The sequence below is a fragment of the Crotalus tigris genome, unplaced genomic scaffold, assembly GCF_016545835.1.
Source record: "Crotalus tigris isolate CLP2741 ecotype Arizona unplaced genomic scaffold, ASM1654583v1 scf7180000024281.4978605, whole genome shotgun sequence".
NCBI lineage: Eukaryota > Metazoa > Chordata > Lepidosauria > Squamata > Viperidae > Crotalus > Crotalus tigris.
In genome coordinates this window covers 3,236,267-4,287,282 of record NW_024100453.1, presented here as the reverse complement: position 1 = coordinate 4,287,282, position 1,051,016 = coordinate 3,236,267, and the positions used below count along the sequence as shown (strand labels likewise).

At 37.7% G+C, this 1,051,016-nt stretch overlaps 14 protein-coding genes across 40 annotated transcripts; 8 read left to right on the top strand and 6 right to left on the bottom strand.

The window, feature by feature from the left end:
- The first annotated feature begins 19,793 nt into the window (after window positions 1–19,793).
- On the top strand, window positions 19,794–63,295 carry LOC120299189 (agouti signaling protein). The gene is made up of 4 exons (XM_039323736.1): window positions 19,794–19,822; window positions 55,354–55,561; window positions 61,628–61,689; window positions 62,169–63,295. Exons 2-4 carry the CDS (start codon window positions 55,402–55,404, stop codon window positions 62,343–62,345), a joined length of 399 nt encoding a protein of 132 aa, XP_039179670.1. The 5' UTR covers window positions 19,794–19,822; window positions 55,354–55,401; the 3' UTR covers window positions 62,346–63,295.
- A 19,533-nt stretch (window positions 63,296–82,828) lies between these two features.
- On the bottom strand, window positions 82,829–132,934 carry AHCY (adenosylhomocysteinase). Of its 2 annotated transcripts, none has more exons than XM_039323735.1 (10): window positions 132,821–132,934; window positions 117,196–117,386; window positions 115,956–116,031; window positions 114,706–114,858; window positions 102,137–102,249; window positions 100,862–101,069; window positions 98,181–98,268; window positions 97,464–97,581; window positions 86,149–86,343; window positions 82,829–84,003 (listed from the first exon to the last, which is right to left on the bottom strand). In XM_039323735.1, exons 2-10 carry the CDS (start codon window positions 117,328–117,330, stop codon window positions 83,872–83,874), a joined length of 1,218 nt encoding a protein of 405 aa, XP_039179669.1. In that variant the 5' UTR covers window positions 117,331–117,386; window positions 132,821–132,934; the 3' UTR covers window positions 82,829–83,871. The 2 variants fall into 2 exon arrangements, with proteins under 2 accessions (XP_039179669.1, XP_039179667.1); XM_039323733.1 differs by lacking the exon at window positions 132,821–132,934 and adding an exon at window positions 120,905–121,088 and having other exon boundaries at window positions 83,285–84,003.
- On the top strand, window positions 121,219–195,038 carry ITCH (itchy E3 ubiquitin protein ligase). Of its 4 annotated transcripts, XM_039323732.1 has the most exons (25): window positions 121,219–121,493; window positions 138,987–139,044; window positions 161,978–162,068; window positions 164,582–164,723; window positions 167,640–167,764; window positions 168,905–169,042; window positions 171,640–171,682; window positions 172,466–172,629; window positions 173,477–173,702; window positions 175,259–175,354; window positions 176,007–176,181; window positions 176,859–176,919; window positions 177,727–177,811; window positions 178,902–179,030; window positions 180,681–180,753; window positions 182,315–182,386; window positions 182,558–182,646; window positions 183,911–184,070; window positions 185,010–185,143; window positions 185,910–186,050; window positions 186,783–186,903; window positions 187,862–187,966; window positions 188,926–189,022; window positions 191,615–191,687; window positions 192,409–195,038. In XM_039323732.1, exons 3-25 carry the CDS (start codon window positions 161,999–162,001, stop codon window positions 192,506–192,508), a joined length of 2,619 nt encoding a protein of 872 aa, XP_039179666.1. In that variant the 5' UTR covers window positions 121,219–121,493; window positions 138,987–139,044; window positions 161,978–161,998; the 3' UTR covers window positions 192,509–195,038. The 4 variants fall into 4 exon arrangements, with proteins under 4 accessions (XP_039179666.1, XP_039179665.1, XP_039179663.1 ...); XM_039323731.1 differs by lacking the exon at window positions 138,987–139,044; XM_039323729.1 differs by lacking the exons at window positions 121,219–121,493; window positions 138,987–139,044 and adding an exon at window positions 143,268–143,956.
- Window positions 195,039–197,429: 2,391 nt separating this feature from the next.
- On the top strand, window positions 197,430–204,668 carry DYNLRB1 (dynein light chain roadblock-type 1). 2 transcript variants are annotated; one of them, XM_039323750.1, is made up of 4 exons: window positions 197,430–197,539; window positions 200,951–201,026; window positions 202,840–203,007; window positions 204,252–204,668. In XM_039323750.1, the coding sequence occupies exons 1-4, from the start codon at window positions 197,465–197,467 to the stop codon at window positions 204,293–204,295; spliced, it is 363 nt and encodes a 120-aa protein (XP_039179684.1). In that variant the 5' UTR covers window positions 197,430–197,464; the 3' UTR covers window positions 204,296–204,668. The 2 variants fall into 2 exon arrangements, with proteins under 2 accessions (XP_039179684.1, XP_039179685.1); XM_039323751.1 differs by lacking the exon at window positions 197,430–197,539 and adding an exon at window positions 197,914–198,040.
- A 2,108-nt stretch (window positions 204,669–206,776) lies between these two features.
- On the top strand, window positions 206,777–233,120 carry MAP1LC3A (microtubule associated protein 1 light chain 3 alpha). Of its 2 annotated transcripts, XM_039323657.1 has the most exons (5): window positions 206,777–207,219; window positions 221,095–221,150; window positions 230,516–230,622; window positions 231,031–231,069; window positions 231,965–233,120. In XM_039323657.1, exons 1-5 carry the CDS (start codon window positions 207,180–207,182, stop codon window positions 232,125–232,127), a joined length of 405 nt encoding a protein of 134 aa, XP_039179591.1. In that variant the 5' UTR covers window positions 206,777–207,179; the 3' UTR covers window positions 232,128–233,120. The 2 variants fall into 2 exon arrangements, with proteins under 2 accessions (XP_039179591.1, XP_039179592.1); XM_039323658.1 differs by lacking the exon at window positions 231,031–231,069 and having other exon boundaries at window positions 206,793–207,219.
- A 2,679-nt stretch (window positions 233,121–235,799) lies between these two features.
- Window positions 235,800–336,089, bottom strand: PIGU (phosphatidylinositol glycan anchor biosynthesis class U). Of its 4 annotated transcripts, XM_039323738.1 has the most exons (18): window positions 335,963–336,089; window positions 335,466–335,532; window positions 309,120–309,152; window positions 307,824–307,919; window positions 306,932–307,177; window positions 290,537–290,640; window positions 257,338–260,255; window positions 256,444–256,508; window positions 254,638–254,697; window positions 253,536–253,598; window positions 251,823–251,932; window positions 250,266–250,366; window positions 248,767–248,864; window positions 247,599–247,753; window positions 245,319–245,462; window positions 243,651–243,775; window positions 242,563–242,705; window positions 237,950–239,774 (listed from the first exon to the last, which is right to left on the bottom strand). In XM_039323738.1, exons 7-18 carry the CDS (start codon window positions 257,465–257,467, stop codon window positions 239,661–239,663), a joined length of 1,308 nt encoding a protein of 435 aa, XP_039179672.1. In that variant the 5' UTR covers window positions 257,468–260,255; window positions 290,537–290,640; window positions 306,932–307,177; window positions 307,824–307,919; window positions 309,120–309,152; window positions 335,466–335,532; window positions 335,963–336,089; the 3' UTR covers window positions 237,950–239,660. The 4 variants fall into 4 exon arrangements, 3 of the variants coding, with proteins under 3 accessions (XP_039179672.1, XP_039179673.1, XP_039179671.1); XR_005554360.1 differs by lacking the exons at window positions 306,932–307,177; window positions 307,824–307,919; window positions 309,120–309,152 and adding an exon at window positions 235,800–236,459 and having other exon boundaries at window positions 239,333–239,774; XM_039323739.1 differs by lacking the exons at window positions 307,824–307,919; window positions 309,120–309,152.
- LOC120299191 (adenosine receptor A3-like) lies at window positions 277,102–282,218 on the top strand. Its single transcript, XM_039323740.1, has one exon. It carries the CDS (start codon window positions 280,462–280,464, stop codon window positions 281,548–281,550), a length of 1,089 nt encoding a protein of 362 aa, XP_039179674.1. The 5' UTR covers window positions 277,102–280,461; the 3' UTR covers window positions 281,551–282,218.
- A 93-nt stretch (window positions 336,090–336,182) lies between the features above and the next one.
- On the top strand, window positions 336,183–372,194 carry TP53INP2 (tumor protein p53 inducible nuclear protein 2). Of its 5 annotated transcripts, XM_039323744.1 has the most exons (5): window positions 336,190–336,525; window positions 356,643–357,014; window positions 363,787–363,825; window positions 363,997–364,135; window positions 365,222–372,194. In XM_039323744.1, the coding sequence occupies exons 2-5, from the start codon at window positions 356,891–356,893 to the stop codon at window positions 365,469–365,471; spliced, it is 552 nt and encodes a 183-aa protein (XP_039179678.1). In that variant the 5' UTR covers window positions 336,190–336,525; window positions 356,643–356,890; the 3' UTR covers window positions 365,472–372,194. The 5 variants fall into 5 exon arrangements, with proteins under 5 accessions (XP_039179675.1, XP_039179678.1, XP_039179680.1 ...); XM_039323741.1 differs by having other exon boundaries at window positions 336,183–336,525; window positions 363,787–364,135; XM_039323746.1 differs by lacking the exon at window positions 363,787–363,825 and having other exon boundaries at window positions 336,192–336,525; window positions 364,000–364,135.
- Window positions 372,195–376,698: 4,504 nt separating this feature from the next.
- Window positions 376,699–427,991, bottom strand: NCOA6 (nuclear receptor coactivator 6). 5 transcript variants are annotated; one of them, XM_039323638.1, is made up of 17 exons: window positions 427,221–427,990; window positions 426,324–426,380; window positions 415,218–415,348; window positions 407,318–407,453; window positions 406,642–406,925; window positions 405,441–405,596; window positions 404,485–404,607; window positions 403,327–403,455; window positions 401,373–402,233; window positions 397,717–397,863; window positions 396,171–397,290; window positions 389,178–389,299; window positions 384,936–387,911; window positions 382,669–382,722; window positions 380,499–380,535; window positions 379,506–379,654; window positions 376,699–377,289 (listed from the first exon to the last, which is right to left on the bottom strand). In XM_039323638.1, the coding sequence occupies exons 5-17, from the start codon at window positions 406,874–406,876 to the stop codon at window positions 377,243–377,245; spliced, it is 6,156 nt and encodes a 2,051-aa protein (XP_039179572.1). In that variant the 5' UTR covers window positions 406,877–406,925; window positions 407,318–407,453; window positions 415,218–415,348; window positions 426,324–426,380; window positions 427,221–427,990; the 3' UTR covers window positions 376,699–377,242. The 5 variants fall into 5 exon arrangements, with proteins under 5 accessions (XP_039179572.1, XP_039179573.1, XP_039179571.1 ...); XM_039323639.1 differs by lacking the exon at window positions 426,324–426,380 and adding an exon at window positions 423,491–423,567; XM_039323637.1 differs by lacking the exon at window positions 426,324–426,380.
- Window positions 427,992–445,869: 17,878 nt separating this feature from the next.
- GGT7 (gamma-glutamyltransferase 7) lies at window positions 445,870–478,126 on the bottom strand. Of its 3 annotated transcripts, none has more exons than XM_039323726.1 (15): window positions 477,841–478,126; window positions 469,070–469,296; window positions 467,490–467,641; window positions 465,537–465,654; window positions 464,995–465,062; window positions 463,689–463,762; window positions 456,980–457,176; window positions 456,270–456,357; window positions 455,421–455,548; window positions 452,709–452,797; window positions 450,753–450,902; window positions 449,495–449,651; window positions 448,505–448,642; window positions 448,132–448,231; window positions 445,870–446,681 (listed from the first exon to the last, which is right to left on the bottom strand). In XM_039323726.1, the coding sequence occupies exons 1-15, from the start codon at window positions 478,043–478,045 to the stop codon at window positions 446,518–446,520; spliced, it is 2,055 nt and encodes a 684-aa protein (XP_039179660.1). In that variant the 5' UTR covers window positions 478,046–478,126; the 3' UTR covers window positions 445,870–446,517. The 3 variants fall into 3 exon arrangements, with proteins under 3 accessions (XP_039179660.1, XP_039179662.1, XP_039179661.1); XM_039323728.1 differs by lacking the exon at window positions 477,841–478,126 and adding an exon at window positions 469,395–469,443; XM_039323727.1 differs by having other exon boundaries at window positions 446,518–446,681; window positions 449,534–449,651; window positions 477,841–478,125.
- Window positions 478,127–482,438: 4,312 nt separating this feature from the next.
- Window positions 482,439–492,035, bottom strand: RAB5IF (RAB5 interacting factor). The gene is made up of 4 exons (XM_039323709.1): window positions 491,787–492,035; window positions 489,028–489,131; window positions 487,029–487,158; window positions 482,439–484,040 (listed from the first exon to the last, which is right to left on the bottom strand). The coding sequence occupies exons 1-4, from the start codon at window positions 491,925–491,927 to the stop codon at window positions 483,999–484,001; spliced, it is 417 nt and encodes a 138-aa protein (XP_039179643.1). The 5' UTR covers window positions 491,928–492,035; the 3' UTR covers window positions 482,439–483,998.
- Window positions 492,036–497,047: 5,012 nt separating this feature from the next.
- MYL9 (myosin light chain 9) lies at window positions 497,048–515,604 on the top strand. Its single transcript, XM_039323688.1, has 4 exons — window positions 497,048–497,198; window positions 507,719–507,923; window positions 513,278–513,439; window positions 514,192–515,604. Exons 2-4 carry the CDS (start codon window positions 507,740–507,742, stop codon window positions 514,362–514,364), a joined length of 519 nt encoding a protein of 172 aa, XP_039179622.1. The 5' UTR covers window positions 497,048–497,198; window positions 507,719–507,739; the 3' UTR covers window positions 514,365–515,604.
- Window positions 515,605–534,637: 19,033 nt separating this feature from the next.
- TGIF2 (TGFB induced factor homeobox 2) lies at window positions 534,638–568,959 on the top strand. Of its 3 annotated transcripts, none has more exons than XM_039323724.1 (3): window positions 534,638–535,020; window positions 537,952–538,190; window positions 557,801–568,959. In XM_039323724.1, exons 1-3 carry the CDS (start codon window positions 535,002–535,004, stop codon window positions 558,380–558,382), a joined length of 840 nt encoding a protein of 279 aa, XP_039179658.1. In that variant the 5' UTR covers window positions 534,638–535,001; the 3' UTR covers window positions 558,383–568,959. The 3 variants fall into 3 exon arrangements, with proteins under 3 accessions (XP_039179658.1, XP_039179656.1, XP_039179657.1); XM_039323722.1 differs by lacking the exon at window positions 534,638–535,020 and adding an exon at window positions 535,380–535,527; XM_039323723.1 differs by lacking the exon at window positions 534,638–535,020 and adding an exon at window positions 535,914–536,109.
- DLGAP4 (DLG associated protein 4) lies at window positions 566,893–959,795 on the bottom strand. Of its 6 annotated transcripts, XM_039323717.1 has the most exons (14): window positions 959,564–959,795; window positions 891,824–891,881; window positions 873,900–874,062; window positions 688,012–689,061; window positions 653,993–654,210; window positions 649,417–649,531; window positions 642,737–642,787; window positions 640,509–640,755; window positions 580,942–581,303; window positions 578,005–578,096; window positions 577,119–577,528; window positions 575,999–576,090; window positions 573,987–574,139; window positions 568,679–570,767 (listed from the first exon to the last, which is right to left on the bottom strand). In XM_039323717.1, exons 4-14 carry the CDS (start codon window positions 688,963–688,965, stop codon window positions 570,549–570,551), a joined length of 2,913 nt encoding a protein of 970 aa, XP_039179651.1. In that variant the 5' UTR covers window positions 688,966–689,061; window positions 873,900–874,062; window positions 891,824–891,881; window positions 959,564–959,795; the 3' UTR covers window positions 568,679–570,548. The 6 variants fall into 6 exon arrangements, with proteins under 6 accessions (XP_039179654.1, XP_039179653.1, XP_039179652.1 ...); XM_039323716.1 differs by lacking the exon at window positions 891,824–891,881; XM_039323720.1 differs by lacking the exons at window positions 640,509–640,755; window positions 642,737–642,787; window positions 649,417–649,531; ... (3 more) ...; window positions 891,824–891,881; window positions 959,564–959,795 and adding exons at window positions 621,132–621,451; window positions 621,570–621,676 and having other exon boundaries at window positions 566,893–570,767.
- Between the last annotated feature and the right edge of the window lie 91,221 nt (window positions 959,796–1,051,016).

Here is a 1,051,016-nt window from a genome sequence, read left to right as displayed (position 1 = left end):
ATAGTAAAATTCTCCTCTGGTGATTATAGTTATATCTACATTGGTTTCTTTTTAGTATAATTTTATTAAGATTTTAATAAACATGAAAACTAAATTGCAATATTTATAATAAAAGAAGAAATAACTTCCTTTTTTCCATATTTTTTTGTAATCTTTAAAACCATGGGTTATAATGTCACTTTTTCTATTTCATGCAAAGTCTGTAGGAGGTTTCTTGTCAGCAATAAACTTTAATAATGTCTTTTTTCTATCAAAGATGTCAATTTGGCCACTTCGACAAGTTCCATTACCTTCACTAATATTGAATATTTCCATCTTTGTGCATATCTTGATGCAGTTGTATATAGAAAAACAGTTCCATGACTTGTTCCAACTGTTTATTGATCAATCCAACGGAAAACCTGATTTCAATTGTATATTAGTCTTTAAAATCATCTGAATTAGTATATGTATTTGAGTCCATTTTTTAAGCTTTTTTGTACATCCACCAAGCATGATAAAATGTCCCCTCTTCACATTTCCCAATACCCAGAGCTTTGCTTTAAGGCCCACCATGATGGCCTTCCTACTTGTCACAGTCTACCTTTGGGGCACGCTTCACCGGCAAAATGGGCAGCAAATACATTTAATAAATAAACAACTAGTTATAGTAAAGTGGTACCTGGAAAAATACTGATGGTCCGACAAAGGATGTGTATAAAAAGCAGATGGCCCAACAAAAATGTGGGTAAAAGAGAGGTTTGTTTTGCTTACAAGACAACTTTTAAATTTAGGATGGCCAGACATCCTGTTCCCAGCTCTGCACATGATATATTACTAACTGCCTGTCACATGGTATATCTAAATTGCTTAACACTTGATATATTGCTGATTGCTAAAAACATTCCAATGTAAACGAGGAGCTATCGATTATAGATCTGTCTAGTAGTTTTTCTATGTTAGAATAAGGACCTATAGAATGTAATGACCTGAAAATAACCCCCGCCAGAAAGGGTTATAAAAATGGTCATCAAGGTACAATCTGAGTTCAGACTGTTTAAGCCAGGATGGCTCTCTGAACCTGCGTGCAATAAACTTCCCTTTCCTGAAAGAGCTAATTCAAGTCTTTGATTTCTACTACATTTTCTGGTGCATTGGCCGGGAAAAGCTTGAGTGAGGCGATATTTCGCTGAGGACGGCTGGACCCTTCGGACCTGCTGGTAAGCCATCTCTGAACAATTCTCCAGGCGCCATGGGGGTGTGTTTCCTCCAGGAGACAGCTGTGGCTTCGCAGCAGAGCCGACAGTACTGAAGGCCAGTCCAAGAACCCTTTGGGAAAGGAAAGGAAGTCTGAACCAACTCCTGGCCAGGATGGGTGTAACTACAAGGCAGGCGAGTATGTGTTTAAAGTATGGTACCTATCTCATTTTGAAGATAGAAGAGGGGGCCTGATCACTCCCCTGGACTCGGACGGCGATCCTAATGAAGTCCGTGTTAGGTTGTGTGGGTGGTTAAGCCAGTGCATTCCCTACTAGTGACCGCCGGCGCTGTAGGTCATTGGCAGTGTGTTAGGATGGGGGGGGCGTAGTATGGATGTGGGGTGGCCCCCAGAGGGAACTTTTAAGAAAACTATCCTAACCAATTTCAGTATATAGATCAATGGGGGGATGCTGTTGCAGGACAGGCAGAGGATTTGTTGCAATGTCAGGCTGAAATGGTTCGTTTGTGTGTGGCTAGATCTAAGGGAAAAAAGCTTCAACTACAAACTAAAAGAGTGAAAGATATGAAGATTTCAGAAACTAAGGTGTCAGATGCTAAGAAGGAGATAAGGATGGAGGTAGAGGAGTTGATTCTCAGACCTCCTCCCTACGTTCCACCTTTCTCCCCCTCCCCCCCCAGTGCCGGCTCTGCCGGAGGAAGGGCTGATTGCCCCTGCTGTGTCCGAAGAAAGGCAGCCAGCTGTGAGACGAAAACAGAAAGGGGGAGGCTGTCAGCCCCCAAGGAGGAAGGGGATTTGGAAGGTCTCTCTGTAAATGTGAGGGGAGAAGCAAGTAAAGAGGAGCAATTGTTGAATATTTTGTTGACTCCCAAGGAAAGGGAGAAGGGGAAGGCTGCTGTTAGGCAGTGTTTGAAGGATAGGTTGCCGGCTGTATGAGATACACAGCCAGAGATGGAAGCCAGGGCACCAGAAAAGGACCCTGAATGGAATACACAAAACCCAGCACACATGACTTTGTTAAAGGAATATCAGAATTTAGTAGTAGAGGCTCTTTGCAAGGCTGGAAAGCCTTCAGTGAATGTGTTAAAGCCGTCTTTTGTGATGCAGGAGGCAGATGAAAGTCCGGAAAGTTTTTTTTTTGCAAAGGCTGATTGAGGCTTATGAGCTTTATACACAGGTTGATCCAAGGAGTGCAGACAAGGTGCGAATGTTGAATGAGAGGTTCATAGCACAGAGTTATGAAGATATAAGAAAGAAGTTGTAGAGGTTAGAAAGAGCATTAGGAAAGAACACTACAGAATTGTTGGAGGTGGCTAGGAAAGTGTTTGTTAATAGGGATAAGGTGGAAAAACAGGAAAGAGATGCTAGAATGCATAAGAAAATTGAGTTGTTGGCGGTGGCATTACAAGGAGGGATCATGCTGGGACCCAACCAGTGTGCTAATTGCAAGGAGGGAGGTCATTAACAAAAAGAATGTCCAAGAAGGCAGATGTGAGGTAGAGGTTGGAGAGGAAGAGAAGGCAGAGGATGTGGAGGTGTTGGCAGTGGGCCCCCCATGCACTCCCCCTTCATGGGTAGAGGGCAGAGAGGGGCTCCAGGGATGGTAAGAGATGGTCTGAGGAATGTAGGAGATGGTTTGAGGAATGTGACAGATGAAAATAGAAATAGGGAGATTGAAGGAATTGGATTGGCAGGAACTAACTGGTCGGATTGACGGGGACCTGGCTTGGAGAAAGCCCCCCCTGAGCCATTGGTTACTTTAAATATAGGGGGCAAACAGACAACGTTTTTGGTGGATACTGGAGCAGGAAGATCAGTTGTGGATTTGAAAGCAGAGTCTTTGTGTGTGAAGTAAATATGACTGTTACTAACCTCAAGAGAAAAGAAAAATATATATATATATAACCTCACTCTGTTTGTCTGGCCAATAAACAAGGTGAAGAAAGATGTGTTTGTTTATTTATTTATTTTTTTCTCTCCCTCTTAAGAACAGCCCAAAGTTACCTGCTCAGGCAGGAAATCCTATACCATTTTCTTGCCCATTCTGCTCTCTCCCTTTTGCAAATGTTAGTGTGTTAATGCCCTTTTCAAACTCTATCTGCAGACACAACCCCTAACCCCCCTGTTTTTTTTTCTGGCTGTGTTGCTTTGAGAGGGAGAGAGATAGAGAGAGAAAGGAGAAAGGGGGGGGGTTGATCTTTTTAACTTTTTCTCTGCTTAGAATTCAGGTTTGAGAAAGGTTGGGTGGCTGTGAAAATTTAATGCCCACTTTTGCAATTTTTTTTATTCAAAAGAGGAGTCAGTAATTGTTGGACAACTTTTTTGGGAAATTTTTGAGTTTAAATTGTTTAATATCAACCAAAAGAGTTTGCTTAGATTTGTAAATGTTCTCCCTATTTAATGGAAATTTAATGGAAATCTGTTTCCATCTGAATGGAATTTGATTAAATTGGGATTTGACTAACTTTATATTAAAAGCAATACTAGAGTTTAGAAAAAAAAAACTTTCAGTAACTCAGAATATCTTATTAAACTTGTTTATTTTTTTTGTGTGAAGTTAGAACGAAGTTGAGAAAAATTTTGGGATTATAAATAGCTATGCTGTTTTGAGTAAAGATTTGTATGCAAAACTGTTAGAAAAAAAGCTTGTGTTAATAAATGCAAACAGGGTTTGGTGAGCTCTCCTTTGTTGGTTCTTTGCTAGGTAATTTATTTATAAACAAGGACAAAGGTTGGAGGAGGTTTTGGCCCAGAAGTGTGTGCGTGGGGGGGGGGAAAGGCAGCCAGTGGCATTTTTATCTAAAATTGACATTTGGGGACATCTTGGTGGTTAGCATTTCTTATCAAGTGTGGACAATTTTAATCAGGAAGCCTAAAGGAGGTATACACTTGTTCGTAGCAAAGTGGTTTTCAGTTGTGGATTTGAAAGATGCTTTTTTCACGATTCCTATTCACAAGGCTAGCCAGCCGTTGTTTGCTTTTGAGTGGGAAAATCCAAATACAGGGCAAAAAGCACAGTGTACCTGGACCAGGCTGCCACAGGGCTTTAAAAATTCACCTACCCTGTTTGGAACAGCCTTAGCAGAAGATTTACAGCATTTTGTGCATTAGTCAGACGGAAAGTGAAGTATTTGGGGTATGAGATTGAGGAGGGGCATAGGGCTTTAGGCTGGGAGAGGAAACAAGCTATGCTAGCTATTGCTGAACCCCTTAATAGGCGGCAACTGAGGGGCTTTTTGAGTTTGGCAGGGTTTTGCAGGATATGGATACCAAATTTTGCTCTATTATCAACACCTCTTTATTCAGCTACAAAAGGAGGTGATAGAGAACCTTTTGAATGGGAGGGAGAACAAAAGAATGCCTTTAGGGCAGCTCCAGCTTTAGCCTTGCCTAACTTAGAAAAGCCTTTCAATTTGTATATTGATACCAGGAAGAATGTTGCCTTGGGGGTGTTAACTCAACAATTAGGACAGTGGCAATGCCTGGTGGCTTACTTATCTAAGCAATTAGATGGGGTTGCCCAAGGCTGGCCACATTGCCTGAAGGTTCTTGCTGCTATAGCAGTCCTTTTACAGGACTGTAATAAATTGACCTTCTCATGTCCCATAAGTGTCCACCCCCTCATGCAGTTCATTCTATCTTGGATAATAAAGGGCATTTGTGGATCAGCAGTCAAAGGTTTTTTAAGTATCAGGCGATGATGATTGAAAATCCTCAAGTGAAATTAGTGGTGTCTAACCGGCTAAACCCTGCCACCCTATTGCCCACAGAAGTGGATTCAGAACACAACTGCTTGCAAGTTTTGGAAACTGTATATTCAAGCCATCCGGATTTATCTGATATTCCTCTTCAGGATGCTGCCCTAAATTGGTATACAGACGGCTCGAGTTACATGCAGGATGGGAGGAGGGTTTCTGGATATGCGATTGTGAATGATGAGGAAGTGGTGGAAAGTAGTCCGCTAGGAGCAAACTGCAGTGCTCAAGTGGCAGAATTGTGGGCATTAATTAGAGCATTGGAAAGAGCTGAAGGGGAAACTTTAAATGTCTGGACAGATAGTAAATATGCTTTTCTAACTCTGCATGCTCATGGTGCTGTGTATAAGGAGAGGGGATTCAGGGATTCGGCTGGCAAACATGGGTTACATGGACACTTGATAAAGCATCTTCTCGATGCAGTACAAAAGCCAGCAAAGGTTTCAGTTATGCATTGTAAAGGGCCATCAGGGGGGAGTATGGGGGAACTGAATAAGCAAGTGGAAAAACTTAGGAATTATGTTGTTGAACAAACACCTCCTAAACTAATAACAAGATGTCATCCCTTTAAACCAGGGGATAAGGTGTGGGTAAAACATTGGAAACATGAACAACTGGAGGGGAGATGGGAAGGACCTTATGGAGTAATAATGGCCTCTCCTTTAGCAATAAAGATTGCAGAATCTAAATCTTGGATTCACTGGACCAGAGTTAAAGCAGCTGCAGAACCTCTGTGGACAGTGAACAGGGACCCCAAGGTTCCCACCAAACTCACTCTTAAACGTGTTTAGTATGTTTAATGAATATTTTATTGTTTGTAAACCAGATATTGTATTAGCACAAGTGTATCCTGCACATATATCTACGGCTGTCTGGCTGAAATTCAACCCCCTGCTAAGCCACACCCGGAAGCTGGCTTTCTACGCACGGGAGAAGAAAGGATGAAAGGCTTCCTTCTGCTTTTATATAGTACTGTTGTTGCATGTAATAATGTTTGTCTTTCTAATTTAGGCCAATGGAGCAAGCCAGAAGAAGCTCCACGCCTTATCCAATCTTATGCTATAGGCACGGGCACTTGTAAAGGTCACCCCCCTATTGGATTTTCCCCAGAATGCTGGAATGGTAGCTGGCCTCATCCTTGTCAATTTCCCCAAGCATTTGACAGAATAGTTAAAGAAGCCTGTATTACAAGACCACCTGTCAATCCCGAAGCCTGTCAGTATGTTGGGTATATTCTTAGGAAAGGCATATGTGTAAAGGCCCCATATAAGAAGCCTCCTCCTCCTGTTACTCTGGAGTGTGGGCCTCCCTTATTCTGGGGATGGGAGCGGGTCACCCTAGTCTCGCAGTTGAAGACGGGATGGAAGGGGACTTGCATCGTACATGTTATCCCGGTGGAATTTGGAGTAACTATCCAAAGACCCCCGAGGAAGCGCCCAGAGAGAAAACGAAGCAGAAGGTCCCATCAGAATAAGGATATGCCCCATCCATTGGAGTCAAGGATGCAATACAATTTGTGGGTCCAACTGGCTCAACTAGCCAACACAACTGATTTTTGCCTTTCTGAAGCATATGACATGGAGAATCTGCTGTCCACATGTTTAATACCCGTATGTGTTCCTGTCACAGCAGCCAAGGAGTTCAGTCATCACGAGTTTAAAGAACATATAGGCTATGAAACAATGTACAGCTGGGGTCACATTTCCAAGTTTCTACCCACTGATGCTTTAGCTTTACATACTCCTAATGTAGCCATTCCAGAAGACTTACAATGTGCACATATCACGGGGTGTGAGCAGAATACACCTTCACCTCATTGCCTGAAAGTGAGCCAAGAAAGGCTAAATTGCACATCTTTCCAAACAGTGTCTTTTGGGTATGCAAACATATGGTTACCTAAAGGGTGGTTCTTCACATGTTGGAATTCCAGAGACAAGAGTATAACAACATACATACATCAGACCCAAGTGTTATGGAATGAAACTTATCTGCATAGATGAGATAAGTCTCATCAGGGGGGAATAAAGTGGTACCTGGAAAAATACTGATGGTCCGACAAAGGATGTGTATAAAAAGCAGATGGCCCAACAAAAATGTGGGTAAAAGAGAGGTTTGTTTTGCTTACAAGACAACTCTTAAATTTAGGATGGCCAGACATCCTGTTCCCAGCTCTGCACATGATATATTACTAACTGCCTGTCACATGGTATATCTAAATTGCTTAACACTTGATATATTGCTGATTGCTAAAAACATTCCAATGTAAACGAGGAGCTATCGATTATAGATCTGTCTAGTAGTTTTTCTATGTTAGAATAAGGACCTATAGAATGTAATGACCTGAAAATAACCCCCGCCAGAAAGGGTTATAAAAATGGTCATCAAGGTACAATCTGAGTTCAGACTGTTTAAGCCAGGATGGCTCTCTGAACCTGCGTGCAATAAACTTCCCTTTCCTGAAAGAGCTGATTCAAGTCTTTGATTTCTACTACAATAGGACTGATGCTCCCATGGTACTCATTTTCAGGCCAGTTGGCAAGTGATCTGCTACACACTTCTTAACAGATAGATTTTCATGGCCACCTTTTTTACATTTCCATGTTTGTTTCTTGGCAAGTACTAGGCAATACATTTTTCAATTTCCCACTTCAGTCTGTGGTTCCTAGATTATTGGAATCTGAATAATAATATTATTATTAAATGTGCAAGCCACTTAACTCGGAGCAACTGAATGCTGATCAAATCTAGTCTGTGAGCTTTTCAAGGTAATGCGCAGTTAGCTGGTGTCACTTCAAGTAAAGCCTCCTTTGAATCAAGCTCAACTCTGGGACATATTCACAGAGTTTTCTTAGGCAAAGGCAAACCACTTGCTGTTGTATATCCTACATCCTCATTCAGAAATTAACTAGACCCAACCTTGCTTAATTTCAAAGCCCAAAGGAGATCAAGCAGGTGCTGCCATTTGCTGAGACACTGGTTTCTTTAGCCTTTCATTAAATACATTTCAGCCTTAGTATATAGCCAGCATCAAGCTTGTTCAAATCCTAATAAAAATATACCTAACTTAAAAATGGCTGGCTTGAGTGCTTCAGTGCATGGTAGGAAAATCACATGTAATTAATTATACTAAATGCCATTCATTTCTAAAAATATTTCCAAACTAAACGAGATTTGGGCCAAACCACCAAAAAAGTTGTGGTCAGTACCGTCAATTCAATACTGGATCAGGCATATATACTACAATGTTGCATATTTTCCTCAGTTCCTTTCTTCCCCTCTCAACACTTGATGCTTCCAGGAAAAAAGTATTGAAATTAAAAAGAAATTGCCTTTTACTGTAAATAATTATAATTTGGATGAATTAACAGTTTTGACACCATATGAGAACTTCCTTCTTTAAAACGTAGTTGGCAAGTCACCCAATTCCCAGTCTTGCACAATAACGGTGACAGGCTCGGTTGTCACTTCTAGATCTCACACATACTCTGTTCCATAGGGGGAAACTCCACAAGGCGTGCCACGTTGTTCATAAAGGTAAAAGAGATCCAAGCTATGGTTTGTGTTTCAACTAAACAGAAAATTACTCATCTGCTCAATAAATGTGTGGGAAAATATTTGTGATACAGGGAGAGGAAGGGGTTGGATTTGGCTTTTAGGACTTGTTTACTAGTCTGAAGAAATTTGATTCATTAATTCATTGCATCTTTTTAGGGCTAGTTTCACCCATTGTGCTAAGTCAAAACCAAACAATCCACATTATCTCCTACATAAAATATGAACCCAACTTTTAATATGAATAACTATATGCATTTAGAAATTTTTCTGTGAAATGGAACTAACAACTACAAAATCTTTATTTGCCAAACCAAATCTCATTCAATACAACCTTTGCAAACAAAAATCTAATTCATTTTTCATTGCTTCCTTTATCTACTGGTTTGGGGTGCTTTTACAAATCTTTCTGAAATTCCCTGAACATAAAGTTGAATGCAAATCTATCCTCCATGATCAATTATCCATATCTGTGTTCTCTTTTTAGAATACTTAGAAGTTATGAGACTAAAGTAACTTCTAAGTAGAATCTTAGAAGTTTAGTCTCATAACTTCTAAATAGAATAAAAGAGAACACAGATATGGATAATTGTATGCATGGCTGGGGAATTCTGGCAGTCAAAGTCCACACATTTCAAAGTTTCCAAGATTGGGAAACATTGCACCAAAGATATCTTTTCCACTACATCTCTCAGCTGTCTGGAACTACTGAATTTTTTTTATTTATTTATTATGTATATAGCCACCCATCTGGACAGCTTACAAAGGTTAAAACAGAAAACTCGCCCATAATACATCTTGGTAGATGAGCAATGTCTGAACAGCCACTGCTGCTGCAGGGAGATGTTTCTAATCTCTTCTGTGTACATGCTTGTGGAATTGTACTAGATTTGTACCAATAGCAGACAAAGGACTTGCTGAGTAGCTGAGATTGTGCAGTTGTTGAAAGCAGAATTGCCCCATTTAGAAATAAGACATTTTGTAACAAAATCTTTATGACAAGTGCAGATGAAAAAAAAATGTGTATTCTCAGCAAGATAAATCTACTTGGAGGATAATTTTTCAGAAGCATGGTGGGGAATACTGTCAATTTTCTTTGAAGTACCTCAGCATTTTACTTCTGAACATTCTGTTTGCTTGTTTTTGAAAAATTTAATGGAGTATAAAAATCTGTATGTGTGGTGTGTCTTCGTGCACATGCATCTTTTGCAATTTGCTGCCTTCCAGATTTTGTATTATTTTACAAATTATATTTTATACTAGCTGTACGCAGCCACGCGTTGCTGTGGCTCAGTCTGGTTAAATGGAAAAGAAAGAAAAGAGAAAGTGCACATTTGTAATATGTTTAATTTCACAATGCTTGTGGGTATATGGTATTTTTTGTTGTTCCATTGTCTGTGCAGATATAGAGATTGTCTGAAATCATAGGGAGTGTTGCTTTTACGTCCAACAGATGGTGCTGTTTTTCAAAAAAGCATGTTTTTACCTGTCACAGGTATGACATCTATATAATAGTAGGTATATAAAAACATAAAAACATGTATGTATTCAAATTCAACGTTGTGTCAAAATTTCAAAACAATTAATGAAGAACTTTCAGAGATTTAAGATTTTGAACAAACGAACATTTACATTTTTATTTATATAGATTGATTATGCTATAATACTATATGGTATTTATTGGTAAACCAGTAACTACTAATAAATTTAATATATAAGGTAGTGGGGAAAGGGGATTTCTTAGTTTACTTGGGTTTTCTTATCTTTTTCTTTTCTTTTCTTTTGGTTTCCATTATTTTCCAATATTTTTCTTTACATTTGAAACTTTTGTTTTATTGTGTTTTTTAGTGTATTTTGGTCAATATTTCACATTTTGAAAAAAAAGTCTATATATGTTTTCCTTGAGTTTATATCTCCACTCTGCTTTTTATAATGTTATTATTACTTTATAATATTATTAAATATTATCATATTGCTTACTATAACACACAGGATAGTGGATGTGTTATTGCAATGCAAGTTCTATCCCTTTTGTATGTGCACTGATATCATACGCATGTTTAAAAGGATGAGGCTTCCAAAACAGGACTACATTTGCCATTTTGCTGACATTGAGTCTCTCTCTCTCTCTCTCTCTCTCTCTTTCTCTCTCTCTCTCTCTCTCTCACACACACACACACACACACACACACACACACACACACACACAGACAAACACAGTGTAGACACTGCTGCTTCTTATACTAATGTTTGGCTTCTTCATTGGCAGCTTTATAACACCATTCATTTTTAGCTCTTGCTGAAGCTGCTACTAATATGTTAATATGCTCTAAGCAAGTATCCCCAGATGAACAGTTGTAAGGAGAATGCTAAAATGATCAATATTAATATTAATAAATGAAACCTCACTAAAACCATTTTAAATAGTTATAAATTTGGCGGGGGAGAACAGTTTATTCCTTCTGGAAAAAATATTCCATATTTGGGGGGGTGATCGTTGTTAGTATTGCCAGATGTTTAACACATATGACAAAACTGGAATATGACATTCTGAAAACCCACATCAGTTTTGGATAAAGACTGCAACAACATTTTCCATCAATGGATTTAATTTCTCTTGCACCAATTATCCCCTTGTTTTTATTCATGGTGGTCTAAGTATTGTAAAAATTAACGGTCCCTATGGCATTGATTTAAATGGGCATCTCTCAAGTTGCTTTCAGTGTCTCTAGGAAAAAAACAAAAACATTTGTTGGGCGGGGGGGGAATACAGCAAATTGCAAGAAGTCACAAGAGATCTACAGTTATTTAAGAGATCCAGCTGTTTCTCAAGGATGTCTCTCATCTGTCTGCTATCACTGTCCTTAGATCTGAGTTTCTTTCTCTTTTTCTTTCTTTTTTTTCTTTCCTTCTTTCCTTCTTTCCTTCTTTCTTTTCTTTTTTTTTTGGTGGGAGAAATGAATACAGTTTTTATTTGCAAATAAAAAGATTAACCAGAAGCAAGTTTCAAAATGGTCATACCCCTGCTTTCTTAATTTCTGATTATTTCCATACAGAACTTTTAATATGCATTACTCATTGTTTCATGAAGAATTCAGAAGACACCTCATCCTTTAGTAATTAATCTATTTTAACAACAATAACAATAATAATAATAATAAAGTTGGAATGTACTTTGAAGGTCTTCTAGTCCAACCCCCTGCTCAGGCAGGAAACCCTATACCATTTCAGACAAATGGCTGTCCAGTCTCTTCTTAAAAACTTCCAATATTGGAGCATTCACAACTTCTGGAGGCAGGTTGTTCCACTGATTAATTGTTCTAACTGTCAGGAAATTTCTTCTTGGTTCTAAGTTGCTTCTCTCTTTGATTAGTTTCCATCCATTGCTTCTTGTCTTGCTTTCAGGTGCTTTGGAGAGTAGTTTGACTCTCTCTTCCTTGTGGCAACCCCTGAGATATTGGGACACTGCTATCATGTCAACCCTAGTTCTTCTCTTCATTAAACTAGACATAGCCAATTCCAGCAACCATTCTTTATATGTTTTAGCCTCCAGTGCCCTAATCATCTTTGTTGCTCTTCTCTGTACTCTTTCTAGAGTTGCAACATCTTTTTTACATTGTGGTGACCAAAACTGGATGCAGTATTCCAAGTGTGGCCTTACCAAGGCATTGTAAAGTGGTATTAATACTTCACGTGATCTTGATTCTATCCTCTGTTAATGCAGCCTAGCACTGTATTGGCTTTTTTGACAGCTGCAGCACACTGCTGGTTCATATTTAATTGATTGTCCACTAGGACTCTGAGATCCCTCTCACAGTTACTACTACTGAGCAAAATAGCACCTATACTGTACCTGTGCATTTGATTTTCTTGCCTAAATCTAGAACCTTACTTTTTTCACCATTGACTTTCATTTTGTTAGATAGTGCTCAATGTTCAAGTCTATCAAGATCCTCCTGTATCTTAAGCCTATCTTCTGGAGTGTTGGTGTCATCTACAAATTTGATGAGTTCCCCATCTATTCCATCATCCAAATCATTGATGAAGATGTTGAAAAGCACTGGGTCCATAACAGAGTCTTGGGGCACCCCACTACACGCTTCCCTCCATGTAGATGCAGTTCCACTGGGGACCACACACTGAGTATGGCCGGTCAGCCAGCTATGAATCCATCTGGTGGTGATACTATTTAACCTACATTTTTCTATCTTATCAAGTAATAGGTCGTGGTCTACTTTATCAAATGCATTACTGAAGTCCAAGTAAATTATATCCACAACATTCTTCTGGTCCACTAATTTTGTCAAAGAATGCAATAAGATTTGTCTGGCATGATCTGTTTTTGACAAACCCGTGTTGGTTTTTGGTAATGACTTTGTTTGCCTTTAGGTGTTCGCTGATCTTGAAAGTTTGAAAAACAAATCCTAAATATAGTAGCAGTATATGAGTTCTAATCCTCATTCCCACAACCGATATCCTAATATTGTCAGTTTAATCAATGGTAGTTAGCAAAAATGGCCAACTCTTTACCACACAGACAAAGTACATTCTGAAACTATTTTTTAACTATTTAATCTATTTGGGAGAAATGTGTTCCAATTTGTATTATACTATACTGTACTATACAAATTTTAAAAAATGTGTAGTTTGCTTAAATTCAGTATGATTATCCTGGGTTTTTTTTCCTTCCACCACCAGCATATAATCACAATCCAACTATTTCAGACCCATACTTATAATCCTTTCCAAGCAAATAGTATCTCCAATACAAGCACAGTGTTATTATTATGTGTCCTTATATATTTGTGAAAGTATTCAGACATTTAGAATCAGTGGTACCTAGTAGTTCTTAAAGAATTTCACCATTTATAGCTAAACATGGTACAAACATGTCCTATGAATCTTTTTTTCTGCCCTGTCTCTGTGAAGTTGCCTCCATCTCATCCGCAGCTCATGAACAAGCTTACATTAACCTTAGCTAGATCCGTGTTCAAGAAGAATTCTCTCCTTGAAAATTCCACTGTCTGCTGCAGTATCTGTAAAATTCAATTCCCTTCACTGTCCATTCGGTTGGCAGAAAAGGTAGATTACCCAAGTAAGTGGATTCATTCTGGCGCTTACTGGTCATTTCAGGCTGATTCAAGCATGTGTTGAGCCATATTCTCCTACAATAGTGTGTTAGACCCAGTTTCAGACCAAGTGAGGAGCTTACAATCAGCATTTTTATGCTTTCGGTTTTACTGTTGCTTCTAATCCTGTGAACTTCTGTCTCGGGCTTTATGCAATGCTGTATTTGCACAATGTGGAAAATACTCTCTTGACCCCCAAGCTAGGAGAAATCAATATGTGTATACATTGGACATTCATGGGATTGTGCACATGCTTGTGTGATTTAGCTTCCTTTATGATTCTCACTTTATGAGATGTGAGAAAGGGTAAAAACACCCAAAAATGTCAAGCTTGATATGTCACCTCTGCCCCATTCCTGGATCACTATTATGATTGTGATATGATATGATTGTGACCCTGAGTAGACAGACTGAATTATTAGCTCCAGACTACACAGCTCTTTTACTCTTGGTGGAGTTCAGGCTTTAATCCAGAAAAAGGCTATTGTGTGCTCAGCTTGATTTGGAGCATGTGATCCCAGTAGCACACAGAACAAGGATTGCAAAGCAACAGAAATTTGTAAAACATTTTATGACACTAAGACAGAACTGGTTCCTATTTCACCCACAGCATTAACGCATGTCAAGTGCACTCTTGCTGGATAGATTTGTTATAAACCTTCGTTTGAAGATTTTAGAACTTATGTGATATTTTGCCTGTAATCGTTTACATAGAAATGGTTAGAGTTAAAGTTAGTGAGGAATGAAGCAATGCTGAAATATCTGTGCATAACAGAATACATACACCTCGTTCATTATGTAGTAGTAAGATTTGGGTATGTCAGGAAAAATATAAAAGTCAGCTGAATGCAATGGAAATGGGCTACTTAAGAAGAGTGTGGGATAAAATAAGAATATATAGGGTTGCAAATGAATGATACTGAATATATAATTGAAAACATAATGGAAAATCAGCAAAACAAATATGTTGAGAGGGATTGGACATAAAGGGTAAATTAACAGGGAATGAGTCACAAAATATGATTGGAAAAATCGAGAAAATCAAGATTCAATGAGGTCCTAAAAAAGCAAGAGTTGAGATATTGAGAGCTATGATGGTGCAGTGGTTAGAATGCAGTATTGCAGACTCATTCTGCTGACTTCCAGCAGTTCAATCCTGACTGGCTCAAGGTTGACGCAGGTTTCCATCCTTCTGAGATCAGTGAAATAAGAGCCCAGATTGTTGGGGGCCATAGACTGATTCTGAAAACAAATTAGAGAGGGTTATAAAACCCTATGAAGCAGTATATAAGGCTATTGTTACTGCCATTTACAAAAGAAAGGACAATATATGAAGTATTGCATAACATAAAAGTAACACATGGTTGTAAGCAATAGAAAGTTATGGAGAGATATGTTGAATGATATTAGTATAAATGAAATTTTATCAGATTTTCTTTTCTCTTATTTCTAGCCTTTAGTTTGTTTTGCTTTCTACTTCTGTATTAATCCATCTTTTACTAGTGACATGTTTATTAGTAAAATATAATAGTGAAATAAATAAAGACATAATGACATAATCTTTCAACGCATAATAGTAACTCAAATAAAATCTACAATACAGCTACATAAGTTAGAATGAGCAAATCTAACATATTTGTGTTTTGATTAGTTTCTTGTTTTTCCAACATTTCATTTATTTGTGCCCTATTTCTGCACCTGATGATGATGACGATGATGATTATATCATTAACATGCTGCTGTATGTTTTCTAGGTATTTCTCCTAAGATGATAATTTTTACTCACTTTTCCCTAACCCAGTGGTAGCGAACCTATGGCACGTGTGCCAAAGGCGGCACTCAGAGCCCTCTCTGTGGGCACACAAGCCATGCCCGGGAGATGGCAACCATCCCTCTTCAACCAGCCACCCACTAACTCGCTGAAGTCCCACATGGCCGGATGCATCCCAGCACCCATGAGCTCGCTGGCCTCTGTGTGCAGAGGTCAATGGTGTCAGGCAGCAGCTGCCCATGCCCCACCTTGTCCTGTGATGGCATCCCCACCCTGCCTCGCCTTGCCTTGCCTCACCCCGCAGAATGAACCTCCTGCCCACCGCCCCACCTGGCAGAGACCCCCTGGATCTCCCCCAACCCTGCCCGGCCCCCACAGGCGTCCCTCCCCACGAGCAACATCGAGGTGATCACACCCACATTGGTCACACCCACCCAATCTGCCATAACCACCACAGCCATGCCCACCTGGCACCCAGCGATAAATAAGTGGGTTTTGGGTTGCAGTTTGGGCACTCGGTCTCTAAAAGTTTCACTATCACGGCCCTAACCTAACTTTAATTTAGTGTGCAGATAGGACTGAAAAATCAAAAATTGGTTATTTAAAAAAAATCCTACTTCTACATTGGCTCCCTTTCCCCCAATTTTTTGCAGCTAAGTTCCATTCTGAAAGAAAAGAAATACCAGAAGAGATAACATGTAGAAATTTTATTTCAAAATTTTCTTTTTCTTTTCAAAACTGGATTCTTTTTTTCCCCTTTTCTCTACACAACTAGGGCAGATCTTTAGAAACATATGGATTATAGCCACCTTGTGTAATTCTCAAACTAACTCGATATACTCAGTTTTTAAGAAACCAAAAATTCTGGAATGCCTTTTCCAACCATTTAATGGCATTCCTACTAGCTACCTGACTATTTCCTTTATAGACAAGCATGGGAATAATTTTTCTAGATTTTTTTCCCCTCTACATACCTAAAGAAGGTCCTACTTATTGTTAAACTTTAGTTTTCTTTAGTTGGCATCTCCCTTCATTCCAAGTTTTATTATTCTCTGATTTCAGGTATTTATCTTACTATCAGTGAACATATGAACAGAATGCTAATACCCTGTACAAAAATTATTAGCAACATTACTTTGGATTACAACGAATGAAAATTGTATTGCAGAATACAATGGTATCAATCTCTATGGAGATTCTCAGTCATTCAGGCCATGGTTGTCCCAAAAGTGCTTTTTCAAAAAGCAGCTGGATGTTTGTTTTTTCTTGGAGACATTTCTCTTCTTATCCAAGAAGCTTCTTCAGAACTGACAATGGAACAATGGAATCAAAATTTTATATGCTGTGTATTCATATTAAAATCTGGCAGATAGAAACTGAATAGTTGATAATATATATCACTTGAACATTGTTTTGCTGTTTTACTAAGTGAATATAACTAGTTTTATTGGGATATAAATAAAATAAAATTCTTACATAAGGGTGTATATCTCCTGATGCTTACAAATCTATTCATCTTTTTGCTCATAAATTACATTTGGAGCCAATTTTGTGTAGTAGTGTTTGTTGTTCTGCAACTTTGATTCTGCAGTAAAGTGTAAATATTTCCAAATGTATGTGCAATTATCTCAAGAGCATCTATTCTTTTTCCTAACATTAAAGGATATTATTAATGAAAAATGACCAAATTATTTCTAATATCAAGAAATTATAAAAATTCAATTAACTGAGTTTTCTATTGGGCCTTTGCATGAATATTAATGATGTAAAAATAAGCACAAAAAGTTTCTTAATAACTCAGTGTCTCTATATGTAGCCTCTTTGTCCTAATTTGGAAAGCTGCTCCCAGAGACAAGTTTCTCTACATCCAATTTAGGATTTTTCCTTAGTTCTCAAAGTATTACAAGTAAATATGCAAGAAAATTATTTGGCTATCATTAGATGTATAGTTAGAGAGATAGGAAGATAGAGTTTTACTCGCAATATCTTGAAATTATTCAAATTTTGTGAGATTGTAGGGAATTGGCAGCAGAAATTACTTGGTGGTAGAATGTCAAAAATGTATTTCTTAAAACAGTATTTTCTAGAGGGAGCCCAGGACAGGTATCCATAAAGAATTGTAATCCTATGGTTTCTGAAAACACTGCTGTTGCTGACATTGGTGAATAGAGAAGAAGCAGAATATATAAACTAAAAATCCTTTCATACTGCTTCTTGGGCTAAATTTCTTTTTACCTTCCTTTCAGATATAACGTTTGTAGGTCCCTTTATTCTCCCTTAGCACAGGGGTCCTCAACCTTGGCAACTTTAAGACTTGTGGACTTCAACTCCCAGAATTCCTCAGCCACCTTTGAGTTGAAGTCCACAAGTCTTAAAGTTGCCAAGGTTGAGGACCCCTGCCTTAGCAAACTCCAAAATGCTTTGATCTGTTTTTATACATCTGATGGCAGCATATTTTGTGGCTAAGCTATGTGTTGAGTAAGGAAAACTAAAATCTAATAGACATAATTCCTTTTTGAAACCTAGAGAGATTTCCCATTGTTTTCTACTTTCTAATTAGGATTGATAAATAGTTTGAGGAGGTAAAGATGGTTTTCTATGTTTGTTTGTTTTTTGCAGTCATATAAATGCATGTCCAGAAGCCTATTTAAATTATTTTCTACTGTATGTGATGCAAAATCTTTTACTTTCCAACTATTCATCAGAATTATATAAAGCAGATCTTTACACATAGGCACCCAACAATATTCTCCCATTTCAAGTTACTTTTCCCAAAAGATAAGCATCTGTATTGAGCACTACATTTCCTAAAATTAAGGTCACATTAAAGCTTATAAATTTGACTACAATCCTGTTATTTGGTAACTGGAAGGAAGGTATGAGGGATTTGTCCAAAAGCAATCAATATTTTAGATGAAAGATGCTTCAAAATAACATCATAATATTCTTACATTGCTGACTGGGCTATTTTTCCAGATTTATAAGAAATAAGATGTGGGAGCAATTTTGACATTGGGAGATAGTGTTTTGGTCCCAAATCAAATGATTTCATATGTTTAAATCATATTGTTTTAGAATGCAGTTTGTTTGCATTGCTGGGTAGCATAGACAACTTGCTGCTCTTTACCTTGTTTTATATAATTGTTTGCCTAGTTACCAGAGCCTTTTGCAATCTGTCATCTTTCTTGACAAATACTTTAGGCAGAAAGAAGGAGAGAGCTCTGTGGAGGGAGGTGGGAAGAAAGAGGAAGACACAGGTTAAAGAATTGCTGAGAGAAAGGGAGGATATGTTCCTGAAAGTATCTCTTCATAATTATCTCATATTAGAGCGGTTATGGCTTTCCCATAGATGATACTTATGACATGCCAATACTTGTTTATTGCCACTTATTATTTATATAGTAATCTTCTTCTCTTCATCACCCCAACCATTTTAATGATTAGTGTATTGGATTCAGGATTATTTCATGGTTGGTCACTTCAAAGAATACTATTTAAAATGACTGCAGCCTTCTTGTTGCCCATATAACTAGAAAGTTCATGCAAGACTGGTTGATGGATCTCTCAGGCTGAACAGTTCCAGCACAAATTGGGTAGCACACCTAGAAATTGCTTAAAAATTTGGGTAACAGATGCCAGAAGAGGGATAGGACATTTGGCCAAAGATTTACTTGACCACTAATACCCAGACTGCTGTATGACACTACTTCATCATTGCCTGGCAAAAACTCCTAGTCAGAAGGAGCCAAAGAGAATGGGAGATAGACGAATTAGTGCTGCCAATCTGTTTCAGTGTCAGAGGTGAGACCCATGAGCCAGATCTCGCTTGCTGACTGCTAAGCTTGCCTACTAGATATCCTTCCCAGGATGAACTGAGGTAAGAGGTAAGACAGAGGTGCTAATTTGCCCACTACTCACCTAATCCATCCGATGCCTGCTGGCAAAAGATTATGCACACCTGCTTGCCTTTTGTCAAGACTGCCTCTAAAGAATGCTCTGCTGATGAGGAAAAGATGATGTGTCTTCCAGACCAGGACCCATAAAGACTGGGGAGTCTTGTTAGGAAAAAGTTGAAGATGAGCACTTCTCTAGAAGCAGAAAAACTAGAGAGTTTTTAAAGCTCACATCCCTTTCCAAGAAGCTAAGAGAATGAAGATTATTTAAGCTACCAGAGTTGAGACACACTGAGCAGAAGAGGCTAAATACTGGCAAGAGCAGGACTGCCCTCTCATCACTTCTGGGAAGATGCCTAGATGAGCAGACTTAGCAGACTCACTCTTTACTTTCATGACTGATTGCATCAAAAACCCTTGCTCTGTGCTTTGTGCTTTATGTTTCCTGAACTTTGGACCATTCTCTGCTTCTTCACTCTGAATCTGACTGATCAGAGAGACAGCTCAACTACAGTACAGGATATGTAAGTTGTTTACTTTCTTCAAACTCCTTATTTTTCTCTAGGTGGCCATCTCTCTGCCAAAGGAATGTGTAATTGTAGCAGCTTTAAAAGAGGACACCTTCTCCAGGTGGTGCAAGTAGTGAGGGATTTTGGCACAATTTTAGGCACAATCCACTTGCTTCTCCTGCCAACATGTATTTTAGATTAGCTAGTTGGTCAGAAATTTTTGACTAACAGTGCCAAAAAGAAATTGGTAGGTGATGCATTGTCTAGCCTTCCAATAGATGATATGATAAGTTTCGTACATTTCCTGTGCATTTATACACATCTATTGCATCTATACAGCAATCTTTCAGACACGGTTTTGTGTCTAAGGTGGGATTAGAACTCAATCTTCCAAATTCTAGCATAGTTCCTTAACCATGACACCAACTGGCTCTCCCTAAGTCACAAGAACTGGTAAAATTCTTTTTGCAGATTTTAAAAGATCAAGTTTTATCTTGAAATAGATGCTGAAAAGTTATTAAATATCAGAAAAGCTATTGTGGATTTAAGTCTCCAGATTCTCTGTTTAATTCTCTGCTATTTTGCTGCTGTTTGTAAATGTATAGTATCACATTCAACAGGTCTATAAAAAGACTTGCCTGCTTTTTGCAATCAATAATGGGGAATATGAACAAGTGGAAACTAGATAGCAGAATAAGATTACATCCACTCTATTTCCCAAATTACCTTAACATCTGTATGGGTGAGTTTAATTATGGTTGTGAATTATTGGATTTGAAATCTAACAGATATGGGATATACTAGCTTGGGAAAACTTGATTTAATTCAACATACTTTTTAAATAGCATTATAAAAACTGAGTAAAATACAATGAAATATCAATCACCTATATAAATCCCATCCTAATTAGAAGTTTACTTAATAAAATCAATTGATCAGTTTTCCAATCTCAACCAATCAATGCAACTGAACTGGTTTCTCTAGACTGATGATGTTCTGGGCTATTTTGTAATTTTAAAAAAATACACAAATATTTCCAAGATTTTTCAGAGATGGTCAATTATAAGCCACTTTCTACTTTCATAGTTGGATATATTGATTAAGAAAATAGTGTCTTCTCAGGTGGACTCACCTTAGAGGTAAGGAATTATTTTTATTCATTTCAAACTGGTTTACAACAGGCTGAGAGTCTCTCAATTTTCATGGTAGATCACGTTTGTCTGAGTCTGACAAAGCATGATTCTGGTTTCTTCCTTCTTGATCTCTCAGCAGCCTTTAGTACAACCAACAAGGATTCCTTCTGAAAAACTTGAAACGATTGGAAATAGAAAACATTACTGGGTATTAGATGGTGTCACTTAGAAATAGTTGTTCCTCAAAATGAGAGTGTGGCATGGTGTCCTTCAGGTTTCTATTCTGTCTCCAGAAATTTTTATCATCTACATGAAAGTATTGGGGATGAGCATCCTTAACAGAAAGAATAAGCAAGAATTTGAGTGGAAGATAATCTAAAGAAAGGGAAGAGACATAAGAAAGAGGAGGAAGAAGAGAGAGGAAGAAGAAAGGAAGTAGGGATTGCTGACTGTTTGTTGCTGCTGGCTTTTTTCTGACTGCTGATGAAAATCATCTGTGTGTCGAAATCCATCTGGATTTTGAGCCTTTCTTCTGTGGTGTTGGATATTTCTGCCAGTTTAGTGTCATCTAAATTGTTTATGAAGATTTTTATGAAGATGAAAACAATCATTTATGAAGATGAATTCTTTCAATTTAATTTCTGGCTTTGTAGCCAAGTACCACTATTCTGCTATTGGTTTGTTTTGAGGGCATTTATATACTTTAATCCCTCCCCTTGGCTTTCCCCTGTTTTAAGATGCTATTTGTCTATGGAAATTCTCAGTCAATCAGGTCATGGTTGTCCCAAAGGTGCTTTTTCATGAGGCAACTGCATTTTCTTTTTCTTTTTGAAGACTGTCCAGCCTCTTCTTGAAAACCTCCAGTGATGGAGCACCCACAATTTCTGAAGGCAAGCTGTTCCATTGGTTAATTGTCCTCACTGTCAGGAAATTTCTCCTTAATTCCAGGTTGTTTTTCTCTTTGATCCAACTATTGTTTCTTGTCCTTCCCTCTGGTGCTTTGGTAAATAACATGATCGCCTCGTCCCCGCTGCCCGGCATATCCCGCGTCCCGCATGGCAGCGACCCACAGCCTGACTTTCTGCCGCTGGAGAGTGTCAGCCTGCTCCACCAGCAGCCACAGCCCCCCCCCCGTGGCGGCAGGCCTCGCCGCAGCAGCCCGCCTGGGCAATCCGGCCCGGCGCTCAGCCAACCCTCGCTGCCCCGTGTGTGGCTTCCTTTTCCTTCTCCTCTATCATCGCCGCCGCCGCCTCGTCGTTTTCCTCAGGTTCCGCGGCGGGGCCTTCTCCAGTGACCTGGGTCCCCCGCGTGACTTCGCCCATTGCCTTGGCAGCAATTGCCGCTGTTGCGGCGACGGCCAGTAACAACCTGGAGAAGTTGACCCAGCTCTTTGAGGAGCATAAGGCCAAGTACGGTCTGCCCCAAGACAAGTACTTAATGATCATCTAGCCGGCCACATTGGACCAGCCTGGGACACAGAGGGGCAATACTATTTTTTAGAGAATGTTTGTTGTGGGTGTGAGTATGCATGTAGATGAATGGTGGCCCTGTTATATATAAATTTATTATTGTATTTAGGGTGTATGAATGCGAAAATTTTTTACTTTTTATGTATATAAATTGAGTGTGAATGTGTACTGAGTGTTTGGGGTATGAGAATGGTGGAGTCGGGTGTGGAGCCTGGTACCCCCTCTGCTGAGTGCAATAGCAAAAGTAGGGGGGCGCAGGACTTACCCTTGGGCTTGGTTTGTATGGAAAGCGAGTCCGGTCAGGAAGGGAGAAGGCTGGTGAGGGTGGAGGTATTCTGGGGAGGGGAGAAGGTTGGAGCATCCCGGTCATGACTGGGATGGGCAGATATGGCGGGAGCTGAGGGGCAGGCCATCTTTGGGGAACGAGGACTCGCTATGTTAGAGCGATTCCTTGTTCCGGCCCCTCAAAAGGCTCATCCTGTAGTACTGGTGACAGGGGAGTACAGGGCCCTGATTGCAGGCTGCTGTTGCTTAATGACAGGTCCATTGTCAGCAAAGCCCTCCTTGTCCGTGATTTAATATTGGACAGCGGGGCGGACCTGGCATGTATAACCGAAACCTGGCTGGGCCCTGAGGGGGGTGTTTCCCTCTCGGAGATGTGCCCGGACGGGTTTGTGGTGCTTCATCAGCCTCGACATCAGGGCAGGGGTGGGGGAGTGGCAGTCATCGCTCGGAAGTCCTTGAGCCCTCATGGGATTCCTGCCCCGGAGGTTGTTGGGTGTGAGTCCCTCCTATTGAAGTTGGGTTCACGGGTTCAGTTGGGCTTGCTGCTTACGTACCTACCTCCCAGCTACGTTGCAACAGCCCTGCCTGCGTTGCTGGAGTCAGTAGCCGGGTTGGCGGTGGAGTTCCCCAGACTTATAGTACTGGGGGACTTTAATCTGCCATCACTCGGCGATCGCTCAGAGGCGGCGCAGGAGTTCATGGCTTCCATGGCAACCATGGACCTGACCCAGGTAATTCAGGATCCAACTCATAGGGGTGGTCACACACTCGACCTTGTGTTTCTCTCGGGGCAATGGAGACATGATCTGGAATTAAGGGGAATAGAGATCTCGCCCTTGTCATGGACAGATCATTTCCTATTGAGGCTGGACTTCAGAGCATCACTCCCCCATCGCAGGGAGAGGGAGCCGACAAGGTGGTTCCGCCCCAGGCGCCTAATGGACCCAGATCGGTTCCAGGAGGAGCTTGGGGAAATACCTGACTCCCTTGTCCACAACTCGTCCGGGTCCCTGGTTGCGGCCTGGAATGAGGCGGCGTCCAGGGCCCTGGATCGAATTGCGCCTTTGCGACCTCTCTGTGGTGGTGGTCCCCGGAGGGCTCCTTGGTTTACAGAGGAGCTCCGGGAGATGAAGTGCCACAAGAGACGTCTAGAGTGACGTTGGAGGGCCAGTAACTCTGAATCTGACCAATCACTATTAAGAGCCTATCTTAGGACTTATTTAGTGGCGATAAGGGTGGCAAAAGTGTTCACTTTTCCGCACTTATTGCGTCCGCAGAATCTCGCCCGGCCGCCTTGTTTAGGGTGACCCGCTCCCTTCTTAAAGTGGAGGAGGCGGAGGAACCCTTGCAGGGGAGAGCTGAGGAGTTTGTTCAGTTTCTGTCGGACAAAATCACTCAGATACAGAGAGACCTGGACTCCGACTGGGCAGTGCCAGCCGAGTTGCCAGGGGCTGGTCTTAGTCATGTTCTCTGGAGCGAGTTTGAGCCTGTGACCCCTGATGAAGTGGACAAGGCCGTGAGGGCAATGAATGCCGCCACCTGTTTATTGGACCCGTGCCCCTCCTGGCTGGTTTCTGCCAGTAGGGAGGTGACACGAGGCTGGCTCCAGGCGATAATCAACGCCTCCTTGATGGAGGGGTCTTTCCCGCAACCTTTAAAGGAAGCGGTGGTGAGGCCCCTCCTCAAGAAGCCTTCCCTGGACCCAGCTGTTTTGAAGAACTTTCGTCCCGTCTCCAACCTCCCCTTTGTGGGGAAGGTTGTAGAGAAGGTGGTGGCGTCTCAACTCTTGCGATCCTTGGAGGAAACCAATTATCTGGACCCTTTTCAATCTGGTTTCAGGCCCAGCTACAGCACTGAGACTGCTTTGGTTGCACTGACCAATGACCTCTGGCAAGCCCGGGATAGGGGTTATTCCTCTATCCTGGTGCTTCTTGACCTCTCAGCGGCTTTCGATACCATCGACCATGGTATCCTTCTGTGTCGTCTCGGAGAGGTGGGGGTGGGCGGCACCGTATTGCGGTGGTTCTCCTCCTACCTCTCTGACAGGTCGCAGTCGGTGTTGGTGGGCAGACAGAGATCGACCCCTAGGCGCCTCGATTATGGGGTGCCTCAGGGCTCGGTCCTGTCCCCCCTCCTTTTTAACATCTACATGAAACCGCTGGGTGAGATCATTCGGCGACACGGGGTGAGGTATCATCAGTACGCGGATGATACCCAATTATATATCTCCACCCCGTGTCCTTTCAGTGAAGCAGTCGACGTGATGTGCCAGTGCCTGGAAGATGTGAGGGTCTGGATGGGGGTGAACAGGCTTAGACTCAACCCTGACAAGACCGAGTGGCTCTGGGTCTTGCCTCCCAAAGGCCAACTGGATGGTCCATCTTTAGTCCTGGGGGGGGCAAATTTACCTCCCTCAGTGCAGGCACGCAACTTGGGTGTCCTCCTGGACTCACAGCTAAATTTGGAACAACATCTATCGGCTGTGGCCAGGGGGACCTTTGCACAGGTTCGCCTAGTGCACCAGTTGCGGCCTTATTTGGACCGGGAGGCTTTACTCACAGTCACTCATGCCCTTGTCACCTCAAGACTGGATTACTGTAACGCGCTCTACATGGGGCTACCCTTGAAGGGCGTTCGGAGGCTGCAGTTGGTTCAGAACGCAGCCGCGAGAGCGATTGTGGGCGCGCCAAGGTACGCCCACGTGTCACCTATCCTCCGCGAGCTGCACTGGCTTCCTGTGGGTCTCCGGACGCAATTCAAGGTGTTGGTTATCACCTTCAAAGCCCTTCATGGCATAGGGCCAGGTTACTTACAGGACCGCATTCTGCCACACAGCTCCCAGAGACCGGTGAGGTCCCATAGATTGGGCCTCCTTCAGGTCCCATCGGCCAGACAATGTCGGCTGGCGGGCCCTCGGGGAAAGGCCTTTTCTGTGGTGGCTCCAACCTGGTGGAATCAACTTCCCCCCGAGGTTCGAACTACTCCCACCCTGCCGGCCTTTAAGAAAGCCGTTAAAACTCTCCTGTTCCGGCAGGCCTGGGGCTGATGTCCCCGGGGGGCCGGGATATGATCGGACTCGCGGTATGACTGGATTATTTTATTGTTTTATGACTGTTTTTAACCTTGTATGCCGCCCTGAGTCCTTTGGGATTGGGCGGCATATAAATATTTGTAAATAAATAAATAAATGATCCCCTTTTCTTTGTGGCAGCCCCTCAAATATTAGAATACTGCTATCATGTCTCCCCTATTTCTTCTTTTCTATAGACTAGCTAGACCCAAGTCCTGAAGCCGTTCTTCATACGTTTTAGTCTCCAGCCTTTGATCATCTTAGTTACTCTTCTCTGAATTTTTTCCAGACAATTATATTAGCTTTTTTGGCTGCTGCTGCACACTGCTGGCTCCTAGTCAAGTGATTGCCCACTAGGACTCTGAGGTCCCTCTCACAGTTATTGTTTTAAGCCAGGTCTCGCCTAATCTGTACTTGTACCTTTGATTTTTCCTGCCTAAATGTAAGACTTTTCTTTTTTCCACATTGAAACTCATTTTGTTGAATAAGACCCATTGTTCAAGTTTGTCAAGATCTTTTTGGATCCTGAGCTTGTCTTTTGGGATTTGGCTACTCCTGCCAGTTTGGTGTCATCTGCAAATTTGATCAGTTCCCCTTCAATTCCTTCATCTAAGTCATTTATGAAGATATTGGAGAGTACTGGGCCTAAGATGGAAACTTGTGATACCCCACTGCTTACTTCTCTCCATGTGGATGTAGTTCCATTGAGGACTACTCACTGAGTACAGTTTTCCAGCCAGCTACAGATCCATCTGGTGGTGATGTTGTCTATTCCACCTTTTTCTAGCTTATCAAGGAGTAGGCTGTGGTTTACTTTATCAATGCCTTACTGAAGTCTAAGTATACTACATCCATAGAATATTGCTGGTCTACTAGTTTAGTCACTTTATCAAAGAATGAAATAAAATTGGTTTGGCATGATCTGTTTTTAACAAACCTGTGCTGGCTACTAGTTATAACTTTGTTTGCTTCTAGTTGTTTTTTGATTATTTTTTCTAGGATCTTCCCAGGTATTGATGTTAAACTGATTGATCTGTAATTTCCTGGGTCTGTTTTTTCCCCTTTCTTGAAGATGGGAACCAATCCGCCCTTTTCCAGTCCTCAGGTACTTCCCCGGTGCTCCAGGATTTTTGAAAGATACAGTGCAATGGTTCTGAGATAGCATCTGCCAGCTCCTTCAGAAATCTGGGGTGTGATCTGTCAGGTCCCGGCAATTTATATTCATCATGGTTGGATAGGTGTTCCCTTACCATTTTCTTGCTTATTTTAAATTTTGTTTCTAGTTTGTCTTTTGCAGTGGTTTTTTTGATATGTTGGACTATAGTTTCTTTTTGTGTGAAGACTGATGCAAAGAATGAGTTAAACAGCTCTGCTTTCTCCCTGTTGCCTGTTATTTACTTGCCATCTTCTCTCTTTAGTGGGCATACAGTTTCCTTGACTTTTTTCTTGTTGTTAATATGTTGGAAGAAACTTTTTTTTTTATTATTCTTGATTTCTGTTGCAAGTCTTTATTTGTTCTGAACCTTTGCTTTCCTGACTTCATCTTTTCATGATGAAAAGATTTCTGGCTGTCTGTTGGTAATTGATCTTAGTTATGTGCCCCTCTTTCCATTTTTTGTATTTGTCCTTTTTGTATTTTAATTTGTCAGAGAGATATTTGTGCAGCCATGCTGGTTTCTTCTTGAACTTCTTGTTTTTCTTTTTCAGTGGTATTGTGCTAGTCTGGGCTTTTATGATTGCATTTTTCAGAGTTTCCCATGCTTCTTGTGTTGTTTTTCCCTTTAGGATTTTCATCCATGGGATCTTTCCTAGGTTCTCTCTGAGTTTGCTAAAGTAAGTTATTTTGAAGTTTAAGACACTGGGTGAATTGTTTTCTTTTGCTAGTGTTTGCATTATATTAAATTCCAGTATGATGTGGTCACTTTCACCGAAGGTTCCAGCAACTTCAACTCCCTCTATCACTTCTTCTCTGTTAGTAATAATTAGGTCCAGTATAGCTTTAGTTCTAATTCCCTCCTCCACCTTTTGGATGATAAAGTTAGTCATAGTCCTTTCAAAGAAAAGGTAATTTATAATTATCTAAAAAAAAAAAGTGGCTGTCTACATTGTCTGTTCCCATTTCTGTTGTGTTTCCTTAACTTGAGTTTTTTGGACTTGTGTGTGTAGCTATTATTACAGACAAGTTGATTACTTTTGTGCCCCATCAGTATTGTTGGTCACCTTCAGCACATCATGAACTAGCAAGAAAATATCCATAATCTAACTCCTATAGTATGAATGTATGAGCTTATCATGATTGTGTATTCCAGCATAGCCCAATCTTTCAAAATCTTTAAAACAACAATTATAAATTGACTCATGTAATGTATTGATTCTTTAGGGACACATCCTCAGCATTTTAAACATTTTTTACTGTGTTTGCATGTATAAATTCACGTTGCCAACAAAAGACTTGAAAAATTAATAGTCCTGGGATAATTTTTTCCTCTCAAAGTATTAAATGTGTGCACAAGAGGGCAGTGTTGTCTAAAAACCTGGAATAATCTGCATAGGCTACTGGAACAACTACTTGATAAATTTGATAAATAACTTGATAAATTATAAATCATAATATTATAAGAATTAATGAATGGGAATATACATAAAGTTATTATGAGTTAGATACTGAATGTATATAGTGTATATATTGTATAGAATGTTGGTCCGATGTATATAAAAATGACACAGTTTGCTGAATATGTATTAGAGTTGTATAAAAGAAAATGGTAATAAAAATTATTTTTTAAAAAAAGAATTAATGAAAAATAAACATCATAATTCAGGCTATATAATATTAATAATATTAATTACTTTGTGAACAAATTACTAATCCACATGTGACTAAGTTTAATATCTTTATTGCAGTTCCTATTACTACTCAGTCTATTAGTCTACTAGGTCTGTTACTACTATAGTCTTTAGCCCATCACATTTAATCACATTTCAAATTTGTGACATGTTAGCTCAGTAAAACTGTGCAGTACAGTCAATATTCCTTCCCTATTATTTTAGACGGTAGAAATTTATCCTGCAGCAGAAGGTCAGATTGATGCTGTATGACGGTTTTGATTAATCATGGTGCATAATATAAAGGCCACAATTGATTGAATTCACATAACTTAATTTACAGACTGAGAACATATTGTGCATTCTGCAAAATGACTCCTGGAAGTGAGTTTGCTCATTCACAAATTGGGAAACATAGTGTTCATGGGACAACATAACAAAATAATTTGAATTCTCCTTGTTATGTTCTCCAGCCCCTTCCCTATTCTATACAAGAATATCTACTGGCTTTTGTATTTTTCTCTGGACAGTTGAGCACACTTCCTACTAAATCACTCAGACGTACCCTCTGTTTTGTTTCCTAAAAAAAACTTTTTCAGACTTCACTTTGAGTTTAGAATCCTTCTTGGAATGATCATTAATGATAAAAGAAAATTTTTGTAGCTCAGGGTTGAAATGAGGGGTCCTTGGTGCTCTCTGAGTTTGGTTATTTTCTTGCAGATGTTGCATAACCAAAACTAGGTAACATATGTCAGTGTTCAGTGATGTTGCTACCTCGATTGGGTAATAAAACGTCTGCAAGAAAACAACAAAGTTCAGAGAGTACCAAGGGCCCCTCACAACTGTTAATGTTGGATGCTGACATTTTGTTTTGCAACCCACTAAAATCCCTTTCAAAAATGAATTAGGTAGGGAAGAGAGCCCAGTCAGAATGTGATTTGACATCTAGTTAAACGAGGATTTGGCACAGCCATGAATTAAGCTTGAGAATTCTTGGCATCCTTCTGAACTCCCTACTGTATAAGGATTGTGAGTTGGAGACATGGTGTTACAGCAGTTCTACTCCTGGTGGCAAGTCTAAATGGTAGTGCTTCCCCAATAAAAGCAGGCTTGCAGTCTGGGGGTCCTTCTGGATTCAAAATTCCTGCTTCAAGGAGCAGGTAGAGACTCTGGTCAGGAGGGTTTTTCACAGGTTCATCTTGTGGACTTGTTTCAACCTTTTCTGCACTTTGTCATGGCTGCATCTCACCTATCCAAGCTTCATGAGCTGACACCCTGACATTAGCACGGTGGGGGAGGGGAGAGAGGGGAAAGATTGGAATGTAAGGAAGAAGGGAGGGATGGAAGCTAGTATTGGTAAAATAAGAAGTCATTCCTTGATTTCAAGAAACAACTAGAAAGCCTACCTCTTGCCCTGTCATACTAGGCCATACTGGCCCATGTGAGAAGCTACAGCCAACTAAGGTCAAATAATGAGGTGCAGAGCTAGGAACCAAGCACCTGTTTCCTAAACAATATACAAGCCCCTGATGGGACATTTCCAGATAATGAGGGGATGGCGGGGGGGGAGGGGAGGGAACTTTCCTTTGTGTTGTTTGCACAGGAAAACCTCAGATTCAGCTTACGTTACTTCCGCAACCATTTAAGCTTCAGTAAAGTATATAATAATAATAATAATAATAATAATAATAATAATAATAACCCCCAGTGAGGCACTACCTTGACGTGGTTGTGGGGCTTGTGTACTCTGAGGAAGATGAGAGCTATGCCAGAGGTTCAACCATACTGGACAGGTCTCATCAGAGGAGTCAGACAAAGAGTGTCTCTCCCATAAAAAATATGGTGAGACGTAAATTTCAGAATGCCATACCGGCTCGGACGTCGCCCGGGTTAACAAGGTCCGCACTAGATATTGGAGTTCCTGGATATCTGGTGAAAAATGGGTTACAGGACTCAGGACTGTTGGCTGAGCAACCAGGGCCAGCAGCTGCAGAACTACTGGAAGAAAAGGTGTTTACCCGTCGCAGATACACAGTGATGGAAAACAAAGAAATAATGATCTGTTACTACAGATCAAGTCCAACAAGACGAGGATATCTAAAACGAATGCACCAATTCTGGAAAGAACAGCATCCAGAATCAGAAATAACAGAACAGAGACTAGCAGATCAATGTCGATTTATAACACGAAATAAAGTATTTACAGAAAAAGAATTGGACGAACTGCAAAGGTTTACCCAGGGCAAAGAAATCAAAGCCTTACAAGAAGTAATTCAGAATGTAGAGGCAAACCAGGGGGAGTTGGCAGTGGCAGTGAAAGAATCCAGTAGAGATATACAACTGTTCTCATTTGGAAACCAGGCACCTCTTCCTCAGGAAGAACAAAACCCTCTAACTAAAGAAATAAAAGAATTGAAACAAAGAATAATTGAGCATCTAGAACAGCACAAAAACAACAGAATAAGGCTGCCTGCATTGAAGCTTGTTCCAAAGAAACAGCTAGCACAAGCATTAAAAGATGCAAATACTGCAATAGCAAGTATAAGCACCAATTCACTGCAAGAAACAAACCAACTAATGTACAGCACAGCTGCAGTTATAACAGAATACCTGGGATGTAAAATCAACAAAAAAGAAAAACAAACAAACAGTGCACCAGAAAAATGGAAGGTTAGACTAGAAAATAAGATCAGCAAGTTAAGATCACATGCAAGCAAGCTAGAACAGATGAAAGAAAAGAAGCTGAAGAACAAGAAGACCAAAGAATACCTAATCAAGAAATACCACTTAGAAACAAGGAAGATCAAGGAAGCACTGGAAATAATAAAGCAACAAATAACAGCTATAGCCAGGAAAATCAGTAGATATGAAGCTCGAATTGCAAACTATAGGCAGAACCTCCAATTTCAATCCAATCAGAAACGTTTCTACCAATCCATCAATGGAGAAACTGCAAGGAATCAGTCAGTACCTGACAAGGAAGAAACAGTGCAGTTCTGGAAGCAGATATGGGATAACCCAAAGAAATACAACAAGGATGCGGCTTGGTTAAAAGAGGTGGATGCAAATAAAACAGAAGTTGAAATGAAAGAACTAGTAATAACAACAAAAATGGTAGAAAAAAGAGCAAAGAAAATCAAAAATTGGTCAGCACCAGGTGAAGATGAACTGCATGGGTTTTGGTTGAAACATCTAACTGTTATACACCCACTCATTGCCAAGCAGTTCAACAATATACTACAAGGAGGAGAAATTGAAAAGTGGCTAACAACTGGGAAAACCTACCTAATAATGAAAAATCCAGCAAAAGGGGCAACACCAGGTAACTACAGGCCAATTACCTGCTTACCAACAACTTTCAAATTACTAACTGGTGTGGTAGCTGATGCAGTACAACAGCATCTAGTTGAAAACAATCTCTTTCCACCTGAGCAGAAAGGAAACCGCCCCAATAGCAGAGGAACAAAAGATCAACTCCTAATAGACAAAATGATCTTGGAAAACTGCAAGAGAAGGAAGACCAACCTGAATGTGGCATGGATTGACTACAAAAAGGCATTTGACTCTCTGCCACATGATTGGATAATCAAGTGCCTAGAAATAACAGGAGTAAGTAGAAACATCAGAAAATTTGTGCAAAAATCGATGGCACAATGGAAGACACAGTTGCAGATCAATGGTGAAAAGCTGGGAGAGGTTAATATCAAGAGAGGAATATTTCAAGGAGATTCATTATCACCATTACTATTTGTTATTGCACTGTTTCCTCTGTCAACAATACTGAATAACTCAGGACATGGCTATCAAACATCAAAAACATCTGCAGACTATCCCACCTCCTTTACATGGATGATCTGAAGCTGTATGGAAAAACATCATCTGAAATAGAATCGCTGCTCAACACTGTCCGTATATATAGCCAAGATATTGTAATGGAGTTTGGCTTGGACAAATGTGCCACACTTACTATCAAACAAGGAAAAATAGTGAAAACTGAAGGAATCAAGATGCCCCACGAAAATAACATTAAGAGTCTGGATGAGGAAGAGTACTACAAATACTTGGGTATCCTTCAAGCTGACAACATCAAGCACACTGAAGCCAAGAAAAAGATTAGAGGTGAATACATCAAGAGAGTGAAGAAGATCTTAAAATCCAAACTCAATGGAGGAAATACCATAAAGGCAATCAACACCTGGGCAATCCCAGTCATTAGGTACACAGCTGGAATAGTGGACTGGACTCAAGCAGAACTAAAAGCAATGGATAGGCAGACCAGAAAAATAATGACAATGAATCATGCCCTTCATCCACGCAGTGACATTGACAGACTTTATCTACCAAGGCAAATAGGTGGGCGTGGAATGCTACAAGTACATCAGATGGTTGAAGAAGAAAAAATGGCTTTGGAAGAATATCTGAAGAACAATGATGAAGATGCACTGAAATTAGTATATCAGGAAGGCTTACTAACTACTGGAGAGACCAAACTGGCCTACAAGAAAGACCAAATGAAGAACAGAATAGAGGCATGGGAAGACAAAGCACTACATGGCCAATACATGAAAAAAATAGCTGGGAAAGCAGATAATAATAAAACCTGGCAATGGCTAAGAGCAGGAAAATTGAAGAAAGAGACCGAGGGACTAATTCTGGCTGCACAAGACCAAGCCTTAAGGACAAATGCATACAAAGTCAAAATTGAGAAGACAGCAACAGACAGTAAGTGCCGCCTATGCAAAGAAGCTGAAGAAACAGTGGACCACTTGGTAAGCTGTTGCAAGAAGATTGCACAGACTGATTACAAGCAGCGGCATGACAAAGTAGCAACAATGGTGCATTGGAAGATCTGCAAAAAATATCATTTGCCTGTAAGCAAAAACTGGTGGGATCATAAAATAGAGAAAGTCATAGAAAATGATAAAATTAAACTGCTCTGGGACTTCAGAATTCAAACAGACAAGCACCTGCAACATAACACCCCAGACTTAACAATTGTCGATAAGAAAGACAAAAAAGTCTGGATAGTGGACGTGGCAGTGCCTGGAGACAGCAGAATAGACGAGAAAGAACTGGAGAAGATAACAAAATACAAAGACCTACAAATAGAAATAGAAAGACTGTGGCAAAAGCAAGCAAGGGTAGTACCAATAGTCATAGGCTCCTTGGGTGCAATCCCAAAACAACTGGAGCACCACTTGAACACCATTGGCATTGACAAATTCGCTATTAGTCAATTGCAAAAGGCGGCCTTATTAGGAACTGCTTCCATCCTGCGACGATATCTGTAATACCATCAAACATCCACATCTGCCTATCCCAGGTCCTGGGTAAGGACTCGATAGGTAGACAAAATGCCAAATCCAGTCTGAACATCTGGCTGACTGTGCGATGATTGATAATAATAATAATAATAAAGTTGGAAGGGACCTTGGAAGTCATCGAGTCCAACCCCCTGCTCAGGCAGGAAACCCTATACCATTTCGGACAAATCGCTGTCTAGTTTTTTCCTAAAAGCCTCCACTGTTGGAGCATTCACCGCTTCTGGAGGCAGGTTGTTCCACTGGTTAATTGTTCTAACTGTCAGGAAATTTCTCCTTAGTTCTAGGCTGCTTCTCTCCTTGCTTAGTTTCCACCCATTGTTTCTTGTCCTGCCTTCAGGCGCCTTGGAAAATAGCTTGATTCCCTCTTCTTTGTGGCAGCCCCTGAGATATTGGAACATTGCTATCATGTCCCCTCTCGTCCTTCTCTTCATTAAACTAGACATACCCAGTTCCATCAGCCGTTCCTTATATGCTTTAGCCTGCAGTCCCCTAATCATCTTTGTTGCTCTTCTCTGTATTCTTTCTAGAGTCTCAACATCTTTTTTACATCGCGGTGACCAAAACTGGATGCAGTATTCCATATTCTTGGCAAAATAAATGGCCAGGAGTCTTTCTTTGCTAGATGACTGAGTGGGATGGTTGCATGCAATCCCCCCTACCCACTTATGATTGCTTATGCCTCGGTCACTTCACTGATGAATTGTAAAATGTGCTTTTCACAGGGCTGCATTTAAGACCATTCAGATGAGCAGTGCTGGACAGGTTGCACTATGCCCATTTAATTCCTAACCTGTGTACCAATTTACTTCAGCAATTCAATACAGGTTTGAGAAACAGCATCTTTTAATTCTAGTATGACAGAGCAAGAGACACGTAGGCGTTCTACTTGATCCTTGAAACCAAGGAATGATTTCTTATTTTACCAATACTAAATCTTGTTAATTAAGGAAGAACTATTTCTCACAAAAAATATTTTCATGGCATGGGAAATGCACACCATTAAAGGTTTTTGAGTTCCATAACAAAGGCACAGCCAAGTGAAGAATAGTAAGGCTTGTATGAGAATTGGTAGAGTTGGAATAGATGCTTAACTATCAAGACATAAAAAGGATTAAACTCAAAACTTTAAATTGTATCTGAAAACACAAAATCAGAAGACACAACATGAAACTAGTTCTGGTTAATTTCTTTCTTTTTTTCTTTTATTTATAAAAGAAAAAAGCAAAAAAAATGATTAAGAAATAAATAACCTAAAACAAAATAAAGCTTTAAAAAGAAGGACATATTCACAGATTCATCACAGATCAGATGCATATATTAAAGTACAAATTTCAATTATTTTAATTTAATTTAATTTAACTAATTTACTTACCTTTAGTGACCAGGACAAACTTATAAATAAGTGATGAAATATAAGAAGAAGAGACCATTTGTTGTATTTTAAGAGAAGATAAGTTACTAAAATTGTTTATATTTGTTGTGTGAAAGGTGAACTTAATTTTTTATATCTTTTCTTTTTCTTTACTATATGCTGTACTTATTTTTTCTCCTTTTTTATTTTTTTTCTTTACTGTGCTTTCTATTTTTTCTTTTTATTCATTTATATTTTTGTTTGTATTCACTTTTAAATTTTTAATTGTAACATTTTATATAATTACTTTAAGACGAATGTATTCTGGGCATGCAATATTTTTATGCTGTTTTTATGCGACTAGCCTAAATGATGAAACCACATTTTTCCCCAACTCCTGTTTGCTGTTTATTTGGACATTTCAAAACCTGATGGCAAATTAGAAACAAAACAACTACTTGGAAATGTCATTTAGGAGAGATGTCATGTACCTCCAGCTTTTTATGTCAACATTTGACAATCAACAATGGGCTAATTGCAACCAGGGAAAGTGAACTGAGGAAGAAAGAGAAACAACTCTAAACAAAAAAAGGACTAGGGGCATGGATACAAATTTTTTTAGAGTTCTGAAAGAGTCCTTTCCATTTAGTAGCATGATATAACTGCAAGTGCATATGTGCGCCACGCGCGCATACGCACACACATACACACAAGCACATAAAGGAGGAGCACAATCTCCCGTTAAAAGGGGCTTTGAGAAAAAGAATGGAGTTCTCTGTTTATTCAAATCAGTCAAGTGAAAAATTAAGTGAATAATTATTCCTTCAAAGTATAGTCTGTTGGTTGTTCTTTTCCTTCAAAGTATTAACTTGTATTGAAAGTGATAATGTATCTCACAAGACTAGTCCTATGAATACACAGAAAAAAAGTGGCTGAGGGATCAGCTCTGCCACTTTCCCTGAGTACCCTCAACTAGTCTGCTACTGTCTGCTCCAATGAAAAAAAGCTATCTCTTCATCAGGGATGAAACTAAATGCAGTGAAATTGGTTTGGATTCTGTTTCTGAAAGAGATAAGGATACAGAAGGGATGCAATCTTGCCCTTTCTGTCAGGGGCACAAGCCTTGGGCTGATCTATACTTAATGATCTGAGAAATTACCCTCTTTTGAACATCAGTTCAATAGGTTGCCTTATATCACCATTTCCTTTCCCTCCATACTTCCTGATTTGCTCCTGCAAAGCAAATGGAACATTCTAAAATTTAATAGGACAAATCTTTCCAAATATCATGTGACACAACCAGAAACCCTGTAGTAAGTATTGAATTTAAGAAGTGGGTAAAATAATGTATGAGGTGTGGCACCCAAACCTCCCCCTCCCTCACTGACACTATAAACAGGGCCACAATCATTTTTAAATCACAGCTTAATGCTTAGCTGCCAACCTGCAAGAAGAAAAAGGGGAAACAGAGCATTCAAACCATCTAATATCCAACACAACACAAAGGTATGTGGCAGCTCTGAGATATTTATTGCAGCCAGATGTAGTCCTTGTGTACATAGAATTTATTTTCATCTTTCAGTCTTTAATGACAAATAAAATAAATGCTTGTATTTGCTGTTATTCTTCATTTTTTAACTAGGCTCAAATAAAAAGATGCTAAATTTAAAAATGGCATGTCTTTTTACCTCAAGTTATACTGTTACCTCAAGTGATATATATATATATACACACACACATACATACACACACGTATATACGTATACATATACATATACATATGTACATATATATACATATACATGTAAATATACACACACACACACACAAACCTAATAATTTTAAAAATGCGAATCCCAGCCATGTTTACGTTAAAGATAATGAAAATTCTCAAACTCTGGGATAGATAAAATCAGCTGTCTAAAAAAGCAACTGAGGCAAAAAACAATAAAAGTCAACCATTCATACATATATCTCACAAAAATCTTATTAAAAAAATCTTATTAAAAAAATTAAAATTCATTCATTTTGAATAGATTAAAAAGACATAAATATATAATGCTAGAAATCAACAGAAATTAACCAGAAAACTTTTATAAACATGTAACATACAGTTCTTAATCAGGGTAATATTTGAATTTTGATAGAAAAGTTATATTTATTTGGCAAACCTGAAAATTTGCATTGATCTAATTTTCTATTTTATGTAAAATATTCAGAATCAGGGATTTAGATGGTTTGTGAAAATTAATCTATTATTAAAATAAGAGTATTTTAGTGAAATTATATATCAAACTATATGATTCCTGTTTTGATTTTAAATATTATGACTTTTTCATTTAAACTGATTATTTGATAACATTTATCATTTATTATAAGAAAAAGAAACATTTGCCAGTAGGACTAATAGATTATCAATCAGTCAGAATCTAATTACTTTAATTAATTGTATATTACTAGATAATTTTCTGAACATTTTGAAATACTGGTAACTGTATTTTGCCATTTTAAGTGGTTTATAAATATTGGTAATTTTCAACATAGATTTCTTCTTCTTGTGCCATATCCGTTATTGGACTTTGGCGATCATGTTGGCAATCATGTTTTTATCAGCAGCCGCACGAAAAAGTGCTGCTGAGTTTTGTCCAAACCAGTCCCTTAGATTTTGAAGCCATGATGTTCTTCTTCTGCCTGGACCTCGTTTGCCTTCAATCTTTCCCTGGAGGATTAAATGGAGTATGCTGTGTTTTGCTGGGTGTCCGAAATAATCTAATTTTCGTTTTTTAATTGTTTTGATGATTTCCCTTGGCTTTCCCTGGCGGCTTATCACCTCCTCATTTCTCATCTTGTCAACCCAGCTTATACATAACAACCGCCTGTACATCCACATTTCAAATGCTTCTAGTCTCTTCAGGTGGCCTTCTGTCAGAGACCAACTCTCTACTCCATAGAGCAGGTTAGAAAAAATATAGCATCTGACAAGCCTGATTTTCAGTCTTAGGTATATGTCGTGACTGCAGAAGATCTTTTTCATTTTGAAGAATATTGTTCGAGCTTTCTCTATCCTTGTCTTTACTTCAATGGTCATGTCCCAGCTTTCATGTAAATTAGAACTGAAGTGTGTGATCCTTTCAACTTTTTCTAGTGGTGTTCCTTCTGAATTTATTGGTGGTAAATTAATGGGTTGTTTGCTGACGACCATGATCTTGGTTTTTGAGGTGTTAAGCTTCAAGCTGTATTTTTCAGATATTTCTGTGACTCTGTTGATGAGGAGCTGAAGGTCTTCACGCTTACTGGCAAGCAGAACTGTATCATCAGCAACATAGACACAGTTTTTAATTATGACTAAACTATTATTTTCTATAGATATCTTTTCAGAAGTAATTCACACTGAATTTATTATTGCTTACTTTCAAGGAAAAGAGAGTAGCTTGCAGCATACCATTATAATTCTATACTAACCTGTGTGAAAGTAAATTTCATTAAATTTAATGGGACTTCTATCCTGTTGGATATATATATATATATATATATATATATATATATATATATATATATATATATATATATTTGTGTTGGCAGTTATATATATGTAGGTCTTTGGTTATTATTCGGGTTTTCTCCCGCGTCAAATTGGAAGTGTCTTGGCGACATTTCGACGAAGTCTCATTCGTCATCTTCAGGCTGGTGTTTTCGGCTTCATGCTTCTAGGAGCAATATTAATTGATTGGCTGGGGGGGTTGGCTGTGCTCTGATTGGCTGGGGGAGTGTTCTGTTTGGGTGGGGGCTTTGTTGTGCTCAGGTTAGTCTGAGTTGCAGGTGGGTTTAAGGTGGTGGGCTGCCTTGCTATTTTTTGGCTTCGCGTTCGTGGTCGTGCCTCATCTTCATGAGGGTGTCAGTTTGCTTCATGTATGGATTGGAGGGGTTTAAAGTGGCTAGTGATGCAGCTGTGGTCTGGCTTCTGGTTTGTGATCGTGCCTCATCATCGGTGTAGCTTTGGGTTTGCTTTTTGCGTGGATGTGTGGTGGTGACATCCTGTGTGGTTTTTGTGAGTGTGGGTCTGGTGTCAGACCCACACTCACAAGTTAGTCTGCAACTCAGACTAACCTGAGCACAACAAAGCCCCCACCCAAACAGAACACTCCCCCAGCCAATCAGAGCACAGCCAACCCTCCAGCCAATCAGAGCACAGCCAACCCCCAGCCAATCAGAGCACAGCCAAGCCCCTAACCAATCAGAACACACCTCCACCCAATCAGAACATAGCCAAGCTCCCATTCAATCAGTTCATACCCCCACTGGCAGTTAAAAGGAAGAAACAGCTAAGACCACACATTGCTCCTTGAAGCACGAAGCTGAAAACACCAGCCTGAAGATGACGAATGGGACTTCGTTGAAACGTCGCCAAGACACTTCCAATTTTACGCGGGAGAAAACCCGAACAACCAAAGACCTACATACAAATACCCGCGAAAACCTCAGAATATATATATATATATATATATATATATATATATATATATATATATATATATATATATATATATATATATATATGGAATTTAAGATGATTCCACTAAAAATGGGAAAGTAGACAAAATAAATCAAAATCCTTAGCAATGTCCATTTTCCCTACCTGAGCAGTCTAGATTGTCAAGTCTAGTTGAAGCCAATCCAGATTTCCCCCACTCACCAATAAATGTTGACATGTGACACAAACTACAAAATAAATGACAGGACCAGTATTAGAAATAAATGAAATAAATGGATATTAATTGATAAAAATAAATAAATAAAATATATCATGTTTTCATATGACTTCCAAATGAGCCTTACAATTACTACAGTGATCTTTAATAAAGCAATCTCTATTGAGTCACATCCGAAATAAATAACACAAATTTGATTATTTCTCATTGACTGATTGGCTATTCAAGAGCATGAATGAGTACTGGGTATGTGGATCTTGAGTTGTTTCCAGCTACAATTACCAATGTAATTGAAAATATATTAAACTTGTGTCTGCCAGTAGTTTAACAATTTTTTGGAGAACAGGATATAAATACATTTACAATTTGTTTAACAAGCCTAGATGCAAGCACAGTTTAGATTGGGCCTGCTGGTTTAAAAGCTCACACGGCATTAGAGGTATTTGAATAATAGGTATTATTTTCTTCTTCACTTACATGTAAGATATTTTCTATTTCTTTCACCAGGACATGGAAAATTAAATATGTGCAATATGTTTGTGTGGTTCATAAATCACTTATATAATTCAGCCCTTTGTTTTGAAATGCTTTTGATGGTGGGATTGATTTCTTCATATCTCTTTGCAATTTTGTATAATACAAATTTTTTATAAAATAATCTTCCCTTTATTTGCATTTGTTGATAAACTGCATTGTGAAATTTGAAAAGCTTTACAAAAGCTATTAAATAAGTTTTTATTTGCATGTATTGGTCCAAAAATATGAAATTAAAAAAATTTATATTCAAACACAAACTAAATATTTTTTGTGCATTCACAATGTATGTGGCCAAAATATTTTAATTATCTTTTGGATCTTCCATTACAAGATATTTCAATAGAATTTATTCAAGTTGTTCTTCCTTTCAATTATATGTTATGTGGACATAACTAATTGCAATAAAATGTTAGTCACAGGCCAACTTCAGTCATTAGATGACTTTGAATGCAAAGTTTCTAATAAAGACCAAGTGTCTCCTTCTTCAGATAGATAGATTTACTTTTTAGGTGACAGGAAGAAGAAACAGTTGAATAGTAGAATATTTATATCTTAAAAAGATAAAATAGCAAGATGTGATATACCTTGATGTCCCCATGAAATCATTTTTTACTTTACTAAGTAATAATTGAGGCTGTGTTTTCCCATTCTAAAAAGTAAGGTGAAATTGCTTCTGTCCTTTTTTTAACAATAAACTTTTGATCCCATCTGGTATCCCATTCAGTAACATAGAGCAACCATCCTAAATTAGAAAATATTTGGGAAGGAATACAAAGGCAGGTTGAAAATATACAAATAGTTATTTTTTTTCTTTAAATGGTAAATTGCTATCTTGCATGGTGAAATTTTAATAAAGATGAAATCAAAATTGACACAGAAAGTATGAGTTAAGGCAAAAGAAAAAATATCTTCTTGACATATTAAAGGAACTATCATAATATTCTTCCAGTCCCTTGCAGAATAAAATATGACCAAAATAATAAATTGTGTTAAAATTAAAAGTGCAGTAATTTACCTGAATCTCATTTGACTCATTTAATGTGAGGAAAGCTACAACTATATTTTTTTCCATTTGCAGATTTGACCATCTTTTTAAATATGCATCCTTTTTTCCTAGTTACGAAGAACATAATTCTCAAAGAAGTAAAATTGCAGAGCTGATTAGAAAATCTTTCTAATGTTCTTACCGTATATACTGTATATACCACATAACATTCTCTTGGCCCTTTTATTATTGTTAATAAATAAATAGATATTGTTAATTATTTTTAATTATTATTGCAAATATTAATTGAAATATTTAATATTTTAATATTGTCAATAGAATATAATCCAGAATTGAAGTCCAATTCACTTCCTTGGTAATCTAGATTTTACTTATAATTTTGACTGAAAACATTTAAAGCCAGGAGAGCATTCGTATGCCACGATGTCTGGGGAAAGCATTTAGACCAGCCCCCATAAGCCTTGTGAGGATCGCCATGGCTGTAATATTTCAAAGAGAGTTGCCATCTATTGTCTTCCCATACAATATTAAATGCAATCTAATTTCAACCTAACCAATTATAAAATTAGCTAATGGGTGTCATAACAAAATAGCAATAGCACTTAGACTTATATACCACTTCATGGTGCTTTACAGCCTTCTCTAAGAAGTTTAGAGAGTCAGCATATTGCTCCCAACAATCTGGGTCCTTATTTTATTGACTTAGGAAGGGTGAAAGGCTGAATCAGTCTTGAGTCAGTCAGGATCGAACTTCTGACAATGGGCAGAATTAGCCTGCAATAGTGCATTCTAACCACTGCACTACCATGGAATGAATAAACAGGACATCCCATAATCATTATGATTGCCCAGACAAAGGGTAATCTCCATGTATCTTCTTGCAGCCATTGTGTCTATATAGATTGATATATAAAAAAATTAAAATAAATAATTGTGGTATTGTAGGCAGAAGGTGAGAGAGTAAGGAGAGCATACTTTAGCCAATCTAGACAGAAACTGTATGAGGTCCTTCTGCAGTTGAAAGGGTTGAATGATGCTACAACTTCAATAGGTGGGAAAATACAGGTAAGGAATTTTATTGACCGAACTGGACATTGTTGGATCAACCTTGAAATAATAACATATAATAACAGTAGATCATATACTCAGCTTGTGCCAGAAAATTACACAAATTAATTATAAACAGTGATATAACACAGTTGCCAAAATTATTCACTAAAATACCTCTAAAAGTTGTCATGTGCTACTAATGAAAAATTGGTGGAAATATTGAGTTGAAAAAATAGCTGAAAAAAAGCAGGTTAAAATATTGTGGATTTCCAAATACAGATTGATAAAATCTTGGTTCATAACACCAGATATAAATGTGATTGAAAAGAAGAAAGTGTGGATAATTGATTTGATAATATCAGGAGATAGTAAGAATGTATGGTTAAATGGGCACAAAATTTTGATGAACCGGTTCTATTAGATACTTGGGAAATTATTTGGGTGAGGAATGTTAAATTTACACAAGCCAAAAATTTAAGGGAAAATTTTTACAAAATGTTTTATAGATGGCACCTTGATCCACAAAAAATGTCTCGTATGTATCCTGACTTACAGCCTAAATGTTGGAGATGTGGATGTTTGGATGCTACTTATTATCATATCTGGTGGTCATGTAAAAATATAAAAGCTTTTGGGATTAAGATATGGTGGAATATTCAAAGAATTTTTAGAAGAAGGGTAAAATTTACTCCACAACTGTTTTTGTTAGGTATTGTTTCTGATTGTGATACTAAGGAGACTATATTGATGTTAAATTTAATCACAGCGGCAAGATTGTTAGTAGGGCAATGTTGGAAGAAGGAATCTTTGCCTACCTTGCAAGAGTGGTTTTTTAAAGTTTCTTATTTGGCGGAAATGGCAAAGATTTCGGCTTTCTTGAAAGACCAATCGCAAGAGAAGTATTTTTTGGTATAGAAAAAATGGATAGACTTTATACAATATAAGTTGGATATAAAAAAATATTATTTAGCTTTTCAATAACTTATACTTAAAATTTAAGATATTTTATAGACTTTTTTCCTTTTTCTTTCTTCCTATTTTCTCGTATTTCCTGGTATTTTTGTTTTTTTTATACATATATTATTGTTAACTAGTTTACAATTTCTTTAATTAATGTATTTAGATTTGTTTATGGTTTATATTTGTTTTAAGACTTTTTGAAAAAATATTAATTAAGCCTGTATTCAGCTCTGGGAAGGTCGGGGGAGGGCATGGGAGGGTTGGGGTGGTTTGGGGAAGGGAACCGTATTGTTTTGCAAAATTTAAAAATTTTTAATAAAAAAAAAAATCAGGAGATAGTAAAACAGAAGATAAAGAATTGGAGAAGATCACAAAGTATCAAGATATGAAAATCAAAATTGAAAAATCATGGCATAGACCAGCCATGGTGGTCACAATGGGTGCCATATCAAAAAATCTTGGATGGCTCTTACAAAATATGTGCATTGACAAAATTTTCATCTGTCACACTGCTGGGATCCACACATATATTATGTCGATACATTACAATGTCCTAGATTCTTGAGAAAAACTCAATGCATATGAAGACCAACATCAGCTAAAGAACTGGCAGCTGTGATTTCACATTTTTATGTATGTAACAATAATAACAGGTATGCTAAAAAAAAAAAACTAGCAGACAAAGCTGATAATAAAAAGACTAAAAGGAGAAAAGTTGAAGAAAGAGGCAGAGGGACTAATTTTGGCTGCCCAAGTGTAAAGAACAAATGGATACAAAGACAGAATTGAGAAGAAAGCAACAGTGATGTCTCTGGAAAGAAGCTCAGGAAACAACAGATGATCTAGTTAGCTGTTGCAAGAAGGTCTCACAGGCTAATTACAAACAACTGCCTGACAAAGTAACAACAATTATGCATTGGAATATCTGTAAGAAATATCACTTGCCTGCAAGCAAGAACTGGTGGGATCAAAAACTATATGAAATAAACAACAACAACAACAACAACAACAATAATAATAATAATAATAAAGTTGGAAGGGTCCTTGGAGGTCATCTAGTCCAACCCCCTGCTCTGGCAGGTAACCATATATCATTTCAGACAAATGGCTGTCCAGTCTCTTCTTAAAAACTTCCAGTGTTGGAGCATTCACAGCTTCTGGAGGCAGGTTGTTCCACTGGTTAATTGTTCTAACTCTCAGGAAATTTCTCCTTAGTTCTAGGTTGCTTCTCTCTTTGGTTAGTTTCCATCCATTGCTTCGTGTACTGCCTTCAGGTGCTTTGGAGAATAGTTTGACTTCCTAGTAGACAATCACCTAAATATGAGCCAGCAGTGTGCTGCAGCTGCCAAAAAGGCCAACACAGTGCTAGGCTGCATTAACAGAGGGATAGAATCAAGATCACGTGATGTATTAATACCACTCTTCAATGCCTTGGTAAGGCCACACTTGGAATATTGCATCCAGTTTTGGTCACCATGATGTAAAAAAGATGTTGAGACTCTAGAAAGAGTACAGAGAAGAGCAACCAAGATGATTAGGGGACTGGAGGCTAAAACATATAAGGAACAGTTGCTAGAATTGGGTATGTCTAGTTTAACGAAGAGAAGGACAAGGGGGGACATGATAGCAGTATTCCAATATCTCAGGGGCTGCCATAAAGAAGAGGGAATTAAGCTATTTTCCAAAACACCTGAAGGCAGGACAAGAAGCAACGGGTGGAAACTAATCAAGGAGAGAAGCAACCTAGAACTAAGGAGAAACTTCCTGACAGTGAGAACAATTAATCAGTGGAACAGCCTGCCTCCAGAAGCAGTAAATGCTCCAACACTGGAAGTTTTTAAGAAGAGACTGACAGCCACTTGTCCGAAATGGTGTAGGGTTTCCTGCCCGAGCAGGGGGTTGGACTAGATGACCTCCAAGGTCCCTTCCAACTTTACTACTATTATTATTATTATCTTCTTTGTGGCAGCCCCTGAGATATTGGAACATTGCTATCATGTCCCCCCTTGTCCTTCTCTTCGTTAAACTAGACATACCCAATTCCAGCAACCGTTCCTTATATGTTTTAGCCTCCAGTCCCCTAATCATCTTTGTTGCTCTTTTCTGTATTCTTTCTAGAGTCTCAACATCTTTTTTACATCGTGGTAATCAAAACTGGGTGCAGTATTCCAAATCTGGCCTTACCAAGACATTGTAAAGTGGTATTAATAATAGAAGGTGAAGAAGCTAAAATGCTCTGGGACTTTAGAATTCAAACAGTCAAGCACACCAGACTTAACACTTATTGATAAGAAAGACAAAAAGTCTGGATAGTGGTACATTGCAATACTTGAAGACAATAGAATAGAAAGAACTGGAGAAAAATGCAAAATATAAAGATCTGAGAACAGAAGCAGAATGATTATGGCAAAAGAAATCAAAGACAGTAATATCAACAGTAATAGGCACCTTAAGTACAATTCTAAAGTATCTGGAATACTACTTGAGCACCATAAGCATTGACAACATCGGCCAATTGCAAAAGGCAACTTTACTTGGAACAACCGACAACCTGCAACAATACCTTTAATATTATTAAAGAACATCTGCCTATCTCAGGTTCTTGGGAAGGACTTGGTCAGTGGTTAAAAATGCCAAATCCAGTCCAAACATCTGGCTTATTCTGTGACCAACTATAATAATAAAAATGGCAGCTATGAAACAGCTGGTAATGTAGCAGCCCAGGACCTCAGGATAAAATAGTTGCACAGGACACAGTATTTCTTTCCTATAAATATTTTGTGGGTTTTTTTGAATCACTCTCTTGCTAAAGTAACTAGCCTCCTTTGTGCTTCTCTTAGCACCATATGAATGTGATGTAATTAGAATTTTCCAGCCTTGTAAACATGATAAAAAGGTGAGAAAGAATGCATACTAAAATTAACTTCAATTTTATTTAAGACAATTGCAGTTTGCAGCATTGAAATTATCAAGCATCACTAAGGTGACAAGCAACAAGGAGAAAGCAGAACTATTTAACTTGCTTTGTGCATCCATCTTTACACAAAGGGAAAATAGAGTCCAACCTTTCAAAAACAGTACCGTAAAAAACAGATTAGAAGCACGAGTTAAGATAAGCAAGAAAATGGTAAGTGAGCACCTGTCTACCCTAGGTGAGTTCAAATCACCAGGACCAGATGGACTACACCCCAGAGTTCTCAAGGAACTGGCAGATGTGATCTCAGAAACACTGAACTATATCTTTCAAAGATCCTGGAGCACTGGGGAACTACCAGAGGACTGGAAAAGAGCTGATGTAGTTCCCATCTTCAGAAAAGGAAAAAAAATGGATCCAGGAAACTACAGACTATCAACCTGACCTCAATACCTGGGAAGATTCTGGAAAAAAATAATCAAGCAATGACTCAGCGAACACCTAGAAGCAAACAAAGTCATTACCCAAAGCCAAGATGGGTTTGTCAAAAACAGATTATGCCAGACAAATCTTATTGCATTTTTTGACCAGGTGACAAAATTAGTGGATCAGAGGAATGCTGTGGATATAATTTACTTGGACTTCAGTAAGGCATTTGATAAAGTAGACCACAACCTACTATTTGATAAGATAAAAAAAATGTGGGTTAAAACAGCATCACTACCACATGGACTCACAGATCCTGATCGGCCCTACTCAGCGTGTGGTCCCTAATGGAACCACATCTACATGAAGGGAAGTGTGTAGTGGGGTGCCCCAGGGCTCTGTTCTGCACCCAATGCTCTTCAACATTTTCATCAATGATTTGGATGAGGGGATAGATGGGGAACTCATCAAATTTGCAGATGACACCAAACTGGCATGAATAGCCAACACTCCAGAAGACAGGCTTAAGATACAGGAGGATCTGGACAGACTTGAATATTGGGCACTATCTAACAAAATGAAATTCAATGGTGAAAAAAGCAAGGTTCTACATTTAGGGAAAGAAAAGTCAAATGCACAGGTATAGTATAGGGGGTACCTTGCTCAACAGTAGTAACAGTGAGAGGGATCTCGGAGTCCTAGTGGACAATCACTTAAATATGAGCCAGCAGTGTGCTGCAGGTGCCAAAAAGGCCAACACAGTGCTGGGCTGCATTAACTGCGGGATAGAATCAAGATCACGTGAAGTGTTAATACCACTTTACAATGCCTTGGTAAGGCCACACTTGGAATACTGCATCCAGTTTTGGTCACCACGATGTAAAAAAGGTCAGAAATATTTGCTGATGTTGCCAATCCATCTTGTTTTAGGTCTCTTTTGTGGGATCCATTCTATGACTGCCTTGGTCCACCTGCCATCAGTTCTTCTTCTTGCTATGTGACCAGCCATTTCCATTTCAGTTCTTTTACTCTCTTGATGATATTGTATATACTTTTGCTTGTTCTCTGATCCATGTACAGGTCTTTCAATCTTGTCTTGTAATGCCGAGCATGCATCTTTCCATGGCTCTTTGCGCCACTCGTAGCTTTTGTATTGATTGTTGAGCTTAGAGTCCATGTTTCACCGTCATATATTAGAGAAGGTAGCACACAGAGATCAAAACATTTTCCCTTCAGGCATAGGAGGAGCTTGTTCTTGAAAATTACGCTTAGCTTGCCGAATGCCTGACAACCACATTTAGCACGCTGTTCAATTTCCTTTATTGTATCACCTTCTATTGAGATCCGTTGGCCAAGATATATGTCTACTATGTCTAGTTCTTCTCCAGATATAATTGGTTTTTTCTTTCTTTGGTGAATGTATTAAACATAACCTGGCTCTTTTTCAGGTTTATTTTTTAGCCATATGGTTCTCCTGCTTTGTGCAGCTCCTGTAGCTCTTCTGGGTCTTGTGACAACCAGATTCTATTGATCATTTGAGCGCATTTATCCCCCATGTATCCATGCAACCATATTTATGTCAGTATCATTTCTCTGTAAGTTGGCAATTATAAGTATAATTGTACAAATAATAATGTGAAGAAGAAATTCTGCATAAAACTTTACCTAAGAAGGTGGTGTCTGTAGAATTTCTATCTATCTATCTATCATCTATCATCTATCTATATCTATCCATTCACACGGGCATAGTCAGAACTTAAAAGTATTGTTTGTGATTATAATTACTGTAATGTGTATTACAATACATTAATACTGTAGTACTGTTATTGAGAAGTAAAATAGTGATATTGTTGGGCCAAGAAATCTTGGTATATTGGCAATAAGCAAAATGAAATTATTCCTTTCTTCCACTAATTTATACAGGCAAAAGAACTGACATATACAACCAAGACAATTATTTGTATCTCTGGAATTCTCAATTGATCAAGTTTGCTCTCAGCTACTGTAGCAATTTTTGAAGGAGTATTTTAATTAGAAATTTGATTTCTGACTACCATCTTGGTAGTCTTGGTGCTGTTCGTTCAAATACATACAGCTGCTACTGTTTCAGATATTCCAAAAAGGTCTCTCTCTCTCTCTCTCTCTCTCTCTCTCTCTCTCTGTGAGTGTTGCATCCAATAAGATTTGCTATAAATAAAGAAGTGTTATATATTTAAAGATGTATACGTATCTGAATTAAAGATGCACAAGATTCAAATAAAATGAATGCATGAGGAACTTACAATAGCTTGGGAGCAATACCCATGGCCTCCTTTAAGATGTTCTGAAAATTGTTGTAGGATTAGTTATTAAGAATAATTTCAGCTGAACTGTAACCCCATCACAAGGCTTTCCTTGAGCAAGAAACAATTAAATCAAGAAACAATTAAATCAACTGCAGTGTCTGATGTTGACTGTAAATATGATATATGGAGTCAGAAGATGAAAGAAAAGGCATCTGTTTTCAATGTATGTATTTTAGAAAGGGATATTCAGAAGTGAAAGGTTATTCTGGAATGAAAAATCTTAACTGAATGGTAGAATGCATGTGTCAAATGCAAAAGGTCCAAATTAAAATTGCAGTATCTCCAGTTACATTTACAGTGCATGGATACCTAACAAATATCCAAAGAACTACTACTTGTAAATAAAAATCGCAATAGTCTCATTGAAATCACATATTTCAAAATGTGCTTTCCAAAAGAACAAATAAAAAATTGTGAAACTAGATTGAAGATCTCTAAAGTGTTCACAATATCTATGTATGTTTGTAGTATTAAAAGATTTGGGTGCATCCTCCTATCAGTGAGAACCCTTTCTCGGAGACCACAGCATTGTAGACCAAAATAATTTAATTGAAATCATGCTGCAGTGCAATCTTACACTGATTTCCTTGAGTCAGAGTCTCATGACTTTTGATGATTTTGGAAACATGCATAGAACTGCACTCTATATTTGATTTTATTTTGGCTTCTTTATAAGAGCAATGTATCTTGCAAGGCATAATAGAAAGCTTTAACAGAAATGATACAAATAAATGAATAGATAAGATTTGTAAATGAAAGGGAAAATGTATTCATAATGATGATATTCTATATACACAATGGACTGCTGTACATTGAATGCAGAAAAATGAATGATAGTAGCTTTTGAATTTATGGTTTCCTTGATAAAAATTTCCAATAAGCCCAGGGGTTCCTACCAAATTACATTTCAAATTACATTCTACTCTTTTCCTGCAATAATTAGCTGCTCATTCTACCCTAAATCCCCCACCTTTGATTATGCTCATATTTTTTTCTTTTCCTTCCTCACTACATAGGTCCCTAATTCTCCACATTTCGGTTCAATCTGAGAAAAATTTATCATGAGGGAACTTCTCTTGTGGATTCTTTAGACCAGGTTGGCTACAGAGTCGATGGAGAATTGTGCAACTATGAGGGAGCAGGAAGAGAAAGAGCACAAAATAGAAAAAACAGCACCAAGGCTTTCTGCCATCTGACAATAATATAAGTTCAAAAATATTCCCTCCCAGAGAAATTTTAGAAAACTTTTTTTACAAATTTTATTTATAATACAGTTAAAAACAAACAAACATTGGATTTAATGTGACATTCCAGTATATACATTCTTATCAGATTATTCCACTTTTTACAATCAATTCTTCATCTCTACATATACATCTAAGTTTTATATACAATACTTGTTCTAAAATAACATGTATTTCTATCTTAACATTCATCTTTAATCCTGACCGTCCTCTTCAAATTCCTCCGTTGGTAAAATTTATCCCAGGTTTCATAATAAACTGATCCACATTTGTCTTTTAATATCATTGTGAGCCTGTCCATTTCCGCACATGCTAATATTTTATGTATTAACTCTTCCTCTGTGGGAATTTCCTTGCTCTTCCATTTTTGCAATAAAGCAAGCCTAGCTGCAGTCAGGATGTGTAGCAGCAGGTAGATTGTTCCCTTGTCGTATTTTAATTTTAGAAAACTTTTGAATAATTGGAAGACAAATGTCAGTACAATGTTAAAATAAAGAAGGGTAAGAGGAGCAGCAATGGCCTTGTCATGACCCATCAGCACTTAGCTGCTGGAAAATCTCAATTGCAATGAAATTCCTTGTATTTTCAAATAATTAGCACCATATTTGCACTGAACTTGGTTTTGAAAGCTTGCACACTTTTTAAAAGCAGTAGAATTTAAACTTGGCTTAAATATTTATTACCATACACCAATACTATACAAATATGAGTTCTCATTAATCCTCTTTGGGGATAATGCATATACAAGTCTCACATCATGTGGGCCTGGCCATTGGTAAGTGGTGAGGTTTGAGCTCAGACCTTAGAAAAAGATGTGCACTCATCTCAGCCAGGTACCAGGCAGAACGGCTGTTTCTTCTGTTGCTGCTTGTTAAACTTCAGTCTAGAGAAAATATGGATAAGGTGATGACTGTAGTTAGAGAAGGACCAACAGGGCTGGGCAGCTGAAGCAATTGACATTGACAAAAGAACAGACATTAGTATTGCCTTGAAGGTATCAGTGACACTGGCCCTGGATACATTTTTAAGACAAGAATCACATTCCTATCGTGTATAGGATTACAATTGGAATGCTGCAAACCTGGGAGAGAATGATCATCTGCAGGTAAGTGAAGGTGGTCAATGAAGCAAGTGATGAAGAGGACCCTAGAGGAAGTTTATATTTGATCCTATATGCTCTTTACACTTTGGGATAAGGAAACATGGGCCTTTTCCACTTCAGGTAGTTCATCACCATTTCAAGTGTGGGGTTTTTTATTTCTTTGTTTACTTTGAGTAGAAACATACAACATAAGTTAAAATAATAAATAGTATCATGCAACAGAATGAAGATAAAAATAGGGGAAAGCGCTGCCATTGTCAATATCCAGGAATCCCAAACCTAAACATTTCCAAAATTCTCCTCCTAGAATTATTTTCTGGAAAATTAAAGACTCCATTTATATTCATTAATAATCCATACAGTGACATTCAAGAATCGGAAGCATTATGACAGCTTGCTTGCTATCCAAAACAGAGAGAGAAATCCAGGCTTAGAATGAAGGCATATATACAAATCCCAGGATAATGTTGCAGGATCCCATCAGATGTTTAGTCTTCCAAGCTTTCGGACCATGATGGAGCCTATCCTCAGGGAAATTTTCTCTCTCTCTAGAATATAGCATTTATGTGGTTCCTTATGGTATGTTGCTTTTAGTTGTTAATTAGGGTGTTGATGGCCATCAACATTACATCATTGGTTATTGTTTCCTTGTGCTGCCTCTGTTCCAGGTACTTAACAGAATGCTCAAATGTCTCCTACTAATAGAACTATAGCATATTATTTTAACTTGGTGCTAAACATTTTCTATTTACTGAAACAAAAATTGTTAAGAGTGTATTTATGAAAATTATTCCTAGACATGGGAAATTATTTTTAAAAAGTGCTGTTAAAACAGTTTTATAATATATTAAAATATTGAAATTTATCTTGCTGACCATTATTAGAAAAAAGACTTTTAAAGTAAATGTTTCAGGTAATTTGCTTTTTCTGTTGTAGCTAATTACTAATTTATAATTTCTTTTTCAAATTAATACAAGAAAAAGTCTGAAAAATACTGATAATTTTGTTTATTTTGCACAGTAATTTTCTTCTTAGGCAGCAGACAGCCTTAGTCCTTATTAAAAGAAACCAGGGCTGAAAGTATTAGCAAATATTTTTCAATTATTTAAAATTATTTGTATCTGAAATGCATCTGGTGACATTGTCCTTAAAGTTAATAGAAGTCTCTCTTGATTAACATTACATCAAATCAATTCAAATTTGCTCTGCAAAGTACTTTAAAATAATACACACACACATCATACATATACATCTGTATGTAAGCATGTATGTATGCATTTGTGCATTATGTGTATACACACCCACACATATACAAACACATACAAAGCATCATCAGTAAAACACATTACCATATGCAGCAAATTAAATTGTGGGCCATAATAAGAGCAAGCCAGCCCAGGTATACTACAAACAGATGCTGGATGGTTTGTGTGGATTACAGGATTCCTGGGGGAAAAAAGGAGGGGTCTCTACCTAATATCTAGGAGCATCGCCCATATTCTTCTAGAGGCAAGAAGACAAGATAGAGAAAAGCTGCTCTAATTTTTGCTAGTAAGTAGTGAGTATAATAGTATTTTGCCAATTAAGCAGGATAAATCTATCAGAACTTCCTTAACTCATAAAAATTTCCTGGGAATCTTCTTAAGGTAACTATGAAAAATTTAATTAAGAACCATCCAGACACCATTTGGAATCATTTTTCTATCCATCTTTTCATTTTTCTTTTCTTTTTTACATTTAAAACCAATATTTTAAGCAGTGGCTTGTTTTATTGAAAAAAATGTTACTTTTTATTTTTAATTTCCCATTTGGGGCTTTTTTGAACATATTACGATGTAAATGTGGGTTAACATAAACGAATGCATTTAATATCTCTTAAGAAATTCTGCATTTTTTAATTTCTTTTTTGGTGCTTTTTGCCATTTGGTTGTATTTTCTGCAAAATAGATTGCATATATTTAATATTTTTGAAATGTCAGTTGAAGGTAAGAGTAATTGTTTCCCCTACCCTGTGCATTGTTCTTTTGTTTTTCGATATAATCATAACATTTTTAAAGGCTGTGATTAACACATTTCTGAAAAAAATGAAATCTAAACATGCCATAAATGATTTGCACTTTGGTTTTTGTATCAGCAAAATTCAAAATTTTATCATCTTTTAATTGGTTGGTTTCAGCCTTGTTACACAATTTTGTTCTATGGATAAAAAAAAACCTTTCTCATTTTTAGTGATACTTCTGCAATTCCATGCATCTTTAATTCTATGGATGTTGAATATCTAAATTTTATTCTAGAACTTCTATTTTTTTAAGGAATCTAGAATTATTATATTGGTGTTTGGATATTTACATAAACAAAATAAAGTAATTATTTGCATCAATAGATGTAGTGTTTGGTTTGAGTTATTTGATGTTAAATGAAGAGAAAATACTAGCATTTCAAAATAGTCTGCAAATATTGTCAAATTTGTCTGTTATTCTAATAGATTAAGATGACATTTTGTTTATTTTTTATCATAAATAATTTTATCCCCCTTCCTTTGTAACTGAATATTATTAGACAAAAAAGAAAATAAAGGTTCAGATATATAATAAGTATGAACTATAATTTCTAGACATTCAACATGTTATCTTAGTTGTTGACTAACAAACACATTTTGTCTATTTTGTTTATTTATATGTGAGTGCATATATGTTAAACTTTTACCAAATGGTTGAAAGTATTTTGAAGGAAATGGATTCCAGAGGTGAAATTAGCTTACTTTCCAGATAGACAAATGAACAGTTTATTAGATACTAGAATGAACATTGTAACATTACCTATTGAACAGATTTTTTTCTGATGATATGTTTCATTTTGCCAGGTTTTTAAATTAAGAAATAATTGTGCAATTTGAAATTGTTTTAATGTCACATACCTAAAATGTAATTGCTATATAAATAAATTTAACATTGCCCCAAACAGGAATCCTCCCTCATCTGTGACCCTATTGTCTCCTTCCCCATATTTTAACTGTAATTTTGCTTTTGATTGTAATTCTATTTTATTGTTTTTAGAAATATTTAAGTTTTACAGTTTTATAGTTTTTAATTTTGTAAGCCACCCAGAGTTGCTTCAAGACAAGATGGCCACAAATTAATTAATTAATAAATAATAAAAATAGAAATAAATAAACACCCAATTGTGAATTTCTGTATTTGACCCATATATATTTTACCAAACCAACCTGATCATTTTTATCAATGGATATATCACTTTTTGCAGGCATTATCTCTAAGCATAAACTAGAGAGTTCAATTTTGTTCCTGACTTTAACTGTTATGCAGAATTATCTAATTGAAATTTTATTGCAGATCATTTCATAACTGTAATATAACATGTCACAGATGTGACATTATGGAGACCACAATCAAATATGGAAAAGGTGCTTATATTGGTTTTTGAACTTCAGTGTTCTCAGAGGTATTTATTGGATTATTCAGAATTGCTTCTTGCAGGGATACATATACACTCGGCACATTGGGACATTCAAGAAAGGATGAAAAAGGATTTAAAACTGCTTCTTTATGCAATGATTATTTAACTTGGTTGATCAAATATGTTCTCATCTCATTTTAATGAATTATGAATGTGCCTTTTCTGTTTTGTACACTTTTCTGTTTTGTTGTATCAGATTAAAACTGGAATTGTCCATTCTGGCAAAGAAATGATAAATGGGAAGGGAGGATAAAGAAACATTGATGCTGTTTTAAAAAGGCTATATTTTTGACACATGACCTATCTTTTTTCCCTTAGGTATCTGAGAACTTTAGCAAAAACATATTTTCTTTTTTGCCTTCCGGAATGGAATACAAGAACTTTCTCCTGAGCTTCCTTCTTTGCTCCATGTTGCTTACAGCCAGCTATTGTTACATGATATTTGAGGAAAAGCAAAACTCGGACAACTATGCAATAAATAATAACAAAATCAAGATCCCGGATCTCCCTCCCATCTCTATAGTAGGTTGGTAAAAATGGATCCTGTTTTGAATCTTAAGGCCAGAAATGAACATAGATTCCTTGCTTTTCCTCCTATCTCTCTTCCTTTTCAGTACTGTATTATGAAATGAAATCTATGAAGCACATTGTCGTATGCCTATACTTTTCTTCTGACAATGGAATTGTCAATAAAATGGAATAGGGTCATCTAAATGGTATTTAAATGCTGAGGATGTTTCAAAAGTAATGATAGCACATCTGTGCTTTTCTTTCACTTCCTATTTGTAGATAGAACAAATGAAGGGATAAGGAGTTTTTCAGCTATTGCTCAAAACTCTCTTTTTGAAAACCGCCACACTTATCTCTCTAAGTGACAAAATTACTAAGTCTTCAAAAACCCCAGGTATAAATTCTCAATATATGTTAATAGTCTAATTTAATCATTTAATCTAGTTTAATAATCCTGAAGAAAATCTATCATGTAGTTAGTAGCAGTTGACACTACCTTCATGGCACAAATCATTTTAATTATATTTGAATGGTAAAGTATGATTTCTCTATACCTGTATCCATGTGCGACCAACAATGTGATTATGTTTGGCCATACAATTTAAACTGGATTTGGCATTTTTATCCATCTGTCAAATCTCTTCCAAGCCCCTGAGATAAGCAGGTATTGTTGTTGGTGATGTTAGAGGTATTCAGCTGAAGCTCCAGATATTTTGGGATTGTACCCAAGGCAGCTATTACTATTGGTACTGCTGCTGCTGCTGCTGCTGCTGCTACTACTACTACTACTACTACTACTACTACTACTACTACTACTATTATTATTATTATTATTATTATTATTATTATTATTACTATTACTATTGTCGTCATCATCATCATTAACTCTGGAACAACTCTGACTGACTTGCATTTAAAAAAAATAAAAACGATAAAAACAAGGGCTCCACAAATGTAAATCGCAAGACCTGGGAGAACAGATAAGTTTTAAAGATTTCAGGAACATCTTCAGGTTGGGAGCAATATACATGTCTGGGACAATATCATTCCAGAGGCCAGAAGCCAGGATGAATGTTTCGTTTGCTTTTCAATAAAAAAGCAGAGTACAAACATTGCAATGAAAGTATATACAGATATCAAATTTAACCAGTTACATATGGACACTGTTCTCTCTCACCATAATATAATATGACACATATAATTAAAGTGGCAGCCAGGGGTCAGGGGGCTGACCAGGACCCCTAGAAAATTGAATTTACAATTTAGGCACAGTTGGACCCTAGGCAGCATACTATAAACCAACAGAATAAAATAGAATATTTATGGACAAATTATAACAAGAAATAAACAAAAGAACATAATCCCATAACATTGCTGAAATATTTCAGGACCTTGAATTTTTGTGACAGCTAAATGGTTGACTAAAAATATATTTAAACTTGCATGTAAGATAAGTGAGCCCTTATCTTTAAGGGCTCACTTATCTTACATAATCATTTTAAATAAATAAACATAACAGAAAGTACTACTTTAAATTTACAAGTATAAAATATGATATAAGTTAATTTTAATTTAGTTATTCCATTATTTTATTTTGTTCTAGGAGAAATAGAAAATCAAGTTCTGAATGTCTCAAATCAAAATCTATATTCAGGATTAGATACTAAGCAATTTAGATCTCACCTATATTTGCAAACCTCATCTTCACAGTCTTACTCATGACTCTTTTCATTTTTAAAAAGAAACAAACTGAACCCATACGAAAATCACCACATCACAGATTTATGAAATGAGCCGACTCAAACATCAAGGCCAATTTATAGAAAGGTACTTCACAGACTTACTGGAATTAATAGGAACATTTTTGCCATTAGCCATCTGCTCATATACTGTTAATTAAATCATTATGGCTTTCATGATCACTTAAAATTAATATTATATCAGAATTCATTCTAGTGATATTAAGAATCATTAGACCTTCCAAAACCTTGAAAATAAGTTATATAACTTTGTATGGGACAATACAGAATCTAAAAAGTAAGAATAAACCATTTTCCTCTGTCTAACTTAAGAAGTTAAAGATACAGATAGATTTTGTAATATCCAAATTTCCTTGGTATATTAACAGAAAGTAAAATATTATTCATGAATTAATAAATTAATCTCAGTAGTCTGTTTGCCTACTAAAATCAACTTCTTCAATTCTGAAGTAATTTAACAATAAAATAAAATCTTCTATGAGACTTCATGGATGGCATGTTCTCACATTTCATATTTAACTGATCTTTAGGACCAGAAATATATTTATTTAGGAAAAATGAATAAAAGATGCAGGGAAATGCAGAATTTGGCTTTCTGTGAAACACTTATTTGGGGAATATTAACTGTTATGAGGTCACGAAGAATTAGAAAAGATTTCTGAGGAACAGATAAGAACAACAGTGAATGATCTGCTATAGGTTATGTTATTATTAGAAAATGGAAGTAAATGGCTGCCCTTCAAGATGCAGATGAGATAAAAGATGGAGCTTTCCTGGCCATTTGTCCGTCTTCTATGGAGTTATTTTCTGATGTGAAAACTGTTGGGAGGAATGGTTTCAGGAGAACATGGTTAGAAAAAGATTGACATCCCCTTCTGTTTGGCCCTAATCTCTCTCTCTCTCTCTCTCTCTCTCTCTCTCTCTCTCTCTCTCACACACACACACACACACACACACACACACACCTCATAGAATTTCACCATACTCCCAGCATTAAAGTATTATTTACAGGTAGTCCTTGACTTATAACCATTCATTTAGTGACTATCTGAAGTTACAACATCCCTGAAAAAGTGACTTATGACCATTTTTTACATTTACAACCATTGCAGCATCTCCATGGTCTTGTGATCAAAATCTGGATGTTTGGTAACTGGCATGTATTTATGATGGCTGCAGTGTTCCAGGTCATGCAATCACCTTTTGCAATCTTTTGACAAGCAAAGTCAATGGGGAAGCCAGATTCACTTAACAACTGTGTTACTAACTTAACAATGCAGTGATTCAGTTAATACCTATAGCAAGAAAGATATTAAAATGGGGCAAAACTTACTTAACAAACTGTTTTCATAGCAACAGAAATTTGGGCCTCAGTTGTGGTTATAGGTCAGTGGTGGCGAACCTATGGCACGGGTGCCAAAGGCGGCACTCAGAGCCTTCTCTGTGAGCACGCGAGCCATCGCCCCAGTCCTAGGCCTTCGGCTGGGTTTTATAAAACCTTTTTGCTTTAGGCCTCCGCCGCCAGGTGCAAAAAAAAAAAAAAAAAGTCCAATCAGTCAATTTCAACTTCTCACGGGAAAAAAAAGATCTTGCAAAGTTGGAATTGATTGATTGAACTTTTTAGTCCCACCCAGTCTGCCATTACCACTGCAGCCACCCCCACCCAATTGGCAACACCCAGCCAATGGGCAACACCCAGCCAATGGGCCACACCTACCCGGCACTCGACGATGCATAAGTGGGTTTTGGGTTGCAGTTTGGGCATTCAGTCTCTAAAAGGTTCGCCATCACTGTATCAAAGTATGTATTATTTATTCACTTTGCTAGCCATCTGGGGCATCAAAACAATATTCAGCTTAAAGAATAATAATACATCTTGAAACAGTTGTTTGTCTTAAAGATCTTCCTAACTAGCATTTTGTATTGGTTCAGTTGCTACTAGCCCTAATTTTTCACCCTTATATTCTCATTGACAAAATTGACATTGACAAAAATTAACTTTGTTCCGTTACATATCTCCATTAGACAACAGCATCTCTTTCTCCCATGGCATCTCTTGATTTAAGGCTAAAGTTAGTAAATAGATCATGCTACATTCAGAAGAGGAGGTAAAAAATGGAGGAGGTGGAGGAAACAAATAATGTTCAAAGGAAAAAGCAGAAACTTGGACTGATTACTTTCTCCTTAACCGTTTTTGTCTCAGGTGAAGTCAAGGAAAGGAAGAATGTTGTACAACAAAGCTTTTTAGCTATATAATGTCCTTCAAAATAAACCAATAGAATACAAATGAATTCAAAGCCAGCAAAGGTTTATGTGATGAAATTTAGAAACATCTGAAAATGCTCAATAGAGAGGGAACCATCTTGATTGCACACCATAGCTAAGGTGTTTCCCTCCTTAGTCATAAGAAGTCTTACTTTGTGTACTCATCAATTGAGCTCCTGTGATGAAGGGACATAAAACATGTGTTTTCCTGCATTACATATGGTTTGACTTTGAATCACATCTGGCTATAATGGTGAAAATTTGGAAGTTATGTGGAACGTAAACGTTAAACTAAGGCTGTAACTCACATATATGGTCATTTTTTTCAAAACTGGGAAAAATCAGAGCAGTTTATAGGTGAGAGCAACTAATTCTGACAATATTTTATTTAAGAATTTATTGAGGAAAATTAAAGGAGAGGCACAGAGTGATGGTGCATTCAGTTAGAGATTAAAAATTCACGGACATTGAAAGAGTTGTTTGACCCATATGTTTGTTTTATCTGTCTTAGAATAACACTAGCTATTAATAAGGCAGTGAAACACTGTTAGAAGAGAATACTAAAGGCCTGAATCTGCCTGTAGACATTCCAACCTGTCAAGAGAACAACATTTTATTTGTACTTTAAATAAGAGTTTAAGCTGCTTTCCAGTTCTTAAGATTTCCTCCCTGCTATCAGTTAGCCATCAATTGCCCTTTCTGCAAAAATAAAAAGAATAATGGCTACATGGCTTCCTCTATTTCATAATTTTTATTTATTCAATTTAATTTATTTAAATGTCAATTATTCAAATATTATAATTTATTTAATTTTGATTTTTGTTTATTAGTTTTGTCAGAAGAATAATTTGGGGTGCCAGCTAGAGCCGCAGTTGCATAAGAATAAATAAAAATGAGATCCAGACAGCAATGAGGAAAGAAGAAATGTTTATTCCTAAAAGCAAAACAGCTTGCTTTTGGATGCAGGCTACAGAGTGGAGAGGGATTAAAGAGTCTACCTCCCCCCCTTCTCTCTCTCTCTCTCTCTCTCTCTCTCTCTCTCTCTCTCTCTCTCTCTCTCTCTCTCTCTCTGCCTCCAGCTTTTACTTGGAGGCTAGTAAATGCAGGAAAAGTAAAGAAACAGAAAGAAATATATTGCCTTCTATGGGTTATTTTCATAGATCATCAAAAGAGTATAATTAAGTCATCTTTTAAACTTTCCTTACTTTAAACATAAAATTACAATATGCATATCTATACAATGCCGTAAAGTAGTCTCTTTCAATTTAAACTTATAAGAACATTTGTATACACAATAACAATTTATTTTTTTAAGAAAATAGTTCTTTTAAGACTTTTTTCTTTATTTTTTATTACAATTGAAAGTACCTTTGTTTTGCCAAATTAAATTAAATTATTAGTCTCATCTCATATCTTAGTCCTTTTTTTTTTTTTTTTACATAAATCCTGTGCATTTCACTTTTTCATTCCCTCCTAAACCAGGCATCCAGCAACCTTCCTAATGGAGAGGTTGGGGAAACATGCGAAGCCGAACTTCCCTTTTCCTTGTCCCTACCTAACACACATGTCCCTATCAGTACCCATATGGAAGACCTCCTAAGCGAGGTACATAGCTCCCCTATCTTTACTCACCATTCAGTTTTCTAATTGCTTTTAAATGAGACTGGCAATCACCCAGATAAAATGTGTGCATCCATTCCATTTTTTCACAAACAACATGAGAATTTTTTTCAGTACTCTATTTGGGCATTCTGATACTCATTCTTATTTCATTCTATTTTCAAGAACCTGGGACCAGCAATGAGATGTGAGACCATTTATATAAGCTGGGAGTAAAATGTAATTGTGATTTCTTTCAAGCAGAAGCAAAAGTATTTCATCTCTACTATTCCAAAAATAATAGAAAGATATTCATGCTTATGTAGATGAAATGCATGGGTTGGTCACTACAATTGAAATGTCCAGTTCATGCATTCTATATTATTCTACCCGTTGCAGTTAAAAATGCATATTATACAAGTTTCTGAAATCTTTCTGGGTTTTTTTCCCCCCTAAAGATTTAACCAAAACTTCCTTGAAGCTAAGCAGGAAAGAAGCTGAGAAAAAAAAATCTATGAAGGTGGGTAATTGTTCTTAGCATATTTATAAAGATAAATAAACTATCAATTTATATTCTTTTCTGGACTGTCATGGCTTCCTTAAATAGTGTTGGGAATTATACTTTGCTGAGGTTGTTACAAATTTGGGCTTGGAAATCCACAAACAATTAGAGACAAAGTTAAGATTTTAAGATTGGATATTGTAGATAAATAATAAACAACATTTTTATTCTTATGTGAAGTATGAAGAAGACACCTGGTTTGACCAATGGATAAATCTGCACTTGTCTGTACTTTAAATCTGCAGCAGGATAAAATACAATGAAAAATTCAATACAATAAAGTAACTTAAAATGTGCTCAAAATGATGAGCACAGATTTACTTCAGTTAGAGCAACTGAAGTAAGACTCATTTAGCCTCTTAGGCAGCAAAGGCTACTGAAAGGCTTTTCAAAAGCTTTATTTGTATGCTTTGCTTTGTTTTGTTTTCTCTCCTCAGAGAATGGGGCAACAAAAAAAGCCTTCTAGACCCAAACCGTCTCCCCCTCCAAACTGTGTTGCTACTTGGGCAAGCTGCAAGCCACCATCTCATCCCTGCTGTGATTTCTGTGCCTTCTGCCACTGCCGACTTTTTCAGACAGTCTGCTACTGTCGTATGGGAAATCCACACTGCTAAATCAAAGTCAAGAGTGCTCTCAGTAACTCAGTATATCTTCCAGCATGATTGTCTTGTATCAATTTTCAAAAGAGGCCAAGAGCCTTGTTTTCTTCCAAGCGTCACATTCATTGTGGGATCTGTCTCAAAGAGTAATGCTACCAGAAACAAGCTAGTCCCTGCCATGGTAATTATGGTAGAGAAGGGGTGAAATGAGATAAAGACTGACCACTTGAAAAGTGAAGGGACGGTGAGAGAATGAAAGTTACACATTAAAAATACATTACAGGTAACATATTTCCCTGAAAATAAGATATGGTCTTATATTTTTTTGGCACCAAAAAACACATTAGGGCTTATTTTCAGGGAAATATAGTATCAGGGGGATCAGCCCGGCTGGGCACCCCACCCTCCAATGTACGCATAAGAGGTGGTAAGCATGCAGGGACCGACAATGTCCAGTAGCAGCTACAGCCCGCCGGCCCCTTGGTGCAGTGCAGGTAAGTCCAAGTGCAGAGGCAGATGTGGGGGGGAGGCAGGTGATCTGAACATGGCCCTCCCAGTGCCTCTCTTCTGCCTGCTGCCGGTGCAGCCACCTGGCTCACAGGGGGCTCACATGGCAGCACTGGAGCAGGCAGAAGCACGGCTGCGCTGAGGCAGGCAATCTTAATGCGCCACCCACTCTGACCCACTGTCTTTCGGCTTCCCCGAAGCCACATCAGGGCAGGTGATCCCAATGCACCGTGAGACCACCTGTCCCAATAAGGCCACAGGCAAGCTGAGAGATGGTGTGATGGAGTGAGTGGTGCATCGGGATTACCTAGCTCCCCCTCCCCCCCCTGTGCTCGGACTTACCTGCACTGCGCGGGCTGCTGCCAGACATCTTTGACCCAGTGTGTTCACCTCCTCCTTTGCTGGCCACGCCCATCTATCCCTGGGTTATTTTGGGGATAGCTAGGGCTTATTTTCTGGGTGGGTCTTATTTTCAGGGAAACACAGTAGTCCTCGAGTTATGACCAGAATTGAGCCCAAAATTTATGTTGCTAAGTGAAACATTTGTTACATGAGTTTTGCCCCATTTTATGACTTTTCTTGCCAGAATTGTTAAGTAAATAATTGCATTTGTTAAGTTAGTAATACGATTGTTAAGTGAATCTGGCTTCCCCATTGACTTTGCTTGTCAAAAGGTCACAAAAGCTGGTCACGTGACCCCAGGACATCGCAACCGTCATAAATATGAACCAGTTGCCAAACATCTGAATTTTGATCATGCATGTGACCGTGGGGATGCTGTGATGGTCATAAGTATGAAAAATGGTCATAAGTCACTTTTTTCAGTGCCATTGTAACTTTGAACGGTCACTAAATGAACTGTTATAAGTTGAGGACTACCTGTATATTTTCTCCTGAAGAATTGCATTTATTATACTTCAGAGATGTAAAAAGGTGCCCTCTAGGACAATAATCATGTGGATTTCTAGCAAAATGAGAGAGGTGAAAAAAGTTATTGCTCAGTGATTTACAGTTAGTTTTCTGTAACAGGGTTTGGTAACATTTAGCATTCCAGGTGTTGCTTAAGGATTGGCCCCAACCATTGATGGGAACTATGATTAACAATCAGTCTTTGAGGACTGCAGATGTCCATAAAAGGGAGTGTGGAATCAGTTTCAGTCCAAGGATTCATTCACTTCTCTAATATTTTTTTTCTTTAACATATTTAAGGACTATCCACCAGTGATGGGTATAGCCAAAGCTAAAATATTTTCTTTTTACTTTCTTGTTTTATTTTTGCTTGTCCTTTCTATTACCCCTTCTCCTTTCCTCTGTTCTTCCTAGTTTACTCTAAATAAATCATGATGCTTTGATTCTCTCTTCTGGAGAGAGCAATGTGAGTCAATGATGCAGGAATCCAACATAGAAGCAAAACATCTGGTAATAGAAAGAGAGAATGATTCTTCTGTGCATTGTCATTATACTTAGATTTTATGCTATTTGGTGAGAAAAAGAGGTTTTAATCCTAGACTACCCAGATGGAAAACAATTGTGAAATAGGGTAAATGAAAGCACGGGGAGCAGAATCAAGGAAAGTTGATGGAGCCTGGTAATTAGCTAGCAAACCAAACAGAAAGGGTTGGAAAACTACACTGTTCCATGGGTCACATGTTTCCCATTATATGCATAATTATAAAGCATGCTCTTCCATTTCTTAAAAGAAGTCAATATATTAACTTTAACAAAACTATTCTCCATCTTCAGTTTTAAACTGGCTTATGTTTCAATTCAGCAGTTTTGATTATATTAGTGTGTATAATATATAAATTAAAAGGGAGTATATAAAACTCCCTTTTAATTTGGAATAGAATTGGGGTGACTGGATGGAGCTGAGAGTTTATTGGTCAGATGCACTTCCTTCCCAATACCATGTGGAGTTCACAGCAGATACTTTTTCTTTGCGCCCTTAGAGAGAAACATCTACCACTACCTAGGACTGAACTCTCAACCTTCTGAGTGGGAGGTGAGTGAGAGAATTAAATGAACACATTTTCATTACTACCCTTAATTTGTAAGTACTGACTTTGTTTAACTTCAGCTTTTGGAGCTGCCAAAGCTTTCCCAATCCATCTAGGCTTCTACAGATTTTATGTCACAACCATCATCTTGAGCACGCATGGCCACTTTGATGCTTAAGCTAAATATGGATATCTTTGACTTCTTCATATTTGTGCTGATTGATTCATCACACCTATGTAGGCTATAAATACACCCATAAATCTATCTGTTGCACAAACGTTTAGCATTTTAGAAGCTCCCTCCTCTTTTTTTTTTTTTTTTTTTTGGTCTCTTGAAATATTTCATGCACTGACTGCATAAGTCTTTAACAGTATTATAATGCTGCTTTACTGAGTTAACTGGCATTCTAGAGAATGTTAGGAGCTAAGGATATGCTGCAAAATTGTGTTGCAAGCCTCCCATTGTTATAATAGTTAATAGCTAAAATAGTGACCCATGGCAGTTAGAAGAAAGGTCAAACAAGACCTCCAAACAGAATCATATCATAGGCTCAGGGAGTCTTTATTCATTTGCAACTAATCATGAGGTTAACATGCCCTGGCAGCTTCTTATCTTTTGCCCCATGAATAGATGGGAAAGAAATGGAGGTAGTGACAGATTTTATTTTTCTGGGCTCCAAGATCACCTCAGATGGGGACTGCAGCCAAGAAATTAAAAGATGCTTGCTCCTGGGGAGGAAAGCTATGGCAAATCTAGACAGCATACTGAAAAGCAGAGACATCACCCTGCCAACAAAAGTGCGTATAGTCCAGGCCGTGGTTTTCCCAGTTGCAATGTATGGCTGTGAAAGTTGGACCATAAGAAAAGCTGAGCGCCAAAGAATTGAGGCCTTTGAACTATGGTGCTGGAGAAGACTCCTGCGAGTCCCTTGGACTGAAGGCGTTCAAACTGGTCAGTCCTAGAAGAGATCAATCCCGACTGCTCTTTAGAAGGCCAGATCCTGAAGTTGAAACTCAAATTCTTTGGCCACCTAATGAGAAGGAAGGACTCACTGGAGAAGGGCCTAATGCTGGGAAAGATTGAGGCAATAGAAGAAGGGGACGACAGAGAATGAGATGACTGGATGGAGTCACTGAAGCAGTAGGTGTGAACTTAAATGGACTCCAGAAGATGGTAGAGGAACGTTGTCCATGGGGTCATGATGGGTCGGACACGACTTTGCAATTAACAACAACAACAAGATAAGCTTATACCATCCTTAGCTCTACTGATATTAATTTTCCTTCTACAATCCAAGGGCACCCTCAAGATGTATATATAAAATCTATTAAGCTTCATTACTCATTATCTTTGAAGGAAGTCCACTGACTACAGTGACTTGAAGTAGATACAGCATACAGATCTGAAATGGGAATAGGATATTTCATGCTAGTACCATTTACTGCCAAATCACTGGTGAAAGTACTTCATTTTAGCAGTGAGGAAAGTTGAAAGTTGAAAGAAACCATTTAGTCCATTCTCCAATCCTCTCTTCAGTGCAGAAATATAAATAAAAGTTTCCCCATCTGACAGCTATCTATCATTTATCAGAACATGTGCAATGATGTCACCTCCTTAGCAACTGATTTCATTACTAAACTTCTGTTATGTGTTGCGTCCTTGGCGGGAAAACAGACACGAGAAGCAGCTGGAGTTCTCAGGTTCTTTTATTCAGCGTTCAGCTTACAGGAAGATGGCTTCAGCTTAGCCCAAACGCCTCGCAGCCCCTTATATAGGCAACTCCCGGGTAAATGGGTTACTTTTCCCGCGCCAGCACCCGCGCATGCGCACGGCGCTGGCGACAGCCTGTCTGGTCCCGGGCAGCTTTGCACCTGCCCGGGACTGCCTGCAAACGCCCGAGCCGTTTGCAAAGGCTCGGGACATAACACCCCTTTCCCCCGGGCTAAAACTACTACCAACATACAGCATTTATTTTATATAACATTTTGCTCCCCAGTGCTCCCACTGTTTACTGGCCTTTGCCTTGCCAGCAATGTTATGTAGTCTTCTAGGTACTTGGGAGATTTCTTTGCTCTCTGTGACCTTCTTAGCTGTGGGTTACTGGCATAAGTCCCCTGACTGGAGGGAGGCGTGAGCCTATTCTCTCTATTGTGCCCTGGTGTCTTCCAAGGACTGTGCCCCGATGCCTGGCCTGCTTGCTTGCCCACCGGGCTCGTCAGGCCAGGGCTTCTGTTGCTTTGTGACCTGGTTGACCTGCCTAGCTGTAGACCCTCAGGCCCCTTGAAGTGATAGCCGCTGCTGGGCGTCTCTGTAGGACCTCCTAGGTCAGTCCAAGACCTGTCAGGGGGCTGTCCATTCCCTGAACCCCATTCTGTGTTTGGGCTCATGTGGGTTTCTGTACTCTCCCAAAACTCAGGTGTCCCCTGATTTGTGCTAGGGGTGTTGTAGTCGGGACTTGGTTCCTCGACTAGCTCTGTGTATGTTTGACCCTCTGTAGGATTTGGGGTAAGGTCAGGCCAACTTTGGGGATTGTGTGCCAGCTCTCTTGCGGGGAATGATTTGTTGGGATGCCCCCGGGTATCCTCCGTGACTGGAGTGCTGTGTGATATGTGTGGAAGTGAGTATGCCCCCGGGGTGACTCCCTGGCTGGAGTAGGCGTGGATGCCTGTTGTGTGGGTAAGCTCCATGACTTCCTTTTCGGAGCAATTGCAGAATCTTGGGACGGGCCGTCTGTGGCTCCCTCAGTGGAGATGGGCAGTAACTCTTGCCCTTCCCTTTGCTCCAAAGGGTCCCCCTCCCCCCCTGGAAAAGACCCAGGAGTTTCAGCAGAAAAGTCCCGCCTAGAGCGGAGTTGGTCGATGTGCCGACGCAGGACACGACCGTTGTCCAGGGCAACCTCGTAGGAGAGAGGACCTGTGATCCTGGACACAGAAGCGGGGACCCATGTATGACCAGGCCGTAATTGCGAGCCCAAACCGGGGCACCCACAAGTAGTTGTCTAGGTGCCCTAGGATGTGAGGTAGATGAAGGCAGTCTGTCCGGATGCAACCGGTCAAGTCTCGTAGTAAGTTGGCGCCCCCAACGAAGTTCAGCTGGACTTTTCCCTGTAGAAGTGGACGGTGTGGTGCGATAAGAAAGGAGAAAGTCAGCCAACCTGTGATGCCAGTCCCCGTAGGTGAGTCTCTTCAAGGCGTCCTTTGCGATGCGCACCATGCGTTCAGCCATACCGTTGGTGGAAGGGTGACAGGGCGCAGATGTGGCATGACGAATCAGGTTTGCCTGTAAGAAAGCTTGGAATTCGGAGGAGGTGAATTGAGGGCCGTTGTCAGACACAATGACATCTGGCAGCCCGTGTGCAGCAAAAATCCCCCTCAGTACCTGAATAGTCTTTGCAGTGGGGGTGGACGAGACAGGCACAACCTCAAGCCATTTTGAATGGCTGTCAACAAGGACCAAGAAGAACTGGCCCTGAAAGGGCCCAGCGTAGTCAATGTGCACCCTAGACCATGGGGACTGTGTTTCCTCCCAATTATGCACAGGAGCTTGGGGCATCTCTGGGCGAGATCGTTGGCACATGTGGCATGCGTGTACCTTAGCCTCAATATCTTTATCTAAAGCAGGCCACCACAAGTGGCTGCGTGCAAGAGCCTTCATCCGAACAATGCCAGGATGACCCTCGTGGAGGGATTCTAAGACCCTAGCCCTCATTGAGGTGGGAATGACAACTCTGTTTCCCCAAAGCAAACAACCCTGAGAAAGGGACAATTCGTTCCTTTTGGACCAGAAACTCTGAAACTCAGGACTAGGGCAGTGCTCCGGCCACCCGGACAGGACCCAGGAGCGGACACGTGAAAGTGTGTGATCTGTACCTGTTTCAGCGGTAACATCCCTGGCACTAAGAGGAAGCTCGGGCAAGGCTTGGATTGATAGAATGTTGACAGCTGGCGCTGGGTCAGCTTCTACTACTGGCAGAGGCAACCTACTGAGGCCATCAGCATGGCCCATTTCTTTCCCAGGCTTGTGGAGTAATGAAAAATCATATGCAGACAAGAAAATAGACCACCTAAGCATTCTAGGGGAAATGATGTGGGGAGTATGCTTACGTGTGGTAAACAGTCCCAGCAGAGGCTTATGGTCAGTGAAGACCGTGAAATGCCTGCCATATAGAAAATTGTGGAATTTTTTAATTCCAGCAACAACAGCCAGAGCCTCCCTGTCTATGAGCGTAGTTGCGCTCGGCAGAAGACAGTGTTCTGGAATAGTATGCAATAGGAAACTGAGTTCCATCAGACATGAGGTGACTCAGGACAGCTCCAACCCCGTAGGGGGATGCATCACAAGCGATGCACACAGGAAGAGACCTCGTTTGAATGTGCAAGAAACTGTTAGAAGTGAGCAAGGCCTTGACTTCTTTAAAGCCAAGCTCATTGCTTGTGATGACCACAGCACACAGCGTTGTTTGTCTATAGCCTGTGAGAGGCTCAGCTACACTAGCTTTATGTGGAAGAAAAGAATTGTAGAAATTCAAGAGGCCTAGGAAGGCCTGAAGTTCGGCCTTAGACTTTGGCCTGGGTGCTTCTAAAATAGCAGTTAGTTTGGATTCAGCAGGATGAATCCCAGCAGCATCAATTTTGAATCCCAGACATTCAGTAGAAGGCACCCCGATCTTGCATTTGTCTTTTCTGAGCTTGAGGCCTGATTCCCTGAATCTTAACAGGACAGCCCTAAGTCTTTCAGCTAGAATGTGTGTGGAGTCTCCTGCAATCAAGACATCGTCAAAGTAGGTGCAGACCCCTGGTATACCTCGTAGTGTGTTTTCCATTACGCTTTGGAAAATCCCAGGAGCGACATTCACTCCACACTGCAGCCTTTTTACCTTAAAGGCTCCCCTGTGGGTCACAATAGTCTGAGCTATGGCAGCATCATTATCAACAGGCAGCTGTTGATATGCTTGAGCTAGGTCAAGCTTTGAAAAAACACGCCCCCCCTTGAGAGAGGCCAGGATGTGACTGACCACAGGAACAGGATAGGCATGTTGCTGCAATGCCTTATTGAGTGTGCATTTGTAATCAGCACAAATGCGAATGTCCCCATTTTCCTTTAGAGGCGTGACAATGGGGGTCTCCCATGGGCTGGAATCAACAGGTTCTAGGATTCCTTGTTGGATTAGTTTGTCTAATTCAGTGTCAATCTTACTTTTTAAAGCCAAAGGGACCCTTCTTGCTTTAATCCTAATGGGAGTGACAGTGGGGTCTAGCTTTAAGGACACAGGTGGTCCTTTGAATGTGCCCAGCTGGGGGCTGAAAACATCTGCAAATTCCTTGCAGACTTCCTGTAGGTCGAGTGTTTGGAAGCTGTTGAGTCCTGTGACGTGTATCCCCAGGGCCTCAAACCAATCGAGTCCTATGAGACTCGTTCTTTCACCCCCTACTACTAACAAGTCTAGTGGACCTTCAAAACTCTTGTATTGCACGTTAAGGGTGGCCTCCCCCTTAACACACACTCTTGAGTTCTGAAAATCTGTTAATACAATATCAGAAGGCCTTAACGTTGGCCTTAGTCCCACTACTGGAACAAATCTTCCTAAATGTATGCAATGAAATGATGGAAAGGGCAGACCCTGTGTCTAGTTCCATAGATAATGGAACCCCTTGTAGCTTCACGTTGAGTGACAGCTTTTTCTTCATGGGCTTGTGTGTGCCTGTCCTACAAATGTTTCTACGCGAAGCGCAAAAACCTACCCTATTCGGGCTGGGGACTCTGGTACCCTTCAGGCGTTCTTCTTGAGGTTGTGCCTTTCGTCGGCCCAGACACACAGCTGCAATGTGCCCTTGTTTGCCGCATGCCCGGCAGGTAGCGGAGCGGAACTTGCAGTCGGTTCTCCTGTGGCGACCTCCACAGCCGATGCACTTGAGCGGAGCTGAAGAGCTTTCCTTCTGATTTTCTCCCTTCGCGGGGTGTAGACGGTCGACTTCTTCGTCCGGATCCTCCTCGGAGTTTCGTCGGACGTCTTCTTGGTGCACGGACGCACCCTCTGCACTGCTTCTGATCGGCCGCATGTTCTTGACGGCGACGCCTGCTGCTTCTTCCGCGGTGGCTTCCCTTAAAGCGTCTTGGAAGGATAATTCTTCCTTAGCGAAAAGTCTCTGTTGTAGCTCTCGCTGCCTCAACCCGCACACGAATCGGTCCCTCAGTCGTTCCTCGAGGTCCTTGAACTCGCAGGGCTTGGCGGCCTTCCGTAACGCGGCGATGTATTCCTGGACTGACTCACCGGACCGTTGATCCCTCTGCTCGAAGGTGTGGCGCCATGAGATAACGGACACCTTGGGGTGAAAGTGGTCCTTCAGCAGCTTCGTCAGGTCTGCGTAGCTTACAGACTCTACTGGAACAGGTGCTGCAAGGTTTTCTGCGATTTCGAAGGCGTCTTGGCCGCAAGCGCAAAGCAGGGTGGCAGCCTTCAAGCTATCTTCCCTCACTTGGTTTGCCTTGAAGTAGTTCTCCATTCTGGATACGTAGGACTCCCACCGCTCTGGATGTGAGACGTCGAATTCCGCAAGCCTTCCGATTTTCGCCATCTTCGGATCTTCAGGAGACGGGTCTATCAGCCAGCCTACCCCCGAATGCGCACTGGATTGGCGGGCAGCTGCTGAGTCAACACCGTTCCTCTTCCGCCGCTCAGGACTCCTTGGGTAAGCTTACACTTTTTCCTTTCCAGGTAGTGCAAGGCATCCCACCTTCGTCGCCAGTGTTGCGTCCTTGGCGGGAAAACAGACACGAGAAGCAGCTGGAGTTCTCAGGTTCTTTTATTCAGCGTTCAGCTTACAGGAAGATGGCTTCAGCTTAGCCCAAACGCCTCGCAGCCCCTTATATAGGCAACTCCCGGGTAAATGGGTTACTTTTCCCGCGCCAGCACCCGCGCATGCGCACGGCGCTGGCGACAGCCTGTCTGGTCCCGGGCAGCTTTGCACCTGCCCGGGACTGCCTGCAAACGCCCGAGCCGTTTGCAAAGGCTCGGGACATAACATTATGTTTATAAAGTTTTTCTTAATCAAAGCCTGCCTTTCTTTAATTTAAGTTGATTAGACTTTGTTCTGAAGTCTGGAACGAATAAACAACAGATCGGAGCATTTGCTGGGGGAAAGAGTTGAGGAATGAGGAATAATATTACTTTGAAGGGGAAAATAATGGGGGGGAGAGTGATAACATGAGAAAAGTAAAGTGCATATTTACATTATTTTCCCAGGCAAATTAATGTACAAAAAAATGTTAGCATTATTTTATCATGAATAAACAATATTGATCTGAAAGTTGTAATGCTTTGTTGAGCTTTTTTGGGGCATGGCAGTGATTAAACATTTCCTTCTTAATTTGCTTTTTCATACTTTTAACTTAATTTTTATTTTAGAGGCAAATATTAACATTACACAGTTAGGAATCCAGTGGTAGAAAATGTATGTAGCTTAAGTTAAATTGTTGCTTTCTCGTTCTCTAAGCTTGGTGTTTTTCTGCAGACGTTTTATTACAATGAGAAAATACTAAGATCCCAGTAAGAAAGAATGTATCATAATCACAATATATGACTAATTCATAACCACCTTCTTTAAGCCTTCCATTTCAAAATGATTATTGGGTGGAAAGAATGTGAAAAGTAAAGGCCAAAGTGGTCCCAGGAGTAGTACGCTCAGGGCTGTGACTCCTAAGATGGTAGAGTGGTTCCAAAAGATCGTAGGAACAACATCAGAGCTTTCTTTCCAGAGGGATTCAGTGCTAGGAACAATTAAGATACCATGCAGAACCCTCAAATTCCCAGGCTTGTTGCAGACAGGAGAAAACACAGACCACCCGTAGGGCTGAGAAAGAAATTTTTATATATAAATGTTTTAACTAACTCACACAGAATTAGCCGCAATACTGATAATGCTAGTATTAAAATCAGAAAGTAGAAGCTTTATATAATCAGAATTTGTTCTTTCTGGCTACAGTCATAGTATAATAAGAGAATTCCTTATGTCTCTGTAGAAATTGCAGAATGGCAATACAATAGGCAATGATTTCAATCTTTTTTGAAGTAAAAGTGTGAATTTGTGCAGACAAAAGGATTCTGTGGTATCTTTCCTTCAGGAATGCTGATGGTAAAGTATACGATATCCAAAAGAATTCCTTAACTGGGGGAAAATGTCTCTTAATTGATGAATTTTTAGCAAAGTGAATAAAATCTTTTCAAATTAGAAATTATTTTTAATAATTGAGAGGACTAAACGAAAACCAGTGGTTAAAACAACAGACTAGAAACCGGGAGACCATGAGTTCTAGTCCTACATTAGGCATGAAAGCCAACTGCATGACTTTGGACCATTTACTCTCTCTTGTTCTGCGATGTCAGGCTCGGGAGATAAGCCAATTCCTTTTGCAACTAATGGATCAATGCTTGGTGATGAGTGTTGCCCTTCTCTGGGTAAGTTTTCACCAATACCGTATGCCAGTGTATTCCGATGTTGTCACATCCCTTCCACCAAACTTTGATATAGTTCTCAATTTTTCTGCTAAAAAATAGATTATGATATCATTGGTGTATTAAATTCTGGATGAGATGGGTGGCCCGTAAATTAAACAAACAAATAAATAAAATTCTGTGACTGATCCCTAATGCTTTCAGAGACAGATCTTAATGTTTTATGCCATTAGAAAGTGCTCCACTTTTTATCTCTAATATTTTTCATAACTGTTTCCATAAATATTTTAAAAACTGTATACATTTTTGACACTGCATCTTTGGTAGTCTTTCTATATTAAGAATTACTCTTTAAAGTCAATGATAAAGTGTAAAATTATTTCCTTTACATCTTTGTCTTTAGGGAATGATAAAACGTATGCATATTGTATCCAATTTAGTCCTAGAATATTAGATCACCAACTTTTAACCATATTAGATATTGTCCCTCCATCTGTAAAACATTCCTTTCATCCATATATTGTAGATTTGTCTGTTCCCATTTCTGGGTCTGTAGTAACTTTAAATTCCCTGCAAAAAGATTACTATTCTATGAGAAGTATTATCAGGGTAGGTTACGCTGCCACAGCTTTTACTAAGATACTTATACTAATATACTCCAAACAAACAAAGTTTCACTTCATTTCCTTTTAAATCTGTATTCTCATTAAATAGGATTGTGTTCAGGACTTGAAATGAAGAAATTATTCTATTTTTGAAAAAAATATCTTTCAATATAAGCAGTAATGTTAAAAAGCTATAAAATATTATATTTTATTATAAAATCTCCATTTCTTTTCTGAGATTAAAGGTAAAATAGTGGTCTATTTATGCATGCTTTTTAATACAAATTTTGTAAATATTTCTTGCTGTGAATCTTTTAGTAAAAAAGACAGATGTTTGAAAAAATAATTTAAGGACAGAGTACTAATTATTTTAAGGATATAACCCTGACATAGCTTTAATTAGTGCCATGACTATTGCTAGCTTTGGCGTTGTAATTTAGAACCGTTTGGAGGAGTTAGAATTTCATTTTATTTTCTTTGTTTACACAAATCTTAGAGGTACCCCTAAGCTCATTGTACAATTTGGGAAGTTCTTTAGTCCTCAATTCTTTAAAATTTGTTTTTAATCATGCTATCATACATCGTATATTAATCTTTTATTTAAAATCAAATAAAAAAATTTGGTTGGTTTAGGATGCATATCAGCATTTTAATCTGCAAACACATTCACAAGATGTTTACCTATGGAGCTGCTACTGCCACAATGTTTGAGTTATTCAGTGATCTTACTAAAAGGAACTTTAGTAATCTATAAAAAAGGGGAGAGGGTGAGCAACCATGATTTGCTTTAATAATTTAATTTAAAAGATAATTTCGACTACACTGTACTTACAAATTTAATTCCTAATTTATATTTTTCCTGCATCTTGAATAAAAGTAGCCATTCTAATATATCAAAGACTGCAGCAAATCAGCAAATATTTATTTTTTCTTTATTCTAGGGTATCATGTTAAGAAGCTTTCTAATTGGAATCTGTTTGGGCTTGATGAATCTATACTGATCTAAATTACTGCAGTACTAATTAAAGCTATTAGAAAGTATTGATGTTAATATTTTAGCATGTTGGTTCAATAATGAAAGATGCCTATAATTTAAAACATCCATCAGATTCTTCTGATCTTTGGGAAAGGCTACTATTCTAGATTTGCAAGCACACAATAAGGAATACACATTGAAAGGAATGATTTGGCACCAGCAAGCTTAATGTGCTCCTAGCCTGTCTGCTTAAGATACAGAAGGAAGCCTTTGCGATCAAATTGATTAGGATCATGCCAATTTCAGATAGCAGTTCAAGCTGAGCCAGGTTTAGGAAGCAGTTCAAGCTGAGCCAGGTTTCTTTCATGCAGCCTGTGCACAAAGAAAACCAGTTTAGGAAGAGACGCTGTTGTTTAAGCAACCTCTCCCCCAGTGGTGGCGAACCTGTGGCATGTGTGCCAGAGTAAGCACTCGGAGCCCTCTCTGTGGGCACATGTGCCATTGCCCCAGCCTTGCCTCCCCCGACCCCCTCACCAGCAGCCCCCCTGGAGGAGAGTTGCCCCTGAGTGTGGCCCACGCAGAGCAGCATAGCCAAGGGCATGGCAGCCAGGCAGTGTAGACAAGACTCTGCCCTTATGCCCCATCACACGCAGTTGATGCTGTGGGACGCGGACAGAGGGTGTGGCCGCCATGGCGCTGTTGGGCTGCCTGGGTGATCTAAAGTGGGTCCTGGAGGCAGTGAGTAGCCCTGTGGGCAGGCAGGGTGGGGGCGGGGCAGGGGGTGGAATGGGAGCAGGGCCAGTTTTTGGGCACTCGGTCTCTGAAAGGTTCGCCATCACTGCTCTCCCCTCTGCAAAAGAGGAAATTCTGGAAAGAAAGAAAAAGGGGGAAAATACAAAAAAATACATGTTAGAAACTCAAGCATAGGACACAAGCATATACCAGAAATAGCCTGTCCCCTGCTTAATTAACATAAATCACTTGGCATTAGTCACACTTTTACAATGCTTGAAGCATCCCACAGTCATCTGACTGTAATCTTCACAGCTGGATTCCCAGAAGCAAAGTCACCGGGGAAGTCAACAATAAGTTGCAAATCTCAATCACATGACATTGTGCTTAACAACCTGTGGTCATTGACTTAATGTTCTGCAACTAGAATTGATGGATGTGTTTTTGTAAGTCAGTGCAATCACATGACATAACCCTTAATAACTGCAGAGTCCCTACTGTAGTCAATAAATGAGAACTAGCTGTAAAAGTATAGCTAGAGCAAAAATGTACCATATTGATCCCACACTAAGTGAGCTGCTGATCTTCATTTTGCATAAAAGTAGCAATTTCACACAGTGCCACAATCTTCTTTTCAAAATAGCATTTTGTAAGGATATCATGTAAAGAGTGTGTTCTTACTATCTCTTCTGAAATTTTAAGCAGTGTTAAGTCCTTGAAACTTTCAAAATAGTAGTTAAATCAGGGGGGAAAGTTTATCTGTACCTGCCACCCACCCTTCTTTCTGCCCAGTTTGCTTGCAGATCTCCATAATGAAAAATGAATATGATCCCACCCAACACATCTACTGTTATTCAACACGTGAACAAACATAAAACACTACCTTTGGGTCTTTTCTTTCTTCAGAAGCACTTTCCTCTGTGTATTATTATTTTCTACTGAAGTTTAATAAGGTAAATACAATAAAATAATTTTCTGCTGTTTCATTCGAGAGCTGCTTATTTCCATACCTATATTCCTATAATATTTTGGTTTCTAATATAATTCTAAATATTAAACAAAACACAATGAATTTAAATCAGTGGGCACACCAGGGATTTCTGACAGTTAACTAACACCTTTTCAGATTTACCCATTTTCAAGGAAAAGAGCCCCTTATAATAATAAGGCCTGACATTATACATAAGCCAGAGGGGCATAAACTTTGTGGGCTGGGAAGTGGATTTGATTTTTGAATTGCATTCCAAATGTAAACGTGGTCATAGGAAACAAACATGGAGCTATTTCTAAAACTAAATTTGACCTTAATTTATGTTTACATTTAAATAAAATTGAATCAATTATTGCTAATATGATTAACACATATTAAATGTTATACTTTTACAATAACGTTTGAACAAAATATGCTGAATCCTAATTCTAACTCTTTTATTTGACACAAAATTCTCTGAAAAGCCCTCCTCCAATTTCTAGTGTGTTTTCCAGATGTTAAAGAGATATAAAACGAGAAAGTACTTTGATGGGATTAAGTTAGATTGACATTTCATTCCACTGCCAAGGAAACAAGCTTCAAAACTATCAGAAAAAAAATATATAAAAACCTGTAAAAAAGCTACAAGCTATCAATCAAAAGCCTAGCGTCATCTATTATTTCATTACCAGGAACAGATATTAAGGCATTTAAACCATAGACCAAATGCTATAATGTCAGAAGAAAAGCATAATTATGTCTAGTAGAAAAAACAATTTAATGACTTTTATTGTTCAGGGACTTAGCAATATATACCTTATATAGTTCTTTGATGCATATTTCATTTCATGTCTTGCTTGTTACTGGTTCTTAATTTCATATATGTGTATATAGTAATTCATATATAGATATAGTAGGACCAATGCACAATATAGATTCAGATGCATTTAAAGTCCTTAGTGACTGAAATGTACTTCCTCAATACTGGTAGCCTCACTAGGCCATAAATTGTCTCCCACACTGAAAAAATCTGAAAAAGCATTCACAGGCCAGAATCATCTTTTGATCTTGATTTTCCTTTTGAACTTGAAAGAAAGCTGGTCAATTCTGCCATCCTACATATGGAAACAGTTTATAAAACATGGAAGGATATCTTTCACAATAACATGACAGCATAACTACCGGCAGGGCTATTTCTCAGGCAACAAACACAGACTCCACTATGGTACTTTAAATACATTGCATGTGGCCGAGCTGTCACTTTTTTTCTTCATGGTTTACAGCAGTGCTTCTCAATCTTGGCAACTTTAGTTTGTCGGGACTTCAGCTCCCAGAATTCTCCAGCCAGCATAGAACAGGGGTGTCAAACTGCCAGCCCACAGGCCAGACTTGTCATCTGGAAGCCGCGCCCACCCCATTCCTGGCAATGGCAAAACGGTCGCGATACGTTGTGCGATGTCATGTGACATCGCGAGTTTGATATGTCTGGTCTAGAATAATATGAATGGTTTCCAGTATCCTTCAGAATAGGGGTCCCCAACCCCCAGTCCCTGGACCGGCACCGGGCCGCAGCATACCAGCAACCAGGTCGAACAAACAAGTGAAGCCCCATCTGTGGGATGCAGGCAGCACACGAAACCACACCCCCTCTGGCCCATGGAAAAATCTTTCTCCACAAAACCGGTCCCCAGTGCCCAAAGGTTTGGGGGCCTTTGCTTTAGAATCATCACATACCTGGAAAAAGCTTACACTACTGTTTGCTTCCTGAAATTTAATTCTCTGCAGCCAGTTAAGTTTAAGACCAATGGAAATTTTTGTTCATCCTCCATATTAAAACACCAATCTTATTTCCACAAGATTTAGCCATTTAGAAAAAGTGCTAGGTGTTTTAAGGGTTACATGTAACTGATACGTGTGAAGACCTGAAAGGGCCAGGCAAATTATTATGATTTCTCATTATCAGAATTGAGGCAATGGTAATCCTTTCCACTGGCAATAAATGTAACAAGGCTGCAGACCCAGCACCATCTAGTTAGGGGTGGCTAAGTCTTGATCGCAACAGCCATTTTTTCAATCCTCCCAGCTGCTGGAAAACATATTAACTTTATGCATGTTTGAGTTTGTTTATAACCACAGCAAATAATCTATCAGATCTAACCCAGCAGGCAGGACTGGAACCAGTTAGGCAAATTCATACAGCACTTTTAACTTCTGGTAAGCAATGTTTATAAAGGAAAAGTTAGGAAGCCATAAGGTTAAAAAAATAAATGTAATGTATCACAAGACTGATTTTTAAAAACAATATTCAGTCCCTCTGGGGCTTCTTTTTCATTCCTGATCTAAATAATGGCTGCCTGGCTTCTTCTTTTGTATGGGAGGATTGGTTGCCAATTTGTTTTCAGTTTATTTTTCATGGATAGAGAATATACATCACCTAGAAATTGGATGCTGGATCGGTTTCTTTATTGTAGTTTCTATAACACATTACAAAGAGAATATTGACATAAGGACGTGTTCTCAATCAAGTCTTAGTTTCTATAGTTGCTGGAACCTCTAGTAAGAAATAAATACAGTTAAGTATAGGAGTCACAGCTCTTTAATCTATGATTTTGAACTCTTAATTAGGGGTAGACAAGCAATGAGGCTGAGAGCAACTTTAGGATAGTGATGTGATAGATGGAAGACTTACCTTTAAAAATATGGCAGCCATGGTGGCAAAGCCAGTCAAAAAACATTGGGAAAAGCCAATAAACATGCCCCTTGCTGTCTACCTTAGTAGAATTACTATATCTGGGTGCAAAATTTTACCCTGACTGTACAGGAATGAGCAGTCTCTCCCAACCACCACACAAACCCAAATCATAGGGAAACATTTGCAGGCTCCCCTCCCCATCCATCTCCTTTACGATTAGCACTTCTGAGTACAATAAAAATCACCTTGTCACCTGCCCACAACGTGGCTTAATGAAAAATGACAGCAGTGGGCAAAACGCGTCATGTCATGTCATGTCAGAAGTAAGTTCCCCGAGCTCCAGCACAAAATCTTAGAAGACTAAAACTCTGGTCCCAGAGACCCACACAGATTGGATCCTGCAATGAGATTTCTTGTTTTTCTAAATATCAAGCTTTTAGAATTCCTTATTCTAAAGCAATTATGAAAGGGAACACTCAGCCACATGGAATCAATTTAATTTACCCCAATTGTTAAATCTAACCATTCATTGAATGTTCTTGCCCTATTTTCTGAATTGGCACTTTGTCTTTCATAAACACTCTTCTTTTGTATTTTCTTATTTTAGCCAGACATTTTATTACTGTATTTTATCTGCATTTTTGAATGAAACTCTGATCTTCCTCTATCCCCTGACTAACCTAACACTATTTGAATAAATTAAAATGCGGATGTACACTGGGCCAAGATCACTCAAGAATCTTCATAATTGCCTGATATTTGACCCAAGTTTCTCCAAGTCATGCTACATTTCCATTAAGTATTAGCATTAGGCAGTAAATATAATCAAATAATGTGACTTATGACCAGCCACTATTTTCCAGTCCCCTTCTAGCCAGCAAGCATGACAAAGCAAAAAGAGCCACACAATAAGATTTCTTAGAATTTAGAAGTTCTATGCATGGAACAGAGAAGTCCAAGTGTCTCCTCACCCCTTTGTATGTTAAATTCACCATTTGTGATGTGAGGAAGGCAATAAGGAAACAAAGAATTATGAAAGTGCATAGGTAGGAATGCTTTGAATTGCAGTCAGTTCTGTAAGTGAGAAACAAAGGGAAGATTTAGCCAGCTAACCTATCCAAGAATGTACAATTAAGGTGACTTCACTCATTTATAGTTATTATAATTAAGGTGCTCCATTATAACAAATATAATTGTTACTCTATATTGTCAGATTGCTTGCATCCAGTTCTGAGTAACCCACTTCAGCAAGGACTTTGATAGACTAGAGCACATCTAGAAGAGAGAAAGCAATAAGTTTAGGAAAAAAAAAACATTACCAGGAATAATTGGAAGCACTGAATATGTTTAGCGAAGAAAGAGAAACCAAAGGAAATATGATAGCTGCTTTCAGGGATCTGAAAGGCTGTTATATAGAAAATGGAGTTTTACTGTTGGAGTGGTGGCTCAGTGGTTAAGACACTGGGCTTTTTGGCTGGAAAGCTAGCAGTCAGGTATGAGACCTGAGCGCCACACAATGGGGTAAGCTCCTGTCCTCAACCCAGCACCTGCCACCCTAGCAGTTTGAAAGCATGCAAATGCAAATAGATAAATAGGTATCACTTCAGTGAGAAGGTAACAGCACTCCATGATGCTGGCCGTATAACCACGGAAATGTCTTCAGACAACACTGGCTCAATGGCCTTGAAACAGAGAAGAGCATCCTATAAACAGCAATGAGTAGCAGAATAAAATCTGCAGGGACTCCTTTACCTTTTATTGTTCAGTCATCCTTGATGTCAGGACAAGAAACAATGGGTTTAAATTATAAGGGAGATTACTTTGATTGGGCATCAAAAAAGTCTCTTAATCCTAAGAGCTGCTTAACACAGACTGGTGTGGGAGGCTGTGGGCTTTTTTTATTGTTAAGGGTTTAAAGGTTGCTGAATAATTATTTCACAGATGTTGTAAGCAGTGAGTTCCTGCTCTGGATAGAAGTTGGATTAAATGTTCATAAGATCTCTTCCAATTCTTAAATTGGATGATTTAATTATTCTATTGATCCTGACTGCATGGAAGGAAACCATTTTCATTTAAGGGCACACAATAAAGGATATTTTTAAAGAAAAATATGGGATAAAAGAATACTAATTAAAGGGACCGCTGCAGGAAGGTTTTTTTTTTTTTTTGCTAACCATAATTTATTCTCAACGTAAGGTTGCTTATTGCCTATAGTACAGACACTGCTGTATTTTCATGGGGAACAAAAACCCTAATCTGGTAAATTCCAGTTTAAAAATAATACATTTGCATAATTCAAAAGCTGTGCTCAATATGAATGAGTAGTTTTATAATTTGTAGCATTGACTTAGTAGCAACAGTAACTAACTTGGACTTACATTGCTATCAATCTAATATACTTTTTCTCTACAGAAAGGGATTTTCTATTTATTAACTGCACCCAAGATGAGTTGAAAAGTACTGTCACCAATCTCAAGTATGTATAAAATGCATTTTCTAACATTTCCTGAATTTACGATTGAATGTAATGTTTTACAAAATCACTCCCAGACTTGGATTCTCTTTACTTGGTTAAGATCAGGGGTCCACAACATTTTGGGCACCAGGGACCAGTTATGTGGAGAGGTTTTTCCATGGACCGGAGGGGGCGTAGTTTCATGTACTGTCTGCATCCCACAGATAGGGCTTTGCTTGTTTGTGTGGACCGGCTGCTGATATGCCGCAGCCCAGTATTGGTCCATGGACCGCGAGTCGGGGACCCGTGGTTTAGATTGCCTCCAAGAAAGAATTAAAGCTGGAACAAAATGCTCAATCAAGTCTTGGAACATGATGAAGATGTACTGCTTTAAAAAACAGAGGCTATAATGAATTTTGTAAAATATTAAAATCAGAAGAAAGTTTTGAAGTACTCAGAAAAGAAACTTATTTTTCTTTGCTTATTAGGGTCAGATTAGCCTTAATGAAATAAATGCAAGCATTACATTAGTTTTCAGACATATACTAAGCTAGGTTATTTTTCCACTAAGTTGTAGAATTCCATGTCTCTTCAACCAGATATTGTATGTACATGGCCACTATTGGTCATCAGTAATAATCACTTCTAAAAGAGGAAGCAGCAGGCAAAAAAGGAATTGCATTAAATATTCTCATGGTCTAATAGAGCAAATTTGGGAATTTGTCTATTATATTAACATCTGTATCACTCTGCATATTTCAACCAACTGTAGCTCTTGGTAAATTCAGTTACTGCAACACTTTACATTATAAGATGATATCACCCTTTTATGAACACTGGAGAGTTAAGAAAAAATTGTTTTTAAGGTCATTTTATATACCTGTTTATGATCAAATATGAGAACCCTGATATAGGGTATTGCCTATGTGTAAATGGACTCTATATGCCAGCACTAATGCATATTAACTTAACTTAATTAAGTTAAAGGGATCTAATGATTATGTATAAATTTTATCCAGTAGATTAGAATTCTTACATGTTTATTCCAAGCAAGAAATTAATATATTTAATCTCAACTAGATTAATTTTTTAATTTGTATTAGATTATCAATTTCAGTACTTTATTTTATTCCACTTTTTGAACAATGTGTGAATTCAATGGATATTATTCTTTCAATTAAAGTATACATTAAGCTCTGCATTTCAAAAAAAATCAAAAGAACTGTGTCTTAACAGAATCTATCCACATTTTTAACTGCCAATAATCAGATGGAAAGATATTAGGCTTTTGGTGCTTCCTCTTATTCACTGCCAAAATATATTTAGATTTCCATTCAATATATAATTTTTGGAACTCATTGCCACAGGATGAGGACCTACAACTCTCTGCCACTGGACAGTAAGTAGTAACTATTTTGAGCAATAAACTGTTACATTCATAAATGACTCATAATATGCCAGAATCATATTTTTAAAATGTGCCTTTAAATTACAGCACAATCTAGGTATTACTAGATAAAATAACAGCAACTGTCTTCCTAACCCACATAATTAAAGTGAAAGCAAGACCACTTTCCAGATGTTTAATAAAATTGTTTTAGACACAAGAACAGAACAGACTTGAGCAGATATTTCCTGATAGCCTTTTTGGAGAAATGAATGCTCCCCTTACCCATAGTCAGGTTTTCAGAATCAGTTATACTACATAGTAAATAAATTGCTTTCAGACATTTCCTTCTGAAGTATTTTCCCGGCTTGCATGTATGCAAGATCAAACTGGCATCTGAGGCTGGATGCAAACATTAAATTATAGTGTATCATTTCATATCCCAAGCCTGAAGCAATAATGTGAAGTCTCCTCCCTGCCCCCCCAGTTTATTTTTAATCAGTATATTCAAAAATTCAAAAGGCTTAGGCCATGAAGAGAACAGAATTTGCAAAGCACATTTTGATTCTTCAGCATCATCACTCCTTGGTTGAAGCATCAGACACCTGCTTGAAAGACTCTTGGAAGTTTCTTTGGAAGAGCAGATGTGCTGGAGGTGGAGAAGACAAGAGGCAGATGTGGAAAAGTATAGAAGACAGGTGATGTGGCTGTTGATCAAATCGCAGTACAGGACTTGCATTTTGAGCCTGTTGGGCTTTGCCAGCTGCTCAGTATCTGTAATGATCTGGTTTGAAGGGACCATCTTTGGATAGTCCTAGGTACTTGGCCTGCTTATCATTCAGCTTGGTTAACTTCACACCGAGTTTATCCAGATGAGCAGCAGCTACTGCTTCATCCAGCTGAAAGAAAAATGTGGAAAGTTACAAATATAGGAAGCTGCATCTTGATATGGGCTGAAAACATGTAGCCGTCTGTATGCTAATGATAGCTCCAGATGTCCAACTGTAAAAGATATTAGAGAGCTGAAGCTCAGCAATATGTGAATGCTAGAAATATGTGCAAATCATTTCATCAAGCAATGTTTCCACACAAATGGAGAGCAAACATGCTAGAGCTAAATTTTTCAACCTCAGCAGCTTTACAATGGGTGGACTTCAACTCCCAGAATTCCCCAGCCAGCCTTGCTGGGAAGTTGGAGTCCACACATCTTAAAGCTGTCAAGGCACTAAAGACTCAGACTGGGTTCTTTTTCCAGCCCTATCTGGAATATACCCAATCAGCAAGTTAATGATTGTAATGATTTGGAACTCACTGTAGATAAGCTCTACAGAGATTTGGACTTTTTGCTTTGAGCATGTGTTTCACACCCATTCTGTCTGCTGCTGCTTGAATTTGCTAAATCCTAAATAAAACTTCTTGCAAACCACCCCTGAGTGGATATGCGTATCTGCTGGGTGTATATACTGGGAGAGAATAGTTCATTACTTAGAAAATCTGCTAATGCCAATAGATTGCTTTGATGATTTTACCACATTCTCTCAATCTATCTCAGTGTTCCATGTCTGGGCATCCTTTTTAAAATGTCATCCTCTGAATTCTGCAGGCTAATAATTAAATATTGTTACTGCAGTGAACAGGAGAATTTCCCCGCCCCCCTCTACTCTTTTTTTAAGAAGTGCTTTTAAGGACAGATAGCACATATCAATGTGCTTTGGGGCTACCAAAATTAGGCTGCAGAATTGAATATGCCTCTTAAGTTATCCAGCCTAATATATCATCATAGCTCCTTTCCTGAAAATTATATAAAAACTGATATAGGCCAATGGAAAATGAGCATGAATTAACCCAACTTTGTTGTGTTCACTTAAAACATTTAGGTCTTAATGGAAGAGTCTCTGATTTACATTCCATAGTTTGATTGTCTACTGGTAGTCCATTATCGCTGTCTTGATCAGGAAAGTGTTAGAATCTCACAGGTACAATCTTTTTGAATTTATAACTCTTTGTTTTGGTGTTGGGGGGAAATTGAATCCATTTGATTTTTTTAAAAAAAAAGTTTGAACAACAGTTCTTAAATGGCATCTCACTCTAGAAAAAAAAATTCACCCATAATTTTCATAATTAAGGAGAAACCTAATCGAATTAAAAATGGCACCACACAGTTCAAGTTAAATACTCTGAAGAACTATTCTAAGCACTTGCCAGAAACATGTTGCAAATGACTTTGCTCAGAAGCTCAAGGAGAGATATAAGCCATCTTTCCATTATGATTGACAAGGGAACAATTAGATACCTGGAATTCCTCAAAAGAAACCTTGAGCGATGTCATTCATATGTGAAATATGCTTCAGTGCATGAAATTTCAGAATATATAAAAATGTATATACAGTGTTTTATGTTCCATGCAGAGAGGCATATTATCAAGTACACAAATTAAATATATAACCAAATTGAACATCCAACCTTTTAATTTTGTTATGTGAGCCAGATGTTGAGAAGCTTGTACAGAACAATTTCTACAATACTACAAATGTATAAATCATAATTTATGCTGCATTCTCATAACATGGTAAATCAAAATAAGCAGCCATAAAATAATGGCTTAACATTGTATTTATCTGATTCAAACAATATGCTAAGACAAAATTTGGTTTAGTTTAGCTATTATATTTTATGGATTATAGCTTATGGATTAGCAACTTATGCTAACATTGCCACAGATATTTAAAATATAAATAAAATACAGTATTTTGATGATTTTCTGAAGAAGTCTAGAATGGTATGCAAGAGGACAACTATCAGCAAGATGGATGGACTCAATTATAATGGTGTACAGTACTAATGGAGGCTCTGAAGCACCAGATTGGGGACAGATTATCCTACATATCCTATATATTGACCAGGAATAATTGACAGAAGCTCTACGGAATATAATAAGTTCTGTAAATAAGGTTGGCTTATCCTCCCCACATTTATTTTGGATACTAAAAATTGTATATTTCAATTAAAACATATTATTCCTTTTTTTTAATGTACACACTTACCTTCTTTGGCAGAAAATGGACTCCTACAGTATATTTACCAGGATTTGTCCAAAGCTCTATTTGTGCCAACACCTGATTGGTAAAAGAATTGCTCATAACAAAACTGGGATGTCCCATGGCACATCCCAAATTCACCAGCCTGCCCTCTGCCAGAAGTATAATATGACGTCCACTTTTCAGTGTGTAACGATCCACCTGAATGAAAATAGGAAAGGAGAAAGGCATTATTAGACTTCCAAATGATGCAACATCACAACAAAATTTTTGTGGCCAATTAAAGTAATTAATATACTGAATCTTTATAAGGAATTTTGCAAAACAAAGAAAAGGCAATTGATCATTCAGTCTCCTGATAATCTTTTTCAATGCATTTCCTGTAAAAAATAATATGTTAAAAACAATGAGATAAAATATACATCCCTTAAGCATATCAAGGCAGCTAAGTTCTTGGACAACTTCTCAGTTCTTGTAGGAGAAAAGCAGGCAGAGCTGTGGGGCGGAGTTAAGCATGCCATCATCTTAGAATCTTTACACTGCCACAAATGGTCCAAATACAACCCCTCCTGAATTCCACTGAACCTTACCTGGCAGCAATTTAGTACTGAACTTTAGTTGACTAAATTCTTGTGCATAGGCTTCATCAATAAATTCTTGAATTGCAACTTAACAAATAGTCCTGATGCTGCCTGACAGTTCTACTCATAGATACCACCAATTTATGTGTTTTTATTGCTGAATACAGTGTCTGAGTAAAAGAAGCTAAAGCTTTTTCTATGTACATACATCCTACACTGGAGATTTTTCCTCAAAGTCCATTTTTCACAAAATTATTCTAAAGCTATCAGCTTTCCAGAAAATTCTGAATCAGAAAATGTTCCTATGCAAAAATTTCCCTATGAGATGAACAGGATTTTATATGCAGAAAAAAATCTGGTCTATAAATTTGAATGTTCAAGGATCTAAAATCTCTGACATGAGTAAAAATATTCTTAAGTGAAATATTGGAAACAATGATGGACAAGAAGAATAAAATAATATGCAATTACAATATATTTTTAAGTTTCTCTCTTTCTTTAGATTAATATATGAAAAGTAAATATCACATCACCTTGAAATTGGTAAATTTGCTGAAATAGAAAATGTTGACCTTGCCAACTTTCCTTGTCCATATCTCTTGAGTTACAGCGAATTATAAAGCCAACAGAAGCCTATTCACAGTAATGAAATACAGCATAACATCCAATCATTTCTCAGATAGCAAGGAAAGTCTTAGACTGATTCACCAAGGAATTCTATTTATGCCTAATTAAATGTAGATGTTAAAACGCAAGATCTTGATTGGAACCTGTAAAGCTTTTCCTGGCATGGGGCCAGATTATTTGAGAGATCGCTTCTCTCTGATTATGCCTACCCATCTCATTAGATTTGACAGAAGAGGCAGGCTCCAAGGAATGGTACCTAACCTAGTGGGGTCCTGGAAGAGAGGCTTTTCTGTTGTGATGCTGAGACATGAGTGAACAGAAGAAAAAAATTGGCCTTTTGAAATATCATACTCCCCTCTGGGAGATCTGATGGTCCTTAACTTTGTTGGCCTTTCAGACTTAGGTCTTGGTGGGGAGGGAAGGGTGCATCCATACAATGGTTATATGTTAACATCTGACTGATGAGTCTGTTTTTACTCCAACTGCTCTTTATGTTTTTCTGTTTTTTTCAATCTTTTTATTTTTAACAGTTACCCACCCAGAATAATGAATTTGAGATGAAAAAAATAAAATAAATAAAATAAAAAGTATTTTTGGAAGACATTCTGCTATATCAAAACTGTATCAATGGGAAGCCCGCACTAACGTCCCCACATATGTAATTGTATTTAAATACTTGAGTTTTTCCATATGGCAGTTTGGGAGAAAGCCAACAATAAAAATATAAAATTTCTGCAGAAAATAAATTAGTAAATTCTGGTGGAAAAAAAGAGCTCTTAAATGTGGGGGAGCCAGAACTCAGCAGAAATGGTTACATAATAAAACCATTTTTTTGTTAGGAAGCATTACTTTCAAACCCACACATATTTACATATTAGCTTATATTCACTAACAGAACTCGAGGCAGTACTATGTTTAGTATAAAGCAATGGTTCTCAACTTGTGGGTCGGGACCCCATTTGGGGTCGAACGACCATTTCACGGGGGTCGCCAAACAACGCAGTCCGCCATTTTTCCCCCCTTTTTCCTTAGCTGTGCTACTCCCTTTTATTCTATTGGCTTTTGAAAGCCAATAGAATAGACTCTCTTGAACAGAGTGTAATTCTATTGGCTTTCAAAAGCCAATAGGAATTGTCCAGGCTGTCTCTGCCCTGCTGAGCCCTCCAAAAGTCCCATTCTGCAAACGATGCTGCACCAGTTGAGTAGTCCTCGACTTACGACCGGTTGAGTAGTCCTTGACTTACGACCAGTTGGGGGTCGCGGCATTAAACAGGTTGAGAACCACTGGTATAAAGGGATGAAACCTTTGGCTATACATTTCATCAGATCACAGTTTTTAGTTTATTCCTCTACAAGAACTTCTATTTCTTGGCATAACCCAATAATGTGTTATAGGCAAGTGTAACTCTGTAATAGAATTTGATTACTATCATTTCATCTGACCAATTTAAGATATTCCTTGAAATTCTATTCATTTCTAAGCAATGAGCCAAGAGGCCAATATGAAAATAATGGGGATTTAACATAAAACATAATGTGTATTTTGCAGTTGTGTGTTTGCTAAAAGATGAAATGCAGAAATGTAAATTTGGGGAAAGGAACAGATGAAAAAAATAGTATAGAACAAATGATCTATTCTGAAAAGCAATGCTTATATTTAAATGGATATTTTAAGAAAAAAATTGCAAAATTATAAACAGATGTCATGACAGATTGAAATGAATTAAAATTTCCAAAAATGAATGCTGAATGAGTTGTGAAGAACAGCAAAATTATTTTCTCATGATGCGGCACTGTAACTATATATGAGTATTCTGTGGGAAAGTATTTAATCAAATTGAACAGAAGACAAAATATATTGCTCATTTCTGAGTTATAATTTATCCTATTAAACAAGACTTGGAAACAGATGGTAGCTAAATAAAAATATGCAATTGTTTTAAAATAGCTAAAATATGCATTGTTTAGAATTAGTTGAAGTAACAAATGTTCTTGCTAAGTAGGCTTAAAGCATGTTAAACTTTCACATCAAAAATAATGAAATCAGATTTTCATAGCCAAAAGCTTGGGGGGGGGGAAACCACATAAATCAACTGTTTATTCAGGTGAAGATGCAACAGCTCTCCACAGCTTTTATATAAGATAAGATGATAAGATAAGATAAGATAAGATAAGATAAGATAAGATAAGATAAGATAAGATAAGCTTTATTGTCATTTTTTTTTACTGTGGGCACAACGGCACACATCAAAAATGAAATTTAGTTACCCACTCTCAAAGTGAAACACATACATGACACACACCTAAACATACTATGTGCAACGTATGTATAGACCAGGGGTAGTCAACCCAAAACACTCAAAAAGCCACTTGGACCCATTTCCCACCGAAAGCAAAACACTGAGAGCTGCAAAACCCTTTTGATATCTAAAATGAAGATAACACTGCATATATCCTTTTTTACCTTTAATACACACACACACACACACACACACACACACACACACACACACATCATAAAGGTAAAACAGGATATATGCAATGTTATCTTCATTTTAGATGTCAAAAGGGTCTCTCTGTCTCTCTCTCTCCCTTCCTCCTTCTCTCTCTATCTCCCTCCCTCTCTCCCCCCCCTCTCTCCATCTCTCCGGTCTTCTGCTCCCCTGGCAAGCTGGCTTCAAGCTGTTCTCCAACAAGCTCAGAGGTAGGCAACCTCGGCTCTTTTATGACTCATGGACTTCAACTCCCAGAATTCCTGAGTCAGCATAGCTGGGCTAGCTAGCTCTCTCCTGCTCTTCCTGCTTCCTGCAGAGACGCAGCAAAGGGAGGAGCCCCACCCAAAAAGCTTTTCAGCTTGTCGGAGAACACCGTGAGTCCACTCTCTTTTACATACACACACACAAACACAGAGAGAGAGACAGAGAGAAGCAGGGAAGCGCAAGTGCCTCTCTCTGTCTCTGTCTGCAAATGGCAGAGGAGGCTGGGAGCCACAGGGGAAGGCTCAAAGAGCCGCATGCGGCTCCAGAGCTGCAGGTTGCCAACCTGTGGTATAGGCCCACACCCCTACATATACATAACAAATAAATATGATATACTGTCCATCTTGAATATATAATGGAAGGAGGAAGCTTGAGAGTTCACAAGCTTAATGCTGTATGGAATGAAACTATGGCTGAATCTGGATGTTCTGCTACAGATACCACGAAGCCTCCTCCCAGAAGGTAACAAGGAGAACAGGTCATGAAGAGGATGTGTAGTGTCCTAGATAATCTTACGGACCCTGCTCAAGCAACGCTTCTGTGCTATGTCCTGGATGGGAGGAAGGGAACTGCCAATGATCTTTTCAGCCATCCTCACCACTCTCTGCACTGCCTTCCTGTCTGAAGCAGTGATGCTTCCAAACCAGACTGGGATGCTGTGTGACAGGATGCTCTCGATCGTCCCTCTGTAGAAAGTGATCAGGACAGGGGAAAGAAGATGTGCTTTTCTGATGCGACGCAGAAAATGCAGGCGCTGCTGAGCCTGCTTTTATAACTTCAATGAGATAAACCTGCAGTTATGTGTCTCTGAAATCTTAATCTAATGTTGTAGCTGACACTTAATCTAATGTAGTAAATTCTACAGTAAGGGAGAATTTATTGAGGTCTAGGAATGTTATTACCGGTAACCTAAAAAACACTTTTAAAAATGCATCTGTTTAAATTCTTTGTCCAAATCTGTACTATTTTAATATACTAGGAATCTCATAATAAAAAGTTTGACAATTTCTATAACAAGAGACCTGCAGAGATAGGTCTTGTCAAGAATGCACAGTGAAGAGTATCACTTTGCATAATAATGTTTATGTTTAATACTACCCTATTCTGTGTAAGCAACTAACCAACAACTTCCACAATGCATTGCCTAACCTACAATTCCCAACCTATAGGATAGAAACTTGGAATTATCCCATCCATCTAGAAAGCACTACATTAGGAAGGTTGGGATATAGCATTATGAATTTCAGAAATGAATGCTGCTATTTCATCAGGACATGATAAAGTTATAACAAAGTTCCTCTCATAGGACCAATTTTCAAAGCAATTAATATTCACGTAATCACGTAAAAACAGAGCTTTTAGAATTAAGATTTTTAATATTGTTTAGAAATTTATTGTATTGACATTTTAAAGTTCTTCTCAAATTTTCATCAGATTGTATCTCACTTTAGGATATTTATGAAAGATGCAAAGAAATTATATAACTAAATATTATCAAATTAATATGTTCATTATAAAATTACTGTCTGTGGCCTTATAATGAAACACGCTATGGTTAAGAACTGGCCAAATCACTCATAACTGCTGAGATACAGGACAGAATTACCAGACTTTATCTTGGATATCTGCTTAATATCAAATAGCAGGGGAGATGTATTTGATTCCAAGTAAAAAAACAACTATAAATGTATTTGCTTCAAAAAACCAAAGTGGAAAAAAAAACTTGTGAAAGGCTATTTCTGATGAGAAAGCACCTTGGAATAAAGCTCAAAGAACAAATCTTAACAGAATAACATTTTCCTTAGGAAAGCCATGGTGCTGGTTCTTATCAAAATCATACTTTCCTTTAATCGCAGAATTTTTATGGGACATCTTCCTTGCATAAGATGTTCAGGAATTTTAGGGAAAATGGAGAGAGCTTTAAAACTAGACCACATGAAGAGATAAGAAATGTTTTTGATGTGCTCCTATTGAATTAATTATCTTAGCAGCTGAAATGTTTCAAAACTGCTCTGGAAAATGTCTTCATTTAAAAAAAAATAGTAATATTAAAGCACGTGTTTCTGAAAGACACCAGGTTTCCAGTTACCTATGAATAAATGAAAAACAGTAATTCAATATAATTCAGAAGGACAAGGTGGAAATGTAGATTTGCCATTTGATACATAGAAGCGTTCACCACAGCAGGAGATGGCAACCCTGGCTAGGAGATTTCACTAGAAGAATACAAAACAACACCAAGCAGTGACAGCAATGAAATGAACTTGTGCCAAATGGGTTTTAGACAGATTAAACTAGCAAAAGATGCATCCTCAACTGGCTGTGATGCAACTAAGTTAGATTTTTATAAGGTTAGATCACTTTGCCCAAAAAAATTGAATTGATTTGATGTTTTGTGATGCCTGGGAATCAGAATTTTCAATCACAGCACAGTAACCCATTAGTGTCAAACCCCACATAGCTGGGCAAGCTCAGGGAAGCAAGAATAAGCCAGATTTCAGTACAATAATTTTCATGCTAGCCTTGGATAAATATAGAATCTTAGAAACTTCAACAGGATCCAATAGAAGAGAATCTGTTTAGCTCAGGGTTAAACTGTGGAGATCGCTGAGCTTGGTTGTTTGCTTGCAGAGATTTCATTACCTGACTAGATAGCAACATCACTGCAAAAAGAATTTCCTAGGTTTATTTATTTTTTTTTAAAATATATTTTATTGGTTTTATAGTTTTAACAAAAAGTGTTTGAGACACACCGTGGTGTTTGGGTAAACAAAGATTCCCAACATAAAATCACAGAATAACAGCTCAACTTAATACATTCGCTATCATCTCTCTATTTCCCTCAAGTAACATAATACATTTAATATATTTCATTTCTATCCTAAATTTTAATTACTACTAAACCTGTTTATTAAAACTTTATCAATTTCAATTACAATAATCAAATAATGTTTTACATCAACATATTACCCCTTCAAATATCTCTTGCAAATAAATTCAAGTTCTTAATCTCTCTCATCCCTTTTTATCACCAATCTTATTTATTTCTTCTTCCAATAATAGCTAATTTAGTTTAAAAAAGACAATATTATCATATCTTATCAAATCGTATTATTATACACAAATATCTCTTAATTAATTAAACATTACACACATATATAGTTATAATTTTCTTACTTCTAAATCTAGATCATTATCTTTAACCTTTCAGCCAGTAAGTCCATTTTTGCTGCTTATCGTAATCATTGACTTAATTCATTTCCATTCATTAAACAAACCAAATTCCATCCATTTAATTACCATATCGAAACATATTATTATACACAAAAATCTCCTAATTAATTAAACATTTCAAAATTCCAATCTAAATCAATCTATTACTCCAAGAAATGCATTCTTAGTTTTTGTAAAGCCAAGTTTCTTTTTTCATTCCACATTTAACTTTCATATTTCTATACCAAACAAACTTCCATAAAACAAAAAAGTCATCAAACTAAATTAAACACACATGTATATTTCTTACTTCTAAGTCTAAATCATTATCCTTAAAACAATCCATAGAACCAACATTGCCTTTTAATCCATTCAACAATTTTTCAGCTCTAACTCATTATCCTTAAGCAATCCATGAAATCAACATTGCCTTTTATGCCATTAAACATTTTTAAATTTGTTTTTGAGTCTAGTTCTGGGTTTCTTTCTCTGCCACACTGGCTTCCATGAAGATGCTTCCCTTTCAACCAGTAAATCCATTCTCAATGCTTGTAGTAATCTTTGAGCAAATGTATGTCCCTTTCTCTGTAGTAAGCATCTTTTTTCTCTTTCAACCAATAGATCAATTCTTATTGCTTGTAATAATCTTTGAGAGAGTATAACTCTCTTCCTCTGCAGTAAACGTCTTTTTCTGTTCTCTTTGCAATGTAGTTGCTTTGTATTTTGAAGTCTTAGTCTTTGCTTCTTCTGGTTCTCTAAGTTGCTGGAGAAGGGATTGTCAGATGAAATAAATTCCACTTCTATCTCTGTAAATTCCTCTTCTGGCACATTTTGATTTATGTCATAATCAGTTGTAACCTGGACATCAGTTTGGGCAAATATAGTAGAGTCTCTAGAGCTTGATTCTAAAGTACAGTTTTTAAATGTAGCACAAATTTCCACAGTGGCCTCATAACTCTTTTCCAATATAAGTGCAATATAAGTTGTATCTGAGGTTTCTCCATTTTAATACTAATGCTTAAAAGGAGATCTCTTTTTCTTTTTTGTAGAGGCTTTGTTTAATGTAGAAACATCCACCCCCACATCTTCACAGGTGCAGAGCTTATCTTTAGTGTTTTAAAGTTCATAAGAAAAAATAAGCAAAGTTGCAGTATTAAATTTTTGCCAATAGATGTCCTCAGTAAGTTAAGAGAGTCCAAAAATCAATTCTTTTTTTCCCTGTCTTTTAAGGTAATGAATATATATAAAAAAGTAGAAATAGTAAATCTTAAAAAGAAAGGAGAGAGAAACCTTTTCCTTTTTTTTTTCCTTTTTAGTGTCCCAATAAAAATAGATTATAGCCTTTCAGTGTTTATGAAATGCCTTTCTTCCCATAAAAAAGCAGAAGCCGCCTTTCCAAGCCAGGGAAATAATTTCAAAAGCTCTTTACAGGCACACAATCGAAAAAATAAACGGAAAAGAGAGAAAAATAAAAAGAAATTCTCACCCGGATTCACCACAGGGGCACTAAAAGCTTAGATGTTGTTCGACTTACGGTCTGAAGCGGCAGGGCGATCCGCCATTTTCATGGCCTATCTTCTTCTCCGTAGGTCCTCAGAGTTTCGTCCGGACAGCTGGAGGAGCCACCGCTCCTCCGCAGCCGGACTGCAGCCTCCTCGACAGAAGTCGCACCCTCCAAGGCAACTTTGGACCCTATAAGGGTCCACCGATGGAGGGAAACCTAGTCGACGAGAAGTCTCCCCGTGCAACTAGTGACGCCGCGAACCGGAACCTAGGTTTATTTATAACAGTGGTTCTCAACCTTCCTAATGCCGCGACCCTTTAATACAGTTCCTCATATTGTTGTGACCCCAAACCATAAAATTATTTTCATTGCTACTTCATAGCTGTAATTTTGCTACTGTTATGAATCGTAATGTAAATATCTGATATGCAGGGTGTATTTTCATTGTTACGAATTGAACATAATTAAAGCGTAGTGATTAATCACAAAAATAATATAGTAATGCTTGATGGAAAAGCTTACTCTTCCTTGCTCAAAAATGTTGGGAGGGAGGGAAGGAAAAGGAAGGAAGATTGAAGGGGAAGGGATGGAGATGGAGATGGAAGGAAGGAAGATTGAAGGGAAAGAAAGAAGATGGAGAAAGAAGGAGATTGAAGTGGAAAGGAAGGAAGATTGAAGGGGAAAGGAAGGAGATGGAGAAGGAAGGAGATTGAAGGGGGAAGGCGCTCCCAAGGATGCACAAGCAGCTCCGCACAATTGCCCGGAGAGGGGGGGAGGCTCTGGTGGAGAGCCAAGCGGTGGCACCTCCGGGGCCTTGGAAGTCGCATGGAGGATCCGCATGCCTCGAAGCCGCTGACCGCCCTCTCACACCCGCCAACCTGGAGCCCCCATCCCAGCAGCTCTTACCCTCTCCCAGCCACCCCCGGGACCTGCCCGCCCCTCCAGCCATCGCAGCAGCAGGTTCGCGGAAGGCCCTTTCCACGCCACGCAGCCCATCGCACGCGAGAGGAGTGCAGCCGGAGCGCCAGCTCCCGCTCAGAAGGTGCCGCTTCTCCCCTCCCAGCCAGGCCGGGTGTCCTCCAGCGCACATGCGGGCATCGCCACCGCCTTGCCCTCTTTCCCGCCCCCTGGCTGCTTCCGAGGCCTGGAGCCCGGCAAGCTGGGAAGGAGCTGCTCCTGTCCGGCAGCCCCATGGCCACGCCGGGTGCCAGAGGGCTGAGGCGGCCTTCGACAGCGAGGGAGGCGGGCTGGGCGGCATGGGGGAGACTACCGCATGGTGCTGAGGGCAGCCGAGGGCGGAGCGCGGCTGGGCAACCAGGAGGCATGGAGACCAGCTTTGCACTGCAGCTCAGCTCAGCCGGCAGCGGCGGCAGCAGTTTTCTCCCCCTTCTCCTCTCCTTCCTCCTGCTGACCCCAAAGCAGCTTGGGAGGGAGCCGGGTGGAAGAGGGGTGCCTGGGGGGAGCAGCTGGGCTGGCGGGCCGCATGGCACCAGCCCCCACCGCGGCTCCATTGATGGATGGAGGACCAGGCCGGGCAGCGTGGGGGCGGCGGGGACGGCAGCAGCTGCTGCATCATCAGGGGTCCCCGCCGCCCCCGCACTGCCCAGCCTGGTCCTCCATCAATGGAGCCACAGTGGGGGCTGGTGCCATGCAGCCCACCAGCCTAGTTGCTCCCCCCCAGGCACCCACCCGAGCCATCTTGGGGGCACCAGGAAGGAGAGGAGAAGGGCGAGAAAACCGCTGCTGCTGCCCCCCCACTGCCCGGCCTCGCCCTCCGCCCATCCGATAGAGCTGCGGTGGGGGCTGGTGCCATGTGGCCCACCAGCCCCTCATCCAGCCTGGCTGCTCCCCCCCAGGCACCCCTCTTGCCCCGGCGCCAGCCCAAGCCTCCTTGGGGACAGTAGGAGGAAGAAGGGGAGGAGGAAGAGGATGGCAAGGAAGCCACCACCAGCGCTGGGCCCCAGGAGGCGGCTCTCCTCTCCTACCTTTGCTGAATCTCCTTCTTCCTTCCCAGAAGCCTGGACTCTGGCGTGCCTTCCCAGCCAGCGGGTCCAATGGTCGGGCTGGCTGGGGATCGCAGGGGTTGGTCTTCCTTGGGCCGCGGTTTGCGGGAGGGCTGGTCCACTCAGCGGAGCCTCCAGCAGGCCGCTCCCAACAGGGATCCCGGGGCTTCCAAGGCCACGAGGCCCTGGTTGCGCTTCTCCCAGGGGGTGGGGCACCCGGGCACAGGACTAATCAGGAGCCTTGCAGGAGGTAAGTCCGCCTGAGAGAGAGAGAGAAGGGAAGCGAAAGTGCCTCTCTCTCTCTCTGTGCAAATGGCGGAGGACATGCGGAGACGGATGCGGAGCGGTGTCTCGTTTCCTAAGACCATCAGAAATATTTCCGGTCGTTCGACCCCCAAAAGGGTTGCGACCCACAGGTTGAGAACCGCTGATTTATAATGTGTTCATTAAGATGGAGTCTCTTTGAATGCTTTAAAATTACTCTTTCCACCAGGATTAAATCACCATTTATGATGTAAGCTGTTCTATGTTCTCATTCATTCTTTTCTCAACCTCTCTACAATCTGTCATGGCTATTAACACGTATACTTTTCTGGGTAGCTTAAAAATAGGAAGTAGAATTAGATATACTAACCTGGGGTTTGATATTTACAGTCTTCATAGCATTTTGATTCAGCCATTTCACGTCAATTTCCACATCAAAGTGCCCAATATTGCATACAATGGAATCATCTTTCATTTGTTCAAAATGCCTGAAATGAAACAGAGAAATCTTTTTCATGGACAGTAACTAGGACTTTGAAGGTTTCCAGATGTGTGGCAATAAGATATTCTACCAAAGTTAGCATGATGGATGTCTCTACCATTAGTTGTTGCAAACATCTGTGTGAGTGTCTCAACTCTAAGCTATGAAAGAGGAAACAAAGTTTATAAACAAATCCATATTTTAATACACCGGTAGTCCTTGTTTAACAACCAGTTAGGTACTGGCAACTTGGTTTTAAGCAAAGCAATCACTAAGTAAAACTGCAAATGTGCTTATGATCTTACTTCAGCATTACTTTACACACCTGCAAAGGCTGTAATGCAAGGATTGATCATACACTTATTTTTTAATCACTGTCATAACTGCAAATGGTCACTAAACAAAGACTACCTGTGTGCAGAATGATAGAAATCGGTTTCAAAATTCATCAACTAACATCTAAAGATTTGTATCGGGAGTAAATAGCACTGAGAATAAGATTAAACTATCAAAGAAAGTATGTCAGTAATTCAATTTCCACAATTTTCTGTATTTCTGTTTAATACCACATGGAACCATACCAGGCATAACTAAAGCGATAAATACCTCCCCTGTACAATATCTGAACATCCAGTTGTAGTAACAAAGATGTTGCCTTCTTTGCAGGCTTCTTCCATTGTTGTAACTTCATAACCTGAAAATATAGAAAAAGAAAAATGTTTCTTGTGTTATAGCCAAAAGCATGCATTTAAGAAGTTTAGCCATACCTCTAAAAACATAAAGTATCATAAAGCTAATAAAGATTCAATCTTCCTTATGTAATGTGTGAAATTATAATTTTAAAATATATTTGTTATGCATCATTAGTGGATTTTGATGGACCATCACCAAACAAGCAAAGCTTGTGAATACAGCATTAAAAACTCTGTTAATTCATATGGTTCTTCCTATTCCTACAAGAAGCTTAAGCAGGAATATATACAGGTATATTACTTTATCTGTTTTCAGCCACAATAAAGATAGTCCTCATTTAGCAACCGTAACTAAGTAACTGACTGAAGCAGTCACTAAGTGGGAAATCACTGCAATTTTGCTTTCTGGCTCAAAACAGGCAAAAATAATCAGTTTCACACCTTTAGTTTTTGTTTACCTCCTAACCACCATAGCCTTTGGAATGCTCACTCCAATGCTGGAAAGGCAATTAATGTTTGCATTCATTTTGGAGAGAGAGGGATTAAAAGACAGTAATCATATTGAAAGCAATGTGCCAGTGTCAACAGTCACTTGTGTCTGCTTAGTGTACTCTCTTCTAATACCTTCATCTCCAATTTCTCTACTCTGTTAGCGGAGGAGACTACTTACAAAAAAAAAATCACTTGGCAGGACCCTTCTTTTCTGGAGTGGGCATGAGGGAAGAAAGATTGCAGTTGGCATAAGGGTGGAGCACAGGAATCACTTGGACATCAATAGGGGCCTCTATTCAGGCAGGAGAGAGAGGCACAATAGTGTTTCCTTTCTCTTGTTTACAGACTTGGGCAGAGGTCAAAGGTTATTTAGATGGTAAGGGATTGGCAAGGAGGAAAGTTGCCTTGGAAAGTTGCCTATCAGTTCTGGCCTGCAAAGAGACCCAAAGGGCCATCTTCCCTTCATGTCCTTCATTCCCAGTTGCACATGTCTGGAGACTCCACCCCAGTGCATCTGAAAAGGGAAGGCTGGCTTAGGTAGTGCAGGCTTACAACCCCTTTTTCATTTGGCAGGGTGGAAGCTGCAGGGGAAAGTTAATTAGCCTTGGCAAAAATATGGAGTCCTCATAGTGGTTGCTGCTGTCATGGTTCCGACAGATGAAACTCTTCAAAAGAACTTCGAGGCACTGTTTACTTTAAAGAATCTTTTATTCGAGAAGCATATCAGCACTACATAATTGAAGCCAAAAACTGAATTCCCCTCCTCTTGGCACACAGTAGCAAAGCACAGTTCCTTCCTCCAACTAACAGCCATAAATCACATTCCCCAATTAGCTTGAAACGCTGGCTCTCTCCACAACTCTCCAGCCTCCAAATCGTTATCAGCTCTGGGCTCAGTAACCTTGAATTCCCACACTTGAAACTGTTGTTATGACTAACTAGACTCTCATCCACATCCCCCCTCCCAGCATCAATCACCTCTAAAAGCGAAGAGAAAAATGAACGCATTTCCATCTGTTGTCAAAGAAATAACATCCTATGTTAGCAGCATTGCCGGCTGCTTTGATGTGAAGAAAAGTTTGACTAAAAGGAGAGTACAATGGGGCCAGGACTTGGCAAGTGGCTTCAGAACTATCTCTCACTCTGCCCAGTGTCACCCAGCTTTGGCAGATGGCTACCAATCATTTCTCTAATAGGATGCTGTGCTACAGAATAACCAGGGATTAGAAGAGAATAAGCAGCCACAATAACAGAAAGAAGTAGAGAAAAATATTTAGTGCAAAGACCTGTAAATAGAAGTAGCAAAATAAAGCAAGGACAGTACCAATGCTATGACAATTTTTTTATTATTATAGTTGATTGTACTGTCAGCTGCTTGTTTACACTGAATTTGGCATTTTTATGTACCTATGGAGTCCTTCCCAAAGACCTGGGATAGGCAGATGTTGTTTGATGGTGTTAAACATATTGTTGCAAGATATAAGCTACTCTGAGTAAAGCTGCATTTGGCAATTGACTGACGGTGATTTTGTCAATGCTAATGGTTCTTAAATAGTGCTTCAGATGTTTTGGAATTGCACCCAAGATACCTTGTACTATTGGTACTATCTTTGCTTTCTTTTGCTACAGTTATTCCACTTCTATTTGCAGATCTTTGCACTAAATAATTTTCCCTACTTCTTTGTTATTGTGATATCTCCAGGTACCACAGTGTCCAATATTCATTTTTTTTTCTTTCTTATCAGCAACTGTTAAATCTGGGAATACGCCTGCTTACTGAGTTTGGTTGCAGCTGCTGGCACCAGCAAATTGTGTACCTGCTTATTCTCTTCTAATTTCTTCTCCAATTGCTCCATCATACAAGGAGAGAGAGAGAGAAAAGAACAAGTCAGCTCCAGGGCATTGCATACTGAATATAATGGCAATCATGTGGCTAAAGGGAGGTTTTTCTGACAGTATAATAGTGGCTTGGATCAGTTTTTCTAGCCAAATACTGGATGCCAGAAAAGCAATGCAGTATCAGATTACAGTCAATGTACAGCTACCAAATTATTACATAACCAAGGTAATACCACCTTCTAACATAACCAGGTTGCTTCTCACCTTCCATAGCAGCTTGCAATGCATTGATGGGGTCAACTTCTGTGATGATGACTCTCGCACCAAAATTTCTCAAGGCTTGAGCACAGCCTTTGCCAACATCACCATAGCCTGCTACAACAGCCACTTTCCCTGCAATCATGACATCAGTGGCACGCTTTATTCCATCAATGAGGGATTCTCGGCAGCCATAGAGGTTGTCAAATTTACTCTAGGAAAGAAAACAGCATTGAAGAAAACTGCATGTAAGAGCAAATTAAAAAACAGCTGTTATTTATTATTGTATGAAACTAAATTCTACTGGAAAGAAAACAGAGATTATTAAATATCTCCTGGGTGGCTCTTGTTGCTCATGGACACTCTATTCCAATGTGGTTAAGAAAACAAACCTATAACTATGGGAATTGTAGGCTAGGTTCTGGGGTCAATGGTCATTCTCTTCCTCCCACAAGCAATTATCTACATAATTGCACTACATGTAGCTGCCCTTACTTTATCTCATTCAGCAGTGAAGTATAGTTTTCACATTCCAAAATGTAAAATACCTTCATTGGGGAGACTGATATACTGCTGGTGGAAGGTATTGCTCCATTTTCTGCTATATGGCTCATGCTGGCTTCTCCATTGTACATTTATATTTCAGTCTTGATGAGAGAGACCATCCCAAGTGGCTGCACTGGATGCTGTTGCTGCTTGCAGTTTACTTGTTGCAACTGGAGTAAGCTGCAGATAGTGTGCAAGCAGCACTAGTATCCAGTGGTGCAATGGAGAGATCATTGCGAGCAATTTGCATCTACTGCTCATGGCAATTTCTCAATTATTTTGCAGGGCATTTATACTACCCACAGATCACTTGCAGAAGAAGAAGCAGCTACAAGCATTTAGCACAGATAATGTAATCCTTAAGTACCTTTTACAAGTCCATCTGCCATTTTGCACATGGATAAAGCAATACAAATATTAATAATAACAATATTATTAGAATCCAATAAAAATATAAAATATAAAAGAAAAGACCATTCTACATGGGCAATTTATTGACAAAAGGATGGCAGAGAACATTTTGCAGTTTTTAAGCATTTCCAAACGCAAGAAAGGCCCAACATTTTAATTTTGATGCCAAGTAGACATCATTCCCTGTTTAGATGCTTCAGCAGGAAGTAGTCATACACACATAAAGGGGGATAAGGAAACAAGATCTTCATGTAAAATATGAAGAAACAGTAAATTGTCAGCTAATAAGGGAAAAAGGCAGAACACAAGAATACTGGTTGTTACCTTAGTGACAGAGTCATTAACATTAATAGCTGGCAACTTCAGGGTTCCATTGGCATGCATTTTGTAAAGAGTATGGACGCCAGTGGTCGTCTCCTCAGATATTCCTTTGATTCCTGCAAGGAAAAATCCAACATAATTTACTGCACTACTTACGGGAGGAAATCTTAGATAGTAATGGACAGACATCTTTTTCAAATAAAAAGGGATATAACTTATTTTTTGACCATCTATTTATTTCCCTTCAGGGTAAACTTTTTAAACAGTGAAGACTTCAGAATTAATGTCCAGTGCATGGGCAGAAAAAAACAATATGTATGGTCAAGAAGGGCTTCAAGGTTAACCCAGGAAGAAGGATCTTCTCTCAGTGACAAACAACAATATAACATTCTCAGAAATCGTGAAGCTGTTAGGAATATCACCTGAATATCAAATAGCTGATATAAAATAATCTTATGTTTACTTCAAACTGTTAAAGTTAGAACTCAATTCTGTTTTATGGAGGGATTCAATCATCATTCATGGATGCACTGCTGAAGCAGCATCCCTTTGCACGCTTACATTTAGACATCCACATTGTGGACAAAATCATCTGAAAGTTGCATAACTGACCAGAGGTAATCCTCGACTTATGATCACATTTTATCACCTTTCATGCCACAGTTGTTAAGTAAATCACGGCAGTTGTTAAATTAGTAACACAATTATTATGTGAATCTGGCTTACCCATTGACTTTGCTTGTTAGAAGATTACAAAAGGTAATCACATGACCGCAGAACACTGCAAATGTCATAAATACAAGTTAGTTACCAGGTGTCTGAATTTTGATCGTGGCAATGACCATGGCGATGTCACAACCATCATAAATGTGAAAAACAGTCATCAGTCACCCTTTTTAATGCTGTTGTAACTTCAAGCAGTCACTGAATGAACTATTGTATGTTGAGGATTATCTGTATTGCAAGGCTTGCATCTTCACAGAAATACATACATTTATCAAATTTAATACGGAGTATAAGAGTTAAATGGACAGATGTTGATGTAACATCTGACAATTCCATGGTTACGGGTGGGGAAGAGTGGGAAAGAAAGTGTATAAGTCCCATTTAACAAGAAAGCTTCTCACCAATAATGGAGGGAACTGCTTTGCAAACAGTGATTAGGCAAGCAATAAATATGTCTTTCACCGAGGTATGGTTTCCATTTTCCTTTGGTTTTAGAAATATAGATATGTCCCACTACTGTAGCTATTACATATTTTATCGTAACTTCATCTGCAGTGGATATGTTATAATAACAAGAATTGAGAACAGTATTTGGCCTAACTGAAGGTGACATAACATTTATTGTTTTACTTTATTTTTTTCTTTATATATTTTATTTTATTCAAGACAAAGTCAAAATACAAAACTCCAAACAAAAAATCCCAAAGAATACAAAAAAGAAAACACAAAAATACAAAACAATCAAAACATCAAAAAAGTACATCAAAAAGAAAGAACAACACATATACGTGTATTATCCCCTCTAGATGAATGCTGATAATACATTGCTACATTTAGTTTCCCACCCCTTGAGAAACAGGCCCTTTCTAATTTTTTAAACCACTAAATCTATTTGCAAATTATTGAACTGTCTTCTATATGTTATATTAGTAACAAAGTAGTTAACAAGAAGAATGATAATGCTAAAAAAAAAAATAGAACTTCAAAACTCTCTGTTAAAAAAACCTGTTATTATAATCCCCTCATAAAAAGTTCACCACAGCATCTTATCTATCCGAAATCAACTCAAAAGCTATAAATAGTTCGTCCTGGATCAAATATCCATGTTTGTTTCTTTCTTCTCTTATCAATTGTTGTTTAATTAAATATAATAGATTCAGTCTCCAAAATAAGTCTATCTTCTGATCAAAGTCCAAAGAGAAGTGGTTACCAGTTAACTGTATTAAATCCATCCAGTCTCCCTCAAAAATTGTTTTACTTTCTTGTATGTGTATCTCTTTCTGAGAATAACATTAAATGTGTCCTGTACATGTTATATTGTTGAAATAAAATTAGAAATCAATATTTATGCCTGTTCATATTCAAGAAAATACCAGTATAAGTGTGTGACTACAATATCAACATCTGATTGCTTATAGAACAACAATGTTACATTAGCTTTTCATCTATGCTACATTAGTAGAAAAGCAATAGAAAAAAAAGTTCATAAATACCTCACACTGGAAGCAAATTGTAAATCTTTAGAAGAATAAGGCAGGAGATAACCAAATATATTCCCATTTGCACTTATCATTAGTGAAATGGAAAGAAAAAAAAGGTGAACACTAATTACTTCTGGATGTACAATAGACAATTCTGCTCTCTATCTCTCCTGAAATATAACTGATGAATAAATAGTCTTTGCAACATATTGTTTGTTAATATTAAGAATGACTAGGACAATAGCTTGATAGAGTAGAAAGTGCATGGCCTCCCTCTAGTGGGCATTTTACAAAATCTTGTTTGCATAACTTTATATCTCAATTATTAATTATCCTTTTAGTGCGTAGTTTTAATAAACCACTGTTGCATTTGCAATTTTATGCATTAAAATTTATAACCTACCATTACAGCTTAAGAAATCCTTACAGAACCTATCTACTAGTAATTCTACCTTCTCCTTTGTCCATGAAAGCTTCAGTACTTCTGGTTTCTACATAATGATATATATATATCTTTTAAAATACTAAAAATGTGAATCCTGGGCATTATGCTAACAAATAAAAGAAAAAACGAACACCAGGATATAATAAACCAGCCTGTTTAATATAAACAAGCCTGTGGTTAAGAAGAGTCACTAAGCTTTCGTCCAGCCAAAAAACTGCTGGCGTCATCAGAGTTAGAATAGCAGATCAGGAAGGCAGCTCATATAGCCTCCTGCCTCTGCGCCCGGCTCCTTGAGCGCGTCATCAGCCTGTTGATTGTATTAATTCGTATCGCACAGAGTTGTTCCGCATCAGGCAAACTGTCTTTGACTCCACTGGTTGTTTTATGATCCTCAAGTGCTCTTTTAGAGCGTGTGCAAGCACTTGGAGGGCGGCTGTCAATCCGTCCCTTTGCCCAGTCCCCCTCCCTCCCAGGGCCATTATCCTCCCCCACCCCCAAGGTCGTTGTCGTAATCCCGTCAAAAGACGAGATAGCGCCAAATTCTTAGAGGAACTGAACTCGGTATATCCAGACATCTGCTTCACTGCAGAAGAAGAGATCCAAGGCAGTCTTGCCTTTCTGGATGTACTGATCAGCCGACGCCCTAATGGCACATTGTGCACGTTTGTATACCGTAAACCCACCCATACAGACAGAATGCTATATTATAATAGCAACCACCCGGTAGCACATAAAATCAGCTGCATCCGGATGCTATTTAAACGGGTTAATTCCCATTGTTGCACGGGCACAGTTAAAACCGAGGAGAAAAAACATCTTCATCACATCTTCATGCGCAATGGCTATCCCATGGGGTTTGTGAGACAGCATAGTAGACCACATCAAAATCATAGAGACTCACGCTCCAATGTGACAGCAATGCCGGCCACACGAACAACCCTCCCTTACATTCATGGTGTCTCCGAGGTCACGGCACGGCTGTTGGCCCCCTACAATGTGAGTGTTGCCCACAGGCCCGAGCACACCCTTAGGTCCAAGGTCATGCATCCAAAAGAACCGCTCCCCAATGGTCAAAGATCATCTGTGGTTTACAGAATTAATTGCAAGGACTGTGCAAGCAATTACGTTGGGGAAACTACTAAAAGACTGAGGACCAGGGTTCATGAACATGAACTGGCTATTAGAAGGCAGAAGCAACGCTCACAAGTGTGGGCCCATATGTCCAGCTCTGGCCACACTTTCGATCTAGCTAACACAGAGGTTATAGCTCGTGAGACTACCAAGGGTGGCCGCCTACTCAAGGAAGCCTGGCTCTCTAATGAAAATTCCATCAACTGGCATATAGATCTTTTGCCGGCCTATCAGACGCTTAGGAGATGGGAAAAACAACACCACGGCCTGCTGAGAAGACATTTAACTCTTCCTTGGCAGGATTGGGGTGGTAGAATGATGGATGAGACAGGCACGATCTCTAAGGAAGAAGATGACAGTGTTTTACATAATTGGGACAATGGCTCTATAGATGGGACGACCACGACTCCCATGGACTGAGATGATGGACCAAATGGCCCTAAGCCAGGGACTGAAGCTCTGAGGCGATCTGGAAAGAGGGGGAGGGAGGGGGAAGACAGAGAGCAGGAATGCCGGAATAGTTGCTTGTTGCAGGACTGTGACAACGGCCTTGGGGTTGGGGGAGGATAATGGCCCTGGGAGGGAGGGGGACTGGGTGCAGGGACAGATTGACAGCCGTCCTCCAAGTGCTTGCACACGCTCTAAAAGAGCACTTGAGGATCGTAAAACAATCAGTGGAATCAAAGACAGTTTGCCTGATGTGGAACAACTCGGTGCGATAAGGATTAACACAATCAACGGGCCGATGACACGCTCAAGGAGCCGGGCGCAGAGGCAGGAGGCTATATGAGCTGCCTTCCTGATTTCCTGCTATTCTAACTCTGATGATGCCGGCAGTATTTTGGCCGGATGAAAGCTTAGTGACTCTTCTTAACCACAGGCTTGTTTATATTAAACAGGCTGGTTTATTATATCTTGGTGTTCATTTTTTCTTTTATTTGTCAGTATATACCGTAAATGCCAGTGTATAAGGCGACTTCCGCAAGCGTTAAAATCGGCACCAAAGACGGGGGTCATCTTATACGCCAAGTCGTCTTATACGCCGGAAATACTGGTAGTTTTCGGCATATAAGACGACGTTCTAGGAATGCGACTCGGCGACAAAGACGGGGGTCGTCTTATACGCTGGGTCGCCTTGTACGCCGGCATATACGTATATGTATATATGTATATATATACTGCTCAAAAAAATAAAGGGAACACATCCTATAAGAAATCCTATAGGATGTGTTCCCTTTATTTTTTTTAGCTATGTGTGTGTGTGTGTGTGTGTGTGTGTGTGTGTGTGTGTGTGTGTGTTTTCTGAGGTTTTCGCGGGTGTTTGTATGTAGGTCTTTGGTTATTCGGGTTTTCTCCCACATAAAATTGGAAGTGTCTTGGCGACGTTTCGAACAATTGCTCCTCGAAGCACGAAGCTGAAAACACCAGCCTGAAGATGACGAATGGGACTTTGTCGAAACGTCGCCAAGACACTTCCAACGTCGCCAAGACACTTCCAATTTTACGCGGGAGAAAACCCGAATAACCAAAGACCTATATATATATATGTCTGGTTGAAAAGAGCTAAAGAGTTCGAAATAGCTATTCCAGTTCTCCCTTAATTCTTTGCTAGCAATCCAAATTTTAGAAATGTATATGATGTCACAGTTGTGACTGCTGCCTGTGGATGGCTCTAGTTTGAGCTGATACAAAGCAAAAGATTTCTCTCTCCCATATTTGGGCAACAGGGTGTAACATACAGCATTCTAGATAACTCCTCCCCTGTTTCTTCCCTCCCTAACACAGCTGGCAAAAGTGAGACAGAGCCTGTGGCCTAGAGGTTAATACATCTGCCTAACATGCAGACAGCCCAGGTTTGAATCTCAGAAGGGTATGTCTGGTTGAAAAGAGCTAAAGAGTTTGAAATAGCTATTCCAGTTCTCCCTTAATTCTTTGCTAGCAATCCAAATTTTATATATATATATACATATATATATAATTTTATAACTATATATAACTTTATAAATATATATATATAATTTTATAACTATATATATACACATACATACATATATATATATATATATATATATATATATAGTTATAGTTATAGTTATAGTTATAGCATACATAAGTGACCATATTAATTGTACTTTGTTGATTTATAATTAACTGTCATTTAAATTACAGTTAGTCTTGAACCTGCCTATTTTGTGTAACCCCTTCCATATTACCAAAATGTCAAGGGCAGCACTGACTGAAAATTGCTCTCATTTTTGCTTAAATGATTACAAAATGTCCAAAGGTACACAAGCCTAGAAACTAATTATATAATGTAGCATGATGGAATAATGCCTGGGTAATATTGATGGACCTGTTAAACCAGCAGGATTTTTGCACTATAAGAACCAATGCTGGAAGGTCTTGGTTTGCTTCCTTATCATTGTCTGCTGTTAAAAATAATGTACAGGATATTAGAGGCTTAACCTGCATTGCAGGTTAACTGCATCACTACTGCACTAGAAAACAGCCTTCTTCAAGTCTGTAAATTAATTTGTAGATTAATTCTTGTTTTTCCAATATTTATGGTATCTATTTACCATCCTTATTAACTGCAATATATTTATATATGCAGTCTGCTAATTAGGTGGATTGCCACTTGAAACAGTGTAGATTTGTATTATGCTGGAACTACTTGACTTTCGACCAGTTGCTTAATGATCATTCAAAATTATAATAGACACTCTCAAAAGCTACTTGTAACCTGATTTTGAAAAATAATAATAATAATAATAATAATAATAATAATAATAATAATAATAATAATAATAATAGGCATTTGACTCTCTGCCACATGATTGGATAATCAAGTGCCTAGAAATAACAGGAGTAAGTAGAAACATCAGAAAATTTGTACAAAAATCGATGGCACAATGGAAGACACAGTTGCAGATCAATGGTGAAAAGCTGGGAGAGGTTAATATCAAGAGAGGAATATTTCAAGGAGATTCATTATCACCATTACTATTTGTTATTGCACTGTTTCCTCTGTCAACAATACTGAATAACTCAGGACATGGCTATCAAACATCAAAAACATCTGCTAGACTATCCCACCTCCTTTACATGGATGATCTGAAGCTGTATGGAAAAACATCATCTGAAATAGAATCGCTGCTCAACACTGTCCGTATATATAGCCAAGATATTGTAATGGAGTTTGGCTTGGACAAATGTGCCACACTTACTATCAAACAAGGAAAAATAGTGAAAACTGAAGGAATCAAGATGCCCCACGAAAATAACATTAAGAGTCTGGATGAGGAAGAATACTACAAATACTTGGGTATCCTTCAAGCTGACAACATCAAGCACACTGAAGTCAAGAAAAAGATTAGAGGTAAATACATCAAGAGAGTGAAGAAGATCTTAAAGTCCAAACTCAATGGAGGAAATACCATAAAGGCAATCAACACCTGGGCAATCCCAGTCATTAGGTACACAGCTGGAATAGTGGACTGGACTCAAGCAGAACTAAAAGCAATGGATAGGCAGACCAGAAAAATAATGACAATGAATCATGCCCTTCATCCACGCAGTGACATTGATAGACTTTATCTACCAAGGCAAATAGGTGGGCGTGGAATGCTACAAGTACATCAGATGGTTGAAGAAGAAAAAATGGCTTTGGAAGAATATCTGAAGAACAATGATGAAGATGCACTGAAATTAGTATATCAGGAAGGCTTACTAACTACTGGAGAGACCAAACTGGCCTACAAGAAAGACCAAATGAAGAACAGAATAGAGGCATGGGAAGACAAAGCACTACATGGCCAATACATGAAAAAAATAGCTGGGAAAGCAGATAATAATAAAACCTGGCAATGGCTAAGAGCAGGAAAATTGAAGAAAGAGACCGAGGGACTAATTCTGGCTGCACAAGACCAAGCCTTAAGGACAAATGCATACAAAGTCAAAATTGAGAAGACAGCAACAGACAGTAAGTGCCGCCTATGCAAAGAAGCTGAAGAAACAGTGGACCACTTGGTAAGCTGTTGCAAGAAGATTGCACAGACTGATTACAAGCAGCGGCATGACAAAGTAGCAACAATGGTGCATTGGAAGATCTGCAAAAAATATCATTTGCCTGTAAGCAAAAACTGGTGGGATCATAAAATAGAGAAAGTCATAGAAAATGATAAAATTAAACTGCTCTGGGACTTCAGAATTCAAACAGACAAGCACCTGCAACATAACACCCCAGACTTAACAATTGTCGATAAGAAAGACAAAAAAGTCTGGATAGTGGACGTGGCAGTGCCTGGAGATAGCAGAATAGAAGAGAAAGAACTGGAGAAGATAACAAAATACAAAGACCTACAAATAGAAATAGAAAGACTGTGGCAAAAGCAAGCAAGGGTAGTACCAATAGTCATAGGCTCCTTGGGTGCAATCCCAAAACAACTGGAGCACCACTTGAACACCATTGGCATTGACAAATTCGCTATTAGTCAATTGCAAAAGGCGGCCTTATTAGGAACTGCTTCCATCCTGCGACGATACCTGTAATACCATCAAACATCCACATCTGCCTATCCCAGGTCCTGGGTAAGGACTCGATAGGTAGACAAAATGCCAAATCCAGTCTGAACATCTGGCTGACTGTGCGATGATTGATAATAATAATAATAATAATAAGAATAAGAAGAAGAAGAAGAAGAAGAAGAAGAAGAAGAAGAAGAAGAAGAAGAAGAAGAAGAAGAAGAAGAAGAAGAAGAAGAAGAAGAAGAAGAAGAAGAAGTTGGAAGGGTCCTTGGAGGTCATCTAGTCCAACCCCATCCTCAGGCAGGAAACCCTATATCATTTCAGACAAATGGCTGTCCAGTCTCTTCTTTAAAACTTCCAGTGTTGGAGCATTCACAACTTCTGGAGGCAGGTTGTTCCACTGGTTAATTGTTCTAACTGTCAGGAAATTTCTCCTTAGTTCTAGGTTGCTTCTCTCTTTGGTTAGTTTCCATCCATTGCTTCGTGTACTGCCTTCAGGTGCTTTGGAGAATAGTTTGACTTCGTCTTCTTTGTGGCAGCCCCTGAGATATTGGAACACTGCTATCATGTCCCCCCTCATCCTTCTCTTCGTTAAACTAGACATACCCAATTCCAGCAGCCGTTCCTTATATGTTTTAGCCTCCAGTCCCCTAATCATCTTTGTTGCTCTTCTCTGTACTCTTTATACAGTCTCGACATCTTTTTTACACCGTGGTGACCAAAACTGGATGCAGTATTCCAAGTGTGGCCTTACGAAGGCATTGTAAAGTGGTATTAACATGTCATGTGATCTTGGTTCTATCCCTCTGTTAATGCAGCCTAGGATTGTGTTGGCTTTTTTGGCAGCTGCAGCACACTGCTGGCTCATATTTAAGTGATTGTCCATTAGGACTCTGAGATCCCTATCACATTTGCTACTATTGAGCAAGGTACCCCCTATACTATACCTGTGCATTTGGTTTTTCTTGCCTAAATGTACAACCTTACTTTTTTCACCATTGAATTTCATTTTGTTAGATAGTGCCCAATGTTCAAGTCTGTCAAGATCCTTCTGTATCTTAACCCTGTCTTCTGGACTGTTGGCTATTCCTGCCAGCTTGGTGTTAGTTATGATGGCCCTACCCTCCTCTGGTCACATGATCTCATTTTGGGTATTTGGCAACCAGCTCACTTATATGATTATTTGCAATGTCCCATGGTTACATTACCATGAACCATTTGGCCTGTTCCCGATGTTTACTTCCAGTTTCTTGCAAAAATAGCCCACTACATAAAATAGGTTTGTTTAACAATTGTGGTGTTTGCTTAACAACCAGTTCAAAAAGGGTCATAAAACCAAGCATAGTCATATGGTAACTGCTTAATGATCACAATTTACAACAATAATTCTGAGCTCAATTATAGTATAAATCAAAGACTATCTGTAGATGTTGATGATAAAGCCTTGAGTTCTGATTCTGAAAGACAATCCTGTTCTTGACAGGCATAGTTTCAAAGCTATAAGTGAATACCTATTTATTGAGGGGATAAAGGCATTATAGTACTAAGTTGTTTTTACATGTCTTCAAAGCTCAATTAAGAGAAATTAATACTGCCTATACGGCTGATTCTGCCGTGCAAACAACAGATACCATTCTTGAAATTAAACCTACCATCACATCTAGGAATGCTAAGAAGATGATCTCTCATCCAAGTAATTTTTCTTCACAAAAAAAAAAAAAAAACCCAAAGCAATCTGCTCCTAATAACTGATTTGAATTATCTGAATTTGGGAGTGTTATATATTTTACATTCTGTGAAACAGGTTGGTAAATTATGTAAAAACCAAAAGCACTGATTATTTTATCTTTCTCACTGGAAGGTGAAATTATTTTTATTTAGGTTGGTTTTGATGTATAAGCAAGCTTTAGCTGCTAAAGAAGATAGATTTGGGCACTTTCTCATCCATTGTACAAGATTTTCATTTGTGGGATTAATTACTTTACTAGTTTATATTAGTTATCTTGAATGCCATTTGTTTATTGGAAAAACAGAATGCAAAGCTAAACAAAAATGAATAGGGAAGATGTGAACAGGAAGCCAGAAACACTGCATTAACTATTAAGTTAATGTGCCTTTCAAGCAATAAAACATGACGAGGCAGAACCATGTGCTATCACAGAAGTGCACATTCTTCTGAACAATTTATTTTTTAAAAAAACAACATTATTTTGGCAGCCATGTTCAAAATGCTCCTCCTCAAGTTCCAGGGTTTTACTGACGTTTTACATATTCTATTCAAATTCCTAATCTAGTACATAGAGTCCAAGAAAATATCATATTAACACAGCAGAGCAGCCACCGAAACATTTTCTGTCTTTCCTTAAATTTTCCACTTTATTATGTAATTCATAACAACAGAACCTGGGATATTCCTGAACAATTTAAGATTTAGAGGATTGAAAAACAGGGAAAAACTTTCAAGGGGATCTTTGAAATTAAAAGGATAGTGTTGGTTTGACTATGTTCCAAAAAGTTTGTCGTGTATTTGTTGCAACTGTGGAACATATTCAGTCTATAAGCAATAAATATATGACATTTCTTCTTATTACTGTAGATTAATCTGGCAATAATACACTAATTAATACAAAAAAGTTCTATATACTACAAAAATCGTCATTATCAGGATTTTTAACTAGGTGAAATGCTGTATCACAGGACAACAATGTTTGTGCCTCAAATGGATAGCTTATAGAATGTGTCCAAAAACCAGGAACCGTAACTCCCAAAGGAATGAAATTTGAGAAAGTTATGGCTGCTTCAGTGCAATCACATGGTCTTCATTTTCACCATGACAAAATGTCTATGGAGATTCTCAATCATCCAGATCATGTTGATCCCAAAGGTGCTTTTTCTAAAAGACAACTGGATTTTGCTTTTTTTCTTCCCCTTTGAAAATGTTTCACTTCTCTTCTAAGAGAAGCTTCTTCAGCTCTCATGGGGTTTCAACATGACAGTTTCCCAGCCAATCTCACAATCCCTCACATCCTCGGCTACCAGTATCAGCCATTTACCTGCCTGCTGGGCTGGGCAGATTTCTGATGCTCCCTGCCAGCTTTCCTTACGGAAACTCAATGAGGAAGCTGGCAGGAAATAGGAAATTACTCCCACTCACACTGCTTTTTTGCCCACTCAGAAATCATGACCCAACAGGGTTATCTAATACAGAGTTCCCCAAAATTTTTAGCTTTCCGGACCGGGGGGGGGAGGGGATGGTTCTGCACAAGCAGCCGGCGTGTGCGCGCAGCTCCATTTGTATGAGCAGTGGGCATACCCGCCTGCCACTTGTGCAAATGGAGCATATGTGCACTCTTGCCCACTGCTCATGCAAATGGGGATGCACGCATGCCCACCTGCAACTTCTGCAGCCTGGTTTCAAACAGCCCAGCAGCCTGGGGACGACTGGTCTAATATATTCTAAAGTTGAAGCCACATTGTTACTGCAGCTGCAAAAAAGTCTGAGCATAGCACTGTAAATACTAAGAAAATTACACAGAGAAAGGGTCAGAAAATGACTCCTATTTATAAAATCAATTTCATTTAAAACTTATGGAATTTCACATTCATGCTAACCATGCTACTATATAGGTCAGGTTTTTTTTTTTAATGGAACAATCGTAACAACTTTAAAAGGCCTCAAAATTAAAATGTACATCTCATTTATAGAGTATGAATACTTAAGTAGGTTTATCCAGCTTCTTGGGGAAATTCAGATATTTACCAAAGGAGGGATTTTTATTTCATCTTTTAAATAATTTTTTGTTAATATAAAGTAAAAATACAGGGACATGTTACACAAAAGCATATATACGTAATACCCCAAACTGTTCAATGTTTCCCTCATATGAAGGGTAATCAAGGCTGGGTAACCTGATGCCTTCCATTTAGTTTGTGCACTAAATGAGAATAAGGGGGAAACTTGGGAAAAGAGTCCAAATCAATCTTCACATCTAAGGTGGTCATTCTGCATTACTGAAGGTTGCAGAGCATTACTGGGGGGAAAAGTTTAATGCAAATAAATCCTCCTTTACTAAATGCTAAAGTCAATTGGGGCTTACAACATACTTACCATACAAGTACAGTAAGATGCACTGTTTTGGGTGACCGTGAGTTTTGCCTACCCTGCCATCCCTTTAAAAATGAAACTATTACTTCTTTCCCAGTGACTTTGAATGTACAATATATTAGAGAATTCTCAGTGTTTTGGAAGACTACACAATTACCTTTCAGGAGCTGAGGATATTTAGTGTGAACCAAGCTGGTGAGGTCTCCACCATCATCAAGAATCATGTTCAGAGGTTGTCCATCCTTGAAGTAGAGGGTCTGTTCAATACACCATATATATTCTTCATCTGTTTCTCCTTTCCAGGCATACACTAGACCCAAATCAAACATAAATCATGGGGCTTATAATTTCTCCAGCAGCGCTATTATAACCAATTGCGTTAAGTTTCAGAGCTTAAGGACAGGAAATGCTATCCTAATATAAACATTTTCCTTGGGTCAATAAAACATATTCTGTGTAGAAAACTAATTATCCCCCTATAAAGATTGGGATCAGAGTTCATCTGTTTCTCATATAACCTAAGACACTGACCTATAAGCCTCTCAGTAGAGAAAGGCAAAACAAGATGCAGTGTAAATGTAAATATTACAAATGTATCTGTGAAAAGGCAAGAACATTTTTGTAGAGTAACTTAGCTTTATTGAGAGGGGGGGGGGAAGCAGATTACTCACATTTCCTTGCTCTCAAGCCAATATATACTTAATAGTTTTTTTTTAAAATAAAGAGCTATCAAAATCCCACAATTTTCAATTTCCTTCCTCCAATCAAATTGCTAATCAATGTATATGTCAGTGTATCCCCCAGAGGAATTAGCTACATAATAAGCATAGTTGCCTCCTAAGTGTTTTAAGGAAAAATGTGGCTCCATGGTTTTGTAAAAAAAAGATTTAAATATGTAAACATTTTGTAAATGAAATATGAAGAAAGTCCAAGATATTCTTAAATACTGTGAAATAACTTAAGATTTACTAGTCTATAACAAGCAAACCAACAATATAAGGTGAGCTGTAGGCGTTCTTCTGCATTGAGTTCACTTAGAAGTGAGAAGACTCATTATACTGGATCCAATATTTTGAAAAAGGAAATGTAACCTTTTTTCAAAATACTGAATCCAGTATGATACAAATAGTACAGAATCATCAAGATCACATATCTGCCTATTTCAAGATCAAAAGCTTTCCGATTAAAGTCTTCCACAGTACCAGATTTTTATTTTCATTTAGTTTTTTATTAATGATAAAGCAACATTCTAGTCTTTTATTCACTAGGAAAAAGGTTACCCTGATAGCACAGAATAACTTTCTTCCTAGGAATCCCCAATATTTTTGTCCTGTTCTCCCCTATTTTACTTTACACTCATAAGACTAAAAAGGTCAGAGCATAACTGTTAACAATGCAAAGCATTACCAGGAATTCCAGTTTTGGCAATAGCTGCAGCAGCATGATCTTGTGTGGAAAAAATATTGCAACTGGACCACTGGACCTGAAAAATAATTCAAAATGCCATCAGCATTATATTTAATAACTACGATATATAGAATAAGAAATCCCCAAAGCTTACTACTTTCACAGAATTTGATGGGACGAGGAATGCTTTAAAAGCAAATAGTTTGAAAAATTGGGAGATCAATTATTTCCCAGTGAAAGCTGAGTCAGAGTTCAAAACTTTGTACCAGATTAAACTAAAAGCTTTCCAAAACTCAGTAACTAAAAATCAGAATGCTAATGGATCTTGAAGTGACTGCTTACTTAGGTTTCTTTTTCTAGCTTCAGTCAAAATTTGTGATAGCTCTTGTTTCGTAACAATTTAATCATTACATTGTAATGAAACGTAATAGATAGCTAGTTTGCAGCTAGTCAGATACTGTTTTAAAGAATGCCATTGTTTCTTTGGTTCTGCTGCAAACTCATTTCAGCTTTATAGTCTGGCACAAAAAAACAACCCATTGCACTTATTCAATAAACTACAGTTTTGCAAAACTTAGCAGTATCAATCCGGGATTAAGGAAATTGCTGTTCAAACTAATTTGCATGCAGAGGATCAGTATTCCAACCGTATTTTCAGATGAGCAAATAATAGTCTGGGTCCATGCACAATGTTAAGTATAACTGTTGGGTTTACAAATGCAAACAAATCACAGTATAGCATGTGGATATAAAAGGATATAATCCTTTTCATTAGTGCCAGAATACAAATAAGATGCAGAGTCATCTACAGCCATCAGTACATCATGCCTAACCAGCTATAATTACTATGAAGCACTAAGCCATAATTTTATCAACCATGTTTTATAGATTAAAACTTAATTGAGTTTGCACATGATATGCCAAATTATTTGCAAGCCACAATGAATAGGTTCATATAAACACACTGTAACTGTAGCATCTTTACAAGATTAGACTGGAAAGACTAGTATAAACTATAACTATCATGTAGTGAAATGTTCAGTATGGCCTGGAGAAATACTGTAGTCCCCATAGTTTTGAGATAAATATAAGTAAACAATTAAACCTTCCCAATACTGTGTTACTTTTAACTACTTCTATCAACTGACAGTGTTAAATAGCCATACATAGCCCATCTGGTGTCATCCTAATATATCACAACCATTCAGGTGAGTGCAGCTTAACCCAAATGCAGCTTTACCTCTGCCCCCAGAGCTATCAGAGTCTCAATAAGAACTGCAGTCTGCACAGTCATGTGTAAGCAACCAGCAATTCGAGCTCCTTTCAGTGGTTTTGTGGGACTGTACATCTCACGCATCTTCATCAACCCCGGCATCTCATTTTCAGCAATGTCCAGAGCCTTGCGTCCCCATTCAGCAAGGCTAATGTCAGCTGCCGGTTAAGGAAATAATAGAAATTTAAATACAGCATTCATAAAACTATAATCCAGTCTTTTCCAAACTTCCAGAATAAAATGTTAAGAAAGGAAACAGGAGTCTCATGTGCTAACGTAAAAGCATTTGCTAGTTTAACATTTAAACAAATACTATTGACAAGAGCACTAATTTGACGTAGTAGGCATCAAGTTAGAAATTAGGAGATTGTGAGCTGTAGTTTTGTGTTAGCTACAAAATAAGCTGAATGACCTAGGGCCAGTCAATCCCTCTCAGCCCTAGGAAGGAAGCAATGGCAAAACACTTCGGAAAAACCTTGCCAAGAAAACTGGAGAACATCTTGTCCAGGCAGTATCAGAAAATTGGACACAACTGAATGGAAAAAAAAATTGACAAGAAGGAATTATAATCTTCAAGAATTTAAAGTCTTTGAATTTAAGTGCTCTTAGAATAACTGTCAATATGCAAGTATTTTATGGAGTGGCTGAGTTAAAAAAAAAATACTAACTAAGGTCATTCATCAGCCTTTCAAGAACTAGAGGGGAATTCCCCACCACCATCATACAAACTCTATATAACTGTCATTTATCAAGCACTTGGGTCTATATTACATCAACCATTTTTTTAAAAAATATAGGAAACTTCTTTCTAGACCAATAACTCCATCTTCAAAAGATAAAACAGTGTTCAGAAAGCAGTTATTTGCTTACAAACATCTGCCTCTCTATTATAAAAAAAAACAATATTGGCCTTGATAAATCTTTGTCCAGACTCAGAAAAACAATTAGGATATGCTTCTCAATGTATTTTTTCCCTAAAGTACCACAGCTCAAATTGATTTCATCAATTCCTAAACTTCTAATATTGAAACAGACAAATTATAACAAAAGCAATGGAAATGTGCAAAGATTTCTTTTCTGCCATCTTGCTTCAGGATTTCTAGATTAGTTGGATTATGAAAGCAGCAAATCACTTTTATACCCTAATGAAAAGAACATTCATGAGGAGCCATCAGTTTACTTAGATTTAGCAAAAATACAATCATAAAGATGAATCTAAAAGTTTTCTATACTACATCAGTACTTAAGAAACTAGGAGACAATGAAATCTAATCACACCTTAGGCATGAAAAACTGACTGGTAACTTTGGGCCAGTCACTCTCAGCACAAATCATCACAACATTGGGAAAAATTGAAAGAATATTGATGTTTGCTGCCTTGAATTATCTGAAAATGGTGAATAAAAATCTAAACAAGAAGCAACAACAATAGTCAAATACCAAGAAAATACAGTGTTGGTTGGGGAATTCTGGTAGTTGAAGTCCATGTCTTAAAGTTGCATAGTTGAGAAACACTGTACAAGTCTTGGAAACAGGAAGAGCAAGAACAGCTGACATACATTTAATACCACTTGCAATTTTTATTTTTTTTAAAAAAAAAACACCTTATAACAGCAGTTGGTAATATTAAAATCTTTTGTGATCTTCTTGCAAACTTCACGAATATCCATTAATCTAAATAATGTTGGTATGTCTAATCTAGAGAAAAGGATTAGGGGGTGATATGATAATAGTGTTCCAATATTTGAGGGGCTGCCACAAAGGAGTCAACTTATTTTCCAAAACACCAGAATGGCAAGACAAGAAGCAATGGATGAAAACTGAATAAAGAGAAAAGCAACCTAGAACTAACAAAAAATTTGACAGTGAGAACCATAAACCAGTGGAATGGCTTGCCTTCAGATTTTGTGGGTATTCCATCACTGGAGACTTTTAAATGGTATAGGGTCTCCTGCTTGAGCAAAGACCTCCAAGGTCCCTTCCAACTCTGTTATTCTGTTTGTTATTCTGCATTTGCTGTACTTTACTGTTAGGGGACTTCTAATAGTGGTCATTTGGGGGATTCAAATACAAAAGAGAACACAAATATCCTAAGACTGGAGACCTATTCAGTTAAATAATAGATGTTTAACTGGAAATAAACACAAGAGAGGGAACAGATATTGCTCCAGGCAAAGCATATAAAAATGTTGAAATGATAGAGAAGCAAAAAAAAAAAAAAATGCTGATGCAAAGCATGTAATAAATAATTGACTTTAGTCAACTTTACCCTAGAACAAAACTTAGGTGATTGCGTGTACATACATGTCTGACTTCAGAGAAGTTATATATTGAAAGGACAGAGGGAGAGAAAGAAGAGTGTTATACAACGAACAGTCGAGTCTTTTGTTAAGATATCTAAATTGCCTTAGGAAATATCAGGATCTTCTGATACAAAATAACCTTTTGGAATTGACAACACTGATTTGTATACTCTCAGACACAGAAGTTCAGATTAGCTGTATCAAACCTGGCATTCTGTGGATGTTCACAGGTTGTAAATGACCAAAGGCTGAGACCTATGGAAGCTACAGCTCAATACACTGGTGGAGCTGGCCTAAAGATTTCCCCACATTGTCCAGTATATATACATAATTGCACTTTCTAATTCTGATCTCTTAAAAGGAATGGCAAATTTTCAATTACTTCATTAAGGTATTCTTACATTGTCTATGGAATGCTTAAGGACCTCAGAAGAGGGTCCAAATTCAGCAAAATAATATTGCAATAGTGAAAAAAGCTCGGATTCTAAACCTTAGGGACAACAGCCATGACTGAAAATCTCCATAGACACTCTATCTTATGCTTGCCCACAAATGCTTCCATTATAATCACAATTCTTTTAGAATATGAAAAGTTAATAAGTCTTGATTCTGTATAACATTTAATTTTATGCAGCTGGAGAAACAACGTGTCTTTTAAAAATATATTTCTTATTCCGGATTGAATTTCAAATAACAGCCTTTTCTTTTGTAGGAATAATTACTACACATCGTGAATGGATTTAGGAGTCAGAAGGCAGCGGTTCCTTGACAGCATGGTCACCAGAAGCATGACGGGAAATGTAGTAATTTCAATTAAAAGACTCTAATATCGTCCTGCTGGTGAGCAGTAAGAAGAACTATATTTCCCAAAGCCCCTTTTTTCCTCCGGAGCCACATGGCGTTTGCTCAGATATTGCATAGAAACGATCTAGCAGTCAATCTGAAATCCATTTTGACTGCAGAAAAAAAACCCATAAGCCTTCCAACATTATACAGGCAGCACTAGCGAGGCTCTCTCCTTTAATTTTCCGATCAATTTTCAGTTAAGGACAATCGGTTGCATTTAAATCCTCCTCCGGAAGAAAGAATGATGTATCATCCTTTCAAGATCCTTTTAAGGTGTATAAAATAGCTTCTCTTTCAGTTTCAAAAAGAGCTAAGGCACAGAAGAAAAAAAGGAGGCATCGCGTGTTCCTTTGCTAAATGTTTCCGAGAAAAATCCGAGTCCTTAGCCATTGCTTGTTCTTTTTTTTTTCTTTTTGCAATAAACCTCTATACTGTGTTCAGAAAGGAAACAGAACTGCCTCTATCAGGCATCGTCCGGGGGCCGCTTGTGGTACAAAAAAGAAAGAATAGGAGAATTAACTACTTACCAACTTTGTACGGCAGCTTGTCAGACATTTTGGTGCTTTTACAGTGCAAAAGAGAAGGGAGAAAAAGGCAGCCGTTTGGATGGGCAAAGAAAAGTAAGCGGCGCCCCAAACAGGCTTTAAATAGACTCGCCTAGTTTTGCAAATCCCCGAGACCCCGTCCACCAATCCCCGTCTGCGGCACGATGTGGGCGTGGTCATCGAATGCTTGTGCAGAGGAAGAAGGCACTGTTCAGGCAGGGCGAAGTGGAAGAGGGTTGAAGACCGCGGCGTGACTGGGGCTGGGAGGGGAGGAGAAAAACACCTTCTTTTGCTAACGTCACAGCGCAGTTACGTTGTTTACGTTTGCTTTTGTATTTGTACTACATCGAGGGCCGCTATAGTACAGCTATGGTAATCCGGACGACCGTTAGGTGGTAAAAAGATCGTTTTCCGTCTATTTGTTGCCAACTAATGATGGAGAGACCAGGACAATGACTGTGTGGTTGAAGACGCTGAACTTATCAGCCGCTGACGGCCCGGTTTCTAGATCCAAGAGACTCGCTTCCCCACCTCTGCTCCTGACCACCGAGTAGTTCAAAAAAATGCAAGTGTGAGTAGATAAACAGGTACCACCTCACACGATTGGACGGAAGGGGGAACTTCACCTTTAACTTAATGATTGTCCAAATCTTAGCTGACCAGATCTGCCAGCTCTAAATAATGACAGCCTTAACTGTTAAAATTGTTTAATTTTGTAATCCTATTTATCAGTAAAGCCATCCTGTTGGATCAAAGGTTTCCTGCTAAATATAACATTCTGATAACTTTTTTTTAACTTTAACAAAGCAAGCCTAATATTATACTTTGAATTACCAAAGTCCAGGTTTTTGCAATTTTGATAAGAACGTTTATGGCAATTTCAAGGATTTGCCTTTTCTTGTTCTTTTATTGCAGTATGTAGCAGAAATTGAGCTAGTTGGATTCTTTGTATGGACACATTCACCTGAAAGTAAATGGTTTAGGATGCAGCAGCTTTGAGTTCTCCAGACTGCAGGAAATTATCAGGGTGGTTAGCCATAAAATTATGCAGACTAGAAAAGGATGAACTCAAGAACGATAAGAAATTGGGTAGTACTGTAGTTTCCAGTCTTTGTGCCAAACTTCACAACCAAGATTAATAGTAAATTGCCTATGAAAACTCAGTTATGTGTACTGAACCAAACAAGGATTGCTTGATTGCGATTCAGGCGCCTTCTGTAAACTTAAGTCATTCTGGTCTTGCATATGTGTAGCTTATTTAATCAGCTTATTAAACAAGTCGTGGTATACAGTACCATATTCTGCCAACACAGTTTATGTATCCCAACCATAAACACAAAGCTTTCGCTATGTCCCTGCACAACAGTTACAGTGCCCTTGCTGACCTTAATAGGGACATTAAGGAGACAGGTAAAGGTATTTATGAAGATAACTCAAATAAGCAGGAGATTATGATCCGAGATGAAGAACTAAATTTCGACAGAGAGAAGTGTGAATCAGGTATTACACATCAGTCATGCAAGAACAGGAAGGCACCCAAAAAGAAGCTACCTTCTGGTAGGTGATTCAATTATAAGGGATGTAAATTTAGGAAAGGACACAGAGGCTTTGAAAGAGGTCAGGTGTCTTCCAGGTGCTAATGCCAATAGGGACAAGAAGCGTATTTCTAAAATAATCAAGAATGGCAGCAAGAACTGTGATGTGGAGGCTATTGTATATCTCGGCATTAACGATCTGTCCTAAAAAGATGTACTCTCTGTGCAGAACAATTTCCAGAGCTTGGGGAAGGAACTTAGAAGAATAGGCTGTAGGCTTACTTTCTCAGAGGTTTTACCAGTGTATAAGGAGCAAAATGGAAAAGGCCAGCGCATAGTACAATTCAATATGTGGCTAAAGGAGTCGTGTAAAGGGGAAGGCTTTGGATATATTAGTCACGATGTCTGTAGCTGGTCCAATGAAAAGATGTACAAAAGAGATGGTTTGCATCCATCAAAAAAGGGGACTGAGTTACTCGGCTATAAATTCACAGATTTTCTGGAGGAAAATTTAAACTAAACAGCGGGGACAGTGAGTTAATTGATACAGAACAACCCTGTCCCCGGCAATCTAAAAATTATAGGGCTATCAGTGCATGTAGCATAGATGTGTGTGTGGACAAGAATAACAACCTTGCTGTCAAGCAAAATGAAGCCTCTAATAGTGAGTGCCACACAAACTGCACTAACCAAATAGGTGGTAAGACAATAGGGGAACTCAGGCACCACACAGGTTATGTAGAAAGTAAACACAGGGCCAGTCACAAAGGACTCAAATGTCTATACACCAATGAACAGCAAACAGGGTGAACTAGAAATTCAGGTTAATGAGGGCAGATATGATATTGTTGCCATTACGGAAACATGGTGGGATGAAACCCACACATGGAACACACAGCTAGAGGGATTTAAATTTAAAAGAAACAGACCAAATAAAAGAGGAGATGGAGTTGCTCTCTATATAAGAAATAACTACATCTCTACAGAAATAGAGCACACCAATGATAAAAACTGTCTTGAATGCATTTGGGTCAATATAAAAGGGGGGGGGGGAAAATGACATTGCCATGGGTGTATACTACAGACCACCCAACCAAACAGAGGAAATAGATGAACTTTTTGGTAGTCAGCTAACTAAGGTATGTAGGAAGCACATTACAATAGTAATGGGGGACTTTAACTACCCTGACATCAACTGGGAGACAAACTCTGCACCAAGTGGAAGATCAAACAGGTTCCTGGCAAACCTAGCAGACAACTTTATCTCCCAAAAAGTAGAGAAGGGGACTAGGGGATTAGACATTTTGGATTTAATTCTCACTAACAGAGATGAAATGATAGAAGGTGTTGAAGCCATAGTAACCCTGGGAGGAAGCGATTATGCAATATTAGAATTCAACATTATGGAAGCACAAGCAATAGAACACAGTCATACCAGAATCTTGGACTTCAAGAAAGCTAATTTCAATAAACTTAGAGAGGGCTTGGGAAGGATTCCATGGATGAGAATCCTCAAGGGGAAAACAACTCAAGAAGCTTGGGAAATTTTGAAAAATGAGATACTAAAAGCCCAGTCTAGCACAATACTAACAAAGAGGAAAAATAACAGCTCTCAAAAGAAACCAGCGTGGCTGCATAAAGAACTCTCTGACAAATTGAAAGATAAAAAGGACAAGTATAGAAAGTGGAAAGAGGGGCACATAACTAAGTCAGAATATCAGCAAATAGCCCGAGCCTGCAAAGATGAAGTGAGGAAAGCCAAGGCTCAGAATGAACTAAGGCTTGTGACCAAAGTCAAAAATAACAAAAAAAAGCTTCTTTCAACATGTAAAAAACAAGAAAAAAAGTGAAGGAAATGATTGGTCCATTAGTGGGGAAAGTGGCAAGAAGGTGACAAGCAACAGGGAGAAAGCAGAACTATTTAACTCATTTTTTGCATCTGTTTTTACACAAAGCAGACCAACCTATCAAAAATAGTGCCATAAAAAACAGAATAGAAACACAAGTTAAGATAGGCAAGAAAATGGTAAGTGAGCACCTGTCCAGCTTAGATGAGTTCAAATCGCCAGGACCAGATGGATTACACCCCAAGGTTCTCAAGGAACTGGCAGATGTGATCTCGGAACCACTGAACTATATTTTTCAAAGATCCTGAAGCACAGGGGAACTACCAGAGGACTGGAAAAGAGCTGATGTAGTTCCCATCCTCAAAAAAGGAAAAAAAATGGACCCAGGAAATTACAGACCTATCAGCCTGACCTCAATACCTGGGAAGATCCTGGAAAAGATAATCAACGAATCAACAAACACCTAGAGGCAAACAAAGTCATTACTAAAAGCCAACATGGGTTTGTCAAAAATAGATCATGCCAGACAAATCTTATTGCATTCTTTGACCAAGTGACAAAATAAGTGGATCAGAGGAATGCTGTGGACATCATTTACTTGGACTTCAGTAAGGCATTTGATAAAGTAGATCACAACCTACTACTTGATAAGATAGAAAAATGTGGGCTAGACAGCATCATCACCAGATAGATCCGTAGTTGGCTGACCAGCTATCTCAGTAAGTGGTCCTCAATGGAACCGCATCTACATGGAGGGAAGTGTTAGTGGGGTGCACCAGGGCTCTGTTCTGGGCCCAGTGCTCTTCAACATCTTCATCAACGATTTGGACGAGGGGATAGATGGGGAACTCATCAGATTTGCAGACAACACCAAGCTGGCAGGAATAGCCAACACTCCAGAAGACAGGCTTAAGATACAGAAGGATCTGGACAGACTTGAACACTGGGCACTGTCTAACAAAATGAAATTCAATGATGAAAAAAGCAAGGTTCTACATTTAGGCAAGAAAAAACAAATGCACAAGTACAGCATAGGTGGCACCTTGCTCAATAGTAGTAACTGTGAGAGGGACCTCAGAGTCCTAGTGGACAATCACCTAAATATGAGCCAGCAGTGTGCTGCAGCTGCCAAAAAGGCCAACACAGTGCTAGGCTGCATTAACAGAGGAATAGAATCAAGATCACGTGAAGTGTTAATACCACTTTACAATGCCTTAGTAAGGCTACACTTGGAATACTGCATCCAGTTTTGGTCACCGCGATGTAAAAAAGATGTCGAGACTCTAGAAAGAGTACAGAGAAGAGCAACAAAGATGATTGGAGACTAAAGCATATAAGGAACGGCTGCTGGAATTGGGTATGTCTAGTTTAATGAAGAAAAGGACGAGGGGGGACATGATAGCAGTGTTCCAATATCTCAGGGGCTGCCACAAAGAAGAGGGAGTCAAGCTATTTTCCAAAGCGCCTGAAGGCAGGACAAGAAGCAATGGATGGAAACTAATCAAGGAGAGAAGCAACCTAGAACTAAGGAGAAACTTCCTGACAGTGAGAACAATTAACCAGTGGAACAACTGCCTCCAGAAGTGGTGAATGCTCCAACACTGGAAGTTTTTAAGAAGAGACTGGACAGCCATTTGTCCAAAATGGTATAGGTTTCCTGCCTGAGCAGGGGGTTGGACTAGATGACCTCCAAGTTCCCTAATAATATTATTATTAACTTAAGTAAAAGTTGTAATTTGTGCAAAACATTGCTATGAATAGAAGACTCTCCGATTCAAAATAATTATTACCTTCCATCAAAGTTATTACTTTTCTATACTAGGTATTAATATATGTTAACTAGAAAGCCAGTCTGGTATAGTGCCTAAAGTGCTGGATGAAAAACTAGAAGGCCGTGAGCATTAGTTCTCCTTCAGGTGCAGAACTTTCCTAGTGATTTTGAGCCAGTCATGCTCTGTCAGTCCAAATCATGTCACTGGGTGATGATTATTGTCATGAAAATGGAGCATTAAATAAGTGAAAGACCTTAAGTTAAACAAACAATGAAGGAGACTGCAGGTCAAAATGGCAGCAGTGTCTGTAATCAAAGTCATGCCTTTTTTAATGCGAGTTCCATATGTAAGGCTAGGGCACAGGTCGGCAACCTGTGGCTCCGGAGCCGCATGCGGCTCTTTGAGCCTTCCCCTGTGGCTCCCAGCCTCCTCTGCCTTTGCAGAGAGAGACAGAGACAGAGAGAGGCAATTGCACTTCCCTGCTTCTCTGTGTGTGTGTGTCTGTGTGTGTGTGTGTGTGTGTGTCTGTGTGTGTGTTTTGTGTGTGTGTGTAAAAGAGAGTGCACTCACAGTGTTCTCCGAGGAGCTGAAAAGCTTTCTGGGCAGAGCTCCTCCCTTTGCTGCGTCTCTGAAGGAAGCAGGAAGGGCAGGAGAGAGCTAGCTAGCCCAGCTAGGCTGACTCAGGAATTCTGGGAGTTGAAGTCCATGAGTCATAAAAGAGATGAGGTTGCCTACCCCGGAGGTTGTTGGACAACAGCTTGAAGCTTGCCAGGTGAGCAGCAGTTAGGAGGGGGGGGGAGAAAGAGAGAGAGAGGGAGAGAGAGAGAGTGGGGGAAGAGGAGTGGCAGACCAAGGGCAGATAGAGAGGGAGGGAGAGAGAGACCCTTTTGACATCTAAAATGAAGATAACACTGCATATATCCTTTTTTTACCTGTGTGTGTATGTAATTTTATTCTCTTAAAGCATTCTCTTGGTGATCATTGTTTTAATAGTATGGATATTCCCAAGAGTCATATTTTTACTTTTATTTTTAATGTGTATATGTGTGTGTGTGTGTGTGTGTGTGTGTGTGTATACACACACATATACACTACACACACACACACACACACACACACACACACACCTATAATAAAGGTAAAAAAGGATATATGCAATGTTATCTTCATTTTAGATATAAAAAGGGTTTTGCGGCTCCCAGTGTTTTGTTTTTGGTGGGAAATGGGTCCAAGTGGCTCTTTGAGTGTTTTGGGTTGCCTACCCCTGGGCTAGGGCTTTAACCACATAGTCATGGCCAACCTATTGACTGTTTTGACCCATGCAGACTTTCCTAAACTGTAAGGAATCTTGCAATAATGAAGTCCTCCTCTCGAGGAGATGAGATTCCAAATATTACTCTTTTAGGCCTTCTGAGCATCTTCCGAATCTACTTTCCAGTAAACCATTTTCTCAGGCCAACTTGACAGCTGTTCCCAGCAGGCAAGGTGGCTTTTGAAAGGTTTTCTCTAATGATGGTTCTATGGGTGTGCTACTGTCTTGGTTATTTTGTAGCAGCAGATATGTACAGATGTCATCTCAGACTACATCATTTCTTTGCACATGGCTTGACTTTATGTATCTAAATTGAAAATGGTATAAATTGGCATTAGCTAACTCAGTACCAAATAAGTAAATCAATGTAACTAAAGCATTTGCACTTTTACTTTTTTAAAAAAATATGTTTTATTATTTTTTTTAACATAATCACCTTAATATTTGGTAAACAGTGTGTTGTCTGGGTTTACCTTCAAAAAACATTCACTGTTGATTTCTATAATCCATAATCCACATAATAACTTTACTTGATTTCCTCTTTTTCCCATAATGTTCTCTTTTACCAACCTTAAGTTAATAAAATTCTTGTTGTTTTAATGAATAATGATTGAGTATAAAAGTTTTTTAATATTTCTACAGATAATAATCACATCAATATAATATTCTTTTTCTATCTAGTCATTCTGGTTGTCTCATCATAGATCCTGTTTACAGTTCTTGTTTTCATTTGTTTTTCCCACAATGTTCAAAACTTTCTTACTGGTTAAGATTTTCTCAAAATTAATTACATTTAAATATTTAAATCTATTTTTTCTCATGTAAGCCAACCCAATACTTTTACATTTCTTAAGGAATAAAGAAGACTAAAAAAATAAATAAGAATAAAATAAAAATATAGTATGCTACTTAAAACCCCTATTTCCTATAAGCTAATACATATTTATTTCCAAACTTTTTCATTTTTTACCATAATTAAAAATATGTTTAATCTTTAAATATTCTGTTTAATAAATCTAGTCCTCTAGTCTTTTAACTCTTATTCAAAACATTTTTTAATCCATTGTAATTTTCTTAAAGTGAATCACCTTTAAATATCTAAAACATTTCCTCTATATAAGCCATTCCAACTCTTTTATATTACTCATATCAAGAAATAAAATAAAAAAAGAAGAAAAATAAAGTGCTATGTTACTTGAGGGGCTCTTCCCTCTTAAAGTCAAATTCACATCCAAATTTTTTCTATTTCTTTAACCATATTTGAACAGGTGTTTCTTTTTAAATATTCTCTCTGATAGGCCCCATCATCTATTTTCTTAATTTTCACTTTAGCCTTTTTCTTTTGCCCAGTATCTTTCTTAATCAATATGTTCTGCTGAGTCAAAGAATCTTTCCATATTCTTGTAGGTGTTAACTGTAGATATAAAAGGTAAGTCAAGTATAATATCTTTGTGAGAGGCATTTGTCCATTCATTTTTTTAAAATCTTTTTCTTTCTTTTTCTCTCTGCTTCTCTTATCATTTTTTGTCTCTCCAGTTCTAGTGTTTTTCCTGGCATCTCTCTAGTCCATTTTGTCCAATCTTTTTTCTTATCCTCAAATTTGTTTTGTGATGTTAAAGTATAAGTTGTCTTTTCCAAATCCAGTATTTCTTGTAAAAAAATTTCCACTTGGGTTAAATCATACTTCTTTGTTTGTTAGGTTCCATCTTTAAGTCTCTATCCTCAAATTTGTATTTAGTTGTCTGTTTTATCTATTCCTTCTATGTTGTTGTTTCCTGGGATTTTTTTTATTGTAAAGTTAAATTGGAGATGAATTGGTTTATATTTTCAAAGTTATTTTGGATTTCTTTGTGGTTTGAAATCATTGTTATTCGAATTAGTTGCAACGTATCGTATGTCTCCTTTTGAAAAGTATTTATTTTTTTCTTGATAGGTTCTATAAATCTCTGATTTTTCATGATGACCAAGAATCCAAATTTTCTTTTCTCTGCAAATAGCTTTGGAGTCAGAGTTAAATAGATACTTGTAATCCAGAAAGTTCAAAAAAGTTTTTTTTTTGTTCCCTGAAGTTTGTAAGTCTCACTTTGTCTGCAGCCCAGATTGTTTTCTTTTTTGTCACAGCTGTTCTCTATTATAAGAGCTTTGAAGGTCACAAGTAGAGATTAGTTTTTTCCAGATTCTGCCAAGTCTTGCATGAAAGCCATAGCTGTTGTAGTCTTCATCCACCACTAGATGTCAGCACTGGTTTATTTTTCAAATTTTCAAAATGAACAAATTGCCTTTAAAATGAGAATCTTAACCATACAGTAACTTTAAATTTATCCAAATTTAGGTTTTATAGTCATTTCATTTCAATACGTTTTGGTCCTCCATAAAAGGTTTAATTCGCTGCTTCCGTTAGTAAAAGGGTGGGGCAAAAATCCCCCTCTTTCACTTTCAGAGCTTTTTGCTTCTTGGGATTTTTTTTTCCTTCAGGAAAGTTGATAAGTAAGATAGAGAAAATTGATGTTCTTACCCAGATTCAAACACTCTGTTTACAATCAGATTAAAATAGTGCTTTTGACTTTGGTTGTTTGCAGCTTGGGCTAGACTCTGAAGTTAGGTTTCTGGAAGGCTTCTCCTGGACCGATTGGGTTGACCGCCATCTCTCCGAGGTCCCTGGGACTTCCTTCTTTGCCACCTCTTCAGGGCGGCTTCTGGCCCATTTAGGGTCTCCTAACAGGAAGAAACTCAGCCAAAGGACATGGAGTCCCGAACCCCTCGACTGCTGCGGAGGACCGGAAATCTAAAGCATTTGCACTTTTAGTCTATTCTTGCCTTTCTGCCATATTAGTGCTGTTTCCAAAAGACTTTTTTTTAATCTCCCTTCCAATGTTGTCCTTTAGGCTTGGTACACTTCAAATGGATTTTTAAAGTATCAATTATACCAACTTCAAATAATCTGAAAGGAAGTATGCATGAAATATCTTCACTAAAAAAAAGTATTTGTGCAGGCAATGATATTGGATTAACTATTAGTGATTGTATAGTAGGGAAGGGTTAAATTCCTGTCTATACTGTACTGATTTAAAAACCACAGTCTGACATGTGTGATAAAGATGGATATAGCCTGTATTCAATTAATTTCTACAAATTACCTCCCCAGCAGAGGGCAGATATGATTTAGTTCCTCTGTAACTTTAGAAAAAGAAGTCTCTTCCATTTGTTGCTTTTCTCTGTGCTCTTTCTAGAATCTCAACATCTTTTTTACATTGTGATGACCAAAACTGGATACAGTATTCCAAGTGTAGTCTTACCAAGGCATTATAGAGTGGTATTAATACTTCACATGATGTTGATTCTATCCCTCTGTTAATATAACTTAAGATTGCACTGGCTTTTTTGGCAGCTACAGCACACTGTTGGCTCATATTTAAGTGATTGTCCACTAGGACTGCGAAATCCGTCTCACAGTTACTACTACTGAGCAAGGTACCCCCTATACCGTAACTGTGCATTTGGTTTTTCTTGCGTAAATGTAGAACCTTACTTTTTTCACTAATTATCATATTAAAAAAAACTACAGATCAGTGGCAGCTTTTGGAAAGGCTCCCGTTATTATATACACAAAGGTGTTCTTTGTGTATATAATAATTTGAGAGGTCCCATTATTATATACACAAAGGTGTTCTGTTCTTTAGGTTGTAATTCAAGTCCCTGCTGCTGTGGACTTAATTTTTTATCTTTCTGGATAATTCAGATTTCAGAAATTTCCTGAAATGTTTTTCTTTAAAGCACTTAGCCTCTGCCTAAACCACAGGTCGGCAACCTGTGGCTCCTGAGCCGCATGTGGCTCTTTGAGCCTTCCCCTGCGGCTCCCAGCCTCCTCTGCCATTTTGCAGAGACAGAGACAGGCACTTCACTTGCACTTGCACTTGCACTTGCACTTCCCTTCTCTCTCTCTCTCTCTCTCTCTCTCTCTCTCTCTCTCTCTCTCTCTCTGTGTGTGTTTGTGTGTGTGTGTGTGTAAAAAAGAGAGTGGACTCACGGTGTTCTCCAAGAGCTGAAAAGCTTACTGGGCGGAGCTCCTCCCTTTGCTACATCTCTGCAGGAAGCAGGAAGGGCAGGAGAGAGCTAGCTAGCCCAGCTATGCTGGCTCAGGAATTCTGGGAGTTGAAGTCCATGAGTCATAAAAGAGCTAGGATTGCCTACCCCTGAGCTTGTTGGAGAACAGTTTGAAGCCAGCTTGCCAGGTAAGCAGAAGATTGGAGAGAGGGAGGGAGGAGAGAAAGAGAGAGAGAAAGAGAGAGAGAAAGAAAGAGAGTGGGGGAAGAGGACTGGCAGACCAAGGGCAGAAAGAGAGAGAGAGAGAGAGAGAGAGAGAAGAGGAAGAGGAAAGAAAGAAGGAGAAAGGGGGGGAGAGACACAGAGAGAGACCCTTTTGACATCTAAAATGAAGATAACACTATGTATACCCTTTTTTACCTTTATGATATATGTGTGTGTGTGTGTGTATGTATATGTGTGTATGTATATGTATGTATATGTGTCTATGTATGTATGTATATATGTATGTATAATGGTAAAAAAAGGATATATGCAGTGTTATCTTCATTTTAGATATCAAAAGGGTTTTGCGGCTCCCAGTGTTTTGTTTTCACCCAAATGATAGTAATAGTAGTAAAGTTGGAAGGGACCTTGGAGGTCATCTAGTCCAACCCCCTGCTCGGGCAGGAAACCCTACACCATTTCGGACAAATGGCTGTCCAGTCTCTTCTTAAAAACTTCCAGTGTTGGAGCATTTACTGCTTCTGGAGGCAAGCTGTTCCACTGATTAATTGTTCTCACTGTCAGGAAGTTTCTCCTTAGTTCTAGGTTGCTTCTCTCCTTGATGAGTTTCCACCCGTTGCTTCTTGTCCTGCCTTCAGGTGCTTTGGAAAATAGCTTAATTCCCTCTTCTTTATGGCAGCCCCTGAGATATTGGAATACTGCTATCATGTCCCCCCTTGTCCTTCTCTTCGTTAAACTAGACATACCCAATTCTCGCAACGGGTCCAAGTGGCTCTTTGAGTGTTTTGGGTTGCCTACCCCTGGCCTAAACCTTCAGAATATGGTTGAAATAGTTTGCACTTCAGAGAACAAAGAGAGAAAAGTTTTGATGCACCCTAAACTGCTGCACATATCCTGAAATGACAACAATTTCTTCATTATAGTTTATTCAAAAAGGAAAAAGAAAAAAAAACTTGCTTTGCAAGCAAGTTTACACTCTGCTGAAGAAAATGTGAAAACTCACAAAATGAGTTCAATTTTATTCCTGCTTGGACTCCTGGAAGGAGTTGCAAAGTTCAGGAGTCAGAAGTTGTACTTCTTGTTTTGCAAGTGAAGAAATTCAAAACACAACTTAGCTTTGACATTAGTTTCAATGCAGCTGAGCAGAAAATAAATTCACTCACCTTTCCAATACTGCCAGAATCTTGAGAAAATAGAAAGTTGGAATTATTTACAGATTGACACAGAATCTTATTAAGCAGCCCACTACCAGGCCTTGACCCATTTGGAACTGGGCTGCGGAAGTGGGTGAGTGTGTATATGCCACATCCCCACTTGCGCGAGCAATGGGAGAACGTGTTCATGCACACTCCATTCACATGCTCAGACCCATCCCCTTTCTCCTCCCTGCTGGTCCGCAAAGTTGAAAGATTGGGAACTCTGCTGTTGAGGAAGTGCCAATGGCAGTACATTGATTTTTTTTAGTCCCTGATGTGTTTATATATTTTAGCAATTGATTTATCTTATTTGTGGTGGTGGGGTGTTTTTTTTTTTAAGAAAAAAAATAGTCATAAATTCACCTACACTTCTCTTACTTTTATGAAAATGTTCTACCTTTAAAAGGATTTTATGAAACACCTATTGGAGTAGGCTTGCTAGTAAGCAAGATCATTTTTGTCCCTTTGGGGTGAATTTGGGGAACCATAGAAATGCAAAATACAAAAGATTCACTGTGCACTGTGAATTCCAAACAGTGCAAATAATATGAGATTCTGTTGGATTTAGTGGTGTTTGCTAGGTTAAGATGAACTTAGAGATGACCTGTCTAGCTTGTAATGCAAGGTAACAGAAGTAAAGGATGGTAGATAATACAATAAAAAGATCAAAATGGATAAGATCACAAAAGCAAGTTATGAAGGTCAGAGCTGAGTTACTATCTGCAAACAGTGCAGGAACCGTTTCCTGAAAAAGTGCATTTGTTTTACTGTTCTTGTTTAATTTGTTGGAAGAGAATTTGCTTACAGTTGTTGTTTTAAAAAGCACATTCTGTGAAAATTACAATGCATACACTATAGTTCTTGCATTTATTTTAGTAAGGAGGTGCCAAGAACCCATGTGTGAATGTCTTGATTCACAATTACCTCTGTAGTTATTCTGACTTCTTCACATATTTAAGTTACATCTGAAGGAACACAACACAAAGGATTTTTTCCCATGAGTATCTCCTTACATATCCCCTAATCTATCCAGCTGGGGTGTTCCTAGCCCTCCTACCAAGGTTTTTTCAATTCAGTCCAGCTTTTGAAAAATACAGTGGAATAAACCGGCCAAAGAGTAGCTTTATATTTGTGTAATCCTGCAAGTGTCAATATTTTTAATGAGGAATTTCCTTATTAAGACAATTAAATTGAATCTCTAGATATAAAAAGGAATTTATTGCAAAAAGAGAAATATAAGGGCAAGATCAAAGGAAGATAAAATTAAATTCAGATCATTCCAAAAAAATCAGCAAACTCAGTCTAGTTGAGTAGTTACTATTTATTTCCTCCAATAAGATCTTAGATTTCAGCACATGATCAATAGTTATTTCAAAACTTTTAGCTGGAGAGAGATCATCTGGATCACATGCTATGTGATCATCCTTCTGGATGGTTCTCTTCCTGTTTTCAGTTTTCCTTTTGAGCACTTTAAAGAGTGTAGCTTTGAAATTATAGAAAATACTTGTAGCTCGGATTTTAGATTTTGGCAGTGGTTTGCTCTCCAAGCTTGCCGTTTAGCTTCAGAATGGCTAGATAACATCAGCAGTGGGACTTAGGTTGAAATGTTTTGTTCTATTCCTCTTTAGTTTATATATGTCTTATGTGCAGATGTGATCAGTTGGTCGCATGATTGGTTGTTTGGTGCTATATTTAATTTCTGAGGAGCTGATCACGGTTCCATTATTGACTGGTCGTTCAAATGATCCAGTTTTTTAAGTGTTCATATGATGGATCTAAATCAATATGCTTGTTAATTGCCTCTTTTGTAGAATATCGGGCTTCAATAAATTCACATGTGTGGCGAGTGTTGGCATGGTCAATGTTTCTCGTTCCTTCCCAATCAAACTGGTGTTGTTCATTGTCGATGTGGTTTGAGATCAGGGACTTTGGGTCTTGTTGGACTGCTAGTTGATGTTCATGAATTCTTGTTTTCAGTTGTCTTGTTTGTCCAACATAGATCTGGTTACAATTGTTGCAATTGATTTTGTATACTATGTTGCTGTTGACTTCCATCTGTATCTTGTCTTTGACCTTAGGTAGCTCCTGTTGGAGTGTAAATATGCGTTTGTGAGCTATCATTATTCCTAGAGGCTGCAGTATTCTGGCAGCCATTTCCGATGTTCCTTTGATGTATGGCAGTACTCGTTTCCATGTTGCGGTTGGCTGTGTATTTTGTCAAGGTTTGGATGACAAGCATCATATTAGGAAGTTTTTTGGATAGCCATTGAGGAGAAAAACATCAAAAATGTGTTTCTCTTCTGCTTTTCTTAATGGATTGGTGCTGCAGTGTATTTTGGCTCTTATTAAAGAGGGTCTGGATAAAGCTCCTTTTCTGGGTGGTGTGGTGGTTGCTTGTGAAATTTAGAATTTGGTTTGTGTGTGTATGGATTTTCAGAATACGCAGGTTGTTAATTTGCTGTTACCATGTCTCCCTATCTCAATATCTAGGAAGGGGAGTCATTGTTCTTTTTCTTCCTTTCGTGTAAAACTGGTCCCAGTGAATACGTTACTGAATAGATGGTATGATCCCATAGGTGTGGCTTGTAGCTATTGATAGATTTTGCCATTGAATTTGAAGTGTGTTATGAGGCATAACTCTAGAACAGCGGTTCTCAACCTATGGGTCGCGACCCCATTTGGGGTCGATCGACCTCTTTTTGGGGGTCGCCAAAGGCGGCGATCTGCCATTTTGTCCCCTCCGGGGGCGCGCTGCGCCTCCAGGGGGGCGGTGCCACGCACGCATACCGTGCGTGGGGGCGGCGCCGCGCCTCCGGGGGCGGGGCCGCGCACGCACGCCCGCGCATGGGGGCGGCGGTGCGCCTCCAGGGGCAGCGCCGCACATGCGCGCCGCGCATGCGTGCCGTGCACGGGGGGGCACCCCATGCGCGTCACGTGTGGGGGCGCCGCCGCACATGCACGCCGCGCGCAGGGGGCCCGCCCCATGCGCGCCGCGCATGCGCATAACGTTTGTGTGACGGGGGTCGCCGTCACACAAACGTTGAGAACCGCTGCTCTAGAAGATTCATGAGAGCATCAGTGGACGGGGAGTGTTTTTTAGATATGTTTTCCTTATTGCTTTGATTTTCTGTGAATAGATTATAGATGGTTTCTTTGGCCAGGTCAATGTTGATAGATGTGAATATTGCAGTGACGTCAAATGCGACCATTATTTCTTTGTCATTTATTTTGATGTTTTTAATTAATGGGACCTAAATGGCAAGCTCAGAGAGCAAACCACTGCCAAGACTGTAACTTTTTCTAATCAGGATAATACTGCATCACCAGTACTCTGGATCTAACCATCAAATTAGTTATCTTGCAATTGACCCCATCTCCCTAACAACCCTTGGTGGACTTGTTTTCATTAGCTGTGCCAGTATATAACTGTAAAGCAGGGGTGTCAAACTGCTGGCCCACGGGCCAGATGCCTCATAGCGAAATCACGCCCACCCCATTGCCGGCAATGGCAAAAAAGTCACATGGCGTTGCGAGTTTGACATCCCTGCTGTAAAGGCTTCGAGTGAGGGGCATGGGAAGTTGTATTCTCTCTGCTTAGCAGTCAGTTTATCAGATCATTTACAGAACATTGTTGTACCATACCTAAAACATGTGATTTGTTACTTTCTGTGATTTGGAGGACAGATTTTGGCACAGTTAATTTTTGGTACAGTTAATGTAGTAAAAGTCTTGCTATGTTACTACTTCCCTAAAATGAAAGTCTTTAAGCAGACAATGATAGCTGATTAAAATAACTATATTTATTAACTTTGATCTTTCAAATATTTTTATATCACTCTTCATCTTCTGAAATCAGAACAAATGTAAAGATATAAGAACACAATTCTAACAACAATGTAATGAAATATTGCATGAACAATCTAATTCCATACAATAATTTTAAAATATTAAATGCCTAAGCAGTAACAAAAGGTTTGATCATCAAATGAAAGAACTATGTCAACACCAATCACATATTTATAGTGAGAGTATTTCACAATAGGTTGCTACTACACATAATACTGGAATTTCTCCTTTGATGTAATATATCATTAAATATATGTATGGAAAAGTTTTCTGATAATCTTAAAACATGGGCAGGCTGGTATCAGAGATCATGGCTTCGGATATTTTTAAGTCCAAGACTGATTCTGGCTGAAGTGGCAAGCATCAGCATCTTGAAATGAGTTCCAACTGCTGGAGAAGATTATAGATTGAGAAGTCTAAGATTTCAAGCCAAGTTAAAAATAAACAGACTATTGAGATGAAAGCTTAGTAGAATATTTTCCTTGCAGGATTTTAAAGGACACAGAAAATAAGCAGGAATTATTATATCACAGCGATTTATGCCCTGTTATAGTTCTATTTTTCTAAAACTTGAAGCACGTTTACTAGATATACACATTATGCGGTTTGTTTGGTTTTATCATATTGTGTTATATAAACCCAGTATCATAATTTGTCAATAATATACTGAGTTTTCACGAAAATAAGACCCAGCCTGAAAATAAGTCCTAACCTGATTTTCTGGGGTGGAACTAATATAAGCACTACCCCAAAAATAAGCCTGGAGGGATGGGCGTGGCCAGCATAAGTGGCAACAAACCCATGGCAGCAAACACAGCCCCCCCCCCTCCGGCTTTTGGCACAACAAAGGTAAATCTGAGCATAGAGGCAGAGGCAGGGGGGACAAAGGCAATCTGGATGCACTGCGCACTTTTCACCTAGAGGGAGACTGGAACTTTGTCTGCTTGCAAATGGGGCGCTTGAGAATAGAGCGATTTTCACCCAGATGGAGAAATATCAGTGACTGGAAGCTTGCAAATGGGGCACTTGGGAAAGGAAGCAATTAGCCCCATCTCAAGCAACCCATTTGTAAGCAGACAAAGCTTCCAATCTCTGTCATTTCTCCCTCTGGGCAAAAAGTGTTTGGGTGCTTATGGGGCATTTAGAAATGGAGCGCTCCACCCCCTCTCCTAACTGCCTCGCCTTGTGGCGGTGGCACGGCGCAGCGGGCCACACAGCCTCTTATCGTAAGCAGCCACAAAAGTGGGCCAGTGGCCACGCAGGTTCCAGTCGATGCCACCACCAGAGGTGAGGCAGGTGTCGGAAAAATAAGACATCCCCCAAAAATAAGACCTATGGCCTCTTTTGGAGGCAAAATAAATATACGGTCTTATTTTCAGGGAAACACAGTAGGAAAATATAGCTTAGTTAAAATCAGCCAGTTATGATTTATTAAACAAATCATGAATACACAAACATGCATTAAAGTGAAGTGTAAATACAATCATTGAATAAACGTTTTTCCAAGATAGAGGATCCAGTAAGAATTTAAATTGGAGAACCATTTATACAAGCTTTGATAGTAATTTTGTGAAGTACGAGTAATTCTGTTGAGGTTGAATTCAACATAGGCTAATATGGTATTGGGTAGTTTGTTATCCAATGTGTTGGAGAAATCAGCCATTGCTTTTGTATGTTTCATGAACCAGACCAATGTTTGTAGCTATTATATAAGTAGTTGGGAGCATAATATGTGAAGACAAGAATTATATTTTTGTAAAGTAGTTTTAACATGATTACAAGCATTTGACTTAATATCTCTACTGTCTCCTGAGATAAACATAATATATTAGAGGAGCTACTATTATCCTGTTCCCTAACTTTAAATATACCGTGCAGTTATCTCTTCCTTATAATACACTGAAGAGAATTTTAGTACTACTGAAGGTTGCAGCAGTGCAAGTCCTGCTTAGGAATCCCAGAGTTATAGTGAGATCTTCCATGGAGATTCAGTATACAGATTTTAGCCATCAATATAGATCAATAAACGTTAGACAAGAATCAGGTAGGCTTGGCTTAATGGGTTCCTGATACATCCATGATGACTCCAGCCAAGCACTTCATTATTTTTAAATGCTTACAAACAATTGCTTAATAAACTATTCCAGAGTTTTGCACAATATCAGTATCAAGTTAATTAGTATATGGTTACCTAAATCTTCTTTCCTCCCTTTTGTGAAGATAGGAACATTTGTCCTTTTTGAATTTTCTAGCACTATACATACAGTACTCTCCATTTTTTGTCTAGGGTGGCAGTAAAGAAACCTATATAATTGCAAACTGCCTGGAATCTTGGGGAATCAGAGGTATGTAAAGAGATCAAACACTTGCTTTCCTACCGTCTTCAATCCAAACTGGAAATTTGAATTGATGTATTTCTGAATTGAAAGGACAATATACAAAACATCTCTTCCACTCCAATAAGATGATTTTTCTTATGCAGCATTTGCTTAATTCAACCTCCCTCAAACTGATATCTTCTAGATTCAAACTTCACACTAGGCATGGTAATATATCTTGATTCTTCAGATACTTCATTTCAAATTTCAGAAGTAATTTACCTCAGACATTTGTAGGCAAGACATGGTTAGCCAAATTACTTTTTTTACAGATAAGATGTTTTATTTCAAAGAAAGTATAAACCATAAATACACAGAAGATCTTCCTATTACAGAAAAAAGAACAAGAAAAGGAGACAGGTTTGCTGTAGGGTTTAAGTTCTTAAGACTTTTCTTCCCACCTTTTTGAGTCAACAGAGACTTGACTATTGGGAGTGGAAGACCAGAGCAGAATGGAATACCACAGCAGAATTTTTCTCATAGTAGTTTTCAAATTAGACAATCTATTAGTTCTAGCCTTACTACAAGTAGTGCTTACTTAATGACCAGTCATTTTACAATTGGTCAAAATTACAACAGCCATGGAATGAGTGCTTTATGGCCCACCATAAAGGGTAATGCTGCCCCCCCACTCATGGTCACATGACCATGTTAGGCTGGTCAACTTTTGGCCAGTTGTGTTTTTCCGCAATCACATGGCCTGGATTCATGATGTTTTTTGCCAGTCTCCAGCAAAAAAAGCCCATTCAAACGAATGAGCTCATTTAACAACCATGGTTTTCACTTAATGATCATGGTGTTCACTTAATGACCTATATGAGAAAGACTGGAAAATTACTTCCAGTCATGTGGATGCCTTGACAAACGATTATAATGACAGCTGTAATTTGGGATTCAATTACAGTCATTGGTCAAGGACCTGATTATAATCTCTTGCTACTGAGATAAGCCATAAAATCCATCAAAGTTCCATAGAATTATGGTTCCTGCCTCTGATGTCCCATTAATTCAACATTGTAATTTTTTTCTAATATAGTAATTGAAGAGGCCTTATTAAGTTGTAATTCAGTCAAATCATTAAATTTAATCTGCATATCTGGAATTTTAAATAAAGATTAAATAAATAATTCTTTATTTAAAATTCTTTGTTTTTAAAGTTATGATTGGGTCCTTTAAATAAATGCAGTAAGCCTAGCCATGTAATTCTTTATTTTTTTATTAGTGATGGTGTTTCCCCTCCTCCCCCCAAAATAAAATATATACTTTTTAGATGGTGTCATTTCCTTTTTAAGACACCAGAAAATTATCTGTTACCTACTAGTAGTTGATTGGAGAATCAGACATTACATTACTGACATATTTCCAATTGCCAGATTAATTAGCTATGCTTCTCTTCATTGTACTTGTTCTTCAGGAAGTGATCATTACCTCCATCCTGAACAGAAGACTTAGGTGTTTTGTTTTTTTTAATTAGGAATAGAAGATCTATTATTTTTTTCCTTTTGATTCACCTGAAAGTGGGAAGAGTAGCTAAAATGGAATGTAAAATATGCTTATTAATTATCATTTTCCAACTTTTCTGGCTGACAGCATATTCTCATGGGTATGAACCAGGCTTGTTTGGACTAAGGAAAAAAACAACACCAGCAAGTCTCATTCCAACTATATTCTCTGTTAAACAATTATCTTACATTTGTAATCATAACTTCATTTGTTTTTATAACAGTTCAGTAACTGAGTATACCTAACAAAGGCAAATCAAACAAATAACATTTATATACATACAAACACACAATTTATATTCTGCCTTTCAGCCCATAGAACATTCAAAGCAGCCAACAACACATTTTTAAACAAGTACTAAAATAAAAGAAAAACAGCTAAAATTGTTATGTACTTATTCTATCTGAAAAGATCTGGTTGAATAGAAAGAGAGGCGACAGGGCATATTCCAAAAGGAAAACAATTGAGATGTATCAAGGTTGACTCTTGGATGCTGTATTCTTCAACATTTTTATTACTTAGATGAAGAGATGAAGTGAAATTGAAAATGTTGCCAAATTTGCAAGTGACATAAAATTTTGCTCTGGAAGACAAATAAAATTCAAAATTATCTCAATGGGGTAGCAAAATGAACTGAAAGTAGCAGAATGAAATTTAACTGAGACAGGTGTAAAACACTTCACTTAGAAAAAAAAACAGGAAATGAATTGATATAGTTTGGGGGATACTTGTGAACTCAGTCATAGAATAGTTGATTTCAAACTAAATGTAATTCAGCAATGTAATATGGCTATAAAAAAGAGAAATGCAGTTTTATGTTGCATTGGCAGAAATATAGTTATCGAATCATGAGAAGTAATATTTATTTTAATTATGAATTAAATCCCTCTGAATATTCTATCCAATTCTAGGCACCATACTTTAAGACAGATTCAGACAAATTGGAATGGGTGCACAGAAGGTGAATAAGTTGATCTGGAAATGTTTATGAGGAACAATTGGAGGGATGGGGATTCTCTACCCTTGAGAAGAAGTGAGTGAGATGAGCCAGGGCACTGATTTGGTCAAAAGTGGCATAATTTTTTAAGTTTAATAAACAACGTTGTGTTATTGTGTTTATAATTTATATACCTTTTCAGTCAATTGAAATTCTGAAAAACAAATTGTTGTTTATTCTTTGTACTGTACAAATGGCTGCATGAATGCCAATGTTCTAACTACTTGGTCATGTTCTGGTTCCTCAGTACCATAATTTCTAAAGTTTCCTAAAAATCTTATTAGATTCTGGGAATTTAAGGTACAATTCGAATATATAGCATTTACTATTCTAGAGTAAACCTGAAATGTAATTACTGAGTCTAAGTAGAAAAGTTGCAGATTCACCCCATAAGTGGTAAATAATTGATAGCTGTAGTTTCTTTTAAGATTATTTCAGCATCATCCATCAGAACAATCACCTTTCATCTGTTTTATTGAAAATTTTAATATGTAAAAATGAAATATAAATAATGTTTGTTCATGTGAACTTGGTGTTTTAGCCAGATTGAGTTTTTCTTCTCTGTTGAGTTAAAATGGTTTCTACCTTACTTCATTCATAAAATTTACCGTCTACTGCAAATTCCTATCCTGCCTTTATTGCCTCTGTTCTTTATCACTGCCAGTGGCCTGGTTGCCCTCTAAGTTAACGCTTGATAAATTCTAACAGATTTTATACATCTTCTGGGTTGTACCCCATAACAAGGAGGAAATGCTATTTCAGCACTAATGCAGCTAAGGACAACGTAAAGCTGTCTCATGTATGAACTAGGGATGAGATGGGCAAAAAATTGCCAGGGCATGTGCTGTGATTAGACACAAATGGGGAAGACTTTAAGAGAAGGTTTGGACTTTATGCTACTGTACTCTAGAATTTAAAATCCTGACATATTTCATAATTTCATTCTTAGTTTTACATTTCATTACATACATTTAGTGCTAACCAAAAATAGTGGTTCCCTGGATCAGAAAAATCAGTCAAACCTAAATAAGCAAGGCAAATAAATTAAGGATAAAATATTTATCTAAGAAAGTTATGCAAACTTTATGCAAAGATCTGCACAATAAAAACAAAGAAAAATCTATCAAAGGAGGAAGATATAAATAAGAGATATCATGAATGCATATAGAGCAGCTGTACAAAATGATTACAAAATCAATGTTCATTATAGTGATTTAATCAATGAACTAAAGATAGGCATTCTGGAAAGAGAAATTAAACAGGAACAGAAATATATTGCTATTATCAAAATTGCAGGGATTAGTTAAATATCAGCAGAATTGTTTAAAACCTTTCAAGAATTTGTATTCAAAGTGCTACATGGGGTTTTCAAGCAGTGGTAAAAAAATTGAAAAAAATCAATTTACATTCTAGTGTCAAAAAAGGAAATGTCAAAGAATTTTTAAATTACTAAACAACTGCATTAAACTCATATGTTAGTAAACCAACCCTCAAGATGTTGTAATCCAAACTTCAATTATATATAGAACAAGAACTGTCAGTTATACAGGATGCATTCATAGGATGCAAGTGTACCTGAGATCACAGTGCTAATTTCTGGTTGACAATAAAAAAGGTAAGGGAGCTCCCCCCTTTTTATTGATTACACAAGATTTTTTTAATGAGTCAATGACAAATTGTAGTCCTTAAAAAAAAGTGGACCAGGCTGTTTCATTTGCTATTGAAGAATCTGTATGATGTCCGGCAATATTATATGTAAGTATACTCCTTTTACAGATGGAAGTGAGGAAGACATAAAAGAACCTCTGGCTGAACATAGAGAAATAGAGTACCAAAGCTGATCTGCTGCTGAATATGAAACAAACTAAGATTATATTGATAGGCAGCACAAAATTATACAAATAAGTCGAGAAAAAGTTGAAGTAGTAAAAATGTCTTCCTAGAGTCAAAACTTTCTATAACTATGGCCATGTAATAATAGCAAAAAGTCTGCAGATCTAGAAAAATCTTTAGTGAGAAACACCACTAAAGAAATATATTGTCAAGGCCATGATTCTTATTATTTTCCCAAGAACAAAAGCCACAACCATGAAAACAGTAAGAAAATAAAAAACAGAAACCAGACGTTCGCGTGCGATTCAAAGTCACCTCCTGTGTCAAAGACGGTTCAACCCGGGAACCTATTATAGCACGATGACGCTCTCCAACAGCTTCCTGGGAATTGTAGTCCTGTTCGGCATCGTGTGACCATACACACTCACAGAAATCCTATTCTCTCTCGGAGCATGCGTCATTGGGTCCCGGCTTTGGGAGTCGCTCTTTAAGCTTGGACTTGGACTGGGTGCCATCTTAGTTGAGGTGTCGTCGCCTTCAGGGCTGGTAAGAAATCCGTTGTGCTGCTCGAGTAGGCTGACGAAGTGGATTGTGAGGGACGGCTGTTTTTCCGGCTGGGTAAATGTTCCTCTGGATTTCTCAGGAGAGGGGCGAGGAAAAGCGTGAAATAGGGCCTGTCTTTGGCGGCGGGGGGGGGGATGCGGAAGAAGGAAAGCTTGGTAGCAGGTGGTTCTTCCAGGGAAGGCGGGGGGGGGCGTCTCGTCTCTCCTCTGCTGAGAAGGACCAGGGTCGTCCTTTATCCCCCTGGGCCTCCGAGCGTGGCTTTTTCCTGGGTGTCCGTGAACTTGTGCCTCTACTCCCGAGTGGAGTAAGGATTTACTTCCTCAGCCTTTGCCCCTCCTCTGCCACTTTCGCGGCGTTCGGAATTGGTGCATTGTTTCCCCGCCGAAGTGCCTGGGTTGTCCAGAGGAATATCTAAAATAAGTTCAAAGTCGATTAGATGATCGCTTGGCGCACTTTTAGGACCCGAGGGTGCCTATCATCAGGCTGACAAGCCCTGCGATAGAGTTGATAAGACCATATTATGGCTCTTGATTACATGGCTAGGTCATTGGGATGGTTGGAAGGGCTGGTAAGGGCTTCTTGAGTGCACTAATGTATTGTCTGCAGATACTGTACCTTGAACCGTTTTTTTTTCTTCTTGACCTTGTCTATTTTCAATTGGCTGCTAATAGTTGTTAGTTGAATGTTTTCCCTGTGCTCTTTTGGATTAGATTTGTAGTGGACGTTAGCTCAAAATGTGGCTGGGTAGTTGGTGATGGATTGTATTGTATGAAACTAGGCAATTGGGTTAACTCAGTGTCCATAGGTTACTGTATGGGAAAACATTGCCTCTGACCTCTGTCAGTGTATGTCTTTGTAATTGATAAATACACCAAACTTATGTATGGTACAATACTGCAAATCCATCACCTGCCCTCTCCCACTCCATTGGAAGGCAGAAAATGGTTCGATGATTAGGTTGACAGTGCAGTGAACTTTGATTCAATTTTCTTCCTATCATTAAGGTATTTTAGAAGGTTTACTGGAGCTATGCTCAGATGTAAGTCCCTTGGCACATGTCTTATGTTTAATTTGCCTTTGACTTAAGATGTTAACCATTCCAAATATATCTGCTGCCTAAAGGATGAATCTTGGTGCAAAGCTAAAATGCTTATCTGAGCTTTTTAAAAAAAGTTGTGAGATAAATATTAAATTCAGTGAATAATTAGCAATGAAGTCATTATTTTGAAAGTAAAGTTTGCAACTGCTGCATTTTGAGGGTGATATTACTGTATAACTGAAAATGGATTCTTTTAGTTTAGATTCAGTTCAGATAATCCAAAACATTGAATTGCACAAAAAGAACAATTAGCAAATTATTTAAAATATTAATAGGATGGATTTTGAAAACTTTATATCCTCAATATTGTCATTGAAGCAAACTTTTTTGTATGTGAACTATTGTATATTTTTCCACATATTGTAATGTGACAAATACCAGAAAAAAATCATAAAGCTATTTTAAGTCTGTTGATTAAAGGACTTTGTTGAGATTTTTATTCACACAGCTGAATATGTTATTTTGTCTAAAGCACCTGTCATATAATTAAACCATTTTTTGCAAGTAATAGACTTTGACAGTTGACATGTCATACATCCTTACTTAGAATAATATCTGAATATACTTCCATAGGAATGGGGTAATGAAAGCCTTCTAATTCAATGAAATTTGTTTATTTTATTCCTTACCTCAGTGAATATCTAACTGTGATTGAAGGAGTTTCTTGCTATATGGATATCATGGACTGAATATTAGACTGAATCTGTTGAAGAATAGGGTCATTTGTCTTGTAACACTTGAGAACATATACTAAATCAGTGATGGTGAACCTTTTAGAGACTGAGTGCCCAAAAACCACCTTGCCCCTGTCCCGTCCCGCCTCTCCTGCCGACAGGGCCATCCACCACCTCCATGGCCCGCCACAGCAGATCACCCAGGCAGCCCAGCAGCATCATGGCAGCCACACCCTCTGTCCGCTCCCCGCAGCATCATCTATACGTGATGGGATGCGAGGGTGGAGTCTTCTCCCCGTTGCCCGGCTGTTCTGTGCAGGCTGCGCCTGGAGCGACTCTCCGGGGGGGGCTGCTGGAGAGGAGGGGGCCACGATGGGTAGCGGGGTTGGGGTGACAGTATGCATGCCCACAAAGAGGGCTCTGAGTGCTGCCTCTGGCACCCATGCCATAGGTTCACCACCACTGTGCTAAGTGTTCAAAAATAAATAACAATATTTGGATTCACTAATTTAAACATATTTTAAAATATTAGAATTGTCAAGCAATGGTGTTAACACTGTTAACATTAGTATTACATGATTTTTTAAAAAAATGGATATGCAATCTCAAATCTACAGCTCTTATTATCCCTTATAATTGTTCTATCTGGAATAGAAGAAGTTGAACAACATTCCAAGGAGGATAATATTAGTCACATTAAAACAATTTATGAGAATTATCCATTGCAGTTTTGTTTGTATGTATGCTGAGAGCCACTTTGTCAGATAAGCAAAAATAAGTTGTTCTTTCCTATTCTATAGCACAATATACTTGTGGGAACAGATATATTAAAAGAACTCCAACTTGGCCAGCTTAGAAATATAATTAATGATAAATATTTTAGTTTCTTCAGGAGTGTTTACATTCTAAAGAGATTTTAAGTTTGTATTTATATATTTGAAAGTGTGAATCAGTTGGAACAGAAATGATACAGTGGAAATTGACTGGGAAATCAGTACTGGCAGATAAGAAATTTCAGAGTTAAATGGGGAGAGTTGTAGATTTTTTGGATTTTTTATTTTATTGTTACAAATTCCCCCTTAATCAGGATTAGCAGTTTCTACCTCCTAATTCTAAGAGGAGGAATGGGAAAATTTTAGATCCTATGGATTCAAACATTAAATGTCACAAAATAACTCCTTTTTGCTTCTTGTTTCACAAAGATGAGATATATGGCAAGTTTGCAGATATAGAAGATCACAAGGTTGGATTTCCATTTCCAGAGATGGATTTCTTTCCTAGAAAGGAGTGGAAGTTATGATGATAAAGATTAAGCAAAGTTTGCCTGTTGGACTTCAGTTTATATGTATGGGTCAACATGATAAACCTCTTCAAAGATAGAGCAACTTATTATCATTACTTAATAAATTAAAGCTTGTACTTTGCTATTTTTTAGGTATATAAACACCTTTCAAGTTGAGTTTCTTCTGTGTATATAAATTCTCAAAATATGCACTTTTGTGTTGATTATTTTTAAGTGTTTCAGATACGTTTTTAAATGTGTTTCTTTTTGAAGTCTCACTAATGCAGGCAAACCTAAAGTGATGTTGCTAGGTGTTAATAATTTAAATACACTTACCACATTTCACAAAACCCGTGATTTTTTTAAATGTTCTTCTTTAGAATGAATTGCAATTATCGTTAATATAATGTACAAGTTATAAATTTTTACAGATTTTTATTCCAGTGCTTCTGCTTTTTCTTAGCACAGCAATAAACATTTTATGTTAATATCAAATCAGCAAGGATAACACTTTAATTGACCAAATAATCATGATATTGTGATATGCCAAAAACTTAATGTTTCATTGTCTAGATTTATTTGGCAGTGAACACGTAGATATTTTAAATAATGGATCGATGCTAACACCTTGGTGGTCCTATAGCCCAAAGATGTTTTATAATGAAGCTGTTGAATTGTTAACCAAAACCATATTGCATAGTAATTACAACAAGTGAAATTCAAATAAATAAAACCATCTTTATGTAATGGAGAAAATTTAAAGTAATACTTACTTAATAGAGGAAATAGCCAAGTGTCATCAGTGGTGATTTAAAAACTAGCTGTAAAGATTGCCTATCCAAGTCTTCTCACTTTCTATAATGGCTAGATAAATTCATATGGCCTTGGAAGCCTTGCCAGGGATGTCCCATTACTTTCTTTGAAAATAACCACAGTCATCATTTCTTTGAAAATATCCACAGTCAATTTTTTTTCTTAATGTTTAAATAAAATTCAAATGAACTTGAGTTCCTTTAATTGGGCAATATGTTTGGCATAATTTTTGGTATAATGTTCTGATTAAGATTGAAATGCTCTTTGTATTGTTATTTAGGATGTTCACCTGTATCTTTTTTTCAGCAAATAATAATTTTATTAGGTAGAAGTTTCAATAACTTGAGCAGTATTGTATCAAGACCAGACTAATTGATATGCTACAAAAAGTCTAGCACTCCACTGTAACAGAATTTTGGGAAAAAAGAAAACCCTAAGCATCCTCTGAAAACTGCATTGACTCCATCAGTATGGGGTTTGGTATCATCAGTATGCTGACGATACCCAATTATACAGTGTATCTCCACACTTAGCCGGACAAGTGATGTGGTGGCCTGGTTGTTGAGGAACCCCATCTTCGACTTAACCCTAGCAAGACTGAGTAGCTATTAGCTTCTAGATCCCAAGACCAGATGATTCTTCATCTTTGATTCTGACTGGGGTAGCATTTCCTGGACTGAGCTGTACACTATTCGGGGGCCCTCCTGGACACAAACTACTGCTTGAGAAGCAGGTGGAAGCTGAGGCTAAAGAGATCTTTGTGCAAATTTGTCTGGTGTACCAGTTGTGCCCTTCCTGAACCAGGAGGCCCTGCTCAGGGTCTATTACATCTTAATCTGAATGCATTACTGTAATGCATTCTACATGGGACTGCCCTTGAAGTCACCTGGAAACTTCACCTAGTCCAGAATGCAGAAGCACACCAACTAATGGGGAACTCTAGGTTTGCCCATGTAACACCATTGTTGTGTGACTTCCAACTTCTTTCTGGGTGCAATTAAGGTATCAGTTATTACCTTTAAAGCCCTATATGTCACAGGGCCATGTTATCTGCATGCCTTTTCTGTGGCAGTCCCTGCCCTATGGAACACTCTGCCCCCTGAAGTTTGGCCAGCCTCCACTTTTAGCCTTGTTTAAGGCTTTGAAGACTTGGTTTTTCCCAAAGCATTGGAATAAGACTAGATTACATATTAAAACTGATCTAGCACCAGTTTTTTTATTTTAATTGGTTGAGTTTTATAGCTTTAATATGATTTTATGTATCTTCTAATTTTTGATTGTGAGAATTCCCAGAGTTGGTTGAAAGATGGGCGATTATATAAATGTTATAAATAGTAAAATAAAATAAAAAGAACCCTATAATCCAACAGTCCACTATTATTCAGAAGGTCCTTAGAAGCCCTTTAAATAATGAGAATTGTAGTGTTCTTAGCATTGGTTTGTGGCTTATTAAAACTCAAGGGATGTTTTTGATAATGCATTTAATAATCTCTGATAAGTAAACTTCCCATTAATTTATGTAAACTCATAATATTTAATAAAGTTGTTCATTATTTTGCCTTGTTACAGCAAAATCTTTAAGATAATTGTGCTAAACATTTTCCTTTTTATCTGTGTTAAGACAAAAAGGAACCAGTAATATGGTTAGTGAACCTTCTGTTTTTCCAAAAATACATTAATTTCATGATCTGCTAATTTTACAAATAGACGTTATAAGCAGGGACATTTTATAAGGAAAGTCTCAGTTGTTACAGGGAGTCTTCCTGTAGTGTTATTCCAATAGCATATTTTATTCTGCTAACAGAATAAATTCTTACTTAGCTCTTTTTTGCTCCCAAATATGCCACGGATTTCAAGCATGGAGTTGGCATACATAATGGGATGAGAGAAGGAAACTAAAGGGTAATTAATGGATGCACAAGTAATCTATAAATAGAAGTCTAAGAATGTAGTATTGGATGCAGCTTATTATTACAAAAATCTCTTGCAACTATCTAACATTTGCATTAAACACTTTAAACATTGAAATTCACTGTATATATGAAGAGAACTATAAGTTAATAGAACATATTTGTTGCCACATATTCAACCTCAAGTTCTAGTCAAGAACTCTCAATTAAAGGAAAATTATCTGAAACCTGGTTTGCTGGTTACTTGTGCTACTGTATATATCTAAAGATAACTTTGATAAAGTAATACAAGAGTTGAAAAAATAAATGACAGTTCGGGGAAAGTGAGAAGAGTGGAAGCATAAGAAAGAGACTCAAAATAACCCCTCAATTCTACTCATTGTAAGTGGGAATGGAGGGAAATGCTGGTAAGCTTTGAAGATTCTGTAATATCCTACAACAATAAAGTAGTGTTCCTTATGCTTGTTTCCTGACATGGCCTGTTTTGAAAGGGTGGCATTAGAATACTCTCTTATATCTCTTTTAAGAATGAGGACTCAGATTGTTGGGGGCAATATGCTGACATAGTAAACCGCCCAAAGGTCCCCAATCTTTCCGGCTCTGTGGACTGGCAATGGCAGCGGGGGGGGGGGAGAGGGGATGGACCTTCATGTGCTCACCCGCTGCTTGCACTGCCAGGTTCCTAATGGGCCATGGACCAGGTCCGGGCTGCGAACTAGGGGTTGCTGTAAAGCACTATTGGGAGGTATATAAGTGTAAGTGCTTTTGCTAATTAAAATATAGGTACAGATAGTCATTGACTAACAACCATTCATTTAGCGACCATTCAGATTTACAGTCACTTATGACTGGTCCTCGTTTTTACAACTGTTCAACATCTCCACGGTCACATAATAAAAATTAGGGCACTTGCCCACTAGCATGTATTTATGATGGGTGCAGCATTCTGTGGTCGTGTGATTGCTGATGGCAATCTTCCCAACTGGCTTCTGACAAGTAAAGTCATTGGGGAAGCCAGATTTGCTTAATGACCACACGATTCACTTAACAACTGGAGTGATTTGTTTAATAACTATGGCAACAAAGAATGTAAAACCGGGTGCATCTCACTTAACAACCACCTTGCTTAGTACTGGAAATTCTGGTCCTAATTGTAGTTGTAAATCAATGATTACCTGTACATCTCATTTAGTAGAAAAGGATGTTGTTAGCTGAATTTCATTACATAGCTACTTGACTTTTATATCATCTGCATATATTGTCACACAAATGATGTAAATTACTGCAAATAGCATAAAATATTAATGTAATTTTGCTAGCAATACACATGCCATAAATGTGTGTGAATTGTTTGGAGTAATTTGGATTCATTGCATTTAATCTGTTGTTTTGAAGTAATGAAGAAGAAATTATTGTTTCTTCTATACAAAATCTGAAGTTTTGTTTCAGATTCTATGAAGAAACATCAACAAAATTCTTCAATGCTTTTTGGATGAATGTTGGGATTTCCCAGTTTGGTATGTTCAAAGGTTTGAGCTCTCATTCTAGAAATACTGATCTATATTGTCACAATATTTTTATACATAGAATATTACCGATTGGTAACCAGTTGTTAGACATCTGTTTCAAATAGATGAAGAAAGATGTCCAGACTCTCCCCAGTTCCCCCACCTTCAGTCAAACCAGGAATGGACATCCTCACTGAGAACAATGTTCATAAGGCTATTTGCAAAACTCCACAAAGATTTATGCTTTGGTGGATCCAAGACCTCCTTTTTTCCTTCCAGAGAAAATTGGTTTGTTAACCAAGAGATCTGGAGTTTTCTGAGCTCAGCTTCTTACCCCTGAGGATATTGGTCATTATGACTTGGACTAAGTGTAGTAAAGTATAGATTTTATATGAGTCCAGGTTTTATATTCTTAAGGGTGTTGGTCTGAAACATGAACTTGATATATCATAGCTCAGTGATGGCGAACCTTTTAGAGACCGAGTGCCCAACTGCAACCCAAAACCTATTTATGCATCGTCGGGTGCTGGGTGGGTGTGGCCCATTGGGGTGGGTGTGCCCATTGGGTGGGCGTGGCTGCAGTGGTAACAGCAGACTGGGTGGGACTAAAAAGTTCAATCAATCAATTCCAACTTTGCAAGATCTTTTTTTTCCCCGCAAGAAGTTGAAATTGACTGATTGATTGAAACTTTTTTTTGTACACGGCAGCGGAGGCCTAAAGCGAAAAGATTTTCTAAACCCAGATGAAGGCCTAGGACTGGGGCGATGGCACACGTGCTCACAGAGAGGGCTCTTGAGTGCTGCCTCTGGCACCCATTCCATAGGTACTCCACCACTGTCATAGCTGTTGATTAACTCAGGGCTTTTCAACCAGTGTACGGGTACCACCTGTGGTACATTGGCACCTGGCAGGTGGTACGCGACCATCCTAAAAAGTGGTAGTGGGGGAGGAGAATGAGCTGAACCGGTGGCAGCACCGCACAAGCCTGAGCGAGAGATGACTGGAGCTGCAGGGCTGTCAGGGCTCAGCAGAAGCGCCAGGATCAGTGCCGCTTTCTAGCTGATCGGCGCTTCTTCAGGAATGTCAGGGCTCAGTGAAAGCACCAGGATCAGCGCCAGGCTGAGCCCAGAAGAAGCACCAATCAGCTGGAATATTACAACATCTTGTTATTTACATTCAGATGCTTGGCAACTGATCTTGTTATTTACATTCAGATGCTTGGCAACTGATTCGTATTTATGACGGCCACATTGTCCCAGGGTCATGTGAAGTGATCAAAACCTGCTGCAACCACCCAGCAGACGGGGGGAATAAAAACCAAATATCACCCCACCCCCGCTGCCAATCCTCAACAGAAATGCTCACAACAATGAAAACCTCGGACAAGAGGAAGAGCATCACCGGGTGGGCAGGCAGGTGACTTGCTCGGCTGTGCCTTGGGGGGCACTTTTTTCAGTGCCATTGTAAGCAAACTGTTGTAAGTCGAGGATTACCTGTACTTTATCACTTTTGTAAGGGTGCAAGAATATATCAGAAGCGTTGTAGGAGTCCGGGGTACAGAAAAGGTTGGGTACCGCTGTTCTAGCACCACTATACAAATTTGGAGGCATATTGTGGATGTTCTCTCAAAATGTCTCTCTGGTAGTCATTTTATGAATAGGCAGACGAGTGGTGGTGTTGTCTATTCATATAGGGCATACTAGTGTAGAGTAAGATGCTCATCTCAGTCCAGATAATTTCACAAGATCATGTTCCAAGCACTTCAATGGAACCTGCTCATTTGGAATCCAGACCTGAATAAATCCAAGTATCTATCCATCAGATAGCAAGAAACTTCCTCTAGAGATGTTCCTGTGGCCCATCCTTCCCCAGCAAGGTACAGATAACCCTAAAAGGTCCACTGGGCATCTATCGACAGACATAATAATGGCAGAGAAATAATGGTTTCAACACATTTGTCACCATAGTGTATTCCATAATATTAGTTCTTAACTGATGTTTGATTGGACTTATAGTACACTTTATTTTTCTCCAGTGACATTCCAGGCATCTTTTCTTACTTCCAGAGCTCCTTAGAAATCCAAGGCACCCCTAGTTTATTGCCCAAAGAGAAACTGCATAGGAGCAATGTGATCCAAGACTTCTGTCACATGCCTGTTCCAGCTTGCGACCAAGGCCTTAGCCAAATTGCCCACTAGACCTTCAGCTAAAACCCTGTGAAAGGCAGACAATAAGTCTTAAGTACTGTGTATAATACAGAACTAAGCCTGTATTCTGTGGGCAGTGTGGGAGCATTAGAAGCTATTTGTCTCCTGTTTTCTGTCAGCTTGAAGTTCAGGGAATGGGTGAGTATTCTGAGTAGAATATTTTTTTTAGTGCCACTTCTCCCAGTACCAGAAAGATTGGCTTCACCCCACACATAGGGGAAAGAGCATTTGGGTGGCTCTTTAGCTGACGTCCCTGCAGTAAAGTTGTTTCAGCTACCAAATAAAACACACACACACACACACACACACACACACACACACACACACACACACCAACTGGCTGTTCCTGCTGTCCATAGATAGCTTTATCATGATGTGTGGTAGCTAGAGAATTACTGCTTCTCTCTTTCCTTCCTTCCCCCAAACATGGTCATGGGACAGGAGAAGCAATGAGTGCTTTTTGCTTGCCCTCCCTCCTAGTCCTTTCAGCCTGGGGTTATGTTGCTAGGTTTGGCTGGATTCATAAACTTTATCGTTTCCTAACACTCTATGAAGTATAATTTGGTTTTTTCCTTTAAAGATATTAGATTATTTTGTTAAATAAAATATTTGGTTTAGATTTCTGAAAATTGTAGGAGTTACACATTTGCTCTGAACAAGTACCTAGTGAGAATTAAATCATTGCAAAACTGATGTTAGTCATTGTCATTGTGAACCGATAGGATGCAAACTGATGTCATGTTAAAAGTCCTCCAAAGTATACTGTTTGTATAAGTTAAACACAAACATTTATTGTAAAGTTTATATAAAGGTTTATATATGCTTTATAAAAAAAATGTATAAAATTTTCTCCCTACAGAGAATCCCTACTCTTTAACTAGCTATTCTCTAATAGCACTTGTTTTTATTTTCTGAGATAATCGTAATTCATTTTATAGATTAAGATGGATCTGTATGTGCTGATTTTGTATATCTATATATTTATGATTTGTATTATTTAAGATTAGATTAGATTAGATTAGATTAGATTAGATTAGAGGTTGCCACAAAGAAGGAGTCAAGCTATTCTCCAAAGCGCTGAAGGCAAGACAAGAAGCAACAGATGGAAACTAGCCAAAGAGAGAAGCAACCTAGAACTAAGGAGAAATTTCCTGACAGTTAGAACAATTAATCAATGGAACAACCTGCCTCCAGAAGCTGTGAATGCTCCAACACTGGAAGTCTTTAAGAAGAGACTGGACAGCCATTTATCTGAAATGGTATAGGGTTTCCTTCCTGAGCAGGGGGTTGGACTAGATGACCTCCAAGGTCCCTTTCAACTTTATTATTATTCTTATTGTTTTCTTTTACTAATTGTTATAATTATCTTTAAGTCTAGGTAAGATACTAGATTATTAATGTAAATATTGATATTTTTAAAGATGGAAGCTTTACTGTGGAAGAAAGCATAGAAAGTTGTAACATATGAATTCCTCTGAAATTGCATTCCATTTCTGCATTAGAAATGATTGCATAATCTATCATATTTTATTTCTTTTCTTTAGGAGTGGATACTTAGAGTACTCTATTGCTTTTTCCCAAATTAGCAGGATCTAGGCCAATGGTGGCGAACCTATGGCACAGGTGCCAGAGATGGCACTCAGAGCCTTCTCTGTGGGCACACGTGCCGTCGCCCCAGTCCTAGGCCTTCAGCTGGGTTTTATAAAACCTTTTCGCTTTAGGCCTCCGCCACCATGTGCAAAAAAAAAAAAAAAGGTTCAATCAGTCAATTTCAACTTCTCGTAGGAAAAAAAAAGATCTTGCAAAGTTGGAATTGATTGATTGAACTTTTTAGTCCCACCCAGTCTGCTGTTACCACCGCAGCCACACCCAGCCAATGGGCTACACCCACCTGGCACTCGACAATGCATAAGTGAGTTTTGGGTTGCAGTTTGGTCACTCAGTCTCTAAAAGGTTTGCCATCACCGATCTAGGCATACTATCTTAGAATTTCAGAGGCAGAAGAGCATCAAAGAATCTAAATAAGAGTGATAGGAAATGATTGGAAAACATCAGAAGAAAATATCCATTAAATGTCAATTTACAATTTTTAAAAACATATTACTAAATTTATATTTTGCCTTTCGTATAAGAGCTCAAATTTCCATACAGAGTGCTACCTCCTTTTATTCCACATAATAACAACACTGTGAGATAGATTTGCCTAAGAGAGCACATCTGGCATAAGTCATCCAGTGAACTTCCATTGCTGAAGATAGACTAAAGTAGGAACTTCACACTCCTATTCTGATAGCTTAACCTCTGTATATTGGTTCTCATTTTGAAAGAGGAATCATGATCAAGTTATCCCAAAGATGCTTTTTCATGAGGCAACTGGACTTTACTTTTCATTTAAAAGTTTTATTTTCCATTTATCAATTACATAAATATAAAAATTCACATTTAACAAAATAAAATAAATTCATACCCATAACCATAGGTGTTGCTTGCCCACCTCCCCCCAAACTGCATCCACCCTCTCTAACACTCTCCCTTACTTCCCTCCTCTTTCTCACCTCCCCTCACCTCTCTCTCCCCTCCCCCTCTCCTCTTACCATCCTACTTCCTCCCTACCCTTCCTCCTCCACTCTCATCCGTCTTCGGATACAGTACCGGGGAAATGCCCAAGCAACACCTCTCTCATAAATTACCCTATCTATATCTTACTTTAATTCTATTATCTAACCTACTTACCCCCCCAATCCCCCTCACTTCCCAGAGCAGAATACAGGGTTATTAATAACAAAATAAACAAAATCAACATAACTTTAAAAATATTATATAATAAACAAATTCATACTTAACCCTTAACTGCCTTTAAACTTTAACATCATAATAGTATAAACAAATCTCTTATAAAACATTTGTTATAAAATTTTAATCATAAAATAAATGGAACTTTTGAGTTCCATATTTATTCTGAATATAATCTATCCATCTTCTCCATACCATAATATATCTTTCTTGTGTATGATCCTTTAAATAAGCAGAAATTTTAGCCATTTCTGCTAAATTAGAAACCTTAAGTATCCATTCTTCTAAGACTTTACTTTTCTTTGAAGACATTTCGCTTCTCATCCAAGAAGCTTCTTCAGCTCTGACTAGATGGTGGGGAATGAAAAGATTTATATTCCTGCAGACAGCTGGTCATTTGCATTCTTTTAGCAAATCATTAAAGCTACCTGGAGGCTTATCTGTGTCTCCTGTGTCACCTAAGTAGTGGAAATGGATGTGGGGCCATCTTAGAACTGTTGAAAGGACTGTGTTGTAGACTGGAGATAGATGATATCAGATCCCTCCCCCTCTGTTGAGAGAGGGCTGTTCAGTTTTGACATAGATGGCCTCTTTGATCCCTCTTTCAAATTTGAAACACAGTCCTTTCAACAGTTCCAAGAAGGCTCCACACCCATTTGCACTTCTCAGGTGACGCAGGAGATACAGGTAATCCTCCAGGTAGCTTAAATGACTTGCTAAAAGAATGCAAATAAACAGCTGTCTGCAGGAGTATAAATCTTTCCATTCCCCACCATCCAGTTAAGAGCTGAAGAAGCTTCTTGGATGAGAAGTGAAATGTCTTCAAAAAAAAAACCAAGAAAGTCCAGTTGCCTCCTGAAAAAACATTTTTGGGATAACTATGACCTGGATGTCTGAGAATCTCCATAGACATCATGATCAAGTATTTCTGATAAATTGAAAATATAAGAATTCTACTCTAATTCTATCAAAACTACTAAATTATTCCTACTCCCCTAAGTACACATCAGTTGTTTAGATTATGACCCAGAAATCATAAACAATACATCTTTATGAATTACAATCATTAAACTATTTATACTTATTAATCTACATAGTTAACACTAGTACTTAGGAACTATAATTAATGTTACAAACAGTATGATTTTTATTTGTTCAAAATAATAAGATTTTTAAGAGCTCAAAATTTAGGCTGTACAGTACTGAAGAATGAAGTCTTCAGTGAACAAAAGAATCATTCATTGTTATAATATGTATAATAGTGATGAATATAAGCTATTAAAGGGAAGGGAAATTATACTATTTATTGTGCCATGATCAGTTTTAATTGATTCTTAGCCTCCAGAAGCATCCCTTGTAGTGAGATGCCCAGTGTTTCTGTGGAGCTGTGTTCAAATCTCAGATATTTTTACAGTTTGAGACCAATTAGGAATTTGCTATGCAGTTTTTCTATATGTGTTTAAGTCTACATGATCACCAACATTATAAGTTATTGTGCTGTTTTTTATTTTAATTTCAAGTTTTAATTGATGGGAATTTCATCTCCCAATACTCTTGAGTAATAAAAACTTAGACTTTCTGTGCCTTATTTCTAAAATAAGATTACATAATTCTAATTGTGAGATTTGAGAAACATGCTGTTGTACTTGTAAATGTGGATTTTCTGGTAATGTTCAGTTTACGTAAAAAACACTTTGATGTTATCATGAAGATCTCAACTTTCTTAAAAAAGCAGATTCTGTTATCTATACAAGATACTATTTTGTTTTTAAATCACAGAAAAAGCAGTGGTACCATGTTTCCCCGAAAGTAAGACCTACCCTGAAAATAAGCCCTAGCTTGATTTTGGGGGTGAGCCTAATATAAGCCCTACCCCCTAAATAATCCCTAGTTTTGGGGCAAGGCGCTCTCTTAAAAATCAAGCTATGGTGGGAAGGGCGGAGCTTATCATTGCAGCCAGGCCTCCCATGGATCTACACTTGCCTCGCCGGTCCACTTCTTCTGTGGCTGAAGGTGCAGCTTCATTCTGCAGCTGAGAATGGAGCTCTGCCTTGCATTTTGAGAAAAGCCTCTGATTACAAAATGCAGGCTGGAGCTCCATTCTCAGCAGCAGAATGAAGCTGCTCCTTTGGCTGCAGATGTGGGCCGGCTGGGCAGAGCTGTCGGAGCTGTTTCCGCAAGGTGAATGGAAAAGACACCCCCCCCCAAAAAACAAGACCTGGTGCCTCTTTTGGAGGCAATAATAATAATAATACAGATCTTATTCTGGGGAAAACACAGTAGCTGTTTTTTTCTTTAATGAAGTCAGGACTTTTGAATAATATATTGGACAAGTGGTAATTAAAATAGAAACCTGGAGACTATGAATTCTAATCCTGCTTTAGGCATGAAAACCGCTGGTTGGTTTAGCCCAGCCCACAGGATTGTTGTGGGGGAAATAGGAAGAAAGAGAATTAGTTATGTTTGCTGCCTTGAGTTATTTATAAAAATAATAATGGCAGGATATATACAAATAAATATCTCAAATATCTTTGCAAGCACATTAGGAGGTCGCAGTAGAGGATAGGGGAGCACAACCCTTAGGCTTTCTGCAGTGTGCTTCCAACAAGAAAGTAAAGACTCCTGATTAAATAATCTCACTTAACAGGTTAGAAAATCAGATTATTGTTAATTTTTATTTCTTGAAGTTTACTTATTCCTATCCTTGTAGTGCTGATTGAATATGTATTGTGACTTTACAATAAGGCATTGCTTCATGTGATTGAAATTAATGGAAAGGAAAACCATAATGTTCAATTGTTTTAATAAGATAACATTTTCAGAAGGAAGGCAGATTAGAGAGATATGTATTCCTGGGTATGCATACAAATTTGTGGTGATAACACCAATGTTATGTTGAAACTGAATTACTGTGTCAAAGTTAGTTGACATAAGATGAAGCAGAATTCCTGAGCAGAATATTAGTTACTATAATTTGGAATTTGGTGGCTAATAAATTTAATATATCATCATTATTACTATATGTGGGTAATTGACAGTTAGATTCATACTCTAGGACTGGTGGAAACTTAACAATTCAAGTCCTAATTAAAGGTTTATTATGATTCATCATATAGCCAGACATTTACACTGGATTTAGCTTTTTGGCCCCTCTACTGAATCCTTTCCTTCAACATGGGATAGGCTGATGTTGTTAAACATATCATGACAGGATATGTTCCAAGCAAAGCTATCTTTTGCAATTGACTGGTGATGATTTTGTCAATTCCAGTATTATTATGTACATAAAAATGTAAAATCAGAGCTGCCCCTTCGTTAGCTAGTGGTGGCCTTCATACACATCGAGTTATCCCCAAGGGATATTATAGGAAATTGTAATGTATCAGTGTAATATATGTGTGGGTCCAAGCAATGTGGCCTTTTGTAATTGACAGATACAAATTTTGTCAATGTGCATATTTTCTAAGAACTTTAAAAGATTTTTTGGTATGGCACCCAGTGTGCCAATAACCTCTGGGACCACCAAGACTGGTTTATGCAGAAACCTTTTAATTATTATTATGCTTTAAAATATTCAAACAATCTTAAGCACATTGTCTTTAATTGTTACATCACTGCCTTAAGGATCTCCATGTTGCAGCTGGAGACTGAGGGCAGAATAACCAGCCAACTTTTATCTAATATTGGAAAGAATACAAAGAAGACTCCACCTTTAAGAATAGTCATTCACATGCTTATGCCTGCATTTTTTTCTGTAAAAACAAAAACCCAAAGCCCCACTGTGAGTCAGTTCTGTTTTCTTGGGAAAGGGTACGTATTTATTCCATTTATCATACTATAAATCTGTTACAAGCAAAACCAGACTTGTTCTTTGCAAAATTAACGAATTAAAGAAGGTTTTATTTATTTATTGTTTCACCATCAGAAATATTTGCTTTGGGGAAGTAGAAATTAAGAATTGATTGCAGGAAGAATGAAGGATATATGAGGTTTTGGCTTCTCTATCCTCTACAGTTATGTTCATTTGTATGAATTATTCATGGGTCCTTTTTGTGTAAACAAAGCAAATGTTAATGGGTCACTTTGCCAGAGTACGCCTTCTCCCTGGTAGAAAGTCATAGTAGTTAAGAAGAAGAATATCTCCATTGTTTTCTTTGTGCATTTCCAAAAATTTGAAGGGGTGGGTGACATAAAGATCGGAAAATTAACTAAAGGAAAATCCACACATGAGCATAAGGATTTGGAAGTGGAACTTTAGATTCTTCTCTCAGCTCCTTTGGGATCTGCTATTAAGTTTTGTGCTAGCCATGCAAGTTTAAAAATCATAGGCTTTTCACAAGAAAGAAAAATGAAGACAATTTTGAGCTTCTCCACATAATGTAGGAGCTATGAAGATTAATATTTTGCCTTGCAGATAACCGTGCAAAGCAAAAGCAACCAATCTGTCAGTTTCACAGTCTAGACCAGTGATGGCGAACTTTTTAGAGACCGAGTGCCCAAAAACTGGTCCTGCCCCATTCCACCCCCTGCCCTGCCCCCACCCTGCCTGCCTGCAGGGCCACTCACCGCCTCCAGGACCAACTGCAGATCACCCAGGCAGCCCAACAGTGCCATGGCGGCCATGCCCTCTGCCCGCATCTCGCAGCATCAACTGCGTGCGATGGGGTGTGAGGGCAGAGTCTTGTCTACACTGCCTGGCTGCCATGTCCTTGGCTGTGCTGCTCCGCGTGGGCCACGCTCAGAGACAACTCTCCTCCAGGGGGGCTGCTGGTGGGGTTGCAAGGGGAGGCAAGACTGGGGCAACGGCACGTGTGCCTACAGAGAGGGCTCCAAGTGCCAGCTCTGGCACGTGAACCATAGGTTCGCCACCACTGGTCTAGATTCTAGGCAAATACTGGAATGGGGGAAATAGTTACTTAAATACATGTTATTAATATCTCAGATAAAATGTTTGAATAATTAATTATTTGGCTGTTGTGAAGGGTTGCTTACTATTAATTTCTGTGGGATATCTTTCAAGTCCTATGTTTAACCACTGTAAGAAGTTGATGAATTTGAAAATGGAAGAAATGCCACCTACTTTAACTCCTAAAACAACCAAAAAACAATTTATACGGAGCATCATAGCAGTCTTTCATTTACATAAATTTATGTCTGACCATCCTAACATTATTTTTAAGAGATGTAGTGGCTATCTAAACTTTAGGTCAAGTATAAGACTGTTATAAAATACAATATGTGGAATTAGGTGACATGGAAGTTGTAAAAATAATCTAAGCTATACCTTCTTGGCTATATAGTAATTATTCTAGTTTATAATTTGCATATCTTTACTTTGTCCCTTGTTAGTGCATATTTCTTTCTATTTTATTTTATTTCATGTTTCTAGGCCGCCCATCTCACTCCTTTCCTTGCTTCTGATTGTTTTGCCAACAATTACCTGTCTGGGATAGGACAAAAGGAGATCGTTTTTATTATTTACTCTATCAAATACTCAGAGCTGTTGATAATAATTGTGTTAATAGTCTTAATTACTTTCAATTAATATTGCTACATCATTTCTGTGGTTTATCCGCACATATTCTTCATTGACTATATGTGCCTATGGTATTCCTTGATTTAACCAGTTTATATATATACTTGGCTGTCCTACCATGTTGTTAAGGAGTGCAGCATTTGTTTTTAAAATAGTATTTTTATTGAATTCTTTACTTAGGTTCATGTTCCTTCCTATGATATGGCTGGGAATGGGTCAAAATCAGAGAATATCAGTGGACTAACTATGAAATCACAGCTTCAGGTAACTGGTAAGTCTGTCTATCAGTCCTGTGGTTTGATTCAGATACTGTCACTTCGACAGCATCGCCAAATATATTCTGTTTCTTTTTTTATTGTGTTTGAAAATGTTACATGTTTTATTATATAAAGTGTTAGGCAGCTAACAAACAAACTGATTAATTGATTATGTACTATCAAATCACTTCTTATCCACATAATAAAAATGCAAGATTAAATGCAAGGAAGATACAGCTTTCTCTATCTCACATTTGTATCTACCCTGTTCCATACAGGGAACTGTTTTGTTTAACAATCAAGTTGCCAGTCCCAAATCTCTTTGCTAAATGAGGACTACCTGTATGGATTGTGATACATTAATTGAACTGTCCTCAAATACATTTTCTAGCTTTTAATGTTTTTTATATACAGTAGTTTTATTTTGTTTACTGTTTCTTGTTTTAATCTGAGATTGTTCAGCTATATAAATTTAAACAAATAAATAAATGTTTAACATTTCTAAAAAGAAAGTTATGCTATGTTGAGTATTAATCTTGTGGCATAAGCTCATTTTTTTCCTGCTTGGCCTAAATCACTACTTAGCAGCAGTGTTCTAAATTTGGCAGGGATGACAAAAACGAATGTTCTCTTGCATTTTTGTAATTGAAGTGAGAGACTTTGACACTTTTTTAATCAAATTGAGCTCTTATAGTAATGTTAATATCAAAATAAAATGACTAGGGGGAATGTTAGCTGTTAGCCCAATTCTATCACTATTATTTTTTATATTTTTTATATGTAGAGTCATGTGAAAAAGTAAATACACCCTTAGATCTAATACTAGTGTTGCCCTGTTTGGCAGAAACAACATGAAGTAGGTGTTTCTTATAACTAGCAACTGGTCTCTGACATTGACTGCAAAGATTTTTTTCCCCATTTCTCCATATAGAATTTTTTTCAGCAATGTTTCAGGGCTTTCTTCAGATCACCCCAAGCCTCTCAATGGGATTTATATCCATACTTTGACTTTGGCCATTCCAGAATCTTACCTTACCTTACCTTACCTTTCTTCCTTCCTTCCTTCCTTCCTTCCTTCCTTCCTTCCTTCCTTCCTTCCTTCCTTCCTTCCTTCCTTCCTTCCTTCCTTCCTTCCTTTGTCAACTCGTGGTGAGGTGGGCAGCAAACAAATTTAATAAATAAATAAAAAGGCCCTGATGCAGCAAAACAACCCCTAACCATAACATTTCCACCAATATGCTTTATAGTTGGTATGGGGTTCTAATGAAATGCTTTCTTTGATTTTCATTAAACAAATGTTCTGGTACTGTGACCAAATAAATATCTTTGACTCATTTGTCCAGAGCACATTTTTCTAGAAATCCTGGTTTTTGCCTAGATGTTCAGGAGCCCTGGTGTTTTTCCTGGATAGCAGTTGTTTCCTCCTGGCATATCTTCTATGTAGATCTAATTGGTACAGGTTCCTTCTAATGGTAGATTCATGCATTGTGACATCAGTAGTGGTAAGAGCTGCCTGTAGGTCAAGTAATACAATTCTGGGAATCTTAAAGATTTCTTTCAGTATCTTACATTCTGCTATTCTGCTGAACTTGCTTGGACAGACTGGCCTCAGTAGTGATTTGAAATCTCCATGTCATGTCCACCTGAGCTGAGCTAGCGATAAATATAGAAATGTGCTTACTTTTTCCTCCATGCAGAATTTTCGTCTATGTTTATTTAAATTATACAATGGATTATAAAATGTAAATGCTGCATGGTATTCATTGTATTATATCCCCTTTATCAATATGGTTGAAATGAAGATCAAATATATGTATGTTGAAATGTATTGAAAAACTCCAAGATTTTAATGGGCTGTAGATTTTTCACATGACTATGCTTATTGATATCACTATATATTTTGGGCCTCACAGTCTCTCTACCCCAACTAACCTCAAGAGTTGTTGTTGTGGGGACAATAAGAGGAGGAAGTTATGTTGAATATATTCACTGCCTTGAGTTGTTTGTAAAACACATAAATAAATACATACATACATACATACATACAATTAATTTATACTTACATTTAAGCTTCTAAGCACCTAAAAATAAGCACAGAACAATTTTAAAATGAAAATAATAGCCTTCAAAAACTCCATAAAAATCAAAAATTGTTCTGTACAGAATACAAGTTTGACTAATAAGCAACCTATAAATGTCAGAAATTAAACGTATGTGTGTGAGTCAGATGAATATAAACATATATAATATTCTCATGTTTAGCTTATTCAAATAACATGCAAACCTCAGGAGCTGTAAAATACTTTCCAGCCTCTATTGTAAATAAAGTGTTTATAATCTATAGTATGATGCTGCTACCTGTTTCAAAAATTGGACGTCTTTCCAGTCTTTTCAGTTAAATGGTTTGATCTATTTCTGCTGTAATAAATGCTTCATTTCTTGACTTAAAGGAACTGAATAATATGAAACAATGTGATATCTATCCTCAAGTCATTTTTGACCATGTTGTTCTCTCTTATTTTTCAAGTTATATCTGCAAAGTTGAAAGAAAACAAAAACAAGTGGTTTGGACCCAGCCCATACGTTGAAGTTTCAGTTGATGGTCAGTCAAAGAAAACAGAAAAATGCAACAATACCAACAGTCCAAAATGGAAACAGCATCTTACAATGTAAATTTAGAAATATTTCATTCTAAGAAAAATAGAAATGCAATCAGATAATATTATGGGATGAATATTAATAATGGAAAAATGCAGTGCTTATAAGGAAAGAGTATGAATGTTCATGGGTATACAGAATTTTGCTTAGTTTGTTAAATTTATTGGATACATTTAAACACATTCTCTAGCATGACCGATGGAGAATCCAGACTAGATGGGTTGATCCTTGTCTTCCTGCCCAGAGACCAAGTCAATCAACCCTTTGTCACGCCTCTTCCCTTGGACCAGGAGACTCAGTCTTGACTTGGTCTTCGCCGGTAGGAGACATGGTTAAGTCTGGCTCAGTCTTTAGGCACAACGATCAGGTAGTATTTTTTCTTTTTTTAACCTTCTTTTCCATCTATTGCAGCTTCTCGGGTGGCTGTGTGGCTGTGTTTTAAGGTGCAGCAGCATCGTCTTTTTAGAGGGATTTTAAGCTTCTTTTGTGTCCTTTGTTAGGCAGATGCCGGCTGACTCCATGTGGAGGCTCACTCATTTCTCTGGCTCCTTCTTGCCATTTAAATTGTTTTGAACTGTTTGGGAGCGTGTGTGTATGTGTGTGTTGTTTTTGCAGGCTTTCAGGAAATTTTAGCCTCCTTTTTTTCCCAGGCGCCGGCTGGAGCAGCTCCTTTAGTCCCGCAGGCAGCGGTCACCATTTTGGACACCTCGTGTGTCCGTGCTGCACAGAGGCAGCGATTTTTTATTTATTTATTTATTTTGTCTGAATTAGCTCGATTGCTCATTTAGAGGCAGAATAACCTGCCTTGCCCACTTGGACTCACGAGCCTAGCTTTGCATTACAGCTGCATGCAATGACTGCAAGCTCATTACCTTTGTTCTTGGGACTAATACTGCTTAGGTGCTTGATTCAATCTCATTGTTCCTCATTCACTAAATTTATCAGGCCTTAGGTGGACTAGGCCTGCAAGCAGAGACAAGCTGCCATTCTTTGGATCCACACAAGACCCAGTATATTTCCTGACCATTGCATTGATCTGGCCGCCACTAAGTGAAGCACATGTGATCTGGCTATTACCAGTGAATCAGCCTTACCATCACTAAACGAACCATATGTGACTGAATGTTACCATACTACATGTGACTGAACACTACCATTGAATTGGTCTTGTTGTCACTAAGTGAATCACATGTGCGCTGACGGTTACATTGAGTTGGTCTTGCTGTCACTAAGTGAACTACATGTGCATTGGCTGTTACCATTGACTTGGTCTTGCCATCACTAAGTGAGACATTTCCGTCACTAAGTGAGACTCATGTAAGTTGGCTTTTATCCATTTTTCATAACCTATCAGATATCTTAGAAGTTCCTACTTTTATTAGTCTGAGAGGAAGAACATAAATATTTGCTGCCTAAAATCTATATTGGTCCCCAAATAAATGGAGAAAAAGTCTCCATTTGGGCAGCCTTCTAAACCCAATAAATGCTGGAGTTCTCAGGCTATGTGATGCCATGACTATCTAAAATAATAAATGAATTTATTTGAGCCCCAAAGAATAAAATAAATGATTAAAGTGGGAAAGCAATATGTGTGTGTGTGTGCGTGTGTGTATCAGTGTTAATTACTAAATGTTAATGAATTTGTCAAAACAATGACAACCATTACAACTTTATAAAAGAATACTGTTCGATTGGAAATGAAATTAGTCATTATTAATAGGGAGCTTGCTAACTTTTCTATAACTCCTGAAATCCAAGTTTCATTTTTAGGGTAGCTACTTTCAGTTCTCATTTCACATTTACTTTTGATTGGTCTTTATTTTTTCTAACTACAATTGTGGAAAAACCTTGACTAACTGTTGTAAATGGAATCAGTATGGTCATAGCTTTCTTTTTAAATTCTTGGCACTTATAGTGCACACCAATCCAAAATTCAGGGAGAGATACATTTCAAGAAAAGGCAAATCCAGGAATGATCAATACTGTAATGGTTTGTTGCATGATCTGTAGGCAGGGCTTTTTTTTTTTCAGAGTTCCACCACCTTTTTTGGATGGAACCTTGTAGAGTAGGCAAGGCAGGTTGTATGACGTGTGAGTTCCAGCACCTTTTTTTTTTTTTTTTTAGAAAAAAAGCACTGTCTGTAGGTATCAGACATTATAGTTTGCAGAAATTTATGCCTTTTCAGTTCAGCTAAAGATCAAAATTGACAAAGCACATTACAGTTAAAGCAAAGCAGATGTAAAAATGTTAACAGCTTTTTTGATGTAATATTATTGGCTGCTAAGAAGAAGAAGCAGGTGAAAAAACAAATAGCAAGCTTAGTAATACTCAAAAATCTGATTTGGCCACCATGGGTAAGATGAAATGTTTTTAAAGCTTTTTCTGCTTTTCTCTCTTGGTTGCTTGTGATCCTTCTGGAAGTTGCAACACACAGTATGAAGGCCCTTGATGTAAACTAAAGAATAATTAGATATTTTCTTCTATCTGTAGCTGCTTATACTTTGCCAGTCATAAAACTAATGGGATCCATCGGAATGACTTCTGGAGTATGGTAAATAGTTGTAGGAAGGAAGAACTCAAAATTGCTCATTATATTCTTTTGAAATAACTAAAAAGATTTGTATGTTGGATAATATCCCACACTGAATATTCCCACAGTTGTTTAATATTTTCTTGCAGAAAATGCTTGATCAGCATCTGGAAATATAATCTGACTAATTTGTGTTAAAAAAAACATTAAAAAGAAAGTTAACATAGTAAAGTGACTAGTACTGTGATTAGAGTTCATATTTCACCTAAAAACTCCAGCCTTCAAAATTTTGAACTATTAGTAACTTCTTTCAAAGTAGATCTCTCTGTGGTATATTGATACATAATTTAAATGAAGGAAAGAAAAGTATGTTTGATATTTCTTCTGCTTCTTTAGAATTGTCTCCCCTGTTAGCAAGCTACATTTTCGTGTATGGAGTCACCAGACACTGAAGTCAGATCTCTTACTTGGAAGTGCCACTTTAGATATTCAGGAGACACTAAAAGCAAATAATATGAAACGTAAGTATGTAGCAACAAATTTCTGAAAATTATATACTTTTACATATATGGAGTCTTCTTTTTTTAAAAAAAATCAATTAACAGCATAGCTATGTCTGATACAGGCATGCCGATAATTTCAAAATTAAAACAGTTGAATTCAAAATAATCTGGAGATAAAAACAGTGATTTCAAGTTCAAATTGGATTATCTATACATTCTGAAAGTTTTTGAACTTGAACCAATTATGTTCCGAGTTCTAAATTAGATTTAAGCAGGGCCAATTCACAAGGAGCAATTGTCTGAAGAACTTGTGAGCAATCTCAAGTTCTCTCCTTGCTTGGAGAGGAACTATGATGAGCCAGTCTATCTCTTGGCTCTTCAATTGGGGTCATCAGCTTCATTTTTAGCAGAGCCATCTTTAGTTTGCCATTTCTTCCCTGGAAATATGTTCCCAATTTTATAATGTTTATATATATTTGAACCTGTTGGTCTGACATCAATCAAATTATCCAAGCTTTCTCTGTTGCATTATTTCTGCAGAATAGTGATTAATCATTTCTTAAATATTAGTGCTTTAAACAATGTCATTCTAATTCATTCTTGACACTTTGAAATGCACATTACTGTATGGTGATGTTTCCAAGGGGTGTTGAGACTTAAAATTATGCAGAAATAAATGAGTTGAAATAAGAAAAGTATTTGCAAAGAACTCTGAATTTTTTATTACCCAAATGATTTGAGTGGAAATCTTATTTTAAAATACAATAGCAAAAACGTTTGCAGGAACCTTTGCTATTGACTTGCCATTCAGGTAAAAATCTGCTGTACCTCATCTGAAAAACATTTGTGGTCCTTTTGATGAATGTCAAAATATCTAAGCCTTTTTCAGTTGGTGCAATAATGGAACAATTGTAAGAGCTTATTTCATCAATGAGATTTACTTCCATAGACTGTTGAAGAATGTGTGGCACAATAAGGACTAACATAAAGATAAATGTGAAAAAATAGGAAAGGAGCATTGAATTACAGTTAACACTATCAGCAACCCTTTAAAATGCACATGTGGGGGATTTAAATATGTTGTTTACAATTCTAACCTATTTACTTGTCTTTAAGCAATTAAAACATTTTAATAGACTATTTCTGTTTTTTATATAGTTGAGGAAGTGATTGTGAACATGGATCTTATTGGTGACAGAGAAACACTTGATGGAATTGGAGAGTTGTCTGTCTGTCTAGATGGTATGCAGGTGGATTCTGAGCTTCTGACTAATGGTGATGCCTCAAGCATAACAAGTGAGTAATATTTTCTTATAGATATCTATGCTACATAAACAAAGCCCTCAATCTTTGTTCAGACCTCTATGAGGTATTTCCTATGAGAAAATTTGTTGAAATCATAGATACTCTGCCTTATGCTCTCAATTTGACACCCCTGAGCTAGATGACATCTTCCATCATGTTCATATAATTATTACATAAGATAGAGTGAGTGCTGCACCCTATACTGCAGTGGCCATGAATTGAACACTCTTCTCCCATTAATATTAATTGGAACTGCCGATTTAGGAAGGATCAGAACCACCAGCAACATATCCAGATTAACCTTTGGTATAGAGGAATATTGGGATTGCCTTGAATAAGGTGTTTGGCAGCTGTCAGGAAAACAACTTAGCCAGAAAGATAAGAGAGAGTAAGGAAGAAACTCAAGATTACTCTGCTTTTACTTTTTGGTATAAGAGGGAGAAAAAGAAAAATTTTGCTAGGCTTTCAAGATTCTGTTGTTAATCTTTATAAACAATAAAATAGAGTTCCAGTATTTCATTCAGTTTCTGTTTCCTGATGTGGCTGACCTCAGATGATTGATACTGGGATTCTAGTCTTAAGTATAGATTCTTGTATTCAGTCATCTATAGGGCAGGGAGCCATAGTGTCGCAAATGATCAGCAACATCCTCTCTTCCAACTTTTGATTTGTGACCACTGAAGCATGAAAAAAATGGCCCAGATACTTTATATATATGTTAATACAAGCTCTTTTTTAATAGCAGAAGAGTAGTGACAGTAATTCAGTTTGTTAGTTAATACTTCTACATATTTTTCTCAAATTGCTGTATACTGCATACGTCCATATTTTGCTGGCATTGTAAAGCTCCATCTGCTCTGCGCTGGGTTAATAAGATTCAGTCTTCATTGTTATCAGCTTAATTGATTTTATCTCATCAAAGTTTTCTTGTCTGAACCAATTTATTTTCCTTTGAACTTTTATTTTTCTACTTTAAGTCTTTGATAAGGTTTTTAATAATTCCATGCCCATTTTTACTTTTACTGTTAGACTGTTTTTCTTCCTGTGACCCTTTAGAACTGTTAAGCTATATGACCTATAATTTTCAATTTGCATAGACCAGTGGTGGCGAACCTATGGCACCTGCGCCATGCCCCAGAGATGGCAACTGTCCCTCTTCAACCAGCCACCCGCTAACTCGCTGAGATCCCACGTGGCTGGATGCATTCCAGCATGGCTGGTTTCCCTCCCTCCTGGCTTCACATGCTCTCCTCTTCCCGGGCACGACCCACTGCATCACCTCCTCAGCTGTCGTCTGGCCGTCCAGCTCAGAGGCGGCTTCTCTGAACTGCTGGCGGCAGGCTGTGGAGCCCCAGAGTGCGCTGGTCGAGGGGCTGGCAGGCTGTGGCTGCTGATGGATACTGTCAGCCCCCATTGTCGCTGGCCTCACCTCGCCCTGCGACAATGGCACCCCACTCTGCCTCCCCTCACCCCCACAGGATGAGCCTCCTGCCCACTGCCCCACCTGCCAGAGACCCCTTGGATCTCCCCCAACAGGTGTCCATCCCCATGAGCAACATAGAGGTGACCACGCCCACCTTGGCCACACCCACCCAGTCTGTCATGACCACAACAGCCACACCCACCCAGTGGGCCATGCCCACCTGGCACCCGGCAATAAATAAGTGGGTTTTGGGTTGCAGTTTGGGCACTTGGTCTCTAAAAGGTTCGCCATCACTGGCATAGACTGTAGGCACATGAACTAGGAATTAAAAGAACTTAATCCAAGATACCTGAAGGCAACAGTTTGGGGAAAACTGCATTAGACCTTATATAGCAGTTTGCCATTCACTGAATTCTTTCTCAAAAATAATTTTTGATTCTGTCTTAGAAACATCACATTATCATTTCTCTTTATCAACAAATTGATATTTATTTATCTCTCAAGATTTTATTTTTATGTATGAAGCCCAAAATAGCTAACTAAAAAATCTAGGCAAATAAAAGTTGTATTTTGATCCAAAGAGATATCATGGACAGGTGACCTCCCTGGGGAGTTGATTTCAAAAATATTGCTTCATCAAAAAAGACACTAAAATGGATCACCATTGTTCCATTTTTTTTCCATTTGAGAAATAACTTTCTATACTGTGTTATTCATAGCCTTTAATCTTCCTGCAAATGTCAGTTGTTTATTTCAGGCATCATCAATGTATATTTTAACCAAAGTCAAGCAATGGTGTCTACAAACTTCCTGCCTTTTCTGATTTTAATTTATATAAAATCACAGAATTCTCTTTCCCTCTTCTCAGCTCCCTAAAAAGCTTACCTGGTTTTGGGGGATTCTCCAGAACAACACTGAAGGGATAATGAGGGCTGAAGTGAAAGGAAATTGCTGAAAATTACCAGCCTCTTCTGTTGCTTAGCTAAGAATTGTTTCCTGGATCCTGGTTCTGGGTTCTTCTATTTTGGTGGGACAACTATGGTCCCACTTTATCATATATTTAGTGTCAATATTTAGGTGCATAAAATTGCCCGGTATAATTATGTAATATTTATATCTTTTTAGTGTGATAAATGTTGTAAATTTGTATTGCTTTGTGCTTAAGGTCCTGTGCAAAATGATGGCTCCAAAGCAAGAAATGAAACAAGGTAAGATGGTTCCAATTGTGTCTTAGTATGAGTTCCAGATGATTATTGGCTTAGCTATAATTAACTCAGCATAAATACATTTAAAATTTATATTTAAATATTTATTTAAAGTAAATAGAGTAATTCAGAAAGACTAAGCAGAGAGTAGATGATTCAGTGACATGCTTAATATGGTGAATTGTATTTGTATTCTAATGTCAAAAAATCCTTTCTAGTCAGAATTATTCATGTCACTCTGGCTATATGAAGGCCAGCCTATACTGACTTCCTGCCTATTCTAGTGCAGACAGCTCATCCAAACTTCTGCATGGTGTTGTCCCACTTGTGTTTTTGATGACATGCCATTATTTCTTATAACATCCATTCTACTATCTCAGGCAAAATGAAATACATTTTCCAGACACCATTTTGTATCTTTTCCCTTTGATATCTTTTATGTCAAGGATTGCTTTGAGGAATAATACATGTCAAATAACTTGCCCTTATTGAAATTTCACCTTTTCATGAAGTTTTTAGAACATACCTGCACATTTTTTATCTATTTTTCTCTCTCTCTTTTTCAAAGCAAAATAATAAGAGTGCTTACCATCTTCATTAGAGGGACCGTGGGCATTGTCAAAAGGGAACACTGGAGGTCAGCATATAACTCTGCAATAACTTCAGTGATCCTTTGCTCTGATATAGCACAATATATAGCATTTGATTTGGAAATTTAACTTACTCTTTTTATCTAGATGCCAACTTCAGGTTTCAAGGATAAATTGTATTTTCCTTTCTATTAAGGTATAGCAGTATTGACAGTTATGAGACTGCTGTTTCCAATGAAAATAAGGGGGCTAATACCAGTGACTCTCCATTAATTGCAAATGGTGGCTTCAAACCTTCTAGACCTCCCAGACCCTCTCGACCACCTCCACCCACCCCACGTAGGCCTTCAGCTCCAGTTGGTATGTGAATATCAATATGAAATGAGTTTTCAAACTCTCTTGAGTTCAGAGTTTATTTTACTTATGAATGTTGCCATGAGTTTGATCCTGACCGGCTCAACGTTGACTCAGCTTTCGATCCTTCTGAAGTTGGTAAAATGAGGACCCAGATTTTTGGGGACAATATGCTGATGTTTGTAAATTGCTCAAAGAGTGCTGTAAAACACTATGGAGCAGTATATAAGTCTAAGTGCTATTGCTATTGTCTGCCCACTGTACTATTTTATTGAAAGTGTAGCTTTCTGACTTCAGGAAAACATTCTCAAACTATGTAAAGAGAAGTTTACAATGGTAAGACATGGGTGATTAAAATTTGAAGATTTCACCATATTTATGTAATAAATTTTTCATACTGAAATGGCTTTATTTGTTTGTTTGTTTGTTCATTCATTTACATGAACCTTCCCAAACCTGGCTATGCAAATTTATATATTTATATATTCTCTGAAATCTGGGAATATTCTCTTTAAAGACTTTCAAATTTTTGTGATCAAGAGGACAAGAACTTTTATCCCGAATTGTTTGTCTTAATTTTCTGAAACTCACTCTACAGTTTCCCTGAAATGGAATTGGTTAAAATTTAACTGGGAGCTACTTTTTCAAAACAATTGATCCTTAATTTTTAATGTAGTGTTATAAATGAATTTTGATATCTAAATATTTTAAAGGGCTTTTTTACTTGACTATTCTTAATCAAAAATCTAATAATGGTACTATTATCATGTCCCATGTAGAAACCTACAGGCTTTCTCTGATGTATCAGAATAAAAGTAATCATTGCCTTCTTTCCAATCTGTATTCTCTGCAGCATATGTCAATGGCCCTTCTTCCATAGAATCAGAAGGGGCTAATAAAGAAACTGTGCCAACCGCAAGCACGTCAGCAGCAGAATCAAGTTCTGATGGAGGAACTGCAGGGACAGCTCTTCCTGCAGCAGCTCCTTTAGCTACACCACCCATATGCAGACAAGTTCAGCCAGCAACTCCCATTACACAGCCCCAACATACAGTTAGCCAAGGTCCTCTTCCACCTGGGCAAGTGTTTGATGTTATTATATTCTGTATTATAAGTATTTTTGTAGCTTAGCATCTTTTCCTCTGAAAGACAGCCCTTTCTTTCATCTCTTTCATGTCTGAAACCACCCAAAATATGGTTCGTATACTAAGAAATATAATTCTGCCACTTATAAACCAGTTTTTAAAATTCTTTATGAAATCTGATCTGATGACACAAATATCAAAATTCCTATAGCAAGGAAGTCAAACTCAATTTCATTGAGGGCCGCATCAGCATTGCGGTTGCCTTCGGGGCCGGGTGGGTGTGGCCAGGGTCAGTGCGGCCTACTGGGTAGGTGTGGATGGGGTGGGTATGGCCTGCTGGATGGGTTTGGCCAGCTCTACATCATTCGTGACAAGGGTGCCTATGGGGACCTGGACAGGAGTGGGATAGATCTGAGGGTCTCTGGCAGAAGTGGGTGGGACCAGGACAAGTGCCAAGGCATGGTGCACTGGAGGAGCCTCACTGTTCCTCTCAGGCCATGCGGGGGGGGGCTTATGGAACTAAGATTGAATATGTTTCAGCATAGATAGCCACCACAAAATTGTACATTGGTTCCCAGCTGGCCTGGGCCATGGCCAAGGCAGAGGGGCCGTTCCCTCACTGTTTCCAGGATGGCTTCACGGGCCACATGAAACCACTTTGTGGGCCGCATCTGGCCCCCAGGCCTTGTGTTTGACATGTCTGTCCTATAGCAACAAATGTTGAATGCAGCACCAAAGCAAAACAGCTGATATAAGTCCAGCTAAGCAGGTACAGTTGGATAGCTTTCTTCAATACTAATGGAAAAATATGATTTATGATTAAAATGATAGTTTCCAACATATAATTAGAAATTATTGGGTAATATGAACTAGTGTGGCTATTTTCCAAGTGGTGCAGCACCTTTAGTTCATCATAAATTCTTGTTCTCAAGTTAGTGTGATATAGTAGAGGTAAAACTGTCTAGATCTGAATGGTCTGCTTCTTATTAGAAGGATTGTAGTCCAACACTGAATTGAAAATATATTGCAGAAATATGAATAGAATGCAATGAGCAATTCATTGGAATGACAAGCAGGTTTTGTTCTGCTTTTCGCAAAATGTGATAGGTAATGAGTACTGTCAGAGCACTAAATCACAGAGAGTGATTTAGATCCTAACTGCCAAATTAAAATGGTAGTTGATCCAAAACTTTTAGCCTGCAATGTTTGCAGAATTACTGTGAGGTTAAAATGAGAAATTCCATGTTTGCCACCCTAAATGTTTGAGTTAAAAAACAGACAATGCAAACATGACAAAATACTTTTAGCTTAGGAAATTTGTGAAATTGCAAATTGTTTAAGTTTTTTTTATCAAGGATTGCATTATAGTAATAGCAGACTTACAAATGTGAAATGAAAGCAAGGCTTTGGTTTGTATAATGTCTATATATGAAGAAAATGCACTTATTATATATTGCATTTGTAGAGGGGTTAAGAAACAAACTAAAAATAAGCAACAAGGTGAAGGTATTTGAACAAATTCACATGTGACAGTTTGTGTTTTTTTCCAGGTGGGAACAAAGAGTGGATCAGCATGGCCGAGTGTACTATGTAGATCATATAGAAAAAAGAACAACATGGGATAGGCCAGAGCCTCTTCCTCCAGGGTGAGCAATTCTTAACTCATCGATTGTTTTTTACTAGGTTGATGTTGCTTTGGGAGTTAAGTGTTTTATTACTTTTGAATGTTGTTGCTGCTGTAGATTTAGAAATTTGGAACATTCCCAAGCAATTGTAAAAGAACCTGTAGGTATGACTTCAGCATTGTTAGGTTTGCCATACTACCCCTACCTTCTTTCTGGTTCAGTAGACAAGAATCAAATCTCATTTTTCATATACTAATATGTTTATTATTAAATAATTTAAAAAGAAAAGCCCTATTGTTTTTGCTATTACAAACAAAGTAGGCATACATAAATAAAGTATAGATGCTTTAATCAAATGCTGGAATTGAAAAACAGAATGGTATAGTGATAGAATTAAAGATAAATTAATCTTTCCTCACTGTTCAAGTAAAATTGAAGAATTATTTTGCTTGACCCATTTTATTTGTTTGTTTGTGTGTAGATTTATATCCTGGCTTTCATTCAGGACCCCCAAGTGACAAACATAAAGCTCCCTGTGTGTGTGTGTGTGTGTGTGTGTGTGTGTCCCCTTTATACTGCATGCGTTCTCCGTTTTCTTTCTTCCTTTCTCTGTTTGCTATGTTCTTGGAGGTCTGTGCTGCTTTCATTTAAATATATCATCCTTGTTCTTTAGTTGGGAGCGCCGAGTAGACAACATGGGACGGATTTATTATGTTGACCATTTCACCAGAACAACCACTTGGCAACGACCAACTCTAGAATCTGTCCGTAATTATGAGCAATGGCAACTTCAGCGTAGCCAGCTTCAAGGAGCTATGCAGCAATTTAACCAGAGGTTCATATATGGGGTGAGAACACTGAAGAATGGTTAGCAAATCTAACAGATACATTAGCACAACCCCATCTAATGAAACTTAAGAATTGAGAGAACACTATATTAATTTCTAGTGAGACTCCATTAAGTTTCCAAAAACAGAGCAGTACAATACAATTTAAATGTAATTTGCTTGATATACATAGAAATTACTGTTTTTCCTTCTTTTACAGTTTTGAAAATTACTTCTGCTTACAATATTATTTTGAATAATGCTTTACTTCAGAGAATTATGACTTAGACATTTCAGACTGTTTTATGCCTTTCTTGGAACAAAACAACTAATATTTAGCCCAGTATATAGATTATGAGCATAATTTATTCAAGAAAGAGACTTACATTGGCAATATTTCATTGCATTTGCAGAATTTCACCAGAATTCAAGTCTTGTTTTGTAAAGTATCCCTTAAATCTTAAACCCTAGCACTTATATTGTATTAATTTTGTTTATAAAGACAGCTAAAGATTGCCTTGATAAATTTCTTATTTCCTGCTAGAAAATCTTAGCCAGCATTGGGCCTTTTAATTCTTAATTAACACAGCCTCTAAACTTATGGTCTTGAAAGAGAAATCTTGCTTTAAAATGATATATGTATAGCACTAGGACAGTTTAATTAGTGGTTATTAAGATGTGCCTTCTTGTGATTGTAGAATCAAGACTTTACACAGAATAAAGAATTTGATCCTCTTGGTCCCTTGCCACATGGGTGGGGTAAGATATTTTTAAGTTCTAGTTTCTAGTATCACTTATTTGGAATTTATTCTTACTTGTTTTATTTAGTAATCACCAGGATTATTTTTTTCTTATCTGACATTCATGACCCCAAAGTTTACATGCCTTGGCACTTAGATTCATAAGCCATACAAAAAAAAAATATTTATGGAGTTAATGCATAATGTCAGTTTTATTTTTACTATTTTGCATGCAGAACTGCATATTTTTTAAAAATCTGGAATCAGGATTTGACTTTTGTTTCTTAAGAGATAAACAATGAGCAGAATATTTTCTGCTGAAGGGGCATTACACATAAAAAAATGAGGCCTATTTTTTTTCTGAGAGTAGATTTACTCTTTGTTGTTCTTCAGTGATATCTTATAAAAAGGGATTAAGCTTGTAGATCAATTTAAATACTTCACCTATATAACTATTACAAAAGATCAGATTTTCAAGTAAAGTGTTTAAGATTAAAACCAACAAGTAATTTCAGACCTGCCATAATGCATTTGGGTGGTGTCAAAATAAATGCTTTCTCAATGAGATTTTCCATACTTGCAATTCCTTACATCCTCTGAAAGGTTCCATTTGAACAAGTTCATCTGTTCATTATCTCCCAATTTCATCTCCTATTTCACATTCTAAGCTTTTCCTTAGAGGGCCCTTCCTTAGAGGGGAGGGGCATCCAGATTGGTATAGTGCATAACTGGGGTAAGATATTTTCCATGAACAAACATGCCCACATAAATATTACTTAGGTATGACTTATATCAAAACTAACAATGTATTATTTTATTTTCTCAGAAAAGAGAACAGACAGCAATGGCAGAGTATATTTTGTCAATCATAATACTCGCATCACACAGTGGGAAGATCCCAGGAGTCAGGGGTAAGATCCAGCATTGTTCAATCATGTTCCAAAAAGTATGATTTTTTTTCCCCTTACAAGCAGGGAAAGAAACATTGAGTATTAAAACAGTGATCTCCAAGCATTCCAGCTTGGTGGCCCAGCCCCCGGGGGGGGGGGGAGAGATGTGAGTGGTAGGTACGTACACACAACCCCATTTGTGCAAACAGCGTGTGTGCATGAAGCTCCACTTGCACAAGCAGAGGGCACTTGAGTGGAGAGCACTTGTGCTCATGCACAAAGCTCCACTTGTGCGAGCACTCTCCCTCGATGAGTGGAACTTAACATATGCGTCCTTGCCCATCTCTACCATAGCCCAGTTTCGAACAGGCTGCAGCCTGGGGATTGGGGAGCCCTATACTAAAAGATTTGTAATTCATAAAGGTATGGAAAACCTTTTAACTTAGATTGTTTCTTACTAAAACAAGCAGCTGTACTGCAATAATAACTGAAAAATGCACATGCATTGAGTAAAGCGAAGGTATCACATTTGCCTCTTTGGATCCTCTTTGGACCCTGTGTAAAATATTACAAAGTTTAAATGTTAATATTCTGTTAAGATGCTGTATAATTGCATGTGACATACAGAATGCTTGCAGCATCAGTGTTTGAAGTATGAGTTCAAAGAATGATTATTTGTCTTGTCCATTTTGTTGAATATTTAAATGGTAAAAATGAAAAACAGCATGAAATTTAAGTTGTAACAAGTGTCTACTACCTTATGAAATGTTCACATGTCAAGACATATTTTGAGTTTAACAAATCTTTACAAGAAAGAATGGCAAAGACAAACCAGCTGTAAGGAAAACAGTGTTATTTGTTCTCTTTGATAATCTAATAAGGAAACATTGATCACTGAGCAGGAATAGCAGGATTTTTTTAATGTTCTCTTAATAAATGTCTCTTCCCCTCCTTTTAATGACGTAGTCCTTTTGAGTGGCTGGTAAATGGTAGTGGACAATTAAAATTCTGCTCAAATAATTGCTAGTTTGGATTTAAGATGCAGATATGATTTGCATAGTCTATCAGTTTTGTAACATGCAGTTCATATCTTTTGTATCTGTTTTTATAGTCAATTAAATGAAAAACCTTTACCAGAGGGCTGGGAAATGAGATTCACTGTGGATGGAATTCCATATTTTGTGGATCACAACAGAAGGACAACAACATATATCGATCCTCGTACTGGAAAGTCTGCTTTGTATGTTTTTTCCTCCTAAAATACCAGTAGTGTTTAGGTAGCCTGTAAAAAGGGGCAGGGTTAACACAAAAGTGGTTGGGTCATCTTTCATATTAACTAAATTACATTGCTACTTTCTGACAAAATATTATTTGATAATATTGATTAATATGCCAGTCTGAATATAGTGCTTTTATTCTTCTAAGTACCCTTCATTCTCAAGGCAGGTCAAATGTATTTCTGCTTTTGCACAAATTTCTAAAACAAAACAAGATAATGCGTAAAGGGCATTATTTTTCAGTGTTTAATGTGAACACTGTTTAATGTAAATGCTACACTGCTAAATCCATTTAAAATTAAAAGGGGGGTGACACTGAAGATTAGAGATATTGGCAAATATATTTTTCTGTCCTTTTGTTTTATCATTTGTGCTTATTCTCCTTGCTTTCAGTAAAATTAGAATGGAAAGAAGACTTCCAATTTATCTTTCTTCATCACCTTCTTCCCCTCCACTTTTTTGGATCTTTCGGTTTAATTTGCACTTGCTGGTTGTATGTTAGGAACACCTGAAATAGCAACAATCAGTTGAAATGAGAGAAAAGGAACGGATGAAGTAGACCAGGGTTTCTCAACCTTGGCAATTTGCAGATGTGTCGGCTTCAACTCCCAGAATTCTGAGTGATGAAATCCATACATTTCCAAGCTACCAAGACTAAGAAACACTGAAATTTCTTTATTCTGGTTCTGATGCCAGGATGAAAGCTCTCCTTTTCTGGGATAAACTGACTTCCCATGGATCATCAGGACCTTTTTTTTTTAAGTGTTATCAGGGAGGAAACAAGATGCCCCTTGACTTCTTTTACAGTTGGGCAGTGCTCCCTAGGCTCCCTGGGAAGACTGATAAAAAGGAACAAGAGTTAAGAATCAAGCTTAGCTGGAAGATTACTTAAAAGACAGGAGGCAGGAAATAGATGACTGGCTGAGAAAACAAGTTAAGCTACTTTCAACTCTTTGTGAAATAGTCCTTCTATTTCCAAGGTTTATATTTAACACAAGATAGGAAATTGCTGTTTTAAGTAATGGTTTTTTATGGAGAAATATTTTTATTGTGAGGAGGGATTTTATTTTATTTTATTTATTATTTTATCAATCAGTCAAATTTAGTTGGTGCCCACCTCGCAGTTCAGACTACTCTGAGCAGCTTACATCCAGATAAAACAAACATTCAAAGATTATAAATATAAAAAAATGGATTAAAATTACAAAAATTAAAATAAGCTAAAAAACAAGAGTTTGAAGGGCAGAGATGAGTTGCCTTCTCTGTTAGTGTACCAACCACCTCTAGCCAGCTTCTCTTTCAGGACAACATGCCAGTTGGCATAGCCAGGTTTTAAGGCTTTTTCTGAAGTCTAAAAGAGAGGAAGCAGATCTTATGTCCTGGAGCCCTGGAAGAAAAGGCTCTTCTCCTGGATCCCACCAGCCAGAATTTCTTGGCTGATGAGATCCGCAGTAGGCTGTTTCTGCCAGCACAAGTGGGGTGGGCCAATTCGATTGGGGAAAGATGGTATGCATTCTGATAGCATATTTTTCTGTTCAACTTTACTTAGTTATTTAGGCTTAATTGAATATACATTTGTGCTCAATCAGTGTCACCTTGCTTTTTGTTTCCAGAGACAATGGACCTCAAATAGCCTATGTTCGTGATTTCAAAGCAAAGGTCCAATATTTCCGATTTTGGTGTCAGGTGAGAGATACTTCCCTTTGGAAATGTAATCATGAAACTCTTGCTATCATCTGCAAAACATTTAACCTTGCCTGAAATCATGCAATTTGTTACGCCATATTGTGATTTGTGTAAGTTAGCATGTTATAAAACGTGGTTTATGAGTGAGTATTCCTTTTAATTCAGTCATTATGACTTATTCAAAAATCATGATTAAGCAAATCAGAGCTTATAATTGTCTCTTACTCTGAACAGAGTAAAAAATATTCATATAATGCTTTCAAGCCCTACAACTAGGTTTCTATGTCTTCGATTTTCTGAAGCTGATGTATATTAAAACAGCTCCACAAACATTAGGGTTGAAGGGGGGGGGAAGAGTTGGGTTCTTCTCACTCTGCAATGATTTTTCATTTTTAAAAATTGTCTTGATCTGTAATGCCATGCAGACCCGAAACAAACGAACCGCTCCTTCCTGCCCCATAACATTTGTTGGTGACTCATTAAAGTAGCCTGTTGGTCACTATTAAAACAGCCTTGTCTTTTTCTGGGTTTGTAGAGTTGCTATGAAGAGGCATCCATATTTGGCAATCAGTTTTGAAGTATTCACAGTGCTAATTACTCCTGAATTTATTAATATTATAAAAATAGAATAGAATAGAATAACTTTATTGTTACTTTGAATGTACACTAATCGGCATACATTAAAATGAAATTTCATTGCATACAGCTCTCAAAGGGTCACCACCTCCGATATACACTACATAAATATGACAAAAATAAATAAATACAAAATTATGCATATACGCACATATATGACACAGAGAAAACAACAGTCTAGTTTGGGTTATGTAAACATGTGCATTGCGAGAAAAACAAAATCTTGCGAGTTTACCAGACAGATGGCATAGGGAACAAAGCTATTACAGAATCGGATAGTCCTGCTAGAAATACTTCAAAACCTCGTCCCAGAGAGGACCAACAGAAACAAAAATACCAACATAATTAACATTTATATTTGATTATAAAAGTATGCTAATGGGGAAATTACAAAATTTGCATATCACCTTTTTCCAAAATATTGCACAGTAATACTTTGTTTTCAGATCATTTGACCATGAAGATAGCATTGTTTCTTTATAGTGAGTTCACCATTTGTCCTTTGTATTATAAATTTGCTTTGTTGGAGAGTAACCCTTATGCATGAAGATATATTTCTTCTGTGACTCTGTAGACCAACTTGCCACATCTTTCCCTGCACATATAAATTATAATTTTGTTTACAATTAAGATTTTCTTGATTGTAAACAATCAAGTATTGTTTTACTTGACTTTTCATATATCAGACATTGCCTGTATCCGTATTTTATCAGATGTGCTACATGAATACAAAATAAATGCAAGAAGCTTTCTTGTTTTGTAATAAGAAAATTGTTGGGTATGAACATAAAGTGCCTCCTATTCAGGATAAGTAATTTGTCCACAGTTCCTGCCGAGAGTGTTTGAGAGAGTGCTGAGAGTACAATATGTTTGTAATTATGATTATCTAATATGTGTGTTTTTCAAATGTATTCTTACATTTCAGCAACTGTCTATGCCCCAGCATATAAAAATAACAGTGAGCAGGAAAACACTGTTTGAAGATTCATTTCAGCAGGTAAATAAGCTGAAATTTTAAAACTAAGTAGTATATTTTTTTTCTAAAATTATTTGATTAGCATTTTTTCTAATTTCAGCTTGTGTCTCTGCCTTACATGTGCTTTAATCTGAATAGCTATGTAAATAACTACTAACATTCTAAGTAACGTTCAATTTTTTTCCTGTGAAGATAATGAGCCTTAGTGCTGTGGATCTACGAAGACGCTTGTGGGTCATTTTCCCAGGAGAAGAAGGCTTAGACTATGGAGGTGTTGCACGGTAGGTATGACTTAATTCATAAAACAAACCCATAAAGCTGTAAAATTATGCTGTAGAACAGTGTTTCCCAAACTTGACAATTTTAAGGCATGAGGACTTCAACTTCCAGAATTCCACAGCCAGCAACGCTGGCTGTGGAATTCTGGGAGTTCAAGTCCACATGCCTTAAAATTGTCAAGTTTGGGAAACACTGCTGTAGAAAGTTGTTTAAGAAATCTGAGGTTTTACTTTTTTCATTATTGCCCCACTATGTTAAAAGGCTTTTTTTAATGCCCTCTGTAAAATATAGGTGAAGTATATACAGTGAGGTTCAAATGTAGTTATATTTTCTATAAATTAAAAACAAATTTGAGAACAGTTGGAATTGTTGCTAATTTAAAAAGCTGCTAGCATGCAAACGTTTATTTCAGTGCAGTATTCATCCATAGTTCTCTATGTACTGCGCATTCAAGCATCCTTGCCTATTCCTCAGATCATAAAAGATTTCTTGTACAGCCAAATACATAAGAATATTACCTATTTGTATGAACTTCAATCTCGGAACTAAACACCTTGAAAAATCAACATCAGGAATGTGATTTTGTAAACTAAAATATGTTAGATATTATACAACAATTTGGATAGCGGTAATTTTGCTCAATACTCTTAAGCAGTACAGTTCTTAATAGAAATACATGGAGATTTCAAGAGTAGTGATTGGCTTATAAAAATAAAACTTTGTGTTGTCATAGAAATAAATACAATAAAAAGAATTTGTCAGGCCCGAAAGACCTGGACCACATGTTGAAATTCCAGTTAAATTGATTTATTATGTATGCCTGTGTATAGGAATCTAAGCACTGGATAAGGTTCAACAGAATTCAAGAGGGGTTGAATTTAGTCCATTTGTGACTATATAGAGACTCTAGGTTGATTCTTATTTTGACTCTGCCCTTAGTTTCTGCCATTCCTTCTCCTACAAATTTCATCCAAAAGCTGAACATTGTAAATTATTTGTTATTGATGTCTGACGTGCAGGTAGACATCACTGAATAACTCTAAAGTTTCTTTGTTATAAACTTGTGTGAGGTTGTCTAGCAGATGCGATATTTGTTGAAATTCATGGCACAGATGTAAAAACAAAGGCATATTTCAAACTTGTTAGTTTTTTTAGGTATTAACACCAAAGAAATGTATACACATTGTCTTGAATTTTATGTTTGTTGTGTGTGTATGTGTGTTTTTTTTTTCTGGTGTTGACTGTGAGTTCTTTATGTGGTTTCAGGGAATGGTTCTTTCTATTGTCGCATGAAGTGCTGAATCCAATGTATTGCCTGTTTGAATATGCAGGGAAGGATAACTACTGCCTACAGATAAACCCAGCTTCTTACATCAATCCAGATCATCTGAAATACTTCCGCTTTATTGGTAGATTTATTGCTATGGTGAGTTCAGTGCATGGAATAATACTCATAACACATTTAAAATATTATAAAAACCACATAGCAAATCTGAAAACAGTTAATTCTAGAAGACAAGAATTTCTGTCCATTTTCTTACTTTTAAAATAGGAAGCAAACCTTATGTAAATATATAATTGGATATTACCAAATTGATATCCTTGACAGCAGTGATCTTTCTTGTATTCTATCCAGTGTTTTATATTTGAATGCTCAATATAGTTAAAAGCCTGCCAAGCTTTTAATTTTGCTATTCCTCTTAATACCTGGTAAGAAGAAAACATTGCCTTGATAAAAATATATCATATATCTTGAATAAGAGTGCTATTAGAATAATCCTTTTTTCTGAATTTATTCTGAAATGTTGTAAAAAATTGAAGTTATTTTAGGCTGCCATATGTTTTGTTAAAATAGGCTATCTACATGAAATTGTAGAGATGTTTTCAGTACTTTATAATTAAATGTATCTAAATTATATTGAATTGCATGTTCTAATAACTTGCAAATAAAAGTTAAATTATTCAGCATTGTTCACTGGGTTATATAGAGCAGATCATAAACTACCTGTGTACAAGTTTCAAATCAAGTTACAGCAGAAGAACAAAGTCAACCAGTTTCCACAATATGATCTTACGCTTTTAGCATTCATTGTCAAGGAAAACATACAGAATCTCTTTGACATCTTGACTTCATTAATTGGAAAATAGAAGAATTATTCAATGAGATGTTAGGATAATATGAAAACACTGCTAAAGGGGGGGGGAACAAACGAAAGAAAATTGAGACTATCATTGTAGCATATATTCTATTGTGGGATTCCTTTCGTGAAATTTTCTTGCAAAGTGATAGGAATAGCATAGATTTCAAATCAGATAAGCAGAGTGCAACGAATATAAGATAAGTAATACTTTCTATCCTTTTCAGGCATTATTCCATGGAAAATTTATAGACACAGGGTTCTCCCTACCTTTCTATAAACGTATCCTCAACAAGCCAGTTGGATTAAAAGATTTGGAATCTGTAGATCCTGAGTTCTATAATTCCCTCATCTGGGTTAAGTGAGTTTATTTCCACTTTTTGAATATTAACTTTATCCAAATAAATGTCTACAAATTAGACCAAATTAGTAAATATTTAAGTCTCACTGAAAAGTTACTTTGCTATTCATATTTGAATTTACATTTTAATGAAATATTTATTAATTTTTTATTAATATTCAATTTATGTAGCCATCCATCTCACATGTGACCCTGGGTGGCTCACTAGCTATATACCTCCATGGGATTCCCAGGCCTAATTATAGAACCATGTCTTTGGGGTCCTCCAAAAGGCAAATAATATATGAAGTTCAAGTATTTAGAGAGATTGATATTTCTAATTTTGATAGCCTGTAGATTTTTAAATAAGACGATAAGTTGTAAAACAGGATACGCCATTCTGTGCCAAATAAAGCCTCAACATTTTTTTGGGGGGGGGGTCTTTTGTGACAGTGTATCATTGATTTCATAGTTTGAAAGATTTAGGGGTTAGATGCATTGACCCTCCATTGGGCTCAACACAACTGGTTTCTATTTTTTTTTTTTAATTAACCTTGTCAAAATGTTGACTCCATTAACTGTTGTAATGGCATTATGCCAGTGTCACTCCACTGGTAACTTTCAGAGAATAATATAAAAAGGAAGCATGGCTGACAGCTTCAGAAAAAGAGTGCTGATTTTAAAAGCTATGAACTATATTCTTAAGCCTGATATTGTTTATTGTCAGACTATCCATAGTAAAAAATATTTTAGTAATTAATCACACTATACGATATTGACTTTGTAGGGAAAACAATATTGAAGAATGCGGCCTAGAAATGTATTTCTCAGTTGATAAAGAAATTCTAGGTGAAATAAAGAGCCATGACTTGAAACTCAATGGTAGCAACATCCTTGTTACCGAAGAAAACAAAGAAGAATATATTAAGTAAGTTCAAAATTATTTTAAGTATTTTTAACCATAATTTTTATTGGATTCAAGTTGCTATTCTCTGATTAGGTCTCTTTTCATTCATACATACAACTTGGACAGAGTAAAACTACTGCTGGGCAGGGGGGAGAAGGAGATTTTTTCATCAATTTCATTTTTCTCCTCCATGCTATTCTGCAGCGTTATTATGGAGAACTTCTGTCTTTAAACTACAATTTCCATCAACCATCACCATTGGCCATGCTATCTGGAATTGTAGAACTGTAGTTGGCCATTTCTAGAGCACCACAAGTTTCCCACTCTTGCTTCAGAGCCCTGATCAGCTAATTTGTGAGAGAAAGTGAGCCAAGCTTCCTGTATTCTTAGATTACATTTCCATATGTGTGAGTGTCCAAGGGCTGTGTGTGTAATGCAGTTTGCCCATATGTGCCTTAATCTTCTTGTCCAAATTGCAATTCACTAGAACTGTATAACTGAATATAGCAGACCATGTGTCCTGGTTGAAGTGCACAAGGCTGGAAGTTAATCGTGTCTTTTTGCTATGGTGGTAACACTTCAGCTATATGTTCTGCAAGATTTTATGTTCCTTTGTTCTTCTGTGCTACCTTTTCAAACAGTGAATGACTTCAGTATTTCAAATTCCTATAATTTTTCATTAATTAATATTATAATTCATCTGAATCAAGGTGCACTGGCTGTTGTCATATGAGTGTATATTTTCTTTTCAAGGCTGGTAGCAGAATGGAGGCTTTCCCGGGGTGTTGAAGAGCAGACACAAGCTTTCTTTGAAGGATTCAATGAGATTCTATCACAGCAGTACTTACAATACTTTGATGCCAAAGAACTGGAGGTAGACCTTTAAATCTATAATTTGGACGAAAACTTCTGTTCAAGGGAACTGATGAATTGAGGGACAGTTTATTTATTTATTAAATTTATATGCCACCCATCTCACTATCCAAAGTGATTCTGGACAGCTATTGTTGCTACTGTTAAAGGCTACTGTATTTTAATCTTATGGGCTACCAAATTTTAGCAAAAGTTTTAGTTACCTTATTACTGCTGGAATGGGGAAAGTATAAGACAACTATTGCAATTAGTTTTAACCAGACAAGATGCAGATTCACTGCCATCGCTTTTATTCTCCCATCTCTCAAAAGCAGTTTGAAGCTAATCCATCTACCTTGAAAAGGACACAATGATTTCTCCCCTGTTTACCAGCTATACAGTGTAAAAATAGCTTTCAAAAATTTCTTCTGATTTATTCCTCACATCCATGGTTTTATTTTGTATTGCGTGGCTGGCTGCCAGATAATTTCTTAAATAAATAGAATAGCTGAAAAGCCATTTAAGTAGTACTTTTTTTTTTTTTGCATGTTTTCCTTTTTAAGTACTGTAATAGCAAATTGGATAGACCTTTAGTGGCTGAAAGTTAGAGGGGGAAGGAAAAGACTGAGTTAACCTGAGACAGGGCAGTGCAGAAATCGTCATCATTGTGAAATCTACCTTGCCTCTAGGCTCTCCAGAGCTTCCCCACTTTAAGGAAGAACTAGTATTAAAAGTCACTTGGAATGAACTGCAGCAGAGCTGGAAATAAATAGATTTGGCTGTATGAGATTTGATCCATAAACAGCATAAGACTCTTTGTTTTGCAGCCTCTTTTCATTTGCGAAAAGAGTTGGCTTAAAACTGTCACCGTGGCTTAAGTGATGTTTTCCCTTGCATTGCAAATCATGGAAAATAAATATGTTATTCAGGTGTTCACTTGTGTTGTGCTTCTCCACCCTCTTCCTCCCCCCCCCCCCCAGGTACTTTTATGTGGAATGCAAGAGATTGACCTGACTGATTGGCAAAGACATACGATCTACCGGCATTATACCAGGACAAGCAAGCAAATAGTGTGGTTTTGGCAGGTTTGTAATGCTTCAATACACATCATTTATCTATGCTGTCTGTCTGTCTATCTATTTATCTATCCTGCTTTATTATTTTTATAAATAATTCATGGTGGCAAACATTCCCCGTACTTCCTCCTCCTATTTTCCCAATAACCCTGTGATGTGTTCATTCCTAAGGCGGGACTAGAACTTAGTTTCTCAGTTTCTGATGTGATAATTTTACTGATGGCTATACTGAGAAAGTAAAACCCATTTCAAATGAATTTTTGAATAATATTCCTCTTAAGCTAAATTATATTGTCTTTACTATTTCCAGATATGAAGGCAAGATTGTCTTTTGAAACAATATTTTTATATTCTTTTATTATGCCATAAATTTAAGATCATGTTATCTGAACATCAGGTAATATGTTTATTCAGACAAACATTTCAAATTTTCTTAGGGTCTAATAATTTTGCTAGTTCTTTTCCTACTGTTCCATTACCAAAAAGTAAAATATCAAAGTGAAAATTTATACAGATGCAACTTTTTCATCTAAATAAAAATATAGTATTTTCTTTTTTAAAATTTTGAATTTTTATACATTTTTGCCTCAGTCTTGATTCCTGACAAATACATGGATAAGTCCTTATAGCATTTTTTGGGAGTGGTTTACCATCGCTGCCTTCTTAACACTAAGCGAGAATGACTGGCCCACAGTCACCCAGTGGCTTCTTTCCTAGGGCAGAACTAGAACTCATGAACTCCTAGTTTTTAGCTCAGTGCCTTTAAGTGCTACTCCTAACTAGATCTCAAATTTTAGATCATAATGAAATTATAAAAATATTTAATACTTCAATGTAAATGTTTCAGCTTATAGAGGCTGCAAATGTATTAAAAATAATTTGTTGATTTAAGACAGCTATGGCTGTCAACACTTTGTGAATTGGCAGTAGATATTGCAAATTGTTTTAAATGATCTATTTTATTTCAGTTTGTGAAGGAAATAGATAATGAGAAGAGAATGAGATTACTACAGTTTGTTACTGGAACATGTCGATTGCCAGTTGGAGGATTTTCTGACCTCATGGGTAAGCAAAATTATGTGAGCTGGATTAGCATACTTTGGGCATAAGCTCAAGTCATTGGGCATTCATATATGAATTTGGAAACATTAACATCTGTTTACCAGCTTCCTTTTCACAGGTAATAGCTTAACTAATTATCTTGGACAAGAAATGAGCTCCCAGTATAATCATTTTTAAAGTGGGGTACATTGCACATGGTTCATGGATAATAGAGGTGTGAATGAAATGAAAAAATAAGTTTTGCTTCAATTCAAATAGCGCATGCTGGAAATTCTGTTTCATATTAGCCACAGTAAGGGCAAAATAAAATCCAGAATGATTTACCTATTCTAGATTCAGATAAACCAAACCCTGAAACAGTTGTGGATATTCTGACTATATAAAACAGTGGGATTCGGACTTGGAAGAATCTTCTATTTAGATGACTATTAAATTGGAGCAATAAGTTTTCTGTATTTATTGGCCACTTTAGACTGTACCTAACATGCTGTCTCGTCACTGGGAACTTCCCTCCATGGTCATTTTGGCTTGAGCTGTAGATGAGACTGGACAGCTGCCTGCCACAGCGACAACTGCTTATATTATCAACCAGGCTATTTTTGTACCCAAATTTAGCACTGTTTGGGAAGAGTGCTAGATCTGTGTTGAGAAATAGCCTGACTGATCACAAGGCTGGTGCATTTCAGTATCTGCAGTCTGTCAGTTGGGCAAATTATCAATCTCCCATTAAGGAAGCTACACACATTCATTCATATGAAGTTCAGCTTCCCCACACAAATCTTTACAAAACCACCAACCTGGCCCAGATAGAAATTGGATACTCCATTCACAAGAAGCAATATCCAGGTAAAATAGAACACAAAGTATTTTTTAATATGTAGATAAGGCACATTCTGAATTCTGTCCAGGGCAAAACATCTAAAATGTATGTCATTCTATGCAAGGAATGGGTTGTGAAAGAATATTGTGCACATCTTCAAAGGGTAAGTTTTACAGTATTGTTGAACAATGGCATACCTTACTTTAATGGGGAAAGTATTTTTATTTTACTTGAGCTTCTTAAGGATTGATTCTAAGGATGGTTATTTTTAAGCCTTGATAATTCTGGCAACTTAACAGATAATTTCTGCCTCTTCCTCTTCTGTTATTGCAAAAGAAAGGTTGGGATTTCTCCAGAACAAAGTGCTGAGTATTGTAGGAGAAATAGGAATAGGAAAAAGTATTTACCCTGCCTTATTCTGTATCTTTGCATCATTTCACTCTTTGTTGGCAGTAAAATAACTGAATAAAATCCCATTTCTTCAGCATTTTGAAGAAACATACTTCCTTCAAGTATATACCCTTGTACTATTGGAGGCATGGTTGTTTATGATGCAGAATGAATCACTTTAGAAATATTAGAAGACTGTACTGATCTATTGTGGTTGTGCAGTGCTTCTAAAACATCCAGAAACATGAATACAACATCTGTCTATGGCTCATTAAAGCATCCAGAACTGTTTCTGGATCCCAACCATTGCACATGTATATGGCTCATATTATTTTGTAATTAAATTGACCTTTATCATAATTAATGGTAACTCTCTATGTTTCCTTATGCAACTCAAAATACTATTTGGTTAGCCAGCCTAATGATGTATAGAAGTTGGTATGTTCTACCTTTGTTCTTTACAAACTTCTACAAAGTCTTTGCATGAGGGATCTGGTACTCCCATGCAGACACAATATGCAGAGTTACTGTTAAGCAAACTCCATATGTAAAGGAGATGACCTTGATATGAAAAGCCAAAAAGGATTTTAACACGCTATTATATAGCCCAAATACTGAAGAAAACATGGGAAAGAAACTTAGAATAACTCACTTTGACTAGGAGGGAGAGAAATTTTAAAAAGGTCATGTTCAGGTTTGGTGGCTGATGTTCCAAAAAATTGGCACTATCACAGAGAAGGCCCTCCTATGATCCACTAAGATTTTACTATCTGAGGAAACAAGACCTTGAACAGGCATTCACTCAATGATCTGATAAAAATGGGGGAAAACATTTTGGAGAAGCAGTCCCTAATTCAAGTTTGGAGACCACTGTAAAAGGCTTTATAAATGACAAACAGAACTTTCAGTTGGACCAAGGAGATTACCAGCAATTAGTTTAGTGACCAAGGGTATTATACTTCAGTGGTAGGCTTGACTACCAATAGTCTGGCTGTCGCATTCTTACCTGTTGCAGCTTCTGAGTCATCTTTAGATGTAGCCCTATGTAATGTGTGTTACAGTAGTTGAATTGCATGCTGATGGATATAGATCACTGTCACCAAGACTCCCTGGTTTGTGGAACTGGAAATGAATTTCAGGTGCTATGTAAGTCAACACAAATGGAAGAACTTTACATGGAATTGTTTTAATACATTGTCCATGATGGCACAGCTATTTATCAGAAATTAATATGACTACCACTTAATAGTGAAACAAGCACAAAAGATCTTACTACTTACTTCTTAACAAAAAATATCTGATCCTCAGCAGCTTTGATTTTTACTGTATTTACTTAATACAACTTAATATCTCTCATATCTTAATTTTTAAAAAAAATATTTTAGGGAGTAATGGGCCCCAAAAATTCTGCATTGAAAAAGTTGGTAAAGAAAACTGGTTGCCTAGAAGCCATACATGGTAAGTAATTAGATCACTGTTGTGATTCAAGTTACTATTTCCATTATGTAACAATTAGGGCTACTTTTATATTTTTTGTAAATAAACAGCTAAAATGTTTTAAATCACACAGTTGCATACCATTGTGGTCTTGGCACAAAAGTTAAATTTTTCATTTAAAAATAGGGATACAAAAATTGTTGGATAATTACACTAAAACTGTTCCTATTTTTCCTTGTCTACTCAGAAGCAGATCTGAATTACACAGCATATCATTAAAATCATAAATATGTAGTAAAAGAGTTAATTGTATAATATATAGGTAGTTCATACGGTATATAGTTAAGCTCAAGAAATAGACTGAAGTGGATTAATGCACAATGTAGATATGTGAAAATACATAGTACCGTATATGCCGGCGTATTAGGTGACCCGGCGTATAAGACGACCCCCGTCTTTATCGCCGAGTCGCCTTCCTAGAACGTCGTCTTATACGCCGGAAACTACCAGTATTTCCGGCGTATAAGACGACTTGGCGTATAAGACGACCCCCATCTTTGGCGCCGAGTTTAGCGCTTCTGGAAGTCGTCTTATACGCCGGCATATACGGTATGTTGCTGTAACTCAACATCAAAGCAACAAAAAGGCAGAAAAAGTCATTTGTTGAGCTAATGCTCTTATTTTTCTTCTGCATCATTTTGTTAAAATGTTCAATGTTATTAAGCTTGCTGCTTATTTTCAGTTTCAATCGCTTGGATTTGCCACCATACAAGAGTTATGAACAGCTAAAGGAAAAGTTATTGTTTGCAATTGAAGAAACGGAAGGATTTGGACAAGAGTAACTTTTAATGGAATTTGGATCAGAAGAACATAAATTCATATAGGGTGTGAGTTCTTCACTGCCTCTGCTAGTTGCACTTCTTACTGTAAACAGGACTTGATCATTTATTTAAACAAATGTTAGTATGTAAGTAAATGGATGTTGCTCTGTCATTTTATTCCTTCTGTTTTTAGATTTCTTCCAAGTCTTTACAGAAATCCAAAATGATAAACTATAAATGAAATCTTCCTCAACCAGAGGTTATTGTACTTCTGGAGCTATGTCTTGCATCATGTTTATTAACTGGAGTGCATTTTCTTTTCTTTCTTTTCTTTTTCCTTTCCTTTCCTTCCCTTCCCTTCCCTTTCCCTTCTTCTCTTTTCTTTTTTTAAAATGACTCCTTTCTCTTCCTGTTTTAGTAACAAAGTATTACTGCTGAGGAACTGGGAAGTCCACTGGTAGCTGCAGCATTGTAGCAAACTTTTTCTAACAGCACTTGCTTGCATTCAGATTCTGGCGGTGCTAAAAGCATTTCCATTGCTTGCATTATGTGTTCTTTACCCACTGAGGCTTGACTGTTTCCACTCTCACAAAACATATCCCAAAGCCATCTCTGTTCAAACAGAGTCGACGGATATGTAGACCTTAATGCACGCATCCATAGCATAGCACTTTTATTTATTTTTACCACTATGATCGCATTCCTCAGGTTATTTCTCCATCTGAAGGTGCCTCTTCACATTTGCAGGAATTTTAACCCATTTTCAGCTAAGTGAGTACTTAGTTTTGATGATGGTACTTTAATAGTAAATTTGAAAGATAATTCTTTCAGGTGGAAACAACTGGAAATTATTTCCAGTCCTTTTTGTAGGTTGAATTTAAAACTATACAAATGGCCATTAACTATCAATTCTAGTTCTCCTCTAGATGCAGGAGTATTGCTTCCTATTTCCCAGTAGTGGTCTAACTATTGCAACAAAACTGCCTCATGAATATATCTGGACATGCAATCCTGTGCATGTGTATTTGTAAGTAAATCTTATTGAACAGAGTGAAACTTACTTCTGAACAAACAGGCATAGAATTCTGTTGTAAGAAACTGAGGCACAAAAATTACATTCCTGCATACTTCCAAATACTGTTTTAAATAATTCATTAACTTTTTTTAGAGGGTGGAAATTGTGTGTTATGATTTTAGACTGTTGATCAGCTCTTATTAACAACTTAGGCAGCACTGGGTTTTAAATCTAATTTCAATTTCAATTATTATATTTTTATATTGTCCATTAAAGTTGACAATAGTAGTTAAACTATACTCCCAAGTTTTTAACAAAAGCACTTAGTTCTTTTGCCCAGCATTGCTACCTTGCATCTTTTCCTCCAAGTTGTTAAAATTCTGTGATCTGCATGCTGCTCTGGAACTCAGTAGAAGAGGTGATGACATTTTCAGAAATCAGTAATGCATGTTGATAGTTACATACTTGTATTGTCCTACTGCGTGAGAAGAGCAAAATCCTTTGAGAACTAGCTAGCATAGTCAAAGATCAAACCAATTGACCAGTAAGACAAGTGTTACATACAGTATCTACCCATCCAGACTCTAAGAATGAATTAATTCAGGGCTATTGAACGCTTATGGGCTTAACCAGTTTTATAACTGACTTTTTTTAAGAATTCTCCTTAGAAACAATATAAATAGCCCATTGTTCTTCCATTTTCATTTCTAAAAATTATGAACAGAATTTAATTTTCCTCCCTTTCATTGTACATTCAAAGGAATATACACAGAATTTTTTCTTACACAAATGATATTTTACTTGGATCGAGAAGTCATACATTATTCTGGAGAGAGATCTATCTGTGGCGTTTATCAGAATATCTGAAGTATATATTAAAAATCAAGATTTTGGAGGAGAAAAAGCCTTAGAATTCTTTGCTTATTTGTTTTAATAGCATTTAATTATTGAACATTTACAATTCAGAAATAAAATGGAGGTAACAAATAAGTATGGAATACTGATGATGCTCTACATAATGTTACATTATTCATCTAGTGACCTAGAAATATTGTTAATGTATAAATATACAAAAGGCTTTCTGCCCTATATTTTTAAAATAAAGGATAGCTCTAATTAAAATAGCTGAGGCCCTAGTTCTATAGGGCATGGCTGTTTAATATTTTTATGGCTCAGATGATTAGATCAGGAAAAAGCAAATGCTTGTATATATTTTTGCAGTCTGGAGAAGTGTAGCTTATTCATACTTTTAATTTAAATAGCTTTTTGTTTGTCTTTACTGCTGCATTACAAGGCGAAGTGGGGCTGGATATTCCAAGCACAAAAAAAGTATTTTAAACAGTCAAAACTGAGAATACTCAACAAACAGAGTCTTGACCATGAAATATTTGTTAAAACATTTATTGTAAGCATTATGCTAGCAATATTTCTAAAATCAGAATGGAAAATCACTTTTGAGGTCCCTTTGCATTGTAATTTTTAAATTTTGTTCTTATGCCTTGTTATGTTGCAATAATAAAAATCATTTGAGCAGTTTGAATCTCTCTTCATTGTGGGAACCTGAAGGCTTGTGGAAGTATGGTATTGTTGCTGGGTGGAATGGCTTGAACTGTGACAAGATTTTTTTGCTGCAAAGAGTAGGATTTTTTCATTATAAACTAATTCAAAAGTATGTGGCCAGCAGTCAACAGTTCTTCCACATGAATATAAGAACATAGCACTATCTCTAACAGGATACATGAAATGTATATTTCCAATTTTTACTGGATGAAATTTCATCATCAATTATTTTCATTGTGATGTTTACCAGATCACATTAACAAATTCTCCAACAGAATTCAAATTGAAGCTGAAGATTAAATTGAATCCATTTGGTATCTTCAGCTCTGATTTTGAGAAGAAACTGTTCCACATTTCTTTCCCAGAATTGCAAGAGAAATCAGAAGCACTAGATTGTAAAATGCTATACTGCAAGCCCGATATTAAATTGTTGTCAAAGTATAAATTCATATACTCAGGTAATTGTAACAATAAAAATTGCTCAAGAACTCAAATTTCTAAAAAGTATTTTAAAAAATTATGGTCTCATTCTTTGCATGTTGTGACTTTCTCTTCCTGAAAGTTTCTCTACTGTTCAAAAAGTGACAAATGAATACATTTGAGGGGAGGGTTGGAAACCAAACACTAAAAGGAGTGCTTAAAGGATCTGCATATTCAGTCTACGTAAAAGGTGAGTGGAAGACATGAAGCAGTGAGTTCTTCACCAGAGATTTTCAAAAAGATATGGAATAGGTGTCACCTGGCTCAATAGCAATTTATGAGAGGGACCAAAGTGTTCTTGAAGACCACTGTTTTAGTATGAACCAGCAGTGTGCTGCAGCTGCCCAAAAAGCTAATGCAGTCCTAGGTTGCATCAACAGAACGACAGTTTCAAGATCATGAGAAGTGATAGTACCACTTTTATACAAGACCATATTTGCAATACTGCATCAATTCTGGTTGTCATGATAAAAAAAAGATGTTGAGACCCTAGAAAGAGTGTAGAGAAGAGCAACAAAGATGATAAGGGGTCTGGAGGCTAAACCATATGATAAATAATTAAGGGAACAAAGTGTGCCTAGTCCAGTGCTTCTCAATTATTTTCTGTCATGCCCCCCTAGGAAGAAGAAAACATTTCGCGCCCCCCGCGCGACTGTAAAAAATTTTTTTTCTGTACAGAGGACTGATTTCCAGGTCTAAAAGTCACACGGGCGGGTTTGGCCAATCAGGATAGAGCATCATGTCTATCCAATTGGGTCTTTGCATGTGTCACGTGCGTTGGCGGTCATGTTGTCCTCCGCGTCGGGCTGCCGCTTGCGAGTGAGTCGGATGATCCGATCTAGAAATCCAATATGACAGTATTTGCCGAGGTCAAATGAGCCCCCCTTTACGGAGCCTCGTGCCGCCCCTGGAGGGCGCACCCCACTATTTGAGAAGCACTGGCCTAGTCTAACAAAGAAGGGCTAGGAGTGATCTTCCAGTATGTAAAGGGTTGTCATAGAAAAGAAGGAATCGGAACTACTCCAAACTACATGAGGGCAGGACAAAAAGTAATGAGTAGAATATCATTAAAGAGAGATCCAAACTAGAACTAGGGACACGTTTCCTGACAGAACAATTAACCGAACAGCTTTCCCCTGGAAGTTGCAGGTGCTCTATCACTGCAGGTTTTCAAGACGAGACTGGACAGCCATTTGTCTCAAATGGTAGGGACTCCTGCTTGAGCAGGGGATTGGACTGGAAGACCTTCAAGGCTGCTTCCCACTCTATGCCCTATGTGTCACAGATACATTCTGCATTGAGCTCTATAATTTATATTCTATAGATGGGAAGTTTTGAACAGATAGAGAAGTACTTCATAAAGTCTATAGCTGAATTAAGAAACTACTGAATATGACAGCTACTAGTCTGTATTTATTAAAAGATTTTAAAACTTACAGAAGAAATATTACTAACATATATCAGCATATATCACAATTACATATTATCTCCAGTTTGCCTTGAATGCCAGTGGGTAAACAAAAACAGGAGGTGCTTTTATGCTACTAAACTGCTTTTCACAGGCACTAGTTGGTCACTATAGGAACAGAATACTGGATTTCACAGAACCCTGTTTTTCATCCAGTGAGGATGTACTTCTATTGCTGTCATAGTATGAAGATTTGGATTTGAAGCATTTTTAGAAAAAAAATCTCATTGGAACTCCCATTTATAAAGCATCTGTCATGAAAACTGGAGCATTTGTCTCTACTTGAATCCATAGAGGGCAAAAGGAGACTTTCACAGAAATAATGCATGTCGTCTAACCTTGGCAACTTTAAGAACGTGGACTTCAACTCTGCCGGCTGTGGAATTCTGGGAGTTGAAGTCCATACATCTTAAAGTTGTCACATTTGAGAGAGAGAGAGAGAGGTTCCCTTAGGATGGGCTCCAGCACGAGTCCGAAATCGTGGAAGAATAAACCTCTGGTCTCGGTGACCGACAGATTGGATCCTACAGTAAGTATATCTTTCCCTTGACTGACGGAGAGGCGTCCTCATTGTATTTTCTCATCAAGACATTCTTGTCCCAAAGCCATTCAGCTTCACTCCCGGGACTTTGAACCTGGCTCTGCTAGCTATGATTTCAAAACACCATTGATACATCTGTTTATTCTGAATTTATCGTTTTGCTTTCTCCTTTTATATCAAGCTTTGCCCTGTTTAACAGCAAGCATGCCTAACTAACCTTCAGTTCTATCTTTGCTGCGTGCCTTTCAAACGACGGCCCCTAACCTCTCTCTTTGTGAACCTTTCGATACAAGAAGGGGGGGGCTACGAAAATTATTCTTGATCCCAACCCTTCAGAACCCGCCTTCCGCCTGCGTCGATTGGTTGAATTAGGTCTCAGCCCTAAAACAGTCTGAGAATGGCGCGCAGGCGCGCAGGCTTTCAGGGGTTCGGCTGCGGAATCAGCTGGCGATCCTTGGCTTAAGTCTTTGCTTTCTTTTTTGCAAAATGGTAAGGAAAGGCGGAGTGAGGTCGATGGATTGGTGTAGTTCACCGACTTTGCTTCGCCCTTTAAAATTCTGAGTGGGGAGGGAGTGGGATCGAGACTCGGGCAGAGTCTTCCGGAATGCGATGGGATGACCAAGGAAGGCTGAGGACCCCACCACCTCTACCTTGGGACGCAAATGTCACCCTTTGCTCCTCTCTAGCTTTGCGGCGTGTCTTTCAAACCACGGCTCCCCGATTCCTCAGCCCATGGTCTCGTGGGATGAGGCGAGGCGTGTCTTGTCATTGCTTTGCCCAGCATACAATCGCTTTCATGTGTTCTGAAATATGCCTTTTAGCTGGCCTTTTCACTTCTGGTTGCTTACCCAATAATTTAACTATGATTTTCTCAACCCAGTTTTCCGGTTTACGCTGTAAATTACGCGCTAGGGCTGGTTTTTCACAGCACACGAAGGAATTGTAATGTGACTGGCTAGTTCGTGATGCATTGTGTCCCGAAAGAGCGGCTGTGATGGGTCCCATGTATATATGTCCAGCTGTCATGTAGGAACCGGTACCCTGTTTAATATGCAGTAATCACCTTTACTTGACAGCTGAATCTTGTGAATGTGCCAAAATAAAATGTAGTTGGGGATGCTTTGTGGTCTTGAATGTTGGACACGTCCAATTGTTGTGTTATTGTGTTGTGTGATCCTAGCCATTATGCTGAGTCATAATATGGATTGTTTATTTGGACCTTACATATATTCTGTTAATTCAGCAACAGTAGCAAGTGACACAGACTTGTGTATCTTGCTCAACAAACCAGCCCTTTGATCAGTTTTGTGATCTTTTCTAGCAACATTTCCCATTATAGGCCCCTTTTGCTGAAAAGCAACCAGATCTACATACAGTTCTCCAAGAATGGTTAGTTTGTCAGTTTCTCTTAAAACCAGTACAGTATGTTGACTCTTGTTATCATATCAATATTGCTAATCAAATTTTAAAAAAGAGGAACTTGTTGACATAGGTGAGCCTATTATAATGTTTGCAGAAGAAGGTCTCTTCAAAGATTTCTTTGAGAAAACCAAAACTCAAAGATTTCAGTGAGAATGAATTGTGATCAATATCTGTAAATAGTGTTTCCAGAGAAATAAATCCTCACACTATCAGAAAGATATCATGGCACTATTCTGGTTTCCATTATTTAATCATTTATTGTCAGAAAGAAAAAAAAGCTGTTCTAACAGATTCTAATGGAAAACAGTGTCAGTTACAGGAAGTAAAATTTCATGAATTAGACAAAGTAATGGCACAATTAAAAAAACATCTTCACATACTACTTATGTAATGTCTTGATTATCTAGTTGAAGTGAAGCATTCTTTTTAGAAGGAGGATATGTTTCCTGTGATATTTTCCCACAGATTTCAGTTGCTCTTATATATGTTCAAAATGACTTTAGCTTCTATGCCTGCAGAGTCCCAGTCTAGTAGATTTGCTTCTCTTCATCTCTCTGTCCTGGTGCAAGCTAAACTCAATTTTATGCTTGATTCACCACTACATTTTAACCTGAAGTAGAAAACAGAAACAGGAATCTTACAATGCATTAACAAGCATTGTCTTTAGCTGCATGTTTTCTTATTAAAAATGAGTTTATTTGCAAAGTATATATCCTGCTTTTTCAAGTGCATTTATATGATATAGCAACTGGTATGTCCTTCATTGAACATTTCTGAAGATGTCTTTTTTAAAAATGTTCTTAGCATCCATCCCAAACCTCAGCTCACTCTTTTGCTTTCCAGATACTTTTTCTAATTTGGAGCTACTTTTTCCTTCTGGCCTTCCTTCTTTATTTCCTCTTCCTACATATGTCCATTTTGGTTTTCAAATCTTCCCCAAGCCATTTTTGTAGTTGCATGAGTTGGTTCTTCCTTTTTACTTCATTGGAATTGTGGGCAATCATGTTTTTAGTTATTTCCTTTTTTAAAAAATAAATTCATGTTTACCTTGTTTACCTCTAACTTTTTGTTTAATTATATTTATCATTTGCTCTGAATCTAAATTTGCTTTCTTGAAGTTTAGAGTATATAATGTTTGATTATTTTAGCTTTAATTTCTGTAAATATAAAGAATTAAAAGCATTACATTTTATTTCAACCAACGTTTTCTGCTGCTTCTATTTGTCTCCAAGCTGGGTTCCTGGTGTTGTCTTAATCTGGTTGTTTTTCTGCAGATGTTTCATTACCAGGCTAGCACCATCAGTACTTGAGATCTCGGGCACTGATGATGTTACCTAATCTCAGAGAACATCAAGAACCCAATCATTCAACCCTGAGCTTTGTGTGTATATATATATATAGTCTCTACTACTGTCTCTAAGTATAATTTCATCCCTCTAAGGTTTTTAGGTTTCATCTGTGTCAGCATGTCATTGCCCCTAAAGGAGGGATGCTCCACATGCTGACTTTGCAATTATGTGTTCCAATCAGCATTTAAATATTTGCATTGCATTTTCAAGATGAATCCTGCAAATCCTTTCTTAGATAGAAATTATCCCCATATAGAAGACTGTGTGTGAAAAGACCCTTATATTCAGAAGGAAATTGAGCAAGCAAGATTTTACCACTATATATATCCTGTAGGTGCGAAGCTTTGAGTGCAATTTTTTTTTTTTTTTTTTTTTAAAAAACCTACTAGAAAACTAGAGGAAACAAATGTCTGGCATCCAAAGCTTATTTCCAAATGATGGGAGGAAAATTATGGGTTTAAGAAAAGCAGGCATTGATAGGACTGTTCCCAAAATAGCTGTGCTTTTGGCTTAATATTTAAGAAGTGTCTCTTTGAATCCTTTTAGGCTTCTTCTGTATCTATATGGCTTAGCACAGACTTTGATCCAGAAACTAAATTGCTATTGTTATTTTTTTTTCCCCTCCCAGGCTGAGGTAGAGGAAACACTGAAGCGAATCCAGAGTCAAAAGGGAGTCCAAGGGATCATTATTGTGAATTCAGAAGGTGCTGTGACAGCTAAGTTGATGTGAATGGAATCTGCCCTTTGGTAGCACATAAGCAGCGTGGTTTGGGATTAGGAAGCACTTGGGGACTCAGACATGCATTATGAAACCAAGGCTGAAATTACATTGCTGTTGGGGAGGAAGTGAATCGCATTGTATCAAAAGCCTTTGACATTATTTTGAGATTGTGCTATCTCTGATTATTAAAATGGAACAGTGTGCATTCATTTAGTATCTTCTTTTAGAAATTGTGACAAACTTTCTGATTTAAATTTATTTAAAAACATTTATTGAAGTCTTTTCAAACAGCCTCCTCAATATAGATATAAAGCAGCATTTTAAAATCAATGTAGTAGTGTACAAACCCAAGTTATAAAAGCAGCCCAATATAAAATAACTATAATAAAGTGTAATGTAAGATTGGCTTCTGTTAATTTAAGAGCATATAAACCAAATAAATTATTATTTGATTAAAATAGGTTGCCAAACAGATTTTGCTTAATAAATATTTATTAAGCAAGAAATATATAGCAAGCAAGGAATCTGGAACATTTAGCTCTTCAAAATCTTTTTAAAATAGCCAACAAGTGATATATGTGTATACCCTGTGTAGAACTTTAAATATTCTTCCTCCCTCTGTGATAAGTTTACAGTGCATTGCATTGTATGGTTTGGCCCTCGTTAATATAATAAGGCAATTGTGTCTATACATCTTTATTAAAGAAATGCATACTGAATCTGAAATGAAAGGTTTACATACAGTATGTACTTGCTATACGCCACTTGTTTTATAACAGCAATAGGCAAAGTAGATTGGGATTTAAAACTTCTTAAATTAAAAGCTTATTTTAGAAATTTAAGATACCATTTTTGACTATTTCAAATAAAACTTGTAGAACATACTGTCGTTTTGTTCTACCTTTCACTTTTTTTAGGGATAGATTTAGTTGAGGCTGAAAGAGAAAACATCTCCATACAATCACTCAATCAATACTGAGCCATGTTAGCCAATGTGTGCAAAAGGACTATTGACTGCTATCATATTTGTAGAACAGGCATGTATGTTTATCTGTTTATCTCAATTTTTTTGGCCACTGATCTCAACCTCAGTTTTCTGGGTGCTGAATGGCAATTAAGAACATAAATCAGCAACCAAAGTAAAAACCATCCCATTGGTTGTGTAAGATTGATCTAAATCTTACTAACATATAAAGAGGTTCTTGTTAAATTATCAGTACTAAAAACAGTGCACTGTGTCATATCTTACATCCTTGGATGTTAAGTTGCATAGAGTCATCTGGGAGTTGGGCAGCCTGCAGATCTAATGAACCAAATTAAAAAAAAACACATCTGAGTGTTTGGTTCTACTCTTTATGACACAGGATAATGGAAGTGAATCATGTCTCAATTAAAAGCAATCTTTCTAAATCTCAGATATAAGGTTGTTGCTGTTCATTAGGCTGGAAGGGACTATCAAACTGTTGCCACAGTAAGACTGATAGTGTGGAAATGGAGGAAATGCAACACCAGTTGTTCCTTTTCCCAGGAACGCTCATTCAATGAAAATCACCCCATCATCAGGCTTATGATACTTTGAGAGGTCATAAAGAATCTCAGAGTAGTAGCAGAGGAATGTATAAGAAAAACAGTGAACGGGAATTCTGTGCGAATTCCAAATTGTTGAGATAAAGCGGTCATATGAAAAAAACAGGATTTTATATCAAAACTGTTCCGTAAAAAATGGAGATCTTAGGATTTTCTGATCAAGTAATGTCTTAAATAATTTATCCCGAGAATCCTTTTGCATTCTGCAGGTATCCCCATCAAAAGCACCATGGACAACTCCTCCACAGTACAGTACGCAGGCTTAATGCATAACTTAATAATGAAGGCAAGGGGCACTGTCAGAGACATTGATCCCCAGAATGATCTTACATTCCTGCGGATTCGCTCCAAGAAAAATGAGATCATGGTTGCACCAGGTAAAATTAAAAAGGGGAAAAAGCTCTTTTTGAGCCTCTGGTAGAGTTGTCTCCAAATGTAACAGCAATAGGCAATCTATCTCTGTACCAGTTTTTCTTATAAGATTCAGATAAGAATGGGTTTTAAATCAGGGGTCCCCAAACCCTGGTCAACAGTCTGTTCAGAACCGGTCCATGGAAGTAGTGGGCCAGTGCGCTTATACATGCAACTCCATTTGTAGTGCAGCAGGCGAGTGCACACACATACATCTCCATTTGCACGAGCAACAGGCACATGGAGCTGTGCGCTCACACAGAACCATCCCCTTCCCCCTCCACCAATCCTCAAAGCTCAAAAGATTGGAGACTACTGTTCTAAATGTATCAGCCTAACTATGCTTCATTTTAAGAAACAATGATGCAGTAGATGGCTTTTGGCCTGATCTGTTTTAACAACTCTAATGTTTGTAATTGAGTGAATTTTCTATGTAGTTTATTGACTTAACTTGTTTCTTTATGTTCAGCCTTTTCTTGTGCCTTTATTTCTTTGGGTTACTATATCGTATTCTCTTTCTGTATTTCGTATAACTGTGCTTCCAAAAAGGAAATAGCATGAGGAATGTGTATTTATTTATAATCTTTGTCTAGTATTGTTTTTTCCAGCTAGTATAGGTAGTTCCCAACTTACAACCAGTTACTCAGTGACCATTCAAAGTTATGACAGATTTACCTTGGATTCAAAGTTCCAGTTGTTGCCTCCCCCTATGGTCACAGGACTGACCTTCGGGCATTTGGCAATCCGGCCACATTCATGGCTGTTTGCAGCATTCTTCAGTCAAATGACTGAATTTTATGAAAGTTTTGCTGAAAATCAGCACTTCCATTTTTTAGCAAATCTATGCCCATTGTGAACCATTCTTCTCTTAATGACCTTGGCATTCACTTTATCACTGCCATAATTGCTCAATGACCCGTACAAAACAGATTATAAACTCAACTGTCATAAACAGCACTTATTACCATGATAGGCGGGCTCCATTACAGTCGTAAGTCAAGGACTATGTATATTATATTTGCAAAACCTCATGAAGAAGTCCTTTTCAGCATGTGCCACTAACCACATTTCTTTGTAACTGATAATGCCTGGAAGGCACATAATCTCTGTCTACAAAGCAGTTGAAATAGTGTAACATGACACAAAAGAGTTACTATGAGTTAACAGTAACAACCAAATATTGAAATATAATTGCTTTATATTTTTGCAGATAAGGACTATTTCCTGATTGTCATTCAGAGTCCAACAGAATGAAAACTTCCACAACTGGCCTGCATTCCTTCTACTTTTTTATATATTTTTATTTAACATTGATAATTATTGTCCATGATAATGTCTGAAAGAGGTTCCTTTCTTAAAATATTAAAAATTTAAGGAGTCTGTTCAAGTTACTCAAGGGTTATCCCGTGGAGAAAACGAAACATGAAATAAAAAAGATAATGAAAGATGGAAGTTTTCTTTAGCAAATTATAACTAAATAACTTTGTTGAAAATACTTTTAATAACTGTAAATCATTCTTCCTTTTTGTCTTCATTTTATTTTGCACTTGTTTTTTTTAAAGCAAATTAAAATAATCAAGCAAACCTTTGTTGAGTTCAATAAAGTTTTTTCATGCTTTTCGAAGTATTTTCCTTGAAATTCATGCCATTTCAATAATTCTCAGTCTATAATATTTGGTGTATCCTTTCAATCACATCCTTCTATTACTGGTGTCAGTAATATAGAAAACAATTGGTCACTTAATCAACCTATTGTGAAGTAAATCCTTTCTGTACAAGATACTGTACATACACCTGCCCTAAAAGCAAAGTGCCTACTATATCTTTCCAGGTTTATCTTTCAACCAGTGATAATGCTATACAATCACTAGGTGGCTCCCTCCCCAAACAAGAGGGTTGCCAGCTTTCTAATTTCAGACAAAGTAGCAAACCCCTTCTATAATTTTGCCAACAATTACCAGCAGTACAGGAAAAACAGCGGAAAAAGTCAAATCTCCTTGAAGTCAAACTTAACTCCTTGTGACCTCATGAACATAGTTTTCTTGAGAAAAGTTCTTAAAAGATTTGTCTCTGACAGCATTTAAAATGTTTTTGAAAATGTCCAGTGTAGTACAGTCTGGGTGTTTCCTAGAGAATTCCCATTCAAATATTCACCAGTTCCAGCTTGCTTAGCTTTCCAAGCTTCCTTGGAAAAACAACCTTGATGACTTTTGCAGCTGAAAACTTTGCTAAGTCAATGACTGTCTTTTTCAACAAGGCTAATTCTTTTCCTGGAAGACATAATTCAGCTGTTGAAAAACTGAAGCCAAAATGGTAAATGGCACTGGTTTGATTGAATCGTTTTAAAATGTCCATCTAATCCAGGGGTGTCAAACTGCTGGCCCACAGGCCAGATGTGTCATGGTGAAACCGCACCCACCCCATTGCCTGCAATGGGAAAAAAGTCGCAATACGTCGTGACATGTCACGTGATGTTGCAAGTTTGACACCCCTGATCTAATCCATCAGACAAAGTCATAATTGCCACATTTCAAGTTACTACAATAGTCCTTGGTTAGTGACCATAATTGGGACTGGCAAGTTGGTCACTAAGGGAAAATCACATGCCTACAACTTCAACTTTACTAAAGGGTTGGAAATTCAACTTAACTGATATGCAGCACCAATGAGCTGTTGGACTGACCAGTTGAAAAGGCAGAAAAGATTACAGCTTTTATAAACAAGTGAAAAACTAATTATATAAGGCAGTTGAAAGACCTACACATTCCAAGCTCATACACTGGTAGATGTTGTTTATAGGAACTCAGCAAAGATTAATGTTTAATTTCTAAGCTATTAAGTGTTCTTGGCATAGCTACTTAGCTTAACCTACCTCAGGTTCTTAGAATAAAGTGGGGAGTAGCCTTCTCAGTAGCTAGAAGCTATAAATATACTAAGTGCATGTGAGAAGCTTCTCCAAATTCTTCTCATCCAGAAGCCTGAACTAAAGTTCCACTTTGTCTTCTAATCACAAATATAAATAACTGTTCCTCAAAAGTCATTCTATGTTGAGACCCCAAAGTTGTTTTTCCAAAAGGCAACTGTACTTTCTTGGGCTTTTTCCTTGACAACTTTTCGCTTCTCATCCAAGAAGTTTCTTTGGTTCAGACTGGGAATCTCCATAGACATTCTGTGATCAGAATATTCTCCCCATGTTCAATGTCATTTCCTGGGTGTTGGGGTAGGGGAGATATATGGCTAAGCATCAAGCATCAATGTAGAAACAAAATGTGAGAGCATTTGGATTCCTCCAAGTCTGACTTGGAAGGTCATCTTGGATTTAATTCAGCAAATCTGCAGCATTTTCAGTTAATCATAACAAAGACAGCCTTATATATCAAATGCATGTGATCCACCAAAGCTTATACTTATGTTAATTTATATGTATATAAATGTGTTGATTTTTAAGATGACACTTCTTCCAGTTTTTCCAGTTGTGCTGCAGTTGAGTAACATCCAGCATGAAACTGTTCAGGACTGGTTCAAAGAGAAGTATTAATTATAATAAATTGCTATTAATTAAACGAATAAACAATGTCGTTTCAGGGATTATTTCTAGATGAACTCCTGGCAATGTTTTTTAATAGGGGTGTGTGTGTGTGTGTGTGTGTGTGCGTGCGTGTGTGTGTCTGTGTGTGTTGCCCATTATCTGCGGACATCTGCCCTTCATGCATATTCTATAACACCCTTCGGGATTCGGCTTAATTCTTTCTCCTGGGGAAGCGAGTCTGCTGCCCGAGGGCGGCAGCAAGATCGCCGAAGGCAGCCTGGGGCTGAGGCCGGTGCGCCCCTGGCAACGAGGCCGCACTGCAGAAGGGGCGGGATCGCGCGCCTCCCCTTTAAGGAGGTTGTGGGATGAAGTCACCGCTGCGCTGCCACCTTCGGGGATCTGTGTGGCTCAGCTATCTAATCGGGAGCAGGCGGCGGCGGCGGCCGATCGAGGAAGAGGAGGCGCGCGTCGCGGCGTAGCTGCAGTTGCTTTCGGGGGCTCCGGAGACATCCCCTGCCCTCCCGAAGCGGTTTTTTTTTTAGTCTAACGACGACCTTCTCGTCCGTGCTAAGGCGCGGTGGTCTCGGTAGTGCCCGGTTCTCGGCCGCGATGCCTTCGGAGCGGCCTTTCAAGCAGCGGCGGAGCTTTTGTAAGTCCTGACTGGATTTTTTCCGGGGGGGGGCGGGGAGGGGGAAAGTCCTAGCTCTCTGGAGAAGGCCCAGCGGCTGGGAAAGAGGCTAAATGGCTGGTGTCCAGGATCATCTCCCAGCCATCCCCGCCCTCTTGGGAAGAGTACTGGAGGGCCGAGTCCTGGGAGGCCGGGGTAATTTGGAGACAGGTGCCCAGCGGTGCCGTCGTCGCCGCTGCAAAATTTGGGCACAGAGGATTCTTCTTTGCTTCTCTATTTTACCCGGAGATGCTCCATTCCCCCCCCCTTCCCACACCCATCCTGGAGGGTTTGGCGACCCGGGTTGGAGGGAAACGCGGCGGGATTTGAAACGAGGGGATACGTGTGTGTTCGCCTTCACGGCGCCCTCTCTCCAAATTTACCTTCAGCCTGTCACTTCGATGGGAAACCCTCGACCAGCGGGACGTGTCCGATGGGGGAATGAGGGGCCTTGTAGTCCTACACATTCAGAGGGCACCTCCTTGGAGAAGACCAGTGGAAAGAAGAATCTGCCGCCATTTATTTGCACCTTTAGACTTCGCTGCTAGCCAAGAAATGCTTTATTTATTTATTTTGTCAGATCGAAATACATTCGGCCGTGCTTTTAATAATTATCTCCTCGGTTCGGCGCTTTGTCTTGGTTACAAGAATGCACAGTGCTGCTTAGCTCTTGCACTTGCTCCTTCGGGGGTGGGAAACTGGAGCACCCTCTGAATGCCTGCCTAGCTTTGGCCGTGCCAGACCCTGATACAGTAGTATCGTGACATTCTCTCTGTTTTCATGATTTATTCTTGGTTAATTTAACCCTGATTTCCTCAACTCGGGGTTGAGGTGCCAGTCTACTCCGGGTTGGGTCGTGCAAACCGGCCCTTGCTGCACGTTCAGGCCTTTGGAGATGACGAGGGGGGTACCCAAAATACTTCTTTAGTTGCTGGTTGCCCAGTCCCGGAAGATCGATTAACTTGAGAGAATCTCAAGCGGCCAGCAGCTCGCTGACTGACTGTTTAGCTCAGCTCCAAGTTTCTTACTGGGGAGCCAGGGAAGCACGAAAGAAGGCAAAGGTAATTAGCAGCCGACGAGGACGTCGTGCCCTGCTGTGATGTAATGCCTGCCAATGGGATTCGGGGAACGTCCCTGCGTCTCGGCGATAGGCTTGGGCTGGAAAATAGGCCCGGCTTGGAAGAAGCCAAGCTGGGGGACGGGGGGGGGAGCGAGGTAGGCCTTTAGAAAGAAACGTTGGTGAAGAGACACTTTGCTCCCCTTCTGGTGGAAAACTTTCTTGGGTCCAACACGGCAGGCGTGGCCTTTCCTGCATTATTGAAAGTCTAGTGTTTATGTTCTTAGTACAGTATTCCCACATCTTGTTGCGTCAAGTATGTAGGACCTTGTGTAATGATAACTTGGAGGCAGTCTTCACTGTTATTGTTTTCTTTTCACTGTAAAATAATATTTTTTTAAAAAAAAAAATCAGGAACCATAAGTTCTTGACTTCCTTCCCTCCCAGCCCCCAAGGATCAGAATAAACAGAGGAAATTATGGTGCAGAATGTGGGTGCAGTTTTGCCTCTATGCAAAACTAGAATCCTCAAAGCTACCAAGGAGTTTTTAATCCAACTGCCTTAAAACTTGCCTCAGGCATTGAAAACACATTTTACAGCACTCTTTTACACCCTCTTGAGTATTGGTCATTTTAAACTACAGTAGTAATTTAACTTAGATTTTTATTATTTAGTTTTTATATGCTGCCACTGACTTTTCGAGTGACAGTACTTTAAATATGATGCTGACCATCTCTTGGTCTCTCTCTCTCTGGACAAGTCCCTGCTCTTTTCTTGGCAAGATTTCTGAAATGGTTTGTCATTGCCTACATCCTAGAGCAGTGATGGCGAACCTTTTAGAGACCGAGTGCCCAAACCGCAACCCAAAACCCACTTATTTATCGCTGGATGCCAGGTGGGTGTGGTCCCCTTGGTGGGCATGGCTGTGGTGGTCATGGCAGATTGGGTGGGTGTGACCAAGGTGGACATGATCACCTCAATGTTGCTCGTGGGGAGGGACGCCAGTAGGGGCCAGGCAGGGTTGGAAATCCAGGGGGTCTCTGGCAGGTGGGGTGGTGGGCAGGAGGCTCGTCCTGTGGGGTGAAGCGAGGCAAGGCGAGGCAGGGTGGGGGTTCCATTGTCACAGGGCAAGGTGAGGCGGGCCGGGGCAGCTGTTGCCTGACACCATCAGCCCCTGCACACAGAGGCCAGCGAGCGCCCGGGTGTTGGGATGCATCCGGCCATGTGGGATCTCGGTAAATTAGCGGGCAGCTGGTTGAAGAGGGTTGCCATCTCCAGGGCACGGCGCGCGTGCCCACAGAGAGGGCTCTGAGTGCCGCCTCTGGCACGCGTGCCATAGGTTCGCCACCACTATCCTAGAGCATGTCCAACCTTTTGGCTTACATGGGCAGCACTGAGTGAAGAGGAATTGTCTTGGGCCACAAATAAACTACTATATATGACATAGTTAATTATATAAATAATAAACATTACTTTTTTAGTATTTTTTGTATCTTATGGGACCACATTACTAACTGTCCAGGGCCACATGTGGCCTGTGAGTAGTGGGTTGGACATGCCTATCCTTGAATTTAAAAAAATTAGAATATCACCCAGTTGACTTTTTGCTTAAGGCAAACTGGAATTTGCTAGTGCCTTAAACACTACACCAAATTGGCCTTCATTTTCTTGGTCATAGCTATCTATAATTTCTGATTTGTAAAGAAAGACTGCTAGTAATCCTTAAGAACATAATATAGACCTGGATTTGGGGAATCAGTTTAAGTAATGAAGGCGAAGTGTTTACGAGCAGGCCTTGTAACTGAATATGTATGTAGCACACATTAAATCTTTCTTGCAGTTGAATCCTCTTCCTTTCTTCAGGTTAAATGATTTTGACTCTTATTTCCAACTATCTGATTTCCCTACCCCCCAAATGTTCTATTTTGGCCATCAGGTGGTATGAAAGGTGACCAAAAGGAAATACATTACATGCAATAAGAATGCACACTTGATTGTTTTTCCCCCCCCCTGTGCATAGGATTTATGTAGTAGGGAGGTGGGTTTTTTTAGCAGTTGCCCCTTAAGAGTCTACTGAGATAAAGTGGAATGCTGCAAGAGATTACATTGTATGTTTTCATCTTTGGCAGATGAATAGATTTGTGAGAGTTTGCAACAATACTTATCAGCTTTGCATTTAATAAAAATGCCAGTGAGTAATAAGAGTTTTCTTGTATTTTGAATTCTAGATTATTACTATGTTTGTGTAGGACAAAACAACCATCTGTGTCCTCTACTGCAGAGGTCCCCAACCCCCAGTCCATGGACCAGTACTGGGACGCGGCATGCAAGCAACTGGCTGCACAGACAGGCAAAGCCCCATCTGCAGGATAAGGCAGCACACAAAACCAGGTCCCCTCCGGTCCGTGGAAAAATCTCTCCATGGAACTGGTCCCTGGTGCCCAAAAGGTTGGGGACCTCTGCTCTACTGCTATACAGTATTGCTGTTTCTGTTTTTGTTCTAACTCTCCTTTGTGACACTTCTAATCCAGCTCAATAAGAGTTTTCACAGCTGGTTGATAGGCTTAGATAGTCTTTTTTAAAAAAATTCCATTACATCAACCCCCCCCCCCTTTTTGAAAATCTATTTGTTATTAAAAATCAGTTTGTTATTCATTTAAGTAAGCTTTAGGATTGCAGTGGAAAACCTCCTGAAACTTGGAAAATTAAACAATAATACAACTATTAAAACAAAAGCGTATGTTTATTTCAAGTACCAAATTTAGAGGTATTGTATGATATCAGAGGTAAAATTTAAACAAGGAGATTTTTATATTCTGTAGCAGTAGAGAATATTGTGCCTTCTAAATGTTTTGAATTGTAGCTCCTTGCATTCTTCATGGGATTATATTTAAAATAATAAAAAGTTCCATTGTAAAGTCTTAACAAATTTATAACCCTATTAGTTTTTCTGGTTCACTGTCCAGGGAAGAGTATTTTACATGTACTTCTATTGTTGGAAAAGATGAAGGAATAATAAAACAAGGAATAATAAAATAAGATCAAAGGAAGAGGAAATGTGTAAAAATTACCTTTAGATAGTGAGCATTCACAATCCAGTTATTGGACATCATCCTATGGGCACTTTGTCACCTGTATTAGGATAAATACTTTGGTCAGTTTAATTCAATGCAAAATAGTTTAAAGATTTACAGTTAATTGAGATTAGCCATTGTAATTCATTTCTTCACGCCCTGGGGATAGAAGTTGCAATACAGTGTGTAGAGAGTACCAGAGCGCTCTTATGGATGAATTATAATTGTGTGCCACTGAATTTGCATGATTGTAATTCCATTGTTTTGGCATTAAAAGTCCTTTTAATTATTCATTTTATGATGTACTGTATGAATACATTTTGGAGGCCTTGAATCTCTAGTACTCAAAATGTCCTTGAGAGGATTATAATTCATGGGAAAGGAGCTTCATTTATTTCATTCCTACTTTGCATTCTACCCTGGAAACCACTCAAGACATTAGCTTTTTTTCTTGATATTCAGAAGCTTATCTTCCAAGTTGCCCTAGGTCACAGGTCGGCAACCTGCGGCTCCGGAGCCGCATGCGGCTCTTTGAGCCTTCCCCTGTGGCTCCCAGCCTCCTCTGCCTTTGCAGAGAGAGACAGAGACAGAGAGAGGCAATTGCGCTTCCCTGCTTCTCTCTCTCTCTCTCTCTCTCTCTCTCTCTCTTTCTCTTTCTCTTTCTCTCTCTCTCTGTGTGTGTGTGTGTGTGTGTGTGTGGTGTTTTTTGTGTGTGTGTGTGTGTGTGTGTATGTGTAAAAGAGAGTGCACTCACAGTGTTCTCCGAGGAGCTGAAAAGCTTACTGGACAGAGCTCCTCCCTTTGCTGAGTCTCTGCAGGAAGCAGAAAGCAGGAAGGGCAGGAGAGAGCTAGCTAGGCTGACTCAGGAATTCTGGGAGTTGAAGTCCATGAGTCATAAAAGAGACGAGGTTGCTTACCCCTGAGCTTGTGGGAGAACAGCTTGAAGCTTGCCAGGTGAGCAGCAGATAGGAGAGGGGGAGAAAGAGAGGGAGAGAAAGAGAGAGAGAGGAGGGAGGGAGAGGGAGAGAGAGGGGGGGGGAAGAGGAGTGGCAGACCAAGGGCAGATAGAGAGGGAGGGAGAGAGAGAACAGAGAGAGGAGAGAGACCCTTTTGACATCTAAAATGAAGATAACACTGCATATATCCTTTTTTTACCTGTGTGTGTATGTAATTTTATTCTCTTAAAGCATTCTCTTGGTGATCATTGTTTTAATAGTATGGATATTCCCAAGAGTCATATTTTTACTTTTATTTTTAATGTGTGTGTACACACACACACACACATACATATATATACACACACACACACACACACACACCACTATAATAAAGGTAAAAAAGCATATATGCAATGTTATCTTCATTTTAGTTATCAAAAGGGTTTTGTGGCTCCCGGTGTTTTGTTTTTGGTGGGAAACGGGTCCAAGTGGCTCTTTGAGTGTTTTGGGTTACCTACCCCTGCCCTAGGTAAATTTTATCATTGCAAATAGGCAGATAAGACTTAAAGCATTTTCAGCCTCAAATGTATTATGTGGAATATATTGGTATCATTTGCTTTTTGTAGATGGAGAATTTGGGGGCAAGGAGGGATGAATGGAATTGAACTGCTTACTTGATGACATCATGAAATGCAACTGAAAACTGCTTAGGGAAAAGATGCTGCTTGCCTTTTGTTATCTGAGGTCAGGAGCAAAAGAGATACTGCCAATGTGTGACCAGATTCCATGACTGATTGGCGGCAGGGCTGATGTTGAACTCTGATGTAAGGCTTCAATTTTGTATAGAGTTGCCACTCTTGGAATTTAGGTTCTGCATTGCTAAAGGCAAGCCACAGCTGAAAATTCATAGTGGCCAAGGAAATTGGGTAGCATTAAGTAGGACACTACAAAGTACAGTTACTTTGTATTTACTTGGACCAGTTGAAGATTTGATCAATTCTCCCATGTTGCTTTACTCCACATAAGCAATTATGTAATCTCATTCTTGATAAAGTTTTATCAAGAAAGTATACTGTATACCTTGCATACTAATTGTTTTGGCCTTTAGCCTACCTACTAACACTGATAATGTTCTAGTCTGCTAAATGCTGTGTCTTTATTCATTCATATATTTATATTTATATCCTGCCTTTCGTTCAGAAGCTGAAGGCAGCTTATATAGAAAACTCTTATTTTATTAGCATTTCAGAGTCTTGTGACTTTTTAAAAGACAACATATCTATTATTGCATAAGGTTACATATAAAGCTAAATGTGTTGGTTTTTCAGAAGCTTTAAAACTGCCACTGCAAGTGTCTGCAACCTTGACATCCTCTAAAATCCAGTTATGCAGACTTAAACCTGCAGAATTCCCAGCTGTGTCAGTGCAGGCTGGGAAATATTAATTGTCGACATTCTCACATCTTGAGTGCCTAGGTTGGGAGGGAGAGTTTCTTCTGTATAGAGAAGATAACTCAAGGAAATCAATTTTGCTCTCCTGTTGTGGGCTGTCCTCTTTATAACCCTGACCCTTCCACATGCCACAACTGTGAGTGCACCTCAGTTTGTTGTTGTTACACTCTGACTCACCCCAACATTGACAAATACTCTGTATCAAGAGTGAATAACAAATCCAGAGAAAACACGTGCCATGCCCTGTGCTGATTTTCCTCACCATTTCGGCTTCTACTGCCCTCTATGGAGCAGTGGACCTCCTTGAGGAACAAAAATAACAGGTCTTCTCCCAGCCGGGTTTGCTTGCAGCAACTGCTTGGATGCCACTGGGTGGAGTAGGCCGATGGTGCTTGGTCTGCCTCCAGTTGCTCGCCCTGACTGTCCCAGCTCAAAAGCAAAACAGGATGAAAATAGCTCAAAAGCAGCAGGGGGGGTGGGATGTGAGCGCAGGCAGCTGCAACTGTTGAGTGCCTTTCAGTTTATTTTCCATATATCTTTTTTTGCTTCCTCAACTGACTGGCTTTCTCTGTTTTCTGGGATGAAAGGCAGAGGGAAAGAGGGTCAGCCAGAGAGCTGTATAGAGCCACAATTATGAGCAAGGGGGAAAAAGGGGGGAAGATCTTTAAAAAGCTGTAATATTCATTAAAGGAAATGCCTCTGGATCAAGTGTCCTCTGAGCTTCAGCATTTTTCAGGATGCAAAATTTGTAGCATTAGACTAGCCCAGGGGCAGGCAACCTTGGCTCTTTCATGACTCGCGGACTTCAACTCCCAGAATTCCTGAGTCAGCCTGACTCAGGAATTCTGGGAGTTGAAGTCTGCAAGTCATAAAAGAGCCAAGGTTGCCTACCCCTGGACTAGCCTGAACAATATAAGCCTGGCTGTGACATAACTGAATGTTTACAAAACACTTGAAAAACACTTACCTGCCCTTAGGGGCACTGCATTTAAAACTTGTTGACAATGAGTTTCTAGAAAGAATTGCCATTTTTTAAAAAGTGCCTTTTAGTATTTTGTATCATTGCTTTCAACAGTTAATTTTTAAAGTCAATCAGATGTGTTTCTTTCATATTTTTCTGATTTTTTTTTAAATACATAAATAAGATTTGTTTATTTAAATGTAGTCTGGCTTGATTTGAGGGTGGGGCATTGGTCAGATTCTCATTGTTCTTGTACTTCAGAAATATTGCTGACGTTTGTTTTTGCTGTCTAGAAGAGAGTCCCCAGGGTGGCATTTTTCTTTTTCATAATGTCACATGGCACTGTTGTTGCCACTGTTGTCTGTGAAATGCTTTAGAAAACTTCAAATGAAAGCATTTCCTTGGTAGAAATACAACCATGCACACTTGACCCCCAAAATAAAAAAAAATGAAGCAAAAGACTCCTTCCTTCCTTCCTTCCTTCCTTCCTTCCTTCCTTCCTTCCTTCCTTCCTTCCTTCCTTCCTTCCTTCCTTCTTTCTCTCTTTTTTTCTTTTTTTCTTTTCTTCCTTCCTTTCTCTCTTTCCCCCCCTCCCTCTGTTCCCCTTTCTTCCTTCTTTTGGCTTCCAAATCCAGGTTGTAGTCAGTCACAATGATTTACAGAAGTCTGGATGCAACAGTACTGTATATGCATTGCTGTATCCAGGATTACAGATCAAGTAAATATTATTATAGGAAAAATGTGGGAAGCCTGAAGTATTTTCAAAACTCAAAGTCTAGCAGTCTTTATGGCTAGATTAGCACAATATACTGAAGTAAACTAAAATCAATCATCCAGCATGTTGTGAGGACCTACCATAAATATTGCCTTACCTTGTTATAAGATCACAGTAATCTTGTTTGTGAATTAAGGTTTAGCTTGTGCAGTAAATAAAGTCACTGAGTAATAAGCTTTGGGGCACGCTAGTACTATCCATTTATAAAATATTTCAGTAGACCTCAGACATTCTGATTTGTTATTAAATTAGTCCTTCACAAATGCAGTCAGTCTTAATGTATGTTAACTTTCTAATACAATTCAGCCTGATACCTCCATATGTGGTTTCCTCCCTTTGACTTGCTTTACAAAGCAAGTTTAGCATTTGTAAGCATTCTCCTACCAAATATACCTGACTTTCAAGAATGTGCCAATTTTCCTCTTAAAACCAGGTATAACAATGCCTATCAAGTTAGCTGGTACATCCTCTAAGTCAGCCCATGATGGGGTCAGTGGATTTTATTATATTTTATTTACTAGGGTATATTAGGAAATAAATCACATTCAGCTTTATTTGTGGCAGCTGGCAGAATCCAACATGGCTCCTTTCAGACCCTCATTTATAGGCTGTTGGTACACATGAGTAAGCATTTGCCCTAACAAATATATGACTCAATTATGTCAAATGCTTACTTATATGAAGTGCTTTTTTTGGAAGAAAAAAAAAAAGGTGCCAGAACTCACAAACGTCATACAACCCGTCTTGCCTACCCTACAAGGTTCCATCCAAAAAAGGTGCTGGAACTCCGTTCTGAGCATTCTATGACAAAAAAAGCCCTGCTTATATGTGCATATGCACTATTAAAGATATAGAAATTATGGGACAGAACAATGGTTGTACCTCATTTCCCTTTCCAGATCTTCAATTGTGGGCATAGCTGGATATCTGAACAGCATTTCCTTATCCCTTATGTTTATATTTACACACCAATTCTCTCTCTTTTTCAAAGCTTTTATACAATCAGTTTGCAGAAATTTTGAGAGAGAACACAGGTTTCCAAGATATCCTACCCCCAACCTGGTGTTATCTTGGCTTACTAGCAGGTCACTGTGTTCCTTTAGGAACTGTGAGAACTGTGAGCATGAGATAAGATTATCTACTCTCAGCTTTTTTCCTGATGGCTAGCTGTGGGCTGAGAACCTAAGATAGCTCTGTTCTTGCTAGTAGTTGTTGTTGACATTTCAATTTCTCTTCTCCCCTTGAACATGTGAGCAAATTGGAGACTGACATTGCTTGTCTCATGATAAGTAATCATGAAACTAGAGCTTTCCAAATGCCTTTGACTAGAGTACTTCTTGGAAACCACAAATGCTATGACAAAAAGAACTTCATCAGCAAAATCTCATTGTTTTCACCTATATTTTTGTATAAGTCTACATAGTAGCTACTTTAAGTAGCTACTTTAAGTAGCTACTTAAAAGCAAGCTGAGTAAGCCTGGGAATAAAATAAGCTTTTCTCAGATTTGGACTTAATTTTCTTATTGGACACCTTAACAGAAATATGCTCTCCCTGTTAGCCAGTAATAAACTCCCGTCTTGAGGCTACATAATCAGATTTAATAAATCACAACCTCATTCTCAAATATAAAAATGTTGGCTTCATTGCGGATGATCTTTATACATCAATAAATTAACTAATAAATAGTTTCTTCTGTTTTTTGTTGGTCGAAGAATCTGTGAATCTTGATAGGATGAAAACAGTTTTTATAATTTGATCTTTCCAAAACGAAGGATTTATAAACATTTTATTACTACCATTGCTTTGGGAAGTCCTTATTGTTAGTGTCAAGAGTCAAACTGCAGATTTGACAGCTCCCTAACATATTATTGCACAATATAAGGTTGTAGAAAGGCCTCCATAATTGTCTCTTTTTTCTTGATTTCCATTTGTTTAAAAAAAAATTGCCTAAGGAAAAGTTTATGAAACTTAAATCTGCAATTATTGTTTACAACTTCAGTTCACTAATACAGTAAAAATATTCCCCCCTCTTATCTATCCATCTGTCTGTCTGTCTCTGTCTGTCTATCTGTCTAACTATCTAACTAACTATCTCTATTTATCTATTTATCTATCTATCATAACTAACAGAGCTGCTATTGTTCTTATACTTTATAATAAACATTAGAGAATCCACAGGTTGGTCACAGGTAAATATATTTTTAGTAGACATGTTAAAAATCAGTGATTTGATTCTGGAACATGACTGGCCACTTCCTGTTCTGGATAAAGGCAGAAGCCAATTCTTAGAATGTGTAGAATGGGCTGTTCTAGGTGAAGGCACTCCCAGAATCAGATTAGGCACATGTCTGTCTTTTAGGCAGCTTCCAGGCAATGACTCACAAATTCCAAAGGCTCTTTGGAAGCATCTGAGGCAATCAATTGTATGTTAAGATGGTAAATAAGTAATTTAATATTAATATTTACAGACAGGATATCAACTTTTAAATCATACTACATTAGATACCAGAAATGAGTGCTTCTAGGAATTCCTAGTTCTGTTTTCTAATTGTTGATTGGGAGCCATCAAGAGTTTGATCAAAGATGGGCAATTATATAAATGTTTCAAATAAACAAACTGTAGAGTCCTTGGTACTCTCTGGGCTTGGTTGTTTTCTTGCAAATGTGGCAACATCAGACTTGTTTGTCATCAAACAAACTGCATTTCTTTCCCTGTTGCATGTGAAATGAGCAACCTACCTAGTTGCTTAGAATATTTGTTTCAATAATTAATATGTTTGCAATCTAGATGTTACTGTAATATTCATATTGCATTTGTGCTAATTAGCACATATGTGCTAGTTACTCCTTCCCCATGTTAATATCTTTTTTAAAATTGGCATCCTTCTCTGGTACCAAAATATAAGGCTCACAAGAAACTCTGAAGCCAGTTCTAACTTTGTTCTTCAATAACCTTTATAATAATTTACAATTTACAATAATTATATTGTGGAAAAAAGGAAGATCCAGCATTTAATACTTGCATTAACCGAATAACTTGGCTAGCATTCATTCAGTTAAATGCTTGAATGTATTTAAGATTTCAAATTTATTTTAATCTCACTACTTTGGCTATAAATATTGTGCTGGCTAATGCTAATTGCATCTCACCCAGCCCCCCCCCCCTTTTAAGATAGCTTCTTGCAAAAATATTCTATTCACGTGATGCTTTGGGAGTAAACAAGCCACCTACAAGTCCTTAACATTGGCTTGTTGGTCATGAGTTAAGGTGATGGCATTGTTTTGTTTCCTGGAAATGAAACTGTTCTTGCATGTGAACAAGTGGAATAATATCTGACACTGAGCAAAGTTAATAAGTTATCTTCACTGCTGTTAATAATGAAATTTCATGTAAACATAGCTTTGAGTTCTCTGCTTTCTATCAGCTCTCCCAGGAAATAAGGTAACCAGAGTCCCTTTATTATAGGTGATAATTTTGTTTTGTTAGCATTGGCCTTTCTGTACTTCCCAGGCCTCTGCCTAGTCTACAGTATTGTGCTATCCTCTTAGTAGAATCTTAATACCTCTAAAAACTAGCTTAACCAGAAATATGTTTTGCAACAAAACAGAAAATAGAAGTCATTTTTACTGTGTAGCTCATTGACAATGACATTCCTCGTCCTGGTTCAGGGGGCTGAGTCAAATATCACCTATGAAATATACACAAATATATATGTGATTTAGGAATTTTAACAAATAAATAAGCTTCAAGAGCTGAAAATGAATTTGGTCAAAATAAGTTAGTGTTCCTTTTTTGCAGAATTAGAAATCCTTAGAGATCTGCTGGAAAGAATTCAATAGATCTGAGATAGTAGATCATATCTTACTTTCTGCTTACTTATGAGGTATAAGACTGAAAGATAGGAAAATTAAGAACAAGACTATCTTTGGGTATTGTGGTCCACAAACCCTCCAGAAGGGACAAGATTGAAAATAGTGCATTTTTATTGTTTGCTTGATTCATTTTTCAAGACTTACAGAATAGTATAGTACCCATAGCATCCTTTTAAATAAGGCAAAACAAAAACTAAAAAAAAATGGGCCAGTTCCTGTGTTTTGTGCTGATAGAAGCTGCTTAGAAAGCTCTCTTTTTGAAACAAGACAGGCTGCATAATCCTTAAAATACATAATCTGATATTAAAATTATTGCTGCTCAAGTAAATATCTGTACAGAATGCAGGCCCTAATTCAATTTACATTGCACAATGTCAGATACTTCAGGTATTATTGCAGAATTTGTTTCTACTTTTCTTGGTAGATTAAAAGGTATTGGGTACATTGTATACAAGGTACAGATCGAGTGGCCTAGTGGTGAAGACACTTGCCCTCCCACTTATGAGATTGAGAGTTCAATCCTAGGTAGTTGCAGATGTTTCTCTCCCAGGGCACAAAGAAAAAAACATTTGCTGTGAACTCTGCATAGATGTTAGGAAGGGCATCTGGCTAGTAAACGCTCAGCTCCATCTAGTCTCCCTGACTTCCCAGAATTAAGGAATTACAGGGTCATAAAAAGGAAGTTGTTTTTTATTGTGAGGTGCAAACGGGGAGGGAATAATAAATTCACATCCTTGGTGAACAGTTCAAAAGGACCTGTATTCAGATGGCTTAAACCAGTGATGGCGAACCTTTTAGAAACTGAGTGCCCAAACTGCAACCCAAAACCCACTTATTTATCGCTGGGTGCCAGGTGGACGTGGCCCACTGGGTGGGCGTAGCTGTGATGGTCATGACAGATTGGGTGGGTGTGGCCAAGGTGGACGTGGTCACCTTATGTTGGTTGCAGGGAGGGACGCCTGTGAGGGCTGGGCAGAGTTGGAGATCCAGAGGGTCTCTGGCAGGTGGGGTAGTGGGCAGGAGGCTCGTCCTGCAGGGTGAGGCAAGGCGAGGCAGGGCAGGGGTGCCATTTTCACAGGGCAAGGCGAGGCAGGGGCCGGGGCGGCTGCTGCCTGACACCATTGGCCCCCACACACAGAGGCCAGCAAGCACATGGGGTGATAGTGGATAGAGGCACAGCCTGCCGGCCCCTCGACCAGCACACTCTGGGGCTCTGCAGCCCACCGCTAGCAGTTCAGAGAAGCCACCTCTGAGCTTGGCAGCCGGCCGACAGCTGAGGAGGCAATGCAGTGGGTTGTGCCCAGGAAAAGGAGCACATGCGGGAAGGATGGAACGGGAAACCAGCTGTGCTGGGATACAGCCGGCCACGTGGGACCTCAGCGAGTTAGCGGGTAGCTGGTTGAAGAGGGACAGTTGCCATCTCTGGGGCATGGCACGAGTGCCCACAGAGAGGGCTCTGAGTGCCGCCTCTGGCACGTGTGCCATAGGTTCGCCACCATTGGCTTAAACAATTGAACAATGATGTTATGGGAATATTAAATATTCTTCTTTATAAATATTACTATATTTGGATTGGTATGATTCATGATTTTTCTAGTTTAAAAAACTGCTTAGATTCACCATTCCCTCTTCCATAATTTTTTCTGAAGTTTACATAACTGTTCAATATACAGTAGGCTAGAAAATTATTTCAATTTCTTAAAATCATTTATGCTTCACTTTCACAGCGGATCGTTGTAAAGAGGTACAGCAGATCCGCGAACAGCATCCAAACAAAATTCCAGTAAGTAAAGAAGATTATCTATGCTTTTAAATCAATTTATATAAATCCATGAAACATAATAGGTGTCTTGTAGGTCATATGCCAGGATCATGAAACATTTTCCTGTTTTTTCCACGCTGAACAGTTGATTGTATATATTGCTAAGTTTAGGGAGTAGTTTTATAAAAGTTATTTTCTTTTTAACTGAGACTTTCTGCAAACTTGTTCAATCAGAGTCACAGTACAATTGAATTCAGGCTTTGGGGACAGAAGAATGTTACCCCTGCAAGTCCCTGAAATATCTTGTAGTGATTGGGATGGTGTCAAGCTGTGACATTTGTCTCCTCTTACCAAGACATATCTCATGCCAAGTTAAGAACGAAAAGGAAGATGTTGCTTTTGGCCAGTCTCCTAATGGGAGTAAGAGGTTTAGGCCAACTTTACTAACTCCTGTAATAAATCAACTCTTGTGATGATAGGGAGAAAAAAGCAAAGCTGCTATCTATTTATTACATGAGATGAACAGAAATGTTTGGCTCTCATAAGTTCTCTTGCATCATATTTAATTTTTCTTTTGAGTACATCCCTCCAAAAATTGTCTTTGGGACTGAACTTTTTACTGCATTATTATTCATATGTGAATATTCCATTGCTATAGTAATAACTGATTACGTGAAAGGAAATACAGTGTTTTGCTTATTACATTATGTTAATATATAAACATGCTGGAAAGCACTAGATCTGCATAGTAGAGGCTTGCCACTAATTATCCTCTTTTTTTTTTTCTTATTTTCCTTTATCCTTTTTAGGTAATCAAATTATTTAAGCTCCTCTTTCTTTTTTCACTAGTCATACCCCAAAAGGCAGAAAATTTCACAGGCAGGTTCTGCATTTTTTATTAATCAATAATTCAATTACGGGAATATTAATCAAAAACTTGGTCATATCAATATTGCACAGATATCATGTAGAATGTGAGTCAAAATAAGCATCCCAGATTCATTTCGGGGCAAAAAGGGAAAAAGAAATTAATTTAAAGAGATTGTCATCTGAATATTTAATTTTAATGCTATGCCTTAGTTTAAAATTGATGATGAAATAATTAAATGTAATGATGAACTTCTCTGTATCAATTGCATGTTGAATACAGCATTTGTGTTTCAGCCAATATATTAGATAGGTGGGCCTTTGTTAATAGTACAAATCCTTCCCCAAAAAATTGCTTGGGAATATACAGTAGCTCTTCTCTCAAATGGTTCAAATAACCCTCCCCCCCAGCTCTCACAAACTTCAGAAGCTGTTTCTGGTTGTCTTTGAAGTGCAGAGCTAAAGGGCTGTTCATGCTCATGCATGTACAGTAGAAATAGCTGGGAGCAATTCTGAAACAGCTGTGCCAGCTTAAAAAAAGATGCACCTGCTTTAACAATTCAAAAAGAGATACTGTTCAATCTGACAGCTGTCTTTCAAAAAATTTGTCAGCCTTATTGGACAAGTGGTAACTGGTTCATAAATTATTATAGAAGTATGCTTATTTATTTACTTACTTACTTATTTACTTACTTACTTACTTACTTACCTACCTATTTATTTATTCTAACCTTTATTATTTTTTATAAATAACCCATAGCTGCGAACACACCTAATGCCCCTTCCTCCTCTTATTTTCCCCAAACAACAGCCCTATGCCCCAAACAACAACCCTGTGAAGTGGATTGGGCTGAGAGAGAGTAACTGTCCCAAAGTCACCCATTTGGCTTTCATGTCTAAGCTGGGACTAGAACTCACAGTCTTACAGTTTCTAGTGCAGTGGTTCTCAAGCTTTTTAATGCCGCGACCCCCAACCAGTCGTACGTCGAGGACTACTCAACCGGTCGTAAGTCAAGGATTACTCGACTGGTGCAGCACCGTTTGCAGAATGGGACTTTTGGTGGGCTCAGCAGGGCAGAGACAGCCTGAACAATTCCTATTGGCTTTTGAAAGCCAATAGAATTAGACTCTATTCAAGAGAGTCTATTCTATTGGCTTTCAAAAGCCAATAGAATAAAAGGGAGTAGCACAGCTAAGGAAAAGGGGGGAAAATGGCAGACTGCGTTGTTTGGCGACCCCCGTGAAATGGTCATTCGACCCCAAATGGGGTCCCGACCCACAGGTTGAAAATCACTGTTCTAGTGTGATGTTTTAACCCCTAGAATTATTGGCTCTTTTCTTTATTTTTGCCACTCATTTTCAGTACACTGTTTATATGTTTTTTAATTTTAAATATATAAATATATGATTTAATTGTAAGCTGCTTTTAGTGTACCATGGGCAGTATACAGTGGTAGCTCAGTACCCATCGGTAATTTATTCTGGAAGAGACGACAAATACTAAAACTGATGAGTACCAAAAAAACCGTATGACCTACCATATGATCCACTGTTTTGGCCAGAAGAAATAGCGAGTTACGAGGCAGCCAATGTCAGCAAGTTCTTCCTTGCACATTGACTACCAGGAGAAAAATGAGTGGATAGGACAAGATTTCTGCTTCAAAATTCATTAAATACCGAAGTTGATGAGCTTGGAAGCAGTTGAATGCCAAGATATGACTGTACCAGTTAGGAAAAATAAAACAAAATAAAATCTCCAAACAACATGATTTATGTTCGGGCTGAATTGCAGATCATGGTCCGCATATCAGGCATTAGAGTTTACTGATTTAGCACTCGGTTTAACTGTTTTGAAATAGTTTTAATGCTTTACCTCTTTAAGTGATTTGAAACACATTAAGGAATCATAGGCTTTTCAAACATGTCTCTCTCACTATAACCCTTAGCATTCCTATCAACCTCTCCAATGCAAGATGAATAGGAAAAGCTAAATTTATGCCTTTGTTAAAATTTGAATTGCTCTGTCTGAATGCATCCCTGGAGCATCTACTTCACTACCTTACAACCAGCTGATAGAGCCAGCTTTATCCAATTTTTTTTCTTCCAATTTAGATAAAGAATACGTTATAAGCATAGGCAATGCTGGGGAGAGACAAGCAAGAGGGCAAGGAGGGGAAAATGACTTGCACAATGATACCATCATCTGATACTAAGAAGCTGACTTCCATGCAAAAAAGCAATGAAAATTTCTGGAAAACAAAATAGGTTAAGGCCCTCTAGTACTATTTGTAGGATTTTAGATCCTGATTCAAGAGCAGATATGCTGGTGTTAAACATTTATGAGAGAATTTAGGATGAGATCCTTTTCAGCAGCTGATCTATCATACGTTTGCTGTCTTTTCTGTCCAAGTGTCAGATGTCATATATCTGATACTGAATCCAAGAAACCTGCCAATTCACATGTGAATCAGATGTGAAAAACTTGGAGGAAAATAGGTGAAAGTTTTTCCTTCTTTTGATTAAAATATTAGTCAATTTGTGCCATTTTTATTAGTAATATTACTTCTACCAAGTAATAATAAACAAAGTAAATAAACTTCCGTCCTGGAGAAGGGAAAGGAGGTGAACACTGTTGGTATAATTCTAGTCCAGCTTTCTTGCTAGCAAATAGACTAAAGACTGGGAATTCATTTTTAAGATTTTCTGGATGCTAAACTTGATCTCAAATTCACAGTTCCAGAGGAGGTGACACCAAAGCTTCTGCTGTACTTTAATCTTCTTTAATGCCTGAAGTGATTCAGCACTATCATTTCTCTCTCCAAAGCTATTTTCTCCTTCTCTATATTCTCTATATAGCAAGTAGTTTCCCCACTTGCCAATTCTTTTGTTCTTGCGTGTCTCATGACCTAAATATAATATATGTTGGTGGATGGTTGATTTTAGAAGAATTACAGACATCTTATGCTGCCTAAAATGAGCAATGGGGAGAAAGATATTTTAAAACATCATAAATTCAAAATATGTCTTTTGCAGGCCTTTAAAGTCATTCACATAGTTTTTAGTTTTTTAATTGCTTGAAAGAAATATATCTACTTTAAGTATTAAAAAGGAATAAAAATAACTGTTCTTATTCAGTTTTGCACATTTCTGGGGTGGACAATTCACAAACATCAAAATACAAACACAGAGGACTGAAGGTTAACCCTGTTGAGTCAAGTTGGTTAAAAAGCTGTAGCTGCTTATAGCAGGGACCTCTCTGGCTACAAGCCACATATGCATAAAATTCAGTGGATCCCTTTTTTTTTTTTTTTTTGGCCCTACGATTTGTTGCTATGTATTTTTTTCTGTTTTGGACCATAGGGGGCAAAGGATTGGGTCTCACACTCTCATACTTTGATTCTACTTCAGAGTACATATTCTATGGTTTCTTTTGAGAAAAGAGCAACGTCATGCAGCAATATGCTGCTGCTGCTGCGGCGGCGGCGGCTGCTGCTGCTGCTACTACTACTACTACTACTACCACCAATAATAATAATAATAATAATAATAATAATGATAATGATAAAGTTGGAAGGGACCTTGGAGGTCCAACCCCCTGCTCAGGCAGGAAATCCTATACCCGTGCTGTCAAACCTATGGCACACGTGCCACAGGCGGCACGCAGAGCCCTCTCTGTGGGCATGCACGCTATCGCCCGAGGCCTAGGCCTTGAGTCCCGTCCATGAGCAACCTACATCAATACCCATGCAGGGTGAGGTTGCTGCGCCCGTGCCTGCCTCCCCAACCATTCATTTACTAACCTGCCTTTCAGCTGCATTCCATTTCTCTGTTCGCTTCTCAGCCTTCGCTGCGTGTTTGTGGGACTCAGTAAAAAAAAAAAGTTCCACCAGACTTTCTAACTTCTTGCAAGATCTCAAGAAGTTAAGTCTGATGGAACTTTTTTTTTTTTTACCGATAGTCCCACAAACATGCGGCGAAGGCTAAGAAGTGAACGGACAAATGGAATGCAGCTGAAAGGCAGGTTAGTAAAAAAACGCTTGGGGGAGGTAAGGGCATCTGGGTGAGGGTGGGCATGGCAACCTTACTCTGCATGGTGGCAGGAAGGTGGGGTGTGTGCCCTTCCTATGCCAGACCAGCCCCTGCAGCCCCGGGGCAGCCATGCTGGGCAGCGGTGGGCAGGGTGTTGAGGTGGGGGCTGGCAGGCCAACCAAAGCAGCAGGTGGAGCGCCGGAGGCTCAGGCCATTGGCAAGAGCAATACGTCTGAGTGGAAAGCAGCCTCGGAACAAGTGGGGCAGGTAAGGAAAGAAATCCTCGCTTTCCCCAAAAATTGCCTTTCTTTCCTTACCTAACTTCCATCCCTGTGCCATTCCTCCTTTGCAATCCCCTGCCGCCGTATGAAAGAAAACAAAGGAAGTTTTTTTTGGGGGGGGAAGGTCAATCAATCAATTCTAACTTCTCGTGAAAGATCGTGATTTCCTCACTTCATTGTGCTGATATTCTGCCTTAGTTATGTGCCCCTCTATACTTATCCTTTTTTGTCTTTCAATTTATCAGAGAGTTCTTTATGCAGCCATGCTGGTTTCTTTTGACAACTGTTATTTTTCTTCCTCATTGGTGTTGTGCTAGACTGGACTTTTATAATCTCACTTTTCCCCTTGAAGATTCTCATCCATGGAATCCTTCCCAAGCTCTCTATTGCTTGTGCTTACATAATGTTGAATTCCAGTACTGCATGATCAGTCCCCCCCAAAGTTCCTGTAGCTTCAACACCTTCTATCATTTCATCTCTGTTAATGAAAATTAAGTCCAATATGGCTGATCTCCTAGTTCCCTTAACTACTTTTTGGGAGACAAAGTTGTCTGCTAGGTTTGTCAGGAACATGTTTGATCAGTTGATGTCAGGGCAGTTAAAGTCCTCCATTACTATTGTGATGTGCTTCCTACATACTGACTAGCAAAAAGTTCATCTGTTTCCTCTGTTTGGTTGGGTGGCCTATAGTATATACCTATGACAATGTCACCCCCCCTTTTATATAGACCCAAATTTATTCAAGACAGTTTTCATCATTGTTGTGCTCTATTTCTGCAGAGATGTAGTTATTTCTTATATATAGTGCAACTCCACCTCCTCTTTTATTTGGTCTGTTTCTTTTAAATAATTTAAATCCCTCTAGTTCAGGCATGTCAAACTCGCGATGTCACGTGACGTTGCACAACATATCGGGACTTTTTCCCTATTGCCAGCAATGAGGTGGGTGCGGTTTTGGCATGACGCATCTGGCCTGCAGGCCGGCAGTTTGACATGCCTGCTCTAGTTGTATATTCCATTTGTGGGTTACATCCCACCAAGTTTCCATAATGGCAAAAATATCATATCTGCCCTCATTGACTTGAATTTCTAATTCACCCTGTTTATTCTTCATGCTCTGTGCATTGGTATATAAACATTTGAATCCTTTTTGACTGACCCTATGTTTACTTTCTACATAACCTATTTCCTGCATGAGTTCCCCTACTTTCTTACTACCTGTTTGATTAGTGCATGGTACAGTACACTCTATCAAAAGCTTTATTTTCCTTAATAGCAAAGTTGATATTCTTACCCACAATTTTGACTCCTATGTATTGTTGAAGAGACCCACAGTTGCCTAATATTGTGTTTAGACATGCTAAGTCATCATTCATGGACATCCAAACACAGCAGCTAGTTCTGCTAAGCCGGAATTAAACAAGTCACACTATGTGTTTGTGTGGGTACGTGCACACATACATGCATACTTTCAAATCAGGTTGACTCTTAGCAATTGCCTGGACTAGTCCTTGCAGTTTTATTGGCAAGACTTCAGAAGTAGTTTGCCATTGCCTCCTTCCTATGGCTAAGAGTGAGTGACTGGCCCAAGGCCACCAGCTGGTTTTGTGCCTAAGGATGGACTAGAGCTCACAGTCTCCCAATTTCTAGCCTGATGCTTTAACCACTACACCAAACTAACCAAGGCAGTGGAAAAGATCAATATATATTCCAATATGAAAAACTGAATACCAAATAATTGTTTCTATCTCACATCCTATTAAATTAATGCTCCAAGTATTGAAATCCAGGCTTTGTGAGGGAGGGTGTTAAGGTTGTATATTGTCTCTTTATTGTTTTAATTTATATGCAGAATATATTATGAGAAATATTATTTAAGAATAAATAAAAATCGAAGACAAGGTTGCTAAAGTTTCAACAACTTTAAATATGCTGATGACCTCAGTTGAGAGCTAGATATTAGGAAGTTTTAAGAAAAGTTGATAATAAAAAGATAAAGGTTTCCTGTCCAGCTGTGTCTGACTGTTTCTTGGGTGATGGAGCCAGTATTGTCTGAAAACAATTCCCATGTCATGTGATCAGCATGGCCATATGCAAAGGTGCACAGAATGCTGTTACCTTCCCACCAAAGTGGCACCTATTAATTTATTTTTATTTGTATTTGCATGCTTTTGAACTCCTAAGTGGGCAGGAGCTGGGGCAAGTAACAGGAGTTCACCCCATTGCACGGCACTTGGGTCTCAAGCATGGGCTTTCAGCTTTCCAGCTGACAAGCTCAGCCTCTTTAACCACCGAGCCATCACTCCAAAAGCAGTTTTCTTGCCAACATTAAAACAAAAACCCCTCTAAGATTATCATGTCAATAGGCTGGCAGGTCAGTGCAGACAAATGAAGATGGAATTAGTAGCAGGCCCTATTTCTTCCCAAGCAAAAAAAAAAAATATGCACAGCAATGGTGATTATACAATAGCCACTGGGCCAAAGAGAGATCTGCTTCTTAGATGAAAAGTGAGACATCAAGACAAAATATTAACATGTGACATCACACAAACAACAGCACATATTGTCGAGGCCATTGTTTTCCCAGTTTTGATTTATAGCTGTGAAAATGTGAACAAAGAAAAATTGATGCCTCTGATATTTGATATTGAAAATAGCTTAGATTACACAAAAATAAATAATTCAATATTAGATGAAGTAAAATTATATTGCCCAATGAAAGCATTAAAATTGAAGCTAAAGCTTAATCCTTTTGGATACATAATGGGAAGGCAAGTGTCACTGGAGATAAGGGCCAACTCAAAAGCTGACAGAAAGAAAAGAAAGACTTGTGAAAACAACAGGATTAGCAAACAACTTAGCTGGTAACATATAATAATAATAACTGAATATGAAGAACTAAGATATCAGTGGGAAAATAAGGCTTAAGCTTAGCTTTCCACCATGAGTGCTATTGAACATGTATCTGTCATTCCAAAGTGAGAAAGTCCTTTCTATTTTTGTGTCATATTCCATGTGTTACTGTCATGGAATACAGTTTCTGCCCCCCAATGTCATGTTGCTGGGATTCTTCTTTGAAAAAGAATTCCTAAATGCAAGCAGTTTACATAATTAGGACCTATGAATAGCCATTAAGATTACACAGAAGTTCTCTGGGTGAGCATCTGCTTTCATGTAGGGATTCTTCAGCCATCTATATTCAAAGGTAAAGTTTGTTTAATGATCATATGCTCTCAGGGTATGTCTAGAAGTCACACTTTTAAGTAAGAAAAGAGAACATGCAGTTGCTTATTGCATAATTTTAATTGGGTCTTAAATATCTTTTACTGTACGAGAAACAGTTTTCTGGGGTTTAGTTTTATTTAGATCATCACGGACGTTTTTATTTCCATTATCACACAATAAGGAAGTAGTAATAACAATAAAACAAAATTATGATATACAGATAAACAGATAAACCTCCAAATGACCTCAACCACTCTAAAAAAAAATGCAAACGACCAGTTGTCTGCAAGGAATATAAATCCTGCATTCCCCACCATCCAGTCAGAGCTGAAGAAGCTTTCCCGGATGAGAAGCAAAACATCTTCAAAGAAAAACAAGAAAGGCCAGTTGCCTCCTAAAAAAGCACCTTTGGGAGAGTCATGATCTGGATGATTGAGAATCTCCATAGATAATTATAAGGATATGGCATTCTTTTTGACTAATCAATTTTCATAGTACACCATCTTTCTCAAGTGATTGAATACCATGATTGAACACCATTTTTATTGCTTATTTTATACTAATGTAAAACAGTGATTCCCTGCTTTCCTTTTAACAGACTGTACATCATTATTAAAGAAAGATTTTACAAACTTGCTGCAATAATCAGCTCAGTAATATAGCACCTACCCCTCCTTCAAAGCACCTCTTGGGACCCTTAGATTTTTTAAAAAAATGTAAACTATCAAAACATTTCAAATATCATGAGACCACTGGATTTTGCTTATTTTGTGTTCTCATTTGAAATTTAAATTGGATTTTGAGTGAGAACTCCAACATCTCACAAGATAATTTGGAAGAAATCCGTAAAAAAGGACCCAATTCTCTGTCTTAATTGTCTGGATCCTAATGCTCATCAATAATGTTTAGTGCCTTAAAAGGATTGTCTTTTTGATTTTGCTGGGCAAGAAAGAAACTGACAGCACCAAATTTCTTCCTCACTAGGTCATTATTGAGAGATACAAAGGGGAGAAGCAGCTACCTGTTCTGGATAAGACCAAATTTCTAGTTCCTGATCATGTCAATATGAGTGAATTGGTAAAAATAATCCGGTAAGTGAAATACTTCAAAGCAGCTGTGATTTGCTTCTGGATATCAAATGACCAAGGAGCAACTTTCCTAATGAGTAGAATAGTGCTGACAATTTGGTTGCCTATGGCAGGGATCTCCAAGCTTGGCAACTTTTAAGACTTGTGGACATCAACTCCCAGAATTCCTTAGCCAGCCAAGTCTTAAAGTTGCCACGTTTGGAGACCCCTGGTCTATGGTATGAAAGCAACTTCTCTTTCAATGTAGAGCATCTTGCCTTTTAACTATCTCGTCATTCACTCAGAAGAAAGGAACCCTGCTCAAGTCATGGAAAGGTTTGGGGACAGAAATTTAGCGTGCCAAGGATTAGAATGACTAAGAGTGTTACCATAATTTGAAGTCAGCAAAGTAATATACATTCTCTGTTACAGATGGGAATCCTCCATAATCCTTTGCCTTCTGCTGTATAGGTAACCACACAAGCCAACTCCAGTTGGTCCTCAAAAAAATATTATAGGGATTATAATGGCAGTTCTGCCTTCCATGAAGATGGGTAATAGACTTGAAGATTAGATAACCCTGTATTAAGGATACAGATTTGTACTAACTCTTATCTGCATTTTGACTAATTCACTGGCCTACAGTTACCAAGATGTAGTTATCAAATCAGAAGTGTATTAAATTTCTGCCTCTTCCCTAAAACTGCACTTTCTTGAGAATTATTAAAAGAGCTTCGTAGCTCCAGTCATTATTTGGCTTAGCTCTTGTGGTTTGCAACTGTGCAAACCACACAGAAAGACACTTTGGAGACCCTCTAAGATGATTAATGTGTGTAGCAGACACACATTACGAGTAAAGCAAGGCAGCTGACATTTTGCAAGGCTTCCATCATTATGTGTGATAGAAATTTGAGTGCTTGAAACTGTCAGTGTCCAACCTCACCAATGCCACTCCCCCCTCCCATCTCTGGGAATGGCAGTCCGACACATTCTGAAGGTAGCATGATTTGGATCAATTGCAAATAAGCATTCTGTCTTCAGGATATGTGGGACTGCAATTCCCATTTAAATATCTTGTTAAGATGCTCTTGTTACCATTAATACTGGCCTGCTGTGTAGCCTACATTATGAAAAAAAAGTATTTTTTTAAAAAGCAAATTAGAAAAGAAAAACTTTGCAGAGCAGATTTATTAAAAGGATGATAGAACATGTAATAAAACAGCACTGAAACTCTTATTAGTTTTTAGACATTTTTGGTATTGGTGCCCTGTATCTTGTTCATTTATTGAACTGGAATTAGCTGTGCATGCTTTATTATGCTCCTATTTTGACTCAGGCTCAATAATTATCTTCTGCACTGCCTCAGGCGCCGGCTACAGCTGAATCCTACCCAGGCTTTCTTCCTATTGGTGAACCAGCACAGCATGGTGAGCGTTTCTACTCCAATCTCTGAGATCTATGAGCAAGAGAAGGATGAAGATGGCTTCCTTTACATGGTCTATGCCTCACAGGAAACCTTTGGGTATTGAGTGTCACTACCAGAGGACTAATTCCAAACTGTTGCAGCAACATCTCTGCCTCCCCACTGCTCCCCACATTGGCAAGCCCTATGCAGAGAGAAGCTTTTGGTCCAGGAGCAGCCTGGAAGCAACTGTGTTCCTCCAATCTCATAGCACATCAGACCAAGATAATTCAGTGTGTAGGTGTGTGAGAGACCCATAAATCTCTGTTTGCATTGCCTCTGTCTTTTATGATTGCTATACATTGTCTCCCATCTTGTTCACGCGGGTGTGTTTGCAGATGTATGCACTCTTTCATATTATGTCTTCTTTCTTACTCCAATGCCAAATTGATGGAGCCCCTGGCTGTCTGGCAAATAAACTGTTTTCCTCACTTATTAAAACAAGGGATGTATTTGTTTGCTATTAAAGAGCAGAAAATCATAAAACAAAAATAAATTACTATAACTTTTATTGGGATTTTATTGGGAGTTTTCAGTTGTTGATTCTTGGTGCTACACAATAGATGTAGGCATCTTTTCCAGTATGTTCCCAAAACTATATCTTCTAAGTTTATTACCTTTAAGCACGAGGGGGATTACAATTTGCTTGTATGATGTAGCCTTTTTAAAAAAAACAAAAACAAGTTTTTTTGCACTTTAAATTGTTGTAAAAGTGAGGATGAAAGTAGCTTAATTTTCACAAAGGTGTCGTATTTTGCGCTGTTTCTGACAATGTTTCTATTTGCCTTTTACAAGGTTTATTTTTCAAAAGCCAGTCTTTTTTTCCTTTTTTGCTCTTAATGCATGCATGGATTTTTTTAAAATCTATTTTTAATCCCATTATGGCAAACAGGCCATTTGGCTCAAGGAATGTACTGATTTATATTGCTACTTTACCTGGTTATTTTATAAAAATATGATACCAAAAAGTGTGTATGACAGAGGAAAAAGATCTGCCCAGTCAAACCTATATAATTATCTATATAAATAAAGATAAATTAAAATTCTCTTCTGATGGAAACTAGTTTCCCTGTCCTGAACTCATCACATTAGCATATCTCTGAAGTTAAGGGACTGGTCCTGAAAAAAAAAATGTGGTCTGTATATCAGGTTTTCTTATCACTTTGAATTTACTGCTATGATGCAGACAGACTATCCTTATTCTACTGATGTTATCCTACTGCAGCAGGGATTGCCATCGCTAAGCAATGTAGTCACGCTTTATGACCATACTGTTTAGCAATAGAAATTCCAGTTCCAACTGCCATCATCAGTGAAGGACTACCTGCACTTCCAGGACACTTCCCCCCCTCCAAAAAAAAAAACCTGCTTCAGAAAGTTAGGTGGGGATGATTCGGTTACTGAGATGAAGGTCACCCAGATGGTGACTGACTGGTAGACTTTCAATGATTTGACTTTGAGTCAATATAGTGTGCTCCATCTGGTGTCCTCTGTAAGATGGTAACTTTACAACATATTGGAAGAGCATCAGGTAGAAGTTGAGCTGCAACATATCTTTAAAACTGATTCTAGACAGCAGGGCTACGTGCCAGACACTGCCCTGCATGTGAGTTCCACTCTCTACAGTCAAGACAAAATGCTGCTCAATAATTCTGTTTCTTTGTGAGTGAAGTGGCGCCTTTTTATTTTAATTTTCCCAATCTTGCCTGGCCAGCAATCAACTTATATGCAAGGCAGTCTGCAAATGGAGTCTCTGGATGTTTTTCAGCCACATCAAAAATTAGTAATGCCACAACAACTATACAGTGTCAGAATACTGAGGTTACAGGGCTTCTGCATGCCAATCCAGATAAGTATTTACAATATGGGGATGGGCAAGTATTAGTTAGGACATAGCAAGATAAAAAGGATTACATTTGGTTGAACAGATTTTATAAGTGTTCAGTAAACATTTAGGAATATGCAACTAACCACTACATAGGTATACAATCCACATTTGGTGTTCTTTGTTCAATAATTATACCAAAATATGCAGTTCTCTGCATATTTTCCCCTTCTCATTCAATTTACCTCCTTCATAAACAATCTAATTTATCTAACGCATTGACTCACTCAAGTTGGGATTGGTTGGTGGTAATCATAACATACAAAATCAGCATTTCTTTTCCAGTTCACAAAGAGAATACAAACTAGAGAAAATGCCATTGAGTGGAAAAGCCATTCAACAAAAGGGCAAATGAGTTGTATTTTGTCGTTCAAGAGAATCTCATCAGCATATTACTTTCTATGACACCAAAACCTCAGAAAAGGCAACTATTTTGTGAAGCAAAATGCATTTGATAATACTAAAACTTTAAGTTTAGTTCATATCAAGTGCTTGCCTGCAGGAATCTCATAAAAAAAGACATGATTTCTGGAAAAACTTCCTGCAACTCAGCAATAATATACTCAGTCATTTCAACTGTTACAAAAAATAGACCTTATGGAGCTTTGAAGATAGTGAGAATGGGCTCATTAAGCTCCACAGAGCCCAGCCCAGATAGTCTCTGCATCAGGAAGAAACCAAGAAAAGAATTCTACATTACACCAGAAAATACTTCAGACTTTAATCCTAAGTAATGTGATCTGATTTCAAGGGAATGCACAACACACTGATTAACCTCTGTAACACATTAGGAAGGTTACTGCCCATGGTTGTACATATTCTCTGAACCTATCATGGTAAATTACTGCTGAAAGATCCATATTCCCATGAATCTCTCTAATTTCTCTTTAACTCCATCTAATTTAATGGCCACTATGTAGTTCCAGGTTGAAAAATATGTTATCCTCCAAATTATTATTTATTTGGATCCTGTCTTATTATTTTTACAAATATCTCAAGGTATCACCACATTTTCCATCTTCACCATTAACTATGTTGACTGGTGCTGCTGCATTTTAATTAAAAATATCTGGAAGGCCAAATGACAACTTCCCGTGAAGAGATATGTGCTCATGGTCCAGAAAACCATAGGATTGCTTTATGACCATGCTCCTTAGACATTACTTCCTCTGGCTGCCATTTCCTCCCAATCTTTTTTTTTTATTGAAAAGTTTTATACAAGTTTTTAACAATATCCCCCCTAAAATAACCCCCTCCCTCCCTCCCCCCCTCACTTCCCAGAGCTGGTTACAAGGTTACAAATAAACAAACAAATTCTAAATAAACTTATCCAACTATACAAATAACAAAATCAATAATGTACTTTAACTCGAATACAAAACAAATTTAAGCAAATAAAATATATAAAAAAATAACAATATAAGCAATTCCAAATTAAAAAACTAAAAATTATTCATAATCTAAATAATACTTTTTAATCCCATATCAACTCTATTTACTCTATATGTAATTTATCCATCTTCTCCACGCTGAGGTGTATATTTCTTTTAAACAACCATTCATCCATAATAAACACAAAATTTTCCTTCCAATATAACCCAACCAACAAACTTACATTCGATAAACTTGGCTATTTGCTTTTTTTCCCACCCCTAAGTAAATCTATTAATACCCTCCTGCTTAAGAAGTTTCAACAAACCATTCATCTTAATCACTAAAATTCTCACCAACAGAGATCACTAGAATTTAAATTCTTTTACACATTTACCCATAATATCTCATAATTATTTTTATACACTTTAAATTAAAATTTTTATATGTATACTTCCAAATATTTAAACTTTTCCACTAAATCATCACCTTCTATTATTCTTTTTCTTTACATCTACGTACTACACAAATCATTCACTATTCCTTTAAAACATACTATTTATTGTTCTTTTTCTTTACATCCTCATATTACACAAATCATTCACTATTCATTCATTCCAATACAGCTCTCACTACTACTAATCTTTTATTAGTTACTTCAGTAAATGTATGTAATGAAAACAGAACACTGTAATGTTCTTTGAAGGTGCACACCCCAAGTATCTTAGATCTTGTGTTCCCAGCAAGTAGAGAAACATTTTCAAATTAGACTCTATTGATACCTGGGCATCTCAGATGCTTTGCTCTAATAACTAGCCATTATCTCCTTCCTCCCCTATCCCTCAATACCAAAGAAGGAAATTTCTTCCTCCATGCCACTTTAAAAAGTGTTTTATAATTTTGAGGAACCATGCTGCAGTGAAACCTATTTTTTCAGTTAAACAAATTCAAATGTTCTAGAAATCTGGAAGGCTCTTTCATACAACAAAAGATCAGGTTCACCATTCAACCATCAAAGATTGACATTGCTTTACCATTTATTTCTTCTGTTTGACCCAGTTTCTTTTTCATTTCCACAGTTATATATGCAAACCTGACTCAACTGCTTCCTTTTTCCTGGTAATATTCCTCTGCTCCCTTAACCTAAAAAAGAAAAGTCACTCTTTCAGGTCAAGCACAACTCCTGATGGCTTCAAATGACTGTTCTCTCAGTCCCAAGCCTTCTTTTCCCCTCTTTCGTCATCATCTGCCTGAAATCTTCCCTACTACCATAGCTTTTGTTGAAGAAGTCCCACGGTATCTTTACTTGGTCTATATCTGTCCCTTTATGGCAAGTTTGCTTTGTGAGATTTGACTTTTCAGGAATGTCACATTCATAATGCGCAAGAATAAGTATAAATAAGCAGACACTGTAATTATGTAATATTTAGTATGTAACTGACACTTTTAAATTTTTGACAGCAATATATTTACAGAGCTGACTAAGGTAAGGCTAAACAGGCACTAGTCTAGGCACACCAAATTTTAAGATATGCAAAAATAAAAAAGACTTCCAAAAAACACAATAGAAAAATGCAAAATAGTAATGACATTCTCCGTGAGGCAGCATGTCCACTTGAGGGTTAAATATAATTTCACAGTGTAAACAGGGTGAAAATATCCCAGAAAAATAATATCTGGGGCTGAAAATCATAAATGGAAAGCTCAAAGAAGAAAAAAACAGAAAGAGGACGCCTTTTAAAAATCCTTACAAAAAATGTACAAACTATACACCTAGGGCAGGGGTAGGCAATCTTGGCTCTTTTATGACTTGTGGACTTCAACTCCCAGAATTCCTGAGCCAGCCATGTTGGCTCAGGAATCCTGGGAGTTGAAGTCCACAAGTCATAAAAGAGCCAAGGTTGCCTACCCCTGACCTAGGGCAGCAAAATATCCTGCATATATACCGTATAATTATCTCCTATTCCTGCCATCACCTTATTGTTAATGTTCACAGTTTTAAAAAGTGAACTACTGAAAGACCTTGAGAAAAACTAGCAGAACAAAAAATCAATATTCAGACAATTGTTTATTAGGCCAACACAGTTTTATAAAATAAGTATGCAATGCTAATTTATTCCTGGCCATTTTAATTGTTTAATTAAAAACTCAAAAGCTTTCATACTATTTTACAAATCTGAAATTGGCCTAAAAAAGATACCAACATGAGTTTCATGTATATAATACTGATATTATTTCCATATTGGTTTGAAAGTAGAAAACTGAATTGTTCTTGATTCTTAAATTCTGGAGAAGGTACGAAAACAGCAGAATTCTAGAATGAGTTAGAGTTAGACAAACAGAGATTGTGTCAGTTGGAAACACAGCCACTCCTGTCTTTCTTATACCTATATAAAATCACATATTAAAAAGGTTTTCTTCTTATCAACGTAAGTCAGCTTGCAACAGCCTTGAATTTGTCATAAGCTGCCAAAAGAAGGCCCCTCAACGAGAGACAAAACAATGGACTCTCTAGCAATGTATCAATTTCATTTCTTATTACTAAATTATTGTATCCAGATTCATTGGAATTTATATCAGATTATATCTCTTATCAAGAAGATTATCAATTTGCATGAAATAAACAATTTTGATTTGATGAATGTATGGATAATTGATTTATTATTATAACTGGGTTTCAAATGTATTGATTGTATCAATTAATTGAGGCAGCTGGAATGTCTCTGTTTTATAGTCATGCACACTGTTCACAATCTTGGGATTGGACAATATAATTTTTTTGGGTAATACAATACAATGTAGAGTCTTTTCTAGACACAGCTACAGCATTCTTCATATAATACACTCTGTAGTTTAATAAGGCAAGAAGTTTCTTTATTTTTAATTCCTGTTGAAAGAGCACTTATTAAGAAATACATTTAAAAGAGTATGTGTGACCTGCAGAGTGGCTTTGCAAAAAGTAACAGATGGCATATTTAATACTAAATTCAGTGCCTCCCAATCTTATCATTTCTGCTCACAGGTAAAAAAGTGGAGTATCCTTTTTCTGGGAACTGGGAGCTTGGTTAAATTCTGCTTAGCTTTCCTATTTTACTCACATACCATGAGTAAAATAATAGAGAAAGATACCATGTACAGCTATATTAAGTTGGAAAAGTTTAAAATAGCAGCAAGTACCATACGTACAAACCTACGTACATATGTACGTACATACATACATACATACATCTTACAGAAGAAATCTGCCCGGACAACACTGAAGGTAGATGAGAAGGGACTGCCCTTTTTGCATAGCCTCTTTTCTAACACCCTCACATCTGATTGCTTGTCCTGTCAAGAACTAACACTTTGGGTGGAATATATAATGGTCTGAGTAGCATCATATGAAAAACATCACTTTATTTTGAAGATAAGTTAAAAGGTTTGTGCTTTCTGATTTTTTTGCACAAAATCTAAAAAATAAAAATACATATTACGCTCTCAAAATTGAGTCAAGGTGGAGGAAATAATTTATGCATCTCTTAAAAAATGAATTACACAGCTCACCCATGACCATGTAGATCCATGTGCATTCCACGGGGGGAGGGGGGAGGGAAAGTTTTCTGTATCATGCTATGTTAATCTCTCTTCCTTAAAACTAATTGCCAAATAACACAGCAGAGAAACACTATTTTCCCTTAAAGAAAAGTGAGCAAATTCTACCCACCTAACTCTAATCCTAATCCTGACCACTGTCTTTTAAAATCTGAGATTTAGCTCTCCATGTCTGCCAGACTGGTTGAGGATCCACCTTCTGTCTAGAGCACCGTGGCGTTACCAGGCCTCCTAGCTTCTAGTATTAGGACGTTTCATATAGCTGCCCTTTCTCCAAAGACGTCTGTAAAATTAGGCAGGTAAATGAACAATTACAGCAAAGGAAGCACAGCAGTAAGAACCAAAATAATGCATATTATTTGTTTCCTGAAAAAAACTTCTCAAAAGTGTTCCCAGAAATCATCATTATCACCAACACCTACCACTTTGCTTCTAGGTACAAAAGCTCATTTTGGTTGTAAGTCCCAATGCAGTTTACCCGAAGAATCTCAAGGATTGTTGAACAGGGTTCACAGCAATGCTATGGCTGGAGGAAACAGCTTTAAATAGGGATACAGGATATAAATGCAGTCTCTTCCACCTTGTTCACAAGTTCTTAGTACCAACTCTGCATCAGGATTAATGTATTCCCATATCGCGGCCCATTCTCCAAATGCAAAACAGTTTCTTCCGAAAAATCAGGTCCCCACCCACTTTAGTATCATTTTTTTCCATAAATGTCTATTCCTCAAGTCACATCAAATGCCAGGATTATTTAAGAACCAACATAGGATCTGTCCTATCTTTTCTTATTAAATGGATTCCGTGAATGAGATAGTATTCCCTCTGCAGGAAGGCATAAAAATAATCTGAGATGAGAAAAATCTGCAAAAGAAAGGAGAGAGAGAAAAAAAGTTGACATATAACTTCCTTTAAAACAAAATAGTTGCACTCAAGAGATATTATAAACATTAAAATATACCCCTATATGCACTTAGCAACATAGACAACATCAGATTGATTTATAGAGATATGGATTTACTTTATGGATTTACTTTATTTAAAGCCAGCTGACTGGATGATAATAATAATAATAATAATAATAATAATAATAATAATAATAATACAATCAGGAAATCCCAAATTCTCAAGTTCAAATCATACTCAGATCTGCAGCTCAATGTATATCAGTGTTTCTCAAACTTGACAACCAAAGATGTGCGGATTTCAACTATCAGAAATCCCCAGCTAGCTGGGGAATTCTGGGAGTTAAAGTCTACACATTTTAATGTTATTAAAGATTAATAACACTTAAGATTAAGAAACGCTGATCTATATTACAGACAGAGCTGGCACCAAATTTGTTCTCATTAAAATTCTCCCTGGAATTCCTTTGGCATCAGCAGTTTTCTCCTTCCTGAGAGAAAGAGTGATTATGGGAAAATGCAGTCATTCATAGCTAAATGCCACTGGCAAAGGATATAAAGGAAAATAGATATGAGTGTCTTGAATCCTGTATTTCTTTGCACACTGAAGAGCAATATTATCTTTTGCCAAAAGAACAGCACCTGTTTTAGTGGTTCTAATACAATCAATATTCCAAAAGAATACTGACTCCCTTATGTTTGACTAGGAAATCTGAAAGTGCATTGGACCTCTGGTTTTAAGGATCCTGATAAAGCACTGAATCTAAATTAAAAAAAAAAAAACCATAATACACAACTTCTAAACTATTCAGAATATAATGCCTTGGTTTAAAGTTGATTTATGAATAATCATTCATTGGGAAGCTATGAATTACTGTTTTGGATTTGAATATTACAAGAATACATGATTAACTATGACTACTATCTTCTTTACTTCCTTGTGCAAACAAAATGAGTATCTTAAATCCATGTATAGAAAATCTTGTCCAGTTCTTCATAGAAGAATATGACTTTGTATAGCTCAATCATGTTAGTTTGTATACTACAGAGTGACATATGGAACAGAGATAAACCATATTTGTCTATAGTATAGATGCCAAAATAAAATACTTATTTTTAAAAATGGCCAACATTTTGCCATATTGTCAAATGTTCTGAGATTTTATTAGTCTAGGTTAAATTCATGTGATAATTTGGTATTGTCACTCAATCTTCAAAAATGTTGATGTTCCCATGATTTGGGACATTTTCAAGTTATACTTTTAAATTAATTTTATTAATAGAAGCCAGCTAAAACATGTGATGTAATACCTGTGAGGGCCACCCTGAGTAATATAGTGGTTCAGACAAAATCTGATGACAATATAGTGGTTTGCCTAATGAAAAGTTCGAGAACCATTGCAATGGACTATTTTTGTAAGATATCAGGATTTTTTTTCCCTTGCAAGCCCAACAAAACTTATTGCCAATGACAACCTGAGCCTTAGAGTAATGCTTCCATTATGATACATGCTGAAATGTACCAGTCAATATTGTAAATTTTTTTCAACAAAAAAATAAAGGTTCAAATTCTGGATTTATAGAACTAAAACAATATATGAAGATAAATTTGGAGGAACAAAATACTAAAGATCCTTAAAGTGAACAGATGGAGTAGATACGAACAGCTGATCTAATCTCTGAGCTAACATTTCCACTAAAACTATAGATTAATGCTTTGAAATATTCAGCATCAGAGGAACAAAACAAGATACATAGCTGCATCACAGTCAACAGTATTATGCACTTCAAAATTGCATAACTTAGGTCCAATCCAATACAGCCACATCTGTAATTTTTAGCTATAGCAGAAAACAGATTTTGTATAGCAACACACTTCATCACACTCAGATTTAGTAGTATATAACTTGCAGGAATACCACTTCCTTTTTCTGATGATCAATCATTAAAGAATAGGAGAGCACTATAAAGAGGACTAACTGCACACTGATGATTACTAATCAACTAAAAGCAGATGGGTCTAGGAAATTGGCAAGGCAGTCATGAAATTCCAGCTATGACAGAGAAAGCAGCTGTCATTCCAACCTACCAAGCTGAACCAAGTTCTCATGCAAATAATATTCATATAAGAGAATACTGTATTTTCCTTTCCCATTTTCCCCACAACTCTAATAAAATGTATTTGTATTTGAAGCAGCAAATTTTGCAGAAAATGGTAGGTTGCCAAAATTACACCATGTATATGATGACAAAATCATGCAAATACTGTGATTATATATTTCAGTCAAGACAACTGTTAAATCTATAATTCATGGCCTTTGTGTAATCATATACATCATCACTTGGACACAGACCCTCGTTCATCACTGCTGATGCTCATAATTTGGAAACAAAGCAGTACCAAAAAGACCAATTCAACAACCCTGACAAATGTTGTGATACCACATTCGAAAGATGGATATTAACTAGACAAATTGTATTAAAAAAACTTGCCCTAGAAAAACAGTTATACAGACATAAAAACTTATTAAATTTGGGATCTACATGAAGCCCTTGTCTACTGGATTCCTATTTATCTCCACTATGGAAAGATTTACAATACTTTTTCTTTTGGATATAAAAGAAAGCCAAGAGTCCAAAAATATATGTTTTTATGTTTAGTACCATAGTACTTTCAAATATGTCTGGAATGTCTAGTACCTTAAGGTTTTATACTTAAACCAAACACAATATTTTGTTTCACTAACCTGGCCTACATTGAATGTCAATGTGATTGCATAATAAAAATTGGAGTTTGCACTTCCTGCATAAATCCACAGATGCCATAAAACCGGGAACAGCAGGGAACAGACAATGAGTACACAGGAAAGTATGAAGACATTCCGCAAAACTGCAACAAAAAGCAGAGACATCATTAAAGCTGGTTAATTGATACACTGAGGCATTGTTGGCTTGTCCTATCTTAGTTACAATGGGTGGCACATACTAATTTAGAGGGTGGATTCAGAGACAGCTGCTACAGAGGTCCCTTTCTTAGAATCAGTAATTAACCATAGTTCCTGTGGAGGAGGAAAACTTTGACAGGTTTATTTGTGCAGACTTCCCAACTACACAGGCCCAGATTCCACTTCCTGAATTGAAGCAGGTGCAAACTACAAAATACAAGGATATCAAAATACAATAAGGGTGGATACTGGGTAGAAAGCTAATTCTGGACTGAATTCTTCCTGTTCTAAAATAAAATTCTAAACATTCTAAAATCTAATATTTTATAGAACACTGTTTCCCACACCCTTTTAAGATGCATTACTTAAGTCGATGCCTTATAATTAAATATATATATTTAACATCAATAAAGTACTTTAATTCACTGATTTATTTTTAGTTTTATATTTTATAACAACAACAAGACTCCCAAGATGATTCAACAATACACTGAACCCATAAAGCCACACACTATTCTCTGAAAAATCTTATGTGACCGAGGGATTTCAGATAAATACATCAGAAGAAAAAATAAGTAGAGAATATTGCTCAGTTTTCATGAACCAACTAGTCATATTTTTTAACTTCCATTTCATGAAATTAACAGTTCATTGTATATCTGCTTCATTCAGAAATGTATTAAAATATTTGGAGAAACCACCCATTGGAAGCAGATTTTGGAGCTCCTTAGTATAGTGAAAATGGCCAAAACCCAAATATTTTTAAACTACAGATCCCACTTATGAAAAATAATGATATCCTATTAGATATTCTATATTTCTTCCTGGCTCATTGTCAAGGTAAGGACCGTTATGCACAATTTCCACATTAATAACAATACAGAACTTACACTGATATAGGTGGCTCCAGAGAGGAAGGAAGGCCATGTAGAGAGCAATATCACCTACAGTTGGGTAGGACTTAAAGATGGAAATAATGGCCAACTGAACAAACATGAAGAACATGGGATGTTCCCTAGAAAAGAATAAAAAAAGACGGTAAGTAACTGGGTGAGTGAGTTGCTGCTGTTCTTCCAATTTACATATTCAATATTACCACAATTAATTAGCTTTAATGCACAACATTCAGAATAATGAAATAAAAGGTACTTTAGACTTGTAACACTCTACTAAACAACTCTACTATATCTAGCTTCTGTTATTTCTATAGCAAATTTGAGCTACAAATTCTTTATCCCAGGTGACACTCTGAAGACATGTGGAATTGTTACTTGGGAATTCTCCTGTCTAAAAATTCTGGAAGTTGCATTCACAACAGATCTGGAATATGCTAAGTGGGAAAGACAGGGCTACATGAAGCAAAAAGTAAAATAAAACAGTAAGGCCAGTTCTTTCACTCAGATAGTCTGCAGTTTAAAGTATTCTAAAATAGACTAAGTAAACTAAATGTATTTGTTGGTGAGAGATGTCATTTGTGTCATTGTATCGATTGCTCTCCCAGTATTAAAAAATTCAGAAGCCATCTGATTTATTTCATGTACGGGTTATGTATACAGGCATTTTAGTTTGAGACAGAACAGAAATTTAGAAACATGACAAAGCTGGAGAGTAGCTTTGAATTATTTCATTAAAAGTCCATTAAAACCAATTGCTTGGTATTATCTCATGCGTGGAGATGATCAAACCCTCAATATGGGTAACTTTTCTTCTAGCAATGCATTATTTGCCTTCGAAATGAAAAGTGCTGCTATATATTAAAATGCTGCCACATCCTCTTTCAAAACAGATTCTGAAAATACTCAAATGAATATTTCGTTACTCTCCAAGGTGGCTTCTGCCATGGAGGAGCTATTTTTCTAACAAGGGAAAGCTCCCCCAGTCTCCTGCCGTAACACTTAATCTAAAAAGACTCTCTCTCTCATGAGATACTTATCATAGGTAGTCCTCAGCTTACAGCCATTCATGTAGTGATCATTCCAAGTTACAACAGCACTAAAAAAAGTGATTTATGAACATTTTTCATGCTTATGACCGTTGCAGCATCCCATGCTTATGTGATCAATATTCAGATGGTTGGCAACTGGCATGTATTTATGATGGCTGCAGTGTCCCAGGCTTATGTGATCACCTTTTGCAACCTTCCGACAAGCAAAGTCAATTAGAAAGCCAGATTCACTTAAAAACCCTACTACTAACTTAAGAACCACACTGATTCACTTAATAGCGATGGCAAAAAAGATCATAAAATGGGGCAAAATTCATTTAACAACTGTCTAGCTTAGTAATGGAAATGTTCTGCTCAATTATGGTCGTACGTCAAGGACTACCTGTAGTGTGTATAAGACTAAGGAAAAAATAACTATCACTATATAATGCCAGTAGCCTATATGAGTGTAAATTCTTAGTAGGAAAAACTAAACTGTTTAAATCATTTTGAATTGATTCTTGAAAGTTTAATTTTTAGTCAAACTAAAGTAATAGAAAATATGACCAACAATTAATCTGAATTAATGTTATGATTATGCAAATAAATGAATAAATGTCAAGAAATTGCTTACTTTAATTTTAGCGCTAATGGAATAGTGTAGAAGAAGACATTGATTTGAAAAACACACACAAAAAAGAGACTGAAGTGTTCAAACATTTCAGCAAAGAAGTACCAGAAAAGGCCAACATTGGGTGTCAGGTCTGGAACAGAAAGGCTGAAATTGACAGAACAATATCATCATTAGTGAATTATCTGTATCTATAAAATTATACTCAGGTTCATAATTAACTTCCAAAAGATGACTGGGTTAGTATGTTGCAGAAAACACTACAAACAGGAAGTGTTTCTGTTCACTATGACGACATATGAAAATAAACGCAGGATTTTTAAAGATATTTTTAAGATTTTTTTTGTTTGTTAGATTTATATTCAACCTTTTCTTCAGGAGTAAAAGTTAATGAGCACAGGGCTCATTCTTTCTATCTTCCCCCAGATAGGTTAGCTCAAAAGAGAGTGATTTACTGAAGAAATATCCCTAAAGCTGGAAGGAAGGATCATATACTTGTTTCTTTTTAAATCTGATATAGAATGTCAATTGTCCAGAAACATATTAAGCCTAAGCATGACAGATCACAGTGATTTCCAAGCTCCAGTTTGGTTTAGTTGTTAAGGCAACAGGATAGAAACCAGAAGACTGAATTCTAATCCTGCCTTAGGCATAAAAGGACTTTGGCCCATTCATTCTCTCTCAGCCCAACTCAGGTCACAGGACTGTTGATGTGGGGAAAATAGGAGGAAAGAATTACTGTCTGAACCACTTTGAGTTATTTAAATAAACAGGTGGGATATAAATAAATACATAAAATAAAAATAAATAAAATTTACTGTATTCTGAACTACGGTAGTTCATTGCCGGAGAGATGAAGTAACTGAGCCCTGACTCTCCAGCCTAGTTAACTATAATTGCTCTTATCAGTGCAAAATGCAGTGTATTTTACCAATCTTTCTATCATATCCAACAGAAATAAGGTATTAGCATTCATCTGAAAATATTTTTTGCTTTTTATTCAAGAAACTTAAGCCCACTACTGCTTGCCTTTTCACAGCAGCAAGTTTCATTTCTTTTAACAATTTTATTTTGGGTTTTGGAGGGGTATTTATTACTTTAAAAAAAATATTAAAACCCCTCAATAATAAAAGAGCAGAAAATAAACATCTATTTTCAGTACTTCTACTAAAAAGACAATTGTAAAGATAATACAGAGTCACTTGGTTGAGTGGAGTGGAGAAAGAAATTGAATAAATGAATAAAATAAAAATAAATAATATATTTGAACTTTATCATTTAATACATTTCTCCTGTGTAGCTCATATATAATGTAAGATCATGCTGATCTTTTTCAATGGAGTGAAACAAATCCCAAGACAAATGTCAGCAACTATCATCCAAAACAAGTAACAGCAATTTGAAAATCATAATATTCCTTTTTTTACTACCATTTTTACAGTCATTTCTGGGGAAGTCAGTGCTTGGAAACAACAACAAAAAAAATCAAAGACGCTAAATGGACAATGTAGTCCAAAGCACAGCATTACACAGGCTTTCCTATAAAATAATCCTGGCAAGTGTCTATGGAGATTTTCAGCCATCCAGGCCACGGTTGTCCCAAAAGTGCTTTTCAAAAGGCAGCAGGACTTTCTTTGTTTTTTCTTTGAAAATATTTCACCTCATCTAAGAAGCTTCTTCAGTTCTTGAACAACTGAAGAACTGAAGAAGCTTCTTGGATGAGAAGTGAAACATTTTCAAAGAAAAAAACCAAAGTCCAGTTGCCTTTTGAAAAGTACCTTTGGGACAATCCTGCAAGTGCTGCTCTAACCTGCTTTCTAAAAGCCACTGAAGATTTTTCATCATGCCTAAGCAGGGGGTTGGACTAGATGACCTCCAAGGTCCCTTCCAACTTTATTATTATTGTTGTTATTTATATGCAGCTTTTTACATGCATTGTTGTATTAGTGAACATAGATTTTCTCATTCCACAGAATTTAAGCTGTGAATTTTTTAATCATGCAGTCCATACTTAAATGCCAATATAGCTTAATCACACTTCTGTTTTACTGAATGAATTAAACACTTCCCAGGTCACTCAGATAAACAAAGTTATATTATTTATTCAGGATGCTGAAATCGTCTAATTAATAAGACATTGGACAAAACAAATTGTTTTAAAAATAGAAGGTTTGATTCAATTATTTCTTTTGTTTTGTTTTATACTTAGAACTCACAAGGTAGGAGAGAGATCTTTGTCCTATATGTAGGTGGTTACAATGCAGACAAACAGGATCTACTTACATGAAACCATAAACAGATGGAATGAAATCCCATGAGTTGAGGAGGAAGAATGAGAGGCAAATTATCACTATCAGACTTCCCAAATATAGTCCCGCATATTGTATGGTGTAAAACCAGAACTCCTTGCTTTTCATTTTTACTGGTATGAACTGACGCTAGAGAGAGAAAAAGTGACCACAAAGTATAGTTTTGAAATGTCTGTATGTAATTTCTTGCCAGCAAAATACATGAAAAAGCTTTCTTTAAATTATTTAACACATTTACTTCTGATATTAAGTGAAGACATTAGAAGAAAAAAAACGCTATGGGACGATTCACTTTCAAGCTCCTATAAAAATCTGGAAACTATTGTGCATATGATTGCATAGTCTTTCCTCCATAGAAAGGAATTGATCTCAATGAAGAAAACTGTCTGGCTAGATCTAGAACATGAAAAGTCATCTTTGCAGGAAGGATAGTTACAGGATACAATGGAGATAATAGTAAATCCATTCTTGTTTCTTAATGATTTTTTACACACAATAGCATTGTCATTTTAAAATTGCTGCTTGCACATATAATTTTATTTATTTATTAATATTTTATGCTGCCTATCTCCCCTATAAGATGGCTTATAGTAATGCAAATTGTGTACTCCATTACAATTCGGCCTGATGAAGGCCTTGGTTGTCTTCATGACTGAGCTTAGTGGGAAGAGAAAAGGGTAAACCAACCCTTTGGATTTTCTTGCTCTAAAAGACTTTTGAAACTATCAATCATGGTCATCTTCTGGATTGATTCTGGATTATGAGTTGAGGGAACAGTATTACAGCAGAGCTTTTGGAAGTCTTTATTCAGAGAAGTGGGAGAGAGGTAAATGAAAGAGAACCACTACCAGCTGCAGTTCTTCCTCCAGATTTAATTGATTTCAGAGAAATAGCTGCCAACAGTAGTTTCCTTGCAGCAACGAGATCAGCACAGATAATACCCCAATAATTTTAATCATAAGAGTTAAGATCTCTGATCCTATGAAGATGATTTGCAAGCAATTTACAGTTTGCTAGCCGTCAGCCTACTAGCAATTTTGTAGGTAAAGTTATTCTTCTGCAGGACTAGCAATTCATGGTGCCTAATCTTTTTATTTACTGAAAATATTAAAAAGACTCATTTGCTCTCATGTAATAGATACCTGTAATAAATAGAGAAGGGCTGGTGCAAACAAGGTAAGAGGATACAAAGACTGATACGTTGCTAATGCCAGAAATATAGCACTCAGAAAAGTACTACCTGTAAAATAAAGAGAAAAGGTGTGAATAGCCAATAACAACAATAGGGAAACATAGTCTCTTAATATTTATAGCAAATCCATATAAAATGTGGGCTGGCACAACAATTCTGAGTAGAGACATTGTGCATTTTGAACTAAACTGTAAAATCTAAATAGCGCCTCAACTATAAGGCTGTAATGATCCCAAAAGGAATCTAGTTTTTAAAGGCATCTGCTGCACTGGTTCCTTTCATCAGTTAAGGACAATACTGTAACTCTAAACTAAGAGCAAGTAATCTTGGTGCCTGCATGTGATCTTATGCTCAACCTCATTAGGCTTAGCTGTTAGAAACGAATGAAGACATGACAGAAACCAGGAGGTTTGTAATGATATTTGTATTAATAACAATATTCCCTTTTCCCTGTCAGGAAACCATCAATAGCAGTATAATCAATATTCCCTTGTGTCCTTAGGAACATTAGTACAATTGTGTCACTTCTAAGGAAATCTAAGTGTACATGTCCTACATGCAAACACAGGGTTAGAGCAAGTATAATTATATTAACACACATTACATATTCTCACTGAGAGGAAATTATTTTAGAAGTCTATGCAGCCCAGGTTATTCTGCTGAGTTTTGCATTATTTTTCTATTAGCTTGCTTACCCAGATCTATATTTTTATACTGTAGGAGAACTATCATGAAATTTTAATTAAAATGGCTCTCAATATTCCATTATTGAAGACATGATGTGAACGAATACCTTGAAGGCAGATGCGGATCACTGTTTCGGATTTTATCTGATATAAGCCACAAAAATGCTACACAGAAACTTGAAAAAATTAAATATGTTAATAAAGTATGTTTATAAAAAGCACTGGTGGTTGCTTCAGTGGCTGTTCCCAATCTGGTCCATGCAATTATTAACACTGAGGCAAAGTTCCAATTTTACAAAAGTATTGTTTTGCCAACTTCAATGTCAGTGAAACATGAAAGATGACCTGGTAGCTGGCACAGAGACTAAATGTGTTCCATTAGCACTGCCTGTGAAAGACCCTGACATTACCTAACATGATTGTTGATCCTACAATCCAGATCCTACATGCTGAGATCCTACAAAAAAGCAACTCATGTGAATACAGGACATTGTGATACAAAAATGTGCTTCATGAGACAAGTTTCATATCTTCCAGATCAGCATCATGCCAAGACTGCAATCAGCTGGATAACACCCAGAGGAAAATGGAAGAGATGCCGATTCTATAAAACTTGGTGAAGAACATTCCATGAAATTTGTAAATCCCATTGGAACAACCAGAAACATCTGCAGATGATCAAAAAGTTTGGAAAGAATCTGCTGCTCAATATGCGCAATGTTACAAGAGGATCTATTACTACATGAAAAGCAAAGTACGTTACCTTTTATTGTTGCCAAAATGAAGAATGCAATTATAGCATTGTTGATGGCACAGGTGGATTTTGCCACACAAGACAACACAGTGTATGGATTCAACAGGTAACTGGAAAAAAAAGGCATCCAAGTTCACATACATTTTGTCAATTCCTTTTTTTCCTTTACTTGAAAAAACATAAGGATAGCCTTGGTAGATCAAGCCAAGGCCCATTTTAGCACAGATTTTTTTTTCCTCAAAATTGCCAAAGAGGTCCTCAAAATTGCCAAAACAGATGCTTCATGAGAGGTTTACAACTGGAATTGATATAGAAGAGATATACTCCTCTTTCATTTTTGTTATTCTTCAACTTAATCCAGATTGAATCCCAAGATTAATAATCCTTATTAATCTTGATGGATATGTCCTCCATGAATTTATCCAAATAATAAATTCCATAAATCAATTACGTACTATGTGGTTCTCTTTTGCCTCTATTGTCCAAAATCTCTTTCCAGTCAACGTAAATGGATTAACTCTAATTCTAGTATTTTAAGAGAGGGAGAAAAAAATCATTTCCTCCTTGATTTTAAACACCTTAATCATGTATCCCTGCAGTTGTCTTTTCTCCAAACTAAAGAATCCCAAACATTTCTGATTCTGCACTCAATCACAAAACCATTATGTGAAGGGAAAGTGAGTGGCTTGAAATGAAAGATAAGCAAGTTGTGGTTGGATAGAGGTGGTGGCCCTCAAAAAGAGAAAAGAGAGAACAAATGCAATGTATGAAGAATTATGCAAACATAATACAAGCAAGAATAGTTTTTAAAGTAAGGAAAGATATACTTAATGATGTTGGTGTAAACTAGGTTTCTTTTTTCTCATATTTCCTGTCTTTAATTTCATCTGCTTAGTACTGTACTTCTTACTCTTTTATGATACTTTACTTAATATTCGCTTTCCTGAAAGGCAATAGCATGTGGATATGTACATAATAACAAAAGAACTCACACACTCCAATCACTAAGAGACCTCTCCCCTTTGGCAAATAAAATGTAAGACCAATAATTACCTGTATAATAATGAAGTTTTCAGGAATAAATATGTTCTGGCTCTTTCATCAGACAACTGTATACCTAAATATTTGGTTGTTTGAACAACTCCAGTTGGGGTTTTTTGATGCCTTCAAATCAGTCATGATTCCTGGAGACTGCCTAGACACTTTCTTAAGGTTTCCTTGGCAAGAGTTTAGAAGTGGTTTGCTATTCCTTGCTTTCTAGGCTGAGAGTGAATGACTGGCCCAAAGTCACACAGTTGGCTTTGTGCCTAAGACAGGACTAGAACACAATCTTCCATTTTCTAGCCTGATGCCTTAATCACTTCACTAAACTGTGTTTCTTAATTGGGGTATAAATCTAATTTAAACAAATCTCAAATCCTAAGTTAGTAGCACACCTCAATAGACTTCTAAAAAAGCAAAATAAGAGGAACCATGTCTTCAAAAATAAAGTAAATGTTCTGATGCTCTCTGCATAAGGAAGATAAACCAACTAGTTTCCAATTTCTATTGAAAAACAATACTTACAACAGTGCTACTTTGAGAGGAACATAGTACATTTCTACAGGAGTCCGGATAAGCTCTGCAGCATCAGATGCATATTTATCCAATTCTATTAGCAGTTTTTGCTTTTTAAACTGAATACAAAGAAAAAAAATGTGTAAGTAAAAATAATGTATTTGTTTAGCAATTCTGCCTATTTTTATGATTCCTGCAATTAATACTTAACTCTGTGCCAGACTGTTATCCAGGTTTATAAATTCGACATTTACACCCGTTTGACTTATCACCATTACATAAGCTCTGACAATATGCAATATATAGTAAACTGCAGCATATTCAACTCCCAACAGGATAACTTAATCATGCCAGCTATCTTCAACATATTCCCTAACATGTATTTTAAACAGCTAGCGGCTTGCATTATTGTGTCCTCTGCTTATGACCATGTGTTCCTACCATTGTCTGAAACTTCTGTCTGCAGATAAACATACAAAATTATCCTAAAACAAGCTGTGGGATATTTCAGCTGGTTTCCCCAGTTGGTAACACTAGAAGTCACAAACAATACAGCAGAGGGAAGGGGAGGAGCTAGCTATTATTAAGAAACACATTCATGACCATTCATGGTTTATACTCATCATTAACTCATTATAGTTTGCTATCTAAACTGTAACACCAACTAATTAGCAATGACTCTGAGCACTGTACAGTAACATTTAGAAATGTCATAAAATATAAGATATAATAACAAAAGAAAGATTGAAGACTGACATTCAAATGAGTTTACCAATGGCCCAGGATCTGCCAAAAAACTCCCAAATTTTAACATTTTCCTGAAAGTGAAGTGGGCAAGTGCTGTTCCAGAGAGTAGGAGTAGCAACATGAAAAACATGCCTCCATTGCACTGATGCAGGGATGTCAAACTCGTAACGTCACGTGACATGTCGTGACGTATCGCGACTTTTTTGCCACTGCCAGAAATGGGGTGGGCACAGTTTCACTATGATGCATCTGGCTCACGGGCCAGCAGTTCGACACTCCTGCACTGCTGGGACCCAGACCATACTAACCCTGCCAGATCTTATGGGATGGGCAGAATATGCATAATTATATTTAAAGTAAGAATTTATTCATCTTGAAGACACATTTAATTAACTTTGCTCTGCAAAAATAAACAAAGAACTCTACTCCATCCCTTGTTCTTGATTTAAGCACAAACCCTTGCTTTAAATATAATTGTGTATATTCTGCCCATCCTATAAGATTTGACAGGGCTAGCATTAGCCCCATCAGTGCCATGGAGGCATGTTTCTTATGTTGCTATTCCTACTCCCTGAAACAGCATTCCCCTCTTCACCTTCAGGACAAAGTTAAAATTTTGAGATTTGGGGCAGATCCTGAGTCAATCTAAAACTAGAAGTGCTATATGTTCAATATGGATTGAGAATAGTTCTGCCAACAACTGACACATGAAATCATTCCAAGGTGTATGTTGAATGGAATCCAGTTCACTGCAAGGCAGTTTCAAGTCAAGGTTTCTGAATATACCAGCCTTCCTCAGCTGCATACTTTCCAAATGTCTTCTGATAACTCCCAGAATTCTCAGCCCAAATAAACAATATGTAAAATATTAAGAAAAAAACATTGCTGTATTTAGAAATAGAAGCTGAGAAGATAACAGTATGAAGAAAATGCACTGAAAGTAATATAAGTAAAAACTGGCACTTATCTACTCACCAAAACTTTGTTGTAATCCTGAACAGCTAAATAAAGTGCTATAGCCGTCAAAATATCTGTAAACTGAAGGGAAAACAAATCAAAGGAATACCAAAACACAAGTTACTTTCTTAATGCAAAGTTGTACTTTAGTGATTAAAAAAGTGATTTTCTAAATTAACATCAGTACTGTCTGAACAAAATAGTTCATATTACTAAATACTGTAATTAAACAATGCCCTGTTTATGTGGGTTAGAGCAGGGAAGCCATGGGTAGAATTTCACAAGATGGCATCAAGGAACCATCTCATTTTTATGAGGCATAAAAATTCCTTTGTCACAGAAAGTATTTCTGGTAGTATTTTAGTATTTTACTGTATTTTCGAGTTGCCTGCAATGGATTTTTTTAACACATCCCTATGGTTAAGTGATTGTTATTTTAGACATGGTAGTTATGAATGGGTGATTATGTATATAAACTTTGAGATGTCCTGGTCTCAATATAAACAATTGTGAAACTTGTTTTTACATACATGATTCAATAAATTAGTTAATGTACTCTGGGATGTTCAGTTTTATCAAAAAATACTTTTGGAAGAAGATTTGCAATAAATGCCAAGACATTATATTACAGTTTCTTAAACAATTTCCAATGCCTTGGATAATTATTCAGCAGTAGGACAGCTTGTTCTGAACAAAACTTGGGCAGCAAAGAGAGACAGAAAACTATCATCCAGATTTTAGCCATTCAGATGTGATGCCCTATCAAAAACTTTGAAAATATGGAAAGATACTCACACAAAGCATGAAGGTGAACAATGCTGCTGTACATGTAACACCAATCAATTTTTCCACATTTTTTTCTTTTAAAAATACATAATGTTATCCTAAACATGTTTCTTCAAGAATCCTACTAAGTTCCATAAATCTGGCGCACAGGCTGGCAGTTTGACACCCCTGCATAAGATCCTAATAAGTCCTTAGTGTGCTTAGACTTTCAGCCAGATTCAGGTCTTTAAAAAAGTGTATATCTTAAGTTAAAAAATGTGTTCTATATACAGAAAAAATCAAAGAATAAATTCGGAAAAGAGAGCCAATTATTTGATGGATGAAAATTACATACCATAAATACTAGTTCAGCATAATCAATCAGGAAATGAAAGAGGTATATTATAAATGGTGTCTAGAGGGGAAAAAAAGAAAAAAATATCTTAAACAACTTGTCTTTTGATCAAAGCTTATTTATTAATTGGTAGAAATGATTGCTATGTAGTATCTTCTAAGTATGGTTTTTACAGAGAATACCCAAAATCATTATTGCAGTAATTCACTGTGCTAGTCTAAATGATGCAATAGAAAAAATACTGAAGTAGGAAAAGGCAACATACAACCATTCATTTAGTGACCATTTGAAGTTACAACAGCACTGAAGAAAGTAACTTACAACCAGTTTTCACACTTATGACAGCATCACTTGGCCATATGATCAAGATTCAGCTGGCAACTGGCATGTGTTTGTGACAGTTGCACTGTCCCAGGATCATGGGATCATCATTGGTAACGTTCCTGGCCAGCTTTCAATAAGCAAAGTCAATTGAGGAAGTTAGATTTGCATATTGACCGCATGATTATTTAACAACTGCAGCGATTCACTTAACATCTGTGGCAAAAAAGTTATAAAAGGGGCAAAGCTCACTTAACAACTGCCTTGCTTAGCAACGAAATGTTTGGGCTCAATTGTGGTTGTATGTCACTACCTGTAGTCACAAGCCAGAGTCTGATATTTAGGGGCGCAAGCTTAGTTTGTACCATGGCGTACAAAAATTATATGCTTAAGTCTGCAAAAAAAGATTGCTTATATTTTTAGTTTTGATAATTCCAATGTTATAAAGGGGAAAATCTTACTTTTATACAATGTTAATATTTTAACAGCTGTGCTATTACAGCCAATAAAGTAAAAAAAAAACTACAGTATTAAAGTTACAGTAATAATGACTCATAGTATGAAACACTATTAACGTTTTTTATGATAAATGGAACTGGAGGACAACTTCATTTCCAAGCATAATGCTCCACTTTAGACGTCATTTTAATTTCATTTTTCCTTTATGCATAGCAATAGCAGTAGCATGTAGGCTTATATAATGCCCCATAGTACTTTACACCCTTTACTAATGTCTTTGTAACTGTGTCAATGGCCTGATTCATTACCCACATGAAATCATGTTAGCTTAATATGTTGTATGAACTGAATATTATGACTTGAAAAGCATGATTTATATCTTAGCATGTTGAGTGAAACTGGCCTACTGTTAGGATCAAACTCCAGGCTGTGGACAGTTTGCCTGCAATACTGCCCTTTAACCACTTTAACCATAATCAATAAGCCATCATTTAAGTTTCCTAAAACACTCTGAGAAAAATCTACAAATCTTTTTGCTACTGAACGGACACTGTAAAGATAAAATTTGGTATTTTAAAAATATTTTACTAATTATACATGTGGTAAGCAGGTTCCTGAGGGGGAAAGGACCTGTTCCTTTTCTCCTTATGTCAAGAATATGAGATATATTTTTACTTCCTGTAGTCACCAACTGCACTGTAGAATTATATCTATTTATTTCAATTAATATTTTATATATTTTTTCATTTTGTAAAAACATTCCTAAAGCAGGAAATAATAGACTTTAACAAGTAACTTGAGATGTCAGTTTTGAGTTATTTCTATTATCACAAAAATTAAAAATAAACATTCTCATGAATTGCTTTGTGTCCACCTCTGCACTCAACAGCTCAAGTGAGAAGGCAATATAATTCTATTAAGCCCTACAGACTCTTTTACATTATATTCTCATCTTTAATATAAAAAGCATTTTATAGGGGAGTAACGATATTGAAGCAGATCACAACAAAAATTGTATATACTTACTTCATGAAAGATATCCCCGGAATATGGAGATACACCCAAATCAAGTAAAGCTAGTCCTTCAACAACTGGAAAATAGAAAATAAATTCTTGTTCATCTAAATCCTTCTTAAACAGCATCACTCTGAACCGTTCACAATTCTGGGCATTATCAAGGACAAAAAGAGCATGACCAAGGGTAGACAGCACATAAGCTTCTTCACTGGCTATTAGCATTCTGTACATTTTGGTTATTAAGTTTCTTACAAAATTTCTAGATGACTACATCTCTTTATTACTGCAAAAGACATCACTTATGTTCTAACTTTTTGCATCACAGAGATCTGGGATGTCTTAAGTGTCAAAGAACGGGTCAGTACCTGGATTTGTAGAAATCAAAGAAATTCATCTAGAAGACAGCCTATTCATGATACTTAGATATAAAGTGTGATTTACTTGCAGCTTAGAATGTTATACGAACCCTACTCTTTTGGTTTGGAATGTATACAGTAGCTTGGTGAAATTCTGGAGCCTTTTTACATCTCAGGCCAAAAATTACAATGGCAAGATAACTTCTTGGACAAAGCCGTTAGAAAAGCAAAGCTCCTTGCAAAGAAACTGCTCGCAGTCCCAAATTTCTGCTGCTTTCCTTCTTCCTTTCCTATGTTTATTTAGCCCTTCTTTAGACTCAAACCTGCGATCCCAAGACTCAAGGCTTACAATACATCGTGCCAAGGCAGCCAAAGCATTCTTGACACCAACGCATCATTCCCAAGGTAAAAACCCGCTCGGTCACGACCACTCCAAGGCTCGCGGGGGCGGAAAGCGACGCCCCACGAAGGTCGACGAGGCGCGGCGCGTCCAGGTGCCCTTTGAGGACCACCAATCCCCAGCCCCGTCCCCATCCATAGGCCTCACCTCGTTTCCAGGCATTTAAAGGAGACGCCACCTCCACCCTCTCAGAGATAAGTCCGACCAGGCTGGAGCGGAATAAAGCGGCCCGAACCGTTACGGCTACCAAAAGCACCAACACTAAGGGAGCCGCCATTTTAGTGTAGAACACCGGCCTAAACTAGCAGTAGTTCCCTCGCTAGTCCGTTGCATTGGGGATCTACAGGGCAGGTTACAGGAAGAACACTACAACTCCCAGAAGCCATTGTGCAGCCTTTACTTCCCGAAGACGATGGCGAAAGAGTTAGGACAAACTACGGATGAATGAGCATAGCGAGATATGCTCTTCTTCGGGCTGTTTTTTATTGTATTGTATTGCATTTCTTGAAACGTTACCAAAAAGCTTTTTTAAAAAAAATATAGGAATGATTATTGATTCGGTGTTTCGCCCGGATCTTCTCCCTAAAACCAGAAAACATGCTATAATTTCTGAATAACAAGAAATGATACAACTTATTTTATTTATTTGTATCTCGCCTTTATTACTTTTACACATAACTTAAGGCAGTGAATATATCCAATACATCATCTTCCTGGTTTCCTTACAACAAAAACCCTGTGATGAGAGCTGGACACCCCTTCCCCACCCCAACGATCCCAGCTGGAAGAACCGAACGGGGGAGTTCCCCCCAACACCATGAAGATTATTTTGAAGTTTATTCTGTACTCTAGTGTATTAGCTATACCATCCACTTTTGTGTTGTCTGCAAATTTCTTAGGGATTCCCTGTATATATCCATGGAAATGATTAATGAAAATGTTGAACAATATAAAATCCTGGAATAATTTTTTGGCATTCAACTCAATGTTTCACTTCAGCTTGCTAAGGATCTGTTGATACATATTATCTGAGAACACTTTTATGGTCAACTATCTACAGTATCCACTTAATTTTCATGCCATCCATCCATGCTTCAGTGGAACTTGATGCTGAGTAAATATGTATAAATTATTTACTGTGAAAAAGTAAACCGAGCAATGCTGTTATTAGGGTAACTCAAGATCATTAAAAAATGTGACTTTGACTTTGAGGTAAAGATAAAGCCCTGATACAGATTTTAGACTGTCACATAGACACACTGACTCTCTCTCTTAAGAAATGTATTTAAATTTGTTAAAGGACAAATAACAAAAGACATGAATCCTTTGATCAGCAAAATTTGCAAATTCTGTGTGTGTATGTTACAAACAAAGGAAATCAAATTTAATTATTGGTGTACTGTCATATTTCTTAAATTTACCTACTCAGTGGCCTGGGGCTGGTAACAGACATAGTGCCTTACCTGCAGTCCAGATACTACAGTTTAAACAATCTGTCCTAAGAGCTGTCTAGATTCACAGAGTCTATAAGGCATGGACATTGTAGAAGAAATGTGTGCATTATTTTAAGATTGATGAAGATCCATCTGTATACTGTATGCAGACACAAACTACATGTATTTTTATATAAAAAGCCACTTTGTTAAAGCTAATTAGTTCTGATTAAAGTCAGGATGAAAGATGATTTAAAAACAGATGCCTGCTCATGTTGATTATAAACAACATCTCTCACTTAATGTAATAGTATTGCAGGCAATAAAGAATAACACGTGTTAGAGTATACATCTGTTAGATTGCAGTTTACTTCAGTTTCTTAAAAACCTCTCGGAGGAGATGTTTATCAACAATAATGAAAGATACATGAAAACCAAAATGCAGGTAGTAATTTTAAAAATTACTATTTTTAAAATTTAAAATGGTAAAGGGACACTCAGTCTAAGTAAATTTATGTTATATACTGTATGCATACATACATGTAATAAGTGCCCCAGTGTAGGTTCACAGGTGATGAAATTGAACACTATAGAAAGGATACGTTAAAAGTTTTATATTGCATCTTTATTCTAATATGGACACTTTAAACAATTTTAGAGTATACCAAGAGGTTGAATTTGGCTACCTTTTCTTCCTACACTGCCCACAGCAGATCAAGAGAAGTATGTATGGGGCTGAAATTGACAGTATTTTAATTTTGTGAAGTATACATTCTGAGGTGTACATTGATAATTAACTTTTTAAAATATACAATGTAAATTTTGGCATTTGTGTACTCTGCTATAGTGTACCTCATCAGACGTGCTTATTCATATTTGGCTCTGAATATAAGAAATTGCTTCACCATATTGAGTTATTCCACTAGTATGTCTTAATAGAACAAAGATGGAGACCTATGAAATTTATTGTGACCAATTCAAATATAAGGAGTTTAGAGATTGATTTTTTTCTCTTTATTTAGAGAAGCAGGTTGTGTATAATAAATTTCTTGCCTTGTTTTGGAGGAAATCTGCCAAGTAAATAGTTGTATGAACAATTTTTGTGATTTTATATAAAATTCCAACATGGGTGGTTTATCTTTTTCTGTTTAATATGAAGACTATTATAATAAAATAGTTCAATAGGTTTGGGTGGAAAAGAGGGAATTATCACTTCTCATATAATTCATGCTTTAAATGAATTATAGCAGATTCTAATTTTTAGGAATTATGTTGCCATTTTCCTTTGGTTAGAAAAGTGGTATTTGTTTATGAAAGAATGAGTTATTTGCTTGATATGGCTGAATTTCCATTGTAAACATTTCTAAAAAGGTAGATAGCCTTATTATTCTGCTGTAGCAAATAAATAATTAATTGAAGACTTGCTTTACTTGTAAGATTTCTTCTAACTGACCCCAATCTGGAACTCCATGTATGCCTTCTCTTGAATTTCATGTAGCAAGGATAGGATGTACTTTTAAATAAACCAAATGTGAAAATAATAAATTGAAATTTAATGTAGTGTTCTTCTTTCACTGAAGGTGGCATCATATATCCTCTTTCTGCAGTTCTAGTTGCAGAAGCAGAGTCTGTCTAGAAAATATAAAACATATTTCCTTAATTTTTTTTTTAAAAGTAATTCCATTTGCAGAAATATACTAAAATTCAGTATATATTTATTGAATACATAAATCACCATCTCTCTGGTATTAAATTAAAATGCCAATAGTTTACTTATTAGGTTTCTTTGCTAGATAAAGATTTAGTGATCTATAAAGAGCTACTTTCCTGCATCTGCAGACTGGATTAGAAAAATTATTCCTTGAAAATCCTGGCAAGTTGCTGCCAGTTAGCACTGAAATATCAATTTAAATGGTTCAATAATGTTACGTGATGAGAAGTATCTTCCTGATTAACCTGAGTTAATTTCTGCTGTTTATCTTCTGAATGTGGATATAACTTTAGAATCTTGTATACACAAAACATCACTTTGCTGTTGTTGTTAGTTGCAAAGTCGTGTCCGACTCATCACCCATGGACATCGTTCCTCCAGGCCTTCCTGTCCTCTACCATCTTCTGGAGTCCATTTAAGCTCACGCTTACTGCTTCAGTGACTCCATCCAGCCACCTCATTCTCTGTCGTCCCCTTCTTCTATTGCCCTCAATCTTTCTCAGCATTAGGCTCTTCTCCAATGAGTTCTTCCTTCTCATTAGGTGGCCAAAGTACTTGAGTTTCAACTTCAGGATCTGGCCTTCTAAAGAGCAGTCAGGGTTCATCTCCTTTAGGACTGACTGGTTTGATCGCCTTGCAGTCCAGCGGACTCGCAGGAGTCTTCTCCAGCACCATAGTTCAAAGGCTTCAATTCTTTTGCCCTCAGCCTTTCTTATGGTCTAACTTTCACAGCCACACATTGCAACTGGGAAAATCATGGCTTTGACTATATGCAGAGCTTTTTTCTCATAGAAAGCCCAGAACAGAGTTCTGGCACTTTTTTTAGATGGAACCTTGTAGGGTAGGCAAGACAGGTTGTATGACGTGTGTGAGTTCCAGCACCTTTTTTTTTTTTTTTTTTAGAAAAAAAGCACTGATTATATGTACTTTTGTTGGCAGGGTGATGTCTCTGCTTTTTAGTATGCTATATAGATTTGCCATAGCTTTCCTCCCCAGGAGCAAGCGTCTTTTAATTTCTTGGCTGCAGTCCCCATCTGTTGGTGATCTTGGAGCCCAGGAAGATAAAATCTGTCACTACCTCCATTTCTTCCCCATCTATTTGTCAGGAATTGAGAGGGCTGGATGCCTTACCATTTCTGATTGGCTGAGAGAAGTAGAGATGCTATATCTCACCATACTTTTCAAGGTTTCTTTCTCTGTACTTATATACATGTTACACAATTCTATTTTCTATGCAGTGATATTTGTGCAAATGAGTGAGAAAAAGTAATGCATAAAAATTAAGAAATGAGATTATAAAACAAAAATATAGCTAAAACTAGTTTACACCAACACAGGTCAGTGTACTTATCCATAATTTCCTATTCCTAAAGCAGAGGAATAAGTAGACTACAACAGAGGTCCCCAACCTTTTGGGCACCAGGCACCGGTTCCACAGAGAAAGTACCAGAGAGTGCGTGGTTTTGTGTGCTGCCTGCATCCCACAAATGGGGTTTTGCTTGTTTGTGCCTACCGCTTGCTGGCATGCTATGGCCCAGTACCGGTCCATGGACTCGGGGTTGGGAACCCCTGGACTACAGCATTAAATATTGCTGCTGAGTTATTGTCAGGTACTCTTATTTTAAGTACTCTGCATATTGAATTATATTTGTTCTCATATTGTGCAACTATAAAGATCTACAAAGAAGGTAGGAAGTAGGAATACTGTATCCAGGTTAGAACAAAATATATTAGAATTGAAAAAAAATCAAGAATAAGTTTTCTTTTGTATCTTGCTTTTTTATGTGCTAAAGATATCCAGAGGGAAGCACATTATTTTCGATAGGCTTTGCTGTGTCATCTTTGTGAATTATAATCACAAATGACATTCCCAGTAAAATGGACTGATTTCCCCTATATGTTTTTTTTAATGAGGCACATACCAAACAGACATAATTTCAGTGAAGTCATCATTAAGACATAGTTTACGTTGCTCTTAATTCAATCAGTACCAACATGCCAAATTGGTTAAGATCACAACTGGCAAAACTCAGGTTCAAGTTCTATTTGATCAGACAGCTGACATTGTGATTCTGAGTCTATCACATTCTCTTAACATAGACATTGTTTTGCAAGGATAAAATTACAGAAGATTTCTCTGTTGAGCCCTTAAAACATGGTTGTACAACTTCCTTCACTCAAGAGCCTCACTAGGCAATTGAAAAGGGGAAATTAAGGAGTGGGATGAAAGGCTAAAAATATCTACTTTGCACCACACACACACACACACACACACACACACACACACACACCAGTAAGAAAAAGGTCTAAGGTTTTAAGCCTATCCATCAAAAAAGCTGCAGAAGGAATGCTGGCAGGATGTATCTCATCCGAAACTGCACATCCCTGCATTTTATCTAAAGAAAGGCGGTGTATTTATGTAAGAATAACAAATAAATAAATAAAAACCATTACATTGGTACATTATGTGCCTTTGGTTTTGGTATAGAATTTGGTATAAGAAATCAGGGTCAATCAGCAAGTATCAATTGCACGCTAAATTCTACTTGATGAGCTTTGGAAACATTGGCAACAAATAAAGGAGGTAAGACTCTAAGCCCAGAGCATCCCTGGAGTGCAATTCCAAAATAAATATTTATGTAGTGCATTACATCCAAAGTTTCCAAAGCCTTTGAAAGGATTTGAAATAGCAGCTGGACAACTTTTTTAAAAAAAACCCCAGTGCTCAACTTTCTTTATTTTGATTACATGCATTCTTATTATGGCTGTTTTAGGCACTTCAGTAACTTTAGGCAATAAATAAATAATAAGGCTAATACCTTAAATTGGAATTATCATCTGTAAGTTAAATTGGAATTATCATCTGTAAATTTTCACTCCATAATTTGACAGCAAAAGGAACTCAGATTAGTGTATTAAGAACAATGTGTTTTGAAAAAAACAAGCACTTCATGCTTGCTATAAAAATAAATTCTTCTAAACCATTTTTAAAACTGAAGGTTAACTAATTTTAAATAATCAAGTTCTCTGATTTGATTGTTAGATCAATCTCTGTTTTACAGACTGAAGCAAATCTGTGTGATGATTGCTTTCAAACATTCTATTTCTATTCAACTCTTTCCTTCCATCAGCACTGTCACAAGACAGCAGAGTATGCCGGTCTTTGGGGAAAAATCTGCTTCATAACCAGAATGAGTTTTACATGTTTATAGGAAAATGATTAATTGAAGATAGTAACACTAACGATTTGAACAAATTTTGTCAGTGAACCTATTAGGAAGCATTGTCTTTTGAGGCAAAGAGAAACAATACTAACTAGGGAGATTCCATTTTTTAAAAAATGAAATAGACCACAATTGTGAAAACAGACAAGATTTATTTCTTTTTATTGCCATTATTGGTTAAGAGTGTTCCCCTTTATCTGAATAAAATTAACACAGATGGTATTCTAGCAGTAAGAAGTATAATATTACATGATTGGTGACAATAATGATTACAGAGAATTCAGTGCTTCTTCTGGAAATTGCAACTGAACAGTTAGCTAAAACAACTAAATAATTTTCCTCTCATTGATTAATAGGGGTGTCATTAAATCCTCATATTGGGTCACATGAAAGGGACAATGAAGTAGTATGTGTTCAATGGATCCTTTAATTTTATTTTGTTTTTCAATGCTGTCTAGGCCAACATAGTTTTTTCTCTGCCTAATCATGTAAAATTTGCTGTTTTAACTATATTTTAATTGTTTCTCATGTTTCACATGAGTTTTAGAAGGCACAAAGAGTCTTGTTTTATGTCTTAATACTAGTTCTTCAGCAAAACACATTGACATTATTGCCAAGGCATCTATACAGCCTTGTAGAAATCTTTCCTTGAGAGCCACAGATTAAAAACACTAAAGAAATTCCAGCAAATATGCAGTAGAAACATTTCAAAGAATCTATAGGTTCTGAAAAGTGTACAGAAGATTCAGGAGGTTCAAAAATTGGCAACTGAAACTCTTCCCTTGGCACAGAAAATATAATGATAGTGTCAGATAAGCTTGCCTAGGGAGGATATTTAAATACTTGATTAGCTGTTTCCCTTTGAGTACCGGTAAATACTCATTTGGTTGGGAGACAAGGCAAGAACAAGATGATCTCAGGGTCACCTTTCAGGATGCTACAGTATGATTTATTATTATTTTTTGCTTGTTTGCTTTTGGGGGGGGGGGTTGCAACCTGGAACTAAGGAGACATTTCCTGACAGTTAGAACAATTAATCAGTGGAACAACTTGCCTCCAGAAGTTGTGAATGCTCCAATACTGGAAGGAGAGATTGGACAGCTATTTGTTTGAAATGGTATAGGATTTCCTGCCTCAGCGGAGGGTTGGTCTAGAAGACCTCCAAGATGGCTTCAACTCTGATATTCTGATATTTTGGTATTCAAAATCAGTCTAAACCCCCACCCCCAAGTAGCAAATTGTAACATTTTGATTCTGCCTATGGATAGAAGGCAGCATATAAATGATAAAAACAAATGAACAGGAAGAATGCAAAATAAAAATCTATAAGATGAAAAAGAGAAATGAAATTACAGGACAAAAAACTGTTTATGCTGTAAAACCCAATCGAATAAATCTGTTTTGCTCAACCTTGATAAACAGAATGGTGGCTGAAGAATTCTGGAAGTTGAAGTCCATCTTAAAGTCACCAAAACTGAGGAACACTGAAATAAATCAATCCTCACTTGTTTAAGAACATTATGAAAGTCTGTTTGAAATTGGCTTCCTACAGGGAAATATTTCCAAGACAGTTTTTCTTCTAGAGTGAATAGTGTTCTCTGCAGTTAGAATTTTCCCTTGGAAAGCAGAGCTAAATTCTTCTTTTTTTGAAGACTGCAAATCTGATCACCCTCCTCAGTCTTACTACATATATTCTGATGCTGATAATTTGACCTTTAGAACTGGAATATTGTAGAACTATTGGCTTCTTTTATTATATTCTGTGGCTGCTAAGTAAAGGTTTGCTTCCCATGTCAGTGTTATGTTTAGATTTAGTTAAACAATGGGGAAAAGGCCCAACCCTCAAAGAGCAAAATGAAATACTATCTTTGACCAAGTGCTCTAACATAGCTGTTACAACAAAGCAATTTAGGAGGAAATAGAACCACCTTTACTTGTGTAAACAGAAAGGCAGGATATAAATCTAATAAGTAGATAACATAAATAAACAGGATTCATTCATTCACTGGAATTCTTGAAACAGAGACTAAATAGCCATCTATCTAAAAGCATCAGCAGTTCCTGCACTGAACAGGAACTTCAATTAGATTACCTCTGAGGTTGTTTTCAACTCTGTAGTTCCATAATAATGAAATACTCAAGTATTATTAGTGTTATAGAATAACCATGCATTAGCATTAGCCTTCTAGTTATATAAATCCAAGGAATATGGTCATACAAAGTCATGATTACAAATAGTCAGGGGCTTTTTACTTTGTTCTACTTCATGAAATAAGAGAGATATAGTTGGACTCCCTGGTTAATAAAATTTGGAGTTAATTAATTCAATCAAACAAAATTCATTTTTAAATATCTCTATTCCAAGTATTATTTTGACCTGGAAATACAGTGTGTTAAAATATGATTTGTTTAAAATAGTTTATTGAATAAACTTTATTGGTTGGCTTTGTATGGCAACCTAAACTATAAATCATTGTGTACAAGCTGTAAAGTCTGAGTTTATAACATAGTAAATTAACATCAAGCAAAACAAATTATAGCTTCATATGATATGTGAACTAAATTTGAATCTAGAACAAATATTATGCTTACGTGTGACCAAACCAAGATAAAAATCTGGAAAGGTTGTGCTTCATGGAACATAGTACTTGTATCACTTTGAGAAACCTTGAAACACACTATTGTCACTGCAAAGGTAGTGCCGAATGCATAATAAGGCAATTCCCATACCAGAAGAAAAGCTGTTGCTTAACAATAAAAGCATGAAGAGCATTTTTCCTTTTGCCATTTCCTCCAATTGTACAAAAGTTTCACAGCATATAAATTTTGTTGAATTTGTTACAAGAAATAGCAGTGTAGAATATTTCTAGAACAGCAAATACAGTATATCTAAGTTATTCACATGTGTTTTACTCAAGCTGTTTATTTAAAATAATAAGAATGAAAGCAATGTCCAAAAGAGCAACAACTAAAAACAGTTGAAAAATAGACTTGTTGTTAATCTCAAGAGAATGGACTTGTGTTATAAATTAATCAATTTTATTTTTGCATCTACGGAGTTTCAAGTGCAGATTGGTTTCAGTGATTTCCAATTTAACACCTGCAGTATGCTTAAGTATCATCAGAATAGTTATGTAAAGACCCACTTCAACTAACCACCCAAGAAAGCAGAGCTCTTGAAACAGGCATTGTCTCAAAAGGATACTTTTATTAGAGGTCAGTGACAGTAGGGGAGTCAAGGCAAGATCTGGGGAAAATCCTGCGCAAACAGTAGAATTAAGCAAGCAATATTCCTCCTCCCACAAAAATCATAATGTCCATTTGAAATTCAGCCAATCCACAGGTGGTATAATGTGCGGGTAACTGGAACAGTTGGCGCACATCTCAAGGTCTTCTCCAGCTTTCATTTCTCTGTAACCATCTCCCTGATAAGGGAGAAGCATTTTCTCAAGGATAGAGGCAGGAGAGGGAAAATAGAAAACAAAAGTTACCCCAAGCTCCCCTTCCCCCCAGCAGAATGGCAGGCCCCAAAAGTAGAATATATATGCAAGGGAATGCACAGGGGTTTTGGGGACCCAACAAGTCACAAGATAGGGTCAGCAAAGAAGATTGTGGACATATGGTATAATCAACCCTCTGCTTGTTGGAACTTTAATCTCACCATCATGGCTACCATTTTGACTTTTTTGACTGTATCTTGTGGACATCACAACAAGATTGTGCTCAGAGAAGAAAAGTCATGGCTTAGTATAAAACCCATTCTCCATCTACTAAAAATCTCCATCAAAAACCCTGCTCACAAGGCAGATGCAATACTACTACTATCCTACAGTCACTAGTGAATCTGGATCAATATAATGCAGAGGTCTTCAAACTTGGCCTTTTTATGACTTGTGGACTTCAATTCCCAGAATTCCTCAGCCAGCATGCCTGGCTGAGGAATTCTGGGAGTTGAAGTCCATAAGTCATAAAAGGGCCAAGTTTGAAGACCCCTGGTATAATGGGTCATGTGTGGCATTCCGGAGGGTTTGCTCACTTCCCTGCTGCTTCATTCTGGGCCAGCTGCAATTTCCACAACATTTTCAAAGGCTCCTCACAAAGAGCAATTGTTACAATTGTCTGCATATGACTCACCACAGGCCGAGCCTATTTCAGCAGTTGGTTTATCAACCAAAACGAGTAAAAGGCCTTTTTAATGTTACAAGGCTGCCCAGCAAGCATACATGCTTTATTCAGGAGGTCATCCAGACTGCAACTGTGATTCTTAGGAAAAGTGCAACCCCATCCTGAGGTCCAGTCCCATAACCATATTCTTATTTTACAGAGTTTATATAACATGCTTTAAAACCAAATAATGGACAGTCATAATGAATGATTGTTCCAAGGCATGTGGAAGAGAGTTAAATTCACATTAAGATTGGAAAGGGAGCCTCAGGCTTTAATCTTTTTGTAACTTTATCACTGGCCCAATTCATTACACACATGAAATCATGTTAGCTTTAATATGTTGTATGATCTGAATATTATGACTTGAAAAGCATGGTTTAAATCTTAACATGTTGAGTGAAACTGGCTTACTGCGGCACATTCATAAACAAGCCATGGCTTAGCACAAAAGGTGAATCCAATTATTAACTCTTATCCTAATCTTTCTAAGACAATAGTAAATAAAATATGGAGTGAGCATGCTAAACCCATCCCCTTGAGTACCTAAGGTAATCAGGACATAATATGTGAAAATAAAACATAACATTCTTGTTTCTTTTTTCCTTTTGGTTTGATCCCCTTTCTTTCCTAACAATGCTGTTGTATGAAAGGTTAAAAAACGGTCAAGAAAATTTAACTAAACTATTTCCTTTAATGATGTCTTTTATGTCTTTTTTGCTTCCTAGCAGGAAGCCAACAGGCATTTGTTACAATAAGGAATCTCAAGAAATTTGTATGATTGTCTTTATGCTGCAGTGGCTTCATTCTCTCAACACATTTAACTTGGATACTAAATTAAACATTTTCTGGATTTGGACAATATACTGAATTGTAAATTAACTAAATGGGTTGGTTCATAGCACATGCTGAGCCTTTAAAAATGAGCTATATTTATTAATTAGCATATTGTGTTCAAGCAGGCTCTAAATCCTTAAACCTTTGGTTACTATGTTCCTCAGTAAGCGTGCTGGTGGTTCTGTCTACTGTATTTGATATTCTCAACTCCCAGATACTGTTGACAAAGCTCTCCTCTCAGGTATCACTAGCAATGCTTTATCTGGGTTTTAATCATATTTCTCTGCCAATTCTTACCCCATTTCATTCCATGCTATTCCTTCTTTCAGTGGGCATCCCCCAAGTAGTTCTATTCTTTCTTCCTTCCTCTTGGTTGCCTACCTTTCAAGATAGGCTTTCATTGCTATATCTGTGCCAATGAAGCCAGGTTTATAGTTGCTTCTGAACTATTTCTCTTAGATGGCCAAATGTAACAACCCAACAATAAAGCAGCTTGATCTGAAAAGCTACTAAAAAAATGTGACAATTTCCACTTGTTTTCTAAGCAGGATTGCATGAGGCTGGTTCCTGCATTGCTAAACAAAATTTTACTAACTTATAGAAAAAGCTAAAAATTGGATATATCTATAAAGTTTGCACTTATAAAGAAGATAAAGAGGGAAACTGTAATAATGTGATAGAACAGGTGGTAATTGTGATAAGGAGGGCCTTTGTATAGCTTTGTGTTGTGAACCACGTGCACCTGTTCCTACATAGGAGGCTCTGCTCATGTCATCCACACCTTAGTCCCCTCCCATGGTCATGTGCTCTATGTGGCATTGCTCTTGAAGAGTATCTGGATGCTTCAGATGATGTAAAATGTAACAGTGTATGCCTCTAGAATGGTATATAATATATTATATTTCTGTTCCGTGAATTATATTGTTATCAATTTGTCTCTGGGTCCAATTCGAGGTGCTGTTTTTGACCTTTAGAGCCCTTCATGGCATGGGAACAAGTTATTTGAAGAACTGCCTCTCCCCAATTACATCTGCCTGTCCCAGCAGAAGAGGTACTGTGGGCCCAGTCTGTAGAGATTTATATTTGCAGGACCAGGAGATGGGGTATTTCTGCTATAGTGATCACTTTATGGACTCTCCTCCTCCTACCCCAGAGTGAGGCTGTTCCCGTCCCCATTGATTTCCTCAAAATCCATCAAAACCTGGGTCCCAGAGGACCAGGGAGCTACTAAGGTGTCATCTGCTGCTTTCTCTTAATCTTTAATCAATGATGTTTTAAATTTTTCTGAATAATAATGTTTATATATATTACTGTTATAGTTTTTACTATATGCTACCCAGAGTCACTTTTTCATGAGACAAGTGGCCACATGAACTGGATGGATGGATGGATGGATGGATGGATGGATGGATAAAACAAACAAACAAACAAACAAAAATAAATATCACATGATAAGCTAGTAAATCTATGTCAACTCTTGATGACCATATAGATAGATTTTCTTATGGATGAACTGTCTCCAGCTTGATCCTTCAGTTTTTCCAATGATGCTCCCATCATTGTTATAATTGCGTCTATCCACCACATTGCTGGTTATTCTGTTTTGGACCATTTAGATAAGCAGGGTTTAAAAATTGAATCTGTATTTCATTTCTGAAGCTTGGATGGTTCTATATTTCCTGTTTGAATTGGCTTCTTCATCCTAGCTAATCTTAGTTCACTGGAAATCACCCAATATACTAAAACTAAATTCTCTGAATCAAATATAGATCTCAGAGGAGGCTAACTTTCAGATTAAACACTATTATAACTCTAACTATGCATGCTTAAAATAGCTTCTGAATTATTTTAAGTAATTGTCCACATAAATAGCCCATATATCCTGCTCCCAATAAAGCTGTAATTAAATTCTTTTTGCCTCTCAGATATAGCAAATTCTTCCATTGAGTATATGTAAATTTCTCATTGTAGTATTAAAGTCAGAAAAGTATGTGGGCAGATAAAATAATGTGGTTTTTCTTTACATTTATCAAACATCTGATCAGATCAGAGATAGCCTTTGCCTGCAGCTGTTTTTTCCACTGTCATAGGAATTCTGAAAATTAGTCTGATAAATCTCAGGGCACTGGGTTTAGAAAGACTAAACTAAGGTAAGTCTTGATTGTAAGATGACATCAGAAATCCAGAAACAATAATTTGGGAAAGATGTGTTTCTTCAAAGCAAAAGCAACAATGAAATTATGTGTATTATGCTAATGTATGTATTTGCTTCAAAAGTACAGCTGCCCCCTAACATGATTATGCTTAAAGTTAATGGGATGCACATTAAATCTCTGTCCTGCTGATTTCAATAAACCTGATTAAGTTCTATAAAATCTTCCTTTGCCATTCCTCTCCCATAAGTGCCATTCCTCATCCCTTAAATGTAAGAATTTGAACCATGTATAATAAAACAGCAATAACTGATAATCCAATATCTGTTTAGTTGTTTTAATCTATATCATTCCACTACATTCTTATTAAATGAGTTTGATGGTAATCAAACATAACAAATATGATAGTATTTAAAATAAGCATGAATAATATAAAATCAGATCTTATTCAAAGAAATAATTTCATTTGTGGTTAAATGTAGCTATTTGCAAAATAATTCACTATAACACTAGGAATGGAGTAGGAACAGTACAATTGTTACACATCAGATGTCAGATAATGGATTCTCAAAAACAGAGTCTTTTTTGTGATATCATCACTATTGTGCAGTACTCTTCCCAAAAATATTCATTTAGCTCCTGCTTTATTCTTTTGTTTTCAAACCTAAGCAAAACTCTTTTTTTCTTAAGTTTTCAAAGACAATTTCATTGGCTGTTTTATGTAGTTAATATAATCAAGCCAGTGGTGGGATTCAAATATCTGAACAACCAGTTCTCTGCGTGGTTGCCACTTCCGGAAGTCCATTCTGGACCTGGGCAACAAAAAATTAGCTACCGATTCTGCCAAACTGGTGCGAACTGGCTGAATCCCACTACTGAAACAAGCCTTTGTTTTATTATGTGTATTTGCACCTTAATTATTATTTTGCAGACCACTGTGGAATATTATTGGAGGTTCTTATACTAGAAGAGAAAACCACAGTGGAAACAAAGAATATACTCATACACTGAACTAATGCAAAAAGTTGTAGCTTAAGGCTATTTCACAAGGATCATGCTGTTTCTTTTCAAATGGACCATTTATATAGTAGCTAAACTCCTTCTTAGGAATTTCTGAGACAATAAACATATGCTTGATAGATGGTCATTCAATAAAATCAAATGAAGATTTTGCTTCTTTAAGAGTCATGGCCAAGGGCATCATTTAGGGAAGTTGCTTCAAGAGTGACATATTATTATTGCAAAGCTTGTTTATGACAGATAGTTTATGAAGCATTTGGAGATCATTAACACATTTTAGTCACATTAGAAAATGAATTTGTTCTGCAAGAACATAATAAAGCAAGGCTTAGTCTTTGTCTTATGTGGCTTCTTGTGGGTTGAAAGATAAGATAAACAATCAGAGGTTTTGGCTTTCATACCATGGGCCTGTTATCATTCTGGAGAAGGTCTGGCTTATTTCAACAGTGTACTGTACTAAAGAAATAATTTAACTGCCCAGAATACTGAATATTTGCCATCATTATAGAAGTTTGAGCTATGTAATTCCAGTACATGCTGCTCTACTAAATTAGACCTCTCCTGTCTAGTGTCCAATTTTGAGTCAAAATGCATTGCCTTCCAAAATGCTTTCAGTAAATGTGGACAATTAAGGAAATATACAGTAGATTAAATAGCCTCAAGATTAAAAAAAATCTATGCTATATGCAAACCTTATTTATGCTTGCAGTCTAGCAGAAAAAATAGACTAGCCATTTTTTGCAATATGGGAAAGGGGAGATATCTCTTTGGGCAGAGGTACAAAGATTTCCATCCTCATTTTTGCCTTTCTGGCAGCAGCCAACAAATGTAGAGAATTGGAACATTCAGAATTCACTTCATACAATCTATCCATCTGATGTAGTGAGCTGTTATCAGACTCCTCATGATTTTTATGGGACACCAAATATCACCCTCAGGTGTGATGACCCAAGTGCAGTTTTTTTCTGTATTTATAGTGCCACATGTTCATGAGCATGTTTTTTTTTAATTCACTCCTTACATTTTCAGTACTCTCATTGAACAAAATGTCTAGGTAAACATTGGCACTTCACTTGAATGCCGAGAAATGGATGGAGCACCTTTTGGAAATAGCCTGGCACAGTTCTGATAGCCAATTTTTAATATTGAAATTTTGCAAAATTTAGCACTAGTTATGGTTTGTGTGAAAACAAAGATGATAGTTTAGGAGTTTTAAGCATTTTTTTTTCATTTATCTTTCTGCTTATAAAACACTCAAATTTGATTATTATTAAAATTCCTGACCAGCTTTATGGGAATTGCAGATAACTTATCAAATTTTCATATCCTGAAAGCATCAAAGTCTTTGGCTCTCTTGCACGGCTTTTTAAAAATTATGAGTAGGAAGTTCAACATCAAATTAGTTTCTTTAACATCCAAATCTACAATAATACCCAACAAAAATAATTGCGGAGTAAACTTTATCTTTTTCTTAAAAATCTTTTGAATATTCCACCAAATCTTAATCCAAAAAGCTTTAATATCTTTACAAGTCTACCAAATATGAAAATAAGTTGCATCTAAATTTCCACATCTCCAACATTTGGGCTGTAATTTCGGATACATGCGGGACAACTTTTGGGGATCCAAATGCCATCTATAAAACATTTTATAAAAATTTTCTCTTAAATTTTGTGCTTAAGTAAATTTTACATTTCCAACCCAAATTGTCTCCCATGTATCCAGTAAATTGGCTCTTGGATATTTTGTGCCCATTTAATCATACAATCTTTAACTAACTCCGTTTCAGAGTCCAATTCTATTAAAGCATTATAAATTCTTTTTATATGAAATCGACTTTGATCTTTAATCTGTTTTACCAAATTCACATCCTCTAAAGTAATACCAACCTTTTTATCTATATTCCACCTCAATAACAATTGATTATAATAAAACCAAGAATATACAATATTTTCTTGCTTCAACTCAGTTAAAGGCTTTAATTGCCAATGCTGCCCAACCAAACTAAGTATTTCCTTATAAGAAATCTTATCCAAATTTACTTACCTAGATACTCCCTCTATCACATGTCCTGGAACCCCCCAAATTGGAATTTTATAATTTAACCTATAGTAATACTTTTTCCAGACACGCAACAAGGCACTTCTCAAAATATGGGTTTTAAAAACCTGATCCACTTTTTTGTCATAAATTAAATATGCGTGCCATCCATATAATAAATCCCATCCCTCAAGAGATAGGATATTCTTATTTGTTAAGTTGAGCCAATCACTAATCAAGGTTAAAGCCACTGCATCATAATACAATTTTAAATTCGGTGCCTTTAATCCTCCTCTTTCCCGTATATCCTGCATAATTTTAAATTTAACTCTTGGCTTTTTCCCTGCCCAAATAAATTTATTAATCCCCTTCTGCCATTCTTCCAAATTGGCATCTTTTTTCAAAATAGGTATCATCTGAAAATGATACCTATTTGATGTTGAACTTCATAACTGCTGCAAGATTATTGGTGGGGCAATATTGGAAGAAAAACTTATTGCCTACTTTGGAAGAATGGATACTTAAAGTGTCTAATTTAGCAGAAATGGCGAATATCTCCGTCTATTTGAAGGATCATTCACAAGAAAAATATATTTTGGTTTGGAGAAGATGGATTGATTATATTCAGAAGAAGTATGAAACTGAAAAGTATTATCTTGCTTTTGAATAGATTTTAGATAATTATTAATAGTATTATTATTTTTGTCTTAATTTGTTAATATTTGTTTTGAGAAGGAGTTAAAGTGTATTATGGTTTTGATTGATAGTTTAGTTGGTTTATGTTAGCTAGACTATGTTTGTTTATTTGTTACCCTGTAATCAGCTCTGGGAAGTGGGGGAGGGGGGGAGGGGATGGGTGGGTTTATATTATAATTTGTAAAACTTTTAATTAAAAAAAAAATTATTAGTAGGACAGAATCCTCTTTCTAAAAGTTAACAATATGTGGCAGTCTTTTTCCAGGCAGATTTTGGAAGCTGTCTCCAGGAGACATCTGCACCAAAAAAATTTAGCAAAATAAATGGTTATGTGCCTTTCAGTTGTTGTTAGCTCTTCGATAGATAGATTTTCCCCATGGCAATTAATAATAATAATAAAGTTGGAAGGAACCTTGGAGGTCATCTAGTCCAACCTCTGCTCAGGCAGGAAACCCTATACCATTTTGGACAAATGGCTGTCCAGTTTCTTCTTAAAAACTTTTAGTGTTGGAGCATTCACCGCTTCTGGAGGCAGGTTGTTCCACTGGTTAATTGTTCTAACTGTCAGGAAGTTTCTCCTTAGTTCTAGATTGCTTCTCTCCTTGATTAGTTTCCATCTGTTGCTTCTTGTCCTGCCTTCAGGCGCTTTGGAAAATAGCTTGACTCCTTCTTTGTGGCAGCCTCTGAGATATTGGAACACTACTATCATGTCCCCCTTCGTCTTCTCTTCATTAAACTAGACATACCCAATTCCAACAACCGTTCCTTATATGTTTTAGCCTCCAGTCCCCAGTTCCTAACTCGTCTGCATTAGTGGTTGAAAAATAACCTGGGTAATTGTCATACTAAAGAGTTACCCAAAATGTCTAACTGGTATTATTCAGTCATATTGCATTGTATCTAAGTACTGTCTTGCTATAGCCTTCATAAGTGTAAAAGCAATATTGTTTCTTGTTTTCCATGCCCAGAGTAATAAACAGTGTAATCTTCTAATTGAAAGTGTCTAATTGCAATACATCTAAATTAGCTTATCACTAAAGTTGTTTCATTTCATCTTTCACAGTGTTATATATTTCCATGTTTATGTTTCTTACTTCCACATTCTTACTGTGATTCTTTTTTGCAATCTTGAGTTTGTTTTTTTCTTGTATGGCAATATCAACAATTAGAAGCCTGAAGGCCTTAATCCAACCATGGCAAAGACACCATTAGTACACCAAACAGTCCACAATACTATGTTGAGTGCAATATGACCTGAAGGGCTCATCATCTGGTGTCAAGAGAATGATTTAGAAGCTAACCAGCTTGTATAATGTGAGATGAATGATGCAATGTTAGGAATGACTCAGCAGGAATCTGTATCCTTTTAAGAGCTTGAGTATAAAACGGAAGGCCTTGCTGGAGTGTTTCTGTCTGGTTCCTTTCCTGCTGTAATTGCTGTGTATTGGAGTTTGCTGAATTATCACTATGTGAATGTATTTTGTTCCTAGTGTATATTTGTAGATAGTGTGTAATATAAACCACATTTAATACAAACCACTGTTTACTGTATTTACTCCTGGGTTACCTCAATGCAATAAGATTGTGCATGCTGACAGCTGGCTATATTTATTTATTAAATGTATATGCTGCCCATCTCACTGTAACACAACTCTGGATGACTATAACATTATTTTATATTTTCCATTCATATGAGTTTTCCTGGTAAAGGCACAGGAGTCATACTATCGCTTTCTCCTACGCGATATGGATTAGTGTTTTTGCCATTGTCACTAAAGTGATCATCTGCCCCTAACATCTTCCTATATCTCTGCTGCTGAATATAAGTATCTGGTTGGTTTAGCTGGGCAGATGGGTTCACTGTCATGTCTTAGAAGATGACCCTGTGGGAATATATACTCTTGGTATTCACCTCATCTCATCTCCCCAGGAACCTTTATTTATTTGATTTTTATCCCCCTTTTATTACTCTAAATAACCCAAGGTGATGTACATACATAATTCTCCTTCCTTCTCCTTTTTTCCCCACATTTTTTTGGGGGGGGAGGGGGGAAGACAACGCTCTTTATTTATTTGTAGATTTGATGTTTTATTGTTTTGTTGCAAGAAGTCTCAACTTATTAACATAAAACATCATCATATAATAAGAATAAATTCAGGGGTAAAAGTAGTGGAAGCAGAAACTTGACACTTAAATTTTATGCAAATGTAGAAGAATTACATTCACCAAATCCAATGGGAATTACTTCCATCCCCAATTATGCAAATAGGTTGAAAACAAATAAAGAAAGGCATGCCTCATTGAACATTATGAGACATCCAAAGTGGAAAAATCAGAGGTTTACTCTATAACAGTGATGGCGAACCTTTTAGAGACTGAGTGCCCAAACTGCAACCCAAAACCCATTTATGCATCGTTGGGTGCTGGGTGGGTGTGGCCATTGGGTGGGTGTGGCCCATTGGGTGGGCGTGGCTGCGGTGGTAATGGCAGACTGGATGGGACTAAAAGGTTTAATCAATCAATTCCAACTTTGCAAGATCTTTTTTTTTCCTGCAAAAAGTTGAAATTGACTGATTGATTGAACCGTTTTTGGGTTTTTTTTGCACACAGCGGCGGAGGCCTAAAGTGAAAAGGTTTTATAAAACCCAGCTGAAGGCCTAGGACTGGGGCAACGGCGCATGTGCCCACAGAGAGGGCTCTGAGTGCCGCCTCTGGCACGCGTGCCATAGGTTCACCACCACTCTCTATAATTATTAGCAGCCTCATAAAATTAGAGAGAACAATAGAATTTCAGAGTGCCTAAATCTAATGAAAATGCTACTAATTTAGGTACTACCAAAGTTAAGATCCTTTCCGGGTTATCCTCTGCCTAATCTCAGCAGCTGTGAGGCCTGGGGAGAGAAAAATCCTTTACAAATTGCTCCCCTCTCAGCTGCCCCCACTATGAATGCCAAAAACTCACCCCATTCCAGAAATGTTCCTGGCTTACTGTATATATTTTTCTTTACTGGTAGAATACTGGTTGGGAAAACATTCCCCTCTAGTAAGATCACTCCCTTCCTTTTGAAACACAAATTGACTTTATTTCGCTACTAGAAATTATTTTATTACTTTATTTCACTACTAGAAGCTAAGAGGTAAACCTTTAAAAGTGTGGGAATGCAACCACCTTATATAGATTTATGCAAATCATGGAATACATGTAACTTGTGGAATCTGGAATAATGAAGGTAGAACTAGAAAGACAATGGCTGGTACAAACAAAGACTATGTGTTTTAGAAAAAAAACTTTAAACAGTAACCTTTAGTGTGTTGCTTCCCCTTAAGTACTACCTTCCTTGGCCTTGCTTTCAATAAGCTTGTCCCAGTTTCAAGTAACTTTCTTTTGCCAATAAAGGAGAATATTTGTAGCTCAAGGCTGAAATATGGGGTCCTTGGGGCTCTCTGAGCTTTTTTTCTTGCAGACATTTAATTTCCTAAACTAGGTAACATCATTAGTGCTGGCCCCAGCTTTCTTTTGATTTCTGTTTTGTGGCTGAATTGACATTTTATTACTTCCCTAAGGGTCCCTAGAAAAGAATGGGGGAGGGTGTTCTGCCTGTTCTGCCTATCCATTTTTCTCCTTCAATAAAGAACCTGAAGCTTTTGACTGTAAACAGAGAGAACATATGTCTGGCAAACTATACAATTTTGAAAATAGACTAGAGTTCTCGAGAAGAGGGAATGGCATTTTTGCATTTATTTGATTAAAAGTGGAGACTCAATAATAGCCTCTTCTTTCTCTTGCTATTTTCTCTCCATTGCCTTCCCATGCTTCAGCTCAGTTTTTGCTTCAATTTCTATTCCTCCCATGAGGCTTTTGCTATTCTATGTCATAGCTAACAAGAAATTCTTCCCTTGAGAAATTGCTGGAGACTTTCTTCTTCTGGAGAAAATGTCCCCTGATTTTAAAAGCAATAGCCCTACCTCTACCCTCCGGGCAAAAGTGCCCAGTCAGTCCCCCCCACCCGTGTTGCCTGCTATTGATGAAAGCTGTTACCATCTGACCCACCTGAATAGGCACCCATATGGAGAAGGCTGGGCCATTTAGACCAGTGTTTCTCAATCTCAGCAAATTAAGACATGTGGGCTTCAGGTTTAAGTTAAAGCTCACCTATCTTAAAGTCGCACTGATTTGGACTAATGGTCGGCTCTACCCTAGAAGTCTTCTGTGCTTCTAAAGTAAATGGAATTAGCAACGTCTCCTGTTGTCAATTCCTCCTAATTCTGTTGAACTGAAGAAGGTAGTTGGATGAGTAGCGAAACGTCTTCAAGCAAATACAAAGTAAGTCCAGTTGCCTCTTGGGACAACCATGATTTGGATGAGTGAGCATCTCCATAGACATCTTCTGTTCGATGCTTAGTGGATAGGATACGGCTTCCCCAGGTGATGAGGCACCACGCCCGGAGCTCCTGGGGGCTCTTTGCCCACGAACCCGAGAAGGCAAAGAAACGCGCTGCGAAGATCGATTGTTTTCCCGCCTCCGAGCTCCTTCGGGCGTCCCATGCAAAGGTGCCGCCCCTGGGCAGACGCAGAAGCATCCCGACCGGGCTGGCGTTCTTTAGGGAGCGAAAATCCCTTCGCTTTGGCGGAGAGGTTCAGTTCCACGACTCGGGAGTCAGGAGCGCCTGAGCGGGCCCCGCCTGCCCCGCCTCCTCAGCAGGCGAGCCAGGCGATGCTACCTATCTGGGTAAGCACCGCCTGTGGCGAGCGGCGCTTTCAGCAGATCGCCGGGAGGCAGCGCGGGGATCTGGCAGAGGCGACGCGAGAGGGGCATGGGCGGCGGCGGAGCTTTTCCGAAGGGCAGGTTCTGACTTAAAGCGAAAGGCGGGGGGCGCCGCGCTAGAAGTGCGGGCTGGCCAGCCGGAGTTTGCATTTAAGCTGCGAGTAGGTGCTGGACGCTCTTGGCGCTGCAGGAAGGGTCTCGCTGGTAGCCGAGCTCCCTTCGGGGCCGGCCGAGGAGCTCAGCGAAGATCGTTGCGGAGACCAGCAATGCCCAGAAGCGCAGAATGTGCGCAGGGCCCGTAATTTCGTCGTGCGCTGGCTGCTGGTTTGCCCAGCTGATGTTGGACTTCACCCCTGTGCGTGGGTTATTTTGCGCTGCTGGAAGATGCCGGGCAGTTTCTATAGAACAAATTGGCCCAGTCTGAAGTGCTCTAGGATGCGTTTTTAAAAGCCACCTTATGTCTTGGGGTGGGGAGCGGGTGGCGGGTGATGGACAGCATAAACAGGTTTCGGTTTGAATGGGAGCTTTCGCTTTGGAAGAGCCTCCTCCAAAGGCGGAGAAGAGTTAAGATGCGCTCTTTGGTTGGCCGCTTTTTAGGAAGCCCTTCTGCATTTACTACAGGGAGGTAGCTTTAACGTGAGTTAGAAGCAGTGGTGCAGTTGGGTAATCATAGGCTCTGAAAAGCTGCCGTCCAGCTTACTTGCTTCCCCCACAAAGAGGTAGGGGAGGAGCCTGGATATTCCCTTGTATTCAGGAGCAAATAGCATCAAAATGCTTCAAGAATATTCACCACCATTTGTAGGAGTATATCAATTCACTATCTGTATTAGAGAGGAGGAGAGAAAATGCAGGGCTAATCGGATGTTTTTTGACGGATCACACACAGTGATTGAAAATATTGACTTACTCTTCGAATATTGACACAAGCCACACAGATCAGATTCCTTCCTAAAGATGTTGCTTCTCTGATTTTTGTTCCCTTTTTTAACATATGGAGAAGACTTGTTATTTCGGTTTGAATTTTGCTCAGGTGGTACCAGCTGATCTAAACTTCAATGACTGAACTTCAGTTTGTTGGCATGGACTTCCCTATGAATTGGTCATTTCTGAGCAAAGCATCCTGGAAAACTGCTGGCCTGTAGAGCCTCTTCCATGGCACTTTGAAGGTGGAGCTCCCTAGCTGGCTTCTTTCTGTTTTGTCCTGTGAAAGGAAGAGAGCCTGATCAATGTTGGGAAACAGCAGCAGCAGCAGCAGCAGGAGTGCCAATAGTACAGACTGCAGACTGGCCTTTGCTGGAGTGGTCTGCCAGCTGCTCTTCATGGTCCTCTTGATCATTGCCATCACCCTTGGAAATCTGGTGAGTCTTCTGGTTTTCTTCTGTGTAAGACCATTCCGGACACCCCAAAGCTACCTAAAAGCCTCTTTGGCCCTTGCTGATTTGGCTGTGGGGCTCATTGTAGTACCTTACTCAGTTTATCAGGAGATGAACACGTTGGCCTATGAGATGGAGCAAGAACGGAGTCCAGCTGGCTGGTCAGTCTGTTTGATCACTGGCCCTATCTTTGCAGGGTGCACTTTTGTCTCAATCAGCACCATATTTCTGCTTTCAGTGGAGAGGACCATCACTGTGCTGAGGCCCTTGCACAGGAAAGCTGTGATTACCAAGCGCAGGATCACTTGGCTCATTCTTGGTTCTTGGATACTGAGTTTCTCCTTGGCGGTGATACCTCTGCTCTCAATTCCAAATATCACCTTTGAGTACAATTCCTGCAGTAAGATGTGTATCTATGGCTTTTCACCAGGCAAGTTGCCAGAGTCCAATTGGAACGTCATGCTCCTGTACCCAATATTTGACTTCACCCTCTTAGGTGGCACTTTTGTTGTCAACACCATCACCTTCGCCACCCTCCGGCAGTACCACAAAATGAGGAAGCAACTGAGGGAAGAGCCACAAGGAACCCACAGGCTCTCTTACTCAGATGTCACTGCTGCCAGGACCATTGGCATCCTGACCTTTGCATTCTCTGTGTCTTTTGCTCCCATTGCTGTATTTGTTGTGGGCACTGTGGTAGGCTATGAATGGTGCCAATTCTCCTTCTATGCTTTCTGGATCCTTGCTTCCAACAGTTGTTGGAATGTGGCTATCTACAGTGTTTGGGACCCCAAGTTCCGGCAGGGGCTGCAGGAAATGTTCTGCAAGCAAATGCTGAAAGCTGATTTCCAGCAGCATTCCAGTCATTCACTGGAGGGGCACCGTTCTTCCCCTGCTTGTGTGATAGTCCTCAAGGAGATGCTCCGTCCAGAGACCAGCTAGTGGCAGAATTGGTACTTGCTGTTTTTAAAGAGATGACTGCTTCAGAGCAGGTCTGGGTATTTTAGCTGGAGATTCTGGATTTTTCAATAACTATTTTCCTCTTCAGTTGTTGCAGCTTAATGGAATGCCTCCCCCCTCCAAAGTATGTACTTTCTTGGTGCCAGATTTTTCTTTCCATTTACTGGATTGGAGCCTGTTGACCTTTGTATTGCAAATGTACAATGAATTTATGAGGATGCATTTCGGAGTGTTGGAAGCACATTGCACTTTTAAAAATTGCTGCTAGATAAATATCTTAATATAGAGCAGCTATTTATTAGTGACTCCTCGTCCATATAAAAATATCCCAGTTTTGATTTAACGGTAGAAAATATAAAAAAGAAGAGAAAGAGAGAGAAAGAAAGAGAAGAAAAAACTTTAAAATACATCACATCATGAATGAATCTCTAGGCATGATGAGGGCTGAAATAACATGTCCTCTGTGTTCTATTTTGCAAAAATAATCCTATGTAATGCCTTACAATGTACAGTTGAAAAACAATGACCTTTTAATTACTGTTAATCTCAAATATGGTTATAATAAGCAGTATATACTCTACAGCATTTATTCAGAAACGTATTTGCACAAAAATGCCTTTTTAAAAATGGTAAAATGGCACTTTTTACAACTGCTGACATTTTATTGACAATGATATTTGCATATTTATTTATATTTTCTGAACTCCAGACTTCTGGTTCTACACTCACAAATCACACGTTTTGCAAGAAATATGACATTAGTCTACAGCAGGGGTCTTCAAACTTGGCAACTTTAAGACTTGTGGACTTCAACTCCCAGAATTCCTCAGCCAGCCAGGAATTCTGGGAGTTGAAGTCCACAAGTCTTAAAGTTGCCAAGTTTGAAGACCCCTGGTCTACAGCAATGTAGAAAAAAATGGTTTCAGTTTTCCCAGCTTCAAGTCCAGAACTTCATTCAAAAGGATTCAAAATGCAGCATGTTTGTAATCAGTGTTCTTATGGGACTTGGTAGTGAAAGAATGGAAAAATGTAAAATCACAATAAGAAATAGGATGGATCACATGCCTTTCATTTGAAATCTGAAACAATTCTCATGCTCTTATTACTACTTTTCCTGTTTTGATTGGGTTGAAATAATTCAACTTTTACTGTATGTGGTTGTGTTGATAACAAACATTGTGAATGTGTTCTATAAGAGTAAATATCCTTGATCAAATATTGCCACAGAAATAATAATCTGTTAAAAGGCACCCAAAGTTTATTTGAAACAGTTGCCAATAGTAATACCTTTTCACAGGAAACACCTTTTAAGTAAAAGCTTTGTACTGATTGTATGGGAAGTAAATAGGCAAACACAACCTGTTATACTTTGAGGTTCAAGGTTTCTTCAGAATTGGAAGTAGCATGGCTTGTGTTGAGTTACCCGACCATCCTTTCAATGTGTACACTTATAAACAGTTTTTCTATAATACATACGCACACAGACACACATACACAAAGGACTGTCAAATATTTTATAACTCCTGAAATTTGCTAGTTTAAAAAAGAAAAGGACAGAAATACAGTACTAACTTGACTTCTCCAGCCCTAAAAAAAAAGTTCATTTAGACTGCAGTCTTATCCAAGTTCTTGGATGTCATGATGTGCATTGATTCATGGAGTAGAAAATCATGTTTGGAAAACAAATGGCTAATGCTCTTTGATACAGGCAAATCATTATTGTGTTTCTCCTTTGCTGAATTTCAGGCATGGCATTCAGCTTTATATTTCTAAAACAGACCACGTCTGAGGAGAGATAGAATGATTTTATGAAGTCACTCATTCCACGGAATCAGAATTGCACACAAATGGTTTTTATTTCAAACTTGAGGAACCAGTTTCTCCTGAACTCAAGTTAGTATCTGAATAAAATGCAGAGAATGCACTCAAAAACAAAGTGTGGGTGACTACAAATTATAAGTAAGTCTTGCAGCTTAACAACTAGCATAAATTTAATGAAGTCAAAATCTGTTTAGGTGAACTCATGGTGTATGGGGAATGGGGAAATAAAGCCAGGCCAAAAGTTAGGGCAACAGCAATTAGTACACTTACACTGCACATTGCCAGTCCTGAAGAAGTCAGTATCAATTCAAACAGTTTTTGCACAAGCAGTGAAGGACACAACAGCTGTCTCTTACTCTTACTTGAGCCCATGAAGTTAAGGAGAAATCAAATGTAGAAATCAGAGGCATTAACAGTGATTTCAAGAAGTTAGTGTTGTTAAAAAAATAAGCTTCATGGTGCCCAAATATTTTTTACAGCTGACTAATAATTCATTCCCACTGGAAAATGAAATTCTTCCTTGCTGGAGCAGGATTTGTTAGCAAAACGCCTCTCTCTGTTCTGAACATAATGTTCATTAACTACAGGAGACATGATTGATGCCTGTGTAAACTTTTCTTGAAATCATCTAAAAATGTGAATTACATGATGCTCCAAGGCTACTTTTTCCCATTGTTCATAGATTAAGTTAGAGAATTTTCCCCTAGCCTTTTGCAGTTTAAATTGACAGTAAACTGATATATTAAGCTATATCTGAACTCTTGAGCATAAATGTTTCATTTATTTTTGCCTTCTTTCATAACAATTCAGAGTGTTTGTACTTAGGCATAGAAAACCTGTGAACATGCTTGATCAAAAACTCCACTGAAATAGTAAATATTGGCTTATATAATATTACATTTATATCCCATTATTTCTCTGGGAACTGAGTGGTCTCATGAAAGTTTCTTTTCATTTTATTCCTGAGAGGTAGGTTGAGCTAAGTGTTTATGACTGGCTTATTTTCATCCAGTTAGTACTCTCTCTGTGTAAATTTTAACCAAAATTTCCTTTATTGTCTTCAACATCTTAATTACTATTCCCATGTCTGTTGCATGTTGCAAATTCTTGAGTTTTTCAGTAACTTTGCAATATGTCCAGATTATCTTATCTCTTGTAATTAAATTAATCTAATACACAGTATTTCATTGCATGTGAAATGATAGCACAAGGCCATTTTATTTGCACATGACCGGAAACAACCCACTCATCCTAGTGCCAATTCTGGAATGCCTATAGTTAGGGATTTCTGAGATTTAACATCCCAATACACTGAAGCCTACCAGGTTAGGAAAGTCCAGGAAATAATAGGCATTTTTCTACAGTATTTTTGCCTTCTGATTTTAGGACATTGTGATCTGAGAGTTGGATCAGTTAAGAACAAGATATTAGCAGATTGCATAATCTGCCAGGCTGGGATGGAAGTAAAATCAGCCTTGGTTAGTATTGGAAGAGTGACCATCTGGAAATACCAGGGCTATTGACTAGATTTTTTCCCCACTGCTGGCAACTTGACTGGACTAATTCCTGCAGTTTTCCTGACAAGGTTTTACAGAAGTGGTTTGCTATTGTCGCCTTCCTAGGCCTGAGAGAAATTAACTGGTCCAAAGTTATCTAACTGACTTTTGTGTCTAAGGTAGAACTAGAACTCAATAGTCCCCTGGTTTTAGCATGATGCCTTAACCACTACACCATATTGGCTCTCTGTTGATTAGACTGGGAAGCTGAAAAACATCATCCTGAAAAAAGTCAATAGCAAATCTCTGCTATATTACTCTTAAAGACTATTTGGAGGCAGCCACAATGAGATCAATCCAAGGAGAATCTTAATCCATGGGAAAAAGAAAAGAAAAAAAAGAAAAAAGAAAGGGGAACTCTTTTATTAAAGGTGATGGGATACTTCTATCCAGATACTCAGACTATATATATGGACAAGTTAAAGCTTTCCATGTAAGAAATGCACACAGAACAAGAATCATTTTCTTCGTAGGTTCAATCTAATGCAGTAACCACTGCATATGAATAATGGGTTCAAAAGTAGTGGCTGTATGTGAGTGGGGGGCTCAGAATTTTGGAAACTAGGCTGAATTTCCTCAGTTGTAGATTTGGCTCCTTGTTATGGGTAATAATAGAACAAGTCCTTGGTTATATCCAAACAAGGGAAGCATGACATTATTGGTATTTTTCAAAGGAGCCATACAAAATAATAACTGCAAAAAGAACATGAAAACTGGGCTCAAGACCAGACCAGGCCTATTGCTGTACTGTTTTGAAAAATGAGGACTATTCCTAAGGTCACATAATTGCCCAATAGGTTATGCTATATATTTAAAATTCTCTCTGTAGCTGTTGACTGCTGTAAAAGGCAACTAATGGCATTAGAAGCCCACAGGGGGAAAAATGCAATGAGGAAATAGAAAACTGCAGAGTTGTAGACTGAATTAAACATTTTGTGAAAAAAATACACAGCAGAGAGTTGTTTTTCTTAAGAAACATGTTGAGTGAATTATCTATTCAAGACCAGTTACTTGAAAGAATGTTTTGTGTTATTATTATTATAGGTCAAATAATTTTCTGTATTATATCCTGGACAAAGAGTTTGACTAAAACATAGTAGTAACCAAATGTTGTGTGATACAATTTCCAGATGTGGGGTTCTTTCACAGGAGACTCATATTCTGATAGTAGATGGTCCAGGAGACTGGTTAGATTTTTGCTTGGAGAAAGAAAAAGGAAGCACAATTGATCTTATTCCTCTCCATGTGTATTTTAGGTACCTCCATAGCATCAAAAACTTGGAAGTGGTCAATATTTGTTTAGGATTGGCCATACAGAGGAGTAACTCCATGCCAATGTTTATGTAAAAGCAACTCCATGCCCTGTTCCAAATTATTTGGTGGTGTATTTATTATGAAATGGTACAGGGTACTGGATGTAATTCTTTTTACTTTGGATACAAGCTTTATTTCTCTGTTCCTCCTTCTCATCCTGAAAAAAAGTCCCATGGGAGGAATTTTCTCATCAGATCTTTATTTTAATTTAATTAAACCCTAGGAAACCAGGCAGACTGCAAATTACTTACTGCTAGAAGGATGACGACACAATCTCTGGGAAAAACTAAACTTAATATCCTACTAAATATAATATGCTACTAAAACTCTTGGGTCTGCAACCTTTAAGTGATTGAAACAGTGCTTCAAGGGACAGCAGTTTTTGAGCCTAGGTACTTCAAATGGACTATCTTACAGAAGACATCCAAAATCCAAGACCCATGACTCCTATAGGATTGAAATTTGACTAATTTGTGGTGAGTTCAGTGCTGCCAGGCTGCCTGCCTTCTTTACAGGAATTGAATTACAGGAACTGTAACATGGTTATAGAAATCGGGTATGTCTAATCTAATGAAAAAAAGGACCTGGGGAGACATGATGGCAGTGTTCCAATATTTGAGGGCTCCTACAAAGACAAACAAGTCAAACTATTTTCCAAAACACCGAAAGGCAAGATGAGAAACAATGGATGGAAACTAACCAAGGAGAGAAGCAACCTAGAACTAAGGAGAAATTTCTTAATGGTAAGAACAAGCACCCAATGGAATACCTTGCCTTCGGAAGTTGTGGGTGCTCCATTACCAGAGGCTTTCAAAAAGAGACTGGACCATCCTATTCTATTCTATTCTATTCTATTCTATTCTATTCTATTCTATTCTATTCTATTCTATTCTATTCTATTCTATTCTATTATCCTATCCTATCCTATCCTATCCTATCCTATCCTATCCTATCCTATCCTATCCTATCCTATCCTTCCTCCAGAGGCTGAGCAGAGCAGCACCTCCTTCCACTGCTGGAGATCAGGCAGACTGGTCCAGCCCTAGCCCTCCAGAGGCTGGGTGACTAGTCACACCTTTGGCTGTTGGAAGGCAGTTAGTTGCAGTCAAGATGGCAGGAAGTCAAGAGTTGTTCCCACTCCCACTGTTTTGTTTTGTGTTTTTGCCCTCGGTCATTTTATTTCTCTATTTAGGTAAGGAAATATTTTTGAAACAATTACCGAATGGATCATAGGTTGTCTAGTTCTCATTGAGACAATCATTGTGATTTCAAAATATTTAAAAGCTCCCCAGCTAACCAGCAACATTTACAACTAGCCACTAGGCCACACCAAATTAAAATCACCTTTAATTTGCTACGCAGGCAAAGAAGGATTAACGACCTGTGGTAACTTGAAGGAAAACACCAATTCTGCTGTGGTTTACAGCAAGACAGTGAAAAGGTCAGATATACATTTTTTTCATTTTCTGCAGTAAACACACATATATATTGATGGGGCAAGAATCCCATCCTACAAGTGGGATTCCCTGCCCCATCAATAAGTACTTTTTATTTTTATAATTTTATTCATTTATAACATAAAATATGAAAATAACAAAAGCAAATAATAAGAGACAACAATAGGGAAATGGAAAACGAAAAAGCGGAGGAGGGGAGGGAAAGAAAGGGCGTTGACTTCCAACTCCCTCTGTTGCTGTAAAATAAGACATTAAGATTGAATCTCAACTTTTTACATTTTTATAGTAGTATGAACTAGCCATTTCTATATCAACAAATCTGTCTAATCAGTGAAACCCAAAATCATAATATCACTTTTCCACCTCAAGCACAAAGTCCAGAAGTAGAAAAGAAAGTACTTATATTCTTTTCTTTTATCAAAACAATCAATTTAGCCATCTCTATTAATTCCATCAGCTTTTGTAACCATTTGTCCATGGGGGGGGGGAATAGAAACATCCTTCCATTTTTGTGCATAGAGCAATCTTGCTGCGGTCACCATATATAAAATCAGAGTTCCAATTTTTTTTCCCAAGTCTTTTTCTATTAGACCTAGAAGGAAAGTTTCTGATTTAATCTTTATGTTCACTTTAAGAATTTTCTGCATTAATATATGAATCCTATTCCAGTATTTCTTTGCTTTATCACATGTCCACCATAAATGATAAAAAGTCATTTACATTTACATTTCCAACATTCACTTGAAATACTTTTATACATTCTAGATAACTTATCTGGTATTAAATACCAGTGATACCCAAAATTCATTGCCCACTGGTTCATAAAGTGTTTTACATGTTCACTTTCCAAATTCAATTTTGATAATATTTTATAGATCTTGGCAATAATATGATCATCACTACCAGATAGAAAAAATTTTCAATTCATTTTTAGCAAAATCAAACCCATCACTTTTTTTATCTAGTTTAAACCTTTCCTTCATTTGTAGGTATGTAAACTAATGGCAGACGTGACTTTCTAATTCTAGTTCTTCCTTCAACTTGAGGGTGGGGTTTCCAAAGTTGAAAGATAATATTTTACCATACGTCCACCAGTGCGTCTTCACCACCATTTTTTTTCTTAAAAAAAGCTTCTTGGGGGGACACCCAAAGAAACAACTTCGTAAAGAACCTTGTTTTATATTTATTCCAAACTCTTAATATGGCATGTCTAATAACATGATTATTAAAATCAACATTTACTTTAACGTTATCTTTCCATAAATACCCAAACCTTAATTCATGGCTTTCCAAATCAAGTAGCCTCTTATTCTGAAGGTTCATCCACTCTTTTAACCAGACCAAACAGCATGCATCAAAGTACAATTTCAAGTCTGGTAAACCCAAATCCCCTCTTTCCTTGGGTTAGATATACATTGAATTATTTCACCCAAACAAACAACATATTATAATGTGATTTATCAAATCCACAACCAATCAGTGGCCCCAAACAATGGTGGGATCTGCTATGAGATGTATCCCTTGCCCACTTTATAATTACAATAAATGAATATGCTAGAGCCCCACACTATCTTATGAGGATTACAGAGAAAATTAAGCTATTGATGAGTTTAACTTTTAAGGCCTAAGAATTATTTATACTCCATGAGTTGGGTGATGAATTATGAAGGTTCTGATGGTTTTCAGTTGCTGAATATTTTTTTGTTCATCTATTTTCTACAATGTATTGATATTTAATGAGCAAAACATGGAGTTTAATCTTGAAATCCATTGTACAAGAACCATTTTCCTGCCAAAAATTGGTGGGTGACTGTTGATAGTCCACAATCTCAAACTGTTCCACTTAGTGGAAGAAAGCATATTCTTTTAGGTAAAGGATTTCTCCGTGTGTCAGCAAACTTAGTATTTTTAAACTTTCCTGTTTACAATTCATAGTATCTGGTGTTTTGAAAATTAAAGTATTTTTTGTTCACAGTGTCATTCAGTTCCGCAAAACCAAACAAAAACCTCAACACTTTTTTTTTCTTCAAGGAAAGTTCTGGAAACTGATCTTGATGATAAAGAAGGGTCTGTTCTTTGTATTTTCCTGATTTGTTTGAGTTTCAGATTATTCACGTCAAGAAATATCTCCTGCCTGAGCCAAATCACAGCATGGTTCTCTCTCTCTCTCTCTCTCTCTCTCTCTCTCTCTCTCTCTCTCTCTCTCTCTCTCTCTCTCTCTCTCTGTGTGTGTGTGTGTGTGTGTGTGTTTTATGTGCTGTGGAGGCTTTTTCATTGAATCTGCATCTGAGATTGTTGGGAAAAAAACCCATCAACTCTTGGGTGCATGATATTATCCGGGTCTTGTTTGGCTCCTTTTTCTTGAGATAGATTTAAAACACAAACACACACACACACACACAAACAAACAAACAAACACACAAACACATAAGCTATGTTAATCACTGTTTAGTTCAATTAATACATAGCTTGTTTTTCTGTTAAAAAAACCTTTTAAAGAGAGCTTAAAAGATTGAAATAAGTCACATACAGATATTAAAGTGATAGCTGAAGATGACAAAACCAATAATAAAAACCCCATTAATTTCATAATTGCAGTCTACAATGGACAGTAAATATATAAGAAGAAAGGTGGGGTTGGGGTCTACAGTACAAAGACAGGCAGCACATGAAACCACGTCCCCTCTGGTCTGTGGGAAAACTTCTCTCCACAGAACCAGTCCCTGATGCCCAAAAGGTTGGGGGCCACTGATCTAGGCAGCCCTGGCAAGTTCATATTTTTCAAATATACAGTTGCTTTTTATTTATTTCATCACTTACTCTGCCTAATCCATCTAGTGTTCGTAACTGCTTATTTTCATCTTTATGTATGCTTGATATTGCTTCATGTTTTTCTTCATTCACACTGCTCCCATGTTTTGTTCCTAATGGGATAAAAATAAAATAAAATAAAAATAAAATAAAAGATTTTTGCCAAGTTTCCAAGAGCATGTGATGTCAGCCCCACTAGGAGAATCTCAAAGTAGGCTTGTTCAATGGCACCATCTAGTGCTCACTAAATAAACTGTAGTTTTACTGCTTTAAATAATTATTTTCAATTTTTAGTAATATTATATTAAGAATACATTTTTAGAGACTCCTGAAAACACTTGGATTTGTTCCCCGAAGCTGTAAAGCTCTACAGATGCTCATATACATTTATTCTCAATGCGTAATAAATATGTATTTGTATCTCGTCTTATGCAAGAAATCTTTCATTTGTATAACTACTAATATTATTTGGTATTATGCTGTACAATTTTTAATCAATTATGTAATGAATAATATAGTCAGTTTCTACAAAAGGTCTAGTTCTAGTATGAAGTGAATAAAGATAAAACCTGGCAATATCTTACAACTGGAACATTTAAAAAAGGAAATGGAAGGCTTGATCTTGGCTGCTCTAAAGCAAGCTGTTCAAATGAATGCAATCAAGGCTAGAACAAAAAAATCATCAAATGATTCAAAGTGCAGATTGTGCAAAGAGGAAGAAGAAACAGTAGATCACACACTCAGCTCATGCAAGAAGATTGCACAAACTGATTCTAAACAATATTACAGTCACCAAAATGATTCACTGGGACATCCATAAAAATTACCATATGCCACTAATAAACATAGAGTTGAAAAAGTAGTCTAAATGAGCCGGTTAAAATATTGTGGAATTTCTGAATACTGTCTGATAATGCCTGGGCCATAACACACCAGATGTAACTGTGATTGAAAAAAAATAAAGTAAACTACAGGAGATAATAGAATAGAAGACATTATCAAAATCCAAAAATCTAAATTGAAAGATTATGGCATAATCTTTCTGTTTATAAAATAATAATTTATTCCACATTTGAGTCATTCTTGTAAAATATTTATGATAGAATCCACCAGTATGAGTTTCAAATATTTACATAATGAAAGCTATGGTAAGACTACCTCATCTGGGCAGGAAAAATCCTAAACCATTGATGGTGGGAGTCAAGGAGACATCTCAAAGAAGACGTGTTCCTTTGGAAGGAACTCTACCTTACCTTCTCAGGCCTGAGAACACCTATCCACACTATCATCATCTTAGTCAGATTCAGCGTTAGCTGAATGGTCCTTCCACAGTCCACCATTATTGCCAAGCAATAGCTTCCAGCAAAAGGCAAAATAACAAAATATCAGTTGGAAGGGACCTTCGGAGGTCTTCTAGTCCAACCCCCTGCTCAGGCAGGAAATTGTATGTCATTTCAGACAAATAGTTGTACAAACTCTTCTTAAACCTGAAGCACCCACAACTTCTGGAGACAAGTTGTTTCACTGATTAATTGTTCTAATTCTCAGGAAATTTCTCCTTAGTTGTAGGTTAGCTCTCTCTCTGATTAGTTTCCATTCTTTGCTTCTTGTCCAGGTACTTTGGAGAATGGTTGATCTGCCCTCTTCTTTGTTGCAGTCCCTTAGATATTGGAACACTGCTATCATGTCATCCCTAGCCCGTCTTTTCATTAAACTAGACATAGCCAATCCTTGCAACTGTTCTTTGTATGTTTTAGCCTCCAGTTCCCTAATCATCTTTGTTGCTCTTCTCTGTACTTTTTATAAAATCTCAACATCTTTTTTACATCGTGGTGACCAAAACTGGATGCAGTATTCCAAGTGTGGCCTTACCAAGGCATTTTAAAGTGGTATTAACACTTCATGTTATCTTCATTATCCCTCTAGCCTAGCACTGTGTTGGCTTTTTGGCAGCTGCAGCGCACTGCTGGCTTATGTTTAAGTGATTGTCCACTAGGACTCCGAGATCCCTCTCATAGTTACTACTATTGAGCAAGGTACTATGTATTCTATATACCTGTGCATTTGGTTTTTCTTGAGATAAAGCTGAGTGCTACAAGCATATTGATGATACCATAATCGACATAAATTTTGAATAACAAAGTAGGTTTTCTTTTTAAAAACTGCATTGGCAGCTAGAGTTTGGACTGGGTGATGCCTAAAATTCTGCTTCCCAATCTCTCTTCTATATGTCAATGGAGAATGAAAATGGAGCTGGGAATAGTGGTGACACTGCTGGAGTGATCTTTTTATGACACCTTCTTCTTCCTATCTCTGTATCTGAAGGCTGGAAGATGTTTGCCATTCATTAACTCTCTAGCTTTGAAATTAAGATGACCCATGGAGCTATTATTGAGCTAAGTAAGACTGTCACAAAACACAATAATAAATTACAGTAAAGGCATTACTTCTTTAACCACAATGCAATATTTGGTCCAGATGTGTATGCATTTTTCCATGGTTTAATCTATCATACATATTAGATGACAGAATATATATTTTCAGGACAGAAAATGCATATCCATGTTTCTTTAAAGCCACCCTGATGTCCTTGAGATAAATCGAAGTGACATATCTTTGAATTCTGAAAACTGTAGTCCTAACACAGGAGAACATAATGTTTCCTAGGCTGGTTTCTAAAGCATCTGAAACATCAGAAGACAAAGATAAGAATCTTATTTGTAACTAGTTCTGGCAGGTTTCTTTCTCTCCCAGTATTATTCACATTTATTTACATACTGTAACATCCTACATTCTACAAAATGAAGCAGGGCACAAGCTAATAGAATTTTGTCAAGAGAATACGATGGTCATAACAAACACTCTTTTCCAACAACCCAAGAGACGGCTCTACACATGGACATCACCAGACGGTCAACATAGAAATCAGATTGACTATGTACTCTGCAGCCAAAGATGGAGAAGCTCTATACAGTCAGTAAAAACAAGACCAGGAGCTGACTGTGGCTCAGATCATGAGCTTCTCGTTGCAAAATTTAGGCTTAAATTGAAAAAAGTAGGGAAAAGCACTAGGCCACTCAGGTATGAACTAAATCATATTCCTGATGAATATACAGTAGAGGTGACAAATAGATTTAAGGAACTGGATCTGATAGACAGAGTGCCTGAAGAACTATGGATGGAAGTTCGCAACATTGTACAAGAGGTAGCAACTAAAACCATCCCAAAGAAAAAGAAATGCAAGAAAGCAAAATGGCTGTCTGAGGAAGCTTTGCAAATAGCTGAGGAAAGAAGGGAAGCGGAAGGCAAGGGAGAAAGAGAAAGATACACCCAATTGAATGCAGAATTCCAGAGAGTAGCTAGAAGAGATAAGAATGCCTTCTTAAATGAACAGTGCAAAGAAATAGAAGAAAACAACAAAATAGGGAGGACCAGAGATCTCTTCAAGAAAATTGGAGATATGAAGGGAATGTTTCATGCAAAGATGGGCATGATAAAGGACCAAAATGGCAGAGACCTAACAGAGGCAGAAGAGATTAAGAAGAGATGGCAAAACTACACAGAAGAACTATACAAGAATGAGCTTAACATCCCAGATAACCACAATGAGATGGTCATTGACCTCGAACCAGACATCCTAGAATGTGAAGTGAAATGGGCCTTAGAAAATCTGAGCAACAACAAAGCTAGTGGAGGTGACAGTATTCCAGCTGAGCTATTCAAAATCTTAAAAGACGATGCAGTAAAAGTGCTACACTCAATTTGCCAGCAAATTAGGAAAACTCAACAATGGCCACAGGATTGGAAAAGGTCAGTTTACATTCCAATTCCAAAGAAAGGCAATGCCAAAGAATGTTCAAACTATCGCACCATTGCACTCATTTCACATGCTAGTAAAGTTATGCTTAAAATCCTACAAGCTAGACTCCAGCAGTATGTAGATCGAGAACTACCAGAAGTACAGGCAGGATTTCGAAGAGGCAGAGGAACTAGAGATCAAATTGCCAACATACGCTGGATCATGGAGAAAGCTAGGGAGTTCCAGAAAAACATCTACTTCTGCTTCATTGACTATGCAAAAGCCTTTGATTGTGTGGATCACAACAAATTGTGGCAAGTTCTTAAAGAGATGGGAGTACCAGACCATCTCATTTGTCTCTTGAGAAACTATATGCGGGTCAAGAAGCAACAGTGAGAACTGGACACGGAACCACTGATTGGTTCAAAATTGGAAAAGGAGTCCGGCAAGGCTGTATACTGTCGCCCTGCCTATTTAACTTATATGCAGAGCACATCATGAGAAAGGCAGAGCTAGATGAATCAAAAGTTGGAATTAAGATTGCCGGGAGAAATATCAACAACCTAAGATATGCAGATGATACCACTCTAATGGCAGAAAGTGAAGAAGAACTAAAGAGCCTCTTGATGCGGGTGAAGAAGGAAAGTGCAAAAGTTGGCTTGAAACTCAACATTAAGAAAACCAAAATCATGGCATCCGGCCCACTCAATTCCTGGCAAATAGATGGGGAAGAAATGGAGGTAGTGACAGATTTTATTTTTCTGGGCTCAAAGATCACCTCAAATGGAGACTGCAGCCAAGAAATTAAAAGACGCCTGCTCCTGGGGAGGAAAGCTATGGCAAATCTAGACAGCATACTAAAAAGCAGAGACATCACCCTGCCAACAAAAGTGCGTATAGTCCAGGCCATGGTTTTCCCAGTTGCAATGTATGGCTGTGAAAGTTGGACCATAAGAAAGGCTGAGCGCCAAAGAATTGAGGCCTTTGAACTATGGTGCTGGAGAAGACTCCTGCGAGTCCCTTGGACTGCAAGGCATTCAAACCGGTCAGTCCTAGAAGAGATCAACCCTGACTGCTCTTTAGAAGGCCAGATCCTGAAGTTGAAACTCAAATACTTTGGCCACCTAATGAGAAGGAAGGACTCACTGGAGAAGGGCCTAATGCTGGGAAAGATTGAGGGCAATAGAAGAAGGGGACGACAGAGAATGAGATGGCTGGATGGAGTCACTGAAGCAGTAGGTGTGAACTTAAATGGACTCCAGAAGATGGTAGAGGACAGGAAGACCTGGAGGAACGTTGTCCATGGGGTCGCGATGGGTCGGACACGACTTCGCAATTAACAACAATAACAACATCCTACATTCTATACATACTGAGGGCTAAGAAAAACAAAATTTAGAGTCATTCTTCTCCCTTGAATTTGAGTGACTGTAGCATTTTGTCATCAAGAAAAATAGTCCTTGTTTATTGCTAAAACTGAAATGCACATAACAAAATATTAGTAGATTACATTTAATTTTCAAGGCAGGGCAACTTGTACAACCAGGATACATGAGTCTCATTTGAAATAAAAAGCATCTTTCTAGTTCTTTAGAATTAGGGTGGATAAGCTCAGCCTCAGACAGTATACTTAAGAAATGGCATTTTTCTCTGATGATTAAGTGGAATTCCCCAAAGGTAAGACAATATAAGATAATGATAAAGAACATATTGTGACAGGGAAGAATCAGTAATTCAAATAAAATTTGATAAACATGCTTGTGTCCAAATTGCCCCTGCTGCATTTAATCTCAAACCAAACTTGTGTTTGTAAAATTATATTGAAGTGACTTTTTTATATAATGGTAGGAAATTGTAAACTGATTTTTGGTGATCATAGTAGAAGGATGTTTGAGGATTGTGAAAAAAGGGACTTGCTGTTGTAAGTTGCCCTGTTTTCAGGCAATTAAAACAGTTTTGTTAAATGACCCTTTTTTAAAATATTTTTTCTATTCTTTTCTTGGATTTTAAAAACACATTTATTTGAGGACAACCAGGAGGGATTCCATAGTTGTTTTTTCCCAAGGCACTCACAGAAAAAAAGTATTTCAAATATAAAGTAGTAGGATTAGATGGAATGATCTTCTGAAATACTGGAATAAAATCAAATACTGGAGGGATGATCCACCACCTTTGTAAGAGGGTTTATTTTTTACGAATAATTAACTGATTTCTAAGGCTGTGCAGTATTTTGTATCCTCTTTAAAAGAGGTGTTCCTTGTGCATGGATGGGCAAACCTAGCATCTCTCTGCTATTCTTATCAGTGCCCTAGTCTTTTCTTTTTTTGGTATTACATGGCAATTACAGAAGACTACTATGGAATGAGGGAAAAAGATGGCCTCAGGAAAGTTCATAGGCTATGGGAAAAAATGTTAAGATGGTGACTACAATCATGCAACTGAAACTCTACCCTTTTTATGTGTGTCATGTGTAAAAAAAAAACTGGCAGAAATTTGATCACCTTTATATGTCTGCCATCTCGACTTTTTTTGCCCATGTCATGCAGTCACTTTAACAATTTGAGGAGGTGCTATGTGTGTGTTCTTATATACTACAAAATACCTTTACTGAATTACTTTCATAGTGTTGCATAACCCTATTGCCTTTTATAATGATAGCCTTCTGTGGATGTTGGAGGAGGAGGAGACAGACATTTTGAATAATATAATATAATATAATATAATATAATATAATATAATATAATATAATATAATATAATATAATATAATATAATATAATATATTGCTCCAGTACCAAAGAAAGCATCCCTCTGAATATCAGGTTTACTTTCCAAATAACATTAAAACTGAATTGTTCCTGAGGTCTTTTGGTGGCTGATGTTATCTTGTTGTTCTTGTCCAATTTCTAATTGTGTATGGATTTCTTCTATGTTATTATGTATGATGAGTGTGGTAAAGCTGATTATAACTTAATTGGTTTTTTATGGGTTGGTGTTTGTTCTGATCTTAAGCATTTTAATTTTTGATGTGTGGTGCTATTATTTTTTATTTATCACCCATATTTTATTATATGGATATTTATATTATATTGTAGGTGTTTTAATTTTATTGTAAGCAGCCATGAGTCTGCAGGGAATTGACACCATAGGTATCCAATAAATAAACAAATAAATGGTCTCTTTTCATTTCCTGTCAGCAGCATTTGCAGTGGCGATCAAAACAGGCAAGATGGTGTGTTTTGCTTCTTTGCATGTATATATGTCACAAATGTAAAAAGGACAGGACTTTGATCACTATGCCATAAACACCATCTTGCCTATTTTGACCCATGCTATGGATATACCCCTATTCCTGTGTTCATTTTTCTTTTTAGGTCCTCAAAGAGCTTTTTGTGTCGTTAGTTTAGCTTCTTATCCTATCCTCCATTTGTTTTATGTTTTTTTCCTAATTAACCTTCATACTGGTGCACTGTTAAAAGTTTCCTTTAGGAATTTCCATCCATCTTAAACTGCTTCTCACATTAGTTTCTCCTGCCATGAGATTCAGCTCATCATTACTGTAAGTTTTTCTAAAGTTTAAGATACATGTTTGATTCTGTCCAGTTCTATTATTACCTGATGACCTTCTTTTTATACCTTTCCTTCCACTTCTTCTCTATTGATTACTGTCAAGTTAAGAGCATTTTCCTCCACTGTGTGTAGGAGAAAGTTGTCAGCTAGTTGATCCAGTCAATTGAAATTAATTTAAATCACACATAGTATACATTTACTGTTGGACTAAGATTTCAGTTTTGATTATATAAACCAGAGAGTTGGAAGCAACGTTTGAGGTCTTCTAGTCTAACTCCCTGCTCCAGCAGGAGACCTGTACCATTCTGGGCAAATAGCTGTCCAATCTCTTCTTATAAACTCCAGTGATGGAGCACCCACAACTTCTGGAGGCAAGCCATTCCACTAATTAATTGTTCTCACCCTCAGGAAATTTCTCCTTAGTTCTAGACTGGATCTCCCTTGATAAGTTTTCATCAGTTACTTCTTGTTCTACCCTCAGATGCTTTGGAGAATAAATTGATTTCCCCTGATTTTGTGATTTATTTTTAAGTAAATGTGCTATAACTTTGCAATATCAACAGCAAGAACAATAAAACTAGATGGGTTTTGATCCTATGTATGACATTCTGACAAATTTGGCTATGAGCAAATCCAATGAATAGAGAGAACTGCTTTGACTGAGTATGATCATTTAAAAACAGTTCTAAAAATTGGCGAAGTAAACATTCTGTCAGCCTATCTTTTTGGTTTATTTCATTTGTAAAAGTAAACAATCTCAACATAAAGTTATATGATTCTGGACAATAGCTCTAAATGACAACTCAAATTTCAGAATTACTTTACTTTACCACCAATCCTTATTGTGTCCTAAGCACAATATTTCTCTAATTCCAATTTTAATCCTCACATCCCAAAGTCAAAAGTTGATTTTTCTCCTTGTCTTGAAAAAAATCTAACAGTGGTTTTCAAGTTACAAGGAATTTATTCAAGTTATTGTCTTTAAGTAAAGCAGACAATGAGTCTAGTCCAGTATAGTGGGGTCCATTTCTTTCAAAAGAAGATTCATCACCATTAGAACCCAGTCACATGATGCCTCTTGGGGTGGCTTTAGCAAGCGAGGCAGGGATGGGTCTAAAGAGCAGAGACTGAGCTCACCGTCCTAAGGGCCTTATCCATTTCCTTAGGTCCAGCAGGTTGAAACTATTTCCACATACTTTTTTTCTCTTTCAGGGTCACAGTCCAATTGAGTTACTGTATCAGCTTATCTACTGCCAATGTGATTTGATTGAACAGAGAGAAAAATGTTTATTCTGACAGCTATATTAAATTCTTCCTTGTTCCTTTTTTATTGTTCCTTATGTGTCACATTTATAATACTGTATTATATGCAGTCCCATTATTACTACATGAAAACAATATAGACAATGGGCAACCTTAAAGCTCCAAAGTCTCAGCATGATTCAGCTAGCTTCAAATGCTTAAATCCCTGTCCCCTTCAGTGGCAGTGGTTTAAGCAGGGGCTTGCAAATTGCAGTGTTAACTTTGCCTGGATTATTTCTGTTTGCAATCTTTAGGGGAAGGGCTGACAAAGTTTCTCATCAGCTCAAGGTATACGACTATACAGGAGTGGTATGTTGCTGTTGCAATATGAATATGCACTTGTGGTCAGCTTTTGGGGAAAAGTCAGAACTAAATAATATTATTCTCTTTCAACTCTATTCCTGATAAAATAAAGCATCCTTGAATTCTTAATGGATAGCCCACACACAATTCACTTTTTAAAACCCCCGCAATGTATTAAAAATACTTTAGTTATACACAGCAGTCTGTACTTAATTATTAAGAACCCCTTTTTAAGAGGATAATAAATAACAATTAGAAGCAAATGGAATTTCTTTTTTTAACTATCTACCACATCTTGGAGAGCCAAAACAATCAGACAGTTCCTTCTGTCCACAAAGGTGGCCTGATAAAGCTGATGGGAGTTGTAATCCAATACTTCTGGAGGTTGCCAAGTGGGAGTAGTTGTACAGTGGTCAATTAACTGAGACTGGGTCTGCTGGAAAAGTTGAATGGGCATTCATATAACTATTTCCATTCAATCAATTACACATTCCTACAGTCATTTTCTATGTTCATCAACTTTCAAGGCTTATTGTACGCTGGGACAAATGAAGAAGATACTTTCAGATTTTCTGTTGCCATGCAGGTCTGCTGCCTGGAACACACGTTCATTGTAGCCTGTGTGGTCTGCCCTATAGACATTGCTTTGTGTGCAGGGAGTAGACAGCTACAGTGTGAGCAATGGGGTGTTGGAATTGCAAAACTGCAAAAACTGCATAGAAGACACCAGTCTAATATCAGGGAGAGGGGTTTTCTTATTCCTGAGGAGGCAGCAGACTTGTCAAGTATCCTTCTAAATATGAATTGCTAGATACAGTTTCTTTAGAAAATGTACATATAGTCCTTGACTTACGACCACAATTGGCACCAGAATTTCATTGCTAAGCAAGGCACTGTTAAGTAACCCAGGCCCAATTTCATGACCTTTTGGGCCACAGTTGTTAAGTGAATCACTGTAGTTGTTAAGTGAATCACACAGTTGTTAAGCGAGTCTGGGCTTCACCCATTGACTTTGCTTGTTGCATGCTGGCTGGGAAGTTCACAAATGGTGATCACACAGTCCTGGGATGCTGCAGCTATCCTAAATACATGCTGGTGGCATCTGAATTTTGATCATGAGATCACAGGGATGCTGCAATGGTTGTTAAGTGCAAGAATCCCAATTCATTAAGAAAACAAAGCACCATATAATACCATATAACAATGGTGGCGAACCTATGGCATGTGTGCCAGAGGAGGCACTCAGAGCCCTCTCTGTGGGCAGGTGCGCCATGCCCTGGAGATGGCAACTGTCCTCTTCAACCAGCTTCCTGCTAACTTGCTAAGGTCCCACATGGCCAGATGCATCCCAGCACCCATGTGCTCGCTGGCCTCTTTGTGCAGGGGCTGATGGTGTCAGGCAGCAGCCACCCCGGCCCCTGCCTCGCCTTGCCCTGCAACAATGGCACCCCTGCCCTGCTTCACCTTGCCTCGCCTCACCCTGCAGGACGAGCCTCCTGCCCACCGCCCCACCAGCCAGAGACCCCCAGGATCTCCCCAACGCTGCCCAACTCCCACAGGCATCCCTCCCCAGGAGCAACATTGAGCTGGCCACGCCCACTCTTGCCATGCCCACCCATCTGCCATGACCATCATAACCACACCCACTCAGCGGTCCACGCCCACCTGGCGGTCCACGCCCACCTGGCACCCGGCAATACAAGTGGGTTTTGGGTTGCAGTTTTGGCACTTGGTCTCTAAAATGTTCGTCATCACTGCCATATAACAAACCCATCAACAAAAATATACTTTTGGCTGCCCTAATTGCCTGATCCTAATATTTGTGCGGGGGGGGGAGCCAGGTTTTAACAGCTTTCTGGAAGACCAAAGGGATTGGAGGAAGCTAATTCAGGACCTTTTGTGGGTGAGAGGCATCTACAAGATGGGAATAGTGATCTACACAGCATTTGGGCATGATTGAGCAAAATTCTTTATTTTAAGCCATGCTGGCATGGCAATATGATTTATGTCTCATAAAAGCAAGCACATTTTATGCCGTTTGAGTAGTTTCTTCCAAGATAGAATATGTGTGAATTAATATAATGATAAAATAAATCATTTTCTTCTCCTCTCTTTCTCTTATTGCCCTTTATTTCCATAATACACAGTCTGTAGATTATTACCAAAAGCCAGTTTGTATAGTGGTTAGGTTATAAGGCTAGAAACTGGGAGAACATGAATTGTAGTTGCGCCTTTGGCCCAAAGCCAGCTGGTTGACTTCAGGCCAATCACTTTATCTGAGCCCTAGAAAAGAGGCAATCACAAAACACTTCTGAAAAACCTTGCCAAGAAAACTGCAGGGACTTGTCCAGGCAGCCTTTAAGAATCAGATATAATTGAACAGAAGAAAAAATAATATTACTACAATAGAAGACTTCATATCAGCAGATCTGTAAACAACTATGATGACATCAAAATAAAAGATGCGTCATAAGGTACTTTGGCAAAGGATTCAACTTATTACTAGTGTCATAAGATGTGAGGCACGTACACAAGTTGTGTCAATTTCCCCACACAAATGATGATTCATTAATTATATGCTAGCATTGGTGAGGTTACCTAGTTGGGTAATGAAATGTCTGCAAGAAAACAACCATGCTTAGAGAGCACCAAGGACCTCACAGTTCAACCCTGAACTACACCTATTCTCATCTATTGGTATCATTAACTATAACTATATAGGAAATTTTGCAAAAAATATCTCTTGCAAATTTTCTACATTTATTTTGTCCATTTTTCAACCTCAAATAATCTTAGCACCAGAGAATTTGAAGAGGTTATTTAGATTATTAGCTTTAACCTTTCTTCTGTCTTGAGTCTAACCTGAACCCAGCGAGATGGTTGCCTAGTCTCTGCTTAAGCACATGAAAGTAAGCCCACCATTTTTCTGAGCAATTGATTCCACTGTCTATCATTAAGGATTTTTATAGACATTCAATCGTATCTCCCTTGCTGTAATTTAAGCTCCTTATTCCTTTTCCTGTATTTTGGTACAAGAGAAAACAGGTCCTACCCTTTTAATCTGAAGTTCTTTCTGGTATTTGAGGAGTGCTATCATACTTCCTCTCGTTCTCCTACTTATCATCTTTTCTAAAGGCCAAAAGTACCCAGCCCCTTCCATCTTTCTTCACAGATCTTAGTTTCAAATGCCCTGATTATTGCCTTTCTCTGAACTTGTTCTACTTTCCTCTGAATCCAGCTTAAAGGGTGATGCCCAGAACTGCATCCAGTGTTCAGTATGGGGCCTGATCAGTCAGGAGGAAGGGAAAGAATTATTCCCAGTGACTTGTAAATTACATTCTTGTGTATCTATTTTAAAACTGTATTGCCATAGCCCACTCCCAGCTCAAATTCAGTTTGCTATCATCTATTCCAAAACCTTTTTCACCAAGTACCCTTTTAAAGATGTATATATCCCAGCCAATAATTGCCATTTGATCTGTGTTTTGTAAGTGAAGAACTTTGCAGTTGTCTGTGTTAAATTTGGCTCTGCTATTTTCATCCCATTCCTCTAAAAAAAAATACATCTTTGAACTTATTTCAATAATCAATTACTGTTAAAATATAGCTATTAGCTATCTTAGCCAAACAGCAGTCTCTTCAAGGAGAGGAGAATAACAAAATCAGCCTTGTGCCACTGCAGTGCAAGCCCCAGCCCTTTGCACATGCATTATGACATTGCATATATGATCCAGAAGGGTGGAGATTGCACAGGAACAGCCTAACACTGCTTTCAACATTTTAAAGAAAGCAGGAAGTTCCCTTACGCATGCATCCAGATAATGTATAATCTACAAATTGCATTCTTTTCTTTGCCCAAATAACTAATGAAGTTATTAAAGAGGAGAGGCCCCATACTGGTTGTTGTGGCACCCTACCTGATTCTGCTCTCCAATTTGGTGGTGAATTACTGTTGAGCACTTTTTAAATAGATTTGTTGAGCTTGCTACAAATCCGCTTGTCACTGACATTCATCCCACACTTAATTAGCTGGTAATTTGCACATTATGGATTTCTTTGACCAATGTTTTCTGATGTTAAAATACAGTAGATCTACAGTATCTCAAACCTCTGTTAAGAACCATACCCTATCATACAAGATAGAGAATTAATCTCACAAAATATGTTTTTGACAAATCTGTAATAACTTCTGGTAATTAGCACATTTTCAGGTGTTTACAAATCAATCCATGTACAATAAATCATAAAGCCACAGAATTTTAATCTTGAAAACAATCATCCTGCTTCAGATTTCTCCCATCATTTCCTCCAATGAAATTTGAATTTTGCCCTGGTGTGAGATTGAAACAAGAATAAATAGCAAGATAAAAGGTACAGAATCATTTGATTTATTTTATGGTTGTTTCAATGTTTGAGTCAACCTTATAATTCTATAAATATTTTCAAGTGAAACTAGAATAAAATTTAATATAAATTATCATTCGATCTCTCAGAATAATATTGTAGAGATAATATGGTATACTTTTCCAGCCTTCCAAGCTTACACTTTTATTACAAAGGAAATTGGAAATTTCCCCAGGAACTGGGTTCATTGCTTTTCATAAGGCCTTATGGAATTAAATTGTGTGAATGTTAAGAGCGCTTCTTGAATAATGCCTCTAGTGTTGTAAATGGTAAATTAGTCATGTCACTTGTGAAAATTGTTGTCTTTACAATGGTTTGTAAAGCACAAAACCCATCTAGCAACTTAAAAGAAACTGAAATGAAGCTATAGTTCCTCCCCTTCCATTGCCATCTGGTTTCTAAATTTTTAGGATTTTTTAGTCAAAGTAGTTTTCCTATATATATATTCAACCTTTTCACACTGGTGCCATTTAGATATTTTGAGACTACAATCATACAACTTCCAGCAACATGTCTAACAAACCTGGATGGCACCAAGTTTGAGAGTGAGGGAGGGTCCATTTCATTTTGCCTTAATGTTGAATTTAGCAAGAAGGTAACACTAAAAAATAAACATAAACTTTTCATTGTTAGACTTGCTGAAGGGTTCCATGACTTTTAATATACACTGCAACTATCCTAATCCTTAAAGCAAACATTCTTTTAAAACATACCCAGAACTAAGTTTAAATATAAACTCAAAATCAAACTTGCAACAGGAGAGTGGTATTACGCAAATTAAGGCCTGGTTTCAGTTTCTTACTTAGTCATCTTGTAATACAGTACTGGACAAGTTGCTTAACAGCCACAGTTTGTGCAGTTACCTTGTGAAGTAATATATGTAGACAACCCATTTGTTACAAAACTTCTGAACAACATTTTCTTGGGTAAAATGACTTTCTCCTATCTGGAGTTCTATACTGGACTATAAACATCAGTATGTCATGGTTTCAATGTCATGTCTACTGTAATAATTTATAAAATATGAATTGTGCTAATGTGCAGATGTTTTCCATCCTTGGGTTGTATGAATTGTAAGGTCAGAGGCCACATGGGTATATACATGTTTACACATCAAGCATTCAATATATAAACCTCCTGAGTATGGGAAGCATTACATTTTGTGCTGAAGCTGTGTACAAATCATTCAAGGAATTTTAAACAGGATTTCTGAAAGGAGGCAAGGAAAGGAGTGTGAGCTGCTTCAAGAAGGTGTGGGAGATCCTGGGAAGCCCAATAGAGGGCATACATTAGTGTCTCTTCCTCAAGGGCTGAAAATTCTTGGATTTCAGTAGGATTTTCAACTCCCAAGCGGACCTTCTCAGAGTGTTCTGATTTTCCCTAAGAGGATTAATCACTCACAAAATTATTTAATGCCCACAACCAGGAGTGCCAGAGTTGTAATCATTGAGCGAAGCAATTATCTGACATCTCACTTAATGACTGCTTTGCTCAACGACCAAGATTCCCATCCCAATTGTGGTAATTAAGTGAGCACTACCTGTGGACAGACCAGACCAAGACATCAATTCTACAGAAAGACTAAAATGAATTTTATTGAGATTGACTATAACAGAATCTTGTAACATTGTGCTGTACCTTTTCATATATGTCTTGTGAATAGAGCCAGTGTACCCGTTAGTGCCATATCAAACCCACTGAAGAAGATCATCTACGATGGAGGAGAAGACTAGATAAAGGATATTAAGGGTTTCAAGGGAAGGTGTGTAGAAGCATCAATATACTAAGAATTAAAGGGTTAGAAGGGACTTTGGAGATCATCTGCTTGTGGGAGTAAGATTAAGTCAAAAATATTTTATGTCTTCTAATTCAGAAATAGCAAGCCAGATGATTGAGGAAATATTAAAAGGCCTGGGAATTGTATGAGATGCAAGTCTTCTCCTTATACTGACTACCACTGTGGGAACAGTTGTAGCAGCATCGATTTGTCCAGTATTACATGAAAAGCTTCACATGATTTCTAAGGAATGTACCTTGCAACTTTCCCCCTCTTCGTTGTTAGTCTTCCAGGAACTCAGAGAATATTGGCATGGGACAAAACCTTAGTAGAAGGATCTCTTACATGACCTGAGTTTATGGGAAACAATCGTGGTAACTCCCATATCACCATGATAATGGAAGAAGAATCTAGGATCACAGAATTTAAGACCAACATATCTTTTCATATATATCTTATTTTTCAAGTTGCTAAGAAGGTGTTCCATGCATCTTTCATAAACATGCTAGTTACCTGTCTCATCTTTGCTCATTTGGCCAGTAATCCAATACTTAATGAAACTCCCTCTGAACCTCTGTAGTTATAGTGGAAACCTGCCTGACAGCCCCGCCATATTCCTCAGCTATGGCTCTTATTTTAATTACAAGGTGCTCCAGCTGAAGAAAGAGGTGTGCCTCTGTCATGGTTGTGTAAGCTATGCTCTACTTTTAATGAAGTTTTAATAGAAACAAACAACATTGCATGAAAGAGAATTAGAATATATTATAGAAGTGTAGTCACAAAGACTGTCATCTTTGTAAGCCCAAGTTGTATTGCTATGCAATTTCAATTCAATTCATCTTGCACCCTTTGTAGCTTGTTCTCTGGTTTTCACTGGTAATATTAATGCAATATTATGGTCTTTTTCTATAAGCTCTCAAACTTACAAAAATATGCATCAAACAAATGTTAGTGACAAACAGACATTTTTAACAACTGTAGGAAAATGTAGTTGCACCATAATTCACATGTTCTCAAAAAAAATTCAGAGGAAACCTTTCCTGTGTATTTTACAGTTCTCATTTTTTAAACAAATTATGATCCTTTCATTCAGGAACAGCAGCATAGCTATTGTAGAAGGTGGTAATATATTGTTAATTTAAGGTTGCAATCTAATTACGCTTATGTAGCATTACATCACACTGAATACAGCAGAACTTGTTTCTGAAAAAAATATGTATCAGATCACAGAAAATTATAGTTACCGGTACCTTCATTTCCTCATAAAGACATTGAAATCATTTAAAGAACTTTCTTTCTTTCTTTCTTTCTTTCTTTCTTTCTTTCTTTCTTTCTTTCTTTCTTTCTTTCTTTCTCTTTCTTTTTTTCTTTCTTTCTTTCTTCTCTCTTTTTCTTTTCTTTTCCTTTAAATAAATATTGATTTCTGGAAACTGCCTAGACTAGTTCCTGCAGTTGTCCTGGCAAAATTTCAGAAGAGGATTGCCATTGCCTTTTTCCTAGGGTTGAGAAAAGATAAACTGATTCAGAGTCATTCAGCTGGCTTCATGCCTAAGGCAGGATTACAGTCACTTGGTTTTTAGCCTTATGCCTTAACCCCTACCATTTAAGATGAATAAAGAGAAACCCCAGATGGTCATATTAAGAAATAAATGAAAAATCTGTCAGTGAGTTGTTAAGATGTAAGATTAATATATTGATTTCCTGTAATTTAAACATTATTGATTTCTGCCATAGAACTCAATAAAAGGTGAACCTTTTTCATTTCAACCAAGCAAGGGAGACCTGAGGGGTTCTGCATATTAGGTAGATTATGATGCTTTATTCTTAGCTTCCTTGATGTATTAGTAGCTAATTTAAGTGCCTTATGTGTATATAAGAGTAAGTGCTAGTAATAGTTGAATCTATCCAAATTCATTAGTGGGTCAAGGGATAATCTAGGGCAAACATTGGTCTGAGCATGTGTTAAGAGGAATCTAAGAAAAGTCATTACCATGATTTTGCTGCAAGCTCCATTGAAGAAGTCCAATCTTGGATAATATGAGCTTAGTCTTCTGAAAAATTCTGAGTTAGACCCTTATTCTGTACTCTCTACTCCTCTTCTTCAACCTATCCTCTCTCTCCAATCCCACCCAGAGCACTTACCAGAGGAAGTATGGCCCTCCTAGCCAGAGAGGCCTAAAGAATCCAAGAGGATCTGCGGTATCAAGAATATGAATGAAAGGTTGTGGGGAGAAGTCCCTAAATGAACAGACCACAAAATATCAGCTGAGATGGATTTAAAAAAAAAATCAAGAGTTCAATTATGATAATAGTTAATACACAGCCTAATTTTCACTTAGAATGATAAAGGCAAAATTGGTAATAACAAATAAGAAATGGGGCCTGACCTTCCCTCTCCCTCTCTCTCTACCCTCACATGATCTTAGGTTGCGCTGAATGAAGTAATTTAGTTAGATAGCGTACTGGCTTGCAAGTCTCAGGAAATGGAATGGATCCTTTATAAATTTGCCAAGTTTTTTCTTTTCCTGGCAAAGTTTCTTCTTTTTTTTTTGCAAGTTATGTGGTAAGCAAAAACGAAGATGAAGCAGATGAAGTTTAATCAACTATTTCAATATTATGCTGGGAAAACTGATTACAACTCTTCTGGCTGTGAAGGAGGGGTTTCATAAACCAACACACTGCTTTGCTTTAAAGGTTATTGTTCAGATACTAAAGACTGAAACTGAACCTCAGAAAAATGGAAATACTGTTTGTAAATAAATACCTTTGTTTGATTCCAACTCCTACAATCACTCTGGATGGAGTCCCATTCAATCTCAAGGAAGTTTGCAATTAAGAGGTCTTGCCCAGATATAGCTGGTGCACAAATGGCAACCATTGTGGATCAGGAAACACTTGGACAACGACATGTGTCCTTATCATCTCTCTAACATGCTCAGCTGGAGCTTCTTTAGGGAACTACTTAGAAACTGTACTTGGCATAGATTTAAATGCTGTCTGTGGGTGGGGAACAGTTGGGACCACAGAATAACAGCAGTCCTTCAATTACTGCTTGATTAGACTTTGTAATGGGACAACAGGACAACATTTTGCTGGGTATATGGGAATTAGAGATCGGGCAACTGCTTTGAGGAACAAAAGGGTTTCCACTGTTTTACAAATAAGTTTGTTGTTAATTAGTTTATATGCTAACAATTTATAGTATTTTTTTATTTGATTGGTGTTGCTGTAAACCAGGGGTGTCAAACTGCCAGCCCGTGGGCCAGATGCAGAAGCTGCGCCCACCCCATTGCCGGCAATGGCAAAAGTGTCCCGATACATTGCATGATGTCACATGACATTGTGAGTTTGACGTGTCTGCTGTAAACTATACAGGGTCTCATAATGGGGCAATATGAAAGTTAATAGAATAAATAAAAGCATTTTAAAAACACTTACAATAAAAAAGCTTTGTCAGTTCCTTCAGTTTGTCTGTTGAAATAAAGAAAATGAAACTGGAAGCCAGGAGCAGATTATGATATGAAAGGGCAAAAAGCCTATTTTTTAATAATAAAAAAGATCTTGGAGCCGATCGCGTGCTTCAAGGAACTTCATTTCAATTGTATCTACTTCTCATATATCATTAACATATTTTTAACTGGCAGATTTCAACATTACATGAAGAAATATAAGTGAAGGACCTCTTGCTCAATGAGACAGTTAAGTGAATTTTGCCCCATTTTATAACTGGTAAGTGAATCTCTGCAGTTGTTAAGTTAGTAACACGGTTGTTAAGTGAATCTAATTTTCCCATTGACTCTGTTTGTCAGAAGGTTGCAAAAGATGATCACATGATCCCCGGACACTGCAACTGTCATAAATATGAACCAGTTGCCAAGCCTCCAAATTTTGATCGTGTGACCATGGGGATGCTGCAACGGTCGTGTGAAAAACTGTCATAAGTCACTTTTCTCAGCAACATTGTAACTTCAATCACCAAACGAACTGTGGTCAGTCAAGGACTACCTGTACAAATGAATGAGGCTTCAGTCTTGTGATTGTGGCAGCCACCTTGACTTTCTAAAATTCTTTTGCGGATGCCCCTGCCAGTGCTGACTATGAGTCACCTGGAAGAACTTTATTTCATTAATTCTTTAATACTGAGTTTAATTATTTAAAAGGTATCAAGATATCTTGCACAATATTTGAGAATGACATGTATTATGTGACCCAAGGGCTTGTTATTAAGAGTTCAAAAAGAAAGAAAGAAAAGAAAAGAAATAATGGGATCAGCTACCGGTAGGTTGCTGAGTCTGTTTACAGTTTTTGAATATAGAAAGCATTTGGGCAGGACGCAGTTTTGACTCATATGGAAATTTAGTGAACGTGGACAATGGAAATTTTTCTACCTTTTACCAATTTAAGTTCAGTGTCTGTATAACAGTCTTCTGCAGTAAAAGAGCTCTTTTCTCATTTGCATTCACAGCTTATGATTTACAATATCCCATGGACTCTTTGATGATAAAAATATGCCCTAGTCTTTTCCTGAACTGCTGAGCCAGCCTTTTTATAACTGTGTGTGCATAAAGAATGCAAGATAGCTGCGGTTTGCTTCCAAGTGACATTTAGCTATGTAAGTGAGGAAAGAAAGATATATGTAGCAGAATCCAGTTGGCTATATATATTGGCTATATATAGTGCATTCTCCAGATAGACAAGCCATTCTATAGTTACACTGGCTTCAATAACCTTGTTATACTGCAATATAAACATGCATTTGCTCTCTATCTGTACCATTATGATACTTTTCAAAATCTTTTTTTTTTTAATGTGATTGTACTAAGTTACAAATTAGATATAGCTTTTGTATCATAGCTGTACCAATGGCCAGGAGGAGATGGCAGAGATGGGGAAAATCTAATTTTTCCATGTTTTAAGTTCATCTGAACTTTATATCTACCTTTGCTCATTTTTTTACCTGTGGGCACTCCTATATAAATATTGATAGTCAGTTTTTGCATGCATGTTTTTGTGAACAATTCCCTTAATATATGCATGTTTTTATGCATGTGTTTCCCTTCAATGTGTCTTTTTTTTATAATTTTCCCTAAACCTTCTGAAGATGTTGCCCCATTTTGGAACCAATTCTAGACCATGTAAATGCAGAGATCTTTTTTTCTGGTTCTAATGTGGTTATTTGAAACAAAAACAAAGATGTGATTTCTTTGAAATGCTATAATTTGGAAGTGGAGGCGGATCAGTTTTTGATATGATGGGAACTCTTGCTCAAACTGCCTCCTGGACTATCGGTTCCTAAAGCCTGTTGGCATTGTTTAGGGCTTGTCTCCTTTGTTTGGTGCAAAACTGCTCTTATCACCCCATTTATCTGTCAGCAGAACAAAGGAATAGTGGCCAGATAGCTTGGAAGTTTCCATTTTCTTTCCCCATCCAACTCTGCCTTCATGCCTTCCTTCAAATAAGCACGGAGTTGGAAGTGGGAGGTGTCCAGTCACATGTCTCAGTTTTCCATAGCACGGGGAAGGACATTTTTGTTATTCTGGACTGGGAGCAAATTAGAAAATGTGGCACCAATTAAATCCCATGCTTTGTGGCCTCCCCCTGGGCAGCTGGTAGGCACACCAATTGGCTCATGAGGTTCTCTGAATATTCTCAATGTTTTGAGAATTTCAGAAATGAATCCAAGAACAAGTTGGCTTTGTTCAAATTGCTTTACAAAGGATCAGTGTGTGGAAAATGGTATGTTGTGGAAATAATTTTGAGTAGTGAATTGCATCATGAACTTCTCACATGCAATTGTGTTTATTTATATTTATGTTTTACATACACACACATATAGGCAGATAAGTTGAGTAAATTCATACACAAAAGACAAAATGAATTTTATTTCCATCCTTAAGTGTAAACAGTGAAAGATGTTATTTTTCAGTCTATCCCTACCCTCCATCTTTCAAGCAGCCAAATAAACAGACAGTGAACAAAAATCAGTGTCAGGAGACTCCAAGAACTGGCAGTGGAATTGCTGAAGGATGAACTTGAGCAATTGCTTATCAACAATCAGTGCCAGTCCTGTTTCTTTTTTATAACATAAAATTGTTTTAAACTTAATGATAAAATTAGCAGTGAGTGAAGCTGGGGGTCTCTACAGGGTATGATCAAAATAGTCAAGATGGTAGCCACATCTCTGGTAGTCTTTATTCCAAGTGGAAAAACAAAAATCAAAGAAAAGAAAATTGCTGAAAAGTTAGAGGTTGCCCTCCATCATGTCATCAGGCTATCTGAGCTTTCCAAAAGTGTTTGACAATAAATTTCACTGCCTCTCTTCAGAAATACAATCCTGTCCTGTACTTGGACTTCACGGTGTCTTTTGCCCTGAAGAGAAAATGGGAAAGCTATAATACAAGTTTTTTTATGCAGCACACTCACTCCTTCTCAAGCACTGTTTTTTTTTCAGAAAAAGAAATCAAATGTGAAACAAATCAATGTGAAACCATTATTTGCTCAACCAAAAAGTTTTGAGGAGACTAGAAAGAAGTAATGTAGATGGTTCATATACATTTTAAGCATTTTATTTTTTCAGAAAAATATTGTTCTGTTTTGCACCCTTCATAACCCTAATCACTTTATGACAATGTAGTTGTTGGGTAGGCACTTGAAAACACTACTTTGAAAAAAGCCCCCAGATTCATGTGGTCCTTCTAGGTTAACACTTTTATTAATATCTCCAGGAGAATTTTATTTCTCCAGTGTGTCCTCAATTGTCATATGGTGCTTAATACAACTGGATCTTTCTGATAAGAAAATACATTTATAATATATATCCACTGTTAATCAGCAGCATAAATAGTAAGTTAAAGAAGGGGGGGGGTCGCTAATAAAAAATACTCTGGAGACCCTATCAACTCTGTAGCAGCTGTGAACACAATCAGCAAACATATTAAGCAACTATGAGGCAATGCCATGGTAAATAATAGCACTTCTTTAATACTAAGTGGAAAGACTACCTTAAACAACCAAGAACTAAGGAGAAATTTCCTGACAGTTAGAACAATTAATGGGTGGAACAACTTGCCTCTAGAAGTTGTGGGTGCTCCAACACTGGAGGTTTTTAAGAAGAGATTGAACAACCATTTATCTGAAATGGTATAGGGCAGGGATCCCCAACACCCAGGCTGTGGCCCACTACGGGGCCTTGGCCCATTCAGAACCAGGTAAGAATGCACATGCATGCAGCTCCACATGCGTGTGCAGCTCCATTTTGCAAGTGGCAGGCACATGTGCCCATTGCTCATGCAAATGGAGCTGTGCGTGTGCGTGCTTGCCACCCCTTGCATGTAACCATTTCCTCTTCTTCCCCCCACCTATATTGGTCCACAAAGCCAGAATGGTTGGGGAATGCTGGTATAAGGTTTCCTGCTTAAGCAGGGGATTGGACTAGAACAGTGCTTCTCAACGTTTGTGTGACGGCGACCCCCGTCACACAAACGTTCTGCGCATGTGCGGTGCCGTGCGCATGGGGCGGGGCCCCATGCGCGACACGCATGTGCGGCACCGCTCCCATGCGCGACACGCATGCGCGGCGCCGTGAAAAATGGCGGATCGCCGCCTTTGGCGACTCCCGAAAAATGGTCGATCGACCCCAAATGGGGTCGCGACCCATAGGTTGAGAACCGCTGGACTAGAAGGTCCCTTCCAATTCTGTTAAATTAAGCTGATTATTTCCTGAACAGATTTCTTGACAACAACAAGAAAGGGATTTGCTATTGCCTCTTCTGGAATATTTTCCCAACTTCCCAATTTAGCCCAGAGTTTGATAGTTCTGATAGTCTCCTACCCAAATGCTTCCCTCACCGTGCCCTCAAGTCACTCAAGAGGAGCTATAAGTTGCTTATGCTGGGATTACTTTTCTCAAAGGGTTGTGATGGTGATGGAACTACCAAAACAGCTGGCTGCAACTGCCTTATTGTTTTCCCATGATAATTCTGGGGATTAAGGAACTATTACTGGAATGATAGCAAGGTCTTGGGGCACTGAAGCTATAGTGGATAGTAGATGCCACTTCTTGGGCATTTTTTCATTCAACACTGAGCCATAAGAATAACAAACTAAACTAAATGCCTGTTTGACTTAATTTTATAATTTATATATTAATTTTAATTACAGGGTAGAGTTGCATGGCATCCTATTGTCATGCTCTGCAAAAATGGGGTGTATTAAAAATATGGTATATATTTCATACTCTCCATTTCTCTCAACTGAAGGGTATTGTGTATTATTATTATACTCTCAAAACAAATAAGAGTCACATGAAAATTTGCACTAACTTAATACATTATTTAATGAATCACACAAAATTTCTTCAGATGTGGAATAGTCATACAATTAAGGATGAGAAATGCTTGCACAATTATTTCGTTACACATAGAGATGGTAAAGTAGGCACTATGTATTTCTATAGCTCATATTTTGCACGTGATGTGACTGCACATGATCCTGAATATCAATTTTAAGGGTTTAAAAGGTTTCTTCTCCATCAGAGAGAAAATTACTCTTTTAAAATAGGCAGCCAGTTCGGAGTAGTGGTTAAAACACTGAGTTAGGAAAAAAAGAAGATTGAGAGTTAACTGGGTAACTTTGGGCTAGTCTCTCAGCCCTAGGAAGAAGGTGGCAATGGCAAACTAAAAAAGCCTGCTAAAAAACTACACAAATTTGTCCAGGCATTATCCATGAGTCAAAACTGAAGGTACACATACAGAGATATATTTTTATTGTATATATAATTATACATTTTAATATTACATTTTTCTTTGCTTTTGTGGCTTGATGATAAACATATAGAGGAGTAATAGTAGTAGGAGTAGTAGTAGGAGTAGTAGTAATATAGGGGAACAATTGCAACTGTCAGTGTCCTTCAGCTGGCACCCACATGACTTTTCATTCATGTCTCCGCCCTAACGAACAGACTAGAGTTGTACAGAAATAATTTTCTTGCAACAGAATGGAATGGGCAAGGAAATTCTAATGGGGAATTTTTAAAAATTATTTTTTATTTGAAACTCCATAAGCTTAAAAAACAGCCAGACACATTGTTGTTAAGCAAAACAAAACAACATGAGTTGCCATGAGTTGTCCTGGCAAGCAAATATGTTTTTCCAAAGATTGGTCAACCAATGGCTACCCCCCATTTTCTGCTCCTTTATTTTCCAGTTTGCTGTGGCATTAGCCTTAGACAACTCCTGATCTTCAGCAGGCATTAGAATTAGTAAAAGACTAAAAGAAATTAGTATTTTGTGAATACTTTTTTGTTTGACTTGGTCTTGCATGACCTATTTAATACAGAGGTTTCTGAGTCAGCTACCAGAATCCATGTCACTAGATTGTATATTCTATGTTTAAGATTTCATAAAAGATATTTTAATTCACTAGATAGTTCTGGCTATTGAAAAATCATTTGAAATGGATATTTAACAAGCTTGCCTCTTCACAGCAAAAGAATGAAGGCCTAAATCAGGAAAATTTAACTTTTTTAGACTAATATCTACATTAAAATTCTGACAGAAAGTTATGGGCAACCTTATAGAACATTATGCCATACTGACAATGAGAACTAATTCCAAAATGGAAATGCAAGTTAATGAAGTTGCTACTTAGTAACAATGTTAAAGCATCTGGGAATACTTCCATTGTATTATTCAGTTATGCGACGGTGAGATTGGATCATGGACTATTCAAGGTCAGTATGTCACCTTTGAAAAACCTTCCTCTCTTCCATATATTATTAATTAACTGAAATAATCAGTAATAAGTGCTAATAAAAGTGAGGCATCTAAGCAGGAGAAAAGTCTACCAATCTGGGATAATCTAGAAAGAACTATGCAGAATGAGACCTGGTTAGTACTTAAGATGTCAATGTCCAACACACATAAAAATAGGTGAAACTTCAATTGCACCTTTTCATCGGCCAACTAGCCCTTTTTGACCATACCCCATGGACCAGTGGTTCTCAACCTGTGGGTCGGGACCCCATTTGGGGTCGAATGACCATTTCATGGGGGTCACCAAACCATGCTGTCCACCATTTTTTCCCTTTTCCCTAGCTGTCCTACTCCCTCTTATTGGTGGCCACACCCACTTGGGGGTCACCACAACATGGGGAACTGTATTATGGGGTCACAGCATTAGAAAGGTTGAGAATCACTGCCATGGACAATTCTGGAGACTTTTTAAAAAAAAATTCAGAACTGGGGAAGACTTCCAAAGTCCCTTCCAACTCTATTATTCTATGTTCTATGTTCTAATATATAACACAAGTTTATGTTACTCTCTTGCCTTGCTTATACACCGTTTTACCAGATTTTGATGCAAGCTTGTATCAAATTTTTTGTACATAGATAAGCCTTAAGGTCAACAGGACAATGCAAGGACAGGAAATAATAGAAACAATAGCACCTTCCTAGGCTTCAATGGTCAGAAGATTGTAGCAATTAAGGACAGAACCGGACATATTCAGTCACAATATTTATTGAATTAGAGCAGACATGTCAAACACAAGGCCCGGGGGCCGGATGCGGCCCACAAAATGGTTTCATGTGGCCCATGAAGCCATCCTGGAAACAGTAAGGGAACGGCCCCCGCTGCTTTGGCCCTGGCCCTGGCTGGCAGGGAGCCAATGTACAATTTTGTGGTGGCCATCTTGGCACTTGCCCCGGTGGACCATGCCTTGGCACTTGCCCTGATCCCACTCCCTTCTGCCAGAGACCCTCAGATCTGTCCCACTCCTGCCCAGGACGCCATAGGCACCGTTGACACAAATGATGTAGAACTGGCCACGCCCACCCAGTAGGCCACACCCACTCCATCCACACCCACCCAGTAGGCTGCACCCACTCTGGCTACACCCACCTGCCCCCCCCAGGACAACCGCAATGCTGATGTGGCCCTCAGTGAAATTGAGTTTGACACCCCTGAATTAGAGGCATTTAACCAAAGGCTTGAGAATGTAAAACAGGAAGAAATTTAAGTAATGCATATTTCTAATCAGGTAAAAGTAGTTGAGCTTCATGGAAGACATTTAATCTTTCAGTGGTAGGGGAAGATCCAGTAACAGAGAGGATGTATTGAAATAACAATGTAAAAACCAGGAAGGAAATTTAAGGAAAGTAGAAGGAGAAAGGAAAGCTAAGATGGCCGTGAGTAAAATAAGGAGAAATGAAGGTTCACACACACACACACACACACACACACCTAATTTACAGTAGCAACAACAAAAAGTGTCTAAATGTACCAGAATAAAAAAACCCAGAAATATAAAATATATATAAAACCCCAAAACATTACCAATCCCTCTTTTACAACTTCATTATAACAATGGGAAACATCAAATGGGAAACACCTTTCCTGCAAATACTTCTTCAGGTGTGACAGGTGAACTTGGTGAAATATGTTTGAATTAAGTAACTATTAGGAAAAATGAAAAATACAAAAATACTGTAACACATTTACATTTTACTTGATATTTTATGCATTTGTTTCATAGGATACAGTAGTTATTTTGAGCTTTGGATAATTCTAAGTGTTCGGAGCAGGTTTGTCTAAAATTTTTAATAAGCTAATGTCACCTTTAGTTCAAAGACTTTTGGATAACAAGGATGACAGAAATATTTGAAAAGAACAAAATTACATATATATACATGCATATATTATTGCCGGAGACAGGAGCCATATGAATTTAATGAATTATTATATTATAAACAATATTGTGAAATTATAGCTGCCAGTTCCTTAGCTGGTATTCGTCTTTATATGCATTAAGTTCTTCCCCAAAGCTAGGATGTTGTAGTGTATTGTGGAGTATATGTGCAGATCCAAACAGTGTAGTCTTTTTTATCTGACATATAGAAAATATGCTCATTGACAAAATTCCGAGTGCCAGCCAAGATTACTTAGATATGGCACCCAATGTGTTGATAACCATGCTGGTTTATGTCATAATCTTCCAACTTCAATTTTCAAATCTTGATACTTTGCGATTGTCTCCATTTCTTCATCTTCTATTCTGCTATCTCCTGGTATTGCCCCATCAATTATCCACACTTTCTTTTCAATCACAGTTAAATCTGGTGTACCGTGTGCCATGACATTATCAGTTTGTATTCAGAAATCCCACTGTATTTTATTCTTATATTATTCATTTGCTGCCATTATGAGATTTGCTAAAGCTGAATCCACACATCACTTATGTGCTTGTTAAATGATATGTTCTAATTTTTACAACTGTAATCCTATGCTACTTTTCTTGGGAGTAAGCTTTTTTAACTAAATTAGGCTATTTTTTACTAGATTGCAATAAGATTGCACTGCAAGCAGGGATGTGCAAACAGTGAAGGCAAGAGAGGCAGCTGACCTGGGACCTGCAGGAACAGGAAGTCCCATGCTCCCTCTTGTCTCAATTTTCAACAAATTTGCATGCATAAAGTCCCAATAAGAGGAGCAGGAGGAAGGGGTTTGCGGTTGCAACACTATCTTCTTCTCCACTGCTGTTGATGTCAGCTCTTGCCTTTGCTAACAGCAGTAACAAGAGCTGCAGCACCCAAGATAGCAGCCTCCTTTTCTTTCTCCGATCAGTTGGATTGTGGCAGCAGGAGGAATGAAGTGGCCCAGGGACCCTTTCTCCCACCCATCCTCAATTGTGGTAGCCCAGAGTGCTCAACAGGCAAATAATCTTAACCCATTTTGGGGCCCCATTTGAGAGGTTTGCCTAGGGGCCCAGGGAGCCCATTTATGGCCAATTGCAAAGCTAATACTGTTCAGTAAATTAGATAATAGGAGGTTATATCCTTTGACTGAACTCTGAAAATTGTTTACTGTTATGAAGACAGGAAAAAAGAGATAATGCTCTTCAGGGAACAGCCTTAAAGAAATTTTCACCTTGAAATGTCATGTAGCTTTCCAATTAATTCCAAAATGTGGTGAACACTTGTACACTAAATCCAAAATACTGATTCCAAAATAAAATGACACAGGTTGTGAATTTAATGCCAAGGACATAGACGAAAAAAGGATCATGTTCAGACACTTACAGCCATTATCAAATTCACTGAGCTGATGATTTTGTTCCCATTCCTATCCTGCTTCTATTTTGAGATGTAGAGCCTTTCGTATCAAAGCAGACCAGACTTTCCCTAGCTATTAAGGATCATACCCTTCTTCCTGCCTTATTTTTACAAGTGGGTGTGTAGAGTGTTACTGAGGAAACTGAAAATAAATAGGAACTTTAGCCATGTAACCCTCATCAAACTCTGATTATTTCCTACAAAAAAAAAATCTCCTAACCTCCACCTTCCGACTGTATGAGAACTCACTTGAAGCTAGGAAGTTCGCTCAATGCCCTAAGGAGACAAACCATAATCCAATGTTGGCCATTTTTGAAATCAGATTAAAGAAAGCACTGTGGAAGTACAGAATTCCTGGTAGCTATACATAAGCACTCTGAAATACCTTTCATCTTGACTTTTTCTCCCATCCTCCCCTCCCCCTGTCTTTAAATAACTCAGACTGTCACTCAATTTACCCATCTGGTCCTCCTTTCTCCAGGATGATTAACTTTCTAAAGTAGGACCATGGACATACCAACTGGGCATTTTGGATCAGCGAGACAAACAGCTGAGTTAAATGAAAGACAACAAGCAAGCATTGGCTGAAAGGAAATTCAATCCCTCTATGTGTGCAATCCAGCTGGGAATGCATTCATGAGACAGCAGGTGAAGTTCATGTGTGTGGGGTCAGCTAAAAACACTTTTAAGTTTAGAAACCAAAACTGTCCTTTTCCTTTTGCACTATTGAAAGTGAACCCCAAAGCTCTTCAAAAGCTTACCAGTGAATTGCAGGATTTACTGTGGCCCAAAGAGAAATCTGAGTAACTCATTAATTAATCACATTTTCAATCTAGTTTTAAACTTATTTTTGCCTTTTTTGTACCTGTTGTTTAGCCAAGAATAGACCTCAATCTAAAATCAGCTGTACATGTAACTCATAGTCAAATGCAGGCAACTCCAAATGAAAGAAAGCCACATTTTGTTGCCATGGTTTTCCGGGCTACTGATGGAGAATATGGTGGCTCCAAACTGAGACACAGAATCAGAGATGGAAGTCTTTAAATGTAATTCGTTGGGGAGTGTGGTGATTTTCAATCATGTCAACCAATAATCATCCATTTATTAGCAAAGATCTGCATGCTGGACAACTCTAGAATTATTCTAGGATTAATTTTCAGATTCAGATTCCATTAATGCTAGGACCATAATAGGATCCCTTCCCTCCCCCTCTCCCTCACCTCCCAAAGGGTCATACTTGATTCCTATAATAGGGATTTCCAATCCAAAGACTGCAGCATTCATCAAAAAATTGTAAACAACTTACATTACTTAAATATTAACTACATGAGACATAATCCTAATATTTGATACTTGGTTCACTTAATTTTATTTTAATTTCATTGAAGATGAAATAAGTTGAGTTTCCCAAGGCCAGATCAAAATTTAATATTTTAAGTTTTCAGATTTGCCCTTCTCTAGTTTCCACTAAGGGGGAGCAAAAATACACCTCAGTGGTGTAGGACATATGAAAACTCCCTAAATTTAATCCCATTTCTTAGTTAAAATTATCTTGCTAGTAGATGGAAAATATTTCTGTTTGAACCTTGAAGAGCCAACACCAGTCAATTAACATTGAGATACATGAGCAAATAAGCTGAGTTGATAAGAGTTTCCTTCAATTTAAGGTCAGCTTAACCCAGTGGTTCTCAACTTTCCTAATGCTGTGACCTTTAATACAGTTCCTCATGTTGTGGTGACCCCCAACCCCCCATCCAGCTGGCGGGGGGTATCAAAAACTTGACCAAAAAAAGGAAAAAATGGGAAAGTATAGGTAGTCCTCGACTTACAACAATTCGCTTAGTGACTGTTTGAAGTTACAACAGCACTGAAAAAGCAAATTATGATCATTTTTCACACTTATGATTGTTGCAGCATCTCCAGGGTCATGTGATTTACATTCGGATGCTTGACAACTGATTCATACTTATGTTGTTCACAGTGTCTCAGGGTCACGTGATCAATGGCCAGGAAGGGACAAGAGGAGGGGGATAGGCTGCCAGTGTGGCTGGGGGCTTTGCTGCCGGTGGCTATGGTGACATGCCAAACCTGCCTGTGCACAGGCAGAAGAGAGCTCTGCCCAGCTCACTTGCTCAGCTTCGCCAGAAGACATGCCGCTTGCTAAGTTAGCAGAAGCTCCAGGATCAGCGCCGGGCTACAGCTGATTCACGCTTCTGCTAAATTAGCAAGCGGCATGTTTTCTAGCAAAGCTCAAGCAAATTTGCTGGGCAGGAGCCAAGGAGAGCAGCTACAGCTGATCTGCGCTTCTGGACTGCTTTGCAGAAGCACGGATCAGCTGTAGAGGTTTGCCCCGATCCTGGACAAGATGGAAGGAAGGAAGGATGGAAGGGACAAGGGGAAAGAGGGAGGGAAGGAGGGACAAAGAGGGAGGTGAACGAAAGGAAAGAAGGAAGGAAGGAAGGAAGGAAGGAAGGAAGGAAGGAAGGAAGGAAGGAAGGAAGGGACAAGGGGAGAGAGAGAGGGAAGGAGGGACAAAGAGGGAGGCAAAAGAAAGGAAGGAAGGAAGGAAGGAAGGAAGGAAGGAAGGAAGGAAGGAAGGAAGGAAGGGACAATGGGAGAGGGAGGGAAGGAGGAAGAGATCAAGAGGGAGGGAAGAAAAGGAAGTTCCAGCTAGCAGAGGCTTGGCAGCCTGGCTGCCGAGGAACAGAAGAGCGCAAAGCCAAGGAGAAGAAGGTGGCGGTTTCCTCCCAAAGGGGGCTCCTTTTCTCCACCCCTTCCCTGGGTTTGTGGGGAATTTCCCATCACCAACGCTGACAGGTGCTCCTTCGTGTCCGCCGCAAGCTTTCTCACCCCCTTTGCTTCTCCCCTCCGCTTTCGTGAGGATTGTGGTGCCCTTGGGAAACCGATTGTGCTTTGAAGGAGGAGGAGGAGTCCCTTCCTCCTTCCCTCCCTCTCTCCCTGTCAAGCCCCGGCGGGCTCGACATGAACGGGCGGAGGAGGAAACGAGGACGGGTGGGGTGACAAAGGAGACTGGTGGCCATCACCAGACCTCCCGGCTGACAAGCACAAGTTCGGGGGTTGCCAGCTGATAGGCGCAGGAGTTCGGTGCTGCGGCGGCCTCCCCTTCGCTGACCTGTGTGCACGAGAAAAAGTTAATCCGGTTGCTGCACAATGAGTCTCTGGGGAGGGCGGGGCCTTGCTCTGCGCCTGCGCTCTTCATGTGCCCCCTGCAGGGAACATTTGGTAGAGTTCGTGCAGACTGGCGCCAAGCAGCATATTTTCCAAAAACAAGTGAGGTGGAGTGGGGGGGAGGGAGAGAAGGTGGTTGACAAGCCCTGCCTAAGACCATCGGAAATATGTCTTTTCCAATGGTCTTAGGCAATCCCTGTGAAAGGCTCGTGCGACCCCCAAAAGGGTCGCGAACCACAGGTTGAGAACCGCTGGCTTAACCCATAGCTAAACTAATTTATGTGGCCTTAGTGCAGTGTTTACAGGTGAACTATTTATAGGCCATGCTTTAGAAATTAAGTTTGACCTTCATAGATACTGCTAGCTGGGACAAAGAGCTGCTTGGGAAGAACTTTTAAACAGATAGAAACAGAAACAGATTATGACTCTCTGGTAAATCCTAAAATTCACAATGAAATCTCTATAGAGAAGGGATCTAGAAAAAGTCTTTGGACTTTCATGAGAAAAGACAGTTACATTGGTTTTCCCAAATCAGAGAGTCTCCGGATATATAATTGATTGATAATCCCTGATCAGTATGGGAAATGGTCCAAAACAATTTACAGATGAGGAAAGTTTAGTTACAAGTTTTTCTTTCACTTTTCCTGCCACATATCAAAGATTTTGTCATTTGCTCCCATAAACTCTTTGATGAGATTAAAAGATGAGAGCATATTTTGGTTTCTGGAAGTCAAGACTGCCTATACTCCTAATAGGCAGAGAAGATGGAGTTGGAGACTAATAAATTGATTGACAGTCTATTTGACAAATTCTTCAATGCTCAACAGGATAACCAATAATATTAATAAAAAATCTACCACAATCCTGGATTTCACCCTCAGCCCCTAAATTGAGCCAGAAAGATAACATGGTCAAAGCAATGGTGGAATTCAGCTGGTTCACACCAGCTCGGCAGAACCGGTAGCTAATTTTTTGTTGACCAGCCCCAGAATGGATTTCTGGAAGCGGCATCCACACAGAGAACCAGTTGTTCACATATTTGAATCCCACCACTGGGTCGAAGGAACTGAAGACTGGTGTAGAGGGCATAGGGAATGGCTTGAGGAATAGGAGGAAAGCAACAGTCAGATAAAAGAGGCCAGAGTCAGGGACAAGAACGCAATTTGAGTAAATGTTTCAGGCAAGTTCTTCCCTATTTCATATGAAGGTAAAGGGAGGAAGGAGGGAAGCTCATTCAGACTTGCAAGATTCTATTGCTATAGCTTTACAATAAAAGTAGTACTGACCTACATGGCATTGATTTATTTGTTTAATTTAATGTGAAGGGCTGACAGCTGGTAAACTTTGTGCCAGTCATTCTCTCTCAGCCCTAGGAAGAAAGCAAGGGCCAGCTACTTCTAAAAATGTTGCCAAGAAAATTGCGGTTCTTTATTGCCAGGGATCAAGACTGCTTTGTAGGCACACTCCCCCACATACACCCTACTCCCAAAGAAAAGGCCGACAAACAATATTAAGAAAATTGTCACCATCACTGATATCTCCCTAGAGCTTTCACAAATTTGTAAAATTTGGTTGGGCTTGTCAGCATTCTTATGCCAAGGATTCATGCTCATCATCTTTCAGGTAATCATTGCAAATCAATGCAGAGACCTTAGTGTTAAACATTTAACACTAAAGATGAGATCTACACCAGACCTAGGTATCTGAAGGGATTAGTAGAAGACTTACGTGTCCCCTCAAAAGAGTTCAAAGCAATATGAACCAAGACATGTAGCCAACCAGGTTTCCAGTATTGCTGAAATGATTTGCAACCTCTCTGCTCCCCCACCACACCATGGGATTACACAAGCATATTTGTCTAGCCAGTAACTGACCCAAGGACATCAACAAACAAAAATAGATGACAGCTTCTTCCTGTTCAGTGCTGTTTGGCAGTATCAAGAAAAGTATTCCTGCGTCCTGCTGCTTTGTACAAATTAAAAGGCATGCTTAAAAAAATAAATGAGTAAACTTTGGAATTTCAGTGCAACACTGGAGCCATAAGAGTTGAGGAAATGTCTAATAAAAGCAACTTTTCCACTGGTAAAAAGCATGAATGGCACCTTTGGTGTAAAATCTGTTACTTGGAGGAAGCCAGAAAGAATCTGTGTGCAATGTGAGTATTTCATTTCAGTGGATGACAGTGAACTGCAATATTGGATAGGAGGCATTTTTCTGCCTACATTTTCATGCCACGGCTTGGTATCATAACTGAAAGATCCTTATGTTTATTTTGCAATATTATGTAATAAAACAAAAGTACTATTGCCCTCAAACCAAGCTTGACTTCTGATGATTGTGTGCATGCAACAGCATGGTGATTGTTTGCTATTGCCTTCTTCTCAGATGTTTTTTTGCTTCTTAGTGTAGTCTACGGCCCTGGTATTACTGGTGGTATGTCATCCAAACATTCACCAAGCCCAGCTTAGCTTCCAATCCCAGAAAAAACTGGCCACTATTGCCACTCACCGAGATTCTAGGCAGTGTCCCCCAACCTTTTGGGCACCAGGGACTGGTTCCTTGGAGAGAGGTTTTTCCCCGTCTGGAGGGGGCTTGGTTTTGCATGCGCCCTGCATGCCACAGATGAGGCTTCACTGGTTTGCACAGACCAGTTTCTGGTGTGCCGTGGCCCAGTGCCAGTCCATGGCCCTGGGGTTGGGGACCCCTGTTCTAAGGAACACTTTCAGACTTGCAAGATTGATGTTAGCCCTTCAAGGTAGTCCAGACAAGACGTACAATGAATATCAGTTCTACCTTTATTGAAAGATTACACTAACAAACTCTTGCAAGTCTGAAAGTATTCCTCCTCTCCTTTCCTTTTACTCTCTGGAAAACTAGTGAGAGTCCCCTCTGAAATGCTTCCCACATCCTCTTTGTCTCTGTGGATTCTTTTTGTATGAGAGTTGTCTAGTCTAAGGCACTCCTGGTTCCCAAGGTCATTCCCTATACCAGTACAGTCTCAAAGTGCCTTTTTAGAAGAGTAGCTCTCTGTAATGTTGTCATCTTTGTCCCCTGATATTGCATTTCTCTTTCCCATCCTCATTTAAATTGGGATAGTGTGCACAATGCTGAGTTCCTTTACTATTTAGCAGTAAGGATTCAACTGAGAAATACTACAACACAAGGCATTGAAAATTGATAATGTAATAATCAATTAATGTGTGATTAAATGATATATGGTTTGATTGCAGATTAAAACAAAAGCCCTGAGTAATCAAACATGACCATCTGGCGTCTTCTAACTATCATAACTAGGAGACTATGCAAATACCAAGAAGAAACACATGTACACACAAATCATTCAGTTTCCACAACCTTTGTTTCCTTTACTACTCTTCAGGTCTTGTTGAGTTCTTTTTATAATTTTAGGTATTTGCTCAAGCAGTTTTAATTAGTTTCTGCTGCAGTCTATGAAGAATTGGAAATCATCTGTGGGGTTACTACAGCAGGGGGCACCTGGAATTAGGAAAAAACCCTTGGGAATAGTTTCACCCGCTGTTCCTGATTAAGAATTCTAAATAAGACACTTTTGTATCTTAGTGGCTCTAGGGCCATGGCTGAACCAGGAGCTCTTACTCTACAATTCAGTGGTTCAAGTTTTGAAAATTTCAAGTCTGTGTCCACTATTTTGAGGTAGACAAACAGACAAAACTGCAATATAAAATTTAAGGAAATTAGTGAAAAATATTCTAGGCCTGATAAAATCTATCCACTCTGAGTCTCAGCCTGCCAAAATGTTAATTGGGGACCTCAGTCATGAAAAATTATCTTCTACTTTAAATGAACTCAGTTGAGTTAAATCAACTCAAGAGGCTTGGGAAATTTTGAAAAGTGAGATAATAAAGGCCCAGTCTAGCACAATACCAACAAAGAGGAAAAATAACAGCTCTCAAAAGAAACCAGCATGGCTGCATAAAGAACTGTCTGATAAATTGAAAGATAAAAAGGACAAGTATAGAAAGTGGAAAGAGGGACACATAACTAAGTCAGAATATCAGCAAATAGCCCAAGCCTGCAAAGACGAAATGAGGAAAGCTAAGGCTCAAAATGAACTAAGGCTTGCAACCAAAGTCAAAAATAACAAAAAAAGCTTCTTTCAACATGTAAAGAACAAGAAAAAAGTGAAGGAAATGATTGGTTCATTAGTGGGTGAAAGTGGCAAGAAGGTGACAAGCAACAGGGAGAAAGCAGAAGTATTTAACTCGTTTTTCACATCTGTCTTTACACAAAGGGAAAAAAGAGACCAAACTATCAAAAATAGTGCCATAAAAAACAAAATAAAAATACAAGTTAAGATAGGCAAGAAAATGGTAAGTGAACTCCTGTCCAGCCTAGACGAGTTCAAATCACCAGGACCAGATGGATTACACCCCAAGGTTCTTAAGGAACTGGCAGATGTGATCTCAGAACCACTGAATTATATTTTTCAAAGATCCTGGAGCACTGGGGAACTACCAGAGGACTAGAAAAGAGCTGATGTAGTTCCCATCTTCAAAAAAGGGGGAAAAAAGGACCCAGGAAATTACAGACCTATCAGCCTGACCTCAATACCTGGGAAGATTCTGGAAAAGATAATCAAACAACGAATCAGCGAACACCTACAGGTAAACAAAGTCATTACTAAAAGCCAACGTGGGTTTGTCAAAAACAGATCATGCCAAACAAATCTTATTGCATTCTTTGACCAAGTGACAAAATTAGTGGAGCAGAGGAATGCTATGGATATAATTTACTTAGACTTCAGTAAGGCATTTGACAAAGTAGACCACAACCTACTACTTGAGAAGATAGAAAAATGCGGGTTAGACAGCATCACCACCAGATGGATCCGTAGCTGGATGACTGGCCGTACTAAGTGTGTGGTCCTCAATGGAATTGCATCTACATGGAGGGAAGTGGGCAGTGGGGTGCCCCAGGGCTCTGTTCTGGGCCCAGTGCTCTTCAACATCTTCATCAACGATCTGGACGAGGGGATAGATGAGGAACTTATCAAATTTGCAGACAACACCAAGCTGGCAGGAATAGCCAACACTCCAGAAGACAGGCTTAGGATACAGGAGGATCTGGACAGACTTGAACACTGGGCGCTATCTAACAAAATGAAATTCAATGGTGAAAAAAGTAAGGTTCTACATTTAGGCAAGAAAAACCAAATGTACAGGTATAGTATAGGGGGTACCTTGCTCAATAGTAGTAACTGTGAGAGGGATCTCGGAGTCCTAGTGGACAATCATTTAAATATGAGCCAGCAATGTGCTTTAGCTGCCAAAAAAGCCAACACTGTGCTAGGCTGCAATAACAGAGGGATAGAATCAAGATCACGTGAAGTATTAATACCACTTTACAATGCCTTCATAAGGCCACACTTGGAATACTTGCATCCAGTTTTGGTCACCGCGATGTAAAAAAAATGTTGAGACTCTAGAAAGAGTACAGAGAAGAGCAACAAAGATGATTAGGGGACTGGAGGCTAAAACATATAAGGAACGGTTGCTGGAATTGGGTATGTCTAGTTTAATGAAGAGAAGGACAAGGGGGGACATGATAGCAGTGTTCCAATATCTCAGGGGCTGCCACAAAGAAGAGGGAGTCAAGCTATTTCCAAAGCACCTGAAGGCAGGACAAGAAGCAATGGGTTGAAACTAACCAAGAGAGAAGCAACCTAGAACTAAGGAGAAACTTCCTGACAGTTAGAACAATTAACCAGTGGAACAACCTGCCTCCAGAAGCGGTGAATGCTCCAACACTGGAAGTTTTTAAGAATAAACTGGACAGCCTTTTGTCCAAAATGTATAGGGTTTCCTGCCTGAGCAGGGGGTTGGACTAGATGACTTCCAAGGTCCCTTCCAATTTTATCATTACTATTATTATTATTGTTGTTATTATTATTATTATTATTATTATTAATCATCGCACAGTCAGCCAGATGTTCAGACTACATTTGGCATTTTGTCTACCTATCGAGTCCTTACCCAGGACCTGGGATAGGCAGATGTGGATGTTTGATGGTATTACAGGTATTGTCGCAGGATGGAAGCAGTTCCTAGTAAGGCTGCCTTTTGCAATTGACTAATAGCGAATTTGTCAATGCCAATGGTGTTCAAGTGGTGCTCCAGTTGTTTTGGGATTGCACCCAAGGAGCCTATGACTATTGGTACTACCCTTGCTTGCTTTTGCCACAGTCTTTCTATTTCTATTTGTAGGTCTTTGTATTTTGTTATCTTCTCCAGTTCTTTCTCGTCTATTCTGCTGTCTCCAGGCACTGCCACGTCCACTAACCAGACTTTTTTGTCTTTCTTATCGACAATTGTTAAGTCTGGAGTGTTATGTTGCAGGTGCTTGTCTGTTTGAATTCTGAAGTCCCAGAGCAGTTTAATTTTATCATTTTCTATGACTTTCTCTATTTTATGATCCCACCAGTTTTTGCTTACAGGCAAATGATATTTTTTGCAGATCTTCCAATGCACCATTGTTGCTACTTTGTCATGCCGCTGCTTGTAGTCAGTCTGTGCAATCTTCTTGCAACAGCTTACCAGGTGGTCCACTGTTTCTTCAGCTTCTTTGCATAGGCGGCACTTACTGTCTGTTGCTGTCTTCTCAATTTTGACTTTATATGCATTTGTCCTTAAGGCTTGGTCTTGTGCAGCCAGAATTAGTCCCTCGGTCTCTTTCTTCAATTTTCCTGCTCTTAGCCATTGCCAGGTCTTGTTATTATCTGCTTTCCCAGCTATTTTTTTAATGTATTGGCCATGTAGTGCTTTGTCTTCCCATGCTTCTATTCTGTTCTTCATTTGGTCTTTCTTGTAGGCCAGTTTGGTCTCTCCAGTAGTCAGTAAGCCTTCCTGATATACTAATTTCAGTGCATCTTCATCATTGTTCTTCAGATATTCTTCCAAAGCCATTCCACGCCCACCTATTTGCCTTGGTAGATAAAGTCTGTCAATGTCACTGCGTGGATGAAGGGCATGATTCATTGTCATTATTTTTCTGGTCTTCCTATCCATTGCTTTTAGTTCTGCTTGAGTCCAGTCCACTATTCCAGCTGTGTACCTAATGACTGATTGCTGGATTTGCCCAGGTGTTGATTGCCTTTATGGTATTTCCTCCATTGAGTTTGGACTTTAAGATCTTCTTCACTCTCTTGATGTATTCACCTCTAATCTTTTTCTTGACTTCAGTGTGCTTGATGTTGTCAGCTTGAAGGATACCCAAGTATTTGTAGTATCTTCCTCATCCAGACTCTTAATGTTATTTTCGTGGGGCATCTTGATTCCTTCAGTTTTCACTATTTTTCCTTGTTTGATAGTAAGTGTGGCACATTTGTCCAAGCCAAACTCCATTACAATATCTTGGCTATATATACGGACAGTGTTGAGCAGCGATTCTATTTCAGATGATGTTTTTCCATACAGCTTCAGATCATCCATGTAAAGGAGATGGGATAGTCTGGTAGATGTTTTTGATGTTTGATAGCCATGTCCTGAGTTATTCAGTATTGTTGACAGAGGAAACAGTGCAATAACAAATAGTAATGGTGACAATGAATCTCCTTGAAATATTCCTCTCTTGATATTAACCTCTTCCAGTCTCTCACCATTGATCTGCAACTGTGTCTTCCATTGTGCCATCGATCTTTGCACAAATTTTCTGATGTTTCTACTGACTCCTGTTATTTCTAGGCACTTGATTATCCAGTCATGTGTATTATTATTATTATTATTATTATTTCATAATCATATTTATTATATTCAACTCTCTCTCTCTCTCTCTCTCTCTCTCTCTCTCTCTCACACACACACACACACACACACACAGACACAAACACATATTGATCATCTTCCATTTGCTTGGCTGTTGCCATAGCCATCCACTCTATCCCATTATTTTGGTGGCATTTTGTAATAGATGAAACTTGATGTTTTAACAAATAAAGACAGTCACATCAATTACTGTATTTTTACTACAGTATTTGTATTTCTCAGCTGCATGAACTTGTGACATTACCCAACAGAATAGATTGTGCAGGTCATGTGGTAGCAGGGACTGGAGACACAGCAGGGAGTGGCACTAAACTCTGCCACTCTGACAAGAAAAACTTACCCACCTGCTTTACAGCACTGCAACCACATTTGCATGACTCAGAAGAATTGGTACCAAACAATAAGGCTCACAATCCTAAAGAATCAGGGGGAGATGACACAGCATGCTAACTATGCTGTGCAGATGAAGCAAGTTGGACCTGTTGTTAGAAGCATCAGGAAACATAAAGAGAAAAAACATGGTCACAGAAAGCAGTTTTCTTACAAATGATATGTAACGGCTTTGCAATTAGCCTCTTCCTGCATTTTTTTTAAAATCCCTCTCTAGCCTGTAGCATGGGCTTTTTGCTACTGATGTTGTACTGTTTTTTTTATATCACTATGTTTTTTCACTTTGTTTTATTTTATTAAAAAGATAAAGGAAAACAATATAAAAATACCTTTTTTTCTAATGTTGGTCAACCTTAAACACCTGAATAGAAATTGTGGTGCACATTAACAAATAATACTGAAATAAGAGTTTGATTCTTAAAATAATCACTTGCTCCGCAATGTATTTGTACATATGCATTTTTATGTGCATGCTTTTTGTATATAGAATGTACACATAATATTGATGAAAAGAACTGCAGTTGCAAACTTCATTTCTTCAGTAAACTACCTACCTCTTTTTTTGCAGGTTAATCTTAATTGGGCTATTATTTGCTGCACAGAAATAAATGTTATCATAATGAGTTTTCTCATTCAGAGTAACCCAGGCAGGAGTCTTTTTTCCATCTCCCCCACAAAAAAAGCTATGTGTATCAGCATGTCAACACCTACTATTTTTGCCAATGCACTATTAATAGAGTGATTTGAAAGTGTGCTGTGGATGGCTACAAAATGATTGATAGCACATCAAACTAGGGTAGGTTCTGAGCCAAGCCGTTCACAAGCATGTGATTGGTGTCACTAATGGTGGGAGAAAAATTCCATCGTGTGAAATTCAAGTTTGTGTGCAGAAGACTTTAACATTGAACTGCAAAAAGACAAAATGCACAATGAGATCATAATACTGTAGAGATGACTCAGTGGTCAGGATAATAATACAAGTGATATCAAAGTGAATACACCTTGGAGGCTAACTGCATTCTGACCAAATGTGCTGCTGTATCTCCTTTAAAGAGAAGGCAGCCAAAAGCAGCTATTAGCTTTGCTTCTCCAAGTAATAAAACCGCTTCACATATATATGTATATATTCCTGAATTTGTGGCTCAGTTATTGGTATCACTACTAATATCCAGACATATAGACAGATTGTACTTTAGAAATGTTAGTGTATTAGCTCACATAATTACATTTTCCCCCCATACCTTTCTTCCAAAAGAGTTTGAAGTCACACACAGAATTCTTCCTTTCTCTCACACACACATATACAAACACACATTATGTTCACAATAATCCAGTTAGGAAGGTGCAATAATGAGCAAGTTCCTAGGCAAAGAACCCCTAGCTGAATAGATTAAATGTGGGTATCTTTCCTGAAATTTAGCACTTATAAATAAATGAAATAAACATTTTTTCCATTCTTAGTTATCTCCACGAGAGCAATATAACCTTAAGTCTATTAGGTTGTTAAATGTAGACTTGTTCTTAAGTTAACTTGAACGTGTTATTTCTCTGAAATCTCTGTAGGTAATGATCTTAACAGATGTTTGTCACAAAATTGGTTATAAGACCAATCTGAACCTTCTTTTTAGACTTGTTTTTCTTGTACTGTGTAGTGCGGGAGAAACTACATTTAGAACTCAAGTAGATGACCTATGACCAATTGGGTCATCCTTTCAGGGATATTTCCTTCTTATAACCAATTGCTTTAATTGGAAGGGAAGGATTGGCAGTTAAAATCGTTAGATGAATTAAGGCAAGATAATATTGTTTACTCTTGGTTTCAGTATAGACAATTGTTAGATAGATGGAGTTTAGACCAAAAAGTTGGTATTACTTTAGAACAGTGGTTCTCAACCTTTCTAATGCCACGACCCCATAATACAGTTCCCCATGTTGTGGTGACCCTCAACCACTTATACATCACCGGGTGCCAGGGGCGTGGCCAAAGAAAAGGGGGGAAAAATGGCGGACAGCCTTGTTTGACGACCCCCATGAAATGGTCGTTCGACCCCAAATGGGGTCCCGACCCACAGGTTGAGAACCACTGCTTTAGAAGATGACAATTTGATAAAATAAATTAGAGATCAAAGTTGAGCTCATATAAAAACAGTTTATAATGTATTAGTGGAATTGGATTCAGAGACGGAATTAGTCAAAGATTGTATGATAAAATGGGCCCAAAATTTTCAAGAGCCGATTTTACTAGATACATGGGAGGCAATTTGGGTTGGGAATGTGAAGTTTACTCAGGCTCAAAATTTACGAGAAAATTTTTATAAAATGTTTTATAGGTGGCATTTGGATCCACAAAAATTGTCTCGTATGTATCCTAACTTACAGCCTAAGTGTTGGAGATGTGGTTGCTTAGATGCAACCTATTATCATATTTGGTGGACGTGTAGAAATATAAAAGCTTTTTGGATTAAGATTTGGTGGAACATTCAGAAGATTTTTAATAGAAAGATAAAGTTTATACCACAATTGTTTTTGTTAGGTATTGTTGAAGATTGTGATGTTAAAGAAACTATTTTAATGTTGAATCTTATTATGGCGGCAAGATTATTGGTTGGGCAATATTGGTGGAAAGATTCTTTGCCTACCATAGAAGAATGGTTGTTTAAAGTTGCTAATTTAGCAGAAATGGCCAAAATTTCTGCCTATTTGAAGGATCATTCACAAGAAAGATACATCTCGGTGTGGAAAAGATGGATAAATTTTGTACAGAATAAATATGGGATTAGAAAGTATCATTTAGTTTTTGATTAACTTATAGTTTAAATTGGGATTTGTTTGTATTTGAGTTAAAGTATTTTAGGGATTTGGTTATTGGTATAGTTGGATAAGCTTAGTTAGAATTTGTTTACTTATTTTTAACCCTGTAATCAGCTCTGGGAAGTGAGGGGGGGAGGGTTGGGGTGGAGGGAGGGAGGGTTATTGTATTGTAATACTAAATTTGTATAAAACTTTTCAATAAAAAAAGAAGGTTCAGATTTATACAGCTGGATTGTCAAGTTCAGTAGCAATCTTTCCCCCTTCACAGATCCTTTCCCCACTGCTGAGTTGAAGTACTAGCCATTCATCCTTAAGCAGACATTAAAAGCTGCCCGCATAACATTATCTGTTCCTATTGCCAGTTCCCATCTGCTGCTGCTGCTTCAAATCATTTCAGTCACCCGACCTCTCTCCAAAATAAAGGTGACCAAGCCTAACAAATCTGCCCTTGGAGAGCACTGGAAGAAGAAGGAAAATATTAATCTGGAACATCTAAGGACAAGCGAAGGCCATCTCATTTATGGGCTGAGAATAAGATGAAGGCCTTGTTATGAGGACATAACAGAAAAAAAAAACTGCCAAGGGCATTTTTGTGCTGTAGTTAATGCAAGTGGGGGAAGATTTTTAGTCTCTGTGACATGGCAATTTATTCATTTAGTAATTCTTATACTATAATTTTAGCCAACAACTTAATTCTTTTTAGCTCTTCCTTTATTTTGTGTCTCCTCAACTGAAACACTTTCAGTATGATTATGATAAGAACCCGACTTCACCAGACAGGGCAGTTCCCAACATTTGGACATGCAGCTAGAATAATTTGCTACAACAAAAGCAATAAAGAGACTCTTAGGCACCTCAAAGGTTAAATGACTTGTGAAATAGAAGTTACTTTATCTAAATATGTCGCAATAAGTCTGCTGATCCCCTCCAGCCCTTTTAAAGAGCAGGTTATAAGCAAATGTTTGGGGCATGATTTGTTCGCATGATCATTAATATTTTGAAGTACAGCATGTCTCATTTTGTGGGAGAAGGTGATGGGGAGAACTAAGAGAGATTTACAATTTACCACTGCACAATGCAAATAAAGTCGAAGATTTGCAAAGCTGTGAAACCTGTTGGACCATGGAGTGGAGGTGAGGACCATAAGGCTCATGTAACAGAAAGATCACCATACAGAAAGAAAAATGCATTTGGCAATGCTTGATCTTTGAAGAATTCCACAACACAAAACACCCCTGGATTATTAAGTACAGGAAAAACTGAAACAAAATTTCAAGCATGGGTATGGAGGTATATTACGTGGATGACATGTAAACAGAAGTTCACGAGTACCACTGGGAATTCTTCCCTCCCTCTGCCTCCCAGATTCAAAGCAGCATCTTTGTTACTTCAGATTCTATTCATGAAGGTCTCTCACCTCTACCAATTGCTGCAGTAGCATATACCAAGCTGTTATTCACTATCCTAGCTTACAGAATCTGTTAAGTGCAGAAAGATCTCTGGGAAGCTTGTTGCTTCTATTCTTGCTAATGGTCATTTTTGTTATTTTTACAATCAACCGAACAAAAGCATGCAACTTGAACAGAAAGCATGATGGGACAGGTATATTAGCAATTTCTTCTCTTTCCATTTTGTATGGAGTTTGGGTTTGGGGGGGTTGGGTTTTTTTTTTAATTGTTGTTACTTTGGAAGTCATTCTGTCGAAGTATCAATAGTAAAACATTTTTTGAAGGCACACACTGATGCAAGACACAGTACTGACTAGCCTGGGGCGTTTTCTGCTTCTTCTGTGTTTTGAAATCAACGGAAGTGCAGATGGCCAAAGGTCAGCTCTGAGCTCCTTTGGATAGACTTAGGAGTCAAGAAGGCAAGAGTGTAAACATGTCCTTAAAAATGCCTCGAGAGAGGTTTTTAAACAAATATAGCATCTCCATATTTTAGTGATATGATGTAAGATTATAATGTAGGGTTATATAATTCTATTTCTTAGTATCTTATCTGATATGTTCAAAAGATATAGATGAAAGCAGAATTAATTCATTGTTGGAACTAAAGCTTTGGCTTCCTTTTAAAATATTGTTACAGTAGTCTTACCTAACCTAGTGTCCTACAATAGCTTATATAAATTTTAACATCACCATCTAGTAGCACAGTGAAAGGTACCAGGTTATGTTACAGATTCTTTTAAAAGTATCTGCTTATCCAAAGGTTTTGGAAAGAGAAGCCACTCAACAGTGCTTCTCACACATTTTTATAGGTACACACAGTACACATTTGCATAGTGTCCCTCAGCATTAGTATAAATACCTTTGTTTATGTTTAATTTGACGGGGTTGCCATCTTTAAACTAAAACTGTATTCTGGTCTGTGACCATAATTAAAGATTGATTGATTAAAATAAAACTGTAAAAAACTTGCTTATGTTTCAATTGAATGCCATTCTTCTTATGTAAAAAGAGAAAGATCTAAAATAAAGCATACTTTACCATAAACTTTTTAAAACAAGGGACTACTTCAAAATGGACAAAACTCCATCTCATTTGGCACAGACGTCTGGAGAAAAAGGAAAAAAACAATGATAGTGTTTAAGAATGGGAAGGAAATGCAGGATATGTAACCACACAATTCTTATGCAAAACAAGCGCAACGTTTACTGTGAATTCGTGTATGGTGGCAGCCAAACATTAGGTAACCTAACGTGATTTCTGAGCGTCATTACGAATATCACTTCCACGGGTCTATGTTTTTGGTTTTTTTAACAAGGCGATTCTTTGGAAATCTGAACGCGAACTGAGCAGCTTTTTTAGATCCTCACTAACTCAAGAGGCGAGGGGGCAGATACAGAAAAAGTTCTTTATTTCATCGGACTCTAAAGCGAACCCATGAGAGGGGTGCCCCCTATTTTCGGTTCTTCGTCCCGCCTCCCTCAGCAGATCCCTCGGACGAATTGACTACAGGGATCTATTTTGCGTTAGAGACTTACCTCTACCACTGCGTCGCAAGCCCAGCCCTTCTTTCCACCACGGGGCTCAACACTCACGTGGAGCCTCGAAACTCCCCCCACCAAGGCACAAAAAGGCCCGCCTTTCAGCCGTTGGCCGCCTCTTATTGGCTGCTGCGAGCGGTTACCATTCCGGCGGCGGGCGGGCTCCTTTGTGACGCCACAATCAGCTGTTTGAACGTTCCAATTCCTGAGCCAAGATCAACTGGGGATTCAGCAATAACCGAAAAATAATAATACGAAAACTACATTTGGGGAGGGAGAGCGTCCTGATGTAAGGGCATCTGCATGCATTTTGCAGTATTGCATATCTTCTGGGAAGATCAGAGACACAATTGACATTACCACCGCAACCATCTCCTTTTCTTGCATATGTTTTTTTGGTGGGGTGTCTTTTAAAAAACAGCCCTCAGTTCTATTATGAGCCTTAGTTGTTGATTTCAATTAAAACTACCTCACAGACTTCGCCTAAAGCTCGTGCTTTTAAAAAAAACTTGTAGGGTTTGATTTACAAAACAGTTGATGACATTAAAAGGCAAGTGAAGGTAAGTGATGCTCTCCCCTCTCTCGGACAGTTTATTTTTAAACTTGAGTATCCTCTCTTTGTGGGAAAGAAACCACCTGCGGTAGATATTGTATGCTGTAGAGTGTAGATATTGCTCGTGTCTTTGTTTCTTTGTTTTCTATTTCTTTGATTCAGTACTGTACTGCATATTTTCTTTTTTGCAGTAGCGTATGGCATTCAGTTTTGATGCCGGTTTTCTTTCTGAAGGGAGATTTTTAATTCTCCTTTATATTTGGCAGTACATCTGTGAGCCTTGGTGCTTCGTTGATTTCTTGGTATATTGTTATGGACGCGTTGTGTTTTCATCTTCTGGTTAGCAGGCAGAGACCAAAGCAGCCTTATTTGGCGGTAGCAGAATAGACCAAGATCTTTGTTTTGAGTTGAGAAACCAGACTCGCTTGGTATGGCGCGAGGGGGGGGGGCGATTGGTGGTATCTTGTTTACTTTAAACCACTTGCAGATGAAAACTGCTGTGTGCGTGCGTATATCATATTAGTGTAAGATTTATGAGACGAGGACATCCCAGGTTTAAAAACAGGTGCGCTGTAAAAAAAAAAGAAACCCCACTTCATAACTATTCGTAATGAATATTGTTAGTTCATTCGGGAAAGGAATCGGTATTAAACAAAAGACTGTCGGGAAAAAAATGTCAGAAGGCGCCCGCGAGGAGCTCAGGATTTGAGCCGTTGATTTGGCTTCCTCAACCGACGGTGCAAAAAGAGCCTTTTGTCTTGACTTTCTTTGGGAACCGTCAGGAAGAGACGCAGCCGACCCGCAGAAAGGACTAAAATTCAGGGAGAGACGAAGGAAAAATGTAGGGAGGAGGAAGGGAAGACGAAAACATCCTTTGCCTTGTGGGTGCGGAGGTTCGCTTCTCCTTCTCACTGAGGCCATAGCAGCTGCTTACGGGTTGGAAAAGGTTCCTCCTAATTAGCTGCAGATCACAGCGGGGACTTCAGTTGTAGCCTTGAGCGCCAGGTTACCGTAGCTCTGCCAGGGAGGGATTACGCACCGCAATCCGGCCGGCTCGCTCTGGCTGTGTGGGGTTGTGGGGTGGGTGGGTTCCTACAGTTGATGCCCAGCTAGATGTAGCGCGACTGTTGGCCCGGTTGCTCGGTCTCTTCCTTCCGTTTGTTTTGCTTCGCTGGCGATTTCACCCTTTGTGGAGCTAGGCGAAGGGGACTGATCTGGGTTTAGAAGTACAGTATAAACCTGGTTCAGGCGTGTCCTTGAATAGATTCGGGTGAGGCGGAGAGCTGGAAAGAAAGGAATCTGGAACTCCTTCTTTATCTGAACATTGTTATCCCTGGCAAGTAACGTTGGGTAAGACCAGGCAGGGCCTTGCGTTTTCTTAAAGGACTTAACTGTTGAGTGACATCAGCTTCTGAATTAAAGCCCACTATGTCAGATACAATGAAGTAGGATGGGTGTCTTTTCTCTTTAAAGACGAAACGGAGCTGGGGGGGGGGAGGAGAGAAGGGGAGCAATCATGTTAAAGACAACTTTCTAGATCCGATTCCGAAGAAAAAAAGAACACTTAATTTCGTTAATTTCACTGTGATTTCTCCTCTTCTTCAAATCTCCGTTGTCTTCTCTTGCTGTTTCTTTTGTTATTCGCTTCTTGGTTAACGGATTAAGATTAAAAACTGATTTCTGTTGCTATTGGCTGCCTGGGACTAAAAGCCTGTGTTGACGTTCTCATAATTTGCATATGACATTGTGACGTCACCAAGGCCAGCCCTTTCCAATCTCCCTCCTCCCGCTCCCCACCTACGCATGCTGAAGCTGTCCTCTTTTGACCTGGGTAGTTGGCCTGTCACGTTTTGGAGTGCTGGAGTTGGGCTCAGGCCTTTGATAATTTGATGGAAGGCCTGATGGGAGCAATGTCACCTTTTTATTTTGGTACTGATGGAAAAGGAGGTTTGGCAGTGGCATCAAGTAAAACACAAGTGAAAGGCTGAGGATTGACATCAAAATCAACTTATCTTCATTACGGATAGTTTTGCAGTGTAGTTCATATTTGATTTCATATTTTAGCAAGCATGATTTAATGATAGTGGCTGGCAAATCTTAGATGTGATACTAAAATGGGATTTGCAAATGTGGGATTTTCAGAAAGCTAATGGAAGGGGTGTGTAGGTGTGGAAATTTGGATATAATTATGGCTGTTTTAAAATGTGACATTGCGACAATATCAAAATGCAAATTATGCTTCTGCATGCCCTATGTGTGTCCTTCCAACTTAGCAGAAATAGAATTCTTTCAATAAAGTTGCCTATCCATGACAAGTCATGGTAAGTGGGTAATTTGAAATTTACACACACACACACACACACACACACACACACATTATAAAACTATAAACTAACCTGCTCTGAATAGGAAAATTACTTATGTTCTATTATTTGGCATACTTTCAATGGCACATAATAGAAATAGCTATGACTCTAAAATTCTATTCCACTGAACATCTTATTTCTCAGCCCTTTCAGTGTCTGAGATTTCCATGGGCATTCCCTAATCATACACTGCTACTATGTCTTTATCTTGATCAGGAATTTAAAAAGTTATTTTACATTTAAACAGCACTAGGCCTCAAACCATGATTCTTTCTCTGTGTGAGAGGAAGGCAGGGGAACAGGTGTATTTATTTTGAGATGCCATTGTTACACTAAATATTATTTAATCAGTAGGAATGCATTCCTGAACTGGAAGAACTTGTTTTCATCTCTGCATTGATTAAATAATCAAGCAGCATTTCCCAACTTGGTACATTCCAGATGTTTTTGATTTTGATATTCTGGCTGAGAATTATCGGAGTCAAATTCTAGCACATCTGGAAGATAACAGGTTGGGAAAGTCTGAAGAGTAATTTCTAAAATGCAGCCACATTCAAATAGTCCAGGTTTGCTGAAATGTCAACAGTTTCAACATATATACCAAGCATCATAAGCTCTATAGCAGGGGTGTCAAACTGCTGGCCCATGGCCTGATATGTCATGGCGAAACAGCACCAACCCCATTGCTGGCAATGGAAAAAAAGTCACGATACCTCGTGACACATCACAGAACGTTGCGAGTTTGACACCCCTGCTTTATAGTGTTCATCTGGTCTGGCTGCCATCTGTTTTTATAGCACATGATTACATATGATACCAAGATGTCTAAAAGATGAACTAATAATGCTATGTTAAATTAAACCACTTGTAAAATAAAATAAAAGTATAAACATTATTTCAAGCTTTTCTCTGCAGCTGTATGAACTAGGAAAGTACTCAGAAGTTCATCTATATCCATGAAATTACAAATAATGGATTTGGATACACCAAGTATCTCAAAGATGAAGTGCAATTGTAAAATGTAAATGTATAGTAGAATTTTTGTGATATTAGTCATGTTCTTCTAGCTGTCGAGCTCAGCTATCAGCTATGTTTGATAGCAGTCTCTTAAATCCCTCTTATTTTAAGAAAAATATTTATTTGCTATAGACAAGATTGTAAAGTCTATGTCTTGATATAAGAAATACAGTTGAGTAGAGACACCAAAGTGAGAGGTGAAGTTATTTTTTGCATAACTCTCCTATCTGAATAGAAGCTGGTGAACTCCACAAAGATCATAAACACAGTGTTTTTATACTGTGATGGTGACCTTATGAGATTCTTAGGTATGTTTTGTAATGTTTTCCTAGGCAACCATTAGTGGCCATTCTGCTGTGAGGTTTCTACTAAAAAATCTTCATTCTAAAAATATTTTTGTTTTAAAAACTCTGACTTGGTTGATTACAAAAACAAGACCTACCTGCTCCTTTTTGTATCATTCTTCTCCCCTCTTATGATCTTATCTAACAGGATAATTTTGGAAAGCTCAGGCTTCATAAAACAGAACTCAGAAAAAGAATTAAGCTGTTGCTTGAAATGTTCAAATCAATGTATTGAAGTGTTTCACTTAACAACTACAGTACAAAATGTCATAAAATGGGGCAAACCTCACTTAACATTTGTCTCACTTAGCAACAAAAATTTTGGGCTCAATTGTGATTGTAGTTTAATAACTACTTGTATGTCTAATGCATTTTCATAAAATTTAAAATAAGCCAAAAATGTTGCCTACTCAATAAATTTGTTTAAAATTAAAATGCTGAATGAGATCTTTTTCTTTGATGTAATTCATTTTTCCCTGTTTTTTCTCCCTCCCTCCCTCCCTCCTTGGTATCATGTAGTAACAACTTTGGAACACAGGAGGTTATCTTACCCTTTGTATCTCTTTGCCAAATATTCTTTCCTAGTTTTTTCCCCCAATTTTTCAAGGGCAAAAATATGGAAGTGCAATCAAAATGAAATAAGAAATTGATTTCCTGTCTAAATTATACACCAAACACCTTTCTGCAGCCTGAGAGCCTGCAAATATATTGGGATTCAATTAGGCTAGCTAGGAAATGTAAGAACTGCAGTCCCCACTTTTCTGAAGGAAATTGTGCTACATAGATTAGTTCTGCAATAGCCATTTCAGCTTTTGTCATTTTTTTGTTGCTTGTATAATAAGTACTGTAATAGATGTTTTCCTGAGTGAGATCAATTTTTGCATTCATATACTTTTAGTGAAATTGATGAAGTGAATGAGACTATATTTTGCATTTCCATTTTCTCACACACCAAGAAACTGCAGTATATATTGGTATTATATTTTAAACCTGGCCTGTTTATTGCCTCATACAATCAAGCAACATTAGAACATTTGTGTATAAATTAGTATCATCTTTCTGATAAACTTTAACATAGGATTTCAGGGTATATTGGTCATAAGCACCGACAGTCATTTGATTGTTCAGAATTATAGTTATCTGTTTTACATCTTTGCCCAAGCCAATGGATAACCTAATACGTTTAAAATTACCAGGGGTGAGGTAGGAAATTAAAGATTCTTACAGTAAAATAAAAATGAGAGAGGCAAATATATGAATATTGTAATTCCACAAAATTTCCCTCAAAAGAAAAAGTATTTGTATTGGCTGCAACTCTTTCTTTTTTTGGTCATAGATACAGATAATCCTCAACTTATGATCATTTGTTTAATAATCATTCAAAGTTATGGCATTGCTTTAAAAAAGGACTTGTGATGGGGGTTTCCCACTTATGACTGCTGCAGCATCCCCCACAGTCATGTGATCACCAACTAGGTGCTTGGCAACCAGTATGAATTTGTGACGGTGCAGCATCTTGGAGGGATGTGTGTGTGTGTGTGTGTGTGTGTGTCTGTGTCTGTGTGTGTGACATGATTACCATTTGCAACTTTCCCTGCCAGCTTTTGACAAAGACAACGGGAGGAGCCAGATTCATTTAACAACCATGTGATTACCGTAATCACAGCAAAAAATCATAAAACTGGGCATGATTCACATAATTACTACATTGCTTAATGCTGGAAGCTCCGGTCTCTGTTGTGGTCATAAGCCACAATTAGTATTGCCTACTAATTAGATACACTTTTTCAGTTAAAATTAAAAGAGGCACTCCACTCTTCTATCCAGAAAAGTTTACTTAGGATAAGTTTTTTCCCACCTCACTCACAAGTAGATCAGTTCCTGATTGGGGAGAGGGAAATGATGCTCACATAAATTTGTGACAAGGAGGAATAAAATTACCCCAATGTAAGAGATGCATATAGACATAGCAGAAATCAAACTGGAGGGAAGATCTAGAGCAGGGGTGTCAAACTGCCAGCACCAGATGCATCATAACGAAACCACCCCCACCCCATTGCCGGCAATGGCAAAAAAGTCACGATACATCGCGACACAGCACGTGATGTTGCGAGTTTGACACCCCTGATCTAGAAGCAGTGTATGGTTAAGTTGTATAAACATTAGAAAGGGAAAAGACAGGACAAGTTTTAAAGCATTTCTATTTTTATAGAAAGACAGACTTCAGTTGATGGTTTTCCATTTCTCAAGTGTATAATTGGGCTGATACAGCTGGCATTGTGCTTTGATGGTGATTCAAGGGGAGTGTCCCTTAGGCAAGCCTCCATGAAAATTGCTTTCAATCGATGAAGAGGCCATGCTGCTTTCCTTCCCTTGGGACAGTGGCTTTTGCATGCAGATAGAAATAGTTGTGATATGAATCAGTCACCTGAGGCTGATTGGCTTCACTTTGTCTCCATCAAGGAAGAATAAGATGCCTAATATAAAATTTAATTTTTTGAAAAAGGAAGAGCAATATGTCTCTTCAAGATGAACCATCTTGCTAAGGCAGATCTGTACCCACTACTGTTCAAACAGAGGCTGGTGGGTCTTTTGTCAAACAGAACACCCTCCTTGCTGGTCCTTCCTTAAAAAAAAGTTGGGCTAGATAGCCTGCAAAATTTTGGTTCTATGTTAAAACTATGATTCTAAGTTAATCTGGACAATACAGAGTTTAACAAGACACCAGTGTGGGCAGGCAGAAACTATCCAAATGCGTTGTTTCTGACTACATACTGAAGAGCTTCCTCTGGAAGGATGTTTTAGAAGGATTGGTTGTGTCTGAAAGGTTTGAGGTTGAGCAATTGGGTGAAGAAGATTACCCAGTGTATTTTAAGTTCCATACCAGAGCTTGGAAGGCTGTAACTGGTCCTTATGCTGGAAAGGGGAGGAAAGTCACTGTCTCCCATGAGTTTAATCTCCTCTCCCTGACAACAGATGGTATTAAGTTTACTGATCCATAATCCCAATGGTATCGTTTCCTTCTCCCCCCTTGAAAGGGAGAGGGGGATGCATATGTTTATCCCCCATCCAGCCTTATCCTGGGGCAGATGCTTTCAGAACTGGGTCACCTACAGATGTCTACTCAGCAGGTTTATTTTTCTCGTGCCCCCAGCATAGCCACATTTCTAATATTTCTGATCCTGAAGGTGCTTATGCATCTCTGTCTAGATGTTCACAAGTAAACCCTGCCATGTAATGCAGTTTAAGGGGATTCTTGGGGCCAGCATAAAACAAAGGTTATGGCTACTACCGATTTATGATTGGTTTTATTTTGAACAGATGGGACTTTCAGTTAAATTCAGCAGTTGTACAAGGCTCCTGTTAGTGTTTCAGCCAGCTCTGCTTTTTTCAGAGTACTCTGTTCCAAGGGATCTGTGGGGAAGGGTCAAAAAATCAAGATGGTTCCCATGACCTAGAAAAAGGGCATGGTGGTGCTTCAATTGCTTAGTTGTTGCCTTTTTCACACACACCTCACACTCAAATGTTAATGGTTTTTTTTTATTTTTCTTCTCTAATGCTGAAAATCAATGAGGCTTTTCCGTCTTTAGTGTACTATTTTGGAGGCTTTTTCCACTACTGATTTTTTTTTTAATATTCTGAGAACCTTTATTTTAATGGTTCTATTCTGAAAAAAGGATAACACTTTCTTTGAATCAAGCCTGATTTCTGCTCACTTCAAGAGCACACCCATGTAGTTGCTTTGGCAAGAATATTTTATGGATGTTTTTGCAGATATTTCCTGGTGGTCTTTCTAAGTGTTAACTGAGTTCACTGGTTAGCTTTTAAATAAATAAAGCTAGGTGCTGCTTGGTGAATGCCTTAGGTCTAGGACTAAATGTGGTACTCATCCACTGTGTATACAAATTAATTAATAGCATGTGTGTGTGTGTGTGTGTGTGTGTGTGTGTGAGTGTGTGTGTGTGTGTTTGTTTGTTGCCCTGGATCTTTGGTTCCCCCCAAGTCTAGGTCATGTGTCATCTTTGATTCTGGACAAGGAGGCCTTCTCCTGGACTAAGTTGGTGTGCAATTTGGGAGTCCTCTTGGACTCACAGCTCATGCTCAAGGTATTAGGTGGCAGCTCTGGCTAGCAGGGCCTGTGCTCAGTTGTTTCATGTGTGACAATTTAACCTTTCCTGGACCGGGAGGTCTTGCTCAGAGTCATTCATCTTTGGTCACTTCCCAGTTGCATTTCTGCAACACACACTACAAGGGGCTGCCAGTGAAGACCACTTGGAAGTTACAACTGATCTACAATGTAACAGCATATGCAGTGATTGATGATACCCCTAGGTTTACCCATGTTACATGCTTGTTACACAAGCTGCACTGGATTCCAGTTTCCTTCCAGATGGAATTCAAAGTGCTGTTTATTACCTTCAATGATATGGGGTCTGGTTATATGTGAAACTGCCTCTCCCTAAGAACATCTGCCAATTCTACCAAATTGAATAGGATGTCTAGTCTCTTCCCATTAGTGTTGCCATCTGTGGGATCTAGGAAGTGTGCCTTTTCCATGGCAACCCCTTCCCTATAGAGCACTCTTCCTCCCGAAATTTGGCAGGTCCCCACAATATTAAACTTCCCAAAAGGACTCACAACTTGGCTTTCCCAAGTTGAGTGAGTGCTAGGACAGAATGAGCTAAGATTAGTTCTGGTACCAGGGTTTATTATATTTATTATTTTTGTTTTAATATCATTGGTTTTAATAATTTTATTGTACAGATGTGGTTTTATCTCTTTAAATCTGCATTTTTCCCCATCCTCACTTTGAAGGGTCAACATAACAGTATTATCAGGATTAGCAGATGTTAATCATCTCCGTAAACCCTTTTCAATTGCAAGTATATTTTACTTCCAATTTAAGAGGGAACTTTGTAAGATCTCTTGATAAAAGCCTTGACACTGAAATAATGGTGAAATGGAAGGACTCATCTCACGAGTTAATGTGATTACAATCCAAATTAAATTTAAATACATCTCTCTGATCCAAATTAAACATAAACAGGATCAACCTCTGTGGGTCAAACTATGTGCATGTCCACCATTCCAAGTAAATGCAAGGTAGATAATATATTGTGTTTGTGATGTAAAATCTTTATAGTAGAATGCTCTCTTGAATTCTAGCACCTTGTATCAGGAGACCATGGATTTCAACCATATTCCATGTGCCCATCCATATGTTTTTCATTGTAATAAAAGCTAGTAGAAAGGCTGTGACTTTTGGCAAGTAACAGCTCCAGTTATTGTCCCATTTGTTGGTTTTATTTGCAAATATGCAACCGTTCCAATCAACACTGGACTATGAGCCAGCAGTGTGCTGCAACAGCCAAAACAAGCCAAAACAGTTCTAGGCTGCATTAACAGAGAGATAGAATCAAGATCATCTGAAGTGTCAATGCCACTTTATAATGCCTTGGTAAGACCATACTTGGAATAATGAATCCAGTTTTGGTCGCCACAAAAGTAAAAAATGTTGAAACTCTAGATCAGACATGTCAAACTCACGACGTCATCTGACATCACACGACGTATTGCGACTTTTTCCCCATTGCCAGCAATGGGGTGGGCATGCTTTCAGTATGATGCATCTGGCCCATGGGCTGGCAGTTTGACATGCCTGCTCTAGATAGAGTGCAGAGAAGAGCAACAAAGATGATTAGGGGGCTGGAGGCTAAAACATATAAAGAACAGTTGCTGGAATTAAGTATGTCTAGTTTAATGAAAAGAAGAACTAGGTGTGACATGATAGCAGTGTTCCAATATCTCAAGGGAGTCAAGCTATTCTCTAAAGCACCTGAAGGCAGGACAAGAAGCAAAAGATGGAAACTGATCAAGGAGAAAAGCTAGAACTAAGGAGAAATTTCCTGACAGTTACATTAATCAGTGGAACAACCTACCTCCAGAAGTTGTGAATGTTCCAACACTGCAAGTTTTTAAGAAGAGATTACACAACTATTTGTCTGAAATGGTATAGGATTTCCTGCCTCAGCAGGGGGTTGGACCAGAAGACCTCCAAGATCCCTATGAACTCTGTTATTTCTGTTATTTTGTTAACATCCTTCATTTCTTCACATCTGATGTAGATTTCTTAAAATTCTTTCCTGGCTCCAGTTCCTTTGAAAATATAACTCCCATTTGTGTGTGACTTAATATTTATTCACTTCTTTGAAATTTAATTAAAGAAGCAACTCTCCAGAGGTCGTATGGCAGATGGTTCACAGAACTATATTTTCTTTGCAGCAAGTATTTCCCCTTTTTAATGGAGAAAAAAATGATCAGGCAATTTTTAGATTCATCAGCTGAGTCAAATAATAAATGAGAGTATCAAGTGAATTTCAAAGCTTCATTACCAGGAATTTCTCTAATGAAATCCTGAGTTTTGTATGGTATCCTTCAGCCCATTTAATATTCTGGGTTTTTCAATGATGCTGGTTAGGGTATTCTGGGAATTGAAATCCACACAATTAAAAATTAGCAAGGTTAAGAAACATTACCATAGTAGAAGTCAGATTGCTATGTAGTGAGGAAGCCAACTAACAGAGTATGGAAAAAATAAACATATATTCCAGAGTTTCTCATTCAAAAAATGCAAGAGAAAAATCATCCAGGTGAGATAAATAACACAAGTCTGTCTGAAGCTACAAATATATATATATATGACTGTTTAGCACTTCCATGGGAGAGCATCAAGAAATACCAGGATTGAGGGCTTCACTGGAGTACTGATAAATTTCTCAGAAAACAATAATAGCAAACTTTTTCTGTACTGTAGCCAAGAAAGGTGTTTGTTTTTATGCAGTCACCATAGTATTTTTACTTTTATAGTCACCTAAAAAGCCTGACTTGTTCATTTTTAGTTGTTGCAAGCAATACAGAGAGAAGACTTTAGTGAAGCATCACTAACACAGATTGAGGATTGATGTGACGGTAATTACATAACAAAATGAATGAAAGAAAGACAAATTGGCTGCATTCACGCAACATGCTGAACCAGGTCTTCTCCAACATGACGAGTGGAGAATCCACCAATGGTTTTGCTTGTCTTCTGCCCGTAGACTAAGTCAGCCAATTTTGCTCTGCCTCTTCCTGGGTCCTCCCATTTCCCAGTCTCGACTTAGTCTACAGCCCGTTCAGACAGAATTATTTGGCTCCAGAATCAATCCTTTGAATCAGGTCGTATATTACCTTTATTTTAACTTCATTCGAAGGGGGGGAGGAGTAAAAGACAAATGGCTGTTCGTTTGTTTTTTCCCTTGTCTGGTTGAGTGCAAATGGCACACCTTAGAAGTTCACAGGGCCTTAAGGCAATACATTAAGTGAACTGCACCCTTCCGCAAATCAGAAGCCCTGTTCGTTTCCTTCCAATCACACGCAAGAGGTCAAATGGTCACAGCATCCACAATCAGTAGATGGATCAGGAAGTGCATAGCAATGGCATACCAGGGACAGTTGCTAGCAGTTCCCAGACAAATCATTGCACATTCCACTCGAAGCGCTGCCACTTCAGCAGTGGGGCGACTCACGCACCGACTGAGGAAATATGTAGGGCAGCGACGTGGGCCTCGCCTTCTCCCTTTATAAGACACTACAAGTTAGATAGGTTCGCATCTGTGGAGGCCTCATTTGGCAGGAGGGTCCTCCAGTGCATAGTATCAGAGAATGGCACACAGGCCCAGACTGCTTCCCACCCGCAGGGACAGTGAGGCTTTGGTATGTCCCATTGGTGGATTCTCCACTCCTCAGGCTGGAGAAGGGGTGTTGTCTTACCTGAACACCTTTTCTCAGCATGATAATGGAGAATCCACTCCCACCCTTAGGGCCAGTCAGGTCCTGTGCAGGGAAGAGGATTGAGCCAACAAACAGTAACATAGACAATGGCTTTCGCCTCAGTCGAGACTGGGAAATGGGAGGCCCCAGGAAGAGGCAGAGCAAAATTGGCTGACTTAGTCTGCGGGCAGAAGACAAGCAAAACCCATTGGTGGATTCTCCATCATCATGCTGAGAAAAGGCGTTCAGGTAAGACAATGCCCCGTTTCAAACATGCTTAAACTTGGTTATTATTACATCTTTTCTTTTTATTTTCTGCATTTTAACATGTTATAGACAGAGTCCATGTGGCTATTGTTCAGTACATTAGGGCTACCAGATCTGGCCTGTCAAAAGTTTTACCACTAACAGCAGCAATGAAATGCTTCTGTCTTGATGTCTGCAGCCCAAATATGGTAATCCTAGAGTTATGTCAAGCTAAAAAATGGGTTGAGTAACCAAGAGAGCTGGGTGAACAGAGCAACTTTGCATTACAAATATGAAACAATGTGATGTTTTGTTGTGTTCTGGGAAGTAAAATTTTGGGAGATTAGCTACTGAGGCTCTGAGAACTCAAAATGACTTTAGTGGCAAACAATGATCCTTTGAAACAGGACACATTTCATAGAAGTGGGGACAAACTGTTTCCTTGGAGAGCATTTTTTTTAAACCAAAAACTACATTGACCTTTGAGCACAGGCCAGAGGTTGCCTGCCTCCCTCCAAATGGCAGGATAATAAAGGTGAAATATATATAAATATATATTTATATAAATAACTAATGCCAAAAATTGGGTAAAGTCTATAAAAAAACTATGATAGGTTTGGAAAGTAATTAGAGCATTCATTAGTTGCTAATATGATTGTTTATCACATTCAAAGTTGCTGTTTCTTGGAACTCTAATGAGGGCTCGAAGTGCATACTCTAGGTTTCTCTGGAGCCACCTGAAGTCCTGAAACTTGTACACTTCTGCTTTATCTAAACACAAACATTTTACAAATCAGAGTCCTCTTGCACTTGATGTGGGAAGGATTGCAGTGGTCTCTGGCCACTTCGCAATTATTAAAGATATGCTCTGTTCAGGTACTCTTTTGTAAATGACTTTAAACAGAGAGTATGTGATCCCTGTCATTCCTCTGGCATCCCTTGTTTGGTCAAGCCCATGAAACACATGAGCTGGGAGCATGACTGTAAAAAAAAGGCCTTCTAAACACCCGATTATCGTGGAATCTGATTTGGAAGGAGCCATTTAAGGTCACAGAATCCCATATCCTGCTCAGTGCAGGAATTCATGAGTTTCTCCCTTATTATTTAGCCTAGCAGTTTGGTAACTACTTTTTCCACAAATGTACCATTCTTTTGAAGAAAAAGCAGTCTGGCCTTTTACCACTTACTATTGTGAAAATATGATGCAAGCAATGCTTTGTTATTAGCAAACATGCCAGGCTCTTGTTTTGGATAAACTTCTGCTTTAATACTCAGAATTCCAGCTAGCATGGCAGTCCCAGTGCTTGGGAAGCTCATGTGCCATGATCGTTTTTCACACTCCTCCTTCTCAGCCATCTCCCTGCTATGTGATGGAAATGGACCCTCATCCCCACCCAATACTAGTCTTGCCAGTTCTTTTTTCAGTGCCATTAATGGCACTAAATTACAAGACAATTTGCTGATGGAATGACTAAAGAAGATCCATCAACTTCCTTGCTGAACTTCTCTTTGAAGGATTCCATTCAAGACTGGAGCTCCTGGGGCTTTAAAGGAATCCTGGAAAAGTAACATTTAGGTACTTGATTATAAAACAAGGATTTGTGCAAACAACCTCTTCCCTAAAGATGATTGGGGGACTGGAGGATAAAACATACAAAGAACATTGCAGGAACTGGGTATGTTTAGTCTAGTGAAAAGAAGGACTATGGGTGATGTGATAGCAGTGTTCCAATATTTAAGGGGCTGCACCAAAGAAGAGGGGCTCAACCTATTCTCCAAAGCACCTGAAGGTAGGACAAGATGCAATGGATGGAAACTAATTAAGGAGAGAACCAACCAAAGAAAAAAATCCTGAGAGTTAGAACAATTAATTAGTAGAATAACTTGCCTCCAGAAATTGTTGCTCCAACACTGGAGGTTTTTAAGAAGAGATTGGACAACCATTTATCTGAAATGATATAAGGTTTCCTGCTTGAGCAGGGCGTTGGACTAGAAGACCTCCAAGGTCTCTTCCAACTCTATTCTTTATTCTATTATTTTCCTCTTAATTAGAATTCCTCCACAGTCAGAATTGAAAAAGAGTGACCTACTCATAAAAGGACCTTCATACTTGGCAGTAGCATATATCTAGAACCAACTTTTGAATCCTTTGCTGTTTGGCATTTTATATGAGTTCCATACATTGCTATTTTTTTAAAAAAAAAAATTACTGTGCTAGCACTATAACTAATTCCTATTAGTGCTAATACTTTTGCCCAGAACAACAGTCCTATGACAAAAATGCTTTCTTTTATCTTCCATCAACAAGGCTGCAAAAGACGTTTGCTTGCATCTTCTGCAGTACCCAAAGGCCATGGCTCTGAGTCAAACATGGTTATTTTAGTATGTAAGGCAAAGTAATTCCACAAGCACCTCCCCCACCTCCAGGCAGCATAATAATAACATTTTACTAGGCAATACGATGCTATCAAATTGGCTGCCCGAGACAGCTCTAAATGTATCTAACTAAAGCTGTATTGAATAAGCCTACCATCTGCTCAGAAATATAATTCAGGTTGTTCTGAGCCTGGAACATACAAGACCTCCACTAGATATGAATAACTAAGAATAGGCAATCACATTCCATTGACCACATGAGAAATAGCTTTTGCAAACCAATAGTATGATCCTAAACGTGTTTACTAGAAATATGATAGAGACACTGTAGATAGTTATTTGCTTATTTTATTTGTTTAAATATATGTCTGCCCATCTCACAGCAGTGACTCTGCCTAGGAATGTATATATGCTTAGGAATGTTCCTCTTAGAAGTCTGTTGAAATAAATTGACTTTGTTTTTAAGGGTAAACAAAACATAAGATTGGAGATATGAGTTAATGTCAATATACATACCATAAAAATAACAGATAAATGATTCCTGTGCCAAGTTGTTCATTGTCTTCTGGGATCTATCTTGTGCTGTTTACTCCTCTTACCGGATTCATTCAGGGATGTTAGCGTAGATACAGGTTTGCTGGCATCATAATGGCTTGCACTGAAGTTCCCTCCCTAGGTAATTGCTTCAGACCAAACTTGCCATGGATAGGTCCCAGAAGACAACAAACAATAGGCTTGAGATATTGGTAGAACAAATGTCATCATGGAAAGAAAGGCACCCATCTGTTGCTGAATGAAACCATCTTTTTGTGCAAATTTAACTGGATGAGACACATTGGGATGTAGAAAATGTACCTTCTGTAGATAGTAGAAGTGATGGAGGGAACTCTAGAAAAAAGGCCTCATTTCATTAAGATGTGATCCATATGTTCCCTCGTATGAACAACGTCTAGAGCAGGGGCAGGCAACCTTGGCTCTTTTATGGCTCATGGACTTCAACTCCCAGAATTCCTGAGCCAGCATGGCTCAGCTTGGAAACCTCTCCCTGTCCCCTCAGCGTGGCTGGCTCAGGAATTCTGGAAGTTGAAGTCCACGAGCCATAAAAGAGCCAAGATTGCCTACCCCTGGTCTAGAGTACATGAAGAACATTTTTGGTTGGGAAATCACATCCTACCAGTTCTGAGCCAGAATTTCCTTTCCTAAATTCTTCACTCCAGAATTCTCTCTAGGATAGGTTCTATATCATTGCATCTTCTAAATGGGTGAGATATGCATTCTTTGAGATAAATTAAGTGTAGTTTTAGAATTCTAATCTGCCAAAAGAGTTTGGCAATAACAACTGCAATCAGAAACATCTGGAGGACAACATTGGAGAAGAATGGGATATGAGAAAACCAGATTGAGCCTACAATCCTATCCTGTCTGCCAGAGTGTCCTATTCAATGGGATTTAGTATTGAGTATATAATCCTGGTTAAAGATAATAATAACCTTTTTACCAATGGAAAGTAGAAGTTGGAGATTAATAATGGATATAGCCTCAGGGAGGTGGAAAAGCTTTCTTTCTCCAAAGCCTTACCTTCTGATCCCAGAAAGGCACAATTCAGGTTGGCTGAAAGGTCACCCCAGGCTTTGCATGGCATTTACATGTAAGTAACTGGAGCCCAAGGAAATTTAGGTAGCTTGTTTCTGCAAAGTTTAAGTTCCTCTTTTGGGTTCTTAATCTGCCCCAAACCTCAAATGCATACATGCAGACAAAAATGATGAGAGGTTTTTTTGGTGGGGGAACCAACTGTGAGGGAAAGAAATAGAAATGCAAAATATATACTGTTAGACTACATATGGGGCCCGAGATACACTTTTTCTACCCTTTCCTTGGCTCTTCACGCCTTAGATAAGTGTCCAAATAATTACACTGTGTAATCCCTTTCTGCCACAGCATTTCAACTGTTTCCGGTACAGACCCACTTTATCATAAAATCATGCAGTTGCAAGGTAGAATAGGAACCATTGTGCAAGGTCTGTTAAAGCATTTAGAACAGATGAAGTTCTTTCTGGTATCTAAGCAACTATTAACAATGTTAGCAGTGAGATTTGCATTATTAAACCTGAGCTTTTCAAGTACTTCTACATTATATTATAGGCATTCACATACATACATATCACACACACACACACATAAGTATAACCATTCTACAAACTGTATTTATAGACTTCTCCCTTCAAGTGATTTTTTTTAATTGCATCCCTACATTTCTAGAAAATTGCCAATTGCTCTAGACAGTGTCAATTGATTTAATTTAATTTCTGGCCAGGTAGTCAGTAGGGCAACTGAATTTTTTCCTCTTTGTCTTATAGCTTGGCCATTCTGTCCATTTCAGGTTTTTTTTTTCCAGTTTCTTGTTTCTGTAAATATGGTAAGTGTGATTCATTGAAAATTTTTAATACTATAAATTCAGACTAAAATTTGTACTTTCAATACAAATTTCTCAAACTATTTAGCTTTTGCAAACGATTTTCCACCACATCTTTTTTTAAAAGCTTTTTTTTTCCTGAATGTGCATTTTAAAATTGGGTAATGAACTGTACTGACAATTGTAAAGAAATTTGGGGTGATTGGACAAAGTTTTAGGTTGTGTATCAGTTAAAATAAATAGGAAACTAAATAAGCTTGCATTCAAGAGTGAACTAAACATATTTCTTCCATCCTTACTATAATTTGAAGAAAATTATAATCCTGTTGGGATCTGTGTTACTAGTCATCTTACTACTAGGCAAATATTTGACAAAGATAATTTGATTGAGCCAATGTCAGAAAACCTGATTTACATAAAAGTAATCTATAAAAATGCTTCTGAAGATGTGTTACATTGAACTGGTAGGCTGATTTAAAAAAAAAATTTGTATGGTCAATATTAATGCACCTGGATTTTAAATTGTCTTTCTTAGTTGTTAAATTAATTGTAAATAATTTTAACTGCTGTTTCAAATAGAACTTTTGGCATTTTTAGTGTAGCTATATTTTCTTGGCAGAGCTTTAGCCAAAAAGGTGGCATAGATATATTTTTTGAAAATAAATAAATGTGTAATGAATGGACACAATTATTCATTAATTTCTCTGCTGTTAGTATGATAGACTGGACATAACTGAAAATCTGTAGTTTTGATGAAAATAAAAATGAGTATATTATTGTTTAATTAGTAATTAAGAAGTAAAATTGTTAATTCAGAATCTTTACTACATTCAGTTTGGAAGTGGAATTGAAACTTGGCAGTATCTGAGAGTGCTCTACCAAGTGAATTCCTGGATTTCTGATTCAAAGCCTTGGCTTAATGGTACCACTATAAAAAAACATTTCTAGCAAACAATTGCAAATGTTCCTATTATGAAATGGTAGCATAGTTCTGATCCATCCTTCTTTTGTAGCTAAGAGAGGAACCAGCTCTTGATGTTCTTCCATCAGTTTGGATGAATGCAATGCTTGCGTTCAAGTATTTGAAAAGATGGAAAGAAGCAAGCCTTTTGCTTTATTTACTAAGGGTGAAATAACTTTAGAGCCAATTCCACATAGCAATTAAGAATGCTGGACTTTTATTTTCAAATCTCTCTTCAGTAGAGGAAGTGACCTTCTGTGACTTCATCTCTTCAGTAGAGGAAGTGATCCCAGAGTCACTGTAAGGATAGCTGGCATACATTCTCTCAAAGTTGCTGTGAGGATAGCAAGCATGGAAATAATACTGGTCTTTTAGGTTTGGCTGGGAGAAAGTCAATGAATGTTAGCAGTAGAAGAAACTGTAGATTTAAATGATTGCTGTACCACAACATTCTCTGCATTAGTTTTCTACCAATCCTCATAAAATCTAGATCAGTGTTTCTCAACTTTTTTCAACCTTGACAACTTTAAGATGGGTGGACTTCAATTCTCAGAATTTCACAGCCAGAATGGACTTCAATCCCTTTTGCATGCTGTCTGGGAAATACTGACCTAGATAACAGAAAATTTGTTTGAGAATTATTTTCAACTAAGAAGAATGTGAATGAAATGTTCAAGGGTAGACTGCAGTGTTGCTTACATTAAGGGAAGGAGTCCCCCATTATCTGGCTTTTTCAAGATGTGAAAGCAGCCAGGAGGGCTTCATAATGATGGAAAGAAGGGTAACAATAAACCCTAATCCCAAAAACAGCCTTGCTGTTCACCAAAAGCAATAAGATAACATTTTAAAAATCAAGAAAAGTTTGAAATAAATTTTCAATTTTTCTGAAAATTAGATAGAAAAACATATTAGAAGAAAGCTGTTGAGGAACTGCAAGGCAGAAATGCATAACACTAGTTTAAATGTCAGATTGAAACCACAGACTGATTCTTTGGGGGGGGGTCTTGTAACAGTGGAAATATTTGCTGGGAGTGGGTGGGAGGATTTTTCCCCTTGAAGTTCTTTAATTGTAAAAGCAACCTATTTTCCCCAACCTAAAACCCACCAGTAAGTTGGATTACAAAGCTGATCATGTCCTATGGGCAAGATGACTGGGATGTCATTGGTTTTGTTGTCCAACTCATTTAGGGACATCCAGTAAAGAAGATTGGAATAGATTGACCACTGATTAACCTTTGTTAGTCTGTTTCTGGTATCTAGACTTAGCATAGCAAGCTGATAGTTAACAACAGCAACAATAAAATAATACTAACAATTATGCCTAGTGCTTTATAGCAATTGCAGGAAACCTTTTTGTGGGTGAGCAGATAGATTTGGGGGGAAAAGCAAAAACACAAATGCAAAAGAGCCTAGTGGTGGCACACTATGTCTGCAAGTAAAATAAGTGTGCTAAGTTGTTTTGTGTATTGTGTTAGTAAAAATGTCTGCCAAATTTCTGTTATAAAAGGATCCAATTCAGAAAACCACACAAAGAAACTTGGGGTTGTATATTATAAGACCTAATTATGGTAGAATGAAGTAATAAGTTAGTTGTATCACTGATCTACATAAAAGCTAGATTTTAAAGAAGGTAATAGATGAAGAAAAAGAGTCACTGGGTTAAGCAACAGCAACATGCTATAATTCCGTATTGTGGACAGTGATGATATTGGAATTGTTAATATCAGGTGTGAGGAGATAGTGAGGTAATCCCAACATTGTGTCTTACAGAGGGGTTGAAACAGCAGTGTCTAAAATCTCCAGCTAACATTGGTCAAATATGGGACATATAGCACACCTTATTGAATCTTGCCAGATCTCAAAAACTGAGGAGGGTGCTTGGGTGAGAGGTCATCAAGAAATCCCATAGATGTGATTAGACTGGGGTTAGCCAAATAAAATATCTCAGAAGGTGGCAATGATAAATGTGTGCTTTACTGATGGTAAGGAAAATTACATAGAGTTGAATGCAACTGAAGGGAGATTTTAAATTTTTAATCCCAAAAGATGGCCTCAGATCGGCAGGATTCATTGGAGTAGAAAAGTTCAAGGGTAGAATGAAAGTAAGGGCTAAGAAAACAGACAATTAATTGACTGATATCCTGAATTAGCAACTATTACTTGCAATATGAGTATTAAAAGAAATCCTGAATTTGTCCTCTTAACAAATCCAATTCAGGGTCTTAGAACAGGAAGCATCTTTGCATGTTTATGAGGGAAAACATATTCACATTAATACAACTAGGCTGGGCCTGTAGGTAAAGTCTTTTCCCAAGACTTGGGGATCTTCAAAGAGCTCAAGTCATTAGTGAAGAAAGGTTTTCAGTGAGAGTAAGAAGGAAGGCTACCTATAGAAATGAAATTAAAAGACATCAGGAAAAGATCAGAATCAGAGCAAATTTAAGTTTATGATCTATGCCAGGAATTCTCTTCCCCTTCTTTATCAGGATCATCTGAGTTCCTTGTGATTCAAAGCATTTTTGCTTTTTTTAAAAAAAAAAAAAAATTATATTCTCTCTCTCTCTCTCTCCACCCCACCCTTAATCTTTGTAGGCCTTTGCACTGAAACCAAGTGAAGAACCTTATGATTGCACTATAGAGAACACAAGTCAGATAAGACTTCAGAAGGGGGAAAATACCCCAGCATCAGATAGCTCCTGCGTTTTTGGAAGACTCATCCATCAATTTCTCCCCAAATTTACACCACCGAAGCATCTTCTGGCTACACGCATCGAAACAAGCATTTATAGCCGTGCTTCCATTTTTCTTTCAAAGTCTATATTAGAAATCCTTTTCCCACTATGTTCCAGCGTTTCACCAGCCTCTTCTTCAGCGATAGCAGCTCAGGTGAAGTCGTTGAAGAACCTAAGCCTTTTGTTTCTAAAGAGGAAGAAGAAGATGGATGGCTTATTATTGATCTGCCAGGTGAGAAACATTGGAGTAAATGATTGGATTCTCACATAACTATTCTCAAATTGTACAATGGAAGGAGTGTGACTAGTTGCACTTTTAAAAAGTGATATAGAGGAAAAAAGAAACAAGGAGAAATTGGAACAAAAGTAAAGTTAGGCAGCAATTCTTAAATTTATACATAGATAGTCCTTGATCACTGGTTATGTTAGCTATCTACAAGAGCTTTCTCCCATACCCATGTTTGAAACCATGTCTGGCAAGAATCCAAATAATCTGTTTACAACTACATTTTTAGCTTGAAATTCTCGGTGTTTTCCAGACTAGTTTTTCAGGCCAGCTAGACTTCTGCCTTGCTGTTGAGCAGAAATTATATGACTCAACCATTTTTAATGGCAATAATTTGCTTGCAAATTAAGTGAAGAAGCCAAGTCAACAATATTCTCCATACCTTAGTTTTTAACTTATTTCGCCTTACCAATCCTCTTTATTTTTATTAAGTGACATTTTAATATCTTTAATGCTTCCCTTTTTACTTTTCCCTGTATACTGGAGTGTACTTTAAAATAGGTTTCAGATTAAAAGTACTGTTGTTTCCTTAAGAAAATGATTGCATTTGATCTGTGTCTTCGGCTTTATGTGTTTCATGCAGTAAGAGCCTTTAACACTTCGGAACAGAAACTAGAGCATTAAGCAATGAGTGCTACAATCATGAATAAGGCATGGAGAATTAGCAGATGCAACATACTCTCCTAATGAATGACTGAGAAAATGGGGCAAGGCAGCATACAATCTTGTTTCTCCAATATTCCTTCCCAATGTTCAACTGTTTATCAATTATTTGTTGTGGAATACAGATGCATGAATTTAAACTTCTCCAATATAATTCAAATGAAAATGCCTCAAAGTTGTTTAGGTGAACTATGGGAAACAGTTGAGAGACAGGAATGAGGCAGCCAAACAATAGGGCTTAGGGGCCCCTTCTTGCCTTACCTCAGCTATTTCTTGAAAAAGACAGGGAGAGTCAACTCAGTATCTTCCAAATTTCTTTAAACCACAGTTCCCTTCCATACAACCATCAGATCATGCAATGAGCATTTGTAATAGTTATTCAAAACATTTTGGAGGACAGTGCATAACTTCTCCCTGGAGAAGAGACAAGAAGCACAAAAACCCTGAATGCATTGAATGGCAGGGATGGAAGCCAAATGAACTCCCAATAGAGGATGAGGATAATTTGTTCATTAACCAGCAGTTTTTGACTAAGGGGAAAATGTAGAGTTGCCTTTTTTTTTTCATGACAGATACAGGTCTTACAAACATGGCATTATGAGAGAAAGACATCTGGAGGAAAGAATATAGTTCCTTGCCTCAACTGTTTCCTGACCTGTGGCCCTCCAGAATTTATAGCTGGAGTTATAAGTCCCAATAGGCTTAGGCAAAATGGCCAATGTTAGGGAATGCTGACAGTTGCAATTTAGCAACATCTGAAGGCCATATATTTTCCCATCTTTTTACACATTGCAGTATGTGAGTTAACCCAGCCAACATTGGTGAGAATGATGGATGTTTCATAAAATTTCCGGAAACAAATAATAATAACAGTACATAAAGGTAAAAGGTTTCCCCTGTCCAGTTGTTTCCAACTCTAGGGGACAATGCTCATTTCTATTTCCTAGCCAAGGGAGTCAGCATTGTCCAAAAACATTTCTGTGGTCATATATACTCAGCATGACTACACGCCAAGGTGTACAGAATACCATTTACCTTCCCACCGAAATGATACCTATTTATCTACTCACATTTGCATGCTTTCAGACTGCTTGGTGGGCAAGAGCTGGAGCAAGTAATAGGAGCTTACTCTGTCATGTAGTGCTCAGGTCTTGAATCCAAGCTGTCAGCTTTCCAACTGACAAGCTTAGCATCTTTAATCGCTGAGCCATCACGCCAACCCCCATTACAATACATAATATTTTATTAAATTTATATGCTATCCAGTTTTGGTAACCTGGTGTTTCTTTCATTTCTATATTCCTAACCAACATAGCTACTATATTAGCTAGGGGGTATTGGAATTAAAACTAATTCTGTTTGGAGGGCATCAATTGGAGAAGATTGGTTTAAATCAAAATAATCACTATATGTAATGACTATATGAAAATAATCATGGTCTATATACATCTTAATTAAAATGCAATGCTGGTTGCTTGGGGGGGAAACAAAAACAAAAAACTAACCACATTCCTCTGGTTAATCAGGGATATAATTATGATCACCCTCTTCCTAGTACCAGAATTGCACAAGACTTATTAAGACATCAGATGCAGAGTATCCACCTTCAAATCCATCAGCTGTGATGAGTAGTCCAATAACATAGACATTATTTTTCTACAACAGAGGGAGGATGTCACCTGCTTAAGCATCAAGCTAATGTTTTTGTAAATAAATTGGATTATCATAAGAATTTAAAGTTTTCCTATTTTAATATTATGAGTAGTAGGCTAACAAAGAGAAAATGAGAGAATGAAGAAAAACAATTTTAAATAGAAACCAGAATCTTTTTCTATCAGAAGATCTCAGTTCACCTAGCACAGGGGTAGGCAACCTTGGCTCTTTTATGACTCGTGGACATGCTGGCTCAGGAATTCTGGGAGTTGAAGTCCATGAGTCATAAAAGAGCCAAGGTTGCCTACCCCTGACCTAGCAGAATAAATGATAATATTTAATTGTGAGATGATTTGGATTTCTAATTAAATCTAAGCGCCAGGGTTCTATGAATTACAATAGATCAAGGCCTTTTATTAAAATTCATTTTATTTTGGAAGTAGAAAGTAAGCACCATTTAGTTCAGTAAAGTTTCTTTCCAGGGCCAGATTGCAAACAATATATTTTGCAAGCTAATAAAATAATAAGCAACTGTTGTTCTTAGGCAGTTAGGATAATCACCTTCAAAATTTGCAGGGACATCTCTGGATTAAGTAATCATAATCTACATTAAATTCTATGAGATAATTGGATCAGTGTACTGGTACACAGTATGCAATTTGTTGTCTATGAGAATTCTAATTTAAATACTTTGAAAAAGAAGTTATACTTGATGCATGAAACACTTTATATTCCTGTATACTGTATACAAATACATGAGAATTCAGAATTGCTGCTGCTGTTTGAAATGGAAGCCAGGCAGGTGAGCTGCCATGATTTCTCCATTTAATTTTAGAAAAGCTGCAGGGAGTTTTGGTTTTGATCAGAATTCTGACAGAGACTGCACGGGATTCCATGTTTTCCCCTGTTTTAAATTGCCTGCTGACTTATTAATCCTTATAGGGGAGTGTGAGAATGGTGTGTAAGTAAGACTGTGTTGGTGTATTTGTGCAAGTGACCCTACAATTATGCATAGAACTTCAGAAGATGTGGTGAAAGCTATATGTTGGGAGCAAAATAATTTGCAGCTGCTGAGGTCATTGCCCAGATGTTAGCCCGGTGAAGTAGTTCAGATAAGAAACACATTCAGGAGTACTAGCTCTATCTTTATTATAAGGTTATATTAACAGAATTTTACAAGACTGAAAGTATTTCTTCCATACTTTCCTTTCTCTCTCTAGAAAACTACAGAGGGTCTTTTCTGAAATGTTTCCCACACTCTCCCTCTTTTGTGGGCTGAGATATGAGTTATATACTAGTTGTCCAGTCTGCAGCTCTCCCTCCTGTCTCTCAACGTCTTTCCCACATACCATTGCACCAGGGCAGAAATAACCAGCTTTCAAACCCAAGATCACATTAGAGGAGGCACTACTGAGCCTTGAGCCCTTTGAAACTGGGCTGCGGAAGTGATGGGAGACTGCACACATGCATCCCCATTTGCACAAACAGTGGCAAGTGCACATGCACATGTTCCATTTGCATGTGGCGGGCACGTGTGCCTGCTGCATGTGTGCGAATGGAACTATGCGTACTTGCCCACCACTCACATAGAACCATCACTCCCCCCACTCAGCCAATCCGCAGAGCTGGAAAGGTTGGTGAACTCTGCACCAGAAGGCAAATTCCCAAAAACAAGACAAGAACAAAAGTTAATATAATTTAAATTGAAACTTCCATTCAATGAGGTTAATCTTATTATCCCATATGCACTTAGTTATTTTCCCCCCTTTGTCATAGTAGCACATTATATTGCACTGGTACTTTTGGAGTGATTCTGGAGTTTCTGCTACCCTTTGGAAGAAACAAGTTTTGCTTCCCTATTATGGAGGATAAAATAAAACTTGTTACAGCAGCCAATGCTTTTTTCTTTCTGCAGTTAGAGATGCTTTGAGGAAGGGCGATTCAGAATTAGGTAAACAGCACAGGGAAAGAGCTCGCTTGTTTAATCAAAACAAGAGGCCAGTTCATTTTTCTTTCGATAATCCCCTCCCCGATTGTAGGAAGATCTAACCAGAGACTTGATTTGGGGTGTCCACAATGCCCCAGTAACTGAAGCAAATGTTTCCATGTGTAATCTTAGTGTTGTGCCCATGCGCTTGGGTAGTGATAGCCATACAAAAGTCCAGTTTGGTTCTAATAGAAACACTGTGAAAAGAAGACTTTTAAAATTTTCTATTTTCTGCAATGATCTGAGTTAGTAAAGATACTTCCAAGCCTTTCCTTCGAAACCAACAAATCAAGGAAAAAGGCATTGCAACATAAGTATTCTAATTTAGGTGGCAAAGTTTTCTGGAATATCACATTGGGAATGACTGCAGTAGAGAAGGAAATGGCAACGTGAAGGCAAATTAATACTGTGAGCATTGGCTTTGTGCAGAAATATAATGTAAGACGCAGCTCCAAATCTCTGTCAACCGCAGCTGCCTTTGTGTCCTGAAAATCCACACCCGAGGGCTCTCCACAAGTGATGTTTACATCAATTCTGACATAGCAACATGCTGCCATGTTCCCATGACATCACCCTCCTTAACAGCCAAAGACATTTTCTTCCAGCTCAGCTGTGGCACTGTTCAAATAGCAAAACGTCTGCTTTGCAGTTTGCGACAATAGACAATCTGGGGAATTAGACATGGCCTGCTTTCCTGTTTGTGAGAACTCTTAGCTAATTCTACTCCCAGTGCCTGAACTGGGAGCTCTCTAGTACGTAGATTTTAAGAAACAACCTATCAACAAGCCTTACCACTATCTTTTAAGTCAGTTTTATGGTGCTTATAAAAAAACTGTTCAGCTTGGTTTTCTCTGCTTACATAAATTGCCTGTAACAAACAGGCTTCATTTTCCTTCCCAGTCTCTGGGATAAAATGGGCCATTGTTCCTCCCCCCCCCCCAATCTCCTATGTAAAGGCTCTCTGCTGCAACATACAACTGGAAGAAAAATTGTCTGGCTGCATAACTAGGGTGCCACCATCCCAGCTTTCAATATGAGTTCATATGCAGGAAGGATGACATTTAGATAGTCAGGCCATTTTTTTTATTTGTACAGAGACCTCAAATGACATTTTTCAGGAGCTGGGAGAGAATCAGGTCATTGCAATGCAAACTTGATCATTCAGCTTGATAGACCTTTTAGCATTTGAGTTTTACATGCTTAATAGGAATGTGTAATACTTTACATTAATTCCAAAGAGATGTTTTGAAGCATGTGGGGTACAAACACAGTACCTGATGCAACTCTTTAAAACAATCCAATTTCCCCCCTGAAACTGGAGAAGTTAAGTAAAGCCAGTGAGGTTACTACATGAGCCTGAGAAAAGACAGAGCTGCTTCCAAGAGTTGCAAACAAGTGACAATTATATGATAAATTTTGGGGTAATATTTGTTAAAACTATGCAGCTGAGGCTGATAGGTCTCTCTAAAAATGTATAGGATTATTGCTTTAATTTTTTTTTAAAAAAATCTCTCTTCTGGTGTCTAGTGATTGGGTCAATTTTAGTAGGATAAGCTAGAAAGTATGTTTTATTGAGGGAGGCACTTTAAAAATAATCCTTGTCTGCTAGAAATGCCACTCATTTAATTTTAAATCATCCTTCCTGTTCCCAAGTTTCCTTCTGGAATCATTTTTTGTTCCTTTTTTCAAAAATAAAGTCTCACTGTAATCTCCTTGAATTTAGAACAGCACACATTTAAAGACATTAGCATCTATAGCTGATCAGTAATTGATTTTTACTCTTTGGGAGAGATTTAGGCATTCTTATTATTTACAAATACTCTTTTAACTCTTGTGTCTGTTTGGTTATTTAGTAACCTAGTAGCATAATCTACCACCTGATTTGGTTCAGGATATTTATCTCCCTCCTTTATGCAGCATGATAATTATTGGGATATTTACACAGGCAACTGAAGTAGACTTATTTTATGGCCACAAATAAAATAGCACACAGAGGTTTATACCAAATGGAACACCTGACAATGTGGCAAAGAATGTCAGAAAGCACACCACAAGTGACACATAACTGCAATCTCAAGTGATGCTGAATATTGGAGTCACAGGATAGAAAAACCTCCTTGGCCAGTCCTAAGCCCTCAGGGAAGACTTCAGGATGAGTCACACCAATGCCTTTGGGGTATCTTTTTCACTAACAATGCCCCTCCTTTCTCTTCTCCTTCCCTTCCCTCTTCCTTCCCATCCATTGAATATATTGAATGTGTGCATCGTTTTCCTTCCTGTATGCACCCTGCACTGCCATGCTTTCCTGTTGAATGGCTTTGCACTATGATGTTTCTTTTGAATGTTGTGTCATTGTTGCTGCTGTTCTGGCTGTCCTATTTTGTGTGGCCGGTGATTGCTGTCATCTCTTATTAGATAGTTCGGCTTCAAGTCTTGGCACTCAGCAGTGGGTAGGTGAGAAGGATTCTGTTTGCGCTTCCCGTTGCCGCCATGGGTCCCTTCCACCTACCACGTCTTCACCCTACTCCCTCAGTGATTGTGTCAGCAGGTCCATGCCCTCTCAGACTGACCCCTGCTTGATGGATGAGAGTTGGTTTGTTACCCCTCCCCCCTGTTTTACTGCAGAAGGTCCAGATCCTGTCAGTATGGAGAGCAGCCCTATGGAGGACCTCTTGATTGAGCATCCCAGCATGTCTGTATATGTCACCACCACCAGCAGCATCATTGTGGAAAGAGAGGATCCTGAGGATAACATCCAGGAGAAGTAAGTTCAGGATAGGGCCTAATAGTTCCAGAGCCTTCCAGGTTCCTTTTCACAAAATTCACAGTTAGGGAAAAATATACTGTAGCTCAATGTTTTCTGAGCTGGTGGGTTCTCAGTGTTTTAAGATTATATCTCCCAGCATTGCAAGCAGAATACTGTATGTATACATTTAAACTTATATAAAAGTACACCCAAAAGGAGCCAAAAGTTAGGAGAGGATTGCAACAACTTGGAAAAACTTCTTCCCTCCATTTTTTGAAGGCTCTGTGAAATCAATGGGACTTACTTCAAAGTATATGTGAGCAGGATCATATTTATTGTAAAAAGAATGCTTAAGGAATTTCATTCTTGCAAATGCTGCTAAGTTCTTATTTGACTATCACTTCCTATTTTATTAGGCTGGCTGGAATGTCACTCTCCCAGTTAAATGTTTTTTGTTTTCCAGATGGATTCTTTGATGTAGCAAAATAAAAGTATATTCAGATAGTCTCAACTTTCACAGAGTACTTTTCATACTTGTGAGCTCCAAATATGCCTACAAATATGATAGAATTCCTATTTGGACATTCAATTCCTCTCTGTGATTAGAATCATATAGACATGCAAGAAGCACTTACTAATGTTGTTTACATCGGTACATTTCCCTACTTGCTGGAATGATGTAACTCAGGAATTTTGCTACCTGTGGAGGATAGTGAATATACATTACAGTAGATCCATGCTCAAATATGCCCCCTGCTGCCAGGATGCATGAGACCATCAGCGATCCCCATTTGCTCTCCTTTGGTTTTCATTGCATAGCTGAACTGACTACCAGAACAGATCCATAGTTACATATACCCTGAAAAAAATAGGAGGGACACTTCATGAATTGTCTATACATACAGCTATTGCGCATTTTGTTGTATATTGTGGGAGTTGTAGCCTGTGTTCCTTACCATATTTATGGATGAGTTGCTTACATTAATTTTTATGAATTGCTCTTTTGCTATTTAGAGGAAATGATATGCCCTTTGTTCTTTGAAGTAGGGCCTTGCCATATCAAAAATGCTGTGTCCACCTCACTTTGTATGCCTTTTTCTACAGCGAAATACCTGAAAACTGTTTACAGCGCCGTCCCCCACATCACTCCACTTCTCTTGCTACTAAGACTGCCATCTTGGAGAAGGTTAATCAAGTGCGTCGGATTCAGAGGGCAAAGCAGTTGGCAGAGAAGCACAAGTTCAGTCAAAAAGTCATGAAGAGGCAGAATCGTGCCAGAGAGTGCCGCCCACAACGGGCCAAACCCCAAGGCCATTTTGTCTACCAACCATGCCAGCGCCAGTATAACTACTAAGCTACTTCAGGAAGTCTACACTGTGGGGCATTATCCTTTTAACTTTTAGCTTCACTAGCTCTTCACAATGCTTTTTCCATCCAAGAGGGTTGTCTTCATTCATTTTCTGAAATTAATTGTCCCTCCCTGTGAGAACTTCCTACATTCTCATGAACTTGCAACATTAAATGGTAGATCTTTTGTGGGCTTTTCTTGAGCTTTATTCCCCATTTTTAGCAAAAAGTACATTTTCTGATCAATGACTTTTTTGTGTTTAATGTCCCATCTCCTACTCTACATCCTTTTTCCAGATTTTGATTTGGATCTCATAGTGAATGAAACACAACATGCCTTGCTAGCATTAAGAAACAAGACAGCAAGTCAACTTTGAAACTCCAATATATAGGTTTTTTTAAGTGTTGGAAAAACATATATGTATGTTGGTTGTTAAGAGAGACCATGTTTTTTGTGTGAGTGTTTCTTGGTCCTTAGGTAGCATGAATTCACACACTGGCTATTGTAGCAGTTGCCAGTGTTACACTAATTTGGTGCTTCCAGTGAATATATCACCTTTATTTTAATTTAAATAAGTTACAGGAGGAACATGGTGCCCTGTCATTTTTCATCCCTTGTTATTGCACTAGAGAGCCTGTGACATCAGTGCCTTTCTTTTTGACATCATGCTCGTGACACAAAAAAATCCCTAACAGATTATGATGTCAACTGGAGATACCAGGTTTCTGTGCAAAATGGAACACAAAAAAACAAGAAAGAAACCTAATGGATCCCAAGTTAAAGATTAATGACATGTATTTTAACATACTTCCCTCCATGAAAAATAAATAATTTGTATATTTGTTTCTTTTGATGAGTTGATGTAATGGCTGCTCATAAATTATCAAGGAATATCCTTAATTGCCTTGAGGCTGCAAGGCAATACAATGAATATTTCTATGAATTTTGCCATTGACTTCAAATGGAATATAGATAGAACCTAATTCTCTGTTCAGGTTGTCCCATGATGCAAAACTACAACTTTGAGAGCCCATTTTGAGTAGATGCAATTAACACTAACAATTTACAAATACTACAGAGGATATGTGATTATGAAAAGGGCAAAGTGGTATGAGTACTTTTCCTGTCTGATTAGTTGCATGGTTATCAAGGAGTTTCTTACAATACTATTAATGACTCTATAATTTAATGATCAAGTGTTTAGAAAAAGATTTGAAGTGTTTAGAAACTTTTGAGGCTCAGAAGCACATTTGTAAGCTTTGGGGCACTTTTAGAAAATGGTGCACCTGGGAATGAAGGCACATGATAAATCCAAATAAGTCCCATAACATGTCCCAAAACTCCCATTTACCAGAAAGCCAACTGGAGAGATTGCTCCCCACTACCCCAGCTTACCTTTTTAGGCAGGAGGGCATTTTTCAATGTAAGCATTGCTGCAGCTACCTACCAATCCTTATTTCCTAAGGACTTTTAAAGGATGCCTATAAGGTCTAGGGGTATTCTTATTATAAGCTGGTATGCTTATTTTGCAGCATCCCAGCTTCTGGTTATTTTTAAATTAAAAATATCTAAATTAAAATCAAGTTGAGTGAAGAGCCTCATGTATGCATAAATAAATTTTAAAAGAAACATAAAGATTTACAGGCTTGCAGCTTTTTAAAACGTTTCCATGAGGCTGATTATGGACTCTCTTGCAAGGAAAATACACATAGCCTTCATAGGGAGCATTTCTAAAGTGTTTTCCTTTAATCTTGTGCCATTTAGATGTGTTGAAATCATAAGGCCCACACTGGGTGATAGAAACTGTAGTCCAGCATATTTGAAAGACACTATATATAGGGAAGAATATACTAAACAGAAAATGCTAGTGCATTAATGAATATATAATTTAAAATAGGGATAAGAAACCTACTTGGGTTAGAATTTTCAAAGCTTATCATTGGAGTACTCATAAAAGGATTTTCACAGCAGTGTGGCTGATCACAAAACACCCATTTATCAGAAGTCAATTTGGCAAAGTTGCTTTGTTACTCTCTGTAGCCATGCAGGATCCTTCCCATTTCCCAATACTTTTTTTCTGGTGGAGAAGGTCAATGAGGCTTTTGTTGCGACCACACCCAATTTTATAAGAATGGGACTCGGAGGATTTCTGATGAAATAAGTTGATGCTAGTGGCTGGGTCTTTACTTTGTACTGTTCCTATGTTTATTTAAATTCAAGGGGTCTTTTACAAGATGGGAGCAAGAATCTGAAGATAGGAAAGAGAATGTTTCCAGGCATACTAGGATCCATAGGCACCCCTTTGTCCACCTTGCTTTAAAAAAAATAATGTGCAACTAAATTTTGAAAGTTTGGACTCCCCTTTAAAGTTTATTTCAACACTGAATGGTATTATTCCTCATCTGTAGCATGGGGATTATCTCTTCAAATCAACATTATTTCTGAGTGAGCTAGATTTCTTTGAGGTTAAATTGGAAAAGTTGTTGCTCCATTAAAAATGAACACTTTTTAAAAGCCACAACAGAGATAGGGAAATTTTTTCATTTAATACTTTTCCTGTTTGTTGTTTTTTTTCCTTCTAATTAGGAAAATGAGAACATTCACATCCTGTTTTTCAGCTACATTTATTCTTAACAATACTTTTCCAGTATGATGCAGATACCATATTTAAATTCATTCCGTGTATTGATTTTAGGAACTTTTACCTCAGAACAATTTAAGGCTGTTTATATTTTTTAAAAAAGTAAAATATTAGAAATCCTCTTTTGAGTTTAGTTTAAAAGGGGAGATTTATTTGCACTACAGAAGTAATCCATGGTTTTGCCACACTTATTGACCAGATCTGGAAAAAAACACCATCCAAATCAATACATGAAGAGATAATATTGCCCTCCTAAAGTACAAGAGTTTCATATCAATATAACTGAACAAGTAGAAATGTGATAAATATATGACTATTTCTATTCTCTCCTCTGATATCTCTATATTTAAATCTAGAGAGTAATTTAGATGTATTTAAGAACACAGGTATCATGAGTTTTATACAGTTTTATTTTGAATGACAAATTCTCATGTTTTAATTATCTTTTGAAGAATCTTAACTACAAAGTAATTTGTCTTATATACCATTGGAAAATGTTATGATCCAAAAACAAAATCGTTGTGTTAAAAGAATTATGTAGTATAATGGATCTATGGATCCGGGTCTATATATCTAACATTTACAAGGGATGAACGAACAGAATGTTTTCTATCTAGAGGTAGACTTCAATTATCTTGATAATTTTCTAATAGTACCCATTCAGTTATGTTCTTGATGAACACTATCCTGCCAGAAATAAAGATGGTAACCCTAACACTTATCTCCAAAATTAAAGCAATTAATTTAAATGTTAGAAAAGTATAAAACTATGAAAAAGTGTTTGCAAAAAGAATAGAGATCCAAGTGATATTAAAAGATTTGCTTCTTTCCCCAGTACTGTCATTCCCACCTATTTGTTCTTTCCCCATCCATAATCAGATACTTGAACATAGTTTCTAAATCGCTCATTCTGATTATCAAGGAATTAGCTGGTGTTAATCCTTACTGTAATGAAATTGATGGCAAATTCATTCCTTACCTCCAATGGATTGGCCTTTCTGCCTTGAACAGTTGTTGGTGTTCACCAGTTACTGCTATGGAGACCTGGCAAGGAATCTTAATAGCAGCAGGCCAGAAGCTCAAAACTGCATCACTGGAAGTTCTTATCTTTTCCTTGGCACAACCTCTTGTGCTCTAGGATAGCAGCCAAGAATACCAACCCTGTCAGCATCTTGGTTGTTTCAGAATATAATATTTATATTTGTCAATATGTGCTAATGATCATGTTTTTCCAGGAAGCTATAGGACTTCTGACTTATGAGGTACAGATGATGTGAATTGCAAATATACTTAATTTGATATTGGTTTCAGAGCATTTATTTAAATAGGGCTGAAATAGACTATATTTCAAATAGTTAAAATAGACTATATTCCCAAATTGCATCTTCTGCTTCTCTTAAGACTTATTTAGAAAGCAATTCAGGTGGCAAATATGATTAGACAAATATAAGTCAGATGTACCAACATTATAGTAATCAAAGAACATTCCAGTTCCCTTCAAATGCAAATAAACCGAGTTATTCTAACTTCTTTTAATTTTATGTTTGCAACTTTTATCCTCTGATTAAATGACTTTGTAACAGCAGCTTCTTGGAAATTGGGAAATCAAGATGACTTATCATGTAAGTCAAACATAAATGTTTTAGATACCTTGATTTTCATGAAGGATTTATCATTTGAAAGATAGGGAATTACTAATGTGATATTTTAATATATAACTTTCTGAGAGAATTTAGAGGATAGAGTACACATTTTGGTGAGCCTATAAGGTGGCAAGAAGTGGGGAAGGTGGCAAGAAGTGATAAGTTATAGTCATGCGAGGTCCTTGCTTAATGACTGGTGAAGTCCTTACTTACAAATGACAGCAACCAGGACTGCTGGAACTGCTGTTGCTAAGCAGCATGGTCACATGGCATTGTGCTTTATTACTGCATCACTTAGCAATTCCTGTCCAAGTTGCCATTGTTAGCCAAGCTATACCTGTATATCTTAATATCAAATTTTGATGAGATATTTAAACGTAAAATTAGAAAGTTCAATTTCTACAGATCAACAGAGATGAATCCTTTGAATTTTTTTGCTTCCCAGCCTTCTTCTACTTAATACTTAAGAAAATGTAAATGCTTCAGAAAAATTAAAATCAATTCCATTGATGTAATAGTTACTATTACAAATGTTAAAGAAGATCTAACATTAGACACCTAATAATTGGGATTGTGAAGCCCAAAAATACCTCCAATGTTCCAGTGTGTTGATTCCTATTTTAAAAGTCACTAAAAATATGCATTATGTTTGACTATAGCCCTAGTTGTGCACTAGCAACTTTTCCTAAATGTTGACCTTCCACAGATAATATACATAACTAGGTGGTACTAAGTTGTGTATACTGTCACTTCCTTGAGTTTTACTAGAATGTTAAGTAGATGCAACTATGTTGTTTTCTTGTCAGTGGTTTGCTTCTGACTTTTTTCCAGTCTAGCTTAAAGCCATTGGATATGCTGGTAATTGCCCAAGCACTTTCCTGGCCTAAATGTGCATGGATTTTTTTAAGATCAGCCAAAATTTGATAAATGCTGTTGCTTCTCCCAGACCATTTATGTGAGATAATTAATAAAGCATTTTGGCAACTTCTTGCCAATAGGCCAGTCACTATCTATCACCCTAGGAAACAAGCAGCAGCAAACCACTTCTGAAATCTTGCCATAGTCTTACTTTAACCTGAAAGAGACTGAATGGCCAGTTGACAAATTTATATATTTATGGGTGTGTCTGTGCATGTGCACAAATATTTCTGACTTGAAGGTGTGCATGCATGTATACACACACATATGCCTTGGTCCTCACCAGTGATAATATTTATCTTACAATGATGCAATCTTATTCCAATTGAATTGAATGCTATAAAAACAACTGGGAAATCAACACACCAGATTCATGAAGCATGAGATGTCTTAAATATGTTTACAGCAGCAAGGTTCTGTCATATGCCTCTGATGGTCAGAGATGCTCAAAGCAAATTGCAGGAACATTATATCATGCCCTACCTACAACATCCCCCAATAATTCTGCCTGGCTATTGCTGGGGACAAATTACTTTACTATATTGTAGTAAGAAGCAGGATCATTGGTTAGGCCAACAAAATAATTTTTAGATCCCTGTAATATAGAAGAAATAAATCATGGAGCTAAACTTCCCAGAAACCCAAATTATTTAGATCAGTTTTACTCCTCTCCACAGCTCTCTACTTCAAAAATATTTTCCAGCAACATAGATTAAAATAAAGAAATGCTTTCTCCTTCTCATCTAGAATTAGATCCAACACCATTTGAAAGATAAGCAACAAAGCTTCCCAACATGCAAAAATATAACTAGAATTTTAACCTCTTTGAACAACATATGTAGACCCAATAAAAAAAACAAGCGTAACTGTTTATTCTTTTGCAGCTGAATCTATTAAAGAGAAATTCCAGCTATTTTTTCGTTGAAGGCTAAAATGAGGCCCCACATCCTGATTTTTTATAGGTAAAATGGAGATAGTAAAACACCATCTTTACATCTCATATTTGACTTCTGAAAATAAAATGAATCTGCACCAGTTATTGTATAAACACAAACATTCACAGTTACAAAGCAAATTCTAAACACTTAATAAAAGACTTTCAATTGTTGTGCAAACTGTCATTTAATACATTTATAAAATGCCTGCATTATTTCACTATGGCTGCAATTCAAAAATTGGTCCTCTCTTACAAAATGTGATTTATTGCAATACTATTGAAAATCACAACTATACACAAGTCTGTAATGTTCATCTGTAATATTAAGTCAACAGAAGGGTGCTTAAAAATAAAAACACCTTACAGTGCATTTGTATATAAATACATGTAAATGCATTATTAACATTCAACATTTAAAGCTGAGTTAGCTATGCAATGATTTTGAATCAGTAGGAGACTGTTATAATGACAGACTTGAAAGACTGGCTGAGTTCTAGGTTTTTTGTCTTTTTTGTAACTTGAAAATCTAAGGCATGGACTCAGGGACAAAACAAATTGTTGTTATCTTAAAAATACATGTTTTAAAAATGTTTGATTTGAATGGAAAATTTTAAATGTCTGTGTCTGTTACTAATCTTTGTCTCTTAAAGAAACATATGAATTTAGAAATAGTAAAATATATAGGTATAGATATAGACAGTTCTATGAAAAAGTCTTCATCTCTTTGAATTTTATAAATTTTGCACATCTTTGCCACTGTAGGTCATCAGAGCTTCATGTGGCTCCTATTTACACAGAAAGTCAGAGTGAGAAGATTACACCAAATCTTGGTGCTTTTTTCCTTTATTTCATAAACAAGCAATGTTCATCTGTGACATATTGCCTTCCTAGTTTAATCAATTCATTTACAGGACCAAGAAGGGTAAATTGTATGAATATTTTATTAAACTTGGTGATTTGGCCTGCCTACCCTATATACAGTAAGTCTCCCAAATCCCTCTCCCCCACTCCACCATTACAATGAGTTTCTCACCATATGGATTCTAGAAGCCCATCATACCTTGCTGAAAACCATTTTTACTTCTTTTTGAAGTAATTGGTGCTTGCCAGCCTGAAAAAGAACTACAAAATGATTTCTAAAGTTCTGGAGCTCTTGGTTTCAGAGTCAGAGACAAGGTCTTGAAATGAAAACAAATTGGGACAATAACATCTTTTCTAAAATTGCTAGCCTATCAAAATCAGTTAAAAAACATTGTGAAAAATCACAAAGAAGCCAAAACAAGAATCTGCAGTCTATTTACATTTGATCTCAGCCAGAAGATCCAAGTAGATCTGGTAGTCTCTTTCACCTTGGCTGTATCAAAAATGCACTTTGGTAACATGGGATACATGGAAGAGTATCCAGGCAGAAGGCAGAAGCCGTGGTTCACTAAAAACATCACTGATGTGTTTGTCAACAAACAAACCATCCTGTATATCCCTCCAGAATTTTGAAGAAAGGTTCTGCATACAAATGAATGAAAGGTGGAATGGTTTAGACTAGTGGTTCTCAACCTTCCTAATGCCGCAACCCCTACCATGTGGTCGTACATTGAGGACTACCTGTATTTCCCTGCAGGCGGGGCAGGAGGAGGCACACACGCTCCGCCTCCTCTCCTGCGGCTGCACGTGGGCCGTCGCCCAGCAACCGCCTCAGCCTGGGAGTGCCACACATACGTGGTGCTGCCCCCTGCGCCAGCCGAGGTGTAGGTGGCAAGCGGCAGCAATGGCGCAGACCGACCACCGGCTGGGCCACCAGCTGGCCCAGCCCAAGGGAGGTAAGCCACCCACCGGGCCCCACGCACGCCAGCAACCCTCTCTGCGCCCGCCGCTGCCCCGCTAGCCTTACCTTTGGCCACTGCACGTTCGGTGCGGCGGCAGGCAGGCCCAGGCACTCCTGGGCAGTCATGGCATGCGGCAGCAAGGGCGCAGGCCGACCACCGGCTGGGCCACCAGCTGGCCCAGCCCAAGGAAGGTAAGGCATCCGCCGGCCCCACACGCGCCAGCAACCCTCCCTGCACCTGCCGGCCTCCCACCTCCCACCCCTGGCCCTCTTTTACTTACTTTTAGTAATTGCTCAGCAGGGAGGGAAGCTTTCCAGAAAGTTCGCCTTATAGCACCGTTTTCAGACTGGGGCTTTTGGCGGGCTCAGCAGGGCAGAGACAGCCTGGACAATTCCTATTGGCTTTTGAAAGCCAATAGAATTAGACTCTATTCAAGAGAGTCTATTCTATTGGCTTTCAAAAGCCAATACAATAAGAGGGAGTAGCACAGCTAAAGAAAAGGGGAAAAAAATGGCAGACAGCCTTGTTTGGTGACCCCTGTGAAATGGTCGTTCAACCCCAAATGGGGTCGCGACCCATAGGTTGAGAACCGCTGGTTTAGACTATACGAATATCATAGAAGTCAAACACTTCAATTTATATGGCTGTCCAGTCACCAAGTGACTTGATGTGGCTAACAGAGTTCAAAATATCAAGGAAAATAAAAAGAATAAAAGAATGCCATATCGTAACTCACATCTGATGCATTGAAATGGGCTCGCACAGCATCCTAACCCAATACTTGAAGGAATGAATGAATCTGAACTTGCCACTCACTCTCTTAGTCCAATCTACTTCACAAGCTTAATATGTAGATAAAATGAAAGATTCTTCCGATCCCATTACAAGGGTCTCAGATCTATTCAGAGCTTACTGTTAAGTGCTCCAAAATCAAAATATTTCAAATTCAATTTTTTTTACCTTAATGCTTACCAGATCTATCTAATTACATTCAAGCAGCACAATAATTCATTTCTGCATGTAGTTACACTATTAACTTCTAAACCAGGGGTCTCCAACCGGTCCGTGGACCGATACCAGTCCGTGGCATGCCAGCAACCGGTCCGCACAAAGCAAAGCCCCATCCATGGGATGCAGGTAGCACACAAAACCACGCACTCTCTGGTCTGTGAAAAACCTTTCTCCACGGAACCAGTCCCTGGTGCCCCAAAGGTTGGGGACCTCTGTTCTAAACCATAGTGCAGGAATAACAGCATTTCTGACAGATGACCATCTAGCTTCTGTTTAAACACCATCTTCCCAAACAGTTTATTACTTTGTTGAATATCTCTTACTATTGGTATTAAAATCAACCCATCTTTTACTTCCATGTAATTTAATCCCAGTTTCTTGGCTAGAAGAGCTCTGAACCAATATGTCCTGTCATTTGCATTATAACTTTTCTAATATCTGAAAACAAATAATGTATCTCCTGATACTTTCTACTCTCCAGGCTAAACATACCATCTCTAGTTGATATTCATACATTTTTTTCCTTCATGACCCTTTATATTTCCTCTTTTCTAGACACAATCCAATATAACAATTTTTTTCTTTAAATATAATGTCCAGAAATGGACACATTTGCAATTAATGATGGCAAACCTATAGACATATGTCAAAGATGTCACACCACAAAGTTTTGGGTGACACACTGGCATTCACCAACACCCATCTTCTTCAATTCTCAAAAGCACGCTCCACGCTCACACAATTTTCAGAAGCTGTGGAGGCTGCGCGAGAATGGGATGTGTTCTTATGTAGCTTCAGGACCCTTTGAAAATTTCACACAATAATGAGGCATGCTTTCATGCAGTTTTTGGAGGCTGCAGAGGCCATGAAGAGCCTTCTTTGAATCTGCTTCAAGAATGAAGGCCTTTTGTGACCTAGAACAGCCTTGGGTAAGCCACAGGGACCTGTCAACAGAAAAAGTACAGCATCTGAAAGTAAGCGGCACTTGGCAGAAACTGGGGAGTGCTGGACTGTGGGGACAATGGCACCATTCCCCAATGTTTGCTCTCCTTGGGGATCGGTGTGACATTTTTTTGTGTGGCAGCAATGATGCTTAAGGCTGAAGTCGAGTCCTGGGCCTCAGGTTTAGGCCCAACCTCAGTACTGCTGCTGCTGAGTGCTGCTCTTCAGCATAACCTAGATGGGGGAGGAAGGGGAGACACAGAATAGTTTCTTTTTTGCTGGGGGGGGGGGGGAAATGACACATCAGCAGAATCAAGTTAAGCATTTTCTGAAGTTTTGACATACCAAGCTCAAATGGTTCATCATTACTGTTAGTCTGACCAAGGCAGAATAAAGAAGCACAAAAATGCACGGTATTTGCTCATGCTGTGTTGATTTGTGTGTCTTTTGCATCTCTGTCCTTTTTTTATTTATTTCAGTACATTAGTATTAACCAGCAAAAAAATTAAAAATCATGGCCAAGACAAACTTCCCTGTAGATTGTCATTGTAAACTATGCAAGAATAGTACTTACTATGCATCAGCAGTTGTGACAACATTTGCATACACAAGGGTTAAGCATATGTAGCCAGATAAATCCCTCCCTAGAATACAGACAGAATTATCTGCCCAATATTACAAAGCAGAAGGTTGGGATCAGGTGGTTAAGATACAGAGGTCCTTTGAGACCACCATTCTTCGAATTATGGGGTTAGTTAGTTCCATTACAAATATTGCCAATGAAAAGAGGTTGTCCAATATTTAGATGGCCTTACTTTTTCATCTGCAATTTGATGGCAGTAAAAAGGACACAATTGCTTCAAACTATTTTGTAGTGTGCTATGGTGTAATTGTAAAGATACCTGAAACTTTGAGTTTAACAAGAGCAGACCAACTTTCTTTGAAGTGTGGGTGTCCCCACTTGATGCTATACACTGGCCAGATTGCATAGCTTCCTGATTGTAAATATCTGGTCTTCTTCATGCAGAGGTAAAGATGTTTCTGTATAAATAGAGGGAAGAGTAACTATAGGAACCAAGGCTTCCTCTTTAAAAAAAAAAAAAACCTATTTGATGATGTATTTCACTTTGCAAAGAATATGGGAATGAGGATAATTTTTAAACTGGATTTAATGCTTTGTCCAGGTTTTCTTCAATGTTATAGTAGCAGCAACTGTAGATCAGAATCTGAAAGAAATGAAATGTTTCATGCTGTTCTGAAACTCCCCAATAACCTTATTCCTATACAGAAGGAGGTAGGGGCAAAATAATTTATCAAATGAAGTATAAGTCAATGACATTTATTTAGAGCACTAGGATAATCCACATTTCACAATCCTCCAATTTCATTTTGTTTCACTGGTCCTTTTCTACAACAATACATCAAACCTACTATATAATAAAACTATTTACATTTCCAAGACTGGGTCATATACAACCCTTTCAATTGCTATTCACATACAGTACTTGACAAACAGCACAATACAATATTTTAATGTCTAAAAAATGACAACCCTGTACTCTATTTATGCTATGAAAAGTGAAAACACAAAAATAAATTTACAATTATGAGATTTTTTTTTACAACACACTAGATTGGATGTGCTAAGCAAGACTTTACAAAACCAGAAAATTTAACAAATAGCTTGATATCTTCCCATTATTACATCTTTAGAGGAAAAAAGTTTGCATTTATTGAAAATGTATAATAATAAAATTAATTTCTGTACAGAATTTATTTTTTTATATTTAGCAAGAGATCGTAACTCTGAATTGCTAAGTAAAATTCATACATTTATACAGCTTGCATATCCATTCAGGAATTCATTTGGATTTTCTTCTTTTTGACTGCATAGCACCAGCATTTGTTTCTACAGGAGGGAAATTAGTTTGAAAAAAATTATTCACAAATAATTTACATAAAAACAGATACAGCAAATCATTTTCTGTTCTGTGTCCACCATGTTCTTTAGATAATTTAAGTTTATTTAATTCACTGAGTAGAAGTCTATACTAGAAAATTAAAATTCCACAAACAATGGTGTCTATCACAATATTTAAAAAAGGAGCAGGAGTAAATAATTATATCTGGACAAATTATTAACATAATCTGAACATCCCAACATCCCTATGGATGTTTAAGATGTTTACTCTGCTTAAATAGATCTTACAACATGCATAGTACTGTTACCAAAAACAGGATTACCAATTTTTCACATGAGATAGTTATACCAGGATTATATTTCCTCTTAAACATGCTGAAAATGTAGTTTTGAATAAAAGTTTCTTATACTTCAAAGCAATATTTCTATATTATGATGGGCATAATGTTAATGGAAGAGGAAGTGTACAGTGTAATGATCATTGGAAAATCTTTTCTTGAGTATCTCTTATTGGAGAATAGAATGTAATTTTATATCAAATGCCATATTTTATTTTCCATATGGGAATTATAGTATCTATTCATTTAAATCATTTTTTTTAAAAAAGCCCATATACTTCATTGTGTGTGGAGAGAGTGGGGATCTCATTTTCTGAAACAGCCAACAGCTGTCTATATCGCAGAATTAACATCTGAATGTCTTTGAATTGAACCTCTTGTACAATTGAACCTATAGATTTTATATTGGATTTTATTTAGTTTGGTTTCAATACCATAATAGAGCTTAGGATCTGCCTATTATATGTACAAGTAATTATATGTAAGCTTGAGAATTAAAATTAATTCAGACATTACGCAAAGCAAGACTTGCCCGATAGAGATACATTTTTGTGTATTAGAGACTATTTTAAGCCTTTTAATATCTAACAAAGATTTAGTGTAGGCACCCCTAGTAAAACTGTTGAAGTTTCAGTGACTTCCTAAATAAACTGACACAATCTCTATCAGAATAAAGTTAAACCAATATTTTTGAAAAAGTAAGAGCATGCTTAGGATTTACTGAACAGTTGTTTACAGATTCAAAATAATGAAAAGGGCAATATGGCAGGTGCAGAAGTCTGGGCACTCTGCCAGTGTGTCTCTCTAACACCTCCTTTGGCAAAAACAACCATCTTCCAAACATTTAATTCAGTCAGATTAAAGTCCTTGTATTTTTGCTTTTGGAATTCCCCCCCCCCCCCACACACACGCACACACTCTTTCTTGCAGAACTCTTCTAGGTCAAAAATATTAGTTCCTTGCACATATTGTGTATTTTGGATTTCCTCCAGAATTTTCAATATTCTATCTGTGGAACTTTGCCTTCGCTTAGTAACTGAGAGTCAGTTTGGTATACTGCAGGGATGTCAAACTTGCTGTGTCACGTGATGTCAAGTATCATGACTTTTTTCCCATTGCTAGAGCTGGGGTGAGTGTGGCTTCCATGTGATGCATCCGGCCCGCGGGCCAGCAGTTTAATACCCATGTTGTAGTGATTAAGGCATGAGGCTAGACACTGGAGATTGGGAATTCTTGTGCCACTGGAAGCACAAAACCAACTTGGTGATCTTGGGCCAGACACTCTCTCTCAACCCTAAGAAGTCAATAGCAAACCACTTCCAAAATCTTGCCAAGAAAACTGCAGGAAGTTATCCAGGCAATCCACAGGAATCAGCACTGATTTAAAAACAAACATATAACCTAACCATAGGCCTAACAAGTCAATCAACTTTGAGGGGCTCATTTCATCTTTATTCTAAAAAAAAGCTGAGTATCTAAATTTCTGCAATTGCCATATTCACATTTTCTTCTCTGGAACCTATATAAAGTGAGGAAAAAAGGCCTGGCACAACTTTGTATCATCAGAATTGTTTCCCTTTTTGTTCATTTAGGGATCTTTTGGAAAATATAATTTGATCAGGATGCCTATTTTTTTACATGCAACTTCATCAAGCCATTTGCTTTGTTTGCAAGTTCTGCATTCAACACTATAGAAGGGACTAGACAACAGAAAGCTAAAACTGGATAATTAATTTTAATTCATCTTTGTTCCCATTTCTGAAATTCAACACCATTTATAAAATAAAATGTACCAAGTGCAATTGTTACCTAGCTTCTTCTTCTTTTTTTATCTTTGCTTCTTTGCTCAAAGACTTTCTTCCCTACCTTTTGTAGTGCTGGATGCCGATGCTGGTCTTGATGATCTCTTGCGCTGACCATTCTCCATTGTCTCCTGTACTAGTGCAGGTTCCTCTGTCCTTGAATTTCTTCTACTTGAAGTTTTAGATTTTTCACAATTCTCCTTTGACTCATTACTGATAGAAGGGAGATAACAGTTGTATGTTTATAAACAATTTGAGGCATAAGAAAAGCAATACCTATAAGCAACACAGTATCAGCATTATCTTTTCAACTGTAAATGTTTCTAGAAACGTTAATAGGTGATAATATAACCAGAGATACTATTCCATATATTTCATAAACCCCAGGCTAATCTTTCAAGGTACACATAGTTTGCGTTTGGGGCATAAAATTAGATCTGGTAACCATTTCATTGCAGCAGAGTGAGACAAAACATTATTTCTTGCCTTCTGAGCAGAAATATAATGCATAAAAGGAAGGCCTTAAAGAGTTGGTTCTTTCCCAAGCATTAGATATGGGTAAGGCTGGAGCCCAGTAAGTCTAAGTGCTGATGTATGGAGGAGTTTTGTTTCTATAGTGTTAGGAGTTTTTGATGGTGGTTTTATTGCTTTTTATTGCTATTATTGTTATAAAACTACCATTTATAGTACATAAGATGGGTAGCCATATAACTTTTAAATAAAAATAAATTTAAAAAAGCACAGAAATTGGAGCTACGCTAAAAAAAGCTTTCACTTCATTCAGAGAAGGACTATCTGGTTTACAACTTTTAATTGCAAGACAAATTGTAGTAAGCTTTTTCCATAAATAGTTCTTAGAGAAGCGTCACCACTTTCTACATGAGTTATAGCCTATGCCAATAAACAGGATATCTTTGGAATGCAAAATCCACTTCACATGCAAATCTTTGTAAGAACCAAATCTTAATTTGCATTACCTCTTTGTCTAATATGGGGGGAAGAGATCAAGAATAAATATGCCCAAAAACTAAAACAAAGCATCAAATAAATTACTTACGAAAGGCCAGTGATAATGGCAGGATTTGCTTCCAGATCTGAAAAGAAAAAGAATTATTCCAATCTAAATTTGAAGTATATATATGTGTGTGTATGTGTTTATGAGTATGAAAATAATTTCTGGAATTATTACTTGAAATAAGTGATGGGTACAATACTAATTAATTTATAATATTCAGAAATATATATAAAACAGCATAGTCATGCACAATAGGGATTCTGATCCAAAAATAAAGGCCTTTTCAAATTATAATAATTATACTTAGTTCACTAGATTTCAGAATCCTCCCCTACTTGGCTATCTGTAAGTTAACTGGATATTTAAGCTGTGCCCTTGTAAACCTGTAATCAAAATTTGGTAATGTATTTTATTATATACCTGTTAGAATGTTTTTCCTCATTTCTGTCTGCCCTGACCTGAATAACAGTTATTAAAAGTTAAATCCCATTCCCAACCCACATTCTCAAGTTGTGCTTGTGATGCTGTAGTTTTGCTCAAGAATGCCTATGCACAATGCTAATGTTATCATTTTGTTAAATATTTCCAGCTCAGGGTCAGCTATGTTCTGAGCTATGTTCCTTCAGAATATATCAAACTGATATCTGAAGCAGAATAGAAGTATATTAATTCTCACATAATTCTTGCCCAGATAGTCTGTCTAGAAGAGAGCATCATACCAATTATCTTCAACATAGCAGGTACCAGAGTTTAACTTAATAAGGCATTAAATGCCTATGAGGTACTATTAGCTAAACTGAGAAAAGACTGTACCTACACTTGATGGGACTGATTCAAACAACTTGCCCACTTCCTTAGGTATAAAACCTGAAACAGATTGCAAAAAACCTGGCGTATGTGTATGACACAACTCCACTGATTAATGCCATAATAGAAGTGCCTATTGTAAATCCTTGTGGTTTCTAATAGGCTTATCATCACTAATCTGAAAAATTGTCACGGTAGACATTTAAGAATTCCAATTTAATTCTTGAACTCTGAATCCAGAAAACTTCACCACTTAGCTTCACCATCAGTCAGACAATTGCTCAAAGATGCAACATAGAGGGCAAACCAAAACTCTTTTCTTTCTTCTTTTACTTCCATAACAAACTTAAAAATATATTCTTGCCTGTGTTTGGTCAAGCTTCCTTTAACATTTGGTTATTATTTGCTTTAAAATAAATTGTAGCACTATGCATCACATTTGAGAGAGATGCTTGGGAGGGCACACTGCACTAATGATATATTCCTCATTAAAATATTAAAGCATGCACATGTGGTGCATACACATGTGGACATACAAGGATACTCAGAGAAAGTCTTTGAAGAACTGACACTGAGGTTTCTAGAGTGCAGAGGAATTTAGGAACACACTTTGCAAATGGCCTCTTTGTGCAGAAACCCCCAAACCAAATTCATCTGCAATAATCAAAGTATTTTACCTTGTAACTAAAGTCAAAATAAATTATTTTCAAAATTATTTTAAATGTATCCCTTTGTCTAAGGAACTGTCCAGTATAACATTCAATATAAGATCCAATATAACATAAAAATTAATTTTGCATATACAAGGGATTTTATTTTATTTATGTTTAAAGTGTATACATTCCCCCAACGTATCACAACAAAAGAATAAAAAAATGTAAAGGTACAGAATGTAAAAAAGGAAGAGCCAGGACATGAAATACTAACTGAAACTGGGTCCATTATCCACTCTGACCTAAAGCCTGGGGAAACAACCAGGTCATATTTAAATAAGGTCAAGGGAGGATGTCATATGAATCTCGGGGCAATGTTGTTTCAGAGAGTGTAAGGCCCAATTCCTGTAAGTTATATACAATTTTTCTAATGGATCTAATATATAAAGTACACCCTACTTAATTAATCATGTAGGGTGTACAAAAGTCAGACTCACCAACAATTTATTATATAAATTACATTAAATATTCAAAATGATTGTCTTTTTGTTCTAAGCATTTCCTTTCTCCTTTGATGCATGACCTTTGAGCATACAGTAACATTTTCTATGAAAATATACATTCATGAAATAAATATATTATGACTAGCCTATGGTGCCTGACTTTTAATACATCTTGTGTACACACACACACACACACACACACACACACACACTTCATGAAGCCCTCCATAAGTTATCTAAAAAACATACCTGTTCTTTGAATAGCACTCTCTGGTGTTGCACTTAAAGTCTGACATGAAGAGGCTAAAGCAAGAAATTTTTTTAAAAATCAATCTACTTTACAATCTTAAGAAACATTATCTATAACATTCATTTAGAGACTATGCAAGGGAAGGAAAAAGAGATTTATTTTATGTGTTTAAATTCCTGAAACAGAAAATATTGTTCTACAATGTTTTGGGAATACTATAAACCAGCTAAGGAAAACTCTATAAAAATAATATGCTAAATGTAAAAAAAAATATTAATTATAAAATGATAGCTAGTATATGAATTAATTGAATTTTAGTACATTAAAAGTTACTTTGTCAATTTCAAATACTGATATATCTACCACACTGTTACATTTAAAATCTATAAAAATATTGCTGCAAATTTCTATTTTTGTGTTTATTTATACACGTTCAATTGTACATTTATGACTGTATCCTTAGAAATACCTTAATTTCTGATAACTGCAAATTAGGAATTAAATCATCAAAAGGTATTATTTGTTTCACAGAGATTTTGGTTTCTATTCACTAGATAGCAACCCACATCTTCTTTTGGGGGGGCTGGGGAGGGGGCTCAGAATCAGTGTTGACTACTAGTGACTGCCTGGTTTAGGATTGTAATTTATATTGTACTTTTGTTGTTGTGCCTTCAAATTAGTCTTTAATCCTGGCAACTGTCTTGATTAGTTCCTGCAGCTTTCTCAGCAACATTTTTAGAAGTAGTTTGTCTTTGCCTTCTTCCTAGGGCTCAGAGAATCTCATGGTCTCCCAGTTTCTAGTCGGATATCTTAATTGCTGCAGCAAAATGGTTCCCAACCCATATCTACTTCTGACATTTTACAGCATTACAATGGCAAGTCAATGCTCTGATAGTTAGAAGATAACCATCAGTGACATTGTACTCACCGAAGTTCTTTTCATGTATTCAACACCACTCTGCCAAAAAAGCTCTCATTTTTAGAAAACTACCGTAAATATTTAGAGACATTTTTAGAGAACATTTTAGAGAACTAGTTTCATTCTCCCTTTTACCACTTTCTTTGCTTTTCATTAACATACACATAACCTTCTGCAATTATTTGAAAGATTATATCATACAAGAATTGAAAAAGTATCTTTTCTTCTTCCGCCAGCAACAATGTCCATTATATGAAACACTGCCACACATTTCAAAATCCAAACCAATGTCATTAATCTTCAGAGTACAACTTAATTCTCAAATAGCGTTATCCATTATTGCTACAACCTGGGCATATGCACTTGGCATCAGCCAATTAAATTTAAGAAGACTCATTTCAAAATATAGTTACAGAACTATAAAGGAGGAAGGGAACTTGTGGACCACTGAGTTGAACTCCTGCTCTGTGCAAGAATCCAAAGTAAAGCATTGCTGGCAGGTGGCTGCTTAGCTTTGGTTTGGGCATACTGAGTGAAAGGAAGTCCATCATGTTCCCCCAAATTTTATGTCAAGCTACTTTTGCAGCTAGGAGGCTTTTCTTAATATTACAATCTACAATCCTCAGAACTGTTTCCAATGTTTCAAATAAGATCTTATCAATTATGTATATATACCTGGATGTTTCCTATCCAAACCTTAATAACAATAAATACAGTGGGAAAGGAGAGAAACTCATTGGGGAATTCACCAGCCCTTGTCTTATATGCTGTAAATAAGTAAAGCACAAGTACAGATTGTGCTTTTGGTAAGATAAGAATGACCAAAGTAGAAAACAAATTTTACATCAATTCAGTTTTCTGTCAGCTGAAGGACTGGTGAAAAGCACTAACTCAGTCATTTAACCAAATCACAAACTAAAATTCTCTCAATTCTTTCACATTATTCTTCATTTGTATGGATTTTTAAATATTATTAGTATGTTCCACTTGATATCAACAATAAAAAACAAAGTATGAAATGTAAAAATATTTTCCCCAAATTCACTGTAATCATGCTGCTTGTTTAATAATCCAAACAATTAGCACTGCAGTGCTAGCATTAATATGAACTTTCAATTTTGGAGCCTGAAATTTTTTAAATCAGAAATTTAAACAATATTTCATCTGAACTATACATTTTTCATAAAATATCTTCCCTTGCCAATTTGTCCAAAGTTTCAGGTCTCAGACATATGCAAACACAATAGTCTCTTCCAAATGTTTCTAGTTAAAATGCCTGTATCAAGAATATTAATTAAATGCATTTGTTTTGGCAAGAAAGGCTGAACAAGTACATTGGATACATACCCATATTATGTGGCAATTCATGGTGGGTTTCCTTCTCATCTTCAGATGCAATTCCAACCTGTTCATCTGTTATACTACCAGGGTTACCATTAGTAGTCTGAATTGAAGATATTTCAGACATCACTGGAGTGGTTACTACTGAGAGTACAGTAGTGGAAGGAGTGCCACCTGGTAAACTTAGCGATACTGATGCAGGAACAGTAGCAGTATTACTAACATTTGAATTACTAGTTCCACAAGTGCTGTGTTTCAAAAGAGTGGAAGCCGGAGCTGCCACAATATTGTCCTCTATTTCTACAGACTGTTCTGCCTCCATGCTGCTAGGAATTGAAACATCTTGTTCCTGGCATTCTATTTCTCCCTCCACGGCATATTGCTCTTCCCCATTATCAAAGACATCTGTGACTTTCTGGCATGCTTTTGTCAGCAAAAACTGACCAATTCTGTCCACCTTGCCTTTTCCCTTAGCATTTGAAACTGGACTTCGCCTGTTGCTGGAAGACGCAGGGCTATGTGCATGAGATGGAGAAACCCCAGCAGCAGACTGTGAGACTGTTTCTGTGGATGGATCAACAGAGGCACAAGTTTGAGAATGAATCTCCTCTAAACCGAAATCTTTATTTAAGTGACTGGGAGGATGTGAAGAAGTGCTTGAAGGAATAGTTGACGAAGGAGAAGGAAGCTGAGTAGGAGCTGTTAAAGAATTAATAACCAATGGTCGGTTTGTTGACATACTTGTGACGGCAGTAATAGTCGAAGAGCTAGATGGAGAAGGCCCAGATGAAAACTTTATATTCTGGGATAAGTGTAAAGGACCAACAACTGTAACAGGCTGTGATATTAAACTAGAATTAGATGTCATTGGGGTTGTAGGAAGTGTACTTGTTTGAGAACCTTTCATAACCTGAATGATTGAGGATGAATTTATAAAAACAGGAGTAATAAATTGAGGCCGAGTGTTAGATTGAACTGCTGTCTGTTCTTCAGAAGTAAGAACTTTATTACCAGCATTAGGCATGGTGACAACAGTAGACATTAACGTGGGCTGCATATGAGAGGGCAGTGATACTGAAGTGTTAGATGATGATGTAATGGGATTGGAAGTTACAAATACTGTTATTTGATTGGGTGAAATTGATGTAGAAAGAGAAGTAGAACTAATAGGTCTCTGTACCGCTGGAGACATATTTTGGGAAACATTTGAATTTATGTCTCCCAACTCTTGTTGTACCGGAGTTGAACAAGATTCTGTATTTGCAGGTAAATTTAGGGAACAAATAGGATCTTTATTAGAAGAGGAATCTTGTGGAGGAGGGGGTATGCCAGAAACCTTTTTAAATTCATCTGCACACGTTACTGTGGGAGGCACTTCAAGGCCAGGGAGTCCAGAAGGTTTGATAGTAACATTAGGGGCTCCAGAATTGTCAAGGAGTTGACTTAAGGATGTTGGTGCTTCACGCATAGCTGGAGATAAAATAGTGTTATTTTCTTCTAGACTGGGAAGTTTAGAAGATTCTGCAAGAGGCACCTCTCTTTTCTGTTGCTCTTCACGTACCAATATTTTGATTTCTTGACTAGGAACTCCTTTTAATTCAATGTTCTGCTGATCTTTGTTCACTGGAATAACCTGCATATTTTGGCATATACCATCTTGAGGAACACTGAAGCTTTCCTTGCTATCTTCTGAAATACCAGCCATAACAGATATAGGAATTGCAGGGTTCTGAGCAGCTAACATACCATTATTTTGAAAACTTCCGGGAATAGCTGTTTGCAAAGGTGGGCCAACCATAATATTTCTCTGTAAATCCATGTTCTGCATAAGTGTGGGATTCTGTTGAGAAGTCAGAGCTAATTTAGCTGCTTTTGAATTTTGCCTTCCAGGACTTGGTGTGGTTTTCCTGCTGGATCCAGGACTAGATCTTCTGTTGTTACTTGGACTGGCTCGCTTTGCCCCACTTACATTTGTTTGTTTTCCTGGATTGATAGCCATTGGATCCAACTTGTGGGTCTGGGGGGAAACAAAACTGGATTGGCTATTCATTGCAAGATTTGAGGGTGCTTGTCCAATGGCTTTCAAAGTGGTTGGATTAAGACCCTGTTGATCAAATCCTCTGTTAAGATTAGGTCTGGGGGGCAAAGGAATATTTATCTGAGGAGGAAAGAGACCAGCAATAGAAGCATTGAGCCTCTCTGGAGATAAACTTATTTCTGATGGTTCTGTACTTGGTGGGCGATTATTGGGAGTCTGAGGATAATATGGTCTTGGACTTGCCCTGGTTGGTGTTTTAGGTCTTGATGTTTGTGACGTGGTAGCAATATTTTGAAAATGATGTGAATGTGGGCCTGGAAGAGAATTAGACTGCTGTTGGGGACTTGTTCCTTGGGGAGTTGACATCTGAGGCGGTCCAGGTTTTGGCCCAGCCATCATTAGTTGGTTTTGTGAAACTATTAAATGGGATGCTATAGTGTTTTGAGGACCTGAAACAGATGGCGCTTCAGGTCCATTTCCTTCAGAAACAGAGGAAACTGATGAAACATCTCCCAGTGGAGAGCTGGTAGGGTTCTGTGTATTATCAGTGTAAACCATCTTCCGTGTATTGTTCACTAGAGTTGGATTGTTTGACATTGGAATTCTTTGCTTATCAGGAGATGGAGGCACTATACCAGGACCTTGTAGACTAACCATAACTGGCATGTTGCCTCCCTGCTGCATTGCCATTCTTTGTGTTTCTACATTTAGAGAGCCCCGAGACTGATGGACACTTTGGGAAACAGGAAGCCTGACCGATTTAGAGTCCTGCTGCATCATGAGCATCATCATCATCTGTTGCTGCTGCTGCTGCTGCTGCTGCGACTGTGTCTGTTGAGATGTGAGTGCCTGCTGCTGCTGCTGCTGTTGTTGTTGACCATGTTGCAAAAGCTGAGGAGGTATTTGCTGAAGTGATCGTTGTTCAATTGACTGAGATGGGTAGCCTGTAAATGTGAAAGCAATCATTTGTCAAAATATACAAACTGTTTGTCAAATTCAGTCTCTTTGTTGCGGCATATAACATTTTTAAATAATAATCATGGGTTAGGCAGGAAGACAAGAAGTTACCATCTCTCGCGTTTAAATTGGCAGAAAAGATAATTAATAAACAGAATGTTAAATTTATATGAAGAGTGGAGAGAAGCTAACTGTGGATTCTTCTCCTTCCTCCAGTATCTCTGGACTGAATGAGGGCTGATGCTATTTAAATTAATTGAACAGAAAGAAAACCTCCTAAGTTCACCAAACCTGTCAATTATTTATGATGAAAAAAAATCTATGAATGCAGAAATCTCTAAAAGATTTCTGTCCATATGAATTAATTAACAGAAAGATAAATGAGGCTCAATGTAAAGAAATGCAAATAAAGGCAATATCCCATCTTACAACTTTTTATATACTGTGTACTGACCAATAACTTACAAATGGCTAACAAGGAAAGATTTTAAAGATACCGCACATAGTTCAATGAAAAACATTGTGTTGTTATATGTCAAAATGAAACAGGCAAATGTTCAATGATACAGTAATTACTGTTAATATCATACATAGCTTCTAATGTAACAACATTAGGAATGCAACTAGTGTAACTATTATGATATGAATAAGACTAAGAAAAGTAATTAAGATAACAAAGCAGCTGGAGCATCTTTTTAAACCTTACGGTGCTGTTTAGAAAGACTACAAAGAAAAATAATAAACATTTATTAAAATATCCATAATATTAAGAAACCTTTTTCTCACTCTTCCTCATACTATCAGTATTGAAATATGGAGTTAACCAATCACTTTAATTGGCACCTAAGTCTTAAAATATTTCTGTACTTGAGGCATATCTAACCTACAGAATGTGTTACTATGTGAACAGTCATTGACCAAAAGAGAATTAGATAGATTTTCAGAAAGCAGTAGCCTATAGGTTAATAATGAATGTTGATTGTAACAGTGAAATATATAATAGGAGAATTGATTTTTCCAATATTGTTACCTAATTCCAGCCAATATTTTTTTGAATTATCAGTTGTTTATGAGTGGGGACCATATTGCTGGAAGAAAACTTTTATTTTCTATTTGTTTACGGACTATTTTGCTGTGCAGCATTTGATCCAGTGTCTAAAAGGGTTTGAAATAGCAGGGAAATAAGATTTAGGATCTTTGCAAAATATATTATTGAATATACCAAATATATTTATTATAAAAATATTTATCACCTGTTGGCCTGTTTGTGAAGTCCGAAAGTTTATGTCCACTGTTATCCAAATTTAAAACTTGCTCTCCTGGCAATGGTAGCTGCTCCGCTTCTTCAAGGCCAACTGGGCGTGATTCTGAAGAACTAAGAACAGAAACATGCATGACTAATGCAAATTGAATACTTATTTTAACTTTATGAATATATTCTATGTTCATCAATATAGAAATATATCTGTTTAAATCTTGGCAAGAGCCAATTTGGTATAATAGTTTAAGGCACCAGGCTACAAACCATGACTGCTAGCCCCATCTTAGGCATGAAGCCAACTGGGTGACTAAGCCAATCACTCTTTCTCAGCCCTAGGAAGAAGGAAATGGCACTTCTGAAAACCTTTCCAAGAAACTACAGGGACTAGTTCAGGCCGTTGCCAGAAGTCAACACTAATTTGAAGGCACAACAATAAAAAAAAATTATACATTAATTTTAACTGATTTCTTATTAGATCTAAGTAATGTCATCTTTGCCTAATACAATTGTTAATACAAGTCAGCATATTCTCTTCATAACTTTGGTTCATTCAACATAAGATTACAAAAGTAATTTTTCACATGCTTCCCTTAAATCTCAACTGTATTGTTTCTTCTTCAAACCAAATTCCCTTTCTCCTAATTAACACAGCATCTATACTACTATGAGAGCCAGTTTAGTATAGTGATTAAGTCATTAGGCTAAAAACCATGAGACCATGAGTTCTAGTTCTGCTATAGGCAAGAAGCCAGCTGGGTAACCTTTAATCAATCTCAGTCCTAAGAAGACAACAATGAAAAACCACTTCCAAAAAAACTTCCCAAGAAAAATCTAGGGACTAGTCCAGGCAATTGCCAGGAGTGGCTAAAAGTACAAAATAAAAGTACAAAATGAACAAGCAAAGCAAAGCAAAGGCCACCCTATATATTAGGGTAGACAATCTCTTTATGAACAGTTCATGCTTTTTTTGTTTCTTTGTGGCTAAAGTCAATAGGCAGGACAGAGTCATCGTTTCTTCTGGGAGGATGACATCGATTTCTGAGCTGTTTGCTTTACTGCTATACCTTATAACTGCCCTTTTCAGATGGTCTTAGACCACAAGAGGTCACTAGGGGTTCTGTAAGAGCTCATGACTGATTTTTTTTTTTGTTGTTGTTGTTGTTTTTTGAACTTTCAGCACTTCACAATGCTAGCACTTAAAGTGGTGGAAATTTTTACAGGCCACAAATTCAGCTACTGCCTGTCAGTTTTTTGTTTAAAAAAATTGTAAAACATGGATTGCAGATTTGACATGAATTCTACTATGAAGTCTTTATATTTTTTGCTATTTTTACATTGAGGTTCCTTGAGAACTGAACTTTATTTCAAAGGTTGCTCCTGAGTAAAAAGGTTGAGAAAGACTGCTTTATAGCTATACTTGGACATTTGGGGCCAGGCATAGTTTTATATGTAAATGTTACTAAAAGGGTTAGCTGAATATAGTAGCTAGTTTAATGGACATATTAACTTTTGTGACACAGTACTCTTAAAACAGGTAGAAAATTAAATGTGAGTTGCGTGAGTTCTTCTAATATTTACTGCTAAAAACCAGCTATTGCATATATAAAATTAATAAATGGCACTCTGCATATAAGGCAATATATCTTTTACCCATTATTTTATTTTACACCATAACTTAGACTGCTAAATTAACCTGAGCTTTGAATAACATTGAAGCAACTGCTCTTCCTTCTTTTTTGACTTTTTTTAAAAAAAATCTCTATACGTGTTTATTATTAAGCCTTTGATTTCCAAAAATGGCCCTTTGGGAAGCTGCCATCTCTGAAATAGAGAAGAAAAACTGAGATAGAGCTATCCTAAGCAAATGCTAGCGTGTCAGGGGATGTAGAAAGCATCAGTAGGAGACTGGATCTTCCCTTCCCATGAGCTCTATTGACAGAGACGATTTTCTTCAGTGGAAACAATCTAAATAAAAATCTTCAACATGATGCATATGATGTAAAAAATGTGGGAAGAGGATAATAATCAAACTAATTAATAAAAAATAACTTTGGAATTATCACTTTTCTGTTTCTGTTTCTACCTGATCTGTAGTAATGATTCATTCCTTACCTAATTTTTTGTTAATTTTAATGTTAATATTTGTCATTTTCATGTTTTATATTGTTTTTAATCATGTTGTAATCTGTCAGGTTGCTTTTAGCAAAATGAGCAGCATATTAATTTAATTAATAAATAAACTCCATGTGATGTTTTTGTTATTATTTTTATGAACCAAGTGATTTGATTTGATGACATTTGAAAAGTATCAAACTGCATTTTTCTTTTGCTACCTTTTGTTTTTTAAGTAAAAGTATGTAAACTTTGTGTCAGAAAATTTTGTCTTTTTATGGTCGGAATGTTTATTGAGCAAATACAAGTCACACACACACACCCGCACATACACACATCACACACAGACATGTCTCCTGGTAGTCTTGCTCAGCGTAACGATAAATCATGTAAGGAGAATTTATTTTTGTTTTATTTGAATTTATTTGTTTTAGTGCATTTGCATCCTGTCTTTTTTTTTCCTATCAGAAACACAAGATGGCATACCTGGAGATCTCAGCTGCCCAGGTACTGGTGAGACCTAGTTCATCTTAGATTCCTTGGGAGGCTGCCTCAAGCAGTCTGGTTATTCTGCATTTTGTAATGGCAAAATGACAGTAATCCTTTCATTGTGAGATAACTATAATGCTACAGGAAGTCAATTCACAACTATAATAAAGTCTGAGATTACAGTTGTAAGTCACAGTGGTCATTAGGTGGATCACCATCTACCACACCAAATTTTACTTTTTTTTTTCCCTGCGGCAGTTGTTAAGTGAATGCAGCAATTATGAAACAAACCCATTTTAGCAAATGGGCAAGGATTTTTTTTTTTTTTTTTTTGCCAGAAACCAGACGTAAAGGCTGGTTTCTATTTAAAAAAATGCTGAAAATCAAGTTATGTGGCCGACAGAGGCTGTAATGGCTATAAATGAAAGCTGATTGTCAAGTGCCCAGAATGTGATCATGTGATTGTGGGAGGTATAACTGTCAGAACTTCGACATTGGATCATAAGCATCTCTGGGGAGGTCTGTCGTAATTTTGAACAGTTGCTAAGTGACTGCTCCTATGTTAAGGACCACATATAGTGGGTTTTGAATCCTATCTCTACAATACAATAGGAACCATTAACACTTCATCTTTTCTTCAAGCTTTTTCTTTAAAACTTCAGGACAATAACCCTTTTCATCTCTTCCAGCTGCTGCATACCAAACTTAGTACTCCCTTGTATGCATTTTCTTAATTCTGACTAAATAGAACAGCTTATGTATATTCTATACATCAATTTATGCTGAAATTCTATAACTAAGATCTTAAGTCACAATATTATTTTCTGATTAATGATGCCATGGTGGAACTATAATGGTAATATAGCTTCACATTTATTAATTCACCTGCAGCTAATGGATTGATCATATTATGAACATAATATGATCATCATCACATTAGGGGATTTTTATTCTTTCTTTTTTACTAGGTTACTATAAATCAGATAAGATGAAGTTTTTGTTGATAAATGCCCTGGAATAGTGTTTAGATTAATATGGCATTAAATTTCCCTTTAAAAATCAGGTATGAAGTCTGGGTATGCTCTTGAGTTCATGAAAATTTCTAGAGATATGAGAGATGTTAGTGAGTAGAAGACTTGATATAATAACTATAATCTTTTTGAACATATAATTTAATAGTAGTTATTCATTTTTTATGAATTATTGGATGGATGACTGCAATGCATTATATGAGGGACTATCTGTGAAACATGTTCTAAAACTTAAATTACTCCAAAATAACACCATCAAGTTAACAACTGTGACTGGCTAAATCCTGGCTGAAATCATTTTGTTATTTAATCACTAAAACTCTCATTTAAAAAGGCTCATTGAACAGCACAAATTGTTAAGTATAAAGATATTTTACTGAGGAACCTGAAGAACTACTCTGATGCCTCTGTGTGTATTACACTAGATTAAAATCTACAATTCTATGCAGTAAACCAATTGAGTTTAATGGCATTTTTGAATAAATGTATATCGGACTGTGCCTTGAATTGTTTCCTTCTTCTTACTGTAATCAGTACTTCAAAGTGTATAATTAGCCCATATAGGCATAGGATTGCTGGTGCTTTTCCACTAGAAGAATGCTTATTTATTTGCTTGTTTGTTAAATTTATTTGCTGCCTATCTCATCATAGGGCTACTCTAGGCACTTACAATAAAAAAGAAGAAAAATGAAAACGTAAATAGAACAGAAGTAAAATAATAAAACAATAAAGAAAACAATGACAGAGGAACACAACGAGAATAAATACATCAAAATGATAACCAAAAAGATGGATGGGTAGAGGGCAGAGAACAAGGGGTGGGGGGAGGTGGAATCTGCCATCAATCTAGCAGCCAGCTCCAATGTGGAACTTCTCATTTAATCCCCAGGCCAACTGGCAGAGCCACATCTTCAGACTCTTGCAGAAAGATAGGAGGGTGGGGATTGATCTCATCTTAGAAAGTAAGATGTTCCAAAGGGCAAGTGCTGCAGCAGAGAAGGCTCTTTTTCTGGATCCCGCTAGTCGAAGATCCAAAATAAGCCTTCTCTGCTGGTACAAGCGGGATGAGACGATTCATCAGATAGCCTGGACCTAGGAAATAAAAGGCTTTAAAAGTCATATACAACATCTTGAACTGCATTTGGAAGCAGCCCAGTAGCAAGTAAAGTTTGAAGAGAAAAGGGGTAATATGTGTCATCCTCTGGGGCTCAAAGACTGCTCTCACTGCTACATTTGCAGCAGATAAAGCTTCTGAATGGACTTCAAGGGTATTCCCATGAGAGAGCACTGCAGTAGTCCAGGTGAAAGATGACAATGGCTTGAGTAACTGAGCACGGAGAGTCATGATCCAGGAAAGCCGCAACTGGTGCATAAACTGGAGCTGTGCTAAAACTCTCCCGGTCACGCGTGTCACCTGCTATTTGAGCAGAAGAAGTGAGTCCAGAAGAACCCCCATGTTGCGAATTGGGTCGGAATAGGGTAGTGCAACCCCATCCAAAACTAAAGATGACAAACACATGAATCCTGAAGCTCCGTGCACCCAAAGCCACTCAGTTTTGCCATGTCTTTTTCAGTCTCAATCTGTTGTCCCTAACTTCCTAACCTTTCTCCATATTTCATAAATTGACTCTGGAGGTTTTGGGGGAACAAAGGAAAAAGACTGTATCGAAGCATAACTGGTTCCTTTTCTGATACAATTTGTATCTATGTATTTTCTTTTATACATTTAAACATTTTCCTGAGAAGGGTACAGTATGTTTCACCAGATTCTCAAACGTAACCATGGGACAAAAAGATTAAGAATTGCTGCCTCTAAGGACTGCTTTTTACAATTCTTCCCATTAAAAGAAATCAACCAACACATTACTTATAAAAAATACAATAGCCTTTCATATCAAAATTGCATAATCAATTTTTCCAATAATTCTTTTAAAAAAACTATTAGTTACCAATCTAACTTTTTTCTAATTATATTTTCAATTTTTATTTTCTATCTTCTTTCAACAAACATTTCCCCAGTTTTTCTGCAAGTTTTTATTCAGATAATAACAGCCAATATTTCTTTCCACACAGAGATCTTTGAAGTGAATCATTATAGTATGATATACTAAGTCTTCAAAAAGTATAGAGCAATGAGCAGGCCCAGGAATTTCATATAGATAATGGTGTAACCAAGTCAGCAGAATGGCCTTTCAGGTTTGCACACATAAAATTGTGGGTGGCCAACATATTAACAGGTATATAACGATATCTATGATTTGCCTAAACACATTTCCCCTTCTTTAGAAAATTAAACTTGTAGGAAATCAGCCAATTTGTCTAAACTCTGCCTCAAATTTAATTCCATTTGTCCATATATAGTTGGAAATTTGCATTGTACGATATGAGGGAATTATATACAATACAACTGCTGTGCCAACTAGATCCAAACTAACGCTTTGGATACAGTCAATATATGTGGATAAGAACAATTTTTGTATGGTAAATCTTAAATGAACATAGTAAATTATTAATCAAGAGAGAATAAATCTATTACTCAATGTAAATTGGCAGAAAATATAAAAAGAAAATGTTTACCTATTTCTGTTACTCTAATCCCAAAACACTAATATACAAGCAAACTATTACTTGTCCCATCAAAATTCCTATATGTATCATTATGCAGTTATTCCACTTTAATGCCACAATGCTGTGTTTAGTTAGCTTGACTTGGCCTACCAGCTTTTTTTCAGATCAAAAAGAAAATTCATTATTAATTAGGAAGATATTAATGCAAATATCTATTCTACCCCTCCAGAGGACTGACTTGTTTGCAGAACTGCATAATGTTTTCACTCCTATTTTCTGTAGTTTTACTTTAGTTTATAAACTACTCTTATTTTTAAATATTTTGATGGGGGTCATAATAATGATAATGAAATATTGAGGCAAAATTAAAAAAGAACACTGAATAGCTGCAATCTAATATTGGTGAGTGCATTTTGATTTAAATGTTTATAGTTATAATCCTATAGAAATAAAGTATCTCCATTATTAGGTTCAATTATCTTCTCTTATTGTCTGAAATACTGAACTGAAATCCTGAGTAATGAAGATGTTTGAAATAAAAACATGTATTAATTTTGGATGATAACTTAATACTTTTGTTAGCATTCCTTTCTGTGATTGCTTCTGAATCACTCTTATATCAATTTGCCTCTGGAATTATTATTATTATTTCTTCAATCCTTAAATATGTTTATCACAAAACTGTTATTGCTTTGATATTTAAAAATTCTTAAAACAGCCCAAACTGAATACTATGTTCAACTGAGAAATAAACTTTATGTAGGAAACAAAAATCTTAAACCTACTTAATTTGTTCTGCTTGCTGATTATTTTTCTTCTTTCTTGGAGGCTTTTTCTTCTTCGGTTTATTGGCATTTTGATTATTCTGTTTGTTGTTCACACCAAAATGTCCTGCAGATATATCACTCTGTAGCAAGTTTACCAACAATGGACTTGTTAATGTGACATCTTTGTTGACAGGAAAACCTGGATTTTGTGCACAGGAAATCTGATTCCCATTTTGGGTTCCACTAAAAGGGGCATTGAAAGGCATTCCATGTCCAGCAAATTGGTTTCCTGGTGTGTTGCTGTTTCCCTGCATCCCTTGCAAGTGCGGAGGTACTATGTTTCCTTGTTGCATAGAAACTTCAGGTAGCATTTGTGTCAAATTCACATCATTGTTGGCTGTAGTGGTGTTATCACCCAGCTGTTGAGACATATGAGGGACAGGTCCTGTAGGTCTCAAAACTTGTCCCTGAATCCCCATTACCTGAGAAGGATTACTATTTACAGAGCTCTGTTGAGTCATCATCTGCCCTGTGAACTGCACCATATTTCCCTGTAAATTGGGAGTTGGTCCTCTCATCATCTGAGCTGGCCCCGTCATAACATTAGACTGGCTTTGAGGATTGAAGGGCTGTTTATTTCCTTGCATTTGATTGGTCATCATCTGCTCCATCACTGAATTTTGCTGCAGCAGCACCTGACCTTGAGGTCCCATAATCTGATTATGTGCACCCATCATTTGTTGGCCTTGTTGGGGAATCATTTGTTTGGGTGGAGTCATCTTTTGCTGTGATGGACCATGATTTTGATTTTGAGAAGCTACCATCATCTGGCCCTGTGGCATGAGTTGAGCTCTAGAAAGTATCATCTGATTTTGAGGATTTAGAGACCCCTGAGGCTGTATGTTAACCATCTGTCCTTGAGAGGATATTATTTGTTGGTGCATCCCCATTAACTGAGATTGTGGTCCTTGTGGAGGTTGTCCCTGCATGTTGCTTATATTAACCTGTGGAACTCCATTAGTATTTGTCTGTTGACTGTTTACATTCCCATGAAGTCCAATTAAATTGGTCTGCATCATGTTTGATGGACCATGCTGAACTTGTAATTGATTCTGGGGAGGACCATTTCCTTGACCACCTTAAAAATATTTAAACTGAATTAATACAAATGCATATAACTTAAAAAACAATAACTCAATACAATCAAGATCTGAAATATATAGTAGGAAGGTTGAAATAAAATAGACTTCTAATATTTATTTTTTACTAATATTTGTGCTAATAACACAAAATGAAAATATGCAGCTTTCAAATGCAACAGATTGGTCGACTGGGGAAAACCAAATAACAGAATGCTAAAATTTCTGAAATCAATTATTTCTTTGCATTTATCTCCTTTACTTTATAAGTTGATAGTTATACATTATATAATACAAAATGTTGTTTTGTTTTCAACTATAAATGGCTGTTAGTCACAGACAATCATAGCCAAAACTACATCTCCATTACAGTAGCTGCCACGCTCTAGAAAAACAAATAAGTAATCCAACAAAATATAACAGACCTGTGTGCTGCACACTTTGAGTTGCTTGCAGTTGGGTTGTGCCACCATTTGCAGGTGTGCCTGGTGTTGCAGAAGGCACCTGACTTTGCATGAAACTTTGATTTGCTTGCCCTGTAGTAAAGCCAGTTGGAAGACGTTTGGGCATTCCTGGACAGAAAAAAAATGTTCATTTGAAGATTTTTATTAATATTAACCAATATATTCTAGTACTAAGAGAAGAAAAAGAATGGAAAGGGATCTGGAAGGTAACTTACGAAAAACAATATATGACTAAAAATTTAACAAGTAATATTAATTGCTTTTAATACTGAAAGAGGAACTAGGTAGTGGGTTCCACATATTAAGATATACAGAAAGAATGTGAATTATCACAATCTCACTAGAAAATATAACATTTATATATTATTTATATATTATATGTAAGGCACAAAGTATTGTGTCATATATAATACATGTAAAAAGCTTAAAAAGATGTGGGATCTTGTCCCCTGGAAAATTATAAAAAGTGGCCAGGGATCTGGTAGGAATGAAAATCAGACTTCTATGGTACTTAGTTACAGGGTAGCTTTTCTTAGAAGAGAAGCCAAAGCCCAGAAAAACCAAAATCTCAGACAGAAAAGAGTTTTAGAGAGATATTAGAAAAAGCGATATGTAGTATTACACAACATGTGTGAAGAGGCTGGAATGATGCAAAATAAAAAAATTCTTCTAAAATATCTCTGAACACAGAAAGGGTTCCAGTCTTAAGTACAGAAAATATTCCCTACTTACAACAACTTCTAATACTAGAAGATAATTAAACCAGCACTCTAATTGGAAGGTGACAAGAATTGATGAAAGAATCAGACATGATTCTAATTAAATTATGTCAGCAAAGCACACAGTGGTCAACAGTTTGGAAGAGTTCAAACTACATTCCAATTCCAAAAAAAGGAGGAGACTTAGCAGAGTGTCTAAATTATCATACAACATTCCAAATTTCACATGCCAGCAAAATAATGCCTAAAATCGTCCAAAACAAATCAGAGCCCTAAATGGAAAAGGAGATGCCAGATATTCAAGCTGGCTTTTAAAAAGACCAAGGAACATCTGATGTTATTACTGAGGCACAGTAGATAATTGAAAAAGTCAAAAAATATAAAAAAGTCAGTATGTACTTCATTACAGAAACACTTTTGTGTCAATCAGGTCAAGCTGTGGAATATACATAACAGATGGCTATGAAGAAAATCTATCTATGTGGCCAGTAAAGGTTGACACCAACTCGATGGCACACAATCAAGAAGTAGTTAAGGAAAACTAGTTTTTTTCTCAAAATAATTTACTTTAAAGTAGCAAAGACCCACATTCACGAAACAGATGCTCTTTTCTTTTCAAAAATAAAGAGCTCTAAAAAAATGCATATAAAGTCCATTGTGAAATGCAAATGAGACAAATTGGATGCATGTATGTAGATATTCTATTAATTATGCAACAGGTTGTTTTACAGGAAATTAATTTTAATAAGTATTTAATTCAATTAATATTAATTTATATGATTCATATAATTTTTGTCCTAATCCTGCATCTTTTTTGGCACAGGTTCTGATTAGCATGCATAGTGTGTACAGACGCACACGCACGTATACAGTACTATGCAAATGTAGGCAGTTGTGCAAAAATGCTGTAAATTAAGAATGCTTTCAGAAATAGAAGTATTATAGTTTATTTTTGTCAATTAACAAAATGGAAAGTAAATGAACACAAGTGAAATCCAAAACAAATCAATATTTGGTGTGACCAACCTTTGCCTTCAAAATAATATCAATTCTTCTAGGTACACTTGCACAGTTTTTGAAGAAATCCAGCAAGGTTCCTTCAAGGCTGTTCCAAACATCTTGGAGGAGTAACCACAGATCTTCTGTGGATGTAGGCTGCCTCAAATCCTTCTGTCTCTTCATACAATACCCAACAGACTAAACGATGTTGAGATCAGGGCTCTGCAGGGGCCAAACTATTAGTTACAGGACTTCTTCTTCTGTATGCTGAAGATAGTTCGCAATGACATTGGCTGTATGTTTGGGCCATGTCTTGCTGCAGAATAAATTTTTGGCCAATCACACACCTTCCTGATGGTATGGCATGATGGATAAGTATCTGCCTTTATTTCTCAGCATGAAAGACATTGTTGACCAAATCTCCAACTCCATTTGCAGAAATGCAGCCCCAAACGTGCAAGGAACCTTCACCATGCTTCAGTGTTGCCTGCAGGCACTCATTATTGTACCACTCTCCAGTCCTTTGGTGAACAAATTGCCTCCTGCTACAGCCAAATATTTCAAACTTTGACATCAGTCCCGAGCACGTCCTGCCATTTTTCTACACCCCAATTCCTATGTTTTCATGCATAGTTGAGTCACTTAGCCTTGTTTTCACATCAGAAGTATGGTTTTTGGTCTTCTTCTATGAAGACCACTTCTGGCCAGACACCTCTGGACAGTAGATAGGTGTACCTGGGTCACACTGGTTTCTGCTACTTGTGCTGATAGCACTGCTGGATATCTTCTGATGTCAAAGGGAGGTAAGCATGATGTGTCTTTAATCTGCTGCATTAAGTTGGCCAACTACTGCATCTACGGTCCTCAACGTTGTCCGTTTCTTTGTGCTATTTCAAAAGAGCTTGAACAGCACATCTTGAAATCCCAGTCTGCTTTGAAGTCTTTGCCTGGAGAGACCTTGCTAATGCAGTATCCTACCTTATGTCTTAGCCCTGTGCTCAGTATTGTCATGATGGATGACCTGTGACATGAAACTCTCTTCCACAACCTCATCTTAGTAACAGTTTGGTTATTCCTCACCCAGTTTGAAGCCTGCCAAACAGCTGTTTGTTTCAGTTACTGACTGTGTTTCAACCTACATACGAAATTATCATTAGCGCCTGCTTTGTATAATGTATAATGTATCATACACCTGCTTCTAATCCTACAAAATCTCTGAGTTTGTGCAAGTGTAAGAATTGATGCTATTTTGAAGGCAAAGGGTTACCACACACCAAATATTGATTTGGATTTCTCTTCTGTTCATTTATATTCCATTCTGCTAATTGATCAACTATTAACACTTCTATTTCTGAAAGGATTCTTAATTTTAGCCCAAATGCCTAACACTGGATAGGTGGGATTGTATTATATATATATATCTTGTTTTCCTCAAACACAGATGCACATTAGTTGTGAGAAAAAAAATGTCCAGCACTACTTTCAGCTGGAATTGGCTACTCTTAAGTTAATAAGGCATGGGAATTAGACATTGCACAGTATTCAGCAGTTTGTATCTTTTCAGGGGTGTGTCTTTACAGAATTTATATGGCCTCATATAATGGGTCTAGGTAGTTCACAACACGCCATAAAACCATGATTAAAAACAAAAGTACCCTTTTCTCCAAGCACAAGACTAAACATCTGCGCAGTTCAATCACAATTCATGTAATTTTTCTTTGGGGTAAAGATCATTTTAAATCCATTATCTATCTGTTGTGCAGATGCAAAACAACTTCTACAGGTATATTCTGGCATTTATTATCTCATATATAATGCTTTATGATGATTCAGATGAAGTTACAACATATAAATTTACTATAAAAATACACAAACATTTTTCCTAAATATGTAACTTACCACCAAGCCCAGGATGCAGACCCTGGGGACCCTGATTTTGCTGCTGCATCACCATGAAATTAGAAGGTACATTTCCCTGCTGTACCATAGGGTTACGACCAGGAGAATTTACAGATTGTTGGAATCCCTGGGGGAGAGTATTAGCTTGGGGGGGCCTTGGTCCCATCTGCTGCTGTGCTTGATTAACTGTTGGTGAAGAGGCAGGAGAACCCTGCTGAAAAGATGAGGGAGAGGATGCAGGAGACTTGCTGGACAGGTGGGACTGTTGTAGTGGAGTAGGAACCCGTGAGGGTCCTCCCTGAAGATTCTTCATTTGAGGGGCAGTAAATTGAGCAGAGTTGTTCATCTGAGAAAAGTTTGGATGTGGTTGAGAAGCTTGTTGGCTTCCAAAGGGATATGGGGGTGGAGGGTGAGCAGGTGTTTGTACTGTTGCTAATGAGGGTCTGGTTTGGATTTGCTGCTGCATTTGCCCAGGCAAAGGGGTCTTTTTCCAACCCTGGTTAACTGTCAAAGCACCTATTGTTCCTTGGGATGGAGGAAGTTGAGCTGTTCCAGAGGGTACCTGGTTCCAACCAGGAGGAGGAACTGTAACTTGAGCTGGGTTTGTAAATGAAGGTCGAATGCCCTGTTGTTGTTGTTGTTGTTGTTGTTGTTGTTGTTGTGGAGGAGGAGGAGGAGGGCGTGGATGCAGTTGTTGCTGTGGCTGAATCTGCTGCTGAGCTTGCATCTGCTGAAAATTGCCTGGATTTATTTGCCTATTCACAGGAACTGATTGTACAGAATGGAGCTGAGGCACCACAGAGCCAGATGGATGGTTCTGCTGTTGGATAGTAAGGCTTGATAAAAGTGGATCTGCTGTATCTATGAAAATAAAAATAAAAAAGGAAATTCATTGGTAACTAGTAGCAGCAGAACAAATGTATATCCCAATGATTATTCAGAAGAACAAGCAAAGTCCATCTTCTTTTATATAAATTGGCTTTACAGTAGCATTCTTCAGTAATTTTTCACTCAAATTTTATGAGATCAGAGGTTAGCAATGATATAAAATGTATACAAATATTTGAAAATTCAAAAGCAGATGCTCACTCTACTCATAAAATGTTTCTTCCAAATTGTTGGACCCATCATTTCTAGCAATGTTATCTAGAGATGACAGCAGATGTAGAACACTGCATTTGGGAAGAACATAAGAACAGCCCAAGACCAAGACCAATTTTAATCCAAATTTTGTTTTTCACAATAGCCAATTAGATACTCTGGGGTGCTCCCAAATAGCAAGGAGAGACATGTTTCTTTTGCTTTTACTCCATTGCAACTAATAATTGAAGGCATATTATCTCCAACTCAAAAGTTAATATTGAGTCTAAAAATTAATAGTCTTCATAGACATATCTTCTATTAATCTATCCTAAGATTGCTGTATGTAGAAATCTTTCTTTTGTCCATTCCAATCAATTCATTCTATAACTTCTGATCAATGTTTTGACACAGGAAGAAATGTTTCTTTTCTCCATGCATGCATGATTTTACATCTTGATCATATCCCCCTCTTCTCAAGCTAAGAATCTCTGATGTTCTTTTTTAAAGAATGTGTGTGAGCTTTCTGATTACTGAGTTTGCTACTTCTGTATTTTTTCTAACTTGGTTCCAGAATGGAATTTTGCTCAGGAAATGAGCTTTTCTTCCACCCATTCTATTAAATCATCTACCATGGCATTTCTGAATATCAAGCAGTAGTTTGAATAGCATGAGGTTGTTGTAATAGGATAACACAGTTGGAAAAATTCATTCGGGCTCTATTGCTCAAACAAAATTGCTTCTCTATACATGCAAAATAATTCTAAATTAATACAAACAGGAAAACGATTAAACACATATTTTTTTCTCATGGAGATATTCACCAATATGGAAAACAGCAGCATTTAGAATTCGCAGGGGTTAAATTAATTACCTGACTGAGATGCTGGATGAGATGTTCTGGGATGCAGTTCTGTGGTAGCTGTATTTGTCATCACAGAGGATGCTATACTCCCACTCTGTTGCATCATCACAGATGCAGGATTATTTATTCGAATTAAACCTATAAATGTATATTACATTAAAATATCAAATTATAAACATCTTAAAAGCACTGAGATGTTTAGTTACTGAAATATAGCTTAAACTCATTCCTTACTGAATCTAAATATGTATGTCCAACCTTTTGGCTTGCCTGAGCCGCATGAGTGAAGAGGAATTGTCTTGGGCCACATATAAGATATACAATATAGTTAATGTATATAAATTACATCATGGTAAAATAATAATCTTGTGATGTTGCATTACTAGCTGTGCAATACCACATGCGGTCCGTGGGTTGGACATCTCTGACTGAAGTAAACAAAAATAGAAAAAGAACACCCAAGCAGTTCCACAATTATATCTATTTGTTAGATCATGCACAGGGAAATACTGTATATCACAAACATAAATACCACATTCTACCATTAGTGTACGATTTTCCTGTTTTCTAGTATATTTCAGCTTAATTGCTGAATGTCAACGAAGAAAGAACAAGTCCATATCTCTTTTGTTCATAATGTAGTAAGTTGATTTTTGCCAGCAATAATACTGTATACATCTTCACCTATGTAATGATCTATGAATATTCTTCATTTACAATGAACAGAATTATGAAATACTTGCGTTATCAACATTATATGTGCTTCTGCTCCTACCAATGGTCCATATGTTTCCTAATGTAATTTAAGACCTATAGGATTTAAACATTTCAAAGGACATCTCTCTCTCTCCTATACATTTTTTATGAAGGGATCTTTTCCTGTATTTCTTTTAGAGAAGCTAAAATCCAGATTTTTACTCCTTCCTTATACTTTCTTCTGTAATCAAGCTGTGCTTGATTACAGAAATAAACTTGCATCAGTTTATTTATATCAAATGTTTATTTCACAGTTGACATCCATATCTGACTTACCCAAGTGCATTTGATTGTGCTTCCAATTTCAATTTTAAAGGAAATATCAAGCAGAAATAGTCTGGAGTTGTAAAATAAGATATGGTATTTGCAAATTTCCTGGAATATTATCTAAATTTTAAAAACTAAACTTGCCTTGACTTCCTGGCATAGGAAATCCTGTCTCCATCCGTACTGAGTTGCCTTGTCCAACAGGCCCATTGATCCTTAAATCTTGACTTTTGTTTTGAGTTAATGATAAATTGATGGCACCTTCACCTAGGAGCAATAGTTAGAGACTATAAATGTGGCTTGTGGCAGTAAGTTTAAAAAGCAGCTTTTTTAGAAGTTCAAAAATCTTATATGCAAGTTAAAAGAATATGAATTTGAAACAATTAGCTGGAGAAATTCACTTTAGGTCTGTAATCAATTCTTTTAACTGTTATGTGCAGATATTCTGCTGCAGAGGCAAACTTCCTAGAGATGCTTCTCCATTCAAATAATTGAAGGGAAAACATCATTTTTCCTTTCTTTCAGTAATGAATTGGTCTGCCCAATAATTCATGTATCACGCAAGGAGGGCAAATTGTGTACAAATTTCATTCTATTAACAATGGCATTGTGCTAAAAGCTATATATAAGTTCTATGCATGCATAATTGGATCTTTAAGCATTGATACTCTTATCACTTCTAAAAACAATTGCTAAATGTTTATTCCCAGAGTTACTCAAATGATGACTGAGATGGAAAAGGATATATAGCGTAGGGAGAGAAAGCTGTCACAGAAAGCAAGGTTACTACAGCATTACATTTCCTATTCCTGTTCTCAAGACAACAGTTTAATGAGTCATGTTCATTTTACCTGTTAGGTAATTTCTCCTAAAAATGACATGGAGCTGTCCTGTCATGTTTCATAGCTAGCATTCACATTAATCACACTAATAACAAAGATGTGGGTAAAGAAATGAACTTGGAGAGTGTAGCTCATCCCAAAAGATTATTTAGTCCTACTGTTTTGATCAAATTATTAAAAAAAACTATTAAAAGGAATTAAAAAATAGCTGCATTACTTTATATGGTTCAAACCCAGCCACAAAGTAGTTGCAATTACCTTCAATTTGAACAGACAGAATTCCCAAGTCACGAAGTTGTTGGTTGTTGTTCTGAGCTAGCATTCGTAGCCTCTCAGCTGCTTCACGAGGAATATTAAAAGTAACACGTACACTGTTCCAGGGCTCCACTTTTTTCAGTTTTAACTTGGTAGATTCTTGTTACAGAATAAAAAAGAAAACAGACTAGAAGATTTGCAATCCAACATACATGAGATTAGAAGCTGGTAAGCTTTATTCACTTTTGTTCATTGTTTGATACCAAAGTAGATTTTTTTTATAAAAACGATTATTAACAACAGGCTGAGAAACTACCTCAGCAACTCCAGGCTAGTTTATAAAAGAAACAATTTAACTAAACATAAAATTACTGTAGTTAACTCTCAAACTAAGGATAGCTGCCATCTTCATAAGAATCTACCTATATTATCAGAAAGGAAAAAACTTTGGTAGAACCAGTCTCAATAACTTGCTCTATTTGAAGCACAAAAATTATGGAAGTTTGACTCCAAGATTCGTATTTAATTGGCAGAAGATATTTATACCAGTATTATATTTAATGAATCTTAATAGGTTGTATGAGCTTGCATATGATATATCACATATATTTATTACATTTGATTTCTAAAAAATCCTGGTGTCAACAAAGTATTAGTTTATATAAAATTATGATTTCATTTCATGAATGATTTTTGAATGTGCCAGAGTGTTTCCTGCAAAACAAGAATAGCTTTCTTAATAAAATGAATCTATTTGGAGGCAGAAATACTGATTGCTTAACATGATTGTTATTATACAAGATCCTACATATAGATGGATTTTGTGTATACTTCAAATATAACATATATTGTTTGTTTCAAATAAAAAGGAATGAAATAAGAGAAATCATTAATGAAACATTATCTGTTTTCAGGTCTAAAAAAGAGAAAAAATAATTGATGCCTCCCATAGCAAATAAAATGTGTAATTGCTTTTCACAGCAGTAAACACATAGGCTAGTAAACACAAAGTATATATTTTTTTAAAATGGTTAATAGTAATTATACTTCTGATCTTCCCAATTGTTACAATATAGTATTGTTTTACCAAAAAAATATTCCAATGAAGTCTAATTTTCTACAGCAACCTGAACTCTAAATATACATTAGTTTTACATATAAAAAACCAATATAAAAATTGAAATTATAAAAAAAAATGAAGTACCCATGCGTAAAAGGCCAGGAACATTGTCCAAAATGACTCCCAATTTCTGCTTGAAGTCATCGTCATCTATATTGCCCTTAAAAGCTACGAAGATTATAGAATCATCAGAAGGGCTGTTAGGTTTTGTATCAGCTTCTTTCTGTACAGAATCAAGATCCACTTTCAATTCCTTCATGACTGAGGAGCACAATAAACTGTAATTATCTTTTAAATTGGATATGTCACCCCAAACCATGGTAATATAAGATCCCTGCGCTGGAAATTAATCAGGTACTAAGGAGAATCTATGAAAAAAAGGAAATATATTGTTTAACATATATAGAAATGCGTGTTATTTTGGTTAATATTTAGTTTTTACATGTTTAAATATAACAAATTATTGTATTCATGTTATTTATCTATAAGTTAAGACTGGAATTAAAAAGTTCTCCAAATTAATTATTCATTTGCTGATGCTGACTTTACAAAAATAGCTTTATCCAATCACTATATAGCATGCAAACCATTGAATACATAGTAAAAGGATTTGCAAAAACATTTTAAATTTCAGTGCAAAACAGCTCTTTTAATTGCAACCCCCTGGCCCCTGTAATATTAAAGTCAAGTATTTTTATTAATCAGAGAGATGAATATTATTTATAATATTAAACATGTTAATTAGAAAAAAATTGCCTACCAGAAGATCTTGCATCAGAAGCTTGATGAGAACTTAAAGAGGTCCATAACATTTGAGCCATAGCAGCATATAGGTTGCTGATTTGCTAGAACATATTATGGGAATCCAATCTTCTTTGTTCTTTACCGGGGCAAACCTATAAATGTATCCCATTAAAATTATCTTCTCAATTCTGAATCAATGTCATTCCCAGTAAAGCACATGCATAATTTTTCTAAAGATTTTATTGTTAAACCAAATAGAGAATTAAAGATACATTTCTGGAAGGAGCATACACGTCAGTTCCTAAATTTTATTTGAATTAAAGTTTAATTGATAAACTATATCTAGACCGTTCCTTGAATCTCCAAGTGCAAAGAAAACTCTCTTGGTATGGGATGAACTCCAGGAAGCAAAGATTATTAAACTAGCAAAGATTTCTTGATTTGAAGTTAAGACCTGAGAAATGTTGAATGGCAACAAAAGAGAATACATGTAGCTCAGGGTTGAACTGTGGGGTCGTAGGTGCTCTCTGAGCTTGGTTGTTTGCTTGCAAAGGGGCGTTGTCTTACCTGAACGCCTTTTCTCAGCAGGATGATGTAGAGTCCAATGGATGGGTTCTATGACAGCCTTCCTGCCCGGCAGACTGGGTAAAAACTTTGGCCACACCCCTTCCTTTGGGCGTGACCCCAGTTTTGACTTAGCCGAGAAACTTTGTTGGAATTGATATTGCAGCTCTTTCTTATATACCTGCCTAGACCTAACCCCTGGGTGGGCTTGGACTCTACATCATCCTGCTGAGAAAAGGCGTTCAGGTAAGACAACGCCCCTTCTCCAGCAGGATGGCTGTAGAGTCCAATGGATGGGACATACCAAAGCCCTCATGTCCCCTTGGGAGGGAATGTCTAGGCTACCGAATTCTGAACAGACACGACTTGCTGTAGCACTCTTCTACCAAAGGCGGCATCTGCTGCGGCAAGGGAGTCTAAACGGTAATGCCGAATGAAGACGGACGGTGAAGACCAAGTTGCTGCCTTGCAAATTTCTTCCACCGGCGCTTGTGTTAGCCATGCCGCAGATGTTGCTGCGCTCCGTGTTGAATGCGCAGTCACATGTGCGGGTACTGGCAGTCCCTGCGAAACGTAGGCTTGGGCTATGCAGGCCCTGATCCACCTACCTATGGTGGAAGAAGACACCTTCTTTCCCATAGTTGATGGTTGAAAGGAAACAAATAATGCTTCCGTCTTGCGGAAGGCCGAAGTGCGTTTCACGTAGAAACACAGCGCTCTACGCACGTCCAGCTTGTGCCATCTATGCTCTAGCCTATGTTTGGGTTTTGGGCAGAAATCAGGAAGGGTCAGTTCCTGAGATCTGTGAAAGACGCTGTTTACTTTCGGAATGAAGGCCGGATCTGGCCTAAGAACGACCTTGTCCTTGAAGAAGGTACACAGATCCTTTCTTACTGACAGTGCCGCTAGTTCTGAAATTCTCCTTGCTGAACTAATTGCAACAAGGAAGGCTACCTTCAGCGATAGGTGATGAAGGGAACATGATTCAAGAGGCTCAAAGGGTGCTGATGTCAAGGCTAGAAGGACTTTAGGCAAGTTCCAAGACGGGTACCTGTGTATGACTGGAGGCTTTGTGTTGGTCGCCCCTTTTAAAAAGGCGCTAATCACTGGATGTTGCGCTAGGGATGTTAAGTTGTCGCAGGAGAGTACAATTGAGAGAGCCGATATCTGTCTGCGAATAGTGTTGACTGATAGGCCCTTATTAAGACCCTCCAGGAGATAATCTAGAATGTTGGGGATAGATGCTGCAGCTGGATCTAGGTGCAGAGAGACGCACTACCTGCAAAAGCCTTTCCATGTAGCCTCGTAAATCCTGTTCGTGGACGCTCGTCGTGACGCTTGTATGATCGATATCACCCCTGCCGAGTAAGATTGCTTGGCTAAACTTTGCCGCTCAAATGCCAGGTGGCTAGTTGTAGCCACTGGGGGTCTGGGTGTACGAACTTGCCCTGGCTGAGTGTTACTCTGTCCGGGGGAATCCTCCACGGGGGTGATATCGAAAGGTCCACGAGGTCGGCAAACCACGGGCGCCGTGGCCAATGCGGGGCAACGCAGACTATCTCTGCGCTTTCCAGGATCAGCTTGCGTATGGTCTCCAGTATCAAGGGCAACGGTGGAAAGGCGTACAGGAGATGCGCCGGCCACCGACACCTGAGGGCATCCGTTCCCTCCGACCCCGGAGACGGGAATCTGGAGAAGAACCTGGGAAGTTGAGTGTTCTTGTGATTGGCAAATAGGTCCAGATGCGGTTGTCCGAATCTCCGGGAGATCTCCTCGAACAGAGCCAGATCCAGGCGCCATTCCGACTGGTCCACCTTGGCTCTGCTCAGGGAGTCTGTCTGGGTGTTTGCCTCCCCCGAGATGTGTTCTGCTCTGATAGAACTCACATTGGTTTCTGCCCACCGAGCCAGAGCTAATGCCTCCTTCATTAGTTCCACTGATCGCGTTCCCCCTTTCTTGTTTACATGGGCCTTGGCTGCTACATTGTCTGTTAACACGAGGACGTGCCTCCTTGTTACTAGGTATGAGAAATGACGTAGAGCCAGGTGGATGGGCCGGAGCTCTAGCCAATTGATACTGTGTGAAAGGTCCTTCTGGTCCCACTGGCCCTGTGCTATCTGGGTTCCCAAGTGGGCTCCCCATCCGAACAGGCTCGCGTCTGTCGTGAGCGTGACCCTGTCCGGCTCTTTGAATACGCTCCCCTTGAGTATCTTGGGAGATATCCACCATTTCAGTGATCTCATCACCTGTGCTGGTACCAAGACCTTCCTGTTGGAGGTGCTGAGATTCCTCCTCTGGTAGGGTAGGAGGAACCACTGCAACTCCCTCGAGTGGAGCCTTGCCCATGGTATAATGCCCATGCAAGATATCATCTTTCCCAGGAGTTTCGAGAGCTGTATCAAGGGCACTCTCCTGATTCTCTGAGTTTGGTGAATTAGCTTGGATATGCTGATTCGTCGTTCCTGGGAAAGGTATACCCTGCACTGTGACGAGTCTATTACTGCGCCTAGGTGTTGCAGTCTCCTTGAGGGAGTGAGATGACTCTTGGCCAGATTGACCGAGAATCCATGCCCCTGTAGGGTTCGGATTGTGGTCTTGAGATCTGTCTTTGCTTGTTCCTGAGATCTGGACTGGATCAAGATGTCGTCCAGATAAAACTGTACGCGAACCGGCATCATCCTGAGATGGGCCGCTATTACAGCTAGGATCTTGGTAAATACCCTTGGCGCTGAGGATAGCCCGAAGGGTAGGGCCCTGTATTGGTAATGTCGCCCCGCGTAGGTAAATCTGAGGAATTTCCGGTAACTGGGATGAATGGGAATGTGTAGGTACGCCTCTGTCAGGTCTATTGAGGATAGTAGATCGTCTTCCCTGACGCTGGCTAGGATGGATTTCAAGGAGTGCATCTTGAACCTCCTGTATTTTATGTAATAATTCAGGCCCTTCAGGTCCAATATTGCTCTCCATCCTCCTAATGACTTCGGGATAACGAAAAGGATGGAATAGAATCCTCTTCCTTCCTCTCCCTTTGGTACCCTCTCTATGGCTTGAATTGACAGGAGGTGAGCTATGGCCAAAGTTAACAACCTTGCCTTGTGTGCCTTTCTGGAGATGGGACATCTGATGAACCGGTTTGGTGGGGGAGAACAAAAGTCTAAGGTCAGACCATGTCTGATCGTCTCCAAGACCCAGGCGTCGGTAGTGGTCTGCTCCCAGACCTCGATGAAATTTCCTAACCGACCCCCGATGGGAGTGTCCCGTTTGGCGTCACTTGGTGCGCTTAAAGGATCTGCCTCCCGATCCCCTATATGGACGTCTGGACTGGAACTGGCCTCTGGCTCCTGTGCTTTGGCGATCCTGGGGTCGATCCTGTCTCGGGTAGAAGGATCGCGAGCCTCTGGGCCAGTGCCAGGATTGCCCTGACCGAAAGGGCTGCCTCCATTCCCAGGGGCTCCCTGGACAGGATCCCTGTCTCCGGAAGTCTTGGCTGCTTCTCCTATCAAACTTCTTTGATGGGTGCACTAAGATCTTCCTCTTGTCTCTGCCTTCACTGACATGCGGGTCCAGAATGGACCCAAATAGGGATGCCCCGCTGTATTTGGACGTCGAGAGACGCCACTTGGACCTCAGGTCTGTCTTCCAATTTTTGAGCCACAGTAGTCTACGTGAGGCCACTGTGGCCGCAATGGATCTTGCCACGTACTTTGTTGCGTACAGCGAAGCGTCAGCCATGAACTGAGAGGCCGCGAGGAGCTTGGCCAATGTCTGGTGTACTCTGACCTGATCTGGAGGCACCGTGCTTTGCAGTTCCCTCAACCACATGATGCAGGCCCTCGCGAAGAATGATGATGAAGTGGCTGCTTTGGCCGCCCAGGCTGCAGCCATGTGGGAACGACGGAGGGAGTGTTCAAATTTCTTTTCTTCAGGTTTCAAGGCCTCCGCCATGTCCCCTGGAATTGCGGAGGTAGAAAATAATGAGATCAAGGGGTTATCTACCGTGGGGACCTCTAACATGTTCGAGAAGGAGGGAGAGAGGTTAAAAAGCTTTCTTTCCACGCTATTGGGTATCGGTGGGCTTGCAAGTGAGGACCATTGTTCCTCTACCGTGGTCATGAAGACCTCCGGACATGGAATGTACTTATCCTGTGGAACCTTTCTGGCAAATAGAGGATTGGCCTCCTTGCTTGTAGAGGGCTTCTCCTCCTGTACTGATGTGAGGCTGACCGTGGAGACTGCCTTAATCAGGAGTGATTTTAGGAGTGCTGGGTTAAAGAGGCCAGAGCTTGCCGCCTGCTCAGGTGCGGTCTCCTCATCCTCCAAAAGGGGCATGTCTGACATATCGAGGTCTAATGAGTCACCCTCTCCTATTTGAGAGGAAGTCTCAGAAATGTTGGTAGGGGGCGGCCTAGTTCGTCCCTTATGGGGTGTATGAAAAGCCACTTGCCCCTTAGAAGCCATGAACTGGGAAAAGGCATCCTGCATGAATGCCTGAAATTGTGCCGACCATGTGTTCTCCTGCGCTTTGTCGCTGGAGTGGCGCACTGGAGTGTGGTCGGGTGAAGAGGCTGGTGAGGAGGGATTGGAGGAATCTAACTGTTCAGTTTCCCCAGGAGGAGACCAAGTTTTGAGAACCTCCTGGGCAGTAGGTTCCGAGCTGGGCGCCACCACTGGGACAGGGGAAACCACGCTTGTCCCATTGGAATTGGTTCTCTGCACCCTGCTAATTTGTCGTTCTAAAGCCAAATGTCTCCTCAAAGCCTCTCGCTCAGCCGTTTTAGATTGTCCCTTCTGAGTAAGGTGCTTTGTTTTAGCCTTCTTCTTCCCCCCCACCTCTGGTTCAGAAGATCTGCGTTTTTGTTGCTGCTGTGGGGGGGACAATTGAGGGACCTCGGTGACTGAATACGAGACATTGTCTGCCATTGCGCCAGGCACCCCGAGTAGGCAATGCCTGGAGTGGGGGAATAAGATACGCAGATCAGATGCAGATGCTTGGGGCTGTTGCCCTCTTCTGCTTATTCAAACAATGGCCGGACAGACAGGATTCTTTGGACAGGAGATCCTGCAAGGCAGTGACTAAAGGTCACTATAGGAACAGTTAGAGAAATTATTCCTCCTCACCTCCTCACCTAATCTGAGGAAGTTCCAGTCCTGACACGACACAATATAACTGGTGACTTTATCTCCCCCAAGCTGTGACTGTAAAAACAGACCACGTTCAAACTGATGGCAGTTTGATCTGTTTTCCCCTCTTCCCTCTTTGTGATGCGAGTAGATTCCTCCGGATGGCGAAAAACCCCACCCACAATGGAACGGCGGGTTAATCCGCTCGTTCAAAATGGCGAATTAGAGGAGGCCACTCCCCCCAACCAAAGCCTATGGAGACCACGAGGCTCGCAATGGCGGCTCTTAGTTGCCGGCTCTGAAATCTTCCTGTCCTCCCTGCGCGCCGGTAGGGGAGAAAAGGCAAGGAAGAAGGCGAACGCCAGTTAAAACAGCCCTTTCGGGCCTTAAAAGGGGGGGAGGGAAACTCTCCCCTGAAGTGGCGAATGGCGCCGCGGCTCCGCCGGCCGGTCCGGCCGCAATTATCCGCGCCGATCAGCTGCCGCGCCGATCAGCTGTTTGGCGCCGAGCCCAGCCCCGGCTCTATCGTCGATCGGGCTGTGAGCCCCGCGCCGTTCAGCTGATTAACCTGCTGGGGGTCGGTGAACGACCCGGTGAGCTCCCCAAACCCCTTGGCTAGCCACCCTAGCCCCTGGGGATACGCTCACCGCTCCGACGATCCTCCGGTGGATGGAGATCCGGTAATAGCTCGGGTCCAAGTCAGCTGTTAAAATTTTCCTTATCTGCCAATTTATTCTAGAAATTTAGTCTGGGAAGAGGGAGATTTTGTCTTTTTTTATGACTCTCTCAAGAGCTGATTCTCACACTGCTACCAGGCTTCGAGACTGAGTCAAAACTTGGGGTCACGCCCAAAGGAAGGGGTGTGGCCAAAGTTTTTACCCAGTCTGCCGGGCAGGAAGGCTGTCATAGAACCCATCCATTGGACTCTACAGCCATCCTGCTGGAGAATAACTCATTCCCGAACTAGGTAACATCATCAGCACACTGTTGAATTTGAATGGCCCCAGGCAGAGGAATTTTAATGATCCACACTGGATTTCACAAAGTTGACAATATCAGCACCACTAATTATCCCAGTAATTTAGGATAGATTTAAGTAATCTATGACTCTTTAGATATTATTGCCAGCATCCATCACAGCTCGCCTTAGTATTGAAAGGATTGGATTGTAATTTAGCAATGTCAGGAAGATACAGGATCCCTACTTCTGATTAGATGAATAAAACAGCAGTTATTCCTATTCTTTGTTTTTGGTGCATGGTTTTTAGGAGCTCCATTTTCATTAAATAAAGATTTGATAGAAACAAAAGGGTGTTTTAAAAATTAATCATTTTCTGATAATAAAAGCTATATTTCCCAATTCCCATTCTAAGAAGATCCTCTATCCCCACTATACATATTTTTATAAACAGATTATACACTGTAACCTATGAGTCGGTAGAATAAATTTCTAAACCTATTGTTATAGTTTGACAAAGATTTCTATCTTTAAATTGTTTAATATTAGTAAAAAAAATACACTTCTCTTCCCAAAACATATTAGAGATTTGTATGCATGTTATATAAAATAATGAGTTCTCTAATATGATAGGATGGTGAAATCTATTTTATTCTGAGGTTTGGGACCAAGCTTTATTAATTTAAAAGCTACCCTTTTGCATGAGGCTTTAATTAATGCATTTCAGGTTTTATAAAACCTATAAACTTAAAGCTATGTTCTATTGTGTAAGAAAAATCCTAAATTTCATCACTTTCTTAGGCCAGTGGCAGTTCAGGTCTCCCACCTTGACATTAACAATGACTAACTTAAAGTGTAATTTTATCTAAAGTACTGAAGAACAAGTTTCACTCACATTTATGGTACTTATTCTAGATGAGCTAGGTATACATAAATCTCTTCTAAATTGTAATTTCAAGCACATTAGGAGCTTAAGTCCCAATGACTAATGAATGCACTGTACAAAGTTAGGCAGTCAAATATATATTAACATTATGTCAGCATCTTGAATCATTGCAATAACTTCATTAATAAAGAATATTGGTATATAACACAATAAAATCTCACATTGTAAATATCAGTGGTTTGCTATTTGTTTAATATTATTAAATTTTAATATTTGTTAAATTGTTGCTTTTTTAAAACTCTTGTAGATCTCCTAGGGTAACTTTGGGAGATGGGAACCATATAAATTGTTTAAATAAATTAATTTTCTTTACATGAGGTTAGATACCTGTTAGTCATAAATCCACAATCATCTTAAATTGAGTAGCCATCACATTATCCACAAAACCACTCAGCATAGTTTAGAGCTGGATTAGATTCTGGATGAGGTCCTGTTATTCTTCTTGGATAAGAACAGACCTTTATAACCAAGAAAAGGAAACAATTAATTTCCCACAAATCTCTTTAAAAACAAAAAAAAGTAAACCAAATGATTACTAGGCTGTTTCTTACAGGTTATATCACATTACAGTTATTATATTACAGTTACAGGTAGTCCTTGACTTATGACAGCAATTCTAGAATTTCCATCGTTAAGTGATGCAGTAAAGCAGTCCCAAGTGGTGTTGTTGTGAACTGAATCCCATGATTGTTAGGTGAGGCAAATTGCAAGTCCCCAGCCTGCAGGCAGCTAAGTGGCTGCTGCTGGGTGGGACATGGAATGAGGGGGGTTTGCAAGAGTACAAGGGAGGGATAGCCTGCGCAAGAGGCATAAGAAAGGTGCATGAGGGGCATGGACTGAAGGTATGAGGAAGGATTGAGGAGGGTGCATAAGATGCCATGCGGGCCGGGGAGAATTCAGGAAGATGCACGAGAGACATTGTACAGGTTGAGGAAGGTGTGAGTGCAGAAGGGCTAGGGGAAGATGTATGGGTGGGCATGATTTACACCAGTGAGTTGTGATCTTTCCTGCCAAGTTCCCCATTGACATTTGGGGAAGTTGGCAAGAAAGTTACAAATGGTGCTAAGCACACAGATAACAGTCACATGACACAGGGATGCTGAGATGGTCAGAATTTTAGGACAGGTTGTGACCACCATTAGTTCAGCACCATCATAACTTGGAATGGTCACTGACTGAATGGTTGTGGGTCGAGGACTACTAATATTGTTGAATGACTAGAGCAGACATGTCAAACACAAGGCCCGGGGCCGGATGCAGCCCGCAAAGTGGTTTCATGTGGCCTGCGAAGCCATCCTGGAAACAGTAAGGGAACAGCCCCTGCTGCCTTGGCCCTGGCCCCTGGGTGCATGCTGGGGAGGTGTCATTCTTTGTGAGGAATGAAGAAATGCATCATCGCCTGGAAGTGGCCAGCAAATGGCCCTCATCTACTTAGCATATCCAGCTTGATGGGCTCTGGGGGAAGGGTTTCGGCAGGCATTGGGGTGCTCCGCCAAGAGCTGACCCGGGTGGCGCCAATCTGATGAGAAGTGCAAAGCTGCCTAGTCCCCAGCCTGCCCAGTTTCAGCAGGCAGCAAGGTGCAAAACTGGTGAGCTTTGCACCTCCCGGCTCAGCCTCTCAGCACTGTGAGGAGAGTGCCTCACTGCCTGCCAAAACCGGGCAGGCCGGGGGCTGGGCGGCATTGCGCAGGTAATGTTGACTCTCATGCTGCTCATGGCATCCCCTCCCCCAGAGCCCACCAAGCCAGATATGTGAAGTAGATGAGGGCCATCTGCTGGCCACTTCCAGGCAATGGTGCATTTCTTCATTCCTCACGAAGGGTGACACCTCCCCAGCTGCATTTCTTGCCTGTTTTTCTCCCTCCCTCATCTCAAATATTTTCCCACCACTCTGTAGTTAGGAAGCAAAGAAGGAAAGGAGAGGGAGAGCCTGAGGGAAGTCCTGCCTTAGTCCTGCCCTGCTGTCCTTTCACCATACCCTTGCCCCCTCCTCCTGGCCTATTCTGGGGGTCTACCATCCTATTGCTAAGGAAGCTTTGGATACAAAGCCGGGTCTCCTCCCATGAGAGGGAATGGGCCTCCCTCTGACTTTGCCCTCATGCCCACCATGAGCAACCTGGCTAAGGAGAGCAAGCACGGCAGCAGCAGCCTTTAAGAAGAGGTAAGTGCAGCTGGGTGCCCCCTTGGGAAAGTGGGGCTGGGCTTGGTGCCGTGGGTACTCGAGTCAGGCTGGGCGTTTGACCTCTGGTGCCCAGGGCTCCGGGCAGCCCACATCACCATCCAGCCCCCCCGCATGGCATGAGAGGAACAGTGAGGCTCAATCAGTGGACCATGCCTTGGCACTTGCCCTGGCCCCACCCACTTCTGCCAGAGACCCTCAGATCTGTCCCACTCCTGCCCAGACCCCCACAGGCACCCTTGACGCAAATGATGTAGAGTGGCCACGCCCCACCCAGTAGGCCACACCCACTCCATCCATGCCAGCCCAGTAGGCCACACCTACCCTGGCCACACCCATCCAGCCCCCCAAGGGCAACCGCAATGCTGATGCGGCCCTCAATGAAATTGAGTTTGACACCCCTGGACTAGAGAATGGTAGAAAACTTGTAAAATATGAATTCACATTCTAAGCCACTTCCTATCTATTATTGCTGACAAATAATAATAACAAATAAATGCCTAAAGCTTTTTAAAGAAGGCAAACCCTGATTAGGTAAAGCAATTGAAAAGGGGAAAGTAACTTCAAATTTGCTTACGTTTTCACAAAGTATCAAGCCATTGTCCGGACATAATACAAAATGCCACATATTTTAAGAAGAGAATAATGAGATATTCCCCTCCCCTTCAATGAATAAATGATAAATAGGATCCAGAAGCCTGAAAATCACTGCTATTACTAATGCATCCACAAGCTATACCTCCTAGTACATACTTGGTAACAAAGCAAAAGTGATTCTATGCTATTAGCAATGCTGATTTGCTGAAAATGTAATAGATTTTAATATTATTGGAACAAAGACCTCCAACATAGATACTATACCAATATAATGGTCCCTAAAAAAGAGAACTGAATAAAAAGATTCAGAGATACATGAAATACCTAGTAGTTCACCTACTCTTTCTTATTTTATTGATTTTCAGAATTTCTTTATTATGTATTTGTAAAATAATATTGATCAATTTTGGATAATAGTTTACAAAGTTCAAAGTTTTATTGCAAAAATATGCACATGCATAGACACAGAATATGTGTTACAATCTCTTTTGTCCAAGTATTATACTTTCAAACAAAAGCTTCTCTTAGAGTATAACTTTTTATAATTTTTCTTGAGTTATAAAAATTTTGTCATCTAAGCCAGTATTACACCCTCTGAATGTCACTAGCTTCAAAGCAGAAATAAAAATACCAGAAGCAGTTTTAAATTGGAGATGGAAACCAAACAACAGCAACTCAAATTATGAAATTATTTGTCTAGGAACTGAATAAGAATAGCCACATTACACATGGGATGTTCAGTTACAAATTTCATTAAGATTGTTCTATGCTTTCTTCATGTAACGGCTGACACAAGCAATTTATAGAATATTTCTTATATCAAGTTTTTTGTGTTATCACTACAAAACTTTTCCACACAGAAACAAAAACAAAAAGGGTTCATTTCATTTTCCAATAGATATACAAATCAATCCCAAGTGGTTTCCAACTGCCTGAATTTCAGAATTAGTACTAAGTTTCTTTTATCCAGAGATGGCAGGCTTTGCCTACCTTAAAAGTAAGGATTATATCAGCTTTCCCTTAATCAGAAAAATCCTGACAAACAAGCATATATGAAATTGCTGCACACAGAAAGATTGCACCTTCACATTTGTATTTAATATTTTTCATCTTGATCAATGTAGAATCACTTTGCTTCATTCTATGAGCTACTATAATAGTATATATTAAAATATTTAGAAGTATTTTTCTGAATGCATACAGAAATGTAGTCCTCATTTAATGACCATTCGTTCAGCAATCATTTGAAATTACAACAATGCTGAAAGAATAGTATTTATGACTGGTTCCCAAAGTTACAGCTGTTGCAGCATCTCCATGGTCTTGTAATCAAAATTCAGACATTTGGCAGCCCATCCAGATTTACAACCACAAGTTGCGCTTTAACTCTTTCCGTCCATCTCCCCTCATCTTGGTCCGTTTAGCCCCTGTACCCCACCACACTTGCCGCCCTGTCCTCTGCTCCTGCCTTATGAAGTGGTTCACAGGTGCTAGGCACACAGCAAGCACTAGTGCATAACTTTTGTTGAGTATTCCCCCTTGTCTTCCTGCTTATTCTCTTGTAATCCCTTCCTCTCCAATGTATGTAAATACAAATATTCCCTTCTTGCTAATTATCCCAGCATTAGGTAAGCATTCCAAATGGTAGGGGAGTGGGGAATAAGGGTTATAAGATTTGGCTGTTTACTCCAGCTTCTTTCTGAGTTGAGTTCCAGAAACCTTCTCCACTATTTAGGCTCACTTGACTGTTTGGAGTTGTATCCTTCTGACACTGTAAAAACCAAGGAAAGTTGAACTAAAAACATAAGCACAGTTATGTTCACAGGATTTTCACTTAGCAACTGCTTTGCTTAATGACTGCCAGCCCCAATTGCAATCACTAATATAATATAAAGCTGTGAAGGGATTGTAGAAATCGACCCACTGTCCAAGGCAAGATGCTAATATTACAGCCTCATCCACAAATGGTCATCCAACCTCCACCTAAATACTTCCATTGGAAGAAATATCTACTACTACCTGAGGCAATCTGTTTCATTATTGAACATTTTTTATGGATAGGACATTCTTTCTGCTGCCTAGTTAAAATCTGCTTCCTTGTAATTTTAAGCTGTTTTTTTGTTCTTTTACGGAACAATACTGAACAGGTTTACTCTACCCGCTAATGTCAATATTTCAGACACCTGAAGAAAGCTGTCAAGGCTCCCTGCAATTTCTCTATTTCAGGCTATAAATACTAAATAAAGTAAATAAATATTTCAGGGTTTTATTATGCCAAATCCACAAATAAACAAAACTGCTCATCACTAACAATTAGCTAACTATCACAAAAACCCTCTCAAAGTTTCAACTGATCCAGAATCCAGTGGCTGGGCAGTGATGGACAGGCTTCAGTATGCCTATATAACACTTCTGCTTCATAAGCTGCACTTCTGGGTACAATTCAAGGTGCTGGTCTATAAAGCCCTACATGGCAAACAGCTCAGCTACCTGAGGGGCTGACTCCCTTCCCTCGTATCTGCTATCTTCATTTCTTCTTTTATTGCTGTATTGCTTTATTGTTTCATAGTTTTATGATTTGTTAAACATCAGGTATCAGGTATTGCAGGAATGAAATTTTGAAAGTATCCGTAGTCCTAAATCGAAGCACTAAGTTTAGAAAATCGCCCGCTTCTGAGAGATAGAGAAAATTGCAGCTGCTTCCAAAAGGCCCTGATTTTAAAGACTTCTGTCTGAAACGCGCTTTCAAAATGGCACCCAGCATGCTTAGTTATTTTAATATCTTGCTCTATCCTATTAAGAAGCAGAATGAATTATTAATTATTAATTCATTCACTGTTATCCTTATTTTTCATTCTATACCTTGATCTAGCCAATTCTTGTTCTGTATTCCATATTAAAATTCCTGTTTCAGAGGATACAGGATAACTGGTTTCTCAATCAGCATTACCTATGTGTTGAAATGGGAAACAGATAAAACTATAGCATATGCCCTAAATAAACATACAATTAAAAAAAATCTAAAACTCAGAAGATGATTATCAAGAAATGCACAAATATTAAGACACAAATGGAAAAAAAAAGGATAAAGCCTCTGAATCCTCGGTAGCAAACACTATGAAAAAAGAAGAGAAAGACAAACAAAGCCAAGGGGCAAATTATATCTGGAAAACTGCAGATATGTTTATACTTTTTAAAACACAGCAATATATGTGTATAAAAATTCATGTAAACCATGGCATTGTAACATAGTTTCCATTTGTACTTTCTCTTCCTGCAGTTGTTTTACTTTCACTCTGTTTACTTCTTTTATTTTTTTCCACATGCATTTTCTCCCAAGATCAGTTCTTGAAAAAGATAGTTACAAATGACGACTCCAGAGAACAAGAAATCACTAAAAACCACTAAAAGAGGCAGAGAAAATGCAATTATTTTGATAGAATTAGTTTGTTAGTGAAGAGAGCTAAACAATTATCTCTAATATGATAGTATTACTTATAAATTTAATAAATGTAGTGAAATGATTTCAACTAAAACTGAAGTGAGGAAATGTATCTTAGAGATTTATGTAGGAATCATAATATGTTAAAGAAACTAAAATAATTGCTAAAAATGGCTGTGTGGCTTGTTTAATCTGTGTGAAGATCATATATCTGCTTGATTTAAAAAATGTCCTTAAAATTTCTTTATGCAAAGAGAAGGTAGCAAGAATGAATGAAAAATTAAGTGGGGTTTAGTTTATTAAAAGAGCCCATGAGGAAGTTGGTAAAAATCTGATTGAAAAGATGCACGAGGTCTACATGAGTAAAAATTAACGTGTGGCTTTATGCTAAGACAGAGGACATCCAGATGAGATTTTTGGTCTTTATCAACCTGCTGAAAATTATTTATTGAATTTGTACACTGCCAATGTTGAAGTAGCTAATGGTTTACATAGATAACAAAAGGTGCCAAAAAATAATAAAGCACAAAATAAAAACAATGAAAATAGTAAAATAACTATCATTAAGTGCCAAATAGTGAATCTTATCGATATGACATCATATTTTGAAAACCCCAAGAAAAAGTTCTGTTTTAATAGTTATATTGTAAGGATCGATGACATCTGGGAAAATTATTCCTTAAAGTTGTAACTCTCAGAGAAAAACACTTTCTCTGGGTCTTCACAATTTTGTTCTCTTTTATATAGGGAGTACCAAACATACCCGACTGGAACAAATAAATGAAATCGTTGGTTTGTTTGTCCCTGGAGGAGATGGAAACCAAGTCATGGGGACCTTAAAATGTCAAAAACAGCACTCTGCATTGTAACCAGAAACCTGTTGAAAACCAAGACAAGACTGCAATATGGTGTTATGTGACTATAGCAGATTTTATTTGCCAATGCATAAATAGTGCATACTGTAACAACTATAATTTCTAAGTACCTTAGTCTTCAAAGGCAGACCCATAAAAGGTAAAGGCTTTCTGGATTATGATTTGGTGGAACATTCAAAATATTTTTAAAAGGAAGATAAAGTTTACCCCTCAATTATTTTTATTGGGTATTTTTGTGGATTTAAATGACAAAGAAACTACTTTAATGTTGAATTTATTAACTGCAGCAAGGTTACTAGTAGGCTCATATTGGAAGAAAGATTAGTTGCCTACTTTAGAAGAATGGATATTTAAAGTTTCTAACTTTGCAGAAATGGCAAAAATTTCTGCTTATTTGAAGGATCATACACAAGAAAGATATATTATTCTATGGAGAAGATGGATAGATTATATTCAGAAAAAGTATGGGACTACAAAGTTTCATCTACTTTATGAGTAAATTTTATAGCAACTGTTGTAGAGATTTGTTTATATGACTTATAAGGGGAGTTAAAGGTTAAGTATGATGTTTTTTTCTTCTTTCCTTTTCTTTTTTCTTTTCCTTTTTTTATTATTGTTAACTTTCTTATTAATAACCTTGTGCTCTGCTCTGGGAAGTGAGGGGGGGAGGGTTGAGGGTGGGTGGGTGGATGGGTGAGTGGGTGGGTAATGATAATATAGTTATGGTAGTTTATGAATAAATGGAAAATAAAAAAAAATATTTTAAAAAAAAGGCAGACCCATATAAAGCACATTGTAGTGACTTAAACTGATATAAGGGCATGAGTTACCATAGCTTGGGCCTTCAACTCTACATAGGATCACAACTATCGGTAATTGTTGAATGGGATAAGAAAAGTGTACAATGGAAATAAAATATTTGTGAAAGTAAATGGAATCCTTAGTGAATAGCTTAATCATTATTTTGCTTACTTTTTTTTAAAGAGATTTACTTGGTTGCAAAATTTTGAAGCTTAATAGATTAGAATAGCCTTCTCAGTTTGGCAAAAAATCGAGAGTTTGACAGTATCTTTTCCAACTAACACATTTTCTTAAAAGGCAAAAGCTTTTGTGAGCTGCAGCTCATTTCATCAAATGCACAGAGTTAAACCAGACATTCAGGAGATAACTACCATTCGGTGAGATCAATAGACAATAGACAAATTGCCAGATCAATTCCCAGGAAGAACATATTAAAAAACAGAACATCACTGGTTGCCACTAAGAGCTCAAATTGCTCAAAAATATTGTCAATAAGCTACAGGACATAACAGAAATTACACTGTAATTTCTCAGGTTTATACCTGGCTACAAACAACCACCCAATCTGAAATATATTCTCTACAAGCAACAAGAAAGAACAGAAGAAGATAGCAGCATGGGAATCAAACCGTGCAATAAAACTAGATGACTACTTTGCCTCCATATCTACAAAACAGCACTATCACAGGGTCCAACAAGTACTCACAAGATTGAAGGAGGTGTGTGTAAAGGCACCCCTAATGAGATATATGCCATCATCTGCCAGCAATGGCCATCTGGATTCTATGAAAAACAAGTGGGATAAACTTTGTGCAAAATAATTAATGGATACAAAGTTTGACATCAGGACTCAAAACAAGTTAATATCAGAGCATTTCAATTTACCAAAATACTCCACAGCAGACTTAAAATTGACTGTTTTGGAAAAGCAGGACTTTAATACCAACTTTGAATAAGAAATTGTTGAACTCACATTCATAAGCCTGAACAAACAGAATGAATTTTAATATATTACAATTGTTATTTGATATGCATTTGCAATCTGTCTCACAAGAAGGTGCTACCAGACTTTTGATTTTTTGCCACCATAGACTATGCATAATATGTATAAAATAGCTATTCTATTCCAGTGGTGGATCTTCTCCTGTACTGTATTATCTTCTGAATATGGGCAATTGTACAAAACTAGGCAGTCTTTGGATGTATGAAGAGAAACGAACAGAAAATTCTTGAGATGAAGACTGTATATATGGAGGGCAGCAAACTTAAGGAAGTCTGGAATAGGGAGAAAATATGAAGATAATACATAAATGAGGGAGGACAGGAGAAGAAAAGAAAGGAAGAACTGTGAACTCTTGTTTATGTGGAAAGTTAAGGATGGAGAAGGTAATTTTATTCTCCTATACTAGATATTTGGAAAGAACTTCTAGAATGAAGAGAAGAGGAAGTCAAGCTATTCTCCAAAGCACCAGAAGGCAGAACAAGAAGCAATGGATGGAAACTAATCAAAAAGAGAAGCAAACTAGAATTAAGGAGAAATTTTCTGACAGTGAGAACAATTAATCAGTGGAACAGCCTGCCTCCAGAAGCTGTGAATGCTCCAACACTGGAAGTTTTTAAGAAGAGACTGGACAGCCATTTGTCTGAAATGGTATAGGGTTTCCTGCCTGAGCAGGGGGGTGGACTAGATGACCTCCAAGGTCCCTTCCAACTTTATTATTATTATTATTATTGTTGTTGTTATTGTTATTATTATTATTGATATAGGAGTCAAGATTTATTAAACTTGCTTGTCTTGCCCTTTTACTCAAAGAAGCAGCTGCTAAGTAAAGAGTTTCCATCAACTGAAATTTCAATAAGCATGAAACTTTTACATCATACCTCTAATTTTTGAGATGAAAAAGTAAGCATTGACTGAACCACTTTTAAAAATATAAAATCTATTAGTCAATTCTCACCATAATTAGTTGAAACAAAAGTTCTCTAATAGACGGAATTCTGAGAAAAACTAGTCAATATTTAGATTATATACAGAGATTATATATAGTGACTTATACAAAAACTCTGTAGAGAGCAACGAAGTTATTGATACTAAATTTTTTGGGAGTGTTTAGAACTAGATGCTCAAACATACAATTGTGCAAAACATTTGAATAAGGTGAACAAAGTGTTCTCTTTTTAGCATCCAAATAGCCCATCTTTTGCAAGGCTTGCAGTATTATTTCAAAAGCTGTTCCAAGTTGTGTTCATGAACAAATAACAGTTCTGCTGGGATCTCTTTGCATGCATGTGGTCTCATCAGCTACAGTCTTCAAAGAGACATGCTTCAATGTTTTGTAGGAAAGTATTTCATTTACACTAAGAAGTTCTGTGAAACATTTCTTTTGAATGCTTTTCATAGGCCTTTTAAATCACTCTATCGGCTCAGATTATTTAATGGATTGTATTTGCACCTTCCTCTTCAGCAGCAATTACATTAGGCATTGTTATTATTTAATATATTATTTAGAATTAATATAGCCTCTCACTCCAGTTCAAAACAACTCTCTGTTATGTGAAACTAGACAATTACTGCAAGCAAACCAAAATTAAAACTATATTAGCACATAGAGAAGTAGTGTATTTATACAATCCCTCCCAAATCCTAATATGGAATAGACCATTTCCAGAATTTGGCTGTATATTAAGAAATGTGAAAAATTAAGATTTGAAAGCTCATAATATAAAAATAAACAGTAATTATGTTATGACTTGCAATCAAAAAGAATATAGATTGCTTTATACTTTAACCGTATCTTTAAAATACATACTGTGGTTAAGGATTTTTTTTTTTTTTTTAGAAAACAAGGCATTAAAACACATTATTAAAATATACGGAATAAGCAAATAAAAAAGAACTGAAGATTTCAGGGTCTTAGTTCTCCTATCTTAGATTAAGGGTCATCGCAGGACAATGTATGTCCTGAAATTATGATACAAAATGTGGTTATGTAAACATATTTCCATATAAGCATTATAAGCTGTATCAAACTTCACAAATTTTCCTAATTTACTTGCCTTGTCATATTTCAAAACACCTTTTAAAATAAAGGCTGTATCACCTAACCAATTTTGATTTAAAAAAAAAATTAAGAAGATTAGACCTGCCTAGTACAATAATCAAATGGAACATCACCAGAATTCCCAGAGCAAACAAACAAAACCTGTCCAGAAAGAATGACAACACAGTACAAATATGTACATCTCATAATCAGAAACTGAATTAAGTTGAGACTTATTCAAACACCAAAGTATAAATCACAACCAATAGAATATCAGATTACTTTATTATTGAAATAACTAAACTACACTACTATATCCAGTATGACATCAGCAAAATCATCTAAGCTATCTAGATGTCAGATCAAGGGTCATTTTCTAATATCAACGGACAAAACAATAGGCAATTGATGCAATGTCCATATGCACCAATGTTCCAATTACTGCCTGAGAATGCAATCCTTTATGCATTTGATGTCAAATGAATTTGTGTGACTTACTTAATGGGAAAAAGTCAAGCATACAGAGAAATTATTTGGTTACTGTCCCTCTGGATTCTGAAAAACAGTATAAAGCCATTTTACATATATCACTTTGGATATCCTGTGGAGCCACCAATCAATTTCAAAATAAATGGCTAATTATTGCTGTATGATTTTACAACAAAAGGTGGAACAGAGCAAGGTAGATTAGCTTCACTGAAATGGAAGTCCACCCTTTTGGACTCCCAGTGCAAGCCCCAGCTCACGTGCTCATTTTGATACTACTACTACGTCCCTCAAAGGAAATCAAATGAGGCAACAGTACTTTGCACAGAGCAGTCAAGCAATCAAATCTAGATTGCCTAAGCTACTGGGCGTTGGGAGGGAAAAGGACAGCCATTGTGCTTTATTTTGGAGCCCCCGTTTCATCCAAGACTCCCTCTCTCTTACAAAATCCCCCCCCCAAAGGGGGGGAGCCAGCCAGGCCCAATGCCAGGATCTCTTAGCCTGGCCTAAAACTAACTCTCCTTTCAATAGAGCAGCTCCCCTCTTCTCTCACCTGGCCCAGGCAGACTCCGTCACCCGTTCGCCCCCAACTCCAGATGCGGGGTCTCCCCAGGAAGGCTTTCCAGCTCCCCTCCCTGTCTCCTCGCCCTTCCCCAGCCAGCCTGGCAGGCCCATCCGTCCGACTGCCTTCCCCTGATCCCGACAGCCCCTGACCAGGCCCACATTCCCGCTGCCCGTCCCTTGCAACGGCTGTCAGACCAGCCCCTCCCACAGCCGGCCTGCTCGCCGCTCGCCCGGTGGGGCTGCAGCTCAGGCGTCCCCCGCTCTCTCGCCCCCCTCTCCGCAGCCCACCCGTTCGGCCCCGCCTCGCGCAACACAACCGCCCTGAGCCTAGAGCCGCGCGCTCACCTGGTGGCGCTGCTGCTCCCGCCCAACGCGCCTGCAGAGCGCCTGAGCTGGCAGCCCTCCCCGCCACCGGACGCCCAGGCGAGGAAGGCCCGGAGGAGAGCGGGGGAGAACGGGGCGGGGAGGCGGTCGGTGTGGACCCGGACCTCCAGGACACCGACCCTCAAAGCCCGGCCCAGGCTCCTCCTCCTTCTCTTTGGGGAGGCCACGTGACAGGCCCGGCTGCGCGCGTCGCCTGTGACCGGGCGCGCGCCACCGGTCGGGAAGCGGCGGCGGCAGTGGCGCGTTCACGGCCGGGCTTCCGTGGCGGTGGCTTTCGTTGTCCTTCCTCGCTTTTCTTCCTCAGAAAGAGTCCTCGTGGAAATGGATCAGAAGCCCGCCGTGCCTCTCTTTCAAGCGTTTTTATTAAAATATGGTACCTCTCTTGGCGAAAGAATGCTCTTGATCCCGCATTGAGACAATTCCCGCGTCCACATGTTCAAGTCAACTTGCCTTGGGCGTGCGGAGGGAAACCGTTAGGATGCCTATCACGCCAGAACTGCCTGCAGCATAGCTTGAAAAGGGATTTCACTTCCATCCACAAGAGTCCGCGCCTCCTCAAGAAGGCCAGATATTGTTCTCAGAGGTCCCTCTCGCGATTCCTTCCTCCCTTGCGTCCTGTAACTCGCCTGCTGAAATTCAGTGGGCTTTTATCCTATCGGGGAATGACCTCTTTCCCCCATTCTTATTCTAAGAACACTGGTATTCGAATATGCATTTAACTTTATACACAACATTTATTTATTTATTATTATTATTATGCAAAATCACCATTATGTATACTGTTGTGGCATTATAAGATCAGGAAACTGCAGTAAGAAAGAAATTAATGAATAGAGGGTTTGAGTTCAGAAGTTAATCCTACTGTACTCTTGAGGATTGGAATGCTAACCAGATGATGCTTTAAAGGCCAAATTATGTTCATCCTTTTTGTTCTTCCATAATTCTTTCCCAAAAGTTCTTTTCTGGAATTCCAGCACCTAAGTTGGCTGATCTCAAAAAGCTAAGAAGGATCACACCTGATTAGTGTTGGGATGAACCATCAGGAAATCCAAGGATGGAGGTTAGACAGGGAAATTGAAAAAGCATCCCAGAAAAAAAGTAGTGGAGAAGTTGGATATGTCTGTGAGGTCACCAAGTTCCATTTGAAGGAGTTTCTTTTTAGAACCAAACAAAACTACCAATGTGCTGAATGCTTTTTGAATGGTAGTACTAGGAACCCACCATTTGAAAGCACTTCTCCTTTCTTTGGGAAATGGAGAGTTTCATTTCAGGAGTAAAACCTGGCCTTACTATCTCCCATTTGCAATCTTCCTATGTATTTTTAGCAAGTCTTTATTTTAACCAGAGAAAATCTGTTAAAATAGAATAAATGGAATTTTGATTTGTAGTGTATTGGTTGCCTGGAAGCTCCTCTGCCTTGTGTCTTCTTAGCAATGAGATTCTGAAGTGACTTTCCCTTAACACATCTTTTTTTCAGCTGATCACTAACTGAAACAGAACAATGAAGTAAGATGGACCATACCTGACTTAAGTAATGTGTATATTGTGGAAGCTATTACATTTACATATGTCACAATATGCTTGTTAATCTTTAAAATACCATAGGATTAGCTATTTCAACATTTTCACAATATTTGCTTATTTATAAACAGAATTGTCCTGCTGATTCAAACGATCATATGTCTAGAGATATAATGGTCATAGAGTCCTGAGTTCAAAACTCTATTTAACTATATTTCTACTTCCTTCCTATGGAATATTTTAAATTAATGAAATCATCTACATTTAGATATACATTTCTAGAAAGAGGTAGTCACATCTGTTTCAGCAAAAAAAAAATGAATACAAAGAAACCCCCTTAAAGAAGTATTAAAGCACAAACTTAAATACAAACATTATTTATTGAGTTGCATTCAAAGCCCTAATTTATAGAAGAGAATTCTATAAGATAATCTTGATTGATTTATCTTCTTTGCCTTCTTTTTTTATTGCCTTGTTGAATATGTATATGCTGATTTTAGTATGTTTGGTTCTGAATTTTTTATTGATGCTCATCATGTGATTATTTTACTTATTCATAAATGCCTAACAAGTTTTTATCAGACTGCAGATAACATTGGTCTTGCTGAAATAGGCAGCATAATTACTATATTAGAAACCTACTCAAAAATACAAGTAATATGGCCATATGTTTGATCTTGCCAACACTGAGGCCATATCTCGTGATGCCACCAAAGGTGGCCGACTGCTCAAGGAGGCCTGGCTATCTGACGAGGACTCAATTAATCGATGCATAGACCTACTACTTGCTTACCAGACACTCGGGTGGGAGGGACAGCGCTGTAACTCACGTCGAATGCAACCACCCCGTTCCTTGCAGGATCAGAACAGTGTGGCTATAGATGAAACAACCGCGACCCCCAGGGAGGACAATGAATCTGTAGCACGCCCTGAATTCAATTCTGGGACGGACGTTCAGGCTCGGTTAGAAGAAGGGGGGAGTGGAGCAAAGAGCAAAAGCGGCTGGATAATCAGCCTCTGGGCATTTGCACGCACGCTAAGGGAGTGACTGCGGACAGGGGAACAGCTTGTGAACTCGCCAATATGCTGATAAGTGTGGGACGACTAGGAGCATTACGGCCGATCAAAGCAAATGGACCGTTGGCTCACTTAAGGAGCAGGGCACAGAAGCAGCTGGTCATATAAGTAAACTCCCAGATCCTTTACTTTCACTTTGACGATATCAGCAGTTTGGCTGACAAAAGCTAAGTGGTTTTATATTAAACAGTTTTGTTTGTACTTTTATCCTGGTGCTCGATTTCTTTTGTTTTTCTAACATGCACACACCCAGGATTTGCGTTTTTAATGCAATTAAAGACTATGTATGTATGTATATATGTATGTATGTATGTATGTATACACACACACACACACACACACATACAAAAAAAGAAAAAGAAAGAACGTACCTTGTCCCTGGACAACAAGAAAATATAGAAATCAGCTTTTCTGCATTAAATGACCATCAGATTGTGATAATGAGATTTTTCAATAACCTGATATCTGCTAAAAATCTAACTCCACCAAGTCAGAAATTCAAAAATTGTTGCCCTTTCTTGTTGACAATTTCATTTGTCAGAAGGTAGAAGAAAGAACAAGAAAGTCTATTATCTTGGAACTGGTGTTCACTACCAGAAAGGAATTGATTAAAAAGTGAATGTAACTAGTAACAATCTGATTTTTTGATACCCAGAAAGAATTGACAAGAATCAGACCTGTATGTTGTATGTGCTGTGTGTAGGACTTCAGAAGAGTAGTTTTGGATGAATTTTGAGAGGAAGTACCTCCAGTGACTTTATACTTGAAAGAAAGAAACTTCAGTGTCCAGAAATGATATGATACTTTACAATATGAAATACTAAAAGCTCAATTACTAGCCATCCCTATAAGAAAGAAAAATTAGAGAAATATAATGAGGCCAGCATGCATTTATGCAAATTTCACTAAGATGATGAAAACAAAAAGTGACTTATACAGGAAATGGAAGAAGAGGACTCTGAAGAAAAATGCATGGCAATTGCCAGAAACTATAAAACTGTGTCAGAAAGGCTCAAATTCAGAATGTATAAACGTTCAGCTTGTATAGCAATTCCAAAAATAGCAAAAAAAGTGATTTTTAGATCTGATAGAAATAAAAGGATTGTAAAGAGAGAGTAGGTCCGTTGCAAAGAGAAATTGTGAATTGGTAATGTTTGATGCTGATCCTGTTTTGCATTTTTTTCTCTCAGAAGGAATATGGAACTCTAACTGGTTATCAGTATATCATTGAGAGAATAAAGGTACTACATTCTATGATAGAAAAGAAAGAATAAGCAAATTTAGCTAATTTAAATAAATTTCTGGGGCCAGATGGGTTTGCATCTGTCTTTACACAAAGAGAAAAAACAGTCCAACCTATCAAAAACAGTACTGTAAAAAACAGAAATGCAGATTAAGATAGGCAAGAAAATGTTAAGTGAGCACCTGTCCATCCTAGATGAGTTCAAATCACCAGGATCAGATGGATTACACCCCAATGTTCTGAAGGAACTGGCAGATGTGATCTCAGAACCACTGAACTATATATTTCAAATATTCTGAAGCACTGGGGAACTACCAGAGGACTGGAAAAGAGTTGATGTAGTTCCCATCTTCAAAAAAGGGGGAAAAAATGGATCCAGGAAACTATAGACCTATCAACCTGACCTCAATACCTGGGAAGATTCTGGAAAAGATAATCAAACAACGAATCAGTAAACACCTAAAGGCAAACAAAGTCATTACCAAAAGCCAACATGGGTTTGTCAAAAACAGATCATGCCAGACAAATCTTATTGCATTCTTTGACCAAGTGACAAAATTAGTGGACCAGAGGAATGCTGTGAATATAATTTACTTGGACTTCAGTAAGGCATTTGATAAAGTAGATCACAACCTACTACTTGATAAGATAGAAAAATGTGGGTTAGACAGCATCACCAGCAGATGGATTCATAGCTGGCTGACCAGCGTATGCAGTGTGTGGTCCTCAATGGAGGGAAGTGTGTAGTGGGGTGCCTCAGGGCTCTGTTCTGGGCCCAGTGCTCTTCAACATCTTCATCAATGATTTGGATGAGGGGGTAGATGGGGAACTCATTAAATTTGCAGATGACACCAAGCTGGCAGAAATAGCCAACACTTCAGAAGACCGACTTAAGATACAGAAGGATCTTGACAGACTTGAACACTGGTCGTTAACTAACAAAATGAAATTCAGTGGTGAAAAAAGTAAGATTCTACATTTAGGCAAGATAAACCAAATGCATAGTATAGTATAGGTCAGTGATAGTGAACCTTTTAGAGACTGAGTGCCCAAACTGCAACCCAAAACCCACTTATGTATCATTGGTTGCCGGATGGATGTGGCCCATTGGGTGGGCGTGGCTGCGGTGGTAATGGCAGACTAGGTGGGACTAAAAAGTTCAATCAATCAATCAAACTTTGCGAGATCTTTTTTTCCCCGTGAGAAATTGAAATTGATTAATTGAACCTTTTTTTTTTCACACGGCGGAGGACTAAAGTGAAAAGGTTTTATAAAACCCAGCTGAAGGCTTAGGACTGGGTGACGGTGCGCGTGCCCAGAGAGAGGGCTCTGTGTGCCACCTATGGCCCACGTGCCATAGGTTCACCACCACGGGTATAGGTGGTTCCTTGCTCAATAGTAGTAACTGTGAAAGGGATCTCGGAATCCTAGTGGACAATCACGTAAACATGAGCCAGCAGTGTGCTGCAGCTGCCAAAAAAGCCAACACTGTGCTAGGCTGCATTAACAGAGGGATAGAATCAAGATCACATGAAGTGGTAATACACTTTACAATGCCTTGATAAGGCCACACTTGGAATACTGCATCCAGTTTTGGTCACCTTCTTCTTGTGCCATATCCGTTATTGGATATTGGCAATCATGTTAGCGATCGTGTTTTTATCAGCAGCCGCACGAAAAAGTGCTGCTGAGTTTTGTCCAAACCACGATGTTTTGGTCACCATGATGTAAAAAAGATGTTGAGACTCTACAAAGAGTACAAAGAAGAGCAACAAAGATAATTAGGGGTCTGGAGGTTAAAACATATAAAAACAGTTGTTGGAATTGGGTATGTCTATTTAACGAAGAGAAGGACGAGAGGTGACATGATAGCAGTGTTTCAATATCTCAGGGGTTGCCACAAAGAGGGAGTCAAACTATTCTCCAAAGCACCTGAAGGCAAGACAAGCAACAGATGGAAACTGACCAAAGAGAGAAGCAATCTAGAACTAAGGAGAAACTTTCTGACAGTTAGAACAATTAATCAGGGAACAACCTGCCTCCAGAAGCTGTGAATGCTCCAACACTGGAAGTCTTAACAAGAGATTGGACAGCCATTTGTCTGAAATGGTATAGGGTTTCCTGCCTGAACAGGGGTTGGACAGATGACCTCCAAGGTCCCTTCCACCACCACCACCACCACCATCATCATCATCATTATTATTATTATTACATACTAAAGGAACTACGGTAGTAGTGATCAGAGAATATAGTTTAAGTGCTATCAACTATTGCTATATCTCGGGACCAAAAGAGAACATATGTTAATTATCTCTATCTTTAACAAGAGGAAGAATGACATCTACACTTGGAAATCCTTTGAAAGGATTGTCAAGCTCTGTGTTAATGAAGCATGCTACAGTTAGCAAGAACCAGGATAGATGTATCACAGACAGATTGTACTATACTGATCTTCTATAGAGTTGCTAGCATAGTAGATAAAAAGATGCCATAGATACAGCATTACTGGACCTCAGCCAAGCCTTAAGATAGAGTGCCTCATGATATTCTTCTTCATAAATGGGTAAAATATATAGTAAATTAGGGGGTCTCAAATACACAGTCGACAGACTGCATGTGGTTTGTTGAGGTTTGGTGTTTGGTTTGTTTTTGTTTTTTGTACTATCCAAACAGATCACTAACATTAACAAAAATTTAACATTGAGAAAAGTGATTGCAGAAGAAAAATGTCAAGATGAGTGAGAAAATTATATTTGGTTATAGGAGTAAAAGATCAAAGCAGTGTCTCATTTGTTTGCAACATTTTTTAGTTCTAAAGGTGACGCATCAAGAGAAGTGTGCAGCAATAACAGGCAAAATGTAAGACAAAACAGTTTAACAATTCAAGGCAGCTCTTGCAAAACAACAAATGTTTTCATAAATATCAATGAAGTTTCATCATGAAATGATTACAAAACCATGACCATTAACTGAAGGTCAATTTACAAAAGATTGCTTTAAATGCAAGTTAAATGCTTTGTCCCAATAAGAAAATTGTTTCCAACAGGTTTACTGACTTGACAATATGTATCAATACATTTCAAAGCATTTTCAATTGTACTTGATGAGTCTACCAGGGTAAGATCCCCTGCTTATTGTGCAGTATTTGTATGAGGAGTTGCCCAAAACCTAAGCATGACTGAAGAAGTATTGGATTTACTATCCACTAACAAATGGTATACTAACAGGAATTGGAAACATGCAAAAAAAAAAAAAAAACCTGCAGAGCTGCAGTGGGGTATAATTGATGTCAGTGGCCATGGATGGTCCACCTGAAATGTGTTTTGAAACACATTGTGTTATAGGAGTACTCAGAGCAAATGTTTATTGGCAAGAACAACATTCTTGAGGGTATGTAAAACAAAGCATAATTAAAAGATGCAGGAAGGAGACCATCGAGCAAGGAATAACATTAAAGGAGAATATGGCTGAAGGATCAGACCCCCGTTATACTATCTGAAGGATCCTAAGTAGGCTGAGAGTTGGAGTGTCTGAGTGTTAAGACCAATATGCTCAAGTTGAGCAGATAACAATACCCTGTGTAAATGCAGAGAGAGCCTGGCCCAACTGGTATGTTGGTTTCTATCAGAAAAATGTACCGACAATGACTTATTTTTGGTCAACAACAAAGCCAAGAAGGTGACTTTATTTGGGCAATGTAAAGTTAGATCTGGATACAGTAGAAGAACATTCAAAGCAAAACTAAATAATCTTGGTATGTCAAGTATCTTCATAGCTGTAAAGATGAAAGTACACAAATAGACTTTATTAAGATGTTAATTTTGTGTGTTCAAGAGGATCCAGTCATAGGCAATTTAGTTCTTTCCTAATCCACATGGTAGCAATATGGAGAATTGTTGCATAGTGAAAGTAGATAGCTACTTTAAGAGATTCTAGGCTCTAAGAGAAGCCAATGAAAAACAAAAATATTCTTCTCCTTGCTGATTAGACTATTATATCTACTTTGGTTTTTCTGATGTGTCACTTAGCACCTGAATACACTAACCTTTAAAGTCAGAATACAAAGCTGTTGATCACCCAATGTAAGCTCCCTGTCATGGTTCCTTTATGTTATGGGCAAAGCAGCTTGCAATTGGTAACTTGGTTAATTTGCCAGCTCAAGGTGATTAGGAATAACTGAATCATATTGTTTAAAAGAAATATGTAGATGTAATTAATAACTCACATAAACAGTTTGACTGACATTTTAAAGACTTTAAGGTTTTTGAAACACAATTTAAATTCTTTGCCCATATATTTGCTGTGGAAGTTGGAGTTTTTTAGAAGAATTCCAGGTGGAAATAGTGGAGCTTTAGCGTGATACTATCCTGAAATAGAAATATGTTAATGTTGTTATTCTGGATTTTTACAAATTTCCTTCAATAGAAATGTTTCTGAGATTGTCTCTGCATCTGCTAGAATCATGGCAATGTTTACTTTGCTTACATAAGTAGTGCCATTTTTCTTGTCAATGAAGATTAACAAATCAGCCTTATGGTCAGTACCCAGTGATGAACATTTGCAAGCAATTTTATGATAGGACACTTCACAATACTTCAGGATCAGTGTTGACATTCTGATCTCTGCAGAGCACTGTCAATGAAGTAGTCAGAATGAAGAAATTCAAAAATAACCACACATTATTTTCAGTACATTAAGCAATATTACCCAATATTTTCCAAATAAGCATTTCAATTTCAATTCAGCTTCAAAGTTTGTTGCATTTTTTGTATGTGTATGAATGCAAACCACAATTAGTACACTTTATGTAATATGACTCCCATTTTCGTTTGAGTTTGAAACCTTTGGACTAAGTGATATATTATTGTTATATGGATTCATGATTAACCAAATGATTGTACCCCAAAACTGCTCATTAATGGTTCCACTTCAACTTGAAAGGAAGTATCATGAGGAATGCCACAAGATCCTAGTTTTGTTCATACTAACTATAACAATATTGCCAATCCTATGTAATATATTGTCCCTCCTCTCCATCTTATCTGAATTAGGGGTGTGTGTACGTTTTGCATATTTTCTGCTTGCAGTGGATTTAAGATTTGGGTTCTTTTCCATCTAGCCTTTAATAACTGATCTTGCCTATTTTCACTGAGGTAATCTGCCTTACACTTCACAGATATTACCCATCTCCTGTTTAAAGTACCTTTTTCAAATAGCTGTATATCTCTAATAAAAACCTAGGTCTTTTGCCAAATTTTTAGTGGTACTTATTTAAGTGACAGGCTTTAATTTTGATTTAATTGCATTATTTTTATATACATTTTTGTTGTTGAAATCTGCTTTGAATGGTAAAATAAATGGAAGGGTGGGGTATAAATTCCAGATTATGCTGCAGTGCTTGGCATACTTGGGTAAAAGCTCCACTGAATTCAAATAGGTTTATGGAGGGTTGTGCTATTTATCTTGTTGGAATTAAACAAAGAAGAATTTACAATATCAGCATATTGCCCCCAACAATCTGGATCCTCATTTTACCCATCTTGGAAGGATGGAAGGCTGAGTCAACCTTGAGCCCTTTCAGGATCAAACTCCAGGTTGTGGGCAGAGTCAGCTTGCAGTACAGATAATCTGCAACTTACAACCACAATTGAGCCCAAAATTTCTATTGCTAAGTGAGACATTTGTTAAGTGAGCTTTGCCCCATTTTATGACCTTTCTTGTTACAGTTGTTAAGTGAATCTATGCAGTTGTTAAATTAGTAACATGATTGTTAAGTGAATCTGGCTTCCCCATTGAGTTTGCTTGTCAGAAGGTTACAAAAGGCTGTCTCTGCCCTGCTGAGCCCGCCAAAAGTCCCATTCTGCAAACGGTGCTGCAAGTTGTCTGCAGCGAAGGCGAGCTGTCGGGAGGCCGGCAGGCGCAGGGAGGGTTGCTGGCGCACGTGGGGCCCGGCAGGTGCCTTACCTCCCTTGGGCAGGGCCAGCTGGTGGCCCAGCCGGTGGTCGTCCTGCGCCGTCTCTGCCGCTTGCCAGCTACGCCTCGGCCGGTGCAGGGGCAGCACCACGCATGCGTGGCGCTCCCAGGCAGGGAAAGTCCTTGATTTACGACTGGTTGGGTAGTCCTTGACTTATGACTGGTTGGGGGTCGCGGCATAAAAAAGGTTGAGAACCACTGCTTTAAAGTAATGAATTTGGTGTTCATTTTGAGTTAATCTTTCACTCCCCATCCTATGCACATTGATTCATATGTTCCACTGAGTTCACCCAATTCTTTCTGCAAATAGCAGCTGTTAGTGGAAGAGTCCTGAATATGTATGCCTGGCCTGCAATTTTTACCCACATTATTTATTACCACAATACTTTTTCCAGTTTCTGCAATTATATTTTGCATTTGCATGGTAAATTAGAGTTTGGAATGCATGTATGCTTTGGATGCATTCTGTTGTTTTCTCAGAATAAATAAATGAATAGGTTAATTCAGGGTAACTTCTTTTTACTTGCTGAAGAAATCCATGCTATAGATAACAAAAACAACTCTAAGAGAAAGAATTGTAAAATTTTTGACTTCAGACCTTAGTTGGTTAGCATATAAAATCTGCCTTGTTGGAACAGATTAATGTATGAGACATATAGAAGTCCAAATGTCCTTATATTGATAATCATATATTGGATATTACAATTCTTTAAAGCATTACTCCCTATAATTTTCAATACTGTATCTAACTTGGTAAAATCTAGCAACTATTGGTAATAATTGCTATGTGCTTATTATTTTGCACACTGCTTATTAAATCCTCTAGTTATAGAGAGAGTTAAAATACTCAGGACTGTCAACCCATGATTAGATATCAAAAGGTATCAAAACTAAACATACGGCTACAGTACTGTGCATGTTTGGGCAAAGAATACTTACATGACAATTCAAAAAAACTATAATCATCTAATCCTAGTAATTGATCTAAAGTTCATGGTGTTTATTGTTTGTTGTTAAGAGATGGACAAACATTTTGGTTTCTGGAGGTCTCATTTAATGTTTGAGGGAGACCACATTTGGAGGAGACAATATGACAAGAAAAAAAAATGATTGCTTCTCGGTATTGGGGAGAATAGTTTGCATACATCCTGGGTGTTATGTTTTCTACCTCAAAATGACAGGAGATAATGCTTCTGATAAGAACACATTAACTTTTGGGGTATTTGACAGCTCATTGTTTCCTAACAGATTCTGCTGGGCCAGTTAGATAATTCTTCTTGAGGATTAGGCTGAACATCATTATATGCTATTTTGTGAAAGTGATTCAATTTCTTTCAAGCTCAGTTCACATCCCAAAGTGACCAATTGTGGTCCCTACTGGGATCCACAAACTCCTTCCCTAATTGAAAAACTGCATGGTTGATAGGAGAAGACTTAACTCTGGCTGAGTTTTTAAAAACTAATTCTGACTGATGTTTTTTTTTTAACCATCTCTAAATTCATCTCTCATGACCATTCTCTCTAGATCCCAGATCTATTGCAGTTCCAAACTTTAAGAAAGAAACTAGAAACACAACTAATTTCTGTCCAATTGTCCTTCTAAGTATTGTCAGCTGAATCAACAGGCACCTTTACTGGGAGCTGAATGATTAGTTGATCCAAGACAGCTTGGGTTCAGGAGCAAAACAGATTCAAGTCCAAATAATTTACATTAGATCTATTAGAAAAATATTCTCAATATCAAAGAGAGATTCAATAAGTTACTTTTATTAAAAATAGCTTTTAAGTAAATTCACAGAGATAAGTTCTAGGGAAAGCCTGCATATCCTTGATCCACTGAAGAGTTCTATTTGAAACTTCACAAAATCACTCAAATAATAATAATAATAATAATAATTGTTATTATTATTATTATCTCAATCATCGCACAGTCAGCCAGATGTTCAGACTGGATTTGGCATTTTGTCTACCTATCGAGTCCTTACCCAGGACCTGGGATAGGCAGATGTGGATGTTTGATGGTATTACAGGTATCGTCGCAGGATGGAAGCAGTTCCTAATAAGGCCGCCTTTTGCAATTGACTAATAGCAAATTTGTCAATGCCAATGGTGTTCAAGTGGTGCTCCAGTTGTTTTGGGATTGCACCCAAGGAGCCTATGACTATTGGTACTACCCTTGCTTGCTTTTGCCACAGTCTTTCTATTTCTATTTGTAGGTCTTTGTATTTTGTTATCTTCTCCAGTTCTTTCTCTTCTATTCTGCTGTCTCCAGGCACTGCCACGTCCACTATCCAGACTTTTTTGTCTTTCTTATCGACAATTGTTAAGTCTGGGGTGTTATGTTGCAGGTGCTTGTCTGTTTGAATTCTGAAGTCCCAGAGCAGTTTAATTTTATCATTTTCTATGACTTTCTCTATTTTATGATCCCACCAGTTTTTGCTTACAGGCAAATGATATTTTTTGCAGATCTTCCAATGCACCATTGTTGCTACTTTGTCATGCCGCTGCTTGTAATCAATTTGTGCAATCTTCTTGCAACAGCTTACCAAGTGGTCCACTGTTTCTTCAGCTTCTTTGCATAGGCGGCACTTACTGTCTGTTGCTGTCTTCTCAATTTTGACTTTGTATGCATTTGTCCTTAAGGCTTGGTCTTGTGCAGCCAGAATTAGTCTCTCGGTCTCTTTCTTCAATTTTCCTGCTCTTAGCCATTGCCAGGTTTTATTATTATCTGCTTTCCCAGCTATTTTTTTAATGTATTGGCCATGTAGTGCTTTGTCTTCCCATGCCTCTATTCTGTTCTTCATTTGGTCTTTCTTGTAGGCCAGTTTGGTCTCTCCAGTAGTCAGTAAGCCTTCCTGATATACTAATTTCAGTGCATCTTCATCATTGTTCTTCAGATATTCTTCCAAAGCCATTTTTTCTTCTTCAACCATCTGATGTACTTGTAGCATTCCACGCCCACCTATTTGCCTTGGTAGATAAAGTCTATCAATGTCACTGCGTGGATGAAGGGCATGATTCATTGTCATTATTTTTCTGGTCTGCCTATCCATTGCTTTTAGTTCTGCTTGAGTCCAGTCCACTATTCCAGCTGTGTACCTAATGACTGGGATTGCCCAGGTGTTGATTGCCTTTATGGTATTTCCTCCATTGAGTTTGGATTTTAAGATCTTCTTCACTCTCTTGATGTATTCACCTCTAATCTTTTTCTTGACTTCAGTGTGCTTGATGTTGTCAGCTTGAAGGATACCCAAGTATTTGTAGTACTCTTCCTCATCCAGACTCTTAATGTTATTTTCGTGGGGCATCTTGATTCCTTCAGTTTTCACTATTTTTCCTTGTTTGATAGTAAGTGTGGCACATTTGTCCAAGCCAAACTCCATTACAATATCTTGGCTATATATACGGACAGTGTTGAGCAGCGATTCTATTTCAGATGATGTTTTTCCATACAGCTTCAGATCATCCATATAAAGGAGGTGGGATAGTCTGGCAGATGTTTTTGATGTTTGATAGCCATGTCCTGAGTTATTCAGTATTGTTGACAGAGGAAACAGTGCAATAACAAATAGTAATGGTGATAATGAATCTCCTTGAAATATTCCTCTCTTGATATTAACCTCTCCCAGCCTCTCACCATTGATCTGCAACTGTGTCTTCCATTGTGCCATCGATCTTTGCACAAATTTTCTGATGTTTCTACTGACTCCTGTTATTTCTAGGCACTTTATTATCCAATCATGTGGCAGAGAGTCAAATGCCTTTTTGTAGTCAATCCATGCCACATTCAGGTTGGTCTTCCTTCTCTTGCAGTTTTCCAAGATCATTTTGTCTATTAGGAGTTGATCTTTTGTTCCTCTGCTATTGGGGCGGTTTCCTTTCTGCTCAGGTGGAAAGAGATTGTTTTCAACTAGATGCTGTTGTACTGCATCAGCTACTACACCAGTTAGTAATTTGAAAGTTGTTGGTAAGCAGGTAATTGGCCTGTAGTTACCTGGTGTTGCCCTTTTGCTGGATTTTTCATTATTAGGTAGGTTTTCCCAGTTGTTAGCCACTTTTCAATTTCTCCTCCTTGTAGTATATTGTTGAACTGCTTGGCAATGAGTGGGTGTATAACAGTTAGATGTTTCAACCAAAACCCATGCAGTTCATCTTCACCTGGTGCTGACCAATTTTTGATTTTCTTTGCTCTTTTTTCTACCATTTTTGTTGTTATTACTAGTTCTTTCATTTCAACTTCTGTTTTATTTGCATCCACCTCTTTTAACCAAGCCGCATCCTTGTTGTATTTCTTTGGGTTATCCCATATCTGCTTCCAGAACTGCACTGTTTCTTCCTTGTCAGGTACTGACTGATTCCTTGCAGTTTCTCCATTGATGGATTGGTAGAAACGTTTCTGATTGGATTGAAATTGGAGGTTCTGCCTATAGTTTGCAATTCGAGCTTCATATCTACTGATTTTCCTGGCTATAGCTGTTATTTGTTGCTTTATTATTTCCAGTGCTTCCTTGATCTTCCTTGTTTCTAAGTGGTATTTCTTGATTAGGTATTCTTTGGTCTTCTTGTTCTTCAGCTTCTTTTCTTTCATCTGTTCTAGCTTGCTTGCATGTGATCTTAACTTGCTGATCTTATTTTCTAGTCTAACCTTCCATTTTTCTGGTGCACTGTTTGTTTGTTTTTCTTTTTTTGTTGATTTTGCATCCCAGGTATTCTGTTATAACTGCAGCTGTGCTGTACATTAGTTGGTTTGTTTCTTGCAGTGAATTAGTGCTTATACTTGATATTGCAGTATTTGCATCTTTTAATGCTTGTGCTAGCTGTTTCTTTGGAACAAGCTTCAATGCAGGTAGACTTATTCTGTTGTTTTTATGCTGTTCTAGATGCTTAGTTATTCTTTGTTTCAATTCTTTTATTTCTTTAGTTAGAAGGTTTTGTTCTTCCTGAGGAAGAGGTGCCTGGTTTCCAAATGAGAACAGTTGTATATCGATGCTGGATTCCTTCACTGCCAACTCCCCCTGGTTTGCCTCTACATTCCGAATTACTTCTGGTAAGGCTTTGATTTCTTTGCCCTGGGTAAACCTTTGCAGTTCGTCCAATTCTGTTTCTGTGAATACTTTATTTCGTGTTATAAATCGGCGTTGATCTGCTAGTCTCTGTTCTGTTATTTCTGATTCTGGATGTTGTTCTTTCCAGAACTGGTGCATTCGTTTTAGATATCCTCTTCTTGTTGGACTTGATCTTAGTAACAGATCATTATTTCTTTGTTTTCCATCACTGTGTATCTGCGACGGGTAAACACCTTTTCTTCCAGTAGTTCTGCAGCTGCTGGCCCTGGTTGCTCAGCCAACAGTCCTGAGTCCTGTAACCCATTTTTCACCAGATATCCAGGAACTCCAATATCTAGTGCGGACCTTGTTAACCCGGGCGACGTCCGAGCCGGTATGGCATTCTGCAATTTACGTCTCACCATATTTTTTATGGGAGAGACACTCTTTGTCTGACTCCTCTGATGAGACCTGTCCAGTATGGTTGAACCTTTGGCATAGCTCTCATCTTATTATTATTATTATCATCATCATTATCATTATTATTGCTGCTTTGATCCTTTTCTTCTATTGCATTTATGAATGTTGATGGATTTTATGTGTATATTCTAATCTATGACCCTAATAAAAATTTTTCTAAGACAGAAAAAGCTTCTGGAGGAAGAAATGGTACTGAAGAGGGTACCACAAAAGGTGCAGTTAAGGACCATGAGGAAAAATGAAGAGTTGGTGAGTAGATGGGCTCTTTGAACCTCTATAGACAAAGAGGATGGGAGATTACTGCACAAGTGCTCCAGTCAGTTGTTCCTCATGTGGAAACCACAATACAGTGATATCTGTAGGTTTTGAACCCTGGTAGACAAGGAATAGCCATCTTGTTCAAACTGTGGTCAGTGCCTTTAAAAGGACACTAAGTTTGCATACTTTCTTCTTTAATTTAGAAATTGATTGTTAACTACTTTTTCAGAAGTTTTATATCACAAGACATAGAACTAGTTGACACTGAAAGTGAAACTACAAATGACAGGCTATAAGAATGAGATGGAAAAAGATGTCTTATTGGAAATACAAAAGAAATCATTTGATACTTTAAACATTAAAAGAAATCACAAATAATAAATCAAAATAGTGACCTGGATAATTCTTATATATTGGATTTACAAAAGTGGTTTTTAAAACTTGGATGAATATTGTGAGAATATGAATGAACAAATGATAAGAAATCAAGTACTATGATATTATTTGAATTGACTAAAGATTAAAATTGTTAGAAGCAAAAGGAAGAAATATAAAGTTGGTTTATTTGATCAAGATTAAAATTGATATGTTGTTATTTCTGGCAACCCTTAGATTTTTGCTGAAACTAGGACTGAAATTATGATACTTTATTGATTTCTTTATAGAGAAGAGTTGGGATATGGCATGAGATGATCATTGGTTATAAATTAAGAGAAAGTAAAAAGTTAGTAAAGTTATTTATATTATTGTGATAAACAATATTGTTTATATTGTTACTATATTTATAAAGAAATTGTTTCTTTCTCTACTTTTTTTGCACTTTTTACTCTTTTAGTTTGTATTAATTTTTTAGTGCTGCAATTATAATCTTTAATAAAATTATTTTAAGAAAAATAAAATATTCCAGACTGCATGGCAGCCAACAGTTTCAATGAAAAGCTCATCGGGGCAATAGCTGGGAAAAGCTGGAAGGTGAAATCCATACTTCTAAAAATTGCCACAGTTGAGAAACACTGTATATAGAAAAGTAGATAATTAAATAAGTTCCCATTGATAAGCATTACAATAAAATGAAATTATATAATTAAAAATATTCTCTAATGAATTAACAAATGTTTAAGGTACTCAGTGCAAGGAAATTGGGACTACTGATTTTTTTTCTTAATAGAATAGAAGGAATACTCTTCCAAGTGTTTTTGTAACTGTGTTTGAGTAAAATGAATTTCCTTTTGTCTTCAGAATAGCTCTTCAAACATTAAATGAACATGTGGAAATAGAATCACATCTATTGTCTACAGTATTTCCTTAAACTTTCCATTTTCAACTGAAGATAAACATAGAGTTGCATGTGAATAGAATCTGTTAATACCACTGTGGCCTGCATAAAGCAGGGGTTTTATTTATTTGCAGTGAAGTAATCCCTCTATCTTGTACTAAGGATATGGGGATGGGTCTATTTCTGTGCTTAAATTTCTGTTGCTGTGCATTCCACAAAGTATATTTTTTTCATTAAGAGAAATACTAATATGTACTTAACACTACCTAAACAGAAATAATTTACATATTTAAAAATGTTGCTATAATAAATTGAGAGCAGCAGCATAAATGTGAAGGAAAGAGTCTGTTTAGTGAATTTCCTTTAATTTTAACAAGTGTCTGTTTTTCTAATGATTGACAACAGAGACCAATAAAAACTAATTTGAAGGCAATTGTGGGATATACAGTATTTGTGAAAGAGAGACATATATCTGCTTGACTTGAAAAAATCTTGATATAGCCTTACTGAACCAATAGCATCGCTTCAGAGATTAATGGCTTTCCCATTCTGGATACTATCATGCATGAACTTTATTCTTATTAATTTTATTTAATTTTTCTCTTTTTAGCATTCCTGCTTTTTTCTGTATCTGTAGTTTATTTTTTAAAACATCAGAAATATTGAGAGTTTATTTCAGTGTTTTTAAGCAACGTTATTAATGATTTACATAAATAAAAAGTTTTATAAGAATTAATCTAGTGGGCATATCAGGAGGAAGATTGTTTAATTAGAACTCCAAGTTAATGAAAGATATCTTGGCAAGACATCAACTATAAAGTGTGTAACATTATAATTTGCTCATTGACTTTTTTTTTATCCTGCTGTAAAATCCTGCTTGTAATGTAAAATCATAGCATCTATATAGGAAGTGGCAGCCCCTTTTGCTGCTATTTTGGGCTTGTTTTGCTAACGCCCAATAAATACAAAATATGCTGAAAAGGACATGTAGGGCTAGTGAGAAACAGACCAACCATAAGTTTACAATTAAACTAATCAATGCGAAATGACAATGAATCTGCTTGAGTCCTTTCTGCACATGAAGTTATTTCACTATAAATAAAAACAATAGAGAGAACAATAGTAGAGACCAAGAAGAAAAAGGTCCAATTTTCTGCAGGATAGAAATAGCTTAGTTCATAATTTGGATCCAGAACCGAATGATATTACGTATTGTATCAAAACTTCAATGTGTTGAAGTTGCCACCCATCTACTATTGAGTTAATGCCATCAGGAAGATTATGGAAACCTGCCTTCTTTCCTCAGGGCAGAGAGGATGATAAAAATTAATATTACTTGAGATATGAGTAAGAGCAGTTGTGTGTTGGTACAAATTATTTCACTCAAAGGGGAAATTTGAGAATCTTAAAAGATATTATTTTCCATTTATGTATAGTAATTGAGAAAGGAGTGAGATCACTAAAGTACTAGAAATAATTATGTTATCACAAAATGTTTCCTATTTGATCCTCAAGATGCTGACATGAAGGCACTCTGCATTATCAAAGTACCATTTTCTTTCTTCACTGATTAATAGAAAAGTACAGTTAACAAGCACACTTAAATGATATGTATAAATCCACGTTATATTGAAATCAGATGTACATAGCAGGATGTCAGATGCTATGTTAGTTGCCTGATTTACCCTAAGAAGTTAGGCAAACAATCTACCTTAAAAGAAAAAAAGCACACACATCTTTATTTCAGTAAGTGTTTATCCATGTAAGGAAAACCATCAATAAAACATTCTTACAAACTGCAAAACTGTTCCAGAGATTGAAGATGAGGGAATTTATTAATTGCTATCAATATCAGCCAGTAGGCATCTTCCCTACATATATGTATTTTCCATGCAAATTCAAACTCATGGAACTGTGCTTGATTGTTGGGTTTTTTTAAATTAAGAACCTGGGTGAAAATAGAAGTATTCCTTGAACAGTGAATCTTCCATTGACACTGTCAAAATGGTAGATTTTCAGTACCAATTGTTTGTTTCTTAAATATTTGGTGTGCTCAATTTATAATTATTTTACTGTGGTGCATCAAATAGTTGGACTAGCTATCAAAATTAAACTTATTCCCTGTGCTGCTATTATAATAATGCCTGAGATTTTTATAACTTGAGATCATAATGAACAAAAATTCTAATGGCTGTGCTGTATCTTGATCAGGCTTCATTGTTTTAGTACAGAATTGCAGAGGGGACTATTTAGCAATGTAGAAACCCATAGAAACACCACTTGTTCCACATTATGGGGAATGATAAAGGAACTGTTTGGAAACATGCATAATGTATTTTGAGGGGAAAGCCTTTTTGGGGGAGGAAAAAACTCATCTGAGAGTTGCTATAATATTGTTGCTCCTGCTGCATCCACACTTCTTGGATCTTTCACACCAATTATGAAATTGTTTGTTCTTCTGGCTCCGTGAACTATAGACAGGACCTCAACTTTATTTACATGTTCACCTCTGGTTGTAAAATAGCTGATATCTTCTTCTGGAAACTCACCTAATAAGAAAGGTTTGAAAAAGTTATTTTCATTAGAGCAATAATGCCCCATTTGAGTTAACTTGAAACATTTTGTTTTCTCAGGTAACAAAACAGTACCTTTCTCCCATTTTGCATCTAGAAACCATGTGAACTGACAATTTATTTTGGAGGCACTTCCACACTGTGGCTTTATACCACTCCAAAATTAGCTCTAGATATATAATGCCATTCTCCATGACTGGTAGCCAAGTCAATTCATTTCCAGCTCACTGTAATGTATCTCAGACTGGCTACTGGACAGCTTTCCATTTGAGATTTTAAATTTGTTGATGGGCTTTTTTCTAACCAATAGGAACTCATGTCTTGGTCTTTATGTTCCAGACTCATGCTAACAACCCCAAACAGCAATCATTCTGTTTCATGACCATCAAATGCAAAAAGGGATGTTAATAAAACTTATTATGTGAGATGCAGATGAGGGAAAGTTTGCGGTTCTGGCACTGGCAGTTGCTCAGGGTTGAGCATTCATTTGAATGTTTTGTTTCGTTCTCTCCAATTGGCCAATTGGAGCAAATGAGTGTTTTCAACATTTTGAAGCCACTGTATTTGGGATGAGTTTCAAAATGTTTTAGGGAGATTAGAGAATAGAAAGAGTTCTGGAACAGAAGTGCCCTCACTATAACATGGCTACTAGGGCAATTTCTTTTGCTACACTTGCAAACACCAGTCAAATTAACAAAATAGTGGCATGCACAGCTATGTCCTTTCAAGCATTTTACCATTAATCCTTCTGCTTGAGAAAGTTGCCTTCCTTTACTTAAATGAAGGAAATACTGAAGTACTGTTGTGGAGGCATCTACTCACTGTCACTTAGGCCAAATGATCAGAAAAAATTGAGTAAATGCTATGTGCATCTGTTTCATCGTAAAAAGCCAAAACAGCTAACAAAGCCAAAGCTTTCATTCTTTCCCATGTATTGATGTTTCGGGGAAATAAACATAAAAATGTAGAAGAGAAATGTTTCTAATCTTGTTTTTTTTTTAATTATCAGGTTATTAACATGTGAAAAAATGCTTATGAAATTGTTCTTTTATTTCTCCAATATAAAACTTCAATTTCTAGTGATTTTAGGAAAAAAATCATCAAATTATATTGGCAAAAAAGACAAAAGTGATTTATCTTCTTTTTGGAGGGTGTTTTTTTTGGGGGGACTTCCTAGTCTAGCCTAAAGTGCTGGCCAAACTGATCTCTCATCTAAGTATTGGCCAAGTCTATCCCTGCTTAGCTTTTCAGCCTCAATCTCTTATGCAATCTATTGTAAAAGAATACCCTTTCTTTCTATACTTGCATGCTATAAAGTTTAACAGACAAGGTCTTGCAGAAAAGGATGCAGACTAGTTTTAGATACTTTGGAAAAAATTATTTGTGTCAGCATATTAAAGGAAACCTAGTAGAAGTTCATACTTACTGTCAACTTCTGTAATATTTGATTGTAGCTGAGGATGAAGCCGTCCAAGGGATAGACTCTCACTTAGATTTTTGTTATATACCAAAACATTTATTAAAATCTGTCAGAAAGAAATGAAATCAGTTATGAGTGAATTATTCTTTAATTTTACCTTAAATCTTGCCTACTATTCAAAGGCTGAGCAAGCAACAAACTCCCACCAGACAAACATACTTATAGTGACCTATGCATGGAGATCCTTGTGGATGCACAAATCTATTGTGTAATCTCTACACTTCATAGACTTGCCCCCCAATCCATGGAGATCAATGCCTGAAGAAGAAGTAGTTTCTACTCTCATAATGAAATTATTAATCATGTGTCCAGAATTTACCTGCACAATGCTGCTTAAAGCTTTATCTCCACCACTGGCTCCCAGGCACAGGTAAGTTCCGCACATCCCTTCCGATGGCCGAACAATAGTGGGTAGTAAGAAAGATAAAGGCCTTTTCCCAGGTTGAATAAAATTCCTCTGCAGAAAAAAGATGTTGTCCCCTAAAACACTGCTAAGCATATTATTAGGAGCTTACTTTGCTCTTCAAGGTTCAGTTTCCTTATGAATACTTTGTGCAAATATCATTTTTAAGGACTAGATCAGAGTTTCTCAGTCTTGACAATTATAAGTGGTTGAACTGTATCTAGATAGACTCAGGAATTTTCTCTTCTGCTTTTGTTTAGTAAAGTCTTGATTCTTTTGTTAACTAACTTGTATTATTTCTATGGAGTATATTCAAACTTGTCTAGTGCTCAGCTTCAATAATATAAGGACTCTAAATGAAAATTATCCTGGCTAAAACCTATCTACACATACATTTATATAGACAATCATATAGAAGATTACAACATGCAGTTTCCTGACATTGTTTTCTTTCAGGAACCATTGTTTAAATACCATATGATATAATAATATCCATGCAAGGAAAGCAGCAACTCCACAGAGATAACATTTGGGGGTGGGGGGAATCAGACTATATTTGTCTCGAACTAGAAGGAATAATTAAATAATTATATTTAATTTATTTGTTCTGGTGGTAGACTAAATAAACTTCTTAAATAGATCTGTTGAAATCAGTAAAAATAAGTTATCTATATTAGCCATATGAAATATTATAAAATTTACATTCCATCTGTATATTTATTAAATCAAGTTCATTTATTTAGTGAATTTATTTACTAAAATAAATCCAAGCCAATGATTCTTTAAAAATATAAGTAATCTAAAACTATAAACATAATAGAACATTGCCAAGGTTCTACTAATTAATTAAATTAATTATCTCAGATATATTTATATTTGAAAATACTAATATATAAGTATTCCTGCCTTCAGTCTTTGTCCTGGAATAATTTTATAATGTGTTACCATGCTGGAAGAGGAATGGTCCTCTGTTTCATTCATCCAAGAAAAATCCAACATCTGACTGTTTAGAAGGATTCCTGAAGAAGTCATTATTCCACTTCCAAATGGCCGATTCAAGGAACTGAAATAAAATAGAAAGAAGGTTGGTTAGAATTCAAGTCTTCCAAATCAATCAACTGTCCAGTATTGTACAACTGTATAAATCATTTTTAGCTTGTCTAGAATAAAGAGTTCTTATAGATCACACCTGAGTTCAGTCTTTAATATATTATATAGCTTGATCCATGTTATGATACAACACTCCATACATTTCAAGAAGTAGTACTTTGTTTGGTTCATCCTGAACCACCCAACAATCAATTACCCAGGAATTATCAGTACTCTAATATTATGAGAAAGGCAGGGATGGGATTCAGCCAGTTCGCACCACTTTGGCAGAACCAATAGCTAATTTTTTGTTGCCCAGGCCCAGAATGGACTTCAGGAAGTGGCATCCACACAGAGAACCGGTTGTTCACATATTCGAATCCCACTATTGGAGAAAGGGATAATAATAATCTGCTCCCTCTCAATTTTCTTTACCCAATGCAGTCTCTTATAGTTCTGTTTTAAGCATTTTCTTTCATTTTAACCAAAAGTTCTAATAACCTCTTTTTTGTATTATTTTTAGACTTTCCAGATTCTCCAGGCTAATTACAAAATCAGATCAATGCAATATTTCTAAATAATGATAGTGCTGCATTTAAAGTGCATGAGATTTTTCAGTTATATTTTTTCTATATGTTATAATATTTGTTTTAAATGAGAAACATACAGTTCTGTCTCAACTGGTGGCAGCACCTGGCTGATGTTGTCTGTGCTTAGAAGTTAAAGCAGGGATGGGTTTGGTTAATATCTGTATACAAGATTTCCAGAGAATATTAGACCTATTGCCTAGACTGGGGAGACAGAAAAAAACCACATCTTGTTTTTCCCAAGAAAACTACATGAATGTGCATTTGCAGAGACCTAATGCTGAGCTTTAAATTTAAACAGAACAGCACAGGACCTTGCCCCATCACAGACTGATACAAGGAGATTGTCATAGTGACAATTTTATTTTTAATCCATAAAATAGAGGTACCCTTTTTCACAGGTGCAGATATTATCAGTATTACCATCACAATCCAACACCCTTTTCCTAGTTGGAGGTTAATTGTTCAGAAATTAGGAATCCTTTTACCTTACAACTGCAACAATGTAATCATCAGGTCCCATGACAAGGACTTGGCTGGCCGAAGGGCCACTTTCAATAGAGAAATGTGGGATGTGAAGATCAGAGGGAAAAGCTTGAGAATCAATTTGCTGGTGCAGGAAATTGGCTTTAGATTTACTGCAAGGAGAAGCAAAATCAGGGAGGAATAATTATCTTGATCTTTGCTCATTGAATATATAGACATTTGGTCAAATAAGGATACTTTAAAAATAATGAAATTACAAATAAATAAAAATATAGAAACAATAAACAATAGCATTTGAAATGCATCTTGGTAGCCATCTTATTTTAGACTCTAAAAGCCTACATTTGGGTACCAGAGGCATCACCTTTTTTTCAAGAGTCCAGCCAGATTAAGCAGAATAGGCATGCTGCAGATCCTGTCAGCCAAAAAGTGTCGGCCGGCCGTGACCAGATGACAAGCTTTTTCTTCAGTGGCCCCTGCAATATAGAACATCCTCCCTTTGGAGATTAGAATGGCCCCAACCCTGTTAGCCTTTCATAAGTCCCTAAAAACGTTCCTATGTTCCTGAGTCTGGGGAGCTGAATGTGTTAAGAGCCCCATATCCTGGCTGTATTGCCAACTGCCAAATATTTTGGCTGATATGTACTGTATATTTAACCTATATGTTCTTTCAGGAGAATGCTAGATCCATATTCAAACAGAAAAGGTTGTCCTCAGCTTACAACCACAATTGAGCCCAACATTTTCATTGCTAAGCTAAGCAGTTATTGAGTTTTGCCCTATTTTATGACCTTCTTGCCACAGTTGTTAATCCTTGATGTTGGTAAATGAACCATGTGGTCGTTAAGCAAATCTAGCTTCCTCCATTGACTTTGCTTATCGGAAGCCAGCTGAGAAGGTTACAAATGACAAGCATGTGATCTTGGAACAGTGAAACTCATAAATACATGCCAGTTGCCAAGTGCCCGAATTATGCTCACATGACAACAGTGCTGCAATGATTGTAAGCGTGAAAAATGGTCATAAGTCACTTTTTTCAATGCCATTGTAACATCAAACAGTCAATAATTAAAGGTTGCAAGTTGAGGACTACTGTAGCCTTACTGAAAAGTGGCAGGTATGGGACACTTCTGTGTCTGTGACCTGGTAATTGGGCAACTTGACCAATGGTTAAACAGCTATTCAAGGCACCTTCCTACTTCAAGTTCCGTTACTGTTGTTTATATCAATAAAGTATTGTTTTAGTCAAACTTGGGGAGTTTGTTTCCAGACCTAGCCTTCTCAAAGGCCTGACATCATTCTTGGTGGCTTAAATAAATGCTAGTAGAAAGGTCATATATACTATGCTCTGTAGTAAGGTAAAAAATAATTATGAAGATAATTGAAATGGCTTCTACCCAGATTATTCACGGAAGTGGGAGTTACGTATATTGGGAAAAACATAAAATAATGTTGGATGCAGAGGGGCTAGGATACTTCAGAAATATTTGTGGTAGAACAGGAAGAAATAGTCTTTAATGAATGTGGATTGAATATAAAAGTAAATTATCAGAAATAAGTTGAAGAAGTACATTGAGGTGGTTTGATATGATTGAGGACTGAGTCAAAAAACAAATCTATAAATTAAGAGTGAATAGTTTAGAGCAATAAGAAAGCTAAGAAACATATTGTTGGAAGGAGTAAATGAAGTCCTTAAAAAAAGATGTTAAGAAGTTTAAAATCCCAAAACAACACGTGAACCAATAGATAGGCATGGTGGAAACAAGAATAGTTTGCAAGGATAAAAAAATTAGGGAGGTATAATGAATTTTGCTGGCTGAGACTTGTTTTAGCTATATTTCGTTTTTTCATTTCCTGCCTTAGTTCATTTGACTTAGTCTTTCTTATTCCTTTTCTGCATTTAGCATAAAGACAAAAATATCGGTATGAAGAATGATCATCAGAAAATTGAAACTCACCTCATCATATCTTCCACACTGTCAGAAATGGATGCATCATAGAAAGGATCTCCCAAACTGCTAGCTAATGCCAACACAACTTTTAAGGTCTACAAAATAGAAAGGAAAAAAAATAAAAATAATATGAAGATGGTCTTTGAAATCTCTCTTTCTCCAGGGAGACAGCTGCAAGCCAAGTCCAAGATATTTATGCTGCCTGAACAAGACAATGGTTTTTCTCATTCCCTTACAAAAGCCAATGGAGTAGCTTCTATCTGAGAAAGATGTCTTACTTTTCTTACAAGAACACCATAGTTGTTTGAAATAGTAAAGCAGGGATGGAAACTTAAATGTATGCATTATGTGGTGAGTCTCTGTTGCTCAGGTAGCCTGTTGTCCTTCAATATAGCAATAGCACTTAGACTCATATACTGCTCCATAGTGCTTTACAGCACTCTCTGCGCAATTTACAAATGTCAGCATATTGCCCCCAACAATCTGGGACCTCATTTTACTGGCCTTGGAAAGATGGAAGGCTGAGTCATCTTTGAGCCAATCAGGATCAGACTCCTGGGAGTGGGCAGAGTTAACCTGCAATACTGCATTCTGATCATTGCACCACCACAGTTCCTGGTAGAAGTTGCAGGCCCACTGTCAACTGTAGAAGTTGCAGTCCCACTGTTAAAAGAAGACTCAGCCACTAATCTTAAACCCTTTCCTATGTGGGATGTCAGGCCTTTCCTCAGATTACAACACTCAGGCCAGACCTGCAATTTTTATTGCCATAATTAAAACTTTTTGGTTCTTTGTTAAAAATTAATGGTGAGCGCACAATATAATTAATTTGTATTATGGGATGGGAGACAAGTTCTAAACCTCTTTTCTCTGCTTTCACTTTTCAACACTCTATAAGTGTTTGTGTGTGTGTGTGTGTGCACATGCATATGTGCACTTTCAACTCATTATTGACTCCTGGTGGCTGCCTAGACTAGTCCCTGCAGTTTTCTTGGCCACATTTGAGAACTAGTTTGCCATTGCTTGCCATTGTCTCCTTCCTAGAGCTGAGAGAGAATGACTGGCTCAAGGTCACAGTGGTAGTTTCTAGCCTGATGCCTTAACTTGCTGGCTCTCTTAACAATATTAACATTTGCTATTTGTATGTTTAAAAAAATAAACTTTGGAAACAAGTCACATTTAACCTCTCCCACCCCAGACTGTGATCGATATTTGTTGAAGTCTTTTTAAGGGATGAAAGATGATTTAACCTCAGATCCAGTTTGATACTTAATATCTAACTTACTTGATTATAGCAGAAATATACAAATCATTATATTTTCTAAAATGTATTTATTCATAGCATTTCTGGAAACCAAATAATAAAACTGTTAGCAACTGTGTTAAGTCTGTTTCAACAGCCACAGAAAATGCATTGCAGTTCTTAAGAATCACACGTCACATCTGTTGTGAAGTGAGCATACAAGGTCAAAGAATACATGTTGCATTGGCTATAAAAACATACATTACTATGAATGTTATTGGGTATGCTGAAAACAGTAATGCTTCTCTTTGACTTAAAGCCAAGAAATGCTTGTTCCATAATAAATCAGTGACTGCTCATAATGTATCACCATGCTAGTTCAGTATAAACAATTGAAGAGAAAACACTCTCTCATGTGTGGCTTAAGGCTACAGAATCAAAGTTAGTACTATTTTCAGATTGATCAGTTTCACAGTGAAATCTTCATCTGAATTTCTTTTATTAGAACGTTTACCTCCAATTCCTGAATGTTATTATTTTAAATATCACATTGAAGTCTATTATTTAAAAAATGTAGTTGCCAACATCAGGCATATATCAAATTTATCATGTGTATTTATGTTACATAAGCCACTATAAAAATAAGTATTCTCTAGGCATGGTATAAAAAAATCAACTGAGCCTGACCATAATTGTGCAGGAATAATCCCTGATTGTTTTTACTAGCTAAATATCAAATTATATGTCATATACTGTAAAACATGGTGACATAGATGACTGAAAAAAATTAGAGGTTTTGTTTTCCTGTCAGTTACAGTACAAGAAATATGCCATAAGGAGGTACTTTTAGCTAATATATGTGAAAGGACTGGCTTGTCTTCCAATAATCAGCAGATAGTAGAAAATATTAATAAATTTTCTCTTCAAAAACTCTTGTAGTTTATATCTGTTTATTGTAAGTCATAATAGTTGATATTAACATGAATTATTATCCTAATTTTAAAATGGATGGATATTTTCAAGATGGGAATTAATCAGGGTTCAGGAACCTGTAACTCATTATACATTCATAAGCCAAAATCCTGTTATTAGACACTACTGGCCATATTTCTGCTACTGAAATATATTGAAATGCGTTATCTAGATAATTTTTATGATCTCTCATGTAATTTTATTGGATATATTTATATAGAAAAGTATTTGAAATAAATTTTAAACAGTTGTTTTTTAAACTGTACAAAAATATGACTCCATTTTCAAGAGTAGACGCTCTAAGTTCATGAAATATTATCTTGCAAAAAAAAATTCTTGTACCTTATTTGCAATCATCTTTCACTTACTTCATTCAATTCTTTATAAAGGAATTAAATGGCATGAAACAGTATAGCAAAGTATATACGGTATATATAATACAATGAAGGAACAAAATCTTATGACAACTTCAAGCCCAAGCACTTTGGCTGAGCAAGTCTTACCTCTGTTATCCAATGCAGAATAATTTCCCTGCCTACTTGACTAGTAATATTAAATCCCTCAAGGATGTTTAGTGCTGTGATCAAAGCAGGACCTGTATGTGGAGGTGGTGGACTCAGAACAAGATGTCCTATTCAAATGAAAGAAGGAGAAAACCACAGAAAAACTGGGTTAGACTAATATGAAATAAAGAGCAGCTTCATAGTGGAGTTCAGAACAATCCATTCAGAAGAAAATCTCATTGAGTTTGGCAAGATTGATTACTATGTAAGAAAACATTGCAAGCTTAGTCTTGCTTTTTCTCAAAATGTAATTCAAATTCCTCCAAACTATTTTGAAACAAATGTTTTGAAAGCAACTTGTGACTTCAGCAGGAATCACATGTTACCCAACCTCAGCTAAATAGAGCATTGTCTTCTGATTAACCTTCAGAAATAAAAGGGACTTTAGTCAGCCCTTCATAAAGAAAATTATCTTCTGTTAGTATGACATGGTATTATTCAGTAATATGCCTATATGTAATAACCTGAGGCTTTAGCTTATCCCAATGGTATATTTCTATGCCACCAATAAAGTGTGGTTTCAGCCAAGGGCAAAAAACTTCTAAGTATGTTATAGTCTCCCAGGTAGGGTTTGGGAATACCTTATTATTTCTCTTTTCAGTTTTTATGGATATACCAGGCTTAACTTTTATTCTGTTCTCTGCGCACTACGCTAATTTATAAACAAATGGAATCCAAGTTTCTGTGTTTTTTTCCTAAAAAGTAGCTGTACTTCCTAAATTCAATTTAAAAATAAAAATTTAAAGGATATAAGAAATAACAGCATAGGCTATAGAAGGGGCTTTTTACCTTGGTATATTGTATGGACTGGATTTTCAACCAACACAGTGTAGTTGCTAAAGTCTTCTTCAGACAAAGTACCTCCAGATTTAAGGACCTAGTGAGAGGATCATAGTGGCATTACTTTCAATGCATTGTCCTAGTTTAAAATAACTTTTAAAATGGCTAAGCAATTACAAAACAATGACCTGTATCCTCCAGACCAACCAAATATTATTTTATTTGTAAACATATTATAACATGCACATTTTGGCATGTTGAAGGAATGATTTCTATACAAATTTATTAACAGTAGAAAAGAAGGAGAGAAAAAAGAAAACCTAATTTTGCATAGGTCACCCTGTTCATATTTATTACTGCCTAGACTTGTTGGGCCTATCTAATGAAAGCATTTTAGAACACAACAACTATTCCCTTTTAGCTAAGTGTGGGTTGATAGTGGCTGACAGCCTTTTTCTACCATTACATAATTTTTGGAATACTAGAGAAACCTTAAAATAATTCTTAACTATCTTGCCAAATGATACCCTGAAACTCATTATCCCAGATTCATTTAAATAAGAATTAGAATTCTCTGCAATTGTACATTTTACATTTGGTTTATTTGCTTGAGACCTTTCCATAAAAAATGCTCAGTGCTGCTAACAAGAAAATTCTTCATTCATACATATACCCAGCTATACAGACATATATGTACACAACAGCAATGAATGACTCGCCTCTGAAATAATTTCTTGTGTCACATTTCCACTATAAAAAGCTGACACTCCTCTTGATCCAATCAAGTCTAAAAGAGCTGCCAGATCTGGTCTTCTCACAAACATTCCTGGCAACAAAGGTTGCCCATCAGGAAAGAAGATGTCTCTGAATTTTTCTGAATGATTATAGTGTTCCTTCATTTCTTTTAAAGCCATTGCTACAAATGACAGAAATAACAAAAGAGTACATTTTGGGTTATTAAAGCTTTCCAAACCAACTTAGAAATTGAGGAAAAGTTCTTTCTAAAAGCACTTGTAGCCTGTTACATTTAATATACCTAATATTGTCACTTTTAGGTACTTCTGGTTTCAAAAATGAGAAGCTGTTTCTATTTATCTATTCTAATCCCTAAAGTGTTTTCTGTAGCTGATTGTGGTGGGGATGTTGGCTTTGTGTTGTGTAGCTCCAGCTGAGATCCTGACACAAGCCTGAAGCAATCTATGTCATCTCTTTGATGCCAGGTCTAGATATTTGGCTAAAGTAGCCAATTTGACCTCTTTGGGTGCTTTTTTCCAGAAAGAATGACTGCAGGAGGTGCTCTGAAAAGTAGCCAGAGGCTCAGTGGTGGGATTCAGATATGTGAACAACCAATTCTCTGTGTGGATGCCGCTTCTGGAAGTCCATTCGGGCCTGGGCAACAAAAAAATTAGCTACCGGTTCTGCCAAAGTGATGCGAACTGGCTGAATCCCACTACTGCAGAGTGTCACATGTTCCGACTAATGAAGCACTTCAAAGAACTTTCAGGCATGTTTCCTAAAGTCTTTATTTGCAGAGCTACAAATTTTGCCGGTCACCATGTTGGACTGGTTAATGCCAGAATCTGAACTTCCGGTCGCTGGCATCAAGATTTCCTTGCTCAACCCCTCCCTTCTCATGCAGTCACAGGTCACATTATCCAATTAGTGAGAAGGTCAAAAGTTTACTTCCTCTTTCTTTCCCGGGCTTTTTCCCCCGCCCAGTCTAAGCTAAGTATTAACCCAATAAATGCCAAACAGTTTTGCATATTGTCAAAGCAAGAATATACAGTATTTGCAGCATTGACATCCGGCCCCCCTTACAAGAAGGACAGAACCTGTAAAGTAAACAAAAGCATATGTTAAGGGTTATCTTTCGGTTTGTTGGGGTGTTTCACATGAAACCTTTTGATCAATCTGTCAGCATTCACTTCACTAGATTTCACCCATGTGGCTTCAGACAATGGGTCTCCCTTCCATTGTACCAAGTACTGCAATTTCCCCTACTTTCAGGTAGGTCCACTATAAGGTCCATAGCTATTTCTTCCCAGGGTTGAGAAGGGTCTGCCACAGGTTGCAGTAACCCAGGAGTTTTCCCCGGGATTCTTTTCATTGTAGCACATACAGTACAACTTTTTACAAAGTTTTCCACGTCCTTTTTCAGCCCCGGCCACCAAAATTGCCGGCGGGTGAGGTGTAGGGTTTTCAAATATCCAAAGTGTCCAGCCTGCTTTACATTGTGGCTGTGTTTGAGAGCATTTAGACGGAGCGCTTCTGGCAAATATAACTTCCCCCCTTTGTAAGCCAAGCCATCCCTGCATGTTAGGGACGCTTGATTATCTTTGAACCATCGGTCAGTGAGGAGCTCTCGTTTTATTTTCTTCACTCCAGGGTCATCCGGATTGGGGACCCTGCGAGGTGTAAGTTGAGTGACAGTTTGTGGATTGGGAATAATTGCCTCGTTAACCTGCTCTCGCTCACTTTTGTACTGGGGTAATCGGGATAGCGCATCAGCTAGAAAGTTCTTTCCTCCTGGTATGTACTTTAGAGTGAAGTTGAAGCGGTTAAAGTACTGTGCCCACCGTACTTGCTTTGGTGACAATTTGCGAGGAGTTTTCAGTGCCTCTAGGTTCTTGTGATCAGTCCATACCTCAAATGGCACCTTGCTCCCTTCTAGATGTCGCCAGTTCAATAGCGCCCACCTAATTGCGAAGGCCTCTTTCTCCCAGATTGCCCATCTTCGCTCGGTCTCCGTGAATTTCTTAGAGGTGTAGGCACAGGGTTGCAGGATCCCATTTTTGTTCTTTTGAAGTAACACTGCTCCAACCGCCACATCGCTGGCGTCGGCTTGAATCACAAAGGGTTCCCCTGGGCAGGGGTGCTTTAGAACCGGTTCAGCGGCAAATAGTCTCTTTAAATTCTCAAAAGCTGTTTGACAGCTCATTGTCCATGCTAGTGGTTGGCCCGGTCGTGGCTTCCCTCCTCCTTTGCCTGTTTTGAGTAGTTCTGTAAGAGGAAGGGCAATCTCGGCAAAAGAAGGGATGAATTGACGATAAAAGTTGGCAAAACCCAGAAAGCTTTGGAGCTGTTTGCGAGTCCTTGGGGGTTGCCATTCGATTATAGTTTTTACCTTGGCCGGATCCATTTCAATACCTTCATTGGAAATTCGGTAGCCAAGATAGTCTAATTGGGTTCGGTGAAATTCACATTTTGACAATTTGACATAAAGCTTGGCATTCAATAGTTTCTTTAACACTTCTCTCACTAGCTTTATGTGATCATTCATGTTTGTGCTGTATATCAGGATATCATCAAGATACACCAAAACCCCTTTGTACAAGTGATCATGTAGAACCTCATTAATCAACTGCATAAATACAGCTGGGGCCCCCTGTAGTCCAAATGGCATGACTTTGAACTGATAGCTCCCCATAGGGCAGTTGAAGGCAGTTTTCCACTCGTCTCCCTCTTTTATTCTCACCCGGTAGTATGCCTCTCTTAGGTCTAACTTAGTGAAGACACTCCCCTTAGCCAGGTGGGTCAATAAATCCTTTAGGAGGGGGAGGGGGTATTTATTTTCCACACTTACAGCATTGAGTCCCTTGTAGTCTACGCAGAGACGAAGAGACCCATCTTTTTTCTCTTTGAACAACACAGGGGCTCCCACGGAAGATTTGGCCCGTTCAATAAACCCCCTCGCTAGGTTCTTGTTCACATATCGCTGCATCTCCTCCATTTCGAGGGGGGACATAGCATACATCCTCGGACGTGGGAGTTTGGCTCCGGGCACCAGTTCGATGGAGCAGTCATTGGGTCTGTGAGAGGGTAGGGCATCACATTCTTTTTCACTGAACACCTCCGCCAGGTCCAAGTATTCTTTGGGGATGACTGGTTCACCTGGGGTCAGTGAGACGGCCATGTGCGCTCGCTCATTGGGTGGCCTAAGATGCCCAGTAACATCTGTTGAATCAGTGGGGGGATCAGGTCCTATAGGTAGTCTCACAATTCTCATTCCTTTCTCCCACCAGATAAACGGCTTCCATTTGTCTAACCAGGCTAGTCCTAGGATCACTGCCTCGGTCATCTTTGGAGCCACCAGGAAACGAATAAACTCCCAGTGTGCACCTATTTCTAGGCGTAAGGGCTCCGTTAATTGTGTAATAAGAGTCCCTCCCATCAGGGAGCCATCGGCTTGCTCAAATCTCATCGGTTTGGAAAGCTGTTTTGCCCTTATGCCCATTTTCATGGCAAACGCCAGACTAATAATGCAGCGGGTACATCCCGAATCAATTAGTACGTTTAAGTCTATTTGTGCCCCAGATGTAGGGATTACAAGTTTGGCGGGCAGTGAAAAAGGCAGGATTTGTTGACTCACCATTGGGTCGTTTTCTCCTTCATCGTTGCTATCAAAGAAGGGAAGAGCAGGGGCAGGTCCACCTGGAGTCTTGGCATTCTCCTGTGTGTGGGGTGTAACCTGGGCGACTGGTTCTTGCGTGAGTCGATTAGATTTTTCTCTTGGTAGCCGCTGAGCAGGTTTCTTTTGCATCGCCGGTCCTGGCTTGCTCTGCAGTCGAGGGTAGGGGACTGGACAGGTGGCCGCTCGGTGTCCTCCTTGTCCACACCGGAAACACTCGAAGGAAGGGCGTGCAGGTGGCCTGGGTCTCTCAGCCCTTGCAGTGGTTGAAGGCTTTCGTGGGGGTGATTGCTGTTCAGGTAGCTCTGGTTGCTGTTCGGGTTCCTGTGGGGGAGGCTTTTTATAGCGAGAGAGCTTAACATCCAGCTTCACGGCCGTCTGGTACCACTCCTGCAGCCGATCAGGTACTTCTCGATAGATGCAAGCCTGGGAGAGGTGATCATCTAATCCCTCGATGAAGTGATGGATGAGGGACTGCTCAGGCCACCCCTCTATTCGACCTGCCATCTTGCGGAACTCTCGCACGTACTCTAGGGCAGGCCTCCCTGCTTGTTTTATCTTGTGAATTTGTCCTGCTGCTTTTGAAGTCTTCGCTCTCAGCTGGGAAATCTGCCAAATTTCTCTCTCTCCCGGCTTGCTGGCTGTCGCTTTCCCCCCCGGGGAAACTGCTGCAGCTACGGGGCTGGTTTCAGGCAATTTTTTTTTTCTCCATAATGAGATCTCCCCCGAGGCTGCTGTTGATAAATCGGGACGTAGATCGTTTGAAAAGAGTGTGGATTCTGGCATGATGTCACATGTTCCGACTAATGAAGCACTTCAAAGAACTTTCAGGCATGTTTCCTAAAGTCTTTATTTGCAGAGCTACAAATTTTGCCGGTCACCATGTTGGACTGGTTAATGCCAGAATCTGAACTTCCGGTCGCTGGCATCAAGCTTTCCTTGCTCAACCCCTCCCTTCTCATGCAGTCACAGGTCACATTATCCAATTAGTGAGAAGGTCAAAAGTTTACTTCCTCTTTCTTTCCCGGGCTTTTTCCCCCGCCCAGTCTAAGCTAAGTATTAACCCAATAAATGCCAAACAGTTTTGCATATTGTCAAAGCAAGAATATACAGTATTTGCAGCATTGACACAGAGACTTCTGATGTGATGGGGGCTGTGCCAGGCTGAGAGGAGCCTTTGTGGACTTTGAGTCCCTTGCTAGTGTTACTCTCTGTGCTGAGATGAGAGTCTATCTGTTTTCCCCTGTGAAGTCAAAGATTGGAGTCTTTGCTCACAGCTGATTTTTTAAATCTTTATCTGACTGGGTAGAAGATGAAAGGACAATGATATGACAGAAATGCTTTGGGAAACTGCCACAGGATCCAGGTTCCTCATGGGCTGTTTGAATGCTTGAAAACAAGTGTACCTTCATGGTAGAGTTTTGGAATTATTGTGAGGGGCTTGGATGTTTGAAAGGGTGTGGTGAATGGATGCCTCGGCCTGCAAGAAGAAATAAGGAGTGGGAGGGAACTGGAGAGAGAATGAAAGACTGGCAGAGCCACTGAGACTATGACTGGCAGAGGAAGGGATGGTGAGAGCCTGAGAGTGGGCCATCCTTAGTGACATTGGGACTGCTATTTGAGACCAGCCCCAATAGCCATCCCTCAGAGTTCTTTCTTGATACCAGGTTGATACCCAATCCTTGATAGCCAGGACTCCAGCTGTGGTTTTGTCCAACAAAATCTTAGAGGGTTATCTTAAGCAAGTCAAGGCTGGTCAAGGCTGCCTGGGAAGTGACCTGTGGTTGGATCCATGGAGCAATATCTGCTTCTTTGAGGAGAGAATCATCTCCTTATCCCTGAAGGTGGTAAGGTTCATCCCATTCTCACTGGGCACCATGAAACTTTTGTCTGGTCTATAACCTTTCCTTCAGGGCATAGGGCCTGAGTATTTGAAAGCCTGCCTGACTCCAATTATTCCTATCTGCCCAGTGAGGTTGGGTTCAGTGGGAGTGCTTTAGGTGCAATTGTTTAAGAAGTGTCATTTAGCAAGACCTAGGAAGTTCCCTTCTCTGTCACAGTGCCTACTCTTTGGAAGGTTATCCTCCCAGAAATCCAGATGGCTTTCATTCTGAGGAAGTTATTAAGACTTGACTATTCTCCCTGGCTTTGAATCAGGGCGGTGATTGAACACCTGTTGGGTAGTTTTTATGTTTGTATTTGGGCCACTGATTATTTCTTCTTGTTTTGTTTTTGTTTTATTTTTTAATTGTAAGCTGACAAGTGTGTGTGTGTGTGTGTGTGTGTGTGTGTGTTTGTGTGTGCATTTGGGCATGAAGGTACATGTGAGAAGCAGAAAAAATTAAGAGATTTTATTACATTAGAAGTTGTTGTTTTATTTGAAAGCAGACTTAGTGTTTTATTAGCTGTTGCATGACATTTACTTGATAGAGCCAGGGCATGGGAACTCAGATTAATAATCCACCCTCAGTGTGTCTATTCAGAATAAAAATTCATGGAATTTATTCAACAATATTGTCTAAGAATCAACTAAATAGTTAATTTGAAGCAACAAAGGTAGAGTAGGAGACATTTATTAATCTATTTCTCTGTACAATTCTGAATCAATTGACACAATATTCAACTTTTACCAGTATCAGATTGGTTGTCCCTAATCTTGTAGTAGATGCTATGAAACGGTGGTGTGGATAAGTGTTGAAGGAAGGAAGGATGAAATAGTATGTTTATTATTGTTGTTGTTGTTGTTGATATTATTATTGAATGACTGGCCCAAAATTACCCAACCAAACTTCTTGCTTGAAAGACGACTAGAATCTGAGTCTCCCCATTTCTATCCAGCTGTTTAACCACCATACCATATTGCTCTCATAATCCAAAATATAACTGGAGGAAAGTAAACCTTAATAATAGTAATGGAAAATTTAGAGTAATACTGCACTGGCCAGCATCAAAAAAAATATGGTACTTTTTGCACACATAGTCTAGTCTCACCATACCTCTTGTTCTGCAAAAACACTCACCTAAATCATATGTGACATTGAATCCATCTTGAGCTATGTCTGCAACAAGACCCAACAACTGTCTCCATGGCAGCCTAGCAAAACAGAAGGAATGGCTTGACTTGACAGTCTTCATCTCATTAGGAATATAAAACCATAATGAAAATGTTACCAAATAATTTTAGGCAAAATTTTTCAATCCCATTTTATGTAAAACCCAAGTTAATTTTTCTTGTCCTTCTGCTGTTCTGAAGATGATATACAAAACTAACTATTGACTGGTATCAAAATATAAACACAAAATGATAGTTACAATGGAGTACACAATTTTTGACCAAGTTCGTGTTTGATCCTTGATGCTTGGGTTTACAGTAAAACAATTAATACTAATATTGGAAGAGGAGGAAGAGGTGAAGGTGAAGAAGAATAAAGAACAGGAGAAGGGGCTGCTGCTGCTAATTGCAGACCAGAATTAGCCAAGACAAGAATTAAAATTGAGTTGATTAAATTTAAATTTGTTCAATATAGTTAATAAAATTATTCATTGTACATATTGTCCAATCTTTGCATTTTCAAGGGAAATGAACAGAAAGAAGAGCAAAAGTGACATGAGTGTAAAATCAAAGTAGAACTGAAGGGAAAGAAATTAGAAGAAGACATTTGGCAGAAAATCACAACTTATAGGACCTTTGCCAACTGCTATACTTCCAAAGACAGCTCAGAATGTAAAAATTAGATTAAATGTAATTAGGCTAATGAAAGATAGTAATATATGTCCTGCCTGCATATTTAATAAAGTTCTATCACATTAAATGAAATTTCCTAGCAACTTTTAGAGGAGATCTGAAAGCAATATCATAGGATCTGAGGGCCACACAAACTCTTAGAGACTTCCACTGTGTATCTCTTTAGTATTTGAAAACTGACCGATCCCTAATATGAGAGATTCTGGACATTAGATTACAGGTTTTTCAGAGATATAACTGATCTCATTTCTTTGTGCGCTTTAGCACAGCAAACATGTCTATCCCATTCACTTATTATTTTTGCACTTATAGATAGGTAAGTACTTTGATCTATCTATCTATCTATCTATCTATCTATCTATCTATCTATCTATCTATCTATCTATCTAAAGTGCTATAGATAGATAGACTGCTTTTAATAGATACAGATTGCCTATGAGATGTGGGTCTGACTGCTTCCATTTATAATAAGGGTTAATAAGAAATAACCCTTGCACATGGCATATTGTTATTTAACACATACTTCATCTTCCAGTTGGTACTGAACAATGGAGTGCATCCACATGACAAATGTTCTTTACCTCCCATAAAATTGATGTGCTTCATAGAGTCCTTTCATCATTCCTGGAACACCCACCAAGAGACCCGGCTGGATTAAAAAAAAAAAAGGAAGAACATAAGGAAAGAGTCAAGAATTTTAAAAACAATGCTTTAAATGGAATCTAACTTTTAAATCCTTTTTTAAAAAAACTGTTCATTCTTTTAATTTACTTAATTTGTAAAGCCATTCATTGAACAATAACTCAGGGTGGTTTTACAGACTGATGAAGTGAGTAAATAAAATTAAACTTTGAAAAACCCAAATAAGAAGCAAAAAGAGAAGGTACAGAGAAGATGCAAATTCTTTAAACAGGAGTGAGGCCCATTGTGCCATGGAAAGGAAGATTGTTGTTAAAAATACCAGCAAAGTCAAGAGAGTCTCTATCAGAATAGGAAGATAAAGCTTTATTTACAGCATTTTTACTAATTCAGTGACAAAAAAACAGGAAATGACAACAGATGAATAGAGATCTTTACCAACCAACTACTACTCATCACATAAATAATTAAGGTAATGACTCACCTTTGTTTCCCAAAACTTGCTAAGTCCTTCTCCTTGGATGTTGAAGGGGGCAGTTTCTCGGAAATCAACAACCTGGCTTTCATTCTTCGTGATGTCATGAACCAGCATTACCCCTCCACTGCAACAGTGGAACCACAAAATCAGTGAAACTTACATTAAGAATACCTTGTCGGCTCCAGTATGACTTTTTCTCAGCTGAGCTCCAGTACAAAGAATCTACCCTTTGTAGTTTAAGTAGTTACCCAAGACTGTTACCCTCCTGTACATCCTTTTCTTGAAGATAATGACAGGTCCACTCATTTTTCTCCTGGCTACCTTAACATTGCCGTTTTGAAGGAGTAGTCAAAATGATGCAGTGTGAAACAGCTGCAGTGGCTGCAGATATGTATCACAGGCATCTTGCAATGTGTTGAACTGAGGATCCTTCCATAATGATACATGGGGGACAGATGCATTTTGAACACAATGAAAAGACAGCTGAGATGGGGAGAGCAGTGAATGGTGCTTGGCCCCAGTTTGACATGTGTCTTGGTTTGATGCTCAAAGCAGCTTCTTCGTTTTACCAAATTAGGGCTGGCAATGCTGAAACACTCAAGAAAGCAATTTTGGATAGAGTGGTATAATAGAACGATCTGTTGTAAAGTAGCTTTATATTTCTTTTTTATCAGAGCTATACAAGACTATTCTGAATATATACCTCTGTGGCAAAATGGATTTTAAAATGTACAGGACATTAATAAGAAACAATAATAGAATGCTTAAAGATAACAAATACAATGGGAAAATAACTTTTTTGAACACAATGTTGTTGTGTTTTCTTTAAGAGACTCCTGCTCTTCAGGTTGGTATTATACAGGCAAGTCCTTAGGGTAAAATAGAAATAGGGTTAATATATGCCTCTCTTCTTAAACCATAGCTACTATTCATCTGATACTTTAATCACCACTTAAAATAGAGCAAGTCTAAGTTATTAATCCAGTCTGTATGAAAAGGAAGTTTAAATTGGCTTCATTTTTGTGGGTTATTTTTATTTCTCTAGTCTCTGATTAAGTGGGATGGATACCAAAGTAGAGTTTCCAGTTTCAACAAAAGTTCTCTCAAATCCCAGCTGATGGCTCATTATCAGGTTTCATAATTCATGTAATTATATACCTTAGAGCTTCCTGATTTCCAACCACTGAGACCTTGAAATCTCTCTTGTATAATAGCTACCTAAAACAAACACCCTGATTATCGATGGGAAGCAACAGCTATAAGCAATATGTGTTGCAGACAAAAACAGAACTTCAAACACACCATTGTGGCCACTATCTTAACATTACCATACCTTGTGGATATCCCTGACATCATGGCAACAGACACAAGTGCAGTTAGGATTACGAAGGCAACTTGGGCTATGCTAAGGCACTGCAGCAATGACCATCCAAAATTTGAGGGGCTGGCAGTGCAATTCTGGTTGGGCTTCATCTCTAGCCAGAATTATTCATAGGGGAAAAAATGAACCACCAGTCTACCCAAATTGGACTCCACGTACTAAATGACTTTCCTAGACAAGGCTCTATATTGTTTTAATTTGAAAAAAATCCAGCAGATAACATTTTAGAGGTATAAGATTTCTCCACAATGTTTTGTAAAATCCACTCTACACTCAGGTTTTCAGAGTCTTTCAACCTAAAGTCCTTTCTTTGAGTAATAGACATTAAAATATAAAATTGCCATTCAGAAATAGTGTATTTCACAAGAGTTGCATCATTTCAGAACAATATATTTCATGTGCGAATATAGTAAACAGGAATTACACTTGCATCAGTTGTTAGAAAAGCATACCCTTCCATTGGTTGCAGAAATTCACTCCCAAATGAAAATAGAAATGGGTGGAGGTGGGTGGGTGGGTTAGATGAATGTTTTTCTTTGTAAAATGACAGCAAATCAATAAAAGAGATTGGCACCTACCCGCCAATGCCAGCTGTGTGAGGGTTGATAATTCCTGAGCATAAGGCCGAGGCAATGGCTGCATCCACTGAGGATCCTTGCTTGTTCAGTACCTCAATCCCCAGGGCAGTGCAGCGAGCAGCATCAGTGACTACAGCACCCTGGTGGAATATCTATGAGAAACCACATGGTGAGACAATGCCTACAAATGCAATTGACTGACACATTAGGAAGGCCCCCACCATCCTAAGCCTTAGACTTCTCCAATCAATTATCACGATGGCTCCATGATAGTACATTTAGATCATATCTGGCAATTGGGCATTATGAAAAGGTAATGACAGCTTACTTAGCATTTGTTGTATAGTTCAAGTGTACAGTAGTCAGCTATTATCTCTTACTGATTTAGATGTCATGAAATCCTTGTCAATTCTTAGCAATCCCGCAAATACGTTCTGTCCAGAATGAGAGCCCTACTTTAATTCTAGCATATTTGGGCTGCAGTGACTATCTAGATGACTGTTACATGCCAGCAAAGAAATAGAGAAAAATCTAATGCTTTGCAGCTACTGTACTTAAAAGTGGCCCAAAATTTTGCATCCCAGATACTAGTCCAAATTTATATATTTGTGTCAAGATCTTTTATAAAAATATCTTCACACTTATTGGTATCTTATTCTTCTGTTATAATATCTATGGAGAGATGTCTTATAAAAAGACCTCATTCTAAATCTCAGAACATTTATAATTTTCATTAATCATGGAATTAATGTCAGAGAAAATGATATCTCAGGCACTGGCCAAATCCAGATCTATTTAATTTAGCAAAGACACATACAGTATCTTCAAGTCATGAAACAAGAAAAAAAATAGGACATGTATTTTAATGCCAAAAATGTCAGGAAAATTAAAATGCAAGGAAAACACAAATATTTTATTAGAATTCACCATGTTACATTAGTGCATTCTATAATGAGAAATCAACACAAGGACTGTAAGACTCCCATATGCAAAAGATATCCTTGACTTAAAAGATACACTTTGTTAAAGATTAATTCACAGCATGGAATACTACCAGCAAAAATAGTAACTTGTGAAATACTTATATGCATCTTACTGATGCATCTCATTTATCCCCCACTTTTCATTATTAAAAAATCCCAAAATAAGATACAAAGCAATAAAACAAACAAAGAAAAAAAACTACAGGAAAAGTGGAGGAGAGAAAGAAACATAGAATACAGCAGCATAAATTCAGCCTGAAGTTGGATGACCATGTAATTTTACTAATGCCAAAGCATATATAGATCATCACTTGCTAAAACAAGGAAGGGAAAAAAATTCAATAAACAGGTTTCAAGGACATCTTTCCTTAAATTACTAAATAAGAATCTTAGGGAAATACAGCAGCCTCAAATCAGCAGCTTCACTACATGATCTCAGTACAGCAATTCCTAATTTAGGCTTTCACTGAACTATTGCTTGTGGAGTTATAGTTATTTCTTCATATAATGCTAGAAATCATTGTTATATATTCAAGATAGATTCTCAGCACAATCACCTTCTCAAAGAAAAAAAAACAATCCAGTACCTCTTCTTACCTGGGGATCCCCAAAGTAGATTTGCATGATTAAGGCCACCGTGACTCCTGTAGCAAACGTTAGGCAGGCAGTAATGATCACAGTCAGACCATCCTGACGACAGCTGCAATCCCCAGAGAAGGGGTCCTTGCTGGTCTCCCGAAGTGGTGAGACATCCTGGCTGCCCATTTCCGAGGAAGAAGAAGGCAGGCGCTGGAGGCGAGCTGATTTAAGGAATGAATCTGGATCTTCAATCAAAAAAGAAAACCATATGTGAAAAAAAGGTGTCAAGCAGGAATAAGTTCGGATTTGTGTTAGTTGAAAGCCTATCCAATGGGACACTTACATTACTGCTGCTAATAAGACTGCACTGTTTTTCTGCTTAGGTGAGTTTTCAAGAGTTTTTCTGGCTCAGGTCTTACAGGGTCAAATTACATATAATTCTCACTAATTCTTGGCAGATGATGTTAAACAATACACAGAGAAGGGGACTAATTTGCACTTTGGAGTTTACTACTTGGGCTGTACATTTTTTTACTCATTAAAGTTATTGCCATTTCTGGTGTATGTACTTATATTACAAACATGTTCCCACAGCATAATAGCAACCCCTGGTCCATCTAATTCAGAAGTCTGTTCTCAACTGCTCTACTATAGTAGTTTCCCAATAAATGATCTTCAAGGACATTTACACTACCATCAAGGCTAATAGCCATTGGTCCCCATGAATGGTTTAACATTTACTTTTGTAGGCCAAGCACTGATCTAGCTATTGCAGTTTTCCCATATTCCTGAATTTTATTATTCAGTTCCTTAGTTCCAGAGAGCATAAGAAAGAAGTTGCTAATTCATATCATCATCCTATTATTCTAATTCAGCCAACTGAAACCTGGGTGCCAACCCAAAAACCTTGGAAGGCACTTAGAAAATCTGCCTACTGAGAACATTTCCATCTATCAGTTACAAAAGGCCACATTGCTTGGATCCTCACATAGACTATGCCAATACATTATGACATTCTAAGTCTTTCCAGAAGAACTTAAAAAAAATGGTAACTGTGATTTCATGTTATTATGTATGTAATAATAATAAGTCATTGCTTACACATGGCTGTGGGGCCTGTGCTTGCCCGATTTGACCCACAATCAGCATCAGCATAGCTCCTATATATCACTCTTCTATCCCTCCCACCTGCTTGATATATTTCTCATTCACAAGCAACTGTCTCTATGAGTCCAACTTTGCATCCTTCTTAATAATCCAGTGTGCTGCTTGCACGCCCCAACTTCTGCAGCAAGAGAAGACTTTGGCTTTCCTTATTTTATAGTAGTGCAGTTAAATTACATTCCAGTTAGGCAAATATGCTCTTAGTAATGGCTTGCCTGACTTTGTGATGTCGAACTGTACGAAGTTGCATCTCTATTTTCAGGGAGTAGATCTCTTCATATTTTGCAGTAGAGGCCCAATTGGTCCTTGTGCCATGCAGCATCTTCTGCTTGTGAAAGAGGATGTTATGAGCATCCTTGCCACAGCTATCCATATCCCAGTAAGCTCTATGTTTGATTACATGTTACATGGTTACACGTTACATGGTTGTTAAGCGAATCTGGCTTCCCCATTGACTTTGCTTTCAGAAGTTTGCAGAAGGTGATCACATAGCCCTGGGACCCTGCAACCATCATAAGTAGGAGTCAGCTGCCAAGCATCTGAATTTTGATCACGTGACCATGGGGATGCTGCAACAGTTGTTCAGTGCTGTTGTAACTTTGAATGGTCACTAAATGAGCGGTCGTAAGTCAAAGGCTCCCTGTACTTATCCTGAAGTATAAGCAAGCACAGTCAATATCAAACTTGTACTGAAACTTTTCTTCCTTTTTAAAACAGCCATCCCTGGCTGGAATCTTTTCTTGGGATTCCAACTCATGCCTTGCTGTCTGGAGTCTAGGGAATACTGCTTTAAACTTTTGCATACATGAGTTTATATACTACAACACCACATTTAAACATCCTTGCAAACAAATTCATTTAAAGACACTCAAATTTACTCTTATAAAATAAACTGTTTATCTGACTCTTCAGATAAATCTGACCCATCCATGCCAGTGATCTCAATGTTTTATAGATTACATTGTTATTAAACCACAGGAAGTTGGTAGGAAGAAAATGAAACAAATGTTGCATGTAAATATGTTTTAATGTAACGATCTTTTAAAACTGAAAAGAACAAAATATTACTGATTTCCTGAGTGCACATGCTTGACCTATGGGTGATACCTTAGATCCTATCATGTTAGTAAAATCTGAACACAAACCATCCAGAGATAAAGCCTATTAACATACCAATGACTTTAAGGACATAATTTTCTCCATTTAAAAAAAAGAGGGGGAGCTGCTTAATTCTGTTTGGATCTTGGCCCAAGGTTTTATTTCTAGAAATCACATTGTAAAGGTAAAATACAGGCGTTTCGCACTATAGGTAATGAAGTATACAAACAAAAATATTCCAATTTTTATTGAAATGTGCAGTGTGAGTATTACAGAAACAAACAAAACTCAATTCAAATACTGTATGGAGAAATTTAAAGAAAACTGATGGTTTGATCTTTAAATAATCTATTTCCTATACGAAGACTCTATTTTCTAGATTACAGTAAGGCATAAAGGAACAGAAGTAATTACATATACAAATTAAATGCTAAAGTTCTTTAGTATTTTCTAAGTTATTTAAGGGAGGAGCATAAGATAATTTTCAACCACTTCTCACCAATAATGGGAAAATTACTGTTCTCTACTATCAAAATACAACTTTACCAATATATTGTCTTCTTCAGAATATCTAGTATTAGAATTGTATCCTTAATGCTCCCATGACCTGCTCATCATCCTTAATACCACCCCCATTGGAATCATTAATATTCCTATCCAAAGATGTGGGAAGCTTCTTCTTCTTTTTGTAATCCTAAACCTTCCTTACACATTGGGCTAGGTAGTAGAAGAATCTGTCACTTCCAGTTAGTTCAATACAGTAAACTATGCCTTTTTTTTTTTTTTTTTGATGAGTTTTAGGATTGCTGAGAAAATGGAGCAGCCCTTTCTTTTTTGGGAAGTAGTGTATATTTAGTTTTCAGACCCTGATTGTTTGGCATGACATCTAGCTAAAATGTATTTATTTAAGCTACATTAATTTTTTTTAAAAATGCCAATATAGGCTAAAACTCAATATAAACTTTTCAGACATCCTTAGGAAAAGGGAGTTTTCATTGCATTTGCTAAATATCCTTTACATTTAAACAAAAACAGCAAATATTTGTTGATGATACTGGCAAAGCCTTTTATTCATCATGTCAGTTCCCTCAAGAGGAGGAAACAAGTACTGTGAAAAGAAATGTGAAGTAGGTGGGTTTTGAAGAAGGAAAGGCTGAACAAGGAAGAACAAGTCATTTTGATCCTGCTTAATCACTGGGTGAAACAAGCCGTGATCATTTTGCATGCTAGATACTTGTAAACGAAAATCCAGGAGAAAATTCCTTCAGAGGCAACCTAAGAGATTTTGTAGTAAAAGATGAAAATGATGTTTTTCCCTTTCATTTCACATTGTTATATATTATTGACAATATGTTTGTAAAGATTGTGAAGTGGCAACAATAATATGCCAATTTCTATTGTGTTCTATGTTGCCAACAGCCATGGTGATGCTATTTTATGTTTCTAAAATGTATAGCCATGTTCCAGGGTATCAAAAAAATTCCCTGGCATTTGGTAGACTACTAAATCTTGATGTTAGTTTTTCCCAGAGAAATCTTTTATCTGAAGAACAAATATTTGCATGCTTCGAATGCATTTAGTTTTTTTTTTTTTTTTCAAAAAAAGCTTCTTGGCAAAGCTTTTCCCAAGAAATTTGGAATGTTGAAGAAAATTATTCTCAAAGGGTTGTCCATGATATCTGCGTCAAGATTCATCCAGAATGGTTAAAATTCGGGAAAGCCATTACCAAATGAATGCAACTTTATGGAAAAAGAGATGATGAATGAATTAGAAAAGGAGCTTCAGTTAAAATACAGGCAAAAAAAAAAATCACTGTTGACACATGCAGGAAGGTGCTAAATAATTTTAAACTGACCTGCTTGCATGAGCAATTTAGACATTCTATTCAAGTTTATTTCTAACTTTACATATTCACGCTAGAAACTGAATAGAAACACATGCATTTTTTCCAGTAATACATATGAAAACTATCCTATTATATTGAGAGAAGGGAGGAAAGCAATAATAATCATTGCACAGCATCAACCGTAGTTCTTATACATATCTACATAATAGATCTACAGATAACTGATACTTGTTTTACAGTTGCAGTAACCTATGAAGTTAATTTTGGATTGAAGGAACTGAATATGTACAGCCTGGATTACAGAAGGAAAAGTGGGGACATGGTTGAAAACTTTAAATGTATTAAGAATGTGAATAAGATTCCAGAAGGCAGTATTTTCAATATTAAACAAAAATCAAGAACACAGGGGCGTAATCTCCAACTGACAAGAGGAGAGTTCAAAAGTAATGTTACAAAGTGACTTCACAGAAAGAGTAAGTGGAAGCTTGGAACCAACTTTCAGCAGAGGTAGAGGATCAATCATCAGCCACTGAATGTAAACATGCTTGGGATAAACACATATCCCATCATCTGTCAAAAATTTTAAGAAGTAAAAAAATAAAACAAAAAATACCTCAAAGGGCAGACTTGACGGACCAGTAGGTCTTTTTCTGAAATCAGTTTTCTATATTCCTAAAGTCTAGAACCCTTCATAAAAAGAGTAGTACTGTGTATTGGAAAGAGTGAAATGATTAGAACTCTTGGATGCTAAAAATTATATGTGGGAAATGTGATCTATTGGCCACAGAATGGATGGATAGTAGAAAAATTTCCCTGCAGTAGAAAAATATGGATTGTTTTTACTTACAAAAGTAACTTCAGAAAATGAAATGTGAAAATTTTCAAAGTCTTGAAATCTACGTTCTAAACAATAAGTGCTACTATAATGAATAATTAAAGTTTTTAAAAATACAAAGGATTTAAGAACACATCATTTTATTAAAACCTGGTACTTCTATGGCAGCCATTCAGGGTTATTTGTTAGCATTAGTATTGTCTGCAGCAATTATACTTCCATACAAATTAATACTCTGAAGGTTGGGAGAATCTAAAGATTAAAATGGAGAGGGAGATTGGTAACTGGCAAATGTAGTATCCCCACCATTCTTCTTGTGTTTCTCCAGTGTAGAGAGGATCAATTTACCTACAAAAGTGTGAATCAGGGGAAATTATGAGATATGGAAGTATTAATTAAACCTACACAATTATATAAAATATAGCATTATATTTTATACATACCAAACATGTGGGTTTTGTTCAACTATATTTTGCCTTATGGGAAACCTTAAACAACCCTGCATAGTGCAACATTATATACATGCTTTAACCTGTGATGTAAAATTAAAGGTTTCCTTAAATTTTATCTTAAGAAGGTGAAAACATTTCCTGTTCTGTTTCAAATAGCAAAGTGTTATGGACCATTTGTGGAGGATGGAGAAAACATACCATGAAACACATCAAACACTTTATATACTAATAGGCAATTAAACTCCAAATGAAGAATATTTTAATCTTCAAATCAACTGAATCATTATTTAAAGAGAAATAAGCAAATGCCTAATTATATCAGTGTTGTAATACATGATCTATTTGATGTTCAAACTTCAGAAATCTGTGATGGCATTATAATCAAGATAAAAACAAGATAATCACACACATATACACATGTATTTTATTTAAAATGACAATGACAATGACAAATGAAAAGTAGGAAAAATTAAGGAATGGTGGTAAAATAAAAAAAAATAAGATACATCTTTGTTTCAACTATATTATTTTCCTCCAAGGAGATCATGACAGTTTTCAGCAATTTGATCTTCATGAGAGATCTATTTCATAGTCCAATGGGGATTTGAATCAATCCTATTCTCACCTTCCTCCAGCAGCTCAGGACTACTTGCTTAACTTATTTTCTTTGCTTTGTCTGATGGACTGGAACCTTAGCTATTATTTGCCACAACATCCTAAATATTTCAAAGGAGATAGAAGGAAGCATTGGTGACTCAGCCTTCTTCTTTCCTAGCTTCTATAATAAAGTGAGACAGAGGATTTTGCACAGTGTATGTTCTATGAATTCCAGAAACTGTCTTTGGACAATAAATTTTGCCCCATGGGAAATTATGAAGTTTTATTGTCCACTTTGTAGAAGGTCTATGGGGAAAAGCATAATTACTTTCTTTCTGCATAGATGGAAATACAGGACAGGAAGAAAGGAAGGAAGCATATGTTTTTTTTAAAAAAAAAACTTTGATCTAAAATGAAATTGTATCTTTAAAAAAAGTAATTAAAAGATATTTCTCTGAAATGAATGTGTGCACGCCCCATATCCTTTTGTTGATGTTGAGTTCATTTTCCCTTTTTGCTATAAATCTGTTAAATCCTGGCCTCAACTATGTATTAGCTGTAGAATACATATCTTGAACATTTTAGTAACATTTCTCAATCTTCCCTAAAATAGACCAATAGAAATTCAGAATCTGTTTTCACAGGAAAGTAGCATTTACGGAAAATGAGGCATATTTTGGTCTAGCTGTGGTTTTTACTAGTTCATTTTTAATGTGAGAACTTTGAGAGAGAAAAGGATACTCTTTAATGCAACTTGTACTAGAAGCAATTCATTTTGTAAACATAGAGCTTGCATATTTATATGGCATGTTTTATAGACATAAATCAAGCTAAATTGGCTTTTTCATTGGTTTAGAGTTGTGAATGACTAAAGGGAATAACTAAAGAGGGTGAATCTACTGAACTTGCAAGGATATAAGGGGAAGATCAAATGCAAGCTGAGGGGGGGGAGGCTGGAATAAACATGGAAACTCTAGTTCCAACTGTTTTGTGAATGCCAGTTCCCCTTATGATTTAAATTCATACAGTAAGAGTATGAATCCACTAAGATACCTCCAGTAGTAGCGTGTGTTTGTGTGTGTGTGTGTAAAAAACAACTCAGGATTAAACTATTGGGTCCTTGCTGTTTGAGCACGATTGTTTTTCTGCACACATTTCATTAGTTGGTTAGATAACTATGTTAGCTCGGCTGCTGCTCAGAGAACACCAAGAACTCTGCATTTAAAAATCTCTCTAGAACTGGGAAGCTGGAAAATGCAACATTTCCAATTGCAGGGCAACTTCACAATTCTTCTAGCTCATAATAATTCATAATAATCCATTAAAATAACTGACTACTAATTGAACAACTGTTCAGGTGACAAGTACTTTACATTGTATAATTTATCTTTGTTTTATTTTGTAGAGGATTTGAACTTTACCTACCCAATGCATGAAGAGATGCTATTTTGTCATTTTAACCTAATGTCAATCAGTTTGATTGGGTGACTCAGAAAACTAGACCAGAGAATTTTAAGACCAGAGAACTTTAAGGCAACCTTTTCCATACTGCTCCTCCCCCTTCTTAGTAAGCATCAGTTATGTAGGATGGGGATTGTGAGAGTTTAGTCTAACCATTCTGAAAGGCACAAGGCTAAAGATAATAGCTTTAAGAATAGTTGAGAGAAGAAAACTAACTGGAAGTTCTGTTCTAACTATTGACCCTATGTGAGAATAAGATGTTATGTAGATCTTGATTATATCTCAGCTGCTACAGATCCCATGCATATGTAGTAATACTTCTACATGTTGAAAATATTTACTGAAGCAATAGCAAACTTTACTCTGGGTAATTTTCAGCTTACTACCATTTTCTCTCTCTCAACTTTTAGACTGATTGGAGGACCCTAGAATAGTAAAGAACATTCTGAAAACCAAAATTCAGGGACACTTCACAAAATTATTCCCAAGTATGAGGAACTGAAACAGATGAAAAAAAAAAAAAACCAAGTCTGGGCTCTTAATCAACCATGAGCCATTTTCAGAGAAGGTAAAAAAGTTGGCAAAAGAATGGGAGACAATTGGCTGGGGATTCTGGGAGTTGCAGTCCAAGGGATCTAGAGGACACAGATATTAGGAAAGGCTGCATTAGCATCAGTAAGCATTCTTTGCAGAGCAAGAGCCTATAGTGTGATCAGAAAGATATCATGGGATGGAGGCAATAAAATCACTTACATTATTGCCCCGACAGTAGAGCTGGTAGAAAGGTAGAAGGAACGAGGTGAAAAAAAGAGGGATGGAAATGGGATGGAAATAAGACAATGGAAAGAGACAGCCCACAGCCTCGCCATGCAGCCTCGCCATGCAGCCCCGCACTACCACAGCCTCACCAGGCACCAGTGGAAGGAGAGAAGGCCAAAGGGAAAAGATGGTGCCGAGCAGGGGAGATCGAGGACTGGGGAATTCTGGCAAGGACGTCAGGAGAGGGGCAGGCAGGAGAAGCGGGAAGGGCAGAAGCAAGGGGCGAAGGATGCGGGACGGCTGCACCGCTGGGCCGCTGCCAGGCGCTTCTGGGGAGAAGGAAGGGATGACGCAGAAGCCCCGCCCGCCGCCTGCCCGCCTGCTGAAGGAGAGATGCGGGGAAGCGGGCGAAGGGCAGGACGAGAGCCGGTCCTGGAGGAGCCGGTCCGATTGGGATGGGATGGAGGCCGCGGAGATGAAGGGAAGGGAGAGGATGGAGAGGTGGTCGTGAAGGTCCCGCTGACGGCTGGTCGGATGGAGAGGCCCGGCGAGCAAGCGGGCTAGCTTCCGCGCTCACCGGTCTCCTGCTCTGCCAGGAACGCATCCTCCTCTTTCCTGGAGCGCAGGCAGCTCTCGGGGGCGATGGCGCTGCCCGTCTCCTCTTCGGGCAAGCGGGGGAAGCTGGTGATGCTCATGTAATCCACGGGCGAGTAGGCGCCCAGGCTGCTCTCCTGACTCGCCTCCTTCTCGGCTGCACCTGCAGCCGGGGCCGCCGCCGCCATCCTGCTTGCGCCTCCCTGGCCAGGCAGGCGCCGCGCTGGTTGGCCGGTTCAACCCAGGCTCCTGCTCCGGAAATGACTGCCGGGGAGGCCGGCCTCGCTCGCCGAGATGGGAGCGGAGCAAGTGTCTGGGAAGGAAGCGGAGGCGTGCGGGAGGGGCGGCCGCTAAAGGCCCGCGGGGCGGAGCTTGGGACGCGGGATTCGCTGGGCGACTCCGTGGGACGGCTGCCCCGCGGGCTGCGCTCCCTGGGCCCGCTCTAAACTCCGCGGTGTCGCTTCAGAAGGAAAAAGGGGAATGGCGGAGATGGCAAATTATCTCCACCGTCATGAAATGTCTTCTACCGGTAGTTCCCGCCAACCGATACTCTTTGACTGCAGCGTGCCCAGTCTGGTGGATCGGATCGGAGGGGTAGAAATTCCTGAAATGAGTACATATAGATAGCCCTTGTCTTATGACCAGCCCTTAGCAACCGGTTAAAGTTACGACAGATTTAAAAAGTTCTTTTAACATGGATTTGAAGTTACGACCGCCCCTTTCTCCAGGGGTCAAACGATCATATTTTGGGTGCTTTACAACCTGTCCTGATTTATGGACATGCACAGCATCTTGTAGTGATATGACTGCAATTTATAACGATGTTGCCAGAAACTGGCAAAAAAGGCCCATTGTGAACCATGAGTTCACTTAACAACCATGATCCGCATACTCCTCTCAGAAGCATTAAATGCAGCCTAAACCCCCTCCTAAAACAAAATTGGAAATGTTAACATGATAGAATAAGGAAATTATTAAATATATGGGAAGTGATTATATTGCCAACTTCATATCCTGCCACAATCTCATAGGTCTCTTGATGGTTTTACCAGTATACAATATTAAAACATCCACAGTCCAATGAGAATAAAAAAATATAAAGCACACAAACCGGAAAATTTAAAAAAGCAATTTTCATATGCTCCTGTCGGTAGATACTGAATCATATGTGGGCCACTGCATTTTGGACCAACTGAACTTTCCAAGTGGCCTTTAAAAGTGGCCCCATGTAGCATGCTTTTCAGTACTCTGTTGAACAGTGATAAGGGCATGTATCACTGTAGCAAGATCCTCTAGCTTATGTAGACTACAACTGGTCCACCAGCCAAGCTGGGCAAAGTGTCCCCTAGCAATACTGTGTCCATCCACTGTTCAAGGAAAAGTTAGGAGTCCATGAGAATCTCCAAGTTGCAGACCAGCTCTTACATGGGTAGATGCTTCCCCAATATAAGACAGTGCTGGAGTTGCCCAAGCAGGCTGATGCACTAATAGTAAGCTAGGATTCAATGATAGTCTTTAATATAACTTGCATCAGATTTACTTTCTGTTCTATCCTTGTCTTTTGTTGCTATGCTAGGCCATTTAAAGGTCAAGTGTTGCCCTTAGTTCAAAAAGATGGTACACTGCTGAATTCATCAATTCAGGACCAGACCAATACCATACTTCTACTGCTATTGAATAGTTATATCTCATTCTTCCTTTGGAGAGCTCTAGATGGTATATGCAATTTCCTATCGATCTGTTTTATGCACACGTTTATTATGAGGTGAGCTACACCAGTCATCCACTGAGCTTCTAAGGCTAAACATTACTTTTAATCCAGGTTTTCACAAAGCCAGGGCCCTTGCAAATGGCTGTGTTAATATGATTTCCTTCCGAGTTTTGCATCATACGGTATTGCTCCAAGCTTCTAATCCAGCAGTTCTAGTATCAAAAGAATTTCTACATTGGTATACTATTTTAGACAGTCATAATTTATATAAACAAATTGAGATTAATATTAATATTTTTACCCCAGATAATTTTATTAAGAATTATAAATGAAGAAAATAAAAGACAATATCAGCTAAAAAAATAAAAATAAAGAGCTATATGTGAAACAAACCAAGAAAAACAAACAAAAGGAAAAAAGAGAAGGTGGGAAAAAGGTACCTTTCCCCTTCATTCCAGCAGATAAAAGAATTTTAATATAGCTATCACCATCTCTAAATAAAGCATAATTTCTCTTCTCCCCATAGTTCATTACTTAGATAAGGAAAACAAGGCCCAAATGCTAAGCCAATCAATCTTTGTCAGCAAAAATCCAGTAAGAGCAACCAGATATAACTATTTTCTTCTTTTAACACTGGTCGAAGAAGCCAATCTTACAAATCTTCTCTCATTTTTTAAATTCTTTAACCTATTCAGAAAAAAGTCATAGAGGTAGTTTGCTGCTCATCTGTATTTCAAAATGAAAATCCTTCAGAAGTTAACAGATTTATTCTGAATTAATACATAAAATTTATCTTTTTTGTCACTGCTAAAAATTACCTTTTAAATCTTAGTGGAGCTTTTTTGTCTATCCAAAACAAAAGAAATATTTGGATGCATTTCCTGGTTTAAAACTTGATTTTCGGGGAATGAGTCATCATCCATTTGTATTACATTTAAATTCCCCTTCAAATTAATTTCATAGACATAAAGTTTTAAAATCAAATTTACAACATTTTTTAAGGAGGCAGAAAATCATCTGATGAGTACAGTAAAATTTTGCCAGTCTGAAGAAAAAGAATTAAAAAATGTGATTAAAATGTAAGGCTTAGTAGAGCTTAATGTCTGTAAAGGCTATTTTGTGAACGTGAACTTGATGTAATCCCTACTTTCTGCCACTCCACATAAGCCAACTGTAAAAATAGCAGCTTCTGCAATCTACTCAAGAAGAGTGGCTCTCCAGAAGTGCCAGTCCTAGCTGTGGTTAACCAAGGATTACCTGTATTTTGGAAATTGAAGATTATTTGTAGCTCTTTTTGATAAGTAGTATGGGTTTTATTTCCAAGTGTGTGATCACAAAAGCCTACCATTGATTCTTGATTTTCAAACTCTACTGTGGAGGTTGTCCTGCTATGTAAGAGGCAGGGCACGTTTTGAGTACAATTCAGGAAGACATGCAGTGATTGAAAACTAGCATAATTTAAAATATACATTCACACAATCAGCACTTGTGAGACTTTCATGCACACGATTCCTATATACAAGTAGCCCTCGACCTGGGTATTTTACTACCATTTGTAATTATGATGGCCACAGAATGGGTGCTTTACACCCCCATCATCACAGTTACGCTATCCCCTCCTGCAGTCCCATCTGACATCAGGTGAGTCAGCTTTACAAGTTGTAGCGTTCTGCAATAATGTGGTGGCAATTTGTGATTTTGTTTGTTTCTGGCCAAAAATGGCTATTCAAATGAAGGGCTTTGCTTAACAATCATGGCATTTGCTTAACTGCCATGAAAAAGATTGGAAAATTAATTTTTACTGATGGCTAAGTGTCTACAGCCTGGGATCTCAATCTTGGAATTTGCTGTGGAGAAAATGCTTTCACTATAATTAAGAGACATCTAGGCAGGCAGAAAGATCTCTTTGGAAACTATAGGCTGCTTTGTGGAGGGCAAGCTCAACATAGGTAAGCAGCAATATCAGACCTCTCAGTTGGCTCCAAGCTGCCCTGCTGTTGACCCTTAAGAGCCCACAAAAGAGATACAGCCTATTCTGCAATGAATACCTATTTGCTTCCATTTGCTCTACAAAATTCATATACCATACTAGTGGCTGAGATGTGGAAGAGCATTATTGGTATTGTGACAGGATTTGGGAAATGGCAAAAGAACTTTATAGTGCAGAAGTGAAGATGATCGTCACTGAGATGGAACTGCTGGGGAGGCCATTAACAGAGGATTTTGGATGCTGTTCTGGAGTCATATTAAGTAAAGTTTGAGATTATGTGAAGGAGGTACTTGGATTCTTCATTCTTTAGATTTGCTCCATGCAGTTATTTATGGAGATATACTGTGTACTGCATGGGGCTATTAGCTCCATACAAGTAGCCCTTGACTTATGACCAGAATTGAACCCGGATGTACAATTGTAAATCACTGTTGTAAGGTGAGGCATTAACATGATAGAAGTTAGTGCAGGAACATTAACTTTAATCACATAGCATGTCTGCTAATGTTTGCTGAGGAAGATGGAGATATTTTCAGAAATGCAGTCTTCTCTAGTTCTAACTCTTCCCCAACCCAAACAGTTTTACGAGATTCCAAGAGAATCTCTTATGTAACTTAGATCTTAAAATCAGTAAAAACATTTTTCCATGAATGAAGGCAAGAGTTTTTCCTCCTAAGATACTACCTCCAAAGTAAAAAGAAGACCAAGATGATCCTCCAATACTAAAACTCATATTTATGGCCAGTTCTCTTAACAAAAGGCTACCATGCCATCTTTTTTTTTAAGCAAGCATCCATCTGTTTTAAGGGCCAAAGCAGTCACAAAAGATTTAATACTACCTGAAATCTTAAAAATGGCAATACAATAAAAAAGCATTACACCAGTTTCTTAAAGTGATCTTTATTAATGATCTTCCATGTATAAAATGATTTACTTATTTGGTAGATGACTCAAGCTTTGAAAAATAAAACCCTGTTGGTTGAGAAATGTAGCTTAAAGTTAGCAAATACCAAAATGTCTAAGTATCTCCTCAAATTGAAGGAGAAAACACTTAAGTTGGCAATGAAGAACTGCAAGAGAAACCTCCATTAAGGCTCTCCAACCTTTAGTAGTTTTGCCTTTCATTTCCTGTGGCTAAATTCTTCCCTGATGTTAAAACTGAACAGAACTGAAAAAGGCAGACGGGACCCAACAATGTTGAAAGAGGATACATGGAAAGCTATTTGTGAAAAAAAAGTATGCAAAGTTAAGAGTTTAAAAGACGAGTACAAAGAACTGGAAATTTATCCATGGCATATTAGGACTCAAAACAGATTCTCAGTGTAAGGCAGTCTTAATGAACAACTCCATTTTCTGTCTACTTAAATTAACTTAAGATAGGAAATAGCCTCTTCTTGAAATTATTAAATACTTATATAGACAAGGAGTTTAAATCTTAAAATGATTGAGACAGTACAATTAAAGCTCATAAATAGCCTAATTAGTGTACAATTAGTAGAATTTTTCATTCTGATATTTTTAATAATCATAAAAGATCAACACTGAATTTCAGTCTACTGCTACCTGGAAATTAGTTTTATGTACAAGATATTAGCTGCCTTAATTATTCTGTATTATTCTGTATTATATTTCAGCTTCAAAAACCTGTAACAATCCCAAAGTAATTGAATTCTGAAGCATCTGCTATTTTGTGCATTTAGATCACTGGACTCTGAGGTAGGTTCTGGAAACTGAATTGGTTAACTAACCAATATATTAAGATGTTTCTATATCACTGCAACTGTTTTGGGAAATTCCCTAATGAAGCTAGGTAAGCCTCACACTTCTCAGTAAATAGTTAAAATCTCAAAATAGTAGGAAACTATCTGAAGATTATGTTTGTTACATTGTTAAGCGACCAAAATTTTAAAACCCTGGATGAACCATTTAAAGACATCAGTACTTAATACAATCAGATCAGAGCTTTAATTTCCTCAAAAGAAGCTGAAAACCATCAAAATCTATGTTCTACAATACATTCAGCAGAATCCTCCTGCCATATGGTTCATGATGGCTACCATTTTAGTATGTCTTACAAATGGAAGACAAATCACAATCTGAATAGATCTCAAAGAGAACAAGATAATCAACGCAAGTTAATTAACAGAATCACCCTTTTAGGATATAAAGATTTGTCATGGCCATACTGGTTAAAGTCACCAAGAAGGCTGAAAGGTTGAAAAGTCTTGTGCTGTCTGCAAAGCATTGTAATGGTTTTTAAGTTCTGGAAAAGCAACAGCTTTTTAAAATAAGACTGATCAAACTTTTCTTCTTAGAATCCATAAGACATATTGCATCTCCTTGGACCATGGATATAAAACCCGGCTTATTCTACCTCTCCATAGGCCAAAGGGGTTCTCAAAGTGTTCTTCAGTTAAGACAATTAATTTGGCTGAGTTTATCAATCATAATGGATGGCAGTGTAGAAGATTATCCAAACAACCTGAAATGAAGCACAGATAAGAACAAATTAGAAAAGCATTTAAACTTTACCAAATTATAAGTATGAATGTATTTTGCTTTCTTCCTTGTGAATAAGATTGCATTATTAACATTACTACAATAAGGGATCATAAAGAAACTTTAGGACTAGTATCAGAAAACCTCATTGCTTTTTAGTGCTAGTGGGAGAGAGAAGTATAAAAAATGTTTTAAGGTCAAAATATTCTGATTCTGTTACATCTCTTTCCTGGCCTAGATATTATGTTCTTTTAAACCTTCTTGAATATTATGACTTCAAATGGACCATTCTGACCTATCAGCTATTGGAATGGTTCACCTTTGTTAAGATTAGAACAGTCGTGAGAGTGGAATGGACACAAGTATTTAAAAATCAAAACGTTTTTGCGCCCCTTTTGAAAACTGCTCTATTACTTTTCTTATATTTATGTATGAGAACTTGGAAACAACCAAAGATGCATTGCTGGATACTTTAGATATAAAGAGTAAACACCTACAATCAAAATTTTGTTACCCAACCAGAAGTTTTGAGACATTATAGCACTAGCAATAGCAATAACACTTAAGCCTTATATATTGCTTCATAGTGCCTTACAGCCCTCTCTAAGCAGTTTACAGAGTCAGCATATTGCCGCCCAACAATCTGGGTCCACATTTTACCAACCTCGGAAGGATGGAAGGCTGAGTAAACCTTGAACCGGTGAGAATTGAACTGCCAAACTACTGGCAGACAGGAGTCAACAGAAGCTGCCTGTAGTACAGGTAATCCCCCAGGTATGATTGTTTATTTAGCGAGATTTCACAAAAACTAGGTTATTCAGAAAGGGTACTTACATTAGAAATTAAAAATTGCAATTAAAAACAGGCCTCTGTAGCCATGTGACTTGGATTCAGTCTCGGCTGCTATGGTATCCATTTTAACTCTGTGACTTGCCTCGACTGGTTCAGAAGTTGGAAGTGGGTTTTTTTTGTGCGTGTGTGTGTGCCTGGTCACATGGCAAAACAAGATCCAGTGATTTTTGCAGCCAGCACCGACCATTCATTTTTGTTTTCCTGGAGCTGCGTGAAAGATCACTGCTTGCTGGGCTTGAGGACTACAGTACTGTAGAGAGCTAGAATTACTTCTGTAAATATTTTAAAATATTCTTTTTTTTTGTTACTCTATAGTACTGAACACAAGCTACTCTGCTTTTTATTTTGTAAAGGACAGTACTTTGCAAGATTGTTTGTTTGCATTTGCCTGAAACTTATAGCATGTGGCTGCTGCTGCTGCTCCTCTCTCTAGCATAGACCCACCAGAGATTCTGTTGACACTTAACTGGAAGGAAATCCCTCCCACCCCATTTTGGATTTTGGCCTGAAGAGGCTTGTTCTGATCAGGGGCAGTGTTTTTTTCTTTTTTTTAAAGGTTTCAAATTTAAATTGCCTCCAGAAGTTGTGGGTGTTCCCTCACTGGAGGCTTTTAAGAAGAGACTGGATAGGCATTTATCAGAAATACAGTACAGTACTGTACTCTCTTGTGAGAGCAGTGGGTTAGACTAGATGATCTCAAGGTCTCTTCCATCTCAGTTACTATTGCAAGCCAACAGTTCTGTAAACTCCACCCCCATGTCCCTCTGTATACCTACCTGCAGACGCTAAAGCTAATTACTTTAGTGGCAGCTGCAATCGCAGAGTTTTCCACACACACCCCCAAGAAGCTTAGCAACAAATGGTTTTTTGTTTTTTTTTAAAAGTCTGCTGCCTGCATGGGAGGCAGTTTATAGTACTGTGTAGTTCCTGACACTTAAAATAGCTGTTTGGTGGCCGGAAACAGCTGGCAGCTGCGGCGGGAAAAGTCTCTCAGTTCAGGCAGCCATTGGAGGAAATGGTAAGTCAAATCTTCGTTCATTTAATGACCCATTTGATTCAATTAATGAGTTTGATTTTAAAATGTTGTAATATTGAGTCTGATTCATTTGATTACAAGCCTAATGGGCAGGCTCTATTAGGCTCGTACCTTGGGGACTACCTGTACTGCATTCTAACCACTGCGCCACCAGGACTCAGGGCTTATAAACTAATTGTATATGTTTGAACAAGAATGTAAGTGCCATCTTCTAACCACAACTAAACAGAACAACTTATACCCTAAACAGAATCATTACCAAAGCTCTTCTTTCTCTATATTTTATACTGAAGATTAATAGTGGAATTTATAACATTCCCTACTGCACATAAAAATATCAGGAAGAATGCATGGTCAAAAGTTGGCAAATATTATATGCTGAAAAAGGGGTCAGATAAAAAAAGCTTTCACTGCATTCACGCATGCACAGACACATATACCTTTCAGTATAAATTAGCAGAGATAATGAAAAGTTTTACCATTAAGTACTTTGGATTAATTCACCAACAACACAACAGTCACCAGACACACAAATACCCCTTTTTCAATATTCCCAATCCTCTAAGTAAGACCTGGAACAGCGGTTCCCAACCTTTAGAGCTTGGTGGACTGATGGGGGGGGAGGGGAAGCTCCACTCATGCAAGAGAGAAGGCTTTGGGGCACTGCTAGTGTGAGTGAGGCTGAGAGCACCAGTGCCTGGCCGCTTGTGCAAGTGGGGCTGTGCACACGCTGGCCCGCCACTCACGCAGCCTGGTTGCAAATAGGCCACAGGTTAGGGACCCCTGCCCTAGAACATGAAGAGCAAATTGAGGATAATTTTGGACCAAAGGGAAAAAATAATGCAATTTTGCAATGGGGAGTTTGCTCATGCGATATTGGATTTTAAAAATTATATATTTGCTTTTAAAATTCTTAGTACAGGAAAGAATATCCATTATTTTACCCATATGTAATTTACATTTCTAAATTTCATCTCAATTTGTTTTCTTTCTACAATATTTTAAGTAATGGGGATGATAATCTACCTTTTGTTTTATACTGTGCATAATGTCAGGAATCTACAAACAAATAACATAAGTTACCAAAAACAAAGCAAAAGATGTCACGAAGCCTTCCTTTGTTAGTTCCCATGTTCCACCATACTCCTCTTCATCTATTTGCTGAAAACTGCTAAAATAGAGGTATAGGACTCCAGCATTTATGAGACAGAATCTGAAGAGAGAAGGGAAAAAAAAGAGACGCTGAGCAACTTCAATCAACTAACAATGTAAAGATATCAAGGAGCGTACTTGTTTCAGTTTCACTGAAATTAACAGCAGCTTCTACACATAGTCCTTGACTTATAACCAGTCATTTAACAACTGTACAAAGTTACAATGGACTTTTAAGAACAGATTATCAGTAGCCTTTTTTTAAAGTTACAACTGCCACCCCTCCCCCACAGCCAGATGAATGCATTTCAGGTGCTTGGTAACTGGCTTGCAATTATGACAAGTTGCAACATTCTGCAATCACCTGACAGAATTTGCAACTTTTCTTGTGCTACTAGTCCAGGGGTAGGCAACCTTGGCTCTTTTATGACTCATGGACTTCAACTCCCAGAATTCCTAAGTCCACGAGTCATAAAAGAGGCAAGGCTGCCTACCCCTGGACTAGTCTATAGTGCCACTACAGATTAAGACCCTGGTAGGCCTTGATTTATGACCAGTCATAGAGCAATCATTCAGAGTTATGATGGACTTCCCCAGGGGTACTTATCATCCAATTCTGAAGTGCCAACAGCTGTCCCCCCCCCCCAGCAGTCATGTGAACACAGTTCAGGCATTCAGCAACTGGTCACACAGCCGTTTGCAATGTCCCTGGGACACATAATCACATTTATGTTTTGGAAAAAAAAACCTTGGCATTTACTTCTGGTTTATCAGCAAAACTAGCCCATAGCAACAATTGGTGTACTTAATATCCATGGTACTTGCTTAACGACCACCACAAAAAAAGATTGTAAAATTGGGTTGCTCATATGGATGGTCCACTTTATGATTGATACAACTTACAACTGCAATGGACAGCATCCATTATGATCACAGATCAAGGACTACCTCCTCTTCTTGTTATCAATCTCTTCCAAATAAATGTAAATATATTTAGTGGTAGATTGTGTCCTTCACAAGCTTGCTTCAAACAAGAACCCTGAATGCACATGCATTTACCCTTTAACAATGTAACATAAAAAAGGGGACAATAGGTACTGAAGAGGTATCCTATTTTAAAGTTCTAAAAGCAACAGATGACACTAAATTCAGAAAGAACCTAGAAATGGATTTTCTATTACATATGTGGAATCAGATTCAGATTATCTTCTTGCCGCTCTGTGTTGGTTTCAATGAGTTTCAACCCACAAAATGTGAACTGTGGATTCTGTCCTCTAACCCACACTATCCTGGCTTTGTTAAAATTTGGGTTGCTTACATTCAAGAAGGGTGGATGGTATTCTTTCTTATCATAACCTCCAAAATAAAGTAAAGACAGAAGTAGATAAGTCTATAAATAGATTTAGAAAAAACAACTGGAAGCATTTCATTTTCTTCCTATTACAAACTCACTTTCCTATCATTTAAGGAAAACATAGGCAACCGTGAAAATGCCTCACAACACTTTAATTACTAACAGTATTTAAGACATTCCCTTTATCATTAGTCACAGGTCGAAATGTATAGTCAAACTATATAATCTTTCAACATAACTATACAGTTTTCAGCAATAAATAACACATTCTAAGCTTCTAGACAAATATTTTCAGACAAATTGATGCATTTTCTTAATATTTTCTTTAATTCATGCACTGCAGCAATTTTTTTTTCTATGAAAACCTTTCTGATGCTCTGATGCATGTTCCCTCTGACTAAACTTAAGGAGCTTTCTGTAACTTTCCTACAAACTGCTCTGAGAAAATTTTCATGCTCAAATAAAATATATAATACAAAACCCATATACTTCAAATATATATCCCTCATCTTAACTTCTTTCAACTTCATCAATGATTCAGTCTTTAAATTCATGCAAAAAAAAAAAAAAACTTACATTGCTATACCCACAAATCCCTTCAGTGGAACAATTCCCCAGATCACTCCCAAAATAACAGCAATGATCTGCCGGAACCAGTAAATGACATCTAAAAATTCATCCTGCAGAGAAAAAATATCAAATTCATATGGAATCAATATTCACATTCAACATATGTAGAGGAGTATCTCCTGTTATAACAGCAAATCTAAGCTCTGAAGATATCTCAACTGCCTAATTCAAAAAAATTATACAAATATTTTGAGGTCTCAGGTGGTCTAAAAACTAAAAGATTTAGAAATTAGACACCAGCAATTATTTCAATCCTAGCTGGAAATCTATCTCAATTCCAGGGTAAAAAGGTATATATTTACATTCTTTGGGGCCTATTTATTATGTACCTGTCTTTCAAGGAGCTTAGATAAATTACTTTAATCTCATAACAATTCTAAGTGATGGAGGGAGTTACTGATTCAGTGAGGTATCTGTTCAGCTTCATTGTCAAGTCAGGGTTTAAATCTAAGCTAATATCAGCTCACTAATCTCTATGTTATTGTAATTTCACTTTGCAAGTGGGCTGAACAAGCAGCCGGAATTCTTCTGTTTGAAAAAAAGTATAAGATAATGTATAATTAATTCACAGGATTAGAATGAAGATCTTCCACTTGCCATGAAATGGTAGGGAAAAAATGTACTTTCTACCATAAGATAGTTTGGTTGGTTCTAATGAGATTCCAGCTTCTTTTGTTTCACAATAATGATAGAAATTCTACAGAACGTATGATTTTAGGAGCTTAAATTGAGTATGTGTATGTATGTATGTATGTATGTATGTATGTATGTATATTCCCATGTTTTATGACTACATGTTTGCCCTTCAAGGTAGGCCAGATTAGGAAACAAAACTCATATAGGCCAATACTATTGTAACTTTACAGTAAAGTTATGGTAACAGAATTTTGCGAATCTGAAGTATTTCTGTGCTCCATCCCTTTATCTTCCTGAGAACTAAAGAGGGTCTTGTCTCAGATGTTTTATTGGATTACAGATATGTCCTGAACTCAGATTTCTTTTCTCTGACCATTGTCTTGGTAGCAGTTCTTCCTGTTCCTTGCCTTTGTAATCTTGGCCAACTGTGAATTACTCATCATGCTAAACTAAAATTTAATCTACTGTAATCTTTTCGCTCCAGTATCCAGACTGTTCTTCAAATTCCCCCATCCCCATTAAACATCTTAGTTGCTTAAATCAAACATTCCAAAAACACAAAAACTGTGTTTGCACAAGAAGCTAACTCCAAGTTAAACGAATCATAACACAGAGAATATTATTTATCCATCTAATCTATATATCATCAAATTCTATAAACATTACAAAGCTTACATAAATATTTTGTAATCCTTTTAGTGTCTTTGAATCAGTCTTGGCATCTGGTGACTATATGGATATGTCCACACAGTTTTCTTGCCTATATAGATAAAAATGGTTCACTTATCTTCTTTCTAGGGCTGAGAGTGTCTAGTTCACGGATGTCAAACTGCCGGCCTGTGGGCCACATGTATCATAGTGAAACCGTGCCCACCCCATTGCTGGCAATGGCAAAAAAGTCATGATACATCACAACACGTCACGTGATGTTGCGAGTTTGACACCTCTAGTCTAGTTCAAAGTTAGCCACCTGACTTCATATCTAAGGTTCTGTACTGACAGTCTATACCCCAATGATTTTAACCCCTACATCAAACTGGTTCTCACAAACATTCTAAAAGCAATTAATGAAGACAATTTGATTAAAATGTACTTGAAATATTTAATTAGGGGTAAACAAGGGCCTCTGGCCATAAAAGCCTAGTGACAGAGCAAAACCTTGAAATTTTCTGAATTGTAAAAGTCTTGGGAACATCCAGATCTGGGGGTAGGGATTATGTGTTTCAAAATAAGGGGAAGGCCACTACAAAAGCCTGCTCCAACATTCCAGGGAGGAAGAAAGTGACCCAAAGCATTGCATTCTAGTCTGACTGGACACTTTAGGAAGATTCTGTTTGGAGAAGATAGTCCAGGAAGTAATAAAGATGCAAACCCTGTGTGGTTTTACAGGTCATATAGGTCAAATCCAGCATTTTGAATTATTTTGAAGTAGATTGGCAGCCAAAGCAGCACCCAGAATTGAAGTATTGCCCAGTTAAAATGCCTCTCATGTGCCAGCTAGTAGATTGCCACATTCTGTGCCAACTGCAGTTTCTCAATAATCTTCAAAGGTAACCTCAAGCAGGCCATACTGCAGCAATCCAGTGTCAAGATGAAAAGGGAGGAACCTCATTGTTGCTAGGGCTTCCCACTCCCCAAATGGACATAGTTAACATGCCAGCCAAGGCTTGGCAAAATCTTTCCACCTGCTGATCACTTGTGAATCCAGGGGAAACAGCAGGCTCCCAAGATGCTCCTTGATCGGGAAATTGTAACCCCCACCTCAGGCCAGCAAAAGGGCTGACACCAAGCCCAAGTTTCTGCAGGCAACATCGCCCCCTTAGTTAAGTTTCAACATCTGCATCTTCCATTCTGCCCACTAACTCAGGGTACAAAGCTGCAGGCTCCGTTTCTGACTCCCGAGCTGTGAATCCTATGGGACTCCGCTATGACCTTTAGGATAACCGACTGGCAGAGTCTTTCCCCCACCCCCCACAAAACCATCCCGTCTCCCGCGAGCACAAGGCCGAAGCCTGCCCCCCCGAAACACTCGGCCGGCCTGGTGTGCTGCAACCGAGTCTAGGCCTCACCTTGTCTTCCCAGGCGGAGTCGCTCCGCAAGGCTTTGCTCCACAACGAGGCCCGCAACACTCCGCCCCCACCGTTGGCCACTAGGTGCTGCTGCGAGTGCGGGTGCGACGACGGCTCCTCCTTCCGTCGACCGCCGCTCATCGTCCCCCGCGCCACCCCTCAAGCTCAGCGCGCCCCGGTCACGGCAGGAAAGGCAGCCACTCACCCACGTGAGCGCCGGTCCTGAAGCCCTGCTAATCACGGCGCCCGAGCCACGTGACTCTCATCACATGATCCGAGCGCGCTACGGCAAGTGAAAGGGGTCTTTAACCGGCGGCGCGAAGTGGGGATGTTCTTCAGTCATGTTTGGGAGCAATATTCGAGGACGGGAGGAGCAATATTCCGGGACGGGAGGGGGCAATGTAAATTTCAAGTCTGCAACGCAGTCTTCCAGTGCTACACCTGCAGCTGCTAGTCGTGGTCAGTTCTTGTGGGTATTTTGTAAGCTTCGTGCGATGCATAAGCTCATTCATTGTGTCCTAGCCTTTAGTGCAGGCCGTACGCTCAATAAACCATATTTATATCATCTCTGAGAGGCTTATATCATCTCTGCAATGGCCAGGAGAAGCTGGGAATCTGGGTACCCTCAGCAATCCTTGGTATGTTTATATAATTTAAAGAGCTGTCCTTTTCACATATGTAGCTTTGGGAGATGCATATGATTAAAATAATAAAACCCAAACCACCAAGATAATTAAAAAAGACTGTTGAAATATAATCAGAATTGGTTAAAATTATAAATGCTTTGGAACAATAAACACGGGAGAATGCCTTCCAAAACTCATGAGCAGAATTGCCTTTATTCAAGGGACTGTAACAAGGATACAGCCTTATTAATTATAAGCATTTTCTACTGTGATTTAATATTTTCATGAGAGTTTATAAAGTAAAAGTAAATGCTACTTTAATAAGTTAGGCATAAAAATCAATTAGCACAATTAAAAATCTGTCTAAAAATCCTGTGGGAAATTACTTTCCTTGCTTTTGAATTTTTAATATTCTGCCTTCCTAAGGGAAAAAGCAGCTACAGAGACTAAACAGATTTGACACTATTGAAAGAATGATTGAAATGCATGCTACCTGAGTATGATGACTGAAGATATAAATTGATCTTTCAAAACATCCATTATATATACATATATTTATTTCAGGCTGGATACTACTTTCTGTCGAGTGTAGTTTCAACACAGATTTGTTATTGAAATAATATGTAGAAAAAGCAGCATGTAAAATTGTTTTTATCTAGGTTTTGGAGAAATAATCACAATAATTATTGGGAATCATAGTCACGGGGTGGATGTCATATGTGTGAAGTGAAAGGCTGGATTAAAATGCAGACAATGAGGATATGCCAGCCTTCCCAAACCTGGGATACTCCTATGCTGGCTGGGAATTCCTAGATTTGTAATCCCAACTCATCAGTTTACTTACATTCACTTTCTGTTACCTAAAGCTTGCATTGTAACCATTATGCCCTGCTAGGTTTCATTGGTAAAACAGTTGGGCTCGTAATCAGAGATTCAGTGGGAAAAAACGCTCAACATTTATTTACTTATTAAATTTGGTGCTGCCTAACTCCCAACCATTCTGGCCAGCTCATGACAATGAAACAAAAAACTATAGCAAAATCAATTAAAGATAAAAGATAGGGGTCTCACCTTCCCTTGTTACAGGCCTGGGTGAAGAGTTTTCATGGTTCTTCTGAACAATAGCAGAGGGGAGACCATCCGGATCTTGGGAGGAACCTTGTTCCAGAGGGCAGGTGCTCAGATAGGTGTGCTTCTGGGATCCTGATAGATAACATTTAATTGAAGAAATCATTTAACCCTGCAGGATTAAACCAGTCAGGCAAATGCTCTGGGTGATAGGCCCTCAAGTAAGCAGGCAGTATGCCATGTAGAACTTTCTAGGTAGTGACCAGTGCCTTGAATCACACCTGGAAGCAATTGGAAATCAGTGCACCTCACAAAGCAGAGACATTACACAGGCATACTGAAGCCCATTACCAATTGAGCCACTGCATTCTTGAAGCAGTTAGAGCTTTGGGTGTGGGAAGGTGTATCCTCAAGTACAGCCCCATAAGACATGAAACTGCTAAATGTGTTACAATTTATGTCTGTTGCAATGTAAGAAAGTGAAAATGTCCTGCTGCAAAAGACATCATCAATTTACTGAATGTAAATTAAAAACAAGGTTTTCTTCTGGTTATTTTTTGAACAGCACCTTTTAATTATGCACATTTGCCACAAGGTGGCAGAAAGGTATCATTTCCATATCCTCTACAATGGTCTATTCTTTGGCTTTACCTGGGAGTCCCTCTCTCCTTGGACTGCAAATATAGCCTGAGAGATTTAAGGCACCAGAGAATTTACAATATTTGCATAGCCTACTGTTCTCACAGTGGGGATATCTACTTTTTCAAACTGCTCTGTTTTAAGACTAACTGTGATGAAACATTAAAACTCATGCCCATATCTGCAAAGCATAGAAATCAAACTTTCACATTAGTTTAATTAAATATTTTTTTAAAAAAAACCCTCCTTTCTGAGGCATGTAATGAAGAAAGAAATAATAAAATTGATGTGGTCCTTACATAAAAAAGAGGAAAGATTTGTCTGGCATAAGGCAATAAAATACACTTGCTAGAAAAGTGTACCTTTTCCCATCATTTGCAGGTTGTGATATTTGCTGAATGGCTTTCTTTGTACAATTTATTTATCATGCTAGCATGTCTGAATGAGCATTCTACTGAGTTCAGGTGAACTGACTCTTACATAACTCAGTTACAGTGATAATCTGTAGATTAAAAACCAAGGGTAGGGGCAGCATGGGTGCAGGAGTTTTTTCTCTTACCCTATCAACTACTTCCAGTGAAAAGTGCTCTCATTGGGTCACCAAGCCAGCCAGCAGAACAAGGTTTAAAGTGCTTCCAGGAGGCCAAAAAAGTAGTGACAGTGGCAGAATATTCCAAAAGGTGGGGCCCCCAGCAAAAAAGGCTCTTCTCCTTGACTCCATCAACTGAAATTCTTGGATGGGGTCCATAACAAGCTTCTTCGGGTAGAGTAAGTGAGGAGGGCCAATCCATTTGGGGCAAGTTGGTTTCTTAAATACCCTGGACCTATGCCATAAAGGGCTTTAAAGGTAGAAAACAACACCTTGGACTTGGAAGCAAATTCACAAGCAATGAAGCTCATGCAACAGTGGTGTTATATACATCCCCCTAGAGGCCTCCAGAACTATCCATGCCGCTGCATTCTGTACTAGCTGTAGCTTCCAAATATTCTTCAAGGGTGGCCCCAAGTAAGGTATATTGCAGTAATCCAACTGGGAGATGACTAGGGCAAGAGTGATTGCACACTAGGCCTCATAATCCAGGAAAGGGTGCAACTGGTGCATAGCCTGAAGTTGCGCAAAAGCTCTCCTACCCACAACTATAGGTGGAAACAGTTGTAGTTAGTAGATTACATTACCTCTGAAGATTACATCATGTTATCCATTGTGGATTTTTGAAGAGGATGGATGAAGGAGTAACAGATTTCCTGAACTGGTATAAGGTTGAATTAATTATTTCTTAAGTTGTTTTCAGCACTGCGATTAATTTAAAAGGACATTATATGGATTACATTAACAAATCTCTGGTTGAAATGCAAACTGGCCAGTCACATTTTTGCATGGTTGTACAAACCTAATCATGTGGTTAGCTTTAATGTTTAGTGTATAATATGTGAACTCAAATAATTGTGTTAATGAATAAACTATGGGTAAGCAGACGCTGCACAGCATGAACAGACTCAGAGGGTCTTAATCTGATTTACTTTTTCACATAGTATGACATCTTGCCTGCTAACAAAATACAAAAACCCTAAATTTTCTTGCGTAGCTATATAAACCATGATGGTTGGGATTTAGATGTGTCTGGATTTCCTTTTCAGAGCATCCAGGTTTAGCAACTGAGAGACTGTGATCCAGGTACCATCTGCTCATGAGAACATACTGCTGTCTTTTCCATAGTAAATATTTTTCCACAAGAAATGTAATTACAATTTTTTCTTGCATGGTTGTCTTTTAATAAACAGGCTAAGACATTGGGACTGGGGTGGGGGTAAAGAATAGGTGGGATGAGATGGAAACAAATTATCTGCTCCTTGCCTTGATTGGAAGAGACCTACCACTAGCATAACTTCACCAGAAAGTTAGATTGGATGCAGCATGGTCTTTGAGCTTAAAATGTAACAGTATTTTAGACAAAGACAACTTCGACATTGTAATCTTTTGCAAATTAGCCCAGTGGCTCCCACCCCCATCATAGTACTGAATAACTGTCAAATGGATAGGACAACACTTTGCCAATGTTTGCTAAATTTAAAACTTGGATAAAACTCAGCAGCACTTTTTCATGATCGCCAACATGATTGCTAACGTCCGATAACAGATATGGCAGAAGAAGAAGAAGAGGAAGAGGAGACAAGGATTGTTAGCTAGATTTGGGAAGTTAAACATACAGAAAGAAACCATTGGCAAACTACTTCTGCATTGTTTGAAGACAGCTACATGGATGGTCCATGAAATCACTACAAATGAGCTGGATTTAAAGGAAACTTGACTTTATATATACAGTACTGCTTATGGTATGTCTTTACACCATGAGGAATCTGGTCAGGAAATATTACTGGCTTTTACAGAAATGTAAGAGCCTGTTTGACAGGAAAGATGAATTAAGGGTAACTGCCTCTGAATGGTTTCTTTACATTTTCCTGTCTAAACTAGTCTCTATTCACTAGAAAACATCTGTACTTTTAATGTTTCTGGCAAGGAAAAAAATAATTAAAACAACAAACTGCACAGAGGAGTGAGGAATGCCAACCAAGCATTGTTCAGGAAGCCCTTGTAACTTTTAACCATATATAAACCTTTGTTTAAACTTTTGTTCTCAACCAGAGAAAGGTTTGCCATTTATATAACTTGCATCCTTATAAAGAAAACTGTTGCTGGATCTTTCAGATGCCGGCTGCTTTTAACAACCGATCGGAAGGTTCAGCGACTTCCCTCCAACCCTCCCCCCCCCCATCATTTTATCTATATAAGGCAGAATGCTCTCTTCCCCTTTCCTTATTCTCACAGTCCCAAATCCAGCGTCTCACAGTTGGGCTGCTGCCACCCGCACAGCTCGGCATTCTTTTGCCTTGTATGGCCAAATCCTTTGGGGTGGGAGGGGACCATCTGGGAAAACTCTCTTTTTTCATTGGCTGCCTCTGCCCTCTGATCCTGCTTTCCCCCAAACTAGGGAGATTAAAACAACAGCTAATTAATTTCATCCCTTTGCAGAAACGCTTCCTAGATCTGAGGGCTTTAAACAGTTTCTGTCTGAACCAGGTAGGTGCTCTTCCTTACATTTCCCTTTAGCAAGTGAGGATGGGGGTGGGGGGGGTTGATAGATGGAAGGAGACTTTCCTTGGGTAGTTTCCTGTTGTACTCGATCGCTTGGCTATTGCATTACAGTTCATAATCCAAAATTAATTGTTTTCTGTTGAAACAAATTAGCAGTAAGGCTCTCCTTTTAAGACCTGTTGTACTCCCTCGATTAATTGTGCTTACCAGTGGTTCTTAACTATGTTTATTCAACTGAGTTTTCTGGGTTTGCATGATGCACTCACCTACCTAGGCTTCTGAATCTATAACATGCTAAGCTAGAGTGTGATTGGCTAATTTTTGCCTCACGTCATGGATAATGTGCCATAAGGAGCACTGCACACAGGAGGTTCTCAGGTTTATAATGAATCATCTCTGTCAGTCTTTTCCAGTGTGATAGCTTCAAACACAGTATGTTGGAAGCTGTAGAAAACATCACATCTGGAGTGCAACAGGTTGGGGATAGCTGATAATGGTCCTTACAGGTTCACAAATGAAACTATAATTTGCTAAACAAAATACAATTTACTGGATCTGCACATTATAGTAGGATACAAACTACAGTTTACAAACCTCAGTGGCCAGATTCACATACTAATTAATCCAAAACCAAACAAATTACGCTAAGGTTAATACTTGACTGTGTTCCTTAACTGTGTTCTTAGAAGCAGAATTTCAATCAGGATTGCATAGATAAAGGGAAAAGAATCCACTTTGCCACTGCAAATAGTCTGGAATAGACTTGTTTATTGAGAAGTGTATTTGGTGTCCTTAAACATGATAATGCAGGTCCTCAACCCTGGAAGAAAATGTTCTTCTGACTAAAGATGTATGATCTGTACTAATGTATGGGGACCTGAGCTAAACCTTGAGCAGCAAATATTCTATCGATTTGTGCTAAACTTGAAAGCCCCATTGAAAGTCATCCAGTCCAGACCGAATGCTTTCCAATTATTTCCATTGCTGATCTGCATCTCGAAATCCAGAACTACAACATCCCTAGTTGGGTTGCTTAGCCTTTAACTGAATACTTTCCATCAGGGGAAGCCTCCAATTATTTCCATTGTTGAAGTGTTCTTTGCCATTACCCAATTGAGTAAGCAAAACAGATTAGATGAAAATGATGAAAATATATTTTTTTTCTGCAGTTTGGAAAGAGGAAACATCTAGACAATGGTAGATTGAGGAGCATAGTTTACAAGCATCATGCCCTAAAGCATCATTCAGACTTCAGTGTTGTTTGAACACACAGAACTCTGTAAGATATAGTTTCATATCGTATGTATGGGATAGTGCTGCTAGCTTGACATGCAGAGTGCTTCATTCTGTTGATTATAGAACCATCTTCTGGGTGTGTATCTGGTACCTTTCCTCCTCAAAACCGGTTAAATGCTAAACTTAAGCAGAAGCTATTTTCAAGAAACACTAGAGTTCAATAATATAGAATTGCAGGATAACATGTTTGCTGTATCAATAGCACATGCTTGCCAGTCCTGGCTACTTTTAGGCTACCCAGAATCAGTTAAGTTTCCTTTTGGCTTGTAGGCACTAGGTATGTTGATTAAAAAATATTTGGTAAACATACAGTTTCATGTTTATTTTAAAAAGAGATCTCAAGTATAACTTGGAAGAGCTGAAGGTGGATGAATGATCATATTCATGAATGTGATGAGATGTATTCTTTTACATATTCAAGAATGCTTTTTAAATAATATATTATTATTTTAGTACATATCTTCTGAATCTGGATTATTTAACTGAACTCGGGAATCAAGCAAGCCGCAAAACAGATGTTTGCAGACTCTATCTCCCCTTATCTGAGCTAAAACAGAGAGAGGAACAAAAAAATTTGTCAATCTGAAGACAGTCTTTTAGTACACCAAGTCCTTTGCCCATATTTAAGAGTGCAAATAAAACAGAGGAGTTGTGTGTGCATGTACATGTATATGCCTGTATGCGTGTGTGTGCACATGTGTGAGTTATGGAAGTATAATTTTTGATCTACAAAACATACTGTAAATATGGAGTACTAGTCCAGTATAGTAAACAACTGGCAAAGAAGGAAATCTGTGGTGAAGAGACAGCATCCCTCGACTTATCAAATGTCAGTTTTAAACAGTCTAGAGATCTAAGCTTTGTTTAACTATATTTATTGAATAAACATCTTGCCTGCTCAACACACTTGGCCAAAATCAAATAAAGCCCACCATGCTCAAACCTTTTGGGGATCATAGGAAGTATAGTATATTATACCTGGAGAGAACCAGCTTAGAAAAGGCTGCTATAGTATATCACTTATCTAAAGATTAGCTCCTATACTCTTAAATGGTATATATAAATGGTATACTCAGATTATGGCTTGTACACAAACCAATGTGTGCAAGCTCCATTCCACTGAATAGATCATATGTGACTAGAATATTGTGTGACTGAAAAAAACCTTTTTATTTTTTTGCGCCACTGAACCTGTGCCAAATTCCTTCCCCAAGTAGTGAAGACGAGGAGTCCTAACAACCATTTAAGGACAAGAGATGAAAGCAAGAACTGGTATGGCAATTAGAAACTCAGGAAAAGGTTGGCGAAATCTCACTGCTGTTAAGGAATCACAAGAAATCTGCCCAGAGGAGAAAAGAAATGCTTGCTTCCATGAGTCAAATTAATACCATGATCTATTAACATTATGAAAGGAAGGAAAATTTGATGTGGGTAATGTTGATTTTATGTCTGTAAGAGTCATTCTTCTTTTTCCTCTCTACTACATTTTATAAGGCCAGTTAAAGGGGAGAAATAGGTAGCTTACTTGGGCATGCTTGGTGAACATTCAGAGTACGGTAGTCCTTAACTTATAACCACAACTGAACCCAAAATTTCTTCGTTAAGCTAGACAGTTGTTAACTGAGTTTTGCCTCATTTTACGACTTTTCTTGCCACAGTTGTTAAGCGGATCACTGCAGTTGTTAAGTTAGTAACGTGGTTGTAAATGAATCTGACTTCCCCATTGACTTTGCTTGTCAGAAGATCACAAAAAGTGATACATGACCCCAGGACACTGTCACCATTATAAATATGAGCCAGTTGCCAAGAGTCAAAATTTTGATCATGTGACCACAGGGATGTTGCAATGATTGTAAGTGTGGAAGATGGTCATCAGTACCATTGTAACTTTGCACACACTAAACAAATGGTGGTAACTCAACCACTGCCACTGCTTTCTCCAAACCCTTCCACAATTCACAGAAAAGCTCTAAGAGGAAATAATGAACAAGAAAAAGCAGATAGGCTGGCTACAGCATCATAGCAAATAGGTTAAATGAAGATAAACCTGAGTGGAAAAACCAGGAGATTTTCAGACCAGACCAGGAACATTATATGCAAGAGGAACTTTCAAAGCTTCCTTGCTCTGTGAACGGAACAAGGTGTCAATGAGGCTTTTAGATTTCACTCTTTTTTTTTTTTGTTACTAGATTAGTGTAGAGGTCAGTGAATAAAGAAAATCCAGCAGAGAGTGGTTACTTCTTTGCTTTCCTTTGATAGTTTCCCCTTTAAAAGTACTACTTTTTAAAATACTTGCCTTTCCCACCACTTTTATTATACATTTCTAATTAAAAGCCCAAAGTAATATTTAAGGTGGCATGAAAATATTTTCTTATGTAGTCAGAAATAAGCATTGTTATGCATGACTGTAATCACACTGATGTTAGTAAACTACTGTTGCTGTATCTGTGCAACAACAACACACATACAAACATACAAGAATCCTTTCAAATGACTTGAATATTTTTCATGTCAAGAAGCAAAAATCAACTAGATTGCAAAGCATTGACTCTTAGTGATATATTTGCACCATTGAAACTGCTAGCTGTAAAGACAGGGCTAGTTGAAAGGAAACAGAAATGAAACAACAGGCTAGTTTTCCTTCAATTGCCTGGGTTGAATTGATCCATCTATTCTATGACAATCAAGGCTCTTGATCTATTCTGAGATATAAACCAAAGTCCCAGGGTTCCGCTATGACACTTGCCATTGTCTTATTTTTATCTTATCCATAAACATAATTAGCCAAATTCCTAAGTTTATTAAGAGCATGGCATTCTTTGCTGTTCCAGATTTAGCACTTAATCTTATGCACAACCTATGAAATCCATGTTTTAAACAGCATTGCAAATGGATGCACAACACCCCCTTTTCACATCAGGACAAATCTGATGAAAATGCTACTTTGTACATAACTAACGCAGTTGAACTTGCACTTGTACTAAGCTAAAACATGGTTTAAACCTGGAAACATTTTGCTGGTTAGGAAGTAGTTAGTTAAACAGAGAAAAAAGCTGATGTGTGGCAATTTCCTTCTTTCTAAATTTTCAAGCCAAACTTTGATACTGCAGGCAGTATGATAGTACAGGAGTTTCTTCACTTTTGTTTTTCTATGGATATAGAAAGTCAGTTTATAATTTTAAAACTCCTGTCAAGAAATTTTCAGGAAAGAATATTAGGTGCTTGTTTTGCTTTGTTTTGTTTTAGAAACAGAAATATAGCCAGGATATCAGAAAATATAACCTTATTTGATAATGTTCTCAATAGTATTTGATAAGCCCCATTGTGAGCAATGGAAACTTGTCCTGGAGTAAAAGATGCAGCCGAAACATAGTAATAGATGAGAACCTAAGAATAATGGAACATTAAATTCCTGCAAATATCACTTAAAGAGAATTAGTAAACCCTAATAAACAGTATATATTTCATCTTCATCATTTTGGTAACTGCAGGTTAAATATTTTCAATTGCCTTAACCATGTTAAACTTATTTTTACTGTTTCATTGTCGAGATTATAGGCTAAGATATTGTCATATTAACAAAGAAGCAACCTAAACATTTTTTGTGTGATTATTCCCTTATTTTCATTGTGTGCATGCATGCAGTCACACATATATGATTTCTTTTGTGGGAATACATGTTATATAATCCCCATTTGACTGGAAAAATATCTGTGGCATAGCCAAGAACACATCATAAAAATATGTCAAGTGAAATTGAAATGCTGTATGTTCTTACATAGCATATTGGTGGGTTTCAGCTAAAGCATTATTTTACTTTAAAATCAGTTACTTTAAAATCAATGGATTCAAATCTTGTTTCAAGGCCATCCTCACTTAGAATACTGAACAATTCATTGTGCTTCAATGTCCTGACAGAAGGATCCCCTCCCTGCAGAAAAAGAAATATTATGATAAGGATTTACTTACAGATCTTTTGTAAGAAATAAACAACAGCTTGTTTCATAATACACTAGTAAATCAGAATTCTTCAAATTTCTGGCCTTAGTAATCAATCAGGCAAACTGTTCTAAACTGTCTAATTAACCCATCTCTTTTTGCTAGTAGTTATTGTAAAAAAAACCAAGGATGGCAATCTATTTCTAATTTGGGAAACATTTTAAAGGAGGCTCACAAATTACAAACTGTTACCAGAGGGAGCATAACTGATGATGAAACAGCTGTTTTCTAGAAGATAAGTTGTTCCCTCTCATAGTCTACTTTACCTTTGTTTTACTTTCTGTGCAGGTATATATTTCCAAACAAAGCAGTGCTCAACAGTTGGTGCTTGCTTTGTAGCACCCCAGCTTAGTATTCAGTTATTAAAGTATCTAAGCAAACTTAAGATCTGTTAAGAACTTGGTTCTCTGTCCCAAGTGTAGACAAGCCAAGAAAATTGTAATTCAAAAGCTCTAATATGTCTGAACTGCCATTCCTTGCCCAGTGCTGTCTGATCTGGCTTAGTAATCAGGAAAAGCAAGTGCTGGGGAAATTGAAGGCATCAATCAACACTGCAAAAAGGAAGTCTACAGATATGGCTGCTGCCTGAGATAATACTATGCATGTTTCTGAAAGACTAGCCTGTTTGTAATAAACCATAGGTTGCTGCTTGGAGGAACAGTACATAAAGAAAGCTGGGAAGAATTTAGCATCACTTCTTGGCTTCAGACAATTTCAGTTTTCTTTATGAGGAAGCAAGTGGAAAGCAGAGCATGGGCCAGGTAATAAACAATATAGTGTTGGGTGAAAAGAAGGGTGTTGTTGCAAAGAAGAGGGGATCGACTTATTCTCTAGGGTACCTGAGAGTAGGACAAGAAGTAAGGGTGGAAGCTTGTCAGAGAAAGACACAGCCTAGACATAAGGAGAAATTTTCTAACAGCAAGAGCAATTAATCAGTGGAATAGCTTGCCTCTTGGGATTGTGTGTGTTCCATCACTGGAGGTTTTCAAAAATAGACTGGACAACCATTTGACTGAGTTGATGTAAGTCTCATTCCCCGAGCAGGGGATTGGACTACAAGATCTTCAAGATCCTTTCCAGCACTATGGTCCTAAAATCTTACTGAAGGCAGTAGGACAAAGAGGCGTTTATGTCTTTTGTAGCAAGCGAGAGGTGTGTCCCAGCCTTGAACTAATCATCTCACCTCCTGTCTTCCTGGAGCTGCAGAAAAGGGACCTTTCCTGGCCTGCACTAAAAGCCAGCCTTTGAACTCTGCAATCAGTGCTTGGATACATGTTTTGGGTGTGTGTAGTTTTAAAATTCTTTTGTAAGCCCTGGTTCAGCCCCTCAAAAGGTAACTCCTGATCAAACTCTTATCACTCACCTAAAGGAGTTAAAGCAAAAAACAAAACCTCCCTAGAAGTAATTTAGCTCTGGGGAAAATTGTGCCTGCCTATGGGGGTCTCAGAGAGGAAATAAGACAGAAAGGAGCCACCTTGTCTTGGGTACCTCTCTACCCCAAGACAAAAAATATCCCAGCTTTCAAATCAACAAGGATGACTGTGAGAACCTGGTGCCATCACTAGGCAGAGAAAAGCAGACATTTAAAGCTGAAAATAAGTGATGTCCATAGAGGAAAATATACTTTGAACATTTTTATCTACTTTTCATATATTGACAAAAGAGTCTATTGGAAGGGTCTTCAAAAATTCAAGAAGGTAGTTACCATAATAGGAAGCCCAGCCATTTACCAGGCAGGGCTGCAACATTGGGTCAGAAGCAAACACAGGCATTTCCTCAGTTCAGAATCATGAAAACAACACTGCATCATTGTAGCATTAAACCAAGGGAAAGGGATGTGTCTTATGCTACAATATCCAATGCTGTTTCCATCAGACCAGCTAGTTAGATCTCCACTTATGGATCCACTGGCTATAAAAACAGTACACCATTTCTGTCTTTTCCTTTCTTCAAATGAATTATGTTCTAGCTGCCCATTAATATCACTTTACAGATTTGCATTTTGTTTCCTCTCTTCTTTTTTTTTCTAATCCCTTTCCTTTGGGAGACCTGTCTAAACTGAAAACTATCCAATTACAAATCATTGTAGGATAACTTTCAATGTCTTTTAAACAAATAATAGCATGCCATTGTACAAGGACAGCATGATGAAAGTCTTTTCAAGCATGAGTTGTGTACTTTGCAAATACTTTTACATCTCTAAGTGCAAGAAACATGGTTAATGGGTAATGGAAAGATCCATGGCATTTTAAAAATCAAGTCAGATACATTTGGCTTTCTACTTCAGTTCCAGATGCTGGGAATTATAATTTGTGTTATGGTTAATGTGCTATAAAATTTCTCAGATAGCAGCACATAGCCAACAATGGCTGATCTTGGACAAAGAAGCTTAGGAAAGTGGAGCTGGTTTATACTTGCAAAGGAAACAGTAGACAACCAAGAAATCCCATGGTTATTGACTAAACTGAGAAATTAAACAAAATATTTCAGAAAAAGAATAAGAATGCCCTTCTGCCAACATGTTTCTACATTTATCAGGAATCAAGTTCAACTCAAGGGAGGCCTGATCTCTAATTTGTAAATAAAATTTGTCATCTCTTATCCTTTGTCCCATGAAGTGGCAAATATAGTCATTTGCTTATCTGGACTAATTTAGCAGATCAGAGTAGTCAAGAGTCACATTTGCAATTATGGTTTTCTATGCTACTTATTTAAGTTAAAATCACAATATTGCATGACTACTCACTAAAGGTAACAGGTATATAAATAGATCATATAACTCGTATAAAGGATCTTAGTAAGAGATGAATGGGCTTGCTTTGAAATGTTTCTTTTATGTTGATTGGTTACAGAATTGATATGTTAGGGTACATGCCCGTCTTCGAAAGTGTGAAGTGGGCTTTCTTAGAGGAAGATGGTTGGAATCACTGGAGTTTCTTTTTAACTATCCCCCAGTTTACTTTGTTGTTTGTTTGTTGTTCCATCTTTTGCATCCCATCTGTGCTGTTGTCACAGAGGGCAGATCCTGTTTTTTCCTTCAGTAAAGGGGTCTGTAGAAAGCTATAAAAATCAAGATGGTGTTCACAAGACACATAAAAAGGGGTGGCAGTTTGCATGGCTGTACAGAGCATCTTGACTTTTTTTGAACCAACTCTATGGATGTTTCTATATCCAATCTTTTGATATATTTAAAGGAATTTATTTTTTCCTTTTTAGTCATTTATTTTTATTTTGTAAGAGAGAAATGTTTGGCTGTCCTTAAAACCAAGAACAAAAAGAGTTAATTTAGGAGTGTCACAAATCTAGGAATAATCACTTCATTCAATCAAAATCCAGCCATTCTTTCATAGTGAAAGAAAATTATAACCAGGTACTAAGGGTTCAAGATGCTTACTTTCTTCAACCCCTTCTCTTCTGTGAAAAGAGATATAGGGATATCCTCCCATAACCCTGTCTCCAGGCTTCCCCTTTGCTTGATGAACTGAGTGCTTGTAATCCTTATTCACGAGCTGTAGGGGTAGCTCAAAGAAACAGCACAGATTGGCATGCCAGGCTAGACAAAGGGTGTAAGAGGGAGGCAAATGGAATGCTTGGAATCTGCTCCAAACAGATAACTCATTTCCTCCTATTTCTGAGCTGAGCTACAAGAGATGGAGCCTTCCTTGTGAGCTTGTAGAGCAGCTAGAAAATTGGAAGAAGCCTGAGATTAGTTCAGATGGAGGCAAGGCTCTGAGAAGGAGAAAAGCAAGCAGATTTTCCCAATCTCAGCTTGAAGCATCTATGCTGACCAAGGAGCTGCTGAGTATCAGCAGCAGCCCTTGGAACTCCATAATTTAAACCTGTTGATTTCTTACGTGTTTTACTTCCCTCAATCTTAGATCCGTCTACAAACTGAAAAGTGACTTAAAATTAAAATGGCAGCTCCATCTAACCCAATCACATTGAGTGTTCTTGTGCTAAAAGCTGCTTTCAGTGTGCAGATTAGGGAGTGGGGGTGGCATTAGCTTCCTCGTTTCACCAGGATGTATCTGTACTAGACTGTAAACTTAGAAACAGATTACTGATTTTAACAGTGTTCATGATACAAAAAACTACTTAATTTATTGAATCTGCAGTGCTGTTTGGGATAATAATTCAGCTGGGAAATTCAAAATGTTAGTTTTGCCAATACAGTAAATATCAGTACTAGATGTCAGATGTTCTCTAAGATCTGAAATATCTAAATATTAGAGTAGATACGTAGAAAAAAATTCCAGGTGAAGAACTATATTTACTATTTTTGCTGCAACATAAATTTAGGATCTTACAAAATAACCAGAGATTCATTATGGATCTTGCCTATAAATATATTGAGAAAGTACTAGATTGGGGAAAGCTAGTTTATGTCATATAAGTAGGTATATCTTTCAGTTGTGAATCTGTAGATGAAAAAGAAATGGTTTTTTTCTTGTTTAATGTTAACATATTCCAGAGACATGAGTAAATTTATAATTATCAAATAGAGATAGTGGCAATCTGATGACTTCCACATGTTTGAACTTCAACATGGCCAATAGCAAAGGGATGCGGGATGTGTAGTGCAAGATACTTGAAGTGGGTCAGGAGGTTTACTCTTGATTTAAAATATATATACATTATTATGTATATGGAACAGGAAAGTGGAACATAGCAAATGAATCAGCTTTATTTTTCCAACATCACATAATGATTTCACAATTATTGGAGACTTAAAACTTTCCAAGAACAAATTATTTTTTTCAAAGACTCCATTTACACAGCATATTTAACCCAAATACTGAATTAATCCAATTTCTGTATTCATAGAATATATTTACCACCAACAAAACAGGCTGGATTTGTATGATGTCTAAAAGAAAACATAGCTGACAAAAAATAATTAACTATACTTCATGTGTTCTGTAAATGAAGTTGCTAAATCTTTTACTAACTTATTGAAGTGTATTGTGTGAACAGAGCCAAAGTTAGCACAGCTCTTTGAAGGTTTATGAAGAAATCCAATTTAATTCAATGGAGCTATAATGCCATATAAGATGCTTCTACATTGTAAAACACTGAGACACTGAGAATCTCTTAAGATATTCCTAGATGAAAAGCCAAAGGATGTAAGACATGAGAAAAAAGGTGTTTTTTTGGGGGGGAGGGGGGGTTGTTCAGATTTCTTTTATGATAATTTCTATTTTGTTTCACAGGCCAACAAAAACACCATCAAAATGTCCAGCAAGCGAGCCAAGGCAAAGACCACCAAGAAGCGCCCTCAGCGTGCCACCTCCAACGTCTTTGCCATGTTCGACCAATCCCAGATCCAAGAGTTCAAGGAGGCTTTTAATATGATTGACCAAAACCGTGATGGATTCATTGACAAAGAGGATCTACATGACATGCTGGCTTCTCTAGGTAAGAAAATCCAGCGCCATATAATGCACTGAGTAGAATCAATAAGAGAAGGCTGTGATCTTGTAGACATTGTCCAACAACATCTCCTAATAGTCCAAATTAATATGGTGACTGAAAGGGTTAATAGGAGATGTAGTTCAGAAACATTTGAAAGGCTACGTAGGTATCAGGATTTCTTTAATTTTAATCTAATCTTAACTTTGAACTGCAGAAATATCCTTAGCTCTGAAACCTGATCTCTGAATATCTTGATATCTGAATATCTTGATATCTGAATATCCTGATTTCTGAAACCTCATTTGAACATATAGTTGAACGAGGAGGTAAAGGATTCAAGGCAAGAGAAGTAATAATTTTTAATGCTGCCTTATATTAAGAATCCCGTGCAAGTAGAAAAACAACACAGTAAGCAAAAGATAGGACCAATCTCAGCTAGGCAGAAAACTTAAATAGGATTAGGATCTGGTTGGTTATTTGGATGGGATAGCGTTAGACAGAACCAGTGCTCTAGGCCAGACCAGAGGTAGGCAACCTTGGCTCTTTTATGACTTGTGACTTCAACTCCCAGAATTCCTGACTCATCATGGCTGGTTCAGGAATTCTGGGTATTGCTAGACCATAAGACTAAATACATGTCCCAGAAGAAGGTGATAGCAAACCGCTTTTGAAACTCCGTCAAGAAAACTGCATGCAGTATCAGGTATCAAGTCTCAGGGTCATGTGATCACCATTGGGAACTTTCCCAGCTGGCTTCCAACAAGCTAACTCAATGGGGGAAGTTGCATTTGCTTAACAACCATGTGATTTCCTTAACAACTGCAGTGATTCGTTTAACAGCCATGGCAAAAAAGGCTGTAGAAGTTTGTAAAATTTACACAAAAAAGTCACAAAAGTGGTTGCAACTCAACTGCCTAGTTTAGTGGTTAGCAATGAAAATTCTGGTCCCAGTTTTGGGCATAAGTCGAAGACTACCTGTGAGTAGGTGAATTTTAATTGTCCAAAATGCTACACCTTTCTGTAAAAAGAAGCTGAGTGAGGCAATAGCACAGATATGCCCAACAAAGTTGCAGTATGCAGAGTTAACTAAGGTAATTTATGAGAAACATAATTAAATATTTTTTTTTCATTACTTCAAAAGAAACTGAAAGCCAAACTATAATAAATGGCCTGTGGTTACTCAGAGAACTTCGTGGCTGAATGAACTCTTAAATTTGGTCTCCTCAAGTCTAGTCTAACACTCTAACACATTTGCTCTGGCAAATTTTCTTATTATTGTGTTCTAAATGCTATGCTTCTCCAGACTGAAGAGCTGAAAGAACTGAGCTCAGAGTTTGTGAATGCTGTTCTCTAAACGACAATGTCCAACACAAGGCTTCCTAGACTCACAATTAGAAGTTCTGCCATTAAGTTGGAATCTGTAGAACAGTTTTCTTTCTCAACTGACTCCTTGCAAGTGGGATACCATTTACCTTGGGCCTAACGCACTAGAAAATTCAACACAGAACAGCATACACAGAGAGAGGGTACAAAATGGGGCATCACTCCTTCCAGCAAGTCATTGTCCTATTTCCTGTGACCTTAACCATTGAAATAAGAAAGGTCCGGTCCCTCCATGCCAAAGAGTTGCTTGCCTCTGGTATAAAAAGCTCCATAGAAATGTCCTGCAAATTTAGCATTAAAAGTCATCATATAGCTAGCAATTCTTAGGCATTTGATATTATCATTTTTTCATTCAAATAGGTATAAGTACATTATCGATAAACTTATGATCAGGAAGGCCAATCAAGACATCTTAATATTTTAATTGATAAATTAAATAAGCTATACATTTAGCAGCACTAAATGGCATGCAGTTCTGCAAAAATAGAGACGAACAGTAGGAGATAGCAAAGTATATTAATTATATACTACTATTTAATGTTTGTGCATATGTTGGCCCTAAACACTTTAGAGCACTAAATGTTCTAGTAAGAATATTTCCTCTGTCTCCTCTCCTCTACTATACTGTACTAAAATAAGGATAGATCCAGGGACTCCTGAAGGGGAGTCAGAAAATCAACTCTGTAGTCAAGGTTCACATCCTTTGATATGCTTTGCAAGTGCAATGCATATTAAAAAAAGGCGGGCCATCTTGACCTTCCTTTTAATATCCACTGTGGTCATGTGAGAGGTCCCATCAAAGATTATACTGTGGAAGTCATAGTGTGTCCCTCTGGCTGCTGTCTTCCCCAGCTTGCTCCCAATATGATGCCTTCCAGAATTACTAGATGCAACATTACTACTTCCAACTTTACTACTATTACTATTACATCCATCACTGTGGCCATCCTGCTGAATATGATGGAGGGAGAAAGTCAGTTCTTCTACATTGAGGATTATGCTTCATATACTTGAATAAGCTTTTGCTGCCTGGAGAATTCTGGAAGCTGAAGTCTACACATCTTAAAGTTGCACTGGATCAGATGCTGATATTTTTGAGACTTCTGAAGAATGCATGATCTCCCCACCATAGACATTTCAGTTTCAGTTTCAGACGGCATTCTTTCTTAAGTGCCAGACATGAACTGTTTACTTTTAGACTGGGTTCACACATTACAGCAAGGTTTCTTTAATATAGTATTCTGAACCATATATCAACGTTTACAAATTATAATATTGGCACTTACATAACAAATTACTGCAACATCAGACCAAAGAAGTTAATACAGTTCTGATGTAGAACCTAGTCAGAATCTTTTTCTGAAAACCAATGCCAAATGCTGATGTTTTCCAATTAATTACAGTTCGTCCTTGACCGATCACTTAGGTATAAATTGCTGTGCTAAATCAGTTATAATTTGGTTCAGCTTCTTTCTTACAGTAGTCAGCCACATGCTCTTACAAAGCATTCTCCAAAGAGAAATACCCGAGTGTCCTATAATTAAGAAATACTACCCCTAATAATGGAGTTGTACTTAACTTCATAGATCTATTGTCTATTCTTCATCATCTAGCTTTTTCTTATAGACAGTTTTTATGCAATTATCTACAACTGTCTACTCAAAACTGGGCCGATGATGAAATCCAAATCATATAGTTTACCTATATTCTAGATACTTTGGCAGTGTACATACAACCAATAGTGGGATTCAGCCAGTTCACACCAGTTCGGCAGAACCAGTAGCTAATTTTTTGTTGCCCAGTCCCAGAATGGCATCCACACAGAGAACTGGTTGTTCACATATTTGAATCCCACTACTGCATACAACACACTAACAAAAGAATGGCTTATTGAATCAATTCAGCTACCTGAGTTCACACAACCCATTGAACCAGAAAACACATTAAGTTTGCTGAACAACTCTTGAGGTACAATTTGCCAACTACATTACAGTTTGCTGTGTTGTTGGAATCCAGAGTTGTTGAACGGTTCCCAAGGTGCTAGAAAATTCACCATGAAGCCGCTAAAAAACTTTAAAAAAAAATAAAGCAAGAAAACAATGACTGTGGAGGATGGAATTAACCAGAAGGGAATCAGGAAGGTGTTAAAATGTAGACGAGGATGAAAAGCACCTTTACAGATGGCCCCTAGAGGGCAGTCAGCTGTGAAAGTAAAAATGGTATTTTGATTTCTTTAATAATGAACCAAATTTGAAGGAGTGTTGTAATTGGGACCCTGAAGGCTCCAGTCCATGCACATAGTAGCAAATTGGGATTTCCTCTCCAGTTATACCCACTGGGCAATATTTCTTCCCCAGTATATTTTTCCCCATTGCAACAGCCATTCCGCCTCTGTTTCCTTGTATTTTTAGTAATCCATCTCCCAAGCCCCTCCCCTAGCACTGGTCTGGTGTTACAGGGGAAGCTCCTCAGAGGAGGAGCAAAGAGTCTACTGTAATCTCTTTTCACCGGGACATTTTATTACCCTAACTCAGTGTTTCCCAAACTTGACAATTTTAAGGCATGTGGACTTCAACTCCCAGAATTCCACAGCCAGCTCATATTGTGTAGATTCAGATCTTTGTTGTGGATCCCCTATAGATTGGCACTAACACGGCTGCAATACCACCAGGCCACCTGTACAGCTATCACACTATACAGTTTTTTGTTGTTGTTGTTCTTCACTTTCCATTATCTAATTTATGAAGAATTATGTTATCCAAACAAAACAGATCCCAATTAGATTCAATTTTAGGGTCCAATTCTGTGCAAACTTACTAAAAATAATTCCTTAGTGACACTTATTTTTGAACAGACGTATGTAAACACAAACCAGGATCTTCTATTGGAGGGCAGGTTAAAAAAGTCAAGATGGAAGTTGTGATTGTGCAATCAAAGCCCAATGCCCTTTTATCTGTGTTGCATGGAATACACTAAAAAGAGGTGAGGCTTTGACTGTGTGGCCATATCAATATTTTGAATTTTAAAATGTCCCCTTCAGGTCCCTCTAGTACAGATTTCTGTTTCTGTATACCGAAAATGGACACCACTCTGGAGCTGGATAACACAATAAATTTAACAATTTGGTAAAAAATATAACCAATTGTGGAACATGGGTAAGATGGCAGAACATGTTCCTTTAATTGGCTTACCATGCTATGTGAATACAACCATAACATCATAATTTGTTCAACTGACTTCCTTAGAAGATTCTAGGAATCTTCTACTGACTTATCTGAAGGTAAGATCTTAGATCTATCAGGTTACATTTAATAATGTTTAAGATTTTGCTGATAGTCCGAGTCCATCTTAATGCTGGTTTATTTCTACTAAAACATAGCTCTTTTAATTGTTGATATACCACAACTGGCTAATGTCATGCAATATGCTAAGCCAGGATACACAAGGATTGCATGGCCTTTGAATCATATGCTGGGGGAACAGAGCCCAAAAGGTAGAGAAGTAGGATAAAATCACAATTGGTATTCATGCCATTTATGCTTAAATGTAACTAAAATTAAACATAATCAACAGGATTATTCCCTTTAATAATTTTCCCTTCTCACATATTCAATATTATAATTTTGTAGTGGCCTTCGAAAGTTTCAACTGCCTCACCAAAGGTTCAGTCTTAGTGTTCAAATTATCCCTAAAAATTAAATAGCATTTCTTTTTATTGCTTCTAAGCCAATAAACAGTTGGAAAGCAATATATAAAAGGCTTGGACTCTATCTGTCCATCTGTGCATTCTCAGGATAACCCTCCTAAACCAGAATAAAATGGGACCAAATTTGATGCAGCAAAAGAAAGGCCTAGTAATTCCAGTTCTAATTCCCTAATCTTTAATCGTCTCCTCAAAATAAGTTTTTACAGAAGAATTCAATTGGACCAGGACACTGAATGAAAGCCTAATTTCTTGTCTTGTCATCTTTCAGGGAAAAATCCTACAGATGAATACTTGGAAGGAATGATGAGTGAAGCACCTGGACCCATCAATTTCACTATGTTCCTCACTATGTTTGGGGAGAAGCTGAATGGCACAGATCCAGAAGATGTCATTCGAAATGCTTTTGCCTGCTTTGATGAGGAAGCCACAGGTATGATCAGAACAGATCCTTTCTGTAATGCAACTGGGAATTTCCTGCTAAACCATCTGTGAGAGCTTGCAGCAATAGATAGATCCAATACTATAGATTCACTTGGGTATATTATGAACCAGTTATAGTGTCTGGGGCTAGGTTTTGTGGAATTTCTTTGAGATACCCAAAACAAATCTTTTTTTTTCTTCCATAATATTAAATTAAATCAGTCTTGCCCCTAAGAGATCTTTGTATTGAAATGAATGAAAGGTGTACATTATAAGTCTAGGCTGCATGTAATTTCCTCTCATAAAAGTCTTACATGCAGCCTCAAATGTTTCTTCTAAAAGATTATTTTTAATGTGACAGGAGGAGGAATTTATTGAAGCAAATTATTTCATTTTAATTAGGTGACAGGTTTTGGGTGTCAACCATTTTAGGGAGTGTCATCTGTGGCATAATATCAAACACAATCCCCATTCTGATACAGGTTTCATATCTCTGAGAGAAACAGCACTCAAACTGCTGGAGAAAAGATTGTTTGGGCTAAATAATAGAAATCCTTTTTTCAAATAGCAATGATTTAGGACGGACACATTTCATTTCAGAAATTCACTGGAACATGAAGCTAAAACCAGTGCAGCATTCTTAATCACCTGTGCTACTCCTGCTGGCCATCTTACCAGATCTCATGGAGAGCAGCTTAGGAGGTTATTTTCTTCTAATGGACACATCTTAGTCCTCTTTTTCCTTCTTCATCTCTAATGCAGGCTTCATTCATGAAGATCACTTGCGTGAACTGCTTACCACCATGGGTGATCGTTTTACAGATGAGGAAGTAGATGAGATGTATCGAGAAGCTCCAATTGATAAGAAAGGCAACTTTAACTATCTGGAGTTCACCCGTATCCTGAAGCATGGAGCCAAAGACAAAGATGATTAAAACTAAGAGAGATTTCAATTTCCAGTTATCCTTGTTTGTCCCAGTCTTCTTGTTCCTCCTTGAGATTCTCTGATGCCCTGGGTCAAGTACAGAATGGGTTACACTCTGAAATATTTCAGAACTATTCCTATTCTTAATGAAGAATAAGCTTTTCCATGTCTGAGTCATATGGATCAATGTTGACTCACTATTAAGCCACCTGTTGATTTGATAGGTCCCTTGGAGTAAAATATTTGCAATATTCTCTTTATAAACAAATTTCCAAACATTTTTGATGTGGGAATGAGAAGAAACACTGTGAATGCATCTGATATTGTTTCATACACCACTAGCATTTGTACCTAGCATTGGTGTACTTTTTAAAATAGAAACTGTTTTCAGTTCACATACAATTGTAATGTGACTTACACTTGTAATGTGGCTTACACTCTTCAACTTTTTCACTGCCGTCACAACCCAGGGAGATAGGGCTATTCCCATTTTAAAGTTGAATTGAGGTGGGAATTGAGATATATAGTACATGTAGCCTGGACTACCCTTTCACTCTTCAGGTGTGAGAATGGAATCGGGGGACCCAGATCCTGCCTCAAACTTTTACATAATGGAACAAGTTGGCTTTTGCCTTCACTGCTTAAAATGAACCCATGAAAACATCACTGGATAACAGATTAGCTGTTATCTCACCGCCTCATGAGAATCATACCCCATGTTGTAGTAAAGATGTTTTCCTCACAAAGCACATTTGACACTCATACAAAGATTCTTTCAAATTTCTCCATTGCTCTTGACCCAGACACATAATATGTCAGCTAATGCATTGATAAAGAAACAAGTTGTTTGGTACACCAAAGCTGAAATCACATATAAATCCCACCTTGGACTCTGATACAATATAGTGTTTTTGTGGAGGTTGCCTGAAAAATAGAAGAGAAAAAAACACAAAAATAAATCACTTTTTCAAATCTGTTTTAATTTCTTTTTCCTTCTGTTTCTATTGAAATGTCTGGCTTAAATAATTCAATATTTTTATTACAAAATACAACTTCTAGAATATTACTGAAGTCCTACAATTATGCTTACTTGTTTCCAATTAATAAGAGAGATGGCTGTACAGTTGCTGTTTGATTAAAGATTTTGTGATTTGACTAACAAAAGTAAATGTGTTCCTCTACATGTTTCCTTCTTCATTATATAATGGATATTTATTATTGTGAAAAGTAACATAAAAACATTTTCCTCATCAAGGTTTCTTTTTGGCATTTCTTGATATTGTTATTAAAATGTTAAAATCAAATATAAAGAATACAATTTTCCAGAAACCCACTTATATCCCACAAACCTTTTGTATGACCCCCCCATAAACCTCCAGAAACCATCTAAAAGTTGCTACCTAAGTTTAAAAATGACAAAAGAACATTACTGAATTTATTAAGAATTATTGTTTATTTTAATTAAATATTTATATTTATTTAGTTTTTTTCCCTGATCACACATTTATGAGTAGTATGACCTTTAGCTCTCCATATAAAAAATTGTTGAGTGTGGCCCTTATTCTTAAAAAGGCTACATACCCATGTTCTAATTGTTTTATGTCTCTTAAAGGTCAAAACAGTACAACGTTTTATAATTTCTCTAAATAGTTTTTTTTTAATTTAGTTGTAGGGCTTATTTAAATTAGACTAACCAGCCAATCCTATCATATGGTTAGAAATTTAGGAACCAATCAAATACAGTAGAACTTTCTCTTAAGCAAATGCTCATATGATTCTACTTTTAAAGGTATAGTCTTCATATATTCTTCATATTTCCCTGGTCCATAATCAACTGCTACAATAAACAGATGCCAAAAGTAGCCTAATCAACAGTGAACTACCTACAAAATCTGAAGAAGACCATTATGGTCTCTCACAGAGCTTGGACCAGCTCTTCTATTAATGAGTGAGATGCTGAGACTCAGGGAAAGACTGAAAAGTACATATTGTTTGTCACTGTGTACATTCCTTAAGACTATTGCTTCCAGGTGCAATGCAATACTGCATGTTACTCATTGCCACAAGTGAAGTTAGAATTCAACATCTACATATAGGATGACTAGGTTCATTCATCTTTCATTTAGAGAGCAAAAAATATATTTAGGTTGTTTTACATGCAAGCAATATTATTATGCCAAGTAATATTTCTTGTGTAAGGAAAATGATTTAAAAAAAAAGGAATCTGTATTTAGACTGAAAGTACAGATCAGGTAAATTTGCACTTCAAGCCTCCCATGTAGTTTGAGACTGTGTTTGACTTAGCATGATTGCCAAACCCTGCCATTATGGCTTCTTCAAACCCCATAGTTAAAACCAACTAAACACAATATCTGAACCCAAGAGATTCTAACTGCTAGAAAGTGTTATTCATTGTGGTCTCCATATCACCTTTGTGGAAAATGTGGAAGACCATTGTTATTGCATAACTGTTGCTTTTTCAATAGTATATCCTGGGTAGCAAAAACATATTAACTTAGGAGTAAGCTGTCCTGAACTCATCAAACTTGTTCTTAGGAAAGAGTCCAAAGGATGCAACAATGGAATCGTATATGTACCCAAAAATAAACTCCATTAAGTTCAATGGACAGTGCATAATACATGAATTCAGTTTCTTGAATTTTCTGTTAAGAATTGAATTACAGTAATCCTCTGCTAGGATTATGGTAAATCAGTTGCCCTGACTTGGTGCCCGCAGATGTCTTGGGACTGCAACTGGCCAACATGGAGAAGGTTATCTTAAGTATTGACCTAGAATAAAGGAATAATATAGAATTCTTTATTGGCAAAGTGTGATCGGACACACAAGGAATTTGTCTCTGGTGCACAAACTCTCAGTGTACATACAAGTAACAAATGATAAATCATGATCATAATCATAAATACAATCATCATAAATCATAAAGATACAACAGTCAGTGATATACATTCTTGTCCAGCAGGATAACAACCCAGCATAGCTTACCTGATAAAACAAAGTTTTGATTCTTCATCTAATGCAGGCATGTCAAACTTGTGACGTCGCGTGACGCATCAGAGCTTTTTCGCCATTGCCGGCAATGGGGTGGGCGTGGCTCCAGTATGATGAAACCGGCCCATGGGCCGGCAGTTTGACACCCCTGATCTAGTGTTTATGTTTTACCATGTCCATCTACCTTCTCCTAGCATTCACTAAAAAGATGAGGAAAAAAACATATTATTAACAAAAGGTTGTGAGTGGAGAGTAACCTCCTTTGAAAGAAAATCAGGGGATACTTTATTATGTTAAAAACATGAAGATTAGAGTGCTGCAAATAATGTTACAGTGTATATCCTGCCTACAGGGCTACCCAGTTTTATCAGATGCTTAAAACATGGCTGACTGGGGAATTCTGGGAGTTGAAGCCCACATGTCTTAAAGATGAGAAACAATAAGCTAAAATGCAGTTAACTAGTTTTTGGCTTGCTGTGTCCCTGGGACCTTATCCAGCATATCATTATCAGAAATAGGTAAGCAATTTCATGGGAGATCCAGAGCAATAGGGAAATGGAAGTTTGCTAATTATGCCTTCACTCAGTTCCTCTGCCTTTTACAGCACAATAGCAAGCAGAAATCCAACAACTGCAATTTCCTCCTCTATCTCCAAAGGTGTAACAATATACCTGTGGAATAATTTCAGAGTGATATGCAGCTGTAACAAAGAAATGGGTGGGCAAAATATAAATTGGGATCTGCTGGTAGATCTTTTTGAAAAAATTCTAATCCATTAACTAGGATTTCTGATCTTGAGCTACATACCAATAGCAGAATCCCTCCACCTTCCCCAGAAAAGAAGAAAGATAAAATCTAAGGGCTTAGGATCTTTTTCTGTGACTTAGTTTTGTTACTAAAATAAACATATTTCTAAGCCAAGCATTTGCTCTACAGGCCAGTTGGGTTCAAACATCGTTTGTGATTTGTAAATATGGATTAAGTAGTTGTTGTTTATACACTAGTTAAAGTTAACCACAGTTTTAAGGGCCAAACTTCTTCCTTAACTCTAAGCATATATATCCTTTGTTGAGGATCTTAAAGAGTTTTAGTTAACAATCCTCAAAGCTATATTATTCATTGATTAAACCATATGGCTAGGTCCTCACCAACTACTAGAGAGAAATTAGCAAATCACATTTTGGCTTGATGGATCCAGAAAACCCAGCTGCTCAGGGAATCCCAGAAGTCTGATCAGAAGCCTCTTTAAGAAAGCCTGAGGCTGATCCTAGGATTATTCTCTTGGAGAACCTTAGCATGGAATGAGAGTTCTTCCTTTGAAGATGACATTCTCTTCACTGATTTGTTTATCAAGGACCCCTGGGGGGACAATAGGTTGTGCCCAAGACTGCTGATTCATCTGCCTGTAGTGAATGGAGAGAGGATTCTTTTGTCTTTTTGAGCTGATATATTGGGTATGTAAGGAAACTAGGACTTCTCCTTAAAGTCCTCATTGGATTAAGTTGGATTTTTACCTTGTTTCAGAGCTGTTGTGCTATTTGGCTCAGTTTAAAAATCCAATATATTTATCATAATGTACCATAATGATAACCCTGTGTCCCGGTGGAGGCTCAGCTGCTATCTAGAATAAAAACTGAACACAGCTGATGGCAAGAGAAAGGGATACATCCAAGGATTCTTCCCTTTCAGAAATTTACAGGAACATACCTGGATTTACCTCAGAGTTCGTTGCAATTTGCTGACCGTGAATGGGGAGACTGCAGCAATATCGGAATATCTGAAAATCAAGGCAAGTGACAATATTTTCAAACTTTTTTTCTTTTGAAACTTTGAAATTTACATTGGCACATCTGATGGGAAATGAAGGATTAATTATAGAGAAATGCAGCAATTGGATTCTGTTTCTAAACCTAAAAGGGGTATGTGTGGAGTAAAGATTTCTGATCTGAAGTTATTTGCAAAAATGTTTTATCTTTCTTAAACTACCATAGGTATGAAAGTGCAGAACTTTGCAATCTGATGCTTTGTGTGTATTCTGTTTATGTAATGATATTTAAGTTTCAATATTATAAGCACATCATTTGATATCTGGTTGAATACAAGTTTGAAATTTCAGAAATTCAAAAAATCAACTTAAAATCACCTATAACTGTCAGATTCTAAGCACATGATATTGAAATAACATGCTCAAGGAGAAAATCTATATAGTTACTTAGAGTAGAGTTCTTCTCTGAGACAGATGGTCAGTTGAAAAATGTGAAAAATAAATAAGTAAAATGAAGATACATAATTGGTCACTGCAAATGAAGAAATAATAAAAGAAACACTGCAGAGTTTTGTGTGGATGAATTGGCTTTTGCCTAAGTTCAGTTCAGAGCTTCCCAAATTTGATAATTTGCTAAAAGAAGTTGTAGCAGCTGAAGTAAGCTGTAAATGCACTTAAAACCTCTTATGCAAAGTTTAACAAAAGAGTTAATCTTCAAACCCTCTGTCCTGAAGCAGGTGATGGGATTAACACACAATACTGAATTTGAAGCTAATTGAATTTAAGTGAGTCTGTGTAGAGCAGGGGTTCTCAACCTTGGCAACTTTAAGACTTGTGGACTTCAACTCCCAGAATTCCTCAGCCAGAGCTGGCTGAGGAATTCTGGGAGTTGAAGTCTACAAGTCTTAAAGTTGCCAAGGTTGAGAACCCCTGGTGTAGAGCAACATATTGAAACATTTTTAAATTACCATTGGGGGAAAAGACATAGTGTTTGGATGATTCTTATGGAAGTTCATGTTGGAATTCTCAGATTGTGTAAGGACAAGTTCCAAATTATGTCATTTGTAACACCTTGCTCACTTTATTATCTTAACCCCATAGCAGCAACTATTTTGAGCCTTACAACTGTGGGACTGAAGCTCCTAAAATTCCCACTTAGCCATGGACTTCAGTACCTTCGGTAGAACTGAGATTTAGTTTTTTGAATTTCACTAACACTAGTCTATATACCGGTTATCTCAGCATCATTATTTCAATCAGCGGGCGAAATAGACAAACAAATTAAACAACAAATGTCCACAAATATATCCATCCTCAACTTAATGTCCTGAACTACTACTCCCATTATCCAGCTGGGTATGTGTACATTTTAGCCCAACAGTTCTTCAGATCACCAGATTGTTAGGCATGCAGACATCAGTTCTTGGTCATCATGTAATTCATTTAACTTTGGCTGTCATATAATTTCATTTGGGAAAGAACTGAAGCAGGGATGGGCTTGAACCCATGTCAGAAATTGGTGCAATCCCTTGTTCTCTTAGACAAGGAGTCTCATATACTTTTTTATCTCTCCCCAGCCACAAGATGTGGGGAAGGGAGAGATGGCCCTTATCTGAGGTCTGAATTAATCCCTTGAATTTGAATAAGGGATATCCAGCGTTTGAGTAGCTTTCTTGTTTTAACAAAGATGTGACTCAACATCATTCAGTCTTCTCTGGCCTGCCATTCAGAATTGTTAGTTTACATTTTCCAGAATCTTCACCAAAGGTTTAGAGCAGTGGTTCTCAACTGTGGGTCACGACCCCATTTGGGGTCGAACGACCATTTCACGGGGGTCGCCAAACAATGCAGTCTGCCATTTCCCCCCCCCTTTTCCTTAGCTGTGCTATCTCTTTTATTCTATTGGCTTTTGAAAGCCAATAGAATAGACTCTCTCAAAAGCCAATAGGAATTGTCCAGACTGTCTCTGCCCTGCTGAGCCTGCCAAAAGTCCCATTCTACAAACGGTGCTGCACCAGTTGAGTAGTTCTCGACTTACGACCAGTTGGGGGTCGCGGCATTAAAAAGGTTGAGAACCACTGGTTTAGAGTCTCTAGACTGCTATCTAAGGATCTGGAGAATGCTCTGGTTGTTAATCTCTGAAGGTATCATGAAATACCATAAAGTGCTATGTGCAGGATCTAGGTACAGCAGCTACTACTAATATTTAACATTAGTGAAATCATAGTTGTTTCTTATTTGCCCTTGTATTAGCTAGTGTTAATTAGAAAGGTAATCAAGTACAGTTCCCCAGCATCATTAACCACAAAGAAGCCGATCAGCTGCATTTGAGGAAATAAGTGGGAGGGGGTAAAGAAGAAATCCTTATATACCCTAGAAATGATCCTTCAAATGTGTCATTGAATTGTATTTTTAAAGTGGTAGAAAGAGGGATTATGAAATATACCAGGGACATATTAACTGAGTTTAATTTAACTCAAATTGAAATTTGTTTTTTATTTCACCCATTATGTTATGTCTGCACCCTTTGTTTGAAGTGTACCTTTTGACAGGCATCTGAGGTTCAGGAACCGCCCTGGACAGAGAAAGGTTGATTAAATGTCAATTTCCTTCACTTTCTGCTGTCACTTGTTTCTAATTTATTTTGATTGTAGCTGCTAATGTAATCTTTCTTATTTTTGTCTATTAATTTCCTTTGAAAATGTGTGGGTGTCCTATATGTAGAATAAGGAATTACTGTAAAATTTGAATCCCTTTTGTCTCAATCCTTTAATTCCCTCCTTTTAACACTTCCTCTTATATCTATAGCTCAGAGTCACTTATTAACTGGTTACCCTGCTATCTTGTCACCCAATACTCTGTTAGTTACAAGAAGTCAGAAAGCAAACAGGAGATTTTTAGAGGCTGACTTATCTATCAACTTGATTGGAGACAAAAAAGCAAATGAGCAAACATGGCAATGGTGGCGAAACCAGATCAATACTCCCATAAGTCTGTTCTCTAACTAGCAGCTAGGGCAGGGCTTATAAAATGCTCATTTTTCTATTTCCAGATATTTCATTTGAATTATCAAAATTCACATGAAAGTAGATATATTGAGGAAATATTATCCATTCTGCTACCTTCTAAATTAAAGAACTTTCTCAAGTTAGAGAAATTAGTAGCAACTAATTTCAGAGTTAGATGCTTTTAGATAGTCATCCCTTCCGAACTTAAATTCTAACATCAGAATTATGACTCTCCACCCCACACAAATGAAATGTTTAGTTCCTTTTTCGAATCAAAATAAGAAAATAAACCCTTTATGATATAGATTAGCTGATCTTTCTTTTTTAGTGCCTGGAGATTAAGAGATGATAAAATAATTAGGCTAAGAAGCCTTGGAGTGAATTGTCCAAACTTATTGATGGGTAGCAGTAGAATTTACTGGAACAGTGTCTTAAAGAAAACAAAAATATGCAAAAAGGAAAGGAGATTTCATTTCTTCTGGCCTTTCTGGGGTCAAGCTGCAGCTTTATACTCCACTCTCCTTTGCCTAATAACTTTCAGATATAAAAGGCATCAGACTGAAGAAAGTCGCTACACACATTTATGCAGAAGGGAGTCCCATTAATATGAATAAAAGTTCTGAATAGACATGAAAAAAGCACTGTAGAATACATGGCAGGTAAATGTGGTCAAGAGCCTGAATAAGAGTTTTGTGTGTGCCATCAATGCATGTCTCTGTGGGTAAATAACTATAACATTTCCTAGGGAAACCTATTTATTCTAGCTTATAATGGTGGGAGTTATTATTCTAAATTGGGTATAGTTAACATCTCCCATGTTAGGTGGAAAAGGAACTAAATAGTGGGAAAATCAGTTCTTGTTAAGCAGTTTTTCTACTTTTTAGATATTCCAAACAATGTCCACCTCCTCATTTTCAGCACAGTTCATTAGGAAAAGCATCATTTTCATCCTTTCCCCATATGTGGGAAGTCAGATACCCCTTTGTGATATTTCTTTTAACATAAAAGGGCAATGAATATTTGTATAAAAATTCATTTTTAATGTTGGCATCCTCTCCAACACTTGGAAGTTTAAGATCAATACTCCGAGGAAGAGTTGTAGCTTTGCAAAGCATTTCTATAGCCCAACAAATTTTCTTTTGTAGAGGATGGATCTGTAGGCATTCTTCTCTGTTTTGTAAAGTTCCTGGAGTTGGATCATTAGCAACTGAATAAGAGTGTTAGGCTGTTGAATGTGTTATAATTAGCTTTAACAATCTTGCAGTAAGTATGATGTGTGTATGTTGTTGTCATGAAATCTGAGATGTCCTGAGGAGTATACATATAGTAGCAAATTGCCCTTGAAACAAATCCATCCTGGATTGAAGGTCCACCTCACTGAGAATTTTCTCTCCTCTTCAATTTGCAAGGTACTATTTGTCAGCTATCCCAACTAGCTGCCTTGCAAGTCTTAACATTTGCAACTAGCATTGAAGGGACCAAAAGCAGAGTTAGGATACTCTTACATTTTCTTGGTGCCATTCTAGAATATTGTTACACTGCTGATTTAAGGCATGTATTAAATAGTTTTATTTAATGCTGTTTTTGCCACAGCAGATATACACCATTCATCCTAGTCTTTTTTTCTTCCTCTATTTTTCTGGAGAACTCATGAATAAACAAAAATATTAGTATAGATTTTCATTGGAGAATAATGTCTCTCTTAAGATAATGCTAGTTAAAAAAAATCATGACTTGGTTATCTGTCAAGACATGTACCTCACATAGTTTTGGCTTAATGTGTTCTGTAAACTAAGCCACTATGATTTGTAAGCTATAGTTTATGGCAAAACACATACAGTCTGAAGCATTAGCCCAGTCTAAATCTTGGGGATATTATACCCATTTCATGTTGATTTTCTATAGCTGCTTTAAATGTTCAATGATTGACCATCTAGCTTAATAATGATGGTTATAAACTCTTCAGGTAGTCCTCAACTTATGACCACAATTCAGCTCAAAATTTATGTTGCTAAACAAGACAGTTGTTAAGTGGGTTTTGTCTCATTTTACAACTTTTCTTGCCACAGTTGTTACATTAGTAACATGGTGGTTAAGTGAATCTGCCTTCCCCATTTACTTTGCTTGTCAAAAGGTCACAAAAGATAAATCACATGACCCTGGGATCCTGCAACCGTTATAAACAGAACCAGCTGTCAAGCATCTGAAGTTTGATCACGTGACCATGGGTATACTGCAACGGTTATAAGTGTGAAAAACGGTCATAAGTCATTTTTAGTGCCATTGTAATTTTGAATGGTCATTAAACAAACTGTTATAAGTGGAGGACTATCTATATAGCATCTATATAGCATTTTGGGTTGTGTCTCCCAAAACAAAACTGGATTTTCTTGGTTGTTTTTCTTTGAAAACATTTTGCTTCTCATCCAAGAAGCTTCTTCAGCCAGATGAGAAGCTTCTTGGGTGAGAAGTGAAAGATTTTCAAAGAACCCCCCCCCCCAAGAAAGTCCAATTGCAGGAGGAAACACTTTGGGGACAACCATCTCCATAGATATTTGGGCTGGGCCTGTTTTCTCAACTTCCCTTCTGATTGTAATTTCCCATTTTCTGATCTTGGGATGAGTACCTGAATTCAGCTCTAGGGATCCAAGTGTTTAATTCCAGATAACAGTCCCCATCAGTTTGCCATTTGAATAAGGTAATGTCTAGATATAGATGGGCAGATTTCATATTTATTTTTGTTTTAAGGTCTTTCAGCATGAACCAGGTTCAGATTATCTACCCTCACAGTAAAAAAAAAAAAAAAAAAGAGTCCCTGTGGATTTTATCTGCTAGTCCTAGTTGACTATAAGGCCCTGTGGTCACCTCTGTTTCAAGGCCATTGAACCAGCAAGACATCACTGAATGCTGTCACCTTCCCACCGAAGTGATATTTTTTTATCTACTCACATTTGCATGCTTTCAAACTGCTAGATTGGTAGAAGTTGGGACAAGGATGGGATCTCACCACATTGCATGGCACTTGGGTCTCAAACCTGGGCTGCTTGCTTTCCAGCTGAGAAGCCCAGCATCTTATCTGCTTTGCCATCATGCCACCATCCTCACAGTTCAAGACACTTTGTATTCATCTTTATTGGTAGTGAATCCTTCAAGTGACCTGACTTTATTCTGAGTATAATAAAGCAAGACTCTGCAGTGTTAATATGTCTATAGTCTCTGCAATTCAGTTCTAGATGCTCAAAGAAAGCTAAAATCTGCATGTAAAAACAGTCCTGCCATAAATCTACCAATTTAATACATTACAAATGTAATGGATTGTTCAGTAACAAAGGGAACAACAATTAATTGTTGTATGTATTTTTAATTAGATTTTTTTTAAAGCCCAATTTTATTTCTTTATAAGTAACTCAAGGTGGTTAACATACAAGATACTCCTTCCTCTTTTTCCCCACAGTAACAACCCTGTGAGGTGGGTTGGGCTGAGAGGCAGTGACCTAAAGTCATCTAGCCTAAGGCAGCACTACAACTCACAGTGTCCTGGTTACTAGGCCAGCACCTATTTTTAGCTAGAAATAAGAACTATAATGACAAGGAGGAAAGATAGAAAAGTGTGTTGACAGTGTCAGGGCTGGAATTTCTAGCCTACCATCCACCCTGGATTGAATTTGTTAAATTAACTTAAACTAGTTAAATTCAAATTAATTTGTGCAATCACTCTCCCCCCCCTCTCTATTTTCTGTACCAGCTGCTTCAGTTACAAGAGATATGCAACTTGGTTCAGTGAAAGGAAGCTTGGATAGGACTGTGGCCCCTTTCAGCACAATGCGGCTTCTTCCAAGGAAACCTGCACAGGATCAAGAGTACCATCACAGCTATGTTTCTAATTAGTAGTCTTCAGCTGAAAGCTCTTGAGTCTGTTTAGGTCATTTGTTGCTGAAAAGATGAAGTGCCTGAAACCTATTTCACCTTCACATCTATTTCATTCAGCTCTGGTTTTCCTACTAAAATGATGGAAAGAGCATAGGAAGGTGTGTGTGTCTGTGTATGTCCCCTTAACTAGATCTCTTCTCTTTCAAGTCTTTTCTATACTTGAGCTAATTATGTACCATCCTCCCTCTAGTTTTGCCTAGATTTATCAGCTTGCACAATGAAGTTAATTAATTCAGTTCACACACCCCAGGAGGATGAAGGCAGAATCTAATCCATTTCCCAGACTAGCCAATGTCTTTTCCTCCAAATAATTACAAGTCAGGAGGAGCCAAGATTTAAGAATTGTATTTTCAACTGCTGTTTTCCCTCCCCCAAAAGTGATTGGTTGGCTTGACTCTCCTTAGGACTTCAACCTGCAAGTAAATGTTATTGTGATTATACATAGACACACAGACACAGTAAAGAGGCCCTTGAGTTGTGTTGGATTCCTTATGACTATACAAATATATGTACTTTTCTTGGCAACAGTACAAATGGTTTGTAGTGGCTCTCTGGAATGTTTCTTTGACTTCCCAGTCTAGCCCAGAAGGATGGCATTTTCCCAGGGTCTCCCAACCGGTTCAACCCCCGCTCATATGTGCCCATGCCAAAGGAGAGGCAAGGCTGGACAATATGATTCCATATAGTCTTAAGTTTATTTCATTGCAGTATTTAAGAATTAATCCTAATGTTGAGATTTATGAAAATTATGTGACATTAATATCCAAATCTTGTTTTCCTCCTTTAAATTGGTTATTTTTTATATTAAAATTAGACATGATTTAGGCAATTTTTTGTTTAGTGTTATTTAATGTTTTTATGTGTTAAAAGCTTTCTTTGTTTTCAGGGGGAGGGTAATTGTCTTTTTTCTTTATTTTTCATTTTTCCTCCATAGGTAATTTAGCATACAGGTTTTCTTCTTTAAAAGAATTCCTTTCCTTTTCCCCACTGTATAGTATTTTATATAATTGGTTAGGGTTGTATTTCAAAGAATATAGTCTTTTATACTTATAATACTATTTACTTTCTAATATTATGAAGAAGTAACTAAGATTTTAAAGAAAATGTTAATTGTATGTGTATATACATATAGACACGAACACACACACACACACACATATCCATACATGCACATATTTATAAATATACTCATTCCAATATGGAGATAGAGAAGAGTTAGAACCAAGAAACAAAAAAAAAAATAGGTCTTTCCCTTCTAAGGTGCAGTGGGCAAGCATGGCAACATGTTGGCTCAGGAATTCTGGGATTTGAAGTCCACAGGTTGTAAAGTTGCCATAGCGGTCCACCCTTGTTCTATGGGATAGATAATACATTCTTTCAGATTGTAGATGACCAGGGAGGGGTCAAATGTGTCATCAGTCTCAAGTCCCTTCATGCTCACAAAGGATCTAAGTCCAATCCATCCTGAATTTCATTGACTCTTATCTTCCCCTAATTTGCTTTGACTATTAGTAGTTAGATTCTTGTAGAGCAGTGGTTCTCAACCTGTGGGTCGGGACCCCATTTGGGGTCGAATGACCATTTCACGGGGGTCGCCAAACCACGCTGTCTGCCATTTTTTTCCCTTTTCCCTAGCTGTCCTACTCCCTCTTATTGGTGGCCACACCCACTTGGGGGTCACCACAATATGGGGAACTGTATTATGGGGTCACGGCATTAGAAAGGTTGAGAACCACTGTTGTAGAGGACATTAGCATACAATACACCTACATTCATTTGATCTGTCTGGACCTCTGATTTCCTGTGCTTGACACAGTTGTTTGAATTATGCTGCTATCTTAGCCTGCATTTTTCAAAGCTAAATACCGTCAATGTAGGGTTTGGTCTCTAGATAATCTTTGTCAACCTTTTCTGAATCCTTAAAATATAGTGCTCAGAACTGAACACAGAATTCAGGGAGGAGCCTGACTAAAGCAGAAGAATGTGGAACATGGTATCCTGGGATTTCAAATACGTATAGTTGTTTGCTTTACAATTTCACTTGCTTTATTTGCAGCCCCATCACACTGCGGACTCATATTAACTTTGTAGTTAATGCTCTCCAAGGTTATTTTCACAATCGATGTGCATGTGATTTCTGTTTCTTACGTAATAATCTTTACTCTGTGAAAACTTGTTATCTTAGCCCATTTCTCCGCTTGTCAAGAAATTTATTTCTGTCTTCTAGGTTATTAGTTATCCCATTGAGTTTTGTATAATCTACAGTTGTGATAAACATTCCCTCTACCTCTTTGTAAGGCCACACCTGGAATACTGTATCTAGTTTTGGTCACATTACAAAAAGGATGTTGAGACTTTGGAAACAGCTGAGGGCTGTTGGCCACTGGGCTGCATGAGTGGCTGGCCAGTACACACATGTATGCGCGCTTGCACACCACCATTCACGCTAGCCTTGTGTCATTGCATGGGCATTAGTAATACTGTGAGTGTTGGGTGGGTGCTAGCATTGCCACGAGCACCCCCCACACTCATGCTAGCGTCACAGCATCATGCAGGCTCTGTCATCGCTGCAAGCTTAACATCCCCACTTGCACTAGCATCGCGGCATTGCACGGGCACTAGTGTCACCCAAGCATCACATGGGCACTAGCATCACCCAAGCATCACATGGCGCACATGGCCCCATTCACGCATGTGTGTGCTTGCACGCCTACAGGCGCCTCCACTCCCTGGCCCAGACTGCCAACCCAGAAAGGTTGGGGACCACTGGTCTAAAAATAAGCAGGATTGGGGGGATATGATAGCACTATTCCTGTATTTGAGGAGCTGGCACAAAGAAGAGGGGGTCAACTTATTTTCCAAAGCACCAGAAAGCAAGACAAGAAACAATGGATGGAAAGTAATCAAGGACAGAAGCAACCTGGAATTAAGGAGAAACTTCTCACAGTGAGGACAATGAACCAGTGGAACAGCTTACTTTCAGACGTTGTAGGGGCTTCATCACTGGAGGTTTTTAAAAAGAAACTGGACAGTCACTTGTCTGAAATGGTATAGGGTCTCCTGCTTGAGCAGGGGGTTGGACTAGAAGACCTCTGAATCCCTTCCAGCTCTATTCTATTCTGAGCGTTCTGAATTCTTCATCTAAGTGAAACTACTAACAATTAGAAAACAGGACTGAGCCTTGTGGCATTCCATTTAGACTGATGAAATACCATGAATGGATATTATTTGAATACCTCCTTCTCTCTCATCCATGCGCACGCGCTCACACACACACACACACACTCACACACATGGGGGGGGGAGAACACTATAAAACAATTTACAATTCAATTTGCTGCGATCTGAATGTTGTGTATGTCTGATATTTGTACATCTGTCCTTCAGAGCAGGAGAATCTTAAGGGCAACAACATGGACTAGAAGGTAAAAAGGTTTTATATGCATATAATACAACTGACAATTTTCCCATTGGTTTAAGAATCAACATGGAAGGGGTGCCTCTCCACCATGTAATTATATTATCAGGTGGTAATACAACCATATTCCCACCATCACTAATGTTAACAAGATACTTACTCTGGAAGGGTAGAAACAACAAATTCTTACTATTTTTTTCTCCATGTTAGCAGGTATAAGCTATTCCTTTGGTCATTGACATAGCTGACACAAACTAAAAGTTGGCAATAATGACTGTTATAAACCAATTATATTACCAGTGCCCTATGTTACTTTTTTAGTCCTATTCTTTGAATGTTGAATACAGTTTTCTCCAACCAAATATCTTTCATTTATGGTATTTGGCTAAACTTTCATAAATTTCATCATTATGGTAAGCTGACGGGAATTGTGGAATTTACAATATGGAATTTATAAGCCAACACTTGGAAGAGCACTATACTGGAAATAAATGAGTTCAGACAACTTGTTGCACTACAGTATGGTTTGTTTATTTGCTGGTGTCGGGTTCATCCATCATGGTTGTTTAAACTATGCCAACTGTGATTTCTTGAATAAATCCAGATTTGGTAAGTGTGAAAATAGCTAATATTAGAGAAGAGTACTCAAGTGGGGTTCTCAGCTATTACGTGAAACTTGAAATAGCCCAAGAACTTTGTAGAACAAATGTTGCACATACTAGCAAGTTGCATTTCTACAGACATCCTGCATGTGGGTTATAGTGAATACAAAGTAGTATCTATCAAGAAATTATTAGGTTGTTGAAGGGTGAAACTAATTCATAGTTTGATACAGTACACTCTCTGGTTAGATTCGAAGCTGTGTTGAACCATGACTTGTTTAATCATGTTTGACTAAACCATACTAGGCCATAAACTTACTGTTTATAAGTCATAATGCCATGGAAGCCAGGTTCATAGATGATTTGGTTAATATAGCATGTATGTGTGTTTTGATTTTGGGTAAATGTCTGAATTCCACAACTGTTTATCATCCAAGTTCCATGAACCACTACAATTTATTTGAACATAGTTAAATCAGAACAATGAATGAACAGCCTTTGAAGTAATCTTGTCAATAAACTTGTTAAAATCAAAAATGGCAAAAACTTGCTTCTTAATATTTTGATCATTTGTCTTGATTTTATGGGATTATGAAAGAATTTATCTAATACTACAGATGTTAAGGCAGTTTAACTAAAGCCTGTTTAAAAATGCATTTAGTTAAGTATTCTTAGAAATGTTTATGAGGAAAACAAGCTCCTTTAAAATATGTTTTAGAAGTATCCATGCTTAGTACTGAAATTAAGCAACTTTGTTTTTCAAATTATATTCTAAAATCTTACTGTAGTTTTTTATAGAATTGAGTGAAGAGTTTAGTTGTAGATAAAGTTGCTTTTTTTTCATGGATAAAGGGAACATGCCTGCTTATTTGTTTTTCTTATAGCAGGAATTTCCATATTAGACATATGTCTACAGGCTTTAAATTAGAAGAAGAATAACTGCAATATGTAATCCTCTACATATTTCAATCAACATCCTGTTCTCTGCTCTTAAGGATATTTTGGAAATATTTACACAACATTCTAAGTCAAAACCAAAAACTCACTTTATAATTCTATATGATGTGTTAACTCATCTGATCATGAATTATTAAGTAAGTTGTGTTTAAACAAATAATAGGTCAGTATTTTATATGAATCCAAGCCCTTTATGGATAGTGTCTGTTACATCTTTGGTTCTTCAGGGATTGAACAAAGTAGAGCTTTGAAACAACAAACATGTTTATTAACTCAGAACAGAAGCAGCCCTAAAGGCTGCTGCACAGCTATTTATACAGTTAGCCTCTAGGTGGCAACCAAAGTAACAGTTTCCTGCCCCAAACCTCATTAGCAGCTTGGAGACAGCCAGTCTGGCTTTCAGTAACAGCAACTGTTAAACAATACAGCAATGTAGGTCAGACATTAAGCAAGTGATTTAAAACAGTTGTGGCCAATACACTACAGTGTCCATCTGCGCTTTTAAAGAGCTATTCCTCCTCTAATCTCCCAGCCACAAGTAGAATACATATGGGCCGGTGGCTGCATTCATATGGTCTGTATAAATAATACAGACATCATAAATTTGAAGCCTGACTTCAAGGTAAATCTCAGGTTCTCGAAAGGAAATTGAGATAAAATTTAAGAACTTATACAGGGGTCTAATCTGCAACTTATAAATACCATCCTTAATTCTATTTTTACATAAATTCAGTTTTATGCATATATTTCATAAGTATCTCTAAATTTTTAAAGGCATGAATGCAAAGTGTGCATTGATGAATATCCATCTTATGCAAAAAAAATCAAGGCTTTTCAGAACAACAAGTACATAAGGTCTGTAGCGCTGATCAGAAAAATTCTGCCTTTTAACCAGTTTTCATGTTAATTTGATGAAAGAGAATTTGCCTTAGTGATTTTTTTTTCCAAATTAAGAACATCAGAAATCATTTTGGGAGGAATATGATAGTCTTTTGCTTATTTAGATAAGTGGTAGCTAAGAAGTATGCTTAAATGCCTCATCTTTCATTTACACAGCAGACTTTCTAACAGCCTCACAGGTTTATCACACTTCCATTAAATCCTAAGGAAACCTATAACCAGGAAACCTATCCCATGAAGCTATTCAGTAGTAGGCAGGGGTATGGGTCTTGACCTAAAATTCTGTGAAACTTTCCGCCAGAATTTGCTACCCAAAATTTGGTAGAGTTTCAAAAAGTCATTTGTGCCAAATTATAAACATCCACATGGCAACAGCTCCAGAGCCATTAAAAAAAATATAAAGTGTCTTTATAAAAACAGTTGTGTTGAAAACCTTTCATATTCTCTGTCTTCTGGTATTTTGCATTATGCTAATTGGTAAGGAGATGATATTGTCATAGTTCCTCACTCCTTGGAAGGCACCACATTGGAGAAAGCAGACTTTTTTTAAAAAAAAAGCTCTAGACTCCTGGACTTTATTCTTTGGAAGATACACAGGTATCTGGCTCAGGTTCCCCAGTCAAAAGCCTTCTTTGATAGTACTGTACCAGCTTACTTTTGATACTGAAAGTAATATATTGCTCTTAATGATTTTTATTTTTCCTGTTCTATTGTGTCCAATAATTGCAGACTGTTCGGATAACTTTCTCCAGTTTTCTTGACAAGGTTTTTGGGTTACCATTGCCTCCTTCCTAGGACTGAGAGAAAGTGACTGGCCCAAGGTCTCCCAGCTGGCTTAATGTCTAAGGTGGAACTAGATCTCATAGTCTCCTGGTTTCTAGTCTAGTTCTTTAGCTATTTCCTCCTAATTTCTTTATGGTTGTCTAGGTTGGCACACCCCATTATTCTTGTAATAACAAATCATACACGGGACAACCATTCACAGCATGAAGAAAGCCAATTTCCTTTCTTTGTTCAGAGTCTTTCATCTTTCAGCTTTTTTTGAATATTATGAAAGAAGTGTTCTTTCACTAATCATTGCTCAACATTTTTCAGAACTATGTCCAATTGTATAGTCATCTTTGCAGACATGGTTTCCAGTGAAGATTTAAAGCCCAGTGTGTGATGAGCTCGACTTGTTTTGCCATTTTTTTTTTTGCTGAAATTGCAATATTACTTCCAAATTATATCCACTGCAATATTTCAGTCATGGAAGCCTGGGATCAAGGAAATGTTTAGGGTAGAGAAAGGGTTATGACTTTGCTAACATATAACTGTTTGATCAGTTTATTTCTACAATAAGGTTAGGCTTGTTATTTACTACATCCCTAGACCCTTTCTAATATGCCAGGATAGAAAAAGCTCTAATAGGAGAGAATATATGTAGCTTAGGGTTGAATTGCGGAGTCCTTGGTGCTCTCTGAGTTTAGGTTCTTGATCTCTCCTTTGTGGAAACATAGTTCCCCTCCTTTGGGGGAAGGACCTGGAGGAAGATCTCACTGGAATACCATATTGTTTGAATATTTTATTAAAAGCACACAACTATATCAAGCACATAAAACTTTAATTTGCCTATTTGATTCATACAAAGACTCCCTTGATCTAGTACAGAAACGTTAGCAGCACTTAATGCTTCGGTCTCAAAATAATTACTGTGAATATAGGTAGTTCTCAACTTACAACGACAATTGAGCCAAAGATTTCTGTTGCTAAGTGAGACATTTATTAAGTGAGTTTTGGCCATTTTACAATCTTTCTTGCCAGTTTTAAGTGAATCACTGCAGTTGCTAAGTAACAGACATAAATATGAGTCTGTTGCCAAGTGTCTTAATTTTGGTCACATGATCATAGGGATGCTGCAATGGTCCAAAGGGTGAAAACCAACCTGTCATTTTTTTCAGTGCTGTTATAACTTCAACGGTCACTAAATGAACTGTTGGAAGTCGAGGACTATCTACACAGCGCTATCAAGTTTACTGGGATTTATTTCTTAATGAATACATCCAGAATTGACATTACTGTACATTCAGTTGTGACCATGGGCAAAATTTGTAGTTTTCCACTGCTGTTGTTGTTAGATCCAGCTTTTTGATTTGGGACTTCATCTTAATGAGAATTTTAAAATCCTCTCTGTGCAATATACCTTTATAAATTTATTTCAGTTTTTCCATTCATTTTACCATTATTTCTGATGAATCACAATTTACCTGTCCTTCACTGCTAGGCTAAAATGTGGTTAAGTTTATGGTTCAGTGTGTTTCTTTAGAAGGTTCTGCACAGGACTACAACTCTGGAGAACAGGATAGGAAGTTAGATCTTACATGACGAAGGAAGAGCAGTTTTCAAAGACACTTGGACAGATGAAATCAGTGCAAGGAAATTTTCAGGCGAATTTTCTTTTTTCATTTCGTGAGGCTTTTATTGGTTTTTGATCTGCAATCCGCCCCTGCGCAAATCATTCTCGAAAAGCAAGCGGAGAGGTCCATTCGTACGTACGTGTGTGTGTGTGTCAAATGCAAACTTTTGTTTGAATAAAAAGTTTTTCAGGCGTGCAACTCGCACCTCCTTCTCCAGGACTTGTAGCTTCTGTTTTTGTTCCTGCCTTGCCGAGTCCCACCTTCCGCCTGTGCCCCCTCCCCCGCCTTTCCGATTATCTTGGGGAGGGGGAGGAGATCCGCGCCCTCCTTAAACGGGCTGCCCCCGCGCTGCACTCTGGATGCGCGGAGCCGAGCAGTCACTGGAAGAGGCGATCTGACGTCAGCCGGAGAGGTAGTTTCCAGGCTGAGCTGTCAGACCGTATAGCAGGTTAGGTATTAAAGGCACATCTAACAGCCCCGAGACCCCTCCTCTTGAACGGCCTGCGCGCACACAAAGAAGTCCCATCTCCTCGTCCAGCCAGGATCCAGCAGCATCAGCAACTAGTGCTCGCCTCGACCAAGGCTTTGGAGACGAACACTGCCGGCAGCGAGGCCAGGAGGGGAAAGGGGGGCGGGAGTGGGAAGAAGCGCAAGAAAGAAAATGAAACCGTCGAGGAAAAGTAAGTGGTCGGGAAGTTTCTGGAGCGTTGGGGTTTTCGTTCGCTCTTCCCTTCTTTGACTGGATGAAACCCATTTGGGTTTGGATCGCCAAAGCGTGCAGGGAGCGCTTGCAGGCTAAAAGCGTCTACAGAGAATCAAGGCAGTGCAGCCCGCTTCTGTTTTTGTCAAAAGCACGCGGGGGGAAGTTTCGCGTGCGTGTGGGCGTAGAGAATAGAGCACCTCCTGGAGTGACCGGGTGTGTTTTTGTGTGCGCGACTGTCTCCGGCGCTTGCAAAAGCTACTCAACTTTGCCAAAAGTAGCGCTGGGGAAGAAGCAGAGATTGAAAAGCACGAGGGAGGAGGAGGAGGAGGAGCGGGAGGGCGACGGAAAAAAATGCCTTCCAAGCACTCAACTGTGCCGGGGGGCGAGGGAGCGAGGAGGGGACTCTTTTGTTCTGTCCCATTTAGTCCGACGGTGGAGAAAAAGCAAAAAAAGCAGATCCAACTTTCTACACGCAGAAACAAAGGCAAGACTCTACGACCACCTGAACCTCGTTTGCTTCCTGTAAAATAACTTTCAGAGGCTCTTTTTCTTGTACTTTTACGTGTTTTTCTTTTCTCCTAATCCCAAAATGGCAACTTTCCCAATTTTCTCTTTGGCAAACTCCTCCTCCTCCTACTCTCTCCCTCCCCCCACCATTCGTATTTTGCTCTCTCTCAAATCACGAGTTTTTGGATATGATTTTATTTTCTAGAAAATTTGTTTTTTTTTTCTCCTTCCCCCTCGTTGGTTTGCCCAGCTTGTAGAATGACAGCTGGGGCAGGGGGGGAGATGCGTTTGGTGTAAAACCGGGGTAACGCGTGCGGGGGGGGCAGGGGGTGCAAGTTCCTGTTTCTTTTGGAACAAAGAGAAGTCTGTCTCGGCATCTGTCACTCAGAGCAAGAGACACCGAAGGAAACTTTTTGTGTGCGCCTTCCTCAGTCCGCTCTTCGCTTCCAGTCCTCGGGGGCCCGGGAACCCTTTCATCCGGGAGAGAAAGGTCTCGGCTAAGCCCCAGCCTTGCCCCTCGATCCCTCCATGGAAGGGCTTCGGAGGAGGAGAGTTGGGGGTAAGAGCGGCGATGTAACAGGCAGAAAACATGGAGTCCCGGTTTTGTGCGTGCGTGGAGAGAAGGGTAGAGATTTAAAGAAAGGGATGGGGGGGGGGAGGGCTGAGCCGAGGTTATTTTTGCATTCCACTTTACTTTAGCCCTTTTGGAAGCTCCTGCGCCTAATCCTTGCTGGAGCCACTGCCGCTGCGCGAAATCCGGGAGTTTGCAATCCTGTTTGCAAAGCGTGCGCGCTTCTTACTCTGTAGCAAACTTCTGACATCTTGAATTCAAACGGAAGAAAAAAGAATGTTATCGGTCTGCCCCCCCCTTTCCTCCCTCCCCCTCAGTTTCTTTCCGCCCCTCGTCGGGCTGGTTTCAATGGCATTCCCTTTGTGTAGGAATGGGCACGGCGGCTGCCGCTTGTTGCCGTTTCAACTTCCTTTCTGCTGGCTTTTGGTATTGGTGGGTTGTCTTGGTTTGTTTTGTTTTTGGTTGAAAGTAGGCGGTTTGGCGGAAATATAAGTCGATCAAAAAAAGGGGGGGGGCTTTCGACCCGAGTCTCCTCCGTTCTTCCTGTATTGTTTGCATTTTTACTGGTTTCCCCCCTCCGCGCGCTTCCCCCCCCCCGGTGGGGTGGATTGTGCCGTTCCCATGTGCAGCTGGTGGTGGGTAGCTCAGGGCTAGGAGGAAACGGCAGCGAAAAAAAAAAGGCACCTCCTCCTCCATCTCTGATGAGTTACAGACTTAAAACTGAAGGGAGAATGCCTCCCTCACGTACCCAGCCACTCCTCTAAGCCCCGTGGCGCTCGGTTGCCTGCAGGAATCGGACAAGGATCCATTTGCTTTTTTAATTAGGCACAAAGTCTTGCCATTTTCCCTTGGGGGGGCGGGAGGCGAGAAAGAGCGAGAGGGAATCGGGTTTGCATTTCAATGGACTTGAATTTGCCTGCTGTTTGTATGCCCTCTTTCTGGGGGTGGATCCCGACGTGTTGATAGTTGAATGCCTTCCTCCAAACAAACTCGACCACATGTCTGGAAAAGGGCAGTAAGCTAGCCTTGAGTAAACTGAAAGTCGATTGTTTCTGTGGACCATTTTTTCCCCCTGTGTAGGTTCTTTCTGTTCTCCCCCCCCCTTTTTTTTTTCTTTTTGAAGTGTAGAAAATGCTCATAAATGTAACAATCTGTACTTAAGGGAAGAAACTTTAAGAACAGAATGTGTTCAGCCTTCAACATCCTCCAAAAGCAATGTGCCCTTTAATATCTTAATATTTGGGTGATGGTTTCAACAAACACTAAAAACTCCAGTGGGGCTGTGTTTCTTAAAAATGTTTTAATGAATGCATTTTAGTTCTATGTAGCAATTCCAAGGATAAATACACACAGAAGAATGGGGAGAAAACTTTTGGGGGAATAAATGCTCCTTCCTCAAGACTGCCATAAAAGGACCCAGTCATTGCACTGGATGGTTAGCTGTGTTGAGTTGTTAAAAAAAGGGCAATATTTGGAAAAAAAAGTTATTAGTTTGCTATAGAACTTCTATTTCTAAGCAAAGAAATTGCTAGTGCTGCCTCTTAAGGTGTTTTGTATTACAAAAAAGGTGTGATTCTGACATTTCAGAACAGGGACACAAAAAGCATTCTGCGTGTTTGATAGACTGGATGGATCGAGTCATGATGCCTAATGGTTCCTTGACATCATTGATAATGAGATTTTATATCCTATTTTATCAGAACACAAGGCTGCCCAGAAAAGCATATGAAATTAATATGCCTTCTCCCATGTGCTCCTTACATATGCAGAAACTGATCACACAAGGATGCCAATTTTTTTGCATTTAACATACAATTCTGATACTTTCAGGTTTGAACCAAGACAAATCTGCCAACAGTTCCACAATGTCTGACAGTGACTTTGGGGAAGATGATGGGAGCATTTCTCAGGACCCATCCCAGCCTGGCAAGAGGAAACGAAGGGGCAATCTCCCCAAAGAGTCTGTCAAGATTCTGCGGGAATGGCTGTATGAACATCGGTTCAATGCGTACCCTTCAGAGCAAGAGAAACTCAGCCTTTCCGGGCAAACAAGCCTCTCAGTTCTACAAGTAAGAAATTTCTAATAGGCTTTCCCAGAATGTGGCTTTGAAATTAAGGCGGCTGGGGGGGGGGGAAGATGGTGGGGACTGGGAGGAGGCTGGCAAGATGGAAAAACTGTTAAATAAGAGCTGGGTTTTATGCTTTCAAATCCCTAACACATAACTAGTTGGTTTTTATTTAAAATCAAACTTCAGAATTTTCATACAGATTTTTGCCCTGCTTGTTTTCTTAAAAGGTTTACGGCTTATAATTATTGACATTGGATCTGAATCCAATGGGTATTTTGAGGGACAAAAGTAATATTTTTTCTGCCTCTGTAATGTTTAATATATCTTTGTCCAGTTTTGATATTTCCTAACTAAAATAGAAGGGAACTTGCTTAGGATATAAATGTTAGAAGAGAAGCAAGTGTTATAATAGTTGTTGTGTTTTGGTCTAATACTTAATGGTTTCCTCATTGAATTGACTTGTTTGTTGTCCAAAATAAATCTAAGGATGGTGCTGGTAATGAATTTATGATTGGGATGACAGAATATCTTAAGACTCATTAGCAACCCTGTACTAGAGTCATAATGACACTGGAGGAATTAACTCCTAAACTGTCCCTATAGTACTTTAGTTGTGATGGGAAGCTAGTAGAGAATGTGGTTGAATATTCAGTAATATTTCCAAATATAGTGTCTACTGCCAAACTATTCAGTGACTCATTAAATCATCAAACATCTGAGGCCCAATTTTCCATGAAGTGGGATATTTCAAGCCCATGTCTAGATCTAGTATATAAGATACGTCTATTCTTTAACCCTGGTTAGGATTTCAGTGTCACACTCCTCTATCACAAGTCCTCTACCAGACCAGGAGAGGTCAAAATGCTGTGGGGCAGAAATATAAGCATTGATTGGCCTGTCTTTGCAGAACCAGAGACATTAGTAAACTTTCTTGTTAATGTTGCCTTTAAAAATGTCTTCTTATGATCTGTGTGACTGGAATGCACATTAGTGGGGAGAATAGATGTCTGTGATGGGTTTTTTTTTGACCAGCAAGTAATTACAAGAAATGTTTGGAACTAAATAAGCAGATTTTATTTTATGCCTAGCTATTTAAGGTGTGACTTAGCCTTCTAAGGCCATATTAATTACAACTGTACATGATTCAGTTTTGAAGACAAAAAAAGTGCTATTGAGTATATGGGAGTGTGAATGTAGCACCTGCCTGCAGATAGGCAACCCATGACAAAGGATGTCTGCTTTAAGGAATTGTAGAAAAGTGCTGGTTATATTCACTTGCAAGCTCTGAACCACAACTTTTTCTTTATATCTGAAGCACTGCTGTACATTTTGTGTGCTTTCAAAACAGTCTTGCTGCTGATGACTGCTTAGACAGATGCATGCAATTTTCCTGGGCAATATTTTTGGAAGCAGTTTGTTATTTCCTTCTTTCTAGGACTGAGGGAGAGCGATTGGCCCAAAGTCAGCTGGGTTCATGATTAAGGCAAGCCTGGCATTCACAGTCTCCCAGTTTCTAGCCTAGAGTCTACCATACCAGCCTGGCTTTCAAGCCTTGGTATCAGGATGGAATTCAACCAAATAGAATAGCAGTTTAAGCACTTTTAAATGGCTGATGTTTTGCTTATCCTCTTTCTTTCTCCTTTTTCAAATACATTGTGGCCTGAGATTTAAGGTAGCAGAATGTGACCCTAAATAAACTATTGGCTGAGTTCTGGCAACCAATGGGCCAAAGATAATTCATTTTATTTCCGTATGGTAAATTTTTCTCTTTGTCTGATTACAATGGGGAGGAAGCTATGTAACTTAGAAATTAGGGGAGAATGCCAATATAGAAATCCAGCTGCAATGCAGAGACAGCCTCTGAATATCTGATCTGAATTTAGCTTCTTCTTTTTCTGAAGGCTTGCCTCCTCCTGCTTGTGACCTTACATTTTAGCAGCTATGTGCTGATTTTCAGTCTCTGCGAAACAAACCTCAAAATAAGCAGAAGTTTATTGAGTAATAAGGTCCTTTCGAGGCTGTTTTCAAAGAGTTGGCCAACTTCATAATAAACAGCAAATTCTGTGGTGGTTTCAATCTAGTGATATTGAGGATAAAAAGTCATGATACCTTGTAGGATAGGTGGGAGCTGGCAAAATAATAAGTGTACAGTTAAATTTTCTGTGCTGCTGTACAGCTTTTCAAAAATAAAGCTAAAGTACATCTAAACTCTGAGCACAAGCTTTGGAAATTATTTTAAAAGCATTTTTTCAGATAACTGGATATTTTAATTGTCTGGGTTTGCGCTGGAGAAAGTGTCTTAATGCCTCATGAATGAACATTGGTTTGATCTAACAAAGTAGAGATGGCCCCACATTAATATTGATGCCTAATGGTTATGTGGATGCATCCATGTAGATTTCTTGCCAGTAGTGAAGAAGCAATTTGTCATTGCCTTCTTCCAAGTATTGGGTTTTTTTTAAATTTCTTAAGCTAGTCCTGGAATTTTCAGCTGCTTCTTGGTCTACTTTTGTGCTTGACTGGTTCAGAATCCAATGTTTCTGCAAGAATAATTGTTTTACTTATTTTTATGCTCCAATTCAGTAATAATTACATTTTCCAGATTGGAGTGGACAGTAGCACAGTTTTCTTTCGGATCAGATTCTAATGGTGTGGGAGAACAGGTTTCGTTGATGGAGGAAGAAGAGGGAAATTTCTCCTCTTCCTCAAACACCCCCCACTATCCAATCAAATTTCTGTCGCTAAACATTGTAGAGTAGATTTTGAGAGTAGAGTGAGGATTGGGCAGGAAGGACAGGAGTTACAATCCTAATAATATGAGCAGATTTAGGATTCTTCAGCAGTGAATTCAGTCTTTGGTGCTCAATAAACATATTACCATTTTGAATTCTAGGTGAGATGGCAGAACTCTTAATTTGTACCTGCTTTTTTATTGTTAAAGGACCAACATGGCTAAAAGAGGAAATAAATTGAGCTAAAACCCCAAACCAGCTTAAGCATTGCTGAACAGAATGGTTCAGGCTCCTTTCTTGAAAAGAGAGTGGGAGGCTAAGTGAAACTCCTAAGGGAGTGCATTCCAAAGATTGGGAGTGATAGAGCGGAAAGATTGCTCCTTCATGCCCCAAGAATAGCCTCCGAAATCTGGAAAGATGCATAGCAAGATAGGACAACTTGTTAGATAGTCAGGCCCTAAACTGTAGAGACCTTCAGAGGTTAAAACCAACATATTGAATTGTGCCTTAATAGCACTCATCAACCAGAGAGGTCTCACTATAGAGTATAAGATGATCCCCAACTCATTTAATGCGTTGGCAGGTGTATTTTGTACCCATTGAAGTTTCTGGACACTTTTCAAAGTAACTAACTGCAGGCACTGACAATTATTTGATGGGAGACCCACAAATTAAAATGCTTCAGGCATGGATTGGTATATTACCAATGTATCAAGACTTTATTTCATCCTTTTGCAGTAAAACCTTTTTTTTTTTTTCCATTGAAGAGAAACTGGATAGATCATGGCATTAGATCTAGCAGTTCCTAATAGATTATTGCGGGAATCCAGTACTTTAAGGCTGTTCTGTCAGTATTAGTCATATTATACTGGGTTATAGAAATTTGCAATTTATAAAATAAAGGGTGGCCTACTTCGTTCGTGGTACAGATTTTTAGGGTAGCTAAACTTTTATGAAGAGCTCTAAAGGAACTTTCCAGACTGGTGAAATACATATAATCAAGGCAGGTACAGTTAACAGGAAAAAGTGTTTGCATTCTGTGATATATATACAGATAGGATGTGAAATGGACTACTTGACCAGAAAATATATGTGGTGGTTGTGGTAAGTATCTCCATAAAAATATCAACCACAAAAAGGAATACCATCATCATTTTGTTCAATAGATCTGTAGTGCAGGATCACTTATGTTGGCTAGAATTATGGTATTTCATCTCAAAAAGGGGCATTTTGGGAACTGCAAAAGATAGCATAAAAGACAATAAAAATGAGCATCTTTGTAGAAATCATTTGGAAGGAAGGAAGGAAGGAAGGAATAAAGGAATAAATTTCTCCTGCAATGTTAGCTTACTTCATTTGTATTCTACAAGCCCGATAATAGGATATATGGGTAGTGAACAGAGCATTCTCCTTGTTATGCAAAAGGGTAAAAATATAACTCTAATTTAAATTTGACTTTCTATCATAACATCCCTAGAATGTCTTAGCCACAATCTCCAATCCTGTTGCAGTGTGGACTTTATATTATTGTAAAATTTAGGATGATTATCTCTAGCTTTTGGCATTTGCAATGAATAACCTTCTCTAGAATGAAGTTTTTGTAAATTTGTTATCTTTTCTGCTGTATAGTTGGAAAGTATAATTATAGCCTTGGCTATGATAACGACATTTGCTTTCTTTTCATTTTAATTCTTTGTCTCTATGAAAAAGATCTATTGGAATTGCAAATAAATAAACAAAAAGATGGAACTGGCTTAGGTATATATAATGCTATAATTTGATTTGTTTAATTTTGATTATACAAAATGCATAAAGTCCACTATTTAATATTGCAATTTATATTTCATGGCAAATGATCCCAAGTTTCATAAACCATGGTTAAACCACAGCTTAAAATAATGTGCAATTAGGGCTAAATTAGCTATTTCAAAATGTATAGTTTATATTGGAGACTTAAAAATTGGGCAATATTTGAACTATTTATCGAATTTAGCCGCCACCCATCTCACTATCTAAGTGACTCTGGGCGGTTTGCAGATCAAAAGTCATAAAATCATATAAAAGATGCAGTTAAAACAAAATTAAAACCAAATGACAAACAGATAAAAGCAAAGATAAAAGATAAGTTATGCTATATTTATGCCAATTGTATTACCAGATTCTTAGCTTTTAGCATGATAAGCAAGAGCTAGCATGTTTAATTTGTATTATTCTAGACTAAACTAGTAAAGCAATAGCATTAATGATTTATGCTACTTGGTTTGCTAGGAAAAAATTAAAGACTATTATTCCAAGGAATTTACAGTTCCTCAGTCAACAATAAGAAAAATCAAAAGACACAGACAGGAAAAAGACATATGAATGTAGACAGATTCTATTATATTTATTTAAAATTTAGCTACTGTTGAGAATATGAATCAAAGGGCAAGTCAAAGGTTACATGAACAAGGCATGTTTTGAGATGGAGATGAAAGGGAAATGGGGTAATATATGACTCCTTGCAAAACCTTGCTGTATTGATTTAACTTTTAGCTTCCACTCTGTCTAGCAAATCTTTTGGTGATCTCTGTACTAACTCAGTTGTATTCCATGTTATTTAGATCAGCAGATTTTAGAATAACTTTGCACATGGCAATAAGAAAAATGAGCTGTCTATTATGATAATGTACCTGCAATGAAAATATTCGTTTTGTAGGATATAAACTCAGACTCAGAATATCACAAATCTGGTTGGCCTGCCTTGTTCAGAATCTCTTCTGAGATGGTTGGGAGAGATGATCTATGAATCTCCTTCTCCTGGCCATCATCCTTTGGCAAATATACAAGACTGTCTGTGAAGAAGTTTCTCTCTTTCTTCGCTCATTTACACCTACCTCTGAGCAAGAATCCAACCAGTTAACTTGTAGAGTTAAGAGTTAATTGGATTGACTTTTCAAGATAGCCAAGAAGACCACAATGTTATAAGAACACTAGGATAATGCAGAACTCAGAGGCTCACCCTAGCTCTTTTGTGTGTTTTAATTAATTTTGTTTCCAAGCAACTTGGTATCTCATAGTCTTGGAGACATCCCCAGTGTGGAAATAGGAAGAGAATAGTTGCAGCCATACCCAAGTATTCAGATCCCTGCAGTTATTGGCAAATAGTGCAACATGAAAAGATGGAGGAAAAACATTCTTTTTCTTTTAAAATAGGTTTTCTAAACATTAATGAGCATTAAGGTGATTTTATTAAACTTGTGTTATCCTTCCTCTGGCCAAAATTTTAGGAGCCTGTCTTTCATGTAAATGTTATTGTGTAGTTCAAAACACATGTGCATTTCAATATGTTGCTATGGAGAGTTAGTTTAGTGTAGTGTAGTAGCATCAGGCTAGAAACTAGGAGTCTGTGAGTTCTAGGCCCACCATAGGCACAAAGGCAGCTGGAGACCTTAAACCAGTCAGGCCTAGGAAAGAGGCAATGGCAGACCACTTCTGGACAACCTTTTCAAGAAAACTGCAGGGACTCATCCAGGCAGTCTCTGAGAATTGAACATGATTGAACGGAAGAAAAAAAAAATGCTACTAACATCCCTATTGGGATTTCAGATACTTGTTAGCCTTAATTGTATTTAATGTTAAATGTTAACAAAATACAGTTCTGCTTTAAAGGGAATACAAAGAAAGAGGCATGAAGGCCAGAAGAAAAGTAGAAAAATACAATTTCCATTTTTTTTTCTATCCCAGGAGAAAAAAATGTTTCACTTCTTCCCATTTTTTCCCTCCTTAGTCTTCACAACTCTAGAGAAAATGAGAAAAAGATAAATGATGTTGATTGAAGAGAGATAATCAGATTGTTTTCTGTTGCTAAATGTTGTGAAAAACAAACTGCATATTATGATCTGCCTTTTGCATGCATTCTCTTTTACAGCAGACAGCTAGCTTTCCCCATACAACGGGGGGGTCACTTTGGGGGTCTGACTTGCTGAGGAGTCAGTAGTGCTCCTGAGGGTGTTCTGAGCTTCCTTTGACAGTTTGTTCCCATCTGTCCCCATTGTCGAAGTCCAGCACTCTTTCAGCTGGGATCTGACTGCATAAGAATGCTTACTACTGTGTTCTGCTTGGCTTGCTGGGAGTACAAATACTCTGATAACAAGTTACAGCTCTTGCTTGTAGGCAGAAAAAAAAGTTTGCTTGCTGCAAACGATTAAGATAATCAAGGTCACTTTTTGTAATTCTAAAAGTAGCATAACTAGATCTCTGTCTCTTGTCTCTTTCTAGATGTGTATGGGTGGGACTGAATATAAAACTAAAACTAAAAAATTCCATGTAGAGGAATGGCCCCCTTGTTTCATACAACAAAGTTTGCATTTCAGGAATTTACCATCTAGCAATTGCTTTAAGTATATGGATTGAGAAATTGACCTCCGAATTTGCTGTTAGTGCTAAAACTTTGGAAAGCAAAATGATTCCTTTTTGTTTTAGAAGCCTTGTAACTTTAGAGTGCTATAATAGAGTTGGATGAGGGTGCTTTAAATATATTAGAAAAAGTTGATAGTGTGGGAAGATTCCAACATCTCATTAGTGCTGCCATTGTGCAACTTCTTCCAAGGACACTCGCATGAAATATTGATTTAATGCTTTGGGAAGTGATAAAATATACAGGCAATTGGCCACTCATCTTAAATTGTACCATCAGCCTTTAATTTCCTATCAAATGTTGCTAGATAATTGTCTCTTAAGTAAGATGTCTCAAGGGTGAACATTTATAGGGATCTAGATGTCAGATTTAAAAACTGTCTCCTTCCATAAAGGTTTAAAACAAAAGAGAGGGATTCCTTCCTTCTCCAACAGGATGGATGTAGAATCCACTGGTGGGTAATTTCAGCCTTCCTGCTCAGTGAGACTAAGACAGAGCTTTAACCACGCCTCCCTCTGGGTGTGTCTTTCCAGTTTTTTGTCTTAGTCTCAGCTCAGTAGGACGCACTAGTTTAGGCTCTGTAGTTAGACTAGGTTTATTAGGATTCTAATTGGATTTATTAAATTCTAAATTCTTTCAAACAATAATATTTTTAATCTGCTGGATTTGGCTTAATTAGCAAACTTTGATAAGGACTCTGTCCTTTTCAGCGTTTGAGCCTAACAGGCTCGGGGGGCGAAGGCTGCAGGCCTTGATTGGGTGAGGCTTTCAGTCCAACCAATCGGAATTCACTGCGCCGATCAGCTGGCCAGTGGAACCAGCCAGCCAGCAGAGAACGGAGGTTTTTTCAAAGCGACCAGGGTTTTTCTCGCTTTGCGGGATCGTTAAAGCCACGAGACTTTTCCCTGCAGCCATAACCGTATCGCAGCGGAGGCTGCGCAACAAATCGCAAATGCCTTTCTCAAACGGGAGATACAGGGCTCGTCCTGGTTAACCATTTATTTGCTGCCTCTGTTGAATGTTATCTTGTAATTCCTTTACTAAAATCTTGATCATCGCATTTTCGGAGGCACAGAAAGGAGCGTGGCTGCCATTTTGACCGCGTGGTCATGACGCGGCCGCCATTTTGAGAGGCCCACAAGGCGGATGCCATTTTGTTGGGACCTCTTGTTATGTATAACGACCTCTGGTCTTCTTTTATTTGTCTTGACCTGTGGTGGCAGGCCTGTACCGGGGGGGGGGGAGAAATATTTCTCATATCACCCACAGCAAGGGTGGAAGAATACTAGGGTGTTATCCCAGACCTTATGGGGCTTTACCTCATTTTATGTTTTTTTTTGTGTGTTAACTACTCATTGAGGAACCGGTTCAAATTCTTTAAGACCTGTGTAAGCGGAGCGAAGGGGTAATCTTTCTGACCACCTGTTTCAATTAGTCAGTGGCCTTTAGCCACATGGCCTAGATAGGCAGTTTTAGGAAGCTGTCTGGCTGTTCTGCCATTGCCATTGTTCAGAGCGAGGATCGGTTTTCCATCTCTGACCATTTGATCTGCGTGCTTGGGTCCCCCCTACTTCTGGATATCCCTTACCCGGATTATCCAGACTGCAATGACAGACAGTTCCTCGCCCCAGGCATACCAGGGATCTAGTTTTTCCCCCGCATAAACAAATCGCAGATCAACTGATGTTGGATGCGGGGGGAAAGAAAGAAAGCCAAGACAAAACATTTATTCATCAAACAGACCCAAAGGCAGCCGGGCGAGAGGCCTCGAGGAGACATCAGGCACTGGAGAAGGAGTTCTCCAAGGTCCAAAGGCTCAGGTCCAATGAGACAGAAGTGGTTCCCCCCGTCTCATTGGACACCTTTCCACTTGAGCCACCATTCGTGCTTCCTCAGGATGCCCCTCGGGCATGGTCTCCTCAGGGAGAAACTGAGCAGGTAGGTCCTCCTCGCTCCTCTTCTTCCTCTATACAGGTCAGGCATGTCCCAACGGAGGTTGGGACCAGGTCCATGGAGCAAGGAGATAAGTGGTCTCAAAGCCAATTTTACGCATTCTTGCAACATGCCTTTATGCAATTTATTTCCTTTCTAGGAGTTCAATGGGGGCCTTCACAACCGCCACCTCCTCCATCTATCCCTCTTTCCCAGGTGGAACAAGATGGTGCCTGCTTCTGGAATCTCAGAGACTTCCTCACAACTAGACGAGGAGGGGTCAGTAGACTTGGAATTAGCTGACATGCCCATGTCAGAGGACGAGGAGGCAGCACCTGAACAGGAGTCAACTTTGGGCCTCTTTGATCTTTCTCTTTTTAGAGCTCCCCTCTTAAAGGCCTGTACCACGGCCAACATGACCTTGGCACAGGAGGACAAACCTCCGCTGGCCAGGAGTCTAATTCTTTATTTGCAGAAAAGTTGTGAGGAGAATCAGGTTCCCTGTCTGCTAGCTCTTCGTAATATGATGGAGAAACGGGTCATCTCTGGCCACCTCACCTCACTCAAACAGTATGGAAAGGAGACTCTATAACACCTCTCTTTCTTTTGCCTCCATCTTAGAGGTACTTGTGGTGGACACTCCATTAATCTCCTTGTTTTCCCCATCTGCAATTCCAGGGGATATGGTTGAGGTCCTGAAGGCAGAGCACAAGTGGTTTGACACAGAGCTCACCAGTCCTCGGCATGGGTGATCAAGGCGGCAACTTCATCCTCTTTCTTTGCGAGAGCATCAATAATGTGGCTCCGAGACCTCAAGGTGCTTGTTCCTCCAGACCAGGTTAGGGTGTATCAAACTCTAGGGAATCTAGTGGCTGCCTCAGAGTATATATGGCAGACGCCTCCCTTCATTCGGCCAGGTGTTCCGCTAGGTCTATCGCTGACACGGTGGCTTCTCGTAGGCTCCTGTGGCGGAGGCAGTGGCAGACTGACTTAAAGTCAAAGTGGCGCCTGTCAATGGCCAAGTATAGCAGGTACACAATTATTTGGGCCTGTACTCGAACCTCACATAATTGAGAGCAAGGACAAGCGCAAAGTCCTGGAACGCACCCACCTAACGGTTGGATAGGTGAACTCAGCAGGAGTATCGTTGGTTGGCATTCCGTCCCAGTGGATCCTGGGAGTGGAGACAGTCCTTCAGGCCAGGGCAGTCCTGGGTTGGCCCAGAGGCTCGCAATCCTTTCTCCCCAGACAGGATCGTCAACAGGACCGCCAGAGCATTGGAGCCAGGGACCAGTTCCAGACCAAACGTTCCTCAAGGACTCAGGCAGCTGTCCCTACAGGTGGTCCAAGTGACGCCAAGACGGACTACCCCATAGGGGGTTGCCTGGCACTGTTCTACGATGTATGGGTGGCCACCACCACTGACTCTGGGGTCAGAGAAACCGTAAGACAAGGTCTCGCTCTAGAGTTTCACTTGTTCCCCCTGAACCGTTTTATACAGTGTCCAGTATCGCAAAGCATGACAAAGCACAGCTAGTCTCCACAACCGTCGCCCACCTACTAGAGATCAGGACCACAGTACTTGTATCTCAGGATCAGAGAGGAAAGGGGTTCCACTCCATTCTGTTCGTGATCCCCAAGGTCTCCGGAGGATGGAGGGCGATACTGTACTCAAGGGGTCTGAGTTATTTTTTAACCTACAGAAGCCAAAATGCAGTTCCTAAGGTCCATCTTGGCCAACATCAGAAAAGGGATTTCCTTTCCTCCATAGACTTGACAGATGCATACCTGCACACCCCTATACTTCCATGTCACCGCAGTTCCTGCGGTTCTGTTACACGCAGTGGCATTACCACTACAGGCCCTTTCTTTTTGGCCTCTCTTCAACCCCAAGGGTTTTCACAAAATTTAGGCAATATTAGCGGCCCAGTTCAGGATGGTTCCAGCGCGCGTACAGTGTTATCTAAATGACATTCTAGTTCAGTCCAGATACTTCCAGTCAGCTCCATCAGACCTGAAAGTCACGAAACAGACACTTCAGGATCACGGGTTCTCTGTGAACTTCAAAGAGAGTCACATGAACCCCTCAAAATGACTTCTTCACTGGGAGAATTGTTAGATTCAGATCTTTGCAAGGTCTATCTTTCTCGGAAACATCGGGTCGTATCCGAAGGCTTGTCCACCAGGTTCGGAGAGAGAAGGTAGTACCTCTGGTCCAGCTGTCCCAACTCCTGGGAAAGATGGTCTCTCGCTTGGACTTCGTTCTGTGGGCCAAACTTCACTCTAGGAACCTTTGGTGGTTCATCCTTCCCTTCCAGTAACGGAATCTCAGTGCTTCCACCAAGAAGGTCAGGGTTCCTCATCACACACTGTCATCCCCCCTAAGGTGGGCTTTATCCGTCAGGTCCAAGGGGACCATTTTCAAGGAGCCTCCCAGGCTCACTTTGGCCACAGATGCCAGTCTGTTCGGTTGGGGTGCCCACCTTCAGACCCCAGGTCGGCTCTGGGTCACAACATCAATTGGCTAGAGCTCAGGGCCATTCATCTTACTCCCACCGGTTTTCCTCCCTAGTGTCGGCAAGCATGGCTTGATCCTGACAGACGACACTGCATCCAAGGTGCACGCCAACAAGCAGGGAGGGTCCCGATCCTGGGCACTCACAGGAAGCCCTGAACATAGGGCGTTGGGCAGAGTCTACTCTGGGTTCCGTCAAGGTGGAATACGTATCAGGAGAGACAAATTGACAAGCAGTCTCCCTGAGCAGGGTCACAGTGGACCACTTGAAGTGGCGTCCAGACCCGGCTCTGTTTCCCCCCCCCAAAAAAACCTCGAGCAGGTTCGGTCATCCACGTCTGGATCTTTTGGCCTCCCTGAGGATCGCCCAGCTCCCCAGATTCTTCACCAGGTTCCTGATATGGGGGGCGGAGGGAATGGACGCCGCTGATGCAAGTGACTGGGGGGGGCATGCTATATGCCTTCCATCCCCTTCCGTTGCTGTTAGCAACCATCCGCAAACTGATTCAGGGACAGGCAGAGATAATCTTAATTACTCTTTACTGGCCAGGGCGTCCGTGGTCTGCCGACCTTGTTGATCTGTCACTCTCGCCACCGTGGAGGATTCACCGGACCAAGTCATTCTCAGACAAGGGAATCTTCAACATTCAGATCCACAGTGGCTCCAGTTAGCCACCTGGCACTTGTGCGGGAGAGTTTGACTAGGCAATTATATTCCTCTGTGGTGATCTCGATGATTCAAGCCTCGAGGCAACTCTTAACTAATACAATTTACCACGCCACTTGGGGAAACTTAGGCACATGGGGCAACAGGCACCAGCTCTTGCCACTCTCTGTAACTATACCTAACATACCGGAGTAAATAGGGGTTTGTCACCCAATACCATTCTCACACAGGTAGCGGTTTGTCTACGGTTCTTACCTATGACAACCTAGTTCCCTCGTCACAACACTCAGCAGTTGGTGCCTTTCTCAAGGGCATGTTTAATGTCAAGGCACCTAAGGTGCATCGTTACCCGTCTTGGGATTTGCCCAGGGTGCTGCAGGCATTAACCTCCCTTCCGTTTGAACCTCTTAGTGCCTGTTTCTCTTCATTTTCTTACCTTGAAGGCGGACTTTCTAGTGGATATCATGTCGGCCAGGAGGATTTCAGAATTGGCCGCACTATCGGTCAGAAGTAAGTCTATGTACCTTTCTTGAGGATAGGGTGGTCCTCAGATTGGACTCTTCCTTTATTCCGAAAGTTAATACAGGTTTTCATAGATCCCAGGATTCCAGTAGGTCCTTCCCAATTTCTGCCTTAATCATTCACATCGTCTGGAAAGAGTGGCATAAGTGGGAGGTGCGTGGGGATCTGCGACACTACATCAAGCGAACCTTGACCTTTCGCAAGTCAGAGGCTTGTTCGGGTATTTTCAACCCTCAGCAATGGGGCGGAAAGTCTCCTCTTCTACCATTGGCAGGTGGATTAGGGCTTGCATTGCTAGGACTTACCTTTCTCAGTCCCTCCTGGTTCCTTCACACATCACGGCTCACTTGACACATAGCGCAGCTTTATCAGTCCACCCGGGCTTCAATCGAGGAAAGTTGTAGGGCAGCGATGTGGTCCTCTTCCTCTTCATTTGTCAAACATTATAGGATGGGTCAGTTTGCAGCGGCTGGTGGTTACTTCTCAGGGACACAGGCCTACACTTCTCCTCCCTGTAGGGACATGAGAGGCTTTGGTATGTCCCACCAGTGGATTCTACATCTATCCTGCTGGAGAAGGGGCGTTGTCTTACCTGAACGCCTTTTCTCAGCAGGATGGTGTAGAATCCACACATCCCCTGTTCAGGTAGTCTAGGTATGTGTATTAACTTTTTTTGTTTGGAGCCTTGTGTCAAGACTTCGTCAGGGATACTTCGCCTTGAAAAAAACTGGGAAGACACACCCAGAGGGAGGCGTGGCTAAAGCTCTGTCTTAGCCTCACTGAGCAGGAAGGCTGAAATTACCCACCGGTGGATTCTACACCATCCTGCTGAGAAAAGGCGTTTAGGTAAGACAACGCCCCTTTTAAAAAAAATCTGTATTGCCAGCACAATTGGTAGATGGAAAGTTTGAGAGGCTGTGTACGGTATGCTAGTGTCCCAATTTCTCTAAATCATTTTTTTTAAGATTGAGGTTAATAAGTTTTATTTCTCTATGCATACGTGTGTGTGTGTAAGTGTAAAATGATGGGGAAATCAGCTGGGGTGAGCTGATGTCTACATTCATGCCTTCTTAGCAATGAAAGAAGAGGGATCTGGAAAGAGAGCTCAACTTTGTTAACTATAAAATTTGTGGCATATAACCACATACTTGAAATCTAGAAGAAATGAGTTGACAGCTGTCTTCTTTTGAGGATTTTGGTGATTTTTGTTAGAGCTGTGCATGCTTTCAAATGAATGAGAAAGTTTGGATTTTATATGAGCAAAACATCTTTCTGCTCTTCATAAAGTAGTCTTTCTTAAAATGTTTCTGGGTGAAAAAGAGGTACTTTTTGCTTTAGGAAGTAGAATATTTTAATAAGTGGATTCCTTGTGGAGAAGCCTGAAAAAAAAACAGGGCTGCTTCAGTTCATAGCAGAGAGGCACAGTGTTTGACATGCCATGAACCTGGAAACTCAGAATGACCATTTTGTTTTCAAAACTGCATAGTTTTGAAAGTTTGTATCTTTGCAGTGGCATAATATAATGCTACAAAAGGTGAAAGGGAATTTTGTAGTAATGTGCCCTTGAGGGAAAAATTTTCATCAGTGTAGATTTGAAAAAGATAAGTCAATCTGCTTGATTTATATTTCCGTATTTGTTTTCTTTGAAGCATGCATGCATTTCCATTGCGCTTTCAAGAGGAGAAAAATTTGTATGGCATCCTAATATATGCACGAAACAAATTGCATAACTAGCTGCTCTGCCTCCCAGCATTCTGTAAATTCACTTGTTATGGCATTACATTGGAATTCCTTCTGACCTTTTGGCAATTGATTCATAATTCCACTAGCTGGCTAGATTGAAATATGATTGCTTGTTTCAAAGGATGCAATTATGCATGCACCAGAAACACATAAGCAAATATTCTGTAGGATGATGTACAAACTTGTTTAAATTTGAGATAGGTTTGGCAGTACATAAGGATCTGTATTGTAGGTTTAGTATGTTGGAAGAAATAGAAAACCATAGCAATTATCATAGAAACGATATCATGCCTTTTTATATTAGCAGCTTGGGAGTCACAGTCACAGTACATTTGGGGAATGTCAAGTTGGGGAAAGTTGATAAAAAGTGAGCTTCAGTTTGGTGGACTGATATCCTGTATTTAACCTAGTTTTTCCTCTGACCCCCTTTGAAGTTATTTTTTGCAGAAGCAACTCAAAAATGTCAACTGTTATATTGTAAATATTAATGCCTATGAAAGAAATAGGGGAAGGAATATTTGTGTTTCAGTACTGCTTCTGGAGAGTCTTGGCAATTTTATTCATTTACTGCCAACTTGGAGGTGTTTAATGAATTGAGGTGCTGCCATCAGTTGATACTCAGGTGGCTCAGAATTCTATGATGTGAAAGGTTTGAGGGGGTGAATATCACTGAGATCAAATGTATTGTATTTATATACATTTATAAACACAAAAACAATGTGATACCTCATATAAGTAGACTGAGATTACAACTAGTATGTAACTCAGTGAAGCAAACTCAACATTATCTGCTGACATGAGAAAGGAAGATACTGGACTCAGCTCAAAGATTCTGTATGTTTTGCCAGTGGAACTTCATCAGGCCCATGAGATTGAGTCAAAGAAAGAAGATGCTAGAAACTGTTGCTTTACTTTGAACCCTGCTTCCTCTTTGAAAACTTTTTTTTTTTTTAAAGAACTTCAGGGAATAAGTTTAGAGCCACATTGATGATCTGGATAAAAAGCGTGATGAATAATGTTAAAGTCTTCCAGAAAAAATATGTATCCGCTAGTTAGCAAACTTTAACCCTGTTTTCTCTCCCTGCAATAATTTAAATTGCCTTTATTTACATCAGATTATTCTCTTGGGAGGAAAATCATCCAGGAATGTGACATCAAGAACATGACATTTTGTAGGCTTCCTCATAATTTGGGGAATGGAGATCCCATTGCATGAGGAGGGACCCATCTTGGGGAATAAGTGGTCTTACATAGGAGACACAATATACAAAAATAAGCTGTGAGTAGGTGGGTATAAATATTTTAGTTAGCAGCATTTGTATTCTATGCCAGAATAAGAACTATTCTGGTCTATACAGTGTGGCAAGAATAAACTTGGTTCTAAGTAGAGGCAGTTGTAATTTTATAATCCGGTATTCTTTCTATCAAGTAAAAATTGGGCTTTGCTCATAAGAACATAAAATGTCTTAGTGGATCTTGTAAATGGTATACCAGTCTAAGTATTCTGTGTCCCACATTGTCTTCAGGAAGTTCATAGTAGCACTCTTCTCATTATTGCTACCTAGCAGCTGGTATTTATAATATACAAGATAGTTTTGGTTGCTGGTTGGTTATGGTTTTGGTTGCTGTGTTGTCTTCTCAATTCTGAATTACCTCAGATTTAGTTGCACTGAATGAACATGAATTTGATTTAAAAAAAACTTTTTCACTATTTACATTTTACATACCATGCACAATTGTATTTAATTCTAATATATCCCTTCTTCCAAGCTCAATCGCCTAATTTCTGTAGTCTTTCATAGCAAGCTGACTTTGACCGATCTCAAAATCTTAATGAGGCAGACATATCTTTCCCAAGAAACGCAAAGGCTGTTGTCAAAATTGATGAGGTAGAAAGGTAACCTGGAAGCAGGATAGACCACCTGCAAATTGCTTAGATGCGGATCCATGAGTCACCTGGTGTTGAGTTTGATTTGAAGAAGGCTTTACTGTTGAACAAAAGAATTGCCCTACAGGTTCCTTTGATCTTGAACCAATTAAGGAATGATCATCTCTTTGTAGATAAATTATATGAAGCAAACTCTGGGCAGGCAGTTTTTGTTTTTACAAAACCAGCCTTTAGTTGAAAGTAAGTTGGCAAATTAGGACTGAAAAGAAGTAGACTGGAACTTTGAAGGTGTGTGATCATAAGCTAGAATGCTCTGACCTATACAAAGGAGACAACCAGCATACTTTTTATTCACTTTTGAACATATCTGGCATGAGAGAAAGTATGCCTGGAATCTTGGAAGAAATCTTCTGTGCTTTTACCCTGTGCTGGCTGGGCAAATCCCAGCTTGTAACACAGAAAAAGAAATTCAAATGACAACTGAATAGCCCTATTCTTGCCCCTCAAAGTAAAAGCAGGCGGAAGGAATGCAGAATGTTTTCAAACCTGCATTGTTTGTCTTGTAATCATGGTGTTATAATCATAAAGCCTATTTCTATTCTGAGCTTCACCTGAATGGAAGTGTTTTCTATTTACTTTTGTAAAACTTCTGTCTGTTAACAAGGAATCATGAAAATAAGTTCAGAGTTCTTAAAGCTTTTTTGGATGCAAGATAAATTGTAAATGGTGCTTATTAATTAAATGTTGTGGGTTTTTTTAACTGAGGGAGTTTATATGTATGTGTGTGTATGTGTATATGTGTGTGTGTGTGTGTGTCTTTGGTTATTCGGGTTTTCTCCCGCGTCAAATTGGAAGTGTCTTGGCGACGTTTCGATGAAGTCTCATTCAATTTTCGTAGATTTTCACGAGTACAGGTATGTAGGTCTTGGTGTATTCGGGTCTTTTCCCGTGTAAGATCTTACACGGGAAAAGACCCGAATACGCCAAGACCTACATACATACATACATATCCTTGCTTTCAATGCGTGCATTTCAATTTTCTTTGCCACTTTTTGAAGGGCCTTGAAAATGCTCAGAGGCAGTATCTTCTTTGGGGGGATGAGATTAAAGGGAGAACAACATGTATGCAATTGGGAAAGCTAATCACTTAGTGATAGTTGGCCAAAGCGTCATTGTGATGTTTTTGAAACTGGATTGGCGGAGTGGAGGGAACTTATGCTTGAGAAAAAGGACACTGTAATACTATACTTATATATATATATAGGTAGATAGTTTTGAAAAAAAAAAGATTTACTTTTAATTGAAAAGTGCATGAATATAGTTAAGTTAGTTACTTCATATATAGTTAGTCCTTGACATATGATCATTCATTCAGTGGCCATTTGAAATTGTAATGGTGCTGAAGGAACGTTGTCCGTGGGGTCACGATGGGTCGGACACGACTTCTCAATTAACAACAACAACAATGGTGCTGAAAAAAAATTGCAACCCATGCCGGAAGCTATGGCCATTGTAGCACATCCACATCCACATGATCAAATCCCAGGCACTTGGTAGCTTGCCTGCACTTATAACTGCATTGCAGTTCCTCCACCAGCCTATTCCCTCCCCTTTGGCCACCGTACACAGCAGCACTTAAGCGATGGCAGGACTAGGCTGAAGTAGAGATCCAAGACCTTCAATATTGTACTCTCAGCCATCTGCCACCATCCCTAGGGCCCTATTTTAGTTCCAGCACCACTGTTGCAACTGAGAAATACCTAGTCAAATCCTACACCATGGACAGTTATGCCAGCACTACTACACAAAGCTCCGTTTTCTCCCAACACCCTGCACTCCACAGGCTTTGCTGTGCCCTACTGACTGTTGTGCTATTCTCCAAGCTGCGCTTACCATTCCTTCTCTAAGTTGCATGTCCCATTCTCAAGATCCTTTGGAAACCTGGTTTTCCACAGATATCATGAAAACAGGCACAAAATTTGGAGAACAGCAGGAACCCTGTTCTTGGCAGTGCTTCAGAAGACCATTCCTCAAATTGTGAATGCCACTTCTTCTCAAATTGTGAGCCTATTGTCATGAGATCTGGGTAAACTCTCACAGGACACGAGGAAGACCAGGCTTCTGGACGTTTGTAAGAATGGGATGCATGGCTTGGAGAAAGAATGGACACTTGGCTTGAAGAAGTAATGGGGCACATAGGTTGGAGAATGGGTTAAGGCAGCAAAGGTCAGTGAGGTGCAGCAGAGCTTGGGGAGTGGATAGTGACAGGACAATGGGCTTTGTACAGTGATGCTGACATGGCTGGCCGTGGTGTGAGCTTGGGGTGGCTTTTCTCAGGGGCAGTGATGTGGCACTGGGCCTGAACTAGAGGCCTGGGGACAGTGGCAGCTGATAGGCTTCTGATGACCCTGGGATCTTCAGCCCCAGCAGTGATACTGCCACCACTGTTGCCATGCAGGGCAGACAAAAGGGAACAGGTTAGGGAAGAGAAAGATGAGTGTGTGTGTGTGTGGGGGGGGGGTAACCTTCTGGGTTAGATGGGATGGCTGAGGCACCAGCTTCATGCTGCATTCCTGGCCCTGGTGGCTTGAGGCTTCCAGAGCCGGATGTGGCTTAGCGCTGCACTGCAGCATCCCATCAACTTGCTGGCCTCCCCCTCCCTCCTGTGTCACCTCTGCACTCCTACCCGGGACTCTCCACTTAACCACTCACAACTCTCTATTAACAATGGCAGCCTTATGATTGCATTGTTTAGTGACTGAAATTCTGATCCCAGTTAGTGACTGAAATTCTGATCCCAGGTGTGATCATGGGTCGAGGACTATGTGTAGACATAAGTTCCTGATAAAAAAAAAATTCTAAGCTGAAAACCACACTAGCTGTGAAGATAGTTGTATGTCAGGAAAATGGATTGGCCCAGGGCAAAAATGAGTAAGCTTTAACTTACCTGTTCTTATAAACAGATAATAGTAAATAATTTTGCATTTCTGTCTCAATCCAGTCTGCCTCAGGAGGCTGTTGTAATACAAGACAGAAAAATAATGCTGCTCTTAATTTTTAAACTTCTCTCTCAGTTAAATGTTTTACTTAAATTTCTCTGTACAGTTGTGCCCATTTTACTGGTAGAAATCCCATCACCTGGGATTTGGGTTCACATAGGTCTTCCTCCAGCTTCAGGTACATCTAATGCCACGTTTTTGATGTCTTTCTTCCAGATTTGCAATTGGTTCATCAATGCCAGGCGCAGACTTCTCCCTGACATGCTGCTAAAGGATGGCAAAGACCCAAACCAGTTCACTATTTCTCGCCGAGGCACCAAAGCCAGTGATGTAGCACTTTCCCGTGGAGCTGCTGCAGGTTCTGGACTCTTGATGGTGCCTCCTCCTGCTGCTGCTGCAGCCACTACATCCAAGGTCCTCTCCATGTCTGTGTGCCCCCCTGTGATCTGCCAGACTTCTCGGCCACTGGCTGGCAACTTGACTGTGATGACCAGCGACCTAGAGAAACGATCCATGCTCCAACGGATTGAACTGGAATCCCATACCAAGCAGTCACAGCTGAGTGCAACAGGCAACACGCTGGCTCTTCTCACCCGGGCAGATGCATCCAGTCCCACCAGTGGACTTTTCAACACGCCTCCTCCAACACCACCTGAGCTTTTTGGAGAGGACTTCAGCAGCTTCCAGTTGCTGGTAGAAGTGGCTCTGCAAAGAGCAGCTGAGCTTGACTCACAGAAGCTGAGTGGGCAACTGCCTCCATCACCACAGAGAGAATCTTCTCCTGCAAAAAACAAGTAACTTCCTGTAGCCTCTGGTTTCCTCTCAGAGACAGCCCTTTCTTTTTTCCAGAATTTCTTTTCTGTTGGCTTTTGCAGCGAGAGCTCCCATTAGAAGTTAATGCTGTGATACGGTCTCTTGTCAAACCAGGAACCGTTATGGTGGAAGCCTCCATTCTCCTTTATGCTGCCAGCTGACCTTGGAAACAAGGCACCCCCAACTTTATATAAACATTTCCCTCACAGGAGGGCACACACTACTTCATCCTTTGGGTTGGCATCAGGCTAAAGGCATCATATCTCTGAAGCCGCTTGGAAGAGATGGTCTATTCAGGGGTTCCTGGCTCCTGTTTTTGGAAGGGCCCCAAACTTGAACATCTTCTGAGAAGATGTAGTTGCTGGTTGATGTTTTTATAATGCTTGACTCTTTTTTTAAAAAAAAAATGTTGTGGAAGATTTAGACAATACTTCTTACCTTCTTCCCACCCCTCCCTTCTCCCCCAGATTTTCAAAGCTCACTGACATGGACTAGGACGAGAAAACAGTCCAAAGCAGTTTATCAGAAACAAATACTTTTTTTCCTTTTTGATAACTGAAGACAAGCAAAGAGCTATTTCACCACCCTTGGCTTTTTTTTTATGTATACAGAACATACTTTTAATTTCAATTTTCTTGGAGGGGACAGGGAAATGTTTCTGTTCCCCTCTCATTTTCTTTTAAAGTTGTATCATGTTGTAGCATATGGTTGAATTGGTGTGAATATGTGGCTGGTCCTTACATCACACCTGGTGGGAGTCTCCCATAACGAACAAATGAGTTGGCAGCCTTTAAAGATTGTGGCATTCTTTCTCTTGGACAGGAAGAGCAGATGAGCATCACCTTGTGAATACTGGTGCCAGTAAAAGAAACAAAAGCATAGGGTGCTTTAGATGATCTACTTTAGGTGCTGGCAGAAATTTAGCTGGTTTCTTCGATAACAGAGCATTCTTCTGTCTACTCCTTCTTCCATTTGTTCTGTTAAGTACAACACTAGAAGAGAAAGAGAGGACTATGCTGGCAGAAGGGTAGCCATAAACCATGGAGAGGGCATTAAATCAAAGGTGTGGAAGAAACTAAAAAACAAAATTTTTCAAATGTGAAGTTGCTTTAAACAACGCTTTCTCCTTTTTAATTTTGGACATGAACTGTATCTCTGTGTGACTTTGGGAATCTTGCAGCATCTCTGACAGGTGCGCTAACAAAACTACCTATACAAATCAACAAGAATTCATTTTGACTTGGGTATTTTTGTATCCTTGCTTTCATCATGCTGAATGTAGTTGCTCCTTTGCTGATGGAGCAAGGGTGCCCTCTCATGGCCAAGAAAGGAAGTCAAGCAGATCAGGGCTTCCATTCTACAGGCAATTCTGAATATCGCTCCCATGTGATGTTCATGTGTTCCATATGTCTATAGTCTTGATGGACCCAATAATAGTTTTATTATTCAAAATGAGAGAAAAGGGATACACTTTGGATTTAGGTGGAGGGAAATCAAGGCTTGTCTGTTGATCATTTAGAAGACAGACCATTTAGAAGAATGCATTCATCTTTTCATATCCTCTTTTGCCCTGAGTTCAAGACTTGCACAAGAATGGCATACCCTGGGTGGTAGAATCATCCACCTCTTTTTTGAATAGTGCTGTTTCACTGTAAATGTAAGTTAAATAGTGATCTATTATATACACCTATATATCTATCTTGAGAAACACTAATTTTAGAGGGTGTTAGCCTAATTATTATGTTGCATGAATAGTAAAGATAAAGCCCAGCAGAATACAACTTTTTGTCAGATATCTTTGAATCAGGCCTAGAAGCTGGTGATTGATTTCATGGTAGATTTTGAGAGGAGAATAAAGGGTCTGTAGGAAAATAAGAGCTCAAGTGGGAGGCCTTATGGCTTCTACCAATATTGAGTGCCTTCCCCCTCAACCTTCTTCCCTTCCCCTGGAAAGTGCTACTAAGAGAATTAGCATAAACCCACAATTGCTGCTGGACATAGCCTTGTCCATTCCCTTTTTGATGCTCTTTGACCCTTAGTCCAATGTCATTGATGGGATGTAGAGAACTGTGCCTAGAGAGTTGCCATTTCAATCCAAAGTCATCTTTAAAATAACCCAAAGGTGCTTCCCCCCCTTCTGTTAAAAAGCCCACAGAGCTGCCTTGGAAAAAGCTTAAGCTGTTCATTTATTGCTATTTTGTTTGAGGGCATTCATCAGTTTTGTATCCAGTTTTCATCCTAAGTTGAGTTCTGGATGGTGAATATATCAGTCTTTTGATCTCTTGTAAATCCTTTTAAAAGGAAACCACTCAAGGTTTTCTAGAATGTGCAGCAACATTTCATTTTTTTACTGCTTGGAATTGGGCATTATTTTAGTGTACTATTGAAATGGAAATTTCTTGAACAGATGTGTCCCAGGTCCCTAGTAACCTACTTGACTTTAATGGTACATATATCACTGATTTCCTTTAGAGTGGGACCAGTGTGATTAAAATAATACACAGGATATCTAATGTAGAAAGTGCCTAAGCAGATCTGAAACATTAGTATAAAAGAAAATTTAAAATCCAGTTCCTGCAATGCGCTGCTCTTTGATATACTGCTGTACTTTGTCCTAATGATGCAAAGATATTGTTTCAGGTGAGATGGGAACTTTGCAAGAGAGAAAATATTCTTTTGCTTGAACTTTATGGAGCAGAACTACTGTAAATAACTTTTGAATTTTTTTTAATCAATAAAGTTTTTTTAAAAAGATACCATGCCTGGCAAGTGCATCATCTTCAGTACTGAATTGGATGCTATGAAATTGGATGGTATGAAAAGATTTAATTTTAGCATCATTTTTCCTTTTTTATAATAGATCTTAAAGAGATAGAAGTACCATCATGATAAGATGCAGCAGGTTAAATCACAGCTGTGCTTTTGGGATGTATAAAATACTTGTGTTTCTCAAACTTCTTGTGGTTATGAGATTAATCTAGCTCAGTGTCACTGCAACTGCAAAAGCACTAGGGCTATCTACTCCACTCACCAAGTTCCAATTGCTCACAGACTGGGGAGATTCCTGTATTATAGGCAGAATGTAATAAAGTAGTTAGCTGGAACTCTGCATGTGTGGATCTAATTGTTTGTGCCTGACAATTAAAGAGTCAATGTCTTAGAAAACTTTCCTCTTTATAGCTAGGAGAAATAGACCTTTACAATCTGAGATTTCTGTGAAATTAGCCAGATAGGTAATTATTTTTCTGGAGAAGGCCAGTTCTCCAAAACAGGAACAAGTGTTGCTTCTTGTAACCACTTCATCCAATTTGCCCTAATCATTTCACTGTGAGGATAACTCATCCTACTTGACCTATTTTGTAGTGTAGTAAGAATTGAGAAAACATAACTGTAGACTTTGATGGGTGGAGTACATCTGGTGCTGCTCTCAAATGGGCATTGGAAAGATTAGTCAGTATTGTATAAGAGACTTCTTATCCAGACCAGCTGTTTCCAAATTGACTTTTAAATGACTTAATTTATTATGTGATTTCCCTGAGATTCCAGACAGCTCTGTCATCATTTGGTTAGTGATTAACATTTTCTCTCATGTTTTTTCTTAATGGGGATAATCATGTCACACAGGCAATCCCTGGAACAAAAATACACTTCTCACATAATGTACATGTTTCATCATACCTAATACGGTTTTTTTTAACTTGATATGATCTCATGAATCTTGGCATTAAAATTCTACTTAGAATAGTTTCTTTCATTACAACAAATTGATGTTGTTGATAATGCTTGAAGCACTCAAAAAGTAAATCTACAATGTGTTTCTAGTATTCTGGTGTAAAAATGCAGTAGAAAAAGTATATTTGTGTGAGGTTTGTAATTACTGTACTTTAAGAAAAGTGAATGGGTGGGCAAAAGAAAGGTTGTGTCCACATGTTATGATTGCTATAAATTACTCACTAGTATATAGGGGATATATAGGGATGGATTCAGAAGCAAATGAGAGTACTACATAGGCTGATCTACAAGCTACAAAATGAGAAAGCTCCCATGATGCAAAGTTATATCTAGAAATGGCCAAAATAAAAATTGGCTTTGTAATATTTCAAGAAGCCACTGTTGATTTTTCCGTTAGTAAGATAGGTAGCAGAACAAGGCATTCAAAATTCAAAAGGTTTTTTAAATCTCTCACAGAAAAACATCATTTATACAAAGAAGTTAACACCAGGATTTCCTGGGACAGAATTCTTTTGCAAAATTACTGTGCTTTGGTTAATTTACTTATAAGACACTAAAATCAGCCATTGGAAAAAAAAAAACTCTAAAAGAAATTTTCTTCTACCTTTAGCACACAAGAGACAAGCATAATTTAGCTCCATATATAAAGACTCTTAATATAAACCTTTTATTGCCTTCAGTTGATTAAGATTTCATCTTAATATGCATTCCAGTTGAGTTAGCTCAAGTTGCAATATTTAAGCTGCATTGCAATTAATCTTATTTAAAAGGTTTGCTCATATGAATGTGCTTTCTACCTACCATTTAATATTAAGATCATAGTGATCAGTATTTATCAGGAAGATTTCCCAGAAAATTATTTACCATCATGATTGGAGATAGGAAGGGTTTTAATGTTGGATAATATTCTGTGTACAAAAACACACAAAGGAAGAACTTACTTTTCTCTCCACTAACTAGCCATTTTACTAATTTATTGTACAGAATATAGATGGAATAACTTTTTAATCTATGAGAATGGGCAGCAGAGCCAAGTTACAGATTAAATCTATTGTTTATTCTCCAAGAGAACAAAAGATTCTTTGCTGAAGTCTTGGCATTCTAGGTCTAGGTCAGCAGCCTGTCTACATCTAGATTAGTGCTTTTCTACCTGTTACATCAGCTAGGACCTCTCCAAGATAATTGCTCTGCTTGCATCGGCTTTCCACCTCTGATTGACTTGATCATACATGCTAAAATTATTCAGAAAATTGTGAAAAAGCTGTAAATCAGGCGCATGCACACACACACACACATACACACACCCTACTCCAGCATTCTCCCTGATACCAGCAAGACAACCTACATCACATCCTATTTCTGGCTATAATGAGACTGGCTAATGAGCTGTGGTTCTGACTCAGCCTGACTCATTTTGGAAAGAATACCATTTGCAGGATTGATTCTAATGAGGCATCTGTAGAACCCTCACTAAAGTGTTAATGAACAATCCAGCTTTGCCAATCCTACCAAAATTTGGATGTTATTTGAGTCTTGTCCTTGTGACATTTTTTATCATACCTGAAAAATTTGCTGAAGTAACTTTAGGAGAGGGAGAAGGGCAGTGAGAGCCCAGCAAATTGAACTTTCTAACAGACTAGGGTTGAATGTGTTTTTAAATGAAGGAAGGATGTATAGAGTTGTTCACTGTCCTTTAGCCTGTCTTTTAGCCATCCTACAACATGCATACATTTAGCCTTCATGCCATTTATCTTCAGAGTAAGCATGCAAAGATAAGCAAAAATAAATGAAATGAGACAGGTAGAAGAGGAAAAAAAATCAATTTTAAGTCTAGTTAGTACCAAGAGCATTCGTGCTATTCAACGCCTTTCTATTCTGAAAACCTATTGTTCCAGAGCCACGCCTATACACCTCTTCGCATGATTTTTAAAGATTTTTCATCTACTCAATCCAGTCATAACTTTCTCAGTCTCCAGTTATCTTTTTTACTCTTCTCGTCTTTGTTTTACCTTCTTTGATAATAAAGAGCCATGGTTAGAATGCAATATTGCAGGCTGACTCTCCCACTGCCAAGGTTGGCTCAGCCTTCCATCCTTCCGAGGTCAGTAAAATGACCCAGATTGTTGGAGGCAATAGGCTGATACTTATACACCACTTAAGAGTGCTGTAAAGCACTGTGGAGCAGTATATAAGTGTAAGTACTATTGCTATTGACTTGTAGCCCTTATTTTCTTTCAAGACTTCAAGACTAACATAGTACTTCCTCTTTCCCCACAACTCCCATGGATTAATTTAGGCTGAGTGTGACTGGCCCAAGGTCATCCAGTGAATTTCTGTGGCTGAGGCTGAACTCCCCAATGCTAGGCCAGCGCTTTAACTACATAATCACACTGACTGTAACTTCATGCTGGTCACTCATGTTTGCAATCAGTGCATGTTCACTCCTGACCTTATTTTACCACAATAGAGATTTTTTTATTTTAAAACTCATTCCTTACTAATTTCAGAAGCCCTAATAAAGTTAAAATTAATCCCATACTTCCACAAAGAACTGTCTATCCAAAAGAAGAAAACTTTGCAGTTGGACATGAAAATATTTGACATTTCCCTATCTCCATGAAGATTCAGTTTGGCTTATTGCAGTGATGGCAAATCTTTTGGTCTTGAGATCTCAATTTATTATTTTTCCCCTCCCACCAATCTAGGCCACCCTGAACAGCAGCACTCGGTGGAAATGCTGAGGCAGGGCCTGAAGTATAGGCCTCAACTTCCACTAGCACCACAGCTGCTACTCAAAAAGGCTGTCTTGATTGTTTTCCAAGTCACAAATGGGCAATTGTCTCCAAGCCCCCCAATGCTTTACAGGCCCTTGCAGCAGTTTTAAGGCTGCTTCAGGACACATGAGGTTATAGATCTTGAAGCAGCTTTGAAGAATTGTGCTTCCCTGGCCTCTGGAGCCTCTAAAAAATGTGAAAGGACACCCTATTCTAGTGCAATTTTTAGAGACTCTGGGGCCTATGACAGTATTGACCTCTTCATGCAACTTACAGAGGCTGCATCAGAGCATACTTCATTCTCACATAGTCTGTAAAAATTGCATGAGAATGAGGCATTCTTCTGAGAATATTTGTTGGACTGAATACAGAATAACAGAGTTGGAAGGGGTGATGGTGAACGCAGTTATGTCACCCAAAAGGTGGCGTGTCAGCTTTGACAAGTGTGTCATAGGTTTGCCATCACTACCAGTGGTTAACCTGTTGGACCAGGAACAGTGAAATCAATGCAGTGGCAAACTACTTTTGAAAAAGCTGCCTAGAAAACTGCATAGATTTGTCCATGTAGTTGTCAGGAGTTGGGTCTGACTTGGAATAGTGTATGTGTACTTATCAACTATTTCCATGGCTTTTCAGAAGCCTCCTAACCCCAATGGTTACCATTGGTTTCACAGCATTTTTCCCCCTCTCATAAATTTCACTGAACACACATATTCAATACTGGAAGAGAAATTTAACCACCAGAGAAACGCATTCCAGAGAGTGAATAAAATTGAACGCTACCAGGGACAAACCAGCTCACTAATGGAATTAAGAGTTGGCCATGGGACTATTTTTGCATGGTAGACTATAACAATTTTATACAGCTCAAAACAGAAATCTAGATGTAGAAATCAACAGGTCTAGTAATCAATAGGACAATAAGAGTAATTTCCATTGTATATGTATATTTTGCTTCTTTTGGAAAGAACATCAATAGAACACTATTGCTAGTAGGTAGAAATGTATTTGTCATTGAACTCTACAAAGGATGGGAGTTGTATTTCAGGGAGATTTGGGCAGGGGGTTCTTCCCTAATTTAATTTTCTATCTATTGTACCAGAATGCAACACTATAATTTAAAAATCTTTCACTGTAATTTAAAAAGCCAATATATAAAGGGCACATTTCATTTAACCCATGTTTCTCTTTATACAGGAGTAATCTCTTCCGTCTGTATAATCTCATGCAATTGGTGAGTCAGAAAAGACATCTGAAGCCTAAATTAGCTCAATGAAAAAAAGACAGAATAGAGAGTTCTGTAAGAACAGAGCTTGAAATTCAAGTTTAACCTGATAAAGAGAATGTTGCCCATATGTCCCCAGATCTAAGATATTTGCTATTCTAGTTCAGAAGAAACATGAAAATAGAAAGAGATGGAATAAGCCACTCAACCCTGTGCTGGATCATTGGTACTATTCAATTTTATAGTAAGGGCTGAGAGAAAATACAATTCCATTTAATTGCTCAATACAGTTTCTTTGGGTCACTCATTCTAGCAAGAACATCACTATTTGAAGTAAATACTTTAAATATTTATTCAGGAAAGTTAATGGCAGAGATCAAATGGTCAAGATATAGATCTATTAACCAATTGACCTATTAGCTAACATTCAGCTGCTAATGATCTCAAAGGAATATAAAAAGAATGTAATTTTTTGATTGGGGAATATCTCATTTTGTGGCTAAGTTTCAAAGTTGGGGAAAACCACCATTGCTAGATCATCAGGCAATAAACAAACATGGATTTGGAAAATGCTCTTGCAATGCTTTTGTTCATTTATTAAAGATGAATTTGGTCATTCTAAGAGATGACAAAAGATATCCTAAATGTCTTGGATGTTTTCAAATACACTTTCCCTAATCTCGCCCATTTTACCTTTTATATCGGGTAGCTAATTCTAGAAAGTGGATCAGAGATCGCAAGGAGACAGGCATAGAAGCATCAAATAGATCCTTTTGTTTTACTATATTTTTATAATGGAAGCAAAACTCACATCACAAACTGTTGGGCCATGGGTCAGGTACAAGGCTTTAATTTCCTTTTTCCAAAAAAAAAAAAAAAAAAGAAAGAAAAGAAAAAGAACCAGCCAAGTCCATCATGAATACCAATCACAGTCCTAAGCAATCCTCTCCCTTCTTTTTTTTTTCCTGCCATAAAACTAAAAAATATCACTTAGGGGAACATATTACCATTGTTCATGGTTGGGAGGAAACGGGTCATCAAAGTAGTAGGTACATTGCTTTACAAATCACACAATTAGGTAAATACAACTAGGCAAGCATATATGGAGCACAGTTCCACCAAATGGATTTTTCAGAGCAATTTTAACCCCAGCTCTGCTTACATTCTCTGTTGAAAACCAATGAAACTGGATAGCATAATTGAAATGCAAGAAACAGGGAAACAAGCATAAGGCATCCTGCTCGTTCCACAGAATTATTGCTATTAAGAAATCAATTCACCTAAGCATTTGTAGCTCTACCACTAGATTTAAATCTATTGGGTATTTCCTTGAATCACACTGGAGAAAGGTCAGATTTGGCCAATTTTATAAATTTGGTCAGTTTCTAGCTGAACTAGATTATTAAATTTTAAGGGATCAGAACAAGATTCAGTGAATGCAATCAATTGGATCTACTTCCATTATATGAACGCAGATGTTTTAAAATTCCATTTAAGCCATCCCAAAACATTCAGGGCCCAGAAAGGCACAAATAAAATGTCCTCTAGATAGAGGTGTTTCTCACAGTGTGAAATTCAACTCCCAGAATTTTGGGTAGAGAATTCTGGGAGTTGAAGTCCATATGTTAAAATTGTCAAGGTTGAGAAACACTGCTTTAGATGCTTTGAAAAGCAGCTATGTCATTCCCAGACATGAGATTTGGATTACAGACAGGCACAGCATTATGGTGAACTATGAAGAGATAGGGCATTGGCTATCTTATCGCTAACATGGGTTTGTAGATAGAATAAGTTAGTTTTGTGAAGAATCCTCTGGTACAGTTTGAGGAGATACTGATGCAAAGGTGACCACAATATTTCAATTCCTTCAGCAAATGTGTCATTTCATGCAAGTGCCACCTATGGAAACTATTTTCAGTGCTCTTTTGAGGATCAAGTGGTTATTACCAAGTTGGCTTTTAAAACAAAACATTGGGGGGGAAAAGGTCAGTGCTGTGAGTTTGAAGCAAAGCTTCTGATGTTCCCTTGCTTTGAAAACCAGCTGACTGCTCTTGCTTTGATCTCACTCCCACCAAAGCCCATAATTACCTCCCAAGTGTAGTTAGCAACGCTGGAGGCATGCTGAAGACAAGTCCTTGTGTTCAGGACCCCAAGTGTTTTCCAGGACTGTTTCAAAACCCATGATCTTTACTATTTTTATTGCAACAAATTAATGATGCCAATTCACACAGGGGTACACATCAGCTAAAAATGCCCCTTTGTAAATACACCTAAGATGTAAAATGGACAAATATATTCTGTGTAAATAGCATGTTAAGTACATATACCAGAGAAAAGCATGTCTACCTTTTTTTAAGGTAATTGTGTAATTGTGGAAACAAACACTTCTCTAAAACCGGGAGACCTATTTTGCTGAATTACATACATTTAAGATTTAATCCCACTGACAAACTGCACGCCGAAACACATACCACTGAAACTGAGTCCATCAAACACCTGCCCTAATTACTGACACTGCTGCTTTTGGAAATGCAAGTAAAAAAAGTCACATTCCAAGCGTTTCAAATTTTAATAGGAAGAACTGTGAAAGTCAGCCACTTGTTTCAAAAGTTGATCAAGCACCCTCCATAATCAAAGTAAAGTTATTGGAGAGGGAGAGGAAAATAGAATAAATCAAGTCTCTTTTGAAGCCATACTCTATATGGTCAAGCTTTCACAGATTACAAAATTGTACATTAAGTGGGCAGGTAAAAATCTAACACTCCCTATGCATAGACACCATATACAGCATTCACTGACATGATTTTCATTAATATACCAGTAAAAAAAAATCTTTTGGGTTCTGGTCACCTTAGGCTATTCATTGAATACCTTTTCTCTGTCTCTTCAAATACAGTGCACAGCTTTCTGAGAAGTGCAGAAGTGGAAAAGAGGATGATGTGGAAGGCAGAGGAAAAACTTAGATTTGGCTGTTTGATTCCTGGCTTCATCGATTAGTTCAAAATAGGTGTGCAGAGGGAAAGAGGAAGGTCTAATGAAATTTCAGGATGGTTCCTCCAAAAATATGGGACAAAAAGGGCCAAAATGGCTGAGAGAATATGCAGGGTATATATTTTTGCACACACTTTTACACACATCTAGCTATAGTACATGTAAAAATATATGCTATACATACACCCATTCTCTTGGAGATGCTTTTTTAAAGACACCATCTGAATGTGTATATGTGTGATTAGCTATGTATGCATTGGTATGTATTAAATTTACATATCCTACTAAGTGTATTATGTGCATATGTACACATACATACAGGCGGGCAACTTGCCAACCATTTAATATCTACCTCATTTTTTTTCAGTACAAAAACCATTGTCTTTCACCATAGAACGTATTAAGTACAACTTTGAAAGAGTTTTCCCCCACCCTTTGTATAGCAGCTGGTTTCTTATACATTGATCCTTGCACACAAAATCACATATAAAAAATTGCAAAGGGGAAGAGAGTGCAGGAAAAAAGAAAAGCGTGTGCGGCAACATGTGAATCCACCTTGCTGTGTTTCTTTTGGGTGCCCTGGACGGGAAATCCTCTTTTTGCAGCACTATTCATGGGAGTGTGCAGACAAAACACTTCTCTTATTGCACATTTTTTTTTTTTTTGCTTCCAGGCTATTACAACAAAACACACTGTTTATATCTCACAGATTGTGCCCTCTGTTTACATCATTGGACTACAAGATATATTAACCCTAAAGCCTTACTGCCTCCTCCAACCCAATCCAGCCCTGGCCACCCACTCCCAACCCATCTATAAAGGAAATAATATGTAACAAAACCGAAGACTGCGCACTAGCAGAGTGCAAGAGTACACGCTGAATGGTGTTTTCTTCTGGAGCACTGAAGAAAAATTTACTTCTAACACAGTAAATGATGCCATGCAGAGAAAAGGATGGCAAAGAGGAGAACAACTATAAAATACAAGAAAAACAGTGAGGGTGGAGAGAAGGAGATTTTCTGGGGTAGAAGACAGAACGAATAGCCAAAGGATTTGGGGTGGAGAAAGCACAGCATGGCAAGTGCTGAAGGTGGGCAAGGGGAGTTTGTTTGTTTGTTTCAATTTAGTCCATTTCATGTAAACAAGCTAATAATTATCCTCAGATTGACAAGTAAAAAGGTTGCAGTTCCAAGTGTAAAGGACTGTGTTTCCAAGAGTTTTTTCAGCCACATCACAGCCAGCGTGAAAGATGGGGAGGAGAAAAACCAAAGCACAGAACCAGGAAAGGTCTAATTGGGAGCCCTTAGCAGGGTTGGCTCTGGTGTCTCTAGACCAAAGAAAGCACACTACTGTTTAGTGAACCCCTCCCCCTTTTTTTCCCCTCTTTTAATGGTGTGAAAAAAAAGTGTTTTCTTCCTCTTCCCTTTGCTCAAAGACGGGTCTGTGCCTCAGGAACGTAGATTTCAATGCTGTCCGCGCTCTCAGTGGCAGAGTTTTGTCGAACGGAGGCAGCGCGCTTGGCTGCCATGAGGCGTTTGCGAGCTTCCTGGCGCTGCTTGTCCACTGAGTCAGATGCCTTATCCCGGTTTAGCTGAGATTTCGGTTTAGCTGGCTTCTTTGGAACAGGAGGGGGTGGTTTCTTTTCTTCCTTTAGGGAGGAATAATAGCAAACATGTAGAAAAACAGAATTCATAGCTCTCAATATTACACAGCACAGACAGAAGTGGGTTTTTAAAAATGAAGTACAGTTGCTAGTGCATCTATGTATCAATAATCCCACTCCTGCCTCCTTTATTTTGCAGGTAGTTCTCGACTTATGACCACAATTGGGAACAGAATTTCCACTGCTTAAGCAGAGTGGTTGTTAAGTAAATTCACACCCGATTTATGATCTTTTTTGTCATGGTTGTTAAATGAACCACTGCAGCTGTTAAGTAAATCACATGGTCATTAAGAAAATCTGTTTTCTCTCATTGACTTTGCTTGTCAGAAGCCAGGCGAGAAGGTTGCAAATAGTGATCACATGACACTCCTCCCCCCATACTGCAACTGTTATACATACATGCCAGTTACCAGATAATCAAATTTTGATCCCCTAATTCCGGGGAAGCTACGACGGTCTTAAGCAGGGGGACTGCTCAGAGGTTGTTTTTTTTCAGTATCGCTGCAACTTTAAATGATTGCTAAAGAAATAGTTGTAAGTTGAAGATTACCTGTATTTCTTTTCCCTTATCTTTGGTGAGTTTTCATATACCAAATTTAAACTAAGGAATGCAAACCATTAATTAAAAAAGCTAACAGTTTTGCTTCCCCCCCCAAATTTAAATCTACTTTGCATGACTAGATTTTAATCTAAAATTGCTTTCAATGATTATGTGAGAAATATTTTTTTAAGGCAAAATAGAACAAAATTGTCAAAATCCCATCACTATTAGACTAATTTAAGGCAATAAAATTCAGGCTATATTTAATCAAATTTTAAATAAAATAACTCTCTTGAAGCTCCAGTTACATTATTCAAAGTGACAGAATCAGCATATAACATCATTTATAAGCATCAGAGTTAAATTTAATATAGTAATAGAGAGACACAATAATGGACAGGACTAAAGTTAAGATTCAAAAAGAGGATGTCTGACAAGGAATCATGGATTGTTCATATGCTATAATATCTTTTACTACAGATATACAAACTTAGGAACAGAGAATCAATAGTTTTTAAAAGTAACTCCTCCATATCAGAAGTGTTGGAAATTGCCATGGCTTTGAGACATGCCTTCTGGACAAAAGGAAACTTTGATTTGGACTGAACCACTCCCAGGAAACCTTGAATTGCTTCTAAGTCAGAAGAGTTATTTGTGAAAATCACCAGATTCCCAACAGAAAGGTTCTGGGTAGACTGGATGGGAAATGGAACGTTCAAAACTTCTCTGAAACATTCTGTTCTCAAAATGGAGAGCTTTGCACATCCATACCTTCAACTTTCTTTGCTCTTTGCTAGAGTTAAAATTGCAGTCAGGGATATCCACAGCGGGAATAAAAAAAAAATCAAGGTAGTGATGGTAACCATGTGTTCGTATAATCCAAATTGAATCAATTTTCCAAGACAAACTACCAATTTGTTATGACAATTTGAATTAAATCAGATGGAAGAGATTTACACTCAGGGAACACATCAAAGTATTTACAATATGCAACATGAGTACGAGCAAAGTAATTACACCAAAGTTGCTCCAAATTTTGCAAACTATCAGAATTATTTACACCTTTTTGGATACATTAATAAGGTAATATTGGAGGAATAATTGAAGTACTTCACATTTTATGTTAAACATTATTGTGAATAATCAAAATAACATAAGTGCTCTAAAGAAAACTTGTCAATTTCAAGTATAACAGGTGGATTTTACTTGGGAAAAATATATTTCAAAATAATGTGAGGGAAGGATTCCTAAACTCAAAATAATCATATGTGTGGCTGCTTTTGTAGACATGCTAACAGACAGTAGTGCAGCAAGTTATTTTGAACAATTCTTGCTGGCTCTTGAAAGAACTTCACAAGCTTTCAGTCCAGACAATGCACAATTTGAACTGTGTTGGTATGAAAACCTAAGTAGGATCAGATATGATTAGTATTTAGGTACGAGATTTCCAAGAAATACTAGATCTGTAGGCTAAGTTGAGAGTTGATTATATCTTTGCACTGTTGCCAAAAACCCCATGGACATGTCCATGAAGTCAACTGCAATGAAGCTTGATATGTGTGTGTATGTGTGTGTGTGTGTGTGTGTGTGTGTGTGTGTGTGTGTGTGTATATATATATATATTATATATATATAGATATATATATATAGACACACACACACATATCAAGCTTCATTGCAGTTGACTTCATGGATATATATATATATATATATATATATATATATAATAATATATATATATATATATATATGTAGGTCTTTGGTTGTTCGGGTGTTCTCCCCGCGTAAAATTGGAAGTGTCTTGGCGACGTTTCGACGAAGTCCCATTCGTCATCTTCAGGCTGGTGTTTTCAGCTTCGTGCTTCGAGCGGCAAAACCGAACAACCAAAGACCTACATACAAACACCCGCGAAAACCTCAGAAAACAAATATATATATATATATATATATATATATATATATATTGGTTTGGTTCGGGTTTTCTCCGCGTAAAATTGGAAGTGTCTTGGCAACGTTTCGACGAAGTCACATTCGTCATCTTCAGGCTGGTGTTTTTAGCTTCTTGCTTTGAGCAGCAAAATCGTCGAAACGTTGCCAAGACACTTCCAATTTTACGCGGGAGAAAACCCGAACAACCAAAGACCTATATACAAATACCCGCGAAAACCTCAGAAAACATATATATATATATATATATATATATATATATATATATATATAATATATATATATATATATATATATATATATATATATATAAAGTTCTACACTGTCTAGTGCCTATTTTTGCTCCTAAATCAATCTGTCAAGGTTTGGAGGTAATCTTTGGAAGATAATCTTTGGAAAGAGTCCTTCTCTATCCAACGTAAAGCAAAGGAAGTGGTGCCCCATTTATGGAATTGCCATTACAGAGATGTTTGCCTTGCCCCAATATGCTATTTTCTCAGTAACAACTGGGTTTTTTTACTATAATTTTTTAAATATACAATCATTTTAACAAATTGTAAAATATCATATTATATAGAGATTTGCACAGGATATTTGGAAGCATGGCAGTACAGGCAATAAGATGTTTAACATGGACAAGAAAGATTCTATATAAATCCACAAAAATTGCATCATCTATACTGCCGGAGTTTGGCTTTGGTGTTCTTGATGCTTACCTTCTTCTCCAACGGCTCTGTCACCTGCCAACCGTTAGCTTTTAGGTGGTACAGCTCATCAAATTTCATGCTGATGTCTTCAATGGACAGCTGTAAGAGATCCCAAAACCCTGCAAGGTCCTGTGCTGTGGGCCTAGGATTGGAATTGGGGTTCTGCAGTGAACAAATAAGGTAGATGAAGTTCCCCTAAAATGTTGCAGTTCATTTAGAATTAAAAAATGAATTGAACTTGACTAGAATTGCAGATAGTTTTAAAGTTCATGCTAACAGTAATGAACAAATCCAAGTTCAGGTCCGTTTTTATGCATGATTTGAATGCAAGTAGCATGTGCAATTTGGTGAAATGGACTTTATTTCTTTTATATCAATGTTTCACTACATAACAGAGTAGGCTGTTATTATTGTCAATACTATTTGTTGACTGTTCCTGCATTTGCCAAGCAAAGAAATTTCTCAAGAGCAATAGGGCAATTGCATTGTAGTCTATTCTGAACAAGAATCAAGGTCTATTCCTTAGCGTCAAAGATAACTATTCATAGCAAAGAATCTAATACAATACTTATCTTCAATTTCTTACTCCCAAATCTTCAGGAGAATCAAAGGCAATCTTTACAGCACCTTGAATTGCACCCAGAGGCAAACTGGTAACCCATGCAGCACACAGAGCAGAAGTGTGATGTGTGTCCTCCTAGAGGCATACTAACCACCTGTGCTGTTATATTTTGCATCCACTGAAGCCTCAGGATACTTTTCAAGGGGAGCCCCATGTGGAGCACACTGCAGTAGTCCATTTGGGAGGTGACCAGGGCATGAGTAACTGTGAGCAGCCTCATGATCCAGGAATGGGTGGAACTGCTGCGCTACATAAAGTTGTACAAAGGTCCTCTTAGCCACAACTGCCACCTGCTCCTTAAGCAATAATCATAAATCCAGACGGACCCCCAGATTATGCACTGGATCTACCACCCTATCCACACCAAAGATAGTAAAGTCCCAGATCCAGAAAGACCTAAGACCACTCGGTCTTGCCCCCTATCTTGCTCATTTCAGAGAATATTCAAAAGTGCAAGCAATGCCATTTCTGTCCCATGCACAGAGTTCAATACTGACTGAAAGGGGTCCAGATAATTTGCTTCATCCAGAATCTGTTAAAACTGCTGCATAACCTTCCCTGAAATAGGGAGGTTCTTGAGGAGAGATGAACCAATACTTCCTTGGTTCATTCATCTAGTTAGAATAATGAATTCACCACCAATCCACATGTCATCTGCCAGGCAGTCTTAGCCAATCAGCAGAGACATGAATCTAATGAGCTAGTAGCTGAGCTCATAGTCATAAGGATCCTGTCCACTTCTGAATGCCCAGTCCACTAAACCATTCCCTATAACAGGGCAAGCTTTTGCCCCAGGCATATCCATAAGGACCTGCACCAAAGCTAGTGTCTAACTGGGAATGAATTCAAGTAATTTTGTCTGACTGATGCTCTGAAAATTTCTCTGCACAATGAATCTCTTGAGTTCTCTCCACCCAGAAGAGCCTGAGTCACCCACTGGGCAGCAACCCACAGATGCAATAAGGACAGAGATGTATTGTCTGCCACAAGGTAAGACTCCTATTTGGTTGAGTTCAGTCTTTGTTGACCTCCAGTTGTGCTTTAGATATCTCTTCTCCCATTTCTTCTTCCTTAGCTGTTCCATAAACCATGGAAAGTAGCAGAAACCATGAGAAAGGAGAGGTCACATGGGCACATGCTGATTCAAGTTCATAGCCGCCCTCTTGTACCAAGTGGTAATTAAGGTCTCAGTCGGATTATGAAACAGACCATCACAAACAATCCTGGTTCCCTCTGCAACTCTTCTGGATCCATTCATTGTCAGGGGTGGTCCAATATTATCTGCACTCTCTCTGAATCCAATTAAATAACCACCCCAAAGTGGAGATGGGTGGTGTAAGACTATATGCCATGCTGGAGTAGTGAGTTTGATACAAATAACAGAGATTTGCACACTCACCAAGTTTTGGTCACAGAGGCCACGGAATTGCTGGAATTTCTGTGACATTAGTAATTGTGCACTGCCCACTGCACTGAGGACTTTGCCTAAGACTGAATAGGAGAGAAAGAAAGACAGAAAAACAGTCAAGCAAGATAAATAATTCAAAAACAGAAAATTCCAGGAGAGTTAAGGTAAAAAGACCTCTTTTGACCTTTCTGCATATGTCACAAGTTCCGACTAATGAAGCACTTCCCCCCTTCCAAGAACAGAACTCTTTCTCACACTCAGAGCCATTAAAGGCAAGCCATTACAAATGATTTCTGGTTTCTTTGTCAGTGCATGATGTTTGGTTATCCCATGTTCTTTCTACTGCCAACATTTGTACTGCCTGTACAGAAATGGCAGGCAGTCACACTGCTGCATGACACTTTGTTTATGATAGCAGGCCAGTGAAGTCTTTAGGGGAGGCAGAGAAAATTGATTTCCAGTGCTATTTCCCCCTCAACTCTTTTCACAGTATTCGTAGCTACAAAGTGAACATTCAAGAATCCAACTTTCTAAGCACAGGTTTGTGGCCCAGGACTTCTAATCACCGTAGGTTTGTCAACTCTGATGTGTGGATAGAGTCCAACAGCCTATATTCCCTAACAAGTGAAAAATTTAGAAATTGGTTTGTTGCCAAAAAGAGATTTAGAACTTCCTGCCCTACTCTCTTCCTAACCACACAGAAAAAAAGATTCCTATTTAAAACTCCACGTACTGTACATTTAACTTTCTTCAGAATTATAGAGTGCTGATGGCACCATGGCATCTTTCTAAATGAAAGAAAGATGCAATATTTCCCTCCAGGGTATCAGAGAAAACAAAGAAGTGGCACACCACCTCAATTGGAACAACTGTTTTCTGCATTGACTATGGTTAATCAAAACTGAAATCTAAAAAAAAAAAAAAAAAAAAAAAAAAAAAGGAATTAGTATATACAGAGTCCTGTTGTTTGTCTGCACAATCCCTAACATATAGAAATAGACTTCCTTCCAATAACTTGCTTTTGGGCCCAGCTTTGCACTCGTGGCATGGAAAGATTTTGCCCACTTTAAGCTTCAAATCTCACTAAAGCCAGGTTATCATCCTTGCTCACCTTCTTCAGAGAGATTGTTCTCTTTAGTCTCTTGGTCCATCTGTCGACACCACCCTTCCAACCTTTCTGTCTCTGCCTGCAGTAGCTTCTGAAACCAGTACCCATCCCTTCGGCAAGCTCCCGGCTGTGTTGGTTCTGATGTAGTGTTGGTGGATGTTTCAAGCCAAGGATCAGGAGGAGGGAGAGAGGAAGGTTCCAGGGCTGGGTCATTGCTATCTCCATAGGAGAGGTTTTTCTTGCTCTCAGAGGGCATGGCTGCTTGCCTCGTGTTAGCATCAAGGTTGTTGGAGTTGTTGCAGGGGGAACAATCAGCAAGGTTTCTTTCAGATGATTTACAGGTAGAATTATTCAGGTCTAGAGAGTCAGAATCTGTATCCTGTTTGTTGGACATGCTGTGAGAGTGGCTGTTGCTATAAAATGAAAGAAGGTCAAGAGACAATCAGGAAAAGCAACCCTTACAGAAGGGACTGGATCCATTCCCCAGCACACAGAGACAACAATATGTATTTGTTTATGTGTCTGCAGCTGAACTGCATTTCCTTGCCCATCTTTCCCTGCACACAAATACACACACCATACATGCAGACAGACGAAATTATAAGGTTGCCTGCTTACTGCAGTAGGCCATCCAAACAAAAACCGGCACGCATCTATAATTACATCTCCTGTTCTATTGTTCAGTTCAGACTTCCAATGATTCTCTTACATGACTAAGCCTCTTTGTTTTGGTGAGAGCACTTGCTGTTGAGAAAGGGTTTGGGGGATCACCACTACCCAAACGGTGATTTGGAATAGGAAAAAAGAAACTAAACTATAAATTGGGAGATTGCAACTGCATGGTTTTTTTTTTCCTTTAAAAAAAAAAAAACCTGTGTCTTCCACTTACCGCCACTCGTCCTCTACCTGTACCCCGATGGACTGGAATTTGGTGGCTGATGGAGGGAGCTCCTCTTTTGCCACTGGTTGAAGGCAGTCAACCTTATTAACAAAAAGATACAAACAAAAAAACAAAAACACAAAAACTTGCTGCTAGAATTCACATTAGAAGGGGAGAGGCATGCATGCACACAAACACACACATAGTGATCATGCAGACACCACACATCAAAAGGCAGCAAAACTGTTTTGTTAAGATCAGGAAGAATCTGCAATGGAGCCAATCAGATATTTAATGCCCAACACTGACTCAGAGTGACTAAAAGTTCTGAATGGGGGTGGGGGAAAAAAGAAGGAAAATTAGGCTTATGGCTCTGTAGCTAAAGTTACACTGTCCTATTAAGAAATAATGTTAAAAGGCAGTTTTCATTCATTTTCAGTTCTGTTTACTAGGTTAATTTTTAACTGAACAATTAGCTACCCATAATTCAAAATTCTGTATTTAAAAGTCAAAGGTGAAATATACTGTTAAATAAAATGATCTAAAAGAAATGTTATAAGTATGAGAACAGAAAATTTATAGGTATGAGAACAGAAATGCAACCAAGGCAGATTACTGATATCTATATATCTATAGATATCTAATGTATCTACAGTATTTATTTTAATACGAGCTGAATTTAGAGTCAAGCTTTATCATTGCACTAAGACATAACTTCTAGTCATGCTAGGTGGTGGTGGTCCTAGTTTCATGGCAGTTAATTCTGTAGACACCCCAGGCTGCTCAATCCCATGTGAAATCTATCTCTGTTCACTATTAATACTATTATAGGATTTCTGTTTGCGTCCTCATCCTTCTAAAGCAGTGTTCCTCAACCTTTCCGGGTTTGCGGACCGGTGGGTGGGGGGGGAGAGAAGATGATTCCATGTGAGGGGAGGGCAAGCATGCTCGCAGCTCCATTTACACAAGAATGGAGCTCTGCATGTGCGCTTGCACGCTATTTCTGCGGCCTGGTTCTAAACAGGCCGTGGCCCGGTACTAGGCTGTGGCCCAGAAGTTGGGAACTCCTGTTCTAAAGGGCTGCTACTGTATCAGGAAAATGTTATCACAAAACCTCCTATAAAATAGCAAGTATTAATTTATTAAACAATCCCAAATTAATCCTCTTTTTGTTGCTGGATACAGATAGTCCTTGACTTATGACCACAATTGGGACCAGAATTTTGGTTGCTAAGCAATGGAAATTTAAGGTTGTTAAGTGAGTTGTGTTTGAATGTATGACCTTTTTTGCCACTGTTAAGTAAATCACTGCAGTTGTTAAGTGAATCACATGGTCGTTTATCAAATCTGACTTCCCTCATTAACTTTGTCAGAAGCAGACTGGGAAGATGCAAATGATGCTCACATGACCTCTGGACCTGGCAACTCTTCATAAATATATTGGTTGCCAAGCATCTGGATTTTGATCACACAAGGATACTGTGATGGTCATAAGTGCGAGGACTGGTCCTAAGTAACTTTTTTTAGTGCTGTTGTAACTCTGAATGATCCCTAAATGAATGGTTTTAAGTCAAGGACTACCTGTAGCATAACATTCTTACCATGTTCATTAGATTGCCCAGAAATTTCCATGGTGTTAAATGGCCACATTCGTTATAAAATATAAGTAGTGATTATTTGATAGAAAGCTATATCAGACATGGCAGAATGCTATGCTTAACAGTTTCAATAGTTATGTAAAATATCTTTTTCAAAATTCCTGTATTAGAATATCTGCAAAGGCAAAGCCCAAACTAAGTGACATTTTATTGTCTGTCAAGCAACAAGCATCTGATGATATTCATGATGTGAAAAGGAGAATAACTGGATTTATTTTAAATATCTTTTGTCAGAAGCAGGCTGATTAGATTTTGTAAAGCACATGCGTTCTCTCTACAGCAATTTGAGAGAGCTAAAATGAAAGTCACATGCATATAGACACCTTTGATTCCCAAGCTTCCTTTTGTGACCATTTCTTCAATCAAAAAGGAAGGCTAAATACTTGGTTGGTCATCAGTTTATTTAACATCAATTTTTTATCTCAGGGCACACAAATGGGCATTTATTTCCAAATACGATGCTTTTCCATGCTTTCATGTAGTCTAATTAGTAGGGAAATTTCCTAAAAGCCTCATCAGGATGTTATGCTTGCTTCCTCTCCTGCTTTAGAGTTCCATTATTCTATGGCAGGGGTGGGAACTATGGCTCCTTTATGACTTGTTCCCCACCTCTGTTCTATGGCCATAGTTCCCCACCTCTGTTCTATGGCCTATTATCTTATTCTGGAGAAGCATGGCCAAACTTTATGGCAGCAATGCTCAAATAAAATAATTCTCTGCGTTTTACATTTACCATATCAATTCAGAGATATATCTGAACAACTACATGCCTTTGCTAATGATTCCATGTGTACTTTGACCAAAAATTATCTACCTTTGTTTTTTCCCAAGCTAAATCTCTGCAAATTTTTACAAATTACTTCAACAACCTTAATTATCACTGACAATTGTAGGAAACGTAAGTAATTTAGAGATTACTTCTGTTTAGAAATACCTTAAGGGATGAGCTTAATTCTACCTGCTGCTTTGTCTGTGACATCCTATACATCAGAATGGGTATGGTGATTTATTCCACCTAGGCATGGTGATCCAAAGGGAATATATCAGAATGAAACAATTTCCTCAAATACAGAGCTTGCACATTTTTTTTCGAATCTTTGTGTTGCTTAATTTATCCAATGGCATTTTTTCTCAAATGTGTCCCCCCCACCCAGGATTTTATAAAGCCAAATCACTCTAGAAGCATGCAGTAGCATCGACCCCAGTGCAGTTAAACAGGTATGCACATTTAGAGAAATGTTACAGTAAAATCATCTTCTAGTACTAATGAAAACAAACAGGTCCATACTTGTATTCCTATAGATGACAGCTTCCTTTTGGGGATGTTCTCCACCTTTGGTTCTTCGTTAGTCAACGTTCCTTTGTCACTCTTCAAAGATGCATTTTTCTGAGGTAACTCAGGAGGCTCATTGGCTGGAGTGGTGATGTTTCCTCTTGTTACGCTAGGTGGCCTATTACTGTCTAAGCTATCTGAAGAATTGCTCAGTCCCGACTGGCTGTTGACTTCACTCTTGTGGTCCTGGTTGTCCAGGTAGTTGTCTTGTGCCGATTCAGTGCTGCTCTGCACCGTGACAGAGATGAATGGCTTTGAGGTGGTCCGAGGTGGGACTGGTGGTGGCGTCTTTTTATAGCCCACTAGGCATGCCGAACCTGTGACAGTGGAAGCAAGGAAGTGTGAAGGGATAGGAGGGTCGTGGAAGAAAGAAAAAAAAGCAGCAAAAAGATCTAGTGAATAGAGAGCAAATGCAAATCTCTGTATTAAGAGAAGCTCATAAGCACCACTGCAAAATGCCCCAGTCTAACCAGCAACAAAGCACACAGCAGCCCAAACAAAGCACGCTATTAGCCAGCACTACCTTGTTGTGAAAATCAAGGGGAACATTATAACACAGACTGGAAAATAATGAAAGAAATGAAGAACGCCCTTCTAGAAAGCTATAGAGCAAGATTAAGTTGCTACAGAGCCACCTTGGCAGCCTGCAGTTTTAATTTTGTATTTAAGCTTCTGGTTAGGCCACCCTCTTGGTATTTGAAAGGATCAGTTGACAGCCTCAGTATCTTGACTAACTGATACACCTAAAAAAAGGAAAAATGCCACAAAAGGATTCTGTCAGGAAATATACATATTCTTCATGATTTTGTTAGAGCTTTAATACACAATAATTTTATTTATTAACAAAATCATGAAGAAAAGCATACAATTTGATCAAAGGTGCCTAAATGTTTGTATACAGCTGTACATGTTGGCTACTTTCTTTTAATTCATATAGAATTTTAATTTTCAAGCATTTCCCCCCAGAAAATAGCATCTTGGAAGTTGGCATTTCCTATGAGTAACTATCAAATAATTCCAGACAAGCATTTGTTCCCTTTAATCTTGCCCAATACCAAATCGCTTGCTGAAAGTGAGCCAAGATTCTTTTTTTTAATGGTTTTTTTTAGGTACTGTACTTTTTGGCAAGATCCCATTTTAATAAATCAACACAAGAGCCAAGAACTATTTTTCATATGTATCTTTTTTCTTTTCCCCCTAAGATTTATTTTCGAACACTACAGTTTATATTTTTAGGGTTTTAATATTTTGGAGAATTTTATTGTAGCAGATTTTTAAATGATTTTATTGTGGCAGAGAACAACAATTATGGTGAAAGATCTCTCTGTTGAAAGGATAACAACAGTGTTGACATTTTGGAACCCAAAGTGCCAGCATATATATTTATGAGTTTTTAACGTATTTACTAAGAAAAACTGAACTGAAATCAAATGCATTTCTCACTGTTTGAAAAGAAAGGTAAGTATACATGTTCTGATGCAAAATGGAACAACTGTTTATGGGGCCCGAAGTATCCTAAGCCAGCTTGAATAAACTGACCAGTATTACTCAGTTCTACCCAGTATAAGGCCTCCTGTCTATAAAAGATTGTCTTTAACCCCAATGTTAAGTGGAAAACCTGGATTAAAAAGTCCACATACGTTCCAATATTCCATCTTCATGATTCACAATAATTTGTTCCTACACTTTCAGTGTTTTAAAAAATTGTAACTTTATATTAAGGATCTTATACTTCCAGTAAATATACCTACAAGAGAAATCTATCTTGTGATATCTACATATACAGGAGTTATGGGGGTGAGGGGTAGGGATGGGGAACAAAGATGGTTTCTGAAGTGTTGACACATGTGTATTCATAAGGTGACCAACCGTCCTCCTTTTGGGAGGACAGTCCTCCTTTTTTGAGTTCTGTCCTCCCTCAAAAAGTGTCCTCCTAAATGTCCTCCTTTTTCATATACTGTCCTCCTTTTGGTAGGACAGTCCTCCTTTTGTGAGTTCTGTCCTCCCTCGAAAATGTCCTCCTAAATGTCCTCTTTTTCTATATTTGAAGACTAATCTGCAGGGCTTTTTTTCCCTCATAGAACGCCCAGAAGACGTTCCGGGACCTTTTTTTGATGTTTTTTTTCAACTTTTGCCTGAGCTGTGCTACTCCCCCTATTGGCTTTCGAAAGCCAATAGGAATTGCTGCTGAGCGCTCCAAAACACCCAGGCGGCAAACTTTGCACGTGCAAGTTGCAGGAACTTTGCACTCCTCACTGCTACCCAACTATACCATCTCTTACTTAGTTCTGCAGATAGCTGGAGGAGACTGGAGCGGTAAGTTTCTCTTGATCTTCCCTGTTCAGTTTTACACGGGGATGCACAGGGTAGGCGGTGGTGCTGGGGGGTGGCTGCAGGGCCGGAGCCAGCACGGCTGGTGCTTTGCAAGCCGCGGGGCCGGCTCTACGGGGATGCACAGGGTGGGCAGTGGTGCTGGGGGGCAGCTGGGGGGACAGCTGCAGGGCCGGAGCCGGAGCAGCTGGTGCTTTGCCTTTGCGAGCTGTGGGGCCGGCTCTACGGGGATGCGCAGGGTGAGGGGTGGTGCTGGGGGGCAGCTGGGAGGGGCGGCTGCAGGGCTGGAGCTGGTGCGGCTGGTGCTGTACCTTTGCGAGCCGTGGGGCCGGCTCTACGGGGATGTGCAGGGTTGGCGGTGGTGCTGGGGAGTGGCTCAGGGCCGGAGCTGGCTCAGCTGGTGCTTTGCGGGGCCGGCTCTCCACGGCAGGGCAGCGGTGCTGGCGGAGCGGCTGTGGGCAGGGGCGCGGTGGGCAGTTGACCTTCCATGGGCCGCGCCAGCTGGTGGTCTACGCAGTGCTGACCTGCGCTACCACCACCTCACCCTGCACATCTATGTGGCCATCCTGGAGCACCTGGCTCACAACACCTGCCTCCGCTGCCCATCCCCGCGCAGTCCAGCTGTGTAGATTTTTGGACAAGTGAGAAATCGAGATTGAATGTTGATACTCTAGCTGCAGCACTTGCCATAAAATTCAATATGAAGGATATTTCTTGTTCAGATATTTCCAATATATTGTTAGAAGATGATACATTGACAAAAAATATTCATTCAATGGAAAAGTACTCATTTAAATAATTAATAGGCATGTAAGCATAATTACAATATAAAATGTTATTGTTACAAATGTTTTTATTATGCATTGATCATATTATAGTGTATTCTGTATTATTGTTGCAATAAATACAATGTTTCTTTTATTTACGATATTTTTTTCTTCAATTTATTTGTGTCCTCCTTTTTGTTGTAAAAAAGTTGGTCACCTTAGTATTCAGCACTGGAAAGAGAAAATCTAAAGTAGTTTGTAAATTTACAGCTAATTGTTACAACGCAAAGAAGGACAGATTCATTTAAAAAAAACCAGATAATAAAGCGAATTGATTAAAAGCCAAATCATTCATTGTAGTGAACAAAATACATATAGAAAAAAGCACAATATAAGAAAAAGTAACTTTTTTATCTGTCACTTCTAATTCACTTATCTTTGTTAAGAGTAGCCAATGACTTACAGTTTAATCATGCTCACTTTGGCAGCACATCTACTATTTATTTAATCAAAACCAGCTTGAGATTGTGAATCTACTCCATATAAAAAAAACCCTTGTTGTAATATGACTCCTGATTGCACTTTATAGCCATTCTATTTGCATGTATCCAGCTTTCCAGATACGTTTTCAGTAGTGCTATATTTAATGGATTATACACTTAAAAAATAAACAAACTAGGAAATAATGGACACACGAACTAAGTATCTACTAACTGGGAAAGCTTTGATTAAAATAATTTTAAAATATTAGGATTTTTGCACACTTTGAATTTTGAGAGTATATTTTATGTGTTCTGCTGTGGATGTGGCAATAATAAAACATGCATTTACTGGAAGGCAAACAGTTGAGACTGTTCCTTACCAGCTCCTCCAGTCTCTCTCATTGGTCTCCAATGCTTATTTGTGTTTTTCAAGACAAATGTTAAGGTATTGATTAGGCCTGGGAGATCCAGATTCATGTTCGTGCTATGGAACTAAGTTGATAACTTTGGGCCTGTCATTTTCCCTAAGCCAACTAAATTCACAGGCTTCTTTCTGTGCTGTAAAGATAAAATGAAGGATGATTCTGTGTACACCACTTTGAGTTCCTAGGAAAAGTTGTTAACATAAATCTGTAGCCCAGAAGCTTGTAAATTAAGATAATTTACAAGATAAATTACAATTATAATTTAATTAAGATAGAGTGCCATTGTTTTTTCATCATTTTATTTATTAAGATTTTATGCCACCCATCTTTCTATCCAGAGCGACTCATACTAGCTTCCATGTAAAATAAAATCAGTAAGGTATGGAAGCTGATAATGTGTCATTTGATTCTATGAATTGGGTCTTGCATAATTAGGTATATTTATCAAATTAGATCTAATTCTCAATCATACCCAAGTTTACATATGTCAAATTCATTCACCTTTCATCCTGAAAGATCTCAATGCTTTCATACAACATTCTTTTTCATTTTCTGAAATAGAAGAATGTAAGTAACACATATTCTAAAGTACACTATTTCAAGAATTTCAAACGACGACAAATGAAAATCATTTATCTCAATGATCACACAAAGACACGGTTTATACATCATGCAGCTTAGCCATAATATGATGTGTGTGTGTGTGTGTGTGTGTGTGTGTGTAGGATTGCTCTTGTAAATCTAGCCAACTGTGGTATATTTACCAACTATAATTAAATAAATCATAACATGTAAGCAATATGCGAAGATAACTCAGATAATGTTATTATGTTTTTGCCTTACTGATTAAACAATGAAGCTAATCACAATTATTAGGTAATAAATTCAGTCAAAAATTACCTCAGATTGCTAACATGTGTTTGATATCAATGATATCTCTGGGATAAAATATATGTCTGCTGGTGATAAATTTCCTAAATTTTCGCAGCACAAAACAAAGAATATAATGTGCAAATTATTTAAAATGAAAACAAAGACCATTAAAATAGGTTACACGGCAGTTCACATGGGCAGCTATTCATTTTTTTTTTTTAGGGAAACGAACAATATTCTTCATGCTGAATGGATGTGATGGGGGGGCAAGGGGGGTCCAAGCATTTTTATGTGAACCATACAATGAACCCACAACCATACGCTGTGATTCCTGCTATCTTCCAGTGATGTTAGGCATTCCTTTCTCTGCTTGCTGTTTCTTTCTAAGCAAACACAAGTATTTGAAGAACAATGACTCACTTTAAACAGAAGTGCCAAATATAGGCAACTATTATAGCTAAGGATATAAAGCTGTAATTCTTTCTTATTAATCCACACTTTAATCCAAAATCTATTTTTATCATGTGTGGTTATTGTTGTTTCACACATAATTTGCCAACATGGAATAAACAGATAGTTTCTTATTTAAATAATGCAACACAGTTACTGAAAACACTTGGAAATTATATTAATCGCTCAGTGACTACTGGCCCCAACCCAGAGTTTTTCTGACAACAGTTCAGAAGCAGTTTCCCACTGCCTTATATTGAAGTATTTTGACTTCCTGATCTAATCTAGGCCCAGTACAAACTCAAAAGATACTGGAGCCTTAGGTATAAAACTGAAAGTACAGATTCTATGTGATTCAATAAAAAATTTTGAAATCTATTTCAGAATGCATGAATGAATGAGATTTGGTTTAGATTTTGAGGAGCCTTCACATGATACACTCTTAAAATAATCCTTCACTCATCACTAGGACCAAAGAAATGAATGTAATTTTCTAAATTTAGATGGTGGTAGTTTTCATCTACTTCAGATGAAAACCTGCAATTCCCAGCTAAGCAGTGTGTCTGATTCTCTAATTACCTGCCATTATCAATACTAAGCAGAATTGGTTCAAATCCTTCTTGATCGTCTCTAATGATTTGTAATCTGCAAAGTTTTTTGTAATGGGTCAGAAGGAAATTTTTGTTTCCCAAGCTAGGTAAGAAACATGTATGAGTGGTAGAGTTTGATCCCAGGCAAAGCTAGAGGAAAAGCACCCAATCCTGATGTTTATAATACTTTAGTCTTAAAAAGGAAGAAATCTAATCAGTACATAGTGCAAGATATTTCTATTTCGCATCAGAAAGTGAAGCAGTTTCAGTAAGAGTGAGAACATACCAATACATTTCAATGAAGAGCATAAGAAGATATAGAAAGCAAAGTTTAACTCATCAGAATATATTCTTGGTGCCTGCTAATGGAATGAAATTGATCAATAATTCCTTTGAAACATCTCTAAATCTAATCTATGGTTCTAAAAGTTTGGTCTTGCCTTTTCACTGCACAATTCATTTAGAAGCCGTCTTTCACAATAAAACTCTCCCAATGTTAACAATACATGTCAAACCATTAAAATAAAATTAAAGCAATTAAAAAGTTAACAATTAAACAGAGGACCAGTAAACAAGGAGTTATAGATTCAAATCTTTCTCTGAAACTCTCTTTCTTCTCAGAGAGAACATAGATTTTTCTATGTAGTTACTGTTTGAGGTTATGGAATTTTTATATTTATTTTATGTTATAAGAAACGGCTTCTCATCATAAGATTTATCTCTGTGGCCCGGAAATAACAATAACTACAACAAAGGAACAAGAGTATAGAGATAGTGACTTAGTAGTTAACATGTTTTACTAGGACTGAGGAATTTCAAATTTAAATTCCCACTCAGATATGATCATGGATTGGTACCTATCAGATTACCTACTTTATGGAATGTCTATGATGACAACAGACTGTGGGAAAACCATGAACCTGGAGGTAGAACAGAACATACACACAGCCCTTTCTAGACTAAGCTAATCTAAATCAGAAAATAAAATATAAAAATTAAATTAAAGGCTAAGATGATGTGGCCTACAAACTGGTAAATAAAATAAATGGGTTACTGTTTAAAGTGCAACAAAACAAATATAATTGCAGAAAACAAGTTTAAAAAGGAAACCCTCAGAATTATAAGCTAATCAAAACCACACTGCACTTGTTTAATCACCTATCCATTGAGGCTGCAATTCAATGAAATGTTCATCAAATATCCCTTTTTTACAAACTGATTTATGATTTCTTCTTTCCCTGACAATCAAAAAAAGAAGTAGGAAACAACAACTAAAAAAGGAGTGGGAGGATATATTCTCTGTTTTTTTTTTAATCTGTTGATTTTTTAAAAAAGAAAGAAATGCTTCAGAGGTGAAGGTCAACATTAGCAAAAGTCTTTATTATTCTTTAAATTGCAAGCAAAACAAACAGATCTAACTCTTTTTCCATCACTGGTTACAGATACCAATGATTATTTAATTTATAGCACCAGTAAACTTTTTCCCAACTATGATTCACCCTAAACACAAGATCAGAGAATCCTTTTCTGGATGCTTTGAGATAAAAACTGCTGGAGCGACTAAAACAGTTACCAGCAGGCTATAAATTCTCACTCATCGATCCTGTCTAATCAGTTCTAGGAAAAGTCATTAATGCATGTTCTATTTACACCTTGCTACATTCTGAAGTATAGTATAGTCCGAAAGTCTGCAACTTGTGTACAGTCATACACATTTATAAGGACTATGCAATTATATTTTCTGCCTTTAAGTCACTGCTTTCTCAATCTTTTAACTTTTAAATGTTGCTCTATATTAAAAAAATAAAATAAAATGTAATTCTGTCCTGATAACAGGAAGCTAAAGAGCTATGTAGAAGCCTAAGTCATAAACTCAGTTCTCACATTATCATCTCAATCCCTGCTTTTCACCCAAGCAATGTCCATATAGCATGAAGTCAAACACCACTTTTCTCAAAAGAAAAAGCACATTACCTCAAGAAGTCAAACTAAATCTGTTGTTCTAGTGAGTGCTACTTTATTGAATATCCTTGATTTTTATTTATATTTAGTTGTTTTACATGGTTGTTGTACAATATTTTAATTGTTGGTTTTATTATATGCTGTCCAGAGTTATTTGTATCAGATGGACAGCCATATTAATTTGATACATAAACAAATAGATCCATATTTTACAGAAAACTTGGTAATATCAAATTCTAGGTACTGTATTTTAAAATATTTCCAGTTTACAAGCAGCCAAAGTTTTAAAAACAAGGCTAGAATGTTTGGGAAACTAAAGCCTAAGAATAATTAATCTAAGCACCAATACAAAATTGCCTGTTTTGACCTTAGTGATGTTCAAAGATACAATAAAAAAGTATTTTTGAATAGCATGGTTATGATCATATATCCCCATAGCTCTATTTTCAATAAGCAACATTATGCAGAGGGGAGAAAGGAGTAAGACAATGTATGCCAAAGTAATTAACGCATGAGATAAGAAAAGAAAACATAGCTAACACTACGTAGTTTACATCAACACTGTTCACTGTATCTTTTCATATCCCTTCTATACTTGCAAACTAACTTTATTTTCACCATGCCCGTACACCACTTCATACATTGCCTTTGTTCTTTAAACTTATTTAACACTCTCCTTTTCCAAAATCTTACCAATTCCATCCATCCACATTTTAGTTATCATTTCCCTATCAAGTCATTTATTCTTTCTTCAGATTTGCAGTTTGATCCCTCTTCTTTCTCTTTCTATATAACAACCATCACAATGTACTTCTGAACTAGCCATTCAATCCATGTTGATTCAGCACACGTTCATTCTAGATTCTATTTATTTTTTTCATCAAACAAACTTTTGGCAAACACCCCCATTCTCATTTCCATTTAATAAAGCATACTCTTATGCAAATTTTTATTGTTTTCAATAAATATTCATTTGCAAAAAATCACAAAGCCTTTGCATTTTTACCAGCACTTTCACATTTCGAAATTTCTCTATTCAACTCCCTTTTTTTAGTCAACATTTATCTATGGTATACAAATTCACTAACTTCCTCTAGTTTTTCACTGTTTATCTATATACCAAAATAATTTACTCCATTTTTCTTGTCAACCATGGGTTTTCATATATTAATTTTCACATTCATATTTCTTGTTACATCATATAGTATTCTTTAGCTACTTATTCAACAAGCCATCATAAGCTGCATAAAAACATATACATTCACATTCCTAGCCAACATGTCTTTTTAGTACTGAACCATTTGCTAAGCATTCCATTTATTCTCATTCATGATTTATTTTCATCATATACAGCTTTTAACATCATTAGCAAAGAACCTTCAATTCCACATTTGTGCAAAATATTTTTTATTCAAGCCTATTGTCTTGATCATGTGTGTTTTCTAAATCAACAAATGTACAATGAACTTTCTCATAGTCACACATTTTCAATTACATTGGCTTTCAAAATAGACTCTAAATTAAATATTTAATTTAATTTATACAGCTATCCATCTCATATACAGTATGTAAGATCCAAGTTTGAAAAGAAGTACACATAACTGGGGTAAAAAATTGGGTTTTAGTTGCATTACTAGCCAAGGAATCCGGCACAGATACTAGAAAGGGGTAGTCTATTCAATATCTTCTCCCTAATTTAAAAAAAAAGTTAAGTGAAAGCATAATTAATCCAGCCTTTATTGAGACTATGTTTGCATACCATGTTAAGTTATAATGTGATGTGGTCTGTCTTTATTTAGCATATAGTATGAAATTGGATAATATGACATATTCACTAGGCTATGTGGAGAGCCAGAATCAAAGGAATAATCTGATTCAGAAAAAAACGTAAGTGTACTTGTCAGGAACCGAGTTAAATTAAACTTGTCTTTTCCTAGGCTCACATGGCTGCCTACTACACCTGATGCAAAAACTCAGGAAAGGGTGTATTTAGTTTAAGGTATTCCTGACAGGTGGTACATATACAAGACTCTCCTAATCCCTAGCATCCAAATACCTGCAAAGCTCTAATAGTTATTAAGCAATAACTAAAAATTGCTTAGCATGACATGTAAACCAAGTCACAGTCTAACTGGAAGCAACAGGATAGCTTTGAAAGAACATAAGAAAAAGTGACAGCAAAAGCAGAGGGTCTTTTGTGTTATTACTTGTTATTCAGAAATTATGAGCTTTGAGAATGCTGGGATCTTTTCTTCACCATTGGAAGAAAGGATGAAAAGATGTTATGAATCAATCTGAGCAGGGTATTTCTTTAATCGCGAATAAACTCCTCTTTTTCAGTTCTTCTGATCTCTTTGATATATTCCAGTGGGAATAATTCAGCCACCCAAGCAGAACATACTGCATTTGTTATTTCTTATGCTCAATAGGAAATGTGGCTGAGAGCTAAGATTCTAACCTGAAAAATCTGTTGGAAAGCTGGGAGAGATAGTATAATCCATCAATAACCCACTGTGCTTTATCTGCTTTTAAGTTGCATAGGGGAGAAACTGAGCTGAAATGTCTCAAAGAATCAAAACTAGCATGTCAAACAATTTTTCCCCCAATGATGTATTTGCAATGTGCAGAACATTTTTATATTTTATTCACCAAGGCAAACTATATGAGGATTCTCTTTTATGCTATCCCACAACCACCATCATGCAAGGAAGGTTGGGCAGAGACAGTGACTAGACCAAAGTTTCCAATATATTTCTGTGGTTCAAAATGGATTTCAAATGAAGTCTTCCCAACTCTGTATCATACTGGAAATTCCTACCAGCTTTCTGAAGAACTGAAGACACTTAATACCTCAAGGCTTCCAACTGCAATTCATGTCTTAATATAAAATACAACAAAGTGCACATTATTCTAGAAAATCCAGTTCAAACATAAATGTTTAGGAGTTGCTCAATCTTGCCTATGGCAACACTTACAGTAGCATTTCATACAGTCATCCAAACTTCTGATTAATATTGTATTAGCACAGAGTGTGGCAATTATGAGATTTTAATTGCTAGTTTTGGGGCAAGAGAAGTCTTCATTTAATATACTAAAGTTGCAACACTATATATAGGCAGTCCTTGATTTATGACCACAACTGAGCCCAAAATTTCCCTTGCTAAGCAAGACATTTATTAAGTGAGTTTTGCCCGATTTTATGAACTATTTTGCTACAATTATTAAGTGAATCACTGCAGTTGTTAAGTTAGTAACACGGTTGTTACGTGAATCTGGCTTCCTCATTCATGTTGCTTGTCAGAAAGCTGCAAAAAAAGATCACATGACCTTGGGAAACTGCAACTGTCATAAATCTATGCCAGTTGCCAAGTGATAATGTGACCATGGGGATGCTGCAATGGTTGTAAGTATGAAAAACAATCTTAAGTCACCTTTTTTAGTGCCACTATAACTTTAATAGACACTAAACTAGACATGTCAAACTCGCGATGTCACGTGACGCCGCACAACGTATCGGAGCTTTTTTGCCATTGCTGGCAATGAGGGGCGTGGTTTCCTGATGACACGTCCAGCCTGCAGGCCGGCAGTTTGACACCCCTGCACTAAACAAATGGTTGTAAGTCAAGGATTACCACTGGAGCTTAGGTGTAAATAAGCACATACAGAAGAATACAGCATACAGACATAAAATGGCTGAAAAGTGGCTTTCTGAACAATGCATACATATAGCACTGGCAGTACCGTACTACAGCAAATTTTAATCCCTAAGACTGATACTTTTCCTGCTACATTCCATTTCTATTTAGAGAAAAAGATCGTTTTTTTAATGATCAGAACTCAAAGATTTGTAGCTTTTACAAAAACAATTTACAATTTTCTACAAAAATTGTAGCTTTTCCAGAATCACCTCACATAGGTTTGTAGGCATATACCTCAAACTGAAATGCTCCCACATGCAATTATTAAAGTCTGCATTAACTAATACTTCAGTAACACCTTGCAGCTATACTGTAGGTATTTGGAAAAGATGTTTTATCCAAGTAAGAAGCTAGGATATCTTGCCTTAATAGACCCCCATCAACACAGATCTTTTGGAAATATTTATGACAGCCTTTCCCATCCTGGGCCCCTTCTAGTTTTCTTCATTTCAGCTCTCTCCAAATTCCCCAGCTAGAATGAGTGTTGCTGGAGTTTGGGAAACTAAAATCCCCACACATGGAGGATCATCAGTTTTAGGATATTATAAGACTTCAGTCAAATGTGATACATTCATAATTAAGCAAACCTTGGCATAACATGACAGTTGCTGAGTCAGTATTAATAGCTTTCTTTAGGGTAATAGATTTTTCCTAATTTGAGATTTGCAGATGGCAAGAGGCCAGGGAACGCTATTACACAATGGAATGTTTTGAAGCAATAGACCCTTGTTGCTTTATAGAAGGCAGACCACATGCTCAGCCTTGTATCCCATCTGATCCATATAAATACACTGAATGCCTTGTACGTAGTAGAGAAATATCTAGCAAGGAATATACAAATCACACATGCCAAACAGATTGTCAATGACACTTTATAAAGCCACATTGTACTCATTTCGATGAAAAAAACACAACAATCCACAAATGACTGATTGTGTAAACATCTTGTGGCCCCCCCCGCTTTATTTTATGAAATCATCACTATTCTTGCATGGCTCTCTATAATAAGCACAAGATATATGAAATTGCACAGTAATTGATCAGTAATATACACTGAGTAATAGTACAAGAAAGAAATCTGTTTTCTTAAATGGTCATAGCTTAATAGGAGGTTGCAGATTTGGTCAAAGAGATAAAAATATTTTTTTCCCCCCAAGAATTCCCATGTCTTTAAGTATCTTTCAAAATCAAGCAGCATCAAACCAATCACATCTTTACTGTCTTGCACTACTTTGCCCTTAAGAATGTTATTTGCTTACAGGCTTTAGACAAGGGAGTTTATATAGAAGTCAGAATTAATTTATGTATGTGCTTTCTGGATCAAGAATGTTTAATAACACAGTAACAGTTTTAGAGCTGGACAACATGCAGTACATAACTGTAGCTGTATTTGAAAAACTGACACTAAACTGTCAAAGGTTGGTAGCAAGACAAATGTTTCTACTGCCTCAGCCAATTTAAAGAACCCAGTTAACACTGAATGGAAATTGAATGGAAAGCCCATTTCCTTAGTGCAAAATTCCGGAAACAATTCTGTGCCTTTTTTTTTCTTCATTTCAAAGGCTTCTCAGAACCCCCCCTTCCCCCTTTTCTGGGATAATGGGATTTGACTTGGCCATTATGAATTTGGACTTAACTTTTTGAATTCTGAATTCTGAATTCCCAGCAAAAGAAAAATAAAGCTTGCTAGAATGTAATGTTTAATCCAGGTTTTCTTTGAGAAATGAGAAGAAGGTATGCATGTTATATTCACCATTTTCCACGGCCCAGCACAAACTAATTTGATGAAACTGCAGTCGTTCCAAGCTTAGTTATAGAGGTGTGTACTAATACTTTTTGAAATTCAAGCTGAGAAGCAGCACGGAACAGAACTTGTTACACACTGCTTAAGCTGACACACCTTGTTACTTCATGTTTAAATGTTAAGTAGGCTAACTCCCTCTATTCCTTTAGAATAGCTTTTTCCGACTTCACACTCTCCACATATGTTTGGACATAACAGCTGCGAACACTAAGAAATATGGTAACAGCATATTCAGAGGACCCCCACTTAGACAGTCTATCTGTAGGTTGGAATGCTGAGTTCAATAACTATTCTTAAAAAAATCATCTATTTTCCCCTACTGGAGATTTAAACAAAAAACAAAAAACATAGTACACATACCAAGATGTCTGTTCCAGAGTTACTAAAGTTCTCTAGCATTCCAAACACATTGTTGATCAAGCTGTTCATTTGACTAAAATCAAAATAATCTCTAAAATTAAAACCACAATGTAAACTAAAACAAGCAAATTAAAAAAAAAGCCTATGGTGGTGGTGATGAACATCTATTTTGATACTTGGTGAAACAAAAAAACAAGATTTAATCAAACTACACTATCATAAAGCCTGGACAATTGAAGTGAAGCTCACCTGATCTGTGAATTTACTGAAGTCAGACACTCAAGGCAGGAAAGAAAAGTCTACAAAACTTGAGCTATGTAAACAGGTATCCTGGTATCTCCAAGGTAACCATTAGTTAACACAGTAACATAATAATGAGGCTCCCATGAACAGTTGTGATGTTTCTTTTAAAAAAGGGGGGGAGGGGAAAATAGATGCTTGCTATTTTGCTCTAAGCTTATCAGAAACTAGAAGCCTCCCCCCTCCAAACAAATAAATAAAAATTTAAAAAGTAACAACATTCATATTTCAGATACCATTTCCATGACTGAGAAAAATGCAGTTACCAAGTGAATTATAGATGTTTCTTCATTGCTTTGGGGATAAGGAGTTTAGCTGATTCCCAAAGCCTACAAGGCCTGTTGTCTAATCCATTCCCAGTGGGATGACATGCTATGGCACATTCGTTGTGGCTGGCAAGAAATGTCTGTTTCTGCCAACAGTTGTTCCTCCATGGCAATCAGCCTACCATGCCTGAATTGAAGGGTTTTAAATGCAGCTTATACTCTGAATGACAAGCACTCATCTAGATATTCTCCACAATATGACATGGACTGAACAACTTTTTTTCTGGCCAGAGTTGCACTTAATTTATTGGAAGCTTCCAAGAATCTGCAGATGATGGCTCTGGAAAGACACCTCTCCCTCTGTCCCCTTTCTGAATGCTTGGAAGGAGGCAAAAGTCTATTAACCTCCTCTGAATACATCTGTTTGCCTCATTTGAGAACAAATGTAGTTGAAAAATAGACATTTTGCTGCCTCACTGCAGCAGGGCAATTCTACTATGAGCATGCCAGGGTTACCAAACAGAGGATGTATATGACCTGTGGGTTGCTGACCCCTTATTTAAGGTAACAACTGTTCCAAGGGAATTATCTCATAATTGCATGATTATACCACATTAGTTTTTAACATCCCATTCTAAGTTGTCCTCCAGCATAATTCATAGTTCAGTTGTAGAATTTTTCCTCTGAAGATTGTATTACCATTTTATGCTGAACTGAACAACCCTGTGACCTCTTGGGTCATCTTTTGAGAGAAGGTAATGCAGTTTGATGTAACCGGATGAACATTAATGGAAATGTTAATAATTTGTCTTGGGTTTGTGTCTCTCTTGTTCACACCAGAAAAGGGCTTGTAAAATATAAGCCATATTAAATTATATTGCAGCATACTCACATTTCAAAACAAATGTGATTTGGGCCATATAGCAGCAAGGCTGTAGCACTTGTTTATAACTCTTTAAAGCAGCTTTGTCCTTTTTTACTAAGGTCATATTACAATTGCAGATTTTAGGAAAAGACACAACTGCTTTAAAGAATTACATACTGTTGCATTTGGGCAACCCTATCTTAAACATACTTGGATATATTTACTGAATACATGTAGTGAAATTAATGGCTAATGATTGAAGTGAATAAATACAATTCTAATATAGGGTTGTTCAGAAAAGTCAATGAAGGTGGCATGTGGAGCAAATAAAGGACATTGAACAACTGAACACATACCTTGGGAACTGGTACACATAATAACTTGTAAAAGATGGGAGAAAATAATAAGCACCTTCTGAAAAATGACTGAAAATTGTGGGTAGCTATATAGAAACATAAGTTACCTTGAGCTCAAAAGACAAAAAAAAAAAAAAAAAAAAAATCAGCTTTAGGCCAATGAAGATTTAAAACAGAGTACGGATGCATTGGAGAGGAGAATTCCCTTAAGACTCCCTTAAGATGAGTTTGGGGTGACTACTTAGACCAGTGTTTCTCAATCTTGGCAACTTTAAGACATGTAGACTTTCATGGCTCACTAGAGAATTCTGGGAGTTGAAGTCCACACATCTTAAAATTGCCAAGGTTGAGTAATACTGACTTAGACACATTAACATACAATTGTAACTGTGAGTTGAAAAGATGGTCCAATAGATTTCTCCTATAACAGCTAGAGCTACAACTGTATGCAAATATCCAGGCCAGCCAAATGGCTGGTACATTCCAAGAAATATAAACTGGGTTCCAGATGGCTGTTGCTTAGCAGCATCCCACATACTTAGTTGCTTAGGGAACAGGTTTCTTGTATTCTCATTAGACAGCTGCCTGCTGGAATTGCCATTCCTGTTTGGGAAGATTTTTCACAGCCTACAACTAAAGCAATGGGTTTAGCCAGAACAAGTTATGGAATAATATTGTAGCTGTAGTAAACTAACAAGAGGATTGCAGTGATCCTTCCAAATCACAAAATGAATTTTAATCCTGGACTGGGGTATGTTCTATTTCATCTCAAAAAGAAAACAGAATGAATTTCCCCACATTTAATTCTTATACAAGCAAGAATGAGCCTATGTCCACCCGTAACAATGCATTACAAAACTGAATTATGCTCTACCAGTAACATACTTGACTGTAATTATAAGATTAATGGTCAATCTACATAGTTATGTTGAATATGTAGCTTGCAGCCAGCCCCTTTAACTCTCAAGTAAACTGAAACTACCATAAATAATAATGGACATTTAACCTTGCCCCAACCGCTTGCTTGTCAAACTTTGCTTTTTCCTTTTGACAGTACCTAGTGAAACTGATCTTGGAAAGCTAAGCAAGATCAGACCTGATTAGTATTTGGATGAGAGATTACAGGGAGATGCTAGAACTATAGGCAAGACTCAGGTGAATGTATCATGGGGTGAATGTATCACGCCAGGTGCAGGTTAGCTACCATATATATATTCCCCCAAACCCATTTTGTAAATTCAGCAGCCAAACTAAATTGGAGCATGTGATCTTTTACATTTTTTTTTGGGAAGATGCAGAGAGGATGAATTATGTCTGTGAAGTTAATGTATCTTTTGAATAATATATGCCTCAAGATGTTAGCATCCAAATCTATTCTTTATTGATTTATCAGATTAAGAGAAGACCCCAACAATCTGCATGTACTTTGTGCTCCCCTCCGTATCTTTCTATTGTAAATTATCATTATTTATTATTCTATCATTTTAATGTTTACCCATTCTTAATGCCTGTAAGATGTCCAGAGTCGCCTGTAGATGAGATAGGCGGCACACAAATCTAATAAATAAAAATAAATTATTAAGTATTGCTTTCTTTCAACCAGTGTGGTGTCCCTATAGGTATCACTAATTAAAAGTATTGCATTTTAGTGACTTGAGTGTGTTTCTTATTTTTTAACATTCTTTACAATTACAATTATTATCTTACTTATAGCAAATACTGTTGTTATACAGCAGTGGCAAATTTATATTGGGTTATGTGTTAAGGGCAATAGCTGATAGAGCTTGTGATTTATAAACCTGTTTCACAAAGAAGCGCAAGAAGAAATATTTTCTATATTAAAGGGGACAATGCTCTTTTCAACATATAATACTTATGAATGACATTTCGTCAACTTTACTATCTTACTCCTTCCTTCCCCAATTTCACACCCCATTGGATATATTGCAAGGGATTACAGGAGTTGCAGTCCAACACATTTGCAGAAACAACTGGAGAAAGTAGCATAGAATCAGGTAGTGTTTGACTGTCAAACTTGGTTTGCTTTCTAAATCTCAAATATTATGGAAAACCATTGTTATATGGAATAACATATAGCAATAATTCCTTAAATTCTATAAGCCAGTTATATAGAGGCATCATTTCCACATGATCTCACTCCAGAAAGACATAAGATCTATGCCCAAATGAAAATACTGGTGCCCATAGTATATAAAAATGACATAGTCTGCTGAATATTTACTGTATAAAGGAAAATGTTAATTAAAAAAAGGAAAAAAAAAGAAAATATTGGTGCCCAAGGAATAGACAAGAGGAGTGGCATCTGCATTTTCCCCACAAAACAGCATACAGGCAAATAATTAAGATAAGGAAGTGGTCAGAAGAAACCATTGAGCGCTAACAACACATTTCTTGTTTTTTTTGTTTTTTCAAAGGAATGAGCAACATAATTTTCCCTTTTTACCCTACGTGAAGCAATGCAGTTTTTCCATTTCTTTATATATTCAGCCCTGTTTTACAAATCAGGCTGCAGGGTTTTCCCATTTTAGACAGGAATAACCAGAAAAAAGTAATGTTCACATTAAAATAAAATTGCTATGGCCTACAAGCACATCATCTGCTAGCCTGTTACCAAGGTAGTTTCACAACCAAATACCTGCCAAACCTAAGTTTTGTTTGCTACTGCTAAAACAGCTGCACTTTTTAGGTATAGGTGGAATCAATTACCTCACAGACTTTCACTGAGAGTGCATGATAGTTGATACTTACAATACAAAATATATACTATCTCATTGAAGGAGATGGAAAGGCTATCAAAATGGCAACTTTCTTTGTTTAGCTCAGAACCTTTCATATATAATTATAAGCACAAGTTGTTTATCTATTGGCAAAAGGATCTAGTTTTCACTAGCCATTTGCACAGACACTGGAAAGCCACCTATTCCGAGAACCCCTTGAAAGGTTACCCTAATTCTATGAGCTATATGTATCATTAAAGAAATAGCATGGGCTGCAGAATATACTATATGTGGATTGGAAGAGTTAGATCAGCATTCCCCATTCTGGTATTTAAGACCAAGTTCTAACATCCTTAGTTGTAGCACTGGCCATGTTGGCTAGGGATTCTGGTTGTTAAAATCCAACACATGTAGAGACAACAAATTGTAAAACTTTAAATACATAGCAGGACTCTCAGAAATACCCTAAAGTGCAACTCTAGTAAAATTTGTAATATTAGTTTCCAGCTCTGTAGAAAATAAATGCATTAATAAGCCACAGCTAGTATACTTTCATACAGCTTTATTCTTCTATGTTTTGCCAAGAATGAAGAATTGCATAAGCAACTGTTTTTATTATTTATGTCATTCTTTAAGGCACGTAGCAAGTCAACTTATTGTACTTACTGCCCTTGAAGAAGTGGAGAATTGCTACGTTTCTGTATTGTATGGAGGCCAAAAACAATAATGTATCAAATACTATTGAAATATAGCCTAACAGATACTAATGTCACTCACAATAAACATTAGCCCAGTGTCAATAAAATGAGTAATAGCATTTTAAAAAAGAACTCAATTAGTTTTAGGCTTTTTTTACATCTTCAGAAAGTAGGCATTTAAATATGCATAAAGATGGAAAGATTTGGCAATATGCACAATAGAGGAATCATTGGTAAAAAATGATGAAACGTGCCGAGATGATTAAATTATTTGATCAGAGAAAAGACAAATTTTATTTATTTTGATGATCAAATTTCTATGATCAAAGACAATTTTATTTATTCACTAAACCAATTTATATAGCCACTCAATTGATATCTGGGTGGCTATATCTATGTTTATTGCTGACTGGAAGGCCCTTATGGGCTTTTTGCATAAAATAAAAAAAAATGAAGGATTTATGGTTTTGATGATTATATAGGATAGATTATAGAAAGAAGACAGTTACATTGTAACTCTAAAGTAAGAGGTAAATTTATAATTGTACTTATAACTGACATGAAGGAGATCAGAAGATACTTCTTTGTAACCTTTTCCCTTTTATTTTTTCCCTTTCTTGCATTTTTAGCTTTATCTTCAATTTCTTTTTTACTTTATTATCACTATGTGTGTACACACACACACTCACAAACACAAATGTAGAAAGTAATTGTATGTATTTAAAAATTAGAAAATTGCAACTGTCTCCAAGAATGAAGCCTAGGATTCTTCACCCAGTGCAAATCCCAGAAGCCATGGCTTCATAAATACTTCAAAGATTCAAAACAATGTCAAAATCAGTTCAATTTAAGGTACATGCAGAGTTATCCTTAAACTTCCTTCTCCTGATTTTATTTTATTTTTTCCTACTTTTTGTCTCTCTGGGTCAAGTCAGCATTTTACAAACACAGGACAGATATTAAATAACATTCCCTTCAATTCTGCACTATCCAATAATAAAAGGATGAAAAAAGTGTGTTTATAGGATCTGCAAAGTCTATTTGCAGGATCAGACTTTCCCTTCTCAGACAGTGACATCACTGTTTCTATGGTAACTACTGCTACTGTTAAAGATCTGAATCAGTCCAAGAGATGACCAATTAGAAGCAAGCCAATTGGCTTTAGATCCTGCCTAGGACTAGGGAGACAAATGAGAGAGAAGAAAAGTACAATTTAATAAGCTCAATTATTTCAATGTAATGAGTTTCAGCACCACCAACTATATTTAGATTTACCTAAAATAAAAATACTGCTTTATCATGGAAATTTAGCCATAAAGACTTTGGAGTTTATGCACCTATATATACATGCAATACACATCATACTATTTCAAATATTGAAGAATTCAAACATTTATGATCAGGAAAGCAAAGAACACCAGCTTGTTGACCACCATGAACGTAAACTGATTTTTAAAAAATTAAAAAGTATAAACATTTGTGTGCATGCATATACCATCTCACATATCACTTGATCTCTTTCTCCCTTAAACACACACACAACTTAATCTGAGGAACATTAGGTATCAACACAAGTCCTTGACTTGGGACCATACTTAACCTCAGAATAATGGTCATAAGTCATGTTGGTCATTAAGTGGGCTGTGACATGATTGCATCTGATTTAAAAAAATTTTTTTTGCAGTGGTGAAATGAATCGATTGTCAACAAGGGGCGGGTTTTTTTTTGCTAGAAATTGAAAGTAAACACCAGTTTCTGGAAAAACATGCTGTAAATTGCAGTCACATGACTATGGGATCGTGCAAACAGCCATTATACACTCAAAATGCAATCATGTAACCATAGAGGATGGGGCTAGCTGTCATAACTTTGAACCCATAGGTATCTATGGGAAGGTCCACTGTAACTTTGAATGGTTGTTAAGCAACCAGTTGTAAGTTGAAGATTGAAAAGGGCCTTTGCCCATCTACAAAAAACTCTTTTATTATCCAGATGAATATACTTTTTTTTTGGTGGAGACATGTTTGATTCAGGATGCTGCTCTGAAGAGGCACTTCAGTCAAACCTTTACTGAAGTTACACACCCTTTTAAAGATCTGCTTCTTCTAAACATTACTTTCTAAAAGAAAGAATAGATTTTTTTAGTGCTCATGCAGTGCTTGTAAGTTTCCTATAAAAATGTCTGGAGACTGAGGAAAGAGAATGAAAGCTAAAAAGGTTGCTGATTAAGCATCATGTGCTATAGTTTTCAGGGCGACTAGGACTAAATAGTCACTTTCCATCCACACTGGGTGAGGATGTCAAACTTGCCACATCATGTGACGTGTTGCGATGTATCGCAACTTTTTTTGCATTGCTGGAGCTGGGGTGGGCGTGGTCTCCATATGATGCAACCGGCCCGTGGGCCGGCAGTTTGACACCCCTGCTGTAGATAGCCAAGAAAACAAAACAAATGGATCATCAAACAATTCAACCCAAAATTCTCACTCATCAAGGCATAAATGACCAGGTTCAAATTATCCTACTTTGGACACATTATGCAAAGACCTAGCTCGCTGCAGAAGGCTCTAATGTTGGAAAAAGTGGAAGATAAAAGAAGAGGATAACCGGTAGAAAGCTGGATGGTACAAAATCTATCTAGGTGGTCACTTAAGAACTGACAACAATCTAATGCCATGTAATCATAATTTTATTTCATTCGTCATAGTTATATAGCTGTCCATCTCACAAGTGATTCAAATCTAGAAGTACATTTCATACAAGCAATACAAGTAGTCCTCAACTTATGCACTCAATTGAGCCCAAAATTTCTGTTGCTAACCAAGATATTTGTTAAATGAATTTTGCCTCATTTTACAACCTTTCTTGCCATGTTAAGTGAATCACTGCAGTTGTTAAATCAGTAACAAGGTTGTTAAGTGAATCTGACTTTACTTGTCAGAAGGTCACAAAAAGTGATCAAATAACCCCAGGATACTGCAGTTGTCATAAATATGAGTCAGTTGCCAACCATCCAAATTTTGATCACATAACCATGGGGATGCTCCAATAGTCGTTAAGTGTGAAAACTGGTTATAAGTCACTTTTTTTCCAGTGCCACTGTAACTTTGAACAGCCACTAAATAACTTGTAAATTGAGGACTACCTGTAAGTAGGAGGTGAAGCTCAGATGGTGGAATACCAACTGTAAGGCTTCAGAAAAGCTTTAAGAAAGAAAAAGCTTCATATGATACTGACTGAAGAGAATAAATACCACTAGCAGCCTCTTGGATTCTTACAACTCAGACTGCCAAAGAATTTGATTCACCTGACAGGAGATTAGCTGCTTGCTTCAATTCACATTGCCTGTTTTCCTGTATCTTTCAGGAAACCCTTGGGGATGGCAAATCTATCATCCATATTCCTTCTTTGCTGAAAGTTAGCAAGCAAGTTAGTTGACTTAAAATACACAGCAGACTATTTTCAGCAACATCAAACTTAACTGAAAACATCTGCAGGAAAAAGGTTACGGTTATAATAAATTCCAGAGTGAACAACGCTTCTCTACATGCAAAATGCTTTTGAGTTATGATCTATAACCTCAGCGATAATAACTTATATTATAAAAAGTGATACAGTTGGGAGCATTCAGGTAATATATAAAAGTGACAATCTTAATTACCCTTGTTTGTTCTACCCAGTAACAAGAGTATGTCCCTTCAGTATTTTATCTTATTCATGAACCATGCACTTGCATTTAATCAACAGCTAAACAGACAAAAACAGAGCATAAGAAAGTTGTTTCTGTTTGTGCAATTTTGAGAAGCCACTTAAAAGCAGCCTATCAGTTTGAACACACCCATCATAATACAACCTTAGTCTGTCTTTGCTTTGAATCATTTCTCAAAGTTTGAGCTAATAAGGTGGCAATATAATTACTTTATTATAAAGAACAGGATTGTAAGATCTGCCAGAATTAGGGCTGGGAAAATGAGGTTCTGTAATCAAGATTTCTCATTAAATGTTTTAAGAATGGGACATTCTCTGACACTCATTTTTAGACTGATATTTTTGACTGTTGTTTTCAATTATGGTTCTTCTACGTCATGAATGGTCATATACACTAATGAGACTGTATAAAATAACAGGAGTGCAGTTCAATGCTTACTTATCAAGAGATACAGTTTAATACTTCATACTTATACTGTGTCTACAAGCAAAGGAACATTATAAATGTAACATACGCTAACAAATATTTATTCTGCAACTAATATTGAGTGGGAGATAACTGTGACTGGGTTCTCTCACTGCAGTATGCATGATTTACTAAATAAATCACAACATGTGTTCATGAAACTAGCTAAGCCAATATCGTACAATGACTTAAGAGTGATGCAGGGATACAGAACAATTTAATATAAAACACAAACCTAGATAAGATAAATTAGAAACAGCAACAAGATGAAAGACTACTTGAATGTCAAATTGACAAGATTATCTGAACCATAAATGAGAGACTCAGAACTAAATGAAATGCATAAAAGAATGTCTTTTAATTTTTAAGCTTATCTACATCTATACTAGTCTCATATATTGATGTGAAATCAGCATGCTGTACTGGAGAGACCCAAGTTCACGTCCACCTCAGCCACAGATGCTCAAAACAGAGATGCTCAATTTTGGACCAGTCACTCATTCCCTCCAATAAAATAAAATAAAATAAAATATGTATGTATGTATGTATGTATGTGTGTGTGTGTGTGTGTATACACACACACACATTATATATTTTATACACACACACACACAACACACACAACACACACAATTGAACTGTGGAGTCCTGTTGCTCTCCAAGCTTGGTTGTTTGGTTGCAGGTCTTTCATTACCCAACTAGGTAATATCATCAGTGCTAATGAGTATGGGGTTTGCTCCCTGTTTAATATAAAGTGATACCTCAGTATTCACTGATAATTGGTTCTAGGAGGTGCAATGAGTACCAAAAATAATGAGTACCAAACAAATTTTCCCCATAAGGAATAATGTAGTGAGTCACAAGGCAGCTGACAATGACATGTTCTAGCTTGTGCATTGAGTATGAAACAAACAATGAATACTGGGACAAAACTTTTGTGTCAAAATGTGTTGAATATCAAATTTGATGAGTTTCAAAGCAGTTGAGTACCAAGGTGCCACTGTACAGTAGCTTGTCCTACCACTGTTGGTGGAGGTGTGGTTTGACTAACTGGGAGGCTCCAGTCTCTCCCTCTCTCTCTTAGTCCCATTTATCTCACAGCATTGCTGTTGTGCTGGGAGGTCCATGTAGCCTCCCTTGGGCTCCTGAAGGAAAAGGATACAAATCTAACCAATAAATAAAACATACAAGCAGAACATAAGTTTAGCAAGATATCATTAACTTGTATAAGACAAGTTCTCCAAATTGCCTCAGTATCTTAAGAATGACAGAATGAAAAATCAATCATAACAACATACCGAACAATAATCTAGTCAGTCACAACGCCTCCTATTCATAGGTCACTAGCCCCTACTGGATGAAGCTAAGCTGCCCAAGCAGTCTTGAATAAATAGAACTAAGACAAATTATCAGGCTCAATTCTGTTTTACTTTGTTTTGCCAAGGCCATAACTTTTCAATTCAAATATTTTCTATTGTTTCTAACTCCATTTATGCTAGAACAGTACATTCAAATAATAACGAAACACCGAGAGCATCATCACCAATGGATCAACCACACACTCTTACAAAAGATAAAATCTTGAACCCTAGAATTTTTACTACTATTCTAGATGCAATAAATATTTACTCTGTACTGCCATCTGGGGGCCGTCCCGATATAGTAACCCGATGAACATGGCTATCTGGGAAAGAGCATCATCTTCCCTCGGGGCGGAAACGCTTTTACAGTTGAAAACGACATCCCAATTTAGTAATAAAAACCTTACAAAATCACCACTTGTGATTCACGTGGCGTCCATCTCAAGTTCATGGAGTTATTTCAGTTTCACTTAAATGGTCCCAACCTCAGTCACACCCGATTAATTGCTCGAACCCCAAAGTCCTCGATCCAGCAGCACCTCCGCGGTTACTCCCCCTCTAGTCTTGTACTACTTCTTTTAAGGGCATCCAAGGGACAACCGTCCTGGCCAAGAAAGGCAGCATCTACTTACGCGGCAACCCTTGAAAGTCTACTCACAAGTTTCAGCCACGCGGTCTGCTTGCCTGCTTTTTGCCCTGGTACGACGTAAGCCCAGAACCGAATCCGGCTGAACCGCTTGGGAGAGAATCACCCTGCCGGCGTAGGGGCGGAGAAAGGAGGCAGAGCAGGCACCGCCGGAGGCTCAGAGCAAACTTTCGCCCTCCCAGCTGGAACCCAGTTGAGTCACAAGCCCTGCCTCGCTCATGGGAGGGAGAGGAAGGCGCTGGCATCCAGAGCCGCATGCTCACAATACTTTTTCCTCCTCCGCGCGCTCTGGGGCCGCCGCCGCCCGAGGAATTCCCACATTCAGCCGGCGCTTTGCGCTCTATCCCACCTCCTCTGCAACACCTTGGCGGGGCAGAAGCACAGTCACTCCCCCCCCCCACGCTGAAGAGCGAATCACTCCATATGAAAAACTTTCTTCGGCAAGACAGGAAGCCAGGTTCCCTCCGCTGCAGAGAGAAGGGGCGTAACTTTGCAATGGCTGCCTTGCGGCCTGCTGAAAATTCCTTTTCTCTTTTAAAGTCGAATTAATTTGCTGGTAGAAATAACTTGGTCTTCTTTGGAGCCGGATTCGAGGCGATTTCAGTCCCAGAACGGTCAACATACCCAACTCTCCCCGTTGTTGCTTCCAACTTTCCTCGCTGAGGCGCTAACGGGTCAATTTACGGGTCAATTTCTCTGGCCTCATTGGACTAGTTCCTGGAGATGGTGGCCCGACAGGATTACCTCTACTCTATCCAACCGAGTGCGCAGGTCACCTTGAACTATTAATATGGTTGGCTCATTTGTAATATAAGGTATCTTTCTGATTCAGCTGTTATAGCTTATCAATATCCATAGAACAAAAAGCTAGAATCAACGGAGGAAGTCCCCAACGGTGGTTTTCAAAAGGCAACTGGACTTTCCTGTTTTTTTTCTTTGGAAACATCCAGTCACCTTTTGAAAAGCACCTTTGGAATAACCATGACCAAGTTGATGAGAGTCTGAGGGGTCCTTGGTGCCCTCCAAGCTTGGTTGTTTTCTTGCAGACATTTGGGTAATGAAACATCTGCAAGAAGACAAGCTGAAAAAACACCAAGCACCCCTCATTTCAACCCTGAGCTACAATATTCTCCTTTATTCGACTGAGAATCTCCATAGAAAATGGAGGAAGGGTGAAAAGCAGAGTTTACTCTTCCCTGGAGGGAAGGTGGATATAATTATCTCTTAATTAAATGGACTGCCTTATGCAGATAGCCAATGCTATGTTGATACCTGTTTGCAAAAGATAGGTTGCTGTTGCATTCTTATTAAAGTATATCAAAGACAAGCCTATTTCTAAAGCATTTGTTTAGAGAAATACACATTTTCACTTTTTAATTAAAAATAACAGTTGCAATTATATTTGGACTTAACACAGTTCAATGTGATTACCAAAGCATCTTATAATGACTAGCTCTTTAAATACAGTATTTGTAATCTACTGTCATGCAAAAGTAATTCACTTGTTTTCCATTCAGTGTTCTTAAGACTACAGGTTTAAATAATTTTGTTGCTGTTTACAGTGCTATAGAATTATTTTATACATGCCACACTGAACATGTCTGAAAGGCAGAGTAGCACTGCCTGTAATAACTTATGGTGAAAAGCACCTCCCCCATTACCTTTTTATAAGAAAAATACTGTTGGTGTCCATGCTTCCTAAACACAAGCATATTTAAGTACATTTATTTTAAAGTTCTCACAACATCTTATCTGCACCAAGATCATTTTAATGTAAGGAGTACTTAGCTGGTCCAATTTAACTTGATGCCTTTAATGATGCAGTGCTTCTTGGTTGGCTTGTGAATCTGAATACTGAGGATATATATCTAGTCATTAGTCTGCCTGACTCTTGAAGTGCAAGTCCTGCAGTGCAAAGTCAACACACATCTCACAGAGTATGAAAAACGTAGGATTTAAAGCTTCATGATCAAAAACCTTGCTTCATGCAAATACACTGAACTTTTATCTCTTATGTGAACTAAACAATTTTAATGAGTTAAAGAAATCAGAGTGGCTTAGAGGTCTACAGTATATGGATTACTTTAAAAATGAACAGCTAGAGCAAAAGCCAGGAAGATTTCTTTGGCCAGAGATTTCAGCATATGTGCCTGATTAGAAGCCTATCATCTTTTAGGGATGTTTACTTCTCTGAAAATATTTCAGGAAACATACTTCAGGAGACAGATGGTATATTCATGCCTCTTTGACTTCTAAATATTGTTTGCCCTAATCTCTGTAAGTAGTCATCCAGAAGAAAAACCCAAAGAAAAATATCAATTGCACCAAGTTCTTAGCAGCTTTCATGGTAGAAGATTTGGTTTGTAGAGATTACACAGAAATATTTCCAAGAACTTTTTGGGAATGTTCTGTCCAGTTCCAAGCATATATTTTAGATTTTTATGTAAAGATGCAAGGGCAAGAATAGAATAGAATAGAATAGAATAGAATAGAAAGCTGGAAGGGACCTTGGAGGTCTTCTAGTCCAGCCCCCTGCTCAAGCAGGAGAACCTATACTGTCTCAGACAGGTGAATGTCTAGTCTCTTCTTAAAAATCTCCAGTGATGAAGTGCCCATGATTTCTGGGTGTAAGCTGTTCCTTATTGTCAGGAAATTTCTCCTTAATTCCAGGTTGCTTCTCTGTTTGATCAGTTTCCAGCCATTGTTTCTCGTCGCTCTGGTGCTTTGGTGAACCACTTGGCTCCTCTTCTTTGTGGCAGCCCCTCAGATACTGGAACACTGCTATCATGTCTCCCCTATTTCTTCTTTTCTTTAGACTAGCCAAATCCCGTAGCCGTTCTTTGTATGTTTTAATCTCCAGGCCTTTGATCATCTTAGTTGCTCTTCTCTGAATTTTTTCCACACTCTCAACATCTTTTTTGTGATGTGATGACCAAAATTGGCTGCAGTATTCCAGGTGTGGTCTTACTAGGGTTTTTATAAAGCAATACTAATATTTCACGTGATCTTGATTCTATCCCCCCCCTCCCCCCGTTTATACAACACAGAATTATATTAGCTTTTTTGGTTGCTGCTGCACACTACTGGCTCATAGTCAAGTGATTGTCTACTAGGACTCCAAGGTCCCTCTCACAGTTACTGTTTTTAAGCCAGGTCTCATCCAATCTGTATTTGTACCTTTGGTTTTTCCTACCTAAATGAAAGACTGCTTTTCTTCATATTGAAACTCATTCTGTTGGATAGGGCCCATTGTTCAAATTGGTCAAGATCTTTTTGGATCCTGAGTTTGTCTTCTGGGGTGTTTGCTACTCTGCAAATTTGATAAGTTCCTGTTCAATTTCCTCATCTAAGTCATTTATGAAGATATTGAAGAGTACTGGGCCTAAGACGGAACCTTGTGGTACCCCACTGCTTACTTCTCCATGTGGATATAGTGCCATTGAGGACTACTCATTGAGTACGGTTTGTCAGCCAGCTTCAGATCCATCTGGTGGTGATGTTGTCTATTCCACCTTTTCCTAGCTTACCAAAGAATACGTTGTAGTCTACCTTGTCAAATGCCTTACTGAAATCTAAGTATACTATGTCCACTGCATAGTCACTTTATTGAAGAATGAGATAAGATTGGTTTGGCATGATCTGTTTTTAACAAACCCATGCTGGCTACTAGTTATGACTTTATTTGCTTCTAGTTGTTCGCAGATCTGTTTTTTGATTATCTTCCCAGGTATTGATGTTAAACTGATTGGTCTGTAGTTTCCTGGGTCTGTTTTTTCCTCCCATTTCTTGGAGATGGGGACCATATCAGCCCTTTTGCAATCCTCAGGTATTTCCCCGATGCTCCAGGATTTATGAAAGATGTGATGCAATGGTTCTGAGATAACATTTGCCAGCTCTTTCAAAACTCTGGGATATAATCTGTCAGGTCCCAGTGATTTATATTCATCAAGGTTGGATTATGTGTTCTCTTACCATTCTCTTGCTTATTTTAATTTTTATTTCTAGTATGCCTTTTGCAGTGGTTTTCCCTACTTTAGAGCAATGTTTCTCAACCTTGGCAACTTTTTAAGATGCATGGACTTTAAGATGCATGCATGGGGAATTCTGGGACTTGAAGACCATAAATCTTAAATTGGCCAAGGGAGCAAACACTGTTGTAGAACGCTGACTCTTAAAAAGCACACACTGGGACCAGAGCAAGGTCAATACTCTAGAACACAGAATAACAGAATTGGAATGTTCTCTCTTTGATTTAGAATCAAATGCTTTTAAATTTCAGTTATATGAACACATTATACTGTTCACAAAGACTGGAAGAATTGGAGGACCACATATTGAAACTTCCTTTTTACACAGTACACGGATTCAAATGGGTTTGTAACCCATTCATAATAGATCACTTTTAAATGGGCCAGAATGCAAACTGTACATGGATTGGGTTAAGAGCAGAAGCTGTAACAAAAATCTCTTGGCACATCAGGAATGATCTCTGGCACAAACAGCCAAGCAAGTATCCTGGCATGATTTCAGTAATGTAGTACTGTTGTGGAATCAATGTTCTTCAGTAATGCAGAAATACTTCTTTAGAATTGTTCCAGCTCTAATTGCCTAAATGCAATCCATTATTGCAAAGGACCCATGTATCTCACTACATCTTCCTTTGCTCATTAAAAATTACACTATTTGACTCCTTTACAGCAAATATCTAAACGTAAGTAATTCAAAACAAGCCCTGCTGATTTAATTTCAGAGAAGCAAATGCACAGTTGCAGCATTCACTTACTTTGTAGCAAGTTACCTTCCTGCTATCTAGTCTTAAAAAATCTAACACATAATTCCTAAATGAGAGCGAAAAGAGGACATATAAAAAAAAATATACAACAATCCAATGATTTTTAAATGGGTGATATTTTGAATGTAATAGAAAAATTATGCAAATAATAGTTCAAATCTTTATATTATTATTCTCCAAAGCACCAGAGCGCAGGACAAGAAACAATGGTTGGAAACTGACCAAAGAGAGAAGCAACCTGGAATTAAGGAGAAACTTCTTGACAGTGAGGACAATTAACCAGTGGAACAGCTTACCCCCAGAAATCGTGGGCGCTCCATCACTGGAGATTTTTAGGAAGAAACTAGACAGTCACTTATCTGAGATGGTATAGGTTCTCCTGCTTGAGCAGGGGGCTGGACTATAAGACCTCCAAGGTCCCTTACAGCTCTGCTCTATTCTTATTCCTATTCCTATTCCTAATTCTATTCCTAATCCTAATGCTAATCCTAATCCTTATTCTATTCTATTCTGACATGATTATACTCTTAAACTGAAAATCCAAGACTTGTATTATACAAAGTGAAAATTAAATATTTCATGTACAAATTGAGTTTATTTATAAATGATATAACAAATCATGTTTTTGTTACTACTACCTCCAAATGGATCTAAGAATTTGTGAACCAGTAGAGGCACCTGAACTTCCAAGATACTAATCTCACTCAGATCATTTGCTAATCCCTTGCATAATCTAATATACCTGCTTAATGCCCTGCAATATGTTCAGTACTTAAGTTCAGAATGTTTCTTACTTTGCAGAAGGACATTACATATTTAGAAAACTTTGCCCTGCTCCAAAAATTTTAACAATTTTTACTATATTTAAGCACTTAGCTTCTATTTTTTCCCAAATAATTTTATTAGGAATTACAAATAGTATAAAAATTAATGCAAACTACAAAAAATAGAAAAAAGAATACAAAAAAGAGAAACATATAAGAGAAAAAGAGATAAAGGAAAAAAAGTAATTTCTCCCATCATCCTAGCAAATAAAATTTTTTTAGTAGTTTATCACTAAGTATAACATGAACTTTCTTCATCCAAAATTAATCTCTTAACTAAACTTAACTAAACACAAAATCTAAAAGCCTAATTGTTCTTTATCAGTCCAATAAGGAAAACCAGATATAACTAATTTTCTAGTTTAATCTTGTTTGAATAAGCCAACCTTGTATTCCTTCCCTAAATTTTTAAGAATCTTAGTTTTTAACCCATTCAAATATATATAGTATAGTAGTGGTTTCTGATTTCATTAAAAATTCGAATATAGTATAGTATAATAGTATATATAGTAAGTTATGTTTGGTTTAACTTTTTTTTAAACCCAAAAATCTTTCAAAACTTTAACAGACCTCATTTGTACATCCAATAAAGTTTGTAATTTTTTGGGGGTGGTGGTGGTGTCTTATAATGTTCTTCAAAACCTTAACAGCACTCCTTTATAGATCCAGTAAGAAAAAGTTATCCAAGTAATTTTTCTGGTTTAATAATTGCGCTTCTCCTTTAGGGAACGAAACATTTATCAGCTTCATATGTGTATCTGTATTCATCTTCCTCCATACATTTCTAATTGATTGACATATTTAAGTTCACCTTCAATTAATTTCAAAATTATCCATTATAACTTGATCTTCTGTAACTTTATTGACACAAGCTCTGGCTATCACATCAAGTAATTTTTAAGACAATATTCAAAAACCTCTATTAAGGATGGTTGCTCCATTCTTTTTTTTAATTAACCAAATGGCTGAATTGTCCTCTTGTTCAGGGGTGTCAAACTGCTGGCCTGTGGACTGGACGTATCATCTGGAAGCTGCACCCACCCCATTGCCGGCAATGGCAAAACCGTCCCGATATGTTGCGCGACATCACATGACGTCGCGAGTTTGACATGTCTGCTCTAGTTCTTTGAAGTGTCAAATTTTCAAAGTCCCATTGTCATGTTTCCTCTTAAAAAAACCCAAAACAGAAACAACCAGCATTTCCAGTGGAATATTTTCTCTAATTCAAAATTATATTCCAAATCCATCTCACCCTTAATCTCTTAACTTTCCAAAATAAATAAAAATAAAAAATATTTTTCTAAAGCTTTAAAAATTATAGTTAAACCCATCTTTCTCCAACAGGTAACTCACCCAGTGAATACAATACAACCTTGCTGATTCAAAGGTCCTTAATCTTTCCAGTACAGTTAAAAAATAATCCAAAAAGTTTCAAGAAATGAGACTCGTTCCTTAAAACTTTATGTCCTTAAAATGTTGTGCTTTGGGTCTGAGCTTGATGGTATCCTGGATTTCCAGCCACTCAATTCAAAAGCCAACTGCAAATGATAGCTCCTGTCTACTTATATTCATGGTCTACTAATGAAGAATAGCTGTCTGAAGTTACATGGATTATCTCAATGATCTCTTCTACCTCAGGCTATAGATCCAGCATCTGACCCTGGTTCACTTCATAAATACAGCCCCCCTATCATCAGATATCAGATCACCATGGTGCTCACTGCAAGTTTCTGATATTTTAAGCAGGTTCAATGCCCTTGATAGACAGGAATCGTAGCAGTCCTGCTGTATTCCTTGTCAGCTATTAACACAATTAAATCCCAGATTCATGGTTAGAGTTAATGTTAAAACTCTTCTCTCAGCAATGGCATGTACATATTAATCCCATGTGATGTAGGTACATTTAATCTTATTCCATAGCATTCAGACAGGAACACTGATGCAGCTTCCAGTCTACTGAGTTCAAATAAATATCAATTAAGTTCTAATATACAAATTGAATATGTGCAAAGCATTTGAAGAGATGCTTTGCAAAGAACATTGGCAGTGAGGAGACTTTTTCATTTTCAGTTTGTTTTCATATACTACAAAACGGCTAACATTGCTTTCCTGCAGACTGATTGGAAAGAGGAAACAAGGAATTAAGAGTTCCTTAGTTTATAAAAAAACAACCTGTTCCTCGTGTTTGCTTGTTTTGCTTTCTCTTAGTGATGTATAAGAAACTGCTATGGTTAGCCCCCAAAACATAAGTAATTATATATTTCCATGTACTTTTTAATATGGAAAATAGGGCAAAATATTCAGGGTAACCCAGGTTCAACAATTCATTCTTCAACTTCACAGCAAAGACTACAGCAAGACTTCACAAATCAAACCCCATTACTGCAGAACTCCAGCAGAGTTGAAACAAACTTGAAACTAGTTTGCAGGAGAAAAGAAATTTATTTGGCATATTCTTCCTAGTTAATAGAACTTGAATTATTTATTGTGTATAAAGAGTGGGATGTATGAAATATAACTACAATACAACCTGACAGGATAAGCGCCACCTATCTCTTCAGAGCCATAAAATCCAATCTGTTTAGCCAAACATATTTTAATACCCAAGATGAAGGTCAAGATAATAGAACCTCCCTCCTCTATTTCTCCCAGAGACTTATAATTGAATTTTATTTCATTAGTGATAAGGAGACAATATTCTTCCCACTTTACCTGAGGACAGTACACTAGCTAGAGAGGAAAATGTGCAGGGTAGGCCGTGCTGAATATAAATTTTTTACTTTCCAACAGAGTGGAACAGCCAAAGAATGGTTAACAATACCTCTTCCATACCACCCATGATAACCATCTCACTCTGCACTGAAAAGGCCAGGCTAATGGCCACCAGAAACTTTTTTCTCTTTTACATAATAGAGAAGAGCGAACAATAATGTAATTGCTTATTTCTTTTTATTAAATGTCATAAAACATGATGAGTTTGATAAATTTCTATTGAGCACAATTCTATCACCTTCTAAAATATTCCATAATAGATGTGGCAGAATCCATCAAGTTATATAATCAACAATGATTATTTGCCTTAACAAGTGCCTTAGTATTGTATTGTATTGTATTGTATTACACTGCACTAAATTGCATTGCATTGGATTCTTCCTACTAAATCAAGAAATTAAACCTTTCTGCTTATCTATTATAAAATACTTGGAAATTTACTAGTAAATCTATATGTATACTTTGGCCACCTAGGAGATTTAAAATTGTTCATTAAACAGGCTTTATGGGAACATAAAAACTTACGTTCTACCTGTGTCCATGTTTCATCTAAACTTATGGATGAATCAGACCCCAAAGAATAACGTATGCTCAAAAATTTGTGTAACACTAAATTTTGTTAAATGTTTGCAAGTGAAAAAGGTATCTGAAATGTGATTTATATTTTTGTTATTAGTATAAAAAAAATCACAAAATGATGGGAACACAATTCCAGTGTTTAGCATGTGCTTTACTACCTGAATCTGTGCAACAAGCCTACTGAAACGGTCTTTGGTTGAGTGACAAGTATCCCTCAAATTAATAAATTTTGGAAGTTAAACAATAGCTATTGTTTTTTTCTATAGTCTCCTGGCTAATTGTACCATCATCATACACTAAATAAATAACCTTTGCATCCCAGATCACTCTAAAGAATTTCGCTGTTCTTCTGATAAAAACTATTCTAGGTTGTCATTTAGGTACACTAAATTCATTAAATATGCCACTCTTCAGGGACAATGTGCCCATTATTTATTAAAATGCATGATTAATGGATCAGGGAAAATTCCTAGTCTTCTTAATTGGCACATTCATAAATGTTACTTAAGAATTCACTTAAACAAAAAGAAATTAAAGATACTTAATGTTTTTCTTGAACATCTATTAGCTATAGTTAATGGCAAACCACTTCTGTAACATTATCAAAAAAAGCTACATGCATGTGTCCATGAAATCAAGAAGAAAGCTCAGTTTGATGGAGATTTTATATAATATCAAAACTGTCAACAGTTCTGGAAAGTTCATTTTATAAACTAGCAGAAAATGTTTGATGCAATTAATCCAAATGAAATAATCTGTGCATTGGACAACTATCTTTGTTCACTCTTCTTTTCCATAAAAAAAAAAAACCAAAACCCCCAACCTCAGTTCCTTTATATTTAAATTCTAAATTATCTAAGTTCCTCTTTGAGTTCCTTTTTCTGCCTGTTATGCAGCTACAAGCTATGTCCCCTCTTATTTAATCATTCCCTAAGCAGCATCTTCCCCTCTCATCTCCATTATACCCTTCTTATTCATCTTTCTGTTCCATATAGAGCATTTTATTTTGCTGGCAACAGAAAGGCAAATTCAATCATGTGATAAATCAGGTTGTATCACTTTGGATTCTGGATTAGTTTACTTCAACCACTTCTTTTGCAAAAATTAGATCCAATGTTAAATATTCCACTCTGATTCTAAAATGACAATTAACAGAGCTCTGAATAAGAAACCCCCCCCCAATTTTTTATCTTGAAACTGACTCCCCTTCTGTTTCATTTTAGGCAAAAGGACAATGCTACCAGGTGTGTGAATTATGAAATTGGAGTGCTTTGGGAGAGACTCTTTTAATTATGTTTCACTATTCAGATCAATAAACAGCAATGCCCAAGATATACAGTTAAGCTTTCTCACTCTTCTAAGGGGGCAACAGGATCTTGGCACAGGTTCACTTTTCTCCTCCAAAGGAAAAAGAAATTAAGACTTTCTAAAGACAATTTGTCTATTCATCATTTCAATAAAGCTAATGCTTGCATTATGCTTTAGAGAACAAATACACTTTATGTATTCCTAAAACAGTTCTTTAAAGTAGCCCATTATTATTCTTACTATATTTGTGATTGTGATGGGAGCTTCTCTAAAGCTGTGTAATAAAAGTGCGAGGTGATATCTGAACCAAAACCAAAAGAAGTTGGGAAAAAAAATGCTGTTTTGAACTTTGTGTATAATCTAACACTTGCAGTAGCAAAACTTTTACACTGCCACAGCTCAGTTGCTGGCCTTCTATTTTGCTGCTACTGCAAACGTTGTAAAATGGGGGCTGTGGATATTAGAAAGGATTCATATTATGAAAGTTTGGGACATTTTTTGCTCTTTTTTAAATGCAGGAGTTCCCCAAGACTGGAAATTTATTTCAAGGGTTACTCTAGGGCAGAAAGGTTGAGGAAGGCTAGATGAGAATGAATATAAGCCCTGGTAAACAAACAGCCATCTTTTTTAATTATTTAGGCAGACATGTTTTCCATTTTCAAATACGATAGAGAACATACCATGTTTTCCCTATTAATATCTAGCCTAGATATTAAAAGATGAAAGTTTCCCGTGTCCACTCATGCTCCACTCTAGTGGGAAATGCTCATCTCAGTTTCTTAGCTGAGGGAGTCACGTTATCCGAAGACGAATTGGTGGTCATCTGGCCAGTAAGACTATACACCAAGGCTCATGGAAAGCTGTTACTTTCCCTCCGATGTGGTACCTATTTATCTACTTGCATTTGCATGCTTTCTAACTGCTAGGTAGGCTGGAGCTGGCTGGGGCAAGTAATGGGAGCTCACCCCATTGCACAGCACTCGGGTCTCAAACCCAGGCTATCAGTTCCAGTTGACAAGCTTGATGTCTTTAATTGCTGACCCATCACGCCCCCTAGATATTAATATACAGAACACTTATTCCATTCTCATGAACCAATGTATTTCAAAATGTAATCTATAATTTATATATAACTTCTTGAATTCCTCATACCTTACAAAATTGACTACATATTTCCATCATACATATATCATAGTATTATGTGCCCCTTTTATATATTTATATTAATGTTTTCCATGTAGTCTGTGCCATATGATAAATAAAATAAATGTTTGCATATAGTCTGCTGAATGTTGGGAAATACAGAAAATCATTTAGATCAGGGGTGTCAAACTCGCAACGTCACGTGATGTGTCGCAATGTATCACAACTTTTTTTCCATTGCTGGCAATAAGGCACATGCTGTTTTGCCATGATGCATTTGGCTTGCAGTTTGACATCCCTGATTTAGATGAAAAATGTTACCTGTCACTTCACTTATCATAGAACTATCTGCTTCATGTGTTGTAGTTACAATTTACTTTACACAGGTCTAGATCCTTCTAAAACTGGAGGCATTTGTTTACATACTAAGAACCAATTTTTAGTTTTACATTTTAAGGGAATGGAAAACATGAAACATCTTAAAGAAATTCAGTAAAAAGAAATACAGAAGTACCAAGCTATCTTTAAACAGCAAAAGACATGGTATTACATTCTTGTCCATCTTCTAATTTGTCTTATATTAGCTTTCTCAACTAGTTGCTTTCTAAAAAATATCAAGCAGTTATAACTCCCAACCTAAATGTCTAAAAGAAAAGTTTAATAATGCAGGGATTACCATTCCAAAACATGTCAGTAATGACACCGACGTTAATAAAGACATAGATTTATATACTCTGTGTTTTCTTGAAATAGTCTGTATCTTCAGAGGGAAAAAATATCCTTACTACATGCCTTTCTCAAGAGAACTATAAAGATAGTATATAATTTACAGCATAATCATATCCACTTCTCCAAGAATCTAAGTTGACCAAACACAACCCAGCCAGAATAAGAAATACATCATTAGTTTAAGTGCACAAACACCCTCCATTAGAAACAACTGAAAAATATCAGGTATTGAATCTCAAGTTTCATTTGTTAAGTACTGTCAAATATTCTGAACTTTTGGATAGACATGTGTTGTCATTCCCAATTTTATTTAGGGCAAAACCAGGAGATCTATGAATGGCATGAGGGTAAATTTGATGGGATATTGAACAGCTTTTGGAATGTTAATTTACCATCAAATTTAAACCAAGTTAGAATTTACTTGATTTTGCATTTAGTAAAATACTACATTTAATTTCAGTTCTACTAATGTGGATATTATTTCTATCAAATATCTGAACGTTGGCAACTGTTTTAAAAATCCCAATACTTCAGAAACTTAATATTTAACATTTCTGTGTTTAGAACGGGTGTCAAACTGCCGGCCTGAGGGCCGGTTTCATCATACCGGAGCCACGCCCACCCCATTGCCGGCAATGGCAAAATAGTCTCGATATGTCTCACGACATCTTTGACATGTCTGGTTTAGAACATAAAAGTTGAATGTCTAAATTCACCCAAGGATATGCATTTAGCTTGCAATCCAGCATTTCTCAGTAAACAAGGTAAACAAGTAATCAGTAAACAAGATAATTTTTGGTTTAAATTTCAGATATAGATATTGAACACAGAATAAATGGGACAGAACTGGAGAACACGGATCATCAGGTATCTCCCTTCTGTTAATGTTCTCTGGCCAACTGGAATTTTTCATTACATAGGAACATTTTGCCTGGTCACACTTGTAATATAAGAGACTTCTAGAACTGTAATGCCCCTATCAGCTTCCATAGACATGCATTCATTTTATCTGGAATTCTATCATTTCTTTAGAATTATTTGTGAATTCAAGCTCACTGCTTGGTATTTTTCATTCAAAATTTCATTCTCTGGAATTTTTGTTTAGTTCAAACCACATTCTAAAAATACTCCTTGCAGGATAGTTTTACTCCCTAAAGGCCTATTTCATTCACCATGTAGCAATTTGTTCTTTCTAGTAAACTTCTCATGAGGAAAAGATAGCCCAGGAATTGCTAAGCAACATAGGATTCTGGCCAATTACAGGCTCATTTGTTCAGAGGCAGTACTTCAAACATATTTTCCTTATAAACAAAGCAGATCATTACCACTTCTTCAGCTGTAGTTGTCAAAAACTAGTAGCAACCTTTGAGATGTAAATAACTTTTAAAAATGGCTAATTGGAAGATAAGATTTCCCTCAGTGACTGAAGGAAATCAAGATCAGAGATTTTTTAAAAATCCAACAGAAGTATAGGTGACACTTTAAAATCTAACAAATGTATTACAGCCCTAGTTTTCAGTGAGTGGAGTCCAGTTCATGAAATACATGAATAAACAGCCTTAGGCATTCTTATCTCATTCTGAATAGAGATGCCAAAAAGCAGCTTTGTGTAAGGATCATTTACTTCCTTAGAGAATTATTCATGAAGAATAATATCTGGCAATGAAGCGAGAAGCAGAAAGCAACATTTAAAAACATAATAGTTTGGTGGGTGTAAGCAGTGAATAGTTTATTCACATCCAATTTAATAAATCTCCATACACTCATAAATACAATGCTACTAGTTATTTATTAATCAACACTTAGACACTAAGCAAAAGGCTCAAAAGCTGCATCAATAGATAAGAGAACTATATTATTTTGCACTTAGACAATAACTTCTTTTTCAGGCTCTAATGTTGCTTTTCATTTACTTAGCACATTAATATTTAAAGAAGAATCTCAAATGCACTCATGTTCAGTTCACCAAAAAAAGAAGTTATGATCTTATACTACTCTCCCATTTCATAGCTTTAAGTAAAATGCAAGTTGGAAAAACTACCTTTCACCTTTTCTGACAACCTTCAGCAATAATCCCCAAGAGGGCATTTTTCATAATCATGACTGTACAAATTTGCAGTTTGGGGCAAGAGAAATTAAAGGTAACCCCACAGAAAGCCCAGTGCTGAAAATTTACAGCTTTCATCACAATCCTAGCAGTTGCCTTACCAAGGCAAATCTAGCTGATTAGCTCCCAATCTGTGTCATTTCCATCACTCAAAGCAGAGACAAATGCACACAAAACTGATGCTCAGTATGGCACAGCATAAATAAAGGGAAATGATATCACATCCTGCCATGATCTGGAATGCCAATAGTAGGCTAAATATATCTGAGTCAACATTCTCATTGAAGCACAGAGCCATGCACCGAGGAAGGGAGGACTTATATGCCCCCCCCCCCAGAAGCCCAAGCTCAGGATTTAGCTGAAGGTGCAAAGGAATCGGCAGGAAGGAGGTGGGGGAAAGCAGTCGGGAAAAGAGCCCTTTCCTACATAAGGCGAGTTATCTACCACGCCCGCCCACCCACCCACCCACCCACTTCCAGAAGCTTTATATCTGAAAGCCACTGACTTCCAGCAGGAAATGGGCAATTCTCTTTGGTACTTAAAAGCCACAGCTAGCGTATTGTATTATACCTGCGCACGCACAAAAAGCACTGAAATGACAGCTGGAAACATTGAAGAAAAAAAAGAGGATACATATAATTTAACTAAAAGTACAACCTTGAGCAGTGCACAGTTGCTTGCGTAGCCAATCCTTATTTTTGCATGCCATAAAGGGAGGAAAACCCACAAAATTCTGTACACTCACATTGTTTAAATAGTTCCAGACACAAAGCCATGGGAGACACAAAGAGGATGGGGGACTAGAAAGAGAAAAGGGGTAGAGAGAGAGAGAAACGAAAGAAACCGGCCTTTTTTTCGCCCTGGAAGGAAAAAAGAGGAATGGCGCTACGGAAGAAGAGCAAAGCCGGATTCCACTCTGCTCATTGAGAAAACAACAAACAGGTCCCGGTCGAGGAAGGAAGAATGGGGCGGGTGGCAGAGACGGGCCTGCCCCGTGGCGCTTCAGACCGTGGCGAGGGCAAGGAGCGGCAGCTACGGCTGCCGACAACGACGATCTGACCGGTGCTGAAAAAAAGATACAAAGTAAGAGAAAAATGCCGCGGTACACAACAGACTTCGGCAGCGTACACTCACCCGCCTCCCTCACACTCACTCAGCCAGCCCATCCGCTCCCGTTATGTACTTTCAATGGGAGGAGCATCGGGGTTGTTAAAGCCCAGGGCTGGCCACGCCCACCTCCTTGAGCCGCGCCCGGCGACAGCGGGAGAACGAGAGCGGGCGCTGGCCGTGGAAGCGTCGTGCCAAAGCAGAGCGGGATGGGAAGCCGGGAAGGAGGCCGGGCGACGACGGCAGCCCTCGATGGCTGCCAATGGAAGCGAGGGGGCGGGCGCTCTGCAGCACCGAGCTTCCTCGGTTGTTGCAAAGGAAAGGAAGAAGGCAGGCCGGTTGGCCGAGTTACTGCAGCAGCTGCGAGCCTCCTCCGACTTCGCGTGCGCTGCCGAACCAGTTCTAACTAGTATTCCTGCACATGCTCACAAAGCCCGTTCCCCCTTCTGCCTCTGCCTGCTCTACTCAAAAAAGCCGAGGGAGGGAGCGTAAAGGTCAGCCAACTCTGCCGTGAAAAAGGCGACACTTCAAGTCCGCAGCTGTACCGGGGGAAGAAGGCTCGCGCCAACCTCCGCACTCCGCAAAGTTGTTTTTTTTCCCGGTCCCCCTTTCCCCCAGGCCGGCGCGAAGCGGGGAGAAGAGCTCCACCCGCAGACAGATGGATAACAGGTGTGGTCGCCCCCGCGGAAGGGGGCGCTCGCTCAGGGCAAGGGCGGTGCCGATGGTGGGAAGTCGCGTGTTCGGAGCAATGCTAAAATACTTGCGGTTCGCGTGTGTGTGTGTGGGGGGGGGGCATTTTGAACGTAGGGATGGCTTGATTTGCTCCCAAGGCCAGCCGCCGAAGGAATGCTCCCTGGGCTCCTCTAGGACACCCACTTGTCAACTTGGTCACAATCCATATGGCGATGCTGCCAGCTTAACTCTTCTTTGGGCGTCAATCAACAAGTAAAATCTTAATCATGTCGACTGGCGCTGGATCCTGTTTCAATTTGGCTAGCTTGAAACACAGCTTTGGAACAGAAGACGACCTTCAAGACGCCCATGCCTTGGTTGTGACGACAAAGTGCTCCTGTCAGACAGAGTCCCCCAGCCAGAGTGCTCTATTCCGTTTAGCTGGGGGATGACAAAAATTATGTCCAAAGCATTAAATGGTGGAGGGTGCTCTCACAGCAGCCCCAAAACACTTCAAATGGGATTTTGACACTCAAGAGTAGAGTGGAATCTCTCTCTTCCCCCCCCCCCACCCGATATTTCACTTGGGAATTTTTATCAGGTTTTGAAGTAGAACATAAAAGGTAAGAATCATAGGACTGGAAGATCCCTCTTCTAGTCCAATTCCCTGCTCCAGGAGATACCTTATACCATCCCAATCAAATGGTAGTCCCATCTATTTTTGAAACCTCCAGTGATGTAGCACCCACAACTCCAGGAGGCAAACTATTCCATTGATTAACTGTTCTCACTGTCAGAAAATGTTTCCTTATGTACTAGGTTGGATCTCTCTTTAACAAGCAATTTAACAGTTACTTCTTGTTCTGCCTTCAGGTGCTTTGAATTCAGTTCTCTCAGCCTGTGAAGAAATGATAGTATAAATAATGAAAATGTCTCTTTGATTCCTGAATTCCTTGACCATATCAGATACCACTAGACAAATCCATGAGTAATGAGGCTACAGAGTCCTAATGATTCTTGCCTTCTGAATCATAGGGTGCATCCCTCAAACAGCAGCTGTTGCTAAATAGCAGGAGACAATCATCCCAAGCTTCCCACATGCATCTGGTTGACAGCAATGACTCCGAATGCTGATTTATTTTCCCCTTTCTGAGCAAAGCCCTCATTTGCAGTTGCCTTAAAAGGACCAATGTTTGACCTAGGAGCGTTTTTAGACATAAAGGTAAAACTGGGGCTTTGCTTTGCAGCATCCCATTTCCTTATTTAAATGAACAGAATTCTCTTGAAACATAGGGTTAAGGTTAGGTATTTTCAGACTGAGTATGTTATTGTGTAATCACTCTGCTTTATTCAAAGATTTTTATGGGAAACCCAGGCAATATTGTTTTTTATTTATAAACTCCTCTTGGTACTTCTTTTTCTTTTCTTCCTCTTTATTGTTAAGTAGAGAAGGAAAAACACAGTGCCTTTTGACTGATAGTTCCAAGACTTGCTTTTCTGGAAACACCCTTACTGAGTGACAGATCCATACTTGCACGCAGACAACCACCCAACCTGAAACAGGTTTTCATAAGCAACAAATAATGCATCAATGATGGTTACATGCGAGCCAGATCCTGCAACAAGTCCAAATGTTTCCTTTGCATCTCATTAATACCGATAATATCATTACAGGCTCCAGAATTTTACACTCTCCCTTTGTTGTTATATATACCATCATTTGTCACTGATGTCTCTCCAGATTCTATGTAGGACAAACAGGTGAGACTTTAAGCAAAAGAATTAAGTTTGATGTCAGAATTCAAAGCAAGAACAAAGTAAATGAGGATTTCCCAGGACACTCCGTTACAGATTTTAAAATAGCTGTTTTAGGCTGAAGAAAATTTAACAACAGAATTGAGGGAAGGACTACTAAATCACATACATCAGTCTCAGGCCATAGCAATAGGACTTAGACTTATACACTGCCCCGTAGTCTCTCTCAGTGGTTTACAACATCAGCATATTGCCCCTAATAATCTGGGTCCTCATTTTACTGACCTCAGAAGGATAGAAGGCTGAGTCAATTTTGAGCCCATCAGGATCAAACTCTGGATGTGGGCAGAGTTAGTCTGCAATAGTGCATTCTAACCACTGCACCACCAGGTCTCTTTAAATCCTACAGTTTATGCATCAGATGAAGTGAGCTGTAGTTCATGAAAGCTTATGCCTATTACTAATATTTATTTCGAAAAGCTGCTATGATACCAAACTCTGACTTCAAACTTGGGAAAACAGACTTAAAGGGTGCCCTGGTCATACTAATGCTTATACCACCTAACAGTGTTTTGTTCAGAGCTTAGATTAGGACTGTGGAAAAAAATAGTTTTTATATTTGAATAAAAAATAATTTGATTGAATTTCTGAATCAAATTCACTTTCTGAAGTGGGATTTTGATACAGATTAATAGTTGAATCAATTCAGATGTCTCTGAATCACTCCAATTATTTAATAGCCTTTGGCATATCTACAGGAATGCCTTTCCCCCAAATGAACTGACTTCCCAAATGGAATCTGTGATATAATTATTTCATCCAGTTCTAAAAAAAAATCAATTTTTAATACTCCTCAACATTTTTCTATCATGCCTCCCTGTAATATAATTTTAAAGTACACATTACCCTTAAAAATCCAGGTACCAAAATGAACACAAACAATGAAAACAATATAGTGAAACTTTGGGAAAATTGATTTATTGCAACAATGTATCTAAAAGTTTCCTCACAACTCCCCTGAACCTGTCTGCACTTCCCCTACTTCATAGATTAGGAAACCAAGCTTTAGTTATGTTAGATTCTGTATCCATGTTTTCTGTCTTTTCTCAATATTCATAACAGTTGAAAACAAGAGTTCCTCAAGGGTGGGGAGATAAAAGATAGCTCTAATAAATGGGAAAAGGAACTAATATTCCTGCTGGAGAGCCAATGTGCTTTGAACTAAAATCAAGGAAACCCAGGTTCAAATCCATCCTCATTTATTGAGTGAGTTGGACCAGTTATTTTATTAACCTAAACCAGGGCTTTTCAACCAGTGGTACACATACCACCTGTGGTACTTTGCCATGTGGCACATGGTACACGACTGTCCTAGAAGTATAGCAGGGGAGGGGAATGAGCCGAAGTGACCCAAGCCTGAGGGAGAGGCAGCTGCAGGACTGTCTGACCTTGGCAGAAGCCCCAGGAGCTGACAGGGCTCCAGCTGATTGCTCTAGCTCAGTGTTTCTCAACCTTGACAATTTTAAGGCATGTGGACTTCAACTCACAGAATTCCACAGCCAGCAATGCTGGCTGTGGAATTCTGGGAGTTGAAGTCCACATGCCTTAAAATTGTTAAGGTTGAGAAACACAGCTCTAGCTGATTGGCACTTTTGGAAGCAGTTCGGAGCTTGCGGTGAACTGAAGAAAAAGGAAGGGGAGGAGAGGCTATAAAACGAGGTGGTTTGGGCGGAACGGAAAAAAAAGACAACAGGGAAAGGCTTAATCCCTTTAAACAAATGTAATTAGTTTTACCCCCTTTAATTGAGTCTATCTATGGCTTTTAGAAAGTTTTATTTGAAGGTAAACAGGCTTAATTTAAAGCTAAAGTTTTTCCACAATTGTTGGAGCCTTTCAGTCACAGGTGCAACATTGTGACATGTGACACACCTGAAGCAGCTTAAAGAAAAAAAATGGAGTTTATGTGTTTCTTTATTTTGTGAGTCTTTCTTGCTTTGTACTTGATTCCTGTGTTTTTAAGGGTACAGGGAAGGAATTGGGGTGTGCATTCTTACTACACTGTGGAAAGAGCTCAGAAGGGAGAAAGGAAGAAGGGCTGACCAGCAAGCTCAGGGTCTACAACTTTAAACCTGTGGATCTCAACTCCCAGAATTCCTTAACCAGCCATGATGGTTGAGGAATTCTGGAGTTGAAGTCCACATGTCTTAAAAGTGCCAAGTCTGAAGACCCCTGAGCTAGCTGGTAGTGGTACATGTTAATAAACATGGATAAATTCATCATACATTTGTCAGTGCAAAGGGAAAGTGATTCAGCAAAGGAACAGCCACTGAAGAAATTAAAGCTGGTACTTTTTTTTACTTTTTTCCTATAGTTTGTAATATTTTATTAGATTATAGAATAAAATACAAAAATATAAAAGCAAATAGTAGGACACAGTGGGGAGGAAAAAGGGGGAAAAGTGAGGGGGAGAAGGAAAAAAGAACAGACTTCCTCTGTTGCAGTAGAAGGAAGCATTAACATTGAACCTCGGCTTTTTACTTTTCCATAATATTATAAACTAGCCAGTTCTATAACAACAAATGAATCTAATCAGTAAAACCCCAAATCCCCCCCTTTTTTAGTCATCAAGTTTTTGATACCTTGCTAAGCACTAGTGGTACTCAAATATTGTCATGTCCTAAAAGTGGTACAATCTGTGAAAAGGTTGACAAGCCCTGACCTAAACTACCTTAGATGGTTTGGGAAGGAACATTATTCAGGAGGGATATAAGTCTAACAAATAATATTGTTCATAAGAGGCTTCTACAGTGGGACTAATGTCTTTTGCAAAGTATTTTGAAGAAACTGTTTTGAAATTAGATGTTCTTTCCAATTTTCTGTATGTGTTGCAACCCAAATCTGAGCATTTTATTCAGATTTGCATTGTGTACCATGCCTAACTAGAAAGCAAAAAGTTAATTAATATAGAAAAAGGGAAAGTATTTGCTATGTATTTTTCACATTAAAAAAGAGCATAATTATAAAATAATTATAAAATTCCAGAACATATTGTAAAACAATATAGTGGAACAAGGAAATGCAAGAGGGATTTTTTTTTTAGCAGAAATGCGGTTAATGACCTTTCAGCTTTTAATAATCTGAATGCGCCAGAGGGTTTCAAATAAAGCATATAATTATACGTTCTGTTGGATTTTATTGATTTCATGCTTTTATTTAGAGAGAAATACTGTGTCACTGGGACAACAGTGTGGAAGCCACAGAGTTCAGTAGAGTTCTCCTTAATTTAAAGAGTTTCAACTTCAGAGGGCAAATCTGACACAGAAAATCTCTCCTAGAATTCCAAACTAGAGACTTGAAAGGAGCTATATTCTAATTTTCTTGATGCTCCTTCATACCACCAAAGAAACATATGAACAACCCCAGCATTTTTTTTTATGTCTCCAAGGAAAACAAAGTAGTCAAACACACAAACCTATGTGCCTTTATTTCTATGGTTCTGGTCTGTTCTGGTAAGCAACCTTAAATCTCTGAGGTTTATTCTGCAATAGGATTTAGAAATGTCCAAGTATTTCTATTCTAGAATTTCATTTCAAGCACATCTATTTCAGAGGAAATCCCAAATCAATATACAAAATAAAGTCATAAAACAGTAGTAATTTGCTAATAAAACAGTCACAACCATAAAGACATTTAAAGCAACTCAGGATCTGTAACAAATAAAAGTATTGGATTTTGCAAAGCATTTAAAAGCAGTTGATTTCACACAGGTTTCCATGTTGTTTGTGCATGAATGCACATGCACAAATACATCTGAGACTACCCACATCTGAGACTACCCAATTGATGTACTGTATGTGGAAACAACTGGGGAAAATTTTTGAATCAACCACACTGAGCTTTCCAGAGTGAACAGCTGCTTTATCACTCAGAAGAGACAACTTGCTTGTGGCAACTTTCTTTAAATAGTGCCTCTTATGAATGCTTTGCCCAGCCCTACAAATACATAGTAATTAATTGCTACATGGTCCATTGAGATGAAGACAAATATGTCTTCATATTTATACTCTACATGATTAGTCAATATTCTGGTTTTAAAATAGGTAGGTTTCTATGATGCAGTTGAGGACTTTTTTTTAAATAAATGAGTCATGAACATATTTTTATAGTTCTGTTTGGAAGCAAGATTAATGTTTTTGATATTTAGTCCACTGCTGCAAGATTTTTTTTTAGATGACACCATCTGCCTAAATTTATAATTGGTATTTTATGTCTTTTCAATGTAATTGCATGTATAGTAGAATCATCATGATCATCATAATGAAGGAGCCCAGAATGGTTTATAAAGAAATATAAATAATTTTGAATAAAATAATTAACCACAAACCAATGAACCTAAAAAAACAGTTAATAAAAATTTAAAATCTATCTAGTTTGAAGAGATTTTGCTTGAAACAAAACTACTGTGGTCATTGGCACTCATATCCTTGTGACCTCCAGATCGGATTATTGCAATGTGCTCTACATGGGACTGCCCTTGAAGACCATTTGGAAGCTTCAGCTGGTGCAAACTGTGGTAGCATGGGCAATTAATTGTGTAATTTGTTTGGTGCATGTGACATCACTGCTTTATGAATTGCATTGGCTTCTAGTGTGCTTCCTGGTGCAATTCAAGGTGCTAGTAATTACTTTTAAAGCTCTTCATAGCCTGGGATTCAGTTATTTTGGGGACCATATCTCCCCAAATGTTTCTACCCATCCCACCTGGTCTGGCTGGAGAGGCATGCTCTGGGCGAATCAGCTGTTAGGGTCCAGGAAGAGGACCTTTTCTTCCTTAATGTCCTGCCTGTGGAACCTCATTATGCCATTAACTTAGCTCTGACCTACTGGTCTTTTGCAAGGCCCTGAAAAGTCTCTTGACTGTATTGACTTATTTATGAAACTCAGCTGCTTTTTAAAATGTTTTTTATTATTTTACTTATTTTACTGTAAACTGTTCAGAGTCACTTATGTGAGATGGGCAGTAATATAAATCAAATCCATAAACAAATAATTCCAGCTTGAAATCCTTCCAAATGACCAGATAACCTATTTTGCACTTAAAACAGCTATTTTATGTTCAAAAGATAGTGTTATGTTACGTTCAAACTTGACACTGGGTGTTTCAAATTCAGGATGTTTGAATTTGAAATATTTTGCAAACCCTTAATTAACAATTTTAAAGTGTGCCTAGAAAGCAATTAGCGACCAATGTATATCTTTTAATATTGGCGTCATATGATATCTTGTATCAGCGTCGCACACAAGCAAACTAAAGCCCTTCAAAACATCCTAAGCAAACCCAAAGACCCAGCAACCCCAGAAGAAGAAAAAACAGGAGTCATCTACAACATACAATGTAAGAACTACAACAACCACTATGGACAAACAGGCAGAAGAAGATCGGAAGAAGGCATCCATGAACACGACCTGGCAATCAAAAGGCATGACTATTCTTTAATTTCACAATATATAGACAGATTTAACCATAGTTTCAATATGGAAAATGTGACAGTCCTAGACCAGGTCAAATCCAAAAATGTCAGGGTATTTCTAGAAGCCTGGCTGACAAATCAGCCATGAATAGACACACATAGACAATAACAATGTCTATATATTATGCAAAAGAAAATCAATTCGCCCAAAAGAGAAAAAGACTTTAGCACCTCTCCACCAGTAATCAGTACTCAGATCAGCATAGATTAGCTCCAAGGTCAATTTCAGACCAACAATCAAGCAGTACCTCAATCAAGAAACTGCCAAAGAGCCATTAGTAAACAGCCCAACCAAAGAATCGCTAAGACTGCCTCCACCCACACAGACAGGCAAGACACCATAATATAAACTGACAGCAAACAGCATTCCTTACCAGCACCAATGATGTTATCTAGTTAGGGTAATGAAAAGTCTGCAAGAAAACAAGCAACTTCAGAGAGCACCAAGGACCCCTCATTTCAACCCTGAGCTACAAATATTTTCCTTCATTGGGTATACTGTATGTGTATTTGAAAAAATGATGCTTGCCTTTTGTAACTTTTATAATTCAGGCTGGCACTTTGAATTTTGGATAGTTTCCTGACCATGTATGGTGGCTCCTTGCATATTTTAATATATGTATTAGAATAATTTGAATATAATTCTGAATTAAGATGGGGACATCATAATATGTATTGGAAGTCAATAGGTTGTCAATACGGATAGACAGTTAAACTCAATGATAGAGACAAGCTTCTGGTGGTAACACATTAAGTGAGTACACTAAAAGACCTTGAGATGAAATACTAGGAAATGGAAGTGATATTTGATAAGACAATTTTGATGGTAAAAACTGATTAGGATTAAAATTAGAGGCAGAACTTTTTAGAAAGAATTTTGTCACCTATGCTTCTGTCAAGGTTCGTGGGACTAACACACAAACAGAAATGAAGGACAAACTAAACATTATTCACCCAGACCTTTGGGAATGAAAGTGTCTCCTTATGGGGCAAGAATATTTCTCCATTTGGCTTTAAGTCATTTATTTTCAAAAAGTCAATTTTAGTTTGGTTGGTGGTAGCAATGTAGTCAAGGCAGGGTGGTGGTCACCTTGGAGTCTGCAGGCACAGAGGGAAGTCTGGATGGGTCTTCAATCTTAAAAAATAAATGTCCTTATCATGGTCTTAGGCAGACTGGGGTGATACTGTGTTTTCCCCAAAATAAGACCCGATCTTATTTTTTTTGCCTCAAAAGAGGCACCAGGTCTTATTTTCAGGGGGTGTCTTCTCCATGGTCTCACCTTGCGGCAGCAGCACCGACAGCCCTCTCCAGTCAGCCCACTGCTTCTATGGCTGCTCACCGCCACTTGCACACATCGCCCCTGGCCTCCATTTTGCCATCAGAGACCTTCAGGAAATTGAATCTGTAGCTTGGTTCTCAGCTACAGAGGCTTTTCTGGAAGGCCTCTGACAGTGAAATGCAGGCCAGGGGTGCCACACGTTGTTGTTGTTATTATTATTATTCAGAAAGAAAAAGATATGTTCAGGTCTGTTGCAAGTAGTTGAATTAGTATAGGTTCAGAAGAATCTTAACTTATATTTTATCTCTTCTCCCAGAAGAAAAACAAGACCTTAGCTGCCATTGTTGTGAAGTTGATGAAAGGAAGGAGCTGCAACTCTAGATGAAAAGGATCCTTAACTGAATGGATTAAAGGACTCACAAGTACATGAATTAAGATTCAGATGAAATCAGTGTTCAGGGCCAGAAGAATCACAATCTTCTTGATTCCTTTAGCAGTTCCTCACAGAACCTGTTTTCCAGTTCCACTACTATGTTCCTCTGAACTCTCTCCAGTTTGTTAGTGTCTATCTTATCCTATTCCTTCAAAACCAGAAGGAATTGACATCTATACTGGGAAAGGTCTTTATACAGATAATTAAGCAACATGTTTAAAAGCATATAGATAGAAAGGCCATAATTAACAAGAGCCAGCATGAACTTGTCACAAAGAATTATGCCAGGCTAACTTTAAGAAGATTCCTGCAGAGATAAGTGTCTCTTGGCTTCCAGCATTTTTAAAGACACTTATGATATTCTCATTAATAAAATTGTAAACTATAGGCAAATTAATGAAATTTGCTAGATCAGTGATGGCAAACCTTTTAGAGACCCAAAACCCACTTATGCATCGTCGAGTGTCAGGTGGGTGTGGCCCATTGGCTGGGCATGGCTGCGGTGGTAATGGCAGACTGGGTGGGACTAAAAAGTTCAATCAATCAATTCCAACTTTGCAAGATCTTTTTTTTTCCTGCGAGAAGTTGAAATTGACTGATTGAACCTTTTTTTTTTTTTGCACACGGCGGTGGAGGCCTAAAGTGAAAATTTTTTATAAAACCCAGCTGAAGGCCTAGGACTGGGGCGACAGCGTGCATGACCACAGAGAGGGCTCTGAGTGCTGCCTCTGGCATCTGTGCTATAGGTTCGCCACCACTGTACTAGATGGAATCATGTCAATATTCACAAATTGCTCCACATTGGCTTGGAGAATAATATTGGGTAGAATGCCACATGATCTGTTCTGAATGTTGTCCTGTTCAATCTGGATCAAGGGTTTGAGGGATAATTATTACACAAATATGATAGATAACACAAAGATGGGAGAATTTTCTGTTGATTTATTTACTAATTTAATTATTAGCTGCCCATCTCACATATATGTCTCTGGGCAATTACAATTAAAACAATAAAAACAGTAAAAGACAATCAAAGTTAAAAATAACAAAACTAACAAAAATACACAGCATCTGTGTAATTTCATAAACTTCTCTTCAGAAACAATAGCAACCCTCAATCTGAAAATTTCCAAATAAGAATTTGTCAACATAGTGTCATATTAAACTATTGGAGCTATCATCCACCAAACAACCATGGGAGGGGGGTTAATAATAATAATAAAGTTGGAAGGGACCTTGGAGGTCATCTAGTCCAACCCCCTGCTCAGGCAGGAAACCCTATGCCTATACCATTTCAGACAAATGGCTATCCAATCTCTTCTTAAAAATGTCTGGGGTTGGAGCATTCACAGCTTCTGGAGGCAGGTTGTTCCATTGATTAATTGTTGTAACTCAGAAAATTTCTCCTTAATTCTAAGTTGCTTATCTCTTTGGTTAGTTTCTATCTGTTACTTCTTATCCTGCCTTCAGGTGCTTTGGAGAATAGCTTGACTCCCTCTTCTTTGTGGCAGCCCTTGAGATTGGAACACTGCTACCATGTCACCCCTCATCTTTCTCTTCATTAAACTAGACATACCCAATTCCAGCAACCATTCCTTATATGTTTTAGCCTCCAATCCCCTGATTATCTTTGTTGCTCTTCTCTGTACTTTTTCTAGAGTCTCAACATCTTTTTTACATTGTGGTGACCAAAACTGGATGCAGTATTCCAAGTGTGGCCTTACCAAGACATTGTAAAGTGGTATTAACACTACATGTGATCTTGATTCTATGCCTCTGTTAATGCAGCCTAGCACTATGTTGGCTTTTTTTGGCAGCTGTAGCACACTGCTGGCTCATATTTAAGTGATTGTCCACTTGGACTTCAAGATCCCTCTCACAGTTGCTACTATTGAGCAAGGTACCACCTATACTATACCTGTGCATTTGTTTTTCTTGCCTACATGTAGAACCTTACTTTTTTCACCATTGAATTTCATTTTGTTAGATAGCGCCCAATATTCAAGTCTGTCAAGATCCTTCTGTATCTTAAGCCTATCTTCTGAAGTGTTGGCTATTCCTGCCAGCTTGGTGTCATTTGCAAATTTGATGAGTTCCCCATCTATCCCCTCGTCCAAATCGTTGATGAAGATGTTGAAGAGCATTGGGCCCAGAACAGCCCTGATGCACCCAACTACACACTTGTGTATTGTATGGGTGGATTGTGGTTGTGGATTGTATGGGTGGCACCAATCCTGTTTTTGACTTGAAGTACATTTGATAGCACATCATAATCATGCTTTATGGTAGTTCCTGTATGAATGAACTGTAAAAATGATAGCCACAGACTGAGATGATGTAATTTTCAGGCTGCCATGGTTGTATAAACTGAATAGATCTATCATAAGATTATTACCTGTTAGCAACTCCTGTGTGTTTGGAGGGTGAAATGTGGGCTGCTATAAATGTTTGCCAGCCTTTATGTGCACAATTCATCTGCTCTATAATGAGTTGTTTTGCTGAAGGATTCTGTGGTTCAGTGCTGTTACATTTGTATGTTAAATAGTCCAGTTCAATTTCTTCCAAATACATCAAACAGGAAAACAGAACAAATGATGCAAAAATACAAGGCTGTTCAAGTTTTATTATATAGAAAATCCACCCAGAGACCAAACTTACTGATTTATAGTCAGGCTAAAATATCTCTAGCTAATCACAGTTTACCTCAGTTCACCAACAGGGATGTACAGTAGATGAAATTTTGTGTTGTGTAATAAAATAGCAGAGGTGGTATTTACTGCATGCTCTTACATGTAACTGTAGCTCTTCTTTTTTTGTATATGACAATAGACGTATTATTCTTACTCTGTCTCCTTCTGGTTTTTTTGCAAAAGTTCCAGAAGTTAATTAATAGCAACAATCATGCATTATATATAGATGTTCATATAACTATAAACTACAGGACACAAACTGCATTATCTCCTGCCTATTTCCAGACAAAACCTTTTCTATAGACTGACTCTAGGTCAAAAAGAAGACAGTCTTAAATGGTATTGGTATCACAGAATGAAATGAGAGGTCATTGCTGGATGATATATTTAGCAATGGGCCTCGGTGGGATTCCAACTCTTCATATACTAGCGTCTGACCTGTGCACTGCATGGTACTTTGCCATGTTTCTGGAAATTTCGGGGGAAACTGACTTGTCCTGATGTTTCTTTTGCCACCCAGCCTAATTACATTCTTTTGCTTTCTTTGGAAACCCCCCCCCCCCAACAACACTCCCATCTGAATAAAGAAACTCAGGCAAGAGAAGGCTAGCTTTCTTTATTAAAGGCAGAGATTCAAGAAAGCCTTCTGCTATTTTTTCTATTTCACTCCATTGTCTTTTTTTTGGCAGGAAGTTACACTTAGAAAGAAGTCAATGGACTATAGCTATGAATTAAAATAGAGTAATTCCTTGATATGAATGGGATTTTGGAGGCTGATCTGTTGTTTTACTGCATGCAAGATTGTTTTCTTTTTATGATAAAAGTCAGAGGGGGCTTTTATCATAAAAAGTGTCAATTATTGGCATTTGTGGATGCCATGTTAGAGACCCTGTTTATAAGCATGACTAAAGATGGGTAGATTTTTTACATTTCTAGTGAAGATACTTGAGTTAATGTTCATATATATTTATTTGCTTAGTAAATTCTGTAATGCATATGCATGCACACACATTTTGATTCCTATCATATATGAGGTATACTAAGGGTCTCCAATCCCCGGACCACAGATGGGTACCAGTCTGTGGCCTGTTAGGAACTGGGCTGCACAGCTGGAGGTGAGCAGCAGGTGAGCAAGTGAAATCACCCCCCTATAGAAAAATTCCATGAAACCAGTGCCTGGTACCAAAAAGGCTGGGGACCGCTGAGGTATACTATTTATAAGATAAAAAGTAAGAAAGTGAGAGATCTCAGTAAGAGCAATGTTTAACTGTAGCACTTCTTTTGCACAGATACACATTGAATGAAGCATCCCATCAATCTGTTTTAAAATTGTGCTATTCCCATCTTTTAGCATGAACAAGTGCTACCATTAAGTTTTGGAGAGTATAAAGCCAACCTTTTCAGACACAGCTTTGGATTTCTTAAAACAAACTAACCATTTTCCATCCAAACAATCCTATTCAGCTAGTTGTTACTTGCTCCTTTTGCTTTATTTTCCAGAACCTATAATCCTAAAATACTCATTTTTCTAAACAGATTTTCAGTAATTCAGATCAACAGGAATAGTCTTCTTTAAGAAATGTTGGCTGATGTTCAACTTCTGTTTGAACATCTCTGTTCAAGGGGAACCTACCATCTCCTTTGGATTTATTATAATCCAGGACCAGCAACACAATTACTAATACATAAATGCATGAGTTACAATTGTAGGTATATAGCTCATTTAGAAATAACTAGCAAAGGCACAACAGTCCCCTAGTGGTCTCTATAGGCTGGCACACAAAATTTAGGTACTTTGTGAATTGTATCAGTTGGAATACCCACCCCAAAGAAAGAAACATAACCATTATCTGTACACTATGAAGAAGTGATAAAAGAGGGAAAATTAACTCATTGTACAGCCTCTATAAAAGCATACAGTCAATAAAAACATAACTATTTCAATGCTTCCAGAACCATACAAGCAAATAGATTTATTTGCTAGCAAAGCCAACACACTAACTTTAAATGTGCCATGGGAAATGTTCTGATATTTGGGCTCAGTTAGGATGATAATCAGCTTTTCCTGGCTGGAATTCACCCTTTGAGGATTCAAATTCTCTAGGTAATTATTTCTACTGTTGAGCAGCTCTTACTGTTAACTGAAGTATAATATGCTTTTCTGCAATTTTAAGATTATTATGTTTTGCACTCTGGATTGATAGAACAGATTATGGCATTCCTGTTCTGATAACTTTCAAGTACTTTGTATCTTCTCTAAGTTGTATTACAACTTTTTTCCCATTGCCAGAGCTGAGGTGGGTGCGGTTTTGGCATGATGCATCAGGCCCACGGGCTGGCAGTTTGACACTCCTGTTATAAGGAGTTCCTATCCCAGGCCTTAGTCAAAATTTAATCATGATCACCAACAGCTGTGTTCTATCCTCCTGATATGTCTTAATCATATTTCATCCTTTTGCCTCTCAATGGTGCAATTCAGTAATCTTATACTTACAGTTCAAAGGGTGTTGTACTGCATAATACATCACTTCATTTTTTTCAAGAGGATAAGCCTCTGGAATCCTTCTGTGAATTATTCTCATTGGGTTTCTGGAGTTCTGCACCATAGTGCTGTCCTATCATGACAACTTTCTTGGCTGTAATAGTGGAATTGATTCATGTATACCACAAATTATGGGAGGCTATCTCTTTCCATATCTGGAATAGGATCTTGAGATAAACACTTCAAATGACTTGGGGCTGCTGTAATCAATGAAGTCAACAGAAAAGTAATTGCTGTGGGTGTGGTCCCACCCATCTGCTGGGGAAAATCTTTAGTAATGAGTTAAAGGGGACTTGGCAGTGCACTGTGCTCAGGCAGATGTTTTAAGGATACTTACTGTCCCTGTTCATAGCTAGCTGAGCCACATGACAAGATTTTGTTATCAACAAATGGGAATAGGATTTTCAAAGAACCTATCATTATTAACTAGTCTACTGCCCCATATTATTGTAAACCTGACACTCAGGAACATAGTTCTTGTGGATATAAATTATGAAAATAATGTAAAGTACCGCTGCTGATGGGCTCTGGATACCAAATAACCAAAGAACAAAAATAAACAAATAGTTGCCATTTAGCAAGACCCTTTCTTTTAGTGTTTAGTAAAGAAAGTCCTCTGCAGATTTTTTAAAAACTTCCAATTCTCACTCAGTTTGATGGAAGAGAATTTCATCAGTTATTCATTTTGATGAAAAGGATTATACTTTAGAACTACTTTAAAAAAGAGAAGACAATCACTCCAGAAGACAGGCTTAGGATACAGGAGGATCTGGACAGACTTGAACACTGGGCGCTATCTAACAAAATGAAATTCAATGGTGAAAAAAGTAAGGTTCTACATTTAGGCAAGAAAAACCAAATGTATAGGTATAGTATAGGGGGTACGTTGCTCAATAGTAGTAACTGTGAGAGGGATCTTGAAGTCCTAGTGGACAATCACCTAAATATGAGCCAGCAGTGTGCAGCAGCTGCCAAAAAAGCCAAGACAGTACTAGGCTGCATTAACAGAGAGATAGAATCAAGATCACGCAAAGTATTAATACCACTCTACAATGCCTTGGTAAGGCCACACTTGGAATACTGCATCCAGTTTTGGTCACCACGATGTAAAAAAGATGTTGAGACTCTAGAAAGAGTACAGAGAAGAGCAACAAAGATGATTAGGGGACTGGAGGTTAAAACATATAAGGAAAGGCTGATGGAATTGGATATGTCTAGTTTAATGAAGAAAAGGATGAGAGGTGACATGATAGCAGTGTTCCAATATCTCAGGGGCTGCCACAAAAAAGAGGGAGTCAAGCTATTTTCCAAAGCGCCTGAAGGCAGGACAAGAAGCAACGGATGGAAACTAATCAAGGAGAGAAGCAACCGAGAACTAAGGAGAAACTTCCTGACAGTTAGAACAATTAACCAGTGGAACAACCTGCCTCCAGAAGTGGTGAATGCTCCAACACTGGAAGTTTTTAAGAAGAAACTGGACAGCCATTTGTCCAAAATGGTATAGGGTTTCCTGCCAGAGCAGGGGGTTGGACTTGATGACCTCCAAGGTCCCTTCCAACTTTATTATTATTATTACTATTATTATTATTATTATTATTATTATTATTATTATTATTATTATTATTATTATTATTATTATTATTATCATCATCATCATCATCATCATCATCATCATATAATGTTATATTCTTACACTTACTTAATTTTGCCTAGCCAAAGAGTATGCTTGATGTCCTGGCTATCACTATGCTGTCATTTTTTTTAAGCAGCCTGCAGTCTTCCCTCCTAATGTCTATACTTCAAAGAAATTCCAAGGAAAACATAATGAGAGAAGACCTCCCATTGAGCTTGTTCATGAGCAATGTTGCTATCACCACTAAGGGTTGCAACTGTCCCTGAGAGATTCTTTTTTCCCCAGAGAAATTCAGAAACACCGTTCACCCAATTTCTCTGTTCACAACATAATTCAATGTATGGATGAGGTGGACCTGTTTCCTTTGTCCTTGAAACTGAGTAGCCATTCTTATTCAGAAGGGAAAACTGTTGTTCACTGAGGCAAGGGAATGGAAAGACATGTACACACACCAGAACTTTCTGCACATAACTCACATGCTCAAATTTTCCAGATTAGACCTTCTCTCTTTAATATCCAAACAGAAATAACCCAACCAAGTATTGCTCTTCTTCACTTATTTGTTCATAGAATTCCTTTAAATATTACCACACACATGCCAAACATTACATAACATCAGCCCTCCAACAGGAGTGTTGCTTGGTCAGTATCTTGGTTTGGATGGCATCTGCCTGGTTTGTCACTGAAAAAGCTCACCTGGTGTACAAAGGGCCAGAAATTCGAGACTTGCTGGTAGAATAATAATAATTGAGCTCTCAAGAACATAGTGTTAAACCAATGTATCATTTGTGCTACAATCTCTGAATATATGTATAGAAAAGAAACTAAACTTTCGCTCACCCCCCTTCTATGGTCCTGCAGTCTCTCTCCCAGTGCTATTTTTTTTTAACCCAGCTCAGAATATTGGACCTGAGTCCAGTAAGAGAAAAACAGAGACATGAGCAGAGAGGCTATTGCAAGGTGAGTGGTAAGTCAGGACTCTAACATGAAATGAATCTGCTGTACATTATTAAACTTCAGTTCTCTGTCAGAGCTAACATACAGTTTCCATGAAGCAATGTCAAGAAGTCAGAGTGCTTTGCAAAGAGGTCCCCCAGAGAAACAAGGGTATTCTTTTTTAGGAGGGGGAGTGGTTCTTCCAGTTCATAACTAGAAGTAAATCTTTGCTTCCACCCTGTTCCCAAACTTTCCTGGTGATTGGAAGGATGATCTATTGGCTGATTGCCTTGCCTTTAGTTTTCCACTGCAGTTAGATTACTTTCAAAAATTGCTGGGTGAGATCATCCTGTAGGATAAGCAACACAGTTCAGGTCTCCATAAGAAGTGGCTACATGGCAGAACTCAAAGGGAGAGTTCAGCTTTTCTTGCCAGATTGTTTATGGTCCAGAATCAACTTTACCATCTTCTGCTTCATTCAGCAAGATTTAGGTAAATGTAATTTACAGTGATCTATTATAGCTATAAGGCAGAGTTAATATCTGAGATCACAGTTGCAAAACCATGTGCTTGTAATTATTATAGTTTAAGCAATTTGGAAGAAAAGAGCAGATGTGACACTGCCAACATGAAGTGCTAGTTCCACTAATGTTAATGGGAGAGTTACTGGCATTATTATTATTGAACAAATTTGTATGTTAAACTTTTCACTGAAGGCAAGAGAATTTGTAATCCAGTCTAAAATAATCTAATACATATGTTTAGGATTGCTGCCCTAAGGCTAGTTGATTTATAACTTATTACTATGTTCAGTGGCACTTACTCCCACCAAAAATATTTTGTTTTGTCTGGATAAAAGTTATATGAGTCACATCATCCCTTGCACTGCTCTGTCTGTCTGTCTGTCTGTCTGTCTGTCTGTCTGTCTGTCTCTCTCTCTCTCTCTCTCTCTCACACACACACACACAAAAACTCTCTCACACAAATGTGCGTATGTGCGTGCACACACACACACACACACACACACACACACACACACACACACACACAGTATACAAGAGAGATGGAAGAATACTTTTAAGCAATTTTGAATATTTTTTTTTTGTGGCAGCATCCTTAATCCAATGATTTCCAGAAGTGCTGGATGGCAAAGTTCAGAATTCCTGGCCAGTGTGGCCAATGGGAATTCTAGAAATTGTAGTTGTGACAGAGTTGGATGGCACTATGTTGGGAAAGGCTGCATTGAAAAGCCATGACTTAATAGATAAAAATAAGAGTGAACTCTTAAAGAAATTTTAATTCTGGAAAATCAGTTTATTATTCTGTCTCAATCTGTTCTGGGCTACATTTCCCTACAAATTTCTGTTAAGTTCTTTTCAAAATTCTCTTTCCAGGCTCATCAAACACTTCCTAAGACATGCCAAATAAATTTCTTAGCTTTGTATACTCCAAGAACAGAGAAATAAATAAATAAATAAATAAATAAATAAATAAAGAAAGAAAGAAAGAAAGAAAGAAAGAAAGAAAAAAAATCTTGACTTACTGTTGTTGTTGGGAAGTGTTTGGCTGCCACTGATGGTGCTGGCTGGGGGTGGTGAGAGGGACTGAACAGAGACTGTGTCCTCTTCTTGGGAGCAACCTGCCTGGATAGCTCGGAGGTAGCTGTGGCTCCGGGAACGGAAGTAGCTGGGAAGAGGCAGGTCCAATACTTCCACAGCAGCTGATTCTGCTTCACTGTAAGTCGATTCACACATACCTTCATATTGATCATTCAGCTCTTCTTCTGTCGCCTGCAAGGACACAGCTGGTCATTCTTCATCAAAAGTATCACCCGTTCTCTATATTTCATAAGCTCTCCTTACTGTAAATATGTCTCTTATATTTATTTCATGTCAACTTTTCTTTGCCAAGGGGTGCCTTGTTTTTTTATTATTTATTAATTTGGGCATCAAAAGGTTACAATGGACAAGGCTGTAGCATAATGATATCTCTAATGACAGCAATCCAGGGATTTGAGAATCTTGTCCTGTTGAAGGAGATTGATACTTTCCCTCAATTTTCTAGCAGTATTAAGCCTATCTGAGGTTTAACACACCAATGTCTTTCTATTTTATTTTGTTTTCAACTGAAAAGTCAGAGAAATACCCTCTTCCTAGTTCAGTGATTTGCTTCTGAACCTTACAGAGCTCCAAAATCTACAAAAAGAGTTTGTACAGGCCCTGTATGGAGTACATTAGTTGCAAATTACCTATTCAAGTCCTAATTGAAGACAACGGGTTTTTTTGGTGCAAAGCAAGATTTCTTTGTTTTCTGGTAGGGCTGAACAACTTGTGATCCAGAAAGCTACATTTTATATTATTGTGACATGGAAGATGCTTGGTTTTGTATTATCATTAAGGCATCCCAAAGGTGCTTTTTCACAAGGCAACTGGACTTCCTTTTTTCTCTTTGAAGATGTTTCACTTCTCATCCAAGAAGCTTCTTCTGCTCTGAGCTGAAGAAGCTTCTTGGATGAGAAGTGAAACATCTTCAAAGAGAAAAAAGAAAATCGAATTGCCTCATGAAATAGCACCTTTGGGATAACCATTAACTGAATGACTGAGAATCTCCATAGATATCATTAAGGAAGCAACAAATTAAGGAAATTCAAAACCATGCATTGGATCACTGTATAGATCATTTGGATGGAATATAGCTTGATGGCTCACCAACAAGAAGGGATGTTTGAAATTAGCTCACAGCTATTATAAAATGATTTGAGATTTTCATTACATGGGCCCATGGAATGTTCATAACTGAGAACGTTAACTTGTCAAGGCAATGACATGGAAAAAAGAGATTTTTACCGGAAATGTAAAACCCTTAAGCTTTCCTCTATAATCTCTAGTGAGAAAATCCAAATCCTCTAATCCTGGATCATGTCTATACTTAGAAATAATACATTCTATCTATTTTTCTAAAGCATGTATTTTTAATTTCTCAATGTTCAACATTTTATAGACTTTTTTCAAATTATTTGTTGTGCTACTTCAAGCTAGAGCTAATATTTCCCATCGTATTCTAGATGGTCTTTACCTCACATTCTTTTCAACTGTAATTCTCTCTCTGAGAGATGGGCTATTTGAGTATGATATTTGTCATTCAGACTTAGCATTGATTTCCAGTGCTGTAGTAATAGTAAACTGAAGCATTATGGTTGTTCTTTTAACCTTCCTTGCCACCTTTCTTTTTTCTTTCCTGGCCTCCTGATAACTTCATTTCTATCTCACACTTCACAAGTTGTCATTCAAAGGTATTGATTTTTAGTCACATCAATCTATGCTATGAAAAGATTTTGCTGGAGTTTCATTGAAAGGCAAAAAGGGAAAAGCGCTTTCAATGAAAAGTGAGCTGAGAAGAAACCAGGAAATGTCAAAACTTTATATAATATAAGGAATAAATCCACATTTCACTTTTGGTAAATTTTAATTTTTTTTCAAGCATAAATTGATTCTATCCCACAGAATTTTCTTAAAGTCTGCATGAAAACGGATCAGCATCTTCCAACTCATATGCACAATTTTTAATGAATTTTTCTTGTTGAATACGTTCTTCTATGAATTCTTCCACATAATCTTTCAAATATATGCATTTTTAAACAGAAATTTAGAAAAAATGTGAATATTGAGAAGAACTACATCTTGATTTCATCTTTGCTCTCATCTTAGTATACAGTAGCTTCAGTATAGTATCATATTAAGGGGCATTAGAAGATTGTCAGATGGACGGTACCTGCTCTTCTTGTGTAAATATCTGTGGAATAAATGAGGATTGTCCAAATATCTGGAAGAAAGAGTTGGAGAAGATTAAAGCATAAGGGATTGGGATTTCACTGCTTCACTGCAGAACCATTCAACAGGACCACAAAGTGACAATGGTAACAACAAAACAGTTTTGGCCTGTGACATCCAGAGCTGCTCTTCTGACAACTAATCAAACACAGCAAGACAACACTTAAAATATTACATCCCTAGATACAATTGGCATTTCCACAAAACTAAGTCTACATAAGACAATTAGCTTAATCTCTAATTTCCCCTAAGCTGATAGGGAATGAAATCTAAATAAAAATGATATTCTGGGAAAATAGTATTTTTGGAACACAACCAAGATATTTGACTCCACGATATTGGGGCAGAATTTTTCCTACACTATTAGAACTGAGTAATTAAAGTTACTGACCATTTTAGTTGTCTCTTCCACCAAATTTTGAGTAAGGTTATCAAGGCAGAAAACACACACTGAGCCCAGTGTAAGATAATATGGGATATAATCCTAGTTATGATTAAAATCAGATTTTTAATGTTAAACAGTCTCTCCGCTTTCTACTTATCCTGGCTACTGTTAACACACATATCTAATTCCTTTCCTTTCCTTCTTTTTTTCTAACTATATCTGCACAGAATTAATCACACATATCTATGAAGAAAGATAAAAACAGCAAAAATAATCTAACTACAATATATTGATTTCCAAATATGCATCTGAGTTGCATTGCACTGAAACTTTACATATTGATTACAAACCTCAGATGGATTTGGTAGATGTATTTATATACTTAGAAGATGAGAATTTAAAGATCAAATAACAAAGACTGCTGTCTTCCAATTATTAAAATGATGGATTAGATAAACAGATCTTCTCCCCTCAGCTTTCCTTAAAATCGGTATTCAGGGATAGACCTGTCTATCTATAGATTTGAAAAGCCCCATCTGTACTTTAACAAGAAATAAATGCTATCAGCTTTATAGCACTTCCATCAACTCTACCATAAAGGCATTAGCCAATGTCAGCCTTAACTATCTAAGTGATGCGGTATTCATGTAAAACCCTGCATGCTTTCAACCAGGAGTGGAGTGCATAGATGCAGCAGTGGGTGGTTTTAGTTTACCTAAACCTATAAATCTTACTGTAGAATCACAAAAAATGTAATGAGATCTGCATGTACCTTTCCTAATGGAATGGGGAAACTTATTACTACTGGCTTGCTGCCACCGGCTTGGCGCAGCTGGCTTGCCCCAACCAGCTCACTGTGGGACAATTCGCTGTGGGAGAATGCCAGAGGCAAAGGAAACCTCCTCCTCCTTTTCCTCCTTCTCTTTCTCCCTCCCTGGCTGTGGGGCAGCTCACCACGGGAGAATGCCAGAGGTGAGAGGAACCTCCATCTCCTCCTCCTCCTTGTGGAGGAGCTGTCCATCCTTTGTGAGTTGTGCCACCTTGAGTCAGCTGGGGTGAATTGTCCCACATCAAGTTGGCCGGGGAGAGGCGGCAGTGGCAAGTTGTTCTAGACCCTGTCCTAAAGAGTTCAATATGACTTAGTAATAATTATTCATTTTCAGATTTTGGAAACTTGTGTTTGAGGAAATGTTAAAAGTAAAAATAGCCTACCAATTTCCTTTTCTGCTTTTTGGTACACTTAAAACCACTTTTTAGCAGTGTGCCTGTAATGTATTAAATGGAAAAATTGTTCCTGGATTTAAAACATGCCAATTATTGATTTTATTAGTGGGGCTTCCAATTATAGTTCATACTTTTTAAATCCTTTCCCCTCCCCCACTCAATACCTATGTAATCTCATCCTCTTATAATCAACATTTCATAAGAGATAGCCTTGTTTGGTCCAGAGGATCCTGTAAATTGTATAAGTATGCCCCAGTTGACATTAAGCCTGATTAATTTGACAAGGTGTACATCCCAGAAATGAAAAAAGGACAATTGCAGTTTGTAACTTGTTATGTTATCACTGCAAACCCTGTATTTGAGAAAGTTTCAAAGAAAGATAAAGTGTGGAAACTGGCACATAAAAGATGGATGGAAAATGATGAGGGAGGAGTGCTTGTTTGAAGGCTTCACTGCAGTTTGAACAACCTGGGAACAAGCATCGGACCCAAACATGATTTATGAAGATGAGAAAGATAACCTCAGTGAGCCATTTAGAAAAGTACTGGGGTCAGTCCAGGTTCTTCTTAATGCTATGTTAATCAGATTATGATAGAAAACTCCCTGCTATCCATAGTCTTTTCAGTAGAAAACCTGTTTTCAGATGCCTGTGTGGAAGTTAAAATGGTTCTCAAATAAAATCTTATTTATGCACATGGTGAACATCTTTTTCCAAATTACAAAATTTAGCCTACATTTTGAAACAGCTTAAGAAAACTTAATGTGGTTAGTTTGAAGATCCTTATCACTTTTATAAAGATCATGTTTTATGACTACATTTAAGCATTTTCTTTGGATATGTTTTTCATGTTTTAGGGTATAACTTGTAAATATTAACTGGATCTTTTTTTAAGAGACCTTCTGTGGTTCTTCTCATTGAATGAGGCCAGGGAAAACACAAAATCTATTTCATTTATATTTAAAAACTTACATATGTTTTATCTAATTACATTACAGACATGTATATAATAGTTTTTTTCTTTCACTGTCTGATTCTGAATGTTATAATTTAGAGTACACTTCAATCTTAAGAACTAGATTTAAAGCTTCTAGGGACAGTCAGGTTGTTCACAATGTTCTAAAAGTAGAAGCCGAACATCTTTGTATAATTTAAAACCTTAACTTAGAGATTATCAGGAAGTTGACTCTATGGTTGATCAAGTTTGCTGCAAAATACATTGGAACACTATTGATGTTATTTTAGCAACAGTAATAAATTTATAATAAGCAAAACAACTTATTTATTTTATTTACATATTTATATAGCTGTTCATCTTCAACCAACTCTGGTTGAAAGCACAGAGGTAGCTCCAGGCTTGAAAAGGCCCTAGAAGTATATCCTAATGTATCTTACTTACAATGGTTATCCTTAGAATTATCCAGACTCACCCTGAATTGGCAGCAGAAAGCAGTAACAGTATTCTAATTAGCACTAAATAGCAATCAATATTTTATTTCCCCTGTGCTATCACACACCTAATGTTCTATTACTCCATGGTAGGTTCTAACTATTAAGGTGACCAACCATCCTTCTTTAGGGAGAACAGTCCTCCTTTTGTAAGTTCTGTCCTCCTACATGTCCTCCTTTTCAATATTTGAAGACTAATCTGCAGGGCTTTTTTTTTCTCATAGAACGCTCAGAACGGCGTTCCGGCACCTTTTTTATGGTTTTTTTTTCAACTTTTGCATGAGCTGTGCTACTCCCACTACTGGCTTTCGAAAGCCAATAAGAATTGCTGCTGAGCACGCCAAAACACCCGGCTGGCAAACTTTGTACATGCAAGTTGTCTGTATTATTGTTGCAATGAATAAAATGTTTCTTTTATTTACTATATTTTTTCTTCAATTTATTTGTGTCCTCCTTTTCATTGTAAAAAAGTTGATCACCTTATAACTATATGTTGTCTTTTGTTTTGTATTGTTTTTGTCTTTTTGTAAAATTTATAAAACTTTCAATAAAAAAAAAAAAAGTTGATCACCTTATAACTATAGTCAGGCATACCTTATATTAGGCCCAAGAACAGTTTAGCCAATAGCCAATCTAAAGAAAAGTATTTACTCTTAGAAGCTTGCCCAAATTTTATTGAAAAGCCTGAAAAAATATTTAACTTAGGAAACACTTTGAAAAGTTGTTTGGAGGAATAAGCAAGTGGCAAGGATATCACCTGAATTCTAGGTCACATCAACAAAATTATTAATTTTAATGGAGAGTCAATACAAAGAAATTCATTCTTCTTTGAATTTATCCAGTACATAGACAACATTTACTACCCCCTGGAAAAAACTAATATGGCATTTTTCCAGGATTCCAAGAAACTTCCCAAAATATTTTATAGAAAAAGTAATTTGACATGATAAATGAAAATTTTTGACAAACATCACAAAAACAAAAATGCTTTTATAAGTTATAATTGAATCTTTTCCCATGCTTTGTCATTCCAGCTTGTTTTGGTGTGTTATTCTGCTCATGTTCTCTGACTCTCAGCCTAATTGACCATCTATAGTATCTGGTTTTTAGGCTGATTATGATCTTCCCTAGTTCTACATTTAACCTGATTACTGAATTAAAAACAGTAATCTTGACCTTTGTTATCTTTTCCTTTTAATAGAACTGCCAGATATCTGTAATCTGAAGAAATTTAACCACCCATATCTTTCTAAAAGTAGCTGTAGAAAGGAATAATCAGTGCATAAAGATGATGTGCTGTTTATACTCTTTCTGGCATTTCTGAGCCACAATTTCATCAGAGGTTTCCTGGATGGTATCTTATTGGGACCTTATTAATTCCAGGGGACTTTGCTGTCTGACTGTTACTGGTTTGATGGCTGTAAAATGGGTAGAATCAAATTTATGAAATCATTAATAGCTATTGCCTAAATTGAAGCTTCATTAAAATACTGGCTATTTGGACAATAATCAATTAAGAACCTATCAACTCAACTTATTAGCCTTCTTGAAGCACAGGATAAACTTTAATCTGAGACCAGATGCTGGATTATATGGAATATTCTGATCTGGCAGGAGTCTTTTTATCTTGTAAATATCTCCAAATAAAGACTTCATTTTCCTCATATGCTTGTTTAGACAGCAAAAATGGTTACCAAATAGATAGTCTTCAGCACAGGATCAGAATTGGGTTAAGTGATGTCATTATGTGAGTCACATCTGATTTTTACAATCTGTTTTACTATAGTTGGGACATGAACCACAATTGTTAAATGAATTTGGCTTCTTCCATTGTTTGTCAGAAGCCTCTTGGGAAGGTTGCAAATGGCAATCATGGGACCCTGGGATGTAGCAAATGTCATAAATATGTGCCAGTTACCAAGCACCCAAATTTTGATCATTTGACTGTGACAGTCATAAGGAAGAGGACTAATCATAATTCACTTTTTTCAGCACTGTTATAACGTTGAATGATCATTAAATGGATGGTCTATTGTAAGTCAAGAACTATCTGTTCATTTGGTATTAATAAGTTCAGGATCTGAAGCTCAAGATCTGCAAAAATGGAATAAGCTTTAGAGCATAGGCATCAAACTCGATCGTATCATGTGAGTATCATGATGTATCATGACTTTTTTGCCTTTGCGGAGTCGGGGTAGGCATGGCCTGCGTGTGATGCATCCGGCCCGTGGGCTGCTAATTGGACACCCTTGCTTTAGAGCAGTGGTTCTCAACCTTTTTAATGCCGCGACCCCCAACCGGTCGTAAGTCGAGGACTACTCAACTGGTGCAGCACCGTTTGCAGAATGGGACTTTTGGCGGCTCAGCAGGGCAGAGACAGCCTGGACAATTCCTATTGGCTTTTGAAAGCCAATAGAATTAGACTCTATTCAAGAGAGTCTATTCTATTGGCTTTCAAAAGCCAATAGAATAAAAGGGAGTAGCACAGCTAAGGAAAAGGGGAAAAAATGGCGGACTGCATTGTTTGGCGACCCCCGTGAAATGGTCGTTCAACCCCAAATGGGGTCCCGACCCACAGGTTGAGAACCACTGCTTTAGAGGGAAAAATGTCTGAAAAAGTGAGGGGACAAGAAGATATAACCTAGGAGAAATAGAGATTTCTCAGTGATTAGAAAATCATTTAGAATGAAAAGAAATAGCTGAAAAAGGGCAAGTCTAGGCAGAACTCTCAATTACATTTCTCTATGGGGTAATTCTGTGCTACAAATATATATTTTATTTTATTATATGCAACTCTTGATGACTACAATTAATGCAATTATTGTTATCTCAAATGTTTATTAGGAAATTTTAGTGTTATGTGGAGTAACTAATATATTACAGAGAAGCATTTTAAGACCTATGAAGAGCAGTGACGGGCTAGACTTGAAAATTCTTTGTAGTCTAACATCTTTCTGTCCTCAAGTGCTTCTGTGAAGAAGAATTTGGTGTATGTATAATATGGTTAGATGACAAGACATGTCTGAACTGAATATAGGTAGATATGCTATTCAGGAAATAGATAAGCTGATTAAATGTACAGAAAGTATCTGACTATTAAGATAATATTTCATAAATGCACTTTAAATATATTTATTATTAGTTGCATTGTCATCTATATACCCTGCAGGAGTAATCGCTTGCAGCTATTTGTATAGTATTAATAGGTAAGGCGAAAGAGAAGAGATTCAAATAAAAAAAAAAATGGAAATGAAAGTATTCAACTTCACAACTGGAAATGCAAAATCAGCTTTAGGTTCCTATCAGCATTATTGCAGAGTAGTCTTTCACAACTCAGAACTCTTCCAGATGTGTAGAATTCACTTCCCATAATTCTCTATCCACACATGAACACATATCTAGAGCTGAACACATATCTAAAGACCATCAAAGCTGGAAAAGTCTATTATAAAGCAGGCTTTTTTTTTTGCTTTGAAAAAAAAAAGCTTCTCTCTTGTCTCACTTCTTCCTTTGAAAATGGCTTTTGTTGTGTTTTGTGGATAGCTGTTGTTATATTGAATCTCACCTGATCGATGCAACTGGACTCATTCAGGTTTTCTGAGATTTGATTGTATTCTTCCTCCCAGCTTGGAAATTTTGGTGGCAAAAGGATCTCAACAGAGTCAAGACGATCCAGGCTTCTGTGGAATAAAGAGTTTGAGATAAGAAGACTGGTGTCATCAACATTCCTGGTTATGGTATTGTCAGAGACCATTGCTCTTAGCACCAAGTTTTGGGAGTTCTTGAGTAAGATGCAATCAATGTGCTTTTTTCATGAATGAGGTCATTTCCTCCTCCTCCTCCTCCTCCTCCTCCTCCTCCTCCTCCTCCTCCTCCTTCTTACTTCTGTCTCATTATCTATTATCAATGGGAGAAATTAATTTAGTTTACATATGAGTACAAACTTTTCTAATTAAATGTTTTCTCATCAAAATATGAACTGAAACTCAGCTATCCTTCAAAAAGCATACTTCAATTATGTAAACAATATGCAATTTATATTCAAAGATGTGTTGATCTCAAGCTTAGTTTTGGCCCTTTTTTATGGCATGGGAAGACTTACTAGGAAAAAACAGAACCAACTAAGCCAGAACAAAGCATCCAGTGGCCACTGAGTGGCAGTCATGTTCTACATATAGGCTGCACATTTCTGAACAACTTGCATTTGTCAAGTCAAAGAATAAAGCTGCAAGGGAGCATTTGCTTCCTCAAACTCATTTGGATAAGTATGTCTCCAAGACTCCAGCAAACTCCATTTAAAATCAATCTTCCTTTTGGAAATGACCCTCATGGTTTGTATGAAGAAAGTTCTAGATTCAACATCTAGAATTGAATCTCCTTTAGGGCTGCTGCACAATAGGCAATATCTTAATCTATGTAAAGATGAGGTAACCAATTCATTTTCTCCATTGTACTGTAGCTACCATTGTTTGATTAATCCCAGGCACTGCTTTCCCCCCTCATTTCCCAAGGAAAAATAAGTTAGCTAGCTGAAGGTTATCAAAAATATATAACTACTGTATAATTACAATCCGGAATCTCTTGCATTTCATTTTTTTTCTGATTGTGGTGATTATGAATGACAATGAGAAACAGGAAGCTTTGGGTGCAGCTAGTCAGTGCACGATTGATAATGTAATAGGATTCAGGTTCTAGATTTAGAAGCTGCCACTCATATATGAAATATTTTCCTGAATATGTGATTCTTAATTATAATAATCACTGAGATTTTTTAGTTACTGCTTTTGCTATATTTGAGCATACATGTTTGGGAGAATGTGTTATTTTATATTTGAGAAGAGGTTGTATATTCTCTTAGATACAAAAATCAGACAAGTCTATCTGATGTTCTATAATTCACATATTATAAAATGACTAGAAGTGAGAAGAAATATTTTGATTTATTCCAAGTATCCAGTGAGCTACTCAGATAAAAAGAAATGACTGAGTATAGGTTATGATAGGCAGAGCTTGGGATTCTCAGAAGCAAGCAGAAAGGGCAAAGGATGATAAGTCATCTTAAATTAAAATTAAGTCCTAATGCATTCAATGACTCTTGTTTCTTTAGGGCTATGTTCAAACAATATCCTTTACTTGAAGTTTGTTTCAAGCACTCTTCCTAGTGATATTATGGACCTACCATATTGTTTTCTCCTCCAGAAGTGGTTTCATTCTCTCTTGCATTTTTTTTAATAAAAATAGTCATAGTTTGATAGTGATGAAAATTTGAATGACTGCAGTCCATTTTTCTGATGTCCTGATGTTTTGCCTACTGATATGGCTGGTATCTTTAGAATCAGAGTCAACTGCTTTGTAGTATGCTAGAGTAGTAAACTAGAACACGGTCAGTCAGCCCAAAAGCTCATCACTGCTTGATTGATCCTGGTCATGAAAATTGACACATACATAATTCATGGTCTAAGCAAAGCTCAAGGTGGGGGGGGGTGTCTTCTGACTAAGTCCAAGTACTAATCAGTGCCTGCTTAACTTTTTCAAAATCTTCAAGGTTGGCTGGCTGCTCCTACCTGTTGTAAAATATTCTGGGTACATACAACTCTTTCAACCATAAACTAACTATAAGTAATAAGTTTATAAATCAAATTAAATCAGGAAAACACAGCAAAATTTGGCTTAGCATGTTTTGTAAATGCAATTACTAAGTCTTTAACGTGTTTAGTCTGTTGTAAAAATACCTAATAAATACGCTTAAAATAATTTTAAACATACTTTTTTTCTTCTTCTATTCATTTGTGTTTGAGACTGCCTGAAAACTCACTGCAGTTTTCCTGGCAAGGTTTTTCAGAAGGAGCTTGCCATTGCCTCCTTCCTAGGACTGAAAGTGGCTGGCCCAAGATTATCCAGCTGGCTTTATATTTAAGGTAGGACTAGAACTTAAGGATTCCTAGTTTCTAGCCTGATTCTTAATCACTACATCAAACTGGCTTTCTAAACATATATTAGTGTAAACTAAATCAATGGGATCTGAATCAGGTTTATTCAAAAGTAATTCCCCCTGAGAAGTTGCATATTCAGGTGGAAGAAACTGCCTTGTTTCTTCTGTCGTATAGGAGTCTAAAATTGATGTCTGGCTCTTCAGTAGCAAAATATGTCTGTGAAGAATTATCTGCTATGTTTTACAAACTGGTGCTCTTAAGTATATGTGCTTGCAAACACTGCCTCTTAAAGTTTTTGACAGATGAAACTCCAAACATACAGTAGAGCGTGAGAAGTCACATGGCCGTGCCACTGTGCATGTATGTCTCTGAATGATAATTTGATTTTTATGAATTGTCACATTGATATGACAACTCAGTTTGACTTTCTGTTAGGTGATGTTATTGAATTGGCCTTGAATCAAATCCCTCAATCACAACTTTTTAAGACACTCTTTAAAGCAGGGCCGCAGCATGCCAGCAACCAATCCGAACAAACAAGCAAAGCTCCATCCGCGAGATGCAGGCATCACACAAAACCATGCACCCTCCTGTCCACGGAAAAACCTCTCTCTATGGAATCAGTTCTAGTGCCCTAAAGGTTGGGGACCTCTGCTTTAAAGTAATCAGTTTAAAAACTGAACCGCATGTCCTCTCTGCATGGCCAGCAGATGGCACTAAATTGTGTATAGTACTTTTTCTACAACAATCAAAACAGGTGAGCTACTTTATTGATCATGCACTGCAGCCATCAACAACTCTCCTGAAGCCCAGTCAATTGTATTTGATTTATACAAGCTGTGTTTTGAAACAAAATCCTTTCCCCCCACAGAGTACAAAAGCAGAACAATGGTCAAAGATGGAAGCTAGGTGTAGGATTTTTACTATCTTATTTTTAAATCATTGTTCTGTTGTTATACCTCATCTTTGAGTACTTTGCAAACATTTTGTGTATCTTATGCTGGAAAAGTTGGTATAAAATATTAACTCACTCTTTAACTTCATTTCTGTTTTTACATACATACGTATGTACATATCTATAAACATACACAGTAAATTATGCCCATCCCTGCTTCCTGAGCTGCCATTGGTTACCAGCTGGCTTCTGGGTGCAATTCATTATTACCTATAAAATCTTACATGTACAGGGCCTGGCTGTTTCTGATTGTTTATGCTCATCTAGGTAGATTAAGCATAATATGTATGCTGCAGGTCCCTTCATTCAAACAATGTCATGTATCAGGAATTAGAATGTCCATCTCTGTTGTGGCACCTGCCCTCTGGAACAATATCCCCCCCCAAATTCATATGACTTTGACTCTACAGTTGTTCAGGAAGTTGTTAAAAACATTGTTAGTTTTTGTTAATTAGAAAAAATTTGTTAAAAATTTGTTAATTTTTTTTATTCCCCCCCCCGTGTATTGTAAGCCACTGAGAGTCCTTTGGGAATTAGGCAGTCTCCAGATCTAACAAACAAATGAATAAATAAATAAATCAGACTGATTACAGCCATATTGGGAAATGTCAGCCATAAAGAGGCTAAGACCAGTTCCCTCCATACAATAAATATTGTTCACGGAGTGATCATCTGCTCCTTTCTGTTGGTGGTTTCACAATTCATTTTTACTTGTTCTGACTGCTGTTTCTCTTGTAACTTCATCAAAATTCTGAACAAAGGCCTCTCACATTCTAATTTTTCATCAGTGAAAGCAACTCAACCAGCTTAACTCAAACTAGTAAATGTCTATCTATAAGAAGGGATGTGTGCCTCCTGCCATCACTATATACCCTGAATATCATCCCATTTGCATTGATAAAGCAAGACACTTAATTTGGAGGGATGTTGTTATAGTTTGACATGGAATCAGTTAGGCAGAAAGGTAGTGGGCTCCTTTAATTGAAAGTGTTCAAGTGGTTATCAGACATCTGTTGATCAGGAATAACTTAGTTTGGATTCCTGCACTGAAAAGAAATTGTATTAAATGGTCCTTTCCAATTCTAGGATTTTCGGATTCTATGTTTTATCCACTTCTGCCTTCCTCTTCTCCTTCTAGACCCTTTCTTTCTATATGAAATTAGACATATTCCCTCTCTTCTGAAATTCACTTGAGCCATAGTCACCACAGATGTTGTATTACTAAAACAGGAAATTCTGAAATTAGGATGTACCTTTGAACAGTGCTCTGCTCGCCCAGTGACTGTTGAGTGGCCTTGAGGTAACTTTGCCTCCGTGCTGCAGTTTTAGGAGATGGCTTGGGGCTGGTTTCTGAGTCCTCACTGTCATCATCACCCATGGCTTTGATATAACTCCCACTTCTCATGCGCCGGCATGGGATTTCATTGTCTTTGTCCCTGGTCAGCATATTATTCCAGTCTCCCTGAGGCACCTGTGAAAGACAAAAAAACAGAATATGGTAATCATCTGTGGCAAAGAAAATAAAAGGGGCAGGAAATATAACAGCTAGATTGCTAATGGATGGGGAGAGGCCCTCTGAAAGATGTGTTCCTTTTTCAAAATCCATTTGTTGGACGTAACAGAAGAGGGCCACTTTTTATATCTCTCTTAACCTAGAGAAATAATTTTCTCAGAAGGTAGATTTACTTGCCTCTAGCTGCCTTTTAGCAAGGGGTGAAGACCTTCCACTTTAGACAGAATATGTCAGCTTGTGCTAGTGTGTCTAGTGGTTTTAGTGGTTTTCATGATATTTTTCATCTTTGTGCTTTATTTTCATTATGCATTGACTGCGTTATGACAGCAAGGTGAGATAGAGGTGAAAGATAGAAAATCGTCCACCTTCTCATCATCTGAAAGATAAAGTACTACAAAATAGCAGGCTAGCAATTCATTAATTCAACCTCACCAAAAATAATGAGTTTCTGATGAAATAAAATCATACAGGAACAGACAATTTCATGTATAGCAAGCAATTTACAGACACTGTTTAACTATGCATGCCTGAAACATCTTCTTAAATTCTTTATTTATTCAGCTAAAGACTTACAGGCTATGAATATATGTTATTTTCAGAGCAGTGATTAAAAAAACAATCATGAGGCCATGGCTCACAGATCAGATCTGGCAGATGGACTTCTGATGTGACATTACAAGGCTCTAAGAAGATCCTCTTTCCTACCTCTCATGTGGAAGACTTAGTTTTCTATTTGAAAGGAAAAGCTACTGTTACTCTCTGTGTGTATGTTTATGGGGAGTGAGTGAGGCAAAGAGAGGATGTTATATAGGTAAGTAAATTTATGTAATTTAATACTTCCCAACTTGTCCATTTTGGTCTTTGACTCCAGATACAACATGGTTCTTAGGAGGAAAAAAAAACCAACTAATGAACTTCCCCCCAAACTGTCTTAGGCTGCAAAGCTACTATGTAATCTGTATCTACCATTATAAGTGATAAACACCAAAGGGAAGCATTTTTTATTTGTTTATACCATAGTACAGAGGTCCCCAACCTTTTGGGCACCAGGGACCGGTTCCATGGAGAGAGGATGCGTGGCTTTGTGTGCTGCCTGTTTCTTGTGGGTGGGACTTTGCTTGTTTGTGCAGACCAGTTGCTGGCATGCCGCGGCCCAGTACTGGTCCATGAACTGGGGGTTGGGTATCCCTGCCATAGTAAATGATCTGACTACTGAGGCAATGGTATAACCATATCACCAAGTACATAGTTAAAGAGATTGGTTTTCTTTTTCCTTTTTGAGTCAACAGATTTATAGTGCCACTCTTGCTTAGCATATTAATGGAACTGCCTGTTGACTAGACTAAAGATGGTTATGAGAGAACAGTAAGAACTAATATATTCAGCAGGCAGCTTTTTAAAAGATTCCATTCTTCTGAAGTTTCTAAAAGTTCCACAATGTAATAAAGGCTTGGTGTTCCCAAACTTAAAATAGCTATTATCTCCACTAGCTATGAAATCTGATAGCTATTAAAATTCAACAGCACATATTTACTGCATGTTGTTCATACTGTTGTTCATGTTACAAGTCTTTGCAAAGTATTAATGTTTATAAAGGTGTCTGAGTTTTAATTCCAACTAGTTGTTTCTACAACACTTACAGAAAACTGCCCAGCATGATTTCCCCTGCTCACAGCAGCATGCATGGCAGGTGGCATGCAGTACTAGCAAAACAATTGCAAGGCGCCTCAGTGATAGCTGGTTGATTGCTTTCTCTGTGTGCCATAGGCAGCTGCATCTCAAGCTTGAGGAGGGCTGGAGCCTCTCAGTAATCCCAATCATCCTGTCATCTTGTCCTAGCAAGTGGCCCAGCTCTGTAGGATAGGAGGCAGCAACCTCATTCTAGAGCTATGACATTTCATGGGCCACAGCCTACAATTAATATTTGCAGAAAGAACAAGAGTCAGGGAATAATGTAGAATGCATGGGGATATCTGTGTTTCTTTCTAAATTGGAACATCTTTTATGGAGTCCCTTTAAAAAAAAACTACATCAAATCCATCTTGTATTTCTAATCAGTTTTGGTACCAACAATGTTTTGGGATGGCAGAAAAGTTGCTTTGCCCTGGCTTTGATGGTGAGATTTTTAAAAGGATACTTAAATCAGCCTTCTCCAACCTTATTTCCACCAGAGATGTTCGGGCAACAGCTTTCAGAATGCATTGCTAACATGATAATCCACCCAATCTGTTTGAATCAACCTTCTACTACCATATTAATCAGGAATGGAAGTAGATTTTGGACAAGAAGGTGGCCAGAGTTTCAGTCCCAGTGGCTGAAAGAGAATCCAAAGCTGCACTCTGAACATCAAATTTACCTTCATTGTGTCCTATAAAGGTATTGACTGCCTCTACAAGTGATGGCAAAGCAGCAGGGGAAGAAATAGATAGGGGGATGCTTAAATGCTATCTTGTCTCCTGATTCTTGTAAAAAGACAAATCATAATAAAAGGTCCCAGTGACAAATGTCCCTAATCGCATGTCAGTATCTCTGCTGGGATCATTAGTTTTGACCTTTCCCATGCATGCTATTGGCTTCTCCATGAACTCTTAATTTCAGATGCAAAAAGGCTGCTTACCTAGAGATGAAATTCAGCTTTCAAAAGCAATACTCTGCATTCCCAACAGGGGAAAAGCACAGCCGCTAGAGTATACTCAGGAACTAACTGAGTCCTGAAACTCTTGGAAAGAAGCAGAAGACTCTCTTTTGCTTTCCACTTGCTGATTTGGTTATTTGGCTGGCTAAAACTTAGACTTTCTTTGCTAGTTAATTACTAGACTAATCATCTCCCTGCACTCAAACTTATTGAAAACTATTGTTCTGTGATCCTCTCATGAAGAACAGCTATCCAGAATGCATGTGGGTAATCTCCTGTTATCTGCTTATCCAGCAAAGTTCCAAAAAATCAGTCTACTCACTGATTCCTTGGTCTTTGCTACAGTTATCAGCTCCACTTTCACAGACTCATCTTCAGTTTACCACACTTCCCCTGGAAGTCATCATAATACTTTATAATTTATTAATTAAGCTTGCATACTGCCCAACTCTCAAAAATTCTGGGCAGCTACTGAAGAAACTTCATCTCATCTGATCTTGAAACAAGCTAAGTATGGTCAAAGTGTTCGGCTTTAGTTGGAAGGCCAGCAGCAAATCCTTGGATTGGGAGCTAGACAAGAACATTAAAAGATCTTGGAAGAAAGCACTGGCAAACCACTTTTATATTTTTGTCAAAAAAAATTGCCTGGACATTGATGTATATATGCAGTCCTTTGGAGTTTTGCTTGTTTCAAATAAATATTAACTGGTTGTGTTCAGTTTTTGATTGGGAACTACCCAGAATTGGCTGAAGTGTATAAATGTTTTAAATAAATAAATTGAGGGAAACTTTAACTTCTTTTTTAAATGTATACTCTTTCCTTTATCCATGAATGGAGGTGCTACCTAGGGAGAATAGAAGAGGGTTTTATATAATGAACAAGGCTTGCACATTTGAAGGGGCCAATTCTCTCCAGTTGCTGGTCAATATGTCACAGTTCAGCCCAATCAACTTTATATTTAGCACACCAATTAAAATTGCTTTTATAGCCAATAAAATTTGGCCTTTATTTGTGCTCTCAGTTAGATTAAGGCATCTGAATATGTTACTACTGGTGGGAGACAGACCAGAATCTTGTGGTCTTTGTCTTTTCAGACAAGGGGCAAATGGAAACAACCATGCTTTAACCTTGAAATCTAGGTAAAACCCAACACAAATCAGTCCTAGTTCTAGTAATATGTAATGTAATAATACATTCAGAGCATAACCACCCAACTGGAATCTGATTTTAAAGTGCAAAACCCATGACTGAAACAATTGGCCTAAATGTTTATTTTTCCTGCTTCTTCATTATTTGTTTTTTTTTAACTGTCTGTGAAAAGGTATCTGAAAATTGGCACTCTATTAGGATAATTTGTTGGTTCTAATATGGTAATTAGTTAGCTGTGGATTTTTGATTTCAGATTTTGGAAGAATTTGTCTTTAAAAGAGTAAAACAAGTGAGAGAAGCTCCCTGCTATAAATACATGTATGTATTTCTTAAAATAGCAACTCAGTGTGCAGGGCTCTTTCAAACTACAGAGCATCAGAGGATCACATCCCTGACCCAAAGAACATATCTAAAATAGGATACGGGAGAAATAGAGGAAAAAAATGTTGAAGGAAGGAGTATGTGATTAGGTTGAGATACCAACAAAATAAACACAAATGAGAAACATTCCTTCTGGCTGCAATCCTATGAACTCTTAACCAAGTGTTTGCCCCACTTATCTGTTTCCAAGCAAATATGTCAACAACTGTGCCATGTGAATCCAAAACATTTTCCCACTTTTATTTAAGGATATCTAAAACATTGGGCACTTTCACTTAGCAAAAAATTTAATCCTCGTACCTTCTGCAACATGTTTGCATTGTGACATGAGTGTCCTTAATATCATATTTATTATGATACTTCTTCCCATTTAGGACTTTTCCATACCACAGCTTTAAACTGCTTGAATTGTATGCATAAAGCGGCTGAAAATTATATAGCTTCTTCCTCTACTTTGCTTACTGTGAGAGTCTGATATTCTGTCCAGACCATGGTTCCTAGGAGAAAGACATCTAACTTGAAAATATTGTATTATTTCTGTGTGTTTGAAAAAAGGACAACATGGATGAAAAAGGCATGAGGCCAACTTGGGTGTATGAAAAAAAATCTAATGGAAATTAGATCAATTTTATGGAGATGTAAATTAGCAAATGATTCAGCTCATTGAAGACTTTAGTGTATGTGGCTAAGAGAGGCCAGCAGCACGTCCCAACGGTACTATTTTAGCAGCCATTCTTGTTTTAAATTGATGGTGAAATGAATCTTCTTTCTTGGGACCCAATTTGTGGAGCACTGACCATGAAATTAATTTCTACCAAACAATTCTGCATTTCAATACATGTTGCTATAGATAGCTTACTGCAGAAGTTCCAGTCTTTTTAAGGTGGACCATTTGAAATTTTGAAAGGCTTTTGGGAGCATACTTCATTCATTAGTTAGAAAACAAACTGGCTATTCAGCCTAACCCTTAAGGGTTTTTTTAAAACCCAGTTTTCCCTTGTTTAATTCTCTGGAAGATGGCCACATTTCCAAACATTTTTATTCTCCAAGAATCCCTTTTGGCACTCATATATTTGGTGATGGAGGCCGGTACTTAGTTTTGTTCCATGACATTTTCCCAGTTTGTTTAAAAATGAAGAAGGGGGGGGGGGGAAGGAAAAAAACCCAAAACTTGAAAATGAAGTTGGACAAGAACCTTGGTGAAAGTAAAGGGAGATGTTTGCAGGGTGATTGGTGCTTGCAGACATTCCACATTCCACAACTTTGGACTCAAATAATAGTTTGTTTGCCATAGATGAGAAAGAACATGCATTCCATGGAAGTTAGGAAATTCTTCAGCACCCAGGACAGAGATTGAAACAACATTGAAACAGGTTGCACTTTAGAATTTAATGTTGTTTCTCTTATTGTTTTTTGCAAGTAGATTTTGGCTTTCATCCATAGTGGATGCACACAGTATCAATAATTTGTTTTCTGAAAAATCTTCCCATTTTCTCCTTCTACACAAACCATTATTTATAAAGACCTGTTTTCCCCAACCCAGATGTATTGGAATGCAGCTCCCCAAATTCCCACCCTGCAGCACATAGAACTATTATTCAAGTATATGAGAAAAGCATTTCCATTTCCATGTCTCTAAATTTAAGCTATTCAGTTTTATATGAACTAACTTTCTTGCAGAGATCCCATTCTACCCTACACCATCTGCAGGGTATAGCAAACAAAGTGGTGGCTGCAACACTATAATCGAAGATCCACTTATTTTTTATCTGTGTCAAAATGTGCACCTGCACTCCACTTAATTTTGTGACTGCGTTATGTGAGAAAGACAACTGACAGATGTTTTGAACCCCAAAGCCGAGCACATTTTCAACAGAGTAATTTTCTTATTGTTTTTACAGCTTTGTTTGTTTGCTTTTAATATGTGCCCAGATGACTAATCATCTCTGTGAAGATTCAGTTTTATTAGGTGTATCTGAAGGTTATGTTTCCCTTGCATTTACTGTATTAGTTACCTATTAGTTCCATCTGAGGATACTAAGGAAGCTGGAGAAGAGAGTTTTTAGGGCAGAGGGAGTTTTGCCTTCTACACAGAGGGAAGCTCCACTGCCATAAATGTTTCAAAAGCATTCTCTAATATTCTAAAGCAAGGGAAAGGCAAATGAGTGGAAAATCCATCTTGCATTGTAATGGCACACATACAAGAGAGATTTAATTAAAAGAGGGAGTTTAAGGACAAGCAACTGTCTGTATTATGCAACCCACCCTGATTCTAAAGGTTTAAATACTTATTTATCTATGTACAGTTATGCATCTATAGACCTGGAAAACAAGTATATATATATATACACACATACAACAAACAGTATCCTTGCCAAGCCATTCCAAACAAAAGTATGATTAGAGCATATTTTCTCCACTCTGGTATCATTTGTATTCATTGGATTTCATGCCATTATAAAGTTATAATGAATTAAAGCCTTAAACCCAAGATAGATATGAGGAATCTCTATGCAGACAAGATATTTATGCATGCCCTACACCTCTTCAAAGTGCCATTTTACTCTATCAAAGTTTTGGTTAAAAGCTTCCTCAAAATACAGTTGTGCCAGAAGTGAAGCAATCAGTTGAAGCAGATTGACTAATTTTTTGTCAAACATGAGAAGAAGCACATTTTAATGGTAATCATATAACTCTGCCCAATGCTAATGTTTACACTTCAGATTTTAAATGGATGTAATGGGTGTTTTTCTTTCTAGGTCTTTCTGAAATCAATAGTTCTGCAAGAACAGAGGGATTCCTAGAAGAATACTGGAAGTGTTTTTGAGCAATGGAAGCCATTCAGTTTCAGGGTTTTCCTCATTGCTCTTAAGGTAATCTTTATTATATTATATATATATTTTAATGAATAAAATAAAATTGTAGATACAAATACTGGATTGTAGAAAAATTGTAGATACTGGATTGCATAATATATTTTCAGACTTAAAAATTACTGAAGAAAAGGGGAAAAACAGTGAAGAAAGGTCCTAAATTTGGATGACTTGTATTTTACTCATACATATCCCAAAAGCTCTAATTTCAGTGGTCTTCACACACCCTTGAGTTCTCAGAAAATTCTACTTGCGTGAAATGTGCTATCCCAATTGCCGATGGCTCTCCTACCTCTGTTTCACCTGAATTCCCTCTTAAGGGAACTACTGACAAAACCTATCAGATTTTATGTACCTTGAGCTGCTCTTAGTGCTGCCATAAGGAGAGAAATTCTACTTTAACCCCGATACAGTGAAAGATAATGTAAGGCTGTATTACTTGTGAGCTGAGAATGAGATAAAAGCAATGTCATATGGCCACAGAAGAAAAAAAGATCTTGCCAAAGCATATGTGTGCCATAGTTAGGGCACCACGCAAATGGAGAAGAGCCACTAGTTTTGATCTTTTCCCTTAAGCATTGCTAATCTCCAGATATGTAATAATAATAATAGTAGTAGTAAAGTTGGAAGGGACCTTGGAGGTCACCTAGTCCAACCCCCTGCTCGGGCAGGAAACCCTACACCATTTCGGACAAATGGCTGTCCAGTCTCTTCTTAAAAACTTCCTGTGTTGGAGCATTTACTGCTTCTGGAGGCAAGCTGTTCCACTGATTAATTGTTCTAACTGTCAGGAAGTTTCTCCTTAGTTCTAGGTTGCTTCTCTCCTTGATTAGTTTCCACCCGTTGCTTCTTGTCCTGCCTTCAGGTGTTTTGGAGAATAGCTTAATTCCCTCTTCAGAGGGAAGTCAGAGCACAATTTGCAACTAGTTTTCAAAAGAGGCTCAGCATCAGGATGAAAGAAAACCAGTTCTTGCTAAAGGCAAGGCTGAGTAGCTAAGAGCACTGACAACTCAGTATCAATGCTTAAATAATAGCTTTGGCTTCCTGACCATTCCAGTTGATCAGAATATCCATTATTAACAGGAGAGCTTTGATTATTTTAAATAAGCACTAGCAATGCTGAACACCAGTTAGGGATCAGCTGGTTTTGTTTATCTGATGCAGCCTGTAAAAGACCTTCAAGGTCCCTTCCAGCCCTATGATTCTATAGCTTCCTCCATAGGTTCTATTTCATTGCACTTGATTAGTTGTTTGCTGTAACAAATTATTGCAGAATTCTGAAATACATTTTACCAACTCCTGAAACTTTTTTTTTCATATTTTAAAAAAGCAATCTTATTCAATCTAATAAAAAGAAATGGGAATTTGATGAAATGGACTGATAATAGGATTTGTCTTGCACTTGCTTTACTTGCAGAGTGATCAAGGGACAGGTTTGAGGGTCTTATCTTCAATTGTGCAATTATCTCTTGAAGCCTCTCTAGTTTCCTTTGGGTCAATCAATTTACAAGGGAAAATTTCTGGAGGGAACTTCTAAATTGCTTTATTAGATGAAGAAACAGCAGCCATTAGAGAGGCTGAAGAATGATGGAGAGATATATAACAGATGAAACAACAGCAATCTCTTATCTCTTTGCAACTGTTAAGTAAGGTCACAAACCAAGACATTCTAAAACATCACAAGAATAAGACTGAGATACAAACTTTTGGGAAGATTTCGATACAGCATTAAATCTAAAAAAATCCTTAATTTTGGCCAGACAGCTTCTGTTTAAATGAGTTTAGCCCAAAAAAATGTTCACATTTTTTAAAAAAAATATATAACTTTTTTGTTAATTTTTTTATTTTAAAAAACAATAGACTAATAGTCAAGAGAGAGAACAAAAAAAGTCGGCATAGAAAGAAATAGAAGATAAGAAGTGCAATAAAATAAAAAATATAGAAAGATATAAAATACACAAAAAAGAATGACTTTTGATTTTCCAAAGCATTTGTTGTATTATGAAGTAAGATAATAAGATAAGATGATAAGATAAGATAAGATAACCTTTATTGTCATTTTTTTACTGTGGGCACAATGGCACACATCAAAAATGAAATTTAGTTGCATTTAATGTTTAAGTAAAGTCTGTTACCTGTAATTTCCGTATCGATATGAGAGTGCAAATTAAAGCATATTCTATATATTGTTGTATGCAAGGATCCCCTTAGAGAACTAAGTATTACCAGTCATAGCCATTTGGCATGGATCGCAGAAGGAAATAGACAGCTAGTTTTCATAGAGGCATCTGCCTGCATTACAGCCTGACTGAAAGTGCCATTCAGACACAATTCAATTTCCTCATATGTCCTCAACTGATCTTACTTTCCTACCTGTTAAATATAACATTGTTTTTGCTTGTTAACTCAACTATCTTGGAAGAAACAGCCATTAGGAGGGGGGACCCACCCTCTCACTTTCCAAGTTGTCAAGAAAGCACAGTCAGGCAAGAGAGGTTACCAACCCTATCTCTGCTGATTTTGCTAGCAGGCCAAGAAAAGACAGTCTGACACCTCCCTCTTTCTTCCAACAGTACCTATAAAGACAGAGGCTCCAGATAAGATAAAACAGTGTGTGGATAACATCTCACTTCTATTTAATCTCAGCCTTAGAGAGTTCATAAATAAAACAAGTGCTGGCAGAGAGATTGCATTGGCTGCACAAGCTCACAGCTTCTGTTGGCCTTGTCAGTACTTCCTTGTCCCCAGAGGATGACAAGAAATGGTGACTTGCTAATCAAACTATACGTCTACTTCAGTCAAGCCTCAGAGAGAAAACACAGTGTTCATTCCCTGTGATACTTGCATGAATTATTTTATTCTTATTTGGCAGAGTAATAGCATTTGAGGCCTCTGGATGCAATAAAACTCTCGGGTTTTTTCCATTAATTTCTCACATCCCTTGCTAAATGTTTGAAAGTCAAAGAGGAGGAGTAGTTGCTGCTTTTCAGCCAACAGAGAGAGCTGCTGAGCAGACATCCTCTGAAGAGGTTGTTGCTATGCTTGTTCTCTCACTTGTAGGTTCTTTGTGAAAGGAAAGACTAGCCATAGCTATGGAGCAGAAATCCCAACTTTTTCTAGCTAATGCATATACTTAGAATATTGAAATTGGATAGAATATTGTAGGGAGTCTTGCAGCAAGGTTGCTGACATTATATTACAAACATTATGTCAGGCAATAACTGCTGTTTCTCTTTAGATGTTCTCAAAGCTTTTGTTCATCTGTGTTTTTCCCAGACAGGTTGATCATTTTGAAACGTAGCAGTCAATTCTGGCTACCAATGATTTATAAGCTTTCAGGGTCTCATTTGGGGCACAGAAGCTTTCCTGGAAATAAGGAGGATAGTACAGACTGCTGGGAGATGCTTCTGGAAGGGATTTGTTTTTTTAATATTGTAAAAGGCAATTGTGGAAGGAACATGTAAAAGGAAAGTGTGCCTGGGCATATTGGTGCCCCCAGACGTGATGTTGGAAATTTCAGTTATAGAACCTATGTTGCATCAGGAAAGATTTGTTCAGGCCCTCTATCTCCAGTTAAAGAAGGAATCAAGTAATAGGTGACTGGAAAATTCTTCTACCTCTCATTTTGGAGAAAACCAGAATAGACAATATGATTGATGGAATCCCAATCTTTTTTGATCCTTTGATTGAAGATGAATGAAAAGTGTGGCCGGACCTTTGCCAATTTCACTCAGTTAAAAGCCAAACCAGATCAGAGACAGGCCCATTATTATATATATCCATCAATCATTATTATTTCTTTAAAAAACAGGCCCAATTTTTCATTTTTTCATCAGTAACCTGGTAAATAATAAAAAAACCTGATCATTGTTTTACTGTTCCTTCAAAGAAAAAAAAAGAACTTGAATATTTCATTGTTTCACTGTAGAACCTGTAACAACAAAACAAACCTGCAGTGCCAAAATCCTGGTTTTTCTTTTTTTCTGATAAAGGAGCATAATATAGAGGGGCATGCTCTTTGGCTGTGTCATACATACTACTTTTTGGAGAAGTCTATCAATGGCTAGAAAGTGCTTCAAATTTAGAACCACAGTTTGTCTAAATAAGCCTTGTAAGCTGATGTCTCCCATTTACAGGTAGTTTTGACTTAGGCCTACTTAATGACAGTTTAAAATAGCTGAAAGTCTACTTTAACCTCACACAGAGACATCTACATGGCTACTGTGTGACTAGTCTGAGTCAATCAAGGTGAGCTTTTTTTAATGCTCTGAAATGTCTTCTCATCACAATTGTTTCAAGGCTTTTTCAATTGGAAAAACAGAGCTATGGAACCTGCCTGCAAATATCAAATGAAAATTTAAACAGCAAAATGTCCTTAGAACTTTCCCACTTCAAATCTCATTAAACATACTTTTTGCTACTCTGAACTTCACCTCCCTGGCATGCCTAAATGTGTATGTATGTAGAGAACTATTCACGTATGCCTTGTAATTTCTAAGTTGCTATTCTGCTCCACAGCAGGGTCTCCATCAATGTGCGATGAAAGATTGCTACATAGGTCATACAAAGAAAAATATCTAAAAGGGACTTTGATCTTTCAAAAGTGGTTGGATTATAGCCTTCCTTATTGGCCTTGCTGACGAGGGATGTAAGAAGTTGGTTTCCTAATATCTGAAGGAGTGAAGATTCTCCACCACTACTTTACAAGATTCTGTAGACAGGTTTGCAGGCCACCAATCAAGATAAATACACATACCTAGTCCTTGAGGTATGAGAGATTATTTTAGGACTGTTCTAAGTTACAATAGCTATAGAACTGGTGCTTTATGGCCCTTAAAACATCCCCGCTACTTTTAAATGGTCACACTGCCCCTGTAAAAAAACACCCATTCAGATGAATAGTTCATTTAACAAGCACAATGTTTGTTTAATGACCACAAAGAAAAAGGCTGGAAAATTACTTCTGATCATGTGGATGCTTTGACTTATTTTTTTAAATAATATATTTTACTAATTTTTTAACATGGTCACCTTAATATTTGGTAAACAGTGTGTTGTCTGGGTTTACATTTAAAAAACATTCGCTAACAATTGGTTTGTATGATCTATAATCCACATAATAGCTTTACTTGATTTCCTCTTCTTCCCAACTTTAAGTTAATACAATTCTTATTGTTTTGATAGATAACAATTGAATATAATTTTTTTCTAATATTTCCACAAATAATAATCACATCAATATAATATTTCTTTTCTATCTAGTCATTCTGGTTGCCTCATCATAGATCCCGTTTACAGTTCTTATTTACATTTGTTTTTCCCACAATATTCAAGACATTCTTCTTGGTTAAGATTTTCTCAAAGTTAATTACATTTAGATATTTGATTCTATTTTTTCTCATGTAAACCATCCCATAACTTTTACCTTAAGGAATAAATAAAACTAAAAAAAGAGAAAAAAAGAACAGGAGTAAAGAGGGATAAAAAGATAGTATACTACTGAAAGTCTGGGTTTCCCCTAAACTAATACATATTTATTTTCAAACTTTTCCATTCTTTTTTTTACCATAATTAAGAATATATTTAATCTTTAAATATTCCATTTAATAAATCTAGTCATCTGGTCTTTTAATTCTTATTCAAAACATTTTTTTCAATCCATTGTAATTTTCTTAAAATCAATCACATTTAAATATCTAAAATATGTCCTTATATATAAGCCATTCTAATTCTTTTATATTACTCATGTCAAGAAATAAGATAAGAAAAGAGAAGAAAGAGAGAGTACTATGTTATTTGAGGGACTCCTCCCTCTTAAAGTAAAATTCATATCCAAAATCTTTCTATTACTTTAACCATATTCTAATAGGTGTTTCTTTTTAAAATATTCTCTCTGATAAGTCCCATCATCTATTTTCTTAATTTTCACTTTGGGCTTCTTCTTTTGCCCAATATCTTTAATCAATATATTCTGCTGAATCAAAGAGTCTTTCCATATTCTTGTAGGTATCACTGTAGAAATAAAAAATAAGTCAAGTACAATATCTTTGTAAGAGGCATTTGCTCTTTGAAGTTTGTTGAAAATCTTTTTCTTTCTTTTTCTCTCTGTATCTCTTATCATTTTTTGTCTCTCCTGTTCTAGTGGTATTCCTGACGTCTCTGCAATCCATTTTGATCAGTCTTTTTTCTTATTCTCAAATTTGTCTTGTGTCTTAAATTATAAGTTACTTTTTCCAAAACCAATATTTCTTGTAATTTTTTTCCCACTTGGGTTAAATCATACTTCTTTGTTGTGTTAACTTCAATCTTTGAGTCTTTATCCTCGAATTTGTGTTCAGTTATCTGTTTTATCTGTTCCTTCTCTATTGCTATTTCCTGGGATTTTTTTGTTGTAAAGTTAAATTGGAGATGAATTGGTTTATGTTTTCAAAGTTATTTTGGATTTCTTTATGGTTTGAAGTCATTGTTGTTTGAATCAGTTGCAGCATCTCATATGTCTCCTCTTGAAAGGTATTTATTTTTTCTTGATAAGTTCTTTCTGCAAGTCTCTGATTTTCCATAGTGGTCAAGAATCGAGGTTTTTTTTTTCTCTGCAAATAGCTTTAGAGTCATAGTTTAGTAGATATTTATAATCCAAAAAGGTTCAAAAAGGTTTCCTGAAGTTTATAATCCTCTCTTTGTCTGCAAATTGTTTTCTTTTTTTGTCACAGCTGTTCTCTATTGTTGTAGCTTTGAAGGTCACAAGCACAGATTAGTTATTTTCAGATTTTGGCAATTCCTGTATAAAAGCCATAGCTGTCATATTCTTTATCTATCACTAGATGTCAGCACCAGTTTATTTTTTAAATTATCAAAATAGAAAATTGCCTTTAAAATGAGAATCTTAACCATTCAACAATTCCAAACTTATCCAAATTTAGGTTTTATATTAATTTCATTTCATTTCTGTATGTTTTGGTCTTCCATAAAAGGTTTAATTCACTGCTTTCATTAGTAAAAGGGTGGGGCAAAAATTCCCCTCCTTCACATTCGGAGCTTTTTTGGTTCTTAGGAATTTTTTTCCCAGGAAAGTTAATAAGTAGGATAGATAAAATCGATGATCTTACCCAGATTCAAATGCACTGTTTACAATCAGCTTAAAATAGTGCTTTTTAATTTTGGTTTCTTGTAGCTTGAGCTAGACTCTGAAGTTAGGCTAGCCTTTCTCCTATTGGTTTCTGGAAGGCTTCTCCTGGGCCAATCAGGTTGACTGCCATCTCTTCATGGTCTGCGGGACTTCCTTCCTTCTTTGGTGCCTCTTTGGGGTGGCTCCTGGCCCATTTAGGGTCCCCTAGCAGGAAGAAATTCAGCCAAAGGGCACAGAGCCCTGAAATCCCTTGGCTGCTCAACTACTGCACAAGACCGGAAGTCCCTGGGTGCTTTGACTTATGACCCTGATGGTTTTTGAGTGGATTTCTGATACATAGGTGAAATACTGCAAAATTTAAGGTAAGTATGAAAATAACAAAACATAGCAAGACAACACAGCTCCCATGATTTTAGCAATCCAGCGATGCAGGGATGATTGGGAACTACCATTCTAATTAACTGGATTATGCTACCTTCCTGGGCTACAAAAATCAAGATTATCATTAGATGCCAAAACAGAGGTCCAATAAATTCTTGCTGCCATCTACTAATCACCTAGATTTGAGACACCAAGTTCAGTCTAATCTAACATGACAGAGTTTGTTAAAAACCAAATACTTTAGCTGGATTACCTAAAACAGTTTTGATACAGAGCTTGCATTTAACCTTTCTTTACTTAACTTGGTCAAGTTCACCTAAGACGTAAACTATGCTCTATTATAAATGGCAGTTTCATGCATTTCACTATGGTAAGGTACTTTTAAGAATGGCTCTTTGAATAAACCATAATAAAATGCACTAGGTTATAATTAATCATGGCCTACAAACCAAAATGCTTGCATTTATAAAACTGGCTAAGTCAAAGCCCAACAAGCCACATTATGCCTAAACATAATGCATAAATCCAATCAGTATATCATCAACATTGTGCCTTATAACTTAAGACAAAATGAAGTTTCAAACTCATGCCCATTAATTTAAAAGATCTATTTTCCAGGCTTTATTGTTTAAAATAAATCAGAAATAAGATTCCTTAAAAGACTGAGGCAATAAAGTGGCATGTTTGATTGTCTTCATTGTATCACCCAGAATTGTGCCCATGAACCTTTTCCTACTCTCTAGTTGAAGAGTCATCCATTCCTTTTTAAGTTGGCAGAATACTCAACAGCATGATAATTACTGTCCCCATTGCCAATCCCTGCCTGCTTCTGTTGCCTCTATTCCCAGGCCCTGTGGGCACCCTGACTTCCTTCCAAAGCAATGGGTAACAATGTTTTTATAAATGTCAAGGTCATCCTTGGACTGTACTGGAGAAAGCATCCCTTCTGTTTTTACTTTTGTGCAACATACCAGATTTGAAGGGAAAATTCTGAGTGTGCATGGGGACACACATCATTTTTCTCAGTACCTCCTTAAACCAAACATGTCCTTTCCTGGAGCTGTGAAAGCCCTGAAAAAGATGCAGCTTTTTAAAAGGTCTCTGATAGATGCAAGAGGAAGACTTCCCCCCCACACACTGAACCCACTTTTGTTCAGATTGCTCCCTAGTCCTGTTGCTTGACTCTTTCACAGTGTTAGCCAATATCCCATAGATGATTCAAGTGTATCCCATTCATGGGTTGGAGAGGAGATGAAGGCAAGCTCATGGGCCTATGGCTGAAAGATGTTCATACCATCGTGGATTGCAACTGGGGAATGGAATCATTTTGGGTGGAAGTCTTAAAAGAGGCAGACTTAAAAGTGTTCTCCATCATGTGAATGAATCATACTTCCCTGGACCAGATGTGTTGAGGAGGTGTGCTTTGCGGTGTGACCCCACATGGAAATCAGGTGTGAATCACCATTAACACAGTGGTGTTACCCTTTTGACTTTCTTTTTTCTTGCATCCTTTTTGATGTCTATTTCCTGGAATGAGCAACTCTGGTTAGAATTCTTTCTTAGGGCCAAACTATTTATATGAATAATAATTCATAATATTCATACTGGTCGATGGGAAGAGTATGCTATGTAAATGACAACTAAGCCTGATTAATGCTAATACTGCAAAGGTCAGCGTGGAAGGGAATTTTAACTTTCGTAGGCAAGTGCAAATGTCTCTTGACATTCAGGTAGCAGATTTGGAGAGATTATTTTTGTTGGAAGCATAGCGGGGGATAGAAATAACTGTTCATTTAAATCTTGATATGCTTTGTTTTCAGGTCTACATTGGCATGTCAAGGCATTTCACACTTTAAAAAAATTATTATAAAACAAAATAAAAAATAAGACTAGAATACAAAATCATAACAAACTTAAAGTTTTTAGTGAAAAATATAGTATGGAAGATTAGCAGCCAATCATTTTAAATTACAATTTCTAAATAGAAGCAAAATCGAAGAAAATTACCAACCCTGTCCCCCCAACCTGAGAACTAAATCTTCAGAGCTTCTTTAAAAGTAATTTACAAGTCTACAAGTTGGTCAGGCAAACTTTGACCCAAAACATTTTGTAATGATGAGTCACCTCAAAGGAGGATCTGTTTCTTTTGCTCATCAGTCTGATGAACTTCCCTGGTTTATTTGAAGGCCCTTACAGAGAAATGGTTAAATTTCTCCTTACCCCATAACAAACAAATAAACAAAAACCCCTTTGCAGATTTATTACTTTTATATATTTGATTTTCTAACTTGGTTTTGATTCATGAAAAGGAGAGTTGTGGGTATTATATCCTTTCCTTATAATCTGTTAGTATCCTACCATTTTTAAAATCTGTTACCATCCCTTTTGCTTTCTTTTAATGCTACCCCGAAAGCTCTTTCGTTGCTTAGAGATTTCTTTGTAAGCTTAACTTCCTTTTTTCTATTAGCTTTTCTAACTTTTTTTTCTGTAAGTACTGGTAATAGCTACTTGCTGGCACACTCACTTGTTGATTTCATCCTTTGTCTTATTTCCTACACATGTCAAATCTCCACAAGCATCCATAATAGTTTAAGCTCCTTTCCTTTTCTCCCACCCCATTGGAATGATCTGTGACTGTACTTAAAGTATCTTATTTCTGAGAAATTCTCAATCCTCCTGTATTTATTTTATCCTTAGGAATTCTGCCCTTGGATCTTTCCTAGTATTTACAACTTCACTGAAATGGGTTCTCCTGAAATGCATTTACAACTCCACTCCACTTGTTTCTCCTGTAATATCTTGAATTTTAAAACTATGTGCGTGCACTGCTGTTTGCCAGCCAACAAGGTAGCAAGTTGGATGCCTGCCACGGTGCTGTAATATACAAACTTAGAACTTTAGGTAGAGTCTTTTTACATATAATTAAAGATAGTAAATTTAACATAGTCAAAGATTGGGCACAGGGTATAAGACCAAGAATCCAATAAATGAGAAACATCCAGGCAGTCTCCGAGAACTGGACACAAATTAACAGAAAAGAAAAAGATGGGATATGTAACATAGTCAAAGACATGGCACAGACTGAGACCAGGAATCCAACAAATGAACAACACATCCAAAGGAAAAGACAGAAGACACTGTGAGATGGGGTCCAGAATTCAAACCACAGCAAGGTAAACACAACAGAGCTAAGGCCTGAAAAGCTCTTCTCTGGGAGTGAAGCCAATAAATAAGCCAAGTTGAGCCTCCACTCAGATACACAACTGGGGCATTTTATTTATAAAAGTGTACTCTCCTGTTTTTTTTTTAGTCAGTCTCTCTGACTTTGGGAACTCAGTCTGCTGCTGTTGTAGCATTAAATTGTGCCTCTGTTCAGGACTGGCTTGCTGAATTTCAGAGTCTGTAGTGGTGTCATGGTGCAGGCAGGCAGTCCTGAGAGTTTGCTGGATCTGCCTCAGCTAGAGTGGAGTTATTGGCTTCAATGCTGCTGGAATCTCCAGGACTATTAATCAATAAATCAAATCAATTCAATCAATCAATAAAATTATCCCTAGATGCTCCCAGTTCCCACAACTTCTTCCTCCTCATCTGAAGATAAATTCACTTAGTTCTTTTACCTCTTCAGACAACTCTTCCCTAGTTGTTAGAATTAGGAGATCCCATTCCTTTATTGTGTCTTCAACTTTCTGGTAAATAAATTGGTCAGTGATGTCTTGCAATCTTGGCAGATGTTTGAGTAACTGAAGCTTTTCATTATTGCTGTGTCCCTCTTTTTATTTATTTTATTTATTTATTTTATGAGACTTATATACCGCTTTAAGTGCAAGCACTCTCTAAACGGTGTACACCAGTAAGCAATGTATATATATATTTACATTGCCCCCAACAATCTGGGTCCTCATTTTACCTACCTCGGAAGGATGGAAGGCTGAGTCAACCTTGAGCCGGTGAGATTTGAACTGCTGACCTGCTGAACACAGTCAGCTAAAGTGGCCTGCAGTACTGCACTCTAACTGCTGCGCCACCTGAAAGATCAGTAATCTGGTCCAGGAAGAAATCATTTAGATCTTCTAAATGGCTTGGTGGTCCATACCATCCTCCTGTTATACATAATAATGTTTTTCCTTCCTTGCATTCTTATTCAAATATTCGTGATTGTGTTGCTTTCTAATCATAGTTCTCAAAAGATGTGAAAACTTATAATACAGTACTCCTTCTCCATTTTTGTCTGGCTCATTCCTTTTGAATAAGTTATACTTGTCAATCTTTGTTTTCCATTCATGAGTGTTGCCCCACCAGGCTTCATTATTACCTAATAAACCATAATAACTTTTTTTGCAGTAAGATTTTCTGTTTGTTCCCCATATTTTGGGTTTTATAATGATACTGAAATCCTTGAATCATACAGTATATATTAACCTATTCCACCATGTATTTCTATATACATTATTGGGGGCTTCCAAGTCTTGCATATTCTTTTAGTCTCAGTATGGGGGATAATGCAGTTTTCTAGATTGTCTTCTCCCTTCCCAACTGGATTCAGTTTAAAGAACTCCAGATCACATTATTTTTGGTTCTTGTGAGGGTTACCACATTTTCTTACAATGAGTTGCTTAGCTCTGAAATGCACCCATTATCAAATGCACCCATTGGCACCATCTGTATGGCCACCTGTTCCCTTCTAGTAATTTTTATTCTTTTGCTGAGCCTTGAGTGATCAATAAACCACCTGTGCTCACAGTTCCTTCACCCTCTTTCCTGGCATTTTGCAGTGTCTTCAAGGCTATGTTTAGCATTGTCATTTGTTCCCATGCAGATCAGTAGAAATAGATATTTATCAGAGGGCTTAAAAGTGTTCTGAGAATCTTTCCAATCTATCCTAAAAAGAACTGCTGCCCCAGGGAAGCACCACACTTCTGTTGATAGCTTGTCTGGCTGACAGATTGCTGCCAGTAGGAAGTCTCCAATTACTACCACTTTTCACTTCCTATTCTTTGTTTTTACATGATTTTCATCAAAACCTTTAAAAAAGAAGATCAAAAACTAATTTAAACTAAAAACAAAATAATGAAGAAAACGTAGTTAGACAAAAGTGCAAGAAAAAAGTTTAAGACAAATAGAAAAGAAAGAAAATATGTACAAAAAGTGTCTTCCAATATTCCTCACAGCAGTTGTTCATATAATTATATTTCAACCCTTCTCTCTCTCTCTCTCTCTCTCTCTCTCTCTCTCTCTCTCTCTCTCTCTCTGTATAAAGTTACATCATAACACTCTTCTTTGTGTAATCTATCCTGTCTAATCATCAATGACATGAATCAATCCCTTCCTATTCTTCAGAGCAGGGGCAGAAATCCTTCCTATTGTAAAGCTGATACACTCTCATTACTTGGTGAGATTTATGGAAACTGTTCTCTTTCCAGGGCTCCAGATCTATCAGCTGTGAAGTCCTGAAATCAATTCTTAAGTTCTGGAAAGTACAAGTAGTCCTTGACTTACGACCATTTGCTTAATCACTATTCAAAGTTGTGATGGAACCCACCCCACCCCCACAAAAAAAGGTATTTAGGAGTTCTGAAGTTCTGATGGTTGTCCCTCCCATGGTCATGTGACCACATTTTGACCACTTGGCAACCATCCTACATTTGCAATTGTTTGCAGCATACCATGGTCACGTGACTGCAATTTACCAAAACCTGGTGTTTACTAGCGAATCATGGGTTTACTTAATGACTGCAGCATTCACTTAATAACCACTGCAAAATAGGTAATAAAATGGGCCCAGTCATGTAATGACCCACTTTACCACCATCATGACTTATGACCATAACTTTCTATATCTTATCATATTACTTTTCCAGAAAGATGATCAACTTGCACTTGTAGCATAGATAGTTCTTGTGGTTTTGAGGAAGGAAAAAAAAACATAGTATAGCTCCTGCAGGTCATCAGGACAGTTTCCTTCATCTCCGTCTATCTCTGATGAACAAACATAGAAGCAAGTGCGTCCCTTTGAATCTCCAATTCCAGTTCTCCAGCCAAATGTCTGCCTGTTTTTTATTCATCGATTAAGTAACTTTATAGGGAAGAATAATGGGGAAACCAGTTTTTCCTAAATGTACCTTGTTCTCCTCCAACACATTTCCTGTAAATGAAATTAAGGTTTCCTTACACAGGAACAAAACAGTAAGTTTAGATAGTTAATTTTTTTGTATTGAAACACTGCAGTTTGCAGAATGTACCTGGTTGATAGTAAAGAAAGATATTAAAGCAGTTTAAAAATGACTCCCAAAAATGTATTCATGTATTCATTCTGCTTCATTATTTGAGAATTAGTCTAAATGTATTGCTTATGTTACTTTCCTATGAGATGTCCTTGAATATGTAATTAGATTTGTATATAAATTTCCCATATAACTACTAGGATAGTTTTATCTCCAAGGTAATCTGCATTTTTCAAAGAAAAAAATAATCATCATTAAAGAACTTTAGTCTTCAAAGGACTTGTGTTTTATCTTAATATTCTTTACAATAGATTATTAAATAAGAGCTCAAATAATCGTGACTTTTCATATTAAAAATGGATCAAGTAGTCTGTGATAGGAAATATCTCTGCTTGGGATCCCAAAAAGTGTCTACCAATCAGATGAAATGATCTTGAAATGGGTGAATAGTGTGACTTTGTACAAGACAATTTCCTATGTTTCTAAGTTCTGGGCAATCAGATCTGACTTGCAAAACTCCAGACAAACCATGACGTGGCAGCAAAGAGATAAAGGAAACTCTAATGTTTGCTGCCATCTGGTAGTTGTCTAGATTTGTGCAACTCAGATCTGGTAATTGTACAATTTTCTCAGGTTAATATTATTGACTAGCTTCACATATTATGCTAAACCATGCTATGATTATTTATGGCTTCTTGACAAAGCTACAACTGGCTAATTTCATATTATCTTATTTACAAATAATAATATCTAAAACATGATAGCTGAATTCCTACAACATGCTAAATCATTTATACAACACACTAATCAGACTGACTTTATTATGGAATTTGTATTATAATTGACTTAAGATATTAGTGATATTAACCCAACCATTTCCACCTCTTAGCACAGGGGTGTCAAACTCAATTTCATTGAGCATTGCGGTTGCCCTCAGGGGGCCAGGTGGGTGTGGGCAGGGTGGGTGCAGCCTACTGGGTGGGCGTGGATGGGGTGGGTGTGGCCTACTGGGTGGGTGTGGCTAGCTCTACATCATTCGTGTCAAGGGGGCCTGGGCAGGCGTGGGATAGATCTGAGGGTCTCTGGAAGAAGGGGGTGGGACCAGGGCAAGTGCCAAGGCATGGTCCACTGGAGAAGCTTCACTGTTCCTCTCAGGCCATATGGGGGGGGGGGGCTTATGGAGCTAAGACTGAATGCGTTTCAGCCACTACAAAATTGTACATTGGCTCCTGGCTGGCCTGGGCCAGGACCAAGGCAGAGCGGGCCGTTCCTTCACTGTTTCCAGGATGGTTTCGCGGGTCACATAAAACCACTTTGCGAGCCGCATCTGACCCCCGAGTCTTGTGTTTGACATGTCTGTCTTAGCAGGTACAGTTGGTTAACTGAAAATGTGACCAAGAGCTGAAAATGTAGTTACGGTCACCTTCTAAGTAAGCAGATCTGAAATCTGAACAAAAGTCTTTCCTGGATCCTACCTTATAGATGATTTCTCCTATAGTGGCCCTAATGCATTGTTTTTTTTTTGGGGGGGGAGGCACAAAACACTACAATTTCCACAGAATGAATATGCATAGATACAAAGAATGCTTTCCATAGTAGAAATGGAAGTACAATAGGATTCAAAATGAAGAAGATTCTAAGCAGGAGAACTTTAGTCTGCTGCTTAGTCTGTTGCTCATATGGACAGCTCAAGGCCTTCTCCTTTATTTTTCTACTAAGAAGACCTGGGCTAGATAAAGCCTATCTGCTTCCAGTAAAGCAGATCGCAGGACCACACCACTCTATATATCTTTCTACTTTGCAAAAGACAATATTGCAACTTTTGCTACATTACAGTAGGCTTTTCTAACTATTTAGTCTAATAATCTCTGTTCTTTTTACTCCTTTCACGTATCCAGTGCTTTAAGAAAAAATAAGGAAATTATATACCTTTCCAGTTTGGGACAAAGGATCATTTCTTGTGGTATATGTAGAAGCAGGGATTTTATAAACTAAAAAAGGGTTTTTTTCTTTTTAAAGTTATTTCCCTTTTCAAAAGTCTTAATAATCTCATTTTTTGTGGATAAAGAACAAAACCTTGGTAAAAAGCACATGTTGCTTGACACAAAATCTCACAAGAGCTCATAAGGGACATAAATAGAGTCTTTCCAACGTATTAGGTAGAAAAAGACCTTGGATGATTGTTAACTAGTTACATGAGTTATAGTACTCTATTCCTTTTCCCTATTTACATAATTCTATTTAATATATTACAAACTCTAAAAGAAAATTGAACACTTAGTTAATGGAGCTATTCTTAAAAGTAATTTTCAACTCATCCCTGACCTTTTGTGTAAAGAGGTATAGATAACTGACAGAAAAAAACAAGACAATACTTTTTTTCCCAAGATCAAGTTCAGCTTTTAATATTTGTTTAATAAATGGCTATAGACCAAAAGAATAAAAAACAAAAGCTTAAAATTATGTAGTAATTAAAGTAAAAGAAAATGCATGCAGCTATGTTAATGCACAACAAAAGGCAATATGGCAGGATAAATCTAATTACTCAGAGAGTAAAGAATATTGTGGAAGGTGTCAAGGTTCCATATCTAGATTGGTGGAAAAGCTTTGAACAAGGTAGTCAGCAACTACATGTAAGAGAAATGGACTGAAAAGCAAAAACCTTGCTTTAGCTAGTTGTGGAGCAATAATCTCTAATGGCCAGAGCTACAGCTAAGAATTTCGTGACCTTAGAAGATGTTTCAGCAAATTGATCTTGTAGCAGTTGATCTATACACACTGAAAGTAATAGAAGAGAAAATGGTTCAATGAGACCAAGATACCAGGTGTGATACAGGGGACAATCTGGTAACAATATATCCCAGGGGTCTTCAAACTTGGCCCTTTTATGACTTGTGGACTTCAACTCCCAGAATTTCTCAGCCAGCGTGCCTGTCTGAAGAATTCTGGGTGTTGAAGTCCACAAGTCATAAAAGGGCCAAGTTTGAAGACCCCTGATCTATCCTGTTATCTTAGCACCTGCAAAGGCAATTCTGGTAAGAAATGTTGTGATATCTATTTGTAGTACTCATTGAAAGCAAGGCATCAGATTTCACCAGTGTAAATATATGTAAAGTCCCAGTTTGGTATAATTGTTAAGGATCAGACTAGAAATTACAGACCCTGAGTTCTAGACCTACTTTAGGCATTTAGTCAGCTGTGTGACCTTGGGCCAGTCACTCTTTCTCTTTCTCTCAACCCCAGGAAAAAGGCAATGGGGAAGGACCTTTATCAAAAAAAATTGCAGAGATTTAGTCCAAGCAGTTGCCAGGAGTTAAAAACCGATTCAAGGTATGCACAGAAGTTCTTTATGTGGTATGATATGATAAAAATATTTAGATATGTAGAAAGGAGCACCCAAAAGCTTAGCATAGCACATATGTGAATTTTTTAATTTATCTTTTTGGATGTTAATTTATCTTTTTGGACTTGCTGCTTAAGTTCTGCCAAGGCTTTATTTGGACTCATAGAGCATAGAGCTAGGCCCTCGATAAGACAAATTCAAATCTATTTTGGGTTTCAAGAAGGAGTATATCCTGGGATTCTCCCTAGCATTTTTGTTTTAGCCAGAATTTTAGTTGACAAAGTCTCAAAGAGAGGCATCCAAGTTCCAGCTGAGTGTGTGTCTGCAGTTGATCAAATGACATAGACAAAAGTCTTAAAGAGGTTAGCATGAGTTACTTCTGACACAGAAGAGTCCTTGTATGTAACAGGGTTGCCCACTGCATAGCAGCAGACTTAGTTTATTTGCTTTAAATAATTTGATTGCTGCAGGCATATAGTTATGTCTCTGGCATTCAAATCCGATACTCTTATTGGATGCTTTTTGTTCTTTAAATGACAGCTTACTTATTTGATGACTCCAGGAGGTAGATGATTGCAAATGAATACCTAAATTTTTAAAGTCTTTGACATGCTCAATAGGTTTATCATGGATTTTTCAATTATAAGAAAGGTTAAAATGCTTTTTTTGCAAGAACTAGAATAATTGTTTTAGCATAATTAATTTTTAGGTTGTTTCTAAAATAAAAGAACACAACTGCTCCCAGATATCTTCAAAGGCCAACTTGAGGTATAGATAGAATGGTGGTGTTATCTTTGTAAAATAGAATAGAAATGGATTGGACTAGAAGATGGAATTAACTTAATGAAGGCCAAAATGATGTTAATATAGATATTAAAAACTAGGGGAACCATAAAGCATAGGAATGGGGACAATTAGTTTCCCACTGGTTTTATATCTGATCTGTGCAAAGGTATTTACACAGCATTATCAGTCTGAGAAGGTGATGGTCAATAGAAGAAACCATTGAGTTCAGCCAGTTTCTTCCAAGGAACTCTCCCAAAGAACTGAATCAGAAGCTGTCCTAAAGTCAATAAAGGTGAAATAAAAGGAGCTTTATGGGGTAGTTCAATATTTCTTAACCAGTTAGTATAAGTTTGTACAGTAAAATAGTTGATCAACTTGGTCTGAAACCTGCTTGTTTTTTAGTTAGACTATTCTTCTATATCAGCGGTTCTCAACCTATGGGTCGGGACCCCATTTGGGGTCGATCGACCATTTCACGGGGGTCACCAAGCAAGGCTGTCTGCCATTTTTTCTCCCTTTTCCAGCAGGTGCCTTACCTCCCTTGGGCTGGGCTAGCTGGTGGCCCAGTCGGTGGTTGACCTGCTCCGTCTCTGCCGCTTGCCAGCTACGTCTCGGCCGGCGCAGGGGGCAGCACCACGCATGTGTGGCGCTCCTGGGCAGAGAAAGTCCTCGACTTACGACCGGTTGGGTAGTCCTCAACTTATGACTGGTTTAGTCCTTGACTTACGACCAGTTTAGTCCTCGACTTATGACCGATTGGGGGTCACGGCATTAAAAAGGTTGAGAACCACTGTTCTATATAATTCAGTTAGCAAGTTTGTACAGGTAAACTGTGATAAGCGACTGCCTTGTTTGGCAATAGTCTGGAGTTTGGTGATGAAATAGTAACTTTATGACCAATTCTTGCATTTATGGCATTTTCAGGTTTATAAAGCAAAGGAAAGCAGCAGCAACTCAGTTGTCCAGCAAAATTGTCACTAAGTGAAACTGCAGTTATGCTTACAATCTTACATCTTATACTTACTAAGATTGTAAGCATAGCTGCAATTTCACTTAGTGACAATTTTGCTGAACAACTGAGTTGCTGGTTCCAGTTGTAGTTACTAACTGGGGAATGCCTTAATGAAGATGTTTTGCATAAAATTTGCTAATTATATACTGCTCAAAAAAATAAAGGGAAGTTGGTATAGGGGCACAAATATTTGATTATATTTTCAAGAGTTCTAGAGGAATTTTACCATTTTGCTATTTTACCATTCTTTAGCCAGAAGTTCAATATAAGGATTTCTGAATCTGAAACGGTCACTTTGACAAGGATGTGTCAGAAATTGGGAAGCTGAAGTTGCCTGTGCTGATTAATGTATGAAATAGGTCATAGTAGTAGGTGCCAGGTCTCAGGTGGAACTGTATTATTAGAGTTGAAACTAGGGCTGGCAGCTGCATGGGATATGAGATACCAAAACAAACTATGATATTTGTTGATAACTGTTGGAATCATTCCAGTTCACTGAGAGATAGCTTTGATTTTTCCTTTTCAGCAGACGCCTGTATACATTTTTCAATAAACAGAAGAACCAACAATTATAGTTGTGATAGTGACTCATGACTCTATAGGCATACATTATCCCAGCCCTAGTTGAGTCACATTCTTTGTTGAACCAGGGTTTGGAGACTCTATAATGATAATTTCATGCAGAGGTAGAAGTGATTTTAAATCTTTTTGCAAAGCTAATAATTTCTTGGAAATATTTTGTTCATGTTTTCAGCTATATAGAAAATGGAAATAATTTCCATCCAGGAATAGAGCTTGCATTGTGTGTCAGTTTTCTATCTTAATAATGGCATAGTAGCAGACATTTAGCAAAAATTTCTTGGTGTTTCTCATTTATGGAGTCCTAAAGGTTTTTCTCTCATCACATTTCATTACCCAACTTGATAACATCATCAGTGTGATTAAGTGTGGGGTTTACTCTATGCTTATATACAGCAGCTTGCCCTGCCAGTTTTGGTGGCAGTGTGGTTTTTCCCCCTTGGTAGTTTCTTGATTTGAATATGGCTTAATCAAATTAAAATTATTAAAATTAAGGTAGAAAATTAATATTTGGGATTTTGGGAATCTTAATTGCTCTGCCCCCCACCTATTTGATTCTTATTTTGGCCCTATTCAATTTTTACTTTTGGCCTCATCAACTCTTTCAACGAATCTCTCAGCACAAAATATAAGATTGAAATGAATCCATTCCTCCAAATATAGTCCTCAGTACCTAACTGAATGTAGAGGCCGGCTTTGAGCTATTATGCTTTTCTAAAATGACAAAATAGTTTGGAAATGCTACATTCCATATTTAGAGTTCTTCCACAATCTTTAACTACTGGACTAATAAAACTATCACAATAAGGAATTAAGATGGTATCAGCCCTTCAAACTAGACCAGATTAGGAAACAGAATTCACATGAAGTACCTGTATATTTTATTGAGCTAGTCTATAATAGCAGAATCATGAAAGATTGATTGTGCTTCTCCTCTCTCCATTTTATGGAGTCCTCTTAGTCAGGAAGGAGTCATCCTGAATCTCTTCTTAATATTGTACCATCTTCCTTCCCAGGATCTAAGGTATTTCTGTTCTCCTTCATTATGTAAGTGTTTTTGAACATTTGCTTCAAGCCCATATCACTGATTTTCTATAGGTCATCAGCCAGGAGACAGTTGTTGCCAAGCTAAACAGATCCACTATGACCACACAGAAGCCATGTAAAGAAGTATGACTTAGAATGACAGGAACAAAAACCATTGAATTTAAAGCCTGAAGCACAAAACTACTGTAAATACATATAGATCTTGATTTCTATGTACTACAATAGGCAAATATTTTGTGTATATATAATTTCATTTTTGTTTACAATGTTTATTTTGTTTTGTTTGTTCATTTTGTTACAATGAAAAGACAATCTTGGCTAGTTCTATCTGTGAGCCTCCTGCCAAGTAAGCACAGGGTTATTTTTTGGAGGGTTAAGTTTTTACAAGATTCAGATATTCAGCTGTGCCTGATGTAAAATCTGCCAATTAGATTTATCTACTCCTACTCCCATTACTATACACCTCAGATTAAATTATAGCTGCATATCCTATTGCATTTCTGCTTATCACTGAACAAGTTACTAACATTTTGTTAAATTGAATCAAGAACCATGTAATTAATCTAGATGATGAACTAGCTAGTCCAGCATTTGGGACAGAATCTATCATAATCTGCAGTTCCTATACCAAACTTAGCCTAAGACACTATGACAATTGCTGGAACCATTTCTCACTGCCTGATAAAGAATATGACAATCCAAGCACATTTACTGTCTTCTTTAATCAATATGAACAATACCTGATACCAGATGACTTTGCACCAACAAAACCCATATAGAGTTTATAATTAGCCCAATGACAGAAATAATTTAGAACAATCTAGACTTAGATTACTAGAGTTATTTTTGGCATGTCTGATGGCGGTTGAAACAAGTGACTACCAATCATGAAATCTGTCATTTCTGACAGGGTAAGCAATTTGTACAAAAGGATGCTGCTGAGTTTCACTGTTAGCTCAGGCTAATTGACCAGTTCAAGAAGGGTCTATCAAATGAAAAGTGAAACAAACTCATTCATAAGGGCACCCCAGAGACGATGTCTGCATTAATTAATATCTGCTTGAATGGAAGATGCAAGGAATTGTGCCAGAGCACCAGTAGGAAAGAAAGACAATGCTACTCTCTTTCATCCCTCCTCCTGCTTCACTTTGAAATTTGAATCTATGAAGATAGATTCATGAATGACCTATCTCAGAGCTGCATGACCTATCTCAGAAAAGTGCCAATTTACACAAGGCCTGTGTTAATATTGTAGAAAATCTGGCTAATTTGCAGGTGTGTGTTCTGTTAGAACCCTCCTCCCACAAACACACACACTTCCAAAACATTGACAAAGTATTATACTTCTGAAAATGGAAGGCATTTTGTTAAGTAGAGGTCCTAAATATCTCAGATCTGGCTTTCTGGGAAATGAGTAGTCTCAGCCTCCAAGGGCCTAGAGAATGGTGCAACCAGAAATTATGTGAAACTAGACAGGAGAAGTTACAGTACATATTGGCATTCAGTTATTCCTGTCTTTTAATAGTCCCAGGGAAGTCTGAAGTAAAACTAAAGGCAACTTCACTGAATCCTCCATTGCATGAAGGCATGTTCTGAACACCCAGTCTATCCAATTCCCATGGTGGCATAGGAGTTCTGAGATGGGTAAAATGAGGTCCCAGATTGTTGGGGGCAATATGCTGATTCTGTAAGCTGCTTAGAGAGGGCTGTAAAAGCACTGTGAAGCAGTATATAAGTCTAAGTGCTATTGCTATTCAAGTTGACACACTGGTGGTTGGCTCTTAACTCTTATTTAGCCTCCCTCTAGATTTCCTAACAATTTTGGGAACAGATTAACTTCAGGTTCACAAACCATATATTCTTTGGGAGCAGGATAATACCATTTTTGATTTCCTGGCATGCAAGACTCTTAACTCTTAACTTTCAGTCTCAAACTACTGCTACCAATCACACCTTATCAAATGTACCTCCAACCTGTCAGCTAAATTTGTAGACTATACCTATGTGTTTGGAAATGGAAAAAACAGACTTTGTATTTCTGTAAAATACCCCTATCCAGTGTATCCAGTGTCAAATACTGAGTTAGCATATTTGAAGGAATATCAAGAAGGGTATTCCTCTGCATGATTCCTTTCATGTCAAAGGTTCAGAAATCTGCTAATTAACTATTAAGTATCATTCTGTCTTGGATTCTCTACTGTATCATCAGGGTTGCATAGCATTTTCTGGGCTTTACCAAATGTTACAGTAGATGTATACCCAATTTTGTTTCAATATCCATGCTATTAACCTATTTTATCAAGAAAGTGAGATTTTTATAGCTGACAAGTCTTTATTCATGTCATAAAATGGTTTCCTTCTCTGTGATTCAGATCTAGAATAGAATAGAATAGAATGGAATAGAATAGAATAGAATAGAATTGAATTGAATTGGAAGGACCTTGATAATTTTCTAGGCCAGCCCCCTGCTTAAGCAGGAGAACTATACCATTTCAGACATGTGACTCTCTAGCCTCTTCTTAAAAATCTCCAGTGATGGAGTGCAGCGATTTCTGGAGGCAAGCTTTCCACTGGTTAAATGTCCTCATTGTCAGGAAGTTTCTCCTTAATTCCAAGTTGCTTCTCTCTTTGATCAGTTTCCAACCATTGTTTCTTGTCCTGCCCTCTGGTGCTTTGGAGAATAATGTGACCCCCTCTTCTTTGTGGCAGCCCCTCAAATACTGGAATACTGCTATCATGTCTCCCCTATTTCTTCTTTTCTTTAAACTAGCCAAACCCAAATTCTGCAGCTGTTCTTCATATGTTTTAGTCTCCAGGCCTTTGATTATCTTAGTTGCTCTTCTCTGGATTTGTTTTCCAAACTCTCAGCATCTTTTTTGTAATATGGTGACCAAAATTGGTTGCAGTATTCCAGGTGTGGTCTTACTAGGACTTTATAAAGCAGTACTAATACTTCACGTGATCTTGATTCTATGCCTCTGTTTATACAACCCAGGATTGTATTAGCTTTTTTGGCTGCTGCTTCACAATGCTGGCTCATAGTCAAGTGATCATCTACTAGGACTCCAAGATCCCTCTCGCAGTTGCTGTTTTTGAGCCAGATCTCACCTGATCTGTACTTGTACCTTTGATTTTTCCTGCCTAAATGTAAGACTTTGTTTTTCTCCACATTGAAACTCATTTTGTTGGATAAGGCCCATTGTTCAAATTTGTCAAAATCTTTTTGGATCTTGAGTTTGTCTTCTGGGGTATTGGCTACTCCTGCCAGTTTAGTGTCATCTGCAAATTCGATGAGTTCCCCTTCTATTCCATCATCTAAGACATTTATGAAGATATTGAAGAGTACTTGGCCTAAGATCTAGCTATCCCTTAGTTCAGGTTGATGCTTTTAATTTTGCTTCAAGAGCTGTACTTTTGCTATACATTCCTGAGTTTGTGGGCAACATCCTTCTCTACATAATCTTTTCCAGGCAATTCCTGCCACATGAAAGAAACAATGTTTTTATACCAGAACTTTTCCCTACATAGAAGCTTTTTGGCATGCTTTATCATTGAAGGAGAGCTCCAAACCGATCACGGGAATTTGGAATACTTATAGATTTTTGAATAGGTCATGCAATGCTTTTTTCAAATGTCTTAGTTTTGTGCTATAAAGCAAGCAGATTGATGCTTTCTTATGTAAGCCAGCATGTTTTTACCCTTCAATCTTCTTTCATTCTGCACCTGGAGAAGTTAGACATTCTTCCTCTGGCACAAGCTTATCCTGTGAGACTCAGACCAATTGGAAAGTCTTTTCCTAACTAATTGAATCTGTACTCTGTAACAGCAGGACTTATGTGTGTTAGCTCCGACACAAAACTTCCATGGGGACCAACCATCTCTTCTACTCTTGCCATGAATGCTTCCTTACCTACCCATTCTTCAGAGCTTTTCTGTTTTTTTCAGGATGTCAACCTGCTTCTTAACAATCTCATGCTTCCTACAGCAGCTCCTAAAACTCTTTGCTGTAACAGTCAGAAGACTTTCTGCTTTCCCTATTGCTATTGGCTATCAGGTTTGGCTTTCTACCAGATTTCTCTCTTCCATGAGATTTCTATACATAGAAGCTGAAATGCCTAGGTTTCTGGACCATTTCCTGTAATTGCACTAATCAAGTCTCTTGGCATTTTTCTTGCAATTTCCAGCCAGTTGAAAATATATTATTTTCTAAAACTACTATACCCTCCTGACCATTTAGGGAGTGAGAGAGAAATGTGTTTTGGAATCTCAACACAATAGAAATAGTCTGGAATATTTGATTCATTAGAAGAACCACCCATATATTGGCTGTTCTTGGGAGGCAACAGACTATGTTCCTGCCCCATATATTCTATGACAATTAAGAAGGAGGTCTAGAAGGAATCAAGATAGTGAGACCAGGACCAGAAATTTTCAGGCCAGAGGGAACAATCATATCAATGTAAATCAGAAGTCTTCCAAGATGAATAATACAATGGCCAACATGAGAATAAAAAGGCCTAACATTTAAATCCTGAATGATAGACCTCTATGTAGACCTTGATATCTGTATACTGCAGTTGGGAAATCTCTTGTGTAAATGACTTCTTTTTCCTGCCTGCAATAAAAAAACCCACAAATCTTTCTTAGTTTTGTCTGTGAACCTGCTGCTGAGTAAGCCAACTCCTGAATAAAGATTAAGTGTATCAAGAGCCAAGACTTATAACTGTACCTAGTAAGAAGTGATAAATTGTTCTGATTCTCTTCACTATTTTCTGGATATAGTAGATGTTTTGCAGTACAAAAAATAGCAGAATAAGACAGAGTAAATCACAGGGATAATACAAAACTAGAGTCCTAGGGACAAGAATTGATGTCAAAAGGATTTGAATTACTCGGTGTCTCAAACCTACTCTATTATTTTAAACAGGACACATAGCCAAATTAGGCTTTATATATTATAGTATATACTTTTATTGGATTGTCCAACATATATTTAACATACAGATATTTGTTCAATAATAATAGCAAAAGTAGCTGTATTTATCCAATAGGTCAGAATAGAAAGCCTCTCCGTGATGCTAGCCTTAATATGTTAGTCTCAAATGAAGTTTACCTATCAAGTTTTATTTTTTGCTTAGTAAGAACAGAGAAAGAAATCTTGAATTAGAAGTACATATAATCAATTATTTAGTTAGTTGGGATCCTACAAATATACACCACACCAGCTCCAACTTCATAAAGCGGATTCACACTTTCAGCTTGGCCCACTGATAGTAGAAACCATTCACTGTTTTCTGAATGCAAAAATGGCTGTGGTCCTCCTCCTCCTCCTCCCTCTCCCAGCCCATTGCAAATACATCCCCCACAAATGTTCACAGCTTCAGTTCAAAACTGCTCTTTTCCAACCTAACCTTTTTAAACCCTTCAGAGCAGATGATCTCCGGTGCTTTGTTTCATTCTAGTAGCAGCCCCCAGTTTCAACTGACTGCAATGCCTGGCACTTCTCCTCCTCCCAGTGCCTGGTCACTGCCCTAGACAGCCACTGCATTTGGGACTATGGGGCTTGCTATATTCTCTGCTGATCAGCAGCTGCTGTTTTTAAAACAATCTTGTGATTGATCCAAAAGTGGCCTGTTAAATCAATGAACTATTCTCAACTCTGAAAGGTCATGCTCATTCAATCTCGACATGTCCCTGTGGGATTCTTAGTTTTTTGCTCAGGCTGAGTAAAACATTGTTCCTTTGCTTTTCCACCCCCGGCCACAGTAAAAAAAGCTACAATGTCACTATAAGATAAAAAAAGAAAAGGTCTCTGCTAGTGTCTAAGGAGACAGAGTGGAAAAAAGGCATGCACAGGTAGTGCAAACGTCTGGAAAACTAAAGGGATTAAGGAACATAGGCTTAATGAGGAGGGAACAATCCCTCCCCCACCCTCAAAGAAAAGGCAGGTGCTGGTAAATCACCCTATATAGGAGCCAGACAGTAAGGCTTCACATAGGGGAAGAACAAGAAATAGGAATAATTGATTAGGTCTTGCAGTGGCTGTAGTGTAGACTGAACATCAGCCCAGTCACATTGTCAAGCCATTGCAACCTAGACTGATCTGAAGTTAGCTTAAGAAATAACCAAGACAACAGTGCAGACTTGTCCTTAGCTAAACATAATCAATTTTTTCTTTATCCAACATTCACATCATCACAAGGAAGTTTCAAGCACGGCACCCACCTGCAAGTACTGATACGCCAAATCTTGATGGCAGGATTTAGATTTCAACAGCGCTTTATCGATGGTAGCTGAAGCCTTTTGGCACATTTCTCGGGCATGGCTGAGTGTGAGAGTGGACCAGGACCCTCTTTTGATGTAGTTTGAGTCACTGCTGATGGGGATGTTGGTGCAAGTGGTGATCTTGAGGTCATTATTGCTTTTGGAGGATTTCAGCATATGTTCACTGATTGTGTTGTAAGCATGCATAAAGTATTTAGGCTGGCTGTGATCAGGCTGCCTGCCAAGAGTCATGAGGCCCATAGGGTTACGATAGTTGCAGGTGTCACTGTCCAGATTGTCATCTGAGCTCCACCAGCCTGATATATTGGATCTCGTCCTGCGTTTAGTCTCAGTGGTTTTTGCACGATCTTTACTCTTGCTTCTCCGATTTGGTTTTGAGTCCTCAGTGCCTTTCTTGCCATTCACACTGCCTTTAGAAGCACCTTCCAAAGATTGTGACTTAGCAAAAAGTTTTTGGACTGAATGAACCAAGTGCCGTATCCTTCCAGGGTTTTCATTCCGGTGTTTGGCATCTGAACTTCTCTGGAACTGGAGAGTGCTAAAGCCATCCCTGTGGATGGGCAGTTGTTTTTCAAATTGGTCTAGCAGGTTGGCAGGAAGTCTATTAATTTTGGTGGCTTGGGCATGACTTGGAAAGGGGTTCTCATCAGGAACCTCAAAGTGAGAGTTGTAATGAATACGTGGAAATGTACTGCTGTTAGAAATCTGGTTGTTGAGTGGAAGGAGGCAGTCACTGTGGAGAGAATTGGGTGTTGGAAACTGAGGGTCCATCGAATAGGAATCTGTGGGACTAAGAAGGTAAGGATTCCTATCTTGAGTGGCATAGAGAGAGTCTTGAGGAGAGTCCAGGTTATCAGATAGATGGCGGCTTCGGTTATCTCCTAACCCCTTCATGGTGCTGAGGTATCCTAGAGCATTGCTTCTGTAAGATGGCACAGGAGGATATGTCCACTTTGTTCCTTGTCACTGTAGCTTCACTGGGAGGTTTTTCTACAGCCAAAAAAGATACAGAAAGAGTGGTTAAAAGATGGACAAATAGGTTCTCAGGATCTATCTACAAAAATCTTTAATAAGCACAACTACAAATGAATGATAGAAATAGGGAGAAACCAAGAGTCCTCAATTCAAATAGGACAATGGTTTAAGTTATTGCATTTGTTAATCCATTCCCCTTTGAAAATCTCATAGAATATCTGCTTCATTTCATGGGCAATTCAGAAGAATTTCCAGCATACAAAGTTGACCTCATTTAAAAAATTCAGAATATTTATTTCTATCCCACCTTTATTTTTATTTTTGCAGGTGTTCTGATATAATATAAATTTACCTTAATTAACTGGGAGAAGGAAAATTTATTGTTTACATCAAGCTATGTAAAGTTATAGATTCAAAAGAATGAAAAATTCATACATTCTACATGAAAATTGCTGTACAGAAACTTACAAATTGAAAGCAGCTCTGGAGTTAGCCTAAATTGCCAGAAATTAACCTGCCTCATCATTGTTCAGTATAAGGAAGTATATTAGTGAAGACTGTGAAAAAAACTGCAAACCTTCAGTAGTTTGATTTATATCAAATTAAGACTAAAGCACGTAAACCAGGCATGTCAAACTGCCGGCCCACAAACCAGATGCGTTAAGCTGAAAGCGTGTCTACCCCATTGCTGGCAATGGGGAAAAAGTCATGATACATTGCGTGATGTCACATGACATCACAAGTTTGACATGCCTAATGTAAACTTTCCATCAAAAACATTTGGAAGCAGTAGAATGTAACTTCTCAGATCTGTAAGGGTGCATTGCACATCACCCAGAGGTTACTATATGAGGACAAATCATGACTTGAAAAGATTGCTTGGAGGTGGGAGATACTTCTAATGTAATCTACCAGATCCCCTACCTGGATTGCCCCTGTGACTATGTAAGATAGATAGGGAGGACGCTAACCACCTAATTGCAAAAACACAAAGAGTGGTCAAAAACAAGGAGACCCGAATTCATTGGTAGCGTCCCATTGCAATGAACAAGGACATACATTCAATTTTGCAGTCACTAAGATTGTTGACCGAGCAGGTACAAAAATAGCCAGGAAAATAACTGAAGCCTGGAAACAGGCCCCTTGTCAGTCACCAGGAATGTTGATTTACCACTAGCTTATCAGGTACTTAGGAATTGCAGATTTGGCAGCATAAGGAAACAACAGCCAATAACTTAATAGCCAACCATCAACACCCCAATCAACAACTAAAAAGCTACACACAAATAGGCACCCGATAAATACTATGCATAGACTAGCCCAAAACACACATTCTGGTAGAAACAAGTTCCCTGAAAATGGGCTCCAGCACGAGTCCAAAAGCTTGGAAGACTAAACGTCTGGTCCTGCATGTAGATTTAATTCAGTCTTTCAAACTGAAATCAGCGGTGATAAACAAGATTTAGATTAATAATTACACTGGGAAAATATAAATGAGATGAGTATTTGTTTGTTCCTGACACTGTTAACAGATAATGTTTCGTTATAAATTTTGCAAACTTGAACAGTCTTGTATCACAGTTTTAATCACTGGACTATGAAAAATCTAAACCCTGAGAAGGGCATTGCTTGTAGAAACTTGAAAACAAAGCTGTTTTTATTTGTGTGTGTATTGGCATACCAACTGCTCTGGGCTGGCTCCTTTCCCATTATTTGCATAGTATATTAGTCCATGCTGGCTAGCTTACAGAGGCATAAGAGTGAGATCCTTGGTGCTCTATTAGCTTGGTTGTTTTCTAGCAGACGTTTCATTATCAAACCAGGTAACATCATCAATGCTAGAAGGGAGTAGGGTTTGTGCTCATTTTATATACTAGTGGCTTCCCCTGTCAGTGATGGTGGGAGTGGTCTTGTCGGTTTCTTGATTAGATTAGTCTGTTGTTTACTGTTAACTTGTTTGTCTGAGTTGGTGGTTCTTTAATTGGGCTACTGTTTATTTCTTAATTGTAAGTCTAGTGTTTGGTATTAATGTCTGCTCACCTGGGTGTTGATTATTGGTGAGGAAGTGTTTTGTTTCCTTTTTGGCTTTTTGATTGTTTCTTCTGAATGAAATGTATTATTTATCTCTATGTCATATGTTTGAATGACCTAATATAAATGAGGCATATGTTTTATGCAGATTTGCATATCAGGAAATGCTATTCTCTGCTCAGTAATGGAAGTTGTTCCATCACCCATATTACCAGATAGAGGGAATTTTTTTTTTCTTCATGAGCCACATTGAAATGAATAAGAGGAGACCAAGAGCACAATGTGAACTGTTGGTATTTATTTCCAAAAGTTTCTAAAGGAAGCCCTTGGAAATGTGACTGTATTTGTAGTCATCCTTTGCTATTTTTCTTGTCAGGACAAAAGTTAATGACAAGAGTTAAAAGATGAATTATTTGGTTTTGCCAATAGAATTTTGTGGCTGCGATCAGGCCACATCATTATCGAGGATGGACAAAGTTGGCTTCCTTCCCTACACAGCATAAAACATAGCACACAATTTAACATTAGGATTGTACAACTTATATTCTTATAAGAGAAAGAACATTTATTTCAATTTTTTAACATGACAGACTAAGCAGGTAGCAGAGTTCTTCTTTAGATTGAACTAACTTTTTAAAGACTCAGAACTTTTATGGATGGGCTAGATCTGTTCAATGGATTAGCTTTCCAAGGTCACTTGGGAATTGCACCTGAGAGTATAAATCCGAGAAAAAACAAAGAAGAAGAAGAAAGGCTGCCTGCATCATTATCTTCTCCTTGGCTCACTGAAGTTATCAGATAGCCATTTCTAAAAGTCTCTCTGAGACAGACATATTTATGATTTTGTTTCTTGCTCAGCAATACAAGTATGGAAGATGGACTGCAAAGATAGACTTCCCTTTAGCAATAAAGTATCCCTTATCACCCTTTACAATAGCAATGGGTAATAAGTATCCTTTCTGGTATTCTTGAACTGCAGGTGCCCCTCTTTTTATCATTACCCATGCTGGATAGATTATTTAACAATATGTAGGGAATTTAGTCATGCCCATTCCTTCTTTGAGTAGGCCAGATGGTTTTTTCCTACTTTTTCTCTATGAAAGCATTTAAATATATATTGTTAGAGTAGCTCTCACTTGGACAATGAATGCACAATAATGTGATTATGGACTGTCCTTGACTTAGTCCTCTTTAGAGTAGATTTTCTGCTCTAATTTGATAATTTTTGCAATTATGACTCAGATATTCCATTAGGATAGAATCACAGGTAATATCTTCTCTTCAAGTACATTCCAGTATTTGTACATGAAAATACTGATGGATTAATTTGGATATCTCAATAGGTATGAGCAAGGGAACTTCTTCAGTCTTCTGTTGCCCACACTTGTTCAGTTATATCCCTTCAGTTGGGGAGTGTTATACTAGGTATCAAGCATCATAGAAATGATGCCTGTACTAAGTGTAGTACTGTACAGAACTACTTATTTATGCCTACTAAGCATAAGATAGTGACTCTAAATGGCTTGGAGACTGACAATCTGAAGGATCACTTTTGGGACTATGAACCTGCCCATTTATCAGCATGATGCAATCCTTGAATCCTTCCCATTGCCAAAAACTCACCTTTCTGGCACAGCAGGGAAGATTTTCTTCCTATGGAATGTGTAATCTATGGGATATATATTGAATTTAATTGCATTATATTTATTCTGTTTTATTACTTGCATTTTAATTGCTATAAACAACCTCAAGTGTTAGATTTATAGTTGGCTTTAAATGAAACCAATAAAATAAATACATATGTGACAAAGTTAATATTTTCTTCTTTATAAACCCTCTTTCTGTTCAAATAATTTAACAATAAAGCATATCTGTCAATGTTACTCATTTTGGAACTCCTTAGGCTGGATATATATATATATATATTTTAAAAATCTGGATGTCTCTCTTCCCCCCCCCCCCAGACATACACATGTCATGTTTTGAAACCCAAATGAGTGCTTTCCCCATGGAGCTGACAAAGAACATGTAACTGCAAAAGAGAATCTAATGAGACTGAACTTGCTATGGGCCAACATGCCGTAAAATGGGAAAAAATGTTCCCTTATGTGTGAATTCATAACACAATGTGTTAAACTCCCTGAGTGTCTGTCCAATTGAGTTGCATGACTGGGTAAAAAAGGAAATTTTATCCAGCAGCAGCTATAGTCTTTAAACTGAGCTTCCCAAGGGCATACATCACATGAATTTGAGTAAAGAAAAAAAATCCAGTATCTACAACGAACACAAGAATAAACCTTGAACAGCATAGGATGAAATCCATGGTCAAGAAATGCTGTGTCAGGAATGTAACAGAAAGCACAAGTTAGAACACACTGAGGTTAGGCTAGGTATTTGCAACAATCATTTTTTAAAGAAGTGCTTAAAAGAAGGAACAGAACAGAAAGGGAATAACAAAGTTGGAAGGGACATTGGAGGTCTTCTAGTCCAACCCCCTGCTCAGGCAGAAACCCTATACCATTTCAGACAAATGTTTGTCCAATCTCTTTGTAAAAACTTCCAGTGTTGGAGTGTTCACAATTTCTGGAGACAAATTATTTCACTGATTAATTGTTCTGACTGTCAGGAAATTTCTCCTTAGTTTCTATGTTGCTTCTCTCCTTGATTAGTTTCCATCCATTGCTTCATGTCCTGCCTTCAGGTGCTTTGGAGAATAGCTTGACTCCCTCTTCTTTGTGGCAACCCCTGAGATATTGGATTACTGCTATCATGTCATCCATAGTCCTTCTTTTCATTTAAACTAGACATACCCAACTTCAGCAGCCGTCCTTTATATGCTTTAGCCTCCAGTCCCCTAATCATCTCTGTTCTCTTTCTAGAGTCTCAACATCTTTTTTACATCGTGTTGACCAAGACTGTAAGTGGTATTCCAAGTGTGGCCTTATCAAGATATTGTAAAGCGGTATTAACCTTCACGTGATCTTGATTCTATCCCTCTGTTAATGCAGCCTAGCACTGTATTGGCTTTTTTGGCAGCTGCAGCACACTGCTGGCTCATATTTAAGTGATTGTCCACTAGGACTCCAAGATCCTTCTCACAGTTACTATTATTGAGGCTTATTGGAAATCCTGGAACGGACAAAAGACGAAATCTTTGAGGAGCACTGACAATGACCATGCATTAATAATGACAGGCATAGACTTAAGGCAATTTTTTGGGGGGTGGAATTGGCATTATATGGTTCTAGACCATTCCCCTAACCTGCTACCAAGATAACTGGGAATTTAAGAAATGGTTGTCTCAATGTATCAGGAGACCATCTAGTTGAATTAAAGATTGGTGCTGCTAAATTTTGATTTTCAGTTTCCTGAATGCATTTTCCCCCAGCAAAAAAATGTGTTTGTTTTTCTCCTTCATTTTAGGGTGCTTCCAAATTATATCATTTTTGTTTTTTCCTCTTTTTTCTTGCTGGTCCAATTAGCTACACTATCAACCAACATATAAGGAATGATTCAGTTGGGGTTTCAGTTGGGGCTTGGAATTTATTCTTTTTTTATTTATTAAAATATTATGCCACCTATCTCCCCTATAAGTTGACTCTGGGTGGCTTACAAGCTATAAAACAAATAGAAAAATAATTAAAACATTAAAGATGTCTTTTCTATAGTTTCATCTGAAAAGAATTCCAGAATGCATAACATTAGATATAGTACACAAACCACCGTTCTTTCAAGGAATTGCAAATTTCTTTGGCTTTATTTGTGTCTAAACCTCTAAAGAGATCTTTCAAACTTGTTTATCTCCATGTTTATTGTTTTAATTTGTAAATGAAAGGTAGGTCACCTCCTCCACAGGCATCCTCCGCCCCTACAAACACATTTGATGGCTCATGGCAAGGACTTGCTAGAATTGCAATTCCTTGCTCCCTTTGCTTCTGTATAGTTGTGTATATTCTAGGGCAGTGGTTCTCAACCTGTGGGTCGGGACCCCATTTGGGGTTGAATGACCATTTCACGGGGGTCGCCAAACAACACAGTCTGCCATTTTCCCCCCCTTTTCCTTAGCTGTGCTACTCCCTTTTATTCTATTGACTTTTGAAAGCCAATAGAATAGACTCTCTTGAATAGAGTCTAATTCTATTGGCTTTCAAAAGCCAATAGGAATTGTCCAGGCTGTCTCTGCCCTGCTGAGTTTGCCAAAAGTCCCATTCTGCAAACGGTGCTGCACCAGTTGAGTAGTCCTCGACTTACGACCGGTTGAGTAGTCCTCGACCTACGACCGGTTGGGGGGGGGTCACGGCATTAAAAAGGTTGAGAACCACTGTTCTAGGGAACATGCATTTGCTTCCCTGAGAAATGCATTAGCTACTTCTCAATAGGAGAAAAATTCCAAAGTTCATACTTGCCCCAGCATCTCTAAATTTGGTGAAACTGGCGAAGATTAAAAAGTCATCTAAATTGGCTTGCTAGAATACTGAGGACCAAATAGCAGAACCTTCTCAAGAGGAGAAGGCTAAAGAAAAGTGTGAGCTGCCAGCTTGACTCTTGCCCTTCTTTCCCTGTTCCAATTAACACTTTCCTCAAGTTGCTCAGCTTCTTTGCTTCATCTGTTTTCATACTCTCACACTAGAAATCATGGTATGAGTAAGTATACTTGGCAGCAAGAAGGAGAAAATGAATTTACTGGCTTGTATTTCAATTCTTGTTAGTGCTTTGGGTGTCTCTGAAACCCCAAGGCCAGAGATAATTGAAAAAAAATATTCCTATTATCTTCAATTTTCTGCTTCAGTCCCTTGGATTCTGTGTCAATATTTATTTGTGGTCTTTGCAAAAAGATCTGGTAATCTTTTTGTTACAGAATACCACTTTTTCACAATTCATGAAATTAAATATGGATTTTTTCTCTCCTTTCAAGTGTGTTATTCTTCCATAAAGCGATGAGAGGTAGAATAAAACTAAAGTGGAAAAAAACCTGACGGAAGTAAAGCTTTCAGTACTTTGAAGCAAGTTTTGATCCAAGCATTGAGAATTGTAGGGATAATTTCACCTGATCACCAAACTTTCTAGACAACAACTTCCTTTTCTTTTTCTGTAGGTAAGAACAACAGTTGGATGGCCAATATGATTAGCAAGCACTCCAAGCACTTTACACCCTATCCTCAATCAACTATATTTCCTGCTGTAGTAGACAAATGGAGTAGGTCTGTATTTTCACCTAGATTCTTATAAATAGGCACAAAAGATCAGAACCATCCATTAAGTTGCGGCTCAAAAGATGTATTCAAGCCTATACACAAGAATCTAGTCAACTAAAGTTCAACACTAAATTGGTGCCAGATAAAGGTCAACAGAATTCAAAAGAGATTGGACTTGGACCATTTGTGGGAATGTAATGATTCTAAGCTGATAATGTGCTTAATTCTATCCCTCAGTTCTCCCTGGTCTTCTTGTATAGATATACTGTAATAGGGTCCATTTAATGGGTGGATCTCAACCTCAATAGCCAGAACGTTCCAAAACTGCAACATTTTAAACATATTCATAAAGTTTCTTTTAAAAATGATTTTTTATTTGAAATATATTTGGAAGTCTCTGATATAACCACTCACTGCCTATATTAATGCTTGTACATGATCCTGAATCAGTTTTTCTGGTTTGAATATTTGGGTATAAACATCTGGTTGAAACCATGATGACATCTTGTGTACCATATCATTACTGAACAAATGACATATACAGGTAGTTCTTGACTTATGACCGCAATGGAGCCCCAAATTTATGTTGCTAATTAAGAAATTTATTGAGTTTTGTCCCATATTATGTCTTTTATTGCCATACTTGTTAAATGAACCCCTGCAGTTGTTAACTTAGTTAACAATCTGGCTTCCCCATTGACTTTGCTTATCAGAAGGTTGCAAAAGGTGATCACATAACCCCAGGCCACTGCAACCGTCATAAATATGAATCAGTTGCCAAACATCCAAATTTTGATTATGTGACCGTGTGGATGCTGCAATGGTCATAAGCGTGAAAAATGGTTATAAATCACTTTTTTCAATACTGTTGAAATTCAAATGGTCACTAAATGAACTGTTGTGGGTCGAGGACCACCTGTACTGTATTATGTGCCTGATATCAGTCACATTACAATGTAGCAATATATCATTAGTGCATTTATATGAAAACATCATGATGCAAACAAGACTTGTTTCTCCTTGTCACTCCACGAAGAAGAATAAGGAATCCATGACATCATGAAGTGAATCCCACAATTTAAGTACCTTAGTTCAGTGCTTTTCAACCTTTTCACAGATTGTATCAATTTTAGGACATGGCAGTATTTGAGTACCACCAGTCACCTAGCAAGGTGTCAAAAACTTGATGACCCCCCCAAAAGGAAAAAAGTGATAAAGTACAGATAGTCATCGACTTACAACAGTTTGCTTAGTGATTGCTACAATGGCACTGAAAAAAGTGACTTATGTCCATTTTCATACTTATGACCATTGCAGCATCCCCAGAGTCACATGATTTACATTCAGATGCTTGGCAACTGATTCATATTTATGATGCTCGCAATGTTTCAGGGTCAATCTTCTGACAAGCAGTCAATGGGGAAACCAGATTCACTTTAACTTCCGTGTTACTAATTTAACAACTGTAGTGATTCACTTAACAAATGTGGCAAGATTGACTTAACAAGTGTGGCAAGAAAAGTTGTAAAATGGGACAAAACTCATTTAACAAATTTCTCATTTAGCAACATAAATTTTGGGCTCAATTGAGAACTATCTGTGCACCCACTTAAGATACTTTTAATGGGAAACTTGTGCCTGTTTCTCTGACATTAATCTTTGCACTGTTCTATCCCTTTTCTCCCTCTGCTTGTCTCAAAGAAGCCTCTCCTCTTCTCCGTCTGTCCATCCACTTCTCTTTCCCCATCTTTTTTTTCCTCTCCCTTTCCCCCCAAAACCACCTCCTTTTATATCCTCTCCTCTGTCCCCCCTCCTCCTCTTCACTTCAGTGCAACTCCAGCTGACTTCTCTCCCACAGGCTGTGAGTTGCTCCCAGAAGTGCCAATCAGCGGAAGCCCTGTGCTGATCCTGATGGTCAGCGGAGCCCCAGCAACACTGCAGCTCCACTGATTCTCCCACAGACCTGTGCGGCGCTGGTGCTGCTTTAGCTCATCCCCCCGTTACACTTTTACATTTTTTTACACTTTTTACAGTGCTTTTCAACCCATTGTATGCATACCATCTGCCAAGTGCTGAAGTACCACGGGTTGAAAAGCACTGCCTTAGTTGAACATCATGATGCAGATTTGTAACGGTAGAGTTTGCATTATGAAGTCACTGCAGAAATGTCTTTGCTTTGATGCAGTCTCACTTTGTTCCCGATACTGATGTTTCCTATTTTGCTGTTAAGCTTGCAATTGTCACATATATTTCCTCTATGGTGAATAAGGACTTGGAGAAATTATAGCATTTGAACAGTAGCCCATCTGAATGGTATTTTGTTTGAAAAAAGTAAGCAATTGTCCAGACAGTCTCCTTAATGTCACTTAAATGGCACACATTCAGATGCTCTTTAGAAGAGCTGCAGGAACTTCAAATGATAATTAATTTAGATTTTGACCTGTACCACTAACAGCATAAATATGACAGAAATAGTATAATTTTTAGTGGTAGAGTCATCAGTAAATTAAGTTATTACTGTAAAGGTATTTTGTAATGACATACTCAGAGAGGGAGAGAAATGGAGGAATTTTCAGTCTAAAAAAAATTTCTACTTTAGGACAAAAATCTATTTTATTGATCAGTCACTGTAAAATGCCTTAATTAGATATAGACATATATTGCCTTTTTCTCAAATTCACTGGACAGATCTAAATTTTCTGTTTTTCCCATTACCAGTATAGGTTTCACTGCTTCCTGGGTGAGGGCTGATCTCCTCCTTCTCTTCCCTCTCCCAGCCCATGGCCAAGGCATCCTGCACACATTTCACAACTTTGATTTAAAACTGTTTCCAACATGAGCCATCTTAAGCCCTTCAGAGTGGATGGTCTTCAGGGCTTTAGTCCATTCTAAAAACACCCCAGCTCCAATTGGGTATAGTTTTGGCACTCCTGTCACCTCCAGTGCTTGGACCGCCATTTCATCCTGGACTATTGGCCCATTAAGTCAGTGAAGTATCCTCAACTCTTGAAGCTCATGCTCCATTCAACACCCCCATCACCTTCTGGACATCCTTTTGCTGTCTGCCGAGGCATGCTTCCCTTGTTTTCCTCTCCCTTTCCCACAGTATTGGAAAGCTTCCCTTCACTTTTTTTAAAAAAATAAGTTGCAATATGAGTATGTTCCTGCTGTAGTTTGTTTCTATGAAGCTGAAGTACATTCCTTCCATTCTTTCTTGTGACAATATTTCTATGAGCCTACAGAGGAACTAGGAATAAAGAAACACCCAACCCCTATGACTTTGACCACTGTATCATCATAATTTTCCATAAGGGAAAAAAGAAAGGATTTGTGAGATGAGATAATGTGAGAAGAAGGCATCCTTGTGTACAAATATTTGAAAAAACAAAACAAAAGTATGCTGTCAGGCCCAAAACCAAGAATGATATGGGGAAATACTTCTAAGCTGATTTCTTTCTTGTCTCATACCTATAGACAAAATCTCACCAATGGAAGACTCTACTGTCTTGTACGTGAAGGCCTGGGGTTGCATCAAACCAGATTTTGACTGCCTGGAAACATGGTGAAGACTTGGGGAATTCATCTAGGGACTGACACTTTTCTATAAGGATAGCACAACTGAATCAGGATAAACTGCTTTAAGTAGGAGATGAAGCAACTTGAGAGAGATCTTCATTTGGATTGTGTGTTGGTTTTGGACCAAGTGCATTAATGAGAGAGTACAGCAAGGTGATGTGTCAAACTTGTGATGTATTTTAGGAAAGTAATGGAAGGACAAGTATTGTGAGTTGGTTGGGTGTTTCACTGGGTGACAACTTGAATGTTGCTGCCATATTGCTGAATTCCTGCATGGGCGAGGTTGTGTATTAGTTCTGTTTTTGAAAGAATTTGATTATGTAAGTCACCATAGGGGAGTTCGTTTGTGAAAATGGAAGCAGAGGAGGATTACATCTAATTTGAAACTCCTCAGGAGAGGGTTATAGCTCATTTTTCAGGGAAGAGATGACAGGAAGCATTTGATGTTGATCCCTAATTTCATCTCAGGAGTCTTATCATTAAGTCCCAGTAGGAAGATTGTTGGTAACTCTAGTCTTAAGATATTGCTGGTACATCAAGACCTCTTTCTTCCATAATTTGGCTGTGGATAAGCATGGAGTCCTGGTGTACATTATTGATATCTTGTTAGGTGAAGGCAAGCCTCTGATCTGCCCTCTGGGTTTCAATGTACCAACAGACCTTCCCAGGGAGGGGGTGATGGCACAGATGTACAAAGATATCTTTATACTCTGTTGAGCTGGAGGAAAAAGCTATGAATTGTGTACCAATTTTATTTATTTATGTTTTATATTTCTGAACCACCCATCTTCCTTTAAGGAAGATGTATATATAAAATTAGAATGTTAGAGTTAAAATGTTAGAATTAAAAAAATTAAACTTAAAAATGATTTAAAGAAGCAAGAATAATTAAACCCTATTAAAAAATAACAAAGGGAAGACTCTCCATGGCACTAACCAACCCCACGATTGCATGCTCCTTTGGCTCCTCACACAGGCTGCAGAGCCATATTTTAATTCCCCTTTGAAGGCTCCCCCCACCTCCCAGGGAGACAATGTTCCAAGGGGAAGGGCAATGGCAGACCCTGCCAGTCAGAGTTCTTTAACTGATGGAGTCTGCAGTGTACCTTCCTTGCTTGACTGGGTGGGATGGGCGGATATGATGGGATGAAGCCAGTTCCATAGGTAGCCTGTAGGACTTTATAGGATATAACCAACACCTTGAATTGGACCCAGAAGCAAACTGGCACCCAATGCAGTTCACAGAACAGAGATGTTATATGTGCCCTTCTTTGAGTACCCAATATAGCTTGCATGGCCATATTTTGTACCAGCTGAAGCTTCTGGAAACTTTTCAAGGTTAGCTCCATGTAGACCATGTTGCAGTAGTCCAAACAGAGATGACCATGGCATGAGTGACTGAGCAGAGAGTCTCTCTCTCCAGGAAAGGGTGCAACTGGAGCACAACATGGAGTTGAACAAAGGCCCTCCTAGCCATTACTGCTACCTGCTCTTTCAGTAGGAGCTATGAGTCCAAGAGGACCTCCAGGTTTCACTGCTGATCTGTCTGGTGTAGTACAATCCCATCCAAGACCAAAGATGATAAACTCCTAAATACAGAGGGGCCGACACATATCCACCCATCTTACCAGGATTTTAGCTGAAATGTTGTTCCCCTTCCAGGCCCCCTCAGCCTCCAGGCACCACAAAAGAAAATCTATTGTATCACTTGTTGCCATGCTGCATGACCAGCAGAATTCCTACCTCATTTACTTGACCAAGACTATTCAGTCACTGAATGGAAGTACAAGTTTAATTTTGCATATGTGACAAGTAATTACTTTGGATAAGTGATTTAAACATGACTGCTGGCTTAATTTTTTGCAGAAAAAAATGAAGCACAAAAGGAATTAGTTATGCTTGAACAAACAATTCCCAACACATCTGACTAGATATGGTAGCAATATACTGAATCATACCAACCCATAATTAATTACAATACTATTAATGTTTCTTTCTTACTGAGAATTGATGCTTGTTTTACTAAATCAAAATTGCTCCACTCCTAACTTGCTTTCATTTTCTGACCAAGAATTCGAACTGCCAACTTCCTTTACTTGGAATTTTCTCTCCTTCTCTTCCTGTCATGGAAAAGAACTCCAATCTCTTAGTGGCAGTTCACTTTTATTCTCTAGAAAGAAATCTGTTCCAGCACAAGCATTTTCTCTCCAAATTGAATTCAAAGTGATGATTATTGCCTTTAAAACCTTAAATGGATTACAATCCAGTTATCTTTGGGGTTGCCTTCTCTCTATGGCTTTTATCTAAAAATATCAGGAACAGTGGCACCTTTTGAGATCTTTCCTTTAAGGAGACTATGGAAATGAGTAAAATAGCAATAGCATTTATATACCCTTTATAATGCATTACAGTACTCTCTAGAGTCACCATATTGCCCCCAACAGTCTCACAGTCCTCACTTTACACCTTGGAAAGGGTTTCCTAACTGAGCAGGGGGTTGGACTAGAAGACCTGCAAGATCCCTTTCAACTCTGTTATTCTGTTACTGAATTCTAACTACTGTGCCACCAAAGTCATTAAACTCCAGTTATGCCAGAGACCCTTAGGAAGAGATGTGTGATGAGTGAAACATTCTTGCATTGGATTTTGGAAACTGTGGGCTGTTTATCGGAACTCTGCTGTTTATTTTGCTGGATTTTTAAAAAACTTTTATTTTATTTTATGGTTCATGGGGCTTATTTGTCTGTCTTCCTTATCGAGTGGTGTCCATTTTCCTTTTCTGTTGTGAACTACTTCATATTTTCTCACCAAATAAAAGATAGCAACTCTCTGTTCCAGTCCTCTGACTGCAATACGAAATGCTCTTAGCTTCTGTTTTCTCAAATTGTTTTTAGACAGGCAAACAAGGATGCCACAAGCATTGCAAATTACAGAGTACTATTCATTAATTTTTACTTTTAGTTCTTACAAAAGATTTTATTTATTTTTTTCTTCTTCTTTTAGGGCTCTCATATTAGTCAAGGATTTGAGTCTTAGAGAAAGAGAAAATGGTTAGACTTTCCCACTGAATTCCCAAGGTGAACTCCTGTTAGCTTTTTCCTTGCTCAGTGAGTTTGCCCCCGGAGACATTCTGCCTTATAATTCTCTCACAGACTCTGTTTATTCAGCAGGATCACCACAATAGGCAATCAGCAGTTTTTGGGACACACACCTTGCAATCAGCAGCTATTCAAGAAATAAACTTTTCGGCTTCACACTCAACACACAATCCATTAAAATACCCTGCTTCTGGGTCACTCTTCTTACTACCTTCTGTTGAATTCTCTAAACTTTGCTTAATTCTTCCTGTTTGCTCACTCAGGGTCCATGATCCTTAGCGATTATAAACTTATCAAGGTCCAAAAGCAATGGGTGAAGTCATGCACATCTCTCTCTCTTATATGTATGTATGTATGTATGTATGTATGTATGTATGTATGTATGTATGTATGTATATGTATTTTCTTTTACCTTCTACGTTTTGCCTCCAAATGTCTGGCATTCAGCATTATAATACAATCAGCATGCAATTGTTCATTTAAGCAGCTGCCTGTGTTAAAAGTCTCCTCTCCTGTTCTGCTCATCACTGCTAATGCTTGCTTCCATTTATAAAAGGCTGTAGGAACTGTGGGCAATAGTACACTCTCCAAACACATAATAATCTGTCCACAGCATGTTAGAAAGAAAAGAGGGAACACAGAGAAAGAGGGAATTGATGAGGGCATTAATCAGAATGTGGCTTAGAATTCATTGAGAAACTGATGTAAGAGAAAGACTCCAAACTAGAGGTATCTCCTCTTGTGGCAAAAATCAATGATAAATCGTGTCTGCCAAATGTTAATGTTTTCATTTTGGAAATTCTTACCAGTAAATGTTTGAGAATATCAGTCATAATGTGATGAGTGAAAGTAGGTAAATATAATTATGTAGTATAGTGTAGTATTAATACACAATGTAACATGGTACAATGTAGTATCCTATATTCCAAGCTAAGTATCTTATATTCCAACTTTATCAGTATGTACTGAAACTACAATTTCTTTGCTATATGCGAGTTCAGAATTCTGAGGCGCATCATCCAGAGCGCATCACCCTACATTGTTTAGCCAAGATGGCTTCCCAAAGGTCTTCCCAATTAACCAGGGGTGAGGAACCATGGCCCTTTTATGTCTTGTGGATATCAACTCCCAGAATTCTTGAGCCATCCATGCTGGCTCAAGAATTCTGGGAGTTGAAGTCCACAAATCATAAAGGGGCCAAGGTTCCCCATCTCTGCAAATAACATTCAATTACATACAAAATGTATATCATGCAAACATACAGTCACAAATGTGGAATGAGGGGTAGGAGGAAGAAGTGATTCTTTGCCAAATCAAAAATGATTTATGGAGGAACTGGTTTAAGGAAGGAGAAAAGAAAGAAAGATTCAGAAGGGCAACAGTACTGAAAGCTTTGTGATTTGAGATTCTCTACTTTCTCTGCTCTGCTCAGTTCTTCCAATAACGCATGCAAACTTTGTATTGGACATAAGTGTATTGAACTGTTTCTTTGACAGAAACATGCATTAAAAAAACCAAATTAAGACAAAATTACTAAATAATTAAAAAATGTCAAAGTCCCAACCCTAGAAGGAAGTCATTCAGGAGACCAACTGCTGGGAAGGGAATCATTGGGGATCTCACTGCTCTGAGATTTCTCCGCTATGTGAGGAACTGTTAAAACTATGCGAGGAAACAACACTGCCAAGCATTATTGCTGAAGTGCAGTAAAATTAGGCTGTGGAAACAACACAATTTAAGTTCATGTACTTTCCTCCTGACTCAAGGATGGGAGGAAAGCATTTTAATGTGGTTGTGAAGAAGAAGCATGTGGTTAGATTTGTAGGCCTATTCAGTCCAATGATCTGCAGGAATTTCAAGTCTATTGTCACCTCTTTTAACAATTCATCTTTAAAATAATTTGGACTGGAGAGTTGTTCAAATAGAGTACTCTTATATGTAAAATAGGTGATGCCCAGTTACCCTAACCTGGAACTGAATTAATACACTTTCAAAATTCTCCATAAAATCTGTTGGCAGTGAAATTATGAAGGTTATACCTCCAAATTTCTCCAGTGGGAAAATAAATTTCTCAAAGGTTTTGACTTAGTACTGCTACTGAAAAAAATCAATTAAAGGAATTAGCATTTGGTGTCTTTGGTTGGGATTTAAAGGTTATGTGGGAAGCCATAGGGATCGTAGAGTTCTAGAGGGGATCATGCACAACTCTTGTCACTTTTAACTAAGTGCAAAAACATCACATTTCATCACCTTCCAAATTCATTTGCTTTTTGAAGTAATTCTGAAAGCAAATTCTGTTATTAGATTGAATGCAAATTAACATGAGGAATAATGCAGATTTTCTCTGCTTGAATTAATTGTCACTGAACTATGAATTAATAAAGCAAGCTAGGTTTTATAAAGATTCATTGGGGTTTTGAGAAGGTTTCATTGAGTGGGATTCCTAAAGAATATCAAGTTTCTTTGTAAAAATCTTCCTTCCAACTGTATCAGTTCACCTATGACCTCAAGAATGCTGTAGGATAAATGCTTTAATGCATTTATCTTTGTGTCAGGGATGAGCTACCTGCAAGTTCCATGCATGGACTCCTGTTTTGTAGCTCTCTACCCTACTCACTCCAAAATGACATCTCTGAAATTCAGGGCAAAATTCTGATGAAGAAATGAGCCATGGTTTCCTGGACTTGCTCATTTTTGATGATTAGCAAAACAAAACAGAAGTTCAAATGTCTGATAGCTATAACATATCCAAGCCCATCAATAAACAAACTATAGTCTCTCAATTAAATCACTGATAGTCCCTGCTAAATCCCAGTCCCTTCTTACCTTTCTTATGCCACTGTTTATTTGCCCAACTGAATGTGATTTTCAGCTATCCAGAAAGTCTGACTCTCAGTCAGAAATTTGTCTCTTGCCTTAAATGAAACAAGATCTGAAAATCATGGAATGTATATTATTTTGTATTAACTCTGCTTAAGGAGATCTCATTCAAAATCTTTAGCATATGCCATTGCTGTATACTATGGAAAAAGAAAAAAATAATCAATTCTACATAGCATAGCCAAATTTAAAGCAGATTTACTCTCTCTCTCTCTCTCTCTCTCTCTCTGTGTGTGTGTAAAAGAAAAAATCCCAGGCACAAAGCTATTTATCATAATTTCTGACATTCCATGAATTTGTTTGTTGGCTTAAGAAAAAACACTTGAATATACACAGTAAAGATATGAAACAGATATTAGGTGCTTTATAGAAGAGGCCAGATAGTCATAAGGAAGACAACTAGCTACTTCTTTCAGTCTCTGGAAAAACTCACCACAAAATGGGCAAGCTTTAAATTGATGAGAAAGTAAAGTATGTTTGGTACCACAGGCAATATTGTTACTTGAAACTTATAGCACCAGACTGTCTTCTTCATTTTGTTATGCTCTGATAGCTCCAAATAACTCTTATGTTAACCAAAGCCACTGATCTGGTTGCCAATACGCATGATGCTCTATCCAGCAAAACCTTGTCACAATAGCTATGCCTTTTTGAAAGAAGCAAATGAAAATTTAGATATGAGCTGATTTCAATTCTGTAGGATTTGTGAAATCCTATTGATACAAAATGCAACCCGCACAAGCCTCTTATTTTAATTATGTAAGCATAGAATCAGCTATTCATGAGAAGGCAGAGGTGAAAATATTAGTGTTTTTCTGCCAGGAAAGCTGTAAAATAATGATAGTTTTCATTACATTGAATAAGGTAAATTGCATTAATAAATAGGCATGACTAAATTGAAAGACAATGGAGAATCAATTTCTGTAATCATTAAAACATAATTTGCATTGTTATTTCAGGCCTCGTGATTTCAAGTTACCAATTCTACTTAACCAGTTGCTACTATTCTGTTATGTGCCCTTTAGAAAGTTAAAAAAATATATATCCCAATGTAGAAACCTCTAATTCTACACTCACTACCCAGCATAAAAACAAACTATACTTTCCAACTTTTGCTCCTTGTGACCTGTTGTGCTCTGCCCACTGCCAGGTGTCTGATCCTAACCGGCTCAAGATTGACTCAGCCTTCCATCCTTCCAAGGTTGGTAAAATGATGAACCAGATTGTTGGGGGCAATAAACTGATATTTGTAAACCTCTCAGATGGTGCTATATGGAGCGGTATATAAGTCCAAGTGCTATTATTATTGTGCCTTTCAGTCAGAATCCTGTCAAACATTGCGGTGTATATAACAAGCTTATACCTCTGTAGAATTAGGATTCACGCTTGCTATTTTACCTTTGTATTTTAATATTCCTCCATTTATGCTATTTACATCTGTAACCTTTTCTTTTTTCAGTGTTCTCATAGTATTTATAGCTTTCATTTCATCACTTTTTTCTTGGACATTCACATCTTTAGATTTTGTTAGAGTTTATTTCTACACCATTCCACTCTGCTAAAAGCTTCTTTAGCCGTCTTTATCTACTTTCAAAACCATTTTTTTTTATTATTGTCAGAATCACTTTATTGAAAATAAAACTTACATAAAGAAGGACTTTAACTAGTTGGGTTGATTTAGGTCATGAGTTTTTAATTTCATTTTTTAATATATTCTGTACTTTTAAACTAAAAACCTCAGTCAGAATCAAACCTTGCATATTTTGGATGAGAAAATAAAATAACAGTAGTCCTGTATATATTTTTTTTCTTTGAGAGGTAGAAGACATGACTACCAAAGGAAATGGAAAATCTTAAGTAAAATCAGCTTGGTGATTCTGAAAGTAGGGTACCATAACTGTAGAAGCAACAGCAATACTAGGCTGGCCAGGGACCTTTGCCAACATGTTCTCTAGTAGCCCCTTGTTATTCTCTTGGTCCTCTAACTTTACTAGTGCCTGTGGAACTTCATGGAAAGTCATTCCAGCCACCACTGGAAAGTCATTCCAGCCACCATTGGAATCTTTCCAGCCAAGTGAGGCAGATGCAACCCCTTCCTTCTGCCTTTTATTATCTTTATTCCATAAGGGCTTTTCTACTGTATAGATATGGAGGGAGAATCACAGTGGCACACAAAATATCTTCCACAACATCCTTTGAGGCTTCTACAATTATCTAGCTTTGCTCAGCCCTGCTGCCTGCTGGTGTTTAGCTTCTGCAGAACACAGTGCTATGTAGGTGCAACTTGGTCAATACCTTAAAAAATGTTTTGTCACCACCCAAAAGGAAATATTGAATGAGGACACATAGCTGTAATATCATCAGGAATAAAATATAGCTGTAGAAACTTCAACTTGAAATTTATCACCACCACCCACACCAAGCATTATGTTTTGTTGCTGTTAGAAAAGAGCAAGCTCATTTACAGGGAGATACTGATCAACAGGGAGTATCTTAAAGAAGCCCTATTATGAAATGCTTTGTTATAAATAGAAGTGTTTTTTTTCCCTATTTTTGTCCCTGTGATTAGATTCTGAACCATTTGCATCATTATTAATGTAACACTCTAGAAACAGGCAACAGTTTCAACTGAATATGGTATTAAGCTAATTTGAGGAACCTTAGGAATCATGTGTGTAGGCAGATCTACGTCATACATGTCACAGTTGTAATTTTGCACTTTCAGATAGAAAGAATTGCCTCTTATGTGGCTGGTAAATCTTTGCTTCCTTCTTTGCTTATTTATTGATATAACACAAACCTGGCTTATCCATCTAAAATTAGGTGACTCAGATGTATTTCTAGCTATGCATACAGATATAAATATGTAGAATCTATTATAATTGAGAAGAAACTTCAGTCAGATTAAAATGGATTAACACATTACATAGCATGAGGTCATCATTCAGAGTACTATATAAGATTGTGGACTGTATCGCTAGTGTATAACTGCAGGGGACAAAATCTTGGCATGTATTAAATTTGCATACTTTCTCCCTGATATACTATAACACCAAAATCACATAATCTTAGAGCCAGAAAAGGCCATTCAAGCCATCAAGTCCAGCTTCCAGTTTTATTTTCTGGAAAGAAACTTTCAAATATTGTTTTTTTTCCTTATGGAATCGGAACAATAGAATCCAGAAATCTGCCATCTCATTTTACATACATACAAATATCCTAACTATCAAGATCTAATATAAAGGCAAAAAAAGAGCCAAAAATGCAAAAGGAATGATAAGAAATAGAAAGAAGTAAGTTTCCAATTTTCTCTATAGCAATTAGAAGTACAAATACGAAATTACTTAACAAATGTCATTATGGAAAATGATATAATTGCATATGGGAGAATACGATGGCTGTTGTGTAGTCTTTCTGTCTGCCTTTATGAGGATGGGAGATAATAGTCCATGCAACAAATCAAAACCATTTCCACTCAGATGCTATTGACGATGCACAGGAATAAAACCTGATATTGAAACACCAAATGTTCATTTCATTGTTAAACCCTATCATATAATAACCTACCATACCACAATCTATTTCTAGCGATTACAGAGTGAACTGGGTTAATAAACAGTATTCCTTGTATTGAGCCACCACTGGATTTCTGATAGGCATATAAAACTGCTGGAGTTGCAGCCTACATCACATGTTCACTTTTGTCTGCCTGTGGCAACACTAAAAAAACTGCTTGAAAAGTTGATTCTATGTCTCTACAAATGCATCATTCTATTCCTTCCAGTATAGGCTGTATTACCTGTAGCATGAAAAAAGAAAAATGAGTCAAATATATTAAGAAATCATAAAACAAAAATAAAATATAATTAAATCTAGTTTGCACCCAAACCAGTCACTCATCCTCTCTTTTTTAATAAAGATTTTATTGTTTTTTTTTCATCAACATATGTTAATTTTTCCAATCAACAAGTTGTCTGGAGTTTGCTATGCTAATACATGTTCAATTCCTAATCCTTCATTCTTTCCTCTAGCCAAGAATAAAATAGGTTCCAAATTTGATAGTAGTCTGTATCTTCTTTATCTTTCAACCTCATAGTTAATCTGTCCATCTCTGCACATTCCAATATTTTCCTGATTATTTGTTCTTCTGATGGCAATCCTTCATTCTTCCAGTATTGTGCAAAAATTATTCTCGCTGCTGTAGTAATGTGTAAGAGTAAATATAATTTCTGCTTATTAGTCTTTTCAGGCATAACACCTAAAAAAAGTTCAGGTTTAAAATCCACTTGTTCACCCAATATTTTTTCTAACCACATATGTATCTTTCTCCAATAAGCCTTTGCCTTATCACATGTCCACCAAATGTGATAATACATGCCTATGTTATGTTTACATTTCCAACATCTATCTGACATATTTTTAAACATTTTTGCTAATCTTGCTGGCGGCAGGTGCCATCTATAAAACATTTTATACAAATTTTCTTCGTATGAAGTTGACATTGTTAATTTATAGTTTCTCTCCCATAACATTTGCCATTTTTCTAATTCTATATTATAGCCAAAAATTTTTGCCCATTTTGTCATTGTTTCTTTCACTTGTTCACTTTCCATATCCAAAATTAACATAAAGTTATACATTTTCTTAATTAATTTCTCATCTGAGGTTAACAAAATCTTATCAAACACAGTTTGATCCTCATAAAATCCATACATTTTTACATCTTTTTCATATCTACTTTGTATCTGTAAATGTGCCCACCAGGACAAGTTAATTCCCTGATTTTCCAGTTCTTGTTTAGATTTTAATTTCCCATCAATATCTAGAATATCTTTATATGTACATATTTTTTCAAAATCTACCAGGTTCGTATGTATAAATGCCTCCATCATTGATAACCACCCTGGAATTTTTAAATATATTTTAGCTTTAATTTTTTTCCCATACTGTTGACAAGGCATTTCTTATAAAATGATTTTGAAAGTACTTATGGACTGTTTTTCCCGTACCATAAGAAAGCGTGCCACCGCAATTGTAAGTCATGTCCCTCTAGATACAATAACCTTTTATTTCTAAGTGTTATCCACTCTTTCACCCATGTTAACACAGATGCTTGGTAATACAACATCCATTCTGGCAACCCAAAACCTCCATTTTCCTTAGCATCTTGTAATGTTTTATTTTAATTCTAGCTTTTCCCCCCTGCCAAATAAAGTTCAAAACCAATGAATTTAAATCTTGAAAAAAATTTCTCTCAAGTTTTATCGGAATCATTTGAAATAGAAATAAAATCTTCGGCAACACATTCATTTTTACTGTAGCAATTCTTCCTAATATTGACAGCTGCAGATTTTTCCATCTTTCCAAGTCTAGCTTTATTTGCTTCAATAATTTTGTATAATTGTCTTCTTTTATTGACGAACACTTAGCCGAAAGATGAATACCTAAATATTTAACTTCTTTCACTACCTCTGTTTTCTCTAGTATTTGCCTTTTTTGTTTATCTGTAAGGTTCTTTACTATTACTTTAGTTTTTTCTTTATTTATTTTTAGTCCTGCCATTTCTCCATACTCTTCTATCTTTTCCCCTAGTTTAGGAATCATCTCTAAAGGTTCTTCCAAGATAAACACTAAATCATCAGCAAATGCTTGTAACTTATATGTTTCATCTTTTATTTTCAATCCTTTAATTTCTGTGTCCTGTCTTATCCTTCTGTTTAGTACTTCCAAAGTAAAGATAAATAATAATGGAGATAGTGGACACCCATGTCTCGTACCTTTTCTTATCTCAAAGCTCTCAGTATAATCTCCATTCACTATCACTTTTGCTGTCTGGTAGTTATATATTGTTTTTATCATATTTATAAAATTCTTTCCAAAATCCATTACTTGTAATTGCTGAACCATAAATTGCCAGGAAACATTATCAAACGCCTTTTGGGCATCTAAAAACACTAATGCTAATTGTTTCCCTGGATGTAATTCATAATATTCTAATACGTCCATTATCACCCTTAAATTGTTTTTAATTTGTCTCTTCGGTAAAAAGCCATTTTGATCTGGATGTATAAATTCAACTAAGTATTTTTTCAATCTCTCTGCCATTATTGAAGTAAAAATTTTGTAATCCACATCGGACCATAGTTCTTAATATACGTCAAGTCTGAATCTTCTTTTGGTATCAAAGTAATATTTGCTTCTATCCATGTATTTGGAAGTTTGGCCTCTAACAATAATCCATTACAAACATCTTTCAATGGTTCACTTAATGTATCTTGTAGATTTTTATAAAGTTCCGCTGGTAGCCCATCTGGGCCTGGTATTTCCCCATTTTTTGTCGTTTTATAGCCTCTAATATCTCCATCATTGTTATTCTTTTTTCTAACATAGTTTTGAATGTCTCTGGAATTTTTGGCAATTTACTTTCTTCTAGATATTGAGCAATTCTCTCTCTTTCAGCCTCCTCTTTACCATACAATTCCTTATAATATTTCTTAATTATCTTTTTTATTTCTTCCTTTTTAAATTGTAAACAACCTTTCCCATCTACTAAATTATGTATTATTTGCTTCTCTTTCTGTTTTTTGAGCTTATAAGCTAGCCATCTTCCTGGCTGATTGGCATTTTCGAAGAAATTTTGTTTTGCTCTCTTTATTTGTTTCGCCAATTTTTCTGAGTCCAACAAATTCAGCTTATTTTTTATTATTTCCATTTCTCTTTTCAAAGTCTTTTTCTGTGGATTTTGTTGTAATTCTGTCTCTAACTTTCTAAATTTTTCTTTTAATAATAAATATTGCTGTCTTTTCTGTTTATTTTTCTTTGCCATATATGTTATAGCTATACCTCTAAAATATGCTTTAGCTGTATCCCATATGTTTTGTAGTGATGTATCTTCTTCTTTATTTTCTTTAAAGAAGAATTCCATTTCTCTTTTCACCAACTCTATGAATTCTTTGTCTTTTAGTATAGATTAATTTAAAATCCATCTTGGTTTTTTTTTGTATTCCTTTCCATGTTGCTTTTAAAGTGTTATGATCTGCCCATGTGCCTATTTCTATCTCAATTTCCTATATATCCATCTTTAATTCAGGAGTCATTCAAATCATGTCAATTCTTGACCAAGATTTATGGCTATTTGATAAAAAGTATATTGTCGATTTTGAGGATTGGTTTCTCTCCAGACATCTTGTATTCCAATTTCTTCTGCCATATCAAAGAATGTCTTGGGTAGTCTTCTTCTTACGGGTTTTTCTGTTTTGCTACTTTTATAATCCATTGTTCCATCTACTATTGCATTAAAGTCTCCTATTAAACAAATATTTTGGTATTCCATTTCTATTAATTTCCTGTGTAATCTTTGAGAAAATTGTTCTTGATTATCATTTGAGGCATAAATCGCCAGTAACAGTATTTATTTTTGATGTAAATATATTTCAACCATTACAATTTTTCCTTCTTCATCTGAATATAATAATTTAGAATCTATTGTCTCTTTAACGTATACTGCCACCCTCATTTCTTTTGTTGTGCTGATGTATAATGAAGCTTCCCCATTTTCGGGTATTCCAACAGTTTATAATGTTGTTTTTTTATGTGTGTCTCTTGTAAACAGATTATATCTATATTTAATTTCTGAAGTTTCCTAAAAATTTTATTTCTTTTTATTGGGGAGTTTAGTCCATTTACGTTTACCGAAAAAATTTCATTTTTTTCTCCATTTCCTCTTCCATTACTTATATTTTGGTCTAGTCCATCTTGCAGTCCTTTGTTCTCTGGCAGTTCCTTCTCCTTCACCTGTTTGTTCACCTTTCTCCTTCTGTTGTTCAGCTTGTGCCGTTGCTCCTTGGGCCGTCTCTCCCATTTGCTTATTCTCTTGTTGTTGATGTAATCCTTCATCCAAAATTACTCTATTTCTTACTTCAAAGTCCTCTGCTTTCCATATTGAACCCAATCAATATCTTGTATTATTCCAGTTTATTAAAATGCCTTCTGGCATTAGCCATCTGAAATTTATGCCTTTGGCAATCAGTTTTGTAGTTAGAAAATGGTAGTGTCTCTGGGTATCCCTTACTCTCTTGGGTATCTGTTTTAGGACCACAATTTCTTTATTTTTATATTGTAAGGTTCTTCTCTCATTTTTCTCAGTACTTCATCTCTTGTTGATTGCTTCATGAACCTCACATGCACTTCTCTTGGCAATCTGTTTTTTCTTGTATAGCTTGATTTCATACGGAATATTTGATCCGTCTCATTCTGAATAGCTGCTTGGTCTGTGTTTAAAAGTTCTGCCAACAACTCAATAATCACCATTTCTATATTTTCTTCACTATCTTCAGGAATATTTTGAAACCTCAAATAATGTTCTGCTTCTCTCATTTCTACCATTGCCATAGCCTGTTCTAGCTCTTTATTTGTTTGTTCCAGTCCTTCATTCTTTTGCAATAACATTTCCACCTTTTTGTCAATGTCTTCAGTTTTATTTTCCACTCCCTGGATTTTCTGTTCATTTTTAATGATCTTTTGATTTTGAGCTTCAAATTGTGCCTTTATATCCAGAATTTCTTCACTTACTTTCTCCAGTTTACTTTGTGTTTCCTCATGGTTCCTCTGAAAGTTTTCTTGAATTAATTTTAAAGAGGCCTGTGTTTCATCTTGGGCCGTGCTTGCTTTATCACGCTGTAGCAATGTACCAACAGAACTCTGAGTTGTTGGACTGGCTTGTCCAACAGAGGGTGCTGAAGATGTTTTCTTTGCAAGTCTGGAAATATTAGATGTACTCATTTTGTGGCTCACAGTCTTAAACTTAATCCAAAGCATAATCAGGAATCAGCTGTTGTGAGGCAAACCTACCTCCTCCAGTCCCTTCTTGGATCTAAAATGTTCTTTTTTTTCTTTTCCCCAGATAATGTCTATTTAGTTTTTAGCCAATGTTAATAAGCATAGCTATAAACAGTCTTTCACTTGTTATCTCAGACCAAGGCTTTATTTTGTTCTCAAGCTTTCCAAGGTCACTCTCTTTTTAATTCTTCTTTTTCGCCAGTAGGTGTCTTCATTGGCTTATTTATCAGCTTATTTATCAGTCTCCACACTCTGGTTCCGATAATTTGATATTCATTAACATTTCCCCTTAATGTTAAATTGCCACTCCAAAAGTCTCTCTGGGGGTCTTTACTCTTTCAAGTTCTCCCTTTCAGGGTCTCAACATTTTGAAACACAAGGAGAAGGAAAAGCCTTCAGCTCACCCAGACATAGCATGTTGTTGGAAATCAGCTGTTTTTCATAGCTTCCCTTCCGGCTGCAGACAACTTGGGCTGCCTCGGCTCTCCTGGCAGCTTTTCTTCTGCCCCTTTAGAGGGGGCTTCAGTACACCCAGATTGGTTGCCACCAGATCCAAGCTCCTGAAATATCCCTCTTTCTTTGTTGCCCCTCCAGGGCAACTTTCCATCCCTTTAAGAGATGCTAGGCAAAGCGAAACTGGACTGAGAGGCTGGAGACCCAGCCTCCCATGGCCGTCTCATTCCCTGCCAAACCGGAAGTCCACTCATCCTCTCTATGTGTTTATGATTTTTTCCTCCTTCTCACAATTAATATATTATCATTGTTCTTTAAAAATTTCCACTCTCTCTTAATCAGTTTTCAGGATCTCATTGACTCCATCCAACCACAATTTTCTTGATCATTCCCTTTCACTCCTTTATACATTTCTTTGCAGGAGTAGACGCTTCACTCATTGTCTGTATATGATTCAACCTTCTCATTGGACTACTTACATATTGATTATTCACTTTCTCATTCAATCTACATTTACTGAACATTTATTCTCAACCCTTTCTCTTGTTTTAGTAAACAAACTTCTTCAATTGCCCTGCATTCAATTTACTTTTTACTGCATTCAATTTACTTTAACATACCCAACTTTCACTTCCATATAACTAAGTGGGTAGAAGAACATTCTTATGCACATATGCCTTTGCTTCTTTCAGTGTTCATTTCTCACAATAGAAATTTCTCTGTTCACTTTATAGCAGCATTTGTATATCTTAAAAATCCTATCTATTTTTCCATCTTTAGTAAACATTCTACTAATGTACACAAATCCATCAACTTTCACAATTTGTGTAGAAGTTGCAATCATTTGCTCAATTTCCTTTTGAAACACAGCTATCTTAGAACATTTATTTTAATTTTTATACTCTTCATTGCATCATACAATCTATTTATGATCTGTAGAAATATTTTGGTTTTTCAGCCAATAACCATGTGGTACTTCTTGAATTAACCTCTCTGCCAGGAAAAGTAAAATTAGTGTGTATCAATTCAGGATATTTGATAACCAGTACATTAGAATTTCTTAATGTTGTGGTGATATCTTTACCCTGTTTTACCACTGACAGGTCAGGCAGTTTATCAACACTGTAAAAATAATACATTCCAGAAAAATGTCCTATATACTTTAATATCTAATCAAGGAGAAAATACAGATAAAGGCTAGTAATTACTCCCCTGACTGATACATATTGCTTGACTAAGAAAGCTAAATGATTAACATGTGTTATGAAGATATCAAAGGACATTGCAGTGGAATTAACTTCAAATTAGAGGAGTGGCTGGAAATGCACCCATTACTTAAGCGTATAGTGAATTTTGATGTTTAAATCAGACATTCTGGGGCACAATAACAAAATAAAATTGGGAATGGTTCCTTAGCTGCTGCCATACTGTTTTATAAAGTAATCCTGTTCAGGAGGACTGCCTCCAATAACTGCATTGGGAAATCATATGCTGGTGGTTTCAGCTATTGGCCAAGGATGGCACATAGGGCTATTCTCTAACAAATGGGCTTGGTTTCCATGATGCACTCTAACTCAAGTTTCCCACCTACCTTGTAGTGTAGCATGTTCTGTGAATTCGGTCTGCACAATCAATTTATGTTTTAATTCATGCAAATCTAGGCAATGGAATTAATTCAGAAAACCAAGACTTAGTTAACCATGAGTTATCATAATGTCTGAACACAGGTGGAATATTTTTGAAGTAGAGGTAAATGCCAGATTCATCCATATACTATGCAGCATCTATCATTAATATAACTAGAAATGGGCAATAGCTACAAACGGTTTCTTCTCCTCCAGGATCATTATTTTTCCTATCACATTTTGAAGACAAATTCATCACTTTTGTGGATGAGTTTAGAACATAGGAAGCTTAAACTTAGCTTTCTTTTGTTGCGATTATGATCTTGGTCTTTCCTGTTTTCTTTCATTGGAGCCAATGTTACTTTTCCTCAACAATGTATTTCATTATTTCTAGAAATTATTTCTAGCAATAACATGAATAGAGTTGTCTTGTATCTGGGAAAAAGTGGTTTCTTGCAGAAAATCCCTTTCTGTAGGTGGCATGAAGTTGACTATCATTCAAGCTTTTCTGTCACAATGGGCAATCCACTTCTTCATAAATTGTTCTGTTATTTGATAAATGGTTAAAAAGCTGCAAAATCCATCTTCTGGATGTAAAATTTCACCAGTATTGACTTCCTTTTTATTGTTATTCTGTTTTTGAGGTTTCTGATAAGCTCACTAGATATCTCAGAAGGAGCAGAGCCAGCAATGTGGTGAGGCTGGCAGCCAGAGAGTGCTTTATGGCTGGCCAAGTCTCTCCAGATAAGGGTTATGCAGTTGTGGGCTAGGGTCTCACTTAACTGATTGTTTCCTGGGCATCAGGGGAGGGCAGGGATGATGGGCATTGGAGCAGGAATAAAGGAGCCTCCTGGGTTCATGGAATAATGCTGAAGAAAAAGAAAAAGAAAAGAAACCAGTTCCAAATTGCAGAAAAAGCTCCAACTGTTTGATATTCCAGAAATTTTATCTTACAATGAGGCTGCTTGATGGAAAAAGAGAAAGAGTGGGCAAATGGCATCTTCTCTGTGACTGGAGAAAAAGTGGAATTGCAAAATGAAGGAAGGAAAACAGTGAAAAAGGAATATGAATCTCAAATATCATGAGAGGGGAAAAACATTTTTATATAGGGATGGAGTAGAGAATTCCCTTCAGGAAATGCGATTAGGAAGCTTAAGGTCATCCCTTTGCCCCATCTCCCAAGATCATTCCCATATAACTTTACAGTAATGAAGTAGAGCTAAGGAGCCACACTTAGCTATGGAACAGACTTTCATGGATTTCTTTCATATTCTACACTAGATTCTCCCATTCTTCCTCCTAAAAATGCTAGAATGCTACAATTATTATTGCATCTAGGAGAATACCTGGTTGAAGAAGATTGTTTGTTTTAGGTTATGTAGTTTTTAACCCCGGCTTCCATTAGCCTTTGCAATTGAGACTCTGCTGGTGTGGACCCAGAGATTGTGGAAGTATAATTGTTTAATTACATCTAAAAAGTACTAGGGTAGGAAAGATGATTATGGTGAGAAATACAGAAAGAACTCCATACAAGGTTGATTGCTTCTTATAGTGCAAAGTGATCTCTAGCTGGACTATGAGCTCATACACACAGCCCATTGTTGTGCCGTGAAAAACTCCATTAAACATTTGCCAAGGGCATGTGCTCACAAGAGAGTCTCCATCTCATGGCCAGCATGCTGCTGAGACAGGATAAAGTTTGTGCTAAATTATTCTAACACAAAAATAATGTTTTTCATTTTTTGTTGGTACCAGACAGTCTAACAGACCATCTCTGGTGCAGGGAAGAAGAACCACCCAAGGCTGCCAATCCGCTGCACTCCAATTGATCTTCCCATCAGGCACTTGACTCTGCATCACCATAGCCATTTGTTCAGTGGCTGTCTCTCTTGCAGGGCTATTTTCCAATTTTTGTGAAGTTTAAAAATGGAAATATCAACCTCACAAATGCAGGTCTTTCAAGAGATTGCTAATGTCATCGATACATATGATTTGACATTTTCTATACTAATGAATTTACAGGACACATACATTCAGTCCTGAATATGAGTGTTTATTCCATATGAACTTATGTCTGTAGTATATGCATGCATACACAAACACAAAAAGAAAGTTCTGCAATGCAGTTTAAAATACTCTTTCCTTCTCATCTGATAAATGTGAGGTTCTTTGTTCCAGCAGCTGCATTCCTTGAGATTTGATTGCATTGTCAATAGAGTCAGCATGAATCCATTCCAGCTGCTAGAAATTTGGAAACTACATCCCAGATCAGAAGATTAAACTTCTATTCCGTTACCCACCAGAGGAAGAGACAATGTTAGGAAAGCCATGGTTCAGGATGAATGGGTTGAAGAGAAAAGCTCCCCCCTCCCCCTTGCAATCTCCTTGCCAGAGAATTAGTTCTTTCTTTGATTTCAGAGTCTCTTCCATCTCTGCCTTTTGTTTCATGTCAACAGATCTTTTCCCACAAGGCTATGTAGTTTTTAAATGAAAAGGAGCAGGAAGTTTTCATCAATTCCACTCCCCTACTTTCTCCTTGATCTTCAGATCTTCAGGCAATAAAACAGAATCCCATTTTAAGACAAAAGAAGGACATGCAAATTGGCAGGCAAACAGACTAGGACACATGGGTTTACATAAACTAGACATTGTCTTACAGAAATAAAAGGAAGGTCAAAATCCGGCCAATTATCTCTTAGGGTGAATGGCTGAAGGGTGCGCTGAATCCAGCCTAGCACCACACAATCTTGATCTCTATATGGTACAATGAAGCCATTGGATGTCTTGGTGTGCTTCAGTGTAACAACTTGAAAATAGTACCTAATTTTATCATGGGAATGATAGCCTGCCAATATTCCAGGAGATCAAGAGAGTTGTATTCTTATGGCAGGAAATTTGAAAAATAAATAAATATTGAGCCTGACTGTCAAAAAATCAAACAAAACCATAATTTCTAGCTGATTGTAAATGAACCCAGACTCCCCAATCCTGCCTTACCACGTGCAGAGGAGTGATTGGCAGGTTGGGAGAGAGATGGAGTGGAACAGGGATTCTATCAATCACTGGCCTGAAACTACTCGTGTTCTAATGTGTGCAGGCAGCCACATGACCAGCCCTGTTGCTAAGATGTAGCTGTTATGGTAGACTATGGAAGCAATGTACTTTCCTCCTGATGCAAAGATGGGAATAAAATATATTATCATGGATATTAGGAAAAGTCTTATATCTCAGTTATCTTCAGTAAATAAGCAAAATGAATATTTTCACATTCAGTTTTCTCAGGTGAAAAAAAATGAGGAAAACTATCAGTTCTTTGATTTCTTTTTTGTCAGTTGATGTTGCTGATCCTGCCATATGCCATCAAGCTCTTTTGTCTTAACACAGTTGGGTACTTGGAAAAGAATAAATAATTGCAGTGTGACTGAGGCTGTGGACTACAGGTGTTGAGAAAGCTGCAAAAGCAGATGGACTCTTCAAAATCAGAGGGAGAAAGGCAGAAAGGAAGAGAAGAGCCTATTTTAATGCAAGTATCCCTGGGACAAGATCCTGTGGGAAGAAAAACTACAAGAGCTGCACAATCTATTTGATTGCTCATAAATAAAAGTATTCCTCTCCCACTGCCAAAATAATCCAGGAGATGTTATCTGTTAGCAGAAAGAATGTTAATATTTAAAGTAGGTCAAAGAGAATACATATATACACATACACACCCACATTCATACAGAAAAATGAATGATTTTAAGACACTGAACTTGCAAAATTCTACTTAAAACATTAGTATGTTGGATACAGAATTCTGTTCTGCATCATGATACTAAAACATGGATTATGATGTTACAATGCAAGCTCTGCCCTTTTACGATTACCCAAAAGTATGATGGTTGAAGTTTGTGAGGCATGTTTTGCCCCCCCCCTGCAGTTCTCAATAGATGACTTTGCTACCCATCTGGGCTGAGATGCTACTGAATGATCCTCAGTGAGATAATTGGTGATGAGCATAGATTGTACCACTTTACGCATAATTTTGAGACTAGTCTGTTCTCAGGGGCTGCCACAAAGAAAAGGGAGTCAAGCTATTCTCCAAAGCTCCTGAAGGCAGGACAAGAAGCAACGGATGGAAGCTAATCAAGGAGAGAAGCAACCTAGAACTAAGGAGAAATTTCCTGACAGTTAGAACAATTAACCAGTGGAACAACCTGCCTCCAGAAGCGGTGAATGCTCCAACCCTGGAAGTTTTTAAGAAGAGACTGGACAGCCATTTGTCTGAAATGGTATAGGGCAGTGGTTCTCAACCTTTCTAATGCCGCGACCCCATAATATAGTTCCCCATGTTGTGGTGATCCCCAACCACTTATACATCACCAGGTGCCAGGGGCGTGGCCAAAGAAAAGGGGGAAAAATGGCGGACAGCCTTGTTTGGCAACCCCCGTGAAATGGTCATTCGACCCCAAATGGGGTCCCGACCCACAGGTTGAGAACCACTGGTATAGGGTTTCCTGCCTGAGCAGGGGGATGGACTAGATGACTTCCAAGGTCCCTTCCAACTTTATTATTATTATTATTATTATTAAAGATGGGATATCTTATCCCCATTACATCAGCCCATCCCATCCAGAAAACATACATTATCTCCCCATTACATTGGTCCATCCCACCCAGTCAGGCAGCAAAAGTGGATTACAGACCCCAAAGTTAAAGAATTTTGATTGGTGTGGTTCAGAAAGAAAGCTTTCTCTGAAGTGGCCCTGCCCTTTGGAATATTCTCACGCCCCCTAAGAGATGAGGTAGACCTACTTTCCTGACCATTCAGAAGGGTCTGAAGACTTGATTTTGTGACTTACTTGGGGGTCACAGGGAAGCGTGAAACTTTGGGGTTGGTTAGCACTTTGAAGGCCCCCTCCCTTTTTAATTATTTTTATTTCTGTTTCTAACTGCCTCCTACTGAAATATAATATTAATATGGTTTCTTTGTTTTTATGTTTGAATGGTATACTACCCAGAGTTGCTCTGTGAGGGAGATGGATAATCTCCAAATTTATTATAGGTAAATAAAAATAAATATATTGAGGATGGAACTGTATGTAAGGTTGGAGTATTAAGGTCAAAGCTATAAATTGTAGTTTACAGTTTACAACTTGATTTACAAATCTTGACTTACAAGCTACAAACTTTGATTCATGTATCTTTCCAAGTCCAAAACAAACAGATTATGCTATAGCTTAATGTCATGTGGAAATTTCTGCCTGAAAAACCAACATTCTGCAGCATTCTCCTCCTAGGTATAGATTAGTGGTATTTATTTGTAGCATTGAAACAAAAAAAAATAATCTGATTTTTGAGCTTGATTCCTGGTGATTACATGGACATATCCATATAGTTTTCTTGGCAAAAATATGAAATTGGTTTGCTATATGATGCAACTGATCATGATAATAATGAATATGTTCAACATGTAAAAAACAAGAAAAAAGTGAAGGAAATGATTGGTCCATTAGTGGGTGGAAGTGGCAAGAAGGTGACAAGCAACAGGGAGAAAGCAGAACTATTTAACTCATTTTTTGCATCTGTCTTTACACAAAGGGAAAAAACAGACCAACCTATCAAAAATAGTGCCATAAAAAACAAAACAGAAACACAAGTTAAGATAGGCAAGAAAATGGTTAGGGAGCACCTGTCCAGCCTAGATGAGTTCAAATCGCCAGGACCAGATGGATTACACCCCAGAGTTCTCAAGGAACTGGCAGATGTGATATCGGAGCCACTGAACTATATTTTTCAAAGATCCTGGAACACAGGGGAACTACCAGAGGACTGGAAAAGAGCTGATGTAGTTCCCATCCTCAAAAAAGGAAAAAAAATGGATCCAGGAAATTACAGACCTATCAGCCTGACCTCAATACCTGGGAAGATCCTGGAAAAGATAATCAAACAACGAATCAACGAACACCTAGAGGCAAACAAAGTCATTACTAAAAGCCAACATGGGTTTGTCAAAAATAGATCATGCCAGACAAATCTTATTGCATTCTTTGACCAAGTGACAAAATTAGTGGATCAGAGGAATGCTGTGGACATAATTTACTTGGACTTCAGTAAGGCATTTGATAAAGTAGATCACAACCTACTACTTGACAAGATAGAAAAATGTGGGGTAGACAGAACCACCACCAGATGGATCCGTAGCTGGCTGACCGGCCGTACTCAGCGAGTGATCCTCAATGGAACTGCATCTATATGGAGGGAAGTGTGTAGTGGGGTGCCCCAGGGCTCTGTTCTGGGCCCAGTACTCTTCAACATCTTCATCAACGATTTGGATGAAGGGATAGATGGGGAACTCATCAAATTTGCAGATGACACCAAGCTGGCAGGAATAGCCAACACTCCAGAAGACAGGCTTCAGATACAGAAGGATCTGGACAGACTTGAACACTGGGCACTAACTAACAAAATGAAATTCAATGGTGAAAAAAGCAAGGTTCTACATTTAGGCAAGAAAAACCAAATGCACAAGTACAGCATAGGTGGCACCATGCTCAATAGTAGTAACTGTGAGAGGGACCTCGGAGTCCTAGTAGACAATCAGTTAAATATGAGCCAGCAGTGTGCGGCAGCTGCCAAAAAGGCCAACACAGTACTAGGCTGCATTAACAGAGGGATAGAATCAAGATCACGCGAAGTATTAATACCACTCTTCAATGCCTTGGTAAGGCCACACTTGGAATACTGCATCCAGTTTGGTCACCACGATGTAAAAAAGATGTTGAGACTCTAGAAAGAGTACAGAGAAGAGCAACAAAGATGATTAGGGGACTGGAGGCTAAAACATATAAGGAACGTTGCGAGAATTGGGTATGTCTAGTTTAACGAAGAGAAGGACAAGGGGGGACATGATAGCAGTATTCCAATATCTCAGGGGCTGCCATAAAGAAGAGGGAATTAAGCTATTTTCCAAAGCACCTGAAGGCAGGACAAGAAGCAACGGGTGGAAACTAATCAAGGAGAGAAGCAACCTAGAACTAAGGAGAAACTTCCTGACAGTGAGAACAATTAATCAGTGGAACAGCCTGCCTCCAGAAGCAGTAAATGCTCCAACACTGGAAGTTTTTAAGAAGAGACTGGACAGCCATTTGTCCGAAATGGTGTAGGGTTTCCTGCCTGAGCAGGGGGTTGGACTAGATGACCTCCAAGGTCCCTTCCAACTTTACTATTATTATTATTATTATTATTATTATTATTATTATTATTATTATTATTATTATTATTATTATTATTATTATTATTATTATTATTATTATCTCCTTGACAATAGTATGACTGATTCCCCTACCAATTGTGATTCAATAACTGTTGATGGGGGAAAAGAAATCTCCACTCATTATAGAAAGAACGGAGAGGAAGAAACTGGGAAAAATGTTGCTTTCTGATGAGAAGAAGACAGTTCTATCAGAGAATCAATAAAGCTTCACTCTCAAGATGGCTCAGAAAAAAAAGAGAAAAGCAATGTATTTGGGGGCAGAGGGAGAGTGGGTTGTGAATAAAGCTTTTTGAATGGTGATAAGGCCTGCCCTCTTACTGCATCATCTTCACAGCCAAAAAGAAAGGGAAAATGAACAGTTTGGCATTTGAAAAGCACCAGGTACCTGTTGAGTCCGTGGCGGGAAAACAGACACGAGAAGCAGCTGGAGTTCTCAGTTTCTTTTATTCAGCGTTCAGCTTACAGGAAGATGGCTTCAGCCTCGTCCAAACGCCTCGCAGCCTCTTATATAGGCAACTCCCAGGTAAATGGGTTACTTTTCCCGCGCCAGCACCCGCGCATGCGCACGGCGCTGGCGACAGCCTGTCTGGTCCCGGGCAGCTTTGCACCTGCCCGGGACTGCCTGCAAACGCCCGAGCCGTTTGCAAGGCTCGGGACATAACACCCCTTTCCCCCGGGCTAAAACTACTACCAACATACAACATTTATTTTATACGACAATTTGCTCCCCAGTGCTCCCACTGTTTACTGGCTTTTGCCTTGCCAGCAATGTTATGTAATCTTCTAGGTACTTAGGAGATTTCTTTGCTCTCTGTGACCTTCTTAGCTCTGGGTTACTGGCATAAGTCCCCTGACTGGAGGGAGGCGTGAGCCTGTTCTCTCTATTGTGCCCGGGTGTCTTCCAAGGACTGTGCCCCGATGCCTGGCCTGCTTGCTTGCCACCGGGCTCGTCAGGCCAGGGCTTCTGTTGCTTTGTGACCTGGTTGTCCTACCTAGCTGTAGACCCTCAGGCCCTTGAAGTGATAGCCACTGCTGGGCGTCTCTGTAGAACCTCCTAGGTCAGTCCAAGACCTGTCAGGAGGCTGTCCATTCCCTGAACCCCATTCTGTGCTCGGGTTCGTGTGGGTTTCCCAAAACTCAGGTGTTCCCTGATTTGTGCTAGGGGTGTTGTAGTCGGGACTTGGCTCCTCGACTAGCTCTGTGTATATTTGACCCCCCTGTAGGATTTGGGGTAAGGTCAGGCCAACCTTGGGAATTTTGTGCCAGCTCTCTTGCGGGGAATGATTTGTTGGGATGCCCCCGGGTATCCTCCGTTACTGGAGTGCTGTGTGATGTGTGTGGAAAGTGAGTATGCCCCCGGGGTGACTCCCTGGCTGGAGTAGGCGTGAGTGCCTGTTGTGTGGGTAAGCTCCATGACTTTCTTTTCGGAGCAATTGCAGAACCTTGGGACGAGCCGTTTGTGGCTCCCTCAGTGGAGATGGGCAGTAGCTCTTGCCCTTCCCTTTGCTCCAAAGGGTCCCCCTCCCCCCCGGGAAAAGACCCAGGAGTCTCATCAGAAAAGTCCCGCCTAGAGCGGAGTTGGTCGATGTGCCGACGCAGGACACGACCGTTGTCCAGGGCTACCTCGTAGGAGAGAGGACCTGTGACCCTGGAAACAGAAGCGGGGACCCATGTATGACTAGGCCCGTAATTGCGAGCCCAAACCGGGGCACCCACAAGTAGTTGTCTAGGTGCCCTAGAATGTGAGGTAGATGAAGGCAGTCTGTCCGGATGCAACCGGTCAAGTTTAGTAGTAAGTTGACGCCCCCAACGAAGTTCAGCTGGGCTTCTCCCTGTAGAAGTGGACGGTGTGGTGCGATAAGAAAGAGAAAGTCAGCCAACCTGTGATGCCAGTCCCCGTAGGTGAGTTCTCGTCAAGGCGTTCCTGCTGCGATGGCACCATCGCAATTCAGCCATACGTTGGTGGACGGGTGAAAAGGCGCAGACGTGGCATGACGAATCAGGTTGCCTGTAAGAAAGCTTGGAATTCGGAGGAGGTGAATTGAGGGCCGTTGTCGGACACAATGACATCTGGCAGCCCGTGTGCAGCAAAAATCCCCCTCAGTACCTGAATAGTCTTTGCAGTGGTGGTGGATGAGACAGGCACAACCTCAAGCCATTTTGAATGGCTGTCAACAAGGACCAAGAAGAACTGGCCCTGAAAGGGCCCAGCGTAGTCAATGTGCACCCTAGACCATGGGGACTGTGTTTCCTCCCATCTATGCACAGGAGCTTGGGGCATCTCTGGGCGAGATCGTTGGCACAGGTGGCATGCGTGTACCTTAGCCTCAATACCTTTATCTAAACCAGGCCACCACAAGTGGCTTCGTGCAAGAGCCTTCATACGAACAATGCCAGGATGACCCTCGTGGAGGGATTCTAAGACCCTAGTCCTCATTGAGGTGGGAATGACAACTCTGTTTCCCCAAAGCAAACAACCCTGAGAAAGGGACAATTCGTTCCTTTTGGACCAGAAACTCTGAAACTCAGGACTAGGGCAGTGCTCAGGCCACCCGGACAGGACCCAGGAGCGGACACGTGAAAGTGTGTGATCTGTACCTGTTTCAGCGGTAACATCCCTGGCACTAAGAGGAAGCTCGGGCAAGGCTTGGATTGATAGAATGTTGACAGCTGGCGCGGGGTCAGCTTCTACTACTGGCAGAGGCAACCTACTGAGGCCATCAGCATGGCCCATTTCTTTCCCAGGCTTGTGGAGTAATGAAAAATCATATGCAGACAAAAAAATAGACCACCTAAGCATTCTAGGGGAAAATGATGTGGGGGAGTCTGCTTACGTGTGGTAAACAGTCCCAGCAGAGGCTTATGGTCTGTGAAGACCGTGAAATGCCTGCCATCATAGAAAATCGTGGAATTTTTAATTCCAGCAACAACAGCCAGAGCCTCCCTGTCTATCTGAGCGTAGTTGCGCTCGGCAGAAGACAGTGTTCTGGAGTAGTATGCAATAGGAACCTGAGTTCCATCAGACCTGAGGTGACTCAGGACAGCTCCAACCCCGTAGGGGGACGCATCACAAGCGATGCACACAGGAAGAGACTCGTTGAAATGTGCAAGAACACTGTTAGAAGTGAGCAAGGCCTTGACTTCTTTTAAAGCAAGCCTCATGTGCTTGTGACCACAGCCACACAGCTTGTTTGTCTAGTAGCCTGTGAAGAGGCTCAGCTACACTAGCTTTATGTGGAAGAAAAGAATTGTAGAAATCAGGAGGCCTAAGAAGGCCTGAAGTTCGGCCTTAGACTTTGGCCTGGGTGCTTCTAAAATAGCAGTTAGTTTGGATTCAGCAGGATGAATCCCAGCAGCATCAATTTTGAATCCCAGAAATCAGTAGAAGGCACCCCAATCTTGCATTTGTCTTTTCTGAGCTTGAGGCCTGATTTCCTGAATCTTAACAGGACAGCCCTAAGCCTTTCAGCTAGAATGTGTGTGGAGTCTCCTGCAATCAAGACATCGTCAAAGTAGGGGCAGACCCCTGGTATACCTCGTAGTGTGTTTTCCATTACGCTTTGGAAATCCCAGGAGTGACATTCACTCCAAACTGTAGCCTTTTTACCTTAAAGGCCCCCTGTGGGTCACAATGGTCTGAGCTATAGCAGCATCATCATCAACAGGCAGCTGTTGATATGCTTGAGCTAGGTCAAGCTTTGCAAAAACACGCCCCCCCTTGAGAGAGGCCAGGATGTGACTGACCACAGGAACAGGATAGGCATGTTGCTGCAATGCCTTATTGAGTGTGCATTTGTAATCAGCACAAATGCGAATGTCCCCATTTGCCTTTAGAGGCGTGACAATGGGGGTCTCCCACGGGCTGGAATCAACAGGTTCTAGGATTCCCTGTTGGATTAGTTTGTCTAATCAGTGTCAATCTTACTTTTTAAAGCAAAAGGGACCCTTCTTGCTTTAATCCTAATGGGAGTGACAGTGGGGTCTAGCTTTAAGGACAAGGTGGTCCTTTGAATGTGCCCAGCTGGGGGCTGAAAACATCTGCAAATTCTTTGCAGACTTCCTGTAGGTCGAGTGTTTGTAAGCTGTTGAGTCCTGTGACGTGTATCCCCAGGGCCTCAAACCAATCGAGTCCTATGAGACTCGTTCGTTCACCCCCTACTACTAATAAGTCTAGTGGACCTTCAAAACTCTGTATTGCACGTTAAGGGTGGCCTCCTCCCCTTTAACACACACTCTTGAGTTCTGAAAAATCTGTTAATACAATATCAGAAGGCTTAACTTGGCCTTAGTCCCACTACTGGAACAAATCTTCCTAAATGTATGCAATGAAATGATGGAAAGGGCAGACTCTGTGTCTAGTTCCATAGATAATGGAACCCCTTGTAGCTTCACGTTGAGTGACAGCTTTTTCTTCATGGGCTTGTGTGTGCCTGTCCTACAGATGCTTCTTCGCGAAGCGCAAAAACCTACCCTATTCTGGCTGGGGAGTCTGGTACCCTTCAGGCGTTCTTCTTGGGGTTGTGCCTTTCGTCGGGCCAGACACACAGCTGCAATGTGCCCTTGTTTGCCGCATGCCCGGCAGGTAGCGGAGTGGAACTTGCAGTCGGTTCTCCTGTGGCGACCTCCACAGCCGATGCACTTGAGCGGAGCCGAAGAGCTTCCCTTCCGGTTCTCTTCCTTCGCGGGGTGTAGACGGTCGACTTCTTCGTCCGGATCCTCCTCGGAGTTTCGTCGGACGTCTTCCTGGTGCACGGACGCACCCTCTGCACTGCTTCTGATCGGCCGCATGTTCTTGACGGCGCCGCCTGCTGCTTCTTCTGCGGTGACTTCCCTTAAGGCATCTTGGAAGGATAATTCTTCCTTAGCGAAAAGTCTCTGTTGTAACTCTCGATGCCTTAACCCGCACACGAATCGGTCCCTCAGTCGTTCCTCGAGGTCCTTGAACTCGCAGGGCTTGGCGGCCTTCCGTAATGCGGCGATGTATTCCTTGGCTGACTCACCGGACCGTTGATCCCTCTGCTCGAAGGTGTGGCGCCATGAGATAACGGACACCTTGGGGTGGAAGTGCTCCTTCAGCAGCTTCTTCAGGTCTGCGTAGCTTACAGACTCTACTGGAACAGGTGCTGCAAGGTTTTCTGCGATTTCGAAGGCGTCTTGGCCGCAAACGCAAAGCAGGGTGGCAGCCTTCAAGCTATCTTCCCTCACTTGGTTTGCCTTGAAGTAGTTCTCCATTCTGGATACGTAGGACTCCCACCGCTCTGGATGTGAGACGTCGAATTCCGAAAGCCTTCCGATTTTCGCCATCTTCGGATCTTCAGGAGACGGGTCTATCAGCCAGCCTACCCCCGAATGCGCACCGGATTGGCGGGCAGCTGCCGAGTCGACGCCGTTCCTCTTCCGCCGCTCAGGACTCCTTGGGTAAGCTTACACTTCTTCCTTTCCAGGTAGTGCAAGGCATCCCACCTTCGTCGCCAGTGTTGAGTCCGTGGCGGGAAAACAGACACGAGAAGCAGCTGGAGTTCTCAGTTTCTTTTATTCAGCGTTCAGCTTACAGGAAGATGGCTTCAGCCTCACCCAAACGCCTCGCAGCCTCTTATATAGGCAACTCCCGGGTAAATGGGTTACTTTTCCCGCGCCAGCACCCGCGCATGCGCACGGCGCTGGCGACAGCCTGTCTGGTCCCGGGCAGCTTTGCACCTGCCCGGGACTGCCTGCAAACGCCCGAGCCGTTTGCAAGGCTCGGGACATAACAGTACCTGCTCTCTAAAAGATGGCTCTGGTATCATCAAACTGTTCATGACAGTTGCCATAGTTTTCTTCTTTGTACTGCCAATATTTGGCAATCATATTTGATATTTGGTGGCCATCTGGTTTTATTATGGAGATTGAACATCTTGGTGTTTTGGTGACAGGACATCAGGATACTATATTCAGTTTACCCATGGCTTACAATGAAACTCTATATATGGAGTTTGAAGCTTTCATTTCTCATTAAGAAACAACCCAGCTCCATACAGACTTTACAAAAGGTATTTCTATTTTATTTTCATACTGAAAAAATTATCTTAGGTTTTTGTCTACTATTTTTCATTCAGTTTGATCAAAAAGAATATTCTTTTGAAGTTTTTTTCAAAGAAAAAGAATTTAGAAGAAATTCTCATTTGTAAATTATGGTAGCTTGTATTTTTTGATTTATGAGATAGGAAAGAAGAAGGTGTGCATGGGAAAAAAATGGAGAAATTTTCACACTACAATATTTTCTGTAAACTGATCAACTACTTATAGGGAAGAAAATGTGAAGGAGTTTAGTAGAACCTTTTCAGAAAGACCTGTTGGCTACATGTGTTAACATGCAGGGAGGGAGGAGCCATCAATTCAAAGCTCTTTTTTGTTTGGAATGACATGGAGATCACTACAATAACAATAAGAGCCTAGGGATAATTCAATCCATGGTTGTTGTTTTTTTTGTCACTGAGTGCCTTTTAAATGTGCCAAGCAATAAGATTCAACATTTGAATCCAACTGGCTGAAAACGATGGAATTTGTTGTCTAACAAAACTAGAAGGCACCAGTTTGGGGAAGGTTGAGATAGTAGCTTGCAAATCTGAGAACTACTTTAACAGTTTGATAGCAGCCTATGATTTTTCAGGGTTGTTGGATATATTTGGGATTGCTGTTTTGCCACTTCTGATCATTTAGATAATTTTTTAAAAAAATTAAAATTGAAATCCACATTTAGATAATATTAAAGTTTTTATATAAACAGAAGGGTCCAACCTTAGCAACTTTAAGACCTGTGGATGTCAACTCCTAGAGTTCCCCAGTCTGCCATGCTGTGTTAAAACATTATTTAGGCCGCTCATTTATTAATAATTATTGGAATTGTTACAAGTATTTTTTTTAATGTTTTCAAATCTCTTCTTGTAAGGGTTAATTGTATTCAGGTTTTCTAGAAATGACTTAAGTCCCAGCTCTTCCCATTGGCTGTTTGTGGGAGGGTGAGAACTGACATCATTTGAACATGGTTTCTACCAGTTGGCTATGCTGATGTCTTCTATATATTTTAAAATTTCTGGCTGGGAATTAGGAAAGCTGCAAACTTAAAATATTTGATGGGGAAGGGCCATTTAAACAAAGGAACAACCAGCTTATTGATGTATAACCTATATTTGCAACATAATCCCTGCCCCCTGCTTCAATCATCTGTGATTAGAATGGCAAAATGACTGATGTGCTCTATTAAAACACAACAAATCAATTTTAAAAAATTATGGGTTAGAATAGTATTAAAAACAAAGAACTAAACAGATAATCAGCACTTATGCATTAGCAAGTGAAATGGAATATTAATCTATTTCTTATTAAAGGGGCAGGTGGTTACTCTTTCAAAAATTCATGCCTGAGCTACTCATTAGAAAGATTCATTCCCTATTGAAGTCATTATAGAGGAGAAATAATTGAGTGACACAATCTGTAAGATAATTTCTCCTACTTATCAGAGTGTATAACAAACAAAACCAAGATTTTCTTTTAAAGTGCTATGAAAGATCTCTGCTTGCAACACATTCAAATACTGTGGGGCATTCTTTGTACCAAACTAGGTCAGTAATCAACAAGATGTTGCTATAGCAATTCCCATATTTTATCATTTTTCCTCTTTGCAATTTGTACGGATTTCAGAATGCATCCAACTATTATCTAGTCTTGATGTTCAACTTTTCTTGTCACATGGCCCCCTTTTTAGTTGCACTTTGTGCTACCAATCCTTACAAAGTAACAATAGGGAATGCTGTGGTTAGTGAAATTTGGACATTCTCTATCAGGGGTGAGAAGATGTTTAAAGGAACACTTCATTTTAAATTTGAGTGATTTGTCCTTTCATCATGCTTCCACAAAGCAAAAAAAGTGCTCTGCTGCTAATCAATGGACCAGAGTAGCCATGTCATTTCAATTTGCTTAGCAACGGTGATGTCCGTGCATGCACATGACAGATATAGAGCAGAAGAGGCAAATTAACCCCTCCCCTCAACTTTTCATCAAGGGGGAAGATGGTACCTCTATGAGAAATACCCTGCCAAAGCCTGCTTTTTAACCCGTTTTTAGATGAAAAAAAAATCAAGCTAGGTTATTTTCTAATAATCTTTGATGAAGATGTCTTGGTACCAGAAGATGGGCATCCCAGTCTGCTGTTGGAGAAGAGCCCAAGGGCTCGTCTGCACGTCCTGCAGCTCACGAGCTCTTTCTTAAAGAAAATAGCCCTGATTTAGTACTAATCCTTACCGCAGCTCACTTCAAAGGCCACCTCAGTCCATTTTTCCTTGCTTCATATCAAAAGTGGTGCTTTCTGACCTCTGCCAAGAAAAGTGGGACTGTGTACTCATCCTGTGCTTTATTGTGTTGGAGGCCAGTGCCTCTGTTCCTGTTGTGACACCCCTTCCCTCAAGTTAATAGTTATTCCTAAAGCAATCCTTCAGAGGATTGCCATGTTTATTTTCCCCTTGTTTCACTGAAATAATGAATAAATGATAATGATGAGGGTTTGCTTGTTTCAATAGACCATTTTTAAAATAAGGTTCACCAGCAGATTGGTGAGAGGCCTATTGAGACATCATTGCTGCCAAAGCTGAAGAATGAATTCAAATCTGGACATAAACTGGCTTAAGCCTGCACTACCGAAGAGCCTGCACCCTGTTTCTTCAGACTTCAACTTTCACTTCCATAATGTATCACAGGGAAAATAGTTCCCTGCATGGTTCCAATATTTGTAGGAATAGACATATTGTGGCATCTGAATATAATTTCCACAGCCATCATTGCTAATCTACCAAGTGCTTGTGACATATATATTCATATCTCTGCTGGTTCATTTACTGTTCATAGTCAGGCCTAAAAGGCAAAAACCTATCCACTTCTTCAATACCTTCGTTGTCTATTCTAAGGCTATTATAAAGTTTGGTCTCCTTTATAATTAATGATAATCCCATTCCCCCCCTTAACTGTCATTATTTGCAGGTGATTTGCATTTTCAGCTATTACACGAGTGTCACTATCATAATACAAGTAAGGTTTCTTCCTCCAAATTTAAAATCACATAGCTTTTCTTTGAATTCAGCTTCTTTCAATTTATATTCCATATATAAATTGAATAAATAAAGGGAGAGTACATAGCCTTATCTCACCGCTTTGTCAGTCCGTCACCCTGTTCTGTCTGGACTGTGGTTTTTTGATCTGGGCATGTACTGAGACTCACTTTTTCCTAAGGACATTGCATAGCATGACACAGTCAACACAATTGAAGCTCTTTCTATAATCAGGGAAGCACATGTGGATTTCTTTTTAGTATTCTGCAGCTTTCTCACTGTTATAGCTTGTATCAGCAGTAATGTTTCATGCTCCTTGACCTTTTCTAAAGCTGGCTTGAAGACATGGCATCTCCCTTTTCCTGTTGTCTGCCACAGTGTTATTTACAACTGTGATATTATTCATATTCTTTTGTGACTGTCCCAGTGTATCCAGAACACTAAGGCCAACCTGAAACCATCTAATTTATGTTCTCTTTGAAATTGGGTGCCACCTCCAAACCCAGAATATAACATGGCTAAAAAAAATAGCTTGTGCATTTAAGAAGTTTATGTGTTCCTAATAAATTATGGGATAGTGGTTGTAGAAAAACAAGACACTTTTTAATTAGAGATGCCAAGGACTGAATCCAAGCTCCTCTGCATGTAAATTGTGTTCATCACTAAATTACAATTCTGTCCCAAAAGTTTAGCAGAAATAGCTAAAAACACAGACCTTGGTCATAGTTTATCTTTCACATTTCCCTTCTCAGCTGCAACTCTTTTTCAGGGTTGAGTTATATTCTGGTCTCTTTGGATTCTAAGCCCAGATCTCATGAAGACCCAGGATTTCAAGACAAAAAAAGCCTTAACATTTAAATTTTATCAGTTTGATGTGCTTCATATGCAACTGCAATGAAATAGCAATTAAAATATTTTAAATGAAATTAAATATTGGAAAGGATGGAAACTGTAGTTGAGAGTGAATATTGGTAGTATCTTTTTCATATCCTATTAGTGTTTCTCAATCTCAGTAATTTTAAGATGTATGGATTTCAGTATGTATAGATTTCAGCATGCTGGCTGGGGAATTTTGGGGACTGAAATCTACACCTCAGTTGCTGAGTTTGAGAAACACTGCATTCCACTCATACACAGCCTCTTTTAACAGGCTTATTGGTGCATTCAGAATTACTTGTAGTTTTCAAAAGGTACTGTAGGTCTTCCTGTAGTGCATTCGAATGCTTCCGATGTGATGTAACCAAAGTAATATCCCCACAGTTGCTTTGCTTAGTTCTCCTCTTGTCCCGGAGCTTGAGAAAATAATATTATCTTAAATCTTTCTGTTCCAGTTGTATATCCTTATTGTTCAGAACAGAAATGAACATAATATTTCTCAAATGCTACAATGCAGAGGAGTTATAGCTGTGGTTGCAGCTGCCTTGCAATGCTTGGATCATCCATTTTGCAACCTATCCAGACTAACTCCACTTTCAGTCTCTTGAGACTGAATTAATGGGACCTTTGGGGAAGACATTATTCTGGACCTATTAGTCTATCTTCAAATAAAAGTAGACTTTCAATCCAATCCTCTTGAAATAAGTGTAGTTTGTCTGGTTTTTTTTTTCAACTTGGCATTTTATTATTTAGCAATTCAATTTGGAATACAAATTATGTCCCACTGTCAAAATAATTATACTTTGTTATACTTCTTTATTTTTCTGAGATAAATTATTTGACTGCTTCAGTTCCAAGTTTTGTATCAATTGTTAATTGGAAGCGTGTTAATTGTGTTACACACTTGTTACACACGAAAGTGTACTAATTGGAAAACAAATATATGAAATAAAGTTGAATTCTTCAAAATGCACTTTCAGCCTTTGTTTAAAAATCCCTTAATGAAAATGGATTAGGAGGCAGTTTACATTTTGAACCATGGTCTCAAGTATATTTGGTATATTTGGTAACAAACAAATATGCTGAGCTCCAATTTCTGATATGCTTTTTTGTTGTTATATAGGAAAATTTAATTTGCTTTCTGGTTCAATGCACATTATTCCTAAAGGGTGAAAATGTCCTCACATCAGCAGTATTTCTTCTGTTGAGTCATTGCATTTCTGCTTATATTAGAGAAAGTGTTTCATTTCCATATTCTGTTATCTATATTATATATTTGTTCATTAATAAAGAATATTCAGAAGCAATTTAGCAATTCAGAAACAATAACAAATAACAAATTAGGTTTTCAGTGGGGAGGAAACTATCACTTAAGAGAAGTAGACCATGTATTTAAGCAATTGAATTAATTCAGAACTCCACTTCCTGATTTTATATGAAGATATGCTAATGACTGGACAAATTATATTTAAAAACATATTTAACCTAATTAATAGGTTAAATACATTGAACCTTCAAATGGTCAGGTATCCATTATATTCCAAACTACAGTCTAACTAATCAAGCTTAAAAGAAATCAAGTGCATGTAGATATGACTATTTGGTTTGTATCTAACCTGGTTAAGCATGCTATATAAACACAGCTATGATATAAGCAATGGAAATAAAAGCAGACAATATATGACACTGTAAATGGCAAACCAGGCAAATGAATATTCTGACTGGATTCATACATCCAAAGCTTAATATGGGGATTTTTTTTCTTTGTGTTTTCATCTGGATATGACATCAGAGCTTATGGGTGTCAGTTCAGTCACCTGAGTTCTGAACCAATGCCCCTTTGGGTTGGTTAAGGTTTCTAGGGAGGTGGGAAGGGGTGATACTGCCTGCTTTGATAAAAAGCTTGTGATGTGACCCTTCTTAAAAGGCCCTCCTTGGACCCAACAGTGTTAGACAACTTTTGTTCAGTCTCTAACCTTACTTCTCTAGCACTCAATCTTAGCTATGAACAAACCAGATTATCTACCCATGCTTGTGGGTGATCTCTGGAGGACTTCAGAAGGGAAAGATGCAACCATCCAGGTCCTCTGAATTTCTCAGTATCTTTCTGAACTGGCTTTGGGAATTGGATGTAGGGGACACTGGTCTACAGTACTCCTTCCTCCATGGTTGGTTCCAATTGGTGATGGTGTGGAGAGTCCAACCCTACCTCTCTCTTGTGTAGGATGACTTAGGTTTCAAATCCTAACTACTCCCCTTTAACATCTATCTGAAAGACACAGAATGTGATACTATCAGCAGGCTGATTTTATAGCCTAATTTATGAATATAGACAACTGAGTTATTCAATAAAACATAATTAAACAAATTATGGCTTAGTATCATCCATGAACCAAGTCACTGAAGGTTCCCAATAAAATCCAATAAATGTTATTTTTGATTGTCCATTTTATGTGATATCATTTCCACAGAGAGAGAAATAAAACTTTAGAAAAAAAATCTAAATAAAATTAAATGTAACAGAATCCTGTGGAGTAGACATGACATGAAGATAGTGGGAGACTTGGAACCTGGCTAGATATAGAGACAAAAGATTATTTGCAATGAAATAATATAACATTGTTAAAAATAATACCATTTGCATTTATTGCAGACATTTATGAATAGCGCTCTTCAATATAAATCACAAATACTTCTCATTGAGAAGTTCCCAGTTTTCTTAAAGAGGACATCAAAACATATTAATGAATGCACTGTTATCCTTTTCCAGCATTGCCAATACCCTTCAACAGAACTCCTCAAATGTATCCCTCCTGTTTTTACTCTCAGTGGACAACTGTACCAGAGTCCATATTCATTTCTGCTAGTAGAATCCTTCAGCAGCATTTCTCTCAGCAATCATTGCTACTATTACAGATCATCTACTAGTAAGACAACCATTGGTTCCCATTAATATGACAAAGATTAATTATTGATAACATGGTCATCTATCATTAAGACTACCAACTTCCTTTAGCGAAATTATGATCGTCCATCACTAATGTTTCTATATCTTTCTTGAATATTTTAGCATCTTTTATTAGGAGTATGGATCACTAGTGTCCATCAACACTGCCATTGCCACCTATCTCTTGTACCACCCACATCTGTCACTGACACAGCATGCATCCATCAGTAATACTACCAGCATCTATCACCAACTCAGTTAGAAGATAAATGCCAAAGCCTTCCAGTGTTCTGTCACAATAGGATCTCACATCAATACAGCTAGTAGCATTCAGCTGAGTTGGAAAGAGCAAGAACCCAGGGCTTCATAGCTCTGTTCACCTTGTAAATTTCTTAATTTAAAATGCTCAGCAGAAAGACTAGAGCACGGATGTCAAACTTGATTGCATCATGTGTCGTATCGTGATGTATTGGGATGTTTTTTGCCTTTGCGGAATCAAGGTGGCTGTGGCCTGCTTGTGACATATCCAGCCTGCGGGCCGCCAGTTTGACACCCCTGGACTAGAGGAACATGAGTATTATTTGCAAGTTTTCTTTTCTCTTTGCAGTAACCCAAATGTGGCTAAGCTTTAATTAATAATAATAATACAGTGATGCCTATTAGCAATTGTATTAGCTGTCAGACTACACGATTTTCTCAAGCTCTACTCCAAAGTACTTACTGTAGTTGCTTGCTAGATTCAGTTTGGACAGAATGAATAAATTTAATATATGGAAGTGTTTGAGCTTGTGGCTGTCAGTTCAGCCATCTGGGTTCTGGACCTATGACGCTCCTGGTTGGCTAAGGTCTGCAGGGAGGTGGTGTATGGTTGAGTCCAAGAGATGTGCATCCTTAAGAATTCTTAGATCTCATTTATTATTCCTGAGTGAAAAATTCTCCTACATTTTTTTCTTATCAGTTTACATTCAGTTTGATGAAAGAGAATTTGTTTTAAAAAATCATTAGAACAGTATATAATTATAAAATCATAATGGTTGGAATGTGGCATCCTTGTACTTAGTTCACAAGACATCAATTAAAGAGAGAATGTCTAGCCTTTCATTATACAATTAACTTTGCAGAATCCTGTAACTTCCCTAGTTTCTCCTACTTTCATTCAATCCCAAGGAATGGCATCAGGAAGAAGTTTTCCCATAGAGCTGTTCCAGGGTTATACTACTGGTAAAGATAACTTCCTTGAGAAACTTAGATAAGTTATCCTTTTGTTAAAGAAATTGAGATACCGTTTAATGCCCATTTCTGATTAACTCAGGAAAATGCCATCACTTAATCTATATTTATTTTTAATTTTTAGGATTATGTGCCATCAGATCAGTATTGATTTTTAACGACCATATGGATAGATCTTTTTCAGAATGATCTGTCTCCATCCTGACCCTTCAAGTCTCCCAGCAGTGCCTCCATCACTATTATAATTGAATCCATCCATTTTGCTGTTGATTTTTTTCTCTCACAACCATTTCCAGGCTTATGAACTTCTTAAGGAACTGGGTTCTTTGCATAATGTGTCCAAATGTGATAATTTGAGCTTTGTCATTTATGCTATAAGTGAGAATATCGGTATATCTTTCCCAAAAGTTTCATTGCTATTCAACCGAGTGCTGGTTTGAGGTATATTTTTTGTTTGCTGGTTCTTTTACTATATATCTTCAATCCTAAAAGGCAGAAGTTATCCACTACTTCAGTATCATCATTAAAAGTTCTAGGGTTGGTTGCTATACCTATTGTCAATTGGTCATCCTTATTGTTTAATCTACCCCCCCGCCCCCCCGTATTTGACTTTTTAATACTAGAGATTGCTGATCGTTTGCAATTTCAGCTATCAGGGTAGTATCATTAATTATTGAGATTTCTTCCTCCAGTCTTAAAACTAAACTCATCTCCCAATCTAGTTGCCGGTATATATTCAGCATATAATAAATAAAGAAAGGATATACTGTACAACTTTGTCTTACTCTTTGCTGATTTGGAACCAGTCTCTTTCATGATTTGTATCTGGATTGGGGTTTCCTGTTTTGTATGTAGGTTTTTCATGTAGACAAAGAGATAGTCTGAAATTCCCATTTTTTTGCTTTCCATATTTCTATAGATATTTCATCTATATCTTTGGCTTTCTCATTAGTAATGAGTAGAGTGATACTCTTTCTTTGATCTTCTTTGTATTGAATATTATGATAGCATACTAATTTGAGGTTGGAAACCTCTCCGCTCAGAGATCTTTTAGAAGACTTTATATATATATATATATATATATATATATATATATATATATATATATATATATATATATGTAGGTCTTTGTTGTTCGGGTTTTCTCCCACGTAAAATTGGAAGTGTCTTGGCGACGTTTCGACGAAGTCCCATTCGTCATCTTCAGGCTGGTGCTTTCAGCTTCGTGCTTTGAGCAGCAAAGCACCATTGCTGCTCAAAGCACGAAGCTGAAAGCACCAGCCTGAAGATGACGAATGGGACTTCGTCGAAACATCGCCAAGACACTTCCAATTTTACGCGGGAGAAAACCCGAACAACCAAAGACCTACATACAAATACCCGCGAAAACCTCAGAAAACACACACACACACACACACATATATATATATATACACACACACACATACATACATACATATTTTGTTTCAATATAGTAAAATATACAAAACAAACAACAACAAAGATAAAAATAAAAAATAGAAAAATTAAGATTTTTTTTAAAAAATAACAAAACAAAAATAGCAAAATAAAGCATTCCACTCTTCTTTCTATCAAATAATTACCACCTTTTCCCAACACCTTCATCACATTTTTAATCACCAAATCCCAATATTTTTTTCCCTTTTTGCAACAAAAAGTCTATGGGACTAGGGCAGAAAATTAATTGGAAAGAAAGTATCTACCTAATGATTAAAACATTTTTGATTTATTTAGTGGCAACATTGAGTATCAACTCAAAGTATAGGCTGAAATATTCTGAGAGAAGAGCCAAATCATTATTGTATTAAACAGAAATAGCCAGAGTACAATAAATCAATTGTATTGTACAAAGTCAATAACCAGCAACCAAACAAATCTTTTTCTTTGCTTGCCCTATCTGTAAAGTGCTTGCTTGGCCTTGATTTTCTTAGACATATAAATGATCTTTTTTTCTTGGTATAGATATTGTAGACAGAAAAAGCCTCTGGGATTTATGCATTCCTGGTAGGAGTAGGAGACCTTGGGGAGATTTAGCTTATCTTTGCCTTGTCCACTCTGTTATCTATTTTGCTCAGTAAAGAAGAGCAACAAAAATCTTCATACAGTTCGCAAACTAAAGTGACTATTACTGGGAAGATAGAGAGTATCAGGGTGGCTCTATTTCAACATTTACTCAGAGAAGGTAGAGAAGGAACAAAAGTCAGATTAATGATAGAGGATCCTGTAGCAAACAGCAGATATCAAATGCTTGCTACTCAGCTGCAAGGTTGTAGCTCTGTTGAGGTCTAAGATAGCTCAATGGATCAGGGCTGAGGAACTTCAGTTTTTGCAGAAGTCTTTTTTTTTTAAAGTGTTTTAGCCTTTGAAGACAACAAAGTCACCGAGAATGGCATAACTGAATTCCTGGATTTGTAGAAGAAATAGTGGCCTTATTAAAATGCTACATACATAGGTATTTAAGATAATTCTAGATATTTAAAACATCCATCTAAGTCTTAAATACTTATGCAATTGATTTTTTTTTCAATCAAATTTCAGTGAAATAATCCTGAGTTAGACTGCCAAATGAAGTGGAGAGGGAGTGTATGGGACTGAACCTTACCCACATTTACAAAAGAAGAAATATGGTTATAAAGAACTACTTTTCATAGGAAGAAGGAAATTATCAATGAAAGAACTAAAAATATTGCTTTGTCCAAGGATTTCAAGTGTTAAATTTTCAGTGACCAGGATTATCTTCCTGTTATGCCTTTTTCCAATGCAGGACTAGTTGAGCTTGGGATTTGAGTGTAACAAGGAGGAGGAATTTTCCAAGCTCAAAGAAACTACAGTTTTGATGGGAAGTTCGTATTTCTAGGACATGTGAGATATATCCTTTAAATCCTGCTTCAGATTATTTTACCCCACTGAATTTATTGCCTGCTTACTTTGTAAAGGCTGCTTACTTTGCTTATACCAAACCTTCCAATATCTAGATGAAACATTGTTGATCCTACAATACTATATGACTCTCTTTTTTTAATGGAGGGCATGAGAAACAGTTTCAGTAGCATTCAGCTCCTATACCTGTCACATAGGTAGTTTGTACTGCTTTGGACTTGACTTTGGCAGTTCATAACAACAATAACAATTAATACTATGTGCAACCAAATTTTTCCAGCTCATACCTCCTCCCCAGTGACATGGAACTCTGGCATTTTTAGTTAACCATTGAATAATTTGTGTATTGGCTGAAGAACAATAAAATTGTGGCCCTAAGGACTTTCTCCTTCAGTTTTTATTCCTTTCATGAACCTGCTAGGTGAATTATATGAACCCTTCGCATTATACAGTATTTGTTTGTTTTTTATCAAATTTGTATGCCTCCTGACTCCCAACAGCTCTGGGTGGCTCATGACTAGACTAGGGAAATACTCTTAATTACATTTTTTTTGTTATACAGTCAGTAGCTGGAAAGGACTGGACTAAAAGGCAGCACTGAGGCATTGATCATAGCCACACAAAAACAGGCACTAAGCACAAGATCCATAGAAGTATGGGTCTACCATATTAGACAGGACCTGAAGTGCAGACTATGCAGAGAGGCCTCAGAGACAGTCCTGTATATAGTGGCAGGCTGTAAGATGTAGGCAGGAATAGCATACATGGAATGGCACAACCAAGTACTTGGCATTATGCACAGGAACATCTGCACAGTGTATGGTCTAGAACCTTCCAAGCCCATAAGGGAGATTCTACAGAAAATTGTGAAGAATAATAGCACTAAGATTCTGGGGGATTTCCAGATCCAGACGGGCACAGAGATATTGGCCAATCAACTAGACATTGTGCCAGTAGACAAAAACCAGAAGACAGTAGTGGTAATAGATATGCCAAGTGACAGCAACATCAGGAAGAAGGAGTATGAGAAACTGGAGAAATACCAGAGCCTGAAAGAGGAACTAGAGAGAATATAGAAAGTAAAGGTCAAAGTGGTTCCAGTGGTCATAGGGGCACTCAGGTTCCAAAGCTGGGAGAGTGACTCCAAGAGATTCCAGTAATGCATTGGATTTAGCCCTACTAAATGGCCAATGGTTTAGAAAAATCACATGGAAGGGAAAGCTTACTTGAAGCAATGAAATCTCAGCTTCAAGCAATAATTGTTAACAGGCTTAATATCAGCATGTGCTGTACTGGGTCAGCAACTACACAGTCAGATAGACCAAATGCAGCTGCCAATTTGTTTGCCCTCCCAGTACCTGATGCACTTTCTTATCAACAGCTTCCTCTTAGCTGTAGGCTTTCCAGGTGATGTAATGACCTGAAGGAAAATTGCCTACAAATAGAAATCAGTGTACTCTAATAATTAAAGATGGCTCACCCTGATGACCCTTTACTTACAAATGACTACAGCTTTTCCAGATGACAGGTTTATTCAAGGAATCAGTCTGCCTCATTTAAAGAATTTATACAAGGTAACAACTTGTATTCCTGTTATGTTTTCCCATCACTTTTTCAGTCATTTTTCTTTTTATAGATAATAAAATAAAATAGCAAACATGAAGAAATGATAGAATAGTGCATAGTGGTTCCATTCCCATAATACATTTCATCCTGTCAGCCACTAACCCAGTCAAATCTCTTTATTCATGCCTTTGGTAGCTTAGTTACACTGAGTCAACAGTAATCAGTTTTGACATGTGTAATATCCCATGAGCCTTAGCATCAGGCAATTACTAACAAGATGATATGACATCAAGAGCCTTTTCTCCATTGGTCAGACAGATATCAATCAGTTCTGCTTTGCTGCTGAAGCTGACTAGCATTTGAGAAGTATGCAATATTGTAGTATAATAGAGTTCTGTATTGGAGAGGCTTGTATTTTCAATTACTCTTTCTTTTCAGCTTTTTTTCTTGGAGTTTGACTGGGTTATTTATATATTCATTCATTGATTAATTCATTGATTAATTCATTCAATTTCCATAGCCACCCAACTCAACCAAGTGACTCTAGGTGGTTTACAATTCTAAAGTTCTAAAACAATTAAAATATTAAAATGGTATAAACATCCAAAAACTATATACATACAAAAAGTAGCCTAGATAATTAAGCAGCGAAGTGTAAAGCTCTTAACATCTTCTGAGCTCCAGGCCCAAATTCATAGGAAGGTTTTTAAAGCTTTGCAAAAGATTAAGAGGGTTGGGGCCATTCTAATCTGCAAGGGGGGAAATATTTCAGGCACCTAGAAGGCAGAATTGCAGGCTAAATCAGCCCAAACCCTGGAGTTTGTTCCTGACAGGGCTCAAAGTTGACTCAGCCTTCCATCTTTCTGAGGTCGGTGAAATGAGGATCCAGATTGTTGGGGGCAATATGCAAATAATGCTGACATTGTAAACTGCCCAGAGTATGCTGTAAAATGCTATGGGGTGGTACGTAAGCCTAAATGTTATTGCTATTGCTATTCTATAAGGCATGGGCTGCAGCAAAAAAAGCCCATCTTCTAGTTCCTGTTAGTCAACATTGTTTGGCTGACAGGATCTGCAGCATGTCCAATATATTAGATTGAGTTGGACAGATAGAGGATTAGTGGCATAACTCAGCACAACTGATTGAAGTTTGTTCAAATAGGTAAAAAAAGCTCATTTAATGTTTTAAACACAGCATCAAGCTAGTTAAATATGTCGTAGGAATGGGGTCAATATATCTTGATTAATATAATTAAGATTTGGAAGAATCCATTATTTATTAATTATCTGAATAACAGAGTTGGAAGGGATCAACATCAACATTAAAGGAAAAAAAAAACCCAGTAAAGAGGTATGCTGCAGACTAGCACTTGATAGAGCAAGCCACGAATGTCTTGGAAAAGATATTCAAATACCATGATGTGTCTATACCTACAAAGATGAGAATCATGCAAGTCGTATTCTCAGTGACCTTCTATGGAAGTGAAGTTGGACTTTGAAGGAGCAGGGTAGGAACAGCACAGATGTTTTTGAACTTTTGTGCTGGAGAAGACTCCTGAGAATATCATGGACAGCCAAGGAAACAAATTGATGGATCACTGAACAAATTAATTCAAATTTCTCATTTACATAAATGATCAGGCTTAAACTATCCTACTTTGGATACATTAAAGGAAAACATAGCTGTCTAGAAAACGCTCTAATATTGGGAAAGATGGAAGGAAAGAGAGGAATACTAGAAACAAGGTAAATGGGCTCAAATACAGCGGTGATATGTTGAAAAATCTGAAAGAACAGGTTAGGGACAGATCATCATGGGAAAAACCTATCTAAGTGGTCGCTAGGAGTAACAAATGACTTGATGGTACATAATCAATCAATCAATCAAGATAAATGGGTGATACCTATTCTCATACCTTGTTAATGTATTTCTGTCTCTTCTTGATTTTACCTTTTAATCCTATTAAATGTTATTATATTTGCTGAATTTTCTTGCTTTGAACTGGATATAGGAATTGATTGAGCATGTGTTGGATGGAAATTGTTTTCAGTAATTTTCCAACATTAACAAAGTGTTGATGTCAAACAAGCTTTCTGCTGTAGTGCAGACAAACAAGGTCTAAAAAGACTGTCTTCTGTCTTCTATCATCCATCCAAAGAATCATTGTAAAATTGTTGTCCAAGCTGCTGCTGTAGAAAGTTGGTGTACTCGGGCCCATTCTTAAGGGTTGACCATCCAACATTTCCACTTGTATGGAAGTAACAAAGCTTACTGTAGGAATCTGTAGTCTGTATCCTTGCTGCAGAAAGGTCAACCCATTAAGATCCTTGACTCTCTCAGTGGTAGTCCTTGCAGCAGGAAAGTATAGTGTTATTTACTAAATCTGCTTAATAGCAAACATTGTCTCTTCTCAAACGACTCAGTTATTGAATATGAGAAAATACAACACAATGTAACATTTCTCTGGTTTAGAGTGAAAAAAATAGCATTGCTTCTGTGTGTTTCATCACACAGGGAGTTAGTTTCAAAGATTAAAACTGACAAAACAGTGGTGTTGATAACATCTACATTTGAGCTAATAATGGTTTATCTGATTGTGCCTGAGAGTACATATAGAATTACAGCCAGATACCTGTCTCTGTCTGCAGGAGAAACAAGGACAGCCAAGCTTTGTAGAACTTTGAAAGTTATAATTGTTCTTTTCCCTGAGAGGACAATTTATACAAGGCCCAGTTAAAGTGGAAATCTCTCAATTTCTTCACTGTATCTTCAAGGAGACAATCTAATGACATTATTCACAATCTAAAGACAAATACACAAGAATGGAATCCCCTTATGCCTAATTGTGTCTCTACCTGGAATACCCATATAAACTTAGCAAAAACCCTGCAGAGGAAACTTAGACACCTGGTCAACGACTCAACCCACTCAATAAACTCCCCCAAACAATTTCTTCAATACATCAAACACACCAAGATCAACAAGGAAAAAAATATGGTCTCCTTCGATGTCACCACTCTCTTCACTTTGATTGACACCAACCTGGCTAAACAAACCATATACCACCTGCTCAATAAACACCATACCCATAAAAAGGATGCCACTAGAGAACACTCCATGTCCACAGAAACTCCTGGATCTATGCCTCAACACAAATTTCAAGTTCAATGGGAAAATAGACAAGCAAGTACAAGGTATGCTGATGGGATGACCTATATCAGGCCTAATAGCAGTAGTAGTCATCCACCATCCAATCAAAGTTCTGGACATGCTTCATCATCATTCCCTGAGATCATATTCACACAGGAAGAGGAAACAGAGAACAGACTCCCATTCCTTGATATCAACATAAGGAGACTAGACAATGGGGAACTGGAAACCTGCATCTACTGCAAACCCCTGCATATAGACCAGATCCTCAGCTTCACAAGCAACCACCCCTCCACACACAAACAAGCTGCATCCAGACCCCCTTCAGAAGGGCCAGGACATACAGCAGAATCACAACACTAAGAAAAGCGGAAGAGAAACAGCTGCTTGACATCTTTTTCTATAATGGCCATCCCAAAAAATTCATATTCCAACACAAAACACCCAAACTGCACCACACCATACAGCCAACTACCATGCAAAAACTAATCCTACCAAACGCAAAAGGTGTTGGAAATGAAAGCCAGAATTGTCCAACCCCAATAGCTATAGCCCACAACCCACAGCCACACTCCACCAGGAATTATCCAGAACCAAAGACAAGCTATGGAAGAATGAAAGAAACAAACAATGTAATCTACAAATCAACTGCAACCATTGCAACCAATTCTACATGGGACAAACATCATGTCAATTAGAAACCAGGATCCCAAATCCTTAATCTCTACCTACACTAACACCAAACAGCACCCATTCGATTGGAGCAACAAAAAAAAAATAATAATAATCAGTCACTCTATCACCCACCATGCTCATGAGTTCATTGAAGCCTGGCACTCCTCAAGCAATTCCATTAACAGACACATTGACCAACAACCAGCCTTTGAACCCCTCAGAATCCAAATAACTGCAGAGCCAACCAGAGACAGCATTGATCCTCAACCAACTCATGCAAGACCCCTATCTCCCCCATGAGTTCACCTCCTAAGACCCTGACCTGATGTAACCTCCCCATCATAAGACCCCTCACAACTAATTGATGACTCACACCTGACCCAACACAAGACCCTCACTCAACATACGCTTACCTGAAGCCTTTATAAACAGAAGAACACTGATACTGACATCCCTTATACTCTGCTGAAGGTGTTACCTAGCCTGGTAATGAAACGTTCAGAAGCTCATAAGCTTGAGAATGAACCTTCACCCTCATTCTAACCCGAGCTACAGATATTTGCCACTATTGCAAACAGTATTCATTAGCAGATGGATTCACTAAATGAGAGTAAGTCTAAAGCATCAGTGCTATCAAAATTTGAATATAGAACATAGAATAACAGTGTTGGAAGGTATATTGGAGGTCGTCTAGTACAACCCTCTGCTCAAGCAGGAGACCCTATACCATCCAGACAAATGGTTCTCCAACCTTTTGAAAATCTCCAGTGAAGGAGCATCCACAACTTCTGGAGCCATTCCACATTCATTGTTCTCACTGTCAGGAAATTTCTCTTTAATTGTAGGTTGGATGCCTTTTTAATAATCTTCCACTGGTTATTTCTTCTCCTGCCCTCATGTGCTTTGGAGAATATTTTGAGCCCCTCTTCTTTATGACAGCACCTCAAATATTGGAAAACTGATATCATATCATCCTTAGTCCTTCTCTTCATTAGACTAGACACACCTAGTTTCCACAACCGTTTAGCCTCCATCACCTAATCATATTTGTTGCTTTCTAGAGTCTCAGCATCTTTTTTGTATTGTGGTGACCAGAACTAGATGCAGTATTCCAAGTGTGGTCTTACTAGTGCTGTATGAAGTGGTACTATCACTTCCCATGATCTTGATACTATCACTCTGTTGATGCAGCCTAAAACTACATTGGATTTTTGACAGCTTGCATTACACTGCTGGCTCATACTTAAGTAGTGGTCCTTTAGGACACCTAGGTCCCTCTTACAGTCACTACTATTGAGCCAGGTACCACTTATTCTATACATGTGCATTTGTTCTTTTCTGTCTAAGGGTAAGACTTTATTTTTCTCACCGCTGAATTGCATTTTGTAGGATAGAGCCCAGTGTTCAAGTCTGTCAAGATCTTTCTGAATCTTGGGTCTATCTTCTAAATGTTGGTTCTTACCCCCAGCTTGGTGCAAATTTGATGAGTTCCCTTCTATCTCATTGTCTAAATCATTAATAATTATTATTAATAATAATAAATTATTATTATTATTATTTATAAAGAAGTTGAAGAGTACTGTGCCTATGACAGAACCTTGAGGTACTCCATTTCATGATTCCCTCAATTTAGATGTAGTTCCATTGAGAACTACATATTGAGTATGGTTGGTCAGACAGTTCAAATCTGTCTGGTGATGATGCTGTCTATCCCACTTTTTTCTATCTTAGAAGGTTGTGGAGTAGGTTGTGATTTACTTTGTCAAATGCCTTATTGAAGTCTATGTAAATTATGTCCACAGTATTTCATTGATCCATCAATTTATTCACTTTATCAAAGAAGGCAATAAGCTTTGTCTGACAAGATCTGTTTTGTCAGACAAAGCTATGTTGTCTTCTAGTAACAGCCTTGCTTGTTTATAGGTGTTCATAAATCTGCTGCTTGATTATCTTTTCCAGGATTTTCCCAGGTATTGATGTCAGGTTGATCTATTTTTTCTCCTTTTTGAAGATTGAAACAACACTGATTCTTTTCCAGTCCTCTGATATTTTCCCAATGCTCCAGGATGTTTAAAAGATTTCTGAAATCACATCTGCCAGCACCTTCAGTACCCTGGGATCTAATCCATTTGGTCCTGGTGATTTGAACTTGTCTACAGTGAATAGGTGATCTCTTACCATTTTCTTGTCTATTTTGACTTGTATGCCTATCACAAAAAAGATGTTGAGAGTTTGGAAAAAATTCAGAGAAGAGTGATTAAGCTGATCAAAGGCCTGGAGACTAAAACATATGAAGAACAGCTGTGGGACTTGGGTTTGGCTAGTCTAAAGAAAAGAAGAAATAGAGGAGACATGATAGTAGTATTCCAGTATTTGAGGGGCTGCCACAAGGAAGAGGGGGTCATGTTGTTCACCAGAGCACCAGAGGGAAGGATGAGAAACAATGTTTGGAAACTGATCAAAGAGAGAAGCAACCTGGAATTAAGGAGAAACTTTCTGACAGTGAGGACAATCAACCAGTGGAACCGCTTTCCTCCAGAAATCGTGGGAGGTCCATCACTGGAGATTTTTAAGAAGAGACTAGACAATCACATGTCTGAGATGGTATAGGTTCTCCTGCTTGAGTTGCTTGAGCTGGACTAGAAGATCTCCAAGGACCTTCCAGTTCTATTCCTACATGGTAGGAAAGAAAAAGCATGTATTATGCTTATGGACGTGAAAGGCCAGAAGCCATGTTTAAAAATATAATTTGCTTTATATCCATCTCTTACAAGTAGATGGTTTATTTGTGCCTGGATTCCTTTTGACAATAGAAAGACTGAATTTAACAGGGTGATGTATGTTTTGACAGATCTCATAAAAATCCACACTAGAATTTATTTACATCTGTAGAGAGAATACTCTTTTCCTTAGCTGTTTTTAGCAAGTGATTTACTTTATTGCTATATTTTTATTTTGCAGATTTATTTTTTTATGTTTCTTTCATAGTATTTACTATCCTTACCTATTCTTACATTTTACATGCTGATTGAGTATCTTCAAAATAGTGATATAGAAAGGAAGGGCTGAAATAACTTGAATATAGAATGTTTTTGTTTAACTTTTTACGGGATATTCAGAAATTGTGACTTATTTGAAGAAACAATATGCAGTAATCCTGGCCCTAGAGAAAACACTGCCTGGATAGTATGATATCAATCTGTTTATTCTGTTTTCAAATTTTGAAGAAAAGCAATACCTTGCAGTGCTAAATAGCCTTGGGCTGTTATTAGCAATCATTGATCTGGGTTTTATTGATTCATTAATAATCTGCTGGAGTTCCTTAACTAGCATTATTATATTGCATTGATTCTATATATTTTTTTGTGATGAGTTGCAGTGATTTGCATTGTAGTGCTATTGTTTCTGTTGTAATTGTCTTGGCTTTTATTCTTCCAAACTGGTTCAATTTGCCAGCAGTTCTGTTGGAAACTCTCACAATAATAGATGGCCTGCAGATGTCTGCATTTACTAAGATGAATAATGCCTTTTCATTCCTTTAACTATGCTCTTTTAATTAGTATAAAAACTGTTCTTTGGAGATCCAATTTCTTAAGGGTGGAGGGGACACTTTATAGTGCTTTTCCTAGTAGGAGACAAAGGAAATATTTTGGATTTGTTCTGACTTTATTACCAAGCATTTATTAAAGAATATTGATAGAGCACCAAGAAGCCTTGAATATGCCATTTAGAATTTGAAGCATATGATACAGCCAGGAGCATTCATAGCAAAGTCAACAATAGTAAAAGGGTTTCTGAAACTGAGTGATGAAACTCAGCACTTTATTATTCATGCTGCACTAATGGGTGAGCCTTCATTTATCTAATTGTGTTCACTATTTTGACATTCTTGATCTGCCTCATAGATGCCTCTGAGTAGGATTGCAAGACAACTAAATGGTTAAAGGAAGACATGGACATTGAAAGGAAAAGGAAATAGCAGAAAAAGGAGGACACATTAACTTTCTTGGCATTCACAATAAAAATAACACTGGAGAACTACAAAAAAGTACTAAGGCTCACATGTATATGAAATTACCTTTTTCTAGCTTTATTTTCAAGAGCATATGCTAGAAATAATATAGAACTGACTTGTCAAATATCACCATAGAAATGTATGACAAGTCATGTGATCTACAGATGACAATAATCACAGATTTGAAGGTGTTGGATGGAAACTAATTCCCAGAATCAGGAAATAATTTAAATAACATAAATCTAGGCTGTTGGATCTGTTGGTGAGGAAAAGAAAGAAACAGACAATTTACAAGGTCATAATGCATGAAAGTTTGAATGATTACCATTATGAACACCTAGATTATATGTTTTCACAACAGTATTCATTCAGTTATAGATATATGTAAAAGACACGTAGCAGCCATACATATGATTTTAAGGCTATGTCTGTCAGTTGGAGGACATGAGGATATGTTTTCTTTTGCCAGAACCCTGGTAATCATATTCTGGAGAGAGATAGTTGGTTTTCTTCTGTGTTAGCCTGACATTTTTTTAAATAAATATTTTGATTGAGTTTTATAAAGGTAATAAGGGGATAGGGTCAAAAAGGGTAAGACAATGGGAAACATACAAAAAGGTTAGACCAGGGAAAAGGGATAACACAAAAGTGGGATTAATCCCACAAAATAACATCGGTTCAGCAAGTCTACCAGTCTGGATTTACATATTAAATCTTAATAATTACTCTATTATTAAACAACTTTCCATATACTCACGTAAATAACAAATTAGTCAATAAATCTCATTCATTTCACTACTTAATAATGCTTAATATTAATTAATTACAATCACTTTAAAATAATAATATACTACATATTAATTATAGTTTACCATATTATTTAAGATCACAAATATACAAAGAGGAAGAAGAAGAAGAAATAAGAACAAGTTCATACAAATAATCATGGAATATAAATACAAATTATCAATTATCTCTTTAAATTTCATAACCTTTTCTCACTCTAGCGTGTTTCTAACCAATAATAAAAATTTCCCCATGTTTTAAAGTAAATTGTGTCTTCTTTCTCTTTCATTTCTAAAGTCTTAGCCTGACATTTTTTTTAACCTTCTCCGTTTGATAATTGAAGTTAACCAAACAGGCAATTGAATATTTCTTCAAGTTTGACTTCAGGACAGATTCTTCAGTGAGGCCAGCAGACTTTCCAAACAATCATTTTTGAGAGAGAGATCTGCTAAATGTATATTTATAAGTATATTTTCTGCTTTATCATTTTGTTTTTATTTATTTATTTCCTTTAGTCATATTAGTTTATTGTTTGTTTAATAAACCATGGTTGGATTCACAGAATAAGCTAAGCCCAAACAAAACACAGCACATTATGATTTAGTGTGATATATGAATTATATCTATGTGAACTAATATATATTATTTGCTTAGGTTTTCATTTATTCTTTCTTTTATATTTATTCCTTCATTTAGTATGTTGTCGAACACATTTTTAAAAACGAACTGAGAATCTAGAGAAAGGATTTATAGATATGATTTTAACTAGACCTTTGCTGTTCTAAATATATTTAGGTAGTTCTCTAGTTGCAACTCATTTCTCTCTCTTTGGTCTCATTCCCCTCATGCCTGCACCAATGTGGAGAATGTTCTGCAGATCTTTATGCAATGAACAAGGCTCTAATTATGAAGTATACTTATATGTCTCAAGAAAAAAAACACTCTAATTGGGATGACAAGTACTGTGTATACCTATTTTCTGATTGCTCCTAAAATTTTAATATTAATATTTAATTTTCTTCTCTTTCACTTCTGAAGTGACAAGTTGAAAATTTAAGTAAAGGTTGCATGCTTTTGATGTCACGTTTTTTGGCTACGTTTACTGATTGATATTTTGACTAAATCACTCTTTAAGACATAGCTAGGATTTTAGAAGCCATAACAATAACCTTATAGAAGAAGTTAGACAATATAAGCAACAACACTATGAAGAATAGCAACAGTAAACCAAAGATTAAAAAGAAAAACAAACATAAGAAATGTTGGAGGAAGAATACTGAGTCTCAGGGGAACTTCAGAAACTTTAAACAATTTAAAATAGGGGAACAATGTTAGCTGAAAGAGTTAATAAGGGAGCTGCAATATTCTAAAAAGTATTCCAGTAACAAATGTATGCTGCTGAACTAGGAAAGTAGGTCTGTGTTAGATGGGAACAATGACTATAAAACTCCCTTGAGAAAGGTTAGAACAGAGAACAAGTCTTTAATAACAATTTGCCTTTTGTAGACACAATATTTCTGACTGGTTTATATATAGCTGAAATTGCAAGAGGGCCAGATCTGGAAAAGACACTTGCATATTCACAATAGATCTGAAAATATAGTGGCCATTTTTAATCATTTTTTAAAAAGCATGAAAGTCCGTGATATTTGAAAATGCTGCTGACCTCTGAGGTGCCCCAAGGTTTTTAGAAACATGAATTCTGGGTACATTGAGGACATACAAATTCTTATCCAACCATATTTTCAATCTTTGTATATGAACTATACAAAATGAATATTTGTAGAAGGAAATGGTGATTTCCAAGTTTGATAATATTTTACCATTATCCTTGAAAAAGGTATAACTACTAATGGGCTTTCTATTATCCTATTATGCCATGAATAAAAGCTTGTGTTGAGCATGAGGGATTTAGAACCATGGGAACATAGAAAACTACATTATACTACATCATCTCACTAGTTTTCAAATGTGAATCTTTTTTAGATTCCTACCTGGCCATGCCAAGAATTGAATCTGAGCTTTCTGCATCTAAATCCCTGTATAATTTCACTCAGCTAATGGAGGAACCTAATTCTCTTATGCCCTAAATGGACACATTCACAAGTATAATTTAACTGGCTCTGTTGATTAAAAAAGGCACAAGATATTATGAATTGCAGGGACTATTTTCTTTTTCTTTCCTTTTTACAAGAGTGAATATTCCAGTGAAACATCCACAAAGTGATGACTTCAAAAGCAGCTGAAATGTTAATAAAGTTGAACAATCAAACTGGTTCTGTTTTCATTCATTGCTCTGCATCTAGCTAGGAGGCTGCAGAAAAATTCAAGAGCAGATGGAGAGTGTAGCTCTCAGATGTTCTGTAAATTCCCCTGGTCCCCTTCTAAACAGCTGCTGATTCTAGCTGAGCCCAGGTTCTCTTTTTACATAATTTATTTACTGTATTTTCTCCAAGATGTGGATAATAGAACAAATGACAGGTGAGAAGCACTGTTTTTAATTTTGTTGCTACCTCATTGAGACAAACCCAATGATAAGAAAATAATTCTTGGAATTTAAAAATTAGGTTTGTAAATTTTTATCTCAAGCCATTTCTCTGGGGATTGAAACCTGCTTCACAAAGCAACCAATATTTTGGACCAGTAGATGAAAAATACAAAGAGCTAAAAAAATGAAGACCAAAACAAGAAAGAAAAAACACATACAGAGAGTTAACAATATTTGTCCTGAGCTCTTTTCAATTAAGATTGTCTCTTTTCAATGCATTTTGCTATTTTGAAAAGTCTTCCCAAAGTAAGAACAAAAAAAAAAGGGGGGGGGACTCATTTTTTTTAAAAAAATGAACCTACACTTTCTATAAAATGGAAGTTCAGTGAGCAAGCTCTCCATCTTTTTTTGAGATTTAAAAGCTGCTATGCTTGTTGAATGGGATTTGCTGCCATAAGCTATAAGAACAGCCAGTAGCTCAGGCAGACTTAAAATGTAGTTGGACAAAGTAATGGAGAATAAAAAGCCTGTAATTGGCAACCAAGGTTAGAAGCATTACCTGTATGTTCAACTATAACAATTACTGGAGAATTTGATTAGGAAAATGTTTTGCTTTCCTTTCCCCCTTGTGAGTTTTTCAAATGCCACTGTAGGCCTTTTCCCACTTGCACTTAATATAATATGAGCATTCTCTGACAACAATCATTTATTCGCTTGCCTTCATAATGTTTTTTAAAAATTTATTTGATTTGTATGATACAAGATTTTTGGCAGTGAACAGCAAATTAAAAACAACAATAAAAACATCAACAAAAAACTGAAAAACAGCATGCCTGAGGCAGCACACATGTCCGCATCAATCCCTTAAAAGTGGGCTCATTTAACTTCTTGGTCCAGTACTGTCCAAAGAAACTAATTTTTAGTTCCATATGAAAATCCAACAGGGAGGATCACAAGTGAGCTTCATATGGTGGACTAAGCATCTCTGAAGGAGCAGAGATGATGCTGTGGCAGTGAATGGCAGCCGGTAATGGTTTCTGTCCAGTGAAGCCTCTCTGGATAAAGAAGAGAAGAGAGACTGTCCACCTGCACCCTGAATTGCTGTTCCTCTTGTGAAGTTGGAATTTTGTGGTTTTTCCTCATGAGTAAGGGGTTGAGGAAGAAACAGCAGAATTAGCCTTTTAAAGACACTAAATTTGACCAAACCCTCACTTTTTAAATTGCTTTTGGATTTAATTTACAATTGAAAATAGATTTTTGAAAACAGTGGGACAAAATAAACAAAAGACTGTGAATCAGTCTTCTTCTGAACTGCAAAAACTAAAGCAAAGACAAAAGTAATATTTATTTTAAAAAAACTTTAGAACAACAGCAAACAGCTTTATTTGGTGTCTTGGAGCACGTACCCTTCCTTCTGATACCTGATTAGTTTCCTTTGTTAGCATTGTACCAATCTCTCCCCAAAGAGCTAAAATGGAGAGAGAAGACATATTTTAAGTACATTAAAAATATACAACTAAATACTGCCATTCAACAGTGACTCGGAATAGTGAAAATAGTGATGAGATTTGATTAGCATCCTCAACGTTCATGAGGACCATCAATTTCACTCAAGGATGTTCTCATGTCACTCCAATAGTGTAATAGGCTGGGCTGCACCTGTGCTAGTGAGAAATAAGATGCTGGACTATGTGCAATTTTGCTCTGATCCAAAAGGACTTCTTACTCATCAACTGAAACTGCTAGTTAGGAAATATAAAAAAAATAATTATAATAGAGCAATTTATTTGGTTATATAGTATTACTTTTCCTAAGTTCTTTCTGGCAATTCAAAGCATGCCAGTAGGCACAACTAATTACTGCTATATCTAGAATCTATTAGATTTGGATTTATGAAGCTTTAAATTTATGTTGTAAAGTGGATGGGGAGATAATTTAAATCTCCCTGCAGACCCCTTCTTCCTAATTTTGCTCAGTAGAAGTTAAATATGAAAGGTTGTCACAATTAGCTGAACCTCCTCATACCCTCTAGTCTGCTCATCTGGAGAGTGATTCGCTTTTCGGGCTACGGATTCAGCTTGCAGTCCATTTCTAGTAAAACAAAAATAATTCAGATCCAAAGTCCAAAATTACAGAATTTAATAATCCTTCTGCCAGTATTTAAGAGGTAATTACATAACTATGCCGTCCTACATATGGAGAAGATATTCCTTTTATAAAACCAAAGGAACCAAATCTCTACATCTAAAATTGAATTTACTGAAAAGGAGGAAATTTAAGGAAAGAAGGGAAGGCAACAATCTCACACAGAGAATTCCAAATAAAATCAATACCCCAAGCTAAATACTTGTTATCTTGTCTTTAGATATATTACTGTATTTGATATTATCACATCCATATTCCAGGAAGGATTGTAAAGAAATCTTTGGGTCCTTCCTTCCTTCCTCCTCCCCCCTCCCTACCCCCCACACTTTCCAGTTTGGTAAAATGGGAGGGTAAAAGAAAGCCAATCACCTTGGAGGAGACTGAAGAGGGTGCTGTTGCCTAAGGAAGGCCAGTGCACCATTTATGATGTCCTGGTTCTAGCTAGCAAATTTAAAATCAACTACATATTTCCCTGAAAATAAGACCCATCCCGAAAATAAGGCCTAGCCTGATTTTTTTAGGCTGTATCTAATATAAGCCCAACTCCCAAAATAAGCCTGGGGAAGTGGGCATGGCCACCACAGGAGGCAGTGAGCACACGGGGACCAATGTTGTCCAGCAGCAGCTGCAGTCTGTGCAGTGCAGGTAAGTCCGACTGTGGAGGCAGAGACACGGGGGACGCAGGTGATCCTGATGCACTACCCATTCCGTGCCACTGTCTTTCAGCTTGCACGCAGCCATGCTTGAGAGGGGACCGCAATGCGCTATCCACTCTGACCGTGGACAAGCTGAGTGATGGTGGGATGGAGTGGGCGGCAAGTCAGGAATGCCTGCCCTGGCATAGCCGCGGACAAGCTGAGAGATGGTGGGACAGAATGGGTGGTGCTTTGGGATTGCCTGCCTCCCCCCCATGCCTCTGCCTCAGTGCTCATACGTACCTGCACTGCACCATGGGCCAATGGGCTGTGGCTGCTCCCAGACACTGTCAGCCCCTGCACATACTGGGGGTAGGCGCCTGGCCGGGCTGATCACCCTGATATTGTGTTTCCCTAAAAATAAGCCCTGATGCATCTTTTAGTGCAAAAAAATAAAATAAAATAAAAATAAGACCGGATCTTATTTTCAGGGAAGCACAGTAGGGACTGACCTTACATTACAAAGTCATTACTAAAAGCCAACATGGGTTTGTCAAAAATAGATCATGCCAGACAAATCTTATTGCATTCTTTGACCAAGTGACAAAATTAGTGGATCAGAAGAATGCTGTGGACATAATTTACTTGGACTTCAGTAAGGCATTTGATAAAGTAGATCACAACCTACTACTTGACAAGATAGAAAAATGTGGGGTAGACAGAACCACCACCAGATGGATCCGTAGCTGGCTGACCGGCCGTACTCAGCGAGTGGTCCTCAATGGAACTGCATCTATATGGAGGGAAGTGTGTAGTGGGGTGCCCCAGGGCTCTGTTCTGGGCCCAGTACTCTTCAACATCTTCATCAACGATTTGGATGAAGGGATAGATGGGGAACTCACCAAATTTGCAGACGACACCAAGCTGGCAGGAATAGCCAACACTCCAGAAGACAGGCTTAAGATACAGAAGGATCTGGACAGACTTGAACACTGGGCACTAACTAACAAAATGAAATTCAATGGTGACAAAAGCAAGGTTCTACATTTAGGCAAGAAAAACCAAATGCACAAGTACAGCATAGGTGGCACCATGCTCAATAGTAGTAACTGTGAGAGGGACCTCGGAGTCCTAGTAGACAATCACTTAAATATGAGCCAGCAGTGTGCTGCAGATGCCAAAAAGGCCAACACAGTGCTAGGCTGCATTAACAGAGGGATAGAATCAAGATCACGTGAAGTATTAATACCACTCTTCAATGCCTTGGTAAGGCCACACTTGGAATACTGCATCCAGTTTTGGTCACCACGATGTAAAAAAGATGTGAGACTCTAGAAAGAGTACAGAGAAGAGCAACAAAGATGATTAGGGGACTGGAGGCTAAAACATATAAGGAACGGTTGCGAGAATTGGGTATGTCTAGTTTAACGAAGAGAAGGACAAGGGGGGACATGATAGCAGTATTCCAATATCTCAGGGGCTGCCATAAAGAAGAGGGAATTAAGATATTTTCCAAAGCACCTGAAGGCAGGACAAGAAGCAACGGGTGGAAACTAATCAAGAGAGAAGCAACCTAGAACTAAGGAGAAACTTCCTGACAGTGAGAACAATTAATCAGTGGAACAGCCTGCCTCCAGAAGCAGTAAATGCTCCAACACTGGAAGTTTTTAAGAAGAGACTGGACAGCCATTTGTCCGAAATGGTGTAGGGTTTCCTGCCCGAGCAGGGGGTTGGACTAGATGACCTCCAAGGTCCCTTCCAACTTTACTACTATTATTATTATTATTATCCTTAATGACCCTTAAAGGAATGATAAGGACGTTGTTGGGGTTTCACCAGTCGACTTTGTTTAAATAGGATTACTTGGAAGAGGCTCTTTAGGGATCAAATCTTGAATTTGATCAAGTCAGGTCTTTTCACATGGGATCAAGTTATTAGATGGTTTAGGGGACATTGTGTTGCCATACCATAACTGGAGATTTGTAGGCACTTTTTGTTCTCAATAATAGCCTTGATTTCTTAAATCCTTCTTCAGAAACATTATGCTATCTACTTCTTGTGATATTGATGCTTTTATGACTATGCTTAAGCAGCCTTGAAAATCCAAGCAAGAACTGTTTTACATTTGGCATTTAATTGCTTTGGTGAATATTTTAATTTGACAGCTAGTATGCTGTCTGAGGGATTAAATTTAACTTATAAACCTCTTGAGTCTCTCCCCTCCTGCCAGCAAATGATCTATTTCTTCAAATGTTGCCAATGTTGTTGGGTGAAAGCAGTAAACTTTACTGTACTGAGGTGCATGAAATAAAATGATTGGACAGACAAAATATCTGCTCCTATCAATAAGGCTATGATGACCACATACACTGTTTTCAACGTTGTACAGCTCACTTATTCTCTTCACAATCTCTTCACACCCTCTTCAATATATGTCCATATATTGCCAAGTTTAATAGGAGCTACTGTAACAACAACAACAATACTGAAGTGACAAATAATAATTATAATTACAGTTCATGGGTTTTATGCAATATTTCAGTTGGTACATTTCATATTAAAACTGAAGGTAAAAATTTAAAGTCATTACTGAATGTGTTGTACTCCACATATTTTTTGAATCCAGAAAGACTTCTAAAAATGTGTTATTCTTTTGCCATTGGGCCCCTTCTGTATGTTGTTTTTGCAGTATGATGTAGGAAGCTAAATAAGATGCTTCATATCACAGAGTTGATATAAATTTCCTTGACAAAGTGAGGAAGTGTTTTGATGTCTCTTTGGTTGCATCATTCAAAGTTCCATCCAGTACTTTCACATCATAGTCCATGCACAAAAGCCTCTTTCCTCTTCAAGAACTACTGAGCATAGGCTTGGAGCAATTTGAAACAGTACCATTACTTCACTTATTAAATGAAGTTTGTGGACGTTCATATTCTTTCGTGCAGCAGTTTTGAAAGGATGCTTAATCTGAACTTTCATTGAAGTGAAATCTTCTTTTGAAATTTTGTGCTGCCTAATATATTTATAGACTATTTTACAATTCTGAATTGCATTAAGGAGGCCAGTTCCATAAATTAAACACATATTCTCCAGCATGATTGGATGGAGAACCCACGGATGGGTTGTCTTAATCTATCTGCTCCAATTAGACTAAGTCTGAAATTTAGTACCTCTCCCTCTGTACCAACTGCACCCCAGTTTTAGACTTAGTCTCTTTGCTCTAAGACACGTTTTTTCTTCGCTCCTGGAGCAGAAGACTGTGTATTCCTATTTTATTTTATTCCCTTTAGCTTAGTGCTAACCATTTTTATTAATAGATTTGATAATTTAAAAAAAAAATTTTTTTTCCAGTGATCATCCCAACCTGTAGCCTAGCAGGCTGACAGGCTGACAAACCTCCCTTTGGGGGGAGAAAACTTTCCCTTTCTCCCTTGAGAGCCTTTCAGCTTCACAATCAGCTTGAAAATTGGATTCCCAGAAGCAAGAGAAATCTCCTTTCTAACGGCCGTTTTTGGCGCGCAGAGCTTGCAGCCGCCATTTTGAATTACCTCCCGGCCGCCATTTTGGAACTTACAGAGGCCCAGACTGCCTGCAGGATCATTCCATAAGGCAGTTTTCTGAAAAGTTGAGACAGAGGCCTCTAGATTGATCAACCTTATCAACGGACAAGAGTGATTGGATTGGGGAGGGCCAGCTTGTTCCGGAAGGACGCAGTGCCTACCAACCCCCCATGGCCCACCCCCCTCACTGGGTCGGATCATCTCTGCTGGGCTCCCTTAGTAAGCTATAACACCGAGGGGGGTCGTTTTGCTGAGGTTGAGCCCAAAGCAGATTCATCATGGCAGAAAAATCTACCATCGCTGGCCAAGAGGAATCATCCTACTGAGGCAAGTGGAAAGAATAACTCCAAACGAGCCAAGTCACGCAGGGAAACCACTAATCCACAGAGGTTCCCCAGGTCAGACAGACACAACGGGAAGGCCCATTTTTGAACCCCTTTCCTCACATTGTGCCTCAGCCCCAAGGGCCTGGTCTCCCCCCCAGGGGAATTTCCCAACTAGAATCAGCCACAAGGGCGGCCCCAGGGACAGGCTTGACTAGCCAGGATACCCTTAATTTGGGCCCTCAGGCCACATTCACCCCCACTGCAGCAGGGCTTCGCCCTCCTGAGAACCAGACTCTAAACCCGGACTACCTTCAGTCCATGATAGCCCAGGCTGTGGCTCAATTCATGGCTTCCAATGCCCAACAGCCACCCCCACAATACATGTATCATTCCCAATCTCCAGATATCATGGATGAATCTTCATCAGATCTAGAATCAACAGGGGCTGAACCATTGGGCCTGATTATGTCAGAGGACGAAGGTATCACTTCATCTGACCCCACCCCTCCTGTCGGTCTCTTTGACCATTCACTTTAATTCCCTGCTAATCAGGGCCTGCACAACTGCAAACCTCTCTCAAGAGCAGGAGGCCCCACCTGCAACATCCAAGGGTCCCCATGCCATATATACCGAGCCCTCAGCCTCTCAGAATCATATCCCCTTTTTTTCTCAATATGGTTCAAAAACATGGGAGAATTTAGGACCCCTCTCAAGTCCTGGTACCGTAGAGAAGATATTATTCAATGTTGCCCCTTCCCTGACCTCCCTATTGGAGATTCCTGAGACTGATGAACCATTGAACTCATTGTTTTCCAATGCTAACATCCTGGGGATATAGATGAGGCACTTAGGGCGGAGAATAAAATGATTGACTCCGCATTGCGTAGGTCCCATCTGGCATCAGCCTGGGCAACAAAGGCAGCAACATTCATGGCCTTCTTTGCCAGGGCTTCAGTCCTTGGGTTATGTGAGCTCCAGGACATGATCCCTCCGGACCAGCTCAGAGCTCACCAAAATCTGGGTAAGTTAGTGGCTACATCCCAGTTCCTAGCCAACGCTTCTTGGCACATGGCTAGATACACTGTCCGGACCATCGCTGCAGACATCTCAGCGCGAAGGCTCCCTTGGCCCAGGAATTGGCGAGCAGACACCAAGGCCAAGTGACGTCTGGCCTCTAAACCTTACACAGGTGGACATCTCTTTGGTAAGGCACTAAAACCATACTTAACTGAAGGTAAGGACAAACGTAAAACTCTGGTTAACTCATGTCACAGAACAATTACAGGAGACAGTCCTTTCGACCACCTCCATCCGGGGACTGGGCCCGGGCATCTCTCTATTCCTTTCAAGGATCGTTCAGCATACAGAAGCAGACCACAGATCCAGGTCAAGCGGCCCCTTTGAGGCGCGGGGGGCCGTTCCTCTAAACGAGGTAAGTGATCTCACAGTCTCACCTCCCTTAGGAGGCCGGCTGGCCCTCTATTCCAGCACTTGGGCAGCCACCACTGCAGATGCGTGGTGTTAGACACCATCACCCAAGGTCTGAGACTAGAATTTGTTCTCAACCACCTGACAAATTCCGCTCTTGCCCTATTCCAACGAGCAGGTCCAGGGCTGATCTTATGTCAGAGGCCATAGCTCATTATTACAAATACAAGCAATTGAACCAGTACCACAAGACCATGAAGGACGAAGGTTTTACTCAAACCTCTTCGTCATCCCTAAGACTTCGGGGGGCTGGAGGGCAATCTTAGACTTGAAAGGTCTAAACCTTACTTGAGGTATAAGAAGTTTAAGATGCAATCACTTCAATCAATCCTGGCCAGCATCAGGCAAGGTGACTCTCGTATCTCAATAGACCTAAATGCGGCATATTTGCACATTCCATTTATCTGACCACAGCAAATTCCTCAGATTCAGCTATGCCCAACGCCACTACCAGTACAGAGCCCTACCATTTGGCCTCTCATCGGCACTGAGGGTATTCACAAAGGTACTGGCGGTGTTCGCAGCTCACCTTAGACAAGTTCCAATCAGAATTCAATGCTATTTAGATGACATACTAATTCAGTCATCATCATTCCGAAACGCTCAGTCAGACCTTGCCCTAGCCATCAAGGTTTTTCAGGAGCATGGTTTTCTGTTAATTTCTAGAAAAGTCATACTGTACCAACAACCCGGCTCCTCCATTTGGGCGCTGTTATAGACATGGACAATTGTATGGTCTACCTATCTCAGGACCGACGGAACTCTATTCAGACCCTTGTATGTCGGATCCGAAGGGACAGAGTAGGCACATTGGCCTCCCTATCACAGCTACTGGGGAAGATGGTCCTGCGTGCAAATTGTGCCATGGGCACACCTCCAGGCCAGAGAATTACAGTGGCCTTTCCTTCCATTTCAGAGACTTCACACCAGCACATCCCACCAGAAGGTCCGAGTTCCACGACCAGTATTGAACTCCCTTCGATGGTGGGACTCCCCGGTGCTGTCACAGGGAGCAGAATTCAAAGAACCAGACAGGATTACCATTACCACAGATGAAAGCCTGCTTGGGTGGGGGGCACACCACCACACGCACTGGGCTCAAGGTCGGTGGTCCAACAGGACCTAAAGAACAAGACAAACTGGCTGGAACTCAGAGCCATACATATGGCCCTAAAGAGATTCAGCGATATAGTACAGGGCCAACATGTCCTGATTTTAACCGACAGCATTACAGCCAAGGCCCATGTCAACAGACAAGGGGCGACAAGGTCCAGGCCTCTCATGCAGGAGGCCAAATTGCTGGGGTCCTTGGCGGAACTGAATCTTGCCTCCATCAGGGCGGAGCACATATCCGGAGTGACCAACCAGCAGGCAGACTCACTGAGTAGAGCAACCATGGACCATTCCGAATGGCAGCTGGATCCGAAGGTGTTCAGAGAGATCGTGGACAGGTTTGGTTCCCCAACCTTAGACCTTTTGCCTCCCCCACCAACTCACAACTTCCCAGATTACTTTCCGGGTTCCCATCTCCATCAGCGGAGGGAACAGATGCGCTCTGCAGTCCCTGGCCCAGGGAACTGCTCTATGCCTTCCCTCCTCTGCCGCTTCTTCCTGCCACGATCAGGAAGATCCTTCGCAAACGAGCAGAGGTCCTCCTGGTTGCGTCGCATTGGCCGAGACGTTCTTGGTTCGCCGACCTAATGGAGGTCTCAGCATCCCCTCCAGGGAAGGTCCCAGCAAATCGCATTTCCCTCATTCAGGGGGAACTACGCCAACCAGTCCCTCAAAGGCTCCAGTTAACCATCTGGCACTTGAGAGGCAGGACTTAGGCCAAGACTCATATTCGTTGAAAGTCATAGCTGTGATTCAGCAATCCAGGTGACCCTCGATGAATACAATATACGATGCCACGTGGAGAGACTCCCGTAATTGGTGTTCAGTTCAAAATTGACCTTTTGGCGGTTTCAACACCAGTTATCTTGGAGTTCCTGAGGGATGGTCTAGACAAGGGGCTTTCTACAAGCACCATCCACAGGCAGGTAGGAACACTTGCCACAGTTATTTCCTGCGGTAATGAATCCTTAACACATCACCCTATGATACAGTCCTTCCTAAAAGGAGCTAACAATGCCAGCCCATCAACTGTACATGGATACCCCTCATGGGATCTTCATCCGGTTTTATAGGCTCTTGTTTCACACTTTGAACCTATTGACACTTGTTTATTCAAACAGTTATCGATGAAGGTGGCACTTCCTGTTGCTGTAACTTCAACCAGAAGGATCTCTGGACTGGCTGCTCTTCAGTGAGGAAGGAACTGTGTACTTTCCATAAGGACAGGGTAACCCTTAGGCTAGACCCCTCCTCCGTGACTAAGGTTAAGTCCTTGTATCATAGATCTCAGGAAATAGTTTTGCCAGACTTCTGTCCTAACCCATCTAATGACATAGAGGTTCAGTGGAAAAAATTGGATGTGCCCAGGGCTTTATGTTGTTATATACAGAGAACCTCATCCTTCCACAGAACAGAGGCTCTGTTTGTGTCCTATCACCCTTCATCACTAGGTCAGAGGGTTTCTTCACCTACAATACACAGGTGGATTAGAGCTTGTATTTCTCTGGCATACCAGACTCAGTCACTGCAAGATCCCAGGCATATCACGGCCCATTCCACCGGGGCGCAGCTACTACAACTGCCTGGTCTACTCAGGCCTCCGTAGAGCAAATTTGTAGAGCAGCAACATGGGCATCGCCCTCTTCCTTTGTCTGTCACTACAAGATAGATATATATGCATCTTCTACGGCTTCATTTGGCCGCAAGGTTCTAGAAAATGCATTAACATCGGATGGGACCCAGGCCCAATCTAATTCCCCACCCTAGGGACACAGGGCTTTGGTATGTCCCATCCGTGGGTTCTCCATCCAATCATGCTGGAGAAAGGGGCGTTGTCTTACCTGAACGCCTTTTCTCAGCATGATGATGGAGAATCCACTCCCTCCCATTAGGTCAGTTGGCCTGGTTCCCATATTGTTCAGACGCGTCGGACTAAAGTCTGAGTATCGCCTTAGCCTAAAACTGGGGTGCAGTTGGCACAGAGGGGGCGGTACTAAATTTCAGACTTAGTCTAATTGGAGCAGATAGATTAAGACAACCCATCCGTGGATTCTCCATCATCATGCTGAGAAAAGGCGTTCAGGTAAGACAACGCCCCTTTTTCTTAAGCTCAGGTGGGTCCCATGTGAATCCTTTGGGGAGTAGCTCCTTCATGGAATAATAGGCAGAATTGGTAAGCATGCCTATTCTAGATCTGAAGCACCTTTACCTACATAGTCCAGCTAGTTTGGCTTTTCTGTTTTGTTGTTCATTTGCCTCTATTACATTGTTTTTAAATGGTTTTGGTGTACTATGAGCCATTCAGGGTTTTGGGGGTTGGGTCTCATCAAATAAATAAATAAATTTTTCTCATTGTTTTGTTTTGTGATCATGTTTTTTAAAATGCAAATTTAATTTTGTGCCAAAATGATGTTTCTAAAAAAAAACAATGATCTGACTCATTATTTTCGTGTCAGTGAAAGTGTGACTGTGTTGGTTTATGGGCCTCATAGCCTGTGGTTTGCTCACCCCATGTATAGATATTTATGCAGAATTAGCCCAACTGAATTTATTGGGGATTTTTCCAGGAAATCTAGGTATTCTAGCCTTAAATTGCTCTGTCACGTTGTTCCTTTCTGACTTTAAAACTTTGCCTAAGACTAAAATAGCCTTTATAAATTTAGGGCCCTCCAGGTGGTGTTCAAAGTTTGCAACCAGTGAATTCAACAACTATAGCAACTTTTGTCTGTAGGAATTTTAGTCCAACCCATCTGCAAGGAGCTAAGATCAGATAGGCTGAACTCAATTCTGTATTTATTCTGAATATATGTTTGTGTGAAAGAAGATCTGAAAACCCATGATACAATGATCAGGCAAAGAAAATACCACCACCTATCCTCAGCAATCATTATGGCCAAACCCTGCAAATAATCCCAAGTGAAATCCAGCATACAGCTCTTCCCTGGTTAGTCACCTTAGAATAGTGCACAGAAGGTCAATTGCCAATTACTTAAATCAAGTATTTTAAAAAACAAACAAACAAATTGGGAATAAATACCTTGTTAACCTAACTACCGTATATTCCGGCGTATAAGGCGACTGGGCATATAAGACGACCCCCAACTTTTGAGAAGATTTTCAGGCTTTAGAAAGTCATCTTATACGCCAGAAAATACAGTACAATATTGAATTTCTGTTTATAGATGAGCACAATAGGAGCTCCTTTGCTGCTAGAAAGCTTTGTCCTGTCAGTGCTTATTTCTGTAAAAAAAAATAGAGCTGGCCACTAGGGGGCAGATTGGTTTTAAATTCAGAGAACAGCTACCCGTATATTCCTGTGTATAAGACGACCCCTGACTTTTGAGAAGATTTTCAGGCTCTAGAAAGTCATCTTATACACGGGAAAATACGGTACTCTTTAATTAATATTATTAGTAAAGATACATGTATATATTTATTTCAATGAAATTAGAATTCAACTAATCATTTCATGGAACAGTAAACAAAGGAAAGTTTAATCCATTCATACCTACATTAGCTTGAGTCACCCATCTCACTCCAGAAAACTGTGCCCATATAGATACATAGAAGAGAATTTAGGTATATACTTTGAGCTTGGATTCAGTCTCAATACATTTACTAAAACAAAATTAGTTTGTTTTAAATGGACTTGATTTTTCCTGTATGTTGAGGTTTTAAGGAGCGAAGTGGTTCTCTTCAGCTTCTGAACAATTTAAAGCATCTATTTCATCCTTATCTCCCGTTCCCTTTAAAATAACATTCCCTTTTAATACTAGAGAAAAATGTAAATAAAGAGGACACATATTTAATTATTCATGTGGTTACGGTGGCAAGGATACTATTTTCTCAAAAGTGGAAAGCAATGGAAGTACCAAATGGGGAAGTACTAATAAAGAAAATTATTGCGCAGAACTAGACAGGATAACTAAAAGATTAAAAAAACAGGAAGAAACAGAATTTTATTGAATATGGAATAAATTTTATAGATGGAGGGAAAAAATGGAGGTCACAGCAAAGAGATAAGTTAAGATAGAGACTAGAAATGTATAGTTGTATATAGATATATTATATGTAATTAATGTACAATATGGACTGGGATGTCAGTCAAAGACGATTTACCATGTTCAATGTTTTTAATCCTTTTTTTTTCTTTGTACTCAATAAAATTTTTAAAAAAATCATTTCCTTTCTACAGGGGCAGTGTGATAGCTCTTGTTGGGCTTGTTGGATGGAAAACTGACAGCCCAGGTTCGAGTGCCATGTGATGGGGTGAGCTCCCAATCTCGCCCCAGCTCCTGCCAACCTACTCAACATATACACGTGAGTAGATAAATAGATACCACTTTGGTGGGAATGTAACTCTCTCATGCTGGCCACATAACCATGGAAATGTCTTCAGACAGTGCTCACTCGGTAGCACTGAAATAGAGAAGAGCACTGGTCCCTATAGTTGGCAATGACTCTAGTGGAGTAAAATCTCCTTTTTTTCCATTCTACAGTGGGAGGGGCTTCTAGGAGCCTGAAAAGAATGTCGATGGATCATATTTTTGCACCTTTACTTTAATGATATTGGAAGACCAGTTTGCAGGTGTTTGCATTCTCAATGGTTCTAAGCAAAACCATTCCAGATTATATGGTTTCCCCCACTGCCAATAACTCTCTTACTTTCAAATAAATAGTTTTTACATGTTTGTTGCTAAATGACCAAAATAACTTTCTTTTAAAATCAAGCAGATTAGAGAGAGAGAGAGAGAGAGAGAGAGAGTAAAAGAGAGAGAGAGAGAGAGAGAGAGAGAGAGAGAGAGAGAGAGAGAGAGAGAGAGAGAGAGTAAGAGAGAGAGAGAGAGAGGGAGAATAAAAGAGAGAGTAAAAGAGAGAGTAAAAGAGAGAGTACACGATTGGGTCCATGTAATCATTTGAAGTTCAGCTTGACTTGAAGAAATCTTTAACCTGCAATGTAGTTGCTGGGAGCCAGTGAAAAACTGTAACCCAGAATTAGTTTTTTGAGTCCTGATAGCAATACGCAAATGTAATTCATATTAATGGTCGACTGTTTCTTCTGATATTGAGTTAGAACTGCCATATCTGGACTACAAAAATCTCTAACTTTACCTTTTGTAGGGAGGGTGTGTGTGCACCAAAGACTTAAAGAACAATATTCCAATGGCTTAGTGGCTGGGAGTTTAGGTACAGTAATCCAATATATGGGAGGAAGCAGTTGAATTGCATGAAAAATATGCAACACGGCCTCTTTCACCTTAGCTTGCTATTGTCTTTCCACTTACTTATGCCAATTAGCTATGAAGAACTATGCATTTTGGATTGAAGCTCTACCTTGAAGGCATATATCAATTGCTCATTCAAAACTAATAACAATCATTTAAAATTTGCTAATTATGTCTCCCTGTGAGCCTTTCCATGTTCAATTTTTCTTTCTGTACCTGCGGTAGGGCAGTTCTGGGAGATATATAGATTGCACAAAAGCTGGCTCTTCAAAAATTGGAGTGAATAATAAGCTTTATAAAATGAACTTTATCTTGCCAACTTTTTTTTGTAGAAGTTTTGTTGGTTTTGTTATCTTTAATTCTGGTCTGGACAGTAGCTATGATAAAGATTTGATTGTTTGACTAATTGGCCAGTTAGCATAAAAAGAATATTAGAGGACTTGCTTCATACTCCTGTTTATAAATAAAGTCTGCCTCCAAGGTCCTAAGCATTTATTTTACCAGATAATACATAGAAGCCAATGCTTTAAAGAATGGCCAAGAAGTAGGCACCATCCCAATATTACCACAGTGCAACCTCACACCCTGTCAAGTTTTATTCTGTGTTCAGTCTATCCAAGAATTTAGATTCAAACTAGTTGCTTATTACATTTTTCTTTCTGGCATTCTGGCATGCCTGGGTGAACTGATGTGTCTACATCAATCAGGCAGTGAGTATATCAGGAGCTGAGAGAACATCCATATTTCTTCAAAACTAAAGGTTCCCAGGCAACTCTTATACTTTCTCATGTGAATTCTCCCACAGTATCCATTCTTTCATTTTTAGCAAAGTGAAAATTGTGTATGTATGTAGGAGAGGAGGAGTGTAGTTGAGAATACATAGCTGTATATACTAACTCTTTGCCATAGAACAGGAACATAAAAGAAATGCTTTCTTTCCACTATGTACTTAAAGCACACTCTAAATATGAGTTGATGAATTACAATATACTGTAAAAATGTGAACTTTCTCAATTGGACTTTATGATATTATATGTATGAAGGTCACATAGATTATAGATCAAAAGTTGAAAATAGAGCATTGATTTGGACTTCAGTAAATCAAATATGCTAAGAACTAAATCTAAAGTAACAGAAAACATGCATGTCTTTTTTCATTTTCAGTCATAGTGGTTAAAAAGGCTGAATGTTTACTTCAATCATTGCATAGAATCTTAAGAAGAATCAGACTTAAATACTTAAATTTTAAAGAATTAAAAAAGTTTTAAAATGCACAATGTTACAATAGAAGCATTTGTAAGAAAAGGATGGAATAGAAATTATAAAGTAATAAGAACAAACAGAGCAGTTTGGTTTAGTGGATAAGGTTAGATTAGATTCTGAATTCTGGCCCTCCTTTTGGCACAACATCAGATAGGAATTTTTTTTCAGGCAGCTCATTTTTTTCAATCAATCAATCAGAATAGAGCTGGAAGGAACCTTAGAGATCTTCTAGTCCAACCCCCTCCTCAAGCAGGAGACACTATACATTTCAGACAGGTGGTTGCCCAGTCTTTTCTTAAAAAGCTCCAGTGATGAAGCACCCACAACTTTTGAAGGCAAGTAGTTCCACTGGTTAATTGTCCTCACTGTTAGGAAGTTTCTCCTTAGTTCCAGGTTGCTTCTCTCCTTAATTAGTTTCCATCCATTGTTTCTTGTCTTGACTTCTGGTGCTTTGGAAAATAAGCTATCCCCCTCTTTGTGGCAGCCTCTCAAATACTGGACTACTGCTATCATGTCACCCCTAGTCCTTCTTTTCTCTAGACTAGCTCTAGCCAATTCCTGTAACCATTCTTCATATGTTTTTGTCTCCAGGCCCTTAATCTTCTTAGTTGCTCTTCTTTGCACTTTTTCCAAAGTCTCAACATCTTTTTTTCTAATGTGGTGACCAAAATTGGATGCAGTATTCCAGGTGTGGTCTTACAAGGGATTTATAAAGTGGTACTAATACTTCACATAATTTTGATTTTATGCATCTGTTTATACAACCAAAGGTTATATTAGCTTTTTTGGCTGCTGCCACACACTGCTAGCTCATGTTTAAATGATTGTCCACTGGGAATCCAAAGTCCCCTCCCCCCTGGTTACTGTTTTTGAACCAGGCTTTGCCTAATATGCATTTGTATATTTGGTTTTTCCTGCCTAGGAAAACCTTGCTTTTCTCATATTAAATTTCATGTTGTTGGATAAGGCCTATTGTTCAGGTCTGTCAAGATCTTTTTGGATCCTAGGATTTCTTAATCCTAGAAAGAAGACAATGCAAACCACTGGAGAAAATGTTGCCAAGGAAACTGCAGGGACCTGGCAGTTTTCAGGAGTAAGAGTGATTCAAAGATACAAGATAAATATTTTAAAATGATTTTTTGAGAAACAGTAATGGACTCTTGTGAGTCACAACCAGGCATTGAGTATATACATATATGAAGCAAGAGCAGGAGTGCACATTCAAAACAAGGACAGCCTTCAGCCAGCAAAACAAAGCAAACTGTTTTTCATTTCATGTGGAGGGAAGGGTTCAAATTTATCTCACTGTCTTCAGAATAATAAAGCACCCTATCAGATTCACCTGTGATTTATTGAAAGAAAAATGGAAACTGGAGGGGATTGGAGTTGGGCAGCATAAGAATCAAATAAACAAAATAAATTTAGTTAGGCCTTCAAATACACACAACATTCTTGGTGGCTACACATAGCAAAAGTTCATAGAAGTAGTCTTTGACTTACAACAGTTTGTTTAGTAACTGTTCAAAGTTACAATGGCACTGAAAAAACTGACATGACCTTTTTTCACACTTACAACCATTGCGGTATCCCCATGGTCACATGATCAAAATTCAGAAGCTTGGCAACTGGTTCATATTTATGATGGTTGCAGTGTCTCTGAGTCATGTGATCAACTTTTGCGACCATCTGATCTGGGAAGCCAAATTCACTTAACAATCATGATATTATCTTAACAACTGCAGTGATTCTTTTAACAACTGTGGCACAAAAAGTTGTAAAATGGGGCCAAACTCACTTAAAAATGTCTCACTTGGCAACAGAAATTTTGGGCTCACTTGTGGTCATAAGTTAAGGGCTATCTGTATGTGATTTCCATTTGTTTCATCAAGAAATGTCCCAAAAGCCATGCCTGGAAGTGAAGCTTCCATTTATTTCCTTGAAATGAATTTGCTTGGAAGGACTTTATTCCTTTAAACAAATATGCCCACTAGCACAATTGGAATTAGAATGTCTTTCATGGCTCCTAGGCTTGGTGGTGCAGGACAATTTTTTTGTGTTGCTGGTAATTCAGATGACAAATTAATCAGTGGAACAACCTGCCTCCAGAAGCGGTGAATGCTCCAACACTGGAAGTTTTTAAGAAAAGACTGGACAGCCATTTGTTGGGAATGGTATAGGGTTTCCTGCCTGAGCAGGGGGTTGGACTAGATGATCTCTAAGGTCCCTTCCAACTTTATTATTATTATTATTATTATTACTACTACTACTACTACTACTACTACTACTACTACTACTACTACTACTACTACTACTACTTGAAGAATTTGTATTATCTAGTGGAGTTCCTCATCTCTCTCCTGAGATTGCCGTGTTGGTGATGAGTAAGCTTCAAAGACATAATTTTTGTCTTTGAGGTCTCTTCTAAATCTGAGAAGATCTGAAAATTATAGGCTATACCATTTTCTGACACAGAAATGTTATGCATGTAAAGCAATATTGCAACTAGTTTATAGTTCTCTTAATCACTTCTGCTTCCAATATGACTTCTGCTTCTAATATTTAAAGCATTTTAATATATATTAGATTTAGTTGAGCTTTCTCTTTGTGAGTGAAAGAAGTATCCTGCCCTCTTAAATACTTTTATGAAAATTTCTTCTGCCCTGGTTTTTTTCTGTTCTCCTCTTTTTTCATTCTGTTATTTTAGTTTTTTTAATTAGGAATCTTTTTTTATACTGGGTAAAATGTCTTGTATGCTATCATGCCAAACCAGCCAGCAAATATAGACATACTTCTTGAAATCCAGAGAGAGAAGGGTGGCTGGGTGGTACATGATAGCAGTTTCTTGAATTATGCTGGTATAAGCTTATGGAAACCAGTCTGGATCAAAATTCCAAAAGTCCAAAGAAAAGGAAATATTGCGGCTTCTTTTGCATCCCATATTTGTGCTTCAACTTATTTTCAGTCTGAAGCAGAAAGACTCTGGGAATTAATCCACCACCAACACTATTAGCAGTTGTCCCCACTGCCATTTTATAACAAACGTTCTAATTATAAAGCAATAATCATAACTGTAATTACATCTCATTATTGCTTGAATTTATTATGGTATGATCACAATAGCAATGTTGCTGACACAATTCATGCTAGAATAAAGTCATGAGGCCTCTTAAGCCTTGTAAACTGGGATACTCCTCTTTCACAATGGCCAGGATGTACTAGAGTGGATCAATAGCCAATTTTGTTTTTGTGCCTTGCTCTCTGGTCCTAATTGTAGACAATTTGTTATGGTTCCAAGGAAGACATAAAGTTCTGCTTATCCTCTAATTGTAGAGCCCCCAAGCTGTGCGCATTGAACTGATTTCTCTCTAGTGCAGCAGGCTATCATCTTATAACCTGAAGCATAAGGATTAATAAGTCTTTTAATTTCCATTCTAGCAGCACATGTAGCTGCTGCTCTTCTGATCATAGCTGAAAACATATTAGATTGTTATCAGCCATGCTATAAATGAAATCCAAAGCAGAAGCATTGCACCATGTGAGATACCTGATATTCTCGCAGCTACTTCAAACATGTTTTTTGATGTACCTTGGGAACCATTTTAGACTTCGTTGGTGGAGAGGAGGGGAAAGACTTGCTCTTACATTTATCCCAGTTAAATTACTCCCAAACAATGTTTTTTATGTGATTATTGTTTTAATACCTAATTAAGTAGAAATGCATGCATTTCTTTAATTTGAAAGAATAAGCTTCTTTTTTGGCTCATAAACATCACACAGGCCTCATAAAAGCACACAACATATAATAATTGAAAATGTATACATAATAAGATACTTTAGGAAAACATAGGGCTATGTTTGATGGAAAATGGCTATTCAGATTTTAGAAATCATTGTTGTTCTTGCTGTGGCTGTTTCCATCTGCGATATGAAATGTGGTGTGCATATGAGACAGCCTTCTTCTGCCTTTAAATAAAACCTAAGTCAAGCATAAAACACATGCATTGCAGAGCATGTATGAGCATATATCTTGTGATCAATATCAAAATCAAAATATCACAAGAAAAAATTATGATACCTGCAGTTTGAATCTAGGTTTCATAACAAAGTACAAACAGAGTTTTGTCTTTAATCAATCTCAATCATGGGATGCAGCAAATGGGCTTTCATTTTAAAATAGCAAGACTGATATTATCTTATTGTAATATCTAATGCTGATAATGCTTATGGCAAACTCATAAGATCAGTAACATATTCACAGGGTTCTTTCAGGTAATTGCCTTAAAGTGCTAACTATAATTCTTGAGGCAGCAGAAAGGTATGCCAGCATAAATTTTGCTGCCCCCATTGCAGATCCCTATTCTGCCAAAGTAACAAGGCTACTCCAACCTAGCTGATAAGTCACAGGCATGGAGGAGGGGTAAGGGGTAGAACTGGAGGGAGCAATCAGTTTCCAGTAAGCTCTTTCCTCAACTAATGTTGCAAGAGAATGTTAGTGCTGGCAGAAAATGATCAAGCAGTCCATTGCTGACCTCATGGTCAGCAGCACCCAGAAGTAGCTGTTTGAATGGCCAACATGTAATAACTACAGTCAACTCCAAAGCACTCAATGACTCCACAGAACAAATGAAATGGGTGTAAGAATCATTAGGTAAACAGTACTGGGGAAAAAAAAAGGGGGGTGAGAAAGAAAGCCAAGACAACCTTGTCTTTATTTTGTTTGATATAAGACAAGGCAGAAGGCAATTCTGGCAGGCTTTAAAGATTTTGTTATTATACCTGATAACAATAAAACAGAGTTCCAATAGTCCATGTAGAATTTGTTTCCTGACCTTCACTGAGGATCTGATAATGGGGAAACTGGCATCTCTCCTCCCCACACCAGATAAATTACTGTGACTCATTGCCCAAAGTGCTATAGGAACTGCAGCTGCAATGGTCCCAGGAGCATCTACTAGTTGACAAGCTCTATGCAGTTGGTAAGACCAAGGAAGGAAGAACTAATCAGGTTTCAGGATCTTCAATGCTGATCTGGAGTACATACAGAATTTGGGCAAAGTGATAGGAATCTTTTGTTTCCCCAGCCTATAGTTTTGGCTCCCAAAATGAAACAGCAAACATGTTTAATTTAGATCCTTCCAGTTTCTTATCAAATTGTTACCACAAGTCATTCTGGCAGAATTTTGTATTCCCACTGGGCAATATCCTCCACCTACACTGAAATTCAGCAGGGGATGTGATGCTGTCTCTTACTTTGTCATTATACTGATTCAAACTACACTTTTCAGATCAGGCTGTGCTTTGGTGAAATCATTTATTATCGGGACACAGCTCCTCTCTATATATTTGTTAAATATCACCTTCCTTTGGTCGAAAAATTTCCAGTGAGCACTTTTGTCTTCATCTATAGTTCAGTTTCTATAACTGGATAGTTTGAGGGAAGAAATAATGTCTTTCCTTTTTGCTGAACATTACAAAAATGAGTTATAAAGTGAAGAAAACTGCATTTCCCCTTGTTATCTATACTATTGATAGCCTTATTTTGAAGTCATGGCTTTGCCTCTAACAGGTTTCAATTGTTTCATGCTCTGGAATGGTTATTTCAAAACCCGAACACTACTTCTGCTACAAATTTAGCCTGATGCTACATATCCTTTTCATGTTCAGCTGATCATATCTTTAGTCAATTTTGTACAGGCTATATTGCAAAAAGACATAAGGGGAATTCTAGAGGTTGATTCACCATGTAGGAATTGAAACTTGGTTAACTACAGACATACATTTCTTCACCATTAAGGAAAAAGTCACACTTATGGATTGTATAAACATTTTTCTCTGTTAAGTATTGTTTAGCATTTCTTTAACAAGCACAGCATAGAACCCTAAACAATGAAGCTTTAGTGACAAGACATATTTTGGGAACCACAGTGATGATTCCAGTGAAACTTTCCTACTTTTTCTGTTTCTCAGCTGCAGCTCTCTCCCATCCATCCTGCTCTCTCTCTCTCTCTCTCTCCCCCCCACCTTCTATCTTCTGTTGCTAAGAAAGGACCGTTGCCAGGTGATGAGATGCTGGATTCAACATGTACAAATACAGAACCTGAAATGAGTGAAAATAGAAAAGGGGACTCCACTTTCATAGTCTCAAAGAATATGAGGTTCTTCAGCAGATAGGCTGAGTATGGCCTTATTGATTTGTAGAAGAACTCAGAGCCAAGCTAAACAAAAGCTACTGAACTTCAGGTTTGCAAGAGGCTACAACCCCGCCTCTTTATCTATTTCAGAGCTGCAGTGTGATGGTGCTTCCCACTGAGAAATGAATAAATGGATGCTCACCCAGGTGGTGATGGCCAGCTGCAGTAATGAGATGCACTGCAAATAAATCATGTTCTACTGTATATTCAACAAAGCAAATCTTCTGAAGTTTGCCAGAGAGTTAGAGTTCACTGAAAAAGGACTGATTTATCAATTCTAAATTGACAGAGATACCTAGTAATCAAGGGTCAATTCTACAATGATTTTCTTCTTTCATGGTCAGTTCCAATCAGTGTTGGTAAGTGGGAAGAGGTCACTCCTTAGGCCCCTTCTATTTTGCTTAATAGTTACATGAAACAACTGGAGGAGTACATCTGCAGTTTGCCTTTGTTATCATCAAAATGCCAGTGATATCGAATAATATCTTTTGACCCCCAACTTGTTAAGTGATGGTGTTAAGGTCCTGTTCCAGGAACTTGTGGCTCTATTGTTGCAACACAATCTACATGGGGCTGTCCTTGAAGATCACTCAGAAACTTCAAATGGTGAAGAATTCAGTGGAGGAGGAAAATTAATAGTTCTATATTACAAAATACAAATGTAGAATAGATTCTTAAATCATTTAGTTAAATTCTACCTTATAGCCTGTGTACATACTTACATGTGTGTTTAGTCATTCTATATACACATAAACATCTCAGCTCTAGAATTATTATAAATACATTTTGTACTAAGCCTGTATCATAATAAAGAGCACTGTATTCACCTGTTAGTTCTCTGTGTGTGCCTGACTTCATTCTTATCCCTGTTCACTCTCTGATACTTTTCATTTTTTTTTTAGGCCATATAGGATAAAAGAACAGATAATAAATTGAATTCTTCAGTCACATTTAAGAACTCTTTTCATTTACAGAATTTTATTTTTATAGATAGAAAATCCAGCAATCACACACAGCAGCCAAGGGACTATCACAATGACAAGAGGATTAGCACAGGCAAGAGTAAATTCTAAAAGAACAAGTACATTAGTAGAGTCTGTTTAAACAAACATTTGAATCTGGAAATCAAACCCAAGGCAGTAGACACCAAGATTCTAGTGTAAAAAGGTTATAGAAATAAAATAAACCCATCTTGTTTTCTATCAGACTTTGTAAACCTATTTCCCACTTTTTCTTTCAGATAGCACTCCTGGGGTAACAATATTGCATTTTCTCAGCATGTAAAATGCCTGTTCTGAGTAGCACATTCTTCCTTCATTTGTATAGTGTGGGTTGAGATTACCCTTGAATCTGTAGTGTCTCTAAACTCATCAGTAACAAACAACACAGAGAAATTTAACCCTGAGCATTTTAGATATGCTTGCTTGGACTATTGGACTTTGGACTACTACAGATTATAGGAACATTAGCCATTATATTACTACCTGAATTGTTATACACAAAGAGTATTAAGCATGGGCAAATACCTATACAGACTGAATAAATAGATTTTAAGAAATGAATGAACAGCAGAGTTGTTGGATTAAATAAAAGCAAAGTGGGAATAATCTATACAGAATTTATACAAGGACAGCTGAGAGATCCCCAAAAGAGTTTGAAATAGATGGAGACAATGATATTTACAGCAAACTGCAAAGATATCAAAATAATGACATACACTATGTCTAATGATACCATCACCCCAATACAGTGATTATTTTGACATAAATAAATAAGCCAAACACTGGGGTGATGATGTCATCCTACAAGGATCAACATTTGTCCTCCTGAAGATACTTCAGTTTAAATAAGAAAAAAAATGCATATAGCAGCGGATGATTCAGGAGAAGAAATGTAGTGTTAAAAAATGCTTAATGCTTTTGCAGAAAATTTGACTTTTTAAAGGAAGCATCATTCTAAAGGTCATTTCCCCCTGCCCAAAAAATTTATTGTTTTTGAGCCAGGTTTTGCCTAATCTGTATTTGTACCTTTGGTTTTTTCCTGCCTAAGTGTAAAACCTTGCTTTTCTACACATTAAATTTCATTTTGTTAGATAGAGCCCATTATTCAAGTCTGTCAAGAACTTTTTGGATCCTGAGGTTGTCTTCTGGGGTGTTGGCTATTCCTGCCAGCTTAGTGTCATCAGCAAATTTGATGAGTTCCACTTCTAGTTCCTCATCTAAGTCATTTATGAAGATATTGAAGATATCACAACAACAATGATATTGTTTTTTTTTTTATTGAAAGTTTTATAAATTTTACAAAAAAGGAAAAATAATACAAAACAAGAGGCAACATATACAGAAAAATAAAACTAAACAATACATATATTAAATAAAAAAAAAAACCCCATCCCCCAGCCCTCCCAAAAAAAAAAAAAAAAACAAAAAAAACCCTCCCTTCCCCCCCCCCCTGAGCTTCCCAGAGCAGAATATAGGCTTAAAAAATAAAAATAAAAATTAAATTAAAAACTTTATATTTATATATATAAAAAATTATCTATAATATATATGAAAATAAAACTTATGAAAAAACTATATAATATTTTTGTATACCCAATCTAAATTGTATAAATTTTATCCATTTATCCCAAACAGCAAAAAACTTCTCTTGCGTTTGTTGCTTTAAGAAAGCCGAAATCTTTGCCATTTCTGCCAGATAAGCTACTTTAAGAAACCATTCCTGCAATGTAGGCAAAGATTCCTTCTTCCAGTATTGTCCTACTAACAGCCTAGCGGCTGTGATCAAGTTTAACATCAATACAACCTCCTTTGTATCACAATCTGTAACAATACCTAACAAAAATAATTGCGGAGTAAATTTTACCCTCCTTCTAAAAATTCTCTGGATATTCCACCATATTTTAATCCAAAATGCTTTTATCTCTCTGCATGACCACCAAATATGATAATAGAAGCCTCCTTATAACCACATCTCCAACATTTGGGTTGCACGTCAGGATACATATAAGACATTTTTTGTGGATCAAGGTGCCATCTATAAAACATTTTATAAAAATTCTCCCTTAAGTTCTGTGCTTGAGTAAATTTGACATTTCTCATCCAAATAGTTTCCCAGGTGTCCAATGAAACTGGCTCACCAAAATTCTGCGCCCATCTAATCATACAATCTTTAATTAGTTCCGTTTCTGAGTCCAATTCAACTAAAACCCCATAAATTCTCTTAATGTGGGTTTGTCTTTGATCCTTGTGATGAAGGATCAAAAACAACAATGATATTGTTGATATTGAAGATATTACTGCACAACAATGGGAATTTATAGACTTTATATATATAAAACCAAATTATAATCTAATGAGAAATTGATATAAAATGTTTCATAGATGGTATACTAATGCATCAATAATATCTAAAATGTATAAATCACAGAGCACAGATGTTTTATCACATATCATGGTTATGAAAAAAGAAGCAAAAATACTGGAAAAAACATTATATCAGTTAGAGTTCTATGTTCCTGGCTGAGGTTGAGAAATGATGTGGCCCATTTAAGAGCCGCATCCCAATTGACCCCTTAAGACATCATCTTTTTGGGGGCACACCTGTTAAAGAATAGCAGAGTAGAACTATTTTGACATGAAGCCCAAAATACTTGTCCCAGAACATTTTTGAAGCACGAACAGGCCTATCAAAGAAGTTTGGTCAAATGGAATATATTTTTTAATATACTCTAACTCATCAAGTACAATCCAAGAATTCATCACAACATTGTTTTAAAAGTTTAATAAATTAGAAATGACGGAAAACAGAAATATTTCTTATCCTCTAAAACAATTTTCTGATTTTCTCAAACTTAAAAAAAATGTGAAATGTGCAATAGCTCTCTTTCCATTGCAGATATCTTCATTTTCATTATATTGTTGAAATGATAAAAAAGAAGGTTGTTTCTCCATCAGCCTCAAGTATTATGTGAAAACAGTAGGTCTCACACCAGGCTGTGGGACAAGCTATTATAATCATACCACACAAACATAATACATTGGTTGTCTATAATTGACTTAGGCTTGATTTGTGCTTTGAGTTGAAATTCTATTATATTCAGCCTTTGGTATACCAAAATGTAGACCTGGGTATTACATATTCTCTAGTGCTTATAATAATTTTCTTCCTTTACCATAATATTACAATTTCAGTGCTACCCAATGAATAAGTTATATTCAGGACAGAGAAAAAGAATAACTTTAAAGGTGCCATTCCACAGTTTGTAAATTATACATTTAAACATAGTAAGATTATACATTTAGACATAATAGCTAAATTTAATCTCACGTTTAGAAATAGTATGTCCCTGTAGTGCAGAAGAATCATTGCCTTTATGTCTTATTTCTGGACTCCCTGGAAGAATCTGAATAGCAATTGCAGAAAAGCAGGATGCTGGGCCAACTTCAAATTACATGTGTAAAAATTCATATATCATGATGCAGGATAGATTTCTGCAACCTAGCAATGTCTAAATGTGTAAATACTTCAGTTCCAGAGTCCTCCAGCATTGATCATCCTCACTGGAGAATTCTGGGAAGCACTGTCCCAATAATTTCAAAGGTACCAGGTTGGGAATATTGATGGCAGAGAGCCATCAAAATATATTTCAGAGGACTGAAGCTCCAACAAAACCTGACCTTTCAAAGCTGCTATTATCCATGAAGGGGAAACCCTACTAATGGATGAATGATTTCCGTGGGTTTGTTCTCTATAGTTTGTAGGATTTTTAAGGGAGCAATTTGCACCAGGCAATCAGATCTTTGCCTGATGGTTTCCCAATCCTGTCCAAGTTCCTAAATTCAGTCTTTCCTTCCTTGTTAATCTAGCAATAATAATGTATCTTTTTCTTCATATTTTTAATTGGATCTTGGCTCTAAATTTTCCTAAAAGCAAGCAACTCTCTGAGTCTTCCAACTGAGATGGAGAGGCATTACTGACTACAAATCAATGTATATCTCTCAGTTATTCACAGTTATTTGGATAACTGGTATTATATAAAAATTTTGACCTTGAACAAGTTTCTTGAAAGAAAATTTAGTGACTACAGTAAAGTAAATGCATCACATCATTTTAAAAGAATGTTTTCCAAATTAGTACTTTCTAGATATATAGACGTAATCTTCCCGAATTTTCAGTAAAGACCATTTTGGTGGAGTGAGTTTTTGTGTGCAGTGAAGGTGAGAACTTTATTATACTCAGCCTCTGATAGTTTAGGGATGAAACTATTTATTGAATTATATTCTTTCAACTTACCTATTGATTGTCTAGAGAGAAAGAATGTTCACATGGAAGAACTAATGTTTTGAGGTAACTGATAATTAAGGGTCAATTTCGAGTTACTTTTTGAGGGAATAGAAATGAAATGCTGATGGTGTAGAGGAGCCATTAAAGAAAAATCTGAAATGAATGGATCGAAGAGTGGTTATATCTAAGAAGCAACAGATTTTATAGTAACATATGGCCTGATTTGATACTAGTTTTTTAAGGGTAATGTATTAATTTATTCTTCACTTTACGGTGATGAAAAATTCCAGTAACAATTTTAACAATCTTTCCTTTTCTTTGCATAAGAACAAATAATTACAGGATTTTTAAAATATTTGGTATATTTGCAACTATGTAAATAAAATATCTAGACTTTATCAAGTAATAATTCCTATGAATCTTGTTCATAAGAAATCTTATATTAAACATGATATCTCTTCTTGAAAGTCTTAAATAATTTTTGGAAGATGATTCTGGATTTGGATTTGATGTGTAGTTGAAAGGCTTTATGGCAAAAACAATTTAATAAAATCTGTATCAGTAAGTCATCAAAACTGACCTTGAAAATAATCTATAGGTGATTTGCCACTCCATTAAAATAACATTGTATAAACCAAATGGAACCTATGCTGGTTTATTACCTATATTTCCTAAGACCCATAAAGAAATTGATGTAATTCCTATTGTTAATTGCTAAGCTTGCTTCTGTAAAACAAAAATCCATCTTGTATGCTTAAAAGTGAGGGATTTTTTTCTGGCTCAAAAAGTAACACAATAGCAGCCTTGGAAAATTCTTCAATAATAGATGAATTTACTTAAATTTACTCCCAATTTATCAGCTGCATTAACAGTTTTAATTAACATTTATCTATATAATGTTTATGAAATATCCATTTGAAAATATTTACAGTATATTTCTCTTTGCATTCTTTTTAATATTTCTTTTTATGTCCATTTTGATATATTTTCTGAAAAAAATATTATTTTAGTGATTCCTTTACTTCTCTTTTTAACTAAAGTTTCAAAATTTTCCAGTTCTGCAATAAAAAAGCACAGAGCGCAAAGTTAACAAATAATATGCACACTGGAATTGTATTCCTTACCTTTCTGCAGATCCCCAGATAAAAATATCTGCATAGTTAAAATGGTTTTAACTCACAGCTTTCTCTTCCAATGCTTCCAGTACTATTTGAGAGAAAGCTGTGAGTTAAAACCATTTAAACTATGCAGATATTTGCTTCCATTGTTATTATTATTATTTTTTTACAAATAAACACATAGACATCTTTTATCAGCCAATTCTTAGCTGTTTAATTGAGGAGTTGGAAGTAGTTTGTAAGATCTCTAATCAAAACATGCAAAAGAGATCTTCAACAACTTAGTTTCTTATTATTATATTACATATTACATTATTGTTATATTATTATATTTCCTATTAGTTTCTCCTGAAAAAAGATATGGGACTCCAAATTGAAAATTTTCTTAACAAAAGATGATTGCCCAGACATTGTCACATCAAATTTTTAACCAGTCATATCATGGAAATACATATTATTTGTTTTACATTAAAAAAAATGATGGTTCCTTGTAGTAATAGAAAGTAGAAATGTATACTGAGTTTTGTGATTATTCTGAAATTGTTCTTATTCTGTTTGGAAATTTTCATAAAAGCTGTTCAATTTTATGTGCTGTGAATCGGAATCTATAGTCTGATATCTCCATGTGGACAATTTTTAGAAATCAACAAATGATTATAATTTTGTTTTATTTTACTGCTGAATTTAATTAAGCTCTTAAATATAAAGCTATACATATATGAAAGAACTGTTCTCAATACGCCAGAATAATTTCCCCACAAAATAATAAAACTGTATTTTAAAATGGATGCAATTTTAATTTTTGTGAAATTTCAGCAGGTGGTGATTGATATGTGGTCAGGTTGATCAAGCTTGGAATCTAGTAAGAATTAACTGGTTATTTTTTTTGGAAGAATGCCAATAGGGAACATGTGGAGTGTTAATTAGACAGGGAAATTTTTAAAAAAGAAAATAACTATTAAAAGAAGATAATAACAGCTTTTTGATTAAGTCAGAGAAAAATATAGACAGTACAAGGATTTCAGGAATGGTGCTTTGTTATAGTAGGATATAATAAGAGAATTTTGAAAGACAGCACAAGTTTCTCTAATCCGTTTTACAGTATACTAACAAAATTAAGGTAGGATTATCCTGAATATCCTAGACCATGTAATTGCTTCCTCCTTAACAGTTCTTTCATATTAAGATGATCCCTATATTACTTTACAGTCAAAGGCAAACCACTTCCATACTGTTGTTAAGAAGACCTTAGCAAGAGAAGCTGTGAAAAACCTTCATTTGGTGTGTTGAGGCTATTGGGAACTGGATGGGAGCAAAGCAAACCTAGACTGAGTCTCATGCAGATGTTGTTGCTACTTGTCACTAACATCCAGGCTGCCAGGCACAAGAAATCAGGAAAGTTCAAATGAATATAAAGGTTTATTGCAAGTTTAAGCTCTCTACAAGAATCTGAACTACTAATAGTCAAAGCAAATTGGCAATAGATAAGAGTCAATGGAATTCAAGGTGGGCTACACTAAGATCTCTTGTGTGCATTGAGGAACTCAAGACTCATGATGCATTTGACCCCTCCCTTGGGCTCAGACTGGTCATCTCCTACACATTTGATCCATTAACTTAGATCCCAGTAATTGATGGGGATGGAGCTGATTAGTGACTTCACGATTTCCTGCAAAGCAGAACATCCAGATTCAGTCACAGTTTTGTTCCATACAGTATTAATCTTGTCAATTCTAAAACCTCCTTCTTCCATTATGTATTCAAGATGGACAGTAATTAATATTTATATGTTACTTATATATAAGGGTGCAGGTCTATACATATGTTGTATATAGTATGTTTAAATGTGTGTTATGTATGTGTACACTTTGAGAGCAAGCAACTAAATTTCATTTTTAATGTGTGCCATTGTGTTCACAATAACCACAATAAAGGTTATCTATCTATCTGTCTGTCTGTCTATCTATCTATCTATCTATCTATCTATCTATCTATCTATCTATCTATTTAAAAAGTAGGTGAAAGCTATAGCCTGAGGAGGGAACCTAGGTCCAGTTCCAGCTGGAGCACTGGTTATGGTCCCTCCTAGGCCCAAATGTCTAGCAATAGTTATTCATGCTTTGAACACAATGTGATTGGAATACTGTAACAGATTTCATTGGGACCTGCCTTTGAAGATGATTTCCTAGCTGCATTTAGTTCTGAGCACAGCAGCCAGGCTGCTGACAAGACAAACCTGCCATTGGAGAATAATACCTATTTTAAGATTGCTGAGCTCATTGTTGTTATGTTTCTGCACCACTTCAGAGTGTTGGTTATCATCTACAAAGTGTCAATGAAATAACTCTGGGGTATAGCCTACAATAACTTGCCAAAATTGAATCTGCCCATCCCCTACCCCTGGTGGACAGTACATAGGGTGGGGGAGGTGCTAAGCCTTCTTAAGAAGACACTTTCCATGGATGTATATACAACAACACCCCTTGCTTCCTTGTATTTCACAAGACAGTTAAAATATTTACTCATTTTACAATACTTAAAATCTTCCACAATCCCTGGGAAGATCTTGAGAAGGCATATTAAATTAAAAAAGCAAAACCTCAAACACATAATAACTAAAAAATGAAAATCAAAGTATAAACTCCAGACACATGCCCACAATCAATGGCACAGTGAAATAAAACAGATTTAATTTATTTATGGAATTGCAATAAGATGGGAGCTGCATTTGGATAAAGACTATTCCACAAGAGGAGCTTGATACAGAGTGTGCCATATACCTCATAAAATTTTTGTTAAGTGGTTTTTTGGTATACCCTGGAACCTTATATCATTTAACTCTTCAAAGGTACTCTCCAGTAGTTTGAAGTAGGTCCAGAAATTTGCCAGCAACCAATGCAGCAACTTTAACATAGGTGGGATTTATTTGTTGGTGGCATTGTTCTGCCACTAATCTTGTTACCAATTTTTGCACTAGCTGTAGCTCCTGGCTCAACATCAAAGGCAGTTCCACATAGAGTACACTACAGTAGTCCAATTTGGTGTTGATTAGGGTATGAGTTAGTGAACTCATGACATTCTGGTTCAAGTAAGATCTTAACTGGTACACAACTGGTACAAGATCATAAGCTGGACAAATGTACTCCTAGCTGTCACTTCCACCTGCTACTTGATCAAGAGATGTTAGACTAGGAGGCTTTCTAGCCACAATCCATATTCTTCAACAGGAATCTGATAATGTCCAAGGTTTAACTCAGGCTTGTATTAACAGAATTTACATCACAAGGATATGCAATTAATTGTACAAGAATAATTATGAACCACTATGGGCAAAAGTCCAAAAGGATTTAATAGATTGGAAAAAATTGCAATTGTCATTGTTGGGGAGAATTTCAGCTGTAAAAATGAATGTTCTACCAAAGTTTCTTTTTTTGTTTCAGATGATACCTATTCTTAAAAAAGAGGCAAATTTGGAGGAATGGCAAAAGGGTATCAATAATTTTATATGGGCCGGGAAGAAACCAAGGGTTAAATTTAAGATATTACAGGATGCTCGAGAAAGAGGGGGACTTAAGGCACCCAATTTGAAATTATATTATGACGCAGCCGCCCTAACTTGGTTGAGTGATTGGCTTAATTTAACAAATATGGATATTCTTTTTTTGGAAGGTTGGGATTTAATATATGGTTGGCATGCATATTTAATTTTTAATAAGAAAGTTGATCGGACTTTTAAATCACATATTTTGAGGAATGCCTTACTTCGTGTTTGGAAGAAGTATTATTATAGATTAAATTATAAAATACCTATCTGGGGGATTCCCAGACATGCAATTGAGGGAACCTCTAAGGGGACAAATTTTGATAAAATTTCATATAAAGAATTGTTAATTTGTTCTGGTTCGAATTGGCATTTGAAATCCCTAGATGTATTAAGGCAGCAAAATATTCTACAGTCATGGTTTCAATATTTACAAATAATGGATAGATGGACTGTAGACAAGAAAGAGGGAATAACACTAGAAGATAGACAATTGGTTATTCAGATTAAAAACCAAGGTCCGGCTCATATAAAAAGAATATATAATGTTTTATTAGAGTTAGATTCGGAAACAGAATTGGTTAAAGATTGTATGATTAAATGGGCTCAGAATATACAGGAGCCGATCTCATTGGATTTATGGGAGATAATTTGGATAAGAAATGTTAAATTTACACAAGCTCAAAATTTGAGAGAAAATTTTTATAAAATGTTTTATAGATGGCATTTAGATCCTAAAAAATTATCTTGTATGTATTCCAACATACAGCCCAAATGTTGGAGATGTGGCAATAATGATGCGACATACTTTCATATTTGGTGGAATTGTAAAAAAGTAAAGGCTTTTTGGATTATGATTTGGTGGAACATTCAAAAGATTTTTAGAAAGAAGATAAAGTTTACTCCTCAACTATTTTTACTTGGTATTTTTGTTGACTTAAATGAAAAAGAAACTACTTTGATGTTGAATTTATTAACTGCAGCAAGGTTACTAGTAGGTCTATATTGGAAGAAAGATTCTTTGCCTACTTTAGAAGAATGGATATTTAAAGTATTTAGTTTTGCAGAAATGGCAAAAATTTCTGCTTATTTAAAGGATCATACACAAGAAAGATATATTAGTGTATGGGGAAGGTGGATAGATTATATTCAGAAAAAATATGGAATTAAAAAGTTTTATTTATTTTATGAATGAATATCAAATATTATAGAGAATTGTTTTATAAGTTATGGAGTTAAAGGTTAATTATGATATTTTTTTTTCTTTCTCTCTTTTTTTTTCCTTTTTCTTAATTATTATAATTTTCTTTTTCTTTTTTTTTCTTAACCCTGTATTCTGCTCTGGGAAGTGAAGGGAGGGGGGGTGGGGGTGGGAGGGAGGGTAAGGGGGGGGTTCTCTATTTTAAAATTTTATTGTATTTTTATAAATGATTGTTTGTTTTAAAAAAATAAAAATTTTCAAAAAAAAAAAAAACAAAAACAAAAAAAAAACAAGGATATGCAATTTAGTTATATTTTCCGTACAGGAAAAATACAAATTGAACCCATATATCAAAGGACTTAAATTCTGCCAGAAGAATGTCTAAGCATTTAGCAGAATGCTGCCAGAGACATTTGTTCCAATCTGGTATTGAAATGGATGGAAGGAATAACCTTGAGGAATAGGAGGAAGAACTGCAACTAAGTGCACGGCCAAAAACAGGAAATATGAGTCTGGGGCTGAAGTGTAATCTGATAAAACATTTCAGACATGACCCTCCCTAGTTCTCCTAAAGATAAAAGGAGGGAGGATGAAAGTGCATTCAGAGTTTGTTACTATAACCTTATAATAAAAGTAACATTAGCTTGCATGTCTTTGGTTTCCAAATTTGATCTATCTTAGAGGGCTGACAAAGAAATTGCATCGTTCTCTGGAAACTGGCAGGATGAAACTACTATAGACAAAATGAATATTGTAATGATATTCTATTGTAAAAGTTGGAACCAAGTTACCCTTCTGGTGGGATGACCTAGGGAACGCTGCCAGACAACTGGATTTTGGCACTGGTATATTAAAGGGCTTAACAGAGTGAGGATCAGTAATTCCCCCCTCTAACTTAAGTTGTATCTGTTCCTAGGTTTCTGAAATCCTACATTATCACTGAGACATTGCATTCCACAACATGTTAATGGGGCAAGAGACTTCTGATGGACCAATGGTTCTCAACCTGTGGGTCGGGACCCCATTTGGGGTCGAACGACCATTTCACGGGGGTCGCCAAACAATGCAGTCTGCCATTTTTCCCCCTTTTCCTTAGCTGTGCTACTCCCTTTTATTCTATTGGCTTTTGAAAGCCAGTAGAATAGACTTTCTTGAATAGAGTCTAATTCTATTGGCTTTCAAAAGCCAATAGGAATTGTCCAGACTGTCTCTGCCCTGCTGAACACACCAAAAGTCCCATTCTGCAAACGGTGCTGCACCAGTTGAGTAGTCCTCGACTTACGACCGGTTGAGTAGTCCTCGACTTACAACCAGTTGGGAGGTCGCGGCATTAAAAAGATTGAGAACCACTGTGATAGACATAATTAGGAAACAAGGTGACAACTCAAGAAAGATTTTGCAGATTTTGGTTCTAATGCATTTTTGTGCATATTCCTAGAGATGTCTATAATGAAGCAGTTTCTCACACATCCAATACATTATTAGCTGACATTATTCAGAGCTATGTAAACCCAGAGGCAGATTGGATGAGCAAGCATCTCATTAGAAGTATTTATAGAACAGCTTTCTCCAGTTTTGGGCTCTTCAAATGTCCTGGACACCAGTTCCACAATTCACAGCTAGTATAGGCATGCTATCTGTGAATTGTTTGTCTGTTTAACACATATATGATTCCTTATCTACCAGGAGGAATTCTGGGATTATGAAAACTGATCCAATGCATCTAAATTAAAGAAGATTAAAAGATTAGTAAAATAAAAGATAAGAGCTTGGACCAGTGTTTAATAAAACAAATCTGCTTCTTGATTTTCAGTAATAGGAATACTAAAATCCTCAGCATTAGAAGAGAGCACTTCGGGTACATATTTACTTTCTCAATTCAGGAACAAAAAAGGGAACTATTTCTTTAAAATGAGCTAGTGCAATGTCAGAGAGCCATTTCAGTATTTGCTGTCAGTTAAGATAGCAGAGCTTATCCATATTGATTAGAGAGAAAGAGACGAACATAGTAGAAAGGACAGGCTGGCAGTCCAGCTTGGGATTGACTTCTGTATCTTTTCTTGGCAGTTTTGTGTTCCTTCACCTATTAGTTGCCCAGTGAACAGAACTGAGAACCAGTATGAGACAGATGGTTGTTCCAACAGCCTAGCAAGGAAGATGAGGGGCAGCTAAAGTTACAAGAAAAACTACACTTAGAACAGGTAAGTATGAAATCATAATTGATGTGTGGGCATTGGTTTCAGATGAAACCATGTCTAGACAAAAGCAGTTAGGGATTCTCAAATGAAATTACAGTCAATTTAATCCACATCAAAGAGAAAGAAATCTACTTAAACATCTCAAGATAAGTAAAAGTAGGTGACTTTGGCATCTATTCTTCTCATATCTATCATTCCCCTTAGCACAAATATCAGTTTGTTATCCATTCTGAAATTAAGATGCAGACAGAACCAAAAACCTATGAAAACATGTAACTAGGGAATGATCTAGTTACCCATGACAATAGCATTAATAACCTTTGTTTCATTTATTTAAAAAGACTTGTATTGCAACTCATCTTACAACCACAACTCTGGAAAGCTCACAATAATTACATAACATCAACATCATACCAAAATAATAACAACAACAACAACAACAACAACAACAACAGAGAAATTTAGCACTATTTTATACAGTCAACAACACTATCTTCTACTTCCAACTTCCTAGCGCTTGGGGTAGAGCTAACTTTTTGTCAACCTGGTGCCTTTAACTTTCAGAATTCACAGCCACCAAGTCCAAAATTCAAACTATCCAGGACTTTATTTGAGAGACATTAAGTTGAGCAAAGTTCATATTTCACTCTCTAAATAAAAGAAACATTTAACAGGGATCATGATTATAATAATTTATGATGAGGAAAAGGCATGACTGCTCTAAGCCCTTCCTGACAAGTGCTGTCTGCATGCCCATCCACACTCCAAATTATATTTTGTCCTTCAAATATATATTTCTACACAGTCTAGCAGACATAAATTGATAACACTATGGTCACTAGAAATTCTTCCTCATCCAGCTGAGATATATATCCAAGGTTCTGTCTGAAGGTTATCTACTGGGACTTTTAATTTGACAATGGAGAGAGAAATAAGGCTGCTGCAAATGTTCACTTACAAATATTTACAGGGACAACAAAAGGAAAAGTGGAAGATTTCATGATAATTCTACCTGAGCTACTTATTTTCTTAATCTGCAGTTTCATCAGATTTCTTTTTAAAAAAGGTTTTATGCTGCCTTGATTCTCACAAGTTGCCTGTCAATGCCAAGCAGGTGGATTTTTTCTCTTAATAGCAGATGTAGAACATTTTATACCATTTTTTAGAGGAAAATGCCAAACCATTTACGAGTATTTTCTTGGATAAAGTAGGTAACCTATTAGACAAGAGTTCTTCTTCTTTTTTTTGGGGGGGGGGGGTTGAAGTTCTACTGCGGTAATTGTATATGGGAATGACTTTGGGAGACAACAAACTAGACAATAGTCAGATCCGAAGCAACTGAGCCCATAAAAGTAATGAGGATTTGGCAAACATCCCAGAAGGGACCCTCCCTAGTTTCTTGTACTGTAAAGGTGAGGGGGGAGAGATATACTTTCAGACTTGTAAGATGCTGTTAATCTACAATAAATACAATAAAGATATAAAATACTTCAAAGTGTGCTTCTTATTTAGACTGTTATGAGCTGACAACAGCTTCCAAAATGTAGCCTCTCCACATTTTGGTTCATTGTATAAGAGATCTCAGGACATCTCTAGAAACCTCATAACTGAAACCAGATATGAGAAACCATGAGAAAGTGGTGTGACCTTCTCAGTCCTCAAAAACCAATTCCTGCTACAGCTTCATTGCAAATTCCATGAATAATAACATGCAGCTTCATAGCCTATAGGGGTTTACATTTACATCTGAACTTTTAGATTGCATCTAAGAAATGACAAAATCTAATTCATCACTGCAATCACATTCTTTTCCCAACAACTGTGAAAGAATAAAGTGCTCATGCTGAAACTGGTCATTTCCTATCTGAGATGTTCAAGAAAAAAATAAAATAAAAATGCTCTCATCTCTGCACATTGAATACTAGCCTTTTGGTTAGCTTTCTTATCCAATTCTGTTTAAGGGGCCTAGAAATTGATTTTTTTCCTTGTCATGTTAATAGTTTCTGAGGCTCCTGGCTGGAGACAGAGAAGGAAAGAGAGATATTATCAGGAAAGAGAAAGAGAGACGAATGCATAAACTGAGCTTTAATGTCAGCTGGCTCTTCTCCTTACACATCTGTGCTTACACATTAAAAAATGTTTTCTTGATAATAATATGTTTGTTCAAGTGCCAGAATTAAAAATGCAAGGAAATAAATAATATATGAATTGCACGTAAAACATCCGTTTCCTTCTAAATACCTTACATTTTGTCTCTCCAGCAATTTCTGTACAAGTTCCAAGAACAAAAGTAAGGCATCTTTTCTGCCCTTAAGCTGTCAACCTCACATTCTGTGTGCATCATGAATTGCAGGTAAAAAAGCACCATAGATCACAGACCAAAGAACTTCAGATATTTACAGCCCTCCCACTCTTAGGGTTAGATTTTCACTCCAACACATTCCCATTAATCAGCTATTGTCTTCCACACAATAGTAACACATGTCACATATAAATGTCCAATAGTGTCTACAAGGAGAAACTTGCTCTACATTTGTAGATTCTCCCATGGAATTTAGAATCCTGATTAGTCTAGAAACTTTCAAAAGTACAGCAGGTTTCCTGTAGAAGATATTAGCTTTCTTTACAAATGCTGAATGATGAATTGACCAGTGCTGATGGATGGAGGAATGAAGCTAATAAATGAAGCTTTGCTTTCCCATATATATGATTCTATTCGGATATGGGGTAGTTGTGTGAATATGAAAGTATCTGAAGAAAGGGAATATCTGAAATCATAAAAAGAGATAAAATGGCAAAGGAGGATAGCTTGCATATTTTTCTCCTCCTCCAACAAATGTTTTGATGTCATTTCTTTATTCATTTGCTCACTCATTCATCCCAGTAGCGGCCAATCAAATGTGGGGGAGCTTGCAATGTCTGGTCCTACTACTCACGGATTTTTCTCTCTGTGAGTGGGATTGATTGAGTTCATGGCAAAGTGCTTCTTTGTATATGTGCTTCCTCTCTGAAAAACTGTTTCATCACTGGAAAAACTATTACTTGGGAAGAGATGGCCTTATTTTTATGGCAGCATCCTATATTTGCAAATGGAAAATTGGAGCAATACAGCAAAGAGACCATACACAGTATTGTTGTGTAGCCTCTAAACGCATTCAGATGAGCATCTGCCCACTTTCCTCTCTTGAATTATCAGGCAATTAAAAACAGCAGTGCTCAGGGTAAAGCAATCAGAACACAAGTGGGACCAGAATGGCAAATGGACTTGAACCTGGAACAGCACTGGATCAAGAATGAATATTTCCAATATGTGGCACGCCTTTGAGATTATTTGACTAACTTTGTGGTGTTGATGCAGTCTTTCCCAAATAAACACCTTCCAAATGTGTTTGGAGTACAAGTGCCAATGGTTATGCTGAATGGGGAATGCTGGGAATTGTTGACAAATATGTCTGGTGGACAGAAATTTGGAAAGATGGTATTGGGCTGCAATTTATTTTTTGAATAAACTTGTATAGGATGGTATCATTAAATGTTAAGATATTCTTCTCTGGCTTATTTATAGATATATATGCCAATATCCTGGGATTAAAATAAATCCTCCTAAATCAGTACAGACAACAATAATTATCCTTCATGAAATCCCTAGGAATTCTGAACCACACACCAGAAATATTAGCTACAAAACTGTCAGCCCTGATTATCTATCAACCTAAGTCAGGGTAAAACTGTAGGAATAGGACCCATGAATCAACAATGCCAATTCATAAGAGCCGAGGTGGCGCAGCAGTAGAGTGCAGTACTGCAGGCCACTTTAGCTGACTGTGTTCAGCAGGTCAGCGGTTCAAATCTCACCGGCTCAGGGTTGACTCAGCCTTCCATCCTTCCGGGGTAGGTAAAATGAGGACCCAGATTGTTGGGGCAATGTAAATATATATATATATATATATATATATATATATATATATATATATATATATATATATACATATATATATATACACACATATACATTGCTTACTGGTGTCCACCGCTTAGAGAGTGCTTGCACTTAAAGCGGTATATAAGTCTCATAAATAAATAAATAAATACAAGAGATATTTATATATCTTCAAGTAAGACTGGGATCATAACCAGCAAACTACATAGTTCTATAAAAATACCATTTGGTGGCATTTTCCAAGCTGGAAAATCACACCTGTATTTTTAATGTTTTTAAATGCAGATGTCACTGCCACTAACATCGGATGTTCTTGCTTTGACAACAGATGAAAATGAAGCCATTTTCTCTATTGCTTTTAGAATTAGTTGATGCTAGGAGGGGGAATAGGGATGAGAGTCCAGCTAGTCATAACAATAATAACTTAGCCGTGGGAACCCAAGGATATTGAGTTCAGAGCTGATAGTGTTTTGGCGGGCTGGAGAGCTGGGAAGAAAGCCCATGCTTCAAGCTAATTGGGGAATGTGATTTATGACTGTTTATTGGAGGAGGGAATTGTACTTTGTTACTTTGTATCCAGGGGAGGGGAATTTAGTTTCTGGTTTCAACTATGTAATGTTTCTCAAATAAAAGATTCTTTAAAGTAAACAATGCCTCGAAGTTCTTTTGAAGAGTTTTATCTGTCGGAACCATGACAGCAAAAGAGTGGATAGGAAACCAGTGAAAGAGAAAAGAAGTACTCAGGAAGAAACCGAGATAGCATTTCGTTCTGTTCAGTGGGATTTTCTCTGAGATAGGTCCCTAAAGGATCACTGCACCATGTTCACTCCCCCACTAAATCACTACCATGTTCAGTCCTCCAACCCTCAGGAACACAGATATGTGTAATTTCCTAGCACGGCTGACTTTGAAAGGTCAAGAATACCAAAGGAACAGTACAAGAACCTATGGAATTGAACAGAAGGGAAGGGGATAAAAAAATAAATTCCACCTAGTGCCCCTCTCCCACTCCAAGCCAAGTAGGCAGTAGGCCATATATTGTGTTTTTAAAGTTTTAAACAATCTCAAATGGTATGAAAGAAAACCTTCCAAGTCTTTGAAGTGCTCCATGAGGTTACCTCTTCAGGGAGGGAGGAGAATTCAGGAGCTAGGAGATGATGGAGGCAAGAGCTTTCATCAATATAAAAAAAACCCATCCCATAATGCTACATAACACCACTGTTTCTGGATTGCTACATAATGCTATATAATGCCACTGCAATCTGGATTGAGCAGTTCTTCCTAAATCGCAGCTGAGATAGAAATCAATGAAGCCCACTGCCTTGAAAATGAAGCTGTGGGGTTGGCCTGAAGTGATGCAAACACCCCTTCTGGAGATACCAATAATTTGACAAATAGCTTAGGCACAAGGAGAAAGAAAGAAGTCAAGTGAAAGCCATTGCAGCAACTTACTTAGATTTTATTTACTTTTATTTTCAACAGATAGCCATTGTTATCCAAAAAAGATGACAGAATAATTTCTTTTTTTGATGTGCATTAACATTTAAATAATTACATTTTCAATTAGAAAATTTAACTATTATTTTATTTATTTTATTTATTTAATTTTATTTATATGCCGCCCAATCCCAAAGGACTCAGGGCGGCGTACAAAATTAAAACAATCATCTAACAATAAAACAATAAAATAATACAATCATACAGCATGTCCGATCATATTCCCCCCCCCCCGGGGACATCAGCCCCAGGCCTGCCGGAACAGGAGAGTTTTAACGGCTTTCTTAAAGGCCGGCAGGGTGGGAGTAGTTCGAACCTCGGGGGGAAGTTGATTCCACCAGGTGGGAGCCACCACAGAAAAGGCCCTTCCCCGAGGGCTCGCCAGCTGACATTGTCTGGCCAACGGGACCTGAAGGAGGCCCAATCTATGGGACCTCACCGGTCTCTGGGAACTGTGCGGCAGTATGTGGTCCTATAAGTAACCTGGCCACTATAAGCTACTTTGGAAAAATTATTTGGATTATAAGTAATTTTAATAAATAATAGCACATTTTATTGAATCTGAAAGCCTATCCTTCCACTAAACTTTTTTCTGTTGTTTCAAACATACAAATGTAGCTAATATTCTGGAAATTTTTCCCTAATTTGTTCTTCCATATATCAGTAAAATTTGTATTCAGTACTGTGTCACTTCTTTTGATGAAAAAGAAGTAAGGCAAATAGACAGACTAGTTATTATGTAATCTGAGGTGAAATTTTGCCTAAGCTAGTATTATCATGAACTGACTTTTCACAAAGGCCAGAAGACCAACATAGCTGTTAATGGTAAGATATAGCAATTTGTTTGTTCATCTCCATCCAGTGCACGAGCAAGTTATCCATAAATCTAGTTTGGCATTTGAGAGCATGTTTTTTTCTCCAAAATCACACTAGCAACTAGCATTTAAAGCTTATCTTTACCAGATAGTGGACACAGAAAGAACAAGTTAAATTGCACCCTGTCCATCTCATACTCCTTGTTACTGTGGATGAAAAAAAAATAGAGATACACAATATTGGGAAGTCATAATCTTCAGTCCGGTAAAAGGTCAAGCCTATAACATTGACTGAAGAAGTAAGTGAAAAAGCTTCAAGTCTCTTACACACTGGCTGGTGTGGCAAATGCTTTATAAAGCTTCACATTGACACAATATTTATTGATTTGATTTATAATCAGTCCTGCTTGGTTGAACATGCAAGGCTATTACAATTAAGGATCCCATAATGTTCATTCTTCCTAGCTTATTTAATTGCCCATCAAAAACTTACTTACAATGAAGACGAAGGCAGAGAGAAGGGCAGTTCTATCTTTTTATGGGACTTCTTTTAATGGGGCTTCTTCATCAAGATATCATGATGCCTTATCACAATTTCACTGAGCTTGCTATACAGAGCAGAAGTTTGACTTTTTTCTTTCTTTCACCATAAGTACATATGGCAAAACAGAGACAAGGATAAGGGGATGGTCCTGTCTGGATGAAGATGTTTTGCCCCTTATTGGTGAGCTGGAGGGACCCTTGCTGATTGATGGGGAATGTTCAGAGCTGCAAGGATGGCAGGTATGTGAATAAAATACTTCTGAGGTTGTGGAGGTGCTATTACATATTTATTATGTAATATGGGCACATTCTTCATATTAACACCACAGTAAACAGCAGCGTTCATTTGGATGATATTCTCATGGCAGGTCCCCTCTGCTCCATTCCATTGTGGGGATTTGATTTAAGGGCTGGGGGTTTTCATTCACATTCACCAGGTCTCCACTATTCTCCCTGCCCTCAAGAATGACTGCAGTTGAATGCACTCATTGCTAATAATGGAAATAAATAGTAAGTGGCAGTATTTGCTTTGAAATACACCAGGTAGCTGTTGTAAATTTGTATTAAGGTAGCACCCATAATCATATTACCATTCTATTTAATATCAGATCTGATGATGGCTATTTGTTCATATTATACAAATATGAACAAAGTACATAGAGATGGAGAGACATGCTCAAGGATTTATTTTGGTCCACATCTTTAAATAAACTAATCTGTTGTAAATAGCAGTTATCTTGCTGTTTTTGCGCTTCTTGCAAACCATCCTTCCTTCCTTCCTTCCTTCCTTCCTTCCTTCCTTCCTTCCTTCCTTCCTTCCTTCCTTCCTTCCTTCCTTCCTTTCTTTTCTTCATTTTCTTAAAGAAATCATAGCCTCATGTAGAAAAGGAGCAGATCAAAATGATTGGGAATAAACTGATCCATCCACCTTCCTTATGACAAAACTAAATTTGAAACTTGCTGTGACAATATGATAATATTCTCCACTGCTATCATTTAATTTGCAACTTGGAGAAAGAGAAAAAGATACATGTGCAGATTTATACTATTAGGTTTTCAATATTCTCCTTCCATTTGCTTTATATCCTTTGGGTTTTTCTTCAATATATTTTAATAATCATCAACAGAGAAAGACAAATAGGTCTATGTAGAAGAGAAGATATGCAATCAGGGATGGACTCACCTGTTTACTACAAGTAACAGCAATAAGTGAAACTGTACTACATTTGAATAGAATTTCTTCAAACCAGCCCCTTCATCTAGTTCCATTCCTTCTTATCATACCTCTGATATATGATATGATAGCAGCATCTGATATTTTTTTCAATCTAGCCCAGGTCATGAGCTGCCCCATGCAGGACTAGAGCAACTTCTCATTTTGAAATGTCACATGTACTGAATGCTCCAGCATGTTATCAGAGATAAGGAATCAGAGACAAAAACCTAGCAGTTTGGGTGAGAATTATACATCTCATTCTAACCAGGGGAGGGGCAGAAGGGAACAACAATAGGCTTCCACTACACAACAGTGACATCTCTCCTTTAGGAAAAGAAACATCTGTTCATTAGGAAAGGAATTCTTATGAGACCCTTCACTTTTTAAGAAATCCATTGTATATGTATAGTGGGATCTCAAGTCCTGATAAAATTCATTTGCCTTTAATGGCATAATTCTATTTCAGGAAGTCAACAACAATGTGCCATAGACATATAGACCTTGAAATTAGCAAAGAAAAGCAGTTAGGGCTGAACATAGTTCAAATTCTGCTCATTGGTGTTTGTGCAGGCATTTTCATCAATGTCAGCTGAATTACCATTATTGTAACATGTAAACAACCTGAGGCTTCGCACTATAGAAATAGTCTAGGCAACTTTAGAGGAAAAAAAAATCTGAGATATTCCATAAAATATGAAAACTAAACGGCTTAAAGGTCCAGTAAAAACAGTATGTTAGTATGTCATTTTTATGTACACAGAATACATTACATTAGTACATTAGACTACATAAAAATCCAAGGGACATCTTTCTAAACACAATGAGGATAATATAAAATTATTAGAAACTAGGAAAACATTTAGACAATAGATTTGGAAGCGATGATGATGATAACGATGGTGATGATGATAACGATGATGATGATGTGTTCAACTAATGTGATTCTAAGGGCTAGTTCTACAAAGGCTATGGCTTTCCCAGAGTTATAGACGAAGTTCTTCTAAATTTATGTGAGAATTAATTAGGGTGATCCACCCAAAAACATTGGAGATAAATGGATATTATTGCCCTGTATGCATTATTCTCTTTAAAGAAATCATCACAGTTCCAGTATGTGCTTCTATGCTTTCAAATTCAAATCTCAACTTCCTCATTGTCCTGGGAGTGGTTTATAGAGGATAGGAATATCAGAATAGAATAGAATAGAATAGAATAGAATAGAATAGAATAGAATAGAATAGAATAGAATAGAGCTGGAAGGGACCTTGGAAGTCTTCTAGTCCAGCCCCCTACTCAAGCAGGAGAACCTCTACCATCTCAGACAGGTGAATGTCTAGTCTCTTCTTGAAAATCTCCAGTGATGGAGTGCCCACAATTTCTGGAGGCAAGCTGTTCCACTGGTTGATTGTCCTCACTGTCAGGAAGTTTCTCTTTAATTCCAGGTTGCTTCTCTCTTTGATCAGTTTCCAACCATTGTTTCTCATCCTTCCATCTGGTGCACTGGTGAACAACCTGACCAAACCAGTTTTGCCTCCTGGAAATTGGACTTCAAATTTTCAACACCAAGACAGCCATTTGTATGATTTGTTCATTTCATGTGAAAGTGCATGATTTCTGTCTTAAAATTCCAACTGGGTCATTGGGCATAACCTTGGAAGTCACAGTCATATGGTCTCAGTTTCATCATTGTATACTTAACCCTTCTATTCTAATCTAGCTTATGTGAAGTAAAGAAGAAGAAGATGATGATGGATGGTCAAAAATATTTATTTGGGGAGGACCTGATATTAAATCACTTAGATGATGCTATTTCTTCCATTTTCCATCTGAGCTTGAAGCACTTAGAGGAAAGAAATACTCATGTGTGTTTGTTGTTTGTTGACTTCAGTTCAGCATTTAACACAATCATTCCCCAGCATCTAGTAGACAAAATGGGCCTTTTAGGCTTAAACATTCCTTTGTGCAACTGGATTCTTGATTTTCTTACCAACAGGCCCCAATATGTGCGAGTTGGAACAAATACCTCTAATACCATTTTCTTGAGCACAGGTTCTCTTCAGGGCTGTGTCCTAAGTCTGCTGCTGTTCACTCTGTTGACACATGACTGTTGTGCTAGGTTTGCCACCAACCATATTGTGAATTTCACAGATGATACAACAGTATTGGGCCTTATTCATGATGACAGTGTGGATGCTTACTGCAAGGAGGTTAAGGGGTTGGTGAACTGGTGTAAGGAAAACAGCCTAGTTTTAAATACTAGAAAAACCAAAGAGATCATTGTTGATTTCAGAAAAGGCAGGCACAGCCACACTTCTCTGTGCATTAATGATTTACCTGTGGAGGTGGTTACCAGCATCAAATTCCTGGGTGTGCAGCTAACGAGTAGGCTGGCTTGGTCGCTCAACAGTGAGATACTGGTGAAGCGGGCACAGCAGCATCTGCATTTTCTGCGTTGCATGAGATAAGCACACCTTCCTTCTCCTATCCTTACCACTTTTTACAGGGGGACAATCAAGAGCATCCTGTCATACAGCATCACAGTCTGGTTTGGAAGCGTCACTGTTTCAGACAGGAAGGTGGTGCAGAGAGTGGTGAGAATGGCCGAAAAGATCATTGGCAGTTCCCTCCCTTCCATCCAGGACATAGCACAGAAGTGTTGCTTGAGCAGGGTCCATATAATTAGCTGGGAGACTACACATCCTCTTCACAACCTGTTTTTCTTGTTACTTTCTGGGAGGACGCTTCGTGGTATCCGAAGCAGAACATCCAGATTCAGCCATAGTTTCATTCCATACTGCATTAACCTTGTGAACTCTCAAACTTCCTCCTTCCATTATATATTCAAGATGGACAGTTTTTAATATTTATTTGTTATGTATATGTAGGGGTGTGGGTCTATATCTATGTTGTATATAGTATGTTTAGGTGTGTGTCATGTATGGGTTTCACGCTGAGACCGGGCAACTAAATTTCATTTTGATGTGTGCCGTTGTGCTCACAGTAAAAAAATGACAATAAAGGTTATCTTACCTTAATGCTCTTTTGTCATATGCCAAGGATGATTACATATAAGTATACCCATGCTTTTCACATTCTCCATTTTTACATTCTCAGCTTTTGTTGCATCAAAACATCAGAAGAGATGCTTATGTAGGTATCTTCTAGGTTTACTATAAATCTTAACCATAGTATTTTATCATTGGTAGAGTCTTTAAAAGTTTTGAGGGTTAAGACATTCCCCAATATTAGATGTGTATTAATTATACTCCTTAAAGGGCAGAATTAGGGTAACTATGTGGAGTTTGTTTTCAGGCATGAACAGAAAAATATGCTAGGGAAATTCAAATATGAATTATTGCCTGTCTACATGAAGGGCTTCTGGATTTAATGTCAAAATATAGCATAGTCCTAGCCTTGCCATATGATTCATATGGCCCTTCTTTTATCAGAATCATTATTCATATACCTTATAATATGAATTAACACAGTAATTATTTATGAATGCTTAATTAAAGTGTCATTGAAATAAATATATTTAGTTACTTCAGATATTCAACACATTCAATATATTGTATTTACCTCAATATACCCACAACACAGATACAAAATGGTTTGCAGAGAATTTTGGGATCTACACAAAAATATTTAGTATGTCAAAACAGATTGTATGTTGCATTCACTAATGTCTCTGCAATAGGAAAAAAAAAACATAATCTCAGGCTGCACATAAATTTATTTGTCCTGAACTAATTCACTCATCCGCCAAAATAACAAGTTAGGCATGTGTAATAATTTATAGATTGGAAGTTTATAGATTGGATATTTTTATATACATGACCTTCTATTGTTTATATGTAAGTTTTTAGTAAACAAAGCACATTCAGCGTAGTTGCAAAAATAAATATGAAAACACAATAATGTTATAGTGAGGTTTATTTCTTTGCTTATTTCACAATATTTATTCCTGGAGGACTTTTAACTCCAAAACAAGCAAGTTGTGAATAGAATATATTTGCTTACTTGCTTTTGGATTTCTCTTTTCAATGATCACTCTATTACCTATTTAGAAGCATCATGTTCACATTTTGGGTTAGAGATGATCAGAATAATTGCAGTAGGGTCAACAGCAGTGATCTACCTCTCCACAGTGTTAACACAAATAACATATAAAGAAGCTAAATTTTATAATCAAATTATGTGTATGAGAGTCATTAAATGACACTCTGCAATTCTGCCCTTGCTGCTGAATTAGTGTCCACCCATTCTTTAAAGCAGTGCGTTCCAAACTTGGCAACTTTAAGATGTGTGGGAACATTGGGGCCGAAATCCATATATCTTAAAGGTGCCAAGTTTGAAAAACACTGTTTTAAAGGGTCACAGTATAATGTTTATTAAATTATTTAATTAATATTAAATGTTTGCATTTCATCCTCTGCACCCAGAAAGCGGTATTTTGTACAATATGTGACAATATTTTCTAATATCACCCTCTCATCTGGTCAGATCATGCCCTGATTATCATGAAATTCTCTAGCACTTCTATCTACTGCAGAAAAACTGGACCTATCATTCAGTCTGTCCCCCGTGACAAATAAATGTTATAAATATCGATTTTTAAACTCCATTATCATATTCCATATTAGGTCATAGTTTAATATGATTCTGGGAAAACATGAGGCAATTTGTAGTGATTTACAATAACACTAAAAACATGAGGCAATTTGTAGTGATTTACAATAATACTATATACTTTTATTTCAATCTTTCATATACCTTTTTATATCAATTTTGTGTTTTTCATCATTCATAGCAATATAAGATCAAATATGGGAGTTCATTAGAGTTGGGTGACTAATAAATTCAAATAAACAGGCAGACAGACAGACCAGACAGATAGATGACAGATGTTTTTTTTTTAAAATTAAAGGATGGATTTGGATAGTTTTGTATAGCTTCTCTTTTCCTTTTCTTCCTTAGTTCATCCTAGGTTATTTTCATTTATTGTGACAGGATGCTGAATTACACTGTCCTTCCTGACCTACATGGCAATATTTTCATGCCTATGATTGGTTTCCCCTCAGATTTCATCATCAGACTATTAATATGCAACTTGCTGGCACAAAATGTGAACCTCAGTGCTCCAATATGGACATGTTCAGCTAATCTAGTCTGACATAATTTGATGATGGCCAACTTCATCTGAACTTCCTTTAGCAGACATGTCTGTCCTTACTTTCACACTCTGTTTGATGCCACAATACATTCACATCAGTTGAAAGCATGTTGATTTCAGCTTAGGCTGTTGAGTCTCACTGAATGTGGATTTCCAGAATGTTCATAAATCTAATGAAAGCATACTTTTGCTCAAACATCTGTACATTTTTTTCAGGTGCTATCTTGGTTTCAACTTCCCCTCCATTGGCAATATCCAAAAAGAAAACTTTCAGGATTTTAGAAATCTTTTATTATTTTCCATTTTTTAAAATATGAATATATGTAGTCACAAATATTCTCCTGAAGATCTGTGTCATTGATGGGCAAAGGCAAGCTATAATCTAATGTGTGCAAACAATGTGCTGTAGTCCCCATTCAGCCTGTTAGAGTTGATTTTATGAACTAATTCAATCTATTTCAGTTGAACTATATTAATCCATCTCAGTGGAGATGAGCAGGGCTGCTAGAACTTTTTCAACCCATCAATAACACACACTTGAGCTCAAGACTTGAGAACAGTCTTACTCCAGCTCCTGTTCACCTAGCAGTTAGAAAGCATGCAAATGTGAGTAGATAAATAGGTTCCACTTTGGTGGGAATGTAACAGCATTCCATAAAGTCATCCTGGTCACATGACCACAGAAACGTCTTCAGATAACATTGACTCCCTTGGCTAAGAAGACCACCACCCTCTAGAGTCAGATATGACTGAACAGGGGGAACTTTACCTTTTTAATATTTTAAAAGTATATGCTCTTTAGACTATAATAACATAATTTATAAAAATGTTTCACAGCTGTAGAACTATAGAGATTTATACAGAGCAATCATCCTAAAATGGTGGCTGGGCTTTCAGCTCTCATGACTGTCTGGCAGTGGTGTTCACCCAAAAGTGAGGCTGAAAACATGGCAATTTGAGAGCATATAATTGCAGTCCAGAATGAAAAACAACCTACCTTCTTATCTCCTAACAGATGCTGTTTTGCAAATGTGGGGCAGGGAGGAAGGAGCATCTACTTTTTCTACAGTTCATTGCAAACAGGTAACATGTACAATTAACTTTTTTAGTAATTTTAATAAAATTCCAATATTTATAGAACATTTTTAAACATGAAAAATATCTAATAATAATAAAAACCAAGCATTTGTTGTATCTTACAATATTACTTGGATAATTGCTAAAGAACACCAGTTTCAGTGTTTTGTCTATTCTTTATACTGAGTTATTTCTTGATGAAAAATATAATAATAGTGGGCACAGCAGTACCTGGAAACAGCTAAATAGAAGAGAAAGTATGGGAGAAAAATACAAAATACAAAGACTTGCAAATAGAAGTAGAAAACTGTGGTGGAAAAAAAGAAAAAAAAAGTTAATATAGATAAGCATCTTGAGTGGAATCCCAAAACATCTGGTGCACCATTTGAACACTACCAACATTGATAAAATCACCATCAGTCAATTGCAAAAGATAGCTTTACTTGGAACATCTTACATCCAGCAACAATATCTTTAACACCATCAGACATCCATATTTGCCTATCCCAAGTCCTTTGGAAGGACTGGATAGGTGGACAAACAAGTTAAATCCAATCTGAACATATGGCTGACTATGTGACCAGCCATAATACTTCATTGAAAGCTCAAGTGAAATACTCCTTTTTAAAAAATCTAACTTTCAGGTTTTAAAGAAGCATTTTCCAGATTTCAAAAAACACACAATTCAAAGTACAATGAAAATAACTAATTTTCTAATTAACTAGACAGGAAAACCTCCATATAGATTAATCTTGTCCTGCTGGATTAGGAGGCCTTCCAGACAATGATCGATACATTGGTCACCTCACATGTGGACTATTGCAATATACCTTGAAAACCTCCTCCTCTGTCCAGATTTCTATGGAATCAAGTAGCCTTATAAATGTGACAATTAATTAATTTATTAAAGATTCATACAACATATGAATCTATGTTGTATGAATTTTTAATAAAGTAGTCTCAGCTAAAATCAATCAAAAGAAATGGATTTCCCCCCCAAAGTCTTTATAATTGATGGGACAATTATATATCTTTGGAGAATATGAGTGCAATAAGCTAACAGCTGTTATTGAAATTGCTCCATTAATAGTAATGAACTAAAAGGAAATGTATAAGAATGTAGGCAGTTGTTTAGAAAGCTATGTATGCACCCTTCATAATAATGTAATTAGAAAGAACAGATGCGTATTTATTTTTATACTTGCATTTTAATTTCGGTTTTTAAAACTTATTAAACTGTTTTGCTAAAGATTTAACTTGTTCTGCCTAACACATCTTGAGAACTTTTTTTGGCCCATAGACAGCACTGACAGTTAAACTTAGTAAAGGCCAACATCAGTTGGATAAGCCATTCTCTCTTCCTTGCCCCACAACTGTACCTCTTCCCCTTCTGTTCGCATTCTGCCCTGAAAGTAATCCCAGGTGAACCACAGTATTATTAAATGTGTAGATTGGCACTCACCAAAATGGAGTGTCATAGCCAGACTTTTCATGGTATTTTCAGTTTGTCAACAGGGAATGAGTTTATATCTTAACCCAGAAGATAGTAGAGTTATAGCAATGTTTTAGTTCTCTCAAGATTTCCTACATCACTACAACAACTGAGTCCAATGCTATGCTTTGCTATGTCATCCCATGCCATCTCACTCGACTCAATTGTTTAAATCTGGTCAGGATCTCATGTATTTGGTCTTCCTGAAAAAGGGCTGAAACCCCTTCTTGTTCTCAACATAATTCATTGGGAATTAAAGAGGTATATACCCTCTTGTAAAATCATCAAGGGGACAGAGAAAGAGAGGTGGAAAGAGAAGCTTCTTTGAGACAAGCAGAGGGAGAGAAGGGGATAGAAAAGTGCAAAGATTAATGTCAGAGAAACAGGCACAAGTTTTCCATTAAAAGTGTGATAAGTGGGTGTATAGATAATTCTCAAGCTACAATAACAATTGAGCCCAAAAATTATGTTGCTAAGTGAGAAATTTGTTAAATGAGTTTTGTCCCATTTAATGACTTTTCTTGCCACATTTGTTAAGTGAATCACTGCAGTTGTTAAATTAATAACAAGGTTGTTAAGTGAATCTGATTTCTCCATTGACTTTGCTTGTCAGAAGGTTGCAAAAGGGGATCACGTGACCTTGAAACATGATGTGAACAAAATAGTGCAATGTAAATTTTATAAGCTGTCACTCACAAAGTTCACCACTGACATACCATCAGTGGTGGGATTCAAATATGTGAACAACTGGTTCTCTGTGGGGATGCTGCTTCCAGAAGTCTATTCTGGGCCTGGGTAACAAAAAATTAGCTACCAGTTCTGCTGAACTGGGCGAATCCCACCACTGCATGCCATTCTATATTTTTCTCCCAAGTGATTGGTCCCACAGATTTAATTTTCCTTAGATTGTTCTCCTCTCCATTTAGGTTTGCTTGCTTCTCTCTCTTTTCTTCCCTGTAATTGTGTTAATCTTGCAGTTTTTTCCAAGTCCACTGAGATCTCCTTTATGAGCATCAAGCTGGTTCTCTTCTGTCTACCAAAGGAATGGTCCTTACCATTGCACGGTATACCAAGCATACAAGAAATTATTCCACATTTTCTTTCAGATGGATATTTTCCATTTTAACTTTTTATTTCTCCATATCACGTTCTAGTTAGAATTTAGAATCATCAAAAGGCAGACAAATGCTTTCCAAATAGCCACTGCACTCTGAAAACACACTAACCTACGTGACTTTATGTAAAACTGTTTCAAAGCCATTCCATGCTGCTAAAAGCAAATTCATGCATCTTTTTCCCTAAGCTTTGAGGGGAGGACAACTTCTTATTCATTTTAATCATCTGAAGGTTAAAGTACTAAACACCCATTTAGCCTTTGAATTTATTTTTCCCCTCTCCTTTTCATGAATCTCTTATTAAACCCTTTTCATACAGTCTTAGTAATCTTGATATCACTTTGCTTGTTCAGTGGCCATACACTCTCACTTTGGCAATGTTTGATAATTATAAATGTGTTCTTCTATATCTGCTTAAGTAGGAAACTGTGGATTCCATTATGTCTTTCATTGCTGGCATCAAGAGTCTTTGGTACTTATAGCCCATAATCAAGGCTTAACCTCTTAGCCTTCTTTTGATAAGCTAAGCCAACTCATTTGCTTAAATTCTCCATTACAAGGCTTGTTCACCAGTTTTGAAATTATTCTTGTGGCCCTTGTCTTGTATAACTGAGCTAATACTCAACAGATAAGGAGGGCAGTTACTATTAAGATATTTCCATTTTTTATAAACTGTTTAACTGTGTAATTTTTTAAAGGAGTTGAATGTCAATCTTTATTATATATTTACTGTTACAATCTTTGCTATTGGTATATGACAGTGATAGCTACATTACATGACCTTGAAAAAAAACATTGTCCTCAAAAATATCTTAAGATAAATTTATATTGGCAAAGTACTTGTGGTAAGTCAAATACTTCTCTCCAAACACTGTAAATCTTGTTTTAGGTATTAGGAATGGGGGCCTAGATTAGTGTAGAGTACCTGCTTTTCAAGCAGAAACAGATATTTTTATTTTTAGCACTCCAAGTTGCAATGAAGATCTCGCCAGAAGAGCTGAGAAATACAGAATAGTGCACTTAAGTTCTTTAAACTATGAACTCAGGCTCTGTCCTGTATAAATATATCTTATGCTAAAATAAGCACAATTTTGTTGCAGGAAAATAACACACTTTTGAATATCTACATAATTGCCTGATTGATTATTTTAAAAGCTAATAATAATTATAAACAGCATGAACTGCAATATATCCAGCAAGGAATAGATGCCCCTATTTCCTGTTAACTTTGTTGAGTCCTTGTGGGATCCCTTGATTGAAAATCCTGATGTACAGTATACAACACACACAATGCTGCTAGCAGCCAAGATCTGCAGTTCTGAGCTACATAGTTTAAGCAAGCTTCATAAGGTTTGATTTTGTTCTATTTGATACCTTAATAGTGTACATACAACATATTGGATTTGTATTGGATTCTAAAATTGTAAAAAGAAAAAAAGCCCTTTGAACTAATCCTAAATCTATATTACGATATATCCCATTATCTAAGACCTGGAACTAAGTCTCCCTGAGTGTTCGCTTCAGAGTACTAGAGTTTGCTGAAAAAGTACCATGCTAACTATCACTATTCTGAATTCCATGAACCCTACTGCAAGGTCAGTAGCTATAGGATTTGCAGCTTTAATTTTCCATCAGATACAGCTTTGTACATAATCATAGAGAAACAGCAGTGATTAAATAAGAGTGGGATTGAAAGCCAATAGTCAGGACTGGCAGAGCTTTTTGCTTTGGAAATAGCTAATGTTTCAAGAGAATCCGAATTTCAAAGGAAGGAAGGAAGGAAAGAAGGAAGGAAAGAAAAAAGGGGAAGAGTGGAAGAAAAAATATCTTGACATTAATAATATCAAGAGACAGCTGTATTTATCATTCATCATGAAGTCAAATATAGAGAAAAAAACCTACAGTTTTCTGATTGCTTCATTTTTTGAATTATTGTAAAAAAAATTTGATTTATTTGTGCAGCCTGATGTTAGGATTGAAACAGTTGGGGCTTTATGCTTTTCTAATCTTTTCAGAATCATAAAAAACAGTTCATGTCTTTTCATAACATATGGTTCTCAATTTATAACAACAGACTCCAGAATTTTCAATTATGTTTCTGGATGCATTGATGAGATGCACATGAGTCATTTCAGAAGTACATTAACTACTGAAAGAATCTCCCATTTGCCAACCTTTTTCCTCTTGAGGGACAAGCAATATATAGCATATTTTCTCTTTTTATACATTAACGGAAGCAGCTTTACCTCTCAATCACATGGTTGAGTAGAATTTGTCCAGCCAAGTATTATAATATTTGGCCCAAACTGTGTTGACTAATTTAATATAATTTGCCATTATTCCAAAATCACTTTTCAATCTTTCCAAACATTCTGAATATGTATTTCTTTCAACTTTGATATGGCATTAAATTTAAGAGACACAAAACATTCCTTTTCATAGTGAATCCGATGTCATTCTTTTGACATAAATAAATTTATGTACACTCAGAATGCAAAACATGAAGTACATTGTAGACATCTTATGAAAAAGACATATACAGTATTCAATTATTTTGTAAGAGTTATCCATCCAGTGACATTGCATTCCTAGTGACCGCTGCTGTTAGTATCCTCCACAGTGCATGTCACATTTCATTACCCTCCTCTTTATCTTTGCTTCATTTAGTGCTTCATCACCAGCATGCCTGCACACTTACATCTTTTTTTTAAGATTTTGAGATGCCCGGGGGGGGGGGGGTAGAAAGGTTACTTCAGTCCACCTTTCATGCCCTGCCATACTAGTCATCTTTACATGTGGAAGGAGATGAGCTATCTGTCAGAATACTTGAAGGAAAGTTGGCTCTAGGAATGAAGTAGAATATACCTCACTTCTCCTAATTCTGCTCCTGGAGTCATAGACAGTGAAATAAACTATTATGTGGAAAATCAGATGGAGAAATGCTCAGTTCAGCTGTGTGCAGAGATGCCTTAAGGAAAATTCTTGCATCAACTCAGCAATGCTTTCTCAAACTTGGTGGCAAATTAGTTCTTTACCTTGAATTTAATATTGGGCTGGGGTTACTATTTTATATATTAATTTTAACCAAAAATCCTTCCGCTAATCCCAATCCTGCAGTTTTAATCACTTTAACAAAGTGCTAGGATGGCCTGCTCTCGAAATTTGTCTTGGTGCATCCTATAACAATATCATTTTTATTTATTGTTTTCATGCTCTGAAATAAATGCTACAATTAAAAAAAAGGTTTTGGGTAAACCCACTCTTGACTCTATGATTCTAAATCATAAGTGCATCAAAATAATTATTAAATAAAAATCCAATCCTGTTACACTTACATTAAAAAGTAACTCATATAAGAGGGCCATCTGTCATATTTTAATGAAGATGGAAGTCTATTAAGAGAGGTTGATCCAAGTGTAGCCTTGTGCCTTAACCATTATACCAAACTGGCTCCACACCAAGAAATCTGTTCATGCCTGTGGAAAGATATACAAGTCCCTTCCTTGAAGACTGCTCTTTGGACAAAAGGGAAATAGGGCATCATAAAGAGGCTGATAGAAGAAACAGGAAGATATCAGACTTTAAAAAAAAAAAAAAAGAAAAAAGAAAAAGGAGAATGGGATCCAATTTTGACTCTGGTTTTCTCCACTGCTGCCTTCAGCCCCAGGTACCAAGCTTCTCTAACTGGTAATTCCCGAAGGAATGCAGTTCTCTCCAAATGAGATGTTATCTACACCGATTAAAAGTGTAAAAGTGGAAATGGGTGGTTTCTAAGTTTTATAAATAAATAAACAAGCAATCAATCAAACCATAAGAGGGAGGAACACTATTTACCATCAATTAAAACCTGAACAACATCGGTCAAGTCATTTGCCTAATGTCCAGAAGTGAAAACTCCCAACACAATATTAGAGTTTCACCCCAAGTCCCTCCTCTATTAAAATATTTTGATATAGATGCTCCATCCCATCCTCACCTTTGCTTTTGTAAAATTGACTGGTGCTTTGTCTTTCTGCATTTGCATAGTATGAATTTAGTCACTTAGGGAGGGGGAGGGTAGACCTTGGGAATTAGCTCTGAGGTGACTCCCTTTTTCTTATACCTCTTATACCTTTCTGCTATTCAAATTATTGCAGTTATGATTAAATTTGCATTCAAACATATTCATGACTATAGATACAAATATTATGCAAATTGATGTGTTTTTTATTAATGCATAGATGCCTACCATGGGAAGGATTATTCTGGCTTTTAATGAAAATGGTAGAGAATGGAATAATAATATTTTTTACTCAGAATGTGTGTTTCTTTTGATGGGTTTAGATTCTAACAAATTTAATCTTTTCATAATCCCGTCAGAATAATAGATGGAATAAATTATTTTAGCATAACATTAATTTTTAATTAATTTTTAAAAGGTTAATGTAATTTTACCTCTTCTATTTTGTGTTTATTTGCCTTTATCTGGATGCTTGTTTGAGAATTCCTATACTTATGTATGTATATTATCGTGATCACAGTATCAGCCATATGTTTGGAATGGATTTGGCATTTTTGTCCACCTAAAGTCTTTCCCAAATATCTGGATAGGTGATGCTATTGCTTGATGCTGTTATCATTTTGGATGTAAGCTGTTCCAAGTAAAACTCCCTTTTGGCTGGTGTGATTTTGTGAATGCCAATGGTGTTTAAGTGGTGCTTCAGATGTTTTGGGAATGAATCCAAGGCACTTATTACTATGGACCAAAAATGAACTGATAATCTTACTTATGTTTTCCAGCCATTCTTGTTGTGGATTAGGGACTTTGCAAAAGTTTATGTGTTATCCATCCCATAATAACGAGAAACATTTCTTTCTCATTTGAATTTTCATCTGTTGTGCTTCTATTCTAATCACTGCGGATGCTGTTCTTGATGTCATAACATGAAATTTGGGTTTTTAAAAAAGTTTCTTCTATCAGAAAGAACAGAAATTGTCAGCTAAGCACACATGAGCAGTGATTCATTCAGCAATTCAAAACATATTAGGGGAAAAAAAGCAGGTGCTGCTTTGGTCTATATAGATCCAGAGTCTCTAAAAAGAGCAGCCATAACCTTCTCATTTGTGCCTTTCCCTCTTTAAACATATCAGCATCTAATAAACGTCTTTTACTGTCCACAAAAGCAATTTCAACAAATTCTACAAGAAGGCAAATGGAAAGCAGCTGTCTGATCCTGTGGTATTTTTAGCTGGACTCATAGGCTAGTTGCTTGCACTAAAAGGAAATGAAGAAGATGGGCATTCTCCTTAATTATTCCAAACCATCTCTACTGCCTGAGAAGTAAAATATTCATAAGACCTGTGATTTTTGCAAAGGACATTAAAGATGAATTAAATTGTTAGATGGCTGTAAAATTTAATTGGATGCAGCATGTAATTTGCATCTGTGAAAAAAAAATAAAGATTTTACTAGCCAATGCATCCCGTGCCATTAAATTGCTTTCATTCTTCTTCAAACTTTCCAGTGGCTGCTTGACAAGCATATATACTCTTAGCTCAAAAGACAAGCTAATGGCATTTGAAATCTGATTCTTCTTTCTCTGCCAAGTATCTCTGGAAAATTTTTCCCATTACAAGCTGATGTATTCAGTTGTTTTTATACAAAATATTTTGTAGGAGACTGGGCAGAGCAGTTTGAAGAATTGCAGAATCTTGAAATTGCTGATATTATTATAGAGCAGATGTGGGTATTTTATACCCACTGGGCCCCATCTAGTCCTTTGGCTGATCCTGTCTGTGTGAAGTCAATCAGAAATTAGAAATCAAATGTAAATAAGTGTATGCCATGCACACAATACAACTGCATTGCTTTCATTTTGAAGGTGACTACTATTCTTTTTTCCCCCTTCAGTTTACATATGTTTGTACAGCCTTATTTGAGTTCAGCCCTCTACAACAATCCCAGTTTTTCATGTGACCTTTTGGGAAAATTAATTGCCCACCTTTTTTATAGAGGTTCCATAGGCAGATGGATGAATGCTTCTACATTTTATAAAACAAATCCATACACAATAAAAACAAATACATTGTGACTCTTCTTATACTTTGGGTCTCTTTAATGTAAATGCATATTTTGCATGAAATCCACAAGAAATTGGAAATGTTACTCTCTATAGCAATCTCCCCAAATTTAGGTTCCTCAGTATGTGATTTCAGTTAGCAGAATTCCCAGTGTGACCATTACAGACAATTCTAACTTAAAGTCTGTACATCTGAAGGGAATCCAGATCAGAGAAAGCAGATCTATACCCAGATTTAGCCACTCATGAATAACAGGCCTCCATATCAGTGGTGGGATTCAGTCAGTTTGTACCAGTTTGGTAGAACCAGTAGCTAATTTTTTGTTGCCCAGGCCCAGAATGGACTTCCAGAAGTGGCATCCACACAGAGAACCAGTTGTTCACATCATCTTTACAATTGCATATATTACTTTTAAAAATAACAAGGAAAAATGGGAGAAGCAGAAACCAATGCATTTATTAAGAGCACTATCTAAGTCCAAGAGGGAAGCATTTGCAGATTCAGGGAATTCTGGAGATTTAGAGAACAAAAATACTCTAGGAAAAATAAGAATGCATGAATGGGACTCCAAACACTTAGTAAAGACTGAGCATGTTTGATAAGCATGGGATGCTGACAGTTGAGACTAGAAAATGGAAAAGTGGGGAATATTCCAGAAGTACAGAATGTCCTGGAGTAGAACATCAGGAAGGAAGCATGGCTAACTAATTAGTATTCTGAATAGGAACAATTCCATTTTGCTGCAGGTCTTATTTATTAATTTATCAATTCCTTTCTAGGATGTATCTTGGCAGCAAGTACAAGTTACTTATACTTCTTTTTATTAGTCCAAAACAAAAGTCCATTACTACTCAATTTCATGGTGTTCTTCAGCATTTATTTTAGCAAAGCAAACCCCAAAGACCAAGACAATCATCCATGAGATGCACTAAAGCATCCCTCATCAATCAATCTTTCTTAAGGAAAATTGGCTAACATAGTCACAGAGGGAGAATTAGTGTGATTTCTGAGTTAAAGTGAGACCATTAGGCTGAGGAGTCTTTGTATAGATTAGAGATGGACTAGATATGAGCCAAAAATTGAGAATCAGTCTAGATAAAACAGATCAAATACTAGTCAACAGAGAAGCTGCCACAGGATTGAAAATTCTGCTTCTTCTGAATGGACTTGCACTCTCCTGGAAAAATCAAGATTTTATTTTGGAATTTTCTTGTGGATCATCAGGTTCAGAAAACAGCAACCCTATTTTGTATGAAAACAGGTGGGAGAAGACCTGGTCCACTTTTCCCTGTCCCCTTTATTATGTAAATTGCACAATATGTGATATTTTTTGGGAATTTTGCCATGCCTTGTAGTGCTTCAGTGATACTGCTTATTTTTTTCTTATTTAAAATCCCCTTAATACTTTGTAAGGAGCAGAACAAATAGAAAGGGGAATATTTCAACTAATCACAATCTTATTACTTGTGTGGTTTTAATCAATTTCTATCTAGACTAAGTAGCTACCTTTCAAAGAATGTTTACTGTGTAGAAAACCAATTTGAAGAAGAAAATGGATAATTCCAAGGAATTATTGATTTTATTTTAAGAATTTGTTAAACTGAGGGTTCAGATAATGGTTTTGTACAGAGCATGGATAGTATTATGGAAAAAAAATAAACCACTGCATTTCTAAATGACATGTATAAGAGCTCAACTCTGAGAAAAATATTGTCCTTTCATTAGAATTTGATGTAGCACTATATTATATAAGCTCCAATGGAAAGGCTGGGAGCTGTGTTAGAAATGATTAAAGCTCTAGCATAGCTGTTTTTCAGTTGAATGAAAATTGTATTGGTCTTTTATGCAGCACTGAAGAAAGAACAAAATCTCCATATGTTAATTTAGTTTTAATAAAAAAACAATTGAACAAAGAACTAATTTGAAACAGAATGTGTAACTACTTAAAAAGTATCCCCCCCTTTCTACGCGAGGGCTATAACGGGTGGAGAAATGATTCAAAAATTGTTGAGACCTACAAGCAGACAGATCCAAGATTTACAGAACTGTTTCCTTCCAATTCCAGTATTTTGGGGGCACTTTTTATTTTTTTTAATTCTGTAAGCTTACATTTTTTTTGCTGTCTCAAAATGATGAAAAACCACAGCATCATTTTTAGAATAATTAATCATATAATGTAAACAGAGCTTGTCTAAATCAGCAATTTATTGTCTAATGAGTACTTAAGAACTGACTGTACTTATCCATTTAATTGAGATGGTTAAATTAAGAGGAGGAACTAGACAACCTGTGATTTATTGGGTCATTATTTTAGAGATAGCCCTTACCTAAACAGAGAAGCAGAATGACTAAAAGCAGGGCAAAAAATCAGTGGGAGCAAGAATGACTTTCAATTTCAGTGGCTTCCCATTGAGTTTCCTTCTTGGAGGCTGGCAGGAATTGTTGGAAAGTCCTCCATTCCCTTCCCTTCCCTTCCCTTCCCTGCCCTGCCCTGCCCTGCCCTGCCCTGGCTGCTGCCATGTTGGGGATGGAATTAGGTCATGCATGAGTGGCTGGCAAAGCACAAGTGCAGATGGACTGTGTAGTTTGCATGGGAGGAGATTTACCCAGGCAACCTGCAACCTTCCCTGCTAGCTTCTTCATTGCTGATGCTTCTTCCCACAAGCAAACACTTTGCTAGTGGGAAGGTGGCAGGCAGCATTAGCAATCATGATCAACTTTATAGTTCCTGCCACTTTCCCCTTTACCCTGTGGGAAACTGTCATTGAATGTTGGAAATGAGGATCACATGACTGTATCTGTATGTGGCAGGACTGAACAGCACCTGTGCAGTGGTTCTAAAACAGCAATTATGTTCTCATTCCTACAGAAGTCATGGGTCCCGACATCTTATCTTAGTTGAATAATTGTTGCCCTATACCTTCCAATCTCACCCAACTGAAAGTTACAAACAATCAAACAGATACAAGTGTTTTAGTAATATACAGATTATTTTTTTTTATGTTGGAACATGCAGGTTGTATTATTTTGTTCATTCACTATATGAAACATGCACCAAATGATGTTGTTACTTTGTGGAATGATAGAACATAAGGATTGGAAGTTACACTGGAGATCCACCCTTACTCCCAGTGCAGGAATCCACTAATATACCATCCTCAGCAATTTGCCATTAAGATCTTTTTAAATAACTAAGTGAAGAAAAGTCCATCATCCCTCAATCTGTTTCATTCGTGAGCAGCTTTTATTGTTAGTTTTTTTTCCTGACATCCAATTGAAACCCACTCCCCTCATATTAAAATCCATTGTTTCTTGTTATGTCTTCTGAAATAAAGCTGAACACTTCTGTCCCATTTTCTACATGACAGCTTTTTATTGATGAAGTTAGTTAGTATATCTACCTGTAGTCATGGTAAATTAATGCAAAGTAATAATTAAGACAACTAATGAGGGACATCCCATTTCCACCAATTATCATCTATCAGTCAATAGCAGTTATCCAAGATAACATCATCTCAATCAATAAACTGTCTGGTTACAAATCTCTTCTACAATTTTTCTCAGTATAAGTGTCAAGCTATGCAGAGTTATCCAGGTCCTTCCCCTCCCCTATTTTGGGAAAATGGAAATAACATCTGCCATTTTTCAATCCTCAAAGATCACAGAAAGGTTCTCTGAGATGACCTCTACAAGATCCTTCAAGTTTTTAAATATATCATTATGATTATGAAAATTAAAATTTAATTACCAGATTTTCCTTGGGGCCATAAAAATGGAATTCAGAGACATTTAACCTCAATGTGACAAGTTGCTTACCTTTGTGATAAAAAAATACACCATTTTATCATGGTGGGAAAATCCATGATAAAGTGACTTGATTCAAATGGACAGAAAAAAATTGGCAGATATGTAATATGGTCATGAGATGAAGAATGATATCTTATAAGAAATAAACTGATTTTTTTAAAAGATTTTAATTGCAATAATTTTATTTCTTAAATCTTTTGAATTCTGTATTTTAATTTTTTTCTTATCTGCCTAAAGTATTCATTTGACTAGCAACCTAGAACAGAAACTAATCACCCTGTCAAATAAATAAAATTGCCCTGCAACTGGTCTTGTAGAAAATCTTATCTTCTCATTCAACATTAGAAAACATTAGAAAAAGTCATCCTTGCCTTCATGAAATATAAATAATGATACTTTTCTAACTGTTGGAAAGCACTTTTGTGCTTAAGTCATTTGGGCAGAATGTTCACTAATGCTATGATTTGTCCATAAAGTTTTTGGCAGAGAGTTGAGCCTGCACATTATATTTTCAGTTTGCTCATGAATATTGCAAAGAGGGACCAAGCCTTGTCGACCTTGAACTCAGTTGATTTCAGAATGTTGATGCCATGAGCCTTGCAAAGCCCAAAATATCTTCTGCAGTTATTCTCTTAAGAGAAGGTGAACATCTGTCAAAGAAACACCTGTGAATGTGGTATTATAATTCCTGTCAAGACCTTTCAAAGCATATGAAATGGTTTGCCTTCTGTTTCAGTAACTTTGTTCCCTACTTTTCACCTATCATCTTTCATTTAACCCAATTTTGTCCATTAAAAACAGCTCAATTGCATCAGGATGAACCTCTTTCATTCTCTTTTGGAGAGTTCAGTAAACATCAAAGAAGCTGTTCTTGGTTTCAAACTAGTCCAAAATGTCACTAAACAATTGAGTGACAAAAGATATCAGAGGAATATGTCAAGTTAAATATGACCAAAGCTAGCAGTTATCAGAAGAAGAGAAACCATAAAGCAACAGTTTAGAAAGTTTTTGTTCTTGTATCTACTGTAAAACTCTCTACTTTCCAGATAAGAAATAAAACTGGGAAAAAGATTTGACTGAATAGTACAACCAACCATCAATCAATAGCAAATAAATTTATAATACAGCCCTGGCATATCATAATGATTGTTCTATATGTAATTCTTGGCTAGTACATGAATCTTTTTTTTTTAATTGAAAATTTTTATTTTTTTAAAACATACAATCATTTATAAAAATACAATAAAATTTTAAAATAGAGAACCCCCCCTTATCCTCCCTCCCACCCCCACCCCCCCTCCCTTCACTTCCCAGAGCAGAATACAGGGTTAAGAAAAAAAAAGAAAAAGAAAATTATAATAATTAAAAAAAAAGAAAAAAAAAGAGAAAGAAAAAAATATCATAATTAACCTTTAACTCCATAACTTATAAAACAATTCTCTATAATATTTGATATTCATTCATAAAATAAATAAAACTTTTTAATTCCATATTTTTTCTGAATATAATCTATCCACCTTCCCCATACAGTAATATATCTTTCTTGTGTATGATCCTTTAAATAAGCAGAAATTTTTGCCATTTCTGCAAAACTAGATACTTTAAATATCCATTCTTCTAAAGTAGGCAAAGAATCTTTCTTCCAATATAGACCTACTAGTAACCTTGCTGCAGTTAATAAATTCAACATCAAAGTAGTTTCTTTTTCATTTAAGTCAACAAAAATACCAAGTAAAAATAGTTGAGGAGTAAACTTTATCTTCTTTCTAAAAATCTTTTGAATGTTCCACCAAATCATAATCCAAAAAGCCTTTACTTTTTTACAATTCCACCAAATATGAAAGTATGTCGCATCATTATTGCCACATCTCCAACATTTGGGCTGTATGTTGGAATACATACAAGATAATTTTTTAGGATCTAAATGCCATCTATAAAACATTTTATAAAAATTTTCTCTCAAATTTTGAGCTTGTGTAAATTTAACATTTCTTATCCAAATTATCTCCCATAAATCCAATGAGATCGGCTCCTGTATATTCTGAGCCCATTTAATCATACAATCTTTAACCAATTCTGTTTCCGAATCTAACTCTAATAAAACATTATATATTCTTTTTATATGAGCCGGACCTTGGTTTTTAATCTGAATAACCAATTGTCTATCTTCTAGTGTTATTCCCTCTTTCTTGTCTACAGTCCATCTATCCATTATTTGTAAATATTGAAACCATGACTGTAGAATATTTTGCTGCCTTAATACATCTAGGGATTTCAAATGCCAATTCGAACCAGAACAAATTAACAATTCTTTATATGAAATTTTATCAAAATTTGTCCCCTTAGAGGTTCCCTCAATTGCATGTCTGGGAATCCCCCAGATAGGTATTTTATAATTTAATCTATAATAATACTTCTTCCAAACACGAAGTAAGGCATTCCTCAAAATATGTGATTTAAAAGTCCGATCAACTTTCTTATTAAAAATTAAATATGCATGCCAACCATATATTAAATCCCAACCTTCCAAAAAAAGAATATCCATATTTGTTAAATTAAGCCAATCACTTAACCAAGTTAGGGCGGCTGCATCATAATATAATTTCAAATTGGGTGCCTTAAGTCCCCCTCTTTCTCGAGCATCCTGTAATATCTTAAATTTAACCCTTGGTTTCTTCCCGGCCCATATAAAATTATTGATACCCTTTTGCCATTCCTCCAAATTTGCCTCTTTTTTAAGAATAGGTATCATCTGAAACAAAAAAAGAAACTTTGGTAGAACATTCATTTTTACAGCTGAAATTCTCCCCAACAATGACAATTGCAATTTTTTCCAATCTATTAAATCCTTTTGGACTTTTGCCCATAGTGGTTCATAATTGTTCTTGTACAATTTTCCATTTGAAGCAGTTAGATATACTCCCAAGTATTTAACCTTTTTTACCATCTGAAAACCTGTGGCTTTAATCAAACTTTCCCTTTCTTTAACTGACATATTCTTAGATAATATCTTAGTCTTATAATTATTAACTTTAAAACCAGAAACATTCCCATACTGTGTTATAAGTTCTAATAAACCATCAATCGCCTGATTCGGCTGTTCCAAAATTAAAACCAAATCATCCGCAAATGCCCGCAATTTATACTCATTCTTCCTTATCTTTACACCCTTAACTAACTTCGATTCCCGAATCTGAATCAATAAAATTTCCAATGTTAAAACAAATAACAATGGGGATAATGGACATCCTTGTCTTGTCCCTTTTTGAATATTGAAATTCTCAGTCAATCCCCCATTTACAACAATTTGTGCAGATTGCTGCTGATATATAGCTTTAAGTGCATGTAAAAAATTATCCCCAAAATTCATTTTCTCTACCAAAGAAAATAAAAATTGCCAGTCCAATTGATCAAAAGCTTTTTCAGCGTCCAAAAAGATAAAAGCCACAGGAATCTGATTATTCTTATCCAAGTACTCAATTAAGTTAATAATTTGTCTAACATTATGTTTCATATATCTCCCTGTTATAAATCCTGCTTGATCACTATGAATCAAGTCTTTCATAACCTGCATTAATCTATTTGCCAAAATTTTTGTAAAGATCTTATAATCAACATTCAATAATGAAATTGGCCTATAATTCTTAGGCTCTGTAAGATCCTGATCTTCCTTCAGAATCAATGATATAAAAGCTCTTTTCCAAGAAGGAAGAACTTGCATACCCAACAAAATACTATTAAAGAGTTCCTTTAGTGGCTCTATCATTTCTTCAGATAAAATCTTATAATACCTAGAAGTCAGTCCATCTGTTCCAGGAGACTTTCCAACCTTTAACTGCTTAATAGCTAAGCCAATTTCCTCCACAGTAATTAAACTATTCATCCCATTTTGTTGTTCCTCTGAAAGTCTAGGAAAATGTACTGATTGTAAATATTTATCTATATCCAAACCCCTTATATTATCACTTGAATATAATTTTGTGTAAAAGTCCAAAAAGCTCTTTTTAATCAAATCTTGCTGAAAAACCTCAGTACCTTTATATTTTACTTTCTCTATAATTCTAGCTTTCTGTTTCTTTCGTAACTGATAAGCCAACCACCTCCCAGGCTTATTCGCATTGCAAAAAGTATTATGTCTCATATACGACAGATTGGTAGCCACCTGATCTGCCATCAACATGTTAAATTGTTCCTTAAGCATCTTTATAGATACCTTTAAATTATTATCAGTAGGGTTAAGAACCAACTCTTGTTCTTTTGATTTGATCTCTTCTTCTATTTCTCTACGTCTTTGTGACCCTTTTTCCCTAAAAACTTTATTCAATTGAATCAAAATTCCCCTCATATATGCTTTACTAGCGTCCCACACCATAGACATCGATGTTCCCTTATTCATATTTATAGTAAAAAAGTCCTTTAAATGTTCTTTACACTTTTGTACGAACTCCTCCCGATTAAATAAGTTCTCATTCAATCTCCAAGATCTTCTATTCCCGTCTTCCGAATATAACTCCATCCACACCGGACTATGATCTGACAATGTTCTAGGAAAAATTTTCACCTTCCTCACTCTAGGGAGGAAGTCACTAGTAATCAAAAAAAAATCAATCCTTGAAAATGACTGGTGTCTATCAGAATAAAAGGTAAAGTCTCTATCACTTGTATTCCTTTCTCGCCAAATATCAATAAGCTCCAATTCTTCCTTCAAATCAAAGAAAGTCATAGGTAATTTAGTTTGAATAAAAGTTTTAGAGGAACTTCTTTTGTCTATAGTTGGGTCTAAAACCCCATTCCAGTCACCCATCAAAATTACCGATTTATAATCCAACTGAGATATCTTGCCATGCAGCAACTTATAAAATTGTTTCTGTTGTTGATTGGGAGCATATAGTCCAACAATAAGAACCTTTCGGCCTTGTAATAATAATTCCACAAAAAGATATCTTCCTTCAGAATCAGCCTCAATTAGTTTAGCTGAAAAAGTTTTCTTCACATAAATTACCACTCCCCCTTTTTTCCCAGGGGCTGGAGCAATAAAATGTGTGCCCAGACGGGAATTCATCAAAAATTTAGAATCCTTTAAAGTTATATGAGTCTCCTGCAAACATATCAAATCATTATTATGTTGTTTCAAATAATGGAAAATCTTTCTTCGTTTCTGGGGCACGTTTAAGCCATTAACATTCCAGGTCAGGAACCTGACCATCTCCACCGGCCTGGAGCCTCTGGAGCATGGCCTGCAGATCTGCTGTTGAAGATCTTTTTGGTCTTGCCCCTCCCACAGGCTCTGTAACAACCAAACTTTCACCACTCTTCTGCAACTGCTCGCTAGTACATGAATCTTGAAGCCTCTTCAGATATCAACCAAAATGTTGAGAGAGAGAGAGAGAGAGAGAGAGAGAGAGAGAGAGAGCGAGCTCCAATGTTGAAGGTGGAGATCTTTTTGGATCATCTCTTTGTTTCTCACAAGAAATTCATAGTCCTTTTCTTAGAGCTCTGATACTGAAAAAGGAAAATAATACAGCATGCCAGATGCTTTGGATCCAAAGGATCTGTGTTTATCTTTTATAGTGCATGTGTTGCTATTTTTGTTGTTTATATTTCCATTCTTGCAAACCACAGGAATCTTTGACTTTTGGATTTATAGAAGTGGAGAAATAAATAAGTAACTTTCATTTAATCAGAACTTCAACCTGCAAAGTGGGGATTGATTTACTTTCATTTAGGATAAATTGTTCTCAGTGCCCATGCAAAGAAAGAAACAAAGAAGTATATTCAGAATAAACTGAGCAAGATTTCAAGATCTTCAAGTACTTTTGCTTTGATGATCTGTCAGAGATTTGAGCTCAGTTTTTTATCAGCCATCAAGATGATTTGATAACCTTTGACAACCCAGAAATTGATAAATAAATATTTTATTCTGTAATAGTATTTATGGGGAAAGACTTCATAATATATTGCAGATATGCCTTTAAAAAGAAATTAAGATTAGGGTAGAATAGAGATGATGGTGACAATGATGAAGATAATTTGTAAACATTCTTATAATTGAGAATATGTCTGTAGCCTATTTCGATCTGGTTTTATTTTTCTGCCATCATATGCTTTCTGCAAGTTCGTGTTATAAATTCTAGAAGATATGAAATATAATTTCATTAATTGGCTAAATCTCACCGACAATGTAACATGACATTAGAGACATGGGTCATCCTTGATTCTTGTGAAATGTTATAAAGTTCATCATATTCTTGCTGTGATGTTATAGTTCTCTAGGTTTCTCTTGCTCACCACTTATTGACCAATGCTGATAGTGATGGGGAAACCAATGGCATGGTGATGATATAACAAGAAGAGATTCTCCTCAACCTGATACTTTTTATTGCTGGAGAATCAAGGAGAACTAGATACAAAAATGCTATTTTTCAGAAGTACTGTCATGTCACATATAGTTTAATTCTATAACTGCGGGCTTGCCATTAACTGGGAAGGGGGAATTCATTTACAAGAGTGGCTCTGCCTTTGACTAACCTGTTCAGAACTAAACATGCAGCGGGCAAACCACGCCCCGGTCAGCCACTAGCGTGTATGTTAGACTGCCAACGAGCTTTTGAGGACCTTAAGGCCCTCTTCGCAAAAGAGCCTGTCCTAAAACACCCCAATCCTGACCAGTCATTTGTCATCCAGGCTGATGTTAGCGATGTAGTGGTCGGGGTGGTTCTGCTACAAAGGAACGAACAAGGAACACTACAGCCCTATGCATACACCTTCCGAAAGCTGACTGAAACTGAGTGGACTTGGGTGATATGGGAGAAGGAGGCCTTTGTTGTATAGTGGGCATTATTGACCTGGTGGCATTTCTTAAAAGGAACCAAAGAGCCATTTGAGATCTGGACACAAGAACCTAGAGACCTTACAGACACCACGGCACCATGAAGCAAGTTTGATGGGTGCAGTATTTTCAAAGATTCCAGTTTCAGCTGAAATATGTGCCGGGGGTGGTGGTGGTAAAAATTTCATGGCTGATGCTCTATCACGCATGCCCCAATACAACAGCTGATTGGAGGAAGTGGTGCCATTATTCTTCCCTACACACAATTAGCAGCCCAGGTAACTGCAGGTAAACCTGCAGATGATTTGGTCCAGGAGCTGCAAAGAGTGGGGCGGGTTGACCCCTGGCTTCTGGAGCATCAAGCACTCCTGACCCAGAGGGAGAGGTTGATGTGGAAGAACAACAACTGTACATCCTGCATGTGTTAAGACCGAAGGTGCTGAAGAAGTGTCATGATGTCAGGCAGGCTACCATTTTGGGTTCCTCAAAACCTTACACCTGGTGAAGCACCAATTTTGGTGGCCCCAGATGAAGGTGGAGATAGAGACATATGTAAGAGACTGTCCTGTGTGTGCTACCACAAAGCCTTGCACAGGGAAGTCCCCTGGGTTATTGCAGCATGTGGCGGACCCATCACAACTGTGGGAAGACATAGCCATGGACTTCATTGTAGAACTGCCAGAAAGGAATGGCTGCATGGTCATATGGACAGTGGTTACGTCTTCTCCAAGCAAGCCCATGTCATCCCATGCAACAGGTTGCCATCTGTCCAGAAGGGATAAAAAACATATGCAAAATTGTTTGTATCACAGGTTTACCGCTTGCATGGGGTGCCCTGGTGAATAATATCAGACTGGAGGGTGCAATTCACTGCACACTTTGGAGGGAGTTTGTCTGCTTAATTGGGTTGTCCCAGGGGCTTAGTTTGGCCATCTACCCAAGTACCAATGGGGTGGCTGAATGAGCCAATGCGATGGTTGAACGGTACCTGCAATATTATGTCTCATACCAGTAAATGAACTGGGTGGACTTACTGCCGTTTGCAGAAGTGGCATACAACAACATGGTCCACAGTAGCACTGGATTCGCCACTTTCCAGGTGGCCCATGAAGTGGATTTTGTCCTGATTCCCAACTGCCCTCAGGGGGTCCTTTCCCCATGGCCACCCTAAGAGTGGATAGACCACATACGGGGAGTCTGGGGGACTGTAAAAACGGCTTTAACAAAAGCAACAGAGGTCTATAAAGCCCAAGCTGATAAGAGAAGGGCTCCCCACAAGCCTTCTAGGTAGGGGATACGGTGTATCTATCCACTAAATACTTATGCCTGAAAATACCCTGCAAGAAGTTAGGTCCAAAGTTTATAATACCATTCCTGATAATATGGGTAATTAACCTGGTTACTGTGGAACTGAAACTGCCCCATCTCTTGGGGAGGGTGCACCCGGTATTCCATAGTAGTTTGCTAAAGCCAGTGAAAGGGTCCTTCTTGTGGCTCGTTGCACAGTTACCGTGTCCTGTTGTAGAGGATCAATATGAGATTGATGAGGTGTTAGATTCTCAAGTCCACTGGGGTCGATTGCAGTACTTGGTATGTTGGAAGGAGTACCCTGCCACAGACACATCGTGGGTGGGAGAAAAAGACATAAAAGCTCCTTAGACTGTTCCACCAAAGGCATCCTCATAAATTGGGGGGGGGGGAGTGGACAGAGGAACCCACCATAGCCAATTACTATTCACATGTCTCTCCTTGCCTTCTAGGTGGAGCCCTGGTAGGGGGAGCTGCCTGTCAAACCCCTATGGGCTTGTCACTAACTGGGAGGGGTGTCACAGGTGCAACTGGAATGATGGTGGCAGCTGGACGCAGCAGCAGCAACAGGCCTCCCCCCTGTACCTGTATGATGACTGGGGCCCATCTGAAGCACAGCTGGGAGGCGTTCGTGCTCAGATGGCTGGGAGCCGGTTGCTGCCAAGCCGTCATGCTGGAGTATAGCTGCCGATCGAACTTCTGGGTTTTGCCGGCTCAGCTGTCTGGAACTCCACTGAACAGTTGATTGGCGCAGAGAAATGGTGGGAAATTCAAAACTGGCCCTCGCTTGCCCTGCTGCCTTGCTGCCATGGACCAGAGCCCCTGTCAGCCTGATTGCTGAAGGCAGAGGACTGTTGCTGTGAGCTGGGCCCTCACGATCATCGTTCTGGATGCTGGTTAGGTGGGTGGGGGTGGCCCCAGGTGGGATCCATCTATTTAGCGCACTGGGAGGCAGTTGCTCCCAGCGCTGACCTTGTTTGCATTTGCTTTAAGCTTGCAAGCCAGAGTGTACCCAAATAAACCAGGTTTCCTTTGAACCCAACATCCTGTTTTCTGTTGGGCTCAGGTCTGTGATTGGGACTTCTGACAATAGTATAGCGAGCACCAAACATATACAATAGTTGTTTTCTTTGCTTTGCAATTCTAATTTTTAGAATGTCACAGCCCTTAAATCATAAGTCTCCTCTATCAGGTGCTTTAGAATGCTTTAATTAATTGGCCCTTAATTATCCATGTGGTAACCCCACCACACATGTTAATATAATCATCTATTTGTACCACTCTGAAGCTATGTATCTTGGGAAAACCTCAACGCTTTATTCAAAAGAATGTTACCAATACAGTGTACTATTAATTTGTCTTCCACAATCCATTATAATTCTTGATGAAATGTTTTTTTTTTTTGGTAACAAGCCTTATAAAATGAACTGTACACAGGTGCCAATCACCAAAGGAAAGAGCAGTTTACTAGACAACTCTTGAGTGGGCAACACTTTAGAAACAACTTTAATGAAAGCAGATAGTGAAAAAGAAATACCGTAAATGCCGGAGTATAAGACGACTTCCGCAAGCGCTGAAATCGGCGCCAAAGACGGGGGTCGTCTTATATGCCGAGTAGTCTTATAGCCGGAAATACTGGTAGTTTCCAGCGTATAAGACGACGTTCTAGGAATGCGGCCCGGCTATAAAGACGGGGGTCGTCTTATACGCTGGGTCACCTAATACGCCAGCATATACGGTATATGAGCTGCTGGCTAGAAAGCTTATTATTGTTGTAATGGATAACTATATGAATTTTTCATTTCTTTTATATATTTATTGAAGTCAGCATAATTGTTTCCCTCCAGGTTTCTTCTCTAATTCATAAAAATGGGAGAAATACCATAACTGCACATGTAAAAGAGTTCTGAACCAGTTCCAATCTGTCCAAATAAGGTTGAAAAAGATTCCTGTATGTAATCTTATGTTACTATGTATTGACCTGGCATGTCTATCAGCAGAGTCTATATCAAGCAGTCTGTGGCTGGAGAATTATATGTTTGTCTGAGCATCACTTTTTGTTTTTTTGTTTTTGTTTTTTGGTAATTCATAGAGCTGCCAGAGGTTGGATTTTCATAACTTAATTGTAAACTGCCCAATATTAGCAACACATGGTCCCTATTTTCTTAGGTACTTTGAGTCTAAGTTTATTTTAATTGAAATAGGTGGCATCATTAGCAGCCCTCTGCCACTGAAAACATAAAGTAAATGGATGCCATTCAGAAATGAAGGAGGGATGTGGAAGAAATATATTTAAACAATAGCTGTTGTCACTAGAATGGAGCTGATCCCAAAAGCTTATCACTGGAATAAAACTTACTGTGGAAGTCCTAAACCTTTTATTGCTGCCTTTTTTAAATGCTTCAATTTTAATAGGCTTGGAGAAAAAAAAGTTTCTATATAACATTGGATAGAATTCTTTAAACTCTACCAGCATGGTTTATTTAAAGGATAATAGTATTTGAATAGCAATCAAAAGATGTAAATATTGTTTTCTTTGGCTGGACGATATCCAAAGTTGCTTGAGTTATTCATGTAATTTAGAAATTTAATGGTGCCTTTAGATTTAATGGTGCTTGTAAATATGCTTCAATTTTGAGAAGTTAGAAATTAGAGGGCTTCCAGAGAAGGTGTGGCAAATTGAAGACACGTTTCTGAAAGCAGAGCCAACAACTGTGACAAACATCAATGAACCATGAGTGGACTGGTTCCTCGGAACCTCTCCGGAAAAGGAGAGGACAGGAAATTGCCTGCATGTGCTGCAGAGGATGCTCTTCACAAGGAAACCACAGGACAGCATTTTTTCCCAGCTTCGTATATGGTGAGGTGAATATGGGATTAGCTACCTTACTCACAACCACAGTGGAGACTTTTAAAGGACACTAAGTTTGCAAATCTCATTTTCTAATCACTTTTTGAACTTTCTCATTAAATTGACCCTAAGCCAGGGGTCTTCAGACTTAGCCCTTTTATGACTGGCTGAGGAATTCTAGGAGTTGAAGTCCACAAGTCATAAAAGGGCCAAGTTTGAAGACCCCTGTTCTAAGCTATAAGATATCTTCAAAATGACAAGTTTTTAAAAAGATGGACTCTATCTTCAATCCTGAATAAAGAAAAAATTAATCATAAGAATGTAAAGAATCTGAAATAAACAACAAGAAGCTAAATAAAATTTTAATCTTAGAAAGTTATTGTCGAACCCAGTGATGGGATTCAGCTAGTTTGCACCAGTTTGGCAGAACCAGTAGCTAATTTTTTGTTGCCCAGGCCCAGAATGGACTTCTGGAAGTGAACCGGTTGTTCACATATTTGAATCCCACCACTGGTCAAACCCCTACATAACTGGGTGAGTTCAAGGAAGGCCAAACTACACAGACTTCCATAAGGTATCATTAATAGGAGTCTTGGTATATGCAGAATGTAAAATGAATTACCATACCTCTTTTCTAATGAATTAATTAAGGCAGGCTGTCATTGAATTATTTGATCCTGACAGGTACAAGGTTGACCCAGCTTTCCATCTTCCAAAGTCGGTAAAATGAGAACCCAGATTGTTGGGGACAATATACTGACTCTACTGCTATTGCTATTTGAAATGCTTCTAAGTTTCATGTCACCTGGGCTAAGCTGCCAAATTTATAAAATGAGTTGCCAGTGGATAGGCTTTCTACCTCTTGATTGAATATACCTGCTTTCCCTTCCAACATTTTCCCAGCTTTCCCAGCTTTAACCTGTGTTGGCTACAGAATGCCGAGAGTTGAAATCCATACATCTTAATGTTGCCAAGTTTGAAAAACACTGCCTTAAACCAAAGCTTATATTGTCGTGTTAATTCTTAATTCTTGGTTTAGGAAATCTAAAGTAGAATTCCCTTAAGTCACGTCTACTGCTCCTGACACTTATAGGAATTGTCTGAACCTTACAGAAATATCTTCAATAACCCCCAGTAAAACATTGCAAATAATGAGCAAGTTTCTTATTTATTTATCTTAAGATAATGGAAAGATTTTGGCCAGGAGAACTTGTGTCAATGGATATTGTTAGCAGCTAGATAGATATCCAGATGTTATCATTTTTCAATCATAGCATCAGAAATGTGACTTAGTCCATTTCAAATTAAAATAGGCATTTAAAGGTTTTTTATAATGTTAATTAAATATTCTGCAAAATATTTTTCTTACTGGATTAAAAAAATTGAGGGGAAAAGATTTCACAAAATAATATTTTTCTCTCTCGCCTTAGCGAGATATGCTATCATGTCTCTGCTGTTGACTATTTTCTTCTGTGCAATAATGTACATTTTATTCTATCCCTATCATTATTTTTGACTTTCTTTTAATCCTTAGATTTCCCCAGGTTAATTGCTACAATTTTTTGGGATTGATCCAGTGAGGGCAGAAAATATTTGCTTTTATTCCAGCACCATACTGAGATATAAAATTAAGCACAGCATAAGAAAATGGGCTGCAGGAGTCGTTTTATATAAAGGTATGAAGACACACTTTTCCTTCCTAACACTTATGAATTGCAATTTCCATAGTTCAGCTTTGCCCTCAAAGCAGAATGACTAGAAAATGAATCCATGTAGCCACAGGCAATATATTTGTTTTAATATTATCTTTCACTTGTTTTCCCAGTCTGTATAATCTCAGAGAAAGGCTTCATAATATAAAGGTTAATTTTGTTCTACATTGGCCAAAGGAAGTACACAGAACATAAGTCAAAATTTAATATTATAATAGTAAATGCTAACAAATCCAAATGTAATCACTCAGTGTATACTTCCCCCCCCACCATGAAAATTTTCATTGTTGTAACTAAAAGATCCATTTTATTTGCAAAAACACTTTCATATATCTGGATTAATATATTTTAATTAAAACCTTGCATTCAATTAAAGCTTTGTGGTTTGTCCTTTATTCATTAAAAATGAATTTACTGAGCAGCTGAGTATAGTTTTCTGAGGCAGATAGAAAATTCATTCTTTTACTTAACAGTATGGGTAATGAGATAAAGTAGTCAAAGAATGATACCAATGAGATTCTTTTGTACTGACAATGCCATCTAGGCTAATTTTGTTTTTTTATGACCAACAGCATGTGATAGATATCTTTTATGAAGGCCTGGGACTTTAAATATACAAAGTGTGGTTTCCATCACTACACAGTACTCCCCTTCTTCAATCAAGGAGGAGAAAAAGAATCTGATGTGAAAAGTAAAGGACAAAGTGGTCTCAGAGATGGTAGGAGCAAGTAAGGCTGTGATTCCTAAGCTGGGATAGTGGCTCCACCAGATCCCAGGAACAGCAACAGAGTTCTCTGCCCAGGCCTTTTATAGAGGATCTGATATTGAAGAAGATGCATGCCAGTTAGAAGGGTGAAAAGGGATTATTATACTATGTAATATATATATATATATATATATATATGTTTTCTGAGGTTTTCGCGGGTATTTGTATGTAGGTCTTTGGTTGTTCGGGTTTTCTCCCACGTAAAATTGGAAGTGTCTTGGCGACGTTTCGACGAAGTCCCATTCGTCATCTTCAGGCTGGTGCTGCTCGAGCACCAGCTGCTCGAGGCAGTTAAAAGGAAGAAACAGCTAAAACCACACATTGCTGCTCAAAGCAAGAAGCTAAAAACACCAGCCTGAAGATGACGAATGTGACTTCGTCGAAACGTTGCCAAGACACTTCCAATTTTACGCGGGAGAAAACCCGAACAACCAAAGACCTATATACAAATACCCGCGAAAACCTCAGAAAACATATATATATATATATATATATATATATATATATATATATATATATATATATATATATATAAATTTCATGAAATTGACTTTAAAAAGACCAGAACTATCACCAAAACTGAACATTTTAATAACAGAATAATCAGAGAAGCCATCGAGATAGAAAAACACCCACACAGCATGAACAAACGAGATGATACCTCCCGCCTACCAGCCATTTGGAACCCGCCCTTATTGACAAACGACTCCCTAACACAAAAAATGAGACCGGACCCACACTCACAAAAACCACACAGGATGTCACCACCACACATCCATGCAAAAAGCAAACCCAAAGCCACACCGATGATGAGGCATGACCACAAACCAGAAGTCAGACCACAGCTGCATCATTAGCCACTTTAAACCTCTCCAATCCATACATGAAGCAAACTGACACCCACCATGAAGATGAGGCACGACCACGAACGCGAAGCCAAAAAATCGCAATGCAGCCCACCATCTTAAATCCCCCTGCAACTCAGACTAACCTGAGCACAACAAAGCCCCCACCCAAACAGAACACCCCCCCAGCCAATCAGAGCACAGCCAATCCCCAGCCAATGAGAGCACAGCCAAGCTCCTAACCAATCAGAACACACCTCCATCCAATCAGAACACAGCCAAGCTCTCATCCAATCACTTCATACCCCCACTGGCAGTTAAAGGGAGGAAACAGCTACAATCACACATTGCTCCTAGAAGCACGAAGCCGAAAGCACCAGCCTGAGGATGACGAATGAGACTTCGTCGTAACGTCGCCAAGACACTTCTAATTTTACGTGGGAGAAAACCCGAATAACCAAAGACCTACATATATAAGCTAGATAATGTATGAGAATAAATGGAACAGTTGGTGAATGATTCAACACTGAGCAGGGAATAAAGCAAGAATGAATATCTCACTGTTTAAATAAAACATTTATGGATAAATGCAAATTATACAAAAATGCTCCCCTCTGCCCCAATGTAAGTATTTGCATTTGTGTACTTTATACAGATAGTCTTCACTTAACTACAATAATTGGGACTGGAATTTCTGTTGCTATGTGATATAATCATAAAATACAATATAATGTGACCCACGCTGCTTAGTAACTGCAGTTCCAGCAGTCTCCAGATACCATCAGTAAAAAGCATCTCATATGATCACAACTTCTGTGTTCTTATGGCTTCCCCATTGACTTTGCATGTGGAAAGCCATCAGGGAAAATTGTAAATTGTGTTCCTGTGACTGTGGTACCCTTCAACAGTTGGAAATCCAGACTACTTGTCAATCACAAGACTGGGAGAGAACTGTGACAGTCAGAATATGGAGGAATTGAAGAATTTTGAGGAACAGTTTGAATGGTTGTGCACTAATGATCATGAGGACCATCTGGAGCAGTGGTTCTCAACCTGTGGGTTGGGACCCCATTTGGGGTCGAACAAATGCAGTCTGCCATTTTCCCCCCTTTTCCTTAGCTGTGCTACTCCCTTTTATTCTATTGGCTTTTGAAAGCCAACAGAATAGACTCTCTTGAATAGAGTCTAATTCTATTGGCTTTCAAAAGCCAATAGGAATTGTCCAGGCTGTCTCTGCCCTGCTGAGCCTGCCAAAAGTCCCATTCTGCAAACAGTGCTGCACCAGTTGAGTAGTCCTCGACTTACGACTGGTTGAGTAGCCCTCGACTTACGACTGGTTGGGGATCGCGGCATTAAAAAGGTTGAGAACCACTGATCTAGAGTATAATATTTACTGCAGAAATACAAATGAAAATAGTTTCTTATTTGTTTTATTTGTGATATTGTCTTTTGAAGCTTTTGACATTATTGCCTGTTTCCTTCTTAGAAACGTAGGAAGCTACCTTTCACAACAGCAGTCTGTTTCTGTATTCCAGCATTTTCTATTTTAATTGATAACAGTTTTAGAAGTCTTGTGCAGAGGTCAGGTTTTTGCTTTATCTAGGAATCTAGTAAGACAACATCAAAAAAGACCTTGCATACATTATGAGGCTATTATGCAAATAATGGAAGAATGTAATTCATATGATTGGCATGATAATGCAAACAAATACTATATCCCACTTTCTTACAATTTCTGTACTATTATATGATTTATTTAATAGGAGGGGGCAGGAACTGAGTAGCTCACAGTTCCTTATAAAGTTCTCTTGATTTATTTAGACACAAATTCACATCCTATTTTATCTGTGCTTAATCATATGGATAGTAGTTGATAAAAACTAGATTGTATAATACATAGTGGACTAATTGGAAATCACTTCCATTATGTGGCAGCCCCAAAATTGAACTTGCAAACATGGAGATGCTAAGAATTATGGTGCAAGCAACAGCTCAGTTCATAATATACTTTTTCCAGTTTAAAAGTAATTCCTCACCTGAAAGAATTCAGCACTGCAAACCAACAAACTCATGCCCCTTATTAATATTTTTACTTTCTAGTTCAGAAATTAAAGCACTGTGGGAATCTCATATACTGTAGACTGACTGTAGTATATTCACAACTATCAATAAAGGAGAATATTTATAGTTCAGGGTTGAAATGAGGGGTCCTTGGTGCTCTCTGAACTTAATTGTTTTCTTGCAGATGTTTCATTACTCAAACTAGATAACATCATCAGTGCTAGGATATTCACAACTTAAAAGTTCTATCAAGATGAATCTATTAAATGTATTTGTCTGCAAAGATTCAGGCAAACAGCTCATTTTGCATTGCACACTATTTGTGGTTTTTTTTGACATTGTGAAAATATCTTCCTGAGCAAAAGGGGTTAATTGCCTTCCCTAAATAACCACCTGGTAATATTTGGAGTCATCATGAACACACTGCCATGTCTCTGTGATCTTGTGAGGAGAAGAAGAACGGCAAGCCATTCTGCTTAGATTTTTATAACTATCAAGCAATCTGATGATACAATTGATTTCTGTTGCATACACCATTTACATGGCCTATGAAATGCAGCTGCTTCAAAATGCTTTCTCTTTCCTGAGTTGCCATGATTCAGGATAAACATTAAAAATATCTTGTCACTTTCACCTTCCTCCAGATCTAATATCACTGCTAGATAAATCAACAGCCAAATATGAATCTCATGCAAACCTCAGAACAGCAGCAAATAGAATTATTGGCTGACAGCACCATTCTAGTTTATTGGAATATAAAGGCGTGACATTTTGAGAAACTACAGCTGATGGAATGTAAGAGGAACTCCAGAACTGTTATTTATCCTGCTGCTTTAATAAAAGAAAGAGACAGAAATGGAGGAATAGGATTGATTTAGCCTTGCCAAACATAAGACTTAAATGGAACTTTGGAATATTACTTAAATCAGCGTTTTTCAACCTGGCAGGGGAATTCTGGGAGTTGAAGTTCACATAGCTTAAACTTGCTTATATTGAGAAACACTGACTTAAATGAAAGTCCAAATGACTGTTTAACATGATTGATTGATTAACCTATACAAGAATGATTATCTTGGGATAGGAACAAAGATTTCTAATAAGATTTCCTAGTATATTAAGCTGTGAAAATCAGGAAAAGTCATAACAGAAACCATTCAACAATTCTCTGTATATTTCCCTTTCTGTAAACAGGGAAACGTTACACCCCAAACTAAGGGATTCAGTTATTGAATTAATAAGATCTGGCAGGGTGATGTGGCTACAACAAAAAGTGAATATAATTTCATAAGATTACGTGTTCTACCTTTTTGTGCTTTAGTCTGACTCCCCATGTAGAATATTGCATACATTTCTGGAATGCATACTTGTTTTTAAAACTAACAGTAAGAATAGTGTAAAAATGATATTAATTACAGAGGGTTTACGGGTTTCCTTTCACTGAATGAATTCAGCCAGAAGTTGGACAATACATTTGTTTGGAATGCTTTAATTTGGTTTCCTGCTTGAGCAGGGGTTGGACTTCATAGAGCAGAGGTCTGCAACCTTGACAACTTTAAGACTTGAGGACTTCAGCTCCCAGAATTCCTCAGCCACCTATGCTGGCTGAGGAATTCTGGGAACTGAAGTCCATAAGTCTTAAAGTTGTCAAGATTGCAGACCCCTGTCATAGACTAAATATTCTCTTCCCAAAATAAACTTCTATGAAACGAAGACAGGATTCTTTCAGTGTGACCTGGGAGAGACCACAGAAAGATTTTGAATGTATACCCAAGGAACAGATATGAATATGTTATCCATCCATAAAATTTGCTGCAGCCAGCTGTGAGTCAAGTTGACTTCTATCAAAGTGAATCAGCAAAGATCACAATTAGTAATTCTTTTTTTAATCAGAGTTAAAAAGAGCCTGTGCAAAACCAGGAAAGGCTATAGTGAGATTGTGATTCAGTAATCAGAATAAATTGAACCCAAAAGAGAAAATGCCTGGCTATAATTGAAGTCTAAAAGGCAATAACTTGACAGTCTTATTTTGCCTTCACAAAAGTCTTTGACAAATCTTAGCAATGTAAATAGAAAAAAAGGCTGCCTGTTGGACAAGACAGATTATAATACTATTTTTAGCCTAGCCTAGCAGGTGCACTCAGAGATCATAATATACAGTTTTTATACTTGTGTCTTCTGGTAGCAGTACAAAGACATACAGTAGAAGCAGGCTTTTTCTTAAGAATGTGGAGCTTCGAAAACAAAACAAACTAACCCAATGGCATCCAAATTAAAATTGAGAGAATTTAATTTGAACAGTTTAGAAATGCAATGCCAAAGGGGAAACATGTAGTGTTATATAAATATCTATAGAACTGTCATATGATAGAGTAGAAAAGATGATATTTACATATCACTGCAAGATAGAGAAAATGACCTTATAGTTTAAACAGCACAAATTATACTCCAGTACAGGAAAAATTTGCACCAAAATTTTGGTTGAATTGAAGAGCTTGCCTTAGAGTGATAATATTTTTAAATATCTTCAATTTGTATTTTTTTTCCTGCAAGGTATATGTGATAGATGTTTTATATCTATCAGACAATACAATATATTTTTATACAGTACACTCTTTCCATATTTTATTCTGGAATGCGAAATTCTGGTAAAATAATAATAAAAAAAGTTCCTAGAAGCCTCCTCCTCCTCTTCCTCCCCCATCATTAATTAACAATGTGGGAACTCAGCTGCTGCTGCCAGACTAATGACATATTCTTTGTTCAGTAAAAGGCTCTACCACTACCTCTACCTGCCAGAACATGGCTGCATCTAGGATCTCCTACTGGGTACACGTGGGAGAATTTAGCAAGCAGAGAGATGGTTGCATGTTATTCATATGCACATAATTTCTTTGTATATATAAAATTAACATGTTATAACTGAAGATGCAGGGGATGTTATTTCTTCTATGAGAAAATATTTAAACATACAGTATAGCTGCTTGATTACAGAGTAAAGAACTATAGAGAAAGGCTTCTGAATAATTCACACAAACTATAAATAAACCCTGCTGGAAGAGCAAGTGGAGGTGATGGCTAGAATAGTCTTAGCAACACTCCAGATTGCATACCATCAGTGCCTATTCATGAATTGGAAAACTATGATGCCTGTTGCAATTCAGTCTACATGGGCTGCTTTGGAAGATGGTTCAGAAGCTATACTGGGTCCAGAATGCTGTGGCAGAAGTAGTAATGAGCTCAAAGTGATTTCCCCATGTGACATGTTTACATCAGGAGCTGTATTGATTCCTGGGTGTAATTCAAGGTGTTTTTTTTTACCTTTACAATCCTACATGGTTAATGTCTACTCTGAGTGGAATCCTATCTAGCGAAATCTGGGAGGGAGGGCTTGTTGATAACCCTGGTCCCTAGGGAGTGCCACCACTTGATACCAGATGAATGAGTCCCTCTTCTGGAATGACATATTCTCAGAGAAAAAGGTGGACCCGTTCTTGCTAATGTCTTGGAATATGATTAACAATTGCTTCATTTGAAGACCTTTGGAAACTATGTGATGTTTATTGTTTATGAAGAAATGACTGATAGCATCATTATATGATTCTGTAATGTTATGTTATTGCATTGTATTATGTATTTAATCTTATGATTTTTTTGATGGGTGTAAGTCACTTCAGAGTCATTTTTTATTGAACAGCATATAGACAAGATGAGAAGGAATAGTTTTAGAAATCTGAACAGTATCAAAACAAGGAAATAAAATATGTATATATTAAAACACTTGTAAAGTATTGTTGAGAATGAACACACAAAAATAATCTACAAGAACCTGTAAGCTCTTGGCTAATTTTAAATATCTTTATCATAATACTGAATACAGTACATACAAATATTCTAACATTATAAGAAAGAGTAATATGTGATAATATATTAATGTATTATTTAATGATATATTAAATATTAGAATACTTCATGTTAATCATATTAAGAATGATTAAAGCTATAATCCAGAGGTTCCCGGGACATTTCCCACACCCTAAATAGAGCTAATTCCCTGGTTAAACTCCTTTTCTGGGATCTGTCCAGGGTACTGAAGAATATGCTGACGATAGTTGTTCTGTGACCATTTCTTAAATGAATTGCTAAATGGATTTTTGATCTTTCTATTTGGTCTTGATCCCTCATTTATAGTTGCTAGTGATTTAAGGTGGATTTCAAAAACTGGAGAGGGGAGGGAAGAGGTCAGGGTGGGATGACCTCCAGAATAGTAATCCCAGGTTGACCTATACAGGTAGTTCTCAACTTATAACATTTTGTTTTTTGACTATTCAAAATTACAACAGCACTGGAAAATGTGATTTATGACCATTTTTCACAGTTATGACCTTTGCAGCACCCCATGACCATGTAATCAAAATTCAAATGCTTGGCAACTGATTCACATTTATGAATTTGCTGTATCCGAAGGTCAGGTGATCACTTTTTGCAACCATCTGACAAGCAAAGTCGATGGGGAAGCCAGAGTCACTTAACAAGTGAGTTACTAACTTATCAACTGTAGTGATTCACTTAACAACTGTGGCAAGAAAGGTCATAAAATGGGGCAAAACTCACTTAACAAATGTCTTACTTAACAACAGAAATTTTGGGCTCAGTTGTCATCACAAGTTGAGGACTACCTGTACAAACAAACAAACACACACTATCAACAACAACATGTACAGAATTCATAAAATAAAATATTCTTTAGAAACCACTTATTCATTTAAAAAATACAAGGAAATAAAGGGAGACATGTGCAGACCAATTACATTGTCCTCTTCTTCCTTCCTAATTTCTAGCAGAATCCTACAACTGAGTAGTCATGACAGATGGAATTTCAAATTTCATTCAAATGCTTGTGTGATAATGCAAAGGTAATGTCCAAGTGGGTGGTTTCAAAGGAATACAGTGTCTGATGCAGCTCAGATATAATCTGAATTAACGATATCTGCATTATCTATACAGCTTGAAAATGGAATCTATTTGGATTGGATTATTTCTATAATCACCAGAGCTACAAGTTCAGGATTAATGCAAGATCACGGACACTTCGTTGCCCTTTAACTCCTTCCTAGCCAGCTGTGGGGATTGTGATGGACAAATTGAATGTTATTCACTTGTTCAGATGCATCAAAAGAGGATTACTTTTTCTCATATATATTTCTCTGGTTTTAGTGCCCCTCCCAGCCAGTTTAATTTTCTTCAATTTTTATCATGCAGAGGATTTGATGTACTTTTAGAGAGAGTGAAGCAGCAAGCAAGTACATATTTTAAAAACAATGAATTTTCACATGGTATAAAGCCAACAATGGGTTCCATATTGCACAATGATTTTTTTAAAATTTGACTGATACTTGAGTTTTTCCAGAACACTTATTGGATGTTGAAATGAAATATCCATTTTTTGTAGCACAATAGTCTTATTTAGGGTGATGAGATCTTGGATAATGTAGGACTTTTTCCCCTAAAAAAAGCAAAGAGAACATCCTAGGGGAAGATTCCCCCCCCCTTTCCAGTATGTATCCATTGTATACTCATTTGCAGTGAAGTCTCTTAACATTATTTAGATTTCAGCTCAGATAAATTGCACCTTTTTTTTTTTGCAAAATCCTGCTGATCAAAGAATAACCCCCTTTTCCCTAAGATTAGGAAATCTTGACAGCATGCTATCTTTTTCTTCCTCTTTCTTTCTCTTTCCTTCTCCGTGTCTTTCTTAATTATTAAATTCTGATACTGGTGAAAACCAGGAATGTTCCCCCATTAATAAAATGCTGTAATTCTTAATAGCAGAGGGACCTGTGTTATTCCTAAGGGTGCCACAAGGCAAAACTTTAAGTTTCCAATAAAGGAAAACACATATACATACAGATAAATGCCAATCCCACCATTCTGTTTTGCAACACTATAACTTAAAACACTAATGCAAAAATATTAATAAAATCAGTACCTTATATATAAAACAACTTTACTTAAGATAAAGTTTGAATAACTTTCCTCAGCATCAGTTTCTGAAATAACCAAGGTAGAACCATTCTTGTTTTGGGGACAGAAGACAAGGTCCCACAAAGATTTCCTCTTCTTTGACCTCTTCCATTACACCTTAAATAGGTCACTTCAGAGGCATTTTCAGTTAGGTCTGGGTGGCTGAACAGAGCCTATATATGAAAAAAGGTCTCACAGATCTTCAGGATATGCATCATAGAGGTCTTTATAGATAATGTTCAGCTATTTGAATTGCTGTCATAAACATACTGGCAACTAGGGTACCTTCTGCAATAGTTGTATTATAAGGCAATAACAATAAATCCAAGATAACTCCAAGTTGGAAATTGCTCTCCACTAGAAAGTATTACCCACTCTAGAGACAAAGTTGGTCTAGTTCCATGATATCTTGCTTGAGTAGAGACAAAATATACCCTGCATTCTTCTAGGCAAATTGTCTGACAAAGATCAACAATAACATGCTTTACCATACCTCAAAAATCCATTCATACCTGAAAGCTTATGAAACTTTATGAGACATTTCAGCAGCATTCTGGCATGAGATTTCTCTGAAATCTAGCAAGAATCAGTCATTTTTACATTTATTTTAGTTTGCCACTTAGTACATTGCATGAGATTATGCAATTGTTTCCAGAGTTGGAAAAAGTTGCCATTTTTTTCACCCTGGCCTGCTTTATTGATTGTTTCTTGTGGGTGCACAAAACCAAACGGGACCTCGTGATATACCATTTCTGGACTTTAGCAAGAGAAGAAAAAAGATGGGTTGTTAGAGCTTAGGTTTGAAACTGCAGTTAACCATACTTTGTTGCATTCATTTCCATCTGGAGATCCTGTCTTCCCAGATAAGATTCATGGGAATGTTTCATTCTATCTTTTCAGGGTGAGCAAAAATATCTGGACTGCAGGTCTCAATCCAAAGTATATATCAAATATAACTCATTTTTATTTTAAATAGTATTTATAACAGATGCTTTTTCTAAGAACATAAGCTGGTTAATACAACATCCATCATAATGTACTGACAATGAGTAAGGTTGCTTTTAAAATACATTATTTAATTGTCATGAGTTTTTACTACTATAGTATGGTTGTAAAAAGAGTGGTCCCACCAATATTTTTGCCTTGAAGTTGAATTATACCTATCATGCACTCTCCTTAAACTAGCTAATTAAAATTTACTTCTTAAAACAAGTTGTATAATGAAACATTCAACAAATGATGTCATAAAATGAAATCTGAAAAATGAACATGTACTTTACAAAATTTCCAGTCAATGCTAATCTCCAATCACTGCTTCAAGAACAATTCTATTCCTGATTATTCAAAAAAGAGTCATATTAGTTTACGGAACTTTATTCTGGATTAATGGACGTGGGATTGTAAACTAGATTTTTTTTTAAAGTGATTACTTAGTTATTTCTAGTGATCACTCATTCCATCCTCAGTATAAATACTGTTTTACATTAAGTTTTTTATTAAGGAACAAAAGTATATATTATATATTTGTTAAATTGCTTATGATACAAAGCTAAGGCATATTCAAATTATATCGCTTTTTTCTCTTTGTTTTTATTGATTTTTCTATCATTTTTACTGATCATCCTCCAAAATGATTACATATAACTAAGAAGTAATCTATAAATAATTATATTTCTGGCGCTCCCTAAAATATGATGTACATTGCTAATGCTATATAAATAATGCACAATAATAACACACTAATTACTTATCAGTGCATTGTTTTTCTAAGCATTCCCTTAGCTATTTTTATTATCATATTGCATTATTATGAAGGAAATCACTGAAATCACTGTCAGCATTGTTTTTCTTGCCTGCGGGATGTTGGGATCTGAACATTTTTTCATTTGAATATTCACCACTGCACTGAAAGATAGTGCATAACAATACTATACATCAAAAACATCTTAGAAACAACCAAAAGATTATTACAACCACACAGCATCCTGTAGCACACAATCCAACTAAAGTTTTCCAAAGAGTCTTAAGTAACTCAAAAAACTAAGTAGCCCAAAAATTAAAAACAAGAGTTATCTACAATATACAATGTAAGGACTGTAACAGCCATTATGAGGACAGACAGGCAGAAGACTTGTAGAGTGTAACTAGCTGTCAGAAGACAGAATGAAAACTCCTTAATCTCACAACACCTGGACAGACTCAATCAGTTTCAACTGGGAAATTAACTATCCTACACAAGCTAAATCCAAAAACACTAGTGAATTCCTGGAAGTTTGGCATTCAGACAAATTAGCCATCAATTGACAGAGAAAGAAATATCATTTGCACACTATTCAAAACAGACAACAAAAAAGCTAAGAAGGAAGCAAAAAGACTATAACACAGACACGTCAAACACAAGGCCTGTGGGCCAGTTCCGGTCTGTGATTGGCCAATATTTGGGCTCCGAGGATGCTCGGGAGACAGTGAGGGACTAGCCCATGCTACCCTGGCCCTGGCCCCGGCCCTGGCCCTAGCCAGCTGGTGGACCCCAAGGTGCACGCACAGGAGGCAGTGAGTGTACAGGGGCCAATGGCATCTGGCAGCAGGGGCTGTGCAGCCTGGGCCAGTCTTCCAGTAGCAGTGTTGCGGCAGCACCAGCAGCACGCGTGTCATGGTTCCAACAGATGAAACTCTTCAAAAGAACTTTGAGGCATTGTTTACCTTAAATAATCTTTTATTCAAGAAACAAAGCATCAGCACTACATAGTTAAAGCCTGAAACTGAATCCCCCTTGGCACAAACTAGCAAAGCACAATTCCCTCCTCCAATTAACAGTCATAAATCACATTCTCCAATTAGCTTGAAGTGTGGGCTTTCTCCCCAGCTCTCTAGCTCACCAAATCCTTATTAGCTCTGGGCACAATAACCTTGATTCCCATGGCTGAGTTATTGTTGTTATGACTAACTGGACTCTCATCCACTTCCCCCTCCCAGCATCATCTAACTCTAAAAGTGAAAGAGGAAAGATGGCTATATTTCCATCTGTTGTCAAGGCAAGAACATCCAACATCCATTGACAACATGGAGTCAGGGGGCCACGTGATGTGGACCACCAGATAAGCCTACTCTGTCCCATCTCTTTTTGGTTGGACAGCAGGTCGCTGCTGGTCATCTCCTCAGCCCCCTCGAAGGTCTTGCCCTTGGCCCATGGGTGGAGCACATTCCCCTTGTGCACCTCAGTACCTGCCATGGCTGCCAGCTGCTCGTGTAGGTCCATTAGACCACTTCCCAGAGCTGTAGGCCTACCCAGCATGAAGGAGGCGAAGCCCTGGGTAGAGGTGATAGAGCACACCCAGGCCAGCAGGCAAAAGGCCACCCCAAGCAGGGAAAGCCGGATCCCCATCAGCGTCATGGCCGCCCAGGCCCAGCAGAGATGGGGGGAGGCATGCAATCCTAGCTGGGACTGGGGGACCATGGTGCCGATGTGGATCTGGCTTTCCCTGCTTGGGATGGCCTTTTGCTTGCCATCCCTGGGCATGCTCTACCACCTCTACTCGAGCTTGCAAGCCAGCCATTTCACTTCCTTTGTGCTGGGCGGGCCAGGTGCTTGGACAGCAGTGTTGGCCTAATGGACCTGCATGAGCTGCTGGCAGCACCAGCTGGAGGCGGGGCCAAGGTGCATTGGGCGCGTGAGGGAAACATGCTCCAAGCATGGGCCAAAGGCAAGATCTGCGAGGGGGCCGAGGAGATGAACAGCTGCAACCTGCTCTCTAACCACAAGCAAAAACAGATGGGATGGAGTAGGCATGTCTGGAGGTCTGCATCATGCACTCCCCCTCCCCTACTCAGCCTACTGCTGAAGGGCTGCCCTGGTATTTGCAGTTGGCTGCGGACCCTCAGAGTGCGCCATTTGAGGGGCCAGCAAGTTGTGGCTGCTGATGGATACAATCGGCCCCCATGCACTGACTGGCCTCTGTGTACAGGGGCCAATGGTGTCAGGCAGCAGCTGCCCTGGCCCCTGCCTCACCTTGCCTTGCCTTGTCCCATAGTAATGACATCCCCGCCCTGCCCCCTTCCTCACCTCACCCTGCAGGACGAGCCTTCTGCTCACCACCCCACCTTCCAGAGACCCCCTGGATCTCCTCCAACCCTACCCGGCCCACACAGGCATCCCCCCATGAGCAATATCGAGGTGGCCATGCCCACCCCAGCCATGCCCACCCAGTCTGCCGTGACCACTGCAGCCATGCCCACCCAATGGGCCACGCCCACTCAGCTCCCCTGCTGATGCAGCCCTCAATGAAATTGAGTTTGACACTCCTGCCATAACACATCCAAAAGGCAACACCCAAATAATCAGGGACTAACACCAGATAAACAATCAAGCAGAAAACAATACCCTAATCGAGGAGACGTCAAGAAGACAATCAGACCTCCACAAACATTGACAGAGCAAGGCCCGCATATAAAGAGGAAGCAAACCCCACACTCAGTAGCTCTGATGGTGTTATCTAGTTGACTAATAAAACTTTTGCAAGCAAACAACCAGACTCAGAGAGCACCAAGCACTCTACAGTTAAACTGATTACTTGTGTTTATATTCCCCTCCCCCTCCCAAAAACTGAGTTCCCTGGCTAGTTATTAAAATATTTTAAACTGTAAAAACAAAAAATATGACCATGTAACTAAAACATAAAATAAAATAATAAGAAAGGAAGCAAGAAGCAAATAAAGATATATAAAATTCAGTTTAATTCAGACCAAGATACGGTTTAAACTGTAGAAGCAACACATGCCAAGAATCTTTCTTTAGCTTTCATTATATAATTACCCATAATATTTTTCCTTCTAGTATGAAATGGCCAATGCTACATTTTTAATAGGAAAGGGTTAGGGTTATTTGATTTATTCTAATAAATCAAAGAAAAGTTAGTTTCCAGAGTTGATAATTGAACGGTTTTCAAGAATTAATTGGGGATGCTGCTGGAATGATGGAAGCAGCATTTCAGCCTGCAGTTTGCAACTCTTCCTTCTTTGCATCAGTGCTTAGTTCTGCAGAACCTCTCAGCCTGGCTGCATTTGACAATTAATGCACTAGCCTCATATGTAAAAAATGTTCCACTTTCGCTTTCCGTTGTTGGAGCAGCAAATATTTACATTGTCATAAAGAAAACATCAGTAATGTTAAGGAGCACTACTGTGCTCCTTAAATCTATACGGATCCCGGTTCCTTTCTTTCAGGAAATACATGCATTATATCTTTACCCATACAACTCATATCTTCAACACTAACTTTCTAATTTAAAAAAAGGAAATCATGCAGTGATGAGGGACTGCTGTGACCAATTTATCATTAAAAGCGACTGAGCAAGAAGTGTGAGGCGTTCATTAGTTTTTCTTTGGCATGGAATATGTTCAGATACAGATGCTATCTATCCACTGAAATTCATGTGCTATATTTCCAGATAAATAAGCATAGTATTACTGTATTACTTAACAAAATTAATCAATTTAAAAATTAAGTTTCTGGACAATTGCAAATATGCTGCCCAATTAATAAGGCATTTTTTTTTCAAAAATAAATTCAGGATTCTTAATAAATGTTCCACATTCCTATACTAAGATCAATAAGATCTTATTAATTCATACTACCATGTAGTCAACAAATAACCTGCTCTCAATAGCTCCAGGAACTGTTTCTGAAACTGTCAGAAGAGAAGGGATTTTATAGGTTGATTCTGCCTTTTTTTAAAAAAATATTTCCATTAAGGTTTTTGCCTCTCCTATCAAAATAAGCAGAAGTAAGAAAACCTGGTTGCAGATGCACAAACATAGTGTGTGATTGCAAATGACTATAGCTTCTCTCTTCTAATAGTTTCCCATCCTGATCCTACTTAGGTTTCCTTGAATTTTCTTCTCCCTGCATCTAAACAATATTATTTAGCCAGACTGAAGCCAAATGTTCCCCTGAAAGAAGAGAGTAAAGTTGGTGGAGGTAGAAATCTTTCATGATCCTCTTTTCAGTGGAGATGTAGCTTGTCCATATTACACAGAAAAGCCTGATGCTAATGCATCAGCCTCTGGTATGTTTTTAAGATTTGCATCCATTGAGGGAAACCAGAATAATGTATTTGTATGAAAGTAGAACTGCATATTTAATTAAGGTCTGACCTTAGTTCAAAATACATTGCGTTTGCTTTTTCTTTTTTGATGATAAATTCCATTTGCCTCTTATTATAGTGCATTGATTCCCTAAAACTTGAAAAAAAAAAACACTGTGGCTACAATTAGTTAACACAATATTCACACTGCAAGTTTGTCCTCTACCTCATAAAAGCATATTTCTTGGTACCTGTTCAGAAATAGAACAGCCTCCTGCATGAATGTCATTCATCAACAGCTTACTACCCATAGGAATATTAAGCAGTGGGAAATGTTATTTTCAGTCTGAATATCAAGAATCCTAAGCCAATTTATTTTCAAAATCTATTTCTAAGACTTTATTCATACTTGGAAATGTCAGCTCAGAGGTTGGATGGGAATAGAAGGAAACCATTTCCTCTTCTATAGAATTGAAACAGATGGGAAGTAGGCTATGTTAATTTATAGCAGCCAAAATGCCTTTCTGGAACTACTGTTAGAGCAGTCTTTTGCATATATAAACCCACAGTGTCCTTTTGCCGAAGTTCCTGGGAAAACGCTGCTGTACAGTGAAAGTTGACTTATTGTGTATTACTCTTCTGGAGGTTATGGAACCTTTTCTATCACAGTGTATTTGCTTTTTAATACTTCATAAATCATTGCAACATGTTATATTGCAGAACTTTACAAGCTGATCTTAATTTATAAATTAGTGCAGTGACCCAACACTTAAATCTTTACATATGATCAATCAAAATGCCTATAATCTGATGCAATGATTTCTTTCTTTCTTTCTTTCTTTCTTTCTTTCTTTCTTTCTTTCTTTCTTTCTTTCTTTCTTTCTTTCTTTCTTTCTTTCTTTCTTTTTTCCTCCTCTTCCTTCCCATATCCTCCCCCAGTGATGCTTGGAATGATGTTTCACTGAGATGTAGCATTGCTTCTATATGCCCACTTCAATAATATTAAGTTTAAACAGTGGATTTTCTGGTCTTGGATCCCTATTTTCTCTTATTTCCAAGCATGTCTATTCAACTTATCACACATGGAAGCCCTTCTTTTCATTCTGATGAGCAGGACTCCATATATCTCCCTTAACACCTTACCCTGATAGCAGAATTGGTCGTTTCCAATGGAGCTTTTTGTAGGACTGAAGAGTACTAACAATCTGTTGTTTTCAGCCCCATTGTCACTGACAGGCTGCTTTACTAAGTAACATTAAAGATTTTATTTTTTAAAAAAGAGATCAGAGCAATTTAATCTTTCTGTTGTCTAAATTCATGGTAAGTCCAGTACTAGCTAAATGCATATTTCAAGGATTTCATCTTCACTTTCCTTTTAAATCGGAAAAGTATTCAGCACTGCAGTGAAATGGAACTGTTCTTGAGAGATGATTTCACTTCTTTTATTCAGTAATTTAAAGGTTTTTAACCTGGTTTTATTTTAAACCTCAGGATGAGAATTACAGAATTGGTAACTTTGATAGTTGCTGCTGCCATCTTCCAGAGACCACCCTATCTGGCATCTAATCCTTATCTTCAGTGTATGAGAGAGATAGGCCCTTACAATGCTGGCAATAACAAATTAAAAGCAATACAATTTAATTTTTAATTCAAATATTTTTATAATGGAATCTTGTCTTGTAATGTATGGGCATGTGACTAGAGGTTTCAGCCCTTCCCTTTCCCTCTTGGGAATCAATGAATCTCACAGGCAACAACAAATCATATATATACCAACACGTAGATGTTCAGTATTAAAGGAGGGAGGTTCAGCTTGATTTTAAAAAAGAAAAAAAATTGAACTGATTATGTAATGCTCCAAGTGGATCAGAAGATGGCACTGATCTACTACAAGTAGGAATTGTTAGAACATTGTTTAAATATTAGATCTTTTGGAAATTACTTGAGGCATGATACAAGGCTGTCATAAAACATACAGTTGCTCTAGTTGTACAGACATCTAAAGACTGTTTATCACACTCAGCAAAGGAAATTTAAATTTAATGTAGCTTTTGCCTAAATTAGGTACCTCTTTCTAAATTATAACCTGCCCTGATAAAAATCTTTAGCTTCTTTTCCTTCGATCTTGTACCACCCTCTTGGAATACTGTCAGCCTTTGATCAACCCTATTGGAAGATGAGGCTTCCTGTTCTCTTTGTGAAACCAAAATGCAATTTACTGTGTTGTTATCTGGAATTCTGCTTCAAGTTTCAAAAATGTAACTCTGGGGATTTATAAGAGGGCCGGAAGGGTGGGCGCAGGAGGGGAAATCTGCTTCCCTGGGTAAATGAGCAAGAGTCATGCTTCACTCCATATTGACTGCTTGTCTGAATGTGGAGTTTGCAGTATGTGACAGTTTAGTATAAACTCATAAAAGGATTGCCAGCTCTGTTTAGAAAGTGCATCACCTAATCCAGTGTTTTTCAACCTCAGCAACTTTTAAGATGTGAAGACACCAACTTCCAGCATGCTGGCTGGAATATTCTGGGAGTTGGAGTCCAAACATCTTAAAGTTGCCGAGATTGAGAAACCCTGACCTAGTGCACTCTCCTAAGGGACCTATATACATACACATCTAAAGTAGGCAGCTGGGCAATTTATCAGGCATCTATCTATATGTTCAGACCATCTATTATAATAACAAGATTTTGTCAGCAAAAGGGTGAACTAGTAAACATATTTAGAACTATCTTATAACTCTAAAAATAAGATATTTTAGGGAGTTACTGTCAAAGTCTAAAGATTTGGGTAGTTGGTAAACAAAGGCATCCCTTAAAAGAGAGTGCTACTTTGGTCTTCAAGACTGGTGGGAAGAAGGAAGTCCATCTGAATGGATCCACATTATAGAAGTTGGTTGGAGGCATCTGTCTATACTGTCACACCAGCAACAGGAAGATAAAGTTTTGCACCAGGCTCAAATATCTTACAGTTGCTATGGTTACCAATTATATTACATCGCAAAGGACTGACCATTACTTTCTTAATTTGTAAGCCGGCTTGGGAATAGTAGCACAGGAAATGTCATGTAAAGGTCTTGGGTCTGTGTGTCTGTCTGTCTGTCTATGTGTCTGTTTGTCTGTCTGTCTCTCTGTCTGTCTGTCTCTCTGTCTCTGTCTCTCTGTTGTATATTTTCTATATTTAACCAATAGAGTTTCTTCTTACATCTAGGTATATAAGGAAAAAGAGATATTTCTTCTTATATCTAGGTATATAAGGAAAAGGAGATATTTCAAGACACATGTGGTAAACAATATGAGGTCTGGTTAAGAGTGCTAAATAATTTGATAATGCTTAGCAATATAATTCAAATGTCCCTTTGCTTCTGATTAAGTAGTGAATAGAGTAACTATTTGTTAATATCATGAAGTACCAATTCAGACATGCTTTTCAACAGAACTGTCAAGTAATATAGGTAACAGTGCTGTGAAATAGTTCAGATTTGACTGCAGAAATTTGCTTTGCAATGTGCAGGGATATAGACCTCTCCACCTGGTTAAAGCAACTGCATCTATTTTCAAGCTAGCACCTTTTGGGATTGAATCTGAATCATTGCATTAATAGATGTGATCCATCCCCATTTACTGTCCAACCTCTATACCCTTGGCTTGCTCCAAAACCACTTGAGAGTACTCACTGTTTGTTTATTTAATTTATATTGTGCCTTCCTGCTTTGTTGACTATTCAAGGCAGTTAACATTAAAAATGGAATATAAAAGATTAAAATATATTAAAATTAAAACTAAAATAAACAATCCCATTAGATATATGACAAAAAAGAGACATCTTTATAGTTATCACAAATTTTGATTGTTTAAGATTGCAACCCTGAATAGGTCAAGTTATATATAGAATAGGTCAAGTTATATATAGATATATATATAACTTGACCTACGGATAACCCAGGGCAGGATGCCTGACTACTTGAAAGTTCAAAGACCTTCAATTGTACAAAGGAGTTAAACTTTTTTTTTTAAAAAGAAAGTCTTCACAGAAGATTACAATTGGGTCAGTTGCAGTCTATTTCCTTGCAAAATTCAAACTGGCTTCTCCTTTTTCAGAGTCAATCTCTTTATAGTTGTTGTTATACAGCTATTATAAGACATGGCACATAAGCAAAGGAAAACAAAGGAATACAAAATTATATGCTATGAAAACTTGATATCCTAGTGAAAGAATTAAGATTTGGTTCAGGAGATTTTATAAAAATAAGGTTCTTCTTCCACTTGGCTCTAAATAATCATGCACACATAAGGAGTTAAATTGTTCAAGAATTATAAGCTGCAGATTTCTTTGCACAACACGCTGGAAAAGCTAATTAATAATATCCAGAAAATAGGATTATGTAATAGCTGTTCTGCCAATAATTATATCTTGTAAACAGATAAAGTCTAGCTCTTTAGAGGAACTATGACTCCCAACAGCCTCAGTGTTCTGACCCGGCTCCCCAACACAACAGATGCACCAATAAATCTCCAACGTTCCTTTTATTCAGGAACGCCAGCAGCTTCACACAAGTCTGTTCAAGTCTTTAGTTGCCTCCAAACAACAGAGTTCGCTCCCTTTTCCTCTGCAGGGGTCTTCCAAAACCCAGAGTTAATCTCAGTCTCTCACCACACTTGCAGCAAGAGTCCTTCAGGCAAGCTGGCTCTATTCCAACATAAGACACATGCACATAGTCAGAAGGCGCTCTGACTCCCAGTGCCACAGGATCTGAGGAAAACTCTGGAAAATTTCCAAACAAGAGTCAGGAGTTCCAACTAGAAGTGGCTAACTGGCAGGGAGACGAATAGTTGTCTGTCACACCTATTCATCTCCGCCCCTGCCTTTTATCCACAGCTGAGGGTAGGGCTTTGTTAGCAGTGGTGACTCTTCTGCCCTGAAGACTGGGCCATAGCCTCTTGCTGTTCTCCTCTCCTCAGCCTCCACCGCACCCACACATCAATCACTGGCCCCATGTGATCCTCCTCTCCTGAATCACTTGCCTCAAGGCATGGAGGTCTCAGCCTTTCCATCTGGGGGCTGGCAGACGGCCAGACTCCGCCTCTTTCCCTGGCTGCAACAGCTCAATTCCTTTGTCCCCTCAGAGCTTTCAGATGGTCCTGACGCTGGGCCCAATGCCTACTCCTATGCTTCCTCCTCTGAGTTGGCCGCGGAGTTCTCCGGTGGCCGACAGGCCATAACATTCAGCTAGTACCGTAGTCAATAATGAGGGATGCTGGGAAATACAGTCCAGCAATATTTGGAGGGTCTCCTATTCTGTACTAAGTTACGTGTAACTCAATAAAGACCAATTTGGGAAAATTGATATTGTATAGATTTTGACTGTCCAATGCTATCTGCATCTATATTTACTCAGATATAAGGCCCAAGGAGCTCAGTTGACTTTATATTCTAATTAGCATACCTAAGACTTCAGTCTTGTATTGCTGTTGGTTATCGTTATCCTTTGTTTTCTTAGTCACAAAAAATTATCATTATCAGCAAGAATATATACATTTCGTATAAATCTGTCTGAAGATTCATCCATCATTTTTTTCTACAACCATCCATCTCTATATCAGATTGTATTTTACCCATCTCACTTGTGGGGTGAGGATGACATCCATCAAATTCTTTATGCTGAAATCTCTGTCTGTATAATTATCACAAAGAATATCAGACTAGTAAAAAGGGGAAAGAAAAGTCATGTGTTATTAAAAATGTCTTGAGATTTGGATTCTATAAAGGACAGAAAATGTATTATAATATCAGAACAAATATAGTAAAGCCAATATTTTCTTTAAAAAGTGCCAGATTTGCACCAGTTGCAGTAAAATAGATGGTGCTCATTTTTAGATACTGTTGCAATATTCCAAATATACACATTCAGCAGAATCAACTGAACAGCATAAAGCAATGACACAGATAGGAATTATGTGGGGTTTTTATAAAGGCACAAAATACAGGCTAATTTGTAATTATCATTTTTAAACAATATGGAATCATAAGGTCATGATTCTGTATAGTCTAGATTCAATTCATTGTTCTAAAACTGAATCATAATATTGAAAAAAGCAAATTGTATAATTTTAACAAAAACTGAATTTTCTCTCTAGGTAGGCATTTACATATAATGAATTGGAAATAATGTAGGCATCTGAAGATTTAGCCTTTAGTAGGTCCCCCCCCCATTTTCCCCATTATTTCTTAAAACTCCTTCCTTCCTTCCTTCCTTCCTTCCTTCCTTCCTTCCTTCCTTCCTTCCTTCCTTCCTTCCTTCCTTCCTTCCTTCCTTCCTTCCCTCCTTCTTTCCTTCCTTCCTTCCTTCCTTCCTTCCTTCCTTTCTTCCTTCCTTCCTTCCTTTCTCTCCCTCCCTCCCTCCCTCCCTCCCTCCCTCCCTCCCTCCCTCCCTTCCTCTAGGTCATTTAGTATAAGGTTTTATTTTATTGTGTTTTCTCTGTAACATAGAATTTTTGCATATATATTTTTTAAAATACAAGACTATTCTATATAAAAATATATAACATATATATCTGGGGTCCCCAGTCCCAGCCTACTACTGGGCTGTGGTGGAAGCGGTGGGCAAGTATGCACATGCATGCACAACTTCATTTGTGTGTGCAGCAGGCAAGTGCACCTCAGAGCTCCATTTGTGTGAGCAGTGTGCATATGTGTCCGCTGCTTGCACAAATGGAACTGCTTACGTGCTCATTCTCTGCTTGCACGGAACCATCCCCCCCCCACAAAGCCAGAAAGGTTGGAGACCGTTGATATGTATAATACTTTATACTTTATATATAATATAAAATACCAAGTCTTTTTAAAAGAAACATTAATAGTGATGTAATTTATGTTTAATATTTAAACAAAATACATGGAATCACCTAATTGGTGGGGTAGTTATTGAAGCCATGAATTGTGCAAGATCACTATCAAGCCTCTGTCTAAACATCCCCTCTCTAGATAATTACTTATACTGCCAAGCTGTTCATATCATTCAGAACTTTCTGCTGGAGCCTGGATTATTTTATTGTTCCGCATTGGAATGAGACAGAATTTGTTTTGGCCTCCTGGAACATGTAGTATCCTTGTGTATGTACACTTCTAATTGCAAAAATCAACACTAGCTACAGGAAAGGGAAGAAACACTAGGAAATAGAGAGCAACAATCCACTCAGGAATACAATCCCTTTTATTGCTACATCACCATCATCCCAGATTTAAGAGGAAATAAACTATTATTCCCCAAATGTGTCAGAGATTCATGCCTATAGAATTTTGTGATAAAGTTATTTCAGAACTACGTCTGTTTTTAGAGTTCTACTGCCAAAGGTTTAATTTTAAGGTTTAATATTTTGGTATTAAGATATATGTCTTTGTATTTTAAAAGTCACATTAGAGAATGTATTACAGAATATAGACAGGCTCTCTTGAATTTACCTCTTTGGTCTCTTCTGGTATTTTTCTCCCTTTCTTGGTATTTTTTTTTCTTTTTAACAATTTGCTTCTTTTTCTGACTTAACAGACTTGGTGTCCTGAAAAAATGTGTAGTGCATATACACAACAAACAAAGATGTACATACTGAATATTACAACATTCCAATCAAATTTGATTTTAAGAGAAATGTTATTATTTCTAATTCAAATGTATTATTTAGCCCTTTGTTAGACTTTGAAGGATTTGGGGCAGAGAAGATGGAATGGGAAAAGGTTTTACTATAAATGAAAACAGTCTTTTTTGATTATTAAGGGAGATGTAGACAACATGCACATACAGGTAACTCATTAACTTTTATAAAGTATGCTATATGAAGAAAATAAGAAGAGTCTAATACAATATTTTTAGGCCTTTAGAATACTATGAAAAATATTTCATAGTTTTTCAGGAAAAAAATAATTTTCTTTTGTGATTTAATAGAAAACAACCTCATACATTTAAACCTCTACTTTAGGGATGGGAGCATTAATAAGCCATTCCTTACATTTCATGGATTTATTATGAATTAACTGATTTTCAGTAATTGCTCCTTTTTTAAACTTGCTCATTAACCAGATGAAAGTGCATTTTTTAGCTTACAAATTAACACAGCTTATTTTTAACACAGCTGTCTTTTAATTTCAACTAGTTAGTTTTTCATTAATTCTCCTATGGGTGTTTTCTAATACAAGTAATTTCCTTCTTAGCTTTTTAAAGAACAGCTAATATCAGTGAATCCCTATTATAAGGTTTATAGTTTAAAAATATAACATGAAAGCAAAGAAGGTACAAGAAAGAAAAGGAAAACATGAGACTTTGTTGTTATCAGATTTCACTGGATTGCAGTGCTTGGTTTATGGGTAGAAAATCCTGTGGGAATAACAATTGAGTTTTGCTTTCAAATGAAGTAGATACTAATTAGGGCAAATTCTGTTTAGCATTTTATCTTTCCTAGAATATATTTGTAATGGGATCTTATTTTTGTTAAGTCTGACAAAAATTGGGGGGGTCCACTAATTTTTTTAAATACTTAAATATTTTCTACAATCCTTTGAAGAATACAAGTCTTTCCTGGTGCTCCTTATGTAATTCCTCTGTGGCTATATGATGATGTATGGTTGGATGGTTGGATTAAAAAAAAAGAAAGAACTTTGTTTAATCATCTCACAAACTTTATAAAACAAGTGGTAACTTCCAGCTGGCTGACTTTGAGCTGGTCACTCTTTCCCAGCCCAACTCACTTCTCAGAACTGTTATGGGGAAAATAGGATACAGGAGCATTAGGATGTTTGTTGCCTTGAGTTATATATAAAAAGTCAGAATAAAAAAATCTAATTCTTCATCATCATCATATGATGATTTGGTCACAGTTTTGATTTGGTCAATTTCTGTACAATTTTTAAAAAGTGGCTTGGATATTTGTCATAGTAGAACATTATCTATGAAGTGGACTGTAAAACATAGTAACTTTAGTCTATTAAAGTTTTATTAAACACTGCCCATTAAAATTACTCATAGTTTTGTTTTTATATTTTAAAAGGTAGTCATCCACCCAGTCACACACCTGTAAACACATAAACACCACTTCATCTATCCTTGGAAAATACAAATGGGCAATTTTTCATCTTTGCTGAATTAGTCAGAACTTACCATAATTAGCTACATCACAGTACCATATAAGAAAGTCTCATATCAACCTGCACCCAATCCCAAAATTTAAATTGTGTTCTGCTAAAAACAATGTTCCTTACACTGCTAAAAAAAAAAAAAAAACTTACAGTGCAAAATGAGGATCCCTTTCCCCCCACCATCTTTTTCAAATCTTTTACAATGAACATATAATTAATCTGTGGAAACCGTGGTCTCCAGATATCATTGAGATCAAGCGCTTAATAGGATTTTATAGGTAGCAGCAGTGGTGGGAGATGTGACAAGTTATCCCTGGTGGAAAGTCTAATTGCGAAATGATACAGCTTTGATCTCAGTTGGTACTCTTTCATGCTGCTGTATAATATTAGTAATAACTGTGACTCCAACACTGTCAAGAGAGTTATGCTTGATTTATATTCAAACAGGAAAGGAATTATATTGGAGTCTTTGTTCCTTAAAAAGACAATCCCAAATAAACAGAAGTATAACACTATAAGTCCATGACCTGTTCAATCCCTTTTGAACTGTTGACATGATTTATTCATTTTTAAGTTCGTAAATGGTGTGTGAGTGTTAGATATCATCTCCTGCAATTATATTTTTCTTTTATTTCCTGGCTAAAGCAACAGTCATTCTGAACCCATAAAGCTTATCTCAATAAAAAAAAACCCTTACATGTTTAGCAACAGAAGCAAGAAATCCTAATCAAGTTTCAGATTCCTGCTAAATTTGTGATTCCACCCATACTGCTATTGCAAAACAGAATGAATAGATTGATGAAATCAATAAAGTTTCATTTTTTGTGTGTGCTGAAAAGGACACTGTTGACCTGAGAAGATTTTGCACAAGTGCTATCAGGTCTTCTACAGATATATCAGCTGTAAAACCTGGACTTGATATAGATTGAATAAGGTATCTATATACAGTACTGAAAAGTCCTTAAAAGGGATTCAGGAAGTTTTGCAGTGGTTTAGGCATTGCAAGCTAGAAAGTGGGAGACCAGGAGTTCAAGCTCTGACTTAGTGTGAAAGCCAGCTAGGTGACTTGGACTAGTCACTCTCTCTCAGCCCAACCCACCTTACAGGATTGTTTTTGTGGGGAAAAATAGAAGGAAGATGAATTGAATATATCTGTCACCTTGAGTTATGTGTAAACATAATAAAGGAGTCACTGTGGGTTTTACTCCACTAGTTGTGTTGTGCTCATCTCTGTTTCAAGGCCATTGAATCAGCGCTATCTGAAGACATTTCTGCAGTCGTTTGGCCTGCATGAAGTCATGGAGTGCTGTTAGCTTCCCACTGAAGTGGTACCTATTCATCTACTCACATTTGCATCCTTTTGAACTGCTTGGTTGGCAGGAGAGGTGGCAAGGATGGGAGCTCTCCAATGGTGGGATTCAGCCAGTTCGCACCACTTCGGCAGAACCGGTAGTTAATTTTTTGTTGCCAGGCCCAGAATGGACTTCCGGAAGTGGCATTCACACAGAGAACCTGTTGTTCACATATTTGAATCCCACCACTGGAGCTCACCCCATCATGTAGTGCTTGGGTGTCAAACTTGGGTAGCCAGCTTTCCAGCTGACAAGCCCAGCATCTTAACCATCGAGTCACTGTGCAGGATACAAATTAAACAAACCAACAAACCAACAGATAGTAACAAAGGTGGAGAACAAATAACTATGTGGATCTGTTCAAATACAACTCCCAGTGCCAAACCATTGTGGCCAATAGTAAGATGTTTGAGGAACTTTGGTCCACTAAGGTGGAGGACCACAAAACCTCTACTGCTGTTTTAAATGAATTATATTATGTTTCCTTTATAGTAGTATTCCAGATGCCTGGTTCAGAGCATACTCACACTTTAGAATAACACTCTTAAGAATCTGCCTGCTTTTAACAAATATTAACATTAAATATTAAGCATTATTAACAAACAATGATGAAAACAGTCATTGCAAGAATAATACATTTAGGCTCTCAGCTTAAATTCAGGTAGATGTGTACAAGTGATGCATAGCTCAGCTTCATTTTTCCACAACTAAAAAGAGAATAGTAAAGACTTGTCTTCTGTGACTGCTGCAAGCATGACTGAAATAAGGATTTTCAGGAACTCAGCATACATCAAATGTGCTGCAGACATGATCAATAATTATGTTTGCAAAATAAATAAAAGAGATCTGCTGTCATATCTGCCAAATAGTTGGAAGGGTTGAGAGGTATTTTCACTGAGTCCAGAGTTAAGATTCAGACGTGCAGTTACATTACTACCATTTTTTTCCATGAATTAATGACACCAATTTCTTTAACAAAAATGTCCTTACAAACTGAATATAGACTTGCAGAAAAGATGTTTATCTACAAGATAGTTTGAAATAAAGATCAAATTAAACCAGTTTTTAAAAGTGCGAAGTCAAAGGATAGAGTTAGATCAACTTGATAGATTGTATCAGGTTAAATCTCAAGATAAATGAATTCAGCACACTTAATGCCATGGAAATGGGATAAACTACTGTATATGTGAATGGATTGTTACAGTTACCAGAAAATGCATTTTTTCTTATGAAGCTCTTTCTTTTCTGTATAATGTTTCTGTTTATTTGTTTGTATGGTTGTTTAAAACGGTTCTTAGCAAACATTGAAAAACTGAGCTTTGTAATAAGATATGATCACTGAAGATGAAAATTGGTTTGGATCCCAATTACCTAAATTTTGATGGCCTAGTTCATTTCTAGAGTGGCCCATTTTACTCTACAAAGTTACTTTTTTCCATATTCCCATAGTCACAATGCTGATACTATACTTGAATGTAACTCATCTCTCTATGCAACTGAAGATTTTGTTTTACTAAACAAATGTGAGTCACATATGCTGTCTGTATGCTCAGAAGCTGGAGGGAGTCAGAAGTCAGAACAAGATAGGCAAAATATGATAATATGAGTGAGTGCTTAAATTGTTCTTATTTTATCTCCATTTTTATTACGATCTGGGATTCAAAAACTGGAAGGCCTTTCTATATCCCAGAAAGCCACTCACTCAGGGAGAGCCAGTCTCTTTGAATCTCTGAATAACTAACAATACATCAGGAGGGTTTGTATTCAGACTGAATCTATGAAAGTAGCCTTTCTTGAATTCATTTTTTCTCTACAAATTCTTTCAAATCTGTTTTGATTTCATTCTGGACTGGAAAGCTGTACATCTTATTTTGAATGTAGTTAGGAAAATAGACTTGCTATATTTTCCTTGTGCATTCAAGTATCAATTTAAAGACTATGGACTAAGTAGGGAACATATAAAAGGCAAGAAAAAGTTGAACATAAAGACTTTATTTGATGCTTCAGAGTTGATTGTATGTCAGCTCTCATCTTTGGAAGGGATGATCTTTGGAATTCTTTGCTCATTCTTTATAGCAAACGCAGGTGAAGTCATTGACAGATTGTTGCAGTCCAGATTTCTGCATTGTTCTCTATATTCTGTGGCTTTTCTTTCTTTTTAAATAGAAGTTAATTAAAAAGCCAGCCAGTCCAGTATGGACTGGCAAAGCAGTATTGAAGGCTTTAATGGCTATTATTCTAAAAGCATTGTCCTCACTATGGCAAATATTTACTTACAATCAATTACAAGCAGGTTGCAGTCTACAAAGGTCTATTTGTACAATATTAATCCAACATGTCCTCCTTGCAGCTTCTGTCCATTTTATTGCTTTCTGTTAAATGTAGTTCAGGGATTAATTATTCAGTTTATGTCCCTTGCAAGATGCAGATTTAATTATAGTTTGCTTCCATTGTTTTTTCTGTTTGTTTCTAATACAGCAAAATATAATAGATAAGAAAGAGAAGCATGAAAAGGCAAGGAAACCAGTCATTATTGAGACATACAGTAGAAGTTGAGAATTTAGCTCAACATTAATCTGGGTTGAATAAGAAGCAATAAAATAGAACCTGTAGGAAATTAACATTTAATTTGTGTATGGAGATCTTTCTTGTCCAGAAGCTGTCTAGAAGTAAATTAACAGACATTTGTAGAAACTATAGCATTATATTATGCATGTTATGAGGAACCTCCATATCAGTTTTGTTTCTAGCAAATTGTGAAAAAGTAATAGCTTTCCTATTTTAAAAGGCTATATAATGAGAAAATAATGCTATCTCACCATGCATAGGAACTACTATGTATGACTAGTAACACATGATATTTATCTCTGGCACTGAGGGCTGAAGGTAGGAGTTCCTTCTGTCACTGTCACAGGTCATCCCTATGGGCTAGGAGACCTGCAGCCATATATTATTGACTAGCAGGATGGGCTGGAGGAGTAGTTGAAGGATATTTCTATCTGCCTTTGTGGTGGGTGGATGATGAAAAATCAGATGAATTAGTTGGCTGGTTAGAGATTTAAAGAAAGGATGGAACTATAAATAAGGCAAAACCAGATATAGATGCTGGGAATTAAATGCAGCACATAGTCTGTAGCTTGTCTGCCTCTGGGATATAGGTGAAACCCTTTTGTCTGGGTGAAAGGGGTGCCAGCTTTTACCTTATTGCATTTTACTGCAGATCCTAGTTTCTAAAAGAGATTACAGTATAATCTTTTGCCTGTTTGTGAGGTCATGTCATCATATTGGGGTAGCATATACATTTGACAGTATGTGATCCACTACAGTCCATCTTAACAAGGCCTTTACCTAAACATTATAACCAAACTGGATATTGATTGATTAACTGATTATGTGCCATCAAATCACTTTCAATTCCTAGCATTTAAGTCAATTTCAATTCCTAGCAATCACCTCTATAGATTTAAACAGGATATAAAAATAGTAAAAGAAGATGCGAGTCGACTGACTCTACCCTTTGTTGCTGTTCCTTTCCATTTCAAGTTGCAAGATATAAAGGGAGATTTAGTTCATATGTTCTTGAATGTGGATCTTTTCAATACATGTCCAATTGCTTAACAGCATAAGGCCCCTTTTCCCCATCCGGATAAATGTTAAAAATCATTTCAGAGCTCTCTGATCAACACAGTCAGTGCACCTTGCTCTTGTGATATTTTTATTTATTCTGCTTTGGAATGATGCTTAGGCAAGGCCAAGGAAAACAATTTAGGTTTCATTAGATAAGCCATCCCCTGTTGGGTCATTGTTTCAGAGATATTTCCTTACCTAAACAGAAAAACAGAAAGACCACAGGTTTGCAAAAAAGTGGTGTCAGCAGGAGTGACTCCTGATTTTCTGCTGGCTTCCCCATTGAATTTCATTGTGGAAATCTAGCAAGGAGTATAGAAAATCACCCTTCCTTTCCCTTTCCAGCAGTCAGGTACTGCAAGTAGCTGCTGCTGAGTGGGGAAGGGAGTGAGGGATTGCAAAACTGGTTGGGAAACTGTCATTGAACATTGAAAATTAAGATCACATAACTGCAGCAGCAGCAGCCAGTGGCACTTAAACTAGCCACAACTTCCCCAAATTTCATTCTCTCTCTGGAGTTATGGGCCCCAAATTTTGGACATTGTAAGCCAATTTGAAGTACCGTGGTTGTACTTGTAGTCTTATGATGCACCATTTTTTCCAGCTAAAGGTCATAACAATGAGAATTTAAGTAGCTTACGGATGTAATGCTTTTACAATTTGTCAGAGATAGCAGTGATTAAGGGTACTACTCCTTGCAGTTCTTCTATATCTTCTATATTCTTGTATATATATATATTAAATGAAATTAATCCAATCCATGCATATGAATATATTTGGTACAATAAGACAGTTCTGCTGTCATTATGAAAAAAGAAGTCAGACTTAAGTCTATTGATGAGCCTTTACAAAAATCTGCATTTGTAGTAGCTTTATTTGGCAAGTGATTTATTCTCTCTGTACTATTTATTCTGATGTTTTGGGGTGTTCAGTACTGCTGAATCTAGAGCTTCAATATTGGTGGCTAAGTTGTTACAAGAAAAAAATATTTGACATAACTTGATGGTCTACTTCAGTGTTTCCCAAACTTGACAATTTTAAGGCATGTGGACTTCAACTCCCAGAATTCCACAGCCAGCATTGCTGGCTGTGGAATTCTGGGAGTTGAAGTCCTCATGCCTTAAAATTGTCAAGTTTGGGAAACACTGGTCTACTTCTACAGGTTCAGTTTAAAAACAAATCTAAACAAATGAAAGGCAAGCTGTAGGATGCTTTTGTTATAATTTTCTGTTTTATTTGCAGCCACCAAGTCAACCTGGTTCATTTCTTTGATTTTAAGCAAAAACAAAAATGTTTTAAAGAGATAAATTATTCACCCCTGAAATCACCCTTACATAATCACATTAAGTGCTTCTATTATTTTTTGTTCCAGAAAGATTTTTATTATTATTTTTCACCCAATTTAAATTAGTATAAATGAACAATTATCATGCTTGGACACTAGCTTTCCCAAAATGTAATAGATTACAGAAAGGCAGGATTTGATGCAAAAGTGATTAGGGTACTGAATTTTCTATTCCTTTCATGCATGTCAGCCATCCTGATCTATTTAATTAATTCAAGTCAAGGCTGATAAATGCATCATGACCACCAGATATAAGCTGTCATATTTTATACCCACACTTCCCTTCCTTTTTTATTTACTTATTAAATTTATATGCCACCCATCTCACTATTCAAAGTGACTCTTTTTTGTGATAGTTGTACTTCCTTATCCATACATTTTGTGAATTTGGCAGGATGTCTCTTGCCAAAATTGGAAGGAGCTTTTGCAAGAAATGTCAGTATATGTCATGGCTGCAGATCCAGAAACCCCCAGAAAAAAACTAGAAACATGAAGGATGGAACCCTAGCTATTTATATTTCAGAATGTCTCTAAACAGATGGGATACAATTAAATATGTATATAAATTCAATCTTCCATCCTTCCTTCCTTCTCCAGGAAAATAATAAAAAACAGTGAGGGCTCCAGAGAATAATTGTACCAGAGCCAAAGGCATTCTCTATCTTAAGTGTTTTGAGGAGCTCTTAATTTCTCTCCCTATGAAAATCTAACAAACATTCTGTGATTATCACCAGTTACTGCATGGATGGAATTCTTACCACATTTAACAAACTCAGAATGGAATTCATGGATCACATTCTGCACTTTTTCAGGCTTGAAATGAAGGGCACTCAATGTTAGATTTTGTCAGCTCTGCAGACTGATTTGATGCTACTTTGGACTACAGGACATGTGAACTGGCATCATCCATCTATACTCTTCCTCTCCTCCTTAGAGCTATGGAGCAATGCACTGAAAAGACATGGAAATAGTTACTGCAGAGCTACGAGAGAGAGAGAGAGAGAGAGAGAGAGAGAGAGAGAGAGAGAGAGAGAGAGAGAGAGAGAGAGAGAGAGAGAGAGAGAGAGAGAGAGAGAGAGAATATTTGAGAAATGTAAATGCCTCCCTGAAGATAATTTCCTTCCAAGCTGGTTTTAAATCTTGCCTGTGGCTCCTCCATTTTCACCATTTGTTCTTGCTGAATAATGTAGTTTAAAATTGACTTTCAGTAATTGATTTGACTTCTGTCACAGATCATGGAGTGATATTTCTGAACCCATAGAGAGAAGAAAAAATGGCAGCACTTAGCTGACTTTGTCAGATCTCAAACAGTTAAGCAGGATCAGCCATAATTAAGGCTTGGAGGGGAGACCACCATAACTGTAGGACATATTCAGAAGTTCAAAAAGTATGCCAGAAGAAGAAGTAGCAAACCATTTCTATGTTGTTATATCAACATATCAATAAAGCAATAAAGTAACTGAACTTGATTTAGATATTTCATCTTATCTAGGAAGAGTGAAGGAAAGAAGGTAGGAATGATAGAGCCATTAACCAAGACTTTCTGCGAGGGGTGAAGTGCAAAGTAGCCATAATTGTACATAGGACTACACATTCATTACCTTTTGGGAATTTCTTGGAAGAAATAGAATGGAATGGAGTAAAGTGGAGTGGAGTGGAGTGGAGTGGAATAGAATAGAATAGAATAGAATAGAATAGAATAGAATAGAATAGAATAGAATAGAACACTTTATTTAGCCAAGTATGATTAAGCACACAAGGAATTGTCCCCAGTGCAGAAAGTATACATCCAATATGGAGAAATGCAAAATGAGGAATTCTGAAACTTTTCATTCTACTCCTGGCTTGCCCAATTCCCCCTTTTCTTCAGTTCATCTTCTTCCTCACTGACTGTCCTACTCTCAGCTGTTGGTTGAGTCACACAATGCAGAGATCATAATGTAATGCAAAGTGATTGACCATTTTTTTTCATTTTTTGCAGATGACCTGCTGTAAATCAGGCATGTGGCACAGCTGTCCTGCCTCAAGCAGCATGGCAGTAGAACTGCATAGGTTTTGCCAGCTCCATCCAGAGGAGATTGCAGGCAGCTGCAAGACATTGCATGCCAGAGGACTTGGCACGGGACCTGCCGATTCCATGTGGCTTTCTGTTCTCAAGTCAGCGGCATGCTCTCTTGGCTTGAACCAGTGACATGATTTACTTTCCAATTTTCAAGGATCTTCTATTTGCCAAACAAATAACTCTTCACAACTTCCTGCAAGCTTTCTTCAGCATGGTGTCAGGGCATCCAAGTAGTCAAATGAAAAGAGGCCACAAATCAGGAGAGACTTTACAAGCCTGTTTCATTTATTTCAATATTGTTAAAATGAGAATGCACAGGGAAATAAAGCAAAATAACAGCTCAGTTTCTTGCCTTAATGAATAAATGAAACACATCCCAGGAGGATAATTAAGTGCTTAGAAGCAAGCATGTCTCCTAAATAATAATACATAAGTAAGGGAGGGGGAGAAATACACTAAAACAAATCACATGATTGTAATTAAGAAAAAGATATATATGTGTGATTATTGCAGAAAGATACTGAAGCTACTAGCTAGGAGATGCTGTTTGAGAAAAGAAGTTCTTTCTTAGAGAATGCTTTCCAAACCAGACAGCAAATCATTTGGCTGAACATTATAATTGAGAGTTATCAGCATCCCATTTATATCCCAAGCACAAAACTGAACAGAAATTTGAATTGTAGAGCAGTGTTTCTCAACCTTGGCAACTTGAAAATGTGTGGACTTCAATTCCTGAAATTCACTAGCTGGCATAGTTTCAATTCTGAGAGTTGAAGTCCCTACATCTTCAAGCTGTGAAGGCTAAGAAACATTGGGTCTAGAGCGTGAAGTACAATGCATGGTACTTTAACACCAAGGTAGGCCAAGAATAGATCTGAATAGATCTCTGGGTGATTGAAGAATTTGTGACTATCAGAAATTTAATCAAAACAAACAAATATAACTGATAAAGTGGCTGATCTCCTGACAATCAGTTCTGTCCCAGTCTCAGTGTTCCATCCTTGTGAATTTTTTTAATAACAATTTTTATTAGTTTTCCATTTTACACCAACAAGGCTTAAGAACCAACGTGGAGATATGGTGGTCCATTAAAAAAGAAACAATAACATTATAAAAATACACATAATATTTCTTAAAATTTCCCTCTCTATCTATATAGGATATTATAATCAAATTGATACATTTCTCAAATAAATTCATTCATTAATGTATCTAAACATAAATTCCATTAATCAATAAAAATTTTCAACAGCTCAATATCTATTCTATACAAACCTATATTTAAACTTAAACTAAAGCTCTCCATTTATTTAAAATATAATCAAATTAATATATTTCTAAAACCAAATCATTAATATATCGCTATATCTAAATTAAACGCTTAAATATATACTGAAGCTCTCTATCTATTTAAATTATTATAATTTCATTGATACATTTCTAAAACAAATTTTCATTAAATATATCACTGCATGTAAATTTCATTAATTAATAAAGGTTAACAAAAGTTCATTATCCCAGAAATTCTGTTTTACGCTTTATTATTTTTTTTTCAAATATTTTATCTTAAACTAACATATTTATATTACTATTCAAGTATTCTCTTATTTAAAGATATTGATTCTGAAGCTAGATTCTTATATTTCTCACCTGTATTCTATTCTTTTTAAATAATTCTCCAATTATTAATTCCATCTCTTCCAACATTTCAATTCTTTTCTCATTATATCATCTCTAATATTAAGAACATATAAAAAATGAAAAGGAAAAAGAATAGAAAAAAAATTACACCAAAGAAGAAAGACATAGATAAACCAAGAGAAAGAAATAATCTATCATTCTAAAAAAAAAAAAAGAAGGAAAAGACCAAAGGAAAAAAAAAGAAAGGCTTATTCTTGCTAAATTTCAATATTGAGTTCTAAATCATTTCATAATGCCCTCCCTTTTGACAAATTCCAAATCCAAATCAATCCGAGTCACTGTAAAACCTTTACTACCCATAATTATAATCTCAAATTTAATATTTATATCTTATTCTGGGTTTCTTTCTATTCCAAATAGGTTTCCATAGTCGAGCCTCTATTTCCACAAATAACTCTCCCATTATTGCCTGCCACACTGTACACAACAAGAAATTCCCATTGTGCATTTTATTAGGTTAATATAAGGGTTAGAGCTATTCTGAATGGCTCGTGGCAGAACATCATTTTCCATCTTTTTAAAGATTGCATAAAGTTTAGTTGGAATCATTTTTTTAGTATCGTCCTCTTTAGTCAAGTTTTGCTCTTCTTCCAAAGATTTTTTCTCTATCAGCGAGTCAAATGGTGTCTGCCAATCAGCTTGTCCTTCTAAGGTAAAATCCTCCATTTTCTTATTATAGGTCATTTGTTCATTAATATCAAGTCTTTTTTCCAATATCAATTGATAATCCAACTGTGAATTTGCTTCTTCCATCTCAGTGGACTGAGAAGTCTCTTGAACATAAACTGCTGTTTCATTTAATCCTTGTGCTTTACCTTGTCTATATAAAGAAACCTCCTTTGTGCAAGCAATTATCTTCTCTGTATTTTCCAGAATTTTGTCCAAGATATATTTATACATAAGCTCTAAACAGGTTTCTTCCATTTTTATCATAATTGAAATCATTATCTTTTTGGGGGAGACTATATTTAAAAGCAATCAATCAATATCCATCTCCTTCCAGCTTCTTAGTCTTTTTCCTTTGTACTAAATGAAAGCCAAAAACAGATTCCAAGCGAAGAGAATAGTAAGTACAATGAGTAGTTTCACTCGAAGATATCCCCCAGAAAATAATAAAAGTTAATCCAATATTCAGTCTTTCCAGACACCATAAAAAATAAAAGAAAACAATATTCTCCAAGTATGTAACGTATTAAATCTCTATGAGAAACTTTCTTGAAGCTCCCCAATATCCAAAAATAAAATCAACCATTAGAACAAAAATAAATTTTAAGCTTCTCTTCTCCCATTTAGAAAGCTGCTTCATCAAAAAGGGAAATAATTCCAAAGAAAAAAGCTTTTCACAGGAGAAAAAAAAGAAATAGAGGTAAAAAAAAGTCTCACCAAATCTTCCATAGTGGGTCTGTTTGCTTAGGTGATCTTATGGCTTACAGTCGGCACAGCTAAATGATTGGCCATTTTACTGACCGATCTTTACTCTGTCAGCCCAAAGGAGATACTTGAAGCACAGAGGATGCTGCCGCCCTTCTGCAACCATCCAAGAAGCTTCCTCAACAGTGGTCGCTCCTCCAGAGCAACTTTTTGACCCTCTTAGGGGTCTACCGACAGCGGAAACTCGGCAGGCAAAGGGAAAACTCCCTTAGCTCAACTGCACTGCCGCGACCCGGAACCGGAAGCCCTTATGAAATTTGATTATTAGTTTATTGCCTTGCATTTCTTTGGTGGGCAGTTTTAATATGTTGTGTTAGGATTTTCAGATAAATTTTTCAATAATTCAGATATACCTGAGTTTAATAGTATTACTTTACATGTTATTATGTTTGAGAGTAGCAGGCGGAAAGCTTTAAACAAATAATTCCATCTCTGCATCACCATTTTAAACCTAGCTTCAGTTGGTGGTCTCTTGGTTGTATTCTAACAAAAAACAGAAGATTCCACAAGTCTGAAATACACACACACACACACACACACACACACACACACACACACAAATAAAGGTGAAAACAGAGTGGAAATATGTTATTTTTTGTCATTTTTTATAAGTTTTATTAATTTTTTTAAAATTACAATCTTTAGAGCTTAGTAAACAATATGCTGTCTGGGTTCACATATTTAACATTAACTTCTTCGATATAAATCTCTTCAGTATTGCACAATCCAGTATTTTTTCCTTGATCTTCCTTTCTTCCCCATATTTTTTCCATTTTTCCCTCATTAGACAATTACAATTCTTGGTACTATTAATGTATACAAGATTAGATATAGACATTTTCATCATGTTTTACTAATATTATACAAATAACAGTAATATCAATTCATAAGTTTTTGACAAGCCTTTTTTCTTCATAAAAACATAACTAAATTCCATAGGGATATTTTCAGTTTACTCTTTTAGTACCAAGTTTGAAACCACACTCATACATATGAGTCATTTGTATTATTGGTGAGAAACATTCAAATTAGTATGATATTAAAACTGACAATTACATTTTTTCCATGCTGGAGAATCAGTTTAAGATCTAAGGAAATCACCTTTAATTCAGGCAGAAGATGAGTGGAATGGGCTAGGCCAGGGGTAGGCAACCCCTGGGAATTGAAGTCCATGAGTCATAAAAGAGCCAGGGTTGCCTACCCCTGGGCTAGGCAAATGAAGATGAGTTTGAACTATAAAAATGATTTAATAAGCAGAAATATAAAGAAAACAAAAAATATTCATCAGAAGTGAACAGGTAATACATCTTCTGACTCATGTGTTCCCATCATGCATAGGAATTAAATCTTTGTGAAATTACAAAGGGAATGTTTGCTAATACAGATTTTACCATAAAGGTAAATTCTTCAGGGTCAGTGATCATCTGTTGAGTGTATGCTCGATGATAAATTCAAGCCTTGAAAGAACTGTTAGATTCCAAATGCTGGCTGGACAATTCTAGGAGCTGAAGTCCACACATCTTAGAATTGCCAAGGTTGAGAAACACTGTTGTATTATCTCTGGAAATGAAACATTGAGAGTGGCAATCTCCAGTCCAGATACAATCCAACACACTATGCAGCTCCCAAGCACTTTTTTGCATCCCTAGGTTCTTCTCAGACTACAGTTGGTGGCACAAAGTGTATTCTATAAATAAGTTTAACATGAATTAAGAGCAAAACAACAAATGCCCAATCAATGCCCACTCCTCAAAACAGGAAAAAATGATAATTTTGGTTCTGTCTACATTTATGATGTAGTCCTGCCTTGGGTTCAAACAGAGGCTCTCATTCAAAAAATAAATATGCATGCTGGAAGCATGTTTGACTCAAACACTTTAACTGAATATTTTAAACAGTAATTGGACTGAATAGATATTGTCTCAGGGTCTTCCATTTCTGTATTTACAGTATTTATTTAATTTGATTTTGGCACTGCCTGACTCGAGAGACACTGTGTGACTCTCAATATAAACAGAATACAAATGCAATAATGTACGTAAAAATACAATGAGAGAAATAATGGCAGTCTGGACATTAACACAAAACAGAAAGAAAAAGACCACAATCTTCTCTAATGTGGCAGGTTTCATCCATCCTAACTCTTTAAGGTTTTCCTGTATGCTATCACGGTAAGAGCCATTTGGATCTCAGGGACGATCTTATCATAGCAAAAATCTAACACTTTGGTGAGTTGTTAAATGCAACAAGTCTTGGACTTCCAGTTTGGAGGGAGGTCCACCCCACATAGAATAAACATGGGAGCTGATAGTTTTTCTGTAGAAAGAATGGATTAATCCTAACATATTTTATCTCATCCCTTCCAGCCACCAAATGGCAGATCTTCCATAGGCTATGAGATATTTTAAATAAACCACTGGGTGACATTCCACTGAAAGAATAAGGTTGGGGAAGTACTAGTATGTTGCCATCTTCATTATCACAACAGGACTCTGATTGGATTAATTTCTGCTACTTCATCTGCTAGAACTCCTTGGTACATTATGGGATACCCTGGGGTATGCAGTCAGATTACAAACCTGGATGTTTGTAATGTATAGGTGTCAAAGAGAAACATTGTTTTAATGGAATAAGCGTGGGCAGGTCTGTTTCCAGAATGTGATAAATAAAATAATACCTCATCCCAGAAATGCTAGTAAGGCAAATTACATCATTTGTATTAGTTATTCTATTTGCATAACAAACAGAAACTGCAATGGACTTTGGTTTACTGCTTGTAAGATCCAGAGCATAAAGGTCCAGATTACTAATGTTTCACTGTACTCACTTTCCAATGGGTCTCACATATACCTTAATAAAATGCATATGTTCCTATACAGCTTGAGTTTATGAAGGCATGAGCATAGCTAAAAGTGTGACAGACCCACATTTCATCTATGAATCAGACATAGATGAGGATGTGCAATACAACGCCTACAGATTTTGTTCTTATCCTTAATGGAATCCAGAAACAGCAAAGGAGTTAATTGCAGCATACTAAATAGAATAATCCAGGAAAGACAAATCAAACATCTGGCTCTCCCTATTTTTGCTTCAATGACTTATTCTTATCTTACTGTTGGCTGTTCCTAGTTCCACGCTGACAAATGGATGGCTAGCCATCTTCTAAACAACTCATCTAAAAAGAATGAAAACTGTCTTTTATGTTGGGTGAACATTTTCAGATATCAGTCATTTTCCAGCTTTTTTTTTTTTTTGTCTACAGCACTGTTAGTTTGTAGGATTTGTTAGTCAGTCTTTGGCAAATTGCTCTCATGGAGATGTACAATAGCATCAATACATTAAAAGCACTAGGAACTCAAATAACAGGCATCAGCATAACACCAAGAAGTTCTAAAAATGTCACCTGGACAAAATTACTTAAAATAACCAAATAATAACATATTATATAGGATTTTTAAAATCAGAAACAATTCAAAGAAAAGTTTCTAATGAAGTAGCAACAGGATGGCTATTCATAATTTTAGGATTACCTGCTGTAGCTCAAACATCTGTGACAATTTGAAGCAGAGTGAATGTTGTCAGAGTTTGCCTAAGAAAATGTATGTCTAGTAGAAGGTTTTCCATCCAGAGGGGCCATCTTCATCTTCAGAAGAGTTTCTCTAATTTATAGAAAAGAGGATCTGGGTCATGTCCTGGGTCTTTTGCATTTTTTTCTTCTGTTCAGATGAGTGTAACTTTCAGAGCTTGCTTGGAAAATCCCTGCAGTTTTCTTGACAAGATTTTCAAAAGTGGTTTGCCATTGCCTCCTTCTTAGAGCTGAGAAAAAGTGACCAGACAAAAGTCATCCAGCTGGCTTCCTAACTAAGGCAGAATTAGAACTCATGGTCTCCTGGTTTCTAGACTGATGCAGTAGCCACTACACCAAACTGTGTTTCTTTGCATTAATACCAACATTTAAATCCTGTCCAAAAAGTAAGTGACAATTAGTTTGCAGTTTTCATGCAATCCCAATATGTTGTCCCAGCTCCAGTATCAGGATACCTTTCAAGGTAGCCTAAGGTAGACATATTAAAGTTTTTGAATACATTGTCAACTAGCTCATGCCACTTTATGTTTTCCAAAATGCTTCAATCAAAAGATATTTTTGAGAATATGCTTGCATTTTTTTAATGTCACCATCCCCTCTATAGATGCCTCCTTTGCTATGAATTTGGCAAATAAAATGTGGCAGTCCTACCGCCATAATAAGAACTCTCTCAAGTCAGTATTAATTTATTATCATAGTATCCAGCCATTTTTGACTGATTTTGAAAACAAAGTTATATCTGGGTAATACCTGCATGGGAGGTCATCGGGGAATCCCAGGGTTGTAAAGTGGGAAGTTGACAAAGTATTATGAAAGAAAGCCATAGCAAAGTAAGTTTGTATTACTGTAAAATAAAAAAGAAAAGAAAGAAAGAAACCTCTACAGGGATACAGCAATAATGTCATCTGGAGCTGAGCTGAACTTGAAGACTTTCTTTCTTGTACTTCCAATAGAATTTTAAGGAGCTTGCTAAATCTTCCCATAAAAATATACTCAACTTTAAGGAATGCTGTTCCCAATAACTCTTAGATACATAGCATTAAGTATGCATTTTCTTGGATCTCAGTGAAAGTGACTGAAACCTCTGGTGGATAGTGTGTATGAATGTTTTTCATTGTCTATGTCTTGTATTAGCAGAATTTTTTGTGGTGTCTAAAGTCTGTTGTGGTATCTACACCATGAAAACTTACATCAAGTATGCAGTATTGCAGTATTCCTATTGTCAGTAGCACTAGTTAGAATAGCTGTTGACAAAGGATGCGAGAAACTGCAAGCAACATCTGGACAGCCAGATATTGCCTATCTCTTGCCATTTGAATGGAAATGTCAATTATCAAAGCGCAATAAGTTTTTATTATTATTATTATTATTATTATTATTATTATTATTATTATTAACCACGTGAATAGATCTGTTCAGTAACACACATAGCTGAACATTTAAAAAGCTACAAACAAGCAAGAGGAAGTGGGCAGGCACTGCAATAAAGCATTTGGAACACATTAGATCAGCGGTTCTCAACCTGTGGGTCGCGACCCCATTTGGGGTCGAATGACCATTTCACGGGGGTCGCCAAACAACGCGATCCGCCATTTTTTTGTCAGCTGGCGCATGGGGCGGTGCCGCGCATGCACGCCACGCAGGGGGCAGTGCATGGGAGCAGCACCGGGCATGCGCGCCATGCATGGGGAGGCTCCGTGCATGCATGCCACACGTGGGGGTGGGACCGCGCATGCGCGCTGTGCAGGGGGGGCATGGGGGCGCCGCTGCGCATGCGTGTTGCGTAGGGGGCGATGCCGCGCACGCGTGCCGTGCAGGGGCGGCACCATGCATGCATGCCGCCTGCTTATGTCCGGGGTCACCGTATAAAAAGGTTGAGAACCACTGCATTAGATATATAGGAAGGCTGAAGGCAAGGGGACAGAAGACAAATGAGCAAAGGCATGCCAGCAAATTTTAGATCTCTAAAAGGATGACAAGAAAGGGGAAAGTAACTTTTCATGCCACTTGGAACTGCTTAAGAAGCTATTTAATCCATTTGTTAGAGAGCATGTTAATGAGAGAGGAATAAATAGAAACCCTTCAGTCAGTGGTGGTATTCAGATCATTCCCATCAGTCTGGCAGAACCAGTAGCTGATTTTTTGTTGACTTCAGCAAACCAGATGACGCCCTAGCCTTTTTTTGCAAGGCCCAGAATGGCTCACCGAAAGTGCATGTCACCACTTCTGGTAGTCCATTCTGAGCCTCAAAGGCCTGGGGAGGCCTCCCAGACCCAGAATGGCCCATCAGAAGTGCATGGATGCCACTTCCTGAATCCGTTCTGAGTCTCAGAGGCCTGGGGAAGACCTCCCAGGCCCAGAACAGCCCACTGGAAGTGCGTGGATGCCACTTCCAGAAGTCTGTTCTGGGCCTCAGAGGCCCAGGCCCAGAATGGACTTCCAGAAGTGGCATCCAAGCAGAAAACTGATTGTTCAGGTATTTGAATCCCACCATTGCTTCCAGTGTAAAATTATTGGACAATGAAGGGTCTCCTCTGCAGATTTTAAAAAAGGAAATGCAGAAATTCTAAAATGGGACTGTAGATTAAGAGAAACCCATATCCCTCCTCCCAGAAAATAAGTCCACAGTGCTACATGCATGCAACCTGTTATTAAATCAATATACTGAATGCAGATGGGCTTATACTATTTAATCATGCTTTTAATTAACCCAATATTTATCAACCTTGGCAACTTTTAAGATATGTAGACTGCCACAGCATGCAGGTTGGGGAATTCTGGTAGTTCTTAAAATTGCCAAGGCTGGAAATGATTTAGTCTATCATACAAATAGATGATAAGGCAGAACACGGCAAACCTTAACAGAAAATAACTCAGCAGATTATTACCACTATTATTATTAGTTGATTAGAACTAAGACCACCATATCTGGGCTGCAAATAGCAATAAAGCAGTAAGAATATTTTGCAGTTTTTCACTGTCATCTTTTGAAAGCTACAAGTTGTCTTTTCCACCCCTCTCCAACAGCTTGAGAAATATATTGCTAACTGTTACAGCTTTTAAAGAAAGCTATGAACTGCAAGGAATATCAATTCAAAATAATGTCACTAAAGAGCAGTTGAGCATATCATTATAACAAGCAAATGAAAAGGCATTTAAATAGATGTCATTCTTCCATTTTTATGACCTAGGAAAGTTTTGTGGATTGTCTCTTTTTAACATCTTTTCTTCCTTTTTCTCCCCCTTCCATCAACATGGCTGAGCCTTTCATGCTATCAGCACCTTCTTAAAGACCTATTGATTACTAGATAAGTGACAAGGGGCCTCAGTACATATCTCAGAAGCTTTGAGATACTACATTTGCTCCTGCATTTTTTGTCTATAATATAGGAATTATATTATTGATCTGAAAATAATAAAAGAGCAGCTTTCATATAAGTTCACCTATAACTTTGAAAATATTAATCGCCCAGGTTTATTTCTAGATAGGATGTAAGTGTATTCATTCATAAAATTTCTGTTTTTCATTTTCTGCATTCTACATTTTTACAAACTATGTAACACATTTTTTTACAAAGTATTAATTTCTAAACACATACACTTCTTGTTCAGCTTTGCAGGCAACTTATGCTAAGGGAGCTATTTTTGGTTCATGTGACACACATAGAAAAGAGGCAAGGCTTAGACTGTGTACCCAAACCATAATCCTGACTTTTTTTGATTCTTGTAAATGTCCTGCATATAACCTAATGTTGAATCAAGGACACATAGCAACATCCTGAGAAGCATAAAAACAAAAATAAAAAACAATTGCATTCTGATTTGGATATTAATAAAATCCTAACATGGAGCTGCAAATAAAAACCCATGTAATTATACTCAGATCTGATAATCAGCTGTTCTGTAATCAATATCACAGTAACCTCATTAATATGGGGCAGTTGGTTGATGTTCTTCCATTTTAATGACCCTTCCCATCAGGTGCATCTGCAATGGAGGGAACCAAGTGGGACAAAATGGTGGACACAACCACTATTCAAATTCCATAGATAGGGGAAGGGACTTCAAACTACTGTTGCACCCAGCATTTTGGCCGCCTTTGCCCACCCCTTGTGAATGCCTTTCTGCCTACCACTTTTCAATAGCCCTAGGAGAGAAGAGCAATTAACACTGTTCAGAGACTACATGAGATTGGTGCCATCAATTAGTTTACATCTTGAGCCTGCAATTCTCTGGTTTTATGAGCAGGCAACAATACAGCATAGCTTTCTTACTCATAGCCTTCTAGCTTTATCATCACTATCTATCCAGAGGTACTGTAGCACACATGGTGAGTTTAATTATGGCAGAAGCATGCACTTTCTCTATGTTCACTGACTATTTTGCATAGAGATTTAAAGATTTGCATTGTTTCTCTATGCAATAGCAATAATCATGCAAAAAACCCTCAAACCCTCTGAATAACAATGGCAGTTCAGAACTGTCTTGTTTCTAACATAGAAATAGTATTAACAACAAATGAAAGCTGTCTCCGCCTCTCTGCTAAAGATAGAAATGGATCCTCATTATGGTATATATTGATTGTTCTATAAATGCTGCTGAGGTACGGATAAGTCAACATGTGACCCACAACCATTGTTCACTGAGAAATACAATTCAAACTAGTCTATCAGTTATTACAACAGAGGAAAGAAAAGAAAACCCCAAATTATAAAACACCATTTCTGCTAGACATTAAATCATTGTATCAGCAAACCAATCCATATGTCCACTATATAAATAATTAAAATCCATTCATATTTAAAAGATATGTTGCATTCACCTTCATTCATTAGCTATGCCACTTTAAAAACGATCAATAAAAAAATTAAAAAAAGAAAAATAATTCTGAAGAAATGCTTTAGATCTCACATAAACACAGCACCATTGTTATTCATTAAAATATGTTTTTGCAAACAGATGCAGTTGTTTTAAGAACTACACGGTTGATTAATATGCACCCAGTCTGAAACTGTTCTTCCAAATAATTTTTAAAGTATGCATAGCCCTTTCTATTCAACTCAGAAATTGCTTTGGGTATAGCATAATATCATCTGAATCTGAACATGTAAATGATAAAGATTTCTGAACTATACATAAAATCTTGCTTGTTGTGTACTATATAGAAACAAATCTCCTTTGAATCAGAGCTTTCAAGGAACCATCCCAACTTCTGAAATTAAACTTCAAACATGGTAGAACAATGAAACCAAACATAACTATTTTCTTCTGCATTATACATTTCTGGAATATATTAAAGAATGAAACTATCAATTCACTTAGTTCTCTTTGAAACTCATAAACACACAGCAAAAACTAACAACCTAACTATGTCACTTTTTGATATGATTTTTGATACAATTTTAAGGGGGGAAAAGTCAACAGTTCTATGCATTAAGAAGCATGCATGACTCACTATAAAATCAATCATCCAGGGATTCCGTCTTCCTTCATGAAAGATCCTGCTTTTAAGGTGTGCGTCTGTTCAAGTTGCTTCTCACGTGGAAATTGTGTTGTGTGAAAGAAGCACAAGGAAGCAGTTTGTCAGTGACTGGTATACAGGAGAAGGCTGAAAATCTCTTCAGTGTAAGGAGAGAAAAAAAAACATGAATTAAAAAACTGAGATACAGACATATTTTAAAAAATGATTTATGTAATATCATCAACATGTGTCATAACTTAATGGATCTCTGGTACATGGCGAAGATAATTTAAAATTTAATGAAACAGAGAAGTGATAGAAAAGATAGGGAAGAAAAGTAATTGTAGCCAGAAAAATAATATGTGGCTTTATTTTATATGTATTTATGCTTATATTTAGGATTGCCAGTAATTGAAATAAATATTGTGATTTATAGAAAGGAGCTATAGTCAGAATCACTGCTTCTTAAAAGATAAAATGACTTGCAGGAAGTTGGATTGTTTTTCTAAATATTGGTACTTTCAGCATTGGTAACTGTTAGTTAAATTTTCAGAAAAGTATTTCCCCTCATTTCCTGCAGGTGTTGAAGGACCTGGGAACTACAGGGTTTCTAAAAGCATTGTTTAATAAGTGCAATATGTAATTTGGGGGTAAACCATGGTGGTGCAGTGGTTAGAATGCAGTATTGCAAGCTAATTCTGTTGATTGCCAGTGATTTGATCCTGACCAGCTCAAGGTTGACTCAGCTTTCCAAATTTCTGAGGTCAGTAAAATGAGAACCCAGATTGTTGGAGGAAATATGCTGACATTTGTAAACCGCTGAGAGAGGGCTGTAAAGCCCCGTGAAGTGGTATATAAGTCTAAGTGCTATTGCTATTGTTAAACTCTTTCATACCATCCTTCCACGTATCTGTTGTCATCGCTTCCTTCCTCACATAATGTAGAAAGGCTTCAGATGGAAAGAAATATATTTCCAGTTTTGAATAAAGACACTAGTGAAGCCAGAAAGTCCGTCAACAGAGAATCACGGCACGACAATTGGGGTGAGAATGTGTCCTAATAGAAGGATCAGACCTCTCAGTTCGTGATATGGACGGAGAGATGCTTTTCCATGCATTTAAAGGCCAGTTTGTATACTAATGAGATTAGAAATGGCAAACTGCCTCTAAAGAAAACGAAAATGAAAACAACATGCTGGAATTAATTTGTCCTGAGCCAAGGAGACAAAAAAAATGTCACAAAGATAAATATACAATTATAGTTCTTGTATTGCACAATTCTTGGTTATATTTTTGGATAGGTTTCACAATTTCACAGTTAAATCACAGGAGTATCTTCAAATTAATAGTCTCTCTGTGTTAACACTTTGGCCAGATTGGAAAAATAGATTGGACATATTGGGGCAGTTTTTAAGTGCCACACTGGGCAAATGACACATTTGCAGAATAACCACATGTTTTTTAATCATTTATTCCACCCTCAGAATATACCCCATCTGGCAATTCAGTCTGACTTTAACACTGATGATCTGAAAGTACTCTTTATATTACTTGAGAAGCAGACTAGTTAGAAAACAGAGCAAATTGACAACAGTAGAATATTTTCATTCCATTTCCAACTTGAAACAAAGCTATGTCAACAAAGAGAGATGTGCTAAACTTCCCATGTCTGCTGCATCTTGTTTTATTAGGCTAGAATTCAGAAGAAACTACAGTTCCTCAGAAAAAAGAACTGTGCATAGAAGAGTATTAGATGCATCAGATCTTGTATGTTGTTTATCCAGTCATTTTAATAACAGGAATTGAAATTAGCATGGATAATTTTTTGTCATCTAAGTGCAGAACAGTTTGGGAGGTGGAGCTGTCCTATGCAAATGTCAAAACCTATTTCCAGAGGAAGAAAATAAGGACTAAAGACAACTATGTAAAAAGCAGAGCCATGACTACATTGGAATGAAGAGCCAATGAGTAGACTGGCTTTTCAAAACATCTCTGACAAGGAGAAGACTTGAATCGCTTATTAAGTGCTTCAGAGAGCTGGTCCTCACAAGGAGACCTCAACAGAGCAACCTCTGATAGGTTCAGAGGGAATAATCAACTTGCTGAAACCAGGGTTGGCCCCTTTGAAAGGATACCAAGTTTGGACTTCCAGTTTTACATGGTAGCAACTGGTCGTGGGCTTGCAGATTCTCTGCACCCCCACAGCTAATTTTGCCCTGCCAGGAGACCCTAAATGGGTCTAAGTTGCCCCGGAGAGGCAACAAAGAAAGAAGGGTGCTCCAGCGATTCTGGAATGGCAGCGGCTGTTCCGTTCGACTTGGGGAAAGCCTTCTAACCCAACAGGAGAAAGGCTAGCTATATTGCATCGACCAGCCCAAGCTACTAGCAATTGAAGTCCCAAAGCACTAACCAGCACAACAGTGAACAGCGTGCTTGAAACTGGATGAGGAATTTGATCTTCTCTTTTCTATTTTACATTTAATTTCCTGGAAAAGATCCCCAAGAAACAAATACCTCTGAAAGGGAAGGAGGGGGATTTCTGCCCCACCCTTATACTAACAGAAGCGACGAATTAATCTTTTTACGGAGGATCAAAATATATGGAAGTAAAATAAATATAAAACCTGAAACTTAAAACTTAAATCTTGATAAATCGAAAATTGTTTTAATGGTTAAAACTCTTGTTTCAAAGATAATTGTTCGTTTTTGAAATTGAAAAACAAATAGTTGCTGACACCTAGTGGCAGATGAAGACTATGACAGCTATGACTTTAATATAAGACTTGGCAAAACCTGGGAAAAGCTTTAACAACAAAGAACAGCTGTGACAAAAGAAAAAAAGACAATCTGGGCTGTAGACAAAGAGAATTATAAATTTCAGAAATTATTTTGCTTTCTTTTCTGTCTCTGTTTTTCCTTTTTACCTTCCTGCACCTTCTATTCTTTCTTTTTATTCTTCTTTCTTTTAGTTTATATTAGAGTTTCTTTAGACTATTATAATTATAATTTTAATAGAATTGTTAAGTAAAAAGCAAATATCAAAATCTATCCTGTACTCAGCTTGCACACAAACATGTCTTTTCATCTCGGATTTGTTGAATTTGTTATGAGTCCCTAAACATGAATGTCCAATTGCATTACTTTACAAAGCCCTATTCCTCATACTTAGCCAATTATTCTTTAACCTTTCAGCAGTCTGATTTCTTAGCTTTTTGGAATCTAATAGTGCAAGATGAAAATTTCTTGCAAGTTGACTCAACAATTCAGATGCACTATGAAACCATGTTGACCAAGATCAATGTTTCTTTATCAAATCTAGGGTCTGTTAAGACTAGGAACTGAAAAAAATCAACTTTTTGTTTGGTTTATGATGCCAAGGAAAAATGTTTCCTTTTGAAATAATGTACCCTGTTGCTAATATGTGAATATGAAGTAGTATGCCTTGAAACAACAATACGAACTTAGGGTTAGAGCAGTAGATGTAGAGAAAAACAAAGGATTAAACTAACATTTTGAATAGCTCATGATTAGTATTGAAAATCTGGTTCTAAAATATATTTTATAAGTTTTTCTTACTGAAAACAGTTGAAAGTATGCAAAGTGGTGTTGGTATGTACATAAATGATTGGTCCATTAGTGGGTGAAAGTGGCAAGAAGGTGACAAGCGACAGGGAGAAAGCAGAACTATTTAACTCATTTTTTGGATCTGTCTTTACACAAAGGGAAAAAACAGACCAACCTATCAAAAATAGTGCCATAAAAAACAGTATAGAAACACAAGTTAAGGTTTGGGTTTGTCAAAAACAGATCATGCCAGACAAACCTTATTGCACTCTTTGTTCAAGTGACAAAATTAGTGGATCAGAGAATGCTGTGGATTGATAAAGTAGATCACAACCTACTACTTGATAAGATACAAAAATGTGGGTTAGACAGCATCACCACCAGATGGATTCATAGCTGGCTGACCGGCCATACTCAGTGTGTGGTCCTCAATGGAACTGCATCTACATGGAGGGCTCTGTTCTGGGCCCAGTGCTCTTCAACATCTTCATCAACGATTTGGATGAGGGGATAGATGGGGAACTCATCAAATTTGCAGATGACACCAAGCTGGCAGGAATAGCCATCACTCCAGAAGACAGGCTTAAGGTACAGGAGGACCTGGACAGACTTGAACACTGGGCTCTAACTCACAAAATGAAATTCAATGATGAAAAAAGTAAGGTTCTATATTTAGGCAAGAAAAACCAAATGTACAGGTATAGTATAGGGCAGGGGTAGGCAACCTTGGCTCTTTTATGACTCATGGACTTTAACTCTCAGAATTCCTGAGCCAGCATGGGTACCTTGCTCAATAGTAGTAACTGTGACAGCGATCTCAGAGTCCTAGTGAACAATTACTTAAATATGAGCCGGCAGTGTGCTGCAGCTGCCAAAAAAGCCAACACAGTGCTGGGCTGCATTAACAGAGGGATAGAATCAAGATCATATGAAGTATTAATACACTTTACAATGCCTTGGTAAGGCCACACTTGGAATAATGCATCCAGTTTTGGTCACCACGATGTTAAAAAGATGCTGAGACTCTAGAAAGAGTACAGAGAAGAGAAGAGTACAGAGAAGAGCAACAAAGATGATTAGGTGACTGGAGGCTAAAACATATAAGGAACGGTTGCTGGAATTGGGTATGTCTAGTTTAACAAAGAGAAGGACGAGGGGGGACATGATAGCAGTGTTCTAATATCTCAGGGGCTGCCACAAAGAAGAGGGAGTCAAGCTATTCTCCAAAGCACCAGAAGGCAGGACAACAGATGGAAACTAATCAAGGAGAGAAGCAACCTAGAACTAAGGAGAAATTTCCTGACAATTAGAACAATTAACCAATGGAACAACCTGCCTCCAGAAGCGGTGAATGCTCCAACACTGGAGCATAAGAAGAGACTGGACAGCCATTTGTCCGAAATGGTGTAGGGTTTCCTGCCTGAGCAGGGGGTTGAACTTGATGACCTCCAAGGTCCCTTTCAATATTATTATTATTATTATGGATCATCGCACAATCAGCCAGATGTTCAGACTGGATTTGGCATTTTGTCTACCTATCGAGTCCTTACCCAGGACCTGGGATAGGCAGATGTGGATGTTTGAGGGTATTACAGATATCGTCGCAGGATGGAAGCAGTTCCTAATAAGGCCGCCTTTTGCAATTGACTAATAGCGAATTTGTCAATGCCAATGATGTTCAAGTGGTGCTCCAGTTGTTTTGGGATTGCACCCAAGGAGCCTATGACTATTGGTACTACCCTTGCTTGCTTTTGACACAGTCTTTCTATTTCTATTTGTAGGTCTTTGTATTTTGTTATCTTCTCCAGTTCTTTCTCTTCTATTCTGCTATCTCCAGGCACTGCCACGTCCACTATCCGGACTTTTTTGTCTTTCTTATCGACAATTGTTAAGTCTGGGGTGTTATGTTGCAGGTGCTTGTCTGTTTGAAGTCTGAAGTCCCAGAGCAGTTTAATTTTATCATTTTCTATGACTTTCTCTATTTTATGATCCCACCAGTTTTTGCTTACAGGCAAATGATATTTTTTGCAGATCTTCCAATGCACCATTGTTGCTACTTTGTCATGTCGCTGCTTGTAATCAGTCTGTGCAATCTTCTTGCAACAGCTTACCAAGTGGTCCACTGTTTCTGCAGCTTCTTTGCATAGGCGGCACTTACTGTCTGTTGCTGTCTTCTCAATTTTGACTTTATATGCATTTGTCCTTAAGGCTTGGTCTTTTTTTTTTTTTTTTCTCCTCTTTTTATTGAAAGTTTTATAAATTTTACAAAAAAGGAAAAATAATACAAAACAAAAGACAACATATACAGAAAAATAAAACTAAACAATACATATATTAAAAAAAAAAAAAAAACCCCATCCCCCAGCCCTCCCAAAAAAAAACAAAAACAAAAAAACCCTCCCTTCCCCCCCCCCTGAGCTTCCCAGAGCAGAATATAGGCTTAAAAAATAAAAATAAAAATTAAATTAAAAACTTTATATTTATATATATAAAAAAATTATCTATAATATATATGAAAATAAAACTTATGAAAAAACTATATAATATTTTTGTATACCCAATCTAAATTGTATAAATTTTATACATTTATCCCAAACAGCAAAAAACTTCTCTTGCGTTTGTTGCTTTAAGAAAGCCGAAATCTTTGCCATTTCCGCCAGATAAGCTACTTTAAGAAACCATTCCTGCAATGTAGGCAAAGATTCCTTCTTCCAGTATTGTCCTACTAACAGCCTAGCGGCTGTGATCAAGTTTAACATCAATACAACCTCCTTTGGATCACAATCTGTAACAATACCTAACAAAAATAATTGCGGAGTAAATTTTACCCTCCTTCTAAAAATTCTCTGGATATTCCACCATATTTTAATCCAAAATGCTTTTATCTCTCGGCATGACCACCAAATATGATAATAAGAAGCCTCCTTATAACCACATCTCCAACATTTGGGTTGCACGTCAGGATACATATAAGACATTTTTTGTGGATCAAGATGCCATCTATAAAACATTTTATAAAAATTCTCCCTTAAGTTCTGTGCTTGAGTAAATTTGACATTTCTCACCCAAATAGTTTCCCAGGTGTCCAATGAAACTGGCTCACCAAAATTCTGCGCCCATCTAATCATACAATCTTTAATTAGTTCCGTTTCTGAGTCCAATTAAACTAAAACCCCATAAATTCTCTTAATGTGGGTTTGTCTTTGATCCTTCAGTTGCTTAATAAGGTTTTCATCTTCTCTAAGAAAACCCACCTTACAATCCATCTTCCATCTATCTAATAATTGCCTATATTGGAACCAAGAATAAGTAAAATTTTCTTGTGATAACTCTTCCCGTGATTTTAATTGCCAGTTTTGTCCATCCCATTTAAGTAACTGTCTATAAGACACCATATCCATTTTAACCCCTCTTTTTATTCCTTCTATCGCATGCCAAGGTATAGCCCATAATGGTACTTTAAAATCACTTTTATAATATTTTTTCCAAATCCTAAATAAAGAAATTCTTAAAATATGAGATTTAAAAGCCCAATCTATTTTTTTATTAAATATTAAATAGGCATGCCACCCATAAAGTAAATCCCATCCCTCTAAGTAAAGTATCTCAGAATTTGTCAAATTTACCCAATCACTAATTAATGTTAAGACCACCGCATCATAATATAGTTTCAAATTTGGTACCTTAAGTCCACCCCTCTCACGGAAGTCTTGCATAATTTTAAACTTAACCCTTGGTTTTTTCCCTGCCCAAATAAATTTGTTGAGACCCTTCTGCCACTCATTTAAATTAATCTCATTTTTCAAAATTGGTAACATTTGAAACAAAAAAAGAAACTTGGGTAGAAAATAGTGAATTTGTCAATGCCAATGATGTTCAAGTGATGCTCCAGTTGTTTTGGGATTGCACCCAAGGTGCTTATGACTATTGGTACTACCCTTGCTTGCTTTTGCCACAGTCTTTCTATTTCCATTTGTAGGTCTTTGTATTTTGTTATCTTCTCCAGTTCTTTCTCGTCTATTCTGCTGTCTCCAGGCACTTCCACGTCCACTATCCAGACTTTTTTGTCTTTCTTATTGACAATTGCTAAGTCTGGGGTGTTATATTGCAGGTGCTTGTCTGTTTGAATTCTGAAGTCGCAGAGCAGTTTAATTTTATCATTTTCTATGACTTTCTCTATTTTTTGCTTACAGGCAAATGATATTTTTTGCAGATCTTCCAATGCACCATTGTTGCTACTTTGTCATGTCGCTACTTGTAGTCAGTCTGTGCAATCTTCTTGCAACAGCTTACCAGGGTGGTCCACTGTTTCTTCAGCTTCTTTGCATAGGCGGCACTTACTGTCTATTGCTGTTTTCTCAATTTTGACTTTATATGCATTTGTCCTTAAGGCTTGGTCTTATGCAGCCAGAATTAGTCTCTCGGTCTCTTTCTTCAATTTTCCTGCTCTTAGCCTTTGCCAGGTCTTGTTATTATCTGCTTTCCCAGCTATTTTTTTAATGTATTGGCCATGTAGTGCTTTGTCTTCCCATGCCTCTATTCTGTTCTTCATTTGGTCTTTCTTGTAGGCCAGTTTGGTCTCTCCAGTAGTTAGTAAGCCTTCCTGATATACTAATTTCAGTGCATCTTCATCATTGTTCTTCAGTTATTCTTCCAAAGCCATTTTTTCTTCTTCAACCATCTGATGTACTTGTAGCATTCCACGCCCACCTATTTGCCTTGGTAGATAAAGTCTGTCAATGTCACTGCGTGGATGAAGGGCATGATTCATTGTCATTATTTTTCTGGTCTTCCTATCCATTGCTTTTAGTTCTGCTTCTGCAGCTGCTGGCCCTGGTTGCTCAGCCAACAGTCCTGAGTCCTGTAACCCATTTTTCACCAGATATCCAGGAACTCCAATATCCAGCGCGGACCTTGTTAATCCGGGTGACATCCAAGCCGGTATGGCATTCTGTAATTTACGTCTCACCATATTTTTTATGGGAGAGACACTCTTTGTCTGACTCCTCTGATGACACCTGTCCAGTATGGTTGAACTTCTGGCATAGCTCTCATCTTCCTCAGAGTGCACAAGCCCCACAACCACGTCAAGGTAGTGCCTTACTGGGTGTGGAGGGGGCACCTGGATTATTATTATTATTATTCTAGGAAACTCTACCAGCATTTAGAATAAAAATCAATATCTTACATCTGAAGTACAAAAATAAAATGACCTTTTAACATTATGTAACTTTCAAACAGAGCACAGAGTTAAGTCTCATGGTGGATGATGTTGATGGATTCATAGGCAATATTGCATTATTTGACAACAGTTCCTACAATCACATTTGAGAAGTAAGACATTTTATGCAATATTCAGGAAGAAGAGTCAAATAAGTCACTTTTCAAGCTAGCCTTTCTGCAAATGGAACTGCCTGTGTTTGCTTTCATTTGCTTTTAATCATCACATATTTGTGTGTTTAGCTCCAATCTCCCTAGGTTCTCCTGGCAATGAATGAAATAAAGCCTATGCAGTTTATGTAAAGTCTTTTATAAAGCAGAGACAGCTGGATTAGAAAGGTGAAGCCCAACAAGCAGATGCAAAGAAAATTATTTGCGATAGAAGGGAAAGTATGAAATGTATCTCCTTGTCCACCCCCATCCAGATGGGATCTAGAATAATCCAGATTCTATTGGCCACCAGTAACAACTCCTAATAGCCCCTCCACCTTTCTGGAACTCCTTTCTGCCTTTGTTGTGTGTGTGGATCACAGTATTTTAATAGGAGAATACATATATCAAGAAATAGATTAATTGTTTGGGTTTTGTTCATATATTTCTTTTCTATTTGAGAATCACTTTAGATCTGGGACAAGAATGGTCATAAAATGATGTATGTAAAGATCTAACTATGAAATCATTAAATTAAATAATATTTATATTTAATCTATCAATGTTATTCCTCACCCACTTTTAAAATCCCTTTCTGTGTTTTAACTCCCTTTTATATGTGATCCTGGCATATTGTTTAAAGCTAGTTCAGCACTGACTTACAGTGACCACATAGGAAGTGAGTATTGTTTATAGAGTACAAAATAGAAGATTGAAATCAGTTCTTCAATATATCAGATATACAATAATATGGATAAAGATTTATTTATTTTAATTTTAATTTTTATTATTAAATTTGTTTGCTGCCCAATGCTGCAAAGTGACTCTGGGTGGGTTATAATGTTAAAAGCAATAAAACCATGCAAACATATGTACCTATAATAAAAATGCAAATTATCACTAAAAGATGGGGGAGGGAGCAGGATTTGCAGGAGAGGAAGTGGGATCTGCAATTGGTCCATCAACCACCTCCAGCATGAAACTCCCCTGTTCAGGCCAAAAGCCAACTGCCAGAGCCATGTCTTCAGGCCCTTACAGAAGTTCAGGAGGACAGGAGCAGACATCACCCCGGGGGGGGGGGAGAGGGGGGCAAGATGTTCCAAAGCTTAGAGTAATAAATGAAGGTAAAGTGAAAAGGAGAAAAAAAATTCTCATCTGAATGGATAAGAATTCCTAAAGAAGTAGAAGCTAGAAATACAATTGCAAATAGTTCAGTGAGGAAAAAGAAGAAGAAAAAGGAAGAAAGGAACCAGCTACCCAAAACATTCTATGAGAATCTGAAACTACCAAGGATCTATAATGGATAGATGGCCAGGTTACAAAGGCAATGTGGAGCTGGTATCAGGAAAGCAGAAGCTCAGCTGGGATTAGTGAATGATGTTAACAGTAAGAGACAGGGCTTCTTTAGATATAGCATGTCCAAAATAAAAGAGAAAATATTCCTTATACTAGTTGTTCAAAGAATATGACTAAATACAGATATGAAAGCAAGCAAAGCATGGCTTTGAGAATTCTTTCCAGGCATGTTATCAGAATGGGGCACTTGTATTTTCTTCTCTGTCAAGAACCATAATGCATATATATTTGTTCTCCCCTTATGTTGCAGTATTATGCATTTGTGCCCATACTTTGTGTGCACTGGGAAACACAAGGTAGGCAGCATGCTCTGCACTGTAGATCATGTGATCAGAGAAGGGAGAGGGAGGAGCTTAGAATGGAGCAACTGGCAACATTTCAAGCAGTTGCCTTACTGCTTGTCTCATAAGGAATCATCAGGGAGACTTTTTCTTTTTATTATAAAGTTTTTTTTTCCACAACTCCCAGCAGGATCAGACCCATTTTCAGACTCAATCTTTGGGGAGTGGGAACAGTTTTTCACATCACACAAATTCAATCAATTCTATTTCTGGAGAAGCGTCTGACTGATTGATGAACAGGGAGTCCCAAACTTCTTTACATAATTTATTTCCAGTGTTCCATCAGATGGGAGTAAAAATACAAAAGCAAAGTTAATTAACTCTTAGTTTAATTCAGTTTTCTCCAACAAGAGAAAGTATATCTTCTACTATGAAAGCATAAAGAATGTGAGGAAGACAAAAGTTGAAGCGAAAAACAAGGGCATAGGATACCACTATATTCTGAATTAGTTTAAATCTCCATAATTAAGTGCTTTCTGGAATAATGAAGTAATTAATAATCTAGGTGAATTCTTATATTGATATGTCAATAAATAATAAATACATAATTACATAATTACACCATGATAAATACACTAATATATCAAATATAATCTATTATATAAAACATCGTTAAGAAATACTGGAGAATTGGTGAAGTGTCAGGTGACTAGAAGAGAGCAAATGGGGGCAAAGAACCATCCAGCAAATTATAGATCAATTAGTCTGAAATGATACATTAAATTGGAGACGTTATCTAGTATAGTGCTGCAAAGTTTAACTGTAACCTTTTTTTCAGAGGTGAAGAGAATGTTGATCAGATATGCAAATAGATTCACATGATTATCTCATTAGCCATGATTTTTAATTGAAAAAAATATCTTTATAAAAATTCCTCTCTGAAAAGAACAAGGTATATCTAGTATAACTAGAGGTGATATGATAGCAGTTTTCCAGTGCTTGTGGAATTGTCACAGAGAAGAAGGGGTTGACCTATTGTCCAAAGCACTTAAGGACAGGACAAGAAGTAGTGGGTGGAAAATGATTAAAGAGAGAGATCCAACCTAAAACTAAGGAGAAATTTCCTGACAGTGAAATCAATTAATCAGTGGAACAGCTTACTTCCAGAAGTAGTGGATGGTCCATTACTGGGTTTTCAGGAAGAGACTGAACAGTCATTTGTCTGGAATGCTATAGGGCCTCCTGCTTGAGGAAGGGGTTGGACTCTAGTCCAACCCTATTAATCTATGTCAATGGGGAAGCATTTTTGCTATTATCTGAGCATACATAGTTTGTATGCATATTTGTCCTGTTGTACTTTGTATTTTATTCATCACTTGAAATCTCCTTTCTAAAGGCTTGAAAAGTGGTATCAACAGTGGCTTAAATAAACAATTGGCATGCACTGAAATATTAAGATTTTGGCTTGTCCTGCAGCAGCCACACCACCTTTATAGCAATCATTAAAAATGAATTCAATTCTATTTCAAAGAAAATGCTTAAAATGATATCCAGAAGCAGAACCAAAAAGAAGTCTTTGAAATAAAACATTAACACCCACCGGTTTTATCAGAACCTTAGTCAGCATTCAAATGCTTTTCAGTTTTGTGTGACTCAAAACTCAGAGAACATCTGAATACATTTAATCTTGAGATAGTTGAAAAAAGAAATCATACTATTATTTCAAGTAAGACCTTACTGAAGATGGAAACCAGCCTGTTTCTTAACACAGAGACAGTGATCAAAGAGAGGCAGTTACAACTTGCTTTGTAATGAAATGCAAATATTTGCTTTCAATGCTAGATTGTAACTTCCATTTTCTTTACACAGCATGATGAAGCACCTGAATAAGTTGGCTGCTGGATGGTGTTGATTAATGACCAGTATTAACAATAAGACCAGAATCAGGGTGATGAAAGGACAAAAGAAATATTTGTGAAATATATGAAATGTATGCATTTGTCTCCTCTGCTCCATAACAATACCTCTATCAACATGATTCACTTCTAGCAATTTTTGCTTGATATCTCTAACCCCTTAACCATTAGAAGGAGATTAGCCTGGCCATTATAAGGATAACATATTAATCCTTACCTCTTCTAATTAATGTTCATTAGTTGTTTGGAGAAAGATTTATCTCTGTTATGTTCTAACAGCACATCTAACCTGTGGATCAAATTAATCAGTTGTCTGAGTTTATATTACACATTGAGACAGATATTTGCCAAACAGTTAATTTAGTTTATTCCCTATACTGTAGCAAACATCAGATGGGTTTATTTTTCAGCTAAATTTGGTTTCTTTATTTTTCACTCAAATATTCTTTAAGAAAAAAATATTGATTCATTAATACACATTTCTTCTTTGTAGCTTTTTACATGGATTTTTTAGTATTGTTTTTGTCCTTTTACTATTATTTAAGTATTTTTCTAAGTTTGGAGGTACCTTTTTTTATAGTGTAATATAATTATACTCCCAGTATTTTCAACCTAAGAGGGCCTATGGTACAAGATGATGTGAACTGGAGTTTGGTAAAATCTTACAGGATAACAGATTATTCAATGCTACTCTGAATAAGCTATCTTTAATATGTTTATTTTTTAGATAAATCGATTTCAGATATTTTGAATCACAAAGCTGGCCAACTGGGTGATTTAAAAAAATATATAACAGAATAACAGAGTTGGAAAGGATCTTGCAGGTCTTCTTGTCCCACTCTGCTCAAGCAGGAGACCAGTCTCTTCTTAAAAGCCTCCAGTGATGGAGTACCCACAACCTCTGAAGGCAAGCTGTTCCACCACTGGTTGATGTTCTCACTGTCAGGAAATTTCTCCTTAGTTCTAGGTGAGATCACTCTTTGATTAGTTCCCATCCATTGCCTTCAGGTGCTTTGGAAAAAAAAGGTATCCCCCTCTTCTTTGTGGCAGCCCTTCAAATATTGGAACACTGTTATCATGTTACACCTGGTCCTTCTTTTCACTAGACTAGCTATAGCCAATTCCTGTAACCATTCTTCATATGTTTTAGTCTCCAGGCCCCTAATCATCTTAGTTGATCTTCTCTGCATTTTTCCAAAATTTCAACATATTTTTTTATAATATGGTGACCAAAACTGGATGCAGTATTCCAGGTGTGGTCTTATCTTGAAAGACGTCAATGGTAAACTACTCCATGGACACATAATCAACTGACACAAACATTATTCAAGCAAGCCTTTAGTTTTACAATTCAGAGCACAGCATTATGGGAGGAAGTCCATGGCTGTTTGACTGCATTCAAAATCTTTGTACCATGACTATACTGTGCTTCTGTTCATTGAAAAACTGTCTTTACTGAAAGCAAGCTAGATGAATGCATTGTTACCTTTTTCTTTTGAATATTGATGTCTACTTTTTTCCCTTGAAAAGAGCAAATTACCTAAAAAAGTCAGCCTGATTGACATTGCAACAATATATTTGTGAGATTTGAAAGGCCAGAGCTCTATTTTTTTTTCCTGTAGCTTGGGGTGATGTTTCTTCACTCTCAGCTAACTGTCACTTTCTAGGTTTCACACTCTCTAAACCAGATTAATTAAGACAAATAGTCAAAACTCTATGCAAGCATTGACAAGCCAACATGTTCTGCATGAAGCAGAAAGTGGTAAGATAGAAAAGATAGCCTTTCAGATTGCCTCTTGGACTATACTATGTGTTTTAGGGCCATATTGTGCTGAGATAATAGGATCTGAAATTCAGCACATTGCAGACTCATTACTCCGTGGAAGAAAAGCTTAAAAGGGAGACAGAAAAGGAGAAAAGCAAACTTGATATAATGGTAGGGAGTGAATGAAACCTAAGAAAAAACACAGATAAAAAATAAAGTAATCTCTGTCCCCTCAGATGTTACTAAATTTATTGCAGTCATGGTATAGCATAGTGATTAAAGTACCGGACTTGTAAAACTGTGACTCAGGGTCAAATGCCCACTAACTGCAGGACTCATTGGATAACTTTGGAGCAATCACTTTCTACAGTTGAATGCAAGGGTTGGGAGGAATCCTAGAGATTGTCTAGTCTAGTGCAACCCCTTGACTATAGAATTCCAACAGATGGTCATAGAGCTTGCACTACAACTAAGTTTGTAGCTGTGATGCAGCTCACCACATCCTGACACAGTCTGTAACATTGTTAAACAGTCTTACCATTAGGAAATACTTCCTGGTGTCCAATAAAACTCTTTTCTTGTAATTTAAACCTTTTATTTGCCCTATGTATTGGAACAACTCTTAAACAATTCTGCCCTGTCTTCTATCTATCATGGTTCCCCTCAGTCTTCTTTTCTCCAAGCTAAACATGCCCATCACCTCCAACCATGCATGTTCAGTTTTTCCTTTCCAGTACCTTATTACATGAATTAGTTTCTTTTGGAAATACAAGGGTTAAAAATGTTCTTCTTAAAGTACAGTGCCATAAAATGGAAGTTGTATTTTAGGTGCAGTACATTTGATTCAGAAAACAAAGGAATTATATTTGAACAGAATGACCCTATTCTTCTGTTAATGTGGTTTATTTTACGGTTACCCAGTATAGTTCCCCCATCCTATGCTCACACAATAGTTTTATTAACCTAAACATAGGATTTATATTTGTCCCAACTGAAGTTCAGATTGCTGATTTCTGCCCATAGTTGAAATTTGTAAGGATCCCCCTAAATCTTGATGCTGTCCTTTCCTATCTTTGCATCATCTGCCAATTAATTATTAAACCTCTTATTCTAAGTCATGCTGACCAGGACCAGTTGTTGCGATAGGTGGGGAGTTATTATTGTATTAACTCCTGCTATACAATGCTTCAGATTTGAAATCAGAAGATGCTTTGGTATGTGCTTATAATATAATTGAACCAAATTGCTTTTCCCACAGCACATGAAGGTCAAGTGATGCCAGGAAAAAGCGTCAGCTCTTTGATGGAATCAGTCAAGAATAGCATGCATACCCCTGCATGTTTTTGCTTTTGAACCCTAAATGTTGCACAGCCCTAATATTATAGTAACAGTTAAACAGATGTAATTTTAATTAACTGAAAAATAAATTAAAATGTGTTAAATTTTTCTCCTAGTACCATTGATGTGTCCCATATGTGTCCCAGTGTGACCCCTGGCATTCTGCTCAAAAGTTAAGGGCAACCTCTTGCACACTCCTTTAGATGACCTACAAAACCCTCTCAATTCCATAATTGTATGCTGCCTTCATCTTTTTAGTTGCTTACTCTTATTATAAAACATTTGCATAAATCTTTCATAAAAAGCAACTGAATACAAATTAAACTGACAATCAGGGTTACCCAAGCTAGAAGACGAGCTACGTTTGTTTCTTTCTTAATGAAGCCACTATATAGAACTGCTACAAGAACAGTTTTTAAAAGTCTTCTATAAAACTCCAGGCTGATTGTTAACTTGTCATAGCATATATGAAGCATCATACTATGTGGAATGTTACCAAATTTAGGAGTGTCCAGAAAATGAGGTTTTTTTTAATTACTCTAACTTGGTAGCCAAGCTCCTGATTACCATTCAAACATTCCCAGATACTAGTTTCTAACATCTCCAGGTAGGTTTTGGAAAGCCACGAATAAGAAATGCTGCTTTTTGTAGGCCAAGAAAGGCCATATGATACCCTCCAAGAGTTTTGTATTACAGTTTACATCATATGTACTGTAGCCTGTATAATAAGTAGAAAGGAACCATGGAATTATGTAAAATTTGTTGTGATCAGTTACCTGCTTTTGCTCTAATAAATACTGAAATAGACAGTGCATCTTATATTCCATACAAACAAATCTACAACATTGATTGTGATCATGAAAATGTATTATATAACATTACATAACATTTAGGTCTGTCAGTCTAATATTTCCTGTCTGTTTAGATTAGAAAGTAGCAATGAGCTGAAAATGGCTTCTGTATTTTTTCACTCATTCCTATTCAATTTAATGGAAAAAAGATTTCATGTTTTATTTCAAAATAAGTTATTTCACAAGTTACATGGTACCTAATATATATACATCTGTGCCTTTTCTTATTGGATCCACTAATCCAGGGGTGTCACACTGCTGGCCCGCAGGCCGGATGCATCATGATGAAACTGCGCCCACCCCATTGCCAGCAATGGGGAAAAAGTTCCGATACGTCATGCGCGACACATCAGTAGCCATGGAGGCTGCATAATGAGCTAAAGATGGATAAGAAAACAACAGCCTGCTTGATTTCTAATAATAATAAAGGCTCAATAATAAGAGTTTGAAAGGATTTCTAAAGCTTACCAGAAGCGAAGTAGAAAAAAATAGACTCTTTTGCATAATATAAAATTGAAGAACCAATTTTGTCAGTGTTAATACAAAAGCTTAAACAATTCAGTTTTCCTGTGGCGAGGATGATGAGGGAGAATAACAAGATAAAAGATTGTTTGAGACTACCTTTTTTTTTTTTTTTACCAAGCTTAGAAAGTTGAATAAAATTCCTAACAAGGTTAAGTAGCCCAAGATTTTCATAAATATTCTTATAAAACTGCTGGTCAGTGATTAAAGTCAGAACTTTCCACATCTTCTATACAATTGTATTAAGAGCTACTTTGGTGGAGTGACTAAGGCGCTGGCCTAGAAACTGAGGTGGCTGTGGATTCTAGAGCATCCTTAGCCATGAAAGCCAGCTACATGACATTGGATCTGTATAATGATGGGATAAAAATATCATAATAATAATTTCAACCCATAAAGGTTGAAATATTACTCAATAGAATTAATCAAACATTCCCAGCTGTTGAACAATCATTGACCTAGTTTTTCTGCAAAATCCTGGCAGGTAACATCAGCTGAGTCCATCAGCTACTCTGAGATAGCAACTTGTGTCTACTGTGCAAATTGCTTTTTTTTTTAATAGAACATGGCACAGCCTGTGACAATTGCTAATCATCCAGATGGAGTTTGGCCATATGTGAGTTGAGAACGTTGAGCTTAGACAGGCACTGAGAAGATTAGAAACCAGAAACTGGCAAGCAGCTGTTTAGGGTGGTGGTTGTGTGTCCCTGCCATTATCTGAATGCCTCATCAGGCTGTTTAATCCATCTGGTGAAACTGGCAATTTTCTTTTTGTATTTCCAAGTTTGTACAAATCTTGTCTTACAATTTAAATTAATGGAAGTATTAAGCTGAAACAAACTCAATCTGGGCAATAGGAACAAAGTATGAGCAAAAAAGGAAAGTGTTTCTTTTGCTTGCCCCAAGCCCATGTGTAGCTGGGTGCCACAAAAACAGCTGTGAAATATAATAATTACCTTTAAGGGCTCATTGCTGAAATACGGCACCCAAAAGAGGAGTGGATGAGTCACAAAACTAGGAGGAAGGAGAGAAGTACTTTCAGTAAATACCCTATTTGAACTCAAAAGCTGCCATCTTAGCTTTTTCTTGATTAGTCTTCTTTCCATATCACTTGATTTCATCTCAGCTTGGTCTGCCTCATCTTTGTGCCTCTAAGAGTAGTCCTCTTTGAGGTAGTCCTCAACTTAAAACAGTTTGTTTAGTGACCATTCAAAGTTACAATGGCACTGAAAAAACTGACATGACCTTTTTTCACACTTACGACCATTGCAGTATCCCTGTGGTCACATGATCAAAATTCAGATGCTTGGCAACTGACTCATATTTATGATGGTTGCCATGTCCCGGGTTCATATGATCATTTTTTGCAACCTTCTGATAAGCCAAATCCATGGGTAAGCAAGATTCACTTAACAACCATGTTACTAACTTAACAACTGCAGTGATTCACTTAACAACTGTGGCAACTTACTTAAGAACTTTCTCGCTTAGCAACAGAAATTTTGGGCTCAATTGTGGTTGCAAATTGAGGACTATCTATACTTCAGAATGGCACCAATTTTTCCACGAGATAATGTACTGGATAACTGAGCGGGGTTATGAATGGGATTATCCCAATAAATGTTATTTCTTTAAGAAAGGAGGGACAAAATATTATGCCTCTCTCTACAGGTACAAAAGTTGATAAAATTGGCAGTGGAATTTTACTTTAATACTATTATTTGATAAGCAGCCTTCTCCCACTATCATGTTTTCCGAAAGAAGGAAATGGATAGATGACTCAAGATAACAATGAAGGGACTTCCACTGTTGTTTTTCTCCCCGTTGCTGAGAAATTGCCATATTCATAGTCAGCTGATGCTACTTTACTGTATTCTTCCCAAAGAATTTTTGCTGTTTACTTCTAACTTCCCAAATTAAGAAACTGGGGAGAGCTAATTAAAACTTGCTCTGCTTTTCCCAAATTTTCCACTTCAATCTTGGTAAAACTATTTGTAATTCTATGTTAATATCACATAAAGAGATGCTTGTTTACTTTGAGAAACTATTAATTTTTCTTTGAAATTTTTATCTGCAAAACAAGAATGATTTCTGGTGACTCATTACTGACAACACAATTAACATTTGTTTAAATAGCCTTAATATACATGTTTGATACCTAGATCGTTTGGAGATTGAATTATTTGATATTATGCATTTCAGTTGATGGTATAAGGCGTTTTTTTTAAATCTGAATTTATATTTACAAATACTATAACAATTCCTCTAAATTGTGAAAGTTTCCAATAAAAGTTTGAACACACCATTACATTGAATCCAAAACTTAGCATATTAGCTTATGATCTCTGCAATTTGAAGCCCACAAATCATACAGTGGTCTAAAATTTTCCTTTTATTCTCCTCATGGGACATATTTAGTTCACCAGTTTACGGTACATTATAATCATTTCTTTTTCATTTGGAGAAATAATTCGTGAATGGAAATCAATGCTGCACAAAGAAAGAATGCATCATTTATTTATTTATTGACAGAATACTTATACTATTTTTAAGCAACATTTTAATACAGCTCACACAGAAGAAAGAAGATGGGCAAATTGGTGCCAGTTCCTTCTTTTAACCTAACTATTACCATCTCAGGATACCATATTGCTGGGTGTCTTAGTTTCAGATTGCTATTACTGAATGCCAGGTCCCTATGTGGTAAGACCTTATTCCTTCACAGTTCAGAGAAGTATGTGGACTGAGCATAAATAACAAGATATGGCTCAATGAGCATGAGGAAAATCCTTCTCTGAAATCACCCCTCCAACCCTCTGATTTTGGTCTTTCCAGCATCTGCAACTTGAAGGCCAGAGAGGCTGGGTAACAATGATCCCCCATAATAACTTGGCTTACTACATGGATCAAAACTTCCCTTCTTGAACTTCTAGATCCCACTTCGAACCTCCTGCCTTGAAAAATGGCAATGAAGCATCTATACTTTAATCTATCTATACTAGGTTATATCTGCCTATTCCCAATATTGCCTATTTTGGAAGACTTTGGAGAAGGTACTGGAACATCAACTACAGAGAATTCTGATATATGAATCTCTATCCCTTTCAGTCCAAGTTCAGAACTGGTGCAGAACAGAAATGGATACTCTGTTGGATGACTTTTTGGGGAATCTGAATGAAGGAGCACAGATCTCCTGGTTTTATTAGCTCTCTCAACAGCTATCCATACTATTGAGCATATTTTTTGGACTGTCTGCAATGGACTATTTTATGGTGGTTCCTTCCTTTCTGAGCAGGCAATTCCAGGCAATGTTAATGGGAAAAGAACCCTCATCTCTTCCTTTGTGAGGTACTACAGGTCTCTTTTGTGTTATAATATTAAAAAAGGGAAGGAAAGAAAATGCCAGGAATATCATCCTTAAAGTATCATCAACGTCTTGATGATTCCCAGCAATGTATTTTCATCCTGGATTGTATTAGAGATACATTAGATGTTCTCTAGTGGTGGTAAGGAATTGGATAGGAAAACAAACTCAAATTGAATCCCAACAAGACAGGGATGCTCTTTCTCCAGAAACCATCTGACTGATTATTAGCTCTAGAGGGGGTTACACTTCCCTCTGAAGATCCATGATCAATGAGCTATCCCAAACTCACACCTTCTGCTTGCATTGAAACTGCAGCTGTGACCAAATGTGGAATAAAACAAAATGGCAGGATTTTTTTTATTCCCCCTTTTGAAATGACGCCAGCAAAAAGGGCATTGAATAGCTCCTGTAAAAAAAAAATTCAAAGCTATACTGATTAAGATTAATTTTACTTTGATTTGTTATCGACTCAGTTTTTCATTTAGTGCTGAAGTTTTGTTTCATTGTACAATGGGATTCTGTTTTTTTTTTTCAAATCACTGAATTTAATATAAGCCAGTGAAGATGGCAGATAAAGTTACTATGTTTTTTTGTAATCCCTGTGGTGATATATGGGAACCGCTTCTATAATGAAGAATTCACTGATAGTATCTATTTTTACTTTGACTTTTTCTTATGAAACTCTAACCTCTTTAAGGATCTTCAGCTTTGGATCTTTCAACAGTTTGGGAGGAAGTCTCCCTACCTGTGACTATTGCCCTGGTAATAGTTGCAAATACAGTGGTCACTGTGAGTTCCTAGTTGGCTGCTGTATTTGTTGGCAGCCATTCAGCTGGCTCTTTGGCTGAATGGCCCATTTGGTCTGTAGCCATAACAGGGGACAGCTTGTTAGAAGGATGAGTTTGTTTCAAAGTAGTTGACATAGCAGAGATATTGACAATTGTATTAATGCATATTTCTGCAGCTTCAAATACCTAAAGAGCATTTCCTTCCTAATTGGGAGGGGAAGTAAATATGGGATTATATAACCTTTCAGTATTTTTTTCACATAAATCAGGTATTTATTTATTTATGAGACTTATATACCGCTTTAAGTGCAAGCACTCTCTAAGCGGTGTACACCAGTAAGCAATGTATAACATAGGTATATAGAAAAATAAGGTCATGTCAATTTAGACCTGTTTGTTTAAGCCCCAGAAATTTGGAAATGTAAATTCTGTGAAAAGATTAAGACCCCATCTTCCATACATGCTGAGCAATATAGAGCCCTTCATGGAAATACAGATCCCAGGGACTAGAGTAAGTGGAATGTTAAACTTCTGGAGCACTAATGTAACTGCTTTGAGCATCATTCTTTTGGAAGATGGATATGATAAGATAAGATAACCTTTATTGTCATTTTTATACTGTGGGCACAATGGCACACATAAAAAATGAAATTTAGTTGCCCGCTCTCATATACATGACACACACCTAAACATACTATGAACAACATATGTATAGACTGACATCCCTACATATAGGTAGCAAATAAATATTAAATATTGTCCATCTTGAATATGTAACGGAAGGAGGAAGCTTGAGAGTTATAGCTTTTTGCCCATTTATTTCTTATAAAATAAGAAATGCTGCTATGATCACAGTTCCTTGCTCAAATATTGGCCTAGAAATACGCTCTCACACACACACATACACTCTTCTTGATTCCTCCCAGCTATGAAAAAAAGAGAGCATCTGCATTAATTTGTTCTTTTTTTTAAAAAGCAAGATGGTGAACTCTGGCAGATGCAAACTAAATATAGCTGTCTCAGAAAATAGATGCCATGAGTTCTGCTCTGAAACATGCTTATGAATTCAGAATAAGTTATTTTAACACAAAAATGCAGTGAAGCAATAATTATTTTTTTACAAAATATACTCTCCAATTGTCCCTATTTATTATAGGCAATCCCTATTTGTTGCTCCCTATACTTTACTATAGTTGTCGTGTCTCAATTTAACCCCATTTCTTGAGCATCTCCATAACTTAAGGTATCTGCAGAACCGGAAATATTTCACCAGCCTTGTGCAACCAGAGAAAGCTAGTCCTTGACTTATGACCACAGTTGCACCCAGAATTCCCACTGCTAAACAAGATGATTGCTAAGTGAGTCACACCCAATTTTATGACCACAGTTGTTAAGTGGATCATTGCAATTGTGAAGTGAATCACAAGGTCATTAAGCAAATCTGGCTTCCCTCATTGACTTTGATTTCAGAAGCCAACAATCACATGACCCAAGGATGATGCAATGATTATAAATAGTCCTCGATTTATAACAGTTTATTTAGTGACCATTCAAAGTTACAACAGCACTGAAAAATGACTTATGACCATTTTTCACAATTACAACCTTTATAGCAGGGGTGTCAAACTGCCAGCCTGCGGACTGGATGCATCACCAGGAAACGGCGCCCACCCCATTGTCGGCAATGGGGAAAAAGCTCCGATACGTCACACAACGTCACATGACATCACAAGTTTGACATGTCTGCTTTACAGCATCCCCATAATCATGTAATAAAAATTCAGACGCTTGGCAACTGGTTCATATTTATGACTGTTGTTGTCTCTGGGTTATGTGATTATCTTTGGTGACCTTCTGACAAGCAAAGTCAATGGGGAAACCAGGTTTACTTAACAACCATGTTACTAAGTTAACAACTGCAGTGATTCATTTAACAACTGTGGCACAAAAGGTTGTAAAATGGGACAAAACTCACTTAAAAATATCTCACTTAACAACAGAAATTTTGGGCTTCATTATGGATGTAAATTAAGGATTACCTGTATATGCTGGTTGCCAACCACCTGAATTTAGATCACATGACCTTGAGGATGTTGCAACAGTTGTAAGTGTGTGAATTAGTTGTAAATCACTTTTTTCAGTGCCACTGTAACTTCAGACAGTAGCTAAACAAGTGTTTGTAATTTGAGAACTACCTGTGTGAGGAATTCACCTTTCCAAATTCCCCAGTCAGCATTTTGGAAGCTGAAATCAACATATCTGAAAGACAAGTAATTCGGGGAAAGTGAATTTTGCTTCTAGTTTATGTGCATGTTCATTCAAATGTATGAATATTATACTAAGAAATGACATCATGCAAAGCTATGCAAATTCTTTGAAAAAGATGTTTCAGAATGCACAGGAGAACCTTCAAATCTACTCTTTTTTTTTTTACATTTTTTAGTTCAGATATATCTCTTAAGATTTTGCTTACAATGCACTTAACAGTGAGTTAATATAAAATAGCATAATAACTTCCTGAATTGGATGTGTATTTTCATTCCTGTTTATCTACAAGTATGTGTGTTCTTATTACCTCACTATTTTATTTATTCAATTTCTATGCTGTCCATCTCCCCTACAAGATGACTCTGGGTGACACTATTTCTATATATTTTGGGTGACACTATTAGAACATACTTGGTATTTTATTTGTTATTGTGTAGAAACTCTTTCTGTATTTTATTTATTTGGAATTTATAATTTTACTTGCAAAATACTATGCTCAGTGAGTACAGTAAAGACTATTAATTCATTCATAGGCTGTACACTTTGTGAAGCACCTTTTCCAAAAGATGAGTGCAGCTTTAATACAGTTCATTGTCTCTTATATGAACAATCTCTTCAACATACACATTCAATTTTGTCTACCAAGGTCATAGTGATAGAAGAGACATGGAGGAGGAGGAGGAGGAGGAGGAGGAGGAGGAGGAGGAGGAGGAGGAGGAGGAGGAGGAGGAGGAGGAGGAGGAGGAGGAGAAAAAATCTAAAACATCCTTGGGATGAGGTAGAAAACCAAAAGCTATTTTGCCATAAGAAATTATCCTTGGAGTACTTGGATGACAGATTTAAGTGGTAAATCAATCTTTTTATTGTTTTATTCCTTATAGGACTTACGTGCTGATAGTACATCTTGTATATGACAGGGGTCCCTTGTGAATTCTTTCAATTTCATATATTTCTGTTGAACATTGGAGAATGAGAAAATTTAATCTTGGGGAATTTCCATTTTGTTACGTGATAAAAGGCTTGATACAGCTCAGCCTCCTACAGGATTGCCATAGAAACACTTGAAAGTATTTTGTTCTTCTCAGAGGAACATCTCCAGCTCATGAAAGGCAATTTATAGCTACTGATCTTGTCCCCAACACATTTCCTTTTGGTTTAGTCATGCTGCTATATCCACAGGAAGTTCTTTGCACTAGTAGCTTTGCTTTTCTGAACATGCTGTGCTGCAAAATATTGCAGCCTAATCTGCATTTAATTATTAAGAACAGCCCAGCTGAACTCTGCCATAGACTTGGTTGAAACTTTAATGGAATACATAATAAAGGCCTGGACATTTGGCATTATACTTTAGAAGGACACACAACTATTGCAACTCTATTCCTGAAGACCCCCAGAGGAAGGAATTGTCTCATCATGTTTTCCTTTGGGATCAAATTGAAGAAGCCGGGCAGAATGGAGGAGAGGACATTCCTAAATATCCCCTAGCATCTCATTACAAAATAACTGTAAGAATACCATATTATACCCACAAAAGCTTCACCAGCATTCTCCCCCCCAAAAAAGATATTTCAAATCAATTATGTCATCAATAGAAGAAAAAATGACTGGAAAAAATAGGATTTTTTTTTCTCCAGCACCATTAAAACCAGAATTATTTTTAAATTATTTTGAAACTATTGTTGGAAGAAAAATCAGGTACAGTTCCAAGCCAGGAATGGAGGCTGCTTAAGAAAGAAGGTCTGTTTATTGATGAGAAAAACCATCAACAGCATGCAGTTCTGGGACAGCTGACTAATTGATCTGATGAGTACAAGGATTTTTATACAGTTTACAGCATTTAGTAATTTGAAGGCCTGCTTTGTGTGTTTTTATTATTAGATTTTCTAGCTTGTTTCACAAGGCTAGCAATGGTTGTAAAAGAGTGACTTTCTTGGATTTTAATCCTGTCAAACAAATGCAATTATTTTTATCCTCTTATCTTTAGTCTGTTTATTACCTCCATTGAGCTCTCTTTGTGAATCAACAGGCCTGATTCAATGTTTCCGCTTTTTGCAATAGCCAGGGGTTTCTGAGTGAAACATTGTTTCTGTATTTCTTTTCCTGAGTTTTATTCTTGAAATTGGGGGGGCATAGTAAAAAGGATTTTTTGGGGGGGGGTTTCCTTTCTTACCACACTATATTTCTGTATTGCTGAGCAACTATACCTCTCTGGATGTTTTCTATTAGATGTCAGTAATAATCCTCATTTCCATTTCTCTTAGTGGAAAAACACTGAAAGCAATCTCTTATATTGCTGCAACAGTTAAATTAAGGTTGCAAATCATAGTGTGTTGAAAAGATAAGGAGCACCAGTTATTCAACAATTACTTTGGAATACACAAAGCACATTCAGGCACTGGGTGGCAGACCCATCCTTGCATATACTTAACTACTCAGTCGGATGCAGATTCTCAAAAGCAACAAGAAATAACAGAATGATGATGCTAATAGTGAAACCAGATTCTGCAACAAATCAGATGACTACTTAGCCTCCACATTTACAGCACATCAACAGCAGTATCACACCCCTCAATAACTTCACATCCAAGATTAGAGTCACCTTCATGTGGTCTCTTTCCCTAAGGTGATATAGGTAACCATCAGCCCATGACACTCCTCTACTATAGATCCTATGCAAGACAAGCTAACTAAACTTTGCACAAAATAATTGGCACAAGTTTGACATTAGGACTCAAATGAAGGATAATGCAATATCACAGTATTTCACCTTCCCAAGAACTACCATTATAGATTTCTTTTCTTCCAAAATAGTTCCTTTATTCTATTCTATTCTATTCTATTCTATTCTATTCTATTCTATTCTATTCTATTCTATTCTACTCTACTCTACTCTACTCTACTCTACTCTACTCTACTCTACTCTACTCTACTCTACTATTATCTTAAAGGAACTATTTTGGAAGAAAAGAAGTTTACCAGTACAATTAAGATGAAATCAGAATACTTTAAACGATTTCAGGCAATCTCAGAAGGTCTTCACAAACACAATTTTTTTTAACACATTACAATTGTTCGTTGATAAGAAACTTGTAATCTGTCTCACATGCATCTGTATAACCACCCAGTCTTCATCCCACCCCTGCTTCATATCATCCCAGTTTAAACCTTGGAAACATTTAGCCACTTCATGCATTTTATGTAGTGATCATCCAAGTTTATGCCTTTTAATAAAATGTGTTTGTTTGAAAAGAGGCTATCAGATTCCCAATTTTTGGTTTCCGTAACTTATGATAGCTCTCTTCCTTCAATATTTACAATATTGGACGTCCCGGCACACCCTAAACAGTGTTAGCCTGACCTTTAAATCTATTGTGGAAATATGTTTGATGGGACCATCTATATTTTGCTCCTTGAGGCTCCTAGAGCGAATAGATATGTGAAATAATAAACATTACATTAGAGCCATTTTGGAGTTTAACTTTTATAAAAGCAAAATAAATCCTAAATATGCATGTGCAAAATTTCAGTAATGTGAAGCTCATTTTATGTAGACAGTGCCTTTACCCAGTGAATGTTATGCTTCCTAAGGGGTTTCATTTCCCTGGCACTATACAGTTTTCAAGGTATTTCAGCTGTTAAAATTCATTGTAAATGTTAAGAAGTGATGGAATATTTTGTAGATATTACGAACCAAAAATATCCTTAGAGGACTTTGAGGGATTCTTCCATTTTGCTATCTGAGTAAAGACTGTTACCTGTTTTTATTTAAACACCAACTAAAGCCTTTACAGGTCATTTTAGAACATATGCTTTTGTGGGTGCTTTCTGCATACGTTTGTCAATTTTACATCAGATATTCACCTAGTGGACTGCTTTGTGTTTTCAGGGCATCTCAATTCTCAAATAATTTCAGAATCAATAGAAAAGCAGATTTAACTTTATGGCTTTCTTGTTTTGTGTTTCTGCTCTCTGGTTGTTCACCTTGGCTAATGAAAAAGGTGTCTCTGCTGGCTTGCTAGTATATTCTGTGCAGCTGTCCACAAAGAAATTTAAAGCACTAGAAGTAAAAAAAAAATGGAGTTGATATTTGCAGCCATTGATATGCTATTTTTCTCCTTGCTAGAGACAATTTAGAAAAGAAAAAGTGTAGAATACTTACTGAAGCTCTGTATATGTATGTGTGCACATGTGACAACATGCATGTTCAAGTCAGTATTGACTTCTGTAAGCTGCCTGGACTAATCCCTGCAGGGTTTTTTTTAGCAAGTTTTCTTTTTATCAGAAATGATTTGCCCTTGACTGCTTTCTAGGTCTGATAGAGAGTGATTGGCCCATGATGATCCTGCTGGCTTTGAGCCTACGGCAGGACTAGAATTCACCACCTTCTGGTTTCTAGCTTGGTGCCTACACTATAACAGATTGGCTCTCTCACTGAAGCTAAAGACCATTAATAATAATAAATACATCTGTATCAGATTCTTCATCAAAGATAATAAAAATAATATAAAATATAATAATACTAATACTAATAATAACAAAATATCAAATAACAAAAATAACAAAATATTGTAATTTGCAAATTGAAGTTGTGTGACTAGGGAGGAGGAAATCAATGGTTATACCAATAGTAATAGGAGCTCTTGCAGCAATACCCAAAGAGCTGCCTAAATACATGGAAATTTTAAACTTATTAGACCTGTCTATCCTGACTTTGCAAAAAACCATCCTACTCGGAACTGCCTATATACTCAGATGTTACCTTAATAATTCTTAGGTCCTTGATTAGGACTTGAACTATAACTATTAAGTTTTTACCAGTCCCAGACCGTGAATTGAATTGGAGATTAAATCTTAAATTTATTTATTTATTTATTTATGAGACTTATATACCGCTTTAAGTACAAGCACTCTCTAAGCGGTGTACACCAGTAAGCAATGTATATATATATTTACATTGCCCCCAACAATCTGGGTCCTCATTTTACCTACCCCGGAAGGATGGAAGGCTGAGTCAACCTTGAGCCGGTGAGATTTGAACCGCTGACCTGCTGAACACAGTCAGCTAAAGTGGCCTGCAGTACTGCACTCTAACTGCTGTGCCACCTCGGCTCTTAATAATATATAATATATAAATAATTATATATTATTTATATATTATTTATATAATATATAAATAATATATAATATATAAATAATATATAATATATAAATAATATATAATATATAAATAATAGCGACAACAACATCCTGCCTGCGCTTAAGGTGCTGGCCCACTGTCCAAAAGAATGAATAATTAAATTTCAGGCCTAACCTAGACTTGATGTATAAACACTGTAAAACTAGATAATCACTAAATAAATTCAAAAACATTTTCAACAATTGCCACCAAAACATTATTTATGCAGTCACCAAAGTCATTGGACAGATACATCATGTATGCTTTCTTCCCTTGCATGTTTCAGTCTAAATTAGCAAAGGAGTAAAACCATGAGCAACAATGCAGCTTTAGGTAGCCTAGTTACTACCTAATCTACCCTAATCTGATTTAAATGTTTTAAAAGGTTATTTCCATTTTTTAAAAAAATAAGTAGAAAGCTTGCACACTGTAAAGCAAGATACTAATCTGTAGCACAATATTTATGTATTGAAATATCTTTGATTAACAGAAATTCTCAAGAATGATCAGAAAATATAATATAATAAGAGAATGCTACCAGATAATGTCTATCTAGGCACACTCATACACATATGCAAAAGTATTTCAGAAAGTATTAAACATTGCCAATAAACTACATACACATGGTCTGTGGTTCTCCACATCTGTTTCATCAAATATTCATATGGACAAAATAAATCTAAGGAGCTTTAACTGTTATTTTTCTTTTAACAATACTGTTTGATAGTGTAATATAGGAATAGCAGGTTTAATTGTATCCACAGGACAATTTTATTTGTCTTGAGCCCTTCCAATACATTGACCAGGGGTGTCAAACTGCCGGCCCACAGACCAGATGCATCAAAACAAAACCGCGCCCACCCCATTATCAGCAATGGCAAAAACATCGCAATATGTCACGACACATCACATGACATTGCGAATTTGACACCCTTGACATAGACTGTTCTTTAAAAAACAGGGTTTAGTGATAATTTATCAATCATTTGAAGGAACTCTGTTATGCAAATATGCATAGTGGAATTGATCATGACTAACTATTTTATGATTATTCCTTTTCCTCTTTCTCCTTTTCTCCTAACTTACCCTGACTTCAAATCTTAAAATCCTGGATTTCAGGTAATTATTTGTAATGTACCAAACTGTTTGAGGGGATCTATCTTTTGATTAGTGAGGGATAATGAATTTTCAGGTTTTACAATTTTGTGACAGATGACAGTCTGCAGTAGCAAATCAGAAAATAAAGGAAATAATCAACCAGTTTTTAATTTAAAAATAAAAAAAATATTTCCTTCTAGTTTACACATAAATAATTGTCATCCTCCTAATCAGATACCAAGATGAATATTCAGCTGAGTAAATTTCTGTATTTTTAAGCCTGGATTTAAAAGCAGCAGAATAGAATAATTTTGCCACAAATCTGAACAAAGAAAAACACAGTGTGATCAAATATTACTGGATACACTGCATTCTCAGCAGGGGCCAAAACCCAGAGCTATTGAGTAAGAAGGTGACATTTTCTATGAGGAGTCTAGTGTCAAAACGAATTGCCACCCAAAAGAAAGAATTTATCAGTATTAGACTCCTAATTCTCTTGCAAGTCAGTTTTAAAAATCTTCACAGTTCAAAACCATTATGATGGATTATAACTATAAAAATAATCAGTTCCATACAGTCTGTTGGGTGATTTTGCTGACTTCTTCTCATAATCAGTAGTACTCTAGATATTAGCATGTTTATTGATAATAATAATCATATTATGAAGAAACATGAAATTCCCTAACTTCTAAAGGTCATTGGAACCCAAAGCTGTAGTTGGACTTGGAGGTTCCTGATTATTCTTGAGTGTGTTTTATGCCTTATACTGTATTGATGTTATTAATGTTTCTTGCTTTTTATTCATGTGAACTACTAGAGGGAAATTTATAGATATAAAGGCTACCAAAAAGGGCATCACTTAAGATGATAAAAGTCTTAAATACTTTCAGTCAGTTATTTTATTGTTTTATGGATCACTTTATAATGCAACTCTATTTATAACCCTTTCTAATTACTGGTATTACTTTTTGAATCACTCTCCTGTTAAAAAAAAAACCACCAACATTTTCCATCATGCCTTCAGTAAACAGAATAAGCATGTTTTTGTGCTCACCATCCTGCTATAGTATCTCTTTGCTGCTTACTTTATTTCCTGTTTATTGCTTTCTATATTTTAAAATGGGTATGGTATTTAGGATTGTACAGTGCTTTAGATTTGAACATGGAAAGGTGTTTTGATAGTTAAGTGGCTACAAATGTAGAACCTGTTGGCAACTCTTTGAAGCAGCCATGTCTTCTTCTAGGAGCACATGCCTGCTGCAGAGAAAAAAATAATCCAGAGATGAAGATGTTACCCTGTCTTGTGAATAATTTCATTTTTATTATAAAACTAGCTGAAAAGAGCTGTCCCTTAAAAAGCAATCCATAAAAATAGTACATAAAATTAATTTGAATATGCACAGTTTGATATCCGAAGCTGGAGAGGTAATTTTTTTCCAGATAATTGTGCCAAGTTAGTTTCTGGGGACTAAATTTTTTCCCTATATTTATTTTGAAATGTATTATGGCTACCCACTCCAAAAGACTCTGGGCTATAGGCTAGTTCCTTGAAAACAAAACTTTTTATATTATTTGGCCCAAAGCAGTAAGTTAATTCTGTCCTCAATAAAGAGGGGACAGAACACATGCTCTGGAATGTTGTTTCACGAGCAATGGTTGTAGATCCAGCTGCTAACATTGATATCTATAACATTCCTGTGTTTGTTTTGTCATACTTGGCCTCATTGCAGGGCCGGCCTTGCATATAATCTTTTTCTCTTCTATTCTTCTTGTTTAAATTGGGACTGGGAAAACTATGGAATATTCATTCATCCATTTCATGTCTTTTTAATTTAAAACAAGCCCCTATTATAGTTTGTTCTGAGGAAACTAAAATATTTATTAGGGTGGTGAAACATGAATGTTATCCCCTTTGGCTCCTTACTTCAAGTGTTGGAGATGATCCAGTTTGTTTTAGCACTTGAAGTAAACTGTTAGAAATATCCTTTCCAGATTCATACAGAGATAAAGAGACTACTTTAGAGATAAAGAAATGGCCAAAGGAAAACAGCATGGTTCTCCATCTGATATGCAAGACTGTCACTTGTATATTTGTGCTGATAGACTGATTTAACTGGATTATTTTCAGACTGAATCATCCTATAGTACTTTTGCACAGCCCCACTATTAATGCAAGTTTAGCCTTTAAAATTTGATTTAACAGCAAGCCAAAACACTATTACTCCAGGTCTTCCTGTCCTCTACTCCAGAAGATGGTAGAGGACAGGAAGACCTGGAGGAATGTTGTCCATGGGGTCGCGATGGGTCGGACACGACTTCGCAATTAACAACAACAACTGAACACAATAAACATGCTTACATTTGAAAGGATAATTCAGCCATTCTGTTTAAGTTTACATTATATAAATTCCTCCCAGTCATAATCAGCTGAAGGATCGGCAAGTATTCTTGCACATTTTAAATAAGGATAACTCTATAAAACTGTCACTCTTTACCGTATCTGAGAACCAAAACTGCAGCACCACTACTACTCTGTATCTCTTAAGCCAGTGAATTTACCCATAGTTGTATGCTGCAGTGCAAATTCTTCACCTCCCCTTGCATTCCCCTGAGAGTTGCTGGCCCAATTCAGATGGTCTCTTCCTTGGAATCATTATCAGGGAACAGGATTTGGGGAACGTGACCTGGACTCATTTTTGCAATGCGTTCTCAGGAGGCACAACAAGAGACATTTGCTGAGAGGCATGTAGATATGAAGGACATATATAGCACTTATAGCAATTACAAGATAAAACAAAGGGCACATGGCAGTAAAGTGGATTTTTTTAAAAAATGGATGCTTGCAAAACAGCCACTGGGAATTTGTAATGCTGCCAGAAACTTAGTTATAAAAGGGAACATTTCTATAAACATCAGTAGAGTTCATACCATTATGTCCATGCAAGACCTCGTGTGGCTTCCCACCTCCTAATACTTCACAAACACGGCAGCTAGAGTCTAGGTGAAATAATTACATACCTCTCTGCTACCACCATAGTACTGCCATGAGCGTGTATCTATTTCTTCATTAATTTTTATACGATTTATCTCCTTCCTCAATCCAAATCTTCTCAATCCCATCAAGGGTACAAGATAGAATTTTAATGCCATTGGCATTATGGTCATATAGTCAATATGCTGACTCTGACCTGTTTTGGAACTGATTATCATAATCTATCCTTATTTAAAAGTAATAGTAGAAACTCCCATTGTCAGAGAGGTATGGACCCTTAAAGTAAATTCTTGCTAGAGAACTTCAAGGTTCTTTGAGAAGCTTTGGAAACAAATTTCAAAATTCAGCCAGGGAATAGGATTCATTCAATCCAAGGATAAGAGGTGGAACAATTGGTACAATCTTTTGATAAAGACACAAAATCTTTATGTAGACAAATCTCTATTAAACCATAGACTTTGGGACTAATCCAGTATTTCTCAATCTTAGCAATTTTAAGACATGGGGAATGAGGAATTTTGGTAGTTGAAGTCCACATATCTTAAAGTTGTCAATTTTTCCTTTCGGTTTGATGGACAAAGACTTTGAAAGAAAATTTGGAGCTTTGTGATTATATATGTTAACAGTGGCAAGAATCTTATATGGAGAAAGCTGGAAAGACACACTAATTCTAGCAAGAGCCAGTTTGGTTTAATGGTTAAGGTAGCAGGTAAGGTAGCCAGGAGGCTATGACTATCTTAGCTATAAAAACCACCTGGGTAACTTTGGGATAGTCATTCTTTCTCCTCCTGACCCACTTCACAGGATTATTGTTGTGGGGAAAATAGGATGAGGAGGTGTGTTGCTTATGTTCATCACCTGGAGTTATTTGTAAAAATAATAAAGATGGGATACAAACGAATAAATTCCCACAATGAAAGAGTGGATGGTAAAGAAGATGGAGTTAGCAGAGATGGCAAAATTGACTGTTTTAATTAAAATATTTATCTAATTTTGTTTCTACTTAGAAAACACTTCTGGAGTTTTTGTGAAAAACTTTGATTTTAAGTTTTGATTATTTTAATGATTTTGTAATGATAGAAATATCTTGAAATGTTGTAAAATGTAAAGCAAAAAATTGAGCTGGTTTTTTTTTTCATTCTTCTGCACCGAAGAAAGTTGAAGTTATCACTTTTTTCTGTCTCTCGTTGCACTTTTTCTTTCTCTCATTTTTCTAACTTTTGTTTTTTATTTATATATTTATCTTATAATGAGACTTAATAAAAATTATGGTAGAAAAAAACTGAATGAGCAGCCATATCAATTTATAAATCTCAGTGCTCCATCTACAAAGCATTAATCTTTAAGATTGTCCTAACAGCTTCATTTTGGCAGTGGTCAGTTTTCTTTTAGGCTGGTCCTTTGTGCATTAGTTACAGAGCAACTGAGATAATGAGCTCATTTTTATACAGCCGAAAGCTGACTTCAGTGCATTGGCTATAGTTTAATTGGCTTCTTTTTCCTGGTGCTTTTTCCTGAAGAAATTGTTTGTTGGACATTTACAAAATACCACAGTGAAGAAATTACCTCCACTGTGCTTGCATATTGGCCGTTTTGCACCTTGCATGTCATTTTCTGTTGAAAGTCAAAGACATGGTTGCATGAAGCATGGTGTGTTGTATGTATTTGTGGTCACATCTGTTAAATACATTTTGCATCATTGTTCAGGATTTTATAACTACAGTATGTTTAATATTTCAGCAGACAATGGATACTCCATGATTTAGTGCTCCTTTCTGGTTCTTCTATGTCATGTCATGTCAGCCTTCTTCTATTGCTGTTTTAACAAAAAACTGTGAAAATATATGTTTCCCTTTATCACCAAACACAACTAAACTATTTAAAGACTTTACTGTAAATAAAGTCAGTTTCTCTATTCTAACACTGATATAATTCTACATGAACTTTTTCCCTCTGTCCTCCTCCACTTTTTCTCATTCATGCACATCTAGATTGCATGGAGAAAAATCAGCATACTTTCCAGCATAAATACCTCAATTATAGCAGGGCTTTAAAATTTGTGAACCTTTTTACTAGAGACAAATATGCAGTTTTGGATTATTTTTCTCAATAAATAAATGAATAAGTATAATTTTTATGAGTCATTTGTATAGTCCTGAACTAGTTTCAGGGCTTGTATAAAGAACACATCTCATTTTAGGCCATATTGATCCAGAAATATTAAAAATTCTAAAAGGTTCATAAACTTTTAAGCATTACTGTAATTTCTCTTTTTAAAATAGTAATTTTTATTAAAAATTACAATTTGCAATAATAAAAACCTAATATAAACGAAAAAAACCCAAAAAATAAAAAGAAAAATAAAAGTTGCAGGAAAGAAAAAAGAAAAATAGGAAGAAAAAAGAAAAGAAAGAAAAATAAGAATATGGTAAAGAAAATGAAAGGAATCTGCCACCTCCTTCACAATAAGTGTAAACAATTTTAGTAACTTATCACATTCTCCTAAACTTCAACACATGACAACTTGCTTCATCTCTGTCTCATCTGTGACCATATCTATCATCTTTCCACTGTCATCTGTTTATATCTGTTTATATCCAGATTGTCCTCCACATTTACTTTATGTAGGTCAAATCTAAAATATAAAAGGATGCAGGAAGCAGATTACCCAGGCCTAATTATTCATAATCTGAAGCACAAATTAATTTTGCTGACATATGTATGATTTGCAATCAAGTCTTTATACTGTGTGTTGCAGCTACTTAACAGTAATTCCCTCTACATGGGAAATCTTTAGAGATGCAGGCTTGGGGAGATTGGAGAGATCACTATTAATATATTTTTTAGCCTTTCCATATAGTTTGCAAGATGCTGGCAGAAGTGAGAACCCCCACATGCAGCTTTATTGTTGAAATCTGCCTCTCTTGGCTAACTGAAGCTTTCTTAAAATTATTTACCATTTTTCTGGTTACCTGTTCTGATTCCATACGCCAGTGTTCTCCAACCTGATTTAGCATACTTAATTTAATTTTATATTTGTTTATGTATTTATTTATTTCTATGTACCTTAAAAACTATGTTAACAGCCCTATAATTTCACATTTTCAAAAATATATGGTGATGTGCAAAAGGATATTTAAGATGCTGAGAATTTGCAAACATCAATTCCTTCTCTGTGAACTGAAAAATCTGCATCTGGTCTGCTCTCTATGTGTCCTCTGATTCCCTCTATCTGGATCTAATGCCCACAAGGGCAATCACAGTGTCTGTGTTTGCACAGATCAAAGCTAGAGCAATTTACTGCACTAGGCACTAAAACCTTTGTATTCTAAATTATTACAAATTACTATCTGATCCATTAATTAGGAGCAGGATGCTGAAGCATCTTTTGACAGCAGTGACAGCCATGGTTAACAACTATTCAGAAAACACTCAGTCATTATTGTGATGACATTTGTTCAAAGCACCACCATACTGTCCATGCTGCAGAACATGTACCATGAAACCACATGGTAACCAATTGACCCTGCTGTCCCAGCTTCAGTTTATAACCCTAAAGATACTTGTAGTTTGTTTGGGTAAGAATAGCAAAAGCCAGGCAGAGCAGTTAGCCATGTCTAAGATATTTTATTTTTTCAAAGATGGTGTCTGCAAGCATCTTGACTCCTGTTTTAGTTGCTACTATGTTATATTTATTTATAAATTAAAGAGTGCTTAGCCAGGTAATCTCAAGGGGGGGGAAAGATACACTGAATTTTCATGCTGCTTTTTAAAAAAGGAAATATTGTCCTGAGATAGATAGGAAGTGTACCATTAACAGCAACATAATCATCCGTCCAGAGTTTTAAAAAATAAGTTGTCCTCTCTTATAGTATATATTTAATTATACCCATTATAGTATATTCCCAACATTTTCCACAGTGGACACATGAAAACCTTTGTTTTGTCTAGAAAATAAAACGTATTTCTATACAATATAGCTATAATGGAGAATTAAGAGACGACATGTTTATGGTTGATAAGATCATCAAAATTATAAGTTTTTATGCTCTCCAGTATTATGTAAATTACAACAACTAACACAGGCAAGACTGCAATTGACATTTCACAATATCACTATTATGGTTTATCTTTCTATATGTATCCCACTCCATATTAGTTAATATAACATAATTGCCAAAGGTTGCAGCAAAATAGAGTAGATGCTGTTTTATACCCCAGATCTTAGACTATCTCTAAATATGCTTTTTGGCAAATATATTTTGTGTGCTCTGTGTGTGTGTGTGTGTGTGTGTGTGTGTGTGTGTGTGTACAGTGCACATATATACATATACATATACATGTAGGTCTTTGGTTGTTCGGGTTTTCTACATACAAATACCCGCGAAAACCTCAGAAAACACATACATATACATACATACATACATACATATATATATATATATATATATAGGTCTTTGGTTGTTCGGGTTTTCTCCCGCGTAAAAATGGAAGTGTCTTGGCGACGTTTCGACGAAGTCACATTCGTCATCTTCAGGCTGGTGTTTTTAGCTTCTTGCTTTGAGCAGCAATGTGTGGTTTTTAACCACACATTAAAAAACCACACATTGCTGCTCAAAGCAAGAAGCTAAAAACACCAGCCTGAAGATGACGAATGTGACTTCGTCGAAACGTCGCCAAGACACTTCCATTTTTACGCGGGAGAAAACCCGAACAACCAAAGACCTATATACAAATACCCGCGAAAACCTCAGAATATATATATATATATATATATATATATATATATATATATATATATATATATATATAAATGGAATGAATAAAGCGCGTTCACCAGGAGAGTTTAAAGTTAAAATACTTTAATTAAAGTATTTTACTATATTAAAAGGTTGCCAAGCTTTCGTTGGGAAAACTCCCCAACATCTTCAGGGCTGAGAGACCGTTTCTAACAAGGTGGTTCAAACGGGTTCCATAGATGTCTGCGCTTGGTTCCTAGACTGTGCCAGCATTCCCTGCTGAACAGCTGATAGGTGGGAGGGGGAATCGGAGTAAAGATTTCTTCTGTCGTTCTCTTGAGCACTTATGTTCACATCTCCATCAATCTCAGGGGGTATTGTTAGAGCTATGTTCCGCCCTCTCTCGGCAGCACTGGCTCTCGTTGCAGCAGGGGGATTTAGTTCGATGTCATTGTGTATCCTACCATGGAGGCGGGGCTTCATCGGCTACAATTTAACATCTTTCCTCTGCTGTGTGTTCCCGTATTTATCTTTGCTCGCATGTACAAGCATCAACTGGATGTGGTATTTTTCAATGTTTGAATCATCCTCCTCCATCATGGTGTCCTCCATGCTCATCTTCCCTCATAGGTCAATATTCAAGTTAAATCCCCCCCATTTCTGTGAGCAAAAGTCTGTTGGTATTTGGGCAGATTCCCTGCTCATGTTACTTTCCCTTTTATCAAGCGAACGGGTTGTCATCACATGTTTTTTCTCCCCTCTTTGTATGGGATATTCACTTTTATTATTATTATGGGTAATGCTAAATTTAGTGGTTCTATCCTCAAATTTCTTAAGCGCTCCAATGTCATTATTGTTGTTTTCTCCAATTAAAGGGGGTGTGGTTTCTCCTTGATGTTGTTGGGAGGTTTCTGGGTAGTCTATATCAGATTGTTTCTGGTAGGGAGGAGGTGTAGCTCCTGGTTTAGAACGTTGTGGATGTTGATTGTAAGGTTTGTGATATAAAGGATGATGGTTTGAGTTCCATTTTCGTAGCGCTTGTTGTGCTGGGTGCAAGTCAATGTGACAATTGATTGAGTTGTTATTCGAGAACCAGGCTTCTTTTAGCAGCCAACCTCCCTTCGTGGCATCACTGGCTACGATAAGGGTGTTATTGAAGTCAAACTGATGGCCTTGTTGTGCCATATGCATCCAAAGTTGTGAGTGTGGTTTGCCTCGTTTTATGGCCAGTTTGTGTTCATGGAGGTGAGTTTTCAAGCGTTTGGCTGTTTCTCCCACATAGTTACCTTCGCAGTTTTTGCAGTTGATCTTATAAACAATAGCAGATTTCTCCATGGTAGGTAGGGGGTCCTTTGGACACATAATTTTTGATCGTAGGGTTTGGTTAGGTTTGTGAGCTACTTCTATACCATGGGGTGCTAGTAGTCTGGCTGTGGCCTCTGAGATGTTACTTATGTATGGGAGGGAGATGCGTGTTTTTTGTAGGGGGGAATCCCTTCTTCGTTGGGTGGTCTGGTGCTGGAAAGTTGTACAATGTCGTTTGATAAATTTTAATGGATAACCGTTATATATGCACGTACGGAAGAGGTGTCTCCTCTCTTCTTTCTTATATTCATCCGTGCTGCAGTGGGAGTCAACGCGTTTAAATAACGTTTTAATGCAGCTGATTTTATGTGAAACAGGATGATTACTCTGGTAATGGAGGATTCTATCCGTGTGGGTTGGTTTACGGAATACCTTCGTATGTAGGTATCCATCTGGTTGACGGTGGATGGAAACATCTAAGAAGGCAAGAGAATTGTGTCTTTCTTCCTCTACAGTAAACCTTATGTCAGAGTAGATGGAATTTAATATTCCCATAAATGTAGTTACATGTTGTCTTTTGACAATAGCAAATGTATCGTCCACGTATCGAACCCAAAATTTGGGTTGGTATAAAGTCATAGCCTTATGTTCAAGCTGTTGAAGGACTACCTCAGCTATAATACTGGAGATGGGGGAGCCCATCGGGGTTCCTTTTATCTGTTCATAGATGGTACCTTGGAATGTGAAATAAGTCTGGAGACATATTTCTATCAATTTCACGAGGTCTTCCGTCTGAAGGGAATCTTGGTGATGACCTTCTCTCATAGATGTCAAACGTTCTTTCAGGACAGAGATGGCTAAGTCCTGGGGAATGGAGGTGAAGAGAGAGGTGACGTCGAACGACACCATCATCTCATCATCCTCCACCCTAAGGGTCTTAATTCTAGTTAAAAATTCTTCTGCAGATCTGACCATGGTGTTACTGCCATCTACGAGGTGGTTGATGCGGGTACTAAGCCATTTAGCTAGTCCTGAGATGGGGGTGCCCCTGAATGATACAATGGGGCGAAGGGGGGTACCTTCCTTGTGGATCTTTGGTAGACCGTAAAAACGGGCAAGGGCCGTGTCACAGGGACGTATCCTCTTTAGGGTGTCATCTCCGATCTTCTTACAACGCTTAAAGTTGTCTAGCAGTTTGTTGATTTTATTTTTGAGCGTTATTGAGGGGTCTTTTTTAATTACTCTATAGGCCAACTTATCATTCAAGAGTTCAAGTGCTTTAGCTGTATACAGTGTTCTATCCATAATAACAGTCACCCTACCTTTGTCTGCAGGAAGTATGACAATAGTATCATCTCTTTTAAGTTGTGTAAGAGCTCCAGTTTCTTCTCTAGATAGGGTGTGATGGTACCTGTGGTTAGTAAGTAGCCCTGTGATCAGATGGATACCTACATACGAAGGTATTCCGTAAACCAACCCACATGGATAGAATCATCCATTACCAGAGTAATCATCCTGTTTCACATAAAATCAGCTGCATTAAAACGTTATTTAAACGCGTTGACTCCCACTGCAGCACGGATGAATATAAGAAAGAAGAGAGGAGACACCTCTTCCATACGTGCATATATAACGGTTATCCATTAAAATTTATCAAACGACATTGTACAACTTTCCAGCACCAGACCACCCAACGAAGAAGGGATTCCCCCCTACAAAAAACACGCATCTCCCTCCCATACATAAGTAACATCTCAGAGGCCACAGCCAGACTACTAGCACCCCATGGTATAGAAGTAGCTCACAAACCTAACCAAACCCTACGATCAAAAATTATGCGTCCAAAGGACCCCCTACCTACCATGGAGAAATCTGCTATTGTTTATAAGATCAACTGCAAAAACTGTGAAGGCAACTATGTGGGAGAAACAGCCAAACGCTTGAAAACTAGCCTCCACGAACACAAACTGGCCATAAAACGAGGCGAACCACACTCACAACTTTGGATGCATATGGCACAACAAGGCCATCAGTTTGACTTCAATAACACCCTTATCGTAGCCAGTGATGCCACGAAGGGAGGTTGGCTGCTAAAAGAAGCCTGGTTCTCAAATAACAACTCAATCAATCATCACATTGACTTGCACCCAGCACGACAAGCGCTACGAAAATGGAACTCAAACCATCATCCTTTATATCACAAACCTTACAATCAACATCCACAACATTCTAAACCAGAAGCTACACCTCCTCCCTACCAGAAACAATCTGATATAGACTACCCAGAAACCTCCCAACAACATCAAGGAGAAACCACACCCCCTTTAATTGGAGAAAACAACAATAATGACATTGGAGCGCTTAAGAAATTTGAGGATGGAACCACTAAATTTAGCACTACCCATAATAATAATAAAAGTGAATATCCCATACAGAGAGGGGAGAAAAAACATGTGATGACGACCCGTTCGCTTGATAAAAGGGAAAGTAACATGAGCGGGGAATCTGCCCAAATACCAACAGACTTTTGCTCACAGAAATGGGGGGGATTTAACTTGAATATTGACCTATGAGGGAAGATGAGCATGGGGGACACCATGATGGAGGAGGATGATTCAAACATTGAAAAATACCACATCCAGTTGATGCTTGTACATGCGAGCGAAGATAAATACGGGAACACACAGCAGAGGAAAGATGTTAAATTGCAGCCGATGAAGCCCCGCCTCCATGGTAGGATACACAATGACATCGAACTAAATCCCCCCGCTGCAACGAGAGCCAGTGCTGCCGGAGAGGGCAGAACATAGCTCTAACAATACCCCCTGAGATCGACGGAGATGTGAACACAAGTGCTCGAGAGAACGACAGAAGAAATCTTTACTCCGATTCCCCCTCCCACCTATCAGCTGTTCAGCAGGGAATGCTGGCACAGTCTAGGAACCAAGCGCAGACGTCTATGGAACCCGTTTGAACCACCTTGTTAGAAACGGTCTCTCAGCCCTGAAGATGTTGGGGAGTTTTCCCAACGAAAGCTTGGCAACCTTTTAATATAGTAAAATACTTTAATTAAAGTATTTTAACTTTAAACTCTCCTGGTGAACGCGCTTTATTCATTCCATTTATAATTATGCCCGGGAGTCGCATTTTAAGACACTTCCAATTTTATGCAGGAGAAAACCCGAATAACCAAAGACCTACATACAAACACCCGCGAAAACCTCAGTAAACAAATATATATATATTAGCGCTAAAAACAGAGGAGTACAAAACGTGATCACCAGGAAAGCATAAAACATTAAACGTTTTAAATATAAAACACTACAAGTTTTAAATATAAAACATTAAAAGTTTTAATAAAAAGGAGACCTAGCTTTCGTTGGCTGTTGCCAACATCATCAGGGTACATACGATTCAATGTGAGGAAACATTTATAAACAAGCCGGTGCCTGCGCTCGACTTCTAGACCGTGTGATGGGTCCTGACCGGCCAATCACTGTGTCCATTGTAATCCGTATGTAATTAGTTAATTCATCTTCATATCCCTTATCCATATGCACATTAACAACTATTCCCCCATTTCTCTGTGTCCGTGATTCAAGAGGGCTTTTAGTCTTTCTCCGATCCAGCATACAATCATCACCAGGTTGTTCCCCCCTCTCCTCTTCCTTGGGATGTTCCATACGGACGGACCTCCTCCCCCCTCCACCCTTTTGACGTCCGTCATCCTCATTATCATACTCTCTGTTCTAGATAGAGAGTAAAGGAGAATTAGGCAGTGAGAGTGTGTGCAGGATACTTGGAATGAAATCCCGAAACAGAGAGTATGATTGCAAGAAGACAACCGGTGGATACAAGGATAGGATTGGGAGAGATGAGAGGGAGTGAATTCAGGAATGAGCTGGCAGGCAGCCCAGTTGATTGCACAGAGATGGGACGAAAGGACAGGATACAGCTGCAAGCATGCACACCCAGACATGATACCACTACACTAGATCTCAGGATGTCATCACACAGCCCATTACCCAGGTCGTTACAACACAAAAGACTAATGGGTACACAGCCAGCACCTCAACTACTCAGGATGTTACGAAACAGCCAAACAATCCACAAATAATTACTCCAACACCGTCAACCCAATCCACGTACAGCAACTAAGCCAGCACTCCACACACCCCCACCTATATTTATAGAGAGATGGCAGCTCCGATCACACTTTGCTCGCACAAGCACAAAGCCGAAGACCCCAGCCTGAAGATAACGAGTGGGACCTCGTCAAAACGTCGCCAAGATACTCTCAATCTTACATGGGAAAAGACACGAATACGCCAAGACCTGCATACCTGTACCCATGAAAATCTATGAAAACAAATATATATATGGTGCGAGTGTATGAACGGATTTCCAGAAAACATGGCAGACTACAGGAACCATTTGTGCTTCAGTTTGAGATTCAAACAATACAGACTCGTCCCCAACAGCCTGCGCCTGTCTTCAACAATGAAGAGACACAGGGTAGAAAACATCCTGCAGTCAAGAAGACTCCACATATATTTGTACGATTCAGGTGTACCCACCAAATGGCCCCAACGACTCTCTAAAAGAATGCAAATGACCAGCTTTCTGCAAGCAATATAAATCCTTCCACTCTCCACCATCTAGTCAGAGCTGAAGAAGTTCCTTGGATGAGAAGCAAAATGTCTTCAAAGAAAAACAAGAAAGTCCAGTTGCCTCCTGAAAAAGCACCTTTGGAACCCTCCCTATAAAATATAGTGAATGTTATGATTTTTATGTTCACCTTTTCAACATATTTTAGCCATATCATAATCCCACTTTTTAAAAAGAGATGCACTAAAGTCATTTACTAAAATTCTGTAGAGCATTGGATTCAGTTATAAACTGATACTTCAAAGTGCTTGGGGAGGAAGGGATGTAATGCCACATTTCTGCAATTCTTTGAAGGCTCTCTTTGGAAGCAGCTGCTTTAAAGAGCTACAGACAGGTACTATGTTTGTACCTTCACACTGAATATTGCTATAGAGAGTTGTAGTTCAGCAATATGTGGAGAATCATCCACCTTGGCATTTCAGATAAACGGAAAGAAATATATTGCAAGTACTAGAGAACTGTTTAAGTAGTATAATCTGTGTTTCCACTGGCAAACTAACATATTTTAATTTGTTGTTTTAAGGCCAAATATAATAGAGAATTTTTTCTGCATCTCCCAATATTCCCCCCTCCCATGTATACCTGGACATATTTTTTTGGATCCACTCTCTTTTTAAATAATTTAGATAAGTACATTCATTCATAAGGTTCATGGTCAAAGGAAATCATGTGTGTGCCTCTCTTTTGCCACTATTACAGTATGAATGTGCTCTGGCATAAGGGTCAAACTAAATTTTATTTGAATATGGCCATGAAGGCTGAAACTGATAAGGTCAAAGCAGAGAGACTGAAACCAGTCAAGGCTATTATCAAAGCATGGTGCAGATATAGAAGCCTTCCATATCTGAGGCCAAAAAAACCAAAACAAAAACAAATGGCAAAGAGAGGGAAAGAAAGAGAGATGTAAGATTAAACTGTGAGATGTTATAAACAGAAGACTTGATTACTTGATTCTACAATAAAACCAACTTTCTGAGCCTTACCCTTGAGTGTTCTGGGGGGAGATTTATTGACATCCTTGTTGATAGGTTTGATCAATTACATTTACTCCCAGTGATATGGGAGGGGAAAACATAAGACTTTATCATTGAAATCATGGCTACTTATGTTTTTTTCCAAAATCCTCTTGACCATAGATCAAGTTGCCAGCAACATGTTCCTGTCTCAATATAATTTATTCATCTATGTAAGATCTGAAGAGTTTCCTACAAGCTAATGTAATGCAGGATATATGCCAGCTCTTGACAGAGGGAGCTGCAAAATAGGTCACCCCTTTTGGCTGCAGAACAGCCCAGATCTGGGGAACTTCATCAATTTTGTGGCACTTCTGGGAGCTAATTTTGATGAGCTCAACAAATAGATGACCATCAACTATTAGATGCATTCCTTGTAAGACAGTAAATACTCAGTACAGGTGTATGCTGATTATTTCCAAATATTAATTCAGGGGTGTTGGCTGGAATAAAAAAGCATTAAATGTTTAGTTTAAAGGACTATCAGACAAAATACAGGTAGGTCATAATTAATGTGACTTTGAATGGTACAAAATTTGATTTAGTGAATTTATAAAATCATACTGGATTGTGTTTAATGCTAACCAGAATTCAGTTAGCATGAGGTTAGCACATGTATGATTGAGGCTAGCACATGCACAGTTGTCAGTGGTCTAAAACACAGTTCAGTTTAAGATACTAATAATTGTGAAAAATAGAGAAAAGGAAAGTTCCATTCAAAGAAAGTTAAAAAGAGGCATATTTTGAAGAATGAGGAAGAATGCAGGAAAGAAGAATGCAAAGCATACTATGTATGCTTTGAATATGGGTTTATCCTCTTTTATTATTATGGCTTCTACTTAAAGCCATAATTGACACAATTGCAGTTGTAAATGGTATCAGTTGATAAGTAGGTCACCACATGACTGAGCTCAATTTTACAACACCCTTTTGTAATGGTTGTTAAGTAAATGCAGCAGTTGCTAAGCTAATACATAGTCATTAAACAGACCCATTGTTCACTATGAGTGTTTTTGGCTGGACACCAGAAGTAAACATTGATTTCTGGCAAAAACATTATAAACTGCAGTCACATAATTGTGGAATGCTACAAATGACCATAAAGGTGGGCCAGTTGTCAAGAGCCCAAAATGTCTTCATATGACCTGGTAGGAGGGCAGTGGGTGTCTAAATTTTAAATCCAGGTTATAAGTACCTTTTTTTGGGGGGGGGGTTCATCATAATTCTGAATGGTCACTAAGCAATCAGTCATAAGTTGAGGATTACCTGTATGATATTTCATTAATAAACATGCACAAATTTAAGTTTATAAATTTGAATTGTCTATTTCTGTGGAGCTGGAATCAATTAACTTGTTTTCCATAGAAATATCACTTTGAACACCGTAAATTTGAATAATGTGACCATTTTATGGGATATATTAACCACACTAATTAACTAGTCACGATGTCTGTAGCTGGTCCAATGAAAAAATGTACAAAAGAGATGGTTTGTATCCATCAAAGAAAAGGACTGAGTTACTCCGCTAAAAATTCACAGATTTTCTGGAGGAATATTTAAACTAAATAGTGGGGACAGTGAGTTAATTGATACAAAACATCCCTGTCCCCGGCAATCTAAAAATTATAGGGCTATCAGTGCATGTAACATAGATGTGTGTGTGAACAAGAATATCAACCTTGCTGTCAAGCAAAATCAAGCTTTTAATAGTGAGTGCCACACAAAGTGGACTAACCAAATAGGTGGTAAAACAATAGGGGAACTCAGGCACCACAAGGTTACGTAGAAAGTAAACACAGTCAGTCATAAAGGACTCAAATGTCTATACACCAATGCAGTGAGTATGAACAGCAAACAGAGTGAACTAGAAATTCAGGTTAATGAGGGCAGATATGATATTGTTGCCATTACGGAAACATGGTGGGATAAAACCCACAAATGGAACACACAGCTAGAGGGATTTAAATTATTTAAAAGAAACAGACCAAATAAAAGGGGAGGCGGAGTTGTCTTTATATAAGAAACAATTACATCTCTACAGAAATAGAGCACAACAATGATGAAACCTGTCTTGAATGCATTTGGGTCAATATAAAAGGGGGAAAAATGACATTGCCATAGGTGTATACTACAGGCCACCCAACCAAATAGAGGAAATAGATGAACTTTTTGCTAGTCAGCTAACTAAGGTATGTAGGAAACACATCACAATAGTAATGGGGGACTTTAACTACCCTGACATCAACTGGGAGACAAACTCTGCACCAAGTAGAAGATCAAACAGATTCCTTGCAAACCTAGCAGACAACTTTGTCTCCCAAAAAGTAGAGAAGGAATTAGGGGATTAGCCATTTTGGATCTAATTCTCACTAACAGAGATGAAATGATACAAGGTGTTGAAGCCACAGGTACCTTGGGAGGAAGTGATCATGCAATATTGGAATTCAACATTATGGAAGCACAAGCAATAGAACACAGTCAAACCAGAGTCTTGGACTTTAAAAGAGCTAATTTCAATAAACTTAGAAAGAAGGAAGGATTCCATGGATGAGAATCCTCAAGGGGAAAACAACTCAAGCAGCTTGAGAAATTTTGAAAAATGAGATAATAAAAGCCCAGTCTAGCACAATACCAACAAAGTGGAAAAATAACAGCTCTCAAAAGAAACCAGCATGGCTGCATAAAGAACTCTCTGATAAATTGAAAGATAAAAAGGACAAGTATAGAAAGTGGAAAGAGGGGCACATAACTAAGTCAGAATATTAGCAAATAGCCTGAGCCTGCAAAGATGAAGTGAGGAAAGCTAAGGCTCAAAATGAATTAAGGCTTGAGACCAAATTCAAAAATAACAAAAAATGCTTCTTTCAACATGTAAAAAACAAGAAAAAAGTGAAAAAAATGATTGGTCCACTAGTGGGTGAAAGTGGCAAGAAGGTGACAAGCAACAGGGAGAAAGCAGAACTATTTAACTCATTTTTTGCATCTGTCTTTACACAAAGGGAAAAAACAGACCAACTTACCAAAAATAGTGCCATAAAAAACAGAACAGAAATGCAAGTTAAGATAGGCAAGAAAATGGTAAGTGAGCACCTGTCCAGGCTAGATGAGTTCAAATCACCAGGACCAGATGGATTACACCCCAAGGTTCTGAAGGAACTGGCAGATGTGATCTCAGAACCACTGAACTATATTTTTCAAAGATGGAGCTCTGGGGAACTACCGGAAGACTGGAAAAGAGCTGATGTAGTTCCCATCTTCAAAAAAGGAAAAAAAATGGACCCAGGAAATTACAGACCTATCAGCCTGACCTCAATACCTGGGAAGATTCTGGAAAAGATAATCAAACAACGAATCAGCGAACACCTAGAGGCAAATAAAGTCATTAATAACAACCAACATGGGTTTCTCAAAAACAGATCATGCTAGACAAATCTTATTGCATTCTTTGACCAAGTGACAAAATTAGTGGATCAGAGGAATGCTGTGGATATAATTTACTTGGACTTTAGTAAGGCATTTGATAAAGTAGATCACAACCTACTACTTGATAAGATAGAAAAATGTGGGTTAGACAACATCACCACCAGATGGATCCATAGTTGGCTGACCGGCCGTACTCGGCATGTGGTCCTCAATGGAACCGCATCTACATGGAGGGAAGTGTATAATGGTGTGCCCCAGGGCTCTGTTCTGGGCCCAGTGCTCTTCAACATCTTCATCAACGATTTGGACAAGGGAATAGATGGGAAATAATCAAATTTGCAGACAACACCAAGCTGGCAGGAATAGCCAACACTCCAGAAGACAGGCTTAAGATACAGGAGGATCTGGACAGACTTGAACACTGGATGCTATCCAACAAAATGAAATTCAATGATGAAAAAAGTTCTACATTTAGGCAAGAAAAACCAAATGCACAGGTATAGTATAGGGGGTACCTTGCTCAATAGTAGTAACTGTGAAAAGGATCTTGAAGTCCTAGTGGATAATCACTTAAATATGAGGCAGCAGTGTGCTGCATCTGCCAAAAAGGCCAACACAGTGCTAGGCTGCATTAACAGAGAGATAGAATCAAGATCACATGAAGTATTAATACCACTTTACAATGCCTTGGTAAGGCCATACTTGGAATACTGCATCCAGTTTTGGTCACCACAATGTAAAAAAGAGGTTGAGACTCTAGAAAGAGTACAGAGAAGAGCAACAAAGATGATTAGGGGACTAGAGGCTAAAACATATAAGGAACAGCTGCTGGAATTGGGTATGTCTAGTTTAATGAAGAGAAGGATGAGGGGGGACATGATAGCAGTGTTCCAATATCTCAGGGGCTGCCATAAAGAAGAGGGAGTGAAGCTATTTTCCAAGGGCAGGACAAGAAACAATGGATAGAAAGTAATCAAGGAGAGAAGCATTTTGTCTACCTATCGAGTCCTTACCCAGGACTTGGGATAGGCAGATGTGGATGTTTGATGGTATTACAGATATTGTCGCAGGATGGAAGCAGTTCCTAGTAAGGCCACCTTTTGCAATTGACTAATAGTGAATTTGTCAATGCCAATGATGTTCAAGTGATGCTCCAGGTGTTTTGGGATTGCACCCAAGGTGCTTATGACTATTGGTACTACCCTTGCTTGCTTTTGCCACAGTCTTTCTATTTCCATTTGTAGGTCTTTGTATTTTGTTATCTTCTCCAGTTCTTTCTCGTCTATTCTGCTGTCTCCAGGCACTTCCACGTCCACTATCCAGACTTTTTTGTCTTTCTTATTGACAATTGCTAAGTCTGGGGTGTTATATTGCAGGTGCTTGTCTGTTTGAATTCTGAAGTCCCAGAGCAGTTTAATTTTATCATTTTCTATGACTTTCTCTATTTTATGATCCCACCAGTTTTTGCTTACAGGCAAATGATATTTTTTGCAGATCTTCCAATGCACCATTGTTGCTACTTTGTCATGCCGCTGCTTGTAATCAGTTTGTGCAATCTTCTTGCAACAGCTTACCAGGTGGTCCACTGTTTCTTCAGCTTCTTTGCATAGGCGGCACTTACTGTCTGTTGCTGTCTTCTCAATTTTGACTTTATATGCATTTGTCCTTAAGGCTTGGTCTTGTGCAGCCAGAATTAGTCCCTCGGTCTCTTTCTTCAATTTTCCTGCTCTTAGCCATTGCCAGGTCTTGTTATTATCTGCTTTCCCAGCTATTTTTTTAATGTATTGGCCATGTAGTGCTTTGTCTTCCCATGCCTCTATTCTGTTCTTCATTTGGTCTTTCTTGTAGGCCAGTTTGGTCTCTCCAGTAGTCAGTAAGCCTTCCTGATATACTAATTTCAGTGCATCTTCATCATTGTTCTTCAGATATTCTTCCAAAGCCATTTTTTCTTCTTCAACCATCTGATGTACTTGTAGCATTCCACGCCCACCTATTTGCCTTGGTAGATAAAGTCTATCAATGTCACTGCGTGGATGAAGGGCATGATTCATTGTCATTATTTTTCTGGTCTGCCTATCCATTGCTTTTAGTTCTGCTTGAGTCCAGTCCACTATTCCAGCTGTGTACCTAATGACTGGGATTGCCCAGGTGTTGATTGCCTTTATGGTATTTCCTCCATTGAGTTTGGATTTTAAGATCTTCTTCACTCTCTTGATTTATTCACCTCTAATCTTTTTCTTGACTTCAGTGTGCTTGATGTTGTCAGCTTGAAGGATACCCAAGTATTTGTAGTAATCTTCCTCATCCAGACTCTTAATGTTATTTTTGTGGGCATCTTGATTCCTTCAGTTTTCACTACTTTTCCTTGATTGATAGTAAGTGTGGCACATTTGTCCAAGCCAAACTCCATAACAATATCTTGGCTATATATATGGACAGTGTTGAGCAGCGATTCTATTTCAGATGATGTTTTTCCATACAGCTTCAGATCATCCATGTAAAGCAGATGGGATAGTCTGTTAGATGTTTTTGATGTTTGATAGCCATGTCCTGAGTTATTCATTATTATTATTATTATTATTATTATTATTATTATTATTATTATTATTATTATTATTATAGCACTGAGAGACTTTATATTACAGTGATCCAACTCTGCTTGGGGATTGATGAAAGATTTGAAAAAACTGCTGCAGAGTTCAAGGGAAGGGAAGATACCTCTGTTTTCTTTCATTCCCTCTGTTCATGAATCAGATGTAAGGGAGATGGGCGGTTAAGAAATATGAAGTATAAGTAAATAGATAAAGCTAGCAGAGCTCCACCCTCTGTCTGAGAAAAGCTGCCTCACTGCATATAAAGTTTAGGTATATACTGTGGGAAATCTGTGGGGAAGTAGGCATTTTGCAAGTAGATGCCTTAAATGACCCAAATCTGGTATGGTAAAGATAAATCCTTTTTCTTAAGTTGAACTTCAGTACTGATGATCATAATATTTTCTTGGGAATTCACATTTTCTCCACCTAAGGAATCCTGAACAATCACAAGTAAAGTTACCTTTCTTCCAAAGTACTCACAGTAGCTTGTCTAGAAATTATTCCATTCTTTTCTATTTAAAAACCCAGTGAGGGAAGTTCAACTGAGAGGTAATGCTTAGCCGAAGGTCATCTACAGATGTTCATGGTTGGAGCCAGATTGGAACTCATTCCAAGCTTGTTGGTCCATTACACCTGACAGGTGATAATGTGTAGAAATGACTGGTAGCAATTCCAGTGATTGGAGCAGCTAGAAAATTGTGATGTTGTAAGCCTGGAAAGACTAAATAGACTAAATTTTTGTTCAAAACTGTAGGGGTATCTAATATGAAAAAAAACAAAGAACACCAGATTTTGACAAGGAAAAAAAAAGGTTTTTTTGCAGAGAAAATGGCAAAAAAGGAAGGGCAAAAAAAAAGTTGCAATAAAATTGAGCCTTTAGACAATAGTAAATTTCAAAAATAAAATGGATAAAAATGACAGTTGTAATGGATAGGAATCCAAGTAGGAGAAGCTCAGTATGAAAATTCAAAGCACTTCAGGGTACAAAGAAAGATTTTAGGAAGAAATCAATAGACTTTCACTTAGTGCCTAGATTTATGAATGGATTACTATGTGGCAATTAATCAGTCTTCACATTAGCAATCAGTATTCGTAGTGTGTATGCGTTTCCCCACGCCCACCCCCTTAAATAAATAGCTGGCACAGGAAGCTCAAGCCTGTCAGGATTTTCTTTGTACTGTGTGAAGCTGGGCAAGGTTGTTATTCTACAAATCAGTACCTCCTAGGAAAATGAATGGGACAGTCAAATAATGCAGCCAAATGTTTGCAGTGTTGATTTGCCTTTAAAAGACGTAACAGTGGGGTATGTGGGACAGCTCACCATAGTGCTGAAAAGGTCATTTAGACCCCACAATGATACACAATTCTTCCCTGATAGATTTGGCCAACAGAGCAATTACACAAAGTCACGTTGTAGTAAGACAGTTGCAAACAAACAAAATAATTTTCATGTAAACAAGTTGACAGAACAAGCAAGTCAGTTCTATGTACTTTTAGTTAAAGGTGAGCTTGCATTGATATTAATGAAACCATTACTCCTAATGCAAATAGCTGTCAGGAGGACCATGACAATGGGGGAAAATGTATTCTTCCTCTTTACCCTCCAAAGTCTAAGATTTTTTTCCCCAGAAGAAAGCAACACAAAAACTGCAATAGGATCACAAATTCAGGAAAATAGCTTTGCTGATGATTTTAGCCTTTTCTTGAGTGACATGGAAAAACTGTCTAACATGGAATTGAATCTGTGGCATTTTAATCCACCCTCATAAGGGCGGTCTGTTTATAATGTTTGTCAGAAGGTTTGTTCTTATAAATAGGCAGCTATTTATAATATAATTTCATACATAACTATCCTAGATACAGTTTGAATACAAGCGGCCTCTTTTCACTGTGTTCTGAATACATGCTGATTTATCCTGGCCTGCTGCTGTAATCCTGCCCCATCTCCTGTGTGTCTAAAGAATATTCCCAGATCATTTGTGTGAACAGGGCTTCTGCTTTTCTCTCCTGACACAAAGCCTCACTGCAGTAGGCACTCTGTGTTCTCAGACAATGTCCACATATTGATTTCAAGACTTCATTCATTTGTTGTTGCTGTTTTGTTGGTGCTGCTGCTGATATTATTCTTGGCAGTCAAAAGGAAGACAGCAACAATTTGCTGGGAGATGTACCATCTTCAGGCAAGCATTTAGTTGAAATCTTCCTGGTCTCTTTGGGGATCTCAGATTCATTGATGCAAAGGGCACACTTAGCAAGCTGCAGAGAACACAATGCATCATCGAATCATCTAATCTTATTTACTATGGGAGAAATTTATACTGGGGACGTTCTATATGATTATTTTTTTTAACCACTTCTGCTTCTTGGACTAGCATGGAATATTTCCAATTTTGTGGCTATAAAGAGGTTACATAAATCAAGTTTAATTAGGCTTTTTCCAACATTAAGTTAGTTTTTACCCATTTTTGTATTAATTTACAAATGTCATTGTTTGGGAAACAGTTATCACAGAAATTGAAGTGTTATAAATATCTTAATAGCTGCCCACATAGTTAAGGAGAATGCAAAATTGTGCAACTTTTCTATTATCGAATTAGCTATGTTGCATCATGGTTGGAGCAGAATAATTTTTCCAAACCTGGAGCCCTTCGAGTATGTTGTAAAATGAACAAGGCTTTTAGAAGTCAAGAAATTGGGGCATTGTTGTAATACAACATATCAAGTTGGAGACCAGCTGCAAGAAAATGAATTTCCTAGACCCATTTGAGCTTATTGGGACTTAGTTCTGAGTAAGTAGACACAGTAAGTCTACTGAGTAAGTAGACCTTAAAAACAGTAGCTAATTCTAATAACAGCTCCATTTACGAACACATTTTTTAATTGCCGGCACCCTACCTGAACCTCCTTTGCATATGACAAGATATTTAATTTGACTTCTCTCAGAACAGCAGACACTGTTATTGCATATTAGTTATCATTTTTGCTATATGTGCATCCCTTCACAGACTCTGAAGAGAAAACATTTAAAGCAGTGTTTCTCAACCTTGGCTGCTTGAAGATGTGTGGATTTCAACTCCCAGAATTCTTTGCTGGCTGGGGAATTCTGGGAGTTGAAGTCCACACATCTTCAAGTGTCCAAGGTTGAGAAACACTGATTTAAAGAATCAATTTTATAACTGCAGAAATTCCTGCTTCAAATAATATAATCAATGCATGAATGATTGAAAAACAAGGTTGAGGAATGAAAATCACCAAGAAACTATAAATCATTTGTCTGGTTTCAGTCAAAGTATCTCTATAAAATAAAATGTCAAATTGAACTTTTAAAGCAAGCAAACAATGTTATTAAAGGATGTGTCTGACAACAGTGGAAATTGCATAACACTTATGGTCAATAAATCCCAGAAACAAGAACAATGGTAGGGAGAAGATGATGAAATTTATACATTCATGACACAATAAAACTGCAAATATAAACTACTTTCAAATGAGTATAATTGCCACATATTCTAATGAAGAATCCCTTGGAATCTTGGGGATGGGAACTAAACAAAATTATTATTTTATTCAACGGCTAATATATTTACTTTCCCCATGATGTTATAACCATTAACAAAACATCCTATGGTAAAATATGGAAAACAACATCAGAATCAAGGTTTTCAACAGAGTACCCAAATGACATCATCTTCAAAAGCATCGGCATACTTGCACACTTACATTTTGAGTACAGTAATAATTTTACTTGATACTAATGCCACTATGAAGTAGGGTCAGTGAATTATAGAGGGAGTCTCTACTGAAAACATCCCTTTCCTAATACCCTGTCTAGCAGGGATTCCAGAGAAAGGGAAAGTCTGTGCAGGGATCTGAAGCATCCTGTACATGACAAGAGATGAACTTTTTTTAAAACTGACATCAATCTATTTAGAGAATTAAATATTTATACCAGCACTTTAGAAAGGAATTTGAAGCCAATATAGATGACAAAGTTCTTGTGTCATGTGAATATATTAGCCAGTCTTCATTATCAGTCTTCTACCTTAGTTGAAGTTTTCAAAGATAGCCCCATATATAATTCATTGTATAATTCAATTCAGCCAGGAGTTTACCACTGCGTGGATAAGATTTATAAGATTAACAAATCTATAAGTTTTATAAAATTGTAAGAGTCCAAGTATGCAGACAGAATAATATATCTGCTACAAGTCTAAGGAAATAAAGGGCATTTAAGCTCCTCAGATCATCAATATCTCTACAGCTATAACTACTTTTAATAATCTCTTATAGAGCCAGTCCTTTAGGGGGAACAAAACACCACCTTGAGGAAAACAGGCAATGCAATTTGCCTTGATAAAGTGTTTCCCTACATCATAGCCACCTACTTCTTGTATTTCCTCCAGCATGGCAAAAGCTAAAAATGGCACTTATGGGGATGGTCAGTAGTTCTTCCAGATAGTGTAAGTGCTGAAGGAGCTGAAAAGGGGAAAGGAAAATAGAATAAGTTGTCACTTCACTCTTAGGAGCTTTGCTTTAAAAGCAATCCCTGCTTGATCCTATGGTGAAGCAAAGCACCCTTTCAAAGCTCTGCATATTCCTCATAGGTATAATCCCACTGCATCATTTTAAATAGGAATGGATAACTGCAATTCTGAGATCTGCATCTTCCAGTCCCAACAGTAATCAGAGCAAATCAAGATACTATTAAAAAATGTAGTGACTAATCTGGAAAAATCAATAAGACCACACTATCTTTTTATATAGATTAACATATTAATGCATCTTTCTGTTCCAGAACACAAATCTAGTTGAAATTATCTGTAGCACTGAAAACATTTTTAATCCTTTGGATGAAACATATGATTATCCAGCCTAGTCAAACTATGTTACAATCTCTGCTCTGAAATATAGTATTCACATACTGTTAAGTCCTTTGATCATAGGCAAATGATGAAGACTCATTGTGTAGTTAACAGCTCTTTATTCATTTAACAGCAACACTCCAACAATGCAAATGGCACGCAGGCCTCTCTTTATCTGCCCAGAGACCCGGACACAATGGCAACAAATAGCTGAGCGTTTTCGCGTCCTGCGCATGCGTGCAAGGCTGGCGCTACTCTGTCTGGTCCTGGGCAGCTTTTGGAATGCCTGGGACCAATGCAACATCCCTCCCCCCTAGATGGAACATCTCTGCGCACATACATGTACGACCTACATTGGGGAAGTGATATATAGTTCCATAAATCAAATGCACAGAATGTGGAATATTTGAGGCTACACTCAGACAAAAACTCCTCCACTTTGTTTTGGGAATAAATGTATCCGAAATCAGGAAATAATACAAAACAACCATGCCCCTTTATTCAGGGCCCTTATGAGTAATCCCCTTTGAACTTGACAGCAACTTCACAAATTCCCTAAGATATTTGGGTGGGCACTTGGCCCGCTGCGACCTCCTCGGACCAGGAGAAATTGCTTGGCCCACCTGCTCGCCTACCAGGCTAGGTGGGCCAAGGCATTGCTGCCCTAAATTCCCAGGTGACCCTGGTGCTGTTGCCTGGCCTACCTGCTCACCTACCAGGCTCGGCAGGCCAGGACTTTGCTGCCCCAAATGCCCGGTTGACCTGCCCATCTGCTGGCGGGCTGGACCCTCTAAGTCCAGGCCAGCATACCTTGGAGGGGTGGTAGTCCCTGGATCCACAATGGACCCTTCTTGAGAAAACTGTCCCTCGAACCCAAGGCCAGCAGATGGAGAGTGCTGGGTAGCTGAAATGCCCCAGTACTCTGTGGCCCCTAAGCCCGTGCCAGAAGTGCCAGATTCAGGAGTCACCTCCCTGGCTACCCCCTTCCCTGTTGACTGCCTTCTGGGAGCAATTGCAGAATTGGGCCAGCACCCCTGCTGCAATTCTTGTTCTCTTGTTGTTTGTGAATTATGTGGATACTACCGGCCAGTCTCCCTGTCTGGAGCACTTTGTGACATGTGTGAAAGCAGTCCAGAGATCTTGCAGACCACAGCTGTGACCCAGAGATGACCAGGCCCATAGCTCCATGCCCAGACCAGATTGCCTACTTGGAGTCTCCTAGGTGCCCATGGTTGTGACACCTATGAAGCCACCTGGTCGAGGTACTACCTGTCCAATTTAATGATGAGTTCCCCAGGGCTCTTACCTGTGGCAGTGCATGGTATGGTGCGGTGTGCAAGAAGGAAATCTGCTAACCTGTGATGCCAGTTACCATAAGTCAGTTTCTTGAGGGCATCTTTGGTGGTGCGCACCATTCTCTCTGCCAATTCGTTGGAGGATGGATGGAAGGGAGCTGAAGTCACATGGCAGATCAGGTTGGCCTCAAGAAAAGCCTGGAACTCAGAAGAGGTAAATTGAGGACCATTATCTGAAACCAGAACATCTGGAAGGCCGTGTGATTCTCAACACCTGGATGGTCCTGGCAGTAATAGTGGAGGACACAGGAACAACCTCTAGCCACTTGGAATGACTATCAACAACAACCAGGAAGAATTGCCCCTGAAAGGGCCCAGCATAATCTATATGCACCCTAGACCATGGGGTTTGAGTTTCCTCCCACCTATGTACTGGGGCCTGAGGCATTTCAGACTGAGACTGTTGGCATACTTGGCACCCATGCACCTGGGCCTCGATGCCTTTATCGAGTCCAGGCCACCAAAGATGTCTGCGCGCAAGCGCTTTCATCCTGACTATGCCAGGATGTCCCTCATGCAGAGAGACCAAGATTCTAGACCTCAATGAGGCTGGGATCACCACCCTGCTACCCTGTAACAGGCATCCCTTGAAAGTGGACAACTCATGCTTCTTGTGCCAGAAGCTTTGGAACTCAGTATCTGGGCACTTGTCAGGCCATCCTGACAACACCCATGTCAGCATGTGTGTAAGCTTGTGATCAGTGGGAGTTTCTGCAGCCACATCCCTAGCATTGAGGGGAGACTCAGGCAATTCCTGAATGACAGGATATTAGCAGCTGGAGCAGGATCAGGCTCCAATTGGTTCAAGGGCAATCTGCTCAGGCCATCGGCATGACCCATTTCTTTTCCTGGTTTGTGAACCAATGTATAGTCATATGCTGACAGGAAAATGGACCATCTCAGCATACAAGGAAAAATGATATGTGGGGTCTTTTTGTTAGTGATTAACAACCCCAGCAGAGGCTTATGGTCAGTATAGACCGTGAAATGAAATTTCATGAAATTTCTTAATGCCAGCCACTTCTCTGTCAATTTGAGCGTAATTACATTCTGCAGAAGACAGAGTCCTTGAATAATAGGCCACATGGACCTATGTCCCATCAGCTTTCAGATGGCTAAGTATAGCTCCCACCTCATAAGGAGATGCATTGCAGGCGATACAAACAGGCAGTTGCTCATTGAAATGTGCTAAAATAGCATTAGACGTGAGCAAGGTCTTAACCTCATTGAAACTCTTGTCATGGACTTTAGTCCACTGCCAAGGAGCCTGCTTGTCCAAGAGCCTGTGTAAAGGCTCTGCCACAGCAGCCTTATGTGGGAGAAAGGCATGATAAAAATTTAATAGCCCCAAAAAGGCTTGTAGCTCACTCTTAGATTTAGGGCTTGGGGCCTGCTGAATAGCTTGCAATTTAGTTTCAGCAGGGTGAATGCCTTGAGCATCTATCCTGAATCCTAAGAAATCAGTAGTAGTGACTCCTATCTTACATTTATCCTTCTTTAGTTTAAGGCCTGCTTTTCAAAAACGAAGCAAGACAGCCTTTAATCTCTCTGCTAAGTTTTGAGATGACTCTCCAGCAATGAGGACATCATCAAAATAGGGACAGACTCCAGGAATACCCAGAAGTGTGCTCTCCATGACACTTTGGAATATGCCAGGGGCTACATTTACCCCAAATTGCAGTCTCTTGACCTTGACCTCTGTGAGTTACAATAGTCTGGGCCTCAGCAGCTGCCTCATCAACAGGTAGCTGTTGATAGGCCTGTGCCAGGTCAAGCTTCGCAAAAATGCGCCCCCCCCCTTTGAGGGAGGCCAGGATATGACTTACTACAGGTACTGGATAAGCGTGCTGCTGCAGCACCTTGTTCAGTGTACACTTGTAGTCTGCACATATATGTATGTCCCCATTAGCCTTTAGAGGCGTTACTATGGGGGTTTCCCATGGGCTTGAGTCTACAGGTTCTAAAATGCCCTGCTGGAGCAATTTGTCCAGCTCAGCATCAATCTTGCCTTTGAGGGTGAAAGGTACCCTCCTAGGCTTAACCCTGATGGGCGTGATGGTTGGGTCTAACCGTAGTGAAACTAGAGGCCCCTTATAGGATCCAAGCTCTGAACTAAACACATCTGCAAACTCCGTGCAGACTTCTACCAGGCTCAACGTTTGTAAATGTTGCAGCTCAGTGACCTGGATTCCCAGAAGCCTCAAACCAATCAAGTCCAATAAGACTTGTGCGTTCACCCCCAACAACCACCACATCTAGGGGACCTTCAAAATCCTTGTGCTGTACCTTAAGGGTGGCCTCCCCCTTAACACACACCATAGAATTCTGAAAATCTGTGAGTATTATATTCGATGGCCTGAGTTTGGCTCGAAGGCCACTGCTGTTGCAAATCCTTTTGAATGTGTTAATGGAAATAATGGAGAGAGCGGATCCAGTGTCCAACTCCATGGATAAAGGAACCCCTTGCAACCTTACTTTAATGGACAGTTTCTTCTTTAGGGGTTTATGTGTGCCTGTCCTCAAAATACTCCTGAGCGATGCGCAGAAACCCAACCTATGTTGGCTGGGACCCTGGTACCTTTCAGACGTAATTCTTCATGAGGTTGGACCTTCTGGCAACTCAAACAGATGGATGCAATGTGGCCTTGCCTGCCACATGCTCTGCAAATGGAGGAGCGGAACCTGCAGTCAGCTCGCTTGTGGCGTCCTCTATACCCGAAGCTACCAAAAGCTACCCTTCTGCCTCTTTTCAGCTGTCTGGTAAAGCCTATCCACCTCTTCTTCAGGATCTGCTTCCAAACCTTCTTGAGCGTCCTCTTGATGAATGGTGGCTGCCTCTGGAGGTCTCCCGGTGGGCCACAAAGTCTTTACTGCCCACCTTCTGCTTCCTCAGCCATCAGCTCTCGTAGAGCATCTTGGAAAGAGACATCTTCTTTTGCAAAAATCTTCTGCTGTAAGTCTCTGTTCCTTAAACTGCATACAAAGTGATCTTGCAGCCTCTATTCCAGATCCTTGAACTCACACGGTCTGGCTGCTCGCCTTAAGGCTGCAATAAAATCCTTAGCAGATTCACCTGCCCTTTGGTCCCTTTGCTCAAACGTGTGCCTCCAAGCAATAACAGACAACTTGGGCTGGAAATGTTCCTTCAGCAGTTTCTTCAAGTCAGTATATGTTACTGACTCCAGAGATGCAGGGGCCACCAGGTTCTCTGCAATTTCAAAAGCTTCCTGTCCACAGACACACAACAGGGTTGCAGCCTTCAAGCCATCTTCTCTAATCTGGTTTACCCTGAAGTAATTCTCCACCCTTGCAACGTAGGATTCCCATCTCTCTGGGTGTGAGACATCAAATTCAGATAAACGACCAATCCTGTAGTTTACAACCTTCACCACTCACTCCTCTGAAACTTCTATTTAGGAAAGGGTCTTTCAGCCGAGCCCACCCTCCAGTGATGCTATACTAGCAGGCTGGGACGCTGATTCCAACGCTGTCTTCCCCTCTTCAGGACTTCTTCGGTAAGTCTCTAAAGCTTTCTTTTCTTCAGCTTGTAAAGTATCCCACCTTCATCACCAATATTAAGTCCTTTGATTGTGGGCGAATGATGAAGACTCATTGTGTAGTTAACAGCTCTTTATTCGTTTAACAGCAACACTCCAACAACACAAACGGCATGCAGGCCTCTCTTTATCTGCCCAGAGACTCGGACACAATAGCAACAAGTAGCAGAGCGTTTTCGCACCCTGCGTATGCACTCAAGGCTGGCGCCACTCCGTCTGGTCCCGGGTAGCTTTTGGAATGCCTGGGACCAATGCAACGTTCCGAGCCTGCTTTTGCAGGCTCAGGACACAACACATACCATCCTTCACAATTTCATCCTTTGTTCCTCTCTTCTAAGTTTACCGCTGGCATGTATGAAAATCCTTTCTTTACCTCTTGCTGCCTACCTTATCCATCCAGGAAGAATGCAGGCGAATAGGACCAGAGAATTAATTGTTCCATTTCAGAAAAGAGGTGAATAGCTAATTTTTAATGTTCCTCCTCATTTAAAAATAAACAAATAGAATCCAAACCTAAAACCAGCAGATTAAACAGAAAAGAAAGTTAAAATAGAACTTTGCAAGCTAAAGGATGTAGATCAGGATCCCTACACTTTACCCCATCAGATCAAAAATCACATAACAAAAAGAGCTACACGGAGTGCTCCTCTTCAAAAGTGTCCTGGCTCTTTTAAAGGTCAATAAACAAACAGATAAACAAGCAAGCAAGCAAATATTTTAGATGGGAAGAATGTTGTTATGTGAAAGATTATTGAAACAAATGCAACATCACTCGCTTACAATCTGTAATGATGTGGTTCTAAATTCTACCATGTGGAGGTGTGAACACAGAAAACCTGTGCATGAAGCTAGGATGGTATCTTGTTAATCAGTGAATTCATATCTTTGGGGTGCCATAGTGAAGCAAGCTGTTCTGCGATCATGTAGAAGATTAAGCAGCTGAGGCTGCAGAACTACAAAGGACGTCTCCATGACACCATCTTCCTAATAAGATGCTGTTTGCACTATAAATATATTTGGGAGTCTCTGCAGCTGAAGGCATCGGACCATCTGATTCTATCCCAATTTTCCCCACCGGTTCTACAACCACCATCTGTTACCACTTGGAACCATCTGGATTTTTTTTTTCTTGAGCAATTGCCTAAAATGTAAAAAAAACAAAAACAAAAAATAAAAACATTCCTAATATCTCTATGCTGTTGAGTGTGAGAAGGCAGACTGAACTCCTACCTCCTCCTTTATCAGTTTCAAAGATCTTTAATGTTAATCAGACTTATTGCAGTCAATTTTTAAAGTAAATGGCATTCTTTTTATTAAAGGTACTTAGGGAATTCTACTTATAGTTCTCTCTATTGCAGATATTATTTAGTCCTACTTGCTTTCAGAACTTTCAGAACTTAGTTGTACACTCATGAAACCTGACTATCCATTTCTAAAATTCCCCAGAAACCTTAGGCAATAAATTTCATGGAAATATTTTTAGAAAATAAAGATTAACAGAGTTGTAGATGGATATTTTCTAAAAATTATTCTGCATTTTCTCTCATTTATTTATGTGTTTCTTTTATATTCCATCTTTTCTATGAGAGCTCAAGGAACAGAGGGAGAGAGGGAGAGAGGGAGAGAGGGAGAGAGGGAGAGAGGGAAGAGGGAGAGAGAAACTGTCCCAAAGCTAGCCAATGGGTTTGCTTGATTATACTGGACTTGAACCTGTTTTTATTATTGCAGCTCAACACAAAAAAATGCTGTACTTCACTGGCTTCACCCTTAATGGGGAATTTTAATTTTTTTAAAAAAATTATGGGCAAGGAACTGCATTTCAAGAATGAATTTGTTAAGGGGTATGCCTGAACGTTCTTTCTTTCACAGTCATCTTTCAAGACTCTCTAGTTCTTTAATTACATCACAAGGAAAAATGTCACAAGACTGATCTTCCAATGGTACATTTAATGTATCCTGCCAGGGTCATTTGAATGGGTGGGAAAATAAACAGCAAAATAAAGAAGCAATCAAATGGTGGCTTTTCAGTTCGGAAAGCTAGAGAAGCTAAGAAGGCTGCAACAACAATAGCCATCTCTAAATAATAACAAATTAAAAAAAATGGCAAATCATTCTAAAGAAATTTAAAGCATGCTGGAAATTGCTTAGGAAAATATAAGTCTTCTTCAAAGTCTAAACCTTGGAAATTGAAAAACACATTCTAGAACAATATTATAATCAATTATTATCTATCTATCTATCTATCTATCTATCTATCTATCTATCTATCTATCTATCTATCTATCTATTACTAATTTCGTTAAAAATACGAATCCTAGGTATAGTCATATTATAAGAGCAAACAAACACGAATACCAGGAAAAATATAAAACTAGAAATACTTATTCTAATGCCAAGCTTTCGTCGGCCAACTGCCGACATCATCAGGGCTTAAAATCAGTCAATGGGAGTCTCCTTTATAATGCTAGTCAATTTGTGCACACGGCTCCTGGACCTCGTCATCAGTCCTACTTGATTGGGCTGCGTGTGGGTTATGTTCTTGATGTTAATTGATGTTAACGCTCCATTATTTGTTCTACTTCCTCCACTCTCCTTGTTTGTGCATACGTTGTTATCTATCTCCTTGCTACAGGCTCTTAAGTTCAGCACACCCCTTCCCCCCCTTTTTTGGCCATTCGTTTCCTCTGTGTCTTCCCAGTTATTCCTTCTCACCCCATTGGGGCGTGCGCTGGGTATTGTCCTCTCATCTTCCCCCCCGCTGTATTTCCCATATGTTCATGGCCACGTCCTATGCATATATCACCTCCTATAGTCTCCACCCCTTCTTCCTCGTCTCCGATGTTTATTACATTCATGTCGCCCTGATCATCGCATTGCAGTCTCTGTTCCGATCCGTTGTCTCCGTCTGATGTGGCTCGTACCCATTCCCTCTTCATGGGGGTGTTGCTGCATTGTGTGTTTAAGCCTACACCCCTCTTTCTCATGGCCCTATGCTTACATGTAGGGTTAGTAGGTGGGGTGGTCTTTTGTTCCTCCCCCCTTTTTATGTTCATTATAAATCCACCGTTATGATCTTTATATTGTTTGTGGTATTCTGGGTTGTCCTCTTCCTTCAATTGTGATCAAGTTTTCATTGTGGGGCTGTCAATACACAGTCCAAAGGGTTCCACTCCACTATCTTTATGTTCTATTATTGCTGCAAATGCATGAGTGTCTTTGATGTTATCTATTAGGCAGCCTGGAATCTCTGATGTAAGGGCCTTTTGTCAATGTGTTCTGGTCTTTATTCTTTCATTGGGGGGTGTTATTGTTCCTCTTAGATGTCTTAGAGGATCTGGGGACCTCCTGCTATGTTGGATTCTATTCTCCCATTTGACAGCTCTCTTGCTCTTTTGGAACGTGTGCATATCCCCAGGGAAGGGGCTTCTGTTGGTTGTTTATTGGCAACCACTATCTGATTGTCCGTGGGTTGCAATGGCACTTTCACTTCCCCTATGGTCCTGTCTCCTTGGTCTTGAGGCACATAGTTGAGTTGTCTATGTTGGGATGCATGATTATGTTTTTCCCATGCTCTCAATGCCTGATGTGCTGGGCAGAGTTCTATGTGCTGGTTGATCAAATTTTTATCGGAGAGCCAAGCCTCTTTAAGCAGGCGGCCTCCTTTGGTGGTGTCACTGGATAGGATATGCACATCATTAAAGTTGAACTGATGGCCAAAATCAGCCATATGCGTCCACACTTGTGAGTGCTGTTCACACCTTTTAATGGCCAGCTTGTGTTCATGTATCCAGGTTTTCAGTCTCTTGGAGGTCTCCCCAACATAATTGCTAGGACAGTCTTCTATCTATCTATCTATCTATCTATCTATCTATCTATCTATCTATCTATCTATCTATCTATCTATCTATCTATCATCCATTATCTGTCTGTATACAGTGATAAGATACAAAGATTCCCTAGCTCAGCAAACAGTGCAACAATTGACTCTAGCACTTAAGAAGTCTTGCTCACTTGCCTGTTGCAGAATAAGCAACCAAACTTTTGATATAATAATGCATTGGTTTCTCAGTAGAGGAAGAAGGGGCAGCATCCCTCAGCAACAAGTAGAGCGAGCAGTCACAACACAATATTTAAGAAAGAAGGCTCAATATGGTTTGCTGGGCTAGAGTTTCCAGATCTGGGATGAAAAAACATGAATGAATTCTAGATAGCAGCAAATAGCTATGGCTCTCTTGTTCTCTTTGGAAAAAAGTTGTGTTCTAGTGGTTGTTTAGATGTGTTGCCCTATGTCATATTTCTGTCAGATTCCAACTGGCGATCTTTGCAAAATTTTCTCCTAATATTTTATGAGTTCAAGAATAAGAGGATAACATGTAAATTGCCTTTTAAAATTCTTATTCTTCATAGAATTTTGAAGAAGCAGAAGCAACATTCCCCACTGACTTATAAAAACGTCACATTGAGAAGATTTCTTTCAAGATATTCTTTGATGGTTTTCAGTTTAAATACAAATGTCAACACTGGGCCTTAGATTTTGGCTGTTTGACTCCTTTCTGGGCACCATATCTTCTACACTGCCAAGGGCACACAATATTCTAGATCACTGTGTGGGAAAAGCTTCCACTCATAAATACTTCATTGTCCATATTTCATCATAGTAGTCTTTTTTTATTCCAAAACTCTTGGAAAAGATACGTTGAATTCATTAGAAAAGATCAGTTATATCAATGAACAATTAATCAGTGGCACAACTTGCCTCCAAGGTTCTTTCCAACTCTGTTGTTCTGTTCTGTAGTTCAAATAAAAGACTGGATTAAAATTTCATTATCAAGGAAGTATAGGTTTCAGATCCTATGGCAAAACAGGCAAGCAACAACAAATCTATCACCACAACATTCTATTCCATCAATATCAATATCTATATCTTAGACATATTTCAATAATGGTTTAGCAGAGAATAATATTATGGAGATTATATATGGATTCTTTGTTAAGTAGTTCAAGGCACCTTTGCTGCTAATGCTATTATACTAAGCAATAAATTTAGGAAGAGTATGTGCTTCCATTCCAGAATTAAGATAGGCCATGACTGCAATATGTTTAGGTGAGAGGGTCAACTTTTCAAAAGGGTGGTTCTCATATTAGGTTAATGATCAGAAGTATCTTTAAATATTCAAGCAGTCACAAGAAAACTTTCTAAGAGGTAGTCAGTTTGCCACTGTTTTTCAGCTTTGCTTATATGAAATCAGGAGGTCCTTCAGGCAATCACTCATGCCATGGTCACCTCATAACTGGACTATGGCAACGTGCTTTACATGGGGCTGCTCTTCAAGACATATCCCTGTGTTGGGCAAGCATTTATCATGATTTTATACTTGAAACAGCTCAGTGCTGCACCTTCTTCAGCTCATATTTTCCTTGATAAAAAGCAATGGATTGTTCTCCATGTGTGAGAGAATGTTTAAAAAAACAGACTTCTCTATGTGCTTTTTTTCTCCACCCACACCATCTTTACTTCCATCTTGAACATGGAAACAAAAATTGTGTTATCTGGTCTGATTATAATATCGTTTTTTAAAAAAAGATGTGGATCATTGTTCCGATGGATTATTGCATTCATTAGGAATGTCAGACTCTATCTTATGTTTATGCCAGACCTTTGATTCATCTAGTCAAGTATTGTTGACCTGACTGTCAATTGTTCTCTTAGCTTTCAGATATGAATCTTTCTAACTATGACTGGAGATGACAAGCATTAAACCTAGGACTTTCTGGTTGTGATAGATTTATTTAGCATCCTGTATTTGCATCCAAAGGATCCCTAAGACAGGTTAATATAAAGAAACAAAGGAAAAGAACAAAACACTATGATAGTTTAAAAAAGAAATCCAGTGAATAAGCACAGAAACAGAAACCTCAAAAGAATAAGGTGGTAAAATAACAAAAGGATGATCAGCTTTTAAATCTGGTGGGGAAGTAATTTACATTGTTTGTATAACTATAAGCAGTGCAATACAGTTTTCTTGAGGTAAAATTGAACTCCTGGTGATTTCAGAGGCATATTCATGTAATTTTCTTGACAAAATGCAGATAGTCTGCCATTTTTTCCTATTTCCCAGTGCAACCTATAGTTCTGATATTTCCTAATGGTATCTCATCCAGGTATGACCCTGGATAAGCATTTCTGGATCAGTCAGACTGAAGTTGTTACCTAGTCAGGCATTTCATAACTGAGTCCCTATTTCAACATGCTCACCTATCTCATTTCTGAAGATGGAAAAAGAGCAGGTTCTCAAATACTTGATATGTAACAAAATATGCAAATATGTAAAATGGAAACTTTAAAAAGAGAAAGAGAAAACAATATGCATCATAAGACATTCACAATCCTACTTTTCCTCAATAGTGTGAATCAAACCATTCCTATTACTGTTAGTACTTTGAGATTTGTCATTCTACATTTTCTGGCATCTGCCATTACTGACACCTTATCTCAGCCCCAAGTCCTGCTGTGCTACTTTATCATAGCAGGAGTATGTGGGTATGTCTTCCTCAGAGAGATGAGCAAAGAACTCACCAGGACAGAACATTAATAATATAAAATTCCTAAAAATGTCATACAAAAGATGAATGTCACTCAGCTGCTCAGCTAAAGCAAGTGGGCAACTGAACTGAGCAGCAGTGATATAGAAAGAGGTGGATGGTCCCTTTAGCAATAATGGCAAAGGCATCAATTCATACTGTGTTTACCAAGAAAGCTACATAAATAGAAAATTTAAAATGATTGACAATATAATACCAGATAATGAGCACCTCAGGTCATATGGCAATCAACATACTATTGGGGAATAGCTTTGATAGAAATCAATTTGATTATATTATTGCTAAAATGATGTGGAATAGCTCAATTGTAGCATCAAAGACATGACTAGGCGTTGAGTGTGGAACAGATCATGAACTGCTCTTGTGTGACTTTCAAGTTAAATTAAAGAACAAGAAATAAATTTTGCCCACTGTCAAATAAATATCACCCAGAGTCACCTTGTAGGGGAGATGAACATCAAAAATATTTAATGAATACGAATAAGAAAACCAACCAGTTTCCACAATATGATTTTGAGCACATACCCATCATTTTCAAGAACATCAGGATCTGTCCTGAAGTTCTGAATCTTATTGGTAGAGAGCTGCAGGAACTGTGGAATGGACTTAAATATGTTATTAAAGATGAACTTGAACTTCCAAAGATAGAACAAACAGATGAATGCAAACTGGATGTCAGAAAAAAAAAACATGGAAATTGTCAACAAAAGAAGAGAAGCCAAAACCAAGAAAGAGAAACAGCTCTTAACAGTTTTAGAGAGCTGGTAGACAAGAAAAGAAGCAGTATTCCAATATATGCAAAGAAACTGAAGATGAAAACCAACATGACAATCAAGAAAAATCTTTTAAAACATCTCTGAATTCAGAAGGAAGTTCCACCCTCAAACTACTACAAGAATTGATGGACTTCTTAAAGTAAAATGACAAACAGAAGAAGAATCAGTATACATTATAAACCAGGGGTTCCCAACTCCTGGTCTGTGGACTGGTACCGGGCCACAGCATGCCAGCAACCAGTCCGCACAAACAAGCAAAGCCCCATCCGCAGATGCAGGCAGCACACAAACCACACACCCTCCGGTCTGCAGAAAAACCTCTCTCCACAGAATCGGTCCCTTGTGCTCAAAAGGTTGGGGACCTCTGTTCTAAACAATCTATGCCACCAAATCTGGAGGCTGGCATATTGGTTAACAGATTAGTAGAGGTCATCTACATTCCAATATAAGAGTATGCAAACTATTATATAATAACCTTAATTTCACAAAATAATGCTTCCTACAATGCAGATTGGAGTCCTACATAGAAAAAGAGATGTCAAGTATGCATGCTGGCCTTAGAAATGGCAGAGGAATACAAAACATTATTGCTGTTGTTTTCTGGATAACTGATAGATCCAAATAATATTAAAAACAAATCACTATGTCTTTGATTATAGAAAGGCCTTCAATTGTGTCAAAATGTACATATAGGTCAGGAAGCTGCAGTAGTGATAAAAGCTGGTGAAATAGACTGGTTACATGTTGGCAAAGGACTGAGGCAAGGCTTTACCCTTTCTTATTTATTCAACATATATGCTGGATGTATGGGGAACTTGGACTGGAAGATGAACATAGTTTTAAAATGGGAGGAAAAATAATCTGCACTATACTGAAGATGCTACACTGACAGCCAAAAATGCAAAAGATCTGCAAGCTCTAATAATAAAAGTCAAAGAGCACAGTGAAAAAAATGGGACTAAATTTAAATATAAGGAAGGCCAAACCAATGATGACAGGTACAACAACCAACCTTACAATTGGCAATGAAAATACTGAAATGGTATTTAGATCTTTTAGGATTCATTATCAACATAAAGGAAGAAGCACTTAAAAATTACTAGCACTCAACAGAGCAGCCATGAAGACAACAACAACAACAACAATAATAATAATACAGTTGGAGGGGACCCTCGTCCTTCTTTTCATTAAACTAGACATACCCAATTCCAGCAACTGTTCCTTGTAAGTTTTAGCCTCCAGTCCCCTAATCATCTTTGTTGCTCTTCTCTGTACTCTTTCTAGAGTCTCAACATCTTTTTTACATTGTGGTGACCAAAACTGGATGCAGTATTCCAAGTGTGGCCTTCCGAAGGTATTGTAAAGTGGTATTAACACTTCATGTGATCTTGATTCTATCCCTCTGTTAATGCAGCTTAGCACTATGTTGGCTTTTTTGCAGCTGCAGCACACTGCTGGCTCATATTTAAGTGATCGTCCACTAGGACTCTGAGATCCCTCTCATAGTTACTACTATTGAGCAATGTACCACCTATACTGTACCTGTGCATTTGTTTTTTCTTGCCTAAATGTACCATCTTGCTTTTTTCACAAAATTTCATTTTGTTAGATAATTTCATTTTGTTAGATAGCGCCCAATGTTCAAGTCTGTCAGGATCCTTCTGTATCTTAAGCCTATCTTCTGGAGTGTTGGCTATTCCTTCTAGCTTGGGGTTGTCTGCAAATTTGATGAGTTCCCCATCTATCCCCTCATCCAAATCATTGATGGAGATGTTGAAGAGCACTGGGCCTCGGAAAATATACTCATGCAATGTCTCTATATATACAGTACATAGATCAGAATAGTACAAGCAATTGTATTGCCTATGACACTCTATGGAAGCAAAAGTTGAACTTTGAAGAAGCAACATAGAAAGATTATTGAAATTTTTGAACTTTGGTTTTGGAGAAGAATCCTGAAACTACCCTGGACATTTTCCAAGAAAAAAAGGATCATTGAACAGATCAACCTTGAGTTCTTACTAGAAGCACAAATGATCAGGCTCAAATTATCCTACTTTGGACATATTACGTGAAGATCTAACTCTCTGGAGAAGGATCTGCTTTCTGGGAAAGGTGGAAGGAAAGAGAAGAGGCTGACCAGCAGTAAGGAGGATGGACTCAGTTACAATATGATGGAATACTTGAAGGACCAGGCTAAGGACCTATCATCATGGAAAAAATCTATGTCGTTGCTAAAAGCCAACACTGACTTCATGGCACATAATCAATCATAATTAACCAATGCCAACCAGCCCCTCTTTATTCCCTTTTCAGATTCTATTTTCGTCACCATCATCTTTGTCTTGTCCATTTAATACATGCAGTAATAAATACTCAGTGGAAATCAGTATTTAAATGACAGCTTGGCATGCAGTTTCAGGTTTGCCATCCTTAAATGAGAGAACAGCTGTTGCATGCAATATATAACAAAGTGTTTGAATCTCCCTGCAGTATAGCACAGAAAAGCAGAAGCTCAGCCCGCCCACATTTTTTCCCATTTTATTCCCCAGAGCCTTCATATTAAAACAGTTTAATATAAAAATATGAGACATCAATACCAGTTCCAACCTGAAATAGGTTTCCAAAAACTGTTTACAGCACTGTGAAGTGGAATTAATAAATACCACGTGTTATAAATTAATACATGAGATCAATTATTTCAGATCTGCTCACAATGCAAGTTATATCTTCATTATCCTTTGCAGTGAAAAATACAGAAATGAATTGTATAGTCTAGGACCATCCAAGATATCACCTGTTTTATGCGGACAATACAACAGTAGTGGGCCTTATTCAAGATGACAATGAGGGTGTTTACCGCAAGGAGGTTGAGGGTTTGGTGAACTGGTGTAAGAAAAACAGCCTAGTTTTAAATATTGAAAAAACCAATTTCAGAAAAGGCAGACATAGCCATACTCCTCTGTGTATTAATGATTCACCTGTGGAGATGGTTACCAGCATCAAATTTCTGGGTGTGCAGTTAAAGAGTAGGCTGGCTGGTCGCTCAACAGAGAGATACTGGTGAAGCGGGCATAGCAGTGCCTGTATTTTATGTATCCTGTCCTATCCTATCCTATCCTATCCTATCCTATCCTATCCTATCCTACCTTACCTTACCTTACCTTATCCTATCCTATCCTATCCTACCTTATCCTATCCTACCTTACCTTACCTTGTCTTGTCTTATCTTGCCTTATCTTGCCTCACCTTGCCTCACCTTGCCTTACCTCACCTCACCTCACCTCACCCTATCTTATCTTACCTTGCCTTACCTTGCCTTACCTTGCCTTACTTTGGTTTATCTTATCTTATCTTATCTTATCTTATCTTATCTTATCTTATCTTATCTTATCTTATCTTATCTCATCTCATCTCATCTCATCTCATCTCATCTCACCTCACCTCACCTCACCTCACCTATCCTGCCTTACCTTACCTTATCATCATCTTATCTAGAAGTGGGAATAGTACAGCATCTTTTATTTCCATCTCTCATTGTAGACTCAACATATTGTATGGGGTCTTCATTTCAAGCAATATTATATGAATTTAATTTCAATTTATTCAAATAAAAAAATCATAGACTGTTCCTGCCCTTTAGTTTCTTACAACTAACTTTGATTTCATTATATTTAATTAAAATGAAATATATCTAATAAAATTAATTTCCTGTCACATGCTTAATCATTTTCTTCTGTCAATAAATAGTAAATAGTATAATTTGGTAATCACTTTTGGAAATCCCTGAGGATCTCATCCAAGTCTTTTAAGATTAAGGGTTAGTCTTACCTCTATAATAAAATCTCATAATCTTTTGACACTTTAAAAAATGCCTCAACTTTATGTTATTTATGCCAGAGACCAAACTAATAATAAAATCATTTTTGAAACAGAACTACGCATTACATCTTTTATGGGTATTTTTACTACTGATCTTATAGAGGGTCTACAATCCAAATGTCATCAATTATTAGAATACTCCACTGACCTCACTTAGTAAACGGGTATACCTATTTTATGTGTTAACTTCCTAAACTCTGTAACATGTTCAATTTCCAAGTCTCATATATGTTCATTTCTATAAGCAAACACATTTTGATCATGTGGAAAAATACATGTTTTCCAAATCTACACAGGAAGATCTAGATATTTAATTTTTGAGTAACTGTGCTTAGTATAAATATATATCAAACAAGAAAAAATTAATTTGCAATGGTCCAATTCTTTCTACACTGATACAGTTTTGCTCCTTGTGTACTATATAACCAATAGTTTTTGAAATTATTTTGCCTATAATATTACTTTATTTAACTGTGAACCAACATGTTTTAACTGTTACATCAAACAGCAAACAATAATTAAAACCAGATTATATGTTCCAAGTAATGCCTAATCGTGAACAAGAAGTAGCTGGGAATGGAAGAGGGAAAGCATATAGCAGAGAAAGAGTTAAGAATTCTATGCCTCTTCTTCCAACAGTTTCCCCAACAGCTGTTTTATTTCAAGTAAGTGGAGAGGAATTGCACACCTCGAGGTAATAAATATTGAATTTCGCTTTATATTTTCACAAGTGCAAAACAATCCAGATTGGATTGGAAAGACAAATTTGTCATACAGCTACCACTGCAGTACATAAATAACAATAACAATAGCAATTATATACTATTTCACAGTGCTTTACAGCCCTCTCTAAGCAGTTTACAGAGTCAGCATATTGCCCCCAACAATTTGGGTCCTCATTTTACTGACCTCAGAAAGATGGAAGGCTGAGTCAACATCGAGCCGGTCAGGATTGAACTGCTGAGAGTCAGCAGAATTAGCCTGCAATACTTCATTCTAACCACTGTGCCACCAAAGCTCTTAAATGCTGGGAAGTATATAAATATGTGCATATAAACAAATGACCAGAATGGCCTTCTCCCAGGATTATTCTCCCAGGTTTCCAAAATGGGTTTTTACGAGTTTGTTCACACAAGCTTTTGGACTGTTTTTAAAATTTATTTATTTATTTCCTTGCTATTAAAATTGCTGAAAAGTAAAATACTCTACTTGTTCATCAGTTAAGAATTGGTACTAAGATGACACTAAGTACCAAGTGGTCTCAGATCAACTGAATCAGAAACTGTCTCTTTCACACTGCTAGATGCTTTGTATGGGGGCTACCACCACCACAGCTTTCTACCAATGAAGCTTTTTCAGGATATAAATTTCAGGATAGGCAAAGGGCCACCACCTCCAAGTTCCACTCTGTAGATCACTGTTTCTTAAACTTTGTGCTCTTAGAACCCCTTCCCATTTTGGAGAAAACTATGGAAGATTCCTAAAGACATTTCATTTGTATAAATTATATTTATCAATATTTATCACATTAAAAAACAAACTGCATTTTTAGAATACTGAATAATGTAAAATGATAATATTAAACTCATTAAATAGTTGCATAAAATATACAAGATATTTTTCATAAAAAGCACCACTTTTTAACAAACAAAAACAATAATTGAAAAGAATGACCTTGTCTTAAATTTTTGCAAATGTCTTCAAAATCTGTCAAGTAATTTTGATTTTGCGAATCCCTGAGAGGATCTTGGGGGATGCCCCCAGGAGTTCTTGTGCCACATTTTAAGAAATACTGCTATAGATAAAAATCCCCCTTAGGCAGTGGATCTAAAGTTCTGATGATCTTTTTGCACAAAATATAGAATGGGAAAACTCAGTTTCAGTTACTGAGATTATACAACTATGTTTTGAAAAGACAAGCAGAAAATGAAATCAGGCTTTAATTTCTCTTTCACGTGGAATATTCCTATACAAGCAAAATGATTCCTGACATCCAGTTTGAGAATATATCTATTTATGTATCATATATGTTCTCATGTGTGGTCAAGCACATCTTTCAAAGGATTTATATGGGCTCAAGAAGCAATAGGGTGCCTACCAGGCTCTCTACCCTTTCTGGACTTTAAAAAATACTATTTCAACAAAAAAATAAATATGCACCTGCAGATTACAACGCAAAGTACCTAGCATCATATTTATTTGCAAGAATGCCTTTGATAATCATAAAGATCCCACTGGTACAGTGAGAACAGCTTTGAAGAAATAAGGTTAGTCTACCAGCTGGGCAAAAAAGGTGCTTTCATATTGACCATGCTCACTATGGTAGTCAATATGTGAATGAATTAATCTCTCAGGACAGCTATTTTGTGAGTGTGCCCACTCTCAGCATCTTTTCCTGATTTGAAAAGTTGCTTGCTCACAAAGATTCAGATAACCATCTTTCTAAGTCTAACTTGAACCTCACTGAGTAATCTCAGATTAATTTCTCATAATTTAATCCACATATTACAGTTGTTATGGGAAATCCTCAATATACATGATCTTGAACTTCTTGGGAGAAATACAGAAGTGAGAAACATAAATTTAAGTTCTTTCTCCAAAATGTACAAGATACGAAAGGTAAAATGAGAACTAATGCATGCCACTGGGAAGAACTCTGTTGGGTGTCAATGTCGTCCTTTTTGGTGCTCCGAATAACAAGCCAACAAGCAGGAACGAAAGACTGACGGTAGTTTTAATTCACTCCATACAAAAAAAGACAGCACTGGGAGTGGATTGCTCCCAGTGCTTTACATAGGCTACGCGCGCCTGTCCCACTCTCAGGAAACCTGTCCCACCCTCGTTAAACCACCCCACCCCTGAAGCCACCATCCGGTGCATCAATAACCAAAGGAGAGTCAGCTGGAGCATTAGCATCCCTTAGTCCTGTCCAGCTGCTCTCTATTGCCTTGCAGGGTTGCTTCATTCTTCACACGAAGCAGCTGAGCCCAGAGCATCCATCTAGGCATCGCACTTGTTGGTTGTGTGACCCCACAGTCGACTTCTGGCAATGGAGGACAACAGCTGACAACCTCCTCCCTGCCGGTGAGTGTCGGCCCTGCGAGGCGAGTGTTACGGCAGCGGCGACAGGCCTGAAGGCAGGTGAGGACTCAGGGAAGTCGTCTGGGTGGCGTTGGAGCCATAACGTGAGAGGGATGGCCACAAAACAGCAATGAACCCACGGCCCGCCGCTCATTGGCCCAGACCGGTCGGCCTCGCAGGGTTCGACATAGAGTCTTTTAATTGCTTATTTTGATACACTATGAAAAGTTAGATACTGTTTTCATAAGAGCTTTTTTCCTATATCTTTTTCCAGCAAGAAGAGATGTTATTTGCAGAGGTATCTAGCTTCAAAAACTGACATTTCCCCAAAAGTCTTTATGAATTGCATGAAATGCAAATGACACACTGCAAAGTGACACTATCATTGCAAGAGGGAAAGTGTTCTCAGAAACAACAGTCAAATATGAAGATTTTTATGAATGTACTAATATTTCTGCAAATAACTATTTCTCTATGGTTATGTTGAAAAAAGACATTATGAAACATGGATAACAAATTATGAATTTTATCTAGAGAGACTAGAAGATTAGAAATTGTGTCCAGAAATCTGAATGACATTAGCAGATATAATTATAAAACCCTAACCGTATCTGTGCGAGTTGGCTTCTGTAGGAAAAAAATGCAATACCTTGAAAGTTTTGAAAGTTTTTTATTATAATTTAGAAAAGTATTGTGTTAGTAATACTCTGTATTACTATGTCAATACAGAAGTTATACTATATTATTTGTATACTACACTTCATTTATACTGCTTTTTGTTCAAAATGACCTTTTTAGTAGAATGCTTTAAATAGTGCACCTTAAAAATAATTTGCACATATTTGCATGTTTTCATTTGATTAAAAAATATAATCTGGGGTCCTAGATGCAATAGCAGAGGATGAGCTGATACAAATAGAAACTGAAGGAGTAATTAGAGAGTCTGCAGTCTTATGCAAATTAACCAAAGACTAAATTCAATTAAAGTCCATCTCAGGAAATTGTCAAGCTATCAGCATGCTAGGGCAATTCTAGGCAAGGGTTTTTGTTGGCAGATTCATTGAATAAGTGAGCTGGTTTTCATGTGCCTTTCTGAAATACCAGCCTATCCCTTCCATATTTTATGTTTCAGGATTGTCCATAGCTTAGCAGCAGAAATCTTTGTGCATGCATAAGATCTCAGATTCAAAGTAAACCTCAAAAAGATCTGTCTGAACTCCTAGTTAAGAAACACTGCTGAGTGTAGAAAATATAAATCAATAAGTCTAAAGCTGGAATAAAGCAGCTTGCTTTCCATGATACTAAACCTGCAGTTTAAAAACAGTATCCAAGAATCTCTGGAAAACTAGGATCTTTGCTTTGACTTTCAAATAAACAAAGGTCCCTTTTTACCAAGACTGTCATAAATCCAGAATGAAATGCAAGGATGGGGAACATTCTGTCTCTCAAATTCCTTGATATTTTTATCCAGAGAATGAGAGTGAAATGGCCTTTCTTGGCTTATAATTATAGTAAGGATGCCTCACTGGGAGTAGATGAGAACACAATGCTCCCCCACCTCCAAAATGCCAGCAAGTGGCTGGCTTGAATCCATAGTTTTATAGATGAAAGAAAAAAACCCCCAATCAAATGTGAACACAATGTAAAGAGAATGAGTTGTACGTCATCTGTAAGAAAGATTCCTGGGGATGGTTCACATAGATATTAACGTTGCCTTGACTTTCAGTAATTTCTTATGGAGTGGAAGATCATTTTTACTTCAATATTAGCTCCTGCATGTTGAATTTTTGCTATCTGTATTTTTACTTCAACATCACTTCTCGCATCTTGAAGGGCAGAATAACACACTCACATTCTTCTTATATCTCTTCCCCCCCCCCAAATCTGATTTGTGCTAAATAGAAACAGACTAAAAATCAACACTCTGTTGTTTCCTGATTGTTAGTAATTTAATGGGTGCACAGAGTATTTACTCCCCAGCCTGCCCCACAGTTGCCTTTGATTGACAATAAAAAGCAATTTTTGTCTTTGCTGGTATCAGCAAGGGATAAGCTGAGGTGCATGAAGAATTAACATTCATTGTCAGACATCAAAGCCACCAGTCCAGAGATTTTATATTGTTTTGTTTAATGGATGGCCCAATTGCCTCAGCTCATTGGCCTAAAACACTGGTCGCTCAGGAAAGTTGCTCTGATTTTATGAATCATTGCATTGTCTGATAACAACTATTTAGGACTGGAGACAATGGCAGCTGCATGTTTGGAGCAATCAAAAATCATGTAAATGGAAGTAAAACAGATGCTAGCATGGTTATGCAAAATGCATTCACAATTCTAGTTGAAGACACAGCTCATTTATAGCTCTGTCGAAAACTTCTGTTGAGTTATTATACCAGGCAGAACAAAGTTACAGTATATCTGGGTTAGGAATTTCCCATGTCTAACTATTCTATTTGAATTCTCAACTCACTTCATAACCAGAGTATCTTTTAAATCTAATAATGAAGAGGAGTTCCTTGCTTCAGAATAACAGAGTTGGAGGGGGCCTTGGAAGTCTTCTAGTTCAAACCCCTGTACAAGCAGGAAATGCTTATTAATTCTGCAACATGGCTGAAAAAGAAAAAAGGTTTAGTTTTTTTTTCCCCCTGCCTAGCTCCCTTTTCTTCCACAAAGGAAAAATAAGCGGGTCAATAGAATAATGAAATGTGAATATGATAAGCCAGCAGCATACATGCCTCCTCTCCCTTTTTATTGAAAGGGCAACTAATAGATATATTTTTTTCCGAAAGTGTGCAACAAGGAGGAATGAGAGGGCTTGCTTCCATTAAAGCTCCGAAGTCTGGAGTCATTTGCTAAGGACCTTATACAATACAACAGTGAGACTGCTAATAAAAAATATAAGGACTTTTTAGAGATAAATTGGTTTAACTGAAAGAAATGGAATAAAGACTTCAGAAAACTAATAAAAATCTTAGTTGATCAAACCAAGTTCACAAAGCAAAGATGACTTGGGAGTGACTCACAGGAGCCAACCTCTACACCCCAAATACTAGAAGCTTCAACAATGATTTTTGAAAACGGCAAATTTACTCTTCAAGTCTCTCTGAATGCTGCACAAAAGAAAAAAAGCAATCCAACCAAGCATTTCTTGCTGCAAGCAGACTCCTCTTTTCAGAGCATTCTCTCAATAGGTATTTACACAGAAAGAAAAGGACTGTATAGAAAGTTACTATGTATAGTAAGAGCATTTTGCAACTATCTGCTGAATGGTACAGGGAGCAACTGCTGTGAGGAGACAATCAGGTTCTGGTGGGCAAGTGCATACAGATAGTCTTCAACTTATGACCACAATTGAGCCCAAAATTTCTGTTGCTAAGTGAGTTTTTGCCCCACTTTACCACCTTTCTTGCAACAGTTGTTAATGAATCACTGCTGTAACACAATTGTTAAGTGAATCTGGCTTCCCCATTGACTTTGTTTGTCAGAAGATTGCAAACACATGATTCTGGGACCCTGCAACCATCATAAATTTGAATCAGTTGCCAAGCATCCAAATTTTGATCACATGACCATGGGGATGCTGCAGTGGTCATAAGTGTGAAAAATGGTCATATGTCACTATTTTCAGAGCTGTTGTAATTTCAAATGGTAATTAAGTGAATTGTGGTAAATTGAGGACTATCTATATTTTGTAAAGAAACAAACTTTCTCTATGGAATAAATATAAATATTTATGCAAATGGTAATTTCAAAATAACCTTAGCAGCTGATTTTAGTTATTTAAGAAGAAACTACAGAACACCTCCCACTCCAGAATATGCTGATGTCAGAAACCCTTTTACAGAATCCAGGAAATATACTATTGTATCTTAAATATCTCACACAGAGAAACAAAAAAAGGACTAGTTTATATTTTCTCTCTGTGTTATACCAGAAAACTGAACTATCTCTTCAGACATGAAGTAGATGGTAGGATAGAGTTACTTAAAACAGTAGAAGTGGATAGAGATACTGGTCCTTTAAAAGGAAATAGTGGATCTTGCTTTTAGACCTACTGCATAATTATATAGCACACAGAGACTGAATTCTCTAATCGTTTATTGGAAAATGGAAGTGGATCTGGTGGAAATCTCCAAGTCTGTTTTTCCAATAATCTCAGACATCAATAATATGTGCATTTTTGTAGATTACAGAGATTTGAATGAAACTACAGTCCGAGAAATGACTTTACAGCAAGGACTTTCTCCCAAAAGTGATAGAAGCTATTTTCAAATTGAACACAAAGCAGTTTCTCATCATTATATTTGATAATACAAAGCATTAAACTGTGCTGAATGCAGCATGTATGGAGACTTACTACAACCTTGTTCAGAATGGATTCTTAATGTATTCTACTTCGGGACATTTACTAAATTGGAAAAGGTGTATACATCAGTGAAAAAAAGAGTGTGTCTATACTATTCTCAGGCCTAAAATGTTGGGAACTGCTATACAGATCCAGACAGATAATTCATTTAGGATCGTTTTTCACACCCAAATGTCTTCCAAATATGGAGATACTGGAGAAGGTTTACAGAAGCTCAAGAAAGACTATCCCTTTATTGTGGTTCATTGTAGTCAGCCAGATGTCCAGACTAGATTTGGCATTTTATCCACTTATCAAGTCCTTCCCAAGGACCTGGGATAGATAAATGTTGTTTCTTGAATTATTATTATTATTGGTTAACAACAATGTGAAATCATAACTACCAGTGCATTTAGCTGATGTTGGCCTTCATATGCATCATGTTCTTCCCAAGAATCTAGGATGCTATCATGTATTGGCATAGTATATGTGCAGATTCAAGCAGTGTGGCCTTTTATAATGGGTAGATGGAAATTATCAATGTGTAGATGCCATCCAAGATTTTTTGATGAGGCACCCAGTGTGTTGATAACTACTGGGATCACCATGGTCAGTTTATATTGTTATGTTTCAACTTTCAGATCTTGATATTTTCTGATCTTCTCCAATTCTTTGTCTTCTAACATCCACTGGTATTGCCAGTATCTTGCCCAGCATGTAATTTATGTACATACTGTTGTTGTTCTCTGGCCCTATCTAGTGGCTATAACCAAATACCAATCTGTATTGTTTGGAAGCTGACCCAGCTCCCTAAGGGTCATCCACCCATGAACCCTCACTCTAAAAACAAGTCCATCTTGGAAAGCCAGACTCCATTTCCTTTAGCATTTGGAGGAAACAGAAGCACCAGGAAGAATCTAGCCTAATCCATGGCACACGTTCATCTAGTGACAAAATCCACATCCCATACACATGCCCAGTGCTTTAAAAAAAAAAAGGTGCCGGAACTCACACACGTCATACAACCTTCTTTGTCTACCCTATAAGGTTTCATCCAAAAAAAGGTGCCGGAACTCCGTTCTGGGAATTCTATGAGAAAAAAAGCCCTGCACATAGCATCATGGTGAAATTTAGATTTATCTATATTTGTTAATTGTTATGCTCACCAGCAACTCAATGCTGCTTATTTTGTATTTGGGTTCTTATTGTATGTATTTTTATTTTTCCCAGTTTCACCTATCCTGTTTCTTTAATAAAGCATCCAGATCTACACACATGGTCTGTTTTATTGGAGGGTAGGTGGATTTAGCTGCATGAGTCCTTTGGGATTGGGCGGCATATAAATATTTGAAAATAAATAAATAAATAAATGTCAAGCTGCACACAGAGTAACATATAGTTTCCTTTTTTATAGCAATTAAATCTGGTGTGATATGAGCTAAGTCTGTTTAATTTTTTGTATTTGGAAATCCCTCAATATTTTAACCTGCTAATTTTTTACTATTATAATTCTATGTTCTCACCAATTTTTTTACAGATGTTCCATTTTAGCAACTTATGTTGTTGTTTGTGTAAATTTCTTGCATGAGCTATGATCTACTATCTCTTCTGCTTCTTTGTACAATCATTTTATGATTTTTCAATTGTACCCTTGATTGCATTAGTTCAAATAGCTTACTGTTGAGTAGCCAAAATCAAGCTTTCAGTTTTTTTAACATTCTAGTTGTAAGCCATTACTAGATTTTATCTTTATCTAGTTCCCCTTCAATCTTTTTTAGAAATTAACTGTGTAATGCTTTTCCTTGGTAGCATACTTTATTTTATTACACCATTATTTTTAAAATAATAATAATGTAAATATAGAAGATGGTGAGACAAAACAGGGAGAAACATAAAGGAAGGATCCATTCAATGCAACCTGATTATACCTGCTGGGGTGAAGGAAACAGGGCAGGCACAGCAAATGCTGCAATTTAATCTGACCAGATAAAAGATACCAGGTGAGAGAGTGCTTGAGAAAGACCTGAGCTGGCTCACTCACTGTTAACGAGGAAATGTTTATCACTCTTATCTCTCCTGACTAACTTCATTCCAAAAAAACACCAAGGAAGAGGAAACAAAAGAAACAGGATGTCATTGTTTTTACAAATCATCAAGTAAAGCCCTTTTTGGTTTGGAGGTTGTCATGTAATTATAATACACCTCTGTCTCCAAATGAGTTGGGGAGTGAGAAGACTTAGACTGAAGAACCATTGCTCAGAGTGGTGAGGTTGAAGCAAGATTTGGCCAGCTATCTACCTTAATTTGAATTCCTGCACAGATTAGGAAACATGGATTTGGATCCAATTCTTTGATTTCATCAGATTTATTGATATCACATATTTCCCTCCTTATGAAAACTTGAGGCAGTGCACTTGATTCTTCCACAGCCATTTATGCTCACAACAATCATGTAAGTACATCAGGCTAAGATGAGATAGATGCAAATAGTTCAAAATAATTTTGTGAGCTTCATAAAGAGTATAGATTTGAATTGTACTATACTGTTAGCCTATTGATTTCTATTGGCCCAAGACAATGGTAGTACAAGATTTCCCCAGAGGCCACCAGACTGAGAAGATGGGTCTGCATTATCAGGCAGAAGCACACTAGGTTTTCAGGCAGGGATCCTTTTGCAGTCTTTCTGAAGATGCCTTGATTGAATTTGGGAGTGTCAACATACACAAAGGCTCTGTCTTGAACAGTAGCTCTTATGCTTAATAACTCACCTATTTTAAAACTATTTCCCTTGTTGAGCTGATAAATTATTTAGTATATCTTAAATATGGTATCTAGAGAAATTTCATCACTTTATTTCTGATGTAAATCCAAGCATGACACACAGCATAGTGTTGAACATCTCCTGGCAGCCTAACCTTACCAGACACATGCATAAAGCATTTGGCTATTTTCTTGCAGAGGAAGTGAATTTTCCTTCCAACTTCTCTGCCAATATGTTCATTTTATAGGCTCCATTTCAGAGACACAAAAGGCTGGGCAGGTATGTCTGCACAAAATATACTAGTATTAGAGAATCCATTATCTTCCTTTTGTATACCTGCATAATTCTGTTGAAGTTAATAGATTTAACTAGTGTTAATTTGCACAATAGAAGCTGGTTCCAGATGCAGAGAAAAAAAATATTGTTTTACAAAATCAAGATCATTATCAAAGGAATTCACAGGGGAGGCATTCTGTTCTCAGACTGATGGACATCATAATTTAGAACACAGAAATGCAGTACATCCTTAATTACATTTGTTCATGCACACATACAAACTGTAATGCCGTATATTTGATTTTCTCTATTTTCAAGAGAATCTGCAAACAGTGGTTTGCATTCACTTTGAAATCAATTTTGAATATGAGTAGAATTCCCTTCCTTTTCCCTACCTGATGCCTTTGGAATTTGCTTATCACTCCTGCCATCCCTATTCATATGTTGAAAGTATCTGGATGTTGGTATATATGTTCTAAAGTGATAATTGAAGTAAATAAGCTTTGTTCCTACTTACTACAATCAACTGTGCACTTCAGGATTCTTCTTGGTCACCTTGGTTATCTTTCCAGTACAAAGTACTATGCTAACAACTTTATTTTTGTTAATTGATTAGGATTCATGGCAATTATTTCTGTGCTGAGCACCTCTTTTTTATCCCTTTTGTGGAACCTTTGTAAAGAAGTCTAAAACCCAGAGGAAAAAAATCAAGTTTATTCCATATATCTGCTCTGGATCAAATATAGATGAAAACGCAATGAATAAATCATGTAGATGGATAGGAGAGTAAATCCTGACCTATTGTGAAACTCTTCCTTACTAGCTCTGCTTATTCATGTGTGCAGGCCTGTTTAAAAGCTTGCATTGGACTTTGCTACTTGACTGATTGGCCAAATGTAGGGATAACCTATTCTGGGAGCAATTTGTTCAGGCTGCTAAACAATTCTGATACAGTTCATTATTTTGAAGTTTGATAGATGAAGGCAACTAGTAAAACTTCCTATTCAGCTCAACGTCTTAACATATTTCTTCTAAGGCAAACAGAATTATCATGACACTAAAACATGTCTGAGGACAAGGATGGGGGTGGGAGTAAGATCAAAATATTGTTTTAACAGATTAATTATGTAACTGTACTGTAGCTCTGTAAAATATAGTATCCTATCCTATCTGCGATTCTGTGAGAATATCATGACATCACTAGAAAACCACAACACATTATATGACCAAAATAAATATTTGTTTTTGTGACATTATGACATTACTATATGACAAAGCATCATTTTTTTCATCATGTACTTAAGTTAGTGCAAGTTCTCTTGGCCAACTCTGCCCTCTTTATATTTGTTTCTAGAAGAAAACTATGTTTATGGGAGTCTTCTCAAAATCTATAAGATGCTCCTTTACAAAACTGTAACTAAGTTTTTTGAGATCCCAATTTATTCTGTACAAGCTGTGGTTTTTGTTCACCACCAGCCAGTAGTGAAAACAAACAAGAAGGTCATAATGCAGAGAAGAGATTCATAGAGGAATTTTGGATCCACCTGGACCAAGTTGCTGGATTATATATTCATTACATTACCTCCATCTGCAAAGCAGTATCTATGTCTCAGTCACCAGTTTTGGTTCCCTCTCTTGTTGAAAAAAGTAGCACTTTACACTACAGCACCCCCTGCTGATCTCCATATACCACAGCATGTGCTTTTTGTGTAAGATTCCCATAGCAAAATCAAAGCAAGCTAAGCATAACAGAAAAAAAGGAAATAATTTAGTGATCTTATACTGTACTTCTTTTAGTAAGCAGCCACTGGGATTACTCAGCAACTACTGATATCACATGATATTTTGCAATGCAGAGTAAGGGCTGTGTCGTTTCCAGATGCAAACAGCAAAGTGGGATAGAAAAATAAGAGAAATTCATAAGAATAATGTTTACCAATAGAAAATATTGTTGAGTTCATTGCAACACTCTGGTTATTTTCTCCAACTCTCCATTAATCATGAAAGGGAACTTCATGATATTTCAAACTTCAGCCTATACTTCCATGATTTTTCACATTCAAGAAGCCCTGGGGATTATTGGTAGGCCATCTCAAGGTCATTATAAGGCAATCATGTCAGGCTACAATGCAGGCATGAGGCTATCTAAAACTTCCTCCTGTCTTTCCTAATCTGTTTCATCATGTTAATCATTCTATGAGCACACAAATGGTGGTATAATAAAGGAGATTTTCCTGTTTCATTTTAGAAAGCTACCGTCCTTTTCTTCTCTTCCTATGCTCATGCTAATATCTAAGAAATTATTTGAAAAATGTATTCATGAAGGATACTTTGTGCCAAAGCAATATGTGTGCTTTACCTTCACAAACCATTGCTACAAGTTATGGCTGATGAAGATTTGACACACGCACACACACACACACACACACACACAATCCCTTCTTGCAACAGGATACCCTCACCCTTCCTTCCTTTCTCTGCCTCTCTCTTTCTCTCTCTCCCTCTCTCTCACACACAAACTAGACAGAGGGTTCCTTCTCACATTTCTACACACGAGTCAGCCACTACGGGCTCACTTAGTCATCACACACATGCACCACAAACCCAAGTATATTACCTGTCACAGAAGTCAAGCTTCCCATTGTCACAGCACACATGTCTCTTTGTTTTTCAGAGGTAGAAAGAAAACCATGTAAATATAGTCTCAGTGTCCAATAATGAAATTAGTGCATTGCTTTTTGGGTGCAGATTCAGGAAGACTGCAGAATATGACCAAGAGAATCAGCACAAAGCTTTAAACATGAGCTCCTTCCATGTGAGTTGGCAATTTTTTTTTCTTAGTTTTCTCTCTGCTGCCCAGGGCACAAGTCTCTCTTCTGTAGGCAGATGGGTTAACTACCTGGTTTGTTTTTGTTTTGTGTGTGTTGTTTTTTTTTTTGTCATTATTGCTGCTCTTGTTTTCTGGCTAGAAGAGCATTATACCATTGGGAAAGCAAGCTATAGAACTCATAATAAATAAATGGTGCCTTTGCTGATTTGTTCTGACAGCTTCTCACTCAGTGAGGACCATTTCTGAGGATGTCCAGAAACAGTCCAGACCCTTCTGACTTGGCCACCTGCCAATGGCAGAATGACATTGCCCACATTTTGCCTGGCTGTTATTTCAAGCTAACTTAGTGGGCCTGAACGCGAACCACCCACCCATCTCTCCCCTGCCCATCCCCATGGTATCTGACTCTGTGACGCATAAAATCAATAGCAACACCAAACACTCAAATCCTGCTGCCAAGCAGGATAGCGTGAAATGGCTCCCTGCCTCTCCACATTATTTTCCACTGATCTCTCCCTCCTGTACCCCTCCCCCCAGGAATGACAATTGACTCTCCTTCCTCTCATAAAGGCTGATAGGAAGTGGAGACTGACAAGGCAAGCAGGTACGTTTCAAGGTCTTAGAAGTGAAGAGTAACCAGAACTACCCAGGCTGATCTGAGGGTATCACAACAACACACTAAGTTACCTGTGGGAAACACCAGGGGGTTGCACAAAAGGGGAAATAAAATGACAAGGTGTGCCACTCCACAAGCACCCTCCCTGATTTATCCCTCCTCCTGTTCTAGAAAGGCAATGCTTTAGCAGCATTAGCTTCCATCCTTTCCCTTCACAAAGCAAACGGTGGCAGAAGTAAAGGAATCACGTGAAGCCCCCCCCACACACACCTTTGCTTCCCAACATTTGGCATCATAAGAATGAAGACTGCATCGTACTCACCTGGAGTGTCAGTGGAAGAGACGGCTACTCATGTGCTGACACTACCTCCTTGCCATAGCGTAGTTGTCCAAAGAAAGCTTTGTGATGAAGACTGGTGTGAATTGTTGTGGCAACTCTTCTGTTCCTCTCCTTGTCTTCTGTCCTCCCTACCACCACCACTATCAATACACACACACACATACGCACACACACACTTTTGCTCCTCCTTCAGAAAAATCCGCCTCTCCATGCAACAGCCGCCGTTCTCCCATAATGATCACTGGTGCGATGCCCATTCATTCAGCTTTTTCTCCCCCCTTCCGCCTCTCCCTCTTTCCCAACCTTCTGGATGAGCCTGTTAGTGATGCTGCAGCAGTGCTGACATCCCCCTGAGAATACAGCACAGAAAGGTTGGGAGGGGGAAGGATGGAGAGGAAAGGGACGCAGAGATGGGAAAAAAGGAAAAAGAAAGAAAGAGGAGAAAGAGAGAGACAGAAGAAGAAAATGAAAGGGGAAAGCAGGTTTTAAAACCAGACCTGGATTTGTACAGGAGTCTGGAATATTAGAAAGAAAGACACACACAAACACACACACACACACACACACACACACAAACACACAACATAGACATACATAGACAGAGAAAACTGGGGCACTGGAAAGAGCAGGGGCATAGCTATTTCTCTGGCTGTGTATCTTTTTCTTGTGCATCCTGCAATCTGAAACCTGCATGACATTAACGCAAGAAAAATCTAAGGAACTCAGTAACTTATTATCAAGAAGGGGTAGAAAAATATCAGAAGGCAAGTGACAGACAGGCCTTGCTCCATGAAGGCTTTGTCATGGTTGGGGTGCGGGGGTGAGGCTGACAGCCTGAAATGAAAGACAACCCCTCAGCAGGTGAAATCCTGCTGGAGATAAACAATAGCTGTTTGCTGGGATCTTGGTTGGGTGGGAGCCTATCTCCTATTGTTGTTCCTATTTCATAGGGTATAGAGTGACAGTTTGGCAAATTAGCAATAATGACAATGAGAATAACTTCTGGCATTTTCCTGCCTTTAGTTTTGCAAGATGGGGAATTATAGACTGTCCTCGTCAATTTCCTTTGTTTTGAAATAATTGTGGGAATTGTCTGGTAAAGCTCCACTCATTATTCCATTACATACAGTAGATAACAGTTCTTGTGTTTCGAGGGGGGGTGTGAACACATGCATACACATACACTTTTGTAAAGGCTTGCATCTGATTGTTTTTTTAATGTTCCATTTAAGGTATAAACCAACTTGAACATTCTTCTGACTATATTGTCATCCTGGAAGATAATTTTATTTTTGTATTATCCAGACTGTGAAAAATAAAACTCTATCCTGTGTAACCAACCTGATCACAAATTGAGTTTGCACAGATACACATGAAAGGGAAATGAAGCTTGGATGCGCACTCACAATCTTTTGTTATCCTTCTCATTGGCAGTTCTAGGTCAGCATTTAAATCAGTTGTTAACCTGTCCTAGTTTTCGAGCTGAAATAACAATAAGAAAGATGCTCAGTTTTCAAAGAGTGAGCTGCAATATATCTAAGAAATCTGATCTGATGTATCACATGGTAAATTAGTGGCAATAATGGCATATAAACAAAATGTCTAATCCAATTCAAAAGTATTGTATGTTGTTAAGATAAGGCGTGGGGCAAGAGGAAATCAGTTTGTAATAAAATAAGAATAAAGTTTTCAGACATCATACTGAAAGCTTCCACTTCTAAATTCTTTGTAAACTGGATTTTCTATAAAGGAGGGGATTACATCAGAATAATTTATCTCACCCCATCCACAATTAAAGAAAAAAAGAGTTCCTGCAAGGTCATAAAACCAGAAGAGTAATTGCCTATATGTACCATTTTTAAAAATGGGCAGGTTTCAAGGAAATTGAGGATTCCAAGGTGTAATAGCTTCCAGTCATAGGTTAATCAAAACAGAAATACCCACCTACATAAGAAATGGAATAGTTGAGTTTCTAATATAATTAAAGAGCCAATGTGGACTAGAGTTAGGAAAGCCCAGGTTCAAATCCATGGTCAGCATAGAACCTTACTAGATAACCATGGACCTGTCCAGTCAATCATTCTTGGCTTTGCCTAACCTACAAGGTTGCTGCTGTAAAATAAATGGATGATTGATTACTATATACACTATATTGCATTCCTAGAGGACACGTGGGATAGCAGACAATCAAATGTCAGGCCCAACACAAGATAGAACAATCCAGCCAAAGTTCAGTTCTTTATTTGCTCATATCATATGGACAGAATCTTGCCAGATTAAACCTATAGTATTCTCATCCTAACAGATATATTGGAAGATTCTAGGCAGTGGCTATCCTAAATCTCTTTCTCTGATCCAGGTCCTGGAAAGTGTTGTCTTTTGTCTCCTCTCCTTCCTTGGAATGTGTTTCCTTCTTTTGTAGAAATCGCCATTTCATAGTAGTCCATCACACCAGTCCCCCTCCCTAGATACAATCTATCACATCAGACATACACCATCCTTTCTCTTTTATTTGATGTAAAGGCTTGTGAGAAATGTCTTGAAGATGGGCCAAAGTGATGCAGTTTAGGCAATTGTCAGACAAGAGACAGCATAGTCAGAAGCTGTATAATGGGAGGAGAAAGAAGCTCAGAAAAGACCCTCCCTAATTTATCAGGCTATAAAGAAGACAGCAGGAGATTTATACTTTCAGATTCTGTTAATGTAGCCTTACAATAAAGTAGAATTAGCTTATCTGATCATGTTTCCTATCTGATCCACAAGGTTGACATCCAAATATAGAAAATGTCTTATTGCCAGGACAAGAAGGTGGAGTACATCAATTTGTACTTGTGAATTTGTGAGCCATAGTGACTTCTAAGATCCTTTCCTTTGATTATGTACTTCAGTAAGCTATTCACTGTTGTGGGCTCATTACTACTGACCTCCTCATTGAGGAATCTCATAATATGTACAAAGGAATGCCAAGATACTTACAAATACGGCATGAAAACCATGTTTGTATGTGCAATCCTTTGAATATACAGGTAGTTGACTTATGACCACTACTGAGCCCAAAATTTCTGTTGTTAAGTGAGACATTTGTTAAGTGAGTTTTGTCCAATTTTACAACCTTTCTTACCAAAGTTGTTAAGTGAATTACTGTAGTTGATAAGTTAGTAACTTGCTTGTTAAGCGAAACAGGCTTCCCCATTGACTTTGCTTGATAAAAGGTTGCAAAAGATGATCACATGACATTGGGACAAAGCAATGGTTATAAGTAAGAACCCGTTGCCAAGCAGCTGAGTTTTGATCACATGATCACAGGCATGCTATAAAGGCTGTAACTATGAAAAATGGTCATAAGTCACTTTGTTCAATGCCGTTGTAACTTTGAACAGTCACTAAATGAACTGTTGTAAGTCAAGGACTACTGTCCTTCAAATTTTGTCAGGATTATTGCATTTATATCCCCCTTTTTCATATTTTGCAATTTCAGTTCTGAAATTGTGCAATCCATCTTCCACAACATGACGTCCTCTATCTGACACATCCAAGCCATAAGATTTCTGATTATAATTATTGTATCACAATTACATATTGCCTGTTGAAAGATAACTGAAGTACACCATGGGAAGGGGGTTATTTGCTCTTTTATCTTCATAACAAAGCCTGTGAGAAAGTTTGGGCTTAAGAGAAAGTAGTCCACAGTCACCCAATGAGTTCTATAGTGAAAGGATCATCTCAACCTGGGTGTCCTTGTCCCAGTCATATGGAATTGGGATCAACAGCTCATGTATTTAGATTCTGCCTAGAATGACTCATTATACTGGTGCCCTTTAACATCCCAATCAAAACAAACATGCATGTCATACAAGCAGAGAAAGCAGCTGCTGATTTTAGTCTCTTGCAATTTTAGGGATGATATATATGCCAACTGGCTGCAGATGAGCTCCCATGCCCCTACAGTGAAGCCTGATTTAAGGCAACCAGAGAGAATCTTGTGCGTAGTGGAGATGGACCTGTGCATATCTATTTTACATTAAAATTCATTTGTTTCAGATGATTACTTCTGCATGGAGGCCAAGGACAAGTTATAAAAATATCAGGTCTATAGATACACCATTTTCGGAGACTGCTCCAATTAACTTAATGGGGACACTTTTATCTTGATTAAAGAATTATTAAATTAATGATACCAATTAATCGGTTAACATTTAGATCTCAACCAATTAAAGTTTGCCAACTTGTAACACCCCATTGGTATTGTTTCATATGTACAATGATTTGGACAAATTCCAGTTCCAGAGGAAATAAAAACAGAGTGCTGTTTTCCTCCCTACTACAAATACAATTTGTATGCTGCAAAAGCACAGCTGTCTTTGCAGTACTAGTATCTAAATAAAGGCTAAGTTGCGCATGAGATGAGCAGTAAAGCTGAAGAGAGAACCCATTCTTTTTGAAAGTTAGCAAATATAATCAAATATACACACCTCCTAGACTGTATTATAAGCAATTCCTTTAAATAGGAAATTCTTTACCCCCAAACTGGTGTAGTTTTATCCTTCTTTCACAGAGAGTGTTGAAATCCCCTTTTCCAGTGTAGAGACTGGTGGCAAAATTGGGTTGAGAGCTATATTTTCATTCCAAAAATCTTTTTTAAAGTGAATAAAGTGCTCTAGTTTTGCTATTTAATTTTGACAATATGATCTGGAGAGAAAGGGTGACTGCTCTGGAGTAAGAAATGGCAGCTGGAGGGATCCTCACCATCCGTGGCTTGTCTATCCCTGATGGACAGTTGAGAACCAGTCTGGTTTAGTGCTTAAGGCACAAGGCTAGAACGTAGGAGATTGGGAGTTCTAATTCTGCCTTAGCCATGAAAAGCCACTGGATAATCTTGGGCCAGTCACACTCTTTCAGACCCACCTCACAGGGTTGTGATTGTTAGGAAAATAGGAGCAGTTCACTGCCTTCAGTTATTTGTAAAAAATAATAAATAAACAAAATTAAATAAAAATCCCGACTTGAGACAGGGGCATAAAACTTCCTGGACTGAGGATCACACTCCAATTTTGTGAAGCACGCCAACAAATTTACAACTTACAACCTTAAGTAAGCCGCAATTTTCTGTTGCTAAGTGAGACATTTGTTAAGTGAGTTTTGCCCCATTTTACGATGTTTCTTGCAATAGTTGTTAAGTGAATCACTTAGTAACATCGTTGTTGAATGAATCTGGCTTCCTCATTGATTTTACTTGTCAGAAGGTAGTAAAAGATGATCACATGACCCTGGGACACTGCAACTGTCATAAATATGAATCAATTGCCAAGCATCTTAATTCTGATCACGTGACCATAGGGATGCCGCAACAGTTGTAAGCGTTTTTTTTTTCAGTGCCATTGTAACTTCGAACAATCACTAAACAAACTGAGGTAAGTCAAGGACTACCTATACTTGATAATATAACAGGCATAGGTTGGACAAAAACTAACAGGGATTACTTTTCAGTGAATTAATAATAACATAATAATAATAAAGTTGGAAGGGACCTTGGAGGTCATCTAGTCCAACCCCCTGCTCAGGCAGGAAACCCTATACCATTTCAGACAAATGGCTATCCAGTCTCTTCTTAAAAACTTCCAGTGCTGGAGCATTCACCGCTTCTGGGGGCAGGTTGTTCCATTAAAATGATTCAATTAAAATGATTATTCTCTATTCATGTATTTAATAAATTTTCCAGTTGTCTCAGGTTGTAACTTCTGAGGAGTCTTCAGAACAGACTCAAAGCTTGGGAGGGGGAGGGGGTAACATGCAATCTTGAGGCTAAAAGCGACTCTGCGAAGAGTCAAAATGGTGGTTACAAACAAAACAAATTTTGTTTCATCATATCCAAATAGGAATGGGGCTTTGGCTATGGTGGCACAAACTGTTTGTTTGATACCTCCTTCAATCCCTTTGCCTGGGGTCTCAGAGTATGATTGTGCCTTAAAGAGATGTACTTGGGGATTACTTTAAATCCATCACTGTTGCTAAAACTTAAAATTGGTGTCTTGAAGTGTCTTCTATTTACTGAGGTCAGTAGAACAATAGTGAGCCTACCCAGATAGAAAGAGCTTTGCACACATCCGGGCAATTTCCCCTTTGGATTATATGTAATGAATTGCACACCTGGCTGCTTTGAAAACAGTCTGAGAACTTTAGTGAGAATTAAAACAATATGTTGACATTTTATTCATTGTATTGGCTACCAGTGGGTTTCCTGCCCAATTTGAAGTGTTGACTTTAGTTTTCAAGATAGAAAGAATACTGACTCTTTGGTATTAAGGAAGACTTCTAATGTTACCATGATCAGCCAAGAAAACAAATCAATTATTGAACAAATCAACCCAGAGTTCTTATCAGAGGCACAATGACTATACTCAAATTATTCTGGCCCCACATAAATAAATTTCCTCCATGAAGATCTCTCCTTAACCTGAACATATTATGGGAAAGTTTAATGCTGGGAAAAATGGACTCAGTTATAGTGACAATGGATACATATTGGGAGACCTGAAAGTTCAGGTTAAGGACAGATATACATGGAGGAAATTTATCTCTGTGATCATCAAAAGTCAACATTGACCTGATGGTACATAATCAATTAATCATGAGTAATAGCACCTCAAATAGCACCTCTGCACATAGCTATTCTCCTGAACCCCAAAGTATTTTCTCTTTTGAGTCCCTTCTCTGGGTACTCAGCATATAAAGAGCAAGCATGGGCCTTCATTTAGTGGCTCCTAATCTGTTAACTAGAACACGTGAAGTGTTAATACCACTTTACAATGCCTTGGTAAGGCCACACTTGGAATACTACATCCAGTTTTGGTCACCATGATGTAAAAAAGATCTTGAGACTCTATAAAAAGTACAGAGAAGAGCAACAAAGATGATTAGGGGACTGGAGGCTAAAACATATAAGGAACGGCTGCTGGAATTGGGTATGTCTAGTTTAATGAAGAGAAGGACAAGGGAGGACATGATAGCAGTGTTCCAATATCTCAGGTGCTGCCACAAAGAAGAGGGAGTCAAGCTATTTTCCAAAGCGCAGGACAAGAAGCAACGGATAGAAACTAATCAAGGAGAGAAGCAACCTAGAACTAAGGAGAAACTTTCTGACAGTTAGAACAATTAACCAGTGGAACAACCTGCCTCCAGAAGTGGTGAATGCTCCAACACTGGAAGTTTTTAAGAAGAGACTGGACAGCCATTTGTCTGAAATGGTATAGGGTTTCCTGCCTGAGCACGGGGTTGGACTAGATGACCTCCAAGGTCCCTTCCAACTTTATTATTATTATTATTATTATTATTATTATTATTATTATTAATTCTTTCAGCACTAGCTGAAGACATTTTTATTCTCTCAGGCATTAAACATTTACAGCAGGATGTCAAACTGCCGGCCCACAGAGCAGTTGCATCATACGGAGGCCTTGCCCACCCCAGCTCGGGCAATGTGAAAAAAGTCGCAATATGTCACGACACATCATGTGACGTGGCAAGTTTGACACCAGTGACTTAGAGCAGGGCTTTTCAACCAGTGGTACGGGTACCACCTGTGGTACCTTGGCACCTGGCAGGTGGTACGCGACCATCCTAGAAAATTGGTACTGGGGGAGGAGAATGAGCTGAACCGGTGGCAACACCGCACAAGCCTGAGTGAGAGATGGCTGGAGCTGCAGAGCTGTCAGGGCTCAGTGGAAGCGCCAGGATCAGTGCCGCTTTCCAGCTGATCGGTGTTTTTTCAGGGCTGTCAGGGCTCAGTGGAAGTGCCAGGATCAGCGCCAGGCTCCAGCTGGAGCTCGGCGTTGATCCTGGTGCTTCTGCTGAGCCCCGAAGAAGCACCAATCAGCTGGAAAGCAGCACTGATCCTGACGCTTCTGCTGAGCCCAGAAGAAGCGCCGATCAGCTGGAATGTTGCAGCATCTCCAGGGTCCTGTGATTTACATTCAGATGCTTGGCAACTGATTCATATTTATGACCGTCACAGTGTCCCAGGGTCATGTGAAGTGACCAAATCCTGCTGCAACTACCCAGCAGATGGGGGGGGGGAATAAAAACCAAGCACACCCACCCCACCCCTGCTGCCAATCCTCAACAGAAATGCTCACAACAATGAAAACTTTGGACAGGAGGAAGAGTGCCTCCGGGTGAGCAGGCAGGTGTCTTGCTCGGCTGTGGCTTAGGAGGCATTTTTTTCAGTGCCATTGTAACTTCAAACACTCACTAAGTGAACTGTTGTAAGTCGAGGACAACCTATACTTTATCACTTTTTTCCTTTTTTTTTTGGTCAAGTTTTTGACACCTTAGTAACTTAGAGTTACTACTTCATTTCACAGCATTTGGAGTTACTAGGAATTCACATTGTTTGGTTGCTAGTTTTACTTTGCTACTTTTGTGATTTTATCCTAGCCACTGCTGATTTTATCTTGGTTAACACACTATTTTGTGCTGTTAGTTGCATTATGTGTGTTTTATTTTTTAAATTGATTTTTATACCCATAAGGGAATTGTGGTTCATTAGCTAGTGTAAACAAAATAAATAAATAAACAAACAAACAAACAAATAAATAAATATCCCATTGCATGGTAGCTGCCCCATGGGTGCAAAGCACATTAATGCTTCAGAAAATAACAGCTGGGTTTCTGACTTTCAGACTTGATAACAGATTGACCTTTATGTAATTGCTGTAGAGATGAGCTTTTTCTGTTCCCAGACTTTTATCTTATAGCCTTTAGTATGACGTGTTACCCCTAAATAGGTATGGAAATGTAGAAATAATCAGTGTAATCAGCAAGGATGATGCTAAACCCACCCTGCTAGAAGAGAAAGACTTGCTGAGTGCCCTGTCACCCTGAGGCCTAAGATGCCAACTAGTACAACTTGCCATCATTCGCCTTATGTCAGAAATACAAATGGGCTTCAAATAGGGGTTAAATAGAAAAACAGCAGGAACACTATAGGAACAGATCAAATTGGAATAACAATATAGAAGTATTGCAAACTGAGGCAATTATAACATTTGATCATAAGAAGGTAGTTTAACTTTATTTTATTATAAAGAAGTAAAGAATATATTTATTTAGGAATAATTGTCTCATCACTCCCCATTTTCCCATTTCTAATCCATATTAGGCAAAAATTGATCCTTCATTCTTTTCCCTTGAAAGGCATTTCTGGTTTTTTGTTTTTTGGATACATTCACAGAATTGTTTAGAATTTATTTTGTATTTCCTTTAAGAATATTTTTTGAGGTTGCTTATATATGTAGGTTAATAGAATATATTGTTATTTCTATTCCACTCATGAAAATTTCACCAGCTTTTTCTTTTGGGGGAAAAAAAAGCAAAGTAGTTTATCTTCATAAAATGAAAAGTGAAGGTGAGTTTTTGTTTTGTTTGGTGGAGTGGCATATAAAATATTCATTTTCTTTGGCAGAGTTGAGACCAGGCCCCCAAAAGTTCTTTCTCAGGACGTCTATACTATAGGATGACCCAGCAATAGTCATGAGCCAAGGGTTTAGAAGCAAGTGGGACAGGACGCAAGGTGGGAGAGTCATTTCAGACACTGCATGTGCTGAAGAAAGGCAAAGGATATGTGGGCCTTATATCAACATACTGATTATCTTTTAGTTTCTTTTATTACGGGTGGATAAAATGTGAACTGTACATACAGGCTAATACTAGAAGCCATCCTGGAGACAACCTCTGGAGGTAAAGGGATGCTTGAGAGATGGATTTTGTATTCTGTCATAAAAAGGTTGTATAGTAATGAAGATATCCCAACAGAAGTTGGAGTTCAACATGTCTAGATGTAAGGATGGCCATTGAAGTATTCAGACACTGCACCATGCAATGATCATGGATCACAACAAATCCTAGGGATTGTGTAAATCATCCTTCCAGATCTGGTCATTCCCAGCAGAAGTGACCTGTTAGAAGAACTGTGAAAAGATAAGAGATGCATAATAAACAGATACTCAATATGGAGATATGTTTCTGGCAGCATTTTTTTAGTTTGGGTTTCATCCAAGTATCTTCTACTGACTCATCAATGAAGAAAGCCCATTAAACAATGAATTTGGCTTTCAGGGACAACAACTTCCTGTATCATATATCTGACTATTTTCCCTTTGCGTTTGCAGCCTAGCTTATATAGACAGCCAAGATACTTCATGCATCACTTCCCCACTATGTCAGACTTCTTCCAGTAATATTGTTTCAAAGCTAAACTTTATAACACTGCCTGCCCCATCTAACACAACTGACTTTGGGAAATCTGGTGTTTTATGCATCCTCGAATGGAGCTGTCACAGAATCTAAACTTGAATGCTCAAGAAGCAATGCAGAAGTCTCTGTGACATGACTCATCTTAATTAGTCTATTGCAGACAAGAATGAAACCATAGACAGAAATTAAAGCCTGTACATCTATTATTTTATCTATTTACTAAGCTTATGAGCCACTCCAGTCATGGCTGCCTCTGAGGAGCTTACATATCTTCAAACAACATAATAAACTACTCAGACATTGAGCAAAATCCATGACATATCTAAATGCTAACCCTACATATGACCCCTTGCCCACTAAAGTCCTGCTGAAACCACCACTTTTGGAAAAATTAGCAGATGTGGAGGTCACCTGGGCAATTCTCTTCTATAGAAAGGGAGCCCAAGCCCAGATCCCTACATATGACATTCTATTCCATAAATGTTAATGTCCTTAGATCTATGTTTCAGGGTTTACATTTCAAGCTTTTTCCTTCTGCTTTTCTGAGGAAACAGGTGGCAAACCTTTCTCTTGATGGTCTTGGATGCCCCCCCTCCCCGATTAATGGTTCTTTCTATCATGGGGAAGGTCTGGGTCTCACATTGCCAGCTTCATATTTTATACAAAGCAGACACATAATCCAGCAAGATCTCCTAGCATTTTTAAAAAAATTGGTGGCAACTTTTCATTGTTTATACAATGCATCTTAACAGATTAGGATATTTCTTAATTGGTTTTGCTGCAACACACACAAGATAAACAAATCTATAAATTTCTTGTATAGGCCTGCTTTATTTTTATGCATTTTTTACAAGACCCTTCACTAGCAAAAAAAGCTTACTGAAGGCTCAGATGATGTTTAGTATATTTAGAAATTAAATATTTTCAGTATATGTACATTATGTTTTAGACAAATTGTTATTGCATATTTAATAAGTTATAGTGTAGTGTGAACATATGTACTGGGAAACCAAAACATTCTTTGTGATATTCACTTTATTGCAGTAGTTGAGAACCAAGGTACTTCCTATTTTTTCAATCTTATAAATAAATTTCATCAGACTAAAATGTATTTATAGCACACGTGGAAATGTATAACATAGACATTTTATGCTCATTTCTCTTGGTATCATATTTTTGTATATATTATTGTGTAATGTTTGAAAAAATATCCCTCATATAATACATTTATCTGTATACCAAACCAAATTTCTCCTTCCCTCTCATGACTTACAAAGTGGCATTATTCATCAATGATTTCTAGACTGAAGTAGTTCTGCCAGCTCTCTGGAAGACATGAAGTTTTGAAAGTTATGTCATTAAAAGACTTTAAACTTGAGTAAGATTAAAGAAGAGGAATGGAAATTGGATGAGACTGGCAAGGGCATACGTGAAAATACTGGGGAAAATAAAACTTAGCAGTCAACTGACTCCCCTTAATAATATTTTTTAAAGGAATCCCTACCACAACAATAAAAATAAACATTGTTAGGGTTAATTTTCCTCAGTGTTCTATTCCAAGAAGTGTTTTATATTTATTTATTTAAGCAATTTTTTTTTATCTCGCCTTTCTTAAAGAAACTCAAGGTGGCTTACATTTTTCCCCATAATGTAATCTTGTGAGTTAGCATGAATTGAGGGTGACTAGTCAAAAGTCACCCCATGATTTCTATAGCTAAGGTAGGCTTGAACCCATGTCCCCCAAGTTCTAGTAACCCATAATCTCTATAGCATTTTTGCTCATCAGAATAAAACAATGAGTGGTGCTCAAAAATCTATTCCTCCCCCTATTCCTCTTTTCCAAAGTCATATTGTTCTTGGTCATTACCTTGTGGAGTCAGGTTGCACAGGACACAGCAATTCTCTAAAGCATCCATCCGTACTGAAAAATTATTCTGGATCACTGAGCATGGCATCAGGATCTTGGTAAGTCACAGGATTTACTTACTTTCTAAGTAAATGTATCATTACAGTGACATGCAACCTATTGTTTAACACAAAATTAATGGATGCCTCCCTTTCCTACAAACCTTGTGAGCCATTTAAGAACACGGAGGACTGTGCCATTGCTAGCGCAGGTCTCAAAGCTGGTTGTATATCAGAAAGATGATAATGTGCAGTCAACCTATGCTCTGCTTGCATCACTCTGCTTAACATTCACCATGCCTGAGTGCTATTACTCATACTGAGTTCTTAGTGAAGGCACAGCTATAGAACTTTTCTTGTAGAATAATAACAGGAAGAAGAGATACATAGAGAAGATAGTTATATCAGCAGAAATAAATCTTATTAAGAAAAACTTTTACAGCCAAGGGAGAATGCTTTATTTTAACTTGCAGCTTATAAGGGTAATGTGAATGAAAGCGATCTTTCTACCTGCTTCTACCTGAAACTTTGATTTCCATGCTAAATGGGGAATAAGAACAAATTAAGCCATCCTCTACAGATGTAGCATGAAAATCAGACACAGGATTTGACTTGTCCCTTCCATTCATTCCCAGCCATCCCAAACAGGGAACATAATAATCTACTTTACACTGAATGAGATCATGGGCCCATCTATCTCAGAATTGTTTTCACCGGGTGGCAGAGGATCTACGACTGATCTCCCCACTCAGATCAGGGCTGCAAAAATCCAAATAACTAAAGATGTCAGGAAAGGGTTAACCATTTTCTATTACATCTTTGCTACCATCTAGTAATTATTCAGCCTTTTTTCCAATTGAGACTTGGTAGCCTTAGGAAGACAGATATTGAACCTAGGATCTTTGAAAGCAAGCTACAGAGTCTACCACTAGTGAGACTGTTGTGCCCTCATATAAGAAAGCTTTATGTTATATTATTATGGGCTGAGTTGGAATATACTGTTGTAAGCCATTAGGATTTTCATATCAATTTAATAAATGAATAAATAAACAACAATACATTCTTCTCCTTTACTTATCTGGAAAAGCAGTAGAATGGGTCTAAGTGTTTGATTTTCATAAATTCTGATGATGTGGCCTAGATCTGGAACCCCAAGATATAAATTTCTTATTTCCTAGTAGCATTCATACAATATCCAATGTCTGGCTACAACTTGGGGCATTGTGTAAATGAATGACAGAAGGAACAATCTGGCATGCTAAGATTCCTTCAGTTCTTTCTTGGATGCTTTAGCTTTACAAAATCATCAGATCCTTGAGAGGAAAACTAGGAAAATTAAAATAATCAGATGACATAACTTATTGGGATAAATAAATCAAACAGCATGATGAATATTGTGGAGGGATGATGCTGTGGAAGAATCATAGTGATAGTTTATTATTTCAGAGATAATATAATAATTGGATAATACAAAAAATGCCTTAGCAAAAGTTAATTGATCCATGGATTGGCCAACAAATAAGTACAATATTAACACACAACTAAAAGAGATACAACATTTCTACAGTGCTAAAGTAGCGTGATTAATAAACAGCTTTAATACAGTTGAGATATAATCCAATAATAAAAAAAAGAAAAATTAGAGCAGTACCATTATCTAAGGCAGTATTCCTCGTGCTGATGTCCTTTAAAACTCCATCCAGAATAATACATTTTGGAAATTGTAATCCTATCATATGTGAAGAGTACCAGGTTGAAGAAAGCTTGATCTAATCAATATGGAGGAGGTCCTCTCCTGCCATAGTATCTTCATCAGTTTCTTGAAAATAATGATCTTTATTTACTGTGTTCTAATTTTCCTCTATTGTTATTGTGAAATCATAAAAACAGCATTTAAAAGAGTATTGTCTCCTCTGCCTTTTGTATTTGAGATGGCAAGCATGGAAGATATGTTTCACATTACAAAAATAATTAAATAGCTTAGACAAGTGTTACTTCTATGATAAAAAAAATTGGAATATGAAGCAACCTTAGTATAAAGGAATAATTATAATTATCAGCTATATCAACATGTTGTTGATACATAATATATCAGTGCAGGCTTTCATGGTTGGCATCAATGAAGCAATAATGAGCTTTCAGGTTGAATGGCCATGGTCTAGTTTTCTTTTATTCTGACATTTTGCCAGCAGCTGTGGTTGGCATCTTCAGAAACTAATGTTCTATGACAGTGGTGGTGAACCTATGGCACGGGTGCCAGAGGCGGCACTCAGAGCCCTCTCTGTAGGTACAAATCCTAGGCCTTCAGCTGGTTTTATAAAACCTTTTCACTTTAGGCCTCCACCGCCGTGTGCAAAAAAAAAAAAAAGGTTCAATCAATTAGTCAATTTCAACTTCTCGCGGAAAAAAGATCTTGCAAAGTTGGAATTGATTGATTGAACTTTTTAGTCCCACCCAGTTACCACCGCAGCCACGCTCACCCAATGGGCCACACCTAGCCAATGGGCCATACCCACCCGGCACCCAATGATACATAAGTGGGTTTTGGGTTGCAGTTTGGGCACTAAGTCTCTAAAAGGTTTGCCATCACTATTCTAGGACTTCTGTGACAAGGACCAATCAAAAATCAGCTTGCCGGGTTCTGAGGATGGTAGCTATAGTTGCTGATAAACCTGAAAAAAGCAAAACTAGATTGATTCTAAAGGTAATACAAAAGAAAATTTCAAGAGCAATATTTTCAAGCAGGAACTAACTCTACATGTAGAAGAACTACTTCATAATTTAGACACTGGAGACTCTGAGATTAGATGTCTCTGTTTTCTAGGAATTAGAAATGTTTTCCCCCAAAACTCAGCATGATTGCACAAATCTGCATAAATTATTTCGAATGGAAATTGAAGAACTCTTCAAAATATTTTCAGTGACTTCCCCCTCCCCACTCACACTGTTGATGAATTGGCCTGAGAGTAAATTACAAAGGGTTTTTGATTATTTCTCTCCATGTAAAATAGTACAGGAAATCAATTTTAGGGGCAATAGCCAATATTATACCGGTGGAAAAAGTACAAGAGGACCACTTCATGCTCAGTGAAATCCTAATGAATTGTGTACCAACCAGTGCAACCACCGAGGAATAGCTCATGTAACAAATTGTTCAGACCTTGAAATGGTTTGTGATGCAACATCCAATGGAACAGCCTGTCCAGTAACTATCACAAACTGAATTCAAGTACTAAATCTAATACTTGAAGTGTTCTTCCTATCATTTCCCAGCACAGTAGAAAGCCAAAACAGAATATAGCCATAGGTGTTTTTCCAAATCAAACTATTTGTGTTCAGGGCCATCCTGTATCAAGGTTTGAATTTCTTTTTAAAATTCTTTATGATGCTTTAAAAATGCCATTTGCAATAAATTGAATGTGAAGGGTTAGAGTTAGGGTTAGGGCTTTTGGCCATATTACACAGATAACCTAATCACTGAAGGAAATACAGAGTCTCGCACCTGTGAAGTATTTGCACTCTTACTTATTCCAATTACAGATGGACCTTTTCCAGTGCTGTCCCATAGATTTTCCAGTTCCAGTATGGCAGAGGCAATGCCCTTGGCCATCAAACCTGCTTGAATCCATGAAGCATCCTTTTCTAATCTGCAATTTTATTTTGATGTAAGGCAACAGCTGGTCCAGCCATTATTTTATTTTAATTTATTTTTTTAAAAAACTTGATTGTACTGAAGAATTTTGAAAGAATTGTTGTGACAAAAGCTTGAGGATAACTACAAAGAAAATATGCACCATTTTTAATAAAAGAAAGAAAGAAAGAAAGAAAGAAAGAAAGAAAGAAAGAAAGAAAGAAAGAAAGAAAGAAAGAAAGAAAGATGACACTGACATCCCTTAAACTCAGCTGAAAATGTTACCTAGCCTGGTAACGAAATATTCAGAAACCAATCTACAAGCTCTGAGAATGAACCTTCAGGAAGGAAGGAAGGGAGGGAGGGAGGGAGAGGGAGAGGGAGAGGGAGGGAGGAATCAAACAGGTCATACAGGTGGGTTTTTTTTTCAATCTGGGGTCTCCTCTAGCAGTTCCCTTAGTCTGAAGAAACAATAGACATGTGGCATCACCGAAGCCTCTTCTGACTAAAACAGTGGTTCTCAACCTTTCTAATGCCGTGACCCCATAATACAGTTCCCCATGTTGTGGTGACCCCCAAGTGGGTGTGGCCACCAATAAGAGGGAGTAGGACAGCTAGGGAAAAGGGAAAAAAATGGCGGACAGCGTGGTTTGGCAACCCCCGTGAAATGGTCATTCGACCCCAAATGGGGTCCCGACCCACAGGTTGAGAACCACTGGACTAAAAGAACTATCAGCTAATGCCTGTTCCTTCACCAAGACAGCTATGTAGCTTATTTGATGAAAATAAGTGGAAGTCATATTGCCTTCTTTAGGTCTAGCCTATTATAATTAAATTAATAGAAGGAGAATTAATCACTGTTTGGTAGCAGAATAATGCTTGAATACCAGTTACTGAGGCATATTAACAGAAGAATATATGGGGCTTTGCAAAGCTTTGAAGCTTTATTTCAATGAAGAGTTGATTTAATTACTCCATCAAAGTAGGTTCATGACTCAAAACTGGGAGCTGCATAGATTAGCAAACACCATGAAATATTGTGTAATCTTTTGGCCCACTTTGGAGCATTATGTAGTGCTTCTTGATATAGTAATTTCTACAATTGTTACAAATGATGTACTGTATAATGTTGCAACCTTTCTTCCACATTTAGAGAAATCTTAGCAGCATTCATTCTGCATTCTCTTCTGCTAAACTAAGTTATATGTGTGGTGGTCCTGTCAATGGAACTGAAATTCCACTAACTTTCAGCATTGAGCATGAACTCAAGGCTGATCACTCCAGTGTGTACTCTTGGATCTAATCTTAAATCTGCAGGAATGTGGAGGATTTAGTCTCTGGGCAATGATAACTTGGGTTCCAGCCAAACGCATACAAGATTGGCCCAAATTATTATTATTATTATTATTATTATTATTAAGAATAACAGGTAGCAAGGCAGCAATCAACTAAGAAAAAATTTCCTGACAGTTAAAAAATTGAATCAATGGAACAACTTGCCTCCAGAAATGGTGGCTGCTCCAGTACTGAAGATTTTTAAAAAGAGACTGGACAGCCACTTGTCTGGAATAGCATAGGATCTCCTGTTTGATCAGGGGGTTGGACTAGAAGACCTCCAAGGTCCCTTCCAACTCGGTTATTCTGTTATTCTGATCCAGCCTTTTTCCAGGCCCGACCTTTCTCTGACATAGTATTTTACTGTGCCAGCATACCTGTTGCCTTTTCTAATAGTCATATGTGTAGTTATCCATCAAACATATAACATCAATGTTATTTAAATTAAAATTTAAAATTAAATTTTAAAATATTACTATTTAAAATTAGCCTAAAATCCCCAGCATAGATGCTCTCATTTATCAAATCTTTAGTTGCTGATTGAAGAATGATACTTACAGTAGTTATAGCTAATAGCTGAGGTTTCTCTAAAAAAGAGAAAGAAAGAGAAGGAAATTTGTTTTGGGTAATTGAAGATTCTATTACTCAAAACAATAATTTCTTAATCCAAGGATTTACTTCCACTAAAAGTGAAAAATGCTTCTTTTTCAAAATACTAAAACTGATAAAAATAAAAATTCATAGAAATGAAATTCAAGAAGGGTAAATGTAATCTGCTACCTACTGAAATGAAAAGAATTCTGAGAGACAAAGACCACTCATATCCAATTAGCAACATAATAGACATGTATATTATTTCTGGTGACTTTCCTGTAAGAATAGGAAAGCCATTGATGAGTGGGCTTTCCTGAGCTCTCGCTCTATGGGATGCCCCAAATCCCAGAGATTTGATTGTCTTCCTGTTCCTGTTTAACATCCACATGAGACTGATGAGTCGGGTTCTCTGTCAGCCTGGGATAGGTATCATCAACACACCGATAGACTCAGGCACAATCATAGCAAGAACCAAATGATGTAAAATTTGAGGCTTAGCAATTTTCCATTGTTAGTTCTGGATGGGGTCACTCTTTGAACTTGCAATATAATTGCCTTGGAATTCTTCAGAACTTGTCATTGCTTTAAGTCCAATAAAACTGTGAATTCAATGAATAATTAAGAATATTTTATTTCTTCTGATTAAAATAAAGCAAAGAAATTATATAAACATGATTTGTTATTCACATTAAAACTCTCTGTTTAACACTTTAAATACTCCTTCTCAAGGTGCTAAAGCCTGAAATTTGCTGCAGTTGTATAAGTTTACTCCAACCTGTGTGGGTAAAATTAATTTTCAACTAGTTTTGTTTATTATTAAATTATTGAAAATCTGAAAAAAAAGTGCTGTGTCATTGCTGAGCTGAGGGAGAAGGATGATGGATGAGTTCCAATCTGCAAAGGAGACTGCATTTGTTGTAGATAAAATAAACACTATAACAGAGGCCATAGAAAGAAGAAGTAACAGCACATCTCTATTCAACAAAGAGGGTCCTGCTAAATTCACAACTCCCAAAGAGCAGATGGCAGTCATAACACAAGGCCCTGTGCACAAATCTTATTTGACTTCCAACTGTACCCATTCCTGAATCAGGTAGCTATATTCATAGTCACTCACGCTGTGATAATCTCTTTTTTTTATTGAAAGGTTTTACAAAAAAATTACAAAATATACCCCAAACCCACCCACCCTACCCCCCTTCCCCCCTACCCCACTTCCCAGAGCTGAATACAGGGTAATAAATATAATAATCATAATCTAACTAACATTAACCAACTATATAGATAAACAAATATAATGCGCTTTAACTCTCTTTTAACACAAAGTAAACAATTTAAGAATAAACTTAATCATATAAACAAATTAAAATCCTAATTTCTAAACAACACAATATCATAAAATTTCCACTATAATAAACTATTATTATTATTATTATTATTATTATTAATAATAATAATAATAATAATAATAATAATAATAATAATATTCTAAAATTTATTCATAAAATAAATGGAACTTTTTAGTCCCATATTTATTCTGAATATAATCTATCCATTTTCTCCAAACTGAAATGTATCTTTCTTGTGAATAATCCTTCAAATAAGCAGAAATCTTAGCCATTTCTGCTAAATTTGACACTTTAAGCGTCCATTCTTCTATAGTAGGCAAACAATCCTTCCAATATTGCCCTACCAGCAGCCTTGCTGCTGTTATTAAATTCAACATCAAATTAATTTCTTTAGCATCAAAATCTACTATAATACCCAACAAAGATAGTTGAGGAGTAAACTTTATCTTTCTTTTAAAAATATTCTGAATGTTACACCAAATTTTAATCCAAAAAGCTTTTACATTTCTACAAGTCCACCAAATATGAAAATAAGTTGCATCCAAACTACCACATCTCCAACATTTGGGCTGCAAGTTAGGATACATACAAGACAACTTTTGGGGATCCAAATGCCACCTATAAAACATTTTATAAAAATTTTCTCTCAAACTTTGAGCTTGAATAAATTTTACATTTTTAACCCAAATTATCTCCCATGTGTCCAATAGAATCGGCTCTTGAATATTTTGTGCCCATTTTACCATACAATCTTTAACTAATTCCGTTTCAGAATCCAATTCTATTAAGACATTATAAATTCTCTTTATATGAGCTCGAGTTTGATCTTTAATCTGTTTTATCAAATTCGCATCCTCTAAAGTAATACCAATCTTTTGGTCTAAACTCCACCTAACTAACAATTGATTATATTGAAACCAAGAGGGTACAATATTTTCTTGTTTCAACTCACACTGTGATAATCTCTTGTCTAGAGTACTACAACATAATGTACACGGAGTAGCCATGAAGACAACTCAGAAGCTACAGTTGCTCCAGAATGAAATGGCACAGAAAGTTATAGGAGCACTTCAGTAACACTATCACTTTGTGCACTGGTTGTCAGGGGCTTCCAGGTGCAATACTGTTATTGGTTATCATCTTTAAAGACCTAGATGGCACAGGGCCTGATTATAGGTGGAATTGCTTGTCTGTGATTACTTATGCAGTCCCAGTAAGATTGACAGCACTTAACAGTGTGATCTGATGGGATCCAGGAAATATGCCTTCTGTTTTGCTGCACCTGCCCTATAGAACAGCACTGTCCCTAAGATACCTTACTTTCCCTTGGAGTATTTTTGCCAAATGAATTGGTCAGGCAGCCTTTTGAACCATTCCTGAGTGATTGTCTTTTTTATTAGAGCAGCCTCTGGCACAATGCATTTTATTATACATATTTTATTTTTGTAGTTGCTATTTCTTTTAATTGTGTACAATGCCCTGAGTTGCATATTGAGTGGGCAGCTATATAGAATGCATGAGTAAAATTGCAATTTAAAATATTAATTTTTAGGAGCTATGTTGATGAATATGAAAAGATTTGAAAGCGATCTACAGGGACTATAAATGTAAAACAAAAGGAAACTATTCTAACCCTAGTGACCGATTATTCATTTCTTTGTTTGGGTTGATCAACAGATAGGAGATTATCATAAGATAGGTAGAATTTGTCTGTATCCTACAGAAAATAGGTAATTTCAGCTCTCCGTTGGTAGAAAAGTATATGAAAAATAGGAATTAATGGTTTTTGGAATCTCAACCAAAATGCTAGAAAAAAAAAACCAAATCTATCTGAAGGGACTATATGCTGCCTTCTTTTCCCAAAGTCATACCTAATATCACAAATCTGTTCACATATAACAAGAATTCTCACTTCCCAGTTTCAATTCCAGCCCTCATACCATAATGCATAATACAAAGATTTGCATTTTGTAGGGGCTGAGTACCTTTACTTTGGAGAGAAGATGATTAAGAAATATTATGATTCCCATTTTTATTACAAGTACCAACCTGGACACATCCTGAGTTCAACTCCAAGAATAGCTGTGCTGACTGGGAATTTTGGAATAAATGCTCACACATTTGGAAGTTGTCCACTTTGGGAATACTTACTGTTGAAAGAAAAGTCTTCTTTAGGGTCCAGTCCAAGTCAGGAATAAACAAAACAGAGACTGCTTTAGAAAGAAGTTTGTAGTTGATTGAAGAATAGAACCACAAGACATGAGGCTCTGGAGCAGATGACCACATATTGCTGGGAGTGGTGGGTTTTTATACCTTCTTGGGCTTTTGATGTTGTTTTCTGTTCCTGTGGCATGAACTTTGACCTAAGATTAAGTGTGTCCTTTTGATGTTCTGATGATGGGTTAATCCTATTATGCTCTAAAGGTCATGTTTTTAGAGTTTGGGTGGGGTATGTAGCTTTTAGGGTCTTTGTCTTTCTAATCTCATCAGCATCTAGCTTCCTGGCTCCAACCTTTCTGAATAGGATTATCAGATCTGCATTTCTACAGACCTGGTCTCTGCCTGAGGCTATTAAGAAAACTAGGCTTGCTTTTTCAGCCTTTAAGATCTTTTGGGCAAATATAATATTCTGCCTTTATAATACTCCCCAAAATATTTCTTTCTCTGGAGAGGGGTGCTCTCCTCCCACATTACATAAAAAATGAAGCAAAATGTTGGTTTGGGGAGGTACCAGAAGGTAGCACATCATGCCCAATATATTGAAGCATGTTTCAATATATTTTTCCTTTGTTGTTCTTATCTTATGTTGTTTCAATACAGTGATGTTTGTGCAATATTAATGGGAGATTATTAGCATTTTACTCTTTAGCTAAGTTAGAGTGTTGAAAATACAGAAGAAAAAAAGATATTTGTTACAATTTATTTATTAATTATTTATTACAAGTATAAAATTATTTAACAATATCATCAAAAGTTGAGTGTTACATTGAAAAAGAATTTCTGCAAGTTGCATCAAAGTATTTGATGCATGAGAAAGATTTTGCTCTTAAGTGAATTTCTTAGTATTAAAATCTCCATTGTACTGTTACTTTACACATAAACCCATTAATAAAAAGAAAAAAATAAATAAATGAAGCTAGTTTAACAAGAATTAAAATACCAAAGGGGAAGGGAGGGGAAAAAAAGAATGATTAGGTTTCTGAATTCTCCTTTTAAACTGTCTGCTAATTTACTTTAATCATTAACTAGACTAAACTAATATGGTGGTGGAGTACTTTAGGGGCACAAACGTTTGGCAAGGTGACTGCATCTCAAATTGGTAGATTAAAGGCTTGAAAAGATTTGATGCATATGCATCGGAGAGGAAAAAAGGATGGATTTACTATATTAGCTACAATGAACTTGATAAACTTTGTGATCTCTTCAAGCTCAGTGATTCCATTTCAAAAACACCATAGGTCTGCAACATTCTAGTAAAATGTAAATCTAAAGGAAGTTAAATCCATCAAAGCAGTTTCAGGTTCATCCTATCCCAAAGACAAAAGATCACTTGAGGAGGGAACATCTGAAAGTGGGTCGAAGGGTGGAGGCAAGTGCATAAGGATGAAAATATTTATTATTATTATTTTGTGAATCTTGTGACTCTTACTTCCCGTAAGTACAAGTATCTAGATATCAGTTCTTAAGCTTTTTTTCATACAAAGTAACAGAAACAACCTATAGTAGCATGAATTTACACTAGCTCAAAATCCATATAAAAGAAAGCACTTCTGAGAAACACCAGATAACTCTGGGAAGAGTTGCTTTTATTATCCTGCAGTCAAATTACTGAAAGTCACTCTACATGGGGCTGCCTTTGAAGATGATTTGGAAACTACAGCTGGCAGAGAAATGCAGCTGCCCACTTGCTGACTGATCAGTGCCAATATAGTCAAATAATCTTGATACTGCATTGCAAGAGCTGCATGACTGCCAAACTTTCAGGTTGATTTGTTTGTTTATTAAATTTATTGCCTGCCTAGCTTACCATAGAATAATCTTTGGCAGATTAAAAACATTAAAAGGATAAAACTGTATAAAACTTATACACAATACCAATAAAATACTATAAAATATATACTCAATCCTAACTAAAAGATGGGAGGGAGGGAATAAGATGAGTGGGATGAGAGAGGGGTTGGTTATTAATCTAGCAACCGCCCCCAATTCAGGGTTTGATGATCATCTATAAAGTCCTTTTGGCTTAGGTCCTTGTCACCATCAGACTCTGGATAGAGTCTACTTGGCTCATCACCCAAGGTCAATCTGAGGATGCCTTTTTGAGATGTTAAAGGGAGAAGTGTCTGAAAACAAGTCTCCTTGGTTGCAATTTCTTGCTCTTGGATAGTTCCTTCCCAGTTAACATTATGAAAAGCACTGAAGACTACACTCTTCCTATGAGCTTCCAAAGGGGAAGACATGATTTAATTGGCAGCAAGTGTTCAGAAGAAATCAGATTTAGTCCAGCTGCATGATATAATAGTAGTAGTAGTAGTAGTAGTAGTAGTAGTAGTAGTAGTAGTAGTAGTAAAGTTGGAAGGGACCTTGGAGATCATCTAGTCCAACCCCCTGCTCAGGCAGGAAACCCTACACCATTTCGGACAAATGTCCAGTCTCTTCTTAAAAACTTCCAGTGTTGGAGCATTTACTGCTTCTGGAGGCAGGCTGTTCCACTGATTAATTGTTCTCACTGTCAGGAAGTTTCTCCTTAGTTCTAGGTTGCTTCTCTCCTTGATTAGTTTCCACCCATTGCTTCTTGACCTGCCTTCAGGTGCTTTGGAAAATAGCTTGATTCCCTCTTCTTTATGGCAGCCCCTGAGATGTTAGAATACTGCTATCATGTCCCCCCTTGTCCTTCTCTTCGTTAAACTAGACATACCCAATTCTAGCAACTGTTCCTTATATGTTTTAGCCTCCAGTCCCCTAATCATCTTTGTTGCTCTTCTCTGTACTCTTTCTAGAGTCTCAACATCTTTTTTACATCGTGGTGACCAAAACTGGATGCAGTATTCCAAGTGTGGCCTTACCAAGGCATTGTAGAGTGGCATTAATACTTCACGTGATCTTGATTCTATCCCTCTGTTAATGCAGCCTAGCACTGTGTTGGCCTTTTTGGCAGCTGCAGCACACTGCTGGCTCATATTTAGGTGATATCTTTTCTTTTTTAAGACTTTTATAGTTTTCAGTATTCTAAATATAAACTGCTTAGAAATTTTGGAGTAAGGGGCATATAACTGTGTATAAAGGATAATGTGATATATAATATAAAATGATTCATATTTCAAATGGTTTTAAAAATTAATGGGACTTTCACTCTGATTCAGAAAATTGATGGATTTATATTTTCATGTGGAGTTGGGAAAATGTATTTGGATGTATAGAGGATCTCCAAAGTAAGTTTGAATAAATTCAGATTGGATTGTCAAACTGAACAAATCACCTTTGAACTGAACGTCTGAACGTCTGAACGTCTGAAATAAATATTCTCACAGCTCTCTTTCCTAGATACAACGAGTTACACAATGAAAATAATAAAGGCCACTGGAGGAAAGGAACGGGTTAAACAATGATCTTCTCCCCTCCATACCATCTTTTCCAGATTACAACTGTTTATTGTTTCCTGGTATTTGGAAAAATGTGTATTAAATGCAAATAGTACACCTGGTTTTGCCTTGAGTCTCAAAGGGACTTATCAGAATAGAAATGGAGTTTGCTTTGTTTTGGAGCATTAAAATATATTTTCTTCCTTGCTTGGTTGCTTCTTAACAAAAGTCACATACTAATCTTACATTTCAGCAAACCTTCAGTGAAGTTCCCATTACATTTTATTTGCTTATTACCAAATTAGAAGGTGTAGAGTTGCAGCCTTAATTTCACTACCAATTCAGCAGCATTATAATCCATTCACAATTGCCAAGAAAATTGATTATTTTTATTCATCTTAAAGATGCAAAATAAGGGGAGCATTTATTCTCTTTCTCAAAACAATCTAAGCATATTAAACAAGTATATGATAAATGAAGCATGCAGTATTTTTGCAGGATCTCAAATAAGGTAGATCCCTCAGGAAAACACAACCCTGCCTGGCACTGCTGAGCCATCACAGAGCAATTAGCTTAACATCAATGTGGAGGAAACTCAGGAAACATTAGAGGCTATTTTGGTAAATAGTCTTGGAGAAATGTGCCTTGAGAGCCATAAATTAATTAGAGTCTGCTGCCAGGATGGATTCTGAAAAACATGGCACACAGCAAAAGGACAACATCAATGTCAGTTTGAAGAAGGTCTGAAATTTTATTTGCTTTCCAAAATGGCACTTTAAATTTTCTTTATAGCATTCTGCTTTGCACCAATGGGGAAAAAAAGCTATAAGTATGACCAGAAATTATCCAAGCTTCTGAAAAAGTTTTAAGGAACCTGTTTAAGGGCTTATTGCTTGCTTGTTTTCCAATATAATATAAACCAGTGTTTCTCGACATCAGGGACTTTAAGATGTGTGAACTAAAAATCACGTTGGCTGGGGAGATCTGGGAATTGGAACCCCTAATGTTGAGAAAAACTGGTTTATATTATATTGGAAAACATAGTAAGTGGAGCCACAATTCAGAAAAACTATCTTTTCAAAATTGAGTCAACCCCTTCAGTGGAATCATCTTAATCTGAATGATGCTATACAGCTACTGAAGTTCAGCAGAAAAGCCACTGTCAAGTCCTTTGCACTCTCTGAGCTTGGTTATTTTCTTACCAACATTTCATTACCCTACAAGGTAATGTCAATGCTAGAAGAGAGTGGAGTTTGCTTCCTGTTTATATACAGTGGCTTGCCCTGTAAGTTTTATTTTCTTTTTGGCAGTTTCTTTATTAGGCTGTTGTTTACTGTTTGTTTGTCTGAATTGGTAGTTCTTTGATTGGGGTAATTGTTTATTGTTTGTATTATTGATTGTTTATGTGGGGTGCTGATTGCTGGTGAGAGATGTTCTGCTCTTTTTGTTTCCTTTTTAGCTTTTTCTCTTTTGAATGGTTTGTAATGTGATTTATCTCAAGCTTCCAAGAATTCCCTAGCAATTTTGGATTTAGCTTGGTCTAGGATGCTCACAGTTTCCCAGTAGAAACTGTAGTTGAGTCTGTCCATCTGCTGTGAAATTAAGGAGTTTTCATTGTGTTTTCTGACTGCTAGTTAGTGTTCATAGATGTACTCTGCTAGTCTTTTGTTTATCCTACATAGTGGCTATGCAGTTTTTACACTGTATATTGTAGATGATGCCAAATTTTACTTCTGGAGTTACTGGGTCTTTGATTTACTTAAGATGTTTTGGAGGTCTTTAGTTGTTTATGAGCTACAGTGATGCTGTGTGGTTGTAATAGTCTGTTCATTGTTTCTGAGATGTTTTTGATATATAGCAAGGTTATCTTTTTCATAGCTTGCATTGGTTGTACTGTAGTAGGTTGAGTGGTAGACACTTTTGATAAAGTTATGTGTGTATCCATTTTGTTGGAAGTTGTATAGGTGGTGTGTTTCTTTTCTAACTCAAGATTGCTGCATCATGTTTGTGCTCATCTAAATAATGGTTTACACAACTTTTCCTGTGGAAGTTGGATCATTACTTAGGTAGCGGAGCACTTGGTTACTGTGGGTGGGTTTACAATAGACTTGTGTTTCTAATTTACCACAATTTCCGATGCTGATGAGGATATTCAGGAAAAGTAGTGTGGCATTGCTTTCTTCTTCCCTTGTAAACGTTATCCCTTTATTATCCTTTTATTATTTATATTTATTATTATTTTGTTTTATTATATTTTATTTTTATGAAGTGGCATGATGGCCTAGAGGTGAAGATGCTCGCCTCCCACAGGGAAGGTTGAAAGTTCTATTCCTTTTAGTCCTTCCCATTCCTCAAAGAAATTAGAAACATGAATCTTAAGTAATCAATATGGAGGACCAAAGACCAATATGGAAGGAGCCTTTAATTATTTGTTTATTTGACCTTTCTTTTCTTTTCTTTCCCTTTTCTATTTATAATACCTTTTTCCATCCCTCTGATTCTTCCTTTCTCCCTTCCTCCCCAAGCTGCCTTTTGAATAAATTGTTGTTGCTGGAGATTGGAATTGCTTGCCGGCAGAGGGATTTTGAAATTACATACTGCTTTAATGCTACAGAGTGCACATGCCTATTTTAGGTCTTTTGGTATTTGCTGCCTTTGGTGGTTTACTGTTCTTTATTGTACATTCCCTTTTTATTGCAGCCTTTAGATTTTATTACATTGTCCTGATTGTTTTATTGAATGTTTCATTTAATTCTTATGGAAGCCAGAGGTGGACAACCAACAGCCAGACCTACTCCCAGATCCCCATTTCTATCTTAATACCCTGAAGTCATGCCACTGAAATTCAGGAGTAAAATTAGCAATTTCCAGTAGTATAGATTTGTGCCTTTTCTTCAAGCTGCTAGTGTTTCCAAACATAAATCTTCCTGAAACCCCCATTCCTGCTGCCACTAGTCCAAAATTGCACTGCTAAAATCTTTGTGGGTTGTTGTTGGTTGTTGGTTGTTGTTGTTTTTTTTTGCTATCAAATTATGGTAGCACAAGAACTGGTCATTTCAGGGCACTCAGAGAGCTTTCTAAGATAGAAAACAAAAAGTTCAACATTGTTATCACTTAATGCAAAGAGTCAGAATGACCAATAAACAAATATGAGTTCATAATACATATGCTTAGATTTTGAGTGATGCTAGAGGCAGACCTCTTTCATAAACATTGAATGAAAAAGACTGTTTCACATTTTCAAAAAACAAGAAAAGCAGACAGATAGGAAACCCTGTCAGGAAACCAAATGTATGGGTGGGAAAAATGCCATTCCCAATAAGGAAGAACATAGAACTAAAATTTACCATTGTAATCTAATCTAATTTATATATCTTGCTTCTGGGCTTTCACCTGATTAAAGGTATCACATTTTTTTATGCTGCAGATGTCTAAAAGGAATAAAAATGAATGTGATTTCATAGGTGTTTCTCCCTCATCTTAGATGAAGAACAACTATCATTAGCTCAGAGTAACTACAAACCTTGGTATTGTAGTTGATGCCACCCTTGGTATTTAATTAACACAGTGCAGTCATATTACTCTTGTTCCATACTCCACATGTTGCCTCAAGGAAAAGTCTGGGTCTCTGTGTGAAATAGACCAGTTAATCAAATTAACAGGGGTTTAACACTTGCTATCTTTCAGACAGATTATGTTTCACATCAATGGACCAAATTTTCAAGCTCATTTATAATCACACTGTGGTTATAGAATGCCTCTTCACCTCTTAATGTTACTATTATATTTAATATTAACATTGGAGAAATCACATTGACCTTGAGAAACATTTGTGATTTAGCAAGATAATGCAATTGTTATATCATACCCAAGGCTACAGAGAATTTTTATAACTCTAGTATATAATCAGAAATGAGATCTTTGAGAGTAATCATAAATTATATAACATTTTCCATAATATATCTGCATTAAGTGAACTAAAATATTCCATTGTACACAAATACTATGTCTTATAAAGATTCTAGATATATAATTTTACAAATTCATCATTAATAGACATAATGTAGAGGTGAATAATCCAATGACATAAGGCAATTTTAAGAATTAGATTTTGGAAACTCACCTTTGCTCTGATATCTCTTGATACTAAGAAACTTGATCTAAAGCTAATAAAAATGTTCCTAGCATTCCATTGGTATTTTGCCAGTACGTTCTGTTTTCCCCAGTCATATCCAAAGCTAGGAAGTGGCATCCTATAAAATATTTTGTGTCATTCATATTTTTAAATGGTAAATTTCATCTAATGTATGAAAAATAGAAACCACTTTGTCATGAAAGTCAAGAGCTGTATCTGTTTACAAAATTCAAAGAATAAGCATTTGCCTTCCATTTCAGTTCCAAATAGCTATTATTTCTGGTTTTGGTAACTATTGTTTCCAGTGTCAAATATACTATACATTTAGGACACCCTCTTCTGTGGGCCACTGAGAAATCTATAAGTGTGAGAAAGCAAGCTTGTGTTTAAAGCAAGCCTATGACAAAGTAAATAAGCTTGAGTTTTGGAGTGTTAAGGAATGAATATGGAGTTGATAAATGAGATAAGGGTGGTATTTATTGGAAATAAAGGTTGTGTACACAGAGAATGTGACAAGGATGTTGATACAGAGGTCTGAATTATAAAACAGAAGGCAGGATGGTAGCCCCCACTGTGCAATAAAAGCTCCTCCTGTTTTTTTTTGATATATTACTAAAGGCATAAAGATCAGGCAAATTTTGATTGCATCATTGTGGCCACCATCTTGACTTTTTTGACTATATCTTGTAGACACGTGTGGTGACAAGTTACCATTGTTGTTTATTACATTTATAAATGAATATGTAAAGAAGACTTGTAGCGACATCAGAGAGTGTTAAGTCCAAACTTCAATGTGCATGTATTTTTGCATGTTAACCAAGATCCTGATGAAGTGCAGTGAAAATTAGATTGTATAATGTAACAAGAAATATGGATTGAAAACCATATTGAAAACCTATGAGGTAATTGTGTTTAAAAATAAAATAGAATGGAGATATGATAATTATATGAATATATTATTATATTATTTTACTTATTTGCTTCGTTTTGTTTTTGTTCTTTTAAATTTTTGCTGGTCATTGACCAAATAGATATTACTAGTTGACTGATTGATTGATTGATGATTGATGCTGAATAAAATTGGACTGAATAAAAAAATGAAGAACATTGAGAATTTCTTTGATTTTTCTCTGATTTGTTAGATTGAGTTTATTTTGTAGCAGCAGGGACCTGAGTGTGCTACAGTTAGTGCTATTTTACTTTTATATATCTTTCCATTCTACCAATGCCTCCCTGGTTTATTACATTTTCCAGTCTGCAAAATCTAATGGGAGGAGTTCGATCATTACATCTTCTTGTAAAACTGCATTTTACTTTTCACTATTTCTACTAGTGTGTGTGTGTATGTGATTTTTCATTCCTTTTGTGTTTACTATCATTACAGATCTTCAAAGTCAATTAGTACCTTCTGGCCCTCCCACCCCAAAAAAATTCTAGATTATTTAGAAAATTTAACATTATACTCCCAAACTATATAGGCAGAGACACAGTGGTGGGATAGCTAATTTTTTGTTGCCCAGGCCCAGAATGGACTTCGGGATGTGGCATCCACACAGAGAACCGATTGTTCACATATTTGAATTCCACCACTGCACAGACATGTCTTTAAATGATACAAGTCATGCAGGATTTATCATATTTTTTGTGATGATTATGAGATGGTATGAAGCAATAGTTGTAGATATGTGTATGTGTGTCTGTGCATGCATGCATTCTGTCTAATAGCCACTGCACTGGATTGGCAAAACAGTTCATAACACAAAGGTTTTTTTACATGTCTGCACATAACTGCTACACTTATTGATAGTGTAGTTCTGATGGATCTGAGCACATCGACACTTCCTTATTCCAGGCTTAAACTAGAAACATTTGACACAATCACCGAGAAACAATAGAACGGAATAGACTGCTATCCAACTAAGAATAAGATGAATGGGTTGTACATCTCAGTCAGCCTCTTGCTGCTTAGCATATATATGAAAAAACCAGCTGAACAGGAAATGGCAGACTTCTCTCCATCCCTTATCCTTGTTGAAAAATGAGGGCTCTTGTATCAGCAATATGGAGCTCTCTGTAGGCAGTCAGGCATCTAACCCTCTAGTTAGACCTTCATTGTGATGGCAGTTCAGAATATTTGATTCCATTCAGCTGTTTGGGCATCATTCTGTAAGGAAAGCAACTGATTGCACAAAAGCATTGTTTCAGGGAAGACTAGTAACCTGCAATATAGCAAATCGAAAGAGGAATGACTTGCCAAATTGCATCACAAAGCCTTTGGATAATAAAGATATAATTAATAATAGACAGATTCCAACAACCCATACATATTTTACCTATCAATTGTGAACCCTGCTACATCCCAATCCATTTGATTCCCAGTCCATTCCCAACAGAGGATAAACTTCTAATGCAGTGCAATATACAAACTGCTTTCTGAGCTTTCAGGAATTGGGGGAAAGTGGGAAAGTAAAGCAGAGATCAAGAGATGCATGCTTGAATGCACATTCATCCAAAATACTGACATATAAGGGGGAAAGAATCTTATATTTGAGATTTAATCTGCTTGCAATGCTATTTTTGGTTGCAGGTGGCTGCTGTGCAAATGCTGGAAGGAAGATAGTGGCTAGTATACAGCCTGTTTAAAAAATGTCAAAAATTATTTTCTATAAAATAATGTTTCTGCCCCCTTTGTTGTATGGAACTGAAATGTGGTTATGTCAGGAGAAATATGAAAAGTAAGTTGAATGTCATGGTAATGAGATACTTAAGAAATGTGTGTAAAAAACAAGAAGATATAAAGTCAAGAATAAATGGGGGATGAAGGAATGTGGTCTGAATATAAAAATGAATGAACCCTACAAAAGAAGTTTATTGAATTAGGATTAAATTGCAAAACAAATATATGAAGGAAGCATGACTGGGGTGTGAGGTACAAGAAGATTGAATAGAGTAGATGGGAAATTCAAAAGGTGAGAGGTAAGAAGTTTAAAGAAATAAATATACTGTAAATTGCTATGTAGATACAGTGGTTTGCACAGACAGAAATGTACAGAGAAGTTTAGTATATACAATTGGTATCAACTAGATGTAATGAGAGTTCCTTTCTTTGTCTTACTCTACCTTATTTCATGTTTTTTTATATTATATCCCTTACCCCAATGAGAACAACATGATAGGTAGCTAAGTATGTTGCTGCCACTTTTTATTTCTTGTTGATTGTTGCAGTGCCATTGAATATCAATATGATTTGACTTGATTTTCAGTGTAGTATAATTTTGACAACCCTCACTGCTACCAGGAAAAAAATATTAAACAGTGATCCTTCCCAAGCCATACTGCATAAGCAAAGCAGTTAGCTCCACCAAAATATTGAGCACTACTGTCTGGAAGCAGAGATAACATTTTTCCTGGGACTACCAGCAAACAAAGAGGTTGTACAACCTGCTTTGCAAATCACCCTTTCTAACATTTTGAACATTCTTTGCAATAAGCAGTGTATCTCTTTTCTTTACTTTTAGATTCCCAAGCAAGCTTTAATATTGCTTGACTCCATAAGAAAGCTCAGAGAAAAGGAAAATGGAAATAGGTTCCAATTTAGATTGTGCAAAGAATATCATGTTGAAGCTCCATTTCACAACAAGTTTTGTAACTGAAGGGGTAGAGAAATTTTCACTTATGGGTGGCAGGAAAAACTTTATTTAGGTTTCTCTTCAAAATAAATACTGGGGACTAGAGTCTGATCTTTTTCTGTATGTCTGGCATGCAGATTGAGAGGTATTTTAGGCCTACAGTATATACAGTATATGAAGAGCACCATGTCAAGAAAGACTGTTTTAGGTGGTCCAGATATATCAAGAGCTCAGCCCCACTGCCAAGAATAACTTTAGTCTGCTTAATTGAAGATTCCAAAAAAGAAGCATTGGCCCACCCCACTCACTCCAGCAGAAAAGGCATGCTGCAGACTCCATTGGCCAAGGAATTATGGCTGGCAGGGTGCAGGAAAAGCCATGGCTCTCACCCTGTGGAACATCATGCCCTTCATGGTGAGATCTGCCACCCTCCTTCTTGGTCTTCTGAAAAGGCATGGCAACCTGAGTCTGCCAACTGGCTCGGAGCATCCCACTCTGGAGGTACAGTAATAAATACATTAGGAGAAGATCCCACCTCCACCCCATTTACATACTGGTTCTCTTTTTGTCCAGTGTTTTTGTTAATTTTAATATTTTAATTTTAATGCTTAAGGTTTTAAAGCTCTAATTGTTTTATATTGTGTTTTATCACATTGAAAGCCACCTGGAGTCACTCAACAATGTGATGGGCAACATATAAATTTAATAAATAAATAAATTTATATTTACTTTACCAAAGGCAGGTGGTAAGCAAATTTGAACAGTAAACAACTGGTTTTAATAAGGAAATCCCTTTTTTAAATCCTGCTGAATATAGAGGTTTAAAATAAGATTTATCTAGGAAAGGGAGAAAAAAAGAAAAATAGAATATAAAATCATAGGAACAGGATTTAAAAAATAACCCAATTGAACATCCTTGCATTTAGAAACATATGTAGAGTTCCTCACAGAACTATTGAGAGAGAAAATGTGTCTTTAGATTCCTAGAGTAATAGTTCAAATAAACAAAATACTTAAAAGTTTTCTTTCTGGTTTTCTTTCATGGAAAGTTAGTTTGCTTGATGAAAAAACTACATTCCTTATATATCAAGCTTAGTATTGATTTGAACTTCAATATGTATGAGAACAGACTCTTAAATATCTTCTAAGCTGAATTCATATCATAAGTTTCCAAATAAAATAAAAGATGAAAAGAAGCTTCCTCTTCCATTAAGGCAATTCAGACAGACATGGTAGTACACTCAGTAAGAAAATTATATTATTTTAAAATTACATATTAAATAGGAAAATATGACATTCTGAATTTGAGACAAGTAGAATCCATATAATTTTGTACCTGTTTGTACAATTGTCTAGTATTGAAAACAATTGAGCTAGGAATTTTCAATTCCTCTTCATCCATCTACCACTACCCATGCCCATAATGAACATTAAGCCAGTTCTCAGAACGACAGTATATTATGAAGACAGAGACTGGCTTCATGATTAACTCCCACCATTCTAGGATAAAAGGATAGCATTGCATATTAAGAATGTGAGGAACAAACTTAATAAAACCTTTGACATTTGAAATGTTATTAGAATTCACAATACAATACTGCAACTACCTGGTATCTAGATTCAGACTGATTCCTTATATTATAATACCAATATTGAATGTATGCTTGAATAAACTCAAACTTATATTCCCAGGACCAGTCTAAATTATATATGTTTCTGCAAACACAATCAGACACCATGTATAAAGACTGAAAAGGAAAATCAGAGAAAATCTTCTCAATCAAGGGGAAGAACTGTACAATTTAATTCTTGGCAGAAAAGAAATTAGTCATGCCTATGACTAAGACCCAATGATTTACTAAGAACTTGTATTTGCAAATGTGTCTATGAACATCTCTATATTTGGGGTCATTTAGACATAACAAGGTATCTATTTTAACCTTGAACAAATAAAGCAACTGTATATTCCCTTCACTTTTAACTACCTTGATCCTTAGTCCTTTCAAGTAATGTCCTAGAATTTGATTACTTTTTATTTTTCTTTGCCTCTTCTCATAAAATCTTCAAAGTTTTAACAAGACTCTTTTGGAAATCCAGTATAATAAAGTTATCCAGGTCACTCTTTTGGATGGTTACTTATATATTTCTTTTAATTATTAAAACATCAACCAGTTTCATTTCTATATCTAGTGTAGCATATTTTCCCATATCATTCTTTTAATTCATTTTCAAAGGACTTTGTGTTTCTGGTAAAAGATATTTTAAATGCATTCTATCTAAGATAGTTACTCTTAAAATTAACTTCTAGGACCACCGGATCAAAAATATTCTTCAATATGTCCAATTTTAAAACATTTTTCTTTATTGTGTACTTGTGAGTTGAGTTTAAATGTTCTTTAATACAGTCTTTAATTCCCTCAGGTTCCCTCTAGTGCCCAATTTTTAAAGCTTAAGATTTATTTTTTTTAAAAAAAGAAAAAAAATCAAAGCAGAAGCATTTTCCCATGGAAAGTGTTCTTTGTATTTAGTTCAAAACCTTACTTCAAATTCATCTGGAACTTTAGCTGGTTTTAATTCTTTAAAATCCAAGTTTTAATCATCCCTTTATTCAATATTTATTATATTCAGTGCAAAACTTCCAAGAATCCTATGGCTGTAAGCAGTGCTTTAAAAAAAAAAAAATAGTGCCGGAACTCACACATGTCATACAACCCGCCTTGCCTACCCTACAAGATTCCATCCAGAAAAGGTGCCAGAACTCCCTTCTGGGCATTCTATGACAAAAAAAGCCCTGGTTATAAGCAGATTGGAAAGTTTAAAAACAAAAGTCCCAGAAGAAGGAAGTGACAAACTAGTTCTACACTGAGGCCCAAATACTTACCTAGATAACGGGATTGTGTACATTAGCAGAAGTCAAGCTTGACTTGATGGGAATTTCACTATATTGCATGCTGATCCTATAACATCTACCATCTACTGTAACTATGGGCTCTAATGAGAGTCTTTCAGATGATCCATGGTCTATGAACACAGCTGAGGAAACAATGAAGGCAGAAGGCCAAAGGCCATTTGGCAGCAGGACCAAAGGCAGCAGGAATCATTATGTAGCATATAGGAAGCTTTTACCTTAGTCTCAGACTCTGGCTGGTAAAACTCCTGCTAGTTTACCCACTGTTCTCATGCAATCAGGGCACAAAACTATGAAACACAGGCTTGGAAAGAAATTTTCAGCAATAGCTTGGACTTAATCCTGTGGAGTTTGTAAAGACAAAGGCATTTTTCATACTTATTATTGGTCATGTAAGGGCAAAAGCCAAGAAAGTAACAGATTTCATGCTGGTGGAGACTTTTTGCATACATACCCAAAGAAAAGAAGAAATAAGCTTCTAAGAATATAGATATACAACAGGACTAACCAATCTGATGCCCATCTCCCTTTTTTGAGAGTAACATTATTCATAAATATATATTTTAAAACTTCTCAGAATCAGTTGCAGTTATTACAATAGAATTTCAAGATCTGTGCCTTTCCATAATGAATTTCTGCCCCTATTTCTCTGTTCCATATTTTTAACACTTTTTGAACCCTAAAAGCTCTAAATATATAATAAAAACATAACCAGTAACTATGATAAGGTTCAAAGCCTACTTCTGTTCTAGACCCCTTGAAGCAATAACAGTAAAGCAGTAAGGAAAGTAGTTAAAATTCATGTAATGAAGAATTTTTTAAAATAATTTTTTATTTTTCCAAACTTTCCCCCATACATATACCGTGATATTTATCAGATGTTAACATACATTCTTTTTACATTCATATATAATATACTTTTGATAAAATGAAATAAATACATACACATGACTTTTGGTGTTGCTCGCCCATTTCCCCTTTCAATGTATCCACATTCCTTCTTCTCTACCTTCTTTCTCCCTTTCTTCTTTTCCCTACTTCCCTCTTCTTCCTCTCCTCTTCTCTTTCCTTCACCACTTCTCCCCACTTCTCTTCTCCTCCAACCTTCCTACTTCCTTCTCCCCTCCTTTACTCTTTTCTCTCTCCTCTCCTTTCTTTCCTCTCATCCCTCTTCAGATACAATTCAGGGGTAATGTCCGAGCAACTCCTCTCTCCAAATTTCCCTATCTGTATTATATGCAATAAGATTAATTTTTTCTTACATTAATACTTCTATTTATCTAATCTTCTCGGTATATACTTCTATAACTATTTATACAACCTCCAATTATTCAATATTGTGTCGCCTGGGTCTCCCTCCTTATCTGCTCCTTCTTCTTCCATCTAAATTGATGTTAACTATCTTTTAACCATATTCTCTTTCCAGCCAATCATAAAAAATTCCCCAGATTTCATAGTAGTCTGACTCTGTTTTATCTTTAATTGTCATTGTTAGTCTATTCATTTCTGCACATTCCAGTATTTTCCCAATCACCTCTCCCTCTGGAGGGCTTTCAGTGCTTTCCAATTTTGTGCAAACACAATCCTGCCTGCCGTGATTATATGAATAATTAAATATGTTTTCTCTTTATTGTGTTTCTCTGGTAGAATACCCAACAGGAATATTTCTGGTCTTAGTTCTATACGTTGTTGTATCATCTTTTCTATCCATGTTCTAATTATATTCCAATAAGTTTTAACTTCTACACACATCCACCACATATGGTAGAAGGAACCTGGTATCTGATGACATTTCCAATATTTCATAGACCTGTCCTTAAGCATCTTAGCTAATCTTTCTGGAGACATGTGCCATCTGTAAAACATTTTGTACATATTTTCTTTATACACAGTCGCCATTGTCAATTTATAGTTTCTTTCCCATAGTTGCTGCCATCTATCTAATTCAATTGTGTATCCAAAATTCCTTGTCCATTTTATCATTGTGTCTTTCACTTGTTCCTTCTCAACTCCATATGTAGTAGATAATGGTACATTTTTAATCCATTTTTCTTCCGTTCCTGTGAGTATTTCATCTAACTCTGTTGTCCCCAAATTAACACCATCTATTTTAACATCTTTTTCATATCTAGATTGTATTTGTGTTCTCATGAACCAATCCATCTTTATTCCTTGTTCCTCTAATTGTTGTTTGGTTTTCAACTTCCCCATATCTGTTAGTAAGTCTTTATATCTTATAATGTTTCCCATGTTAAACATATTGGGATGTATTAGCGCCTCCATAGTTGAGAGCCAATTTGGAATCTCCAAATAATGCTTTCTCTTTACTTTCTCCCAGACCACAATAAGAAATAAAGAATTCCTTATATGGTGTCTCTGGAAATAGCTATGTATTCTGTTTTTTCCATACCATATAAAAGCATGCCATCCCAACTGTAAATCATGTCCCTCTAATGTCAATAATCTTGTATTCTTCAGTAAGATCCATTCTCTCATCCATGATAATGCTGCAGCCTGATAGTACAATTCCCAGTTAGGTAGACTAAACCCACCTCTCAATCTTGTACCTTGTAACATTTTTAGATTAATCCTTGCCTTTTTTCCCTGCCAAATGTATTTCAAGATTATTTTATTAAGCCCCTCAAAATATTTCTTATCTAATCTTATTGGTATAGTTGAAAACAAAAACAATAATCGTGGTAATATATTCATTTTGATTATCGCAATCCTTCCCATTAATGATAATTGTACATTTTTCCATTTATCCAAATCTACTTCAATTTGTCTTTTCAATTTATGATAATTATCCTCTTTAATTGTTGTGCATCTTGCTGTCAGGTGGATCCCTAAATATTTTACCTTCTTTACAATCTGTATATCTAATTTTCCCACCAGTTCTTTTTTTTTGTTTTTCAGTAATATTTTTCACTAACATTTTGGTTTTATCTTTATTACTTTTCAACTCAGCTACCTCACCATATTTTTCTATTTGTTATATTAATACAGGTCCTGTCTCTAATGGTTCCTCCAAAATAAATACCAAATCGTCTGTGAATGCTTGTAGCTTATATTCTTCCCTCTTAATTTTCATTCCTTTTATGTCATTATTCTGTTTTATACATCTATTTAATACCTCTAATGTCAGAACAAACAACAGTGGAGATAGGGGACAGCCCTGTCTTGTTCCTTTCATAATATTGATCTTCTCAGTCATATCTTCGTAATGAAGAACTTCTGTAAGAAGGAACAACTGAAGGTACTAACAGTCGCCAAAAGCCATAGATATTACCAAATATGCTTCCAAACTATCCCAAAGAGGCAACTGGACTTTCTTGTTTTTCTTTGAAGATGTTTCGCTTCTCATCCAAGAAGCTTCTTCAGGTCTAACTGAATGTTGGGGAATGGAAAGATTTATACTCCTGCAGACAGCTATTCATTTGCATTCTTTTACTGAGTCATTAAAGCTACCTGGAGGCTTATCTGAGTCTTCAGGGTCACCTGAGTAATAGAAATGGGTGTGGAGCAAATGATGCGAAGCAAAACGTCTTCAAAGAAAAACAAGAAGGTCCAGTTGCCTCATGAAAAAGTATCTTTGGGATAACTGTGACCTGGATAACTGAGAATTTTCATACACATCGCTTCCAAACTATGTATGTTATGTGACTAAAAGGGTGGATACGTGGGATATAACCATAGTAAATATGTTAAATCTAAACTAAAAGGAAATCTGCAGGGATAGGATGAGATTGCCTTCAGATGGAGGTTTTTAAGAAGATATTGGACAACCGTTTGAAATGATATAGGGTCTTCTGCTTGAGGAGTGGGTTGGACCAGAAGACTTCCAAGGTCCCTTCCAACTTTGTTATTCTGTTATTGTTAGGGGCTTATGCATGGCTGAATATTGTCCATTTTCTTTTTCTAATAATGAATAAATACAACTTTACAATGATCAGATAATTGATTCTGTATGCCGTTTATATCCAAAATGTTCAACATTAGAAGAAATCACAGTCTTTACATTTGAATAGTCTTTACATTTTCTGGGTATTATGAACAGTTTTGGCAGAAAAGTATTATAATCTAATCCCTTGAAAAATACCAATTCCGAAGTAAGTGTGAGAATCAATAAATGGACAAAACTCCAATAACTGTGAGTATTTTTCATCAGTTCATGATAATGTAAACAATGTTGATGAAATTAAGCATAATTATTAGCATCAAGTTTTGTATATTCAAAGATTCAAGCTCATTTGTGTCATTGCTGTTCTGACATGATTTGTTTCAAGAATCAATAAACAGGGGGGGGGGGGAATTGGTTGGTGGAGGCATTCATTTCCCAAATTTAAAAAGGCAAAAGTATATGAAAAGATGCATTATTCAAAATTCTGACATTTCACGGTTATCATAAATTCTGATAAAAATTGGGTGGACCCTAAAAAGTAGCTCCTAAGTTTTAATTTCCTCCTCAAAAATCTGTAGCTAAAGAATAATGTCTATTTTATTGTTCAATTAATCTTTTGCATTTATAGTTCAGGTTTTTGAGAAGGATTTTTTTTTTTTTTTGTTCCTTTGAAAGTCTTGACTCCTAGTGACTGCTTGTCAAGGCCTGTAGTTTTCTTAGTGAAATTTGCCTTTTCCTCCTACTCCTAGGCCAGGGGTATCAAACTGCCAGCCCACAGGCTGGATGCATAATAGTGAAACCATGCCCACCCCATTGCCGGCAATGACAAAAAAGTCACGATATGTCATGACACATCATGTGACAGTGCAAGTTTGACACCCCTGTAGTAGGCTGAGAAAAAAGTGACTGGCCTAAGGTCACCCTGCTAGCAGGACTAGAACTCAAGGTCTGCTAGTTTCTAGCCTGATGCCTAACCACTATACTAAACTGGCTCTCATGATCTCTCTTATTAGTTTAGTGTGGGTTTTTTTAAATTCACACTTCCATTGTTTCCTTTGTGGGGATAATACAGTATGAGGACCAGGCATTTTTCCACTTTCTTCAACATTAAATTACACATAGAAATAGTAGACTAAAACCTTGTAAAATAAGATATAAGAAAAATAAGTCATCAGGGATTTAACAGCATGCACAACACTTTTCAAATTTGTACTGCTTTGTCAATTTCATACTAAATGATATGACTGTCAGAATTTCAAACACACCAAAGATTATTCAGATTAGTGAGGCTGTTTGTGATAATGGTGTCCTCAGTTTTGTGGAGTTCCATTTCATTTGTGTTGACTTTTATTAATGATGATTAAAATCCCAAAAGAAAATATGCTGATTGTATTAAGAGGAGTTCACTCAGAGCACTTATGGGAGATTCACCATTTACTTTTACAGTCATTGAAGGGGGTGAGGCGAATATTCCCTTCTTGGTGGAATCCATTTTTCTTTATCTACCAATGATATAGGAAAAGATCCTGTGACTACCTAAAAGTATTTGCTGAAGGAAGGTTAATAGAACTTGATTATTTCTCTGTGGAACTGCAGTAACACTTTTGCCCCAGCAATTATATAGCTTTCTCTTCATTCACTATCATTGCCACTTGCCCATTTCTTAAAAGAGATGGTTTCTCTAATGTATGTAGGAGAACTGTGTGGAGAAAAAAATGTACCAGGATAAAAACACTCTGTTCCATTAATCACTTCCTTGGCTTCTGATCAAAATTAGGCAGAAATGGATGCTATGTAGAAATACCTAGCAGATAAACACTAAGAACAGTTGGGGAGAAACTCCAGTCTCTCCTCAGTCTGTTAATTCTCTTGATGTTTTCTCTCATCTAGATCCATTCAGAGCCATTTTGTTAAGGCAGCCACCTTAAAACTAGACTGCATTTCACAAATGAAGGCCAATATACATGTCTCAGAATAATGTTTCAGGATCCAGTCTGGGTCAATCACCAAGACCAGGGGGGGGGTTGTCTTCCGAGCTTTCAGACTCGTGCTGGATCTCTAGAGAGAAAATGGGCTCCTGCACCAGTCCGAAAGCTCGGAAGACAAAACCCCTGGACCCAGTGACTGACCCACACTGGCATCTGCTAGGTTGCATTTCTTGGATTCAGAACTTCAAGAAAATCAGAAAAGAAGAGATCAGAAGTACAAAAGTAGAATCCAATGTACATTCAATACACAGAGATAAAAAAAGTAAACCTGCTGTTCTGCTGAAACCCAGTAGAGCATAATCAAAGCAAATGCCACACAAACCTAAGAACTCATTATTCTTTCAGATGCATTTCATGTTTACAAATCAAATGTCACCACTGTAACAAATGAAATGTGTTGCATGGGCAGATATTCCTTTTGGTGTCACCAAGAACGGCAAGAAATATTGCCAAATGGTGGATGAACCAAATTCATTCTATTTTCTTTCTTATATCTCTGATATCATGGACCTGAGAACTCTCAGCCATCTAATTCTTCAGAAGAAAAACCTTTATACAGGATCAAAAAAAAAAATAACTAATTCTTCTCAACAAGATGATATACACTGAAATCCATGGCCCTACTATTAAATCCCTGGGAATCCCATCAAAATATGACTGGGGGACATTTTCCAGGAATAGTCTCATTCTTTAGAAATAAAAAAATCAGTGAAGAGAGAAGTAACTGTGAAAACCTGTTTGAAAAGCCCTGCACTAATCTACTTGTTCATATTGTTCCCTCTTTTATGAAATATTGCACAAGTATAATAATGGCACCTGTGATGAAATTGGACACTTGGAGGTGATATCTATCTTGTGAATCTTTCTTGTAAGCTACTAAATGTTCATATACCTAGATTAGATTATGATAGTTTGAAGACATCATGTATGGGTATCTACACAATTCATAGAAGGATAATCTTAAAAAGGCCCATTTAGGCCATCAACCGAACTTCCTGTTGCATGCAGGAATCCATTCAATTTATTCAGCTGAACACATCTATTATAGGAGGACTCACCAGGTTTCTGATCAGGTCTGGTTTTATTTTGTATTGTTCATAATATTTGGTCTTTTTTTAGTATTTGTAATTAGCTTTGGGAGAGTTCTGTAATGTATCTGTTAGAAGACATGCTCAAATTAGATAAGATTATTGCCTTTTTTTCTTGTCATTTTCTAAGGTTAATTAGTTTTAATGATAGCTTCCTCTATAATATGGAATGCTACTGGACTAAAATCATCTTCTAAGATGAGGCATTTATTATCTCTTTTTTAAAATATGAATTCAGATTGCTGTGGTACAGGAATCTGTCTTCTGAAGAATATATAGCTTTTTCAAAAATCTTGAGAGAATATATGTAAATGTGCATCTAAATGTGCAAGAAACATTCAATTCTAATTAGATTTTTCAAGCAGACAAAGAAGAGAAAGTTTGTTTTTAATGCTCATTGCTATTTGGGAGATCATTATATGGTCCAAATACAGGTGGTCTATAACGTACAGTAATATTTGAATACCAATTTAGTAGATCAAATAAAAATTGAAGGAAATGTGAATCAAATTCTAGATTTCTTTTTAGATTGCACCTATCTCCAAATTATATTCTCACATTTGCCAATATATTACAGCATTATATGCACAGATATAACCAGCTGGATATTTGGACTTTTATTAATCTTTAGTAACATGGATATATTTTCCTTTCTGCAACACATCACATTTATTTTCATTTAGATTATTTTCTGATATCTCATTTTATAGTATATATAGTTAAAGCATGTAAGACAAATAGTATAACTATTTTGGTCTATGCTTGTTTTCACACACACACACACACACACACACACACACATTTTCCATTTTCCTTTCCATTTTCCTTTTTGAAACATAATTACTAAGCAAATGGAATAAGAAATGATAGAATTTTTTCCAATCGATAGTGATTCAGTTTCAACATTACCTGATATGGCATGTGGTAAAACCATGTATTAGCTGTCATTTCAGATACATCTAGTAAAAAGAATTAGATAAAAAAATATCTAGAGGAAAACGTTAAAAATCATTATACCATAACCCATCCCATCAATCTCCTATGAGTAATATGCTACCAAAGTAAAAAGTGTATTTCATTGAGCCATGCAGTAATAATGGAAAGGATATCAATTACTAGATTTTAAACCTCCATTGAGTTATAGAATAGTTTATCTTCTATTCATTATATATATGAAATGTACATGTACACTTTAGAACAATTAATCAAGTTATTAAATTTTACTCAAACTTTTGTTATGACTGTGACAAAATGGGGAGCCAGAAAATGGGCCAAATTCCTCTTAGTACAAGTGAGGACTTGGGATCACTCTCAAGTGCTCCAGACAATAGCTCCTCATGAGCAGATGGTAAGACAGCAGTTTCTAATAGGTTTAAAACTCTTAGAGATAAGAGACCACAATCTTCACCCAAACTGCAATCAGGAACCGAGGTATGCATTCTTCCTTAATCACTTCTGGAAATTGCTTGTTAACTGCTTTTCAGATATTAGGAACCTTCAGAATGGTATGTTTTATCGCAATGGGTGACTCTCCTTCAAGCTTTATAGGGTAAGACTAGCTGATGAGAGCTAAAGAAATTGAAATAGCTATACTAGTCTCCCATTTAATTCTTTATCAGCCACAAAATTTTGAATTTACAGTGTTCACAGTAGTGACGTCTGTCTGCAAAAGATGCTCCTAGACTGGAGTGAAACGCAGAACAGATTGCTTTACATTTGGTAGACTAGGTGTTCCACCCAACACATAGTTAGATATCTCCCTGGCCTCTACTGACAAGAGTGAGGAGGAACCTGTGGCCTAAAGGCTAATACAGCTGCCTAACATGCAACTGCCCAGTTCCCATTGGAAAACATTCTGAATTCTATATAAAAAAAATTGAAATTAATTATAACAAACCTTCTTATGGGAAGCTGCTGTTGTTTAGTTTAAAAAAACATGACTAGATGGGATTTGAGGTTTGGCACTGGAGGAAACCAGAAAGAACTTAAATTTGATGTACTAATACAGAATGGAGCAGAATACTCCATAATTTATTCCATAATGAATCAAAGCATATTTGGGAACAATGGACTCAGAAATTAATCTTAATATTGTCTGATATCATTATTGATAAACTGGATTTAAAAGAAGAAGAGTTAGCTTTACTGGACAAGACTGAGACTGAACCTGACTCATCTGCTGTCACCAGATATGTGCTAAAGTAGCTTTCAAACTTTCAAACACATTCAAACTTTCTCCTTTCAGGGAACTCATTTCTTCTTGTAACTTTCTGTCTTTCTCTCTCTTTGCAGTATAGTTGTAGACTAAAGTAGGAAGAAAAAAAATTCTGGAAGAAGGCAATGATAGTGGTCAGCCTAACCCCAATACCTGGGAAGATCCTGGAAAAGATAATCAAACAATGAATTAGCGAACACCTAGAGGCAAACAAAGTCATTACTAAAAGCCAACATGGATTTGTCAAAAATAGATCATGCCAGATAAACCTTATTGCATTCTTTGACCAAGTGACAAAATTAGTGGATCAGAGGAATACTGTGGACATAATTTACTTGGACTTCAGTAAGGCATTTGATAAAGTAGATCACAACCTACTACTTGACAAGATAGAAAAATGTGGGGTAGACAGCATCACCACCAGATGGATCTGTAGCTGGCTGACCGGCCATACTCAGCATGTGGTCCTCAATGGAACCACATCTACATGGAGGGAAGTGTTAGTGGGGTGCCCCAGGGCTCTGTTCTGGGCCCAGTGCTCTTCAACACCTTCATCAATGATTTGGACGAAAGGATATAGGGGGAACTCATCAAATTTGCAGATGACACCAAACTGGCAGGAATTGCCAACACTCCAGAAGACAGTCTTAAGATACAAAAGGATCTGGACAGACTTGAACATGGTGAAAAAGTAAGGTTCTACATTTAGGCAAGAAAAACCAAATGCACAGGTATAGTATAGGGGGTACCTTGCTCAATAGTAGTAACTATGAGAAGGACCACGGAGTCCTAGTGGACAATCATTTAAATATGAGCCAGCAGTGTGCTGCAGCTGACTAAAAAGCCAACACAGTGCTAGGCTGCATTAACAGAGGGATAGAATCAAGATCATGTGAGGTGTTAATACCACTTTACAATGCCTTGGTAAGGCCACATTTGGAATACTGCATCCAGTTTTGATCACCACGATGTAAAAAAGATGTTGAGACTCTAGAAAGAGTACAGAGAAGAGCAACAAAGATGATCGGGGACTGGAGGCTAAAACATATAAAGAACGGTTGCTGGAATTGGGTATGTCTAGTTTAATGAAGAGAAGGACGAGGGGGGACATGATACCAGTGTTCCAATATCTCAGGGGCTGCCACAAAGAAGAGGGAGTCAAGCTATTTTCCAAGGCACCTGAAGGCAGGACAAGAAGCAACGGGTGGAAACTAATCAAGGAGAGAAGCAACCTAGAACTAAGGAGAAATTCCTGACAGTTAGAACAATTAACCAGTGGAACAACCTGCCTCCAGCAGCAGTGAATGCTCCAACACTGGAAGTTTTTAAGAAGAGACTGGACAGCCATTTGTCCAAAATGGTATAGGGTTTCCTGTCTGAGCAGGGGGTTGGACTAGATGACCTCCAAGGTCCCTTCCAACTTTATTATTATTATTATATTATTATATTAATTATTATTATTATTATTATGGATCATCGCACAGTCAGCCAGATGTTCAGACTGGATTTGGCATTTTGTCTACCTATCGAGTCCTTACCCAGGACCTGGGATAGGCAGATGTGGATGTTTGATGGTATTACAGATATCGTCGCAGGATGGAAGCAGTTCCTAGTAAGGCCGCCTTTTGCAATTGACTAATAGCGAATTTGTCAATGCCAATGGTGTTCATTTGGTTTTGGGATTGCACCCAAGGAGCCTATGACTATTGGTACTACCCTTGCTTGCTTTTGCCACAGTCTTTCTATTTCTATTTGTAGGTCTTTGTATTTTGTTATCTTCTCCAGTTCTTTCTCTTCTATTCTGCTATCTCCAGGCACTGCACAGTTTGGTCTATCCAGTAGTTAGTAAGCCTTCCTGATATACTAATTTCAGTGCATCTTCATCATTGTTCTTCAGATATTCTTCCAAAGCTATTTTTTCTTCTTCAACCATCTGATGTACTTATAGCATTCCACGCCCACCTATTTGCCTTGGTAGATAAAGTCTGTCAATGTCACTGCGTGGATGAAGGGCATGATTCATTGTCATTATTTTTCTGGTCTTCCTATCCATTGCTTTTAGTTCTGCTTGAGTCCAGTCCACTATTCCAGCTGTGTACCTAATGACTGGAATTGCCCAGGTGTTGATTGCCTTTATGGTATTTCCTCCATTGAGTTTGGACTTTAAGATCTTCTTCACTCTCTTGATGTATTCACCTCTAATCTTTTTCTTGACTTCAGTGTGCTTGATGTTGTCAGCTTGAAGGATACCCAAGTATTTGTAGTAATCTTCCTCATCCAGACTCTTAATGTTATTTTTGTGGGGCATCTTGATTCCTTCAGTTTTCACTACTTTTCCTTGTTTGATAGTAAGTGTGGCACATTTGTCCAAGCCAAACTCCATAACAATATCTTGGCTATATATACGGACAGTGTTGAGCAGCGATTCTATTTCAGATGATGTTTTTCCATACAGCTTCAGATCATCCATGTAAAGGAGATGGGATAGTCTGGTAGATGTTTTTGATGTTTGATAGCCATGTCCTGAGTTATTCAGTATTGTTGACAGAGGAAACAGTGCAATAACAATAGTAATGGTGATAATGAATCTCCTTGAAATATTCCTCTCTTGATATTAACCTCTCCCAGCTTCTCACCATTGATCTGCAACTGTGTCTTCCATTGTGCCATCGATCTTTGCACAAATTTTCTGATGTTTCTACTGACTCCTGTTATTTCTAGGCACTTGATTATCCAGTCATGTGGCAGAGAGTCAAATGCCTTTTTGTAGTCAATCCATGCCACATTCAGGTTGGTCTTCCTTCTCTTGCAGTTTTCCAAGATCATTTTGTCTATTAGGAGTTGATCTTTTGTTCCTCTGCTATTGGGGCGGTTTCCTTTCTGCTCAGGTGGAAAGAGATTGTTTTCAACTAGATGCTGTTGTACTGCATCAGCTACCACACCAGTTAGTAATTTGAAAGTTGTTGGTAAGCAGGTAATTGGCCTGTAGTTACCTGGTGTTGCCCCTTTTGCTGGATTTTTCATTATTAGGTAGGTTTTCCCAGTTGTTAGCCACTTTTCAATTTCTCCTCCTTGTAGTATATTGTTGAACTGCTTGGCAATGAGTGGGTGTATAACAGTTAGATGTTTCAACCAAAACCCATGCAGTTCATCTTCACCTGGTGCTGACCAATTTTTGATTTTCTTTGCTCTTTTTTCTACCATTTTTGTTGTTATTACTAGTTCTTTCATTTCAACTTCTGTTTTATTTGCATCCACCTCTTTTAACCAAGCCGCATCCTTGTTGTATTTCTTTGGGTTATCCCATATCTGCTTCCAGAACTGCACTGTTTCTTCCTTGTCAGGTACTGACTGATTCCTTGCAGTTTCTCCATTGATGGATTGGTAGAAACGTTTCTGATTGGATTGAAATTGGAGGTTCTGCCTATAGTTTGCAATTCGAGCTTCATATCTACTGATTTTCCTGGCTATAGCTGTTATTTGTTGCTTTATTATTTCCAGTGTTTCCTTGATCTTCCTTGTTTCTAAGTGGTATTTCTTGATTAGGTATTCTTTGGTCTTCTTGTTGTTCAGCTTCTTTTCTTTCATCTGTTCTAGCTTGCTGATCTTATTTTCTAGTCTAACCTTCCATTTTTCTGGTGCACTGTTTGTTTGTTTTTCTTTTTTGTTGATTTTGCATCCCAGGTATTCTGTTATAACTGCAGCTGTGCTGTACATTAGTTGGTTTGTTTCTTGCAGTGAATTGGTGCTTATACTTGATATTGCAGTATTTGCATCTTTTACTGCTTGTGCTAGCTGTTTCTTTGGAACAAGCTTCATTGCAGGTAGCCTTATTCTGTTGTTTTTGTGCTGTTCTAGATGCTCAGTTATTCTTTGTTTCAATTCTTTTATTTCTTTAGTTAGAGGGTTTTGTTCTTCCTGAGGAAGAGGTGCATGGTTTCCAAATGAGAACAGTTGTATATCTCTGCTGGATTCCTTCACTGCCAACTCCCCCTGGTTTGCCTCTACATTCTGAATTACTTCTGGTAAGGCTTTGATTTCTTTGCCCTGGGTAAACCTTTGCAGTTCGTCCAATTCTGTTTCTGTGAATACTTTATTTCGTGTTATAAATCGGCGTTGATCTGCTAGTCTCTGTTCTGTTATTTCTGATTCTGGATGTTGTTCTTTCCAGAACTGGTGCATTCGTTTTAGATATCCTCTTCTTGTTGGACTTGATCTGTAGTAACAGATCATTATTTCTTTGTTTTCCATCACTGTGTATCTGCGACGGGTAAACACCTTTTCTTCCAGTAGTTCTGCAGCTGCTGGCCCTGGTTGCTCAGCCAACAGTCCTGAGTCCTGTAACCCATTTTTCACCAGATATCCAGGAACTCCGATATCTAGCGCGGACCTTGTTAACCCGGGCGACGTCCGAGCCGGTATGGCATTCTGCAATTTACGTCTCACCATATTTTTTATGGGAGAGACACTCTTTGTCTGACTCCTCTGATGAGACCTGTCCAGTATGGTTGAACCTCTGGCATAGCTCTCATCTTCCTCAGAGTACACAAGCCCCACAACCACGTCAAGGTAGTGCCTCACTGGGGGTTATTATTATTATTATTATTATTATTATTATTATTATTATTATTATTATTATTATCGATCATCGCACAGTCAGCCAGATGTTCAGACTGGATTTGGCATTTTGTCTACCTATCGAGTCCTTACCCAGGACCTGGGATAGGCAGATGTGGATGTTTGATGGTATTACAGATATCGTCGCAAGATGGAAGCAGTTCCTAATAAGGCCGCCTTTTGCAATTGACTAATAGCGAATTTGTCAATGCCAATGGTGTTCAAGTGGTGCTCCAGTTGTTTTGGGATTGCACCCAAGGAGCCTATGACTATTGGTACTACCCTTGCTTGCTTTTGCCACAGTCTTTCTATTTCTATTTGTAGGTCTTTGTATTTTGTTATCTTCTCCAGTTCTTTCTCTTCTATTCTGCTGTCTCCAGGCACTGCCACATCCACTATCCAGACTTTTTTGTCTTTCTTATCGACAATTGTTAAGTCTGGGGTGTTATGTTGCAGGTGCTTGTCTGTTTGAATTCTGAAGTCCCAGAGCAGTTTAATTTTATCATTTTCTATGACTTTCTCTATTTTATGATCCCACCAGTTTTTGCTTACAGGCAAATGATATTTTTTGCAGATCTTCCAATGCACCATTGTTGCTACTTTGTCATGCCGCTGCTTGTAGTCAGTCTGTGCAATCTTCTTGCAACAGCTTCCAAGTGGTCCACTGTTTCTTCAGCTTCTTTGCATAGGCGGCACTTACTGTCTGTTGCTGTCTTCTCAATTTTGACTTTGTATGCATTTGTCCTTAAGGCTTGGTCTTGTGCAGCCAGAATTAGTCCCTCGGTCTCTTTCTTCAATTTTCCTGCTCTTAGCCATTGCCAGATCTTGCTATTATCTGCTTTCCCAGCTATTTTTTTAATGTATTGGCCATGTAGTGCTTTGTCTTCCCATGCCTCTATTGTGTTCTTCATTTGATTATTATTATTATTATTATTATGGATCATAATATATATTTGAGTATTTTCTCAATTTTGCTATAAATGAAAAAACTATTCTTTTCCATGATTGGGGACAAAATACAATTTAAAAATGATTTGGATGAAAGCAATTAACTAAGCAAATGTAGCGTATAGGATAGTAAACCACATTATTTTTTTCTCCTCATAGGGGCATCTTTCAATAAGGTTAGGGTTCAGATTCTGTTGCAATGGATTCATTGCCTGGTAGCCAACTTAACTTGTCATTGTCTATAATGACATTCTTAATTCTATATTGTAAGCTGTCCGCTTATTTATATTATGTATTTCCAATATCTAGTGTTACTAGATTTTCCAACATGAAATTCATTTTTAGATATAGTTTTGCAACAATCTGCAATATGAAGAAAAGTGCCAGGAGTATTTAAAAAACCCAGTGTGTTTATTACAAAGGTAAGGGACTGAATTTAGAGTTCCAAAAAGCAACCAACAGCTTAAATGAGGGGGCGATTCCCCCCCATCCTTTTGTTAGAAGATATTTTTATTCATAGTTTGACTTGGTTTGTACAAACAAAGGCAAAAAATGGAGACGAGTGAATTTTCACCATTAGCAGTTTGGGCTGTTGGCAGATTTCAGCTGGTATAGTAACTCTGTCTGCTTCACAGTTATTGCTGCTTAAGAAAAATGATACAGGCAAGATGATGTTGGAATACCAAAGCATTGTTACTCAGTTATGCTATTTGTTACACAACTTCAGGCAATATATCTAATAAAAACCACAATGATGAACACTAGTATTTCTTTTACTTTTTTCCCTAATAAAATTCTATTGAGCATCTGCAATATTTTACTGAAAGCAGCCATTCTGAGAACGACAATAATTCTCAGTTCACCAGGCTTTGACAGATGCTGAGTTTCTTTTCAAAAATATGGGAAAACCTGTGTCATCCAGGATATCATAATGAATATTATGCATTTGATGCATTATTTATGTAACAATTATATCCTGTCTTTCTACTAAGGACCAGGGTTCAAGTCAATAGGAACATGATGACTTAACTTTGAAGGGATTTGTATTCTTTGTAACATCTATATCTCACATGGAAAGTTTAATCAACCAGATTAAAAAATTAAATTCAGATACATTCAGAAGCTCAAAGCTCAAAGACAATATACTCCAGCATCAATTCTCTGGGGGGAAAATGTCTTCTGGACACCTAGACCTAACAAAAACTATTCAAATATATACAAGAAAATATATATTTGAGACGTTCTACAAAAGCCAGATTTTTCTGGCAGGAAATCTATTTTGCAGCATGTTAAGAACTTCTCTGTCATTGTGAATATTTTCTGGAAGGAGAATCAAGACACTTTATCCCTTATGCATTCTAATTTTTTATCTGTTGCAATATTGTATGAACTAATTTTCTGGATTTAAAAGACTACCCAATCATAAATAACAGAAATGAGTAAAAATATTATGATAAACAGTTATTCATATATTGGCTCATGATTAAAGGATTCTTCATGCTGAACTGTACCCCTGGTGGGCATTTTGATAAAGCATTCTTAGCAGCAATATATAAGGATTTGAAAATGGATTTGAACTGAATTACCACTTCAAGTAAAGGAGGTCTTTATATAGTGGACTGTCTGCTGCTAATTCAGAAACATTATATTTTCATGATAAATTCTTAATTGGAATTCTTTTATGCTAACCTCACATCTCTGTTATCAATTTCCAGCATATGAAATAATCCAAAATATTTCAAAGTATTATTATTATTATGGATCATCGCACAGTCAGCCAGATGTTCAGACTGGATTTGGCCTTTTGTCTACCTATCGAGTCCTTACCCAGGACCTGGGATAGGCAGATGTGGATGTTTGATGGTATTACAGATATCGTCGCAGGATGGAAGCAGTTCCTAGTAAAGCCGCCTTTTGCAATTGACTAATAGCGAATTTGTCAATGCCAATGGTGTTCACGTGGTGCTCCAGTTGTTTTGGGATTGCACCCAAGGCACCTATGACTATTGGTACTACCCTTGATTGCTTTTGCCACAGTCTTTCTATTTCTATTTGTAGGTCTTTGTATTTTGTTATCTTCTCCAGTTCTTTCTCTTCTATTCTGCTATCTCCAGGCACTGCCACGTCCACTATCCATACTTTTTTGTCTTTCTTATAGACAATTGTTAAGTCTGGGGTGTTATGTTGCAGGTGCTTGTCTGTTTGAATTCTGAAGTCCCAGAGCATTTTAATTTTATCATTTTCTATGAATTTCTCTATTTTATGATCCCACCAGTTTTTGCTTACAGGCAAATGATATTTTTTGCAGATCTTCCAATGCACCATTGTTGCTACTTTGTCATGCCGCTGCTTGTAATCAGTTTGTGCAATCTTCTTGCAACAGCTTACCAAGTGGTCCACTGTTTCTTCAGCTTCTTTGCTTAGGCGGCACTTACTGTCTTTGCTGTCTTCTCAATTTTGACTTTGTATGCATTTGTCCTTAAGGCTTGGTCTTGTGCAGCCAGAATTAGTCCCTCGGTTTCTTTCTTCAATTTTCCTGCTCTTAGCCATTGCCAGGTCTTGTTATTATCTGCTTTCCCAGCTATTTTTTAATGTATTGGCCATGTAGTGCTTTGTCTTCCCATGCCTCTATTCTGTTCTTCATTTGGTCTTTCTTGTAGGCCAGTTTGGTCTCTCCAGTAGTCAGTAAGTCTTCCTGATATACTAATTTCAGTACATCTTCATCATTGTTCTTCAGATATTCTTCCAAAGCCATTTTTTCTTCTTCAACCATCTGATGTACTTGTAGCATTCCACGCCCACCTATTTGCCTTGTAGATAAAGTCTGTCAATGTCACTGCGTGGATGAAGGGCGTGATTCATTGTCATTATTTTTCTGGTCTGCCTATCCATTGCTTTTAATTCTGCTTGAGTCCAGTCCACTATTCCAGCTGTGTACCTAATGACTGGGATTGCCCAGGTGTTGATTGCCTTTATGGTATTTCCTCCATTGAGTTTGGACTTTAAGATCTTCTTCACTCTCTTGATGTATTCACCTCTAATCTTTTTCTTGACTTCAGTGTGCTTGATGTTGTTAGCTTGAAGGATACCCAAGTATTTGTAGTAATCTTCCTCATCCAGACTCTTAATGTTATTTTTGTGGGCATCTTGATTCCTTCAGTTTTCACTACTTTTCCTTGTTTGATAGTAAGTGTGGCACATTTGTCCAAGCCAAACTCCATAACAATATCTTGGCTATATATACGGACAGTGTTGAGCAGCGATTCTATTTCAGATGATGTTTTTCCATACAGCTTCAGATCATCCATGTAAAGGAGATGGATAGTCTGGTAGATGTTTTGATGTTTGATAGCCATGTCCTGAGTTATTCAGTATTGTTGACAGAGGAAACAGTGCAATAACAAATAGTAATGGTGACAATGAATCTCCTTGAAATATTCCTCTCTTGATATTAACCTCTCCCAGTCTCTCACCATTGATCTGCAACTGTGTCTTCCATTGTGCCATCGATCTTTGCACCAATTTTCTGATGTTTCTACTGACTCCTGTTATTTCTAGGCACTTTATTATCCAATCATATGGCAGAGAGTCAAATGCCTTTTTGTAGTCAATCCATGCCACATTCAGGTTGGTCTTCCTTCTCTTGCAGTTTTCCAAGATCATTTTGTCTATTGGGAGTTGATCTTTTGTTCCTCTGCTATTGGGGCAGTTTCCTTTCTGCTCAGGTGGAAAGAGATTGTTTTCAACTAGATGCTGTTGTACTGCATCAGCTACCACACCAGTTAGTAATTTGAAAGTTGTTGGTAAGCAGGTAATTGGCCTGTAGTTGCCTAGTGTTGCCCCTTTTGCTGGATTTTTCATTATTAGGTAGGTTTTCCCAGTTGTTAGCACTTTTCAATTTCTCCTCCTTGTAGTATATTGTTGAACTGCTTGGGAATGAGTGGGTGTATACCAGTTAGATGTTTCAACCAAAACCCATGCAGTTCATCTTCACCTGGTGCTGACCAATTTTTGATTTTCCTTGCTCTTTTTTCTACCATTTTTGTTGTTATTACTAGTTCTTTCATTTCAACTTCTGTTTTATTTGCATCCACCTCTTTTAACCAAGCTGCATCCTTGTTGTATTTCTTTGGGTTATCCCATATTATTATTATTATTATTATTATTATTATTATTATTATTATTATTAGCCATTACAGGTAGTCCTGGCCATTACAGGTAGTCCTCATCTTATGACCACAACTGAGCAATTTCTGTTGTTAAGTGAGACATTTGTTAAGTAAATTTTGCCGCATTTTATAACCTTTTTTGCCACGTTTGTTAAGTGAATCACTGAATTAAGTTGGTAACATAGTTGTTAAGTGAATTGACTTCCCCATTGATTCTGCTTGTCAGAAGGTTGCAAAAGGTGATCACATGACTCCAGGACACTGCAACCGTCATAAGTACAGTATGAGTCAATTTGCCAAGCATATGAATTTTGATCATGTGACCATGGGGATGCCGTAATGGTTATAAGTGTGAAAAATGATTATAAGTAACTTTTTCAGTGCTGTAATTTCAAACAATCTCTAAATGTTGTAAGGTCTACCTGTAGTGTGTAGAGTTGTGGTTGTTTTAATGGATTTCTCTCTGTGTCTCAGTTCTTAATTTTGGTATAACGAAGTGTTCTTTTAAAATAAACAAACATAACTTTTAAGTTGCCTTAGAAAATTGCAGTTGAAAGAGACTGCCACATCACCATTACTGACAATGCCTCAACAGCCTGGTTAGATTCTCTGTATGATATGGTGAGGCACTTTTTGCCCATGACTTTGGGAACATAATATGCTTGTGCCACTCTTCCAGCCACTAATCTTGAACACCTATCTAAATATATAAATATGTGAAAGTATTCTTCTTTTCTTATTTTTTTTTATTGAAAGTTTTTTAAATTTTACAAAACAAATCCCCTCCCCAAACCCCACCACCCTCCCAGACCCTCTCCCACCTCCCCAAACCTCCCAAACCCTCCCCCAACCTTCCCAGAGCTGAGTACAGGCTTAATTAAAATTTTTCAGAAAAAGAAAAGAAAAACTTAAAACACATATAAATCCTAAACAAATCTAAATACATTAAATTAAATAGGTTATCTTCTCTAAAAAATAATAATTGCAATCATTAAACACATTATAACATAATCTAAACATTTTCTAGTATCATACTTATATTATTATCCATCATTCTGTATAAACTCCCTCCAAAACACAAATTTAAACATTACTTTCTTTGAATATCTATACCTACAATATAAAATCTAATCTCTCCCTCTTTCTTTATCCTAGAACACAAAATAAACATATAAACCTTCATTATACCATTAAAACTAAATACTCTTTGAATACTTAAACTAAATACTTAAACTTAAACTTCTTATCTAAGATTTTCATTCAATCTCCATAATCTTCTCTCCTATCAAAAAAAAAACTTAAAAAACATATAAATCCTAAACAAATCTAGGTACATTTAATTAAACAAGTTATCTTCTCTTAAAAATAATAATAATAATAATAATAAAAACCCCAATCATTAAACACATTATAATATACTCTGAACCTTTTCATATCATACTTACGTTATTATCCATCATTCTTTATGAACTCCCTCCAAAACACAAATTTGAACATTACTTAAAACATTAGAATTCCCTTATACACATTTAAATCTTTACCAATAACAAATTCCATCCACAATAAACACATTCCTTATCAGTCTCTCTTGTCCATAAAACATTAAAATTCCCTTATACACATTTAAATCTTTACCAATAACAAATTCCATCCACAATAAACACATTCCTTATCAGTCTCTCTTGTCCATAAACCTCAAAAGAAGTGCTTTGAAATCTGCCCTTAAAGCTAACTCCAAAAAGTTTGTAAATCTTGCTTCTCCAACAGACTCAGTACTCTTTTGAATACTTAAACTAAGTACTTAAACTTAAACTTCTTATCTAGAATTTTCATTCGATCTCCATCCTTGTCAGTCTCTCTTATCCATAAATCTCGAAAGAAGTGCTTTGAAATCGGCCCTTAAAGGTAGCTCCAAAAAGTTTATAAATCCTGCTTCTCCCACAGACTCAGGAGCCAATACTTGTGAGGCTTCCTTAAACTCCTTCTTCTGTTGCTCATTTTCTTTACGATTATATGTTGCACGAGTTGTCCTCTGCTCCTTCATCTCGACTTGTTGAGGCCCCTCAAACTGAGATTTCCCATTTTTCATTAATATAGGCTCTTCAGACTGCAATTCTACCCTTAAAGGTTGCTCCCAAAAATTTATAAATCCTACTTCTCCCGCAGATTCAGAAACCAATAGTTGTGATGCTTCCTTAACCTTCTTCTGTTGCTCCTTTTCTTTACAGTTATATGTTGCACAGGTTATCCTCTGCTCCTCCATCTCAACTTGTTGAGGCCCCTCAAACTGAGGTTTCCCAATTTTCATAAGTATAGGCTCTTCAGACTGCAATTCTACCTTCTTTTCTTCCAAAGCTTTAAACTTAATAGATGACGATGAACATACCCCCAGGACCAAAGTATAAAAGTCTTTTGCTTGAGAAACAGTATTAAGTCTATAACATATCCCCAGGTAATTCACCACCATTCCAATCGGAACATCCCATCTGAACAAGATTCGTCTCTTTTTAAGTTCATCTGCTAAAAAAGCAAACTCCTTTCTTCTTCTGAAAATTTTAGATGGGATCTCCTTTAGAATTATAACATCTTGTGAAGCAATTTGAAATCTCTTCTTATAAAAAGCTTGTATAATTTCGTTGCGCAGGGATCTTTTCCCAAAGTAAATTACCACATCTCTTGCAAATTCTTTTGCACTGCCACCACAGAGTTAACTCTAAATAATTTTTCAATTTCACTAAGTATTTCCTCTTTTTCTTTATTCAAAATCACAGCAAAGTCCTTTGCAACCATCTCTCTCAGATCTCCTTGCACAGACTCTCCCAAACCTCTGATTCTTAAGGCATATTCCATTTGTCTATATTGAAGCATAAGAATCTCATTTTCCATTTCTTTTTCCATGCTTTCAAATTTTCCCTCCATCAATTCCACTTTTTCAGTTACCTCTTCTACACGAGAGTTCAGCTTTTCAAGAACAGAGGCAACTCCTTTTAGAGCCAAAACTATCTCTTGCCTCAAAATCTTATTATTTTCCTCTAAAATCTCTTTCATTTCTGCCCTAATTTGAGATATAACATTTCCCATCATATCTTGCAAATCCTTCACAATTATTGGCTGTACCAAGGAAGAGGGTGAAAGTATTCTTGAAAGGCACTATTCCATTGGAGTGACTGCTGGCAAAATATTAGAAAAAGCAATTGTGATCGTGAATATCTAGGATTAGTTATGGAACTTACCAGCATCCCATCCCTCAAGCCATAGTTTGTCCTGATCAGGTAAACTTAATATTCAGCCTGCTCAATCCACCACATCCAGATAGTTCAGGGAGCATATCTATTACTGAGACTGCATCATTGATTAATGATGAAGCCAACCCTGTTTAGGGAACCTAAGGGCAAAGGAGTATAATATGGGTGCCCTTGAAAGCTTGCCAGTTCAAACTCAACTCAGGAAGAGTAATAGGAAGTTAACTGCTCCATAAAAGCACCAGATTGCTTCTTAGCTAGTAGTAGCAAGAGATCTAATGGGTAAAACTATTGCCTTTAATAAATGATGAGAACACTTACATTAAAAAAAAATCCGGTCACTTCTCAAAATATTTTTTAAGTAAAATGTTACTAATAAAGACATATAAATCATGGCTCCCATAAACAGTGAGCCATCAGTTTCAGCCTTATATATCATTCAGAACTCATAAGCACTTCTTAAAATGCAGTTATCAAAACAGTTGCAAGATAGTTCAAAATAGAGAGTCAAAATAACTAGACCTTCTATTAAAATCCTACCTGTATTTCAGAAAAGATGCTTATTTTCTTCTGTCATTCTCTCTTTTGGAGTGTTGTCCATATCTACACTTCAACTGTGACTATCCAACATATAGTGACAGAGTACCAAAACAGACCCTATAAAGGAGACTTTGTTGATTTCCTGACTGTGATAAATGAAGCAAAAAAAATATATCTATAATCTAGACCAGGGGTGTCAAACTGCCAGCCCGTGGGTCAGATGCATCATAGAGAAACCGTGCCCACCCCATTGCCAGCAATGGCAAAAAAGTCATGATATGTTGCAACACAACACATGACGTTGCGAGTTTGACACCCCTGATCTAGACATACCGAGTACAGAATACAGAGAAGAGCAACAAACTTTATTAAGGGACTGGAGACTAAAACATATAAAGAATTTTTGCTGGAATTGGGTATGTCTAGTTTAATGAAGAGAAGGACTACGGCTGACATGATAGCAGTGTTCCACTATCTCAGGGATTGCCACAAAGAAGAAGGAGTCAAGCTATTCTCCAAAGCACCTGAAGGCAGGACAAGAAGCAATGGATGGAAACCAGTAGTGGGATTCAAATATGTGAACAACCAGTTCTCTGTGTGGATGCTGCTTCCGGATGTCCATTCTGGGCCTGGGCAACAAAAAATTAGCTACCGGTTCTGCTGAACTGGTGCGAACTGGCTGAATCCCACCACTGATGGAAACTAATCCAAGATAGAAGCAGGGCTTTTTTTCTCATAGAATGCCCAGAACGGAGTTCCGGCACCTGTTTTGGATGGAACCGTGTACAGTAGGCAAGGCGGATTGTATGACGTATGTGAGTTCCAGCACCTTTTTTTTTTTTTTTACAAAAAAAGCACTGGATAGAAGCAACCTAGAACTAAGAAGAAATTTCCTGACAGTTAGAACAATTAATCAGTGGAACAACCTGCTCCAGAAGTTGTGAATGCTCCAACACTGGAAATTTTTAAGAAGAGATTGGACAACCATTTGTCTGAAATGGTATAGGGTTTTCTGTCTGAGCAGGGGGTTGGACTAGAAGACCTCCAAGGTCCCTTCCAGCTCTATTATTATTATTGTTGTTGTTGTTGTTATCTTTATGTTTCATATTTTTATTTTTATCTCTTCTATCAGAATATGATGTGAATGTGCCATACAATAAATAAATAAATAATCTTTTGGAGTTATTTATTTAATCTTCTTGTGTATTTGGGGATTTAGAGGTCATTATTTTATATGTGATATTGTTAGCCACCCAGATTAGGTGGCAAGCCAGCAAAACAAACCAAATCTAAAATATGTTTATTTAAAACTAAATCCCACCAAACAGAACCATCAGGATGATGGGAGCTCTGGGACAACGATTTAAAACAGCAGGAAATTTTGGATAAATGAACACTGGGCAACTTTACCCCCTGAATTTTTAAACCAGGATCAGTACTGTCAAGTGTTAAAACAGGAATGTCCAATAGCTTGGGGTGCTGGGTCTGTGAGATCACAGGAAGACTGTGCTGCACTTAAACTAAGTAATCACTATTTTTGCTGCTACCAGTGTTTTAATTATAACAGTGTCTCCGGTCTTCAGCAGAAACTTAATTATAGTTTAATTATTAAATGGTTCTTTTGCTTATTGTGTTTCTTCCAGAGTAAGCAGTGCCTGGCTTCTCTCACCCTATATAACAGAGCATGTGTATTTTCATTTTAAAAGCTTAGGAAAAGACAGTTTTGCAAATGGCAGATGAATAGAGATAATAATAATAATAATAATAATAATAATAATAACAACAACAACAACAACAACAACAATAATAATAATAATAATAATAATAATAATAATAATAATAATAGGAACTGCTTCCATCCTGCGACAATACCTATAATACCATCAAACATCCACATCTGCCTATCCCAGGTCCTGGGTAAGGACTCAATAGGTAGACAAAATGCCAAATCCAGTCTCAACATCTGGCTGACTGTGCGATGATCAATAATAATAACAATAATAATAATAATAATAATAATAATAATAATAATAATAATAATAATAATAAAAAAAAAAAAATTGGAAGGGACCTTGGAGGTCCTCTAGTCCAACCCCCTGCTCAGACAGGAAACCCTATACCATTTCAGAATGCTCCAACATTTCAGTGTTGGAGCATTCACTGCTTCTGGTTGGTTTGTTCCTCTTGCCCACAGCCTTTTTTCATCTTATTTCTGTCAGCCTCTTGCCTTTCAAGCAGGAAGGCTGTGAGAAAGGGGAGAAAAATCCTCTAGAAATCTGAAGTAATTATTATTGCTCAAGGTATTTGAAATTAGGCCAGTGGTCATATTAAGTGAGCTTAAGGCAGGAATCTCAAACTGAAATTGTCACTAATGCTGGCTGAGGACCAGTTTATTACTTCGAGGACAAAAACTGATCAAAAATAAGAAAGTCATGCTGTGCTATGAAATGTACATTTATTATTTAACAATTCTTTAATGCAAAACAGACCTACTTGCAAAACAGAACTGTGAAATAGAGATATTCCAGTTATTGTTGAAGCTTTTCATTAACTACAATACTAATATTTGGTTTTATTACTTGGATAATATACATAATATTTCACCAAAATTATATTATTCAACCTACAGAGCCCATCCCACTAACAGCTATCCAAACCTGCCTTGAGTTGGCTAAACTATCTTTGTCTATGTCAAACACTGAAGAATTTGGAGAAGCAAACTCCACCAAGGATCAAGAAGAAATGGGATACATAGATAAGTTACATGCGTGAGAATTTAAAATTCTTTCATTCTTGTGAGGGTAATGGCTAATTGGTGAACTCTCAGGGAAGTTCCTTCTAAGACTAGTCACTAGGTTCTGATTTTCACAGCCCAGTGTTCCCCAGATGTTTTCCAGTATGTTTTAATTTATTATTATTATTTCTGTGTGTGCTAGGTTGAACAAAGGGTTGAGGTTGATAGCTTAAATGACGGACTGCAATTCAGGTATTAGGACTGTTTATTTTATTGTTTTCAAAGACCCATTTCATGATGGTTAGACCTGTTAACGGGTATTGACATGACAGCTAAACAGAACTTTCCTATACAGTGGCTGTGCAGTTTTGAAATTAGAAGATGCTAGAAAAAAATAATAGGGGACAATTAAAGGTAAAAGTGAAGGTTACCCCTGTCCAATTATTTCTAACTCTAGCAGGTGGTGCTCATCTCCGTTTCTTAGCCGAGGGAGCCAGCATTGTCCAAAGACATTACGGTGGTTATGTGGCCAATATGACTATATTACCTTTATAACTTACCAGTTTTATGACCAGAAGCATTTAGCTCAAATAGTTTTTATAAGGCAGTTTCTGTAAGAACAGACATCTGCTTGGTTAGATTAAACCTTGCTTAGTGTAGGATTATGTTTCTCACAATAAGAAACAAATATTTCTGAGATGTTTACATAGGTAAGTGGTCTCAATGTTAACAACTTTAAGCTATGTGTGTTTCACTTTCTAGAACCCCCCACATATACAGAAACCCCAGTCCGTACAGCTTAAATTTGCCAAGGTTGAGATACAATGACCTATATCATTAAAACAGAATTCAGCTAGTTACAGTTTTTGTCTCCATATTTAGGTACACAATAAAGGAAGTTGCCCTATTGCTTTTGCAACTATTTGCTTTCAATTAGAATAATCTATTGAAAAGGGAACAAAAATAAAATAAATGTATTATTGTGTAGAATCCCTACCCATTATTGTTTGGGGATTTTAAGAACAAGCCTTGCCTCATTGTCTTAATGTAAGATATAAAATGAATTGATTTGTTTTAATTACAATTCCTTAAAGCTCGAATCAAAGTTCAAGTGCTCAGATTCAAATCATTAATATACATTCAATGATGTTTTCACTGAGTAGCTGACAATCATGAGTAAACTACTGTTTAAATAAAACTAAGCAAATTGGGTCATCAGATAAGCAAATGTCAAAAGTCAGTCTATTATATTATTCATTCAATATTCATTAATTAAAACAAAATCCTTTGCTAATATCATCTCTCAACCCTACAAGTGAAATATAATTCTGAAACTAAATTGGCAAATATGAATTAAAATGCAATGATGTTTGGCTTGTTTTGAATATTGATTTTAATACTCATCTAGTATTTATGCAGGTTTATTCTGGACATAAGCATATTCTGGGATATGCAAAATACATTTGAAAAATTGTGCTTTCAACACTGAATATTCCAGTTATCAAGTTGTTTCTCCAACCAAACCAAAATGCAGGCTTACAAAAATAATTGTTGTTTTAAAATAGATTAAAATATCCTGGAGAGAAGCTCTATGTTCATACAGTCCTTCCTATAATTCTTCTTAAAATTATTAATTTGAAAATGTTTATATCTACTTCAGAAGCTTACATAAACCACAGTTTCTCACCAATCATAAGTGTACTTGCAAAACTCTGGATGTCCTAACTCAGCGGCTCCCAACCTTTTCTATACATACATACATACATACATACATACATACATACATACATACATATATTCTGAGGTTTTCGCGGGTGTTTGTATGTAGGTCTTTGGTTATTCGGGTTTTCTCCTGCATCATATTGGAAGTGTCTTGGCGACGTTTCGACGAAGTCTCATTCGTCATCTTCAGGCTGGTGTCTTCAGCTTCGTGCTTCTAGGAGCACGAATCTGAAGACATCAGCCTGAAGATGACGAATGAGACTTCGTCGAAACGTCGCCAAGACACTTCCAATTTGACACGGGAGAAAACCCGAATAACCAAAAATCTACATATATATATATATATATATATATATATATATATATATATATATTATATAAGAATATTAAAAACAAAACAGTGATTCCTGGGTAGACTCATATTAAACAATAAAATATACGAACACCAGGAAGTTATAAAACTATAAAAAGTTTTAATAAAACCAGAATAAAACCAAGCTTTCGCTGGCATCTGCCAGCATCATCAGGGTAATCTCCAGTCGATGGGAGAAGCTATTTATAAGTGTGGCGTTCTTTGCGCCCGGCTTCTTGACCTCGTCATGGGTCCCAGCCAATCCACCTGCGTTTTGATCGTAGTTTCTGTGTTGCAAGCTGTAATTTCCTCACCTTCCTTACTTGTGCTGGTACCGCAGCTCTTCCTCCCTTCTTTGCATAACTGTAAGTCGGGGGGGACTCCTTAATTCCACGTAATTAGATGTCACTGTCTGTGTTTATGTTGTTTATTCACCTCATCCTCCTTCTTGGTACTCTCTATTTCTCTTCTCCTCCCCCTGTTTCTCTGTTTACGATCCTCTTTCAAAACTATACCCTCATTGTTTGTCTCTGTAGCCCATGATTCCTTTGTGTTTACATCATCCTGTTTCCCGATCCTTCGTATCACTTTATTAACTCCCCTTTCTATTTTCTCTTCAATGGGGGTGATTTTAACACCCTCTCCAGAATTCGTGGCACCCACAAATTGATTGCTGACCCCTTTTTCCGAGGGAGCTGTCCCTTCACTGTTGTTCATGTATTCACTCATTACTTGGGGGTATGCAATCTTCCTTAAAAGGAGAGGGGTGGAATCCTTACAGTCGTGACTTGCATCTCCTTGTGCATTCCTAGAAAGGGGAGTTAATAAAGTGATACGAAGGATCGGGAAACAGGATGATGTAAACACAAAGGAATCATGGGCTACAGAGACAAACAATGAGGGTATAGTTTTGAAAGAGGATCGTAAACAGAGAAACAGGGGGAGGAGAAGAGAAATAGAGAGTACCAAGAAGGAGGATGAGGTGAATAAACAACATAAACACAGACCGTGCACATCTAATTACGTGGAATTAAGGAGTCCCCCCGACTTACAGTTATGCAAAGAAGGGAGGAAGAGCTGCCGTACCAGCAAAAGTAAGGAAAGTGAGGGAATTACAGCTTGCAACACAGAAACTACGATCAAAACGCAGGTGGATTGGCTGGGACCCATGACGAGGTCAAGAAGCCGGGCGCAAAGAACGCCACATTTATAAATAGCTTCTCCCATCGACTGGAGACTACCCTGATGATGCTGGCAGATGCCAGCAAAAGCTTGGTTTTATTCTGGTTTTATTAAAACTTTTTATAGTTTTATAACTTCCTGGTGTTCGTATATTTTATTGTTTAATATGAGTCTACCCAGGAATCACTGTTTTTAATATTCTTATATATATATGTATGTATGTATGTATGTATGTATGTATGTATGTATGCATATATATGTTTTCTGAGGTTTTCGCGGGTATTTGTATGTAGGTCTTTGGTTGTTCGGGTTTTCTCCCGCGTAAAATTGGAAGTGTCTTGGCGACGTTTCGACGAAGTCCCATTCGTCATCTTCAGGCTGGTGTTTTCAGCTTCGTGCTTCGAGGAGCAATGTGTGGTCTTAGCTTTTTCTTCCTTTTAACTGCCAGTGGGGGTATGAACTGATTGGGTGGGAGCTTGGCTGTGTTCTGATTGGGTGGAGGTGTGTTCTGATTGGTTAGGGGCTTGGCTGTGCTCTGATTGGCTGTGGGGTTGGCTGTGCTCTGATTGGCTGGGGGGTTGGCTGTGCTCTGATTGGCTGGGGGAGTGTTCTGTTTGGTTGTGCTCAGGTTAGTCTGAGTTGCAGAGGGGTTTAAGATTTAGGGCTGCCTTGCTATTTTTTGGCTTTGCGTTTGTGGTCGTGCCTCATTTTCATGGAGGGTGTCAGTTTGCTTCATGTATGGATTGGAGGGCTTTAAAGTGGCTAATGATGCAGCTCTGGTCTGGCTTCTGGTTTGTGGTCGTGCCTCATCATCGGTGTGGTTTTGGGTTTGCTTTTTGCGTGGATGTGTGGTGGTGACATCCTGTGTGGTTTTAGTGAGTGTGGGTCTGGTGTCATTCTTTGTGTTAGGCAGTCGTTTGTCAATAAGGGCGGGTTTCCAAATGGCTGGTAGCGGGAGGTATCATCTTGTTTGTTCATGCTGTGTGGGGCGTTTTTCTATCTCGATGGCTTCTCCTGATTATTCTGTTATTAAAATGTTCACATTTTGGCAATGGTTCTGGTATTCGTTTAAAGTCATTTCATGTCTCTGTGGCTTAAGTGTGTTGGACCAGGAAGAATGTTGGTTCCTTTTTTGACTGAGTTCTTATGTTTCTTCAATGCGTGCACTTATTCTTCTGTTGGTTTGTCCATGTATGTGGTGGGACAAGTGGTGCATGGATTCGTATACTACTTTGATTTTCTAATTCATTTTATCTTTGGGGGTTTTCTGGCCACATGGAAAGAAAAACTGGACCAACTTCCCTCAACACCTCAACAGCCTACACCCCAAAATACAGTTCATTTCACATGGAAACAGAAGCTAACAACCAACTTCCCTTCCTGGATGTCTTAGTCTACAAGAAATCCAATGGCTCCCTAGGACACACCATCTACCAGAAGAAAACACACACAAACCGCTATCTGCACGCTCTCTCACACCACCACTCAGCACAGATCAACTCTGTAGCCAAGACACTCATCTCCAGAACAAAACGCTTAGCTGACGAACAACACCTAAAAAACGAACTACACACTCTCACCAATGTACTAACATCCAATGGATTCCAAAGAAATAAGATTCCAAACCTAATCCAAAAAGAAACCCCCACTAAAATCCAAGACGAAGAACAAGAAAACGGCAAAGCCCTCCTCCCATACATAAAAGGCACCACAGACAGAATCAGTAAGATCCTCCATAAACACAACATCAAAGCAGCATTCTGCACAAACAGAAAAATATCCACCATCCTTAGAAACCCCAAAGATAAAATTGAATTAGAAAATCAAGGAGTATACGAAATCCCATGCACCACTTGTCCCCCCACATACATCGGACAAACCAACAGAAGAATAAGTGCACGCATTGAAGAACATAAGAACTCAGTCAAAAAAGAGGAACCAACATCTTCCCTGGTCCAACACCTTAAAGCCACAGGACACGAAATTGACTTTACAAATACCAGAACCATTGCCAAAAGTGAACATTTTAATAACAGAATAATCAGAGAAGCCATCGAGATAGAAAAACGCCCACACAGCATGAACAAGCGAGATGATACCTCCCGCCTACCAGCCATTTGGAAACCCGCCCTTATTGACAAACGACTCCCTACTACAAAAAATGATACCAGACCCACACTCACAAAAACCACACAGGATGTCACCACCACACATCCACGCAAAAAGCAAACCCAAAGCCACACCGATGATGAGGCACGACCACAAACCAGACGCCAGACCAGAGCTGCATCATTAGCCACTTTAAAGCCCTCCAATCCATACATGAAGCAAACTGACACCCTCCATGAAAATGAGGCACGACCACAAACGCGAAGCCAAAAAATAGCAAGGCAGCCCAAAATCTTAAACCCCTCTGCAACTCAGACTAACCTGAGAACAACCAAACAGAACACTCCCCCAGCCAATCAGAGCACAGCCAACTCCCCAGCCAATCAGAGCACAGCCAACCCCCCAGCCAATCAGAGCACAGCCACGCCCCTAACCAATCAGAACACACCTCCACCCAATCAGCCAAGCTCCCACCCAATCAGTTCATACCCCCACTGGCAGTTAAAAGGAAGAAACAGCTAAGACCACACATTGCTGCTCGAAGCACGAAGCTGAAAACACCAGCCTGAAGATGACGAATGGGACTTCGTCGAAACGTCGCCAAGACACTTCCAATTTTACGCGGGAGCAAACCCGAACAACCAAAGACATATATATATATATATATATATATATATATATATATATATATATATATATATATATATATATATATGGTACAAATAAAATACGAACACCAGGAGAGTATAAATATAAAAATATACTTTGCTAAAAGCTGCCAAGCTTTCGTTTGGAAACTCCAAACATCATCAGGGCTAAGGAGCCAGTAAACAATGATGACTTAAATGGGTTTTGCCGGCATCTGCGTCACCGGTCCTGGCCGGTTAATTAGTGTTCCAGATGTTTCTTTATTACTCTCCTTACGCTGGAACACTAATTAACCGGCCGGGACCAGTGACGCAGTCCATGAGCCGGGTGCAGATGCCGGCAAAACCCATTTAAGTCATCATTGTTTACTGGCTCCTTAGCCCTGATGATGTTTGGAGTTTCCAAACGAAAGCTTGGCAGCTTTTAGTAAAGTATATTTTTATATTAATACTCTCCTGGTGTTCGTATTTTATTTGTACCATAGACATGCCCAGGAGTCGTATTTTTATGCAATATATATATATATATATATATATATATATATATATATATATTTTCTGAGGTTTTCGCGGGTGTTTGTATGTAGGTCTTTGGTTGTTCGGGTTTTCTCCCATGTAAAATTGGAAGTGTCTTGGCGACGTTTTGACGAAGTCCCATTCGTCATCTTCAGGCTGGTGTTTTCAGCTTCGTGCTTCGAGCAGCAATGTGTGGTCTTAGCTGTTTCTTCCTTTTAACTGCCAGTGGGGGTATGAACTGATTGGGTGGGAGCTTGCTGTGTTCTGATTGGGTGGAGGTGTGTTCTGATTGGTTAGGGGCGTGGCTGTGCTCTGATTGGCTGGGGGGTTGGCTGTGCTCTGAGTGGCTGGGGGGTTGGCTGTGCTCTGATTGGCTGGGGGAGTGTTCTGTTTGGTTGTGCTCAGGTTAGTCTGAGTTGCAGAGGGGTTTAAGATTTTGGGCTGTCTTGCTATTTTTTGGCTTTGCGTTCGTGGTCGTGCCTCCTCTTCATGGAGGGTGTCAGTTTGCTTCATGTATGGTGAAGCAAACTGACACCCTCCATGAAGGTATATATTGCTTCTGATATATTCTCACACTTACAAAAGTTCAAAGTAATGAATTATGCGTATACATTATAATTTTGAAACTTCTGAACCCAAGTTTTTGCACCCCCGGAATATTGTCTCGCACCCCCACTTGAGAACCCCTGTCCTAACTCATGGAAAGACAATCTGTCAGCCACATATACTTTTCATTGCCAAAGATTTGGCCAATTACTATTTAAAAATGTAGCCCATTTAGTCACAGAGAGTGCTAATTGCTTTCTACTACTAGTCTGAGTAGCAGGTCAATAAGCATCTTGTGATCTAGACCAATATACATATTGTCTGGTCCCAATTGATAAAATTGAATAAGCTAACCTAAAGGGATTTTTTTTTGTCTGTACTGTATTGGGTGTTTGTAAGAAAGACTGTGTATATTTAAGTGTGATGTGCGTGGATGGGTAACCTCACTGTCAGATTGAAACAGTCTGCCTACCTGTCCTAAGCAAACAAGAAAGGCCATATCCAAAGTAAAACAGAATAATTCATCAAAACAATTCTGAAGAACAGTCCTTTCTACCAGAGAACTATTATACCTATTATATTATAACATTTTCCACAAAGGAGCAATTTATCAACAATTTCCTTAAAATAACTAAACGTGCATTTGAGAAGCATTTGTTTAACAAGGTAAGAGACTGCCAGAGTATGTTAGGGATGGGCAACAACCTTCAGTCAATAGATCTTTGGCCTCAGATGGCCCATTCAACTAGGGGAAGCTAAAAATTTTGAATGCTGTTTTTTGCATTGCAGTGGCAACAGGGAATTTAAGAGAAAAATGGTTTACAAAGCTTAATGCACCAATTGCACTCTTAAAAATCCTAAGCAGACCAATTTTCCCTTAGAAGGCTTTTAAGTGTATCCTTAAAAATTACCCTAATCTTTCATCCACAAACCCATAAGCCACATTTTCAGTTTGGACCATTCCAATGTTGTCATGACATCACTCTTCTTAGTTCCTCTTGTCCCAAAATAGAACATAAAGTATTATCCCAGTTCCCAAAATGCTATCCATTCCTCAACTTGGATGTTGGACTCGGAGAAAGACCTGGAGGAAAATGTTTTATGTACAGTGCCTTTGACTTCTTAGAGAACAGACAGGATATAGAATAGAATAGAATGGAATAGAATAGAACAGAATAGAATAGAATAGAATAAAGACAGTTGGAAGGGAACTTGGAAGTCTTCCAGTCCAACCCCCTGCTTAGGCAGGAAACCCTATACCAGGGGTAGGCAACCCAAAACACTCAAAGAGCCACTTGGACCCATTTCCCACCAAAAACAAAACACCAGGAGCCGCAAAATCCTTTTGATATCTAAAATGAAGATAACACTGCATATATCCTTTTTTACCTTTATTATAGGTGTGTGTGTGTTTGTGTGTTTGTGTTTGTGTGTGTGTGTAAGATATGTTTTTGTTATGTAGTAACACACACAAACACACACACACACACCACCCACTCACACACACACACACACACCACACACTTATATATATATATATATTAGATATATATAATATATATATAATATATTATAGTTTTCTGGATGTTTTCGCGTATTTGTATGTATGTCTTTGTTGTTCGGGTTTGCTCCACGTAAAAAAAAAAATTGGAAGTGTCTTGGCAACGTTTCGACGAAGTCACATTCGTCATCGTCAGGCTGGTGTTTTTAGCTTCTTGCTTTGAGCAGCAATGTGTGGTTTTAGCTGTTTCTTCCTTTTAACTGCCAGTGAGGGTATGAACTGATTGGGTGTGAGCTTGGCTGTGTTCTGATTGGGTGGAGGTGTGTTCTGAATGGTTAGGGGCTTGGCTGTGCTCTGATTGGCTGGGGGAGTGTTCGGTTTGGTTGTGCTCAGGTTAGTCTGAGTCTCTTCACCCAAGTGCACTATCAAAGAAGCCTTGACAGCTATTCATAACAAATATAAAACCCCCCCAAAACACGATCTTAGATCTGATCGCAACCACGCCTATCCACACATACTTCATCTATAATGGACAAAATACAACAAACAGAAGGAGCACCCTGGGGATCACCCCTCTCGACCTTCATTGCCAACCTCTACATGGAACACTTTGAAACCCAGCTCTAGAAAAATCGGATCACGAAACCCAAACTCTGCTCAGAATATGTAGACGACACCTTCATAATCTGGCCACATGGGAAAGAAAAAACTGGACAACTTCCTCACACACCTCAACAGCCTACACCCCAAAATACAGTTCACCATGGAAACAGAAACTAACAACCAACTTCCCTTCCTGGATGTCTTAGTCTACAAGAAATCCAATGGCTCCCTAGGACACACCATCTACCAGAAGAAAACACACACAAACCGCTATCTGCACGCTCTCTCACACCACCAACCAGCACAGATCAACTCTGTAGCCAAGACACTCATCTCCAGAACAAAACGCTTAGCTGACGAACAACCCCTAAAAACCGAACTACACACTCTCACCAATGTACTAACATCCAATGGATTCCAAAGAAATAAGATTACAAACCTAATCCAAAAAGAAACCCCCACTAAAATCCAGGACGAAGAACAAGAAAACGGCAAAGCCCTCCTCCCATACATAAAAGGCACCACAGACAGAATCAGTAAGATCCTCCATAAACACAACATCAAAACAGCATTCTGCACAAACAGAAAAATTTATCCACCATCCTTAGAGAACCCCAAAATAAATTGAATTAGAAATCAAGGAGTAAATAAACTAAATCCCATCACTCACTTTTCTCACCACATACATCGTACAAATCCAACAGAAGAAAATAAGTGCACGCATTGAAGACATAGGAACTCAGTCAAAAAAGAGGAACCAACATCTTCCCTGGTCAAACACCTTAAAGTCACAGGACATGAAAGTGACTTTAAAAATACCAAAACCATTGCCAAAAGTGAACATTTTAATAACAGAATAATCAGAGAAGCCATCGAGATAGAAAAACGCCCACACAGCATGAACAAGCGAGATGATACCTCCCGCCTACCAGCCATTTGGAAACCCGCCCTTATTGACAAACGACTCCCTAACACAAAAATGATACCAGACCCACACTCACAAAAACCACACAGGATGTCACCACCACACATCCATCACAAAAAACTAACGCCAAAGCCACACACCGTGACGAGAGCACGACCACAACGCAAAGCCAGACCACAGCTGCATCATTAGCCACTTTAAAGACCCACCATCCATACATGACCGCAATATGACACCCTCCCCATGAAGAGGAGCACAACCACGAACGCGAAGTCAGAAATAGCAGAGACATCCCAAAATCTTAAACCCCTCCTGCAAGTCAGGACTATCCTGAGCACAACAAACAGAACAAGTCCCCCCAGCCAATCAAGCACAGCCAAGCCCCTAACACTTCAGAACACACCTCCACCCATTCAGAACACAGCCAAGCTCCCACCCAATCAGTTCATACCCCCACTGGCAGTTAAAAGGAAGAAACAGCTAAGACCACACATTGCTGCTCGAAGCACGAAGCTGAAAACACCAGCCTGAAGATGACGAATGGGACTTCGTCGAAACGTCGCCAAGACACTTACAATTTTACGTGGGAGAAAACCCGAACAACCAAAGACCTACAATTAGATATATATATATATATATATAATATCTAGATATATATAAATATATATAGTATATATATCTATTTTTTTCTGAGTTTTTTCGCTGGTGTTTTGTATGTAAGGTCTTTGGTTGTTCGGGTTTTTTCTCCCGACGTAAAATTGGAAGTGTCTTGGCGACGTTTTCGACGAAGTCCCCATTCGTCATCTTCAGGCTGGTGCTTTCAGCTTCGTGCCTCGAGCAGCAGTGTGTGGTCTTGGCTGTTTCTTCCTTTTAACTGCCAGTGGAGGTATGAACTGATTGGTTGGGAGCTTGGCTGTGTTCTGATTGGGTGGAGGTGTGTTCTGATTGGTTAGGGGCTTGGCTGTGCTCTGATTGGCTGGGGGGTTGGCTATGCTCTGATTGGCTGGGGGGTTGGCTGTGCTCTGATTGGCTGGGGGACTGTTCTGTTTGGGTGGGGGCTTTGTTGTGCTCAGGTTAGTCTGAGTTGCAGGGGGGTTTAAGATTTTGGGCTTCCTTGCTATTTTTGGCTTCGCGTTTGGTGGTTCGTGCTTCATTTTCATGGAGGGTGTCATTTGTCTTCGTGGAATGTGATTGTGAGGGCTTTGAGTGGCTAATGATGCAGCTCTGTCGGCTTCTTCTGGTTTGTGGTCGTGCCTCATCATCGGTGGTGGCTTTGGGTTTGTTTTTTGCGTGGATGTGTGGTGGTGACATCCTATGTGGTTTTTGTGAGTGTGGGACTGGTATCATTTTTTGTGTTAGGGAGTCGTTTGTCAATAAGGGCAGGTTTCCAAATGGCTGGTAGGCGGGAGGTATCATCTCGCTTGTTCATGCTGTGTGGCGTTTTTCTATCTCGATGGCTTCTCTGATTATTCTGTTATTAAAATGTTCACTTTTGGCAATGGTTCTGGTATTTTTAAAGTCAATTTCGTGTCCTGTGGCTTTAAGGTGTTGGACCAGGGAAGATGTTGGTTCCTCTTTTTGGACTGAGTTCTTATGTTCTTCAATGCGTGCACTTCTTCTTCTGTTGGTTTGTCCGATGTATGTGGTGGGACAAGTGGTGCATGGGATTTCGTATACTCCTTGATTTTCTAATTCAATGTTATTTTGGGGTTTCTAAGGATGGTGGATATTTTTCTGTTTGTGCAGAATGCTGTTTTGATGTTGTGGTTTATGGGAGATCTTACTGATATCTGTCTGTGGTGCCTTTTATGTATGAGGAGGGCTTTGCCGTTTCTTGTTCTCGTCTTGGATTTTAGGGGGTTTCTTTTTGGATTCGGTTTGTAATCTTATTTCTTTGGAATCATTGATTTTAGTACATTGGTGCGAGTGTATATTTCAGTTTTTGGTGTTTGTTTCGTCAGCCGGTTTTAAGCGTTTTGTTCTGGAGATGAGTGTCTTGGCTACAGATTGATCTGTGCTTGGTGTGGTGTGTAGAGACGTGCAGAATAGCGGTTTGTGTGTGTTTTCTTCTGGTAGATGGTGTTTCCTAGGGAGCCATTGGATTTCTTGTAGACTAAGACATCTAGGAAGGGAAGTTGGTTATTAGCTTCTGTTTCCATGGTGAACTGTATTTTGGGGTGTAGGCTGTTGAGGTGTGTGAGGACGTTGTCCAGTTTTTCTTTCCCATGTGGCCAGATTATGAAGGTGTCGTCTACGTATCTGAGCCAGAGTTTGGGTTTGTGATCCGATTTTTCTAGAGCTTGGGTTTCAAAGTGTTCCATGTAGAGGTTGGCAAGGACAGGTGAGAGGGGTGATCCCATGGGTGCTCCTTCTGTTTGTTTGTATTTTTGTCCGTTATAGATGAAGTATGTGTTGGATAGGCAGTGGTTGGTCAGATCTAAGATGTGTTTTGGGGGGTTATATTTGTTTTGAATAGCTGTCAAGGCTTCTTTGATAGGCACTTGGGTGAAAAGGGATATGACATCGAAGCTCACTAGTAGGTCGCTGGGCTGTAAGTTTTGTTTCTTTATGATCTCTATAAACTGGAATGAGTTTTTTACGTGGGAGGTGATGGATTCTGCATAGGGCTGTAATTGTTTGGCGAGAAATTTGGCTAGGTTTTGTAGAGGTGAGCCTATGGAGCTGACTATAGGTCTGAGTGGGGTTCCTTCTTTATGTATCTTGGGGAGACCATAGAGTTTGGGGCATCTGGATGATTTCTTTCTGGGAATGATTCTTTGCTGGATCTCTTCGCTAATGGGGGAGGCTTTTATTTTGGATCTGGTGGTTTTTTCCAGGTAGGTGGTGGGATCTGTATTTAAGGGTTTGTATGTGGAGTCTTGGAGTAGGTTGGTTAATTTGGTTTGGTAGTCAGATGTGTTCATAACCACCGTGGCGTTGCCCTTGTCTGCTGGTAGGATTATTATGCTGGTGTCTTCTTTCAGGTTACGTAGTGCTGTCTGTTCCTCTTTGGGTAAGTTGCTTGTGGGTGGCTTGCTGGTACAGAGGATGTTGGTGATTTCGAGTCTGATTCTGTTAGCATCGTCGGGGTTGATTTTGGTCAGGCTGGTTTCAACTCCACATATAATGTTTTCAGTGGGGATGTGTTTGGGAGTGACTGCAAAGTTGAATCCTTTGGAAAGGACATTGGTTTCGGCTTTGGTGAGGATCCTATCTGAGATGTTATGCACTGTTTGTTTCATGTGTGGCTGTGAGGGAGGAGGGGTTTGTTTTCTGGTGGTTTCTTGAGTCTTCGGAGTTTTTGGTGTGTTATCTGTCTTGAGGGTGTCTGTGTTTCGGCTCTGCCAGACAGGCGAGTTGTTTGGATTTGTCCCAAAGTGCGGTGGATCTTGTTGCGAGTTTGAGGGGGGAGTGTGAGGAGATCTTTGTTAATTCGGTCTAGGAGGAATCTTTTGTGTGAAGTTCATTGCTGATTAGGGCCAATTCTGTTCTTTTTTTCAGTGATCAGTTTGGTGGCTCATAGTTGGAGTGGAATTTTCAGAAAAAAAACTGGACAACTTCCTCACACACCTCAACAGCCTACACCCCAAAATACAGTTCACAATGGAAACAGAAACTAACAACCAACTTCCCTTTCTGGATGTCTTAGTCTACAAGAAATCTAATGGCTCCCTAGGACACACCATCTACCAGAAGAAAACACACAAAAACCGCTATCTGCACGATCTCTCACACCACCACCCAGCACAGATCAACTCTGTAGCCAAGACACTCATCTCCAGAACAAAACGCTTAGCTGACGAACAACACCTAAAGCCCGAACTACACACTCTCCCCAATGTACTAACATCCAATGGATTCCATAGAAATAAGATTACAAACCTAATCCAAAAAGAAACCCCCACTAAAATCCAAGACAAAGAACAAGAAAACGGCAAAGCCCTCCTCCCATACATAAAGGCACCACAGACAGAATCAGTAAGATCCTCCATAAACACAACATCAAAACAGCATTCTGCACAAACATAAAAATATCCACCATACTTAGAAACCCCAAAGATAAAATTGAATTAGAAAATCAAGGAGTATACGAAATCCCATGCACCACTTGTCCCACCATATACATCGGACAAACCAACAGAAGAATAAGTGCACGCATTGAAGAACATAAGAACTCAGTCAAAAAGAGGAACCAACATCTTCCCTGGTCCAACACCTTAAGCCACAGGACATGAAATTGACTAAAATACCAGAACCATTGCCAAAAGTGAACAGTTTTATACAGAATAATCAGTAGAATCCATTGAGATAGAAAAACGCCCGACACAGCTGAACAAGCGAGATTATACCTCCCGCCTTACCATCCATTTGGAAACCGCCCTTATTTGACAAACGACTCCCTAATACAAAAAATGATACCAGACCCACACTCACTAAAACCACACAGGATGTCACACCACACATCCACGCAAAAAGCAAACCCAAAGCCACACCGATGATGAGGCATGACCACAAACCAGAAGCCAGACCACAGCTGCATCATTAGCCACTTTAAACCCCTCCAATCCATACATAAAGCAAACTGACACCCACCATGAAGATGAGGCATGACCACGAACGCGAAGCCAAACAACAGCAAGGCAGCCCAAAATCTTAAACCCCTCTGCACTCAGCCTAACCTGACACTCCAAACATAACACTCCCCAGCCAATCAGAGCACAGGCCAGCCCTAACCATCTAACACACCTCCACCCAATCAGAACACAGCCAAGCTCCCACCCAATCAGTTCATACCCCCAATGGCAGTTAAAAGGAAGAAACAGCTAAGACCACACATTGCTGCTCAAAGCACGAAGCTGAAAACACCAGCCTGAAGATGACGAATGGGACTTCGTCGAAACGTTGCCAAGACACTTCCAATTTTACGCGGGAGAAAACCCGAACAACCAAAGACCTACATACAAATACCGCGAAAACCTCAGAAAACATATATATATATATATATATATATATATATATATATATATATATTAATATGATATATTCAACAGCACGCACACACACACACACACCTACACATACACATACAGGTAAAAAAAAGGATATATGCAGTGTTATCTTCATTTTAGATGTCAAAAGGGTCTCTCTCTCTCTCTGTCTCTCTCCCTCCCTCTCTATCTGCCCTTGGTCTACCACTCCTCTTCCCCCACTCTCTTTCTTTCTTTCTCTCTCTCTCTTCCTCCCTCTCTCTCTCTCTTTCTCTCTCTCTCTCCTATCTGCTGCTCACCTAGCAAGCTTCAAGCTGTTGTCCAACAAGCTCAGGGTAAGCAACCTCGTCTCTTTTATGACTCATGGACTTCAACTCCCAGAATTCCTGAGTCATCCTAGCTGGGCTAGCTAGCTCTCTCCTGCCCTTCCTGCTTCCTGCTGAGACGCAGCAAAGGGAGGAGCTCCATCCAGAAAGCTTTTCAGCTCCTCGGAGAACACTGTGAGTGCAATCTTTTACACACACACACACACACACACAGAGAGAGAGAGAGAGAGAGAGAGAGAGAGAGAGAGAGAGAGAGAGAGAGAGAGAAGGAAGCAGGGAAGCGCAATTGCCTCTCTCTGTCTCTGTCTCTCTCTGCAAAGGCAGAGGAGGCTGGGAGCCACCGGGGAAGGCTCAAAGAGCCGCATGCGGTTCCGGAGCTGCAGGTTGCCGACCTGTGCCCTATACCATTTCATACAAATGGTTGTCCAATCTCTTCTTCCAGTGTTGGAGCATTCACAACTTCTGGAGGCATGCTGTTCCAGTGGTTAATTGTTCTAACTGTCAGGAAATTTCTCCTTAGTTTCTAGGTTGTTTCTCTCTTTGATTAGTTTCCATCCATTGCTTTTTGTCCTGCCCTCAGGTTCTTTGGAGAATAGCTTGACTCCCTCTTCTTTGGGACAACCCCTGAGATTTGGAACATTGCTATCATGTCGCCCCTAGTCCTTCTCTTCATTAAACTAGACATACCCAACTCCAGCAATCGTTCTTTATATGTTTTAGTCTCCAGTCCCCTGATCATCTTTGTTGCTCTTCTCTGCACTCTTCACTCTGTGTAAGAGGACAGCACTCCTCTAAAATAAGCTACAGAGAGGAAAGAAAGTAGAGAGAATGGTTTCTCCTCCACCTCCTCCTCCTTCTTCTTCCAACCAAGTAAAACATTATCAAGAGATGTAGCAGTTTGTTTGACCCTTTCAACTCAGTGCTGTCTGCCTTTTAGTGGCTTTCTAGGGTTTTGGAATAAAATTGGGAAGTTTCTTCATTCAAAACATATATGAGTTACAGTTCTGTGCCTATATGAATCCAACTACACTTCTTAAGCATATGTTCCAAAAGTTGGGGGGGGGGGAAACTTTCCTAAGGTTAGATGTTCTATAAACATTCACAGGGAAGTTGAATTCTTTTTTAACCTCAAGCAGAGCATTTGACAATGATGTCACTCAAGTTATAGCAGTAATAGTGAGACGACTTCAACCATTCAGATCTGCCTTCAAGGAAAGACTGAATCATGTCTCTCACTTTCTTTATTTTCCTTGTCTGTCCACCCCATCCTCCCCTTTTTACAGGTTTAATTTTGTACTAACATCCCCGGAGAACATAAAGCTTCAAATACCGATCACTGATGAGAATCTAAGCTTGGATAAAATCAGTCTTTCTTAAATAGGAGATGGATCTAATGAGAGATTTAAATGAATATTCAGAAGTGAGTGGCAAAGCAGATTGCTTTTGGCTAAATATGATTACAGTGGTGGTTATATTAAGCTGCAGGTTTATGCATTAAAGAACAAAGCGAAAGGAACAAACAGTACAGAGACAGAGAGGTTTAGCTAAACCTGATAATGTACACAACTCCTAAAATAAAATTGTTTCCATAAAAGGGTTGACGGAAGAGAAGTGGATCTTAGTTGTTAATAAGGTTTCTATGGAAATGCTCTCTGTTCTAGGTCCATGCAAAGCAGCTCGGATTTGCCTTGACAAAACACTTGAACCACAGAGGTGATGCAATTCTTTTTGTCAGCGTAAAGAGACAAAGCTTTGCATCATTTTGTTTGCCTTAATAGGCCCTTGGAATTACTGAAGGAGACTTTGACTCCTCTTTTGGCTACTGCAAATATTTGTGAAAGCAGGCAAAGTAATTCATGTGGCTCCTTCCCTCCACTCTAAGAAGTGAGTTACAATGCTGCATGGTCATAAAGGTGGGGTCAGAAACTCCACCCAAAGATCTGCCTATATTAATAAATATATTTAATGAAATGGCAAACGCGTCAGAAATGGCAGATATAGGGGAGACCTTAGGCTAAAAGAAGCATTCTATAAAATGTTCTAAGGAAAGAGACACATGATTTACTCTGAAAACAAAGTTATCCAGGTAAAATCTTCCATATGATGTATGGGAACCTCTAAATCTATGAACCTCTAAATCTATGAACAATCTTTAGCTAAAGTTTCACAGAGAGAATAATATATTTGTTTTGCATAGTTTAACAAAGACCACATCATGTGTGATGAGTTGAGGCCATTAGTTTGCCTCTATTTAAAGGTGTCAGCATTGATGGCAACAGGCTTTAGTTCTCAATAGAGACCAAGTGCAACTAACCCAGCCGAAGGCTACTTTTTTGCAAGCAGTTTCAAACACATGTCTAGAAATTATGATGTTAAGTTGATGAATACATACCTCTATAAAAACATTGGACATTTCAGTTATTCATGTTGATTGGTTACCAGGTAATGGGAGAGGGATAGTTTGAGGCCTTTAAAATATTTTTTTGTTTTTTCCAGAATTTAGGATAAAATGATTTCTCCCATTACTTTTCAATCACACCAATCATTTTTTGTTAGTAGAAGCTGAGTAGCTTTTTCTTAGTGGCATGTTTGCACCCTGTACTTCTCATGCCCTGAGAAGCCATCACCACCTGCATATCATGTTCCTAAAGATATATCATAAAAATGTAAGTGCTCATTTCTTTTGTTATTGCCATCCTTCCCCTGTTTTTCAATTCCTAAAACAAAGTGAGTAAAATAGAGAAATCTGTTTGGTTGCAGAAATTATGAGGATACTGTCATCTCACAGTAGAATTCAAATGCAGGCTAACTACCATTTTAGGTGAAAACAGGAAAGAGAAAGCTTTTATCCTTTGTTCTACTCCCATTACAGTCTACCAGGCTCCTGCACATCTCAGCCACATATTCTTTGCATCCTCTCAAGAACACCGTTTTGAAATAAAAAAAAATTGTGCATGGTATCAATCTAATTATGCCTCTACTCTGTATTTTCTTTACCTTTTAACAATCCAAAAAGTGTTTACTAATCTTAAAAAAGGATTGAAAAATCCAATAAGCCTTAAAAACCTGTTTGTAACTTTATAACTTTATAAACTTAAAATATGCAACAAGACTACCCAGAGAAATTATTTAGCAATAACCTTTAAGCAAAGGCCTGGGAGGACAGCTAATAAGAGTGTGCAAATTCAAATGAATTCAGAAAATTGCTTGGATGTGATTCAGATACCCAAAGCTATTTGGAATGAATTTCTGAACTGGTACATTGAAATGCATGTAGGCATGTTTGAAACCATCAAAATCTATCCAAATGAGATTGAATTTATTTGGATGCATTCAGTTTTTTTATTCATTTTAACCTGACGAATCAAATTGGTCTAACTCTGTCTGAACTGATTTGGAGAATTAAATATTCACAAAAAGCTAATATATAGATCTTAAGCTGCCATCAAAAGCTAATAACAACAACAACAACAACAATAATAATAATGTTGGAAGGGACCTTGGAGGTCATCTAGTCCAACCCTCCTGCTCAGGCAGGAAACCCTACACCATTTTGGACAAATGGCTGTCCAGTCACTTCTTAAAAACTTCCAATGTTGGAGCATTCACTGCTTCTGGAGGCAGGCTGTTCTACTGATTAATTGTTCTCACTGTCAGGAAGTTTCTCCTTAGTTCTAGGTTGCTTCTCTCTTTGGTTAGTTTCCACCCATTGCTTCTTGTCCTGCCCTCAGGTTCTTTGGAGAATAGCTTGACTCCCTCTTCTTTATGGCAGCCCCTGAGATATTGGAACACTGCTATCATGTCCCCCCTCTTCCTTCTCTTCGTTAAACTAGACATACCCAATTCCAGCAACTGTTCCTTATATGTTTTAGCCTCCAGTCCCCTAATCATCTTTGTTGCTCTTCTCTGTACTCTTTCTAGAATCTCAACATCTTTTGTATGTCATGGTGACCAAAACTGGATGCAGTATTCCAAGTGTGGCCTTACCAAGGCATTGTAAAGTGGTATTAATACTTCACGTGATCTTTATTCTATCCCTCTGTTAATGCAGCCTAGCACTGTGTTGGCCATTTTGGCAGCTGCAGCCCGCTGCTGGCTCAACACTAATTGTACTGCCCAGAAATTTAATAATCTCAACTTATTTCTTATTTCTTGTTTCCCTTGTCTCACCTTTGGCCACATTTGGCTTCTTACATACTTCATTCTTAACAAGAATGTGAACAGCTGTATTTCATAGTGCACATTTCCCCAGGAGGACTAAAGGCCTTGAATAAATTCAAGGTTAAACAGTTCATACCATGAAGGACATTCAGTCTCTGTGCAAATCTTTGTGACTGGGGATAACATTTAGTATTTTTAGAAAAATAAGGTCTGCAAAGGGTTGGAAAAAAATAGGAAATAAGCAGGCTAATATCATGTACTTGCCTCTCCACCATTCCTATAATTTAATTTCTTTCCTTTTTAAAACTTTTTTTTCTCCAGTATTGTAATACAGATTGTGTGCATTTCTGACTTCAGCATGACAGCAAATTATGCTACTGTTTTTTCTTTAACTATTGTGTTTGAAGGAGATTTGAGAGATTGAAAAACTGAGGTTCAAAAGTTAGATGTAGCACAGAGACCTCAGGGTATCCCCCTTTGATTAAACTACTTTAGATGCAACAAATGTAAACAAAGAACCTGGCAGAAATACAGAACCATCACATGATCTAAATATTACTCCTCCTCAGCTAGCTTGCCCTTAGATCAAATTTTAATAGAAAAACATCACACATAATTTATGTTTTAACTTCTTTGTACTACCGATTTGTTCCAGTGAATAACAATCTCATCACCTTTCCTATTCCCGTAATGATAGAGCCTCCACTTTTGATCATAAGTTGGTGTGGTCAGTAAGTTGGTGACCACCTGAGCTGATTTTATGATGGTTTTAGTGAGTCACTGCTATTGTTAAGTGAGACACGTCATTAAGTGAATTTAGCATATCCGGTAAGCATTTGTTTGCCATTTTCTCTCAGAAATTACAGGTTGTTGCATCCTGTTATAAATGCAAGTTGGTTGCCAAGCATTCAAAATGTCCCTGTGGAGGCTTCATGATGTGACCTTTTATGATGGTCAGAAGTGCTTTACACACTCCAAAGCACCCTTTCCAAGGCCATCATAACTTCAAATGGTCATTAAAAAAACTGGTCATTTTTTATGTTATTGCTATTATTGATTCCTACTCTTCAAGGATAGCTGACAGAGTTTGATATGCTCAAGCCAACTAACAGCACATCCTTCAAATTCTCAGCTGTTAAAAAAGTCAGCAAACATGATTTTCAAAGGCAGACTGTGACTAAAAAGACCAGGCTTCTATTCTTAAACTCCTCACTGCATGCAGAGGTGATTAGATGTGTTATCCTTTTAACTTTGCACTACATGCCACTTGTAGCCAAAACTCAACACATTATATTGTGACTGGTCAGGTTTATACAGATCTTTATATTTGCTGAAGTGAATTTAGACCACCATTATTTCAAAAGAAAGGGTGCATTTGTATTTGCTTATGGAAGAACCTACCAGCAGAAATCCATCATGGATGGAAGAGCATTGTGTTTGTCCATTCTTGTAGAGAATTTGTTGCATCCCACTCCATATTAACCCTAGGCCAGGGGTCGGCAACCATAAACACTCAAAGAGCCACTTGGACCTGTTTCCCACAGAAAAGAAAACACTGAGAGCCACAAAACTCACGCGCACATGTGTGCACGCTGGAGGGGGGGCTTGATTGAAGAGTTTAAATAAAAAGAAATAGGTGCTGTGCATGAGTTTTCTCTCTCTCTCTCTCTCTCCTCTCCCTCTCTCCTTCTCTCTCTTTCCCCCTTTCTCTCTCTCTCTCTTTTTCTCTCTCCCCCCTCCCTCTCTCCAATCTTCTGCTCACCTGGCAAGCTGGCTTCACGCTGTTCTGCAACAAGCTGACACACATCACACACACACACACAGAGCGAGAGAAGGAAGTGCAAGTGCCTCTCTCTGTCTCTGTCTCTGCAAATGGCAGAGGAGGCTGGGAGCCACAGGAGAAGGCTCAAAGAGCCGCATGTGGCTCTGGAGCCGCGGGTTGCTGACCCATGCCCTAGGCAATATAACCAACAGTGAAGGATAATAGCATTTGTACCAAAATTCTTCAAATTAGAGCCATATTAATTAAATTAGAACAGGATAAATCCATAGACTCATTAAAGTAACTCTCTGAATGGACTAGAAATCCATAAAAAGGAATTACTCAAGAAGTATCAAGATTTTCTGAAAGAGTTTTATCTTGCTCCAAATGTATTTAGAATTACACTTCTAGCCCTTCCATTAGGCAGATATGTGCCTTTTGATGCTTTAACTTCAGTATAAATTTAAGTATTTGCTTATATCCAATACAAAAGCATTTGCAGTTGCTTTTCTGGAAAAAAAAAAGTTGGGAGGACACAGCAGAAGAGAATGGCTCATTGGGCTGACATAGTAGCTTGCAGTCTGGACTGAATTCCCAAGCTGTTGTGGAAAAGTTTCTATCACAACTATGTGATAGAATGCGATCCTACTATTGGAATATTTTCTTACAATAATATCTAAAGTAATTGGTGAGAAACTAAAAGATTGTAATGAGAAGGGAAAGGCTAGTTCTATCATGAGTAAGTAATCATGTCAAAAAAGTTGTGTGAAAGGAAGATTAAAAACTTTGGCATTGTTATTCACGTGAGGATAGTCTCTATAGCCATTGTGGTTAGCCATAGAGAAGAAGGGAGGGGAACTGCACAGAAGGCTTCCTGCTTTGAAAGTGTAAATAGGTGAAGGGAGTATGTGATTAGCTAATTCCTTACACCTACATTGTTAATGATTGGTTTAAATCTTTGCAATGAAATCTAGAAAAGAGGTGGTGAGGAAGGGTCCAGGATGGTCACAATTCATCTCTGTTTTCTTGCTGATTTGGGCTCTGTTACAATAAACAATTTCCTGATCCCTCCACAAGTGTCTTCCTGAATTTTATTGTAGCCCATTTTGGAAACAAACTTAAGTTCTAACACTATTTTGTCCTTCATTTCAGATTACAAAATGTCTTCTGTCAGCCTTACAGATGTGCTTCATCATTCCTTTTCACATATAAAATTAGACATTGTGATGGGAATAGCTGTCTTCTCATTTTGCTTACTTGAACTTAATGTAGCTTGTGTATGTCAACATATGCTTTATACAGTGCCTATGTTAATATTTTTGGATGCCTAAATTTAAAAGGAAAAAAAAGTCTTAGAATCAAAGCAGTGTGAACTGCACTATGTAATTAGCAGTAAACAGGCATTGCAGAAATCAACAGCAAGAGTGGGAGGATTTACATTTTTAGAGCCAAAAGCCTGCATTATGCCAGTATTATAAGCTTGAAGCCATGTCTGGAAACCCAATCACTGACATGCAAATCCAGCACATCTCAAAAGAGGGTGGAGATGCTGAATTTAATAGATCAAAGGCATATATAAATACGTATATTTGATTTGGAAATCTGTATGTCCCATATATTTTAATGTAATAGAAAATTTGTTCCCTTATATACATTTGTCATTTGCGGTTACTTTATCAACATATCCATAATGTTTATCCATTTTTGCATCCATTCTAAATAATTTATCGGATATATGTCAAAAGCACATTGAAAGGTAAATTATAAAAATCTGAATATATATATATATGCACATAAAAGAAACCCTCCTGATATATATGGATTAAAATCCAAATTAGTGGATTGTTTCTCAATGAGTTTAGCTGCAGGAATAGTACAAATAGTTGAAATATTCATTTTAGTTCCTGTTCCTTTGCCTTGAACTTTAGAATGATCAATAGTCCTTAGCAAATGGAATTTCCATGCATTGAAATTTCCTCCAATAATTTCTGCAAATCAAGCTGCCATTAAAATAGAATGGGGTAATTTTAAAAAAATATTAACTACATTTTTTTCTTTTACCAAACTCTATTACTGATGACAATTTGGATATAGCCACACAATCTTTTTAGCAACTGTACAAAAGTGGTTTGCTAATACCATAACCACCACCTCTTCCTCCTCCTCCTCCTCCTCCTCCTCTTCCTCCTCCTCCTCCCTTTCATTTTCCCAATCTAGTCCACAAGGCTGAGATTTTTTAAATAATCTCTTATCCAAATATTAATATACTACCTAACTTTTCAAAGATCAGCAACATTAGTTGTATGCTAATATACCATTCCGAATAATAGTGGATGGCCAAATTTACTGTTGACTTTGAATTATTAGAGGAATAAAAAATATCTCCACATAGATCTCTTCAAATGTTAAGGATCAAAATTGGTAGGTGTAGCACAATGCAATGGAGAGAATGTGGAGATCTTAACTGCTTCATAGAATTTGAGAATTGAGGCCCAAACTATGCTACATTTTAAGATTTCAAATAGTAACCCATTGCAGTACTAATGCTTTATAAAAAAAACATATTGCATTCATTTGAAAGATTCAGCATTGTTCAACATCTGGTTGAACAATAACTGTCTGGTTTGGCAGAGCAACCAAACAGGAGAGGTACAGACTTTAACAGATAGTTAGGACTGCAGAAAAAACAGTTCCAACCAGCCTGCCTTCCATTGAGGACCTGTGTACTGCATGAACCAAAAAGAGAGCTGAGAAAATATCTACAGATTCCTCATATCCTGGCCATAAACTATTTCAACTTCTCCCCTGAAGTCACCACTATAGAGCATTTGCATGCCAAAAGAAATAGAGACAAAGATAGGTCCTTCCCCCATGCCATCATTTTGCTAAACATCTAACTCCCACAGCACTGTCCTATGCCTAAAGCTATTTACCCATGTAGTAGGACTGTATTGCTATTATTCTTGTCATCTTCTCATCTTTCTCACTTCTCATCTTTCCTACTACCTTCTCCTATTGGTATATTATGATTTATCAATTGTTGTTTGTATCTTATGATTTATGATTGTTTCTTATGATTTATAATCTATCTATGACTTATCACTTTGTTGTCTGTATGGACATTGAGAGCTTATGCACCAGAGACAAATTCCTTATGTGTCCATTCACATTTGGCCAATAAAGAATTATATTCTATATTCTAATATTATATAATTTTTTTAATATAAGAATGGAGGAATGACAGAATATTTATTTTGGCTTTTTTTAAAGAACTTTACCATCACCAAATAAAATCAAAGCACTTTAATAGAAAATGTCATTTCGGGCTCATTTCCATTTATCTCTGCTTAGCAATTACTTGCTCAGTCAACACCTTCATAATAGCCTGGAGGAACACCTTAGAGTAACACCTTTGTTTTTACTGGAGTTTATTTCCTCTAATATCTTGTAGACTGTAAATAACATCTAGCTTCAAAGTTCTTTTCACTCAAAGAAAATGTGAAAAATATTTCCTTAAAATATCATAGCAGACTAGCAGTCATCACTATGAATATGATATTTACACCTAAAGAAATATCTGCAGAGAGTTAGAAAAACTATTATGAAATACAAACTGAACCAGCTCTTCCTCTGACATTCTTCTATTCAAAAGATTGAGTTATCAAGGCTTTTTTCTTCATTTAAACACACATTCACACACCCATGCTTAGATGTACGTTATCACATATATTCACTTATTTATACCTAGCACTAGATGACAGAAACAGGCAGTTGATGTAATTTTCACTCCTCATGTTAGAACAAGAAATTTGGTGGTTAACAGTGGGGTATTAGCCAAAATGTAAAAACCCTACATGCAAAACAAATAAATGTGTGTTTTTGTTACATATATGAGTCTACAGATTTGATAAAATGAATTCTCACTCAGTCAGTTGCTACTGAAAGATGGGCTAGAAGAATTGTTATTGCACTGTATTTGTCCTCATAAGTTTGCCATTGAAATTTATACATTGAAGAATTAAAACAAAGAGAGACTTTGGAGAAACTATGTGATGGTACTTACAAAAAGCATAACTTAAATCTAGGACAAAATGAAAACATTAGAAAGAAACTTTAACTGATTCTACAGGGGGGAGAGAGAGAGAGAGAGAGAGAGAGAGAGAGAGAGAAGAGAGAGAGAGAGAGAGAGAGAGAGAGAGAGAGATCTTTCTTAAGTGTAATAGGAAGAATGGAAAAACATTGTCAGGCTTTTAAGATTCTGCATTATAGCTTATATCGATCAAGTAGAATTGTAGACATTCCTGATGAGACTGTTTCTGAGTAGAATAAATGAAGAAAAATCAAATATTTGAAAACCACAAAACATGATAGAATCATCTGGAAAATTAATTGGAATATTTAAATTCAGACAGGCCTATCTTTGTGCATCAGATGCCAGACAAAATAATCATGGAAATATATTCAGTATAAGTAAATGCTAATCAAGAGTCCTGAACCAGCAAAGACTATCTAATAGTAGCAAACAGAGGAAGTGTGACTCGTAGGAAAAACGTCCAGCCAAATTCAAATAGGCAGAACAAGATGGATTTTAAATGGTAGAAAACAACTGGATGGACCACAGCAGTGTAAAGCAGCATTAAACCACAAGAATTGGTGGTTTTCATATTCTTATTTTATTGATTCAATTTAGACCGTAACATGATTTGGTAGAAGAACTCTGTGGTTGCAATGTTTAACAGAAGGATATTGGTGGGAACAAGACTTTCTGTTGGGGCTGTCCTTGCTATAAATGAATTTAGGTAGACTGGAATGGACAACTCTTATGACTGTATAGGGCGAAAGACCATGAAGGAATAGAATGACAATTTTGTCATAAAGGGCATTGTTAAGCTGCTAAGGGGTGGTAGTGTCTTTTTTATCTTCCCTTTGCCCATATTAGTATTTTTGTTTTTATGTTATTTATCTTATTTTAAAAGATTTTTATGTGTTTTATTTATTGTTGTGAGTCACCCAACCTTGCCTTTGGGGAGATGGCTAGCTATATAAATTTGATAAACAACTATATACTTTACTACAAGTATAATAAATACCAAAAAAGAAAGAAGTTCAGAGTAAAATACCAGCTCATAGAAATTCTTATAAAACTGTAAATATTTAATATAATAAACACAATACAAAATATACAAAAAGCAGAAGGTTGATGTGAAATTCCATGAAGACATTGATGAATTGTAAAGTGAACTTTATGCAGCATCAAGAATATACACTATTCATGTATAGTTGAACTGCAAAAATTGAAACAAATGAAAGAACCTGCAATCACTGGAAAAAAGGGACTGAGAAAATGAATTAATTTAGGTGATAGACTAGATTTGTTTTACAATGCAAACTCTTTATGGATTACTTTTGCTCAAGCAACATACACAGAGACTCTACACCTGGGCATTATTTTATACATCATGACTGAATAAGAGATAAAAGAAAAAACAGTGCAACCCAGTCAGCCTGGACACATCCAACTGCAGATTGTGTTGAACCTATGTGTTAAAACTTAAAAAAATAATCACAATTGCTGTGCTCACAAAATTTGACCTGAAGGTCACAGAGTCAAAATAGTCTATATAAGGAACAGGTTCCATATGCTAAAGCTATGTGACAGACAAGCTGAGGAGCTGTGGGAAAAGTTAGGAGTCAGTGTGAAAAGTGAAGTGGACAAAAATCCCAGCACATTGAAGAGAAGATTGAAGTGATTTTTAGAGCAAACTATCATGATAACTAAAGAAATGTAGATCATGAAAGCAAGGAACATGAAATGATTTCAGTATAAGGCAAGAAAGGACAAGGAAGGTTAGCTCAGTCAAGAATATCAACAACAAATGGAGGTCAGAACATAACAAGGAAAATGTGAGATTTTTTCAAAAGATCAAGAAAAATCACAGAAGCAATCTGTTTAAGAAGAATCACAGAAAAGTTAAAGCAAATTGGATGTCATATGGAGCTGAAAAGAACCTAGTGCCTGAATGTGAGACAGAACTGTTATATCTTTACAAAATGACTTTTTCTCCCCCCCCCCATATAAACCACAAGCATTTTAGGCAAAGCACAAAACATTTATTAATGAGAGGTTGCGGAGCCTTTTTATATAATTATACACATTTTATATTTGTCTTAGATGTGTCATGGATCAATCAAGCAATAAAAAATGATAAATTTAGCAGGTGGCAAATCTATAGATTACATCGCTCTTTTTCCCAGTCAGCCTCTTTCTTAACACTTGTAGGTGTATTCAAAGACTCTAGAATACATCCCCTATTGTTTCATTTCTGAAAAGACTAGTTCTCTGCAATTCAAAGGAAATGGCCTTGGCTGAAAAACCAGTTTCCTGATATTAAAAAGAGGCCTGGAGTGCGATGCTAAAATGCTAATATTGCCTTTTTAAAATGCGAATGAAGCCTAAAATTCCAGGTACAGTGGTACCTCAGAACTCATCATTAATTGGTTCTGGGAGGTGTGAAGAGTACCAAAAATGATGAGAACCAAACAATTTTTTTCCATTAGGAATAATGTAGTGAGTCACAAGGCTACCAACATCGACAAGTTCTGGCTTGAATACCAAACAAATGATGAGTACCAGGACAAAATGTTTGCATCAAGACGTGTTGAGTACCAAAATTTGATGAGTTTCAAAGCAGTTGAGTACCACAGTACGATTGTAACACTGAAACCCTTTACAAATGAAATTATAGGAGTAGCAGAAACTTTTGTAAAGACAAAAACTGTTCAATTAAAATGATTCCATTGGAAATTTACAGGCAGGTACTGTGTGACTGCTTTTATCTTTATTAGGAATCATCAAACATAGGCAGCCAGATGTTATTCTGTAGAGTTCAAATCCTCTACTAGGAGCTGAATTTATGGAACTTTTGCACTTCAGATGTCAATATATAATGTGCTAGTTTTAGGAGCAATGTAGGTTCTGGTCCTCAGGATTACAGGAAGGGATATTGTATACAGAATTTGTCACAATTTGTCCACCTTCCCTTGCCCTCAGAATAAAAAGATACAGATGTTACATTATAGATAACTTCTAAAACTAATGTAGCCATGCTGACTAGCAAATTCAGGAGTTAGTCCACATATCTTAAAGTTGCCATGTCTGGGAACCACTGGAATATAGTCATCTAAACTGCAAAGTCCATGAGTTAATTTCCCATTAGAAGGTTTAAACCCATAGAATAACAACTGACTCAAACCAGCCATGTAAAGCCTGTCCTGTTTGTGTTGTGTTGTGGTTGGTTGTAAAAACACCACCCAGGGTATACACTAAGCAAAAAATTGAAAAATTTCTCTCCCCTTCAATGTGTGTGTGTGTGTGTGTCTGTGTGTCTGTGTGTGTGTCTGTGTGTCTGTGTCTGTGTGTCTGCATCTGCATCTGAGTCTGAATCTATGTCTCTGTGTGTGTATGTGAGAGTCATATAAAACCCTGTACATGGAAGCCTGACATAATATCTATGCCGCTCTGATTTTGAGAACTAGAAAGTGAAATCTGACATCATCTGTCAAATAAGAAAGTACCAAGCATGCAGGGGAAGAGGCACTTAGAGTACTAATCACTCTGTCAACATAGAAGAAGCAAGTCTATGTGATGTAGACTGGAGAAGTTGGCTGAATATGTGTATACCATACCTACAAGGAGGAATGCAAACAAATGTGCAAATTCCTGAACCATTGCACAAATTCCTCAGACAAGCAAAATTGTGCTTCACATCTTTCAAAGAGAATGAATACGGTCATGCATGAAGTCAGAAATGCCAAATGAACAGGAAGACAAAAAGAAATCAAATAGCTTACATAATATACATACTGAAGAGAATAAGAGATTATAAGAAAGAGGTTTACCTTTGCTAGATTAACAGCCCTTTGACTGTGTAGTTCAGGGTAGTATGGAGAATACAGTAAGGCTAAATAATATGCCAGAATATGAGATTAGAGTACTCTTCTGGGAAGCTTTGTAATAGACAAGAAGCTATCACAAGAACTGAATTTAGAGAAACAGAACAATTCAGAACAAGGAAAGGAATGAAATGAGGATGCATATTGGCCCCATCTCTGTTTAACTTACACAGCAAAATGACAAGATCAGAAAAGATAACAGCTGGAATCAAAATTAGACCATGAAACACCAGCAATTTGAGATATACAAACAATATTAGTCTGTCAGCTGAAAGTAAACAAGAGTTCTTTATTAAAGTGAAATGGAAAGTGAAAAATGTGGCTTCATGTTAAATATAAAGAAGAATAAGAAGCAGAGCCAGAGTTTTTAAATTGGCTGGCATAAGGAAGAGTTCCTAAAGATCAAACAAAAGAAGAGAAAGCAAGGAAGAATGCCATTGTAAATCACAGCAACCTTTGGAGTCTAAAGGGAAAAGCTCTAAGACACATTTTGGAGTCTGTGGACTGCTTTGAGAATAACAAAGCCCACAGAAACCAAAGTGGATCTGCTAAGGACTATTAGAGGGTCATCCCAAAATGAGGGCTAGAAATGCTGAAGAAGCTCCCCTGTACAGGGCACAAATAGGAGGGGAGGGAGGAACTGGCCCTGCCAGTGCAGCTGTAGATATGAAAACAGTGAACCCTGGAAAAGTTATATAAGAGATTGAATGTCTAGCAGGAAGGAAAGGAGGAAAGAGTAGATTAGACTAGACAAGTGATAGGCAAGTTGTTAATGTTAGGCGTTTTAATATATGTGATGACTAGATGTATACAGGGCAGAAACATGTAAGGGGAAGGACTGGGCACCATTAAAGCTGACACTAGCCAAAACATAGAACAATGGAAAGACGTAGTACAAGATCAGAAGACACAGAGAGACATGGTCCATAGAATTGTCAAGAGTTGGACACATCTGAGTGAATAACATCATCATCATTATTATTGTTGAAAGCATGTTGGGTAGAGGTAGGTATGGCCGGAGATGCTAGGTAGAGTATTTTGGAGAAGATCTACACATGTTGGTGTCAGTTTTGTATAGAATATGACCATATCTATTTATTGTTGGAAAATTACTGTGGGTAATTTCAAGTTTATTGTGCACCCAGCCGACTCCCAGTTAATCCCTATTTCTAGTAGGACAGTTGTGTTAGTCTCTGTTAACAAAAAATCAGAAGTCCAGTAACACCTTTTTCAATTAACCCATTGCATTAAAAGACATAAACTATTGTGAGCTGCAGCTCAACTTCATCAAATGTACAGAACAGCTAGACTGCTATAGGATTTAAACTGGGATGAAGTAGGGAAGGTAAAAATTGGAGGTAGAGGGAAGGGAAGATAAGTT

Coding starts and splice junctions, on each gene's coding strand:
- MYL9 (XM_039323688.1), top strand. CDS start 507,740: ATGTCCAGCAAGCGAGCCAAGGCAAAGACCACCAAGAAGCGCCCTCAG. Junction 507,924..513,277: donor TGACATGCTGGCTTCTCTAG/GTAAGAAAATCC, acceptor GTCATCTTTCAG/GGAAAAATCCTACAGATGAA. Junction 513,440..514,191: donor CTTTGATGAGGAAGCCACAG/GTATGATCAGAA, acceptor TCTCTAATGCAG/GCTTCATTCATGAAGATCAC.
- LOC120299189 (XM_039323736.1), top strand. CDS start 55,402: ATGGAATACAAGAACTTTCTCCTGAGCTTCCTTCTTTGCTCCATGTTG. Junction 55,562..61,627: donor CCCTCCCATCTCTATAGTAG/GTTGGTAAAAAT, acceptor TCCCCCCTAAAG/ATTTAACCAAAACTTCCTTG. Junction 61,690..62,168: donor AGAAAAAAAAATCTATGAAG/GTGGGTAATTGT, acceptor TTCTCTCCTCAG/AGAATGGGGCAACAAAAAAA.
- PIGU (XM_039323738.1), bottom strand. CDS start 257,467: ATGGCGGCTCCCTTAGTGTTGGTGCTTTTGGTAGCCGTAACGGTTCGG. Junction 251,933..253,535: donor AGGATTACAACAAAGTTTTG/GTGAGTAGATAA, acceptor CTTTGTATTCAG/TTTAAAAAGCAAAAACTGCT. Junction 239,775..242,562: donor TGACATTCAATGTAGGCCAG/GTTAGTGAAACA, acceptor TTTCTTTTGCAG/ATTTTTCTCATCTCAGATTA.
- RAB5IF (XM_039323709.1), bottom strand. CDS start 491,927: ATGAGCGGCGGTCGACGGAAGGAGGAGCCGTCGTCGCACCCGCACTCG. Junction 489,132..491,786: donor ACTCCGCCTGGGAAGACAAG/GTGAGGCCTAGA, acceptor TTTTCTCTGCAG/GATGAATTTTTAGATGTCAT. Junction 487,159..489,027: donor GGATTTGTGGGTATAGCAAT/GTAAGTTTTTTT, acceptor TTCTCTCTTCAG/ATTCTGTCTCATAAATGCTG.
- AHCY (XM_039323733.1), bottom strand. CDS start 120,932: ATGTCTGACAAGCTGCCGTACAAAGTTG. Junction 102,250..114,705: donor ATATCCTCAGCTCCTGAAAG/GTAATTGTGTAG, acceptor TTTTCCTTGCAG/GAATCAAAGGAATATCTGAG. Junction 101,070..102,136: donor TTAATGACTCTGTCACTAAG/GTAACAACCAGT, acceptor TTTCTTTCCTAG/AGTAAATTTGACAACCTCTA.
- ITCH (XM_039323731.1), top strand. CDS start 161,999: ATGGCTGGGAATGGGTCAAAATCAGAGAATATCAGTGGACTAACTATG. Junction 179,031..180,680: donor CGTACTGGAAAGTCTGCTTT/GTATGTTTTTTC, acceptor TTTTGTTTCCAG/AGACAATGGACCTCAAATAG. Junction 189,023..191,614: donor AGGATTTTCTGACCTCATGG/GTAAGCAAAATT, acceptor AAAATATTTTAG/GGAGTAATGGGCCCCAAAAA.
- DLGAP4 (XM_039323717.1), bottom strand. CDS start 688,965: ATGAAGGGGTTAGGAGATAACCGAAGCCGCCATCTATCTGATAACCTG. Junction 654,211..688,011: donor TGGCGTATCAGTACTTGCAG/GTGGGTGCCGTG, acceptor TGTCTTTCACAG/GTGCCTCAGGGAGACTGGAA. Junction 642,788..649,416: donor AGTCCAGTTGCATCGATCAG/GTGAGATTCAAT, acceptor TCTTTCTTCCAG/ATATTTGGACAATCCTCATT.
- MAP1LC3A (XM_039323657.1), top strand. CDS start 207,180: ATGCCTTCGGAGCGGCCTTTCAAGCAGCGGCGGAGCTTTT. Junction 207,220..221,094: donor CAAGCAGCGGCGGAGCTTTT/GTAAGTCCTGAC, acceptor TCACTTTCACAG/CGGATCGTTGTAAAGAGGTA. Junction 221,151..230,515: donor AGCATCCAAACAAAATTCCA/GTAAGTAAAGAA, acceptor CTTCCTCACTAG/GTCATTATTGAGAGATACAA.
- NCOA6 (XM_039323638.1), bottom strand. CDS start 406,876: ATGGTTTGGGGTGACATATCCAATTTAAAAGATAATTACAGTTTATTG. Junction 405,597..406,641: donor TCCTGGCCTTTTACGCATGG/GTACTTCATTTT, acceptor TTCTGTAACAAG/AATCTACCAAGTTAAAACTG. Junction 389,300..396,170: donor CAGCAAGCAGAACAAATTAA/GTAGGTTTAAGA, acceptor TTCTGTTCTTAG/TTCTTCAGAATCACGCCCAG.
- LOC120299191 (XM_039323740.1), top strand. CDS start 280,462: ATGTTGGGAAACAGCAGCAGCAGCAGCAGCAGGAGTGCCAATAGTACA.
- DYNLRB1 (XM_039323750.1), top strand. CDS start 197,465: ATGGGCTCCAGCACGAGTCCGAAATCGTGGAAGAATAAACCTCTGGTC. Junction 201,027..202,839: donor CATTATTGTGAATTCAGAAG/GTGCTGTGACAG, acceptor TGCATTCTGCAG/GTATCCCCATCAAAAGCACC. Junction 203,008..204,251: donor TGAGATCATGGTTGCACCAG/GTAAAATTAAAA, acceptor ATATTTTTGCAG/ATAAGGACTATTTCCTGATT.
- GGT7 (XM_039323726.1), bottom strand. CDS start 478,045: ATGGCGGCGGCGGCCCCGGCTGCAGGTGCAGCCGAGAAGGAGGCGAGT. Junction 452,798..455,420: donor TTCTGCATTGGATAACAGAG/GTAAGACTTGCT, acceptor TCTATTTTGTAG/ACCTTAAAAGTTGTGTTGGC. Junction 448,643..449,494: donor TTCCAGGACAAAGACTGAAG/GCAGGAATACTT, acceptor TTTTTTCTGCAG/AGGAATTTTATTCAACCTGG.
- TP53INP2 (XM_039323741.1), top strand. CDS start 356,891: ATGTTCCAGCGTTTCACCAGCCTCTTCTTCAGCGATAGCAGCTCAGGT. Junction 357,015..363,786: donor GCTTATTATTGATCTGCCAG/GTGAGAAACATT, acceptor ATCTCTTATTAG/ATAGTTCGGCTTCAAGTCTT. Junction 364,136..365,221: donor GAGGATAACATCCAGGAGAA/GTAAGTTCAGGA, acceptor CTTTTTCTACAG/CGAAATACCTGAAAACTGTT.
- TGIF2 (XM_039323722.1), top strand. CDS start 535,395: ATGCCTTCCAAGCACTCAACTGTGCCGGGGGGCGAGGGAGCGAGGAGG. Junction 535,528..537,951: donor TTCTACACGCAGAAACAAAG/GCAAGACTCTAC, acceptor TGATACTTTCAG/GTTTGAACCAAGACAAATCT. Junction 538,191..557,800: donor CAAGCCTCTCAGTTCTACAA/GTAAGAAATTTC, acceptor TCTTTCTTCCAG/ATTTGCAATTGGTTCATCAA.